Source organism: Strigops habroptila, chromosome 5 (assembly GCF_004027225.2).
Source record: "Strigops habroptila isolate Jane chromosome 5, bStrHab1.2.pri, whole genome shotgun sequence".
In the NCBI taxonomy this organism is placed as follows: Eukaryota; Metazoa; Chordata; class Aves; order Psittaciformes; family Psittacidae; genus Strigops; species Strigops habroptila.
Window position 1 is genome coordinate 74,298,998 of NC_044281.2, and position 1,153,433 is coordinate 75,452,430.

The 1,153,433-nt window shown below is 38.6% G+C and overlaps 10 protein-coding genes across 22 annotated transcripts; 6 read left to right on the plus strand and 4 right to left on the minus strand.

The window, feature by feature from the left end:
- The first annotated feature begins 18,051 nt into the window (after positions 1-18,051).
- On the plus strand, positions 18,052-531,639 carry ATRNL1 (attractin like 1). Of its 5 annotated transcripts, none has more exons than XM_030487970.1 (29): positions 18,052-19,001; positions 60,198-60,281; positions 62,275-62,388; positions 64,288-64,416; positions 67,668-67,876; positions 79,974-80,148; positions 81,348-81,435; positions 91,012-91,267; positions 99,478-99,661; positions 103,591-103,745; positions 118,368-118,452; positions 120,271-120,479; positions 122,893-123,020; positions 130,768-130,900; positions 131,984-132,165; positions 145,611-145,824; positions 147,518-147,706; positions 152,664-152,882; positions 158,085-158,222; positions 180,687-180,780; positions 208,576-208,628; positions 230,702-230,796; positions 231,437-231,515; positions 232,723-232,880; positions 279,029-279,090; positions 302,839-302,917; positions 401,531-401,638; positions 474,391-474,505; positions 527,792-531,639. In XM_030487970.1, the coding sequence occupies exons 1-29, from the start codon at positions 18,712-18,714 to the stop codon at positions 527,914-527,916; spliced, it is 4,149 nt and encodes a 1,382-aa protein (XP_030343830.1). In that variant the 5' UTR covers positions 18,052-18,711; the 3' UTR covers positions 527,917-531,639. The 5 variants fall into 5 exon arrangements, with proteins under 5 accessions (XP_030343830.1, XP_030343831.1, XP_030343833.1 ...); XM_030487971.1 differs by having other exon boundaries at positions 122,902-123,020; XM_030487973.1 differs by lacking the exon at positions 401,531-401,638.
- A 63,560-nt stretch (positions 531,640-595,199) lies between these two features.
- On the minus strand, positions 595,200-740,494 carry GFRA1 (GDNF family receptor alpha 1). 3 transcript variants are annotated; one of them, XM_030488151.1, is made up of 9 exons: positions 739,925-740,493; positions 738,546-738,830; positions 737,188-737,271; positions 648,991-649,330; positions 631,372-631,481; positions 626,330-626,464; positions 622,037-622,215; positions 598,237-598,293; positions 595,200-596,263 (listed from the first exon to the last, which is right to left on the minus strand). In XM_030488151.1, the coding sequence occupies exons 1-9, from the start codon at positions 739,962-739,964 to the stop codon at positions 596,102-596,104; spliced, it is 1,392 nt and encodes a 463-aa protein (XP_030344011.1). In that variant the 5' UTR covers positions 739,965-740,493; the 3' UTR covers positions 595,200-596,101. The 3 variants fall into 3 exon arrangements, with proteins under 3 accessions (XP_030344011.1, XP_030344010.1, XP_030344012.1); XM_030488150.1 differs by having other exon boundaries at positions 738,546-738,848; positions 739,925-740,492; XM_030488152.1 differs by lacking the exons at positions 595,200-596,263; positions 598,237-598,293 and adding an exon at positions 620,357-620,479 and having other exon boundaries at positions 738,546-738,848; positions 739,925-740,494.
- A 24,867-nt stretch (positions 740,495-765,361) lies between these two features.
- Positions 765,362-787,585, plus strand: CCDC172 (coiled-coil domain containing 172). Its single transcript, XM_030488656.1, has 8 exons — positions 765,362-765,440; positions 765,734-765,819; positions 769,153-769,269; positions 772,147-772,312; positions 774,279-774,380; positions 775,874-775,976; positions 786,627-786,714; positions 787,553-787,585. The coding sequence occupies exons 1-8, from the start codon at positions 765,362-765,364 to the stop codon at positions 787,583-787,585; spliced, it is 774 nt and encodes a 257-aa protein (XP_030344516.1).
- Positions 787,586-810,676: 23,091 nt separating this feature from the next.
- LOC115608433 (pancreatic lipase-related protein 2-like) lies at positions 810,677-826,147 on the plus strand. Its single transcript, XM_030487237.1, has 12 exons — positions 810,677-810,725; positions 812,136-812,290; positions 814,282-814,407; positions 815,353-815,487; positions 816,462-816,570; positions 817,696-817,815; positions 817,903-818,025; positions 820,359-820,474; positions 821,985-822,114; positions 823,611-823,722; positions 825,036-825,200; positions 826,084-826,147. The coding sequence occupies exons 1-12, from the start codon at positions 810,677-810,679 to the stop codon at positions 826,145-826,147; spliced, it is 1,404 nt and encodes a 467-aa protein (XP_030343097.1).
- Positions 826,148-834,734: 8,587 nt separating this feature from the next.
- On the plus strand, positions 834,735-853,728 carry LOC115608384 (pancreatic lipase-related protein 2-like). The gene is made up of 14 exons (XM_030487136.1): positions 834,735-834,819; positions 838,563-838,636; positions 841,821-841,869; positions 842,656-842,810; positions 844,364-844,489; positions 845,987-846,121; positions 847,839-847,947; positions 848,577-848,693; positions 848,770-848,892; positions 849,758-849,876; positions 850,646-850,775; positions 851,066-851,177; positions 852,157-852,321; positions 853,665-853,728. The coding sequence occupies exons 2-14, from the start codon at positions 838,634-838,636 to the stop codon at positions 853,726-853,728; spliced, it is 1,407 nt and encodes a 468-aa protein (XP_030342996.1). The 5' UTR covers positions 834,735-834,819; positions 838,563-838,633.
- A 4,228-nt stretch (positions 853,729-857,956) lies between these two features.
- On the plus strand, positions 857,957-868,529 carry LOC115608307 (pancreatic triacylglycerol lipase-like). Of its 2 annotated transcripts, none has more exons than XM_030486973.1 (12): positions 857,957-858,005; positions 858,781-858,935; positions 859,444-859,566; positions 861,352-861,486; positions 862,521-862,629; positions 863,831-863,950; positions 864,191-864,310; positions 865,758-865,876; positions 866,093-866,222; positions 866,407-866,518; positions 867,285-867,452; positions 868,432-868,529. In XM_030486973.1, the coding sequence occupies exons 1-12, from the start codon at positions 857,957-857,959 to the stop codon at positions 868,493-868,495; spliced, it is 1,404 nt and encodes a 467-aa protein (XP_030342833.1). In that variant the 3' UTR covers positions 868,496-868,529. The 2 variants fall into 2 exon arrangements, with proteins under 2 accessions (XP_030342833.1, XP_030342834.1); XM_030486974.1 differs by having other exon boundaries at positions 859,447-859,566.
- An 11,121-nt stretch (positions 868,530-879,650) lies between these two features.
- Positions 879,651-942,362, minus strand: HSPA12A (heat shock protein family A (Hsp70) member 12A). Its single transcript, XM_030487940.1, has 12 exons — positions 942,101-942,362; positions 925,317-925,402; positions 922,618-922,745; positions 915,707-915,893; positions 914,704-914,808; positions 912,157-912,273; positions 892,927-893,098; positions 890,212-890,298; positions 889,536-889,640; positions 888,188-888,446; positions 886,389-886,492; positions 879,651-884,936 (listed from the first exon to the last, which is right to left on the minus strand). Exons 1-12 carry the CDS (start codon positions 942,126-942,128, stop codon positions 884,302-884,304), a joined length of 2,013 nt encoding a protein of 670 aa, XP_030343800.1. The 5' UTR covers positions 942,129-942,362; the 3' UTR covers positions 879,651-884,301.
- A 46,138-nt stretch (positions 942,363-988,500) lies between these two features.
- Positions 988,501-1,010,453, plus strand: ENO4 (enolase 4). 3 transcript variants are annotated; one of them, XM_030487782.1, is made up of 14 exons: positions 988,501-988,697; positions 991,063-991,191; positions 992,368-992,558; positions 994,136-994,269; positions 996,258-996,427; positions 996,698-996,823; positions 998,295-998,360; positions 999,401-999,463; positions 1,001,361-1,001,528; positions 1,003,264-1,003,389; positions 1,005,696-1,005,891; positions 1,006,829-1,006,896; positions 1,007,471-1,007,588; positions 1,010,236-1,010,453. In XM_030487782.1, the coding sequence occupies exons 1-14, from the start codon at positions 988,554-988,556 to the stop codon at positions 1,010,346-1,010,348; spliced, it is 1,812 nt and encodes a 603-aa protein (XP_030343642.1). In that variant the 5' UTR covers positions 988,501-988,553; the 3' UTR covers positions 1,010,349-1,010,453. The 3 variants fall into 3 exon arrangements, with proteins under 3 accessions (XP_030343642.1, XP_030343643.1, XP_030343644.1); XM_030487784.1 differs by having other exon boundaries at positions 988,622-990,974; XM_030487783.1 differs by lacking the exon at positions 1,007,471-1,007,588.
- A 513-nt stretch (positions 1,010,454-1,010,966) lies between these two features.
- Positions 1,010,967-1,077,338, minus strand: SHTN1 (shootin 1). Of its 4 annotated transcripts, none has more exons than XM_030487780.1 (17): positions 1,077,019-1,077,338; positions 1,067,763-1,067,815; positions 1,060,166-1,060,226; positions 1,055,737-1,055,831; positions 1,053,388-1,053,556; positions 1,050,743-1,050,840; positions 1,049,702-1,049,783; positions 1,047,701-1,047,795; positions 1,035,385-1,035,531; positions 1,033,944-1,034,097; positions 1,030,903-1,031,008; positions 1,029,273-1,029,355; positions 1,025,555-1,025,667; positions 1,024,872-1,024,925; positions 1,021,998-1,022,118; positions 1,020,924-1,021,056; positions 1,010,967-1,012,907 (listed from the first exon to the last, which is right to left on the minus strand). In XM_030487780.1, exons 1-17 carry the CDS (start codon positions 1,077,074-1,077,076, stop codon positions 1,012,697-1,012,699), a joined length of 1,833 nt encoding a protein of 610 aa, XP_030343640.1. In that variant the 5' UTR covers positions 1,077,077-1,077,338; the 3' UTR covers positions 1,010,967-1,012,696. The 4 variants fall into 4 exon arrangements, with proteins under 4 accessions (XP_030343640.1, XP_030343637.1, XP_030343639.1 ...); XM_030487777.1 differs by having other exon boundaries at positions 1,020,924-1,021,107; XM_030487779.1 differs by lacking the exon at positions 1,077,019-1,077,338 and adding an exon at positions 1,076,739-1,076,924 and having other exon boundaries at positions 1,010,972-1,012,907; positions 1,020,924-1,021,107.
- Positions 1,077,339-1,138,787: 61,449 nt separating this feature from the next.
- On the minus strand, positions 1,138,788-1,145,664 carry VAX1 (ventral anterior homeobox 1). Its single transcript, XM_030487040.1, has 3 exons — positions 1,144,293-1,145,664; positions 1,142,477-1,142,664; positions 1,138,788-1,140,987 (listed from the first exon to the last, which is right to left on the minus strand). The coding sequence occupies exons 1-3, from the start codon at positions 1,144,528-1,144,530 to the stop codon at positions 1,140,448-1,140,450; spliced, it is 966 nt and encodes a 321-aa protein (XP_030342900.1). The 5' UTR covers positions 1,144,531-1,145,664; the 3' UTR covers positions 1,138,788-1,140,447.
- Positions 1,145,665-1,153,433: the final 7,769 nt, after the last annotated feature.

Below are 1,153,433 nucleotides of genomic sequence, written 5' to 3' on the forward strand. Positions count from 1 at the left end.
TGCACCAGCTACTAGGAAGAAAATTAACTGTATCCCAGCCAAAACCAGGGCACCAGAGCATCTACCATCTCTCTGGGCAACCTGTTCTGGTAAAACGTGTTGTCATCGTAAAAACTTAATCCCTTTTATCTAGTCTGAATCTACCCTCTTTCATTTTAAAACTATTGCCCCTTGTCCTATCATTACAGAGCCTGCTAAAAAGTCTGTCCCCAGAGAGACTTCTTCAAGTCTTTGATGGAGTCTTTTCCAGACCTGTCATTCAGACAAATCCTGTTGAAGTGCTTTGCTCTTTAGTGTCCACCCCCAGTCTTATAGAACCTGAACACCCCTCAGTATAGCCTGCTTGTTCTACAATGAGTCAGTGAGGCAGAAGTCGTGCTGCATTCCCCTTCTGGAGGTGGAAAGCTTGGGCTGCCTGTATGCTGCGCTCATAGAGAGGTCTTGAGTCCAGACTCAATGTCCATGCCTGCTGCCCACTTGAAGGTGCACAGTCGTCTCTGGCCCATGTACCCTGGAGAGGTAAATGCCCTGAAATCTCTAAGCTGTGGGATCACAACCATGGAGCTGGTTCCTGGGGTTCAGTTCAGATATGGTGTGGAAGCAGCCAGGGAGATGGTCTGGTTTGTCCATACTGGTCCAGATCTGTGGCTATGTCACAGGTTGAGGCTCTCTAAGCTAGGCTAGTGCACTACCCTCCTGTGCAGAAAGAGGTGAGGGCAATGTAAAAATGGTCTGACAGTTTATTAATACCCTTAATGAGGCATTAGCTTTATTTAATATTGAGTGCGATGCGTGTCACATAAGCTCTGGTATTTCAGGGACAGATAATTTAAAACCTAACAGCAATTTACCACTCTAACATTATCTAAAACATCTCTGGATTTTAGTTCTTTTCCAGCTAAGGCATGACAGCATTGAAGATTAAAGATTTTTTTATTTCTCCTTAAGATCTCAGCAAAGTGCAGATTTGAAACACAGAAAGAGGTTGACCTTCGTATTAACCTGAATCTCTTTTCCTGTTTCTTCTTGGACATATTTTATTCTCTTTATGCACAGTGGGGCTCTTTTTTCATGTGCTCCGCTGTTGAACAAAATGCCAAAAAGATGGAGTGTGCACTTTTACATCAAAGAAATGATGAGACCATAAAAACTCATTTCCCTTGTGACTTCTTAAATTGTTGCTAAGGAATTGCATGAGTCTGTCTGAAACAATGTGTCCCTTTAAATTCTGTTTTCTTATTTGTCTTAAAACACAAAGGCACAGTTTCATGTAGATCCTGATCCAAAGGCCACTGAAGTCAACAAAAGGTTAGTTACTGCAGTGAGCAGTAGGTCAGATATCTTCACAATTTCACTCTGTAAAACCTAGGACCGACTGTTTTAAAAAGAACTGCCTATCTAGAGGAGGAAAAAAAATTGCCTGGTGTATTTTGTGTATTCAGCTAGTTAAAAAGTTCACCTTCACATGGGCAAGAACTAAGTGAACTTTCTTCTTACTGGGCAGAATGGATATGATAAGGAGAAGAAAGGTCAAGCAGTAGTTAAATTCAGAAATCCAAACCAGCAAAAATATTGATTTACTCCACTTTTTCCCATACATAAAGGTGATGTGCAGAACAAACAAACACAGGAACCAAATCCACAATATAGATTCTGTTGGAGGGAAACCTTCCCCAGTTCTATATAACAGTTTTGGATAATCACTCTCACTGCTGGGATGAATGATTTGTTACTACTGCTATCCAGTAAGTTGCTAGGAATGGTCTTGACTGGAATGAAAAGGCATTGTAAAGCAATTATGTTCTGACTATTAACAAAGCTCCTGCAGGGAGCATTAATTTTTAAAAGTAGACAAAGACTGCATTTAGTAGCTGTATAACTGTAGCTATACTGAAATATGGGAAAATGCTGCAGCAGGTCTACCCTGTTGTAGATACTCCTTATGGGTTTCCAGAAAAAGGTTGTAAAGTTCCAATTTACAAAAGCGTTTAAGCATATGAACTTTCTTTCATTTTAACTGGGTATAAATGAAACAAATTGCTAAATCCTTTGCTTAACAATGAACAATTTAAGTATCTGCTTATAGCCCAGGTTCAGGTTTCATCGACGTTTCGATTCCTCTGAATCAGAGCCTTAATCCTCTGAATTGTTATGGCATTTTTTGGGTCTATAATCCAGAAAATTCCATTTTTCTCCCTGACACAAAGCAGTTTTCTTCTTAAAGATACCCACAGTGTGTATCCATAGTGTGTTCCTTTCGACAGCTCCAGCCTTCTACTCTCTTTAATGTACAGTTTATTTCTCCAAATGACTAAATACAGTATTTTAAGCAGGTAATTTTACAACTATTCAAAATAGTGATTTCTTACTCTACTAGTTCATGAAAAATCCAGTGCTGGAGAAGATACCAAATCTCTGTGAAAGTCTCTACTCTGGTCATGCTCAGATGTTGACACTTTCCCCTTCCCCTCGCAGACTCCTGTCACTCTTACACCCAGTTTCTGGTTGGTCAGTCTCTATTTTATGCCTAGAAAGAGACACTTTCTGTTATGATTCCACTCTGGGACAGCAGAACGATGGAAAAACATTGCTACCAGTAAAACATGTTTAATTACCTTCAAAATGCTGGAGTGAGACAGCAGTCCATATCAAAGCCTTTTTGAAGACATCAAGCCAGTTTCTCTGATTACATTGTTTATAATCTCACTTGGGTTATTTCCCAACAACTTAGAAAAGTTGTGACTGTTTTTGTATCTGAAAGGAGTTTGTCCAGGGCCAAAGTGAGAATAAGGGATATTTACAAAACAAGGCTACCTAGCATGACTGGCAGTCTTTAGGAATCTGATTAACTGAATGGGTCTAGCAATTCTGTTGCTGAAGAGAGCTCAACAACCTACTGAATTACACAGTGGGGTTTGGTTTTGGGGTTTTTATTTTGTTTCGTTTTTCCCCTGGTTGCACGTTCCGGAGCTAGAGTGATTGAGCCAGGTTTTGTTCCACGCTACTGGTTATGAAACTGTTGATGAGGCAGATGCATGAATACAGGTTCAGAGGATCACAAAGGGATAAGTGGGCAAATGTCTGTGGTAACATTCACAGGTCCTTTTTTTGCTTTGCTTATGGGAGTAAGGCAGAGAGATGCCTTTTCTTTTTGGGTGGCAAGAAGTATTGCATACATGATGTTTTGAGAACAGGTAGGCAGAGGAGGGAGAAGATGAACAGAAGCAAGCTGTTCCAGGTTTAGAAAATAAGGGGAGATAAATGTAGTGCTGTGACCTGCTCAGATAGAAAAACACTAGTAGAATCGACCTAGGACTCAAGTCTCTTGATGCCTTGTTTAGTGTTTACGCTCTGACATGGTTTCTCAAGACCAATTCTGTTTATCTTCCTTGACTGTCCTTATGTAGGTAGTTTGCTACTCTGTGTCTGGACTTTCAACATGTCCAATGCAATGTGGAGTTAAAAGTATAGAAGATTTTAAACACACGCTTTTCCAGATTGTGTTTGCATTTTTTGCTTGTATTTTTAATATTACAGGAACACTGAATATGTGAAATTGTTAATATTTTCTGTTGATGAGATGAAGAAAAATTCCAAAGGTTACTGGTTCTATTTCTGAGACATTCTAACAGCGTGCTTCATCTTTCAGACAATTGCTGCAGTGACTTGTGTAAATCTGGCACATTCATTCTTGTATTCTTTTAATTTTATTCTTGAGCTTCTGCTTGGGAAGGAGTTGTTTTAAAAATTCATTATTATTTGATTGCAAGTTGGATGTCAGCCAGCTAAATTTTTGAATTTGAAAGAAAATGCAGCATCAGCTTCTCTGGAACTATAATGGAATGAAACCCTCTAAGCACTCATTAAAAGGGCTTCTGACGTCTCGCAAAATTAGATGAGGTGTAAATCACTGAACTACCATATGTGGGTTTGAAATGGAATATTTAATTCTGTAGAATCCAAACCCAAGGCTAAAGGGAAATCTAACTACACCAGCATAATATTTTGATGATGGAAGAAGTAATACCATTTTTAAAGTTTTATGTTTAAGTTTAAAAAATGTTTATTGAGGGAATTTCCATTGATATCTACATTATTATCTGGCATATAGGCAAATGCATGAGGACCGATACTAAAGCACAGTAATAACTTTCTTCCACTGAAGGGTTTCTAAGGGCTGTAGAAATATTATTGGAAAATTCGGATTGTAGAAGCCTGATCATAATAATCATTTCTTCTCTTAGCTTCCTCCTGATAATTTTGTGCTCTTTGATACCGCTCATACTAGGGGAAGTTTGCTATTGCTCCTCAGTTGCTGAAGGATGGAGCTTGTTCCATTGTGGAGGTAGAAGGGATCAGGAGCTATGAAACAGTCTTGCCTTCGATATTCCTTGTATTCAAAATGCAGCTGCAAAGTGCTATTTTTTCAAAAGCAATAACGTTAGTACTATTAGTAAATATTTCTATTCCTTTTCTTTCCACTGCCCCTTGTTGGGATTGGGGCTTCATTATTCTGATGCCATGCAAGTTTCAAAGAAGAAAAGCCTGGCCTGTAATCTTTGTAAACAGACATAAGGGAAGGGATGTGGGTGCATCTCCTGAACAAATAAATATACAGAAGAACAGGTCTTACTTTGTTATACATGAAGTAAGTTTCATTTTGATCCCTTCTAGCTCCATTTGAACTATAGCTTTGTGAGATGATATAGTTTATTATATGGTTTTACAGTAATATAAATTGTCAGGCTGTGATTCAGCCTTTAACTGCACTCTCAAGAATAAAGGTGAGATGGTGTTGGTTTATCATTAGTATCTAAATGCCTTTGTGAAAGCAGACAAGGATTCATTCCACATGCTGCAAAGGTCTGACTGCCCCAACATGAAAACCAGTTTAAACAGAAAATCATGTTTGTTTTCTTGTTTATACTGCACATAAGAATGGAATACTTCTGTACAGAAATGTACTTCCTTGTGATGGGATGGATGAATAGGCTTTGATTTCTCAAAGACAACTATTTGTTTGTCTCATCAAGCCAGACAAGGTGGGACTCATGAATTACATTTGAAGAGGAATCACTTTGAAGGCAAGAGAGAGATTATGTGAGAAAACCAGAATTTGAGGAAATCTTGTTCAGAGTTTCAAATTTATTAAGAATAAAGACATTTTTCAGAACAGGAATGAGCTTTGAAAGACTCAGGATGTGCAGCAATGTGCTGAGAATAAGGAAAAGGTTTGGTTCCTTCACGGCGTTCTCTGGAGTGGGGAAGCGAAGCAGTGGGAGTGTGTTGGGATCAAAGGATGGCTGGTAATTTATTTTGTGTCCTTTTCTACAGCTACTTTGATATCCAGTATAAGCTGAAATGAATAATGTTCATTTCTTGAGGAAAATATGGTGCATTTGAAAACCAGTGTTCAAATGAGCAATAATCCAGTCTGGCTTCTTTTGTGTTATCCAAAGCAGCAGCGTCTTCAGCTTCAAAGATAAGGGTAGGAAGACTGCTTAATTTCAAAGGTTTTCACTTTTATCTTGGACTAGGAAATATGAATACTTTAATGGGTTTAGGTTTTTAATTTAATTCCAGGTTGCTCATCATTTCACCTTTCAGCTGGGCTATAGAGATAATTCAATCATATTTCCCTTGACAAGTCATCTGAGTTATGCTTATATTTCTCTGCAGATGTGAAAATCAGCTACTATAATAGAGAGCATGACAGACACTTTTGCCTTCCCTCCTTCTTTCTCCCTTCATTTAAGGACTGTTCTGGTCTTGCTCCGTAATGCAGATGTCCTCCTCAGAAGGCACATGAAAGACATACCTTTTATAAAATGTAATGTGGTACTTCTGCATAGATGCAGTGCTGAAAGATTTGGAAGTAAGTCCAGAGAGCAGTCATCAGGCAAGAAAAGGATCAAAAATGCAAAACCAGGAGGTTTAGGAAATGTGGGCTCTATTTTTGACTGGAGCTCAAATAATATACTCACCTGTTTACATACTTGTTCCCTTCCATAACTGTTTTTCACAAAGACTCCTTTCATTTTCTTTCCAGAGCTATCCCCTTGCTATCATGCACATAAACAGATCTTAACTTTTTACCCAAGTACTTGAACACGGAGGAGAATTCTCTGACCTGGTTCTTGATTCTAAATGGGTGATCAAGACACAAATATGAGGTATAAATTACTGTTGTTACTGTTAGACTTTACAAGTTAATTTTGTATGTGAAAGGTCTTCTCTTGGAGGTACCCCAACCAAACTCAAGCATTTGACTGATTTGACATTTCCATGCTCAGATAAGGTCTGTCTTTTTAATATCCATCTCCCTTTTGAAGTCACTGAACATGAAGATGATTTTTTTTTTCAACATCCTTTTCATCACCTCTGTTTTTATGCTACCCCTGAAGGTCAAGACAGTGACAACTGCTCAGGAGTTAACCAGTGCTGAACTGCACAGTGTGTTGCTGGTTTTAGAAGTCCTCAGGGGTGAAGTGTTACCATCATCCCACAGAGATGTTTCTGCCTTCTTCCCTATAGGCAGCTAACTACTACTAGAATTTTCTTCTAGTTAGGAGGTAAACAGGCATCAAAGGCACATAAAATACGTTTCCCTCGAGGTGCAGCCTGTAATTCCTGAGTTTATTCTCTTTAATTGTAGACCATACAAACTAGTGAAAGTTTCACACGATGTGCTGTTGTTCTGCTGGTATAATTTTCTGGCATTCTTCAGAGAAACGCAGGCATTCATTTTGCCAAAAATACTCACAGGAAACACCCATACTGTCTGCTATTACTAAAACTGGCATTAATTTTATATTTGGCAGGTGTTCATACAAAACCCTGGACATCAAACAGCTTTTTTATTCCAGGAATTTTTGGTGCCTTAATGAAGATAGTCCCTTTCAGCTGGGGAAGCAACACCGGCATCCTTCTTCTTCATATAGGCAGCTTCTAGAATAAGGTGTGTCTGTAGGTGAGGGTGAAAACCAAACCAAACAAAACCAAACCAGCCTGGAACAATTACAGAACTTTAAAAGTGTGCTACTATGTGCACGTGTGTGTGCACATGTATGTTCTGACAGGACCATGTCAGACTAACACAGACTGATGGGTGAAGAGAAGGCTGCGTGGTGACCTCATAGCAGCCTTCCAGTATCTGAAGGGGGTCTACAAGGATGCTGGGGAGGGACTCTTCCTTAGGGACTGTAGTGGTAGGACAAGGGGTAATGGGTTCAAACTTAAACAGAGGAAGTTTAGATTAGATATAAGGAAGAAGTTCTTTACAGTGAGGGTGGTGAAGCACTGGAATGGGTTGCCCAGGGAGGTTGTGGATGCTCCATCCCTGGCGGTGTTCAAGGCCAGGTTGGACAGAGCCTTGAGCCACATGGTTTAGGGCAAGGTGTGCCTGCCCATGGGAGGGGGGTTGGAACTAGATGATCTTAAGGTCCTTTCCAATCCTTACTATTCTATGATTCTATGTAGGTGACAATACAGTGCGTTTTTGTAAAGCATGAACACTAGCCCTATTCTTTACATGAGATCTCTGTACTACACTGCTTTGATAGAATGATGAATGCTAACAGAATTCAAAGAAAAAAAGAGAAAAGAATACAGGTTATTTTCTGGGTGGTTGTTTTGTTTTGTTTTTTAAGTAATTCAGATAATGCAAAATGATAATAATACGTAGATAGATGAAACATGTTGAAGAACACTTATTTTAAAATCTAATTTAAAAATAAAGGCAGTATGGCCTGTTGAACAAAGCCTCATAAACACAAGAGAAACTCTTCTTTCAAGTACAATAAACATAATCTTTAATTATTGTCAAAAGAGTTTGATAAGCTCTGTTTTACTATGCTACATTGTGATTTAAGAGGGTGCACTCTCAAATTCTCATTATGTAAAAGTGAGGAGTATTTTGTTACCTTTAACTCTGGAATTACTTCCAGCTGCTCTCAGATTGGTAAAAACCCCTATATTTTTCTAGAGTCAGCATGGAAATAAAATGAAAGGCCAAATATAGAAATAATGGGAAAACAGCATTTGGCTTGATAGAAACAATGAAGAAAGTGAACAGGTAAGATCAGTTTCTCTTCATTAAGTTAAAGCTTTTAGTTATCAATAAGTTAAAACTTTATAACTTGCCTTGCATTATGGTAGCTTTTCAGTCAGTAAATAATGTAGACAAAGTTTATTACGAATTATTTTTGTCAGTGTAATTAGTCGTTCAAATTATTTAAAAGGATGGAATGTGGCTCACTTATTTTTCCCACTTTGTTTTTTGGTAAATGACAAAGGAATCTAGTCTAGAAAAAAAAGGAAAAGGCAGAAAATACAGAAGCACAAAATGCAGTAAACTTAGTTATACTACTGTGTAAAACAGTGTTGTGAAGTAAGAATATTTTGTATCAAACTTTTTTCAATGAGATTTTATCAAACCTTCCTATTCTCAGACTTTTTTATAGCCTGAAGCTATATGTCTTCCTGGCATAACAAAACTATTTGTAGTTAGTGGTATAACCCATCCAGAGTGTTACCTTCAATTATGTGGTTCTCAATCTTGATACTGATGCACCAGTAATAACTTTTCTTGGCAATGATGAAGCCACAGATCTACTCCATGTGATGTAGTCTAAAATCATATTTCATAATCTTGTTTTGAGTGTCATTTGAGTATTTAGTATGACCGAGTGCAACTCTGACAGAAGTAAACTGTGATACATGGAATTAATTTCAGTGGTTCAGATGCATGCCTCATCTTGTAATGACAGTGGACAGTTAAAGTCAGCATGGCTGGGGAAGGCACCTGAGAAAATGAAACTCCACCATTTGTCTTTGCTTCAAGCTTGTGAAATTGCTTTTAGAGGACTTAAAGAAGAAGGAGAATTTGGAGAGGAAAATGGGTCAAAAATGATTGACAAGCCATTGTAATGTCATATAATCCTTATGGAAAACAGCAGTCTTCCGATACAAAGCAGTACAAGAGTTATTACTATTTCAAGCACAGATCTGTCCCATTTGAACTGGATATGAATATTATCATGCCACTTGTGACTCATTCTGTGCTTCAGCATTTCTTATTTTATTCTGGCTTGCTTGTGCTAGTTCTTTGTACTGATCATTATATATGTGTCCTTTTTTATATTTTATGATTTTCTTTCAGATTTTCAGATCGTTAAAGAGTTCCTGATGCAATCATGTTAATTTTTGATGTACTTCTAATCTTTCCTCCATGTTAGGATAATTTGCTGTTGTGCCTTTATCTCTTGCATTTCTTTTTTCTTATCACTTCTCAGATAGTTGCATTTCCCTGAGCTATTTGAAGTCCATTACCCTTATTTTGTTATTTGCAATTTAAAGGAAGAATGGAAGACTTATCATTTTTATGATCTTTTTCACTTGAATTAACTTCCACTTTAAGATTCTCAACCACTTCCTCCTAAAGAATTTGAATTAAATCTAAAATAGCTACTTTCTGTGTAATTTCCTCCACTTCATGAAAGAAAAAAGCGGTCCCTAGCACATTTGAAGAACTCAATAGACAATCTATGTCCTACCTTATTGCTTTTTCAAACAGAGCCTCAGACAGTTGTACTCCCACCAGGTCCTGCCATATGGGTCTTTCCAGTTTCTGCTCCTTAGATACTTCCAATAGTTGCTATATTGAAAAAGCCTCCTGATCAGAAAATCTGTGATTTAAACCTGTCATTATGTGCACTTCACTCTTTTTTTCTCGCCCATATTTCAACTAGTATTCAACAAATCTTTCTATTACTTGTTCCTAGACTTCAGGAAAAGTAAATCTGCCCTTTATAAGCCACACCACCTAACTTTTCCTATGGCTGTTCTTCGGCAATATGCTATGCCCTTCTGTAATTGCATTCCAGTATTGCTGTTGCCCAGCCACACCTCTGCAGTGACAGTTAGGTCACACTAGGGTACCATAAGGTCTAGCACTTATATCTAAGACTGCAGTGTTTGTGGCTCTATACTTCAAATGTTTGATGGCTCACATCATGTTCTTCCTTTCTTCTTGCAATTTTTTCCTTTCTTTCCTCTCTCTCCTCCCACCTTGGCTTTGACCATATGTATTCTGAATCAATAACCTGAAAGGGGAGGGAGGTAAAGCCTGCAGAATTTTTTTCACTGGTACCTTTTAAAACTATATCTCAAAGCCTTGCTCATGAAGAGCAACTTGCCAGGCCAGAAGGTTTTCCTCAGCAATTAGTCTGTTTAGCATCTTTTTTGGCAACATGGACAGTGAGATTGAGTGCACTCTCAGCAAGTTTGCTGATGATGCCAAGCTGTGTGGTGTGGTTGACATGCTGGAGGAAAGGGATGTCATCCAAAGGGACCTGGACAGGCTGGAGAGGTGGGCCAGTGCGAACCTCATGAAGTTCAACAAGGCCAAGTGTAAGGTCCTACACCTGGATCAGGGCAGTCCCAAGCACAAATACTGGCTGGGCAGAGACTGGATTGAGAGCAGGCCTGAGGAAAAGGACTTGTGAGTGCTGGTTGATGAGAAGCTCAGCATGAGCCAGCTTTGGTGTGTGCCTGCAGCCCAGAAACCAACAGTGTCCTGGGCTGCATCAAAAGGAGCGTGACCAGCAGGTTGAAGGAGGTGATCCTGCCCCATTACTCCACTCTTGTGAGACCTCACCTGCAGTGCTGTGTTCAGCTCTGGGGCCCTCAACACGAGAGGGACTTGGAGCTCTGGAATGAGTCCAGAGTAGGCCAAGAAGATGCTGTGAGGGCTGGAGCACCTCTGCTATGGAGACAGGCTGAGAGAGCTGGGCTTGTTCAGCCTGGAGAAGAGAAGACTCAGGAGTGATCTTAGAGTAGCTTCCAGTTCCTAAAGGGGCTGGCAAGAAATCTGGAGAGGGATTTTTTATAAGGGCCTGTGATGACAAGACAGTGAATGGCTTTAAACTGAAAGAGGGTAAATTTAGATTAGATTTTCAGAAGAAATCTTCACTATGAGGGTGCTGAGGTGCTGGCACAGGGTGCCCAGAGAAGCTGTGGCTGCCCATCCCTGGCAGTGTTCAAGGCCAGGTTGGACACAGGGGCTTGAAGCAATCTGGTCTAGTGGAAGGTGTCCCTGCCCATGGCAAGGGTTGGAACTAGACAATCTCTAAGGTCCCTTCCAACCCAACCACTTCTATGATTCTATGATTCTGTGAGTTAGTTTTGCAGACAGTTATCCTGCATGTCCAGCTTCACACTGCCTGTGCAGCCAGACCTTCCCCCTGGCACTGTCTGGGCCTTAATCCCTAGCTGACAGTACGGATAAGGTCAGCATCCCTATTCGTATCTTCTTCAGCCTCACTCATATCCTACCTGCAGTAATGCCAGTGCCCAAGTTCGCAAACAGGAGATGCTACATGTGAAGATGTTTTACTCTTTTGTTGCAATATCTACATGTCTAAGTATATGTAAAACTTGTTACTTCAGGGAAATAAGGTTATTCTTAATAATGATTACTTCTACCATTATTTCGATCTGCAGTTCTGGAAATTAATGTCTTAAGATAATTAAATAACTGCTTGTGTACTTGAAAAAATACTAGATTTATACACGAGAATGATTTCATCAAATTACTGAAAATAATTTCATTGAATTAATGCAACATGCCAGTTGGATTCCTGGCATATAATACCTGTTTTGACATTAATACTGAAGGAAAATTGAATCTACTCAATTTTTTTTTTTGTCATCTGTATAGGAGATGAGACAGGGATCAATGCATGCATAACCTCTCATTTTTGTCAATTTCATGCAAATCAAAGGGCAAAAAAGAGCATCATTTTATTCAATTATTCCACTATGCCTACTACAATTATTGTTTCATTATCCCTGTTGCAGAGTATTTGATGTACTTGTTTTTCCATTTCTTGCAAGTAACAGTTTCCAAAGTTTAATAGTACAACTACTCAAGTATTAACTGAGAAAAGAAAGAAGTAATATTTTTAAATACATAAAAGAGAATGAACAGGAGAATTCACTAGGCTCCAAAAGCAGTAACTGGAAAGGAAAATGTCATTTTAGGAAAAGCAGATCATTCTGTTACAGTTATAATTCAACCAACATATTGAGAAATTAAGTATTAGAGAGATTACTACAGTAGCCATTATTGAAAGTTTTTTAAAAGAAGAGTAAGAAATCAACATGAGATGATATTGAAGTAGAATCATTTAGACTAGGCGATATCACTCTAAAGGAGCTGAGCTATGATATAAAGATGGCAATTGTATTAATCAAAATACGGATTGTATTGTTGATTTAACAGTTATCCAACATTATACTTTTTTGATTTTCTTTCAAAGAGATGAAATTTTTCAGCCAGAATATATGGACTGAGAAATTACACTTTAGTAGCCTTTGAGGAAATTGGTTTAGGGCTTCCAAAGCTCTTGGGTACCGTATAATGCGACAAGGGAAAACCAGTAAGCCACTAATAATAAAAGCAGTCTTCCAAAGTCTTGCAAAGAAAAAGTACTGGATAAAAGAAAAATGGAGCAAGTGATTTATTTTGATTTTCAAAATCTTTTAGTAAGGCTTTTCTTGATATAATTCAGCAATCTAGCCTTATCTAGAAAAATGTGGAAGCCTCTGCTAAATTCTGAAGGAGGGATGTAAATCCCAATAAGGTCAATGGAATTTCATTACCATCGAATAAATTTTTCATCATTTTTCTAAAACCTATGAATAAAAAGAACAAATACAGAAATAAAAGCAGCAGTGGTATGAATCCCAAAGATCATTTCCTGATTTAGATAAGAATGAGAGAAAATAACTCAAAGTAAATGCTTTCTCAGCATTTACTGAGAAATGAAAAGTATAAAGTCCAATAGCTCTGTCTCTTTGGGATCATTAAGGGTATTGGATAAATTCAGTATACCTACTAATTATGTGTAAGAAAGGTTGAATTGTGAGATGGAGCTTTGCTGACAAGGAAAAAAAATGCCCCAGCTTAGTGAAGATTAAGTAGGATTGTGAAAAACTCCAGAGGAATAGGAGTGAAAATGAAATGCATCAGAATGGATGCAGAAAAATAGTTGGCAGAAGGGACATTTGCAGTGGAAAATGTCAGTGTTTCCAGGGAATTTGTAATATATTGCAGGATGCATCAGGCTTTCAGCATGGCATACAATTACACATCTATTTAGTAGAAAGGCACGTAAAACCTTTTAACTTTTAAAAAATCGAAGATCTAAGAGTCAAGATCAATGTCAGCAGATTCACTCAGTCATAGATGGACATGGTATCAGGTATAGCTCAGTTATTTAATTTTTACCATGTGTATAGAAAGTATATATAAAAACATAGTATGATTTTATTTCCTGGTTCAGTAGACTTTTATTTGAAAGCAGAGAGGTGTTTCAAATAACAACAATGTCACTGTCAGTGCTGATAGGACTTGGTTTTGTCTGGTCTCTCCATTTTTCTGAAGTCTCTTTCACCTTTAAATGGACCTCAAGCCAACTTGTAATTTCCCCTGTTATTCTTGATCCAAAGTCCACAATTTTCAGGTGAGTGTGTAAAAATGTAATGACTTTTTTTTTCCTCATGAAAAAATTCTGCAAAGGAACCAACGTTTCAGAGTTTGGAAAGCTTCCTACAGTATTTACACCAGTTTGCTTGCCAATATTTGTTGGAGATGACGGTAACAACCGTGACTTGCTGCTGTAGCAAAACACATGCATGGGTGTTAAGAAAGGTAAAATTTTTCTACCAAGGTTTCATTTTTGAAGGTTGTCAGTGAATTTTCTGTGAACTTTATTTCTTTCTAAATTAAAAAAAAGAATAGGCAAGAGAAGGCTTATATTCTTAATCTTATAAAATTGATGCTTCCTGAGAGTTGACGTGCTGGATAAGACAAATATGATCAGAAAATTGTAATACAAGTTATTCTGTTAGCACTAGAATCTGCTGAGTAGTGATAAATTTGGTTTACCTTATGGAAGAGAATTTTCATAATGTCAGAAATGGAATGGCTCTGGTGACTCAGTGCCACTCTGTGAAAAATTAGCTTGGGATTTAGAAAAAAAAAGCCTTATGTTGTCCTCCATCCAAAGTGTTGTGTGCGTATTTGGAAAGAGAAGGGAAAGCCTACGCTCAAGTTATAGTTCAATAAGGAGCCTGTACATTGCACACCAGAAAGGCTGTACACCGATGTGTTAAGCTAGAACAGCTCTTGAAGCTGTATCGAGTCACACTGCAGCTATTACCCTCCACTACAGCAATCTACACGGTAGTTTTACCAATATGTCATAGGGCCAGCTCAGATCTATATATCCCTGCCCAGCAGCAGCAACAGAATTTGGCCCCTTTTGCTTAATGAGTCTGATAATGTCTGTCCCAAGGAGAAGGGAAAGGGCATAGAAAACATTGGTTTCTCTTAATATCCTCGCAAAGAGGTCAACCACAAAGGTAATCTTTTTTCTCCCTCTTTTGTTCAGCCAGTTATATTGTTCTTCTCAACATCACTGCCATAATATGTCTGCACTAGATACCATAAATAGGACCAAGCATCCTTAAGGAAAGATGTTGTCTGTATTGATACAACCTGTAGGAGAGGGCCAGCAGAGCAGTGTGTATGTGTGTGTGGTATATGGAGGAGAGGATGGATTCTGCTCTATTCTTGTCCTCAGGGCCTTGCAGAAATTCTGAACAACTGAAGAAGTCTGTGTTTGAGGGCTGTTTCCTTTTATCCACTTCACCCTGCCTCACAACAGCAACCATATAGATCTTTAAATATACTTTAAGCTGTTTTGCTGAATGAACACAAATGTACCAGTATTTTTCTCCTTGTATACTAGTGCTTAGGTTTTTACAGTAACAGCTAAGAAGCCTTTATACTTCTTCCTTTTATTTTGCTTTCCTGCTACAGTGGATATATTCCTGGAAGGTTTTTTTCACATAACCTTCTACATCACTACTCTAGTTTGTAATTTAATTATCTGCTTTTTTTCAGTAACTTAGAACTTTTGATAAGTTATTCAGATGCTTTTAAGTTATAAATTCTACCCAAGACATTTTAGTACATTAGTCCTTTAAAAGTGTAAATGATTTCTGTGTCAAGAACCAGAAGGATGAAAGGTGTAAAATGTTACACTTACGAGAAAAGTGGAACTTACAGATATGCATGTAATGATGAAAGGATTGACAGTTCTGACTTCTCCCAGCCAGATCTGTTAACTTCATCTGACACCAAAAAAATCCCATCAAATCAGCACAGAAGAGAACCAATATTGGCATTTGCAATTCACTCTTAGGGTTATGAAATATCTACTGCATTAATGAATATAGCAGCCAGGTTTGCATTCCTTCATGGAGCTGTTGGAGCAAGTCCAGAAGAGGGCCACGAGGATGATTAGGGGGCTGGAGCACCTCCCGTATGAAGACAGACTGAGAAAGTCGGGGCTGTTTGGCCTGGAGAAGAGAAGCTGTATGGAGACCTCAGAGCAGCTTCCAGTATCTGAAGGGGGCCTACAAGGATGCTGGGGAGGGACTCTTCCTTAGGGACTGTAGCGATACGACAAGGGGTAATGGGTTTAGACTAGAACAGGGGAAGTTCAGGTTAGATATAAGGAAGAAGCTCTTTACTGTGAGGGTGGTGAGGCACTGGAATGGATTGCCCAAAGAGGTGGTGAGTGCTCCATCCCTCGTAGTGTTCAAGGCCAGGTTGGACAGAGCCTTGGGTGACATGGTCTAGTGTGAGGCGTCAGAGGGTTGGAACTAGATGATCTGAAGGTCCTTTCCAACCCAAACCATTCTATGATTTTCGTAGCATGTTACTTTTTAGCCAGGAGGTAGCTGTCCAGTGTTTCTTCCTTGTGTTTTAAATCTAGAAACCTTTATAGTGGCATTTAGGTTTTCAGTCAGGATTGTTTATGCAGTAAAAGTACTGTCATACTACTCTCTGTACCTCTTATAAGCAGCCTTGTCCTTTTCCAGTGATCTGTTTGTGGTTTTTCTCTCCAGCTTCACAGAATTAACTAACTAAAAGGCTGTTTAAGCCTGCCCAGTGTAAATTTGTGTTTCTCTTTTCTTTCTATATTTTTTTCATTCATTACTGAGGAAGAAAGTTGGCATTTAATAGAAAGATGCACGCTGATCATTGTGCTTTTGAACAGATCTCTTGCCTGGTAGAGGGTTGTTGAGATCTTAGCTTTGCTGTGAATGTTGATTTCAAAGATTTGGCTGACTTCTGACTTCTGAGTAAAGCAAAATCTTCCTTCAGTCTGAGGAAAAGATGGTGCTGGCTTTAGGATTTTTTCAGTTTGTATCAAGGAAAGTGGATAAAGTGGAGGAGGAATGTATCTCCCTGCCATGGTAAGCAAGCTATTGCTTAAAGTGTTTCTGGACTAAAAAGTAGTCTTGAACTGACTGTGTCTTAGGCTGTAATCGCCTATTAACTGCAATTCTGGTCTCATAATGTTATTTAACAGAGGACAGTTGTTCAGCAGCTTTAATCACATGTAATGTTGTACAATTAGCAGACTGTTCGACAAAGGCTTCAGCTTCAGCTTTTTTCTATACAATATAAAGCAGCAACACAATTTCCATTTCCTCTCTTTGCATGAACTCAGCAATTCATTACAAAACAGATACAAAGAGATGTCTAATAGCTAAGAAATGTCTGATCCAGAACAACAAAATGATCTGTCTTAGCTCTGTTAGGAAGACAATGTACAGACTCCTGCACTGAGAGTGGCCTGTGAGCCTCCTGACATCCTCCAGAATGAAACTGGACACGTCACTTTTCACCTCTCTTTTCCTCACATACTTTCAGGTGTTCCCTCTGCCAAGGCAAACTTTAAGGCACTGACTGCTTCTCAGTGATGTTTGTGCTGTGCTCTGATATCTTCATCTTGCCTGGACTCTTATTTCACACCAATAGCTACTGCTGGGTGTTATTGTGCTCCTAGCTGCACTGATGGACTGATTTTTTGGAAATTCAGGTGAGAGTTTAATGGTACGCCTGGAAAAACAGGTTAAACAGAACCCCAAATAACTCCTATGCACTCCAAGGGTAAGACCTGCAGAATGTGGGGAAGGGTTGATTTGGATCTATCTCAGAGTCTAACACGGGTCACTTTGGACCTTTCTGTTTTGAAATAGTACCAGGAGATGGAATTAAGCATCTTTACATCATATCATAAATTCTCTATTTCAGCACTAGAACAAAGTTCCAGAGGGTTTAGTTGCTGTTATTTACTTCACTGCCTGACAGCAAGGCTTATTATTTATTTGTTGTAAAAAACCTGTAAAATTAAAACAGGTTATAGGGAAGTTGAAAAAGATGGCCTGTGCTTGGCACACTGCAGAAAAAAGGGCATTTTAGGCAATTTTATTACAACGACTACTACTATCATGGAGTGGTACAAAAGCTGAGAACTTTACCGCTCACCAGGCTGTAAGCAGAAGGCAATGATCTGAGCCGTGGGATGAGAAGATGGAGTAAAGGACTGCAGGCAGGAAGGCAGGGAGTTCAGAACAAGTTCTAACATCTCTCCCAGCGTTACCCGCCGTGAGTTCAAACAAAACCGCCTCAACTTCACAGGACCTGACGCAAAGGCCGGGGCGGCCCGGCCGGCTCCTGGGGGAAGGGATCACGGCGGCGACCCGGGGGACACCGCAGCCTCTGCCCGCCGGCTGCTCGCCCCTCTCACGCTGACCGGAGCCCGGCAGCATCACCCCGCTCCCGCCGGGCCGTAAAGCCGCCACCGGCTCTGTGCGGCGGGGACCTGCCCGCCCGTGCCCGTTTGGTCTCCCCCCGCCTTTGCTGTTGTGTTTTAGCTGGGGGGAGATGTGTCTGTGGAAGCACGGAGCGCAGGGGAAGGGGCGGGAGAGGCGTGTGGGGCTCGTGAGCTGCCGGTACCGCGGCTGCACCTTGGGAGGGGAGGAGGCTCTCCCGCCCTCCCCACGCCGCTGAGGGACGGGCGGAGGGACGGATCCAAACGGACCGAGGGGCGGGGGGCGTCGCAGCGAGCGGGCGGGCGGCAGAGAGAGGAGATGACAATTAGCCTTTAAAAATGGCTGCTTGGAAGCTGTCAGCTGGGACACGGAGGGGCTGTTAACCCTCCTCTCCCACCTTCCTCCCGCCTCCTTTCCCTGCAAGGAGAGGAGATAAGAGCTCCTCAGCCCCGCCAGCACTCCCCTCCCCGCTCCGCCGGTGCGGGATGCCATAGCGGCCCCGCGGCCCGGCCGCCCTCACTTCCCATCTGACTGAGTGGCGAGAGGACGGCGGCGGCCCCCGCCTCCCGCGCTCCTCCTCGCTGCCGCCTGCGTGTGTGCCGCGGGCAGAGGGACTACAAAGGAGAAGGGGGAGCCGGGGGGCTACATGATCGAGGGCGGTGTGTGCACGCCGGTGGGGGGCATATCTGGCGAGGAGAAAACACAAGGTCAAGAGGCAGTTGTCCTCCTTCTCCATGGAAGAAGACGGGAGCGATGAGCCCTGAGGAGGACGACGAAGAGAAGGGGCGGATGGCTGAGGGCTGCCGGGCTTCCCCTCGGGAGTGACGGGGCGCGGAGGGCTGAAGGGGCCGGAGGAGGCAGCGCTGGGGTCGGGAGGGAAGAGAGGAAGGCGAGAAGGAAGCGGGGGGTTTGAATCTCCGCGGCTGGATTATTTCCCCTGAGGGGAAGCTGCCCCTGCCCGGGAAGCGCGGGCGGTGCTGCCATCGCTGCCCGTCGCCGGCCGCGCCTCGGCCCATGGCCCCAGCGGCGGAGATGGACCCGGGCAGAGCGGGAGCAGCCCCCGCGCCCCGCGGCGCCGGGAGACCCTTCCCCTCCTCCTGCTGCTGCTGCTTCTCCTCGCTCCTGGATGTGAACAGCTGGCTGCTCTTCTACGGCTTCTTGTACCTGGCCATCTATGCCCAGGTGTCCCAGTCCAAGTCCTGCGACAAGATCTCCTGCTTCTCGGGTCATTGTGTCAACTCCACCTGTGTCTGTGACCAGGGCTGGGTGGGAGACCAGTGCCAACACTGCCAGGGCAGGTTCAAGTAAGTCGCTGCTTTTTACGATTCCCTTTTCCTCTTCCCTACACCCATTCCCTGTCGTTTTTACTTGCCTGTTTGGTTTTTTTTTTTTGCTTGGGTCTGCTGTGATTCTGTTCATGTGTGGTGGAAGTGTGTGATAGAAGTTAAGGGTGAAATAGGCTCCTCTACTTCATGGTCCCTCCCTCTAGGAACATACAGGACGCAGTCCTCTGGAGGAAAATTGTACCGGCTGACTTACCGCTGAAAATAGGCTGCTCCACTCGATGGGAGCTGAGAGACAAGGAGAAATCGGCCTAAAGCTGTGTCGCTGCTGTCCCTTCTGGAAGTGTCATGGAAGTGACATGTGCACTTCATGGTGCTGCCCAGGGAGCAGAAAATGCTAGTGGATTTCAATGACCTCCTTGTGCAGGAGAGTGCAAGTGTTTTACTCATTCCAGTCTTCCTTTCAAGTGTTTTAGCTAAGTGGGGCATTAGTCAGGCACGTTCAGGATAACATAAACATAACTTAGTGAAACATACATCCCTTGTGACAAGGTTTGCTGGAGAGGAGAGAGTGGTAAATGTAAACCAATAACATATTTTTGCAAAAGAGTGAGTGGTGAATGGAACAAGAACTATCTTCTCATTCTTAAAAGTGGATGTGATACCGAGTCATTGATCAGTGAGAAGGAAGCACACCCTGACACTTGCTTTGCTACATGTAGTGGAAAAGAAGACTTAATTTATAAGGCTGTCACTTCCCCCCCGCCCCCTTTGGTATCAGTATAAAGACTGGCTGTGAAGGATACTGTTTGCTGTTATTTCGCTATATAACCTTGGACAGGATATCTCATTTCATTCCCTTGTAAAACACCCCTTAAAAGCAGGAGCTCTATTTATTAAGTATACTGACAAACGTAGCTGGAAAGCGTTCTAATGTTTAGCTATTAACAATTCATCGGTGAGGCTATGTCTTGGAGAAATCAAATTCTGTCTTTGGAAGAGTACCTTTAATCGGTTAAAAGTATCAATAGTCTATTTTAAAATGTATTTAAGTTCAGTTTTCTCTGTGGAGTACTAGAATTAAGCTATATAATTTACATCTCTTTTAAACATTTAATCCGAGATCACTCATTCCTAAATAAACTAAAAGTGAATCGAGTAACTTGTTAGCTTGGGAAGTTAAGGAGTAGCTAGAGTCAGACATGTTACATGGCTGAAGTAATGTACATGCTGCATAGGAGGAAACAATTCACTGATAATATTTGGTGGATGTCCTGGGTTCAGCTGTAGCAGTTATTTTTCTCCTTCCTACGATTATTCAATCAATGTGGTTAAAACTGAGTTACAAAGGTAATAGCAAATCTAATACATCTTTTCTGCATATGAACTTGATAATAAGATTTTAAAGTTGGTCATTTGTTGCCTGTGTGTATGTTGAGGATTTTGGGGTCTGTCCTGCTTTGTGCTGTGGAACAATGGGCTAATTGCAGAGGAATTGAGAGTGAGTAGAGGAGGCCCAGGTGAATCTTCTTTGTGTGTGAGGATCTGCAGGAGACAGGCTGGCAGAGCTGTTATTCCCTTGCTTTAAAGAGATTAGTTGTATCCTTTGTCTTGATGCCACTCATAACAGACCGTGATAGTTCAAGGGCTGAAGCAAGTTTTCATTTTTTGAACTTAAAAGCTTGTTCTGTATATCTTCTAAATGGTTACTGGAGCCTTTATCCAGTTGTTACAGGTATTCCCTTGATGGTTTGTTGAAACATTTACGTTTCTTTACATTGGTTGTATGCGTGGAGTGAGGAGGCACAGTGGAAACGTTTTCTCAGTTCTGGTAGAAAGTTAATAATCCATCCCCACCTAGAGGAAGTTCTGCCTGAATGTTGAAAGAGCATCTCTTCTGAGCTAAGCCAATGCATGAGTTAATTGCTGTGCCCTTAGGAGTTTTGGTGAAATCAAAATAGATTTCTCATTAACTCCTCTACATTCTTTCATGCTTAGCTTTAGAAATGACAGCGATGCTTGCATTGTGATTATCATGGTATTAGGCTGTTTGTATGTTGGAGACCTATTTTTTACGGTTGACGCTTTCATAGTGCTGTCTTTGATAGCTCATCTTTAATCTTTATTCTTGGAAGCAAAATATACTCTGCAATGAAAATAAGCTTTCTAAGATTTAAAGGTTTTCAAACCCTGTGAGTTGGGGATGCCATGAAATACATTAAGGTGCCTTACAATGCAGGTAACAACTCAGAGTGGTTGTATTTTGAATCCTGAAAATTCAGATGGGTGTTGAATGGGTGGTGGGTCAAGTCTATATTTGCAACTGAAGAGCTGAAAAAAGCGTGTTAGTCTGCCTGATGGCCGGGCGATTGAAGACCTTTCTGACTTCTGTGGCACTTGATGGTTTGACTTATTATCGTGGAACATTTGCATGTTGTTTCCATTTGTCTGTGAAGCGAGTATCTGCTTTATGCATCAGTAGCTGTGTGCTTTTGCTCAGTGGTACTTTCATTTGACAAGTTGGATGTATATCACGTTTGCAGCAGTTGCTTCTGCCAGGAAGAATTATTATGAAGAGTGTTTCAGAATGACATGAAGATTGGAAAGTGTTCGGCTGTTATAACTGCATTAACAATTACTTTCTGGGTTGTAGAAACAATCTATACAAATGTTAGTAGAAACTTGTATATTATTCTGAACATTTATGTCGTTTCAAAGTTTCAGCAGCCTGAAGTGTCCCGGTGCTTCTTTGTTATGCAAGATTAAAATTGAGCTTTTAATGACCTAAATTGGATGTAAAAAAAACCTGTTTTCTGTCACTATCTTATTTGAGAAAACAGATTTTTAAGGGTAGGCTTAAACCACTGGAAAGTAAAAGGGTCTTTATTTTTATTCATGTAAGTGAAGTATGGTTATTTTTGCTCTTCGGCAGAATAAGTCACTTGCATTAAGCCAGCATCAGAAACAACATCGTAAGAGATGTACTCTACCTAAGGGGGGTAGCTTGGGACCTTTAATTCTTTGGTGAGAGATGTGTAGTATTTCTGGCTTTGTTTTCTTTCTTTTTCTAGACTGAAAAATAACATAGCAGAGAAACATCAAAAATAATTGATCAATCTTAGTAAGCAGGTGTCAAAATTAATTGACAGTACAATAGTAACCTTGCCTTTCCCTCTAGGAGAACTATGGAGTAAGTAGACTACTTTGTAAATGTTGCTCTGGACTGGATGGGGGATTCTCTAGCAGTATTTTATTGTTCTTATTTATTAACTTTTATGATTGTACTGTGAAACATGTGGTAACTCATTAGGTAAATGGAAATGTTGTTACTCTTGCTGCATTGCATTCCCATCCTTGTCAGTTGCTTTTCAGAATGGTTTAAGCCTCATCTCTGCCTGTCAGTAAGTAATTTTACTCTGTTCAGGATGGTATCTGAATGCAATTCTGACTTACTTCCATGTCTCCTAAACTCCCCCTTCCCCTTCCCTTCTGCTCTGACAGAATGCAAAAATTAAAATGGAAAAGGGAAATTTAGTTATAAAAAGGGAGGGGAGAGAAATTGTCAGTGCATGTCTACAGGAGACAGGGGAAATACAAGAAAGCCAAAAAGTGAGCAGGTTCTGTTTTCACAGCAGGGAGATTCAAACAGCGCAGTTCCCAAGATGTAAACAAAACCAAAAGCAGAAATGCAGTGTCCAGTTTTATTCTGATAAACTGATTTATTAAGGAAATTAAGCTTTTAATGCTACATTTGCCACTCTTCCCCTATCCTATGCTTCTGAATTTGTTGGTCAGTTACAGTTTTTATAATGATATGAGTACAGGCAGAAGGGAGAGGGCAAGGCTGCCCAAATCAGTTGTGTTATGAGACTCCAGGGAATTCAAGGAGACAAACATTATGAACGGCTCAACTGCAGGAAAAGCTGCAGTCACAGCGTTTACGTATTTAGATGTCAAAGTCAACCAATCTTGAGATGCAGCACAACAGAAAAACAACCTTTTGCTACTCAAACAATGACTTAGAAGGCAAAAAAGTTTCTTTCAGTTTGGAGCAAAAAGTTACCTCTTTCTCTACCTCTGCTTTGTATGCTGGTGCGTGGAAGAACATTAGAGAAAATGTTGTGCATGAAACTACTCTTCCTTTTAAGATTTTGAGTACCTAAATGACTGGAAATCTCTAGTCTTCTAAAATGCTGTCTTTAAAAAAAAGTAGATTATGTCTTCAGATGGTTATTGTTGTTTATTTGATAAGTCGTAAGTCCCACTTGGCATATGTAATGAAGCAGATTGTACATAGGTGAGCACCTTTGAGTACCTACACTTCAGTACATCTGCTTTGCCTAGTCCTAGGTATTTAGTTGTTATAGAAAAAGAGCAAATCGATGTTTGATTATTAAACCTTGTCTCCAGATGTTCTTATAGCACTTGTGAATTACCTCCTGCATGTTCTCCTTAATTTCTAGAGCTCCTATAAAATACTCTGTGTTCTTAAAGGACAAAATAATTTTCAAGTACAAGAGCCTTCACAACTGAAATGTCAAAAGGGTATCAAATTTTATTATTCCAGGCAAAATCCTTATTTCCATCTGAAACTGAATTCTGCTGTTTGCAGAATGACTCACACAAGCAAAGTGTCCTTAAATTGCATGTTGTAAATGAACAATAATGTTGTGTAAGAAGTGATCTTTAGAGAAAAGATAGTTTTAGCTGCAGCCAGTTGAAGTTCATGCTGCTGTGAAAAGGAATGACTTTATCCTTCACACTCCTCTTTGATTACATGCTTCTGCTTCTTATGTAAGCATTAATATTCCTGCTGAGAGTTGAAAAGTGTCAACAGGAGCATACCACCATACCCCCCAGACAACTCTTTTTTTTTAAAGCCAGCTTAGTTTCCTGATGTTACTTCACTTGTATAATTCTCCTGCTGACCCAAAGGAAGGTATCAGGAATGAGTAGGTGTAGGGAAAAGAAAACTGTCCCTTTTGGAAGTGGTACAGACTTAGATTGCCTTAACTTTAATGTGAAACAACATCACTATGAAACTGGTGGAACTTCCATTATAGGAGGTGAAATCCTGAGTCAGGCTATGAGTTGCAAAACTGTCTTTGCCATCAGCATGGCCTGTATCTGATTCTGAGTTGATCTCATGATTTAGAAAAGCATCTGTACATGTCTGAAAACACTTGCATTCACTGAAAGCCCATTTCAGATTTTCAGAATTCTTCCATTGGTTAGTTATCCTCACCATTTTCTGAAACCAAATGCATAATGCCCCTCATCCAGAAAATCTGCCCTACCTCATTTTTTGTCTTTGGGTCACCCTGTTTTCTCATGTTTTCAGTCAGGCCTTCAGTATGTCAGGTCTGTGTTCGTGTAGGTGAAAATACCATCAACTTTTCCTTGAGGAGTGTTCCTTAAGTCATCAACATAAACCACATTTTTCCATCATTGATTGCTCTTGGTGTTCAGCTTTCCCTATTTGATCAGCGTTCTTGAGCTGTGAATGCCAGAACTGGATGCTTGTCTTTCGGTAATGGTTGTACTGGTGAAATGTAGAAGCAGAGTAACCTCTCCCCTGCTGCTTGGTGCCCTGCTGTGTGCAGCTGCAGAGAGTGCTTCGAAGCTTAGCACTGTGCTGGCAGCTCAGTCCATTATTTTCTGCCTCACCAGTCTTCTGTCAGAGCTGCTGCATCCCCAGAACTGAGTGATTGGTATGTGGCCCTGCTTTACTCAAACTGGGCTGTGAACTGAACTCAGCCTCCCCTATTTGAAGTGATATTTAATTGTGGGGCTACAAACATGTATGTGATTGGGATGGACCTGTGCTCTTTTAAAAGTACCCCTCTTCCCCTCCCAAGCAGTAGAAAAGTAACAACAAGCAGAAGCCCTTCTCATGTGTAAGGTCAGAGACCATCTATAGGATTGAATCTGAATGCAAGTTAGGCAAAGGGCTTGTGGATTCTGGAGTCTAGTTTGTTTGCAGACTAAGCATTTTGTTACTTGAGCAAGTAAGTGTGGAAACTGATGGCTGATGACCCTGTAAGGCCTTCAGACAGCACCAAAGGCTGGCTGCCATTGCTAGGGGTGCGTAAAAAGCTCAGTTTTGTCAAATGTATGCTGAAGTCTATCCAGAAATGACACATAAATGCCTGTACCAGTTAAAGCATTTAATATTATGTTTTAAATTGACAAATAAATAGTTCACACTTTATCTCTTGCTTCCTTTAACCAAAAAGAAGGCGTGATGATCATGTTTTGGAAGGCATTACCATACTTCATGTCATCTTTTTAAGATGAGTATGAGTAGTTTTTTGCGAGATCAGTCTATCACACGGCACTAGAAATTGATTTAATTGTATCAAAATGTAGGCAGAAAAGGTAGGAGGTAATATAAGATGCTGCAGGAATATCCTTGAGATATTCTTAAACATACTGAAGTGCTGGTGAAAAAGCCCTTTATGTAGTAGAGTTTTAAAAGAGTTGGAAAACTCATGCAATAGTGAAGAATAATTATCTGTCAGTGTCCGTGGAATTTATTTTTAGCTGTATACTCTTGTTTTGGAAAACATACTACAAAGTTGACATAAGGATGAATAGATGATGATACCTGAAAACAAGGGCACTCCAGTGAACTGTAACTTAACAGTACTGAAGGAACAATAGTAGACTGTAAGCAAAGGATGTGTTTTCATGTGAGGTGGGGGAGCAGTGAGAATTTTCAAACTAGTATTATAGGTTGCCCTATATATTCTTAAGAGCCTCATGAGTGCATGTGAGAGTTGCTTTGATTTTAGAGCTCCTTGTGGAGTAAGACCCTGTTGAGGGATGATGGAACTGAGCTCAATGCTGTCTGTTAGTGTTCATTCACAAGGTGCAAGATCCACATTCAGCTCTGAACTCTGCAGGCAGAGAGGACTAAAGCTTCTTATACCTCTGAAAAGTAATTTAACCACCAGGTCTATAGAATATTCTAGGTCAAACTCTCTGTTAATGCAACAGCATTTTGAGAAAATGAATTCACTGTGAAATCTCTCCCAAAATTTAGAGTTTACCTCGCTCATCTGGAAGAAATGGATTCCAAGATCTGTTTGAATCAGTAGTTTGTATTTCTTTAAGGATGGCAATGTACTACTGCCATCGTATGATGACAGAATACCTAGTTTATCCATGCTAATGATGGTTAGAAACAAGCTAGTTGTAGAGTATTTCCAAGTTGTAAGCAGCACGTGCCTGAGAACCATGATTTGAATAGGGAATTTTGGAGCCAGGATATTCTAGTATTACCTGGCAATGGAACAAGTACTGAAGTACTTAAAAGGTTGGATGCAGACACATAAAACGACAGTGTCCAAGTTTTCATATGGATTTCTTCCATTATTTATGTATTTCCCTCTCTCATCTGTAAAAAGGAAATAACACTTCCTGTAAGGTTAAAGACTTTAGGTGACTCAAGACTCTAATGATGATGGACAGCTAATAAGCTAGGTCCAATTTTAGAGAATGCTTTTCTTCCTAGAACATGATCAATACTATGGCATGAAGCAGTTGTCCAGACTGCGCTGTATATCTCAAGCAAATGTGTAAAATTGCTTCCTCATTAGGTCAGGTGGACCTAAAACTTGGAAGCAGTCTGTATTGTTACAGAATATTTGAAGAATAAATTGTTCTCTTATTCAAGAGAATCCTTGGAAAAAATTGTACATTGGCCTTCACTGATAAGATTTTATTTCGGAAGGTAAGACCCCCAAAGAGCTAACCTCAATTAAATCATGCAAACAAAATATTGTGATATGCTGTAGTACTTGAAGAGTTGCAGCTCAACTTGCATGAATACAATGTTCTATATTAGTTATTACATTTCTGTATCAGTACCAAAGAACTATGTATTCTTCATTTGTGGGATGATTGCATTATGTTATTACAGAATTATGAGTCTGGATTCACAATCTTTAAATGTAGGTTTTTATTAGACACACGCACTTTTATTTAAGCAGAGATGTTTATTTGCTTCCATGGTTTTGAGTGTTCAGCTTATTCTGTTACATTGAAGGCTGGTAACTTGCCTTGAAAAAGTGTATCATGTTGAATATGTCATATTACAATCGGTATGCAAGAGCTGGGACTGAAGAACAATCAGAAGTATCACAAAAGGACCAGATTTTAACTATGTACGTTACAGTTGTGGCAGCAGCAATTTTCTCAAAAGCCTGGGAGGAGAACTGGGGTAATAATGTCTTTAAGCTTTGATACACTCTGACTTGTATAAAGGAATACTTGATACTTGTGGCTTTATTAGTGAAACTGAAATGCTGAATAATCCAACTGTGGGATGATTTGCACCTTTACTTGTTCTTTGTTGAATCTATAGAGCGAGTGTGTTTATGTAGAAATATATATTTCCCACAAAGAAAATCCAAACCAATAAACCAAACACAAAATAACTTATGTTCATGTTTGTGTGTTCAAGCCCAGCTGATGAATGTAGTTTGGAGGATAGTTGATAATCAAATGTACATGCGGTATATGCAAGATATATGAATGCAATTATAGGGAAGAGGGAAATGAACTGTTTCATAGAAAATATCATAGAGCTGCTGTAAGCAAGCTGTGTGCTTCTCTCCTATGAGCAGATCTCTTTTGTTTGCTTCCTAAGTCAACTGAGGCTTTTCTAAAGGCTAACTTAAAGCATTGAACAGGAGCAGGAAGGTGTTCTTGAAAAATGACAAGTAATGGACAAACAGCTGCTTTTGAAAGCATACAAATTCACACTTGTGTGCACAGTTGGAATATCATGTTAAGACATCTGTGTTAGAAAATATTTCTGCAGATGTTTGCTAAAGCCTAACACTGATATTAAGTGTTACATCCAGAACGTTCATATTTAAAACTATTTTTTTTCCTCTGTGTGTTTTTAGTAGTGTAGCACTTTGTAGGAATAATCTGTGAGCATCTAATCAAGATGACACAATTTTTCTAGAGCTTTTAATTTCCAAATTGCTTACACCATTTTAGTTTTCATGGGGGGAACTCCCCTACCTGTATTTGAGGAAGTACTTGCTTCTACACACCTGTATTGTACTTTGTACCTGGATATTGTAGGTAAGTACTAGTCATAACAGTGACCTTGAGAAATACCCACTTAGTTTTGCAGCTGTTTTACATGTAGGAAACCTGAAGCTCTGTGGTTATGTAAGCTGACATAACAAATAAGCAAGTAAGTGACTGAATTGAAATGGAAGCTTGGGAGTTTATACAATATTCTGTAGTTCTGTACCAGCCCTCATTTTAGGAAGACTGAATTGTTTTCAAATTATAAATTCTTTTCCTGCAAAAACACAATATAGGTTGAAGTGCTTTGTTTTGACAGAGACCATTACTGTGTAATATAATCAGATATAAGAAGGGATATGAAGCTTATTCAGGTATGGATACATTGCTGAGGAGTTTTGTGATGGTGTTTTAGACTGACCGTTCCAAACATAATGTATGTCATTCAGTGAGTATATGGGGGCCTCTGTTAATGCAGGTGTAAATGCCAGTATAGGTTAGAGGTTGATAAATCCTTAAGAGGATTGATCTTGAAAGGTGTCCTCAAGTGAGCCAGGACATCAAAGCTGGACTGAGTTTGTAGTTGGTGTATCCTCTTGTTTTTAAGTGGGGAGGAAAGGATAGTGGGGATGGATGGTCATCAAGCAAACCAGGTTGGACAGGGCTTGGAGCAACCTGGTCTAGTGGAAGGTGTCCCTAAGTGGAACTAGATGATCTCTAAGGTCACTTTCAACCCAAAACATTCTATGATATAGAGTTCACAAAACCTGTTCATGAACAGGAACACTGCTGAATGATTTTATTTCCCGTCCTTGAAGTGCACTTGCTGCATTTGGGGTTTCCATGCATTCAGAAATCTGTTCTCTAACATAAAACTCTGAGGTGAAAGGCAGCTGAACGTAAGCACAATATTCCTTTTAAGTTAGACTTAGGTATTCTTATTTAGTTTGACTGCATTTATAAGTAGCAAATGGACTGGAAAGCAGAGCCAGTGTATGTTAAAATGATGGAGGCTTGCAGTGTTGCCCTGAAATGGAATTTGAGAACGCCTTCCTCTGAAATTTTACTTTGCATTGTCTTGATAGTTTGAGGTCATGCTCAGTAAAGACGTTAAAAAGTCTTACCTACTAGTAAAGCTGTGGTTACAGTTCTTGCCTACTAAAGGCATTCATTTAAAGAGTCTTAAGCAGTTCTTTGTCACATTACCTGTGTCTCTTCAAAATCACTTTTTTTTTTGATCATTCTGATAAAATTGACTATTTATTTCCCTCTGCCAATAAAAACCACAGCAGATGAAGGACATACTTCAACTCATTTTTGAATACAGGAGTTGAGCTTTAACTTGTTTTTCTGTGATGATGAAGGAAAGCACTGTCAATATGTGATATTCTTCTTTGTGTTACAACTTTCTGATCTCCAAGTTTCCTTAATGTCTTTATGTAATTCACTGGGTATGGAGGTAAATTATTGTGCTTCAAGATAGGGAGAATGACAAAACTAACATGCTAATTTTGGTGAGAATGAGCATAGCCACACAAGATCTTCAGTAGAAGAAATACTCTTTGTTGTTTCATAGTTATGCCATTGCAAGCCTAGGCTTCAGTGTATCATGTCTCTTACTCTGGTGCTACCTGAAGGCATGCTTGTTTTGAATAAAACAACACTTTTTTTTATGAGGAGAGTTCTCTGGTATCCTACATTTAAAAATCTACAGGTTTTCAAGCAGCAGCAACTTTTGGGGTTTTCTTGCCTGCTGAGAACTTTCTCATTATGGTTTTGAGTCTTCAGCTCCTTCAATTTCTATTTTCTGTGCTGTGTGGTGGGTTTTTTGTTTGTTTGTTTGCAAACCAGAAATATTTAGGAGGCTTTCTGAGACAATAACAACTTACAAGTTATGCGACTTCATCTTCAGTATATCATGTATATATGAAATATATGTGTTCTCATGATACAGTTTAAATGCTCAGATGCCTTTATTTTATGCTTGTTTCTGTTTTTAAGGGCAGCTGATCATCCTTGTTGAATTCTTTGTTCTTTGCTCATTCTATTCCTCTTGGTAGGATATACTTGCCTTAGAGTTAAGAAGATGTTCTAGTCTGAAAGAATGTGTCATCACTTCCATAGGAAAATGGAAAATGAACAATGCTGTTAAAAATCTGGATGAGAACATCTGGGAGATGCAACCATGGCTCTGAAGGGAATTGTGGAACTGAGGTTAGCGGATTTGTGTGTAAGGCTGTTGCTGTGCAGAACAAGTTGCATATTTTGGTGGATATATACTAGCATTACATACTTTTATTTGTGCATGTGCTCAACAGGATAAGCTAGTAATACTTTTCAAGGCACCTCTATACTAGATTTCAATACTAACTTGGGTTACAGGCTGTATAAACTGGCCTTTTTGCTGCTGTGAATCTTAAGGGTGGATTTTTGTGATAACAGGTATGAGAGTTTTGAAAGGTACTCTCTGTGCTTAAGATGATCAGAAGGATTTCCCCCCCTTCTACCTCCCCCCCCAGTGTTGAATTTTACTTAGTCCAGATTCACTTGTGCAGTTCCTTAGGGTTTTATGTGCATGTATGCTTTATGGCTCATAAGTTATTTGCTCAGACAGCAAAGAGAAAATTGTATACATGTGTGGATACGCGTGATATCTGCATATCAGAATTACTTTATATTCGTTCATCTACTTGCTGAAGTTTTGGGAGGGGGAAATAGAATCATAGAATAGTTTGGATTGAAGGGACCCGCAAAGGTCATCTAGTCCAACCCCCCAACACTTATAATAAAGTCTATGTACCTACATTGTGTTAATGAATTAATATAGTTGTTATTGATCAAAACTTCTCTAGAAAGTAATTTTCAGAAGCTGTGTGGATTATGAACTTGACTCTGGGGTTCCAGGTACTTGTGGAAGTATTTGCTTGAGGCAGGATTTGAAGGAACTCTCTCTAAGGAGGTCATTCTATGCAAAATAAGGAGTGTTGTAGAAATGGGTGAAATTTGAGCACATCCACAAAATAGGATTTTTGGCTTGTCATTGACTCAGGATGGGAAGCATTTCTTGGGTTTGGAGCTAGATTAACTTTTATGAAGGTGTGTACCATCGGAAAGCATTCATGGACTTGGAGATAGTTTATATTTTTAATATTTCATATTTATAAATATTTCATTTAATTCATGTTAACTAATATTTACTAATACAAGTAAGAAATAAAATGGTATTAAATTTATGTAATTTCTGTTAAATAAAATAGTTATAGTATAGCAAGGAATAAGACGACTGTTTGTAATTTTGCACTTGCAATTAGACTGCAGCCCTGACTCTCAGTTACTATAGTCTTGGCATGTTGTAATGAATTTCTAAGCTTTGTTCCTTAATTTGAAAGCGAACTTCAGGAAACTCATATAATGGAATGGAGAATCAAACTCTTAAAATTATGTGTATATGACAATAGTGCATCTTTCATGTATAGGTGGTGAAATGTTTGTTACCCTGCAATTTTTTTTCCTATGATGTGTATGTATGTACATGTGCATCACTTTATGTTGTAGAATATTAAGTTACTTTAACTACTGTGCTTGTCTTCAGTTTTTAAATTAGAGCAAAATGAAGGAAAAGGAAATTTCCCAATAAAAGAATGTCGGGATAATAATGACATGGAAGAATGGCACTGGCAGTCAGTGTTTGAGACTTTGTGCCATATCCTTTTGAAACTTGTGTGGCTGGATACAATCAGTCCTCCTTCGAGGGATTTTTAAATGATACAAACAAGAAGGAAGTTGGTGAATAATCTTTCCACCTAATGAATCGTTGGAGACTGTATTTATCTTCTGGTACTTCTAGAATCAAGATTTTAGGGTGTTCACCTTGCTAAGAATGTCTTTATTATACAAACAGTTCTCATAGGTGTGATTTAATTACGTTAGTGTTGCACTCAGAAAGAAAAAGAATTAGTAACAGTCTGTTTTTAGTTAGGGTTTTGGTTCCAAATATCTTCCTTGAGTTAGACACATTTGAGGGAATGTTCTCCTTAAGCAGGGTTTATGCATGTGAAGAAAGGGAAATGCTAGCTTCTGTTCAAGTAGAATTCCCTATCCTCTCTTAAAATATTTTTAACTTACCCTTGTCAGAATCTTCTTTAGAAAAATAAGAACAGTTTCTATTATGAAATGTCTGGGAGCTTTACTGTGTTAGGATGCAGAAGAGAAATTCGAATCTTACCCTGGAACAGAATGGGCACTGAAACAAAACAATAACTGGGCTATGGCATGTGACAGGAGGTTGGAACTAGATGATCTTAAGGTCCTTTCCTACCCCAACCATTCTATGTTACCATTATTTTTGAGTAATTGGTGTTTGAATTTATGCTGAAGAGCACAGAAGGAAAAACACTCAGGGTGAATGTTCTGGTTTTTATTTGATGTAGGGTATATCTGAAGGGTAGGAGAAGAAAATCTTTGAGGAAGTGTGGGGGTTTTAGTACAACTAACATGAAATATGAATATTGGATTGTCTGTTAAGCCTGTTTCTGTTGCTTCATTGAACTAACGCAACACCTTATTTTATTAATTCTCCTGTTAGCAGTAAAATAGCAGTGCCTGCATTACTTAGTAGTGATATATGTATGTCAGGAATGACTGAAGTTATTGGTGTCATGGGAGACACTTATTTCTCAGCTAATCTTTCTGTTGTTGGGTACTAGACATAACTTGATGTTCTAGGATTCAAGCTACAGTCTTTTGTAGGGGTCCAAAAATGTTATCAAAGTGCATTTAGCTATCTGATTTAGTGATAGTGATGCCAGCACCATACCTGAAGCAGAATTCTGCTCTTTATGTCTAATGGCTTGAATTTGCAGGACTGTACGAATAGAAAGGCCTTTTGTATTAGATAATTGACAAATGCACCTGAGCAGTATCAGCAGTTAAAACTATTAAATCAGAAAGGTTTTAATTCTACGTACAGGGCCATTTCAGATTGAAATGTGTGGTTACTGAACATCTTCCAAAGATTTCAAGCTTTTCTGCATGGGGGACAGGGGGAACAGGTAGAAAAGAAGTGAAGTTTATGAAGACCAGTAGACTTCTCCTTTTTCAGATAAAAATCTGTACTTTGGTTATGCAAGTCCTGCTTGTTATCTGTGTTCTGGAACTGCCACTTTTAGCAGGAGTCTCTACTTCAAGGGGTCTCATTCTGTTTGGAAGGATCCCATTGAGGGGGTTACTCTGTCCAGTTCAAAGACTGAAGAAGGTCTTTGCAAGTCCAAAAGTTTATCAAACTACCATGAACTGTTAATAGCTAGATTATATTATAATTGAAATTTTCAACGTGGAGCCTGAGAGAGTGGGGTGAGCTGGATGAATTAAAGCTCAGTGTTTGATGCTAGAATCTGGTTTTGTTGCTTCCCGAGATATCAAATCTTAGGGAAAAGCAATATGAAAGCAAATAAATGCCCGGCAATCAATAAATGTAAGATCATCGTGGAATTTTGAGGGGAAAAAATGTAAAGCAATCAATCAAAGAAAACTCCCTTGCAAAATGGTGATCAAATTGATTTTTTTGCAAGCTCTGAAATGAGTACTTAGGGATTGTCCCTATTTAAAAGCTGCCTTGTGATAGTGAGCTTCAGAATTTCATTTCTGTAAAAAATGCTTTAGGGTTTTTGTTATTGCTTTACAATAAATTATATGCTTTCTTTTCCTATATCTTTTACTGCTGTATAAATCTGCAGAGAAGTTATGAAGTTGTTTCATATTGCTGTGTTGTGATGAAACTTCTCATTATGTCCGAAATAGAGGTAATTGCATAATCTAATTGGGAGGGGAGGTGGACAGATTGGGGGGAAACACAAATAGCATTAAAAGTTAACAGAGAACAGGAAAGTTTTGTTACTAAGCTATACAAGCAATGCAGTACTCATGAAATGCAGAACCAAATATGTATTTTGTTTTTCCTTCAAGTTAACTAATAATTGTAAATGACAATTTATATGCAAAGAAAATGTCTAATAGACAGATGAATTCATGGCACCCCGCACAGCATAGCTGAGACTTTACCTCTGCATTGTCACTTCTTGTCTCAGTTACTGCAGTCTTCTTTTCTTCTGAGCTGCCTCCTCTCCAGTGTGTGTAAGTGCTGAAATAAAGTACTTTGTGTATGACTTCGATTTACATCAGCCAGTTGTGAATCTCACAAGGACTCCTGCTCACTTGTGCTTCCCTAAAGGGGAAGAAATGAAACTATGCAGCCCCCCCAGAGTTCCTCGCAATTTAGGAGACTGACAATAATCATTAGATTGTTTCTAACCTGTAATTCTGGAGCTACAAGTTTTATATATGTATAAATGGAGTTCAGTGGTATTGGAGCATGTTCCCTCTGGATACAGGTTTACAAATGTGAACCACCAGCTCACTGGTGATGGTCTTCTGCCACCAGTGCACAGTTATTTCATCAAATGATATGTTTGAGTATTGACTGAACTACTGTTGTAAATTTAAGGTAAAATTAGTGATTTAAATTATTCATACGAGAAAATAAGTATGACTTGTAAAGTATGGGGTGTTTTGTTTTTTAATTCTCCAGTTATCATCAAATATCTATTACTTTCTTTTTGTTAAAATTTCTTTTCTTCTCTAGATGAATGTTGCAGTTGGCTGAAACTGCTAAAAAGTTACAACCCCAAGCAACGGGGTAAATTGGTAACTGCTTAGGGAGGAGGGAACAGGGCAACAGGGAGTTTTAATTTACCAAAACCTAAAACTGAGACCGACATAGAGAACGAAAATGAAATATTTGAGCTGGCAAGTTTGAACGAACATAAATGTTGAAGTTTGTTTACTATTTCTATTATGGTTCAGCCTTCCAGGGACATGATTTGGCCTTGCGTTAGAAATTGCAATTAGCAATTATTTGTTGTGAAAATGATTTGGTTCTCATGGTGTGTTATTTTATAGTTGTTGTTTGTAACATATTGTTTTTTTCTGTTATTTAAATGTAAGCGATTAAATTTGTTGGGTGCTTTTGCCTCAGCTTGTGAATCTTCGTTTTAACATGAGGCTTTCTTGATGATGCCCAGTTCCTGAAGTATTGTAGTCTTGTTTTGTTTTGATGTTTCCTTTCCAAGTGCTTTTTTTTTTCTAATGCCTTGCCTGCCTTCTCAACATTCTGGCAAGTTGGGATTAATTAAAAAGGCATTTCTGTAAAGCAGCAGGGATTTGTGTGAGTTTAAAGGTGAAGTCTTGCATATAAAAGCAAAATATTTCTAAGCCAGATAGATCTGTTTCTGTGTGTGAGTGTATATATCTAGCTCTATATGTATTTATCTACAAATATACTTGAAAATAGAATTTTCTAGAGTCTGCAGAAAAGTCCAGGTTTTGTTCAGTTGGTTGTTGGATTTGAAGCAGCTATGTGAGTACTGCAAACCTTCCCTTATCTGGGGTTAGTGCCTCTAATCATTGCACTTCTGAATGAGAGTGGGAAGGAAGAGGAGGAAGAGTTTCATCTTATGTGCTCATATTTTAAGATAAAATCACTGCCACTGCAATTCTGTGAGCTGTGTTCCCAGATTGCCTATTGAGATCACTGAGGAGTTGGGCAGATTCGTATGTCAGGGTAGATGTGACATCCAACTTGAGCCAGCAGTTACATCCTTTTATTAATGCCTTTAAGCGTAGCTGTCAAAGAGTTCACAAGCTGTGATGTGGGGAAAAAAAGAAGGTGGCTGTTCAAAATAGCTGTCTACAGGACTGGACAGTGAGACTAAGCTTTTTGAGATGCAATTTAGGCTTGAGTACTGCTTTTACCCTGCTTGAGTCTACAAGCTATTCACTTCTTCCTTTCCCACCAGATTTCTGTCTGTTGTTACCAGCCAGAGTGATTTGGAATTGCTGGCTGTTGACATCTCTGTAAAGGGTTCATCTCTTTATTTTTTTCCTCTGTTCCCTCAACCTTGCAGAATTACCACACTAGTCTGTGTACTCTATTTTAGGGGCAAAGGCAGCAGTTGTTTGCAGGGAGCTAAAAGCTGTGTGTGAAAACATAATGCTGCTATGTTTTTAAATTATTGCAGTAAAATAATGGTTGCCTATATGTGGTAAACACATAGTTCCCCATTATTATACTTGGGGGCATATTATATGGAGGGGATGTTAGATGTTGAATAAATAGAAGAACAGAAAACCACCTCAAAACCCTGCAAGCATCTCTAGCAAAAAAAGTATGAAACCTGAGCAGGTATTTTTTTACAAGCATGCCTTAATCACTTTGTATATAAGATTTAGATAGAGTTTACTAAAGATTCTTGTACCTTATACCATGGTCCCTAACTCTGTGAAGCAGCAGTATTTTGTGACTAAATCTGCCATAAACATGTTCAGAGGTTCTTGCATTTTGCATTTCTGACTGTCTGAATTTAGACTGTTATTCTGCAATTGTTCATGCAATCTCCTTGTACTTGCCTAGTATTTGCACATGTAGTCACTTAGACAAAAGAGCTGATCTCTCTCCATTTGCCTTTTCTCTGTGCATACAGAGAGTGTCATTAGGACAGGATAAGCAAGTGTCCTCTTCTAGGCTCTTATTTCTCCTAATCACTCAAGTAGCATTCTCTGTTCATGTTCCAGTTTAATCTTTCCTATTTTGTTTCCTGGATGTGGCTTCGCTTGTCTCTGTGATACTGTTTCTGCCTGACTGCTTCTGGAAATCCCATGTCTGGATCGCTGCTGGATCTCTGGAAATCCCACACTGTAGGATCATTTCTGTCCTTTTTTCCCCTCCTGGCTGTGTTCCATTGGTGACCTACAGTCATTCTGCTGTTTTAATTATCTTCTTTCCTTTCCAATGGACTGGTTAAAATTATTCCCCTCACTTCTACGTGCATGATTTTACAGATTAAATTGCTAAATTTAAGCTCTTCTGTGTTAGTCCAGCATCAACATCACCTATCCCCATATAGGTTGAGACTTTTTTTTCTTATTGGCAATCTGTTAATCCTATTTCTCTCCAGCTTGTTGCTTGCATTATGGTTCTCATATTAACTTGGTCTCTAGGTTTAACTAATGGCATAGTATTATTGAGTCTTCATATAATGGTAATTTTCTTTATAGTCGCTTTATCACAGACAGTGTGTGATGTTAATGAATTTATGATGCGTTTTATTCTATTTTCACCTCACATCCATATTTTTAGATTAAGCTATGAATATGGAAATAGTGAGAATCTAGACTAATAGGTCCTATTAATTCTGAGCAATTCCTTCCCTTTTTGCATTGCATTTAGGTACAATATTTGCTAGAATATGAGAAATGATATAATTTAATATATTTAATAGCCTGCTGCTTAACTTGAAAGTTAATGTCTTGGATCTTTTTGTTTCCCAGCATAAAGATTCTTGTCAGTGTTCAGTTAGGATAATAATTTTGTTACTACTCACATTGTGATATTACCCAATTCTATACACTTACTTTCATGAGCTGTCTTGCTTTTGCAAGATGATATTTTTACATTATCGTCCTGAGTGAAAACTGTCAAACATTTATTTTGTTATCTTTAATTTCTGTTGCCTCATGCTTCCTGGGGCTTTTTTCAATCCTATGTAGATATGTGTATGTGTGTAGCTGTGTCTATGTGTATACACACACACTCATACAAACACATGATCTAACAAACTTTCCTTAGCTAGAACATGTTTTTCCTCAAATCTGGGCAAGAATTGGTTCTTACAGGATTTTAGTGTTCCACATTAAAACTCAGATGTTTTGGTTTTATGGTCGATTGCCTTGTCATGTATACATTCCTTACGAAAAAAACAGTGGAATTAGAACAGGAGGTAATGCTGGCAAAGATTATAATCACAGTATCCCAGTTGATCTTTTAAGATGTAATTAGACATTAAGTAATTCAAGGCTTGCTTAGAGTTCTTTATTAGATATGATGATTTTAGCCTTACTTGCGGTTTGGGCAGTATTGTAATTCTGACTTGAATTTCCACCTCATAAAGCAATTTTCATGTTGGCTATAAGGTAAATAGCCCAAGATTCATCTCCATTGCTCCATAAATTTTAATTATTTCAAACAGAAAATTAATTGTCCTGAATACTACTAGAAACACACACATTCCATGTCCCTTCCTTATTTGTTTTCTCTCAGCTACCTTAATTATTATTTGTGTAAATGAAACTCTGGAATACTTCATAAGATGCTATAAAATCAACAAATACTAACTGTCATTTGGAGAATAAGTTCTAACTGACAATAACAAAGAAATAGTATCTACTTATAACAGGTTTATGATCCCATGGCATGTATTTTGCAAAGTAGTTTGTAAAGATGAATTATTTCTGGGCTTGCGTAGTTATTAAAGGTAACAGTTTAATCAGTGCATTTGGCTAATCTTCATCGTGGGTTACAGCTGGAGTGCTAATGAGTAAGTACAGCTGCTTTGGCTTTCTGGTATGTCCATATGGATACTCAAATTGATAGTGGTACATCATGCATCTTCTCTGGTATTTTTTTTCCTTCCTCTAAAAAAGTAGTCACTGATGGCAAATTTAAATGGAAATCTAAGACGTAAGGATCATACATACTGACTAATTAAATACTTTTTAAGTACCAAGTTTAACTACGCAGTTTGTCCAATATGAAAAGCTTTGATGGTGTTATATGCTCCAGTAATGGCCCCTTTGTTAAGCACTTGCACACCTGTTCCATCTGATTTAGTATTTCTAGTTGACATGTTGTTAAAATAAGTATTTGTATTGGAATTGGGTGGTGGAAGAGAGATTTGTAATGAATTCATTACATGATTTTTACTAAATCCCTTCCTGAGCACCAGTGATGTTTATACAGGAGAAAGTATTAATGTGTATATGTACTGCTCACAAATACCTGGTATTCATGAATAGCACTCTTCTAAAAATGTATGAATGGGGGGAAAAATACTTGCATTATCTCTTCACACCTTAGTTTTGATGGTAAAGTCTGCAGTTTTTCAAGACAGGTTCTTTTGTGTTTACTGACAAATCATTAACATTTCCCCCCCACCACCACCAGTCTGCTCTGTAATGCAAAGAAAATGGAAGCTTTTATGTCAGTGTACACCTGAAATACAAACTAACTTCTGAAATATAAACTGTTATCACTTCTGTGCATTTCTTTTGGTTTATATTTCACTCTTGATTTCTTGTCAAAAGCAAAGAGATACAGTTTATTACTGCAGAAGGAACCCTCCACCCACTTGTAAGAAGAAAATAAATCAGCTTTGGCTGGTTTTTAAAATTTGCTGTTGATTTATTTTACATGCTCATTAACTGTGACTCTAAGATCAGTGGATTAAAGGAATTTTAAAGGGAATGGAAACATCTAACTAGAAAAAGTTGGCAGACGTTGGCAGACAGCAGATAAACCCAGTGTATACACACTGTGAATCTGGGGTTTGTGGTTGGTGTTTTGTTTGTCTTTACTCATTTGTGAGACTGAGCAAATTGTTTGTCGTTTAGAGCAGTGTGTAGCAGGCAGCTTTCTAGATGATGATGACTTCGATGTGTTTGGTTCACTAGCAATGTCATGATGAATCCCAAGATGTCTGTCATCCTGATATTTTTATCTCGGTTTTAAGAGGGGGAAAATCTCAAGCAATACAGAGAAGACTGTGATATTGTGCTGGTTGTGAAAGTACTACTTCGACTAAATGCATGAGCCGGGGAATAGCTATTGGTGATAACTCTGAAATACAGCAGCTGAGAGCATCCACTGGCAACTTGGAATTTTGGGCCTTGACATAGTTTTGAATGGATGGCTATCTGAAAACATCTGTAGTTATTCTCAGATGTTCAAATTCCTAATTTGATAAAGTAACCATTCACAATCAGTTTAATGAAATATTAGCAGGAATGTTGGTGTTTGTCCTGAGATGAGAGGCCTTGGCTGACTTTACCTTTTGGCTTTAATTAAGCAGAGTGACTTCCCTTTCTGCATCCTTAGGGGGCCCATTTGCCTGATGATATAATCTTATTTCTTTTTCTTCCCCTTTGCAACATGCTTCCCATGCAGAAATCCCTGTTTTTGCAGTACCAGTGTTGTATAGAGAATGCATGCTATCCTTGTTATATATTGCTATATTAACCTGGAATCAACAGCTTTTGCTGTGATCTGTGACTTAATCTGTATGGAATAACAGCCTCAAAGTGTAGTGCTTGAAGGTCTCTGTAACCTTATTTTATAGTTAAGTTAATTTTGTAGTTATTTTAACTTTCTAATTTTTTAGGAAGGCTCTGGGTTTGAAATGGGGAAAGCAAAGACCATGCAGACATATGGTTAGATGAGTCAACGTGTATAAGATGCTCTATTTGGCCTTTCTTTCCGTGTTGAACCCTGCACATCTTGGGGATGGGAAGTCTTTGGCAACTGGGACTTTTCAACATTGGCCTAAATTATGCCGACCATCCTCCATTAGTCTGACTTTTTCTTGAGTTTGTCTTTGACATTGCTGCTTTTTGAGGTCTCCTTCAGGGTGGTTCTTTATATCTTGTGCCTTCACTGCTGATTGTGTGGCTTCCTTGAAATTTGTGTTTTTTTTCTTTTGGCTTGAGAGTCTCAGCTACTGTTACTGCTCCTTCAGTGTCTTGTTGAATTATTTGCCTTCCCAAGGCTTTCAAAAATTATTGAAGCAACTATTCTTCATCCTTTTTTAGCAATCATTCTCCATGTGATTGCTTGTCTGCAAGCTCTGTCTCTTGCTGCTGATTTTAAAAATATCTTCTTCCAACTCAGCCTGTTTTATTTCTTTAAATAATCATGTCCATTCATCTGCTGAGGTTATCAAACACTTCTGAAAGTGTCTGAATGTCCAATAATTCACTAGTGTAGTTAGTATTTCTTGCAAATCTCTCAGGTAACATTATGATAGGGTCATCGTATGTTGTTTTACCTGTAAGTTAATCCAACTCTCACACTTAAAGATAATAAGATTAGTTTTATATCATAGAATCATAGAATGGTTTGGGTTGGAAAGGACCTTAAGACTGTCTAGTTCCAACCTCCTGCCATGGGCAGGGACACCTCATCCTAGACCATGTCGCCCAAGGCTCTGTCCAACCTGGCCTTGAACACTGCCAGGGATGGAGCATTTATCACTTCTTGGGGCAGCCTGTTCCTGTGCCTCAGCACCCTCACAGTAAAGAAATTCTTCCTTATATCTAACCTGAACTTCCCCTGGTTTAGTTTAAACCTATTACCCCTTGTCCTGTTGCTACAGTCCCTCATCAAGCTCTTATTAGTGAATCCACTGTTCAAGAATCAAAAAATCTGCAAGTAGACATAGGAAAAATCAGTCTTTCAGATACTCTTTCTTTAAAAGAAAACCTTCAAGAGCTGTGTTTAAACAATTGTTGTTTTATCTTCCACAGAAATTGTAAGCCATGTAACCAAAATTATTCTGAGTGGTTTGTGTTAACATGAGTATTAAATTTAAAAGTAGCTATGGCAAATGAGTTGTGTGTTTTGGCTGCCTTCAGTAGAATATGCTGATACAGTTTTTCAGTGCTTCTGTGGACTAGCAGTTACTGAATGTTTGAATGTCTGAATTTTAATGAATTTCCAAAAGCTCCTGTGCCTAAAAACCTGTGGTGCTGTACATCCTATTGACTGAGAAACGTTTTCTGAAGAGCATGTCTTCTGAGAACAACAGTGTCACTTAATAGATTCTATTGAGTACCTACCACTGTAGTAGCATAATTTTGCAGAACATCATGTTGTAACATCTGGGATACGTTAGAGCATTTCCTGATTTTAGTAACTGACTCTAAAATAATTTCTGTGGTTTTCTTACAGCTTGTTTCATATCACAGTTGGTCAGTGATTGTGATAAATACGGAACATGATCCAATGTATCAACAAAAAAGTACTTTGAGAACGTGTTGTGGCATTCAGGATTATTTGAACTTTATTATATACGGGGTATACTTTGTATGGAGGATTTGCTACATCTGTTTTCAAGGATTTTGAGTGTTGTAGTCCATAATTCTTGCCATAAAGTGGTAATATTATCATATAATCTTGTTCAAGAAGTATTATTCCTGAATTGGACTTTATGATTTATTTTTCTGTCTTTTCTTTCTCTAATGAAGTATGTTGGACAGCTGAGTTCTTGAGGCATTTTAGAATGCTCACGTAATGCTGAGCATTTAAAGGTAATTCCAAAACTGGAATGTGGCAGACTTGGAATTCATGGATAATTTTTATTATAAGATCCATGTGTGGAAGAGGACTCTATTCAACCTAATTCATAAGAGGCATGGCTTTGTATTCTGGTCATGTCCATCATCAGGGGCTTCTTAAAACTGTTAAATCCTTTTTATGCAGACATTTATGAAAGGTAACCTGTGACCTAACAATAGGTACCCACCGCTTTTCTGCTGGAATAACACGTGGCTACTCAGAGCTTCCTTATGACTCATTCATATGTCCTGGTATTCACTTGTGTCAATATATTAAATGCGTTACTAAAGAGGGTTCTTTCCTATTTTGAAACAGACAGATGTTACTGACCTCATTTGGGCTGTTACCTTTTCTAGTAGATAGAGCAAATGTATCACTCGTTTATGCTGACTAAGCTGCTGTGTGGTGCTGAGGAAATCTAGACACAGGTGAGTAGCACAGATCTCAATAGCTGTCCGTAGTATGCAAAAAACAAAAAGGAAGAACATGGTAACTACTCATCTCTACAAATGCATAATTATTCTGAAAGCTTACTAAAAAAATGTTTTGCTCCCTTCCCTAGTTATATATTGTCTGCTTAGCAGTTTAAACCTGCGTCTGAAGAGTGATGCTTTCTGTCTTAAATAGTATCTTTACTTGCAATTTAGCCATCCACGTAAGAGACAGTCACTTGGCCTGGCTTTCTCCAGTTTTCGAAGTTGTTACCTAAAAGATCCCTCTTTCCTATTTTGGCACGTGCAAAGTTTCTTATGTGTTCATACCACTCTTCAACGAGTTGTAGAAACACTAATGAGGGGTATGTTCAGAACTACAGTTCAAAAGTATTGAGAGCCTTCCAACAGGTTTCTGAAGCTGGGCTTTGCCCTGTCTTGCGCTTTAGACCCAATCTTGTATGCCCGCAAACCCATGCGGAGGCAACATGCTCAGGGTGTTGCTAGGGATGAAGAGAGGGAAAGGTGGCCCTGTTTGTGCATGATGAATTTACAGAGAGTACATACTGAGGCAGGCATTCTGTAGGTTGTCTGGGTAGGAAAACCTCACAGCTCTCAGTACCTGCCAGACTTGGTCCTCTCCACACAGTGATCTTAGCCTAAATATGATTCTAAAGTGAGATTTGATTATGGAAAGAGTGAATACATTCTGCTATGAATGATTTTTTGATCATTAGTATGTGATTGAAACAACAATACAGTATTTGCATCTTTGTGACAAGACGTAACTCTTGCAACTATGTCTGTTTTTAAGTTCAGTAAGATTTTTAGATCTCATGTTTTTATGACAGTACAGGGTATGTGTTGAAATTTGAGAAATATGAATAAATACTTCCATGAAGCTCACTTACCAACTGAAAGCTTTTTAAAGTAGACCTGTCAGTTTAAATTCCCTATAAGTATCATATGTAAAATGATATACAGGTGCTGTATAATCCTATCCTTTTTAAATGGATTTGTAGCCTAAGAACTTCTAAGAATCAGAACATTTGCATCCTTAGGCTGATTCAAGAAAAAGCATTTTAAATATAAAGGGATTAAAAACTTGTATTCCCAATGACTTTGTAAGCATAGATTTAGCTTATTTTTTAACTCAATGCGGAAGCTGACATTAGGCTGGCAATTCCTGAGCTCCAGGCTGAAGAAGCCATCTCAATCTTGTATATGCAGATGACTTAGACTTATTTAAAAAGTAGCTATTTTATCAAGCTGGTTATTTGAGTGGGAGAAAATGAGACAAAATCAAACTGATCTAGAGTGTCTCCCTTGGCCAGGAGATGAACCCAGACTACCATCACTCTGGATCTGACTCCAAATCCCCCATGGTGGTTGAGTGCTTCTTGATGGGATGGTACAGCCTGTGTTGTGCTGGCCACTTGCAGCTGAGTGGGTCAACAGGTTCGCATTACTGCTCGTGTCCCGCTTCCATCCAGGACAGAGAAATCAAGTGAAAAGTGGCTCTGCTTCATTTTGGTTAGATGGGATGCAGAGATGGAGCAAAATAAACTCTGTAGACGATTGTGCCTTATTCTGCCTCTCCTGGCTAGTAGCGGTTTATACAGCCTGTTCTGTATCTGGCACTTAGCTTTGGGAATGGATGTGTTAAAGTATAAATGCAGGTGTGGATTTTATGAACAGTGGACAAAAGTGAGCAAATTCACAGATCAAAGTAAAATTCTTTCCACAAGTGTATAATTTATTTACTCAATATACTTGATTAGTCTCAATTTATTTAGGTACTGGAACTACCACACGTTTTGATGAACGCTTTTTTTCCCCTTTCCTTAATTTCTTGCCCTAAATAAGTTGTTTATCAAAATAACTGTGTTTTTAAATCCCAAGTCTTAAACTTTTCTCTCTTAAAGCAATGAACGAAGAATCAGCTTCCTAATTGTAATTTTCCTCTCTGGAATTTTCTGTGGCTATTTTTTCTTCTGCAACCATACAGGGGTGGTTTAGTTTTTTGCAGTTTTGAATAGAAGTTTATTTTGGGGATGACTCAACAAGCCCTCCGGCTCTTTTTAAGCTGATGATAACCCTTCAGCTTCCTTACTGGAAAACAAGCCATGCTAGAATTTGAGTTTTGCTTTAACTGTAATCTGTTCCAGTTTAATGACCTACTAAGAGTCCTGCGCACAATGCTGTCCTTGGAGAGCTGAGGTCAGGAGTGACTGAAGCTCAGAGTCATGATTTAAGAGCATCTTGTGGTGACTAATCAAAGGCCAAAATAAATGCTTGTTTTGACTGTAGGGTGCATATTTAGAAATATATCTAGAAGCATAGCCTGGAAACAGATCTGATAGGTTTTGTACAGGGGAATATACTAGAATATAGTTTTCTCTTTAGCCTTTCTGCTGTAGAACATCTTCTCTCCTCTTAACCCACAGCTTTTAATCTGTTTCATGGTTTGTAAGCATTGCTGAACAGATGCTTATGGTAGATAATACATAACAAAAGAGGACCAATAAGCAGAAACTCTGTCAGAGACTGAGGTTCAGCCATGGTCTTAGGTGATGTAGTTTTGTTCCTGGAACAGCATGACGTGTTCTTTTGTTCATAACTCTGCTTGCAACTGGTTCAATTGTAATGCTTTGGTTCTAGCAAGACCTTGGTTTGGAAACAGTCACATGTTGAAAGAAGACTGTGTTACATGTATTGAAAGGTTGAAAGTCAACTGGAAGTTTATGGGAAGGTGAATTCCCTTTCCTGTGGCTTGTTGCTGGTATTAAGCTTGTGTGAATTCGTTCTCAGAATTATTTTCTGTAAAAGAGAATTATTTTTGTATTGATTAACCTTGAATGAGTTTTGCATCAATGATTGCTGATCAATAGGAACTTCAGAGTCATGAGTTCCTTGAGGTAGCAGCACAAATACCAAATTCTAGTCCATGAATTGAGAACTGAACAACAGCAATACTAAGACTTGCTTTTCTTGTTGTGAGGGGTCTTTGATTTGAATTTTAAAGCAGTTTTGAAATTCTGGATGACTACTGCTTCAGACCATGTTGGTAACACAGAATCCTTTCAAGCATCATTGGATGATTTTTCTTTTGTCCAATAAAATTCAGAACATTTACTGGAGTTTGTAGGTTTTCTAAGGTTTAGAAGGAGAATTAGTTTTGTTGGTTTGTCATACCTGGTCACTTATTTTTACCTGTTGCAAAACCTACTGAAAAGCAAAATCAAGCATTCAAACCATTTAAAAATAAATTGTATTTATTCCTAATTAGAAACAAAATAAGTTTGTTGTAATTGAATTATTCGTGATATAGGCAGTACTTCTTACGTCAGTGCATGCCTGTTGTTTGGAATAGAGGACTGGAAAGGTACTCAAGAAACCATCTAATAGAGCAGGTAAGGTCATGTAGGCAAGGAAAGTTGATTTTATTTAAACAGGATTGGTTTCAGTTGTCATCTTTGCTGCAGCAGTAATCTTTCTTCAGTTAAATGCTTTTCTTTCAGATGTCTGTCTCTTCTTTATGCAAACCAGTGCACTTCTGAATTTGCTATATATTCCAGTTTTGCTTAAGCCAATCAAATAAAGCAATAGTTAATCTCTTTCTGATGTATCTTTCAAAGGCCTTTTGGTAAAAAAATTCCATCAGTGCTAGAAAATTCACTCTGCTGTTAGATGGCTTGAGTGAGGTGACCACTGCAATTTAGATTTCTGGTTTGATGCAATGCAAGAAACAAGTGAACGACGGTTGAAGCAGTTAAATCTGACAGGCATACTTGATGGCATGTTTGTAAGTTGGTATATTAAATAACAAAAGTATCTCTTTTGAATGATTCTGCTTCATTCTACAGTCACTGAGAGTCGGGGAAGCTTCTTGTACAGCATGGCACGTGGAGGCTGTGCTACTGGTGCTGCTGCTTTGGCACACGATCCATGAAATGCAAGAAGGGGCAGGTCAAACCACCCTTCCCATTCTTCCTAACCACTCATCTGCGTTGAAGCAATTCTCTGCTCTAGTGCATTTTGCCAGCTGAATCATCTCTTCTTTTCTAAGTCTTAGGGTCATTGCTTTTTTCTGACCCTATTTCAGAGTGATTGCTTGCCTTCTCCTTTCTTTTCCACTACTTGTTAACAGCCTAATTTACTGGCTTTATACTTCAGTGTATGGCTTCCTTGATTCCTGCTGCCTTTCGGGCACTATGCTGTGTATCAGAAGCTCCTCTCTGTGAGCAGGTGTAGTTTCTGTTTGTACTGTCTTGATGAACAGTGGGTCCTTTTTTCTAATCTACTGTACTTCATGTTTGAACTGAGTGAGGAAAGAGCAGCAGCAGCTCTGAGCTTCTAGCAGAAGTTAGATCCTCAGTCTCCAAGAGGGAAGTGAGTGTACCCTGTTATCCTAGGAGCAATCCTAACTTTTGCTCACAAAAGATGGTCCTAAACTTTCTATATCCTCTCAATGATAAGACAAGACAGGCTGGCAGCGTATCCCACATGCTGTGCTATATGTCTGTGAGGAGAGCATGAATAGGCTTACAGGAGCTCTGTAAGCCTGTAGCTGCGTATCTAGTTGTTGTACCTTGCTAATGGGAAAGTGGAACGTTCCAAGCAATGTTCCCCTGACCTGTATTCTCCTCCTGTGGGAGATTGGGGGCCCCTGTGACAAATTGCCATATGGCCTCTTTCCCTGTTCCTAGCTGTAGCTATGTTATTTGAACAAGTGGCTGATATTGATCAGTGCCTTGGCAAGCTAGAGCAGAAAGGTTTTGGAGGTTTTTAGCAGAAACGTTCATGGTTTTGTTCATTGAATTCAATGTCCTTATCAAGACAGGGTTTGAAGGGGCCAAGTTTTCTGTTGTAATTTCTCTGCTTAGCAGAAAGAAATGTAAACCAAAGTTTTCTGGTTCAATGCATGTGGTGAATAAACCCATGGAGTGTTACGTTGAAAAACTTAAGTTGCATCTTTCATAACGAAACTAGTATAGTACCTTGTTTAAATCCTAAGCCTGTACATGACTCTGTGAATGGAGTACCATGTGCAGTCTCAGTTGAATTTTCTCATTAGACCTACAGGAATGCACATGCATGGGTCAGTTTGCAGGATGCAACTTGTTCCTTTTGCTGGCTGGGTCTTTTTTTGCTGTAAAGCTTTAAAAATGTCTATACCACCTTTCAGAGATTCCCATTAGTTTTGTGTTGTATATTGGTAGTTTGCCACTATTTTGTCTTTATTGCAAAAAAAGGCAAGGAAAAAAAAGTGAGATAAGAGAGAAAATATTGGAAAAATAAAGCTATTATAATTTAAATAGCATGATTTATTTGGATTTTATTCTGTTGTGTTTCTGCGGACAGTAAAAACACCACCAATATCATCTCCCCAAATCCCAACAAAATTGCTCTGAATGTATGTAATGCAAATTAAGACTTATTTCTGAAGGGTCTAAGGCTTGTGCAGTTATGAAGTTGTCAGGACATTTCACAACACTAGCTTTGGAGATGCAAAACCATTGCATAAGCAGGTCGTCTGTTAACAGTTCGGTGAATAGGAAGTTGTATTTAGCTCAGTAACTGATGGATGTAACATAGTTCTCCGTGTTCCCCTGTCTTCTAACACTTCTTATCACTAGCTGCAAGTTGTTCTTGGTGTTTCATTTCAGCTGAGGGACTGTGAGCTCAAAGCTAAAATTGCTAACAGGTTCTGTTTGTGATTTTAAACTTCAGTATTTCATTAATTCTGCAGGTTTTGCGTCTAAAACCAGCACAAATTGCAGGCTAAAGATACCCTTCACCCCGAGAAACCCCAACAACCCCCTCCTTCTCCCCGCCCCATCCAAACAGAAAGAACTGAAGCCCCTGTACCATTGAAATGTTTGATCTTGAAACTGGCAGCTGCAATAGTTAAGACTCAAAAATATTGTGGTCTTTCCTTTCTTATATCTTTTCATCCACTTCTAGAGGGAGTATTGGAAGTTGCAAACAGTCAAGCAGAAAATATGAGTAAAATGACACCTGCCACAAATGCAGTGTTCTAAAATAATGCTTTTTTTTATTACTGATAAGAATCTTTCATGTCCCCAAAGTGAATAATGGCATTCATGTCTCTGGTATTACAAGGCATTCCTATTTCTTTACAGCAAAAAGAGGGATGTGCTTTGTATTTAAAGCAAATGTGTAATGTCCTGGTAATTGCTACAGCCACAGAAGTCAGACAGTAAGTGATTATCTATACAATTGTCTAAAAGACAGTACTTGAAACGAAGTCAGCAACCAGCCATTTGAATTTAGTAATCAATTCAGCTTTAAAAAGAACTATTATCTCTTCTTATCTCAACATTTTTACTGTTTGAGGTTGTGTTCAAGGACTGAGAGCTCCTTGTGAAGCAGCATGTGTGCTAATGGGAGGTGGAAGGGAAGAAGAAGTTGCTGGTTTTTACGTATATATATATATATATATATAAAAATAAAACTGAATTAGGATGCTGAAGTGTTGAAAATCAAACAAATCATATAAAATATAAAATGAAACATACGTCTGTTGGTGTAGTCTTAGGGATGCTAAGAAGATACTTGATGTCTTTGGGTTTGTGTTTCTTTGGAGTGTGTCTGTCGAAGTTAACTGCATTTGGATAACTTTAGAATTAATATAGGCAGTGGGAGCTGGTGCTTGCAACCTTATGGTAGGAGGCAGTTTCCTGTGAGGACAAAGTTGTGCTTAACAAACACACAAGTTGATGGTTGGGTATTAATCAGTCTAAATGACTGGATGGTAGAAATAGCTACTTCTGTTTGAGCACAGGTGTTTATTAGAAATTTGCCATGAAAAGACAATGAGAAATTCAGGAGTAGGTGATACACTGGATTTAGAGCGTTGGGCTGTTACCTCAGGAAGCTTAAGTTAAAACCCTGAACTAGGTCACAAATGAAAATGAGATTTATAGTGATGTACAGTGAAAAACTGGCACAGTGCGTTGTCTTTTTGCCAAGTACCTCAGTCTGCATTGTGTCTGTGCTTTGTGCCCCACATTTTAAGATACTGTAGCATGTTTGATTAATTATAGAAGTCTTAGGAAATACATATATATGGCTCAGTATGCAGATATATTCGTACGTATGTTTAATGTACATACAAATACGTAAAACCTCATGTAACTTTATCCTTCACTCGTGTTAATCTTGTGATTAAATCAAAACCTGCAGACAATCTCACGTAGAAACTACTTGATTTGAAATCTGTTTTAGGCAGCAGAGATAAAGTGAAAGACAGTAACAAAATAATGTAAATAATATGTTAGAAAATACACTCAACCATGTTACTTCTGGAAATGGAGAGCTGCCTTGTAGAAAATAAAACCCAGAAAAAAAGAGCGTACCAACTAAAGAAGCCTAAACTGTAACTTTTTTAACCTCTATGGGTAACATAAGGATAATGTGTTACTTCAGGGTAATCTTAAAGTAACACAATCTATTCATATTCCAAACTTTTATAAATAAAAAGAGACAGTATTAATATGGTAGGAAAAAAGTAATAGAACCACTTCAGTCTGGTGGAGTGTGGATTTTTTGGCTTGTTATTTATTTCTTCATTATCTTGGCAACATTTGGCCATAAAAATAACTCTTGGCTGAAATGAACATTGTGAAATGTTAGAGCAATGAGGTATCTCCTTGCTTCCTGGCACATTCTTTTGTAATTCCTATTTGCTTTGAATAGGAGCTATCTAGAGGGATATATGAGAAAACTTTTGAACCTGCTGCTAATATTCTTCTGCATCAAGACTGAATAGTGAGAATTTTGACTGTTTCAAATCTTACTCTTTTTCTGAGAAAATGAGTAATCATGACACGAAAATGTGAGTTCAAGAGGTCCAGTCAATGAACTGGGTAGATGCTCTGCCTCTGATTCGAAACAGGAATAATTTTTCTACAGCTTTTTAACCGCTTGGATTTCCTATCTAAAGTAGCATTTGCAGCCATAATGAAATGCGATAGCGGTACAGGTGTGATGTCTTGTGCTCGTATCGAATGCATCAGTGGCAGGCCTACTTATAGATATGCACAATTTTGGATGACATCTATGAACTAGCCTGGTCATTTCTAATAGAGCAGATGTCTGTCTCATATAATTTTGTCCAACCATGATATTAAGATAGGAAATACCAAAGGTGTGTATTATTCCATATAAGAGAGATGAAGCTATATTTCTTGAAGCTTTTTTTCCAGGTCAGTGGAGGATATTGTGCTATTTGCAGTATCTCTTAAAAAGCACTGATTTCCAAAGGGAGATGAAGAGGACCAGTGCCACCTGGAAAATATTGGCAAGATTTGAACTGTTAATTGGTATAGCAATTCTGTGGAAAGTATGTGGTTCACTGTTGAACTCTGTAGATTGACTCAACTCCACTCAATTTTATAGAAACTTTCCGTAAATATTGCATGTAAATCCATCTGTCTAAAACCAGATTGCATAGAAACTTTTTTAGGTGTTGATAACTTCTAAATGATTGGGGGTCATACAGTATTTAGTAGTTTGGGTTTCTGAAAATGGAGCATACCAGCCCTCCTCGCTGTGCCCCAAATGGGAAGGTTTGCATTTAAGAAAGTATTTTCTGGCTTCAGGTTAAACCTTGGGAAGACAGATCAACCATTTCACAGAAAAATGTGCATGTGGCTACCTGTGTTTAAATAATGAAGCTGTCACTCTAAGAATCTCTGTTTGTTCCTCTCATACAAAATGAGGTGCTTTCGAAGTTGTATTAAAAAAATTCTTTCCTGATGGATGTCTGCTGTATTTGTTAGAGGTGGAAAGTGGCACAATGAGAGCTATAGGTACGGAGCAGTTTTTCTGAAGATAACACAAGTTATTTGTTAAAAATCTTTGTGTGGTTTTCTCCTTGTTACATTATGTGAATATCACTATTCAAAAAGGTTAAGAATCCACTGAAGGATAATAACACATTTGGTGACAGATTTCTGAGTGCTGATCTATTTTTCCTTGCTGCCTCTCCCTTCAGTCAGCTTCCTAAAGCGTTTATCACGCTGGCTGCACTCTGCTATTCTTCCTCATGCTGTATTAGTGTCTTGGCAGAACAGATCTTGTTAGGCGTTGCTATCTTTATTTTTTTCTTAGATTTGAGCCCTTTCAAAAAATTGCTTCTCTATGTATGTGGAAGTTCTGTTATTCCAAAATCTGGCTTCATTTACATAGTAATAAAAATAAGCAAATACTTGATACCAGTAGAGAAAATCATGTGTTTCTTTGCTTAGACTCAAGGCAATCAGCATTTGGATTTTTTTGTTTTTACATAGTTATGGCTTTTTAAAGAATTTTAAAGAATGAGTGTATCTACTCTGAAGAACAGTTGGAAGATAGAGTCCATCCTTTCTGAAGACCTGTGCTATGAAGCTATGCTTTCAGTAGTGTTATTTGCTCTATTTATGTATCGGGTCATTAAATCAGAATAGTCTAATCATTTGAGCAGTGGAAGAGATTACTGTGCTGCTTCTTCACCTCGTCTCTTGGCCTCTGTTCATACAAAATTCTGTTATTAATTTGTCAAAATCCCCCTTAAAATAGAGCATTTTGACATACGCTGTTCTTGGAAACTAAGTGGGAAATTTCTCTACATGCAGAAAAAGTAGAGAAGCTCGTCTCTGTATGCATGTCAATATTTTTCCCTGGACTTTAATATTAGGAAAACCTTGTTTGTGCCTCTAGTTAGCAATGCTGATGTCTGGCTGCTGCTTCATTTCAACCAACACAAACTGTAGCACTGGGTTGTAATTGGTGAATGACTTACATTAGAGTGTACAAAATTAATGCAACTGTCATGATGGAGACCTTCTACACATGTGCACTTGAATTTTAATTTTTGTTAAGACTGACTTTAGTGCTTTGTAAGGTGAATGAATAATGAATATGAATCATAATTCAGAAACTGTTGACATAGGTGAGTAATAGAAAAATGGCTGTTACGGAAAATATAGGAAAGAACTTTGATAGAGACACACAAACGGAATTTCATCTTTTCTTGTGGAGTCCATTGATTTTTTTTTTTTAAGTAGGATTTGTCACTCTGCAGTGTGGCCAGCAGTTACCATCTTTTAAGTGAACGCTTATATCACAGAAACAAAAATAGATTTTCCTGCTGAGAAAGTGATTATAAATGAAACTTTCCTTGCAGCAACTTCCAGACGATGCAAACTGCATTGATCCCGTATAACACTGCCTGAAAAAAAGTGGTACTGATGGAATTGGATTCGAACTTCTACACTTCAGTGGGCATAATTAACCCCAGGAAGATGAACTAGAGTAATACCATTTAGTGCCCTTTGCGGAGGAATTTAGCAGTCACAGGGAATTACAGGTTGTGTACAAATCAGCGCACATAAAGGCAGTTATTCCGCTACTCATATTCAGGATAGCTGGCTACGTTAAGGACTTCAAATAATTCTTCTGTGGTTGCTATGCTGGTCAGACTACAGCTGCACTAGTAGGTACCATTTTGAGATGCAGATGAATTGGAGAAGTTGTAGAGGAGGGAAGTCTGAAAAATGATGCATGAGGAATGTTACATTAAATTGCTTGATTCAGAGAAGCAAAGCCTGAAGGCAGATGTTCATGAAATGTAAGCAGAAAGAGGAAGGGAATTACCTCTTTTCCAGGTCCTCTTCAGATAAGACAGGAAGTAATGTGTTTAAGCTGAAGTAAGAAAAACTAAGTTAGACATTTAGAAAAGCTTTCTAATAATAAGTCAGTATTAAAACAGATTGCCTAAGAAGATTGTAGACTTTTGTTGTTGGAATTATTAAGAACAGATCAGACCAATAACTGTGAAGAAAGATTTTCAGTATGGTTGATCCTGCTTTGGGACAGGCGTTAGGGAGTGTTATAACTGAATGGCAATTAAAGGCTTTTTGGGTAAAAAAGGTCAAGTACCACCTAACACTGTAAGGAGGTAGAAGAAAATCCTTACGTAGTCTCATACAGTGTTTCCACAAGATTTTGATTTACAATAGAATAAATATTAGGATTACAATGTTACTATATTTTCTACATTGGTTTGTTGACCAATTGTTCTTAAGCCTGTGCCCCCATTTTGTTATTTCTAGTCACTTTATAGATTCTGTTTTAAGTCTCACAGTCACACATTGAGATATCCTATTCCAAATGACCTGTCATGGTCTATGCTTTGTTAATTTATATCATATAATGTAGTGTAAGGAAGCAAACAGATTTTTATTTCTAACTTTTATGTAGGTGAAAATGCATTGCTTAAGTAAGATGCCATCGAAGTTTGTATTTATTCTTTCAGTAGTTTTGGGGACAGTTAATAAAAATGTACCATTGAATAACAGTTTTTCTCAGAATCAGTAAAAGGGGAAAGAAAACACCTGTTGGAGTTAAAAAACCAACACAAAAAAAAAAAAACCCCAAAACAAAATTTCCCCCTCCCAAACCCAGAACCGAACTATTCAAGAAAAAACATAAACTTGTGCCACACATTAGTGTTAAGCTTCTCAAAATACAGAATATATTCTTCTGGGGAAAAAATGTTGTATTATAGTCTTCATTTTACTGCTCTGGGATTTTTGGATCATTTTGGAGCCTGGTTTTGTTTGAAGTTAAGTTAGAGGGAGGAACTGAATACTTGAATTAAGCAGTAGGGACACCTTACAAAAGCAACTGTTTCTTTGTCAGTGGGGCCTGTTTAAGAGCATGCTTTTGATTGTTGGCACATCAAAAATTGTTGTCCTTACTGCTTCTAAATATATGTTCTTATGTTAACGCAAAGCAGTGTGTACCCGGTATAGGAGTGTGACTGGCATATGCAAATATTTTCTTAATGTATTAAGTATTTATGCCTCTTGATTAGTCATTGAAGAAAAATTAGAGCTGCAGCATGGCAGCGTATTCTGGTTTCATATACATTGTGGAAAAAAATTAGCCAACGGCAAGGCTCTACAATAGACGTATAAATGGAGGAAAATCAAATGCAGGTTCATAAGGTTTTTGTCAGGTGTTGATCAATGCTTCATGCCTGGAAAACAAAACTCTGGCTTTGGATTTTTTCAGAACATACTGTGTTTCACATCTTGCTTTTGGAGAAAATTATTAAAAAACCTACTTAGTCTATCACTTGAGATTTTAGTATGAGAAATGTCCTCTTGATCTCTTCTGTGTTCCTTTCTGGTATCACTGATTCTACTTTGTTCTACAAAGGGGGTCCGTGGTTTTTTTTCCTTCTTTCTCAATGTGTTCATCTGATCTTACCTGGCGTATGTGAAGAGCCTCTTTCCCTGCTGTGAGGGTTAGACACAAGATCTCAAGCTAGGAGGATTGCCTACTTGTACTTATGAAGGGTTTGATCTTAAAACTTTGAATCACAGTTTCTTTGAATTCACAGTTTTTTCTTTTAAATGCAATAAATTTTCATAAAGTAGGAGATGAAGCAAAATTTTCCAGCAATGGAGAGTATAATCCTTGACCGACACAAAAATACTGATATTGAGATAAACCCATATAGCAAAGTATGCTCTGATCCTTATATTCAGATCTGAAGTAGGAATTGCAGAATCATCCAGCGCCTCATAGAATTCTGAAATGTGACACTAAGTAATACAGAGAAAAATGGACCTCTTCATAAGTGCTGCTTTTATTTCACAGTGAATAGTTGTAATATTATGAATGTGCTTTATTCTTTGTTTCTCCTATATACCTGTATTATAAATCAGACCTCTGTCTGCCCATCTACCAGCAGTTTTGTGGATCTTTGAGGCTGATGACAGAAAATACCCAATGGCTTCTCTGATTTAAATTAGTGCCCCTGCCTGAAAGATCTGGCGACGCTGTTCTTTTGCTAGAAGATACAGGAAATGGCATGACTGCATTTTTCACAGATATATAAATATTAGAGCCAGGAAGGGCCATTTTAATAACCTGCTCTGACATCTTATGTATTGCAGGCCATAGATTTCATGCTTCATTTGGACCAATAATTTCTGACTGAACTAGAACGTAACTTTTCTCTTTCCTTGAAATGCATCAGTCTTGATTTAAAGTCTCTGCAGTGATAAATATAAATGTTACCACTTTAAATTCTAACTCAATTGTATTTGCCATAGTTTTATAACAGCAGTAATACTCCAGGGGAATATAGATAGATATTCCTTTGTTGCATGTTACGGTTGCCTTGTGTAGACTTGAGCCTTTAGCTCTTGCATTTCTGGTGTGTCTGTCTGCTAGATGAAACAACCTATAGTGCCATCTATCCTTCACATAAGCTATTGTAGACTGATTAGCTTGGTGACTAATCTGTCAATAAGGCTTCTGAATGTCTTTGTTGTGCAGCATCCTGACTTCTGTCTATAATTTGGTAGATGTGTTTTACAATATACAGAGAAGGGAAGTGTTCTCTTGGCGCACACCTCTAATTCTTTATAGGCTTTGATTATAACCCTGCCAACTAAAAAAATATTGTGGTGTTTATGAAAGCTGACGTGCAATTTAAAATGACAGAATGACAATATACAACATCAGCTGTTCCCCTGTGCATTCTGTTTAGAAAGCTGGAGTCTGGGTGTGATAAACCTGTGGTGGGTAAGCAGCCACACGAATTGTTCTGGCTGTCTCCTCATCCTTTATGCACTCTCAGCAATGAGCAAGGAATGGGGTGCGTCATGTAGGCATCGTTCTGGCTATTCCACTTTGTTACTGAAGAGTGTGTTGTCATGTTGGCCCATCTGGTTTTTGGTTATTCGACAGGATCCCTGTTAGTCACAGAGGAAAACTATGCCTATGAATACCTAGCTTTATGTGGTAGAGAATATTGTCCTTGATTTGGTAAGAGGTTACGTGAAAGTAGTACTGTTGATCCATGTGTTAGTTATGGGATTTGGTATTTGATAACATTGGGAAAGAAAAATGATACAGAAAAGTTCTTGGTATGATTCAAGAAACTTACAGTAATACCACTCTGTCTTGCTATGAATTTATTTTAAATAGAACAGCCCCTTTATCTTCCCGTTTTCCGTAACCATTATTGCAACGCGATGTCGTGCTCTTATTTATTCTTTACTTTTTTTCAGCAAAGTGCAGTAGCTGCTTCAGAGGGTATCTACTCTTCTGAAAGAAACTATTTATCAAAAAATTATCAGCCTAGGTGACAAGGGAAATTGTTTGCGCTTTACTAGTGCCAAAGGGCTGATCTAATAAAAACAACTCTTGTAAGTCACCTCCACTGCATTATACAGCTACTAAGAAGGCAATGGTCATGACTGCAAATGAGTACTGGTGATATTTCACACTTATTACAGCAAAATAAATGTTCTCTGGCTTGCTATGTAAGACTTTACGTCTGTATATAAACCATATAATAACACTACAATTATTTTGATTGGAGTTTGATACATTACTGCCTTTTCTTAATAAATTAATTACTTCGGTCTAGCACACACTCTAACATAGGATCTGCTCCTGTAATCAGCTTTACTGAGGTTCTGCTAGGGGGCCAAGCATCATTAACTTTGTATCAAAATCAGTGATGTGTAACTTAGACCTCCAAGATATATGTTGATATTATGTTCAGTATTGTCCAAACAATATAATTAATGTTATATTAATATAAGCCAGAAATAGCCCTGAAAAACCTTTTTCTCATGTGTGTAAACATCAAAGTGTACTTTTAGGTTAAGTTGATGTTGCTCAGCAATAAGAAATATTATAAACTTAAACTATGTTCTTCTTTCTTCAAACAAAAGTATCCTGTGGCCAGGCCCTGATTCACATGAGAGCACTAGGCAGGAGCACGGTTAGCCTCTTAGCTGTGGCTTCTCCAGTGTGCAGCAGGGAGGAGTGTGAATTACCAGCCATGCCTCTCATCAGTCTTTGCTTTGCTTTGAGCTACACCAGCATTTGTGTAGCACTTCCCAGGAACCAGTGCTTTTGGGGAGTGGGGTACTGCAGCGTTCAGACCAGCTCAGTGTATCAGGTTTTATTAGAGAAGCTTTCTCTCAGTCTGTTGCTCATCTTACCAGTTGTTTATCTGTTTTTCTTTGTTTTATGCAGAAAAAGCAAATACTTGGGTGCTTTTTATACCTTGACAATGTTTCAAAGTACAATTATTAGAACAGCTCCCCATATTAGAGAGCTTTGTCCCATTTCATCAAAAGGAAAATGTGTGGAGTAAAGATCTTCAAACTACCAGTGGTTTGGAACAGAGTGGCTTACAATGTGCCTAAACTGATGCAAGTTCTTGTAGGACAAGTGAAGGAACTGCTTAAAAACCTAATAGTTTGCATGGAACTTGTCTCAGAAATTCTTTCATGCTCCCTTGTATTTATTTCCTTTCCACATGTTTATAGTTTTATGCTTAGAATTACTACATCTCTGTTAAGAAATATGCAGTTAGTGTTTGATACGAGTTCAAATGTAAGTAATTTGAATAGATGAAGTAGGGAATATTTTTGGTGTATACAGTTTCAAAGATAGCAGGATAGCAGATACTGAATTCCTCGTCAGCTGGACTCCTGGTGAGAAAACTTAGCTGTGATTTGGTCAGCTTGTTCGGTGTGGTCTCTGGGTTTAGATCTAGTGTATTGATTTAGTTAAAAAAAAACCCACCCCAAAAACTGAAACAAAGCGGAAAAAACCCAATATGTGATACTTATTCTTAATGATTATCTTTCCACACTGCAGTGGATGAAATGAGCCTTTTCTGAATGTGTATTTCTATTTGTTGTCATTGTTGTAAAATTTTAAAGAGCAGGATGGTCAATTTTCCCAGTGGAGTAAGGCCACCAGAGATGAGTGTTTAAGGCCTGAGCTATAGAACATAATCATAAAGGATGCACAAAATGGGGTAAATTAGTGAAGTGACAGTGCGCTGAAGATACTAAACTCTTTTAGAAAGCTTTTATGTTAATAGATTATTGAATTTCATCTGCGATTTTATTGCTCTGTGTAGATTAATGTGAAGTAATATAGATGAATGGAGGAAAAAGGTTCTATTTCTGTTAAATGAATTTCTGTAAAGAATCTTAATCCACCTATTATCACTCAGAAAAAAGCTATAACAGCTAGTTGTGTTTAAAGTGTCAGAATAGTAGTTGTTGAAATTGCAAATAAAATGTTAAGATGGGAATAGAGAGCAAAGTGGAAATCATTATTTGAATACTATACAGATTCATGTTTCACTTGCATCTTGAACACAATATGCTGATCTCTGCATCTCAGGATATAGGAGAATAACGAAGAAACAGCGAAGGTAATGAGCAAGGATTTCTCAGAGGATAGTGGAGAAAAGAGGGGGGAAACAACACAGGCCATTACATTTTGAGTGGAATAAAGCATGTGAATTGGGTAGTGTTGTTCATCATCTCATCTTAATACCAGACCTCTGTGGAGAGGACAAAACCAGTTGAGATGTGTCTTCATATGTGTATGGAAATGATTCCTGCAGGGCAATCTAGATACTGCTAGTTTATTTGCATTAACATGGGCAAACTCCTAGAAGTGTTAACCCAAAATCAATAGAAAGGAACATCCTCTGGCTGAGAATGTCTCTGGGCTGCAAATTGTTGAAGGTGGTATAATGCTGTAGGGAGTATCTGTAGGGATTAGAATTCTTTCCTGTGTATCCTTTACTGTGTATTTACGGAGTATTCTTTACTGTGAGGGTGTTGAGACATTAGAACAGTTGAGACAAAGAAGCTGTGGCTGCCCCATCCCTGGCAGTGTTCAAGGCCAGGATGGACACAGGGGCTTGGAGCAACCTGCTCTAGTGGAAGGTGTCCCTGCCCGTGGTAGGGGGTTGGGACTGGATGAGCTTTACAGTCCCTTCCAACCCAAACCAGTCTGGGATTCTATATCCACTGTCAGAGACAGGCTACTGGGCTACTGTTGTCGTTTTGGTCTGACCTTTCATAGCTGTTCATATGCATTTTATTTAGTTTCTGCGTAGTCCGGTGTGGATCTGCTTTCCCGTGTCTCATCACTGACCAGGAATAAGAGAGGGTCAGGCTGGCAGATATGCTTATTTAAATTAATAATTTATGCCTTAGTTTCTGTTGATCTAGAACAGTTTTCCCACTGCTGCTGTGGTTTAATTTCAGAAGTAAGTTGTAAGGCAATGGTAAAAGAAACAAGCAAACCAAACCAAAATACTCTTGAAGAGAAACACCCTTATGTTGGCTTGGATCCATTTTGTCTGAAGGAGAATTTAAATTATACATAGTATTTGCTTGCTACTGAACTAGAAAATTTTAGAAGTCTTGCGATTGCTGAGGGGAAGAATGTACATCCAGTGATGTAGAATAACCAGAATTCTCATTTTTAAGAGCAAAAGTAGTGTGAAAAGAAACATGAAGAGAGACTTGACTCTTCACTCTGCCCTCCCTTTCAAATATTTCAATTTTCTTTCCAGCCAGAAAGAATCTGATGGCATGTTGATGATGTGTCTTCTGTTGTGTTGTGTCTGGTTTATTAAAGCACTGTTTTTTTCTCTTGTAGGTTAACAGAACCTTCTGGATATTTAACAGATGGACCAATAAATTATAAATATAAAACTAAATGTACATGGTTAATTGAAGGATAGTAAGTATTTATTTTCATAGCTTACATTTTCTGACAGTTTGATACTGTGTATTCTAGAGATCTAAGGAACTCCTCAAGTAGAAACTTCATCTGGATACAATATAAACAGGTTTTTTTTTTTTTTTTGCTTCTTTCTGTTTAAATGCTATAAAGTTAAAAGAAGCAAAAATGAAATAGGATTTTCAGTATTGCTCAGCTGGCCAAATTCCATTTCCATTCACACTGCTGGCAAAAGTTAGGCTGACATTGGCATTTGGCCAGTGCTGCAAGCTCTCAAAACCCTATGATAAATTTGTTGCCTGTTTGTGTACCTTTACATAAGTTCCAAATGCAGTTACAGAATCCTATTATTTAACTCATTATCTTACCTATTTATCTTATTTAACTCATATGGGTGATAAATCAGGAATGGCTTCAAGTACAGAATGCTTCCAGGCTCAGGATAATTATTCAGTTCCATGTTGCTCAAAAGTTACTGTTTCTATAAAGTATTTCCTCTTTCATTCTAGTGTTCCTCCTGTACTTAATTTTAAAATCACATTATGCCCTCAGTTTATACAGTTTAGATGTTTCATGTCTGTTGCCAATGTTTCAGTTTATACAGCACAAACACACAGACGTGCGCAAAGAAATGATGAATGCACTGGTATGGCTCAACTGGTAAAGGCACAAATTTGTTAAAGTTTAGTGGAACTTTCTTCCCACCAGGTCATGGTGTGAGGATTTCACTGAAGCATTTAGCAAGATTGGAATTCTACTAATGTTCTAGAAGCAAATAGCCCCCTTCTCTATTTTCATATTGTCATAATTTCAACTACCTTAGATGGCTGCTCTGTTGCTGCAGTTGAGTGATGGTCTATCTGATCTAATTTTGTTCTGCTTACGTGCAGATAGTATTTAAACACCACAGTAATGTAATTGTGGGTAGTTTGCAAAATCATTTAAGTAGAAACTTCAATATCCAGGTGGCCAGGCTACAGCTGAATATCTTTCTGACACAGCCAGACTTTTCTTTTTACCCAGGCTAGCTCAGGAGTATTTGCATTGCACTGCACTGTGCTGAAGTGAAAACATGCCTCAGGACTGTATGCAAGCTCTGCTTTGAAGTTGGTCTTCATTCTGTTCCTCCCCTTTGCAGGAGGTACAGTGGGTAGCTGGAGGAAGCAATGTGCTGCACAGTATGTGGAAGAGTAATGCAAGCCAGTAACATACTGCAAAATGTTAGCGCACAAGGAAGCCCCATATGTATAAGACAATCTTTCTTAAAATGAAACAAGAGCGCTCCCCAAAAGATCTCTCATACACACAAAAAAGCAGTTTTTCAAACTGTACTTGAGCCTGTCAGTAGGGGGTAAAAATAATTAAAATGAAATGAAAGAAAACAATTGTTATGTTGGAATATGAGTCTGCTAATTTTGTCATATGAGAAAATTCCTCTTTCAGAATTCTTACAGTCCTCATCTGGATCTCTACTAAAACGTGGTGAAATATGATTCCTAGGTGTCAGGGGGGACAAGCGGGCAGGGAGAAAACAATATCTTGCTCTAATATTGCTTGCTATTTTTAATTTGTGTGTTAAGATTTTTATCTTCAAAAACTAATACAATACTGGAATGAGGACGCGTAGGTGATTTTTCTCTTAAAAGATTGTTTAAACATCATAGTCCTGGCATTTTAAAGTAAAGCTATTATATTAAAATGGGTTATTGTAATTGTTCTGAATACTGATAAAATCTGGTAAACTTCAGTCTCTTAAATTTAGGGTTTGTTAGACTTGGGACTGACGATATTATTTCTATTAATTATTTTTATTAAGTCTTCTAAGGTAAAGTGAAATATTTGCTCTCTTTGAAATGTTTAGTACTCAAAATGTTTTAATAGAGTTATGCTGCATGATTGATTTTGCTGTAAGTTCTTTATCCTATGAGCTCAATACTTCTGCAAATAATGCTTTATATCAATATTGTGGGTTTTTTTCCCCTTCCTTTTTCAGCCCAAACGCAATACTAAGATTAAGATTTAATCACTTTGCAACAGAATGTAGTTGGGACCATATGTATGTATATGATGGAGATTCAATATATGCACCTTTAATAGCTGTATTTAGGTAAGTGTGTTTATTAGTCTTTTATTCCAAATAGTCGTGTATGGACATTTTTAGTTTGCAGAGAAAAAACCTATCATTAGAAGCTTTAATTTGTTAAATAGCTTGCTTTCTTTTGTTAATGTTGTGGAAGCATTTATGTGAAGGTTTATTAGAATAAATTGCAAAGCACTACTTTTTTTGGTTAGGTGATCATAGCATAAATCCGTTATTTGACTTGTACTTAATGCTGATGTTGCATGGAGTGTTAATGCTTATGGACAGGCAATCAGAAATGTGTTTTCCAGTAGGCTTCCAATAGTGACCCTTGAGTTTTAATGTGCATTAAATGTGGCACTAGCGAACAGTGTCAGCATCTGATCCTGTTTAAGCACAGTTGTAACTTGGGCAATGTTGCACTACATGGAAGTTACAAAATATGGCTGCTAAATGCCTTCTTCATTTCTGAATGAAGAATGAAGACACTTGTTTCAGGGCATTTGATACAAAGGCTATCTTAAGCACTAATTTTGTAACATATTTCCTTAGGTTATCAAACTGGACGTCATTGTGACTAAGTCCTAGTGGGTAAAGTTATCAGTCTTCAAAGTCCTGGCGGAGAGCTCGAATTTGCCATCATCTGAAATGATGGCATTACTTTGCTTTTTGTTATCATTAGGTTATGAGAACTGCTACACAAATACATCTTGTTGTCTAAAACCACAGTGTTATTTTGTAGCAAGGTTTAGAAATAGACAGAAAATCAACAATTAACAAGAGCGGAGTAACTAATATTGAATAAGGACTGATTATTTGCCCTTTAAATGATAATAAACTGTTGAGAGAATTAGGTCCATGCACTCGCTGCATTTCCTGTATATCCAAGAGAGAAAAAAGCAGGGTGCATGAATTTTAACACTTGCCTCCTCCATTCCTGGACTTCACCAAAATTTTTTTTGTTGGTTTATTCCTACCCTTCTGTTAATATTTTGGAAAACATTCCAGAAAGAATATTCTATGCAAGTGGGCTATAGGTTATTAGGGAGAAGGCACAGGGTCCTACTCCTTTGAAGTCAGTAAAAGTTTTATCTTGGGATATCCACTGAGTTCAAAGCTATGTTAAATAAACCAGAAACTCTTTGTGCACACATGCTCTGTGGGGCAGAAATTGTATTTCATTTTGTGTTACAAAATACTGATTGTGCTGCCGAACTTTAATAAATATTAATTGCATAAATGATAGTGCTTTCTCTGAAGTGAACAAAGCTCCTATAACTTTTAAATTATATTGGTGATGTGGCACTGTTTTAGGCAGGTGATCCTTTTTCTTAGTGTTTTAATATGTTGCGTGTTTTTCCTGCTTCAGTCTTTATATGACTGACATATTAGCATCTTTCTAAAACTTCAGAAAGTATTTCCTGTTGAAAACTGCTTTCTCATGGAAATGATCTACTTATACTTTCCAGGTTTGATAATCTTTGATAAGTTAAACTTCTAAAGGTGCAAATATTAGGGGGGTTGGAACTAGATGATCTTAAGATCCTTTCCAACCCTAACTATTCTATGATTCTATTATGTGGAAATGGAACTCGTGCTGAAAGACAGTGATGTTAAGCATCTGTCTGAAGGATGTATATTTGTTTTTTTCAAAGTTAAAATAAGTTTTAAAAATTACATTGACAGAGCATGCGCCCTCAGATGTGAAATTTTGCATTACTGTGTGAGGGAGGAGTTTTTGTTCTGTTTTCCTGGAAAACCCTACGTTACCTCACAGAGGCATGGACACATTTTGCATTCTATACACATTTTGTACTATTGGTTTTTCAAAAATTTGTCAATATAATAATAGAATAGGTGACTCTCTCTTCCTCTCCCTACCATCCCAAGACTGATTAAAAACATTGTTCTCATTTTCTTTTCCAGTGGTCTAATAGTTCCTGAAGTGCGTGGAAATGAAACTGTTCCTGAAGTAGTTACTACATCTGGCTATGCATTGCTACACTTCTTCAGTGATGCTGCTTATAACTTAACTGGATTTAACATTTTTTACTCGTAAGTATGTTTTTAATAAGTCATTACTTTGGTCTTTAGCCTGTCATTTCTCTCAGAAGGATGACCAACCCAGGGAAAGTGTTTGTTCATATATTAATAGCATAAGAGCTATACTTGCTGGCTTTAGAAATACCGAGCTGGGGTTACAATGAGTTGTAATTAAGGTACTAGTTGTGAAAACAAGAAAATGAAAATGAGATAAAAGACATTGTTCTGAGTGAAGCCACATGGCCATTCCAAGACTATGTTTTCCCTATGCCATATGGAACTAGAATGTACTCCTTCCAGTATTTACCCAACACATGTACTTGTCATATGGAATAGAAAGGAGATTATATCTGCTGTCATGTCGATTTGTTTCTCTTGAACTAGAATAAACTGTTGCTGGATTTTGATTGCTGAATGTACTTCTATGGCTTTTGAAACCTTCACTGAAGTCCTACTTCTATTTTTGCGGCAGCCACAAGGGTTTTATTCCATTTGTTCTCCAATTCCTGGGTACTTTCCCCTCCTGTTGTTCATCTCAGTCTGCATTCTGCCTTCATGGTTCTTATCTGCACTGCCTGTCTTCTAGTTACTTGGATGACAAAGTCTAACTATATTTGCTTTCCTCCTATCTGCTTTTCTGTGTCAGCATCTCTAAAGATGCATCCAATGGACCTGAGCCTTTTCCTTCTTGTAGGCACCAGCTGTTGATTGCAACTTCTGTCTCATTTGGAACATGTTTGTGTCACATGATGTGATGTTTCTTTATACCAGATGCTTTAGTTCAGGAGGAGATTACTTGGTCCTGTTGAACCTGTTTCTTCATGTGATGTTTTTCCTATGATTGAAGATACTCTTGTTCTTTTTTTTCAATTCCTTCAGATTCTGAAACACCAATTTTTGGGATGTGGTGGCCAGCACTGCACTTCAAATGTGGAAGTACATGTAATATTTTTGCCATATTCTTTATTGGTTTAAAATTCCTATTTGTGCTTCTCATCATAGCTTTACTCTTGGCAGAAGTCTTTGTTAAATTGTCTATGGAAAGATAGTTTCTGTAATTTGCAGTGGTTTCCCTACCTTTTAACAGTTAATAAATGCCTTTTCAGACTTTGGGGAACCTCACTACATGTGTTATATTGGAAATTGCAATCTAGATGACTGGCTATTTTTGTCAATTGACGTCAGTAAAATGCAGTCACCTGGCAGACTTCTCTGCTGTAATTAGATACATTTTTCAGTGATCCCTGAAGCTTTTATTGCACTTCTTTGTGTTTGTCTTCGGAGCAAATGGCAATATGAGATGGCATTCTTAAGAAATGAATAGATGTGCTCTGCATTCTTTCATGGCTTGGTAATGTGGTGCATGCTACATATTATTACCTAATTTTTTTTGAAGGTTTAAACTAAATAAAAAACCTGCCAGTTTTTAATTCCATTCCACACATAAATCAGGAAATTTTATGTACTCGGCTCCTCTTTCTTTTATTTCAATGGATACTTTTAAAATATGTGTTTGGGTTTTTTTTAATGAGCCAACAGTAACTCTTTATGGTAAAACTTTATGGTACATAAAGATAGAAGTACCTGCATTTGCGTTTTATGGCTGCATTAACTTTTTTCTGTCACTGATCTGTTGCACTGTGCTTCTGTTTCCCTCTTTCTTCCTTGATTTGGTAACCACAAAGCGGTTTTTGACTTTATCTTGGTGGGCTACTCATATCCCTTTATTTTGGGGAAGACACAAGCGCAGCATCTGTGTCTGAAATGCCATGCCAATTGCAGACAATAGTTGCTCCAGAACTCCCTGAGTAAATTTTATGTTCCTTGAAGTCAGGCAACCTGCTTTTAACTCTGCTCATCCAGTTTTTCTTTCTGTTTGAATCCTTAACAAACCTGTTGGAGTGGGAATGTGCCTACTTTTAAACTGGTGTAGCTGCTACTGAAAAGGCTCAACTGTTCACTTTCCTGCAGAACACTCTCGCTGTGAAGTCAGGAGGAGAGTTTCCATAGAGCTGTGGTATACAGCAGTTAATGTCATCAATGGTTTTAATGCTATGTGTGTTAATAGGCAAAGCCCCAGGACGTTTGCAGTTCAGATATGAAATTTTCTTGTTTGGCAATGTAGCAGATTCTGTCCTCTGAGGTGTGAGTCTTCAGAAAATGAAAGCAAGTCTCCTGACTATCCTGCCACAACTACATTTGGCCAAAGTCCAGCCTTGAACAATTCCTTACTAACTTTTTCAGTTTCTTTCTTCGGTAAGAACAAGGAATGCTATGAACAGTATCCAACTCTTGCATCTACAGGGAGGAGTCTGTGTTACCAGCAGGGGTTTGTACTAACAGTTTATTCTGAGTTTCAACCCAGCCCTTTGTGAGTCATCAGAAAGGTTTAAAATCTTTTTTGGACTCCATCAGGCACATACTGCCTGAGATTCTGTTCATGGAAACTCTTGGACCCACATACTTCAAAGTCATTCATCCTTCCTCATCTCCAAGGAATTGCTTGCATTTCTGGAACCAGTTTCCATAGCTTTGCAGTCCCGTTGCCTGTGATCTCACTGTTTTGTAGGGCGTATCACAGAAATGCTAACTCCAATACCGGTCACAAATTTCTTTCAGCCTAATCTTTCCTCTTTCTGCATCTCTGACTGCAGAGTTAAGGAGGCAAGGTTAAGGTAGCTCTGTTATTAAAGATTCAAAGCATCAAAGCATGAAGTGCTACTTGTGAGTGGTTTCAGGGTATTAGCCATCTTGTTGTCTTCCTTACATTGTTTTTCAAATTTTATTCCTCTCAGATGCTGGATGTACTGTTTTATAGCATGGACCAAAGCCACTCAGGGAAACCCTTTAACTGTATGCCTGTGGTGGAGAGTTTAAGGGTTACTGCTCACAGTCACTTCCAGTGTGGATCTTCTTAGAGATAATAAGCATTTAAAGGGACTGACTAGAAAGCTGATACTGGTTCATAAGAAAAAAAAGATGGTGATCGGTCCTGCTGCTTAATGTCAATACTTCTTGTTGAAGTAACAAGGTGTTTGTGATCTTGACTGCATCACAGACTGCATATGTAAGCCTGGATGAAAACCTTTTCAGCTCATGTGCCTTTAAAATCACCATTAAACTTGTATTTTATCAGTACACAGAAATTTTTCAGGGAAAAAATACTTTGTCTAACAAATACTGTTGGAATACTGTCAGATAAAACCACTGTAATGAACTCTTGGCTTTTAATGTCCCTTATTTTATGTTTTGTTTGTTTTCAGAATTAATTCTTGTCCTAATAACTGCTCAGAACATGGAAAGTGCACAACCAGTGTGTCTGTACCAAGCCGGGTGTACTGTGAGTGTGACAAGTATTGGAAAGGAGAAGCCTGTGATATTCCATATTGTAAAGCCAACTGTGGCAGTCCAGATCATGGCTACTGTGATTTGACAGGCGAGAAGCTGTGTGTTTGCAATGATAGCTGGCAAGGTAAGGTTTTGTTACTTGGAATCAAGTTAATCTTTAAAAAAAGACTGCTTTTAATGCATCCTATCTAGAATGCATATTAGCATCTTTAAAGAATAAGCATAAAGGAACAAAATAATGGCTGGAGGAAATTTTCACGTGGACCAAGGTGTGTGTACTTTCATGCCGTAATAGGCTTACAGCTTTGATATTTCTGCAGTATCTTCAGACAGAAAATACCTGAACTAAACTTTCTTGTGGTGGGCATTCTTCTTTTTGGCTCACTCATTTGAAAAAATAATAGCAGTAATTACTCAAGGGTTCCAGGTACTTCTGAAGGCCGAGTTCCTCTATAGCCTAATTCCCTATTCTATTAATTTCTTTATTGCCTAGATAGATTCGATTTTCTTCCCTCCTCTTTCTTAGTGTCTCATCATCACATCATATTTTTAGTGCTTCCTGAAGTAAGTATTCACTGTCTGGCTTTTCATTGTGCATTATTGTAAAGCCTCTCTGAAAAAGGAAGGTAAGCTGTTTTGCTGAGATGATGCAAGAAAGTCTGTGTGGAGACATACTGTGGAGTAATGGGTGTACTATAAGCATGTGCTGTAGTTGACTCCCAGTACCATAAATGTTTCTTACTAAAGATCAATTATTTAAAATGTGTAATTTACTTACTATAATTATACTACATGTTTGTAAATTTTTTTCTTTTTATCCTTTACCAATCCTATTGGAAGTCTCAATTGGATTAGCTTGCTCTGCATTGAAATTGCCATTATTCTCTTAAAAGAAGTATATAAATACCTCCAGATCACTTAGCTGGTATGCCCTCTTCCCATTACTTCCTGCCTCCACTTTGGTTTAATTGCTGTTTCTTTTTGCATGTCAAAGGAAATGACTTTTTTACTCCTATTAGCTGTCACACCTATTAGACCAAAGACACCATGAGATTTAATACATTCCTCTTCTTCATTAATGAAGTTATTCATTAAAAGGCAGTCAGTGCACGCACGGAAAGGAAGTGGGTTAGCAATATGGTCATTGAATGGAAACAGTGCAGACTTGTTACTGAGTCCTTTAGACCCTTCCATGGTTGTAGTGCACAAAAAGAGATCCTGAAAGCTTAATCACTGTAAGGAAGCTGTGAATAGAACTTGCAGCAAGAATATCACCCTTTTATTTGTATATTGGTTCCTTGCAATTTCAGATTCCTGTGTATAAAATGCAGAAAATCACAAATCTTTGGAAGGCTGAACCTTCATTTGACATGCTATAGTCTTCATGAGAAGTTTTGAGCATGAAATTAAATTTAAAGGCTAACTTTCACTGTTAGTGCCTTCCTTTCATCTAGCATTTCTGTGCATAATAGCTTCCTGTTCTTTCCTACAGTGAGTAGGATTATGTACTTTGGTATGCCTTGGATTTTCACTGAACCTACATAGATTTTGATTAATTTTTTTAACATTGTGATTGATGAGCTGGTTGGATACATAAATGTTTTTCCTTATGAAATACAAAACAATAGTAAACTTCCTTTAAGCTCTCTGGGAGATTGCTTCTCTGTTCTAGTAGTTTATTTATCTATTTGCATCTATATTCTATAGTTTCTAAACTGACAGTGCCTTCAAAGTAGGTTATTTGCAATGCTGGAACCATAAATGGTTTTATTTATCTTACTATTCTTGGTGTCTGCCAAGTTTTTCTTGTGTTTGGGAATTCAAACAAGGTGGCTAAAGCAGGGTCTTGATTTCTGTGGTTTTGAAGAGAATTTTAGGTTTTGGGTTTTTCTGAGTATATTTATTCTCTGTATTAAAAAAAATAAAATCGTTGGACTGCATTGAGATGTACAGAAAATAAAATCCATGGTTCAGAATATAAAGGTATTTCCTATTTTCCAACTCGTAGAGTTTCTTTCCTTTACAATGGTGACATCTTGTGGATGTTGGGAAAGGAGCATCTCTGAAGAAAATTTCCCATTTAAAAGTATTCTGAGAAAGAGACGACTATTCTTTGGGAAAGAATAATTGTTTTGATTAAAAATTAGGGTCCTCTTATTAGATACATTTTGTAGAAGAAGGATCTTCTAGCTATTTGCAGTTAACTCTTGGTTGTACAAATACAGACTAAAGCCATGGCAATAACTTCTAGACTTGGAAATCAAATAATGAGAAGAATTTTATTTTTAACAAAAAAGTACATTTAACAAAAGTGTACTCGTTATATGTACTTTTTGTTAAAAGAAAGTACTTTTAAATAATGCTAATAATGTTCAATAATGTTAAACATTTCTGAAATGTTTGGTCTCAGAAGTACATACAGGAAGAAAACAGGTGAATTTAAAATATTCAGGCAACATAAGGGAGGCTGAAGTTTATCTTGAGGAGTGATTCCCTTTGAGTAGTATATCATATTTTGCTGTCCCATTACTGCCAAATCTGTCTTGATATTCTAAAGCAGAATGTATTGATGCTGCTGATACAGGCTGTGGATGTAACTCACAAAAAAAAACCCCAAAGCAAGCTACCTGTTTACTCTCTTTTTCTTTGCTAAGCACAGATAACAAAGAAATGTGGATTTGGCTGAGACAAAAGTGGTGGCTCTTGCACTATTTGACCTGTTTAAGAAGCTGAAAAAGATAGTTTATAGAAAGATGTTACCTTTTGCTGAGCACGTGTTTATAGCCAGCAAATTCTGTCCCTGCCTATGGCAGGGGGTGTTAGAACTAGATGATGGTGAAGGTCCCTTCCAACCCAAACCATTCTGTGAGTCTGGAATTCTCTTTGATATCAGGATCACCGTGTCTTGGATTGTCTCAGGCTGTAAGTGAGCACAGATTGCCAAACAGTTAACTTCCGTAATGGTTTAAAAATTCAGGGTTGTAAACAGTTCCACATTTCTAAAAGGGTTGAGGGAACTATCTTTTGACATGCTGAAAATATTGCTAAATGCAATGAATTTGTTGTATACTTTTTAAAAGTAATATCCCAGGTCTTCTTGATGCAGATGTTCTTTGATTTCTTTTAAGGAGCTTGTTTCAATACACTGTACAGGAAATAACTATCCCACCACATATTAAATAGGTCAAAAACTGTTTTACCGAAGGAATTAAAAATATAGCTACACGTAAAATGCGCAGTAGCCAGGTGCTTACTTGGAGAATTTTCCAGTGACCAGTTTTTGTCTGATGTTAAACATTTTTTGTAAAAGATCTTCATTACTACATATAATGTTTTGTAATAAATTTTTTAGGTAAGATGATCCACTGTGTGATAAATAAAGGAAGATAGTTTCATTTTAAAGGGCTATAAATCATCCAGTTCAAAGTCCTAATTTAGAAACATGTCTTAATATCACTTAATGTAAAGCTGTCTGGGGAAAAAAAACTGTAGGCTGTGTCAGGAAGAGAAAGGCTGCCTTAGAAAGCAGTGATTCTTAGAAGACTTGCAAATCACTGTAGGTAATAATTTGCACATGAGGAATTTTGACTAGAGAAGAAGTGACCCTTTGACAATACAAATTTGAGATTTGTATCTGGGATTTGAGAGAGAACATTGGACTTAATTGGCCTTTTTGGGGACGAGCACTATAGGGAGGGTGTAAACACGAGCAAGAACTCAAGTATGGGCTTGGAGGGCCACGAAGATGCTCTGAGGGCTCACCTATGAAGACAGGCTGGGAGAGTTGGGCTTGTTTAGTCTGGAGAAGAGAAGGCTTAGGGAAGACCTTATAACAGTCTTCCAATCCCTTAAGGGGGCCGACAAGAAATCTGGAGAGGGACGTTTTGTAAGGACGTGTAGTGACAGGACAAGGGGAATGGTTTTAAACTGAAAGAGGGTAGATACAGATTAGTCATTAGGAAGAAATTCTGTAATACGAGAGTGGTGAGACATTGGAAGAGGTTGCCCAGAGAAGCTGTGGCCGCCCCATCTCTGGCAGTGTTCAGGGCCAGGCTGGATGGGGCTTGGAACAACCTGGTCTAGTGGAAGGTGTCCCTGCCCATGGCAGGGCTTGGAACTGGATAAGCTTTAAGGTCCCTTCCAAGCCAAACCATTCTAGGATTCTAAGTCATGCCACAGAATTGATATGCTCACTAGGAAGCAATCTTGTTATCAGGAGATTAAGGAGTTAGTGGTGACTAATGCGTAGTGGGAGTCCTCACTTGAGAGCTCCTGCAGAGGCACAGTATGCGTCCTCTCCCTTGTCCAGGGTGATGTGGGGATGCTCTTGGTGCTGGTACCTTTTGTACTGGCTGTAGATAGGAAAAAGAATGAAAGATTCTGTTGAATTTAAGAGGAACTTTATGGTACTTTGGTCGTTGAACATCAGTATTGTTAGCAAAACAGGGATCTACTAGAGAGGCATTACAGGGTGTGTTTACATTAGTCATCATAGGGTACCTTCAAAGTAAATTTGATCCTCCACGTGTACTGATTTTTGGATGACATTGTGAGGTGGTTCGAAAACACAGGAACTGCATTCCTTTTAGATGAAGCTACACCGGATGAGTTCCAGGGTTGCAGATAACGCAGACCAGCGACAAACAGGCATTCAGTCCTAGGGATCAGATCTAGTCTAAAGTTATAACACCAATAAGAGTTCTGGAATGTGTATAGTTTGTTTCTCCCTGCAGAGCTGCTCCTAGGAGATAAAGATGGAGCAGAAGACCAGATTCTGAAATTAAACTAATTAACTTTGAAATACATCTATTAGAAATTCAGGCAGCTTGAATTTTATAACATCTCTCTAAGGAAAAACGAGCCTTTATGTAAGGAGAAAAGTAAACAATGAAAGTATAAAAGGAGTGTTATGACTACTGCTGTGTAAAATTCAGTGTATTGCCTGGCTCATTACTATGGTGTTTATTCCAACAGCGTCTTGAGTGTGGCCAGTGCTGCTATGTCAGTGTGTGTCTATACTTGACTTAGTTTATCCTAAAATGACAAACGTTTTTCCTCAATGCTGGAATTTAGCAAAGCTGTGTGGTGGTGGCTTATTGAAACCGATGGAGGAAGATTAATATGTAAGCTCAGGCAGTGGCAGTTTGAAATGCAGAACTGCAAAGAGCTTGTGCCAAATGCCGAGATGCCTGAAATTTGGGATTTGGGGCTGTTGCACCTGTTTGTTCTTGAACAGAAAGCACGCAAATACATATTTTCAGATGTATGATTTGCTTTGGAAAAGCCTGGTTTTGGAAGGAAAAAAATATAGAAGCAGGTGTCTTGCAACTCATGTGCCTATGAGAATGCCCTCTTTGTCTAGATCTTACTTTTCAGGTTTTCTCCTGGCCAACTATCAATTCAGTCAGAAAAAACCTGCAGTTTTGCAGTCTGGGAGATGTGCATTATATGTCAATTAATACAATATGTGTACATAAAAACACAAACCCAAGGAATCCTTTCCTTCCCCAATTTTAAGTTAAAATCCTTTTTATGCACTCCGTATTTGTAAATATCATTATGTGTTTCTTAGAAATGAGAGCTGTCTAAGGAAAATTTGCATTTACAGAAGGAATCATAGGAGGGAATTGGCTTAACATGAATGGTTATTTCATGTATACTGGAAACTTCTTCTTCAGTTTTATGTTCAGCTTGAATTTACTAATTTGTCAAGCATCCTTGGAGGACTTTGTGCAATTTGCAAACAAAATATAGCGCAATTAGAAATCTACTGTCTGAAATTCTGAGTGAGAAAATTAAATATCCTTATTGCAAAAGAAAGAACATCACAGTTAAATGAAGAGCCAACTTCAGTTTTAAATACCTTTGTGGTCTCATCTGATGATTAGGGAAAGCAAGTTTAATAGAATTTATTGGATTCATTTCAATAAATGGCTGGCTGCATTGAAGTGGTTCATAATGGTCTGGATGTGCAATTAGGCTGAGATTTAAGGAGTGCCCTGCAATTTGTAAGTTTTAATGAAAACCTTAATGAATTTAAAATAAATATCTAAAATGGATGCATGTAAATGTAGCAATTTAGAACGTGCAAACACTTGATTAAACTAATGAACAAATGCAGTACCATGCCCTGAACACAGGAAGCAGATAGATAGTACTGATCTCCCTGACAAGGGAAGATGCTAAGTTTAGTTTACTACGTGTAGCATCTTTATTTCAGAATAGGAAGAAAGTGATTCAGGCAGCTCAAAACTTGATGGCTTGATTTCAGCAGTGTGTAAAGTTCTAGACCATAACTGGAGGAAAGAAATAATGAAACAGATGTTGTGATTGAACAGTGAAACAGTTGAAACGTGGATTTGTCTATGTAGTTCATACTAAAATAATTTGTAGGCAAGATTACAAGAAAGTGCAATATCTATCTGAAACCAGCATTTGATAATAGGAAATCATTGAAACTGAAGAAGTTGGGGAATACATAAGGGATCAGTAAGAGGGACACAGCTGCTTAATTGTGAAATGTGAGTGGGTGTGCTGCATGTCTAACTTATGATTGAGAGGTATGAGTGCTACTTAAAGACTGAACTTGGGACTGGTCTTTTTACATAATTTCTATAATCTACTCATAAAACTGCTAGTGAAATCTGGTAATACAAAGGTGGGAGTTATTTTAAATACAAAGGAGGACCAGAATATCCTTCAAAACAGGGTTAGAGTAATGTGCAGGATGTAATTACTTCATTGTAAACTGTAAATTCATACATTTAGGGACCAGGAGTATTAAGAATTTGTTTTATAATCTTGGATTGAAGTGTAGCAGGTGACTAGGAAAGCTTCCAGTGGACTGCCATGACATCAGGCCTTATTCTTCTTTACCAATCTAGTTGATCCTGAGTTTGAGACCTGAAGACAAACAGTTAAAGGGCAGTGTTGAGTATAGGCAGGCAGTGCAGCCCTTTTGGCTTGCCTACTCAGACTGACCCTGCAGATACTCTTCCTGGCTGAGGAAGGAAATGGGACTGAGTAATAGCAACCAAATGGCATTTCAAGAACCACATCAGCTTGTGAGCATTAGGGTTTCTGCTTTGTTCGTGGAGAAGGCTGAGTCCTGGCATAGCTCGTTGCCATGCTGGAGACCTATCCAGGATTTCTCTGCCTACCATTAAGTGTATTTGGAGCAAGACTGTTTGTAGGAGGTGGGAAATAATTACATCCTGTATGGATGTTGCGGAGCTGTGCAGTGGCAGTGTAGGGATGCATGAATGCACCTACTACTACAGCCATTCTTGAACAGCATTTATCTTTGCATTTACATAGCAGCCATTTATTTTTATGTAGTTACTATCTTATCAGTTTCCTGTAAGATAAGTTGATATATTGCTTGGTAAAACTTCCAATGGAATTTTTATTGTAAGTATATTCAGATATATTCTCTCAGAAATATTTTTCATAATCTCAAATTCATTATCGTATGAAGATTTTATTGGGTGCTTGAGAGTAGTAATATTGGGTTTGTTTTTGTGGTGGTTGAAACTTACGTTAAAGCAATAATTCTCAACTCAATTGATCAGATATCAAAGAATAGATAACAACAAATGCTTTATTTAAATGCCTTGATGAGATTGTATGGAAAGGAGGACTGTGATATTTACATTCAACACATTAATACTTTTGGTTTTTTCCTGTGATCCCAAAGGAAAGATTAGGGTCGAAGACAGTAGATGATGTTTTCTCATTAGGTGGAAATTGATCTTATGACTTCAACTGCTGGAACAGATTGGTAATTTGGCAGTTCATGAAACTCCTCAATAAATAGAAATTAGATTCTTTCTCTTGCTTTGTGTAGGTTATCGCTTTTTTTAAACCTATAGAATTTTCTCCTACCTTTGAGGATAATGTAATTGACTTCCAATTCAGATTTATAAAGTTGTTAGCTGTTTTTAAAGCTTCCCTCTCCCCCACTCCCAGTGGATTGAGTGACACATTAGGAAGATAAGAAAGAAATGCAATTTTAAATAAGTGGAGAAAATCGTATTTGCATAGGAAATAATAAAACATATTTTTCATTATCTTTGTTCTGCAGCTGTAGTGCTCTTTGTTGCACAAAAGGCACGTATTTAGTGAATGTGATGTTCCTGAAGAGAAAATGTATTTATGCTGAAATAATAGTGATATTTCATGGTATATGTATTTAAGTAGGAAAAAATCTGTAAATGGTATTTGTAAGTGCTGTGTTTACCTTGCGTTCCTAAGGCAATAGCCACACAAAAGTGGTGTTTAAATAGTGTTTCAGTAGAAGTCAGTGTTATTCTATTGTGTTTTTCAACTATATATTCCATTTTTGTACTGATAGATATATACTGTGATAACTCCATGAATGTTTTACACTTCCGCTGAAGAGGCAGTGCTGGCCACACAGGCTCGTGTTGGCACATTTAAGCATAGATGGGCAAGGTGAAACATAGATAAGGGAACACATCCAGATTAAAAGCTAGCCTGACTAAAAATAAAAGCAAGTTTTAACCTGGATATATTCCCTCATCTGGTTCATGGTGAAGCCATGTGAAAACTGGCACCAGAGGCAATGATAGCTGAAGAGTAAGCAGTGAGGGGCGGCCAGGAGTGCCTCTTATGTAGTAATGTCGACTGATGTCACTTCAATGCATGCGTGCATCATGCACAGTGTATTGATGTGTTCTTTGAAAAAAACCTGATGCTTTCAAGCTCCTGAGTTCAGGTGAGTCTCCTTAGAGTGTGTCCTTCCTCCATGCCAGAACAAGGCCTGGGTACACGGTGTATGTCGTCTCTATCTCACTTTTCCTGTCGTTCAGCGTAGACCAGCAATGAAATACTGGGGCTGTAAGAGTTATCTGCAACACTCTTTCAATCACTCATCTGGTTAACGGCATTGTTAAGATTTTGCACTGTTAACTTCGTATACAAAGTTTTCGCTTGTCCTCACTTTGATACATTCACTGTCATCTGAATGTATTTTGTATTTGCTGTCTGAATTCTTGCGGTTCCCTGTCTCCAGGTACGAAACATCTCAGGCATCTATTGGCATGCGAGGTAATTTGTGTGTCTTATTCACTATTTGCCACTAGGGGACACTGCTGACCACTACATGTCTGTGCAAGAATGGTGGCTGTAGTAAAAGTCTTAAATGTGTTTTCATTTTCTGACTCGCGGCACCGTTTTCGAAATTCTAATCCCTTCCCCGATCAAAGAATACTTAATCAATTGTTTATTTTTAATTCAAATTGTTTCCTCCAGTGATTTACTGAATCAGAAGCTCGCTGAGGTTACAATTCTATTACGGTATCTATTATTAATGTTTAAGAATAATATACTAAATTGTTCATACTCTCATTAGACTTCATTCAAATACCATTAATCTTTTCTGAGTAGAAGTTATAATGAACAATGGGAATTGAGTGTCTCCATTATTTAATGAATCGAAGGTAATTTGGATACAAGTGGACATCATTCTTCTGCAGAGTACTAGGAAAAGTTGACAACTGGTTAGGCACAGATTGATGCCTGGTTGTTGTGTGTAAGAAGTAATAGTAATAAGTTGCCCCAAAATGATAATATGCATTGGAAAAATGTAATTGCCCCCTTCTCCCTCTTCCCCTCCCTCCCTTTCCTTCCCCCTTCCCCCAGATATGCTTTAAAGTTATGAACTTGATGTGAACTAGTTTAGTTAGTAAACTTTAGCAGCAGCTCTCTTCTAAATGCCTGTCCGGTCTGTCGTTGTCTCAGTGTAAACCTGTGCATCCAGGACATCCTTAGTCAGGAGAGCATCCTTGCCAAGGAGATATGATACTTTTTGCACAAAGTTATCTCTAGTTTGTTTAGAACATGGCTTCTTTCAAGCTGCCTTTGATAAATCTCAGCTCTTATATTGAGAGAGTCTGTAGACTCTTCATATCTACCCAGTATCATTTATTTTATAGACATTTATCATTCATTTCCAGATGTTCTTTTTTTTGGAATTGAAAAAGTCTTAGCCGACTTGGTAGTTCCAATTACAGAAGCCATTCAATTCCTTTGAACATCCTTATTACTCTCCTGTAAACAGTCTCCAGTTCTAATCTATCTTCTTTTTGAGCAGGACATGCAGTTTTCGTAAGTACAGGTAAACCACTGATTTATACAGAGAGGTAACAGTGTTCCCTGTTCCTAATGTGATTTGGTTTTTCGACCATTGATGAATGCTGATGTGGTATTTTCATGAGTAGCCCAAAATGAGACTTTGCTACTGACTAGTGATGCTTAGTTAAGAGACTATCTTCTTTCCAGTAAATCTAAAACATAGCTTGCTTTTATCTGTGCTGAATTTCATGTGTCATTTCATTGCTCAGTCATGTCGTCAGACAAGAACTTGTTCTGTGATTCTTCAAGGGCTGATCTTACTCTTTCTGCTCTCCAGTAATTGTCTTTATCAGCAGACTTTCTTCTCTGCTCATCCTTTTTCAGGATCATTAATGTGTATGTTGAATACCTTGGGTAGTAGAAATCCTTGTGGGACTCCACAGGCGACCTCCCTCCCTTTAAGAAGCAGCCATTTACTCTGTCTGCTGTTTCTTACTATATTTTCTAATCAGTTATTCAGCCATGCAAAGGCCTTCATTCTCTTGCTACAAAAGTCAAGTTTCCTTAAAAAGTCTTTCAGGGGGGAATTCTGTTTAAAATCCAGCGAAAAATCCATGTCAGTATATCAATTGTATCAGCCCATCTTGATTTATTCAAAGAACTTTAGTAGGTTTGGAGGACAGGCCTTCTTTTTATGAAAGCTATACTGATTTTAAGAGTAGATGGCAATTATGTATGTGTTGACTAATTCTGTCCATTTGTATAGTTTTTGTTGATTTTTCTGGTAGAAACAGAAGTGTAGCAGGTCAGTACTTTTCCCCATTTTCCCTGGAACGTTTTCACAAAGTTGGTGTCGTGTGTGACGTTTGGGATGCAGACTAGTTTTGGGTTTTGTTTTTTTTTTATGTGCTTTTTTGGTGGTGTGTTTAATTTTTACTTTTATTTTTTTTAAGCATGTTATCACTGAGTTTCCAAAGAAGGTTATGCCCACACTGACTCCAACAGCTCCAGCAGGTTGAGGGAATTTAGACAGGCAGAGAGGACATAACATTATGTTTTAGTATCAGCATCAAATTACAGAAATAATTTAGTTGTTGTACAACATCTGTAGGCAATCACTGATGACAAAAATTTCAATTCCATGATTGATAATGCTTAAAGTGGAACACATTGGTGTCCAAAAAATTCAATGTTCCCTGTGTAGAAATAAAGCCAGTTAATAATGATACACAGTTACTGACAAGAGGCAAATAGTGCATATGCTGTCCTTTTTGTTTGTTTGTTTAAGCAATGTTCTGAGTATGTTCAGGTTTTACATAACAAGATTTTCAAGTTCTTCCAACATCTAGAGCATAAACTAGATGAAGAGATCAGGTTTTAATTATTACAGAGCAAATTGAACAATAAATAATTCTGCTGTTCATGATTTTAATAGTTCTATAACTTAAAAATAATGCATTTTGCTGACTTTTGCTTATTTAGAAAAATCATATTGGCTAAAATAAATTCCAAAATAATCTATAGCTGGGGGTTTTGGTGGCTTTGTAGAATGATCTATAAAATTTTACAAAATTTAAACATTCAAATCTTTTTCTAAAGCACTTCACAGTCTATTGTACTCTTGAAAGGCAATGCAGAATGGTATTGGCAAAGGACAAATTTTTATTCCTGAGATTTAATAGGGTGTAATCTATATTGTAACTTAATTTCCTGTAATGTTATCTGCTTTGATATAAGCTATACTGTATTTGGAGTAACCACAGTAAGTGTTTCTCCAGAGGTAACATGCAGTGTATATTGTGCTGTACATTTTAGACCTGTATAGCGTCTAAAAATATGATGCCTTACGCTTTTCTTTCAGTTTGTGACTCATACAATATGTGTCCTGAGAAGAATGCAGAAATGAATCATTATTATTTGAGCTAATCTAATGCTTTCGGTTTGACTGACGTCCCCTGTTGTCAATTTATTTCACTGAGCATCTGTTAAACATAAAAGTGTATACTGTATTTTATCAGAATGAGCAATCCTGACATCTGTAATTAAGCCTCCCCTGTTTCTGCTTTAGTGACTTTAACATCCCTGTCTAACAGATTGTACAAATTGCACATTTGTTTACAAAACAGGTCCAGATTGTTCTTTGAATGTCCCTTCTACGGAGTCTTACTGGATTCTACCAAACGTAAAACCATTCAGCCCTTCTGTGGGCCGGGCTTCCCATAAGGCAGTCCTGCACGGGAAATTTATGTGGGTGATTGGTGGATACACTTTTAACTACAGTTCATTCCAAATGGTATTGAAGTAAGTGATTTATCCTTTGTCGTATCCTTTCTGATGTAGGTTAGGGAAAACAGATCTTACCAAGGAGGTAGTCTCTACACCGCAATTTTATGGCAGGGTTTAAGTTTTTAGATTCTTTATTAATGGTCTTATTTTCTGCTTGTAATTTTCTTAACAGAGGTGAAAATACAGGTACCATTAATCTGTATGTGATACTGATATGTAATTTCTTCAGTTTTGTGAAAACTGTTGCTATACTTTGCTGCAAAACATAAAAATGGGGTGATAAAACAGAGAAATCCATGTGCTGATATTTTCACACAGTACACATAGAATCTTATCTGCATTATTGAAGATAATTTATAACTACAGGAGACTTGTATTTAATGCATGAATACCTTGGGCAGCAGAAATTTACCCTGTTGGTAGAAGTAGCCTGTGGTGCTATGCCAGCATGGGTTAGACAGATCATCCATATTTCACTTCTTTATGACAGTTTGGATGTATGTGCACTTGATCACCTATTGAAAACAGCTATAATCAAAGCAGCTATAAATATTACTTAGCTGATTTGTATGGTAACTTGTCTATATATAAAGGCCCTAAATGTGACAAATGTGTTAGGATATGTTATCATGTTTATTTCTCCTATTTTTGTCGAACTTTTTATTTTCTTTCACACGTTTACAATTATCCAAACCAAATCCCATCATCTTTGGTGTTTTGCTTTTCTACCTCCATTAATTATTTTTTATCTCTCTTTCATCTTGTGGTGTGTTAATGCGTTAATGGATTAATAATTAATTAAAATTAAACACAAATTAAAGTCAACCCTATAGCAAAGAGAGTGCTCAACAACAACTTTTCCAAGTAGTGCAAAAGATTGTGACATAAGCAGTTGAGTGGGGTGGGTTTATGTGGCTAATAACAGTGATCGTAGCAACCTCGTTTCATAACTTCCTAGTAAGTTTGGTGATTTCATTACAGCCCCATTTTCTGAGATTATTGATGGGTCCCTGAAAGAGCCGCTCCTGTTCTGCTTGATGAACATTTGTACACTGTTGTAACAGTTCAAAATGATCATGTTACTGCTGCTAACAAATTATCATGTCAGATAACCAGTGACTGATCAAGTCTGCGAAACAGATGTCAGTTTGAACATATAAAACCTTCTATTTCTCTGCAGGTGGAAAATGTTTACTTTTCTATTTCTCTTCTAGCTACAATCTGGAAAGCAGTATATGGAACGTAGTACCTGTGTCCAAAGGGCCACTCCAGAGATATGGACACACTCTTGCTTTATATCAGGTTTGGACTCTTCAGCATCCTATTTCATGAATTCCTTTGTGTGTGCTGTTAGTGATCTTAAAATGATTCATCATGAACATAGGGTTTATTTTGAGGATAATTTAATTTCTAGTCCCTAAACATCTTGTATTAGTGTCTTATTCAGTACTTAGATGTATTGCACAATTTTTAGAAAAAAGATTGTGCAATAGATCTAAGTCACTTACTAGCTGACCATAAATCCTCAGAGCTAAACCTCCCAGTAAAAAGGGACTAATATAATTGGGGTTGCACTAAAGGAAGGAGAGCTGGAAACCAAGTCAGTGCCCTTGCTGACTGGGCACCATCCCCAGGGACTAAGCATAGCAGGCAGAGCCAGAGGTTTGTAGCAAGTTCTTTTGGCAGCCGCAGACATGGCAAGAGATGACCCAGGTGCAAGGACTATTCAGGGAGTCTAGTCAGAGGCACAAGGAGAATGTGGCCTAAGACAGGACTGGAGAGAAGGCTACAACACATACGTGAGGGCTCCATCCACGAGACAAGCTATCTACAGCTCCATGCAGGAGGCAGGATCACAAGTAGTCAGGGACTGAGGGTCCTCTGTGGGAGGCTGGTCAGGGCCACTAAGGCCTGTTAATGCCCTAAGGGCTGTGTCAGTAAGAAATAAATTTTTATTTATGTGTTTTTACTCTTATTACAGAACCAGAGCAGTATTAAAATACAAACTGTTGTTCTATAGTATCGTGGTACTTTAAGTTCAAATACATACAAACTACTGGCAGTTTTGCTTCTACTGATGCTCTGTAGTCTTCATGCTGCTTTATTGAAAGCACTGTTAGAGGCTTATTTCACTATATTTAAAAAAAAAAGAAAAAAAGATTCTCTGTCCTGATAGACTATAAAGACAAAAATTATCTTTATTTAAAAAAGAAAAAGGCTTTTGTTTATTGGTTAATTTTTGGCTAGTATTAGTTATGTCTCCAAAATACAAAGGACCAAAAGTGAATGCACTGCGTACTATAGCCTTGTACAGATGATGGCAAACTTTTTAACAGTGACAGAGAAGTACAGAATTTGTATCACATTTTCAGTTGTTTGTATAAAATACATCCGTCAGGGAAGAACATAAAAGATTGTATCAAGTCTGATCAGAGCGTTCATCTGGCCTGGTAACATGTCTTGTATAATGGGTAACAGCAAATGCCAAGGGAAGAATATAAGAAAAAATGACTAGATCATTTAGAAGCTTCCTCAGAATACTGTCCTAGTCTGCATCTGGGATTTCCTAATATAGGATAGTATTTTTGTGGAAAGATTATGAATCCATATGTGTGGTGGTTTTTAATTTTTGGACCATCAATTTATTTTAGCATTGACACTATCTTGTGCCTAAAAAATTCCAGTGTATTTTGTGAAGAAATACTCCCTTTTGGGAAACCGGTACTATCTGGTTTAATTTTGATAATCCCTACTTCTTGTTTTCCATTTACTTTCCCAGTACCACTCATGAGTTTTTGTGAGTCCATCATATCCTTTCTCTATTATTTCTTTTTCATACTGAGAATTCCTTGTATTTTTAATAATCCTCTAGAAGGAAGGTACATACCTTAGATAACATTGCGTTATTGCCTCTACCTCTTCTAGTTCTGTAATATCCCTCCTGAAGTACAGGGAATCACAGTCTTTAGTGTATTGGTACCTCAGACGTCTAATTTTTTTCTACTAATTCTTACTGGTATTTTAGCTTTTTGAAAACCTGCTGTTGGCTTTGAAATGGTATTTTCACAGAGGTATCAGTTAACCTCAAGATCTCATTCTAGTCAATTAAAAACCCACCACTGTATGTACAGACTTAAAATCGTGCTTTTATGCATATGCATCACTTCATAGTTGTCTATGTGAACACTTATTTATGCTTTTATTCGTCTTCATATTGCACATTCAGTGTTTTGAGATTCTCCTGCAATTAATTCTTTGCTTTTGAGCATTATCTCAGCTATTTTGAGTAACACAGTATTGTCAAAAAACATTGTCATTTTTCAATTCATTCCTGTGCCAGATGGCTTGTCAGTATGTTGAACAAACAAATGCCAAACGTAGGTCTCTGTGGGACACCATTAATGACCTCTCTGCATTTAAGAAGTGACCGTTTTTCCCCAAAACCTTTATTTATTGAATTATTTTTAGCCTTGTGTTATCTGCCTTGCTTTTCCGAGAGCCTCTTAGTTTCTTTAAGGCATGAAGAATGTTATTAAGCATCTTTTGGGAATTCCAGGTAACTTTCTCAACCAGACCTTTCATTCCTTCGAGAAAATCCAATGATTTGCAAGATAAAACTTCCCATTTCAAAAGCTGTTAGACTTTTCCTCTGTCTGCCTGTCTTATCCATTTGTTCACTGAATTCTGTCCTTTATGCCTGTTGCTTTGCAGTCTTCTGGTACTGACACATTTTTAAGTAAGGATTTACAAACTACAGGGAAGGGTCATTTTTTTTTCTTCTTAAATTCCTTCAGAACTGATCCTGGTGCCTTGTTGCCGATTGTTCTGTCAGTTTTGTTTTTTTACTATAAGCTTCTGTTACTAATTTCTGCTGTGGAAATACCTCTGAAGTCTACCATGAACTCTCACAGGAAAATTAACTTCATTTTATTGCTACCGATTTGTCTTCTCAGAATACTCTTTGTTGCATCTATTGGTGTCTCTTGGCACCACAAAGTATCTAGTTAGCTGTATTTCTAATGCATTTGAAAAATGATATATTAGTACTTATTATGTGTAGTCCTTATTTATCTATAAATTCTGCAGGCAGCTCATTAAACTGTTTCATGGCTTGACTTTCTGTTTCTCAGTGTTTTAATCTGCTGGAGTTTTTTAACCTTTATTTTGAAGTATGCTTTTTCTTCTAGCAGTCTTCATTATCCTCCTGTTAAGTCAAGCTTTATTTATTTATTTACTTATTTGCAGTGGAAAGGATTTATAAACAGGAAGCAGATGTATGATCTGAGCAGGTGTCCTTAAAATGTCTTTGGATTGTCAATAAAGATTTTATCCTTTTAGTTGTACCTTTCAGTTTCTTTTTATCATCAGTCTTCCTTTTATATAGTCCTCCTTTATTATTATTCTTCCAGAGATGTTGAAACTGTATATGGAATGGTTAATATCGTAGAGGTGTTTTTCAGTAGTAATATGAACTAGATTCTGTGCATGCCCCAACATCAACTCAGAAATTGCTTTTTATGTTGTCAGTTTCCTGACTCATTACTAATGTATTATCTGTTCTTTGAAAGGTCAGATCTTTCTGACCGGTATCTTTGCTTATTACAGTACTTGTAGAATGTGGACCTTTTAGTTGAGAAACATTTCAGTAATGTATCATTTATCAGTTCAGAATAAAGGCTTAAAATATCATTTAACCTTTTTATTTGACACTGCTAATATTTTCTTGAGATATTCCAGACTAAACAGTAACCATTTTAGAGCTACTTTTAGCAGCAAATATTAAATACAATAGACCTTTGTTAATCCAGAGATCCTTTTGGATATCAGTGAGGAAATGCCACTCTTGTTAATATTAATGAAAGCTACAAGCAAGTGTGTAGTGAAGAAGCTGTTGCTGTTAAAGGCACATATTAATTAGTAGTTAGAATTCACTAATAATGGACACAGCACTACTCATGTCATATAACTCATACATTGCTTATACTTCTGTCAAATATCGGAATTACATGGGCCAAAATGTAATGCCTGATCATGTAAGAAATTTCAAGAGAAAGAAGTACATCCTTTTCCAGTAAGTTCTTGTTAAGATAAACTCTTGATATTTTCCTTTCAGATGTTCAGTTTCTAGAAAAAACCCCAGAAAAGTATTTTAGAGTGAAGAGTAGTAGAACATAATACCTAGAGATGGCAGCTTTGAGCTGTGTTTTCAGCTGTGTACTAGTCATTGTGTAACATTTCCTTTATAGCTGGGAGAAAAAAAAATAGCCACAGAGAAGAAATTAGATTAAGTTTTTGACTTGAGCTCCTGAGATTTCAAAGCCTAGTGCTAGACTGGATTGAGAGCACAGAGCTAGTATTGCCTGATTGTGGTGCAAGGTAAATTGAAGCTAGATGATTGACTCTGTGGAGAATGAAATAAGTTACTGTGCCCATTTCCCTCAGAAAGCTTCTTTAGTTAAAATAGAAGTACTGCACTACTTTATTCTGAAGAAAAAAAGATCAGATGACTCCCACTGATGTATAGTTACAACAAGTGACTAAGACTTTTTATGCATTTATAGACGAGAAAAGTATAAAAGTGTTCTTGCTTTTAGACCAACTAAACTGTTGGATCATATTACCTTCCGTGCTTCTTCAGAATGGTTATTGGAAAGGTCCTACCTATCTTTGATAGCAATTGGTTCTCCTCAAAGATTGTATATAGTTCCTGGCACCTTGATACTGAAAAATGTCCACATACTTTGAAATAATTCGTGTAAGAAATGGGATTATAAAGAGACTGGAGGAAATGGCTTGTGAGGTTTTTAAAGTAAGTACATATGGCTTTGCTAAACAGTGACTAGGTAGGGAGTTTGACAGTAAATTGGAAAATACTAGATCCCTGGAATAAAGTAGAAAGGGAGCTGCATACAGGGTTTGTATGGTCGCTGCTGGAAGCTTACCTGGTAGTGAACATGTGGCTGTATCACAGTATTCGACCTCATAATTAAACTATTACTAGTGTTCCCAAGAGGTTGGAAAGATGACTGGGCATTGAGATTTGTTTCCTTTGAGATTGGCAATAGGAATGAAGCAAAGAGGCAGGCTGACATAGTAGTAATTGTAAAGATGTTTTCCGTATATGGGCCATTTTATACATAGTCAAATTTAATCTGACTCATTTGAGTTTTATGAATGTTACTTCCAATTTTAAAGCTTTATTAAAAAAGGGTGATTGTTTTGATTCCTTTTCCAAATTAATTGGTATTGGAGTCGAGTCTGTATATCTCTTTTGGTATTTTTTTTATCAGTCTACAAAAAAAAACTCCAAAATGGTAAAAACTTTCTGCTTTAATATTAGTGAGTCAAATCTTTCACTAATTGGTTTATTATTATTCTTTTCAAGCCTGTCTTTGGCTATTGTAATTTGGAACAGCACTAGGAATGTACAATTATTTTCTAACTATTGATAATTATTAGCAGGTTGTACCACCAAATTGCATAGCTTTATGATTTTATTACTTTCAATTAGCGTTATGCACAACTTGTTTTCCAATTCTGATTTGCAGACCTCAGAAGTATATGAGAAGTAGGCAAGATGACCTATCACACACTTTTTGCATGTGGTCTAGATGAAAGCCTGTTAAGAATTCCTCTTCCATTAAGTAGACCTTACTCAAGATATTGGCTCCTTCACGTAAAAGTGCGGTATTTCTGTTGTGTTGATATTTCAACACTATATTCCACCTGGTTTGAAAGTTGAGGTCTAAGCATTGTGGTGTTTGTGTCTAGCAGGTCTCAAAGCAGATGCTTAATCAATACTTTTCTATGCAGTCTCTATTACTTACTCCTTCCTTCTAATATGTTTAGTCCAAATATTAAATGTACAAAAGATCAAACTGACATCTCTGCTAAAATTCTAGCTTATACCTTCAGCAGTTTTGAAGCTCTGTTCTCTCAGTCTTATTTGCATGCTTTTTTTCAGTCTAGTTTTCTGTTAAATGTAGAAATGTTTATGCAGACAAGTAAATTTCAGATTATATATTTCTGCCAAAGGCAACCATACCTTATTTTCCTATCCTATGTTTTGAATGCTGTTGTAGTCCAGGAAAAAAAGTTATTGGGTTTTAAGATATATAGGATCTGACTTCACTGAATCCCTCCATGAATTGATACCTTTTAGCTATAGCCAGCAACAATATGGAAAACTGGAAATAATGAAGAAATAAAGTAACAGCACTCTTGGTTAGGCTAGCCTACTGACACATGAATTGCTGCAGTACCTGCTATCTTGAATTTGGTGCTGTTGAGAAGCTTAGGTAACAATAACTTAGCAGATTGTTATTCAGGGAGAATATAGTTCCACAATAAGCTAAGAATAACAAAGCAGGCTGCAGGAGGAGGAGTTCAGTGAAAATTGCTTTCCAGTCTGTCTGTCCTCATTTAATGGGAGGATTATTGGATCAAGTGGAGAAGTTGATTATTCATTTTTTTTCTTTTGATGTAACACATAGAAGAATGGTCTTGATGTTGTTACCATTTTGTAGGAGGTAATGGTATGGGGAAAGGAAGGGGAGGTATTAGACAGTCCTAAACCAGGTGGCACGTATTGAATGCAGAAAACAGGCTTGTGGTAAATGAGTTATTGCTAGATGACTTTTTTTGAGTCTTAATTATATTTTACTTGGGAAAAAAATAATCCAGAAATTTCTTAAAGATTTGACTAAACTGTTAGAAATTTCAGGTAAGCAGAGAACAAAAGTTCTTAAGAATTTGAGTCCTGTTAGTTTACATAAAATTAATTTATATACTAATGCATGGGTACAGTCTAAGGGAGACAAAAAGATGGAAAGTCTTCTTTCAAGAAAATTAGGAATGATTTTGTGTGGTTTATGATAGTATTTCTTTGGCCAAGTTTTCAGGAACAGATTAGATTTAAATAAGAATTAGTGCAGTAAACTTGTTTCTGAGGGAGAAACTTTTCTACTATGTAGCCATAACTCAATTGAGAAATACAAAATGAAAAGTACGTAGTTATTTTAACATGATTAATTTACTTCCAGTTCTATAGGAATGGATTATATGTTACCCTCATTGCATTTCCTTTACACTTTTTTTTTTGGTAACTACCAGATAAGATTCTTTTGGAATGCAGGCAAGATTTGCATAACAGTGTGACATTCCTGGGTACAGTCAGAGCAGCTGATAAGTGTTGTTCTATTAGGAAATAAGAAAAATTGCAAAGCCTAAAGAATAAAATTATGATAAGTTTTAGAAAAATCCTGAATTACTGCACTTATATGACATATTAAATCAGTATGAACACCAAGATATGATGTAGGGAACAGAGCCTGTCCAAGGTCAAAGGAACTAAGTAAGTTATAAAGGTAGTCTAAGTTTATAATGGGATTTGCTCTTTTTCAAAATATTTAGGCTGCTTAGGACCATTTGCACTTGTGTCCTTCCTATAGTCTCTTTCTGATTAGGCTTTTCAGATAAATGTCCACCTTTACGTGCCTAGGATGTTGGATTTTGTGCTGTATAACTATGCATGTAACATTTTGTTTTTTCATTCTGTATTTCTTCTACTGACTTTGCTCTATGAGCCTTTCTTTCTCCATGTTCAGCTGATCATCACTAACTTTTAAAGTGTTTTTTCAGCAGCACTAGGAGCTGCTTCATCTCAGAAATAGCCCTTAGCGAAGCTTAGTTAAATCTGTTTTTGTGGTTGATAAAGCAGTTGTCATGACCTTCTCGTCTTTTTCTCTGTGAATAGTTTTGTGTACAGGATCTGCTGTGTCATTTATAAAGATTGCTTCTCACAGGAGTGTTCTTTTATCTGAACTTTGAATCATTTAAGCAGAACTATGAGGAGGACTTTCTTACTGTCAGCTGTCTGAGTAATCATTTTGAAGTTCATGCAGCTCTTTGGGTCACCTTTTTTTTTTGCATAGTGTCTTCCTCAATGTCAAATGTTTTTCTCAAATACTGTTATACAGCACCTGCAACTCCCTAATTAGCTCTTCTTTCTGCTCTAGTCTATCTGCATTTAAATATAAAGAAATAAATATTTAATCATCTACTATGTTAGAGATGCTGATTTGCCTTTTGAGATCTCTGTGGCAGTGTAATGAATAAGCCATATAGGATCCTTTTAAGGAGGATATTTTTGCAAGCCATGCCTTTGAATCAGTGTACAACCTCCTTACAACTTTTGTGGGTCTTCACCATGCTGTTTGAAACGTTGTTTTGTCTCATGGGAAAAGAATGGGTTCAGATACATGTATCTAATCCGAATACAATTCATACTGAAGGATGTGAACGTCTTTTCTTCATACACCACTAGTCCAATAGATACTAATGGATAAGAGTATCACTGCATAGAAATGATTTAAATTCCAAATCAAGAAATGTTTACTTGCCTCAAATGAAAACAAAACAAAACAGTTGAAACTTGTAGAAATTTCAAGTGTGCTTTTGAAAACAGGTCAGACAGTTTGGTCAGTCATTTACTGACTAATCTCTCTGAGTAATGTGAAAGTTTTTCATGTGGCCCAGGACTCTGTTGTTTACCATCAAGCATAGGTATTATTTATGGCATTATAACCCTCACAAGCCTTTGTTTTGCTGGACTGAATAGATTGTCATTCTGCTGATATTTGACATGCCTGCGTTTGAGTTCATCTTCCTTGACGTGTATGGTGATAATAGCTTGCAGTTTACATTTCTATTTAGATCCCATCAGCAACTTGTACAAGTCTGAAATTTCTGCATGGTTGATCCAGACTTCTTACATTACGTCTTACTATATTTTCTAGTCTCGTTTTCTGAGGCTCAGTATTCCATGCCAAGCAAAACTTTGCCAAATTTTCTAAGCCTGCACCTTCCTTTTTTTTTTTTTTTTTTTTTTTTATTTTTAAGCCGGGTAAGACTGAATTCAGGGTAGAATATTGCAGTGTAGTATGAAGAAGACAACTGCAAACTGTACAAACACCACGCAGATGGGATGTGTTCTAGTATGTCCCAGCAAAGACTAATTATTCTCAGAGGTAATATTTTCTACCCAGGATAAACTGTCCCTGAGGCAGTCTGTGAAACTAACAAGCTGGAATTTGTTTTGTGACTTTGTATGCCTTGGTTTGCAACTATAGATGAAGTCTGAGATTTAGTAGGATTTGCTTTCAGTCAATATTTAAGTAAATCCTTCATGACTTATCAAACCAGATGGCATTGCTGTTTGAGGTATGTGGTTCATGAGGACTAGAAAATCTGTTTTGCATCCCTTTAAAAGAACTCAAAGTACTTCCCCATGGGATTTGATTTTAGCGAATGTGCCCAAGAGGATGCTATGTAAACATTGTCCCTTTTCTTCGGGCTCTGGTGACTGTGAATTTTCTCAGGACTTAAGTTACTTTGCTATTAGGCAAGAATGTGCTCTCTTCTGCATGTGCTGAATGAAATCCCCATAGACTGTGTGTGTGGAAAATCACATTTTAGTTCTGTGAACTGTTCCTTAAGAAAACAATATAATATCCTTTCTGTTTAGTGGCTTCCCCCCCCCCCCTTTTTGATAGAATACTGCAGGATGGATTAGAAGAGCCATGTAATTAAAGTTTTTCTGCTTCAAGTAATCCGGTTGAGATTCATTTTGGTGTCATTTTCATGGCTAAGTTTATTTTACAGAGAAATAGTCTCCTTATCATCATTGTTGGTTTAGTTTAAATATCGTTGCCTGGGATTAGTGTCTGATATTGAGCTGGTCAATGTAAGATTAAGCGTAAAGATTGAAATCGGATTGTTCAGTTATGAAATATTACACAGCACAGAAATATGTAGTTCAGATGTTATCTTTCTGTAACCTATTATTTGCTTTCTCTTCTCTCCCTTCCAATTTTACAGGAAGACATCTACATGTATGGAGGCAAAATTGAAGCAAATAATGGCAACGTTACCGATGAGCTGTGGATTTTCAACATACACAGTCAAACGTGGAGTGCCAGAACTCCTGCAGTTCTTGTACATGGCCAACAATATGCTGTGGAAGGTCATTCAGCACACATAGTAGAGCTGGACAGCAGAGACGTAGTTATGATTATAATTTTTGGATATTCTGCCATATATGGTTACACAAGCATTGTGCAAGAATACTACATCAGTAAGTCACTTTCAAATAATTTTATCACATACTGATTTAAAGAAATTCCAGTTTTTTTTTCCTTTAAGTGAAGAACACTGCTGTTTTCAACATGAAAATTTGTATTTTGCAAAATATAACCTCATTTTTTTTTTCTTTCCAATTATGTAGATCAGATTTCTTGTTAAGCAGTAGCATTTCATACAAGTTCGAGTATAATGGCTTTGGCTGTATATTATTATGTACGTGGCCGTGGTACTCTTAACAGGTAAAGGTTGAAACCAGAAAATCCACATTGTGGTTAGTGTTCTAATAAAACTTACCTTTTTTTTTACCACAGACTTACAGCTTTTACTGCAGAGTAGATAGATAGAGTAAAAAAGAGTAAGTAGGGCAAAAATCAGAACCATCAAAACAGAATATGATGTACAGTGCTTACTTAAATTACTTGGTTATTCTGAAGGTTAATGTTGCTGTAAAGCTTTCATTCTGATTTTTTGAAATATAAGAACCTCATTGTCTGTAGGGTTCTCTCTAAAGTGTACACATGTTGCTTCTAGAGAAAATAAAAGAAAATGAACACGAATTTTTGTAAATAACCTGCCTGGGAGGTTACTGGGAGCTGTCTGGGATTCCTCTTGCAAACTGTAAGCTTTTCCTAGGGGTAGTTTTCAATACTAGAATTAAATAAATGAAGATATTTTTTTTGTAACACGTAGTACATCTAAGAGATTATTTCCATTGAATAAACATGAAAATCGATACCTTCTGATGCTTTTTAAGGTATGTTTATATGCCTCCTAGTTAAAATTATAACATTTTCTTACTTTTTATAATTCCTTGTTTTCTATAGAATTGATCTGAGTCCCTCAGTTATTTAGGCAATCACAGAATGCATCATACAAAGTTTAAAAGAAATATGTGTCAAGGCATAAGAATTTTTTGACTGTTCCATTTAACTTTTTTGGCCTGTATACATATATATATAAACACTGTTTAAGCAGATTTATAGGCAGGGGAAATTCCTTCAAAACTCAGCGGGTTCTAATGCTTCCTGGCATTAGCTCTGATGGTACTGTTGTAATTTTAGAACTATGTTGAAAAAAGGATAAAAGAGAATGGGAATAAGAGCAGCAACACCATGATGTGCTTTATCCACAAAATTTGATTGAACTGCATTGAACTACTATAAAACTATGGTCTTAGAATGATGTTTCATGACAGCGTTCTATGATTTTTTTTTTTCCCAAGTATTAAAACACAGTTTTTAAAAAAACTTTATTTCTCAAAGTTTTTTTAAGCTATCAGAAGTATTTTCCTTGAAGACAAAAATATGTTGTTCTGTTTCTCTGCATGCTCATTCGCTATAATGTCTATTGGAACTTTGAATTAATTATTTGCTTCTTAACATGCTGCTTATTTAGTCTGGAGTAGAAGTACCAGTATTATTCTTGCCTGTTACGAAAAGGGGTACTCGATTCACTTTGGAGTGTAACATTTTCTTTCTGGCGGATTTTACTGCAGGCCTTATTGTTGAAATATATATAACTTGTTCTTACTTTAATCTTTTAAAATGTTAAAACTGTGTTTGTGGAGGATTAATAAAACAGATTATAACTAAGCGTATTTAAAAGAAACAAAACACCCTCCCCCTCCCAAACCATGGTGATAAGCTTTGAGTAGGAGAAACTTTTTTCTCTGGCAATTATTATTATGGGTCTGAATTATTATATTGTTTTTATGCCTCCCTTCTGAGGAGATAATTTCATCACATAGTAGTGAAAAATTTAGTTTGATAAAGAAAATATGTTTCACTTGTATCAAATATAAAGTAAACTTGTAAAAATAGAGGGTATTACTGTTGAAACCCATTGATTTCAGTGAGGCTACTGATGTGATAAAGGATTATTGGTGCATGCAATGCCTTGCAGAACATGGTCTATAATGCTGTAACAACCATTTCTGCTGTGGCTAATTCCCATGTTTCATTTTGCCTCATTGCATCTCCTTCCTTTCTCTCCCCTGTAAGTTAAATGAATTTTGTGGCAAATTTTCCTGAATTGTGTCAGCTGTAACATTTATCTACAGTTTTGCAGCTGTGGGATCATTTTTAACCATAAAATTCCAGATGGTGGTTTGAACTAAGAATGACTAGTTTTTGTGAGGGACTTCAGCAGCTCAGAATCCAAACTTTAAAGACATAGGAAGTGATAGAAGCATTTCTGTGAACCCAACCGAATAGGAAAGAAAATTTTTTATAAAAGGGCATTATGGAAAGAAAGATTAAAGTCCAATTTTTTCTCTTTGTGCTTTCTCTTAAAACGCAGATTGCCTTAACATTTCATAGAGTCATAGAATCAACTAGGTTGGAAAAGACCTTTAAGATCATCAAGTCCAGCCACTTCAAATTGTACTGCTTTGTTCTTTTAAAATGTTATCAGCCATGACTTCTAGTCCTAATGCAGGCTATTTTTCAAGCATTTACCAGGTGCCTATAGAAAGAAAGAGGTGTGGAAAGAGGTGACTTATCCTTTGGTTTATATGAATTGAAACGTCTAATGATCCAGTCCTGTTAATGAACTTTGAACTTGATACGTGATGCTAAAGCTTTCTTTAGTTAGTGTGACCCTGATTTCCATGGGGTCTAGGTCAAGAAACTTCTAAAGGAGTTTTAATTATTTGTGGATTCTTTAGCTTTTCACATAGTTATGTAGTTCTTAATAACAAAATACATGAATCAAATGTGTGCAGGGTCTGAAAATTTCTCTGACACTGTCTGATCAGTGAAGGAAGCAAGTTCTATCCAAGTCAAATTCTGGAAAAATTAGACATGGTTTATAGGCAGATTTTGACCATACAAAAGCACAGGAAATAATTTCTGCTCCAAAGGTGCGGTGGTTTGCAGAAACAAAAGAGCTTCCTGTTGTCCTTTCTTGCTATACCCAGACTTACGACTTTTGAGGAACCAATAAATCCTGGTATGGGAATTATATGAATGATTTTACTAACTTGAACCATAAAGCTTTTCTGGGTTACTCCCCAGAGAAATTTATTTCCCTTTAGGTTAGCAATACCTCATAAACCTTCCAAGAATCTCAATGTGAGTCTCAAGGTGAATATAATACTGATGCTTTCTCTTAGGTGAGGTTTATAAATCTCCTTATATATTAAGGAACTTCTGAATAAGTCCTCTGTGATGTTATTTTTTTTTTTTTTAAGAGTAGTTCTGTTTGGTTTAGCAGCATATCATTTTGTTTTCTAGGCTGAATTTTATTATGACTGTAGAAGTAAGTTATAGGTTGCTTTTGATTAAAAATCTTTCTTTGAATAGCCTTAAAAGAAATGGCCCTATGATGCAACATGTGTTTCCTCTTTATTTTAAGTTATCATAAGCTTCATGGTTGCTAAAAAAAAATTATTAAGTTTTCCACTGCAATGAAGTGAAGATGCCACACTTAGGTGCTTCTTGGATATAGAGTATATAGGTTAGATATAAGGAAGAAGTTCTTTTTTGTGAGGGTGGTGAGGCACTGGAACAGGTTGCCCAAAGAAGTGGTAAATGCTCCATCCCTGGCAGTGTTCAAGGCCAGGCTGGACAGAGCCTTGGGCGACATGGTCTGGTGTGAGATGTCCCTGCCCATGGCAGGGGGTTGAAACTGGATGATCTTAAGGTCCTTTCCAACCCAAACCATTCTGTAATTCTATATTCTTTTTACCTAGTCTGTTTGAAGGTTGTATTGTCTTAAGGACAGGCAACGTATCTAACTTTCTGTGGATTCTTACTGGATTTATTACTTCATATTAAAAAATACTGGTTTTCAAACATCTTTTTAGAAACAACCTTATCTTAAAATGCTATTTTAATTATTGTTTTGAATGATAAAAATTATTATTGCTCAAATTTGCAGTTTTTCTTGATTTGGCCATCTCTGTTTCATACAATGACATGAACTGGAGAAAAAGAAAACAAGAAACAATGTTTTGTTTCTTTCTGTTTTCTTGCCTTTCATTATTTGATGATGGAATAGTGTTACATCTTTGGATGCGATTAACTTCCTGTGAGCAAAACACTGACATTTATCACCTTGGCCATCAAAATCAGTGCTTTTTAAATGTAAACACCATATTTCATAATTCCTTTCAAAAATATGAGGATTAATCTTATACAGTTTGGATTTTGTGCATAGTGCCATTAGGAAATTGGTTATAATTTTAGTGGCTAGGCATCTTCTAATTCATAGACTACCTTTATCAATGGCCTGTTTATATTCACTTGTTTTCTGGGTGATACATTGTTTAATATAAGCAGCTTGTCTCCCTTCCTAGAATTCTCTTTGAGTTATATTTATAGATACCAGTCCTCCCTTTTGCAAGACTAATTAAGGCAACCTCATCTATTCTGCTGTCATTCTAATAGTTCATCTATGTACCTCTTCCACAAGGAGTTCATGCCTCTCGAATGCGGATGAATAATAAAACCTTTGGGATATTCTAGGTGAGATTTCATCAGTGCCTGGCTAACTAAGCTTTAATCCTACTTTATTGGGAGCACCTCACTTGGTAGGTAGTAAATTGACATTTGTACTGCATCCGTGAGAAAGTCATTAATGACTGTCTCTGGTGAAGCAGTGCTCCTACTCATTCTTCTCAGTCATTATCAACTGATGAGGTTCCATTTTATAGAAGTTCAAGTTGCTAATCCCAGCGCACAGTGTCTTTAAGTCAGTGTTGAATTTTGATCAATTTTTTTCTTGTAGCCAAGATCATCCAGTTCATTCTGCACGTTTTTCTGCTGCTTCTGTGAACTGGTGGTGTCTAAATTTATGCAATTATTGCACATTGAATTTGTGACAATGTCATAAAACGCACCCATTCTGATCCTTAAGACATCTCCCTAATAATCCCAGCACCTCTCAACACTGTTCATTGCTGCTTCTTTTCCAGTGCTCAAGTCCCATTCTATTATAATGGTTTATTTACCAATTTCCCAATGTGACACCATAGTAAGGATATTACTAAAGCTCAGATACTGAGAACACCTACTCTTCCTTCTGTAGATAATTGTTTTTTAGGTAAAGGTGGTGTAAATGGTTTGATACATTTATATTGTTTAGGGAAAGAGTTTCCCATTATTTCAACTTTTTTATTTATCCTTTAAAAAAACAAACAAACAAACAAACCCAACTTTGTCCTAAACCTTTGCCTATTACTGAGGTGAGATTAAGGTCTGTAATTAATTAAGAGAGGTTCAGATCCTCTCTCCTCCCTCTGGTCTTCAATGTCAGCACCATGGTTGCTGTTCTTTGGTAGTATCTAGCCAGCTTTGTTCGAAATGCCTGCCACTGAGCCTGCGTTTTCACTTGCTGCATCTGTCAGGAGTTTGCAATGGAGTTGTATCTCCGGCTTCAGTTCATTGAATTGGTGAGTTTAGCTTCTATCTATCTCAGCTGTAATTTCTTTTCCTGTTTACAAGTTTTGGTAGATGCCTTTTTTCTTTCACTTGATCAGTCTCCTGGAAGGGAAAGCTGGACATGAGGTGTATCATTCTGTTTGACAAAGGTGACCAGAATATTGCAACCTATAGCAATGTCCAGCACTTTAGCATCTGACAGATGTAATTATCTGAAGTTATCACAGTGACTTGCATCAGCATTGTGAGAGAAACTTTATGTGGTAGAAATCCCTGGAAAATTGCCCAGATGTTGATGAAAAATGTCAAATTAGAAATGAAAAATAGAAGCCCTTATTACTGGAAGGATTTTCTTTTTTTTGTGATTTTATTTCAAAATTCATTTGACCCTATTTTTACACTATTAGACTTACAAATTGAAATCTGGAAATAAACAAAAAATCCTATTTCCTTCTCTCTGGTTTGTTTATTCATTGATATATTTCTGTATTTGGCTTTTTAAGCCATTGATGATGCAGTTTTGCATGACTGATTTGGTCAATTGAATACTTCTTCTGATCTAATGATAGAAAGAGTGGGATCTCTTTGAGTATGAGAAGAGTTATGTAAATACCTTCAATAAAAATTGGATTTCTGTTTAAAGAAGATAGGTGATGATCCATATCAATGACTTGTTTGGGAAAAAACCCAGATCATATGCATAGTAATGTCTGTAAATTCAGACAGAATTGTATTTTTGTCTGTATGGTGCAATATTCAAGATGCCGAAGAAGTGTGAAAGATGTCAAAACTGTAGATACACATTTTGGTATTCAAAACTCAGCTCAACTAAATTTTAGAATAGGAAAAAGGAGAAACTCTAATAATAACATTTTTGACTTTCATTTCAGTAAGTTATTGCTGGACCTCTTTGCTCAAATTTACATAGTTATCTATAGCACATGGTTTTTATTACACAAGCAGATACACAGTTATTCATATTTCCGTGCAAGTCATGTAAAGCTTGCAGTTTTACTGTAGATGGTAATGCTACATAAACCAGATGCCCCATCCCTGGCAGTGTTCAAGGCCAGGTTGGACACAGGGGCTTGGAGCAACCTGCTCTAGTGGAAGGTGTCCCTGCCCGTGGCAGGGGGTTGGAACTGGATGAGCTTTAAGGTCCTTTTTAACCCAAACCATTCCATGAATCTTTGATTCTGTGAAATGCAAAATATTCTATGATGCATGTGATCAACACCATTGTGCAAATTTGTGTGGAGAAATAGTAGTTTTTTCTTGAAAAGGATGTATGCCAATCTTCATCTTCATTTTTCTTTCCTTTTTTTTTTTTTTTTTCATTTAAATAGTGATCAGCCCTGGTGTTGGTGATAAAGTTGTATCTGCGGATTGACTCTTCACCAACCCTTTTAGATAAATTGTATCAGGTAAATCTATCTATTAGCAAGGTAAATTATGTGTAAAATGCCGTACTATTGGTACAAATTTGATGTTTGTGTTCAGAATTGCAGTTCTTAATAGCTTTCTAATACCCAACATAGAGATTGGAATAAAATACATATAAATAAGATAAATATAATGTGTTGGATATAAATCGTGTATTACACAAATACCAACGTTCACACAGAAAAAATCTGACTGAAAGTCATCAATCTCCTCACTGAACAGAAGAATCCCGAGGAAAAAGAGATAATTTTCACCTATGTAATATCAGATAAAAATTGAAATAGAATTTAAACTCTCAGGTGAAGCAAGGTGTGTGGTAGCGTGTGCTAGCCTTGGATAAATAAGTTCATAATGGCAGCCAATTTAGGTTGGAATTAGGAGACTGCTTCATTTTGGAAGTTCTTGTCCACACTTTCTATTCTTCTGACTTCATCTTCAAGAGGCTGCAAGTGAATGATTTCTTCCATTTCACATCCGTAGATCTGGCTGCCTGAATAGGCTGGCTTCTACAGGGAATACCTCCTGGCTTGCTCTTTTTGTGACATATATCATCAGCTGGGAAGATGGAGAAGAAAAAAATTGGAAATCTCAGGGCCACAGGCAATAAGTGATCACTTAACCTCTCTTTTCTTATTGCTATTGTGAAATATTTTCCAGTTGTGTTTTATTCTTCAGTAATAACAGCTATTGTGAATGGTTTTATCTGGTGTCTCTTTGCAGTTATTAATGATATGATGTAAAATGTGGATTTAAGTGCCGGTTTAATGAGCTGCTATCAAATTATCCTTCTGTGAGTTTTCAGCAACTGAGTAGATATATTTGCAGTTAAATAACTAAGAAGCGGTAGTTGGAAACTGATTTTAGCTCTTTAACTGTGCAGTTTGCTAGCAAAGTGTCTATATGTGTGTGTACGTTGAGCTTCTCACAGTTCACAGCAGTTCAGTTTCTGCCAGGCTTCTCCAGACAATTTCCTCATGATGGAGTACAGGTGTTCCTAACGCAGCTGAAGGAGCTGGAGCACTGAAATCTCATTAGCCCATGTCTGGTGGGACAAAGTTAAGGTTGGGAGAGAATTAATCATGACCCTTAATTTCCTTTTTTCCAAAAGGTTTGTTTTGGTTTTTTGTTCTTTTTTTTTTTTGGCTTTGTGTGTGTGCTGAACTCACATGGGAAAGTATTTGATACTGCTTGGCACCTGTGACAACAATGCATTTCTGATTTAATCAAGAATAGCAGATAATAGTCTAATATCTTTATCCAATTGAGCTATTGCTGTATTTGGAATTATAGTGAAAAATGGTTTTATATACTTAAAACTCCTAGTATTGTGTGTTAGCAATAGTAAACCTTAAACCTGTCTTTTGTCCGTCTGTTCCAGGGTCTAATTCTTGGCTTGTACCAGAAACAAAAGGAGCAATTGTGCAAGGTGGATATGGCCATACGAGCGTCTATGATGAGCTGACAAAATCTGTTTATGTCCATGGTGGATACAAAGCATTACCTGGCAATAAATATGGATTGGTGGATGATCTTTACAGATATGAGGTTAATACTCGGACATGGTAGGTGGGATTTATCATGTAGGAAACTGTTATATGTTACTGAGAAAGAAAATGTAAGCATTCAGTAAGGTAGAGTAAGGTTCTAGTGAAGTCATGTGGGCAGAGATCCTTTGCATGTTGCAGAGCAGTACATTCTCTGCAACAAAATGGAAGAATTGTGGCCAGCAGATTAATGGATTAATAGACTTTAGCCAGAAAATTAATGGAGCTACGCAATGAAGGAATGGCAGGGAGGAAGTTTTGCACATGTTGTACAAACTAAGAAGAGTTTCCTATCTAGAAATAACCGCTATGGAGAAAACGCATACTGTTTCCACCTGGCGTGAATATACTGCTGGTGCACATTCAAGTACCTGTTATATAAATAAGTAGAGAAATCAAAGAACTGTGCAAGGTTATTTTTGATGGAACTGTTAGAAATAAGAGAGAAAATTCCTGGTATTGTATAGGGATCCTTAGTTATTAATGTTCTTGGGTCTTCTATTTCTGTCAGTTCCATGTCCCTCAAGATTATTGTAGCTTATGAATGGTACTTGTATCCTATGTATAGGAAGTGACCTTAAAGGTTTATTCCTACCTTAGAGACGATTTGAGGTCAAGAACTATTTCTACAGAACATTTTATTCCTGCAATTTAATATTTGTGTTGAGAATTAATGGCTTAACTTTAAGCACACAAGACTTGCTCTCAGATGTTGGAAATGGGGGTTTGATAAATCACTGAGGCTCTTAATTTTTGAATGTCACTAACTCATGGCACTTGGAAACATTTTTACAAGAATTTTTTGTCCCTGTTAATGTATTTTTAAATTGCTGGAATTTTAATACTTTCTTATTATAGTCTATCCTTGGAACAAAGTGATCTTGTATCTTTTGATGGTCTGTTCAACAATATAATAATAATTACTGGAATATTTTTATTCATTATGTTAAAAACTGCAGCTTGTAGAGAACTTAACTCTTTTATTTCATGAATATTACACTGGAAGGCAGTTATACTGTGGTTGAGAGGGTGAAGTAATGACACTTAGGTAGTAAAAAAATCTTTGTTTGCTGTATCTTTGACAATTTATAATCAGAATTCAAAGCACTCTGTGAGGCAACTGAGCCTGAACACACCACTGGCCATGTTGGAGTATGAGGAAGAGGTGGAACCAGAATGGCTTTCTCATGGCCACGTACATGGCTCTTTTCAGTCTCACATTTGATTTTCCTCATGGTCTCTGTTTTTCTCACACTCACTCTCTGTTTCTCTGTTTGATCTGGCTGAGGTTCATGTGCTTCACTAAGTCTTGGTATACAAAGCTGATTACTTACTTTATTCAGTGGCATGTGGGTTTTCATTTCTCATATCAATTAGGCATAGGATTAATGTTTCTTGGAATATGAGGGGCTAATATTTTAATTCCTAGTGTGAACATTGTTCCTAATACATAAAGGAGAATTACAGTGTTTGTAATACCTGCATTGCTTTGCATTACTTGTATACTGCTGCAGTTGGCAACTGAGGGACAATGTGGTGCTGAGCTTAGATAATGGCCTGAAACAGTGGAAGCACCTGCTGGCTCCTGGGTATTTCTATTACCATTATAATACCATGCTGCTGTATGCAACTCCTGGCACCAGTACAGTTGACATGCCCTAATGTTTGCGGATACATGTATATGTGCATAAATAATGAATTCACTATAAAGTGTGCTGAGACTCTCACATAATTTGCAGGGGGTTGATACATGTTGGGGAGTTCTGGAGATTGCTCTCATCAGTGATGCTGACATGAATGATGAATAGTGATATCATGGCCAAATGAACAAATTTGGTGTGTATTACGCTTCCACTTCTGCTGAATCTTGGGGAAAAGATACTGTTACCAGGAGGGATAAAACTCAGCAGACTATGAGCAAAAATTAGGGAAGAAAACCCCTTGTACAATGTGGAGACCGGGGGTGGGGCAGTGCAGTTGGGTGACAAGTAGAAAAGTGAGTAGCCCAAAGAAAAACTGCGGGGATTGCTGTTCCCTGGAGCAGTGTACAGCTCTTTAAATCTTTAGTGATCTAGACAGCTGCAAGGCAGGAGAATCGAGACAGAGCCTAGTGTATGCATAGCAATTAATGTAAGCTAGGAGGCAGGAGCTGTAGAAAACTGGTAAAGACAGAAATCAATAGTCCAAATAGACAAAGACAATATGTTCTTAGTATATCATCATTCTTTCAACCCATAGCAGCAGTATTGCTCCATTACTAGTTAAAAATAACTGTTTTAAAATAACGTCTTGTCTTATTTCCTTGTAATTTCTAATTTTGTACGTTGCTAACTGATGAATCGAAACCAGATGCCACATTTTTCTGAGTAGGTACCATAAGTATTCTGTATGAAGCTAATTCTTGGTTAGAAAAACACAACTTAGGTGGTGCTCTGTTTTCAAAGTTTATTAATCAGAGTCACACAAGAAAAGTGCAAATCACTTAGCAACAACAAAAAAAGGGTTCAGCCAGAAGCACATTGGTGGGTATGTTGGTGGCTTGAAGGAATTACCACGTTTTTAAGAAATTAAAAAGATCTCATTTGCTTTCATTTAGTCTTTGGTACTTCCTTTGCTGTTACTTTCTAGGGGTAAGGAGAAATCTATTTAAATGTCAGAATTTAGGTTTAATGCTTTCCTCTCAGCTTGCTTAAACATATTATCTCCTGTCATTTAAAAAAAATCTTGAGTTTACTGATTGATTTACACCATTATGTCAAAACAATGAAATATACTTCAAACCCTCTCTCCCCCAAATCCTACAAAGATGTAAACATATTGAACAAGTGTTGAATTGGTATGATTCAAGAAGGATGGTATTATTTAATCAGAAGGAAAGATTGTGAAGTCAGTATGTTCATTAGAGGAAACGATGACAAAACTGTTTAATTGTGTGAGCAGTGTTCAGTAACACAAGTGAAAGTGAGAGTCTAAACTTCGAAATTTTTAGATTTCTGGACATCTAAAAGGTTATCGGGGGAATATGAATAATATTCTGTACTGGTGATCTAATCAGCTCTTCACAAACATGTCTACAGCTGATCCGCTGAAGTAATCCAAGCTGGCAAAACGCACAAGTGGTTACTTTGTCCCTTGGTGAGGTTTGTTTGCTGTGATTGAATCAAGCTTGTATTCTGTTCTTTCTACTAGCCCTCCACCTGCCACTATAAAACTGCAGCACTGATAGCTCTTGGCTACTGCTGGGCCCATGTTATTGCCCTGGCGCAAAGCAGACTGCGCATCACAGCCTAAAATGAGTGAAAAGAGGTCAAAGACTTAACATGCATGGACTATTTTTTTAATTTATTTATTTTTTGATACTGAAATCTGTGTGTTTGAATTTGCCAGCCTGAAAATATATATACACACACACACATATATATATATATATATATGAAGCAGTGCAAGTGTTTTTCATCATACCTAGAATGACTTCTACCAATTTCTTTTCCAGGTCTGAGTGCTTAATTAATTAACAAACAAAAAGAGATTCTCCTTTTCCAATACTGGGAATAGTCTAAAGATTCTTTTAGCCTTCTAAAGAATTCTTTATTGCACTCTTGAGCAAAACCACAATATGGCTAAGGATATATAAGAATATAATAATGTTTTCATTCAGTTTTGAATTAAATTTGCCATATCATTAGTCACTTCTGAAGAATGTAAACATGATACAATCTATTTCATATGCATTATTTGACAAGCTTTAACTAAAAAAGCATGACATTTTAAATGAGTGTTAAATATATTTGTTGTAACAAGAGGAACTTCATAATCTTGAAACAATTTGAATATATTTCATCATATTTAGTGTTTTTCCTTGTATTTTTTATTGTTTTCATCTATAAACTTTTTTGATGCAGGTTTTCACATGTTAGTATGAATTAATTTGTTCTTATATTTCATAGGACTATTTTAAAGGAGAGTGGTTTTGCAAGATATCTTCATTCAGCTGTCTTAATCAATGGAGCTATGCTAATTTTTGGTGGAAACACTCATAATGATACTTCCCTGAGTAATGGTGCAAAGTGTTTTTCTGCTGACTTCCTTGCATATGATATAGGTATGTATTGTTTTCTTTCTCATTTGAGTTTTAAGTACCACAGTGTTGCTTTCTCAACCCGAGCTAATGTGATTCTTTAAAGTCTTGATTTCAAACACCTTCAAGTTATTTATAAATTATAGTGTAAAAATAAAAGCAGTCTTTGTTACATAGTAGGATTTTTGTTTGGGGGCAAAGCATAGTAGCTAAAATGATCAGTTTTAAGAAATGTGCCTAATACTGTGTTACAGTATGGGTAGTGGGTAGGTTGTTGCTAAATGAATTGCAAGAGTTGGTGCATTTTGGTGTTATGAAAGTGTGCTGAACACAGACACTAGTGGTTATTGCCTTCAGAAGTTGGTTTATTTTTCATAATGAATATCTACATAGTACTAATAAAATATGATGCTGGAATTAAAAAGAGCAAAACAAAACCAAACCAAAACAAAACCAACAAAAAACCCTCAATCCTCCCTCTCCCCCCAAAAAAACCCCAACCAAAACCCCCCAAAACCAACACCACCCCTCCCAACTGAAACAAAACCACTTCCCCACAAATAACACTTGAAAGGTTCCTAAAAAGATTTGGAATTGGTGGCAGTTTGGAAAATGCATTGCTCAGTGCTTGTATCAAGGCACCACATGGCTCTGAATCGAAAATGAGGGAGTGGAGAAGCCCAGGTAGGCATCAGTCTGAAAGGTGAGGTGGGGGTATCAGGTGGTGGCTCAGGAAGCTGAGAAAGGTGGAGCTGCCCCAAGCTGAAGAGCAATTTGGAAACATAGGAAGTCCACACCGCAAGAAGCAGAGTGTAAACACCTCTTGGGAGATGGATTGCGGTAGGTAGTGGGTTGTAGCTGAGCAGACAGAGGTTGGGGCTGATGCTGAGGTGCATGGGTTTTGCTGGGTGTCTTCCTCTGACAAGTTGCCCCCCTGTGTCCTGCCTCTTCCTGTCCTTTTCAGATCAGAGTATTAATTAAAAGATTCCTGCCTTTGAGAAGGAAATACGTTACTTGATCAGAATAACTGCCTTGGTATGTGTCTGTTTCACATATGTTTGTAGCAGCACCTTACCCACAGTCTAACATGAGCGGTCTTGCTGAGCAGGAGGAAGATTCTGGGGCATACTCCCTTGTATAGACTAATGGGATAACTACATTAAATGCATCAGGGCAATAATAGACTATAGAATACATTTGTATCATTATGTTAAGGATGAAAATATGTTTCCATGGATAATAGTGCAATGAAAATGGCAGTTATTTGTGCTTAGTTTCATGGACAGAGATAGTCTTAGGAGGATGGTGCTAAAAAAAAGGTTTACTTTTGAAGAAGCAAAGCCTGCTAGTGTGCAGTACAAATGTCAGAATATAGAATTCATTCGCAGTTATCCTAGTTTAAAAGTTGAAGTGAAGAGTAGCAGAAGAACCCCACGGAAATTTGCTGGCAACCAATTGGAAGGAGGCTGGAATGTCATTCAAGAAGAATGAGGTGATTGGAAATGACAGTTGACATGAGATAATGGTTAATGGAACAAGGTGCAAGTCATACACTTTGGGAATGATAAAAAATTGTTCCTACAAACTGAAGAAAATGACAGTGGCTCATGTGTCTTGGTCAGGAGTGACGTGTGGCTTATGTAGTCCTAATGAAAAGAAGGAGGAAGCATCGATGCCATTCTCAAGGCCCTGGATATCTTTGTAGAATTTTGGCAACAACGCACATTTAAGAAAGAGAAACTGGAACAGGGCTCTTTCTTTCATGGCAAGTGGTATTAAGGCTGGCTGAAGCATGAGGAGCCTTTAGTAGGTAATAAGAGGATGTGGTATATTTAATTTTGCAGAGAGTAGCTGAGAGCAGGAACGATTGTTGTTTGTAAATATATGATAAGTATACACTTTGGAGGAAAACTGTTTAAGGTAAAAGACACTCTCAAGGCGAGACTACTTGGTTGTAAGCTTTCAGTCTGTAGAATGGTTCCAACCATTAGATCTGTGCAGTTATGGAAAAGCCTCCCTATAGGATTGTGGAGGCTGTAAATCTAAGGGAATTTAATGAGTCCATATCTGTTTCCTGTCTTGTTTATTGCCACTGCTGTTCTTACCATAAATAGTTTTTCCCTTCCCTAATGTTCATGTCCATATTTTATGCATAGGCTGCAAATATAAACACACGGGTCATAATTGTGCCAAAAAGCACACACACTTGTCCTGGGAGCTAAAAATTGCGAAATGTGTCAGAGCAATCTGGGAAATGGACTCATGCATGATCCTACTGAGAATAGCCTGTGGATAGTGCCTGGATCTATTCTTGACAAGCATTTACCAGCTGACTACAGTGGTAGAAGAGGGTGAGGCAAGATCCTTTTCATAAGACTAGTTGATGGCTCTTTATGGCTTTCTGTTTAGGTATCAGTGCAATGCATTTGCTTTCATACAAAAATAATCGGTGAATTAACTACATGGAACATGTATGTCTTATCTCCTGCCAGTTCCACTGGGTGTGTGATAATGTCTTTTCAGAACAGTTGCATTTTTTGACTGTATCCGTGTATTACATATTCTGTAGCTTCTTGTAGGCGTCTGATGGTGTGAGCTATTGATTTTTGTTCTCACTTCAGTTTACATCTGGTTTTAATTTTTAATGAGATAGAGCTCCCTCCTCATTTTAGAGGATAATATTACTTATTGGTCTACATTTATTTGTAGACTGTGCACTTGAGAATCAATGGTATGAATCCCAGAACCTGAATAAGTGTAACTTTGACTTTCGTGCACCAGGAATTTATGCTCTTACTTCATGAAAATGTTCTAAGAAAATGTCATATGCTTTTTTTTCAAGTGGAACAATATATTGTTTTTTCTAGTCAATTACAATACTTACTATGGTATTCATGTTTTCTTGCAAGTCACATTCTCCATATGTTATCAAACTGATAAAATACAAAGGCAACTGTTGTAGTAATTACTCTTTAAAAAATAATTCTATCAAGATGGATTTATTAAGACTTAACATTCTGTATTATTCATTTCACCAAATTAAAAACACCATCTCATGGCACGTATTACATAAAGTCATACTTTTCCAGAAGATAGTAAATATTTTACTAAAAATTAAACAATTATGGAATGGGTATATTTCAGAATTATTTTTTACTTTGTATCATGAGTTTTTGAACAATGCTTGGAAGAAAAAAATATATGATGCTATCAGTATGACATTTCCTAGATATCTTGCAAAGGATGGAATGTAATACTCTGTCGTGTAAAAAATGGGTGCTGTCTAGAAACCAGCTGAATCCTCGAGACAGAGCCTATACTATTTATGCTCAAGCTGGGCTATAGAGTACTTTTGATTATCTCTCATTATATGTGACATAGTCTTATGGATAGATGGCTTCAGCTTTTTATTATCCATGAAAATGTTTACTGTTTTTCATATTAATGTGACATGACCATTTAGGGGGTGTCATGGTTTAACCCCAGCCAGCAGCTAAGCCCTGAACAGCCACTTGCACAATCTCCCACAGTGGGATGGAGAAGAGAATCAGAAGGGTAAAAGTGAGAAAATTCATGGGTTGATATAAAGACAGTTTAATAGGGAAAGCAAAAGCTGCACATGCAAGCAGAGCAAACCAAGGAATTCATTCACCACTTCCCATTGCAGGCAGGTGTTCAGCCATCTCCAGGAAAACAGAGCTCCATCACACATTGCAGCTACTTGGGAGGACAAATGCCATTACTCCCAACGTCCCTCTTTTCCTCTTCCCCCATGTTTATATGCTGAACATGACCCCATATGGTGTGGGGTCAGTTGTCCCGGCTGTGTCCCCTCCCAACACCTTGTGCACCCCCAACCTACTCGCTGGTGGGGTGAGGAACAGAAAAGGCCTTGACTCTGTGTAAGGGCTGCTCAGCATGAAAACATCCCTGTGTGTTATCAACCCTGTTTTCAGCACAAACCCACAACATCACCCCATACCAGCTACTGTGGAGAAAATTAACTCTACCCCAGCCAAAACCATCGGGGGGGAGTGGGGGGGTGGGGGTAATCTCAGTTAAATTTAGCTGCGTAAAAGGTTGTTTTCTAATATAATCTGGTAATCCTGGCTCCTCATCTAGTCGGTGGAAGGCGACAAGTATTTAATTAATACTTGCAATAATAAAATAATAATACAAGCAATTAATTTTACTAAGCTTAGGACAGAGTTGCTCTTTTTTTTTCTTCTTTTCTGGCATCAGTCATTGCTCTCAAGGTACTGAACTTAGTCTACAGACAAGTTTTAGACAGTTAAATGTGTCATGAGCCAAGAGCTCAATTCAGTCATTTTAAAGACTTACTGTATTTGAATATACTTGTTAAAGCTGAAGACTCGGGGATCTGGAGATGTTATGAGAATTATTATGATGCCCTAATTTTCATAAGTAAATATTGTTTGGTGTGTTTACTTAAGTAGCAGTAGACATACTTAGGACGGTAAGTCTGCTGCATAAAATGAGCTTTAGAAACCTGGCCTTGATTATACTTTTGTTCATTGATATTTTACTACCTGACTTGCCCCCAGGTTGCTCTGGCAACTCCTTGCAGATCCACACATGGTTTTCATTGTAGAGGTGCCAGTTTCCAACGGAGCTGTTGTTGCTTACGTTATGCTGAAAGAGGAACCATGGCAATGGGGACTGGGCTGCCACTGGGCTCAGTCTTGGATGCCGTGGTTGACCTGCAGTTTTCTAACTGATGTTGGTTATGGCTTTTCTTTATCTACGGTTCACTGGAGTGCTATAGTTACCTGTTCAGTATACAAAAAGAGGCTGAAAGGCTTCCGGTGGTGAGCTCCTGCCTACTATAGATGTAATGTCAGTGTTTAACCTTGGATGTTTATTCAATTCTTCTATGATAACATTTTGAAAGATACTTGTAGCATTTTTCTCATTTAGAAAAGGAATTTGAATAAGTGCATATAGCAAAAATAGATATGCAGTGCTTGTGAAAGTGTGCTCTGTGACAGCTGTTTGGAAATCAGGGAGTTACATAATAATGACAATACAAATTAGGATGTGCGTGTCAAACTCTGGCTGCATACTTGTAATTAATAGGGATGTATCTTTCAAAATAAGATATTATCTTGTTCTTCAGTCTTTGCTGTGTAATTGAGAAACTATATATTAGGATTTGTACCCCAAGTTCTCCCAGCTCCTTAACAGTACTTTGTATACCGTTGGGAGACTGAGACATGGTAGAAAGAATAATCACCACTGACTTTAATTTCTACAGAGTGCTTAGATCCCGCAGAGATTAGTTCAAATGAATGTGTAATAGAACTGAAGAGGAAGTGTGACATGTACAGTATTGATGTTTTGCTTATGTTTTCTTCTTGGTACAAAGTGTGACGTTAGTTCAGTCTGCTTTTTTTGTCTTCAACAACAAAATCAAGAGTTGATTATTGTTGGCTTCAAATTCAGGATTGTGTTTACTGCCCACATAGATGTAGAGTGGTTCAGCCAGGCTAGTGTGCTGGGGAGTTTTTTCTGAATACTTGGTAAATTATGTACATTGTATAAAGAATAGAATATACTTCAGAGAGAAACCAAGGTGATATGTCTGCCATACAAATTTCTAGTCTGACTCTGCTCCAAAGAAAGTATTATTGCTTTGTAGAAGTTAGTCTAATGAGTACACATCTCAGTAACTGGGCTGAATTCTGTGAAAGGATAAAAGTAGTGAAATAAGTAACATTCCATGAAAGTAGTTCTTAGTTTTTTTAAACACTTAAAAAAACCCAAAATGAAACCTCTTTGTGAAGGCATCTCATTGTTTGTCCATGACGGAGGATTGTTTGGTTCAAGTTAGGAAAATTTGAGGTTACACTTTATATATGTGTTTACATTAATTTGATAAAAAATACCATACTTGAATCAGCTCCTGTGGGCTGAATGGGCTCCAGTATAATTGAAATGAGCTAAAAACTATTATGTATTCTTCTTGCTGCTATTGGCCTTCTGAGATTGTGACAATCATGGAAAGCCCTCCCAGAGAAAATAGAACTCTATGGTAGTTTCCCCCAAAATAACAGAAGTTACACTGAATATTCAGTCACACTCCACCTTCTGGGCTGTACCAGCAACCAGCTTTTTGAAGCAAGAATCCTCCTTGCTCTGTTCTCTCCTGTAGGCTTGGGAAGAATAGAAGGTTGCAGCATTATGGCTGTTTTTCTTCTCTTTTATCCTCAATATTTGTATCTGCTGCGAAGGTTTAAAAAACACACCATGTGTCTGTCTTCCTTATGTTGCCCTGTAATTAATGTTACAGTGCTGATAGATGTATAAATTTATAATTTATATGACACTAGTAGTATTGGAAAGGTTCTCTGTCTCTGAATGTGTAGATGGGTAGTTGGAAGGCTGTGTCCATATGGGTTTTAATTTTGTAAAGGAGAGTTCAATGTACTCCCTGGGGAACCTGTTGAAATACTACTGAAAGATAAAAGACCCCCCCAACTATCACACTATGTATTTATATACATATGTGTATTAAGTGCACATACTTATATGTATCTATATACAAAAATGCACACATGTGCATGTTGAAGGATTTGTTTTCAGCCCAACTGCAGATAAAAAATTTCAAAGCTGTACTCCTAAAAACTTCAGGATATATTTTTGAAGTATTAGCTTGGGATTAATAAGTCCTCTCTTTGATTTTTTTAATTGTAAAACTGTGACACAGGAGCCCCCTCGGCCCTCCACGGGCTTAAAACTCTTGCATTTCTATTCCAATCAGAGCTTAGGAAAGTAATTTAGATTATATCTTATGAGTTTTCAGATGCAAAATTTGCAGGTAAAAATAGATTATTTGGATACACAGAATAAGAATTTAAAACACAGATTCTAACTACTGAGACTAGTATTTGAAGAAAAAAAAAAGGGGGGAAGAAAAAATGCTTTTTCTAGGAATAAGGATATTTATTTTGGTTCCTGGCCAAAACGTAGTGTTAGTATGCCTAAGGTATAACACTACTAAGGTAGTGTTTCCATATGCCTAAGGCAGTTCCTGTAGTTTCAGTTTATGAAGTATTCAGTCTCAGTCCTTTTGTTTCATGTATGCCAATTGCTAAAGTAGCTGGACACCCTAGAAAGGTATAGAGAATGACTTACAGGGAACCTTTATAAAACCCAAAACCTGAGATCACTGGAATATGGAAGCTCCCATGCTCCCTCCTAGTGGTAGTTGTATTTCAGTGTTGTTTGTATCTATGGGAGAAGTGCAATAACAAACACCTTTAATACAGTAATATATTCTGCGATGTTTCTTTTGTAAGTCTCTCCCAGCCTAGATTTCAATTTATTATTATGGATTAAATAATATGCAAATTTAGTTGCTTATGAAAGGCAATATTTCACGTGAAATGTTATTTCATGTGAAATGTTACGTTTCTTCTAGGGTATTCAAACAAAGCTTAAAAACTTTTTCCTGTTTGGAAAAACACCTCAAGATTATCTCATGAGATTAACTTCAGCTTCATTTTTAATCAAACACATTGCTTGTATCTGGCAATAAACCAAATTGTATATTCATAAATTGTTTGCTTTTAAAGTAAGTTGTTTCTAGTCTTCGCCATCAACAAAATGAGTAAGTTTAAATGTCTGTAAAGATTTTTATTTTAATGCAAACCCATTTATTTTTACAATTCTCCCTCCTTCTGAAGTTACAAATGGATTATCAGTGTGCCGTTGCAAAGAAAATGTAAAGCAGTGGCTGTGATAAAAGTTTTATACATCCCTTAGCACTTAAGTCATAAACGTAGTTCTGGTACAGTCTGTAGCAGCAATTGCCTGCATATCACTGTACTGTTAGGAGAGCAAAACCATAATAATATAATGCACTAATTGCTCCATTTAATAGTAAAGCTTAAGGTTGTGGAATTCTTTTAATATTGCTTGGGGAGCCACTGTTATGTATATAGGCCCTGCTGCAGAGGTTAGATCTGTAGTTTAAATTCAGTTCATGCTGTTTCAAACACATTTGCCTTTGTTTTCCTGAGAATAAGGAGATTCTTTATTATCTGAATAAAGAAAAATACTTATGCAGTGTGGGATGTGTCAGAAAATAAGGGTTTTTTTTGTTTGTACCTAACCTTTGTGGTGTTATAGTTGTTCATAGTGTTTAGTTGCCCGGTTACAAAATAAGGGAACCAAACAGAAGATTAATGCATGTCCATGCTTTGAACCAACATGTCGTCTTTTACCACAGTGGAACTAACTCAGTAGTTATTGGAGATATGTAAAGAGAACATAGAAGCATAATCTGACAGTGGATTCTGTGTAGTAAATAAGGCTGTCTGTGAGTGTTAGAGTGTGATTAAGCAGAATCAGTACATTGGCATTTCAAACCTATTTAAATACTTTAAATATTTTGAAATTGAGAAATGGTTTGGTAATATAAACATAAAGTAGGTAGTTTTGTATACCTTTTCTTAAAGCTCAGCTCCATATGTTGTAAGAGGTTGTTGCTAAACCTGCCTGCCAGTGCAGAAATACAGATATGATCTTAGAAGTAAAGTATGGAACACTGGTCACCCCTTTTTTAGACACTGTCCTAACAACTTTTGCTCCCTATTTCTATTTATTTTTTTTCCCCTTATTTGGAGGAACAGAATTACTTTGGAGTAGTGAAGAGTTGCCTAGCTTGAACAGTTAGGGCACTTTCCTCAGTGATTAAAGCTGTATGTTTAAATCCCATTGGGTAGGAAATGAACCTGTTTCTCTGATATCTCGAATCATTACTCTAACTACTCTTCAACTATATAAGTCTTTTTCCTTTCCATTCTTTAAAGGGAACAGCGAGAGGATAACTTTGAGAGTGTTTCACCTGCGAGTTCTGAGTGGGGTGCTTCTGTCCAGTCTTGGGTGCAGTATTGGGCACTGCAGGGTGGGGAAGGAAAATGAAGATGAGGTGTAAATAAGCTTCTTTTCTGTTCAGTGCTTACAGTTTTCCATCTCAGTTTCTATAGTGTTTTCTGCAAAAGGATTATTTCAGTTCTCTTATATTCTTTACAGAATTTTGTAGACTTGGGAGTTGTCAAGATTTTTAGGGTCATCCTCATAGTATTTCCGGTTGTTGAAAGTAATTGAGATGTCCATAATACATTTAATAAATCAGATAAGGGAGAGTAATCACCTTCAAAACATCTTGTAGATGTGTGGTTCTCTTGGATTTTCATAAATCAGAATTTGAACTGGAGATAGTTGGATGCTCAATTTGGATAATTTTTGAAACTGCTTTACTAACTTTATTCAGACATGAATTTAATGGAGCTGTTTTAACTTGCTCCTTCTCCAGTTCTGCCCTAATGTTTAAGTAATAGGTTGTTCAAAGTCAGGTAAGGGTAAACTTAATGCTGCCCTCCACTCCTGCACAGGTTTTTAATGGTATGCTCGACTATGTCTGAAGAGCAAAAGACACTCATAAAAACACTTGCAGGAGAAACAGGATGAGCTAGGATCCTGTATTTCCCCCATTTTTCCTTCAATCACATTTTTGTAAATTTGATCTTGGTTAAATATTTTAAAGCAAATCTGAATACTTTACTGATATGACAGTGTTGATTAGAAATGTGGTTATTACTTTTCTATAAAGTCATTCTGGAACACATTCTAGTAATGTATGAATTCATCATACTAGTCTATATATATACTAGTATAATATATACTATAGCATATTCCTCTTGCCCTACTGTGTATGCTATTACAGTACCTTTGTATTGATGTAACTGGTTGTATTTTGAGTGATCTCAGCAATGGAGCCTTAATGGTCTCCAGTGAATTGTCAGTTTCTCTTTCTCTGTGTCTCATATGTTCCCTGTCGACAGCTTAGATGCCCATCCAAGTTCAAGCTCTGTGACATTTTCCTTACTGTTGCAACATTGACAAATTTTCTATAAAATGCTTTGGTCATCTTCTCTGATAGCAGTAATGCAATATTGCTGGTAGGTTGTAGATTGGAAGGGTACAGGTGACTGGAGAAAATAGAGGGTGTCAAGGCCTGTCCTGTTGGAGTGTGTGGACCCTGGAGCTTGCTGCCCCATGCTAAGTTCAACTGGGGTTTTTCTCTGCCACCATCAGCTGGATCACCACAAATCTGATGCATTTCTGTGGCGTAATTTGTGTGGCTGGCAAATTCACTCTCAGAGCCACTTCTGCGTCATCTGGTAACAATTTCATCTACACTAGGGGGGAGTATGAGGTTTTTTTCTTATAACGATAAAATGTGGTGCAACTTATTATTGAAGCAGAAACCTTTGCTAATAGAAAGAAAAGCCCCTGTATTCCTCCTTATACTTTTCAGTGACTAAAAATTCTGCTAATCAGTTTGGAATGAATAGTATGACTCTTTAATCTGCTTTGTATCTGTTTCTATTAAAAGCAGTATATGATTCATGCTATATAGTGCATGACAATGATAAATACAACCAATACCATATCTTCCACTTATTATCTGTATAATACCTTAAGAGTGCATGACATATTACAGAGGGAGGTATTTTATTCCTTGCTCCATAGAGCTTACCATCCGTATTAGACTTAATACAATAAGTATAATGCACAGGAGGATGTAATATTGATAAACAAGGTTGAAAATCATGGTGGGTTTGCTGTTTGCTCCTTTCTTCTTGGAACTTTACACTAAGTCTGGAGATTTGGGTACTTTAAAATGTTCTGAAGTTTGAAGGTGATGGTCAGGGATAAATTCTATTTGCTTCTTTACTAAACCCCATCAAAAATCAGTTGGTTAACTATTTGTATTATTTACACTATTTTGTATTAATCAATCTGTACAGAGAAACTCAGATCAGGAATTTAAAGCTGAACAAAATTATAATTCTTGCACAGTGTTCTCTTCAGTGATCAGTAGTTATTGAGAAAGCTAGGAGGAGATAAGAGGCAAGGCTATTTGTAATGTGCTTCCCTCCTCTTCTTTTTTTCTTGTACTCTATTGAAAAGACCTGCCAGTTTGACAAATACCATCAGCAAGAAAGGAATTATTATATCTCCAGCCCTCAAGGGTTTCTTATCTCAAAACTGGCCTTTATTATGGTGTTCCGTCAGCATTAAATCCCACTTAAATAAATTTCTGAGTACAGAAAATACTATATATTTGAATGTGTGTTTGTAAAAATACCAAAAATAATGTGCAACACTTTCCAAGATCAGATGAACATTTATGTGGGCTTTTCTAAATTGTTTCCTTTATCATCAAAGGCATATGAGCTCAAACATGCTGTTTCTGTTAATGTACAATGACTTACAGCAGCAAGGACTTGATTTTAAAGTCTAACATTAAGGTTTTGCTGGTTGGTTGTAGCATTAAAATGTTTGAATTTTATAGCTTTTAAAATTGAAATATTTTTCCATAAATAGAAATTAAATTAATGATTATTGATAACTTGTTTCCAGTAAATAATATTGCTCTTAACCTGAATTTCTTATGTAATTCAAACACCATGGAGGCATCAAGTGCCACTGTTATGCTGGCATATGGGGAATATACAACTTTTATATTTAGTACTATTCCTACCTTCTTTGGAGACTTGTGATCATAATTGGTGCCCTAATACTGTGACCTCTTCTGCTGAAGCTGTTTTAGGAACACCGTCTCTCCAGCATGTGTGTACTCTCACCATTCTATTTAAGAATGTAGTAGAGAAAATAAAAAAAGAGCAATTGTGATGAAGTGTATTAGTAATACCATGATTTTTATGATAATATAATGTTAGCATTGATAGTGACAGAAGGTAGAATTTGAGAAAGAGGCAAGATTTGGAGGATGCAGCGGCCTTATGAGACAGTGAATTAAACTTGCTAACTTTATTTTCATTCAAGCTACTAAATTCATTCTGAGTCTACCATCTGATGTTAAAATTGTTGCTGTTCAGACCATCTGTGTTACTCTGGTAATAACATGCTTTTAGTTTCTGTTTCCAATTTATAAAAAGATGTAATTGATTTCTCTCTCACAGCCACAGTCTCACTCTGACTCTCTTTGTGGGCTCAGACTGTGATGCTTTGGAAGCAGAAGTCAATCTAGCAGTGTATTACTGCACTTTTGCCCATAGCTGTGCCATCCTGCCCCCCTCATGTGCTGAGTCCTCTCTTGTGTGACCTTGCATAGAGCTGTTTCAGCATGGAATGCTAACAGGGTGCTAACTGGACAAAGTACTGCTGTGAATAATTTTCTGCATTAGAAGTGTCAGAACAGCAATGCTAGTGGAGATGAGCTGTTCAGAATGTTCCCCATTCTGACAGTGGGAATGAGAACAAGACCAGTGTGGCCAGCAGTTGGTGACTTAGGCTCTGTATAACACTAGCCTGGAGGACAGTTTGTCCCTCCTGGATTTCCCAATATCTGTTTTTGTTTTAAGCTGGGAAAGAGGAGCGGTGTTTGGGTTTCTTTTTGGTTTGTTTGCATAAATTATTACAAATTTTAAAGTTAAGTAAGTATACCTTATTTAGATGTGGCTTATTATACTTACATATAAGTAAGTATACTTTATTTAGATGTGGAATTTTACAGGTTGATGAATTCAGCAATATTAGGTAAAAATCAGCCTGTTTAATTATTGCATTAAACCCTGGAAACAGGGTTCCGATGAGTTCCCCAAAGTCTTGCTGTATGCCAGCAACCTTTTCTGACTGTTGATCTCTGTAGGACACTTCTGCTTCTCTGTGGTACTAATATTCTTATTCTGTAGCTTCTACAGGTGTGAACTCTATCCGCTTCTGTATATTATGGAGAGTGTGCTGAGTAACTAGGTCTTTTTTGTGTGTCCTGATGTCCAAATTGGTAGCTTTGCCACTGGTTTAAGAAGGAAAAGTGTCATGTTATTCTGGTTTCAAGCCATGTAAAGGCAAAATGCAAGTTAGTTTTCAGTGAGAATATCTGAAAGGACGATATAATTGACAACAACCTAAAATATGTGTGTGTATACATAGATGTATATATAAAGCCACACTTTTAGTTGGTTTAAATTGGAGATGTCTCTCTCCCTTTAACTCCTTTTCAAATTTAGATTTAATCTTTATCTTTGTGTATATAGCAGATTTTTTTTTTTTTTTAGTGAGAAAACTGTAACCCATCTGTCTGATACGAAGGTTTTCTTGAACCTGTCTCCAAAACCACTTCTGATGACAAATTCTGCAAATGCTTTGCCTGCTCTGCAGTAAACTACTTTTTTTGCTCTGTTTTAAAGGGATTGCCTTGAAGTTTCAATGTCTGGGTGCTTCCAATTTCTATTACTGTGTTATTTGAATATTTAAAGTCACTGAAGCTCAAGTAGGAAATATTGAAGAAAGGGCTAAGTGTTCTAAAGAACTAAAATTTCAGGACAGAAAAATGAAATCACACCAAAACCACATTTGTAAATGCTCCTACAACTGAACTGAAAGAAATATAGTCGAATAGTTAATTTGTCATGAAGATACTGATACAGCATTCATCTTGAATACTTTGTGAAAAGAAATTAGTAGTGTACTTAAATAAGACAATAATGGGAGGGGTTGCACAATTGGAGGAGTGGTAGTTTAGCTTAAAATACATGTGAAAAGAAATAAGTTCACTGTCATAGATGTTCCATAAAATACATATGAATTGAAATCCTTTGGCTAACTTGAGAGTGTGTAATGTTAGGGCAATACTACTGATCACTTGGTGACAATGGTGGCAGTGCTTGTTGAGGTTGTTGAAATGGTCTGTGAAGGCAGAGAACTGTATAATAAAGAGAGGCTTCTGTGAGTGTCCTCTGGCCTTGATAAATGCCATAATAGACGAGTGTTGCTGACAGGTTCTTGGAGTACCTACTCAACAGATGCATCTAAGAGGAATACCTGTTGATTTATTTTTGAGCAGTGCAAATACAGCTTCTCAGAACTAGCGACTGCGGTGTGCTCAAATCCTGCAACTTCTATAAGTGTAGGAGAGTCTGTATGCATAGGAATCTTTTTCCCAGAAAATCTCAGTGATGCATTTAAAAGGGGGATCTACCTAAAAATCCAAAGCCTACTTGAAAAGAAATGAAAAGGATCAAAAGTGGCATTAATAGAGTGCGTTTAGGACTGATAGTATGTATATTACTGATCTGTGATATACGTTGATAAATGCATATCCCTGCAAATAAAGACTTTAGAAGAACTCTATGAATTCTGAATAAATGGCATATTTAAACAGCACAATAAAGCAGATTGTTAGAAGTGGGGGAAAACAGCTTAGCTTTCACCAAGCGACAACAGAAAAAAAAGCCTGTCAAATCCTGCTGATTTTACAGCGCAATTTAGGAAACTGCTAGAAACTAATATTAAGAATGGTTTTAAATACATCTGTCAAATTTTGTTTCTGAGATTGTGAGAACAAAGGGTGATGAAAGCATGTTAAGAACATGTGATGGCCACGAGGTATAGATGGTCTGTTTTTACAGTGGAGACAGCAGAGGTTACCTGCACTGATCCCCCTGGGAAAGGAGGATAAAAAGGCAATAAAGTTAGTTGATACTTAAAATATAAAAGACTATCTGATAAAATCTGTTTTGCATATATTTTGCTGATTTTTATGATTATTTTATGTATGTTTTCATATGCTTTTGTTTCATCTTTCAGCTTGTGATGAATGGAAGATTTTACCAAAGCCTAATCTACATCGAGATGTCAACAGATTTGGTCACACTGCTGTTGTCAGTAATGGGTAAATGAAGTGTCTTTTAAATTTTCCTGGCTGTTTGTCTGAATGAAAATTCTGTGGCAGAAATTATACCTATGCGAAGTATGGTTCAATGCCATACAACTGATGTAATTTATTAACATGAGAAGCAGTGCTCATCAGGGGCTTAGGTAATCGTGTCTTAGGTAATCATTACAAGTAATTATTAATCTGACTTTCTGTGGAATGTGTTCAATGGCTTTTTATCTGAACCTTCTAGTGTACTGAGGTGTTTCCTCAGTATTGTGAACTACAGGGAGTCGGAAATTCAGTACCAGCTATAATCCTTACTTAGATGTGATGGAAGACATCTTTTTCTCTTTGCAGCATCTTATAATTGCTTGTTCTTCTTCAATCATAAAATCAGAAACATAACTAAAACTTCCTTGGAAAAAGCAAGATTTTGATGATACTGATACAGTTATCATTAACCACTTGTTGGGGGGAAAAAAAGCTTGCCAGTATCTAGACTTTATTGAATATCTTGCTTATCCTTTAGAAAATACTTTCATGTCATTTGTTGAGTAGAGGAGCTCAGTAAAACTTTATCATCTAGAAACAGGAGATGGATTTGATCTGGAGCTTTCTGGGTTTGGTGGGTGAACTCTCTGCTTCCTCCCCACCAAACCCCAAAGATAAAATTGTAAGACAAATGTCATCTTTCAGAGCAAAAGTAGAATAATGTAGTCAAGTTTAAAGAAATTTCTACAGTTTGCATGTTTCAATTTTACTATGACCAGCTGCCAACTGGACTAATATCTGACAGTTGCAGTAGTATAGATCATAGTACTACTAATCATCCTCTTCTACATGATTCATCATGCTAATAAACACAGTATTGAAACATATGCAAGCAACTTATAGATCCTCTACGTATGAGTATTGTATAGTTAAGAAATAATGGAGGTGATAAGTAATACTAAAAGTAAGAGTTTGTCTGATTTTAGTGAAAATAGCAGTAAGTTGTAACTCCGTAGACAGAGCATTTGAAATTAATCAATGAACAGGTTACTTCATTGAGAGAAAATTGCTTGGAATTGATGAATTCAGCAAATGGTAGTTTTGTATTCTGATTTGTGTTGTTTTAAAACATCTGGTACTTTGAGACCTGTCACTGTCAGTGAATTAGATTCAAAGTGAAAATGCCTTTTTTATTGTCTGAACTTAATGGTATTTTTAGTAGGGTTTTATGTTCAACAAAGTGTAATATGAGATGCTCCACAAAGATTTCTGCTATTGGTAACTGTATGATTAATTCTGTTTTAAGAGTACGTGATACAACAGATGATACACAGGTTCTTCATTATTATCTTTTACCTGAGGCTGTTCTTAATTCTAAATGAGAAGGGTAAGGTCTTCTGGTTCTGATGTCAGCATCTACTGCACCAGAAATGTTACCAAAAAGAAATACCCATCTGCCAATGATTGCTGTCTGTCTTTGAAATCTTGAAGAAAAATGTTCTCATTTCCTGCAGGCCATAACTTCACACTCTGTTCTCATTATATAACTCCAAAAATGAGTAGTTTCCTCCACAGCTCTTCTTCCTTCTTTCCAGACATTTGGAACATATCACTCACTAATAATATGGCACAGTGCACTTTGAGCAAATATTTTGTTAGTCTAAAATTAGTGGAGAAATACACTGAAAACTAATCAATAATGGAACCACTGACAGAGTCTTTATTAGAGAGAGATGATAGTATGTGTGATTTTTCTAATTGTATATCAAGACAGATAAGAAATCAGGAAAATCTATCTATAGCTACAATAACATTTACATTTTACTCGCTTTTTCCTAATAGGTCCATGTATATATTTGGGGGCTTTTCAAGTGTTCTTTTGAATGACATCCTTGTGTACAAGCCTCCAAACTGTGAAGCATTCAGAGATGAAGAGCTGTGTAAAAGCGCTCGTCCAGGGATAAGGTGTCTGTGGAACAAGAAACATTGTGAATCCTGGGAATCTGGACATGCCAACAACATCCTTAGAGCAAAATGTCCAAAGAAAACAGGTAAGTGAATTGTAGTCTTACAGTGTCAGAATTGCTAAGAGATGGGGGGCAAAAAACCCCTAAATGCCCCACCACCACCACTGCCAACCAAGTAGAACTGGTGATTGGACTATTAAGACTGTTCCTCTCAGAGTGCAATGCAATAGATTTATGGATTAATCTTTAAAATCATTAAATTCTGATTTTTAATGTATTTTAAATACAGGGGAGTAGGTGTAGAAGGCACAAGTTTAAGCTGCTAAGGGACACAAACCAAGATGGTTCAAACAAGAATTTATTTCATTGGGGAGCTAAAGTGTAAAATAACTTTAGATTGGATTTGGCTCTGTGTTTGGAGCGTTTATAGAAGGGTGAGCATTTATAAAAGGGTGAAATATTGTAACTAATTTTCTTCTTTCTCCATCTTCTGTTTTGGGATATATATGTGTGCGTATATAGACACTGGCACATATATATAAAAGCCTTCATATTTTTCTGATTCCAAGGAAGCATTACAGCAGTCAGAGCACAAATAGGGGCTACAAGTGATATCTGGCATTACAGGCATATGGCAGTCTCATGTCTGTGTGTCACCAGTAAGTGAGAGCAAAAGCATTGCTGCTTCACGTAGATTACCTATCAAACAGGAGCATTTGTATAGAAGAATATAGTACAGTCACAGCTGGAAACAAACTTGAAGCAAACAAGCCCTTTGATGCAGTGTGTCAAAACGGGTTCAGGTTTGTCGTGTGAATTTCTATGCAGCATTGTGATTAGCTATATTGTTTGAAACAGTAGTTTAGCATTGCGAATAACTGTTGCACCCTATTCCTCAGTATTTTGGCTTGTCACAAATAAATTGCTTGTGAAAGTGTTATTCTTGTACTTCACATGAACAGCATATGCATCACTGCTACATACACCTACTATTTTTTTCCGAGCATCTTTCCTTTCAGCATGGTATAAAATTGCCAACCAAACTTTGGCTCTGTGCTACATGTACAAACTACCATACAATTAAACTGCCAGTCTACTTGTAATGTTTGTGAAAAAGATATTAGCTCTGCTATTAATCAGTACTTCAGGACATTTTATTTTTCTGTTAGTTTTTGTTTCAGAACTGTATATAAAGTTTCAAACTCAGAAAAGGTGCATTATATAACAAAAAGGTTACCCAGGGAAAGCTTTCTGAAGAGCTGCTTTTGTACAGTTTAATAACATTTAGAGATCTTGAGTCTACAGTTTCAGCTCTTCATAAAAGGAAAAATATTGAGATGCTAAATTGAAAAATAATACAGATGAAACTGGATCTTATAAAAAGCAACAGGTAAAAAACAAACCAAACAAAGCACAGACAGTCTGAAGGAAAGTGAAGTTAGAACAGTTTTCAAAGTACAGCTGCCGCAGCGATAATAAACTACAACTAAACTTGCAAGAGCTGAGGTGAATAGAATTCCAGTTCCAAAGAAGTTGTGTGGACACCACTGCTTCAAATCCTTCCAGTTTCAAGCGGTAATTAGGCCAAATTTTTCAAGCCAAAAGCCAATTTTTTATATACTCTTTTACACTGTTCAATTGTTATCTGGTTGGTGGTATCATCTGAGAAGCTGCTGATAGTCAATATGAAAGGATAAGCAGAAATTCTAGTGGGTTTTCAAAATATCAGTTTCCTGGCAAGAGAATCTCTTAAACTTGTGTGATCCTGAGACTAAAGAAACCAAACTGCACAGGAGTCAAACGTGGTAATCAGTGCAGGAGAAGGTAGGAATTCCTCTATTTTGGGTCATAGTGATTTTGCAGATTTTTGCCTCTTTTAAACAGAAATTATAACTTATCTCTAACTGTTGTAAATAACATTAAAATTTAGTCCAAGTCCTGAAGCCTTGTGTTCAGGATTTAACATGAACATGAAACTATTCCTCAAGTATTTTTTGTAGAGAAATAGAACTTACCAATCATTGTTTTAGATTTATAAGTTAATTTATAAAGACTTAAAATGTCTGTGTTGCTAATATCTGTCCTAGATTTTTTATTTACTAGTTTTACCATTGACTTCTTGCAACCTAATATTTTTATTAGAAACCTGCATCTGAAGAAAATCTTTCTTCTGTGTTAAAGGAGTGAAGAATGAATAGCTTAAGAAAGTTTCTGATACTCTTAGGCAGTGTGCTAAGAGAGTTTATATGCTGCAAATACTCTGCAGTGAGTATTCCTTTAGTTGATATGAGACTTACAAACCTTCAAATATAGTTGTTACTAAAGATATTTTTAAAGGAGTAAATCTTATCAGCTGAATAGAATTAATTTCCTACAGTAACCTAAGCCTTTATGAATGGCTAGAGTTCAGATGAAGGATGTAACAGCAAATTCTCTAGGCAAGTGTTTAAAATGTGGTATTTTTCTCCTGTGCGACATTTCCTTTTGCCTGTCATAGGTATTGCAGCTGCTGCAGATGACAGATGTTACCGGTACGCGGATTGTGCGAGCTGTACTGCCAATACAAATGGGTGCCAGTGGTGTGATGACAAGAAGTGCATTTCAGCAAATAGTAACTGTAGCATGGTGAGTCTGCAAATCTATGGTTGTGTTATTAATGCTGTTTCTTTTCTAGCTAAACCAGAGGCCTGCTGCAGCAAAGGAAAGGGGTATAGTAGGCTACTAGTAGCTTGCTTTGAACACAAACGTAAACATGTTTCCCTGGCATTTGCAGTAAAAACGTTGCAGAGGGTAGAGTTGGACTGCAGCAAAGATACCTATTCCAGGGGAAAAAAATACATGTATCATTTAGAATTGTGTTAGCCCGTTGTATATCTCTCAGGCCAAATACTATTACCTCCTAATTAATGGCATTTGGAACAACCCAGAGTCATTATCAACTTGGATTTTGCGCATATGTGATGTACAGTATGCAGACAGACATGGAATCCCATGAAGGATCGCTGTTAGTTTCCCCCATCCTCCCTCCCCCCACCTTTCAAAGAGGACCAGGTCATTCGTCATTAGTCTTGGTATTCTGATCCCTGTTCTTCATAGAAATGTTTTAGTTTGGGTTATGGAGTTACTTATCATTTCATTAAAGGAATATGAGCCTCAGTCACCATGAGATTAACAGGCTTATGGTGATTTGATAAGATTGTTCTGATTTTTGTAAATACAAGCAATAAGAACATACAGATTCATACAAGTTTCTATTTTTCTATTTTTAATACTGCTTACTGCCATGTTTTATACTTTATTGTCCACTGATTGTTGCATCTCTGGGTTGTTAATTTGATTTTTGACAAGCTTATAATAGCTTTATAAATTTTCCCCCTTTATATTTTTCAGCTAGCTCCAGGCACCTGGTTGTACTAGAGTTCAAAATCCTTTCTTTTCACACTTCCATTAGTAAAAGTAGCTTGCTCTCTGGCTTGAACCTGATGCAAATCAATCCTGTTCTCTACACAGACAAATTAATGTGTGATTTGGATTGACTCAGACTCAAATCTTGCCCATTCAGGGTGTTTACAGCCAGCTTTAGTCACTGGCATTCATAGTTAGTCACTACTAATAAAAGCAATGCAGACACAAATTCATCAGCAGCAATGTTATAAGTCTGTCAAAGGGATTTCACATTCCAGGCACTAATGGTTAGTTTCCTTTGTGATCTTCAAGGGCTCTTCTTTTCCTAACACATTGTACTATATTAGGTGCCAAGTTTCTAACTGTGGCTTTCAACTCTTAAGCAAGGAATAGTTGCGAAGGAGCAGACCATCTTCATCCGTGGTAAATGTGGAGCACTGGGTATTAGAACAAGCTTCTCAGTCCAGTATCCTTTGGCAACCATTCATGACTAAGATTGTCAGCCTAATTAGCAACTGATGCACCAGTCTTCTCTATATCATTTCCTGTCCTTTATTCAGGGTTTGAAGTGGATAGCGAAGGCTGTTAGTGGAATTACTTAACAGTGTGATAGTGAAAAATTCATCAAAATGGTTTCTTAAACGAATTACTATCATAAGTTGAAGATGGCTATTGCAAGATTAATGTATTGGCTGGGAGATGATGGAGGCAGATGATGTTGCAGCTATCGACATAAACCCACCAAAATAGCATCAACAGAATGACACCATGTGGAGAAATGGAATGGATCAGGCTGATTATCCATTTTCATAGACTGCTACTTCTGGACTAGGCCCACAAAATGAAAATGTTGTGACAGTACTGTGATGGTAATATGGGATAACAAGCTGTAGAATCAGAAACATCACAAGGAGAAAGCCCCACTTTTGCAGCTGTACAAAGGCCTTGATACATGACTTAGATCATAGAACATCAAGGTGAGACAGACCGTAATGTAATAGAATGTTTCTTTTGCTTCATGGAAACTGGCCAGCATACTAAAGATATGTTGGCAATCAGTTTGGCATTGGCCTCATGGTCATGGATATTTGCAAAGCAGTTACTGGCCTGCTTATTGGAAGGCCTGTAAAATATGGATATTTCTCTGAAATAACTGTTTTCACAGATGGGCTTCATAAGTAGTACTAGTGTATTGATGATACACATATACCTGCCTATGCTCACCACCTGACATGGGTCAGTATATTAACGGGACACTATATTCCACTACTGTGCAGGCTCATGGATCATTAAGATATATATCATATTCATATCTGATGTAATTGCAAGCATAGGCTTACAATGCCAGATTTTTCTGGTGGTTGATACAATGAACTGACATCATCATATCTGATGCAAATGTGGAGGGGTGAATGCTTTTCCTGTCTTCCCCAACTGGAAAGCAGTTTACTTAAAATTTGTGGAGTAGTTCAAGATGGTACTGAAATTTGGCCAGTGGGCAGATTGAACAGCATGCTGGCTAGCCTTTTTGTCTGTTTTCTACCATCAAATGCATGTTACAGATTTTGTCTGTTGTAATAAGAATTTTGAAGGTTGCCTTGAGAAATTACACCATTGAAATTCTCCAGACTGCTTGCAATGATTTTACATAATACACTGAAGTTATTCCGTAATAAAATGTAGGTCTTGTATATAAAATTAAGAAAAAAGTTATTTTATTTTCACTTTTGATGGATGCTGAAAATGGTACAATGACCTACTCTACCTTTTTTCAAAACTGTGCAAATACAGATACTGGTTTGCCATGGGGGTGAAAGCAACTATAATGCTGTTATTCATACTGTCTTATGCCAAGTACAGACGTCATGAAATATGACATACTAATATCTATATATCTTCCTCTTTCAAGCTCTTTCATGGAGCTTCTTGTATCTAGTCCAGAGCCGGTTTCAGTTTTGAATCATAGAATATTGTATAGGACTTTGTCACAGAGAAGGAAATGGTGTCATTGCTGTATCTATTCTTTTTTCCCATTCGTTGGATGTCTGCGTCAAAGATGAAAATTTAAACAGGAATATTTTGTTTGATTTGTAAAACCTAATTGTGTTGCATATGTGTGCCTCTAAGCACTACATAGCACTCTCCTTCGAAAACTGGGAGAAACAGCTTTCTGTCATGCTCATAGCTGCCTTTTTAACTTAGCTTCTCTGTCTCACATCTTCCTTCTTTTACTCTTTTCAAAAAAAGTTCTGTGTCCTGCTAGTGGTGTATTTCTGATTTTTGTGGAGTAGACTGTATTTGCTTTTCCTAGCAGTTCATTGCCCTTAAGTCTGTTACATTGATCTTGCACTTTGACCCTTTCATTTGTTCTCTGTAATATCCAAAGTGTCTTCCTGGTCCTCACTGTTTCACATGCATTTTGCCTATTTCTTGATAGAAGAAAACCACCAGATCTGGATCTGCTTAATATGCTTATGAAATTGTATTCACTTTGTACATCTGCACATAAAAAGCTTTAGCTCGCATCCTGTGAGAATGATACTCCCTTGCTGGTTGCGTTGTTGAGAAAATTGACTATATTTCTATTTGGTAATGGAAATATTCCCAGGAAAAGCTGTTAATTTTATAAATTTACTTTCTAGTTTTTACCACCCCCTCTCCAGCAAGAAATAAATAAAAGGCTTTGGGGAGAGATTAATTTAATTTTAAATAGCTGCACTTTTACAAGGTGTCATTTTTGCAGTAGTAGCATGGAAAAGTAAGCAAAGACTTGGTCTGCTCTTCAGGGACTAGCCATCCCATGAAGCAAAATCTTTTTGTACGTTGTAAGAAAGAAAATGGTAAATGACTGAAAAGAGTCATTTTGTCATAGTTGCAACAACAGGCAAAGTTTCCTTTACTGAGGGAGACCAGAGAGAGCCTGAGTTTTAGAATTTAAAATCACTTTATCAATCATTTTTTTTGCTATTCAGAAATGGAGCAAAATACTGGTTATTAAGGTGTCAGGGAGCCTATTGAGTAATCATATTTAAAGATAGCAATGTATCAAGTCCACATTATGGCCCTAAAGCTGTCTCATTTTTGTGGACAAATTCAAAAAGTGTGATTGCACTGAAGCCCTTAAAGTGCTGGAATGCCTCCTGCTTGCCAACCTTCCTTAAGCAATGTGCTCGAGAAAGAAGAGGGTGGGCTGGGTGTGGACATGTACCAGCCACTTGTATTTGTGATTGGCGCAAGTGCTGAGAGACTTACAATATTCATGTGCACATGTGGGTTCTTACTGGACAATATTATAGCTTCTTTTTGATATTTATAATGTGAAAGAATTTTGAGGGTTTTCCCTTCTCCGTCTTAACATTTTTTCTTCAACCCACTTCTTTGTCTCCTTCCCCACGCTGTTCTTTGGGAAACAATGAGAAATGCTTGCACTGGTTATGAAACCAAATTGGTTCTGATTCTTTATATCCTCAAAACAACTCTTCCTATTTCCTGGCTTCACGCTAAACTCCACTTCAGATCCAACTAGCAGTCCTGAAAGGCACGTTTCAGGAATTAGCAAGAAATGGCTTCCTTCTCTTCTGTTGTCTTACTCCTCTGCAGTAGAAATTGAAGTAATCACTGCAGATACGGTAGCTGTAATAATATGCTCCACTGGTTGTCTACAGTGTTGGCCTATAATTATTCAGTTTATAGAAATGTTAACTGCCCACACTAAAATGCTGCAAATAAAGTAACTTATTCCCATACTACTTAAGGAAAGTATTTTGAAGGCTAGAAATGCAGCAGTAATGTAATACTAAGCTTTACTTGAAAAATGTTGACTCAGAGAAAATGTTTTCTTTTCAAAACTATACAAGTGATTGGAAATAAATGAAAAAAACCCCACTTTCCTTATAAAATTTCAGCTCTTATTCTGAATCTTCAAATTAAACTTGTTAAAATACCTACTTGCTACACTAGTACCAATACCAGTGATGATAATAGCAATCTGCCTACAGTTGAACACTTCAAAGAATGGTCAAAGGGAAATTTATAAGGTAGCAGAAGGACTTATGAATAGAATCTAACTTATCTTGGAGCAAAAAAAGAACGTTTATGACTAAGGACTACCCAATAGTGAGAAAGTTGGGGCTGTTCAGCCTGGAGAAGACAAGCTGCGTGGAGATCTCATAGCAGCCTTCCAGTGTCTGAAGGGGGCCTACAAGGATGCTGGAGAGGGACTCTTCATCAGCGACTGTAGTGATAGGACAAGGAGTGATGGGTTAAGACTTAAACAGGGGAAGTTCAGGTTAGATATAAGGAAGAAGTTCTTTACTGTGAGGGTGGTGAAGCGCTAGAACAGGTTGCCCAAAGAAGTGGTAAATGCTCCATCCCTGGTAATGTTCAAGGCCAGGCTGGGCAAAGCCTTGGGTGACATGGTCTAGTGTGAGGCGTCCCTGCCCATGGCAGGGGGTTGGAGCTAGATGATCTTAAGGTCCTTTCCAATGCAAACCATTCTGTGATTCTATGATGTGGGAGTAGCTTCAGAGAAATAGTAGTAAATCTAATAGATTAATAATTTCCAGTTAAACTAGGCAAACTAGACAAGATTATACTGAAAAATCCAGGAGACAGGAGAAGTAGCAAAAATTTGGGAATAGCAATTCCCAAAATTCTGAGATAAGCTATTGTAATATATTCATTCTGCAGTGGTTATTCACAAAATCACTGCAATTCATAAGCCTGCCTATATACTGCCATATGAAGATCAGTACTGAAAAAATCCAAGTAAATCAGACATAAGTGGGAAGCTTTATACATAACATGATTTACTCATGCTTTGGTGTGTAAACATTATAAATATCCTACAGTAATATAGAATTTCAGTAACAGATGGGCTGTCATATTTCTGAATTTCATTGGGTTTGGTAGCTTAAGTTATAACCTTAATATTGTGTTAATATGAATTACCTATTGGATTCACTTCTACACTGAACTAATGAGATTTTCAGGCAAGCACTGTTAAAATTGGATTTAGGGGCAATAAGTGCTGGGAATAAGGGAATACAACAGAGAATATTATTACAGAATAGTCACTTGTACTTTGAATTTTATTTTAAACATTAAGTAACCAGCACACAACAAGCTTCATGATTAGAAAGTAATAGAAAAAATATCTTATCTTAGTTGGAAACTAATTTTCCAACTAAGTTCTAATTTTTAGTTGCAAAATTGTAATCTGTATGTAATATCAATAAAGAGTATATAATTTACAAAAACAATCTGAATGATTAAGGATTTTTGACTATGCCATCATGAAGCATTAAAAGCGTTAGTTGAGGTATTGTAAATGAGCAGATGGTGGTTACTTGTGCTCTAAAATTCACTTGAAAGAATCTCTCAGGCAGTTTTGTGAATATGCTTCATGATAGTAAAGCTAAATGTGAGCCTGTACCAAAGTTGTTTTTGTGCTTTACTGTTTGTATACATTTATTTGCCTAGATAGACAGTCTATTACTTTATGGCATAGCCTTTGGCTCTGTTTCACACTGAGGTGTATATTCCTTCTCCTAGAACTGCTTCTCTGTTGGTTTTTGCTTCACAGTAGCCTTTCTCACAGACCAGAAAAATAGAGACAGCCTTTTATAATAAGCTCGCTGATAGGTATCTGATGCAATAAAGTCAACAAACAAATCCCAATACAGCAGTGTTCTTCAGCAGGACTGAAGCTGGCCCTGTGTGAGATTGATGTTCTGTCTCTGTCCACATTCCCCAACCAACGACTGTGTAACTTACTGCAGGATTTTTCCTTTAGATGTGCTTTATTGTACTGCAAGAGATAATACGAAAGGAAAGCAATCAAAATTGTCGTGTAAACCATGCGTTTCCTATCTAAGTGCAATCCATCTTTGCTTACCATGCATGAATTAATTTTTTGTTGTTAGAGAAGAGAATTGTTTGGGTTGGACAAGATGACTTCCGAAGGTCCCTTCTAACCTCAACTATTCTGTGGTTCTGTCTTGAATTAGGACTTTATTTTTTTTAGTTATTACATTGAACTTAAGTTAGTGAGACAGCCTTATAGATAAGCTGATGAATTGGCTGAGGATTTGGGGCAGTTTATTAAGTAAGATATCAATATTCTGTCTTAATTAAAAGTACTATGCAGAGGGAAAAGATTTTGTATTAAAAATGCCTGACTTGGAAAGGAAGACCTGTTTTCGGGGTAACAAAACAAAACACTCCACCAAACTCAGCAAAAAACCCAAGTGAAAATTCCTTTAGTGTTTACTGCTTTTCTTGTATACTAAGGTACCAAAGGAATAATGTTATTCCTGGTTTTATGTCACTGTTTGACAAAATGCTTTCCTGTAGGTTCTGTAAATTTCATACAAGCTATGTTGCATACAGGTTTGCAGTTAAATCTCTAAAAAGGCGTGACTGAAATTTTTGACAAATCCTTCTTGTGTTTTGTGCCTACTGGCCTATAGCTCCAGTTTTGTTTCATTTAATCTGGATAAAATGAAGTAGAACACACTCTTACACCTTCAGTCAATGATGTGTAATTATTTTACATCTGTATCTTGTGCCTTTTTTTTATATTCAGTTTGATTATTTAGCTTTTTTTAACCTGCATTGAATGAAATAATTTAGTGATAGTATATCCCTTAACTATCTAAGAAGTAGAGATCTAGTGTAGTTATTTAAGCTCCTCTTCTGCTCTGCACAGGAAAATGACATTTTTAAAGTACTGTTTGACCCACTCAGAAGTTAGTTGTGTAGGACAGGTGGGGTGATTTGTGCTCTAGGGATGCAGTTTGTACTCTCTGCAACTGATAAGGCGATCTAGACAAAGTTTAAAGCTTAAATTCAACCAAGCTTTTAGGTGGCTGTGATTTTTCAGTGATTTTCGCCTGCTGTGTATTTCAGTTTTGTTGATAATTCGACATACGTTTGAGATGCTGTTTTATTTGTTTTATTTTTATAGTCAGTTAAAAACTACACCAAATGTCACGTGAGGAATGAACAGATCTGCAATAAACTGACCAGCTGCAAAAGTTGCTCACTGCACCTGAACTGCCAGTGGGATCAACGGCAGCAGGAGTGCCAGGCACTACCTGGTAAGGGCTGTGGGGTGACGATGCTGCTTTATGTAGTTGATTTCAAAACTGAATAAATCTCTTACACAGTTGTCAAAGAATGTTTGTTCTACTTGTGCTGGCGCTCCCTGCCTGGCTGTGCCTGTACAGGTGAACACAAATGTAATTACATCACTGGTTGGTATGTCAATGCTACCTTTAATTTTGTCAGGAGGGATAATAACATTAGCGAAGGCATAATGGCATGTACTTCTGCACAAGCCAGAGACAGACAAGTTCTAGCCTGTGGGGATCACTGAGTGCAGAGCTGAATTGCCATACTGCGTCCTTTACTGTTACATATCCACTGACATTGTTACTCTTACTAGCTGACGGTTTATCTTCTAAATTATACTTCAGTTATACTTCAATTTTCCTGTGCAGATACTGCCTAAGATCTAGTTTCTTGATTGTCTGATGTTGGTAATACTATGAATGCAGTGAATATTAAAATGCTGATATAAAATATTCTTAGAAGGTGACTGTTAATGTTCTGAAATAATATTTATTCTGTAATTCGTATTCAAAGCTGCATATATGCAGTTAGATGTCAAAACCTTTTCCATTTGATCTTTATGTCCAGATGAAGTTAATGAACACATTTTTTCAGAGATTATTAATTAAATAACTTTAATCAATTTATTCTGCAGAATAAATAGTTCAGAATAAACTGCATTTTCATTAAAAATGCAGTTTAAAGCTGCATTTGTCTAATCTTTGTAAAGATTAACTATAACACTTGCTCTGAGTTACTTTTTTTAGTTATCTATCTGAATCTGTGTAATGCTGAAGAGGAAATATTTTCTGAGATATTATTTGAATTTCCTATCATTCTGATTGTATTTGTGTTTAGGGAAATAAAAATGCAAAGATAGGATGATAAAACAAAACAAGGGTAAAGTTGTGATCTCTTAATTCTAGGAGAATTGTTTTTAGATTTTGAAAAGAGAAATTGAGTGTGGGATGTATTTTGAATTATGATCTCAGGAAGGTAAAATTCAGACTCCCTTAGGGTTTTTATAATTTTTTTTCAAATCACCTTTAATCACATGCTTTTTACCCTAGCTCATCTGTGTGGGGAAGGATGGAGTCATATTGGAGATGCCTGCCTCCGCATAAATTCTAGTCGTGAAAGCTATGACAATGCCAAACTGTATTGCTACAATTTGAGTGGGAATCTTGCCTCATTAACAACCTCAAAAGAAGTGGAATTTGTTCTTGATGAAATACAGAAGTATACACTTCAGGTAACTTGAGTGACTGTAATTGATGCGTGTGTGAATTAAATTTGCTTTGAGAAATCTGTTTTAGAGATTTGTCCAAAGAGATTAAAGTTTATGCCTTCAAAGAAATGTAGCGTGGTGCTAAAGAGTGCTGTAAGTGGTGTGTAGGATATTAAGGAAATCTCACGTTTAAAGTTAATGATACAGTAGTACCCAAGTGTTTCTCCATACTAGATTTAACTGTTACAGGTTACTGTTTACTTTCAAGATGTGACTCGAGAATGGCTTGGAACACTGATCTGGGAAGTCCCAGTGCTTTTCAATACACTGTGATAGCAGGTATCAAAAAAAGACAGAATAATTTTGACTGTAACAGAGAAATAAATCCTGACTTTCACATAAGTATCCATAAAACTGCTCGCAGGATTGGGTTTGGCTGGTGAATAGTTGGGCTGCAAGCAGCTGAGGACAAGGAGGTACTAAAGATGCATACTTTTTTTCTCCAGAAAACCCTAGCTCCCTATGTAGCTTGTATGTGGGATCAAAGGGTCACAGAATAGCTGTACTAGTATGTGAAGCATGTAGAAATTCCCTGCACAGTGGCACCGGAATGAGCCAGGATCTAATTAGCTTTCTGCTATAATGATGGGGGAGGAAGAGGGTTGAAAACTCTCACATGCCTCTGGCTAATACAGGAAGCTGCCATCAGAATATTTCTTAGGAAAGTGATCCATGTTAATTTAACTGTGGGACAAACAAGGGAAGTTGAGGATTAATGACCTATTCATGGGTGGTCAGTTTCAGTTTTTTAGCAGTTAAATATTCAAATGCTTATTGCTGTGTTTAAACTGTTGGAAAGCCTACCCACATCACTGGTACACATATATGAAATGTATATATGCTCAAAAGATATCAAACCGAACATTGTATACTCAGATGGAATGTCTTAGCAGAATAAGATTCTATCACAAGCAAATCAGTTCATCTTGGTTAAAGGACATTTTTAGAAGTATTTTGGTTTGTAGAACATGCAGCATTTCTTGTATAAAACCCCCTAATTTTGAAGTAGCTTAGGATTTTACAGTCACGGGGAAATGGAAGGTAATTATGAACAATAATTAAAGCTTATATCAAGCTAGTATGTGATTTGCAAAGTTATGTTGGAGATGACTTGAGATGCATACGAAGGAAATGGCAGTTAAGAATTGCCTTTGTTATGCTAAATCTGTATGCAAGAGTTAAGGGATGTATAGTGTGAGTCAAAATATTCTGTATTATCCTTTTTAGTGTTCCATTTCAAGAAGGAGATGCAAATATAACTTATGTACTTAAATTTGTTTTTTTCCCCCTATAAATATAGGACCTGGACAGAGTTTTATATATATATATATTTTTTTTTCCTAGAAAGAAATGTATTTTCTATTATTTGCTAATAAAGGAGAGGGAAGTAATTCTTCTATGTCAGATCTCTCCTGATATTGTACTTACTGTAGCCTTGAAACACATTGTCTGTCCTCTCTTTGATATGAGATAATGTTGAAAATGTAATTGAGAACAAAATAACAAAATCACAAATGACAATGATTTCTCTAGTTATTTATTTTGCTGCTTTTTTTTCCCCTTTTCTTTTCTTTTTTCCCTGATTCCCATTAAAATATTGCACAGGAGGCCTTCAAAGTGATGGAGTATTGATATGACTGATATTACCTGACTGTCTTGAGGTGTAGATGAGAAATAGCTACTTTTGTAGTTTAGAAACTAGATTTTTCTTACATTTCAGAGCTTAGAACTTGAACAAGGTAACATCCTGCTGAGCATATCTTTATTTAAATGAACTATGTCCTGAGCCAATGTGGTGATGTAAATTTGAGATATGTCATGTACAGTTTTGCAATTGTAGACAAATACCTGTTCTTCGAAAGTGTATCTTGGGTTAAAGGATCATTTAGTTATCAGGATCTCTAATGGAATGCTACCATGACTTATCCTGGCAATTTCAGTGGAAAAAAAATAAGGTTTTTTTAATTCATATCTATCTTTCCAGTTACATTTATTCTGTGTGAGACAGCCTAAATGTCTTATCCAGGCTTTCCAGAACTTTTTGATTTTCTTTTGTCTGCCTTTTCCTCTCAAACTGCAATCATGATGATTTAAGGGCTGAGATTTCATTTTAGATGGCAGTTGTAACAGGTGGTGATGTGGAGTTCACAAATGCAGTCAGAGCAACTTTAAGGTGAACACAGTGCCTTTTAATCCGTATTATCTATGGTGGAGTTTGACTTGTGTGGTTAATATAAAAGGCTTTAAAATCTTCACCTATGTGAAAAGCTTTCAGGATTAGTGGATGTGTCAGAGCAACATTTGAAAATAAAAATATGGATCTGTTTTTATCTCTGCTTTATTTGATATACTGAGAAGAGAAAAGCAACTTCAGTGAATGTTGTGTATTGTACAAACTTTTAGAATAGTGTCAGTAAATACTACAGCCTGGAAGGACTTAAGGATTCTTTATTGTTCATAGAAAGAATGTCAGACTTCATAGATTCTGGTTTAGGGTTTTTTTATTATTTTTCTTTCTAATGCACAAAGTCCTTGTCCTGGGACAAATTTAGGACAATTTCTTCATCATGTTTAGACTAATACAAAACATTGATGCTTTACAAATTTTCAGAGGGAGGAGGCTGCTGTTGTCTTCGCGCCGTGTCCAGACCTTGTCATGTATCAGTGATTTCTCTTAAGTCCAATGCTAAATTGGAAATCAATAGATTGCCTCCTAAAGGATAAGGAGAAGGTTCTTTTGGTACTAAAGGGCCAAAACAAAGACCTTTGTAGTATGAAGTCAAAACACAGTTGAGTTTGCAGATGTATTATAAAACTATCAACAATAATTAAAAGTCTAATTTGTATTTTGCATTGAAAAGAATCGATAAATTCTTCAGAAATGGCAAAGTAAACACAATAGATGGACTGCAGATTCCCATACTAAAGCAAAATGACACTCCATCTTTTCTTGTGTGCCATTTTATTGACCCAGTAAGCAAAATATTATGAAAGAGAAGATTTGAGTTTTTCTATAGATTAAACAGCAATACAAGGTTAATTAATTGTTCTTGCAATATTCAAATGTTGTATATTCATTTGAAAGTGCAATTAGTTCTCTTGGGAGTTTGCTCACAACTGTGGGACTGAACTAAAAATAACAGCTTTCTTGTTAGCATGCAATAAATTCTGAGACAACTTAGTTTTGGTGTAGTAAGCATAAACAAAGATGAGAACAGTTTAAACAATGCCTTTGATTATATAAACTGCAACTTTCCTTTAACTTGCTGTTCTCAGGGCTAAGCATCCTTTATGAATTATGCTTGAGTGTAGGTTGTTGTTAATTAGTGAGCTTTGCATGGCAATGTTATTCCTTGTGAGATCAAAGTATTCTCAGAGGGCTGTATGTTTTTGTGGTTTTATCAAATGTGTGGTTGTCGTGAAGCTGACACCTACTTTTTTTCTGAATTGGTCTCATTAGTACAGTTTCTAGCAGTCCCACTTTTGTGTTGTGGTTTTGGAAGCCTAATAAATTACTTCAGCACTTTGTCTCCATCAGAGCTGTTACATTGACTGCCCATTAGTTCACCTCTAGTTTAACTGTCTTCCTACTTTCAGGAAGTGGGGAGCTCAACTCAGTTTGGATGCTTGAGAATCTGAATTTCCCCCCTAAAATTGTCCCCTATAAAGAAGAAAACTCAAGAGCATCTAATCCAAAGTCCCACTGGAATACTAGCTATAATCCCTCTAGATGGAAATTGGGGAAGTTGTAATCTTTTCGATTTGCCAGATTTTAATTTTTTTTCCCTTTTTTTTTTTTTTTAACCAATGTTACAACAGCAAAATTTGAAGAGAGTAGGAGAAATAAATGTTCTTATGACCTCATGCATAACTACTACTAAAAGCATCTAGATTTCTTCATTTGTATCTGGTAGAAACTGAGACACTTAAAAATCATGGAGCTTGACTCCACTGCCTATAATGTATCATTCCCTGGGTAAATATTGACAAAATATGAAGAGTGCAGGTATCTAGCATAGTTAGAATCAATGCATAGTTAAAAAACAGAAACCAAGCAATGAGCTATTAAATAGAATGGATGTTTTCTCTTCATATAAGTCTTAGTTTTAGTAGGCAAGGGTTTTTAAGCATAATGATTCAGAAAAGAGGCAAACTGACTGCAAGCACTTCACAAAAGTATGGATGTTGCAGAAATGTGAGCATTAAGCGGCCACTGTATTTTCAAACTTTTTAGAATTATTATAGAGTCATAGAATGGTTTGGGTTGGAAGGGACCTTAAAGCTCATCCAGTTCCGAACCCCTGCCATGGGCAGGGACACCTTCCACTAGACCAGGCTGCTCCAAGCCCCTGTGTCCAACCTGGCCTTGAGCACTGCCAGGGATGGGGCAGCCACAGCTTCTCTGAGCAGCCTGTTCCAGGGCCTCACCACCCTCACAGTAAATTAGACACTTAATTACGACTAAACCTTTGTAGTTCAGTTGTTTGGGGGGAAACTATTTTCCTAGAACTCGAGGAGTTCAAAAGAGTCGTGAAAAGTTTGTTGAAGTTTGGTAATAACATATTGTGATGCACACATTAGAAAATATATCAGAAATGTATCATACACTTCCAGGACAATTTAAGATCCAAAATGAAAGGAATTTAAGTAAAGGTGAGGATAAATTTTTGAAAAGATATATAATTCCTTAGCAATTTGCATAATTAAGGAACAGAGGAGAATTTTGAGCCTCAGTAGTAATTGGCTATTCAGTAAAGGTAGGCTTGCTCACTTCACTCCTCTGCAAATTATTCAGCCCTCATTAAATTAGTGCTGAGGCAGCAGTAGTGCCTGAAAAAAGTGTCATGACTATAAATGATCACATTCACTGTAGATCTCAAAGCAACTTAGCCTGACTTAAATTTTCTGAGTAATCAGTGGATTTAACATGAAGTATCAGCTCTGTAGTTAAGGTGACACAATTTCCCTTTCTAATATAATTGCCTAATTACTACTTAAAAGGAAATTAAAATTGGGAGGTGGCAGGGTAGAATAAGAGAAGAGCACATTTTGGAAATTATTAGTGATCAGTGTTTAATAAATTCCTGCAATAGCTAAAAACTTGCCTTATGTTCAATTAAATAGGACTGTAGCTCATTCTGTGAGCACAGAATGACATTCTATTTGTATGCATCTTATGATTGCAGTTTTGCTCTTCTGTCAGGTGAAAATAAAGCCCTGTTCAGCATCTTGCCTAAGGATTTAATAATTCCTGAAAGTTTTCTAACTTAACATAAAGGTTGAATTCTCGCTTAAAAGGGTTTTTGGCAACTTCTTATCAGTGTTCTAAAAGATTGTTCTATAAAATCAGATAAACCGTGACTAGCTGTATTTCAAGCACAAGTATATGGCTTCTGAAATGGGCTGCGAGTTCTAAAAACTGGCCTAGAAAGAAATAAATAAGAGGAGAAACACATTCTAGAGAATGGTTCTAAATGTTAAATAGAGTAATGGGATAAAGCTGTGGAACAGTTTTCAAGATATGTTTGATGGCATTCTCTAGTGCAGCATTAGTAAGGCCCATTACAAGCTTTCCTGAGACAGCTTTAGCCACTTGGTGCGTACTGCATTGCTTTGTTTCACTGTGAAATTTTACTTTGATAATTTCTGGCTATGTTGCTCCCTACCTCCCAGTTATTAACTGATAACTTCCCCAGAATGTTATTGAATAGGCTTAGTTGTTGTTGTTGTTTTAAAATGATGTACATAATTGTATAACAAGAGTTTTCGTAGATGCACCCTGTAGCCTGATTATTATTATTTTTTTTAAAATACCCACTGAAATATTTGAAAGTATCCATAAATTTTCAGAATATGGTAAGTGATGGTGTTCCAGCAAAAATTGTCACAATTTGAACCATCAGAATCTGAGCAGTGGTATTCTATAATCATGATTAAACAAATTCTGGCTGATACATGTTAAATGAAAATAGAAAAATAGTAGATTGGAATTCGTACTTGCTGCTATGAGCCCCTGTTTCCTCCCTATCCTTTCCTCTTCCCACATGAAGGAAAAATTAAGTCAGAAGTTTATGAACTTCACCATTTCACGTAGAAATCTATAATGTAATTGAAATAATTCCTAAATCCTATTAAGGGTTATTATCTGTATTTAGTTAAAAAGCTGTCATTTGTTTTGGTGACTTTTTGTGGATGAAATGCAGCTTTTAGCTCTTAACAATTTTAAATGGGAACAAAAATTTTCAATGCTGATGTCCACCGTAATGATAAATCATTAGTTAAAAAGATACTGGCATTTGAAAGCTAAACAATTTTAGAGACATAAATAGAATATAGAAGATAATTTCCTAGACAGGTGAGAATTTTGGTTAAGAGATTCAAAGCTAAGACTGTGATTCAAAGCAAATATCTATGCAAAACAGAAGCTTTTCTATTACTTATTAGTAGCAGTAGGAGCAGGTAGTAAGGCTCAAGTATTGATAGCTAATGTGTAAAAATATGAAGTGCTGTTATTTTAATTACTAATTTTTTTCCAGCTGTTAAGATACTTTCTTTTGCTTGATTAAAAAACCAACAACTTTGTAAAAACAAACATGACAATTAACTTCCGCTAACTAGGGAACAGTTCCAGTTGAAATAACTTTTAGGTTGTATAATGTCAACAAAGAAGTAGTAGTTATTGCCTGTCTTATTGTTCCATATTCATAGAAGAGTGGTAGGGCTGAATATTAATAGAACATGAGTAATATATTGTCCTCGTGGCCTTCTTGTGTGCACTGTGTCACTGAAAATTCACTAGTCTGTCTTTGTATGTTTGTGCATACGTGTATGTAACATCTGAAGGGACTTTACCTCTTTTTGGGAGTGAAATCTTTATGAATAGCAATGTCTGCTTCCACCCTGCATGTCTGCTAGTGCTTTGTTACTCAAGAGGTAAAAGGGCAGAATAACCACAGTTTTTACCAAGTTTCTGGGTACTAGCAGCTGTAAAATTGAGCCGTACCATTTGTTTGGTTTCTAAATGAGAGAAGGTTGATGTAGTCCCAAGTTGGACTAGATCGTCCATTCTTTTCTTGAAAGCTAGAGCGTTGTAGAGCATCCTTTGAATTAAGGAATTCTTAATCCTGCTCTAGAGAACAAACACTCCCTTTCTCTTCAGGAACCTCCTTAGTAAGGTTTCATGGGATACAGTCCTAGAGGGCAGGGGGGCCCAAGACTACTGGTCGGTATTCAAGGATCTCCTGCTACGTGCTCAAGAGTGTTGCATCCCGACTAGAAGAAAGTGCAGCAGGAGGGCCAGGAGACCTCCATGGATGGACAAGGAGCTGCTGAGGAAACTTAGAGGGGAAAAAAGAAGCTTATAGAAGGTGGAAGCAAGGACAGGCGGCCTGGGAAGAATACAGGAGCATTGCCCGAGAAGCTAGGGACCAGGTTAGGAAAGCTAAGGCCCAGCTAGAATTAAGTTTGGCAAGGGATGTAAAAGATAACAGGAAAGGATTCTATAGATACGTAGCAAATAAAAGACAGGCTAGGGACAATGTAGGCCCTCTCCAGAAGCTATCAGGAGAACTGGCTACCATGGATTTGGAGAAGGCTGAGGTTCTTAATGACTTCTTTGCCTCAGTCTTCACCAGCAAATGCTCTGACCACACCACGAAAGTCTTGGAAAGCAAATGCAGGGACTGTGAGAACGAAGACCTTAGGCCCACTGTAGGAGAGGATCAGGTTCGAGACCATCTTAAGAACCTGAACGTGCACAAGTCCATGGGACCTGATGAAATCCATCCATGTGTCCTGAAGGAGCTGGCGAATGAAGTTGCTAAGCCACTGTCCATCATATTCGAAAAATCCTGGCAGTCAGGTGAAGTTCCCGATGACTGGAAGAAGGGTAATATAACCCCCATTTTCAAGAAGGGGAAGGTGGAAGACCCGGGGAACTACAGACCAGTCAGTCTCACCTCTGTGCCTGGCAAAATCTTGGAACAGTTTCTCCTGGAAAACATGCTAAGGCACATGAAAAACAACGAGGTGGTTGGTGACAGCCAACATGGCTTCACTAAGGGGAAATCCTGCCTGACCAATTTGGTGGCCTTCTATGATGGAGCCACGGAACTGATGGACAGCGGCAGAGCAGTTGATGTCATCTACCTGGACTTGTGCAAAGCATTCGACACTGTCCCACATGACATCCTTGTCTCTAAATTGGAGAGACATCAATTTGATAGATGGACCAATCGGTGGATAAAAAACTGGCTCGATGGCCGCACGCAAAGAGTTGTGGTAAATGGCTCGATGTCCAGTTGGAAACCTGTAACGAGTGGTGTCCCTCAGGGATCGGTGTTGGGACCGGTCCTGTTCAACATCTTTGTCGGTGACATGGACAGTGGGATTGAGTGCGCCCTCAGCAAGTTTGCCGACGACACCAAGCTGTGTGGTTCGGTTGATACGCTGGAGGGAAGGGATGCCATCCAGAGGGACCTTGACACGCTTGTGAGGTGGGCCAATGCCAACCTTATGAAGTTTAACCAAGGCAAGTGCAAGGTCCTACATCTGGGTCGGGGCAACCCCAGGCACTGCTACAGGCTGGGCAGAGAAGAGATTCAGAGCAGCCCTGTAGAGAAGGACTTGGGGGTGTTGGTTGACGAGAAGCTTAACATGAGCCAGCAGTGTGCGCTTGCAGCCCAGAAAGCCAACCGTATCCTGGGCTGCATCAAAAGAAGCGTGACCAGCAGGTCGAAGGAGGTGATCCTGCCCCTCTACTCTGCTCTTGTGAGACCTCACTTGGAGTACTGCGTACAGTTCTGGTGTCCTCAACATAAAAAGGACATGGAGCTATTGGAGCGAGTCCAGAGGAGGGCCACGAGGATGATAAGAGGGCTGGAGCACCTCCCATATGAAGACAGGCTGAGAAAGTTGGGGCTGTTCAGCCTGGAGAAGAGAAGGCTGCGTGGTGACCTCATAGCAGCCTTCCAGTATCTGAAGGGGGTCTACAAGGATGCTGGGGAGGGACTCTTCCTTAGGGACTGGAGTGGTAGGACAAGGGGTAATGGGTTCAAACTTAAACAGGGGAAGTTTAGATTAGATATAAGGAAGAAGTTCTTTACAGTGAGGGTGGTGAAGCACTGGAATGGGTTGCCCAGGGAGGTTGTGGATGCTCCATCCCTGGCAGTGTTCAAGGCCAGGTTGGACAGAGCCTTGAGCCACATGGTTTAGGGCAAGGTGTCCCTGCCCATGGCAGGGGGGTTGGAACTAGATGATCTTAAGGTCCTTTCCAACCCTTACGATTCTATGATTCTATGATTCTATGATTCTTTTCTGTTTTGGACCAATGAAGGAGGTAGCTCTGATAAAATCTTTAGCTTCTAGCAAAAGATATCAGCCTTGCTGAAGTCAAACAGATTCTGCTAGGAGGCAAGAGCTGTAGAGGCTCCTGCTGAACTTAGATATCGAAGGTCTTCAGATGACCTTGTTGCCTCCTTATCAGTGAAACACATGACGATTATGTATTTGGCACTAAAGGAAATTTCTAGTAAAGGTAGGAAACACATGGTTCTGAAGTTCTTCCTCACTTCTGTAGAGTGGACTGGCAACTCCAGCAAGCATGGGTTAATTTAAAGCACCCAGGAAAATTGTGGCATACATTAGATACTGTAATAGTCAGCTTGAAGCACTGAGATAGGCACAGTCAAATTGCTTAGAAAAAGTTTCTGTACATTTCCGCTCACCTGTTGTCTGTCTCCCTATTAATAAGCTAAGCAGCATGGCAGCCCTGCCATGGTGAAGCAAAGGTGTCTTGAATGATTCATTGTCATGTCATTGTTGACTGGCAAGTGTGTACATGTTCACACGCGTACCCATTCACATGTGTGTTGGAGCTTTTCCTTCTTCCTCAAATAGAAGAGGAACTGATTCTGATTGCAGGTTCCTTTTCAACTCTGAATCTGAACAACTTGCTAAGTGCCAAATACAGTGAGGATAGGATAGGTTTCTCCATTGTGGATTTTGGACGTTTTGAAAGTATACATTCATCAAGGCCTTGAGAAAGAAAGAACAAGTCTTCATGAGTAAGGAGTAACTTTCTTCCCACATATATGTTGAGCAAAGATCGTCTGACCTTCCAATAAAGAAGTTGGTATTCTTGAGAAGAAAAAAACAGACATATTTGGGGCTTGTCAGCAATTTTTTTTTTCCTGAGATGAAGAGTAGATTTGTACCATGTTTTTCACCCACCTGGCTTGATAACAGTATTTTTCAAGAGGCATGGAAACTAGACTCTTATATCAGTGAGTTCTGTGTACAGCGAACAGGCAGTCTGGTTTCCTTCCTGTCTGATCCTCTTCAGAAGTATCTTTGGCAAGATATTCAAAGTAAAGGAATCAGTTTCCTACATTCATTTTGCATTAAATGAAACAACCATAGAGATCAAGTGAAGGGTGTTCAACTCTCGTTATTTTTAAGCCTGAAGAAGAAACTGGATTGGTGTTCTCAGTCGGCACCTTTGCAGTCCCTCAGTTGCTTCAAATACTTTGAGACTCCCAGCTATTATGACTGAATCTGTCATCGGTTTGAAAGATGAGGACTAGATCTATGCTTTCTTTAGTGAAGAAATCAGCTTGATAGTCACAGCACACTGGTGGCTCTAGGTGTCACAGCTGGACCTTCCTGAATTCTTTATTCACTATTTGTTTTTTCCTGTTGGCTTTCTTGCAGTGCAGTAGCATTCATTTTTGCTGATAAGCTTTGGTGATATCAACATGCCGTCTGCTATTGCCAGCAGTCTTCAGTCCACCGCATCATAGAATCAACGCCACAAAATCGAATATGTGCTTTAAGCATGTCCTTTGAGCATTTTGGTGGCCTACTTCTCAGTTATTTACCATATTTTAATCAAATGATTAAACATAATTTGATTTTTGGATAATCTGTTTTGGATAATCTGTTTTGGGCATCCTAACAAGCATGCCCAGAGCAGCTTAAGTGAGGCTGCAAGGTAATAGCTTTGATGGTGTGTGTTTGATAGCATGCTAATCAGTGTTCAGGTCTGATGTCTTACACTACCAAAGAGCCAAAGATGGTACATCTGGAATTTGAGATATCTGTAAGTTGTCCAGATATTACAGCTAGTAAGAAAGATGATGACTACAGTATGTGTTGCTTTTGCTAGCAGTGTTTTGTTTCAGGGGTGTTGCTTTATCTCCTAAGGCTGCTCTGGCTTGCATCCTACCTGGGACTTTGTCATCATTAAAGGGGTTCTGAGACACTCTCCTACTTCAAATAGAAGAGTTTCTCTCCAAATGTCACTGCTGCACTGTCAGTTTTTATTATTGGCCTGACATACTTTTCAGCATAGCCGGAATAGGATCTCTGCTTTCTATATACCGATGCTGAGAATTATTTGGCAGTGCAGTTGAAACAGTAATATGTTGAAGGTTCTCTTGGCTAGAATTCCTCAGCCTTAAAGTAGGCCTTTAGGGTTGGTTTAGGTCTGTATTTGTCAGCAATTTATCCTGCCTAAGCCCCTGACATTTTTCATATGTGCCTGGTGTGCATGTTTAGCATTCTACAGAGAGATGTCTAGAGACAAGCATAAGTATCTAAGGTTTTTTAATGCATGCAGACCACGTACATATACAGCAGTCTAGGCAACTAAATAACAAATAAGACAACAGATGTGTTAGCTACCACTTTCCAGATGCCCAAGTTCCACTTTCACTGCTTGAATCATGTTCTTTCTGGAATCCAGGATGTGGGAGCTCTCACAGACACCTGGAAAGTTTGTCACCTGGGGTAGCAATGAAGTTATAAAGTAAATACAGAAGTAAGATGCAAAAGTGGGCAGTGGTACTTCTGCTGGATGTTCTTGTTGCTGTCCAAGTCTCCCGGAGTGCATCACTGGTAATGGAATGGAACTCATTAATTTTCTAGTTTAAGTTTTTCTTGCAGCTGTCTCTTAGTTGCAGTAGCAATTTCTGTTTCATCATGCTGCCAACTGATAGGACAGAAGGAAAGAGTGTAGGGAATACATTTTAGGAATGTCAGGAATACCGATTATCTACCTACTAAGGTTTTTTTTTTTTTAAGTATTACCACTGCTATTTCTGAAGCAAAAGTCATAATCCTTCATATTTCAGTTTGGTCTAGTGAGGCAGGGGAAAAAGAGGAATGCTCTAATTAGGTGTAAGAAAGAGCTCTGAAAGATCTTGCAGTTGTGGATTACACCTGAATGGGTGAAGAAAGATGTGAGATCAAAGAGGAAAGATCTCTCAGAGAGACGATGGCAGTGACTCTTGGTTTGCTTGTGAAATAGCACATAGAACTTGAACTACAGTGGGTTCCTTTTAGGTACTTTATAGTGTTTTACTTACCTTGGCATGTAAATTAAATCAGTCAAGAACCTTATTCACAATCAGATCAACATCTCTACTGGTAACATCTGTCCTTGGCCCAATGCAGATGGCTGGGTTGTTTGTACTCTGGTATTCACCTACTACCACATACTTGTCACAGCTGTAGTCTGTCTCTGCTCATTGTTAAACTGGGGTTAATTGAAACTGACAGCATAGAGATTATGTGAGGAAAAGTGTTTATTTTCAGTATCTTGGGATTTTTACTGTGATGGGAGCAAGCAATGTAGATTTATCCTGAAACAAGCAAAGGCCTTTATTCCTCAAAATCTGTCTTTTCTCTTGGTAATTGTATAAAGAAGAAATTACAAAAACTAGTAGAATTTTTGATGTTATTTTACTAACACATTCGAAATATTTTTTGAGAATTAATGCTTTTTATAGTTTTTAGGCTAGTTTTTTTAATAGCTTAGAAATCAATAATAAAAGTATATTCAGTGTGTATTGAATGGCATTGGAGTTGTGAATGTGCTACTTGCATCTCTGTCTTTGAATTGCCTAAAGATGTTGATCAGTATCAGCAATACAGATTTTAGAGGACGGATTATTTATCCTGTTTTTTCCTGAACTGTGATGTCCGTGAATTGCTGTTATGTGTATTTATTATCTACATTGGCCTAGAAATTAGTAATCTGTATAGCAACTGCTGGGAAAAAAAAAAAAAACCCAACAGTTTTATTATGACCAATTGGACTGTTTTCTGACTCTATGTCAAATGATAGTAATTAGAATTGACTTTGAGCAGTACAGACAGAGATTTTGGGTAGAACAGAAGCATATAGTGGGTAGGGGTTTTTATTGTTTTGGGGGGTGCATTTCAGCAAGGTAGAACAATTAAGATAACTATGGACAATGATTAGATGGCAAAGTGAGAAAAGAACATGGTGAATTCTCTCAAAATGTGAAGTTGTTACTGCTGAGCTATAGTTTGAAATGTTTTAACAGCAACAAAAAAAGGCCATTGAACTAATTATCTCCTTTTCTTATTTTCATTCTGATTTATAGAAAATTTCACCTTGGGTAGGTTTACGCAAGATCAACATCTCCTACTGGGGATGGGATGACATGTCTCCTTTTACCAATACAACTCTGCAGTGGCTTCCTGGAGAGCCAAATGACTCTGGCTTCTGTGCGTATCTAGAAAGAGCAGAGGTGGCAGGGCTGAAAGCAAATCCATGCACTGCAATGGCAGATGGTCTTGTGTGTGAAAAACCTGTCGGTAAGCAATCTCTTATACTCAGTTACTGTCATGATTAGCAAGCTGTTTGGGTTTTCATTTGGTTAAGAGAGATTTTTGGACAATTTAGATTAAATAATTACGAAAAAGATATTTTTTAAAAATATGGAGCTTTACTGTAGAAAACAAATAATATTCCTAAAGCAGCAAATATTGATGTGTGAATTAGTTTACATGGCTTAGTTTACATTACCCCAGAAGTCTTATAAGTTGCTTCTAAATCAGTAGTAGTCAGTGACAACAGTGATTGTAGTTTGAAAGTGGAGATGTTCAACAAGGCTGATGTTTTCTTTCCGAACCTCACTGAATATTATTCAACATTTTACTGATCTGAAAGGCTGACAAACCCAAAATTCTTATTTCTGTCTTTTAGGTTTGTTTGTGTATGAAGATGACTATAGCATATAATCACTAGGCAGTTCAAATTAGTGTTTTCATGCTCTGATTGTCCTATGTTTCTCATCGTAGCTGTGGCGTTGAGCATATGAAGTTCTTTAAATTTCCCCTTCAGATTTGTTTTGTGCATTGTTTGTGCAAAACTGGAAAATAGCTGCATTGTTGGTGTGTTGGGAAGACTGCCTGTCAATCTGATGGTGTTGCTGTGAAATTGTCCAAGTTGTTAACCTGCGTAACGGAAGTGTGATCTTACCAATTCTTTATTCTCTTAGAAGCGGTTCCAAATAGTAATGTCATTGCAAAGTATATATTGTACGCTTGTTGCTACTGCCATCTGTATTTCCTAAAAATTGTATTTTTCACAGTATTCTTAATATATCAGCAGATGACGAACGGTTTGAGAACTTGGCTGGTGTTGAATATGAATCACTAATATACAGAACTATGTCAGTATATAGGATGTCAATATATAGCTTGCTCCCAATGTTTCACAAGGCTGTTCTGCATGGAAAATATAGTGCAATGTATACTTTTGTGTTCCTACCTAAGAATTACTATACTCTTGTTCTGGTACACGTAACAGTTCTATTTTAAAGTGAAGAAGAAATTGGGAGTTAGGGTTTAAAAGCTCTTTTTGTGTGTTATGAATTTCTGAGATGCATAGACCATTAACCCAGTCGGAATGTGATCTCTCGTAGAGAAAACCAAAAATCTCCAAACCTGAAAAACCCCAACCAACTAAAAGAAAACCCCTCCAAACCAAATCTGTTCTGCATTGAACAGTGTTCCTTTTATTACTTTCCCTTTGGATTCTAGTGACTTTCATATGTACACTGTATGGCAAAATTTTGAGGGGATAAGTCAGTCATAAGTGGAGTATTTTTTTCTTATACACTGTTAAACTAATGAGAACGATAGACTCAGAACTTTACTGTACTTGTTATAAGAGTTTGAGATGTATTTTATGTCATGTGTGTGCAAGTAAGCAACTAAGCTGACATTACCAATCAATGAATATTAAATTAAGTATATAGACAAAATTCCTGTGGAAAGTTTCAAATGGACTCTTAGAGCTATAGTGTGACTCACACTGAGTATTTCTTAATAATTTTATAAAACTTTATTATAGTTATATACTGCAACATAAGTTTGGATGAAAATATTCCTATTTAAGGATACAACCACTTTCACTTTAACAAGAGTTGTTCTAATGGAACATAATCATTACAGGAGATTGAACCTGTGTTCAAAATTATAAATGTTTGTGATTCTTTTCCAGTCAGTCCCAACCAGAATGCCAGACCCTGCAAAAAGCCATGCTCCTTGCGAACAACGTGTTCTAACTGCACGAGTAATGGTATGGAATGTATGTGGTGTAGCAGCACAAAACGATGTGTTGACTCAAACGCCTATATAATTTCCTTCCCATATGGACAGTGTCTAGAATGGCAAACTGCCACATGCTCCCGTGAGTATTTTAATGAACATTCATCCTATTAAATATACTTCTGTATTTTTTGCCACTCGAAAGAGCATCTCGATGAGTAGGATTCAGTGCTTTCACTGAAGATAAAAATAATTTTAAATGAATGAATTATAAGCTACTTGTGTGAGCAGCCAATACTCTGTATGTATTTTCTAGATACAGATAAAATATTGGCAATTCTTTTCTGATGAAACATATTTAGTCTTTTGAAACAGTAAAAAGTGCTTATTGTGTTCAGATAAACTGAAAATACCAGGATTGTTTGTATGACCAGTGTTAGGGTGTCAAACAATGGCCATGACACCATTATTGGAACATAATAGTATTAAAATTAGATAAATAACATATAGAACTTAGACTTATACAACATTAAGGAATTAAAATATGATGAGGTGAATTCAGTGTTTTTAAGATTGTTTTATTTTATCAGATTCAAAGTAGTACATTTTCTTATCATGCAAAAATGAAAACAATGTTATAATCATGATAGTAATAGTCTTGAATATTGTAACACAGATATAAACCAAATGGTTTTGGTCTTTCTTAGATTCTTCTCACTTGCCAATGCTGATTATTAACCCTTGCAGTTTATCCTCTCCATGGAAATAGAAAGAATTCTGTTAGGCCATCAGGCAGGTAAAGGATGTGCAGGAAACTTTTTTGTCCTGTGTGATCAGACTGGATCAGGCTGTATTAGTGTTCAAGGTTGCTCATTTCATCCTTTTGAGATAAAAGGCAGGTGATTTCTTACTTTGTCAAGGAGTAAAGGTACTTCCCAGATGTCCCCTTTGGAAGCACATTTCATCAGAAATTGATACAATGCTTCTTTAGGAGAATAAGAAACCTGCTCACTGTACCTTTCAGTGTACCATTCAGCTAGAGCTACTTCTTTCCAAGTTTTTAGTGACTGGACCTGTTAAGTTCAGCACCATGCACTTCCAGTGTATATCAGTAGCATAATTCAGGTAGATGCTGGAGCAAGCTGCCTGGTGCCTTAGATTCTTGTCTCAGTCATAGTTTATTTAGAACAATTCTTCATTCACCTTCCTATAGAAGACTGGTTCTTAGTATTTTCACCATCTTCAGGATTTGATTCAAATGTTTTCTACCTGTCCAGTGGGACCCAAACTCAATATATAGGTCTTCTGAAGTGTACTGTTGAACTCTCATTGTCGCTTTTCTCTGTGAGAGTGTTTTTCTAGTAACTTCCAACTTCCTTTCCCTTTTTTTGGTATCAACATCTCTGGAACATTTTATTTCTGGATATGTTGTGGCAGGATTAATGATGTTGACAATAAGAAGCAACTTGCTTCAGGGTTGTAATTAGATCATGATTCTGTTTAATAGATTATGGATACAAATACAAAATAATACAAAAGGTAGTTACTTGCTTTCACCTAAGCCTTAGGAAAATGTTAAGTAAGATTCTGCCATGTCTGTAATAGGAACCATTGATATATTCTTATTTTTGTAGAAAAGAATGGCTATATGTACCAGCCTCCTACATATATCTGAGTTAAAGGAAAATAAGGCATAGGAAAATTTTTCTTTCAGGTAAAACTGGCAGAGAGCCTTTGTTGCTCTTAATTGAGATTCCTTTTTCTTCCCTAGTAATTGTAGAATATAATGAAGCCATACAATGTTGATCTGTTCTGCTAAATTTTATGCTTATTTAGTAAATTTCTGATGTTAATACAGATTCTAGTGCCCAGGCTCAGTGTGGACTAAAAGTGTTCCTTGAGTCCTTACATCCTCTAAACCCAGCCATCAGCCCATGTTTGGTCTAAAAATAAAGAAATAATAGGGCAGTTAATCTCTTGTCACGTATATTTAGGACAATAATACCGTGATTATGTAAAGATTTCTCACTCATAACAGTTCAATAAACCTTTTTTTCACTCCAGTAAGGAGTCAAGTTTGCAACTTCTAAAATAATGATAGTGTGTTGTGGCATAAGATAAGCAGATTGAAACTTTGGAGATAATATTGACAGAACGCCTAAGAATGATGCTTAGCTTTTTAAAATAGCTTGTATTATGTCAGCCTGAACTTTTAATTCTGTTTTTGTTTGCACATCATGCGGATTGAGTTTGTTTGCAGAACACAAGAAATTGTTCTTAATGTAATTGTCACTTCTGTCAGTTGTGTAAAAGTTTATATTAAATAAGGCAAACAGGATTTGCTATACACTAGTTCATCATTATGTAAAGGCAGTTTTGTGTGAAAATTTATTTTCTATTCAACAAATTAAACCAAAACAAACATAAAACCACAATTGTGTGTCCGTAAGCAAGTGGTTTTTTCCAGAGTTTTAAAGTTTTAGATATTTTGCATTTAACCAAGAAAATGACTGTCCAAATGAAAGATAGTTCAGACATTGTTTTACTATGAATGACTTGAAAACTTTGTTGGATAGATATAACATTATTGCTGCTGAGGTAATGAAGTATTAGGTGGATTGTTTTATCAAAGGGTAGTGTTTCTACTTACTTGAAGAATGGAATGTAACTATACCTTTAAAAAAAACAACTGTTTTAATTTTCTTTTTACTTGATTAATGAGGTTTTGGACTTTTTACTCTGAATGAAAGAAAAATTTCACACAAGCATGTATGATTTCAAAGAAAAAATATAACAGCTGAGAACTTCACATTCATTTTCACAACTTGGCATTAAAATGAAGAACGCTGTTTTATTGGTGACATTTTGTCATTTTAATACCTGCTTGCCAAAAAGTTGCATTCCACTTTTTCCCCACATCTTCCATCCATTATGGCTTTTGATTGAATAGCTGACAGTTGAGCAATCTTGGACCTCCTCTAGAATTTCAAAACAGGAAAAAAATTTCTACTTGAATGTTCTCTGCTTCCATAAACAATAACTTCTCTGCTCTCCTCAGCGTTTCAGCTGAATGCCACTGCAGACATTATCTGAGGATTTTCACTTTTGGTTCTCTCTTATCTTCTGTGAAGATGGTGCAGCTGATACTTCAGAGCTGTTTTCTCCTAGCTTCATAAATAACAGCATGAGAATTGTTTGGATTACTTACAGTGCATCTCTGAAAGGGCAAGCCAGCCAGTACAGAATGGTGGTCTTTGATTTCCTGTTGATCTTCTAATGTATTCAAAACAACATTTGTATCATTCAGCTTCAGGTCTGATGTAAAACTGATCTTTCACATGATAGATGTTGATTTCCAAGAACAGTTGGGCTACCCCCACCCCTTTTTTTTCCGTATTTGGGTAACTTGAAACACTTCTTCCTATTTGAATTCTTCCGAGTCTAGTGATACAAGAGCTCATGCTCCACCTTTCTGCACTGTAGAATTCCTTTTGAGATCACATTCAAGTTCTTAACTGCCTGATTTCTTGATATCTGCATGTATCTTTAAACTGCTGGAGTATATTTTTTCTGTGACAACTTTCATTAATTTTAAACAATTTTAATAATTGTTGAAGTCCCAGTAGCTACTTTTATTCTGCTGTCAGTTGATTTAGTTGGAAGCAAAATTGTTCTGCTTAGTGTACCCTTTATAACATGGATTCAGGTATTGCTTTTATGGAGTTGAGTGGTCCAGATAGCTAAGAACATTAGTGGATATAGTGTCCTGGCTGCAGCTGAACCAAATTGAGAGGTTACACTCAGATAGAAGCCATTTGAGCGTCCTCCAAAGAAAACCCCACATATCTTTCAACTTCTTTCTTCCTGGCAGGATCTTCCTGCAGTTTGTGTATGCTTTTAAAATTTATGTTTTTAAGTGTCCACAAACATAATGTGACAAGACACAGGGACCCGTAGTGATCAATGTTCAAATGATTCCAATGTTCATTTGATTGAGTGTTCTAGCATTGATTTAAAAAACTTTAAGATGTAGCAGGAAGAGCTCAAATGAACTTGTGAACTCTAATGGTGTTCCTGAAGATACTAAATTGTTAATTTCTTATTAGTAAGAAATGGCAGTAACTTCAGCATAGTAATTTCATTTGGTTCTAAACAGGTTTGAAATATGAGGCAGCCCATTTCATGGGAAATTAAATAATTTAAACATAGGAGAATATAAAAGATCTAGGGGGAGATTTGATTTTTTTAGTATGCAAATTAAAATGCTGATTTACTCTTAACAGATGAAACTCTTAAGATATAGTTCAATTAAATGGGATGGATTTGTGACTTGCAGCTTAAGATCCTTAAATTTTGGAAAGATGTGTACTATGTTAACTTGTTTCAGAAGTTCTATGTGAGAAAATTGGGTCGTATTTGTAGATGAATACTTGGCTGTGATCCCCAGATACTTTGTATACCCAAAAAATTTTAGTTTGAATTATGGGTTTAAACTTAACTAGGGGAAGTTCAGGTTAGGTATAAGGAAAAGTTCTTTAATATGAGGGTGGTGAGGCACTGGAACAGGTTGCCCAAAGAAGTGGTAAATGCTCCATCCCTGGCAGTGTTCAAGGCCAGGCTGGACAGATCCTTGGGTGACATGGTCTAGTGTGAGGTGTCCCTGCCCATGGCAGGGGGGTTTGGAACTTGATGATCCTAAGGTCCTTTCCAACCCTAATCATTCTATGATTCTATGAGCTATCATAATTTTTGGATTATTATTATCACTCTTATTTATATTATTGACCTTGTCTAGATTTCTAGTTTTCCTGTGGGAAGGGTTGCTTTTGTCAATAAAATTAATATATGCGTACCAAAATATATATCAATACTAAGAGCATAATGTATATTTTATCATGGTATTTAATGAAGATATGTAATATTATTGTTCTGCTTCATTATTTTTGTTGATTTGAGATCTTTGGTTTTGCATTGTGGTGTAACAAAAACCTGCCATGTATTTTATGATCTTTGAAGAAGTGCAACTTTTAAAGAAAATGGTAATACTCTTACTACTATTACCAAAACCCCTTCTTGCATTAATTTTCCCTGTAACACAGCTCAAAACTGCTCTGGACTGAGGACATGTGGGCAGTGTTTGGAACAGCCTGGATGTGGATGGTGTAACGATCCCAGTAACACTGGAAAAGGGCAATGTTTGGAAGGATCATCAAGAGGCCCAATGAAGGCTGTAGGCATGCACTCTAATGAAATGGTGCTTGATGCTAGTCTTTGTCCAAAAGAGAAAAATTATGAGTGGTCTTTCATCCACTGTCCAGGTAAGGCCTGCTTCCATTCTTTCTTTCATATGAAATAAGAAATGTTTCTCTGTTTAAGTATGCTAAATTAACATAATTATTTTGGGTAACACAAATAACATTTGCATGAGGGGTTTGTTTTTCCAGAATATTTCCTAAATATAGAGTTTGTTAGCCTCTGTTTACTGGGCACAACTGTGCTTCCTGTCATGCAGGCTCACATGTGACATTTAGTGCAAATATTTTAATCAAAACTGCTATTTTTTTTCTTTTTTTTTTTTTTTGTAAATAAGTTTTCACATATCCCATCCTTCTACTTTTTCAAATCCAACAATATGAATTTGCTCCAGCTCTTGCTTTCTTCTGGCTTCTGTATCCATCAAAGAAGAATTCACCTAGGGAGAAATTATCTATAGGCAACTGATCAATCTACTGCTGATGGCCAGGAGCCGTGAGCTTCCTGCATCCCTGCTGCTCCTGCAGAAGTCCAGCTGGCTGTGAGAATAGGGGGCTGCAAGTCTCTGAGCTGTGCTTCCCATCTACCTCTTTCACATTTGGTATAAATAGAATGTATGTTTTTATCATCTTAAAGACAATCTCTGAAGTCTAAATTTAAGCCACACCGATATGATTGTAGTATTTTAATTTAATCGTTGAAAAGTAAGCAAGATGTCAGGTGCTTTAAGAGGGTGGAAGCTGAGCTGGTACAGCTCAAATCCTGAAAGCAGCGTGAGAAAGCAGTAGTGCAGGCAAAAGAAAAGCCCACTGGGGAGTTTGACAGACCTGCAGCGTAATTTACAAGAAATAATACCATTTAAAAACTTTTTTTTAGAATAAATGGTGTAATTGTGCTAAAGGCATTTTTCCAGCAAGTGTTCCTACTGCTGATAAATTTGGAAGCTAGAGCTTCTCTAGGATCAGAACTTTTATGGGTACATGCAGCTATGTTTGTTTGCTCTTCTGGGTACTTTTTTCATGAGTATATTCTCTATGTGTGTGTGCATATGTGTATATATGTGTGCTAATATATATATTTATATGTAGCTGTATTGCTATATTATTTGGAAAGCAGAATCTCTGAAGAAAGTTTTATTTTGGTAACTTTTGTTTTTTATGCAGACATAGAGAGCAGATATTTTTTAAAGTTTTAGAATGATGAAGTGAAATGTAAAGCCAGGTGAGCACTGTTCAATGGCCTATGTTAAAACTCAAAACCTCCAAATTACCTAATACCATTTCCTGAACACAGAAGCCTCTAGTAAATTCCTGGAAATACAAATACATTTCCATACATTACATTGTATGGAAACTTCAGTACTTACTCTATAAGAATGCAGCTATGTTTTGAGGAAATGCAGTTATTGGACTTTCACTGCAATACATAATATCTACCATTAGTGAAATTGTAAAGAATAATATGTTGCTTGTCTAAAATGTTTGAGGTAGAAGATTTCACGCTTTTATTAGTTTAATATTTATTCCTCGTGGATAAAATTTTGTAATCATTTTATGTTCTAACCAAGAATTCTCTGAAGTTCCACTTTAGTTTTTAAAACCCCACTAGTTTTCAACTTAAGAGGCAAATAAAATTTGATTGGTATAGGCTGTAGAGGTTTTCTTAAGCTTTTCATTTTCTTAAAATACTGTCTGTAATGAATTATGTTTACACAGTTTATTATTCTTAGCACAGCAACCATTTGATGTTCTTGAAATAAGATAGAATTGATATGAAGGCTATAGAAGCCTATGGAGCAGTTTTTTAGTTTCAATGAAAATAAAAATAGATAGGTTATCATGTGTAGCTTAAAGATTATTCTGTCACACTGATGAATAGTTGGCTAAACCATTCATGTTCATTCATGTATGCACTTAGCTTTCCTTGTAGTTCATATCCATGTTCTTCATAGTGCCTTTGGGCAGTTGTGTTGGTTGTAAGTATTTTAAATTCAGTCTCATTCTCTATTCAAATCTTTAAAACTTATATTCATCAGGTAGCATAAAAAAAGTTAGTTTTTGTCGCTGGTCATTTTGAAATCAATATTTCTCAAAGCAGCTATCATAGTATTTCTTTTGATATGCATACCTTTTTTGTCAGATTTGTATTTTAATTGAACTTCTGTTAGAAATGAATTGGCAAATATATATATATTAAAGGAAGAAAAATAGTGTTGGCATTTCATCTCACAAAAGCAGCAGGTTAGGTAGGATGCAAGCCCAAGTTTGTCTTTAAAATCTAAATTTCTCTGAAAACCATTGTGAACCAACTATAACTAGTTTGTTTAAACCTAGATGAAATATCTTTACACTAAATCCAGAGTGTAATGCAGGCATGCATTTTATATATTTTCCTAGTATTAAATATTTTCTTAAAGCTAGAATTATCAACAATTTTCAGCATCACCAACTATTTCAACTGAGAGGTCAAAAGCAAATTAGACATAAAATTGCTTATATCCTGGGCAGCCTCACTGAAGATTCAGCTAAATCACATTTGTATGTGTGAGGAAAATAACTCTGTTTCTCTCAGTGATGTACATTAAAATCACTTAAAGAAAAAATTACTTCTGCAAATTTAAATCCTAGTTCTTATTCAAATCATCATTACAGTATCTCATTATTTTAATTACTATTTTAATCATTTAATACTGATGTCTCCAGTTTGATTGCAGTCGTCTGCATCATAGGAAGTTGCCGAACCATGCAATTCTCCTGGCTTTTCACTTTTCTCAATGACATACTTATTTTTAGGAAAATCAGCAAATATATAATACCACTTTTGAAGAGGTGTGCTGTGTCAATAGATTGTTTTCGTTCTTATTGTATATATATTTTGGAATTGGAATTAAAAACTTTTCTATTTTCTTTGCCTTAACAAAGTGTAAGAATTAAGAGCTATCAAGTATATGACCAAGTATATGACCAAGTATAATATTATAACTTGCAGCAAACTAGAATTCACAATAAAAAAATGATTAATTAGGGTTGCTTTCACTATCCTTTAAATAACACAGAAGTTCAGGAATACAAAACAAAGCATTAGGAAGCATAGGAAATGTATAAATCAATGACCCACTAGTTAGATTATCAGAATGAAACATTTTCCCTACATTATGATCCAGTCTTAATTAAGCAATCTTACTGTACCTTAATAGAACATCTATTTAATGCACTATCTGCTTTTTCTTTTGGTTTATTATACTGCATTTTTTTAAAAACATTTGCTTTAAGTAATTTTAAACCCAAAATGGAACTGCAATTCATGGTATTTTTGTGTAGCTCTTTCTGAGAAAGGTAACAAACCACAGAATGGTGAACTGCTGGAGGAAGACACCACAAAGTCATCTGTAAATCAAGAATTCTTGGGAAGAATAAAACTTGTAATTTCTAAAAAGATTTAGTCAGGACTGTGAGAAGACTTTCAAGTAGTACAGAAATGTTTGATACTTGTTTACAAGATTCTATAGGCATAGCTACAGAAGGAGGAGATTGTAAACTTGGGAGGTTTAATGGTTTATGAGTGAAGCCTGGCAATGGCTATTAATATATTGAGTTACTAAATTCTAAAACAGCTCAAAAAACGTTTAAGCCATGCAGTGACTATGTAATATCTTTTTATTTTTTTCCTTAGCTAAGATACCAGTCACTGTGACATTTAGATTAAAAATCCAAATTTAAAAAAAACCCCATGATCTTGCGGAGATATAGCTGTCCTCTGCTGAGTGTTAAACATCCTTCGCCAGTAAGGGATTGACAGGTTTGACATAGTCTGACATTTGACCAGCTGCTGTAATTGACAGATTGCTAATCTACTGAGCACTAGGAGCTCTGGGGTCCCACTGTAAGGAGAGGTCATCCTTCAAAATCTTTTGGTTGTTTAGCCAAGTTCTGGCAGCAGGATCGATGACTGGCAGAATTCACATTGTGATTTTGCTGCAATAGTGGTCAGTAGTTTTTCGGAGTTTCTCCAAAACATGGAGCACTGGAATGCAGGTGTGGTGCAAGATCAGTGCTTTATAGTGGTTGTGTTTGACAAAAAGCAATTTTATGCTTCTAAGGTCTGGTATAAAAAACATATGCCAATGAGAGTCCAGTTTTTTTTTTACTTTCACCCAAGTCAACTGCAGTGAGGAGGGACTGGAGCTGTTTGATGTTGTCCTCATGTCCTTAAAACCCCATAGTGTGCCAAGGCTAATGTGAGGGTTGGAAGTGTTAAAAATGAGACTATCTTTAGTTAGTTTTTTGTAAATTCTCTCTCCCCAGTAGATATAAGTTTGAGTGTGAGTTGTTCATGTTCTCCATCACAGTAGACTTTTAAATGCTTCACAGCGGATTGCATATAGAATCATAGAATCATAGAATCGTAAGGGTTGGAAAGGACCTTAAGATCATCTAGTTCCAACCCCCCTGCCATGGGCAGGGACACCTTGCCCTAAACCACATGGTTCAAGGCTCTGTCCAACCTGGCCTTGAACACCACCAGGGATGGAGCATCCGCAACCTCCCTGGGCAACCCATTCCAGTGCTTCACCACCCTCACTGTAAAGAACTTCTTCCTTATATCTAATCTAAACTTCCCCTGTTTAAGTTTGAACCCATTACCCCTTGTCCTACCACTCCAGTCCCTAAGGAAGAGTCCCTCCCCAGCGTCCTTGTAGACCCCCTTCAGATACTGGAAGGCTGCTATGAGGTCACCACGCAGCCTTCTCTTCTCCAGGCTGAACAGCCTCAACTCTCTCAGCCTGTCTTCATATGGGAGGTGCTCCAGCCCTCTTATCATCCTCGTGGCCCTCCTCTGGACTCGCTCCAACAGCTCCATGTCCTTTTTATGTTGAGGACACCAGAACTGTACACAGTACTCCAAGTGAGGTCTCACGAGGTATGGAGGTTTTGATCTTGTCTCAGTTGGTGACTTGCTGCCCCTTAAAAGGTTTCCTGAGTGACCAGGCAGCATTTTAAAGCTATGAGGATTGGATTTAGTCTTTCAAAAATGGCAAAAAAGGACTTTCTCACACACCTCAATCTCACATGTCACTAAATAGTTAGCTTCAGTGGTCTTTGGTCTGAATTCTTGTCTTATCACAATGTCATTTTAAAGAGATTCTGTGTGAAAATGCAAAAATATCTGCTGGATTAAACTTCTTAGAATTACAGTTATGTAATAACATAGGAAAGACTTTGTTCCCAAGAGCAATTCTAAATGGCTTTTTTAATGTTATATTCTAGCTTGCCAGTGTAATGGCCACAGCACCTGCGTCAACAGTAATGTCTGTGATCAATGTAAAAACTTAACAACAGGAAAACAATGTGAAACATGCATGCCAGGGTATTATGGGGATCCCACAAATGGAGGACAGTGTACAGGTGAGTTGTTCTGGGAGGAAAAAAAAAGTAATTGAAGTGACATTTTATGTAATGTGAATTTAACTTCTTAAGTGTAACGTGAAATTAAGTTTTCTTTAAAGGTTAAATGTTTATTCATTTTGCAGTTGTGTTTTGGTCTGGATACTCTAAGAACAAGGTGGTAATTTAAAGATGCTCTCCTAGTTAGGGAAAGGAGGAGAAAGAAACTGTCTTGTGGGAGCAACACCTTAAATCCTGATATTTCAGAGAGGCATCATTTAATTCCATGTAAACAATCCTATTAAAAGCAGTGAGCAGGTACTTATAAATGAAGTTCAGTATGTACCAACAAATCTGTATAATTCAAACAGAAAAGCCTGGTACGCTGAGGATTCTAAGGTACCCTAACCTATCCTGTTTTTGTAATTGCTGCATTGCTTTGGAGGATTCTCCTTGAAGTGAGATAGAGAATGAAGTCCAATACTCCAGGTGGTTTATGTATATTGCAATAGGGTGATTTTAAAGCTAACAGTAACCACTTCCCTTATAGCTAAATATAATAGGGGAGTGAGAGGTATTAAATATGAAAAGTCAGTAAGGTGGTTGAGATTGAATCTAGGAGGGTGCTAGAAAACTTTGTCTCTTGACTTTCTTCATTATTGATGTTTCTTTAACTAGACCTTTGATTCTCAAGGAATATTTATTCATTTTACTTGTTATTCAGCATTTCAGCATGCAGTAGTCAATGCATGAAGCTGCACATCTGGGAAACTCAACACAATATGTAGAAAGTGTGTTCAAGGGGACGGAAAGATTAATGTCTACCCCTATTGACAATTGCACATTTCACTGGCTCTTTATGGTGCTTTAAATAATTCTTAATAGTTGTCTTATTTCCTAAAGTTGACAAAATGTTCTTTTGCTGTCTATATCACCTTTATGGCAAAATGATTTATTAATATAACTTTTCTTCTTTGGGGATACATTAGCTATCAACCAAATAAGCATTCCATCACCTTTAGTGAATTATGTGTGGTGCAGTAATGGCTAAAATCAATTTATAAGACCAGTAAAATTATAAATTTTATGACTTGTTTTTTCAACCCTAGCCTGTAAGAATACATGATTTCATTGGAAGGCATGATTTTAACAGGAGCTATTTAGGCTAAAGAATGCTTTAAAAAATAAACATCATAATTATTTTGAGTCTTTATCTGCATTGGTATATTGTATTTTGTAGTCTAGAGCCCATAAATCTGTTGAAGTCTTTAAGACATTTTGATGAATGCAGGTATTATGTACTGTTAGATTTTCCTTCAATATCACCATTTTTGTTCCTTGGAGCTCCTGAGTTATTTTTTTTGAGGGTCAAGATTGAAAACTTCTTAAAGGAAGGAGAGGATAATGACTTTAACTCTTAAAGCACATCTGTAGTACTGTAATGTTCTTCATGTAGCAAGTTACTATAGTTACAAGGGTGTAACTTGATTATGAATTAGTGAACAGCTGAAGCTGGAAAAAGAGGTTGTACTTGAATTCTACAGTTGAGAGGCAAAGTGGTGCACGCTAAGAGAAAAGCTAAGAATTATTACTTATGATGTACTCATGATATATGACAAGAAATATTTTTTCCCAGTGTCCTGACAAAAGTACTTAAGTATTCAGTACACTTAAGTATTCTGCTGTTGTGATATATGTACTTATAGGTAAAATCTGACCTCCCAACTTAGTTTGACTATTGGCAACATAGCTTAAAAAGATTTGCAAGAAAAGCTTCCTTTTCTAGGCTGGATTATCCTTTGTTGTTCCTTAGATCCCTGATGATCTTGAAAGGAAGGGGAAGGAAATGCATAGTGAGTCTTCCAGTCCTTGGAGAACTTTTAGTCCTTCACTAATTCTAATCCTTTCCTAAGTCCTTCCTGTTTATACTTCTAGGTCACTCAAAAAGCTCTGAAAGAAGCTGGCTGTCCACCCCTGAGTGATCAATTCTTTTCTGACTTTTGTCTAGGGATGGAAATTCTGCACAACTATAACTGTTTTCCTTGTTCTACTCAAGGAATAATGATGCCTTTACAACTGTCATCAGATAACTCATACACTTATAGTGGTATTGCATAGCGTTACACTATCAAATTACTGTGGAATGAGTAACAGTTATTATATGAAAAAGATGTAATTCATGTTTCAGAAGGTGTTGAATAGTTGTGATTAAAGAATGGATAAAACAAGTTGACTTTTCTGGATTTCTACTCACTATAATTGCTGACGTTTCAATAGCTTTAAAACAAATCTAAGGACTCACTTTGCATCCTGATATGATGCAGTCTTAGTAGATACGACAAACCAAAAAGAAGGACAAAGAAAAGCTGGCAGCATAATACCAGGCTTCAAATATGTGAAAGGAAGCTGAAAAGAGTATGATAAAGTGCCTTCCCCCATGCTCCCATTTTGGTTGAGAAGGAAGTAATGGCATTAGGTTACAATGAGAAATACTAAGGTGGAATACAAGGAAAACTTCCTACTAGTTAAATGATAAAATAGATTGCCTAAACAGTGCTATGAAATCTGCTTTGTCACCTACACTATATTTTTAAAATCTTCAAACTTCCCCAGCTTTAGAAAAAGGCAGTGGACTAAATGATTCCACGTGTTCTTCTCCAGTCCTAATTTTCAGAAGATTTTTGGATTCTGAGATCTAGGATGCAGGGAGGCTTTGAGTAAAGATAAATATTCCCACTATATAAGAAAATGATCTATGTATAGCAAAATGACCATGGATATTTACCATACTGTGAGTGTTTAATAAAGACATTCCTAAGTCATACATATTACTTATTTTGGAATCTGTAGCATTTTTGTTATTGTGATGTTAAAGCTTTCCATCTAAAACAGGTTTACTCTGTGATTGATGCTCTAGTTTATTTTTCCTGTCAGAAGTGTGGTATATCAGTTGCTGAGGGGCAATATTTTGACAAGGATCGTATTTCTTACAATTAACTGTTGAAAAATTTTTTTCTTAGAAAAGCATGCTTAATACTAATTATTCATTTAAATTGTGTCACTTGGAGTAATGAGAGTTAGTTTGTATTCTCGGTGTATACATGCTCTTTATGTTCAGTAATCCTAACATGTGGCTTGCAGGGAAGATGTATACACTCCTTCAATTCTTTATGACATTTCATTGTACACATATCTAGTTTGAATTACTTTATTTGATTTATTGCTGCATTCTAAACAAAAATCAGTAATAAATTGCAAAAGTCATTTATGTTAAAGTTATGTGACTGCAATTTATTACAGTTAACTGTTCTTAATACTAATTAAAAATGGTTTCAGGTAGTTATGATGTCTGTGACTTGAAACAGATAGCTAAAATATAAAATGAAATTATCTTTTTTTTACCTTATATAATTGTATATTTTTAGTTACATAAAAAGATTTGCATTCTTTATTGGAAATAAATGATACACAGTGCACAAGTTAGTAAGTCGAGGCCCTGTGTGCATGCTTAAGAGTTGTAAGCTAAAGCCCCTGTATGGCAAAGTGTAAAGTTATAGTACCATCAAAGTTACCACATAAAATTACAGCATCCTTTTTAAGAGTTGGCTCAACATGCAAGAAAATAAGAGGGAAGCCAGAGGTAAATTCAGAACATGAGGGAATAGAGTGCTGTAGCAAGGAACAGATTTTGTGTTTCAGACCAAGCTCCAGTTGTGTTGTGGAACAACACCATCAAACTTTTCTCTGATTGATCTTGATTGCAAATGCATGAGTGGCCTTGGAGTGCTAAATGCAGTGCTGTCAGTCTGTGCCAGAAATATCTAAGGATTCAAACCCTCTAGTGATTTAATAGAATAAGACAGACTCGCACTGTGTTGTGATGAGGCTTAGGTTGAGAGATGCAAAGCTCAGCCTTGTTCACTTCTGAGCAGGTAAAGCTATCCAGATGCAGGAAATGTAGGAAGCCTTGTAGTCTGAGATGCTGAACAGTTGTAGGGCAGATACTCGAAATCACTTTGATGTTGCTTGTTGTGTTTTTTTTGTTTTGTTTTGGTTTTTCTTTATTCTGCTCAAGTCCCTTTTGGGGTACAATTTTGAAGGCATGAATATAAAAATTCAGTAGTAGAAAATTCATCATTAAATATTGATGATTTTTGGAAATAAAACAGCTCTGTAGGTAGGAACAGATACTGGCTTGCTGTCTTGGTGGTTTCTCTTGGTGTTATATATTCTTCAAGTCTTGTACTGCCATGTGCTGCATGTCTGGAAAATATGCAATGTTTTTATGATATTGTAGTAAAAAGTTATATGTGTAGTGCAGACTGCAGCATAAAGTAACAGGAGAAAACAGTATGGAAGATTGCTTGGAACAATTCTGTGTCATCTGTTATTTTCAAACTTATTAATCATCTACTTAGTTGTCAATGTTAAAATTATTCTAGCTACTTATGTCATTTTCTTTATGCATGGTATTTTTAACACAAAGTCTTAGAATGTATGAGATGCCATGAGAGAATTCTGTACAGTTACTTAAGACATATTGTGAATGTATAATACCCTCAATAATAAGATAACGTAAACACTTTGCTGTCTTGCTGTTTTTTACATAAAGTGATAATATCTCAAAGAGCGTTCAGTTTTCCTATAATTGTACTACCCATGCTGCTGCTTTTAAAGTAGGAGTAAAACTGTGAGTACCAGCAAAGCAGGAACATTGTGTTTTAACTTGCACTACTAACTTTCTAAGCAGGCTTAAAAGGTATGGCATTTAAGACAGTGACCATTCTGTAAAAGCCTCCTCCCAGCTAGGCTGTATGGGTGAAGTTTTTTAAGCAAGTCTGTAGCATTTCTATTGTTTTTATAGATTTGTCCCCTTCTTTGCTGTCACACAGCTGGACATTACTGATAGTAAAGGCAACAGCTTCCCCCTACCTTTGATTTGTAATAATTCTGTTTGAAAATCTGAAGTTATTGTTTAGTGGAAACATTGAATTTTTTTACCAGATCTTCAAACTATTGGCAAAAGTGAGCAAGTTTCTAGTGAGTGTATACCATCTGTGCATCAAGTCATCAGCATCTGCTGCAGCCAGGTGAGAGGTCTCGTGCCTTTTTTTGTTCCTCTGGTACACAGAGTGTGAAGGACAGAATAAATCTGAGTTTTTCTGCTGTTCTGCTAAAGCCTCTGCCTCTGTTAAGAGCATGCCTTTTGCAGTGTGTGCTTCTTTTGCACATTGTGTAACTCTGAACTTTTCACCTATATTTATATATCTGTATGTGTGTACATCTACACATACTACTCCCTGAATTCATTCCACATGAGCTTTGCCATCCTGCCATCCTGCTTACATAGAGCTAGAGTAAGTGCCTAAATATTGAAAAAAAGATAGGCATCAGTAAATGACCAAGTTGTTAGACTGGCTATAAGGGACTTTGACTTGGGTGAAGTTGTCCTGATATATTTGTTATTATTTCTGTTGGTTAAAAGAAGAAGAGAACTTGTTAGTGACTTGTGATACCTGAGATTTATCTTCAGTAAAGGGAGGAAAATCCATGGTGTTCAAAACTTGCTGCTCAAAGAATGTGGTTATTCTGCTGAGTAACTGACATCTGATATGTGGGGATTTTGAGAGAAGAGCCCGAGGATGGCACAAGTCATTACTTCTAGTGTCCATGAAAGAGACATGTAAGAAAGTTGTTAAACTCATCATGGCAGCTAGTTGAAAATGGTCGTCTTGGTTTTCAGCTTCTATTTAACTTTGAAAGATGTCTACTGGTTAGGCTTACAGATCGTTTTTCTCTGGTCCAGTTTCCTACATTTTTACCTCTTCAGCAGTACCAACCAACCTTCGTAACACGTTTTCACCATGACAGTCCACAGATGAACTGATATTTCCTTCCTTCCCTGTCTTTCCAAAGAAATACTGTTAAAATCTACGATGGGCACCACCAGGAGCAGAGCCCTGTTCTATAGAGGTCAAACGGCAATCAGCGTGTGAGATATTTGGAAAAAGTCAGCTTTATTTGCAAGGAGCACATGTGCATTAAAGTGGGCACATTTTTGTAGGCAGAATATCTAAGAAAACCCTCAATTACTTTGAAGTAATCTTTAGTCTGATTTATTAGAACATGAACGTCAACTTGTATGAGATTATGGAAAACTAGGGAAGGTGTACTAAAGAAAACCAGTTGGAAACAGATCTATCTTCTGCTACCACATAATTTCAGGGTGGGTATCTTTCTTTCCCAGTTCTCTTCCCAATCCAACAACTTCTTCCTGTGTCCCTGCTGAATCAGACTCCACACAATACAGTAGATCTTAGTATAGTCTCTTTTTTTCCCTCTCCTTCAGATTTGTTTTGATTTTGCTCTTTGATATAGATAGGTCTCTTATTTTCTGAAATGTCTCCTAGTTTCTATTCCTGCTTCAGTTTTTCTGCTTCTTGTCATCTTCTCACTGAACCCTGCTTGCTGCTCCTAATATTTTTTGCAAAGCTGTAATTCTCATTTGCATCCAAGGAAGAAGCAGGTTCCTATCTAGGGAGTACAAAGTAATCCATAGTGCCTGGTACAATGTAAACTGGCAGTCTTTCTGTTTGCTCTCCATCCATGTTGTTAAAATATATGTACATGCACATATACATGTGTGTATACATAGTGCATGTCATTTGTGTATTAAATTGTAATACAGCAGCTGATGTCATTTCACACATTATGGAAAGCAGCCTGTCTTTCGTAAAGGAAAAAGTTAATAGCATGACAAGGAAACAATTTAATGTTCAGTTTCTTTTTCTGAACTAAAATATGCTGTTGCCTGCATAGTTGATAGAAAGGTACCTGGTCATTTCCCTTTAGACTTATTTTTCTATATTTCAAAAAGTTATATAAGCAATGAGGGAGTAGAGAGCAGTATTCTTAATTTTCACTTCAACACTACCACTACATAGCTTTTACATTACCTGTGGTTTTGGGATTGCATAGGGCAGGTATACAGAAGCATCAACCTAAATATTCTGAATATAGATATTTTAGGACTGTATTTCTGGCAGTAAACTTAAAAGTGGGAAAAAATATTTCCCTAATAATAATTTTATTTAGTAAATATCACAGCATAATGGCATGATATTTGAATTTTACTCTCAAAACACCCAGAGTCTAATTGATCATAGCGTTAGGAACTCTATGATGCTGCTTTAAACAGGCAAAATCAAGGTACTGGAAGGAGCATTCTCCTTTTGCATAAGAATTTCATGGTTAATGCACCCAGGGTCATTTCTGTCCTTACAATCACTTGATTTGATATTGCACTTCCTTAGTCAGTGTAGGCTAAACTTAGTACTAGTTTAGTAGTAGCAGACAATATCATTTGCTCTTTGGGGAATTTAGGTGTCAAACTCCCAAATTTCCACAGCTGGAAGTCTAATGCCTTAGTGCTGAAATCTCATTTGATAACCTGTCCTTGAAGCTTTCCCAGCCTGTGATACCCGTCACTGGTATCACTTCCAACATCTGTTAATAGGAGCTCTCTGTGTGAAACAGTCATACAGACTGTCACTTTGATGAAAATATGTAGCAATTATTATAAGCTGTGATAACCCAGGAAACCAAAAATACCTGAGCTCCATAAACCTGCATGTTAAAGAGAATTGATCATTTCTATAACCCCTAGAACATTATATGCTTGTAGTTGAAACAAAATTTTAAAAATAGTGTAACTAACTAGTGTATTCATTTCCTTATTTTGTTTGCATTAACTTTTTCTGCTGCTATGACCATGAAGTGGTAACACATGTCCAGAAGCATGTTTTTATTGCCCTGTAGTAATAGTTGGTTTTAATAGCACAAAAGCTGCTGTTCCTAACTGCTCATCTTCAGTAAGTAATGACCTGATGTTCTACTCATACCATGTATTATTTAGAAACAAAAGACAGATATTCACAGTTCATATTAATAACATAATACATTTCTATATAAAACGATTATATGAAGGTAGACATTTAAAATAGAACATCTAAATTTCAGTTCTTAAGCAATCATCGATCTTTCCTCCCTCAATATTCTGAATTGTTTAAAATTATTACTCTCCTATCTAAATTTTCAAAATGTGTTCAACCACATGCATCCAGTCAGTACTAATAGAAGTCTCTTAGTTTTTGATCAAGTTTAAGCTGTCTTGTAATCATTGATGTCTCTCACACTTTTCAGCTGGTTGTGGTACAGCAGCAATTTTTGCGTGTGTGCACACATGTCCCTAGAATGCAGCACAGGTCCAAGAGGAAAATATCGTAAGAAATGGTAAAAGGCATTCATTGTCAAGATAACACTGACAAGCCAAGAATACTTACTTGCTAGCAGCTGGGAAACAGCATCCTGTATCTTTCTCACACCTGGTGTTCTTAGAACTTAGCCGAAGCTAACCTCCTCCTCTGGTGTCCTGTGGATATGGGCTTGCGGCTGCATTTGTCACAGGCAGGATACGGAGAGCTAGAAAGTTCTGGTGGGGATCAACTCCACTACCCAGAAGGCAATTTCCACCTCCATTTGCAATGATGTTTTAGTCTTCAAAATATTTGTTCCTGTACATTTTGTCGTGACTCTGCCTGTGCCACAGTGTCTGGAGTGTTGGATGCTTTTGTCTGCACTGTTGTAAAACTAAGGAGAAGGGCAAATAATAAGCTCTATCACTATGTAGTTTGGTTGATTAGCTTTTGGTAGACAAAGTGATATTTAGTATTTAGTTTGATATCAGAAAAAGAGGTAAGTGGGTGAACTCTACCACTATGGTAGACAGCTGTAAATTTGGTCTTTTATGTTCTACAGGAAAATTCTGTTTAGAAAAGTCCAAAATCTTACATTCAGGAGCCTTGAGTCCTATGTAAGATAGGACTAAGAATGAGGACAAAGAGCTTTTAACTGTCTTCTGCAGAAAGAATTGACAGAAATGTAGAAAGCGTAAAGGATCACGATCCTTGACTAGCAGTGTAAACAGCAGGAAAAGCACTTTTTTCTCATCTTCCTGAAGTAGAATTAGCAATGAACATGAATTGATGAGAGTTTTGGTTCTCTGGGAGATTGACATGGCAGTTTGGGATATAGAGTTTTTATACAGTTTTTCTGTTTAGTCATTTTAATGTCTAGCATGTAGAGAATTGCATTTATAGAATTCACCAATGCATTAAAGATCGTGGGCTTGGGCATTCTATCATTAGATGTCTAAAAACTTAGAGGAAATTTCATATTGGGTTAAATACTATGTTCTAGAAGCCTTCTTTTGATAGTGACTAAGTCTGTGTAGCTAAAAATCAAAAGCATCTTTTAGCACAGGCTCTTTGTGGTTATTCACATAAATAACCAATATTCAGTGGATTGGAGAGTTATACAGACCCCAGAAGTCTATGTGAATAAAGACATTTTAGATAAAAATGGATAAATGTTGGACATCAGTGAAAAAAGTACACTATGCTTCAAACTGTCTTCAGGTACTAGAATATGGAACTGAATTTGAAAGAGAAAATCCACTTCTACTGTTTCTCGTGTACCTTGGTTTCCAAGAAACAGTAGGTCACAATTTCATAGTAAAACTCTGTGATAAGAAGCTGTGATTTAAGGTTATTCAGAAAAGGAAAAGCTCACATGTGGTGCTAAATTCTACCAGAAAACATGATTTTGTTTATCCTATACAAGCCAAATAACCAAAGGTTTTGACAAATGAGGGGGCTGTCAAGAAATCCCATTTAGCAGGAGTGGTGCTATAAGGTTTGGTTTTGTTTGGCTGTTTGCTTTTCTTTAAAGTGTTGAGTAGAGATGACACTGATTTCTCATTTTTATACAATACCTTGTTATAGAATAAAATCACTTAATATTAACTAAAATGCTGGAATTTGTTTTAGTAGCAGGTGGAGTACATATGAATCATAAAGAAAAGAGATCATAGAACAATGGGGTATTCAAGAGAACCTTCATACTGCTCTTTGCAGAGAAATTGCTAGAATCATTAGAATAATCACTTTTTTTAAGACCTTTCTTCCCAAAGGTGATTTGAAAACTTATTTTCTTTAATGAATGCTGTTTATTGAACAGTGCTCAAGATAGTCTGAACACTGTGTGAATAAAATGCCTGTACTTAGTTATGAACTTAAATAAAATTCGCTCCAATCAAAAATACATTCAAAGTAAGTCCCATGTGAATAAAGTAGATGAAAAGTGGATTACCATAAGAAAAAGTTAGTTGAGGAACTTGGAAAAGACATCTTTAACAAATTACTGTTCCTGTTATTTTTTGACTGCCAATAAAAATGTGCTAAGCAACTTTTCAGTATGCTATTAATTGTTGTGTGTACATATAATTTTCTTTTTGCTTTGTTGTAGGTTAGACGTGTTATAAAGTATGATTTCTAGTATAATGAATTGTAAATCAAAAACAAAAACTCAGCTAAAACTAGGAACCTTTTTGTAGATATATTTGTATTCTATAACCTACTTAGAATAATCCTAGGCGAAGGACCTGGAGTTATGCTTCAAAGAAAATGTCATTGTCAAGTGTCAATAGACATTCAGATGTCTGTAATTTTATGGGAGAAAAAAAGAAGAAACTGTTGAATGTAATATTTCTCATAATTGCTTACAGAAGACTTGTAAACCTCCCATCAAGCACAACATTTTTAAGCTAATGGTTGATTCTCTAGATTTGATTTTACTTACTAACTCAGGGTATGTGCATTCGTTGCAGAGTGGTCTGATTTTAGGAACAGCAAGCATGGGAAACTACTGGTTCAAGCATCAGCTTACAATTGCTATTGAAAAATCATAGAGTCACAGACTCTATGGTTTGGGTTGGAAGGGACCTTAAAGATCATCTAGTTCAAACCCCCTGCTATGGGCAGGGGCACCTTGTGCTAGACCAGGTTGCTCCAAGCCCTTGTGTCCAACCTGGCCTTGAACGCTGCCAGGGATGGAGCAGCCACAGGTTCTCTGGGCAACCTGTGCCAGTGCCTCACCTCCCTCACAGTAAATCGTTTTTTCCTAATGTCTAATCTAAGTCTACCCTCTTTCAGCTAACTGACAGTGTGGTGGATTGACCCAGGCCAGTAGTTAAGCATCACTCAGCTGCTTGCTTACTTCCTGCTTCCCCTGCACAATGGGATGGGAAGTGAATAGGATAGCAAAACTGAGAAAACTCATGGGTTGAGATAAAAGCAGTTTAACAGAGGAAGGAAAAAAGGGGGAAAAACCAAATCAAGTGAAGGTACACACTCATCCCTTCCCATGCATAGACCAATGCCCAGCTAGTCTCCAAAATATCCTTTCGGTCAATTTGAGTCAGCTGTCCAAGGTGGCGTACCCTCCCATCCAAATTACATAATATTCTTTCATTATCACCGTGATCAGAAGGTAAATTAAGTTCACTCCAGTCTTGCGGTTTGTGAGCACTAAAACTCTGTTCATTATTTGTAAAGGTGATTAAAATAAGTTAGTTGAAGTGTCTTTTTCACTCTTTTGAAGGAGATTTTTTCTTGTGTAACTAAGTTTTCTCTCTACCCTGCGCAACCACAATGTAATTGTCTAGCTATGTGCTAGTAACCAATTTTATCAACAGTAGTTTTGATCCTTAAGCCTGATTGCTACAGTATGTGGCTTTGCATAAATGTAACTTCACCATCCAGCAAAGCTAATTCTAATTTACATAAGTGGAGTGAGAACAAGGTAGCTTTTTGAAAAAGAAAAATAAAATAAAGCAAACCTATTTCTGAATTTTTACAATCAATGCTGCATATATAATAAAATCAATGTAAACTCTTTTTTAAAGTCTATTATGCCACAAAATATCTGAAATAGTAAAAAAAATCAAAACAAGTTGCGCTATCTTAAACTGTTTAAGTAGCAAGCATTTTGTGCTTATTCAGCATCTTGGACTAAACTAATAATTCAAGCATCCTTTAATTGATCACCTCATTACTTTTATGGATATTGAAGTGATACAGCAGTTTGAGTTATATTACATTCCTTTATCTCTGTGCTTATTTTATTTTTTTCACAAAGATTAATGGCAATTCTATTGCTTCCACTGATGCTGGTGATCAAGTCCACCTGCGTGTTACTGTGTAGCATAGCTTTTGGCAATGATGAATGATTTGCTGTGCATTCTAATTTTTGTGGTTTTCAGGTTTACATGCTATAAATCTGTTTTATGGAGTAAGGAATATTCCTAAAATCCATTTCTAATGTGCTGTTGGAGCTGTGTTATCAGTATGTTCACCTTCCTAATGAAATCTGTAAAGTCACTGACTTCCACAAGATACTCCCAGAGGAGGCAGGCAGGGCACGATTTTGAAACTGCATTTAGAAGCTGTCCAGAAATAGTGATTTTGTTTGTGTTTCATAAGCAAACATATTTCACCTTGTGTTGAAAGAGCTCACATAGCTGCTGTGTCTAGGCTGAGAAGATGCTAGGCTCTGAGGGTTGGCAGTTTAAAGTTGAAGATGACAGTTTCTTAAATCACTGTTACTTGATCTTCAAATAAGTGTTTTACACAGCCAGAATCTTCTTGTCCCATACAGAGTAGAAATTAAAAGAAGGTATTTTGTTTGTAATTTCTGAATTTACCCTTCTAGATGTGTTTTGCATTGAAATGGTGACCCCACTCTCTAAGGGGTCTTGGAAAAGCCCTACAGGCTGTGGAGAGAATAGCTTTGGAGGCATCATGCAACTCATTTTCCAACTGGTAGAAAGAAGATTCTCAAAAGCTTCTCGTTATGGCATTTCTGTTTGATTGCAGTTGATTTATCATCATTTTCTGAGTGGTAAATGCAATACATTACAATGGCAGACTGCATTAGTTATTTAAGGAAAAAAAAAAGCTTCACTCACAATTGAATGCATTAAAAATCAGTCGTATTTTGCACCTCCTAATGGCTAACACTGACTTATTTACATTTCGCAAAATGATTTGCTGACTTATTTACCTTTCGTGGCATTTTTGTCTGATAAATTGTGGAAGTCATTTCTCTTCCTTGGGCTTTTACTCTGAATGACCAAATACACACAAACAGTTGCAATCACCGGTTGTTGATTTCAGTTGGTTTTCACCTTAGATTGAATTTTCTTTTTCTTTTTATTTTTTTTTACATTTAAAGCCACTATGAATAGCTACTGAGTGGTTTTAAATTGTTTTGCTTTTCATACTGCCTTATAATAATCTTTGATTTATTTTTTTCTGTTATAATTTAGGAAGTTATACATTCTTTTTAGAGAAAGGGGGGAAAAAAAACAGCAGCCTTTTAGTGAAAGGGGTTTTTGGGGCCAAAATTTTCAAAGTAGTCAGTAGAGAAGCTGCTGTCTTCTTCAATAAAGTTTAAAAAGACATAGTTTAAAAAATGTACTAAGCCTTTAGTGTCTGAAAAGGTCTTCTTAAACTTGTCTCGGGTTGGACATGCAAAGATGAAGACATCCAGAATCCTCACATTGTGGTTTTCCTTTAAAAACAAAACAAACAAGAAACCCAAAAAACCCCCCTGTTCTAGTTCTTTTTAAACCTAGTTTTAATCTGCCAGATCTGAAATTACCTCTTTCTTAAATATACTAATTTAATCTTATGTTTTCATGTGAGAAACATCTTTGCAAACAAGAAGACTAATACATAGAATAATACTTTTAATCTCGTAGGCATGTGAAAGAAACATCTCTTTAAATGCTTCCATGCTTAAAGAACTGTAGTATACAGCAGATACAGTGGTTAGTTTTTGACTTGAACTCACAAAACCTGCAGTTTAACAAACTGTAAAACTTATAGGCTATTTATTTCTTAACTTATTGTATTACATTCAAAAATGAAAAGTGAAAAAATGAAAAGGAAACTGATAAATAGGACATATTAAACTTATATCCAAGTAAAGATAATAATGGTTTTACCTGGAATTTTTCAGTTTTACATGTTCAAAGCAAGTGTAAAAGTTTCAGTTTTTCACACAGGACACATGGAGAAAATAAAATTGTGCTACTGTAGTTCATGAGTTCTCATAGAAATGTTATGGTTTAGCATGTTTTTTGGGTAGAAAATATTATCCTCTATGCAGGTTATTCCTGAATGATCACAGGAGCAAGCTTTAAAAATCCTGTGCTGTAGTTCAGGATTGGCATGAAAGATTCAGTCACGGCAAGACTCTTGCTAATTGTTTAAAATCTGCTCAGTTCATGACAAGAAATAACACCCCATCTTTCAGTGTTAATCTTCTGGGTTGCATTTTCATTATCTACTTGTATAAAACAAAATTATGGTTTTCCAAGCTGCTTTTATAGTGTTAGTTACTGATGATTAAAGACAGATTTAGTATGATTGTTTGAGAGGTATTTATTGCAGGGGAGGAAAAAAAAAATCTTACTTTTCAGGATGAATGCTTTAAACAGAAGAAATAATGAAATACACTGCAAAGATATTTTACTAGCGTAAAAATGGCAATGTAAAGAATAAACACGGGAGAAGGTTGCCATAGGGTTGTGTTGTTATCAACCTAAATTTTGTTTTCTGCAACAGAAAATAAGCCTGTTCGTTGTTTCACAGATTTGTTTGGGGTTTTTTAGAATAAATATTCTACTTCTGGAATGTATTTATTAGTCCAAAAAGCTAAGGAAACCTCACATGTGATTTCCAGATTGACTGTGTGACACACTGTTGCTTTTTAGGAGCAACTTTTTGCTTTTTACTAGTAGTCAAATGATTTTAGTAGGCTTAGGTCACAGTCGAGTGAAATTGTCTCTTTTTCTGTGACCATAATTTCCGGGTAAAAGTTAAATTGTCTCTTTTTCTGTGACTATAATTTCCAGGTAAAAGTTAAAATCATATTCAGGTTTGGGTGAATTGGTCTTTTGGAATGAGAAATAGCAAAGGACAAAAGCATTTCTATAACCACCAGGTTAGCCTCTAATGTGCCAAGGAAGAGAAAGGTCAACTGCGCTGCAGCCTGAGGCAACTACTGAAGCAATTGTGATGTGAAGAGTGTCTAATTTGACAAAAATGGCTCCAGGGTGATTGGGCATACTTGCTTTTTCCAGAACAAATTTATATCCAGTATTGATCTAGTAGAACGATTATCTAGTTTTGATGAATATTAAGGAATAGCTGACCTTGCTATAAATGATCTATACGTGATACATGATTTGTGTAGTTGGAGAATTCCTGCATATTCTGCATATGCAGATTCTATATCTTATATGAATCCTAAAAATGTGTATTCCATTTGCTCCCCTCAGCCTCACAGTCCTTAGGACTGTGTCAATACACAGGTATGTTTTTTTGTCTTCTCTGTCCTGTTACGGTACTGTAAAAAATTGGTTTGAGACTAAAGAAAGATAAATCACAAGATAAACCAAGAAGGATGAAAATAAAATTAGCTATGTATGTGCTAATTAGTCTAATAAGACTGATTTATTATTTTGAAGGTTAATCCTGTCACTATAAAATGACAGTTCTATTTGACCTGCATGTACAGCAGTCCTTTATAATACCGTCTTTCCCTTTTTGTTTTGTACTCATATTTTTATTGCTCACTGCTTCACAGAAGTTCTTTAGCTCAATTTTAATGCTACTCAATTAGTGATATTGCGTAAGTGTTGGGCACATCTCTTTGCTTTTACATTGCTTGTCTCAGAAGTTGAATGGATGTATTTCCTATGAAAGATTCCTGAATGCTAAAAGGGTACCAGGGGCTTCCAGCTAAATACATGTTTCTAGAAAAATAAATGACTAGACAGTTTTGTAATGTTACTAATGTAGAAGATTGTCTCAGAAGGGCAGTTCTCATGAGTAGACTAATGGATTACATAAGTGAGCATTTACAGTGAAATTGAGCATTGCAGTTTATATCTAATGTATGTTTATACTTGCTATTTCTTACTTAGCCTAGCTGTGTGTCTATATCTTATATAGCCTAGCTGCGTGTGAGACTCTTCTTTTTTCTGATGCAACATGTGGGTTTTGATGCAATTTATGCTTTGCATGTTACCAAAATTAACAAAGTAGGTTTTTTAACCTCAATAATTAATAGCATTGCCATAGCTTTCCTTAAAAAATAAAAATGAAAAATCAGCAAGGTGTCTTAAAGGAATTGTTGATGTGCAGCTACTGGTTTAGTAATCTTTGAAAGTAAGCAAATATATTAAGTTAAAGTTCCATTTGTAGTGAGCTCCATTTGAGAGAAAAATTGCTCTTGCAGCTATATGTTGGAGATGGTGTTTTTAAGCAATAAGTGTTTTTAAATTCAATTGTCTAAAATGCATACTTCGTGGAAATAGTGATGGGTATTCTTTGTTGTCAGCCTCAGAACATTTATATGTTGAGCTAGCAACTTGAAATCAATCATGCCGTGGATTTATTATTTAATAAATTCTGTAGGGTTGTGATATTGCAGCATGGATTAACTCTACTGGAGTATATTGTTTTCATATAATCTTTCTGTTCCACTTAGGCTCTGCATGTTGTACGAAGGAGTAGTGTGAACTGATATTTCCCTAAAAATAGAGTGGATGATGCCAGGGTGGGTTTTTTTGTTGTTGTTTCTGAAGCTCTAATGTCATGATTTCAGTAAATATGTAAAAATAACATAACAAAAATAGGATAAGATTATATACTTTAAGCAGGTTTGGTTTTTTGGCTTTTTTTCCATTGTAAGCCACAGATCGATTATTTTTTTTATTGAAAATATTTTGTGGTTGATAAACGTTTGCCTGGTACTGAAGTATTTCAAATAACTGTTTAAACAAATGCATGTGTGCATAATATAAGCCCACTTGGAGATGAATGCACACAGTAGTATGGGAAGACTCTCGAAGTTGGGCTGGACTCACTGTTTCTGTCCAAAGGTGCAGCAGAAAGTACATGTGCACCTACTGCAGTGCAACATGTCACACAAAAAAATAGTTTTCTTAGGTTTTCATGGAATATCCTGCTTTTTAACTTGTGGCTGTTGTCTCTTGTTCTGTCACTGGGCACTACTAAGAGTCAGGTTCCCTGCCATCAGGTACTTGAATATGTCGATAAGATCCCACTGAGACTTCTCCAAGCTAATTCCCAGCTCTCTCAGCCTCTCCAATCTGAAAGATGCTCCAGTCCCTTAATCACCTTTGTGGTCCTGTGGCCATCTTCTGTTTTGGTTTCATTCCAGTGAAACTGAGCTCATGGCCATGGAGTGTGATACAAACCAAAGGAAGGGGATGTCAGGGAGATTTCTTATTAAAAAATCACTCATCTGTGCTACAATGCTTGATATTAACGAGACATTTAATATTGCCAGTCAATCTAGGGGATCATTTCCAGCATCTACAGAGGACTGAATGTCTAAGGTATATCTATACTTAGAACATAAAAGTGGTCAGAACTCATTATTAAAGCTCAATCTGGAGGCAATTTACACAATTTTGTGTACTTCATTCATGATTCTCAGTCATGATAGGGGAGGATGGATGATTCCAAAATGCTGCATCTAAAGTTTCCAGCCTTACTTGCAAGAAGAATTTTTGTAGCTGATATTACTTTAAAAAATATATCATATAATTTATATGAATTTTGAGAGTTGATTTAAAAAATGTACACATGTTTGGGCAGGAACTTGCAACATGAAGTAGTCTCCATCGGAGTCATAGAGTATATTTTGATATAAAATATATCTCAATGCCTATATTCTGTGCTGAGTTATTCACAGACAATAAATTGTGACAGTTCTGATTCCCACTTTTTCTTGTATCTTTAAGTCAAATAGAAGCATTGCTAAGAAGTTCTTCTGTTTCATGTACTGCGATTTATTTTGGAAGGTGTGAGGCTAATGATAATTCTTGGCTAATAGAAGGTTCTGAAATCCAGCAGAAGCTGGAATTTATTTTGAGTCTCAAGCTTGTCCTTATAATTAAAAACTGTTAGCACTGTGTGAATTATGAAATAGAGAATGACAGCTGCACTACTTTCCCATGAGACAAAAGGAGCCACAATACACTCTCCATCTCTGTTGTATCCCGGAGGTGTGATTATCTCATTGAAAATACATAACCTGGAATTAACTTACTATTATTATTTAAAGTCAGTAATGTTTTGGGATGCAGTTTTTTTTTTTTTTTTCCTTCTTTTCAAGAGAAGAAAATTCTGTGTCTTTCATTTTAATCAGTTGGTTTGCAGAGATTCATTTCTGAATTTTGAATACTGGATATGAGTATTAGATGGAAATAGAGAATGTGAGCAGAATTTAATAAGACTGTTAGAATGTTACTGTATAGTAAACTTGCTGTGAAGTTAAAGCAGAATTTCAAGCTCCTCTGCATTGATGGCTGTCAGGGAAGATTTGAGAGAGGATTAATCTCATTGTAACTTCCTAAATGTGTTTGAGTATGCTGCTGCCATGAATGCTGGAATGTGTTGTACAGCAGTAGAATCTGAATCTGATGTACCCTGTAAATAATGTCTCTTCTCTAACCATCTTGTACAGCTGTTCATGTGGTGATACAGAGGGCATAAAGGTATTAGTAAGGCTAGTTTTCTGTGTTGTTGGTGTGGTTTGTTTTTAAGGATAAGGGCAAAAGTTTACTCTAGATTTCTTTTTTAAATAAAAAAGAAAAGAAAAGAGTGTAGTTTAAACAAATAAAATCTTTGTTTCTATCTTTCTGCTAGGGATGCAGCCTTGTTCCTTGAAAACAAATGCATGGGGTGAAGGGTGGGACTTAAAAAAAATATATATATATATGGAAAACATAAATTGCATATCTTGTGCTGAATTCTGACAGCAAAGAATGATTGGCACAAAATAGGATTTTAAAACTAATTCCAAGATCCCTACTAGCATTAGACCGTGAAAGATACTACTGTAGCTACAGTTCTAACTATTGGCTAACAGTATTATCAGAAGCAAAACCATTCACTCAGAAGGGTTAAACAGATTAAAACAAATAGAAAATATTAAAGAAAATAAGGAAAGAGTAGTATGGACATATTGAGGTAACAGAATGTACGTCTTCTGTTACTCTTAAATGAAATATAGCTTTAGGTTGCAGTTTAATTAGTAAACATACTTCATCTTCAAAGCTTGTAACTTCTTTTGTATCACTTGGAAGTAGGCCAATGTTAAAAACCTCCAGTGAGGCACAAAGGTAATGGCATCTAAATTTTTTTCCAATGAATGCGCTATAATATCATCCTGTTTCTGCTGTTGCTGCATTTGTTTGATAACATATATTCGCATTTGCTTCAGTGACAGCAGGGCTAGCTTTTATGTATTTTGGTTTTCAAGTTACTCCCCACATAAAGGTCTGCAGATTGTTAGGAATCCACTTTTCATCACAGACTTGCAAGCCTGAGATTAATTAAAATATGCATTTACTGCTGTTAAATAAAATTCGTCCAGATGAGACCTTTAAAATAATGTAAAAATTATTAGCTCCTGATGTCCTTTTTCAAGGTATTATCCAGGGAACAGTTAAATTACTGGGAACTTGATCAACAAATTCTCTTCATCTTTTAACAGAAGAAAATTATCTGCTGGGCTTCTCAGAATTAGCTTTTTCATTGATAAGGAATCCAGATTACAAAGTTCTGAATCTTCTGAACTCTTCCTTTCTTCTCTCTTTATAACCCTACTGATCTTAGCACTATAGAAGCTTCATATGTGTCTTGAAAATGCAGGTGAGGTAGAGCAGACATGTTGGTGCTTTGGTTAGAAAGACCAAACTGTGAATATATCCTTTACTTGTGTGCCCTATGAATCCACATAGGTAAAAATTTAGGCATGAGTCCATGGGAAAATAAATTCTGTCAGTTGTTTATGTTGTTTGATTCTCCAATATAAATGCAGGAAACCCCAAATACAGAGTGCAGGGACTAAAACATGCTGCAGTTTAAATGGAAAGAGGTACTTGGTTGATTGGAGAGGAGTTTACCTGTGGATTGCTGTGTGAGTGAGCACATAGTACACTAAAGTACACTGTATAGGTGCTGATTTGATTTAGATGTCTCTGGGGATAAATGGTGCTGAAAAGTTTGATTTATCAGTAATTCCATGGACTCGGAATACAAGTAATGTCTGAGCTGCCAAAGGAAATGCGTTTGCCCTTCCACAAAGTCTCATATGGCTACATCTGTTACCTTTCCTGTATAATCCATTTTACCTTTTCTTTTTTTTTCCCCAGGGGGGTCGTAAAGATGCATAGTGTCCAAATGCTTCTATAACTCAATGTATAAATACTTTTACTAAAGAAAAGGTACTTGACTAAAGAAAGTTCCACTTTCGCATTTGTGATCTACTTACTATTAAGTGAGCAATAAGTGTGGGAATATTCAATTAAAGTTGGCTGGCAATAGCTTCTAGATTTGTCAATATATTGGCAATTGCATATTGGTATATGATTTGGAATTCAGCTTTTTACTTCCTTTATAGCTTTTATGCTGTCTTGTAATGATGTATCACTGTTAAGAGCCATTAACCATAAGCAGAATAAGCTGTTAAGAATACATTCCTTAGTTTTCTACTGAAAGTGTAACAGATATACACAAATAAATTAACTTCGGAGAAGATGCTTTTCCAGTTCAATGTGTCTAACTAATCATTCCATAAATATGGAGGGAAAAACATGAATGGATTTAGGAAAAAACATAACTGATTATATAGTAGCAGCACATCAATGAGCAAATGTTAATTGTAGAGTGTCAGGATCATAGCAAGATTACAAAATTTAGCACTCTGTGGTAACTGTAGGTGTTTTTCAGAAATATTACAAGCTGTATTATGAGACAAAAACATGTATGCTGCATAGAAATTTCTGGTGTTTCTTGCAGTTTGGATCTATAGTACCTCTGTAGTAAGAATTGCTCCTTCAGCTTCCACTGACTATTTAACAAGTTCTGAACAAACCATAGAATTCCTAACATTGAAATATTCTGTCGGTAATATCTTATGTTTAATTGTGGTTCTAGTCTGGCTGTTACGTTACCTTTTTACCTATTTGTCTTAGGCTGGGACAGAGAGCTTAGAGTGTGTGTGGTACGGGACACTGTCATGGAAGTATTTATTGTGTATGATAGAATCATAGAATGGTTTCGGTTGGAAAGGACCTTAAGATTATCTCGTTCAACCCCCTTGCCATGGGCAGGGACGCCTCACACAAGACCATGTCACCCAAGGCTCTGTCCAGCCTGGCCTTGAACACTGCCAGGGATGGAGCGTTTACCACTTCTTCGTGCAGCCCATTCCAGTACCTCATGACCCTCACAATAAAGAGCTTCTTCCTTATATCTAATCTAAACTTCCCCTGTTTAAGTTTGAACCCATCACCCCTTGTCCTTTCGCTACAGTCCCTGATGAAGAGTCCCTCTCCAGCATCCTTGTAGTCCTTAGCAGTAGACTAGGAACATTAAAACCCAATCCCTCTGATAGAAATTCAATATTAGTATTATAAACTGGAAAATAAACTTTTATTATATACAGGTCACCACTTAGTATCCTATTTGTTCCCAAGCAGGAGCCTACATCTTTTATCTCGGTTGTAGTTGAAACTTCAGTGAAAGCATAATATGATAATCAAGGTACTTTCAGAGTTACTTTGTATTAAAGGAAGACTTTAAATGTAGTGTGAATATTAGTAGGTAGTTATTCCGGTATGATGTGGGAGCTTATTGACACATTTACCAGAGGGAGGTTATTAAGTTTTGTACGCTTGGTTAGAAAAGAGGGAGGACTGCCGAAACAAGATAGTAATTTGTATAAACATGGGAAGGAAAATCAAAAAGCAAGCTTGAGAATTGGGAACACAAAGGTTTGTTTTAAGGTGAGAATCAATCAGGCAGCAAGAGCGTCAGTGAGCAGAACATCATGGAGAGATTTACTTTGGCCATTGAGTTTAAAAAGGAGTAATGATGATGTTTCTGTGATTCTCCTCCAGTTCAAATTTCAGGAGCTTTTAAAGTGGCCTGTTTTTTGCTTCTAGAATATTCTTCTTGAAGACCATAATTGTACTGTTCCCTCTGTTTCTGTTCAAATGATTTCAAAACTTTTTTGTTCACTTTCGTAAAAAGCAAGAGTTCCAGTTATATCAGACATTTTAGCAAACATCTGCAATAATAAATGTCTTTAATTAGCTATGTGAAACTAATGGAATTTTGCCATTGCTTTTGCCGTTGCTCAGGATTTCACCTTGTATAGGAAAGATGTATTATAATTTTCTGTATCGCACATTGAAATGATGGACTTTAATGGCTATTCTCAAACTGCTATTATTTGAGGCGTGGAGGAGAGCCTCTAATGACACACTCATAGTTCTTAACTCTACAGAAAATAAACTAAGTGATGTGCTAGTGAAATGTTTTTCAAAAAGCTTATAATTGAAGGAGTAATTTTTTTTTTTAATACAGCTTGTAGGAAATGTATTTAAGACGTAGTATTAAAATCCATTAAAAGTCCGTTAGATATAAAGTAAAATATGGATGAAGAAATCTCACTTTTCCTTTCTGATTTTTATAGCTTGCACGTGCAGTGGACATGCAAATATTTGTCACATGCAAACAGGAAAATGCTTCTGCACAACTAAGGGAATCAAAGGAGACCAGTGTCAACTGTGAGTACAATTAAATGTAGCCCAAAACTGCAATTCATGCCTAGTGTATAATTGCTCTTTCCCTGGTTTTGATTTGCTTTTGGTTTTGGATTTGGTTTTGGATTTTGTGATTGACCTGATGATGCTTTAGTGATGAATCTAGAGTTCCTTACATTTCTTAGGAAATTTCAATATCACTTAGTGTTTTGTTAAAGAATTACATCACCAATATTAGCAATATTTTGCAGACACTATAGATTTAAAAAATATCTTGTAAAATGAGGTATCTGGAGAATTACTAGTAGTTGTTTTCCTTTTGTAAGATTTTTTTTTTTTAATTATTGTAAAGAAAAATATCTGTGAAATTAATAATTACATTCAATACATTCGTCACATATCTTGAACAGAATCTGTAGTGATTAGATTTGTAGAGTTTTGGAAACATATTAAGGTGCATAGTGATTTAGACATTTTCCCATATCATTAAATATAGAACAAAGGAATGTGTAGACCTGTCATGGAAAGTACAATTATTGTGTCTTGTTTTGTACTGGAATAGCTTATTGTGTTTGTTTAGAGGAAGAGCTTGCAATTTAAGATAGAACATAACAAATGGGAGCACTATGAACAAGGAACTACTGGAGTAACTTGTCAAGTAGGAGAAACAACACATTAAAGTTAGCTATGAATAGCCTTATGTTTAAAGATATTTCTTTCACTTCATTCCGCCCTGTACACTGCATTATCCGATAGGAACCTTATTCTTTTCACTATTATAGTTATTTTAAATAGTTTCTGTCCACAAAATTGTCTTAGCAATGTTGGTTGGAACTGGGGAAAAGGCATAAATACAGCTTATTCCTCCCCAGCAGGGAAAGGTGCCAGGACGTAATTTCCTGCCTGCCACAGGGCATATTCTTTTACTGGATTTGTGGATTCATCTTTGATACACTTAGTGAACTGGCTTGGATGGTACCCTTAACATTTTGCTTGAGAAATAGACGAGAAACAAAAATGTCTAATGGAGATGCTTGGTGGAGAGAAAAGGTTGTCTTGGTGGTGGATTTTCCTGTCTGCTTAGGAGTTACAGCAATTCCATGAAGTAGAAGAAATGGAAATTTGAATTTTGACTTTTCAAGAGTAAACATTGCGATTTCAGACTGCAAATCACTGGTTTTGTTACATATAATATATTCTCATTCCTAGATTCTTACATAGAGCAAAGGCTTACCCAGGACAAGCTGGGGTGTTAACGCATTTGGTATTCCAAACGGTTTCTTTTGGATTAAATAAACTCTGCAGAGCAGCCATTTTCAAATTGTTTTTGGCTGTGATCACATTTCAGATTGTGACCTTCACATCTGTTGGGTTCATAGACACAAATATTAGCATAAAAATTGAATTTCTGCTCTTAAGTTCTTTCCTAACTCTGGTCTTAAAAAAGAAGAAATAAATAAGTCTATGTAGACTATCTAGTTTATGTCAGCACATGTAGAAAGAGACCAGTTGCAGTTTGAATGTATTAGGAAGCTATCTAGGATAACATTTCAGTACTAGAGACTCACTGTTAAGATCATTGTATATCCTGAGGAAAGCTGATAAACAGAGATTTAGAGTTTAGTGTATCATCAGATGATACACTCAGGATTTGTCATTTTACTCCGATGCTTGCTTTGGGAGGGTATCCATTCAAGTATGAAAGTTCCACTCAGATGTTTTTTAATTATTTCCCTTAGAATATACCTTAGGAGATCAAGAACATAAAAAATAGGTCACTCATGAATAAGTCATTCACTGAATCCAGTTCCCTCCTGCTATCTAATTTGTAAACTTCATATGAAGAATGCAAACTTGATCAGATCTGTGTCATGTTTAAATAGAGAAAACCATTTCCTGTGTAAAATTATCTTTACACTCAAAATGTGTGTTGAAAGTATCCTATTATATTGTTAAAATACAGTAGTTATCAAGAAGATAAGGATGATTTTAATTCAGCCAAATGCTTTACTTGTATTTATTACTTTATTATATTCTTGAGAAATCATCTGGAACTTGATTTGAAGTGTGAATACTGTTCTCCATAGCTCTGGATAAATGTTTATTTATTTATTTGCCACTTGTTAGATGGGCTGTTGTTCAACCTCAGCAGCAAACCTACAACCCTGTGATTTCTAAAATAAGGATTTCTCTGAAAATTTCGAACTCTGTTTGGTGTGAGTGAGGTTTATATTTCTGTCAAGAATCCTATTGATGGGAAAGCCATAGCTGCAGTGCTTTATGTTATGTGTCTCTCTCCCTCCCTGCATCTCTTCCTCCTTCCCACCGATGCTTTTATATTTGCTCGTCAGGTGAACACCATGCCTCGGGGGTGGAGTGTTTAGGAAATCAGGGAAAACTTTACAACATTCCCTTTCTTTTTTCCTCCCTAGCTTAAGAACAGCTAGTTAGTGGTGGCTTTATGGAGGATCTTATTTATTTTTTTTATCTTATTTTTTGTTTATTTATGTGGGTTTTTTTAGTATAGCAATCTCTGTTACATTAATTGCTGAATTGTGCTGTCGAATCACACAAAGCACAGCAGCAGTTTAAATCACAATTAGTGTCCTAAGGCAGATTTGAGTATACATTTACGTGATATTTTACAGGTTTTTTTTTTTTAATGATACTTACTTTTTTCTTCGAAGAAAGAAATATTTTTGTTTCTTTGAAGTAGGTAGTTTCAGTTGGTAAAGGCTTGTAATGGTCTCCTAATCAAGAGGAACTGATTAGAATGATGTGATTATTCTAAGTAACTAGACTGTAAAATCAATAAAAGCAGATACAAATAAACATACTTAGGGGCTTTTTTCCCCCCTTAATTTTAATAATGAAATGTGACATTGACAGTAACAGGAAAATCATATTGACTTAAAACATATTTTTAGGTGAAAACTATTACTTTAAGGAAATGTTATTTAATTTTCTGTAATATTTGATTTGCTAGCTGCTCATTTAATTCCCTCATAGTATTTTATCTACAGAGGTTTTAGTGTATCCGTACGCAGAATTATACACACAGTTAACTTTCAGGAGTAGGAGTATGGAAATGTAAGGAATATGTTAAGGAATTGTTTCAAAGTTGAAATTTTGAGGTCAGATGAGAGAACTTTTACTGGATGCAAGGAAGAAAAATTAGAAAATTATAGAATTAACTGGTTAGTTAGATCATTCTTTGAGAAATTTTGGTGTGTCTGGGATCTTCCAAGAGCCAGCCTTCACCTGGGGATGTGTCTGTAGCTTTTGCATCTCCAGATTTACACAGATTTACAAGGGATGACATCTGGTAAGGTTATAGGGTTACAAATGTGTGGTGAAAATAAGGTTCCATACTGAATTTTTCAAATTGTCAGGTTTTACTGGATGTACCGTAACATTTATTGCTCTGTACTTCCCAGTTACAGCCATTGTGATGTACTTCTGGAGGAAGGAAGTCACTCTCTCTTGTTAAGTACTTTCTACTGGGGTAGATTTTGGGCTTATTAGACCTGTCCTGCTTGTATTGAAACTATATATTTGAACAATGGGTGGGTTAGATATCATGTTAGCATATCTAAATTCCCAGGCATAAATCATAATAAGAATTATTTTACCTAACTGGGAACCATTAAAATGTTGAGAATATCTGCTATGTTGTGTAAAAACAGAACTACCAGAAAACCATGTAAGAACTGGGCAAAAACTGGGCTTCAAGACTTCTATAATCAAGAACTGCTAGGTGGAAATAAAATCATGGAGAAAGAAAAAAATCCTTATTTTAATATCATATTTCATAGATTATTTTGTGTAGTTATAAGACGGATAAATTTAAGAGTATAAAATGTATAGATCCAGGGTATTCTGGATTTAAAATGTAATATTTTGCTCATTTTAATTCTAATAAATATTCAGACTTCATAGTTATACTGTTATTTCTTCTGAATAGGTGAAAGAAATACCATTTTATTTATAAAAATATACCGTTTTATTTGGTAAAATCTTCACTGTATGCATGCTTAAAAAAGCTATTTAATAATGTAAGGATCTGTGCATAAATAATAAGCACTTCTTGATAGTCTGATTTACATAAGAATAAGATTTTTACATATCCAGCTGTCCTCTTCTGTATAATTCCCCTGCACAGAATGGTGTAATTCTTACCAGATGGAAAGGCAGGTACAAATATTCTGGGTTATGAGTCGAATTCACCATTCTGTTGATGTCACCGCAGCTTTATTTGCTGATAGCACAGTAAATCTGTTCCCATTGTTTTCTTTTGGAGCTTGGCTCTCTGCTTTCCGGTAGGGAAAAAATTAACAGCAATCACATAGAAAATTCACGTTTTTAGAACATGCTTTATCAAAGACATACACACACAAAAACACCACCACAAAACCAAACAAATAAACAAACAAAACCAACCCAGGGAGATTCTAGTTGCTTGTAGTTTAATAAAAAACTTTCTCTTGGAGAACTACTTTTTCCTGGTAGAGGGTAAAATCCATTTAATGCTACTTACTGCAGTGAGCTGTGCTCTTCTAAAATGAAGTTTAAAAGGTATAGTATTTAATATTTTAAAATACTAGAAGAAACTAATTTTTTATCAAGATTTTCCTTTCCTTTTTCTGACATTTGGTCATATCCCACCATTAGCTTTACTTATTTGGTTGTACTTGACATGAGGTGTTTTCTCCTTGTTCATGCTGAGTCCAGCCCTTCAGTTTTCCATTTAACAAAAAAGTTTGACGTGCCTATGCGTGTTACTCTATTAGCTATGATGTTTGAAGGAGAATTGCAACAAAATCTGGGTTTATGGACTGCCTCTGTTCTTATTTAACTGCCTGAAAATTTAGTTTGCTTCTGTAAGGAGAGGTTCAAGCCCTCAGCAAGTTCTTGAAGAGCTAGGTTGTTAGGTTGCTAAGGAGAACAATAAAATAAAACTCCCTCTTCAACATTAAATATATGCTTTAAATGTACTAATTTTCTGCTCTACATGTAGTAATTATTGCCAAATCTATCAAGGACTTGAGATACTTTTTTTTTTTCTTTATGTTTCTTGCATCAATCATTTTTGCTGAAATTGCGGCTTTCGTTTAAACAGTATGTCTAATATCAAAGCTTCGAATATGACCCAAATGCGCTCCAGTGGCTTAAACACTCAGAAGGCACTTGAAACATTTGAGATAGTTTTTAATCGAAAATTTGAAGGAAAGTAAAATTTGTGATTTGGAATGTTTTTAAGTGATTCGATACGTTTTTAAATGGCTCTTGGCAGTGTTCTATATCACTGTCGGCCTTTTTGTTGATCTTTTTTGTACTGCAGTAGGCTCACTTTCTCTTCTTTGCTGTATTCAGAATATGATATGTAAAGTTCATGAGGCTCTCTGGGATTTTTCAGAGTTGTAGGCTCTCTGTAAATGTGAAACAAGACTTTTCATAGGCAATGTTACTTGCAAACATTACATTTTATTCAGGAAATTGCCAAACTTTGTAAAAATAGAGAAGAATTGGAGTTCGGTTGTCTTGTTTTGTTCCTCAGAGGTGGTGTTCTCAGTGAAGAAATGAGAAGGAGCTAGTGGCTAAAGGAGCAGCTGCAAACACTTAGGAAAGAGCTTTATATATTGGTACTTTATTGTGGGTCAGTTGTGAATGTGTTAAATCTGGAGAACACTGCAATATTTATATTGCAATGTAAAACTAGTTATGGTAGCAAAATGTCTCTTGCCAAGAGCTGCATTAAAAATGGTACATGTAATATTCTTGGGTGTTCTGTTCTGATGAAACGAGTCCTTTATCTTTCTGACTTTGGTACTAATTGTCTGGAAAATGGGGAACAGTTTGGACATGAGGGTTTCTCTTTCATGAGAATGAAGTAATTTTGCTTTTGGCCTCTTAAGTTAGGCTTTTCCATAACTGACAGTATGCATATATCTGAGTATTTCTTTTTGTTTGCCAAGCTCAACAGAGCAGACTCACCACTGGGCTTTGGTTGTTCTCTAAGGCCTTTTATATTCGTTATTTCCTCTCTAGGCTACCTCCAAAAATACAAACTGCAGAGCAAAACAGACTTTCTTTAACAACTTTCCGGACACTCCTGGCTGTAAAATAAGAATGCAAGCAATGTACCTGTCTCTTGTGCCCAACTGGTTTATGTTAGTATGCGTGCTGGCTATAGATTTAATGTATTTTTTGGTTTCCTATTTTTAAAAATATATGGTTCTAGATTTTCTTTCAAAATAAGTGAATCAAAATACCTTGTTTTTAAAAATTGTTCCTCCTGTGCCGTGGACATCTCATTCAGTGATTGGCATTTGAATAACCTGTTTTGCTTAGTGCAGGATATATCAGTGAAGCAGTGGAACAGGGCAGATTGCCTAAGACTTTCACAGATGAGAAGCCAGTGAGACTTATTCTGAATGTCAGTGCTCAAGATGTGTTGGTTAAAAGCAAACCTCTTTTATAAGAGAGGTTATAAAAAGTTCTAGTAACTTTTGGTGCTAAGTGTTACTATACTCCCATTGTCTAGGGATGTACTTGTAAGATACTACGTGCTTCTACATATTATTTGTCTTGTCAACTGACAAGAGTAGTCAAGTTTGCAATTCTTTGGGTCTGAAATAGAGCCATAAAGATTTAAAGCTAAATATATGCAGAAGAAAATTGTTCTGCGTTTAATTAGGTATTGAGTCCGAACTGGGATGAATTTAGGAGTGGGAGTGATGCTAATGGTTACTCTTACATAGGAAAAAGAGAAACAGGGATAGCTTGTACCACTTGAAAGTTACTGGGAAGAGGAGAGGAAGGAGGATGAGACTGCCTTAAAAGTGCTTTATTACTGAGTCTTTTTTTGTTATCCAGCAAAGTTGTGACTTTAGCTTCTGTTCTTGTTTTTAGAAAGTGTTTGGGAGGTTTTGAGGCTGTTCCCATACAGCTAAGGAGGGGGTGAAGGGCCTTATAGCTTGGATTGGCTTTACATCTTGCCTAGGGCTAACTTTAAAGCAGAATTGCACATACCTGTGTAGCACAGTGCTTCACCTTAGACTCAGCCAGGGTCACAGCAGGATGCAAAGCTTTACATTTTGGGGTTTTTTTCCTCGGTTCAAGCTGTTGAAAATGATGTCAGGGCTGTGCTGTGTTGCAATCTTTAAGGTGTGCAGTGAAGGCACCTGGGAATGCTTCTCTGTGGCCAGGACTAGAATTGCACTTAAGAGCTAGCACTGCCAAGGCTTATGAAAAGTGACATACACCAAAAATCAGTATGAATAACTCTTCTCTTAAAGCAACCAGCTGAGAGGGAGAGGTGCATCTCTTGGCACTGCTACTTTGAGAAGATGTAAAAGGAGACTTGAGCATCTCCTTTAAGACAGCCAACATAGTAGTGTTCAGATTCAAAAAGAAACTTGCAGAAGGCTGCTGACAGTTGTCTTTACTAATGTGCACGAACCAAATACCCCCATGGTCTATTCTTCCTGTCCACGTAAGATACTGGGGTCCCCACAAAATACGAATACATCTAGTCTGAGTATCATGGTCACTAACTGTGCTAACCATTAATATAATTATTCTGTTCTTTTCATGCTGCTGTCGTTGGATTATAAACTGTCATAGTTCATGGGAGCTATAATTAATCTCACGGATCATAAATTCTTATGTATAGGATAACATCTGTGAATTAGTCTAGCAGAGTACTTTTTACTGCTACTTATAGATGAACTTCTGTGCCTTGATATAGCCAGGCACTGTGTGTACATCTTCAATATTCACTATTCACTATACCTGCTGTCATAGTCAAGCTCATTTTCAGATGGTAGCAGCTTGTCCACCTTATGTCCTGTATGTCTTACACCTCCCCTGTGAATATTCTGATCTAGCCATTTCTGTCCAAAGAAACTTTATACAGAGCTATGTCCAGTGTGTGTTTCGACCTGTAACTCCCAGTCATACAAAACACATTTAGGCAAGTGTGCATGTGACTGAGAAGGTCTGCAGCTTGTTGTCCCCAGGCACCTAACTGCAACCTGTTTGCTGTACACGTAGTTGTAGTCATTCTGGATTTGGGAATTCTGCTCGAGCAACTGGCCATCCAACAACTTGGTGGCGAGATACGAAGGTGAGATAAGAGAGAAATATGTCTCTTTGTGGATTTGGTCTCTGATCTATTCAGTTTTGATGCTGTTCTTGTACCGTAGTGTGCCTGTTAAGGAGACAGGGAAGTTACAGTCTTCTCCCTAGGTAGTTGTCCCTCTTTGAAGTCTATTAAATCTTTTTTTTACAGACTTTATGCCATAAAATTAACTCTTGGAGATACTTTGTTTAAGAGTTAAAAACGTATCTTATTTTTTTTTCTAAATCTCAAAAGAAGACAGTGCTTAATCCTCCATTTTTCCCTAATCTGAAACCCCACTTCACTTTTAAAAAAGATAGAATATTTGCTGCAGGCAAGGGAGAAAAAATAACACAGATTTCCAGTGGAGCATGAAGTTATCCGGGCCTTCCTACTGCTTTGGTTAAAGATGAGGGCTTCTCTTTATGGAAAGAAAGTAATTGATGACTTTTTTGGCTACTCATCATTATGTCATCAGAAAAAAAACCCTTCAGCTGAGTTGGGACTGACAAAACCAGGTGTTTGAGGGAGCTCTTTTAAAAAATTCTATTATATACTGCCCTATCATAACTGATTAAATTCAATGTATGCTATATTACAGTAACAACCCTCTGCATCACTATTGTTATTGCAGACTACTGCTACCAGTGGTCTCTGGACCATTAACTAAGAAGCAGAAGAGAAGAAAGTGATATTTCCTTTGAGGAAGGGGAATGTTTAAGGAGATTTTTTTTCAAAGATATAAGAGTAAACATTCCTACAAAACTTTTTTGGCAGACAGAACATTACAAGGTGAGCATCTTCCAGAAAACAGATGCTGCTAATAGAGTTTTTAGTGGGCCCTTTCTCTAGAAGGCAGATTTTGACATATATGATGATTTTTGCCTTCACGAAATGCAACTGATAGTTAGCTTTAGTATATTTACACATTTGAGAAATCAGTGCCATCAGAGTGATTTTAATTTTTTTGGTCTTCCTAAGGAGATCTTGGCTAGTGTATGAAATACAGATCAGCCTTAAAAGTGGTTTATCAAAATTTTATGTATCATTATTGGTCCTTTGTGCTGGCAAATTGCCCAAGAGGAGAGCCAAAGAGATTCCTGACATGCCCCCATCCTTGCTATTGCTCGTAGTCCACCATCGGCATCTTAGGCAAAGGCAGTTTGCCAGCTGTAGGGAGAGAGAATGGAAATAAGGCAAAAGTGCTTACAGCAGTATTGTTGTCACATTAATAAAAACTGTATTTAAATAAATACAGTTTTGATTGTGTAAAGCCATCACTTTTCAGGTGTGTCATAAACACGAAGGTTCTTTTTATTAGTTTTCAATTTAAGGTAAGATGAATCAATCAAGATTTTCAAAATTGCGACTGAAAAAATATTTTGTGATACTGGATCATGACAATGAAGACAGCAGCAATAAGAGACCAGGGAGAATGTTCATCAGATTCTGGGAGCCATCCACCCAAATATTCATGCAGCAAAGAGCCGTAAACACATGCTGCTCGCCTGATGGGGCATGAAAGCTTTGTGAATATATCCAAGAAACCTTCCTCCTCCCTTGACTTCCCAAGAATCCTACTTCTTTATTGTGAGATGAGATGTTGTGCTGGACATGCCACTCCATCCCAAGATGTCCTGCTGTTGTTGGCCATGTTGGCTTGCTGCCCCCCACAAGCATGTTGGATTAACCAGCTGCTTCTTGCCCCAGTGCAACCCAACTGCTCATTATTTGCAAATGGGCACCAACATGAGATGTTAAGTAGCAGATGCTCATAGGCTATTTTGATTACTACATCTGGAGATACATTAATTGTTTATGATCCTCTTTGTACAGCTTTTCTCCTGTGGTTTCTAGAAAGGATAAAATAGATTACTTCACATTTTCTGGTAGAAGAGCTTAAAAATACTCTAGTAAAAAAAAACTTTGTGAAATTCTTTCCCCTGAATCATTCATGGCAGCACTGTATTGGGAAGTGAGCAAGATTTTTCACAGTATTTTGTTAGAGAGAAAGGGGAATTGATCCATTTTCATGAAATGATTATCAACAGAAAATGAGGTTTGGTTGGCTAAAGTTTCAAAAGAGTAGTGTTACATTGCAAAAAGGCATTATGATTTAAATACAGGCATTGATTTCAATATGCAGAATTGGTATTTCATTATGTACTGTTGGACTTCAAATACTCTAACAGAAACTCCAGTTGTGGGCAAGTAAAAATTGTTGTGGGCCGCAGGTATATTAAGTTTTGATTCAGATGACATGCTTTATTCTCCATTGAAACTGATCCGTAAAAATGAGATGATTTCAAAGGAACCCCACCTGTTTCTGCATGTAGTTAATTTTGCGTGTTCATGTAAATTCTGACTTTTTTTGGAGGTTCGTGACGGGGGATTCTACAATGAGCTTCTTAAGTAGTATTGGATGTCCCCTAAATGACCTTTTGTGCGTGGTTTTATTTATCTGTTTAACTCTCAGGGCTTATGCCATCCAAGTCAATGCATAGCAGTGGGTATACTTCTATACCTAGTTCAGTCATGGCTTACATAAATTAAATTGTATTGAATGTACAAATATTTAAATCAGGAAGAATACATTGATGATAAGTATTTCCTCAGGCCTACTGTTTTGCCTTATGAAATGAGAAGGGATCCACATGACAGTTTTTATTTCAAGAGAAAGTGGCTTTCAAAGGTAGACCTATCCTGGACATCTGTGTATTATTATTTTCAGTGTATAAGTTTAATGTGTAGAGTAATCCAAATATTTGATTACGTTTGAATTTTTGAATTTAATTATGAATGTAAGAAGATTTCTGAATTCAAATTTTGAATTTAATGAAGTAGGTTCTGTGAATCTTAATTTCTTTTTAATAGATCTGGGCTTATAATTTAAATCTGATAGGCCATTTGCATGGTAATTAGTACTTGGTACAAGAGTTGTTAGAATTGAAACAAACATCTGGTTTAATCCATGTGTCATTAAGCTGGTATAAGTATATTAGTAGCAGTGGGAAAAGAAAACACCAGTGTGATAGCTCTCTATAAGCTATCAACACATTGCTAAGTTTGAAATTAAAATAGTATCTCTTCATGTTGCTTGATATGGATTGTACAAAGTACCATGTCCTGGTTTTATGTTTGAATCTATTTTTAAATTCTTACAAATAAATAAAGAAGCTACATTGTGATGAAAGCCCTGTTGATAGATGTATCTATCATCTTTGGCTTGTGATATTTATTCAGTTTGTTCACTAAGAAAGAGGAAGGGGGAAAAAAAAAAGGTTTTATACAGAAGTAAAGATGCTATGTCAGATGGATACTGCTTACACCATTTGTTAGAAATCTCCTGGTGATGGAAAGATTGCTTTTCTTCTCCTCTTATGGTCTCTAATAGAACTAATCTGCATCTTCCTCCTGCTGTTCCCATTTTCTGTTTTCTATTTGAGTCAATTGTATAGCTTTACATATAGATGAAAATTTATCTGCAATAGTTGTATTTCTGGTTTTAAAGTTAAAACGTTTTGTTGCCAGTTATTAGTTTTAAATTGCTTCAGTAGTTGCTGAGAGTCTGAAAAGAGCTTTGTGCATAAAGGATTAAAATTATGCATAGATAGAACTAAGAAATATATTTTGGTATTAAGACATGGAAGTGAGAAATGCATTACTTCTCATTTCATTTTTTCATGAAGCTGCTGATAATTATATAGACTAAGCTTATCAATTACACAGTGTTAAATCATGCTTAAAGAGCCTTAATTTGAGCAGCCTTCCAGAAACAACAAACTTGTGTTCTTCTGCAGTTCTATGTGCAGACATCTAGAAGTCATGCAGGTTTTCTTATATATTTTATCTTCTGTCCCTCGCAACTCTGTATCAGCAGTTGCTGCAGAAGAGCCAATGTTCTCATGCTTCCCCATGTTCCAAGTACAGGCACTGCTAGAAAACCTTTCTGTAACAGTAGCTTGGGCTAACTAAAATGATATATACCTCTTATTCTGTTACAGAGGTGAGGGCGCTGCATGCAACATTTTAAAGAACTGCTTAGAAAACAGTAGATACTTGAGTTGTAGTTTAACAACTGCAGAAAAATAGAGGGCTATAATAACTATGTTTTTTCAGAAATGGGGTTAAAGTCTTATTCTGTAGTTGAACAGTGAAATCTGATGTGATTGCCTGTATTATTATTGTCCCTTGCTGATGATTTGCCTATTTAAGAGGAATATTGGGTTCACTCCTGTTAAAAAATCTAGATATAGACTCCCTGAGATAGTGAGTTCTGCAGGCTGAGCATATGTAAGTACATATGCTTACCTAAACATCCTTTTTTCTCTGCCTTTTCATGCTTAGCCTGGATTGAATGGTGAATGACATGAAATAAACAAAATATGAGAAGGTAGTAAGTTAAAATAAACTGCATTACTGAAAAGTGTCTGTAATATTTTACCCTTCATAACATAAACTCACAACATTTGACACCAGAAGCAACTTCTCTGTCATACGCAAGGTATTTTCAGGGAATGATAACTGATAGGGCAACAACAAATAGCATAGGACCAATCCTATCTCTGCTCACCAGCTGAAAGATAATATTAGAAATGGTCCCTTATTCTTTTCTCCCTTGTACTGAAGAATCACCTTTAGAAAGTATAAAATATAAATTAAGCTGCATAACCTTTGCATGCTTTGAGGTCTTTTTTTGTGGATGTATTGAAAAGTAAGTGGTATTCTTTATCTAGCTTACTAGATAATGGGGCTGGGGAGCTTGATTACAAAGGCATAAATCAATCCAAGTGCCTTGATGATATCCTAAACTTCCACAGTGAAGCCTGAGTGGTTTATTAGATTATCACTTCAGAAGGATTGATTTACAGCTTTAGTTCTCCACCTCCACCTATTATTTTTCTATTACACGAAAAGGAATTTTTCAGCGATGTAAAAAAAGGACAAAGAACTAAAAGTCAAGTAAACACTGAGCTAGAAAAGCTGCTCTAAATAACGACAGGACTTTGATTTAGAATCAAAGCAAACTTATAATCAGATCTGAAAATGTGACCTGCCACAACACTCTTCTTTTCCTCAGTGTTACACAGAATGAAAAATCTAGGAATACTAAATTACAGCAGGAGGCCAAAGGGAGAGCAGTGGGATTGCCAAACTAACATAAGAAACATGTCCAAAATGGCACACTGTCCTGGAAGAGAAGTTGTTGAGCTGCTCACAGTGAAGTGATAAGAATTAAAGGGTAAAGAAACAATCAGATGTGCTAAAAGAGATTTAATAAATCAGATTTCATAAAGAAGTTTAGCTTAAAAAAAATTGTCCTGGAAATGAGTTCTTACAAGATCCAGAAGGAGATGAGGGCAGCAATTACTTTTTAACAGATGCTTCAAAATAACTTTCTAATCCTGTTCTTGTTGAGGTCGTTTTATCTTTTCTTACGTATAGTCTTGATTTAATCACAGATTTGGGCCCTGATTCAGATAAATATTTAAATACACAATAACATCTTGTTACTTAAGTTTACGAGGGGATATTTCCCTGTTGTTATGTGAATTGGGGAACATGGTTTACTATTATTTTCTCCTGGTCTTGGGAGGCTAATCGTAAATTGTCACATACAGTAGAGCAGCAAGAATTTCACAAAACTAGTTCACAAAGTTATTCTCATCCCTCTTGATACTTTGCTTATCTACATTCGTTTTCCTTCTCTTTGTTTGTTGTTTTCTGGACTTTGTAAAGGTAAGGTTTTTTCGAGGTGAAGGAACAATGAAGGGGACAAATGATGATTCTAAGAAATGAAAAAGTATGTAAATCAATCCTTCATGTTGAACAGAATGCTTGCTTCCTCTCTATTTATAAATAAAAGAAGAGGTGACAACGTATCTAGACAGAACAACTTTATTGCTGTTCAGTGCTCTCCACATGAAAGTAAAATACCTCTAAGATTCAGAAGTGGGAATTCTGTAAATTTGTTCATTGGGGAGATATGCTTTGTTTCGTTTTCTTTTTTTTTTTTTTTTGTTTTTTTGTCTTTTTGGTTTTTTGTGTTTAATTTAAGAAAATGCATTTAGTGTTGAATTGTACTTGAGGATTTTTTCACCCTTTTCCTGTTGTGTTTTAAACCAGATGACATTGACATGTATAAAATCAAATGCATTTTACAATCCTGCTTTTAGGGTAGAAAGAAGAAAAAAATTCAGTATGTTGTTTGTTTTTTTTGTAATGCTTTTGTCTTTTTCCCATTGACTTTCATGAAACCTTTCCTATACCATTAGTTTGTGGCTTTTGTTCTTGCCTTTTTGGAAAATAGTTGCTTTTTTGAAACATAGTTAACTACATTATTCAATAAATGGTTTGACATTTACCCTTCAGAAGCTTTGATTAGAGCTTTCTCTGTACTCCATTTTGTAGAATTTTATCTGCCTGGTTTTCATCTTCTACTTAATGTTCTTAAGTATTTCTATGCAGTTAAAGTTATGATAGTATTGCACGTTGTTTTAAGACTTAGTCGTTATGCCAAAGGAGTTCAGCAAACACTAGTTCTTTCACTGGGAGAAGAGAAAAAAAGAAATGGTGACTAACATGGCTTTGTTATAAACATGATAGGAGTTCAGATTAAATTATTCCAGTTAAATGCAGGCCTAGCATTGACTAGTACAACCAAAATATTACTCTGATATATCTTCCTCCATAGTGGATACATGGAGCTATACACCAGATATATCCAGCTTTATGTGTTTCTAAGTAGTACATGGTATCTGATTTTCTGCCTGCTCATAATACAGTAGATGGTCATAAATTGTATTAACACACCGTAATGAAAACTACCCAGGTTAACATTTTGTGTGAGTATTTTCTTCTGCAGATTCTTTCATAGCTAGAATTCATGAATATCCCTTAATATTCCTACAGAAAACTATGCTTCTTTCTTCCAGAATCCAAGCCCGATTACCAAAATTTCCTGGAGATACTTCTCCAAAGCCACTTTTGAAGTAGGATTTTGAAATCACAGTGTCGTTTCAGTTATATTTTCTTGAAAAATAAAAATCCAAAAGAGAAAAACAAAAAAAAAAAAAAGAAAAAAAAAAGGTGAGAGACAGGAGATGGAAAGCTTAAAATTGCAGTACAAAAGATGCCTTTTTTTTAAGCCTGTCTCATGATGGTCACTGGAGAATTTTAAAATTAAACCTTTAGATTTGACCCAAGAATGAAATGTTTGCTATAATGCACCAGGATGCTCTGCAAACATAAAATAATTGTAGAGTGAATTCTTTGGAGTTTTTCCACTCTCATCTTCCCAATAGAGCATTCACTTCAGAGTGCATTTCTCCACTCTGCTCTCAGTTGATTTCTCTCTGTTATTTATGGAAACATGTGACAAGTACTTTGTTTTTCTGTCATGATGGACCATTTCAGTCACCAGAATTGTGTTTCAAGTGACATTAAAGTATTTTGCATTTCTAATTTGTGGGTAATATTACAAATTATAGTATTAATTTTGCATAGATTAAAAACCTGATCTGAAAACAAATGAGATACAAGACTTTAGGAACATGACAATGATTGAAGATAGGATGGTATTTTAAATAATTTTAAAATCACATAATGCAGAATATATAAATAACTGGAAAATATTGTAACTAAATTTTCCCTTTTAAGTACTAATTTTTATATTATCTCTCAGTTTAAAAAAATGGGAAAATTTGACAATATTAAAACCATTGGCTAAATTATTGGACTGAGAGAGGTTATTATTCTTTGACTTAAGCAAAATGACTTGGGACAGATTTTCATGCTGGCACGCAGAACAAATTTAATTCAAACTGAGATGAGAGGCGGTTAATGTAATTGTAGCCTATTATCCTATGCAGGCTTGAGTTAAGAAGCAAACCAACAGACAGTCAGGAAATGATGGATAGAAAATAGAAACGCTCAAGGCTGGTGAAATAGAGACTTGTGAAGGGATTATGCCGTAACTGTTCCCACACAATCTCTGCATCAGTAATATCCCACCTCTGCTGTATGTTTGGATTACTAAACAGGGTTTTTGTATGCCTCCTGGGTTCTCTTTATTTTTCTCTGAGGTCAGGAAAGGTCCTAGTTTAGTAAATTTCAGTACTCTCTGATCCTGATTTTTTTGCCCTGAATCTGCCACTTTCATCAGTCCTAGGGTTGCAGTAAAGCATTCTGCTACAGCACTTTTCTCTTTTTTTTAATTTGCTATCACGCAGAAGCAAGTGGTTCTTCACATAAATAAAGTCTTTGATCAAAAGCCTGTCTCATTCTCAGCAAGATAGTATGATTTTTACTAGAATATTTAGTTAAAAAATAGTAAATAATAATCAATTCTCAGGTTTTTCAACGGTAAGCGTGTCTGTTTTGTTTAGCACGGCCCTTCGGAAGTAACATAGTTCAGGTCATCTGGTGGGTTTCTTTAGGACTGCATTCTGAAAGTTTACCTATTTATCATTCCATTTCATTTTTTCAGGAGCTGGTATTTAGTTTTTTTGGAATACAGACCAGATTTTGCTCTGAAGACTTTTAAAAATCAAAAAGACATGTCTCAGTCTCCTCAGAATACCTATGGAGAAGTGCTAAGATTTGGGATACTTTAAAAAATGTTAGTTACAAAAATATTTGGACAGGTTTGTCACTCTTGGCATAGCAAAGAAAGCCTCTTCTTTCCCATAAAATAACTGATCATACCAAGTGTAATACGTACATTTCAGTAATTCTACCAATAACTAGTTCAAGCATCTAGTGTGATGCTTGCAAAATACAGGACATCAATTACTAATCAGAAGTCCAGCTAAAGTCTTACATCTTCTTTGTAGAGGGGTTGAGTCTTTGAGGTACACGGGCTGGAATGATACAATAGGTTTTTGAGGAGTGTAGGCTTTAGCTTTCCCAATTGCTCCCAGACACGATGCAAGAATTTTCTCATCCTTTGCAAGTTATCTCATCAGAGCTCTTGTAGCTAAATCTCTCTCTTTTATTTTTTTCTTCTTTCTCATTCTGTCATTGTTTAGGGTGAGATTTTGTGCATTTGAAAAATGTTTTATTCTGTGAATTACCCTTTGGGAAGTCATTGGGATTACTTAGAGAGTTAAAGGCTCTGTTCTGTGCTGTATTTGCACAGGAGCAAGCATTGCTGTTCATGGGAGTCCTCTGCAGCCTGCCATTCAAAACCCACATAAACTGAGTTTGAACAAATCAAGACTGACAGATGAGGACTCCTGTTATGAAATATTTCACAGTACCCAGCCATGATGCTATAGCATCATTTTAGTCAACTTTTCTTTTGTTTTTCGCAGCCATTCCTTTTAAGTTTTCTTCTTAAAGGGCAGATAACAAGAGTCAGCCAAGACTATAAGTGTTGGCGGATATAGTATTGTTACAACATAGACAGTAATATTTATTTCCACTTCTTTGGCACTTCATAAAGAAGTATCAGTGTCATCTCTGCTCCAGGAAATTCACAAGATTATGTGCTATAATGGACTAATGGAGATTGGGGCTCTTCATAGGAAAGGGACCAGAGAAAATCAAATGTGTATTTATCTTCATACTTTCTCCAACCACCCATACTCTTTGATGTGTCCTGTTCTTAATAGATTGTTTTCTATCTATCTCTTGGATTGGTATCTTTTTTAATAAAGTCAAATAAAAGATGGGGCAGGTTAGATGGGTTTGATATCCTAGATATTAAAAAGCACAAAAAGAGACCAGACGTGGTTATGATGGAACAATGGTAGGCAATAAGGGATGAATTTGGTAGACTTTGCCGTGCAGGGGTGACATAAAGAAAATTCTTTACTTTAGGCAGGAAAGGAACTTATCAGAACAACATATTGGATAGATTTATAGGTATTGAAATGGTCTGATGGACAAAAATGTGGTATTAAAGACCTCTGTGTTTGGTTTCTAATGATTGCTCTCTCATGGGTCACTTGTAGAATTTTTGTGAAGGCTCAACATTAATTGTTGTTCAAGGAGGAGGTATGAGTCTCTGACAATTTCTTTCAATACCACAGGAAAAAAATAAGTAAATATTCTGGATATACTTTCTCAATATCTAGTCAGAAACTCCTCAGTTGTTTAGGAATATTGAAAGTTATTTGAAAATATCATGTAATACCTAGAGTTTTGCCTTCCTAAAAGTAGGAATGACAGCTTGCCAGCTGCACTATATATTACACTTAAACCTCTGTGATATTTATGCTTATGTTCATATTACAACTTGTCATTAGCACTGTAGAAGTTGTTGTGGCAGATAGAGGAACAATTTAGACAACATCCTATTTTATAAAACTCCCCAATACAGCTATACAGTAAACCATGACATTCTGGTTTATTCATACCTTTATCTTAATTTTGTGTTTAATATTCTTGAACATTCAATATGTAAGCACCATTTGGGCATCTCTAAGCTGCAGTCTCCATTCCCAAATGGGTCATGCACTTTGCTTCCGAAGCATCATTTTTTATTTTGGTTTAGTAGAATTTATCATTTTTTGGAAAGTATTAATTGCCATTTTGTGATAAATTGTAGCCTTAAATGACAAGAAAATGATCCAAGTTACCTTACGTGACTTAAAGAAACCTTCATAGTCTTCTATAAATATTGGGTTTGTTTTAAAAAAAGTAACAAAACCAACCTAACAAAATCCACTCCAAAATCTTGAAAGTAAAATAAAATGAATGCAAGGAAGATCAAATGTAAAGAGATAAGAACTCTGTAGCACTCTAATATGGTAGCATTGAACTTTCTGCATTAAGATTGTCACTGAGTATTTCTTTGTAATCATTTTCATCAGTAACTGATCTCGAATTAAATTAATAATAAGTCATATTAATGCACATTTTTTTAAAACAAGACAAGGTGTTTAATACTTAAATATACTTCTACAAACACATTTATTAATAGTACATTTTTACAATTCAGTGATGACTACTAAAAATGCAGGAAAACACTTGAGATTCAGTGTGTGTCTATATATATATTTTTTTCATCAGGTCTAATTGCTGTAGACCTTTACAGTACATTCACTCTGACTGTCAGGGCCTGTTGAATATTTGATGTTGCTGAAGTGCTACTTCTCCTGCTCTTTTTGAGGGCTGATTTCTAAGTAAGAAAAACATACGCACACCCTTAGAAATTCCCAGAACATCAACAGCAGTGGCTAGCATGAGAGATGATCATATGAAAGAAATCTTTCTCTGTGTCCTTTGTATTTGTTTTTAGTACCCCTCTTACATGTCAAAATTACTGTCAGAAGAGTTCATACTGATGAACGTGGATTTTTTAAATGCAGTTAAGAGTGCTTGTTGAACAGTGAGATTTTGAAATGGGAAGAAATTTAGTCATTTTAACCAAAGACCTGGACTTCTTGTTTTCATGATTGTATGAATATTTTTGCCATAAAATCTTAGTGAAAATAAAATCAGTGTTCCACTGAGAAGAACTTAATATTAAAAATGATTGCAGAAGAAACTGTTTTCAAACTGCTTATGCTTTGGGATGCAGATTCATGAATAGTCTATTGTTGATATTAAGTTAACACAACACATGTCATCAATATTTATCTTTTAAAAGAATGAAACATATGTAGATTTTTTTAACAGTTCACTGATTTTTTGCAAAGTAAATATTTAGCAAGAGCTGCATTTCAGTTTAAGCAGTAATAAGTATTCATAAACTGTAGATTATTATTTTACTGTTACTTCTATATAATTCTAGCTAAAGGAAATAGTTGGGAAAACTATGCTAATATTTTCTGGAGATGTGTTTCTGTTCGATGTAAACATAGCATCTTACTTTGAGCTGTCTGGGGCATTTCTGACATTTACTTTATAAGGGCTGGAGAAGTATCTGAAATAGGTCAAAATGTGAGAGGAGAAATGTGCATATTTCTCCTACCCAGTTTGAAAGAACAGTTTCCGGTAGGAGGGAAGTTTGCTTACCAAGTTCACCCTTTTACATTTATAAAAGTTTGAGTGCATCACTGCCAAAAACGTGGTCATTCATAGAGAAGAGAAAGTGCCAGAGTTAAAGGGTAAAGCCGTGGACATGAGATTTTTCTGGTTCAGTGAGCAGCATCAAATCATTGGCATGTGCAATCTATTTGCTTTCTGATTTGTGAAGATTAACAAACATATTTTTTAATCCAAATGATGGCTGTAGGTTACTGAATTCTTATATAGAAGAAGAGATGAAAATATAATCTAATTAGAAAATCTCATTTTATCTCTTAACTAATTTCTCAATTATGTAATTACGTGATAAGTTTGTCATCTGTTAGAAAGTTTATTTTCTCCTGTAGTGCAATGTATTTAGTGATTTGTATCTGAAGGGGTCTACAAGGATGCTGGAGAGGGACTCGTCATTAGGGACTGTAGTGATAGGACAAGGGGTAATGGGTTCAAATTTAAACAGGGGAAGTTCAGGTTAGATATAAGGAAGAAGTTCTTTACTGTGAGGGTGGTGAGGCACTGGAATGGGTTGCTCAAGGAAGTTGTGAATGCTCCATCCCTGGCAGTGTTCAAGGCCAGGTTGGACGGAGTCTTGGGTGACATGGTTTAGTGTGTGATGTCCCTGCCGATGGCAGGGGTTTGGAACTAGATGATCTTAGGGTCCTTTCCAACCCAAACCATTCTGTGATTCTATGATTTGAAATATCATTACTTCAAAGAGTATATTAAAAAAACTATAATATTAATTATTCTTGATCTTGCAGAGAAGAAAGATTTGAATAACATGAGGAAAATCTGGAAATGGAAAATTTGCTTATGAAGCTAGAATGTTTTAGGGTGGTGGTTTTTTTTTGGTTTTTTTTTTTTTTTTTTTTTTTTTTTTTTTTTGTGAGATCAGCCTAGATTAAAAAAACCAAGTATTGCTGGCTTAGGCCTTTTTCATGAATTATATGAAGAAGGAACAAATTAATCTACAGGAAAAAAAAAAACATTGTCTGAAGACATCGTTATATGCACTTACAAGAAGAAACAAATCATTTCCCCACAGTATTAAAAAGTCCTAACTGGAAACATAAATTCTAGTACCGTTTACCCTTTTTAGGTTATCATTATCTTAAGAGGTAGGCTGATAATTCTTTATATCTAAAGCAAAAAGGTTGCTCATGAGTGGAAGGAACTTGGCACTGAAAGGAGTGAAAGTGTCCAATTTTTACATTAGAACCAAAGATGCTTTATTGTGGCTCAAAAAGATGAGAGAACTATTCACATACTTCAATATTAATGAGAATATTGGGACAACATAGTACAATGTCAATACAGTCAAGAAGCGGACCCTTAACTACAAGAGGGATATATTTGCTTTTATAGATTATTACTTTGTGTATTTCACTGCAGCAAAATAAAGATTATAATAGTGGGATAAAAATAGAATAATAGTTAGCAATTAAACAAACCTATTCTCTGAAAATCACAAAACTGATTAACTTTGCTGACAATACCTATATTTCATTAAATACATCATCTGAGCTCAATTATGACACCTGAATCTTAGCACTTCTGTGGAAGAATGATGCTGCTTCTGAGTCTTTTAAACATGCTTGAACTCCCAGTATGTGAGACAGGCTGGTGTAGTGTAACTCTGCTGCTTCCGAGGTCACTTGCTATCATTGCTTTTGACCATGTCTATTTAACTGTTGTTGATGGTCAGATGATGTGGCTGTTCTTTGGCAGTTCTGTGGAAAAGGTGTTGAAACCAAGCAGGCCTAAGTCAAGATCTGGGGATTTTTGTCCTCTTGCATCCAGGTACAAGTGTGAATGGGGATTCCAGGTATCAGTCACTCACTCTTCTGGACCTGTTAATAACCCAAGAACAGCTGAGGTTTATGCTTTTATCCACAAGTCACCACTCTTGAGCTGAAAATCTGTAGTTTCTATGGCATCACTTCCAAAATGTTATGAATTAGCCAGTTACAGTTATTGGCTATAGTTAAGCATATACCTCAGCTCATTTTCTCATTGCTGGAGAGCTACTTTTAGACCAGGAAACATCGCATGACTTTCAAGAAGGGGTAATCGACAAGGAGGGTAAATACCTGTGTGTGAATCTGTGCTGAGCTAAGTGGTACTACACTGATTAGTAAAGGTTCATCAGCTATCTAATAAGTACCTGCAAAAGCTGCAGTCACAGCACCATAGACATTTTTAATGCTGAGTGTGTAGTAATATAGCATGTAGTAATGCTTCATAGTCCACTTATGATGCCACAGGCCTAACCATGTGACTAGAGAAGTCTTAAGTTTAGCTTTACAAAAACTGTTTGAACTTTGGTTATGAGGTGTCCCATGTAACCAAATTATGTTACGTTAAATTTCCACTATTCAAAACCCCCATAACATCATACCAATGTGGTACCAGGAAGGTAGAACAAAAACAGGAGCCTGTTGTGCAAGATCAGGAACTGAGGCAAGGAGATCAGAAGCAGAAATTGATAATGGAAGACAGCAGAAGCAAGACCACTGGCTAGATAGCGGAGACGGGACAGAATGAGGAGTAAAGGCTAGAACAGAGTTGTGCAGAGATTGAACAGTAGTCCTAGAAGATACTGTGACTCATCTAAAAGCTGAGGCAAGCCACCAGTCAGGGCCAAGGTCTGCCAAGTCCATTAGTCTTTATTTATCAGGAACCTCTTGCAGGTGCAATGCTGAGAACCTAGGTAAAATTCCAAGCCCATTTATGACAAGCTGTTGATCAGAAAGGTGACAGTTCTTCCCCAGACTCTGTGGAAGTGGTCTGTGTTAATTTGCAAGGACAAAATGTGAGGTAAGGGTCATAAATATTTACTCAATATAATTGACAAGCCTGTGCCTGGGCCAAGAACAAGATACAACTGCTTCAGCTGGGAGTCAGTTGAATAAAAGAATACTGTCATTTAGAGTGGTCTGACATACATTTTTGTCTTTCCTGGGAGTTTGGCATTAAAATCAAACTCAGCTAGAGGAAATAACCAGCTACATTTACGTTACTCTTCCCCTGTTCCTGTTTTCCTTTGCTTGGAATTGAATTGAAGGAAAAGGTTCACCTGTCAGTGGTGGCAGCAGAACTACAAAAGAATTCTGTCTTCATGATGAAAGGTTAGATGAACTGTTAGAAGAAGATTTCCATATGATGTTTGCTAGTCTATAAAGCTGTAGATGTAGGTTGGTGTTATATTCTGACAGTTTTCGTTAGGTGAGAAGCTTGAAGGTGTGCACTTACTTAAGGGAGATACTAGGGAGAACAATAAAATTAGACATATATATATATATTTGTCTACTGCTAGTTCTTTAGCTTTCTTAAGTTTGGAAGATGCAAATGTAATGCATGAGATGATACACATTGCTAAGCTTCAACAGAGGGTTATTTGTAAACTCTCTCACAAAAAAGCCTTTAATTCATTAAAATAAGCCCAAATCTGTGAATCTTGTAGAGGGGTACTTTTGGAGAAATTTATGGTATTTAAAAAGAAAGCCAGAAATTACCAATCACTTCATCATAAACATGAGAGAAGTGGGGGTTTTTAATGCATTTGTCCATAACTTTTATTTTTAACTCCCAGGAAATCTGGGGAGAAAAAAGAAAGTGAAAGAAAATGGTTAGGTTTTGAAAAGATAATTGAGGGAGAGGTTGGGGAGTAACTGCTAATAGCAGGCCATCAGAAGGTCAGTGAGCTTGATGAATTGAATACTTTTGTATTGGAACAAACCATAGAATTTGTACGTAACCTGGGAGGAGCCTTCCTCCATTTGTCCTTGTAAATGGGAGTTGTATCTTTGGAGTCATGCCAGAGTGGAACTGCTCATTCATTATCACCACTTAAAGCAAATGATCATAGCCTTGTGGCACATAAAATAACGAGTGTAGCTCCCATTTCGCAGATATGAGGCATATATTATGCTTCACATATGGTCAAATGTGTGGCGGCTTTTGGCATAGCTACAAAAATTACTACAATGAGTAAGGCTCATAAGGAAACAATTCAGCGAATAGGAAATTTTGTAATTGGAGCCATAATTAGTGACTAATGCAGAGCAACACATATGCTTAATGAAATAGGATAGGTTTAAAAGACAATGCTAAATTTATTCAGAACCTAGCATATGTTCTCATGTGAATAATTTTAGATGTATTCCTAATCCTATTAGTTTCATCTTTTCACTCCACTGAAAACTAAGTTTTTAAGTGGCATCTTTCATTTGAATTAAAGCAGGCTTCCCTAACTACTAAGAACTCCACCTCATGCTATTCCTAATAAACATTATGAAGGTGTTCTGCACCGAGGAGGAAGTGTAAGAGAGGGGGTGCAGGGTTCTTTCTCAGTAAGGCCTGGCAGCAAACGGCATAATAAACTAGCTATTTTAATAAGATGGAATAAAAAGAGGAATACAGATAGCAGGTAAATCTTATGCCCATTCAGTTGCTGGGAACCCTGTGTGCATGCAGCACTGGATGGACCCAGCATGGATTTTCTCCCAGTGTGCTGCACAGATCCTGTCCATGGAGAGATGCCTTCTCCCTCCCATACTATGGTGCCTTTTGTCTTATGTAGAAACAAAAACATGTACCTCCTCCAGATAAGCTGGAAGGTTCTTTGATAACACCCACCAGCATGCAGCACAGGCTGGCTTGGGGCTGTCCAGCGCCTTCCCTTACTCATGCTCACAAATAGGCTTCCTGAGCCAGGCAAACAAGGACCAGTACATCATATGTTCCTTACGCAAGATCACTAGGTCCTTGAGTACAATGACTTCTGTGAGGCTCCCAATACAGAAAGTATAATATATATGATAATATATCAAAATACTGTGCTGTGGTGTAATTCACTGTCTGTTTTTATTTTATAATTTCATCATGCATTATGCTGAAACAACTGAAACGCTGGCTGTAAAATTGCATTGCCATTTTCTCTTCCAGAATCTTGAAGGTCACTTCTATAATTGTCATAGAATTAGTAATTATTTGGATTTGAATGAATACTTATGAATACTTGTATATTGTAAAATATTCCTTACCTAGTAATTTCTGTATTAACCATTCTTTTGTGCATTCTTTTAAGTAGTGAAACCTGTGATGCATTAAACAGGTTTTGTAGAGATTTTTATTTTATGTATTCATGTGGTTTTCTGGTAATAGAAATGAAAAACCCAGAAAGGTATATGTGATGCTGGAAATCCCTAGGTTCTGGTAATTATTGATCCACAGGAGATGGATTCATCTGATTAGAAGGATAGTTAAATGGAGAAGAGAAGCTGTATAGAAACAACTTTCTTTTTTCATAAAGATTTTAAAGATTAAATAAAAATGAAAAGAAGAATGTCCTGGTTTGTGTTAAGAGCAAACTAAGCTTCTTGTAGACCCTGGGTCAAATCACCACAGGTTGGTGCTGTGGACAGCAAGAGTTCACAGCAGAATTTGTTTAGTCTCTCCTGAGGGAAGGTTGCACAGCTTATTGCTAGTGGTGGTAGGACATTGCTTTTCCATTTCCTACATAAATCATGCCTTTATCAGTGAGCAGCAGGGTAAGTTTCTTGCCGTCTTCCTTAGACTCTGAATACAAGTTATTTATATTAAATATATTTCTGTGTTTGGGTATAAAACCCCAGCATATTCTGAATACTGCCTGTATTTAATATTCTACTTTGCCTATGAAACAATTAAAAAGGAAAAAAATAATATTCCTCTTACAGTAATCTCTATCAAGTTGTTATTCGTTACATAATGTACTGTCTCATTTATGTGACAATCTTACAAGAAAAGGAAATTCTTTTAAACTCTTCATTCAAAGATGATCCTTTTCCCTTAAGCTCCTTCTTTCAAAAATGCCAACCTAATGACACTGTCAGACACACGAGTCTAATTTTACAAGCCTAATCTGTTTTAAGTAGTGAGCTGTTCTTTGAAGAGTTTAGTTAGTGTTTTGTGATGTTTAGAAAAGAACATGTCAGGCAGACTAGTATTATTACTTGAGATTATTTTCTCCTTTCCTTTATACATGCAAGATAGATACTTGAGCATCAATCCTACTTCTGAATTCTGTAGAAAGGACTGTAAGGCTAGTGTGTCTGTGTGGACAAGGACACAAATTGTGTGCTGCAGTTAGAGTTGAAACATAGAGTTTTTTGGTTTCTTGGTGTTTCAGCAAAAGTTTATCTCTATTAAAAAAAAAGTTAAATTTCTGTATAGTTGATTTTGTGAAGAGTTCTCACACTGATGTGAGACCAGGAGTGAGCAAGAGTCAAGGAGATGCTCTGCCTATTTGTTAATAGCATGTTAAGAATCATCAGTTGGAAACTATTGAACAGACCGACAGAAATACAAACATTATTCTACAGTCTGCAACTTGTTAAATGATATGACATGTAAGTTAGAAAGTTCCTTAAATATTACTCGCAAAGAAAATAACACCAAAAAAGATCTCATTGCAATGTAAATTGTTTAGAACAAAATAATGAAAATTTAGTCGAAGCTATTCCCAGATTTCCTCTGGGAAAATATTTATGTTTAATTTAATAGGCAGCGATAAGCTTTCTATTTGTGTTATGAATCATTCTGTGTATTTAATAGAAAATTATAATCTTGCTGGGGACTTCTGAGGAATAGCCAAGAAAATCAAAAGCAGAATAATCATTTTCTATCAAGGTACTTGGCATTTTTAGAAAAATGTGGTATGACTCAATTTGATCACTTTGAAATCCTATACGATATTTCATGCCTCTGAAAATAACTATATATCTTATCAATAAGATATATCTCCAGCTCCTACATGTACGTGTCTTGTCAGCAGCATCAGTACATTGTATTCAGTCTAAATTTCACCTAGTGCCCTAGATGGTCAATGAAGGAAGCAATTCCTTCTGAAGTTCAGAGAAGCTAAGTAGCTGACACACTGCTGTGCTTATAGTGCTACAGATATGGCTGCAATTCCTGGCTCAGGAGCCAGTTGCCATAGTCTAGTTGCAGCTACATTGCTTAGGACAAGATCTCTATAGCAGATAGTTTTGGGTCACCTCTTGGCCCTTTGTGGTGCTGTGAAAATGTGATTGATATTTTATGCTTAAGGATATTTTGGAAGAGTTGGAAATAAAATGAAGGAGGTATTGCAGCCTACTGGAGTGGTGTTTGTGTGGCTGGAAATGGAGAGCATAGGTTCCATTGCTAAAGGGATGGTGTGAAGAAGTGTCTGAGTTTGCAAAGCCGGGTCTCATGGTGCTTCAAAACTGTGCATGTTAGAGGGAGACGTATCTGGGGGCACTGTCTGCAGTCAACGATCCCCCTGATGGATGCTCAGCTGCTGTCTTGGAGAGGGCCAGATCAAAACCAGCCAAGGGAGTAGGGTATCACTGAGGTGGCATGGATAATGAGGGATCCAGTGCTTGATCTCCCCAGCTGGCTCCCTGTTGTTCATTAGGGGAGACATATCACCTATAGCAAGTCCTACAGCAGGCACCAACTTTAAGCACATCACTTGAATAAATGCCTTATACAAGAGCCTAGTGACTCTGGGTTTCTTTTATAAGGAGAGGTGTCTCTGGAAAGTAGCACACCCTAATTACGAACTATATCAAATACTTCTTATTTTCATGTAAAAGAAACTCATGCTATTTGGAATAAATATTCTAGCTGCATTTTTGTTAAGACTATACCGTGTTTAATGGGAATGTTTGGTTTTGTCTTTTTTCCCCCTGCAGCTGTGACTCTGAAAATAGGTATCTTGGAAATCCACTTAGGGGAACATGCTACTGTGAGTACTTATATTTTTAATATTCAGTACTTAAATGCTTTTTACATATTATGTGATAATTTCATTTCTTCAGAAAACCAAAATATTTTTCTTAAGATTTTCTGAAGTTGGGCATGTTGATATTTTACCTGAAAAATAAAATGCTCCACTGGGCTTCTCTGTTACTTTGTCCACAAGCATGCAAGTTAAAGTCTGCTAAAAGCTGATTCCTGATGCCTAGGTGAGAAGGACTGACCAAGCCATTGGGTTATTCTCTGTGCCTTGATATATGTGAATGAAAGGGATAAGTGCTTGTGTCATTGTTTATAAGACAGAATTAGTGGTGGGGAAATGCAAAGAGGCTAAGCAGCACTGTTTTCTGGGGACGTTTTGAATGGTTAGGCATTCTTCCTCCCAGGGATATGATACACAGCTGCTCTCCAGAGTACCATAAAATGATGCTATGTCTTGTCTTCATGTTCTTATGGTTGTAGAAAAGGTGCCTCTGGCAAAGTTGCTTTGAAGCATTACATTTTCATAGTCATAGTGAAAGACCTGAAGGGATGAGGATGCATATTACCCATGCGCAGAAATCCCTCAGTCAGCTGTGCCAATTTTGCTGTTCCAATATCAATGTTAAATAGTAATTTTACTCATTGTAAAGACATATGGGATATTGGAGAACACTATTTTACCTTTTGCGACTTTTCCACATACCTGCTCAATGACTGACAATTGGATCAATTTGTCTATAGCTTCCTAACATCATCCCTACCTCAAATTTAAATTTACACAATTACATATCTCTGAAAATATTTCTATCATGCATTCTGATTTTTGGTCTTGGTTTTTTAGCGTTTCATTGTAGAATATACACAGAAGCTCTGATTTAGGATCTCTTTAAGGCATCATTTACCTGATAAATGAATGTTTCATTTCTTTACTAATGTTTCTTTTCTACGTTAAATGGTTTGCATCTGCAAGGTATGTTTTACAGAACGAAACAGACACATACTGTATTACGGATGCTGACATACACCTAGGCCTAAAACATTTACTGTTCTTGCGAGGTATTAAAGAAATGTGGCATGAGTTGTTTTGGGTTTTTTTCCTCACAGACAATTTAGGTTCCAATGCAATTCTTTAAACTTAAATACTCCTTAAAACTGTGTTCTAAAGATACTGTTGATCAATAAATTCAATTCCATTTGTTGTTTGTTGCATAAGAAATTTTTCTTGTTTCAAAGCAAATTTCACTATTTAGAAGAATTAAATTTTTTTTCTAGAAATTTTATAAATTTTGTAGATTTGATAACAAGTACATAAGAAGCTCATGCTATGAAGAGAGTGCCATATACACTTTTTGATATGTGTATCAATATTTATTTTGTCCTTTAAAAATCAATGTTATTAAATTTGAGAGATGGAAAAGAAATTACAATAATGAGAGTTGTGGACCTCAGGCACCTCTGTGAAAAAACTTATTTTTTTGCTATCATGTTGCAGGTTGGCTCTATAAATCATGTTGGAGACAAATTGAGCTATATTCAAGATACCCTTTCACCTTTAACTCACTACTATGATTTGTCTTCTGTCAGATTTCAAAATAGTTTAAAGATCTTGTTGTTTTAGAATGATAAATCTTCTTTTAATACTTTTAATAATTTGAAATAGCATATATAAATGATTTTCAGAGTTACTTTATCTGGAGGTGATAAGGAGCCTGTGCTAATTCAAAATAATAGAGTTCTTTGTCTTGCATTTGGTGGCTGATGCATCATAATGGGAAATAGTTTGTTAATTTGTGGATAACTGACTGACCTCAGATTTCAATGACAGTTGCTTATCAGCACTGCCCATTACCTGCTAAATCATGTATGAAAATATATATCTGTCATAAAGAGATGTTCCAATTTCTTATCTACAGATGTATTTTAAAATATGGCTTTTCCATGGACTATAAGAAAATATTTTGCTTTTGTACAAGGCAGACATTTGGATGGTAATTTTCTGTGCTTATTTCAGTACCCTGTAAGAAACTTTCTCTTTAGACACTTCTACTGCTGCTTTACTTCTCCTTGAAGTGAAGAATATTCTTACTTTTACAGCACAGGAATAGTTATTGCTCAGGAGGGAGGAAAATACAGAGCATGAACAAATTGCATATACTTATGAGCAGAGTCAGTTTATGAGAAATAAAAATTCCAGGCACATTTGTTTCTCTGACTTAGAATCAAAAATCAGTGAATGGTACGAAAATAGGAATGCAACTAGTAATTTGCTCTATGGTTGAGATCTTCTTCAGGCAAGCTTTTAGTCACATGCTTGAGTTTAGCCATTTTCAAAATGGCCAGTTTTCAGTGTTCAAATTTTGTATTTTCACTTGTGAAATACTGCCCCAAAGTGGAATGCTTTTCTTAGCCAAAACATTAGAGTTCAATCCTGAGTATATGTCCAACTTTTGTATGATAATGGATGACCTCAATTTCTCTTTAACAGCAGAACGTGGCTTGAGAATGCTTGTTGCCTTAGAGGAAGTTTCTGCAACTTGTGATACTGTGAATACCCACTGCCCTATAAAAGTTCAGTTGGTTGCATCTCTTTCGGCTCTCTGCCCAGTTTACCTAGTTCTTCCTTAGTCCTCCTTCTTGCCTGTTATTGCCATCCTCAAGCCAAGCCTAGGAAGGAGAATGGACTGGTGGTGATGTAGGTACTGGTATTAACAACAATAGACTATCAAGACAGTAAGTAAACTCTCAACTTAGAGTTAGCCAGTGAGATAGGACAGATTGTTTTAGCTTCTTCCTTGTTTCCTTTTGTAGTGATGTGGGAGAGTAAGCAGAATATTAATACTGTACATGGTTTGTGTTGTGATTGGGGAAGTTGATCAGCACAAATGAAAACATGGGGAAATGTATAGATCTAGCATGATCAAAAAGAATGACATTTATATAGAAAGTAACATGCTGAAATGCTGCAGAGACTTCTAAATACAAATACTATGCCAAAAAAGAGAGTAGCAAAGCCATCAGGTCATAGGCATAACAGGAGCAGTTCGTTAAACATCAGGTTCAATCTATTACAGCATTTGAAAACATGACAGTACTGGATGTGAGTAGTTTTTCTACTTTAAATTATCAAAACTTAATAAAGGTACAGTAGGAAATGCGTAATAGTGTGTGCAATGATGTATTATACAGGAAGTGTGAAAATTGTCACCCATTGTTTCTTTTAAAGCTATTTTCATTTCATGACTTCACTGTATTGAAAAAGCACAACAGAGAGAACAAACTTTTCTGCGTAAGAGAATGAGAAAAAGCTTCATAGATATAAAAATTAGAAAAATATTGAATATGTAAGAATGCATGAGCAGCTGTGTGATAGTCTTGTCTATTCTAGTACCCGTTGTCAGTAGAGGCTGAATATGAATGCCAGGGAAAGAATATAGCAAACGGACAAACAAACAGTGCTATTTCTCTCTTTACCTCCAACAATTTGCAGCTCAAGATCTTTCTGAGAGGAGGATTTCTTGATCTAAAAGTGTTTGATATGCTATTGCTTAGGAATATCAGAGGAAATTTTATGAAACATTTCTTATACAGAATAAAAAGAATAATATGAACACAAAAGAAAGCTTCCTGAATTTAAAAGCCACAGTTTTGTTTGTCCATGTAAATATCCTTGTAGATTGAGTGAAAGTCTGCTTCTGGATGGTGTCTCTATAATTCTGGTAGGGAGGCTCTGTATCCCAAGGCCTTTCTGTTGAAAGCCAATCTTTCTGTGAATGATTGGAAGCTAATTCAGTCCGTATAAATGAATTCTGAGTGGAGGCCAGAGGTGGTTATGCAGCTGCCTTATGCATGTACACAAACCATAAATATACCATTTTGTCAAGATGCTTTCATATTTGTTGTTGCTATTGTTTTTTGGTATCTCAGCCAGCATGATGTATAACAGTGACACCTAGATAGCAAAGTATGCATCCAAATGGCTGGATTAGTTCTTCCCACATCAGCATTAGAAATACGTTGCTGTTGGTATCAGTGCTCCTGGCTGCAAAGAAACATGCAGCCAAAACAGATGGTTTTAGACTGATTAGGAGGAATCACTGGGGCAAATGCCACTTCTGTGATTTTGATCTGGGTTATATACAGACACAAAGCTTTAAATCATAAATAGAGAAATAGTTAAACCAGTGTCCTAGAGAAAATGAGAGTTTAAATATACAAGTCATGGTTTGTTAGTATACAGAGGGTGAATTATAGGCTTGCCAAACCCCACTTGTTTTGGAGGGATGCGATACTTTCCTTCAGAAACTCTCTTAGATATCTATATTTCTAAGGTCAAAATCTTTCCAAAATGTCTGTTTTATGTACATTACTGAGAGTGTCATGGTTCCAATGCTATGTTTCAAACAAGAAGTACAACTGATAGTCCAATACTACTAAATGCAAAAGCATACAACAAATCAGTACTGTGTGTGTAAATTGTATTGTTTGCCTGCATAGTTGTTAGAATTCCCAGATGAGTCGAGCACTCGAGTTGCTTATTCCACTAGGAAAATTCCTAGCTAAGACCAATCTAGTAGCCAGCTATGAAAATGTAATTGAAAAAAATGCATATGGATTTACATTCTTTAGTTTCTTATTCCCTTTTACCCTTTAAAAAAATGTTTAGAAGCATTTTTTTATTATTTCTGGGTACTACCAATGAAGAGAGAGAACAAGTAGCTTCTCAACTTGGGTTCTGCAGGTTCATCGCTCTTTTAAAATAGTCAGCAGTGGTGTGTTGCAGGGCAGCACGCTTCAGTGTATGAAACTTTCAGCACCCTAGGTCATCATCTTCACAGAAGAGTGGACATAAGCAAACTCTGCAAAAGGAATTGTTCTAGGGACAGATGGGTGCCGGATCTGGATGAAACTTGGCTCTGGATGCTCTCAGTTTGAGAGTGGCACACTGGGATCTTATAGAAATCATTTCCTGAGCTGCTCCAGCCCTGTTGCTTGAAATCTGGTTTATGCTTCCTTTTCCTCATCATTCCACAGCTTTTTTCTTATGTGTAGGATGCCACTAAGAAAGACTTGTTACTGGATTCCAAGCAGGTAATCTCAGCAGCATTTAGCTCAGAGCCCATTCCAAGGTTTGTGTGTCTCCAGTGCTAAGGGTACCACACTTTGACGATACTCCCCTCCAAATAAGAGACTGTGCATAGCGCTGCACAGGGCCGAAGACACATTGGCTTCCCTAATATTTGTCATACTATACTGACATAATATTATTTTTTATGTTGTTTTTAAAAAAACAAATTACAGGTTTTTCCTTTTAAAATTGCTGTGAGACTTTCAGACCTGACAGCAAAGAGCACAGTATAAGATGGTTGCATGCTAGTCAAGAAATGCAAATATAGTGTAATAGCTGTTGAAACATGTAATGCAATCTGTCAGTAAGAAAATACAATGTGATTTTTGAGCACCCTGAGTGTGTGTAGGCAAACATGCATGTCATGTGTATGCATTCAGGGACTTGGAGCATGGCATCTTCTATTAAAATTAAAAAAAATATATTATCAAATAAAATGTGTACTACAGGTACCCATAAAGCACTAGGTGGCAGACTTGCTATACTTAGAGAAAAATTAAACTCAAGAACATTCCAAGGAGAGTATTTTAGAAGATAAATAGCAAGTAGCAATTTTAATAAAACTGTTAGTGGAGATTTTCCAGATATTTAAAAATTATGTTGAAACTCAAAGGGTATAAACAATAAATTTTAGCTATGAAAAGTGTTTATTTTAGTGGAGTTGTGAGATGAATAGCAGCAGTTAGATGCTTTGATACTGATTTGTAGAATTCATGTTTTCTTTTGGGGAAACATTTATTTAAACAAAATATATACTAAAGCTGTAAAACTCTCATGCTTGACTTAAAATAATGAGTTCCACCAGTTGTATCTAACACTGATTGACTTTGATACAGACTAAAGCAATTTTTATTATTTATCAATACAGTAACAATAATGACTCACATTCTCTTTTGAATATATGGGCTTGCACAAATAAATTCTATTTAAAAAGAAATCTTCTTAGTGTTTAAAGAGTCTAGTGGAACAGATTATAGTTTAAATCAGACAATTCTAGGATAGTTTGAGACAAGATCAGCCGCAACAAACCTACCAACTTGGAACACATAAAGAGCAGCAGACAAATGGAGTCTTTGCCCTGAGCTAAAATAACCACACAAACCAACTGTTGCCTTCCAGAGAATTAAAACAATAACCACACCAAGAACCTGAAACTCCTAATAAAGTATTACGGTCTCACCCCAGGCTCTGCATACTCATTTGCCAAATGCTGGGTTGGCTTGTGGCTTTGTTGGGCAGGCTAAAGAAACAGTTTTGCTGCCAATCATTGTCAGACTTTGCTGTGAATTGGACAGTATTTCATTGTACGTTTTTATTTTTTTTAATATTGGGGATTTTCTTTGTTTTTTTAAAAAACACATTTATTTTAATGATGATTATTTGCTTTCTCTGGTAGGTTTTGCTGATGTATAACTGAATTTACTAACTGGCATCTGCTTACTGATACTATTTAATAACTTTTGCTAAAGTAGACAAAGTCATTATAGTGACTATTTATTTAGATATGCCACGCCTAAGTCAAAAGAAGATGCCACTACCGTGGATGAACTAGCTTTCTAACTGCTAAGTAGAAGAAAATAATAGATAAACATACATTGTAATGTATGCAAATAAAAGTGTGAACTAGAGGCCTTTATCACCTCAGAGGTCCCATAATTATTTCTTATATTATTATTTGTCTCACAAACATATAGTATTACAGTAAAATACCTACTACTTTAAAATTTACCTATTACTAGGAAATTTAAACAGGTACGAATTATGATTATTTATGGAACTATAAGTTTTGAAAATCTTGATGAGGTAAGAGTGAGACTCTATGGCTTGGAAAACTCATTCAGAAGAAATCATAGAATCACAGAATGGTTTGGGTTGGAAAGGACCTTAAGATCATCTAGTTCCAACCCCCCTGCCATGGGCAGCGACACCACACACTAAACCATGTCACCCAAATACCTTGCCTTGTATGGGACTGTAGCCCATATGTGAAACAGTTTTTTAAATGAGAAGGAAACCGATACAAATATCTACATATGTACAATTATTTTATTTTATTTTGTCTGCATGTTGAGCTGGGTTTCATAAGGATGAATACTTTTTGAATCCTTGTGCTGTATATACAGTGTGCTGTGTCTCTGTTTGTTTCTCTGACATGTCTACAAAGACAGAAGCTGTCAGTCCTCAAACACCTGGGAGACCTCAGAGCTCCCCAGGGCTGGAGTTGCAAGAAGCAAATGGCATAGTAAAGGATCCATCAGTGTCCCTTTACTTTCCCTTCTGACAGTAAAGGGAAAACCTTTGTGGTGGTTTTACACTTGCATTGCTTCCTTTGCTGACTTGCCAGGGAAAAGACAGAATTCTCGATCAGTGGAACTTCAAGGAAAGATCTGTTGTGAAATCTTGAACCAATTGAAATAGGAAAAAAGCTCCACCCTGACTTCAGTAAGTGGCTTATGGTTTGTGGGAGAACTTGTGTTGTTTCCTTTGACTGGGAGTTCTCAGAAACTCATGTATTATTCCATATCAGTTGGGGTACTGTTCTCCACTGTCAAGTATGAAGCACTTGAGGGTAGTTTAGCCTCGTCTGTTGTTACAGGCTGAACAACTAGTGCAGCTGGCTAGTTATTGTAAGGTATGCTCTTCAGTTGTCTTGAGTCCTGAACCACCTCATCTTAGCCCACATATTTGTAAGAAGTCAAGAAAGCAGCCTCAGATTTAGAATTAGTGTTGTGAAGCCTTTGCAGAGTATTTGAATGAAGGGCTCTGTAGGATACCTTAAATAAATTGAAGGTAATTTCTTTCTCAAGATGATGACAAGACCTTGGGTTACACAAACTTTAACAAATCTTATATTAGGTAAAATGTGGACATTGTCAAGTTCAACTTTCTAACTGTCTAACTCAGCTCAATTTCAGCATATTGTAAAGTAGCCTATGAGTCCTTGATATTAATTTATTGTCACTTTTTCTTAGCTTGAATAGTGAATATTGTTTTAAAATATGTTCTAGAAATATAACCCATTGTTAGCAAAGTGTAATTTGCTAGTCACTTGGTATAAAGTGTAATGGTGACATGAAATAGAAGAGCAAACTGAGAGAGGACAAAAAGCAGCAGTATACATTAGCAAAATAGATACAGTAGCAAACAAGACATTAAGGGAAAGCTGAAAAACGTATCTGTCAAGGAATATCAAGATATATTAGTAGAGAAGTAATATATCTGTATTTGATTTGTCTTTTTATGTTACGGGTAACTAAATATGCTTTACTGTGTTACCCCCTTAAGGAAATGCCAAGGCCATCAGAATAATTTTGGAAAAATGACAAGCTATGCAAAATGTGGAAAGAAAAATCTTAAAAGGGCAAAAATCTAACACTTTTTTATCAGTAAAATAAGAATTTTAGAATTCCACTCTTGTTGAGTAGAAATAGGTACCACAGGCTAGGCAGATTTTACAGTGTTACAGGCTATCATTGCGCTAGGAATGGCTAATGAAAGAGAGGTGGTGGGGCACTGGCACAGGTTGCCCAGAGAAGCTATGGTCGCCCCATCCCTGGCAGTGTTCAAGGCCAGGTTGCACGGCGCTTGGAGCAACCTGGTCTAGTAGAAGGTGCCCCTGCCCATTGCTATGGGGTTGGAACTGAATGAGCTTTAAGGTCCCTTCCAACGCAAACCATTCTAAGATGAAGAGATGTCATTATTAGAATTAACGGTAGACTAAATGGTGGAAAGAGAAAAATGAAATTCATCTAGGGAAGACAACGTACAACTACATCATGTAAATATGCCACCTACTTCATGTTCATTGGTAAGGATTGCCTACTGCAATATATGGTCTGTGAAGGTCAGGTATAGGTGATAGGAACAATCAGCATTTTTCAGATACCGAGAACAAACAGACTGCCAGTATTTGCTATAGTTTGCTGTTACATTTTACATTATAATTCACTTCCTAGAAAAGGTGTGTCACAACGTTTGTGCCTGATATCTGTCAAAAAGTAGTGGAATCTATCAGTTCTGTATTAAACTAATCATCTGAAAAAAACCAACCAAATGAACACAAAAAAACAATGAAAGAGGAAGAGACTTATTCTATTTGTGCATTTCAGTTACTGGTACTTTCTTTCCATGGCCAAAAAAAGTCATGAATTAATGAAAGCACAGCTGTATCTAGTTTCTGGTTTATAGAAAAAATAGTGCTAGGGAAACAGAATTTCTTTTAATGTCTGGCAGCTGTTTGAGGTGGAAATTGAGTTTTCCAAGTCACTTTCAGAAAGAAGTCAGTGAACCCTGCTGTGGTGGCCAATGTTCCCTCTCTCAGGCAAAGAATAAATCTCCTCTGAAGAGTGGGTAACTGTGTTGGAGTAGAGAAAAACAGCCTTTTGGGCTCCATTTATCCTTCCTCTGTTGTTTCCATTTGCGTAGTTTAACCAGACAGTTTATTTTACATGCTTAACTGCCAGCCCTAAAAGTTAGATTTGTAGGAAGTGGGGAAGAGAATTTGGGTTTATTTTTTCTCAAGTTTGTCACTCTGTACTTTATACTAAGGGCAGAAGTATTTCCTCCTATCTGTTTTAAAGGCTCTATAGTCTGGATTAGGCATTATTACGGATATGCAATGTCATTTGTGAATGTTTGGAGTGTTAATATTCCATCAGTGATTTTTGCTGAATTGGCACTCAATTCTTAGCACGAGGAAAAAGCAGTGAGAAAGTTATTATTTAAATCAACAGATATTTCTTAAATATACCCAATGGTGTTTTAAATGAAAAGGTACTTGTGTTACATCTTCCTTTCAGAGTTGTAATGCAAAAGCGTTTCTACTGTCCGTTGTGCAAGTATGGCGATTTAGCATATTATATATTTTACAATACAAGTACCTGTTGCAGTTCCTGACTTTAAGATAAGGGAGACTGCACAGCAATGTATATGACATGCATCATTTCTGTCCAGTATGAAGAGCACTTTTGCTGAAAGTGTTCTGGATTTATTTGCTGTACGAGATTTTGGTTCTCAAAACTAACATGTTAAAATTGTTTGAGAAACAGCAAAGAATATCAGCAAAGTTGAAACATCTCAACTTCAATTTACATTGTGTATTTTGTACAAATCACGTGGAGTCAAGCGACATGGGGTAAGTTCTGACATTTGGACTGTAGATTTAAGGTTTCTTAAGCAAAGTTCAACTAAATAATGAGAAAAAGGAAAGAAGAGAATTTTGAAAATGTTGAGATATTACAGGGGCACCTACTTATCTTTGTGTATTTATAGCCAGTTTAGGAAGTGCATGTTCTGTCTCCTCTTAAGGCTGAATCAGCTAGAAGTTGCTTCTTTAATTGCTGAGATCTGTGTTTAATTATTCAAGAACCAGGATAAAAACTCTGCTAATAATCGAGATAGAAGTTATTGTATGAGTAACTTCTGAATATTCTGAATTTATATGAAAACTTGAGCATATACATGTATAAAAAAATAAACAGTTTAAAAATATTATTTATACTTTTGTCATGTCCATATTATCGGCTTTGATCCATTTTAGACATAAAAATCAATTTCTTTATTTTTAAAAGGAAACATGTTACCTTAATTATAGGGATTATACAATAAACTGAAAGTTTTAAGGCACGATTTAAAACAACATTAAAATTTGAGTGCTTTCATTAATTATATGACAAGAAACATCCCTCTTTGGGAATAACACATGACGTCAAACAATAATTTAATGTTGTTCTTAGATGTGAAATTTGAGTTGTCAGAACAAGGAGATCGGAGATCTTTTCAGTTTGTATAGACTATATCACTAAAGAAAAATAAAGAGAATCAGGTTAAGGAGCATTGATGCTAGTATACTGCAAAATGCTGTTTCATGTTAGAGTTGTAGTATTAGTATGAGTGTTGTAAAGTTGGTAATGCATCTAGATCCTTGTGAAGAAAACATCATGGAGAGATAAATTTGAATTTCTACCATAAGATTTTAATAAGTTTGGAGTTTTTTTCTTGATTCTGTTTGCATTTTTCTCCCGCTCTTCTAACACTTCAAGAATATCACAAGAATTAAGATATTACAATGAATCTGTTGTGACAAAAGTTCGTTTCCTGAGCAGTCCTTACTGTCAAATAATAACACTTATATTTTTTGACTAATCATGATGCCTGTGCCATGAGCTTTGAAATGCTCCACCATCAGAGACATCTAGACCTTTTTTAATTTTACTAATATTTTGATCAAAATTCTCTAGTTCATTGGTTTCCAAACTCTATAGAACATGGTCATGGGCAGAATTTGAAAAGGGTCTGCAGCTGTTCACAGAAATCCTGTCAGTTGTTGCAGTGTTTTCGGTTAAGAGTTTGGTGAACTATCCGTGACAAAATGACAGCCGGCTGTGGTCTATGGTTTAAAACCTTTAGGAACATAATCTTCAGACTCCATGCTTAAAAGAACCCAGGTAATTATATATGTTCTTCGGTTTTTAGATTTCAGCAACAGGTCTTTCCTTGTTTACCATGGCATTGACATACCTACATATTTACTTCTATGGCAGTTACAGTGAGGTGCATCTTGCCTCACGAGCTTTTTAAAACTTAATGTGTCTGGCCTTAAATAACCTTCTAGATGTTTCCATAGTCGGTAGAGAGAATCAAGGGTTACTCACCTAAGCTCTGTGCATATCTGTCTTAGAAAGACACCATCTTCAGAAAGTTTTAGTCTATATAGAGTAAGCCTATACTATTAGTGACATAATAATATATAGTAACATACTAGCCAAATAAAATTGTAACACAGGACATCTTTTTCTGTATCTATCTGCCTCACCCTTAGGATCAAAACCAGCAACTTATTAGATCTGTCAAAATAGCAGCTGAAAATTTCATAAGAGAAAATATTTCTGTTTAAAATTAAATTTAGTTACCAGGTTTGCTGATTATGACTCTAATCCCTGTCTTTCCATGGGCTTTTTAGCCTAGTACATTTTTTAATGTACAGAAAAGAAACAATGACTTGTCCTTTTTCAATTTTCAAAACTTCGAACTTCTGTGAAATTCATTCTCTCATGCCCTTTCTTTATATGGGAAAAGATGTATAAATAGTAAGTGCTGGAGTATTTTGAAGCTCATTCTGCACTCATTACATTCAGCAGAAATGCAAGTTTTGCTAGTTTATAGTAAAGGCTTCACAGTAAATGACTTTTTGTTTTCTCACAATGGACAAGTAATGTCAGACACCAACATATTTCAGTGTAACAATGAAAATGAGGCAGTAGATGACTGCTAGATGCAGACAACAGAGGACTGAATCAGGCAGCTGCTCTGAAAGTTCAGAATAATTATCATGACTGGAAATAGGTCTGGTGGTAACCCCCTAACTTTGGTATAATAAAAGCAGAATTTATTTCAGTCACAAATGAATATGATTTATAGCATTTGATAATGGAACTTGGTTTCAAAAGCAAGATGATTTTTGCTGTTGGAGAGGAATATGAATAGGACTGTTCTCAACAAACTCTTGCTGGAAATAGAGAACAATCGATAGAAAGAGCAGGAGAGAGACAAACAGCCTGTGCAGTGAGGAGGTGAGACTGTGAATTTTAGAATTGGCATGAATAGAGACTTCCCTAAATAGAAAAATGTGGGAAGACTGACTGTGATGGGTCTGATGTTGCAGTTGTGAGGGAGGTTCTTACAACTTTAAGTGGTTTCATGAAGCTAAGATAGAACAGCACTGTTTTTCTATTCAGAAAATAGAAATCTTTTATTCAGAAAAAAAAATTGTATTCAGATAAAAGTTGTGTGATCATTAGGTTGTAGTTGGGAATGAGACTTGTGAGTGGGCCTGGTTGCATGCTCTGTTCATATGGCTGTCTGACATACAATGCGGTCCTTTTGGGTTAGAACTTTTGCTAAACTTTCAATTTTGGAGTCAAAATGCTAGACATATCTCTCAGAAATTCTGTATATGGGTGAAAATCTTTTGCCATGTTGTTCAATTTTAGAAATGTGTTTTAAGAAACTATGTGACAGAGGCCATGGGAGAATGACCAATGGCCAAAGTTACAAACCCCATGAATGTGTCTAGCAATGTATGTTCTTGCTCCTTTTCTGGGAACTGGGGTTCATTCTTCCCTCTTTGCTGAGACATGTAGTGAACAGGGAAACTCTGCTGGAAAGACCTGGGGAAGGGGAGAAGCTAGCTCTAGAGTAAAGTGGTTCTCTAGAATTTACTCCAACCTGATTCTTAAAATTACTTAATAAAACCTTTTTATTGAAACACACTGTTCAGGCAGTGGGTGCCAGGAAAGCAGAAGAATTAAGTTTGCTGACACAATCATTTTCGATTTGCTTCTTTATTAGGGCATGATAGTAAAACTTCTAATAACATGGCTACATACTATTTCCCAAGGAACTTTCCCTCTACAAAGCACTGAATGAATTTTTAGGGAAAGAATCAGTGATAATGTAACAGAAAGATGAAGGTATGTTCCTTTCCTGTTTTTTTTGTAAAAGTGGAACAAATTACAGTGAATGATGGAAGGAACTGCAAAACAAGAATGGTCATGTGTAGTGTTATATAATTCAAGTATTATGAAGAATTGAGCTCTAGGTATTTCAGATTGGCTAGTCATGATTAATGGATATTTTTGTCGTTGGTCTTTTTGTTTCATTCCCTGTCCTATAAAATGAGACTAATAATGCCTGCTCATCTCTCAGTAATGTTGTAACAAATTCATTAATTTTTCTGAAGAACTTAGAAACTGGTAGTGATGAATACTATAGAAAGCCACATGAGAAACAAATTCTGTCTTTAGAAAAGGGTTTGTGTATTATGCAGTAAATGAGGCACGGGCCCAACACCAAGTGCTGAATGTAGAACAAAGTGTTGAATAGCTGCCCATTAAGTGAGCACTCACCCAAAAATAATTCACAGGCACCCTTGATTGTAGTGGTTCATTTTACAGTTTTAATATTCCTCTTTAATATTTCTCTTTTAATATCACTTTATCACTAATTTATATGAAACATATCCAATTTTTTAAAATATTTTAAAAATAATTACCAGTGTAATTATATATTCTTAGGGAGTTGTAGGGGCACTCAGGAGTACTGAATTAGAATTTCAAGTCAAGATTTCTGTCTGGACTTTGCTCTTTTGGGAACGCTCTGGCATTTTAGAAAGCACAAAGTTTTCTTGTAATACAAAAGCTTGAGTAAGGGAATAGGTCTGTTCCTTGGATATGAGTTTAAAATTCTCATATTAACCATATTGAAAGTCATCGGCCTTCATTAAAGAAAGAGAAGGGTTTCTTGAAAATTAACAGTAATACTAGGATTAAATAATTGCTTTGAAATTTGTTTTCCTCAATTAAATGGCTTTCTTCACCTAATTATTGTTTGTTCTCACATGCACTCATTACTGACATTCTGAATTGATTTTAATGACTCCTTTTGACTGTGAAAGCAGCCAGGAGTTTTGAAAAAATCAAAATAGAGAGGTGAAAAGGCTCAATAACCATAAGTCCTCAATAACCATATTTGACCGTTGATGATGTCAGGATGGTATTGTAGTCTTATCTCCCAATGTTCTTTTTCTACTTCATTCAATGATTTTTAATACACAAGGAAGCAATATGCCTGGAAACAGAAATTAGACTGTAGGAGTCCCCTCTCCCTGCCGAATACTTGTGTCATTTGACTTCTTCTGGTCTCTTTCTCTCTGTGTACAAATTGAATGTTCTTCCCATGCTGGTGTGAATCCTGCTGTTTCTTCTCCCTTGCCTACACTAAGGATATGAGGCCCTCACCCTGCTAGGCAAAAGTAGGAGGAGTTGGTTTTAATACTATCAAAAAGGAGGCAGCCTACAACATGTTTTCCTGGTGAGAACTCTGAAGAGGAGACTATACTGTCATGACGTGGCAGCTGATGTTTGCACTGAGCTCTGTAGTAGCTGTGTTTAGGATGTGCACTAGGCTGACTCCTGGAGAAACTTTGGCTCAAAAATACCCAGCTTGTGGGTTCCAAATACTCTGTGGTGGGAACTGAGATCTGAGCTGTGAGTGCTGAATTTGTATAGGAGATTTCTATGTCCTCAAGAGCTTTCCCTGTGAAACTTTAAACATAGAAGTTCAGGAAGTTTACAGATTATACTTCGCTGTGTGGTTCTTTAACTTCTGTCTGGCTGCCACTTGAATCACCTGTATCTTTTATTGGATTTGAGATGAAGGTCTGGGCTGCACATCTGAGCCAACAACACACTAGATATTTCCCAGTCCAGCACGAAGTAGGAAGGGATTATTGCTGTTGTAATGTGACAGTGGTTCTCTCTCTTTCTCTAAACATCAGTTGTTGGGTTGTTTTTCTTTTGTTTCGTTTTTAGTATTTCAAAAATATTAAGTGGAAAAATGTAAACATGGATGATTTTGATGACTTAGAGAAAATGAAACGCTGGATTTTAAGATTTTACTGAAAAAACCCAAAACTAAGATGAAACTGTCTTCTGCATATTTCCAAAAGATTGGGGATACAAAGAAAAGCAAGTAATTGTTAAAAAAATTGTTTCAGTATATTCTTTTTCAGTTAACTTTTTTAAAAGTAAAAGAATGCAACACCCATTCTGTAACATCATTAACATTTTTTCCATAGTTAAGAGTCTATGCAGTGCTCAAGATAACTAACTACCTAGGCTCTTTGGTAAATCATTATAGCTAATTGACACTTTGAATTTGAAATGTGTTGAGAATTAAGTTTAGATGAGGAAATATGTTTTGAAAAAAGGTGGGATTCGTGTTGTAGATATTTTTAATTCTTACAGAAAAATGAGTCACCAAAATGAACCACAGAATGCATCAATGGTACTTGTAGAGAATCAAACATTTTCTTCTGTAAGTCACTGAAATAATTCTGTAACTTTGTGTATTTATTTTATTTTCAGAGTTCACCTGATTTTGAAAACAGTTTTAAAATCTTGTTTCTGTAGGTCAGCCAGATAAAAATTACAAGATTGCTTTCATCAGGTGTTTCTCATATGGCAGTTTGATTATGTTTAGTATTTTTTATCTTTGTGCTATCATTGTCATCCTATGATACAATATAAATGCAGCGAGATTTTTTTAGTTTCGGTTTCTTTCCTAATTGAATTAATCTGTTGTCTGTGTGTCTTTATAAACCAAAGCACTTATAAAAAGTCTCATATGTTTATGTAAAGGGTGAAAATACTTACAATGGCTTTTTAAAGGTTTAAAGTAGAAACAAATATACATTGAATAAAATCTCGGCCTCTCTAAATTCATGATTGTAAATATATACAACAACATGTATCAACAGGATACACTGAATGTTCTTTAAATAGCTTTTTCTACATTTAGCTATAATACATTTGGCTGTTTATATATTTAACTATTCTGAACAGGTTGTGCTCTTACAATGAAATTTTACTTTAAATTTTGTATTTGTTTCCAGGCAAAGGTGTCTAGGCTGAATGGCACCGTGAAATGTGATGTAGTGTAACTGCTTAATCTGCTGATGTGAATTTAGGATATATTGGCATAGATTATGTTTTAGGGTTATGTTCAGGATGCAGCTTGGAAGTGGGAAGGAAAGCTGTTCTGCCTGCTGCAGTCTGTAGAAGGTGAAACCTTCTGGAGGAGAGGGAAGTGATATTTTCCCTGAGAGCTGCAGAATACTTGAAGGGAAAGTCTCCTAAGGTATAGGCTGAAACAGAGAGAGGAAGAAAAGTGAGACAGACAGCAGGAGGATGCAATAGATAGAGTCTTCTTTACAATCCCTTTTAATTTCTACTCTCATTTTGAATTTCCTCTTAAGTTAGTTCTTCTAATTTATTTAATAAAATTTAGCTTTAGAGCCTTCCACATTTGGGCTGTGTGACTTAAGAATAGGCCCACGCAAATCTTTTTCAAAATTTTGGCTGACCAGAAAGTAATCTGAGCATGAAAGTGAACCTCCCTCCAAGCTGTGAAACTTCTTCAGCATACTTCTGCAGTCCTTAGAAAGATGGGAAGGAAATGTTTGCTCAGTGCCAGCTCTTGCAGTTGCACCCGACTTAATTTGCACCATTGAATCACATAACTCTGTTAGGCAGTGCTCTCTGCTTCATTCAAGTCATATTCACTTTAGGCATCTTCCTTGAATTAACGGGAGGATAAGGCCCAGTTAGCATGAGTTCATAAAGGGCAGGTCCTGCTTGACTGCTTGATCTGCTTCTAAAGTGATCTCCCTGGTTGATGAGGCAAAGGCTGTGAACACTGTCTATTTGGACTTAAGTAAAGCCTTTGACACTGTCTCCCACAGCAATCTTCTGGAGAAATTGGCTGCTCATGGTGTGCATAGGTGGATTCTTTGCTGGGTTGGAAACTGGCTGGATGGCTGAGCCCAAAGAGTGGTGGTAAATGGTATCACATCTAGTTGGTGACCAGTAACTAGTGGTGTCCCTGAGGGCTTGGTGTTAGGGCCTAGTATTAGGGCTAGTGTTGTTTAATGTCTTCATTGATGATCTGGATGAGGTGATCGAGTGCACCCTCAGTAAATTTGCAGACGACACCAAGTTGGCTGGGAGTGTTCATCAGCTGAAGGATAGGAAGGCTCTGCAGAGGCATCTGGACAGGCTGGATTGATGGGCTATGGCCAATGATATGAGGTTCAACAAGGCAAAGTGCTGGGTGCTGCACTTGGGCCACAACAACCCCATGCAGTGCTCTAGTCTTGGGGAAAAGTGGCTGGAAACCTGATCGGTGAAAAAAGACCTGGAAGTGCTGATTAATAGAGCCGAACCTGTGCCCAGGCAGCCAAGAAGGCCAACGGCATCCTGGCCTGTATCAGAAATAACATAGCCAGCAGGACCAGGGCAGTGATCGTCCCTGTGTACTTGGCACTAGTGAGGCTGCGCCTTGAATCCTGTGTTCAGTTCTGGGCCCCTCACTACAAGAGAGACATTGAGGTGCTGGAGCAGGTCCAGAAAAGGGCGATGGAGCTGATGAAGGGTCTGTAGCACAAGTGTGATGAGGAACAGCCGAGGGAACTGGGATGGTTTAGTCTGGAGAAGAGAAGGCTCACGGGGGACTTTATGACTCTCTCAACTACCTAAGAGGAGGTTATAGTGGGCTGGGGGTCAGTCTTTTCTCCCAACAGGAGAAGGACAAGAGGTAATGGCCTCAAGCTGCACCAGGGGAGGTTTAGATTGGATATTAGGAAACATTTCTTCACCAAAAGGGTGGTCAGGCATTGGAACAGGCTTCCCATGGCAGTGGTGAAATCACCGTCCCTGGAAGCGTTCAAAACCGTGTAGATGAAGCCCTTAGTGACATGATTTAGTGGTGGTCTTGTCAGTGCTAGGGTAATGGTTGGACTTGATGATCTAAAAGGTCTTTTTCAACCTGGTTGATTCTGTGTTTCTATGATTAGAATCATCTATGAAGAGATAAGTATTTCTGCTTTGTAGCATCCAGTCTGTGGCCAAGATAGTTGATGGTTTGTCCCTCTGTACTGCAGGTTGAATAAAACCTTCATAAATTGTGTTTATTAGTGCTCAGAAATGTGCTCCTCCTGATTAGTTTAGTGAAGATCTTCTCTCTCCAGTTTGTAGGGCTGACTTGCATAAGTTAGAAGTCCTTTGGCACCTTTGAAGAATCCCAAGGCTAGTTCCATGTGTTTCAGAACCCTTTAATAATCCAAGCTGTGGTATTCACGGCTATTTGAGTACTGCAGAAGAGATAATGTCTACAGTGTGTAATATACAACTATCTTTGATACTATTAATGGAGTATCTAATTAAGTAACTGCTAATTAATTAATAACACCATAACGTACTTTGGGATATCTTGAGTATAAAAGGCATAGTACGCAACAATCTTACAGTTGCAACTGATCTACAGTTGCAACTGATCTACAGTTGCAACTGTATTGTAAGTAAAAATGCAGTTAAAAAAGTGGAAATATTTTTCTGATTTGTTACAGATGGTAGAACTATGAGGAACTTTATAGTTTAACATCTTTTATCAATGTAAGGACTTTTCCTGCATACTTCAAAAACTTAGTTCCTATTTTGTTGGCTTTTAGCAAGTAACACATAAATTCTAGAAAAAGAAAACAACAAAAACAGAACAACAACTATCAACAAGAAACTCCAGGAAATCGTAGTCACACTATTTTAAGAGAAAATGACTTTAATATTTTTTTAAGCTTATGTGCAGAAAAGCTGTTCATATAATTGGGAGACAGGAGTCCCATGTCTACTCCCAGTTTTGCTTTATGATGGGATCTTAACTACGTATCGCTGCTTGCCTTTGGCTGATGCTCTGCATCTCTGAGAGGGCACAGTCTGGCCTTAGAAGATGTCTATGGCATTTTTAAATGGTAATTTTCCATATTTTGTGAGCAAATCAGCGATATCTTGTCCAGGAGGCCTGTCTACATTGCTTCTAGCATTTATAGCCTTTTCAGTAGCCAGGAATTCCATAGGAGCGCATGCTGTGCTGCTTGTCCACCATGCATTTACAATACGTGTTTGCACAGGTTCACACTAAAGCACTTCTTTCTATTTCATGGGATCACAAGTTGACCAGATCAGGAGATTTAGCATATCTGTACATTATTCCCAGCCTTTTGGCCTTGCTACTCATGATTATTAAAGGGTTTATTAATCCCTGTAATAGGGGTCAATCACTACTTGCCTTCTTTTGCTGGCCCGCTACCTTTAAATATGTTCTGGTGCGATGATTAATCTTACCGTTAAATATGTAGATAGAGTACAGTGTTACTAATAAATTCAATGGGACTTTATTGAAAAGATTTGCTTAGTTATCGAAGTGTACAATAGTAGTAATAATAAATGGGGTCTTTAATATTTATTTATCTTTTGCCTTCATGAGCATGCAAAGACCTGATCAAAACTTGTTACCTAAGACATCTAGATCAATTTATTCTTCTTTGAATAGTGGAACTGTGGTGTCTAATGATAGAGGAAGTGGACTTGTCAGCTTCAAAGGTCATGGTAATTCCTTTCATGTAACTTCTTTATCTTTTAATTTTCTTTCCACACAGTGTAAAATACCAACCAACATAACAAAAACCCCCTGCCCCAAAACATTTTCTTCAACTATTAAGACAATACAGTGGGCTATATTCATGCTTCATTGACCAGTAAGCCTTTTTTCTCCTTCTACGTCAGGCTTCCTGAGGGATACAATAAAATGTATTTTTCTGATGATGTGTTCCTGCAGAAAAGGTGATTGTCAGCAGTAAGCAAACTATTGAGTCTAACAAAAAGCTGACACAGCTTTCTCCTGTTTTGACTTAATCTTTCACTCTCTTTGTATTTACTGATTTTCTTTTTATGATCACATATTTTTTATTTGTAACACACTGTGTGTTGCTGGTGACTAGCAAAATACCATCAAGACAAGGGCTTCAAAATGGGGCTTCAGAATTGCTCACTAGGGTGTAGCATCAAAGATAACTTGCATCTGACCACTTTAACATGCACAAAATAATAAACTGAACCAGGTACTCTTACAAGTCACCTCATTTCTTGTGACAAAGGAAAAAACAGAATCTTTTGATCCCTGTAGAACCATAATGGTTGAAGAGTTAGAAAATTTATTCTGTTAGATCTGTATATATTTGCCCCTGTAACAGAGCATTCAAGGTCCATCCCCTGCACCAAACTCTGGTTCACAACTGTCTGTTGCAGAAGGATTATTAATCTGCTAACACAGTTTACATCTCTGAGGGCTCTGCTGATTATTGACTATGTGCTTGCTGGGATTCTACATGGCATGTTGATGAATCGCAGCAACAGCCATCTCTGGTGACTGTATCTTTTTCTTACATTATGGAAGTGCTGGAAACCTGCTTCACCCTGAAAAGTCCACTTCTACCTCTTGCCCCTGCAGAAAAGTTCATTTTCAGCCATTTCTGGTGACCCAAATAAGGCTTAATCTCATTCCTCCAACTTGAGGAACAATGCAATACTCAAAACTTATGTCTTCTGTCTGGTCCAAATCATTTTATGCTCCTTCCAGGAAGGGTTAAGCATGGTTTGGGTCATCTGAGGATGGCCCCTTCTCCCTTCTGCACCTATGCCAACTTTAGCTGGCCACCAAGGGAGTGCTGTTAGTGTGCAGTGACAGAAATGGCATGAATAGGAACTGATGGCAGACTCCATTCATTTCATAGGTTGAAAGAAAAATGGGCAGAACAAATGCCATTTTGAAGTGAAATATAATCTTTCTGAGTCAATGCTAAACTACCACTTGTTTCTCTTGCATGAAAAGTTGCCACTTACAAATTCTGTTAGAATTCTGTCAATTTAGAAAGGATGTGCTTCGTGGTTATGTAATTTCTATTCAAAATTCCACTGTGTCATTTTACTATTACCAATCCTATTTACCTTAGTATCATGCCTTCATGATATATAATTTTACTGTAGATGCAAGTTTTAAAACTGGTTATTCTAAAATGTGTTATATTAATGTAGGTGTACAGGTGTATTTCTATAACATAGTAAAGCATATGACTGTAAAAGTAAAATATTTAAATGCGTTTTGAACAGAATATTTGAATAATTACCTCTGAGTAAAATTAGGGAACTGATAACTCTCAAAACTAACAATACTTGATAGCGTACTTTGGAATGATTACTTTTCAAAGAATGACTATTTCATTATGTGTAGTAGTTGCTCTGCCTTCATGGTAGAATCTGTTTCTTAATATAGTTATTTTTCTTAATTTTGTTATTTTTGTTGCTGCTTTTTTTTTTTGGCTGCTTCAGGACATTATAGTGCAAATACTAAAGCAGCGAAATGCATTGGAATAATTCTGATACATAGGTTACTCCATGCCTTTTAAAATAAACATGAAAGGTAATTTTTTTTATGCTTGCATAAAATTATTAATATATTTACACTTGAATCTGTTTTATTATCTTTAATTTCTGTTTTGCCCACAGACAGCCTTTTGATTGATTACCAGTTTACCTTCAGCTTATTACAAGAGGATGATCGCCATCACACTGCCATAAACTTTATAGCAAATCCAGAACAGGTAAGAAAATGTTATTAACTCTAGACGAGTTTTGGAGAGTCATGATTAAGATTTCCATTACATTTGACCATGATTAAAGGTTTCCCAAGTGCCTATAAGGTATTAGAGATAGTTCAAATGTGTTTGAGGACTGAAAATTATTCCAGTGCATTCACTGCTAAAACTTTCTAAATGGTAGATGTACTTCAGAACAACTAATACTCCAAAAAATTATCAGCTGGTTTATTTTATTGTTCCCATGAATAACAAGTTTCTGTATCTTCCTGAGATGAATTAAAGGAATATACCCTTCAGTTAGGAAATCTTCATTAGCAGATGAGAAAAGTAATTTTTTGGACTGTAATTAAAATGTAGCCATTTGCCATGAACTTTTTTCTCTAGTTTTATAAAGAAAATTATTTCAGTGTTTTTATCACAATCTGAAAAGGTGGCTGGTGTGGTTATATGCTTACTTGAACCCTATTTGTACTAAAGCAAAAGAAAGGATTGCCTTTGGCTCTGAATTATTACCATTACTATTTATGTATAAAATGGAAAATGGAAGGTGATTAAAAGGCTGTTTTCAGTTATGTGCAATAGTTACATTCAATACATTCTGATATATTTTGTTAACTTCAATATATTTTCTTTTTTCATCTAGTCAAATAAAAATTTGGATATATCAATTAATGCATCAAACAACTTCAACCTCAATATTACATGGTCTATTGGTTCTACAGGTGAGGGTGAATTTTTGTTTTATGACCTTTCCCCATATGATTTCATGATCCTTTAAACTATTTTAACCTGATTGTCTCTTTGTTGCTAATTTTGATAATAAAACTTTACGAAATGTGTTCTATTGCCATTATCATTATGCAATTATTAATTATATTATTTAAGCCTCAGATGATAATTTGCAATCTGAACAAAGCTTCATTAACATGTTAACTTTCTCTCCTATTCAATTAAAATTACTTTGGTAGGAAAAGCTTGTAGTCTATTTAAATTTTTAAAATGACAGTGTTATGAAATGCTGTGATTTTAATTAAGATAAATTACTTCCTTAACTACTGCAGAGACTGAGATTTTATTTCTTTGTTTAAGTATTCAAGCTAAAAATTTAATTATTAACCTTAACATTGATATCAAACAATAAAGTTCTTCTGTGTATGCTGATAAAAGGAACTGCTTATCTATTTTTCTCCAGCTTTGAACCCCATTACTCTTCTTTGTTTTGAGAAGGAAGAAAAGCTTTATTTAGACAGTTTCTCTGAATTGGTTCTATTGACTTTCTGAAAACACATCCAAGGAGAAGCATGATGCTTAAAGTGGAATTGTTCTAAAACTGAAAACAAAAAAAGAAAATAAGGTTCAGAGTTTGTTACATAAACTCATGAATTTCTTCATCAATGTAATTCTGAAGTATTTTAACATGCTTAGTAAATTCTATTTAATCCTTTATTACAACTTAGCATAGTCATCCATGTATTTGCAAAAAATGATATATGTTTATTAGTAGATATGTTATTAAAGCTTTCATGAACAATTAAAACTCTACAGCAACAATGTAAGATGTAGCCAAATTCACTTTCAAGCTTTATTAACCTGTGAGGTTTTACTGAAATGGAATGTAAATTACTAGAGGAAAGCATATTATCTGTTTAGCTGACCGTAACAACTTTCTTCTAAAATTCATATCACTTCTATCAATGTTATAATTAATTCATAATCCTTTGAAACCAGAGTAACAGTTTCTACGAATTCTCTGTATGTGTATGAAATATGTCTAATATGCCATGTAAACTGTAATAAAGGGTTGTTAAGGTTGTAGGATGAATCAAAGAAATTAAGTTTCTTGTGCAAATTTACTTTGGCACCATTAATGTTGATGAATATTTGTGATAAATGTAAATAAGTCTTCTTTTTTTTTTTCTTTTTTTTTAGCTGGAACAATATCTGGAGAAGAGATTCCTGTTGTTTCGAAAGCTAATATTAAGGAATACAGAGATAGCTTTTCCTGTGAAAAATTCAACTTTCGGAGCAACCCAAACATCACTTTCTATGTCTATGTCAGCAATTTCTCCTGGCCAATCAAAATACAGGTTAGTGTGACTGTTTTGTGCTGTCGACATGTCGACATCTTAGCTTTACATTGAATTTCATGTTTTCCCTCATACAGAAAGTATACAAATAGTATTATTTGCATGCTGTGTTTTTTGTGTATAAGAATTAGGACGCTTTTGCTTATGGTAGTAAAGTTGACTTGAAACTGTTGATTTTAAAATCTGAAGTTTAAATTATTGAACAGAAATGTTTATTTGTGATATATCTTATGCATTTAGATGTATACATAAAAGAAGGCATACGAATACGTATGTGTGTAGCTAGATATTTGAGTATAATCTTTTGTTAATCACTAGGTTTCTTAGCCTCTGTTTTTCTTAAAGGTTGAGTGTCTATATTATATAGCAGTACTACCAACTTCAGTTACACTAAGTATATTTGGTTAGAATTTATATTCTTCTTTGACTTCATTGGAATCAATTTCACTGAGTACTTTCTGGAGCAGTGAGATACTGTGCAGTGACAGAGTCAGAAAAATCAATGCAATGATGATTGGTTCCCGCCCCCCCGAAGTTTCAGCAATATTTATATAGTTATTTATTTATAAACATATTTATAAATTTATAAATATAATATTTACTATTATGATTTATTTATATATAAATCATTTCTATATTGATTATATTAATAATATATAATATATTACATATTTATAAATATTACAAGTTTATTTATATAGTTACCATTACTATAGTTGCATTTCTAAGTACTGCATCCCCTGCACCAATCAAGGAGCTTGTTATGTGGATTACCAACTTTTGGCTGTAGCTCCCTTATGGAATTAATTCTTAAAAATAAAGTTGTTAAAATGATAATAAAACTTCATAATTCCTAATGATTTCTCAGGAGACCAGAATAAGCTCAAAATACTTGCCAGTTAACTCCAACTATTATGCAGAATTCCATTTTGGTGGACCCACCTCCTAATTTTTATAAAATACAGAGCCTGTTGCATATATGTAAATATAAATGATAAAATCATCTGCTGAGAAGCCTCCTGGATGAAATCAGTCATCTTCTAAGCAAACTGGCAGATAAATATTCCTGTCTTGTTACATAAAGCTAGGGTTTTCTTAACCGTACATGAATGTTAATGTAAATATGTGTTACACAGTGTTGAAGGATGAATTTATTAACATTTATGCATGTACTAGTTTCTATAAAAAACCACAACAAACAAACCTTGAAGGTTAACTGCTTTCTTTTACTCTGCATATTAGGGGTATTTTTTATACTCACCAATCCCACTTTCTAAGCACAGGACAACTTCAATTGCCTTCCTAAACAAATGCATGAAGCAGTTTAAGCTGTAAATGCATTACACACTCCTTTCACCTTGAAGATTAGAAGGTGTCTGTGTCATGATTGTAAGACAAACATTATTAAGGTGATGTATTCCTAACGTGCAACTCTGTCAGATGGCAGCAGATTTCAGCTCCTTCTTGTGCTGTTTCCACTGCAGCATAACACCTTAATGGTAATAACATATTTTAATGCATGATAAAGGGAATCCCTGATCATTGATTAAATCCCTTCTTTCCCCCCTTCCCTCTTTTTTTAATCAGACTTCTCCATAATTAGATTTTTCCTAAATTGCCACAGTTGCACAGATTTTTCTGTATTTATTTTTGAGGCACATTGAAATTCATCAGTCTGGATGATTCTGGATCAGAGATAATGGTGCTTGAGTATTGCATTTTTTCCATGTACTGCTGATTTTTCATAAAATAACTTCTTCCATCTAGAAATTAAGTAATTCCAATTTTATGCAGCAGAAAAGGAACACTGAAGTCCAGTTATGGAAACTGTTTAAGGATTTTTATTATTGTCCTTTATATTCGCCTTCCTAAATCAACAAGATTATTATTTAGCTCTGATGTGGTTTAAGCTGTCATTTGTTTTTTCCCAAGGAAATACCTGAAATTTGCGTCATCTATATTGATTTCTTATGTTTGGTGCTCTAACAGTAGATAAAATCTTCAAATGATAAATGGACTAGGGAGCTTTTCAGAGGAAACAGTTTAGTTTTACTTAGTTAACTTCAGGATTCTGTATAGAATAGATATTTAAAAAAAAAATGATGAGCCTTGCTATGACTTAGCATTAACAGAGGGAAGTCATGGTTCATCCCTATCCAGAGGCTGAAGTTTCCAAGGCCAGTACTAAGTGGGATCACAGTTCTACTAATTATGATCTTTTATGTCTCTTAGCATACCAGATTTCACCTTCCCAATATGCAGAAGTAATACCAGTCTATTACTGCATTAGAAGGAATCCATTTAAAGCATGATAATTATTAAAATCCTGATGTTACTGTTATACTGATGAAAGGACTCTGATGATGGCTTTGAGTTCTGATTTGAAATGGGGATCTCTTCTAGATGGTCTCTGAATAAACTTTCAAATGGTCTAGAAAGTAGTTTCCTGAATTAGTCACCTTTGTCTTTCTATGGTGATTAGAGAGTTAGCAGTCTGTTCTAGTGCAGGCTTTTGGATGTCACAAGAGCTGGCCTATACATCTGGTCATAGACACAGAACTATTTGCACTGTAATCCTTTCCACTAATGCAGTCACGCTGCCTTGGTCAGATCATGCTGGTTAAAACATAGTGATATTTTATATCGAGTAGATACTGAAGGTTTCATTTAATCCTGTTAGAGCTAAGGAAATTACTGTGACTTCCTTGAGAGTTATTCTGTTCATAGGAATAAGTAAGATAGCAACATGAAATTTGGCACATGCCTTTTACATAATACTTTTGCAGACAACTAAGTGCTCACTTCAGCACATCTACCATTTTTCAAATACAATCTGAGTACCAGTCTCCTGCATTTACATTATTCAATGTGACTTGTCAAGAATTGATTATATAAAGAGTAGGTTCCTAAGGAAGCAGAAATAGCGACCTTACTACCCTTGTAACTGATATTTCAAGTTGTGTTGTTGATATGCATTTCATCACTCCTTTTACACCTTCTCTTACACTGGCACTGGAGCTAAGATTACTTGTGTCTTTCTTCATTGGGAAGGTTTGGGTGCTGGTGTCTCATTATACAAGACATTTAGTTTCATTTTCTGTCAAAGTCACCCATATTAGCTCTATTTTTGCATTCAGTTCTTATCAAGATTTTCATGACTACAAGGAAAAACTGTACATCCCAGCAGGTGATTGTTTATTTGTGTAAATGGCTCACAGTTATTCCTCAAGTGCTTTTATTATGCATGTTACATATTCACAAGCTTGGAGGATTTTTTTTTCCCCAAATTGTAATAAATCCCTGATGATTCTAACAGAAAGTATCTTCTTTGAAATATGATTTCCTGACTTTGAAAGAAGGCTATATGATGGTTGTGTCCATACAACAATTTCCTGAAGATGTGCTGGTCTGTGATAACTCTTCACCAGCAGCTACCCAAGGACCCATTTTATTTTTGTCGCTGGTGAGCCTAATGACTTCAGAGTACAAGTTCTTCAGCACTGGATAGCAATGAGTTACTTGCCAACCATAGAAACTGTTCAGGAAATTTTCAGTTTCAGATTAAATCCTGCTCTCTTTAAAAAATTGTACTCTAGGTTCCTGTTGCTCAGCACCCTTCTTCTGTCCATAGTGGCTATGGGCACACAGCTTGGTGTTCAGTTAGTAAGAGAGCTCTGCAACCCTCAAGGGAAAAAGATGCATTTAAATTTCCTGATGCTAAAAGCATTTTATTTAGCTATATGATCTCTTCTTCCTTGACATCAAAGGAGAAGCAGAAATGTGACATAGTTGTATAAGGGGTCATTAGAAAGATGATGATATAGGACATCTTCAGCTTAGAGCTGTTTCCACAAATAGGCTTGTTATCGGGTGTAACATGGACAGCTACCAGTTTTTCTCAGACGTATGTAATAGTTATATGCTGGCACATGAATGTTGGGGTGTTTTCCTGTCGAATTATTGGCAGAGTTTATATCACACTTTTTCTCCACTTCCTGTAATGCAGAGTTGACTGGAAAGTGAGGATAAATACAGATCCTTAAGCTGAGCTGTTCCAGACTTTCATAGGCCACAGCAGTTCATGCATCTTTTCAGAGGAAATCTGTATAAAGTATTTTTGTTATTAGAGGGTTCAAGTGACCAAGTGAGAGGACATGATTTATCATCCCTACATTTGGCAGTCCCAACCTTTAGGTGTTCCATGTCTTATACATCTGTTAAACAGGACTCCATGAGAAAATGCTGTTCTCTAAATTGGCTAGATTGCTGAACTGAATATGTGGCAAAGCTACATAACTTGTTTCTGCTCAGTTTTATTTTTTTTTGAGAGTAGATGTAATTCAGACTCGACTGCTAATGGAATTTGAAAGCTGTAATGTTTACTGAAAAGCAGTAATTCAGACTGTAGCCAACACCTCAAATAATAGTCAGTGGTCCCTGAAGTAGGAAACAGTCATAAAGATTGGGCTTCTGACAGCTATTAATAACAGCAATATTAATGACAGCAGTAGCAACATGTTCTTCACTCAGGAAACTAATTTTATGGCCAGGCATTTTTGTCATTGAAGCTGCTAACAAAAGTCTTTCCTTTTTTTTCATCATTTTCTCCCATATTCTGAAAAGTAGCAAGTGCATAGGAAGCAAGCAATTACCCTTAAAATGCTGTCCTGGCTATCTGGTTGATGTACTTGTCTCTAAGGACAGTAGTAGCATTCCTGCTTCTGGATCAGCTGCTGTATCTCAGTATCCTATACCTCTTTATAAACGTCAAACTTGTAAGTCTGATCACAGTTTGTGCTTGAGCAGCAAAATTTTCTACATGATTTAAAGCCACATCTGAAGATAACTGTTAGTTCCTTTCCTCCCTATAGTGTAAATGAAAGATTCACAAGTGTCTGAGTTTTAGTTGGGAGGGTCAGTTTAAATTATAAGGTTTGACCTCAGCAGCAAAGCACTGCCTGGTAAAATTAGGTTTGTATTTAATGAAAAGAAGCTTGTTACTCATTTTTTATCATAGAATAGTTAATCTAACATGTTTCCAGTTAATCTAACATCTTTCCACAGCATAGAGCAATTACCGTTACAGCAAAGTTAGACATGATGTTAGTGTACATGTAGAATGCACAAATGTGTTGGAAGGAAGGATTTTAGTGATTCTTAAACAAGCCTACTGCAAGCTTTAGTAGCATAGTGTTGGGTTCTTTTTTATTTTCTGCACTGTTGTTTCTGAGGAAAATCATCTTTGGCACCCTGTATTAGTGTATATGCCAGAACAGAAGAATGAATTATGGTGAAGATTTACATTTTATTTGTATGTAACACAACAAATAATCAAAGCTACTCCATACATAAATATTTAAGAGATTACTATTTTTTTTTTTTTAGGGGAAACTAGTGTTCTTTTAGTTTACTGGTTCCTGTTTCAGAATTGATTTTCCTTCCCCTGTTAATAGCCTGTCTGTCACAACTGAAGGAGGAGTGTAATATAAATCAAGAAACATATTTACCCTTGTAATAAAATTTACTGTGTAGCATAATTTATTTCAGCTTTTTTTGTTTTGGAGTTCATTTTGGATTTTTAACATTACAAATGACTTATGTTGTAAAAGCTCCAAGAAGTAAAACCTGTCATTGCCATTAGAAGTTAAAACAGTAGCACAAATCTAATTACTAAATTAACAAATAAAAATCAGAGCTTTTTGGATTTTAAGACCTTTCCGAATTTTGCAAAGGTCATGATTCTGGATTCTTTGCTTGGAAAGTGTATATTTATCCACATGTAGCTATGTTTGCACAGAACCTATTCCCATCAGTGACTGCACACCTAAATCTAATCTTTGTGATTTATGGAGAATGATTCAATTTCTAAGTGCCTTAATGGTTTTCATAGAGGCTGCTGAGTAACTGCATATAGCTGTGTGTGAAGACACTATAATTCTTGAAACACTAAACAGGTATTGATGATGAAGTGGATACATTAGCTTCCAAAATGACTTTGATGTTTTCTTACAGTAAATATAACACCCCTTTTAAAAAGAGGTTTGAAATTAGTATAGCAAGAACAAAAACCTGGGGAATGCACTGAATTACCATTTAGTTACAGTTCTGCAAGGAGCATGAAATTCTTTATGAACAGAAAAAAACCAGGAATAGAAGGCATCTGGCAGTACAGGCTGGGTTAGTTTATAGATGGCTGAGGTACAGCCTAAAATAGGAATATATCCTTAGCTTTGGTTTTCAGTAGGGATGATGATATTGATCATAGTGTAAAGTAAGGATTAGTGATAATAATGATAAATAACAATAACAACAGCAACATATATTTATGAAAATTATCCTCTACAGAGTTGGAAACAAAACTCAAGCTTAATGTGGTCAGGTTAGGCACCAGGTAATATCCAGCCTTGAACACGAAGGAAGTGACATGTGAAACTGCAGGGCCAAAAGCAGAAAGGTGGGACCATGAGACTGGAGAAAACCAAACACAACTTTGTAGCTGAGCATAGGAAGGAAGTGGTTCAGGTAACCACAAATTTAGGAGTATGCAGTGCTTTGGAAGAGATTTTGAAGGAAAGTTAAACTATAGTATTTAGTATTTTGTCAGGTTTTATCTAGTGACTGTAAGTATTAAATTAGACAGTAAGGGAATTAACTGATGATCGTAAAGTAGAAAATGTAGATGTGAAAAACCAGATTTCACTAACATAATGATACATTTGCACTTGGATAGTCTGCCAAAGTGGCTCATTTGATTACCTTTCTTGGCATGGCAGAGTGGAAACATTTAGTTTGTTTGATAGAAAAAGCTTTGGAGATTTCAATTTTTATCTTGTATAGGATTGTATGTTATATTTGATTAAAATATATAAAAAGATGTTGTCATTGTTTCTCAATTCAATGTAAATAGAATTTTTGCTCTAGAATTAGTTTTAGAAAAAACCAACTCCACTAAGGGAAGGAATTCAAAATTCTTTTAGAATTGAAATCAGTGGGACAACAGCGTGAAGGTAAAGATTCTTTTCTTTCACTACTAGATTCTAAAACTAAGCTCTAATCTGTTTTTCAACACATGAAATACCATTATTAAAAATTCTCTGTCATAGTTACATTATTGCAGGTATAAGTTTTACATGTATAATTATTGCATTACATAAAGTAGTTGAAAATTAGTACTCTAAGGTGGACTCTTACACTAACTGTGATTACCTTTGTTCTTTCTGAGGTAATCAAATGTAATACCAGAAGCCTACTGGTTCTTGTCTCGGAAAATTAACTATCATAGAATCACAGAATAGTTAGGGTTGGAAAGGACCCTAAGATCATCTAGTTCCAACCCCCTGCCGTGGGCAGGGACACTACACACAAACCATGTCGCCCAAGACTCCATCCAGCCTGGCCTTGAACACTGCCAGGGATGGAGCATTCACAACTTCCTTGGGCAACCCATTCCAGTGCCTCACCACTCTCACAGTAAAGAACTTCTTCCTTGTATCATAGAATAGAATCATAGAATGTCTTACTTCCTTGTAGTTGCAAGGCCAATTGCGTGGAGAATAAATCATAAGACTGTATAATATTCCCGAAAGCTTAATGTGCCCAAATCCAATATAGCATTTTCCAAAATGCTTCCTATGAATCCTGAAATGTTGCTAAAATGAGGAGGTCTTTTCTAATGATTAGATTATACCTTTCGTCTTTAATAAATAATGATAGAGCTGTTAATATTTGTCTTAAAATATACCAGAACGAGATTGTCAACCATATTGTGCCCACTTCTACACCCCTAAGATAAACTTAAATGCTAATTTCATTAGTCTCCCTGGTACATTTCTTTTTCCAGTCACCTTAGAAAAGGTTCAATATGAGCCACCAGAACATCTGTAAATATTTAACATAGTTGATATATTTCTCAGAAAGCAGAAGCACTGTTAATAGTTCAGCTGATGATTTAGAGGAACCAAACCACCTAATTAAGGGATAATTAGTCCTCAATGATGCATAGTTTTAATTGGCGTATAATTTGAATGTCTGAGATAAGAACTCCTGTAACTGATGTGCCAGTTGTATAGGCTTTTCTTTTCCAGACAGATCAAGGCACCATCTACTGGTAGCTGTATATCAAAATAGAGATATATAGATATGCTATTTGCTAAGAAAAATTATCTCCCTGTGATGTTTAGCAAGTAGATATTGAGATTTTTTTCCCCGTAATTTCCATTTCCCTTATCTAGTTTATGAAGTAAATTATAGTTAGAACATTTAGAATGAAATACAGAAAAATACTGCTTAATGATAACTTTAATTTGTTCAGGACTTTTGATTAGCTAAAGGAAAATAAATCAACTATTCCTCTTGGGAATTTTGTGAGGGAACATACGACAGGGTATGGAAACATGTTTCTTTTAATAATAAAAAAAAGACTTTCAAAGATTAAGATTCGCCCTGAAGAAAACATCCATGCCTTGGTGAACCGCAGGGGCCTATAAAGGTTGTACAGAATGGCTCACACACAGTCAGGGTAATTTGAAAGTAAATGTTTGGCTCTTAGGGAATCAGAATAGAAATAGGAAGATGGTGGTAGGGAATAGATATTTTCATCCCATATAATCATGACTGTCAGCTCTAGAAACCTTAGTTACTCTCTCAAATAAGGATTTTATAGATAAATGTGAACAACGTGCAAGATTTCCGTTACTCATATTTTTGTTTAAATTTGGATTTGTGCCAAATCTGTGGTTTTTCAAGATTTCTTAACAAACAAAATGTCAGTGGCCCAAAATCGACTTGAAAATTCCAACATAAGGTGTTTGTGAAGTAGGCTTCTCAAGGACCCCACATCTGCTGAGTAACAATGACAGTCTCGCCAGCCTCATCAACATGATTGTGGTCCTGACACTGACAGGAGTTTCAGGTTTTCGAGTTAGAGCAGCGTTTGGTTTTCCTACGTCTTGTCTTTGCTGATAAGGCTGCTCTGAACTGTCACTCAGAGCTGCAACATACCTGGCCTAACTGGATCCCCTGTCTAAGATACAAAGCAGAGCTCATTTGCATCATAGGATGGTCCTTCAGCAGCAGCAGTCCTGTGTCCCATGACCTCAAGGCTCCAAATCTGACCTCTGAGCACTGAACCAACAAGGTATGTGATGGTGAGCTATCTCTGAGGCAGTGACCCTGGAAACAGTAGTTTCCAGCTCTAGGTAAACTTGACAGCAATGACTGGAGTGCTACCTTAGATTAAGGAGACATTTATGCTTAAAAATGCTTATTTTAGTGAGTCGGTGTTTTTGTGACACTCTAATGTGTAGGAGTTATTGTAGTCACAGATGAAAAGAGTTAAACTTTATATGTGCTACTAAAAGACAATCTTTGAGAACGGAAAATAGTTGCCTTTGGCACTTCTTCAAAGGTGTTTCTGCTGTGATGAGATTTCATGTATACCTCTATTTTTTGCAAAGCTAGATATTAATCTTTTAACTATATGGCCAATGTATTAATTTCTGTGATGAAATAACAGAATTAAAATATTAGTCAGTGAGACTCCAGGATTTTCAAATCCAGAGCCACTCTGTAGTTCCTCATGGGTTAACTAATGCTTATATGGTTCGAGCTGGGCTAACCAGTGTGAAGATGTGAGGAAGTCAAACTCTGCAAATGCTGTTCCTGAGAACCAAAGAAAGAATAGCACAAAGTTGGGCAAATCACAAGAAGCACCAAGATCAGCTTAGACATGCAAACTTGACTATTAATCAGACAGATATTGGGAAGCTACTTCTGTTCTTTGTTAGGTTATAGTGTGAATTCTCACTTCTTTAGACTGTGGCAAAAGGATGCTGGAGCTCTGATTCTGTTTTCATTGTGAAATGTTGACTGTTAGTTTTTAATTTGAAATGCTTTCAGGACCTTTAAATTGTAGTAATTATGTAATTTTAAAAATGTCTTGAATTCTTTATTATCAGGAAGTGAATTGCATATATTGTGAAGAAACAGGAAAAAAAAAAAAAACCAAAACTGTTTGGTCTATATTAGGCAAACACATTCTGTGCCTTCAGGGAAGTCATACAAACAACTAACAGACATAGATAGCCAGATAAGCATATTAAACAAGAGGGTGGAGAGCTTGCAGGTCATCTGCTTTTTTTAAAATCTAGAATCTGGCTTTAAATACATTAGTTACTTGTCATTACTTTTTCATGTAAGCACTTGATTTCATTGCTACCTTGGTGTTATGTCTCATAGATGATAAATCTAGAAGGGGCTGCTGTGATCATATAATCTGAAATGAGACATAAACTAAAGCATAGGCTTTCACAAATTAATTGCTGTTCGAGCTAGACCATATATTTAAAAAGTAAAAAAGAAAAAAAATCAGTCGGCTTAGGTATTTCTAGAAATGGGATATGCACTAGACTCCTGCTAATAATTCTGACTGTTAATTATTGCCACTGTTGAAGAACATGTAATTCACGGTAAGTGTAGCTTTCCATGGGCCAATCTTGAAATACAATGTAATGCTAGAAAGAGCTTCCTCCTAGGAAGAATATACTGTTGTAAATACCATGTACTCCGTCACCTTTTCTTCAGCTTTACTCCAGTCTTAGTGTCATTCTCATGGCTTTTCTTTGAACCCTCCAATATTTAAGCGTCCCTTGGGAATTCTTGATGTCAGAACTGGATGTCTGTTTCCAAACATGATGATATCTGTTTCGGATACAGAGTTAACATTGTGCGTGAGGGGGCAGAAGAAGGGTGTTTTCATCAGCTCCTCCATGGGCCACACTGTGCTGCTGAAGGAAGCGAAGCAACCTTAGCATCACTTCTCCTGCTCTTTCTTGCGACTCCAATCCACTCTTTTCATTACATTCAGTATTTGCCTCTATACATCCGGGGTCTCCATAGCCCTTTCAACATAGCATTGGGAATGTAATGATTATCTACAATAACCTCAAATGTTTTTCAGTGTCACTGAGTCCAGAATAATATCCTTGAGAATGATCTTCATTCTTTGATTCCACATTTATACTATCAAAGACAGTTTTTATTACTTTTACCTTCCCCTTATCATCCTTGGATAATGGCTCAGTTAAAGTGACCTGTTATTTTCACTTTCTTCCCTCAGCATGCCAAATAAAAACATATTAATAATGATACTGTTTTCTTGCCAGTTATTGACAAAAGCTTTAAATAACACTATACAACAAAGATGCAATAATCTTATTGTGCCTTGCATTAGAAACATATCTGTAGAAATGCAAATCTCTATTTGCAATTATATTTCACATTAGTTAGAGTTTATTACATGCCATTTTGAATTTGTATTATTCTAGTTTCTCACAGTGGTGCTTTTGCCAGAAGGATTAATGCAATCTCCTTGTATGTATAAATAGTAAAATATGCAGAAGGAGCAAAAGTTCTGTTACTTGTATTGTATTACTATGTATGTTGTTGCGACTGGGTTAGGAGATGATCTTTGTAGGCATGAACTGGGGAGTGATTCCCGTGAAAATGTATAAGAACTGCTGGTTATAGAATACTTGCTTTGAACACTTATATTCTTAAAGTTGATAAAATTATTTTTTAGACCAATATGCTCTGCAAATTTTGCTGTTGTAGTCCTACATTATTATTTATCTTGAACTTTATTCATAGTTCTAATCTTTCCTTTTGTTACCTCTTGATGAACAAACCTTACACAAAACTGGAGGAAAGTGAATCTTCTGCCTTTCTTTCTTTCCTTTTTACTTCTCGTTTCGTGATATTCTCATTTTATTTTCTTGTCTTTTCATTTTATTATATCCTTTACTGTGACAAGAAAAATACGCAAGACTGACATTGTTACAGATTGCAGTCTTGTTAAAATTGCTATATTAACCAGCAGTCCAGGTAGTGAAAACCATTCAAGCTGTCAGATATTCTCAAATGAGTGAAATAAAAGCTGTTTGTATGTATATAGAATCATCATTACTGCTTTGTCTCATAATACCATCTTTGTGCAGGCTTTGAATTGTTTTCATTTAAGGTAATTTTATTTTTGTTTTATTCTTATTGGTAGTGTCTGAGAAATTCTCTGCTGTGTACCTATGAGTTTTACAGAAATTACTAATTTTCACTGATAGCAAAGTGTTTGTATTAATTATCTCTAATGGAAGTGTTTCATATTGGGTTTCTTCATCAAATGAATATAGATATAGCATAAAATTCACTTCCTGTGGATAAAGACGTTCTGAGTCTGAGAAACACAGAATAGTTTTATGTTGGAAGAACCTCTCAAGGTCCCCAGTCCAACCCCCTGCTCAGAGCAGGGCCAACTTCAAAGTTAGATCTGATTGCTCAGATCCTCTTCCAGTCAATTTTTTAACTTGTATCTCATATTGCAGTTTATGTCCATTGTATCTAATCTTCTTTCTGTGCACCTCTGGGAAGACTCTGACTGTATTTTCTTTGCAACACACCCATTGGGTAGTTGGAGATGGTGATGAGATCCCTTCTTTGCCTTCTTCTTAAGACATTCAAAGTTAATGACTTACTAATTTACTATGTGGTAAAATGTCAGCTCAATGAATTTACAGAAGACATTAAGATCAATCCCAGGAATTCAGTGCAATTCAGTACATTCTCCGTGAAGTCCCTCAAACTCCAACAATTTAAAAATAATTAAAATTATAAATCTTGAGGTCATTATTTAAAATACGAAGTTCAAGAATATAAATACAAGATAGTTTAATTTGGTATTTATATAGCTGTTAGGCATTTTGAGCTCAATATTTATTCTTGCCTTCTTGAGGAAAAAAAGCGTTACTTAAATGGCCATTCAGTAGTCTCCTAAAACAGAATGAGATGTGGCTTTTGCAGACACTAATTCTAATAATCATAAGAACAAAATGTGTGAACAGTGTTATCTGAGATAAATGTGATTTTAAATTTTACCCATGAGATCTTAATTTTTCCCTCTTGGAGTTGCTTTTTTTCTAACAGTTTTAAACCAACTTTTTGGCTCTCCTTTCTCACTGGGGATGTATTCTTGCAACACACATTAACATGAGCGTGGTGTAACTATTACTGTGTCCATGCCAAAGGGAAGGCATTCAGTGGCATACTTGGTCAGCTCTTCAGTGAGCAGATGTGTGTTTTGCCCTAAGTAACAGGTATATTAGCACTCTTGTGGTGAAGTCCCATGTGCATCAGTTAGGACAGGCTTTTCCTTAGCTGCTGCCTTCTCTTTAAGCATTAGAAAAGACAAAGTGCTATTTAATTCACATCATACCTGTATTACCTACTGTAAGCTGATAATGCTTTTTTTTTTTGCTTTTTTTTTGTTTTTCAGTGTTTACACTGGTTTGGGGGATTTTGTTTGGGGTTTTTTTTGTGTTTTTTTGTAAACTAATAACACTTTGTTTGTATTCTATGGGCATCAACCACAGAACTTCATTTGTTTTGAAAATCGTTTTTAAAGCTGTATTCATCTGTGGTAAGGCTAGTGGTGGTAAAAAATCAATTGCAACTGTATTATTTGCAAAGTAATCAGTTAACTTCTCCATTCTAAGTAGAAGAGGCATCCTGAGGAGCTGGAAATTTACATTAATCTGATATGCTTGGATCTTGCCTTTGTTTTATTGTAAAGACAGATACTCATCTCTACCTTTGAATTTTATTTACAGTTCATATAAATAAGGGCTACTTGAAAACATCTTGAACATGGATGTAATCACCCTGTTCTTTTGACAGTCCTTTGATATCTTTGGTCTTATTTTGGCTCTTCTTATGAACTGGGCATATTTAAATGAGGCGTTCATCTTCTGTGTTAATTATTTTGACTTGATCAGTGTCTCTAACTATGTGTTTAAAGGAAGTTTGGAAGGGAAGCATACAATAACTTTTCAGTCCTTGTTTTGATGCATGCTAAGTATTATTCTATCCAGGATTAATTTCCATTATTAATCTTGCTGTTAAAATAAATTTTACTCATTTTTTTACTAACTGCTGATGCATATAGTAGTTTACAAAAAGTGGAGGGCTGAGAGTTTCATGTGCTGGGGTCCAAGTCTTGCAAACTTTAAATTGGTCTTCTGACATGGCTTACGGCCAGGAGGATCTGTTTCCGTCATCAAGATGATGTTACCTAATGTTGCAAGCAAATGTTTTTATGAACTCATCCATCTGTTTTAAAGAGGAGATTTCCTCACTATTTGAATTTAAAATATTTTCACAAAGCTCCTTTTATTTCCACAAATGTGATCATTCACTCTATATGTAATTGTTATTGTGCAGTCGTTTTCTGTGACATTAGTAGCTTTTCATTCTTCCTGATGTTTACTCCTTTTTGTGTATTTATACATGGTAATCATGTTCCCTATCAGCCTTTGATTTACCCCGCTAAGCAATCTCTGTTCTTTGCCTTTCATAAGATTTTCTGTTCCCAACCTGGCCATCCTAATGGTTCTTCACCTTCAGTTTGAATCTATCTTTGAATAGAGTGACAGTGCGGTGAACAGTTATTAGTCTGTCAAGACATCATTTTGCAGTTAGAAGATTAAATTGCACAGTACCTTTGTTATCATTACAATTTTGGTTACTCCATTAAGATGCTTCACATTCCATTTCTGTTTTTCTTAATGCTTGGCTGGTATAGTTTGGGGAAGTTGCTTTAATGGTGCTTATTGTACACCTATTATAGTAGCTAGATGTAAAAGAGTCAGGACTTCTGATTTAAATAAACAAACAAACAAACAACTCCAAAACAAAAAGCCAAAGAAAAAACCCAGCATAATAGTTTAATATGAAATAAGAAACTGATCTAATTTAAGGTGACAAGTTCAAATAATATTTTAGTATGATAGAATTTAATCTTTTGAAACAATCAGTGAGAATCCGTGTGATTAATTGCAATGCATAAAATCCTCATCATACGAGTATCAATGTGAATTTATCCTCCTGAATTTGCAAGTACTCAATCAGGTCGTTTAACAGAGTTTCACCTGTGGATGCTTTCACATACTTTATCATTCACAGTGATAAACTGCATGATATTACGATATTAAACTATCAGTTTCTGTTCAGGTCCGCTTACATACTCTCTCCATTAACATGAATGCTGATTTACTGGGGTTGCACTCACTGTGTGGATGAATTGCTTTGTGTGTGATTTTTTTATTTCTATGAAATACCTTACTGTTTAAATTCTTGCTCATATTTTTTAAACCGATTTTCATGATATTTAAACATTTCATTTGTTTAACATTACCTTTGTTTAACCTCAGTCACTGGTGAAATGAAGCAAATTATGGAGGAAGGATTAGGTTTTTTATTTTTGTATTTTCAATTTAAATTGATAAATATACAAGATACAGTCGTGACAGTTTACTAACAATATGATAGCAGTTGTGCTAAGGTTAATTGTGTTTTCTGTCAGAAAGAAGTTAATGGTAAACGGCACATTTACCATTAAGTCTTTGCAATAACTTTTCTATAGTTTGCAAAGGGAAAGAAATTCAATTTTTATTAATGTTATAAAATACTAATAAGGTTTTTAGAGCCTTACGAAACTTACAATGCAGCAAAAGCAAGTTGTTATTTAAATGATCATACTAAGTAATATTACACTTTTAAAATTCTGTTGCTGAGCTGACACTTCTTTTGTTAATATTGTTCAAACAGTAACTCAGGATCCAAAGAGAATAAAACGAAAATGAATACAAAGACATAAAACAGGACTAGTCACCTTGAAGAACAGTGTTTTAAGTGAAACTTGTAAAGCAGTTGCTCCACTCAGCTTTTTCTGGTTTCAACTTGAGAGTTCAGAGGATAGTAAAAATTGCAGAGAGGTCTAGAAAAAAATGACTTGAAGAAATACTGAAATGGTTTCACTTGTTAATCTCATGAAGGAAAAATTTAAAAGAGTGATACTGCAGTCAAGCAGCTAAAGATTGATGATGATGATGGGAAAACGAGCTAGAAGAAGAAATGGGCTTAAATATCAGTAAGAGATATTTAGTTTAGACATGCTAGAAGGAAAGGTGGCACAGGTAACTTCTGAAATCTTTAAAATCAAAGGTTTAAAAAGGAAATTCTATAACCATCTATCTGGGTATGTTTTATTCTCCTTTGGGAATGAGGTATGTTCCATTTGTTGTATTTGCTGTGCTTTTGTTATATTTTCTGTTATGTAATATTCTTTTTTCAATATTCCACTGGTTTTTCCTTCTTGATGGGAAAAATTCGTAACAATAAAAGTGAAGTGGCTCCATAGGTGTCATCCTAATTAATGAATGAATGAAATTGTCCTTCTCATGATATGACAGGCAGATTTCCTCCTAGTCATTCTTAGCAATTGAAGAGGGAAAACAGTAGTGGGGATGAAGACTGTTTACAGTTATCTCTGAAGTTGATAAGAAGGATCAGTAATTCTCAATTTTTAACAAGTGTTTTGTAGAAGTAAGCAGTGATTACTAGAAAACAGTCAATGGGCTTCAGAAAAGGAGGATTGAAATGGTCCGTTTTTCAGCTTGAAGTTTTGCGTGAACGTTTTAAAAACAAACGAAGTCGGTCTTTTACCAATTGACTCTTCTTTCACTGCCAGTTTGTTGACATTTGGAGCCCTTTGCTCCGCAAGGAGTGATAATACAATTGGTCTAGTACATACTCTTTAATTGAATTGACTATTTTGCCCTGCTGCTCAGGGAATTGATAAATTGCTACAACCTTCTGTTCTGAAAGTTGACGGGTCTTTTTGTCATTTGTTTTGGGAATAGAAAGTAAGTATGAAAAAATAGCATTCAGAATTGGTTAAAGACATCACTGAATTTGTTTTGACTAATGATATCATTGCAGTCTTATTTCTGTGAAATATTTTAGGAATTAATCAGTGTTTACTGTCATTTCTGCTTCTGGTTTAATGATGTAGGTAAAATAAACCTTCATATTCAATATGCCACTACTGGTAGAATATAACTTGGTGTTTGGAACTTTCAATAGCAAAGTTATTTCTTTGAGCTGAAAACATTGTTAAGGAGAATGTTTTTCTTGACCTCAGAAGGTGACCATTAATAGTATTTTTGTAAAAGGCAGTTGACCTACAGACACCGTTTGAATGACATTTTATTATTAAACAGGTTAACCAAAGTTCCTAAAATTAGTCAAGAAAATACAGCTTTTGTCAAAATAGGATTTTGTTTTCCAGCCAAATCAATATTTTTATTGATAACTGCTAGTGTCATGCACCCTTCTTCACAAATACATTTCCTGCTTCTCAAATTCTGTAAATCACAGATCATAGCTGAGTAGCACTTTTAAAGTCATCTAGGTGTTTGGATGCTTATTTTCTGGAGGGGTTGGGGCATCTGGGTGCTGTCAATGGCTTTCGAAATATCAGCCAGTATTTATCTTCTATTTTATTTTATATCCTGTTACGAATAAGTTCTTTCCCGTTATTATGAAGGAATGGAGGAAATTAAAGGGGTTGCTTTGCCTGAAAACATACATTGGGGAAATAAGGGTGCATCCACATACTAATCAAGCATAAGGCGGAGTAGGTTATTCTTGAGTGACAACTTTCTATTCTTGAAGCACACCAAAGAGGGTGAGGTGGGAGGAGCAGAAAAGACAGAACATGTATGTAGTATCTACTTGAGAGGATTTGTTGCTGACACTTCCTTTTTTATCAGTTTCATGTCATTTCCTTAAGTCATTCAGTCCTGTGTTGCAGAGAGGTTACCCATTTATGCACTTATACAATGGGACCACCATCATTTGCTTCACAGAATCACCGTATGGGTTTTGGAGAGCTCTGTAGTTTAGTGTGTCCTCTGCAGCTGAATCCATGGTTGGGTATACTGGGGGATTTAATATCAGACTACAAAATTTACATACAAACCTACTTTTATGATTTTTTTAAATCTACTTTAATCCCGATATGTCAGTAATTTATCAGTTATTAGTCAAAAACATGCCCTAGTCAGCATGAAAACATGATTTAGTAAGTGATGGAAAGAAGTCTTTTCTTACAGAAGAGGAAGCTCTGTTATGCTGCTGAAAAGAAAACAATAGCTTTCATTCCTTTTCTCAGTTTCGCCTGGTATTTTTTGTTTTGGTGGTGTGGAGTTTTTTTGCCCCTGGCTCTGCTCTCTGTGTAAGTACACCTTACCCTGCCTTTGTATAAAATAAACAGTTCTTTACTGTGAGGGTGCTGAGGCACTGGAACAGGTTGCCCAAAGAAGTGGTAAATGCTCCATCCCTGGCAGCGTTCAAGGCCAGGTTGGACAGAGTCTTGGGCTACATTGTCAGTGTGAGGCATCCCTGCCCATGGCAGGGGGGTTGGAACTAGATGACCTTAAGGTCCTTTCCAACCTAAACCATTCTAAGATTCTATGTTTTACCCAAGACATTGTACAGTTCTTACTAATACAGAACGAAAAGCACAACATTATGGCATAGTTGGGAAGTTTATAGGTGTGTTTGGCATGCTTTTTCATTTGATTCCTTTTTGACATTAGTCATTATTATAACCCATTTAGGAAATGCACTAAAAATGTGGTTCTATACCTTCCATTTTATACACATTCCATGTGTGAAACAGCCATGTGACCTTTAACAGGTGCGGTGTATTATGTATTTCCTGGAAGGGTGTCCATTTTATTTTTTTTAAACACTTATACTGCCCTTGTGCTTTTATAAGGTCCCAGAGATTTTGGGGAGTTAACTGTCAAATATCCCACTGCTGCAAGAGATACTATTAAATTAACCCCTGACCAAAGATAACTGTGTCCATCAGGATGTACGGAAGCTTAGTTAAACTATTTCTTTTCAGTAAAGGTTCCAGGAATCTGCAAAGATGCTTAGCAAATGCTTGTTAATCAGATAAGCATAACCTTTTCCTTTACCCTTCTATCAGTGAAATAAAATAAATTGTAGCCCAAAAGTTATTCAAAATTGCTACTAGGATTTTAAGGCATGCTTCCATTAACTTAATGTAGTTTGCATTACTCATGCAAGATGTGAGTTTGCCGTTTATTTTTATAAGCTGTATTAGTTCCTCATAGATTTTTCTCCTTTCTCTTCAAGTAGTACTGAAGCTAAACTTTCGGTCGTCATGGCAAAATCAGTTAAGTGTTCCATGTGGTTTTACCTCAGCTCTGTGTGTTTTGTTGGTTAAGGGTACACTTTGGTCTAAACTGAGTCAAAAAGATTTTTAAGGATATCAGATTATAGTAAATAATAATACACAGCATCTCTAGCTGTGTCTGAGGAGGTGCCAGTTAATGGGTTATTTTCTGTTAGCCAAAGCATTCCTTAGATATTCACCATGCTTGTGTATATGCTGACTAACCCTATTTCAGAAGATGTACTAGAAGTATTTCCTATGTTTTTCTCATGAAGGTGACTATCCATCTCTTATTAAAAGAAACTGGCCTTCATTTCATTCATCATGTGACTAGAGGAAAGATTAAATCAATCTATTGAATGTTTTTTGGTCAAACAATGTGTGATATACTTTTAATTATCTCCCTGGTTTTATGGAGTTTAATCACAAAGCTTTTTTATTTTGTCCTATTACTACATTGAATTATATGCTTGAAACACATAGTCTGGATGTTACTTAATGCTTGACACTGTTGAGAGAGTCCTTGGAATTTTTTGTACTTGTATTCCAAATAGTATTAAGTAGCATACAAGAAAGATTGCTCTCCTACATTTCCAGGTAGAAAAGTCATTAAAGCTTTGTAGCAGCTTTCTCTGTTTTCAGAACCTGGTAGTCTGCAAGTGCAGGAGGACATGGTGCCTCCTTGAAAAGCTTTGCTGCATTGGGATGTTATTAGGCTCTATTCATATTGAAGGAGATTCAGAACTGCATGCTAGGACTCAAAAGAGAAACAAAAACTCGTACTAAGGTTAGAGCTAAGAGGTTTCAAGATGAGAATTGGAATGGAGACTCCCTTAGATCATATACTGAGATTACTTTTGTACTGAAGAAACTAATGGAAGGAAAGACACGGAAAATATCAAAAAAGTATTACAAGGATTGATAGGAAGTAGTATGATTTGATTGATTGCAATCTTTTTTTTTTATTGAGATGTGTTAGAAATCAATTTCATTTTAACTCTCAAACTATGTAATGGTGGAATGAAGTTTTTGAGGTTAGTAAAACTGCACCTTCAAAGTATGTGCTTCATAAGCTGGGGAGCGTGGTGTTTCTACCAAATACGACTTTCAAAAAAACCATTCTTCTTATGTCCTTTTCTACTTTGGTTTTTATGTATGTTGACAGTTCTACTGCCCGATAGTGTAAAGTTTGTTCTGTTTCATCCTTCTTTCTCCTAGGACAGCTCATATGAATAGCATATAAAATACCTTCTGAAGAGCCAAAAACTGGACCAGAATTCTTTGAGATCAAGAACATAGATAATATTTTTTCCTATATAATTGTGTTCCATTAGAAAAATATAATTTAGGATTTAAAGTCTTATTAGGGCTGCACTTTGATGTTTGTTCCAGATATTTCAAGTATAATTTGAACCGTTGAGTTCCATCTTGCGAAGTAGTCAGAATGATCTATTGGCGCCTCATAGTCATCAAGGAAGTTTTCAGACTAAAGTTTAAATGATTAGAATTCAATGTTCTAATTCCAGATTCCTGTAATAGTATGATCACATATTTGTGTACACATTATTTCCCTCAGAGAAGAATTCCTTTATTCAGAAGCAAAAAGAACAAAAGAATTTTCTTTATTCATCAGTCATTTCGTCTTCCAAAATGAAGGACTCGTTAATCTTCTGGGGAGAAGTTGGTAGAAGTTTACTGTAAAAAATACCTTTTTTATTTTGTTTTCCTTTGAATTATCACTTGCCTCTACAAACACAATATTGGTAATTGCTCTGGTTTAAGCATCATTATACTGCTTGTAGTTACATATCTGCTTTTTCTAATCTGATAGTTATCATATGCTAAACTCTTCTGAAGAAATCAAGTAGTGTTTGTGTGCATGCTGGGAGGTTAGGGGTTTTTCCTGTTTCTTTGTCTGTGCTATGCACATATTTTATCAAATAACATCTGTTTATTGTTTTCCTGCTAGCAAATAAACCTTTTTCTGCTCCTAGTCTATTAATAGTCTCACCTTCTTTCTAGGCGTTTTCTTTTAAAAGTTCCCTTTTCACACAAGGAATGGGGTTATTAATATTATTCTATTATGAAGAATATAATGTAGTGTCAGTCCTGAATCAAAACCTCATTGTTGCAGGCTGTGTAAATAGAAAACAAAAGGAAATTAATTTCCTCATTCTCAGGTATCTTCTATGTTAGGAATCAAAAGGCCTTTCACCAGCTGCTGTACTGGGTGGTGGCTGTCACATCATCAGCGTCACTCCTTATGGTGGTAGCTGGTACAACATTAACAGTAGCTGTGTGACAGCATCTTCTGGTTTGGCTTCTGTTAAACTGTCAATGAATCCCTGGGTTTGCCATTTCTGACCCTTAACTTTTGAAGAGCTGTTTTAACCATCCTCTTGAAATTTGTGTAGAAATTCTTTCCTTTAAGAAATGTGTAATGCAAACCTTCTAAATCAGCTTTAAAAAACATTACTGCATGGATTAAGCTCAGTTTTTGTAGGAGATTCAGCTTTAGAATTAGTCAGAGCTCTTCTTTTGTAAGTTTAGGGTAATTTTTTCATGTCTCTTTGGTACTTTCTTTTAAATCTCCATCATTAACTCAGTATTCACATCTTAATGCAAACAAATTCTTACCGTGTTTGGGGGCTGTGATGAATAGCCTGAATATTGCATGTTGATTGCTCACAAATTGGTTTATATATGAACTCCTTATTTTTGCTTTGTGATCTGCTAAACAAGATATATTATCTTTTATAAAGGAATGAGTGTAGTTAATAGAGAAAATGGTATAAGGAATTACTGGTCCTTTTATTCTAGCAGGAAAAACAATAGGAAACATATTTTCAGTTAGGAAAAGCCAAACAGTGTGGATTGTGAAGCTTACAGGACATTCTGAGGCATTTTCAAAAGACACTTTTTCTCTGACCTGGTATGAGACATGACTGCCAGAAAAATTAGGTTCATATGACATTAAAACTTAGTTTCAGGTTTAAAGCTAGTTTTCCTCATCACACAACCATAACAATTTGCTGCAAAGCATCAATTTTCTGCAGTAGGAATTTGCTAATCCTTCTTTCACCAGAAACAGATTTCATTTAGTTAGAAAACAGATTTTAACTATAAGCCTGAAACTACTTTTTCACAAGTACTGCATCAATATGGAAATAAATTTGTTCAACAATATTAACTCAATTTTATTTAATACCCTCTGCTTGCCTATTCTGTTGTACTAGAAATAAAGTATGTCAGGGAAGTGGTGGTAGGCATAAGAAGATACTAAATTGAGAAGAGAGAAACTGAATTGAGATAGATACAGATTTCTAAAGCTGAAAGTGTTCTAGTGGGTACATTTTCCTGATGCCATTTACTTTTCATTTATATATGTATATAATATACATCTAAGGAATGTATATGTATGTTCTTTGACATAATTCTTTTCCATATATTTCCATATTCATTTCCATATACAAGTCAGAATTATTTCAGTCTCAGGACTGTATATTGTTACAATCCTATTTTTCCTGGGCTTAAGTTAAAATCTGTCCATTTAGGCTGATCATTATGGTACACTTTGTTAGTGAAGTAATTTGTAGCATAATGTTTGGAGTTTAATGTATTCATGTGGATGATGGGGCAGAGTGCACCCTCGGCAAGTTTGCTGTTGACACAAAACTGGGAGGAGAGGCTGATATGTCAGGGGGTTGTGCTGCCATCCAGTAAGACCTGGAGAGGCTGACAGGAACCTCATGAAGTTTAACAAAGGGAAGTGCAGGGGGATTAGACAATTCCGAAGGTCCCTTACAACCATAACTACTCCTTGAAACTCTGATATATATAAAAAGATTGGAGCAGGTTAAAATTCAAATACAGTAAAAATATGTTAACGGGAGATGAACAGATAATGTCCTGCCATATTGCCACTGGATCATCCAGCTATCTTATTGCATTATCCAATAACAAGGAAGCGGTAAAAGGAGAAAAAAGAATCACGCCATTACAGCCTCTTTAACAATCCCTTACACCTCTGCTGCTTTTCCAATAAATCCTTCACTTTTTTCTTTTTTTTTTAATATTTCGACAAGTAAAGCAGCTATGTTCAAGGTGCTACAAATATATTACAGACAAATGTACCATTGCTTGAGGGCAAAATATTTTGTGAAACAGTGTGCCAAACAATGAAAGGAATTATATCCCTAAGCAGCAAATGTTTAATATACTTTGTGTAGAAACTGAAAAAAAATGTTAAATTGTACAATATGTATTTGTGGAGATACATTTTGTGATTATTTTGTATCCCAGAGGCAGAGCTTTGTATCACGTATCTTGAGTGTAATCATGGCAGTTTTTAATTTTTAGTGAATACTGAAAAATAAAATTCTAACTAAATTGCCAGATTGAATATTTCATTCAATATTTTTATTGAAAAAGAATATATTCAGTATTATTGCCCTTTATAGCTTTAGCATAAATACAACTATGTAAATTGCAAATGACAATTACCAATGGGCTTATCTTGATTTTTAACATACTTTTATTTGTAAAAATGAGTTAGGTACAACTTTTCATGGCTTAGCTTTTATTGGTGTTCACCTGGCTTGAAGTAAAGACCAGTAAGTGCAATATTATGGGGAAAAAAAAAAAGCTGACAATTTGTGCATATCTATATTGTTCTTTAAATGTCCCTTCATTGTACTTTCACTTGGTAGTATTAGAAGATCTCAAAAGCAAAAGATCACAGAACTCTGTGAGATCACTGTGAGTAACTCCCTAATGATCTCAAAGTTCAGGCATATTCTTATTGTCTAGATGGAAGTCTGTTATCATAGATCTTGGAGGAACAAGAAGCTATTTCATTGTCTCTGGACAACCAGAAGGCTCTCTGGCAAGCAGCAAGCCTGAGAGAGCCCACTTGATTGCAGAGAGTTCCCATGGGGGTGGTTTCAGTGGCAAGCCTCTGAGAAGATCTCTTTTAAAAAATCCTCATTTTCTGTTTCTGAACAGGCACAGCTAAGTTGTTCCTGTCCATTTCCTTCAAACTATTTTGAAAAAATAACTGGTTAGCAACAAAAGTCAGTAACAAATAAAAACATCTATTCTGAATAAAGTAGAAGTTACATCTTGTGCACCAGTAAGTTGTGGTTATCAGTACAAATTAGCAAAATGGTTATATACCATGATGCTAAACCTGTGTATATGGTATTGGTATTCAGTGCCAAGTTCATCCAAGATGCACATTGTGTTGTGTTGGTATTTTCAAGCAGATTAAGTATGAAAACTCAGGGTACAAGCTCGGCTCTGCATTTTAATCCTTGTAGATTTATAAAGAATTGTGTCAGTGAGAGGTCATTGGGTCACTATTCTGAAGTCCACAATAGAAGTATAATGTACCATTATACCTAATGGCACTAGTGCAGGATAAGGATTGTGACGCATTTTTTCAGAGACTGTTAAATAGAACTGTTCAGGGCTGAAACCATGTTTTGTTTGTTTGTGTTCAATTTTTTTTTTCATGGAGTAAACAGTGACGGTATGTACTTACATTGCAGCCCTTCCTGTTCTAAGTCTGTGATGAGATTCGGTAAAGAAATGTGATCCAGAAGGACTTATTGATTTTCTAATATAATAACGTATTTAAAGTCTTTGATTTCCATTGTCTTTGGTTTTCAAGTTGAGATCCATGCTCTAGACTTATAAAGACAGCAAACATCATTGCAATAGCCAGATATTTTATAGAGTCGTAAAGGACATTACTGTGATGGAAACAAGGAGATTTTTGCTGTTAATTTTATTCGGCTAAGATGCTTGGCTACAGATAAATAGCTTTTCCAGCTTCACCTCATTCTTTTCTAAGTACAGTAGATCATTATTGTTTGAATGAACTAATTCTTTAACCATTTTCAGCCAAAATTGAGCATCTGAAAACTTGACCAAATTAGATGAATCTGAATATTTGCTGATTGTTCTAAAAGATAAATTTAGAGCTGAGAGTAATTTTTATTTATTTATCATTATATAAAAAAGTTTTTTGAAAAAGCTTTTGCAAGTTAATCTTCCCAGGAGATAGGCTACAAAAACTAGGTTGTGGCTTTGGACCACTGGTCTATTTTATTTCAAGTATCTTCTCTATTTTCTAATTTGAAAGATTCTTTTGTTCTTTTAAAATCTTAATTTTTATAGAGAAGTAAAATACATGAATTTTTTAATTTTAATTAAGCTTGAAATTATGATTTTTGGCCATATGATAAAAAAAAAATCTAAATTTCAAACATCGGTATACTGCATTTTTGAAGACCAGTGGTTGTAGCTCTATATTCCACAAGGATAAGCCCATGTCAGTGTGGCCTCTTGTATAAAATATGGAGTGCATTTGTAGCTCAGTTTGTTTGCAAAGGAAGATATTTTTTCTGCATGCTAAAAAATTATGCTGTGGAGTTAATTGGCATGGATTCCAGATTTAATTTTATTAATATTTGTTTTTATGGTTCCTAATACCATTCAGTTCTGTCTTTGAAAGAATAAAAAATACCCTAAAGTACTGTAGCTTAAACAGTAGTAACTTAAAGAAACTGAAGTACTTTATATTCTTATGCAATAGTCTACTAATCAACATTTATATATCACAGCTAAAATTGAATTAAATAGATAGAAACTAAATTACAAGATCCTGAGTAGATTGGATTTGGTAATTTACTATTGAGTCGATCTGCAACTGATGTCATAATTTAGTTGTGCTGCTTATGAGAGGGGAATTATTCTTCCCTTTGCAGTTTCAATTTGTGAGTGTGAAGAGGAATGTACTTTTGCTAATGATCATGCCTGAAGTACAAAACTAGTAACTGACCAGATGTTAATGAATGTGTTAAGATGCCATTACAGGTCTTTGAGCTAATCTTTTCTTGGACTTGAGAGGCAACATTGGGATTCAATGACTCTCAGGAATGCTCAAAGAAAGAGATATGTTATGGTTTAGGTATGTAAAACAGGCAAGATTCAAGATGCAGGAGAGATGTTGCAAATGTCATATTTAGCTGTGTTCCTAATTGCTGGGGTTTTATGCGTTAAAATCTGTCTTGTGAGCATTAAGGAATTTTACCTTTTGGCCTGTTTATGGTTTATCGCCCTAAATTCTGAGAGCTAGCTTACTTGCAGAATGTGTAGTAAATTATTTTTATAGCAGATGTTTGATGGTGAGGTCCATATCAACTCTTTTTTTTTCCATCTTAGCCTTCAAAATAGATATTTCATTATTTTTGAATCTTGGGAAGGGATGGTTTGACATGATTTCCTACTCTCAGATATAAATCAGGAGACTGTTTTATTACATAATAGTGTGGCTTCCATAAATGCACTCCATTTATGAAACCTCTTACATATTTAGGGAAATTTCATAATATGCCATATTACTGGGGGTTGTTCTTCCCAGCTGGAGCAATGGCCTTGGGCATGAAGCCACACAGTTGGGCAAAATAATGGCATCATTTTATAGCTTGATAATGGCACCATTAGCACAAGATATTATCATATCACCTTTTTATGGATACTTATATTTTAAACCAAGCTGTGTTATATGACATATAAGTGCAGCATTGGAACAGGCCTCAAAAAATAAAAGTGTAATTTCTCTTTCAATAAGTTAAATATTGTAACATTTATGTAGCTATTATCTTTATTCTTTATAAAACAGTGAGCTTCTCCTTCGGATTCTTAATTAAAACATATATATAAACCCCGCAATTTTCCATCTGAAATAGCTACTGAGGTATAAGGTGTTTCTTGACCCACTGAGTGTGAATTTTACTCCCAGACAGATGGATGAAAGGTTTGCTCTTGGCTGGTCTGATGCAGTTTCTGATTCTTCCAATCTGATAGAGCTGCTGTTGCTTTGGAGATTATACAAACATTTCGAAAAGTCAATTTCTGACTGTTCTGGAACTCAGGTTTTTAAATCTAGCCTCAATTTCCGATTGTTGATCTGCTTACAGACTGCAGCCTCATTTTTGAACTCAGGCTTTCCTTCTGATAGTACATCTCCAATTGCAATTAAAATGTTGTGGAAGATCTACTCCTTCAGACAGTCATCTTTTTTATGACAGTCCAATCCACAGTAGTAAAGATATTTTCAATTTTTTAGTAGATCAGTCTTGACCAGGGATGAACTACAAGTACTCTGAGGTCTGCAGACAAACGAACACTTATACCCTAAAAACCTGGCTTCCTCAACACACTCCTATTTGGTGATACAGAGCTTAGTCTCTCTCCTCTTGAAAGTGCAGTGTGAGTTTACTTTCTCGGAGGTACTCAGATAGCTAATTGGAATTTGGACATATAGAAAGACGCAGAGAGATTAACAGTAATTGGTCACAATCCACAGTTGGGTATCAGGTTTCAGAAATTCAAGATATAAAATACAGCAACTGCCAAGATAGTAGGGTAAAAATACAAAATTGGGACTATCACTTGTTTCATAAGAACACATTAGCTTTTGTTATTTTAAGGACTATATTATTACAACTACTTTAAGTAAAATTTAAGATCATCATCTTATCTGTTTGAAGTTACTTATCCCAAAGAATAGATGAATTGATCTTTAAATTTGTTTGGCAGTTTGGAGTTTAAAATAAACACAGTTGCGATAAATTGTATTGAAATAATAATGGAAAATGCTTAAATTTAGTTTGATTTCAGAGCTGTAACTTGCTTTTTGCTTTTGTCAGAATTCTTACATTCCCCAAGCGACATCTTTAACAGATATGTCAGATGGAATATTGGTATAATGACTTCATGTAAGAAACAGATCAAAACCTATCAACATTCAATAAAGGAGGAGTTGACCTGAAATTGCACTTGAATTCTGGTATCTTTGATTCCTGTCAGGCTTTTAAATTATAGCACAATGAATATTTGGAGCCTTGAAGTGTCACTAAAAATTTATAGATGAAATTTTAGTAGATAAGATGCAAACGAAAATAAGGAGAAATTATTCTTCTAACAAGAAGGTGGCATAAGAAATTCTTATAGTAGAGATGTGATTGAATGTTGAGATGTGTTCGTCCTTGGCATCAAGGGGTGTTTTTATGATAAAGAAAAAAGTTAATATATTATTAAAAAATGAAAAATCAAAGAAGATAAAGATTACAAGAGAACATCAGTTCATATTTTATATAGTTTTGACTGAAAAGATACACAAAGATTTATTGGTAATACGTCCATTAATCTTTACTATCGGAACACTTAAAGTCTCTTATTTGAGTATGTTAATTTTGGAAGGATGTTAAACAGAATTGGTTAACTTTTTAATGCTAAGTTTGGAAATGTATCAGTTCAGAATGCATAAGTTGGTTTTGGGTTTTGGGTTTTTTTTTGAGACTTTTAAAGCTTTAATGCCTATGGCTTATTATTATAGATTAGCAGTATTGGAAATTGAAAGTCAATGCATATTTATAATACCAGAGTACCAAAATGTAAGATCCTGAACTACCATGGAGGCATAAGGCAATCCTGGTTCGGATAATTAAAAAGAGCACAAGCAAATTAGATATTTCATATTTCTAGCGTTCATTCTGAGAAATAAAACAATGCTTTGCCTCCTATACTTTTCAGTATTTAGGCTCTATGAGACTTTCTTGCCATAAAAATGAAATTTTAGGTCTGGTCTGAAAATAATTATGTTTCTGGTATGCTGATCCACCATATATAGATTTACCTACACTTTTAATTTGACTATAATGCATAAATGTTCTTTTTTTGGAAGGAAAATGGGGTGGGGTGGGGTGTGTACCTATGAAGACTCTCAATAGAAAGCAAATTTAGTGTATTATCTTTTCTGATTTTTTTTTTCTGTAGTCATTCTTTATTCATTTGAATTAATTCGTATTCATTTTAAGTGGTATATTTTCTATCTTTCTTTTTTATCCAGTCTTTGAACTTGCACAAGATATTTTCAAATACTGACAATGATGAAATTGAGACTCTTGTTTATGTTAAAGAGAAATTTTAGCTAAGTCTGAGACAATATGAGTGCAGACATATCAAGGGAATTTTTTTCTTGTTGTTTATTAAATTTCTTAATTTGGCTGAATGTAAGAACTATAAATCACCAGGGATTAGTTGTGCAAATCAGATGGTTTAAAGTTTCATGGTTGTGACTCACATGTAGAATATGCTGGTGACTGCCATTATATTTTATCCCCAACTCCTTTTTTGGATTCTAATGTAGTAGCTTTATGAAAGTTTGTACTGGGCACAGCTGCCTTAATAGATTTCCTGGTAGATCCAGTTATAGAGATATTGATATCTGAGACATTTCAAGCAACCCATGTGTTGTATATGCGTAGCATATATCAATCAGTATTATTTTTCATTACCATTCTGTATTGAATTTTGCAGCTATTGTGTTTCTAAATTAAGTGCAAAGAATTTTAATACTATAGTTAAGATTTTATGCATACCAAGAATCAGGATAGGGAAAGATAGGCTTACTATAGCAATTTCAGCTCTTACCTCTTAATTTTATTGGTATCTCAGAATCACACAGTGGTTGAGGTTGGAAAGGATCTCCAGAGGTCATCTTGTCCAACCCACCTGCTCAGGCAGGGTCAGCAAGTACAAATTGCACAGGACCATGTCCAGACGGATTTTTAATATCTCCAAGGACACAGATCAGGTGTCGTCTTTCCCTCTCTCCTCCCCTTCTTAATGGCTGGGGTTTTTTATTCCCATGGAAGATTTTATTTTGAGCACCAGCAAATACAGTTTGTGTCTGAGATACAGCATGAGTCTTGAGTGTTCTGTAGGCCTTGGTAAACTAGCTACTATGGTGGAGTGCATTTCACTGTGAGAGACTAAATCTGATCACCCTGTTCTGTTCTCCACATTCCAATTTTCCTGTATCACATAAATTTGAACATTCTAACTTTTCTCTATGTAAAATTTGACTTGCCATTGCATGTAAAATTTGACTTGCCATTGCATTCACCTAATTCATGTGAAGGACATGTTTAAATTAACATTGAATTACTGCGCAGAGTTGTTATAAACATTCTAAATTACAACATTTAATCATGAGCAGTTTAATAAATCCCTAATCAAGGAACAGCAAAAGGGGCCAAAAGGGGGCCATCAGGTTTGTGGACTCAATTAATTGTTATAAAATGTTATCAGCTTTCCAGCTTGTCTATTAGGAAAAACATTTTTAACTCTTTAAGTAGGTTAAAATTAAGTGAATGGTATTGTCCAAAGATCAAGTCATTGAGTAGACATTGCTTCACAATGCAATTCTTCAGACCAATAATGAAAAAGCATAGAACTGCTTTTTACAAACTATAAACATTATATTGGTGCTTCTGCAATAGCATGTTACAGTAAATATGTGTTAGATTGCATCTTAGTGTTAAATATTTGTTGTCATTACCAGAATCAGGACATTTTGATATAACAAGCTTTGAAAGATCACACTTCCTATCAAAATATCAGTCGATACTTTTTTCCTGATATCAACAGACATTTGCAGGATGCCCCTTATTTTATGAAACTGCTTTGAAATTAATAAAAAGCATAAATGTCTTCAGTAAAATACATGGAAAAGATTAAGTTTGGTTTGGATTAGATAGTATTTGTTGGTTTTAATTAACACTTTTAATGTGGAAGTCTCTGCACTTGTCAGCTTTGGAAGAATGGAGAGAAAATGCAGTCTCTCAGGAATCCTTTTTCTTTCTTGTCTCCTTTTACTGACACAAGGGCTTAACAACCCATACTAACAACCTATGAGAAGGGAAGTAATCATGCCTAATCATAGAATCACAGAATGATTGTAGTTGGAAAGGACCATCTGGAGATTGTCTGACCCCTTCAAGCAGGGTCAGCTAAAGTAAGTTGTCCAGGGCTTTGTCAAGTCAAATTTTGAATATCTCCAAGACTGGAGAATCAATACCCAACCTACCTGAGCAGCCTGTTCCAGCCTTCGATTATCCTTGAAGAAAAAAAAGTTATGTTTAAATGGAATTTCCTGTATTTCAATTTGATCTTTTTTAGGTTCAGATTTGAAAAGGCATATATATTGGTATATAAAATACTTTAATTTTTTTTTTTGTTAAATTATTATTGAGAATGTATTTGTACTGAAAGAATGTTGCTCTGTAGAACATTTCATTTTTGAAAATCCCCTGTAACCTTTGAATATGGTCACATGGTTTATTTTTGTTGAACTGTTTCCCAACAGGCTAAGTCAAGATTTCGGTAAACAACATAAATCAGCATTAAGCCCTCTACAGACGCATACAATAATTACAAAACAATCTCACTTGCAGCTAGAAAACAATTAAGTGTTAGTTCTCAGAAATAATAAATATACAAAATCTCTATTTTCTTACCAGTTTGTTCTTGTCTCAGCAAAAATGATGAGTAAGTTCTCATTTGGACAAAAGGGGAAATTTGTAGGGTACTGTAGGGTACAATGGAATGATCTTGGGAATTTCTGTAACCACTGGGAGAAAAAAACAACCCTTCTCTTTGAGTATAGTCAGTGCATTTAGTTGAAGATATCTTTCTGCAGTATTCTTGTTCCAGAAAGCATGCTGAAAATCTTTCCTGGAATACTCTGAGGATATCTGTTATGTATGGCTGTTGGCAAGAAAAATACCTTTAAAATCTGTATGTGAGAAAGTTCACCCTGCAGGGTGTAAACAGTATGATTTTAATTTCTTAACTTTATTTTTCAACACCTTCCTGTGCTTGAAGCCAGGTAGCCTGGATTGTGTTTTAAGGTATTAGTCTCTTTGGAGATAGCATTGTTAATATTAGTTCCTCTGTGCCCTGCCCAACTCTTACAAAGGCCTGCTCAGGCTTCTTATAAAGAATGCAATGATTAGAGTTTGTCAAATATGACAATTTTGTAGGAAAATTTTGGGGAAAATTGGCCTTTTTATTTGTAAAACTTGCCAGGAAAATATTTCAGGATTAAATCAAGTTTTCACTTTGGTTTGCTTTAAGGAAAAACTTCTTCCATTTTCACATTTAGAAAAGTAATTTTTCCCTTATAAGCTTTTCAAAAGTGTTTTATGTGTTTTTGGGCCAGCTCAGCCAAAACCAGCCTTGTCAAAACTAGTAGCTCTGGAAGCAAACAACAACCTTGAATTTTTTTTTCTGCAGATAACCTGATACTTTGTCCTGACAATCTGTCTAAAATTAATGTGAATAATTGATGCTTTTGTAAGTATTTTCCATTTGCTTCTATCATGTCTGATATTGTGTGCACTTGTGTAGGTGTCTTTCCCTCGATTGGTATACTTATGACCATCTCTCTTGTACTCTTGTTATGAATCTTGAGGCACTGAATTTTTAAGACCCTTAATCATCTATGCAGTGTGTTTAAAGTCAGTCTTTGAGTCCAAAGCTGTTCATGCAGGACAGGCAGAGGTACATTCTGTAGCTTGCTTTCTTAGGAAGCAAAGTTTTGTCAAAATTGTCATATTGCAGTTTAGAAACATGTCCCAGGTTAAAAGAAGACATTATTTTACAGAAACATAGAGGAAGACTGGAAGATATGCAATCTTTACGTAACTTGCTCTTCCAAATAGGTTTCTTACTCATTGCCCAACTCCCTTGCCATACAGATTCTCTAAAGCAAACGAGATGTTTCAGAATTCCAGAGTATATGTCTGTGTAACAGAAACTAAATTCATCATCTTTCTGAATGTGTTTTTTTCCATGCAGGATGTTTACCCTGACTCATATAGATGTTTTGTCAGAAGATGTTATTCACTATTTTGGAATTGAATTCTGCTCTGCAGGCACTGTCTCTGCTTCTACTCAAATGAAAAGAATCTAGATAGCTGAACAAGTACCCACAAAAGCAGATCTTAATATTTCTGCCTGGTATGAAGTCAACATGAGAAAGGAAAAGGCACTACCTATGCCTCAACAGAGTTTAGATCAGTATTATAATTATGTAGGGCTCTTGAAAAGTATTTTCCCTTGCTTTCTGAAAGCATAAAGTGCTCTATCGTAAGAAGTCTGTTTATTTTCTTTAGTTTGGGATTTTGTTAAAGCTCTTCAATACCTAAATGATTACTGTTCATTTGCACATGTCTAATTAAACAATTAGAGCTTCTGGAAAATATACTTGGAAATACAGTTTTTTAAAAGTGAGAATAAAAAGTAGTTTCAGTCCTGCCACCTTTCTTCTAAACAACTAAGGCCCTTATGAATTAAAATCAATGTGAATTGCCTTGCCATTTGTCTGTCCATGAGGTGGGAACAGCCCATCCTGAACTGCACAGGTAGCCTTCAAGATCACAGTTCTTGGTGAAACGTCTCATATATTACATTGTTATTTCTATATTTCAGTTACAGAGCTTTTGTTATAAACATTATTTCGTGGAAATAACTGTTGCCAGTACCTATCAGTGTAGTTCATTGTGTCATTGCCAAAATGCTAGCATAGCTAGCCTAGTTTCTTGGAAATCAGTTTCAGTTTAGCAGGTCCTGTTCTTCACTTTGGTTTACATCATTCTGAATCTGCCCGTAAGCCGGTTAGTCATCCACCTTTCCTCACCTAATTGCTGCAAGTTGTTGAAAAATACGATGGCAAAGATTACTACTTACTAGCATTACACATTTCTCTGTATCTTTTGCAAATACTTTCCTGGACCTGACAGTGTATCAGTCAATGATATGATACATGATATATCAATAATATATAACCCTGACTCTACAGAATGTGTTATGAGATTGAGTAAAATCTTGAGCTGTCAGTTGTCCCTGCTTTCTTTCAAATATATTACAGCTTGCAATATAAAAGGAGTTCCAAGTGAGGGATAAAAGTTAAATGAAATAGAGTAAAATTAACATAACAAAATTGGATCACAATGTGTTCTGTTAATCCTCATCATTTAATTTTAATTTTATCTTGTAAAAGTCTTAGTTGTCACTTCCAGGATTTTGATCACCTCTTCAAGGAAGAACATTAAACTCATTTTCTTCCTTACATGTTATATATTTTCCTTCTTAGTATGCTGAGAGGTTTTTAACTGAGGGTCAGTTAACCAACTCCATTTTATTTGAAGCAATTAATATTTTCACATTAGTGTGATCTGTTGTTCTTTCAGCAGCAGATCTGTTAGAATAGTCTTGTTCCTTGTATAGGTAAATGGACATTGTCCCTTAAATGCAAAACCTTACACTTTTCCTTCAGTGGAGTATACATACTATATATATATGGTTTTAATCTGTTGATAATATATATTACATTATCTGTTTTATTATTTCCTCATATCTTTTAGGTTGGATATTCTAAATTATACAGGTTATGTGTCCTCTTATCTTTGCTCTCATGCACACAAATGTAACTGACTCCCATACCCTTCTTTTTATACCTCAGTTTCTCTTACTATTAGGTGTGGATCTTCAGTAAAAAAAAAAACAAACAACAATTATAATAAAGCTGGTGGACATTTTCTCTGTACAATTTAATGAGCTTTCTGAGTCTTCATCTATCATCATTTCACAATGATAAAAGAAGTTTCAGTTGGGTACCCATAGTCTTGAAAAGGCCATTCTGCATAAACCACCTTCCTGACTTATCTTTTGGCTACTTACAGTCTGTGATGAGAGGCAGGACTAAGCATTTCAATTTCTTGTTTTAGCATTCTGCTATGACATCCTGATCTTTTTGAAGCCAAAATGTCAGTAGGTATTTACCATTAATACTAATGTACTCAGCATTCACCTCTGGAGAAAAAAGTGAGACTATCTTTTTAATTCTATGTTTATTCTTATCATAGTGCTGTTTGTAGGATGAACAAAATTCAAGTATTTATTTGTTCCATGAACAGGTTCTGGTATGCAGATTCCATCCTCTTTTCAGAAGTTTAATTGCATCAAATATGTTCACAATGACTTCTGCTCTCATTGTGCTAGTGCTATTTACATCAAGGAATTAAAGTCTCGTCTTTCGTGGCCTTAGCAATAGGAGAGGAGGGGAACGAGAAGATACATCAGTGAATTTCTGTGCTGAATGGGAATGCTGCTTTTTGGTTGTTTGACACATTAGAGAGGGGAATCACCACATACCACGCAAAAGATCAGAAAATGTAATTTCTACAAAGTGGTATTATATACATAAATCTTCTGAAAGACAGATACCTTTGGGATATCGTAGGCCATAGACTTCTGTGTCATCCATTACCCATGCTGATATAAACCTTTGATTTGTGGGTTTCAACCTGAGGCTGAGTAACCTCATAAATATGCTAATCCACAGTAATCAAGAAAAGTGCTATTGCAAATACAAAATTTTTATTCCACAGTTCCAAGAGCTTTATAGCATGCACTACATTTATAACAATAAACTTTGGGAAATTACTCTCTTCATGGTGAAGAAAAAGCTTTGCCCTTTTCTTGGCATCTCACCAATGAGTTTGATGTACATTATTTTGAATGGCATGATCTTTATGCAAAATTCAATGCATGTTTTGCCTTTTCTAACCAAGTATTTGATTTCCAAAATGAACAAAACATTGCATAAATTTTAAAAATTCAGCTTTTGTAGCCCTATAAAAATTTTGTTATCATTTTTATTAGGCTGGAGACCAACCAGTGGGTTGACTAGTAGAGTGTCTTGCAAAACCAGCTCTACTGTATGTTTAAGAAGGTCAAGACTTAGAGATTTTGAAAGAAATCTTATCCTTTTTAGCAGCAAATTTTCTGTGTCTGTTACATGCATTTCTACACATACATATAGGCATGAACTTTAAATGCCAGAGCCATCATATTGATTTCTACAGTCATTCAAATAGTTCAGTGTAGATTATTCTTTGAAAGATGAAAACTGTTATCCATCCAGGAAAGAAAATATGATATTTTTCTGTGTTTATAAACTTAAGAATATGAGAATTCTGCTTTTCTTTGGGGGTACAATTTCTGTGTACTAAGAAATTCTTACTGAGTGCTGTATATAGAAATAGTTTTTTAAAAAACCAGTCTTTTTAAGAAAAAACCAAGTTATCTTCAGTTGATATATGAGCTCCCAGATACTGCAATACTAAAAATCAATTGGCTTTTTTTTTTTGAGTAATCCCATTTCTAATCCATGTCTAAAGAAAATTGAGTTACTTTAAAAATGAAGGAAAAAATCACTCAGTTCTGAAATCATTTATTCCTCATTTCATGTGAAATGCCTATAAAAATGATTATATTCTGGTTTCTGTAGTCAATAATTATGATTTTGTATTAGGTGCCTGAAAGACTGAAATCTAAACACTGGTAATTTGAGCACTATCCTGTTTTCCAGGGTGCTAGGTTTGTGCCTGCCAGTTTAACTGTATGATGAAGATGTATCTCCTTGTATATTTGTCTGTTTTTTTGGTTTTTTTTTTTATTAATATAAAATCAGGGTCCAATATTTGGTGAGCTGACATTCACACAAACAACTAATTTACTCTTCACAACATGAAATTGTATTCTGGTTTTAGGTTTAAATATTACATTTTGTAGAAACAAGACTGCTAGTAGTCTCTAAAACTAGAAAAATCATCTAATGCATGTTCACTTGGAATTCAGACATTGTAACTTGAATCTCAGATACTCTTCAAATCCATCTGGTATTTGAAACACCACTGTTTAGATTTCTATACGGAGTAACATTGCTTTGAAATCCTCTCTACTTACTGCACAGCAAAACTGAAATCCAGGCATTAAAGGTGAAAAGCCAGAATCAGTTGCTCTATGCCCACTCTTAAGGGAGCTCTCTGTCCCTGAAAAGTTGTTCTTGTTTCCTAGATTGAATTTCATTTTGTTTAATAGTCCACAATAGTAAACAAATTATATATCAATAAATAATAAAAGGTCAATTATGCTAAGTGGTCTGGATAGCTTTGTAAATTAAACTCATTTGAACAGTATTCATTTTAGTAGAGCCAAGTACAATGTTATTAACTGCCTACAAGTGTTAATAAGTATAAGATTTTGACACTTGTGTATCCTTCCACAACATCCAGTACCCCATGCTGGAGTCAGAAGAGCAGGATATACAGCCTTAACAAAGTTAAGATGCTTGCAGCCTTATCGCCAAGCTGTTCATTTTCTCCTGGAGGCTGTAAGGAGCAAGCAGGGTGTTTAATGTAATCGTGTTTCCAGCATTGTAACAGACATGGGGATGACTACCTTTGCATCCATTTCAGGAGATATTTTGTGTCTCCTAAACCAGAATTGTTTCCCCTTTCATTTGCATGCACTTTCCACAGGTTGCTTCTGCCCAGTCTCCATCCATTCAAAAAATGTAGACAATTTGCTTCAATGCTAACTTCTGTGGACTGTGCAAACTGTCCACACAACTGCCTTTTCTTGTTGTGTTTTTGTGCTATATTCCATATGCTGTATGGCTGAATGGTGGTAGGTGCACATGGTGCTGCAGAAGGATCACAGCTGCAGGTTCCGTGGCGAAGAGATTCAGAGCAGCCCTGCGGAGAAGGACTTGGGGGTGTTGGTTGATGAGAAGCTTAACATGAGCCGGCTTCAGTGTGTGCTTGCAGCCCAGAATGCCAACGGTATCCTGGGGGGCTGCATCAAAAGAAGCGTGACCAGCAGGTTGAAGGAGGTGATCCTGCCCATCTACTTTGCTCTTGTGAGACCTCATTTGGAGTATTGTGTACAGTTTTGGTGTCCTCATCATAAAAAGGACATGGAGCTGTTGGAGCAAGTCCAGAGGAAGGCCATGAGGACAATGAGGGTGCCGGAGCACCTCCCATATGAAGACAGGCTGAGAAAGTTGGGGCTGTTCAGCCTGGAGAAGAGAAGCTGCGTGGAGACCTCACAGCAGCCTTCCAGTATCTGAAGGGGGCCTATAAGGATGATGGGGAAGGACTCTTCCTTAGGGACTGTAGTGGCAGGACAAGGGGTAATGGCTTCAAACTTAAACAGGGGAAATTTAAATTAGATATAAGGAAGAAGTTCCTTACAGTGAGGGTGATGAGGCACCGGAACGGGTTGCCCAAGGAACTTGTGGATGCTTCATCCCTGGCGGTGTTCAAGGCCAGGTTGGACAGAGCCTTGGACCACATGGTTTAGGGCAAGGTGTCAGGGGCGTTGGAACTAGATGATCTTAAGGTCCTTCTAATCCTAACTATTCTATGATTCTATGATTCTCTGGACTCTTGAGTCAAGGGTCATCAAATAGGTATGTTTGGGTTGGCATGTCAAGTGTAGGTGACATGGCTTAGTGCAGGTCAGGCATTACAGTTACTTGCTTTAGCTGCCAAAACAGAAACTTGTGCCCAATTTAAGAAGATACAGTTCAGTGGCTTTTCTAGCTGTGCCTGCAGTGCTCTGTCTGAGGTTCACTGGAGAGAGCTGAGATCTTGCAGTGCTGACTGGTGGTACTTGAATGTTGTATTTCGTGAATTTCAGACCTGTTTTTTTGGTTTTTTTTGTTTTTTTTTTTTCTTTTTTTTCTTTTTAATTCTTCATGTGGGAAGGAGTTCTGAGCCACCCTCTGCACCTTATGGTAACTGCTGGGAAGTAACTCTTTCACCTCAGTGAGATGTTCTCAGTCTTATCAGACGACGACATAAAGTTAAATATACCCTGACACAGTAGCATTGACTCTGTGATTCTGACTTCATCCTCCAGGAAATTTTTCTTTAACAATCTATGTGGATTCTATAAAATGCATATTTCAAATAGTCATCCCATTGCTGTAATGGTATATGCTGTAATCAATAATTACAGAAATGTGACTTTAAAATCAGCTGTTTAGTGGTAGTGGCTAGGCATTTCCCTGGATATAAGAACCCTGGAAGAAATCCAAATTGATCATCAACTTAGCCACAGTCTGACAGAACAATATGAGAGTCCTGTTACTATTTTTTTAATGCAATATTTTTTTATTGAACCATTTTTCCTCAGAAATATACAGCACTTTGAGGAGTGAAATTAATCTGTGTGGGAAACTGGTTTGTGTAGAATCATAAACAATGTATAAAGTTGGAGGTTTCCTATATTTATTTTTTGAATAAATATAATTTACAGTTTTGACTTAGTATGGTATCCTAGAGCCGTAGTAGTCTGCCAGTTGTTTGAATAGGATTCTCTATTATGGGCAAGGATTCCTGATGTTTTACAATCCCATCGATCACACTACACTAGATGAGAATGAAGGTATTACTGTGAAGCACCCAGGTGGTTTCTCACACTCTTTAAATGCAATATCACCAGTGTGTGCTTGAGCTAATTTATGTTTGACAGGGAAAAATCTAAATTACATTGTCAGAATGGAGATTGTTTTTTGAATAGGAGTGAATCAGAAAGAGACTTGAACACACCCTTAGTTGAACATGAATTGTAAGGGTAGCACTGTAGGTCAGAGGACCATGACATCTTTTTAAGAGAGTTCAAGACGAGCATACAGTTGTCATTGTTTTATCCTTAGCATGACTGTTATTGGTAGCAGCTTCTACAGATAAAAAAAAAAAAAAAAAAAGGAGATGCATAGATGCAGCAAGGATTTGAAAAGGATCAAGAATCAATTTTACTTTAAAACGTGTCAATGTTTAATGGGTTTTGTTTATCAGAACAAGATAGCTTGACGTTGAGAGTGAAATGCTTTGATGTATCAAACAGTAGAGCTTTGAATCAGGATGACCTTAGAAAATTGGGCCAACAGAAACCTCGTGAAATCTGACAAGAAATGCAAAGCCCTAACCAAGGTGGAATTACATAATGTCAACTTGAGTATTAGGCAACAGTATGCTCTCATTCCAAGCAATGCTCAAGTGTGGTGCCTCATTAAGAGAAAATTATCCCCTTCTACACAGCTCTGGTGGGGCTGCCTGTGGAATGAGAGTCCGATTTTTGGTGTCCAAGTTCAGAAGGGATATTGGGAAGCTGAGGGGGTCCGGGAGAAGTGCTACAGAGATTTTTAGGGGCCTGAAGAACACAAGCTAGGTTGAGCTGTGGAGGTTGGTCTTGTTTAGTCTGGCAAAGAGCATCCAATATTAGGCTTTAATTATTGTAGAGAAGTTACAGAGTTGATGAAGCTAAATTTGTCTCTGTAGTAGCAGGTGGTAAAAACGGGGAAGTGGCCACAAGCTGCACCTTGGGAGATTCTGACTGAACGTAAGAAAACATTCATTATGCTAGCAATGCTGCATTGAAATAACTTTCCCAGAGTGGCTGTAGAATATCCATCCTCAGAGGTTTTCAAAACTAATCTGGAAAAAGATGCTGCTGACCTGATCTGGTGTTGACAGTGGCCTGGCTTTGAGTGGGAAGTTGAACGACATGAGCTTGCAATGTTTCGTACAGTCCACATTTCTATCATTCTTTGCTTCTAACATATAGAAGTACGCTCCATAACAGGTGCAGCTTTCCTAGTGGGAGACTTTATTTATCAAGTCATAATAAGATGTCATAAGAAGTCACAACAAGAAAGCTGAAGAGAGAAATCCGATTCTAGCAAGTGATAGAAATGGCTTTTCCTTAATGTAGTTTGAGGAACAAAACCATATCATCATGCAGTGCTTCTTTGTGGTAGAATTCATTCAACTCTGCCTGACAAATTTGCTCACTCCATTCCTTTCACTTCTATATTTAATTTTCACGCCTGTCCATTTAATCTAGCTAGGCTTTTAAAAAACAGCGATTCAGAAGATGTTGTCTAGAAATCTGCTGGTTCACACTCAGTTTGTAGGCAAACTCAATCCTGCAAAGATTTATGTCTGAAATAACTTTCTGGTAATATAGGTCTTTGCAACAATTGTCTGTGCCTTTTAATTTTCTTTCATTCTCTCATTGACTTTAATATTCAATATTTCAATTTCTTAATAATGTCTGTATTAATCATTGTGAAGATATTTTGCATACTGAATCAAACTGTAAGTTAGATAACAGTTCTCCTGCCCCAGGTATTCTCCTTTGCTTCTTGGGAGTTATTAACTGGGGGTTTTTCTGTGTGGTATGCATTTGTTCATATGTGTACACAAACACAAAATTATATAAAGTAGTGCAAAGGTAGTGTATGAGTGAATTTAATAGGCAAAGTGCAAGGTACGAAAAAGTTCAGCTGGAAAAACCTTCTTTAAGAATGTTATTTATCTCACTTGAATACAAACCTAGATTGTCTTTCAGCCTCTCATTACACTGAATGGTAGAAATAATATCCTGTAATTATTGCATTGTTTGAGAAAGAAAGGGGTGGGTATTTGGATAATCTAGTGTATGCCATCATGAGAGACAGGACTTCAGCATGCAGAGATAATCTGTGGAAGCTCTTTATCAAATCTTGATGTGAAGGCTGTGAGTCTGAGTTGGATTTTCTTTGTTATCTTTCATTTTCTATTTACATTATCAATATGAAAGTTTTACTATCGCTAATTTTCATCATCTGGGAGGACTGTTTGTCAGCATTAGACTAAATTCACTGGCATCAACTCAGTAGAAAGCAGTAGGATTCTGTCAGCAGACACTTAGCTCCATATTGCTTCTCTTTCATTCCAGCAAGAAGAAATATTTCTTTTTCCTATGTCAGCATTATGTTATTTTGCAGAAATACCCAATCAGTACTTAGAAACTATGGCAGAAATTTATCTCACCTAACATTATTTATATTCTAAGTTTGACATGAGATATATAGTCTACGCTAATCACAGACTGCCTGTGTTCTTAGCAGAGAGAAATGGCAGCTCCGTGGGGTAATTCATTCCACGTTATGAGTCCCACATCTATTTTAGAGTCACTCACCTATGAAGTGCCTTCCTATCTTTGCTGATTATTATAAATTAGCTGAGTCATTTTGACTTGTTTCAAACATTTGACTAGATTTGCCATGTTCCACATGACAAAATTCACATAGATTTTCTTTACAATTTCTTTTTCAAGTTCTAGGAGAGCATTGACTAAATGTATGGCATGTTTAGCCCTTATGTAAAAGTGTTTAATGTTTCTCTACTTTAGACAGAAGTAATCTGGATTCAGTGTAAATTTAACATTCAATGGTAAATTTGTCTGGTTTTTACCATGTTCTTTTGGAATTTTTGTTTTCCAAACGAACAGAAAATACATTTTGTGATTTGTATGTGAAATATTTCTGCTGGGGAAACAACAGTTTCCTACCATCTACCTTTTACTGGTGCAGGTCACTCTCCATGTTCAAAGTGCAACATGGAAAAAGAGTCATTACTATTTTTTACCCTCTCTGAAAATATCCCACATAATTGTAGTTATATGTAAGCAAAATAATCAGATTAGCTGATCTTTTGTTACATGATTACTGATTATTCAGTAATCATATATTTACTGAATTTTTTTCCACCCAATTATTATATGGTACATAATAATATCCTGAAATAGTTTATACTTGGGTCTCTGCAGCCATGTTTCTGCACAGTATGTATCTAAACTTCACTTCATACAAGAAAAAGTAAATGAGAAATGCTCAAGAACTTGACTGAGATATATCTTGTGGAAAAAAATATTGATGCATACAACTCTTTCTGTCACTTTTAATCCTAGATAGGCAGGGAAAAGAACTTCAACTGTTGTAGTTGATGAGAAGTTCTTTAGTGGTTTCTCTGAAGGTGAGAAAACTCTTTGGTAACATTTATGGCAGATAGCTGTCTATAAGCTTGCCTTTGAAGAGAAACATAGATCATCAACAGTTACTGAAACAGATCTGCATCTATAGCCATATCTGTAGCTGCCATATTGATGTCAGTCCTGACTTCTCTTTTAGAAACCTAATGTTGGTGAAGGAAAAAATTAGCATATGCACCTGAAATTGCATTTCAGGTAATGTCTTGTGGTACTATAATCCCACATGCATTTTTCAGTGTAAAGATGTGTAAAGCAGAGGTGTTATTGTTCCTTTTTCTTCAAGGGAAATAGTTTTATGTTGAAAATTGTGTTGACTCATAGAGGCTATCCTTTGCCATAGAAAATTATTTTCTACATGACACTTGGTGATTCTGTTCCATCAGAAATGGAGATTATATTTATCTTGATCTTCATTTATAAGAGAAGATGCATGTAATATTTGTGGGATCTGTAGGCTTATTAGACATTTTGGTGAACCTGAGGGCTACTTAGGCATGATACAAATTAAAAAAAGAGATATTCGTCTCCTGTATATGTAAGTCCTAAGAGAAAACTGGGGCTTGAAAGAATTTTCCTTGTCTTATCCCTTGTCCATTTAGACACACACACACACAAAAGACAATAACATTAATATCTAGATGAAAATCCCATGGAAATAAATCTTTCTAATTGTATTATGATTCTTTACATGAGGCTTAGATTCATGACATTTACTTGTTCCTTTGTGATCTACTTATAATTAAAATATGCATTCTTTTTGTTAATATTCTGTATTGAAATTAGTCTAAGATGCGTGGTACTATTTCTTCAGAAAATAGTTCATCTTTTAAACATGAACTCTAACGTAATCATTAGAAGATAATGTTTGCTTAAAATCTGAAATTATTTCTGGGGTGGAACTTCATATTTTCCTGTGGTTTTGCTCTGAAGTATGAGTATTGTCAAGAATATCCCATACAACCAAAAAAGCGAGTATTACAGACAGAGGTTCTTCACTAGATTTGCAAACATGGGCTCCAGGAAAAGAGTATTGCAATTGTCTGAAGTAGGTGATTTGATTAATAGAAGGTGGAAAATGTAAAATTTTGTGTCTGTTTTTGTGCAAAACTGACTATCCCATCTTGAGTTTAGGGATATGCAGATAATTTAATAATTAATAGGCATATAAAATCATTAAATTGTTGTAAATCTGCTTACTTCATATTTGCTCTGCATTGAAAAAGGGAAATAAAGGCAGTACAGTTTCTTAGAAAAAAGAATCGTGATCAGGCTGCAGTTTTTGATTGCACGACTTTCCCTTGACTGTAGCTGTTTCTAGACTGACAGATGCTGTTAATGAATGCTGACACCTTGAATGAAAATAATTGAAGTCATTCAAAATATAAATGCTCCTTCAACAAATAGCTTTTTAACAGGTCCCAAAAGGTGAACTCTGTTGAAACTGGCGTGTTTTTTTTCTTCTTTGTGTTAGTTCATCTCCTGAAGTATAGTACTTGTAAAAAAACATTCTGGAAAAGCCAGCAGTTAATTTGAATATTAAATGTTATTTGAAAAGAATCCAGCCTGCATTTAAAATCAAAATTGAACATAGAATGCTTTTATTTTTCATACACAGTATTTTTAACAATTGTTTATGCTTGGGATGCACTTAATATTGGGACAAAAGAATCTTGAGATCTTTTCTCAGACTTTATCTTTTCTGTGTAAAATGAAGATTACATTAATGTCAGCAGATGCTTTGCCAATTTTACCCACCTTGTACTTTCTCTTCAATTTTTTCATATTGTTAGTCCCTAATTATTCTTTGTTTTGGCACAGTTTTCATCATGACAGTAGTCTAAAAGTTTTTGAGAATTTAAAATTTCTGGTTAACTGGAAAAATGTGAAAACTTTTACATTTAACTTGAGTACTGAGTCAGAGAGTTCTTTCTTCTGCTTTGTTGCCACATGGTCTTTAGCTTCTTGTCTTTCCACAGGCTCTGGGGCCAGAGCATAGGTTTTGCCCTGATCATAACATAGCAATCTACCGACACATTTAGATTTCCTTTCTAGAGAGGAGATGAATTAAAACACTCAGAATATAACTTAGTACACCAAATTATACTCTGATTCATTTATTGAGTGTCTTACCTAATAATTTGGGCTGTGAAATTTGAAATACCTGCTTTCTGTACTGAATTCCAGAGCTCCTGGCGTTGTTTGCATTGCTTGCAATTGTGCATTATTAGTGAAGGGAGAAATCACATTTTAAAGATGTGCCTCCTAAACTTGTTCCTGGAATGATGCAGTTTACATGCTGCTCCTTCCTTAGACTGTTGAGTAGTCTGACCTTTGGTTCGCTCTGTCTAGCTGGCATAAGGCACAGTAATGGTATTATATACTGAAGTTTACATTATAGCTTTGCCCTTAAATAAAAACAAAAAAACAAAAAAACTTGAGCATCATGAATTGTCATTTCAAAAGATCACAAGTCATCTGTGAAAGGGAATCGGAGTAATTTGGTGTAATTACTAGCCAAGATCACATCTTAAATGCACAAATATCTCTAAAACAATTATTTGAACAGGCTGGGAGTATAGTTAGATAAACACTTTGTACAATTCAAAGTAGAAGATTCTGTGTATCTATCTTCAGTTTGATAATTATACACTATGAAAAACTGAACAAGACAGGGAGGGACTTAAGGATATTTGTAGATATAAGTTAAATATTAAGTACTGTTCTTAACATTAGCAAAAAGTAATTATAATCATAATTATAGGCTCTATTGCATGCAAGTGTGAAGGTGCATCTGTGTGTGTATGCTGTCTTAGAGATAATTATTAAATCTTTGTGAAAAATTATAGTAAGAAGTTGAACTAATGCATGTTCTGGTGAGGCTGTAAAAATGTAGCCTGAAAGAATATTTGTTATATATATATATAATACTTGACTTTAAAGTAGTTTGCTTTGAAACAGTTTGTTTTAGATTATTATGTATTAGATTTATCTGGGATTTATCTGGGATTTTTTTTTAATTAACTTGTGCATTAATTTTAATATTATGCAATTAAACTGTTTAAAAATATTATTTTTAAGCACAAGATAGTTTTTGTAATTTCTAAAACCTTGTTTCGGTGTTTTTACTAAAATGTAAAGTTGTGATAGTTAAACCAGCTAACTATAAAGAAGACAATTTATATCAGTATGGTTTCTTAATATTTTACATGTTGTTTTCATGGTTTATATCAAGCAAATTTTAGGTGGATATTTCTATTAACTTCACAGGAAGACTATATTCCATTGTTTGTATTTTAGCACAGGCAAAGACACGGGAGTTAGTTGCTCACCTCACTTTCTGGAAAATGTAGGTGTGTGCACACTAGACTGAAATTACGCTTGAAACTAATCATCCATGAGCCAAACAGCCCTAACCTAAAAGAGCTGTTGACTCTGAAAATGTTGTAATTTACTTCTGTTTTATTTGCAGATTGCCTTCTCACAGCACAATACTATCATGGATCTGGTGCAGTTCTTTGTCACCTTCTTCAGGTAAATTGCTTTTTCTGTCTTCTGACTGAAATAATGCTGATTCTTTTCCATCAAACTAATACCTTAACCAGCTTCTTAATCTTCAGAAATGCCTTCAAGGAAGCCTTTAAACTGTGTTCTCTAATTTATGCCGGTGGAGGATCCAGGCCATTGCCCTGTAACTACAAGCAGATGCTGATATCTTTCATATGTTTCATATATTTCATATTCAGTGGTACAGTCTTCATACTTACTTCATAAATATTAGCTAGGTATTTACTATATATTACAGCGATTAAGAGAAGCCAGCTATACTGACTTAAATTAGTAATTTGTGTGTGTGATTTTTTTTTTTTGTAAACTCTTTGAAAGAATTGTTTAAAATGATGGTTCAATTCAATAGCTTATTTTTAATAAAGCCAAATCGCTACTGATGCTTTCATGTGTTAGAGGTTAATTGTGGAAGGCAGTAGGAGATGCAGCAATGCAGGAGTTGGCTTCAACTGCAAATGGATGGCTATTCTAGGATCTGAACAAAACTCCACTGAAAGACTTCTAAGGTTCAGCTGTCTTGCAAAATGTCACAATCATAAATATATACAGATTAGTTATGGTGCTTTGAAGTCTTCCTGTGAAGATATTCCCCAATAATCATGAAGTGTATGTGTTTAATTGTTAGGGGTTTTGCCATTGTTTGTTTGTTTGGTGGGTTTTTTTGTTGTTGTTTTTTTGTTGTTTTGTTGATGACAAACTCCATAAAAGAAAGCAAAGTCTGTCCAAGTACCGCAGAAGAGAGGGACCCTGTGAAAAATAGCAGACGTGGGCTAAAAGCAGTTTGTTTTTGCTCTGTGCCTTAAGGCAGGCTTAGAAAAGTTGAACTATAGGCTCTTTGATGGTGAAGCCATCTCTATAGGTATATTGCACCTTTCCTGGTCTGATGGTTTATCTTGTATGGTTTATTCTGAGTAAATGCAAACTCACCGTGATCCTGGTGAAAGAAGAGATCTCTCTGCCTGAACAGTAAGCTAATTGGAAGCAAAGGCCAATGTAATCCCCGTTACAGAGAGAAGGGTTTTAGGAAATCTGCCAGCTATCCTATCACTACCTTTAACTCAACCTCAGTCTAATTGTATAACCAAGGCTTTCAGCCAGCACTTAGTTCAATAGGGGCTTGCAACGTCAGGAACCTGGTTGCAGAAATACATGAAGGAATCATGAAATGCTGTGAATGAAATGAATGCTATTGCAGCAATCCAAGCAAGGTACAAAACTTAATGACACCCTCCAAAGGCACATACAAATCAGGCTGAGGTTTGATGGTTATGATGAGAAATAGAGGGTTTATCCAAATATATTTTAAAGTTTTGATGTAAGGTTGTATGCTGCTCTTCTACAATTGAATTGGTATTAAGGGATCTGTAGATGTAGATAGGCTGTTTAGGAGCTAGAGTTTTCGTATTGCATTTCTAAGAAAACAATAGAAATGGAAAGAAGAGCATACAGTAGGTTCACAGTTTGCAAAGCAGAACCTGAGAGGAAAAAGGAAGGGAGAGGAGAATTTTGAGGTAGTTCTGAATGAAGCAAATTCATGAAAAAACATATTTAATACCATTGTGTTTACTGTGTTAATTAACTCTTCTAGGAAGATTAGCTCAGGCCTATTGCTTTGCTAAGTGGGTCTTTCCAAGACATGAGCTGGTACCTTCTGCGTGTTTATTTCAGTGTTATGCCCATAGGCGTGGGGTTTTCATTGGTGTTAAAAGTCCATTTATTTTCTGATCACAATCATGCATAATGTCACAGAGACACTTCTGGCTCGAAACTGCTGTGAGCAAAGCATCCTAACTGAGATCCAGAGCTAGCAAATGGTCAGTCTGTGTAAATGATCCAAAGAAGAAACTGTCAGGTTGTTTATCACTGGGCGGTAGTTGCAATGTGTTGTAAATAAATGTAGGAAAAGTACTTAGCATGTCCTTTACAGAAAACCAGACTAAGAAATTGAAAGTGAAAAGTTTCTAATGTAGACACCATTAAAACTTTCAGTAGATATTAAATTGGATGTTGTTTCTACAAGCTCACTACTCTAAACAACCTGCAGAATATTTCTGATGGGAAAATGTAACAATAACTATTTCCTTTTTCATACTAATGGACAGATTTAGTCATACCCAAAGATGGCATCAATGCATTGATGTTGATGGCTGATAGTAATCAAAACTTTATCTGAAAATCTGGTTTCAATAGTTTGTAGCTGAACAAAATTATTTTAATATGGGTTTGTTTCTTGGTATGTTTGTTTTGTTTTTTGTTTTGTTTTTTTTTTACTGGATGGGAATGTGGTGTATTAAAACAGCAACAAATTATGTTGATAACATTAATAACCCAGGTCATATTTGCTAGGATTGTTGACAGAGAAAATAATTGTGTTTAAAGACAATTTGAACGTGCTTGATAAGAAAACATCTTTCAAGCTGCTTAGATAAACATGCATTTGCATTTCTCCCATCTAGTATTATATTTTTCATATTCTGAGCACGTGGCATAACCCTGTTCTCCCTGGCTGCCTAGCCAAACCAGAAAGTAGGTTTATTTGACAATAACAGGTTTTTAACAAGCATTCAAAAGTCTAGTTTAAAACTCTTCTGTTATAGGATGTGTGTTTCTGAGTAAAAGATGACATGCACATTTACTGCGTGAATCAGAAAGTCAAAATAAAGAGCAGTTTTAGAATTTTTATATTTTTTAAAATATTGTTCTGTAAGGAATTTATTTAAAACTATACATAAGAAAGTTGAAAAGCTGTGATTAGATCTGCAATTAATGCATGCTATACCAGATACTGTTATTGTATGTCCTAGAACAGTAAACGAATAGAAATAAAAGGAGTTTTTTGAAAAAAAAAACAACTAATTTCATTCTTTTTTATACTGGAAGGTTTAATTGTATCTACTGGTTCAATGACTTTTTCTTTGACTAGAAATGTAATCAATCAGATATATAAGAGTGATAACCAGTTCCTGCAGTTACAGAAACTGTAGCATCTGTGTTGCTTTAGTCAATGCCTTGAAGACTTTTAGCTGCTGCACAAATTGGGAAGTTTGTGACTTTTTTTTTTTCCACCTGCTTTGAAGCAGTGCAGATCTCATTAGGAAATGTCACAGGCAGCAAATAATAATCTGTCATCTTATACTGAAGAAATGCAGTCCCCACAGTTAAAGGAAGTCTATTTCTGTATTACCCTGATCAGTAAAATACTCAATGCACTAAAGCCTAAGGGTTTTGTTTATTTTTTTTTCCCTGAACTATAAATGACAAAGAAGATTTCAGGGCTTACAAGTCTGGCATAAATATATTGTTTTAGCTAAGTAAGTGGATGGGACATTTTAGGGATTTTGTGACGATATATGTATTATCTTTAGTTTCTGACAACATTATTTGCTTTAGATCATATTTTGTCATGCAAAAAATTTGACAGTGTTCAATATTTGTTAGTTTTTATTATATATGGTTTAAGTAAATCCAGAATTGAGAGCCAAGAAACTCTTAATTTTTAAACTCACTTTTAAATAAAATTATAGTTAAGAATTGCTGGCAGTATTCATGTATTTCGCAGAAAATTCTCGGGAATTTCTCGAGCATCTGCAGCAGAAGTTCTGGTAAGAAATGTGGTTTTGTCTCATAATCAAAAACCAGGCAAACATGAAGTTGGTTCAGGTGACAAAGGTTAGCTATTAGTATTTTTGTGATAGGTCATGATATGCAAGTGCTATTGTCATAACTATTTTTTAAAGCCTGTTTCAAATACATAGTACAAACCACTAACTAATTAGGCACTTTCTCTGAGCGTACATCTTTATGCTCTCAGAACGATTCCTTCTGTTGTCTTTGGTTCTCAGGTGGAGCTGCCAATGGTGGATTTCACGTCTGGCTGGTATGGTTCACTTTAGTCAGTTTAATAACATGTATCCTTATTATTAGGAATTACAGAATTTCCAATTGCTAGTAAGTAGAGCAGTATTCATTAATAGGGATACTTCAAAAGTTTAAAAATCCTACTTTTGTGTACACTTTAAGAATTTCTATGAAAAATTATGGTCATTTAGGATCAGGGGTACATTCTTTCTGACAAATCTTTGTGAGAATTATTAGTGAAAACAATACTCAATGTACCCAGTGTTTATTGCAGGAGGAAGGGATGGACATTTATGCTAGGATGAGGACTAGTGGCATGAGCTACAATCGGAATTGTGGCGGATACTGAAGAACCAGATTTATCACCCCCGCATGTGTGACTGTGTGCTAAATTCTCAGAACAGTCACTTCAGGTGCATTTCACACAGTGGGAGCTGATGGCTGCATTTCAGTGGGTTGTATCAGAGCTCCTGAGAGCTTTAATACCTGAATCTGCCATTCTGGGTGCAAATTTGCAAGGAGGGAATTCCGTCTCTTTACTGGCATCCTTTGGTGTGTTTGCCTGGCTTCTTGTTTTGTTTTTGTTAAAACACAGGATGATAAATTAATGCTAGATTTTGGCATGCTCGTCTTTATGAGATCAAATATTGATCTCTGTAAGAAAGGCAAAACACAGTGTGTCAGGAACAGATCACGTCCACCATGGCTGCATTCTCAGAAAACACAGAAATTGTATAAATCTAAATTAGAATATTTTCTGGTAACATGAAAATCAAGTTATCTAAGCAAAATGGATTTTACATTTGGGGCTTGAATAAAATTGATTTTTACTTAGTGATGCATTAAACAGTTTGCACCTCACTTAGAAACAAATAGTTGTTTGACTTCCACTGGTACAAGCATGTCTATACTGCAATGGGCAAACTGAGTTTTTGAGGTTTTTTAGAAGTTTGTTTGGGGTTGTGTCTTCTACTCTGTGAATCACCCGGAGACTTTGTCATCACTGTAGAGTTATTTGGTATACTCGTATTTCCTGAGAAGGCAACCACTTGTTATTGGCCTGCAGGCAAAGGAGATTCCCCAGTACCACTGGGTCGGTTACTCTTCAAAACAACGGATGAGTCACTTAATCCCACGGTGAAGAGAACTGTTTTCCATTGTTTTGTTCTTGTTTTTCTTCTTTCTGTTTGTCCTTTGAGCCATTTGGAAGTGCATGTGAGCATTACTAGTACTTAGCGTATTTTGATTTCAACATACATTGTTCTTCAAAGTACAAAATAGTTGCTTACCTTGATACCTGAAGATGGCCTGTGTACCTGTTTGGTATACAGCAGATATGAGCTTTTCCTTCCTTCAGTAAGTGCATTTAAAATGTTGAACTTCTCACTTCCTTTACGTATCAAATACAGTGAGAGCTGTTCGTTGTGCCTGCTGGAGTGCTTAATTCCAATTTCTGCTCAGTTCATAATAACTAGAAATAAATTCTGGGGTTGCTTAAGTGCAGAGGGGAGTTATAGGGTGAAAAATCAGGTGCTGTAACAGGATTTGGAAGATTTAAAAAAAGACAATCTTAAATTGCACTCTTCATTGTACATTGTGCTGTAGCCTCACACTCCAGAAAACATTTTGTCACTAGTTCTATTGTTATAAAATCTCATTAGAATCAAAGCTGCCACTTACATAGTTGTGTTGACCACAGAGGTCTCAGAAGGTGGCACCCACAATATACTTCCGAAGGCTCCTGAAGAAAGTATGTCTTTTTTGAAGATCCAGTTCTTTGCATGCTCCCTTACTCTGTGGCAGTTCTGTAATGCTCTCCTTTCAGGGATGTGTCTTTTTACAGCTGCATTGTATTTGGTTTCCTAAGAAGCATTATGGATAATTCATTTTGTGTTTGTGTTTTGATTCCCTACATTTTATATTGTATTTTCTTAAATGTGATTAGTCAATTGTTTTCTTAGGATAAAGCAACATTGGCACTCACAGCTATTTGTCTTCTAGAGTGCTTAATCCTGGTCACTTTTTCATGAAACTCCAGTCCACTGTACTGTAAACAAAAGAACGAGAACAGGTTTTCATCTGTGATAAATGGACTCAAAATGTTGCTTTTGTCATTTTCATTCAAAAGAAAAGCAACTCTGTCTTCTTATGACAAGCTGTATGTGCCAGTTGCAAAGTTAACTTCAGAAGTTTGTTTCCAGATGTAAGCATATAGTGAAGTGGGGTGAAAGCTGATGATGAAAAACAATAACAAAGAAAATAAAGGAAGTAAAATATATTACTGTTTGCCTGTAGGCAATAATGTCATTGCCCGTTATAGCAAGTGACAAGCAGCTTTCTCAAGCACTGTGCCAGTCTGTCTCTGCAGATGCACACTGTAGTGTGAGAAATATCAAAGAAATGAGCAATCTGTTTATGGCAGTAGAGAAATATTCAGGGTCCTTGTGTGCAGTTGTAATAAATCACAGGAAGAAAGAAAAAAGGGTGCTAAACTGTGTGTTATGCTCTGGATTTTATAGATACTAAAATATTAAATCTAATTATTAGTTTTAGGAATAGACATCTGAATCCAAAGAAATTCACCAATTGAGCTTTCTTAATGGAATATTAGTAAAAAATATTCCAGTAAAATTTACTGGTACCAAATAACCATTTTGTGTGGAAGATTTTGGGGTTTTAAAATTCATTTATTAGAATTCAAGATGGGAGTGGCCACATTTTCTCAAGAAGTAAAATTATGAAACTCTGCTGTGGATTCCAAAAACTGCAATAAAATTACACTTTAAAAAGTGTACATCATCTATTTAATTTTTTTAAATCTGAATTTAATCTGCATATGAGGCCTAATTATGTTCTATATCGTAATTTGTTTCTATATTTTCAATATTTTTGGTGATACATTAGGAAAACACTCTACAATTTCAAACTTATATTTCTTTCCTTACATGTCTTGAGTCTTTTCAGTTATAATTCTAAATATCAGTTTAACGGGAAGTAGGGGGTTTGTATTTCTTTTATTCTTTTATTCTTCTTACAGTTACAGAACAGTAATGATGCTTCTTTGGCCTGGAAATCTAAGGATCCTTACTCTCTCTTCAGGACAATTTCATGTTGATAGGGCTTTTAATAAGAGAGTTAATAGGTTTTTTTCACCTACCACTTCAAATATATTTGCCTCTTAGAAAAAGGTGTAAGAAATGTTACATAATGAAGGGAAATATTCTTTAGCAATGTATTAAATTTCTTGATTATGTTAGAGTCTAACAAGCCTAAACAATGGTGACATGGCTTGGTTACTTTCTAGTTGTATTTTATATTTCTGTGATTTGTTATCAGAGGATAACATCTGCACGAAAGGAACAATGCAGTGAAAGAAAAGAATGAGGGAAAACATAAACAAAATAATCTTGAGATAATGTGAATTGTTTGGTTTGGAAGGCTGCTGAAATGTGGTATAGGATGGCAGTCCTTTCCCGAATTCACTAATTGATTCAAATAAATGAGTCTCTTTCCCCCCCATAATTTGAAACCTTAAGTTAGCATAAATCAGCAAAATCATTGCAAAAAAAGCTGAAGTGAAAGCTCAAGTATTTTGAAATACAAAGAATATATTCAATTTCTAATTTTTTTTGAAAGTTACTGCAAAAAATATTATTTATTTTGTAATTTTTCTGCAAATTTAATGGGCATAGTTGTTTTTTTTTTTTTTCTTTTTAGATCTAGGATTTTTATATACACCATCACTTGCTGAGAGAAATATAGAGTATTTCACCCATGAAGGGCAAAACCATAAAATTATATGAAATATGAAAGTCTCTTGTATGAGTAAAAGAAACATAATCACACTCTATCGATGTGATGTTCTATTTATTCTATGGAGATTAATTTTAGTTTAGGTTAGATTAAGCCCCTTTGATTGTAAATCTTCTTTATTGCTGCTTCAAAGAGGTGAAAGGAAGAACTGCCGAGAGTTAAAGTTCACTTTTAGAGCTTTATTGCATAATATATTTCATAGAATCATAGAATGGTTTGGGTTGGAAAGGACCTTAACATCATCTAGTTCCAACGCCCCTGCCATTGACATGGATGCCTCACACTAGACCAAGGCTCTGCCCAACCTAGCCTTGAACACTGGCAGGGATGAAGCATTTACCACTTCTTTGGGCAACCTGTTCCAGTGCCTCACCACCCTCACAGTAAAGAACTTCTTCCTTATATTGCCTTCTTCCTTGAATTGCTGAGGTGAGTATCTCCAGAGAGGACGCCTTTAACACCGGAGCGGGGGGAAGCACAGCGTCCCGGAGCCTCAGTTCGGAGCGGCAAGAGCGACCGAGGGAGCCTCAAGTCCTCGACAGGACTTGCCCAGGAGCCGGCAGCTCAGCTGACGCGAGCAGCTGACTCACAGGGGGCGGCGCCAGGAGTGACGGCACCAGCCCTCAGTGGGTAAAAACCCATCCCAGGGAGCGCGAGCGACCAGGAGCGCAGCGAACGGGGCGAGGCACGTCAGTCAGGGCGTGGCGCGGCAGTTTGCGCGGGCAGGGCAAGCGGGCAGCGAGCGGGATGGTGAGCACTCGCCTCAGGACCAGGGCCCGCTGAGCACTCGCCTCAGGACCAGGGCCCGCTGTGGGAGCTCTGCCCCGGCGGTGGCCAGCGTAGGCACCCAGACAGAGCTGATGAGAGGGGAGGCTGCGGCGCAGACCTCGGAATGTAGAAAGTGCCTCGACTGGTCTCTTGAGGGGAGGGTGCACAATGGGCAGGGCTGCACTCGGTGCGCCCTGGTGGAGGTCCTCCTGCAGCAGGTGGCTGAGCTGCGGGAGGCTGTTGGAGAGTGAAAAGATGCCAGGGAAGCTGAGAGGAAGCTGGGCTGCTTGCTCTAGGCCCAAACTGTGCAGGGGCTGCAAACGTCCAGCACTGCTCATATAGGAAAGAAGGAGGGCAGCAACCCAGGAAGCTGGGAATTAGTTACGAGAAAAACGAACAAAAAAGGGCAGAAGAGGACAATTAACGACAAGGGGCTTCCTCCGAAATCTGATGTCCCCACCCAGAACCGCTTCGCAGTTCTGCAGGGAGCTAAAGAGAAAGCACCCACCACACCTAATGAGCATCCTGCTGATGCACCAGTAAAGAGGATCACTACTGGTGCCTTCAGGAAAAAGAGGAGGGTCATAGTAGTAGGGGACTCTACTTTGAAAGGCACAGAGGCACCCATCTGCCGGCCTGATCCAGTCTCGAGGGAGGTGTGTTGCCTGCCAGGGGCTCGGATCAGGGATGTTGCTGAGGGGCTGCCTGCTCTAATAAGTCCTGCTGACTATTACCCCCTCCTAGTGGTCCATGTAGGTGCTAGAGATATAGATAGCAGTAGCATGGAGAACATTAAGAAGGACTACAGAGGAGTAGGTGGTTAGGGGCTCTGGAGCTCAGATAGATAGTTTTTTTATCGATTCTCCAGGACAAAGGGGAGGACCTTAAAAAAGCTAGGCACGTTTGGCAGGTTAATAAATGGTTAGAATAGTGGTGCCATAGTCAGGGGTTTGGCTATTTAGAACATGGGGCTCCGTTTGGGAGGCCAGATCTGCTGGAGGCTGGTGGAGCTGGTCTGACAAAGAAGGGGAAGAGCTGTTTTGGTAGGAGGCTTGCCAGGCTGGTCAAGAAAGCTTTAAACACTAGATGTGTTGGGGGAGGGGAGCACTGATCAATCCCAACACTCCTGGTCAGTTGCCAGCACCTGTAATAAGTGCTTGGAGCTATGTAGAGATGTCCCAGCTGCCCCAGCCATTGAGTTGGCTTCATTTGGAGCTCGGCGAAGGTGCCTCTGTACAAACGCCTGTAGTATGGGGAACAAGCAAGAGGAATTAGAGATGTGTGCAAGGCTACGGGAATATGATGTCATTGGTATCACAGAAACATGGTGGGATGGCTCCTATGACTGGAGTGTCGGAATGGAAGGTTACAGGCTGTTTAGAAAAGACAGGCCAGGCAGACGGGGAGGGGGCGTTGCTATCTATGTCAGTGATAGGCTAGAGAGTATGGAACTCTGTCTGGGGACGGGTGATGAGGTAACAGAGTGTTTGTGGGTCAGGATCAAAGGGAAAACAGCAATGGGGGACATTACGGTGGGGATCTGTTACAGGCTGCCTGATCAAGAGTACTCTGTGGATGAAGCGCTCTACAGACAGATAGGAGCAGCCTCACGCTCGCAGGCCCTCGTCCTCATGGGGGACTTCAACCATCCTGACATCTGTTGGAGGGATGGTACGGCCCGGCACAAGCAATCCAGGAGGTTCCTCGATTGTGTGGAAGACAACTTCCTCTTTCAAGCAATAGAGGAGCCGACGAGGAGAGGTGCCATGCTGGACCTTGTGCTCACCAACAGGGAGGGACTGGTTGGAAATGTGACGCTCCAGGGCAGCCTTGGCTCTAGTGATCACGAGATGGTTGAGTTTGAGATCCTCAGGACAGTGAGAAGAGTGTGCAGCAAGCTCACTGCCCTGGACTTCAAGAAAGCAGACTTTGGCCTCTTCAGGAGCCTCCTTAGTAAGGTTTCATGGGATACAGTCCTAGAGGGCAGGGGGGCCCAAGACTGCTGGTCGATATTCAAGGATCACCTGCTACATGCTCAAGAGTGTTGCATCCCGACTAGAAGAAAGTGCAGCAGGAGGGCCAGGAGACCTCCATGGATGGACAAGGAGCTGCTGAGGAAACTTAGAGGGAAAAAAGAAGCTTATAGAAGGTGGAAGCGAGGACAGGCGGCCTGAGAAAAATATAGGAGCATTGCCCGAGAAGCTAGGGACCAGGTTAGGAAAGCTAAGGCCCAGCTAGAATTAAGTTTGGCAAGGGATGTAAAAGATAACAGGAAAGGATTCTATAGATACGTAGCAAATAAAAGACAGACTAGGGACAATGTAGGCCCTCTCCGGAAGCTATCAGGAGAACTGGCTACCATGGATTTGGAGAAGGCTGAGGTTCTTAATGACTACTTTGCCTCCATCTTCACCAGCAAATGCTCTGACCACACCACGAAAGTCTTGGAAAGCAAATGCAGGGACTGTGAAAATGAAGACCTTAGGCCCACTGTAGGAGAGGATCAGGTTCGAGACCATCTTAAGAACCTGAACGTGCACAAGTCCATGGGACCTGATGAAATCCATCCATGGGTCCCGAAGGAGCTGGCGAATGAAGTTGCTAAACCACTGTCCCTCATATTCGAAAAATCCTGGCAGTCAGGTGAAGTTCCCAATGACTGGAAGAAGGGTAATATAACCCCCATTTTCAAGAAGGGGAAGATGGAAGACCCAGGGAACTACAGACCAGTCAGCCTCACCTCTGTGCCTGGCAAAATCTTGGAACAGTTTCTCCTGGAAAACATGCTAAGGCACATGAAAAACAACGAGGTGGTTGGTGACAGCCAACATGGCTTCACTAAGGGGAAATCCTGCCTGACCAATTTGGTGGCCTTCTATGATGGAGCCACGGAACTGATGGACAGGGGCAGAGCAGTTGACGTCATCTACCTGGACTTGTGCAAAGCATTCAACACTGTCCCGCACGACATCCTTGTCTCTAAATTGGAGAGACATCAATTTGATAGATGGACCACTCAGTGGATCAAAAACTGGCTCGATGGCCGCACGCAAAGAGTTGTGGTAAATGGCTCGATGTCCAGTTGGAAACCTGTAACGAGTGGTGTCCCTCAGGGATCGGTGTTGAGGTCGGTCCTGTTCAACATCTTTGTCGGCGACGTGGACAGTGGGATTGAGTGCGCCCTCAGCAAGTTTGCCGACGACATCAAGCTGTGTGGTTTGGTTGATACGCTGGGGGGAAGGGATGCCATCCAGAGGGACCTTGACACGCTTGTGAGGTGGGCCGATGCCAACCTTATGAAGTTTAACCAAGCCAAGTGTAAGGTCCTACACCTGGGTGGGGGCAATCCCAGGCACTGCTACAGGCTGGGCAGAGAAGAGATTCAGAGCAGCCCTGCAGAGAAGGACTTGGGGGGTGTTGGTTGACGAGAAGCTTAACATGAGCCAGCAGCGTGTGCTTGCAGCCCAGAAAGCCAACCGTATCCTGGGCTGCATCAAAAGAAGCGTGACCAGCAGGTCGAAGGAGATGATCCTGCCCCTCTACTCTGCTCTCGTGAGACCTCACTTGGAGTACTGTGTACAATTCTGGTGTCCTCAACATAAAAAGGACATGGAGCTGTTGGAGCGAGTCCAGAGGAGGGCCACGAGGATGATAAGAGGGCTGGAGCACCTCCCGTATGAAGACAGGCTGAGAGAGTTGGGGCTGTTCAGCCTGGAGAAGAGAAGGCTGCGTGGAGACCTCATAGCAGCCTTCCAGTATCTGAAGGGGGTCTACAAGGATGCTGGGGAGGGACTCTTCCTTAGGGACTGGAGTGGTAGGACAAGGGGTAATGGGTTCAAACTTAAACAGGGGAAGTTTAGATTAGATATAAGGAAGAAGTTCCTTACAGTGAGGGTGGTGAAGCACTGGAATGGGTTGCCCAGGGAGGTTGTGGATGCTCCATCCCTGGCAGTGTTCAAGGCCAGGTTGGACAGAGCCTTGGACCACGTGGTTTAGGGCAAGGTGTCCCTGCCCATGGCAGGGGGGTTGGAACTGGATGATCTTAACGTCCTTTCCAACCCTAACTATTCTATGATTCTATGATTCTATATCTAGCCTGAACTTCCCCTGTTTTAGTTTAAAAGTGGTTCACTATAGTTTGATATTGTATGGACAGAATGATCTGTGAATGTTGGTGTTCTGGATAGTGTCCTGGTGTGCACTGTATCCATTTTCCCTTTTTAGTTGTATATAAAGGCTGTTTGCATAATTGATCATTCATTCATACTTTACTATAGTAGTTTCTGGTATGGCTTGTGGTATATTTAATATGAAAAGACAACAGGAATTATGTATGTAGGAAAATATAAAATATGTATGCATGCATTTATACATTATATAGTTATTTTTTAATAATTATGTTCTTATATAACGTTATTTAACATCCCCACAAACATTCTTTATAATATTTTGGCACATGCACATAATGAAAAAAATCAATACTTTTTTACATAATCATTTTCCTTCAAATAAGAAAATTCCCTGTTCAAGCACTTTTCTTTCTTCCTTACCTACAAGAAGTATTTTGATTTTCATTGCACAACAAAGACCAATAAACGCAGGCTTTGTAGAGGCAGTTGTCAGAGATTATTTTAAACTATTATGGGAGCTTATGCCTCAGGAGAGGAAGAATTAAGTTGGTTTTTTCTACATTCAATATATAAATAAATGATTTTACACGGGTATAAAATCCATTTTTACTAATAAACTAATATGCATTATGTTGACATTTCATTGATGCTTTACTTTAAAAATATAATTTATATAAAACTTAGATGGATATACTTCAATCTTCCTGTTTTCAGTTGTGCATTCAGAGCGTAAATTGGGAAGCTTTACTGATGACATTATTGAAATTTCAGTTTATTATTTTATTTAATTTTGCTCTTCTTCCTCAGCAAAATTATTTTGGTTACATTTCTAATGGTAATTTTAAATGTCTCCCTTAGAGACTTACAGCATGCTTTTGGCAGTATACTGTTTCTTTTAAGGCTCATTTCCCTTTCATGTGTTTCTCTTAACTTCTGTAGAACAGTCCAAATATTCTGTGCCACAACAACATCCAATGGTCCTGTGGAAATGAGTCAGAAAGCTGCACAGCACAGGGGTAGTACTTTAATTTCCCCATAATCTTTATTTTGGCTCCTCTGCCATGCAGTAGATCTCCACTGCCAAAACCAGTCTCAAAACAGAAAAGCTGCTACTATCAAAAACATTTACTGTGGCCAGTGGGCCACCTAAAGGCAACAAGCAACTTTCATTGCAATAAATCTTCATTACTTCCCAAATAAGTTACGCTCTACATGCAAAAGGGCTGGAGCACCTCAGCCTGTGCATCTAAACCTTCGTTTATGTGTTGTGTGCTCAGGCATGCATTGTGCTGCCATATGTCGGTGTTTGGATGAATCAGTCCATGTATACCTACCATGAATATTGTGTTGCTCCACTCAGTGTAGATGTTCTGGGTAGAAGGACTTGGGTAGAGGCAGCTCCTAGACTTTACTTTGATTTTTGTGTTGTGTTTTATATTTATCTAAGTAGTAAAATAATGACATTCTATAACTCCATTCTTCTCTCATAATGCCTACATAATTCTATTTTTATGTATATAAAATATATTTTCACATATGTTTCACACAGCTATACTTAAATAGCTTTTTCTTTAGTGGAGTCACAGTGTACACACATAAGTGGTCCAGGTGGCTGGGGTGCAAACTTTTCAGATATTTTAGAAAATAGTGTCATTGGGATAATTCAAACTCATTTAAGGCTTGTGAGAGTAATAGTGAGCTTGAATCACACATGTCCTTCCATCTGTTTTGGTGGTTGTTTGGCTGTGCAGCTAAAAATAGCCTGATGGTTAGTCAATGAGAATTCCTCAAATAAGAGTCCAGCTGCAACAGATTAATGGTATCATCCCATGATCCCTGTCAGGTTAGAGTTGCTCAGGAAACACCTAAAAGCTAGTTTAAGTAAAGTTAATTTATTCCAACTACCTTTATGGAGTTGGAATAAATTGTTTGATTTGGGATTTCAAAAGGTTGAACATGTAGCTGTATAGGAGGTGGTTTCTTAAAGGGGCTTTAGTTTGAATAATTTCAAAGATAGAGCTGTAACACAGGTCATACGCTAAAAGAAATGCTGCTTGGATCAGATGATGCTAGAGGAGGATATGAATTCACACCCACCTGAGTACTACTGATTCAAAAATGTTATGTCAAGTTCTGAGATTTAAGCACTGTTTGCCATTTTTAAACAAAAAATAATGGAGGAATTTTTGCTCATGTTCCTCCTTCAGTGGCCAGTGTAGATATCTTTAAAGCTTGACTGAGTCTGAGATTTTAGTAGGGCTCTTTAAAAATAGTTAAAATATCCCTGTGTTTCCGAGGTATTTTTCTTCAGAAGATCAGGGAATAAGATCCTTTCTGAGGGATTCCTTTACAATCTTCCTGCCGAAGTCCTGCAAGATAGAAATAAATTTTCATCTTCATATCCATCTGATCTGTGGGAGATGAAATTCCAAAGAAAGATCTATTACACTCACCTGCCAAACTTCTCTTTCCTTCATAAAAACAAACATCTAATCTCTCTAACGCACAGAAAACCAGGAATTCATTATGGGGGAGTAGGGTGTCATCCCCCCCCAGCCCATTGTTTCTGAAACTATTTCATTTATAAAGCTTGGGATCATCAATGATCAATGTCTCATCTACCAGGGAAAGAGAATGTGTTGATGTACTTTCTGAACTGAATTTTTACTCAGCAGTCCAAACACTCTGTCCATGGCTTCATCTCAGCCTTTCTTCTTCCTTTTATTTTATTCTGCATGAGAATAAGTACGAGCTACATCTGTTTCCAGACAGAAGTGTGCAGTTTGTGTATGATTCTGAGACAGATGTTATGAAAATAAGAATTGTAGTATTTGCCTACAACAGGAATAGGAAATTCTTTAGATGTGGCCTCCTGTTCTCAGTTGAAAGAACTGCTATGATACTAGGTGGAAAACTGCACAAAGGTTTGATGTCTCTTTGGGGTATAACTTGAGCCTGTACTGATGATGCTTGATAGTGTTAGGCTGGCATTGAAGAACACTGTTAAAATGCAGGAATATTAAATCATCAAAACCTACTCTTTCAGGTTTCCTTAAAAAAACCCAAACAAGAAAAAACAAAAGACCACATTCAATACTCAGAGAAACGGGAAAGCTTATACCATTTAACACTTGAGTTTATTCTAAATTTTGATCCCTATTGTATACACTGTCAGCCTTTTCTCACCTTGGAATAGCTAAGTGTTAGTGTTTGCTATACCTGCAGAGCTGTTCATGACAATTACTTTGCTATGTGAACTGCAGAAAAGGGTATGCAGATTTTCTATTGCCATCTTTAGAAGTTTTGCATATATTAAACAAAAATGCTTTCAGTTGACTCTCCATATATGAATGTATTTTTTAATCCATGAGCTAAGGTGTTTCCATTATTGCCTTATAATGTTTTTAAATCTTCATTTAAAACCTTGGTCAGAAATTTTATGAACTCCATCTCTGTGCAGACACTGCTCCTGATAATCAATCATGACACAGTAAAACAATCTAATGTGGATATCCTTTACCTTGCATTCTTACCAAACACAGGGTTCTGCCTGGGGGGACCAGGTTAGTTGAAGGCCATATATATATATATATATATATATATTTCTTTTTAACTGTTATTCTGTTTTTCATAAGGTTTGTGGTTATGGAGATGGGAGAAGCGAATTTTTAAGGGCAGTTATGTGACTTTCATGCAAGATTGATTTTAGGGAATATATGGATTTTCAGGACTGCATCCAAAAATAGCATTTTAATCATTGTCATCTGACTAAGAAGAATTATCCATGTAATTAGTTTCAAACGAACTTGAAAGGTGTTGCTTAACTTGTGTGAATTCCATTTGAGACACAAATAAATACAAATTTGCATTTAAATGATTTTTAGTAATACTTGAAATTTTAAATACCATCCGAGATATTTTACTTCATATTCAGGCGTTTCTTTCAGCTTACACTTCGGGAAACAAGAACTAAGGGCTTGAACCCTTTGTATGGCTTTTGGATTATAAGGTTCGCAGTTGAATTAAATTTCCCTTGGGTTTCTGTATTTCATGGCAAAACTGGGGGGCAATAGCTGGACTCAGGAGCTATCACTTTATTAAAACAACAGGGACAGAAAAAATTTGACTTAGAATGGGACTTAGATCTAGCTTGATGAAAAAAAACCCATGCCATTTTAACGATGTACAACAAGAAAATATCTGTAGCTGAAGAGGAGAAGGTTGCAACTATTAGCTGATTGGTCCCAGAAAATGGAGTGTATGGTGCAGCCAGTGCATGGAGCTGTTGGTGCTGGTAATATTTCTCATGATTAGCAAGAATAAGAGAAGGACATTCCCAAATCACCTAGCTGGTAATGCTGGCCTAGCTGGCAGTGCCTTTCATTGGCTGTGGCAGCCAGACCTCACTCTGACCAGGAAACACCACTACTGGCTAATAACATCTTGGGTCCACCCAAGATCAGCCAAGATTTGTTTCCCTGACCCGCACTCTGTGGTACCATGGACTGGAAGCTGCATATCCTAATCCCTTGCTAGCCAAGATTGCTTTCCTCTAAGTCTTCACACATTTTAATTTGAAACCGTAACACTTAATTCCCAAAATCATTCAGAATTGCTGCTCATTGAAATATTCCTACTTATAACAGTGTTTGTAAAACCGTATGATTCAGAGCAATTTAATTAATCATTAAAAACGTAGAAAATTTTAGACTTCTTTCAGATATGTATTAGACTCGTAATATTATATTTACAGTGGTTTGTACTTCAGATAATCCTGTTGAACTCTTTGGAGTTGCTTGTCATGTGTATATTGGTTAACACAAGCAAGGATGGCTGAAACCCAGCAGATCATAATCATAAACACAATGTTCTTGTCAAGTACAATGAAAGAAGTCAATTGCTGTGACAATAATTGCTATTCGAAGACAGGGTTTCAGAGAAATAATTGTTTGGTTCTTTTTATTTTAGAAGAATTGTGCTTGCTTTATAACATATCAATTAAAACGTGCTCTATTTGCTAATAAAAAGATAGTAAATAATATGTCAGAAGAACAGTTCTTAGAAAAACAGTATATGTGATCTCGTAGGAAACTTTTGCAATACTAATTTAAAAACATTAAGTTAGATATGAGACTTGTTTTATTTGCATGTATCTACATTAAAAAGATTTTTGTCATCAGGGTTTTTTTTAGCTGAATACTATTATTTTTTAGTCATGTTTAAAAATAGCATAGTATGAAGGAGAAACGTTAATACAGCATAGGAACACTGTTAAGTTGCTGTTTGTTGAAGTGTACATTTTTGTGCTCTTGGCAAAGAGAGTGAGATCAGTGGGCAAGAGGTTTGTGAATCTAGAGGGATATTTAACTAGTGTCTCAGCACAGCAAGGTTCAAGTAGTGAAGCAATAATTGCCTGGATGCCCCAACTCCTATTTAAAAAGAAAAAGGACTTGTGAGAAGCTTTTAAAATACATGTAAGTATAGACGTGGGCAGTCAGTGGGACTGCTATGCACCTAAATAACCTTATAAAGTAGTCTTTGGGTGCTCTCTGTCAGAAGGCAGCGTGGACAAATCGGGGATCTGTTGAGTAAAGCAATGCTGAGGACCTGACGCCCACTATATGCGTCTTGTATTTTTTTCACTTTGGACTAGCTCTAATTTAGGTACCTTGACTGAAAGCCTGTTTGTGTCTGGAGTGTACATTGCACACTTTCCAGTTCAGCTTCCTCATTGTGAGCTCCAACATTGCTCTGCAGTATGAGCTGAAGCACAACAGTGGTGGCAACCAGGGGATTCATTCAAAAACCTGCTCCAGATCCACACTAAACCAGCAATACAGGCATTCCCCCAGGAATCTAAGGACATATCTGCCATGTGTCTGAGCATGGTGTTATTGTGACATTGCAGTCAAGCTAACAGACCATCAGTTTTCTTGTGAGTTGTTAGAATAGTCCTGACAAACTGTGCTGGCACAGATACGGTGCTCCCAAGGTGGGCTTAACCAGAGGTAGCTTAGGGGTTCTGCACCGCACTCAGCTATGCGGAGCTGATGGACTTTGGCCCCTGTCATAAGATGAGTCAATGTGATGGGTGCTCAAGGTAGAGTCCCACACATTTCTTAATTTTAATAGTTAAAAGTATAATAGATTTAAGGTAAAGTTTGAGAAAGTGTTTGCTTTCATCCACTACAGAAATTTATGCTGAATTATTATGCAAATTAGCAGGTTAAGTAAAATCATAAAACCAACAATAATTCATGCATGAATGTTTACATACATTTTTGGACATTTTAATTTCTCTTTGCATGTGAGTAATAAGAGAATGAGAACAGAAATAGTAAAGGATAGAACATTTTGTTTTGTTCTGTTTACCTTCTGTTTACAATATCGGTCCTTAAAATATTTATATTTATTTCATGAAATAGTTCCTTTTACATTGCTGTAAAAATAAGTAAATTATTTCATTTTAATGCAAGTAATCTTTTGATGCAATATATAACAGGCATTAATATGTAATGAAGAAAAAAAAAGGAATTCTGCAGTGTTTCTATAATGCATTACAGAGCTTAAGGCACAAGTGTGTCATTAATTCATCTAGTCCAACCACACTGACCATTACATTTCCCAGATTTTCCCCCATATTTATTGCTATAATTTGAGTTTCTTTAAAGATGGTCTACAGGTTTTGTTTCAATTTGCACATACCAAGCAGCAACACCTCCACTAATTCCCTTTACACTTTTCAGTCTTCCTTCTAAACGCACAAAGAGAGAAAATTGTTTCTTAGTTACGGAAAACGCTGTCCTCTCACTCCTCAGCCATGTCTGTGAGCTTCACTAAATACGTCTAAATATGACCTCTGTAAGTTAAGAATTTGCTCTGTACATTGCAACAATAGTTATGCATGCGGTAATTATTTGTTGCAGTTTTCCTTTTCTGTGTTCTATTAAATCAGTATTTCTCATACTACCCAGAGCCCTTCTGGGAAGATCATCTGTCTAGCTTACACCTTACTGCTAGACCCTGTATGCTCTTGCAGCCTTTCTCTGTCCACTTTACTGCATTAGATATAAACTACTTATGTTCAAGGCTTCTTTCTCTTCAGTTCATCCATTCTCCTATTGTTTATTGTCTCCTACTTAATACTAAGGTAACTTTCCGTCAGTCTGTAACGCATACCACTGGTGATGAACCGCTTTTTTTCAAGCGTGGTTTTTAGTGTTTTCACCTGTTTTGTTCCACATGGTTTAAAGGAGCAACTGTGCAAAGCTATGTCTTTATCTTCTGGCCGATCATTTCTTTATTCTAGGCTCTTGGTAATCATGATAATGCTCGTACTGCTGTGGGTTTAAGTGCGGTTTAGCGTGATAATTGCCTTATTGGGAAGATTTGCATTCATAAGTGCAGAAGGTCATTCACCCTGTACTCTGGGTCAGGGTTTCATAAGCCATCTGCAATTCAAAGGCATCTAGCTGTGTATTTGGTTGTCATTCAGTCTCAACTAGACAGTTAGAAGTAGTCAACCCAGCCTATGACCGTGTGGACAAGTCTGTGTAAGCACGTTTATTTTTTGTACTCCCTGTTCACCATCCATTCATTTTCTGTATCTTAGATTATCTGGTCATTGCAGCATAGTAAAATATTTTTCAGTATATGTAACATTGATTTAGGATAAGGAAAATAAATCATAATAATGTCTGAGTTTAATTCAAATGTGTCTGCTTCCAGCCAATGTTTCTTACCATGCATTTCTGTGCTAGATGAATAAGAGCCTTGGTATTTTCTCCCTATGGAAACTCATACACATTTTAGGCAAGTCAGCACTTGATCTTTTTGAAAAGTGAAATGATTGAGCTTGCTAAATCATTGTCAGTAAAATATTTTCCCTAACCTTTAAATATTTTTGTGATGCTTCTCTCTATTCTTTCCATATTTCCAACCTCCTTTAAAAAACACACATACCAGATTTTCTAGAAAAAGTCTGATAGTATCTGTTTTGGCGATACCTTGTAGAGTGATAAATTCATCTTCCAAGTGCTGCTTACTGCTGTGCGCCTGAGTATTTAAGGTTGTTTTAACCCTTTTTGTCTCAGCATCCCAGCAGCAATTCATACTGAGTTGGTCAGTCAGACTGAACTCCAAGAGAAATGTATGTCTTTTGCTCTGTCAATGAGGCCTTGATTCCTGTTCTTACAAATACAATTTAGCAAGGACTGTGTTTGAAAATAAAAAAATAAATGAAAATTGCTGAAATAGGTGCAATTGACGGATTAGCACACTGTATGATTTCATTGTCCTCCTTACCATTAACCATTTTTTTCCAGTCTTTGTGTCATGCATAAAACTCAGCCATTATATATCAGTCTCATCAAAACTGACTGGTTCTGACACACTGGGAACCTTGCAAACCTGTCTAGAAATTTCTTTTTCTAATCTTGGTCCCCTTCTGACAATTTCTTTTTAGCTGTCAGCTGGCCAATTTTTAATTCATTTACTTTGCATTGCACTGATCTCTGTTTTGACACACTATTCACATTGTGCTTTCTTATATCTCTGAAACAAGAAACAGCTAAGTATACCGGGGGATTGCAGAGCACCCATCTATACTTGTCCTGCTGTTATGCTCTTTGCTTGTGATGCTAAGGTCTTTATCATATCTCACTTCAATTCTCTATTGTTTCAAAACTGAAAAGATCTTATTTCTACCATACCATTCCCCTGGCCAAGTTGACTGTACTCCATTATATCTTTTAAGTTCAACTTAGAATTTTTGAGGTGAGGTGATGTGTGCTTTAAGATACAGACATACTATAGAGTTATGCAGTGGCATTCTAATGTTTTCTCTTTTGTTCTTTATTCCTTTTCCAATCTCTCCTAGCATTCTATTTGCTGTTTTGACTGCCACTAAACATTCAGTTGATCTGTTCAAAAAACTATCTGCAATGAAGATAGTTTTTCCTGAGTGGTAATTGCTAATTTGGAACCTATCATTGTATATTTGTAGCTAGAGAGTTTGTTTGGGTTTTTTTTTTTTTTTCTTGTTCACATTGTTTTCAGTTCATTGTCACTGAATTTCATTCTCTTATTTTATTGCCGAGTCGCTCGCTATTGTGAGATTCTTTGCAGTCAGATGTAATTTTTATTGCCCTAAATAAACCAAGGCTATTATCTCACCACAGCCTGGAACCAGGTTTGTTTGACAAAATCTATTTTCCATGTCTTTCTTTTTGTTAACATGAATTTTGATTATTTTTTCCTTCTATTATTTATATTAAAAAAAAAAAACAGAAGTGAAATATTTCATATTTACTAGCCAAGAAAAGATGATACGAAAGTGTTCAGTAAGCATTTCAAATCCTCAATCCTGCACTTTCCAATGATTTATATGATTTTATGGGTGTGTCTTTGAAACATTTATTTCTGAATTTGACTTCACGTGTAAACTAAATGATGTTTTGATTGATGGCAGAAAAGTTCAGTGTGTGACCCAGCTCCACTGACATACAGAGTACAGAAGCAATTTGTCTGAAGTTTTTCAGCCAGAACTCTGAAGTTTTTTTCTTCTACTAGCCTAAGAGAATTGTTCAGGAAATTAATAAATGTGAAGGACAGAATTTTCTAAGGAAAGAGATTCAGTTCCTGGTCGTAATGAAGCTGTCACACAGTGCAAGGATCTCTTAGTTTCTTGTCTCCAGCTCTCTCGAATATATTAATCTTTTCCAAATTTCAGGAGCTTTGAGTTCATCATTTTAAGCAGAGTTGCTGATATTGCCCTAATTTAGTTTTTTTGGAGGACTGTAGAGGAGAAGAGTAAGTGGAATGGCTTAACCTTACTTCATGCACAGCATGCTCATTTATAGCAACCGGTCAGTACCGTGATGTCGCCCCTAAGCATCTGTTGCAGTTACAAGCTAGACAGTACACTATATGGTAGGGAAAACATTTCTGGGAAATAGTATTTTTTAAGCAGCTATTAGTTTAAAAATCTTAAAAGATGTTGCTGCAAAACTGGACTTACTCTGGAGGTCAGTGGGGTTTTTTGTGTTCTGCTTTTACCTAGGCACCAAATATAAATTCACAGTCAGCTTGTACTTGCTTTCAAAGAAGACTGGAGAAAGGAAGACATTAGTGTTACTGCATGGATAATGATTATATTTTGCATTTATGCACAGTACTCCTCTGAATTATACTACTTGAGGGAATTTGTGTTATTTCCCATGTTTGTTAAAGAATATAATTTTGAAGCTTTTTGGCAAAAAAAAAAAATTGTAGGTGACTAGTAAAATTCAATAGTTGCAGCGCAGTGTTAATTAAAAACACCATGTACAGCAGATGTGCTAATATGATTGACAGTTCAGCTAGAAAATCCAGATACTTTTATAAAACGAAGTCTAAAAAATTAAATGATCTTCTGACTGCGTTACATTAGGTGTGAACTTTAGAAGCCTTTTGTCAGTATCCAGAAATTCACTAAAAGAGGTTGAGAGTTCAAATCCTTAATGGGCTAAATGCTACAAATCCAAAAATATTGTATTTGATTGTGCACTGCAGAAGTTTAATAATTTTGATTTCTTTTTTCTTCTGTTGTGTCTTTGGGACTGTCATGTGGTAATGTTCTTTGGAATGTTCTCCCTGGGAAATTTACCATACAAGTATTCAATTTGATAAAACGGACCTATTGTCATGTGCAAACCTGGTTACTTAAACTAATTATACTCCCTGCATAGTCATCGTTCCCATGTCCCAGGAAAATACTCAGAATTCACAAACTGAGAGAAGTATAGATTGATACAAATTTTTGCTGTCCTTCACCCTCTTTTTCTATCTGCTAAATGTGGAACATGCAGTGCATATTTGTTGAGACTGTTGTGGGTATGTGGATGGTTGTAAATGCAGCTTATGCTGTGCTAATGGAGGCAGTAATAGCATTTTATGGAGATGGCCACAGCATCAGAGGTGTGCATTCTCTTTTGACTTTGAACTTGGATGGTTGACTGTTGTTTGTCATCTGGTAGAGTTTAGTTTTCCTCTATTTCTGTGGGGTTTTTCCCACACTTGAATGTGTTTTCATTACCTTTGATACCCTAAGAACATAAGCTTTTTCAGACCATTATGTTACAATTATTTTTTTCTTTTGTAATTGCAGTTGTTTCTTATCCTTACTGCTGGTAGCCGCTGTCGTTTGGAAAATCAAACAAACCTGTTGGGCTTCTCGACGGAGAGAGGTATCAATAACTTTAAGATTATTGTAGTAGCTTTATCTTTCAGGATAAATTGAGACCTTTGGTGGACAATCACACCTCTGCTTTTTCCTGTATACATAATTTAAATATCCCTCTAAACTTTTTTCTACCCTGGACTGAAGAAGAAAACTTTGTTTCTTCCTGCTGTCAAAAATTAGAGAAATTGCAGCATGAGGTTGCAGAAAGCTAAATTTTCATTATGGTGGAATATTTAAATAGACTAGAGTATTCCAGTTGGAAGAGACCTACAAGAATCATCGAGCCTGACTACTTCAGGGTTGAGTAAAAGTTGAAGCATGTTATTAAGGGCATTGTCTAAATGAGTCTGAAACACTGACAGGCTTGGGGCACCAACCATCTCTGGGAAGCCTGTTCCAGTGTTTGACCACCCTATCAGTAAAGATATGCTTCCTCATGTCCAGTCTAAGCCTCCTCTGGTGCAGCTTTGAACCATTCTCATGCATCCTATAAGGGCATCCCAGGGAGAAGAGATCAGTGCCTCCCTCATCACATCCCCTCCTCAGGAAGCTGTAGAGAGCAGTGGGGTCACCTCTCACCCTCCTTTTCTCCAAACCAAACAAGCCCACAGTCCTCAGTTCCTCTTCACAGGAGGCTAACATGCCTTCCAGCCCTTTCACCAGCTTTGTTGCCCTCCTGGACACATTCAGGGACCTTCACCTCCTTAAATTGTGGGGCACAGAGCTGCACACAGTACTCAAGGTGAGGCTGCACCAATGCTAAGCACAGAGGTAATCACATCTTTTGACAGGCTGGTTATACTGTTTAATGCATCTCAGTACTCTTAATAGTCTCAAAATAATAGTGCAAAAGCATTAGTAAATTGCATGAACACAGAGGATCATATTGTAGCATCTCAAACTTTATAGGAAGCTATTTGATGCTGTGACTGAGGCTGTGTTGTTATCGACAGTCATTGGAACGTAAACAACCCTCTCTGCAAGGAGCTTATGATTTCTTTTTTTATTTTCTTTTCTTTGTAATTCTTTTTTTATTGTAAGCAAAATTCTATCTCCATTAGTATCAGTAGTTCTGTCATTAAAACCATGGCACAATTGAAGCTCTTCAATAAATATTCATACATAAAGTCACCTTATTCTTTTGTTGTCTAAATTGTTATAGCTGTGTTGGAAAATTTGGCCCAAATATTTGTTCTTATCTGTTTAATAAATGATTAAAATCAAATGAGATTAAACATAGGTTATGTGTACTGCTATACATATATAGAATGATTCAGATGATGTATACTGATAATTGTCATATGTGATTTGGTTCTCATAAGATGTGTAATTTTAGACAGTGATTTTTTTAGCCTTTGAGGTTTCTAATCCTGATAATTTTGGAAACAACACTTGCTTAATGATATTGTAATCTAGACTTAAAAAAATCCAAGTCTTTCATTAGCTAATTTTTCTTAGTATACTAGGACTATAAATGTTTAAATAACTTTTAATGTAGCCTACAGTGAATGTATACGTGCTTTAAAGGTACCAGGTAACTAGCACTTAACAACTTTCTCTCACTGAAAGTATAGTGTATTAATGTCCAGGTTTAGCTTTGAACTGGTGCTCCAAAGAAAAATATATATATTATGGTAGTTATTTCATTTAGGTTTTTTTTTTTTTATTCACACAAATATTGTTAAGCATATTCTCCCTCTAAGGGCAAGTGCTCATGTACTTGTTATTACTTGCAAAATACAGATGAAAGTTACTTTAAACTGCAGTATTCTGTTCAACTTATTAGTATTTCGTTTGAGTTTGTCTCAATACTTATTAATAGTTCTGCTTAAAATTATATTGTGGCAGAATGTAGCAATTCTTTGATTTCATTTATCATGTTAATAAGGATGTTTTATTGGCTAGTTTAAGAACAGATATGAGCGTATGAGTTTAACGGATCTGGGGGATCTAGTCTGTTTTCCATTGTTTCCTTCCTAGATGTTTGAAATAGAGCATTTTTAATGCAGTCTGTAGGCATCATCCTACGAAGAGCACATTCTCATATAAGAAGTTTTTATAGTTTTTTAAAGTTTTCCAGGTTTTATTATTCTTATTTTTATTATTTTCCTAATGACATTCTAAGACTGAATGAAAGCTCATCTAAAATCCCTGATAAATAAAACATAAATATGAATCAGCTTCTTCTGAAAAGTAAACCAGAAATACATGGCAACTGGATTAAAACTCTGAGACCCATGCTTCAGTTCTGATCCTTGGTTTTTCTTGAACTAGAGAAACTTAGCTGTCTCTCATTCAGAAATGTTCTTTGTTTAATTTCAAAATTATATGAGTATGTATTTCTTCCTATTTTAAATGAGGTGTGAAACAGTACCTAGATTGTGGCAGCATTACGAAATGTAAATGTTTAAGCAAATCTCATTTATTTTCAATCTGCTATTGCACATCAGCAGCAGTTCATGTCAAACACAAATTTTCCATAATGTTCCCCATAATATTTTCCTCTAATCTAGATCAGAGAATTTGTTTTTATAGGTAGCACATTTTGTAAGGCTTTAGAATGAAGTGTTACAACTAAGTGGTATAAAAAAACCATACAAGTAGAAGGCAATCTATTGTTGAAAAGAATTATTAAGTACCTACTTTAAAAGCCCATCTACTTAGCAGAGAAGCTTTCCATCTCTTTCTCATTCTTGAAAAACAGGAATGTTTGACTCTGTAAGTGTTACCTCCAATATGGATACAAACTGCAGTAAGAAGTGAAACCTAACAACACAAACATATGAAAAAGCATGCCGTTAATAGCTATGCATCCATTTATTGTTCATCTCAATCTGTTTTCCCCTAAAGGAGGAGAAACTTTACTATCCAGTTCTTGTGATCTTTTAGTAATAAATTTTATCAGGCTGTTGAGGTAAGCAAATAATTTTTTGAAGTTTTTGTAGATTTCTATGTGTAGCTGAAAATTCAGAACTTTGTCCTTTTTTGCGTTCTGACTTCAGTGCTTGGCTAAATTGGGTCATTATTGATTCCAACTTGAATGTAGCATGGCCTCAATCCAACACAAAGCAAGAGTAAGTTGTTTGCCATTTGTAGTGGGAATGTCTCAATTTTCCCATGAATTCAGAAATTCACTCTCCAGTTTCTTTCCTAATTCATTGCTCATCGAGCAAATATTTGCTTTCCACTGCTCAGAGCACTGACCAATTCTTACTGAGCAGTTCATTTGAATTTAGGCTCTTTTATATGTATATGTAAGAAACTGTAGGGTTTTTTTTTAATATGTATATATATATGAAAATCAATAAATAGTGTCTTCCAAAAGACTAACTGATGTTTGTCAACACTGAATTTAACTTTTCTTTTCCCATATTGATTATTTTATGATTTAATTAGTTGAAATCATTTTTGCCTAAGCTAAGTCCTTGAGTTTTGATAATTTTTTTTTTACTCATAACAAAATTTTGGTTCTCATCTTCTTCCTACTTACATTGCTGCCTCTTAAGATACACTTTATCTAAGGCTTTTTGAACATCTATATTTATACTTTAACTCCTGGCTGAGCCTGTCTTCTTTCCTGCTTTCTGAAAGGGCAAGAGACAGCACATAGACTCTCTCTCAACTTATACCATCAAAGTTATTCACTTTCTGCATTGAAAGAAAGTGGGAAGTATCATTCCTTTATTTCATAGTTCTGAAAAGATCAATGCAACTTTGAGCAGGAAAACATGAACAGCCTCCTGCCTGGCATCCCTTGACAGCTTCCCCCACCCATCCTTCACATGGATCACGACATTTAAAAAAAGGCCTTAATAAAAGCTGAAGTAACAACATGAAATATTGCTCATGTAAGAGAGTTTGGTACTTGAAAGAAATAATACGGAATATCATGAGATGATTTCCAAAGCAGTATTCTTATGGCACTATATTTCTTGAGAAAACAAGCCAGAAAGAATTTGGAACATTCTTGTGGGTACCAAACGTCAAATTTCTACTTAGAGAGCAGGATAACATTTGCAGGTAAGCATGGAAATTCATGTAGGAGTAGAATAAGGGCAAGATATATTTGTTTGTCAAATAAGTTAAGGGAGTTCCTAAGTATTGCAAAGTTTAGGAGCAGCAAAGCATTTTTTAGAACTACATAAAAAGATCAGATATGTACTCTAGGTTTTAATCTCACATCCTTCTTTTTCCTTCAGAGGCTCACAAATCTTTCTACCGAGACCTTTTTGGTGAAATTTCACTTGTTAGTTCTCTGGATGAAAAACGGAGAGCTGTCATTTTCTCCCAAAAGATTTGTTAGGCTTCTTGCATTTTATACCCAGAATTCACCCAAGAGCCCATCCATGAAGTTTCAATCTGACTCCGTTTTCCTTCTTTAAACAAAAAAAGATATATCACCCAGATTTACTAAATAAGAAAATTGAAGAGAATATTATTTGTTGTCTCTGCATGTTTCATATCTAAAGTATTCATTCAATCTTCTGTTGTGAATGGGTGCAAGAGAATCTGTTCATAGATCATTTTACTGAAAAGCTTGATAGGTTGCCTGCCAGTTTTGTAGTGGCTCAAATGTTTTGCCTCATGAACTTCTTCTGATTGAAAGGCACCACACTGCAGATAAAATTTGCATCCAAATGATTTCTTATTAATAGTGTGTTGAACTTTTCTTTTTGCTGACAAGATTACACTGAGGTCACTAACAAACTCATACAGATGGGATTATAAACCGCACAGGTTCTACATAAGGTATTTTAGCAAAGTATTCGTCCTTCATAAGATAAAGCAGTTGCTGCTCAGATACACTTTGTACTATTTATTCAGCCAGATGTTTTAAAGAATTGTTACCTTTAGTGCAAAAGTGTGCAGTCATTGATGTACCTACTGACATACTCCTCTCCCATCCTCCCAGACACACAGAAAACACATCTGTGTGCAAACATTCTGTGTTATATAGAATCATAGAATAGTTTGGGCTGGAAGGGACCTTTGAAGGTCATCTAGTCCAAACCCCCCTTCAATGAGCAGGGATATCTTCAACTAGACCAGGTTGCTCAAAGTCCCGTCCAACCTGGCCTTGAATGTTTTCAGGGATGGGGCAGCCACAGCTTCTCTGGGCAACCTGTGCCAGTGCCTCAGCACCCTCATCGTAAAAAATTTCTTCCTTATATCTCATCTGAAATATTCATCTGTGTATATTGTATTGGTCAATTAGTTAAAATGCAGCTTTACATCTTTTCTTAAGAAAATCTCCTTTTTTACATAGTATTATAATTACACACTAGAAAGCTTGCATATCTTAAAAAGCTGACATAGAGTCTTGTTTCCTCTTGTAATACACTAGAAGTCTCTTGAGCAATGAGGAAGTAATGCATGATTGCGCATTTACGTAACAATGTTTGAAAGCATGGTATTATATGTGTAAAGTACTTGCCTACCTTTAAAGGTTAATATAATTTCTTTATTGGAATTTTCATATTTATATATAGCATTTCATTACACAGTCAGCTGTGCATCATTTGCCTGTCTGACAGAATAACCTATACAGGCATAAAAGCGTGGAGTTAGAGAATGCTTGCTTTACACAGTGTGTGGGTGCCTCACAACTTATTGCTTCATTTTATTTAATAAGCTTATGTTTGTTTAAAAAAACCCCACCTTTCCAGCCTTAATTTTAATATCAAGGTAGTTTTATTCTCTTGAATATTCAAAGATTCTTAAAAACATGCACATGAAACTGAAATAGACTACTTCTTAATAACAGCAACAAGTCATATAATACCTTTAGGCTCATTTCTATGGTAACTCTAATAAGAACAAGAAAGTTCACCTATGTTGATAGTACTAATGAATGTACATAATATGTGAATTTCAGCTTGAGCTTTTTTACTTTATATTGTAATGATACTTGCATTTTTAAAGTATTCCTTTTGGAAAAGGCAATAATGACTTTTGGTGCATATAATATTGCTTATGGAATGCAACATGTTTAGTTTAGCGATATTAATATGCATAGAATATGATGCATTCTTGAACAACACCTGAAGGAGCAAAAGGCATACGTTGGTTCATTTATGTGTTTTAATGTGGTCAAGGAACCACCAATTGTAGATATAAGGAAACCAAGAAATATTAATACATATAATTAAAGTACCCTGAAGCATAATACTATTCATGTGTGTAGGTTTTTACAGGATTATATGCTTTACGTTTGAAAGTTGTTAACCTCACAGATCACTTCTCTTTTTTGGTAGCTTCTTGTTTGTTGCTTAGCAAATATCTTGCACATCTATATGTACTTACTCATAGACTGCGTGAGTAATCCTACTGAAGGCGAAGGAGCTATTCATAGGACCAGAATCTCAACTTGTTACATTGCTCAAGCTCTTCTGAAATCAGTTGAGCTATGACTGCTTATTTCAACTGTGGATTTAGTTTTATTGAGGATAACTGGGGCATTTATTTTAGGCTGACGTTTTCTGAATTCTCTCCAACCTGAAATTTAGGCTCCTCTTTGAATGAACCTTTCAAGTGATATGCTAGTTAGTTGACACTAGATCTTGTGTCAGGACTCCCTCTGCAGTCAGTATAAGAGACACTTGCAAATGACAACTGATCTCACCCAATTTTCGCAGTGTTCATTGTGATACTGGTGGGGGATGACTTGTTAATGATATAAATAACCCAGTGAGTCAATTCTCCTATATTGGGAGTTAATCTTCGCTTTAATTTTGTAAAATTGAGGCTTTATTTATAATACTGTCACTTCATAAAAATAAGCGTCTGATTACTACGTTAGCACTGCTCACATCATGCTTTTTCTCCGTAAAGAGAACTATTAGATGGTATTGGTGACAGACTCAATATTGTATTGGAAGGATTTATTTGGGGGTGGTGACTTAAGCAAAGTTTATCTATCTAATGCAGATATCTCAAAACATCATACAGTGTTAAAAGGCTTCCATGAACAATTCTTATGAGAGTACGAGCATGAGATTGAAGAGCCTATCTTAGTTATTGAAGGCTATGTGGCTCCTGCCAAAGGCATTTATGCCAGGAAGTAATCCTAGCTTTCTTGTGTCAACTCTGCTTATGAATTGCCATCTTTAGTAGGAATTCATTGTGGCCATGACTGCCTAGAGTTGACCCAAGTTTTGTTTGGGCCCGACACAGTTCTAAACCTCCGTGCCCTTTAGGAGGATGGCAAGGCCTATGGAGGGAAGAGATCTGTGGGAATTGTGTTAAAGTAATATGTAGACTGGAGGAAATTAACTGTACCAATAAAATCACTGGTGAGGTAGAGAAAAAAATGGAAGCCAGATTATGCATCAAGTGAAAACATTCCTTTGAAAACACTACAGGGAGACAATGTAAACCCTGAAGCATGGGGATGAGTATGTTGAAACACAAAAAGTAGTGATCTGGTTTCCTTTGCATATCTTCCCTTTCATAAGTTTATCAGTTTCATCTCAAAGTCATCCTGTCCAAAGGAGAATTCAAGAGCATTATATTATACTATATCTTTCTCATGAAGTTGCTCTGCTTTAGAACTCAAATAGGTGTATAATTTTCTTATACATTGTACTACCATATTCTTTGGCAGCAGTCTTGCCCCCCACCTCCTTTTTTTTTTAGTTAACGATGAAAACAATCTGTAAATCGAAAATAAAGAGTTGGCTTCTGTATCCCTCCCACCCCCCCTGCCCCCCACCCCAAGTTTGGAACAAAAATAAAGCCAAATTGTTTATTCAGGGATGCACACCTAAGCTATGAAAATTCGTTCCTAGCTCTAGTACCTCTAGTCCTTTTTTCTCCTAAAGTACGTACATGTAAATAAGTTTTTTTTAAACAAGTATATGTAAAAGACACTGGAAACCAGTGTATGTGTGCAGGTAAAACACCCACTTTTAGCTAACAAGAGACATTTATAAAAGCTCACTAACAAACAGATCTGTTTCTTCATTCCACAACAATTCAGACAGTACAGAAGATAACAGATGACAATAGTTTTTGCAAAGAAAGTTGTGGGCTACTTCTCTTCATTTAAAAAATAAATAAATGAGGGAAAACATTAAATAGGTGTTTTGTTATATCTGCATATGATCAGGAGAAGAAAATTGTTTGCTTTTCTTAACATAATAACCAAAGTTTCTTACATTTGCGTAGTATAGTTAGCCTGAAGAATCCCACAAGGGAATAATCAAAACAAATTAGTTTCATTATGTGTGATTCCTGCATGTATGCATAGAAGGAAGCTTGGATGTAGGTGTTAATGCTGATAACAGTGCTTTAAAATTAGTAGTTGTGGTGTTCTGTTCAGTAGAATTTATTATCGGAGATTACTAAATATTAGTATAAAATATTGCTGGAGATAATACTAATGTTACAATAGACTATATTAGTTACTGCTGTCTGTCACAGACCTTGTTAAATCTTGCAAGTGTGCTAGGTTAAGCTTTCAAGCTATCAGAAAGGTAAAATTAAGGCTATTTAAGAGAAAGAATTTTCCAACATGAAAAAGAGTCTGTGAGACAACTGGCAACTTGGCAGAGCCTAAGGAGCCTTTGAGCTGTATGGTCTGAGAGGTTTCCATGGGACTAGCTGTAAACATAAGAGCCTTAGGAGAATTATTAGTGAATTACCTGTCAGCAAAAAGCAGCAGACAGTGAGAAAGGCAATCCTTACTGGGGCCTTGGGACGAGGCCAGATAACTTCTTTTGAATTTCGAGAATAGTCACTTGGATTTGTTTCCACAGTGTTAAAAGAATGAGGATGCTGAATATGTTCTTTGTAAATTAAGAGGATTGCACCAAAATAGATGATTCATTTTTGACTCTTAACAAAAACAAAAGAGCAGGTGTTGAATATTGGCCCGAAGTAGTGAGACTCTTCTTTACATTTATATTTCCTCTGTGTTTGCAGTATAGTGTCAATTTTTTTTCCTTGTTAAAACACAAAACAAACCTTTAATTCTGCACAGCCCTGTAAGAAAGAAATGAGTGGACTTAGGTGCAAACAACAAAAATGCTTAGAAACTTGGAAGAACTCTGCTGTGAAGAGGAAGTGAAAAGGTTTGAGGGTTTACAGTAAGAGCTTTTTGAGAGAAATGCAAATACTCCGCGCTAGTTCCTCCTTTGCTTTTCTCAGAATTGGAAGCAATTTTGGTAGTACTGGGTAGACAACTTTGGCCCAGGTGAGTTACCTGCAACAGGAGTAGCATGAAGGAAACTTAAGTCAGAATCGTCCTTCTTCCAAAGAGCAGGGAAGCAACTCAAAGTCCAAGACAATATATAGTCCAAGATAATATATAGTCCAAGATATATAATAGTTCCTCTTTCTTGTTCTGCTCCTCCTTTCTACCTAAAATTCTGTTTATTTACAGTTGAATGGTAATCATGTCTTCTAAAAGTTATGTTAAAACATGATAACAATAATTGTGATTGCTTTTAATTTATGGAACATTTGCTACTGGACTGTTGACAACTGATGTCAATATTATTGATGGTCTTTCACAAATATATCTGCTTCCACAAACATCTAGCTGCTTCTTGCTAAAATATAAAGTAGAATTTTTTCAGAGCTGATTTTTAGGTACATTTCTGTATGTGTACAATTGAGTAGCAGTAAAGAAGGATTACTATCATGCCTGAATCAATTCCAAAGTGTTTGCACTTCACTTTGCCCAGCATGGATAGTACGTGCCTTATAAAATATCCACATTGGCCTTTTTCCTCTCTTAAAGTTAGTGTTGATAATGTATGCAATTATTCTTTCTTTCTTAAAAAACAATAATTTGAAGGCATTAAGTTTCTTATATGTGGATGTCTCCCTGCTAAGGTCAGAGCTTTAATAATTTTCAATGCAAAGCAAATGCAAATATCAATGCAACTGGAAAACTAACTTCACTAATTTGATCGGGGTCTCTTAGCTGAATGTGTTCAGTGCTGTGAATGTCAGTATTGTTGCTATCAACAAATTCTGTGGGGAACTTCTCCACTTTTGGTAGATATTTTTACATGCAAACATTCCTTGGTGTCATACATCTGAGCAAATGGTGGCTGTGCATTTCATCTGGGCACCTTCTAGGCTTCTCCCCCTTCTCTGAGTAGGAAGTAATAGTAGGCTCATGGTGACAAAATTTACATATGTATGCTTATTTATTGAGGAAGCTGCAAATGCAAAGTAATAGTAGAACCTTAGGGTGGGGAAAAAAAAAATCCCCAAAAACCTTTAGAAGAAAGCATGTCTACGAAAAGGTAGAATAGTTATTCTTTCTCAAGGATATAATAATGCAATGTTTATCCTTCCTGGAGCTGTAGTTTTTATTGCTCCAACGGTTCACAAACAATAGCTGAGAGTTAATGTGACCTGATATAAACTAAGCTCATTACATTCATTTTCAACAGATAATTAATAATTAACATATAACCTTTGGCTTTCCTTTTATCTTCAAGTATTGACAGAAGTTGCATAAAACCATACTATGTGTGGAAAAACTGCTTTGAAATGCAAAATTTAATTAAAATTAATGTAATGTTATTTTAGGGCAGTTGTATAGTAGCAAAAGTACTATAGGGAATATTTGAACAGACCATTATTTTTACCCATGCTGTTCAATTTATACACAATTAATTTCTGGAAAAGAGAATACCGTTTGATATTTTGGTTGGAATTTATTGGATTGAGTGCACCATGGCAGTTAAATTGTAATATCAGTAAATTACTCTAGACTGCTTTAACAATCAATTGACCCACATGCAATTAGCAAAAATTAAACCACGGTGAACCCTGTAGCTTGACATTTTTTGGTTTTCTGTGCTCCACATACATTTTGAAAATCCCAGTTAATCAGATTTATCATATCTAAATAGCTGTAGTTTCTCAGTCTTTTATATTTGTGCAGCCATGGTCACAAATACTACTGGGGGAGGCAGGCAGGGAATCGCATGTCCCAGTCAGAAGTTTGGGTTTGGAAGACAGTCATTTCCTTACTGGTGTTACAGGTGCCCTGGTGCAAATCGCTTTGCTGCCTGGGCCATCCATTTGCCATCTGTAAAATGAGATCAGTTATACAGGTGGTCTTTATATGCTTTTCATTAAAGATGCTGTTGCTATTAATTGGGGGAACTTATTCTCATGACGTTCTGCTTCATTCTGCAATAATCCTGATTGTCTCTAGGCAATTTATTTAGGTGTCTGTCCATTTAGGCAGGAAAAGGGAGTGAAATGGACACTGGATTTCTCTCTTAATTTTTGTCTGGGGGCATTACTACTAGTCAGAGTACAAACATATTGTGAATACAGTCTGTTATTTTGATTTGTTATATTTAATACATATTTGAATATTTGATAAAATACATTGTGAAAGTATGAAATATCTCATATATTTCATTTTCAGCTTAATTAAAACCAGTCACCCATTTCTTAGAGGTTTATGCTGTTATACTGATTCTACTGCACCACTTTTTACCTACCATAATAATTTATGCCTGCACAAAATTAATGAATAATATTTCCAGAGCAGTGGGAGCATGTTACAAAAATATCATACCCGTGCATTTGTGACCCATGCAAGTATCAGACACATAACATTTTGACTTAATACCTTAACAGTGTCCATTAGTAATAATCCTGAACTTGTCCTCCTGCCCATTTGCACGGAAAGCAAGTCCAGATTGTTAGTGTTGTTAATGACTAAATCAACCGTGCATGAAATGTCTAAGTTTCACCTCTGGTTGGGGCATCCGGTATACAGGAAGCTCATAGAAAACAATGAACATAAATCATTTTGGTAGAAAGGGAGGAAAAGAGGAGCCAGAGAATGAATTCATTTGCAAAAACATCTTTCAACATAATCTAAGCTGTTTGTAAGCACCTGTGAAAAAAAAAGATTAAAAACCTAGATGTTTTTTCATGAACAAATAAACAAATAACATGAAAAGAATATGCTTTTCTTCCAAGGTAGCATAAAAGCTCTCTTAAATGGAGAGGAAAGCATCTGATGCTTGTTTGCTTTGGCATTATAAAGGCTTTAAAAAGTGTGTCACATGATATTTAATAGGTAAGGCAAGGAACCATTGTCATGTTACATAGCTGTAGAATAGGTGCAAAACTGGTCAGAAAAAAACATACTTAGGTGTTCTTTATCAGTAAAATGAGGTGTTAACTACATGTTGACTGTAGGTAAGTGCATTAAGTCAAAGATTTGGCCTAGCTTTAGAACTCATCAGTGTTTTTATTGATGACTTAAGTTACGCAGTTAAAGAATACATGTATTAAATTTGGAAATACTAGAAGCTGGGTCACAAGTGTCTTTTAACCATTATGTTCTTAGGATTAAAAAAACCAAACCCACTTCATGTTGAAGTCAGGGAGAGGCATTTTGTACATACGAGTAGCATTTTTATTTATCACAGAAACACAGAATGGTTTGGGTTGGAAAGGACCTTTAAAGATCACCTAGTCCAGCTCCTGCTGCCATGGGCAGGGATACCTTCCACTAGACCAGGTTGCTCCAAGAGCTTCTATTAGAGTGCCTCCTGCTAGGTGAGATGAAGTTACAGCAGCATATACCTGTAATAGTGCTATAATGCTACCTGCACTTCCTCATTAAAGATTATTGTAAAATCTACAGTGATAGCTATAATTTCATTGCAGAGCTGTGTCCCAAATGATGATAAAGGCAAGTAATTATCCAGAAGTTCAGTTGTTTTTCCACCGAAAAAGCTGTTTAGTAGCAGCTTTCTTCTTTATAAATCTTGCATGCATAAATGCAGCCTTTGATGTTATTGATGTCATGTACTATGGTTAAAACTTGCAAAACCTCGGATACTAGAAAATTGGGGTCAAAACTAGTCCCTTACATTTCATACCATTTAAGTCCATATCTTTTAACTTTAATACTTGCGGGTTTTGATTTCATGAATTGACTGAGATGGATTAATTGTTCTGGACCTAAAATCCCTTTCATTGTGCAATTCTACTGGCTTCTATGTAAGAGTGGTGAGCAAGGCAAGATAGCTTATTTGAGATTAAAACTGAAAACCGTAGAGATCAGAAATTGAGCAAGTATTTTATTGTTGTTTTTTAATTTTACTTTCATTTTTCTGTAATGCATAATTTGCAGTTATTCTGGTTTCTCCTTAGCTGAACCAGTTTCACCAGTATTCTAAAATACACTACACATTTTTTTACAACAGCACTGGTTTACACATGTACAGAATTTTTATCAAAGGTAGAATACTGCATGCTTGTGAGTCATTCTTCTTGCTTTCCTGCATCCCATGACACATGGTTTATCTATCCTGTAGATGGACAATATATTTCTACTACTTTCAGAATGGCTTGTTGTTTGCTGACATGAAGCTAACATAATTTAAGCATACTTTTTTCCTTTAAATAATTAATAATTTAAACATAACCTTTGGCATTCCTTTTATCTCAGATCATTGATACAAATTACATGAAATCATACAATTTGAGCAAAATTCTTTCAAACGCAAATTCTAATTAAAATGAATATAATGTTAATTTAGGACATATGTGTTGCTGAAATAGAGTGTTTGGGACATCATCAGTATTTAAATATGTGTTAGTTTTTTCATGTTGTTTGTGCCTAAAAAATAGTTTTGAGTAAAAAATTTGGATCAAGCACAGTGTGACACAATAGCTAAATTATAGCTCTATTAAATTGCTTTAAATTGTTTTACAAATTGAAATATGCATGCAAATAGCAAACGAATAAACCACCTACAATTTGCTTTTTATTTTGTTTTTCATATGTCTACTTACAAAGCTGTTATTAATTGGAAATAATACTGTGGCATAGAAGCTATTACCAAACACCTTTTTTGACAAAGATATTTATCTACAGGCTGAAAATATCACTTTTAGTGGAAGGCAAGCAGCTTCATTTAGATTAAACTTTTTTGATGAAAGAGGCAAGTAAGTACATATTTCTAACATAAAGAAATAAGGTGATTTAGCTGGATCGCTAGCAAAATAGGATGTTAAAAAATGTAGTCTAGCATCCCAGCAGTAAATAGTTTTTCCTAGTAGTTGATACGGTCAAAAATTCACTGTCAACCTGTATAAAGTTCTCATTCATAGCTAAGACTTACAAACAAGAGTTTATATCCCTCTATTTTGCTAGCATCTCGCTCAGGTCACTCTCATATCATAATTTTGAAAAGTTTGCACTATCTTTGAAGGATCTTTCTCTAATCCAATTATTTTATGGGATGCTGTTTCTGCTACCACTTTTTCACTTTTTCATTGTGTCCTGATTCTTAAGCTCTGTAAGTGCCCATTTACTGCTCAATCCTGCAGTGTCCCTACATCCAGTACAGATATTCATAGTTTATGGGACTTCTCACTCCAAGAGCAAGGGAAGTATTGTCTGTTTGTGGGGTTTTTTTATTTCCTTTTTTCTCATTTGATTCTTTCCAACATGAGCAGCAGGATATATCTGTCTGAAAATACTAGCTTTGTGTTTCGCCCCATAATGGAGGGAGTCTTCAGGCAGACAGTTGTCATGCAGTATTTTCATACTATTTTGCTCAGTGTCCTTCAAGTGGGAAAGTAGTGTTTACAAAATGTTTCTCTCATCAGAGATTCAGCTTCTTGTAGGCTCAGTCCCTCAATGGGACTTGGCCCTCTGTTAGCAGTTTGGGATGCAGCTAATTTCAAAAGCAGTATTTACTGGACTGCTACCCCCCAGTTGAAGAACTTACTTGAAACTGAAGTCTGTCAAAGATATATTAGTGATATTTGTAGGAGATCAATTGCGTTTTTTACATTTCATATGAAAAACATTGGCTTGGTCCACACATTTGTTTCTGTATGAAAACTCATTCCTATCTTACTCAAGGCAGTATATTCCCCAGAGTTCATGGTAAGGGTTAGCCTTATCTACTCATCATTGCTCTCATATAAGTGTCATAAAGAAATCAGATACAATAAAGATTTTCAAACTATATGTAAACACTCTTCTGAATAAAGTATTAGTTATTGCCAGTTAGTTCTGCCTTGTGGGATAAGGTAGCCTATAATATCATGAACAGAAAGTGTATGTCATTAGTTTGCCATAATAAATTGGCACAAGCGGGAAATGAGCAAATAAGGGATATGCAGACATAACTCCATCTACATTGAATGCTTTTTCTAGATGTTCTAGGAGGCAGACTAAAATTTTAAATACATAATCTTGCTAGAAGGGAATCCGTGTAGAAGCTACTACTGATTTAGTGGGGTTAAAACTTCGCCTTTAACAATTATTTTAGTTCCTCTATCTATATAGTGTTATGCCCCATCATGATATTGTATAGAGCCTTCTAGCCTTTAAAGAAAATTGAGATATGCAAGCACTGTAATATGGTGAAATGTGCATGGTGACTTCATATTGCATCTGTTCTGTACCTACCTCCGCTAGGCTTTACATCAGGTGGGTGTGATTGCTTTGAAGAATCTAACACAGTTCATAGTGCATCCCATTCCCAAACACTAATTTTACTTTAAGCAAGGGAAAATCATATTCTAAAAATAAAATTTTTATGTTTAGAGGGTAACAAACTTTTTTTTTAATAATCTTTTGTTTATGATTATCTTTGATTTTCATACCTCAAAGTGCCATAAAATCAGCTTTTGATCTTCATACATTCTTAAAACAATCCAGTAATTAAGTGAACAAAGGGAAATGGTAAGAAAGTAGAAGTGTTTATGAAAGATGGTGAATCAAATGATAAGTAGGTTTGGGTTTTTTTTATCTGATTAAATTAGAATAATGTTTTGGCTCAAAAAAAATACACTGTGGCACTGCCCCCCATACTCACATAAAAGTTTGTCAAGTGGTGCTTATGTGCTTTTGATAATAATGAAGAAAGTTCTGAAGTTCTGGAGAGTTTCATTCCCATTTTAGCTGTTGAGCATATTTAGTATGTCTCATTAATGTACAGTTTTCTTCTTCTAGAGAAATGTTTGTTGAAGCCTAAGTGAAAGTGCCTTTGATATTGAATGGCTAGTGCATGTGATAACAAGGAAGGAGTAACTTGTGCAAATTCAAGTACAGTCATGTGTTGCAGCAGGTCATTGTTATACGTATGTGAGGCAAGCATACTTAGTACAAGTCTCTCGAGAGATTGTGTAGCCATACACATTGGAGTTCACTGGCTAGATAAGAAAAAATTAGATCTTCCTGGTGTCTTAGGGAGTTTATGCTCATACTGTTATTCGAAATGGAAACTCATCCTTGACAGAGTGGTGCTCTGTTTGGATTTTGTATTTTAATAAACAGAAAATAATACTAAAAAGTATTTAAAAAAATTTCCACATTTGTTGTCTTGCCATGGTATTGGTGTATTGTGTGTCACTCTCCCAGATGGAAAAAGCTGCATTGCTGCCTTAATGTTCATGGTTAAATGTACACCATTAATTCTGCTACCTTTGTATGAATAAAGGGTTGTGCTTTACTGCACAACTTCTGGAAAGCATGGGCAATCATTGCACAGACAACTTCTCCTGAATCAGAAGTGGCAACCTTGAAGGTAAAAACAGGCCGAGGATGGTTGTTCTGAGTTCTGTGTGGATAATGTTTGGCATTCAAGGGAGAAGGTTAGAACTGTCTGGGGACATTTATTATGGTGTCAATAATGTTTACACATGTACATTACTCTGGCGCTATCTGTTCAGTGTTTATTGCTTCATGGGAGACACCTTTGACGGCTAGTTAGGCATGGCTGGGGCTTATCTGAAGGCTGGGATGAAGAGTGTTCCTGAAGAAAACAAATTGGCACTATTAAACTAAGAACAGTTGGTCACTGACTTACTGCCAGAGATCTGCAAACATGAGCAGCGCCCTAGGGGAAGGGGAGACCGGTGACCCCAGCGTGGGCAGTGTCCTCACCCACAGGGCGCCATCTCAAAGGGGCTGAGCCTGGTGGGGCAGAGGTGGGTGATGGAAATGGCCCTAGTGATGAGCCAAATCCAAGGGCCATCCAGGGTGTCAAGACTGGTGAAAAATGGCTCAGGGCCAGACACAGGGCTGGAGACAAGGCTAAAAATGGGTCCAAATCTATCTGGTCAGAAAGGTCATGGCGATTAAGATCTCTTTGTGCCCTCAGAGTCCTGACACCCTGAAGGTTGTTGCTATGATTTTAGGCATGAGGAGAGGTGTGGGTTTTCAGGTATATAGTTTCATAGGTTGTTTTGGGTCTTTTTCAAAATAACGTTACCTTTCTCTAGAAACATTGCTTTATTTGTATCATCATGCTATAACAACACTACTTCCATGTTTAACTGTAATTCAGGTATACCTAGAGTTTTATTATACAAATATATGAATGCATGCTCTGTCTGCCACTTACTCAGAGAGCTTCCAGAAGAAAACAAATAGGTATAGCAAAGCTTTTTCATGAGAAGCTCTTCCAAGTAAGTGGTAAACTTGTTGAGTTACATTCATTTTTTTGTACTATTAGTCTCTGCCAGAACATATGGGAAGATGTTGTAATAAGCATATTGATTCATCTTATCTTTCTTCCCTTGTCCTGATTTTGATTGTCTAGTTGTTATCTTTGATTTTTTCCCCTGTTCTTATTCCTTCTCACATCACATAGATCAGTTTCTCCTTTCTGTTATTCATCATTAGTTGTCTTTTCTATTTTGCTAGTACTTGAATATGCTCTTATGAAACACATCTCAGCTGTGTTATGTTTTTGTTAAAATTGGCACTTTTAAAAGGTTAGGCCTCTGCCTTTTGGCTGTTATACTTGAACTCAATTGTGACAATGATTTCTCTAGATTGATGATTCTTTAGAGAAAGCACTGCTTTTGCTTGAGTGCATTGTTGGTACATCATAATCATTAAAGATTAAACTACCTCTCAGCTGTCAAAATCACCGCACAAAAGGTTTAAGAGGAGAGAAGGGACAGTTCAACTTAGTGTAACTAAGAAGAGAGGATGCAGCAGTGTAATACTATTGTCTTGTGCCAGGACAGCACGTTCCTCACTACCCAGTGCTACTGCAGGAAGGAAATGGGAAACTGAGGTCTCTTAAAGTCTCTAAATTTGGACATGAATATTTAGGGGTCTCCCCATCTGAAGGGATCAACCTAAGGTGACCCGCCTGGTTGATGAGGGAAAGGCTGTGGATGTTGTCTATTTGGACTTAAGTAAAGCCTTTGGCACAGTCTCCCACAGCATTCTCCTGGACAAATTGGCTGCTCATGGCCTGGATAGGTGGATTCTTTGCTAGGCTGGAAACTGGCAGGATGGCTGATGCCAAAGAGTGGTGGTAAGTGGTGTCATATTTAGTTGGTGACTGGTCACTAGTGATGTCTCTCAGGGTTTGGTGTTAGGGCCAATGTTGTTTAATATCTTCATTGACGATCTGGATGAGGGGATTGAGGGCACCCTCAGTAAATTTGCAGATGACACCAAGTTGGGTGGGTGTGTTGATCTGCTGGAGGATAGGAAGGCTCTGCAGAGGGATCTGGACAGGCTGGGTCGATGGGCTGTTGTCAGTGGAATGAGTTTGAACAAGGCGAAGTGCGAGCTCCCGCATTTGGACTACAACAACCCCGTTTAACTTCCCCATGCTCCAGGCTTGGGGAAGAGTGGCTGGAAAGCTGCTCATGGAAAAGGACCTGGAAGTGCTGATTGACAGACCTGAACATGAGCAGCTTGCGCCCAGACAGCCAAGAAGGCCAACAGCGTCCTGGCCTGTATCAGAAATAGTGTGGCCAGCAGGGCCAGGGCAGTGGTCATCCCCCTGTACTGGGCACTGGTGAGGCTGCACCTCAAATCCTGTGTTCAGTTCTGGGCCCTTCACTACAAGACAGACATTGAGGTGCTGGAGCAGGTCCAGAAAAGGGCGAAGAAGCTGGTGAAGGGCCTGGACCTTCTTCGTGTGTGGGAGGAATGGCTGAGGGAGCTGGGGTTGTTTAGTCTGGAGAAGAGGAGGTTCAGGGGGGACCTTATTGCTCTCTACAACTACCTGAAAGGAGGTTGTAGTGAAGTGAGGGTCAGTCTCTTCTCCCAAGTAATAAGCGATATCCAACCTAGTTGATTCTGTGATTCTAAGGGCTAAGTATGACCACAAGGAATGGTATTTCTAAGCTTAATTTATGCTAAGCAGTTGGGCAAATCGTGGTTTAGTATCCACTGAAAGGGAGAGCATAAAAGGAAATACAAACAAGTTCCAGTAGGAAGAGATTTATGTTAGGTGGGTGTGATTATGTTATTTTATATGAATGGCTTAAAATCATATACTATCAAAAAAGGTATCAGATATCAATATAGAACAAGCATCATAAATTATCTGTCATTATATTGATATTATACCTATAATTCTTCAGAAATAGTTCATTTGCTGGAAGCTTTCTGTAGTAAAAGGAGTAAGTATTTGGATATCCAGATGGTTATTTACATTTGACATTTTTTTAATTTAAAAATATCTACAAGCAGCATTTTATTAATGCCTTTAATTTAAAAAGTTGTCTCCTCATTAGTGGTACATATACAGCAGAATGTGAGGCAGTGCAGAAATTGAAAAAGCGAACTGTAATACATGCCTTAAATAAGAAAAAACAAGTTGCAAGCTATTAACATGAATTTCAGACACAGCTAGCAAGTTAAGATTGTTTTTTCAAGTCAATGCATTTTCTGGCGGACTACAGGTGAAGGAGAAGATGCAGAAAGCTCTCATCCCATTGTTTCGCTTGATGTAGGGATGAATTTATATGTCATTATCTACATGTTTTTCCCACAGTTAATTGCTTCTGCAGCTTAAGCCTGCAGAATGTATAAATGTATCTGCCATCACTGTGTCTCAGTGCCTGTCCTAAACGTAGAAAAAGTGCATTTACAAAAGTAAAGGGCCAGCTAAGGCTAGCAGGAGGCTTGCATTGCTCTTTGGAGTAGCCTTTCAAGTGAGGCCTGAAACTTGGTTTAGATTCCTCAAATTGTAGCATGGGAGTTCCCCTGTATTACACAAGAGTAATATGATGCATGTTTCTTAACATAACTGCTTACCCTTCTATCTCTGTCTGTATATACATATATGGGTATTCCATATGTTAACAATAAGCCCTTAACTCCCACAAAGAGTGGACTGAAGGGCTGCAAAAATACCAGTAAATACTCCTACAGCTTTGAGCTTGTGCCTCTGTGGTAGCACCTACTGAAAGAGTTTGGTTCTTGGGGATATTACTTGGCTTTTTTAGATGTCATGGTAAATGGAGAACTGCAACATTCTCTTTTTTTGCACTCTTATGTTTAGAACTTTCTCTGTTGAATATGCCTGTTTGTTTTTCTTGGAAGAGAGTATTACTGTCCAAAACCAGGTTGTATTCTGCATTTGGTATTAAGGTTGATTCAATTTCACTGTGTATTCTATCCAATAAATTTTCAATAGCTTTGGAGAGAATCAGCCCCCCCTTCATATTAGATTTGAAAGTTGCCATTTGCTACTTTAACTCTATTAATATTGTTTTTTCCATCTTATGTGTGCTTTCTGATCCTTTTTTAATGAATTTTGGGAGTACAGGTCTGAAGCACAACTTTATGTCAGGGGAGTATGTTCTGTGGCAAATTCTGCCACTGTAGAATAATTTTATTCATCAGTATAACTAAAAAAATTTGACAAATCTTCATAGTTAAAGTGTTTTATTTTACAACTGTAGCCATATGTACACTATATATTTTATGTGATTGGCATGATTCACAGTCTTTATATGTTGAATTTTATTCTAGGTAACTCAAAGAAAACAGGCAGCAATGATCACTGGTCTTGCTTTAAGTTGTTGGGATTTTTCTGGTATCTTTGAGAACCTGTATCTAGTGATGCAGTGGTTCAGAAGGTTTCTATAATGAACCTTGGAGATCTCTTTTTGTTTTTTCAAAGCATGTCATTTTTAGAAGAATGGAAATGAAAGTTACCAGTGCAGTGGGAATTTTAATACCTGAAGCAATATTTTGTGCTGTTCTGTATTGCTTTTGGCATGTGTTTGTTCTGATTTTAAACCTTGAGAATGAAATTATGCATATTTGTCACATATTTCACAACTTTCTGTTATTTTTAGGTACTTAACATTTTATGTTTAGTACTAATTGACATTTTTCTTTTAGTACAGATAAATAGACTTAATCAGTGTCAGGTAATATTTTGGGTTGGTTCTCTTAAAAATTAATAGTTTTGGACACACGATCTTTAACATTCAAAGCTTGACATCACTGAAAACTAAAGATTTGTTTACCCTTAAAATGGGGTGTATCAAAGGCAGCAGAGATATTTAGCCGCAGTTCGCAGCGACTTTGCTTTGCAATCAGTGCTCATGTCCCTTTATTTAGTTTCTCTTATCAGTTGCCCACAACTGTACTAAGTTTGTTTGAGGTCTTTCTAGTGCAGTGAATTATGTATAATACTTTTGGTCCAAAATTAATTAAAATCAATTTATGAGGTCCTGGTGGCTTCAGTGGGAGTTGGATTCTGCCCCATTATCTGGACTGATGTCCTCAACACCTTTCACATCCATACCAGACATACTTTAGATAACAATGCTATAAAAACAGAACACAGCAGTCATTGTAAATGATTGCATTATTCATTGTTAGGTAGGACAATAACTGTTAAAATACTCCTTGTCTCTTTATTGTAGCTGAATGAAATGTCATAATCTAAGTTTCATAAAATCTAAGGTTCACCTTTGTAAGAGATGTGTGAATAACAACAATTCTATCTAACAGATGAGCACCGATATAAAAATAGCTCATAGATTTTGAGTTTTGGAGGTGGTGGTGGTGTTTCTTTCAGGTGATTAGAAAGGCAAAAACGTTTTATGCCCTTGCTACAAAGTTAACAAAGCATTATATTGCCACCTGGCCATCTGTTAGGATAAAATGGGTGTTATTTTCCATAATGTTACTCTGATTTAAATTTTTTTTCCCCAAACTCGTGATTCACATTTCACATATTGTACAAAGGGGCTTTTTTTCCAATGTATTTTAGCTGAAAACCTGTTGATAGATTTTGTGTGCTTATAACTAAATACCCATTTCACTATTTATTCACAGAGGGGGACAGTTGTATTTTATACATTGTTTGAATTCTTGTGAAGGCAGCTACCATTTTTTGCTCAATGTTAGGTAAAGCAAACCTACGCAGTTACATTTTCAAGGAATCAGATTATGTTTGCTTGCAGCCAAGATACCTTGCCAATTCTTTGATGCTCGCACAGGTGCACTCTCACCTTTCCTGTGTCCCTCCCCAACTGGCATATGCTAATGTGTCTGTCTCTGTGCTGCTATTGTGCTTTTAGTGGCCATAGCATATACTCAGGTAACATTAATTGCACCAGAATGATTCTGCAATTTATTTATTTTTAATTGGTAATGTCATAAACATAAATACTTGCTTTTCGTTTATGTCTGGCACATTTCATGTGCTACACATTTCACGTTTTGAGACAGAACGGGTTGTAGTACCTCTTGGTTTTAGACACAGATACACAGTATAGAGATTTACCTACGCAGTATGTCGTTTTATCCTTGAATATAATTCTATTGTCTCAGGTCAAGAAAAACTGAGGATTAATGTATCACTGTAAAATCTGTATATACTGTGCTGGGAATGTTGCTTTTGCTATTTTCTATAGTTGTGATGATCAAAAACATGCTTTAAATATACAAAAAGTATAAGATTATGATAAAGATTTTACTGAAGATTATCAAAATTCTATAAGCAAAGCCAATGTTTCTTCCTACTGCCCACAGAAAGGAAATACTGCAAATAGCCTATGCAAGAATCACATTCACTTTGTAGATCTGAGCTCCTTTATTTCTTGAGGATTACACAAGGTGAACATATGTGGAATATTGCTACCAGCTTGCATTCTTTGATAAATCTAGACAGGCAGAAGAATGCTGGTGGCAGAAAACCTAGGATAATGGTGTTTCTTATGGTTAAAGCAAAATCTGGACATTCTAGCCTTTTTGAGCAACGATGCCAATAAGATTAGAGCAAAAATTGTTTGAGTAATGTGTTTCATGTGTTAAATATCAAATGTTAATATCAAATGTATTTGGCAATAAATTAAAGGTTTCCATTCTGTGATTTCTGTAGATCTGTAGTATACAAATGTAACAGACATACAAGCAGAGTGATTTCCCCTCATAGTTAGAGCCAAAAGGTGGTCTTTTTGCACAAAACATCTGATTTGTACTGAGAGGTTTTTATATGCCAGTAGACTGTTGAAGCTGTCTTATAGCTTCCTGCAGCACGGCGGTGGTAGGGGTCAGGGTCTGTCAGTTCAGACCTTTGCTGTTCAGCAGACGTGAGCTGGTATCATTACGCAGGCTGTCGGTGCCAGTCTTCTGAAACTTCATGGGGTTTCCTGTCATTCTGAATGACCAGCTCTGGCATGTCATTGCTGAACTGCTAGAGGAACTCTAAGTACTTCAAGGAATATTGTCTAATGCATGACTTCAGAGAACCTTCTCACAAATTTTTGCTTAAGGAAATAGAGCCTATGTGATCTTTCTGTCTTCTGTATCCACCCAAAATTTGTGACCCAGTGGTCAATGTCACACTTACTGGACAAAAACCAAAGAGAAATCACAAACATAACTTCAAAAAATGTCAGGAAAATAAGTGGATAGTTAGAGGACAGAGACCCATCCTATTTCTGTCACTGAGGGAGGGACCAGCACACCTCCACGTGTTGGGTTTTTTCAGTAATCAACAAACCACTCTGTGCATAGATGCAATAACTGATCCTGAAGCACAGCAGGACTGACAAAGAGAACCCTAGGGAATCTGATTTCTTCATGACTGAAGGAAGGTAAAAGGTCAGGGGACAAAACCCACAAATCAAAAGGAATCAAAGCTTTGTTAGTTCTGCTTTAATGTAATTCATGTGTTACACCTTTTACTCTGTCCAAGTAGCAGAACCTTAATCATACAGTATATTGTGTCTTTTGGTAGAATAAATATTCCTGGAAGTGGAAAACCTTGTTTAGAGATTTTTAAAGTCCGTCTCACATCATGCATGGCAATGACTTAAGTGTTTATAGGTTTTCACTTGTAATAAGTAGAGAGGACTTGGAATGGGATAGAATCTTTTGTTTTATAACCAAGGTGCTTTCCACTAGTATAAACAAAAATTCTTTATTTATAATGGAAATGCATGCTAAAAATTTCATCTCATCGTAGTAGAGACATTATTGTCTGGTTTACTTTGGAGCTTCAAATGCTGTGAATTGGTCTTAGCTTGCATTTCCTTGGTGGTCTCAATAGTCCTTTGCTGAAAGGCATTGTCAGCATCAAACCCATCACAGATAGCTTAACTTGCTGCTGTGATTTCCCTGCATACATCAAGGTTCTAGGACATCCTCTTGCTTATTCAGCTGGGACATCCCTTATTTCTTTGAAAGATCAGAAGGAATCTGGAATGAAATCAAACTGCTGAATAAACTGGCATAATATATTTTGGAGACATTTAAGTCTGTGTATATTCATCAGGCTGTATTGTCAAAATATTGTGCAGTGCTTGTCATTAATTTCACCTGTTCCTTTTTAATAGTCATCTGATTTAAGAGTTTTGCTTTTTCCATGAAACTTTTTTGACTATATGGTCTATTGAATTTTGCTTCCATAAAACATTATAATGATTATCCTATAGATTAATTTTCTAGCTAAAACACATTATAACCTACACAAGAAAAAAACTGCAAGAGATTTCTAGAATGAAATACAAGCCTTGTAAATAATATATATATTTGTAATATGAAGCATGTAAATATAAAATTATGCCACATTCAACTCAATTTTAGATTCAGGAATGAATATTTATGAGGAAAGATCCAATTTTAACTTAGCTAACTTTCTGTGTCACTAGCAAAATACCATAGGAAAACCCACAGTATTCAAATTTGTGTTAGCAAATATCATTTGCTAAAAAGAGAATAGTAACAACCTTCAGCCCAAAGCAGAGCTGAACATCAGAGTGGGAGTGTATTCTTGCATTTGTTATCTGACGTCTGAGGCTTAGTGTTGCTGACATCTGGAATATTTCTCAATGTGTTCGTATAATGTGTTTCTCTCTCTCTCTCTGTTATTGATCATACATCCATTTGCCATGCAGTCAGATTTTCCTAAATGTTTGGAACTTCAGTTTTATTCTCTCTTCCTCTCTCTCTGCAGCAATTTTACATTCGTTATAATTTTCCTCAACAAACAGTGGTATAGAGTCAAAAGTTCAAGAGCAGACTGAAGACAACGACCAGATGAAATTGTTGTATGTGGAAAATGTAGCCGTGGTGCTTCATTTGGGTTTAAGAGAGATTAAGTTTGTGTTACTTCTCTCTGACCATATCTTTAAGATAATAGTTGAGTGGTATTGGCACAGGTTGGCAAAGATGCTTCATATCTACCCACATCTACACAAGTGGGTAGAGGATAAGGAAGCATGGCTCATTACAGCAGGAGTAGATGAAGGAAGTATAGATACTCAGTGAACAATTCATATCTTTCTGTTGTGTTTAATATTGACCTCTTTCACTGATTCACCAAAGGAAACCTTTTATTGACTTCTGTGGACACAGATTGTCCTGGGTTTCCACTGGGGTCAGTGTTATGAGACTTGTCTGTCTGATGCTCTATTTATTTTTTAATAAAGAGATTGTATATCAGTTTAGAAAATTTTATCCCATTGAAACATTAGTGAGAATTTACATTGTATTAACCTGCTCCTTTAAATTAGTAGCAACATTAACCTGCATATCCTCATTATCTGTATGTTAGTGAGTATAGAGAAAAACACTTATAACACTTGGAGTAATACAGATTTCTGTTTATAGTTTGTTTTATTCCTGTTAGGGAATAATTTTCTTTGTTGTAATGACGAGTATAATTTACTTTGTATCTTGCAAGCGTGCAAAGTAACCTAGTTTAATAAAAATTTGCAGGGTTTTAGTTTGTTTCATTATGATTAGTTTTAAGTTTCTCTGAAAGCTTAAGGTAGATTTTGCCTACTCAGCTACTTACTTTTTTCCCCATCCCATTGGTAAAATCTCATGGGCCAGATAATCTTCAAAAGCCCAGCAGCATAGCTACTGTGATAATAAACACTTAGATTCCCCAGTCAGATTTTATTTTAAGTTACTGTGACACGCTCTGCTCTTGCATAAATGTTTTTATTTAAAATATGTAATTTGCACTGAAGTCTTTTATAACTGAATCATTGAATAATCATAAGACAAGGCCCTGAACTAGGAATAGAAAGGTCAAGAGAACGTGGTCAATAATTATGTGATCATGTTGCGACTTCAGGCAGCAGGCTTTCCACGTTGCCACAGTTTATCAGCTTTTCTAATGCAGTGGACAGAATTGTAGCTGACACAGCGTGTGTGTGTTAGATCTCTGTCAGGAAGCTTTAACAGAGAAATGTATTCCAGTAATGCGAAACATAACACATAGGGAGTCAAAACAAATGAGTTCAGTTTGGCCATTGTTGGGTTGGAAGTGTGGACTGCAACAGCCTTAAGACCAGATCTGAACTGCAAAGAGTGTGATTGTTAAATGATTACAATCGTTTGCTGCCATAGGCTATAAAAATTAAAAAGGTCTAAGTGCTTCTTTCAGGCAGAGATGCAAAGACTAATTTTACATGAATGCATATCCTAACAAGATTATCTGGCTTATTCAGGCATATGAATTGCACTTCTGTTCTTCGTGTTAAACAAGCTTGTATCATCAGAGTCACTTGGAGCTTATCGTGGTCACAATCAGGCCTGTACTTTCACTCATTTTCCCTCTGTCTCACTTTTCTAACACTAGATCTCTGAGGTTCAACCTGTTTTCGTGCTGACCTTTGCTATTTGTCCTCAGTTTGAATTTTTCATTTTCTATGATTATGTTTCTTTAGTTTTAACATGTTCTCCTAGTAACTCTGTGTATAGTGCAGAATGATGTCATAGTTTAGTAACACTGTGCTAACAAAAGAATGGAAATGATTCATTTTTGACAGCATTTTCTTTGTTGCAGTATATGCTATATTCCTACAACCTTATGGGTAGTGTTTCTACAGCAATTATGCAAGCAACAGAGAATTCTTTCCCTGTCATGGAATTAAATATTGATTTTATATGTTGGCTGATCTATTGATGGTGAAACATTAAAAATGACTGGATTACTGCAAATATAAAAAAATCAATTACCCTGAAATTTCCGCAGCTTCTAAGATCAAACGTGTGCTTCTTTATGTTTTATGAAGCAGTCTGGCTGAAAAACCGTTAAGAGCATTAAAAACTTTGTCATTTTAGATAGAATAAAAGTTCAGTAATATATTATATGTCAATATATTTTTAAAAGAGCCAAACAGAATTTTGTCTGGGACAAATCTAGTTTTCTTTTTTCCTTAATTTTAACTTTTGCAGTTTATACCTCACCATTAAATTCAGGGCTAATCATGCATCACATCACAGGAGTTGGAAAGTTCCTATTTTTAATATATCTTGAAAACACCCATTCATTTAATAACTTGATTTTTTAAATAATCCTATATCAGTAAGTATTTTTAACATTGCTTTTTTGTCACTTCGTATTCTTACCAGATTGCATATACTTACGTTTAGTAGTAGCAATAACAGTCATGAATGTGAACTGTAGTCTAGAATCTAAGCAAGGCTTCACCGAGATAGTTATTTTACACAGGGCATGCCATTTTCCAAGCCACTTGTGTACATCTGTTTGTACAGATGTGTGTGTGCCCACATGTGTGTTTTTCTACTGTTATAAAATTGTCTGAGTGCTAAACTATGCTGATTTCTCTTTTCTTTTCCACTTTTTTCCTAGAAAAATGACAATTTGCTAAAATTATTTAAAATTTCATGGACTTTGGATACAAAGAGAAGAGTAATCAAGCTTGCTAGCCCTTATTTTTATAAAAAGGTTCATGTGTGAGAAGGTTTCTATGTTGCATGTTCATATTACAGTAACAGGTTGATAAGTTATTAATAATATTTATACTGCCTAATATTAATTTTGTGTTAGTTTCATCTGATTACATTTAATTGTATTCCTTTGAATACAGTTTGAAATCCTGCATACCTTGGAAACCTCCCATTCTATTGCCCTGTTTTTGTTATTACTGTTGACTTAGTTCCTCCTTTGTCATTTGGCCAGACTGTGAAAGGTTAAATCTTAGATCATGTGCCTTAAAAGAGGCATAAAGGAAGAAGCAATATGGCTAGATAATGCAAGAGAAAATATAGAGGGAAACAGGCAAGGTAAAAAATTATACATGAATATTGGAAACAGCATTAAAAATAGTAATGAGAAAGGAGCACAGTAACATCTCTCAATGTTAGATCTGCCTCAGAAAAAATGCTTCAGTCTTGACTCTCAGGTAGTTTTTGAAGACTAGAAAGGACAGATTAGTGAAGAGTCTGACATACGTTCCTGTTTTAGGTGAACACAGTTTAACATGACATTGGACATCTTATTAGGTTGGACATCTTAGTAGTTTTGGTGTAGTCCTGTGTTAACATGGATCTACTGATTAGAGACTGAATTATTTTCTTTTCATGAAGTTGCACTTACCACAGTCATGTCTTGCAGAATAAAACATGTCTCTGAGTCTTTTGCAAGGCTTTAGCAAATGCCTTATTACAGCATTTGAAAGAAAATAAGCATTTTGTTGCCTTATGTTGCCCATAGTGACACATTTAGATAGCTATCTGAGAGCTAGATTTCCAACAAACAAATATGTTAAAAGGGGACAGAAATATGAAGACTTTTTATGGGAGAAGTATTGTGAAGAGGGTCTGTTAAGAAGCGTGGTATCTAACTGTGGAAATATTTTTTATTTAGCAGGACAATGGCATTTCCTAATTAACTGCTGTAAATTCCCTTTATATTGAGTTGTCTATCTACTTGCTTGGTAACATGAGGGCAACCACATTCAAAGTTCTGAATAGCCAGCTGGCTGCTTTTCAAATGTACAGCCTTTGAAATTGATTTGAAACTCCTTTCTGCAGTAAAACAAATGTAAATTGTTGACGTACTGATGACACTGCACATGCTGCATTTCTGTGAAAGAGCAGAATCAATTATTTTTCCTTCCACAAAATGAATCACCAAGATGTAAACCTAAGCAGGATCTTTTCTGGTTTGAGTAGAAACATTAAATTAGTCAGTGTTTTTCCAGAGGTGATATTTATGATTCCCATTTTCTGTGGGCTGATTCATCTTGTTTCGCATACATTGAATTACTTCAACAATTTAGTGATAGATTTCTAATTCATATAATTAATGTAGAACACAGTTATCTTGAAGTGTATTGCTTGTATTGAGATGCTTGAGTGGATGAAAGACTGTCTTGGTTTTGGAAGTTTGAATGCATGTGTATGCATTCTCAGGTGGCCCAGACAAGGAAGAGCAATGCTGTGATTAAGCACTGTCCTCTGTGGCCAGCTAAGACCACGTTTTATTAGTAGTATGTATAGAAAAGAACCTGACAGCATGAATTAGTAGCTCATTAAAGTGTTGAACTATTATTATTGTTGTTGTTGTTGTTATTATTATCATTATTATTATTATTCCTGTCCTGGTACCATTTTTCCAGTTCTGACACTCCAAGTTATTAATAATTTAGAAAATGGGAGTGAAATCTTCCTTTGTGCAGAATATTGTTGTAGCCTTACCTGTGTCTTTTTACTTCTCAAATCATGTGCGAGGTGGGTTTAGTATGCTGATTTAGATGAGTTAATCAAAGTCTTCAAAGCATACAGCTGCTGTCTTGTAATGTTTGTCAAGGATAGCTACCAAAATATTTACCTAAATACCAGCTATCTATTTCAGCTCACTTAATTTCCATACTGCTGACCGATAGCGTTGTGAAAAACTTGGGGTTTAACTTCAAAGCTAACTCCGGTGTGTCTGTATCACTTGGATGATTTGTAGCTTCAATTTTTCTTTCAAACTATTCTGTAATGGTTGCATAGGTGATTTACCATTTTCATTTCTAAAGTAAGCCTAATGAAACTACATGTGATCAGTTATATTACTAGGTTTTGTATCTGGTTTTTTGTTTGGTTTGAGTTTTTTTATCTATATATATCCAATTAGGCTTATAGGAAAGGATGTACACTGAGAAAAGCAAAACATCTTCCTTTAAAAAAATTTAATCTAATGGGCTAGTGAACATATATTAACAGGACTATTTGACACAGGTATAGTATGTTCTTGATAAAAAAGGGTCATTTTAAATTACAGGCTCCAAAATTAAATATTTGGATGATTCAGAAAGTTAAAGAATTTGTTAGAAATTGACTTGAAACATCTTTAACATAGAGGTCTGTATCTGAGCTAGCAATCAGCTGCATGCCAGAATTCCTGCTGCTTAGTGTACCTGTTCAGAGCCTCGGGAAGCCCCGGGGTACCCTCTGCCAAATGAGAGGTGAGGGTATGTGAGACAGCCATCAGTAGATTTGGTACCAGACTCTGTCCCAGTGGCAGTAAGCTTGACTCTGTGAGGACACCTCCAGCTCTCCATCCCAGCACAGATTCTTCCTTCTTTTTTTAAAGGACAGGGCAGCAAGAAGCTAATTTAGCATTGACCTTCTCATCCTTAGAGTGACAAAATGTAGTTCTTATCCTGCTCAGATTTGGCATTTAGATAACGTAGAAAAAGATGTTTTACTTAAACTCAAACCTGTAAAGCTTTTGAACATGCAGCAATATCATATATGAAATGTGAGGCATCACTTTTAAGGTACCTCTAGCTGACATGTATTACAACCGTCATACTGCCTAATGTAAATGGTAATAGAATAAATTCCCTCAAAGGCACAGTCAAGTAGGCAGTCAAATACAGACCTCAGCTCTGTTGGAATCATTGAACTCTCAGCCATATCACTGCTAAGATTGCTTCAGCACTAATAATTTGTGGCATATGAAGGACAGAAATAACCTTTCTCAGTAACTCTAGTCCACGCATGGTTTTTATTGGAACTTAAGCATGCAAATAAAGATATGGATATGCTTTGCTGAACCGGGATCACTTATGGTCTTTGTGCAGTGAAGAATGATCACAGAAGAGGAGGTGAAACTCTGTTTTAGCTCTTTCTTTGTGCTTCTTCAGCTGACTGAAAGGAGTTGAGAGAGCTTTGCAGTTTTGTACAGTTTCCTGCCTGCCACTCAGATGGGTAGATGAGAAAAAATCCACTGAGACTAAATTTCTCCCTGACTGCTAGCAATCAGGAGGACACAGCAAAGAAAGGACTCTGAGAGTTGTCATAATCCTGCAGTGCTGTATGCTTTCTTTTGTCTCTCCTCATTACTTTAAACGCATTCCTGTCATCTACATCATAGGAAAAAGATACATGGAGCTGAGAAGGCTGGAAGTATTATTTATGTTAACTATCACTCATAAAAACAGTGGAGATCTTGACCTCCCTGGACTAGGACTAATTGTTTCTTATCATGTATAATCATGTAGTTGAGAAACAGTTTTTTCTTTCAAGTATGTTTAAGGTCAACTTGGAAAGGAAGGAAGAAAGGTTAGAAGAGAGAAAGTAGAAGTTTGTTGAGCATAAGCCTCCTGCTATTTATTTACATACCATATGCTTCCTCATGCACATTCACACCGGATGATTTTATTTGGATAGACAACTGAAACATCGAAAAAGTAACAACAGTTTTTGCACAGTGTGAGGCTTCTATTATAGCAGCTTGCCATTCACTGCTAAGTTCACTTTTCAGCTGAGCAGTTTTGAATGCAATACAAAGAGAGAAAGCTGGCACTTAGTTTCATTGTCACAATATTGAAAACCACCACAATTCATAACCATGCTCATTTTCCTTCCTTTTAAACAGTTCCACAGCTTCCAATATCACATTTTAGCTTAGTGGCGTGAAAAAATACACTTGTGCAAATACTCTGTCTGCTGGCTGCTGGTAATAATTTCTAAACCCAGTCACCAACTGCAACTCGATTACTTAGATACAGTGTCCAAAAGTCCTCAGTTTGTACCAAGTCATGTGAAAACTGACAACAGCTTAGAGGAAGGAAGCCCAGATTTGTCAGTGCAAAGCCAAGAGAGCTGAGCATTTACCTGTTCTGTACCCTGAACAGCCCCCCAGTTAAGGGACGGACATGTGTTACCCGAACCATCAGCATAACCCTAACACCAGCCACACAACACAACCACACACTGGCTGCAGTACATGCCATTTGCCCAGCTGAAGTGATAGGGAGCACAGGAGGGAGGAGAAGGAGTTATTCAGGGAGGTATTAGGGGTATAGAGTGGAATCAAGGGTTATGTGAGGGGCTTTATATTGTACAGACTTTAGAAGGCCTGTGGATTTAAGGAAGACTTGAGAGTGATGAAGCTGTAGGGGTTATGGAAGAACTGAAAAATAATCTATTAGTGTATCTTTCCTCTTCTAATTCCACTTCTGTATCTCTCGGTACTGTGGCCATGAGATGTTTTTGTATCTATGCTTAAGAATGGTGGGACTTCATGATACAGGAATAGACGTATGGATCCAAAACCTTTGTGTTGTACGCAAAAGCATTCAGATTTGTCTATAGAAATGGATAATTTTATAGTTTCCAAATATGCTTTCTACTTTGAAAATACTTAAAAGCAGTGTTCAGTTGAGCATAACAATATGTTTATTAACAAGGAAGTATTTAAAAATCTTTATGAGGGGAAGAACTTAGTTGGGTTTTTTGCGTGAAGAAGGACAAGCTAGAGGGATGGAATGAAGTGGAAGGGAAAGAAATGAAGCTCTATACAGTAGCATAAACCATTAACAGATTATTCTGAGGCCTAAATGGATACATGATTCATTTCCTTTTCCTGAAGTGGGGCTCAGGTCTTCAAAAGATGTCAGAGCAGAGCTTTAGATACCCATTAAACCTACACAAAGAAATACTGCTTTGCAGATGTTTGCTACTCCAAGTTTTAATGCTGCTTGTCAGCTGAAAATTAACAATGTGCACAAAAATATTTGCTAAATCAGCATCTCTGGTACGTCCTAAACTTGCATTTAACTGAACGTCCTGATTTTCTTTTGCATATACATTAATATGTTTTCCCTTGCACCACGTAGGAGGACTGACTAGTAGAAAAGGGAACTATCTGTATTGTGATCCAAATGCCTGAAGTACCATTTCATAAATGAGAAATGTTTGTTCTGAGTGGCCAAAGTGAATAAAGCTTGGACCTGCTGTACTGAAAATTGAGGTTGTAATCCTAGGATTGCCAGAAGTGAGCTGCGCAACCAAAACTTTCTGTTTTATGAGGTAAGAGAAATGAGATCTCTTCAACATGAAGGGCTCCAAGTGGACAGAGTAATCAATACCAGTCAGTGGCAGTGCTGAGAGAACTCCTGTCCTCCCACTGTAAGACTCCCATCTTCCAAGCCACAGGGATGACAGTAATAGCTGCTGTGATTGTTGCCGGAGATGTTGTTCTGTGTCTCTGATAAAAAAAAAATGTTTAGTAGAGGCTTGGAGCATTCTCAGGCTTCAATTCAACGAAATATTGGCAAATATATTTTAGACTCAACATTCAGCAACAAAGCAAAAAAAAAAAAAAAAAGAGATCCTTGTGTCCTACTGAAACTTACGTTCAGAAGACCATCCATTCTATCACCTTAGGGAGCACTAAATTCCATCCAATTAAAATATATGATGATATATATAGATACATCAACTAGCTGACTATGAAGGTTAAACTCTATAAATGTCATTAAGGTGTGCACTGGCATTATGTGGCAAAAGATCAGGATGTTTCATAAATATTTCTTATTTCAGACACATTAACAAAAATACACTTTCCAGCCTGATATAGAGGTTTACAGTCATTTAAGTCAAATTACTTATTCTGTAACAACACGTTGTTTCATTTTGTAGGAAGTTAGTGTTGCATCCATATTTTCAATAACATTTAATTAAGTAATAATAATAAAGATCAATACATACTGAGTTCTTTGTAGTGAAAATGTTATGTTTCTTATTCTACAGTATAAGTTTTTGTACTAAAAATCATCTTACTGTGAAAAAATTTTGTTGTAGATAGGTGCCAACAAAAATCTTTTTAATCTTTGTGTTTAGCTAAGAGTGCAAAAAGAAGTCTGTATTTAAAATCTCTTTTATAGAAGGTTTGAGTATGTGCCTAGTAAAATTCTTTCTGGACTGCTATCCTACATGCTTAGTTTCAGATTGCAAAGAATTTTGTCCTGAAGTTATAAACCCTCTGAAATAGGGACATAAAAGAGTATCTAACAGACCATTAACTATAGGGGTAGTACCAAGCATAGCTTTAATGTCATGCAGATCTTTCCTTTTAGAATGTTTCAGTACGTAGTGATCTGAATTTTAAGTGTGGAAGTCAAATATTTCTAACACATACAAGATCAGACTTCAACAAAAGAAAAGTCTTGTTATTTTTTTCCCCTTACTTTGAGTGAAATACAACCCCCAAATGCAAGTAATATACCTTGAAAATTAGCATTATATATTTGTTGAATGTAAAAGCTGAAAACTGAAATAAGGGAATTGTCAGAAAGCTACTGTGAAGTATTTTCAGATCTAAGCAATTTAAGATTTTCGATTTTTGAGAAACCTCACAAGAAAATAAAGCTATCTTATTTTTGTCCTTGCCATAAAAGGATGCTAAATTCATTTAGGAATCAGCATCTTTCCCTCTCCGAAGACCTCTTGTCTGCAAGAATCATTCAGAAGTAAAAACCAAGAGCAGACAATACTAACTGCAGCTTTCAAATGAACCTCAGATCACCTGTCATCTCTGTCAAACTCCATTTTCCACTGCACTAAGTGAAGGAAAAAAGTGGTCACCGTAAAAATGCCTTTAATATGGCAGTTTCAAGTATCATTAAGCTCTCTTCCATCTGCTTAAAGAGAATGTGGCCATCTAATTGCTAAAAGAATGTTGTTATAGACCAAGGAGCCAAGCATGTAGATGTATCATATGGAGTCTGAAAAAAATTCAACTCTGTTGATGTTCTACCGCTGTTTGTTGAATTATGAATTCACTTAACAATTTTGTAACTTCCTCATTTAGTGTGTAATCTATATAGAGAAGGTAAACAAGCAACTGAAAATCAATTCTTTTAACTGCCTTGTGTAAAGTTCATCATTTGTTGACTCAATAATTAAAATGCTGCTTTAGAAACTTCTGAACCATAAGACTCAAAGCACTTTACAGCAGTAGGTAGGTGTCATACTGTTTTACAGATGAAGGCAGAGGTGTGACAGTAATAAATTGTAGATGAAATGGCATATACGGTGAGCAGGTTTGAGTAAGGATCTGAGTGCTATCTACTGAACCTTGTTGTTTCCTTGTATGGTCTCTGTACTATACATTTTTACTCCTCCTATCCTTCTCCACTCTTTTAGCATTCTGCTCTTCACTTCTCTTTCACTTTAAGCTACCTCTGTTTGTTCAAGTTGATGGATCCTAAACGTTCTTGAAAACCCTGTGTTAGGAATTTTAAGTTTAGCATTAGCAACTTAAAGAAAATGAAAGGTCTTGGAAAAGATTCAGTATTGAGTTTGTCAGTAGCTTCCACTACTGTCTCTCTGTTACTTTATTATTACTTCTCTCTTCACTTAATTTGCCAAGGAGTAAGGAAGGCTTAGTGGAAAAAAGGAAAAGGAGAGAAAAAATTGGTGAAATTAAATAGGTGTTCAGGAAACAAGATGAAACATTCCTAATAAATATTCCTTGGCACATTCTTTTTATCAAAAACATCAAATCAACTCTCTGGTTTTTTATTTTCCTGCAAACAGATCAGTATTTTAAATAGATAAACTTGGGCTATTTCACATAGCCCAAGTTGTATGAAATGTACTCTGAGCACACTCTGATGTGCTGGCTGGAAATGTTCAGAAGTTAATAAAATCAAACTGATTTTCTTCAAAGGTGAGACGTTTTGCCATTCTTGGCAAGGTCAGTAAGTCAGATTTGTGTTTGAAGTGTTTAGCTTCAACTTCTCAGAGTAAAGAGCAAGCCAAAAATTTGAACTAGAACATTCAGGAAATGTATCTCCCTTTTTATACATAATAATCAAAGGAAAAACTGAAGCAGTTATATTCTTTTCTTTTTCTTTTTTTTCCCAAACATTTTGCTAAATATAAGGAAAGGTATCCCAAAATGAATTTTTGGAGAAAGTTCTATGTTAAATAAACTTGAGTGAAGCATCGAATGGAATGTTCTCACAAAATGTTTAGTATATAGGAAAACATTTTGAGTAAGGTGGAACAGAAATATTTGTAGTCACATACATGCTTTCCAAGATAAGCTTTTTTATCAAAAGATATAAAAGCAATAAATCTAATATTATAATAGAACTAATTGATCATATTAAGCAACCAAGCTGTTTCTAGTGCTGCAAAAATGAGTTAAAGTGGTGACATACTCATAATTACAATCTCTTCTGAATAATGTGTTATGATCTCCATACATGCACAAAAGTATTTATTAAAGGAGGGGGGAGGGGGGCAAAAATAGAAGCCTTCTGAGTGCTCATTTGTTGCTTTGTAATGATTAAAAATTTGGTTTGTTCCAAAGTGTTAGTTTATTCCTGGGAGTATTTCATATCATATTGCATAGCAACAGTAAAACTTTTGTTTCCTGAATAAAATTGTGGGGTTATAATCCTTTTTAGAATTAAACAGTGCTATTTATGAAGGAAGTATGCTATACTTTGCCATGCAAGAAAAGAAGCAGTTTTTAAGAGAATGTTGAGTTCAAGGCAGATATATATAGCACATACCTGTTGGGCTGTAAGGAAATGTGTAATGTCTAAGATTTTCATGTTATTTTGGCCAAAGAGTAAGGTATTTCTTTGGGAACTAAGGCTGAACTGTCCTATTAAACTACAGAAGAGTTGGTAGCTGTACATCTCAAAGCATATATATTTGAACAGAGTGCTTGAATTTGCAACACTATATGCTTTGAATTAAATGAGCACTTACCAAAATAATTAAAAAGGAATTGCAACCTAAAGTTAACACTAGTGGAAAGATGCAGTCCTCCTTTGTGTACTTGTCATCTATATAAGGTGCAGCACTTGAATGACATTTCCTGATTTTAAAATTAATATTTAATTAAATTACTTTAGAAATCTGTACAGTTAATGAGAAAACTCAATTCATAGAAAGTATACTCTTGGAATACTTCTGTGACATTCCAATCTTGATTCCTCATGTGCAATTGTTATGTAAATATTATTGCTTTGGCAAGTGACTTTTGCCATGAGTTGTTTTATATTTGAGCAAGGTTATTGAATGCTGTAGATTTTTAGGGGTTGGGCTGTTTTTTTAGCAATGGTTTCTGTGACAATGTCGTACATAAGACATGAAGACTAATTGCTGACAGTAAAAGCCTCTGCAATTGTAACTGGTGCTTTTCTGCGTTTTAAAATGTCAGGAAATGAGACATCTAAAAATTTTAAGAATTTATTAGTTAGTGTTTCCTGAAGTATGGTTGCTATGGATGGCAGCTCATCTTTTCCAGTAAATGTGAGAACTGTGATTGTGTCCAGCTTTTCTTTTCCAGCTGTCACTAGCAGAGTGTCATAATATTTAGAGATACACTCTATACCCGTCAGAGTTTGTTACAGTTCAGTGATGCATGATGAAGTGTGAGGGACATAGTCTTCCTACACTACTAACGGTATAAAGGCAGTGATGATATTTCACAATGACTCCTTGTTCAAGGTCAGAACAAACAAACTCATCTGTAGTATTCTACAACTCACTTATTAATTGGTGAGTTCCAGAATGCAAGGCAAACTTCTTTAATATGTCTATAATTTTATGGAAATATTTCTGGGTATTTATAAGAAATACAACAAACTTTTGTAACAAATGCAATTTTTCCATACAATTTCTCTTTCAAAATCAATTGATTTAATCATTTGCAATTATTTCCTTGTTCAAATCCTTTGAAATTAAGTACGATAGCGTTAAGCTTTTGCTATTTTACCTGAGGATTAGACCTGCTGCTATTTGAAGATACAACTGAAGGGATACCTCTGACTAATACTTATTCTGGTAATTTTTATAACACCTTAAAAAAATTTAAACTTGCTAGCTAAGGGATTATTATAAACATATAAGAAGAATATACACCTAACTCATTAGCCTTATTCTTCTCTTTTGCTAAAATATGGAATTTTAGGGCTCTAACACGTAACACATGCTAGTGTGGGTTATTCATTAGAATATTTGCATGTGCTACTTTTCCAGTTGCTAATTATCTAATAAAGATACTTACCAATTTACAGATATTCTGTTACTGCACTATTGTCCTGAAATCTCTTTTTCTCTTACACTGTTCCCTTGAAATCATAGGGCCATAAAGTAGGTATGACTAATAGCATTATTAATGGCATATTGAGGTGTTTAGATCCTTGGAGAGGCTTCTTTTTAGTTATTTTAAAATCTAAATAAATACATATAAATATTTCCATTTTCTGTTAAAGACCCACAGCTCTGCAAACTTGAGCTACATTTTGGTTTTGAAAAAAACCCTGCTGTTTAAATCACACAATAGAAAAAATCCCTTACACAAAACGGTTTCAGATAGAAAGTACTTTTGAAAATCTGAGAGAAAATGGCTACAAGCAACATCTTTGAATCACAGTGAGGATGAAAAAGCTTTGTGTATTTTCTGAAGATCTTTGACAAGATCTGATGAAATCATCTCAGTGCATTGTGATTCCTAGTACAGCAGAAGTAGCAGCATTCGCCAAGCTCCTGGGCAGCATCTCTCCCAACCTGCAAATGAATCAGCACAGCAGACACCATGGTGCCACTGGGGCTGTGGTGGATGAGGTCCTCTAAGTAGACTGTCTATTATTGTACATCCTTCTCACTTCCAGGTGTTAAACTTCATACCATTTCATGGGGCAGTGAGGGGTCATGACTGTCCTGATGTCTTTATTCATCATGTCTTTTGTCTTGTATTGCAAAACTGGGGGAGAATACGGTGTATTTTCTTGCTCTGTTTTCAGGTGGTTTGTTTCTTCGTTTGTTTGATTTTTAAAGTGTACTGAGTATAAAAGAGGAGAAGTGCGGCCAGACTGAAACATGATGTATAGTCTAGTACACATGCTACTTTAAAAAGAGTCTACCTGAGACTCATAAAGTCAGCAACTTGCCTGGTCAGTTTGTTTTCTGGGTGCTCACTTGGGACAAGAACAAGGAAACGAGCCCTTACTTGCTACAGGTTTTGGCTCTTCTTATATCACTTTAACATGCAGAACAATGATGTATAGGAGAGCAGGACTTCTAGCTTCCAACAAAGGCTCCCTTCACAGATTTAAGGAAAAAAATAGTCTATGTTTCTTGCTTTTGTCACACAAGGAAGCATGAATGCCTACTGAGACCTGAAAAGTCTGACTGATTTTGGTGTATTTTTGCTTTTGGTTCTAATGGTTCTAAGCGTCAATTGATGTTGACATCAGAAGTTTCAGAATAACTTTAAGCTACAGAGATTACAAAGATTAGTTTAAATTGTAAGTTTTGCTGAAGAACTGAAGTACTTTTAAGCCCTGAAAACTTTACCCTTATCGACATTTGTCTTGCTTATTGAAAAGCAGCCTAGTGTCCATTACGTGTTTTGCTATGTGACATTAAAACAAAAAACCCTAAGGAACTATATGGGTATGAACTGAAAGTGTGTAATATTAGGCCTGAAACCTAAAGTCCTACAGTAAAGCTTACAATTATTTAGAGAATATATCAATAGCATATACAAGTTTAAAAATTACTTTTATTATAATCCATTAATCTATTTACTATGTTTGCTGCTTTCCTTAAATATTTATCTGAAATATCTCTGGCTGGATAATTGTAAAGGGATCAACAGAAGAGAGGCAAGAATTTGTTTGAGTTTTGAAAAAATGCTTATACAGACAGAGACTGAAGATCTCAATGTAGTTAGCAGAATGAAGGTTACGAGGTGGTCCGATTAGAGTTATCTTATCTTTAGGGAGCAAGTTACCAGCTTTAAGGTGAGTTCTTTAATGTAGCAGGAAATGGTATAGCAAGACCCTATAAAGAGAAACAGCACTTCTCAAAGGTTTCAGGGATTCTCTATCACTAAATAAATGTTGTACGGTTGAAGCATAAACTACTGGGGTCAATTCTTTAAAGTATGTTACGGATCAAGTCAGACTGGATCATCATAATAGCTCCTTGGGGGGCCATTGGTTTGGTCCTTATATAGGCATTAGAATGTCACCTTCTCTGAAAGTATCCATCGTTCTTCTTTTATGCACATACTGATCTATTCTTGCAATTTCTTAGTTTATGAGATCTGATGTGTCTCATCATGAGGTAGGACAACGGCTGACAGGTCTGTTTTACAGTTGTCATAACTTACTTGAAAGTAATTGAAAGTGCCAAATAACTACAATTAGTTTGTATGTATGTCTTTTAGTATGTTTATAGTCAATAAAGTTAAGTATTTTTCTGTTATTCTGCATTACTGTACCACGCTATAAGCTATTCGGCTTTAAACATCACAATCTTCTGCAGTCATATAGCTAAGGAAAATACTGGAATATGCTAACATTAAGTTATCATCAGTTTGAGTTGATCTTTCATGAGCGAACTATGTATTGGCTGCCAGGTTATGTGCGGAACAATTTCGTTTTCACTGGTGTAGCATAAAACCCTGCCATGCAATGACACTTACTGAGACCTATGTTCCATAAAATGTACTTTAATTTTTTTCTCCCTTCTGCACTGTTTAGGAGCAACTTAGACCTCTTGAGCTTTTGGAGATTTACACTGAAATTATTGTCACCAAATTGTTTTTATAAGCATAGATTGCAAATCTTTTAAAGCATTTATTAGAATGTGTCATATGCTGCAATTAACTTGCTGTTACTTGCAGCTGCCCTTTCCAGTGAAAAGATTAGAAGATGGGAATTTATAATCAGAAAACCTCAACACAGCTGTCAAAAAAGACTTGGGATCAGTACAAGTAGTCTCAAGGGACAAATTGAAAGGCAGATTTGAACTGTGAACTTCTGTGTCAGAATTTTGATTGCCAAGGACCCTTCTAGGTCACACAACAAGGATAATGAGTGCTACGGACTTAAATGCTCTTGGACAAAAGTTTATTATAACTGCACAGAGAAATAGCCCAAATATGTCACAGTAGATTCATGGTTATTACTGAAACAATGCATTAATGTTGGCAGTCACTTGAAATATGGTATGTATATAATAGTTTCATTTAGTATCATTTAAAGGTCTCTACTGCAAAGAGGCATGACCTGTCACTGATGTATGCTGCTATAACAAAGTATGAGAGTTATCCGTTTCCTTTGACGAATTTCGGATCACTCATCTACTGTAAAAAACGAGAGGAATTTAGGATAAGTTATAAAAACCTTAATTCACCTCTTTGCTTGGTGGTTCTTATTCTTGGAACTCAGGTGATTCTCCCCACAATATGAAACATCAGATTAGGTATAGTTTTTATTTTAATTTAAACAAGCAACCCTTTACTCATAATGAAAAGAGATGGTGGCTTTAAAGCTTCCTGTTTTTTTGTTTGGTTTGATTGCTTGGTTGGTTGGGGTTTTTTATGATGGTCAAAGATTCTCAGATGTATATGTAGGGTTTTTTGAGATTCTTAACTCAGGAAAGAAATTTAGTATGCCAAAATAAATAGGTAACAAGAAAGCATCCGTGTCTGCTGTAGAACTGTCAAAAAATAAAGAAATTACTGCTTTTCTGAAGGAAAGCAAAGCTTGTCTTCTCTAGTCTCTGTCTGCTGGTACCTTTGGAAAGAATCAATGTTTACGTTACTGTTAAGCTATTATGACACAGTTTTCAAACTGACTTGCATGTCATGCTGTGGTAGTTGCGAAGATAGTGAATGTCACCAATTTTCAATAGGTATATGGAAAACAAGATTAATGCCTCCAGAAAGTGCAGTAAATAACTTTGTCATTGTAGCCGATGTTAGGAAGACACTGAGTTTGTATCTTACCATAAACTCTGATAGCATCTGAAGTGACAGCAATGATTTCAAGATCTCTAGTGCTGCAATTTTTAAATCAGTTCAGAGATGAAGTGAGGAAAGACTATGGAAGTTCTTGGGGAAAAAACCCTACAACTTTTATTTTACATTCAAAAGAGTGAATGCAGTTAATCCGGTAATGAAATCGATCAAGTTTGAGATTTTATTTCTAAACTGTATTCAGACGTGTAGCCCTACTGAGGAGTCTGTATTGACTGTGTAATTCAGGATGCAACAAAACAATGAAAGAAGAGTTTAATAAGGTGGAACTGATTGGGTTGGACATTCGTATACCTCTGTGAGTATTGTTTAATTGTCCATGAGATTGAGTTGTTAAATAAGCAAACTAATATAAACCAAGTTACACAAAAAAGAGAACTATAAGAGATCACAAAATAAATTTTGTTTCTAATATACAATTCTTAATGATAGTGTTCTAAGCACAATGCTATATGCTTGAAAGCTTGCATTTCATGTCTTTGTTGAAGGAAGCAAAATAAATGTTATTTACCAACACTGGAATTTCTCTCAAATGCATACGTTGTGTGCTTGACTTTTAAGGCATGCAAGAATTCATGGATTAATTGACACGCTGATTGACACTGTAGGTATACCTGGAAGGGTAACAGAAAAGTTTAGGATGCATTTGTCATCTTATTTCATGAATACACAGAATGAGTGGCTGACTGACAATTAGGTGTCCAGATCAGGAATATACATGGTATTGATTTTTCATTCAAGTATGATGGTCTGTCTTTCAGATGTAAATGTATCCATTCCTCCTCACCCAGCTGTGCCAGGGGAAAAGGCTTTAATCCTGTTTCTAACCCCAGCTGCTCATCGTTGCCATCTGGTGAAGGTTAGCATGCTCTCAGCTGTGCTGAATGAATTGCCAGGGCTCGCTTAGCCCATTTCAATCAAAATTATCTGGGCTAGCAAAGATGCACTGTTTAAATCATTTAAGCTAACCTGGGGCTAATTATCTTTGGCAAAGAGTGGGACAGTTGACTGGGTTGGCTATCACCATGTCTAGAAAAAGGTATGTGTCTACAGGCTTTGATTTCTCATTATTTGGTTACTCCATCCAATTTATTAACTCCTCAAGATAATCCTGGACACCAGCTGATTGTTGTGCTGAGGGGAGACTTATCTTTAAGTATGTTGCCTCTGACCAACCTTGCATATACCAATGAGAAGTTTGGCAGTAGTGCGGTTACAGGGGGATTCCACAAACTATTTGTGCAGCGGTATACATGTAGTCTGTGAAGATGTTGGGGGTGATGATTGTTGTTCATCTGTAAAGATTGTACAGCAATGGAACATTTGTTTACATATAAATGAGATGAGTTGGGAAGATAAATATTAAGATACTTCATTCATCTTGCTTCCAAGCCAGCTTCTGTGCTTCCTGCAGTCACCACAGAATTTGAGGTAATAAGCAGGTCAAGCATAAACAGACTAGATCATTTTACGCATTAAGAAATCATAATAGTTCTGGTAGTCTGATGGCTCATGACTTGAGTGAGAGGAATCTGTATAAACTGTATACAGTGTACACTTTAATTGGTCAGAGCCACTGCACTGTAGTTAAGAAAGTACAGTACCACGTACATTGCTTGGGTTTTGGTAGTCTAATTTGTAACTTGAGAGACATCTCTCACATTGTACTGTGCCATCACAAGAAATAATCTCCCTAAAGCACCATTGAAAGTGACATGGCAGATGAAGAAGGCAGTTGGGATCACTGACGTGCTTATAACAAACTTAATCAATATATGATTTTATTCTTCATTGTCCATGATCAGGCATGTTTGAAGTACACAGAGAGTGATACTGATTTCAGCCCAGGGTGATTTCTCTTTATTGTGTACACATTCTGGAGAGCAAGGGCCAGATATGTATCTTCCATGTGTCTCATACAATGTTTTTCTCTGAGAATGTGGGTTTCTCTCTAAAGGTGTATGCTTCTCTGAAACCAGCGTCTTTGACGATAGTTAAATTAAGGTTTCCTTCCTAAAAGGTGAAGTGGACTTCACTGCCCCTTTGCTATGTTTTCAGAAGCCGGGAGGATGCAAATGATACCAGTTGGCCTCACAAGAGCATTTTGATCTCTCTTAAAATAATTTTATACCAAAGTAAAGCATTTTCCTTATACACTTAAGGTACTGAAGTGCTATATAACAGCACTAGTCCTGTAGGTCTTCAGTTGATATTATCATTTATAAGCTTTATATTTAAAACTGACCATTCCATTGAAGTTAACCCAAATAAAGCAAGCTTGAGAGCATCCTAGGAAAAAATAAATTAGAATTGCTTCTGAAAAGGTTGGTTTTGTGTTTGGCTGGGGGTTTTTTGTTTGTTGAAGTTGGGTTTTTTTCTGAAGGCAAAGCAACATAATAAAGCTAGCCTAAGTGGTAATGAAACAGTATTTTCCTGAAGACTTTTTCACACAGGAAATGTATGTAACATCATGAATTCCTTTTTTTGTAATTTAGGCTTCATTAGGTGCAAACTGTTAAATGGTTGTGAGAAAAAGTAGCTGAAAAGTAGTTAATCATGAAGTATTTATGTAGTGGCTAGTCCTTCATTAAATGGTGAAGGGAAGCAAGCATAACAGATAATGAAGTATCACTTGAGCATTAAAAGTGTTCCCCTGCGGCCAATGTTGACTAAATTTTAGAAAGACAGATTTCTAAATAGCTGGTTTGATGAAATATTCTCTACTGCTCTGCTTTGTGGTGAACTGGTTAAGATGCTTTGGGAAGCTGCACGGTATTTTGGATTTATGATAATTGACATGGGATGTCTACCCAAAGAGTGAATTTTGTGTGAATACACACCAGTTTCTTCACAAGTGTCCCATTGTAAACCAACACACACCATATGTAATTTGATTTCTGTTAATCATGAAAACAGCTGTTTCATCAAATCATCATATCTTGAAACCTGCCAGCTTTAATGAGCATACAGTAATTAAAACGCTCTCCAAGTAGAAACTCTGCAGGAGAGGAAGACCTCTATGGTTTACACCAAGGAGAATCTGACTTATCATTAGTATTTTACCAATGTACTGTAAAAGAGAAATTGATTCTTCTTAGTTCTAACAGTGGACACAAGATGATTTAATGTGTTGGCATTGATGTTTGACAGAATGAAGTTTAAGAGTCAGAATGGAGTGTATTTAAATAACTATAACGCACTAAACAGACTACTCATGTGAATTTACTTTCACACAATATGAGATACTTGGGAAGGATCCTACTATGAGGAGTTAGTTCTGTCTGCCCTCTTTAGGACCATTGGATATGACAGCTTTTACTATAACTCACTCTGAAACCTCAGGATATCTTTGAATTGAATTTCAGTGTAAAGTTATAAAATTCGTTGCATCAAAGATAATTATTTAAAACACACTTCTAGAAAAGAAGTGTAGAACTGCAAAGACCAGTTTTTAGTGTTCATTTTTACATTCTTTTATAGCAAGCAAGCTCAAATAAGCAAAAAATCAAATCTAAATCCTCATCATAACTGGATTCAAGCAATGTCACTAGCATTCAGTAATGTCAAATGAAATGACAGCAGTTCTTCAAGTATTACAATGAGTTCATTAACTTATCAAAATCAAGCATATGCATTTTGCATAAATCATATAAAATTGTAACTTTAGAAACATTCGTATGAATGTCTCTGACAAAAAGGCATTGTAGAATGTAAATAATTACACTCATAATAAAATGTGGTATTCAGGAAAGCCTTTTAAGGGATAAATATTTTTTCTCCCACTTTCCAGCTATAGATGCTATCACATTCTCTGTGTTACCCTACCTGTTTACTTGTGTTGATTCTGGCTCTGGCTGAGGGAGGGCAAAGTATTCTGCATACATCAGGAGGGTGAGCTGTAAGCTGCACTGAATTTACTCTGCAAGAGAATGCTCTCTTTGTATTTTTCTTGGCAACCATTAATAGACACACTTTAAAATACCGCCAGCGCTCCAGAAGATCGCTGCTATCCATCTTATCTGAGGGAAATGTCTGCTACCCTGGCCTTGATTTTTCTCCAAGAATTGTGCATTCCAAAAGTACAAATTTCACTCCACGTTGTGACATTTAGTGTTAATACAAGTCAAAGAAAATAAAAATCTCTTAGTAATAGAATTTTAAGGCAGTATAGTAACAAAGTCAAATAAGATATGTATTAAGATTTCTATAGGATTATGTATTATCCCTGATATGCAGAGTTGAGAATCTTTTGGCATACCTGTCTGGAAAGAAAGTTGTGTGAAAGAGCTACTATTATAGCTACTATTATAGCAGACAAATGAAGTAATCACTATTTTGTTTTGTGGAATTATATTTAATTAGAGAGGAATCATCATGACCTGAAAGAGTCATGACATTCTACCACTGCTTTACTGCTAAGCACACGTGCCAAAAAGCAAGTTTAATATAGAGTAACATGTTGGAAGATCTCAAAAGTTTCAAAGAAGATTATTCCAATGTCCTGAATGTGGGTTGTTTGAGTTCCTGCATAATTCATGTCCTTTATATTTGTGTTAAAATAGTCCTTTTTTTTTAATCTGATCACAGATTTTGATTTTTTTCTCATGAAAAAGGCAAAACTCATAATATTAATATTCTGCTTGCAAATTTCATTTTTTATCTCCAAAATATTAGAGTACAAGATTCTTGTTGACTATTAAAAGTAGTCAAATTGTTCCCAATGTGGGGGAAAAACGTGTATTTTTAATTCTTAGGAAAACAGGATACATTTGATCTGAAATTTGTTCACTCTTGAAAAACATCACTTTGAAGCATTAAACGTGGAAAATTTTTACCTTAGCAGTTAAAATTTGGTGAGATTATGAGGAAAATAAAACTATTTCCTTGCGATAAGAATTGTGTGTGCATATACAAGACACACAAAGTTCAGGAAGAGTAGCTAGAGGCTGTTAACAAAAGCTCAGACCATATAAGATCATTGCTTTATATATTATACATGAAAATGGTTCAGTTTTTACTTTTTAATATATTTTGTTTCAACTTCCGTTTGTGAAAGTAACTTTCTAAAAATACCAGAATTAACTAAATATTTTATTTGCAGATTTACAGAGTTACTTACCTTTGCATACAGTGATTATCCCTATAATTTTAATAAGCTACACATATTAGCCTAGTTGGTAATTTTCCTACAAAATTACAGAATCATAGAATAGTTAGGGTTGGAAAGGACCTTAAGATCATCTAGTTCCAACCTGCCTGCCATGGGCAGGGACACCTTGCACTAAACCATGTCGCCCAAGGCTCTGTCCAACCTGGCCTTGAACACCACCAGGGATGGAGCACATATTAGCCTCGTTGGTAATTTTCCTACAAAATTATAATGAAGTATTTTGTATTTCTGGTTTATGAAGCAATTGCTGATTATGTGTAATGAGAAGGCGATGTCAAATTATGATGCAGACAAATAATGTAAGGAACCTGAATCGAATTTGTGGAGGTTGTGATGTGGTTACTCCATTTTAATATATACAGATTTATACACTTTTAAGGGGACTGAACCTACTTCAGGCCAATACTTGAAAATCAACGTAAAGAATTAGAGTAAGTGATTTAATCCCGATAGGAAGTTAGGTAGACAAGCATTTGGCTGCTCTTGCACTCTGAAAGGTTTCACAAAGGGGATAATGTGAAGACTGAAGAGTGAATTTGAAGTTTTAGGATGGTTTATTGACCTGCAGATTTCTGTCAGTACAGTATTTTTTGAAAGGTACCACACCATCCGTGTACCTCCTTAATGTGAGGGAGCCCATCAGCTCTTCCAGCCAGAAGGAATAACCTTGCCAAGTTACACATTTACAAATCCTGCAGTGGGCTTTCTGGTAATGTGCCCATTATTCATTTTTTTTGCTGAATAGTTATTTTCTTTCCTTTTTTCCTGCTCCATATAGAATTCTTTACTGTTATTAAAAATACTTCTTAAAGGCTTGTGAAGCATTTTTAGGAAGTTTAGTTTGAAAATGAGCATTCCTTTAGGACTCACAAATAAAAGAGGGCTAACACAAGATATTCCAAGATCTCAGGAAATTGTAACTTTTTCAAGAATGGATTCCATTCAAGTTAATGCACTGATAGATGACATTCCAGAGTGAGATCATGGTATGTTCAAATGCTAATCCTGAAAGTGGTTTTCTTTTTCTGTCCCTCTTGCTGCTGTTTGAAATCTATGGTTATCTTCAATCTGGTCTTCACTGAGTAAAGACAAAGTTAGTGACCATTCATAAGACTCATGTATGTGTAGCTGTAATGCCAACTCTACTGTTGGCCAGTATTTACCATAGTCTTTTATAAGTGAAGTCTGTAATGACTGCCTGCCTGTGGCAGAAGAATACATTTCCCTTGTGCCGACAAGGTATGTTCGTGTTGATTGTCTAAACAGTCAATACAGTGTCTGCAGGTGAGGAACTTTTTACTGACCAATACTGAAACGGGAGAACCATAATGTTTCTGACCAGGAGGAAGTATCCTGCACGTTCTGTTAAAACAGGAGGCATTAACTAGGGGCAGACTCTGCCCTCTGTGATCATAAACAGTTGGATTGTATGTCTGTATGAGGGACAGTGTGGAATCCCAGCTGACCCTCTAAATTAGGCTATACTATCTACCTGTTGAAAGCAATATAGCTGTTGCAGTTCCTCATTATGGTAAATTATTTGGCTAGATAATGCAGACCTATTTAATAAATAAATAAATAAAGTAGTGGGGTATAGAGAATAACCTTGCCTTTGGTCCAACAATAGAGACAGTGTTCCAGGTATGGTATCACAAGGCATGTGCTATGGGTTTTGCAATAGGAATACTTTACATTATACTTCTGGTAAAATTTTCTTCAGTGTTCACTGTTTGTTGTAAATGTAAAAAGACATAATAAAATTATACAACATTTAGGAATTGTACCCCAGCCAAAGTGGCTTACATTCATTTGAAACATCATCTGTCTCAGTAATTAGAATAGTTACAGTTAACAGGGACCTGGCCCAAGCTATTTGTTTTTGGACTATATTCTGTTTAAGCATCTGCCCTTGAGTTAATTTGTTAAAATTTCTCAGTATGTTCTAGCTGTGGTCTGCATATCTAATTCCTCTTGAATATTTTTCTACCATTGGTGGATGCATGAACCTTTCAAACCAAAAAAAATCTTGATATTTTGTGCGTGGATAGAGTATGGAACTATATTATTTTCCACTATGAGAAATTATTTCTTATTTATTTTATTTCACAAAATTTAGGGTTTTTTTCACATGCGTGAAAGAATCCCCATTTTCGCCTCACTGTCTGTCCAGGGTTAAAAAAAAAAAAAAATGCATAGAATATCTGAAAATTAGATGACACCATAAGCAATAAATATTATGCTAGGGTAATACATGATTAGATTGCTTATTTTAGAGTACAATCAGTTCAGTTACAGTATTTCAAAAGTATATTTTGGTAAAAGGTTGATTTATTTGCACAATGTTATCCTGTGAGTTGCTTTACTGATACCTCCATTCGACTTAATACTGAAGAAGAGATGCAGAAGTTCTGTTTTGGAATATTGAAATTTTAAGAGCATTGAGATATTTGTCATTTGAGAGATTTGTCTGGATATCTCAATCTCTCAAAATCAAAGTAACATGAAAATATTTACCTTTTTTTTGTTTGTTTCCCAAAAGTTCAAAAATCAATATTGGTAATACTAGTAAAAAGAGGGAAAAATCCCAGTACCTTTTGGTTTCATTTTTGATCTCCTTTCTTTCTGCAGGGGTAAGAAGGAAAGGAGAAGAATGTTTAAAAAATAGAGCACTACTGATGTATGTTGAGGAACTCTGACAGAAGCAGTAGAGGCAATAATTGGGTCAAAACCTGACATAAAACACTTCATCTTGTACTATGTAGAATCTGAAATGACAATATAGCGTGTGCCTAAATCTACATCTGTGTATATATATATATCATACAAAAGAGGCTCTTATCTTTTCCCAAGTAACTTACAAGATCATATAGAGGTTAAGAAAAATAAGAAATTTCTATGCTTCACTTTTCATTCCAATATCTCAAAGTGCTACTAAAAATGAGGACTATCGCTCCTCTTTAGCAGCTGGAGAAGATAAGGTCTGGGTTGTTAAATAATGCACTGCAGTTCACAGGTTAAATCTGGGCAGAGGTGGGGGAACACAGCTTCTCTTATTTCCAGTGTACTGTCTTCTCTGTCAAACGCCAGCTTTAGTGTATTCCTGTCACTAGGCTATTGCTAATGATGTTTGAAATGTAGATGTTAAATGAAAGTGTGAAAATGCTTAATAGTTGTTTTGTCAGGAAAAAATTATACATAAAACCACTGTATACTTTTTATTAAAACAATTGAGCAATTAAAGCATATTTAACAATTCGATTTTTTCATGCATGTTATGCCACAATTACCATCAACTTTTATTATCTTTGGCAAATGATCATTGCTGTTCTCTGAATGACTTCACCTAGACAGATTTTTCCATTTCATGCCATGCAAAAAGCAGTTCATTAGTTCCTATAACAATGCTTGCATTCAATCAACCATATTAAGCAGTGACCTAGTAACAATATGGTTATTGTTACCTTAGAAGGCTTAGGGATATGTGTGTTTGGGTTTAGATTGACTTCCACTGTCCTAGACGTTAAACTCAGTTTTTTATATCCCTAGAAATAGTCTTGGAACAGTGACTTTTATTGACCGTTGGTTACTAAGCAAATAATATCTAGAAAATCTATGTATTTGAGTATCCTTAAACCTAATGGAGTTATTGTCCCCATACTGAGGAATCTTTAGCAGTATCATATTCTAGGTCAGTAATCAAGCTTTGGTTTATTAGTTCATATTCTTCTAACAGAACTAAGTGACTCTCGTGAAATGCTTATGCTAGCATTTTCACAAACCATCATCTTTTGTATGAGAAAAATGAATTAATGTATGTTTTAATTTTATTGGTATCATGTTAGAGCACTCCATTCCCTTTGCCTTCCTTATATAGAGATGACTGCAGAGAAAGAAACTTTAAATGGATATATTCCTAGGAAACTTAAAGACGTTTATAGTTCATCTTTGTGATCAAATTGAAGATGAAAATTGTCTCTATGTTTATACTTGATGTTTATTTTCCATGGAATAATGTAAGAATGGGGTTTTTTTAAGCTTTTGATTTACATTACATATTCACTGCAATTACATTGACAACATGTTGTAAATTGTCTAGTTAGCGTTTCCTGCTGTGTTGTTTTTTTAGAAGCCCATAAACCTGTTGGGTTTATTTAATTTCAGTAGATGCAAAATTGTGTCTCTTCTGTATAGAGGATTTATTTCATCATTAATGGACAAGCTAGATGTATAATCTTTCCAGAGTGAAGGAGTTTGCTCCTTCTCCTGGGAATGGTGTAGGCTCACGAGGGATCAGTGACTGAAAGTTTTCCTTTAGGACCTTAGTTGTGCTGACATACTTCCTGTTTGTTGTGAGGTTAGGTCATCATTTCACCCACAGTGATTCTCATATCTCATGATAGTTTTGTTTTATTTTGCTTGCTGGGAATCGTGGCTTTGTTTGTGTGTGGTTTTCTTGTCATTTTTGGACATAGCCAAATGATGTGTTTATAAAAAATGTTTGTTCCAAATGTTTCATGTGGCTCATAATTTTGTAACTTTAGGTTGTGCTACAAACATAAAACTCATGACACAATCAGAGGGTTAATAGGCTTTTATATATATATATTAATAAGATTCTATTTTCAGAATTGTGTGTTTTAAAGGTATGAAGATAAATATGCAACAGAGAACTTAATTGTCAATAATTTCTCTTTTGTAACAGAAGAAAAAAGCAGTTTAATGGCATCATTTTCTCTGTAATTCACAATCACAGTCATGAAAACCAGAAGTTGTTGAGCTTGAGTTAGGAAGGAAGAGAAGGAGAAGTATAAACTGAACATGTAAAATGGTGGATCTGGAGACTAGAAGATAGAAATAGAAAATCTTAAAAGTTCTCTTCCAGTGTTGTCTTGGTACGTGTGGCCAAAGGTGTCGTTCTGAGAATACCCTTTCTCTCATGAATTAGACAGTATAAATTACTATTAGTGAAAATTGGTTTTAGTGGGTTTTAATACAAAAGTTTATTAAGAGAATACTTTTAATGTTTTATTTCCCTGCATTTTCTTTGCTTTAATTGGAGAGCATAGCTCTTCAAGTTTCAGGCTTTATCTCCTGCAGAGCTGCTATACCTGCGAATGATGGATACTCAATATGTTTATTTTGTTTTGGCCAGAGAGATTTGAAAAGCAAACTTTCACTGTACAAATCCTTATTTCACATGAAGAACAAAATACAGTTTTGCTAAGCTATCACTTCTAAGAAAGTAATGTATGCTCTTTTTCTGCCCTTGGCAAATCTCTCTGAAAAAGTCAGAAGCTTCAAGAGGAGTCTGCATTGCCCTTTACAGTTTTCTTCCAAGAAAGGGATCTCTTTAGCTCTTTCACTAGAAGGGCCACAAAAGTACCAAAACACCTTCCAGAAAGACTCGCTGGAAAACAGCAAAGGCTCTTTTCATCTTCTTATAAATGTATTTCATACAAATGCTACTGTATGTTTCATAAAACCCAGTAAGATTTACAGTGGAAGTAATACCATCACCAATTTATCAGAAGCATGTCTTGTGCCTCTGTAATAGTACCTCAGTACCACCTTGCAGTTTATTTTTAGGGTTTTCTTCCTTCCAGAGAAGTGAAGCTAGGGCCATGCAGGATATCTCATGGATTTCCAGTCTCGGTCAAATGCCATACTCTCCCCTCAGGTAGGTAAGAGTGGGATTATTGAGGCACTTTTTGCATTCCTGTAGTCTGAGGCTATCCTCTGACATGAGAAGACAATTTGAGCTTCTTTTGCAAATTCTTTGAGAGTCCCCTGCCACCATGAGGCTGCAAGATGATCTGTTATTATTTTATCACCATTCAGTGGGTCAGACTTCCCAATGCAGACTTTCTCAGGTCAGTCCTTTGTTTAGTGTTTCTGCAGTCTGAAATTCCACCAGCCACAAAGATGGCTTCAGTAATGTATGTGGAATATACAAAATAGAAGCAATGTGTCTCTGAATCAACTGGTATTTAGGATGCGATGCAGCTATATTTGTAGAGTTCGAGGCATATGCATACCCAGTGCACTTGAGTTACAGCATTTTATTTCTAGTATTCTTGGGGACTGCTGAGGGGACATAAACCTTCATTGTTATTGCAGTCTCAGCTAATGGAATTGGAGGATATGACTGCCTCAAGTCCTGCACAGTTCCTAAGAAATTTAGTACTGCGAAAGGCTACTTAGGAGATGCAAAGACTAAAGCCGGTGAGAATAATGAAAAAATATTTATGATTCTGTTGGCCCATCCCGCGTGGTTTTGTTTGTTTGTTTTCTAATGTAGCTTCAGCTTTTTGTTGGAAAATAAGCATTTTTCTTTCGTAAGCTTGAATATCATGCCTAACTCTTCTTATACTCTCCCTTAGAAAAACCAGCTATGCAGCCATCTACTTAAAAATGCAGGGCCAGGAACTAGCAATGTAACAGAGCACCAGACTCTCTCCTGTTCACTATCCTTTGCTTGATCTTGAAACTTGGACTAATTCAGATCATTACACAGACTGTCAGACCATCTGCCTTCCCTTATCTACATGCAGAATCATAGTGTCTGAAGCATCCTAACCAAAGATGCATTTCTACAACTAGCACAGGGAGGTGATAAGCGGAATCTGTGCAGATCTCTGTGTAACCTAGGTAGGCTCTTTTACAGAGAAGTAGTTCCACTTTACAGATCTGTATTCCCTGTCTTGTTACAAGCTTGTTCCCAGCTCACTAGCTTGCAACTGTTTTATAGCTAATGCTGGTATTGAGTTCAGACCTCCTCCTTTTTTGAGTTATTACAGTCTACCATATGGCCTTTCACCTTTCTTTTGTTCCCTCTATCCCTTAGGCAATTGTAAGTACTGCCTGCCTATGACCTTTGTATTTTTAGATCCTTCTTTCTCCTGTTTTCCCGAAGAGCTGAGCTTTCTCCATTCCTTTCAGCATTTTTCCCTATAGATGGATATCCTTGGGGTTCCACTTTCTTGCAGCAAAGTTACTCATCAGCTGCTGCTAATTTGTATTTCTTACATCCTACTACTGTAGTCTGGTCAGTAACATAGGGCCAGCTATTTCTCTCTGTGGGTTTTCTTCCCATTCCTACTATGTGGGCCCAAGTTTTGCAATAATTTAATTATTTTAAGACAGATTCTAGTAGTAATTTACATCCTAAACAGTCAACGCAGTGATGAACTCACGTGCTAGTTTATCCCATCGTAATTTCTCAGTCTAAAAAGCAACGTCTTCTCATATCAACAACATATCCATAATCCTAATAAGGTTTGTGGGATTAAGCTACTGACTTTGAGAAATTCATTATTTCAGTATCACCATTAGAATTGCACTTTTCCAGTTTGCACCATTTAGTGTTGTGAACAACATGCTGTGTTAGGCACAAGTCAGTAGTGGAAACAATAACATAGTGGCAAAAATTCACCCAGCTTCCCTTGGCTTTGGGTGGCATTGGGGACTCCTGTAGTTCTTTTGTTAGTAATGGGTCTTCATATGTGGATCTGGTCTTCAGATTCCCTAAGGATGATTTTGTCCCCTGTGCCTGCTTATCCAGATGATGCCTGAGACTTTCAGGAGCTTTGTCATTGTCTGGCTTGTAACTAAAGGACATGCTGCTGGCTGTGGTCCAAGATAATTCATTCAGTTGCTTGACATCCTGTAGCCTGAGGATAAGAAGAAGGTGACTCCACCAAATAATAAAGACTTGAGCCTTACTGGCTGGATGGCAGTTCTGTACAATAATAAAATAAAATAATTACTGTATTTTAATTATAGTCCTCTTTCAAATCCATTGCCTTAGCATATTTTTCCAATAATGCTCAACTAAAAGAACAAACCCAGAAAATATACAGATGTAACTTTGTTAATAATTCATATGTACATTTTAAATGCAGTTTGGAAAAGGCACAGAAATGCAGGAAGTACTGAGCTCTGAGCTCTTTTTCTTTCCTTTGAACAACCTGATTATATTATATTTTCAAGGAATCTTTTTCCCATTGTATTGCTTTTAGGACAATGAAGGCATTGGAGACCACCATTACCTATCTGCAGATTCCGTTGAAGTATGTTGATTTCGTTTAGTTGCAACTTAAGACCATCAGTAAAAGTAGCAAAGATTTTGAAAGATACAAAAAGATATAAGTTTGTGATAGTAATGTAGATTTCTGTACAGAAGAGATTTTAAGAAACCTTAGCATTTGTCATTTCATGTCATAGATCAGAAAACAAGTCTAGAACTTCAATTCTTTTTCTTCCAAAGTTGAGAAAACAAATGTAAAAGATTTAAAAGCAATTAGTTGCATGCATATTGGCCTGGCACACCATTCTGTTCCTTTCCTATGTAAATTTTGAGGCAAGCCTGATTCATCTGACTCATTGATGTGAAACAGGGGAAAACCAAGGCTGCCATTCTAAACCGATGTAGGTTTTCCATTCTAATTTTATTGTTATAGAAAAATAAGACAATTTCGAAATCAGTTTGAGTCAATAACAGTGTAATAGCATCCTAAAATGATGTTATTATTTATTCATGCTTAGTTAAATATAACTGTAACATGAAATAAATGATTATCTGTTTTAATATAATTTCATAATAAGGCCTTTGAAGGTCGTTTGGACTACTGCACTAATTAATGTTTTATTTCCAGCCTTCCTTAATTATTCTTGCCAGATGGTCCTTTATTTATGTTATTGCTTGGAGTTTCCAGCTGAGGTTGTTTGATTGTTGAAGAAAAATATGTGATGGCACTGTAAGATAACCATAATTGAATTGTTAGGTATGTTAGAACATTCAAGCCTTCTGTCCCTGCTTTAGCCACATCTGGGAAATAAGTTTGTTAACAAAGTGCTTTGGCACCTCACTGAATACTTGATGTGATATATGAACATGTTTAGAGCAAACTCAATTAACATAAAAGCCTTTAGAAAAGAGAACTCTGGTAGCTTCTCATTCATTTATGAATTACGAAATCTGCTGGGTAAAATGCACAAATGGGTAAATTACCAGGTGGTTGGTTTTGGTTTGGCTTTTCTTTGGTGGTGTTTGTTAGCATCTGACTTATTTTTCTGGTATCTAGACAATATCGGGTTTGTGTTTATAATCTTTACACTAGACAAAATAATGTAATGAAAGCATAGTAATATTCATATTACTTGGACATCATGTGGCTAGCTTTGGTAAGTAATACCTCAGGAGTGCTAATTTCTAAAAGGGTTAAGTTCAACACTGGGAGATACCAGATTTGGGAACAGGAATGTAAAGACAGCATTTACAGAAAACTAACTGTTTTCTTTTAATTAATCATCAGCATTGTTTGTGTTATGCTAGTAAATAAGTATCCCACTTGTTCTTTGAAAGTTCCATGGTGTCAGGTTCTACATGACAACATATAAACATGCATTTTGTAAAAAATAAGAGGAAATAAGGGTGGAAATAGCTTATGATAGTACACAAATGCATAATTTTGGTCCCAAAGGGTAAATTTTATCACTTCTCTCTCTCTTTCCCAACCATTCTAGTCACCATTTTTCTATAATCATTGCAAGAAGCAGTTTTAGGAAATGGAGATGAATTTGCAGCCCTGAAACATGGAAGAAGATGTTGAATGTGTTTTTCAGATACATGTGTCAGGAGTAGCTGGGAAGAAAAAACTGAGATGTTTGAGGAAATTAGTTAATGGATGAAGAAGAAAGATTGACACAAAGATTCAAAATTAAAAAAAAAAATTGTCTCATCTAGAAAATGAAAAATGAGATGTATTTTTGTTTCAGGAATAGCTGCTTACTGCAAGAGATTAGGTAAAATGCACTTAGAAAAAGAAAAGGTAAATCAACTACAAATTAGAAATTATAAGAAAAGGCTTGTCATAAAAATGGATAATAAAAGCTTGTTGAATAAGAATAGTCTTAGGGAAGATGACTTCCTCTGGTTTTCTAGTGTTTTGATTTTATTAGCACAATAGAAAATGTTCTGGAAGAAAACTAACATTCCAGTTGTGGAAATTAGTTCACGGTGTTGAAAATATGGATGTGCTATACAAAGTTTCGCCAATCCATCACATCATTTAGAAATAGTGGTAAATTTTTGTGTTGCCTTTTTCTATGGAAATACGTGCTCAGCAACTCAACATATTTCCTTGGCAATTCCTCCTATGTTTGTCACATGTAGTTTTCCTGAGCAGCAGATAGTCTGGGTATTAGAGAAATACTCTCCCTCAGCCTGTATCAGAGATACGTGTCCTTGGCTTGTTAGTAGTCTGAATGTAAAATTCTCTTCAGATGCTATGGAAGATGGGAAGCAGCTGCTGTCTTTCAGAGCACAAATGTAGGGCTTTCAATCTACACTGTCTGCCATGGAGCAGGATGGAGTCCATACAATGGAGCCCATCACACAATACAGATGTATCACATTAAGGCTCTACCCAGTTGGTTTTTGCTACTTCCTGTGTAATTCAAGGGCTTTGTGATTTGTTAACTCATTCGGCTGTAAAAACGTTATAAATATGCATTATCTGAATTGCTGCCCTGAAAAATGAGCCCCTGGAGCTGGTGGTAACATCTCTGCAGCAGTGGTGGAATGAGTGAGCACTTCTGTCAGCTGCTGGAGATCTCCCCATTCATATTTAAATCTAGTCCTTGTGCCAGAACAGAAATGCAGACTGTTCACGTGCTCATCTTCCACAGCGTTATGCATGCATGTATCTGAACCACAGACAAAAGAAAGCCCTGAATTTCTTTAACAACCAGTTAAACTGAACTGAAACTGCTTCTAGCAATTGACCATCCAAATAAGCAAAGTAGGTATTAGAAGCAGGAATTCCGGGGTGTTTTCCCTTTAGTAATTTTCAAACTCTTTTCACTTTTAGCTCTCTTTTTTTTTATTGGTTCATCATTTGACCGCTTCCACTTCCCCCCCTGCACTGTACAAACCAAATTTCCCCAACTGTACTGCCTGGTATTTTTAAATCAAAACTTTAGGACAGTATATGAGCTTCCATCGCTCCCCTTCCCTCTTTCTATCTAGTGTTGCAAAACAATAAATCAAGGCCAAGGCCTGCAAGTTCCGTAGCTGTCTTGTTGTCAGTGAGCTGAACTCTGCTGTTTGTAGACAGCATCTTTTCTGAAGTCTCACAAGAGGTTCTGCATTTTGCTGCTTCCCCTCGGTGCAGCAGGAAGGAGGGTGGCCAGCTGGGCAGAGAGACAAGTCATAACAGAAATGAGCTGACCTCTGACTTCAGTGTTTGTGTGAATAGGAGGTTGATCGTGGACGGTCTCTTACCACAGCAGGATATCCCAGTATGAAATGCCAGCATGAAATTACTAATTATCATGCTTTTTAACTTCAGGATATGCTGCAAACTTTATATTTTCAGAAAGTCAACATAGTATTATAGAGGCATGTGCAGAAAGAGATATTATCTTGCCATTGTGACATCAAATTATATCAGGGTAATTTAGCAGTCTTTTGTAACACTTATTTTAGTACTCCTGCCTTTTGCAGGGATTTATAAAAGTCCTGTTCAGGAAGTAAAAAAATTCCCAAGCAAAAGATTAAGTGGTTTTTTTAACCTTATTGTGTAAACCTCTAAATTCTTTGACATTACATATGGTTTTTCACAGTGTAGAAGATCAATATTAGTGTTTCTTCTTGCCCACAATGCAAGATGTATTACCCAAGGTACATGACATACTACCCAACCAAAGCACCCGCTGAGATTCGTAGGTGGTGTTGGGTTACAACTGTTTTTTTCCTGGAGGCTAAAATTGCCTAAATCTTGGCTCTTGCTGTGCTGTTTTTTCCCTCATTATATATTTAAGAGGGTCAAATCATTCATCATTCTCAATTACTGGGATATAATTCACTGCATGCAATGTGAGCTACAGACCAGATGCCTGGAAAATTCCTGCACTGACCAATAATCTTAGGTCCCAGTACACATTCTGTTTTTAATACAACCGTAACATGTTCGTTTCCTATTGAATTATTTGCAGAAGATGCGTACCCAATCAAAGCTTCTTCAGACAGGTGGTTGTCAGAATGGGACACGATCAGGGAGACTCAGAGCAATATAAACATTCTAAGCTCTGTTCCTTTTAACAGCCTATAAAATGCCAATAACATTTAAAAGGAATAACTTGATTTTATTAAAGGGCAGGATCTGTCATGGGAACTTGCGGCTGCAAGGCGTTTAAATTAATGTCTCTTAGTGGACTGGAAGTCCTGCCCTCTGGTACAACTATAGGTACTAGAAAATAGAATCATAGAATCGTAAGGGTTGGAAAGGACCTTAAGATCATCTAGTTCCAACCCCCCTGCCATGGGCAGGGACACCTTGCCCTAAACCACGTGGTTCAAGGCTCTGTCCAACCTGGCCTTGAACACCGCCAGGGATGGAGCATCCACAACCTCCCTGGGCAACCCATTCCAGTGCTTCACCACCCTCACTGTAAAGAACTTCTTCCTTATATCTAGTCTAAACTTCCCCTGTTTAAGTTTGAACCCATTACCCCTTGTCCTACCACTACAGTCTCTAAGGAAGAGTCCCTCCCCAGCATCCTTGTAGACCCCCTTCAGATACTGGAAGGCTGCTCTGAGGTCTCCACGCAGCCTTCTCTTCTCCAGGCTGAACAGCCCCAACTCTCTCAGCCTGTCTTCATACGGGAGGTGCTCCAGCCCTCTTATCATCCTCGTGGCCCTCCTCTGGACTCGCTCCAACAGCTCCATGTCCTTTTTATGTTGAGGACACCAGAACTGTACACAGTACTCGAAGTGGGGTCTCACAAGAGCAGAGTAGAGGGGCAGGATCACCTCCTTCGACCTGCTGGTCACGCTTCTTTTGATGCAGCCCAGGATACGGTTGGCTTTCTGGGCTGCAAGCGCACACTGCCGGCTCATGTTAAGCTTCTCGTCAACCAACACCCCCAAGTCCTTTTCTGCAGTGCTTTCTTTGTACAAGTGTTCCAGCTTATTTATAGTCTCTACTGTTGCTGCATAAAATCATTTATTCTTCATGGTGTTGCATGGTAGATTCATCAGAGTGAAGGTACAGGCATCACACTAAAATGAAAACAAAGTTTAAAAGAGTCTTTGTGTGAACAACCCATTCTAGTTTTGAATTTTTTGTTTTAACTTACTGCAGCATACCAACCTTCATGGATTTTGTGCTAATTCTTGAATCATTCCAACAAATATAAGGTACTAAAGCAATATAGAGGCTGGGGGTTTCCTGAGTCAATGAAGTCTCAGTATCTGGGATTCTCAAGTGGTTGACACTCAAGTGTTTGGTTCTTATTAATGTGAATGTGCAGCATTAACTGGTTTATATCTGACAGAGCTTTTAAACTGAATAGTTTGGGGTACCCTAAAGGGGAGTGTATGGGAAGGTACAAATGGTCTAATTTCAGAAGGCAGCATTAATGGTTCAGGAGCCATAGTGATAGCATATAAGAAGTGCTACATAGGAGAGAATAAATTGCAAAGGATTTTGAAATTGGAGACAAGTAAAAGGTATTTGATGTGATAGGGAAACCAAAGAGCCAGTGAAAGGATGTTAAGCAAGAGATAATATAAGTGATGACAAGAAAACGATCTCTATATCCATGAATAGATCTTATATCTGTCAATAGATACAAGTGGTCCAGAATTGCATTTGTCAAGGCGAGTGAGAGGACCACAGTGGTCAAGGTAAAAGCTGATGACCACATGAGTGAGAAACGAAATTGTGAGGGATATTAAATACACTTACACTGTTCTGTGGTTGCATTTATTCTGTGGTTTTGGTATTTGCAAAGCCAGAATTCAGATGAACTAATCCTTCCTGTCCTTCTTAACTTCAGTTTTGTGAAATACTGAAATTGTTGATTTTGTTGTTGTTGTTCATTGGCAGTCCTTGAAATGGAGAATAAATTTATTCGGGTCAACCCAAGTGATTTGTTTTCTCTAGGATTCTCATTTTTTTAAAATATCAGGCAAAATTAAATGCCAGGTTTAACATTACGTGTACTATTAATCAATGTAAAAAAACCAACCAAAAAACCCTTGGAAATGAAAAATTAGAATCTTAGACTTCAGTGCCATTCCTAATCCAGAGGAGGAGGGGCTTTCATCTAAATTATGTGCCTTATTTAATTGTTAAGGCACTTCTGTGTATGTAAGATAGGAAACCACAAGTAGAAGTATTCCTTTGTTTTAGCTGGAGCAGAAAGCTGGAAATAAAAGTTTCCAGTTCTTAAAAGAGTGCCCCAGTTGTTAAGTTAGAACATTCTGGAATATCACACCCCCTGAGCCTGTGTTGTTAACTTTTCTCACTGGGGAGAAATACTAATTGGATCAAATATCAAGAAGTGATGACGAGTGCCCACATCAGCTGGAGGAGATGCCAGGTTCCGGTTTTTTTTGCTCCAAAGTATAATCCAATTATAAATATGAATTGGAATGACTAAAAAAGAAGAGGCTTAGGGAAATCTCAGGGTAGTCCAAAGATAAACCATCATTCTTTTCAAAAAGTAACTGGGAAAGTGGGAAGTCATTGTATTAACAGGGTTTTTGTGGGTTCGTGTTATGTTGAGGTTTTTTTTAGGTTGTTTTGTTTTGTTTTTTTTTTTTATCTTGATAGCTGTGAGGACTGAGAGGCTTCTCTAGAAGTCTGTGTAGAACAGGAGCTGAATTCTCAAGTGTTTTGACTTGCAGCTCGCCTTTTTCTGTAGAATCCGAAGGAAACTCAGCCTTAGATGCCCAATGCTGAATGGTAGGAGTGCCTACATTGTTTCCTATTCTTACACTGAATTAGCTGTAAATGTCTCATCAGCGCCTTATGGCCTGTTTTGTTCCTGACTACCTCTAGCATATAATCAATATAAATTGTCTCAACCTCTATCCTTCTGTGCAGAGACCACATGGGAGAAATGAGCCCAGAATTTCCCGAAGAAAATCCCGTGTTAACTCAGCTGTTTCTTCTTTGTTTCTCTGACAGTAATATAGCATTGACCTTTTCCATGGCTGTAGGTATTCTCTTAACCAGAGTGGTCACTGGGTACTTAAAAACTAAAATCAACATTACGGGATGCATGATAATATAGTTACAATAAAAGGGAATATTTGGAATATTTGAAACTCGCATGTTTTTTTAAAAAGAAGCTTTTATAGTAAATTCAGAACTTGAATTAGCCTGATGTAGCTAGCTGCCATATGTGGGGAAAATTCAATTAAACAGAAATTGAAGAACTTGAGTTACTTTTGAACATGACAGTATGTCATGTGACATTCTGGCTCAATATCTAGTTTCTAGTTGTCAGATAAAGATGATTGTTTGCAGACAGCCCTTGTTCCCTCTGGCATGCAGCACTTCTGTCATATGAGTGTGGTACTTTGACTTTATTTAGTTTAAGTAAACTATGTATGGAACAACACAGCCTTTCCCTTCTCTTCTTACTGTAGACTCTCCACATGTTTTTCTGTCACAGCCACACTAGACCTTAATGTATTTCCAAATATCTGTAGAAAATATGATGATGTAAGTGCTATCAGGACTGAATGGTGATGACTTAGGAAAGAATGGAGTCACATTCAATTCAAATAGTGAACCATGATATTAAAAAGAACCCCAAACACTCAGGTTTTGGTTACTTTGTCCACAGCTTTCTTAATAATTGTTCTACCTTTCCTGTCCCCTTAGTGACAGGGTATGTGGTTTATAAAAAGCATAAATTCTTTTATAGTACCTACTTGTTTTCAAATAGAAATTGAAACCCTGAGATTGCAGTCAGCCACACTGGGATTTACAAGAGAAAGGATTAATCAAATTAAATAAGGACTTCAACTTTTCTTTGGGAAAACTATGTGACTGTGTGTAATTGCAACATCTCCTGAATCTAGTTCACTTGTAGTTGTTTTGGGTTTTTTCAATAGCATATAATGAAAATGAAACTAGTTTATGTTAATATCTATAATACTGAAATAAGCTGTAAAGATTACCCTGGTCTAATGTTTAGGCAAACTATTATATTTAATCTGAGATAGGATTGACAAAATAAAGAAATATTAAAGCAAACGTAAATTCAATTTCTGAACCTTTCCTGGTCTTCAGTAGTATCAGGATTTTCCACTTAATCTTAAATACTGGTGGAAGTGCCATCACTTGATTAAAATACTTTCATAACACATGTAAAATACTTCAGCACTATTATTTCAAAGGTTTGGCAGCATGCATTAAGTACTGACACTTCTAAAAATAATTTCCTTTAAAAAAGAATAGCATAAGTTTTCCATTTAAACAGGAATGAAGAATGATACAATTATATTTGCTATGAATAAAAAAGTTTTGCTTCTCAATTTGAAAATGAATTATGTGGATTTTTAATGCTACTTATATTTGGTTTAAGACTTATGAGGAAATTCGTGATGATAACTAGAATAATGAATAACCAGTTCATATAAATATGCATAAAATTCCTTCAAGTATTGTAATTAAGCATTTAAACATACATACTTTTCATTCTATCACATAAATAGATCAATTAATGAATAAGGAAGTTGATAATTGAACCGTGTGATCCTTATCTGAACATTTTACATTATGCTTTAAAAGTTGTAGCTGTTGGTACTAAAGACCCCAAACATTGTCTTCATAAAGCAGAATTTTATCATTGATGTGAGGGCTTCTGCAAAAACTTTCCATCTCCCTTCACTGGCAATGAAGTATATGCCATTTGGTTGTAAGCTAGCCTCATCATCCATTTTCTTAAGATTTAATTCAATTTCACCTGGTCAGTTGTGTATATATATGATAGATGTATAACTTATTATGCAGGGTGTTAAGTTTGCTTTTTATTCATGCTACTTCTGTCTCTTTAAATTACCCATTCAACGGGTTTAGGGACAAGTAGGAAAGAGCTGTCCTTTTCGAGGGCTGCACTTCTCAAGAATGTGAGGAAGACAGAGATAGGGTACCTGTGGTCTATTTCAAGAACCAATTTAATGTTTTATATGAATGTCAGATTTGAAAAAGAAAATAAAAAGGATTATGGAGTATTGGAAAATAGTAATGACTAAGCATAGTCTAATGTTCTGACATTTACTTGATTCTTTGTTTCAGGTCCGAGCATAGCATTATTTATATTTGGTTGAGTACAAGGGTCATTTTTAGGAACTTACATGTCAGCAATTTCTGATATTCTTGTTTATATTGCTTGGCTATAAAGCCCATATACTTTTAAAATGCATTTCCATTACTATATTATGTGAACACTTGATAATATTAAATGGTTGTAACCTCAAAAACTTTTTGTGGCTTAGCAGTACTTTTGCAAAGTAATCCTTTATGTAGTTTATAGATGGAAAACGGACATTTGGAAAGACTGAAGTCCTCAAAAGTGTTTAGGAACTGATCTTGTAGACATAACTCCTACTGGACTCTGATCATATTAAACTGTTCATCTCCCGTAACATGAGATACTGTGGGTATAGGAGAAGCAATAAATATGGAGTAAATATCGTCTTCAGGAAACTGTCAAAGAAAGCTGGAGGAGGCAGCAGCTACGTTGAAAACCATGATTATAGTCTTGGAAAAATTGGAGAAATATATATTGATGCCTGGGCGAGGTGAATATCAAATTGGTCATGATTGAAAAGTGAAGTTGGGAAGGGTGGCAGAAAGCAATTTCTATATTGACAAGATCTGTAAAATGCACAAAGTACCTTTTCTACTCTGCTTTGTTTGGGCAATGTTTCATTAGAGTCTTATGTTAACTTTGGAGCCCTGCAGTTCAAGGTGCAAGCTGGTTTTAGAGAATCCAGAAAACTGTATTATATGTAGTCTCTTCCACAGTGTTTTTTAACAATCTATAGCTGTGTATCAGATGTCCTTAGAAGAACAGGGACATTAATCCAGATCTTGCTGTTCTGAAGCAGTGACCCGTTTTGTAATATTTATTCTTCTGTTATCTGGCTGTGGTCCAGACTGGGTTACATTGTTTTCTTTAAATAGATATCCTTAGTTTCTCTTTGAGATTTTAAGGGTAATTTTGGAAGGATCTTTTCCACTCCAAAGATTGATTTTTCACAAGGGGCCAGTGGAACCTATCACACACGAAATCTGATGTCACCAGAAAGGGAGCACACAGTGTAGACTTCACTGTCATCAGTATGCTGATGACCTGGGGCTCTGTGATTTATTTTCATTAAACTTTATCAGTGAAAGGTCTCCTTTGTCTCTGCCTTCACAGAGTGTCTGTGAAATTTGATTTGGATGACAATGAGCTGGCTAATGCTCCAACTAGGAAAAGCAGATGCTGCTCATTTGGGAAGTTGAGATTCGTTCTTATCTGCAAGGAGCTTCACTAAAGGTTCTATTTGTTCACTGAGATCTAATAGGCTTGGTGGACAAGAGTGGATTTTCAACATGCGTTTGGGTAGTTATCTAAAACTTTTTACACTGGAATTTGTACTTTGCCACACTAATCCAAGTTTATGTACCCACTGATTTGATTATTGCAGTGACCTTATTTGTTGTTCCTCAAGCCACAGAGAACGCTTGGGCATTTCTGCAAAGGCAGAGAGCTGCTATGTGGCTGTTTTGCAGGTTAAGGATGTTGTCTGGCATTGAGTCTTCAGGCAGTATCTTGGCATTTCAATTGTTTTTTGTAGAATTGCCCGGGCCACAGTGGATCCTTAATAGTCTTACATGATTTAGGTCCTGTTACCTACACAGATCTTTGTAGACTGCTGATCCAACTGGCTGTACTTTAAATGTCTTTGCTCTGGCAAATGAGCGTTCTCAGTGGAGAACAATGATCTTCTAAGACATAAATCCTAATCTGTCTCCTATCAGGAAGATAAAGCTAGTTCCTGTACTGTACTACTTAAATAAAAATAAAAGGCTGTTCTTTCTTAAACATTTTCTGTGTAGTCCCCCAGGAAAAAAGTTAGTAGCAGACCTGGTTGTTGTGGGTTTTTTGTAGTTTGTTTTTTTATTTTGCTTTGTTCTGCTTTGTTTCTGAAGGATCTTTGTTGTCTTACATTTTACTACAACTCTTTTTTTTTTTTTTTTATAAAGATTTTAAGATATTTTTCTTCACTTTGCCCTGGCAGCAGAATAGCTGAAAGGCATCCAGATTTACATTCTATAGTTCTAGCCAACACCTCAGAGGAACTAAAGAGCATCCGAAACTATACAGGTAATCTGTTCTATCATTTTTAGTGATTTTCTGAAGTTACATGGAATAAACATTTCCCAACTGGAAATCATTTATTTTTTTTTTTCCCCTTCTCTAGAGCCTGTTCTGTTTGAATGAGCAGAATATCTCTAAATACACGCTTCATTTACAATAGCACTAGGCCCAAATCTGTTCACATAGTTATGGCCCAATTACTTGTCTCATTTTACAAAGTCAGCAATGAGAGCAAATTACTTGATCATATTATGTTATTTTTTAATTCCAGGTAGTGTCTTGTACTCTTCCTTTCCACATCCACCTGGGCTGCAGGTGGCAGGCTGCCAGTATTAAAAATAGACTTTTCTTAATGTTTTTACTTTTAAAGTTCAGATCCCAGTTCAAGATGGGACGAAGATGATATTATCAAATACAGAACATTATGTTTCAGGATTAAAATTAGTATAACTTAAAGTTGCATGGACTTAGAGACTTCATTAGAAGTTCTTTATGGCATTGAGGGTGTGTTCTGCAACACAGAAGCCAGTTACTGTGAGGATAATAACTTCCATTCCCAGTTCCTGTAAACCTGTGTTTACATTAATGTAACACCACGTATGTGGCAAATAGCAAAGCAAAAATATAGTATCTGAGCTATTTATTACCACCTAATTCCTACCTCCTTTGTATAATATGCAGATATTGAAGAAATACTGGAAGTAGCTGTATTTTTCAGGAGTGGTGGTGTTTTATGTATAGGGTCTTGGAAAATACCCTAAAAATCTCATGGAATTTGTCAGAAAAGGGGAAGATATGGTTTGCTCCAATCCACACTATTTTGGAAGGAATAGGCGCTATAAAGAATGTGTACAAAATAGAGATTGAGCTGTAGATGAATACTTGTTTGTTTTCACTATGATGAAAGATACATCTTCAAGATAGACAAATATAATGGTAAAAAGATCTGAGTGCATTATCATCGTGAATTTTAATTTAGTGTAGTCAAATTTGAACTGTTGAATGAGAACTAACATAGAACAGATTTACCAGGTGAGGCAGCAATGTACTTCTTTGGATCTAATGGACTTTTCTTCATGTGTACTTTTGTATTAAAATCTTTCATTTTAAGTAACCTACATTTCTGTACTGGTCTTGGTGGTAAGCCATCTGGTTTGAAAGATGTCATGAACATTTCATTAGAATTAGCCAATAGTTAGGTTTCTCCAAGTAAATATTTACAAAAGGTTTACTTTATGAAATTCTTAAACTTGATTTTCAAATATATATGATTTTTAATGGTTATTTTAATGCTTAATTTTGTAAATTATCTTGTAAACATGTAACTCTACTATTTGATAAAAGGACTTCGTAGCACCTAATATAACTACAGCACATCACATAATTTGCTACTACTTGCTGGTATGGCGTACTGTGAGATAATATACTTCTTGAAATATGTTTTAACTTATATTCATGTTAATTAGTATTATTTTTTCTGGTTTATTCTTAGACTCTTTAGTGTTGATTGCAATTATCTCAGGGCCACCACTGTAATACCTTGGCTTCTATCCTAATCAGGCAACATGACATCGCAGATTATGTACCAACCTCTAACAGTATGAAGTTAGGCATCTGCATTGCTCATGCAGCTAATCTGAGAGGTTAATATATGTGCCCCCATGATGAGTAGATAAATAGAGAATAAGGTTTAGCTGTGATTAGAGATACCCAAAAGGAAGTACTAGACACAGTTTAATCCTATTACTGCCACATCAGTTTACCAGCCAATTTTAAAACAGTAAGAAAAAATATGAGCTGCAGTAAAAGCTTTTATTTTTACTTTGTATATGAGACAAATAATTTCGTTAATGAATAGAATTACTTTAATCTGAAATCGTTAGTCCCTTAGCATAGCAATCATTAATTACAGAAATCTCTGTGATTTTATGCAAATACCAGATATAGTTCAAAATTAGTCCTTAAAATATCTGATCTGATCTGTAAGGTTGCTTTTGTCATTAAAATTTCTTCCATTTAAATCATGCATTGCAGAAATTCCTCTATAAGGTTTGTAGCTTAATGAACTAGTTGAGGAAATCTCTACCTTTTTGTTTTGGAAGCTAGAATGCATTTTTTTTGTTTTAGCACTCTGTAACTAAGAAAGAAATTGTGCAGATGGGATAAGTTTCTGGAAATTCACCAAACACATTACCTGCTGCTACAAAAGACAGCATGCTTAGAAGGAAGTTTCTATCATTTTTCGCTGCCTGATTTTTAACAGGACGTCCTACATGAGTGAGGTATGTTTTGGTTTTTTAAGGCAGTGAAGCTAACAGCCTGATAGCTGATATTACACATTTATCCATGAAAATGAAATTTAACACACACATTTGCCCTATACATAACACAGCATAAAAGATGATTCTAAAGTGAAAAAATGTAGACAGCTGTTTTTCTTCTCCATTTTGTATACCAATACACATGCTAAGTGGTAGTTAGTCTTTCTGGTTTAAATTGTTCTGTGTATCATAAGACTGGGCACTGACTGATTAGTGGCACTCCCATTCAAGCAAAGAGCAGGACATTTTGAGTAGAATAAGAATTCCCTGTATATATATATACACACACCTTTATATGTACGTTTAGTATGTTTTCATAATCTCTGCAATTATCCTACCCTAAGAAAAAACAGAAGGAGTTTCTTCTGAATAACTCCTCAGTCACATAGTTTTTCTATACTAAATATTCTTTTTCAGATCCACTTTACTTTGATGCCATCATGACTCAGTTCTTCTGGTAACTGCCAACCTAATGTCCATTTACCAACTATGACCTACTTTCCATCCTGCAATATTCATCTCTTTTCTTTGATTTATGCCTGTATTGAAAGCTCTTTGAGGTGGGACTTGTTTTTAATTCTGTGTCCGTAAGACACCTAAGGTTGAAGAAACAAATTTGGGGCTTGTAAATAGTACTGGAAGGTGCTACCATTAGCTGGGTGCTGTCGTTTGCAACACAGCGCCTCCCTAGGGATGTTTTCATTTGTGGACCTTTTATATTCAGAGTTGCAGTCCAACTAGTATGTTTCCATTGTTTTCACACCCAAAATAATTCCTAAAAGTTTGGGTTGCTAATCAGACAACCATCATCTTGTAACAATTGTCCAGAAGCACTGCCAAGAAAAATATCTTCTGTATATTCATTGGATCACAAAACCCAATTATTTTGGTTAAATTGGTGGTAATTTTGTGTGATTGTATTTGAACCACTTCATTTCTTGATACAACTTCATTTCTACATTTTCCTCATGTATTTTAAAGTATTGTGTATGGGTGTGGGTATGACTATTTGTAAAGATAGTAAGTTACGTTTCTTGAATGAATTAAAAAATTTACAACCATGGTGTGAGACGTGAGTGGGATGCTGGCTGGACCCAAAGGGTCAACACTGAAAAATGCAGCATGTCCGTAATGCACATTGAAGTGAATGTGGGTTTTAGGATGGCAGCAGCAGTACATCTTTGAAAATCAGGGATTGGTTATAGCAAGCGTATATATAAATTGGTGAATACTTCTGTTAAGTAAAAGCTTAATTGATTATCTCATCTTAATTGATTCTCTCATTTCTACATACTATAGAGATTTTGATTTCCTAGCTCTTTGTTCGCACACCCTTCAAATCCTAAAGAAAGGCAAATCATTGGTTGGAATGATTCTAGAGGAAAATAGCTAAAAGTAATTACTATATATTAATTTAAGGGAAATTGACTGAATAGCATGAGAGTGTCCTCAAAGTGAGGTCTGTTTGATTTTTTTTACAATTGAAGATTTTGTTCTTGACTGTGAAATTGGAATGCCTTGTTATATTTTAATTAAAAAAGAAAAAAAGGTGGGACCAAATACTTAGAATTAAGTCATCCTTATATTGTCCCTGCAGAAATGTTTGTCAGCTCTATATAACCACATACACATGTGGGTAGTGAATGCAACTGTCAGATATTTTGCAGGAGTTATGAAAGAATGGGTTATTTTAATCTTTCTTCTTAGCACTATTCACACACAACAGTGTCATTGGCAGGCATAACATTTTTGTAATTCCATGAACTTGATTTCTTGAGAGAGCATGAGTTAGCCCCAGGGCACAGTACTCATTTGTTTTGCTTGTCTTTACCAGTTATCTGATGATCAACTGAAACAGAAAAATATTTTGGGTTTTTTTAGAATCGGTGTGTATATTTCGAAGGAAAGCAACTGGCCCACAATTTCCTTCTGCCTCATTGAAGTGAGAAATGCAACTGCATGTGATTCTTAGTAATTGAGGATAATACAGTACTGCCTTGTTCAGGGTAAGAATGCTTAGCTCATTTAAATGCGTAAATCAAACCATAAGCTGATTGTTTAGTAAGACGTAAGCATACAGAAATGATTGCATGACTCCAAAATGCATCACAGACATGTGCCTACACGACATTTTTCACTTTACTCATGATTATCAAATATGTATAAAACTGTTTCTGGCTTTCAACAGAGTTCCCTTTGCTTCTGAAAGAAATGTAAGTTTGCTGTGTCTCTGGTGCATGGAACTGCATAATGTAGATTCTTCTGAAGGATGGATTTCCTTAAAACTCATTTATTGTATTAAAATACTAGAAAACTGTCAGGTGCATACAGTTGGGGGATATTCCAGATGGTAAATAAAACCCAAAGCACATGATAGAAAAGGAAGTTAGTAAATTATGTGTTGAAAAACCTTTTTTCTTTCATTTTATATGTGCAGGTAAAACCTCAGACTGACAATCAATTCAAAAGTCCCTGGAATAGTTTCACCAGAGGTTATAGCTTATCTCTGTTAATATATCCTGACACTGTTCTTCCCATCTCATCAATGTCTCTTACTGAGCAGAATCACAAGAATTACTGGTTGACAATACATGCTTTTAGAACTAGAATCTTTAAATTGTGACGAGTGTTGGATTTAGTTAGAAGAGCTGAAGCAAGTTGCAAATATTACTTTTGCAGCTGCATTTCACCTGTTGGCATGTTACATTTTAAAACTTGTTTTTCTTAAAAGTAATTAAAATCTACTACACGGCTCAGTCTGAAAAGATACTTTTTCCTTTTTTATGTAGGTATTGACTTCATGTTGCTGTTAGTCTTCAAATAAGACCATGTGAATTTTTTTTCATCTGAGATTTAATAGAAGTACAAATGTGATTTTAAAAGCCTTCATGCTGGGGAAGACATTTTACATTTCCTTAAATCTCATGTATTATATTAAAATATTAGAAAACTGTCTGGATTTTTATCGTTACAGAACTGTTTAGAGTCTACATGGTAATGAAGAGTAGTGACATACCTTTATAAGGACGTTAGGTTTCTTTTAAATAAAGTGTACCATCCTTCAGTATCTGAATTTCATACAGTAATTCAACAGCTAAATCTGAATTAATTGTTCTGCCACAGAAGTGAAACATTAAAATAATTTGATCTATATTAAATAAGATCAGCCATTTATCATGTTCTACGTGTCATGAAGTAAATCCTGTGCATAGTTGTGTTTCATTCTTTGTAGGGCTTTATTTCTTGCATTTTTTAATGAAATCATCAAGACTTTAATGTTTTCCTCGAAGCTGGTTGCTATAGTACTATTTATATAGTCTTTAAGTGTTATTTTAGCTCACTAAATAACTATCCCTCAGGCAAGTAGGATCAAAGTGCTTTGTGCCTTTAGTTATTGTCAACAACCAGGACAGTTGCTATTTGAGTCTTTGATAAGCAATGATTTATGGTGTTTTGCTTGAAGTTACACAGGATATCTTTGTCTCTTGAGATGTGGGGAACTCCCTCATCGCTTAAGACAATCTCCAAGTATCATACTTCATTAGCATCTGCATACATTCAATTGATATCGGTAGCTGGAGTTAAGTATCATGATGAAAGCTCTTTGTGAATTTCTATTTTCCCATAATTGTTTGTTCTAATAAACTAATTTTTGGTGATAAAATGAATAACAAGATTCAGAAGTTAATGAGTCTAAAGGAACATCTGTTAGAAGGACCTTCATTACCATACATTTCCAGGGAAATGAGAACATAAGGCAAGACAGAAGCTGATGAAGAGCCTGTTTGGCTTAAGCAAATGAATAATGTGGCCCAGGACAGAGGATGAGCTTTTCTGTTGGATACTAATAAGCATTGCATTGTTTTTGGCAGTTAACCCCAGATGTTAATCTGGTGTCAACTGCATTGTTCCGTCCTTCTTTCATGCCAGTGTAATTTATTCATCCTGGCAGGATCCACTTTTCCCTTTATTTTTCCAAGACACCAAACCCAATATATTTTATCCAGTAGGCTTAAAAAATACCCGCCCCTTCATTTAGAATGTAAAATGGTTACCAGTCTAAAATTAAGTTTATTAACTCAACTTTTTATCATGCTGTAGAGTCCGGTGGATGAGCAAAGAAACATCAGTGTCTTTTGTATTGAGAAAAAGAAATCTCAAGGTTGTTTGCGTAATATATCCTTCTATTTCTCCGTCTTTCCCTTTATGATCAACTACGGTAGTTAAAAATGCATTTTGTAAAAGTGGTTCTAGACACAGAAAACAAGCGTTCAACAGGCACTCTGAGATGAAAAAACAATTGCAACAATACTTTTCACACAGTGAAACCTAAAGCACGCTTATTAACCACTCAGTCCCAGATTTACTGTTTTGCAGCTAACACTTATTCTGACATGGCAAACCACACATAATGAAATAAAATTAGGTCTCTAGACAGATCTGGTATTTATAACAAAGAGACAGGAGTCACTCTTCAAGTTCTCATTCATGCTATAGTTCTACATTATAGAACTGATTGACTTAAACATCTCTTTATTACCCCACAGATACTAAGCTTCTGAAAATTGGCCAAGTGGTTTTTTCTGCAGACTAGACATTTTGAGAAGTTTGATAAAACCAATACAAAGAATTTTAAAACTTGAGCCCTCTGAAGTGAGGTTGCAGGGTAGTTTTCCATAAGTCTGATCCTGGGGGAGGTGGTATCAACAACAGCTGAAAAGAAAGAAAAATATTTTTTCCATGCCCTGGACTAAGGAGATGCTAAAAAAATGTATCTTTGAAAGTTCACAGGATATTTTCAAGAACATAAAATAAAGCATGTGTATGTAAACTGACTTTGCATCTTTTGACTGTAGATGGTTTTCTAAGGTGGAAAGTTGATTGGAGATGGGGGAAAATGTAGCAAAGAAGGGGATGCTAGGAGAGATGTGTCTGTGTATAGCAACACAGTTGCTCTAGCTAGTGACTAACTGTGACTAGTTAGTTAGTCATTCCTGTGGTTTAGAAGGCAGAATACTGATCTTTTTCTGTGTAGACTAAAAGCCTCTGATCTCTTCTGGTATTCCTCACCACAAGCTGCTTCCCTCAAATTTCATGGCTATCCTGCTTTACTCCAGTGTTAAATTCCAACCTTGAACAACTCCTCCATATCCAGCTCCTGAGTCTAAATATTCTTTTAATGCTAAACAAGCCTGTGTGAGCTGTTTCTTTTGTTGTTACTTGGTATACCAAAATTGTTCTCATTTGTTTTGAAGGTGGTTTAGAGTACCCTGGCTCAGTGCTTATAATTTCTTTATGACTAGCCTGATCCATTTTGCTTCATTTTCAGAATTGGATATGTTCCTTGATATTAGAGGCATCAAACTTGCTTTCCAGGGCTGTGCAGAGCAATTAAAATGAGAGTTTTCGGGCCAATTATTTTTTGGTATTTCTCTGCTCCACTGAATAATAGACTTGGATGATACCACCCAGTGGTGGCACTATCACAGCACACTGCATGCTAATTTTAACTTACATATAATTATTAAATCTTAAAGTAATTTTAAAGATTAATTTCAAAACTATTGTATGCGCATGCTGCAAGAATGGTTGCTTTATTATTAAACCAATATTTTTTGTATTAGATCCAATTCTATCTTCCATAGTTTTAAAAATTTCTGTTACATTTGCAATTCTTGAAAATACAGTGCTATCCTCTTTTGCTCAAAGTAAATTACTTAATGGGAATAATGACCATGTAAGCAATTTATTACCTCTTAAAATTCATCTTGAGAATATACTTTAATCAGTTTAAATAAGTATTGCTATTTGCTGTGAGGGAGCAGAACAATGTTTTTATTTAATAGTGGAGTTACTTTTAAAGCTCAGATTCAATTTCAAAAATACTTCATCAGATTTTGAAATTTTGACAATCTTACTTGTCACAAGGTTTCTGTAGTGGTTGCAATTCCCTTCCTGCAACAGTTATTCATTTGGGAATATGATTGTTGACTTATAAGAATGTTCAAGTCTCGTATTATATTTAAGATTCAATAGTGATGATTTCTTGTTTAGCTCTATCATTATAATAAATACAGTTGGGTAATGGCTACTATCAAGTGCTAAGTTTTATTGTAAAATAACATCTAGCTTATGTTTTCAGTGTTTTCAAGAAATTATATAAAAGTAGCGTGTCAGGATCTGGAGCTTGTGACAGCGTATTTTACCCAGTTATATGCTTAATACCTTAGGAAATTACTGATATATGGACATATTATTATGTTTTGAATTTAGACATGTCCTTTAAAGGCAGCAGAGAAAGATCTTGGGAGGTCAAAGGGACATGGCTCAGTGTGCCTACTCTTAAATAATGTTCTGATTTGCAGCTTAAATAATTTCCAGTTGTTATAAATCTTTGTAGTAAGCATACATTGGCATATATTGTATGATGAAGAAAGCATTTTGTTAATTTATAGTAATCAAATGCCTTTATTTCTGTTTTCTAAATTTCACAGAGGACATAAAACCATACCTCCTTAGCTTTGAGCAGGTTTTTCCTAGAGTGTCCCAATGTTTACTACAGGTGGAAAAGTACAATAAGCACAACCAGATTTCTTTTTTACCAACCCAGAACCTTCAGCAAGTCTTTGGGTCCAGAAAATAGCAGTTGAGCAGTTGTTGTAATTACTACTTCTATGTTATTTGAAGTAAAATTAGTTTTGTAGTTATAGGAAAAAACATTCTTTTAACGGATATTAGTAATTTACAGTCTGTTGTTTGTGTGTGTGGTTTTTGTTCGGCTGCATTTTTTTTCCTGCTGACACCTTTTCTTGATAGTGGATTGAAATTCTGTTGTAAATAGGCATCATTCCATTGATGTTAGTGCTAGTTCAGGCATTTATACCTAAAGAGAATTTTATCCAATTAACTCTCAGTTTATAGCAATGTTCAGTGTATCTAGTAATGGTCTTTTCTGAATGCAGACTGAGAATTGTTAATAGGAGCTGCATTATATAGCTAAATGCTTTCTGGTTTTGAATGCCTGAATGCCTCATTCAGATTATCTTTTACTCTTCATCAAAAATTAAGAAATTATAATATAAACTCTCTGGACCATAAACCCCCCTCCTTCCTTTGTTTGCACAGCAGTTAATGCAGAGAAGTCCTGGCTTGTGGCTTTGAGGCAATATGGTATATATAAAAATAATAATACAATTAAATTCAACTTTAGAGTGAATAGATTATATGCAGTCAGCATCCATAATGAGGAGCTTTGCCACTATTAGACGTGTTAGGTGAAATGGTCATTACTTTCATTTTATTAGAATATCGCATTTCTCTTTCTTGAAATTTGCCTTCACACATTGCTTCCCATTCTGCTACTGCTGTTGAGGCAAAGCTAATGAAAAAGAACAAATGATAATATACACAGATTATATTATGCAGATCCACAAAAATCTTAATAATTTACCTTTGCCAAAATAAAAAGCACTGATCTGTTATTGGAGTCTTAGTCTGCTCCCTTTTCTGATGCCTGCCATCATATAAGTACTCTAGTTTTCAAAATAGAAGACCCTGGTGCTGATTTTTATGCTAGTTTTATGCATATTCACATGGATTTGTTTGGGGTTTGTTATTTAGGAAGATGTGAGTGAGGAATGCCTCTGTGGATTATTTGTCCTTTATTGGTCTGGTTTCTTTAGAATTACTACATTTCACACAAATTTCTCTAGAATCTCCAAGTCTTTCCAAATAAATACTGATTGTCTCACAAAATGGATGATACAAGGACACACCATCCATGGTACTGCCATTTATGTTATTTACACAACATCAGGATATGAATGTAATTCCAGTGTTTTTCCCTTTTTTTCAGTTATTCCTTCTTAACATGGGGGCTATCCACACCTCCTTCATAACACAGTTCATGCACATTCCCAAAGTGAAGGCAGATGCAAATTTGGCTTTTTCTCAAAGTCAGAGTTTTAACCAGCCCCCTGCTTTTGCATAATACAGGCCGAAATAAGGAGACATCCAGTTTGATTGCACCACTTTTGTCTAGTATTTTGTCTAGTAATACGCCATGTAGCACAGTTCCTCGATAAGAACATGTTGCACTGTGTTTGATTCTGTGGCTAAAAACACCGGTGGAAATTGGAAGATTCTTATTTGTTGCTTGCATATAAATAAAACCAAAGTCATTTTTCCATCCCTGCAAGCAGTGAATTCTGGCATAACAGCCTTCACTTGTTTTGTTGCTGTGACAGCCTTACTCTTGCTAAAAACATGTAGGATGCTGTTAGAAGGTGGGATCATCCACTGAGACCTTTCTCCTTTACGGAATTTGCTGATGGTAAGATGCAGGATGGAAAAGCTAAGATTCTGAACCACTGGCTCAGAGATAATCAGCAGGCAGATCAAAAACTTGAGGAATAAATTGGAGAACAGCAGCAGTATGCTGAGCTGTTATCAAAAGCCGCGGACCCTGAATAAATGTTTCACAGGATAATGTCAGAGGCAAGGATTGTGTCACGTTTGAGAACATGTCCCAGATGGTTTCTCTGTACCACAAGTGCTAGATTTTAAATGCCTGTAGTTTTAAAAAATATTTCAGTATAAAAATCAGTGGGGAGATTTTTACTCGTCCAATGATATTATGTTTGTCTTTTATTGAATGTGTCCGGGGAAAATATGGACTCGCTTGTCTTGCCTGTTTGCATAGGAAATGTTCTCTGCATGTGCTAGTTGTACGCTCCTATCTGTGGCAGTAAATTAATACCCAAAATCTTTGTTCTTCCACTAAATTGCTTTTTAGCCCCCTTTTTTTTGGCTTCACATTGCTGCTTTAATAAGAGATATCTTCCTGTACATGTATTTATTGTAGTCTTAATGTATCTCAACATTCTATTAAAATCCACATAATGTTTGCCCCACAGCTGAGAAGAAACTAGATTAAATTTTCTAAAATATTATGTCTTCTGGAGAGTTACTGCTCTGTGTGTGTATCTGTATGCATTGAGCAATATTTACTGCTGTGGTATGGCCTGTGTATGGGTCCTGGGAAAACCTCGTAATGCAGAAATTGTGTGTGTATTTGCAGTGTATTTATTTCCTATTTGGGTATTATGAGGAGGAAAAGATTAATATGAATGTAGTCCTTTTTTTATAATTCTCTATTTTTTTTTTCCCTCACAATAATCACAGGAGAAGAATGGTAAATTTTAGCTTTTCTCTTTTTGCTAGTCAAGCCATTCTTATGGCTTGGAGTGGCTAATCTACTTCTTGTTTTGTTTTGTTGATTTTTTTTTTCTCTGAGTACACTACCTGCATGGTCCAACAGACATCTCCAAAGTGGGGCAAACAAAGGATGCTCCTCTTGTTGTCTCTGTTCCTAAACTGAGGGAATAGTTGGTGAACCAACCCAAATAGCATACCACCACTGAGTACACAGCTTGGTCTCCTTGTACCACTGCTGCCTCTGCATCATGGTTGTGGGAGGCCATCAGGGAGGAGGAGGTGTGAAACAGTGCAGAAAGAGGTGTTCCTCACACTCATCCTTGTCTGTCAAAAACTCAGAATAACTGGTCTCTGACGAAGCAGGGCAGAAAAAGCCTGCCCTGAGCAGGTTCTGCTGTTTCTGAAGGGAAGAGCAAAGCCATACCAAAGCTGAGGGAGAAGAGAAAGGGAAGGGGCATCAAGTCAGAGAAAGGAGTTACTATATTATCTGCATGAAAGGAGAGGCAGCACAGGTTCCTGAGGGGAGAGGAGGGATGACTCCTGCAGCCCCCAAGCTCCCCATGGCTGCAGTGCTCACTCGGGCGGCAGAGCGAGGGCTGCAGAGACAGGATCTCACCCCAGCGGAGTGGAGACTGCTGCCTCCTACAATCTCTTTTGTCAGGGTGGTTAGCCAAAAGCCCTGTTGCTACTTACGAATTCTGTTACATACAATATTAAATATGTTTTAAAGTGGCTACGAGAGAGCTAGGAGGCTGAGAAAGAATCTCGTAAACATTTTCCATTAGTTTTTTATTTGTTACTGCTTTTGTTTTGCCCAAATATTATTGTGGTTATAATCTCTTTCCTGGTACCATTCCCCAATGATCTTGTTCAGGGTAGTGAATTACAATAAGAAAATGGACAGTCTTGTACAGATCAGTATGTGCTGGGTTTATTGACAATAATAATGACTGAATAATTCTCCTATTTCTCTAGCTCCCGAAATTTTAAATATTTCTCCCTGGATTTTAAATATTTTAAAGTATATGTGTGTTTCTTTTGGACATATTGTGATTGTATTATTTTTTTAATATAGCGTGAAACACTTCCATAACAGATTCAGACATTTTCTAGTTTAATATTAAAATGGAAATAATAATAAGCCACACAGAGCTATACGACAGAACTGAGTTAGATCCCCAAAGTCAGCATGATCAGAAAGCAGGTTGAAATGTCAGACCTGGCATAACCCACTTCATTATGCCTCGTTTCTCAGTGCTCACACAACAGTGGATGATCTTAAACATCATAATTGAAGAATTATGACTCAGGATGTTTTGCCTTTAGGGCATAGTTTCAGCTTTTCCTGATGTGGCAAATAATGTTCCATGTCATTTTGTATTAAGAAACACAGTAGCCATGCTCCATATTATGCATGGCTAGTTTTAGACTAACAGCACACAGTTGTCTTGCAGCATCAGGTTAAAACACAGCCTTTCAAAACCGCCTCTATGGAAAGCAGGCATGTATTTAAGGAGATTTTCGCATATCTTAAGTCTGGTTGATGTCTGCAGACCTTTGCATCAAAGCCTTGTATATTTTTAGCAGAAATAACAATATGCCTACAAATAATGCCCAGTTTTTTGAGGTGTTTATGTCAACTTGGTGTGCAGGTTGGTTTGTTAATACAGCTAAGAATCAGACCTTTTATTAGAAATTGTATGGAAGTGTACAAAAGAACATTCTGTATTGAGCCACCTATATATACAGTACCATTGCTGATGGCATTTCTTTTAAACAAGTAAATTTACTTTGAGAAATGCAGCTGACACCGCAGAATGCATGGCACACAGTAAGGTTTTTCAGAGAGGTTTACTCTTTGAAAAGTAAATGTAATTTGTGTCCAGGTGAAGTGCTGTTAGATGTCCTTTTTACAAATTATAAACTGCAGGTCCAGCCTCTATTTTTGCTTCATCACAAAAATAAATGACATGCTCAGGGAGTGCTAGACCTCATCACATCACTGCTTGATTCTTCTGCACTGCTGGTGAGTTTGCCAGTGGCAGCTGAGGTGACATTAAATGAGTTTGCTTCTGGAAAAGAAATGCCCCAGGAGAGGAAACTATGAGAGCTGTTTTGTACAGCTGAGTCACAGCTGCCTATCTGCAGTTTGTATGAAAAAGGGCCAAAACATTGTCTGGAAATACAAGATTAGCAAAAAAATCCCAGAGTAAATTCAGTAGAGTGGGTGTCAGCTCTCATCTTGGCTATGTCTTACTCCACGCAGTTCAGTTTTGTTTGGATTGTACATAACAATTTGTGTTATTCTTTGATGTTCATTAGGATCAGAAACGTTTCTGAATGACTTCAAAATATGTATAGAATGAGTAAAATCCTGGAAGTGATGGCAGTGCTCCCTATGCTAAATGTTTCTTTTTATTTGTTACTAAGGCTAAATAGCATGTTTTTCTTTTCAAAAATATTACTTTATCTAAATGTCAGTTTTGTATGTGAAGAGAGATGTTTCAGGGAAAATATCTATGAGTGGATGAAAAATTGAATAATTCTGGTTTGGGTCAGGTGAACATTGATCTCTGAAATGTTCAGAAGGCTGCTACACCTTCTGAAAGCTGTATTTTCAGGTAGCATGAAGTGCTGTTCTTCATCATCTATACAGCTCCAAACCTGGGTTTCATCCAGGTACAATCTCTTCCTGTGGTTCAGATGTCACAGTTCTGTACTGTATAGAGCAAACGTGATTGATTCCCTCCATCCAAAAGAGTGCATTTCTATCTATCACACAGTAGCTGGCTGGAGAGCTTGACCTTCCTACCCGTGATCATGCACCACATGAGAACGTGTTATATGGTTTAGCTCTAGCTTTCCCTCATCTTTGCTGTCCGTTCTGTATTGGTGAGTGACTTGACACTTCTTTTTGAAAAAGAGGAAACCGGCTTACAGATAGCTTGGCTTGTCTAGCAGACTGTAGACAACATGATTCTTCACTTGACTTTCCAGCTGTATTACAAAGTACTGTTCACTCAGCAGTGAAAGCCTAATATGCATTGGAATCAAATAGAATGCATGAATTTGGGGATATCTATATGTATGTAAATTGTTTGCATTCGTTCTGTATAAATCTTACTTTGACTTAAAAAAAAAGTCATATTAAATATGTTAGACCTAACTCAGTGTGTGAAAATACCCATTTTACACTGTGGGAAAAAATAATGCCAATATCCTGCCATACTTTCCTACTTGCTGTGGTAGTAAGGGCTGGTATAATTATTACATGTGCTGGTGTGGCCACTTATATAGCTGTATCTGATAAGTTCCTACATATTGTAAATATTCAATGTACAGTTTACATTAAGATGAATATGAAGAATTCTAAAATTTTCTAAGTATAACAAATGTACAATATAGGTAGTGGAGGAAAACATACAGCATAAAGACAGCATTCTTATTCTGTGAGATTTAACTGTGTTTTAGTTAATTCTACATACTGGAGAGTGTTCTTTTATACAAATCCATCTAACTTGTTAAATATTTTGTTATGTTATTACTGAAGGTAGATTGAACTGTAGAATAATATCTACAGGTCTCCATGTTATCTGTATGTGATTGAATGTAACTTAAAATTTATCAGAAACACAAGGCAGAATTTATCATTAGCTGGGAACTAACAAATGGGTATCTTTCATTGATAGGATGTGAAATGCCATCCTATTTTTTTTATCACATTGGTGACATAGGAAGTAAGCACCTGAGGAAAAAAATTGTGACATTTCTGCAGCTTGTACTGGGCATTTTTCTTGATTTTGCTTTTCATCATTAACTCTGTTTCTGGTGTACATGATTCTGGTTTAGCATATCTTGGACCTTGTCAGTCTGAGTGACACCAACTCTTATTATCAGTATAGTTCTGACTATATGTTTCACGTTTCATTTTCTGAAAATTAGGCAGGACATGACTAGAGAAGGACCTAATCTGCTGTGTAGGTAATGTAGTTAGAATACAGGACCTAAAAAAAATGAATGAGATACTTTGCTGCAGTAAGCCTTGACTCATGGAATATAAATGAAGAAAAGAGGAATAAGTAGCTGGATTGTTTACTGTACATGCATCTCTGCTCCTGCATCTGTGAACTCCAGTGGTTTTTTTTTCTCTGGACTAATTCAGATACAAACACCATTCATTTCTCAGTTGATCACCAAATTGTACTACAATCAAAGAAGCCAGAGTTCTTACAATAAACTCCTATTTTTAAATCCATGCTGGAGCATCATAAACTGATTGTCAGAAATATTGTGTGCTCAACGGATCAACGAGACCTATTTTATTTTCAACATAGGAAGAGAGACTATAGCTGAGAGTATATTTTAAGGTATATATTTTGGAAATGTTTGGATTTCTCAGGAAAAAATACCCGTGAGGACTCTGATACGAACTGATGTAATAGAGAAAAAACTGTCTCTAGTTGTTTGAATTGGTATAGTCACTAAGCATTTAAATGTTGCTATAGTCAAATGGAAGATTGCATTTGTGAGGTGTGATTGGTTCCACTTTGAAAGAAAATAATTTAATCTACCACAATTTTAATTTATTTATTTTACTGGAGCACCTTTTATTGCACTTGCGTTTAAAAAGCCATGTTTAAAAATAATTGATGTCTTTTGCCTTTAAAGTTGCAGAGAATTAGGTCAACATTTCCCTCCATCAAAGATTGAGAAACTCAGAAATAACTTTTGCCTGTAGGACAGGAATGAATGCACAGTAGTTTAAAGGCCAGTGAAATATAACTGCAAGCAAATCTTTACTGTTGAAATGATAAGATTCATTCATCAGAATTGAAATGGAAGAGAGTCAAAATGCTGATAAATTATAAAGCAAGGCAAATATTCAAATAATTATTTTTTTTTAACTTATTATTCTAGTAAGGCTGTAGTCTTACAATCAGTGGTTTGTACGTACAAACAGGAGTATCCCTGTATGAAACTAAATTTGCTAGTGTTACATTTGCCTACCTTTTGTGTTGGAGCATGGACAAAGCAGTAAACGTTTAACAACCATTTTGGTGTACTTACATAGGGTAAGTTTTTGTATTTAAATCACAGATATTGGCAATTGTAACTTCATGCTAAATATATATATTGTCAGAAAACAAAAATACTAAAACATTTCCTACTTCATCTGCGTATCCATAAGTGGTGAAGAAATAAGCTGTGGGGACAGTAGAATACTTTGCATTTTGAATTGTGTAGAAGTTTGAAAAAATAATATAATCAGTTGCCAAATATAACCAAATTATTTGCCAGGACCTCTTTATTGCTACTTACCCAGGTGTAAGTAGTTCCTATGTACTGACCCTCAAAAATGGCAATATAGGACATAAAAGGCATAATATAGTTAGAGAAATGTGGGGCTACGTACATTCTTAATTTAGTAATGCTGAGCTTAATAATCCACTGAGTGTGATCGTTCAATCTCCCTTTGCCTGTCATCAAGGTGTCTCTCTCTGCTGAAAGATTTTCATGTTACCTTCTCCTAATACAAGGATTAAAGTTGCACGTAAGAATCATAGAATCATAGAAGGGTTTGGTTTGGAAAGGACCTTAAGATCATCTAGTTCCAACCCCCCTGCCACGGGCAGGAACACCTCACACTAAACCATGTCACCCAAGACTCCATCCAGCCTGGCCTTGAAATCCAACCTGGCCTTGAAAAGAAAAATCACAACTGATTCTTTCAGATCCATATCCCAACCATGCCAAGCTGCCTGTGTTGATTTCTGGTCTGTGATTCCAAAGTGGGCTTTCCAAATTAGTGCTCTCCTCCTGCAGTTGGGGCATAAGGAATAGTTGAGCTACCAAAGCAAGATTTCTTAATGTATGAAAAATTGCAAAACCCCACTGTATAATGTGATTCATTATACCAGGTGAGGAGGAGCATCTTTCTCATCTCCTGATGGCATTAGCTGAAGCCATTGGAACCTATTAGCAATGGTCTCAATTCCCACTGCCAAATCTGACTACTTTGTCTTAAGCACTGTAAAAACCATTGAACACTGATGGAGAAAGAGTTCTCCACCAGTGCAGGGAGGCATTATGCAGAAGTTCCCCTATAGTACCTTTAATAACTTCTGTACTCCACCTCTATTTACACGTGGCAGGGAAGGATCAGAGAATCCTTTCAGATCATTACACCCTACCACTGCTCTTGCACTTCACATATTTGTGGTCATTCAGCTTATCTTTACTGACAAGAGTGTGATCTTTGTTTTACAGAGAGGAACTGCTTCCTCCACAGTGCACTAGACTTACCTGTTATCATTTGGCATATTGAACCTGTGCTAGATCTATAATGTTGAGAGTGATCCTTATCCAGCTACAAAGATAGAAGGGTTGTTGGTCCCCAGTTAGATTCACGAGAGAATGTAAATGTCTCTGTTCAGATGTGAATATCCTTAATTCGTGTGTGCTTTTGAAACATCTATTTGTGTAATAGTTCAGGTAATCAAGAAATAAAGTTTTCCACGTGTTAACATGGAAATCAAGCAACCACGACAGCCCCAAGTAAGACAATATAAACTTTTGTTGAAGGGTTTGTGCATTACATATTAGAATACTTCCTTCAACTCCAAATAAGTAGGGAAAATTCATTAGCCAAATCATAGCTGTCATGCTCTTTTTAAAGAGCCCCTGAGGGCGAGTCCTTGCTTTGCATGCGTGGTGATAAATATAGGTCTATTGAGGAAAATCATTGAGATGTGTAGCACCTTTGACTCATAGATCATATCTTTGTTTTCTTATGTCTCCCAATTAAGGATGTTGTTGGTTTGGTTTTTTTTCTTGGTAAATAAATTTCAATTAATGAAATTCCAACTGTCTCATACGATACAATGGTGTAAATTTGAAACCATTTAGCAGATGCCCATATGAAACTCCATTAACACATAGCAGGTTTCCTGAGATTTTAAACCAATATGTCTCCAGCTGGAGCAAATAACAGAAAACAAGTCCACATTCTTGAAAGATTTATGGTGCTCTCTAGTGCAGATAAAAGATTCCTATGCAGAAAGGGGCATATTGTAGAAGAATATTAAAATGTCCTATGTTTTTAGTTTTGTAAGAGGAAAGTCATGAATACAATTTGTTGTATTCATTTACTCTTTATACAAACTGTATAAGACTCCATATAAAAAGAAGCCAGTAAAGATTCCAGGTATGACAACACTGTCTCTGGTTTTTTAGTTAGTATTTCTCTGTCCTAATCTCTGAAAATTAGTAGTCAAAAATTCTGATAATTTACTTGTCTCTAAGCATTTGTATATGATGCAATTATTAAAGTAACTTTAAGACTGCCATAAGAAGCCTATTAGTAATTCACTACTTAAAATCCTATCAGCAAAGTCAAACCTGGGGAGGAAGTAAAGGAATGGGTAAGATGACCTTGGCTTGCTTAGGCAATATTTATTTTGGAAACAGGTCATATTAGAAGAAAGCAGGTAAGAGAGATACATAATGCCAATATGCAGAGAAACTGTGATGGAAGAATATGGAAATATATTTTTGGAAGCCTGCCCATTCTGGTGAAGTAATCATTGCAATGTGTGCATTTTTAAGTGCCTACTTTGATTTGCCTGTATAAAAATGTTTTCTTTAGGAGAAGTAGGAGACTATGCTATGTGGAAAAGAGTCTTTGTTCTTTCGGTTTCATTCTTGGTATTTATTGTGGTTGAAACAGTAAAGCTGGCTTTTCATCCCTGTTGTGCAAATTCACCACTATGCAGAGTGCTAACAAGGCCTGTTTTCCATTTGAATCCGTCTAAGCCTCTTAACTGCAATTTAGATGATGCACAGTGCTTGTGATCACATCCATAGCAAAAGGATGAATTCTTAATATAAAATATTTTGTAAAGTGTTGTCAGTGTAAGACTCTTCAGTGCTTTTCTGTGTTTCACTGTGATTTAAGTTATTGCACTGTCAGTATCTTCAAATAACCATGGCAAATTCGAATTTAAAGTCTGTCAGTTGGAAGGCAAATTCTAACAATTTACTGATAGTGATTTTCCTTTAAAATAGCTAACCTATGTCCTAACCACATACAGTTACAATAGCATTCTAGTTGTGTAGTCATCTATTTTAAGGATTTAACTGCAAAGGTAAATCACTGTATAAGGTAGATGTATACAGAACAGTGTCTGTAGAAAGACAGTGACTGCCGGGCTGCTAAAAGGATGTTTAGCACATTGCTTCGTTAAATGAGGAGGAAGGTTGCCAGATCAAAGCAAAAGAAAGAAACTAAAGGTGGCTGGAGATTTTGACCTAGCTGAAAAGGCTGTCCAGAAAAGCCTACCATTCTTGTGAACCAAAAGTGCTATGCTTCCATTTGACTGTGTCATTGCCACAATCCTGTACTTGGCTGTCCTCTCTGTTGTAAATTAGAATAGATGAAAGCTGTCGAGCCAAGCCAGTGATGGAGGCTAATTTCATGTGATATAATTGATGAACTCTAAATTGTCCCACTTCTCTCTCTTGAAACGGTCTAACTGGAGCTCAAAATGCCACAGTACTTTGATTTACACTCTGTCACTTTTATATTGAAAGTCTCAGTGTGGCAGCAGTGAGGCATTAACTTCTTCACAGTATTTTTTTTCTAATCTGTAGAGTATGTACACACACAGACTGGTGCAACCCCCTTTAGGAACACTACTGGAAAAGTCAGATTTCCTTGTTTGCGGCTGGATCGTGCACAAAATTGTTATAAAGAGAATAACAACCTGGTGTCTGCTGTTACAGATATTACCAAGATAGTCTCTTGGAATTCATGTTGTGCTTCTTATTTCAGAACTGAATTTCAGACTGTAGGATTAGGGTATTTAATGCTTGAAAGCGCTCTATTTCTGAAATTCTGATGTAGCTTAAATATTTCAGGAGCTTATGCAGGTTCTAGTCCCTGCAGTAGCTGTAGCTTACTAGGTAGCGGTTCAACTCTTAAAATAATTCTCCATTAAAATGTTACAAGCTTCAGGCTTCCTTATCTCAGCAGTTTCTTGCTATTCATACTTTCCTGTTCAAGATACTTGCACTCAGAGCAAACTGCCTTGGTTTCTTGGTTTCCTTAAAACATAAGGGATGGTCAGTGGCCTTGCTTTCTTATTTCTATAGGAATGCAAAGCTTTGCAATTAACTTACTGTTCAAGTATTCTTGAGCAACCACTATTAAAAGCTGTGACATCTCACATCTGCTAAATCAGTTGTTTCAAACTTAGAAACAACATGAACAAAGGAGAGCTGCTTTAATCCACATTATTACTCTGATCAGATAACAGAACTGCATCTGTTTCAAAGCCGTTTGCCTCCCTGTGCAAAATGACTTTGGCTGTGACCACATGCCGTTTCCACTAGCAGTGTGTGCCAAATTCTTGCTGATCTGAATGTACTAGCTATGGTGAACAAATCTGTGAAGTCTGGAATATTTCTTTGGACAAGCACCCAGATTTCAGATCAGTATCCTAGTTTTATGCGAATTGGCTAAACCCCTCGTCACAGGTAGACAGGATTTGTTATAAGGATTTTCTGTACAGACTGTTTTCCACACTTCCTGATCCTGACTATAATTTAAAGCTATAGTTTTACTAGTAATTGGGTTGTTAATGTGAAAAATACTGTTTTAGAGCTTCTGCATGGGGCAGTTGTACTAAAAAAGCTGTCAGTGGCAGGATGAGCCTCATTTTTAAATGAAAAGGGAGGGAGGTAACCAAGTAACATGGGCTCAACTTTTGTAAGGATTGTCTAGAAGAGCTTTACTCACCCAACACAGTAGCACAAGGTAGTCTGGCATGCCCATTCAGCTTGCAATAGCAAGGCTAGTCAGCTCCTTACACTGAGGATCCAGGTAGATCAGGGCATTTCCATCCATCCAGGCAGGACTACTGATAAGTGTACCTCTTTTTGATCCCCTTTGCATGCTTGAAAGCATTTAAAGGCATCATTCAGTCATGGCCCATCACAAGTTTATCTTCCTTAATGGTAATGTCATTTGTGCTCTAAGTAGCTTCTAAAGTACTGCTCTAGATAGTTGTATAATTGGCAATGATGCTGCACTTAAAATGTTTCATTTACATAGAATCATAGAATCATAGAATCGTAAGGGTTGGAAAGGACCTTAAGATCATCTAGTTCCAACCCCCCTGCCATGGGCAGGGACACCTTGCCCTAAACCATGTGGCTCAAGGCTCTGTCCAACCTGGCCTTGAACACCGCCAGGGATGGAGCATCCACAACCTCCCTGGGCAACCCATTCCAGTGCTTCACCACCCTCACTGTAAAGAACTTCTTCCTTATATCTAATCTAAACTTCCTCTGTTTAAGTTTGAACCCATTACCCCTTGTCCTACCACTACAGTCCCTAAGGAAGAGTCCCTCCCCAGCATCCTTGTAGACCCCCTTCAGATACTGGAAGGCTGCTATGAGGTCACCACGCAGCCTTCTCTTCTCCAGGCTGAACAGCCCCAACTTTCTCAGCCTGTCTTCATACGGGAGGTGCTCCAGCCCTCTTATCATCCTCGTGGCCCTCCTCTGGACTCGCTCCAACAGCTCCATGTCCTTTTTATGTTGAGGACACCAGAACTGTACGCAGTACTCCAAGTGGGGTCTCACAAGAGCAGAGTAGAGGGGCAGGATCACCTCCTTTGACCTGCTGGTCACGCTTCTTTTGATGCAGCCCAGGATACGGTTGGCTTTCTGGGCTGCAAGCGCACACTGCCGGCTCATGTTAAGCTTTTCGTCAACCAACACCCCCAAGTCCTTTTCTGCAGGGCTGCTCTGAATCTCTTCTCTGCCCAGCCTGTAGCAGTGCCTGGGGTTGCCCCGACCCAGGTGTACTTGTAATCTGAAATAATAGATGGTTTTAAAGAATTTGAGGTAATAATAATATCAAACTTCACCTTTGTTGGAGCACAGCCCAGTTTTCCTGCTCAGTATTTTTTATTTCTCTTCTGTCATATTTTTTTCACTTTGTATGTTATAATTTAATTAAAAAAGGTAGAAAGAAAATAGTGAAGCAAAATAAATATAAACCTTAGATCCTGTAATCTTGAAAAAAAGTTCTTACAGTTTTGATCATCTGAAGTCACTATGTGGTCTAGGGTCCAGCTATGTTTCAGAAACTTCAGCTTCTTCTAAATTGGCATAGCTTCAATTCAGTCATTATAATTTGGACTGCATGTTTTCACATCAGTTCACATAAGAAACAAATCCAGTGCCTTCTTTTTTATGTTGTCTTGCAGGTAAAAAAATGCATTGGCATTATTTGCAAATAAAATAAACTTGTCCTGCACTTGAACCTCTCCTTAAAGTAATAGTATGTACACCCCATCTTTCTGACTTTGTCTGTAGTAGGAAAAGAATGTTTTAAAAAGCACATTAATTAAGGCCTCTTTAAAAGTTTGGTAGTACCTACAGTAAAAAAGCTATACAATATCAGACTGTCATGTAGAAAGGGAAAAGGAAAAGATAATGTCAAGTGGGCTTCTGCTGGGATCTGATTCTGGTGTTGATTTAAGAGATGGACCATGGTTATTGCATATGTAACTGTCATTAAAGTAAGTGAGACTGCAAACATGTTATAAAATGGAATTATAATCTGCACAAAAAATGGGAGAATCTAGAAAAAAAAGAAAAGGTTAAAAAGCTGCAATTCCACAATTCTGTAATTGGCAAATTCATGATTCTGCACCGGAAAACAAGTAACCATCTGCAAAAAAAGGTAGGGGGAAATGGGTAATGAGCTTGGTAGAATATTCAAAAAATGAGGTTTGATGGCCATGAATCAGAAGTAAATGTAAGTCATCATACTTCTGTTGTAGCAAAGATGCTAGCATATTATAAACAAAAAGATCTGTAAGGCCTGCAAAGTGACCTTCCTATTCTGCTATGTAAGGTTTGGGGGCCCACTTTTTGGCACTTGGGAGCACTGAAAACGAGAGCAGAAGTAGTGAGATAGTACTTAAATACCCGCATTGTTTACAGTTGAGAAGGTTAAAGGGAAACTTCAAATCTGTGAAGAGCTCCTGTAAAACTGAAGAGAGTTTTGGATGTTTGGGGTTTTTTCACTTGTAGACAGGGAATGCTCTCGACTGTAGACAGGACAAGAAGCAATTGGCTTAAATGTCAGCATAGCGATTTAATTTAGATTTTTAAAAAGACCTTTCCAGTATGAGGATCATCAGGCACTCGACTTCTGGAGTGACTGTGGAACCTCAGTCACTGGAGCCTTTTAAAGAAACTTATACATCTGCTGGAAGGATCATAATCACACTGCAGCCTACCTTTATGTAGGACCAATGCACAGAGGTGGACAAAGTGATCTCATGAGGTACCACTTAGACCCAGTTTCTTTTATTAGCCGATATATACTATCTTTAAAGTAATCTGAATTGCTATAGGAACAACCTAAAACTTTATTTGCGAGCTGGGAATTATCAGCTTGACATCTATTGTCTAAGGTAAGTAACTAAAGCTGGTTTTAACAGTTGTGATAATAATGGGTAATATTCATGATGCCTCATTTCAAAAGCAGTAGCTTAATAACGTTGAAAAGATGCACTGAGATTTTGTTAATGTAAGGTAGTTTCATAAGGTGTCTATTCCATTTACAAAGATGGCACTTACATTTAAAGTACTGCACTATCAGCGTTAGCAATTCTTTAGAAGACATTTTGAAAAGCATTATTTATGTGACACCATTGTAAATGAGGTAGTTCTAAGGAGTAGTTTGTATAATACGACACTTGAATCTCTCTCATATTCTGAAATAATTAATTTTAACACCTATATTAATATACTCATTTGTAAATAAGTGTCCTTGGGCAAATGCGGTCGAATGTCTTGTGTGGAAACATTTTAAGATATATAATTGTTGGATCTGGCTCTCTTTTTCTCTATGCACAAAAATAGTTTGCAGAATAAGCATTTTTAGCAATTTTCTGTGAATTGAAATTTTATTAGCTTTTCTAGCTAACAGGAAAATAAACAACAGCTTGTGGAAAAGATCTTTTAAACCACTTGATAAGAAAGAAGCATGCAGTTCTGGGTTTAGCAAGGCCTACAGAAAGACTTAAGTACCTCTAGAGGAACCTTTAAAATGGTTATGGAACTGTGTAAATGTGCAACATGGATTCATAGTGATCTAAGTGAAAGAGATAATAGGATTAGGTATTGTTTAGCACTTCTTAGATTTGAAGGCAGTGAGTTGAATTTTGAGCTTGTTACTGATTCTTAGACCCCAAAGAATCTTGTATGCTAACTAAAGCTTTAGGGGAAAAATTCTGAAGGGTGTTAAAAACTTTATTGTAATATGAGGTTCCATAAATTACTGGCAAGTAAGCATAAACTGGGGTGTCATTTCCATTGTAATAAACATACTGAGTGTTTTAAAGATGGGAATTCTATTCCAGAATCAGAGTTCCAAAAGCTAAAGTCATAGTAGATTCACATTTTGCTCTTTGCTTGCTAATGTGCAATACATTAAATGTCTGTTCCTTGGATCTAGCAACAAAATGACCTTTTCAGGGCTCATCTTTTTTTCTCATTTTTGATTTGTTCAAGGGAAATTACAGACGACTGGTATTTGGTTTCCAAAAGGGATACATAAAAACTTGACCTTTTGGAACTGTTATTTTTTGGGATGTGTACACTGTATTTTAAGTATGTCTTAGCTGTTGTTTGCCGGACTATGTCTAGTTTAAATAACCCTTCATTTTATTCGGTATAAAGCTAGGACAAGAAGTATAACTCCTCTCATTTTTTCCCATGATAGACCTTTGCACACACCTGAGAGCACTTTTTCTTCAGGCAATTTTAAGAGAAAGTGGCATGGAATAGGTGCTGTTATCTTAGGAAGTTTCTGTAGAGTCTATTTTGCAGTGCAAATAGCATGTCATACTATGTCCATCATTGTAATATCTCATTGCCTACCTGAATGCACTCTTGTGTCAGGGCACTTTTCACTTAACAGAGTGGGAAATGAGGCACAGGGAAAGCAAGTGCTAGGATTATTTAGGAAGTTCATGATGGAGAGAATGAATGAATCTCGATTGTCAGATGGCTGTCATAAGTATGCTTATTCATGCTGCTTGGTTCCATAAACTTTCGTCCATCTTTTAAATTCACTGTATCTCCTGCAATCATGGAATGGTGAGCTTATTTAACCTAAAAACCAACAAATGAATGGCGTTCCTCAGGGGTCAATATTGGAGCCGGCACTGTTCAACGTCTTTGTTAGTAACATGAACAGTGGGTTTGAGTGTGCGCTCAGCAGGTTTGCTGATGACGCCTCTCCGTGCGGTGCAGTTGATACACTGGAGGGAAGGAATGCCCTCCAGAGGGACCTTGACACGCTTGTGAGGTGGGCCTGTGTGAACCTCATGAAGTTCAACCAAGCCAAGTGCGAGGTCCTGCACCTGGGTCGGCGCAGTGCCAAGCACAGATACAGGCTGGATCAAGACTGGATTTAGAGCAGCACTGAGGAGAAGGACTTGGGGGTGTTGGTCAATGAGAAACTGAACATGAGCTGCTTCTGTGTGTGCTCACAGCCCAGAAATCAACCGTATCCTGGGCTGCATCAAAAGGAGCGTGACCATCAGGTTGAGGGAGATGATCCTGCGCCTACACTCCACTCTGGTAAGACTGCACCTTCAGTCCTGCGTCCAGCTCTGGGGCCCCCAAAATAAGAAGGATGTGGAGCTGTTGGAGCAAGTCCAGAGGAGGCCATGAAGATGATCAGAGGGCTGGAGCACCTCTCCTATGGAGACAGGCTGAGAGAGTTGTGAGTGTTCAGCCTGGAGAAAAGAAGGCTCCAGGGTGACCTTAGAGCAGCTTCTGGTGCCTAAAGGGGCCAATAAGAAAGCTGGAGAAGGACTTTTTACAGGAGCAAGTAGCAACAGGACAAGGGGTAATGGCTTCAAACTGAAAGAGGGGAGATTTAGATTAAGTATTAGAAAGAAATACTTCACTGTGAGGGTGGTGAGACACTGGTGCACTTGCCCAGAGAAGCTGTGGCTGCCCCACCCCTGGCAGTGTTCAAGGCCTGGTTGGACAGGGCTTGGAGCAACCTGGTCTTGTGGAAGGTGTCCCTGCCTATGGCAGTGGGTTGGAACTAGATGATCTTTAAGGTCCCTTCCAGCCCAAACTAGTCTATGATTCTATGATAAAATAGTTTACTGACTATGATAGGCTTTTCCAGTGAAATCGGCTAATTTGCAAATTAGCTAAGTCAAATAGGTTATTCAACATGCAAATGAGAAATTGCTTTCCTTTCCAGCTATGTAAATAGCTACTTTAATTAGAAGAGATTTGTAACACCAAGAGTTACAATGAGAAAAGTTAGAGAAGGCAATCTTGTGCAAATTAAAGCAAATAATCAGACCTTCATTGAAATATCACTATGTATAATGCAGTTTGAGAATGAGAATTTGAGATTTTTGAAGAGAATTAAATTGTGTTTCTAAGTAAAATGCCTGTGGTCCACTCAGATTTGTGGAGTCATTTAAACCCTTCTAAGGTTCTTCTGTTGATTAGATATGGCAATAAGAAACCTCAAGAATATATGAATGACCGAATTGCACTGTTTATAGATACTCTATGTTTTTGCAGGGCTGTCCATTTACATAAATATTTCATTTTCTTAACCCCTGGCATTTGTCAAATGCAATGTGATCAGAAATTAGTCGATGCCACTCTCCAGAAGGGTTTGTCATTTTTCCTCGTTGCAAACACTTTTCCTATGAATCTCAGATTTAATGCATGGCATTGTTAACAGTTTTATTGTAGCCTTTTGGTGTTATTTACATCAGCAGCTAACAGCACAGAAACAGGAGAGGAGGAGACCAAGTTGTAACTGCAGACAAGTCAGGGCTGGGTGATGAATAAGGAGAATAGGAATTTCAGATTAGACATTTGGAAAGTCTTTGTCTCTAGGAAGGTATTGCAGCACTAGGTGGGACAGCCGTTACCAGAATGAATTACTGTTCTTTGCAGTTTTGAATACTTACCTTGACAAAGTCCTGGATGTCCTGATACAATGTCTAGGAAAAAACAAAACAGAAAGAAAATCTAAGATGTGAAGTAAGAAAACCTAGAAAAGCTGGCCAGTTGCTGTTGTTAAAATAATAGGTATCCTTTCAACTGCCATATCATTCCTTATTTCTGACATAGTGTACTGAGACTGCCTGGCTCTGAACAGCCAAAGGGAAAACTTTTTTATTCTGGTGGTCAGAAGTCTTCCCAACATTTTTACAAGCGTTTGTCACCTCTTATCACTACCCTAGCTTCCAAGCTGCCCCATTAACTTGGGCATGCACACTTACCTGTGCCAGCTTTATGGCACATTCTAACATGTACCTTGCTTGCCAGTGGGCTAAATTAGCCCATAAAGGTGCAAACAGCTACAGAGGGATCTTTCAAAGGATTCTTCTGTTCATTATGGCACTAAAATGGTTTCATCCTTTTCAGCTATTCTTATCTATCAGTCCCTCAAGAATGTCTGTTGCTGTATAACAAAGAGAAAGTACACCTGTCCCAGTTCCTAACATCTCATGTACTTTATTAGGCTTTTTTCAATTAGGGCTTTTCTAGGACAGTTATGCTTGAAGGTGAAGAGAAGAGCGTAGAAAAAGCAGTGCTAGTCAGAGGAACAGTATCCTGTTCCACATGAGAGACCAAGTCTTAAAAAAAAAGAAAAAAGAAAAAAAGTCTTCTAAATAGGAAAAAGAAGCAAAATGGTAACCCTTTCCAAAATACAAGAGTTGAAAAAAGTCAGCCTGCGACTGTTGAAACATATTCTGTTAATGTTAAATCACTGTCACATGCATTTTGCACTGAGTGTTTTGTTGTACTTGAATACATTATGGGCATCAAAATATTTTGAAAGTCTAAATGTTATCAAACGAAAAAAAAATTTCTACTTAAATATGAATTTTGGAACAGAGACATTTTCTTATAACAGATTATACAAGATGCTGTGGAATATTTTAATTCACTCCGAACTGCATTGATCAGAGAAGTATCCCCCATAAGGATTTTTTTGATCAATGGTAAAACTCGGTTGCTTACCCAGGCAAATACATTCCTGTGATACACTTTGAGATGGGGAAGCAGGTCCTAGCTCAAGGGTACACTTGACTACCACACAAAAACTTGAAATCGACAAAACAGGATGTCTACATGTCCATGGAGAATCAGTTAGAATGTATATTTCCATGTTAAGGGACTAATCATGCCAAAACAGTTGGGTTTTTTAAGAAATGTTTTCAAATTATACGGGTTTTGAGTGAGAAATTGAACTAACTTGTAGTATGCTAGTCTTACTGTTCTTTGCTGATGACAAATATAATTCTATACTTTATATGCAAAACTCTTTAATGGGATATAAATTAATACTTTGAAATTGCTGCAAAATAATAGAGATGCCTAAAAAATTAATCTTGTCAATACTCTTGTACTTCATGAGATTTAAAATTATGGCAGACCTTAAAATTAGTGGTCTGCTCAGTCAGATAATGCTCATTGAATTTCTCAGTCCTGTGCTAAGAAAGTAATTTTTTCAATTTCCGATAGTTTTAGGTTAATATTTAGGCATGTGCTTAATTCTGAATATTATAAATCAAATGTGTGATAGAATATTCAAATATTACATGTTAATAATGTCCATCTATTCTACAAGTAAATATCCGTAGTTACTGAAGTAGTCTGTATTTATTTTTTGTTCGTGTGATTTTTAAATGCAGTAAATATTTTGTTATCTGAGTGTATAAGTAAAACTAGCATAGTTCCACTTTCCATTATCCCATGTTTATTCTACCTCGTTATGATGAAATCTGTGTGGCTTTTTTAATCTCTGTGGCCACTGAGAAAAAGGTAAGACAGAGTTTTTTCACTTCTCATAGAATCACTGAATGATTTGGGTTAGAAGGGACCTTAAAGATCATCTAGTTCCAACCCCCTGCCAGGGCAGGGACACCTTCCTCTAGTCCAGGTTGCTCCAAGCCCCATCCAGCCTGGCTTTGAATGCTGCCAGGGATGGGGCAGCCACAGCTTCTCTGGGCAACCTGTGCCAGTGTCTTTAGGAATTGCTTCCTAATATCTAATCTAAATCTACCCTCTTTCAGTTTAAAGCCATTCCCCCTGTCCCGTCTGCTGGGGGGCTGCTAGATTGTCTCCCCAGAGCTTTCTCTTCCGCGGTTGCATACCTCTAGGCTTCATAATGCCCATTTTCAAGCAGTTTCCCTGTTTCTTGGTCTGTGACTGAATTGCAGGAATTTGCCCGTACCCATATTGGCTAAATGAAAACAGTGTGTGTCACACCTCAATGCCACCTGCCATATGATAATCTAACTCACAAGGTTTTCTGTAACTGGAACTTTGCCTTTGTCCCACGCTCGATACACGGTCAGTTGCGGATGGTGGGAGCTAGTGATCTTTTCCTGCTACAAAGCTAATTTTAAACATCATAATATCTTTCTGTATTTCTTCTTCATTGCATCTTATTTTTCCTGTTCTGCACATTACAGGGAGCTTTAAAATGCTGAACAGAAAAAAGCAGCATTTTGAGTGGAGCATTTTGATGTGCAAGAGCTCAGCTGCCAAACTCGGCAGCGTTTCATGGACAGCTGAACATTTTCAAGTTTTCGTTCTTGTTTACAGAGCTAATTAGATGTCTTCATAGTTCTCTTCTCAAAGAGTATCAAAATTACAGTGACTGCCTCGTGAATGAAAAGGTTTTACTGAACGCATGACTGGGAGCAGAGGTGAAGAAACCTGCTAGCCTTAAAAAACACAAAGCATATCAAATATACATTCCCTTATAGTCTGCATTAAGTAGATCTTCTAAATAATTGTTTGTGCATTTGGAGTGTAGGTAATTCTGCTCATTTAAGAGCTTTCCCCAAGCAATTCTATTTGTTTAAAACAACGTTTGGTTTCCCATTAAAAAGTAAGCATTTGCCAATAGCTCTGTAGACTTACAATACTGTAATGAGTTCCATGTGGCAGGATTGCTCTAACAACATTGTTTTCGTTATTTTTTGTTAGGTTTTGTTTGTTTGTTTTTGGGAAGGAAAGGAGCTAGATACACTAAATTTTAGCATTTAGTGACTCAGTATTTTATGCTTTAAATTTCTTTGTCAAGTTGTTGGTAAGACTGGAGGGTCATAGTAGTTCTTTCTTGCTGTAAAATCTATGAATATATTGTACTGATGCAAATCAGTACTGATGTAAATCAATATACAGAGACCACCAGTTTCATTTTTAAAACCATAAATTTTAACCATCTTGATATTCAGACTAGGCTTTTATTTATTCTGGATATAAAACATGCAGTTTCACACACAGACATTATCAACTATCCTTTTGGTATGATATAATGGGAGCCCATTTGTACGGGTGCTTGCTGACAAATACACTGCAGGTTTATAAAAACCAGGCATTAGGAATGTACTGGGTATGCTTTAGGAGATTACCATAGTGTTTTGATTTTAACGTTATGAGTGCTTCTTTAGATTTCTAGAGACAATCTTAAAATGCAAGTCAGAAAAAATGCATGAGAAGTATTACAAAATGAGCTTGTTGCTTTGTAACAGACCTTAAATCAAGAGTGTTTATTATGAAGCTGTCAGCAAATATTTGCTTGCATACCTTTTATTATTTCAAAGGCTTTTATGAACAGTAAGTCACAGTGCTAGTGTCATTTACATTTAAATACCAATTTCTAATGTTTTAAGCTTTCCAGAGACATAGTAAAGAAAATGAAACTTAGATCTTTTCTAATAAAACATTTTTGCAAGCATTTTGTGTCTTTAAGATGCTGTGACATCCTGTTCAGTTGAAGGAGCACATGACTTTAATTGTACGACTCATTCACTTTAAATATTTCATAATGCTGTTATTAGTTGCACTGAACCACTGAAGTAAGATCTGTAATATCTAGTGCTGGTCATCATTTTTATTCATCGTGGTTTAATAAGCATTATAATTACAGATTGAGGAAGAAATATGAGTTAGCTTTGTGGTTTTCCTTGGGACTTCTGTGCACACGGATATCATTGGAAGGGATTATACAAGCTCTGTGAGCGTAGCTGATTGTATTCAAATGCACTGATGCAGGCTTCCCAGTCCTGACACATTATTCTTCATCTATAAGTAACTGCAGAAAAGATACTGCATAAAATGATGAGTCCTGACACTATTAACTCCATCTGGCTTAGTAGTGAAGTATGAAAATTTGAAGGCCAAGTGGACTTATTCTTGGCAGGTGTTATAATGCATGCATTATCAGTGGAATTAGACTTTAACTATTTTTACCAACTGTTTCCCATATTTGCTTGCAACTTGCACAAATAGCAAAGTTATTTAGAGTGAACAGTCAGTTAGGGAAGCTTTCATTTGGAGATTTCATCAGAGTTCAAGCTGCAAGACCATTAGTAGACAACATAAGCCCTCCGGGCTCAGTTCTCGAGTAAATATAGATGATGATAATTTAGTATAACTTTCTCCCTTTAATGTTACAAATATGAATGTTTGCATGCTATTTGCATTCTTATGTTGTAATGGGAGGTATGGTAGGGCAGACTAATATCTGGTGCATTTTTTAATGTTTTGTTAAAACATCATTTTTTCCTCATCAGCAACTTATGCGGGAGCGACAGCAGATGGCCAGCCGCCCCTTTGCTTCTGTCGATGTAGCACTGGAAGTAGGAGCTGAGCAAACAGACTTTCTACGAGGGCCATTAGAGGTAGGAACAGTGGTGCTGACAAGGGACCATTGTGATTTGTATATTTACATTGCTAGTCTCATCTGCATCTGCTTCTGAAACCAAGCAGCGTCTGGTTACCTGGAGCTGACAAGTCTCAGCTATGTATGTTATGCCATTTTCAAGGCACAGTTTTAATAGTATGGCATGAGCTGTTATCAAAAGCCACTGGAGAATCTATTAGCCTGGGCTGGAGTGGCAGTCAGCTCACCTGGCAGTCCTTCCATGATGGATATGAGCTGAAGGAATACAAGACACAGGCATTAAGGAGGGTGCAAACCTCATGCTCAGTCCTTCAAGTACACAGTGCCCCTAGTTAACATCTATCTTTATTAACAGAGATTACAGCAAACAAATAAACAAACAAATTAATAAAGCAGCTGTGAGCCGAATTTCAGTGTTGAGTTTTATATGTTCAGGTTTAAAGAATACAGAGGATATTGAATAGTTTTGTTTGTAGATAATGGCTACATTACTGCATTCTTTTATTGTAATTGCAGTACATTGGAAAAGAAATAATAATATGCAAAGCAATGTGATATTGGAATAGTGTAATAATGCATGAAATGGATTCTGGAAGTTTCACCTGAAAATAGAAGGAGAATTGCAATATGTGGATAATAATGAATATCTAATCCAGGTTGGGCTTTTCGTAAATCATAATCCTGTATTCCTTTACTTTTATTTACAATATTGTGTTTACAGTTATTACTTTATCTTATTTATGGTGGGACCTGGGAATGAGGTGTGATAGCTCTGAAATCTTTCAGGATTGCACTTTTCTTTTCACTGCTGCCAATTCCTGTTAAATTCAAAGCTTCTCTTACTTTTCTCAATAGCCTCTTTCAATGGAAGATTAAATACACTCTATCAAATCTCTAAGGTTCCTGGAGAAGTGAGCAATGTGAAAAACAGATTCATAGCAGAAAGAAAAAGAATCAGCTCTTGAGTACATATCAAATTGAGGTGCTCTGTCCTGCTATTGTATGGGAAGCAATCACAATTGTTCTTGCTGGCATAATTTAAGTACTTGAAATAGATAGCTAATAAAAATGCCATATCTCTTTAAAGAAGCATTGTTATTTTCTGACCAAATACTAGAACCCCCACGTTCTTCACCAATATCACCATATTTCTACCTCCTTTTATCTTGGAACAGAAGCCCTCTCCAGATCCTCAGGCTGAGGGCACATTACACTGTAGTTAAAAGTTAACTCTTTTTGAATGTGGTTTCATTGTTTCTACACTGGTATCTGGGAACGTTTTGTCTGTTGTCTTTTCAAAGGGAGGCAATGAGTGGGAGCTGAGGCATCCAAACTCTAATTCTGTATATACTGATTATTTAATTAAACTTTAGAAGTAAACATCACAAGTTAATTGCCACATTTTCTTTTCTCATATCTTTTATTTAGCACTCAAAGATGTAGATGCTAAAATATTTTAATTATATTTTACAGGGGGTTTTTAGCTTTTTCTTCTAGCCTAGCATTTTCTAGTAAGTGTTTAGTATTCAGTTTCCATAGTGTTTTTTCCTAATGAATACATAGTTATACACAGAATAAAGTTCATTCAGAGTTTCCTTGGAATTACAATATACTGATCTATTTCAAAACAAAGCATTGTGCTGAGGATTAAATGAATGTGATTAAAGTATTGATTATCCTTTGATGCGTATTCTATAAGAAAGAGCTATATTAATCTTCTATTCCTAGTCTATCTTCAGTTTGCAAAAGGACGCTAAAAGTTGTAGTAGCCATTCTGTTCTTCATTCTCAGCTCTATTTTGGACTGTAGGGAATTTGCATCACATGTGCATTTCCAGGATGCTATGATTAAACAATAGGAAAGTATAAAGTAGCTGTAACTTCATTTTGTTTTATTAAGTTAGAATTATTAAACTATTTTAATAATCCTGTGATGTCTGATGCCCACTGGGATCTTTTAAAGTTAGACATCTTTTGGTAAAAATAAGGAATACACAGTAACTCTCTTCACAATATTCCACTGGCATTGTGAAGATCTTGCACTGATATACCAGGGGTTCTAATTTTCATGTTGGTGGGCTGCATTCCCTCCCCTCACACTTTTATTGACATTGTGTTACTCATTTATACTTTGGACATTGTTGGTATACTTTTATTGACATTGTAATAACTCCAGCACTTCCAGTGGCAGTGTATTGATCCATGGGTCCTTTAGGCACATGTCCTTGAACTCTTCCAGATATTACTACAAGACTTCCATTCAACTGCATAGTGAGACTGCTGTTCATTAATGTCATCTGGCTTACATGGTTTTGTACAGCTGGTGTCCTATATTAATACTGATGGTCTGGTACATGTCAGTATTCATATAACTATCTATCAACATGGTAATTCCAGTATGCCATTTGGTTAGCGTTTGTTTTATTATTTGCATTTATTTGTTAGTATCCAGAGCAACTGTTTTGCTGTAGAGTTTTAGTGTGCAGTAGTAAGGCACTTTTTTCCCAGTGTTTGTAAAGCATATCTGAGAAAATAAGAGTATGAATACTGTACTTAAAATGGTGGCCTAGTTTAGATACTTACAATACGACTGATATATTTGGGTCTATTTTCAGTCAGCAGCAATTTGCAACAGATTAAAATAAAATCCTGAAAGCATTACAGAAGAGAGTTGAATCTGTTATTTTTGGTTCTCTTTCTGCTTTGGAGTCTTTACCAGCCAGTCTATCTTTCTTAATGTTTTGCCAACAAAATGACAGTATATTGATATTTACTCCTTCAAAAAACTTTAACCTGCATCATATTACTCCTATTTCCTGCTGTCTGAGTGGGTTTTCAGGCACTGACAATAGCCTTTGCTCTTCCCAATTAAACCATATTATTCATCAAACTTTTACCTCCTCAGGCTACCTTTCTGTGTAACTGAATCACAACATGACACTAACAAGTCTCATCTTGTCATCCATTCTGTCATGTTGACCTTATATCAACTATTAAATATCTTATTGTCAGCTTAAACTTAACACAGAAGAAATCAAACTTAGTTTTTCCCTTGCCCTCCTTCCCTCTTGGTATCAATCACTATCTTGCTAATTATATTGATAACATCGTAGTATCCTAATCCTAAATATGTGAAATACCTACTCCTGCTGTGGCAAGATATTCATGATACTAATCTTGTTCACAATTATCCTATTATACCGATTATACCAGTGCCAGCACTAATTTGCATCTTTATCTGCTTCCATTACGATTGCCATTTCCATACTTCAAAGTGATGAAATCTGTATGAGCTCTTACAAGAGAAGGTGACGACAGAGGTAGGCCACCCCTTACTCGTCCTTTTCCCTTTTGGGAAGGACAAGAGCAGGCAGTGAACCTATGGATCCCAAGAAGGAAACAGTCAGGGGAGGCTAGTGAAGTGGCCAGTGTCCCAGGGGCAGGAAAAAGAAGAGAAAGAATTCCTAATGTGCCCTTTTTAGCAGTTTCACATAGCACAGGCTGTTAGGAGCAGAGCAAGAGAACACCAGCAGCATCCTGTCCAGAGAGTTTGAGAATATTGTGTTATTTTTTGATACCACCATAATTTTTTCAATGCCAGAATCAGAAAAAATTGAAATAGCATCATAGATCAATAGATACAATGCTTCTTTCACTCAGTGCTGTTAGTATTAAAAGTTTTTTTATTCCTTTCATGTCTTTTTTTCCAGACACCTAAGCCATTTCCAGACCTGGTTGCTTTTTGCTGCTCATTGTTTCCCAAAAACTAAATTGTTTAGGCTATCTTCATGTTATAAGCCTCCTTTAGGCAACATTTTTTTCCACTAAATATAAATCACTTTTGAAGAGTCACTTCCTCTGTACTGCTGGCATTCATTTTAGTTAATCTGTACGTTAGGTGAAAACTAATATAAATAGTTTTTTTCTCTGTCGTGGTTTGCCTAACTCCTGGATATTTTTCAGTTCATTCAAAGCCCATGGATTTCTTTTGAAACAGGAATAGATTCTTTCTTTAAGCCTGTGAGATAATTTGGGCACTACTGTAAACTCTAATGTATGGTCATGCTAAGTCTCTGGACAGCAGCATCTGCTGTGCTGCATCTGCTGGAGTAAAGACTGATGTGCTATTGCCTGCATAAGAACCAAGTACAGATTTGCTCTTATGATGATCATCCATTTGATGTCTTTACAGTATTACTTGGATACCTGGGGGGTTTTTTGCAAATCAATGTTCTTTAACAATTGTTCCTGAAAAAAAATATGCAGTAAATCTTTCAATCATTTTTCCATCAAATTACTGAGTTTCCTGTAGAGTTGTCACAGGTGTTAGATTGTTCTCTACTTCTGACAAGGTAAGATGATCTCAAGAATTTTGAATTTCAACTAAACTCTAGCTTTGTTTCTCTAGGAAGCATTAAGTAATATTTATGGTACATTAATTAAGTTTTGAATTTCAGGCATCTCTGATAAGTATGAAACAAATATCAGCCTTTTTTTTTTTTTTTTTTTTTTTTATTTCTTTGAGTAAGAGATTTGGAAGGTATGCACCAACACCAGTAGCTATCATTATACACAAAATGGCTATTGGAAATCAGAGTGACTTAGTAAAATGCATGAAAATCCTATACCAGAGGTTTGTGAGGTTTGGGTGATTGAAATTTATACTAATAAGCTTTGTTGCTGGTTTCTCCTGCAAGTAATATCTCAGGACTTTTTAACTTGATTTACAAATAAATGGAATCTAATCACTGTACAAAATTAAAGAAGTTGTATGCTTCATCAGCATTACACCTGCATTATTTTGATGACCTAATGTCTAATATCAAGGAACAGACTCTTCCCAACTCTGTTACAAGTCATCAGACTGCCCCTTCATATTCTCAGTTCCTAATTTTAGTCTTAGTATCAGAGGGTAACTTCAGTCTCCTTGTAAGAAAGTAATAATTTATTTAAGATCATGATGAAATTGTCCCCAGAACTGTCATCTTGTTTCCAGTGACTAACAGGCAATACATACTTGGCAACAGGAGCTTTCAAAGGCCATTACGCTTGCACTTCTTTACTTAAAAGTCATGCTATATAATTTATAAAGTTGCAGGTGTTGCTCATGCAAGCCTGTTGGGGAGCTGAACTTCGGGAACTTCAAGGAAGATACTAACATATCATATTAATTGTTTATTATGAATTCTGTTTTAAATATGATCAAATCTGATTATTATTTATTGTTATGGTGGGATAACTAGACATTATCCCATACTATGATGTGGGTAAACCAGACATTCTCCTGGATGGAGAAAGATAGTTTCACTGTTTAATCCATGTTTCTATCTTTATCATGGTTAGTGCTGAGGAAAGTGTAATGCCAAGTGTAAGATACAGATTGTGAGCAGGTTCAGCCACGATCACACAGAAAAAGTTTCAGGTTGTTCTGAATGATTCCAGGGACTGCAAAAGCTGTGGCTGGATTCAAGGAAGCAGTTTAGAGACACCTACCCCGTTCTTTTTAATGTCATTCAGAAATGCAGGTTTCACTGGGGGTTTTTTGTAACCTTTCCCTTCGAAGCCTTTGGATGTGCATGTGCTGAGTTGCTGTTTTTAGAACTCTCATCCCTGAGTTCAATTGTAGTTTTCCTAAGTAATGCTTTTCTTTCCTAACAAAGTTTTGGGAGGTTTTTGTTTGTTTCCTTCTTAACCTCATGCTAATTCCAGATTTGGATTATTCATGTCGTCCATGTGTTATGTCTGTAAGCCAAGCTCTGCTTTGGCAATGAAAGGGGCTTAACTAAGTACTGTGTCTCATCTGTGGCACTGAAGCTCAAGGAGGACCAGAGGAGAGAGAATCTAGATGAGAACAATGTGAGCAATCATAGATTTAGATAATATAAGTACAAGGAGAAGTCAAGGAAATTGGAGTAGACTATTGAAAGGAGTCAAAATAATAACCTTCAATATGCAAAAGGTTAGTAGCAATCAGAAGGGCAACAATCTGCACTGTAGGCAGCAAGGGTGTAATGGACTTAAATTGTAGTAGAGGAGGTTTAGGCTGAATATCAGGAAAAGCTTTTCATAATAAAGCTGGATCACTGGAAGCAATTGCCTGGGGAGGTGATGGAATTTCTTTTATTGGCAGCTTTTTAGAACAGGTTGGACAAACATTTCCCAGGTAGCACGCATCATAGCTGCATTAGCTTCTCTCCTTTCAGCTCTGTCTTTATTATTATTTTGGTTGCTGCCTAGCTCTTCCTTCTGCATGCTATCTGAAAATTTTCCATTTCTGTTGTTTGAACAGCTTAATTATCTTCACTGGACTATTAGTTTTCTGTTACTGAATATTTCTGACCCTTCTCTTCACTTTTGCTGTTATCTTCATTGATTTACGTCCTCAGTTTTCATGTAAGATCAGAAACTGTTAAGTCATCCTGACCCCTAGTCTCCATGACAGTAGGTCTGTCTAACATGATCTCCAATCCATTCTGGAATAGCTTCAATATTCTCCTTGAAGTCTGTGTTCATGATGTAATTAATTTTTGTCTTAACCAGTGCATTGCCATTCTTATAGCCTTCCAAAATCCATGCATCCTACACTAGTAGATCTCAGAGAAATATAGTCAGATGATACTGTAGTGGTAGGACAAGGGGTAATGGGTTCAAACTTAAACAGGGGAAGTTTAGATTAGATATAAGGAAGAAGTTCTTTATAGTGAGGGTGGCGAAGCACTGGAATGGGTTGCCCAGGGAGGTTGTGGATGCTCCATCCCTGGCGGTGTTCAAGGCCAGGTTGGACAGAGCCTTGGACCACGTGGTTTAGGGCAAGGTGTCTCTGCCCATGGCAGGGGGGTTGGAACTAGATGATCTTAAGGTCCTTTCCAACCCTTACTATTCTATGATTCTATGATACGCCTGACTCTGAAGATACGAATCTATATTGGATGACATTTTCTGGTTTTCTGTATTACTCAAAGATCATGCTAAATTTGCTGTCCACTGCCTCAAGAACACCATTATCTTGTGCTACACTTTGACCTTGATGGCTCACTGCATTCTTCTCTGCCCACACTCTCAGTCCTGTTGCAACTGGAAAACTTTCTCCTAAACTTTTGAGTCACTGTATTTTGAATCCTACCTTAAAATCTTTTTTTTTCTTCTTTGCAAAGGATTTATTCACCTTTGGTGCCCTTTGGTGATAAATGTGTGAAGGATGTTATATCATATGCAAAATTAACATTTGGTAGTTCTTCCATTAGAGAAAAACCTTTACCTGAAATCAGCAATATTTGGTTTGCAATAACTTCTTCCTCATAGAATGAACTGTTTTTTCAAGAAATAAGATATTTAGATTTTACATCATTTAATTCAATGGTCATATACAACAGTGTAACCCAATTAAACATCTTTACATTTGCATAAGATTTTTGTTGCTGCTCTTTAAATTTATGTCTAGCACTGTGTGAATGTTCTGAGCCTGTGATTCAGAACAAACACCTAATCTAGTTGCTCATGCATACTGGTCACAGCTATGATTTTTTTATGTGTATATATACTAACTCTATTAAATGTAAAGTGTGTAGATGTTCAATTTCTTGCACAGAACTGAGTTCACAATATTTTAAGATATCGAAGTAACAGTTTTCTTCTTTAGCATATGGGAAGTATAAAAATAGCCAGAGAAATGCTGCCTGAAGTGAGCCACATTGTTTTTTCATATAGACCAAATTTGTGTGTGTGTGTTTATTGCTAAAATATATACTAACACCTTAAAACTTGTTGATGTTTTGACAGAGTCCTTAACTTAAAGTTTTTAAAAATTCTAGATTGATTCTGGAATGTTTCCAGTCTCTGAATTTACAGAAAATGCATTTTTAATCCCTATGTTCTCTTGTTTGCTTGCTTATTTCTGTTGAGTCAGTTTACTTTCATGGCAAACAGACATTGTAAGAATGCCTTAAACATGATGTGTAAGAGATTTGTCTAGATGCAGGTTGATGCCCTAATATTTCATACTAACAAGAGAGTAAAGCCTCTGCTTATTAGCTTATGAGCTGTAGGATCTGTGAACTCACAATTAGTTCTGAAAACCTGATTTTTGTGCAGGTTTTTTGATAAAAATGTATCTTTCTGCTTCACAAAATGTATTTGGCACATGTACTGCATAATCAGATGACTACAGAAATTGTTTGGATAGAAATATATGATTTGTGTTGAACAAAATTGCCAACAAATTTCATGCTCAATTGGAACAATTAGCAGGAATTTTGGCTGACTAGCTAAATGTAGGTGTTTCAACGCTATTGGCACGCTGTGAATAGAAGTTGTTAAATTATTGTATTATGCCTAGTTGCAAATTGAAAGTATCAAAATAAATATTCTGATTGCTTTAAAGCAGAAGTGTTTAGATGTGTCTGTAAATCTTATGAATAACGACACCGTACATGTCCTATGCTCATTAAAATTTATAAATACAAATTTTCCAACATCTTATTTCATAAAGGTACAAAATGCAGTGAATGCAAACCAAAATATATACGTATGTACCTCTGGGATTGTCTTTGAACAAGGCTTGCTTATGGGAATCTTGCCTTTGGATAGCAAATCCATGACAATAAGATTTTGTCAGAAGTATTTAAACTGAACATACCAAAGCATGGAAATATGCTATCACACTGACTAGAAGCACATAGACTGACATTTTGCTCTGATTGACTGGGCCTTTCTCTGCACCTGATTGGCACATGCCATTCACTGACAGGCTGCTCTTTCTAGTTATATATATTTTCTTAGTATTTCTTTTGGGTTTAGATCAAAAGTTATTTCTCATCTTTAAAGTAAGACATTCCTCTCTTTAAAAGGAAAGGAGAAGAAGAAATAGATACCAAAACTATAGTATTTCATCAGCTATTTCTTATGTTTCCAGGTGGAACTGGCTACTGTATAATCTTGCTTAATATTTGGCAGCCTGTAGTCCTTAGCTTTGCTTCAGAGATGTTACTTACATGTCTAGCTCTGTACTTGAGTTTGTTTTTCCTGCCAACAACAGCATATACTGAAACTGCAGCAGACAGAAGACAAAAGTGCAGTGCCTTTGCTTTTTTTCACAGAACTTGACAACCTGCATGTATTCTTAAGTAACCTAATAGGTTATGCCAGTTTTCACTGAAGTTTTATCATTCTATAACTTCTATCAGACTAAATTTGAATCTGAAGTAGATATGAATTCATCACATAGAAGGCAGTGCACCTGCCCTGGACAGCAGATGCCTAAACCTTACTTAAGCTTCAGAAAGCCATCCAATTTGCTTACTTCCCAAGACTATTCTTCCCAGCAGGGACTTTCGTACTTGGTTTACAGACTTGGCTTTCAGAGAGTTATTGGCTACGCTTTACCTGAGTCCACAGAAAAGACTGAAATATTACCTCTGGTCATGGCTACAAATAAACTGATTTTGAAGATGGTCACCTTTTGTGCAATAATATAGTAAGAATAGTATTTGTCCATGAGCTAAGAAACCACTGAGCCCAAGGGGGACTATACCTACATAGCCCCAGCCATCCTGTGAGAGCACACTCTTATTTTGACAGCTACAGAAGTGGATTGATCACGTGGTGAAAGAAGAACAGATAGGAGGGAATCTGACTGCTTCCAGGATAACTTGGACACTCCTCTGGAGGGGGAAAGCAGTGAGGTGTTCCCTGTGAGCAGGGTTCAGAGCTATAGAGTCTGCTCTTTCCATCTCAGTGTCTAACTTTGGATCTACCTACTGTGCTTTGGACATCATGGCTTTTGAATTTCTGGTTGCATGGCGACTCAATTTCAACAAAAAGGATGGAGCGTGTTCCTATTTAGGCAGACCATGAGCCCCCTGAACTCAGCAGAACCTGAAGCTCAGCTTTCTCCTCACCTATATTACTGTTCTGATGTGTACTCTGCAAATCCAGCTCCCACTCTCATTATGTGTCCATCAGAGCTGGGGGAATTTAATATAAGTGTGCTGCATAGCATTTCTTCTCGCACCCAATGTTCTCAGAGGAATCACAGAATCATGGAATGCCTTGGGTTGGAAAGAACTTTTAAAGGTCATTTAGTCCAATCCCCATGCAATAAGCAGGGACATCTTAATCTAAATCAGGTTGCCCAAAGCCCCATACAACCTGACCTTGAATGTTTCCAGGGATGGAGCATCTACCACCTCTCTGGGCAACCTGTTTCAGTGTTTCACCACCCTCATTGTAAAAATTTTCTTCCTCACGTCCAGCCTGAATCTCCCCTCTTTTATTTTAAAACCATCACCCCTCATCCTATCACTGCAGGCCCTATTAAAAAATGTATCTCCACCTTCTAAGCCCTCTTGAAGTATTGAGAGGCCTCAATAAGGTCTGTCCAGAACCTTCTATCTCCAGGCTGAACAATCCCAACTCTCTCAGCCTTTCCTCAAAGGAGAAGTGCTCCATCCCTCTGATCACTTTTGTGGTCCTCTTCTGGACCCACTCCGACCAGTCCATATCTTTCTTATATTGAGGAAGAGTCCTATTTTTCTCCCTGCGTATTGTGAGAGGCAGTTTTCACTTTTACACGTGATTGTTTAGAAAGGTATGGTAGTAATTACAGGCAGACTAGATCACTTCTTTGGTGTGAGGAACCCAAGGTTTCAAGAAGGCTATGAGGAGGCTGGGTATGGAAGTTACAGGGCATGGATTCCATTCACTGGCCTTAGCAAAGCAGACGTAGAAACACTGCATAAGGCGTTAGCTTCAGTAATAATCCCAACAAGTTTTTTACCATAGAAAATACCATAATATTAGAATTTGAAAAAGAAGTGGGCTCAATCAGGATTTAGGGCCCAGTGGTTTGATTCTTTAATGGTCCTAAAGGAGCCATAATTTCTTTTGGAAATCAAAATCTTGTCAATGGTATATGGCAGTAAAGTAGAATCTGCAGTAAAGCAGAAGTTACAAAGGCAGTTAGACTGCAGTGATATTGGGAAGATCACTAACTTTGTATCAGGGCAATATCTGCAAGAGGAAATCCTTTAAAAAGTAAGCAGTATTTGTGATATGTGATCACTTCCAGTTATGATTATAGTGTACTTTACAAACCTATTAGAGCTTCCTATAACCAAGCCTGTAAAACATTATTGTTCATTAGTGTGAAGCAGCATGGTTTTTAACAGATATGTATGAAGTAAAATTTTGCCTTTTTCATCTTCAGTATCTATTTATATCATTGGAATGCTATCTAAAGTAGAATTTTGCCTTTCCAAATGCTATTCCTTATACTATACCCTTGAGAAGATGACCTTTTTCTTATCTTTGTTATCCAGCTTTCAGTAAGAAACTGAGAAGTTTAAAGAGACACTTGCTGTCAGCTTCTTGTCTCAACTGTTTAGGGCTTTAAAAAAGATGTGTAAGTATTGAACCAGCTCAAGTTAATAAATAAAGTTATTCTGTTCCACAAACAACTTAATGGTTATTAAAGGAAAAGCCACTGGGCTATTGTAAAAGTAGACAAGCGATTTATTGAGAAATTTTTCAAATTGTAGGAATCAGAAGGAATCAAATGTACCCTTCTGGACACACTTAAATATCAGTTTATGTGCAGAAAAGAACAACATTATCGAATGACTCACAAACATAATTTGTACTTTGCAACACAAAACACACAAGTGTAGGACACTCTTTAAGATCACCACTAAATATACCGAGAGGTGCTGACATGACTTTGGCAATGAGATCCAATGAGATCGTTTTCTTCTGGGTATATGGATGTGTGAAGTGCTTTTTTTTTTTTTTTTTTTTTTTTTTTGCATGAAGAACATTTTAAAGAAAGAAAATATATTACCATTTTGATATATATAGAGCCAGCTGAACATCAGATACTGAATGTGCATAAAAAAGTCTCCAAAACCTACTGTCGTGTACTCCTATGTACCTTCAGACTTACATTCTCCCATCACTCACTTGCTGAACAAAAGAAAAGTAGCATTGCATCAGGTCCAAATCCAGCACAACACATATCTGCTAAAGCATCATTAAAACTAGACTAGTGAAATAGTATACTTACTCTGATGGATTTATTGAGGAATAGTGTATTTTTCTGTAATGTTAAATGCAGAGTAATTGCAGAAATATATTAAAAAAAAATAATTCTATTTTTCTCATTTCCCAATATAATTAAGTGGTAGAAGTAGTGCAAAACACAATGTGGTTAAGATCTAGCAACAGTTTATAACCAGTTTGCTGCTATTTTGCAAAATAACTAGCTAAAGAAAATTTTAAACAGGCTTCTCTAACCGAGATTTCTGTCTTATTAGTTGCTTTTATTTATATGAAGATGTAAAATCTCAGGCTGAAAACGAAGCAAGAAGAGAACTGAAAGGGATGAACTAGCAATATAGGACCCTGAAGGAAAGCAATAATTAATGTGAGGCCATACAGGAAGATGCTTTGATGCTTTGGGAGCAACACCTATATATCCATAAAAACACACAAAATACACATTCATAAAATGGCACAAACCTGCTTCTATATCAACCCTAATATGACCACTGAGTAATATGTTGATAGAATTTGCCTGCAAGCTAAATCATATTTCCCAAAGCCTAGACAGTGTTACAGTTTGCACATGCACTGCCTGTAGCCATTGATATTCACAACAGAACATGGCATAAACCCAGTGCATTTAGTGTAGGAGTGCATGATGTCATGCTTTGTTTTGTTTGATATATATGTTTTGGCATGTAAGAGAGGGCAAAGTCAGAGAAACTTGTCTAGGATTTTGGGTAAATGATAGGAAAGTTTGTTGAAAGTCTGCAGACCAAGTAATACTTCAGGAACGTTACTGACCTAATCCTGAGGAATTTACGTCACCTGTAGTACTTGGAACTGGTTTTGTTCCAAAAAGTGCAAGATGAGAAAAAGAAAAAAAGTTTGATCACAGCCCCTTAGGCAGTGTTTTAGATGTGCTGTCTTAGCCACTGAGTATGAGGATACCTTCAATTTATGTTCTGTAGGAAGCCAGTACAGAAAGCAAAAGGCAGGTCTGATGTTTTTACAGAAATCTCTGCAGTAGCCTTTGCTACTGAGGTACAACCTGTTACTCTGTTTCAGATAGTTTTTCAAATGGTTTAAAATGTTCAAGTATATCATAGAACTGTAGTCACCCTGAGTGGTGATAATAGCACAATCAACTCATTATCTTCCAGAACATGGGGCAACAACTTTAAATCAACTGGGAAAGGCAGAAAGCATTATTCAGAAATGATGCTTAATGGGAGCTGGGACTGAATGAGAAATTCAAAAGCTCTTCTATACAATGGGTTATATTGATCATTGTTTGGTACATCTTCTGTGTAATTATAGGTTCTTCTGAATGCTTTCCCCTGCTCACCTCTGCCTTGCCCATTTTTAATTCTAACCAGCTTGTTTTCATCAGTATGCAGATCTTCTCCAAGCACCATTCTGTTTCAGCACTATGATTACTAACACGGCAGGCACTTCTGATAGAAAAATGCAGCTATTTGTTAATCAAGTATTTACAGCATGAGACCTCATCTTCTCATCAGCTGTTTCATAGACTTTACGTTAATAGGACCGAGGACTGATCCTTGTTAGGAGAATTCACGTTAAGCTGAAATTCAATATTTTTTACTTACTGAATCTGAATTAGGCAGTAAATCTAATCTGTAGAAAACAGCATTCGTCATACACAATAGAATCATAGATAATTTATGTTGAAGGTACCTCTTGTAGTCATCTGTCAGTCAGAGACTCAGGATAAGCCGAACCCCTGAGCAGAAGTCAAGCCACCTTTGATGAGATTGCTTAGGGCCCTGTCTGATGGTATTTTGAATACTTTTAGGGATGATGATTCCATGAACTCTCTGGCCCCTGTTCAAATGTTTGACTTGCCCTCATTGTGAAAAGCCTTTTCCTAATATCTCATCAGAATCTCCCTTCTTGCAACTCCTTTCTGCTGCCTGTTGTCTTATCCCTGTGAGGAAAGTATGGTGTAGTCAGAATCGGCAATAAGATCCCAACTTAGCCTGCTCCATTCAAGACTGAACTAATCCTGTCCTGTCAGGCTTTCCTTCTAACTTGTAGGCCACCTGTTTCTCACTGTTTTGTTTACAAAGATACTGTGGAAGACTGTTCTGAGACTCTTGCTAAAAGTCAAGGTTAACACCATCCACTGCTGTATTCCACTGAGCCAGTCATACTATCACGAAAAGCAACCAGGTTGGCAAGACAAACCTTTACATTTTCATAGTTGCAATGTGTACCTTGGTATACTATGGACAGTGTTTTTAAAAGAATGTGTTTAAATACTGGCAGTTCATATGCAATTACAAAACACAGTTGTGAGTTTGTGGCTCATGTATGGTGAGATGAGTATTTTACGGATTTTTTTTTAGAGGCTTTGTGGTAAACTAGGCACAGGTCAGAGGGTAACAAGCCAGAAAGGGTTAATGAATCCCACTCACAGGCTTTTACCTGTCTTCAGCTTTGACCAATTATTCAATTAGAAACAGCAGCTGTACAAGCTTAGATCCAAATAAATACTGAATTTGCAGCCCCTCCTGAAAGGGCTGTAGAGTTGTGCAGAGAGATGTTGTGGGAAGAACTTTGTGTGAAGAGTAATGGTTGACCATGGAAAGCAGTCTGGAAACTTGGTGAGCTGTGGAGAGAAAAGTCTCCTTTCTTCTTTAATGATGGGTGTCTTGGCTGGAGTTCAGTAAAGTTAAGATGAACTGTGCTAAAGCTGGTTTTTATGCTGTACAAATTGGCCATGCTATTTTAGTTGTTCAAAGAAGAAACAAAAGAAAAAGTAGATTTCAAGTACCTATTACTAAGAGTAAATGGGAAAGATGTTTTTCTCTTTTGTTTGCTTTGTTTTTCCTTTTTCTTCTTGGTAACATGTCAATCATAGTTTATTATTTGTGTGTACCAGCTGCACTTTAAGAGAGCCCACTATTAAAAATCATCTTTCTTCAGTAAATGCTAGTACTTTTTTTTCCCTTGTATCCCCTCTGAAGCCTACCAGGTAGTTCAGGCAGATGTAACTTTTCTCCCTAGTATGGTTTTTTTCTTTTCTATCTTCAGGAAATAGCCTGGCTACTCTTCTTAATCCTAATAAAGTTTCACTTAAAAGGATAGTACCTCCTTTTTGGAATAGGTGTGCTTATCTGATTAATTAAAAAATCCCTGCCACATCATAAAGCCGTCATCTCATTTCAGTGATTTATTGACACATTGCAGTCTTTTAAGTGTCTAGACTATGTATTTTAGGTCTGCTGGTATGTTAACAAATAGAATTAATATGTTCAAACATCTGAATAGCATTACTGGCTCTGGTTGTCAACCAGAGATGATGGAGTTGTGTTCTCTCAGGAACTGTAAAGTGAGTCATCCCACATACCTTTCTCCTAAGCATGTTAGATCACTAAGCTGTGTGATCAAAAGTGTCACTGTGTTAAAAGGATGTTCTAATGGCTTTCACAATAGAGGTGGTCATTTTATATATGAGTTTTAGACAGTTGCACTATGATAGAATTCACAAACAAAATTATGTGTGTGATTATTGTATCTGTATCTTGGGAGCAAACGTGATCTAGAACAGCTTTGGAAAGTGAAGTGGTTATCTTAGAAAGTGAATCTTTAGCATTGCATACAAATAGTTAAAAGTGGTGAATTATTTAAGCTACAAATTGAGAAATTGTCCTCTGTATAGGATCTGATGTTACTAATGTAAACCACTGATCTACTTCTATAGATATTTTAATCTACAATGAATGTGGCAATGAATTTGTTAAGTGTTAGTACCGGTACCCTTTTTCTCAGTTGAATATTTCAGTGAAGGCAGTGTATTAATAACTATGAGGTACATAGTGGGTCTTCTAAAATTTGTATTCAGAAATTCACTATCACTAATTTCATGCAATCATAAGCAACTTGAAGTCAATGTGACACAAGAAATGATAATCAGCTGTCTCATCTCTAACAAATGACAGTAATTAGCCATATTTTAAGCAAAAGATAATACGTCACAGATAAGAAAGTTCATATTTCATATAGTGCCCATTACCAGAGATGTAGGGCCAAATGAACATTCATGTTACACCCTTCAAGCTCTTCTGCCACAGAATATATTATAAAAATGATGCTGTTAAGTTTTAAGACAGTGGAAACTTTGGGAAATTGAAGGCTTTAGTGAGCAATCGGGATTAGTATTTGCTTTGATAAGTACTAAGGGAATACTTAGGGGAATTAAATCTTATGCATCCATGTTGCGTTGTCTTCTCCACTGCTAATAAGGGGATGGCAGTTTGGTTCACCTCTGGTCATTTGCCCAGTGACTCAAACAGTACCAGCTTTGTTTTTAAAAAGGCTACGAATAAGACAATTCTCAAATATCTAAAAATTCTTTGCTGCTTGTAAAGCCTAGTATGCATCACTAACCCTATGATGTGGAGGCCTTGGAAATGATCCATGCAGTGGGAATGAGGCTTCCCGCATTGAGTGGAGATCCAGATCTTTCACTTCCAAGATTACAGTGGTCTGAGGTTCAGTAGCAAATAGCTAATTAATACTATAAGATATTTTGACCCACTCCCCAAAACCAGGGAATAGTTTGAGTAGCTGGTAAATAAAATTGATTCCATTTACTTGCCATAAATAAAAGGGTGGAAAGTTGAGAAATGGTGAGCAATGGAGTGAGTAAAAGCTGTGGCCTAAGCCAAATCCTTCCCATTACAGTAGCTGGAATAAGTAACATATCTCTACAACTATTGCAAAGCAGCAGAAGAGGGAACATAAATATAGCTAACCTTTTATGTGAAGTGTAAAGGGGTATTCCATACCTTAGAACATCATTCTCAGTATAGAAACTGCGGGAAGTTGGCTGGAAGGGACCAAGCACTAGTTGGGGATGGACTGGGCATCACCTTTTTTTGCATTATTCAAATGCATATTATATTATGCATCACTTGGTTTTCTTGGGGTTTATTCCCCTCTCTCTTTATTTCTTCTTACTCTGCTTTCCTTTATTTCAATTATTAAACTGTTCTTATATCAGCCTATGGGTTTTTACCTTTTTTTCCAATTCTCCTCCCCGTCCCATGGGGGAAGAGTGGGTGGGAAGTGAGTGAGCGGCTGCATGATACTAAATTCCGGCTGTGGTTAAACCATGACACAGACCATTCCTGTGTGATCACAAAAATGTGTGTAACACAGGTGGGTGAAATGGTGCATTTTGGAGGGGAATGAGGGTGAGAAGGCTGTGGGGGTAGCTATTGTTACAGTGCTGGGAACATGCACACAAGTGAAGTGTAGTAAAGATGCAGTCTATTGCTACGAAGGTGCCCCTTGAAAAAGATGTCTACAAACCAGTTTATGCATTCAGTGCAGAACTGAGGTATCCCTTCTGATGTTAAGACACGTGATGTAGGCTTATTCATAGGCAAATTATAGTACTACCCTCCTTGATTTCTTACGTGAAAATGTAACTCTCGACACATTTTTGTGTTCAGCTTCTAGAAACTCAAGATTAAAAAACAGAATTAATGCAACTGAACATAGCCAGGTATGCATCTCACTGAAAATAGTCATTCATTCCTATGATTTTACATGTGATTCTTTAACAATTGTTTGCTAGGAATTTCATCCTTGCGTATAATAAAGGGGGGACAGTATCAACACTTCTAGCATTCTGAAATCCTTTAATCTGCCTTCCTGTTAAGACTTTGTTACTAATTCCAAAGAGAAAACGCAAGTATCTTATTTTTTAAAAACCCAAATATCTTTAAATCTGTTTGCATGAAGATAATCTGTAGAGCCGTTTCTAGGATTAGAGGTTTATAATAAAGATGAATGCATGAAATTTAGTGTGTTCTTCATAAATTACAATACTACTTTAGCGATACTTGCAATGGTGTCTTGGGTGTTTATACATGTGATGGATTCAGATAATAGTACAAATATGTCTGTTATATGGTGTGAGCACAGATCAAAATTAAAAGGAGTGATTTCAAAGGAATAAAAGCTATTCCTTGTAATGGAACCATTATTTGTATTTTATGAACACTACCTGAAATGTTCTGTTGATGTGTTTGCATGTTCAGAGAAAATCAACACTGTTATACTTCATGTGTCCTTCCATGTAACATGAAGCTGAGTTATTATTGTACTAATGGTGTGGCAGAAAAAGTTTCTGAAATGCTGGCAAAGGTCCAGTTTATCTTGTTTTTAAGTGTCAGAATTAACAAAATGAGGTTGTTCCAGTATTATCTAAGAGTCATTTTTATAATCTAAATGGTATTTGTGGGCTGTGAAGTCAGACTCCCTGAAGTGTGAATGTCCTTTTCCTGATTTATATTTATATTTTTGCACTATTTAAGTAGTAAATTCTGTACAGTGTAGATGAGAACCTTTGAGGGAAAGCAGATATTATAGTAATTCAGTATTTCAGTAGCTTTGTAGTTATTTCAAATGGTCTATTAGTAAGTGATGTTCATCTTTAGGTATAAAAATGCTTCTTATATATTAGTAGATATCCATCCCACTTTACACAAAGGAAAACTGACAAAGAAAAATTGGAAGTGAGCCCAGGTTTTTTTACTCCCTATCCAGTGACCTGCTCCTAAATGACATTTATATTGGCCCTTTCTATCTTCAGTCTGGGTATGGCTTTCAGCACAACAGAAGCCATAAAATATAAACCAGTAATTACTATAGCTTTTCCTAAAAATACAAGGCTTAACTAGAACTCATTCAGAAATATGTTGTCAATTTGAAAACACCAAATGAGCTGTTAGGATGAATTTCTCTCAGAAGAGTTTGCTATTGTAATGCCCATTGCTGTAGTAAACCATTTTTAGATGTGTGACTCAGAACTGAATCCAGAGATGTGTGGAGCAGAGCCAACAGGGACTACTGAAAAGGGATATTTCTTCAGAAGTACCTAAAACAGGCTGCAGAAATCTTCTGTCAAGTCGACATTTACATCTAAAAATGGTTTCGCAGATTTAGGTGCTCCTGCTTCCGCTTTCAAAAAACAAATGGACTGCCATTGCATTTATACCTTGTACAGTAGTTCAGTGCCTCAAACAGTCACTGATAACGTAAGAGATGGGTGTTACAAGCCATCATCAGCTAATATCAAAGAATCATTTCGTATGACCTTAATATAAGGCTATGGGCTATTGTAGGGAAAAGGGTCCTTGATTTCAACAAGCCTGGTAGAAAAATGACCTACGACCAGGACCTGCTGTCCTGGGAGATAGGAGATACTGGGTATGGGTTTTCTAATCTCCATGCCAAGTGATTTTCACGCCTTTAATCCAGTTGTACTGATGTAATGTGTGGTTCATGAATTTCTTCAAGGTAGAATCAAAATCTTGGTCTCTCTCCCTAGTAATCTGTTAGCAATAGATTACAAAACTGTATTTTGCACTGCTATAATTAATCCCAACTTCTTTCATTGTTCTGTAGGAAACTTCAGCAGAGGAATGTTTGGCATTCCTGCATGGGTGTGTTAGGCACAAACATTGAAGCCATTAACTCTATTTAGGCTGCAGTAAATTCTCAAGGTGTGAAAGCTTCTGTGTACCAACAGGAATTTATTTGCTTTTGGATTTAGGTGCCAGTAAAATAATGCAGTTTTTTTTTTTTTTTTTTTTTTTTGGGGGGGGGGGTGGTGGGGTGGGGTGAGAACAAGCATCATAGGAGTAGGTATCAATTCTACACATCTGCAGTCCAGTCACAGTTGACTCTTTTGGATCTGGTTCTACAGTCTTCCAATGGTTATTACTTTTCAACTGTTTCTATGCATCTATTTAAAATAATGCGTCAACTTGAGCTGTGATAAATTTAAGAGCCACTTAAGTTTGTTTTGCCTTCAGCTATTAAAGTGATCTTAAAGTCTTGTACTACTATTGGTACTTGTAGGTTTTGATTTAATAGTCTTTTAGAAGTTGTCCAGTAAAGCAAATGGAGTTCTTCACATTGCAGAGCATGTTTCCCATACTGCAGATTGTTCTGGAGTTCTCTGAATGCAGTGCAGTTCTTCATCTTTTGTCTTCCTTTTTTGGACTAGGACTGGAGCCAAAGGATGAAATCTGAGAGCTGATTGTAAGCTGCTATGGTTTTGTTAATGTTTCATGCCTTGTAAGGCTCTAGTGAAAAATGAATGTAATATTACGAATGCTGCATAAAAGCATTGCTGCACTCATCTGTTAGTCTTTCCCAGTTCCCCCTTAAGGATGAATAACATCCTGTGTCTAGGTAGGACCTTGCATTCAAGCTGTACTGTGATGCATACATCTTCCTTAAAGTTGTCTTGCTACAGAGTGTCTGTCAATGGTAAATAACAATTTCTTACAGATCAATGTTTATAATCTGAAAGCTTTATTAGGCTTTAATACCGTGTAGTGATTAAAGTGATGGATTGTATGGAGTCAAATATCAGTTGCCGTAGGATGCCAATAGAAATACTAGTTAATACTTCATCACAAATACTATTTATTATAACCTGCCTGTATTTTAATGTATACTATTACTTGAATCAGTCAATTCTGATGGTGAACTGAAACTAAGATTTGCTCGTGTTTTTTCAGTCCTGTGGTAATGCCTTGCAACCTTTGGAATACTACCTTTTCTGTTCTGATGTAATTGCAGATACTTGTAGTTTAAATTTTGTAAGTGTTTAAGATATGATACAGATTTCAAACTAACGAAGTGTGGCCAAATTTCTTCCAAACAATTAATTTTCATAACTGAGGCATTTAGTAGTTTTTACTAAGTTTGTAAATACTGGGGGGGTGGAGTGGTGTCTACTACACTATTAGCTTGATTGAGTGAATATAGATAGTTTTTTTGACCTTCTAAGTGTGTTTATAATAAATATCTAAACTCTTAATTAGACTATTTTCCTTACCTCTCTCCCTCTGACACGAAAACATCAAATGCCATATTTTTCCCGCTGCCTTTCAGGTACCAGACACTTGCTGACAGGGTTGGGGATAACAGTTTGATTCCTGACAGCATAGGTGTGTGAGGTGTTAGCTTTGGTAATGAAACTAGGTTAAGAAGTTTCCGTCTCTGATTGCCTCTTCATTTGTGTCAGTGGAGCTCTGGATCAATACAGTGAAACACTGAAACAATCTGGTTTAAAAATAATCTTTCAGGCAAAGGGTTACTGCTGTTATTACCAAAGGCTCTTTGAACATCATCTAAATAACTATTTGACAAGATTTTTGAACGACATTTTTAGAAGTTTCTGCAATGTTAAAGTGCTCAGCCGTATCTGTTTAGCAGTGCTCTGCTTCCAAAATGGGGTACTGTAATCTATCTTTGCTCTGCTGTAAGCTGACAGCAGTTTGGGATGTTCCAAAACGGTCATGGAAAGAACAGCGTGACTTTCTGAAGCTGGTCACCCTAAGCTGTTCCTGCAACAGTAAGAGCAAATGGATCTCAGAAAATCCAGTTAAATGTTCTCAGGAAGGGAAATATCAGACTTGTAGAAAACAAGAATTTTTGAAGTAAAATGTTCTGCTACTATTGTGACTTGAAGTTAAAACTAAAATACTTTCTTGTGAAGTATTTATGAAAATACTTACTTATGAAAAAGTCTTGTTCGAAATGTAATAAACAGCAATGCTAGTGCAGTGCTAGTTATGTGCTGCTATATTTTTAACTAGGTTGGTCAATGTCTATTCAGCTTGCAGTGTTTTCCCAGTGGAAGCTCAGCCTGTTAGCTCTAGGATAGGCTTAGTCAATGGGTTCCTTTTTGCTAACAGGAATGATCCGTGGGAGCTCCCATAAGGAGAAGTCATGAGGCAAAACACAGGCAGCCTTTCATGCTGTAAAAGAGAAGCTAAGAGGTAAGAATCTGACCAGTTTTTGAGGTGGCATTTCAAAGACTTTGCTGTTGAACTTTTCTTTATGAAATCAATTCATGTTATTAAAGTTGAAAAGTCTTTTGAAACCTTTTAGTTTATTGCTGCTTGTTTGCAACTATGATCTTTCTTGAAGTCACACATTAAGGGAGAATATTAATATAATAGTTATTTTGAAATGCAAAATGATCTGCATCAACTAATGAACATCCTACATACTCGTGTGAGGGAGTTGCAGGAAGTCCATGAAACTGGCAGTAACCTTTATGCTTGCTAGTGTTTGACAGAGATGAGCACAAGTTGGTGGACTTTGTCAGGTACCTATTGCAAGCATGCTGGAACATGATTGATTGGTTTCAACGCCTTGTTTGCACAGTAAAGAAAAAAGCTTATAGACATAGATTGGCATGATTCCTGGTTGTAAAGCTTTGTTCAGATTAATAAGCTCTTAAATAATTGTGCCATCTTAGTTTATTCTTGTGATGTAACTGTGTATGTGTACTTGAGCAGTGCTAACTGAAGTTCAGTGAATATTTGAAATCTGGAAGGGGGAGGTCTTTTCATATGTCTTAAATTGTTTCTGGCTGACAGCTTCCTAAAGGCCATTAAGAAATTGATGTTTTGCATCAATTTTAAAAGGCTCTCAGTGTTGGTTTTCTTTCTCAAACTTTCCTTGTTCACAAACACCATCAAATAACCTAAAGCAGTAGCGAAGCATTTGCAATGAAATGCGCTGCCAGTGGTAGGATGGGGTATCTGGATGTTAAATACAACTGCTGAATATTTTCTAAATAATGAATGGCAAAAATTGAGTTATAGGCTTCTTCAAATTATTTACAGAAGAATTTAAATTTTAAATTTGAAATTTATTACAACAAGCTGCTGCTTTTGACAGCGCTCAAGTTCTGGAAAATTCAACGGTAAAATGAGTTATTGCAAGTAAGTTAGCCTTCTGAAATTAAATTAGGTGATAAACAATCCATTTTTCTTCTATAAATTGGCATTCATGACAACTAGTTCTAATATGCACCTGAACCTGTTATTCTTGGTACTTCATAAAGTGGCAATTGATAGCAATTTGTATTGACAGACTGCATTGAATATAATTTCTCCACGGGAACTAGCTAGTCAATTAATTAATCATAGCATTACTCAAATTTGTTTTTATGTTGCTCCATTCAGAAAATTAACTGTTGACATTGTTTTCAATTAGTATAACTTAAACATTTTAGTTTTTATTGGCTAAATTAACAAGCTTAGACTGATTAAATAAGTGTTAATTTTCGTTTTCTCTAGTAATTTAGAAAGCTTTATGTATGCTAAATTGCAAAACACGCAAGAGATCCTAATTCTATTATACTTAACATTACACAGCATTACAAAACAGAATGTTTAGTCTTGCAGTCCCTCTTGAAAACTGTTTGGGTGCATATGGAAAGACCTAACAACTTCTAAAAAGACTTGAGGTAGTGATCATCAACAATATTATGATGAAAAGCACCATCAAATCATATTCTTCTAAGGCTATCTAATTAAATATTTGCACTTTCCTCCACATTTAAATAAGCCTGCCTTAAAAGTCAAAACAGCAAAGAGGTAACTCCATCCTACTGCTAGGTCGTTCTGGACAGATGCTTAAAGTATGTGAAATCCACTGAATACAGTGACTGCTCAGAGAACGCCAAGGTTCATCAGTTTCAAATGCCCTTTAAGCCTAAAAGGTTTCCCTGGAAAGCAAGGGTCTGCTCACCTGTTTCTGGCTGTAGTAACAGAACCTGCATTATGTATTTCGGCTTGTGTTGACATAAATTTAATTACATAATATTAAAACCTTAAGTTCCATTAAATGAACTCTTGTTTCAATAAACATGAATCCTGCCCCAGAGCCCTACTTTGCCCATGTAAGCACAGCATTTCTCTTAAAAGTTAGGAGAATGGCCTTGATCACCTTTATTCAGGTAAGCGGTCATAACGCTGGATGTGGAATATACAAAATGCAAAGTAATCAAGTAATATTGACAAACTTGTTTGCCAACTCATATAGTCAGGGAAATGTTTAAAAATGTAAATTTAGGTTGTATTTTATTTGTCCTTTGAAGAACATGTCTTTTTATCTAGCTCAGCTTAATAGAATAGAAAATGCCAGTCATTCTGCATCTTGGATCTTGTTTGCTGAGTGACAGTTTTCATAGAATCATAGAATAGTTAGGGTTGGGAAGGACCTTAAGATCATCTAGTTCCAACCCCCCGCCACGGGCAGGGACACCTCGCACATATTCTTAGAATATGGATAAATTAGACTTCCATTAATACACTAGTTTTCAGGGAAGTGTAATTATTGCTTTGTAAAGATCATAAAAGCTTTATATATATATCTCTTTTCCTCAAAGAGTTAGGACAAAATATTGAATGTTATGAGCAAAGCCAATCCCTTTATGGGTGCAGTCCCAGAGACTGCTGTGATAGGAGACCTTTGGCATGGACTGAACCAGCAGCAATAGCCATCTTCTAAGAGAATGAATTCTCTGTTATTCTCCATGTCCATCTTGTTCTTCATGGCTCTTATTGTATCTGAATATCTTTTGGATTATCTTTTTTTCTTTAAGGATTGGCCTGAAGCTGAAAATATGAAATAAGAACTGAATGTCTGAGTGTTCTGTAGATCAAAGTTACAGAGACATAGAGCTGGGTTTGTCTGGGTTCTCAGACACCTAAAACCAATAGTGGCAAAAAGCATCGGAAGCAAATTAATCTGTATCAAATGCCTGTTGTCTTCCTCTTTGTTTGCAGTCTGGCTTGATTTCTGATAGCCCTTTCCTTTGGTCAGTAAGATCAAGACTATGTGACTGACTACTGCTATCAAAACCCCCTTTTTACTTCTCAGACACAGGGTATACCCAAGCATTTTATCTTCACCTCTTGGTAATCTGAACAGCTGTATTAAAATAACAAGTTATAATGATGCAAGAGGTGTTGGAAGTACCTCCTTTATTTGGTCACTGAGTAGCTGAATACAGTACAAGAATTTTAACAGTTAAATAAGATAATTTTCACCTTATGAGTGATTGTTTCAGGGAGGTGTAAGGTGCACTGAAGTCACCCAAAACCCACTTTCTTCCTGTAGAACTGACAGGAATAGAAGCTGGAGGGAAGATTTGGGTTCTGACCATGTAGCTGAGCAAGAGGTGGTATGTGCTGTCTTAGAAGGAATCCCTCCAAACGTGTTTTTCCTTGTTGCTAGCTTACCTCAGAAACAATCAAGGATTCTCTCAAAATCACTTTTGCTATCTCCTAATTACTGTCTACTAGATTGAGCGTAAGGTATGTTGGACACATCTCATTGATATATTAATAGAATATTGAGGTACAGAATTGTTTTATTTTCCTAGTAAATAGTGTAATGAAAATTGAAACCCGACCTGTGGGGATGGAGGAGGCCTAACATGAAACACTGCTACAGAATTTCTGATATGTACTTCTTGTCAGACCTCTTTTAACGCGGAGGAGCTAGGATGCAATAAATCCGTTTAGATACTAGAAACCTTGATTGGGATGCTCAATTTTACTATAATAGTCTAATCTAAAACACTCAGCCCTTTTCAGCTCTTCTGTACTCTTCCAAAATTGTTCCTAACAAGAACAATCTTTAAAAATGGGGCATTTGAGACAAGTTAATGATGCTATAGCTACTCAAGATAACCATTGTCTAAGAGTAGCATTTGCTGCCTAAGCAAAAGAATGGATACAGTGAATAGTATCTAAGTTGTTCTCTAGCAGCTTAGAGACTTGAAAAGATAGATGCATTAGCCATTAAAGACCTAAAGAGCTGTGCAGTTAGACAAAACCACAGGTTTAAAAAAAAAAACAAAAAACCAACCACAACTTCATTGTAAAAAGAAATGGAAAGTGAAAGAGAGGTTAACCTAGTTTAAAAGTTCACTTCTGCTTACATCTTGCACCAAGTTAAAATCCAGGAATTTGGAGTTTCCTTATTCTGGCTTGATTTCACTTTCAACATTATTTCTTTGATATTTTTATCAATGCTTATCCTGCTAAGTGTGTTCAAAGACAGTCTCATTACACCACTTCCCTCACGCTCTCTCCAAAACTTCCATGCAGTTAAATGCTTGCCTTTAAGTTACCAACTGTGGTACAGTGCTGGATTGAAATATGTATCCTGCATAACTTAACTTGCTATGGAAGTTTGATTTGCCTTATTGATAAATCTAATTTAAGGGTTTGGTGTGACTATTTGCAATTTCACTGTAATTACGTGAAAAGATAAAATAGCATGAGGAGGGGAGATGGTTTCAGACTTTGAATTTACGATCTCAAGGGAGGTTTGCATGTGAAATGGAACTGCTGAAAACAAGATTTCTCTACTGAGCTGGAAAGAAAAATGAAAATATTTTTTCCCCAGTCCATTTCTGTTGCTTGTCAACACTCAACACTTTGTCAATCACTTCAATATTTAACTGAGTCTTGTGTTCTTTTTGGCAGGGAAGGGAAATATATTTGAATATGAGGGGATAGGTGTAAATCCAGTGGTGTTTTCTTGTTGTTTGTTTGATGTGTTATTTGTTTGAGGTTTTTTTAAGAACTGCCCTCAGGACCCCAAACTTTCTAGCCTGAACTTGAGAAAGCGAATGTTGTCTACTTAGACCTTTATAGTCCCCTTCCAGTAGATCACCTAAACCAATTCCAGCCCACCAGTGAGAAGGTGCATTCCTGAGATGTTCTCTGGCCCGGCTTCACGCATCAATACCTGTTGCCAAGTCTCATTCCTGCTTTGGGAAAGAAAGCAGCCGTATTGGAATATCTTTGCAGTCCTCTCTCATCCTGGCAAAGAGGCATGGTTGACTCTATTAGTGATAAGCATTAGAACACTATGTGCTTTTTACTGCAGAAGCTTTTGGCTTTCAAGGTTGCATATGTATTTCTAATCAAGAAAAATCGAAAGAATCAGGAAAAGCAGTACATATTGCATGCAGAGATGACATCATGTAAGTTATTGTATCTTTTATTTACTAGGGTATTTGAGATACACTTAAAGTCACAAAACCTGCTTCCATTTATCATTCACTGACAAATTAGTCTGTGCGAATAAAGCCATGGGTGGAAGCAACTTCGTAGGGAAGAATCTAGCTGAAAGTGATGACTTTTCTTAAAAAGAAAAAGTACTGTTCACTGCTAACAAAGCTGAAATTTCCCTTTTTATTAATGGTGGATCAAATAAGAATGTGCAAATAAAGCATAGCTTTATTTGCAGTGAGGCACAGCATCACAAATAGCAAATCTACCTCCTAGAAGAGTTGTCACTGAGAGCAATCAGACTGGTGACTGGGACAAGGTATCAAATAAAAATAACATTGAGAAAAGAATATTATCTTAATGAAAACACACACAGTGAAAAGGGAAGTTAAGTTTTCTGCTGTGAATTGTGCTACTGCTGGCAAGACTTTACTGACTCCCTACCAAGTGAAAGTGTTGCTGCCTGGTGTTATAGACCCCATTCATGAGCAGACCTCTCTGTCCAGGATGAAAGGGTAGGCGGTTATAGCAAAGTCTGCAGCACCTCCTTTATTTCCCATCAGCTTCTTTTATTTCATGTTCTTGGTTTTAAGTCAGATCACAATCTGAGCCTAGATTTTTCACCTGATTTAAATGAAGAATGATTTCCTCCCACCCCAAGAGTGCTATATAAGCACTAACATTTTCAAACAATAACATTGCCTGGGTATGGAACTGCTTTGTTCTTCCTTTATATTGTGTTGTCTGACCTTTCATTGACATGCCAGTGTAATTAATGATATATAATTACATCCCACTGCTGACAAAATGCTGCAATGTTATTTTCTTTAGCTAGTTGGGGCCAATTATCTGTAAAGTCACCCTTTTGAATTCTCTCCATTCAAGTGACACCTATGTATGTAAAAAAAAAAAAAAAAAAAAAAAAAAAAAAAAAAGGCTGTTTCATCAAAAGGTCGATTTCCCCTACCCCGTAATTGTGTGCATACATACAACAATGTCCTTTCTGCAGTCTTTTTTCCTCAAGTAAGTGTTGATTGACAAACTTGCTGGAGTAATATATCAAACCTTCCTAGATACACTGTTCTCTATAAAGTTGAAATGCAAACTTTACCACTATCTTAGTTCCTTATATTTAAGATATTTTTCAATGGGGGAAAAGCATGCAAGTAGAGCTATTGCACTTGGGCTGCATGTGCTGTGATGCTACTAGGACCTGAAAGTTAGAAGGGACCACAGAAGGTCAGGAGCATGGGGGAGGCAGAGCAATCCCTAGCTGATCTCTGGACGACAGACCTCCAGTGACTACCTGTTTCTGAATACAAGTACTGGCTCATTTTTGATGGAAACATAAAGTACTTCTGGACATCAAGATTTGACTTTATCTTTACACTAATACACATCAAACCTTTCTAATCAAGAGACAATATTTTCTTTTCTAAAAAGCTTGAGGAAAAAATGTATTCCTTTTATCACATAGTTTACTTGTAAACTTTGATATTCTTAACTGATCATCTTGACTTTCTAAAGTTGGTTTGATTTCTCATCCAAATTAAAAAAAAAAATCAACATTTAAGTGGGTAGATAATTTTAACTCTAATGTTGTTGATATAATTCCTAGCTGTACATCTGTATAAGATTTGGCAACTTTTTGCCTTTAAAAACAGCATATCTCTTAAGTTATTCCAGTGTTATATGTTTGAAGATGAAGAGCTGAAAAGAAAAAGTTACAGATGAAGAAAACCTTGGAGTTCAGGGAAGCTGGGCATTATTAGAGGTGGATGCTATGTTATAAGAAGTCTTTTGTTTAAAAAAAAAAAAATCTGTATGCTGTGCTTTGTGCAGAGCAAAATATTGAACCCCTTAAACTACAGCTTCAGAAATGTTAGATCTTAATGAAAGTGCTGGAAGTGTCTGACAGTTGCAAGATTAGTGCAGGTATGCTAGATATCTACAGTCACTGTTGGTCAGTCTATGACCCGCTCAGTTGCCAAGCACAATAATGAGCACAACTGAAAATCCATCCTTGAGATGAATACAGTAAATTCAGGAGTGGGATGTGATCTAGTGAGTGAATGTGGTATTTTTGCTCTTCTCAAATAAAACTGAGCAATATAATCTGATTACAAGTAAGAGCTATACCCCTTAGCAGATGAACACATAAAAGCTTTTTATGGCTAGTATAGTTAATTGGACTATTCTAAAAATCTTTTGTATCAATCAACAGGCAGGTCTGTTCTTTAACTGTGTAGTAAGTGGTGGAAAACTAAGTTAGGGTACCTAGTGCTCTGTAAAACACTTCAGTGGTTAAGGAGCCTACAAAAAAGCTTAATAGAAGTCTGTTTAACCAGCAGAGCACTGAAGTGTTTAAATGACTTGGCACTCATCATATGGGAGCAGTAATAGGATTCCCACTGTCAGCCTGGTTGCAAACCTTTAGCTTGCATGCTTTTCCTCATTTCCTCTTTGTATACCTTTCTAACAGGTGGATATAGCATAGCATACGCACTTGCGAGTCATGGTGTGAGTACAGGGAGCAGAGTAGTGTCTGGCAGTTCAGTAACACAAACTGTGCAAATAATGTCACTTTGCTTTGTGGTGCTATGACATCTTGGGAAAAAGTAATCAAAGCTTCTTCCTACTGCAGCTTTTAAACAAATATGACAATAGGTAAACGTCCCATTGTAGAAAATGCTAGAGTCAAAGCAGGGCCCTAGAGCAGGTCAATTATTTCAATTATCTGGAATTCATGATGAAAACCAGCAGCAGCTTTCAGGAAATATGCATGAGTCTGGCAATTGCTTGATCAGTTTTGACAGTCACTGCCAAATATCATGTCCCATCAGGAAAGCTTGGAGCAGGTGGATTGTTTTAGTTACCTGTGCTCCATCACAGGAGTGCAGCAGTTCTCAGGAGATCTAGCAGGCCACCAATTGCTTGATTAAGTATGACATCACTGGCAAATATCATAAGGCAGTAAGTAATCACAGTATAGGCAGAAAGCAAGTGAATAGAGCAGATGGATTGTTTCAATTATTTGGGCCCCTTGATGAATAAGAACCTTAACTGCCATCAGCAGATCCTGTGGCAGGCAAGTAATAACTGCACTGCTATGACATCACTTTAAAATCTGGTATGGCTTAAGTATTTCAACAGCTGTAAAGCTTCGATTTGTCTTAACGTTGATTTGACCCACAGCTAGCTTAAGTGCTAAGAACTGAACACTGAGAAAATTGTTCGTGAGTGCTTCCAAGCACTTCATGGTATGTCACAGTGTGTTTTCACCACTGCAGGGAAAACACTGACCCAGCACCAAGCTTGCTGTTGGTATGTTGTGATTTTTTTGTACTGCATTTTTCAGGAGTCAGTAGGGGAATGCTAAGACTGCTTACTGTCAGGCGCCAGGACAGAAAGCAATAGCTTAGATTTGTTTATGAATAAATTTGTGAAGGTCTGAGCATCCAGAAAATAGTCCTTAATTGCATAATGTGCTAGGTCCAAGGTCTCATAGGCCTGAAATATTTTAGGAAAAAATTGACTTCAGAGCAAAATCCTTCATTTTGCCTTTAATTTTCTTCCAGGCTGCAGTGGGAACAGTCTACCTTAATTTCTCCCTTTACACTTGCCTTGATGTTAAAACAAGCTTATGATGTTTGCTTTTACAAGAAGATACATGGTACCTTATATCACTATTCCCTTTCAGCTAGAAGTTGTTTATTGACTCTGGTGCACAGAAATCTAGTTTACACATTAAAAGCTAAAGAACAGGGGACACTAAAGAATTAATAAACTTTGAAGCCTAGAGTTGTTGTTTTTACTAAACCAAATCCCATTTGAGATTTATCAGATTTAAAGTCTGAGATTTGCTTTGGTTAGGCCTTGAAGGCAGAATAGAGAGTCAATAGGAAGCTTCTGTTTGAGCTAATACGTCTTGTTAACATATTTCAAAAAGTTAATGTTATAAAGGATTTGATTTCTGAATCCTTCAGTGTCTTTAAATTCATTTCAGCACTGAATTGATAGAGAAATTATTTCCTTGAAGTAATTAATCCAGTTATGCAAACATAGCCTAGTCGTGAGATGGTATCATTCATATCAGAAGATGGAGGTTGAAGAATTTCTAGTCAAAATTGGAAAAATTAGATAGGACCATAAAAGAAGAATACCAAGGGCAATTTAACTGTATTAATTCTAGAAAATATAAACCACAACCATTAAAGGTTTTGTGGAGGCTAAATGGAATTAAAAACCAAAACTTTTCCTTCCCGGTCATATTGCTTTGACATAAATAAGAAAGGGTGTTGTTTACATTCCATCCAAGGAAAAAATAATCCTCATTAGTATCCTTTATCTGACCTGTCCATTTCTCATTACAGGGGAAATGGCTTCTAATGTGAGATAAAGAAATTACTGTTGATAGGAACAAGTATCTCAAACTGATGAGGAAATTTGAGCTTTCCCTCTATTTGTTACTGGTTTGACACTTGTCATTTCTGGTCATTTCCATCCAAAATGGAATAGAAGTTACCAGGGCAATATTGCTGCCTGGTTTTACAACCTTTAGTGTAATGAGTGACATTTTAATGACATTTATGTGGTGACTGCTTGAGATTAGTGTTCCTGTTTCTTCTTCCCTTCAATATTCTGACTCTACAGTATGTAGTGTTAACTCAGAATAGTTCAAAATCAGGTATGGACTTAAGCTATTGGTACACAGTGTGCTCTCTGATTCAGATCAGGTTTGTATCTGTCCCTGTGAGTCAGAATGCTGATAGTTTTACAACCAACTTAAAAATAGTAAGACTTTAAAATATTAGGGTTGAATTATACCCATTCTCACTTGCAATTCATTAAGACAGGTGTAACCATCAGAACGTAAAATTTTTCTTTTAGAGAGAGGTTTCTTACAGATTTTATTCAGAAACTGCAGATTTAGAGGTAATTAACTTAATTATTTCAAGTATTGTAATAAAATGAGAATTGACAGCACTGCTTGCAAAGAGAAAGTTTCGTGGGTGGTTTTTGTTTTAAATTATCTTGAAGATCAACTCTCTTCCAATTAAGTCTTGTCAACCTATTAGAACAAGGCAGGATTCACCTCTTATTCTAGAAACAGTTTGTGAGCCAGTTGTTAGGCAGGATGGTGCTTGGTAGCATACCAAAACAAAATTGAAGTTACTATGGGTTTAGGTGAAGCAAGATGTGAAGAATACAAAATAGTGAAACCAGAGAACTGGAGCTGACTGAGGCAATAGGCTGAAAAGGGGCATGATACCTAGAACTGGTAGAGGGACTCTGGAGATCAAAATAGTTGCAATTTATGCAGAGGAAGAAAGGCAAAGACTAAAATCGTAAAGGGGCTTGTGGAACTGAAAAGAAGGGTAGCAGGGAGAGGCTCCATGAAGACAAAAAGAAAGAAGATATTTGGGCAGAAGGAAAAGGTGAATTGATGGTTAAGGGAAAATAAAAAAAGGCAAAGGATTGGACAACTTCCTATGTATGAAAAGAGGAGGAAAGTTAAGCAAACTAGATGATGGTCAGGTTAGAGAATGGGATTGGTTTTAAACCAAAATTGCTGACTCTTTTAGGCAGCCACAGGTTGCGATTCCAGGGCCTTCCTCACATTGTGTTAGAAACTGTTCTGTAGCATTATCATGCAGTGTAAAATAGCTGTCTTGTTTCCTCACAGAGGAAACTCTGCTTCTCCCTACTCCAGTAAAGCAATTTAAGTGGGTACAGGAGCATCCTCATATTCTAGAGTTTTAGATGCAAAATATGTAGTAGTATAGTATACAGGTAGGGTCTTACATCAGGTTTTTATCACTTCAGAAATGTTTTCCGGAAAAAAACAATAGGTAGTCTTTTTAAGCTGCTGTCAGCACAGGGGAAAACATTGTGTTCATATGTGTGGTTTTACAGAAAATCTGTTTCATCTTTTTCTAAAGAAATGACCAAAACCCCAAAACTATAGCGGGAGAAGCGTTTCAATGTGCTGTGGTTTTAATTGAAATATCTCTGAATCATTTACCATTTTACACCTTTGACACAATACTCTCATACAGTGGTCCTAGAGATAAAACCATTGAAGATTGTATTTGAAGGAATGAAGATAGTTTTTATTGGTGTTCTTTTAGGATCGGCCACAAGGACTGAATAATGCTCCCAAAGAAATACATTTGGATGAAGATGACTGAACATGCAGATCCAAAGGCCTTTTAGGATATGGTGAACCTTTGGCCTTGGATGAAGAATGTTCTTGGATGAAAGAACTCCAGCTGAAAGACTTTGTCTTTGCCTTTTGCCTTGAGAATTGTAAAGATATGAAAGACATAAAAGGAAACAAAGATTTGCAGCTGAATTCTTGCAGCGTGCAGTTACAGTGGCTGACACTGGCATGCAGCCAGCCTGCCTCATTTCTGTGGAATGTCACATGCTTGTACCCCTTACCAGTCTCCTACAGCTCCCTAAAAGCCTCTCATGGGTTTATTTTTTTATGCTTTCTCTTTGCAAATTATATTCGCAAATTTTAATTGCATAGTTTCTGTAGTGAAATTGGCACCTCTGGGATTTATGTATATCATATGTAGCTAAAGATAAATGCAGAAAATACTTGGTTCATCAGATTATAATACCATGCTTGTACCTGCAGCTGAGCAGATAGTTAAGTAATAATCTTTGTTTTTCTTCATGGTTAATGACTTGCCTAAGTTTAAAATGGCAAGAGTTCGCTGACTGAGATGGTGAACTGACATTCACAATATGGTCAGCCATGGCTATGTGGGCATCTGAATGGATTTTGTACTCTGACATATTGAACTATGTTAAGTCAGTAGGAAGACATCTAGTGACTTTTAAAATTTCCTTACTAAATATTCAATATACTTGAAACTTGATTATACATTTAACTATTTCACTTCTTGAAGTGTCCTTATTTTTGCTTTATAATGCAGCTCAGCTTGACTGATTCTGTTTAATATCTTAGAATATGATTCAAACCACAGATTTAATGTAGCAGAGTTTGCTAAGGTTGACCTTCAAAGTATGTCTGTATATGACCATGTTACCTAACATGTTAGTTACCGAAGTAATTCTGCTCATGTGTTAAACAATGATTACATAGAGAAGTGCTGTACCAAAGTTAAAGGGCTTGTTTTGCCTTTGTCTCTCCTCAAATTAATCCACTTGGAGAGAGACATAGTGACTTTCACTGTCCTAGGTAGAATTCTGTAGTAGAATTTCATACCAACTCCCATACCATAGTACTTTTTGCACTAGTTGGGCTTGCTTAGGTCTGCCAGAATTCAGGCTTTTACAGTATGTCTTTTCTAAAATGTGGCCTCTAGCATATGCAGTCACTAAGCAAACTTCTCACAGGACAGACCTGAACAGAAACTATCTGATCAAAAAGTGTATCCTCCACAAGGGTAGCTTAGGTGAACCTAGCCTTATCAGATGACGACATACTAGTTTACTTCTCCTAAATGCCCAAGGCAACTTAAAGTTTTTCTTCAACAGCTATTTCTTCTGCCCTCCTGCCCTGTCTAGCTTTACAAACAGTTCTAGAAGCTGCTTTTAGTCAAGAAGTAGACTTTCCTAAACAATAATATGGACACTCTCTTAACAACCCTTAGCTTTTGACCTGAAGAACTGGGAAAGAATAGCCTATCTTCAATCAGTGATTTTTGCTTGCTTTTCTCCTCACATCTCACTGTGTCTCTTCCTCTCCACTCATCTTATCTGACCTTAACTGAACGTAACATTGTGCATGATTATTGGAGGTGTCAGTTACTGCAGAGTCTTTGTGCTAGGTTGGCTAATATAAAATAATTGATACTGAGGTACATATGTATGTGTTGTGTGTGCAAGATGTTAATATAACTTGCTACCAACTTGTAAATATGCATTAAGACTATTGGAATGTGTGTATACGTAAAGAAGGCTATAGGTAGAATGTCAGATATCTGGATGCTGGACAGTTAAACTCCATTGTTTACCATTGACTATCAATGTGCTGGTGCTGTTTTGTTACTGCCCTAATAAAAGAAAATTTGCCAATGCTTTGGTATTGAGTAATGTGTATGGCAAAGAGGCTCAGGGTATTTCTCTAACAGGAGACAAAAAAGCCAGCAGATATGTCTGGCTTGACCAAAAACATATTTTTACAGTGGTGATGCCCAAAACCAGGTCCAGATATGGGTTAACTTGGAATAGCTATGCAACTTAATTTTTCTCCTTTGACCACCATTAAAATTGACCAGCTCTTCTGATTTTACATGTTTCTTCCATGTCAGATAATGTGTATATTGGGTAGCCCTCCCTAAGATTGGGATACATCTATTTCTGGGTTAGTGGGGGGAGTCTTTGCTGTTATTAAAGAGCCACTTTGTTTTCCATGTGATTGTTCTAGACACTTTGCTGAAGATACAGAACAGCAAACTTTTCTGGTCAGGTATGTGGCTTTCAGTCCAGCTTAGTGCTTTGTTCTTCTGGTGCTAGAGCTACCATGCTCTATTAAAAATATGTTCTGCTCCCAAGAGCTGAATCATGTGGTCTAATCCTGACTGTTTGATTTTTCTTGTGTTTTCCAGGAATTCATCTTACCCAATCTTTTTACCTTGTGTTTAGCATCAGTAGTACTACTGTGCTGGCAAATCCTCATTGTTCGTCAGTGGGGAAAATGTTATATGTATTCAACAACTTGATTACTAGTGTGGCTTCCTCTAACTTTGATAGAAATTCCCATGCTTATTTACTAATATTCTAACTAACTAAAAGCACTATAAATCCATGATATAATGGTAAAGGAACTTTAGAGAAATCCTAGTTTTAAAGCTGTGTGTGAGGATTTCTCCTTGTATTTCCCATTTGTGCATGTGCTTAGAAGTTCTTCAGTCACCTCTGATACATCTTTTTTTAGTGTAGAAAGGTCATGAGAAACAACTTCTGTTAGGTCTTCTGTTTGGGGGAGTTTTTTGGGGGAGAGGGCGCTGGATGCATGGGGAATGGGATTTCCCTTCTTTCTTCCTTTCAATCTGAACCTCTGTGCTTGACTCTTGATTTGGAGGTGGAAAAAAAAATCTATTTTGTACTTAAGATGAGACCTAAAGTCATCTTTTGTTTAAAAAACATTGAGCCAACCTTAAACAAATTTATATGGGGGCTTTCTTTTCACTTCTGTTTTCCTTTCTTTGTCAAAGAAAAGCATAAGGGGTGACATATCTACTCCACACAGTAGATGCTTGGTATTGGGGATTCATTTATCATGAAGACACGACATAACAAGATCCTGAGGCTGAGCCTGAAAGTCAGAGAATCTGATCAGGAAAGATGATGCACATTTTCAGAAGCCAAAGTATTTTATTATTGGAATGCATCATTCAGGGAATATGATAGATTTTCCATTACTGGAAGTCTTTGATCAAAACTGTATATCTTTCTAAAAGAAGAGCTGCCTCAAGAACAAGTAGCTAAGCCTGATGTAAGAATTATTGAATGAAGGAGCTTTGGCCTTCTTTTAGGCCAGATGAGTCAGATGTGGTTACCATAATACCACATATAATAGTAGTTATTGTAGAAAAGTGAGATTAGACTTTTGCTACAGAAGTGGCACTTGAAGAAAATTATTAAAATAGAGCCTAAAGCAACTACCCCTCATGCTGCTGACATCAGAGAACGTGTATGACAAATATTATAGTTAACTTCGTGCAGACATAAGGTTACCTATAACAATTTCAGAAATGCCTGTAGATGCTGATGGGTGCTTTTGTGTAGGCAGGATACTGCTAGAAAAGACTTGCAACAGCTGTTACCTTTGCAGGTCAGAACTGTTTCGCGGGGATGATGTTACTGTGGATTTTCTTTAATAGTTAAAACATTTACACAGACTTGGGTGTTCTGGGCCCTTTCAGTCTGAAGGGCTGAACCTTGAGTGTCAGGAGAAGGCCACAGCTGCCATGTCAACATATATGTTGCATGATATATTTCATTACCTGATGTTGAGGAGCTGTAGTTGCCAGGGTCAGAAGCACAGTGGGAGAGAACCTCTTGCTGCTGTCCAATGGCCTGGTGGTGGGATGGAGGGTGCTCCCAAGGTGGTGCCCAGGGTGTCCTGCTTGTGAGGTGACTGGAGGCCTACAGTGGTGGTACCCCTGCTCAAAAAAGGCTGAAGTGCCTGGATTTCAACTAGGTAGAACTCTGTTATCACGTGAAGCCTGTTACAGGATATAGTCACAGCATTGTCTTCACCCCTGCTGGATTACAAACGCATTATAACATTGAACCCTGCATAAGCTTAATGCTGCATAGAACAACTCCCTTTGGCAATTCTGGGTATCTTGTTGTAAGCTAGCCAAACTAAAGAATTAATTTTGTGGACTTAGATGTCTTATGAATGTTTATGTACCATTATAGTCTTTCCATTCTTCAGTTCTTGTTAGTGCACATGATTAACAAAATCAAGTACAACAGAGCCTGCTGTTGTCAGAAATAAGGCTATTTTCAGATTGTTGGGGTTTTTTATAGGCACTCTCCTATCTTCCAGACACAAGGATACACTTGAAGTACATGTATTTCCAGTTGTTTTCCATGCTTTCAGAGATGGTCTAGAGCTAGAGGCTTTTTTCTTCTCTGGGTAGTAATTCCTTTTCTATTCCTGGAGCTATGTAATGGTCACTGATCTATGAGATCTTACTAATCTTGCTGGGTTTTGGTTTTTGGTTTTGAGGTTTGGGTTTGGTGCATTTTTTGTGGTTTTTGTGTTCTGTATCTGACTTGTGCACAGACAACTGGAACCAGCAAAGTTCTTCAATGCTCAACCCACTTTTGTGTTTCTGGGAAATCTAGGCTTCAGATACAAAGTCCCCTATGGCATAAGAAGTATCAACCTTAGTATATTATAGGCCTTTCTTTAGTCTTACCCTATGATTTGACCTTGTGTAATGAATAACTGTGGGTTAGTCTTACAAGCAGAGCTATCACTTATGCCACATCTCTTCAGCTTCACTTTTACAGCCTCAGTTGTTAGATAGTAGATATCAGAGAAATTACCAGGTGATAATTTTGTTTGTAATAATTGTTCTATTCTAGTACATCCCTTTTCCATCCTGAGAAAGTTGGAGCCTTCTTTTTTTACCTTGTGTCTTACTTTATTGTGAAAGTCTGTTACTGTAAATGTGGCCACATTATCAACTTTTATCAACAAATGTCCAATATTTCTGCTTCTGATAGGTGGAGCTATTATGCATTCATTAACTGCTATTGCTATGTGATGTGGGAGAAAGGGAAAGAGTAAAAATCTGCATAGGGTAATCTTCCTTTGGGAGTTGGGGAACGATTTTCTTTCATTGCAGTAACAGGTTTTTGAGAGCCTGAAAGAGGCAATTTGCTCCTAGATACTTTCTGCAGGCAAAACATGAGATGTAAAATGATCTTGACATCAGTACCAAACACAGTGGTTCTGGAGGTGTCATTGTCCCTTTCTTCTGTAGTCCAACATGTGCTTAGTATGTCACAGGCAGATTTGAGGTTGAATTCCTTCAGGGCCTATGAAACCGGGATGCAGGTCTGAAATAAGCCTGTAATTCTTCCTTGTGTGTTGAGATTTGCAACAAGCCATGCTACCTCTTCATTACTAGAAATGCCATGTTTTGATACTTCCTCCTTTGTATGAACTTTTTTGTTCTGTTGTTCTTCAATGCTTCAAAAAAGCTATGTGCTTCAGAGCTGAATGCCTGAGTTATTTCATACTGCTGCTTCCAAGCAAGAAGGGTAAAATAGAACTAAGATTTGAATATTGTTATTTTATTGGGGTATTTTTTAAGTACAGTTAGCGGTACCTTAAAGCTTTGCATGGAGCTCTCAAGGGCACTCTGAAGTTAACATGCAAATGTGGGGAAATAGTGTGTGTCCACAGAAATACTATCCCATCTTTTCCATGGAAGCTCTATCCAATTTTCAGGTATTGCTCTGGCCATTTCAGCATTACTTTTGACTATTCTGAGGTGAGATGCCAGAGGAAGACCTTGTGTTATTTTATGATGTAGCTTATATCTGGTACTTGCCCAACAGGATTTTATAGACGTAAATATTTCTGAAAACAAGATGTGAAGTGGTTTTAATGATTACAAATTAGTAACTTTTTTCCCCTCAAGAAAACCATCTTCAGTATTAATTGTTCACACTGAGATACAAATGTTTTTGTGACCCTAATTTTTCACTATTTTTCTCCATCCTTCCACCTCCATCCCCCAAGATTTCATTGCCTTCTCACAAGAATATTTACTTTGTGAAAATATCCAGAAGAAGCAAGGTTAGAAGTGGTAGTCAAGTGATAGGCTTTATTTTGTACCGAGTCATACAATTTAGTTTTCAGATAACATGGAAAAAAAAAAAAACCAAACCCAAAAAGCAATGTAAGTTGTCAAAAAGCTGACACTCTAAATACCAGAAAATATTAACATCTATTGTCAAGAAAAATAGAAAGTATGAATCACTCCATCTCCATGACACATTTCAAAACTGCTATACACAGCACAAATTATAGTGTTTTTGATGGTATTGGGGATAATAATACTTGAGAGTTCCTCTCTGAGTGCCCAGCGTTACTACTAAAAGGGTTCAATTGTCTTGGCTTACACTACAGAGCTGCAGAAAAAAAGATTAAGGTTCTGGGAGGTCATCTTTACTAAAAATAAGAGCTGATAGAGAATTATTGCTAATAACTTCAATCGTGAAAATAGTTCCATATTTTGTGTACGTACATTCTTAAAGAAATACAAAAATTGTATCTACATGGAAAATATTGATTTCTTACAGCCTTACCAAATATTTCCAATGTGGCATCCCCTTTCTCACCAGTTATGTCCTACACAATCCTGTATTTTAATTCTTTCTATTGCCAAGTTCCTAATAGGCAAATCAGGATTGCTTCCTGTGCTCAGCAGTCATGCCAGTTCTAAACAGAGGAGTTGGAAGTAGGTTAGGAAAGCCTAAAATATAAAAATATTCCCTGTCTGAAAAGCTTACGAGGAATTGTCCTCCTTTAGAAAGGGCATCACCTTCAACTTTTCTTGTACTGCCCTGAGCTGGTGATTCCCTTGCCTTGAGAAGGAGAAACAGCTTCTCTGAGAACTGTAAGAGATGAAAGTATTTCTCTAAGTGGCCGCTTGTAGGCAGCATCTTGTTTCATTTCCAGGGAGAGCAGTGAGAAATGATAAGTGTTTTGTCCAGAGCAGTCCTTCATGGAAATTCTGGAACAGAATGTTGTTATTTGCCAATACTGAAGGAAAAACAAACAAACAAAAACCCAAACAAACAAAATCAAACCAAACAAAAAACCCCAAACGTCAAGTTATAAAGACTTGTGTGGGGAAATCACTATTGCTTTCAGAGAACACTATTCAAAACAGAGGTAAGCACAAGACTTAAACTATATGGGAGGGGGGATTTGTTTTATTTAGCTCATTCAAAGCAAATCCTAGTTTGATGTTCTGTTTGGGGGGATTTTTTGGGGGGTGCAGAGTGGTGATTGTTTGGGGTGGTGGTTTTTGTTTCCTTTTTTTAGCTGAAGGACCCAACTGCAATTTATTTTAACACCAAAGTAATCATTGGCTTTCTGTCTAAATCCAGCTGTAGTAGAAGGGAAAGCACTGTGACATTAATCATTATTTGGTTTATCATTGATGTGTAAGAAATGTAATTCCTGCTTTTAATGCTGAATTTTACTTTAAGTGCAGGGGTGCAGCTCCTGCCTATGCAATGAAAAGCTTGATAGAAGAACCCCTGAGGGAGAGTGGTTGCAAAATCCCTGTGGTTACTGAATATTGAAATGGAGCACATAGCAAGAGGAAGAAGAGAGTATAGAACATTGCAAGGCCTGTTATTGATATATTCGCCTACTTGGAAAGAAGATAAATTAATTGTAAATCAGAAGACAGAACATACTTATATAGATTGCCTGATGCACAATATGCATCTTTAAGGGTGAAAAGGTCATTGTAAAAGCTTTTTCTGAACAGGTCTGTTTCTGTGTCTCTGGGATTAACTGCAGTATCAAAAAAACACAAAGTTTTTTAATTATGTACTGTTTAGGTTGTCTTCATCATTACAATGTCCCAATTGCCTCCAGCAGTTCATTAAGGAATGCAAATAGTACACAACTTGTAGTTTGTTCTTTTGACCCTGCACATATAAAGTAACTGAAAAGGATGGCAAGAAGCTGATTCAGTTTTACATTTTCACCAGAAGGACTGCATCCCTTTTATCCTGTCCCTGATGCCTGTACAGAATTCTAGGAGTCAAGGGACCTCCAAGTGCCATTAAAGACAGAATTACAAAGAGCCCAGCTGAGTGTGCAATTACTACAAAGCTTTTTTTCTTAAACTAGTTAACTTGAAGGCATTTGGTGTGGATATGATTCAAGTAGAATGGGAGGCAATGCAATTCTTTTTTAGTTCTAGAAATTGAGGTCTGATGAGAGATTAGTTGTGTCCACTAAGATCTACTTTAGTTTTTTTCCTCAGCGAAAGAAGAGAGGCTGATGCTACAATTAAATCCAAAGACATTAAAAAGGTAAATCACACTTGTATTTTAAGAGGAAAGATGCATGTTGGATATGATGGTGCAATATGGTAGAATAACTTCCTAAGACACTGAAGATCATGCTGCAGTTGGAGAGAGGTGAATGACGTAGGTTGGAAATTGTGGTTGAAATTATGGAGCCTGGAGCAAGTCAGTGTTGAAAGAACATGTAAGTGGCCTGTCAATGTGGGTCTAATTTTTACCACGACACTGATATTTTTAAAACTTCCTCATGACAGAAAGCAAGTTTGTGCAAAATGCATATGTCATCAGCAGTGTGTTGGATGATACAGCCTGAAAACGAAGCTGCTAAGAAATCATCAACTCCAATGTGGTTGTGTCCAGGAGGAAATAATTTGCATTAGAAATTTTGCTGTAGCAGGCTTGGCAGCCCACACTCCCTCTGCTCTGTGTTATCTCATTAACATTATTATTTGGGAGCCAGAGTCAAACACTTATATTGGGTAATAGTTCTGACTACTTGACACAATGTCAGTAAAATGCAATTTTTGTATGTAATTAGAATTTTGACAGGAAAGAGAGGAAGAGGCAGAAAATAAGAAATTAGTTATTTCCTGTACCTCTGTCACTGCACTCATTAAGCTTCACTGGTGCATTTTGCATGATCTCATGGCAGCCCCTTCACAGCAGCCTGATCTCTGTCAGATTTAAAGACAGATGGGTAGAATAAGGGGTGAGGACTTAGAAATGTTGCTGGTTGAAACAGTAGACCTTTTAGATTTTCCAAATCACAAGAGGTCCAAGGCAGAACACTGTATTTCTGATCTTGCTGGGAATCTGGGTTTATGAAAATAGAAATTTTGAGTAAAAATATCCTAAATCTGCAGGTAAAAATTGGCACTTATTAACCTGGACCCTCTGTGAAATGACAGTGAAGCTTTTTATTATCAAAGTTAAGTCAGTGAGAGTAAATTCTAGTGAGGATTACAACCATCATAAAGTTTGGTGTGGTTTATTTTTGTTTCTGAAAGAGAGCTTATTGTTTCACTCAAAAAGAGAGTTTCATCCTCAGTGTCTTTAATATGGAGCTCAGATTTCAGGATCAGTGATCTCTGCATACAAGCAGACATCTGCCACCAGACCTCCATCTGGTACAGATACTGGTGAGGCTAATGTCCCTAGGATTAAAAAAGTCAAGTTATCCTGTGTCATCTTGGAAGGAGACATTCATTAAGAACTGATATGTCTGCTTATAACAATCAAATAATAAGCTTTTCAGCAAAGTGCATTTATTCAGCACTTCTTATGGCACTATCCAAATTTAGCATTTGGTTTTTAAGATCAGATTAATTTATTACTACTTTTTCCTCTTGCTGCTCTTTAATACTTCTGTGAGTGCATAATTGTGTGAACTCCTGTTATGCTTTATTTGGGTCATTATACACATCGCAGTCGCAACTGAAAGTGGAATTCCAACTGGAATACACACAGTGCAAGCATGTGGGAAGAAGAGCCCTTACCTGAAATGTTTGCTTTATGGTTGAACAGAAGTGGGCAAGAAAATGGAAACACACAGAGGTGAAGTTACTTTGCAAGGGTCACAGAACAATTAAGTGGCAGAGCAGATTTTTTTTTTTTTCAGCAAAATTTCCTGAGATTGATCTGATCAGTGAGATTGCATTCAACAGTGTGGAATCTCTGTCTGTTTTAGGTAGATATCTGCTAAACCAAAATAAGATTGCACAGAGCAAATCACTGACTCATTTTAAGTAAAAACCTAGTGAATTCCCTCTCTTGATTTCTCTGTTCCTCCATTTTTCTTTTTCTTTACAAGATTCACATATTGCTGCCGTCTATGAAATTGCTTATTTCATTTATAGCTACAAAGTGATTATGACAGGCTGCTTCTAATTCTTGACCTGCACATTCTGAGATTTAAAATAATTAGTAATAATCCTATGACACAGCTGCCTTCTTATTTTTCTTCTAAGATCAGTGAAATTGTTATAAAAGCTTACCCTGTTCTTTCCTCCAATGCTTTTGGAAAAGCCCATACCAAATTACGAGTAATATTATAACATGCTGCTTTGTGTGCTCCACCTCCAAGTTTGACACTGGCGAAACCACCCACTTAATTTGTTTATTTCAGTGTAAGTTGAAACTGAATTTTGATAGCTAGTAATTTGGTCAATATCAAGTCTTGCTAATGATTTATGGGTTTAAGTGTATGTTTTGCTCTTTGGGTTAATGCTGCAATCAATATGTGTGAACTTGTCCATTATCTATTTGTATTGTATTATTCAAACTTAAATGCTGGCTTCTATCTGATAATCTAAGCAGAATTCAGTAACTCTGCAATGTTCATTAATTTCCTTTTCCTAACTCATGTCACTCTCTTTTATCTGATAGTCTGATTCACCATCTTTCTGTGACATTTTTAAATCTCTGACAGCACGCTATGTTTAGACAGTGTCATGGCATTTTCTGCCAGATGACGACAGAATGATAGAAAGGTGGGGGTTTTTTTGGTGTCTCATGTTAACAAATGTGTATTGCTAGATAGTGATCAGGTTAAGTTAGAATGAAATGAAATAAATCTCAGCTTGGAAAGATTGTATCCCATTGGAACTGCTATTATAGCAGACACAGGAGGTGAAGCTTGAGTTGAAAAGTCCCTATTAACATAGGTTGTGCCAACCAAAAGCACAGCATTTCATCTCTCAACTGACAGCAGCCCAGACTCATTTATGAAGCCAAGCTGCTTTTCTAGTTAGTCATACTTCTTCAGGAAAACATGCAGTTGGACATATGTTGGGAAAAACATCATGCTCAAGATTGCAATGAATCCAGACACAGTCCTAACATACCGATCCTCTCACTCTATTTCCATCAAAAGTATGGATACAACTATTCAGGCAATGACTACAGACTCCTGCTACTTAGAAAGCAATGCAATATTCAAATGACAGCATTCCCCAAATTCTCAGACCCTGTTCTTCCATAATGATGCTGCAATCAAATGTGGAAAGAAATGAAGTTCAAGAGATGTTATGCTTCTTTTCAATGACTAGCTAAAACTTGTCCTTATCAGAGTCACTTATTAAAAGATTAACCCTATACCGATCGAAAAAGTTGGGGGGGAAGGGGTGATGAGGAATTAAGTCTTACTTTTCTGGGTTCTCGCAAAGTTTACTAGTAAACTTTGTTTGGCTTATTATAGTAATAATGGGGAAAAATATTGGAAAAAGAATAAAATTAAGAAATTTACAACTTTGGAAAAATATACAAGTGTATAAAACAAGCTGGATTGAATATTTGGTGGAACATCAAGCATGTGGCGACAATTTTTGCTAATGGTTATTCTGCAGAACAGGGAACTGTAGAGAAGCAGTCATATCACAATTTTCAAAAAGAGGGACTGTGTCTATCTCTTGTATTAGAATGGGGATCTCAGAGTGTCACATTGGTACTTCTAAAAGACCTCCATGGAACTTTTTTATAGATTTCACTTTTGACACAATGAATCATGCATTTTAAATAACTGGATTCTCCTCTGGGTTTGGAGGTTATTGAAGAATTCTTTGCAGTCTCTGTGAGGTGTAAAATATCTATCTATCTATATACAGTCTACATTTGCATGAGGAATATACTGCAAGAGAAAAAAAATAACTAATGCATGCTCACGTCAATTGGCAACTTATTTTTTCTAGGTGTTGCTAGAAGTATTTATGTGTGTATGTTGATGGGAGAGCAAAATCTGTTACTGAAAATGGCTATCTACTGCACCACTGTTATCAAAGGATCTAGAAGCCTCTCTGCTTTCTGTTACAAAGCTCCATCTTTTTGCCTGTGTATTATGCATCTAGGAAGATTTACTACTTTTTTTAATTATTATTATTGATTTATTTCAGTACTTTCTGTTAGAAAGTGATGCAAATTAGCAGGTATTTGCACCACAGGCAGAACAAAGCATCTGCACAGCTCTATGGAAACCCCGCAAAGAATTCCTGAAACTTCATAGCATCGTACTAACATCGGTATGGGATCCAACAGATATAACTGACAGCTCTATAATTTTGCCTTCCAACATAATATTCTTGGAATCTCATAAAAATGCAAAATCAAATCTTGCTAACAAATCTACAGTGTTGTATGTAGTTATATTTGCCAAACTTACCAATAAGGATTTCTCCTCAAGGAGGATTTAAAAGTGGATGTAAAAAGGGTCAAATCATATTTAGTCTTGATAAATGTCACCTAAAAAAGGGAAATTGTCATTATAAAATGGATAGATACATTTCAAGTTGTTCTTTGAAACTATTTGTTGTGTCAGGATCAGTGATGTGCAAGTCACTGGAAAATGGGTTGGGGAGTAATTCTTATTCTGATAGAAGTATATTAAAACCCACTAATATTTCATAATAGAAGCATAAGGGAGAAATAATTGACTGTATATTGTCATATGGGAATACCTTACAATCTAACCAGAAATCAAACACAATAATATTAATCTGAGATATTTATAAGCCATCAGGAATTAAGTCATAGGAATATAGTACTAGCTCATAAATCAGTAAATGAGATCAAGTAAATAAATTTTTGTAAATGCAGTGGAGTGCTTTTGTTCTCTTCCTTGTCTTGCACTCTCACTCATCCCCTCTTTCCTTTTAGGGTTCTTATTCTATTGGTTCAATGTTTAGAAAGAAGAATATATAAAATGTAGGATTTATGAGAGCTTATGACATTTATGGTATTTTTGATTAACACCTTTATTAAACTTGTCTGAAAAATAATTAATAATTTCAGCTTTTCGTTGTAGTTCTCTAAAAAGCTGCCATGGTCATCAAAAAGATCAGGGCATGTAATAAAAGCCATACAGCCAGTAGTAGAACATACTGTCATATAACCATTAAGACTGTTCTAAGAGCTGAAATGTTGGAACTAAAAGTATTTTTAATGACTTGAAATTGTTTGAAGTGCTTTCTGAGTTGAAGGGTGCTGATTTATTTATGTAGTGTACTTACCTAAATTAATTTGGATAGAACTACTTTGATTTTAATCCTCTTACACTGAAATTTATGTTAATATTTTTAGATGGCACATCATTTTGTCTGAAGGATAGAGTTAAATAATACTGGACTGAGTATTGTCATTAAATAAGAAAATGTGAGCGAACTGGCCAAAAAAGCATGAAGGAGTGCAATCTTACCTGGATTATAGTAATAATTTTTGGAAGTGACCTTGCAGGGAATGCAAAATTTCAGTAGTATCTTCCCTCTTTCTCTTTTTAATTAGTCTTTTAGCACAGCAACAGTCTGTAACACAAGTACACCAGCAGCTATTTTAAGTAATTTTGTGTCATATATCTATGATTTAATGTATTGTTCCATCTTCCTTTTTCTTTAATATGCTTACTGAAATGAAGTGTATTAACCCATTGGGACATATTGTAGGTGTTGTAATAAGCAAGTCGAAGGCCTGAATGTTTTTGATTTTGCTGGTTTTAATGATGGTAGAAAAAGACTGCTCACCTGGGTTTATCTCCTCAGCAGCCATTTTTAGCCTTATTCTACTCACCGCATCTATCCATTTCACCATCATCTATCTACTTCTTTTGGGAAATTTAGTAGTCTAGTGTCCAAGTTGCTGCTTCACTACCCATGACTGTGATGAAACCTGTCCTCATCAGTGAGAGTAGCTCCTATCAAGAATTTTTCCTGCCATACTGCATAGCTCTCCCAGAGTTCCCACCTACCTCTTATTTCCTATGTGACTGAAAATCCTTTTTCCTTCATTCCTTCTGAGCACTGCCTCATTTCTGCCACACATATTGATTAGCTAGAGCTTTGTTGGTTGCAATCACTGGAGTATCTGAACATCCTTGATGATCATCTGTCACCCTCACTGACATGTTTACTTACGGGTAGATAGCGGCTTTCCCTTGTATATACACTTGTTTTCCTAGGTCTGGCTCTAGTAAAACAGAGCAACCTACTGATCTATACACAGATCAAAACCAAACATGTTTGTGCCTATTGACTCTTGATTACAATTTCTTCACTGCCAAAATGTGACTCTTTGTTCTCTTGGCAAAAATAGTTGTATTATGCAGCAGATACTGGTTGTCACAGTCCCTGGGAACTGGAGAAATGGTGTGTCAGAAAAATTTTGCCAACAGAAAATGCTGATGCTGGATAACAGTTTTATCCTTTCTCTTTTGTGATACAGAAAGTGCAGGTAGAAATACACCCTGCATCATAATATATTTATATATGCATACAGTATATAGATAGTATAAATAGAAGGGTCTGAGAATGTGAACTTCCTATCATTGTGGTTAATTTTTTTATTAATCTGATCTAGCAGTTTAATTTAATTTTCCCCTCTTTCAAAATAATGAGAAAAATAAGGAATTTTTTTTTTTTTTTAATTGCTTAAAATAGGGGTTTCTTCTCATCAAAAAAGGAAAATTTGGCATTTCTTCTTTTCAGAGTGATGCATATAGATTCCTGAACTATTAAGGGGGAGGAACAGGAATTAGCCTTTCAGTTTTCTGAATACTTCCCTGGCTTATAGGGAAACTTGATTTCCTAAGTTGTCCCAAAAAATAACCAGATTTCAATGAGATGACATTGTGGAAGATTTTATGATTTCAGAAATTATTTCTACATTTTTTTTCTGTTCTAGCATGTCCCAGGCCAATAAAAACTTAGACTTACACTTACTATTTCACTCATAACTGAAGGGTACTATGGCAGGCTGTGCCTAATTTATTTCCCTACTTAACTATGTCCGCATTGTGCAATCTCTGCCAAAACAACAGTACCTAAGAACCTATTGATGATTGCAGAAGACCAAAACAACAGTACCTAAGAACCTATTGATGATGTGCAGAAGAGTAGGCAATGCCACAGTGCTCTGGAAGCAGAGTGATTTATGCCTTTCTATGAGCAAGTAGTGAGAGGAGTTACTTTTGCATTCTGTTTTTCTTCATTGGTAAAGTTGAGGATGTCTTTAGATCAAGGAAGTTAAAGAGCTGATATTAAAAGAAACACCCAGAAACCACCACCACCAAAAAAAAACCACCCCACCAAACAAACATTCCCTAGCAGGGAAATCCTGCAAGCTACCTAGTCTTCCAGAGAACTCAGATAAAATGGTGAAGAGATTGAAGAAATATATCCTGCTTACATAAATTTTAACTCACCAGCCTCTTAATCACATACTCTGTAGGAAAATAAAGACTTCCCAGAAAAGCCATGTGTTTCATTAAAGTAACTGATATATTTCTGAAATAGAAACTAAGCCAGCTTCAGGCAAAGAAGAACTCTTTCAGTCTGAAAAAAGAAATGGCAATCTTCATGTTAAATACAGGTTGTAAACAATAAGTCTGAGTAGTATAATTAACAGAAATGGTTAGTTTGAGAGAAACTAGCTCCTGTGAGCAGGGAGACATCCTAGCAAAGGAATATGTAATTTGATGTTCTTACTGAGTTAGTGGCAGTACTGGCTTACAATATTTTCAGTCCTCTGCATCATGCCCCTATCACTTGTACCTTTTACATGTGCACTTTTGTTTGTGTCCCTCCAAATTTGCTTGAATAACCATTCTGTTAAATGAATCGTGGAAGTTATCTTACTCTAAAAAATCTCAACCTGCTTTTGTTTCCCTTGGTTATTTTCAAGGTAGATCATTTCAGCAGTCCAGCTCTCAGGGCATGACTACTACCTGGCAGGGCAGTGTACTATGATGCAGAGATGAGAAAGTAACACCAGTTCCCAGCCCAAGAGCTGAGTGGTTAGTTCACAGGGAATTTTAAAGGAGACATTGTGCTCTAAAATGGATAGCTTAAGTCTATGGGGTTTTTGTATGAAATAATTTGCAGTCATTTTTACAGTAAAGTACCACCAGCACACATGGGTTGGCACAGCACATGTTGCAGGCAGGGATATATCCTTTAGCCTGCAACCTAAATTCCAGCACTGACATTAAAAGAGATTTTTCAAAGGTATCCTAAGGAACTTAGGGCCTGAATATATTTGACAGGGGAAAAGGGAACTGGAGCTCAGGTGCAGTAGAGCAAAAGTCTCTGTAAGGAATAAAAACATTGAAATTAATTTGGGTTAATGGCCTTACTTCTGTGCTGTTTGAGGTATTCAGTATATCTGCTGCTCATTCTAAGAGCTTTTCCATAAAGGAAAGCAAGCTAAAAGGCCTCATAATTGCTGTGTACTGTTACCATAGCGGGCTACATAAATTAAGGGAAGATTTGCTAATACACACCATTTTTATTTGCATCTGTTCTAGGGGAAGGAGAAAGGGGAGCTAAAACTCCCAATACAAGAAAGCAACAGCAAATCTGAAGAGCAGTCATTCCTCAATCATCCCTTTTCATAAACACACACAAAATAGGTGTAACCAAGTTGATGGAGTAGGTTTTGAACCTCTACAAGAAAACTTGCTAGTAATAAAATACTTTGTTGTTTCAGTTTTATATTTAGTGGCTTAGTGGTTGTGTTTTGGTTGTTTTTAAATTTTTCTTGGTTTTGTGGTTCCATTTAAGGTAATAATCAAGGAAATCTTGATGCTGGCTATCACTTCTGTACTTTATTGTTACGAGTGATCTTTTATTCCCCTTTTCTTTCTTTCTAGCTAGAAACCCTGATCTGGTGTCATTCGTTCAGTCCCATGTGTGTTACTGCACATAGGGTTGGCCGCAGCAGGGACAGAATTCCTGCAGGAGTCAGCCTGCCAAAGCACAGACATTTTGTTATTACAGAAATTGTCAGATGGAGTTGCTAATAGCAGAGACAAGGTTGGAGACAGGGTTCTGCTTACTTTGTAGAAGCAGCCCAAAACCCCTCTAGCTGAAGGTGAGGAGCACAAGCTGGCAGCTCTTGTTGAACAGAAGTGCTAGCGCTGCCCAGGCATCTTCTGTGGCTTCAGGGGGGAAAGCAGGGAGTTTGTTTTGCATCTGCCTTGCATTCACTTGCCAGTAATTTTGTTCATCTCCGTTCCCATGAGGAATGTTGTCTTTTCTCTATAAGTGCCTTTTGTTTTCTGAAGGTGTAAGCTGTGATGCTAAGGGCACAGTTCAGCTTCTGAAGATAGGTCATAGCAAACATCACTTACTGTTTAACTTTGAACAAACATGGCAAACTCCTCTCGTGACACAAATATTTTGTTTAGAGTAAAAAAGCAGATACGGAAGCAAACCTAAATAACCTTTACTACTTAACCAAAGGTGAATGGCAGTCCATCTATAATAAGCACTTTCATTTAATCTGTCAAAATCCAAGCTGTTGGGCCATTTCTCTTTCCTTGTCACGGATTTCAGTTAGAGGCTCCCATCCATGAAGTTGCCTGAGGAAGAGGGACACAGTTCCTCTGTAGGATACAAACTGATTTGTTTACAAGTATTTTCTAACATATATGTTCACAGATGAAATTCATTAGTATTTCCTACTATAGTATCAGTTGTTTCCAACTTTTAAACTTGCAATAAGTGGGTTTATATATTTAACTCCATTCAGAATTTTAGACATTTGACATAGTTGTTGAACCTGTTATTTTCCTTCATTCCAAAAAATCACTTTAATAATAACCTGTTCACTTCTAAGAAAAGGTTCACTATAAAGAATAGACTTGCTATAACCTGAGTTAGTGCATTTTTCCCAACATGCTACCTACTGACTTAACATTCAATACCAAATGCAACTATAAATTATCCTGTAAGATCTACAGATATAAAGAACATTTAAAAGTTTCTTACATTAGTGCATTTTAATCTTTACTGACTACTTTATATGATCAGTGAAGCAGGTAGTGCACCTCTGTGTTTTATTAATTGCAGGGTAATAATCTGCATATAGGAATAAAGGAGAATATATAGCTAGTGGCTTCTATGTGACAGTAAGATAACTTACTATGATACTTCTGTATTGTTTCATAAGGAATCCTTCAGAAGAAATGGTCAAGATCTGGTTTTGGGTGGGGTTTGTTTGTTTTGTTTTGTTTTGTTTTGTTTTTTACTTTGAGATCTTGTGAAAAACTCCTTAAAGGAAAGATATAGATCTTAATGCATAAATTTTGTTGAATGACTGACGAAGTTGAAACTTCATTTCAAAAAGCACTGGGCTTTGTTTAACTCTGTATTTTTAGTATCCAGAGTTACTGAACCAGACTTTACTTAATTAATAACTATAGGATGTGAGGCAGTTCCAGTGCTGCTTTTTCTATTAACATTGCAATTTCCTTTAGGAAATGAATAAACTGGGGGGGAGGGGGAGGGGGATGAGGCATGGCTGCTGAGAATAAATGTGGGTACCACTGTGCATTGCCAAATTCATTTGAATGAGTTAACAAACATGGCTTATAAATTGAGTAAGTTTAATTCCATAACTAACACAACACGTTATGTAAGAATAACAGAAGCAGCAGGCTTTTTAAACTGAGTATGGACCAAGATTAGGAAAGCCAAGAGATCATTTCTAAATGTTCATTAAAATAGTGTTCTAATATTAAAATTCACTTGGTAGTTTATCGCTATCAAGGCCATATTTATATAGGATAAAAGGCATATTTCAACTTGACTTTTTGTCAATGTAATCTTTATTGCTTCCATTTATTTTGTGTTTTGCCACTGAAAGCAACATCTGAAATGCTCCAGCTGTTAACAATTTCATAAGGGTTGGGCTAGACATGAAGGAGTTACCTTTGTTTGGAACTGAAAATCTACCATGGAAGTATGTAGCTAGTTCCTGAAAGTTGCATTAAAACCAGGGACTGAACCTTTCCAAATATTTTCCACATGGATGAAGGACAATCTTAACATTTGATGCTATGAATAGTTTAGTCATAGTTTTCCCCATTAAATTCAGTATACTAATAATTAGAATCTATGTTTTAAATGCTCTAATTTCAGGAGGTTATAACGTATTTATAGGGAGGTTTTGTAGTAAAGTAATTCAATTAATTGTAGGGCCTCTTAACTGAAATTTCTTCTTTTCAGTTATCAGTTAAGAATACCACTGAAATAGCAATGTTGCGTGTTTGAACACCTGAGACACTGTAAAACATTGTTTTCTCAAATTAAATATTATAGGGCCTACATTTGTTCCTAATATTGGTATTTTTTAGGTATATTTGTCTGGGAAAGAACCATAATTCTGTTTCTACAAAAATACCTATAGAACGTGTACAGCAAGTTTTCCACGAATACTACTTATTTCCTGTGGTGTTTGCACATTTGGTAAACGATTGCTGAAACCAAAGAGCTATGGTTAAGGCAGCTATCAGAGTTAAAACTTAAGAACATAACAGTCTCAGTTTGCTGCAATAATTAATTGAATTGTAGTGCTTTTTTTTCATCTGAAAAAACACCACATACAAAAGTTATCTACCCACTAACATAAGGTTATTAGCTCCCCACCTATAGTGTCTTGTATATGGCATAAACTGCAGAATGAGACTCACTGTAGTTTCACTGTTATTTAACATGTGCTTATTGAAGAATTAGCCCTGCTTCTGGTTGTTATTTATTAGACACCTATGGTCGGTGTCCATGTTCAGAGTCTATAATATCATAGATTCATCATTTATGAGGATACCAGTTTAAAACATTTGTCTTTTGTTTAATGTAGGCTGTGTATAAGCATCTAGTCATTTGTGTACCTGAAATTATTTCTTGTTCTTGATTAAAATGTGCTAGTGAGCTCATCTGAGTGTGTCTTGTTATTAAGCTTCTTTATTAAAGTCACCTTTTAATTTCCTGAGTTAATTAAAGATTTCTGTTACTTTATACAATCTCCCTAGTTGTGTGATGGCCAGTATAGTACCTTTTAGTCACTTGGTTTCTTGTAATTTATCACACTGTCAATTGAGTTGTTGAGCTTTTACTTCATATTTAAGTATTAGCAATGAGTGACTGAAACAAATGATTTTATAATAGCTAACATACATTTGTAAATTATATTACAGTGCTATCTTTAATTTGTGCGGAACATAGCAATTGAATGAAAAATGATATTTTATCATTTTGGTCTTTATCATGGATGCCTTCAGTATAATGAAGATGTCAGTGGAGCAGGGGTGGAGAATTCCTTCCCTTGACCTGCTGGTCACGCTCCTTCTGATGCAGCCCAGCATGTTGTTGGTTTTCTGGCCTGCAAGTGCACACTGTCAGATTATGTTGAACTTCATCAGTAACTGTAGTGATAGGACAAGGGGGTAACGGGTTTCAAACTTAAACAGGGGGGATTTAGCTTAGGATATAAGAAAGAAGCTCTTCCCTGTGAGGGTGCTGAGGCGCTGGCACAGGTTGCCCAGAGAAGCTGTGGCTGCCCCATCCCTGGCATTGTTCAAGGCCGCGTTGGACAGGGCTTGGAGCAACCTGGTCTAGTGGAAAGCATCCCTGCCTATGGCAGGGAGTTGGAACTAGATGATCTTAAGGTCCTTTTCAATCCAAACCATACTACGATTCATGTCAACCAAGGAAAAACTAATTTTTTTATTAGGAAAAAATTTCACCATTTTTATTTTACTAGCTACACTACATGCTTGTGATTATCTAGATGCACATGTAAATTGACTGATTGGAAGAAAACCTGTCTGATTTGTATTGCAATAGGTATCATCATGAGATTGAATGCAGAGACCGGAAATCTACATGCAATGACAAAAATTACTTCCGGCATTCAGAAATATTAAACCAAACATACCTAAAAGCATGCCATCGTGTGCTTTCATACCTTCAAATCTTTCTTAAGAGCTGCCCAAAACAATGTAATAGGCAGGTCTAAAACCTGTAAAGCTCTTCACCATTATTCATAATCAGTATCCATTTTCTTACAGGTTATCACACTGATACAACATCAAGTGGTTGAGTGATGTTAAGTTCAATGTGGCAGATACAGTTCAATCATTTGTTTCAATTTGGGAAGATGGAACTAGGTTGTAATTAGCTGCATCAGTTCATTCTGTTTTCTTACTCTGACCTGACGACTACGGCAGAATATGAATTGCATGGCTGCAGTTTTCAGAATGAGCTATCTGCCAGCTCTTTGATTTTTAGTATTGATTATGAATAATTTAAAATGTATATCTTAAAGACTACAAACCATATCCTCTGAAGACACTGAAAGGTCTATAGGTAGTTTAGAGACTTTATGAATCAACATTTAAAATCTTGTATTTTGTGTTTAATAACTGAAAACACTTTAAAACAATAAACTTCGTTGCTGAATGTTTCACAACAGATACTTGACTATTGAATATATAGTTATAATCCTATGCATCAAATAAATTCCATTAAAATAAGAACATACAAGAACTTCGGAGGCAGTCTGATGCAGCTTCTTAAAATTTGGGATATTTTGAGTTTTTAGAGGAATTGCAAGGTCCAACTTGCAATAGGAAAAAAAATCATATAATCTTTTAGCTTTAGTTCTTCAAAATTCAAAAAACTAAGCATGTAAAAATCTGCCCCTGATCACTGCATGTTGCAGAGATTTTGATGGTGACGGCATCTGTGCATACTAGAGTAGAGTTCTAGAGCGTTGGTACCATCAAAAAAAAAAGAACTAGAAATATATGGTATAGTTCCCCCCCTTGTTTATCAAGTGCAAATCAGACAGTAAAAATGGTCCCTGCTTGATGAAATTATAAATTCAGAAGATTTACAGTCCAGTTTTCTATTTCGTATTTATGCAGTTGAATTGATGGAAGCTAAGACGCTGGTTTTAGATCTGAAGTATACAAAAGCTGGTATGAGAGGAAAAATTTCACATTTCTTCTCTAAATTACTTCTTTCTCTAAAATGTATAATGTATTTAGAGTGTGTAATTGTGTGGTGTCAGTTAGTGTTATGCATTCTTCAGCATGACTTGCATAAGCCCTGACATTCAAGAATAATGTGGCCTTCCTAAAGTGATATTCATTGAATGTTTTCATCTTTTATATGTGTGTGAGCAAGAGTTTGGGAGGACTGCATTACTCATAAATGAGCTATATATGAGTTATATAGATCACACCAAACAACCATCAATAAAAGCTCTGTAGATTGCTTTGCCATGCATTATGCATATGCCACATGTTTCACAGCAGCAGAAAATAGAAATTAAAAACTCTGTTTTGGGTTTAGTTCTCGTATTCTTACATTATAATGCTAATTTCTTTATTTGTATCGGTCTAAATTTGAAGTCCTGAAGCAGGTGCTGTGTATCTCAGTGGAAAGCTGTGAATCTCCCAGTTTAGGTTATCCAGCCCTTTAATTTCCAGATCCTAGGATCATGAGATAGCAGGCCTGAAAGTGCTCACTGGTGTTAAATGAAATATCAAGCATACATATCATGAGAATTCCAGATCTTAAGAACAGAAAAGTATCTTGGCATTTTGACTTAGGAACAAGTTTACAAATGTATTTAGATATTTTTTAGGTCAGACTATGTCTCCCAAAGAGTGGGTTTTGGTTTTTTTTTTTTTAAACTATGGATCAGGTGAACAGAGGTGTGCCATGGTTTATATCTGATGCGACAGGTATGGTAGTGGCCTCTGTGGGATTTAATCATTTGCACATACATGGTAATGGAAAGGAAAGACAGTGGTAGGTGCTGTACTTAAGAACCCTGGTAACAAGTTTTTTAATGATTTGATTAGTTTACTTTCAGAAGAATCTGGAAAATTGCAGAGATGTCTCATGTTATACAATCTGTTGCTACCAATATGAAATAGATGTGCTATAACAAAACTGGATTTTGGGGGATATCACTGAGTCAGAGAAAAGTAGAACTGCAGAAAAAGGAATATGATAAGTCCTTGAGTTAGATCTCTGATTTATGCCTTTGCTTTCCCCCTTCATAGATTTTTTTTTTTCTTTTAAACCTTTGGTGATTAGCAAGTTCATCTTATTTCTTTATTTTCTTTTCAACTCCTAATGATCCTGCTCAGCTCCTAAAGACTTTATTGCAGCCATCTAATTACATACAAGTGCTGTCCAGAAAACAGTTCTATTTTGTCTTTAATTCTCCAATTAAGTGCTTCAAACATAAATCACAATGATCCCCTCTGAAATATTGGTGGGAAGTATAAAATATCACTGGGATATTAGCGCTAAATCAAAATGTGAATAACATATATGCCAAATTATGTGGATTCTGTAATGTTTTCTGCTCACATGACATGCTATGTAAAAGCACTAATTTCCATGTGCGTAGTCCAGTATTTGTGGTCATCACACAATCTTTTTCAATGTGGATTAACAGGAATGTAAGTAATATCTTTAATTTTCAGTAGTTATAGTAAGGTACTGAACGGAATAAGGAAGGATGAGAAACAGATATGATGGTAGAACTAGAAATGCCTCGAGTAGCTGTAATCCCTTCCATATGATTGAGTGGCACCCTTGATCTGTTTCTGTGTGGTAAAAATGAATAATGCCTACTGACACACATCAGTAAGTTATCTGCTTGTAAGAATAGAGAAGATGGTTTCGCTTTGGTAGAAATTGCTCTTAAGTATGGACAATAGCTTAGTGTCTATCTCTTTGTCATGGCTGTGAGCAACCCATAAGAAAAGAGCTAGAGGCTGTGCATCAAGTCTTTGAGCGCTTACGTGGTCCATAACAGCATACTGGGAACAGGAGATATATACATATATATATACATACATATATGTATATTGCCTTAAGTATATAATGCCATGCATGCTATAATAAAAAAAGATATCCTTATTGCATTGGCATGCTCAAATGAGCATGCTCCCCAGGAGGTGGCAAGAGACAAGATTCATTAGGGAGGTCAGTTACTCTGCTAGAAGCTGTTCAGAAACTCCTGTGGTCACTGCAGTGCATAGGAAGTGCTACAGTATGGATTTAGGTAGACAGGAGCTTTGAAAACAATATTAAAGGAAAATAACTTATAAACTTATTGATTAAAAACATGAAAACATGAAAGAAGTCTCTAGTGGGTGGCCATTGATGTTCTGGAAGACCAGGATCTTTGCAAATGCTCAGAATAATGTGCTTTTCTTTTAGGGGAAAAAATATCATTTTTATCCGAGGAAGTAATTTTATCTTTAAAGACTGTCTCTCTTACTTTCATCATTAGGAAAGTATGAAGTTCATTACCTTTCACTTCTTATAGCTACGGAATACACAACTCTCAGTATTGCTAAAGCAAAAGACACTTCATGAAAGCAACAGACACCTGCAATTTTTGATGGTTTCTCGTAACAACAGTGACTCAATTAAAGGGAATCCAGTGATCCACAATCTAGATTATCACTTGTCTTTTTCTAATGACTTTCTCTGTATTGAGAGAAGTAAAATATTTACAGCGGGGCACAGAGGTAGCATAAGGCCCTCGCTAGTCTTTGCTACCTCCCAACAGATGTCTGAATCCTGTTACTAAAGAAAGGTTTGTTTACAGATGGTTGATTAGGGGCCTAACTGAATCTTCAGAAGGACAGATGAAAATTGATTAACATCTACATGAGCAGCCATTAAGAAGTAGCTCTCACAAGAAAAAATAGTGATATATCCAATTAAAATCTTCAGCTTGCTCAGCAGATCACTGAAAATTAGGAAGCTCTAATGACCAAAACCAGGCAAACTGGAGAAAATTACAACTATGCAAAGAGGCCTTTAATGTGGACATGAAAAATTGTTTTAAATATGTAAAGAAAATGTAAAGAAAACTCAATAATATAAAGATCAAATGGATGAAATGTTAATCCCTCAAATTAACTTTGTCATTATGTGTTCAGATACTTCCCATAACTGAAGGTTACAAAAGATAAAACTTTTCTTAAGAAAAATATTTATCTCTGTTTAATATTATATTACTTATGGTAAATTCATAGCAGATTGAATAAGGACAAAACCAATTGGAATGTGAAGGGCAAAGATTGCTTGAGCAAAGAGTGTTAGCTGATAAAAAGACCAAAAAAGACAGTGTTTGGAATTGCAAATTTCAGCACTAGGTGATTCTGCAAAAACAAGGACTTTACAACAATCAGAACTGGAAGTCATCCAGAAATGTCACAGCAGAAGAATCCAGGACAAGGGAATTGGAGAGAGTAGAAACCATTCTGGCAACTCATGATCAAAGAGAACTAAGAGACATCTGTGAAATTCTTAAATATATTAATGGCTCTAGAACCTCTTAGTGCAACTCATTTCAATAGACATTTGGGGAATTATGAGAAACTGCTCTGTTTGTGACTGAAAAGGTTTTCAAGAGGATTTCTCTTTCATATAAAACATGCAAAATCTGTTCAGATGTTCTGAGTATGGTGCATAGGTAACTGCCACTTAAAAGACAGTTTGTATGTTCTCTGATCCCTTAACCTTCCTGTAACTGCAGTATTTAACTACAGCATTTTCCTCTCTTGATGTTGGTCTAGCAGGACATGTGTCTTTATTGCATTCTTTGCATTCAGCCCCACACAATCACTTCTAAATTGTAACTGTCTTCATAAAATACGCCTGCTTTTTCAGTGATCTCTCGATTTGTCTGTGACCCGTTGCCACACATTTCTCACACTTAAAATGTTCTGTAGATTTTTTTAAATTTTATTATTTTCTTTTTTTTTCTTTTTTTTTTTTTTTTTATTATTGCTGTATACTGTTGAATACAGCACAAATCACCACAACTAAAACTTTTTAACTGGCTCCTTAGTTGTCTTCTTTTGCTTAATACTTTCCTCACTCTGGTGGTATTGTGTGTTTAAAATAAGATACCAGTGGCACATATAGTTCCATACTTGTGTATATTCTTACGGAAATCTAATCGTGCTCTGATTGTGTTGTTGTATTTTAAAACAGATTTGTTTTACAATAATAAAAGGCAGGAATCCTCAATGTTACCTGAGTCAAGGCCAAGTTTTAAATTAAATTGTAAGCCTTGGATAGAACTGGTATTAGGAAAAAATGTCCTACATCTTAAAGATACATGAGAAGTTTCTGAAAGACTGGGCAAAGTTTGAACAGAAACACAGTACATAAAGTTAAAGGAGATTATGAGCATATAACAAGAAGTTGAGAGTTGAGAATGAGAACAGCTTTGGAATTTTAATTATAATCAGAAGTTGCTACCATACCTTTCTTGAACTTTTCCATATTTTGAAATATATAATTTTATCCTTTCCTAGGGTTTCTCTGTGAAAGGAGACAGAAAGGCCTCAGAAAGGAATATTTCTGATACCATATGATGCATTCATTCTGTAATAAAATTCCTGCTAATTTCCTTGTATAGCCTTAAATACGGTTTTCTTTTCATGTGTTATAATAACCAGCCAGATTCCACCCACCTGCTAAACTTCAAATAGAAGTCTGCCCTGTTATCTGTCTATGGGTAGTTTGATTGCAGCAAGAGAGAGGTGGTTAAAATACCAGGCACAGGTTGGGCTAACGGGACTTTAACTGCCCCTTCCCACTGATACTGGCTGTGGTGTTTCCAAGTCACCTGGCAGTGACTGCTGTGACCTGCTCCAGCCCTCTTTCCTGGGGGTGTGCTCAGGGTCAGGGATCCTGCACTGATGGAATCCCACTGACTTCACTGGAACTGGGCTTTGAATTTTTACTCTTCTTCTAGTATGATTAACAAGCAGCAAGTCTGAAATGTGGTTATGACAGATAACAGATATGACAGGCCATTGAAAGATGCTTTCTGAGTGACACACGGGCCTCACAAAGTCTACTAAGAATGGAGAATGGTTTAATTGCTAAAGAGGCTGGGACTGGCATTTAGTAACTACTGCTGGTTTTGTGCTGCTGATCTAACCACAGGAATTAGCAGTGGGTTCCTGTTTTCCACTGTTGCTGAATAGGGAAACACTGATTTGAGCGGCTGCCCACAGGAGGGGGGAAATGAAACAGACAGGAGTTTAGTGCTGAATGAGTACAGTGTGTGTCATTTTATGGATGGCTGGTATTGTGATACATTATCTTTTCAGACCTATAGAAATCCTGTCTTGTAGTTACTATTGAGAGCAAATAACCAGAAAGAAAATATGCGCGGTTATCTTACCGTGGGGTGCAGCGTAATGCAGAGCGCTGTAGTTGCAGTGCTGGCTAATAAAGAAGTGTTTGTTTGGAATATTTTACAAAGCTTGGTCTCTATAGTAACAATCATCATGAGTACTTTCAGCTTCAGAAATAACATCTGCTTGATGAGTGATCTCAAATTAAACCCTTGTTTAAGTAAATAAGATCCTGCTTCTTCTGCTTTTTGTATCAGTCAGTGGCATTTGATATGGGGCATTTATTTCCATGGAAAGAGCATCCTAAGACTGGGAAGGGTGTTGGGAAGGGGTGGAAAAAGGGAAGAGGAATCATAAAATAATGGTGAAATACAAGATTTGCCTCATTAGCCTAATAGTGACCACTGCTAAGTTAAATTAGAGTTTACATACAGTATAGAAGTAAATGTGTTGTACCATTCTGCTGACTGAAGTACAAGACAAACATTACCATGTCACTCTGGGCAGTGGCTTAAATTATGCATAAAATTAGGGGAAGAGAAATATTTGTTTAGATACGAAAAATACATGAGATGGAGTACAAAGCTTAGTGGAATGCAAATTCTTGCTTCAAGGATTTGAAGCAAACTCCAATGAAAAGTTCACAACTCTGAATTTTCAAGGAAACTCTTTAAAAAGATGGTCAATCTGCTGTAAAAATTGTATGGTTTTTGAAGAAAGATGTTTCAAGCGTCATCACTGCTGCTAAATTTTACAATGTAAAATTTAAAACAAGAACATTTCCTGAAGCAAAATAACAAGCTTTTCATGCAATAAGGAGGGAGACTAAAGAATTCCATGTGAATAATGAATTTTGTTGTTGCTGACAGTGTACCACCTTGCTGAAGAAAATAATAAAAATATAAAATAATGAGAAGTTCCTGCTGTGCCCTAGGAAACACATGTGGAACAGAAGTGTAACTGAGCTGGACTATGTTTCCATACTACTCTTTTTCAGTTAGCAGTGCTCAAGGGGCTAAGTAGGCTTGGAATATGGTACTTCCTAAAGAAATAACACTTACTTACTAACATGTAAGCGGGATTCAGCAGTTGCAAGTTCAGCAAATACTTTATACAGTAGGTCTTTGCTGGTTTAGTAAAAATGCAGATTTTTTAATATTTTAAAGGAGCAGTCTTTTTCCTATTATTTTATATTAAAAAGTGCCTCCTTAAAAAAAATATTCCATCAGTTATGTTAAGCTAACATGAGTAATATGCAGAAATAATTTCATTCATGCGAGTAATCCTGTTTGCTTTAATGCAATGGTTTCTCCAAGCACTAATTCTCACATGTCTAATTATTTGTCAGATTAGATCCTGTAAGCTTTATATTTTGTGCATTTTCAGTGAAGTTCTTAATATGTTTGTGGACACTCTAAGTACTAAGTCGTGATGGGGAGCATCTTGGAAAGCAACATCAAGTGATAATACTCAGAGTTTGAGTTTATTTGCAGGATTTTTCAAGGACACCATTAAGAAATTATTAATACAGTGTCAGATCTACAGCTGGTATAAATCAGCATAGTTCTGCTGTTACTTGAGCGTTGTGCTGATTTAGGCAGCTGAGGTATATCTCACAGATATTTGAGATTTCAATTAATTCATAAGACTCTAGTGAAAAACTGTAGCTGATTATGCTTTCAAATTGGTGAATGGGCAGAGCAGATGACGGATGTCCTCAAGAGAGGAAAGTGAGAGACGTATCTTTGCAGCACCTTTAAAAGGCTCTGGTTTGTGCTTTCACAAGCCTGCCAGCTTGCCCTCTCCCTTTCCACCTTGCTGGCAGCAACTGCTGCCAAAACCGCTAGTCAGTTTAACACGTGCTGATGCTACTACTATGTAATACAGCAAAACTGGGTTCCCTTTTGCTGCCGCTTTTTCCTTGGGATAGATAAGTCTTTTATTGTTTATTCCTGCTGTTGGAGCAGCTATGATCTGATCCGCAGTATCCACACACAGTCACTAGGATGAAAACTTTATAGACTTACAAATCTTAAACAGGGATAATTTGTTTCAGAATGTTTTTGGCTATGGTGTACACATTTTACAGCAGTCCAAGGACAAGTTTTGTCCTTGGCAAGGAAATAAAAATAAAAGCTATGTCATGCTTTCAGACATTTGGTTTGTGTCGTCCCTACATTTAGTAGGCTGTGATCTGTGTAAGTTGTCATGATAGAAAGTAATTTGTTATTCAGGTGCCATTAGCATTTTTTCCCTGCATTAAGAATATTGCCAAGTTTGCACTTTAATCCCTTCTGCTGACAGCTAGTTTTCACAATGTGCCTTGATTTAGTTCTCTTTTTTTATTATTATGATTCCAGGTATAAATGATTTAATTTATCATTCACTAGGCATCCTGCATGTGTCCAGGAGGTTACAAAAGAACTTTACAAGGTATTGCTGAAGTTCAGTAAAAGTGTATTTTGGATGACATATGGTGTACTCTCTTTTTTTTCCAATTTTGCAAGAAGTGCAAAATACAGCATAATAATTTCAGGACACTTGCCTTTTCTAACCTTCAAGTCTGGCATAGATCTACTAAATAATAATCAAACCTGATCATTAATGACTTTAGGGTGCCACAGAGCTCCAGGAATGACAACTCTGGTCACAAAAGGCAGCTGCTAGTCAGAACTTTTGACTTATGTGAGATTCATTGTCACAATGACAGATTGAAATTTTATGATCCACCCCTAGCAAAGGGCAGTCCAAGTTGATCCACTTCATAGACTCTTCAGAAATCTGCAACTGACTCAGTTTGCTTGTTCCCAATGAAAGTAACCTGTACGTGCCCATCCTTAGCTCAGTATTCCCCTGCCTGCCACTATAGCCACTCGGGTTAGCCTGCAAGTTAGGCAGAATTGAAACTGCACCTTGTACTTCATCTTTCCCACTCTGAAAAGTTGTTTGTGACTCTGGAGGGACTATTTCGTCTTCTGCCAGGCAGTCTGGGGTAGGGTTAACCCATTGGGAATGATGATCTGCTTCTGATAAGTTCAGAAAGTGTGATGGACTATCAGTAATTTGTCACCTGTGAAATAGGAGTTTTCATAGACAAGCCTTTAAGTTTGCATTGTAAAGGAATAACAGAATTCTCCATTTCTTGTTTCTAATCCTTGGAGATATACCCATCTTGGAAACAAACATCCATTAGCATCACCCTGCACAACACCACTTTGACTTACAGAATTTGAAATGGCAGTAGGAAGAATTTACAGGAAAGTATCTGGGGATACATAATACTTGGTATATGCCACAGACAGAGGGTCTCAGGTGCTTTTCCCAACAGGACCTAGCTAACTGCTGCCAAGACAAATTTCTTTTCACAAACTGGATGCTAGCATTGCCAGCCTTTAATCAGACTCATGCAGCTTAATAGGGGAATGTTCTGGAGGCTCTTGGGGATATCTCTGGCAGTAATCCAGTACAACTACTACACACACCATCCGTTGTGAATTATGTTCAATATTTTCCAGATTAACCTGAAATTACTCCTATTAGCAGTCAAGATGTAAGAGTAAAGTAAAACCAACTTTATTTACCAGTATGAAGAGAGAGGATACTGCATACATGGACACACAGAAAGAAAAATGAAAAGGCCCTTGCAGCTACCTGGTATTTTGATTTAACTTCAATGACTTATGTTTTGTTCAGCCACTTGTGAAAGTCAGGGAAACCACAGGATGGTTCACACTAGTGTCACAGTTCAGAAAAAGCAACCCCTAGGCAGTAGGATGAAAGCTGAATAGGGAACCTGACTAGGAGTTCTTTCTGGAAACCCCATTGAAAATAAATGTGTCTGCAGGTGTTTCTTGTAGCTTTGTCTTAATAAATCAGTTTTAATTTGGATGTCAATTTATAACTCTCTTGCTAATGAAATGCTGTATGACATAGTATTAGGTTTTGAAACAAGGTCTCTTACTAGATTAACTGAGAGTAACTCTGTTGCAAATATAGTTCTTATAATAAAAATATGGCTCTTCCGAGCATAAACGCTTTCAGATTAATACATAAATTTCACATCAGCACATAACCTTTGATAACTAGCAACCACATTCTACTCAGAAAAGGCTGCAAAAAAGAATACAGCCTATCACTGCATATTGATGTAGTAGAGATAGAGAGCTATGACAATAAATTGAAGGATAACAATGCGGTTTGCTCACTGGGACTGTAATCACAGCTTGGTAACCATAATGCGTTCTTTTAATTCCCACTGTTTTTCTTATGGAAAATAATGTACCAATATATTCTAAGATTTCCATTGCCAATTTGAAACAAGAAAATTAACAGAGATTTATATTCTGCAAAAGCAATGGGGCAAAATATGTCTGGAAAGATAATTCGCTATTAAAAATTCTCTAATAAGGAATGTTAGTATAATTTTGGTCAGGTTTCATTTTATTACCAATAAATCTGTTGACCTCAGGTCCACTAGACACCATAGAAGTTTTCAGGGAAAACTAGTTTATTCTGAAGGTCAAGTAGAATTGGTAGATTCCTCCTAGTAAATCAGTGCTGTCTGGATACTCAGTCACAGAAGCAAGGCAGTTACAAGTTTCTTTTGGTATAGGTGGAAAAATTGTAAGGTACTCTAAAATGTTCTCCAGCTTTTACTGCTGTAGGTAACATGGTTAGGTTCCTCACATGGGTTAGTGGGACTTTTTTGACCAAAGTTAGAAATCTTTGCCTGAGAAACCCTCAGGCAACAGAAGGTGCAGTGTAGAAGTCCAAAGTGTTGAGGACACTCAGGCTCTGGGCTATTCTTGTAGGTTTAGGTGAGGTAAAGCTTTCCACTCACTAATTGCAGGAGAGGAAGTTTACAGGATGGATTAAATGAAAATCTTTAGTGGATGCTTATAATTTCAGTGAAACCCTGGGGTTGTATGAACAACGGCTGTTTCCTATGCCAGCCGCAAAGCAATGTTCAGAACTCCAGCCTTGCTTATTTATTCTGTTGTGGTATTTCCTAAAGCATAGTTCTTCTGGCACACAAATGATGTTTGGTGAAAACTCTTTTTTTTTTGACCTCTTGCGCTGTCATTAGGGCTTGTTACTCATTGAATAAATCTGGAGAAAATTATCAAAACTTTTGGATGGGTGGGAAGTTTGTACTCAAAAGTACGTTAGAGAATTAGCTAATATCTACCCAACATTTAGAATAGAATGCAGTATAGTGCTGATAGCCTAAGAAAACAGCAGTACTGATTACAGTCTTTGTTTCTATCTGAGGCATTGACTTAATTTCAGTACTCTGGAAGACGTGCCAGGTCCTCCTTAGGGCAGCAGCAGGCGCTGTGAAAGCAGTGGGCTTCTGCTGGGAGGAGCAAACAGCATTTCTTCATTCCTCTGACAGTACTGTTGGTATTGATTTTCTTGGCAAATGATCATAGAATCATAGAATAGTTAAGGTTGGAAAGGACCTTAAAACCATCGAAGAAAATCAGATGGGGATAAGATGAAGGTTGGCTGCAGGTGGGAGTCTCCCATCTCCTCTTGGCAGGATAGCTGCCATTGGGGTGTTTGAAGTTGCTCCATCAAAACGGCCAAAATGAGTCCCCACCAAATGACATCAATGAACTCTGTGAATTTGAGAGGATGAATTTTCTTTTCCTCCTTTACACTGCTGAAAAGTCTGCCTTTACTGCACTGAAAATGGTCAGAGCAATCACAGCATTTTACTCTGCATCTAAGTGTTTAACTTCCAACAAACATTTAGTAAAAGCAGAATAGGAAAACCAGGATTAATCCTTCTTTCACGAAGAACAGAGCTACCTCTGCTTTCAACTGTGTCTTAAAAGAAAGTGGCTACAACTGTATTGTAAAAATCTAATTTGATAAGCTTGTTTTGAAAACAGCTACCTAGATAGAGCTCTACACCCAGGGCAGATGCCTGAGTATAAGTGAACGCTGAGTGGGTGTAGGAGAGAGCAGGATGCGCTTGGGCAGGTAGAGGAGAGCTTCAGCTATTGGGAAATTTTTCATACTGAAACTAAGATTAGCAGGGGTTTTGAGGCTCTTGAGTTTGCATGTAGATATCTAAATTTGACCAAAATCCAACTTAGGTACTCAAGTGCTTTTCTAAATCTGAGGCTTGTTTATCACAAGTAAATCAAGATACTTGGAAAATAACCAAAGGATTCAGGAATAGAACCCGAAGCTGATATAAAATGGTAGATGTGAGTACTTCTAATTGTCTAAACTTTGTTTGTTCCTCTTCTGCGTTCCTTGCCTCTTTAGAGGACACAGTCTTGTTTCTTTTTTTCTCCCCTCTGAAGTCTAGAACATTAACCTCCAGAAAAGTGGCTATTTACATTTTGAATTCGTCACTAATCCTGCCACAACAACAGATTTGGTTGCTTATTTGCCAAGCTGTCAAGCTTAGTTTGTGTGGAACTCACCAGATTAATTCTGTTTTAATAATATGATTAAAAGCTAAGCTTAAATTCACATCATTTGTTACTAAAAAAAAAGTATAAGTCAAGCTAGGTTTTTTTAAAGAAGAAGAAATGAAGTTTCATTTATAATGATTTCTTGTAAGTAGTACTAAGACCATTTAAGTTAGGAAGCATTACAGTGATTAATGCATAGTTGTTTGCATTTTAATACTTGATTCATATATCAGATCTGTATTTGTGCACATTGTCAAACTTCATTCTGTTCTTGTCAAAATACTTATTACTGCTGACAGGTGTAACACGCTCACATTAATCCTTAATTCCTTGATTCAATTTTCTAATTGCTTTTTTGGCATGAGTTTGGAGCCATTTAGTCTTACGTGATGTATTTGCCTTATAGTAGAATAATGCACTTTTAAAAATTGGATGCACCTACCTCAGAATGCTGAACAAAAAATATATAGAGATATTACTTAGTACAGAAAATCCAAAGTTTTATAGCACTTCTGTGAGACACCACTTCTTGGAATAGAAGTGGTGTCTCACAGAATAGAAGATAGAGCCAAACACTTTACACTTTTCATCTTCCCATTTCACAGCATTAAATGTTTTCACTGATAGTTAAGAATTGATGCTATAGTCTGTGTGTTTCACCCAAACAGATTGTGAACCCCTAGAGCAGAATCATAGAATGGTTTGGATTGGAAAGGACCTTAAGATCACCTAGTTTAAACCCCCCTGCCATGGGCAGGGATGCCTCACTCTAGACCATGTCACCTGAGGCTCTGTCCAACCTGTCCTTGAACACTGCCAGGGATGGAGCATTCACCACTTCTTTGGGCAGCCTGTTCCAGTGCCTCACCACCCTCACATTAAAGAACTTCTTCCTTATGTCCAACCTGAACTTCCCCTGTTTAAGTTTAAACTCATTACCCCTTGCCCTGTCACTACAGTCCCTAATGAAGAGTCCCTCTCCAGCATTCTTGTAGGCTCCCTTCAGATACTGGAAGGCTGCTATGAGGTCTCCACGCAGCTTCTCTTCTCCAGGCTGAACAGCCCCAACTTTCTCAGCCTTTCTTCATACAGGAGGCGCTCCAGCCCCCTTATCATCCTCGTGGCCCTACTCTGGACTTGCTTCAACAGCTCCATGTCCTGCTTATGTTGAGGACACCAGAACTGCACACAGCACTCCAACTGGGGGGTCTCACAAAAGCAGAGAGGAGGGATAGGATCACCTCTTTCGACCTGCTGGCCATGTTCCTTCTGATGCAGCCCAAGACACAGTTGGCTTTCTGGGCTGTGAGCAAGCACTGCTGGGTCATTTTGAGCTTCTCATCAACCAGCAGTCCTTCTCCGCAGGGCTGTTCTGAATAACTTCTTCCCTTAACCTGTAGCTGTGCTTGAGATTGCCTCAGCCCAGGTGTAGGACCTTGCATTTCGCTATGTTGAACTTCATGAGGTTGGCATTGTCCCATCTCTGAAGTGTGTCAAGGTCCCTCTGGATGGCATCCCTTCCTTCCAGCATATCAACCGAACCACATAGCTTAGAGCCGTGAACATCCCCTTAGTCACTGTTGTGTTGTCCTGCTCTTCTCACCTCTTCATGCTGCTACCTTTTGTTGCCCATCCTGCTCACCAAGGGTGACAGAATACACTTCCCAGCTTCTTCTTGGTCTGGATTATTAAAGCTGCTTATTTGTGTTATTCCTAAACAGCCAAATAACACAATGCAAGATTTGCTGGGGTTTCAACACTTAATAAGGATTAAAACAGTTTTGTTACTTTCTTGTCATTTTAAAGCAGATGTGCTAAGTTACTTACAGAGGAATATTTTTAATACAGGTATGAACATAACATAAACTGACACAGGTTTTTATGCCAGTCATGGCAGCATTGCCATCTGTCCTTTGTATAGGGAAGAAAAATTCTGGCCAAAATTTATTTCTTCTGGAAACAGGTCAAGGATGAGCCAAGAATCTTCCCAAAGCTCAGTAATTCCTCACAAACTCACCGAGGCAGCTGGACCTTGGCTAGATCTTTGTAGGATTATCAGAAAAAAATCTGGAGAATGGAGAACCTTTTCTGTGATAAAAATCTAGGACACCAGGAAGATGACTTCTGATATTTATTTCTGTGAATAAATATATGGCTATGCATTTAAATTGTAGATAAAACCCTCTTCCTCTCCCTCTTTCTTTCTCTCTCTCTCTCATTCTGTTTTATTCCCTACCCTCTCCACTTATTTCTTCTTTCTACACCCCCTGACTTACTCTGCTTTTCTTGCTTTCAATAATACTATATGCTCTTTCACCCTTTTAATCCTTTGTGGTTTTATTCCCCTTTATTTTTTCACCTTCCTAACTGACAGACCTCCTTCTGTCATACTGTGAGCAAGAAAGGGAATATAAAAGTAAAACGGTGTTAAATAAATAAGCATTTGTTTATTCTGCCCTCCACTGATAGAGTTTTATTAACTGTGATTGTCATTTGTGCTTTTTGGCAAAAACGTAAGTCACTTTCTGTACAGGGGGAAAAAAAGGATAATTCTAGCAAGTAAATCATGGTAGCTAAGTGCTTTAGGCAAACAAACACGTGCCTTATCTCTTCCAGAAAACCCGTGGAAAATGCATGATAAATGGCACATTTCAGAGAACATGTTATGTCACTGTGAAATAACTTTGATTCATGGTTATGTATTTATCTTTAAACAACTGACAAACCTTAGGTTATCTAAATTATTATCATTTGCTCTATGCTTCCGTGGGTTTTTGCTAGTAAATCTGAATGATGTGAGGTAAGGTAAGACATCTGGTTTATCAGTCCTAATGTTCTAAAAAGAACAAGTAAGCGCAAACACAAAATTCTTACTGTATTTGATTTTTGGATGAAGTCCTCTGAAAAATATTTGTCAGAAATCATTTCCTCCAATTGTGTCTTGAAAAGCATTATTATAAACTTCAAACAGAAAAGGATGGGGCCTGTTAATGAAAGGTTTTATGTTACACAGCAATAAAAAATATTATCATTTTGATTTGTAATAAAGTAATTCTTCACCAAATTAAAAGACATAATGGTAAATTTGTTCCTTTCAGTTGTGTGTCCACATAAGCTGTATTCTGAATTACATTTTAAAACAAAGATTTCATTTTTGTCTGCCTTTTCAAATAGAAAGGAATCATGTTATTTGATTTGCTGCTTTGGCAAATCACGAAAAGTAACTTAAATGCTCTATTGCTTCCATTAGTAATACCAACTATTTTAACCGTAAATGTTGTATATGGATTCAGGTGCTGTTTGTTCTAGTGCATAGTGGAAGGTGGTCCCTTTGTGACATCTATTTGGCATGTTAGAGAGTACCTTGGAGTCACTGCCTAACCACCTCCCCAGTTTTTGGCACTCTGTCCATGGAGCTCTGTTCACAGCTCCTGCAGCAGGAACTTGCCTAGACCTGGAGAGTCTATTTTGCACTGAAGATGCCAATGCAGGGTGAAGAAGGAAGCACGGGGTTGAAGTGAGATGACCTTCGTTGGCATGGAGCTGTATCCCTGCATTGATGGTTGGGGAGGGAGATATAGGTATAACTGCTGGGATGAAGGAACACAAATTCAGCTCCAAGGGGATGTGTGATATGAGTGTGTGGCAGCTGAGAATGGATTTTGACAGTTGAAAGAGCAACAGGTAGGAGTGAATGAAAGCATGTAATAGGAGGAGAAGCAGAAAGCTCTACACCAGGTTGCTGTCAGTACTTTGTTATATTGTATTGTTATATGCCTATGCTTATCTGATTAGATTTAAACAGCCCAGGGCACAGACTACCCACTAATCTGAATGATCCCGTCAAGACCCTTTCCTATATTAAATTTTATGATCTGAAGAGTTACCATTATTTTTCTATGGGGCTTTTTTTTTTTTTTTTACATTGCCCTTCAATATACACAAGTCAAAGGATTCTTAATAAGAATTTTTTCCCACACCTTTCACTTTCTTTTCCAATAATCCACTGGTACTACTTTTGTAGTATTGCGTGTGCAATCAATGCTGTTAATATTATTAAGGTTTTGTTCTGGTTTTCATCTTTTCTACATTGCTTTTAATATAGAATCGTGTCATCCAGCAATGCCTGTCTAAATGTTTTACTGATAATAGATCCATGGAAATCAACAGATATACACCAGCTTACGCAAGTTCAGAACCTGTTCTTTTCATCTGTTCCTTTAGTGTACGTTGAGCCAATACGTTAAAATAAAATAAAATTATTATTAAATGCTGCAAATCCAGGGCACTTGTTTACAAAATATGTCTTATGTTGGGTTTTTTCTTTAGCTGAAGCTTTTGAGGTTTTACTTTTCTGTTTCATTTTTTTTTGGAGGGAAGGTCTTAGTGAATATAAGTTGTCATTCATTATGTCACGGCAATTTTAAATTAGATGGCATTCATCGCCCAAGTTATTTTAATGCTTGTCACCTCAAATGAATCTACAGAAATGCCTTTCAAATATGACCATGAAGTAAAAAAAAAAGTGTATTTATCTATTGCCCAATTTATTGCTGTATTCTGTGTTTCCTTATCTTCACTGAGCAGTAATAAATGTTGGTTACTTGGAGGTAGAAAAATAGAAAATGATAATTGCTTTACATGATGGAAATGCCTTTGTTTTCTTTATATCTAGTACTTTGCAGTGTATTTAACTTGGCTAAAATATCATTTTTCTTAGTACACTTGAATCAGTTGACATTTATATATACATTGAATTTTGCATGTAAATGGAAAGTTTTATGGCTTTGAATTTTGAATCAAAACATCAGACTCATATTTTGCCTTGGAACATGACAGACGTTCTAAAAATTTACAAAACCAAAAAAGAAACAAATGCTTATGCTGAGTTTGACCTAATGTTTTAGAAATATCTTTAGCACTTGGCTAAATGTTTGAGCTATCAAAAGTGAAATGCCTATCTGTTAGTGAGCACAAATCATGGAAACATGTAAATATGGAAATATTGCAAATTGTTATATTAGAACTTATTATTCTATGGATCTGTGGACTGCTTTGATTTCTTCTAGCTCCTAGTGCTCTCAGTCTTGGTAACTTCAGAATAATATGGCAGCAACCATTTAGTGAAAAGCTAACTGCAAATTAAAAGATCTGTATAGCTAATAAAAGAGATGCTTGGTAACAGCACATACCTCTAACTAGCAAAACCACTGTTATCATAGCTTTATATAAGACAAAATAAGATGATAATTGTATTGTCAACATTTTCAGAGAGTTTCTAAGTTTATTTAAATATATTAACAATGGACCTATTTTCTGTATATGCAAAAAAAAAAAAATCAGGAAGGTCCTGCCTCAAAGAAATCATTTGTTTGCTAGGACAAATACAGAGAAGGCAGACTTACTGATCTGAGACACTCATGTATGTTATCTTTACGTATTTATATGTAATATAGATCTCTCATTTTATGGCTTTGGTATTAGGAGGGCTAGGTAATGGATGCTGTTGGAGTAAGATTATTTCACATACGTACTTAGTAGAATAGAGGAAATTCTGATACTCACAGATACCAGTGTGTTTACCAAAAGGTTTTGCTGTTTTCTAAGGTTTGAGAAGTTGATATCACTGCGTTTAGTGAGCTATAAAATCAAGTATAATTTTATTGTCTTTAAGATCATTTAATTTTTTCTGTTTGGTTAGATTTGCAGTGTGGGCTGTTAAAGCCCATTTTTAAGTCAATTAACATGGGTAGAACAATCTGTTTAAATACAAAGAAATAACTGGGGAAAATATCTTCCTACTGTTGCAGTGAACCTTAAAATAAATTAAAGATAAACAAGTAAAAGTGCGATGGAAATCTTGATGTTACATTGGTATTTTCTTTTTTCAGGGTGCTCCCAAACCAATTGCCATTGAGCCATGTTCAGGAAACAGAGCCGCTGTCCTCACGGTATTCTTATGTCTGCCCAGAGGATCATCAGGGGTCCCACCCCCTGGTCAGTCAGGTAAGGCTCGTGTTGGTGAGCATCATGTCTGTCCTCGTTCAGCGCACAACTGCATCCATGGATCCAAAATAATGGCACAGCAGATGCATACAAGGACAAATGGATGAGTTTAGGGCCAATGTTTAATGAGGAATTTTTGTTTGGAATTTGGTAAGGTATCCCAAATAAAAAGCCCAGTGATCAAACTAGGCTGGTGTACGATAGTTTATCTCATTAGGACAGTATGTGTGCATACTGATATGCTTCAGCATTGTCTTTCAGGGCAAAAGAATTTATATGCAGCCACTCCTATGGTTTCGGTTCAAGTTGCTATAAATGAGGCTATATGGGGAATACCCATGAGTATTCTCAGTTCAAGATGATGTTTAGCACACTAACTTCTAGTTAAGTCCCTTTGAACCATGGATGCCAATGTTGTGCTGCCCAAGATTCAGTAATAATATTAGCATTTCCCATAATGCCTGTTGGATGAAACCTGGGATTGTGTGAGTGAATGCTTCACTAGGAATGCATTCACTTCGAAAATGATCCCAGCTCATTTTAAAGCAGCGTTTGCATTATCTACCTTATCTGAGCAATGCTATATCATTGTACAAAACCATTGAAGCCATTCTTATAAAACACTTCCTAAATAGGAGGTACCTAAGTACACTTTTAAAATCCTTTAAGTAACTGCCTACAATGATATGATACAAAATGGTCATGACGACAAAATTTAGGCAGTAATGTGCCACATCATAGATGACCACTTTACTCTTTCAGATTTCAGTGGAGCTGTTGCCAAAATGAACACCTTTACAATGAATAGTGAGCTGCATGGTATGTGCACAAAATGCTCCTATAAACCAGAATATATGCTTTAAGGCTAACTTTTATCATTAAGAACCAAAAAGATATCCTTTTAACCTTCAAAAATCCATTTAAGAGATTAAAAAGTATTGAGTAATGATGAGGGCAAACTCGGTTGACTTATATTGGAAATAAGCTCAGCTGAGCATTCTTTCTTCTTTTGGCCTGATGACTATCTGTTATTTAGTTTGGGGTTTAGTTCATTTTTTGGTGGGAGGTGTGTTTTTTTCCTTTTTTTCCTCCCTGAGTTCTGAGATGAGGACTTAGTTCTTAAAATGCTCTTTATGGCTTGGAATATAATTTCTGGAAGTGTTATGAAAATAAAAGTGTTACTGATGCTTTGTCAAATACATTTCCTGGAAGAAGTATATAAATGTAAGTGCTCTGAAGAGAGCAATGAGGGAGGAAGGATGTTTAGTGTATTCCCTGTGAGTGTTTTAAGGAAATGAAAAAGAAACGAAGGTGTTTATAGTCTTACGACAAGGAAAAACATTATGAAAGGAAATTAAAAGTAATTGTTGAAAATGGAACTTAAAACGTTTTTTTCTGTTGTTTTCAAATTTATCTATGATGTGCGTCTCGGCAGTAAAAATGTATTTATCTAGTTACTTCACAATCAGCTTCTATTTACTATATACAGGGTTTTTTTAAAGTAATTGCTGTTCTTCTTTGTGTGTAAAACATGGAGAGAATAGGCTTTTTGAAACAGGAGTGGGGTTCAACAGTACAGCAGATGTGTTATTTTGAATGTTTCTAAGTCTATGAAAGAATACACCTCTTTTTTACAGATTATGTCCTTTTGTTCTGCTCTGTCTTCTCACTACTTTGCCTTCCATCAGCTTTGCAGGCATGTATTTCAAATGCTATTCCTCCATTTGTTTTTATGGTCTTTGTCAGCCGTTTAGTATTTAAAAATATCTAAGATTCTTAGTCCTACCACTTTCACTTTGTTCAAGGTCAAAAGCAAATGGAAAAGCTTGAGGTGTGCAACCATGCTGATTCAACCATTAGATTATATTGCTATAATCATTTTTTCTTGTGTGTAATGAATTTTGGTACTCATGGACTGCTTTCACTGTATGTAACCATGCATAGTCTAAGCAGAAGCTATTACGCAAGTTCGCTGGCATACCTATAGCTCTACTAATTCACTTCATTCCTGTCCTGCAGCGCTACCTGCTGCTTCTATCCTGGGCTTCCTGGGAGCAGATGCTGTGAACTGTGCCAAGTTATCTGAAATGATGTGGAAGCTTTGTGCGGCAGACGTGTTTGCTGTGTAGTTGGTTTCCCTTATGACCTAAGCTAGATTAAAACACTGATATTTAGGTGAATGGAAGTAGTGTGCTCAGTAATTATGTCTTGCCAAGTAATTTTAGAATCCTCTATTACTTACATATTACAATTTTCAAGCTCATTGGGATCATTCTAGGATAAAACTGACAGTGTGTCAAACGTATTTGTTTAAATGGTATGTCAATTCTCAGTTCACAATAAGAGACTGTGAGTTTCATTTCTTATATGCATATGTCTGAAATATAAGAAGGAAATGACTATTCTCCTGCATTACATTTTCTCCAAAATCAAGAAAGCGAATTCTTTCCACAAATAACTAGTCTATGCTGCACTGGAGTTGTTAGTTGTATCCTTATGTTTTTAAGATCTGAATTTGATCAAAAGTGAGTTTTACTTGTTCCCAAGGTTTACATTAACAAATATTTTGTTGAAGTATGTCTCTGAATATTAAAATAACCCAAACAACCCAAACACTAATATAAAGGTTGCTCTTTCTGCAACATATGTTCTATACTTCACCTTTATCAGCAGCTGGAAGAAAAGTTGAAAATACACATGGTGGGCTTTGGCCAAAGGCTATGCAAAGCAAAAACTTCTCTGTGAGAGACCATATGTCCCAGTAAAGATGTGAGCGCTCTCTACTTCCTGCAGAAAATACTCAGAACTTTACAGACTTTTGACAGCAATCTTTAATTCTAAATGCTAATCCTGTAAGTATACAAAAACCAGCTAGGTTGGCACAATAAAAGTGCTTTAAATTAATATGTGGTTTAAGATATGTTTTATACAGATTGGTCATGCAGATTCAAATGAAATATCGATAAAAATGAATTTATTGCAAACAAGATAAGAAGCATTGTGACTCATGCTTTAAAGAGGGACTTTTTCAATGAAGGGACAATTTCTAGAATTAAACATTCTGTAAACCTGGAAAATCAGTAAATGTTACCATTATAGGAGGTTAGGTGTAGCACAGAAGATATTACATTTTCTTTTAGGTGTAAATTTTGAAGAGGATCCTAATAATTCAATTATATTTCTCTAGAGTAACAACTGTGTTTAAATGAAATTTTGCTTGGATTAAAACGAAATCATAAATTATAATGATCAATGAAAAGCATTAAGGAAGTTTAGCAGTGATAAAAACTAAATGTCTCAATTTAGGATTGACTGATAGAACATGTGGTTTCTTCATTCTTCAGTTCTCATTGGCTTCATTGTACTTGAGTAATCAGATCAAAACTCAAAGATTAAAAAAAAATCGCAATTCTCTGTACAATCTGTGTGTAGATCAGTTATCAACACGTGCATCAATGTATGTGCGTATCAGAAAAATCACTTGCTCAAGGACCTGTGGGCAGATTATAAGATAAAACGACATATATGTTTTTCAGATTTTATGACACACTGGAACTTAGAGATCATCTATTATTGCTGTGGTGTCTGACCCCATACTTTAAATAGCTTAAACTCTTCTTAAATGAAAAGAGATGTAATAATGAGAGCAGCTGCAACCAGATCTCTAGAAAGAACTAAATTATACATCTTCGAGGGTGCTGAACAGAATAAGCTAACGAAAACAAAAAAAATAAAAGAAAAAGGAACAAGAAGCTAATATATAAATTACCTAATGCAGATAAAGGTGCCAATGAATTATCAGCAGTTGGAAAGACCAAGAATAACTCTTTCAAGGTCTTTGTACAGCTCTGGTGATATATTGAGTAATACAAAAATTACAGCTTGGAAGTGTGATAAATCCTGTTAAAAGAACTGCGATCATGTCATCATTACTATTAAAGCCAACTAAATCCTACACTTTGAGGTATCGAGGTATTGTACATTAAGTTTATAAAACTCTATTATGTTTGCATCGTTCTTGGATAAGACCACTAAATGCTTTAAAGCACAAAGAGAAATAAGAATACTAGAGCATTTCAAAATAATTCAGAATCAAGGGATGAAATTTCCGCATTATTTACAGGTTTTGTTACTTTCACACAGCAGAACTTTGCTATCTACCAAGTAGGTAAAGTGGTAGAGTAAAGGTAAACATACCTTTACTCAGTAAAGGTACTTTGGTGTTAAGACAGTGAGCTGGATGGTCTCTGAAGGTGTATGCATATGAGTGTTTCTCTATTAAACCTCAGAGGATTTCTAACATCAATATGGCTATTACTAGGTGAGGTGAATCTAACTGACTAGTTAAAAATAACACTTGGAAATTAAAATCAAGAATTACATAAAATATAGTAATTAATAGAGCAACTTCAGTGGAAATAATTTTGCAGTGGAAGTTGTGGAATGTAGATCCTGGAAGACTGCATGCAATAGTCTGTTGCTGTAAATATAAATGAAGATAGCAACATTTCGTGTTCGGCAGTCCTCTCCAGCAGTGCTATCTGAAAGTTAGTCTCTGATATCCTTGAATCAAAACAGAATTTCATGTAGTTCTGGACACAGTAACTGTGGCATTCAGTCCTACTTGATCAGCAAGCTACAGTAGGATCACAGAATCAATAAAACTACCAGGCCATCTGCCTTCCCTGTACTCACGATCATAATGAATAACGACTCATTAAGTGTTCTACAAGACAATTAGCTCTGGATGGGAGTTTTCAGTACCAAGGCTTTCTTGGTTCTATTTTTCTAATTTTATCTGATTAAAATACAAAGCCTGGTAATACATATCATAAGAGATACATTAGTATAAATATGAAATAATGAATATTTTTATTGAGTATTATATTTAATGATATTGCTGACTTGTTCTGTCCCTGGAAACAAAACCATAGGTAGGGTTTTTCATCTGTAGAATAGGTTCATATGCGTATGTACCTTAGTATGCAGTGAAATAGTTGCAGACATACACCAGGGCAGGTGAGTCCCATGATTTCCTACCTGCTACAAACACATTCCTTGCTCAGTCCCTTCATACTTGCACAATAACCCAATATAAAGTCAGAGGGCTACAAGTATAAGTAAAGATTTTCTTGTAGAAAAATGTTAAAGATGTTAATGAAAATATACTGTAATTAAGACGTATGAAAGATGGTTGAATCTCTTACAGCCTTTTTTCATGTTGGAGGGTATTTACTAAAGGAGTGAAAATACAGGATGAATTAATGAAAAAATTGATAACTATAAATTGAATTGTACAGGGTGATGTATGGAGTATATATTATTAAGGGCCTGTATGTGCATGTTGAAGGTTCTAGCATTTCTTACCTACTCAAAGGGAAAAGACAGGAAATATAGGGGAAAAAAATGAATCTGATTCTGCATTAGCAAGTATATCCATGTGCTTACTGAAAAGCTCCTGCCTCACAGTAGCAGTGAGGGTGAAGAGTTGAGGGTGAACTTCAGAGGCTCTTTTGCGAAGGACCACTTTAACCCCTTGTCTTCTCAGACATACGTATTCTGGTACACTATTTTGCCTCTTTGTAGACCTTTTCTTTTACTGAGAAAGGGGAAAAACAGGGGCTTGGCAGGGTGGTACTTGAGGCTTGCTTCTGTTTAGAGCAGAGGGCTAGGCCACATCATTAATCTTGTTTGTCCTTTGTGTGGTCTCTGTTCAAACTGGAAAACAATGACTTACAAGTTTGAGAGCTGTATGTATGGTGTAATGTCAGGTAGCTAGTAGAGAGGAGTGCTGGCAAGGTATCTGTTTTGGAGTAATGCTTATACTAAGTCTATGTTTCATGCTATATAAAATGTGGCGTTGACTATTTCTAGTCTTACACACAGCATTTTAGAGGCATATATGGGCTAATACCTACTGACAAAAAAGCAGCCTTCGACTGTGCAAAAGGGAACCAGGGAAAGAAGATCTTAACCTAGAAAAGAGGTATTAAAGTTATATTAAAAAGACTTTCTTTCTGTTGTTCCTTTGTTTAGAAATGGGACTTCTAATTATTCATATATATAGCAGGCTTTAGTGAAGAAAGACTGCGAATTAAGTGAAGACTTAATGCTGGGAGAAGAAAAGTGGGGACATAGAAATGGGAAGATATTAATAACTGGTAGGTTATTTAGACTCCTAAACAGAAAAAAGAAGAAACATAAAAGTGATATTGCAAAAGAAGAAGGGAAATCTGTGAAAGAATGTAAGTCTAGATGGAACATAATTCTGCATTCTGGTTTTTTTCCGGTCAGTTTGTTAGTCCCATCAAAGTAGTACCTGGGCATCTTATATGTGTATTTAAGTAAACATTTCTCTGCATCGTCCTGTTCTTTGTTCTGTACCAGTCTGCCTTTCTAGACTGAATGTCATCTCTCCTTTGTAATTGTGGAGGCAGACTATTGGATTATTTTCACTGTTTGCTCTTTTATTGACATAAATTTTTTACTAATACACCAGAGAAGTAGATTTTGTACTGATAAACTAACAATACTGTTTAGGTAGAATAAAGTGGCATGTAAACAGGGAAAGCATTATAAAAACACTGAGTAAAAGCAACTTCACAATACCCCTAGAAGGGGCACTCCCCCATCATAAGTAACAAGATTTGTCCTGTGAAATGTTAAAAAAAAAAAAAAATCTCTATTCTATTCACCTTCTCTGAAGTGCCAAGATACAACTGGAAATAAGACAAACTATGTATTACAGCAAAACAGTGTTGCATGTCTAGAACTTGTGTTAAAATACAGGGGTGAGTCAGGCATTTTATCTGGACCGAAACTAAAGTAGGGTTTACAGTGCCATATAACTCACTATTCTAGAAAAAACCAACAGTCTCCAGAAGATATTATACATCTTTATCATATGGATGATGCTTCCATAATGGAAGTCATAGTGATAGTTCACATAGCTCAGCTTGCAAAGGTGCATGGCCGTATTCATTTGACCAGAAGCTCTATAGATAAGGTGGATTATTTTAAAAGACTCAGTGAGGAACAAAATCTTTTGAAAGTTTACCTTTACTGTTTAGACTGTGTGAAGACTGAGAGTAGTAATTTTCTCTAGGGCATGACTAGAGCATTTTGTATAGAAATGTAATTTTGGTAGTTGCATCGAGGGATACTCCATATTAGTTACCAACAGGCTGCCACTTAAATGCTCAAACAACAGAAAAAGTTAAAATTGTGTGAGAAAATCAAAGTGGTCTTTGTAAATGTTTAATGACTATAACTAAAACCCTAATTAATAAGCAGTAACTTCAACTTACTGACACTGAGAGACTGGTTTGTCAAGTGCCATGGTCTCAAGGGAAGTAAAATTTGGAGTTCTTTTTAGTTAACTAGAGATGCTAAGCAAAATAGCTCTTTAAGACTGGCGGAAACTGAAATAATCTATTCTGAAGATTATTTTACTGTAGGAGTTGCTTTCTTTTAAATAGTAAGGCCTATTTTTGGAGCAACTGTTTTCTGCTTAATTCTGTTCTTCTGCACTGCATCAAATGAGGGAGCAGACTGTGTTTATAGTATTGACACTGTGAAAAGAACACAGTGGTAAGTGGCAGATGGTGCTGATGATTACTTAAAAAATATTTATGGCAATAGCAAAAACAAAGTAGATAATAAAGCCCAGTAGCCAACACTACCCCTCCTCCAGCCCAAACCCAAAGCAGTTACTTTTGAAACCTGCAGGGTAAAGTCCATCTGAAAAACACTGAGGTTCTTAGCAAGCTTTGTAAGTGAAGAATGAGGTGAGTATTGATTTTGTCTGATCTTTTAAAGAATTTTATATGGTTCTGTTATGAATTAGTTTTTACATTATTCTAGCCATAGAACATTGATTCCTTTATAGTCTGAAGAATTTATTTGAAAGGGACATAAACACGTTGATATGAAGAACATGTGGTATAGTGTTAGCAATGTGTCTTCCACAAATCTTAGCAAAAGTAACTTATTGATTGGACAGTCAAAAATGCATACTCTAGAGCTATCACCTGGAAAGTTAAAAAAAAAAAAAAAAGGGAGGAAAACAGGGGAGGTAGAGATGGTTGTTTTATAGAATCATAGAATCATAGAATGGTTTGGGTTGAAAAGGACCTTAACATCATCTAGTTCCAACCCCCTGCTGTGGGCAGGGACACCTCACCCTACACCATGTCACCGAAGGCTCTGTCCAGCCTGGCCTTGAACACCGCCAGGGATGGAGCATTCACCACTTCTTCGGGCAACCTGTTCCAGTGCCTCACCACCCTCACAGTAAAGAACTTCCCCTGTTTAAGCTTATACCCACTACTCCTTGTTCTATTGCTACAGTCCCTGATGAAGAGTCCCTCTCCAGCATCCTTGTAAGCCCCCTTCAGATACTGGAAGGCTGCTATGAGGTCTCCACACAGCCTCTCTTCTCCAGGTTGAACAACCCCAACTTTCTCAGCCTGTCTTCGTACGGGAGGTGCTCCAGCCCCCTTATTATGCTCACATCCTCCTCTGGACTTGCTCCGACAGCTCCATGTCTTGCTTATGTTGAGGACACCAGAACTGCACACAGTGCTGCAAGTGGGGTCTCGCGAGAGCAGAGTAGAGGGCCAGGGTTACCTCCTTCGACCTGCTGGTCATGATCCTTTTGATGCAGCCCAGCACGTGGTTGGTTTCTGGGCAACGAGTGCACACTGCTGGCTCATGTTAAGTTTCTCATTGACCAACACCCTCTAGTCCTTCTCCACAGGGCTGCTCTGAATCACTTCTCCATCCAACCTGTAGCTGTGCCTGGGATTGCCCCAACCCAGATGTAGGACCTTACAACTTTCTTGCTGGATTTACTGCCCTAGAGGGGCTCAGTAAAATGAGACATATTAATAAAAACTGTTAAATACCATAATAACTAGTTATTAATTGTTAAAATCAAAACTGTCACTGTTCCTTCCCGGGGTGGGGGGGGAGCTTTTGCAGGTTTAAAGGGAACTGAAATAATGATGAGACTGTAGAAGTTTTGACAATTGTGAAATGTAAGTACAGTTGTGCACAGCTATGCTGTTCATGGAGATTGGTTGAGCTGTTTTCAGGTTGCATCCAGATGGCAATTTGGTGATTTCCTCTCCTCACTCATCGTGGGGAATAGAGAGGTAATGATGGATGCTCATGGCTGCAAACAAATACATTAGAACCCAAGCCTTCGAATTGAAGGCTCTAGCCTGGAAAGAAACATCATTCTTCAACTGTACCTGCCTGCTGACCGTAAAGCTGAAGTACCTGAGGGTTATCCTATTTTCAACATGGCATCTGTCACCCACAACGTTTTGATACAGCACTCGTATCTCTTTTCCACCTTCATTTTGCCAGACTGAGGCAAAGGAGGTCTGCTTCAAACATGTTCTTCAGGCTTCTGAACACCTTTGTAGCTCTGTCCCAGTTTCAGCTTCAGTTCAGCTTCTTTTACCTTGCATGGCCAGGATGTATTCAGAGTGCCACGTGAAGTCCCATCTGGTGTTGCCCAATGGCCCTAACATTTCCTTGCTGTATCCCATTTACCTTTTACTTTTAAAAAATTATTCCCCTCCCTCATTCAAACTCAGTTGTTCTGTGGCCAATTGCTTATATCCCTGCCCTTCTTTTCTTCCTCAGTGAACTTTTAGTATATAAGTGTCTGCTTGTTCCCAAAATACATGGCTTTGAATTTTGCACTGTTAAATCTGAGTACACTTATATTCCTCAAGTTTTTGAGGTCATGCATCTCTTTCTGGATTATATTCTACTCTGTAGTGATGGTATATACCAATGTTTGTCATGATTGAATTTCAGCAGAATACTCTTACTTTTATGGCAAGCTCTTTAATGAAAATATTAAAAAAGATTTCTCAAAAGGTTGATTCATGTTGCCATGCTATACCTTCAGCATCCTTCTTCCTTTTCAAAACTACTTCTGTTTTTTCTCCTTCATGCAGTTGTCCACTCTACACAACACCTGTACTAACCTCTCATCTTTTCTGATGAGATTTCAGAAATCTAGAAAATCTTCTGCATGTCGTTACCCAGATAATCACCTGAAAACAGTCAGGTTGGTCTGGCACAATCTTTGGTGAAATGTTGATGCATTTTGACCCATTTTCCATTTGTGTACCTTTAAATATTCTTTCTTGACAAGTATCATATAGCTGAGTTGGCTTAATAGATCAGTAAAGGGCTAATTTTTTTTTTTTTTGAATCTAGACAATATTTAGTACAAAATAAAGAGCACTCACTGTTCTCAATTTGTATGTCACTGTATTTGACATGACAGATTATTAAATTTCCCTGCTGCCAGAATTTGTTTTTCTTGTATTCTTACAGAACTAGTGTTCTGATTACCCTAACGTCAATGCATAAAACTTCTGTTGTTTCTATTTCCATATCCTCATTCCATTATCCGTATTGGTAGTTCCTTTGATAAACATTATCTCCTTCCTTGCAAACAATGAAATAATTAGTTCCTGAAACAATATCTAAAAAACACTTGATCTCTGCCTCATTCTTTCTACAGAATGACTCTTTTTTTTTGGTCACTATTTATACAGTAAAAATCTTCAGATGCTGCTTTTAATAAACCTTTACAAGGTCTAACTCAGCTTGACTTTTGACAATTCTTATTTTGTTCTTACAGTTCCTTACAAAAAACACAGCCTCCTCTGTTGCTTATGCTTAATGCTTTTTATCCATGTTCATATGCTTTCTGAATTTCAAAACCTGCATAGGCTCTTTCCTTTAGAAGTTTATTGGATTCCATAGCAGCATAGGTATAATGTATTTGTTGGAAGTCAGGAAAGAATGAATAATTTTTCTTCATGAATGTATTGCAGATCAACATTAATATGTTTTTCTGTTGATGTAACAGGGATGGATTTCTACAAGTGATTTGTCCTTTGGAGGGTCTGGGTAAGATTTATGGCAGCCAAGACCTTGTGCTCCCTACCTTGCCAAATGGCAGGGGCAGCCTTAGGATCCCCACACTGTGCTCCAAGTGGAGGGGTGGGGAACTGTTGTCCCTTTATATTTTGGCCCCTTTCTACTTGCAGCTTCAATTTCCTCACCATAATTGTTTCCTCTAAACAAAGTGGTAGTTTTCAGAGCTTGGCCTTATTTTCTTTTTTAGGCAGTGAAATTCTATATTTGTATTACTGGATGTCATGGTTTTTTGCTCTTTACCTATTCTGTGATGAGGAAGGCATGGGATTAGTAGGGTTCGGGAAGTCAGAGTAAAATTGATGGGATGTATAGAAGTAATTCATGAATAGGAAGAAGAAAATGTTCTGTAAAGGTACGTCTTCAAATTTGATTGTCTCCCAGGCAGACTCTTAGGCACTCTGCAAGGCTTAGCTTTCCATAGTTGAAAGAAATTGTAGTGTGCTTTTCTTCTCTTGACATGAACTATACAGATGTCAACAAAGGAAAGGGGGAAAAAGAAAAAAACCAAAACAAAACACCAAAAAAAGTGATAAAGACAACTAACAAACGTGAAGCTCTCATTTGAGAATTTTGCTGAGAGACGTTATATGATACTTACGTCATTTATAATAGAAATCTCATGGAAATATCTCTTACTAGTATCATTTATTTTGCACAAATGGAAACACTGGGGATCAGATAATTCTATTAAGCAGTGTTTTGTTCTACTGTCTTGATATTGACATAAAGACTCAATGTTTCTTACATAGAAAATAGGCAGTAATAAGGCCTGTCTTGTCCACGTTCAGCCCATGTGAATGTACACCTTTACCTAATGGAGCATCTTATCAGTCACGTTCCTCCTGAAAACTAAGCAGATTATTTCAATTTTGTACTGTTAAATTTTGAGGATTTGACAGATGTCTAGTTAGAGTTGCAAAATTAGGTAAAGTGAATAAATCCCTGTGCAAGTGACACAGTGGATAAGCATCCTTCCTATTTGAAATTGGTAGTCTGGTTTTATATTCAGTCAACATGTACTAGGTGGAGCAGATGGCTTACAGTTAAATTAGAACCATAAATCTTTCAAACATAAAGTTGTATATGATTTAAATTTTTCAGCAGGGGTCCTATCACCTATTTCTCCTTCCTCTAATTTTGAATTCCTTGAAAAGAAGCACCTTTTTTTATCAACAGAAGTAAAATCTGTTCAAATCTACCACTAGAAACAGTTACATGGAGACCAGTTGAGGTTCTTAGTCATACCATCATGGAAAGTTTCATTCATCACTGGGACAATGCAATTGCATGTAATCTACCTTCCCACATTTATTTTATCACACTCGTGGGGTAAGATGCTTCTACTATCTGTTTTTGGGATAAAGCTATCCAAAATTATAGAGAGACCAATCAGATTTATCATTTTGTGGCATTTGATGGCATCCATCTGTTTATTTACAAAACCGTTAAAGACTTATTGAGTTACTAGACTACAGAGAAAATAAATTGAGTTATCATCTATAGTTAAATTCAGCCCTTGCATCTGCTCTCTTTTCAGCCTGTATGGTGTTTTCTGAAATTACACTGGCTTGCAGACCCAAGCTTCAGGAATACATTTACTTCACAGCCTTTTTATGCCATTTCAAGTGAATTTCTAATGCGTGAGCAATTTGTGGTTCAGGAAAATGTTGACAGAAGGATGTCAGGGCTTTCTGTTGTTAGCAATTTAAAAGCATGATAGGGATGGTTCTTGCTTAAAAGTAGCTCTTAAAAGTTTGAGGCTGCTCAATTTCTAGAATCACTTGATCTGAACCCTTTCAGTCAATTTTGTGCAACTGTTGTAGAAGGCTAGGTTTAAAGCTTATACAAATAAATTAATATTACTATCATTAAGTATAAAACACTTTTAAGATGAGGGATTGAAGATGAATTACTCGCTGTGCTCTATATATTCAATTACTATTAAAGTACAAAGGAAAAGACATAAGGTTTAAAGTTCAAAACTTTCTGTTACTAAAATTGAATAGCAGGCTGAGGAAATACATCTTAATGGGATACTTTCATTCTTGTAATAAGAGTGAGTTTGTAACAATGAACTTGGTTATTGCCTGCATCCTTTCTGGTTGTGGATTAACTGTCCCTTAATTATGAAATCACTAGAAATGTCCTGAAGGAACAAGTTGGGATCCAGCAACGATACTAACTCAAAGCACCCTCAGATGTCACAGAGAACTCAGGGTTGGTGTTAATTAGCTTACAGTTGTTAGAAAAGAGTGTTGCTTGTTATGACATCTTCCTTTACTGTGACAGCTTCTCAACTTCTGTTATTTGTGTGTCTTGGATAATTCTGATTCATAATTCTGGAACTGAGAGGTATGGGGAATATAGTTCAGAGACATCTACATGTCAGCTTATGTCTTGTAGGAATATAGTAGATCCAGATCAGTACTGTCTGTACAAGACCAGGGCTGAGTTCTGCATCTCTCCATGCTATCCTTTTAGCATCTAGATATGGCACTATGCCTACATATACAACCAGCTAAATGATGCATCCAAATGACTAAGGCTTTGTGGAACATGAAAAGGGGAAGAGTGTAGAAACCACCAAATGCTGCTTTTTGGAATTTCAGCCTAGGAAGGCTGTCAGAACTTGTACTCTGTGGTGAATCATACCTGACTGCAGAGCTCAAGAATTTCTGCAGGATGCACCACTATCTGTAGTACTTGTAGCTTATTACTGCCTGCAATTACCCGGTTTAAAGAAAAAAAAAAAAAGGCTGGAAGGTGACTTGGTGATTTTCTGCTCTTCCTTACAAAGTACAGAAAGATAAAGGCCTGAGGAAACAATGAGAACGGTTAAGTTTAGGCATACAGATTTAGCAAGTCCATAAAATGAAAACAGGCTGTTTAAAAGATTTTTTTAATCCAAACAAAAGTTCAAGGATCAGTTAAATAAATAAAAAATTAAGATAAGGAAAATATAAAATGAGACAAAACTAGGTTTCTGTAAATATTGGACCTGGCAATTCAGTCACACACCAAAATGCATATATTTTTCATATACTGGAGAAGATGAGCTTGAAAATGACTGAGCGCTAGTTAATATGAAAAATGGCAGACAAAACAATCCATCCAAAAGAGGAACATTTTAAACAAGTATCTCTGTGAATCACTTTTAAAAGAATCCCTTTTTATAAACCTAATCTTTCTAAAATTCTTGGATCTGCAAAATGTTAATGTTAAGTGAATTTTCCAAATTACTAAGCATGAAGCATGAATCTGAACAGTAGCAGAAAAAGACCACTCTTGTCAGTTTAAGTCTTTCATTTCAATAAAGTTGTCTTGAGTGCTCAAAACATGCTAGGGTGTAAATGAAAGATTACAAAGAGAATTACAATGGCAAACTATATTTAGGGTTTAGAGTGACTCAGCGTGACACAAGTTTGGAAAGTTTAGAATGACATTTACCCTTTTCACCCATTCTGTGCTAAATTCCTACTATTTCTGTATGAATTTGTTACTTATAATTCAGAATTCAGTGATACCCAGCCTCAAGTGTCTTCTGTGATGTGCTCTGTTTCTTCAGCTTGCTTTCAATGCAGCTGACTCTAAGTGGGAGTTAAAATATCTAGTGCCTTGTCATAAGGCAAACCTAGTTAAGGCAGTATACTTAGATTTCACTAATCAAAGTGTAACTTTCCTTATCCTTGTCCTCTGGCAGTGCCATACCAGCATGATACCATAACTGCAGTTCAAGGCTTCAGACTTGTCCCTGGTAACATCATTCAGGGCACTTTTCCAGGTACATAACTGCTTCAGGCTTGTGCTGTCTTTTTCCCCTTTACCTTTCCTATGTATTTGTAGCTGTATCTGCCTCTCTTTAGTTCCAATTTACACAACAGTGGGCTCAGCAGACCTTGCTCTGTAGTGAAATGTTTTCACTGACTAGAGATAAGCATGGAAGTTTTAGGTGGCTGGTTGTAGTTAATCATATGAAAAAGGAAGAAAAGGCTTTCTGGGACTTGTAGCTACTGGAACTTATATCCAAAGCAGACCTTAGTCCTTCCTCTTACCAGATCCCCATGTGTTTGTGATTAGATGGTGTTTCTCTATGCTCTTTGTAAAATGGGAATGAGGATGTTGTGGGAATAAGTGAATTAATGTTTGCGATGTTCTTGGATTCATTGTTGTAAGTGTAACAGAAAAAATATAATCAATCATTCATAGCATGGTTTAGTGCATAATTATTAATTATTATTAGTGCATAATTATTGAGTGCATAATTTATTAATTATTAATGAATAATTAATAATTATGCATAATAACGATTATTAATCATTCATTAATTTCCAGATCTGTGCATTGCCTGAGCAGAAAAATTTGAGTCAAGGATAGAGTTAAGAACTCTTTTTCAGTATTTGTTGATGCATTTTCAGATCAGTATCTCAATATATAAGATACTGTGTTATATTTTGTTGGGTTTTTTTTCTCCAGGAAAGTACAGATTAATCCATTATTCTTCCTGTAGATAGATGATTCCTGTCAAATATAGTCATGCAGGAATCTTTGTCCGCAATAGAGAAATACTGATTAGTCACCATGAGGGAAAGTAGATAAAGAATCTTAGATAGCACATTGCAGCTGAGAGTACACAATGATATTTTTTGTAGAGATATTTTGGCTACCTGAAAATGTATCAATATGCAAAAAGCATAGCAAGTTACAGTACAGACTATTAGAGCATAACACATTACATTCATGAAAAGACTGCATCTTTTCCTGGGGAAGCAGCAAGAGAATGTTGGCCATGAAGTGCAAAATGATCAAAGTATAAATGTGAAATTCAGATGGAATTTTCTTTGCAATTTCTGGAGATTTTAATCATTAAATTGTAAATACTAACCATTGAAGAAATATCATTTGGATAAATTCTATTTACATCTCTATATGGAGAGGATGAAAATAATGGGGTTTCGATTTTCTAGAAAACAGCAAACCATGGCTGGCACTACAGTGAGCCACGTTCTGAACTGCGTCAGAGGATTGTTCAGACTGACATAGCACAAGAGTTATATGTAGCTTTATGCGGTCTGTTAGATTGAAATTAAAATATATCTTTTAATTTACTGTTTTCTGATGATTTAAGAATATTTGCTCAGAAAAATATTTAGAAGAGAGAAAGCTCTAATTTATGTGAAACAATCCATTAAAATCAGTTACTCATCCACCTAAGAAACATTATTAGCTACCTGTCAGCTTCAATTCAGAACAGAAGCTGAAGAATGGCTTGAAAAAGGCATCAAATTTCTTCTGTTTTGTAAAGAGCTCGGTAATGCAAGATACTGAGTGTGACAAATGCAGCTAGGTATAAATTGCCACCCTTCCCGCAGCTGCTGGAGCTCGAGGTCCCACTTCCCTCCACTGAAATGCACACAGTTCCACCTTGGTTTGTACTGGAGGAAATCCGGAATGCCATTACAGAGCACTCTGCAAACTCCCATTATTTTCAATAGGAGTGATGCCAAGCGCCTTTCAAAGTTGATTACAGAATCATAAAAAATAAGGCTGGAAAGGACTTTTAGAGATCATTTAGTCCCATCTCCCCTGTTCAAGGCAGTATCAGCTGCATGTAAACAATTCCTGGCAGATGTTTGTCTAACTTCTTCATAAAAGCATACAAAAATGGAGTTTCTGCTTCTTACCTAGGAATTTTTTTTTCCCATGCAATGCTGTGCTGTTAGAAAGTTTTTCCTAATGGTTAACCTGAATTTCCTCTGCTATGGTTTAAGCCCATTACTTTTTATCATACCCAAAATGAGCATGGAAAAAAGATTATTTCCTTCCTTCCTCTTTGCAGCTTTTTATATTTTTATGTTTCCCTTCTGTCACCTTCCTCTATAGCAAAATAATCCCAGTTACTCCAAGCTGGTCAAGGTCATGTTTTCTAGACCTGATTGTTTTGTATTAGTACTCGATATTATGCTGATGCAAAGACAGGTACAGCAGTAGAGTAGAATACTAAGGACTGGAGTGGGAAACTGAATATTTTAAAAGGAAATCTTCCTAAAATGATACCAAGCATTCAGTGGCATTTTTTGCAAGTACACCATCTTTCAGTCTCTTCTTCAGTGTGCCCTTTTCGCACACACAGCTTCCATCTTCCTTATACTGTTAATTACTGAGGTTTGATATGGCTGAAATGATTTGCTGAAAGGCTGGCATACCTATAATGAGAGGTACGTGATACCTGAAATTGTAACTCTGAACTTGGGCAATATGCAGAATTTAGAGTAACAGGAAAATCAAGGCTGCGGTTGATTCAGATTTTCTACTTCCCAAATCTTAATTTTACGAAGTGACTTGACACTGAAAGCAGAAAGCTTACTCCACACTTCTTCCTAAGTTTGGCTATTTTTAGGATTTCCTGCAGAGATCTTGGCCCTGGGCTTAAATTCCTTCTTCCCACAAACATGCCCATCTCTTTCCATACACAGTGGAGTCAATGATTCATGTCTGGTACAGTCAGCCAGCAGGGATCAGTTATTTCTTCCTGCAGGGTTATGGCACTTTGTAACAAGGTGCAATGAAAAGTGCATTTAATGAAGAGGAATTTGTCTTAGGAAGCAAGTGTGACTTAGATCCCAGCAAAAGTGGTGCCTGGCAGTTTAGGCTCTGTGACGTACATTTTGCTTACAAGGATGTGTAATTCATTCACAGGCGAATTTGTAAATTATTCAGGTAATCCTTACCTGTGAGATAAATATTGTCTCCTAAGACTTGCATATAGCTTTATAATCTTATAATCTATTCCATCAGTATAGTGCTAAAAAATTCTGTAATAAACTTTCACTAGTTGTTATTAGGTGACTAGGGCCTTATTCAAATGGCTTTTTCCTGATATTATGCTTCAGTGATGCTTTCTCTGATTTTTCTCCATTGATCAAAAGTAGTGATGTGAAAACAGATTTTTAGAAAGCACCATTCTCCTGCTTCTTACCACAAGTTGTTGATTTTTTTTCTTTGATGGTAGATACATGAAAATATTCCAAATAGTCAGATGAACATTTAGGAGCCATGTCAAGCATTTAAGGTTCAGTTGTTGCATTAGATTTAGAATTTGGTTTTGCCAGCTTCAGTACAAGTAATTTTTCAACACTTATGGTAGGCCACTTTCCACTTCTTCCCTGCTGTGACAGTCCCTGTGAAAAATTGAAGACATACTGGGGTTTTTATCCCAAACTAGACAAATCCTTCAGTGGACTAGAATGTGAACAATGTGATAATCAACAAATATGACCACAGCCACAATCTGTCCCACTCAGACAGTCTAGCCCATTTATCAAAGAGAGTTTACATCAGCCAACAACAGACAACATCCTGACACCGTGCTACACTAAACTCAAAGAAGACCCCGTACCCTTCTTCATGTTGGAGTAATTACCCTGTTGAATCTTACTCAACAGCTCCAAGGGATGCTGAACAGCCATTTCCTGATCTGTAATCCCTCATTAGATCCTGTCCAAAAGGTTCAAATATGGAAATGCTAGCAAACCTAATCTGGAGTGCCTGAGTGATTTCTATGCAAAGCTTGTAGCTCTCGCCTATCCAGCAAATTGGAAACTGATAGAAAGGCAATGAACATAAAATAATTCACCTCAGCAAGTGCCCTGCTCTGTATCATCATGTTCCATGCTTTTATCCTCAAATATACCAGATGCATCTATAGATACATATAGGTGCAAGTAAACTTACAGCAGCCTTCCAATACCTTAAGGGGGACTTTATATAATGGCATGTAGTAACAAGACAAGGGGGAATGACTACAAGCTGAAAGAGGGGAGATTTAGATTACATATTAGGAAGAAATCCTTCCCTGTGAGGGTGCTGAGACGCTGGCACAGGTTGCCCAGAGAAGCTATGGCTGCCCCATCCCTGGCAGTGTTCAAGGCCAGGTTGGGTGGGGCTTGAAGCAACCTGGTCTAGTAGAAGGTGTCCCTGCCCATGGCAGGGGGTTGGAACTGGATGAGCTGTAAGGTCCCTTCCAACCCAAACCGTTCTATGATTCTATGAACTGAAGAAGCACATTGCAGCAGAGTGAATTTACAATCCACAAAGGACAGAAATTCGCAGCTACCAGTACAATAATATATTTTACAAATTTCTAGTCCTCAGTCCTGAATTATGTTAATGTGAGTCTATCCAAATGAAAAGGGTAGGTCCCCTATCAAATCAATGCTTCCACTGAATGAAAGATACCTAGTCACCTGAAAATTACAAAATTAGTTTCCAAGCTCATTTTCTAAATGTTATTTATATGCTATATTTCTTTTCTAGTCTATTTCAAGTTCATGTCCCTTCAACCATATCTCCTACAGTTGACTAAGGGATGGAACATAATTATAATTCCAGTAAAATTTTTGTTCATTTATACATTCATCAATAGTACAAAAATAGTATAAATGAAAGCTTGGCTGTTATTAACACTGTTAATAAACTAACAAAGAAAAGATGAATTCCAGTCAAAAGACCTATGCTCACACAGTGCAGCCTGCGTGGACAGAGTTAAAGTGTGCAAGTACACCGTATTCTGAGATAAATTATTACCTTTCTCTTTCAGAAGTAAGGTATGCTGCTATGACCACCGTTGTATCTATACTTGCCTCTCCAGAACCTTTTCCACATGAAGAATTCACTATAGTGGTACCGGTGCCATTAAAACAGTTTAGGTTTTTAAACAAAAAACTCTTAGAAAAGTCCTAAGAAACTTCACAAACAAATAATTTCTGTAAGCACTCAACCAGCTTATATGTTCCTACATCCATTTTCATGCAGTGCCTAATCTGCCTTCAGCTTCTGTTGAATTGCTTGTGTGCTTTTGATAAAAGTACTTGTTACATTCTCCTCTTTGAATTTCCCTACCTAATCACAATAGCTACTGTATGCATTTTCTTTTCCCTTTTGAAAAGCAAAAGTTGGGAGACTTTGCTTCTCCAAATTATTTTTCTTTTGATATCAAATGGCATGCTTGAATTTTAATGCTGCATTTCTTGCTCTGGGAGCTGAAGCTTTTGTTTATTCAGCTGAGCAGTGGCAGCCCTGGTTCAGTTTTCCCAGCAGGGGTCACCGATGTGTCTTGTCCCTTACTTTGAAGGAAGCTGTTTCCACTTATTTCTTAATGCTCCTAGAGAAATTGCCAGCAAATACTGAGGTTAGTAAGGGTTATTGATATTCTTGTAATGATTTCTGTAGTAGAATGAAATGAAAAAAAATACCACATTCATGTCACAGAGAGCACCAAATAATAATCAGATGGGAATAGTAATAATCTATATCTAAAGAGGAGTACCACATCTGAGCACTTAACCTGCTTCGTACCTGCATTGTGTTTTGCAAGATTGAACTGAGCATGACTTGAAGTTACAAGCTCTTAACTGTTGGTTGGGGGGGTTTGGGTATTATTTATGTCTTTTGAATTGCAATACAAGGGGCCCATTGAAAAGTCAGTAGTGAGTAAAAGCCCCACTTTCGAATCAGTAGTTCTAAGCACTCGCTGAAGTATAGAGAAGAGAATGGAATATTGATTTTTCAACAAATCATATATCAGAAAATGAAACAGCTTAAAAAATGTGGGGTGAGGTACCTCATTGTCAATGCTTCATGAAGTGCATTCTGATCATCTTTGCTTTTGGATGCCACTTATACCACAAATCTGCCATTCTCTAATTGGAATGCTGTTCTGCCGGAGCTTGAAAAGGAAACATTTTTTTCTATTCAAAACATTTTCAGCATTTCAAGCCAAACAATTTCTGTAAAGGAATAGATGTCTGTAAAGAAATAGGAGCAGACTACTCATTATTGCATCTGGAATCTTACTTTAACATGTTCTTTCTTTTGGAAGCAAGGCTATGAATTATGCTTCTTTTATGACCTGACCAGCCACAAATAAAGAGCTGGCTGGTTTTGTCTCCATAGTTATGTGCCTTTCTTGTAAACTCAGAGTATGTTGTAATACCATTTTCTTGTCCCAGACTGGTAAGGTTGAAATGGAAAGAAATTAACCTGATTGAAGTTGCAGGTCTACTTGTAGATTGTTTCATTCTACGTACAGTTGAAACCAATTTTATTTCCCATTAGTGAAGAAGAAAAAAAATCATCCAGTCTTACATACACTGACACCACAAAGAAGGATAGATAAGCTACAGTTCGATTTCCTGGATCTCTCCCTGACTAAATGAGAAAGCATTGTTAGACAAGGCTGTAAAGTTAAATACCCCATTTGTAAGCTGAAATGCCAACATGGGATCAAATTGTTACAACAGACAGCTTTTTTAACTGTGATGTTGCACATGGGTGTAGTAATGCGATAAAAAGTAATAGCATTTTTTTTCCCCCAAATTGAATGTGATCTTCGTATTGAAAAATATTTAATTAGGAAGAAACTTCTGACACTGCCCTGCACTTAGAAATATCTTTCAAGGTAAGGCCTTCTTCTGAACAACAAAAACAGAGCAGAAATAAAAAGTTAAGTCAACCTTAACAACACATACTGCTCTTCCATGAGCAGCTTTAATTATTCATTGTCTGCATGTGGTGTGTTGATATCACAGCATAAAATATTCTGAATTCTACCAGACTTTTAGGACACTTCCAGGTGTGATTATGGAAAGTAACATTCAAGAGATTGAGCAAGTTATGACATATTACTTGGAAATGACAAGAAAATGACTACTTCGCTGAGGAGGTAGATGTTGCTGCAAGTAAACATCCCTACGCATACAGGAAAATGTAATTTATTATGTTTTGTTCATGGAAGCAGTTATTTCTATTATTTTCATGGAAGGACAAGAATCTTACAGTATTATTTGGTATTAGCAGGTTAGCTCTTCTTTCCACATATTCAACTTTCTTTTACACATACCCGCATATGCATTTTTTGGAGAACATGATATTAAGTATGGCTTTATGAGATAAGGGATTTCTGGGGGTTGAACTCATCAAAAAAATGAGTGCTGAAGTTTCAAGTGCTCTTAAGCAGATACTTTAGAAATTATTTCCATGGCATAGTGCTATTCCTTCTATGAATTTTGCAAAAAAAACCCCAAACCAACCAAGAAACCCAGGAAACCAGGAAACCATTTCTATTTTAGAAATGTTGAGACTATTGAGTGTATTTTTCAATGTGAATGCATGTGCATGCTTGTGTGTGTAGATAAGTTATAAAATCTCATGATGAACCATAACCCCCTTGGGAACTCTTTCTTTAGAAAGCTCAAATCTGATGAAGGGGTCCTGTTCAAGAAAGTCTGTGTTTTTCCAACTTTATCATTTGGTCAATACCATCTCTCCATAGAAATCCTACCTCAATGTCATTCAATGATGTATCACTGTGATGCATCGTTAAATATTGAACCTAGATTATGTAAGTGCTGCAGCACTTTAGTTTTGTTCACTGTACATAAAGCCTCATGAAACTTGGCCAGTAAGTTCCATAGTGGGAAGAAAAGATCTTTTAAATTGAATTTATGTAGAAATGAGTAAGTTGGACTCCCCAGCATTAGGTGCTTTTAAGATTCAACTAGTCAGGGTGCTGGGACATCTAGTCTAGGTCATGCTTTGTCCAGCAAGGTTGGATCAGGTGATCCTTGAGGTCCCTTCCAACCTGGTATTCTATGATTCTATGATATGTAATAGTACAATTTGCTGATCTTGAGAGAGCTACTCAGAATAAATGGACAAAAGTACTGCAGTACTAGGAACTTTGCTGTTCTGAGCTGTCTGTGGGAATTACTTGAGATATTGTAAATAACAGGGTGAATTGACTGTTTGTACTTATTTATGCTCAAATTCGTTAGACACTAAGCAGAAGTTTATTTTCTAGCACTGTTACTGATTCAGTTGAGCTGTGTATAAGACATTAGTAACTATATGTAAGGTTGTCTGTAGCTGCAGCTAGCTATTTGAAGCAATTAACAAGTTTAAATGCAACTGCTGTCACATGGGTGCCCACTTTATCATGTTTATAAACTTGTTTGTGAAGCTCTTGTGTAGTTATATATGAAACATTTATTTAGACAAACTTAGGGCTATCTGCTAAGTTTCCTAGCACATTGGAAGGAAAGATTTTTGCAGAAAAATATGGCTGCTTTCAAAGGCAATTTCTAACACTTCTGTTGTTTACAGCAGACTTTTAAATTTGGTCAAGGAAAAAAAACCCATGAACTAAAGAAGTGCCATTTCTTTATTCCCTGAATTCAGCCCAGTTTAGTGGAATCATAAACTGTAGAACATCACAGTTTTCTTTCTTTTAGCTGCATTTCATAGGAAAAATTGGCAGCAGACCAAAATAATAACTGAACTCCAACATTTTTAAAGATTCAGGTTCACATTGCTGCCAGAGCAGCTGTAGCAGCGCAGGCTGCACTGTAACGTGTTTTGGGCAGCTGGATCAATGGGGAGGAAGAAGCAGGCACAGTCAAGGCTCTCTGCTCTGCAACCATACCTCTCCAGACCTGCCACAGAACCTTATCACTTTGCTCCATCTGGAGAGTCATAGAAAAGATAATTTTCACACATAGGTTTATTGTTGACAATTGATATATTTGGTCCTGAACATAAAGTTGAAGAGTTCTGTGATGAAGCTGATAGGTCTAGCATCAAGTCCTGGGGCTTTGGGGAAAACATTGCAGTTAAGCTAGCAAACTTAAAAAGCCATTTCCTTTAAAACAAACAGCAAAAGCCAGGAAAAGAAAATGCTTCAAAGGTTGTTTTAAGAGAAAATCATTGAAACTGGAAAGCCAAGTTCTTGGAAATAATGGTTTGCCAGATTTGGCTTTGCAGCCACTATTCAGTTCCCCTGGGTGAGTGCACTGTGATATAGCCTTCAATAATGTAATATTGTGGTATGTTTCTGCAGAACACCTGCAACATTCATTTCATAGGCTGGGCATAAGAAAGGACAAAATTGTTTGTACAAACAGCTGCAATGTTTTAATGCTTGGTATTGTCACGTATGTTTTTACATGTTGTTCTGAGTGTGGATGCTCTTGGATGCACATATAAGGGTGGGACTATATATGGAAGCGTACACATGCACCTGTAATTGAGGAAATGCGAGTTTTGTTGCTGCACAAAAAGAACTATCAATTTCTCCGAAGAAGGATGCTGTAGGGCCAGCTTAAACATTTTAGTGCTGTAGATGTATGATTTTAAGCCCTGGGTAAAAGCCGACTGAATATGTCATAGACATGATTTGTCTTTGGATGATAGCAGCATCTCTCATAAAGCACTCCAGTCAATCTATGGAATGATATTAGTAGTGAATGTGGAGAATGCTCTTTTCCAGTAGCTTGAGGTGTACTTATATGAAACTAGCTGGTGAGCGACATGGTAAATAAAATCCAGAGGAAAAATGATATACGGTTAAAGATGTATTTTAGCGACAGGCAATGCAGCAGCAAAGGCAAACAGAAATAGAGCCTTGCAGTATGTATGTTAAACTAAGAAGAAAGAAGAAAAAAATGCCTTCTAGAACTAATTGTCCCTTGAATGTTTTATGTGTCATCCCAAATTAGACTAGGAAAGATCTATTTAACAGCAAAAAAATATTTTAGTTCATCTTTCACTACATCTTGTATATTCCCCTCACTACCCACACTTATGAAATGCGTGTTAGGAATAGAATTGTAAAATTTGGAGGACAAAACTGCCATGCACATGTTAATGTGTGTAGGTCTGTATTGGTACAACGTTATCTTACCATATAGATAGGTTAAACCACATTTTTTCTTATCCTTCTGACACTAATTCTAGCACCAGAATCACAGTGGTCCCCATAGTGGATCTCTTTTCCTGACAGTAGATTTCTCAACAAATGAAAAATCATCCAGTTATTACTTTCTAAGTACGTGTGTCTCTAAATACCTAATTATCATCGGGAACAAATTTCATGCTACAAAGAGAATATTATGAAGAACTGTTAATCTGTTAAGATGCTGCTTTGAAGTTTTGAGCAGTTGATGCAGCTGTTAAACAGAATTTTTGCTACCTGGACTCATTGTTACAATTTTGTTGTAAAATTCAGAAGCAACTGAGGAGAAGCCAGAGTGCTGGACTTGGCTTCTTTATGCATTCTGAATTTTAGATAAAGAAATCTATCTATATGTTCTTCATATTCTACTTTTTCCCATGCTTTAAACTACATTGGCATTCTTAGAAGGTGAGTCTGTGGCAGCAATAAGTAGTAAAACATTACATTTTCTTTCAGGGTTGTTTGGTCTGTTAATAGCTCAGTTTGCATTGTCCACATATCTGTGGCAACACGGAAGAACACGGTACATTCATGGATCTTTCTTGCCAAATACAGTCTGTGTAGAAGTTACGTGTTTCTGTAGAATACGTGATAATTGTGCTTAGGTGGCTTAGCTGTAATTAATGTGCAATGTTCACTTTGGCTAGAAATGAGAAATTAAAAGGTACTTATCTCATGATTATTTCTGCATGCACAGTTGTGTGTTGTGGTCATAGCAGTGCAGGCTCCTGAACATCCTCGGCTCCTGTTAAAGTCCATTGGTGCTGAGTATCTCTGAAACCTCCTAGATGAGGTCCTTAATCCCTGAGAAATATATAGTGACTATACATAAAGCATAATTTATAGCTGATGACTGCATACAAGTAATGCCACTGCTTCTTACTGATACCATCTAAAATTCAAACTCAAGGATATGCCTGATCACTAGAGTTATAAAGCTTTATTTGTAGTACAACCTCCTTTTAGAGCTGAACTTTCGGATTTCCTTTTTTTTCTTTTTTTCTCCTTATCAATTCTTCAGGATAGACATGCATGAACTAGAGTATTAGAGGTAAACGCAGTTTTACACACATTGTCTATTTGTATTGATTACGTATTGATCTGCTAACAGGAAACATAGAAAAATGTGGCCTGGTTGAGAGTTCAGTTCTAATTAGCAGTCATTATGCTGCCACCTCTTCTATGTAACCAAATCTGCAAAATACTGGCAATATGAAAGAGAGGTGCTTGAAGAAATCTAAGTTAGTGAGACCCATTAATAATTTGATCTCATAGGAATTCAGCTAAAATTTATTCCCTATTTTACTTTCATGAAAAAGTTAATTAAACTCATCAGCATTTTAAGAACCACAAGAGAAATCCTGTCCCAAATTCTGCCCATCTGTATACAGGCAGCCTTAAAATGAGGATGAGGATATAACCATGCCATGTTTCTTGCCAGAACCTGCAGGCGACTAGTGAGGATAGCTGTTAGCATTGTGAACTTCCCAGCTGTGCTGGTCAGTCCCCATGGACTTGGATTCTGCATCTGTGGAGTTTCAGAGATGTTATAGGAAAATGATGAAACAAAAGGTGTTTTGTTTCTTTGCTCTTCTGGGATCTGCTCACAGTGGCTTCTTAACTTTATGCCCGAAATAGTTGAGATTTGACTGGGTGGCCATGAGTATTCCTTTCCCTGTTGTGGTGATCTAGGAAGAAGCCTGAGGACGTAGGCTTGGAATCCAACCTGGACAGAATGTACAGAAACCAGCACATGATCTGGTGAGCTAAGCAGCTGACAGAGCAGTACTCCAGGCAAGACCAAGACAGACGGAAGGAGGAAAGAAAGTGTGTAGCTTAAAACTGCTACATGAGGTAGCTCGAATTAAAGGTCCCAGGCTTTGCACAGAGCAGCTGAGGAGCGCTCATATATGCTGTTCCTTCATCTCTTCTGTGAACAAGGTATGGGTTGAGGCATGGTAACACACACCAGAAGGTAGCAGTGCATTAAACCAGTGAAGCTGTGAGTGGACATCCAAGTTGGCTTCAAGAGAGCTGGTTTCAAACTCAAACTATTTCTGGTAAAACAAAGAAAGGGAGACTGTGAGCTTGATTACCTTAGAAGAGCCAAAACACAGGAAGCTGTGCCCCAGTACCTAAAGAACACAATGCAATAATTTGACAAGATTTTGCAGAGAAGAAATTATTTAGCTAAAAGCCACAACTGTGAGCTAGATTGAAAAGCAAGAGGAACATGAAGGCTATTTCTCAATGATAACCAAATGGACCAGTATTGCTGGGTAATTTAGTTTTGGTGGAATTTGATTCCTCCATGTTGTTATTTCTGCAAGGCAGCGTCTGTATCCGGCAGTCCAGCTGGGTTATTTGTGAGAATGTTTGATTGTTTGTATTATTCTAGTGCTGGGAAGCCCTAATCATGGGTCAAGCCTCCATTCTTTTAGGCACTAAATGAACTCAGAACAAAAAGGCAGTTCCGCTGCCATACAGCTTATAATCAAAGTACAAAACAAGAGACAACAGATGGGGCTAGACAGAAGGGGAAGCATAAGGAAGCAATGTGACAGTACTGGTCAGCCAAAAAGTCAGTGTTCAAAGGAGAGCAGCGGGCCAGCTATGCGGTTTCTATAAGCAACATATCAAAGACAGGATCTGAAATGAGATAATTAAGACAGCTTTGCAGTTGACTGTAGGCAACTCCTTCTAAGTATAAGAAGGTTGAATGGGAAGGATTTTGGAAGTAAAACCAGACATCTTGGCGTTTAGGGCATAGAAAGTGAGAAACCAGTAGAAAGCACACAGATAGTGGGAATATCACTAAAATTTTAGATAAGTATGTGGGTTTTTTGCAGAGCATTCTGTATAGGTGGGAGTGAGTTAAAGCTGCATGCCTTTGATCTACTTTGTAAGTGTGGAGCACACTCTGAGGAACGCTGCTTCTCATCCTCATTGAAGGATTTCTCCCCCATCATATCAGCTGACATTTCTTGGCCATGGAGAGTTTGATGAGATTCACTTTTGAGCACATGAAATCTTTTGCTTGGCCAAAGAGGTTACAAAATACTTCTGAATTCCCAGATTTCAAGGGCTATTGGAACGAAAGCCTGGATTTGGGAGTCAAATAAATTTCTTTTCGAAAGCAGATCAGGAAAATAATCACAAGACCATGTTTGATTGTACTGGACATTTGGTAAACAACTTGACAGCAATTTCATCATACGGTTACATTAGCTATTATTTTATATGCCAGTTGTATTTGGCAAATTACAATTTCTCTTTGAAAATGATCCTTAGAAAATAGTACATGACATTTTAAAGGTTCACAATCCATATATGCAAAACAATAAATGCAAGATAACTACATACAGCTCATACAGCTAGATGGCATTAAGTGAGTTAAAAGAGCCTTTACTCTGAGATTTCTCACTTTAGTGCTTCTGTATCCCATTGCTGTATTAATAAAGTTCTCTGTATTTAAAATGGCAATTGCTTGCAAAAATATATGATAAGCTTTATGTTTGCTTTCAATTTCCATGCTGTACATAGGGGAGATAAGAGTACTGAGTATCTCTTAACAAAATGAAATCCCTCCATATGGCACCCTTTTCCCATTAAGATGTAGAATATGAACCCACAAAGCATCTTTTAGAATAGTTTTATAGCTGAAATGGGATTTTAGTTTAGCTTAATTTGTGAATTGCCTGAAGCAAGAATTATCTTTAATGCTGTCTGTACAAGGATGCTCCCACAGCTGTTCTTAACCAATTCTATATCAAAATAACCAGGAGCTGTCTCACATTCATCCAGAAGTTAGGTTTCTAGTCTATTTCCTTGATAGTCAACAGAAAGAATGAAGCACTTTGAGAGGACATCTTGTCCTATTCTATTATATGAGCTCAAAATAAAACTATTTTCAATCTCAGTCTTGAGGTGGCCCTGCTCCTCCGAATCCTGTGAAGGGAGCCTAGATGATTAGCTTAGTCTAGTCAGCTCACTCTAGGCAGATGAATTTGGATGAGATTAAAAACAACCTTTGAAACTGAGCTGAATTGTCTTTTATTTCAGGCTGTCAAATGTAGTACGGTGATGCAGTTAGCAGACAAATCTTTGACTAGTGAGCATGAGAAGAATGTAAGGAAAGCCAGTACACAGCCAGAGTAGAATAACTGCATCAGTTAACCTGTATGTTATACAGCTAGAAGGATGGTCAGGCTTAGCAGTAAGTTCTAGTTTTGAACAGGAAATCACCTTGAGAAGGTCCAACGTTTGAGGTAATGTAAAAACAATATTGAGTGCTATGTAAATAATTAATACTATCACACTTTATAATTCCTACATTAAGAGGAGGCTTTACTTAAAAAAGCATTAAGTTTTTGCTTGACTGGACTGTTCTCATATCAATGTCTCTACTTCAGCCATGAGGTCATCACCTAAATGTTCACTCAGAGCGCCCTTCTATGCACTAGATTACCACTAGCACCTTAGTGTGGCAGCATCTGTTATGCTACAAACATCTGATCTGTTGAATGCAAATTGAGAACTTGCAGGAGTGTTTCATCAGCTGTAACATACTTAATTCTTAGAGCTATTTACCAAATGCAGATGTGTTTGAGTGCAGGGACCATAATTCTGTCTTACCTGCTCCCATCTGTCACCTGTATTACTACTTTCTCTGTTAAAAGTTGTGGTAGCCCTGCTGTTTGAAGGACTTTTACATAGTCTCAGAGCCTGTAAAATAAGCCTTTTTCATAAATTGTATTTTTAAAAGTGCTTCTTCAAGTGATTTGACATTTTTTTCAAAAGTAAGATAAAAGTTTACGTGCTTGGAAATGACGTCTCTAAGAAGTACGCACTTTATATTTTATTCATTTTGATAGCTTATGTTATGACGCATTTGATAGATCCTGAAAGACACTGTCAGTTTTAAAGATACAGCCAATAAACTTTTGTTAGTGGTGAAAATGTGCCCTATAATGACCAGATGCCTCTGTCTATGCAAAGAGATTGCATCAACCTTATGACATTTTTTATTTTCAAATGTGTCTGTTGCACTGTTTTGACCAGTGTCACATAATATATGCCAGAAAAGGAATAGTTGGCAAAAAATGGAAAGAGAGCAAAAAAGTAAAATTAAAATATAACAGTTTTGCAGCTGAGGAGCACAGATTCTCTGAGATGATAATCCTCAAAAAAAAACCAGGTAAAAGACAGTAACAATGTCTTTTCTTATCAAAGTTTGTTCTGAAAACTGCAGAAATAAACCCATCTATATGTGTGTGTGTGTGTGTGTGTGTGTATAGTTCCAGCATCTAGACACTGCAAGTAACATCAATTAGGACTCTAGTGGTTTGCTTGTTAGGCAGAAAGACAACCCTAGCCCCAACTAGCCAAATTTGGGATTAACCCACTGCCTGTAATAGAGAGCATACATTAATGCTAGCTGAAGATATGACACATAGCACTTCTGAAGGCTTCAGCATTATCCTTCATAATAAAAAGCACGGTAGAAGATTATTTTTTTCCTCATAATGGAACAAATTTCAAGGGCAGTGTGAAAATACAATGAGTTGAAAATATTAATTAATCAGTAATGGTATTTAAAAAACATTCCTCACAAAAAAGTTCAATGAGATAAATTGTTCAGTGAGAAAAAAAAAAATGAAATGCAATTACCAGGTGGGAAAGTTTAAACAGATGCGTTAGTCTCTGGCATCCTTCAACTAGTTTGATTGGAGGATTAGAAGGTGAGAGCAAGACAACACGAAAGTATTGTGCATGTACTGAGGTGCAATACAAGCAAGACTGCAGTGTTAAGATAAGAGACTACTTAAAATCCTGCAAAGCAGTTCTTCTGGTTTTGCTCTGTTTACACTAACTGATTCAGAAGTCAGAGCACAGAAGGATTTTTCTTTGTCTTGAGAAGGACCAATAGTTCTGAAATTTCATAAGAGTGATATTGTGATTTTTACTGAAGTAGGAACCTCCTCGCTGCTGTATGTTGAGCTTTTGCAGGCAGTGAGAATACGAGCCATGGTTGCTGTAGCTGTTTCGCAGAGTAATATAAAATAGTTGTTTACAGGCATATTTTTAAACTGAGAAGAGATTTGAGTGGTTTATAGTTGTAAATATATTTGCAGTCCTGCCAGAGCATATCCACGTGTGCAATGTCTCGCTAACATCTCCTTTCCACATTCATTCCACAGATATCTTCTTTGCCCTCCCCTTCCTACCAAATGTCACAAGACATTTACTGTGTCCGATTCCACTTGACAGAAAGACAATACCAGATTTTGAGGCATTTGGCTGGGAATATCACTTAATTACCTTTAACAGTCATTTTATTGAATAAATTTTCCCTACTGTAGTATTTGATTTTTAAGACCTTTTCTAGGTGTCTCACCCTCAAAGAAAAATTTAGGACCAACCCAATGGAAAGTTGCTGCCACATGCATAAGAATTATTGCATTTATTTTTTCTTGAGACAGTGGACAGTGTACCATGGTGAATTTATGGTCTGTCAAGAAGCACCTCATTTTGGTTTTGAGATGAACTATCTATGAATCTGTTTAGTTTACGTCAGGCTGTCATGGGAACCTTGTCCTTTGCAAAGACTTCCACTTGGAAAATTCCCTGGCAGAAGACCTGGCTTGGTGCAGTCCTTCTACAATGGGATAGACCTCGCTGAGCTCCACTCGGAACCCTCCATGGGCAGATGCCATTTGGTCTCCCTACTAGTGCCCCAGTACTAAGCTTTCTCCTAGGCAATTCATGAATCGCCTGTTCACATTTAGCTATATTAATTAACAATATACTGTGATGGAACCTTGTTATATGTAGAGAGATCACCACTTTTCCTTCCATTTTGTTCAGATGTCTTTTTGCAGTGATTTATGCTTCTAGTTTATTTACACTCTGAAAGAAAGTGTGGGAAAACAGTACACATAAAATTATCTCAATTCTAAAAGCTGAAGTGTTTATAGTTGGTAAACCTAAGTGTACTGTATAATTAAAACAATTACTTCATCAAAAGATGCTTTTTTAAATTGTTTTGCAATTAGTGCTGTTGAAATAGTTCTATTATTTTACATGTATTTAATTTCTGGTTTGGTCTCTCCAAAGCACATTTTTTGTAGAAAGCAAAACAGTTTAACATCTATAATTAAGGTTTAAACAATTAGGGGTATGCATGATCAGATTAAAATCCTAAAGTAAACCTTACCATACTGGAACCAAAGCACAGGAGAATATACTCTGGAGGATAACTCTATTTAAGGTTATGAACACATGGGTATGCTTATAATATTTTCCAGTTTCAGTGATATTATATCACTGTATATTCCCAGAGAGTCGAAAAAAGAACTTCCCACTCCTGATGCATACCGTACAAGTGCTTACTGAATAGCTCCATTACATTGTAGCAGTAATGGATCCATTGTTAGGAGTAGGTTTATAATACTGATTTCCCTTCACTCAGATTTTAGAAAGAGCTTTACATCCTTGTCGTGCATGTCTGGTCTAGACACTTCAGGTATTAGCCTCTATTTGTGAAAGAGGTTTGCAGAGAGTGTGTTTTTGTGTGCACAGTTGCATCAAGGCTGATGGAAAATCGGTTTGAAGCAAAAGCCTGCTATGTTTGAGGGTTGTTCTGCAGTTCTGATGTTAAAAGTGTCCTGAAACGTGTGGGCAAATCATCTCTTTCCACAAATATTTTTGTGGAAGACAACTGTAGGGAAGAAAAAGATCATGTGAATCTCCTAGGAGATTAGATGTTTCCATTAAGGGATGGGTAGTTCTACCATTGACAGGATGGGTCTCTGTAAGGTCTTGATCAAGATAAATGTGTAGAAGTTTAAGCATTGACATGATGATAAGCATTTGTATATTGTATATATAAATATACATATGCAATATGTAATATTGTATATTTGTATATTGTATATAAGATTGTATATATCTTCAGGAAGCAATTAACAATATGAGGAGTATTTCTTAAATCAGTGGGAAAGAAGTCTGGCAGATAGGAAATCCATGCAGGCTTGTCCTTTCATTCAGCACTGGTGTGTCTTCCATTTTTGATCTGACGGGTTGGGAGGAGGCTGTTATTCTTGGACAGTAACAGTTCCCCTCAAAGCTCCCTTTTCCTGTACTTTTCTATACTCCTGGCATGGAGTACAGGAGCTTTTTTTTTAACAGCAGAACACTTAATAAGGTGTCTCTGAAGGTGTACAGTCTTAGTTTATTATTTTTACTTTTTTCTCTTAAACGAGAATTACGACTTCTTTTTGATATCTTTTGATGCACATATGCTTTTGTCCATAATTCCTCAAATCTAGGAAGACCTTTCTGTAGGCAGTACATTTTCTGCTTCCTTTTGCCCTTTCTTTTGTTCATACTTAAGCTTTAACCCTTGTGTTTGTCCCTGTTAAGGAACAAGGTTCATCAGGCCTCATTACATACAGCTTGTAGCCCATCACCAGAAGTATTAGAAAATATAGTTGTGGTGTGAACACACAACTGAGTTTCTCCAAAGGTTTTGTGACTGAAATGCAAGTAGATGGTGATCTGAAAATATATGATATCAACAGCTTAATTTCAGATGGGATTTATATTGATTGCAGACCGACAAACCCAAAATGTATTGGTAGCTTGATGATTTCAATTAAATTTTTCTCATCAAGAAGCTTATTTCATGGTTTTGCTTTCATTTGCTAAGACAGTGTAGAAATCCATATTTTCAGGTAATTTGTTTCACCCTGAAATTACTGAAATACCTTTTCTGAGTTCTTCAGCTTCTGATTTAGACAGAATAAATTGTGAGTAAACTATTAGTGAAATATGTTCAATTGGAATAACTATATATAGGTGTACATATACTTTTATGTGTATGTATATGTAAAAATGATTTTTAACAAGGCACTTTGGCTTTTCTTTAAATTGCTACCACCTATGTATGTTCCTTCCAGTGCTTTTCTGTGGTGGTTGTTCTGATGGTTTGCCTCCAAGTCGGTTGACCATTCAGAGTATTCGCTTGATTCCTTCTTTTCAGAGTTTAAGATGTGAATCATTGGCTTACCTACTCTGATGTTTTGTATATCAAAGTTCCTTTAATTTCATCTCATTTAGGTTTCCTGAGTTCATGCTTTAGACCTGGATGTTAGGTCTTTCTTCCTGAAAGGGTGGAAGAGCCCTTTTAGCACATGATCATTCCCTTCCTTAGAACTTCCAAAATGTAATCAAATAATTTCCCCTTACCTGACTGATGAATTGGAGAGCTTTTTGAAGCTACTGCTTTGGTTTTGGTATATCCCTTATTATTGTTCCAGATGGCAAAGCCAACTAATAAGAAAAAAAAAAAAATTCTTTTTATCTATTTTTATATATATTTTTATATATAACAATAAATTATATTTAATTTATACTTTTTTAGATATAACTCAACAAAGACTTTTTTTTTTTCCCTATGGATGTCATCTTCTGTGTTGGCTAATTTTACAGATATACATTTATTGTTCGCTTCTTTAATCTCTTTTATAGCAGTCCCATGTAATCCAGAAGTTTCAAATGATCTGTGCATATTATTTTAGCTGTGTTACTAATTTGATCACTTATGTTTCATTCTTAAAGCTTCTGTCAAGAGGCAGTTCAACCCACCTACAATCTTGGTTCCTCTTTGGACATGCCTTTCTACTGATTTTTCAAATCTGATGTGATACATTCCAGATTTGGATGTCTCAGCTAAGTGCCTGAAGGCAGATTGGATGAATTCGAGACCTTTGTCCCCATTACAAAGACCCAATCTACCTTGATCTGATGGATTTCTCAAATATAAGCAGTCTGTTCCCCCACATGTAATGTACCCCTCTCAATCTTCGCTTCTTAATGTTCTCTCTCTTTCACAATTCATCTCTGCAGTTTCTCTCATTTCAGTATATTCCCCAGTTGCCCCTTGCTCAGCTTAGCTCCATCACTGCCCCTTCCTTCCCTGCACTATTAGCTTCTTCTATCCTTGCCCTATCTTTTCTGCTATTGCCCATTTCATATCTCTTCCCTTGAATGTTTCATTTGTCTATTTGGGATGAAGAATATTCTTCCTATGTTTTTAAAGCACTGTACAAATTGATATATATGTACATATTTTCATAATTATCACAATGCAATTTCAAATAATACTATGCCTAATTCTCCTATTGTGTTGTTGAGTTTAGCCAAGATTGTTATTTCTGTTTAACTAATGCTGTAGAGTGGTATGTTGGTCAGAAAGGTTTGTACTATAATTGAGTAACAAATTATTATTTTCTTCTCATGTGTTCAGTGAACTGGTTTTGCAGATCTTTCAGCTCAATTCATTACGATCAAATATAGAAACATTTGTTTCAATAAGATTTTAATCTCTAGGACTATCTTTTGCATCAGTGACTTTTCATTGTTAATTGCTTTCTTGTCCCCCATGAAGGTGTTCTTGCAACTGCTTCATCCAAACTGAACTCCTTGTCTGCATATACAATTTGAAAAGACTTTCCTACTTTTTAGGTAATACATAACCATTGTTGCCTTCTTAATCCAGCAGTATGGTTTTGGTGTATTTTCCTCCCTTGATGCTAGCAAAAACTGTACAGAATCGCCTCTCAAAGAAGTTTTAGAAATGTCCTGAATCCCCCCCCAGATACATCAGAACACAAAAAAAAAGTTATTATTTCATAGCACCAATTAAGAACATCAGGGCTCCTCTCTGTGCTGGATGTTTGTGAGTGAATTGCCATTAATATTAATGATGTAAAAGGATATGCAGTGACTGGAGCACACCCCTAATGTCTCATAGTCATCCTACTGAAAATGACTTTTATTATCCCTTCTCCTGAACCTATTGCTACTTTAAACCCCATAAAGGGCATAGGAAGGAAAGACCAAACAAGAATTTGAAAAATGCCCTAATTTTACATGTTGAAATAACAAAATTAGGAGATAAGTTCAAGTGGTTCTCTCCCTTTTCAAAAATCAATTGGTTGTGAATTTATTATTTTAACACAGCTGACAGAGAACATACAGAAGGAATTCAGTAATGAAAAACATTTGGGGGTTTTGACAGGTCTTGGCTGAAATGAAGTCCTCTGAGACCAGCATTTGGAGGCAGAGGTGAAAGTAGAAATTGGTTTACCTGAAGATTTCTGTATATGGAATCTAAATTTTCAAGGGAGACTGCCTGCCAGTGTCAGGGCTTATTTTTGACATATCCAGCCTGAAATCTATCAAAATCTGGAAACTTCCTGACTTCTTATTGTAACTTTTGTGCATGTGATTTTCTGGACAGGTTTTCTTGCACAGGTCATAAAAGTTTCCCAGAAATTTTGTGCTAATCTTACAGCCTGTTCAAAACTACAAATCTTTTTTTACCTACATATTCTATGCTTAACTCTAATCATTAACTATTTAAATAAAACGCATTCACTCATTCTGATATTAAAAATAACTATACAAGTCATTGAATTTTGCGGCTTTTTAATTTATTACTTTTCACGATAATTTAGTCCAGTTGTCTCTGAAAAAAGTTGATTAATGCAGTCTTACTGCTCCATAGATCTGTGCAGCATGTGCATTGACAGTTTTTAATGTAAAATAGGGTTTTTTTTAACTTGTGTTATAACTTCAAGGCCAATGTAGACAGGTAGGAGTGAGGAAGATTGTGTTCTTTCTTGTACGTCATTAATATAGCTATTTACAATGGTCTACTCAGTTGTAGCTGTGTGACAGGATGTTAGAAATATGATTTGAAGCCTCTCAACTACCCAGTGTAACTGAGAGCTCATAGTGATTTGCAGAACTTTTATTGCTTAGTAGGTTGTTACGCAAAAGTCTAGCTAAATTTTCGTGTTTGGCCTGACTTTAAAAGTCTGTGGGTGAAGGAGGTCTGTGAGTATGTTTCTTTTAACATGAAAAATTAAGCACAGTGGAAAGTTGTTTAGATTGTAAACTCTTTGGTGCCGTGCTCACATATTGCACCCAACACAGTAGGAGCTGTATCCCTGACTGGGGCTGACAGAGGTTACAAGGAGATGTCTAGTTATCAGTAATAGCAATTGCACTGAAAAAGAAAATGAAAACCTATCACACTGTATTGAGAAGCCATTCTATCCATGCATTCTGTAATATATAATATACATAGAATACAGTTCTGTGTAATTTTAAATATTATTCTTAAGTGCATCAGCTAGCAATTGAAACCTGCGTGATAAAATTGGCTGTGCTCTAGGAATTTTTCACTAGCATTCAGAGCATGCACAAAATTATATCATTATAAAATAATCCTTTCTCGGGGTCATGCTTATATATCTTTCGAAATCAGATTATTAGTTATATATTTATTTACATGTGCAGTGTTTACTGTCTGAAAAAATTCAGCCATGTGTACTTAGGGCATCGAAGGCAGAGCCAAGCCCTAAAGCTCTCAAAGCTGAGTCATGTTGGATGGCACAGTGATACACCATATTCATCCTGAATTGTGCAAACCAGAATATATTGCCTGCATTCGAAAATGTTGGCAACCAAGTATGTTAACCCTCATGTGGTCACTGCAGTGCTCTGTGCTAGCTTCTGAAAACATAAAATGTAGGAAAAATATGAAAAGACCCATAACCTCCTATTAGATGTTACAACTGTTAGAGTGTTCAGCAGGAGTTAAGGATGGATAAAATGTAAAAGGTATGATCCATAGCAAGGAGCAGCAGATGAGCTGCATTCAAGATTAATAGATTCTTTATGAAACTGCTGTGACACTTATTTTTTATATTAAAAATTCAAATCAAGTGTGTAATACGTCTCGTAGACATCGTCTCTTTCTGTAATTCTGGGACTGGCGCAGTTTTGCCCTTAGTCACTTGGGGGTTGCTTTTCCATCCACTTTGATCGCATTGTGCTTCTGCAATATTACCACCAGTTATCCTAAGAACTCTGAAAACTGAATCTTTTTTCATCTGTCTTAGAAAATAAAGTATCATGAAGGAGACTGTCAAATAGAACTGGGGAGGAGGAAAAAAACCAAACCACCACCCCAAAATGCTTATTAGCCCCTTAATATAAACATTGCTATTTGTGAGCTTTTAATGAAACCTCTCAAAAAATGTTAGCATAAATATATAGAATGCACAGCCAGTATCAAACCTTTTCTTTCCTAAATAAAGGAAAGCATTTATCTTTCTGGTAACACAAGGGACAGAAAACAATGCCAATTCACAGATAAAACCTTTCATGATTTAATGTTGTTGTTTTGTCCCCCGCGATCCTAGAATGATAAATATTGTACCTTCTTTTGTCAGCACCAGAAACACTTTCGTATGTGGAATAAAGTGTCATTCATTGTATTTGATTTGGGTTTTTTTCCACATTGCTTTTTCCAAGCTATTTCAGTATACATCGTACCGATTCCATTGCATTGTAACCGCCAGCTTTCTTATGCCTGTTCCAAAGCTCCACGAAAACCTGTGATACAGTTTCATTTCTGTTTATTAACATTTTTTTTTTGTTATTATCATTTGCATTTTTGATGCTTTCAGAGGCCTCACTGTGGCTTGGGATCTCATTACTCCAAAAGGTGTACAAACACGTGCGTAACATAGCTTGCACACACTGGAATTGTATGTGTGATGCAACTGTCCGTTGAGTGAGGGCTCTGGGAAGCCCTCAGGGAAAATGTATGTTTGGTCTGTTTGGGGGGGGAAAAAGTGTAAAAATTCAACTTGTTTATGTCAGGCCTTCAATTTGGGGTGCCAGGTTTCTCCTACCGAGCTTTAGGTCTCTTAACAGGCTCATATATGGTTAAGCATTTGTTTCATTAAAAAACTTATTATTTGCTGGACCTAATAGAACTTCTGGTATGGACCAGAAGAGGCACATTTCATGGCAACAGGTTGATTTTACCTGGGTAAATAGAAAGGCAAAGAGTAGGAAGCCAGAGGGAAACGTAAAGACTGCATCATGACTTCATCCTAGATGAAGCACTCAGTTACTGAGCATATGCAGCTTCAGCAGAGCACGGCAATGATGTACCTCCCCCCCAAGGTTGTTTGTTCCTCCTGTCCCTACTTTCCTGCCCTTGAAATCCACCACAGTGGAAGTGGAGAGCACTTATACCACACTGCAGCAGCCTCTGCGGACCTTCAGCAGCTTCATGGACATCTCACACTGGCACAAAGGACGGCTGTATCCTTGAGGCCATCCCAGTGAGGAAGTCACATTTCCATCCCTTTCGCAGCATGAGGAGTGAAAGTCCAGTTAAACACACCAAAGATGAAAAGTTGCATAAAACAATGTGCCCTAGTTAGCACATGGCTTTTAAAATCTTGAATGTAAATATTGTTCTTAAAGCACATGTGGGGCTCAAATAATGAAATAAGGCTGACTGTATTCAGATTATTCACCATCTACTTCATCGCTCTGAAAGAAATAATTAGATCATAGTTCAAATATGATCAGTTATTTTTATCTCTTGTCGTAAATGGTGGACATATGTATTTTTCTTGGAAAAGAATTGCCTACTACAATGAGAAGTCAGAAGGACAAATAATGTAAATGCTAATTAAGATGTATGCAGCTTTTAAAACCTGCCATGCCAGCACCTCTTCACACTAGTACAATCCAAAGAGATGAAAGAGTGTGGAAGGGAATTAGAGTAGTCTTAGTAATTAACATCAGATCCACAAAGAGAATTCCTGATTATTGGAAGTCTACATAGAGAAAAATAATTACTTTGTAAAGGCAGCTTAATAGTGTGATGACTCAAGCTCAATAGAACATGAAGAAGCAAAAATAAGAATGGAAAATGGAGGGCTGTTTGGAAGGAAAGCAATGAAAAATAGTGTAGAAAAACCTAGGAATCCTATATATTCCAGTGTTGTTATATTGAATGCTTGTCCAGACAATGCAGAACAAATAAAAGTCAACTCACGAGGTCACAATATATGGACACAGGCCTTACAGAGGTTTAGTGAAGTCCCTCTTGTCTCTTATCCTTCCTCTTTTGGGGGACAATATCTTCCATTTCTGAACCTCACATATTGTCAAATCCCATTCTCGCAACTCTGGGTTTTTTTTTCCCTCACCTTTTAAGATAGAGGTCAGAAAATGTGGTGTCCCACTTGTTAGAAACGAAGTGCAAATACTGGTAGAAATAAAGTGCAAATTAGTTTGCCACTGATTACCACTGTTTCCATTCTTTGCACCCAAGCTTGCAGAAAGCTTTTGATGAACTATTCCTAAGCAGGAACCATGCTTTTTATTATCATTTTCTTTTCTATTCTTTATGAAAATCAATGTTTGCTTATGGCTGCTCCAGAGTCTCAAGTGTATGGTGTCTAATGGTATTGCTTTAAAGTTTTATATTTTATCTTTATAACTTAGGATAATTATTTAAGGTTGCAAATCATAATGTAGCAGCATTATGGGAAACAGAATGCTGGATTGCATTGCAAAGAGAAGAGCAGATTCAGGGTTTATTATATTATTATATTACAGAAGGCACTTCAGAGGCTAAGGAAGAAAGCAACTCAAATTGTAGCAGTTCTCAGAAGCTGGGATAGTACGAAACAGGTTTCATTCATAACATAGTCTTGTATCATCATCACTGTATATATAGTCATTAAAGTATAATTGAAATATAGAAAATCAGGAAATGAGAGAACCAAAGCTAAGTTTTTCACATGTGATCAAAAAGCATATGGGAAAAAGTAGAGAGGAAAAAGGTCAGCAGTTAAACAGAAAATAGAAGACTCAACATAATTTCTGCTTTTAGACAACAGATGGGAGATTTAGTAAAATTGCAGTGAGGGAATTCTAATGTCCTGCTAAAGGTTTATTTCTCCATCACATAGTAAAAGCTTTTTGAAAATACGTAAATGAAAACTAGCTCCTAATCACATCCTGGAAATACAAAGCCAGCATGGCGCTTTATACAGCACGTCAGTTTGTAACGAAAGCTTTGTGAAGAACAGGGCACAGAATTGCTCTGAATTTTGCCTGTTGTCTCAAAGAATCATCCTGACATTATAAAACTCCAAACAGCATGTATCTCTTGCCACATCTTCTCCCTGGTTTCGTTTCTGCCATTTCTTAATGCCATGACTCGGGAAGAGGAAGGGCTTTTGTAGTAACTCTTCAGTATCTGAAGGTTTATTTCCACTGAGTGCATCTTCTGAGAGCTGACATTACTGGGAAAAGGACTTTATCAGAATTTCTGGACTGTATCTTTCACTTGGTTTCTACTTTTTATTTTCACATCCATTTAGTAGAATTAATCCCATTCTTCACTGCATAAATGTTGGTGTACCCATCAGGCTGAGATTTATGCCAAATTTGATTCCAAGAAAGGAATATTTCACAGCTCCTGTATCTCTTGTGGATATTGTTCCTAAAAGGACAAACACTGAACCTGAATTTGGTGTGTCATGAAGGTCTCTCTCAAGTTTTCCCAGCTACATCCTCTAGATGCAAGTGGGCATCTAGAAGAACGTTTTAAATGGCAAAAGTTATAGCTTGTGCATCTTTGTACCAGAATGATTCTTTCAAATTTTTTTAATTTAGATTAATAAATGAGACAATGAGAGCTATTTGTTGGAGTGTGAGTACACACAGAGCGAGGTAACAAGCTGTTACTATCCACTGTCAGTTTTCTAGTTTTTTCTCTCCAAAGTAGGAAGCATGCCTAGGGCATATAACACATTTCCAGTACTATGCAGTCATAGTATTACTATCTCACACTTAACAGGCATTTTCTCTACCTGCATATGTCACAGAAACAGAAATGGTGCTCTGCTACTATAATTTTACTGATATTTATCAATATTGCCTGTTCAGGACCAAGTGTATGTAATCAATTATGAACATGCAGTATTTAAGATGGAACCCTATTTCCATACATTTTGACACTAACCAGGTCTAAGTGTGTCATTTTGCCTGCTAAAGTCATAATATAATGATTCAGTGACACATAGATGATTCAGGAAAGAATAAATGAGTAGCTGTATAGCTTGCCTGTATAAACTGGATCAGAATTACTCTCTTTTCAGTGCTGACCAGGATTCTGGCAGGGTCATTTGTATAAATCTTTGGGTTTTTTTAAATGTGTTTTATGGTTTGAGCTTTTCAGCCTTTTACCAAACTTTTATGCTAGAATTAATAAAAATCAATGTTCTGTATAAGCTGATGCTAGCTTTGCTAATGGAGCCGCCCTAATACTGACAGCAGAGCATTTGTGTCTTTTTTTTCTTATTCTCAGGCATTAATAGGTACTGAAACTACAAATACCCATATGTTAGAGATCCTGAGGACCATGAAGTTGTCACTTTAGCAATATTTCAAAATATGGTTCAAAATTCTGAGCACGCTTTCTGTCCTGTTGACTTAATTCTGTGTTACACTCCCAGATCATTTGTTTTGTCAGAGTGACTGCTGGCTGTGTAGCTGGGGATGTACTGAATGTCTAATTGTGGAAATCAGTAGAATACTGAAAAACTGGCATTGTTGTTTGCCCAGAACCAAATTACAAGCCAAACAGTGGTTAGAGCGATGATATATTGCAGCAGAATGTTGGAAATGGAAAACAAGTCCAGTACTTCGTCAACCTTGTAAGTGAGAATGGATTATGGGAAAGCACTGCAGATTTCATGCCTACTTCTGATTAAGCTGCAATCTTATTAAATTTCTGGTGAATTATAAACATTTGTTTGTATGAACATATTCATCACTTTCTGGTTTAAATAAGAGATTTGACAGTGGAAAAAACCCCAGCACCTGCAAAATAATAGTGCAAGAGTGAGAAACAGCATTTCTGGGGATTATTGTTCTAATCTTCTTCCTTAAAAGTAAATGATAATATAAATAGTATTGTTTTAACTCCAGTGGGGGCAGAATTGGCCCTTCTGGGGCCCTTAAACCTATTGTATTTAAGGTGATGCGTTTTGTCTTGAGGAGGAGAGTAGTAAAACTTCAAATCTGACAGTATACATTATAGAATCATAGAATCATAGAATCGTAAGGGTTGGAAAGGACCTTAAGATCATCTAGTTCCAACCCCCCTGCCATGGACAGGGACACCTTGCCCTAAACCACGTGGCTCAAGGCTCTGTCCAACCTGGCCTTGAACACCGCCAGGGATGGAGCATCCACAACCTCCCTGGGCAACCCATTCCAGTGCTTCACCACCCTCACTGTAAAGAACTTCTTCCTTATATCTAATCTAAACTTCCCCTGTTTAAGTTTGAACCCATTACCCCTTGTCCTACCACTACAGTCCCTAAGGAAGAGTCCCTCCCCAGCACCCTTGTAGACCCCCTTCAGATACTGGAAGGCTGCTATGAGGTCACCACGCAGCCTTCTCTTCTCCAGGCTGAACAGCCCCAACTCTCTCAGCCTGTCTTCATATGGGAGGTGCTCCAGCCCTCTTATCATCCTCGTGGCCCTCCTCTGGACTCGCTCCAACAGCTCCATGTCCTTTTTATGTTGAGGACACCAGAACTGTACACAGTACTCCAAGTGAGGTCTCACGAGAGCAGAGTAGAGGGGCAGGATCACCTCCTTCGACCTGCTGGTCACGCTTCTTTTGATGCAGCCCAGGATACGGTTGGCTTTCTGGGCTGCAAGCACACGCTGCTGGCTCATGTTAAGCTTCTCGTCAACCAACACCCCCAAGTCCTTTTCTGCAGGGCTGCTCTTCCACCCAGGTGGAACATTAGGGAGGTATTCACAAAAAACTAATTTCACCTGGTGAGGTGATTAACCCCAGATTTGCTCTACAGACATAAATAAATCTGCTTTAAATCATCCCTTGCAAGTAAGGCCCCTCTGGAGGGAAGCAAACCCCAGTGAATACCTTTGCCTCTTTCTCCTTCTAACTGTTCTGATTGCTCAGTTGTGTTCGGACCTTCTCCCTGTTTTCCATATACTCATACACATCTATTCACAAACACGTGCAGATATCCTGGTTACTTCATTACACGAAATGATAGTTCAGCCCTGTATTAAAGGAGGGTCAATCACACTCTGTTTATACAAATGATAAATCTCTCTCATAGGTGTTCTTCCTACTCACGGTGTTTAGTATGATTTTAGCTTTCAACGCAGTGGTTAAAGACTCCAACTGAGTGAATAGATGTGAGTAAAAAGCTTTAAGAATGTTTTTTACAGTTTTCATATCATCATTTTTCTCTGGCATGCATGATCCCAATAAAAGGGCATTGCTGAAGATAGAGACAAAGAGCAAAATAACACTGTACAAGTAACCTCAAGCATACTGGTCTGGAGGAGGCTTTTGTGATCCAAATGTGTCTAATTACTATAGAGAGGTTCATAAACTAACCCCAACTGCGTCACAGCTGTGATACTGACTTATAAACAAAACCAATTAAAATTTTGTTTGTATCAAACCAGGTATTGCTAAAAATATGTGAAAATAGCGCTTCTTCAGTACTCCAAGTAGATTTTTTTCTCTTCTACAGAAATAAGTTTACAAGACCAAATTAGATTCTGGCATGATTAATGCATCTCACCAAATTCTTGCAGAGTAGCAAATTAGTTTATAGTGATTTTCTTGAAAACAAATTAAATGGCTGCACAACATCACAAGAATAGAGATGGTTTTCATAACATATGGATAAATGAATCAATGGAAAGGAGATGTAATCAAACTAAAAATGTAATCCAAATGTTTCAAATATTACTGTCCATTATGGAAACCTGTCTAATTACTTGCACTTTAACGCATGATATGCAATATGCAGTGGGAGAGCATCAAGGAATTAATCTGCGTGAAGTCTGCACATAATCTAAGCAGATTATTCACAGAATCAGAGTGGTTGAAGATGAAAGGGACCTCTGGAGGTCATCTGGTCCAACCCCCTGTTCAAGCAGGGCCAGCTAGAACCAGTTGGACAGGGCTGTCTGGAGGTGGCTTTTGAACATCTTCAAGGATGGAGACTCCACAGCCTCCCTGGGCAACCTGTGCCAGTGCTCAGTCACTCTCATAGTATTTCTTTTTAGGTGTTTTTAATGGCCATCGGTTAAAAAAACAAAGATCTTGTTTTGCTAGTATCTTAAAATAACATTTTATGAATTACAAGTGATTTGTCATTCATGTACTTGGTCGATAGCTTTCTGAAAATGTTATGTATCCTATAAATACAAAATTGCACACAAAAATCTGCCACCACTTTGTACAAAGTAAGCCATGTTGAACAAGATAATGGAACAGTTAGGGGCATTCTCAGGTTTCTGTAAATACCAATTGTGGTTCAAGGTCCAAAAATTACAATAATGGAATAAAATAATAATCTAACAATAGATCAGCTCTCTGTAACTACTGCCATGGTAAAATTTCTTAGATAAAAATATCAAGAAGCTTTAGTTCTCTTAGCTCTGCTATTCTGTGAGAAGAGTGTGCTTCCTGACTAAATGTGATGCCTGCTTTATTAATTGAAGTTTAGTGCTGATAAGTATTGCAGCTTTAGGAACTATTACTAAACTAGTCTAACTGTAACCATTTCCCAAGGTTATTGTAATATCTACAGTGAGTCAGTAAGAGGTTTTGAGAAGAAAGTTTTATCTTTAGACTTTGCAGTCAACTACAATTCCTTTTTGTTTGTTTGTTTATTTTGGGTTTTTTTAGTCTTTGAAGTAAGTCATATTCTTAATATCACTGGATAAATCCATGACAAGCTTTACCAGGGAGCCCCAAGGAATAGAGTCCAAGAAACAGATAATAAACCTAGTAATGTTGTTTAACCATCATAGCTTAAGGTGTGCTTTACTCTTCAAATTTAAAGATTTTTTTCAAAGCAATGTGTCAGAGATCTTAGGAGAGTATCTGTAGTTCAATTTCTTCCTTTATTTGCAGAAAATGCATGTATTTGACTTTAATTGAAGTCTGTATTCCGTACACCTGGATTTGGGTTACCCTTCACCAACAGGTTAGGTTACAGACCACTTTTATGTAGTTAATTTTTCATTCCCACAATGTTTTCCATTTCCTCATATTGGTTTGCATTCCACTGTTTTCCCTTAAGCTTGTGCTAATGACACTATTACCCTTGCTGTCCCTCTGCTCTTGCCCAAGCATTCTTTGACTGTCATTCCTTTGCTTCCTCACCAACAGAGTGCATAGTCTTGCTGAATTCTGTTGCCGCAGGCTCTCCAAAACACCATCTTCCCTCTGCATTGGAAAACAAAAGCCCTTGCCTGGGATCCTTGCAGCTTACTTCTGAATTTCTACCACATTGAACAACTAGTGTATTAACCATATTTATTTCAAATCTTTTTCTTGACTATTTTTTTCTTTATCACAGAAATAATTTTTAGTACCTTCACATACTCCCTTTTTCTATTGCCTCAAATGTCATTATTCATCTTCAAGACCTGCCATGACTTACCGTTCGCTGCTTGTCATCTTTTACGCAGTTTCAGATAAGTGGTCCTCTCCCAGTTCAGGTCAGCCATTATTTCAATCTTCCTCTCCCAGTTGTTAAGTAAGTGCATTTCTACTTCCATCTGTGCTGCCTTCCCTTGACAAGGTGCACAGGTTGGATTGGTGTACAGATCTAATGATACAGTCCAGCTAAATGCAATAATCTCATATTAGCTCCTTTTAAAAGTAATCAGTGAAGGAGCAGTTGAGGGAACTGGTGTTTAGTCTGGTGAAAAGGAGGGAGACCTTACCGCTCTCTACAACTACTTGAAAGGATGTTGTAGTAAGATGGGGTCGGTCTCTTCTCCCAGGTAACAAGTGCTAGAACAAAAGGAAACAGCCTCAAGTTGCACCAGGGGAGATTTAGGCTGGGTATTAGGAAAAATGTCTTCACTGAAACGGTTGTCAAGCATTGGAACAGGCTGCACAGGGAAGTAATGGAGTTGCCATCCCTGGAAGTATTTAAAAGATGTGTAGATATGGTGCATAGGGACATGGTTTACTGGTGGACTTGGCACTTAACAGTTGGACTTGATGATCTTAAGGGTCTTTTCCAACCTAAACAAGTCTATGATTTTTGTGTTCCAGGAGGGCTGGAGTTGAGGGTGGGAGAAAAAAGCTTCAGTTAATCAACACTGGATTTCAGCAATTCCACTACCACGGTGTTTGCACCTTGTCGGTCAGTCCCCTTCATCAGTGCATTGTTTGCCCTGTGGAACAGACAAGAGCATTCACAAAATGCATAGTCAATCCCTGCCTGTCCATAGCCAGAGAGACCAAACACCTCAGACTGTCTCTCAGCCACTGGCAGGCTGGATAGTTTAAAGGCACCAGATGTTGTACAGAGCTAGATTACAGACTAAACTACAGATGTCTCACACTGAAAGAGAAGGAGAAATTGCCTGACCATATACAAAAAAATCACTACCAGCCGCTTAAAGCACAAGTCTTTCACACAAATATGTGGGGCCATGTCCTTTTCAAAATGAGAAAAATGGGGAAAGGCTGAACATTTCATAAAAGATCCTTTATTGTATAGTCTGCATTTTCCACAAACTGATGGCAAGTAATTTATAAGTCTGTTCTGGAAGTAAGAGTTTCTTAGTCCCTTGTAGATGGCTGTTATTACTAAATACCAAGGGTATAATACAAAGGAGCATGACATCTCATCTCCACTAGTGTGTGGATATTTAATTCCACACTATCATTAGTTTATTATTGTTATGGTTTAAGCTCTGCCTCATATTTTACTTATTTAATTAAGTTATATGCATAAGAAAAGGAAAACATGCCTCCTGGACTCTTTGCTGTCTTACCATCTAGCAAAAATTAACACTGAAAAAAAATGATGGGGTTACTTGCCCAAAGTAATTTCCTAGTTAGTTTAGCTTCTTTAATATATCTTTCGCATAGCAAGAGTGGTGTTCACGTAGACTACACCTCCATGCACCAAACAGGAAGAGAAGCCCATAAAAAGAATTTGTGATTTTGAGGTGCTGTCAGCCTTGTCCTTTTTTAAAAAATCTAATTCAAATAAGAAAGCGTTCAATATGACAGGTTATGAAGATGCTTATTCTTCTTGGCAGTTCCTTACGATGGTTTTTCTCTACGACTAATTCCGTGATCTCTGGATATTGCCTAGGCACACCTGCCAGATCAGGACCCTCAGACACACATCAAGAATTTGACTGTTTTCTGGCTTTGAAATGAACTCAGCTCTGTTGAGAGGTGCAGTGGTTCCTCTAGCCATGTACAGTCTTGAACTTCAGATGACTCTTAATTTCTTCTGGAAAGTAAGCACTTGAGTATCAGGTTTGTACATGGTTAGGAGAAGGTTTTGTGGATCATGCTCTTGAATCCCAAATTTTGTCTGGTTCCATTTTTATGTACCTTTTGGATATTTGCTGGCATGACTTGATCTATAGCAGTGAAGTATGAGGCACAAACAACATTCTGGGCATTTCAGTCATGAAAATTAATCATGAGTTAGTCCACTTGGAAAAATTTTGTTGAGAAAACAGGAAAAGTATAGGAAGTACCAGACTTGTGAAAATTTTACCGAAGAACTAAACTGAATAATAATATTCCTAGCACAATATTTCACAAACACGTACCTATTAACAACCTTCTTGAAAGTTATGTTCCTCCACCATTATAGACACTATAGCTTACAAACGCATTTTCTATGAAGAGTAAGTGTACGCAGTCCTGGTATGCAGTCCTGGTATGCATCCGTAAAGGCTATGGTGAATGTGATCTGCTTCATCAAATTAAGAAATAGATAATACAAAACTGCATTATTAACAAGGTGGGTTTGTATATAAATGTCATTTATATGCACATAATATACATTCGGTATTTACAAAACAATTCTTTATAGACTTGAAATGATGATAAATGACAGAACTCATTAAAATTCCTGCATAATAACTGGTAGTTTTATTGACGAGCATGAAATTGTTTTCGCTGGCTTTGGTGTGTGCTATGATGATCTTCATGAGGCACTAGAGTCTGCAATTCTCATCACTTTGTATGTCTTCACACTCCTTTAGATCCATTTGTACAGATCTTCATGGTCATTGCATCTTCTACAAGGGAAAGACTTCAAATAACAGACCCTTTATGATAAAAGGACTCTGTCCATTATTAGGTGAGCATGTACAGTAACATGTCTTTAAAGAATCAACAAATGGAAGTAACACAAAGACTGTTGGGTGCTGAAGGGTGAAGCTATTACTTTAATAGTTTAGCATTTACCCAGTCTTCTCTGTTTAAGTCTCTTGGCGTGGCAGCTGTCATTTTATTTTCATTGCTTAAGGTCACCTTAAGCAATGTCTATAATTTTGGTTAAAATGTCAGACAAATCTAATTGATCCACCTGAGTTGTAGTTATTTTATTGTCTCCAGCTTTCTGAATGTTCTGATTCTGCATAACAATGAAAACATGTAGAATTTAATCAAATGAAGACATCTATCCAAATGTTATCTGTGAATAATACAAATTTAAATTGAAAAAAAACATTTCCAGGTACCTGTCTAACCATGAATCTGAGGTCATTCTTTGTTCCTTTGCTTTTAACAAAGGGGATAGTAAGAACTCAATGCATTTCTCATTAAAATGAACAATAGAGGAGGAAAAAAAGGTTTTAAATATGCACGCCAGCATGTAAGACTAACTTTTTCAATGTAAGTTTTTTTCTACTTTGAGAGATAGCGTAGCCTTACATCAGTTCAAATGTAGTTGTATACAATCAGAGAAAAAATGTTTAAACATCCCAGCATGGGTATTTCCATTTAAATCTGATTACAGTGAAATAAAACTGTAGCTATTAAAGGTTTAGAAGAACTACAAATACAAGCAGTAAAAGAAGACAGTTAGTAAATGAGGTAGTAAAACATTTCAGCAGGGCAAACAGTTTATAGCACTCAACCTTCTTGTAGCAGACTGTGCTATTCACTACAGACCCGTGCACTGTTCCCTGAACTGCACTTAAACCTGCAATTAACCTTTCACGCCTAATGAAGCTGTTTTGCTGCAAAATTAAAATATATAGTACTGCCTGTTTTACAGAGACTGGAAAGAGAGCATCTCAAAATGAATGACTTTTTCAGATGCTTTTGTTTGAATGCAGAATTAAAGTGCTGTTTGTATATAAATTGGGAATATGCTTTTCAAGGCAAATCTCATTTGATGTGCTGTACTTTATTCCTCTCCTTATTAATTGTTTTGCATTATTGTAAAAAAGGAAAAAAAAAAGAACAAAAAATTCACACACCAGTAATTTTATGATTAGACACTTACTTCCTGAGAATATACTATTGCCATTTAACTTCCATTAGGAAAGACAATAGTTCTGCTAAAGATAACCAAGTTCATATTGCTTTTTCTGGTATCTTTCTCGTTGTGGATGCAATTATCTCTCACAAATACATACTTTCCACATATGTTTTTGACTGGGCTCACTTCTTAATGATCTTCCTATACATATCCTTAAAACAAGTTAGAAATTGTTTTAGCTGCATAGAACTAGGTCAGGTTATTTCTATAACATTCAGTAGAAAAACAAACTAAACTTAAAAATAGGTCCGGTTCTGCAACTAGGCTTGAATTTCCAGGAATTAGTCTATTAGAGGTGACTTATTGATTCTACATGTGGAATGCTTGCTGATTACACTGTTCCTTTCTGCCACTTTATTCAGGAGTCAGAAGCAAACCAGAGACCATGTACTGGTTTGGAAAATACCAGTTTGGATGGTAGATAGGATATTTAAATGGCAGAATATGTGGAAGGCAGTTAAATGCAGCAACTTATGAGCTGAGGTAACAGATATAGAGCACTATATAATTTACAGTTCCAACTTTAATAACTATAAATGTATTCGCATTTGTTGTTTAGATATGAAACCTGTAAAATAAAGGGAATGTTTTGGGTTTGGTTTTTTTTTTTCTTTAATGAATACTTAAGCCACAGCATTTTTATCAAGTCTTCTGTTGTATTTTGGTGTAAATTCTTCTTGCTTGCAGCGTCTGTGCATCAGCTTCACTTGGTAAATGAAATTCCTTTAGAGTGCCAGTCTGAAATAATGAATTGTTCCCCTGGTTAATTGTATTGCTTTGATAACAAGGAACTATGCTGGGCATAGAGAACATAATAAATGGATTTCATCAGATGTTTTGTGTGACATTTTGAAAAATGATCTTTTATAGTGACCTGATTTTAATGGAACTCCAAGAGCATGCCAGTATATACCAGTATGCAGCATTAGATTTGAAGAAAATTGTTCTTCGTTTTTGTTAATTGTTGAGTGAAATGAGGTTAGCATCATACATCAAAGTATATTTTAAATACCTCATAAAAAATAGGAAGTCTGTTTTCCTTAAAACATTCATTCCATTTGGCCTACTCCCTAAGCGTAGCTGTTAAAGACAGCATCACATGTAAGCAACCAGCAAAATGTTATTTAGTTTTTATCCCTGAATTTGCTAATAGCAGATACTGCTGATACTTTAAAGATGCATCAAAGATTTCACAAATTCAGTTTCTCAAAGTCCAATTTAAAGCATCACTAGCTTATGGCAGGAAATATATGTGTATGTGAGAAGAATGACTTAATTAATCTTGGCTCTTACATATCCTGCAATGTAGCAATGATAATTGTACTTAGCATTTTACAGTATAGTGCCGTGCATTTTCAAAAAGCTGTATCACATTAATTACTTCTTGTAACATTTTTGTGAATTAAGAAAGGTAGTGTTACAGTGTGCAATAGCATAGATTTTTTTCAGGATACTGGAAACGTGAAGCAAATCTGACAGTATATCATACACTCAGAAAGAACTCTGTAGAAACTCTTCTAAGTGAAAAATGTTCTTTGCAGAGTTTCTTAGTAGATAAGTGTTGTAATGAGGGAACACATGAAAACCATTGCAAAATGAGATTCTGTACTAGATAAACTGAGTTTGATATTGGCCTGGGTTAAAAAATAGAGATTGCCTATTCATCATGGTGGAAAGTATTTTCAAAGGTTTCCTTGTGTACTGGTTTTGGTTAGAGATTGAGACATATGGGGCAGAATGGAGAACCAGCACCATCTTTACGTGTATTATGGGTTTATATAGATGTGATTTTTCAGTCATAAGTGTCATAGTTTTATTGCAGCCATGGTGCAGTAGAAAATATGAATGATGTGAATACTCCTAATCCATTTCATTGTAATATTGCCTGTGCGAATTTAGAAATTCAGATCTACCATGTATTGTGTTGTCAATCACAGCATTTCAGCAGAAGTCAGTAATTTCTAGCAAGCATGCAGTAACAAGAAAATGGAAGAGTAAATTCTCAAACTACTCATTTCCTAAGCCCTCTGTAATACCCTGTTAAGATTATAAACGGTCTTGAAATATCAACAACTTAGAATCTGAAACAGAAGAGTTTTGGTGAGTTGACATCATTTAGAATTTATCAAGGTCAACACCATCATGGTTCACTGTCTGTTCATAAATCCATGCATTCTGGACAGATATTTTCATACCTTTTTGTTCATGGTAAATACTAACCTCTGATTATTCCCAAATCAGAGGGGCGCATACATTGCAAAGGAAAATATTCAAGAATACAATTTTGTCTTAACCATGGTCTGCATTTCTCTTTTATCATAGAATCATAGAATCGTAAGGGTTGGAAAGGACCTTAAGATCATCTAGTTCCAACCCCCCTGCCATGGACAGGGACACCTTGCCCTAAACCACGTGGTCCAAGGCTCTGTCCAACCTGGCCTTGAACACCGCCAGGGATGGAGCATCCACAACCTCCCTGGGCAACCCATTCCAGTGCTTCACCACCCTCACTGTAAAGAACTTCTTCCTTATATCTAATCTAAACTTCCCCTGTTTAAGTTTGAACCCATTACCCCTTGTCCTACCACTACAGTCCCTAAGGAAGAGTCCCTCCCCAGCATCCTTGTAGACCCCCTTCAGATACTGGAAGGCTGCTCTGAGGTCTCCACGCAGCCTTCTCCAGGCTGAAGAGCCCCAACTCTCTCAGCCTGTCTTCATACGGGAGGTGCTCCAGCCCTCTTATCATCTCGTGGCCCTCCTCTGGACTCGCTCCAACAGCTCCATGTCCTTTTTATGTTGAGGACACCAGAACTGTACACAGTACTCCAAGTGAGGTCTCACAAGAGCAATTTATGTTCAATTCGATAGTTTCAGCCATTTCTAAAGGCAATGCACAAACTTTTAATAAGAGAAAATCCATGTCAGAGAGCTGCTGCTGGTCCCTATAACCAAGAAAATGGTGATAAAGAGAGGTGATGCTAAGATCACACAACAAATCAATGAGACTTAAACGGAACTCAGTTCTCCTGATTTCCAGTATAGTGCCTTAAGTGCACTTTTTTTTTGTCTTCCCCTGTTTCTTCACTGTTACTAGGTAGCATTTTAGAAACTTGTTATCTAACTCCAAAGTAAAACCTGTCGCTTCTGGGAAAGTACAAAATATTTGGCACAAAAGGAACCATCTCACTGCTCTGGAACTCTTCTCAGGAAAGCTGGGCATTAAATTTTGTTTTTGCTTTATTTATCTTACAGGTCTTGCAATTGCAAGTGCACTGATAGACATTTCACAACAGAAGCCTGCGGACTGTAAAGATAAGAGTTCAGGAGTCAGAAATCGAAAACATCATCTTTCAACACGTCAAGGAACTTGCGTCTGAGATTCAAAAACTACACTTGTATATTCTGTAATGTTTTCTTTTTAAATGGCTTCCATTGAAAGCTATACTACAGCCTCAGTTTTTGTGGAGGCAAATCTATGAATGAACACATGAGGTACTGTGCTCTGCTATAGTCACACAGCCTACTGTACCCCAAAGCAGAACAAACTTACGGTAGGTATATTTGATGAGCTTTATTAAAAAGAGTGGATCAATGAACTATGAAATAAAATACTTAGTATTCTTAATCCTAAACATATCAGAGCAGGAAAAAATCCTTGAATAGAACTAGGAAAACTGTACATTGTTTTTGTAATGTAGAAGGAAATTGTATAATTGAAAACCAAGCAAATTCCAAGAAACTATAGAACATTTTTGTATAGCTTAATGTAACAATGAGAATTGTACAGTTCTTTCCTTGTAATCAGCATTAAGATTTCTTTCCAGCAAGTGGCAACTAAAGAGGATCATTTGGATTTAGACGTTCTTTTATCGTTGCCTGAAATAGGTTGGCAGCTTTTCAATTTAGCATAGGTATAACCCAAGAATACCACATGTCATATTTGAAAGTTAATTCTATAAAAAAACTTGATTTGAACATTTCATTATTATTTTTCTTTACCTTGCAAAAGCCTCAGAAACATAATCTGGGCTTCAGCAAAGTAATGGGTGGGATTTCATGTACCCAACAGTCTATTCTGATCCATATATTCTACAAAGAGCACATGTGGGTCCTCCATGCCAGTTAACTGATTAGCAAAATTAATTCATCATGGAAAAGCTGCTTCTGCAAAAAGTTTGTTTTTTAATTTCCCAAGAAAGTCTCCAAGATTACAAATCTAATGAGAGTTTAACTGCTGTTATTCTACCTGCTCCATTTCAATATTGAAATTTTCTAGTTTCTATTGCCCTGACCTCCAAGCAGAAGAAATGAATCCCAGTTAGCACTTTGACCCTTGTTTTTATAGTAAAGTATGGGTGCTTTTTTTCTCCTAGCTGCAAAATTTCATTCTCACTTTCACACCAGTTAAGGAATTACCCTGCATAACAAAAGTGAAATAAAAAAATATTTAGAAATCCAAGCTGCTTCCAACAGTGGTTCTCAGACCCAACATCCAGCGTGGAACCTCACATAATCAGTACTCGGCAACAAAAAGCAGGTGAAAGAGTTTCCTTTCTGTAGGACATTAGTCTTTGGGGGGCTCAGTCACCACAACAGATAACCTAGCAAACAGCTTTAATTGCCCTCAGTCTTTTTAGTTACTCAAAATTCATGAATATACAAAAAAAGTAAGAGAATGCTAAGGGGTACGTAGCAGATGTGTCATATTTTCATTTAGCGTTACATGATAACAGCAGTATCATATGAAACTAGTAGTTTTGTACAAGCTTGGTGAAGGTCTAGTTTCTCAACTCCAAATTTGCCACCATACTAGTACAGGAGAGTGGTACGGAGGTATAAATGCCTCATGTGATGATAGACTTTTGGTAAATATGAAAGATATAAAAAGATAATTGATGTTTACTACTATATCTGTATTTTTCATGTTCTTTTTATTTTATGAAGATGATGACATTTTACTGTTTATAGTTGACTACATAGTTACTTGCATGCCATGGTGGTGCAGTAGCGGTAATAAAGCCCTGTTGTGAGTTGTGTTTATTTCGTAACGCCATTCATACATAGAAGTACTCAGCTTAATTTGGATGAGGACTAAATGTAAAAATAACTATAAAAAGGAACGATTGTACAGTATGTATTTATATCTTATACAGGAATATTATGTTGCATCTAACCATGACTGCTCTATTGTTTTGATAAATTATGCACTTCTGAATTATGGTATAATTATTTCTTATGCTGGCATGATTGTTTCAGTATTTTCATATCTTAAAATAAGATTATTATTCTAAAATAATGCCATCACAATCTTGTGACTTTTATTGCCTTTTCTGACCTCAATCTCTTATATTTTAAAACTTTAAAAATTCCTTTTAAAGCTTCTGTTGGGAACTTTCAATCAGTGCTACTTAGCATAGTGAAAAAAATGTTTTTTTGAAAACAACCCTTTCTGTCAGTTTTAAAGTTGGTCTGTTCAAATGAATATAAACCAATGGAATTGGTTTATATGATGCATACACTAATGAAAAGGAAAGAACCACTTGTCTGGTATATCTTCCAAACTCTGTATTATCCTCAACCTAAACATTTCACATAAGAAATACACAGTGTGTTTTGTGAATGTACTGGAAACCCTGTGCACAGAAAGACCATGTAGTCTTGTAGAACAGTTCTGATTATGCTCACTCATAAAGGATTACATTCCTCCATATCTCAACCAGAGTCTGACAAATACTTGAAAAGCAGGTGTGAGTTTTAAAAGGATTAAAATATTTTATTGCAACACTGAAGATGGGCAAATAAATATCAGCCATTTTATTGTGTTAACAGTTAAAAATGTTATTTTATTGTAAAGAAAAGCATGCTTGTCATGGGTTCATTCAGCATTTTCATTCACTTTGAGAATGTTTTTTTCCAAAGTACCTTTTTTCTCCCAGACTCCCTGATTGCATGCAAATTAGTAAAGTCGTATAATAAAAAAATAAAATTACTTACATTAATGGCCACACTGAAATACTAGAAGCTTGCCAGCACATCTCAAAACAAAGTTTCAGAATAACCGTTACAGCTTTCTGCTTGAAAGGAATAAAACCGGCATAATATGTCTGATAACTACATTTTGTTAGTTGTTGGCAAGTGGAAAATTTTAATAATGACCACTGTACATCAGATAAGATGTTTTATCAACTGTCACATCGATTGCTTCATGAAAAATTGTTAAAATTTTTAAAATTTAGTTTAAATAGGTAAATTGTTCTCCAATTTAACTTTTGAACTGTTTCTTAGAGTCGGAAATGCTGAATGGCCTGTTTTACCCCTAATGTGATTTAGGTTGGATGAAAATTAAACAACTAAGCGCTGTTCTGGAAAGCAAGCCTCAGTGAAATTCTGATTGTCAGGATTCCACCTCCACCCCATCAGTCCGTGGATTCTGCCAAGGGAAATTCAGCAGCTATGAATTACTGTTCAAAATATGAGATGGACTGTCCATGGTAGCAAGGGGTTCACTGTACATGTGCAGTTCCTCCCTGCACATGTGTATTTATTTAAATTCCTGAAACAAATCAAATTTGTGCACATATAAATAACACTTTAGAATACTTGCTTCCGTTCATCACATTCCTATCAAATGTAGTGAAATGATAGTTTACCTGTACTAAAAATGGTTATTTGTAGGTTGCCACTAAAACCAAAAAGGCCAAATTCTAGCTATGCAAAGGCATGGAGATACCATTAATTAGGAAGATTCAAATTCTCCTGATTTTAAAATGTTCATAGCTGACTGCTCTCTTTATCGTTAGAGTCCCCTCTCATCTTTCCAAATCAAAAACATTTGGACAAATTCAGATCGGGATATGGAATTTGTTATGTGTAAAATCTGCAGCAATAATTAATTTCTAAATAATCTAATGTGGAGAGCTGGAATCCTGATGGTAAGAATTATAGTTTGGGACCACTTTAACAGATGATCAGTTTTTATGCATAATAACTTTCATAGTATTCATCTAAATTATAAAATCATCATGTATCTAATTTCATTACCAGTTTTTTAAAAAGCATCTGAAAGGTTTCTTGACAATAAAGGAAAAGTCTCTGTTAAAGGTAATTAAAAATCCCTCTCTTTTTTTTAAGCAAAATTATCCTACCCACAATGCTTGACATTACTGGGGAAAATTAAAGAAATTAACTCTTTTTTCAGTCTCTAAGGTGCAGGCAGCATTACCTGAAAAGCGGTAGTTTACTGATATTTATTTCGATCATCTCCAGAATAAAGTAGGAATACCAATGGCTATTCTAGGTGCTTATAGCAAACAATGGCAAAACTACTGTTGTCTACAGGTGGCCAGAACTTCCCATATTGTCTTCAGCTGTGCTTCTTTGTCGAATGCTAACAAAGAAGTACAAAGCTGGCAAAAGCGGGCTCTGCAGAATCTGGGCTTGTATAACTCAGGGCCATATGTTGTTTCAGCTTTCCTTATTTAATGCTATTTCACTTTCAGTATGAACGCTTATATTTCTATATGACAGCATATTCAGTCACATGTGGCCATTTCTATGGCTACAGATATTCCTGATGTAAAAAATCATCTTGAAATTCTAGTGACTGAAATTTATTGTGAGGCTGAAAGGGGATTATTAATACCCCAGGCTTCCCTTCATTGATACTTCTTTGCTCATGTAAGTACAGGCTCAGTCATGTTTTGGTAAAAAACATCTCTTTGCACCTCTTGATGTAATAAAAGCTTCCTTTTTTAAAAAAATGAGAAAGCAAGGGTAGGAATGATGAACAAAGAGGAAAAAAAAAGCCACAAACCAAACAACCCTCTTTAAAACGTACAGGAGGCATGTATATGTGTGTTTGTATATATATATGGTATTATGTAATTGGTTTCACAACTGACCTAAATCAGAACATTTTCGCAGTTTTCTTACACATTCTCACATATTGTATTAAACAGTAGGAAGACTTTAACTGAATCAATTTTTGTGTATACTAATAGTCATTTCTACAGAAATGAAACTTTAAGTGTATTTATTCTTCTGAATGAGGATATAGAAGGCTGGCTGAAAGACTTTATAAAATGTTATCAGTTGTGATCAATTATTACCAATTAGGTATCAGTATTTTCAGCATGTTCAAGATTGAGTGCATAAAGTGAGGTAAGCGTCTTCCATTCTTTTATATCCTTTATTTTTTAATGCATTTTCTTGTAAGAGTTTTTACATGGGAAAGCCAAAGTTAATAATACGTAAAGAATATGAAATTGGGTTTTGGGAGAATTGTTACTCATTTAGCATTAAATGCTTACCTTTCTATGGTATCATCAAAACAATGCTTAGCTATGTTCTTTTCCAATTTTAGCGATGCTTTTTTTTCTAAAAGACCTTTTATTATATAAGAAGTAAGAAAAGGATGAGATGGAGCTCTTTAAATATGCTTCCAGACCTAGATGTTACCTTAAACATCTCATTCTAATGAAGGTGTGAGTCTTTGTAACATTCCTTTCCAGGTCAGTATTTATCAAAAGTAAATTTTATTACATGATTTCTAGTGGTTAACATGAAGGACAAATTATTTTTTGATGTGAAGTCCTAAAGTTCGTTTATGATATTCAGTTATAAAATACACTTAAGAAAAAACAAACATAGTTTGGGAATATAATGTTTAGGCTAACCAATATGGATGTTCTTATGATAAAACTCTACCCAAATTTTCCATATTCTAAAGCTTTCTCTCAAACATGAAATCTGTCAATATTCCTGCAAGTATGCTCTTCCCCCCTTCCCAAAACACAAAGAGCAAAATGGTTAGGTATAAAAATCTTTCTAAATGTATTAATGCAGGTAATTTTTGCATTACATTCTGCTTCTAAGTAGATGGTTGGAAAATGGCAAATCATTTTTGTGCTTTGAGTTTCCTAACTTAATACTTAGGAATGATAAAATTAACCTTACTAATGACATGGGAATGTTGAAGATTAATTAATTAATGTTTAGAGAGTACTCAGAGCTCTTTACTGATCTAAAAATAACAGTCACTGTATGAGTGTTAAGTATAATTTAGTTATTAAGTTATTTAATATCAGATTTATTTAATAGTCCTAAATGTTACATTTTTCTATACCACAACTTGAGGCATAATTAGAAAAAGAAAAGAAAAGAAACGTTTGCTAACAGATATTAAATAATTCATACTCTGTGGCTTTTCATACAATAGTGATCATAGAATTCACTCTCAATTTCTCCTATTGAGGTTATTTTCCACTTGTTGGTAAATCAATTTACTAGTGTACTCAATGTACTAATATTTTTGATTAATCATGCTTCTCTGATGTCTGGTTTTATATTATTTGTTCTTTGCTTTTCTTCATCAAGTAGCTATTCTTTGTACAGTTCCTTCTGCTTCATTCACAATTGCCCAGACCATAGGATCCCAAAGGTGCTCAACTATTTTGATGTTCATTGTAGTCTGAAAAGGTCCTTGATTGTACCATTTTAACCATGTTGAAGAATATTGGGGACAATGTATTTCCAGGCCTTAATCCCTCATTTATATTAAATGGGCCAGAGATTTTACACCCTCTTCATGCTCCATCTTCTTCATTGCAAATAGTGACTATGCCTTTTAAAAAATGCTTTACGGAGTTATAAATTCCCCCAATGTAGCTCAAAAGCCATGATATAGTATCGTAAGATTTCTTAAAATCTATGAGTCTGCATATTCATTCTGATTATAGTGTTATATCTTATCAAATATATCATGAAAATAATATTTAGTAGAACTCTTTTCCAGAATTCCCACTGGTGTTACTGAACTGTTCCTGCTTTATTTAAAAAAAAAAATAATAAAAGAGTGAAATCTTCCGAGAAAGCTTTATAGACTTTAAAAAGAAGACAGGCACCACACTAGCTTTTATACTGCATTTATGAAAACCACCTTCCATTGCTCTGAAACTTTTTCAGGTATCTGAAATCAACAGAATTATTCTGTACAGCGTTTGGCTTCATTCACTCCTCTTGCTATTAATAATTTAATGGCAACCCTGTCAACACATGGTGCCAAGCTCTTCCCTCTTGGGTTGTAATTGCCTCCTGGATCTCTTCAGAACCGAGCTCCACAAACAATTCGGGTCCATCCTTCTGTAGCTTTCTTCTTTGAAAATAAAATACTTGCATTGTTCAGCAGATTTGTAAGCGGGTGATACTGTTTCCTCCAGGCGTAGGTTCTGCCTTCTTCTCAGGCATTAGTGTTCCTCCTCTGTTCCATCCTCTTGACCATGCCCTTCAAATACTGTCTTTTGCATTGACTTTTTCTTTTGGCATCCTTTTTTGATTCAATCTCATCATGAAACTGATCCAGGTTCTGAAGGCATGCGGTACTTGCCACATGCTGATCCTGATTCCTTTCCAAATTCATTTATTTACCTCTTGAAAGTACACTGTTGGTTTCTTCAGCAGTTCTCCTAATGTACCTCCGATAATCTTACACTTAGTATCAGCATCATCTGCATACTTCATATAGAAATTTTCCAAAGCTTCAAATCTGTCCTTAGCTGCTACTCAGTGATTCCTGAATCCCTCAGAATTTGTAAGTTTTATTTGTATCATATACATTTAATTTGACTCTACTAGGACAAGGCTGTCTCCTGTACAGGCCTTTGAAGTTTTGATATCCAGCCATTTGTTTCCATTCTGCTGCCTTGCATTTTGGCTTCTCTTGTACCATATGAACTCAAAACATTCCATGTCCAAAGTCTCTACCCTTTCCTTAGACCTCTACAGTTTTATCTGCTTTCCCAAGATATATTTAAGTGTTTTCTAAGCATTTATGCTTCTTTATGAAGAAAAGGTCTTCAAGCAATATTACTTTAATATGACCTCACTCCTTTAGCCTGCCCAGGTTTTTGTAGTCAGCAGAACTTTTGGAGTCACACAGGATTCCAAGGTACTGTGTTGTGTCAAGAGCCAGACAACCAGAGCAAGCGTGCTAAGCTGTTGCCTGTAGTACTGTAGATCTGGGGATTGTTTTGTGCAATACTTGGAGGGCAAGGGGAGAATGAGAAATTGAAATATTTTAACTGAGTTAATCATACTTCTGTAGAGGTGTTCTCGTCTTACTTACCCTAATTGTCATTTTCTATGGCTTGCCTCCCACCGTGCCTCTCCCAATCCCATGAAAAGGAAAACACAGCTTTATGGACTCTTCACCACTGAGCCACTGATATTACTAATGGTAGACTTTATGTTATTATTTATTTTATTGTGTAAACATCCATTTTTCAAAAGGGGCCTTTAAAATTGTGTGGCTCAAAATTGGTGCATTCAGAACTTGTCTTTGCTCAACCTCCTGTTACAACTATAACTGCCTTTGTTATAAAAATTAGTCCAAAAAGAGTGCTTTGAAGCTTGGTTGGCTTTTACCTGCTTTGCAAAACCTTGCTTTGATGGCAGACAACATAGAATTGCAAAGGTTTATTTGTGTTCCTGTGACAGTGCAATGCGCAGGTGTAGTTTTACTGTCTACTAAGATCAAATTGTTTGGTTTATAGACTCTAAAAATGAAGGCCAACAGGAAGGGCATCAGTAGCTATACCTCTACAAGTCATGATTTCAACAACAACAAAACTAGCATCACTAAACTCTAAATAACTAAAACTTAAACCAGTAAATAACATGATATTTTGCTTTCTGATTTCTCACTTGTTTGTTAGGAGTGTGATATACAGATGAAGTTCTGTTTCACTGGAGGAGAGACAAAATAAAGCACAAATCTAACTCATATTTACCTAAAATGGCACATTTGTGGTCACACACATGCACCCATAATATATACATGTGTCTTACCTATAGAAGTGTCAGTTTGGCTCAAGGTCTGTGTTTTTGCTTGCAAGTGTCTACGATATCTTTCTCCATGAAGAGCACAGTGTCCTCCAGGGGCTTGAGGAGTTTTCCAGCTTCCTGTTCTACTTTTACATAGACTGTAGCAAAAAGAGGGGTTTGCTTTAGGAGTGGATACCATCCTTAGTAATCTAAGAGAAGAATGAGCCCTGATGAAATCTTTGAAATCTTCAGGCTTCCAGTTAGCCCAAAATTTATGGCTATAGACTGAAAAAGGATCAAGCAAAGTGGATTTAAGATAAGAGGCTGGATATGCCACTCCTGTCCTTCAGGTGCAAGAGTACTACAGGCAGAATATAATATTTAGATCAAGTTCTTTAATGGATCTTAGGATCACTCTTCTGAGGTATGTCAGCAAAAATTCACTGTTGACAGAATATAATAGCACAGGTTTATAGGAACTGGGAGCAAGTCCAAACCTTTCCTGTGGTATAGGGACTCATTTAAAATTTATTAGTATGGTGTTTATCCCTTTGTTTATTGGGATCATCTTGTGTCAACTGCATACATTGTGTTGCATTGCATCAGGGTTTTGCATGCCAAAGATTGTAAGGATACACTTACATAGTGTAATGTAGTATGGCACGGATTTCTCCAGCTAACTCTAGGTGAGTTAGTCTGGGTACCAGAAGGGTATAGCTGCATCAGCACTGTAGTGCACCCCTGCTAATAGCTTACTGCTCTGCATAGCTAATTAGCTCAGTGAGAGCACAGGATACTGGCATTGGTACAAGCCAGCTTGTTTCCAGCTAGCTCAGGTAGTTCTACACAGCATTTAATTTTGCAGTCTAGTTTCAAAGTTAGCAACACTTGCTGGGTTAGCCTTAGTGCCAAAGCAATGTAAATAACAGCCCCACTCCAGGAACACTCAGTGCTATTGAGTGACATTTTTCTGCAGGATTTCTTCTATGAGCTGGTGAAGCAAAACAAATGTTAAGATATTCGTATTAGTAAGTATATTTTGCCCTTAAAAAAGTCAGTTACTCCTTCTCCTGTGAAGGCTAGTGCTAACTGATCTGTGGAGTCTGAGTCATAGCTTAAAAAAAAACCAAGTCAGAAGAACTGTGTATCAAAGAACAAGCAACCAAGGAATAGCAAATATTCCTTGGATTCCTGTTGAGCCAGGTTTTATGAAAGCTTGTTGCCTTTTTGTCTGCTATTTCAAGCCTCTCAGTTAGCCTCTGTACCGATGTGTCTGACATTTTGTTAGGTGCTTCTGAGTAAAATGCTCCAGCTCCAGAATGATTTAAATTTGTATTGATAACGAGCAGCTTTCATTCTTTCTCAGTCAATGTTGGCACATGCAAAGCAAATTGAAAGCTGTGATCAACATAATAAACTGAAACATCTATCTCTTCCAGTCAGCCATTACCTTGCCTTTTTTTTTTTCCCACTTTAGATAAACAATCTACAATGTGTTTACTGAGGCTTGTACTGATATCCCTCAACGGTATAGGTGAGTCTACTTTTATTCCAGCAGACGCAGAGAAAAAGCCCACAGTGCATGGTGCTTGCAAACCCCTTTGAAACCTAAGATTATTTGTTCTCTGACTGTTCTAAGGTAATTAAGGAGCATTGCATGTTTCTCAATTAATGATTCCTCATTCAGCTGGGGATCTTTGATGCTAATTTGTTTTAATCAGGACAGAGACTGCTAAAAAACTAAACAATTCAGTGAAGAGGAACTAGGAATTTTTAATCAAGTGGAAAAGATCTAAATGCTATGAGGGACACATCCATCATAAGTTTTCACTTCTTGTTCATTTAACTTTGTTCTTTCAGGTCTCATAAAATGCTGCATTAATCAATGCAAGAAAGTTTGTTAAGATAAAGAACGTGTGGTATTTTTTCCTGTAACTAATGTGAACATTTGTGCAAAAATGAGGAGGTGGAACAAGAGCTGTGATATTAAAAAGCATTCACCACTGGTTCTTAGTTATGCACTGAAGTTATTGTTTCATGTTTTGTCAAACATTATATAGGAAGTTGTCAATTATGGTCTTGATATGCTGGGTAGTCACTGGAAAAAGAAGCTGGTGTTGTATGGGATTGGATGCTCTCCATTTAAATGTTAATTTTTTAATTACTTTGGTATCACACTGTAAGCATACTTTGGACAAAGTGACCCTCTGCAATCTTCTACACATGGAGTTAGTATTTCCAGTGCTGGAGTCCATGCTACGTAAAATCGTGTGGTTTCTAAGTAGACCATGTATATCCTTGATAAATGTACTTAGGAATAAAATATTATTTTATTTATAGCACTGAGGCAAATGCATTTCACAGTTCTGCCTTCTCCAGCTCCTTTACTACGATAGACATCACATCTTCCACCATGCAGATAGTACCAATATCTTCTATTCCCATGGTTTCAACAGAGAATGTGCTCTGAAACCTTGGCTTCCAAGGGTCTTCAGCCATCTAACAGGGTTAAAGCCATGAAGGACACTTAAGTCCAAAAGTACATCTTCCTGTATAAGCAAATTAAAGGCAAATTGTAGGTGCTAAGGAATTTCCAGCTCAGAACAAGAGGCATTTAATAGCTTTGAGGTTTTTTGCGTTAGGAAACATTCTCAGATTGCTAATTCTCATGTGACCTCCAGCATGTTCACAATTACTGCTTTTAATGCATGAGTTCTGTTTTGGACTGGTACCTAACTTCTAGTTCTGAATCAGTTCCTGGTGAAGTGCTGTGAACTAAGCCCTAAGCAGTGCCAAAAATATGCACGAAGCCAAGGAATCTAAGTGGCTTCCTGCCACATTGCTGTTCTTTCTTTATGACTGTGAACCATTGTGTTTATTTTGTAGTTCAGGAGTCCAAAAGTCCTGCTAAGAAAAGTCCTGCTAAGAAATTCCTAATGACCTATCTTAAGGATGAACTTTATGGAATTTAATAGCAGCAAACTCTCAATTTTCTATAGGTTTTTTTTTAAAAAAAAAAAAAAAAAAAGCTTACATACACCACAGCTAAAAGCAGATTTATATATGTTAAATGATTCTTCTACAAATGGAAGCACAGCTGTCTAAGAGTTTTCTATAGAAGATGGCTTTTTTTTTCACTCAAAAGCTGTCCATGCGCTGTGAAACACAGTTCAGATGTTTGAACTTATGCTAATTGAAAGATCAACATTTTTCCTTCTTCAGTGAGTACCCTGCTCTTTTCCTCTTTGAGATGGCTTTCCCATGTGCAAAAAATGAGCTGTAATTATGCCCAGCTCAAGGCAATCTCAGGATCTAAAATATCCTGCCAACCAGTGTGTTCTCAATCTGCCTTGTTAGTTCACAAAATTGTGCATGTGCCTTTGCTACAGTCTCAAACCTGATAATGTCACATCATTGGGACAGGAAGTGCTCTCTGATCTTATCTGAAGTGACACTTGCAATTTCAAGTTCTAGCTTGATGAGATCACATTGGCAGGGCTCCACGTAAGTGTGATCTTTCCTGATTTGCAATTGTATCTGTTTTGAACGGTCTTTACGCTGTTCAAGCAAAAACATATGATAATGTATTTTGTCAGATGCAAGGATAATGAAAGGGTGATTTCATGTTTCCACTTTTAGAAAATCCAATTCATGTGACTAAACTCAGTCAGTTTTCTTACCAGTTCCACCCCATCTAATTCCATTTGCGCCTGGAAACTCCAGTACCTGAGCATGTCAAGGTAGCTCATCCCCTTCATAAAATAGATGAGCCTTATTACCTTTAAACCTTTATTAATTCCATGAACCTCAGAGCTTCAAAACGGTTTGCACATGCTAGACTTGTTAAAACATATATATTATGTCTTAAACAAAAATATTTAACACAATAAAATCTTATAAAGTTGAAGAATACTTAAATGCCTACACTGTATTATTGGCAATAAGAAAGTCTGTACTATTTAAAACCAGGATACTCTGAAGTCACATTTCAAATGCTTTTATTCATGATATTAATTTTCTTCAGATGTACATTATACAGGAAGGAAGGAGCTGGTGCAAATGTTGTATTTCCCTTTTTACCATATAGATTACTGAATCCTGTAACTCCAAGTAAAAACAGAAGAGGGAAGAAATATCACATATAGGTAGCCTATTAAGACTTCAGGAGTTTCTGAACAAAACTGTGGTGGTAAGCTACAAAGACTTAGACATTCTATCCCCATTTAATATGCATTATGACACAGCCCTGTCGTCAATCCAGACAACTAAGACAAAGAGCAAGTTTCGACCTCTCTTTTTAATAATAATATCATATTTATTTGTCTGGATAGTGGCATAGAGATTATAGTAACAAGCAATACAAATTATAGCTATTTGACTAAACTACTACAAAGCCAAAAAGTGAAATAATACTTATTTATCCATTTGAAGTGCCAAAAATAGAAGGCAATAAGAATCTGGAGTGTTTGACTTTCCTGAATAATAAGGTGAGACTAGAATCTTCATCCTGGAAGGCTAGAGGAGTTGAAAAAGAGGACTTTCTTGGCAAGCGATTTTGAAATCCATATAAAACCTTTGACAATTAGTTATTTCAGCTGAATATTATGTCTAAATAGTCATGTCCAAGCCAGAGGAAAAACAATTTCTAGTTTATTAGTGTTATTCCCATATTGCAATGATAATTATATCCCCCCTCTTACAAGAGTAGATAAATATGCAGTTTTGTTGTATATCACATACCAATACATGACCCAGATAAATCACTATAAATTAAACTTAAAGTGTTGCATTTGGACTGACTAATCCTAGACAAATACTATTTCTTTAATAATGAATCCAAGCCCAGAATGCATTGTATTGTGAAGGAAGTGACAGTTCTGCCAAAACCCTACATAACTTGCAAGAAGCAGGCTCATGTGAGATTACTGTGTGCTGTGCTGACTAAGAAAAAGAAAGGACAGAATTAGGTTATTGTGATGCTACCATATATGTTTGACCATTCCAGAGATGAGAGATGCATATGTAGTGCTGCCTCTATGCCTCCTTTCCAGAGTCAAAGCACTTTCCAAGTTTTGCTTGTATTTTGAGAACCATGTAGGCAGGTGCTTTTCTCTATCCAATACATAGGATATTAGAAGTTCTTTACTGAATTGTATCACAGCGTATTTATCACAAAGCTACTCAGATTAATGCATTTAAAGGAGAAAGCTGTCTTGCCTTATTTCTAAGGGACTGTATTTATTCTAGTTGCACAATGTGGTTTTGTATTTATTCTTTGCTGATGTTCAAACTTTATGATGGGATAGTCTAAAATGTTATTAGATGGCAACAATAGCTTCCAATCTATTGCCTGGTCAGCTAGATTTTTATTGTTTAAAACAACTTAACCTTTCCCTACCATTTTATAGTGTATATAGTGTATATAGAACTTATGCTTTGACTGAAAGATGTACTTAGTAGATGGATTTCAAAAGTCCTGTGATTGAAAATCTGCATCCTGTGGAGCCATTTGCAGTAATCTGTTCTTGCCCTAGTGCTAGTTATTCTTTAGCAATGATCTGGAAGAAAATACAAAATCTCTGCTGGTAAAAATTGCAGATGACATAAAAATTAGTGGAATGGTAAATAATTACAGGACAGATCATTTCTATATTCTGGATTTGCATCATTCTGTAAGGTGAGCTCACATCTGAACAATATGCATTTCAATACAGTCGAATACAAAGTCATATGCCTGGGAACAAAGAATTCCAATCACACATACAGAATTGCTGAAAAGTACCCTTGAAATACAGTGATACTGATGAAGATTTAGAGTTTGTGATAGGTAGTGTCTGAACGTGAGCTCCCTGTTCAATGTAATGGCTAAGAGAAAAACATTACCTTTGAATGGGTAAGCAGTGAATGTCAAGCAGGAGGGAGATGAGTTCATGGTATGACTGAGATAATTACTAACATTATCTGTCCAGATCTTGTTTTCACCCATTAAGAAAAAAACTGAAAAAGCGAAAAGGTTCAGAGAGGAACAAAAGAATGATTCTGAGCCTGTGGAAAAAAAAAAAAAAAGAAAATTGTAATATCATGATTTAACAAAATTAATCTACCTAATTTATCTAAGAGTAGGTTAATAGGTGAATTGATACCAGTCTTCAATAACTATGTAAAATAGCTATTTATTTGGTGAAGAAGTGTGAATACGTCATTAAAAAGGGTAGCAATATCTAGTGTTTGAAAACTAGAGCTAAGCAAATGCAAACTTAAAAACACCCCACACAGTGTTTTAAAACTGAGGGAAATTTACTACCAGAACAACATATCTAAGATCAGAATGTATTTTCCCCTTCTGATTATATTTGTGAAAAATGTACTATTGTTTAAACAGAAGTCAATTTAAAATAGATTATTGTAATGATCCCTTTGGTTTTACAGTCCATTAAAAAGACATTACAAATCTTCAAATATGACCCAGAATGCAGATTTTTGTTTGAAGAAGAAAATGTTTACAAAATGAAAGACCTGTAGGAATATGTGCTCGATTCATTTTAAATCTTCAAGAGGAGTGTTTGAAAGAAATAAGAAATGTCTAGTGATAGCAGCAACTCAAATATTATGCATCAGAATTTAAAAGGAAAACCAGAAGAGAAGTGACATGAGTTTCTCTTAACTGTCTAATGTCCCAAAAAGCAGAAGCAAAATAACAAACTGAGAAGGTACGGCACTAAGAATTGAATTCAGTAATAGCATAATTATTGGCATATTTCTTACGATACATCTTGTTTATTGCCCTTTCTAACTTGCTACTGAGTTTCTATTTTACCACTGAAATATAGCCAAGATTGTGACATAAAAATACAGCCATTAGATGAAAGAGTTTTGAGAGACATTTTTTGAAATATTAGTATCACTGCTCTATATTTCTGTGGCTCATCATGTGAAAGAAATGAAGAAAAATATTAGTGAGGCATTAGAAAATGTTTGAGTGTCTAGTAATGCTCTGTACTAAGTCATGCGAAAGAACTACTCCCATTGCTGAAGACGCACAAGGTAAAAGATATTAGTACAATAATGGCACCAGAGAGGGTCAAAGGATGAAGAAGTAATGAGAACAGACATGTCAAAAGGATGGATAGGTGTGGTCATTAATTTCAGTTGAAAAGGCAAAAATGTAGATTCTGGCAAGATTTAGAGGACAAGTAGAGGCTGAATATGATGCAATAGCTATAGGACAGAGAGGAGTAGAACACCTTTGAATAAGCCAAGAGAGAAGAGAAACACTCTCCCTGCATGTAGCATTTATTCTTTTTTACAGGGTAACACCTCATTCTGCTACAGGGTATGCTCAGGGACAGAAAAGGAAAGAGAGCTGCCAAAAGGCAAACTGCTTTTGTCTGCCAGGTATAGCTTTTCAGAAACTGCTCACCTCAGTTGATTCAGGGGAGCGTCTGTTTCAGAGCAAATGATGGTAAATGCAATGACTGAACTCCTTGTGAAAGAAAGTGCTTAAGTACAGAAACTTGTGGAAGATAAATTTCCCGGGCTCAAGAACAGGAACAGTAACAAGAGGGAGTTTATAATTTCATACCTCTCCTCTTGCCTTAGAGCCATTATTAACACTGCTAGGTAACAAGAATGTGTATAAACTAGGGGCAAGGATCTCAGCAGGGTACCATCACAACAGCCCTGAAATCTCAGTGAGTGCATGTGCTGGTTTTATAGTATTGTTATGCATGATACTCACCTAATCATTTTTCTGGCTGAATACCTATAGGAATGTAGTAATCCTGAAATGCAGCGAAGATGAGAGGATAAGTATATGTATTTTAATGGCAAGATCTTGAGCACTGATGTAATAGAAATAATTATCCAAACATCTTTGACATTCTGATCAAAGACACCCAAAAGCAGAGTTCATTTATTAACCTCCCACATTTCAATTAACATTTGAAGAAATCTTTCCTTCTAGGATGAACAGAAATGAGTTATTTATACAATTATACAAATGAGGAGGAAAATGTTTAAAATACTAGTTTTACCAACTAATACTAGGAACCTCTTTCTTTTCGATATCCCATTAAAGGCTTTTTCTTTTTCTATTTGCCAGAGCCTCAGTTCAGCAGAACATTTAAATGTTTGAGGTAACTTATGCTATTCAACAAAACACAGTTTCATACTTACCCATATGTCTCATTGACATTAAGCACATAGTTAAAGTTAAGCACATAATTAAAAGGCTTAGCTGAACTGGAGACTAAGCTCTTTATAAAAGAAGTTAGCTGCAAAGAGAAAATGAGCAGGGGTTCATTTCTACTTAGTTGGCTAACAGCTAGATCTGTGTTTAAAGAGAATAGTGTCTAGAAAGAAATAGTTAATCCTAATTCCTTTTGCAGTAGTCTCTAGACAGAGCCAGCTGCAAAGGAAGACTGATTGGAAAATTAGGATTTTAGGACTTGCTCATCAAGGACCATCAATTCTAATCACCCAGTTACTGCAGACAACCATGTTGCTTAACCTGTGTTAGCGCTTCCTGGGTCTAGTGGCAGATCCAGAACTGAGGAACCATTGCCAGTGGCCTGCCCAGTTATCTGGGCCAAAACAAGTCTTTGGTGGCATTGTATTGCATCTGGTATTTCTGGAAAATATGTGATTGTAGTGTACAATCAATCAGGAGGATAAAACAATGTAATTAGCAACCCTTTAGATTGTGAAATCCTTAACTAACCTCTATCTTGTACTGATCCCACACTTTTCATAGCTCTTATTTAGATATAGTTGCAATGCAGACCCATCACCATGGTTAGACAGGAAAGTTCATAATTTAGAGCATTAAACTGTTGTAGTTCTTGAAAAGTGTTTGGAAGAGATGGTAATTTTCCTTTTTGAACTGTCAGGTACTTTTCTCCTAAATTCCCTAAACTACGGATGAATGCCTAAGTGTGTGTATGTATTATCCTCGGGCCTCATGCCATTCTCATAACCCTTTATGATTACTGTTATTGGTTTTTGTCACATATCATAGTTTGGGTTTCATATCACCTACAAGTCTTTTCTTGTAATAAACAGCATTACTTATGTATGATTATCTAATTCAATAAACAAAAGATTCCAAGAGGATCTTTATACTACAGTTGGATTCAGATAAATAGGCTTTTCAGCACTGCTGTGAGTACAAGTGACATTTTTGAACCAAAACTTAATAGAAAGCGACTGGAGTAGCTGACTCCTGATTTTTTGTGAAGATAAAATGAAACTTCAGTCTTCAGACAGTCCTATCATTGATTTTAGTCTTTTATCTCCCATGAAAACATCCCCCTCAAAAATCATTTAGCTGTGGATTTAGCAAAAACAGAAAACAGATTTTGTCTGTTTTCAGGCTACCCCAGTAATACAGTTATCTGACTTTATTAGGGCATACAGACGCTAGTTGGAGAACAAACCCACTTCTAAGCTTACTTAACCCATTTCTTACCCTGACAGAAAGAAATATTCTTAGCATGTATCCTTAGCAAGCCACATAGAGCTTGGTACTGGGAAAAATACAGATGGCAAAAAAGACCAAATGGAATAATAAGGGGAATGACGTGCCCGCCAACCCATAGTTCAAGATTCTGGATTCCCAGCAGCTTCAGGTGTGTCACTGTAGCCTTGCTGCTGACCACATAGTGTGTTCCTTCCCTTCCTCTCTGCCTTCTTACATATCATGTTTACTTGAGCATAACTGGTATTGCAAGCTTCATTGAAGCATTTATCACCTGTTTCCCAGGTTGACAGGACTCAATGACTCATCAAGTCCTGGGATATGCCAGTGTGTATGGCCTATGGGTGGTCCCATGCCCAATGCATGTTCCTCCAGGGGTGCTGTGTATTTCCTGGTACTCAGATCTGGATGGCTTGTGCCTCCTACACTGTGACCTCCAGAACTCAGCTATCATTGTGTCAGCCCACTTCACCAGCATTCCTGTACTCTGTGGGCCTCCTCTTAAGGTTGATAATCCTCAGGCTGTGCAAACTCTTGAGACAAGGCCATGGAGCAAGGCTGTCATTCTCTGGTTAGAGCAATGGCATGCCCTGCTTAGCAGGAGGTGTACGGCAGTACGTAAGGTACTGATGCACTCAAATTCCCACACATGCTCCAAAAGTAGTAGTGAAATCACGGTCTAGGAGCACACCTTATCTTTAGGCTGAAAACACTGTGGATAATGACTGTGACTATGTGAAGTTTGCAACTGAGATTAATTCTGTGGGTACTTCCCATTCTTGGACACCCCCAGCCTTGTGCAATCAGTCTTTCAGAGGAACGCTCCTGCAATGCAGGCTGAGCTGCCAGTGTGGCTGTTTTAGTGTGGTGGAATCATCCTGTTAAAAATGAGATGAGTATGTGTCCTGCTTGTGCCATGGAGTACATGAAGACAAATACTACTGATAGTGTGTGCTTTGATTGTACAAGCCTGCAGGCCTTCTTAATCAGCTTTGTCAGATATACAATGACAGATATCAGGCATGGGAGTCTTAGAGTATGGAACATCTAGGTTTCACATAGAGAGACAGCAGCCAGGTCTTTTCCTCCCCTATCGGGGACATACTAGCCAGAGTGCTTTCCAAAATCCTCAGAATACTGTTGAACAAGCGCTTGGGAAGTCAGAGATCTGAACTGCATGAATGGGAACACTACAACAGGGTGATGTGGACAATGCCAGGTAGCCTCTGCATTGCTGCATGGGGTTTTAAGTCTGTTCATGAGTGACTCTACCTGCAGGAGTGGACCTTCAATGTGCAGATTTTGCAAGTGTATAGTTTCAGGAATGTGAGGAGATTCAAGCAGTGGAATGAATTTATGGATGCTCAGTATGATAACAAGGGAATAGGATAAAAGCTTCTCTCTAGTTCAAGATGAACACAGGAGGGAAGAAGGGAGGAAACAGAATTTGCTTATGAATGCATAGTAAAGCCTGAAGCAAGTGTACTGGATGAAGGAGCAGAGAATCTATTTGCATTAGCTTAGCTGTGTGTGGTTTTGTTTGTCTAGTAATTGGCCAACTAAAACCTTTGGGACATCTTTCCCTAAGAGCAAGTTAAATGAAAGGCAGCAGTTACTGAACAAACATGTGCAGAGATGTGGAGAGGAGGAGGAGGGTAGGGATCGGGTTTGTCAGTATTTTGTGGAGTGGGGTGGGAAACTGCTGCTCTTTGTTTAAATGTCTGATCCCACTGTGGAAGTTCTTCACTGCTAGTAAAAAAGATGCAGTGGGGACCGAATTTAATTGCCTAGTTACTGAAGAGGAGAAAACGGTGATGCTATTAGAAACAATGGCAGTAAGGCAGTAGCTCACAATTCTGCCACTTTTCTTTGATAGGGTCCTGATCCCCAAAGTTGCTGAGTGCTGAGGCAATTTATACAGTGGGACTCCATATGGAAACAGATTGGAGGAGGTCAAGCTTTCCATGGTGACTTTTGCTATCACCACCAATTAGGTGGTGCCTTCATGTATCGCACAGTATATGGCCCGCTGCACACATCTTCCTATTTCCCAGAGCTGCACCAGAGTCAGCTGGTAGAGTTGGTATATTTGCCTGTTTGCTAAAGGTAAAATGTTGAGGAAGCCATCTATTGCTTTCATTTTGATAAAAATTTGGTTGTACATCCTGTGCTAATTGTAACAGAGCTCTTTTGCTGTCTGTCTCTGCACATGCATCTCTTGTAAACCGCTGCTTACTGCAACGCTCTTCACAGCGCCTAGCAGCTGGTGCTGCAAACAAAGAGGCTTATTGAGCACTTCTTGATGTTGGGCACTGCTCTGGTGGCTGGAGCTGAGAGAACCACAAGACGATTCAGTGTTTGTTGATCCCCCCCACTGCGCTCGACACTCTGTCCTGAGCTTGAACCCCAGCTATCAGAGCTGCAGTTCAGCTAGCCCATATAAAGCACTGGGACAGTTGCTGGTTATAGCTTTGAACTGTTACAGCACCATGGGCCCAAGGTAGCCTTGGAAAATCACCTATAGATGATTCCCATGTCCCCATGGGGAGATATATATCCATATTTTTTGTCTGTCTCCTGTACCTGCAGTGTGTGAGGACAGGAAGCAGTGAGAGCTGAGAGCGTAGCTCTCCCTCCCCTCTTTGCAGAGCACAGACTGCTTCTGGCTTGCCCATGCCATTTTGTTTTGTTTTCCCCTCATCTAACCCCTTAAAATAATTACAGAAGAGCTCTAAATCCTAGGGGCAAGCCATCCTCCTCAGTGCTTTGTTGCAGCCCATGTTTGCCTTGTGCAGCAAAGCCTATGTGCAGCGCAAGCTGTGCACAGAACATGACAGATCTCAGAGCTGTGCAATGTTGAGATCATCCCGGGGATGTGAAAATAGCAGTCAGGCGGTGAAGATCTCTGACAGTCAATACATACCACCAAAACTGGTAGAGGAAGAGTGTATATGAAAGTCGCATGTAAAATTTAATGTGAGGTGTTTGTTGGTTTTTATTTTTTTAACATAGATGCGCAGTTTCCATGGACACCCATTTTTATCTTATAGTACGTTTCCTTTTATTAAATATGCATAACCAGGCTTGCTCAGGATGTGAAGTCTGGTGTTTGATTTTCTTTACATTGTCACTAGGGAATTACTAATAGGCAAGCAGATTTCTGAAGTCATTTAGGACAGTTTTACCTTCCTGCTATCAAAGATGGCTTAACCCTTAGGAAGCCAGCTAGATATAGGGATAGAGCAAAGAATATAGGGAAGGCAAACTCCTTTTTGCAGTGTGAAAGGCTTATCTTTCCCTAGCATGGCCCATTTTTCCACTGGACTGGTCTTTCAGCAGGCTTCTCTTGGTTTGCCTTTTTTTCTTAGCCTTGATAGCAGCAAACAGTTATTAATGGTAAAAGTTGATTGCCATGGGAGGTGTTGTCCATGGGAGGGACTTGAAAACTTGTGGTTACATGGTGAACAGGTATGTGAAGCAAGAAAGCCCAGTGTTTAAGGTGGGGTGACTTGTGTGGGGGGTTTAGTTACTTTATTTTGGAGACATCTTGGTTTAAAAGAAGAACCTTTAAAAAGAGAAAAAGCCTCATCTGCTTTTTAGAATAGGCTGGTAAGTACAGTGGTGTCTGACTAAGGTGTCCTACTTCAGAATGCCTACGCAGTGAGTTACACTGAACTTAACACAGTACATAACCAAAGAGAAAAAGGAGGTGTGTAGGAGAGTGGGGTCTTTTTTTTTTTTTTTTGAGTTTTCTTAAATTTTAGTGCAGAATTATTTATTTTGGAATGCTGATCAGAAGGAATTAAAGGTGACAGACAGTTTTCTGAAGTTTTCCTTCTGTTAGCACCAAAGCTGAGTGTTCTGAGCATCTTCAACTTCAGGCACAGCGTTCTTAAATTATCTGACCTTCACTTAGCTTATACCACAGACGAGTGGTTATGAAAAGTTATCTTGCCCATATGGAAACTTAGCTCTGGCCTCAGAGAGGAGAAAAGCAAAGAACAGCTAAAATATCTTGATTCACATCATCGTATTTCATATACTTTTGTGAAGTCAAAGATAATGCAGAATAGTCATGTTGTTCTCTTTTTTTTTTTTTCTTTTTTTCCTTTTTTAAACCCAGATCCCCTCTTAAATTAATTTCTTCTTTGATATTCAGGACCAAGAACTGGTGCCAAATTCAGCAAGTATATTAAAAGCTATTGATCCCACATTGTTCTGTGTTCAGGTCCCACCTGGTCATCTGGTTCAGATTCATACTGCTTATTACATTATTGCAGCCTTCTGGAATCAGGGAACATGTATTTCTCTGTCAGGTTTAATGGTGAGAACATTGTCAGTGTCTCACTGATGTGCCATTTAGAAGAGAAAAGGTGAAAAATTCAGAATTATTCTATCAACTTCACTTTACTCATCCCATTAAAAAGGAAGAGTATAAGGCAGGTTCCCCACAAATGTCATCACTTATGTCTGCTTACACTGCAAAGTCTTGTACCCTAAAGCTCTCATGAAGTTTTTTTCCATTAGCCCCTTCTTTATCAGGTCTATTTTATATTAGCTTGGACACTGTGCTGAGCAGTGAACTCTGAAAGCCAAGAAGCAGAGCAAAGGGCAGGTGACATAAAGACTGATGTGGAGGGAGGTGACTCATTTGGCATTTCATCCTGATCAGATTACTGCATTTAATTTAGACATTGGAATCTGACGTCTTCTGACACTTCTTATGGCAGACAGGAAGAGAGGTGAATGGGGGAGAAAATGTACAGAGCTCTGAGATGCAGCAGGGCAAAAAAGATTTCTTGCCATTCATTTGTATTGTTACACTGGCAAATACAAAATAATTGCTTTCTAGCACAGGTATAGAGTCTCTTGGCTGGTGACTACGAGGCAGGCTACACTGAGTTCACTGCATATCCTTTCTGGCAGAGGAGATTAGGCCTGAAAATGCATCTATGGAGATTGCATAGCTCTGTCTTCATGAGAGGCATGGACAAAGCAACTGAGTTATATGAGGCCCTAGTGGCCTCAGTTCCTTCTCTTTTATATAGCAAGTACAGGATCTTGGCAAAAGCCTGTGGTCTGACCAGGTGTATGGCCATGTGCCTTAAACTCCTGTTATTATTCAGTGTTAGTTTATAGCCTGAACGTGAGTCAGGTACTTCTTCAATAAGGCAGAAAAGGATTCTGCTTGGTGAAACCTAGAATTCCTTATCCCAGTGCTACAGATGAGAGCATGAAAAGGACTGAGAGCACTATGATTTTATCCCATTATCTTTGGCTAGGTAAATACACACCTGTCGCTTACCTGCCTCAGGGACCACACTTGCGCATCTTCCTTTTACCATCACTGTCCTGCTGTCTTGTGGGAAGCAGGGAATCGGAATTAGCAATTAACATTGTTTCACTAAAGTGCCCTTAGAAGAGATTTTTTTTAGCAGAAGCCTCTCCAGTGATAATGATTTCCAGCAGGTCTGACTGCCCAGCGGGCTAGTGATAACCTGCCACCAAAGTACAAAGCGATGTTTCGATTAGCACAGCTCACTGCAGTGTAGACACAGTCTTAGTGTAGACACAGTCTTGAGTTACTTTTCACGCCAATTTTCTTTGGCATGGGAGGGTACTAGGGAGCTGCATTGCCTAAGGCACATGGACATGGTGGTAATATATGTAGTTTTCATGACAAACAAGGATCTGTGTCAATGCCCTTACTCTAAGAAGGTGGTCTGTGGTTTACAGCTGCCGGTGCTGCATGTGATTAGTCAGCCCTAATGCTGAGCTCTGCAGATTAATGTGTTGCTATTCTCCCATTATACCCCTTCTCCATGAGGCAGTCTATCTCTTGCATCAGTAATGACCAGCTGCAGAGCCTCAGGGTTTTCTCTAGCTACTTTTAACTGATCTAGCACTTCTTATTTTTATCATGCTCTGCCCTTTCCTTGATTGGTAAATTCCCCAATGTCTTTAATCAAGCTGTGTTGAGCCTAGCAGCTCCGGCAAGTTTTCTTTTGTTTTAATAAAAGGTGAGTTTGTTCCCCAGGCAGGTTCTGCCAGCTCAATTTCAACTATTGCACATTTGTCCTTAAAAAGGGGGCCTTCCATCTCATAACCATAGGCAATACAATATCCTAGGTGAACTCCTGCAACCTGCCCTTTACTCTTCAGAGGAAAGTGAGACTTCTCCCTCCCACTTCTGAGGTCCATGTTTTGCCCAGTGTATTCTTCATTCACAGCTTCAGGCTAATGGACGCAAAGGGTTTAGTTGTGCGGCTGATGTTCAGCCCAGCCTCAGATCTCACATGGCCAATTAAGCTCTCCAGAAATGTCCTTGGTTAATAGTCTGACAATGATAATGTTCGAACCTGCAAAGCCAAAGTTAGGCATCCTTGCGATCTCACCGTCTGTCTCAATTCTCAGCCTCTCCCCTTTTTTAGGTATTTGATCAAAGCTGGGAGAAATGTTTCAAGTAAACAGACTTTATGGAAAATTGCACCTAAAAGGGGAGAACAAAACTGTTTACGACTTTCTTCAGTGTAGGTGTGTGGATTTGATTAGGAGACTTTTTAATTATTATTATTATTTCAAGCTCTTCTTGAGATATTACCTAAAAATACCTGATATATACAAGCAGATATGGTCATTATGGAAATGGAGAGCTGGTGAGGGGAATCCCAGATAACTCATGAAGACTGAGAAGATGAAGTAACACAGACTATCTCAGTTCCTGACTATCCCTGCAACTTGCCCTAGTATTGCTTCTAGAATATGTTGTTCATTCTATCAAGGTTATTTTAAAAACCATTCTCAGAATTTATATGGAGATTTTTTTAAAGCTTACAGCTATCAGTAAAGCCAGAAAATTCAAAGGTAAGGCTAATCTGTAACGAACATTTCCAAAATCTAGTCACAAAGTGTGAAAATTGCTATTAGAAGCGTCAGTGTAATGCATTTAGCCCTGCATAAATAAAAGTGCAGTCAAAAGTCAAGATGAGAGCAATGTAGGGCTGTTTCAGGCAGGAAAAAATCAAAATTGATGTATCGAACCAAATGGTGTGAGAAATCATCAATGCAGTAATTTATTTAGTTCTATGGAATATAACCCAGAATCTGTAACTGGTTAAGCACTGACCAGAAAGAAGTTGATGGCTAATTAACAAAGGCAAGAGGGATTTAGATACCATCCTCCTCTCACTCAGTAGGTCTCCTCCCAGGAGAAGCAGCTGCTGGATGCCATGTGCTGAGCCTGTCCCACTTGTATGAAATATTTCAGCACTCCTAGGAAGGGAGAGTGTGTGGACCTTTGTAATGGTTGGGATTTGCAGTTGAGATGTGGAGCTGCCTTGCAGGTCTTGGTCCAATTAACTTTTTGCTTGAAGAGTGTCAGAGGAGAAACTACCTCATGTCCCAGGAGGGATGTACGAATCCTTAAAACAAGGACATGCCAGAATGGGCTGGTTCAGATCCTGTGCATGCTTCCACACAGTTCCAGGTATGCAGTTCAAGCAAAAGATCCCAAATTTCTTGTTGCAGGGGGTTGGAACTAGATGATCTTAATGTCCTTTCCAACCCCATCCTTTCTATGATTCTATGGTGTTGCTAGGTGGGAAAGCAGTGAAATGAGGGAACAGCTGCAATGGACCATCTTGGCTGAGAAGGCAATACGAAATCCTGGTAGGGTGGGAGATGGCATATTGCTTTCTGCTGAGAGGAAGTGGACCTCAGTAAAAATTAACTGACTGGGTCTGCATTAAACTGTTGGGTAAAAGGTAACAAAACCATCTACCATCCCTTCTGAGAGTTCTGGCTCAGTACTTTTTTCTCAGATGGAACCATTAGGAAATTTGACCTGAATTCAGAAATAGTTTCTGGACAACGGAAAATGCAGGTTTTTTTGGTGACTTTATTATTGACTGAAAAAATATATGTTTACTCAGCACCACAGCAGTATAAATAGCTTTTATCTCCATTACAAACAAACTTATTTTGTCTATCAGTGAGGTACTTTAAATCTCATATTTCCATTTCAAACAGGTTTGTTTTCTTGGTGACTTACTTTAAATCTTGTAGTAGAGTTCTGCCAACCCTAATTTTCTTTATGGCCAGATGCAGACCAAAGGAAAATAGGTGCCAATATAGTCCACATTCACAATCAATAAAACAGTGGGGCTGTGCAAGCTTTCCTTCCCTGTTCAGACTTTGTCTGTATAGAACAGAATGAGAGAGAGGTAATGGAGCAATTCCTAGGGCTTTTCAGTCATGGAGGAGGGAAAACTGGGAGCAACTGGTTAGGTTTGGGAGTCCTGCAAATAGTGAGTGAGACAGGGAGGAGCTCATGCCTAAGCCACCATTCGGGGCTCCAACAACTCTAATGCTCCCTCTGCATGGACCACCGATTATACAACCGTCATTAGATGTAGGACTCGGTATGTCTACATAAATAAACTTCCTAGGCCCAGATCAGGAGATGATTGCACTTGCTTTCTGAACAGAACAAAGCTTAGTGTGGTGATGAAGCTGCACACTTAGCATTGAAGACATGAATGTATGAAGTCAATTAGAAAAGGAAAGCTCTGTGGTGCGCAAATAATTGGTACAACTACAGTGGCTCTTCTGCGTGGAATACATCCTTAGTGTATTGCTGCAGCCTTCCTACACAACCAAAGCAACTCATTAGAAAAAACAAACCCACCTTACAAAGAAAGTGTGAATGGAACAAAGGTGGGGAGTTGGGGGTTAGCAGTGGGGTACATATTAATTAATATTTTGAGTGCCCCAATTATGAACTTCCATACTTTGAGATATTTGAGGTTCTTTTAAGTACAGCTAGAACTCAGAATCCTCTGAGTTGTTAATGGCTGTGGTGATCATTAGTGCTGGGCACCCAGTGAGTGTTAGAAACAAATGAAGACACAGTTTATGTTCAGAAGTATTTACAATCTGAATTGAAATAGGGCACAGTGAGCGGAAATGATGAGCAAACAAAATACAGGGGAGAGGTGGTTAAGTCAGAGTTTTGGTGGTGTTCCAGCACCTCGATGGGACCATTTTAAGTGTGCAGGTTGCTGTGATATTGCGCCTCACCCTTCGCCATCCCTTCTCCACAATGAAGCTTTGCCAGAGGCAGTACCCATGGTTTCTCATCAGAAAAATTCAAGGATATGAAATTCAGAAAAAGTCGCATTAACCGTAATAACATCATGCTCTCAAATCTTTGGATTAGCTGATCCAATTTAGTCACTTAAGCCATGGTCGTTTCAGAATATACACAGCCTGTCAGAGAACAAGTTGCCTCCAAAAGCTTGCAGGGTTGATTCACATCAATACCTCTCCTGGCAGCTCAGCAAGCCCAACACACTGTCTTCATCCTTTCTTATGTCTTCAGAACCTGACTTACCTCTCATCAGCCACCCAAGTAAGAGGCTTGTCGTGGTTTGAGCCCAGCCGGTAACTCAGAACCACACAGCCGCTCGCTCACTCCCCCCCCCCCCCTTCTTCCTCCCCCCGCTCCCGGAGGGATGGGGAGGAGAATGGGAAGAATGTAACTCCCACGGGTTGAGATAAGAGCAGTCCCGCAACTAAGGTATAACACAGAACCACTACTGCTACCACCAATGATAATAACGATTAGTGAAATAACAAGGGGAGAGGATACAATTGCTCACCACCCGCCGACCGATACCCAGCCCGACCCGAGCAGTGATCTGGGGCTTCCGGGTAACTCCCCCTGGTTTATATACTGGGCATGACGTGCTGTGGTATGGAATACCCCTTTGGCTAGTTTGGGTCAGGTGTCCTGTCTCTGCTTCCTCCCGGCTTCCCCTCCTCCCTGGCAAAGCATGAGACTGAGAAAGTCCTTGGTTGGAATAAACATTACTTAGCAACAACTAAAAACATCGGTGTTATCAGCGTTGTTCCCAGGCTGAAAGTTAAAAAACACAGCACTGCACCAGCTACTAAGCAGGAGAAAAATGACTGCTATAGCTGAACCCAGGACAGTATCCACCCCTTATTCCATACCATTCACGTCATGCTCAGATCCCACATCTCTCAGCACACCATCACCCCTGTCCCATATATACACATATATATACACCCACACCCACACACAGAGAAAGATATCGTTCCCTAGTCCATGGACCAATCCCTGTAAAATTGCTGAACTCATCCAGTCCATGATGTCAGGCTCCATCTCTTGTAATAGTCTTTCAGGGCAGGAGGGACGGTACATAGTGTTGGGTTGTTGCCTGCTGATGATACCGCCAAACTCATCTGGTCACTGCTGAGCTCGTCTGGTTTCCTCAAAATTCATTCTTTGTTGAGGTGATGATCGGAGGGAAGTCAGGGTCAATGGCTGGTGACCTGAAGATATCTAGCTGGTGGGCTATAAAAGTGTTATAGAGCAGGCAACAGCGTACAATTGAGTTCATTGGCTGTTTTCCCCCAAAATCAAATCCCCTTGAGGTACACATCGGACTTCCCCATCTTCCCGCATTACCCACCAAGTATATCCAGGTCCCTGAGCAAAAGCAACCCCACGAGTGGGTTTGCCTTTACCTGAAGCAGGAATAACCCAGACTGTCTTCCCCAACAAATTCTTTATGTGCACCACAGGAACTTTATCCCCCTCTACAGTACGTAAAAGTTCTGATTGGGCTGGGCCAGCCCTGTTGGCAGATCCCCTACTGTTGACCAACCAGGTGGCTTTTGGTAAATGTGTATCCCAGTGTTTGAAAGTCCCACCACCCATTGCTCTCAGTGTAGTTTTTAACAGCCCATTGTACCGTTCGATTTTCCCAGAGGCTGGTGCATGGTAGGGGATGTGGTATACCCACTCAATGCCATGCTCTTTGGCCCAAGTGTCTATGAGGTTGTTCCGGAAATGAGTCCCATTGTCTGACTCAATTCTCTCTGGGGTGCCGTGTCACCACAAGACTTGTTTCTCAAGGCCCAGGATAGTGTTCCGGGCAGTGGCGTGGGACACAGCGTATGTTTCCAGCCAGCCGGTGGTTGCTTCCACCATGGTAAGCACATAGCGCTTGCCCTGGCGGGTTGGTGGGAGTGTGATATAGTCAATCTGCCAGGCCTCCCCATATTTGTACTTCAGCCATCGTCCTCCATACCAGAGAGGCTTTAACCGCTTGGCTTGCTTAATTGCAGCACATGTTTCACATTCATGAATAACCTGGGCAATAGTGTCCATCGTTAAGTCCACCCCTCGATCACGAGCCCATCTATATGTTGCATCTCTGCCTTGATGGCCTGAGGTGTCATGGGCCCACCGGGCTAAAAATAATTCACCCTTATGTTGCCAATCCAAGTCCATCTGAGCCACTTTAATCTTAGCAGCTTTATCCACTTGCTGGTTATTCTGGTGTTCCTCAGTGGCCCGACTCTTGGGTACATGAGCATCTACGTGGCGTACCTTCACCACCAGGTTCTGCACCCGAGCAGCGATATCTTGCCACAATGCAGCAGCCCAGATGGGCTTACTTCTGCGTTGCCAGTTGCTCTGCTTCCATTGCTGCAACCACCCCCACAGGGCATTTGCCACCATCCATGAGTCAGTATAGAGATAAAGTACTGGCCATTTTTCTCGTTCAGCAATGTCCAAGGCCAGCTGGATGGCTTTCACCTCTGCAAATTGACTCGATTCACCCTCTCCCTCAGCAGTTTCTGCAACTTGTCGCAGGGGACTCCACACAGCTGCCTTCCATCTCCGATGCTTTCCCACAATACGGCAGGACCCATCAGTAAACAAGGCATATTGCTTTTCACTCTCTGACAGTTCATTATATGGTGGGGCCTCTTCAGCACGCGTCACCTCCTCTTCTGGTGACATCCCAAAATCTTTGCCCTCTGGCCAGTCCATGATGACTTCTAGAATTCCTGGACGACTGGGATTTCCTATTCGAGCTCGTTGTTTAATTAGTGCGGCCCACTTACTCCATGTAGCATCAGTTGCATGATGTGTAGAGGAGACCCTGCCTTTGAACATCCAGCCCAGCACAGGCAACCGGGGTGCCAGGAGGAGCTGCGCTTCAGTTCCGATCACTTCTGAGGCAGCTCGAACCCCTTCATAGGCTGCCAGTATCTCTTTTTCAGTGGGAGTGTAGCTGGCCTCGGATCCTTTATATCCCCGACTCCAAAAGCCAAGGGGTCGACCTCGAGTCTCCCCTGGAGCTTTCTGCCAGAGGCTCCAGGTAGGACCATTCTCCCCAGCTGCGGTATAGAGCACATTTTTCACATCTGGCCCGGCCCGGACTGGTCCAAGGGCTACTGCATGAACTATTTCTCGTTTAATTTGTTCAAAGGCTTGTTGTTGCTCAGGGCCCCATTTGAAATCATTCTTCTTCCGGGTCACGTGGTAGAGAGGGCTTACAATCAGACTGTAATTTGGGATGTGCATTCTCCAGAACCCCACAACACCTAAGAAAGCTTGTGTTTCTTTCTTGTTACTTGGTGGAGACATTGCTGTTATCTTGTTGATCACGTCTGTGGGGATCTGGCGGCGTCCATCTTGCCATTTTATTCCCAAAAATTGAATCTCCTGTGCAGGTCCCTTGACCTTATTCCGTTTTATGGCAAAACCGGCCTTCAGCAGGATTTGGATTATTTTCCTCCCTTTCTCAAAAACTTCTTCCGCTGTATCACCCCACACGATGATGTCATCAATATATTGCAGGTGTTCTGGAGCTTGCCCCTGTTCCAGTGCAGTCTGGATCAATCCATGGCAGATGGTAGGGCTGCGTTTCCACCCCTGGGGCAGTCGGTTCCAAGTGTACTGGACGCCCCTCCAAGTGAAAGCAAACTGTGGCCTGCATTCTGCTGCCAAAGGGATTGAGAAAAATGCATTGGCAATGTCAATTGTGGCATACCACTTGGCTGCCTTTGACTCCAGTTCATACTGAAGTTCTAACATGTCCGGTACGGCAGCACTCAATGGTGGTGTGACTTCGTTCAGGCCACGATAGTCTACTGTTAATCTCCACTCTCCATTAGACTTTTGCACTGGCCATATGGGGCTATTAAAGGGTGAGCGGGTCCTGCTGATCACTCCTTGGCTCTCCAGTCTGCGGATCAGCTTATGGATGGGAATCAAGGAGTCTCGGTTGGTGCGATATTGCCGCCGGTGCACTGTTGTGGTCGCAATTGGCACTTGTTGTTCTTCGACCTTCAGCAACCCCACAACCGAAGGATCCTCTGAGAGACCGGGTAAGGTGGACAGCTGCTTAATTTCCTCTGTCTCCAAGGCAGCGATACCAAAAGCCCATCTATACCCTTTTGGGTCTTTGAAATACCCTCTCCTGAGATAGTCTATGCCAAGGATGCATGGAGCCCCTGGACCAGTTACAATGGGGTGCTTTTGCCACTTCCTCCCAGTCAGGCTGATTTCAGCTTCCAGCATAGTTAACGCTTGGGATCCTCCTGTCACTCCAGAAATAGAAATGGGTTTCACCCCTTGATACCTTGATGGCATCAGAGTACACTGTGCACCGGTATCTACTAGAGCCTTATACTTCTGTGGGACTGATGTGCCAGGCCATCTGATCCACACAGTCCAGTAAACCGATTATCCCTCTCCTCCACCTGGCTGGAGGCAGGGCCCCTCTAATAGTGATCACAAAATTCTCCACTTCTGTCTTGTAGAAAGGGATTAGTATTCCTTATCACAGGAGCTGGAGTAAAATCAGCTCTTTCGCTCCATCTGGGAAACTGCTCGCCAGAGACTGGAGCAGCAGCTTTCCTGGGAGGATCATCCTTGACCATTGTTCTCCTCTTCAGTTCACGCACCCGTTGCTCCAGAGCTGAAGTAGGTTTTCCATCCCACTTTCTCATGTCTTCTCCATGATCCCGCAGGTAAAACCATAGGGTGGCCCGTGGCGTGTACCTCCTATATTTTCTTTCTCGAGCAGTAGGGTGCCTTCTGTTAATAGCTGAGACATGGGTTGGTACGCGTGGAGAGCTGGATAGATCGGATAAATCGTCTCTCAATTGTTTGAACTCCTGGGACAGTTTTTCCACAGCTGAAATGATGGAAGGGGTGAGATTGTCTTCGAACTCTCGGAGTTGACGAATCAGGAAATCCACTGTTGGTGATACTCCGTCATTCCAGGTCATTGATGCCAATGTGTGGGCATATGATGATGGCGCACTCCGTGTAAGTTTCCGCCACATGGGTCGTGTACATTCGACTTCATCTGGGTCTACGGATGTGTTCCTGGAATCCGGCCTACGATAGATCATCTCTATAATGGCTGATTCCCTCAGGGACTGGATGCCTTTCTCTATCGTGGTCCAGTTGGCTGAGCGATTCGTAATATCGTCTTTGTAGGGAAACCTTTCCTTCACAGCTGCCAGGAGCCGCCTCCAAAGACTGAGGGCTCGCTTCTCTCTTGCAATCGCTTTGTCAATTCCTCCTTCCTTAGCAAGTGATCCCAGCTGCTTGGCTTCCCTACCTTCTAGTTCATGACCGTCGGCCCCATTGTCCCAGCACCGGAGCAACCAGGTGACAATGTGCTCCCCTGGAAGACGGGTGAAATCTTTTCGCATATTCCGTAGTTCGGTTGAGGTCCGGGGTCGAGAAGTGACCTCTTCTTCTTCTTCCTCTTCCTCTGACCCACGTAGTAGTAACTCTTGTTCAGGTGCTGTTGCATATAGTAATGGCACTGGGTCTTCATCTTTCTTCGCTTCGCGGGTTGCTCTTTGTGCCTTTCGTTTGCTTTTGCTTACAGGGGCAACAGACATTGTCACAAACTGGACATTTGGTTTAGCTGCAGTGTTTGTCACTGTGGTTGGAGTGGCTGCAGTGTCTGCCACTAGGATTGGAGTGGTTGCAATGTCTATTGCTGGGGTTGGTGCAGCTGTTGTGCTTGGGAGTTGAGTAACACCAACAGCTGCATTATCTGTTGCTGTCGGGGTTTGAGTAGCGACTGTGCTTGTCACTGGGGTTGGTGTAGCTGCAGTGCTTGGAGTAGCCATATTGTCTGTTGCTGTCGGGGTTTGAATAGCTACTGTGCATGTCACTGGGGTTGGTGTAGCTGTGGTGCTTGGAGTAGCTATATTGTCTGTTGCTGTCGGGGTTTGAGTAGCTACTGTGCTTGTCACTGGGGTTGGTGTGGCTGCGGTGCTTGGAGTAGCCACATTGTCTGTTGCTGTCGGGGTTTGAGTAGCTGTTGTGCTTGTCACTGGGGTTGGTGTAACTGCTGTATTTGAAGTTGGAGTAGTTGCGTTGTCTGTTGTGGTCAGGGTTTGAGTAGCTGTTGTGCTTGTCACTGGGGTTGATGTAGCTGCTGTACTTGGAGTAGCTGTGTTGACTGTTGTGGTCAGGGTCTGAGTAGCTGCTGTGCTTGTAGTTGGCATAGCTGCGTTGTCTGTTGCTTTGCCATCAGATCCAGAGCCATTTTTTTCCCTTTGAAGGTGCTGGATAGTGTTGAGCAGGGCTCTGTAGGCATAGGCCAAGCCCCAGCACGTTGCCAAAATTTGTCCCTCTCTGGTATAACCAGGACGACAGCACACCTCGTTTAAGTGTTTTACTAGTTTTTCCGGATGTTGCACTTGTTCAGTGGTGAAGTTCCAAAGCACTGGAGGGGCCCACTGGCCTAGGTACTTGCCCATACTATCCCACACACCCTGCCACTCATAACTGTCCAGCCTCAGGGAAAATCTCCTGGTGGTCCTCCTATATCGTCGTCTAACCCTAGACCAGATTCGAACCTGATACTGCTGAATTTTTGACATTAAACGAAATAGGATGTTCCTACGACGGGATGGCCGTGGGTAAAACACACTCCGTATGTTTGCCAACATGCTGATCCCCAGCACAATCAGCAGGCAGGTTTCAAGGGTACTCAAAGGCCATCTAAAACCTTCAGAACTCTCAACTGCTGTTGCAAATAGGCTGGCGGGGGAACGGGGGGTGAAAGAGAATGCTTCCTTCGTAAGTTTACCCCCCGAGGAGAAAAAAAAAGATATGCAATTGCTAAAATATTTCATTATATACCTCCCAATGTATAGTGGTGATGGCCACGCTGGAAGCACAAACCAGACCAGTTTCATGATCAATGAGTCTATTGTATTACAAGTCATTACCATGAAGTACAGTGAAACAAGAACCTTAGCCCAGGCCCCCCAGCCGATAAACGCTAAAACAGCAAATAGTGGCTGTAAGTAAGGTACAACATGCTGAAACTCTGAGATCAAGCGCAACACGTCTGAGAGCCAAATAATCACCATTGTGACGAGTAGTAACAATGAATGCTTATCACAAATATGATTAAACACACTCTGGTCAGATCTGTCGTTATCTCAACCTTTCGAGCCCCACGTTGGGCGCCAAAAAGAACTGTCGTGGTTTGAGCCCAGCCGGTAACTCAGAACCACACAGCCGCTCGCTCACTCCCCCCCCCCCCTTCTTCCTCCCCCCGCTCCCGGAGGGATGGGGAGGAGAATGGGAAGAATGTAACTCCCACGGGTTGAGATAAGAGCAGTCCCGCAACTAAGGTATAACACAGAACCACTACTGCTACCACCAATGATAATAACGATTAGTGAAATAACAAGGGGAGAGGATACAATTGCTCACCACCCGCCGACCGATACCCAGCCCGACCCGAGCAGTGATCTGGGGCTTCCGGGTAACTCCCCCTGGTTTATATACTGGGCATGACGTGCTGTGGTATGGAATACCCCTTTGGCTAGTTTGGGTCAGGTGTCCTGTCTCTGCTTCCTCCCGGCTTCCCCTCCTCCCTGGCAAAGCATGAGACTGAGAAAGTCCTTGGTTGGAATAAACATTACTTAGCAACAACTAAAAACATCGGTGTTATCAGCGTTGTTCCCAGGCTGAAAGTTAAAAAACACAGCACTGCACCAGCTACTAAGCAGGAGAAAAATGACTGCTATAGCTGAACCCAGGACAGGCTGCAGGTAAGCAGGTTCTTGAGGGTGCTCCATCTGAAGTCACCCCAGTGGGAATGCCCACAGGCAGCACCAAAGCTGGCTGTTGAGAGTGCTCCAGCTCCTCTTGGGAGTCACTGTAGTGGATGCCCCTCTGCAGAGCTACCTACTGGCTGAAGAGGAGGAGGACATTGCCTCTGAAGAACTCAGGGCTTCCTTGGTGTATAATTCATGGGGTTCCATGTTTGAGGTGGAGGATTTCACTACCTAGAAGAGATTTGGGGAAGTCTCGGTGCTAAGCAGAGCAGTGCTTAATTACAGCTATATCCAGAGAGTGTAAGTACCACATCCCGTGCCCCATCTGTTGTGCGTCTCATTAACGGGCTAAGTTTAAAACTGTTTAAAACCCAAAAAGACTCATGTTAGCTATTGCTTCAAACAACAGAGGGACACAAGAAGTATTTAAACAGTGTTCAGTATCCAGTATTAAACTCAATTTAAATAGGATTCTCTGTCTAAATGCTAAGCAGCCTTTTCCGCAGCCATTTAAGATTGAAGTGGGGCTAGCATAATACAGACAAGAAACTAAGCCAATATGAAAAAGATTCAAATGACATTTCAAAGGAACTCTAGCTTTACACATAGTCGCTTGCACAGTGGATGATCCATCTGGCAAGTCATTAGAAGGCTGGAGAAAAAGGAAAATGGGCACTGAACAACAAGATGGTATACATCTTTTAGACACAATGAATTACTGGATTTCTCTCTCCCTCCCTCCTTATTTTTAGGGTTTATCATTTTGTCCACTGTCATAATCTTGAGGGGATTTTGTGGAGTCTCTCACATATCTTTCTTTTTAGATTCCACTCATTACCTCTCCTTCCTTCATTTAGTGGTGTGAGACAACAGTTCTGCCCTATTCTAGGCCAGAAGGAGGTGTTGGAACTTGAATGGCTGAAGTGACACTTCCCACTTAACATCTTAGCCACCTCCTTTTTGGTGGAGGATGGTGACCGTGGAGGACCCCCGGGGCTAGTTCCTACCACAGCTGATTGATTACTTCTTTTCAGGAGCAGAACTGCGCAGTCTGTGGAGCTCTCACAAGCTCTCCTGGCTCACAGGTAGCACAGCAGGACTTGGCCCACTTTTTGTCTTCTTCTGGTGCTTCTGCTAAATAAGAAGCACCTTTCCCAGCACTGCCCTAGTACTGTGGAGGTAAGAAGAGGTTATGAACAGAAGTCTCAATTCCCCGCACAGCATGGAAGTAACACTCAACATCTAATTGCCAAGGAACAAAGTTTCTCCTAAGGAATAATGAACAATGCAAATGCCAAAATACCGTTAGAAACTATTTGGCAATATACCATGTTTTTACTTTGTCTTAAGCCTTCATCTTATGATTGTCTTGATAAAGGTGTGAAGCACAGGATAAAATGATGGAATGGGCAAGGAGTATAGATCATTTGTCTCCTGTTCTATGTCACTGCTTTGCAGAGAAGACATTCCTGCCAGGGAACATGTGCACCGTTTTTCAAGTTGTGTGTCAGTCTTCTAAAGAAGATATCTGTTGATCATGCTCAAATTTATCTATGGAGTATATCTATCTCAGCAGAGAGAAAAATAATTTGGTTTTTTTTAGGTCTGCCACTCAGAGCAAACATCTGTCCTTATAGCAAGAAAAAGGATAGGATCCATACCCTCTGTGACAAATTATGCCAGGGCTGAGTCTCACTGTCAACATGATCTGCAGGTGAAGCAGTGGTATGTAGCAGTAGCAAGAATCACTTTTCTAAAATAAGGAATATTTATCCTTAAAATTTCTGATTTATATTCTGCCTCAATACTGGAAGAATTTCACACCATTCCCAGAAAGCCTTCAACCCTTTTTTGTCTGCATTATTGTTTAGATTTAAAGAAATAGAGTACAGTTTCTCAAAGAGAGGTCTCATGAGCTGCATGGGACTGCAGACTGCAAGGAGACACCTTCCATCTTTGAGTCCCAGCCATAGATGTTGGCTTCCCAATCTTATTGCAGTGTTTAGGAAAACAGAGTGTCTTTAAAAAGTAAATCAGACCTTGAAGTAAGAGAACAAAGCTTATCATATCAAGTACAGAGCACAGGAGTAAAGGAATAGTAGCTATAGACTTTGGTGAAGACACTGAGAGGAGAAAGATAAAATCCATGATAATCAGGTTGTCAAGTTTACAGTTTTATGACCTGTACAAGCTTAATAGATTTTAATACAATGGAAAAGCCATAAATTCGAAGTTGCTGTTGGAAAGCATATTGCCTTATGAGGTTAATTGGGGAAAGCCCAAATTTCTGTAAAATCTTAATAGTGTTATTTAAATGAGTAAAATACATATTTTTTTCAATGTTGACAGAATAAAACCTTTGAAGCAGTAGCTCATGACTGTACTCACATACTGTCTATCTGCTGTATATTATCTTATGCAACTTTAATGTGTTGTCTTTATCTTCCCCATGTGCTAATGCTGTTAAACCATCCCTCTACCACTTGTCCTTTTTGTACTATAGACATTGTTTTCCTCTTCTTCCCCTTTCTCCACCCTTAGAACTGCATTCTGCTCCCCTCTGCCTTTTGCCATAGACTGCAACAGGTGCTATGTTTTGAAGCCTTAGTTGCAAGAGACAAGCAGCAGGACCTACTCATAAAGCTCTGGAAAGCCCTTGGCCAAAGCTATTGAGATGTCGTGTTTATGATTGTTAGCAATTTGAGACAGAGGTATTGATGCAAAATGTTTATAACAGGATGAAGCTTTAAACTTGAGAAAATATGAGAACAAGTATGGCAATATTTTGGGGAGGAGGGGAGGAAGTTTGTGTTACTTTTCTCAGCTGACTCAGTTTTGACCTGCTTCCTCCTTGTTGGGTCCATTCTGTTGATGCTTCCCTAGAATATACTCATAAAACCACAGTTCTTAAGGCTCACTAGCTATGTAGTCATATTTAGATTTTTGAAAACAAGTAACACATCCTTAAGGGCTCTTAAGTAAGCTAGTGGTGATGATAACTGAGCAGTGAGAGATCTTTCCTTTCTTGCGTAGAATAATTCTGCAGGACAATGCCACAACCCTGGCTATATTCCATCAATCTCATCTTCCCTGGCTCACCGTCATGGATAGCTAGTCCGGAACAAAGCTCTCAGACATGTTGCAAGAAATAAAAAATCTTAGAGAAAAAGAGAGTTAATGACCACAGTCAGAACTATTAACATCAACCAAAGCCAAGTTAAAGGAACATGTGGCAGATCTACACGCTGGGCTCCCTTTGTGACTCTTTGATCCTGTGCAGCTGTAGAACAATTCAGCATAGTAACACCTGCTGTAAAACAGCTCAGTGACTGTGCTAATTGCTAAACTGAGGAAAAACAGCATTAAATAACACGAGGGTGACCACACTGTTTCCGTCTTCAATCACTCAACAACAGATCAATCACTAAGCTCTGCTGATGAAATGCAGTGAGAAGGAACAGGAGAGCTGGCACTTGTGTTGTGCTTAGAGCCTGAGCCTCATCTAATGCACTCAGGGGAAAAAGTCAGGGAAGACTTTAAGGCATTCTGGGTGTTTGGGGGCCATCTCTTCTGTCCTCCCATCGGTGCAGAGTAGGTACATGTTCCTGATGTACGGGCTTGCGGGCTGAAAGGAAGCAAGTGTCTGCAAAACTCTAAATGCACATTGGTGAGACTCGGGTTTTTGGTGAAGGAGAGTCAGGGAAGAGCCATGAAACCAGCTCTTTACAGACAGGACAAAACTTCTGGCAAGAGGGAGTTCTGGGTAACTTTTTTGGCCCCACTGTAAGAAGTCTTTAGGCAAAGAAAGAGACCTGAAAAGATTTTATTGTGGATGTGGATACTTATTCTTTATAATACAGGTGTTTTTCATTATGAAATTAAGGTAGGTTTGAACTACAGGAGCAGGATATTACCTTACATGCTTTTTTTCCCCGTCATAAGTGTTATACTGTTCTCTATATGCAGATGTGAAGCTGGCAGCCTTCTGTCAACTACAGTAATTGCAGGTGTTTTCACTGTAAAGATCCACGGAATGCAACAAGAGGGAGATTAATTTGCAAGTCTTACCTAAAATAGCCTAGTCCATGTATTTTAAGCACTCTTTCCAGTGTAAGACAGTGATAAATTAGAAATATCTGCCCCAGTAAGGCTTGTTAGTAAATCTGATACGCAGTTAGCTGACAACTCTGATGCATGGAGTTTCAAAGCTGCTCTTTGGAAACCCTGCCTTCTGCCCACCTCCCACTCTATTGTTATAAAGTATATCTGTCAATTTTACATGGGATAGCTCGGGTTGCTATCTGGATGATAGCAGCAACATTTTCTGCATTAGCAACCCTCTACAGATAACGCCTTGAGGATCGAGAGATTAAGTTTGAATAAATATCCCATGATATTCATATTTAATCATTGTACTTAGAGACTGTCTAATCAGTCAAAGCAACAACTGTTACTGACATGTAAGTTTTATAAAAATATATACTAAACCAAAGCAATCAGCCTTGTCCCTTTGAATTCACCTCCAGTCTGTAAGCAGCTCCCAGACAAAACAAACTGTGACTTTAGAAATAGACACTGATGGCTGTAATGAAAGACCCATGTTACCCAGGAGTGACAATCGGTAACTTTGGACATATCTATGTGGCTGGAGGAAGGGGGAAGGAGAAATTGTCCTTTGAGTGGCTTGATCTGGCAAGTAATATACCTTCGTAACCCTATTAGCTTCTGAGTTTGGGATAGATTAAAGCTGTTAAACCCATGTACCCAAGTACACATGCTTTAACATCACCACCTTAGTCTTTTTACACCTTCATAAATGCCAATAGGATGAGAGGAAAGCGGGAAAAGAGCAGAAGAATTGAGGATGGTTTTGGATAGACTAAAATGTTTCTGTTTCTCTGGGTACAGAACTACAATACTTGGCAAAAGTCTGGGAAGTGACATTCGGCAGGAGGGATGAAAGGAGACAGTGAAGAAAGGCTCAGAAAGGGCAGAGTTGGTAATCTGAAAATTTCTAGAAGAGACAGAACAGATATATTGCTGATGTGCTGTAAGTAAAGTGCACCATAACCAGTTTGACTGAGGTGAGCTGGCATGTGCTTTCACAATTAAATTTGGCTCTTCCATCACATGAAATATGCTCTGGTTGCTGCCCCATCATTTAACAGCATGGCATTCTGTTTAGGACAGAGCAAGCTGTTCTGTACCTTTAGAGACAGTGAGTACGTGTAGCTATGTCTTGAATGTTTTCACTGTAGCATATAATAGAAAGCCTCTCCACTGTAAGTATTAGCAATGCAATTTCATAACTATCTGTTCAGACAGTGCACAGGAGCTTGAAAAACAGCTTGAGACACTTTATTCCCTCTGGGAAATGCCATCCGAGAATATGTTAATCTGACAAATATGTGAAAGGCTGTCCCCTATTGGTGAACCATGAAGAATACCACCTTCTTTTTTTTGTAGGTATGCAAAATGTGCTCTTCCCTGCTGAGAGTGGAACAATCCTTACCCTCTCATCTAACCAGACAGCTGAAAAGTACAGAGACACTGTGCTGCCTCTTTTGCCTTGCAATGTAAATTTGATATTATCTATACCACCTTTGACAATGCACTTGAAATTAATCAGAGGAGAAATGTCTTATTTGATTATATTTAACCATGAACACTGATTGGTTGCATGCAATTTTAACCTCAGAGCTGTATGTCCAAAGTCCTTTCTAAAAAGGGCAAAATGTTACCCAGAGATACATGGGAGCTTGTATTATCTGAGTCTCTGAAAAGACGCACTCAGGGGAAATGAGCGTACATCTGGGAAATTAAGAATCATTTATTATGGAACTCTCTGTGAGAGATGGACAGTATCAAAAGAAAGATCCTCAAAACATTAATCCTTTGCCCATTCCATGCTTTCATTGTGGTTGCCTTAGCTCATCCTACTTTAAGATTCTCGCATTAATTTCTGGCAGACCAGAGACTCAGACAAGTCTCTGAGGAGACCACAGCAATACCCGCTGTTCCTCAGCATTTCAAGCGGCACTGGAAGCATCTGACTGCCCTGCCTGTAGTTTGAAAAAAACCCTACATCATCCTCTAGTCCTTTTTCAGGCTTCCTTTCTGCCACAGGATACTTGCTCTGGCCTTAGGTACAATAGTAATTTGGCATCCTTGGGGTAGACCAGTCAGAGGATCTATTGGGCAGGCTCAGAATCAGGTGGCCCAAGACCTCTACACCTACGCAGTATGCAGCTTGAAGGCTTTACTTTGGCTGTAGTTGGTCTGATCCCCTAGATTGCACTTCCACACCAGGCACATTGTTAAAAGACAAAGGCCTGGCTGTCGGTGAAGGCCATCACATCCCTATTACTGGCAGGCATATGTTTGGTACATGTCTGAACTGGAGCTTCAGGCTTAGCTGCCCCCAAAGGCTACCTGGCTGTCATGAACCAAAACTGCTCCCCATCCTGAACCAGCATTGAACTGCACTGCTCTACTGAACAAAACATTCGTGTTTGTCAGTACTTTGTAAGATGGTAGTGGAAAACTTTCCACTCTTATTGCTTGTCTCTTAAATGAGTAGAGATTATCACTTGCCAGTCCTTTTCCTCTGTTTCTTGGGATAGGGTAGATCTCCCAAATTTGATCTATCTCATGATGCTCAGATAGGCCAGCACTTTTCACTGATGAATATAATTTAGCCTAGGGTGAAAAAAGGAAAAAAGGCAGAAAAGAAATGCTTATTGTAGCATGTAGCAGGATAGTGGGCTGAAGGTCAAAATATGTCTGATCTAGTCTCTAGTCTAGAGCTTTTGACAACTTATCATTCCTCAGCTGCACAGGATCTCTGAACTCAAATAGCACACACTGCTCACGCAAGCTCCTCTTTTCCTGACAGAGAGTTAGGATTGCCATATTTCCCCCACCTTCCTCAAAGATAAGAGGTTTCAGTGTAGTGAAGCAAATTTGCATGTCCTGACAGGTTTTTCTTGACTGTCTCTTACATTCGTCATTCCTCCATAAAGGGCAGTAGCTTTTCCTACCTCTCACCTTCTAACCTTCCTGTTCTCCAGACACCCTAAGGGTCTTGGATGGCATTTCCTCAAGGGAGGAAACTGTCTCAAGCTGTTTTTCAATAGCTTTTTTTGGAAACTGAGGAGGAATTAAGATTTCACAAAAATGACTGGGTGGGTGGAGTGGGGAGCCTGAATACAAAATCCACTTGTTAATTGGGATTCTGGGGTGGCAGCAAAGGAAGACAGCTTTGCAGGGAGTGTTTTCAAGCTCTTAAGAGCATGTTTTTCCAAGAGCTGTTCTTAAGCATAAAACTGTTAATAATAAGAGCACAGTGGGGTAACATAAATGACACAAACAGCACTCTTTCATTGCAAAGCTGAATGGGTTTGTGGTTTAGTATATTTTTATGATAACAGAGACAAAAGAATGAAAGTTTTTCCTTCTCAAAAGCTACCATGCCTAGTAACATCTTTTGCTAATAAAAAGAACTCAGCCTCCACCCCCTCCTGACATATGTTCTTACCCAATTAAAGTCCTCCTGCAGATCCATAGGCCTATTGACAACTTGTTCCATGTCACTAAGCTTGGTTTGCTGCCCTGCTACAAAAATAACAATGCAGTGCCTTTTAAATGGTCTTAGTGTTAATAAGTGGCAGAAGAGATGGAGTTTTTCACACTGCCAGCCTCCTACCTAGGATCTTCATTCTTCTTTTTCTTCTTCCTTCCATTTTGTTTTTGTCAGCAGCAGGGCTTACATGCCAAGAGGAAGAGATTCAGTCTGCTTTTGTATTGGAAGAAATCAATTGTTATTGTTGTTGGCCTTTTTTCTTTTTGCCAATTTGTCCTAGGCAGGTTGGAGCTGAAAGGCTCTGAAGTGTGCAAATTTGCCATGGAAGGTGCACAGAGAGAGGGTGCTGTCTGTGAGCACATGGAGAGGGAATAGAAACTGTGGGAAAGAATAACCAGTGTCCCTTAACATGAAATCAGTCTGTAAAATCTTGATGGAAAGGAGGAAATCCTTTTCTGTGTAGAATACTAGGAGCCCAATTCTAGTCCAAATAATGAAACCCTCTCAAAGTAGACCTGTAGATAAGCTGTGCAAGCAGTATTAATACCTACTATCATTTCAGCTGCAGCCCACCAGCTGGTGCTGGCTATTTGTAAATACGTGTGTGCTGTTGAAAGCAAAGCATTGTCCCCCATTAGCAGTCCAGTCACTTTCTCATGTAAGTGTATGGAATCCATATAAAAACTGACTTCACTCCCTTTTCAGCAGGAACATGAGGAGTAGAGAGTGTTGCAAGTTTAAAACATTGAACTGAGGTTCTCCGGTTGTGTCTTCCTCAAGTGTTCACTTGGTAGCAAAATCTAAGGATGAAACCCTGCAGCTCCAATGAGGAGAACATATGACTGTAATGCCTACAGGATTGCTTTTGTAATCATTTCCCAACTTTTTCACAGGCTGTGTGAAAGGCTTGGGTGGGTATCTGGCATGGTTTCTGTGAGCCACTAAGGTACATAACTCCCACTGAAATTAAGGGAAAGGCCTTAAATAACTTTTTAGGACCTCTGTTATCTTTTATTATTTACATATAAAAGAGAAATTATAACACTCCCAAGTTTCCGCCTCCTTTTTACATCTGTATATTCCTTGCTGAATGAATTTTTTCCAACTGCATACAGAGCTCAGCACAAGGAGGTCCCATCTTTTGGCACCACAGTAGTTTTAGGCCCAGCTCTACTATATGGACAGAAAAGCCTAAGAAGTCTGTGGTTATTGAGTTAACAGGATCTACCATGGCACTCACAGCAGAACTCCTTCCCTCTGTGCCCTGCTGTTGGATCCATTCCTGATCACACATCCGGTACAATAACCACAGGTGGATCATGAATGGCTCTCTAAAAATGCATGCACGAAGGAGAGCTATACCTTACTGCATGGCTTCAGGCCAGCTCACTTTGCAGCACGAGAGACAATGCCTAATACGCTGTTATCTTGGTCTTTGTTTCGTTTCTCTGATTAAAAGGAAACCTTTGTTTCCTCCACTGGATGCATTTGTTATCATTAGTCCATTGCCTAGTGCGTATACAGCTGGTTTTAGCCTCCATTTAAGGTGCAGTGAGTTTAAATACTGATGTGTAGAGTGCAGCAGGGTAAATAAGATGTACTTGAGCTAACACACATATAGACATTTATTTTTTTACCAGCAGTTTTAGAGTTGTGAGTTTTTTTAATCTAATCCATTCAGTCAGTGGTCTCAAGAGTAAAAGCTTCTGCCTCAGCTTGGTGTTGATGCTTGGTCGAGTCTTAAAGCTTTATGGTTTTTTGACACAGCACTGTGTCTGAAGCTTTGATGTCTGAGACTGCTGCCTGCACAGAGTAAATCATATTTTGAAGTTTATCAGTACAAAGACTGTGCCTTTTCTCAGACATAGACTCATGCATCCACTCACAGCATCCTTCCACCTCTTTTAGCTACCTACAACTTTCCTTAAGATTAAATGATTCTTTCAGTTACTGTTCCCACACAGACAGTGCCCTCTTTAACTGAAAGCTTACACCATTTGTGGGCTAAGGTAATACATACTTGTGCTTAACAGTGCCAAATAAGGATCAAAAGAGAAACAAAATTGTTTTTCTCACTCCACTACCATAGCCACTGTACCTGGTCTATATTGGCTATCTATCTCCACGTAAAAGCTGAAACTGGTGGGACTAAAGTGAAGGCCAGATTTGTGCATCAGCAGATACTTCAGTGACAGTGGTGGCTCACTCTGCTCTTAATAGTGTCGTGAAATAATAAGTTTCTCCTACATAAACCTGTAGCTGTCATAGAGACTGATGCTGACGTTTTGATGCAAACAAGACCAGGCTTCATGGGCCTCCAGGGAGCTCATTTCCTGGGTTGGCACTATCGCTGTGTAGCTCCTGTGGCTGCAACCTTGCTGTTCCCCGTTTGGCTGGGTCTGGGGAAATGTAAGCCACCTCTCTGAAGCATTGTGAAAGTTCAAGTCTGCCTTTCACAGGCAAATGGACCACATCAGGGTAGGCGATTAGGGGGATTAGCAGGATCAGTGTCTGAATTGTAGCTGCCCAAAGCTTTCTCCAGTGTAAAGATAACTGCTGGCAGGAAAGAGCCGTTGCTCCCCATGTGAAGGTCAAGACCCTGATAAGCAGGCACTCTTCTGTTACAAGCAGCTTTTCTTTTCCAAAATGTGTTTTATATAAGAAGCAGACAGTGCAGTTTGCACATGTATGTGTGCCTTTGTGCCAGATACAAATTTTTTAGCAAGCTATTCAAATAAGTGGCACTTGTGATTGCCGTTGTACATCTCCTGGTTTCCATCCATACAAGTAAGAGCACAGGAGAGCACAAAGAGGTTGTGCAGGCTAGAACTAGTCCTGAATTTCTTTATGCAAAGCTGTAAATCAAAGAGCAGCATCCAACACAATCCAGTGCACCTGGCACTGAGGGCTAAGTGGTGTTATTCAGTTCAGTGTCTTTTGAGGAGACACTGGAGAGATGGTATCACTGGGAGAGAGAACATAGAGGAAGGCTGGAAGTGGGAGTTTCTGGTGAGTATGGTTCAAGTCACAGCCACTCTGTGCCCCAAAACCCTTAGAAACATGGGGCCAGGACTCTGAAGAGCTGAGAGAGTGGAACTTTGTTCCCAGCACAAGTGAAAAATCTCTTAGTGTAATACAAAACTGAATCTAATCCAACATCACCTACAGTCATGAAGGATAATGCTCAAAATCTGCTGTTCCAGGTGTTAATTGTGGTGTGGCATTTCAGGTAAACCTAAGGAATGTAATAGCTGTCAGTGGGACTTCTGCTCCTAAGTCCCACCAGTGCTTTAAAAAATCCTCAGCTCCCTCAGCCATTACTGCCAATGTTTCTTGAGGTCTCTTGCACCTACTGAGGAATGTCTGGAAATTCTCAGGGCAAGAAATAAAGCAAAGGGGTTTTCTTTTGTTGTTTTTTAACAAAACTCTTTATCAGTCATTCTTTAAAGAGCGGGGGTACTCTCTCCAACACCTACCATCTGCAGCAGTTACATAGCAGAAAACGCCAAGCATTCAAGCTTTTTCTCTCTTTCTTCAGAGTAGCTGCACAGAACTCAGATGAGAAGTATATTGAAATACATTAAGAGCACAGAAAACCTCCTCCATGAAACTCTATCATCTTGGCATTTTCCCTCCAGCTTCTATTTATCTTCTATGTATAGACTCCCTGAATGGAGAAAATTCTTCAAGAATTCATGATTCAGGCTGTGGGTCCAAGGAAAGAAAGGGCAGGTAAAACATAATTGTCTGTACAATGCTTTCCCTCAGTCATCTATATACGTCTTTCCTATGGAAGTGTAAATGCCTTGGTATAAAGGTCAGGATATTAGTGGACTGGGCATGATTCAGACAATCTTTGTTCAATTCCTGCTATTGTCTCTTTGTATGACCTGAGATAGGTCTCTCATTTCTCTCAGTCTTGCATCTCTATCTGTAAAGTCAGGGTAAGTGTATTTCTTCTCCTTTTTTTTTTTTTTTTTTTTTTTTCTTGTCTATTTGGAGCGCCAGCTCTTTAAGCCTTGGTGTTAGATGTGGATGCAAACACATCCACAGTCATGGCTCTCAAAGCATAATGATGGGAATGCAAATATGTAAGACTATACCTGAGCTTCAAAATCTGCCATTAGAAGAAACAGCACAGTTTACCTGGCCTCAGGTTTAGTGCTTCTTTGATTATTTGTATTTTTTGCGTTAGTTACAATTCATGCTTTTAGAATAGTAGACTAGGAATGAGCCCTTCTGTAAAGAGCAGCGTGTTCATAATGATCTTAACCCACCTTCAGACCACTGAAGTTGGTAAGAAACCTCCCACGTGGTGGATTCGTTTGTAACTGCAGCTTTGGGCTGTAAGGACTTTCTTAGAAGTGCCTTGCTGGCCAGTGTTTACAACAAGGCACTGGACTGCAGAGATCACAAGCTGATCTGGCACTGAATTCCCTGTCATCCTCAAAGGTACTATAAGAAAGTGTAGCAGAAAGTGGTATGCTATTTAAATTCACAACAGTAAGAGCAATAAAAGGTTTAAATGTCCCCATGAACCAGCTTCTTAATATCCCGTCAATGCTACTTCACTAACACTCTTGCTGTGAGAGAAGCAGTCAGGGAGACATGTTTCAGCAGCAAAGCTGACCAAAGATGTGCTTCGCCCCCTGGCCAATTCCCACCTACCTTCTTGCAGTTCATCACCCCTCAGCTGTGTTGATACAATGGTTTATTATTAACAACTATTTTCAGGCTGTTCATTTCAGGAATACATGTTACGGCTCAGCTCCATAAGCAATCATTATGGCACAAGTGAGGCATATCAGACACAAGGGCCAGGACGTGCAGAATAAGCAGCTGGGGAGCAGGGATTTCTGAGGCAGGGCTTGCTGCTGAACCATGCCATGCAATGACCCCGGTCTCGCTGCATGATGTCATCCTGTTAGCTGCATGTGAACAAGGGTATGTGTTTTCCTAAGAAGTTGCATGCATAACGAATTCCTAAGGCTATTGATGACATAGCATTCCTTAGGAGAATATCCATGCTAATTCAAATGTTCATCTCATGGTATTCTAGGAGTTGGAGGCACTGCTGGGAAACAAAAGACATCTGGACACATTACACAGTGTGACAAAGAAAGGGGCGCATTGAACACAGACCCTGAAAAATCATAAATGGGGGAATCATGTAGGAATAATTATAGAAGATGACTTTTCATGATTTTTTTTTTCTTTTATTCTCTTTTAGAACATGAATGGGAAGAGTGGCTTATGTTCTGGCTTGTAAGCCATAATTCTAACAGTGATCTTACTAAAAACTTGTTGAACCTCATTTTGCAATCAAAATTGACTTCAATTTGCATGCTGGAGCAGAAGCTTATGCTAGGTAGGATCACAACATTTATGATCTCCAGATGGTACCTGTTTTTATAGATGAAGGTCACATCTTTTTAGATCCGTTCTATATCCATAGGCAAATTGGTTGAGATTTGGGGCTGCTTTGAATCAGAATGAATAGCTGAATGATGGAACCTCAGCTTCCATGCAGGACTGAGAGCTATGAAGGATACACCTACTGATCAACAGATTGGCCAATATCATCAAGCGCTTTTTTAATCAGAAAAGCCATACCTGGGGATAAAAACTACTGGCAGGGGAAGGAAGTAATTTCCTAAGAAGAATATTGCTAAATTTAATCTTCCCAACAGATATTGTGGAGATAAGCCCATTAACAACCTTCTGTTTCTGCTTCTCTTTGCATTATTTTTCTCTTTCTTAGTTGCAAAGTTTAAAAAACATTTAATCTCTTACAGATTATCTAGAGTTTTATGCCTATTTGTCTACTTACTTCCATTAGCAAGGGTAGAAAGAACTTTTTGTCAGTTATCGTAACATTAATCCTCAGCTTCTAGGCTAGATTTGACTGTTGTGAATAGAGTCACTTCCAGAATCTATTTGAAAATTATTATATCCATGCTTTTCTTGTGTGGAAAAATTGGTCAGCATTCTGACAGACGGTGTGCACAACACCCAGTTGCATTCTCACAGTTGGAACATGCAGCCTTAAATCAGGCAGAATCAAAGCCCAGGAGAAAGTACAGGCTGAAGAGAGCAGAACAAGGCTGTATTCTCAGAAACGGCTAATGATAAGAGGTGCCTAGAAGAAGATCTGGCTTTCAGCTAGCTTGGAATGCCCAGCCTCTGAAGATCAGAAGCATTTAAGCTGTCTCAAACCTGAGCCAAAATCATCTTCGCTCTGGTGTTTGCTCACTGATTCTTCTCCTCTCTTTGGGCTGATGACTTCATTTGTCCCATAGGTCCTTTATCAGTGCATTTCCATATCCTGCCTCCACTCCTTTCATCTCGCCTCATTTCCTGAGGGAGCTAAACTACTTGGAATTCTTTTCTTTTTCCAAATTGAGAGTTCAAAGGATGGATTTTTGATTAACTATTCCTGATGAGTGGTTTCATTAAGAGAACAGAAGGGAAATTGTTCTAATAACCTTGTGTGTTGTTGTGGGGAGGGATAGTGAATTTGAGATCTTATGAATAAAAAGGCAGCCTCCCACAGTATTGAGAACTTCCCAGAACTGTAATATGTTGTTTTCTGCAGAATTATGTAGACAGTTTGGGCATGCTGCTACACCTCTGTTTTGTTCAAATCAAAATGAGCTCCACTACGAAAGACAGTTCCTTTCCTTGTTCACAGTAGGGATTGTCCCAGTATGGTCGTAGCGGTCCACTAGAACTAGGACAATTTCTCCACAAAGAAAGGTCACAGACATAGAGCCCAAATCTTAGTGCATCTCAAGCTTCTGGATTCATTAAGAGAATATTTGTACAAGTATTTGCATGTACTATGACTATTTTGGGGTACTGTATATATTACTTGTAGAGCATCCAGTACAGTTACTTCCAAGATAACTGGAGTATTGCCACTACACGCTGACATGAACTGCCTTGATAAAGACAGTGGGACTTCCTAAAGCTGTCACAGCATCAGCCATGTTCTTGAAAAAGGCTTGAGAAGATTTTCAAATTATTGTTAAGATAGATAGGGTCAGATTTAGTCTACCTTACTTAGAAGGTAAATTAGCCTAGGAGAATCTGTGATGTATAAAGCTTAGAATAAAGGGCAGTACCTACTCAGTCACTGGGTCAGGGTCCAGAATGCCTGCAAACTTCTCTGAGAAGTCAAAAATGGCTGCTAATAATGGATTTTCCTGACTTAAATTTATATCTCATCCTTTTCAAAATGCTGTCACCTAGCATGAGTTATATGCCACCAGATCATTTTCCTAAAGTGGTTACAGTATACACCAATGACAGTTCAGTTCTTTGTCTGGACTATCATTTTAGAATATGCTTCAACTGCATCTTCTATAGATATAGCCTCTCAGGGAATCTTTCAGAGACACAATTCACTGCAGCGATCCATCTCTTAAGTGTAGTCGTGCAAAAGTAAAACAAAAAACCAAATCAAGAATGAAGGCATCAGTTGTCTTTGAATATATCTGAATTCTTCCTCGCAGGAGAAGGCGGAAAGACAGTGGTCGTAATCTTGCTGTAGCTTGTACAACACCTCTAACAGTGATTAAAACTTGCACACATGTTCTCCATGACATCAATGGAAATTCTATGTGGTTTCTGCGAAGTTTGAAACCCTCAGATGAAGAATTCATTGGGGGTTACCAGCTACAAGGAAACAACAAGTAGCTCAACCGGCATTGCTTTCCGAAGCAGCTTCAGCACAGGAATGCTACATGACCTGCTTTTGGCAACAGCCCTGTGTTTTGTGCTTTTCCGAAGGGCATAGTATGAATCTGAACTTCTTTGGGCCACGCAGGACCTACTTGCTGAGCTTCCTGCATTTTACAGAGAAATAGAAATTAGCATTAGGAGGCAGCACCAGTACAACAACCCTGCTCCAGCAGTCTTTTCCAATGAGAACCTGGGCAGAGTTGAGGTGTTTTTCCATGTATCCCTGAGGTGTGATATCACTTCAAGTGGGAGACAGGCACCTTTCTGCTCCATCCCAGGGAGCCCAGCATGCAGAAGTGCTTGATGAGCTCTGGAGTCCAGCATGAAGGTGCTGGCTGAATTAAGTCATCTTCGGGACTAGGCAGTGTGGAGAGCAAATACTGTACATAGTCTTCTGAGAGGCTGGCTCCTGACTTCATTTTAATCCCTTTTTAGACCACTTGAACCTTTGTGTCCCCATCCATAAAATGGATTTAGCAGCATTTTCCTGCCTCTCAAGGCAGCTGGGTAAGCACACAAAGGTGTGTGCCTTAGCACTAATGAGCTCTTATGAATACTGTAAATGAGTACTGTCTGGATTAAAATGCTATGGGGGCTTTCCTTTATTTTGCTGAAATTAACTGAATCACGAAGGTCACTTTTGAGGGGGTATCCCAGAGGAAACATTTATGTTTTGTGGAGGAAACAGTGGGGCCAGATGCAAAGGTGCATGCATAAATATGCATAGCACAGTTCAACATTTTCACCCTGGGGAACCCAATTGTTTTATTTTATTTTGGGATTTGTTATTTTATATTTTATTTTTTGCCACAGCAAGAAGGCTTGCGGGGAGGCAGCTGCACTAAGGAGAGCGCTGATGCCTCAGATCACTGTCTTTGGGCTCTGAACCCCAAAAGTGATGGAACAGTTCCCAGGCCTTTCAGTCCTCCCTTTCTCACAGAAACAGAGGGTCAAACACGTTTCATGAACAAATTATTTAATCCAAATCCACCAATTATTATGATATGTACTTACAGACTTTGACTAGTGTGAAACATGGCCACATCTACTTTTTAACAGAATATTGTTATTGTACAGACGAATGGACAAATATGAGTTTGAACTGCACATGTAAGAGTGGGCTATATCTGCTTGCCATGAGGTACAGGGGAGCCATTCCTCTCATGCCTGCTTTGCCTTTTGCCCTTTCCCATTTGTGTATCCCTTCCTATGCTTGTGCCTATTACTAATGGTTGATGCACTAAAATGCTAATTTGTGGCAGGATCAGGAAGTGATAACTCTAAGCAAAAGAGGAATATCATGGTATAAAATGACTTGAACTTTAAATTACTACTTGGGGCTTGAATCCAATGGGCTTCATTGCTTATAATCTGAAATTGAACAAAATACTCTCTTCTCTCCTTGGTTTTCTTTCCCAGGTGGTTGAAGTAGGATCTTTTGAAGCATCCTTTGCTGTGTATCGCAACACCAGCTGCAGAGCAGAAATATGTGAGATGTACAAAGCAAAAGGAAGAGATCGTCATTCTTTCCGGTTTGCCTCTTCCTATAGGCTTTCTGAGGTTCCCTTGCAGCGGTAACAATCATGTGTGATTATAGTGAGTATGTTTATGTCTGTATGCTTAGTATCAATTTCCAAGCTGAAGACTGTGATTTTATTGTGTATTATTTTTAAATTTCCTGCTAGGCCTAATGCTTACTTCATGAGAAATCACTGTTGAATATTTGAACTGAACATGTCTCATTCCACTAAACTTTCTACAACAACATTCCACTATCAGCATGCTGTCAACAGTAATGCTGAACCCACTTCACACTAGCATATATTTTAACTGTCCCATTACTTTATCAGAACATTGGCCTTCCTTCTTGATAAATACCTTCCTAATACCTTGTACTGAGTGTGACAAGAGGTCAGGCTTTCTTGCACGCAGTTGTATGTTATTTCACCACTGGCATTTTACTCTGGAAACTTCGGACTATTCTTGTTTTTTTCAAGTCAGCAATTGGATCATATTTATTTAGGTCTGGCTGTGCAAATGTATTGATTTGTAGCCTGCTATTGTTTTGTGCCTTGTATTTACGTGGCTCTAATGGACTGAAAGTGTTTCAAAACTGAAAGGGATTAAAATATAGAGCTTTTTCTCTTAGCAAGTGTAGAGAATATTAACGACTTTAAATGTTTTAAAATGTGAATTTACAGCATATATATACTGCTATTTTAAAGCTAGAGATACTCTGCCATCCAGTAACTGAGTACAAAGCATACAGAGAAGAAACAATGAAGTTGGCAACACAAATCCTTGTCAAATGTGAGGAATGAGCTTTGAAACAAGCTCTGACTTTGCTTTAGTGTCACTTGCTTGGTCAAACAATATCACCCCCTAGCCAGACATCACCATATGGCCAGTGACAACTTTCCATTTAAGGCCTGTGGTGTTTATTTCTCCTTTTACATATGGATAAAAATCAGTCCTGTGATCTGCCCATTGCTTCTGAGAGGTGTTTGTTCTCCTTCTTTAGAAGACGTTTGTCCCTAGACTGTCACCCATCCTTGGTGTTTCCAAGTTTCCAAGCCCAGTTTTGGTGTTTTGAACTGTTGTTCAGCCACTGCCAACACTAAAAGCTGGCTCAAACCCACATTTTCAGCAGTCCCTAGGTACTGAGGATGGCTTTTGGAGAAGCTTAGGGCTCAGCTCTTGACAGTGCTGAAAATGTCATTGTGCAGTTGACTCAAGCCCCACATGTTCCTGCACCTGCTTTGGCTGTCCACTTATCCAAGGGGCTTTTTCAGAGCATGACTACACAAATATGAATATTGTGTCATGCACCCCAACTGTCTGTCAAGCAAGGAACCTACTGTGTTGGAACAGCACCAGACACACTTACTGAGGAGTCCTTAATGAATGAGGGAAAGGTGCTAATGATCCAATCATCCACTCATTCTTGAGATTGCTTAATCTTTATACAACAAATCTGATTATAGGAGTTACCATGTGTTTTCAGTTAACTGCATGTTCTTATATGCATGGCTGGGCTTTCTTAGTAATCCTATACAGTGCATGGATCCTAGGCACCATTCAGTGGCTCCTTGCAAATCCCCACAAAGCAATTACCAGCCTTTCTACATATTCAGGAATTGTCACTTTCAGGTGCAATTAAAGTAAAATTGCTTTCAGTAGGTACTTGGCTATGATGACTTTTGCTGGTCATAATTCTCCCTACACTTTGTTGTTTCTTCGGATAAAAATTATGTTTCTCTTGCGCCCTGAAATCTCAAGCTCATTTTTGACCCAAAGTATCCTCAGAGAGTTATAAAACTTAGATGATATAACTGCACATTACATAGTAATGAACATTGTGAGAATCAGGCCAGGAAGATGAAGCAAGAGGTATGAATTAATGTTTTAATAATCTTCCTCAGATTAGTAGAAGTCAAACAGGCAGGGATCCCAGTAACTGCTGGTGAGCAATGCAGCTTCTCCAATATGGACTGATATTGCTTTATAACTCTCCACGGAGATGATACTCTAATGTCTGCAAGGACAGATGGTCACTCAACTACCAATAAAGTTATGACCTTGTCCCAGCAGTATGGTGTAACTATGTACTTTGGACACAACTACTATTTACAGTGCCACAGATTTTGCTGAAAACACAGGAAGCTGATTAGTTTATTTTTACTTCTATTTAAGCCTAGGCTATGCAAGACATTGTTTTCTACCGATCCAGGGCATTCACTATTTTTGTAATGGAAAGATTAACACATACAACTGTGAATCATGCTACTTGGTTTTACAGTGGTATGATAGAATACTTCCTGGAGCAGTATCTCTGACTGCAGTCTGCTGGTGTTATCCTTCTTTGGTACAAGAGTGAACTGCTATGAGACCTACAGAATGCCAGCCTCCCCACGCATGCATGTATGCTGTCAATGAAGATCTGCTGTGATTTCTCCATGGCTGAAATAACCAGAAGAATAGTGTCTTGTTCTTGCATTTTACAATACAAAGAATCTTCAAAGATGGTGCAAAGACTCTATTCTGACATCTCAAAGTGGTAACCCCAAACACTACAGAACTATATACTAGAGAAATGAGTTTGCCCACTATAGACTAAAAGGCTGTCCTTAGGCACTATGCAAGGTGTAGGAATTTCCTGAATTATTCTTTCAACACAGCTTTTCTCTGGGAAAAACACTTTGTCCGGTTTTAAAGATTTTGTTCAGTGGTGAAGAACACAGTATAAATCTTGTTTACTTGTTCCTAATGTTTACTTACCTTCTCTGCTAAAAATGAGACATTTTTTTCTTCTGAACTGGTCTAGATTTAACATCCATCCATCCATCCATCCATCCATCCATCCATCCATCCATCCATCCATCCATCCATCCATCCATCCATCCATCCTTCTTAAAGCTTTGTCTATGGGATGGAAACCTTTATATTTATTTTCTAATTTCTGTTCTTTCTCAGTGTTCAAGACAATACATAGTGGTTTTGTGACAGGGTTGCACTGTCAAAGATGTACAATTAGGCATGCTTTTCATGGACCCTTAGCATTATCCTTTTGGCTCTTATAGGAACCATCTTCAATTTTTCAGCACAGTTTGATGAGATTTACTGAAAAAGGATAATACTGACCCAGAGGGCTTCCCATCCAGGGCTTTAAAAACAGGCAAAACATCTTCCATTCCATGCATACTATAGCAACAAACACTAAAAAGGATTTAATCTTACATTTTTAAGTACCTGGCTGCTGTGAGATGGGTCCAATGTCACAGAAATAGCACTCAATGAGGCCTCAGTTGACTCTGTTCCTCCACTTGGGTGTAGAGAATTTGGCATCAGTACATTTTCAGTGGCTTTAAGCAGATATAGCCATCTTCTCAGCAAAAGTCACAGATGTCAGTAAGTCAGAAAATAGGGAACAGGGGACAACTAGTAGAGAAACTGTTACCACTGCAACCTCCTTTGTTTTCTTTAACACACCCTTTTGATATGTTCCATGTTCAGAGTTACCTTCCAGTTCGTCAGCCACTTTTATTCCAGCTCCTAGTTGATGAGTGTTTAAAAAAGTCAGTTAACCACAGCCAAGCTCCAAACAAGCATCTGGCACTGGTTGTTTAGATGTGTCTGTGAGTAATGACAAGCTACAGGAAAGCCAAGCCAGTATTCAGACATTAATTTTTGGCAATGGGATTTGCTGCATTATTTCTCTTCTGTATTAACGAAAAGGGTCTGGCTTTTGTTTTTTAACCTTGTTGTTTCAATGCCAGAATAGTAGAAATATTACACAAGTTAAAACAATAGCTCTTAGAAGATGTGATATTTTCTTTCATCGCCTGTTTAATACAAAGCCTTGGTAGTGCCATTTCACATAAAGAACTGCAAAAGTCACAAGGTCCAGAAATACAATAACTCCAGCACTGAAAAAAAGACCTGCTTTGTCTTTTTATTGACTATAAATGTGGTGAAAAAGGCCATTCCACATCCTCAGCCATAACTAGTTAATTATTTTCTGTTGTTTTTTGTAGATGTTTCTAACCAACATTAAGCAAAATGTACATTGTGGAACAAACCATCCATACTGTGTATGCCATAATTACTGTTTAGCAATTTCACACTAGCGAAAATTTATTAAAACTTCACGACTCATTAATAGTAAGTGATCATAATCGCTTAATAGAAAAGGAAACTGAGCTAATGATAGAAGTGCTGATTAATGTTTTTGACCTTAAGACTGGAAGTCAAGTGAAATTAATGTCACTGGGTGTTGAAAGTTAAGTTATTGTCAAGTGTGGATAGTCTGTAACCATAAGAGAAACCCCCTAACTACACAAAAAATTTTGTGTTCTTCAGCAAAAAAGTATTCCTTTTCTATACTGAGTGGCATTTTTAAAAATCTTACTGCTACATTTCAAGTGAGCACAAGATTGTCTCATTTATCATAAAAGTTGGTTTAAAAAAGTTATGTAAACATGCATATACATGCTCACTTCAGGAGGAAATCTCACAGCAATACTTACTGTACTAGCAAATTATATGTATGTAGCTATTTTTCTTTTCTTTGGTCAACAGGGTTTTTTTTATGAGCTCACGTTAAACATTATTCAAGGGAAGCACACAGTACAGCTCACCAGCCAGTTGCCTAATCACATATCAGATACTTAGGCACAACTGGACCTGACAGGATGACTGTTTCTATAGCCAGCTGTGTGCCTGGAAAGCATCTTCCTTAGCTTCACATCTGGCTGCTCTTGATGCTCAAGGGGCTGTAGCAAGTGGTGGCATTTGAGGCGCAGCAGGCAGCGGACTGCATGAAGAGGTCTTGTGAACAGCCTTCGGTCAGATTGATGTGGCAGTATAACAAACATCTGTGTAGACTCCAGTGTGCAAGGGTCGCAATGTCTGAGGTAACACAGGTACCAGGTTCTAAGTGAAAAAGTCTCCTGCTTCAGCAGTAAAAATGGGGGTTTTTTACATGTGCTTCTCTCTTTCTTTGAAATGAGACATTACTCTAAACCAGACTCACCAGGACATGCTAGTTCTTAGTTATGCCACAGCCCCATGTGCTACATTTAAGGAGGATGAAGGTTCTGGACCGTCTCACAAATTGGTCTACTCCCATCACATTGAAGAGGTTGAGTGGGGCTGACTTAGCCTTTTCTCCAGGAAGGCAAACGTCCTTCTATATGCTAACTTATGTTGCTAGAACTCCAAACTCAGTTTGAATAATCTTCCTCAGATTATTCAAGAACTCCCATGATGGGCAGAGTGGGAGAGACAGTTTCTTGCAAGTACAAGCAGAATCCATCCAGAACCCTGGCTACGTGGTAGTGACCTTTAAGTTCATTTGACATCAGTCAAAGTCACAGTGGGCAGGACAATCCCTTTCAAATGATGTCACTCAATATTTAGCCTACCTACGTTTGTATTAATACTAAAGCCCTCAGGCAGTGAGTTACGTTCAGCCATTTATCTGCTCAAAACAGCACTGCAGTATTGGCAAATATTGTTTTGGAGGCAAATAAAAGCTGTACACTGTATTTACAGCCACTGGATTCTGACCTCTGACAAACAGGCAAACATCACTGCTCAGCCAGGTTAATGTTACCTCTGAGGCTTCTCCAATCCAGAATGAAGCCAGCAGTGGATTGGTGAAGGTAGATTTCTTTTTTAATTGTTGGTTTTATGCTTACGTATCCATACGTCTGTGTGTACTTTGTGAGACACTTTTGCAACTGCCTCTCTTTAAGATTTTTGTGTTAATGTCTCTTTCGAAAGCAAAAGGGATGTGGCACACTTGCAAACCTAGAGATAAATACCATCTGTTTAGCTAACCTCACTGAGAATGTTGGTGGAATGTCCTCTTTAAAAAAAAAATTATATATATATATATATATATAAAAAATAGCAATTCAGAGGTCCCTCCAAAGCAATTGGCTACCAGATTTTATGTTATAATGCTACAAAATACAAATGCGTTTTTTTGTTAAAGACTCTGAATTACACTTTCTACCTCAAAGCAACATATTTTCTAGCATCTTCTTTGGGTAAAAACAACAAAAAAAACCCCTTCTGCACAATTACTTTGGAGCAACATTTCCCAGTCCCTGTTTTGGCTTGTTCCTGGCTGTTGCTCTGCAGTTTTCCGTAATTAATATAGATAAAAAAATTTGGCGACACAGAATTAGGGAATGTAATTTGTATTCAGGGCCAAAACATGCGTATCACCAAAACAATTGGGTTTATTGTCACCAAAAAAATCATTTCAGGAAATCATCCTTCTGCCTCTGAATGTAAAACAGGATTCAGCATGAAGCAGATAATAACATAGACAGCTTTTGCTGCCAGCACTCAGGAGCCATACCAAGTGTGGGGGCTGGCCAATTGCTTGGGCAGAGTGGTTTGGAGAGCTGTAGGAGCATATTTGGAAAACGGTGAAGACCACCTTCCAAAATCCATGCCCTAGACAGCTGAGATCCTCTACTGGTTTAATGGCACACTGGAATTGCACCTCTAAGATCACTCCTAATGGGACCCTGGCCAATTTGCCCTATCTATCTAACATCCATCATCTGCCTGCTTTGAAGATGTCAAACTGCTTTCTTCATCTGCTTATCAGGGTGTCATTTAAAATGTCTGTGCATAACTCAAGCCATTAACTGAAATTATTCCATAAATGTCATTAAAAGTAGATAACCCCACTTACCCGGGCATCGCTACTGAAAGTCAGACAAATTTCCTGGTGTGATGGGCATTGTTTATTTAACATGTAGCGTCCAGGACAACAGAGAGAGAATTTCCTCATGAGAACACTGGTTCTCTCTGTCACGACAAGAGTTTGATGCTATTAGGCATCATTCTTTATTAATCTCATAATACATACATGTGAATGAAGGGCAATGTAGCATAATGGCTTATATTCGTGCACCTTCTAGGAAGACCCCTGGTACTACTTACCCAGCTGGCCTTTGTCCAGTAGAAATAGCCCTTTCGCCATTATCTCTCAACCCAGATGGAAATTGTTGAAATTCACTGTGTGAATAGTAACAATTAAAAGTAAAAAGAATAAAAATCAACAAACCCTAAAAATCAATCCCACAGATGACACACACTAAAGAACCCATCTGGTCATGCATAGCTGGCTGCTTAGTGGTGTCAAGCACGGCTTGGTTTCAACTGTCCCCAGAGAGGCTGCTGCTCAGCCAGCTTGTCACAGAGCTGTACCTCTTGAATGGAGGCTTCACTGCTGTGCCTCCCTCCATATTCTCATCTTTCACAGTGCTGGTGCTGTGGCAGTATAGAGACAAAGGGAAAGCTGGTAGGAGGAAAGCCTGATGCTAACTCGTATTGTCAAACATTTTGATTGCTTTGTGCATCACAGTACCCAACTCTGCATCTTTAAAATGGTTAAACACTTGGGAGATTGCACTGCAGGAGCTGAAGTACCTGCAGCACTTTATCCACAGGACCATAATAGCAGCAAAGTGACTCCTTAATCCAGCAACCTCAACAGGCAGCCCAGGAACCCAAGCTGAGCTGTTGGATGCTCCCAGATTCTGCTGCCTTACCCTTCCACCTTCAAAATCACAGATCATCTAAGCAGCAAGCAATGCCAGGACAGCTAAACATACCATGCAACTCTAGCTCCTTGTAGAGCTGCCAAAATGTGATGGTGAACATGTAGGATGATGACCTGCTGCTGTGTTAGTTGGGAAAGTATTTTCAGCCCTAAAAGAGCAGCTCTTTCATATTGAATTATATGGATTTCTACCACTTCCGTCTTTCCTTCTTGCATCCTGCCGCCAAAATTTGTTTCCCCTCTCTGAGGCAACAGCAATTGAAACTGTCTGGCCTTAAAATGGTAGGAAGCTCTGGCCTGCCCTTTGCTGTGCAGCAGGTTTTTTGTGGGTGGCTGTGATTGCTCTTTGCTCATAATATATTCATTTGTTAAGTCTCAATTCGAATATGACTAAATGATGAAATTATTTTCCTGGTTTCTAGTCATCAACACAAGCAAGTGCATCATGAAAGCTTGTCTGTCCACCTTCCCTTTGCCCTTCCAGCACACTCTGCATTTCCTAAAATATTCCCCTGCCCTGAAGACTCTTTTGTCTTCGGAGACTTTGCAGCTCTTTTGCTCCCATTGTGTGAAAATAGGAGCAAGCCCTTTCTTTCTGGCCTGGCAGGATGAAGGGGTGGGATGGGTGTGGAGGCGTGTTTGCATGCCAGAGAGTGAACAAGTATGAATAGGGCCAGCTGGCCACTCTTGTGCCTGTCTTTCCGTCATTTCCATCTGATGTTCCCTGCTCATTGTAATTTTGCAGGCCATATTCACTAACACAAAAAGACTAGGGAGCAAGCAAACGCACAGATATTTAAAGGGAGAAGCTTTATTTCTTATTTTCTTAGATCATAGTGGACTGTAAAGCAACAGGAAACAATGAGACCAACCTCTAATAAGCTTGCTTTCTTTTTTAAGCTTTCTTCTTTTTTTGGTATAAATCAAAACAGACCAAACAACCACTACTTTTTTCTCACAAAACCATGCTTTTTAATAAAAAAAGAGAACAATGTTTATTGAGAGGAGTTGTTTTCTGGATATGTACAACACTAATGCAGGAGGATTATGCTAACAGAAAACGCCAAACATCATGAATTAACTTCCAAAGTGTGGACAGTCCAAAGAGCAGTGTCCTCAGAGCAATGTCTAAGTCAGTCAACAGGAACAAGTGAACAGTGGTTTTATTTCTTTACAACAAATTACCAGCCATTATGACTGAAGACCTGACACATCATAACCTGCAGTGAGATGTACAGAAACCTATAAAAGACAACGTATAATTTACACTAGAAGGTAACTGTTTGTGTAAGAATTTTACTCTAGAAAATAGAAGCATGTTCTAGACTGATAGTTTTGGAAAAAGAGAAATAAAAAGGGGGGGGGAGAAAAAAAAAGGCAGGAAAATACTAACATTGGATATCCTCAGTTCACAGTGAATGCCCGTCTTCCTGGGTCCAAATGCTACCTGTTACCTTCATCTGTGTCCCTTCTGCCTACCCTCAATTAATCCCTTTATCACTGCAATGTAACAGAAATTACTTTTACCTGAGCCTTCCCCTGCTATTTCCTCTTTGCTGCAGCTCTTGTCAGCCTGCAGTTTACACAGAAAGTGCAAGCTTAGACATACTCTCAGGTGAAAGAGACACACACCTTCCCAGCATGAGCAGTACTAAGCACAACTAGTCATTTCAGCACTAAGTAATGCTACAAAATATTGTACAAACCCTGTTAAGCAAACTCAATAGCAATAATTTGGAGGGAGGGAAGAACACAGAGATTAATAATTGCCACCAGTTAAGTTTCCCACGTGTTGCAGTGTTTTTGAAGCAATTTCTTCCACTGCCTGCCTTTTGGATTTTTATGGGGCTTTTGTCTTATCCAAAAACAGTGGCGAGTACTTGGAAGAGGCAAAATGTTGATTTTATGCCTCACTTCTACTGTGACCTTCCCAGAGAAGAGGCAATATAAAATTCACGACCAAACTTCTGCTTTCAATTTTTACCTCCACTTTTCCTTATAAGCTGTATGTGACTTGTCTCAGTCCAGGTTGCACGCTCCTGACTGCCAGATGCAGTCCACTGTGGGGCTTTGTTCCACATCTAACAATCCCTACAAACACTCTTCCTGAATTAACTTCCATTTAAGGGTTAAAATCTTTGTCCCACCTGAAAGCATGCACAGGATGTCATTTACTAATAATCAGGTTTGGGGGTGTGGCAAGGAGACCCTGTGCTCCTATCAGCTGCATTTGGTTAGCACACTCCTCAGAGAACTGCTTCACCTCTCAAAAGGGGGCACAGTTTCCATGGACCAATTCACAAAGTCAAAGAAAAAAGTATGATTTCTGTGTCTTCTACCTAGTGGGACATACATTCTGCTTCTCAGCAGTGTGCTCTCTGCAGTATCTCCTTATAAACCCTAAACAGTAATTTTTACATCTTCTGGCTATCTCCCATTTTTAACAAAAGATTCTGTCACATATATCCCATTCCATTTCCTTTCAGGAAAGAACCACAATGTTTTAATTTTATTTTGAAAATTACTCCAGAGTTTCAGCAGATTTCCTGGCTTCTGTGCTTGAAAGAGTTTATATCTCCCTGTGGTTCATTAATCTATGGTGTTTAGCTTTTGTACTTTTTAAGCTTCAACCGAAGGACAAGTGGTGGTCAAAATCAACTTCTCATTCTGCACAGATGAGCTGAAGAGCTGGAGCTAGCAAGCCTGGCATGACTCACTTGTCAGCTTGTAGCTCTGAAAAGGTTTATTAGTGTAGTCTAAACAAACTTCGCATCAGCTAGAGTGGACTGGGTGATGAAGTAGACACAAAGGCTAGGTATAGTACAGACCAGCTAGTGCCAACATCCTCATGTTGCCAGTGCATCAGTGGACAGCCAAAAGAGTGCTGCTGCCTCTTGGTGCCCACTCTGGTGCTGCTTTTATGTAACTGGCCAGTAAACAGGGACTGAGATTACTGACCTGGGATGGACTTAGGTAACTGATACTGCTGCCGAGAACTGGGTGGCATCAGTCAACCATTTTCAGCTCTTTGGTGCTTCCAAACAGACTGAGCAAATGATCTCAGAATAGGGTAGAGAGGGGGTATATTTCACACAAGAATAAAACAATAGAAGACACAGCATTTTTGCACTTGTAACAGCAGGACTTTGAAAGTCATGTCCTACTGTCAAAGCAACGTCCAACTGAAATAAATAGTCATGAAGAGCTTTGCATCATTGATACTAATGTTAGAAAACTGCTTGACATGAGCTGGTCAACATAAGGAGTAGTGTAATGCCACGGCACCATCTCCAATTACTTATCTTTATCCATAACATCAATTCATAGAATGTCTTTTGAAAAAGTCTGAAAAAAAACATGGCCTCATTCACTAGAAGCTGAATCCCCCAAACTGCTCAGTTTCCCAAGGACCGAAGGTGCTGGGCAGGGGGTATTCAATGCTTTGGAGGAAGGAAGTCTTTAAGCGGTCAATTATTGTGGTATTTTGGCAGGAAGAATTTGAAGATAATTGTCCTTAAATCTGTGACTCATTTTCTCCTGGAATCTAGGAAATTCTCCTTTTGACAGATTAAAGAGTAGTGCAAAAGAATTAAAGTATGTTGGAATCACTAAAAGCAGGGGGAAACGGGCTAAGGGAAATCACACTTGCTGAAGTGTGATCATGTTTGGCTGCTGTAACCCAGAGAGCAATTAGCTCTAAGTGTATGCATGGTTCAGCTGTTGGCACCTGGCAAAGGTAAAACAGCAAAACCTGCAGTTGCTCTGTTTAAATGTGCTCAGAGAACCTTAGTGAGTAGTATAGATGAGTAGTCTAGATGGTACCAATTTATCATACCACAATCTATACTGATAAGAAATGCTACTGAGAAATTGGTTGACTCTGTGCTCTTGAATTTGTTGCTCTGGCTTTTATGAATGATAAGAGATGGAGCATCTGAGTAGGAGTTGCAGGACTTGGCTTCTGACTATTGAGGTGACCATATCTAATATGAATTTAATAAGTATAACCATCCCCTGAAGGCAATATACTCAGATGAAGAGAACATGGAACAATGGTGTATGAAAGGCAAGATAATATTGAGTTAAAAATGGGAATTCACCACCCTTCCTGATTTTACCTTAAAAATGGACCCATCAAATTTCCCAGTGAAACTTCTTACTCTTGAAAAAACTACTTCTTATTGAGACTTTATCTATTAGACCAAAATTCCAACTGGAAAACACATTACAAGTATTTAAATATTTCTAAAAGATTGTGAGAGTTTAAAAGTTTTTAATCCTCACTCAGTACCAAACTAAATTTTCACTTCCATCTGGACAATAGCAACATCATGTTTTAACTTGTTCTAGTCAAACAGTGCTAAACAGGTAAACTAGGAACTTGCAATTTCCTCCCGCAAAAAAGGTGTTGGTTGTACAGTAGAGACATATTCCTGATCATATTTTTTCCCTCAGAAGTGAAGGCTGTAATTAAAAAAACCAAACAAACCCAAAATAAAACCAACACTGGGGCAAATCTATAAAGTCGATTACTGTACAGGATGGAGAAAATGACCTTCTGAAGTTAAAGGGGAAGCTACAATAGCCAGTAATTGAAATGTCATAGGAGGAACTGAGCTGGGAAGCAAAAGCAAATATTTAAAGATGTGAAATATTTAACAAGTCACTGGATTAATTTCTCTGCCAAGTTCATCAGAAGCAAATATATTTCTATTTGATGTCAAGGACATCAGGTACAATCTGACTAACCTTATGGCAATAAAACAACCTTGGGGGCCTCTTTAGCCTGGAAGAGTTTTAATGCAGAAGTCTCATCAGTGAACATACATTTTTCAGAGAGGTAGATCCACCTTGGTGTTGAAGACAAACAATTGCCCCTTATGAAAGAAAGTTTTAATTGCTGTACAAATAAGTGCTCATTCTTCCACTTCCTACTATTTGCTCTGAAGGAGCTGCTGTTCTAGCAGAATTCAGCTCTTTTATTACAAGGTAAGTATGAGATTCTCCTGTCACTTGACATACGCAAGATGTATGTCCCTTCAGGGAGCTGTTCTGAGTTTTGCTCTTCTCCTTCGCTGGTGTCTCACCATCTCTCCTTCACGGAAATATCATCGTGATTAAGCCAACAATCACAAATTAAAATTAGATTAAGATTTCAAGGTGATTCCTTCTCTTTTTATTTCACCTCCAGCCTAATTGCACAGGCTTAGCAAAAGTGTATGCTTTCATGTTTTCAGTCTACTGATTCAAACTGCAACATCCCTCAAACAGCCTCATACTCAAAAGGTTGGGTCTTAGAAGGCCATAATTTCATTTTTAAAAAAGGCCAGGAATAGGTCTCCAGACAGACTCTGCCTATACAATGCCTTGAAACGATTAAGAATTCCTGCTCCTTCTAATACTTACTTCCTAATGACATAGTAGGAATGAAGCTGTTCAATGGAAAGTGGCTGGTGCCTCAGTGAAAATGGCTGGACAGCTCTTGCTCAGTGCTTGGTACTTCCCTTCCCATTCTCTTTAAGTAACTGGGATCTTGGGGATCCCAGTCAGGAAAACAAAGGCTGCACTCCTCATTACTGCCTGTTGGAGGATGTCACTGCCTGCACGGGCTCGTCTGCACAGGAAGGCCTCAATTGCTCTTATTTTTACTAATATCTGAAAAGTTCATCTTCAGTGCCTCTTTCATTGGACTAGCTTATGCAATCAATACCTATGTTAAATACTGCAAAGTCTTAGACATACATTTCAGTTCAGTCTGAATTTTGTCTTTGTGTGTACTACTAAAGAAACATAAATATAATAATCAAGGTTATTTAACATGGCAGAGTATACACACTCCTAATAATACTAATGACAATGCCTGTTCCATTATGTTAAATGAAAAAGATGATTTGTATATGTTTACGGTAGCCCACGATTTAATTTACACTCAACTGAACTGGTTAAATTTACAATTTAAACTGTAGATCATCTGTATGTACATCCTGTATTTGGACAGTTCTTATATTACTGTTATATTGATAGAAATGTATTAAAGGAATATATTAAGCTCAGCCAAAGCTTGTTCATTGAGCACTCAATACATGTTTTTTTAGTGACTGAATGGAGAAAAAAATAAACAATTTACATACTTCAGTAGTGCATGACTGCATTGACAAGGTCGCCATGCTAAATGGACATCATCCACACGACATCCATCTTCTAAAAATCCTCCAGTATGTGCATGGTGATGCCTGTATAAACCTCATTAAGTGTCAGACTCTTAAGGTTTTTTTTCCCTCTTGCCTGGTTAATAAGCAATTTATTTTTTTTAATTAAGAATTCCGTGTGCTTTTAATTTACATGGGAAAAAAAAAAGCTTGAGTGCTCTGGGGTTCTTTTGTGGTAACATGGTGAGCTGTATAAAACACCATTTCTTCCTCTGCTACATACATAATTGCATTTTCAAAGGTAACTCTCATTGAATCAGATAACTAGCAATTTCTTTTGTAATCAGACCCTAATTAGGTTGTTGTTTACAGTATAATTGATCAATAGGTTTTATTCTGGACCACACAGTGTCAAAGCTCTAATATTTGGTATTAAATGTAATAGAGATACTGTAATCAAACCAAACACAAAAATATCTTCAAAAAGTATGCACTATATTGGGAGGTTATTAAAATTCCTGATACTGCTTAAAATGTTTAATGTGCTGAATACAAATGATATTTGAAAGAAAGCTTTGGGGATCAAAGATGGATTTAATAATTGTAATGTTTATGAATTTGTTTTGAAAATATTTTTAATTGGATAATGTCAGACTTTTGAATTGGAACGCTATGTTCATTAGCATTTCAATAGGTTATACTATCAACTCCCTTTGACATAAAAGAATTTGATTTATTTTTTAAATCATGAATCTCATAATCTTTTTTTCTGTTGCCACTAGTTTTCAATAATTTGATTAGCTTCTTCAAGAAGAGCAACAGGAACCACATGGGCTTTGCTGGTAATGATGTGCTATGTATCTCTTCTCCGAAAGCAGCTCTGCTGCCTTTGAAAGTGATTTGCAGTTTCTTATCAGCACAGAATTAAAGTGTAATATTGTCTAATTTGTTATGTTCAGTGGCACAGAGTATTGTAGAATTCTATCACATATACAGTCTTTTGAAACCTATACTATGTGACCATAAGAGTACATAAATGAATTTAAGAATTTATGGAAGTGTTTATTATTAGCTAAGAGAAAGCTCAAAAGATGAACTTGTCAATGGGTTTCATAATCTTTTAGTAAGATGTGTATTTTGCACACTCCCAAACTTCAATGCAGTTTATAAACCAGTAATTTCTAGTTGGTAGTTGTATTGCAAATAACTGGTGCGGACATTTCAGAGCAGGATGGGGCATAATTGTGTAAGTCCCAATGTAAATCTGTAAATTCAACATGATGAACTCCCTGCTTAGTGAAGTTATCTTCTACTCTCAATAGAAACAAAAACTGATTACTGTTGATCATTCAGGCATAACTGCTTGTAACAGTCAACAAGCCATCACAGTAGGGTATAAAGACCTTAGCAGAAATGCTGCCTATTTGATGACATTTAAAGCTTTAAAGAATTCCTTCTAGGTACCACAAAAAAATCATCATGAGCCAGCACAGGCTATCAGTGTCACTGAATGAAAACCAAAGAGATCAAATAATGTATACTGGCAATATCGCTATCCAAACCATTAAAACAATTTATGGAACTGGTCTTGCAAACAGTTCATCATGTCAGCAATGCCAAGGTCAGGAGTAGGAACTACCAGGGTGAGAAGAGCCTGCCACATGGGTGAGTGTGCAGGACATTGCCTTGTAATTGGATTAACCATCCTTTTGTGTGATTTTAGCAGTCTAAGAAATAAAACACAGTTTAAATGATATCCTACTACCTCTTTTCCCTCTACAATGTTGCGATAAGAGAAGTAAGGTGTGAAGTTCCTGTAACTTTCTGAGCTGACATTATCAGCTATGTATAAACAGATAATGCTGGTTTAGTAGAGCAAATAAATTGTATGTAATTTTTTTATTAAACAAACAGTATAATAACTGGACTATATTATCACAAGGAAGCATAGAAGACCATAGACTGTACAGCTGAAACCCTGTAGCAAAATTTGTTTCTACCACTTGTCCTCAAATTTAAAGAAACATAACTTTATCAAGCTTTCACAATGGCTGATTCTTGTTAATTTAAAGAGTCTTCACCCTTGTTAAGGCTAGATGATTAAAATTAAAAGATAAATGTACTGTTAGAAAGTTCTATGCCACACTCTATTTTTATGAGAATTTAACTGAAAGACATACATTATACCTGTATGTGAATTACAATGGCTTCTCAGCAGGGAACGCAGAATTACTTACAGTACGTAAACATTTAAAGAGGAAAATGCTAACACACTGAAAGAGTTTAACATCAGTAGCAATTTATCAAATGAAGAAGTTTCATAAAGTCCACTCTCTGGGAGAACATTCACCATTAGTCAAAAGCCTCGCATTCTTGATAGTCTGAAGTTCAATCAATTTGAAAACCAAAACCATTCAATGAGCTAAATCTGAGGATCTTAAGAAAACTGCCATCCTCCTTCTCAGGTAAAAGCCAGAATTAAAATAATTATTATTAAAATAATCCAACCAGGTCGCTTTACAGGCAAATTTACACACTGTCTCTTCAAAACACTGCATGCCCAAAAGCCTTTTTGGGTTTGGAATGTAGCACTGCACCAAGTATTTCACAAAGCCTCTAAATATCACAAGAAGCTTTTTTAGAGAGAGAAAGAAAGAAAATTCCAGCTGACTGCAACTGTTCTAGCAGGAGTGCCTCAGCTTAGCTCCCAGACCTGGAATTCCAGAGAAACAACAGAGGACAGGAAACAGATAATTTTTTTACATGTCCTTTTGTAACGCAGCTACAAGATGACTGATGAGCTTAGGAACAAACAGAGTGAGAGTGCAAGTGTCATCAGAGTGAGCTGTGTGCTTAGACAGAAGCTTGCAGGAAGAGCGAGCGAATTCTCCGATGATATGTGACTGGTGGAGACTCCTGCTGTGTTGTCTTTCTCGATAGCATTCTGCAAGACACAACACTTTCCTTGGTCACCATTACACATGTTCATTGCAAGATATTCAAATCTACATCATGAAATTAATCTTTTGTTTGTTCATGGCCCACCCTCCAATGTTACCTATGTATCACTGTCACAAAGATGCAAAAGGCATAAAAATAGATGTCAGAATGTCAGTATTTTAAAGAAAACACCAGTACAGCACAATCCAAGAAAAGGAGAAAGTATTAAAAAATCCCTACTTTAGCAACGATTCCATGTGTAAAACCTCCCCTTGTTAAGTACAGCAAATACTTTAGCAATTTATCGTGCCAGTTTATTTAAAAAGCAAATGTGGGACCCTCAGAGAAACTGCAACTTCTGCACAGTCAACAGAGCAACTCTGTTTAGCAAATTACTTCTGGACAACAATAAATAAAATCTACTCCATGGGGTCAGAAAAGACAGTTTTCTAGCTTACAAAAATTTTCTTTCTCATGCCTTTTTCACCTTTATTGCTGCATTATTTACATTCCTTGCCTTCTTTGCTACCAATAATTAAACAGCATGCATATACAAGTACAGACTGGCAGATTATAGCTATTTAAGGAGGAGGTGAAGGAGCAGTATTTTTCACTGCTATCATCCGCAGTAAAAAGAAAAACCTATCAGGTATAATCACAGAAGTAGAACAATTTAGATTAGAAGGGATCTCTTCATTAAGTCAAATCTACTCCATGCAAAGTTGCTCAGACCCTGTCCACTCTGGATCTGAAAATCCCCAAGGATACAGCTTCTACAGAGGGGTCAAACCTCCCCCATCCTGAAGAGGCAATGGGCCTCTCCAGGTACAAGCTATGAGCCCCCAGAGGACCAGATACAAAGAATGAGTACAGAGCATCGGTTTCCACAGGAATGACTGTCTACAGAGTCAGTGAGGTATTCATGGATAAACCGCACCATTCCCCTACTTTAATACCACCTGTTAGAAGTAGTAGAGGCATCGGGGGAATTATCACAATATGTTCTCTTATACTCAACTTTGGGCATCTGCTTTTTTGGAGACTGTAACAGAGTACGGCATAATATGGACCAGCAGTTCTTATAGTAAACTATAGTTACTACGACCTTCTTGTGTAAGGTCTTTTAGCCAGCACAAGATGTCAACAGGTCTGTTAAACTGCATTGTTCCCTCAGATATTAGGCTTCATTCTAGAATGTACAGGAAATTCTTAAAAGAATCTAAAGGATTAGGAATGGGCTACAGAATTGTCATTGTTTAGAAGAACAGGATGTATCTGGACTAGTGAAGGAGAACCTGATACATATATGGTCACATCCTTTTGGTGGCTTATGCCTGTGCAGCTGGTCTTGTTCCAATGCCTAGGCTATGTGCTTCCACACTGTAAAAATTAATTTATGTACATCACTAATTACTAAGCTTCCTGAGAGACTCAGCACAAAGGATAAGGACTGACAGACATGGAAACTGATGTAATGTTTACGTCTGAAAGGGGGCCTTGGAGGTCAGCCTAAGCAGACTACTCAAACAGCACTGGGAGGTTCATGTCTCTTGGGGCTATCAGTCTGTCTCCTGCTGTATGAGCATCACATCTCCTGATATAAACATCATTTCATGCCCTAAATTGGTCATTTTTGTTAGCCACAGAATGATGCCCGCTACGTTTCTGTGTATTTGCTAAAAGCCGTATCATCTTGTGTTCCCGTGGATTATTAACTAAGTATACTCGCCAGGTGCAATGGTAATTACCATGGGATTTGCCTAAACATGTACTGTACAGCCATTATCTAAAGTCATCAGAGGCCACTTTGAACCCAGCTCCAGATTTCTTAGTAAAATTATTCTTTAATACATTATAGTAGCCAAACATAACAATACTAAGACTTTAGTGTGAGGTAAGTCCATTATAATCTTGACAGACTTTGAACGTTTTATATTATGAGGAGACACCTGATATATATAGGATCCACACTCTTACCTCATTAAGACAGAGCTCTGCATCTACAGATTCATTGGATTTCCGCTTCTTCTGTGCCTATGAACAAATGCAAGATTTATTCCCCGTATAATTTTTACATACAGCAGCACAAAACAATTAGATGAATTGCATGGGTTGTCATACTCCTATAATTTTGACAGTGATTTGCACATGATTAGCAAATAAACTCTCCAAATGTAACTGCATGTTTTCCAATAACATTCACATTCTGATTTGAATTTACAGCAAAACTTCAATCAGTCAGCTAAGGGTACTTAGTAATTACAATGATGAGTGCCATCAGCTGCAGAGAACATGTTATGTTCTGTGGCCCCTTAAAAATGGCGCTACATGTTCATGAAAAGAAATGAAATATGACATTAATATCAGCCATAATACCACTGCATATTAACAACAAATATATCATACACCTATATGTGTATATATATACACACACATATAGGAATACATAGCACAGAAGTATTTTATCCTTAATGATTCTTGCAATTTTTCCAGGTATTATTAGGAAAATACAAATACAAATTCAATATACTGCATGGCTGCCACAGAGTCTCTTTTAGAAAGTTACAAAAAGAACACTCAATGTCTTTTAACATATATACCTGTAAGTCAAATTGAGCTGTTTGTTTACATTGCATTCACTGATTACTGTGGAATATAATTAAATGCAGGAATATTTTACATGATCAAAAGCTGAAAAGTGAATCTGCTGTATCTTCAGCCACGTCTTATGATGAGCATCCATCTGTTGCTATTACAGTGCGCCCTCCACACTGACTTGAATAAGAAACATTTCTGGTAGCAGCATCAGGCAAAATGAAAGCAATAGTGTACACTCTGTCGAGCATCATAAGGTGCTTAATATTTCCATTGTTGAAGCGAACATGACTGGGCTGGGAGTTTTCTGCTTTTCTACAATAGCAATAGGAATCCCCATGGTGCTGAAGATATTTTCAATAAATGTACTGTGGTGGATTTAAGTACTTCAGTGATTCTCAGTATCATTTCTTTCTTTATATATTCCAGAAACATAAACATCACTCTTTTATAGGAGCTACCAATGTTACACGTACAATCAAGTCTTATAACAGAAAACTTGGGTTTACACAATGAAACTACTGACTGCATTGAGCACATCTGTACTTCCACCTGGACTTGCAATTTACTTCCTGCAAAAAAAATGAGGATCCGCTCTCACTGTGTTGCATTCATTTTACACTGCAGAATCCCACTGGTGTTGGCAGAGATGGACTGGACTAATGCTGATGTGAGGAAATGCTGAGCATTCTGATTTTGTACCCTCAAAAAATTCATTTCCATGTGCAGCTATTTCATTTTATTTCTGAGAGTCATCAGTGCTGCCTATGGACACAAAACAGTCTTCGACCTAATTACTGATTTTAGAACCCAAATGAAGGAACTGAACTTCTTATTAGGAAGTACACTCTCTGCTTTTCATGACACTTTAATAAATAGATACATTAGAGACAACTGAAAAACTAAACCAGCTGGGATTTAAAAGAAAGACAGCTTGGCATTCAAAATGAAAGGCATGGTAAGAATGCTTACTGTATATATGTTGAGAGTTTTCAAATATATGACAAAGTAATAGCTCAATTCATTAACAAACATCCTCTGTGAAATCTCTCTTACATACCCTTTCTTCTAATTAGTACTACTAAAGTGGTTATCGTAAGCATAAATCTAACTATCTAAATAGAAAAAGAAATGCCTGGAAGTACATTTGCTACAACATGAAGCAAGACAGTGAAGCTTTAATTTGCAATGGTGGTGGTATTCAAGAGGTTAGGATTTTTTTTTAATGGCAACTGCCATTAAACTCCTTCAACTTCAACTTCTAAATGGCTGGGTCCAAGGAATAGGTAAAGAAGGAGAAACTGGATTTCAATCCCGATTTTCTTACATCCAAAACACCCATATTACATTGAATTGGAATGTGAGGCTTCAGCTGAGGCCTCAGGTTCAGAGGTTCAGATCTTGACAGTGTAAACTCTAAGGACTGTACAAGCCTCATATTCTTAGTTTGTCCTTCAGTGCTAAATTTCCTGGTCCACACAAGCATCTGTCTACTGGAAACATTGTGCTTCGCTGCTTACTCCTGGTATGGATTCATAACACTGTGCTAACTATAAGTCTACACTTCGTATTAGTCTCAACACCGAAGTTAGAATTTATGTTTCTTCTGTACTGTGCTTCTCAAATGAGAAAAGAGGAAAATATCATTATTTTGTCTATATACAGTAAAATTTTTCTTTATTTCATTCAGCCTGATAAACAATAGAGTGCAGCAGCTAAAACATCTTTACCTTTGAGAACAGTATTTTAAGGGTAAAATCAACAGCTGGAAACAAAAGCAACATATAAAAAGCTTTTCAATAATTTTGATCAATATTCCCTAGCTTTAATTTGGAAGGTAATACTTCTCTGTATTCATACAATATTGTAGTCATGCTAACATCAACAAACCTATTCACATGCATCCTCCATTATAAAGTCCTCCTTTCTTAGAAGCGAAAAGTAATTTTAATAATCAGGCAGGCTTTCCTCTTATCAAAACAGAAAGGACAGCATCTTCCATTTAAAAATACAGCAAAAATGCAACCTCTTTTCATAGGGAAGGTGAAGGGAAAGGAAAAACTATCATTTTGAGGATGAGATGAGACATGGCATGCCAAGTTTCAAATTGGAAGAGTACATTTTTACTGTTGAGTTATAAACCTGTAAAAATGGGTTATAATGGAAATGCTGGCATAGGCTGCACTACTGTAATACAACAGTGCATCACGAAATCATAAATAATAGGAAAAGAACCAAAACAAAACCAAAAACCTACATATTGAAGAGAGTGTATAGAAAGTGTGTCCTTTAATTACAGGCTAAGGTGGAAAATCTTTCTGTCCCACCCTCATGCAGAAAAGACTACACGTAGCAGAACCACTGGGCAGGGCTGGGCTGATAAAAATAATAACTAAATAAAAAGTGAAAGAAAAGCAGCTTAAAATAACTGGTTAAACATATGGAAAGAGGTATGAGATCTTTTCCACTGTGGTAAAATAGCATTTGCTAATGATTTATATACTCAGCTGTGACATGCCTCTGACTGTAAAACAAAGATACGTAAGACAGGTTGACACCCTGGCTTTGCAGGGAACTATAATTCAGTAATGTGGGCTACTCTGATGAAGCTGCCCCATACTGCCTACAACTTTGCACTCGCTTAAGCTTTTATATTCTGTAAAATGAACACCTGCTTTTACAGAGAATCTGATCACTGTGGCAGCACAAGCAATAGATGATATTTAGAGATAATCACATTCATACACCTCCTGCTGAGCTTCAGCATCCTGTCCAGTAGTCATACAAGGCTTCTTTTAGTCTTCGCAACCTTTAGCTTTTAACATTCAAACTAAACTGCTGGACTTTGTTCAAGGGCTGGTTGAGAAACCAACTGCATGTCCAGAAAATAAAAGACTAATGATCAGAAGCAAAATTTTACTAATTTCTTTCCTAGAAAGAAAGATGAATCAGGACCAGAAGAGGAGCTAGTGGTTTTCTGAAAGGAGAAAGGAATGTTGCTTATAGAGATATTTTTCCTCCAGAGGACTCTGCGGACCTTCATGTTTCCTTCTAATCCCAATGCTCCTAGATAGGTTCAACCATATGTCCTTGCTCAGACATACCTAACCTAGTTTTCTCTTGCCCTACACCTAATAACCATCATAAGATCCTCCTAAACCTAGTAACTCTCCTTCTCATCCCCCAAATCCCTCTACCTCCACCCTTTACAGACACTGTAGCTCTGAGTTCACTCCCAGAAATGCTATCTTGCAATTATGCATCCAGCTTTTACAAGTCAGAGCACTACATGCTTAATAAATGCATTAAACACTGCAAGGGTATCTCACCAGGAGTCAGTTCATACATTTATGGCTGGTATTTTTACATATCTACTACAGCCTGCATACCTATGTTACTCACAGCAAGGAAAAGGTCTGACTGGGAATGGCTGCAAACGGAGATGAGCTTTAATTTGGAGGGAGGGGAGGGAAGGAGAAGCATGTAAAAGGAACTGAATGAATTGGACCTGAATGCAAATAGGCTCAGAGTGAGCATCCAAACTCAGAAACCAGTCCCTTGCTGGCCCACAGTTTGGGCCTCACATGCTTTATGGAACATACAGCTTAGACATTATAGTGAGAGACAACAGAAGTATCATTACAATAAGTATCTGCTATATGGGTTGTTTTTTCAGCTAATTTTGATGAGTGCCTTTTTCCTCTCCCGAGTTAGTTATGCCCATATTAACAAGCCTTTCTGAAGGGACACATCTCACAGAATATATCCTTCAAATGACCACGCTTCTGTAACAAATGAGGGTGCTTGTTCTTTTTGTTCCTCTCGTGTTGATTAAAGAGATTTACTATGCATCTAACCTGTTTTTCCAACAGCAAGACACAAACAATAAGCAGAGAAATATACAGACTGTAAAAACGCAATCAGATTAACTCTTCTGCATTCACTAAGCAGTAGGAGCATCTATCACAATTGTCAATAGTATTTTCTTCTTAGCACAGTAGTACTATGCCACGCTGGAGTATAAATTACTTTCAACAGGGAAGATCAGAAAAGTGCGGGTCAGAGACACAGGCCACTAAAACAAGGATCCAATTCAGCACTGAGTAATTTTGAAACCCATAGCATACAGCCAGGGTGCAAAGCTATTTAAGCCATAAAAACAATCAGCTTTTCACAATCCTATAACAAATAAGTCAGATCTTCTCTTCTGCTTCTTTTTTCTTTTTTTTTTCTCCTCTGCTGAATCAACCCTCAAGATACAAGCTTGGGGCAGGAAATTATCAGTCATTGTTCTGCATAGAAGCACTACAGTTCTGTCATCCCACTTTGTAGAGTGAAGAAAGTATGTTTTAGAAACAAGCATTACCAAGATGCTGCTTCCACTATTTTCCAAAGCCACGCAGATAACACCTAGCATAGTAAGAATCAAATCACAAGTGTTTCAGCTGGGAGACATTAAATAAAGCAAACCAGTTATCCCCTTGTGCCCAAATACGCACCGGAGAAACACACACTAAGTTTTATAGTGCAGTGCAATAAACAGTTTATCAGCCGGTGCCTTCGGATCCCATCACCTCCCAGCCCTACATCCCTGTCCCCCATACCTTTGTACCTGTCCTAAAATTACTCAACTTGTCCCCATTCTCTGTCTGGATTTCTCTCCACAGCGTTGCCTCAGCTGGGCAGGGTGGTGGATGACAGACAGACCTACTATAGGATGCCCTGACTGCTTTTGGGACCAGCCATCCTTGGGTTTCCCAGTCCACGCATTCAGAAATTGAGTCAGATCCCATTCAAAACCACCAGACAGCTGCTCAATGGGTAGCACTGTTAAGTGACAGATCTACCTAGTTCACCTTCACAAAGCTCTGGCTTTCTTAAGGGAACACACATGACATTTAAAAAGCTCAACAATAATAAAATCGTGCTGGTTTTGAGTACTTAAGCATCAGAAACGAGAAACAGAGGGCAACCTCAAAGTAGCGAGGTTTGTTTTCTGGTCAGGAAAGGGAAAAAGGGATGGTGGATCTCCTGAGATGTTTCCATGCATTCCTTCAGGAGGAAATGGAGTTGAAAAAAAGTCGTCACCCCAGGGCAGCCCACAGGAATCCTCTGGGAAAAGAAGCTGAGACAAACATAGGTCCGTGTTCTGCTACAGCTTCCCAGCTCCTTAGTCATCAGTGAAGGAGCACTGCCCAGTCTCTTCTGGGCAGGTCAGGTCTCTTTCCCAGACCACTATGTAATGATGGATCAAATTAGCTCTGGTCTAACAGACACTGTAGACTCTTGTGCCTCTTGACAGCTGCAGATAGAAACACATTTAGTAGTACTACAGAAATCTAAGAAATGTACCTAAGAGTTGATGAAGTCTGATATGGATAGAAGAAAACCTCCTCCCTTCTACCTCTTCAATCTTGTAAGAAAATTTGACTGGAGAGGGGAAGAGCTGGGAGTAATCCTCCCAAAAGGAGCAGAAAAGAGTGTGGAAAGAAGGAAAGACGAGCCGTACCTTATGAATTATTGCTGGACCATTCCCAGATCCTTATGTTAATAAAGGTGAGACGTAATTAAGGCCCGTCTCTCACTGCACTTATATGGCTGGGACAACATGGCACAAAACCTGCCTAACACCAACCTTAAAGGTTTTATAAAAAACAGATCCTATCAGCAACATCAAACTGATCAAACAGCTTACAAGGACCAGACACACACGTCTTTAAATATTTATTTCAAGCAATTAGTTTCTCAGTGAGCACGGCACAAAATATGACACCCAGCCAAGACAACTGAACTGACTGACTTACCTTTCATGGCAGTACAGTAACTTGTTAACAATTTTGTTTTCATGTTCAGTCATTCATTTATCTGAGTAAAACTAATTTCCCTAGTCCCAGATTCTTGCTTCCTATTTTTAGGGGATATTATGCAATTCTCCTAATACGGTCTTTTTATGGATTTGCCTCAAGCAAATATTTTTACATGAAGAAGGGCAGAGGAGAAAACAGAATACTAAAAAGCATAGACGGAATAAGTTTTATTAGGTTAATATCTCAATGGCTTATGCTGCCTAGGGTATTTTTTTTGGCTTTTTTTCTAGTTATAAAACTGAACAACCATGTAATCCAAAATCAAGTTGTTTGGGATTTTATTATTAAAACACATTTCCCTAGTGATTCACTACAGCTATCAACCCAGTGCCACACAGAGCAGTTACAGGTAGCATCTGGCTGTTGTGCACTGAGCAGCATCTAAAGAAAAGCAGCATGAACACAAAGCCATTACAACCTCAGTCAAAAGACATACTCAGCCTTTAATTTTGAACAAAGGTAAGCCATTGAAGAACTACAGATCCCACACCACTTCCCCAGGCTGGATTGTGTGCCCTTGCGTGTCCAAACATGCAAACAAAGTTGTTCTGTTTGGCAGGAGGCGAAGTACCCACCTCCCCTATTAGGCTGGGCTCTGTGGTGCACTGGAGTGTGGTGTAAACACTCCTGAGCAGCTGTCGGCCACGGCTACTAGGGGACTAAAACCAGCTCAGCCGGAACTGCACTGTGCTAATGATCCTTGAAAAGAGGCACCACACTAATGCGGCTACAGTGCTTCTATACAGCATCTCACACCTCCAGGTGTGCCTTGGCAGGTACCTACTGGCTGAGTGTGGCTGTGATGCGCTGCTCTCTGCTAGGAGCATGCACCATGCCTGTTACTCACAGGTGAGTTTTCCTTCGCAATGAACAGATGACAGGACAGTGTGTGACTGGGACTCCCTGCTAAGAAAAACTTGGGAACCTCCCAGGCTGAAAGCAGAGCTGGAGGGAGATAGCTCAGTAGGGGTGCTCAAGGCATCGGGCAGCCTCATGGGAGATCCAGCTCTGAGCTGCCAGTATGTGGAAGAGATTAAGAAAACAAGGTCAAGCTAATGACCGCACTCAGGCAGCAGGACCAGGGATACTGTCCTCTGGTCCTGCAGCTGGAAGGGAACATCAGGCAAGCTTGCTTGAATACCAATCTGCACGAGGCCCTGAGTGCTGAGCACTACAGGAAGCTTCTGTTCGTGCTATGCCAACCTTAAGCAACTGATAATTATTGCTGGTTTCTTGAGCACTGCATTCACTTACAAATTTTAAAAGGGAAGGGAGAAGAATGATCATGAACATCTACTTTAGGTTAAGTGAATAAAAATGTTCAAGACCTTTCTCTTTATTAACCATATGTGTGTTGTGAGTACTGGCATGGTTACGCACAGAAAAAAACCCACAGAAAGCCTTAAAAAGGGTTCAAAACCACTTCAGCTAACAAGTGACTTTGCTGCAATTACAGATGCAAAAGCAAAGGCTACAGATACTAAAGTAACCTTGGACAGAAAGAACAAACTAGGCACTTATTTGAGCACCCACCATACAGCCATGCTCTCTCCTCCTCAGTTTTTTTAGACATTTCTAGCCCAATGTATTAGTTTCCTTCCATTCGCAGTTATGTGGCTATGCCTGTACCCGAGTCCCATTAAATCATGACTGAGACTGTTTTTTCTTCTTTTAAAGCAATTCAATCTTAAACAGCTCTGGTTTACAGTAATTGGTGAATTTTGCATTTTTGGCACAATCTGCTCTCCAGAAGTGCCACTGAAATAAAAATTTAAAGCACTTTCTCCCTGTTCCTCTAATCCTGTAGCTGAGTTCTGCAGGTGCACGCATGTATCCTCAGAACTGGCAATTTTTGTGAACTGGCTTCAGTACTTGCCTCAGTATCCATGTTCCTTCCTAGCAGTTAAAATACCATTCAGAATAAAAATATCAGAAAGTTGGGTTTTTTTAAACAATGCAATCAAATTTACCAAGGTGAGTCTATAAAAAAACAGGGTAGGGCATCCTGTGGTTTTGACAGGCAGCTGTTTCCCAAGAATTCAGCCAGAGCCACACACATAACATGAAAAATTTCACCCAAATAATGTTCTGGCAAAGTTCAAAGTCACAGTACACAGGATTTTTTTAATGCAAAATGTAAGACAACTTCAACCTTAAGCAGAGCTACTATCTGTTTCTATAATAATATAGTTTTATTTTCATTAGAATATATGCCTTTATACTGTTGTAGAAAGGTATTTAAATTCATTGCTAGTAATTGTGATTACTAAATTCTGATAGCATTCTAATTTCTAAATGTGACTTAATATAATACAATTTTGATTGCTGGCATTTTATTTTCTACAATAAGCATACATTTCAAACGATTTAAATCATGACTGAAAAAAACCCCAAACATCCACTTGGTCTTGTCCATAGATCTCCATTAGCTAATTTAGACCTTGGTTTGTCCTGTCAGCTTCCTAAACGTTATTAAAAGGGCCTTGCAGTATGGATCTTAAAACTCAATAATTCTAAGAGACTTTGATGTAGCATCCTACATTCATTCTTCCCCTGATGAAGAGAGTGAAGGTGAGAAAAACCATCTCTTCTCAAAAATATGAGGAGTGACATCTTAACACTAATTCTCTTTAATGGGCTATACTATAGTGGACTATACTTTAATGGATGATATTACAGTGGCCTTCCTCATATCCATTATTAACACATGAACGATGCTGTCGCTCACAACAGTTACACTGTAGTTAATGAAGCTATTCAAATAAGCAGAGAAACTCGCATGTAAGAGAAGCCTGCAGAATCATGACCTTAATAGAAAGGTGTCTTATTCTTTACTGCCCTGATCCCACCACACCAAGGGAATTCTGCTACTGGTGAGGCAGCAGCAACTGAAAATGAAAAGTAACTTCCTATATCATCTGCATACATGGCCTCAAATTTGAGCTCAGTAAGAAGTACGGAGAAATTTATTCCATCACTGAAATAATTTCTTAGACACAAAAAGTATTGTGAATGTTAGATGTTTAATGATTACAACCCTATTAAAACAAATCTGAGCCTTTAATAACCAGATTATGCAAATAATTAGCAGATTATGCAAAATTGTAATCACAGTGTATGATCCTGCTTTGTTTCATCACATAAATAATTCACAGAAGGACAGAAGGCTTGCGTTTATGTTTACATGTAATAAGTAAGTCTGAAAATACAAATAGATGAATGCTAATAATGCAAGTAATGGAGATCAACGGGATAACTTGGAGTATATTTTGTAAGGTTTCCATAATAAACTGGAAGAAGCTTTTGAAGATTTATTGTGACTAGTTTGCCTACTTTTTGAAGTATTCGTTGTGACAGACTGGATAGTTCAAGGGATTATTTATGGGATATACAGCCTTATATTCCAAGGTAGCTTGTTTAATCTAGCTCAGGTCAATACTGACAACTGTTGTGTAGTATTTTTGAAATGAGGAGGTGGTTCTGGAGCACTTCTTCTCTTAAGAGGGCAAGTTCAATGCACAAAAGTGGCACTAATTTCCACCTTGGGCAGTGCACTTCATCAAAGAGACTGAGGACTTAATGAGATATAGGCTTATAACGTTGCAAAGCACCCAGGATGTTTCCCCATGCCCTTCATTTCCCTTTCGGTGAGATGAGCTGCTCTGTTAAAAAGGGATAGCCTTTCTGTATCCTCACATCTAGTTCCAGTGCAAACCCTACAAGCAAAATCGTGAAGGTGCCCTAAGCTACCAAATTTTAACATCCTTTAGTGGGACTCCAGGGAGAGATTAGAAGGTTTCACCTAGAAAAACATCTTGAGAGTGCTATCTGAAGAGAATCTTGATTGATGATGGTTGGCAGCAAATATTTCCCTGAATGCATAATGGTTTTATTAATAGTTCTGTACTAAGCTGAGGCAAGTAGAAAGCAGAGCAAGTGAAGGGTGTTTTTTGTAAGCTACCTACTCAGATGCCTCTAATACCCACAAGCATCAGCTTTGTCTTACTAGCACGTTTCAGGATCAATACCTTGTCATCAAGTTTCCAGAAAGCATTAAACCCCCCTCACATCTGGGTGTGTGTCAACTACAGCAACAATATGGCTTCTTGTGTTACTTCTACCTCCAGAGCAGTGGGTGGAAAGTCAGACCTAAGACAGCATTAGTAGAGATGAGGGATGCAGTGTAATGCAGGCTGTGCCTACTGTGTATTAACATATGTGTATTGAATACGCAGGCTGCATATGCACACCAGCACTGAAACTGTACTAGTGTATTGAGCTCTCTCTTCCAGTGATAAGTGAATTTAATGGCTTTAAGAGATGCCATGTTCAGTGGCCAAGATGGGATTAGCCTCTCCAGTGTTTGAGAACAGCATCCTTGAAAAGCATCTGCGATATCACCATGCTGCTCACACTCAGTGACCTCTTGAACAGCATGGGACATCGCACTTCTGACATGCTGTGCATGGATGAACGTAAGTGCACTACAACAGGCTTTGTACATAACAAAGGGCAGCAGATGATAAGGACTTGACGAGCATACAGGAGCAGATGCGTCTCACTGGCTTGGAGATGATTTGGAACTGCAGCTTTGCTAGTTGCTCTCTTTAAATGTTCATGAAACACCAGAGTCCAGTCCCCTGTAACACTGACATGAGCCAGCACGACTTGTATTTTAGCGGCTGTCCCTGTGATGTAGACTCAGGGTGACCAGTTCAGCTCCCAAAAAGCACAGCTCTCACGAAGCGCACTTACCAAAGAGTTGTGCTGCTACTAAATACAACATTGTATCTGAGCCATCAGCCTGAAGGTGAAAAGCCTCTGCTTAATTAATGATTCCTAAAGTATCTTCATTAAGCTGTTCTCTGGGTTTAGACTGGGTGTGTTTTTTATCTAAACCTGTGCAGTTGTGCCTATAACAATTTGAATTTCCCATCTGCAAATAACCATGACTGAATCCTTAGGAATAATCAGGAAATCTTAATCAAAATTAATAGGGGTTAGGCCACGTCTTGATGAGAATATGATTCTGCAAATAGTTGCAAGAATTTGTCAAACTAATTAAGTTCAAAATCAGTATGAAAAAAGGGACAATTTTTCCTTCTGAATTTGCATTTGACTTCTGAAATTGTATACAGGCAGTTAGTTCCCTGCAGGAACAGATCCCTACATTTGCCCTCAGAACCCCAGAATTACGTACATAATTACAGTACATATGTGATTGAGGTGTGCAGGATGGCATACTGACATAGAACTCAATATAGAATGGTCTTCAAGAATTTAACTCGGATAAGTGCAACTGTTAGTGCACTACTTTTTCTAGAGAAGGGCAAGCCATTGTAAAAATTATACTAAACACTGTTCATCAGAAAAGTTCTGATGAAACCACTCTTTTACATTTGTGCAGGCACAAATTTAGGAATGGGGTTTCACAGATACTTATAACTGCTTTGCTTTCAAACATGCACCCTTAATTTATATGCCCACTTATCCAACCCTGCACAAATTAGGTACTTAACGACTGCAGGTAGCTACTTAGATCCTACCTGGTACACGTCTTACCTGCCATGTGCATAATAAATCTGAATGCACACATTTTAAATCTGAGCATGAATTCAGTACATTCAAACATTTATGTGTGTGCTAATGCATATCTAGCCTTGAATTAGAGGCAACTTGAGGCTGCAGAAAATGTCAATCTATCTGGAAAAATAAAGTAGTACAATGTAATGCAGTATTTAGTAAATTACTGCCCTGAATACCTACTTCTGTTTTAAGACAGACATGAAGGAGGATAATCCTATAATTCTTTAGGACACATACTGAGTGCAACTATGAAAATATATCCTGCATTATGCACACCAGTCAGCCTGTTTACCTGTAGCTCATGGAAAGAGCTAAGCATGCAGGAGGACTTAACTTGAAGTGGGATTATTAGGCCAAGTCCACTGATTAGAACTACAATTTGGTGTGAAATAGGCCATCCTCCAAATTAGAGACTAAAACAAACATTTTGAACTCCTACTGATTTCAAAGGCAGGGAATTCTAACGGGTGACAGTGTCTCATGTTCGGGAACTCAACAGCAAGTTGAAAAATGCTGTAGAGTAGATGGTTTGAGTGTAACATAGAGATCTATTATTCAGGTAAGACAGCTGATTCTGAGTTATAGGGATAAAAAAGTAAGTAGGAGATAAAGGGTGTGATTTATTTCTAGTATTTGATTACTAATGTACAGTGAAGACTGTAAGTAAAATGAGCAGACAGGTTAAAAGCAGAACAAAAATATATTTCTGTTCAGATGTTTTGTTATCACTAATTTTTTTTTATTAAGAGTATAGGCTAACTAATTTGGTTAATAACTATGTTTCATTTTCTGTCCTATAAACTTGGTTTGACTTGAAAAATATAGGCATGCTTTGGAAAAGATTCCACATTTTAGCTCTTCAACAGTATTCTATTCTTGCAGCTATGCTGCTCTTGTCACCAACGTATGATTTAGAATGATTACTTATTATTGTATTCTAATTTCCATTGGGCTTTTCTATATTTCATTTGCTGCTGGTAACAAGGAAGATACTATTTCTAAAAAATCTTTTTTATTATAACTGAAATGCTTTAGATCATATCTGCCACATGGTAACTGTGAGCCTGGGTAGTTTATTTTTTACAAATATTAGTTTATGGGCTATATAGAAATATCAAAGAATGATGCATATATGTAAGGAGTAACTGATAATTACAACGTACACTTAAGGATAATTGCAATGTACACAACTGTGGAGTTATTCCATTTTAGAAGTGTATAAACAAAAGCAGAATTTGATTAGGTTGTGTGATTGCCTCTTTAGACTCAAATGACTTTATATGCATAAACAGACTTCATATACTTGGGTTTGCTGTTGGCAGAGGAAGGCAATGTATCCTCTTTAATCAAGGATAAGGAAGCAGGATTCCCTCAGATTTTTTTCCTAAATCAAAATACAAACCTACTCCAGTCTCTTAATTGCACCCCAGTATGGCCACAACCCGCAGCCCCTTCTCCCTTCCCTGCTGTATCTTCCAAGACAGCCAAGCCAGTGATGGCATTCTGACTCCTTCTGTGCTGTACGGGCTCAACATCCTCCTGCTCAGTCTTGTGCAGTCTTTTTTTGACCCTGAATCTGCATTTAGCTGTTACATCGTTAGAGAGAATATACAAAAATGTATACTGATACATTTCATGCCAGAATAAGTCCATGAGGCAGTTGAGCGCCAAAATTAGCAAATAGATTTGCAAGAAGAAAGGAGGAAAAAGGAAAGAAAAAAAAAGAAAGAAAAAATAAAAAAAAAAAGATAAAAAAAGATGGGGGGAACAGAAAGGAAAATATTCTAATAAAGACTAATGGTTAACTGGAAGTGAGGTTTCAGATACAGTGGAGATATGCCGGTAAATTGAGACTAATAGTCTAACGGCTCACATCACTTAAATAGGCAGAACTAGTCTTGGTTATCATTTCCCTAAGGGGAACTTTCCTTCATGATAATATAGTATTATTTCTTGAATTTCTGTTATTTCCAGTAGGGACGGTTTATAAGAGTACAGGAAGGTGTTTAAAAAGGATCTTTGTGTTTAGAGCTGCTATCTGTGTATGAGTTTAGGGAATCTATCTCCATAAACGAGTGTGATTTTCTTTGATGGTACTGTAGAGACGTTTAGACCTCCAGAGGAAAGGTTACAGTTCTGTGCCAGGGAAAGTAATGTTGCCATGAGACTAAAAGTGTAAGAGGAAGAGCAAAGCTGCCACATCCACTTCCACAATGGCCTGCTCTGCAAGATGCGTAAAAGGAGAGAATACCTTGAAGGTAAATGCCTTCAAGCCAATTTTCATCCAGTGGGTAACATCAGGTTATCCTTTCTGTTTTTCTGAGCACTGGAGTACTCAGATTCACATACCTTCCTCAGATGCTTTAACTCTACTATATTCTTCCTAATGATTCAGCTAAAACCAGCAACAAAACAATCTGAACACTTGAAACTAATAAGAAATACACAATTAAACATGTGCACTAGACTTCTGAGGCTTGTGGAGAACTCTATTTGCCAGATAACTACTCAGGACCTACCACAACAGGGCAGTAGCTTCTGCATACCACCCAGTTCTTATGTTCTTTAAAATTATTTTGGACTGAAAATAAATCAGACAGAGCTGTGAAGATAAGACAGTGAACTTTATTGACACCTTACTGTAGCAGTAGACAAAATGTTAACTACTTGTCCCAAAGAACAGCATAGGTTTGGTGTGCCCTAGGAAATAGATAGCTAATTTATGCAAACAACCTGTTGATCATTAAGAATCTGTCATGGTTTAAACCCAGCTGGTAACTCAGCACCATGCAGCCACTTGCTCACTCCCTGCTTTAACCTCCCTCGGGCAGGATGGGGAGGACAATCGGATTAATGTAAACCCCACAGGCTGAGATAAGAACAGTCCAATAAGTAAAGTACAATATAATACTACTACTAATAATAATAACGGAAATAAAAAGGGGACAAAATATAAAAACCAAAAGTGGAAAGGGAGTCAAACAGTAAACACAAGTGATGCACAATACAACTGCTCACCACCTGCCGACTCATACCCAGCCTGTCCATGGGCAGTGATTGGTCCCTTCTGGGTAACTCCCCTCAGTTTATGTACTGGGCATGATGTGCTGTGGTATGGAATACCCCTTTGGCTAATTTGGGTCAGGTGTCCCGTCTCTGCTCCCTCCTGGCTTCCTGTGCCCCTCCTCGCTGGCAGAGCATGAGAGACTGAAAAGTCCTTGATCAGGGTAAGTGCTACTGAGCAACAACTAAAGCATTGGTGTGTTATCAGCATTGTTCTCAGACTAAAGCCAAAACACAGCATTGCACCAGCTACTGGGAAGAAAATTAACTCTATCTATCTCAGCCGAAACCAGGACAAAACCACAAAATGTCCAGAAGTGTCTGCAACAAGCAGACTGTAAAAGCCAAAATGGTGGCAGCAAATCAGAGATGTATAGCGCCATTTGAATGCAGTAGTTATCCGTGAGCTTTTCTCTACCCACTCATATATCCAAGGACTCACACTGGGGAACAAAGATTTTGGGAAAGACTCTGGGGTGGGCAGCCCCACAACCCTACTCTAGGATCCGGGACCATCTCTCCAGCAGCTGGGGATTTCAGCGAGCAGGACAAGAGGCAGGGGAAACCTCATAACCCTGCACCAGGACTGTGCACAACACATCAGGGTCCCTCTCTGGCAGTAAGCCTTTTCCCCCTTGGAACAAAGACATTGTGCGACAAATTCCTACGCTTCTGCCTGGACTTCTTACCCCTCTCTGTATCATCCCCCCACAGGATAGAGAAGTCATGCAATTCATAAAACTGTGTGCATCTGTGATTAACATGCTTTGCTATCCGAAATTCTTTAGCCTCCACACTGTCATTTGTCTTAAACCGTCACACTACAAAACAAAAACGTAAATACCTGCTTCAATAACGATGTTAGAAGTACATTTCAAATGTTAAAAGTACATTTCAATTACAAAAGTCTTGTGAAATCATTTTCCTTGCCTAGCAAGTAACAATTCTTTGCAAAAATGGCAGAATTGATAAAGAAAGATTTTATCTGTTAGATTTTGATCTATTCTGGCAACCGCTGAGCTATTTTCATACTTTAGAAAGAAACATCTCTGTATTAACAACTCTGTCAATTAACTGAGATAGTACCAAGTCTTTTACTTTGTTTTTCTTCATGTATCTCTGTGGACATACTTTTTGAGGATAACACAGTGCATTAACATAGTTTATAATAGTAAAATATTTATTGTTTCTAGAGCACTCAAATACACTATGTGGTTTTCAGAATAAAGGCTATGAGGTGGTATCTTAGCTTCACTGAAGTTAACTGTAGTTCATTGGGTTTTTAAGGCCAGGAGTACCTTTCCATTATGATCCAGTGGAATAATGAGTATGATGGGATTCTGGTCTATAAGCAGGACTCCTGCAAGCTATTCCAGTTAAAATAAAGAAGTACTAATGATTGCAAGGATTCTATTCTTTTCCTCCATTCCATTAGAAACATGGCAGCACAATTGCTTTTGCCTGCACTTCCTTTGCAGCAGGGTCACTTGGCATAACCAGAGTTACCTTCACTTGAACAAGTATAAACGGAAGCAGAGTCATGGCTAAAACCTAATATTTACTAACAGCAAACAATATGTCTTAAACAAAGCACTTTGTCAGGTCCCATAAATGCACAATATGTTATGAACTACACTTCCAAAGACAGTATGATTAAACATCCACCATCACAACGCAACGACCTAGAATTTTTATTAGGAGTAGTTATGCCTTCAAATTAAATTATAATACTGCATTTTATGGCTGTTTTTTGCAGGCTATAGTGATCTGTTTTAAAAGGGAAATACGTGATGGACTACATATTTGATTGAGAGCTAAAGTTGGCTGACATTAGGAATACCTTTAATATGATGAAGAACCACATGAAGTAATAACATGGGCTATGAATAGTTTGATTTGGCTTATCTGATGCAATCCAATTTTCTGATTCTGGTTTATTCTAGCACTTCGTATTTTTGTGGGTATTCCTACAAAAGGATATTGATGTGAAATGTACAAACAACTGTGGCTTAGGGGAACACTGCAAACGCTACATCTGCTTTTAGTAGCAATAATTTGCAAAATTCTTTCTGAGGATAAGAACTATAATCTGCCCATAGAAACTTCCATTTTCTGTAAAGGTGTGTAGCACATTTTAATAAAGTTTTATTTTTGTAAGCCATTAAATTGGATTTTAGTAACCTCATCCTCATTTTCAATTGAACAATTATTAAACTATAAAACAAAATTGCATGATTCCTACAACTGTAGTCTGGAGTTTTACAGTCTGCTATAAAGTGCTGTATTATTATAATAGACTAAAGATGCTCAGACTATTAAAACTTTTTTTTTTAAATGAACTGTAAAATATTTTATCATTGATGAAATAATTCTAAAATATTCTGCTCTCCAGCAATATACACGCACAATATTTTGGTATAATGAAAAGCATGCTAATAAAAAAAATAATTTAAACTGTAATTCTAATATGCAAAATAAACTGTTTTGCTGTCTTTCAGTAACAGAAGTTTATTATACCTGAGTTCCAACATCAAAAATGTTCTGTCAGAGTACTGATGATTAAATGTAAGGTCCAGTGTTACAGAGCTCCACAAGCCAAAGAGACTGAATGTTTACCAGTGTACATCTGTGTAGCTCTGATGTTAACAACAGAGATGTGCTGACTTACACTATCAGAGAGTTTTAGCCTGTATTTTACTCTACAAATCGTGACTGATCTTGCAAGGGGGCCCAATGTTCAACGAAGAAGTTCAACCAAGGCTGGTAAATGAGCACAATTTCCTACTGATTACTGATGGCTGATGTCTCATAGCAACACTGACACTAATATGATACATCTGAGCCTATAGGGTATGATACTTGGCTACATCCTCAAATTGTTCCTCTGATGTTCAAAAGAGAGGCAAAAGACTCTCTGTACTTAGAAATTAATCAGATCTATTAATCAGATCTTTAGCTTCAGCAGGATTCCAACAAGCTTGAAAATTATCTATCTTGTGTGGTCCTGAAATTCTTTGGCAAAGACAGTGAAGAACCCAAGCGTAGCCTTGCTCTGAGTGGGTGCAGTCTATATTATCATACCATTAGTACATATATATGTACACCTATGTTCACTGCAAAGCAGCCTTTTGGAACTAAGATTCACTGTTTGCACAGTAACGCAGATGGACTGAAGACCACTTTCCTGCCTATGGGCACCAGGATTGCCATCCAGACTGAAAACCCAAACCTGTCCCTCACTCATGGTGACTTCACCTTCTCTGGTTCTATCTGAAAGATGCAAGAGTCATGCAGTGAATGAATACAGGGAAATTTATACATCCACATTTTTTGAGGACCCAGCATGATGCTGAAGCAAACAAGGATTAACTTCACTGAAATCAATGTCAAAGAAATCAACGGACAAAGCAGTCTCCTTTTTGGTAAAACACAGCATTTTGTTCAATGCTCCCCACATTAGAAGTTTAAGACTAAAGATGAAACTTCAAATTATCCCTGGCTGTCAGATTTTTATCTGAACATGCAAAGCACACAAGACCTCTTTAGGTACAACAGAACAGCTACTGAAGCAAATTAAAGGTGTTCCTTTTTCAGAAGAAAAGCTGCCAATAAGTATGAGTGATCTAAATCACTCATACCAGCAGGCTGACCCCATTACATCAGCTCATCCTGGAAATATAGGAGGTTAATTTAAATCTTTTCATACAAAACATTTAGTCAATACTATAATTTATTTATTATTATTATTTTTCATTTTGTTCTGGCACAGCATGGTTTTATATTCCTGTCCATCTTCTGCCTCACACTATAACTTTCTGCATAGTACCAACGTCCAGAGGAAGAGATCCAAGTACGACTTCTCCCAAGGGACAAAGCAGGCAGAGCATCTGGAAGGACAGTGCTTGTTTTTCACACAACAAAGAAGTAATAGAAAGATCACAGGCTGTGTGAAGGGATGGGGGAAGGAGGGTGTCAGGCACTTGGGCAAGTTAATACTGGTGCTCAGTGGATACATCAAGTTCTCTTTGCCTCTATTCCAGTGTACCATCTCAGCAGATGTACTATCCCCTCATCAACAGCACACCTACATGCTGCTGTTTCCTGCTTATGTTCACCCACCACACAATTACCTGTCCACGAAGCTCCACACCTGCTGTGTCTTGATCCTCAGAACAGCACACTGAAGCTTTTAACCCTCTCCAAACACCTACACAGTGCTTTATAATAGTAATATTTAGCACACTGGAAGCTACATTAAATAATTATAGACAGTACTTCAAACACCAGATTATCAGATCCTTACAGTGCTGAAGACTCTGCAAAAGATAGATCTACAAGTGAAAAGCACGGTCATTCTCAGTCTGTGAGTCATGTTTAAGTCCTGGTCTCCTCAGAGAACTGAGAGCCCTGTTTTTGTCCTAAGACTTGCCATATTAGATATGTTTTTAAAATCCCAAGTTTATGTAAAATTACATGAATTTGTGGAAGAACAGCTTGCCATATGGCCCACGTCTGTTCTAAACACTCACTAGTCTTACATGCAAATAGAATTGACGTATTTAAGTATCTAGGTTTCACTTTTCCTTCTTGTTCCCCACAAAATGTTTGAGCTCTTTAATCCCTATATACCGCTCATATTTTTTTAACTTTGCTGCTGAGAGTACAATAACATTCACATACTGGACTCGACTGAAAGGTACTTGCCTTCAGTCCGAAGGGTCATGTATCTCAATTACGTGTGTCCGCTGCTTACACTTCTTCAAAAGCACAAAGACCTTAAATTCCTTCTGAATGCTGAACTAAGGTTAACTAGAGCAGGACATTTAGAATAAATGTGGGAGAACAAAGTATAGAACTAGTCAGGGAGTTGACTGACTTCAATGCAGAAATTTAGACTTAAATATCCTTAACCATCTTGACTCCTATCATTTCTGTCTTGTGCAAAATGCCTCTAAAATATTATGGCAAACGCAGTATGAAAGTCTTAAATTTCTATTTATCTCTGCTAACAATGTAGTAACAACTGGTCTAATCTACTCTAATCTATCACTTGAAGTTTATTTCATTATCGTCTTTCAGCTCCATGCATGTCCTAAATGCAGAAGCAGCATTTTTCTTGAAGAATACACGGTGTGAGTACACATCCAAACTCATTCTTTTGCCCCTTTCAAATAATCCAACATGACAGTTCAAGCAGTGGTGATAGAACATGAGACTGAAAGACCATAACGATTTCTTGACTGGCATACTGAACACAAGCTACATTCGAGAATGAAGGATAAACAAATATGTCAGTTCAACAGAAAACGTTAGAGCAAAGCTATCAGAAAAAAAGATAGGAATGGCAATTACTTAACAAAATCTGCCTGTACAAGGAGCACGCTGTTGGCATTCATCTTCCTTTTTGTTCATAACATTTAATAAATTATTTTTATGTGGTTCTAAGGATCCTTTGTAAGATGCCAAACACTTAAAAAAATACTTGAATTTAGCATTTTATATAAATATAAGAACTATTTACTCTCTCTGTTTGGCAAACTGTCAAAAACCAGTTTTATAAAAGAGTTTATAAGATGCTTGACAAAGTTAAGCATCTTTGTGGCTAAGATGGAATGCTGATTTAATTTAGGGATAGAAAAAAAGTGTATTACACAAATCCATGCATACGCAAACATAAAATAAGCATATATCAGAAATCAACATTTCTTCACATCAATCTGAAATAAGAAAATACCCCATAAGAACTGTAAATTCTTGTAACAAGGGTAAGTTGAAATGAAGAACAATTTCTAAACTGCACCACTGAAATAAAAATTATGGGTTAGTTTCAAATTTTTTTTGTCTAAACTTTCACCAAGTATTCAAAATAAATATTGAGTACAGGGAAACAAAGAGTAACAAAACAAAGCAAACAAAGAGTATCTCATATTTTGTTTCAGCATTCATAACCCTTCCAGTTCCCAGGTTTGCATGTCTGCAAGAGAACATGGCACAGCAACAAAACCATTAGTGTATCCTTGCTTTTCATACAACCATTTTGAACAAGTCAGAAAAAATGTATCAAAAATTGCTCAGCCAGTGACACTCTTGGCAGATTGGGTTAGTGCCCTGTATTTTACAGCCCCAGGAGGTTAGTATTTATTCATTTCTATGGCAATTTCTACTAATCAATCACATCCTATTCTTTCTTCCTTCACTGTGTTTTTAAAACCACTACCTAGGATGTGCAGCCTTGTAGCATCTCAGTGGTCATTTCCCTTTCCCCTCTCTGCCATTGTCTTTTTGTGCTGAGACTAATGCTTTTAATTCTACTTTTCACAGTTTAGGCTATATTGCCTTTTTGAAACCTTTCAGCTCAACTGCTAAGCATATAACAAAGCCCTTCAGATTACTTGTGGTCACACTAGTTCATGTTTTGAGAATACTACAAAGGCATATTTTTCATGGGAGGAGAGCCTCAGAATGAATACCCTTCTCCAAGTGCGATATGAAAGCTCCAGTTCTTTTGTAAAATTTGCATTGAGGTTTAAGTCTCACATGCAAAGTGGCACCATACTGTCCAACAAACATAGGTTTCCTTTTAAAAAAGTGTGGGCTTGTTTTGGCTCTATTTGTAAGTTATTTTTTTGAAGAACGCATTAAAACATAAGGGCTTTGTTCTCTGTATTTCAATTCTGACACAAGGAAGTAGTGAGCACCAGAATCTTGAGCTTCACAAGAATGAAACTGCTTGATTCACATAACTTCAGTGACCTTTTAGTGCAGACTTATCTACAGTTTTTACAAAACAGCACAGAAGCAAGCTGTTATCCCTACAGACCTTTACTTCTTGTGTTGAATATATCAGGGGTACGTTGGAAGTTGTAACACAACTTTAAACCAGTGCTGATAAACTCACGTTGGATGGAACTTCAAAATGCCAGAGTACCATGAGTAAAGACAAGGAAGAATTTTATTAATTTTCAAAACACTGGAAAAGCTATTCAGGGTTGAGGAACATTTTCAAATCAAACTGAATCCAATGGGATTTGTGATCACTTGTCATTTCTTCAGTTCATTATTTATTATCTGTACTTTCGTAGCATCTGGAGGCCTTACTCTACAGGGGACTGCACAAACATCGAAGGATAATGTGATCTCTCCCATAAAACAACTTTTTAATATAACATGAAGTGAATTAATAATATCCCATCAAGGTCTTCCTTTATTATATTCCAAGTTTCAGGTTTAAAAGGTTACATTTCTTTCTAGCATATTCTATTTGTACAGAAATATATGCCTACATCTATCTCCTTCTCATCAATAACTTACAAAGCTTAACTAATAATGAATGCACAGATATGAAAAATAGAATTAAACCAGAAAAACCTGAACTCAGCATCATCTACCATTAACCCTATACACTTTGTCACTCTTTAATGCCTCTGAAAAATGTTAATTCATATGCGATTGCCAATGCAAAATAAAGGTATAAACTAGAATAGGATGAAGGCGAGAAAGTTGTGCAGGAAAAATTTAGATGCAAAATACATTTCCGAGAGATACAAACTGTCTATTTTAGTGAACGCGGAAACTTTGATACAGTTGAATATGAAGAATACAAAATCAATTTTTTTGTAAGTAAATGAAATACTAATGCTACAGTGTGGAAGAGTGTGGGAATCCAGAAAATCAGTATCTTAATACAGATGAGACTTTAAAACTCGGACACTTTCATTTGTGTCACATTGAGATTCTCCTTCTGTAAAGACAAAAATATGGAAGAGTGTGGGAATCCAGAAAATCAGTATCTTAATACAGATGAGACTTTAAAACTCGGACACTTTCATTTGTGTCACATTGAGATTCTCCTTCTGTAAAGACAAAAATAAACAGGCCAAACTGATCTATCCCTGACCTAATTTTGCATTTAAACTACGAGTAGATTTTATAACCCCAGATTCTAATCTGACCTAAGAATGTTTTCAGCTTACATTGCCTGTTGCCTCTTTCCTGCCTTGATTTTGTAGTTGTCTCCTGCCCAAGTTCAACTTTCTAAGAGCTGCATATATTGCCTTAAATCCAAAATCAAAGATGCACCATGAACAGCCTAACTGAAGTCTCAAAGAAAATCGCTACAGCCACTGGCCAAAACCACATCACAACCTTGATCCCAGTTCAGGAAAGCGTCTGATTCAAAACAGCTCCTGTCTTTGTCCAGCTTCTTCACCATGTAGTTTGTAGCACCACATACTCTTTAATATCCAGACCTACTCAGCCAAAAAAACTCTTAAGTTTACTGCCAATAACATAAGAATGAAGGCAGCAGGACATGCTAGCTGACATTAAGAGTTCCCTCTGAATTTGTATTACTCAGGGGATTAATTTAATCTGACATATTCTGGCAGGGTTTGGAGAGTGCCACATTCATATCCAAACCTGTGATAACAAATTAAATACTAGGCCCTGTTTCTGAGCCAGAGAGGCAATAAAGTCCATTTTGAAATATGCGTGTTTCTGATTCAAAATAAGTGTGTCTGATATTTTACAATATATCCACCTGGTAACTACAACATGGGAATAAACAGATACTCCAATTTAAGCAGGCATCTATTTATGCAGCAGCTCTGTATATATATCCATGAAAAACTTTCATTTATGCACTGCACCAAGTATAAGACTCTTACCTGCAGGTTTGCACATGCTGGTGAATCGTTGTGGGTGGGTATTTCATTGTTGGTGGTCTCTGAACCTGTGTTTTTAAGTCTGGAAGCTGTTGTAGTTGTGGCTGTAGTGGTCTGTACTGGTAGGATTGGCTGCCACACATTCACATCAGTACCATTGCCAAAGGCCTGAATTGCATTTTCTGTAAAAATAAATTAAAGGCAATTTTCTATTTCTAAAAGAAAAGCAGAAAGAACGAACTGACTTTTTATATTATTATTCCATTGAAACTCATAGAAACTCAATTTTTATGCTGAAGAATGTGTTTTAATTTTGAACATACCAGAAACAAACTGAGAGTCTGGGGTCACATAATTATCTGGTGCAAACTCTTCCTTGTAATGTTCCCAGTAATTCTTGACAGAAGCTCTAGGACTTACTGTAATTGCATTTGTTACCATCCAAAAGCCTCAAAAATTTACTTTCAAGATTTAAAATACAGTTTGAACGTTATAGCCTAACTCAGGCAGGTGACATTACATAGCAAATTAAAAACAGAGAGCAGGCAAAATATTAGTTTACTTCTACAGCTTGCTGTAGTAAAAGTAATATGCCTACAACTATGAAATTGTTTAAGACAATCTTTTCCTTACAGTTTTCAATCAAAATCTGCATAATTAGGTGAGGGAAGCATGCCTGAACTAAAACTTTAGAATAGAGAAGTTAAAAAGCTTATCATAGTTTCAAGGGATTAAAGAGTGTGTTTATGGAAAGGGTAAATTGGTTGGGGTTTTTTATAAACAAATAGAAAAAAAAATTAATCACGTCTTTGGGGATTCAACATGGATTTAGGGATTTCTTATTCCAGATTCTTTGCACAAGCAATCAAACAATTTCACTGGGGACTAATATGTGGAAGTTATTAATACTTCTTCTCTGTGGTATTCCTTGCCTTATAAGAACTAAATGCAAATTATTTTATGAAAAAATACGTATTTTATTGTGATATTAGTTCTTAGAACTCTAACATGCAAAGGAAAGAATTTGTAAAAGGCATCACAATCATCTGGGTTGATGGAGTCAAAGTGGGAAGAATGGACCAATATTTTTCTTTGTTTTACCTGAATAGGGCAATATAAAAAGCAATATTTTTCCTGTGATATCCTAAATTAACAGTAACTCGTTTCCATTATTGCAGGCGGGATCACAGAAATATATGCAATCCTCCCAGTTTTGTAAGGAAAAGTGGTCTTTACAATTAGTTGTCTTTAATTATTTCCTAGAATCATACTTGATGGTCTTTATAGGTCTGTCCCATCTTTCTTATAAACCCCCCTTTAAGTGTTGAAAGGCCACAGTAAGGTCTCCCTGGAACCTTCTTTCAGGCTGAACCACTCTAACTCTCTCAGCCTTTCCTGACAGGAGAAGTGTTCCATCCCTTCTCATATTTGCTATTTCAAACATATAAATCATATTTGAAATATGTATTTTTATACATATTTCAAGTATGTTTCAAAAAACATGAGTGTAAGGAGGCGTCTAATTGCTCCAGAAGTTCAAGTGTCTAATTGCTCTAGCAAAGGTCCCTTCAATAATTTCTATTAACTAACTCACTGCTTTATGCTTTTCCTCCCACTTGCCGATTCTTTTCACTGCAGTACGAGGCAGGTGTGAACAAATCCTTTGAACAGACAGATATATATACTTAATCCAATTCAGTTCAGTAGGAGTTCTAGAGCATGTAAATGAATGTCAGGACATTCACTTTCAGAATACCTCAAATGAAGTCTTAAGATGGATTTCCAGAATTTAAGATTGGCCAAACCCTAACTGGAGAAGCAGCAATTAGGACCACTGTAATATTACCAATAAACTGACAATCCATTAAAGACAATAAAAGTACAAGCAAGGTAATACACAGCCCCAAATCTTAGGGTGGAACATGTCTTACTTGGAGCCTTTTAATTTGGATTTTTTAGCTTTCTTGAGATTGGGCCAATTTCACAGTTCTGATATAAAACTGTATCTGCAGGACAATGTTGAGTTAAAGAAACACTTTATCTAATACATGTAAAAAGAAAACAACGTAATGTTTGTCTTTATTGGAACTAATTACTAAAACAGACTGGAATTTTCACTTGCATTTTCACACCCACCTTTTGAAATTAAAACTTCCCCACTCTAGTTTCAACTTAACATCTGTTGAAAAAGGCTTTTCAAGTCTACAGCGGAACTTCTAGGCAAGTGCATACAGAGGCGCAAGAAAGACCAGGATTTCAGGTGTGTATGTTGGCCATGGTAAACTTAGCTTCATATCCCAGCTCCACACCAGGCACAGTATGAATGTGACCCTAGATCTCCTGCTTCCTAAGTCGCCTAGACCTTGGGGTACAGCCTCTCTTATTCCACTTTGCATCAATAACCAAATGGGGTTTCGAATAAACATTTATGCTAGGTTTTCCACATATTCTGTACATGCCCCAAATCACTGGCTTATTTTCTATTTTGAAGGGGAAGTATACGTAGGCAAAACAGACTAGCAAGAAATTCCTAGTTTTATTATTTGTGGGAAAACAATTTTTGTCTCATCTAAAAAAACTGGGAGGGATTTAAATCTCATCCAATAAACAAATGACATTTTCTCCAAGCACCGGAGGGCCCATTAATGACAATGACAATTAAGAAAAAAAAAATAATTGGAACTTTTCCCATTATCTCTAAGCTACAAAAATTTGTATTAAACCAGAAACATCTTTAATTTCTTCCCAAAGAAGACATCTCTTACAGCTAGGATGACTATAATTTGTCTCACAGTAACCTCTAATGTCTTCGATTTGTCTTCATTAATGCTTTTATACCAATACCAAAAGAAAGGACAAGGGACCGCTCTGTCTTTATGTTCTAAAAGGAACCTGTAACATTTCAGCAATTAATACATTCACAAATGAATAAAACCTGACATATTACAATATAGATATAAATGACAGCCCCATTAGGTTTGAAGGTCTGATGCTATATTATTAATTTTTACCCAGTCGCAGTCTGAGTTGTTTTCTGGGATTTTTTGTTAAATGATCTTGAGTAATTGACTCATTCTTCCAAAGCTTAATAAATAGCATATCAAACAGCAACTTAAGACACTCACTCTTCATATGCACAGCTCCCCGTGTCTTCACAACAGTGCTGTTTGTTGAGAAGCTACTGACGGAGATTTTCAGATCCTGTACTAAAATACAGACTGAACCCTGCATTAGCAGCATTAGCTCAAGTATATAGGGCTGGATGGGACAGTCTGGATCATCGAGTTCATTTCCTATTATTAAAAGCAATGATGTATGCTTCTTTTCATAAGCTGATGAAATATAACTTTTAAAACCAATAAGAATTTTTTTCCCTCAAAAATCCTGCTGGAAGCCGATTTCTTAACTTTAGACTGATGGTTAAAAATTTTCCAATTTTGAGCCTAAATATGTATGGCCAATATCTTCCTTTTTGATCCTGTGCCAACATTGTCCTCTAGGTTAAGTAATTCTATTCCCTCCCTGGGCTTGCCCCTCTAATGCAATTGCAGAGGACAATCACGTATCCTTTCAACTTCTGTTCTGTTAGGCTAGGGAAGCCAAGCTCTTTTGGTCTCCTCATTTATCTGGAATTAAAACTCTGATGCACACTCCACATCATCCAATTATGCTGCTCCAGGCGGACAGGAAATTTGAAAAGAGAACCTGCCAAAATCGACTCCACTGAGCCATTCTGAAATTTATAATAGTCCCTAATTTGGAAGTGAGCTTGACTGAAGAAAAAAAAAAATCAATAACTTAACAAAATCTTTACAATAGGTACCATCCAGACTTGTGTTAAAACCAGGCACCTGAGATCAAGTAGCCTAAAAAACGTAAAGCTGGGCTATAAATTGCAAGCACAATCCAATTTATACTTACCTACAGCAAATCCTTCATATCATAAACTACATGTCTTTTTTATATGAAGCTCTTAAATTATACAGAAGCCCCTCAGGTGTTGCAATATTTTGGTACAGATTGTCTGACTGTTAGGGTCCAAATATGATCTGTGATGTAAACATATTTCTCTATGATAACACTTTGTTATTTGGTTTTTTTCCCAAGAGCTTCTCATGTTTGCAATCCTGGCCATAAACTACAGTATCAGGCATATTTGGTTGTTTGTTTAATTCTTACACCTACAACAGAAGCATATCTCCAAAGTGCAAAGAGATGGCCTTGATGTATCATAACATACTTAAACAGTAATAAACATCCTAAACCACATTTAAAGACATTCAATTTTGTACTCACTAAGGCATGTATTGTCCTGGAAGAAATTCAGGAATTTCAGGCATTCATCTATGTCATTACCACTGTTGCTGCAGTCACACCATGGGGCAACGCTGAGACTATTTGAGTCTATGTAGTTTGGTGTCATCACCGTGCCTAGTAACAAAGAGTGAAGAACAGTACCATGAGCAATTTCATACTAAAATATTCTTTCAAGAAGACAGCAAACAGCACTTGGTTTGTTATGTACCCAGAGCTGGATTCACAGTGCAGGGCTCTAACTTCCAGACTTAACAGTTCCTGGCTCCTTTTGCTCTTTGACACCCAGCCCTGTGCCACACTTCACACCCTCTGTAGTTTGCACGCAACATGTAACATGATTCTCACATTAAAGACCCATTCCTTTCCTCCAAAAAGGATTATATTGCATTCCCACAGAGAGCTGCATCAGCAGAACTGGCACGTGGAAAACCATGGCACAGGGGAAGGATGGATTGGGAGAAGGTGCAAACATCTTAAAAGGGCTTTGCTGCTAAATCAAACATATGTGGACCTGCACACTTAGAGTTGCACTCTAAAAATCCAATTTTTATTCCTCACTTGTGTTCTTCTCCTATTTTCGTTCTAGCTGCAAATAAATGGCTGAAACCACCACTGTTAATCTTGCCGTGTCACTATTTTTTCAGTACACTGTCTGTTTCTTAAACATTGCCAATAATTTGCAACCACAGGTTCATTCTAACTCTATTACAAATTCTTGGGTAAATATTCTCACATTTATATGTCAACTCAAGGCTACCAAGAATGTAATGAAACCAAAGAATGCATTTTGTGTCCTAAAAGATGTATAGCAACTGTTCATCACTCATCTGGATCAGGCAACTGTTATATGATCAGCACTTCCTCAAACAAGTAGTCTCACTGAAGGCATCACCCCAGCAGGTCAGAGATTTCAAACTTCCCCAAGGATTGAGAAGTTTGAACCTTTATTTCATTTGTCCGAAAACAGGAAAAATTAAATAAAAAGGGGCAGATATTCCAGACTGGTACTGGTGACAGCTGCTTCAGGAAACACATTCCTCACTTGGTAATCTATAGTTCTAGGACAGGCTATATATCATGAGGAAATGTGATCACATCTCCTCCAAACTGACACCAAAGTAGTCATTAAGAAGATGGAATAGATGAAGTATAAATATTAGAGACCCAAAGTGTACACTAGCAGAGAAAATTTGGTCCATTGGTCCATAGGTCCAGGGTCCAAGAGTCTGCAATAACACATGGGAAAGGGCTATCAAACATCAAGCTGAAAAAAGGAATATTAGAAATAACACAAATCACAGGATGATGTCAAACAGCCTTTCAGTCATCAGCAGCGCTGGGAACTGAACAAATCAGCATGCAAACTGCTTCATACATGACCTGGGAGACAAAGGAGAACAGACATTAAGGGCTGGCCTGAGAAAGGCAGAAATGTATGTGAAAATGAGTGCAGTCCCACTGCCAAACTCACAAAAAGCATCGTTTGTCTTGGTTTGGGATGCTCTTAAATTAGAATGCAATCCCATACCTTTATCTACTTTCAGCTTTTAACAGATAGTTGCAGTAATAATTGCTCAAATTCTACATAAGATTAGCACAAGTAAATAGTACAGGACAAAACTTACTAAATGGAGGTATTGAATTTAGTAAAATAGGCAAATATCATTTGCACCATTAATGAAAACTTGACCATAGATAAATAAGAGGAATGATGTTAAATTAAAATAAAAAATACGGAAACATCCGTCTGTTATGTGTTTGACGGTTCAGTACGCTACTTCAACCATGTGACATGATCTGAAAGGAAGTGAGAGGAAACAAAAATCAAGAGGATTTTTCAGATGGAACGAAAACAGTAGGCTTCAATAAAAAAGCTCCAAGTAGCAAATGCTTAGTAAAGAGTTAAAAACCCAAAGAGGTATTGAGGAAATTAGAAAGGTCACTGAGGTAAGACTTTCTTATCACAAAGAGGTAACAAGGTAACTAAATGGGTCAAGACAGGGGCTAAAAGTGTAAAAGATACCAAAGTACGATTAGGGTTGATGAATACAGGAAAGACAGGACAAGGAATGTGTTTACACAGCACACAAACTGTACATCCAGCAAAAACAGAGTGGCTGAAAGAGCAGCTAGTAGAAAATCAGTCTGTCATTTAAACCTGGGGGCAGATGTGAACTCAAGCGGATTATGTGCTTGGTTTCCTGGGGTGGATTTCCCTTTTTTCCCTGCAATGCGTGTGCTTCCCTCCTCCACTCCCCCCTGCTAGCTGGCATCTCGGAAACTCTGCTGAAGGACACTAACACATTAGAAAAAAACGTGGTGGTTGGCAGTAAAATAGTGCATGCTGGGTTTTCTGCGTTTTACATATCAAATAGCTCTGTGATCGTCTCAGCAGTAAGCAGACAGGTGTCTGTGTTTTAGACAAAAGCAGAATAGACCTGAACACGGCCAAGAGGTTCCTTAAATTAGGGTCAATTAAGAATGAGGAGGTGGAAGGTAAGTCCAGGAGGAGAGGAGTGTGACCAAAATTCCTTTGGGCCAAAGCAACTCACAGTTGTTGTTCACATGAACTCTCATGGAATTCCTGGGAATCCCAGGGAAATTCGATGGATTTTAGTGAAGACAAGGGGAAACATGTCAGAAAGTGAACGCTAAAGTAGATCTTGAAGTCAGGAGTTAGAGCAATATCTAACTGACATAGGAGTGCAGACAGGTCCAGATGGCCTGAGCAGGCTGTAACCAAAGAGCTGAATCTCAAGTCTTATCTTCAGCCTTATTTTACATTTATTTATTTTTACATTTTTCCTTTATTTTTTTATATTAATTTATCTCTAGTACTACAAAAAGGAGCCCAAATTGATGAATTAAGCTTCTCAAAATTCCTGTAAAACATACGAATCTTTAAAATCATATATATGACGCACTGATGCAAAACTTAAAGCACCCTATGCAGACTGTTATCCGTTTAACTGGTAAAGCACCTCATACAAAAACTGTGCCTGACACTATTTCCACTGAAGTTACTCATTTCAGGTGAGATTCCACTGATTTCAGGGAGTTAACTCTGATTTATGTCACTGTATGTGACAGCAGAATCACATCCACTGTACCTTCCATAGAGAATCCTCAATTTCCTGAACAAACTCTATGGAGGTGTAATTTTTTGCTACATTTAATGAAATGGCTAATTGAAATAATATTTTATTTTAATGAACAATATTTTATCTTAATTAAAACACCTGGAGATCCTCAAGCTCTGATGAATGAATGGCTCTGTAACTGCTTCTTACCCACAGTCTATCTCTCTCTTCTTCCTGTGTTTTATATACATATTAAGCGGATATTTGGACCTCTGTGTTCTATCTCAGCATCTTACCGGTTTGGTGATCTTCACATAATTTACTCCACCTTTATGTCAGGTTGATATCAGAAGCAGGAACTTACTGCTTCAGCACATGAAAGTTTTGGTACTTTCTTTTGCTTGCTTTATCAGAATTACTACCCAGAATTAAAGATTCTTGTAACAACAGTCACTTCCTATCTTTTTGCATTTGTCTAAGGGCTAGCAGAAAGGAACAAAAATGTTTATTTTTCCCTTTGAAAGTCAGATCTCTTTTTGATTTCAACTCCTTAGGGATCCATTCCACATCACCGATGTGTGACATTGCTTTGCAGCACGGTCGTCCACAGTAACACGAAACTATAGGAACTGGGTTATCCTTGGGGTTAAATTGAAAAATGGATCCAACAAAACTGTCAGCAAAATTCACTAGGTCCAGCAAGAACTTCTTGGCAGCTCTTACCCAGAAGTATCTATTAGTAACAGTTACTCTTTGCCAGCAGCTAGACTTCTTAATCTCATTGACTAGATCAGATTTCAAGGCTACTGAATTCCTTGTTTTAGAGTCAAATGACATTCTGTCATAACTGTTCATATGTTATACCCTTTGCATACTGTCTTCATCTCTTAATTTGTAGAAGCACATCCTTTGAAACCATCACATCTGATTTTACCAGTTGCCACATGGACTTACCTCACTTGTTAGCTGATAGAGTAGTAAGAATGATAACAAGTGAACATAGCTTTCAGTCATTTTTCAGCAAACCCAACCTATTTTAGCAATATTTTCTGTATTATCTCCAGAGACACTTATTTAACAGCAGGATCTGCTTCAGGGCCTCAGCTGGCACCTTCACGCCCAACAGAAGGGGATATTACTATATCACAGCAGGTGCAGGCTGCAAGCTTAAAAACATCTTTTCTGGTGGCCTTTCAAATCTGTTTGTTTCAGACTTTTGACATTCACTTATTCCTTATTGCCCAACCATGGTATTTCTACAACAAGTTCACCTTCCTGAGATGATCTCTCTCAGGAATCAAATACTGCGAGTGGTATATGGAATCTGGTTTCCATGAAGCTATCCTTGGGCCTGTTGACAGTCAGAAGGGTGGCAGCAAACAAAATTAATTATGTTGGAAAGAGAAGAGGATTTCAGATGACTTCAGTTCACCTTCATTGACAGGCATCTCAGAAAACATTCAGAGTAGACAGAAGGACATGGAGGAAAGAATAGCAACCGGAAGTGAAACAAGGCTGGGTTGGTCTATTATCTTATTCCTCAAATGTCCTGCAACCTTTTCCTGAAGACCAAGAGGTATTTACCCAACTTCGTGATGATACCTGCAAAATCAACCAAGCTGCAGTTTCACTTGTTCTTCCTAACTTCCTACTTCATAGTCCTCAATTCAACCACATTAATAAGCTTTACTTTGTAAGCTTGAATTTATTTCAAATTCAAGCACCTTTCTCTCTTTATCTTCTTCCCTTAATTTCCTTGCAACATACAAATTTACCCCAGGAATCTCCATAAGGTTAAACAGGATCAACAGACTTAGGTGGAGAATTTTACCTAGCGTCATACTGCACAGCACTATATTCCACAGTTTTTATTTCCTGTACGCCTTCAGAATATACTTTTGGTGTGTTTCTTTGACCAAGCAACCTTCCCTGCCTTCTTACCAATAAGCCCCGAGTAAGCGAGGAGGCAGTCAGCATAGTTCTCCTTCAGACAGCTACTAACAGACCGTGACTCAGGCTGGCAGTTCGTGAAGAAATCTGCAAGGCGAGATCTGCAATGTGAAGAAAAAGGCATATCTTTAAAAATCAAGCCTGCAGGCACTCTTACCTTTTACACTCTTTTTATTTTTAGGCAAAGCTTAATATTCTTTAACTTCAATGTATATTGGACACATTTCAGCTGATGGGAGTCTTTTACTAAGACACATCTCTCTCCAGAACCCATTTTTGAAGTTAGGACAAAAAAGTGCAAGAACAACAAGAAAATGTCAGGGCTTTCCTAAAACAAGTGCTCTGCATTTTCATGCCAGAAAGAAAAAAAAGAAGGCAAGGAGTGATTTTATCATCTGAGCAGCCATTTTGCCTGGATCTGAACTCTAACCGGAATCTGTAATTCTACAGACCCGGAACACAGTTTCTGCTGTTTTACGGATTACACAAACTGTGTGTTTGTGCTCTTACTATATGACTTTAGGCAGGACCTGCTTTGGTACTGCTTTTTCCAGGGAACAGGCTTACCCTTGGTCTGGACTGGCCTGCAGGGCCAGCTGGCTGAAGTGGGGTAGCAGGCAGATCCAGGTGGCACAGTCTCCACTGCCCTGCAGAGCCACGGTACTGAGAATCTATTAGCTGTTTTAAAATGCGTATTTATCCAAAGTCTACAGTATTGAGCCCAGGGCTGAGAAAAATGGAATGTGTGCTCTGCATAGAGTTCTACTGCTTAATGGCCATATTATCTTAACTCACCTCAGCTACCCTACGTCCAAGATGGGGAGAGCACTGCTTGCTTATGGAACGTGCTTTAAGACCAGGAGTAAAGCTGTATTGCAATTAACAGATTGCTATTACCTTGGAAAACAAACAAACAAACAAAAAGCAACTAGCAGCCAGGAACTCTTCTGGTTATTTGCACTTTAAAGGCCACATAATGCTTCCATTCAAGCCTGTAAAATTTAAGAGGCATCACTGAGGCGGGTCAAGGTCCCACATCCCACAACCGCTCCCCTGCCTATCTTGGTCTGCTCTCTTCAGCTCCATTAATGCTTTCACTTAGACTTGTAAACTCGGAGCAGTGACTTTTGTTTATTTATGAAGTGTCACTTAGACCTTTATCTCTGTGAACAAAATAATTTCACCTTCCTGCTTCAATCTTCTGTGGAAAAAGCTATGAAAATATTCATTTGCATGTAACAATTCACAGTCATCTTTCAGGACCAAGTGCGTAATTGTTGCAAAGCCCTCTCAAAATCAGATTAGTATAACCTATGAACTTTCAGCACTGCTCTAGCATTATGTAGATCTGCAATATAAATGCTCTTTTTTTCAGTTCTGCAATGAAAACATGGCAGTAAGCAGAAACAAGTGATTTGCAAGTGATTTACTTTATTTGTTTACATGCTCCAGAGACTAATTATCTTTGCTTGCTTTATTGTTTCACCTATCTCAGAATGGGATTGGATATACATCATTAATTGGCCTGAAAGTAATGATGGGCAAACTTCAAAAGGTTCACAGGCTTAGCTTGAGAAAGCATCCTATAAATAGACTATATGCAACTTGTATCTTGTATTTATCTGAGCTATTCTCCTGACCTCTTTTTAGTTTCATTCCTTGCTAACTGTACTGACACTAGCAAATCCATGGATTCCTTCAAACCACAATCATCTGTAAGCTTTTCATGCCCTCGTTCCCTTATTTAACCATTTAACCTTGAGATGGACATCTGTATCCAGTTGCCTTTAATAGCTTTAAAAAGTCAAGCTTTCTACTGATCCTTTAAGATGCCCTAAATGTATACAGAAGTTTCTACTTTCCCATAAAATCTCTGCTTTGCTGATGAATATACACTACCAGGGGACAGGCTGAGAAAAAATGGATTCCAAGGTATGGGAAGAGACAAATAGCAGCACCATGAAGAAAATCTGGAAACCCTATGTCACTGCAGAAATTCCTCTCTCAGTAGATGATTAAGGTAGTGGCTCAGATCCAGCCCTCGAAGCAACTGGGAACAAAGGCAGTTGACTCTTTCTAAGGTTTTTACAAATTCTACTAATACCTGGATGAAGTCTGCTATGGGACAGAAGAGAGCCTATTACAGCTAGTATGAAAAACCTTTGCCATGGTAGAAAGAGCAAGCCTGCTGTATGTGCAGTAGTTTTGCATTTCTAAAACAACCTAGCTCTCAGATTTGAATTTCATTATTTATGTGTTGTATGCCCAGCTCCAGGGCCCCCAGCATAAGAAGGACCTGCACCTGGTGGCAGGAGTCCAGAGGAGCCCATGAAGATACTCAGAAGAATGGTGCACCTCTGCTCTGAAGACAGGCTGAGAGAGTTGGGCTGGTTCAGCCTGGAGAAGAGAAGGCTCTGGGGAGACCTTAGAGCAGCTTCCAGTACCTGAAGGGGCCAAGAAGAAATCTGCAGAGGGACTTTATACAAGGGCCTGTAGGGACAGGGCAAGGGGGAATGGCTTTAACCTGCCAGAGGGGAGATTGAGATTAGCTACAAGGAAGAAATTATTTACTGTGAGGGTGCTGAGGCGCTGGCACAGGGTGCCCAGAGAAGCTGTGGCTGCCCCATCCCTGGCAGTGTTCAAGGCCAGGCTGGATGGGGCTTGGAGCAACCTGCTCTAGTGGAAGGTGTCCCTGCCCTTGGCAAGGCCTTGGAACTAGATGACCTCTAAGGTCCCTTCCAACCCAAACCATTCTAGGATTCTGATTCTATGGAGATATCTATCAGCATATTGACAATCCTGAAAACATTTCTTGCAACCATTTCATCATTCTTAAATGTTCAGTTCTCCCTTAGATCATTAGGTGCATTGGTCCAGAGATCGTTCAATACAATCCTCTTCTTTCAACATTTTTAAGGACTGATAACTATGGAATAACACCAGTCATTTACTACTCAGTCTGCTTAAGGAACTTGTTATAAACTCTAACGGAGGCTAAAAATTGCTCTGCTGTTCTCTTTTGGATACAGCTTAATTTCTATGTTAATTTCTGAAAAATTTTTGTGGTCATAAAAGGTAATGATCTGACAATGCTGCACATTTAACTTTTCATAAGCCAAATATAGTTCATATAGCTCTGGTCGAAGCATTACTGAACATCATCATACACCTTCCCGCTAATGGTTAAAACCATTCCCCCTTGCCCTGTCCCTACAGGCCCTTGTATAAGCTTCATACTATCAAAGTTCTCACACTCTCCTGAGGTCTTAACTACACCTGATATTTATATGGAATCTTTTCCACTGGAGATAAAGTTAAGGCGAGCAAATAAGTGCCCCCATCTTCCATAAAAGATCTCCATTATTTTCAGCAAAGATCTGCTCATTAACACTCGTTGAAGATCCAGCTCCGAACATTTCCAGTAGACTGGCACTGATGAAAGTGTGCTCATCGGCAATACCAAAACAGTGGTACTCCTATTTATCTAGAGAGACAAATTAGCCTAATTAGCAATGATAGAATAATTTATCCTGAAGTATTGCACATGATATTAAGAATTGTTCATGTAAAGGAGAATCCTTTTAGGAATGCTGAAAAAGAGCAATCAGATGATAGGAGTCCTACAAAAAACACTGTTAACACTGTGTTACCTTAGTGTTCCTTCAGCAGGAAGTAGCTTGTAAGTTGTAACTTGTGGGCAAGTGTCTAACCCATGACTGGGTAATATGGTAATCTAGACAACAAACAGATCTGCAATGTGTGCCATCAAATGTGCACAATTTTACATGTGCAGTGTATATATGTGTACCTGTTTGCTAGATGGTTGGATAGAGGGAGACAGGCAGCTTTATACCGTACATAACATGTAGCAGAACCACATTTAAAAAGAACTATTAATTTCTTTTTCTGTTGAAGAATCACAAATCCTCTTTGTTCCCAGCAGCATTAATGATTTTTCCCTTTCCCTTGCATAAAAAGAAAAGGAACTGAAGAGAACCACCAGAAATCATCTTCTTTGGAAAGAAAAAGAAAAAAAGAAAAATGTTCTCTTTGTAGGGCAAAACCCCCCCAAATTAAATTAGCCCTATCTTAGCCCTGTAAAATCTCAACAAAGTGAACTGCAGTTCTTCTGTGTAAAAATATTTTAAGGATTTTGTATACCAGTAACTGGAAAAAAAAGAATAATCCTATCGGCAAATTCAAAGAAAATCCACTCAAACAACAAGCACTTTCCGAGAAGAAGAGAAAAAAGTTCCAAACCTGCTATTCCCTAATCTTTATATTAGCACCAGTAAAATCATTTGTAACAGTTAAAATACAAAGAAAACAAAGTTAATTTGTTTTCCTTATGATAGCGGTTCTTCAAATACTCAGCAGGATAAATCAAAACTTCCAAATTTTGCTTACAAATAAGCTTTGTTAATAGCAGTATTGTGTTTAATCTGCATATAATTTTTGAGGCAATTCAATTTTATATTAGCGCAGCCTGTTGTGTTGGCAACATTCATTAGGTTTTCACTATATTTTATTCTCAGGGTTTTGTAAAATGTCTTTGATGTTCTGAAGTTATCTTTGATATTTATCAGTTCTCCCTCTTTAAAGTTGGTGAACTCAGCATCGTCAGCCCTGGTGCAATATTTAAAAGCATGATATAAATGATGAAGTTGCAGAAAATGTCTAAAACTGCATTTTTAGTGTGGATCTGGTGTAAATGTGGGCTACTGGAAAGCAACTCTATGAACCAAGCGTGAGTCCTCCCCAGGATGTACCCCTGTGGCTGGGCTAGCAATGTTGATGTCTCCTCCTGTTGTATGCATCCTCAATTGCTGGTACACAGGGGCTGAGCCTTGAGAGAGAAATCTTCTCTCATAGCCTTGCCTTTGCATTGACGATCTCCAGAGCAAGACAGACACTGAATCTGGATCTTTCACTGACTGCACACATGTACTCTGTGATGTCCAAGCAAGGGGTTACAACTCCTTGCCCTGTTAGTGAATGCAGCGAGCAACAGCTGCTCTCCTCTGCCCTCACCTTATAGAATCATAAAATGGTTAGAGTTGGAAAGAACCTTAAGATCATCTAGTTCCATTCCCCCTGCCTTGGTGATGTTAGGTGAAGTCTGCGCATGCTCCCTGCCACCTCTCTTTATGTTGCTGCTTGTGTTTAGGTACCTATTTATGGCTCAACAGCACTATCATAAAGAGTACATAAATGCCAAAGCTGAGTGACTGGGGTGACTACACTAATTAGTCAAAGCTGCTCTAGCGTCTAGACACCATTTGGCAGACACAGTATAGTCACGTAAGGGAAGTGCTGCATCAATATTCAGATCAGAAAAGAAGTATAAATCTGACACTGAAAAAATTCAGGCTAAGTCAATGAACGTGTGTCACAGTGACAAATGACACCATTATAGAAAAAAAACCATGCCAAAATACTTGTTCTACTTTTGTGGGGGTCAAATGCAGTACCCTCCTCCATAGCTACAAATAGCTTCTTTATAGCTCGGGTGGTACTATTTCTGCTGGGGTACAACAGTGGCAAGAGGGGTTGGTATGTGAACAAACTAATGGCTTCATTGTTGGAGGAGCTTTTAATTTTCTCTTGGTTTCATAAACACAGAGTGGGCAGTGAGAAAACAAGGCAAAGGCTACATAAGAAACTCTATCAACCAGTGAGCCAAAAAAAGCCTCAGAGCAGCTCTATCACAGGAGAGGTGACCCTCCCAAAACCTAGTAATATAGATTTGACCCTTTTTTTTCCCATTAAAAGACACAACAGATGTGTAATAGTAATACATCTCATATCTCCTTAGTTATGTACACGCATTATTGAGCACCTATAAATTTTGACAGTTTTTCAAATGGTCTTTTTTACATATATTTATCAAAGAGCAATTCCATTAGTTTTCTTCCAGCAAAAATGTTAGGTTTTCTTTCTCAGTGACAGTGGCTGGGCACTGAGGGCACTAACATCCCTGCCCACCCCTGGGGCTTCCCTCAGCCAGCCTATGGCCCAGGACCCCATTCCAGCACCCCATGCCTCAGACCCTGCCCCAGCAATGCTGTAGGATCTCAGTCTCCAGCTCCCCACAACCCTGCCTGCCCAGGCATAGGCCCTACTGAACCAGGTCTACTCATGGGTCGATGTCCCATCCTGCCCCCATGGAGGTGCCTGATTCCTGGGGCTGCCCCGCTCCCTGGCTGGGGTGGTGGGCTGAGCTCTGCCTGTCCCAGGGGTCCCCCACGGGCCCTAGGATGCTCCTGGCCCGTGCTGCACCCTGACAAACAGCTCAGCATTTGTACCTTTTGGGACATAGGAAGGAAGGGTAAGTAAATGATCTGACGGCAGGACCATTTGGCTCCTGACACCTGTATATTGAAAGCAGTTTCTCTCACGTGTGCTGACCCAAATCTTTCGCAACACTGGCAGAAACCATTACAGGATCTTGGACCTCAGATCCTACCTACTAACCAAAAGAAGCTGATTTTATCTTGGTTTACTTCTGTTCATCTGGAAGTAAAATACAGATAATCCCCAATTATACAGAGGCAGCCTATTTGCACTACGGAATAACTGGATACAGAAATATATACCAGATACCACACCAGGTTCATTCAGATGCCTTGTAGCATCACAAATGCTTGCTCAGAGCATCAGGCACAGAACAACAGCCCACCAAAGCTGGTTCCTCTTGCTGAACACCCACATTTGACCCAAACTGGCTACCTGACTGTCTGTACCATGTTCTCCATTATGTCTGCCAGCACCTATGTTACCAGGCTTTCTGTTGTTTACCAGGGTCCTTCTAGACATCAAGTACCCTGGATAATGGACACCTAATATTAGAAATTCAGTCATGAAAAAGATTTCCACCTATGCATATCTGTATTTTAAAATTAACAGTACAAACGCTGTATTCTTTCTATTCTTCTTTTAACAAAACTATTTTTTTCTGAGTAACAAGTGCTCTAAAATAAATATACCCACACCCATGTTCTATTATTGTATTTTATTCAAAGCAAAATAAAGTTATACACCATTTTCTATTAATATTATCCATTTGCCTTGCACATGCCATCTGCTAGAGACCTGTTAGTTCTATACACGTCTGCTACAGAAAATCAAAAGAACTTAACAAAACACTAATCTCATAGTTTATCAGTGTTAGTTAAATTCTCTAAGTGACTCAGGATTGTACATGAGAGTAATTTTAATTTAATATATTAGGTCTCCTTTGGGTTTAAGGAAAACTACAAAGCTCAACTGTGATTCTAAGCAAGTATGATTTATTTGCAATGTGGTAATATAAATATTTTTATAGTACTGACCTTTTGTGTAATAAAACCAATTCTGAAAAAAGTACGGTGCAAATCCTGAGCACAAGGTAATGCAATAAAGAATGAGAACAGGGATTCTCAGATGCAGTGACAGAAAACAGAATTTTCTCTTTCTGTTTGCAAAAAAAAAAATTACCTCACATCATTTTTTTAGAGGCCTGTTTGAGAGAACATCTGGAAAGCATTCTGCAGGAAATCAAACCTATATTAAATATATTTTGTGGGGCTCTGTTTCCTTGGATTGACTTTAAGCATGTATAATGTAGTTCTGTCTTCTCAGCTGCAAAGAAAACACTTCTCCGAGAATCTTCTACAAAATGATAGGCTCAACTGTCAGTCTGTGATTTCTATCAGGGGTTGCTGTTAAGATTTCTATTTAGTCTATCTGTCTCTGCACCAAAGCTCTCCAATAAGATGAACAACTCTAATAGCTGCTTTCTGAGCACCGTGAATTTGTGTATATTAACTTTATTTCATTTCCTTTATGCTGTTTAATTTGAAACTTCTAAATATAAATGACTGTCATGTTTAAAGATGTCCAAGCCTCACAGTGTCTCTTGATAACGTGTTACTCACGAAAGAACTAGTGCATTATGGATAGAGTTGTTCTCACTTCATTAGCTGGGCAGACAGGAGTGTCTCTGAATTACAGGCTGGAAATCTAAGAAAATCATTGTCAGTCTCAAAAAGCAAGCCAAGGAAATTAGTGCCACTGCAAGTCCTTGAGTGTGCCACTGGATGCTTAGGTGTTTATTAAGAACTATATCATGAGTGCACACTGAAAGGATGTGGTTCCAAGTACCTGAGAAAGATGTCCATGACAATAATATTCTCTGTAAACACTTGAATAAACTATAGTAGACTATTGCTGGCACAAGCATGAAACTGTTGTGGAGTTTGGAGACAGAAAATAATCTTAAAAGTCCAATAAAAGTTCTCTCTTTACCAGAAAAGTTTCTGTTGGCAGATGCACGGCCAGGATCATCAGGTTTCCTAAGGTTTTTGCATAGGAGAATCCCTTAGTGGCACTGTGGTATGTGTGGTGGCATTCCTTAAAGGAACAGCTTCATGTCCCCTTGCCATAGACCTGGCTGAAGGAAAGAAAGGGTGCCCAGTGTGTTCTTGCACTCAGCCATGCAGGGTCTGTAGGCAGACAGTATGGCTGAAACTCATCCTGAAGCTACTCTAAAAACTTGTCTGACAGGGAGTAAGACAACAAATATAAAAACAAAACTACAGCAGGTAAAAGCAGATTAGAGTCTCTTTTAAGTGAACCCTTTTTTTCCATGCACGAAACAGCCGCATCAAACAGCAAGTTCTGGCACTAGCAAACCAACATAGCATTGATCTTATTCAACATGGTTTACTTGCTTTTAGAACCTGGATGGACATATAATGCTAGTACAAAAAAGCACTGATCTGTAGTGCAAGATTGGAAAATACACCATTTTTACCAGTTAAGGATGATGTGGCTGTCTTAAGAGGGTATTTTTGTCTCCACTGTCAAAAAAAAGCCTGAAAACAGCCACTGAGAGCTGACAGCCTTTGATACATCCACATGTTTACAGCAGTTACTCCGAAAGACATTGTCCATCCTGAATATATTTTGCAATGCTGCATGATGGCCAGTTACTGAGATGTATCTCCAGCATTTCACAATGCCCAATTAGAAATGGGAACATCATAACTGAGAGGACAGCCACTGTAGTTTATGCTTGAGTTGAACAACAGAAAGTTAACTGAACATTCAAATGATACGGTTTTAGTTTAACAGAGGTCTTAGTCATATGTGCTTTATAATAGGAAAGATTGCTTTAATGGTTTATGGAATGTGCTTGAACAAATATAGTGTAAGCACAAGCATGTGAATGTAAGGTCATCTATTAATAATCTTAGGAAAGGGTCACAGTCAGCTCACACAGAAAATCTATATTCAACAGTAAACACGCACCAGAAAACTTTTTCTGTGTCACTTGTTTTAAAGCCAGCAGATCACCAAAGCATGGGAAACAACCACCACCTCTGCTGAGAAATCTTTGCAAATGCTGGTACCTTTACGTTTGGCTTCCACCTCACAGTAGTTACTCCATTAGTAACATGGTAGTGCTTAAAACATAATGAAAGCAATGCAATTTCTAGTCAGTAAACACTAAAATGCTAAAATTTGAAAATACGCATGTGGCTGTCACTTGCTCCGTTGAGAAACAAAGTTTTATTTTTAGTTCCACTGCTTACATTTTCTTGCAGCTATTTTAATAGATGAACTGCCACCAGAAATATTCTCTCACTGGAGCCTGATACAGAATGATATAAATAACTTTTACAAAGTCCAGCGTAATGCAATGGTAAAATCAGTTGACATTCTTTTAATTAGCGCTGCCTGAAGATTTACCTACACAGAACAGGAATAGCCAAATTCATCCCTGGAATAAATCCACTGAAGTCAATGATGTCAGAGGAAGTACACTGGGAATGGACTTGATATAATAGCTCTGTTACTCACATTAAACATATAACAGCTTCTTGCCTGTAGCATATACGTGGTTTGAAGTAAATGCTATAACACTGTGTGACATATACACCCTTTGCCCCAGAAACAGAAAGTTAGCCAAATGTTACTGGGTGTACATTAAAAGGGATCAAAAACCCTTCTCTTCACCAGATTTAACAGATCAGTGGGTGGAAACTACTCATGCAAATGGGTGGATGCTAAATTCCTCTCTACAAAAATCTCTCAACTAACAATTCAACAAATCAGCGTAGCAGTACCCTTACTGGAATCCCATCCAGCAAAGCAATTAAGTACTTGCTTAACTGTAAGAACGTGAGTAGGTCTGAATTCAGATCTTTGTTAAAGTTTAATGCCAAGTTTAACTTCCCTGGATTTCAGTATTTTTTACCAAACACGGGTGAAACTGCTTAATTAACATATGTAGTTTAATCTTCCCCCTGATAAACGAACAAACCAAAATGGGTTACATTTGCCCTTCTGTAACCCCCTTCCTGGCTTGTCTTTCTTATCTGTAGCCTCCTTATTTCTTAAACTATACAAGTAGTTTTCCCTTCTCAGAATAAAAAAACCCAGGCTTTTTAGACAAAATGATATGCAGTGACACTGTTGGTCTCTACATCTATGTGACAGGAGGCTGTAGCAAGGTGAATGTCAGTCTCTTCTCCCAATATGACAAGAGGAAATGGCCATGAAGTTGTGCCAAGGGACATTTAGATTGGATACAGGGGAAAATTTCTTCACCAAAAGGGTTGTCAAGCATTGGAACAGCCTGCCCAGGGAAGTGGTGGAGTCATCATCCCTGGAGGTATTTAAAAGACATGTAGATGAGGTACTTAGGGACATGGTTTAGTGGTGGACTTGGCAGTGTTAACCGTTGGACTCGATGATGCAATGGTCTCTTCCAACATAAATGATTCTATGAAGGACCACATTTGGATCCTACAAGCGCCCTCAAGTTCCTAGAGCTAAAGTTTACTGGTGGTGCGAGTACTTCACCCCACTAAATTGTTTTGTCTAAAAAGGGACTGACATGGAAAGCAAGGTATCTAAATAGAGCCTACAAAGCTCTAATCATTTGTATCCAAGTTTATTTTATGATTGCTGTACATTCACACATATGTGCTTTATTCCCTCTTCCACTTTTTCAACCTCGTAGAACAGGTAATAATAATATTGTCACAGTTTGTTCTTAACCTTAAAAGTTAACCTGAAAGCACTAGCAGGAACCTCAGCCACATCAGGAATACTGCCAAAGCTACATCATACACAACAGAAGTCGTCTGAATCAAACAGCTCTGACTGAATGTTGAGCCATAAGTTGTGTTTTACAGATAATGGGCACAAAAGAATTATGCTCCCTTTTCGTGGAGACTGGGTTTCAGGAATCAGCAGAGTTCTAGCTGACTGAAGAGATGCCACTTGGAGAGATTCAAGCTTGCCTGACAAGGGACCTCAGAGTAAAAGATACTGTCTAGTTACCGCTTCTTGGAGCATAAACCCCCTGCGAGGCTCTCTTTATTGTTAAAGCACAAAGCAATGTGAAGTCGGGTGCAGGAACAAAGCTGAGCCATTTTTCTCTATACACACTATAACCTTGTGTCTTTGCTTCTTTTGGAGAAATGTCAATCACCCAGCAAGCTTTTAATCTTCAAGACCCTCTTAAGCAGAACAGAGAGAGTATAAATGAGGACTGGCCAAGCACATCTTGGCACAGCGGAATGAGATCCATCTACACTTTAACAGGGACAAAGCAGTCTTGTTTTGCTGGATGTTCTGATTTTTGGATTCCAAAGGGATTTATGGATGTGTATTAAGGAGGAACTGCTTGATTTATTCCGAGTTTTATTCAGAGGGAAGAAATTTAAAATTACCTTTGTTTATGGGGGGAGGTGATAGTAATACTCTATTTTACTCTGCTAACGGAAGACATCAATGTAATAAATCACGTAAGGGACTAGAAAGGAAGAAAAATAATATGATAATGCAGCATTTTCTATCTTTAAATTGCCTTGACTAGAAAGGGTTTTGCTTATTTTGCAGAGACTGCATTAATATTTTTTTCCAGGCTAGCAATTCCCCACACACATACTCCACTATACCATCACGCTTCCTCTGCAGAGTACACCAGCTTCTGTCCCATCTCCCCCCAGATCCCATTGTTTGAATTTTCTGAACTGTCATCATCTTTACTGTTAATTCATTAAAATGAATTGATATCTGGGGCTTTTTTTCACTTAAATACATATGATACCTCCAGCAATATATACATATATATGCTTATATATATATATACACGTATAAAAATCATTCAGGCTATGCTTAGAGACATGAGGTGTGGGCATGCTGCAGTATATGGGCTGAAAGGGAGCTTTACTTTTTTTCCTATCCCACTTGGTGTTTTGCAGTCACAGGACCCTTCCTGATGTCATGCACAGAGAGAGCAGGGAGGATTTGCAGGTAGCCTGAGCTCAGGCTAACCCTATTACACTGCAGACATCCTACATGTAGTGCAGGGTGAGTCAGGCAGCACATGAGGTTTTTCACCCACTCCGCGACTCAGTCTCCAAACATGCAATATAGGCATTGCCTGCATGTCTCTAGAAATCAAGAGTGTCCCTGTTTTAATGTCCTTAACAGCATTACAAAAACTATGTTGTTGTCCTGGTTTTGCATACCCGCAGCAAAACAATCATCTCAAGGAGCTGCCAGACTGCTTAGAGTGCCAAACTGATATAAATACCCTGGAGGGATGCAAATCCAGCTCTGTTATACAAAACTGTATAATGCTACTGTATAATGTCCTTCATGAAGAGATCTACTAAGTGTCTTTTTAACACATAAAACTAGAGCCAGTCTAAGACTGAGCAGTCAGGCTTAGTAGCTGGCCAAGTGAATTGTAACCAATATAAGCTACAAGGTTCAGAAAGGGAGGTAGCACCTACGTTTTCCCTCTTATTTGCTGAATTACAGATGGTCACTGGACCGTGGCAGAACACTGAGGGAGGAAAAGCACATACACAGAGGAGCAGGTGAGCAGGTACTGTAAGTGGCTGTTAACAGAGAGAATTCAAATGCAGCAGAGAGGCGGTGAAAGTCAGATAATGACTGGGAGATCTGGAAAGGGGAGATGAAAGGAGACTAAGCAAGGGGAAGAGACATGAGAAAAAAAGTAAAGGGGAAGTGAGAAAAATGAAAGAGGTGGAAGAGAAAATTTGAGGGAAAGGGCATAGTTCTTATTCTCTTTTTCCACACATCCTATTAGTGCATTCCTCCCTGCTATCTGTTAATGCTGTAACTGAAGAAGGCTCCCTCCTAACACAAGATGCTGGGCTCTCCCTCTCCTACAGCAGGACAAAAAAGGCTGACTGCATATTTACAACATCTCGTCATAGATTTGCCTACAGTGCTGAACCACCCTCTCCTCTGGCAAGTCTTATCCATGGGGGTGTAGGGTTTGCAGCCACTAATGGTACTTGTTGCAGGATCAGCCCAGAAATCTTACACAGAGAACCACTTTTATGAACAGGTACTGGTATAAAGCACTTGCAGGTTAGCACATGCCTTATGGAAAACGATCACAGCTACAGTGACTCCCTTTTCATGGTAACTTATCATTAAAAATGTTCAACAGCATTTACATAAGGAAAATTAATTTCTTGGCAAGTTTCTTATGTTTTCAGGAAACACAGCAAGCAGCTGGGCTTTTGTTCTAGCTTTTACCATGGATGAAATCTTTCATGCACTGATGAAAATGTTTGCATATCTTCACCCAGTGTTCTTATATCTGTAGAAACAGATACTTTTCATACAGAATTGAATGGGTGGTTGCAACAAGATTTTGACTAGTTTCTGGTCACTTATCCAGTCTAGAGGTAAGAAAACATCAGTGAAAGCACGTTTATAAAGATTTAGCATTCTGAATACATAGTGCTGAAAATATCTTTGTTGTATTTTTAGGGAGATGCCCCATCTACCGAAACCTAATAGAACATTTTGTTGTTACCCTTCAGACATTCCATGAGGAAAAGTTATTTAAATGTATGATGCAACCATTTTATCTGGGTTTCTTTCAGTGTCAAATAGCTGTAGCCAGCAATGTGTTTTTTTCAGAGAACTAAAAGCAAAACATTAGTTGTATTTATTTGGGGGGGGGGGGGAAGGTCCAAACATCTATCTTCTGAATTAGTCAAGAAGTACTTTCTGGCTATTTTAAATTAAAAATGAGCCTCAACGATTTGACCAACCATTTCAAATATAGTAATTATGGAGGACAAGAAACATGCTGTTACTAGATTCTTATATTAACAAAAAATGCCTCGTGTTTTGCTACCCTTCTTTTCAGACCTTTGCAGCACGTGACTGGATTGATACTATTCTTTTAATAAATAACATGTCTGTGTCATTATCATTCTGGTCAGTGCCTTCTAAACATATCCAGGAGACAGAAGAATTATGCAAATTCAAACCACAGATTATTAAAAAGACCAAACTAATGAATCACATTTTCATTACTCAAAGAAAACAGTATTTGAAATACTGTCAAATGTGGTGGTGGCAAAAATGAAGTGCACTGCCCTGCATGTACAGCAGAGTGCTATTTTTCAAGCCTGCCAGTCAACTTTCTGAAGTTTAACTGGTGGCTGAAGTGATCAGAACAGGAGGTTCCGCAGAGGTTTGAGCTACTACAGGTCAACGTAATTGGTGAAAGTTTCTGAAAATATATTGACTTGCCTTAGAAGCTTTATGTTCATAACAAAAAGTTTAATCTAATGGCTTGGTTTTGTTCTTTTTTGCCTTTCTTTTCAGTGAGCATTGACAGGCATGCCTGAGAGACTCCAGTTGGTTTCAAAGCTGGATATGGACTGGGATACAAGCAGACGCAGCAGAAAAATAAAAATGAAAGCGAACCATTCAGTATTCTGATGAAGCTGGAAAATTAGGACTGTTTACATAAGCCAGAACTTATTTGCATTTCCTGACATTTCTAGTCTCTTTTTCCCTCAATTGAGTGTTTATGTTATATAACTGATAGAGTAAAGAATGAAAGAGTAAAAACAAGTAAAGTGTCCTGCCACCTCAGTTAGTGGTATCTGCAGATTGGCCAAATCCCTTCCCTGCTCTTAAGTGTTACAGATTCAGTGATATATGCATCCAGGACAAAGCTTTTAAAGAGCATCCAAACCCAAATGTTTCAATACTTGTTTGCACATGTCCGGCTGATATTTTATACAGAGCATGGGCAGATTCAAACTTTGCATTTCTAAGCAACATTCATAAACCATTTGTGAGTGTACTTTCAGAAACCTTTTAGAACTTGTCCCCCTTATCTTAACAGAAGCTTTGACAGATGTAATAGGCACACAAATAATAGTTTCTAAATGACTCTGTTTCACAGTAGGCAGAACATATTCTCAAATTATTCTCCCATTTAGATACTCTGACTTCAAAATGACATAGAAGCTATCAGAGTTGGAATACTACTGACTACTGCTTTTAATTATTCTTAACATTTCTGGAATTACTATTAGGACTGATATTTATCAGTGCCAATACTTTCAATAGCAGGGAGGAGGATCTTCTCCCTTTTCTCGCCTCCTCTGCCCAGGACCCCGTTCTCCTGCAGGACAAGGGCAACAAATCACACCAACTCCCTCTAAATGCACAAGTCACAAAGACAAAGCGTCTTTCACCATGTTAAGGATAGGCTGGAACAGCTCCGCTCATGATTCCTCCTCTCCACGTCAGGAAAGAGGGAAGGTATTAAATATAATAACAGTTTAGACAGCCCAGAAGGTATTAACATCTACATGAGATGACTCTCAGCAACACATCAAGCTTGCTTTACCTCCAGCCGTAGAACCTAGGTGCTGCACTCACTGAGTGTGCCCCAGACCCTGCTGGCATTTGCCCACCAGTTCCCCCATACCAATGCTGCCCCTTGCCCTCACAGCCAAGTCTCACTGAGCCCTGGAACAGCTAAACGTTTAGTCATTTTAAAGCAAAAGAAGCCACAGGAAGGACCTGTAAAGAAAACATTTTCACCCCAGTGCTGGCTGAGACTTACAGCAATGGGAGCAGAGATTTACCAGGCTTTCCTCTGCAGTGTTGCAATGGAGAAAGCACACCACCAGACTCACAAAGTCAAATTAAACAAAATGCCATTAAAAACTTAGCTGCTGAGACAACATTAGATCAAAGCTGACCAAAGGAAAACACAGTCATGAGACAAGTAATGGCATTAATTTAACTAAGTAATTCCTGAACACAGCCTGAATAATAGCAAATCTTCCTATAAAATCCTCTTTCCCATTTCACTGGCACTGTAACACAGCGGAAGTTTGGCAGAAAACACAGTAAAGGCACTGTAACTCTACTAATTAACAGCACCTGTATATAGGGAACTCAATAAGTATGAGCAAAAAGACTAATGGCACAACCTGGAAATGGAAAACAGGTACCTGAGACTACATGTATCCAGCTTTCACAAACTGCAATAGCATCAGCTATGAAGGTGCTGAATGCATCTGACAGGACCAAAATGAGAACCCTGCTCTGTTTTAAATATGCTCTCATTTGGATCAGCAGCAAACTGGCTCCGGATTTCCCCTAAGCCATCGAGGGTAGGGCACTGCTTACCTCCTCACCTCTGAACATCTGGGCACATCTGAGGTGCTACAGCTAAATGTTTAAGATCAGCAGTGGGCATCTCATAAACAAACTTCAAAGTAAATATTCTACCAGCCATATGTAAATACGTACTAAGATTTATATCATATCTTCAGTGTCTTTGACATTTCACAAGAGTGTTTATTTCTTTACTTGCTAAATTCACAGAACTGGATGATCTACAAGGAATTTACATATTAGAAATGAGCAATATGTAAATTACCACAACAACAACATCCTAATACAAATGTACACAATGCTAAATAGGAATAAAGCATTTCCTAATGGCGGAGGAGATCCTGTGTGCCACTGAATGAGTGCTGTGTGACAGCCTGCAGGGAGCTCAATGACGGTGAAAGGACCCAGCCTGTCCTGTGAAGCAGCACTCTGTGCTGCCTCCCCATCCTGAAAACGCAGAGGAAAGAGGCTGGGAATTGGGTCAGTGAATCAATGACCCTCCAGTTGTATCAGCCCAGGACTCTTGTCAGGGCAGGGAGATAAAACAATTCCAAGGCCAGAACAGCTCTATGAAGATAGAGGGATCTAGTCTACAAATGTGGACTCCTTTTTTTTCCAATGAAGAAAAAAACCCACGAGTAGTCTATTATGACCATTTCTAAAGTCCAGCATGCGGCCTGTTTTCACAATTGTTAGTGCCCACACTAATTTACAATTACAGCACAAATTAAAACATAATTTACAATCACAGTGCAAATAAACCCCATTATAATGAATCATTTTTCTATTACATGGTCACTAATGGGACACAAAAATCATTCTGAGACACCATTTCATACAGACACATAATAAGAAAATGTTCCCAACAAAACCCTATAAAAAATAAACTGGGGGTTTAAAGATTCCCCCATTAAGCGAGGGAGTAACTGTGAACAGTTTTGGAGAAGGCACACACTGTAACTAGATGCAGGCTTTTGTTAGTCTGCTAAGGATGTCAGAGGCATTTGCTTTTTTCCCCTGACTCATCCTTTTCCCTACTGGATATTCTGACCCTTAGTCCTGGCAAATCCAGCAGTACCAAAAAGTTCCTTTCTCGTACCTCATTTATCACTCCCCTGCCATGTACTATCTTACCTGCAGATGTAATTCTTCTTGCAGGATTCTTGTAAATTCAGGCAGTTTGGTTTCTCCCTGTCCTCATATGAACACACAGGAACAATAGTCTGCCGTCTCCTTTCTGTACAGGCTACGTCTCGACAGGAGCAGAAGAGCATCCCGTAGCTGTGCTTTGGGGGGACTTTGTCAAAAAATAGCCGGAGGGCCTTATGACACTTCCGCTTGTTACAGATTTCATTAGACGTGCTGCTGGTGCAGGGGGTTATGTAAGCAGATCTGAACCTCTTGCAGGTATCATTTAGGTTACAAGCTTTTGCTGCATCCAAGCAATTGTTCCCCTTTGAAAGTACTGGCTCCACTAGAAAAAACAACACAACAGCAGTGAGAAATGCGGCACATTTATATGGTGGTTCAATGGTTTTTTTGTTTGTTTCACTGTCAATGAGATCCTGATTAATATATTTGTTACATGTAAAACTCTCAGTGCCAGAAACTGCGACCAGTCCTTATGTTTCTTAGGGTAATGGTTTAACAAGTGAGCGAGAGCATAGGCATGCGTTAAGAACAGAATGCTGACAAATAAATGACCATTACACCAGACAGGCTGTACTTCATGTTCTTTGTAGCAGACATGCAGGATGAATACAGGGTAAGACCTAGCCTCACTGAAAAGCTATTAAAACCACTGGTAAGTTGGTAGGGATACGTTTAGCCCATCACACAGGAACATAGTTAGAAGGTGGGCTCCTGACTGGTTTTGTAGAGCTCTGACATTTCTTATTTTCTCCTTGTACAGTATAAATGACATTCAGTGTCTACAACCAGTAATGATATTTAAATGTAATTCGTGTACTCTGCAGAATGTAAAAGCTATGTGTCTCTTACTATAGCTTTTGAGGTATGAGAACAGCCCACCCAGGCAGAAAGGAAAGCAGGTGCAGCCCCATGACTGTGAGATATCTAAGGCCACCCACAAGGCCTGTAAGCTCCACACTTAGTTAAAGACACTTATATGAGATCTATAGATGCCACCGGAACCCTGGAAGTTTTATGAGTTTACAAATTTTGAGGAAGCTGATGTAGAATTAATAAGTAACTGAAAAAAGACATTTTAAAACAGGGAGTATGTCTCCCCTACAAGAAGTTACAGAAAAAATTAAACTCGGATAAAAGTTAAGACTATAATTACACATTTAATTTTGCAATACTTTATTCAGATATTAAAACCCCATACACACTTTGCTTGAAAATGAAGGCAACTGGTATTAGAATACAAAATTCAATTATGAAAAATCGTAATGCTGCTTTGGATATTAGGAATGCCAACATCACAGATCTAAGAAAATACATTAACTTCCTGTTGCTACAGAATTTGCAAGCTGAACAAAACATTCTGCAAAAAACTAAAACTCTGTGTCAACCTCTTAGGAGGATTGGCCAAACATAAAACATCTCCAATGACCTAAAGCCTTTTTTTTCTAGACATTCCAGCTTTTCCTAAAAAGTCAGCCCAAGGCCCTTCTACAACTCAATGCCACTCCTCTGCATTCTCCTACTATGCTGGTGCCCATTCCCAGATCAGGACATCAGCCTTTTCTCTTTTTCCATGGCAGGAACAGAAGATGCAGCTTGGGAGATTTCTGCACTGAGGCACTGCACTTGTTTGAACTGACTGTGTCCAAGATGGGCCTTGGATACTAGCACACACTCAGCGTTATAGAAATATATACATATATACACCTCTACTCCCCCATGTGCCTTACCTATCCAGAAATAACATAATGGATAAGGAGCATTAGATTTGTTTTTCACTCTAGTAATATGCTGCAACTACATTCAGGAGGTTCATACATTTAACCTTTGTACATTTAACATTCACGCTCCAAGTCCTTCCCAATCTCAGTTTCTTGCACAATAAACTGCAACTTTTTGCTTCTTACCTTCATAAATTACAGAATTATAAACATGCAACATTTAACAGAGCCGAGCATTTCTTTCAATAGCAGCCTCCCACAGTTTAAGCAACACCAGATGCAGGAGATATCCAAAATACAACCCTCTCGGAAAATTGTAACACTTCTACATAATATGTTGTACTACATTAACATCCAACTATAATCGTAACTATGAACTCGCAAAGTTTTTTTTAATACAGTATATAGAATTATATGTTTAGTACAAATATAATTACTATGTAATCTGCAGGGCATATAATTATGCAATATATGAATAGCACATGCTAATTACTGTGTGATTGCAGAGTAATTACATGGTTATTTGTGCCTGGAGTCAACTGCTGAATTCCACTCTTCAAAACAAGACTCTGTGGAAGAGCTCCGAATGGGGCATTGCAATACGAACAGACATCAGCTTGCTGTGTGATATATTACAAAGCATGCTTTAAAAAAAAAAAAAAACAAGATGTAATAAAACACCTCTTTGCTGATAACCATAGATATGATTTCCATTAAGGGTCCAAATTGTAGTAAATGCTGCTACAGAATTAAAAAGCACTGCGAATATGAACACCTCAAAAATCAAAGGAGACAGGTTAATCAATCTCTTTAAAAAGTAGAGTAGAAGCCAACTCACTGATGGCACAAACAGCAATGAAAGTTGAATTAGATGCAAATTGTTCACAAACAACAGTTACACATATTCATATCTTTCATGCAATTTATATCTACCCAAGGCTCACGTTCCTCTACTCAACTCTGAACATGGACCAGAGGGTTTTTTTGGTTGTTTTTTAAATTAGCTCCTGGCTGTAACATGCCACTTGCCTTATCTATTTTGATACATATGTCCCTAGGTATTGTTTCTGACATATTTATCATCACATTATACAAACTATTTTACCTTTTAAAACCAAGACTACATACAACATATGAGAAATGCACCAACTGCATTTGAATGACATGAGACTGTCTAAACCAGCTCTTCTCAGTAATGCCAACTCGTCCCAAGATTTTAATGCAAAATTTGCAATCCAGAACACACTCTATGCTTTATTTTTATTGCAAAAGTATAACATAATTATTCCTGAGTCCTGTGGTAACTACAAACAGTTAACCATGCTGAGAGTGTTTCTGAGGATTACTTACGCAGCAGTAATGCATAAGGTCAAAATTTCACCCAGCTTCTGTTCTGCAAAGCTTAAATTATTAAGACAGGCGGGAGTTTGGCTCTTACTAGGTACTGACTACGTTAAGAGCAAATGGATCTAATCCAGAGCTACTTTTCCTGCCAGCATCCTTTGGGAAAGGTTTGTGTAAGGAGATCCTTTTTCAGTTTCCCCCCTCTTGGGGCACTTGGATATGGATGGAAGGAGATCAAAGCAGCAGCCAGGGACAAGTAACAATTCCTTCCCAACCACCATTTCCACACCCAGGGCTTCCTCTCTCCCAGGTCTGCTTTGCCTTGGGCCCCTTCTGGAAATCTCTGCCAAATCATGCAGCTCTCCACTCCTGCCAAATCACTGCGGACTCCAAGGTAAGTTACTTCCAGGCAGGTGATAAGTGATGCCTCTTGCCTCTGTGCGAGGCACCGGTTCCCACCCATGGCTAGGGGCCCATTAGCAGCTGTGAGCTGCTTTGCTGCTATAGGTGCTACCCTGGTGCGGTGCAGGCAGAGTCATGGATCTGCTGCCTTGGTGGGAAAGCAGCAGCTCCCAACATCCATAGAGTTGGGATGCCTAAAAACATCCTTCTATCAGGCAGTTTGCTATACACTACATGCCAAAACTCAGGCAGCAATAATTGGCTTACTGATACTAACTACCTCTACATGGACCACTGGCTCACAACTCTTCTACTGTACATGTAACATGTACATGCAAGGTGAGATGTTCTTTCTGATAAATTTTACTGATGAAAAAGCAGGCCTTGTATTACAGTATAAGGTGTAACCACTTTGATGTTAGTTATCTCCTGAACCCTGCTCTCCCTGGCCCAACATTGTTACAGATGCAGCGGTTCTGGACTCTTACTCACATACAACACCAGAAAGAGCCGGCCAAACACTCCAGACTTTTATCCAGGGATGTTTCTGAAGTTTTAATAGGGCTTCCTCTGCCCTGTGTGATCTTCCTTATGCTTCACCCTCTTTCACAGACTCTTCACCTTAATCTTTCATCTCTCTTGCATTTCCATTTCTATTTCATTTCTGCACCTACTGAGCGTTTGGCTGTCTCCTCAACTCCTGTTAACGCCATGGGTTATCTCAATGGATATTGGGAGCTTCTTATTCATGCTCTCGCTAGATGGAAGGAGCAAAAGGACTACTACTTGTTCTATAACATTCTTACTAAACTGCAAAATGGACACTTAGTTTTCCATTTTCTTACAGCACATAAAAAGCAATTTACTGAAGCTGCTATTTAAAATTACCTTTACTGTTTGCAAGTAATTAGCATTAGTAGGTTTTCTAAGTGTTTTAGTGAAGGGAATGCTGTAAAGAGAGCGATAAACGTTAATGTTATGGAAACCAAAATTACAAAGTGATAGAGGTGACCACATGGGTATGGGCCTGCTCCAACACAGACACAGAATATGGCATATAGGAACCAAAAACTGACCAGAATAAAGAGGAGAACCACGATTCCACTTTAACAAAAGTACTGCCATGGGGTTCACCAAAGTACCTCCACTTTATAAGAAGAGCAGATTAGAAAATAAGGAAAGCATGGGAAATATTGTCATCTGCATTTTAATGGATTCAAATAAGCTATCATTTTCCTGGACAAATTATTTCTAATCCCAAATGGCAAAGAAAAAACGAGTCATCTCTGAGAAATCATGAGACTCATATACATACATATTATTCTGAGGTTCTACTTGTCTTCCTGCTTGTCAGCATTTAGAGAACAGTCAGGCCTACTTCAAACTTTTTCCATAATCATAATAAGCAGGTGCTTTACCTTTTAAATTAAAGCTAATACATTCTCAGCCATAACCAGGGCTTTCAGAGTACTACAGAATACAAGATACATATTGGAATTACAGTTGCTGGCACCAGGTGACAAGGATGAGGCTGACTCCTGTGTGCAGAAGGGCACAACCCAGGGCTAGAGCAACACAAGGACCTAAACAAACAAAACGGAGACTTTAGGTTTCTGAGACCAAAGCTGGAACATTTTACACTCTTGGTCAGTCTTTGGTAACACAAATTCCACAGGTCCCTAGAATTCTTTTCTGAATACACCCATAAATCTATTTGAGAAGGTAAAGACTGTCTCCTGTCCAAGACCTACAGAGATCAACATTTGCATTGCTTAGTATGAACCAACAGACTTCATTTGGAAGTGTTCATCACTCAGCTACCATGTTATGAATAACTGTTACACCCTAAGTCTTTTTCAAAACATCCTGGCCCTTGTTATTATGAGACTCCACTGGTGAATCATCAGTCGGGATCTAGAAGGGTTTGGTTCAATGCCATCCTTAACATGGAGACTCAGAACTACTGTTCTCATTTCCCAGAAGGGTTCTCAAACCATCTCGCTGAAAAGTGTTCTCAGGAAGGTGCACAGAAAATAGTGCATACTGCAAAGCACAAGAGAGAGCACAATGCTTCAGGCCAAGGATGAGAGCTCTCCCTGGGAGGCAGACTGCTGGGTTCTGGCCTGCACCCAGGGAAGAGAGTTATTTTTCTTACAAGAGCAATGACTGGAAACCAGGATTCCTTCCCTGAAAATGACTGCTTTAATTGTAAGCCTGTGGAGGCATGATCCCAGTTGTGCTCTCTTCTTTTAATCCCCTCTAAAAAACATAACCTTTTCCATACCACAACTCCTCTCCTTCCTTCCAGACCAAGCTACTGCCTAATCCATAGGGTACCCTCCCAGGCTTTGTGAAAACCCATAGAGAAGAGCAGAGAGGAAAGGCATCCCACTTCCTCAAAGACTATTCTGTTTGCAAACTTAATTACTAAAGCATCATGACATCTTCTGCTAGGTGCCCATTAAAATACAAGCTGCTCTCTACTCACAGAAGCATACATTGGTTGCTACATGGACAGATGCACCTGCCTGAGGCTGTGAATCTGGCCCCTTAGGTCCAAAGTCCTGCAGCAAATCTCAGTTTCTCTATTTCTTATTGTCCATCTACACATTTATTCTTACGTAGGGTTTTTTGTTGGTTGGTTTTTATTTTTTCACAAAGTATTCCCTGTGCACTTTGTAAGGGTTCTGAGCACCTTGCTAATGATTTTAGATATCGCCTAGAAGCAGGGGCTCCTGACTTCTAGGTGGATAAATCTATCTCTTGGTCTGTTCCTGGAAGTTTAATGCTACATGCCCTATTTGCTGCATTTTGCATTGCCTACGTTCAACACTGAATCTGAGCTCTACTACTTAGCTCTATTACTTACCATTTACAGTTAGATCCTGCTACCTTTAGTTGACTATTTCCTGGTGCATTTCATAGACATTGCTGATAAGCAGTACAAGAGATTGCAATTTCTATGCTGGATAGGTGTTGATGGGGGGGAGAAACAGTGTCTTAAGATTTCCTTTGATACTTTCACTATTTTCTGGGGAGGAATGAGGACAGGCTGAGCAGAAAACTCAAAGGTGGCTGAGCCCCGTGGGTTGGTTGAGGGACATCTGCTCAACTCGCACGTTACCTAAGAGGAAAGCCTTATAACCCTACAGTGAACTGGGTTTTGCTTCACAAGAGCAGGGAGGGAGAGGAAACCCTGCTCCCCAGAGCTAACAACATTGTGGTCTGCTGCTGAAATTCCTTCTGTCTTCACTTACAGAAATATCCTGACCTATTACCTTTCATTTCTGCTACGAAACTAATGAAAGGTTATACCAGGGTCCCCAACTTTCCACATGGCACTGAGGACAGCAGTTTTGCATTATATTCATGCCAGCACAGTTAAATCAATTTTATTCACTAGAGTTATTCTGAATTGTCAATAATGTAAGTTGAAGAATTTGGTTCTTTAATGCTTTTACTTCTTCTCTCCAAGGTATATCATGTAGGAGACAGAAATGTATGAATAAAATCAGAGGCTGCTAAACAAAGAAACATCCAATTGTTGCAAACTAATCCAGACAGTGTTTCTCACATTACTGCACCTATGATTTCAGTTCTGTCATAAAGAGTTTTAGGGTGTAAAGGTCATTTTAACATATCTACACTGCACTAGCATTTGGCATGAATTATGCATGACTGGGATCATATACAGAATATATATTTTTCTGAGGGAGTGATCTCGGTCATTACATACACAATTCATGCTCTGAGTCAGAGGCTGGTTTTGTGATGTCGAAGGCTATCGCCACGGTTTCAGCTGGGTTTTTCTAATTAATTTCCCCTTAAAATATGAGAGAAAATGCGTTACTGCATATGCTCTCACGTTATACAGTTCAGTATTTTATCATTAGCTTAATTCTAAGTCAACATAATTGAGAATGAACTAGCACACATGGAAATACAGAATAAACCTGGGAAAACAGGCAAATGTACACGGTTGCCATGAGAAGTGATTTACTGCATGCAAGTTCTGAAGACACAGTGAGGGACTGTTTACCAAAGTCATGCCAATTTACAGGGCAACTTTCAGTATTTCTTTTTATTACTACAGAATTGAATTCACAACTTGTTTCCTCTTTTCCTCAGACTTGATTAATTACCATGTTAACATAACTACTGTTCTCCTGCTTATAATGGGCTCCCTCTAAAGTGCTGCCCCAGCAAAATAAACCAGGAGAAAGCTTCTAGCTCTTTGCTCTAGCATTTCAATCCTTTCTAATCTCACTATTTTTCAAATTTATGTTCCATTCCAATAAAGCTTGTGTGAATATTATAGCAAATCAGATAATACAAGGTTATGACCCTTGTAATTGATCCTTCAAGGTTCTTTTTGCTTTTTTTCCACTTGACGTGGTAAAAATTACATTTACATGTGCTTGTTGACACTTGAGAATTCACTTTGTTGGTCATATACACTGTTTCAGAGAGATCACATTACATAATGATGTATTTCTAGTGCTTTACTTCTTCTCTACCTACAACCCCATTAAGCTGTAAGCAAACCTCCTGTGGGGCTGTAAGACTACAAGTATCAAGGGGACAATGCTCCTATACTGTTCAGAGGCAATAGAGCTGGAGAATAGTATCATGTGAGGATACAGGGTTAAACATCAGCTACTATTTTCAAATATTTTCAGATAAATAAAAGCAGCTTAAAATAAAAAGTTAAATTTCCATTTGTATAAAAACACACATTTTATGAACACAGACCATGTGTACCGGCACTAGAAATCAGTTATGTGTAGCAATGGTTTCTGCATCACATGACCACTGGAATAAAGTGATTAATTGGACTGTCTCAGTAAATGCGATCATTACACTTTTAATTAACCTTTTCAACCTCTTGCACCTTTCGGTTTTGTTATACATTAGATTTTTGCAGTTTTCCAGTTATTATGCTTGACTAAGCTTAAAACAATGCAGAGTTCTCTTAGAAAGATAAGAAAACCAATTCAAACAGCTCTTACTGTTCCTAATAAGAAAATACTGCTGATACTGTCATCATAAGGATAATCATAAATCAGGTGGAGGACAGACATTCTGAACTCTGTGGCTATGTTCCCACCTAATTTTTGTTTTGGCAGCACACTGTTATTTAATGGCTCTGGCTACCAGGAAACTAGCTTTTGAAAATTCTTTCTCAACCTAGTTATAATTACTCCATATAAATCATACAATGATCAATTATAATAATCTTAGCTTCATCCATTATTTAAACATAGCATTTGAATGTACACAGCAGGAGTGCAGGAAACTCCAAAGTCCTTCCTCTGCTCACTAACAACTGCTTTATTCCTGAAGTCATGCCAGTTACAGAAAAGAAGGTGCCAGATACGCCCTTAGCTATGACATCCAAACGTGAAATAACCAGATTTAGGACAAGGAAAGGTTCTTGGCTCTGAATATAGTATTTTTAATAATTACACTAGCTTCAACATGAGATTTTGCTTTACACTGGTGCACCAAAATCAGAGGAGTTCTACCATTATATACTCTGTCACCACAGCATATTCTTATTAAAATGGCCTAGATCTTTCTCATATATATGCACGCAGACATGTTTGTATACACATCTGTATATATGTATATAGAATGTTTTGACAGTATTTGGTTTCACGTCTCACTCTACAATGTAGCTATTAATATATTTATTAATAAGCATGAGAGTCCAAATGTTTTGGTCTAACTTAAGGCGATATCTGAGCTCAATGTGATACAGATGAGAAGTCTGATGGAAGGAGGAAAGACACTTAAAAAAATGAACTTTCATAAAGACTCGAATAAAACATCGAAACGTTTTTCAGGAAAAAAAAATAAATAAAAAATCAGAACTATAACTAGATTTTGAATTAGCAACGAGGATTTTTACAGCATTTTAATAACCAACTACATATTTTTGACTATGTGAAATCATAAGTATCGTTTTTGTATCTTGTCCTATTTCAGTCTCAGCCATAATAAATGTTATAAACCGTAAACATAGGGTCTGTTTTGAGGTTTAATATTTTGAAATTTTCCAACATGTATTTTAGTGTTTCAACTACATGCCAAGAATTGCTTTGTCAATAAAACTGTATTTTTCTGTTTTACTTTTTTCATTTCATTAAATAATAAAGCTGTTAAAGTGTGGGAAATAGACAGTATATTTAATAGAATTCTATTTAATAGAATATATTAAAAATACTATTTATTTAAATATTAATATATTTAACATTAAATATATAAAAAAAATAAAGTGGTGCTTTTGCACATACAGAACCACACTTTTCCTTAACATCAAGAGTAATACGTGAACCAAAGAGAAAGACGTCAAAGGTGGGAACATGAATACTGTCTAGCCCAACAGAAAAAGGGCCGAGAAAGCCCTCAACTTAACCGATAAATGCACATACAAATGGGCACAACTCCAACAGCAGGAACAAAAATGTAAATCCGTATGTCCAAATTTGGGCATCACATGAAATTTGTCCATGGACAAAGCACAAGTAGAGGCTCAGCAGGTGGTGCATGAGTAAAAATTAACATGTAGGATTTATTTTATTTTATTTTATCTTTTAGTGAGATGTGAATGTGACCCACAGCAACTTTTTTTCACAAGATAAGAAAACTCTTCCTCAGAAGTCTAACTGGGAACTTCATTTGGCTCATTGGATGGGTAATTGCACAGTAAGGGAACCAATGAACTTCAGCTGGGCAGTTTGGTCTGCCCAAAGCCCTTCAAAAACTTGCAGCATTTAGATTCAAGCAGAGAAAGTAGAGGGAGAGCTTGTCAAAGCAGGAAGCAAGTTCTAGAAAGACAAGACCTCATACCCAATAAAGCTAGTATTCATATTTGATCTTAGAATCACAAGATTAGAAGGGATTTTGCAAAATAATCCATTCTCCTGCCCCACAACAAGACCAACTATAGCCAGAACAAAGTCTGACTGATTCTGTCTTAGTTGTATCCAAGTCCATGGGACCAGAGGGCATGCATATAAAAGTGCTGAGGGATCTGTCCAATGTCACAGTGAGGCTGATCTTTTCATAGGTCTTGGTGATCAGGAAAACTTCCTGATGGCTGGAGTAAAGCAAATGTCACAAACACCTTCAAGAAGGGCAAACAGAAGGACACAAGGAATAACAGGTGCATCAGCCTAGCCTCAGTTGCAGCAATGATTACTGACCAAGCCCTTCTCAGAGCTTGCTCATCAATGCACATAAAGGACAGGAAGGGGATGAAAACAGTCAGCATGGATTTACCAAGGTCCAATCAGGTCTGACTGCCTTCTACGTGGAGATTACTGATTCAGTGGACAGAGGAAGAGCACAGTGTCACTTTACATTGACTTTAGCAAACCTTTTGGAATAGTCACCCATATTAATCCTTGCAGTCAAACTGGAAAACCAGTTTGGATAGGACTACAGGGTGGAAGTCGTACTACTACTCTGCTTTGCATGAGACCTCAATGATCTCCAAAGGTCTCTTCACACCGTAATTATTTGCCTAATCTATGCTTAACCTGTTTTTCAGCAACTCCACAGCCTCTCCAAAGAGCTATCCATTATTCTCTATACATCCCATTAAAATCTTTTCCTGGTATCTAATCTATTACTTCCTGCATCGTAATTCCCCGTTTCCTTCCTAATTTTACTTCTTTTCTCTTAACAATGGCTTTTTGATTTCTCTAAGACTATCATTCTCCACTCTTCTTTTAAGCTAGTCCTTCCCAACCTACTAATTCTTTCTTCGTAAGTCATGTTTTCTAGATATCTAAACTATTTTATTCTCAAATTAGGGAAAAAAAACAAACACAAAAGATTAGCAAAAAGTTCTTAGACCATGAGCCTCTTCAGGAACATCCTTAGTAAGGTTTCATGGGATATAGTCCTAGAGGGCAGGAGGGCCCAAGACTGCTGGTCGATATTCAAGGATCACCTGCTACGTGCTCAAGAGTGTTGCATCCCGACTAGAAGAAAGTGCAGCAGGAGGGCCAGGAGACCTCCATGGATGGACAAGGAGCTGCGGAGGAAACTTAGAGGGGAAAAAAGAAGCTTATAGAAGGTGGAAGCGAGGACAGGCGGCCTGGGAAGAATATAGGAGCATTGCCCGGGAAGCTAGGGACCGGGTTAGGAAAGCTAAGGCCCAGCTAGAATTAAGTTTGGCAAGGGATGTAAAAGATAACAGGAAAGGATTCTATAGATACGTAGCAAATAAAAGACAGACTAGGGACAACATGGGCCCTCTCCGGAAGCTATCAGGAGAACTGGCTACCATGGATTTGGAGAAGGCTGAGGTTCTTAATGACTTCTTTGCCTCTATCTTCACCAGCAAATGCTCTGACCACACCATGAAAGTCTTGGAAAGCAAATGCAGGGACTGTGAGAACGAAGACCTTAGGCCCACTGTAGGAGAGGATCAGGTTCGAGACCATCTTAAGAACCTGAACGTGCACAAGGCCATGGGACCTGATGAAATCCATCCACGGGTCCCGAAGGAGCTGGCGAATGAAGTTGCTAAACCACTGTCCATCATATTCGAAAAATCCTGGCAGTCAGGTGAAGTTCCCGATGACTGGAAGAAGGGTAATATAACCCCCATTTTCAAGAAGGGGAAGGTGGAAGACCCGGGGAACTACAGACCAGTCAGTCTCACCTCTGCGCCTGGCAAAATCTTGGAACAGTTTCTCCTGGAAAACATGCTAAGGCACATGAAAAACAACGAGGTGGTTGGTGACAGCCAACATGGCTTCACTAAGGGGAAATCCTGCCTGACCAATTTGGTGGCCTTCTATGATGGAGCCACGGAACTGATGGACAGGGGCAGAGCAGGTGACGTCATCTACCTGGACTTGTGCAAAGCGTTTGACACTGTCCCGCATGACATCCTTGTCTCTAAATTGGAGAGACATCAATTTGATAGATGGACCACTCGGTGGATAAAAAACTGGCTCGATGGCCGCACGCAAAGAGTTGTGGTAAATGGCTCGATGTCCAGTTGGAAACCTGTAACGAGTGGTGTCCCTCAGGGATCGGTGTTGGGACCGGTCCTGTTCAACATCTTTGTCGGCGACATGGACAGTGGGATTGAGTGCGCCCTCAGCAAGTTTGTCGACGACACCAAGCTGTGTGGTTCGGTTGATACGCTGGAGGGAAGGGATGCCATCCAGAGGGACCTTGACACGCTTGTGAGGTGGGCCGATGCCAACCTTATGAAGTTTAACCAAGCCAAGCGTAAGGTCCTACACCTGGGTCGGGGCAATCCCAGGCACTGCTACAGGCTGGGCAGAGAAGAGATTCAGAGCAGCCCTGCAGAAAAGGACTTGGGGGTGTTGGTTGACGAGAAGCTTAACATGAGCCAGCAGTGCGCGCTGGCAGCCCAGAAAGCCAACCGTATCCTGGGTTGCATCAAAAGAAGCGTGACCAGCAGGTCGAAGGAGGTGATCCTGCCCCTCTACTCTGCTCTTGTGAGACTTCACTTGGAGTACTGTGTACAAGTCTGGTGTCCTCAACATAAAAAGGACATGGAGCTGTTGGAGCGAGTCCAGAGGAAGGCCACGAGGATGATAAGAGGGCTGGAGCACCTCCTGTATGAAGACAGGCTGAGAGAGTTGGGGCTCTTCAGCCTGGAAAAGAGAAGGTTGCATGGAGCCTCATAGCAGCCTTCCAGTATCCGAAGGGGGTCTATAAAGATGCTGGGGAGGGACTCTTCCTTAGGGACTGTAGTGGTAGGACAAGGGGTAATGGGTTCAAACTTAAACAGGGGAAGTTTAGACTAGATATAAGGAAGAAGTTCTTTACAGTGAGGGTGGTGAAGCACTGGAATGGGTTGCCCAGGGAGGTTGTGGATGCTCCATCCCTGGCAGTGTCCAAGGCCAGGTTGGACAGAGCCTTGGACCACATGGTTTCAGGCAAGGTGTCCCTGCCCATGGCAGGGGGGTTGGAACTAGATGATCTTAACGTCCTTTCCAACCCTTACTATTCTATGATTCTATGATTCTATGAGTTCCTGCATGAGTTGTACTCAGGAGATCGCTACAGACAGCCATAACCTGTTAATTCAAGAGCTGCTGAAGCGTAGCTTACTCCAGCCTCAAGCAATACCAGTGTAGGTAGGGATGGTTTACACGCATTGACTGTCTACAGCAGGAGTATATATTAGCTTATCTATGACAGCAGTTTGCTCCTGATGGCTATAACCTGAAAAAAGAGTCAGAGTATATAAAACCTTAGTAGGAAAATTATCCTGCTTATTCTGTAGTATTAGTCTTTTGGAAGGAAAATCAAGAGAGGATAGGGGCCTGGAGAAGTGATTGTGAACCGAATCCGACAACAGCAGCTGATGGGATAAATCAGGAAACATTTGAAAGCAGAGAATGGGGAAAGAGACTCTCCAGCATAACATGAGGAAAGCTCTACCTTCTCTAAAAATCTCCTGCAACTCCTATCAGGTAGACACAGATGTCTCTATGGTCATGACAGAAGTACATTAGCACAAGTAAAAGAATTGTCTAAAATCACAGTGAAAGCAGCAGTAACAGAAACAGGACAGATGCTCAATTAATTGACAGCAGCAGTAGGGGTGGGGTGGAGGATGTCATCATGGCAGCAGGCAGAGCAATAGAGTCAGAGAACAGCAAAAGTCACAGCAGCTGTGGAGGCACTGAATCCCTCCCTCCTTTCCTTGTGGCTAGTGAAAACCATTTGGGGCAGTTATCTGGCCTATCTACAAAACAATATGAGCCTCATTCCATTAATCCACCACCAGCTGCTCTTCTTTTCTCTATCGGTTGGTCCCAATGCAATCCTGTTGAATACAAATAAATTCAACATAATGTGAAGAGGGCAACTCTGGTATCTCTTGTCTATTCATGGATTCGCTGTGGATCAGCTTCAGGAAGCATATAAGAGCTGCAATCACTGTGATGCTGCTTACTTCAACTTAAGTCTCATTGCTGAGACCTCAAAAGCCAGTGATCAAGGAGATTGTGTATTGAGGCAGGTGCACTTAATAGAACAAGAGAAATAAGAGACTTTGGAAATAAGTAACTTAAATGATACTGACTTAGAGATTTAATAATGATTATGATGGTCGCTGTCCTGCTGTGTGTTCAGGAGATAAAGCAATACAAAATGAATGTAAGGCAGCTGTTTATGATGTATGTCACTTACCTACATGCAACTGGGAGTTTATTAACTTGAGATCATTATGTTATATAATAAATTAGACCACACTAATAATTAGACCACTGCCTACTGTCTACTCTAAATTACCTTTCACTTCCACTTATGTCATGTATGACACATGCCAATAGAAAGCTTCTTTCTGATTTGTCTGCAGTGCTCTGGTCTTTTCCCTGTTCTCTGCTGATCCCTCTCCCTGAGCTAGTCTGGTTTGCCTTTACTTATCTCTTATAAATGTCCAAGTTATTTTTTTTTTTTCCCAAATGTAAAAATTTAGTTCTTCCTAAAAAAATGCAAGCAGGAAATGGAATTATTTTTACTTCATTGTTATCTATAGAGCACTCAAGCCTCTTTTTAGAGGTGCTGCCCCTATGCCTCAGCTGTCAGTTATTTAGTGTGCAGTCTGAAGGCCACAGAACACAATATTTTGACTTCCATTTGCTTTGAGAAACTCTGGATCCAGGTTTTATGCCCTGATTTAGCCTGTGCTTTAAACCTGCTTAGACCAACTAAGCATTTGATTAAGTGCTATAACAAACTGCGCATCAGCTTACACTCTCCTTGGCTCCTTTTTTAACTCTAAAATATATATGGAACACTTTAACTTTTATTTAATGTACAGTTTACAAATACGTGAATGCACACATATGTAGAAGTGAAAACAACTGAAAGAGAAAGCCAGTGTTATACTGAAATTAATTATTTTGATGTTCAAACACTAAAGTAAAATGAATGTCCTCCTAATTAGTGAGAAGTGATCCTCACTACATAAAATGACAACACTATTTACATTTAAATAGTCTACTTTATTCAAAGTCACTTCACACACACGCACACTACTGAACTGCAGCCAATTCTGGAGTGGAGAATTATATTTATCCAGCACTAGTAACACTGTCCAAGAGGCACTGGAGGAACATGGATAAGAAATGAACTAAGAGTGGATAATACTCCTGCAATCAGAACTAGAACATTTACCCAAATCACTATTATTATTTTTTTTTCCAATGTTAGCACTCCTGATCAAGTAAAAAGTGTTACTGCTGCCAGGAATTCAAACCATGAGACTTTCCAACTTGAATCCTGCTGAGGCACTTGTGCAGTATTGACCTAAATGGATGGTTTTGAAATACTAATTCACTGGTATTAACAATATTAATCACATTCTCTTCATTGCAGGTGCAGCCAGTACAGGGCTGCAGACAGCAATTGTACAGTGGTAGAGCCATTCCTCTGGAACATAACACAGCCCACTGATCACTATATGATGTGGTAATATGAAGACTACAGCTCCCTGAACCTGCTTGCATAAACATAGCTCTAGTTTATGGCACTTGCTCTGACGTTCTGTGTCACTGAAGCCATGGATGTGAAATGGGTTCAGAGCCTTTTTATTGTCAATTTCTGTCTGGAAACCCTGACGCTCAACCAAACTGTGCAGAAAACTGGTGAGCTTCAGTTTCCCTTATTTCTCTACCCTTTTTCTTGGAGAATGGATTCAGCAACACTGTTAGGAAAATCCTGGCAGAAGGTTAAAGTACTTGGAATGAGTGCCCCTCACAAACAGGCTGATGAGTTTCTTATTCTTGTTGGTAACAGGAGATTTAACAGCACCCTATGTATACTTGCTCTTTCTTTGTATTTACAGGCTGCTTCATCCCCATTAAAACCAAAAAAGAGTTTGCTTATATACCTACTGATTAGTGTCAACAGCAGTATTTTTACTTTTGAATATACTTACAAATGCACATAATTAGTTAAAATGCAGTATTCACATTAAGCCTGGGACCTAAACTAGACCTGCATCTTGAGGCTAGTGATGTTCTAAAATTATTGTAATGTATGAGAGAGACATAAAATAACAAAAATTTATTTAAACAACAAACCCCCCAAACAGGCACAACACATAGGAGCCCCTAGGAGAGAAGAGAATCTCAGAACTCACTATACATTGGATACCACCATGCACACGCATTTCTCAATCAGCAACAACTCTTGCTCTCCAAGGCCCTGTACAACTGTGAAACTTACACATGTCCAATTAAGTGCACAACCAATATAATAGTATAGTTTCCTCTGTAGTTCAAGAGCATGAGAAAGAAAGATTAAGAACACTATTGAAACCAACACCAGAACTTCAAATAAAATGAATTATGATTAACTGTTAAAGCTAGAATGATGTAGAAAGGAGAGAGACCCACAGTACAGTAGTGCACTAATAAATAAATAAAGTACAAAAGTCCCACATATTTGACATTTGAAGAACAAAACTATCCATCAATGTCTTGGCATGGATCGATCAAACAGAATGCTACTGCCGAAAACCTAATAGTATGATGGTAATAATGTAGCCATAAAGCCTCTACTCTATAATTGACTGCTTCCACTTCAAGCTAACATGTCTAAAAGAGTGACTAATGTTCACCTAAAGATTTCACTGGCATTGAATGACAATCAGCTCACCTCATGCTAGTCTCCACAGATTGCTTATGCTGGGTAATTGCTGAGGGACATGAGCCAGAGGAGAAATAGTCTACTTAAAGAAGAAAATTTTATATGAAGAATGGTATGATAATCTCAAAGGAAAATATACAGTTTCTTTCTGATTGTAAAACACAATGCAATACTTTACTTCAACCAGCACATTCGTTTCCTAAAGCAGAAGCATCAGTAGCAGCTCCATAAATAGCCCAGAGTAAGTTTTATATTTCAAACAGGTATTTAAACTTTCAGCAAGGTGTAAGAAATACATTGTATGCTTCCCAAAATTATAGGCTATGTTCTTTGAATAAAGAACATATTTTTGAGAATTTACAGGTAGATTGTATGCTTTGGTCAGATTTTCCTTTGGTAGAGGGGAAAATAATGCAATTTCACTGAAATTCAATACTTAATTGATGTTATAAAACTAAACAGAACTATACACTTCAATGACATGATCTGTGTTTATAACTTACTTCTGTGATCTCACAGAGCAGGCTATCTTAAAAACAGTATGAGATAACATGCAGTTTGTTTAGTTTTAATTCAGGAGCCTAAGATGAACTTAAGCATATTTTTGTCCTTTCCTGAATGAAAAAAAAACAAACCCAAACAACTGAAAACCTGAAGAATCAGTTTAGGTTTTTTTAATCTTTTGAGGTCAGAAGCAGAAATGTAAATTTGCTTTGTAAGTTTCACTGCAGATAAAAACATATTTATAATTAAAATGTTTGGAACTCTCTAATGGACCATGAGTGTAAGTCAAATTGCTCTGCCGCCTTTGATATATACTTAAACATAATTGGCTAGTCTTAGTGATGTATTTTTAAAGAGCTACCTATTGATTAATAATGTTTCAGTATTAATATAACCACTTTGTGTGGATCAAGAAACATCAATAGCAGAAACCCATATTTATACGCAAATTAACTGGATATAGATCTGTTGCTTTAAGCCAAATGGGGTGCATTCACCCATTATTTTACAAGAGGGATGAAATAACTGTAAGAGTGAAAGATTAAAGCAAAACTTGATTTTGTATTTTAGCTTCATACAATGGATAAAGTTTATGGGTTTTAATGCATAAAGGATGCAAGAGCTAAACTCCCACCTGCAGGAATCTGTGACACAGTAGTTCTGTACTTTGGGGCCTTCTGCTCAAATATTGGACAAAATTAAATGTATAGTACAAACAGAGGTGTTGTTTGGTTTTTTTTTCCTTTTTTTTCTTTTAAATCCATTTAAAAATGGATTAAACCAATAAATGATCTTCTAATCTGATCCATATAGCCAGAGCTCTTACAGTCACAATCATCTCGCTGTCACCCAACAGGCTCCATAAGGACACAGAGATTTGCCAATTTAAAGAGATACTTGAAAATAATACCCTGGCCTGCATGTGGGGATCCACCACACAAATACATGAACATGAAACACTGCTTGCAGATGATAGTTATTTACCTGAGACTACAGTGTACATTCAAACAGTGTATGTAAACGCATGAGAAAAACCTCAGGTAATTTCCATAGAGAAATGGCAGGAAAAAGTGCATTGTGCCTTCCTACTGCAAACACTAACGAATAAATTCAGGAAAGCCCCACTGTCAAATATTATATCAAGCAGTTCAAAACCTGTATGGTGCTGTGAAATCTTAACAATATCAGAGAAATTCAAGGCTGGAAGGAACTGTAATGTCTACCTAGTTCATCCTCCTTTGGCAAGCCAAACTGAGCCCATCCTTTGCAAAATATCTGTCTGTATCTCCCAGAGCAGGGGATGCTACAGCCCCCAGGGTACTATGTACAGTGCCTCGTTATCCTTAAAGTTAGATTTCTTTTCCCTAATATCTAACCTAAACATCACATACTACAATTCAGACCAATTGACAATTACCCTGTCACCATGGATATTAGACTGCTTTGACATTTGTTCTTAATGAATCCACACTGACCCTCCTTATCACCTTACATCCCCTAGATGCTTTTAAATCAATTTTTTTAATACCCTGTTCTATCATCTTTCTAAGCACAGAGTTTGGGAAGTGGATCATAATTCCCTGGGCCTTCTTCCCAGGTTTATTTCATTGATGGCATCTGTGTATATATCTCTCTCTTTTTTTAATAGGATAGGCACTATGTTAGTCCTTTTCCCGCCCTCTGGGATCTCTTTCTTCCATGAGTTCTCAAAGATAATTGCTAATGGTATAGCGACAGCTTCAGCTTGGTTAAGTACTCTAAAATGAATTTCATCAGGCTTTTGGAGCATTTTCAGGCCATCAGAACCAAAAAAAAGGTAACATTTCTTGTGTGTTTTTCTTCATTTCTATTCAAGGCACAATTTAGCTGAACTAAACTAAAACCAAAATATACATCTTCAACTTTTTTTCTTTTTCGGTGCCACATCATGTGATAACAGACCATATGTTACAAGTCAAGCATCTTTAAACTGCCTTTGGAAACTGCTTGCCAAGTTATGTTGAATCCTTTTTAGATGATCTTTTATTAGTAGAGAATAGTAGCTCTCAAAGTCCAAAATTTGTCTTTTTGCCACCCATCTGTATCCTTGATACAGAATAAATTCATGCAGGAAGTGAGGCCTAAGATATTGGTAGTCTTTGGTTGGTTTTTTTTTTGTTTTGTTTTGTTTTTTGGTCTTTTTTTTTTTTTTTTTTGCTATTCTGGAGGAGGAAAACAAACTTTCACCCCAAGTGAGAAGTTAAATCAGATTTCTGGTGACTTTGTCTCAACATAGTGGCCTAGAGAACTACTTCTTATAAATCAGACTCTGAAACAGACCAAAGTTGGCCAAAACATTTTTACTCATTTCACTGATAACTGAACACATAAATGGGTAGCCTTTCTATTCAAATTAACTAAAGCCACCTGTGGCAAAACCAGGATCTTCCAATGTGCACTGGCATCTCTGGAGCTCCAAAACCCCAAGCCATGAGCAAGATGTCCTTATTCAAAAGAGACAACAAAGCCATGAGATTAGGACAGCCTATCCACCACCACTTGCCCCATCACCTTCTTACACTTGTATGCAAACACCAGGACAAATAAAATAAGGACCTCTTGAATCTCAAATGCATGAAACTGCTCACTTTCCCTCCTATTTTCCTAAGCAGGAAGATGGAATCTCTCTTAATCTCTTTTATGGTCAACATACAGGCAAATTATTTGAGCCAGGACAATGGTGGCAAGGCTACTGCTACAAAGAATGTGATACAGCTAAAGAAACACAGCAAATCCAGATGAAATCTCAACAATGGGAAGAACAGCACCACAAATAAGATCACTTATTGTCCACAGCAAAGAAAGCACCTGAATCACAATCCCCAGTGCTACATGGCTGTGGATCCAGCAAGTCAAGGGCTTCCACATGTGCTTTGTAGTCAGACCAGCAAAGGACTTTCCCACAGCATCTATCCTCAACAAAACTAGATGATTTGTTGAGCCTTACAGATAATAAGCCCTCTTTCAGCTGTTCAGGAGAGCAGTGAAAACAACTGGACTAGAGGAACTAATCAGTGCCCCAAAGCCCTATCCCCGCAGCGCTGTCAGTCAGTCAAAGCCTGGGGAGCTCCAAACCCACTCTGTTAGCATTTCCTGTTCATCTATAAAATCACACGAAGCTAGTGAAGAAACAGTGCCAGGAGCAACAGTTTCTATTTGTGAAGGGCTCCTGGAAGAAGCATCAGGCTGTTCAGCATTTAGCCCAGGAGTTGTAGGGAGCTGCAAAAAGATGGGATCAGGGAATACCACATCAAAACAAATGTAATCTATGGCCTTTAGATGAGGGCCACAGCCATCAAATGATTCCCCAGGTGCAAAACTATAGAAAGCCCTGCTATAAACAGAAGAGATCTAGTTCCTGGATGAAGCACTTTGTCCTTCCCTAATCAGTAATTGTTTTCAATGCAAATTAAAGTGTTGGGATGGAGCTACTGCTATGCTAGAATGGCCCTTCTCCTCTGAGTTTGCAAAAGCTTAGAATAAGCTTGGTAAGAGGGTGCCCATTCTACATTGTGGTAGACCATGTCATCTTGATTCAACAGCGGGATCCCTCAGGCTTCTAAAGCAGCAAGAGCAGGAAGGAGAAAGTAAAAGCACAGTATGTTATAATAAACGGTTTACCGTGGATCCTTATTTTATTTGCTTTCCTAAGAATAATTCTAAGATCATTTTTGTCTTTCTGTGAAAAAATTAGTCAACTTTTCTAGTTTGTCTTCATCCAAGTACTTCTTTGAAATACATTAATGATTGGACTGCTGCTGGAAAAGCTCAATTTTTATTTAAAGCTTGCTGCAAATTAAGTTGTGAAGAAGTAACATGGCACTAGATTGAAATGAAGTTTAACATTTTCCTACTTTCTTTTAAGAAACCTCACAGGTGCTTTACATTTTAATACAATACTTTTATGCAATGCAGAATCTTAAGTCACAATGACCCACCCAAATTCCCAACAAGTTAAGCAGATGTGTAAGAAGCAATTCAGAAAACAAGCAGTAACACTAAGAAAAAAGCCATTAAACATGCAGAGAAAGCTTTTATCAGGGCAAAGGGATAGGTCAAGTTGTGCAAAAAGGAAATATAAGAAGCAGTTTAATGGCCTTAAATGCATCAGTAATTTTATAGCATTTGCGCCCCCCTTTTTTTTTTTTTGGATGTAAAGGATGTACTCAGTACCTAAAAGCTACTATATTTAACTGGAAAAAATAAGTGACCACTGTTTACTACTACAAAATCCAGACCCTAGGTCCATGACAAAAAAATTACTATTTACTTCAGATCAACCAGCTAAAGTACATATTTTTCTGAATTTCCATCCAAGATTCCTCATTGTCATTTTGGGGAAATTGCATCAAATTATTAAGGATCTCTATCCATGGTTGGAAATATTCTTTTGTATAACAATGAAGTCATTAGTCTTTTGATTTCTGTAAATTCCAGGAGAGCAAGAAACAGAAGCACAATAAAAATCTTTTTCATAACAGTTGATTAGAAAATATGGCCTGCAGAAAGCGTAGCTCTCTTTGCACTTTGCACATTAAGAATCCAAATACGTTACCAAAGCTGGGATTTTAACCCCCCACAGCTTTCGCACAAAGCAGCACATTAATAAGATACAATTTAGATTTGCATTTTTTAATAAGCAGGAGGATCAAAGAAAATACGAATGCTGAAGGGATGTTAAATCATGTGCAAATTCAAACATCAAGGTATACTACAGAATGAAGACACGTTTGCACTGAAGTAAGGGTAGGAAGGTTTTCCAGAAGTCGTGGTGAACAAAATGTTCTTACAAACTGTTTGTCTGTGCCTAGTATTTCTAGAAGGAACGCAGATGCATTCAAGTTGCACCAAGTATTTTGGGGATTTGCATATGTTAATGGCTGATGGCAAATCAGCAGGGAAAGTGGAGGACAGGAAAGGATTAATCTTACTAATAACCTAGAACTGGTCTCAGTAAAGACTTTGGCCTGTTCCTACATGAATATATGAATATCTTCAACTGCCATATATTTTTGTCTAGTCACCAGGATGGCATATCTCGTTAAGGTGGCCACACTGCTGTAATCTACTGGGAGTAGCCATTAGCATCAGCATACCAACCACAATGGACTGGTACAAAAGGCTGCTGATGACCTGCCATTTAAAAGGGCTATGTATGCACATCTTCACATCCCGTGAAGTGGCAAAGCTACCTCCTCAATGGCAGAACGCAAACCAGAACTAGCACTTCTGCCATCTGTATGCATCTAGGGCAGCTGACATGTACAGAAAGGGATATACAGTTGTTGAAAAGGGCACCAAGAAAACAAGGAGGAAATGGCCTTGACAGGCTAATGACAAACATTCTCTTCTGTAAAACTGTTTTACATTTTTTGAAGAATTGAGTTCAGAAGCTAAAGCTGCCGCCAGGCATGACCAGCATTTACTCATCAGATCACCACAGGCCTCGATGACCTTGGCAGTCTTACAAGGATCATATTATTACATGGAGGAAGTGCTCCTGAACAATTTGTCCAAACAGGATTTCTATCAATGTCAGCTACACTTGTCTTTTCATTCTACTTCCCTTTCCTTGATTAAACATATTTATAGTGGACATTTAAGAGAGAAAAAACAAGTCTTCACTAATGTGCAGGTTTAGTAAAGTTAAATCGATCAATCATAGAACTAAAATAGTGTTTGCAACAATGACACTCTTCACTGCTCACATGCTTTGTCCCTCTGTCTATTCCAGTGATTTACTTTTTAAGTTCAACAGGAGAGGGTTTATCTTGCATTCCATGTTTGCATACAGCCTGGCAGAATGGTGCCTCATTCCCAAATGCCTCTTGAACATTATGTAATAAACATGATTCATATGGGGATCATCTCCATCATTCTCACAAAGAGTGACAGAAGATAATGCCTTCTGAAGGAATCGCTTTCAACACGTCAGCGTCAGTGTGCAGCAATGGTGTATGCTTATTGTAAATTTCCTGTCTAAGAGTTTCCCATGAATTTTGAGGGTAAAATGCTCACTGTAATTGAAGTATACAATGAATTATATTCTCTGCTTGCAATTGGATTCAAAAATCCAGGGTAACTTTGTTGCTTCACTGAAAGATGTCAAATTCTGTCTCATTTCATAGCCTTTTCCCATTTTCAGAAGAGACCAACAGAGAACAAGAAATCTAATCTACAGCTCTTTAAGCATCACACAGAAAAAATCAGGATGATATTTATTTTTTATCTGCATAAATACTGCATAATACAAATCTATATATTAAGTCGGGGAAAAAGTCCATTCTAGCACCCATGGAGAAGCCTCTACTCAAACACAAATACTTCATTTATAAGCAGAACTCAAAATTCAGGTTTGATTACTATTTCCTGTCTTGCCTTTACCTGCACTAATAGCAAATTAATTGATACCATGCCACATACACAACTATCTTGCTACAGTGGAGTTTCATGGAAAGGAAGAAGGTACAAAAATCTCCTGGAAAGCAGCTGTTATTGGCTGCTGTCAGACAGGGATAGATGGACATCTGTTCTGATTCACTGCAGAAATCTTTGTTCTTAAACTCCTAGCACATGCGTAAGTCATAACAGGCTGAACAGAGCGATTGCTCTATAGCTGCACATTATGACTGTTTTCTTTATATTGCAAAATAAACTTGCACAACAACATCACCAGCAAAATGTCTAAAATCTTGCCCTAATCATTGCTAATTCCAATAATATATTTATTAAGTCATGTTTTCAGTCACAGAAATACAATAACAAATGGAGAAATCTGCTACTTTGAAAGCAATAAATGAGTTAAATTTCTCAATTCAAAAACAACTGAGATAGTGCCCTGTGAAAATGTTAAAACTTGGCTGCCTGAATATACGATGGCATGGGTATCACACAGCACAGTAATCATCCTGGATACATATTTGAATTACTCACTGGGACAGATCTATCCAGCTTTATTGAGTTGGTAAAAACAAATGGCTACAAAGATCAACTTTGGTTTATGAATTTGGCCCATAGAAAGAAAGAAAGAAAGAAACATTTATTCAAATCAGTTTCCAGCACAATAGCTGAAAGCAAGCAACAGACAATAAAACAAAATGGTGCTTGATCTAGTACTACTCTATATATTTTAAATCTTTTGTGGTATGCATTGTTATATATGTCTTAGTCACAAATTGTTCCATTTCGCTGTTGAAACAATAGAGTATGATATTAATGCCAAATCTTAACAAAAGCTGGTTTGCTTCAGCCAAAAGGGAAAACAAAACATCCCACAAAATTATAATTTTCTGTGCAGCACTGTCACTAGATATATAGCATGGATACCAAATTGTGAACTAACTAGAATAAAAGAATCACCCTTTTAATGAGTGTTATATATCACGACAATGTCAATTTGATTAATGTAATAGGGCCACAATTCAGGAGAAGGAAATTACAGGTCATTAGGGAAGTTAAAATTATGTTACAGATTTGAATTATTTTCTTCATTTTGCTAAGAATTTCTCAAATATTTTTCTCTGAATATCTTATGTTTTTCTTTATAATCTCACACCATTCTTCTTGCCTCCAACCAGTTTTGACTCAGAAACTGAGCACGAGTTGTAATGCTTAGTCTGATTATAGAACATCTGGATTGCTTAGAAAAGGAAAAAAAAAGAAAACACCTTGTGAATCTACTATAAAAAAAATCACTTCTTTTTATTAATATAATTATACACACAAGTCCCTTTTTTAACATAGATTTTTAGTAAACATACAGTTGGGTAAGTTTTTTGCCTTGGAGATACAAACAAAAAATGACAAGCAAGACAAGGCACAAGAGTTTAGAGGATGAAAACGAAGATTTTGGAGGCCGCTTAGGGAAAGTAGAATATAAAAGAACAAGATGAAAAGAGAAATAGAAGGCTACAGTAACATGAGGAGAGGCAGTTTTGGCAGAATACGTATGTAAGGAAGAGTGAGAGCAATTGAGGTTTAAAGGTAGAGACGAAGAGCTTGTGGTGTGGTAAAAGATAAGGAGACCTAAAGGATGCACAAAGCTTACAAAATCAAAGAAACCATATTTTCATATGTTTCTACTCACAAGGGTTTTTAAAAAATAACTGGATGCAAAGACTTAGATTTTCCCCACTACTGAGAATGGCAGAGAGCATTAATAGAAACAGAGGGGAAGTGCAGAGGTACCAGGGGTGTAGAAGATGCCCCAGAAGGCAGTAAGGAATGGAGGAAGAGCAGATCTATTCATATACACCTATGCAAATGTTTTCTTTCTGGAGCAGAGAGGGGGCCTACTACTTTGTCTTCAGCAAGCACACAGAGGCATAAATCAAGACTTCTATAAATCCAGTCACCTCAAACCACAGTGTGAAAGAAATGTGTCAGTTTAAACCAATTCAGATCACATCATGTTGATACACTAAATATTTGAGTGCTATCCTGCACTTAGAAGGCTGCTTGGCATGCTAGACAACCCTTCTGCCCACCCCAGAGAGCATCTCTGAAATGCAGCTGGGTTTCAGCATGAGGGCATAGACTTTTGGAACCTTCCAGTGGGATTATTTTGTCCCATTATCCACAGTTGTTTTAAAGTAAAATTAAATAATGTCTTCACACAAACTACTGAAAACAACAAGAGCTGACGAAATCCAGCCAGTTGAAGAAGAGATTTCATTATGGATTATTGCAAAATCTTGTTTGTATTTGATTTTAAATGGACAAATCATAGTTCAAATCAATAGATCTAAACATAGATTTTTATATTTGATATTTGCTTAATTTTGTATCTTTAACTGTTATGTATTTTTTCCTACTACAACAAAATATTAATGAATTTATCATTTATCCTCTTAATATCTCAGAGGGGCAGCATCAGAGATCTAATTTATAGCTACGGACTCTAGGCACAGAAAAAGAATTCATGATTTGGTCAGACGACATGTGAAATCTGTGTATTCACAAGGGATTCAAGAGATACCTTAAGCAGAAATCTTGAGTCCTGCAGTAATTTCTTAATCGTAACAACATACAAAATTTTGATATATCCCAGCATCTTAGTTAACGTTGCAAATAAATGGACCTAGGCGTTGTCCCAAGCAGTATTGAAAGAATGATTCTTTTGTGGGTCCCAAAATCCAAATTCTAATAAAGCTTTTCAGGTAATGTTATGCATTGTTAAGAAATCTTTTCCATGCATTTTACAGGAGAAATCCCAATCGGTCTTGAACGATGTCCCGAGTAAATTTGAAACTTACAGTTTCGTCCAGTTTGTGATTCATTAGTCAAAGCCATGTTCCCAGTCTGACAGACTTCCCAGTAACATTTACAGAGGAAGCCAAGGTTAATTTTGTTCAAATGTGCACAGTTTAAACGAGCTCTCAATCCAGTTAAGTCTTTTCTTCTTAAGATGGCCATGACAGTTTTTCAGGAAACAAGCTCAAAAAGGCTGAACACTTCACCTGCCAGTGGTAAAACTATGATCCACAAACAATAAACCAATGCACAACATTATACAGCATGACAAAGATTACTTTAAGTCTATTTTGCTGTAAGAGTTATAATTCTAAATGGGTTAAATATTAATGATCATTGTACAGTTTAGGAAAAAAAATATACATATATATCCTATCTTTAAGCTACCATGCATTTAGAAATTCCAAAGGAGTATGGACCACTAGGCATTCAGCCATACATAGATTTATGATATTTTTATGTATACTGGTTTTAATTAGTTATTATTTTAACATGCTCTCTTTGAAAGCAGAATGGCATATGTCAATAACAACAATGAATGATTAATTCTTCTCTTATAGGATCTTAATTTACTAAGCAGGTAATATGAATTTGTCTAAATTGAGTCCCAAGTATATTACAAATGTAAATATAGGGCCAGGTCACTGTCTACATTAATTTGATAAACACGGTGATGTTTTTCATTATTAAAATGTGGTTCCCTAAAGTATAGATTAAAAAAGATGGACATTAAAGACAACAGAGATCAATGAGATTCAGCTTTGTGCTGCATTGCATAGAATGGCATGTCACGTAAGACACCTTCTGAAAAAACAGATGAAATCAGTTTGAATAGAACAGACCTCCAGTAAGATGACATCCTTCCACATGAGCTTTGTAGTGAGAGAATTCAAGGGAAGGATACATATAGGAAAAGTTTGTGAAAGCAAAATGCATCATCTGTAGATGGCAATGCCTTGTCAAAAGGTTTGACGGCATTGAGTCTGCTCTGTAGTTTATATATTAACTCCAGCATGTAGGGCACAGTCAGTGCCCCAACCAACCAGAGACACAGAGACCTAATTCCTGATAAGTGAAATGTGGCCTCAATAGTACAAAGATACTCAAAGTTCATTAGCATCTGTGAAAACTATTTCAGTGCTGTTGGATCCTAAAACAATTTATAAGAAGTGAAACAGATTCCTATTTGTCACTCATATTCTTCTATGGTAGTATTATTAAAAGACCCTTGGAATGTTTTCCAATATTCCAGCTTGTCCTGAACTTCCTAGCATAGTCTTTCAAACAAATGTACTCCGAAAACTAAAGCAAACCACTTTGTAGCTGAGGCACGACATAAAGGTATTTCCATCCATGATCAAAATTCATAGTTACACAGCCACCACTCATTTCTAAGACTCTTCAGTTAAGCCATCCTTGACTTGGAATAAAAAGGAAAAAAAAATCTGAAATTTGCTTGTCAAAATTAGGTATTTTTACCAAAAGTACATTTAACAGGTCATGTTCTTATTGTGCACAAATTCATCAGCATATGGAGACACCCACATATATACACGCTAGATATACACTGGAACGTGAAACTCAACATACTGCTGTATAGTAACATTTTTTAACTAGGATTAAGTGCAGTGAGACTTTACGTTGTTCAGCTGCTACAGTAAGTAAGCTGATAATGCTGCTCTTCCATTATCTCATGAGAATGTAAGTACCAAAACACAGCAGTCTCTGCTGTAATGTGGAGTACACAGAGAGATTGAGAAACAATGGAAGGGAGAGCATGAAAAATGGCAGAGGGCACTTAGTTATGAATAAAGAAAACCCCCCACTGCTAATTTCCCAAGAGGTGGGTATATTTAACTGTCACATCTGGAATCCATGTTTAAGTATCATTAAGGGAGTTGGTTTTCAAAGAAAGGTTATAAACTGAAGTGTTCTGAAGTCACTATGTAATGCTGTTTACATAGTAGAGTGGCTGCAGGTTTTACAGCTGTGTGTTGGATACTGACAGCCACGGGAACCAGTAACCCTACAGGGATGCTTACGTGGATGTCCTCCCCACCAAATAGGGACTTCCACAAAAGGAAAGCAGCTTAACACCAGCCAAAGAGTTTGAAAGTCTCAGACACAGTTCTATAGGTATTAGTACAACAATAGCCTCTCCTGGGCCAAAAAAAAAGCCATGTCAAAGTACTGCTTTTATAGATTCTCATCATGATAACTACACTCCAGCCCAATGAGTGGCTGAAAGAGGCGCAAAGGACAATGGCTGGAATTTTAGATATGTGGCATTTGAAAAACACTTCACATATAAAAGAAAGACTTTGTTTTCAGAGGTCTACCAAGATCCAGGTCTCAGTTTACTCAAGAAAATCTTTACTCCAAAGAACATCTCCTAAAGGTATTCAAGGCTAGTGGGAACTTGAATTAGTAAAGGGCCTCAAGATTCAACCTCTATTCATCTGTTCATATGCTGAATTTAAAAAGCCCTAAAACAAAAAGTGAACCTCAGTAGTTTTTTGGAAAGGTCAAAAGCTCTTTGATTACCAACAACTTTAGTGAAGTGTTTCGGACTGCTAGTGCAAACATCTTTAGCATTATGGTAAACATCAAAAGAGAGCAGAAGACAAGGTACAAAGACACTGAATTCCTCCTGCAAACGTGTATGTGAATTCTGCATGTGCTAGTTTGCTTTGAGCTATGTTAGGTCATGCTGTGTGACACACATTTGATTTGATATAAGATTTAGAAGGACACACCTATCAAAATATGTTTATAAACTGCCTGCAGAATTAGTCAACTGCATTTTGCCTACATTTGAAGTAGATATGGGATGTTTATTTGTAGACCTAAAGGCTAACTGCCGTCAAAGAATGCTGCTGGATTCATTCTTTGTAGGAAAAACAATTGGTATTCATTTTACCGCCACCATATTTATCAGTATTTTGTTTGAATATGGAACCTGGAAATTAAGGCTATTTCCCTCAGCCTGTTACAATAATACAGTACAACTTCCTTGCTTAATTATTACTTTTAAATTATAACATGGCAGAGAAAACCGAAGACAAATTAAAAACCAAAATTAATTGATCTGTTTACCTCTGTATGCAGGAACACAGGAATGAATGACACTGCCATTATAAAACAAGATTTACGCTTGAGTAAATGAGGTGTTATACTCTATTGGAAAAATATAACTGTATCTTGGCGAGAATTGTTTAAAATGACAGCATATATAGTTTGCGTTTATAGAAATTCATATTTTCATTTCCATCTATAACTTCATAGATCTGTGCAAGCCAATTTTTTATCTGATAAAAAGGTTTTCCAAGAAGAATGCCTATGGGCTTTTATCTGCATGTAGAGTTCTCCTTTCTTTTATGTCAATGTTCTCAGAAAGGGGACAAACAGAAAAAGGTATACAGTCTGTAAGGGACTATTCCTATGTAAGGGAATTTTAGCATACATATCCATCTTCCTTTGGTGTGGTATACTTGTTTCCATGTTCTGTCATGCACCAAAGGACCCATAAATGCATGTCCTTGAGGTACCTCTAGAACGAAGTGGCATAGACTGCCACTTTTGAGTTAAAGTCATCAGGCTGCAAGGAGAAAACATGTTCCACAGGTAACGTCTGATGGATATGTCTAATCTGTCCAATTTTGATTTAGTTGTTACATTAGATTGAATTTTAATTCTGTGTTTATCTGTAGATAAACACAGAATTAAATGTTTATCTTTATGAACTGTTCAAGTGAAACAGAGATTGAAATGCTAAACCAGAAAGGTTTTGCTTAGATTTGTGAGAATAAAAATGGAAATATATCTAAGAAATTTTGTTTATTCAGTTCAAATCATATAGACAGGTTAATTAAAAATTCACAAAGTCTAGGGGTTCCTGGTGTTGTGTTTAAACAGGTGCATAAAGGAGCAATGAAGGGAAAATAGATACATATCCTGGAAGAGGAATTTAGAAAGAAAATCAATATCCCAAGCAATAGAAAAGATGGAATTTACCACTTGTGCATACAAATGAGAGGATAGTTGGGATTAGAGCTAATGTTAATTTCTTATTCTTTTTGTAGTTGAGTCCATTCTGAGTCTTCAAATTTCAGCACACAATAATAACCTGATAAAGATCTGCATCATGAGAAGCCCCCAAGAAAAGCAGCATGTGAGAGGCAGTGCATCCCACACTGCACAGGGGCCACCTATTAGGGACCAGACGGCCAAGGGCCAAATAGATCTAGATTCTCTCCCTCTCTAGCCCAGAGAACAAGTAATGCGCTTCCAAGGAACAGGTAGTCTGGGTAAGTTCCTTTTGGAATTTATCTGGGATAAAAGAACAGCCCAAGTTGGAAGTGGCCTCGAAAGATCATCTGTCTAACCTCAATTAGGCATCCTCAGGACTGGAGTGAGTGCCACAAAGGGGCTGTACCGACCAGACTACTATGGATCTGACACTGAAACCAGTTCTAATGGAAGCTGGTCATTTCATATCATGGAAACATCTTTTCAGTGTAAAGAAAGATTCTTCTTATTTGAGATTTATAGTTATAACTGATTTGCTTTTCTTATGTCCAGATCCAAAGTACTTAGGCTCCCAACAGGATGAAAGCATAGGGGCTGAAACAGTAACTGGGCATGCAGGTACTTTCTTTGACTGAGGCCTTGGAGTTTAAGCCAACTCTCACTGAGGTCAAGAAGAGTAATTACATATATTTTATGAGTAAAAACACTGATGTGTCATCAACTTGTATTTTTCTATTTTCTCACTGTTCCATAAAAGGCTGTTTACTGCTTCTGTTGTTTAACCTAAGATGGGAAATATTTCTAGCTGGCACACTTGAAGACACCAGCTCTGTCCTCCAGAGGCAGAGAGAAAGGTCAGCTTTAACCATCAGAAGACTGTGATTTCCTTCAGAACAGTTTGCCACAAGGGCCACTGCACAGGCAAACACAGACAGCAGCTCACAGCTCAAATGCAAAACATGAAAGACATGCCTCCAGTGGTAGACGCCCTAAGCAAGGGGCACAACGTTCCTACATAATCGACCCTAATAGAGTAAAAGGGTCTTTCTGTATCACATACTCCAGAATTTTGTATTCCTGACAGAGTAACTTTCAAGAATAGAAAAGGGCAGCTTTAAATGCATGTGCAAAGGAGGTAAACTTTGAAGAATTACGTTTTTTGAGGATAGAGTAACGGAGCAGAGATGATGAAAGTAGTAAATGGCATGTGTAAACATATGCTGAACTAACACAGAAACAGAAGACAATGAACAAGTAACATCACTCAGTATGAGTCATTCAGAAAAGTATTCATGTAATATGCAGAAGCACTGCTCAAAAAAATATCTAAAAAGATTACATGGTGATTTTTTACATGTAGCATGCTGAGTATGTGAATATGGTTCACAAAACAGAGATTTAAAGTTTCTCAAGCACACCATTTCTTTTCTTCCCTTTCTTACAAGTACGGAATTTTACTGTATATTGCCCACTTTTTGCCATTTCTTTGGACACAGTTACAATATTAAAAAAGCAAACAAGTATAGCTGATACTCCAGCAAGTACAGACATATCTGATACCACAAGCTGAGCTGGAAACTCTCTTTGGCAAGAGGAATTGCAACCATTAATTCTTTCAGAATATAAGCTTTTATGAAAATAAAAAGCACATAAAGAGCAAAATGGTGTACCAGGTTACTTCATGTCAGACTTCTCAATAAAAGCAATGTTTTTTCTAGAGAGATTCAACAAACTGAGCTCATCCTGAGCTCCTGGTCGCTGGAGAAATGTGGCAACTCTGAAAATCACTTAGATCTGAGTACCTTGAGAGGAACTGAAATTCGTACCTTCACGTATGTGGGCTTGACAGATTTGTCCGCTGTATCCCAGCCCTTATGGTTACAAAGATAACTTTCCAAAATCGAAGTGCACATAAAGTGAACGCAGAATTGTCCTCTTGAAGCTGCTGGGGTAGAGGTGTTTGACATAAATCAAAACCCCAAACCAAAAAAATAACTGAGGAAACACCACAACCTCCACCTCTCAGCTGCTGCTCACAGCTTTCTAACCTGGACAAAACCCTTAAAATTGACAACACTCCTGTCATAACACAGATGCTATTAAAAACCTTGCAGGGCTTCTGCAAAGTTTTCAAAAGTCGTGCCATTTTCATGCTGCTGTAAACTGGGAAATCTGGGAACTGAAGTACGGGTTAGCAGCAACTTCACTTTTTAAGGAAATAAACCCAGTAGAATTGGCACCAGAGCAGTAATACAGTGGCTGAGACTCCTCCTTTCTAAATCCAGAAAATAAAGCTAAACATTAAACAGTAGAGGGGATGTGACCTTTACCTATGCCAGAAGGACTGGAGAAAAGGTAGAAATGGGAATGCAGAGAAATAACCTAATGAGGACACTTCACCTTCCACTTCAGGTATGGTTATGCAAATCTGAGAACTTGCATAAACAGAAGAAAGGTGAAAGAAGCAAAAGAGCAGCCAAAAATAAGGTGTAATCTGTCAGAGATTTACCAGTTAATTTATGTCAGATTAGACATCTAAAACAGAAGCTGGTAAAAGGCAGTGTTCAAAGCCAGGTTGGACAGAGCCGTGGGCAACATGGTTTAGCGCGATGTGTCCCTGCTCATGGCAGGTGGGTTGGAACTAGATAATCATAAGGTCCTTTCAAACTCTAACTATTTATGATTCTATGATTCTATGAAAAGGTGCAAGTGCAAAGAAGGAATATCACATTCCCTCTGATGGGCTGTAAGAAGGTTAAGCTTTTGGCCCTTAGTTTCGTTCTCAACTTTAAATGCAGTTCTCTGCTAGCAGCCATTGAGAACCAGCTTTCCAGTAATGTGTCAAACATGTCTGTGCTGGCTCTTAGCTGGAAACTAAGCACTTAATCCAAAATTATGAAGTTCCAGGCCCCTGCTCAGCTACTACAAGAGAGAGACGCATGAAGTTCATAAGCACTTTATTTACAGCCCCAAAGTTTCTGTATGTTTGAGGTTAGAGCCTGGACTTTTGGTCATGGCCATATCGCCACTCTCATGTTACTAAACTATTCTATAACCTCACTGTTAATGGGCAGAGCAGCTTTCCATTTAGCTGATAACAAAGTCCCTCAAGATCCACAGAGGAAATGTTCTCTCTCCCAGACCTAAGAAGCTTAAAGCCTACTGGAATTTATTTGAACTTGCTTAATAAACTGGGTTCTGCAGAAAAAGCGGTCATTTTACCACAGGGCCAGGACAGAAAATGAAATAGTGACAGTCATCTGATTCAATTATTTCTGTTAAATGCATAAGCAATCCTTGGAGCAGAACTGGTACTGTACTCCACTTCCCCAGGAGAAGGCTGACCACTAGGTTACAGAATCATTATCACCCTTACATCCTTCTCATCTCCTGTTTGTTATAAGGTGTAAGTCCTTATGTGGACATAGAGCCTAATTAATTTGGCAAACCTGACATAACCTAAGTGTCCAAATATATTCAAGCAGTTTCCAACTAGGGAAAGAAAAATAAAAAGGAAAAAGAAGAAGGACGCTTGAACCTAGCAAAACTACCCTTCCCCTCAAGTTCTTGAACTGCATCCATCACAGCCCTGTCTCAACACTTGAGGGCACAGGAAAATCTTGATTAAATGGACAGGACTTGGAACAAATCCAAAACGTCAAACCTCAAGCTCAGTTAAAAAGTACCTACTATTGTGTAGGACTTATTCTCAGTGCTATGTAGGTCTTAAACTAAAATAAAGACAGAATTGTACCCTGCTTGTTCAAAAGAGAAGTAAAGACCTTATTTTTTGAGTACAAACTGTATGTGATTTTAATAGTATGAATTCTGTCAAGTGGTCCATAGAATAAATTTGCACACAGTTCAACATAACATGTGCACATTAAATAGGATTTGGCATTAAAAGACCCAACATTGAATGGAAATCGAAAATAAATGCCCACATTCTCCCCAGAAGACTATTCACCCCAAGGCCTTAGGCATTAATTTAAGTGAATGAGGAAGCCACTAGGGCAGCTGTCGGTAGCTTATTTGATTTGTGAATAAACAATGGCTTCATTTTAAATGCTATTTACTCCTACTCCATACTAATGTAAAAATCAAAAACACAAAAAAAGAACTGACTATTTAAAAACACGCATTTTTAGGAAAGATTTATACTGCGAAGTTCTTCATTTCAACATGGGAAGAAAATAAAATAGTAAGATCTTCTGTTGCATTATTAATTTCAACTGCTACTAATGTTAAGAAGCCCTGAGGTTGTATCTTATACTTAATTGATATTGTGCATTTGGCTGTATATTAATGAGAAGTTAGGGTATCATAGGTCATTCCAATAAAATCTTTGGGCTTGTCAGCTTGAATTATGTATCTTTACATCTGTAGAAAACAGGGCAATATGATAATTACAGTAGTTGATACATGTTGTTATAACTTGCTAGTACAATCAGGTACATCATGTCCAAAGTGCAGATGCCAATCCAGTCTGGCACTAATAATCCATCAAACAGATTATTAATTATGAGCAGTTTCTATGCAAAGAGAAGCATTTAGCTGCACAATGAATTTTCAGATTGCAGCACAGCCGTTTCTTCTTGATATTATAAAGATTTAATTACAACACAAAGCCACCATCTCCCTCGCACTAGAAGATGAAAATGAAGACCTTTACACTTATACATCCATATACAAAGTGCTGAACTTCATGTGTAGGTGAACATTCATGTAGGTTTGCAGATAATTACATGTATAACCACATGCAACCATTTCGTTTCATATGAAGCAGCTTCATATTATCAGGATTCATATTTATATGTCAGTTTTACCTTGTGCAGAATTCAGAGAGAATCTGCCTAGAAACATGAAGTTCTGTAGCCTTCCTCCAGCAGAACATACATGCTGAACACTGATAGGTTTCCATGTAATTTGTAATTTAAAAGACAATGGAACCCAGCTGCCCCAACCTACACTCTATTTGTATTTCACATATATTGCCCTATGATCAGATTCTTGTTTGACATGTAATAGAGGTATGGGAGTCTGAGGGAAGATGAAGAATTTGCATAAAAGGAAAGGAACTGTTCCAATCAATAAGCAAATTGTATCTGTTCATGAATGCAAAATCTGACTATAAAGCGAACTGAGTGCAGAAGTTAAATATGCCCTTGTGCAACTGGCACTTACAACAGCCAATAACCCAAAATGAAACTGTCCTTGAAAGCACTGCAGTGACCATCTGAGGACAAATTGTTCTTGAACAATTTCTCCAACATATATTAAGTACAAAAAGACTTGTTTTCAACATGCACCATACAAGTTCAGCCTTCTCGGTTTTCCTGGTAAATATGAGTATTCAGGATAGCAAAAGAAAGTGGGGAAAAAAGTGTCCCACTAAGCAGTTCCAATGGTGAACTCTGCTGCTGAGATGGTAAAGCTAGAAAAAATCCACTGAGATCCAAAAGGTGCTCTGAAGTTACAGTCTGTTTGTAAAATCAGAATCCAGCCTGCATATTCAAACACATCACCTCCAAAGGCCTGAGCCCATATATATATATATTACATTTGATCAAATATTTTTACCTTATCATTTAAATTCACCCAAGCTGTCCTGCACAAAATAGCAGGGTTTAGGGAAAGAAAAAACCATGAAGAAAACCAAACTGCAGGTATTCCTGTCCATGTGCAATGAACCAGTCCAACAGCTCAGGACATTTCCATGAACAATTCAACTGTGTAGCACATGTGGAGGGAGGGAATCCAGCTCCTCCCAGTGTTTGCTGTGCACAACTATATGAGATCTTATATGCACACCAGTTCCAGCTGGACTGCCAGATGTCTGAGATTTATGGACATATGGCAGCCTACACGGTAGCATCTAAACTTCTAGGACATCCACAAAACCCAGACTAATCTGTTAAATTCTTGAAATCTACATGGACAAGAACTCTGCATGCAAAAGGGAACGTGTCCAGGAGAATGCAGACAACTGGTGGCGGACATGGATTAATAGCCCAAGCAATCTACAGTCTCTTATATTCAGAGAGGAGCCATGATCTCCACTAATTTTTCTTTCTGAGTCACAAAGCAGAGCTCATCAGGTTGTAAAACTGTATATTCAATATATTAAAAGCATATTGGCTGTAAACATGTTTTGCCTTCCTGAGGTATTGCTCAGGTGGTGCAGTTCCACGTTTCCTCCTCCACGGACCTGTATTTAGCAAAGGAAGCATGAAGGAGCACCTGCTGAGCAGGTTAGTGTATTGTGGACAATAAATTCTTGTGTCTACAGTAAAGGATAAAGATAAGAAGATGGAGTCAGTTGCTTGAAAAATTAGTATCTCATCATCAGGGACTGTAGTGATAGGACAAGGGGCAATAGGTTCAATCTTAAACAGGAGAGATTTAGGTTATCTATAAGGAAGACATTCTTCCCTGTGAGGGTGCTGAGGCGCTGGCACAGGGTGCCCAGAGAAGCTGCAGCTGCCCCATCCCTGGCAGTGTTCAAGGCCAGGCTGGACACAGGGGCTTGGAGCAACCTGGTCTAGCGGAAGGTGTCCCTACCCGTGGTAGGGGGCTGGAACTGGATGAGCTTTAAGGTCTATTCCAACCCAAACCATTCTTTGATTCTATCTGTGGACTCAGATCTATAGCTGAGTTGCACATTACACAAAGTTTCAGCACGTCACCTCTGCTGAGCCGCAGCCACTATCTGTATGCATGCTCTGGGAGAGCAGCATCATGTAGGGCAAACTGCTTCTGTCATTAACTTTTGAACCACAGTTTTCTGTGCCAGGCTTCAGAGAAACACGAATCACAGCACAGCTCAGAGAGGAGTTTCTGGCAGCTAATATAGCTTACCAGAATGACGCTTCTAAAGCATCTGTATTTTCATTCCCTATTCTGGTTCAAGTGTTTGAGCAAAAGAATTCCGCTTCTGGCCTCTTGGATTTGAAAAGTTAAGCACTGTATCTGTATTTCAGTACCTAAACAGAGCAGGCCTGTTTCTCACTATCATCAAAGCCATAGACTTTCAACCAGTGCTTTTCAAGTTCAACTGTTCTTTCCCACTCTGAAAAATTATTCGTCTTTTTCCTTGCATAAAGAATGCTCAGATTAGTAAGACAAGGAAGAAATGTCCTTGTAAAAGAAAAAGAGAGGGACAGACATACAGACCACACTCTCAGGCCAAACAACAGGCCTTTTCATTAATTATCTTTCTAATGATGGGTTCTCGAACAATGCTGCAAAATTTCATTCAAAAATCAAACTACTCACTGGGGAAAGAGTGCATTTTATCTTGTTCCCTCAAGAACTCTGAAGCCATCTTCCTCATATTTATATTCTAATCTTTCTATGCTCACTTGTAAAAGCTCATAATTAGGAAAGCCTCTTTGATGGTCAGAAGCTGCACGCTATTTCTGTGTGCATGGTAACAGCATGAATCACTGGCTGCACTAATCCTGTAAGAGTGTTACAGGTCCCATGTGACAGTTACTGTGAATGCTAAACCTGCCCTATATTATGCTATTTCCCACTAATCCTAAGAAAATTAATGTTAATTTATCATGAAAAAAGGTTAATTATACATTTACTTCTGATTTAGGCACATTAGACCAGACTCACAAATAACTCTGGGGTCTTGGAGTTGGTTTTCTTTTTTTTTTTTCCCCCTCTTTCAGCATACAATCAGGGACTATACTCCAAAATCATACCAGGTTATGGGTAGTGTTTAGCGGCAGGACAATGACAAGACCCAATAGTAATTCTAATTGCCCCTCTGATGCAGTTTGGGAAAAAAAAAAACAAACCACTTCAGCTTTTGCTCTTTATGCAAAACTTGCAGTAGTATCTGCTTCATCTCTTCTGCTAGTAGTTTTCACATAGACACTGAATGCCAATTCAGGTTCAGAAAACAGATTCAAGATATTTAATTACCTTTTCATTGCTTACTAAAGAAACAGCTTACAGAATAATTCTTTTTCTTTTATGAAATACTTTATTGTAATTAAATCACAGCATTTACTTGACATGAAAAAAAAAAAAAAAAAACCAACCCAACAACAAAGCCCTAAATTTTGACTGATTTATTAATATTAGCAGACTCTAATCCTTTAGTGCAATCCTGGCATTTTACCCAGCGTCACATAATAGCTGCACTAAATACTGAGCAAACCAACTTTCAGAGATTGTTCCCTGTTCATCCAGCAGAAATGGGAACCTGCTGTAACAGGTTGTAAGGTTGTTCAAAGCATCTCTGACAAAGGAAGAGATAAACTGATAGAAAGATCCCTTGGTGAACTACACAGTATATCAATTCAAATACTGATGCAGCTATCTGGTTCTTGTATGACTTGGCCACCTACTCTGTTCAAAACTACACTGACATGCAATTTTTATGCCACGCAGTATAAGCAGCATGCCTTTTTCAAATTAGAAATTTAGACAGCTGTTTTATCTTCTATCAGGAAGCATAGCTTTCAGAATAAGGCACCAAAAAGGGGCAACTTTTTCTGCTAAGAGTTAACCCAAAACCATGTTTCATATGTCTTTTTCAAAAAGCGGTTTTAATAGCCACTGTTGCCTGAAAGGAAATGCATTTTTTCACATTATGCTTTTAAATCACTTCTACATTGGGAGCATGTCCTAAATGGTTCCTCCCTCTCCAGCTGTCTGACCAAATTCATTTATAATCAAATTCACACCCAATTTTGGCAGACGCAGCTCCACCAACTATATAATCCTGTATTTTTCGTTAATTTGCCACTTGTCTTAACTGTTGGAACTAGAAGTATTTACAGCAATTGCTTTGAGGGCTATTTACAATACTGTTTAGACAGGCTACTTCACAGTGGAAACCATAGAATCTCATCTCTTCAAAAGTTCGTAATACAAAACCTTGGGGGTTTTTGTGAGGGTTTTGTTTGTTTGTTTTGGGTTTTTTTAAGATCAACAAGCAGTTGGTTGAATTATTAAATTGTTCTATGATTATGGTACATAACATAATCAATAAGCATATCTTCTGGACATGCCCCTTCTGCAAAACTGAGCCTCTGTCTACCTTGATACTTTTTCAAGCAGACCAATATTGGCACCTTTGGGTTGTTTTCATTGCCCACAACATGAGGCGAAGTGGAAGGGGTTTATGAACAAGGGGTTTAATTCACATGAGGCAGCTTCCTCAACATCTAAATGGCAAAAAAGCTTTCCATAAGCATCCCTTTACTGCTAACGCGTGCTTCCTGAAATTGTGTTTTGGTCCAGTGCTCTAGTATCTCCCTGTCCCATCACATAGAACAGCCTGGAGAGAAAGAGGCTCAGGGGAGTCCTTATTGCACTCTACAGCTACTTGAAAGGAGGTTGTAGCAAGGTGGTTTTGGTCTCTTCTCCCAGGTAACAAGTAATAGGGCAAGAGGAAATGGCCTTAAGTTGCACCAGGTTTAGATTGGATATGGGGAAAATTTCTTCATCTTCATCTTCATGTCCAGCATTGGAACAGGCTGCCCAGGGAAGTGGTGGAGTCATCATCCCTGGAGGTGTTTAAAAGACATGTAGATGTGGCACACAAAGACGTGGTTTAGTGGTGGACTGGTAGAGTTAGATTTATGGTTGGACTTGATAATTTTAAAGGTCTTTTCCAACCTAAACAATTCTATGATTCTATGATCTGCATATTTCATAAATTCAGCACAATTTGTGCAGTACTGCACAGTATCTGCCACGAGACAATACCAGCAGATGCCCCGTTGCTTCCAGCCAAAAACCAACCAATAAAGGCAATAATGTACGTCACTAACATTTCTCAGTTACAGAAGTTAAAATTTAATTCAACAGAGAAGGAAGAAGTTAAACAGACATAAACTGTATCATTTGCATATATTTCAGTATTTTCTCTGGTATACTTTAACTTCTACTACATCACTTTATAGTTAAATGCATACTTTTACAACATGGGTCAGATCCCAGCTAATCTTACTAAAATAGCATTTACATTTTGCTTACTTTTCTATTAGATGTGCCATCATAATGTGTGATGAAAAGCCATTTCAAATTCAGCTGCTTTTCAGAAAAATTATAACACCCAATTATTAACAGACAAGGTCTATCCTATTTCCTGCATCTTCCAATAGCCTTTTGAAACCATTTCTCTGCTTAATATCCTATAAATTTTTGCTAGAAACATTCTTCAGTGTCTATGATAGGAAAACTGTGCTGAAAATCAATAGTGTGCATACTTCTTTGCCTGAAATACATTATATATCATAATCCTGTTTTATAAGAGCCTAAAATGAGCTAAAACAGATTCAAGATTCAGAATTCAGAGTAATAGGTTTTAATTTAAGAAAATATCTGTCACTATGAATAAGCAAACAAATGGATTAGATTCTCCAGTTTTATTCCTTAGGCCACAAGTGTTAATCTCCCAGCAGAACCAACATAATATGCCACTATAGATTATCAAAAGTGACTTCTCACTGCTGTGAATTATTCATTTGAAAGGTTATGCACCAGTGATAATATAAATTATATTTGAAAAATATTCATATAACATTTTAATAAGCTTTAAAAAATGATTTCTTTCCCAATGTTTAAACTAAAAATAATATTTAGTGTCTCAGAAGGATTTATGGATTTATTGGATGTGTTCAAAAGTCCTGACATAAGGTATCTGAGACTAGGGGAACTGATCATTTCAATGCTCTTTAAGATGTACTTGCTCCATAAATCAAAGTTAATACATGTACATTTCTTGCATAGGCCTCTAATCAAATTATTCTCACGCATATAAAGAGCTGGTGACTGTTTACAATTTATGATAAAACCCAGGAAACCTTGCTTGTGCTGCTGGATAAAAGAGCTCAAGGAGGAACTTAACACTCAGGACAGGCAAGCATATGCATTTGTGTTTTGCATAGCAAGGGAAGCTCAATTTTCATTAGCAATGCCCAGCGCACCATCTGAATTCAGCCCAGTGTTGCCGTCTATCTGCACTGTTCCCTCCAATACAATAAATTATCTGAAAAATACGTTTCTTAAGATTTTGTTCCTGAGATTTTGAAAGCATAGCAGAAATTTTTAAACATAAGGATTTGGGGTCTGTTACATATGGCAAAAGGTGCCTAATAGACACTGCCAAAGCAGCCTTGAGATCTTCTCAGTACCCACCTATAGAAATGAAGGCCCTTTAAAAATATATTTTCAAAGATATTCTGAAGTTGAAATCGATATGGTTTTCATTTGTGTATTTGATTTGTAGCTTAGCTATATAACACCTGGTATTCGTTCTCCATTCCTACGATGGTTCTCACTGCATGATCTGACATGTCAACGTTTCCTCTTTCTTCCTTTTGCTTCCATTGATCTCAAGCGCAAAATCTCAGCCAGTCCTCCTGCCTACTCCATTCTCAGAGAATTCACCTGCCCTCAGCTTCCAGCATCATTTTGACACTGATGAATCACCCATCTTCCCTTGCATCTCTCATTTCCCCTACATTGCAGGCTATCTCATTCTTTGCCTGCTTCTCAAACACATGATTTTGATGTCAAAGTCAGCCTCTTGAAAATTGAACTTATCTTTTCTTCCAATTCTCACCTCTTTGCCATTACTGTTGACAATACCACTACCTTTCTCAATTCTCTAGATTTCAAATTTCATGGCCCATTCAACTCTTTTCTCCATCACTTGATCACAGCTCAAACTCATCAAATCCTGTCAGTACATTTCTATGATATCTCCAATATCCACCCTGTCCTTTCCAATTGTTCCACTAAAATCCTTGTCCAAGACTTCACATTATTTGCATCAGTTACAGCAAATTCCTGTTTAAGGTTTTGTTCCCCATGCTCCAATACATGTAAAATACAGCTGCTAAAATAGTTATCCTCTTTGCCTGTGCTGACCATACCACTATGGTCACCCATTAAAAAAAAAAGCTACCTAAAGTTACCCATTACTTTCTGTATTAAGCTCAAGGTCATGACTCCTACTTCTGAAGTCCTGTACATCTCCATTCTTCACTATTTTTTAATACACTTTCCTTTCTGCTTCTCTCAAAACCTCATACATGCTAACACAAGGCTGAATATACAAAATTATCTTTGTTTCTTCCCTTCCAAAACACAACTCTTTGTCACACTTACTCAAGTGTCTCTTCTTAAAATTCTCTGCTTCCTTTCCCCTGCAGTTAACCAGTGGAACATAATCTTTGCATTTATTTGAAAAAGGAAGTAAGCATAATAATCAAGCCACTTCTTATTCTGCCCAGGGAAGTTTTGCTGCTCCTGCCTGGGTTTTTTCTTTTAAAGGAATACAAGCAAATCATTCCACAAGAATGACATCTTCAAAGATTTAAAAAAACCCAAGCAAACACAAAAAAGCCCTCTCCTCCTAAACAGAAATAATCAGTTTAATTCACTGTGTATGTCATTGAAAATCAATGCTTACTAACAACTAAAAATCAATCTTTCTTTAGAAAAATCATGAGACAGTAACACGCAAAGCAAAATTTAAATCAATTATGTAAATAGTCTACTTTTAAGCTGTGATTTAAATCAAGACTAATTAATTAAATTCATTCACTCTGACCCAATGTAATACCATAGCACACTACATTACTTATATAGCAATGCATACATTCAAAGTCCTTTAAAAAAAGTGGCACACGCAATTTGACCTGGAGGAAAACTGAAGTGATTTTGTTCCCATCAAACAGATGGATAAGCTGAGACACAGAGATCAGTCAGTAAATCAGTGGCATATCTAAAGCCTTGAACTGATCTGCTGATTAGACAGAGCTCTGCCTTCCCTAAAGAACAAGGGTGATGGTTATCAGTTGAGCCTCCTCGAAGACTCTGGACATTGCTACTGAGCCAACAATTAAGCACATGAACTTGAACAAAGATGACAGGAACAGGCCAACTTTAATATGGTATAATCGCCATTTTCCAGATATATTATTTGAGCATGGATATACAATAGTTCCAGAAACAGCTATAGTGACTTAACAGCCTGTCACCCACAAGGCACTTGACATGACCCCTACAGAAGAGACAATGTAATGGAATATGTGTCTTTCATATGAAATCATCCTGAAGGAGTAATTCAAAGTTAGCTCCACAGAAAAAAACTCAGAATCACCCCATGACCTATTACAGCAGCTCAACTATGGCGAAAGATAACATCCAACAAAAGAGCAGTAAGAATAATTAAGCCCAGCAGTTTCTTAAGCTTCACCAGCAGCTCCCTGGGGACACCAGAGGGATATCTCCAGCTACACATATGACTGTTGTCACACCTCATATGGGGCAATAGATATTCTGGAAAGGAGCTAAATGAGTATTATTATAATGTATTTTATAAATTCAGCAGTGCTTTCAAACTCTTGATCAGGTCAGACTACACTGGAAGCCAGTATTTTTAGAGTAGCGCAGCAAGCAAAACATTCTCAAAAATGAAAGACACTTCCCCAAAAATATTCAGTTCCAGGATTTTCCAAGATGATAGAAAACATTTAAATATAAATGTCAGTACACTGGTCAGTATGTCTTTTTACACCACAACTGCAAGTAAAGAAATACAACTTAAAGTGTACTGCCCTTTAATTCTTTTACTATTTCATTATTTCATAGGTACAACCCCAAACTTTAACATCACAAACATGTAATTCAAAGGCTTTTCTAGCTATGAGCACTCTACTGAGCACTAAAGCAAGAAGAAAAACAGATCTAAACTAAAAGTGCAATGAAGTGATTATGATGGTTATGAATCAGCCCTCCATTATTGAGCCACTTTAGCAGCATGTAATAGATTCTGATTAAGCTCTTTAAGCTGAATTACAATGTACTATTAGAAGACTACTCAATTAATATTTTTCAAGACCCAGAAGCTAATTTTACCATCATCCCCTTATTTCTGCCAAGGTCTGATGAGACCTTACCACAGTCTGCTCAGTGGGAAGCAAGAAGCCATCTCCAGCTTTACCAAGCCAGCTAATAAAAACCTAAAGCTGACATCAAAGCTCAGTGCTCTGTCACTGTGTGGAAGCTTCTCCCCGTGCCATAGGTAAGAATTCTACTATTCCCCATGGGAAAGTTACAGGCATCACACGCTTGTAACAGAGGCAATTCCTGGACCGGGGTTTGCCATTTCAGAAGCACTGCACTACTACAAAGCTATTAGATGCCATTGCAAACGTTTAGAAGCCGAGACAAGAACAACTCAAGCAAGTTTTCAAATCAGTTTGTATGGTGCTCCTGGCAATGGAAAGTCATAATCACAGTGTACTGTTGCTCCTTTACTGCACAATAGACTTTGAAACACTGCAATCATTCATGATCCCACTGGAAGAGAAACAAGGCAGACACAGTATTGTCTCCTGTTATTCACAATATATAAGCAGGACTAACCGCATTTACTAGAAATGGCAAGAACTGCAACAAAATGGCACTCCAGCAGCTCCACCTACAGAAAACCTGGGTAGGAAATGACTGCATCAACCTCAGAGACAGCAGTTGTCTCTGATCCATGGGTCATGTTAACATCTGGAGAGAAAGAAAATTTCTCTTATGAGACTCCTAACTAAGGTGATATGTTGCTACAGCATTACAGCTTAACTTTACCTAACTATTTTCATCCCAGTAAACATTATGAATTCTTAGTCTAGGCATTTCATTAATAAAAATAAGCACATTTTCTCCTGAATGCTTCAAATAGCTAGTTTTGGTATTGAGAATCATGCAGGCAAGATGGTACAAGTTTAGCATTCAAAAAGGTTCTTTTCTAAGTTCCCAGATGTATTTTTTGAGTCAGGAGTATTGTGCATGACACCGAGGCAACGTGGTGACAAAATCCAGATTTAATTCAAATGTTTGCACAGTGAATACAATGTAGACACAGCCCATCTAAAACAAGAGGTCTCAAAAATTAATGTATAAAAAAGTGCCTGATCATAAAATCCCCTTAGCCTTGTAATGAAAGGGATTCCTCAAGCACGTTTGTCTACATAGATTACCCATAATCATCTCTGAAAACATACCGAGATGTTTACTTTTCCAATCCACTCAACTGTTATCCATTTCTGAGCATGCTGTAGTCATTCTTTATGACTTCTACTAAGCATAGCCTTTGGAACCACATTCTTTCACGGCACGGTTTAACTTCACTGCTATCATCTGGTTTTCATCTTGCCTCCAAAAAAGTTCATTTTAACTTCTGTTACTTATCAAGTAATTGATAAAATATGTCTCAGCATCTCTTTTATTTTATGGGATTTTCTTTTTTTCGCTGCACATGGAGCAATAAGTAGCAGGTGTATTTTCTTACAGCCCATAAATATTTACAGATTGTGAATAACAAAGAGCACTGTTTTAAAAAAATCCTTTCTCATATTTTTATATGCAGCAGGAGGAAAAGGAAAGTTCCCCTCTAGAGCCTATGTGTGGGAGTGAACGTCTTGGCCCTGTGTGTCAAGGAACCATCTGAGACAAAGAGGCTATGTCCGTATTCTTACAGTCATCCAATTATTCATATATACATATATGTATGCATGTGAGTCCATGACATCACGCACCTTTAGTACATTTCCTATAAATGCAGGCAGCTGGTTTTTGAATCAAGTTTTGAAATCTCACCAGCCTGGAGACAAGTAGGAATTCGGAGCAAGTGAGTAAGTTGTCCTGGGAACTTCTCAAGTCCTAGATTATTATTTCATTATTTTAGATTTCCATTAAAAAAATAACTGGACATAGTTTACATATTAAAACCAAATCTTTTAGTGTTGGTTTAGTGCCAGCTAAAATTTGTGCAGTCCCCAGATATTTACAGCTAGGCAGTGGCTGGACTATACCTTTGGTGTAAGTAGTGTGATATACTCTCTGAATGCGCTACCATTAAGAAACATGAACAATTGCACTGGGGACTAGCTCTGAGCTTCCCAGTAGCCTTTGGAGTTATCGCAGTACATTTTGGTGCACTGCAGTATCAAAATGTGGGGTTCATATAGGTATAAATAAACTGGGTCACAGAGAAATGGTTATAGTGAGCAGAGAAGAAAAATAGTGCCAACAAATTCTTTTTCAGGGTTAGCAGGGGGCTTTTGGTCCCCCCATGGTCAAGCGGAGGGACAAGAGACAGGTAACCTGCTGGAAGAAGAATATCCTGACACCTCTTAGGCATCTCGGGGATTCTTTGTGATGTTGAAGCAGCTTAAAGAAGCAAGGGGAGGGAGGCCTAACATTTAGTCCCATGTTTAATCCCTCATTAACTGGTGTTCTTGAAAGGGTGATTTCTAGGTTCGAAGGCAACAGTTCCCTCAGCAGGGTCGTCATTCTCAGCAGGGGTCACAGCAATGACAAGTAGTGTTCTCAGCTCAACCAAGAGTTGGTTTCTTCTGTTGTTTATGCTAGTAGTTGAGGAGGCGTGAAATCAGCAGCAGGGAAACAAGATTACAGCTAGAACAAGCTTATCATCTACTGCGTTAAGGACAGCAAAACTCATTAAGGATTTATAATGCGGCCTTCTGCATAATGTTTGTCCACAGAAAAGGCAACTAAATCCACCTAAATACATTTGAGAATATTTTTTATAAAGGTATCTCCAGAACAGAGCTTTATGTAGTGGAGAGTCCACCAGCCTAACTATATTAGCCAAAACACAGGAATTTTAAGAATACTTTTCTAACAGTATTTCCTGTGTGTTAGAATTAGAACTGTGACTGTCTCCAGATTTTAGGTGCAAATTTCATCAAAATAATTAAAGATTTTAAGAAACCACTACGTCAGTCCAGCAAGTATTAGTTTTTCCTTGGTATTTGCAGATTATGTACTTCGATGAACAACCTGGTCCAGTGAATGGTGTCCCTGACTGTGCCAGGGGGAGTTCTGAACTAGATGATCTTAAGATCCCTTCCAACCCAAAACATTCTATGATTCTATGATTATTTACAAATATGAATAGATGTGAATCCTAAATCATCTCTCCACTGTCCTCTCCACAGCATGGAGGGTTCTCTAGGCTTTATGTGGCTCCCAGAGAAACGGTTTTATCTCCGTTTGCCTGAGTTATCTGATTGTCACTCAGGTCTTCATCTCAACTAGACTTCAGGCAAGCAAGTCTTTGCTCTTTTAGGGGAAGAGCATGGCTCAGAGTCACCCACATAATGTCATTCAGACTAAATCTTCCTCTTCCCCCACTGTTTTTACATAGATGAGTAAGGATCTCACCAGCGAATGATCATGGCCCAGCTGAGCATTAAAAATGGAAATGTTCAGCACTCTCCACTTAAACATGTAGATAGGGAAAAGGGAAATTCTCCCACCTACTCCAACTGAAGTCCGCAGGTAGGTCACTAAAACCTGTATATCGCTGTCACAGAGCTGAAGGAATGTTTAGAGTAGCTTTGGCTTAAATCTGCCCACTGTAATAACAGTTTAGTCAAGATTCTTTTCTATATGTAACAACTTCTGAAAAGAAAATGATAGGCTTCCAAACATGAATTAAAACTAGTTTCACGCAATGTGCCTGACCCCAAATCTGTGTACATAGATATATTCCCCTTCTTTTGCCACTCAGTTGAAAGGCATCAGCAGAACCAGTGAAGGAGGGTTCGCACAAAGTGCTGCTGCACACCAAAAAGCATGCCTTGGAGAAGACAGGAACTGTGTCCTCGTAAAAGGTGATCTGTAACAGGATAGGTTTGCAAAGATACTCTTTTGATCTGCCAAGAAATGGATACTGAAACACTGTCATCTAGCAAGATTGTCCATGTTGTTTGCAGCCCAGGCTTACAGTGGTTTAATGATTTCTGGCAGTTTAGTTACTGACAGACATAACTTCACTCTGCCCTTCTTTGCGCCCATTCCCCCTAATGGATCAACAGCTATGAGCTCAGAGAAGCCTCCCTGCTGAGAAATCACCAGTAAATGGCTTGCCACTGACCTTCTAAGCACATTTAAGTACGAATATCCCTTTCAAGTAAGAAACAACATATTTTTCATTTCTAAAATACATGCTCTCAACTGTATGAAAACTAAGCACATTAATTAAACACTAGAGTAAGGTGCTTTGCCTCTTGCTACCCCTACTTGTTACCTCAAGAGAAACCCTTTCTATATGCCTATTGGATAAAAATACATTTGTAATTGTAAGTAAGTATAATAATTCATCAGCTTAACTTTGTGATATCTAAAAAATCCTATACAGACATCTTGAAGTGTCCAACTCCGTTTGTACTGCAGGACAGATGAAATGTGATATATGATGTTTCTTTTTCCAAATAGAAAAAAATAGCAAGAGGGAGAAAAAGTGTTATTCATATACAGAGAGTGACAGTTTCTAATTATTGATGCATCACTAAGCAAGGTTTTGCTAACAGCTAAATGAGCTATTGCACTTACCAAATGAGGGCACGTGGCATATCTGATTAGTTTTACTTATATGTCTGTGATATTATGTAATGCTAGAAGGTTGGTATCTCTTTATCTTCTGGAAAAATGTGCCACTTAAAGGAACAGTTGTATTAAATGCCATATTGTTTTCTACCCAATTATCTTTCGTTTCAGCATGCAAATGGAAGAATGCTGAGTGCTCATTTTAAGTCCTATATATCATCATAATTAATTGTGAGCTAGCTTCTGGTTGCACTTGTCGCATACAGAACATAAAGGAAATTAAATATTCCTGGCAAAAGAAGGTACAGTATTCCAAGAAATCTGCTTTTTGCAAACTAATGAAACAATTTTTAACAATTTTTATTACAAGCATCTGTGAGCTCCCACCAGGCAGCAGCAACAGACTTCTTTCTGCTTATATTGCTCAGTTCCAAGCTAATGTCCCTTAAAGCTGTTAGGCTGAAAGCCAACAGAAGATATATCCACAAAGAGACCTGACCCTTATCCTTGCAACTAACAATGTCTCCTGGAAGTTTTAAGTTAATAGTCTATGTGAGATTCTTATTAGCAAAACTTTGCCTTTTTCCCCAAGCATACATGGTAAATTATACTCTTTGGGCAGCAGAAATCATAGAATCATATAATCATTTAGGTTGGAAAAGACCCTTAAGATCATTGAGTCTAACCATAAACCCAGGACTGCCAAGTCCACCACTAAACCACGTCCCTCAGCACCACAACTGTAAGTCTTCTAAATACCTCCAGGGATGGTGACTCTACCACTTCCCTGGGCAGCCTGTTCCAATGCTCGACAACCCTTTTGGCATTGTTTTTTGTTTATCTGTTTGTTTGTTTGATCTTGTTTTGTTTTGTGTTTTAACCTGTATTGCTCTAAAGATTCTAGCAACAGAGGCCAGTGTTTGACTCTTTATCAAATACCCTTATTCTTGAGACAACTTCATGTTTCCACTACTTCAACCACAAAAAAAAATACTGGACAAAATGGCATCACTAACCTTGGTAAGTGAACTGACTGATTGAAAATATTTGACTTTACAGAGAGTAAATTATGTGTAGTTGAGTCTCTGAACACAGTAAACGGAATGGGAAATAAAACCAAAGAAACCACAGAGGTCAAGACTTCTAGAGCAGGAAGCCTCAAATTAGGCTTCCTTATCCATATTTAAATACTTAAGCAAATAGTAGTTGGCTCTTCTGCAACATCTTTGACCTACAGTTAAAGTGAATCTAATTATAAGTTGTGGGCTGTTCTGTTGGTTAATAGTCATATTCAGAACAGAATCTAGCCTGGTGACTCTGAGGCCAATGTCCTATCTGTGAAAAAGCACTGTCTAAACAGGAATCATTTAATGCACGACTGAAAGTTCCTCTCATGGGAAGAGAGAGGTTTAAAAAGAAAAAATAAAAAAAAAATAAAAAAAGAAAAAAATAGAATTCAGTAAAAGAAAGAGCTGAAAATATCATCTGCCTGAGCCAATGCGATATGACAACAATTTCAAGAGCTGGATCAATTTCTAAGTCAGAGCATAATTTGTAGGTAAGATCTTTCCTCTGAGTACTGTCTCTGAGTAGATCTGCAAGAGCAGAGACACAAACTCCTTACCCTGATGGGAGCAATAAAAGTACTAACCAGCAGAGTCTTCTTTGAAGCCATTGTTTGCACCATGCTGCAGTTCAAACTACCTACAGAGCAAGAGGCTAGTTGTCAAGAGTCTGTAAATGATGATTTTTTTGAGGTGTGTAATAACTCAGAACTGCATTTTCGTTATGTGAAAAATAATGTGAAGTACTACCAGCAAGTCTACCACCATAGATTTCATATGTATGGGATAACAGAATGGTGTGCAAATATCTGCTCACATCTATTTATTAGTTATTGCAGTGTTTACTAATAAAGAAATGGAGATCACATGGGAAGATTAAATCAAGGAGATCTTATAAATTTAACCCAAAATGTATCCTGATACACAGGACAACTATACTTTACAGTAGAGATAGCTAAAAAGTACACCTGCAGTTCCAAATTACTTTGCTGGAATTTTAGGAGTGCAAGTTTTAGAAAATAGAGTGTAAAGAATCTTATGAGGCTTTATAGCTCCCAGGCCTGAACACAAACTTATTCATGACTTGATCCTGAGTAAAATCTAGATTCAGGCTTAATTTAAGAGATCATTTATCTTTTAGTTTTGTTGTTGTTGTTGTTGGTTTTGGGGTTTTTTTAAAATGCTCTTAGCACACACTAAAGAATTAATGGATATATATATAAAACAACAACTAAAAAAGATTTTACAGAGGCAGTAACATTACCACCTGAGTCCCTACACTAGGGTGTATGTAAGTTTTAAACCAAACCAAACTACTAGAGAGAAAACAGTTTGGGTATATGTATTCAAGACAATCCTGTCCCTCTGCTCTGCTTTCATGAGACCCCACTTGTAGTACTGCATACAGTTCTGGTGTCCCCAACATAAGAAGGACATGGAGCTGTTAGAGCAAGTCCAGAGGAGGCCACGAGGATGATAAGGGGGCTGGAGCACCTCCCATACAAAGACAGGTGGAGAAAGTTGAGGCTGTTCAGCCTGGAGAAGAGAAGCTGTGTGGAGACCTCATAGCAGCCTTCCAGTGTCTGAAGGGGGCCTACAAGGATGCTGGGGAGGAACTCTTCATCAGGGACTGTAGTGGTAGGACAAGGAGTGATGGGTTAAAACTTAAACAGGGGGATTTCAGGTTAGATATAAGGAAGAAGCTCTTTACTGTGAGGGTGGTGAGACACTGGAACAAGTTGCCCAAGGAAGTTGTGAATGCTCCATCCCTGGCAGCGTTCAAGGCCAGGTTGGACGGGGCTTGGAGCAACCAGCTCTAGTGGAAGGTGTCCCTGCCCATGGCAGGGGGTTGGAACTGGGTGAGCTTTAAGGTCTCTTTCAACGCAAACCATTCTGTGATTCTGTAATGATCTATTCCAACACTAAATATTCTGAAAGGTACAAATGGCAATTATGCACCTAACTCCCCTGGGAGTTTTCAGATTTCTCCTTCCATCAGGAAATTGAGATCACCCCAAGAAAAAAACAAACCCAAACATGTTGCTATTTCATTTTTGCTACATCTTCGTAAGCATAGAAGATCATAGATGAATAAGATCTGATAAAACAATGGGAAGATGGAGAGAAAGTTAAGATTTAAAGTTTATTCTCGTCCTATGTAGTAAAAGAACAAGTGCTTTGTGCAGAACAGTTTGGCATAAACGAAATAATTTCTGGATAGTCACCAGTGCTAAGGTTAAAATGCAACATTACAAGGCTTCCATGATGACAGCCTACTGGGAGACATTTGCTGAAAATTGCTTTGCCTATCATTCAGTCAGCAGAAAGCGGAAAAAAAAGAAAGGAGGTGGGGGAAAGCGCCTTGCAATACTAGTTATGTTAGAGCTATGTTGAGTCTGTATCTATAAATGATTCAAATTGTAAGCTTATAAAGCCCCCATACAGGTGCAATCAACATAAAAGCCTAGCATTTCTCTTCTTTTCTTTTATATCACAAAGTTCTATATATTTTCACCATATGCCATTCCAATAAGTGCGTGTAATTATAAAAGAAGTATGACCTAAGATTTAGATTCAAGTTTCAAAAATTAAATTGTTTTTTTTTTTCTGACAACAGGCAATAAAGTTTTCACCAGTTACACTGTGAACAAGTAGAAGCCTTAAATCTTGCAACATCAAATAAAACAACGTGTTTTAACTATACCCTTTTACTCAGCAGGAAATGACAACTTAGGCGGTGCAAGTACTAAATTGTAGTATTTTAACTTCACTATATATGTCTGCCTTTGAAAGTCCACTAAATACATGAAAGTCTTCTACAATAGTTTAAAAGAAGTAAGAAGAAAGAACTAAACCTCAAATTTTCAAAGAGGCCCATATAGACTGTCATTTCACTCCTATTTAAATTAATGGGATTCAATCAACTGCTTCCCAGAATACTACTTCAAAACCACAGGGCTAAGTGGTCAGAAGAGCTTTTTTTTCAATATGGTTAACAAATTAATATTCATATGCTACAATGGCTTTTATCTTTGTATTATCTGTTACTGACAAAGAGAAATTAGAATTCTGTGTTTTGGTATCGCTAAGTGATTCAAGAAAAATATAATTTCTGATTTCCTTTTTTAAGAATTAACCAGTATCTGCAAGTGAAACTGGATTTAAAGTGATTCAACCCAGTAACCAATGGGCAAGAGTTTACGCAAATGCTGCTTCAAAATATGGTTCATTTTACAGCTTATCGTTCTGGACCAAGTCTAAGGCAAAATCATGTGTTTCTGCAACAGTTTCAATAATCCATTTGTTTACTTATCTACAACACATGGAAAGACTACACAGTTGACCGCTATCACTGGGGAATCAAAGCATGTGTTGGGTTTGTGGTTTGTTTTTTGGTGTTAACTTCCTACCTCTTTCTCAAGAAATTCCTACTTTTCCGAGAAAAATGAATATAGATCGTCTAATGATGAATTCCTAAATCCACAGAGAACTCATATTTCTGTCACTAGCTCCCCCCTTTTAAAGGATTACTGAGAAAGTTTCTCTCGAAGACCTGACTAAAGTAAAACAGTAAAAAGTGTGATTTGGTATAAGCAAAGGATTGCTTTGTATTACCTTGATTCACCCTTGTAACAACTGTATAAGGGTTCAGTGTAACTCATATAAAGCCAACAGAAAAGCAATTTACTCTAGCACTTCAAACCTAAATTGGTCTCTGATCCTTAAGCCAAATTACACTCGTGTATGCCGTATTGAAATAAAGGGAAAGAGAAAAATGATTGTCTGACGCTGGTTTCAGTATCTGCTCACATGGTATAAGAGAGCTTTTGTCTTTGCGTAAGCACATAGTATAAATATAAAAGCTCTGATATTGTTTCTACACCACTGGTAGAAACTATATTTGGAGATTAAAATAGTGAGTTTTCTTCTTTCGTATGGAAAATAAATGGTAAAACAGTTTGGTAGGATCATCACAATTTGAAAATAATTCTTTTTCACAAGACTTCTAGTAATTATGCTCCTACTGGGACCTCACACTGTTATGCATCCATACTTCTTGTATTCATGGTTATGAAAAAAAACCCAAACCCTGCTTCTGCAGTTCCAGAAACGTTGATGTGGGTTATATTTGAGTTCAATTCATATTCTTTATCAAGTGTTTTTATCCCTAATTAGTTTTTATACCAAAGTCCAAATTTAGCATACCACAAACAGCCAAAAATTTGGTGGTGTTTTATTTACTTTTATACAAAGAGATGTTGATCCTAAATTTGGCCTCTCCTATCACACCAATCAGCCAGTGACTGTCAGCCTTTTTAGTTCCCTAAAAGCCTCGGAAAAAACCAAATGTCAAACCTGTACCATTATCCACAAACCGACTAGAGATGGATACAGAGATGCAGGCAGACATGCTACATGATACTGACAAATTAAATCAAAGGGAAAAAAACAACCTGAACATTTTACATAGAAAAGAAAACCCTAAAATTAGTTTTGTACACACAAATCCTGACTTGACAACAAGTTAGACAAATCTAGCTATGGGGGGGTGACATGCAGCCGTGACATTCCAGACAAAAAGTTTATTTACATAGAAGAGGAGAAATTGCCCTTTTTAAGTTGAGTATCAAACAAATACAAGTGAGAAGAACCTCTTGGGCCTTTGAAAGAATCATTCCTACCCCTCTGTGTGGCTGTTAACTACCTTGCATGGGTATCATCACCTCCTTCCATATGCTTTCCCATAATGTATCTTCTGGCTGGGTAACCTGATTTGGATAATACTATGAAAACCCAAAGAAAGTTCATGTATGTACAACTTCTGAGTTAGGGTAGGTTTTTCTTTTTATTTTAAAAGGCATACTGAGAACAGAAAATGTGAAGGAAGGAGAAAGGTAAGTAATGGGCAAAAGGTGGACTGTGGTGTCAGGCAGGTGCAAACAGAAAGGAAGACTACAACTGACATGAGTCATCCTCTAGCCCAAAGTTGAGGAACTACCAAATGTGACATCAGGACATTGTTAATATTGACAAAAAATTTTATATACCGAGGCTGCTATGTCAGAGAGCCCAGTGATACTCCCCTGAGGAAGGAAAGCTAAATGCAGAGACCGGGAAGGCTTCCCTCACCATATGTAATGTCACAGGAGGGGTGAAACAGCTGTGGAGCTATGACATATCAATGCCTGCTATGTAGATGTTATGCTGGGGCACGGGCCAGTAATTTGTATGCTTGCAGGCTCACCAACTGCTACTGCCAACCTCCTCGACATCTTCAATACAACACTGTGAAAACAGCTACCACAGGAGTTATCAGCCCTCTACTGCTTGTACCTACCCCATACATCTGAACACTGCAGCTGTGATGTTTTTCATACTTTCAACACTTGCACTCCAAGGGAAAGAAGTTGGATTTGGTCCAAAGGATGTTACATCTATACGCTTTTAGAAGGATGAAATAGATAACAATTTCCCTCTGACCTCTAACGTTATAAAAGCTGTCACCAAAAGATATTAAAACCAGCTAGATGTGTGGCAACTGGAAATGAACTCAAAATCCACTGACTACTGCATAAACAGTGCTCATCGTCCTTTCTTGATTTTATGCTGATTGCCATGCTGTCGTAATGCAGAAAGCACCTCAGGATGAATACAGACTTTGCTTATGAAACACATGTACACACATGTACAGAGCCAAGCAGCCTGGTAATTTAGTCTATTGTATACCTATTATTACACTTCAGAAAACACATCTCTGAATACATTCCACACTGGCCTAAAACAGGAGACAGGGCAACAGGAACTGGTGTTAAAACCCAACAGCACTTTCTCAGTGAATGCAAAATGGCATCTCTAACAAATGCAACTCTTAAAACTTACGGTCCACTGGCCCCAGCATTTAAAAACCAATCGCAGGGAGTCTGAGAAGGATATGGCTCATGAAAGGCTCTCTGTGACCGCCTGGATGGCAGAATTGCTAAACTGGAGAGACACTGGGCTGTTATTTATATTCAACAGTGAAACACATATAAACATACACACAATTAGAAACAAATACTGTACAGGCACCATACTACTTAACATAAAAATGGAAAGTAAATCATTGGTAGGATAAAAACAGGCAACAGAAAAAAGGGAATTCACTTATGTTTTACAAGTGAAATAAATACCAATTCCAATCAAATAAAGTATGTTGAGTAAAAAAACCTCCCTCTTCAACCTCCAGATCCTTCAGGCCTTATTCTCAGTAAATGCTCTGCCATTTGCATGGGGCACTAAGCATATGTAGACTTTCCTATCATACTGGCAGTAGAATCATAGAATCAACTAGGTTGGAAGAGACGTTTAAGATCATCAAGTCCAACCATTACTAGGAGACAAGACAGCCCCAAGCATGGAAGCACCCTGGGGAGGAAATCAGGGATCTGCTGTCTTGAAAACAGAAAACCTAAGAAATAACTGGTATTTTCCATACAAGCTAAGAGCTGTAGCTACAGCTGTAAGTAGAATTCCAATGAAACAACAACAAATATTATTCAAGTTGCTTCTCCACCAGTGCAAAGCATAAACCCGCCAAATGTATCCTGTATACAACAACACAGCAGAAGCTACTCTGGGGATGCATTTGGCCCAGGGACGGTTTCTTTGCAGAGTACTCAGCACCAAGCACAGCAGCAAGTTCTGCACCAGAGGGTACCAGGTGGTACCAGGCTGCTACAGAGCAAGTCGGAGCGCAGATGCCAAGCGTCTCTGCATGTGTCCTGTCTAGTGGTGGACTGAGAGGCATTACCAGCAGCCTCACAAACAGCTTATTGCATGTACTGGCCAGAGGGTGAGAGCTGCACTGGCTACGGCAGCTGGGAAGGAGTGTGTGGAGAGGGGAAATAAAAATGGGGAAACATGGAAGGTCTCAGCAGCCAAAAGAGATAAACACACACACACGACACACAAATAATCACTGCAGCTTCACAGCCCACTGGAAAGCGGCACTAGCTGCAATTTCTAGATCTTTCTGTCGTATTTGTAATACTCAGAAACACGCATAATGGAAAAGATTAATTTTAGAGGATTTCTTAAGTTTGCAATATTAACTGGGGTGAGAAGAAGGAAAAAGCCCCCACAAAGGACTACTGTAGGACTTATGCAAATATTTCCATCTGGGTTTAGAATAAAAATCAAAGCCCTGAACCAACCAGCAGACACTGTTTCATGCACTGCTAATGAAGAGAGAATTCAATTCTCCTGTTTGTTGAAATGAATACTGAACTTGTGTCTTGATGTTTTACAAGAATATGCTATGTGTGCGGAAACAAAAGTTTCACAGACAATCACAGGAGCACTGCAGCTTCCTGTAATGCTTAAGGACTAGATCATAGCTTTAGCCTGAGAGTAAAGGACATTGAGTAGCCATGCCTCTACCCAGTCGTATTTGAAATTCATACAGTAGCTGATGTGATGGCAGTCTGCCCTTGGCATGGCCCCCTTCCCTACTAAATAGATGATACACACATACAGACTGGGATAAATTTCACAGCATTACAACTTAACCTATATCCTAACACATGCTCCAGCACCTCAAGCTGCTAGCTATTTTCCTTAGAAAAAGAATGGGGAAGAAGCTGAGCTGAATGGATCCCATCCAGCACTTAGGGAGGGTGACAAAGGGACAAGTTCCCATCACTGGGCAGCAATGGATGAGCAAAGGCATGCTGCTCATACAGCAGCCTGGAAACAGACAGCAAGGGCAGGATCAGAAAAGGAGGAGGGGAAAATCTGTTCTTTCACACTGGTGATAGCAAAACTGAAAAAAAAATGGTAGGATGATAGATGACTCATGAAAGTGTTAAGACTACTGCCAAAAGCAGTAGGTTTGGCAGCAGTGCAAGATACGCTGCCTCAGGAGAGTCACGCTTCAGTCCCTTGCTCCAGTGGGGAAGCGAGATGCATGAGCTCCCATTCAGGGCAGCTTCCTTCCTCCCTGCCACGGGCTCCGCTGCACCACCCCGTTTGCTCTCCACAGCCCGATGGTGATGACATTAGCCCGGCTTTTCTTTCTTGGTTCCAATGCTGATCTCACACTTCAAGTAACAATTTGCAACAAGTAAATTAATAAATGTATTCCTACACTGCTAAGTTTGAAATGGTTTATTAATTCAATTTTTTTCCCCTTGCCATATTACTAAATCTGCTTTCTTTCTTCCCTCCTTCACTAAAATCTTTTGTCTTAAATTTTTCATTTGTGGCATGTGGATTTGGGATTTCCCCCCCAAAAAAAACCTGTTCAATATAAAGTAGACAGGCATTTGGGAAATAAAGGAGATCTGAAAAATGAGAGGAGCTGAACTTTGGGAAGTGCGCCAAAAAAACCTTGAGACAAATTAAGGCAGTAAATACATATCGATTACTCAGGGGAAACTTTTTACTATGTTTTATCAAAGGTTACCTGCTCCAAATCCTTTCTACTCTAAAGCATTATACTGCCAAACCACAATACTGTCTCAGCATTTATGTGTCCATTCTTTATGCCTCATACACAGTCTAATACAAGTCCCTCAAAAACTGACAAACTAACCCTCACTCACCATAGGTAGGCAACCAAGCCAAACAGATACTCCTTTACTTCAGATGCACATATGTTGACTGCAAAAGTCACTAACAACTTTCTCAACCCTTCCTTCACCTATAAATGCAAGTTGCTGAAGCAGTGAAACATTACGAGGCTCCCTGGCACCTCAGGTTCCATATCCGTTAGGTCTTTGGCACAGGCTGATAGCAAAAATGTTTTCATTCATATCAACATACTTCTTACTATTTTGGGTAAGAGGCACTGTTTGGGCTACAGAGCTGTATAAAAAAATCCAGCAAAAGCAACATTTCCTGCTGGCACTTGTGAGTACGACTTTTTTTAAGCAGTCTCTTGAAATAGAGTGAGCAAATGATGTCCTCCTAGTACTCTGAAGACAGGTTTTAATTTAAAAATAGGCACCTTAGTGGGTTGGTTCTTTTGTACAGGTCTAGGGATATGAGGAGGAGACATCCATAGTGTCAGAGACAAGAGAAGTGTCATGTAGCTTGCAGATTCAGGGAAAGCACAAGCCCATCTGGACTCCATCATCCACTTGTCGGCTATTGTACGAAAGGTTGTTAACAAAAAATTGGGTCTGCACATATGTTTAGGTGGTCTTACTTAAGATAATACTTCTGATAATACTGTCTAATCGAGGATTTCTTATAGCAGCTCCCCTCTGTACTTTCATTCTTGCCTCATGTTAAAGTTAAAGCAGAAATCGAGTCACCAAGCCAGAGAGCTCCAACTTCAGTGGCTGGAGTTATGAAAGCTCAGTCACTGCCTTGTCTCTGAAGTAAGATTGAAGTAGATATTGCAGCTGAAAGTAGTATATGCTCAGCAATTTTAGGCGACAGGAACATTGATATTGCTATTCTGCAGGTTATAGTTATCTTTTATATTGTTAAATTTTTGTTACTTCCATTTACAGCCAAAGAAAACTCTCCATGTGACCTTCACACTGCTGGCCTTCTAGCCCTGAAAAGCTACAGTGCAGGTAATGCAACAAAGCAAACATCCTACAGGTCCAAGTGTTGAGCAGGACTTCCCCCTGTTTGGATTCAAACTTAAGCAGCGGAGATTTAGGTTGGACATCAAGAACTTGTCCCTGTGCGGGTGGCAAGGCACTGGCACAGGGTGCCCAGAGAAGCTGTGGCTGCCCCATCCCTGGCAGCGTCCAAGGCCAGGTTGGACAAAGCTTGAAGCAGCCTGGTCTAGTGGAAGGGCTAGGGGCTGGAACTAGATGATCTTAAGGGTCCTTTCCAACCCAAACTGTTCTATGATTCTACAATTCTGTTTAACTTGTACAAAACGCCACAAGGAAGGGAGACACCAAATACACCTGGCATGAAGAAGGGCACCCTCATTATCGCTGCTGAAGTGAACCGACCCTGTACTTAAAACATCAATCAGTGCTCAACGCCAGAATCCCATCAGCAGACTTTGCAGTTCAGTGCACAATGTACTCCCACGGGTGTTTCAAGGCCTGCCCAAGTTTTCACACCTTTGGAGGTTTCATCCCATCTAAGAGTATTTCTGACACTTTAGGAGAATTTTACTATTTCACTGAGAAATTCCAGAACTTTAGACATTTCAATTATCAAACCATTCCTTCCACAAACTCATCAGAGAAGGAAATAAGAATGAAATAACAAAAATATTTACTACAGATTTAAGAGATAATTAGGTGTTTTGGGAACGAGGGCTACATAACTACAACAATTATGCAGATATTGACAAATATAGACAATTTTCAAGATTCTCAGCTTTCTTAAAGACTGTTTACTCAGTATTTGTTCAAAATTAACCCCTTTCAAATATCCACAAACCATCTAAAAAGTTCTCTTGTCTCCACATCGAAAACTTCTTAAAAATACTGGCTGTTGTGTCTCACAATTTGACATACGTGCGGGTGTATAGGCAAACATGGCAGTATTTAGGGGTCTGGCCTGTTCATTCAGACACAAGCTATACCATCACTCTTCCTTGCTTTTTTAATATTTCTTCTCTCAGAAGTTCAGAATTAAGCTGCCATTATATGTAAAGTCTGGATTCTATATGATACTGCCAAACATCCAGCATGCTACTGTGCAATGTGTCATTCAGAAAGCAATTGTACTTATAACTTTCCAATTACACTTGCTGAACCTAACACCAACTTTTGGGGGTTTTTTAATGTTATAAGCAAAGATTGTATTAAAATAGTGAGAGCAATAAGCCATATATCAATTCCAACAACTCCAACTGCTTTACACCTAAAAACAGAAGAAAACTATAAACACAGAATTCCGATGTCTTTATATGGTGACTCTTAAAGCACTGCCCTGCACAGAGGCAAAATGGTTTTAGTACTTCAGTGTTTGTAATATTAGTAACTCCTCCCAATAAGAAAACTGTTCTCATATAATAATGTGAGGAAATAACAGTGTAACAACAACCGTTCCAGTCTTTAAGAAAATGCCACCGAGTTTCGAATTGCAAGAAATTTTCATAAGATTATGCTTAACAGCATATCATCTTACTGACTGGCAAATCCTACCAATGGAATGGCAAATTTTACAAACTATGTCAACCTATTTAGTAATAAACCTAAATTTATTCTTTGCACTTCAATGGTGCTCACAAGTAAAGGACTTAGATTTTATCATCGTAAATGATAAATCTGTCTTGTGTTTTGCGCACAGAAAGACAGTGTAAATAGATACTGTGGTAAGATAAGAAATACAGTCTACACTCTTGGTTGTGATTGTTTCTAATTTACAAAATATATTATAGCCAAAGCTGTCTAGGTAGCTCAAGCCAATTAAAAAGATTTCCAATAGATATGCATTCTCACAACAGATATTTCATTAAATCCAGCCTTGTTACCTTTTCAGTTTTGTTTGTTCAACCTCAACTAAATCTAACCTCTAATGTAACTTACAGCATGTTGAGTTCCGTGCATTACACAGAAAGTCTCTGTAGGAAAAACAAAATTATTATATACCCTCTGGAAATAAATAATGGCTAGCCTACAAACAGTGGGTATCTTCTTTCCCATAACATATGCCCCCAGTAATCATTAATACAGCCTGATGTTCAAAAGACAGACAGACAACTGTGTAAATAAGTAGATCACTATGGACTGCATTTTGATAGCTATATAAATGAAAAGTGTATTCACTATTTAATTAATACAATTAATGTACCAGCTTCCCAAATCTTTGGGAAAACATTAACATGCCTATAGCTATCCATTCCCAAAGCTAGGTATTTCATTAATTAATCTTAAAAGGATGTTAAAAATGGATCTGCAATAGCAGCAAGGAGACACAAGTCTACACCACTCACTTGGTGGATCAGTTCAGTTCTTCCCACCACATCACATACCCTTCTTTGAAGGGTCTCTGAAAAAAAGCAAATCAGTGAGGAGAAACATGAGTCATCCTTTTCTTTGCCTCTTACCGCAATGTCCTTGGAAAGCACAGTGAAAAACATTCAGGCCTGATCTGATTTCTGCCCATTGTATGCAAGACAGTGACTCCATAAAGCAGAAGGCAATAGACAATATGACTCACGTCAATGAGAATTCTGAACCTCCCCTCTGTGGATGGCAAAACTTTCAATGACTTTTACCCACAAAGAATTGGCCTTCTATTACAATCTGTTATTCATACACAGAGTAATGCCATATTACAGCATAATGAGATCTGTATAATATATCCAGATACCGTTTAGGGAAAAACTCAGTTTTGGCTTATTTAACAAATGCAATACACACGTATTCTCAAATGGTGTTGATGTTCATTCAAAAAATGAAAGAATAATTCAGGTTGGAAGGACTCTCAAGAGGTCTCTGTACAAAGTACTGCTAAAAGTAAGGTCAGCTGTGGTATCGGACCAAGCTGCTCAGGGCTTACCCAAACAGGTTTTGAAACCTCCAAGGATGGAGAGTGAACTTCACACTGTACATTTTATAATCAGCTTGCAATATAATCAGCTTGGGTACATAAGCAAATAGATAACCTGTGCAACTGGCTTAACAAACATTGTGTCAGAGGGCAGGAAGGAGGTATGCTGGGCAGCATAGCTGGGGAGCCAAATTTAGTCGTTTGTCTGTAAGGCCCACTTCCTTCTTAATAGCCAAATACATCTTCCATCTCTGGGACATCCTGCCTTGCCTGCTCTGTGAGCACTAAAGGTTGTCTCAATCTTCTGTGAAAATCAAGACATCACTTGCTGTACGTTGCAACTGACCACCTCTCAAAAAACCAAAATTGTCTTTAAAAGGAAAAAAAAAAAAAAAAAAAAAAAAAAATCAGATATTTGAGTACAATCACCACTCATGCTACAAAGAACATTTCTGCTATTACAAGAATATCCTCCTATTTTGAAATAACATGTTAATTGCTACCTGATAATAAAAGGAGCCTTACACAAGAACAATCCAAAACACAGGTTTTTTTCTCTCTGTATCTTCCTTTAAGTGGGCACTGAACTAACTCCAATCCATAAAATTTAACTCTTTGTTCTCATACAATAATAATATCCAAAGAACCAATAAATCACTTAGGATTAATTTTTCCAAAGATCAATCCAATGGCTTTATTATATCAATAAAACTATTGGTCTCAAAACAAAGAGGGCACAGTATGAAAGCGGGAGCACAAGGGTTTTGCATGCTGAATAAAGCTTTTGAAAATGTTTCTCTCAAAAAAAATGCTGGCAATGTGAAATTTGATGATCTTAGCAGCAAGTAACCATAGGTAACTCTATATGAAAGATGAATCCTAAGCCTAGGGACATGGGTATTCTGAAGATAAATTATCCATTTCTGGACTCTTTCCCAAAGCTGCTGTACTTAAGTTGTTTCAAGAAATCATTCTTTACACACGTCCTGAGAACCACAGACAGCTGTATACAACGTAGTCACAAGATTTTCAAAAGTCAGAGTTATGTGGGGGTTCTTCTGTTGGGTTTTTTTGGGAGGGGGTTGTGGGTTTCTTCACATTCTGTCTCTAGTAATTAATTCCACTCCCACACAAGCTCTATGCATTCCCATCAACATAAAGATCAAGAGTACCCAGGAGAACCCACAAATATTTCAAACCGCTTTATCAAAGAAAATTAAGATTTACCATGAAAAAAAAATCTCAGAGGTCAGTCATGTTTGGTAACAGAGCTGCAGCTCTCAATCAACTACACTTCCTCTGTCCAATTTTAATCCAGTTTAAGAAGATTCCAGTAAATTGGGTAGATGCACATTTGGATACAAAGTACTCTGTCTTAAGCCACAAGATACAAGAAGCTGGAGTAGCACAGGGAAAGAGTCATACTGGATGAGAATAAACCCAGTTCATTCATGTGTTGGATGAACCTGATCAGATGAACTCAGAGACTTTCTTACTTAAGGAGTATGTCCTTCTTCCATACTGAAACATTACCTTCTTCCTCAACCAAGTGAAGATCAATCTCCTACCCCATAAACAAGGGCAAGTAAATTAGACGAAGGAAAAAAACCCCTTTGTCTTCCTCCAAAATTACATGAATCCCAGACTAAGCTTTGCCCTTCCATACTTTGAGCCTCCATAAATTTCACAGTTCCACGTGCTCTTTTACAGGATCTGTATAGTTCATACCATGCCTTGTTGCCTCTACCGTACAATTATTCTCACTCTCCTTTAATCTAAGACAGAGTTTAATCACATTTGCCAAGTAAGCAAGCATTAAGCTGTATCCCTGAGTGAGTTTCTAATGCTAACAGCATGAAACAAAAGGAAGATCCCATCACTTTATTGATTGTCTCTATAGAAAGGCAAAAACCTGATTTAGCATGAATGGGACCATTTCTTATGTTTAAAGGGTGTATCAGAATGAATGCCTGTATTTCTTCTACACATGATCTAGGGAACAAGAGGAGCACATTGCTCAAGTATATAAAGTTAAACATAATACGCATTAAATCTACTGCAGAAGTCACCCTAAATTGGGTACTGGTTTGATTGCAATATGAGAGATCATCTAGAAAGGTAACAAAACAGGACAATAATCTATCTTCCAAAATAAACTGCACTCATTAGGATATTAATTTGGTTAGTCCATTTAACCGGATGGTAAATCACATCATAGAGTGCAGGTATATAAAAGCTCTAACTTCAGATAAAAAAAAAAGCCCAAACAAACCACTTTTCTTAGAATAAATCGAAAGGTATTTCTAAAATAACAGCATAAGAGCATCAGCCTAATGCTTATTTTACACTTGAATACTTTCTAATATCCAGACAACCTCTGTGTGTAAATTGGCATAGTTTGTAAAACTAATTAAGACAGGATAGAATACGTAGACATTATAAACATTTTAGGCAACTGATGAAGCTTCTTCATCTTTTCTTAATAAGTATGTTCAACTATTTTTCCACCCACAACCACATTCTGAAGAAAGATTATGGAACAGGGTGCATTTATAAAGAAAATAAACCAAAAATATGAACCCCAAAAGACAATCACTTTTTCAGCTCATTTTAGAAAATAAGATTCAGAAGGAAATAATACAAGATGCAACACAGGAAAGATCACCCTGTTGCAGATCATTACACTGTGATTTTATGGGGTTCCTGCCCAGAAATTAGTTGCATTAAATGGAATTCATTGGTAGTGATGTAATTTACGGATGAGAGATAAGGGCTGCGAACAAGAAATAATTTCTTTCACGTAGGGGCATGGATGCTCAGGATACTAAACACTAACTTACAAAAAGTGAAGATTAGCATGTTTTATTTCTGATCCCGACAGCAAATTCCTGCTTGTCCTGTCCCCTACTACTGCCTAGTCTAAAAAGCAGCAAACCATTTTAACTGCAAGACAGTCAGTTCAGACAGATACGCTCTGAAGCAAACAGCACCGTTACACACCACTGCCTGCACCCTGTTCAGTTGCAACCCACAGTTGCCTATGGCAGTTTTTTATAGATATATAGGTAGGTAGATATGATAGATATAGACACAGATACCTCTCTGTACAGAGGAAAAGAGAGGAAGGGACTGAGAAGGTCGACGTATTGAACACAGCACTGCACGAAGTGAGAAAGATCTTCCTATACACAGGGAGCATTACAAAATGCATCCCAGCTTCACTGCAACTTTCATCTAGGGAGAATCATATCACAGAATGGTTTGGGTTGGAAGGGACATTAAAGCTCATCCAGTTCCAACCCTCTGCCACGGGCAGGGACACCTTCCACTAGACCAGGTTGCTCCAAGCCCCGTCCAGCCTGGCCTTGAACACTACTAGGGATGGGGCAGCCACAGCTTCTGTGGGCAGCCTGTGCCAGGTGAAGAATCAGTGAAGAATCTCTTCTCTCCACTGCATCCTAGAATGGAGAGCCAAAGCTCTGCTACCTTTCAAAGAAGGACTAAATCATTTTATAATACCGCTCAGGATCTGTCTTTTGTACAAAAGCAAAACATTACATAACTATGTTTATTTTCATATTATATTTGAGAGAAATCGCAGAAATTCTAGTATGCTTTTCTGTTTATACAAAACATATCTGAATGAAGAAAGGTAAAGTAGGATGTCTCAATGTGGATCTATTTAAAAGAACAAACTATCACTGCTCAATCTCATCCTACAGCAGAACTTCTGCTGCAGAAGAGGAGTGACAAAACACTTGCCTATCATTTGAGGTCCTCATAAGACTTATATAAAGATTGCTCCTCTGTACCCACGTTATTACTGAGAATATTTAACCATTGGAGTTGTATGATTTCTTCACAAGGACATAGTAAGTCAGTATCAAAATTAGGACAAGCTTGAAGTTTTACTTTAAAGTTTAGAATACAATTCTTTCTACTGATGGATTTTTGGGAAAAAAAATAGAAAAAAATTGTTTTTTTTAAATACAACTAGTAAAAAAAAAAATCAGACTTATCAGACTAACTTGTATTTACTGAGCTGCCAGGTTGCCAATACGTGTGATTTTCAATGTCTCCTAAATATTTTTCTTCTGAGGAAGAGGCCTGTGTTTCTTGGTAACAGTAAAGGTTCTGCATAGAAGTATAATTCCTTTCTCCAGGTCTTTGGGTTTCTTTTTGATCTGCGTCATGGAAACCAATTATGGCAGTATGGTGCTATTTTTGCTCCACTGAATTACCATGGGTGTTGATATATTGTAAAAAGATTTGCCTTTTTTTTTTTCCTGCTTTTGGACTCCTTTCATTTTTTATGATTAGGAACAAGCCTCTACTTGCCATTTTTTTTGCTTTGGTGTCTATTCTGCCTCCAAGTAGCATGTACAATTGAAGATGTTTTCCACTGTCTCAGTCCAGCACTGTCAGGATTCATTTTCTAGACATTTTGCTAGCATCCATTGCAATTCACAAGTTTCAGAATATCAGACCCAGATCACATCCCATTTTCAATACAATGTAAAATACAAGGCCATTCTGCCATAGTTTTATCTTTTCCTTCTTCAACTCTTTAAAGCATGATTCTCTATCGCAAGAGCTATAAATGCCAGCTGTGCTCTCAAAGAATCATGAAGAAAAGATATGACCCCAAAGAAATCCCACATACACTTGCTTATGTTGAATGCTTTCTAGCTTTGATTTTTTTAATAGATTATATATGTAAAAATAAAATAATAAGAATAGCATTGAACTAGTAATACAGTCACAATTTTTATGGAAGGTTTTCATTGTTATGGCTCATACCGAATTTACAAGACAACCCTATTTAGTAGTCATGTTTTCAAATGCATACGTTGAAGTTCAATGCTCTTTTCTGTTCATGAACTAAAAGCCAAATTCAGAACAGGGCATGTTATTAGTAGAAGTATGCAAATACCACAATTTATATTCATTTAGAATTAAATTGAATTACTTTTTAATTATAATACATGCAATTCAGGCATAAGGAATTCAAGTACAAATATTTAGGCTGTATTATTAAACTCCCTGGGATATAAAAATATATTAAACTCCATTCCTCTAGCTGCTACTGATGACTTATCTGAGTCTAGCAAAGCAATATAGATTACTTTTTTCCTCCAAATACGTTGGCAAGATCACCTGTTTTAGATTTGAAATGTAAATTACTTACATTACAACCATACCCTCAAAAGTTTTCATTTTGTGCATTAGCTCCCTCTCACTCCATCTGTGCTATTTTAGGATTGGGAAGTCCGAAATGTTTGTTTTCATAAAAAGACATGTTAGGACAGAACTGAGACAATGACCTGGAAAATGAGTTGCCCTTAATCTAATCAATGTGGCCAGATCCTCCCATTGCCGATCCCTCTTCACCATTCTTCACCTTTGCCTTACAGAACTTTGCATTTATGAAGCAGTTAATCTCCCTTTTCTCCCCACGCCCTCTGCCATTCCAGTTTCTCAAGGTCACTGCATTTTGGCCTGGCCACAACAGCATTCTTAGTCCATCTGGCTTTGTGTCACCAACAAATTTGATCGCTAATTGCATCAAAGAAATACCCAACAAAGAAGATGTGAAGCAGCTGCACATCAGACAGAAAGGCAGTAGTTTATAGTTTCCATCATGAAAAGAGCTTCTGTAAATGCAGCTATCCAGAATATTCAAACACTACTTGAGAACCAGTACAGACTTCACTATTATAACAGATGCAGCACACCAGCATAGACCATCATGAAATTTCTCCCCCAAAAGGCATGTGTTGTGAATAAGATCTTTCCCAAAACATGCACAACTGTATCTAAGTTATGCTGCTGAAGAAGAAACTGAGTGTTTCTTTAAATGATAAACTACTCTGTAATATCCTCTATGAAAATAAAAATACATGCAAAAAGCCAAACAGATATAAATATCAATTTGTAATAGGATCACCTTGTGTAAGCACCCTGTTCTTTGAAATGGATATTCCATTTCTTCATCCAAAAATCACAGGACAGAAGGGAATACAACTGGTATGTCCCAAGTCAACAATTCAAGTTGCTAAACTTTACAGATCTTTTTTCTAACGTTCTGAGAAAATCTTTCAACTGTATTTACAAGTCAACTGGTAATGAAATCGCATCTATATATTCCCTATGAAGAATAAATAAGGAATTTTAGAGGTCCTATTTAATGTTTATAGCAAGATCTGAATTCATATAGGATGCTGACTGACACTCACTACACATACTATCTTGCTCTTACTAAGCATTCATTTCAACACACTTTTAAAAACAAATTTAGAATGACAGTAATCATTACTATGCTAAATTGGCAGCAAAATATTGTATAATCAGAATATCTAGATGTGAAATGCAATAAAAGTGTAGATACTGATTCAGTTCCTAGTATCAAATTCTTGTTGTCATACTCCAGCCCTACTAGGTATCCAGAAAGTTTTACTAGTGTAAATAGTAACTGCATTGACCATGATTTTACCCTTACATCTCACCTTTCCTTCAGAAAACTTCTCGATATTTTACCAAACACACGTTTAATGGGAGAATCATTTTATACATCACTGATACCCACTGATACACTGATAGGATGCAGGTGATTCAGTGCAGCTATGCAGCAACAGGCCTAAAAATGAAGACTGCAGCAGGCAAACCTAAAGACTGACAAAACTCTTCATCCACCTGAGGTGCCAGCAGTTAGGATTCAGTTAGTTTCCCTTGCCATTTTCTTTCCTGTTCTTAGATGTTTACATCCTAGAACGTACTCTCTTTCTGAAGCTGGAAACTCAAAGATTTGTTAGTAGCAGTAATAATGATACTAAACCCATAATATGCCCAGTCAAGTTCCTTGGACATTGAAATAGAATACTCACAAGCCTCCAAACACAAAGAAACACCAAAATGTGTTGGCACTGGAAACAAAACAGAAGGAAAGAAAAACGAATGCAAATTATCCATGTGCCCTTCCTTTGTTCCATCTGTTTTCTAGTCTATGTCAGAGCAAGACTTTTTGTGGTCAAGTGCTTCCTAGAATAATGCAGACATTAATTTCCCTAACTTGAAAACACAGAATCTTTTGTTGAATCCAGTCAAAAGTAAATACTAAACACAGCTATTTTATGGATCTTTAAAAGCAATTCTTTATTCCTGTATTCCAATGCCACTGCCCTAGAAACTATAATGTGCTCAATTTGTCCACGTCGGTTACTAAAACATCACTAAAACAGTGCTGTGCACACTATATACTGCTCTGTTTCAAACAACTCTTAAGAAACAATGCTGCTTCTTTTCAATTAAATTCCTTAAATGGCCCAATTGTGTTGCTCTCAATCCCTTTATTAAATATATAAGACCTTGGCATCATAGGGAGTGCCTACACAGCAGAAATATACCTTGCATAAAATAACCCAGGTTCCAGATAGCTGCATTAGCACTTTGTTCTACTCAAGCTAGTTAACCCCACCAAAAAGATGCACTTTTACCCAATGCTTGTGATTCAAATTGGACTTCTGATTACAAATTCAGTTATAGTTGAATAAATAGGATCTATATGTCACTATTTTTTTTTCAACACAATTTTTTATGCAGAATTATTTTATTTAGGCTCTAAATGGTAATTAAATTAGGAGTACACTCAGCAGTTGTAAAATTCATGCTGTTCTGCACTTGTCGAGGTACAAAAGGTCCCTTGTTTGCAGTACTATGCTGATTGATTCCTATGGTAGAGCTGTTGATTCCCTGCATGAGTTTTCTCAGATAACACATGGCCTTTTAAATATTGGTGCACTGAGTATTTATAAAGCACATATTCTCTACAGATAAACTAGGCAAAGAAAGCTTGTTGAACTTCGTAATTTAAATCAACCATTAAAAAATTATCAAAGTTTCACTCAACCTATTTTTAAATTATGAAAGCCAATCTTATAATGACATAAATGACCAGTATCAAAGAGAAATATATTATAAATAGCATTTATATACTGGAAATTTGAGGTTCTTAAAAAGTGTATTTGTGACAAACATACCCAAATTCGCTTTAACATATCAAAAATAATAGTTGTCTGATAAATATCTGTAATTTTTGCAATATTGTTGTCAATGGGGCTGCACTAAAATTCACTGCCAGTAGGCAAACACCTCAATGGTCTGACCCTGGGATCTTCTAAGGTCTACACCCAGCACTTGTGTATTGCTGCACATGCGACCTCTAACTTTCAGTGCTTCTATACAGAGAGAGAGAAGGCGAAGTAGCCATTATGTTCTCTCCTTTTCCTTGTAATTCACATCTTTTGGTAGCAGTGTACTTCAACTGACTAAAGCATCTTGAAGAACTGAAGCGGCCATAGGAGAGCTATCTTATTTTTCTTTGGGTGCATGCCAGTATAAAGGCAGGCAAGAGTGACTGCTAAAGCTGCAGTCTTTTCAGAGTGGCGGCATGGAAAGTGCCAACACTATCAATAAAACAAAGACGGGAATACTACTCTCCCAGTGCATCCGCTCTGGATCTAGCAGCTGTATACTTTACAAATATGAGCAGCTTGTTCTGTTTGGGAGCCTTCTAACTTTCATAAACTAGATGGCTTTACAAACAGGACAAGATGTTGCTGAGGGTCTGGCAATGGAGAGAAATACAGATGCTATCTGATTGCTGAACTATAAAAAGAGTTTTGCACGTAAATAATCCTCTCCATCTGTAGCATGAAGTTTAGGGGCAAAACATAAGGCCACCAATTCCGTTCTGCAAAATGCAGGCATCATCTTTATGAATGAATTTCCTACAAGGTCTCAGCACTATTTGTTCCTCATAGCACAAGGCATATAGCTTTTATACCATAACTGTCTAAAGCCTGCTTCCTCTTCTGAAATGAATAACAATTTTAAGATCCAGACAATGATCACAGCAGTGCTTAAAATACACAAAAAGATGCACGATGAACATCACAAACAGGACATTAAAGTGCTCCACAAAAAACCTATTTTGTCACTAAAAGGGTCTTTAAGAACTTCTACCAGTATGAGACAGAAGATCAGGAAGTACTGAACAGTGACACACATTTTACTATCAGAACTTTTATCAATGTAAAAGAGGGTATGGAACATCCTTTGCACTGTAAATAATTAGATATTTAATTTCAAAAGTTGCCCACATGGAAAATCTCCTCTACTTGGAAGGAATTTTCTTGACTCTGCATGATGTAGTCTCCTTATCAGATTGCTCAAAGCCAAGAAGCAGTAGTCGTAATATGAGAATAATTATCAAGAACAAGTCCTGTTTTGTGGAAGAGATCTCCCTAGGATTATCTGTCAGAGGCATCAGACTACTGCATGAAAGCTTGCATAAAACCTCTGAGAGCTTTTAACCCATAATTTTTATGACTAATGAAAAATAACATTTAGAAGAAGACCAAAGGCATGACAAATATATTTTTTTTTTTAATGTTATGGAGCTTAGAAAACTACCATAGAGGGTAAACACAGTCCTCTTTCCTCACATAGCTTAGAGGGAAGGTAATAGCTGTGTCCCTTTTATGTGTGAACGAAGCAGGCACAACACACATATGGAGCTCCAAAAGATGCAATTAATCAAAACATCTCAAGGTCACACAGACAAGGTATATTTGCAATCTAGAATGCACAAAGAAACATCGCTGTTGACAGTGGTTATATTCTGCAGCTTGCTTGGGAAAGCTTCATTTGATCTTAACAAAAATTTTGCCGAAGGAGGAAATCTGCTCTAGTGAAGCTGATTGTGATCCAACTCTAATGGAAAACAACTGGAAACTCAATGGTAGCTGAAGGCCTACAGTACTCGTAATGAGACCCTGATAATCAAATGTAAATGGCTGTCCTGTGACTAAAAACAAGAGAAAACACACTCCTGCAGTTAACCATAAAACTTATTCTAAAATAAATGTATGTCATAATTGATACTATGAATATGGATGGGTTCTCCAGATTAAACAAAAATATTTCCAGATGAAGAGACAAAATGATACAAAATGTATTTTGCTCCAGTGTTTCTACCATACACAAATGGGAAAACAAGACAACAATTTCACAGGAGCTGATCCTAACCCCCACATTAAAAAAAAAATCTGTAATGAAAAGTAATTGCAACACTACTATAATTACTGTGACCTACATTCTTCAAAGAACAATGTGACCTGATGAAATAAACAGGTTTAAACATGGAAATACCAATTCTCTCCCTCTGCCGAGTGTCCTGAAGAACTACTATTTTGCTTGTAAAATGGCTGCTGCAATCTGACTGGTCTCCATATAACCAAATTTCTCCATAACATATCACTGTTTCCCATTAGCAACCAACTGACTGCTAGCAAAAATACCAACTGGAATAACTTTTATGCTCCATTACACATTAGGATGGATTGTATTAGAGTATAACATAATGCCAGAGTTTATGGTATTCTACCACCTTAGAAAGCAAACTGGTAATTTCTCTCAACCAAACAGAGACACTACACAGTCTTCTCCAGGAAGATGTTGCCAACTCTTGGTTTGGTACTCAGTGGAGTAGCTTTTTGATATACAATCAAGGGTTTTGTATTATGTCTTTTACACTACCCGAAGCTCTCCAATTTAGAGTTTAACAAACTAATTTTATTCACATGCAAAATGTTGCCTTCTTCCCTTCTACTAATCTGCCTCATTTCAGATGTTTCTTTTTAAAAATTTTATTTCAATTGATTATTCAACATTCATTTGTCACCAGTGAAGAAACTGCCAGAAATCCAGGTATTGAAATTCTAAGTATAGCATAAAAATTAATGCTGTATGACAGTCATCACAGGATATATTCTCTAAACAACAGAAGACAGATTTTCCTTATAAAGCAAATGCAACTTGGTTCTTCCTTGTTTGTTTTATTAAGTAAAACAGTAGTGTGATTGCCCGTCTGAAGAATTCACTTCATTAACTTTAATACAATAAATGGGCTCTGAAAGACAGATGTGAGGTGGTACTTCTGCATGCTTGTTTCCTATGAACTTAACACCTTTGAACTCCTTTCACTGCGATGCAACAGGTACAGACAGAAGAATTAGTACAAGGAAAGGAACTGTGACACAGCTTGCAATGCAAAAGCAACAAATACTGTTTTGGGAATATTTGGCCTTATGCTGATAATGTCTTTAAAAACACACTGACCTAATGTCCTATGGCTAGAGGACACCACACTGCATCACAAACAGGAAGGTTTGGCTCTTTACACATTGTAAACTGTTGTTTGAACAGACAGATACAGACCCGCCCCTCTTCTGCACAGTCCTTTCTGAAAAGCACAATGACACAAACTGGTGGCACTTCTGATGCTACCTGTAAAGGTTTGGAAAACTCCTAACAGGAAGAAAAATGTGGTCTCACAGAATGACCAACCTAGAGTACAGTCAGGAAATTTGGATAACTGCTTTTTTCCAATGGAAAATTGCTATTTGGAAGGAAATGTCTGGAAGTTTACACAAATGAGCCTCCTAACCTTCCTTTCAGTAAACCTGCTGTTGAATGATTTATGAAAAGAAACTTTCCAGGCAGGCAGGTCCAGAATTAGAGATATGTTTGTACCTTAACTCTCCCTTTAATATATGTATTAGTCAGATTTTAAGTACATCAGCAAAGGTTATCTTAGCACTGGTACAGTATTGATTCATAGCACGTCCTGGAAAAGAAGTGTTTGAATGTAATTTCAAGCCTTGTGTCAGAAAGGAACTGTACAAAAGAGAAAAAGCTAAAGTCATAAGTTTCCTGACCTCCAAGTGCTTGTGTCTGCCAAATATACATTAGCTCAGCTTTTACATTTAATATGAAAAACCTAAAGTCCTGCCAGCACATACTCATTCAGATCTTAAAACAACTAAGGATAAAACAGTCAAAAGAATGAACTCAGCCATGTCTCCCGCAAACTGTGCAGCTTCTCACGCTAACACTAGAGGCAAAGAGGAACAACCTGGGTTAACATTTGGGCGTTATAATGTGAAGTAGATAAACACTTCATTTGCCAGTTAAAATTAATATGATCTTCTACACCAAATGTGCTGACTGCACCTTGTCCAACACCAGTACACCCCCCACCTTTTGGGTGAACTCAATCATTTAAAGCAAACTTGGGGTACTCCAAACTGTGCAGAAGAAACATGAACAACAGGAGTCCCCCAGTGGTAAAAATACCTCAAAGAAAACTTCTCTTCTTCCCAAATACCTACTAAACAGCATTTTGGGCAGCTTGCCAAAACCTTGTCTCTAAATAGCTGTAGAGTGATTTAAAGATGTGTTTAATACTTTTGCCACTCTTCAAAAATAAATAGCTCAAAAGAATACACTTACTGCACACATCTGTGAAGTTAACACCTTCATAAAAACCTTTCTAGCTTTCCTGTTACAGTCTAATAAATAATCCCTAATATGCACAGTAATTTCTAGAATTTTATTTAAATACTTCTCTGTTATTGCATCACATCACACAACAAAAAGTCATTACCCAGAATTAGACCACTGCTCACAGCTACAATCTAGGGAAAAGATGATTCGTGAAGTATTACACTGAAATACCAAGGTTTTCATAGTTTAAATATATTTCAAATCTTGTAAATCCTTTTAAAACTCTGAAAAACCTAGAGGAAGAGTAAGTAAGAAACCTTAATTCTCTATGACATGCTCCTTGAGACTCTCATCTCGTTCCACACGTAGCATTCACGCTCAGGAACACTATGAATTGTCACCCTAATCTATCAGTGGCACACTTTGCCATAGAAGTACAACCTGCTCCGTAGATAGAGGAACTATCTGTTACAAGCACTTTACATGTCTCCCACTCTGATAGCTGCAGTGGGAAGTAGCATTTCTCACCACAGTCCAGGTCTAGAATCATTTATTATATTTCTCAGTCTGGCTAAAGACAAGAGACTAAGCACTTCAAGTGTTCTACAACCTTGAATATTGACTCTTTACAATGCAATCCTAAGCCCTTCAATTAGCACATATTACTGCTCAAGGGGAGATAACTATTAGCTCTATTTTATTCTTTTTGCAACAAAATAATTAATTGTGTAACTTCTAAGTTATATTTCTCTTCGCAGTCTAAAGCAGATATTGCATACTGCCTGTGTTACAGAAATCTGTCATTTTTTTCTCAAGATCCTACTGAGAATAGCTTTAGAGAAGACATTGCCATTTATGAAATCAGTTTCTTCTGCCTCCTGTTAGCGTCCTAGGTATAGTCACTTCTTGATTGCCTTTAAGGTATGATTTTCATTTTATTATGTCTGCTTACATAGGATTACACACATATTTGTATCACTGAATTAGTTTAAAATAATGATAAAAATCAGGATGTAGAGTTGCAATGCTAAAAATACAGTTTTGAAAGGCATAATAGAACATTTCTTGTTTTCTTAGCTTGACAAAGTATTGATACCTGAAAGATTTTTATGGTGACATCTTCCCTTTAAAGTAGGACTGAAAGCTTGCAACATTTCAATCCTTGACTTAACACAACAGGAAGGAGATAACTCTCTTTTTAATAATCTGAGGAATTTATACGCTTACTTGCAATTAGCATAAATGAAAGCGAGTATCGGACTGCATAATTATTGCACAGCAATGGAGCACCTAAGCCCTAAAGACGACAGCTTCACAAGTGCAACCATTCTCCGTCTTGTTAAGTGAGTAACTTACAGCAGATAATTAAGAACGTTGCAGAGTGGCTGCTTGCAGTGGCTATCGCTACAAGTCATCTGTTTTCAGAAGTATCCCAGTAATGTCAAAGATGCCCAGATACCGACACATCTTTTTAATTAATAAATATATAAATAAAGCTCACTCGTCACAATTATTCACCATTTATGGCTGTGGCTATGCCATTAACTATGTCTTTAATATATTGAGAACCTCACCTTTTAATCGTTAGTTCAAATACAGTCCAAGAGGGTAATGACTGAAAGTGTTTATACAGTTGCATGGTGAACTACACACGAAAAGCCAGAGGGGAAGGGGTATGTTAAGGGATAGATATCTGAGCTGCAGAAATCATCATTATAATTGGCACCTTCTGTAAGGAGGGGAAGGACTGAGTGGGGAATGAAAATGAGCAACCTTCCCATTTCTAGGACTACTGGAGGCCTGCTCTAGCAGCATGTTGCTTTGCTCAGCTCTGCCAGGCTGGACACGTTGTAGGACTGACAATGCCATTTTGCCAATAGCTAAGGCATTTGGTACCATTTTTCTTCAAACAGGCTAATTCTAAATTTATTCTCATTTACACTTTTTAATCTTCCTACAGCTCTTAGAGAAAGGTCAAGGGCATGAAGATAAAGATATTTTTAGCTATACAGCAGAAATGCATTAAAAAGCTAAATGAAGCTCCAAGTCAGATTCAAATAGTTCTCTATTGACGAAATTAAAAAACATCATATGCCTTTCTCCCTAAACATTAATAGAGTTTATACATTCCCTTTCTACCCAACCCAGGAAAGATATTTTTAAACTGTGCAAAAATGTAAAACATAAACCACCACACCAAACACTGTGTTCAACAATTCTCACACCAATTTATAGACAAGATTAAATACACTAACACACTACATTTCTTTGCAAGTCTCCTTTCATTTCCTACTGAGAAGGTGGGACGTTTGGCAAGAGGAAGAGACATCTCACACATCAGCAGCCTTGGGGAACGTTTGCTTAGAAACAGACAGTTTGACCTCTCAAAGGATCAAAGCAATTTACTTCATCAGGTCATAAGTGTTATCAACCGCTGCAAGTTTGTGTCTCTATTTCACTATTGAGGAGACTAAAATTAAGTAAATACATTATGAGAGAAGGAACTGACACGCTTCCTCAGTCTATATGGGTTTATTATAGAGCTGTAATTTCCATGACTTTTCATCTGAGAATAGTATAGGCAGCTCTTATCTTTGCAATCCCTTAAAGAAATCTGACAAGCACCTCGCTGTCTCGCATGTCTTGTTCCATGACTGTGTATGTAGAGGAAAGACATGTTTGTCTGGGTCCTAATAGATAACATGATGTACATTCCCATGGCAATATAAAATGAACAACAATAAAAATGATAATTTACTTATCTGTCAGGTGCTGACCCTGTCGTGTGAAGGAAAGCAAGTAAAGCTGCAGGGACCAGGTTTTGATCTGGTGTTGTATTTACATATACTGTAGTTGAAATTTAATTGCACTTAATCTGCTCAATAAAATTATCTTCACTGTTATTAGTATCCCAGCCCTGTGTTATTATATAATCCTAACCTATTTTTAAAACAGACATTTTAATCTGCTGCTTAAGTGTTCATTAATGCAAAGCCACCGCTGTGCAGAATACATTCCACTCTATTAGCAAGTGGCAAGCCTGGAGAAGTCCGGGTAATGGGAGCTGAATTCTTTGAACCTACTGCCAAATCTACTATCCCCTTTCTTAATTTTGTTTATGACCTTACCACAACAAATATCAGCAAAATTTAGTCCTTAATCCTAAAAGCAGTCCATCTGAAAAAGAAGATGGCTCTAAAAAGTGCAGTATCATTTGTAAATACAAGGTGGTATCATCCAAATAGTCAAAAGCAATATATGTGTTCTTATATAAGAGCTTTTGGATGGGTCCGTTCTTTCTTGTTTCATTTCTAAATCTGAGTAAATAATCTTCATGCCAACTAGCCTAAATGCACAAATTATTTCCCATTTTGAGAATCCTGAGATGCTCAATTATCTCATACAACTGTCAGCCATCAACTCTACTTAATTGTCTGTACGTTTCAAGTCCACTGCATGTTTATTTATATCACTAGCATGACACACTAGATACTTTATGAGACTAGAATAAGATGAGATATGTCACAGTCTAATGCTTAGCAATACAATAGGAACCATATTTGGTTTTTTAAAATCAAGGAAATGTAGGTAAATTGAATATTAGTCTCCTCTATCTTCTCCACACCCCTGCAGCTCCCAGTGATTTTTTTAACCCACTGGACATACTCAAACGAATTTGACAGAAGAATGAATACAAACATCTTAGATATTTTATGAAAAACTGTAGGTTTAGACCCAAGTGCCTGCCGAGGATAAGGCAGACACATCCCTGGCTCTGAGATGTTCCGAGAGGGAACGGGGACCCTCCTGCCATACAGTCCTTCAGCACGTGTATAACACCAAGCCAGCCACAGCACATGTTGTGCCAGAGAGATGAGACATGGGACAGAACCGAGGACTAGCCAAGAGACAAAGTAATACATGTAGAGAGGGCACAGCACAAGGAGAGAATGTAAGAGCTCGCTTCATGCAGAGATTGAGGGCATCCAGGAGATGAAGGATTCTGGTAGGAAACCAGGCTTTATTAGTTCCATTACTCAGGAACAACTCCTTTTATTAGACCACAACTCAAATTCTTTACAGGGAGGGTAAGAGAATGATTTGAAGAATGCTGGAAAAAGCAGAGTTTAAGGAAAGCTTTCAAAGAACAACCAAGGTGTTGCCTCACCTGAAGTACCGATAAGGAAAGATAGAGAGGCGTTGGGGGAATGGAGAAAGGAGAGCAGGATGAGGGGGGTAGATGCAGACCTCAAAGCAAAGACATCAGACAGGAGAGCGAAGACAAGTCTGTTGTAAAAATGAAAGGGAAAGCAATGTAGTCAGATTCCCAAGAAGTGAGTAGCTGAGGTGAAAAAGCAGAGCTGCTCCATGCTGCAGCAACAGAGAAAGAAACCACAGACATCCTACAGCTGGAGGGGATTTGGTGGAGGAGTTATTAACATTCAGTGAGAGAAAAGCTGGCAATCAAAGAAGGGACAGCAGTACACGGAAAAGGTATGTCAAGGCAGGGACGACTTGTGGTTATTAGCTCAAGGAAGCGACAGTGGTTAGCACTAGCCTAACTAGGGTTAAATGTTAAGAAACAGCAGTGGGCTGGAGGCAGTGGGACTGGGGAACAGGTTGAATCATGGTGCTGTCTCCTGTGGAGGAGGAACAGGGAAATGGTGAATTCTGGTTTTGCAGAACTGAGCTTTAGTACTGAATTTAGGGTGCAGAATTTAAAAGGAAGAGAGTGGAAGCTTTTAACACTTCTGAACCTCATCAGCTGCATGACAAAACTTTAATGGGAAGATGCATTTTATGGACACCAGACAGTGATAAAATCGTATAACCAGTGAATGCAGAAATTCATCTTTATTTATGGGTTCCTACTCAAATTGTTTGATATCTTCAAGTCTCTTTACAACCCATCATTTCTGCAAATTTCTATGCAGGAAGCACTATCTCTATGCCATTACACTTTGTGTCATGCATTTCATGTTAAATTTCAGGCTGAGTGCAGATTGTACAGGACAATAGCCTGACACTGATAAAAATTGTCAAAGCATCATGACAACTAAAGAACTATTCCCAAAATAACTTAATGGTCTTAATGCCCTAACTATACTGGCAGCATTGTTGCTGCATTAGTTTCAACCACAGAATATGCAAGAAAAGGAAAATAATACCAAAACCCTAATATAAAATAAATTACAGAATTAGTTTTCATAAACAAAAAAGGTCACTTTTCTAAAAATCAAAGCTGTAAAGACATTCCTTTCTAAGGTTAAAACAATATAATGTACATTGTAAAATAAGAAATGTTGGATACTTATTTGTGGTAAGTTTTGCCTTACAATCCAGAAATCTTTATTTCTTTTCATCACACACGAGCATTTTACTCCTAGCGTTTTTAACATACTGTCAGCTCCTGACAGATACCACTGGCTCTTCCAAAGATTGTCAAAGTCATCCCTTCTCGAGAGTCAACTACAAGTAGGGTTATAAAAACAAAGTTTTGAAATATTTTAACATGTAAAGTGTGCAAATCGCCTGCCATAAACTGCACCTTGCTGTGTCATCAAGAGACAGCTGCAGGATACTCCTCTTTCAGGCACGGTCCTCTGCATTTCACATGGGGACACAGTTTACAGATAGGGCACCTCAGGAGCCCTCCGATGAAGACTGCCATAGAAATACGCCTTCTCAGCACAGGCTCCTCTTCTGCACCCATCCTTACCCCACCTTTATCACCACCAGAATATTCCTAACAGTATGCTCAGCATTGCCCCAAAGCTATGCCACATGAACCACGGAGTACTACTTACTTTCACAATACCATGCCTCCAGCAGCCCCCTTAGCAGACTGGTTGAGTCCAGCTGCTTACCCCTGCAACTCACTGGTCTGTACATGCATGGCCAAACTGTATCCTGGCAAGTTCTGGGTTTCTAAAGTCCCCTGGCAGCCCTTGCCCACTCCTGCTCACCACATCCTTGAAATGGTGTTAATTATCCCCATAGGTAACCAGATTATGCTTCCCTCCCTCAGTGACTAGTAAGTACCTGGTCTCTCCTCATAATCCCACCAATACCACCAGCAGTACCTGTGTGCTTTTGCTCCTGCTTCAGAGGAACTTGTGTAAGTGTGGCACTTACACAAACCATAAAGCTGGCCAGTAACAGGAAACAAGGATATACAATTTGCTGCTCAAAAGTGCATACGCATCTGCTCATTTGGTATCTGGCCCACCACACTATAATTGAGGCTTTCCTGCAATGATTAAAGTGATGGCAATTCCACTCTCCAAAGACACTACTCTAGACAAAGAAGACATGGTTTACTGTATACATTATACATTGTAAGCAAAATGTCTGGCTATCATTAATCAACTGGCCATCTCCCAACAGTTTCCTTTGAGGCTTCAGGAGAACTCTTCTCTTCTTCAAGTTTCGTTCAAAAGTCCTAAATATTCTCTCTCGCTACTACCAGAATTCAAGGGGACGCTGAACACTCATGCATAAATGCTCAGTGTTGTATCACCAGATGCTTCCTCCTTCCAGGGAATAGATTGCACCTTGTTTCGCATGTTGAAACAGGTTGACAAAGCCTGCCTAGACTACTGAGGCAAAAAGAAACTCTACATTTGGTCAAAGCTGTGCATCTTAGATACTTGAGGAACAAAGACCTTTTCTTCTGTTTTACAGATCTTCACAGAAATTAGCAAAAAAGTTCCAATAATCTCACCAAGGAAATAAATATGGACTACGCTGAGGATATTTACACATTCCTATTTGGGGTTTCAACGCCTGTTCATGTTCCTGCCAAAGTTAAAGCGCGCAGGCACTGCCTTTATAAGCTAGTCAATCAGTTACTTCAGTAAGGTACTTAATTCCCCTGTCGTAATCAGATCTAGCTTCAAGAAATGCAGAAAACAGGAAATTCAAAGAGCTCCTGCAAGCCAACAGTCACCAAAGTGATTTTCTTTTGTGTGAAGTCCAATCTGATTATGAAAATGCAGGAGTGGAAATCAGCAACTGGTATCTATGCACCCAGATAACTTGTTATCTGACTGGAAGCCAGCCTAGTTGTCTCTGCAAAGAAAATCTGCAGACAGAAATGTCAAAGAACACAAGCATTGTACACGCTCATATTAGATTTATTTTTGTCAAACTATTTTCATTTTGTTAAATGCAGCTAAAATAGATGCCTGTGCTGTTTGGGGTTTTTTCTTGCAACAGGCAAAGGGCCACAAATTCTCACTATAGAAAGAAGAGTTAGTCTGGATATATTACTGTAAAACCAGTATTACATATTGGTCCAAGGGCTATTATTTTAATGTATTACCTTACAAAGAAAAATATAGAGCAGGCTAAATTAACAACATGTTTGTACTTTTCTGTTATCGAAAGGCTCAACCTCATATCAGAAAACCAGAACTAAGCCAAAATACTACAACAGGAAACAGAATACATCATAATCAAATAAAAAGATTTTGATGTGTTATGCTTACTTCAGTGGGAACAGAGTCAGATCGCAAGACTCCCATTAAGTTAATAAGATCTGGTTTATTGTTTATGAGATTGGGTGAATGTGCAAGGTAACTAACATGAAGTATCTATTTTTTTAATGAACTGCAATGATATGGGAGGTAAGAGCTAACAAGAGCATTGTAAATAGTCAAATCAACACGTTTAGTATTTTGTAAATTAAACTGCCTTTGCAGAAACGTGGCATCTAAAATATTCTAACATAAATGTCAGAAAAAGAAATTGTGTTAAATTAGTAAAATATGTAGCATTTGAAATATACACATACGTAAGAATAGAACCAGGATTAGAGGCCTCAGGCACTAGGAATTGGGGATGTCATACAGTATTAATTCCTGGTAGAAGCCACTAATTTACATGCCACAAACCCGAGAAGGAAAAAGCAGCAGATCTGTTTGCTATGACAGAGACTCTAACTTATCTTTTCGATAAACAATTTTAATAATGCTATATTTGGATTGTACAAAAGTAATTTACCAGGTAGGAAAAAAAGAAGCAAATGATAATTAAAGTGTCAGGGATCTGCTAACCAGGACACAGCTCTTACATTAGTTCAAGAATTGCAAAAATGAACGGGGAAACATTCGGTTCTTTATTAAAAGAATTTTTGGGTTATGAAAGTTTGGGCAAAGATAATTCACTATTGACACTGTGTTTTCTAATTCTACAGCCCCTCTTTACAGAGGCAACAGAAAAAGAAGGTATGAGGAAGTAGATTATCTTTCAGGTCCCTTCCAACCCAAACCATTCCATGAATCTATGAACCCTACAGGACCTTAAACACACGGCACACAGGAACTCTGTTTCTCTGGGTCTTAAGAATTCATATTGAAAAACCCCAATCTTCCTCCCACCTTTGCTGATAGCAACTTTTCCAAAGGAAACACATGCAATACATTCTCTGTGATGTCTCTAACCCATCCCTGAGAAGGATAAAATAATAATGAGGGGCCAGATAACTGTCAGCCATACGCAGAGGAGGTTTTAGGCTGGGGAGAGGGAAGTATCCCCTTACACAAAAGTCTGCCAAATCTTCAAGGAAGTGTTCTGCATACTGGACTTCATTCTTTCCCAGCATCAACTTTCTGATCTGCAAATGCCAGTTATACAGGATGCCTAAAAGACTTCGAAAAACTCAGAGGAAGAAGGGAAAACTACAAATTAACACACTCTCCTTCTGAACAACATAAAGATACTAGAGGAAGACACAGACCAATCTTCATAAATCCTACAGAGAGATGCCCGATTTATATGCCAGCAGCACACATAAGCTTATGAGAATTACAGCATTGCTAACTTTTTATAGACTCAACTTCTTAAATACCATAAAAAGCTGTCTTACTGACCAAAACTGTTTGTATGTGCACTTTTAGCTTATTCTGTATGCAAATCACATGCTAACTTCATATGCTGCGCTACCCATGTTCTAATGTCGAATGATACACTCCAGTGAGCAGCCCTATGTGGTGTGCTGTCTCCTGAACTTGTCTTTAATTTAAAAAATTACCGTAAAATACACCCTTTTCTAAATATAAGCTTCCAGATACCTTCTGCAACAGAACATTCCCAGAGTTTTTGAAGAGTAAACATCTCTTCATAAGAATGACAGAATTGGGAAACACTCCTTTTCACATGTAATCATATGAGCCAGTTTTTTTCTCTCATTTGTTAATAATGCACTTTGCAAAACAGTTTACTATGCTAAAAAGAAATATTGGCAAAATAATTAATTGCTATCTGTCTTGCATTTTAACAACTGGAAGCAAGACACAGCGAGCATCATGTACCTGACCAATTCTCACAGATTACCACCAAAACCTGGTTTTAAGAAATACTCTGATTTACGTAGCCTGTTCTTTAAGATTATTTCTGGACATACACCATAAAAGATGTTGTAACAGATGTAAAAGAAAGAAGAAATGATACACAAAGTTGAAAAATGGGATAATAAGCCTGTAATTATTAGGCAACTTATACTAGGTTAACTTAAAAGTGAATCCATGGGAGGAGAGCGTTATGTCATCCTAAATACTTCAATCTAAATAGCCAATTCTTTTTAACATTAAGTATTCTATTTACACCGCTTCACAGATATGGCTTAAGGCATTTTATTCAGCTTTAGTGGCTCCCCATTTTCTGTTGAAATGAATGAGACTTTTCAGAAACGCATATTTTGCATTTATTTCTACAGGTGCACAGTAGCACAAAGCTACAGTTTTTATGCAGGATATTTTCTTACAAGATGCCACAGAGATGACCACTACACTGTATCAGCTGATAGCAGAATAATTAGATACCTTCCAGTTGTGAGGCTCAATGTTAAATACAATACAAATTCAAGAGGCAAACTGTTCCCCAGGTAGTAAAAAAGCTTTAGTAAGTGATTAATTCAAGCATCTATCCTTAATCTGATGTGAAACTCACCTGTGAAATCCCATCAACAGATTCTGCATGCACTGTAGTTGTGGCAGAAGCTGCTGGCCTTAAAATGTTTTCACTTCTCAGAAGTTGTTAAGGTTTCAGAAAAAATGTCTGTTTAAGCAAAATCTTTACATCACAATAACCCAAATCTGTTACTCTCCAAAACACACACAAGTCTTCAGCCATTTGAAGAGCTGCCTACCAGCAAGAAATTCATACTCTCGAAGCAGAAGCACCACATCAGACAGAGTAGCTCTGAAGAAAATTCAAACCTAGATATGCCCAAAACAAAACACAAGACAGCCCTGTCCTTCAACTAGGAAGACTCACAGTCCTAGATTTGACCATGTGAGGGGTCAGACAACTAACTTTACAGAAGGAGCTTAATTATGAACTTAGTGAGATGGAAAGGAAGACCAGACCCTTAAATACTCAGGATACTTCCTCACAAGTAAATCAAACACTGAACTCACATTCGTATTTTAGCCATCAATTATTTTTTTGTTAGTCTCTAAATATACGATACCTCAGACTTAACAGCTAGTACTATGATAAGTAATTTTGTGGGTTTAGATTTTTCTCTTCTGTGTTGTTGGACATTGTTTTAAATTTTATATAGAACACTTAGCATGCCCTTCTAGTTCTAGACTACACTAGTAGTCCCAGTATAATACAGACTGCTTAAATATATAAAAGAAAGCCTTAGTAACACAACTGCACCACTTGTTCTATTATCATAACAAGAACTAGGGAGAAACTACAAAATCCTCCATTTCTTAAACCTATGTACACTACAAAAGACTTCAACACAAAAACCAGTCATCTTAGCCAATGTTTTTTCCCCTGTTCTGTTCCACAAAAGACAACTGTTGTGATTTTCTATACTGTCTCAAAAATAAAATAAAAAATACGGCAAAAGCATTACACTTGATATATACCAAGTCACAGAGTACCACAGAGTGGCCTTTGTGAAAGGGTTAATCACTGCTTTTAATTACACCCAAGTAACTTCAATGATTGTGAATACTGCAGCAACATCTATAAACACAATGACCATGCCAGCAGAGTACCAGTCATGAAACCCCTGCCAACACCGCTTGTACAGGGGTTTGGTTTGGTTTGTTTTAACCATGATACAAAAATATTACCAATTCTGCTCTTCAGGGTATTTGCAGAGCCCTGAAAAAACAATCTGTAAGATCAGGCAGCTTCAAAGAATGTAACTTGCAGTAGTAACCATGACGATAAGAAAAATGCTTTTGCTAATCTTTTTCTTTCAGATTACAGTACTTCCAAATACTGGTGGTTTTCCACTGTATTACAACTTTTGGCTATCGCTCCCTATGAATCTAGCCCTCCAATCCTTGTAAAGCTGAAACTTGTGACAAAGTGAACAGCAGCTTGGAGCGTACTAGTAACACAGAATGAGTCCTAACCAGTCCACCAGCATCTTGAGTGACTAGTGGTAGGATGGACGTCACTTGATGGCAACTATGTCTTATTCCATTGCTGCACGGAATAGGTAGGGAATAAATTTGTACATTTTTAAGATAATTACTTTGCAAGAACATGGGGAATCAAAAAAACACACAGAAAGAATGTGTATAGGGTATTTCTGTGAAGACCATAAAATTGCTGAGGTAGGTTAGAATTAGGCCCTCAGCAGGCTGACCATAAACTTCAATAAAACTGCCTGGAACTCCTCTGAATTGATTTTGTCTTAGTTTTGTATTAAGTTGGGGGTTGAAGCAAAAAAATAAGTAAAGATTCTTCAGAAATTAATCTTTGTTCTCTACTCTTTCTCCAACAGACCTCCTCACCAAACTAGGTAATGCTTTTAAGTGATGTGTGTGTTTTGGACCTCTTGTCACATTTTGAAAAGTGACTAAAAGGCTGATTTTCAAAGGCATTAAGATAGCTAAAGATGCATTAAGTACTTAGAATTTTTAAAACTGCCTGGGCATCTAACACCTATTTAAATCACTTAGTCCTTTCTGTAAATCCCAGTGGGCAGTTATCTGCATTTTATGTGTCTATATGCCTTTGAAAATCTGTACCATTAAATACTTAACAACCTAAGTCCCCCTGGCTTTTAATGAGACTAAGGGTCCTAAAAAGAGTAAGTACTTCCGAAAATTGGTCAAGCTACTCTCTCTGCTCTTTTCTTCTTTCTTCTGAAGAGCCATCTACTAATACTTATCCATAGCATGTCAGTTAACTACATCTTCAACACTGTCAGCCTTACACATTACACAGTGCACATTGAATTTTTTATGGAACTAAACAAAGGTCCTGAGTACAGACTGCATTCTCGTAAGACTTTCTGACACTCCAAAACAGAAAATTAATTCCAACCTGTAATCCCTTTGAATGCTTTAAAATCATTGTTTTAATAAATATGATCCAAAATCTTTGTAATTTAGGCTAATAAACGAACAGCATAGTTTAATTACCGAGCAGCTTATTCAAATGTCTATAAACAAGTTCTGAAAGACAGCCACATAGCAGCAAAAATTGTTCAGAGAAAAACTAGGCAAGGAAGGAAGCTGTGAACAGGTTTTTTAAACAGGCAGTTCCAGAAAAGAAGAAATTTTAGAATTAAGGCTTTTTTAAACAAAAATGTATGAAACTATAAAGCATTCCCTTATGCAAACATTTGAAAGCTTTATCTTCTGATCTTCTTTAATGTCAATGGGAGGTAACTTGCACTGACCACATTCCCCAAAAGGAACTGATTTGTAAATTAGGAACACAGGGAATCAGATTGCCACCTACAGGAAAATTTAGCATTTATTGTCAGGAATGACTCAAAAAGAATACAAATTGCCATCCTGCCAAGCACTCTTTCAGTTTTAGTTATTGTTTCACAAACAATTAGTATTTTCTTCTGTGCAACTATATCATGAACTTCCTAAACCCAGAACCATTTAACATTTCTTATTATTCAAGAGAGTTTTGCTTGCATGTTCCACAGTTCAACTACAAAGCAGCAGATTCTAATCACCTTTCAGTTATAGAATTTTAAGTCTGCTTACCTGATACAATTGGTGCTAGCCTGAATATGTCCGATAGTCTGCTGTTAACTGGCTCATAAGGGGAATCTTCAAGCAAGTCATTTCCTAAAGACAAAACATATTTGGATTTGTTTTCTTAGATGAGAATTCAGGGTAAGATTTTGTTTTTTACTTTTACTCTGAAATGAAGTTACTCTGTAACAGCAAAAGGTGCTCCCCCTTAACCTGTTTCTGTGGCTGTTTCTCCTCAAAGCATTATGTATAAAGACATCTGAAAGAAGTTGTTTATCCCTGTCACTAGTTCTTTTCTCTCCTTCCTCCACGGATAAGGTCATAATTTGCAGAGACAGCCTGTGACATCACAGGGACTGTCCCATCTCATGCCAGCAGGAGAGGAGCTGCAGCAAGGATGTTCCCCTTCATTCACTCTAACAGCAAAGCTCTTCTTTAGAGGAGCAGCCCATCTAACAGCTAAAAATGAGCATCTTTGGAATAAAACACTCATAACAAGATGCCGTTGGAAGGGAAACTTTTTGTGATACAGAAATGTCCAAGAGTAGTAGGGTAATTTATTACACAAGTTAGAAGTATGTATTGACTCATTAAAATGTTCCAGTTGATGCCTGGGTAAATGAACAGAAAGGGATGACTTCCCCTTTTGCAGAAGCAGCTACAGGAAAGAGTCAAATGAGGACCACACTGAAATGAAAGATTTCATCTTCAACTCCAGGGCTAGAGCAAAACATTATGTATCTCAAATAAGGACCTGACTGTTCTCAGTAGACTATGAGAACTCTGCCAGTAACATCAGGAACAGAATTCCCCAGTCAATCACTGTCATAACCCTTCTAACTGGCACTTCTACACACTCACAAACTTCCTTTTTTTCCTGCCTCAGCACGCCCAGGGAATATCACTAGTAAACACAGGAAAGGAAAGAATAAACTTCCCCTTAAAGCAATGCTCCTCTTCGTATTACATTTAACTTTCAGCAAAGAGCTAAGAAACTAGTTCCAGTGGTCTTGTTAGGTGAGTCCTAATTAAGGAGTTCAAATATTATTAGGAAAATGTCTCCAAATGACTGTTTTTGTAGCTCTTGCACTTGCTAGTGCCCTTATCTTTTGACTCTGGTTTAGAAAGGTCAGCTGGGTCCCCTGGAGGAAACCCTCATTGTGGATTTCCCAACAACAAGAGACGGAGCAGCAGCTGTTCTTGAGTTGGATGAAAGGTCCTCAGTTTGCAGCTGAAGAGCACAATGTGAATTACAGGGTCAGACCCTGGGTTTAGCCTCAGTGGCTGTAGCTAGCTGCGGATGTGAGCGGCTGCAAAATCACACCCTGCATTAAGGGAGTGTAACGTTTCTGTGTTTTGCAACGTACCCTGTAAGCTCTGGTACATGCTCCAGTAAATGCGCAGGCAGTTTTTCTCCTTCTTCATGCCCCTCTTACAGCGGCAGTTGTACAGAGACTTCTGCTTAAGAGCTTCCATGGCGCTTTTGCATTCATCCTTTGCCTCCAGGCCTGTCGCCCGGCTGAAGTTGCTCTCTTTGCCGGCTACACACTGCCTCAGTGTCCTGTATTTAGTACTACAGCTCTGCTCCTTAAGACACTGGTCGCTGGCTTTCACGCAGTCCAGGCGGTCCCCTCCAGGCAGCGCGCTCACTTCTGCGGACAGAAGTACATCTAGAGAGAGAGGACACAAACCGGCAAACTCTCATTCAGGGATAAGGCTGATTTAAGCAGAGCTCCAAAGCAGGTGTCTGCGAAGCACAAAGTACCTCCTCACGCAGCACAAGCAGCCAGCTCCATGGGCAGCACCTTGCAAACCTCCAGGGTTTACCCTACCCCAAAAGCACATAGGGCTTTCGTGGTCTTAGATCCACTTTGTGGGAGCCCAAGGAACCAGGATGTTTTAACCCTGGTTGGTGATTTATGAGAAAACACAAAAAGGAAAGAGGATCCACAGGGGTTAATGTGCCTGACAAAACAAGCATTCATTACTCCTTAGATCCACTTTGGTGGAACAAATAACCTTTCCGTTCAAGTGTTTAACCGAGGGGTTAAATATTCAGCCTCACTTTCCGCAACAGCTCTGCTGTAATTTCAATTACATCCACAAACAACCCACTCAGAGAGGCAAGTATCCTCCTCGCAGATTGGCATTAGCCTCTTTTTGCATCAGTCACTTTTTAAAGGCTGTACACGTTTCTGCTTATTCTACATGTATAAAGGTAGAATTTATGACTCCCCCCCTCCATTTCTCTCCACGTATGATGCTTTTGCAGGAGAACAAAGCAAACTGCATTAACTCTCCCCTCTCCATCGTGCCCCCTGTCACGCTCTCCCAGACACACACACACACAGAAACACACATCTTCTGTGGAAAGGAAACCAGTTTGGGCTGCATACCACTCGCAGCCGGGCAGGCTGCCAGGATCAGGTGAAGACGTTTCAGTTGGCTCTTGTCACCCCCCCACCTCCACAAGCAGCTTTATTCTATTAAAATGAAAAGTTTCCCTGTAAGTTGCGAGAACCCAATTTAACAAGAGGTTACACAGGCGAGTATCTAAGTCTGTAGTCTCCCACAGCTTTAAACGTAGACTGGGCTAACTGATGCGAGGCAGAGCCATAAAAACTACTGGAAACTTCACTGTTCTGCCTAAACAATAGACTGACAACCGTCAGGCATCGATCCCATAAACCCCACGCTTTGCTTTATGAAGCGATGTACAGGCAGAAATCAGATGCCAGCAACTTACCCACAAAGGGCAAAGCGAAGTACAAGATAACGAGAAACATCTTGCTGTCTTCGGATGGTTTCCCCAAACAAGCTGATGTGCCACAACAAGGAAGATCAGCATGAAGATATTCCAAAATCGCCGAGGTCCAAAGGTTCCAAGTTCAGATCCATTGAATTTAAGGGAAAGTAAAAAAAAAAAAAAAAAAAAACCCAAACCAAACCAAACAACGAAAAAAACCCACCCCGCTCTCCTCTTCACCGCTCCCAGCACCAGCGGCAGGAGCAGCGACGCAAACGCTGAGCGTTTTCCCTTAGATTTCACGTCTGAGCAACCTGGAAACACAAGCCCCGACTTCACTGAGGGAGCGGGAGACGCGCACGCACGGGTATATGTGTGTGCGAGTGAGCAAGCGGGAGCGGGGCAGCAGCGCCGGTCGCCTCCTTGGGTGGGCAGCGCCTGTTCCCAGGGAGGGACCGAGAGCACACGAGGAGGGGGGAGTGACGGGGGGACGGGACGAGATCCGGGGCGTCTGCCCGCCCCTGTCCCCGCACCCGGGCCGAGCCGCTGGCAGCCCCGCAGACACTTGCAGCTCCCGGCTGCGGCTCCCGGGGGTTGCCCGAGCCGCCCGCAGGCGATTCACCTCTTCCACCCTCCCCAGACCGCAACTTTATTTATTCGCCTGCGCCGGGAGGCGGTGCGCGGGGGGGGGGGCGCGCAGCTTGCGCGGTGCGCTCGTCTCCGCCGCCGGAGGAAGGTGCCGCGCTGGCGGCAGCGGTGGGAAAGTTTGGCAGCGGGAATTGGGACGGAAGGCGCGGAGCGCCGGAGGGGGGCGGCTGCTCCGGTTCCGCCGACCCGAGCGGAGCGGCCGCGGCAGCCCCCGAGCACGGCGCTCCGAAGCGCTTCCGAGCGGAAGCCGCCGCCAAGTGACCGAGCTGCGGGAGGGACGGCGGGGTCGGTGCCGCTGTGCGCGCCCGGCAGGGGTGACCCCGCGTCCCGCCCGCCTTTAGGGGAAGCCCGGGGCGCCCCGCTGCCACCCCGAGGAGCGGAGGGGCTAGACCGCCCGCCTTCGCCCCGCCGCCCTCTTCGGGGGAGGCCCCGCGGCTGCGGAGCGGAGGAAGCACCGCCCGGGCGGGGGCGGGACCGCGGGTGCGCATCCCCACAGCGCGGCGCGGTCCTCGGCGCGGGCCATCCGTCGGCCGGGGCCGAGCTGAGTGTGTCGGCTTCCACTTGGCTCCTGAATAAACAGAGCGAACATATGTCCCATGCTCGTGACAGATGGTTCAAACAGAGAACTATTTAGTGGTTTTCCCACAGTTGCTACTATGTAGCGCTCCCCTGAAACCCAACAAAACGCAATTAGCCTAAAATAGCGTCGGTTTCCAGATTTCCTTGTTTTCATACGCCGAAAATTTGGTTCAGGTGGTTTTATGTTTTAGCTGCAACCAAATAATAATTAAAAGAAAAATCAGTACATACATTACTTGGCAAATTTGTCAACGGGCTGTTTGTTCCGTTGACTTAAGGAATTTGCTTCTCCTCACAATAAATTTTGCCTAAAGGAGTTTCCCTCGCCTCATGAGATGGAAGATGATCAGGCTGGCCACTTTTATAGCGAAAACTGGCTGGCAGATGGAGCTAACTGTTGTAAGGTACTTCAGAAACACTTATTTAAAAGCTTAGCATATGCCAGGATAGACAGAGGATACGACAGCCACAGAACCTGAGTGGAAGCTTTATACTTGTTTGTTTGTTTGTTTGTTTTCCTCTCCTGCCACTTTTTCTTAACAGACAGATCTGCATTCATAATAAAAATAAATAAATAAAAATTTTGGACAGCAAAACTGTCCAAAGTACCAGTTCTCTCCGTGAAGTCATAGTAGTGAGATCAAGTTGCAACTCTTTAAGTCACAACCTTGTCTTGGTGGTTTAATGTGAAGGGGCATGTGCTCTTACATGGTCACAAAATCTATTATCTGCTGCTTGTACAAGGATACAGTTGCAGAAACAAAGACAAGGACCAGATTTCTAGAGTGTTTCAAGATAATTAGGAGGTGCTAAATTGGTGATGGCATCGATGATTCAAGACACCTTCAACTTGTGAAGTAGCTGGTATTTAATGAAACAGGTTGGCCTTCCAAACACTTCAGTACAAATAGAACTGGGTGATACAGGCAGATGATTACTTCTTCACTGGTAATTTTGACACCATTATGGCACGTGATAAGCTTTGTGTAGAAGTTATCTAATACATGGGTAGCATTATTCTCCTGTTATTTACAAGTCTAAGTCAGGAACAGCCACAACATTCACAGCAGAGCAAGGCAAGTGAAAATACGACTGAAATCCAGGCCACTTACGAAACCATTCATGCATTAATGTCCTGAATACATATATATACACGTACAGGGCTATTTGGCATATAAAACAATGCATTGCAAATCTCTGCATTAATAGCTATATTCACTACTATAAACCGGAGCTTTTGTGGGGTGTTTACTATTACAGTGAAGCTGAAATCATGTTTCAAGTGTTAAAAGTCAAATAAAATGTTACTGACAGCTCAGAGATAACAGGACAGCTGGAAAGCATGCATCCAAAATGCTGCCTATTGCCACTAAACACTCCTCCTGTCAGTATTTTGACTCACTTCTGGAAAATTATCACCCAAAGTGAAAAAAAGTGTCTTCATCCAAAGCAGTTTAAAATGCAACCATGTTTTGAAAACATAAAAAAAAATATCCAAGGGGAAAGTCCATGCTACATACAGTTGCTTGGAATGTCCAACCGCTGCACGCTGTACCAGGACTGTAGGTGTGAGAAAGCTTCTTACAAATCACAAGGACATTTGTTCCACAGCAGAAATTACCCATTCTTTTTTGTATTTCTTGCAAAGATGGAATAATTTGTAAATTTTGTCAACTTATTTTCAGTATTTTCAGATTAATTTCTGGATGCCAGCCTTTCCGTTTATGGCTGAACTAGTTTCCATGTCCTGCTAGTGCTGTGACAACACAAGTACTTTACTCTTTTTGTAGAGGATCGCTTACATGGTGGACTAGTGCCATGTTGACACACAAGGTACGTAGCTTCCCTGAAGTGCCATGTTGTATTAGTATTGCCTATATATACTCTGCCACAAATCCTAGCTACAAATCATTTTCGGTTTTTTAAAGAATTTAAAAGCATATCAGACGAAACCCCATAAGCCACCGTATGGCTGGAGTCATAAGCCTCTTGCTCTTTGCACATTCTTTTCCAACTGCCTTTTACCTTCCCTGTGGTAAAATTAAGTCAATGGTTGATTTCAGTCAAACCAAGGTCTACCTTACAAATTGTTTCTGATAATGGCTCAAACCATAAGGCTCTTCAGTCAAATGAAGAATAAAAAAGACATACAGAAGTCCTTTATGTGAACATTTTAAAGATACTTAAGCTCATTTTCTATTGAGTTTCATAAAAAAGTTTGATAAAAAAGTACAGCTGGTAGGAACAAACATTTTGTTAGAAGACAGATGATAACATAATCACCACTGAATTATTGTTTAAAGACCATTACAATATAAATAATGTGGAAGAAAGTGCTAACTACTTTAAGCTACTTACTGCCAGCATTAACAGCTATTACTTCAGCCTTTACATAATTTTAGTTACTTTGTTCTTTCTAGTTAGTTACATTAGCTGGTATTCTTTCACTGAAAACTTTTAATAAAGAAAATACAATTTAGTGAGGATAGAGGGCTTAGTTGACACTAAAACTTCTGTGAAAAAACAGTGCTTCAAACACTATTCTGTCCAAGCAGGTTGAGATAAGTGAATCCCTAGCTATCTGTAGTTTTAAGCTTCCTGTCACCTTGCGAGCTGAACCCAAGTGCTCTGAATACAGCAACAGCCTCAAACCACATCTTTAGTCAGAGCCATATGGTACTGAAGGCCAGCCATACAAAAGGTGCAAAGTCAGAATATGGGGTTTTCAGTTTTACTAGGTTTTCTCCTACAGTAAACTCTCTCATGCAAAAAGAACTGACTCAAATGCAGTCGATTTTGTTTTGCAGCCAGTCCCATATGCAAAAGCTGTGGTGTTGGAGCACTGCGTTAGGTTGTTATGGCTGGCAGCAGCTCAGGCGACAGTGTAGTGGTAAGCTGACAAGAAGGTTGAATTAATACGCTGACTGGGCCACAGTTAGCCCTTCGCCATCCCTGCCATAGACGTTTTAAAGACTGAATCCTGGCAAGAAAGTGTTGGAGTTGGAGCCACTGAGCCCAGGGAACATTAAACAGTATTATTATCTGTGGGCCTGGGAGGTAGGTGAAGAGAAAGAATGCTGAGAATAAGAACAGTGCAATGAACTTTAAATATAGTTCTTTGGGGAATGAATAGGTGAAGCAAAGCTGAAACTAAACTAATGAGTCAGATATGGCAGGTGGGGGAGAGCAAGCAACTGATGGGAAAATGTCTGTGTGCCGTGGGAGCACAAAAAGTAGTGTTTACACAGGAGGCTTTATTCAATAATGAGAAAGGGAGAATAGACAAGTCAGAGAATTACTTGGGACTGGGGGGGGAACAATCTGAACTGCATTTTTTGTCTTACGTTTATCTGCTTACCAAGAAGTCAAAGTACCTAGTGGTGGGAATGGGGCAAGAAGGATTTGCTCAAGGCATTAAAGTTTTGTAAAGGACAGATTAAATAACAGTGCTCCAAAAATCAATTTAGAGGGGCTTATGAAGCCTTGAACGGGCTTTTGCAGCACAAAAGCAAGATTGAGTTTTTACTAAACCTGTCATTTATTTCAGTTTAGAGCTTTCAGGAAATTATCAGAAAAACATAAAACAAAAGCAAAGTAAGAAATGAGCATTCACACAGTAATCAAATAACAAACATGTGGAAGTGCAATCCAAATCACAGAGTGACTTAATTGGTGCAAAAGTATAGGAAAAGAAAGTCCTCCCCAACCCCCGGCTTTAATCAGATCTGGGAGTGAATTCCCACAGCTGTTCTTGGCCAGGAAGTTTTTCCTAAACTCTTGCTTTCCCTGTCCTCGCCAGAGGTTGATTTTATGTAGTATCAGACCACCTGGAAGAAAGAAAGAAAGAAAGAAAAAAAGCAAGCTGCAAAATTCCTCCCTGAATCCATATGTAATATGTCACCTCGTTATGATTTCAGTAGAATACATAAATACAAAACCAGCACAATGCAGAGAGCTTGTAGGTAAGAAACACAACATACTAGTTACCCTTAAAGATTTGAAAACGTGGACAAAACTGCAGCCCCTTGTGAAGTTCTGTATCGTATACAAACGATTCCAACAAACTTTAAATACTGATATACAGGCATAGACAGTGATGTTTGCCCAAACTGGTAAGGAAAAAGTTGTTAAAGACAGACTGATACGAGTTGCATCCCTCGATTTATGTCTTGCTGTTTTAAAAATGGAATAATACGGCCCCCTAGCTGTTCGTAGAGGCAATTCATGCTAACATGGGAAAGGTGATTCATGCCTCTACAGCAAAACATGCCGAATTCCACAGCACAAGAGGACAGTCAGCAAAGAAACTTGATGTGACACGGTTAGGTAAAAGTATAAAAGATGAAAAAAATATGAAATATAATCTATTAAGTAGTAAGAATTCACGTGCCTAGAAAATTTAAAGCAATACAATTCTGATGCTAGAACAGCATCATTTGAAACTTCAGCTTCTGAACGATACACCAGCAGCGTCAATCTTTAGCATCCCACAGAGTATAACAACTAACGTGATTCAACCAAGGTCACAATTTGGTCTGTTAACTTTAAATCTTCCTTTTGTCTTTTAAAATTTACCAGCAACTTGCTTTTGTGGAAACCATGCAATCCTGACAGGAAAACCTACCTTATACTATGTAAAATACATTTACATAAGTGAACCACATACTCTTTGCAGAAACACTAAAGCTCTAGAAAATTACATATTCTAATTGTCTACTGCTGTATGAATACAACATCCAGGCAGCTTTAAAAACTTAATTGTGGAAAGCATTAGTGTTTCAGAACATTGAAATCAGATTCTTGAAGAGCGTCTGAGAAAACCCATGTAAAAACTGAGAATGTTTGTATCTTGTATTTCCAAACTGTTTCACTTATATGTAGGTTCATTTCCCCCTGCCATGTTTAATTGAAAGTGATAATATGTCTGTGTATAGAATGATGTATAAAAAGTGGTGAAATTCTCTTTTCAAACATGCACAGCTCTACTAGTGATGAGTATTCAGCTTTCCCTGTTCATGCTACGCTGGATATACACACACTTACAGAGCAAAGACTATTAAATCATAGAAGAACATTTTGCTTTCACTTACTGTACATATCTTATTCTAACCTGTAGGATCAAATCTGCCCTGACTCCTGCTCTGTTTAGGGAAGTCAAAAAAGATGAGTAGAGGTTAAAGGCGTTTCAGAATTTAGTGACCCAAGGCAAAATTATCATCTTGGATGTTCAAAACTGTGTTTTCTGTACATTTGCTAGACTAGCCCTGACAACTAAAATAAATTTTTCTCCTGATGGTATCACCAAAATTGTAATTTTATGGGAAGTTTCTCAAAAGGTTAGCAACTCTGTCAGTGTTGATTTCTACAATCTCTGTCTGATCGGTCTTCCTCTGAGGTGAGAAATTTAGGGCACAAAAAGTCTCAAGATACTTATATTGGAGGTGAAAGGAGATCAAGACAAAATGGAAATGGAAGAAACTAGTGTTGTAAATGCCTTGAGAATTTGTCCTACAGAGAAAGTAAAACTGACTATTCTCAGATATCTGCCATCTGCATGGCAGCAGTCTCTCTACTAAAGGTACAGTGATGTTTGGGGGTTTGTTTTTTTGGAGGAGGATGTGGGGGTTTGTTTGTGGCTTGTTGGGGTTTAGAGGAGGATTGTGTGGTTTTGTTTAGTCATAAAGAGTATTCAATAAATATGGGATGAAAAGACTAAAGATGTCTTGAGTCAGCAACAATAGCTCCTTAATTAACACATGCTTTTTTTAATATATATATATATATAGTTTAGGAAGAACCTTATGATGAGATAATTCTCCTGTAATCCAATTGATTATCAGCTGGAAACAGTGTAGAAAATCAAGACCTGTTTGTTCTACTAAAATATCACATAATCCCATTACTTGGCTTCTCTGCTGTTACTTCTGTAAAATTCTGATGGCAGAAGAATACCCACTGAGCCCTGCACATACTGAAGTAATCACGACAGGCCACTCCGAAAGGCAAGTCTGAAAGCTAGAGTCACAGCTGATGTTACTTGCAGTTTCTTTCCTCCACGCTTTTCCACAAGTGTTCATTACATCAACTACAGCTCTGTCTGTTAAAGAATTTTTCCTGGTTTAATCATGTGATGCACAGTTAAATCTACAGCACTTTCTTTAGATGGATATAGTTACCTGCCAGTAACACCACAAAAAAAAACTTTTATGATGGAATGCCTGCATCTATCCTGCAGTTTTACTAGCAGACATAGTTCTGTTGAAAAACAATAATGCATGCTTTAAAAGAAAGCTGGAGAGGAGCTTTTTAGAAGGGCATGTAGTGATAGGACAAGCGGGAATAGCTTTAACCTGACAGAGGGAAGACTTAGATTAGATATCAGGCAGAAGTTCTTCCCTGTGAGGGTGCTGAGACGCTTGCACAGGGTGCCCAGAGAAGCTGTGGCTGCCCCATCCCTGGCAGTGTTCAAGGCCAGGTTGGACACAAGGGCTTGGAGCAACCTGGTCTAGTGGTAGGTGTCCCTGCCTGTGGCAGGGGGTTGGAACTGTATGAGCTTTAAGGTCTATTCCAATTCTAATTCGATTCTATGATTCTTTTTCAGTAGAGAAAACTCATTTTAGCTGGGTGGGCTTGACTAAAGACAAGGTTTGAAAACAAGCCTCTCCCATATTACTGCATGGATGGAATGAGTATTTTTCTTCAAGTGGTTTCCTGACTTGAACAAAGTTTAAAGTTTACTCATATTACCCTGGTGTTACTAAAGTCTCTTTTTTTTTTTTGTCTCACCTCTGAGGCTTGCCTTTGGGTCTATTCAGGCACTCAGAGAGAGAACCCTCAGTGCTTCTTAGAAACCTTCAACACTCATCTCTCCAGCCCTTGCTGACTGTCATGCCTGCCCTGCCATCCGCTGCAGAAGCTTCTCAGTCCTCCTCCCTCTAGATGGCCTGGATGCAGGAGCCAGGCCAAGCAGAAAAACACAGGCATCTTTTCTGTTGTCCTGGGACACCTTTTTAACAGTTGGCATAACATTTGAAACCAGCAATTCACAGTGTCTTTGAAAAAAAGAAAAAAAAAAAAAACAAAAAGAAAAAAAAAAACAAACCAACCCAAAAAACCCCCAAAAAACCAGGTTAAATAAGGGCTATTTTAATTTACAATTTGCTTCAATTTTACTTCATTTAAATCCTGCTAGCTCAGGTTTTCCTGGACACTGGTAAATAACTATTGGTCCAATAAAGGGACTAATGTGCTCCAGACCATGAAAATTCACCTGTACTATGTAAAAAGTCAATGTCCTGACCCTAAAAAAGCTTAACAACCAATCCTGTAATATAAACTGGAAGAAAATCTAGCGTACAAGATTGTCCAATGTCTGTGTGTTTGCTTCCATACCTGAAAACACATTTCTAAAAGCCATACTTCTGAATGCAACGATGGCTGTAGATATGAGCAACTGAACCTTATAATTTATTTTATAAATGGCAAAAAGGCTAGGAATCTGCAGCCCCAAGTAAGGAAAAGAAGGAAGTTTCTGATGAACTCATTTTCATAGGAACTTATGAGTTATTAATTTATGAAAGAAGAAAAAAACATGTTTCCAGACAAAATGTTAAGATAAAATGTAAATACTTTATATGAAATTTAAAGCCATCACAGATTACTTACATGCCCACAGTGCGACCTTCCAAGTTTCTGACTTGGTTAATTATCCAGTAGATCACTATTTATAACAAAATAATGCATTGTTTTAAACAGTTTAAACATGTACAATAGTGGCATCTTGTCAGAATGAAATGTAAGCATGATGTTCACAGAATTACAAAAATCCAAAGCAATTGTGATTAATACCATGGTTTCTGAACTTGGTTACATTTTAATCCGTATGACTGGAGCTAGTTAGAACATCCTGACAGATTCATGGTCAGGATATTGCAAAACACCAGCACAGCACATCTGAGTTCTTTTTCCTTTTTATACATCAAAAAAAGGAAGCAAGAAAAATAAAAAGAAACAGACACAAAGAAGTTTCAATTTAGGGGTAGTACAGCTGAACTTTCAGGGATATCTGGCGGAGGATAACCTCCAGAGATACATGGGACCAAGCTCACAACCACCACCCATAACACCCTGCTCTTCCAGGTTACTAATAACCCCTGCTCCTATCAGCAGGAAAAGGGAAAGCAGACCTGACCACAATTTCCTATAACTTTGGCTGTTTGTGGCCTCTGAGATGGACTGACTGAACACACAGAATAATTCCGCGCATAGTTTCATTTATCATGTAGCAATTCATGCATGTATTTAGCCTGCCCTGCCCTAAACTGTGACATCCTCATGAACAGAAACTTGTGCGTTTCCCTTGCATATATCCCTGTACTTACATCTTTGAGGTTCAGATTTTCTCTGTAAACTGGGTAATCAAAATTGACTTGTGTTTTGGTCTTGACTATATATATGGTAATTGCTCTGAAGCAGGCACTTCTTTGACACTGTTCAGAGAGTTAGAAAGGAGGCTAGAGTCTTGGCTAGAACTGCAGGACTTACTGTAACATTAGGATCAAACAGTTTTGGTGAAGACATTTTGAGAGGGAGAATCTTCATTCTGAGTGTCAAACAACTGGTAGGTGATGGCACGTTAACTTACTTGCTTTTGGAATAGTTGGCTGGGCCACAGTAGTTTTTAGAGGCCTTGAGAACATAGGGAGAAACAGAAAGGAGAAAGCTGTTCATCCCAGGGTATCTGTTTCACTCCATTACCAGTCTTGGTTGAAAACACATTAAAATGTCTAAATGTTCAGCCTAATTGGCTAAGTCTTTTAAGTCACAAATAGAATACTGTTCTGTTTTAATTCTCACATTTGGATGCTTAAGCTTCTTCAAATTTTACTTGTTCAAAATGCGTAGAGCCATCCCATTATCACTAAATAGACTCCACAGATCGAAGATCGAAGTCCTAAAGGTGGACATATATTCAAATAACAAAAGTGAATAAATTTCATCTTCAAGATGCAGACATCTATGCGATATGAAAATTGAACTTTAGCAGGGCTACCTTTGTATGCTGGAAAATACAACTGTTAAATTCAACATCCTTTCTTCTCGTTTCACAATTTGGAATTCTTTTGCATTTCTCTTCTTACTATTAAAAGCTCAAGTTATTGATAGTACTACTTTGCTACCTGTTTGCCTACATAAAATACCTTCAAAATGTTTTTTCTTCCTAAATGATATGTTTTATAAATTCTTAAAATATTTTCTATATGAAAACATTATTTTAGTGTGACTGAGGTCACTATCTATGGGTTATACGTAACCACTAAAACAAAGCTATTTCCTATGACATTTTGAATTTGCACTTTTTTTTGCAGAGCCTCAATAAAGATACAGTTAATATTGCAAACATCAAAGTTATATTCTTTCTACAATTTAAATGAATATTCAACATATACATGTGCTTTCTGACAGCTGTCCATACCCACTTTTATTCTACTGTAAACAGAGTGAATTCAAGTGATATGCCAAACTTAAAGTACAAATAAAACAAATTTCAAAGTTATCGATTTGTGACAGTGCTTACAGGCATTAAGCAATGCTTTCTCAGTGTCCTGTTTTCGGCCTGGTTTCAGGCATCTGAAATAGATCACTTCAGCATAGAGACACTCTATTGAAGGAAAACTGAAAATGTATTGGCTGCCCAGTCAATATTAGTTTAAAATTGAGGTTTGGAAGTTTTAAAAAGTGAAAATAAAACTTTTTTTAATAATCTTTTATCCCGTAGGAAAAAAACCCCACCAAAAATCCCTGCAGGAAGATTATGTAATTCTGTAATTCCCTTCCCAACCCTCACCCCGAGGAATATCCAAAAGCATTCTTCCTGCAAGATTGCCACGAATAACCACAAGTACTCCTTCTATAAGATTTCCACTTTATGTGGAATATCCCAGTTGATGAATATTGACTAAAAATATTTAAAAGTGTCAAGCACACAGAAGTTTCCCTCAGTCTGTTTAACTCCCTTGAGCATCTTTAGGTGATAATTTTAACTTGCGGGAGTCCAGAGTAGATAAATCCTAAACTGAAGGTGAATCAGAATGGCTGAAGGCATCAGTAAAAAGACATGGACTTGGTTACAGTTCTGGATCCTGCTAAAATGTTGGTATCCCTAATCTTGTGACATACTGAGACAGGAAAACGCTTATGAGCACATGAATACATGGCAGGGAGGCCTAAACATATCCAGCTACCTACTTCATGACCAGGCTGACAGCTACTGGTCAGCCAGAGGGGGAAAACTGATGCAGGCTCCCTGGCTGCCTTCATGAACATGATTTGCAGTGCTCGCCCAGACCTGACCAGTAGATTTGGAATATACCCAAACAGAAATCTTACAGTAGTTGGGGGCCAACACAGTCCTACTTGGAGCATTGTGTTACAGAACTAATGGAGTGGTGTTCATGGTTTGAATAATTATGTGACTGGACTGTCAAAACTATCTGCACAAGTTTTTTTTTTAACATTCAATGGTACCTTTTTTATGGAAAACTTGGAAGACTGCTTCCCTTCTGAAATAAAGCTACTAAAATAAGGCACTTGGCTGCTGAACTGAGTTTACTGTACCTTAAAACCGCTCAAGAATGTTTTTATTTCTGTTACGATTAGAGAAAAGTCAGGTTTCCCAAGGAAGTCTAAAATTTTAAAGTCAAGAAAGAACTAGGTGTTATATTGCAAACCACTTTACCAAGGAAGGGGCACTGTGTTTCTGTGTAAGATTCACAAAACAAGAGTATCTATGCTTATGCTCTGCCAATGCAGCTCTTAAGAAATGCATCCGATGTTGGGCTCACCATGCAATATATTCCTGTGCAGGGACCATGTATCCTAGCTGTCCAGATACCTAGAAACTTATATGAGGCACTGACAAGTCCACCAGATATCTAGGAAACCTGGAGAAATGCCTAATGTCCTCAAAATCTGTCTGTATATACTCCAGAGGTTAGTCTAAGAAAATACAGACATATAATAGACCTGTGTTTAGGCAAGACCTACAAGTGTTACCAGGGTGAACACATAAGATGGCCACAACATCTGCCTGAGCTACTAAAATACATTGTGGTTTTAATACTGTGATGAGTTGTTCTGCTTTGAATTACACACCCTGACCCTGGATCAAAAGAAAGACTACACCATATAACTTAGTGCTTTCTAGAAACCACCCTTAAAGATCTTCTCCCTTCTCTTTCTTCCAAATACTAGCCTTTTCTCTAGACCCATCAGCTGCCAGTGATTCAGAGGAAGCAGCTTACAGCAGTTACTGCTGACTTCTGTTTCAGAGTACCAGATGTATATTTGGCCCAGATGGAATCCAGTGCTATAAAATAAGATGCAAATCTGAACATATAGCCTCCCCGGGAAAGAAAATGAAATATGTTCCTCCACTCAATGCACCCGGAATCTGTTAGAACCCTAGTTTTGTAAATTTGTCTGGAGCTAAAAGTGACAATTACACTTTAATTAGGAGTATACATTCAGACTAATACTGTTACTGAGTTGATATCTAAGGCAAAGAATACAAATTTATGCCAGACTTCAGAAGATAATATTGCCCACTGACTACTGAACCCATGCTCTTAAAATCTTTCTACAATATAACCCACTTCTTAAAACCGTTATATCATATGGATAAGCCCCATCTCATTTCAATTGTGATAGTATACAGAAGACAAGCCTGGTCTATATTGGAACTAGTAATATACTTCAAACTTGATATGTAAAAGTGGAAGAAGTATTCTGAAGGCTCTAGATACCTTTTTCACAGCTGTCAGACAAAAACAGTCCTGGAAGCACATTATCATAATCATTAACATACAACATTGCATCACACCTTGTTTGTTGTTCTTACTCTAGCACTATTTGCTGTTCAATGTCCCTGACTGAAAGAGGTGCCTGGTAATATGCTGGGAAGGTAAGATTTTTAATTCCCTAGTACTGTGAGAGAACAGAATCAAAACTTTCCTCTCCTGGGCAAATACTCTAGCTCCTAACAACAAAGGCCTTTCAGAGCATTCCTCCTTTCCCTCTTCCTCAACCCGAATTACTCTATTCCTACCACATTTCAAGATCTCAATCCATCACTTTTGCAGGGAAACACAATATCTTGTCAATTAAAATGAACACGGAGATGCTGTACTGACACCTCTTCAATTATACCTAGTAGAGTTCACTTTCCATCTTGTGGGTGGACTTGTAAATGTAAATTCAGCCCTGCTCTGGTTTTCAAATGTTCCTTGAAAGGAGATGGCTAGACACTTTGCTGTTCAGGCTGATGCGATCTGAGACACATCTAAAGCACACAAGCAAAAGGATGAGAAGGTAACTTTCTGCCAACAGATACGGGTGTCCACTTAGCAGGAGGACTTTTTTGGTATCAGGAACCTAAAGGCTTTCAACGTCCTGATTTACGTATCAAAGGTTTCCTGTGGCATAAAAGGAAAATAAGTAGCTGATAACAATGTTAGACAAAAATAATAAGGGTGAGAGAGTATTATGCTACCTAAAATACTAAAATACAGACAATCTGACAGAATCAGCATCAAAAATCCTTATTTCTAAACAAAACATAAAATTACTGTCCTGGTTTTGGCTGGGCAAACTTTGGCAAGTTAATTTTCTTCCTGGTGGCTGGTATAGTACAGCATTTTGGATTTAGTCTGAGAATAATGTTGATAACACACCAATGTCTTAGCTGTTGCTGAGTAGTGCTTATGCTAAGTCAAGGACTTTCCAGCTTCTCATGCTGCCCTGCCAGCAGAGAGGCTGGGGGTGCACAAGAAGTTGGGAGGGGACACAGCCGGGACACTGACCCCAACTGACCCAAGGGATATCCCATACCTTATGGCATCATGCTCAGCATGTAAACTGAGGGGAAAGCTGACTAGGGCGTCACTGCTTGGGTACAGGCTGGGCATTGTTTGGTTGGTGGTGGGTGAGCAATTGTTTTTCATTTGCATCTCTTCTTTTTCCTGGGTTTTATTCCTCTTTTTTTTTTTTTCCCCCCTCTTTTCATTGCAATTTATTATTTTTATTTCAACTATTAAACTGTTCTTACCTCAACCCACAAGTTTTCTTACTTTCACCCTTCTGACTCTCTCCCCACTGGGGATGGGGAGGATTAAGCAAGCAACCATGAGGTGTTTAGTTGCCAGCTGGGGTTAAACCACAACAATGACTCAACAGAAACTTTTCAGCTTAAATTTAATCACACAATTTATTAGGGAGGGATGGAGGAGCTATTTTCAGCTGGATTTAAGATGCTAATAAAAAGAGTTAGCTTTGGTTTATTGCTGTTCCAGATGGCAGCCAAAAGGGACTGAGAAGTGTGGGAGTAACCATTCTCCATTTAATAGGGGTTTGGATTTAGAAAGTTACATATGCCATGCAACTGTCTACTGTTGCTTAAAAGGTTCCATGGCTTGCTAGACTGAACTCTGCAGAGACAATCATAGAATCACAGAATGGTTTGGGTTGGAAGGGAGCTTAAAACTCATGTAGTTCCAACCCCCTGCCACAAGCAGGAACACCTTCCACTAAACCAGGTTGCTCAAAGCCCTCTCCAACCTGGCAAAGTCAGAGTTGAAGAAAGGGATCTTTCAGGGTGACTGATGTGATATGATATGAAGAACAAAGAAAAGTAACCTGGTGATTTTTGCTTTTTGCATCACTAGCAGATAACTAAGAATTTGCTTAATTCAAAGCAAAGACCTCATGAGTATTTTGTAGGACTGGCACGTTTAGAGACACTCATTTTCTATAAATGTTTCGGTCCATCTCTTCACTGAAAGAAAATTTATCTGAGTATGTCAAGACAGGACTCAAGAAAACAGATACAGTCTAGATTTAACCTGACTGATGAATCTGCTATTTTATTTCTCTGACAAGAAAGTTAGGGAGAGGGACAGACTGAGTAGTAGAAGATTATACTGCCATTTAGTAACCTGTGCTTTAAGAAAAAGTGATTCAAACTCCAGGCTCCTGGATTGCGAGAGGTAAATTGCATCATAGAACTGGTACATCGATACCATTGTATAGGTAATGAGAAATAAACTACACAATTCCAGAGTACACTTATTCAGAATTCAAGAAACAATACAGAGATAAACTGAGTATCTTCTTTTTATTAGTGGCAAGAAACATGTCAGCAGAGCCACTACAAGCATAGGTATATCAATAATTCACACTGAATTACCTAGTAGATTTTTAATACCATTACGTCCTTGTGGCATCTAGTCTGAAGATCTGTATTTGTGTAAAAAGCCATCTTTAGAACTAAACATTATCAATACAGTACACATACACCCAACTAATTATATCCACTTAACTATGATGGGTGAGTTAGGAGCCTAGTTGCCATAGACTACTTACACATTTAATGAGATAAAGCACTATAACTTTTCAAGTATTTATTTTCAGGTAGTAGTAGTAGTAGTCAAGAAATCAAATGAGGAAGAAAAACAATGTATAGTAGTTGCTATAAAATGGATTTTATAAAATCGGAAGAACCTCAGTTATCTAGTAATAAGCCATCTGTGTGTTAGTGTAATACCTAAACTAAAAAGCCCCTAGAATCCCAGTTAACAAATTATGGCATCCTCTAAATAGCTATTAAAATTCTTTGATCTAGAGTCATCATTAAAGGGTATTTTCTGCTGTAAGGTCTCAGGAATATCTGGTCCACAAAAATGGTCAACCTTTTCTTTTTCAAAACTTACCAGTATATATAAAGTATCTTAGACAGCCTCTTATTCAGCTCCCTGCTACCTCAAAAAGTAAAATTTTCTTATTCAGAGGAAATTCTTGAATGATCTGAAAAAGCAACATTGAATCAGGTCTTGTAGTATACTGAAATCACGTCCTACATTACAGTTACACCCCCTTGTATCTCAGGAGAATAAAAGACTGAAAAACACCAACATGCCAGAGAACAGTAGAAGATACTAAAGTCATAGGAGTTCTTGAACAGCCACATCTTAGCAGTCTGTGAAAGCAGCTATTTCACAGGATTAAAAACTCACATCCCATTCTAGGCAGTTATGCTAGAAAAACATCCTCCATAGCCCCAGCCAATATGACTTGGAAAAAAATTACTTCCTGATCCCAGTCAGGTGATCAATCTAACCCTGACTATGTAAGCAAGTTCTATCCAGTTAACACCTGACATCCTAACAAATTGCCTCACTTTTACCTGCTGCCAATCTTATCATTTAAGAAAGGGCAGTCCCCTTCTCCTATACTATGCACCAAGAAGGAACATAAAAGTATATGCAGAAGAATAGAAGAACTAGCATGTGGACCAGTTAAAAACATTTCTGTTGAGGGATTGTGTAAGAAAAGTACACAAACTAGTTTCCCATTAAATTTCTCTGGCAATGTCAGTGAGTATCCAAAGCTCTAAATCACAAACTTTATATTCTGACCCAAGATCGCTTCACCATGTCACACATACCCTTTCATTAATTTATAAATTTCCATCTGGAAGTAGTTCAGGTCCCCGCCTCCATGACTTTGTCTGGAAAGCAGTTCCAGAGCTTTGCATAAATTGCCAAGACCCTTCTTTTAAATTTCCTATTTATTCATAGTTGTTTGTAAGTATCCAATCTTGAAATAGTGTTGTGCTTTAACATACAAGTCGTCTTCTCTCACGTCTACCCCCACACATACTTATAAAGATATAACCATATGCCCTTTCAAGCTTTGTTTTGCCAGATAAGCTATTTTCATCTCAGCTGAGAAAATAGGTACTCCTTTCCCCTAACCATCCCACTCTGCACCTGCTGTGAATCAATGTGGGTCATGAGAACTGTAAACAACATTCTGAGAGTTGTCTTATCACTGCCTTCTAAAGCAATATTAACACTTTACTGTCTTTGCTGAAAATCTTCCAGCTAATATACCCTGAAACTGCTTCATGGCCATGACAGTATGATGGCTCATGGTCACCATACAGCTGATGAATGCGTTAAACCTCTTCCCCTTACTATCGCCAGCAATTATCAAGACACTAAAAGAACATGATATTAATCCCCAAGCACCCAGCTCTACTTCCCATATTATTAGGTTTCTTTTTTGTCAGTCCATAAGGTCATTTATTTCTTTTCTGATATGCTAGTCATATTCCAATTTTGTGCCAGCTCTTAATGCCATAGCCAGTCGCCTACTTTTACCAAGTTCAACAGTACTACTTACGTCAGTATCAAGATCAGTCCTAGAGGAATTTTATTAGCAAAGTCCTTTCATTTTGATATTATTTTTAACAGAACCCTCTTTTAATATAACCCTTTACACAGTTCCTCTTTGACCTTACAAATCTTTCATTAAAGCCCACCTTCTCCACCTTAAATAACTTCCCACAGGGAACACTATAATGCCTTATTTTGATAAAGGTAGGTTAAGTCTTCTGTATTACTCTTCTCTGGGACAATTATCTTATCAAAGAAAGATATTAAGTTAGTCTGATATAATCTGCCTTTGATAAAATCATAGTGTATTTTTTCCCACTTTCCATTTACTTCCAGGTCCTTGATAAGTTTTGCCTTCAAAATCTACTCTAAGACCTTACTTATTGTTGAGGTCAAACTACCATGCTTGCATTTGATTTGACCACCTCTTTTCTCTTTAATGAATAACTTCATTATTCTTTAGTTGTATTGAGCTAGCACTGAATTGAACTGATACACATAAAATCCTTGCAAATCTGCATTTGTATTTGTGGATTCTTTCAGTGCCCTGAAACAGGTATTTGTTTAACCCTCTCTATTTCATCACAGCAAGTAGTTCTATTCAGTGTTTTTAACATCCTGGAAAATGGAATGGATAGTAGTTACAAAGTGTGCGCAACTCAATGTGTAGTATTGAGGAGAGGACAGAGGTTGGAGAAAGGGAAGAGAGAGTTTTGGAAGAATCAGAATTCAGAATACTGTGCCAAATGGGAAAGATTGTGTGGAATATTCACTAAGGGCAGGAGCAGCATGGTACCTTTAGTGACGATAAATCTAATGCACACATGCAGGATAAGGAATGTCTGGCCAAGAAGCTGTCAAGCAAAAAAGAATCTAAGAACACCAAAGATGGAGAATACAGGGAAAGAAACAAAGATAAGAGGTTAGGAAAATATGACTGATGCAGAAAGGGTGGAGGAATTGGGTGTGTTAGGTTATAAACACACCACAGGGAGAGCTCGGCAGAGCACCGATCTGCCAGGACTTCCTGAAAAGTTCTGCCCATGATGCAGTTCCCTATCCCAATGAGTCAGGCAGCCACCAGTGCGCTTTTCCTGTCCTAACTGTAGAGTTAAATCAGACAATCCCCTGCTATGCTTTTCAGCCCTCCATGCCTATGATTCTTATGTCATCTACTCCGTGTTTCCTACTGCATTATTCCTATAGATAAAGATGACAGATATAAATATGTGTGCACATCAGGCTCTTCATCATTAAGTCCTTTGATTAAAGAACTTTTCTCTTTTGTCTTTTTTTCTTTTCTTTTTACAGTGCTGGAAGATCTAACAAATCTAACAACAATTGCTTCTAAATTATAAATAAGATATTCTTAATTCTTGTAGCAATGGAAGAGGGTTAAAATGCCATCAATAGCAGCATAGTTTCTGATATGATTTCTTCTAAAAAAGAAAGAGGAGCAGGCCAAAAATTATGTGAACAACACATATACAAAATAACACAAAACTGTGTGTTATTCCCTTTTATAAACTCTGCAGCTTCAACTATGGATATTAATTTTGTATTCAAGGAACTGACTTACTAAGGGCATTTTAAATATTCTGATTTAATTCTCAAAATAGGAGAAATGTAATTATTTTAAAGGAAGCAGAATTTCTGCTATTTATTCTAATCCACTTTCCTTCTGTAATCTTCTTTGTAAAAAGACAAGCTGAAAAAAGAGGAACCCACAAGAATTATTTACGGACTTTTCACACAATCTGTGAATAGACATGTTTAATGCTTCTGAAAAGAAGTCACTGTAATACAGTTCAAATTATTAATTTATGAATGCAGCACAATTGATAATACATGCTTACCGCAGCTGTGATTTTCTACTCTACTTGAATTTAATGTTTTTATTATCTTGCCTATGCGCCAAGTCTTGGCATATGTATGCAGATGTGTGCCATGAAGCCTTTGAAAATTTCAGGATTAGAGATAGCTAATCTTCCAGAAGCATCAGTGGGAAGGAATATGGAAGGGATAGAAGCACAGCTATAGGTTCTCTCTCTTCTTTTATGTCATCTTTAAAAAAGATGAAATCACAGCGTAACACCTGTATCAATAGGCATTTATGTTTATATAGTGTTATTTATCATTGTTAAGTCTTCATTAAATACGTTCCTCTGCCCACAAAAGGCTGTATAGAAAATAGCACGGTTTTATAGAGATCCATTTATTAGACTGGATTTTACAAAGCAGCTTTTAAAACCTGAAGGTAGAACATACCTTTTGCACAATATTCCGAAGGAAGTGAGTTATTCTGAAAACTGTTCAGGTTATTTGGAGGAGTAGGGACAACAGCTTTTATTCTGAATAAATAATGAGACTTGGGAACTTTCTTACAGAACAGTTTGTCACTAAAAAATACCATCTGGCTCAAATTTGGTGAGAGGTTTTATGAGACTATGCAGTTTAAATAGTTGTGTTAAAAGCAGATTTTCAGATTCAGGATATATGTTTTAGTCAAACTGAGATAGCCCTTCTTTAAAAAGGCAGTACTTCCTTGGTTTGGGCACTTACATGGAATGTGGAATAATTTCTACTGCTACCTAATTCAGGCCATGTGCATGTGTCCAAGTCTCTCAACTGTCTAAAGAAATGATGTATTTTGAAGCAGGAACATTGATGGAACCTTAAAATTAATCTTATGAAAACTATTATCAGAGATGCCTAAAAATATATCTCTTTATTTCAGATGACAGTTATTTTCAGCATGCAGAGAAACTCACTGGTCTTTAATACATACAGCTAAAGTGTAACAGTTATCAAACCTAGCACTAAATAAAGCTCCTGTTGTGAATAAAGACAATAAAGTAGTTTCATTCCAGTCATCTACACATATTCCTTTTCCTACAAATGCAGCATGAGGTAGAAATAAAGCTTAAAGAACAGACATAAACATTTTAAAATATCCTGAAATATTTTTTTTTACTTTGATGAACTAACTGTAAAATTATTGCTTTCTATGTTTCAGTGTCCTTTAAGATTTTTCTATGATTAAGATGAAGTTTATGTCAAAAGAGATAAGCTAGTATACTGGCATTATATGGTTATAGGAAACATACCATAGTTCATTGATTAAACTGAAGTATTTTCAACAGATTGTTTAATAAATTTCAATCCAAGGTTACATCTCTTGCATGAAAGTCCTAGTCCTCAAAATGTTTCCTTAACAGCCCTTTATTCAGGAGATTTAATGGCAACCATCTTCTTATGAGACATCACAATATAATGGATAATTCATTTACATTTCTGCTAATACAAAATTAAAAAACCCAACACTTTTATAAATGGGAGAGACAAACAATTAAAATCTAAAAAGTATTTTTTCACTGTTTCTGTTGTAGCTTTCAGTGGGTGCCAACTTAGTGATAACCAGTATTGATGTAAAGCAAACTGTAGTGTTCTAGCCAAATAATTAAGAAAATTTACTATGAAAATGCAAAGCCAAGACAGTGTTTTGTACTGTGATATGCAATCCGCATCTGAAAAATTCTTTGTCCATTAGACAAGCTACTACCATTATGCCAAGATAAATAAGAGGTCTGATAAATGTTTCAAAATGAGAGGCTCAGTTGTTGCTTATCCAACTACTACAGAACAGCAGAGTAAAAAAGTTTTAGGATAAACTCTTAGATCCAGTAAAAGACACAACTGAAATATGTTTAAGACTAAAACACTACAGAGGAACAATGTGGATACCTATATAACAGCACAGTTACCAATCAGCAAAGAAAGCAGGTGTTGTGTTATTATAACCAAAGACAATAGAAGACTAAGATTTACAAACATAAAAGAGTAATCTTTGCTTTTGTAACCCAGAGGGATCCAATGAAGCCTTTCCAGATGGAAATAAACAAAATCTTGGATATAAGACTCAAACGCAGATATTACAATGGAAATAGCAGGCTCTATCCTTATAAAGAACATCTGTTGTGAAGTTGTTTACATTCCTACCAAAGTGGAAAAGAGTATAGCTAATTCTCCATTGCAGCCAGAAGCCAGACATGTCAGGGGGAGTATGAAGTTACTTTTTAGTGTTTTTTAATACATTATAAACACACATGGCTTCTCATTAACTCAGTTTTGTCACTTGAAAAAAAGAAATAGGGATTTGGGGTCAGAGAAACATTTGCTTGCGATTTGCCAGGGATTTATTTCTACGTTTTCCGTTCTTTCATATTTCACTACACGAATTTTTGAAGTTTATTTCATCCCTGTTATAGGGAGGAAACAAGGTGTCCATTCATGAGTCCCTTGCTGAGCAATCTACAAGAAATGAAGAACTTCCAGCCTGTGGGATAGCAGTTTGCTCTCACTCTTCCAGAGATAATAACTAGACTGTGTTTAACCTGAGTTTCTCAGGAAATTAGAAATAGATCATAAATTATAGGTTATTACTGCATTAATATTCCTCCTCTCTGCTGTCCAACTCTAGGTTTTCAGAAGAAGTTGAGGTTTTTTTCTTTCCTTTTCTTTTTTCTTTTCTTTTCATTACTGGGAACTCAAATATATTTAAGCAGAGACCACCAAGTGTTTGTTCTGCTGTTCCTGTGCTCCCCCATCCCACCCATCCCAGGCAGGAGACAGGCAATAGAAGACACAGAACAGCTCCATCTTCCTGTGCAGTGCAATTGGGAGGGGGAGAACAACCACATGAAATGTTCTTGATTTGCATTAAAACAACTTTATGACATGTTACCACTTTACCCTGCTTGCTGTATTTTGACAATGAAGTTTTAAATACTAGAGCTAAGGCTTTGATTTTAAAAGCCACATTATAAAATTAATTTTGAATACATCTGCTATTTTTTATGGCTACTTATGCCAAATTATTACTGGGCTTCTCACTATTTGTGGTCTCTCTCCATCAGCATTCCTGCTCAACACTGCATTCCAAGTGGTTAGTGCTCACTCTTATATTCACATACACACACACACACACACACACACACATATACACACATATATATGCTATTTCCCAGTAAAGTTTAGCACAGGCTTCAGCACTAAAGACAAAATGATAGCTGTGAATTTATACCACAGAATAATTTGGCTTTATTCCTTCATGTAAGGTAGAAAAAAGTTAGTGCAAAAATAGATGGCAAATACAAAGACCACCAAGAGCAGAGAAAGACCAAAGAGGTGTAGTTTGGGAAGAAAGTTTGCTATAAATACAACATTTCAAAAAGAGGCAGTTTAATTTCTATATGGAAAAAAAATACAGTGTTTAAGCACAAGAAAGGAAATCTGTGTGCAACTATAATCCTATGATTTCTAGTTTCTACTATATATTTTTCTGGTGAAGACCATATTGCATCATATAATTTTTACCCCACCACTTCTTTACCTATGCCTTTTTCATTGTTGGCTTTCAGATAAGCAATTTTTGACATTATCTGACTGTATATTACTGTATATGATTTTGAGATAAATTACACTAATAAATATTTTATAGTGACTTGAAATTGCAAACAAAATCTTTCTTTTCTTCTTCCTACACAAACTAGAGAATAAATGTGTAGAAGAAACTTTACTACCAGCACAGCAGCCTGATTACAAAGGGCAATTACTAATTTTGAAGTACACTGGAAAGACATGACCTGATTACAGCACAGTGATTAAGATACAGATGTAGATTAAGATTAGGATGTAGTGATATGACCAACAGAATAAAATTAAAGTCACCTTTCTAACAGCTAGTGATTTACAAAAGATCTTTTGCTTTCCAAATGTTGGAATTGAGCAAAGGTAATTCACATTTTACTTTTATTCTGTAACTTTTAGGTTCATATGATCTCGTTCGTTTCCATGGGAGCCAGGTAAATACACACCTCTGAAGTAATGATCCTGATTCTGGAGGCACTTATATATGTTTCACTTCATACAATCCTGAGTTATTATAGTGAGTTAATTTCCCTTGTAAAAATTAAGAATGTGGCAAATAGCTGCAGGAGTCAAAAGCTATGGAGCTTAATGTCAAATACTGGTTCCACTTTGAATTTTTTCATTCTCTGAAGGAATCTTTTACAGAACTAACTGTTAATTGCACTGAATGGTCATTCTCAGACAGTGAGAAGTCTGGTTGGAGCCAGACTCTTCGTTCTAGGGAGAAAAGTTCCTTTGACATAATTAGAGGCACTGAGGCATCCTCCACAAAACACAGTCGTTTCTTTAATAAGCGACACTGAACACCATCCCAGCCTACAGCAGCTTTCTCAGTTTGAAACACAAAAGTAGTCAAGTCTCAAAAACTTCAAAGAAAGCTTTTCATTTTATTTTCTCCTTGATCCACTGATAGAGCAGTTCATTTTCTTGAATTTTGTAAAATGACTTTTTCACTCATCAGACCTGTGTAACAAATCACTGTCTCAATCTTGTTCCTGTTTGACTCATCCGCTTTTCCTTTGGCCTTTGGATTTCACTTCTGAAACATTTTCTAAATTCACTTTTGTGAACTTTTCTTCCTCAGTTGCACTTTGTTCCATTTTAAAAAATAATTGCATTTCCTGCAACATAATGTACTAGTTTCAGGGTTTTAAATTTCATCAAATTCTTTTTCTTAGAGACAGCAATGTCTTTTCTTTAAAAAGCACCATTTTATAACACACTATCAGCTATAACATGGTGCTTTTAAAGCAGTAAATTGTATAACATAACATATTTCCAGAATTCTCAGTTTCATTCTGCTTATCTGAGAACAGTTTTTTCACTAGTAAGACATCTGTAGTCTCATGCATATTTTTTTGCTTTTTACAAAGATTTTTTAATTTCCGAACTTTGCTGCTAACACAGTATCTCCTCTGAGGACAACTCTTTATCAAGACAGGACTGTCAATAGTCCTGATCTTTTTCAATGCTAAAAAGGCTGGAAAGCTATAAAGTTCCACTCCTCCAGGCTTTTTCTGCCTCAAAGCTGATAGGCAAAATTCACATAAGTATTCCCCTGCGCAGAATGTAGTTAATCCTTTCCAAGATGTAGGAACAAACCCTGTTAATATGAATTATATTTTGAGCTGGTTATTTACATTTACAATGTACAAACCAGAAAGCTGCAGAAGCTCAGAGCATAGTAAACTCATACCCAAGTACGTTCCAGGAAAGCCTACAATGGGCTACATGATGATCTTTGCTCACTGAGACCAACTGGAACACAAACACTGTCATTTTACTTTAATGATGAAATGCGGCTGAGTTGAGTTTGACCATGGTTAGTTAAGTTTTGTGTGATCACCTTTACTGTCTTCTTCTGTATGATAGCTGATATTAGCCTTCTTTAACTGTTAGACATCAGTCTTCAAAAGACAAACAAATCTGAGCAGAAGGATGGTGATCACTCCATAGAAAAAGGAAGGGGTAAAAAACCAGCTTCCGAACAACACAAAACCAGTATAAAACATGAGGTCCCAGAGAAATAAAGTCAGAACTGTTTGATCAAAACTCCCCAGACTCTGAGCAGAACCAATTTTCCACAAAGATGCATAAGTTTGACAAGATTCAGAGTGTCAGCTGCCTTTTGCCTAGTCAAATATATTCTTTCTTGTGCTCCCACTGTGCTGCTTCTCTGCCTGCTCATTTCCATCTCCTGCATTTCCCATGTGGGCTCCCCCAGCCTGTCATCCGTGTTTCCCTCTGCCCGAGGTTCACTCTTGCCTCCCTACTTTCTGCAGCCCACACGTCCCACACTGCCACCTCCTCCTCAGCAGCCGTGTCCCATCTACCACGGTCACATCCCTCTGTGGTCTGGGGTTTCTTTCCTGACCCCATGGAGGCAGAGGCCAGGGACAGATCCAAAGCCTGGCTGTGCACAGAGCCCTGAGGGAAGGGCTGTGGCCGGGCCCAGCCCCATCTTCCTCCAGCGCACCCCAGCTTTAATCAACCAGCCCTCCACAAAGACAAGACCCACAGAGCCCACAGGCTCCACAAGAAGGCAGAAATGAACCTGGATGCCTTGTTCCAGCAAATACAGCTCACAGAGAAGCAGGCGAGGGAGAAGAGACAACTCATCCAACAAGGTCTGCCCCGTGGCTGCCATCCCGTGGGTCTGGCGGTGACACTGACCACGCTTAATGGCCTCTCCATTTCCCTGGGGAAAAGCGGGGTTAGACCCACTGTCATGAGGGGATCAGTGAAAGCCAGGCAGGCAGCTGGGCTGGCTGCTTGTTGCCAATGGCATGTTTTTATAAGAATGTGGCTTAAAATCATAGAATGGTTTGGGTTGCAAAGGACCTTAAAATCATCTAGTTTCAACCCCCACTGACTTTTACAAACTGAGCACACATTCTTGTGGGTTTTTGTTGTGTTGCAGCTAAACACGATATAAATAGAAGCTATGAAAAAATTAACCAAATAAAAGAAGAGCTGAGCACTGCAAAAATGAAACTGGAAACTAAGGTAACCGGGCATGTTTATAGTATACATAATAATGAAATACATTATATCTACAAATATATGACCTATTCTTTCAGGAATAGATTCATAAACAATTTCAAGGAATACGCTTCACCTATCGAATACCACAGCACGGAGAAAACTTACACTGTGCATTTCTGTAGTGAAAAATGGCCTGTCAGCATCTTTCCCCTCTCACAAATATCACCCTTCAGGCTGGCCCCTGGCTACGTTCAGGGACTCGCTTACCTTAGGGATAAGAACTTTTCCAGATAATGCTTCCAGAATCTGGAAGCACGAGACAGCATCTGTGCATTTGAAAGTCGCTGCTGCCCTGCAGATGGCGCTTGGCAGGGAGCAGACCACTGTGCCAGGTCAGTCTGTTCACAAGATGAAGCCATCAGACATCCCAGGTCCTGTCTTAACCATCCTGGAGCTTGTTAAACACTTTCCTTCAGAGGCCCAGAAACCATTTCTTTGCTGCCCACTGCCATTCATTAAAGGCCTTTAGCAGAAAATACATGGAAGCATTCCCTGTGTTTACTTGACAGGATCTCGAGTTGCATGTTAAAGATCTTCCTGGGTGCCTGTGCTCACAGTTAGGGCTTACAAGGCCTAAGAGTTTTACTAGAGACAACAAAGAAAGAGGAAATGTTCTGAAACTATCTAGTGTTTTTAAGATATTATGATGCTTTTCATTTAACCAAACTGAAGACATATTTTCAGATTAAAAACAAACAAAAAAAGAAAATCCATTTGCTTACGCCTGAAAATGAAGTCTAAATATCATCCCCAGTGCTCTTAAGTATCTATGCTTGCAGAATGCATATGCAGAACAGGAAAGCATATGGAGCCCCCTTTGAAGTCAGAACTGTTGTATCCTATCACTTAAATAAACATCTTCAAGAACCTTTTGGGGATCGCCTCACCTAGTTGTGAAAATAGATGTTTGGGGGATGGTTTTCATCATTCCGAAACCAGGCTCTTCTGCTTTTTGTAAAAGTCTATGTAACATGTATAATAAATATCAACATTACTGCAAGGGGATTGGAATAAAAGAGAACTCATTTACAAATATTTACTGGTTGCAAACTGAGACTATAACCATGCAAGCAGTTATTCACGTGCTTGCGTTTGTTCATGTCACAATCTCAGAACCAAAAAGTGCTTTAAAATAATATCTTAACCAGCACAGATTTTATCTGTGTGTTTCTTGTTAGGTTAAGTAAGTTCTTTGTAGTCTTGCTCATAAATTTAGTTATTAACATCACAATTTTATGTTTATACTACTAATTTGTTATTGATGCATTGTGATTTATATCAAGGTTTATGTGGTAGGTACAGAAGGTCCCGAGAGTAGAGCCATTATTGTAAACAACTAAGGGAAGAGCTGAACTATCCCTAATTAAATCTTGTGTGCTCTACCCACCAGGATTAATAATATTCTTACTGATGTCCACAAAAATATTTTTTCTTGCTTGCTTAGTCAAACATTGATTCATGTATAAATGAGAAATGATACAGAAAACCAGTGGAATGGAGAAATGCATTTCAATCAGACAGCATTTAGGTTTAAAGATCATATAGTTATTGAAATTATTTAAAGTAATCTATTTTTCAGTACAGGAATTAAGTTTACATATGTCTACAATAGTAAATGTAATTCAAACAACATTACATAATGTTGTTCAGCTAATGCTGCTCATTTTGTCCTGCTGTCCAAATAACTACACTTCTTTATAAGCATACACATCCAAGCACGTGCATGCATAACAGCTTATGCCTGACCAAGCAGATGAGACTGAGTTCAAAAGTGTTTTGACATCTATTTCCCAGAGACTGCCTGTGGTCAATCAAAGAGTCCTAGGAAAAGCTATTTTTTTCCTCTGTTCTGTAAAATCAGGTAGCATGTAATTAGAACCTGAATTATAGCATTTTGCTTTTCATGGCTCAATGATTTCTTAAAAAAAAATCTGTTGCAAACGCATAGATTAAGTTGGCATCTTACAGACGGAGAAATTACACTGCAGCTCGTTATGTTCAGTAATATAAATACAGTGGTATAATCCTCTACTCTCTTTGAATTAATATGTAAAATAAATATTCATGAGGCAAGTACTTTCTGGGTGCTTAACATGCTGGACATATCGGGGATAAGGAAAAAAAATGGGTCCTTTGCTTTCTAACTCTCACATTCTAGTCTTAGGGCATTTGATTTCACTATCCTCCTTTTTTGATCAGATGCTTATCATCTGCACCCTCTCCAGATTCAACTACATTATTTCGTTTTACAATATTTTAATTTTTACCTCTGTAATATCACTATTATTTGGTCTTTTCTGCTTCTGCACACACAGTTACATATCAGCCTGACTTCAATTTACTTCCTGATACTTACCCTGGGCCTTCACAGTCCGTGGGCAATTCTCCTAACTTTACATTCCCTACCCATTATTCTGAGTATTACAGTCTGAGTCATTCTCTTGACCTCCTTTTATCCACTTCATCAGATGAATGATGCTCATCCTGTAAGACTCTTCAGCGCCTAAATGTTCCCTATTTATCTGCTGTTATAGTTTATCCCACCATGTATCTTAACTTAGGTTAGACAATAATACAGTAAATGCACTGGAAAATTGACAGGAACTCTGCAGCAAATTTTGAAAATGTAAAGGACATTTTCATTCTATCAGATAAACTACTGTTTATAATTAATAAAACTAAAAATAAAATTATATGCAAAATATAATTTGGGGGCTTGGGGGTTCTATGGTCAAACTGTCTTTAACCATGAACTAATTTCCATGACACGTCTTTTGACTAAGAATTCCAGAAACTATGCTCAGAAAACTATAAGCATATCCCTCCCTCCTTTGCATATGCAATAATAGCAATGCAGAGCTCAGAATGTGTACAGGTATTCAGTTAAAATAATGATGTTGGACCCCTGTCCCCCTAATATTATTGTCTGATTTGATACATGATGAGCTTTACACAATTAGATGGAGGACACTGTATTATGTTGGGTAACAAATCCCATGTGATCAATATTTTTCCTGGTTTTAACATCAAAAAAGAAATCTTCTAAACTGAACAGACTTTAAATTATTTTAGATAGATGGACCAGGACTAAATATGTCTTTTCAAAGGTTTAGTTGTATACTGGAAGATTACTGGGGGGAAAAAGAGCTGTTATGCTTGTGCTAGACCAGCAGGTATGCCTGCTGTGTTTAAACTGGACCAAGAACTTTACGTACAATATCAAAGTATATGAAACAATAAAACAATAACCTTACTTTATAACCTTTTTTACTTGTTTGTGTTTTCTCTTGGAAGGTTCAGCATCTGTCTGAAAAAGAGTTCTGCTTAGAAATTCTGAAGAAACGTGAAGAGAGCTTAGAAAAGCAGAAAGCTGAACTTATTAATCAAAAGAGTGGTCTTCTTAAAATCTTTGTATGTTTTCAGCTATGGTACTCAAACAGTTCCTTTCTACTGTATGAAAGTAGTCAGCTTTAAAATTTGAAAATATGGAAGAAGTAATGTTTTAAACATGGAAAATATGTTTGGTACTTTTTACTCCAGCGTACTTAATGTAAATGTAGATAAATTCTCACTTTTAAATTAAACCATGATCTAAGGTAACGTATGCCACAGTTTATCTACAAAGCTGATTTAACATTCTTCATTTTCTAATGTCTGCTGTTGTGTGATTGAACTCCAATTCTGATACATTATTTCCTTTGTAAAAGAAAACTAGGAAAGTCTCACCTAAATGGGACTGCCTCATCCACAATAAAACATATTGAGAAGGGTCAAAGTTAAAAATCAGTGAGGCCAATACCACGTTTTAGAAATCCCCACAAACCACACAATCTTTTTGATGCTAGACACACCTAGCCACCTCTTAATAGGTAGCTTATACAGATACATACAGAAAACAAGCTTTTTAGTTCTCTTTTGTGCTAACCTGAATATTGTCTTCCTCTTAGTACATTGAGGGTCCTTGAATCTGTAGATGTTAAGAAAACCACAGATGAGTAGTCTTCTGTGCATATGTATTTGTACTTCAAATAAGCAGAGCTGAATTTTAAACATTCAGTATGAATCACCAGTTCTTCAGGATCCAAAGTCTTCTCAATCTGAAGTATACAAAGAAAGAAAGAAAAATAAATGCTATAAATATCATAAAAAATTATTTAGCTGTAAAAACTAAATATACTTTGAAGAAGTGTGAAGTTTCTTTTAATTGTAACCAGTCAAGTTTGATATATAGGTTATAATGTCTTCCTGTTTATCAGAGTGATTTCAGTTTATTTAATTTAGCAATCAGTTAGTATTTTTTTAAAAGGAATTTAATAATGCCTTTCTCTTTAGAATACTTTTTCCAGAAAATGAAACAGTAACTTCCTGTCAACAATAGTTTTCGTGGTAGTTACTGAGGGAGGTAAAGTAAGTCTGCATTCTGCAGAGGAATATACAATGCCTTTATTTCATTTAATAACAATCTAAAAAAAACAGAGTAGCCATAGTATGCTACTGACTTTAAACAGAACTTTCTACTAATTTCAATAAAGAGTTTAACTGGAAAACTGATGGCACAGGTTTGTAACATAATGCAGTGATTTTTTAAGTGTTTTATTATGAAGAATACATCCTTCACTTTTTCAGAGAAAAAAAAGAGGTAAAACAACAGACAAAATGATAGAGCTGTAGATCATTTTCACATTCTCATGAGTCATGAAAAGTAAATATACTACATTTATAGTACATGTTTGATAAACAACAGTGTGTTTCATAGAATCATAGAATCATAGAATCATAGAATCGTAAGGGTTGGAAAGGACCTTAAGATCACCTAGTTCCAACCCCCCTGCCATGGGCAGGGACACCTTGCCCTAAACCATGTGGCTCAAGGCTCTGTCCGACCTGGCCTTGAACACCGCCAGAGATGGAGCATCCACAACCTCCCTGGGCAACCCATTCCAGTGCTTCACCACCCTCACTGTAAAGAACTTCTTCCTTATATCTAATCTAAACTTCCTCTGTTTAAGTTTGAACCCATTACCCCTTGTCCTACCACTACAGTCCCTAAGGAAGAGTCCCTCCCCAGCATCCTTGTAGACCCCCTTCAGATACTGGAAGGCTGCTATGAGGTCACCACGCAGCCTTCTCTTCTCCAGGCTGAACAGCCCCAACTTTCTCAGCCTGTCTTCATATGGGAGGTGCTCCAGCCCTCTTATCATCCTCGTGGCCCTCCTCTGGACTCGCTCCAACAGCTCCATGTCCTTTTTATGTTGAGGACACCAGAACTGTACGCAGTACTCCAAGTGAGGTCTCACAAGAGCAGAGTAGAGGGGCAGGATCACCTCCTTCGACCTGCTGGCCACGCTTCTTTTGATGCAGCCCAGGATACGGTTGGCTTTCTGGGCTGCAAGCGCACACTGCCGGCTCATGTTAAGCTTCTCGTCAACCAACACCCCCAAGTCCTTTTCTGCAGGGCTGCTCTGAATCTCTTCTCTGCCCAGCCTGTAGCAGTGCCTGGGATTGCCCCCACCCAGGTGTAGGACCTTGCACTTGGCTTGGTTAAACTTCATAAGGTTGGCATCGGCCCACCTCACAAGCGTGTCAAGGTCCCTCTGGATGGCATCCCTTCCCTCCAGCGTATCAACCGAACCACACAGCTTGGTGTCATCGGCAAACTTGCTGAGGGCGCACTCAATCCCACTGTCCATGTCTCCGACAAGATATTGAACAGGACCGGTCCCAACACCGATCCCTGAGGGACACCACTCGTTACAGGTTTCCAACTGGACATCGAGCCATTTACCACAACTCTTTGCGTGCGGCCATCGAGCCAGTTTTTTATCCACCGAGTGGTCCATCTATCAAATTGATGTCTCTCCAATTTAGAGACAAGGATGTCATGTGGGACAGTGTCGAATGCTTTGCACAAGTCCAGGTAGATGACATCAACTGCTCTGCCGCTGTCCATCAGTTCCGTGGCTCCATCATAGAAGGCCACCAAATTGGTCAGGCAGGATTTCCCCTTAGTGAAGCCATGTTGGCTGTCACCAACCACCTCGTTGTTTTTCATGTGCCTTAGCATGTTTTCCAGGAGAAACTGTTCCAAGATTTTGCCAGGCACAGAGGTGAGGCTGACTGGTCTGTAGTTCCCCAGGTCTTCCACCTTCCCCTTCTTGAAAATGGGGGTTATATTACCCTTCTTCCAGTCATCGGGAACTTCACCTGACTGCCAGTTTCAGTCTGTCTAGCTTAACAAAGACTTTCTTTCACCTGAACATTCAGGTTTTTCCCTTTCTTATTTTTCAGACAGATGCAAAGAGAAAAATGACTGAAGACGAAGATAATTTTACTAGAGAAGTAACAGAGTTTAACAATGAGTATGGACTAACAAGTAATAGAGATCTTATGATTAAAAAGAAAGTCAAGACTGAAATAAATGATTTGGAGAATGAGGCAGCTCTGTTGAAAAATGGTAAGCTTTACATTAAACTATTTATCTTGGTTTTCCAGAGAATTAATACAAATCAGTAAAATATAGCTCTGCAAAACAATAATTTTAAATCAATTTCCTTGCTGTCTGGAACTTCCTTTTAACACTATACTGAAAGAGTGTGGTCTGACATACATTACACAAGCATAATTAAAGCCTCTTCTGTTCCCTGTCCTCTTCAGTCCTTTCTGGCTACCAGCACTATGAGGAAAAGCAGCAGACCTTCAGGAGTGGCTCCCAATGCCTAATGTCAACCAGCACAGAGTTGCACTGTCACACATAACACACTGTATTAGGATTGCACTTATTATAATAACCTATATGATCATCAGTTGCGTAAATTTCCTAAATTTCAAAAGAATTTTATGTACACGTGTCTTGCAGGAGTGGTCTTTTACTACCACAGTGTACCTTTATCTTTGAGGTAAGATAAAGAATATGAAATTTCTAAGAAAAGAGAGTCAGACTGAAAAGCAATCCTGCAGCAAGGAAGTAGGAGTCATCATGGATCATGAGCTGAACATGAGCCAATGACATGAGAATGCCAACACCATACTGAGACATAAACATAATTCTGATCTCTAAAACATGCAAAATAATCTTTCAGTCTATTTAGAGCAGTTAAGCTCTTAGCTGGAGTACTGTGCCTCTAGTTTTGGATGTTACACTTCAAGAAAAAATGTGGACCATCTGGAGAGAATCTACATGGGACCAGTGAGAGTTGTCAGAGATCTGGAGAACATTAGGAAGAAAAAAAAATATAAAAAATTGGGACCATTTAACCTATGAAGGGAAAGGCTGATAGAAGATGGATATCAGTCTTTAAATCATTAAAGGATTCTGTGAAAAGGAAATTAATACATTCACCATACCTATAGTGAACTGAATAAAAAGCAAGAAGTGTAAACTGCAAGAAGGGAGACTCTGGCTGGCTATTTGGAAGTCTTCCTAAGAACAGTGAACAATTAAATCATTCTGCCTTAGGAGATTCCATTGCCAAAGAAATTAGGAGTCTCCATTACCAAAAGTCTTTAAAAACAGGTTAGACAAGCATCCGTCACAAGTGACAGAGGTAGAGGTGGTGCTGCCTTTAGGAGGAGGAATGTAGTAAGTGACCCATCTAAGTCCTTTCCAGTGTCATGATTCTATGATTCATCAAGCACCAGCACTTTGAATTCCTGGTATCTGATGTAAAGTTACTGAAATATGGCTATTTGAGTTTGTACTTTGTGGTAACTTCTTTCCTGTTGCTCTGATTCTGACCTACAACTGAAATAAAACTATATTTGTTGGCACTTGTTACTTTTAATGATTAATTTTTACATATTCAGGCAGATCTGATCAGTAGGACATGAAAGGTGACTAACATTCTTCTCTAGATTCAGGTGCTTGTCTTTTAAATTGCACCTTTTTTGAGGTACAACTTGTCTGACTTTCTGTCTGCTACAGTCCTGAGCACACTGACAACACTGAAAAAAAATAATAAAGAAACTCATAACATAGAAATTCCATGAGGACCTCCAGCAGTCAGGAAAACAATCACAATTAATTCCAGATGCTGTCAATGGTCAGGTTCGAATGTCCATAACACTAAACAAACACGGGCTTTTCTTTAGTCTTGCTGATAGGTTCACCACCTATAAGTCATCTCTCTTTATATCTGAAGTTAGTCTAAATGAAAACATTCTTTTTATGGCCAATCAACAAAATATGTAAAACACCTTAATAACATAAAACATTTTCTTTCATAGTTATGAATATATCATATGACATGTAATTTCCTGTGAACTGGGGTTTTTATGACTGATTTTAGTTGATATAAGTTTTATATTTAAGATTTTTCTTAACTAGATAAAGATTGGTAGAAGTAGTTAACAATATTTAAGATTATATTATGAAGACTAAAATTGCAATGCATTTTAACTTAAAATGATTTTTTTTTTTTTAGAAATGGAGTCAATGGAACATAAAAATGTTCAATTAAATGCACTCCAACTGCAGAAGAATGAGTTAAAGCAGGACTTACTTAATCTCCGAAATGAACTTAAAGGTGTGCGTGATAATCACTTGTTATAATAGTTATTTGTGGCTTGACAAATGCTTCCAAAAAACCTTCTCAAGTTATTTTTCTCAAGAAAAAGAAATCATAGAAACAAAGTGTTACTATATGATTACATTATGTAATACATATTTTTTTAACATGGTTATAACAAATATGGATTTGTGAGATTTATTTTAAATATCAGTGAGACTGAGGTCTACAGATTTCCTGAGACATAAGCTATAAATATGAAAACTGAATTTTTACTTTCACTAGTAAGTCATATACTTAAATGGACAATTCAGTGTTTCAAAGTGAAAAGCAAAAATATAGGCTGGGTAGAGACTGGATTGAGAGAAGCCCTGAGGAGAAGGACTTGGGGTGTGGTTGACAAGAAGCTTAACATGACCCAGCAGTGTACGCTTACAGCCCAGAAACCAAACGTGTCCTGGACTGCATCAAAAGGAGCTTGACAAGCAGGTCAAGGGAGGAGATTCTCCCCCTCTTCTCTGCTCTTGTCAGACCCCACCTGTAGTCCTGTGTCCAGCTCTGGGGCCCCCAACAACAAGGAGGAGTGGATCTGTTGGAGCACATCTAGAGAAGGCCATGAAGATGCTCTGAGGGCTGGAGCACCTCTCCTATGAGAACAGGCTGAGAGAGCTGGACTTGTTCAGCCTGAAGAAGAGAAGGTTCTGGGGAGGCCTTAGAGCATCTCCCAGTACCTAAAGGGGCCTCCAAGAAAGCAACCTGGTCTAGCGGAAGGTGTCCCTGTCCATAGCAGAGGGGGTGGAACTAGATGATCTTGAAAGTCTCTTCCTACCCAAATCATTCTATGATTCTATGACTCTGTGATTAAAATTAACATATTGTTAAAACCCCATTAACTTATAATTAAAGTCACTAAAATTCAAATGTTTAACAAGCAAAATTACTTGGACTGATAATGACAGATTTGGCTTAGGTGGTAAATCTCTGAGTTGTAAATTCAATTATCATTTGTTACTGTTATTTTTGTGTTCATCTATGTAAGTCTGTGCATACAAGAAATCTACACACAAAGCTGGGAGGAATGTGTCAAATACACAGGAAACCTTACAAAAAGCAAGATGAAAGATGCAGAGGGAACTGAAAAAGGTTCTGCGTCAAAAGTGATCACAAGCAATAGGAATGATTTTGAAATTTGGATTAGAAAAATGTAACTTAGAAGTGGTTTAGTAACTTTTTTACAAATGTGTAAATAACATATCACAGTAAAAGAACTAAGAAAGACAGGCCAAAAGTATGGTCATATATTGTTTGAGAAAAGGAACAAACTTTTCTAGAAGATTGCAATATACATAATAATTAGAGTAACTAAGTAATTTGTGTTCTTTATTCAGATGCCTTTTCCGTACAAACAATTTCACAGAGAAATATTAGAAAAGAAATTTAGAAAATGTAGGAAGTCTTTGAATATGCATGATTAATATATATTTATAAGGTAATTGTTATTTTATGTTTAGACCTTGAGAAAGAAATCAGGGACGCTGAAAGAATGACAAAAGACTTAGAAGCAGAAAAAATCCAAGTCACTGAAAAACCTCAGACTGATCCTGAGTGTTTAAGGTAAGAATCTCATATTAATAAATTCCTACATTTAAGCTTAGGTCTGTAATGGCACAGCAGTGCTGGTGGCAATGACTTTTACCTTTCCTGTACAATATTCCTATGAAATCAGAATAATCATTCATTTTTGTTACAGAACTTGAATTCCTGTTTATTGCATTCTTTAACCCTCACACGCGTACTTCAATGAACTGAAACCTGATAGTCTTTGCAAGGAAGTCAGTAAAATTTAGAGGAAGAGCAGAAGACTGCTTATGGGGGGGAAGGCTGGTTCTTCAGTTTTTGTAAAAACAGTGGTATTACAGAAACTCCTGATGGTCTGCCCAATGCTATACGTACTTGTTCAGACTGGCTGTACAACCTTCCCCAGAGCCTGGTTGCAGTGGAGTAGAATGGATTGGCCGCAATAACCTCTTTGGGTCAGGTGGGCCTTGTACAGGAGCTACTAAATGTAGATCTGTTTTCTCTGGGATCTCTACTGTCAATTCTTGGTTGCCTTCAAATTACGCTAGATTAGAACAAAATTTTGAAGATTTATCCAAGACAGAAAACCATCCACAATCTCCCTTAATAGTGAGTATTGCTTCCCAGGAGCTGACTGGTAATGACTGATTTCTCATCAGTTTAAGTGTGACATTTATGTTTTCACTATACAGAAAACAACCTAATGTCTGGGAGCGAGGGGAGGAAGAAGAGGGGGAGTGAGCGAGCGGCTGTGTGGTTCCGAGTTACCGGCTGGGCTTAAACCACAACAGTGTGACAGTTACGTTTTCACTATACAGAAAACAACCTAATATTTTCAACAAAAAAAATCTGCCACTGTAGAAAGCCCCATATCACAGAATTAGCCATCTTTCTCCCATGATATGGTGTCCCAGATGAATGTGCCCATGGATATTTAAAACTATGTAATAGATGTTGCAAAGGAACTTCTCCTGGAAAAGCTGGTCCAAAATATTCTCTAACATAAATTGTTAGGGAAAACACAACTTTTGTTGCCATCACCATTTTTTTCTATTAGTTTCTGACAAAAATAAATATAGTTTGGGGTTTTTTTTCCTGAAAATTTTCAGTGGAAAAATAAAATTTTTCGTAGAATCCTGATTGAGTTTCTGAAAGATGATTTGATAATGACCTATTTTTGCTGAATATTGTTTTTTGAAAGAAAATGATATATCAGCCTTATTACTAACTCTCTTTGACCTCTTACATGGTGTTGAGACATGGCCAAAATTCCCTCAGCATAAAAATTAATTAGCTCACAATTCTGCATACAGTAGCAAAAAGTTTGCATTCAACATATACATAGAAGGCACAGTATAAATAATAACAACAGCAGCAATTCAGTGAGACAGCATGTTATTATTCACTCTTTTACATTATTCATTCCATCCTGATATACTAGGTTTTGATGCACTAGGTTTTGTTCCTTCTAAACAACATAATTCCCTTGGAGTAGTTTACTGCCATGATGCCACTGAATATCCAACTTGGTGTAATTAGTTTTCTATAACAGGTTTCCTGTGTGTAAGGTTCAGAAGTAGCAAAAATTATATTACTTTAATCCCCCAGCTCTGCCACTGATTGCTACAAGATCCTAGGCAAATCATTCAAATCCGTATATGTCTGTCTTTCTACATACTGAAATTAACTCACAGCTCTGTGGAACAGAACTTTGGTTTTATGTGGATGGAAAACACAAAACTGGATAAAACATATCAAATTTTATTAACTGCAAATGAAACAAGTGTTTACAACCAAAGCAAGAAGGATGATATGATTTTCTTATTTTACAAAATGCCTCAGTTTATGGTCAAGATAAGCTTACATTATTTGATAATTGCATGTGGTGCAAAATATATAGTGCTCATACTGCTATTACTATCACAAGAAACAAGTGTTTCTTTGAGGTGTAATGATATATTAAAGAAATTTTCTTTACACTGAAATATTTTTTCATTTCTTATTCTGGACAAAATTTAGGACAGATTGGACTAAATCATATTTTTATCCTGAACTTGCTTTTGATCAGGAAAGCTCAATACTTCAGAGAGAGAGAGCCCTGAATAAGTTAACTCAGATGCCAGAAGCAACATAGCTACGTTACTGTACTTCCATGTCAGCACTAATAGCTTCTGCTTTTCAATAGAGCCAAGTAGGCAATCCCCATTTCTCTATGTGCTCATATATCATAGTGCTGTGCTGTTTAGAATTATCCCAAATCTTATCAGACTCATGCAACTCCATAATATTTTTAATATTTTTTTTTTAAACAAAACCTACTCATCACTTCTTGGTTTGGACTACTGAATTAAGAGAATGAAAAGGAATTTAAAGTATTATGTTCTATAAATAGTACAGTATATAAATAGTCCCCCTGGAGGTACCTGATGACCCTCCTGTACCTACAAGGATGTCATCAAGAAGTTGGAATGAAGATCTGCACAATGCTGCTCAGTGGAGTAACACAAGGCAAAAAATTGAAATAAGTGGGGTTTAGAATGAATAAAAAGAAAAACTTTTTTATCACAAGGATAGCATAGCAAAGGAAAAGGTTTCCCAGAAAGGCTGCATAGTTTTCATCCTTGAAGATTTTTAGACTTGGCTGAATAAAGCCCTGAGTAACCTGGTCTGACCTTTTAACTGACCTGGCTTTGAGAGAGACATTGGGCTAAATGACCTCCTGACATCCCTTCCAGTCTGAATTATCCAGTGAACCACTTATCACTATGGATTGCACAGCCCATATATCAATACGTAAGCACTGGCTTGTGCTCAGATGCAGCATTATCTGCAACAGACCCAACAATCTCCACACTGCCTAGCATTTGGTGAGGTCATATCTGCTCTCGTCCCTTTGTAGTGTCTCTGAGACATTAAAATATAGTGTCATGTATATACACATATTTTCCATTAAAATTGCATGAAATACTTAGAGGAGTTATGTCCAGCACAGCAGAGCGCTGGTTCAAAATGACAGTACCTAGCATATACGTTTCATGCCCTCTGATGTGCCACAGAGGTATTTGAGGGACCGTAGCTGCTGCAGCAGCACACATGCTGGTGCAATCCATGCCACTAGTCTTTCTGGGTCAGATCCCTGAGTGAGCTATCCTGTCCACTCCTGTGGGTGCCCTCTGAAATGGATCTGACAATAGTCATAGAATGGTTTGGGTTGAAAGGGACCTTAGCGCTCATATAGTTCCAACCCCCTGCCATGGGCAGGGACACCTTCTGCTAGGCCAGGTTGCCCTAAGCCCCATCCAGCCTGGCCTTGAACACTGCCAAGGATGGGGCAGCCATAGCTTCTCTGGGCTTCCTGAAAAGAATACATACAGTGTCAGTGTGAAAAACTAAAGTACCAGGCACCTGGGCTGAACCAGAAAGCCCTCCTGGCAGTCTAGATACAGCTCTGGCACTTGCAAAGGACCTCTTGCAGCCGAAGTGCCAATTAATACAATCTTACATATACTAGTATATATCTTAATAGGAGTCAGTTTTGGTCATGTTAAAAATCAATGTGATTGAACCTACTGTGTTTGAGAAACAACCCTTTATAGCCTAACAAAATAAGCTTTTTCCCCATACAGAATTCTATTGCAAGAATAGAATTTTAGTTTCTACTGAAAATCTTATTATTTACGGAGGAAAAGATTTTGACACGACTAATATGGATCAAAATTATGTATTTTTCCTATGAAATAAGCACAAAATCTGACTTTTTTTTACAAAGCAGGAAACCACATCACTCCTTAAATGATAAAAATACCAATGTTTTTAATGCTTTCTTAGAACAAATGTGCCAGACAGTCAGCATCAATAACCTGATATATGTAACTCCCAGATCACTCTGTAAGTCTGTTATTGTATCACATACCTAGGCCCAGCTTAAAAATCAATATCAAAAGTAGCTGGCATTGCAAGAATCTTCATTACAATTAAGTATATATCTTAAAGTAAATTGCATTTCAGCTGAAGAGTGTAGCCAGCTAATTCAAATTACAGCAATTCATCTTTGATCTGAGAAAAATGCCCTGTACTGTGTCTGCAGTTTCATAAAATCTCTCCTAAACCCATCAAAGAATTACAAAAGGTCATGGAAGGCATACATTGGTAAATCCAACAGCACTTGGTGCTGTACTTACAGGCTTGTTTTAATCACACCAGGTACAGGAAAAAGCTAACCAAAATTCGAATGTTAAGCACAGATATAGTTATGGATAAGATGCTGCACAGTCTTACTGAAAGTAGGCACCCTGAAAATAGTAAGTCTTATGATACAGGTGTGTAATTCAGAGAAATATGTAAGAAAAAAGGGGTTTTATTATTATTATTAATCAAAATAGATCTGCAATTAAAATCCACATTCTTATTTTAGTCATCTTTATTGCCAATGCCAATCCCAAATACAAAAATCCCAAAAAGCAGGAAAGAGCTTTGGCATCACCTGTCTTGAGTCACATTTCCCTTGCAGGTAGTACGTATAATCACTCAAGTAGAACAATACAGGAGTGAAGCAGAGACTGATACCAGTAAATTCCTAGCTATGTAATTTTGCTATTATATTCATTGTAATTACTTACTACATTAATTATCTTCTTTCACATTTTAATTTTAAATTTATCTGTTGCCGTAAGTAAAGCAACCTAGAAATAATTTTAATTAAATTTTATTTAAACTAAAACCAGAGAGTTTCTATCTAAAATTGATATTTTTCACACTACTCTAAAGGTCGACCAAGGATAAAAAATTTCTTCAAAACATGAATTTCTATCCTACTTTAGAAAAGCAGTAGCAGGAGGGAAATACATGAAGTCATCTTACTTCATAAATAGTTCAAGGCTTTGTATACCTGGCTAATTCCTACAATATTGTATTTCCTCTTATACTTCATCATACAGAAAAAGAAACTCCATTAGCAAAATTAGAAAGGAAAAAGCAATGGTTTCTTTCATACAAATCATACAGGAAACATGTTCATTAGAGCTGAACAAATGTTTCATGCTAAGAGTAGATTACCTCAGGCTATACATGGTTCTGGTGGACTAAAAAAAAGTAAAATAATAAAATTCACCATTTAATTTTAAGTTAAATTTTATAATCAGGAAATATCAGTCTCTGGAGTAATATATGTGGTTCAAAATGAGTTTTTTAATGACAGTCTTCTCATTGATTTTTTAAGCTTTTCTTTTTAATAGTAGTGCCTTGTGGAACTATTATAGTTTGAATTATGTCAAAATAGGTTTCCATTATAAATTGCAGTATGGATTTACAAAAAGTAGATCAAATCCAACTAATGATAACTTCTTTTGACAAGACTACCAATTGGTTAGACACAGAAAATGCAAATGCCATCTGTGTAGATATTAGTAATATTTAATTTTATCCCATATGGGAAACTACTAGTTAACCTGAGGAAAACATATTCAAATTTTTCAAGGGGTAAAGAAGTGACTGATAGTAACAGTAATAGGTCTGGAAAAAGACATCTGGGGGCTAGAAGAAGGTAATTACACTCAAAGGTGGTCTTGCCTACTGCCTGAAAAAATGACTTTGGAATAGAAAGTATTTTATGAGAATAAACTCTAGACCTTGTAAACTGGAGTCACTAAAAAAGGAGGAGGAATATAATTATATACAGTGCAAGGTTAAGTACTTGTACACAACTAAGGGCTTGAATAATAGGTACCTGGAATCAAAGAAGAAAGGCCTGAGCATTCTGCATAATCAAAAGACAACTACAAACATCAAAAGGAAATATAGCTGTGGAAAAGATAAAAGCAAGAGGTATTTCCAACAAAAAAACCAGGAGGGTGTAAGAATACTGTGTATAAATCTCTCACCCACTGTTCCAGAAAAATGCATTCAGCCTGGAAGATGAGCAGAGAATGGAGAGCCCCTATTGCAGAAGGAAACAAGGACAACTCTAAATCCTTTCTAGCTCTGAGAAAATTACATGAAGCAAAGTGGTACAGTGTAGAGATACTAATTTCAGCAATAGGGTAGTTGCATTAATACATCCAGATTGAGATCCGATTTTCCCTGTACAATAGAAAAATCAAGATATTCGAACTAGAAGGATCATTGACCCATATTTATTTTCCCTGCCTTTCAATAGGAATCTTTTTGACCCTAGAAACACATTTCAGTTTTGATGTCTCCGATGCTTGTACATTTTTTCTTTCTTGTGTAACTTGTTATAGAGTCATAGAAAGCCATAGAGTCAACTAGCTTGGAAAAGACCTATAAGATCAGGTTCAAGCATTGTCACAGTTGCTATGAAAAGTAGTCTGTGTAAATTCAGTTTGCTATCTTCACAAAAGCAAATCTCATCCTAAATGAGCAGATTAATTCAGTGCGGCTTAACCTTTCCATGTTTATTCATCTATAATAACATATTCCTTAAAGACTTCTTGTGATGTTTTATGTATTTAGGAAATATAAATTAAAACCAAACCAAAACAAAAACAAAAAACAAACCACACTTTTCAAAATCTATAACTACTTTTATAAAGTTGCCCAATAGCATTCACAAAGCACAAGCTTTAATTTAATCAATTATGTATTTTAAAACTAGCATTTGATCCAGAACAGTAAAAGCTGAAATTTTCTTATTTTACCTAAGGTATTTCTATTCATTTTAATTTACATTTAATTCCCATTGTTATGTATCCTAGTACCCTGTTCACTTTCATGTTTCATCTTCTTGCTAGGATTTATTATTACTACTAGATCACTTTCTTAATTTTTATTCTATTTCTGCTCCATCAAGCACATACTTCTATAATTTAATTGTTCAACTCAATTGTTCAAGTGCTTGAGTTTATATTTTGAGATACTGAATTCCATTTAGATCTCATTTTCTCACTTCTTCAATCAATTGATAACAGCCTGAAATTTATTGACTTCTTCAGTTGTATCAATAGCATTTTCTGTTTAGTAGTGTCATCAAATTGTAAATACCCAGCAAAATCTTGCTTTTACTATAGAAAGATGTACATCAATTTAGTCCCAGTACTGAAATGAGACTGAATGACATCAATGCATTTGCTCTACTTTTGTCTTGACACAATAAAATGAAGTCTTCTCTTCTTCTGTCTCAATAAAGTCCTAAAGCCTTGATAGACATTTTTCCTGATTTTTATGATAAAATTCAGGAAAATCAACATACATACTCTCAAGTTGCATAAAACTTCTTAGGGAATTCCATTTTGTACCATGAGTTCTATGCCCTGCATATCAGTGTCAAGCAATTCTGCTTTGTAATGCACACTAACGTTTTCCCTTTTATTTATGGTTAAAAAACAAAATATTGGTCAAAAAAGGCAAAGACAAAATGGAAAATAGGAAAAAAACATGTTTTACTTGTCTCAGCAAAACATAACCAAGAGACAGTCTGCTGCTTCTGCAACTCCAACAACAACCAGGTAGGGTCTTTCATGCCCACTTAGAAAAAAAGACTCTAAAAACACATATTCAAGCTGCCTTCTACACAAACTATCTCTGCTTTGAGATCTCTTTACATAAAATTATTCCTGGAATGTGAGTTTTGGCTAGTGAAGCCTCGATCCAGTAATTTCAATCTGTGCATGATTTTCAGAGAAACCTGTTTGACAATAACATTACTTTCATCACAGTTCTATTCATAATACCAGCATGTATTGATTTCACAATTATTTTCCCTATTTGCCTTCTGCATATACAGCTGAAATTCAACAAGACTGCGTATCAACTACGAATGCCAATGACACTTAATAGCTGTGCTTATTTCAAAGCTGCAAAATCGATCACCTTCAGGGATCTCCTCCTTCTTCATCTCTTTGTCACTTCTGGCATTCAAGAGTTATGGAAAGTGGACCACTGATGGCAGAGCTCAGTCTAGGGCAAGCTAGCATAACAAAAATGCTGATGCTGTTGTCTCAGCAACTAGATTTAAGGCTAGATTTGGCTATTGCTATTTTTCTTGAATGTTTTTCAGAGGAATAGTCAAACCTCCTTTCACAAATATGGCATTTCAGCTCCAGTTGTTCATCAGAGCCCATTACCTGTGATGGTGTAATTTAACAATGCACTGCTAATCCAGTGAAATGACTTTTAAAAAGACATTTTATTGTCATCAAGGAGACCAAAATGTTAAAAATAAAAGAAAAACAAAGGATGTGGAGGACCATATGATAATGTGATTTTTCAGATTTTTTTTTTTAAGATATTTGCTTTTTATCATAGTCATAAAGAGGGTATAATTGTCATATTAATCTTTGTTATGGCAAACAGTACATCTCTTTCTATTTCCAAAGGTGACAGAAAGCCTGCTCTCCATCTAAACAGTATAGTATCATGAATTTGCACATCCAATATGATAGTGGAAAGATGAATATAAATATCTTGCTTATCTTAAATGTAAAATTAAAAACCTACATCTACTCCCAGGTTAAGATTTTTTTTAATTTTTTTTAATAGTTCCATTGTCTCACATTCCTTCTGGTAAAACTTCATCATTCAATATAACTTCATCATTTATTCATAACCCAGGCGTCTCCAATGCATTAATTGTGTAGACTGTAACCTAACAGACAGCCCTTCTTTTGTGAATATAATATTCCTGGCACATACTGTAATTATCTGGCTTCTAAATAAGAAAGAAGGAAGACCTGAAAGCAGAATCAATTGATTAATGTAAAAATTAAACACCACATTTGAATGAATGCCTTTTATCACCACAACCCCTTGCTATGCAAGGAGTTGTGCTGTCTCCACATCTGGAAGTTTTATAAAAGATTTTATTTAAAATTTTTAAATGCATACACAAAATGTTCCCATTTCAAAACACATCATCAATAGTAATTAATTCTAAATCCCAAGACGCAGATAAGCAACTCCTACTGCTTATCTTCTGGTTGTTCTAGCCTTAATGTACACCTAACATGGACTGGTATCATTTAGCTGACAACTAGCAAACAGACTATGCATCAATTTTACAGTGTGGGAGACAATGAGAAAGCATTTTCTGAGATTAACAGACTATGTCTTTTCCTAAAGTAAATTAGACAAAGTAGGGCTTTTGTTTGTCTTGAACAAATTAGGCTTCCAATATCATGCTAACAGAGAACACAGGAAAAAAATTGGGAGGCAAGGCAGTGAAGTTAAGCTGATTTAATCAAGATCAGAAGCTGATCTTAGACCTTGAAATGAACTTCTTTCAATGAAAATGGTCTGTAAACTAGCAATGTACTACAGTACAGTGAACACTTTATTTCTTAAAGTGCAAAGTTTCCTTTTGTTCAAATACTTGTGTATATTCCAAATGCAGAAGTATTTCTGAAAGAAGAGGAATTTACTCTTTTGTAATACAAACACACATTGCTCATACTGTTCCCATATTGATAGTAAGATATTTACATTTTCCTCAGAAACAGCAAAAATTGACTTGCAGTCCATTCTAATGCCACATGGTGACTAAGTTATTCCTTTCAAATGGAGTTATACCTTTTGCTTTTAATAAATCCATTTTCTTATGTAGAAAAACTCTCTCTGCTGTATGACGGCTAAAGAGGTGCATCATCTATATAACAGGGTTAAATAATTTATTCCCTACTGTAGTATATATTAAAAGTGGTTGCTACTTTCTCTTCCAACTTCAGAAGAAACATGGTCCTGCTTTGATGTATCAGTTTAGCTATTTAATGAGAAGCAGAATATATACTTTTCCTCTTCTTTTTTGTCATTCTGTCTATATGTCCCAGATTACTCACATTGTTTCCTGAAACTGTATTAAGGGTAAGCAACTTCAGCTTTCTCATTATGCTTTTCTTATGACAGCCATGGAAAGATTCAGTATAATCTCATCACCTTGTATTCCTCAGACTACTAAAAGCTCTGGCATAGATTTTTCTTGGCCTACCGAGTATTAATTTAAACCACTGCAGTCATTGATGTGCAAAGTTTAGGTGTCTCCTTTTAGCAGGACTAAGTGCTCTTTTGAATACAAGAAAATAGTTATATTGAAATTAGACCTCTTTGTAGAAGAGTTGGAGAACTCCTGGCTGAGACTATTGGGAAACAGTCAGTAAGTGTTGAGTAGTAGGAGCAGTGGGGAGAGAACAGCAGCAACAGCAAAGGAGTCTGTGGAGGGGTGTGGAGCAATGATTGCACATGAGCGGCTGCACTGGGTCAGGCAGAGGACCCATCAAATTCAACATTCTGGCTACAAGCAGATATGCAGAGAAAGTAAGAACAGTAACATATGGTACTTCCGAAGTATCAACATCCAAATTCATATGTTTAAATAAGGAAAATTGTGACTAATGAGGCCATAAGTCTTTCACGGTTTATAAAAACAACACAGTCCAGAAATTTGTCTAACAAACTACTTAGTCAAGATACAGTTTGTAAAAACCCAAAATGTCATTTTCTGAAGTTTCTCACATTGCCATCACAACTGCCAGGGCGGAATGAAATCCAACAATATTGCAGGAGAGCAGCATCTTGGACTGCCAATTACAAAAGAAACAAACTTAAATCCTGATCATCAAATACATGAGTGAGGGTTTTCTCACATAAGTCAAATTGACAACTGGGACTGAAGGTGAAAAAAATAAGTACCTAAGCAACAGTTCTCTGATCTGAAAATTTATTTGGTTTTGGACACAGGCTTAAGAAAGAGTTGCAAAATTACAAAGATGATGATTGGGAAAGTATCTGTGAGACTCTTCGAACAGAAATTGAAATTCTGCAAATGGTATGCCAGTTTCATTATGTATTTGAAGTGTTTCATCATTTTAGTTTAAGGTGTAGTTTAAGATGATTAGCAGTGGGTTTAGATGAGCAGGTTTTTATGCTATGTATGCAACCATACATCCTTGCATTGCAGGTGCACTCCAATTCTCCTTTGCTTTGGCCTATTATTTCCAAATGTCCAGGAATATAAGTTCTCAAAGAAAAGGGAAGCACAAAAAAGAATTTAAAGATACATTTTTAGCACAGGAAAGACCTATCTGGGGGACTAGTGTTAATCATTACTTTCTTGAAAGCTGCAAAATATTATGCATTTAGGAGCTAAATTAATCTGTATCTCCAGCTGTCAGTTAAATGGAAGATGGGAATATGGAGAAATAGGATGATAATAGTATCCTTTTATGCAATATGTTATATTGTCCACTCACAAATTCTTTATATAAACTTATTAAAGTTTGCTTTCTTTTCTAAAGGGCAATTCTAACTTCAAATTTCTCGATTGTCAGTCTGTGTAAAAACAATAAAAAAAGTATTTAAGTCATTTTTTTGAAGTAAAGGTGTTTTAAAGGTTCATTTCAGAACCCCTGATTTTGCTGTATGAAGACCCAGCTGCCACAGAGTAACAGTCAGGGGAAATTTGTATTACTCACTATTATGATCAGCTTCAAGTTCCCGTCAGAGGAATGTAACTTATTTGTAGTTTTTTCATGAATTTTATCATGCTTGTGAAACTTCAGGAACAAAAACCCCCGAACAGCTCAATGTTTAAAAATGTCTCTGTAAAGAACACACTGAACTCATTAGAGTTCATTTTCTGTAATTCAATTCTTTCTCTTTTCCAGAATCTATCACAAAAAAAGTCTTCAGACAAGTGAACAATAATGTGGCCTATGATATGGAGTGTCATGGAAGGTAGTCTTTGGGTATTTTGAAACCATTTTGCTCAGGCTCTGTCAGGTTTGCTTCTAGTTGTTTGATTAAACCACAGTTTGTATCCTGCCTTTATTTTTCATTAAAATAAAACTGTATTCATTTGGAAGTGCTGGAGGACCGTGTGAAAACATTCACTCACTCTGCTCAGCCTCAGTCCACATTGTTGGATGCAATGTCTCATTGCATTCAACTGTGTGTGCAAATAATTTTTGATCTGCTTCCTACCTGGGGGGTGGAATACATAATTGCCCATCACTACTTCTTCTACACCTAGATCTCTGCAAGCTACAGAGGGTGTCTGTCACACATAAATCTGCCAAAGACATTTTATTAAGAAGGGAGGAATAAACCACTTTTGGAAGCTGACCAAATTCTTCGTGCGATGGAGAAAGATTTTTTCCTCTTGGGACACAAGCTGCCGTTCGAAGTCTGGCAAGGTTTGATCTACAGCAGTGGTATCAAATAGTATTCTGATCCACTGGGTTAGCCAGGATTGGAATTATCATTCTCAATAACCAGTGCTGTTGGAACTGATATCCCCATGAGGGTTTTTTTGTCTCTTCCCTAAGAGGGATCCTCTTAAGATGTGCTTAATTTTAAGCAACTTAATCCCTCTGACTTTTACGGGACCGTCGGACTGTTGTAAAGGTAGGCAACTTCTGCTTGTGTGTTTTGATCACATCCAGGACATATTGCAAAATTACAGAGTTGCATATCACAGTGTGTACAGACAGCTAAAGCAGTGCTGTTTCTGGGTTTAATTGCTGGAAACAGATATGAATTGGAGATTTGCTAAACTGACTGAGTTTATCCTGATCATTTGATTCATTTAAGGGAGCTTGTTATAGTTGCTTTTATTTACAAGAATCTTTCCATCTCTTTTGCAATAGTCTCATATTTATATAGTTGTTCTATCCACATAGATTAAATACTCAGATATGACATGAAACAGAACTCATGGGCTTATACCAGCATTCTACATAAACATTTTAGGCAAGTGAAATCAACATTAGCATCTGTCGTGGTTTAACCCCAGTAGGGAAATACCATGCAGCTGCTCATATGGAGTACCCCTTCGGCTAGTTTGAGTCAGGTGTCCCGTCTCTGCTTCCTCCCTGCTTCCCATGCCCCTCCTCACTGGCAGAGCATGAGACTGAAAAGTCCCTGATCAGAGTGCTACCGAGCAACAACTAAAACATTGGTGTGTTATCAGCATTGTTCTCAGACTAAAGCCAAAACACAGCATTGCACCAGCTACTGGGAAGAAAATCCACTCTATCCCACTGAAACCAGGACAACATCCAATAACTATCAATTAATAATATAAATTAATGTCCCTCAGTTACCTGAAAAAGCATCTGGGGAAAAGAAATATGGTAAGCTCTTCCCAGAGATACTTTGGATTTCTGGAAATCAATTGCAACTTCATTTTTTAGGGGGAGTTTTTTGTTTGTTAGGAGGGCATTTTGGTTTTAATCCCTGTGAAGGTCTAAGTTCTTGATTATTGTAGTAGGTTTACAGCATAAATATAACAAAATTTGTAATAACTCAAATGGCTAAACCTCTCTGAATCAATATAACAACAAAACTAGAATAAAGCTTACCAAAAAAAGTGAAACAGAAATCAATACAAATCCTATTGGGCTAAACAAATCCCTCAACAGCTCTGAAAAAAATTTAATGCCAGACTAAACCAGCTGTTGCCAGCTGAATGTAAATGTACTTTTATGCTCAGAGAAATTAGTATGTTTGTCACCACTGTCTTATGAACAATGTAATTTGGAACAAATACAGTATTTCCGTTTGGAGGACTCTAACTGAAAATTTAGCAGAAGTTTGTGGTTTGTGGATTTTCTTTAAAATTCTCAAACCAGGGATGAGTAATCTTTTAAATAATGAGTGTAAAAGAACCAAACCTTTTGTCATGTTTAATAAATATGTTAAAGAACAGAACATTGTCAAACTCCCTGAAAACTCACAGCGTTATTATTAATAATTTCACAGATGACATCATGAGATATTTTTTAAAGGATAGATTATATGTTATATACCTTGTATACAAAAGCGTAACATAACCTCTGAGGCTAGAGGAAGTAACTTTCCCTGTCTATGACCAAAAAAGCCAGGAGGGAGCAGAGACAGGACACCTGACCTAAACTAGCCAAAGGGGCATTCCATATAAGCAGCTGCATGGTACTTAGTTGCCAACTGGGGTTAAACCATGATGGATGCTATTGCTCATTGCACTTACCTAAATTTTTGAAGCAGTTAGTGAGAAAGAGGAGACAGCACAAGAAAAAAGTTATTATTCTAGAGGAAAAAAGAAAAAATAGATATGGTGAAAACAAGTCATGCTTCTGTATTGGACCTGGGAAGAGCTGCTTTTTAGAATCAACAGATAAAAACTCTCCCATTTTTGAAGGGAGAAAGATAAATACTAAATTTACCTGTAAGGATTGAAATTTGACAAGCACCAAGTCCTACCTCCTTCACAAAAGACTTGGTGAACTGTGGTTTGATCTCAGGCTTACACACCAACACCGCAGTGCTTCTCCTCTACTCTGACCACGCACCTAAGACACAGCTGAGTAGATGGATTACTGGGTTTTTAATCACCAAATCACAGCTCCCAGCCACGCTTCGTAAAAGGCACTTCCCAGTAACAGCCTAATGCAAACAGATTACTGCACAGGAAAATCCAAGATCCATTTCAAAAAACCCAATAGGAAAATAATTAAGCCATGCCATGGACATGAGAAGGCTTGAGAAAAATCATTGAACTTTCAAAAAGAGGTTACCAGCTAGGGTAAATCTGACCTTGTCTATTGAACCCTTAATCTACAAGATTATGGGGTTACAAATCAGCCTTAATGAGTTTGAAGGTACAGCAGGTGAAGTCAAGGTCAGGAGCCAAAGAAACTGGGAGATATACCAAGCCAAAGTCAGAGTCAGAGGCCTTGCAGAAGACCCAAGAACCTCCATGCCCAAAAAGCCAAGAGACAGAACTCAACCCACAGTGAAGATATGGTTTAACTGTGTAACTAAGCCCTGCCATGACCTAATCTTACTCACCCAGATATGTACCTATTCTTGAAGCAAGGAACAACTACAACTAGGAGGAAAACCAAAAAACAAATGCAAGTATTTTGTTTCTTATTAAAAGGATTTAAGCTACCACATTTTCATGTTATTTTATTTATTAACAGGCTATTCACAGAGTACCAAGAAAACCACAATATCTGACCACAGACTAAAATGACTGTTAGCTAATGCAGCAGTACCCACACAAATGATCTCTAATTGGTTGACATAAATATGACTGAACTGGTGATAGTGCCAAATTAATGTTATAAAAGGAAGAACAGCACCAAAAAAACAGAAGACACATTAAAAAAAAAAGTACCTGAAACTGAATGACAGACAGAATCAGTGAGAAAAAAAAAATGGTATGTGTGACACGGGACAAAAATATCAACTGAGGTCACATATCCTTGTTCAGCTGATCTAGTTTATGGGGTTCTCAGTCACAGAGGCAGCTGACAGTCTCCAGCTACAGGCTGGTTGCCTACATTGAGCTTGACAGTTTGGTAGTCGACTCATCTAAAAAAAAATTAGACACCGAGGGAAAGGAACATTTGTTTTTAAAACCTGTAACTGAATTACATGCATAGATCAGAAATGGGTAAGAAGCATATGTGCATGACCAACCCCTGCCACAAAGGTATAGTGGGGAACATGAGAGCACAGATCCTACAAGAATGATAGGGAAGACTAGACAGAGAATACATTTCCAGCACTGTCTCTGTGGTTAAGTGTGCTATACCTGTCTGTAGCAGATCCTTGTCCTTTGACAGCAAAAGGGTTTGCCATTCACTACATTTCTGCTGCAGATTCAATCAAATTTAGAGTGCTATATCTTACTATATAATAGGAATTAAATACATTAGAATTTTGACGAGCTCTACATGTGCACGTACCTGTTTGGGTGCTTTCTGCTCTAACTGATACCATAGCATCCAGTCAAAGTGAATTTGTGTGAAACAATGAGTATCTCTCTATATTGCCATGCTTGTCCAGGTTTAAACTCATACGAACTCAGTAACGCTAACTCAGGTGTAGAGTGAGCCAACTGGCTTACCACACTCATCTTCAGTTTGATAGCAATTTGCGACACAATAAAGGATTTTACCGCTGACTGGACTGAAGTAGTAAATAGGGAGCTTATAGTAAGAGAAAACAGCTCCAGGTGATTTCCATGAAAGAGATAACAGGTTTATTAGATTTGCTGCACACCCAATTCCAGGGATGAAAGTGGAAATACACTGGGTAAAGAGGACTAGCAACACAGTTAGAGTCCTCAGCTCTGAAATTAAATGTGATACTACAGCATGTTAACCGGGTAAAGGATCAGATTCAAAGTCTAATGACCTATGCCTTGCTTATCAATAGAGTATTTAAGTAGTAGCTCTGCTTCTTTTACCAATTGCAGCTGACATGCAGTGCTTATATATTCTAGTGATAGCCCAACCTTCCAAACTCCCATCCTTCTCACTGTGTTTACTAGGATTTGTCAGCCCCTTATCCAAATGACTTTTGTAATTATTTTGTTTTTCATTTGGTGAATTTTTGGGGCTGAATTTATCAAGTTTCTAGATACTTTTTGTATATTCTAGGTATCACACTGCTGTTAACAGCCCTTTGTGTAGCAAAGCATCTATACTCTGGGCTGAAAACCAATTATGTTTAGTAATACCTTCATCTGCAGAAAGAAGGTTCTCACCTGGCTCACTGGTAAACCTCCTAAAGCCCGAACTGTCAAAACCACTTACAGACTTTGAGCTCCATGTAGGGGAAATGCTAGCTTTGATTCCCTGAAGGGCCAAAGTTAAGGCCCATCCATACTTTCACAGTCACCTCCAGTCACCCTGCTGATACATGTAGGGTTTAAATGAGTTATCAGCATGAGCTTCATAGGCAGAAAGCTTCTATTTCTTTCTTTTTTTTTTTTTTGACTGAAATTATATCAGAAAGTATAATACCACATCACTTTCAATTTTAAAACACTAGATGTGTTACACTAAACTACATGCCTTTTGCATTTCTTCTAGCAGACCCATACAGGAATTCCCAGATATTATAAGATTCACTACTCCTGCGCTTGCTTCCATCAGCACAACTCGGTCAGCCTGAATAGCTGAGGAGCTTAAAAATGCCTTTGGAAATGTGAAATGGGATCTAATTCCTTTCTTTCCACTTAATGTCTTGAGTATTTAAAGACAACATCCACTTGCTTGGAGGGAACAGCTTTAAAGGGATCAATTTTACGTGTAAATAATTTATTAAAAAGATGAAATGCCAGGAAAGAGTCTTTATAAATACACAACACGTTTCTTGGGTTTTATTGAAACAATAATTCCTGTTGCTATGTACTAATAAACTTCCAAGAAGTCTTGATGCCATATCCTAGTGAGAGAGGAGGCCATAGCCTTCATTTCACTTTAAATAGAGAATTGCTGTAATTTATTTAACTAAATTTACTCTAGCAAGAAGAGAACAAGACCCAGCCAACAATCAAACTATGGATTGGAATGGTGTTCAATTCCATACTCTAAGGAGCATTTGATATAATTTGGTACTGATTAAGTTCCCTTAAACAACATCTTCAAACATTTAAGTGCATAAAGATAATTCAGATAATCATAAACTAAGCAGTGAACAATATATTGTGTACAATAAACAGAAAGAAAGAAAATTGATCCTGACTAATATCAGAATTTTATGTCCCTTGGATTTTTCATACTATGGTTCATAAATTCCTTTTAGCCTTGATTAAAAAATGTGGATAATCAGGCTATCAGTCGAAGTGAGAGGATCTGTAAAGGGATGTTACAGTACCATCTAGTGGCTTTTTCATATTAATAAAAAATGTTGCCTCTTGTATGACAATTTTCATTTTATAATCATAATCTGAAAACACTTGTCACTACTGCTATATGCTTATTTTTTCCTTTATTCCATACATAATCTGACATATTACCATTAAAATACTTCTGTTGGCTGTGTCGAAGGAAATGCTATTTTTATGCAAAAATAGAATAAATATCATGCAGTGTGGGAATATACTAAAGAACATTATGTACAAGGAGGAGGAATCATACTGTGGGGTGCAGACCAATAATCTAGCCAGACAAAACCCCATCTTTTGGAAAGGAACACAGCTTCAGTTTGAAGATTCCAAGAGGGGAGGTGCATCAGACCTGTTCTGCTAATTGGCACACTAATCTTTGTCTAATTGATAGCTTGAATGTGTTGGCTGTAGCTTCTCATCCTTGTGTTTTCTTATGCTCTCTTCTATGAGATTAAAAAGCCTTTTAATACATGGTGTGTTCTCTTTGTATTAGTATTTTCGTGCTACAATCAAGTTACCTTTCAGACTCTTCTTTGATAAGCTTAACAAATTGCAGTTTTTCTGGCCTTCACAGTAAGGCATTTTTCCAGCTCTCAAATAATCTTTCTGGCTTTCTTCTTATACTTTCTCTGTTACTTCCACTGTTAGAAACACTGACACCTGACTTATAAGCAATATTCTAGTACTGGCTTCATCGGTGATTATACAAACAAAATTGCCTTCCTACTCCTACACACTGCCTTCCTGAACAGATTTACAAATTCTTGTTAATCCTTTTTACCTCACACATCACATTAGAAGTTTGTGTTGACTCAGTTGCTCAAGATGATTTATAAGGACTTTTCAAAGTTGGTGTTTTCAAGGATACTGTCCTCCCCTCCCTACTCATAAACTGCATTTTTTCAGACATACAACTCTGCATGTGAATATATTAAAACAGTAGCTAATTGGATGGGTTCGTTCTGCTTACCAAACTATCAGTGTTAATCTGTGCAACATCAGTGCCATCATCATCCATCATGCTATCAGCCTCTGTGACATCTGCATATTTTATCAATTGCAATTTTGCTTTTAAGGCCAGGTTATGCATAAATCTGCCCCATCACTTTGGTTTGAGCACTTTTCTTCAGAAAACACAATTGTAAACAGCCTCACTGAATGATTATTCCTCACTGGTGGTGTTCGTTGAAACCATCAATCTCAGAGTTTAATTCATTGCTTATGGACTGTATGTGCTGCACTGCCACCTATTTTAAATGAACAGTAGTATAGTGTACTAGCCAAATCTCTTCCAGAAGTTACAGCATTTGATATCTACAACAGCATGGTTACCTCTTTAAAGTCTCAAAGAGTTAGATCAGGCCTGTTTTCTATTAAATCATTCTGACTAGCATTAATTGTATTCCTATTATTTAATTCCTTATCACTGAAACCCTTTGCCCTTTCACCTGGAGCTCATGTCAGGTTAACAGACCATGAAGCCACAAGTCCTTTTCAAATAGTCATAAGCTAGTCACAGCTCTCCTGCTTCTGCAATTTCCCCAGCACTCCAAAATTCACTTCAAAAACTGGTTAGTGTGTGTGAAGTATCTCTTTTGTTTATGGACTTTCAGGTGTGAATGATCCAAGCTTGATCATCTGGAAAAACCTTATCCCTGATACCTAACTTCTTCTTTACTTATTAATGAATTCAGTGGAATGAGTTCATTAGCATAACAGAAACAATATATGGAAGCTCTTTTCCCTTTCTGCATCATTCTAAATAGCTGTAATATTGATCTACCTGAGGGGTCCATTTAAAATGTGTATTTGAGAGCACTGCCCAATATGTTAAAGAAAATTCACCTGGAGTTGCAAGACCATCAGTCACAATCTTTCACTCCTCTGAAGCTTCTAAGGTAAATCTATAGCCACACCTTCCTGCCATGAAACTTGCATGAAAGCAGAAGTTAAACCAGTAATACTATGTTGTAGAAAGAGCCATTGCTGGTATGATGGACAAGCTGTAACACCATATTTGATGATTCTCTTAGAGTTTACTCTATCAGAAAAAGTATACATATAGCTTATAGTTATATACAATACTACACTTATTAAATAAACTCATTTGCATTCTGATCATATTTCAACACTTTCCAGTCTCACTAAATTCCAAGGAATTATCCATCAACCACAAATTCGACCTTCTGAGTCTGTGCCCTAAGCTTCAAACAAACACTTAGCTTTTTGTGTAGGTAAGCTCTCTTTGCCCAAAATCACATTGGAATTCCAAATCAGTGGAACTTCTAAGTTACTTATGTGTTTATAGAGGGTCTGATGCTTCCAGTTTCTTTAGATCTGATTCTTTCAATTGAAGGGGATAGAGAAAAAAAAAAGAAGCCTGGAAAATAAATGCTTGCTTATTGAACTAAAATGTATTTAGTTCTTTCAGAGTTTAGCTAGCCCATAAACAGAACTACTGTTACTGTATTGTTATGATTTCTTTATATGACATAAGTATATAATATTTATTTTTGAGCAAGGGCAAATACAGCTGGTATTGGAGAAAGTTCTGCTGAACACTAAGTTAGCTATATATCTTTTCCTTATTGGCAGAGCATTAAAATAGGGTTGGGGAATTAAAATACTAATAGAAAGCATCAACTTGGCTAACTTCCTTTTAAAAAAATATTATAACATCTGCTAATGATTCTGTAATAATTCATTAATAGAGACAAAATGAAGATTCTGATATAAAAAACCCACCTGAGCCCTCTGTAAATAGGCAATGTTTTTACATATATTCATTATTACATACTTATACTAAAGACCAATGTTGTATTTGGCCTTTAGGAATTTTATTTGTCTCTATATCATTGAGGATATCTATTGGACATACCTTTAAAAAAAGGATTGTTTCATGAGAGAAGTAGAATGGCATAAAAAAAATAACTACACACTAGGAATTAGCAACGTGAGCCGTTTAATCCATACCATTCTTTGTTAAGATCAGAATACCAATACTTATAAATTTAGATATTTATTGTGTTTTACATACCACAGCACATGAGAGCAAGACAATCTACTCTTCTTTTCCAAATCACACTTTAAATATTGACAGGGTGCTCATATAAACTATTCATATAAACCCACCACTGCATAATTCAGCAGGAGTGTAGGTGTGTATTACTGTGCTAGGGGAATGATTACTATCTTAAAATTACTATGTACATGTGAGAAAATATGCACATAAAGCATGGAAGTCAGTATATGATTTACAGAGGGCTTAGAGGTAGAATAATCATGTTCTGTTTCTTCCATTAATACAGAGTTATTACTATAGTCAATAAGTATATCAACTAGATTAATTATTCAGAGGAATTCATTAATAATAAAGATACCATACTATATAATGCTGTTGCATTGAAACAGGAATTGCACTAGATGGTAGTATGAACTTGTTCCTCGTGAGAAATGGTCTAGGAATAATGGTAATAGTTGTGATACTCCTTAAGAAATCTGCAGTGCTTTTTCCTTTAACCATACATACTTTAGCTTGGAGAAGCTGAGTATAGTAGTAAATAATGAAAAGTGGAGCGATTGTTCAGAAATTAAATCCCAAAAAAGAAATACAGCTCAACCTTATGCCATATTCATGCTTATATATCTATAACCAAACACATATGATGTATCTTAATGCCTCCTCAATACTTATGAGTTAAATAGACAAGACAACCAAAACATAAATGGGTTCTAATCCTTTTTCCAGTTCTTTAATCCTTTTTTTGATCCTTCAAAAATATTTTTTCATTTCAATTTTGTTAGTTGTCTCACTTATTTTAGGAATCTTTCCTTTTTCTGCTTGTTTGCCTTACCTGCCTGTGTCCTCGGCACCAGAGTTTTTCTAGTCATGTTTCAGATGCTCATGCGAAGAGCTTTTTCAAACTTGTCCACTAGAGAGCATCACCATCAAGTCCAGAACACTAGCTTTTGAAAACCTGTATGATCACCAAAACGGCTCAAATTTACTTCTCTGGTGGTGGCTTAGTTCCAACGCCCCATTGCAGTATTTCCTATTAGAGATTTGGAGACCTGAAGGTCCCTGGATGCCAGCCCACATGCGTAAGGACAGCTAAAACACACCATTACAACTCAATGCAAGTTTTGTATAAGTAGGCACAGATGTAACCTTCACACAAACATTATCACTTATAGAATACAGCATTCTGATTTATTTATGGCACCTAAAAGTGAACTGATACCTCACAGCACAGACAGATTACATGGCACCACAGCAGAGCATTTCAGTCACAAGCAGGAAGCACAGCTGCATGATGAGGCTCCTGTAGCAAGGCTACAGTTACCCTGAGAAGAGATGAGTGCATCGTTATGATACTTACACATGAATTGAAGCAGAGGAATGTTTTGCACATGATGTGTAGGAAGGCGAAAGGTGATAAGAGCAAACACTGAGCTCAAGTTCTAGCACTAGGAGTGGCTTAGTAGGAGGATGTGCACCACAAGGGAGGTGAACAAACAAATCAAGGCTGGTGGTGTTGGCTCAGCAGTGACCGGAGCAGCTCAAAGAGCATAACAAAGTTGTGAAACTAAGTAGAAAAAGAGCTGTGTTAATTCACTTCCCTTAACCAGCTGGAAAGGAAAATCATTAATGAAAACCCCCCTGCAGGCTCTCACTGGAGGGTGTTTATGAGTATCAACTGTTACTCATCTCTCTGTCACTCTGAAATGTAAACCATAACTCTGGCTCCTGGCTGTAACTATACCAGAACCAGCTAAAAGAAACACTCATCCAATCAGTATGAATTCTTATTAATTTTATCAAACAAAATAACACAAATAAATAATAATCATTAGTAAAAAAATACTGCAGTAAGAAGGATCCTTCTCAAGTTTCCAGGGAAACTACCTCCACCAATAGGTTCGTGAAAATCCTTTTAACACAGTTGACTCCAACTCTATCTTCAATATAATTGTTTAAACCAAATGGTTCATGCTAATGTTTCTCAGAAAACACTCAAGCAAATATGATATAAGAAATCAGACATATTTGAAGATCATACTACTCTGGGGCTGATTTATTCCTGTTGAACCAAATACACACAGATAGACCTTTTCACACCCTTTAAGGATTCAAATAACATAAATTGTAATTCTCTACCTGACAGAAGATACTGGTATATGCTACCTGTATTGATACATGTATATATGCCACTCCAAGAGTCTCAAATGTACTGATACATGATTATATCCTAAACTCTAATAACAACATACAACAGCCATTTGTGGATATATAGTTCCAGGCAAATATTGCTAGCCACTTGCCATTTTAAATATGGTGCTTCAGTAGAATGTGAACTCCATTAAACAGCACTGTTTTGTTTTCAAACAGGATGAGCTTCACTATGGGAAAGATAGTTTTCAGGGATTTTTCCTTTTTTTTTAAGCAAGTTAACAGAGTTTCTTACTGAATTTCTGTAAGGAACTATTTAAAATGCAGTCAGGCTTAGCAGGAAAGTGTAGCTTATTTAATTTAAGGCTTAATTCCAATTCTAGCTCTAACTTTTCATATGTGAGAACACAGGTATAAACCAGAATAAATTTCACAGATGAAATGTCATGAAACAGCAAATATGAAGATGCAAAAATACCAGACCAATTGTTCTTTTAAATCCTTCTAAGAGACACTGGAGCGTAGTTTCACCTAGAGAATCCCATTAACTGCTGACAGCTAATGGAGTAGGCAGCAATGACTGCTGTCAACCATCTCATACTTTGCTTGGTTCATCAATGTCAGTCTCTGCTTCCTCCATCCCTCCTGTTTATCTCAGCTGTTAGCTGCACCAGCTTCAAGATATTTACCTTTCAGGTCTGTGTTAACATTAGCCTCTAGATACCACTGTGATGCAAGTAACTGGATGATGCAAATGACACTATAAAATGGAGCTAAAATGTGCATGCAGAATTGCCCACAATTTCATGACCTTCAGTATGAACATCTGAGCTTTATTCTGCACGAAATATGTACAGGTGGTTGTCGATCCTGTTCTGGGTAGTAAAATTGTTGCTCTGTGGAGGTGTTTCTACAACTGTAATCATACTTATTAGCTTCATAGGAAACTCCAAGCACATTTCAAGACCCAACCATCAAGTTTAATTCACAAGAGTGTCTTGCTCTGATTAATACATGCCTGTTATATTTTGTTATCATTTCTAAACCCTCATTAAGTGTTTCAGTACTCCAAGCCCTTAGATACTGTTTAGAAGTTAATAGCAGATAATAAAAACTACATGCAAATTACTTGTAAGGTGACATTTTAAAGTATTTTTCCTTTAGGCACCTAGTGAATTGATCTGAAAATGCCAATGGTAATAAAATGATAACTCCATGGTAGTCCCAAAGTCTCACAGACTCTGAACCCCATGGAGTGCCATAGTGCCTCAAGTGTGGAGCTTTGAGTTAATGCAAACTCCAGAGATGAGAATTGCTGACTTAGTCACTCTTGTTCTAATTTAGAGAGATTATGCAAGCATCTTGACATGGTACTTGTGCGAGGCCTGGCATTTTGGACTCCTGTTTCAAGCAATGCTTCGTAGGAACATCGGTAATGCAAATTGATAATAAAAGTATAGTGTATTCCCACTGCTACCATTTTATATGCTTAATTTATCCTTCCCTAAAACATTGGGCAAAAGCATCGTATTCAACCATCAAATTCCCTCTTATCTGAACACAAAAAATTAGGAGGGTAAGCTCACACTACACCAAAGCAAGAGCATTTTCAAGTGATCTACTATAAAATCAAAAATGCAACCAGAATAGTGATGTTCCTAGTAATTTACTTTCACTTGTGCTGATAAAATGTCTGCACAATCAGTCTAATGGGATTAACTAATGAGGCAAGCTAATAATTAATGCATTGTTTCGAGGCTATACTATTTTAAGGCAATAATGACCTAGGGGTGCTGCTCAGGGATGCAAGAAAAGCTGTTTCTTTTCTCTTGGTTTAAAGACTAGGATGCACCACAGAGCTCTCTTCCCAGCTGACTGCAATGTGAAGAAGGGTGGTGCATGTTGGGCCTCGCCCCCATATGTAATGAGACCATTGCCAGAGCACAGACCCTATCCTGAGAACCAGAAAGCATTCCTTTCTGGGGCTGATAAATTAGGTGAATCATCACATATAATTAGGGATCAAAGTATCTTTGCAAATCAATTGAAACTGTGGGTAGAGATGCTGGTATTCCCCACATCAACCTAGCTAACTTTGGAAGGATACCTCAGCTGTTCAGGGAGCCCTCTAATAAAATGAGAACCTGATTCTGTTGACAAAATAATAATTTTATGGGACATATCATCCTCCTTTATCAACTCTCTAGATGTATATAATGCATCAGGTTGAGGCATATGAAGGTGCACAGCACAGATAGGCAGAACTTGGGGTTTGTTCCCTCTGCCATTTCGGTAACCTGGACCATTTCTCCTCTGCAGTTGCCTGTTCTGAAGTTGCTCATTGTTAGTACCTTCTCCTTATGGCAAGGCATGGGGGATGTTTCATCAATGAAAGAAATCAGTTTATCTTATAATAGAATACCAAACATGCCATGACTTTTTAGGCCATTGTGAACAGCAGACTTGCATGTGCTCCTCACAGACTGGGAGGGCTGGATTTACTTCTCATTGGGTTCCAGAGCTCCCTGTAATCAGCATTTATATAATGGAGAAAAGGATTGTGTAAATCTTGAAAACACATAGCCGACTCTCTGTCTATGGATTCTGTAGTTGTCTGAAGACAATTCTTTTTATCACTTTAATGACCTAATTTCAATGACATCAAAATTATGCCCAGTAAATATCTCATTCATGTATCATATAGGCTCACATACACAGAGTTCAGTAAACATGCTAAAAGGCACACGTGTACCTAGCGCATAAGAAATAATAATTTAGATTATTAAATTTCAGATGTTTGTAAAGTATTACTGCAGGATATGAGAAAAGTTTCAGTGATTAAATCCGACTGGGATAAAGGGTGCTGCAGAGAAAGTCTATAAAGGCAAACCCAAGAACTCCTGAAGTGCCATTTTCACTGTACTTAAGATTTCACGCCAGTGAATGTACTTCCAGTTATTATAATAAGAGTGTTATACTAAAGAGGCTAAAAAGGCCTTTACCCTTCATTTTGTGTTATAAATTGCAAACGAAAGGAAGGAAAAATATTAGCTTATCCCACCTGGTAAATTTTATATTTTATAGCAAAGAGAGAATTATTACTTTAAGAAGTGACAGCAGTTAGATGAAGGCCATGGAAAACACCCTTTGAAGTGTGTTTTCAAGGCTAGCATGAAGTCTTTCAGAGAAATAAAACAGCTGGTTTCCCCAGAACCCACGAAACCGCCAGCAATGAGGAAAGCCTTTGATTTCTTGGCTAAATGCTCCATCTTCTCGGGCCAGGCTCTGACATCAGTGTGATCACTGGGCTCTGGTCTCCAACAGCCAGAGGTGATGGAGCAGTCTTTCTGGAGACCCCTTACTTTTTATCACGCCTGATGCAGGCTCTGACTGCTGTTCATATCGCCAGCCCTGAGGACCTTAAAAAACACTGGCTTCCAAACTTGACTTGCCTGGCTAATGGCACGTTGTCATCCAAATGAGTGCTCAAGGCTCCTCTTTGCCTGGACACTGAGTCCATCTAGCATATCTATGTTGCCCATGAATAATAGAGTGTTCTGAGGCTATGTGCCTGGCACATAGTGAAACACTGCAGCTGAACAAGATAAATTAGCTTGCCCCAGCAGTGGCAGCGGTCCTGATGGGGCTGGCAAAAGTTGTGATAAACTCCTAAGTTAGCAGTGCTAATCCTGTGCACAGCCCAGGCATCATTTGGCTCTTGACTCTTGTAACTGTTGATGATTCTAGCTTTGGTCATTAGATGTTTTCCATTAGTCTCAGCCAACTTAAACTGTGCCCTGGCTGGTAGTAACAGAAAGCAGATAATGGCTGCTTAAAATGTTTACATATGTTGTGTATCACTAATGTTGCAAATGACAAGAATAAGAAGTGCTGCCTCCTCATATACCAGCATTGCTTAAATCAGTCCATGGTTAACGTGCCCATAGCAGAGTCTCAGCATCCTCTCTCCCAGAGAGGAGGCAAGGATGAACACACAGTGCAGAGCACATCTAATGTGCTCCAACACACCCGGGAAGCAAGTACCTGCTCTGCACACACAAACTGGCTGTCCACTGCATCCAAAACATGTCCAATCATGAGACTGAGGAGGACTAATAGCCTAGAAGCCGTTATGTTCCACTGGAAGATTTTAACCTTCTGTTCCGCAGTTGTTAAAATGCAGTTTAGAAGAGTGCCTAAATAGCCATTTCTTTTCATAAGACTTAACTGTTTTATAAACCTAAAATAGGCACAGCTCCAAGGCCTGCATGCTGCAATCATCTACAAGTGATGTGTTCACCATTCAACTGGTTTTCAGAAGCATGAAGCCCACACAGAAACCAATCTGAAAGCTTTTCACTCTCCAGTTCATCACACTTAGCATTTAGTTCCAGTCCAGTAACTGATCACTGAAATATACTGAGATCTGACATCTTTTTCAGACATTTAAATGCACCTCAAATACAAACCACAACTATATACACCCTGAAATCAATACTGCAATGCTGGCTTCTGCCCTTGCTTATTGAAAACAATGGCAATAACTTCAGCTGACTTCAAAAGAAGCCGGGTTGAACTCACATTATGAAATAATCAGTTAAACTTATTAAGTTTAATCAGTGTGGTAATGCCTTTATACATTGCATGCTGGGCCAATTGCAACATCGCACTCCCACATTCCTTGGGTTTAAAATAACTTTGTGCTTTGCAACCCTGCCGCATAACTCTCAGTTGGGGTAGCCCTTTAAAGAGTTTTCCCTGTTCCTTGTGACTGTTTTCTTCACAATTTTCCAAAAATTTCTGTGGTTTCCTAACGTCAAAGCCAGAAGGCTTAAGGTTGAAATGGTGATACTCAATTTTTCTGAAGTCATGTTGAACATGATGCTGATTTAGCTGCAAAAGAAATGGATGCCATCCTGTAGCTTTTTTGTTACTTCATCTACAGAAAGATGCTATAAACCAGTTACTTTTCTTCTTAGGCTGCCCTGTTTCGGCTCGCCCCTCTCAAATGAGTGTTGAGAAACCTTCCCAAAACACCAGGGGGCAGAGGTAGTGCTTCATTAAAACCTGATTTAATACTAATAGTGGCCCACAAATCATTAGAATTCTGACAGCATTTCAAAGTATACTAAAAAATCAAACTGACTGAAGAAACAGCAATATTCAAAAGCAAAATAAAGCAGCCTTCCTGTTCACAGGCAGTCTTGTATCATAAGCAAATGTGATACAAGTTTATTCCCTGTGTGCGTCATCCTTTTGTACATGGAGTGGGAAAGCTGGTGAGAGGCATCAAGCAGAACTCAGGAACCATCCACGTTCTGTTTCTACTTCTGTCAGGCCCTTCCATGGGTCCTTCTGAGGAAGAAATAGATCATCATGTGCCTTAGGTGCACAGCTCCAAATTGAAACCTCCTCTCCAGGCAAGACACAAATCAGGGACAAACAAAAACCTGTGGTAAGGCTGCAAATGTAGAGGATACTACAGAAACAATAAGCAGCTTTATCAAACTATTACTATTGTTGCTGCACCACAAGTAGTTAAGAACCTGAAGACAGTGACACAAACATAACAACACCTTGACATAAACTTCCTGTACTTGACTGAAGTTAAAGGAAATCCAGTGGAACAAAACCAGCACTTGCAAAATAACAACCAAACCCACATAAACCAGGCCACACGTCACATTGAAGGCCCAGTATGAAATCACTTAATTATTTTTTTAGGTGTTTCTATGTAATGGTAGCTAACAGCTTGTAGAAATTAATATCATTCTATTGACTTTATCATTAATTTTTAAAAATGGAGCCTTCTGCTTCGACAAAGTAATTTAATGGTTTTAGAAAAATGAGATATAAGGATATTAAAAACTTGATCAAAATTGAAATACAAAGGAAATAGGGTTAGGGACTAGAATATGTAGAAATTCTATGCCTCTATCTTTAGTCTTACCTTTCAGAAACACATAAAATGCTTTCATCATTATATAGAATATAATTCAGCCATCCCAGAAGCCGATGTTACTTGTTTAATACAAAATGTCTTCTTTAATTTCAGACAGAAGCAGCAACTAGGGAAAAAATAAAAATACAGTGCTTCTAAAGGCATGGCACTTTGGTAATGATGCTACCAGATAGGGATTTGCCCCAACTATCTTGTAAAGGATGACTTCCTATTTTGCTAATAACCACCAGCTACATAAAATCATAGACCTCCAGACAGAGCTTTTATTCCACCACTCCATGTAATCTTTAAACCATGTAACAAAATTAATCATGATCAATTACATCTATCAGAGCCTTCTATGGGGCTGTGGAAAAAGCTATGATTAGAATCTTTATTCCATGCTTTTCCATTAATCTGTGAAATCCATTTCATATGGTATTTAATTGTCTTTTCTTAGAATAATTTCTAACTTTTCAAAAGTACAAACCAAATAATTTCATACTACGTGGCTGATGGGAGAAAGAAATGGCAATTGGTTAGGAAAAAGTCCAAAGCTTTCCAAAGCTTTACTTCTTTCTTTCATTTTTTGCACTGCAGTTAACTAATGTAGGTCAACACACATAGTGTCCATAGACCTTAAAATACCTTGCTGGAGGAGATCTAAAATTTTCTGTTTGTCTCACATTCTTCATTTCTTTATTTTGTACTTTTAAATTCAGAATATGCATCAAGTACAAGATTGTTTTATCACAAAAATGATGGAAAGCTAACTCACTTGGAATTGTTTGACACGAACTAAGACATACCAGTAGGAATAAACTGATTTTGTTTATTAAGACACAAAGGGGGGTTGGAACTAGATGATCTTTAAGGTCCCTTCCACCCCAAACCATTCTATGATTCTGTGATTCCTTGTGATGTTTAATCATTCCTCTCCCATCTTCTCAGGAGTGCCAGTAAGTGTTATAGTGAACCACAGGGAGCTAAGCAGTGAGTAAAGGATGGCTAATTACATACTCACATCCTTGAAAATACATATTGCTATGAGGAGAGCAGATAGGAGCCTATATTCCAAACAACTTCTTCACTCTATTTTAATTTCTGGGACGAAACCTAGTCAGGATCATTACACATCAAATCTTGTAGTATCTCCAGACTCACCTCATGAAATATGAAACAAAACCGTGGTCTTACATGGGAGTTATAAATAAGTCATGCAACAGTTGTTAATTCAAATGGTATTAAAATGCAAAGCAAGTGGAACTTAACATTGGTGCTCTCTCTTGATCTAAGAAGTTTTTATTCTATGAGTAATCCCATTGAGATTGGCATCAAGAAGAGTATTAGAAGCTGGATCATAATGAAGGAACAGCAGATAACAAGAATAATAATCCCTTCATATCTATTTCAGCAGCCAAGTAGACTGAAAGAATACAGAAATACTTGCTGGTATTTAAGGGTTTTTTTTCAAAAGTTTTACTTCCCTAGGGAGGGTCTTACAACTATTGTTTTGGAAAAGGTGACCTTTACATTGCTGTTACCATTATAACAAATATTATTCATACACTACCTCAAACTGAATCGCATACCCCACAATATGCAGAGGTAGGTAGGTAGGTAGGTCCTTGCCCAGAAAGTTTACTCTCCAGTTAAAGATATAACAACTGGGTGCAATTACAATTAAAGGATAAAAAATTAAAAAAATAAGGAAAAAAAACCCCAAACAGCATAAACAGCCCTACAAAATAACTTAAATAATATACCTATTAGTCTTATTTTTTATCATATTATATGCACTGTACCTCATCACCTAAATTCCTCTCTTACAGATGTTGCTATAGAAAGGAGCTTTTAGGAGAGACTGCACAAAGCTGTATTTGAGCTGCAGAAAAAACTTACTTTCATGTTTGGCCACTTCATCCCTCAAGAAAACACACATTCATTGAGAAAACTCCCAGACAGAAGGAATTTTCCTTACTGGTTTAGTAATGGGGGGAGAAAGACTAATGTTCATCTACTCCAGCTGCATGCATTAAGCAGTTATTTTCCCCTCTCCTCTGGCATATAAGATTAAAACAGGAGTCAGCCCAGGAAAGAGATGGAGGTGTGAGTGTGATCTATAAAATGAAGAAGATCACTGAGAAGGCAAATACAAACTGACTGGTTCATTTTCTCCCACACTAGTAACAGGAAGCATGAAAGGAAGCTAGCAGTTGCACACCTCAAGACAAACAAAAAGAGATGATTCTTCTCACAGTTGCATAATTGCAAGGTGTTTGACACAGGATTCTGGGTGTGCTAGAAATGTGCATGAGTTCAGGGACAGCTTGGACAAGCTTATGGAAGACAAATTCTCAGGCACTTCTGAGGGATGGAAAGTCAGCACTTTGTGATTTGTTACTTACTTTGCAGGTCCCAGATAATACTGAGGTAGTTAACTCCATTAAAGTGAGAAGTTTTCTAGAAGGCAACACAGAAGTGCTGACATCTCACAATGTTGCTGAGCTATGAGCTTTCCTGGTATTAGTAAACTAGCAGAGAAAACCAATTTCATGCTTGTCTGCTGGAGTAAATTCTCTGACTAATTCGTTACAAATATGAAGATGCCCTGGTCTCCCAGTAACCTTGTCTTACACACTGGTGGAGAGCTGCGGTGGCCCACTGACTGCTGAAAGGCAGCATGAACACCACTAAAGAATCACTTTGCATATGCTGAGAAAAGCAAGCCTAGAGAAGTTAAGCTCCAGTTGATGCTCAATACTAGCTGGAATGATGATTTATAAGATTGCCTAGTACACATTTGCATCTAGGATGCGAGACAATGCTCTCATCATAAATAAACTAAAAAGCCCTTAAATATGTTGTCATTCTAATTTTAACTTGGCAACATCGCTGAATATTCTAAGTGCTCTGAAATCTTCACCAGCAGACTGCTATTAAAGTTGCAACAGAAGCTTAAAGTATGGTTTGGGCCCATAATACCAGGTACCAGAAAGGCTTCTCACTATAGTGAGTAATTCTGATTTCTTGAGCTCCACAGGGAGCATACACACTAAAATACTCAAAATAGGTAAAATCCATAGATTCAAATTAACAACAATAATTTACTGAATCAACTAGATTAAAAGTTTGAGTGACTTGTTTCTGCAGTAAACTCTCCTTCTGAAGTGGGAAGAAGTGGTGAGGATAGAATGAAGTGGGGTTTTGGTCCAATATTATAAATAACAAAATTATATCAGAAGTAGATAAGGTGCTGATTTTCTGTGAGGCCTTTAAATTCTAATGAATAAGCCTTTCTGAGTCTGCCTATAAATTCTTAGAGATACAAATACCAAACAGCAGCTCTCGTTGAATATAACACTACATCACAGATCTAAGCACCAGATCAAAAGATTTGAGTATATTGTACACTGTAGCATCACAGTTCTGAGCACCTATGGACTATCACTGAATCCAGTTTTGGCCAGGATGACCTAGGATAACTGGTAAGCAGATTATTTTGTGTGTGTGCTTCTTTTTACCATTTAATGGACCAATTTGCACCCTAACAACAGTCTTTAATTATGTAAGCAGAAGATAACTCAAATGAATTTTAATGTGAATAAGTCATCACTTTACTTGACTCACATAGTCCTGAAGAAATGAAAAAACACAAACTCCCTTATCTACATATTAACCTTCCTTCTTAATTTTCTGCTAGGGTTACACAGCACAGGAGATGGAGGGTCTTTTAGCATCTACAATCTGCATCTGAAGAAATTAACCTTTCAAGGCTAGCTAAATAAACAAACAAAAAGTTAATGTACCTATCACTCGTAAGAATCACTTTAACCCAGTTCATATTTGTATGTGCTAGATGTGAGATAAGTCATCAGTCAGTGGAAAGGATTGTACCAAAAGGGAGTCTCCCCTGACTTAGGAGGCGTCAATAGTCACACAGTATGCTTAAAAGGTTTAACATTAAAATGTTGAGATGCGAGTTTCTCCCTTTTGTCTACACAGAAGCATAGAATCATTTAGGTTGGAAAAGACCCACATACAGGAGCAAAGATTTCTAGGAAAGCCTGATCAGAAATGTTAACATAATAATATGACAACAATATAGTACCGCGTGAAAAGACATCATTATCAAAACACTAAAAACTAAAATTACTGCAATTAATACAATTTAGTTATGAAGACTCATGGTGACTGGATGTGGTGACAGTCCGACTGAGGAACTATCCTCCCTTGTTTAAAGACATTTCTGTCATCTTTACAAAGAAAAGTCAGGTAATTCATCCATTAGCAAATTATAAATGAGAGAACTACAAGACGAACAAATAACAGATGACAGACTGGGCAATTTAATTTTATTGCCATTTTTCATCCTTTTCTTTCTGCCTTTTCTCGGGTAACAGCTTAAACCTTGCAACATACATGCAAGCTCATCCCAAAACACTTTGTTTATGTCTTGATGTTGTAATGGTAGTCAACTAACAAATTTTGCCTCAGTCCATAAATGATTTAAGGCAGAGATTAGCTCCAGGAAGGATAGTTTTGCTATTAAAACTCAGGAATAGGACCCAAAAGATTGGGCTTTGCTACAGACTTCCAGTGTAATGCTAGTCACATGAATCCCAGCCCAGCATCACACAGACAAGCAGCTCAGCTGATGGCAGAGCCTTGTCCTGATCCTGAAAGGCTGTGTGTTTGTTCAGTGTTTACACCATATTTCCCAGCACTTTTTAGCTTTAAAAACAATTATCAATGTATGACAATAACACCCTCTTTGAAACTTTGCATTAAAACAGGCGGAGTCACGCAGCAACTGGTCTGACCTGGTTCATGTTAGCTCAGATGAAGCATGCCTGATACAAGGAGATATCTCTTGGCACCAGCCAACAAAGTCACAGATGCAGCTGGGAACCCAAGCGTTGGGGAGCAGTGGTGGGGTGAGTGTCCCTCTGCCGTGTGTCCTGCTTCATTCCAGGCTCTTCAAAGAGTTTCTGCAAGGCTTACCATAATCAGCGGACAGGTGGACCTAAATAACTTGCTCTGAGCTTTGCCAAGGTAAAATGGAATACATTGGAGCCAAGAACATTTAAGGAACTGAAATAAGGTGTATCATGATAAGGTGTGGAGTATCTGGTGAGTCGCTGGAGGAGAGGAGCTGGAAGCAGGGCATGCTTGAACCTGCAGTGGATTTCACAGGGAGATCTCTTTGCTCCTGCCAAAGTATTATGGACTTCAGAAGGCTAGGGGGACAAGAAGTGGGGATGTCAGGAAGGGGATGCAGGGCTCTGCCTGAGCAGGACTCATTGGAGGATCGGAGCCTGGTATTAGAGTTTTCTAAGAGTAATCTTTCCTTTGAAGATAAGTTGCTAACAGTAGTAGTGAGTAGTACACTTCAAAGGCTTTCCTTACTTCACCTCAAAGTAAATGACTGCTTCCATTTATGCCAATGTTTACCTATCAGCTGGTGATTAAGTGATCAAGCAGATCAGGGCTGATAAGCTTACCTGGCTGATAGCAGTGATCAAAATGAGTTTTCAAAACTATCTATATGATTTAGAAACACAAACTAAGTTTGTTTCTGGGTTCTTTTAAATACGGTCACTGAATAGCAGTTCTATGAGTAACTTTTCTATTAAATGCTAGAAGCAACTTCACTCTGTAAAAATATGTTATTGTGAATCCTTTAAGAATTTCATTTGCTTGCCCATGAATTGCAGCACTAGAGGAAAATAAAAGCTTCTGTTTGTCAAGGTCAGGAAGACAATCTTGAAGACATGCTTAGAGGATATTCTGCATATGCAAAATCTCCATGGCAAACAGAAAGTATCCCAAAGGTATTTTCTTGAAACCTTGCTATCTTTAAGGAAGTGTTGATTCTTTTGGATCGAACTAATTAAATGCCTGAAGTACTCCTATGGCCACTATGACTTTTTTCTAACGGGTCAAGGAAACCCCTAGGTGAATATCGGATTCTATTTTTAATTATGTTTGAATTGTGTTCTTATTTGCTTTAGATGTTTGCAGTGTGGATCGCTACGCTTCTTCTTCTCAATGAAGCCAAAGGTAAGACACATGGTTGATAAAGTCTATAAGCAGTAAAAATCGTGGGCAGTTTACAGCAAAACATCTATATTTTTGAAAAAGGATGTGCTTTGGAACAGATTTAACATGCTTCTTCATTAGGGGCACTGTCATGTCTTTCCCACATTTAACCTATTGCTTTTTAATTCTGTAGAGGTTTTTACAGCTAGCAAACTGAATGGAATTTAGAAAGGTATATTTATATGTAAATTGATACCAAAATTCTTCCAGAACAGTTTCCCCTACCCACCCTCAACATACACCAGCATTTATGGTAACTACAACAGTTATAATGCCAGTCAAGACACTATGCAGAGAACAAGAAAATAGTCCTGGTCCAATAGTCCTCTTTGCCAATAGGAAAGAACAGCTCAACTGGGACAGACACACAGAAAGAGCAGAGAGAAACAAAAAGACAGAGTCCAAAAGTTTGCTGGCATCAAAGGAAAGACCCCTATGAACATGACTTGGTCACTTGTGGAGTCTCTCGCTGTAGCTCCACAATTAAATCTTCTCTTTCTTTAGATGTATTCCAGTCTACTCCTGTGTTTGATACAGAGTAATGGAGTAAGTCACAGTCTGACGTAGTATGAATTTCTCACCTCTCCTAGGTAACAATAGCTCCTCATTGTTTTCAGTGTCTTAAGAACAATAAAAACTATTTTGGATTTCATAACTGAGGTGTTTTAATGGTGGGTAAGGATGACATTTCATGGCAACACCTGTATGTCGTATTTGCATCATTACTGTATTAAAGTCACAATAGAAATTGGGAAACTCTAGTCCTTCAGGCACAGACCACACATCCTGAGGCTGTGCTTTACTTTATGCTTCCACTCAAATTCCACTTTATTGCTTCCACTAAAGTCTTACGGTAATAAAAGTATAAGGGAGATGTTTAATATACATTGTGAAGCAACCAGAGGTATCTATCTTTGGTTTCGTTTTATCCCTTAATGAATTGTTGCATAAGAAATAACAATTTAGATAATTCCTGGAGAATTAGAACTAATTTGAACTACTACTCTGTGCTGGCAGCGAAAGCTGGTTTGTTCTCTGGATCCATAAAGGATCAAGATTTTAACTCCTTTTTCTGGTGGTTGTGTTAATATTTTTGACCAAACACATCCTGCATTTCCTGAGTTCATCAATCTGAGCTCTATGCTATGCAACAGGAATTAGTGTTGAAATTCAAGTCCCTGCTACATGCACAAAGCACAAGAGCACAAATGAGTCCCTTAATGAAAAACTGAGCACAAGTACCATCCTAATTTGAATCAGTCACTTTCTGCTTCCCTGGTATAAACACTATCCTGCCAGCTTCTTGTAAATTAGTGGCAGCCTAACCTGCTACTTTCCCAGAACACTAACAGTTCTCTTTGTGTACCCCAGGAAGACAGGTTTGCTACAGAAGACTCGGATGCTTTACGGATAAGCCTCCTTGGTCTGGAATCCCAGGGAGAGAGCTGGCAGGCTTGCCCAGCTCTCCAGAATATGTGAACACCAATTTCCTTCTTTACACTAGAGACAACATCATGAAATACCAAGTAAGAAACTGCTTTGTTCTTAAATACTGATAGCATACAATGTTCAACAAATTATACCGTTTCTTTTCTCCCATATTTTAAATTATAAGCCTCCCAGGAGGAGCCCCAATTCTCTATTACACATGAAGAACCCATCATAATTTTCTTCATTTCAGGTCTCCGATGAGCCAGGTATATTTACAACATATTAATCATATCCTTCTAACACAAGTCATCTTCTCTACAGTAAGCTAGTGACCCAAATTCAGTTTCAGGATTAGCACTATAAAGCCAGAGGCAGGGAAGACAGTACAAAATGAAAGCCCATTTTTGGCTCCAGATTTAAAACATATTTTGGGCCCATACACATGGCTCAGGGATGTGGTTCATACATATGATTACTAGCTCCTCTGAACTACATGTGATTGGTCTCAGAGGCTCTTCTTATGTGGTTGCCAACTCTGAGCCCTAAGAGCAGATAGAAGTTAAGAGTGAAAATCAGAAGAGAAAGTACTCATGTTCACCAGAGAAAGGATGGAACATGGGATTAAAAAATTAAAAGGAAGTATAGAAAAAAAAATAGAAGACTACAGAAAATGGAAGGAGAGGGTGAAATCATATGTGGAAAAAGAAAGAAACAACCAAAAAGAGAATAAAATGGGGATATATAAAGAAAATAAATATGAAATGTTTTTTTGAAGAGTGGAGCTGAGGGAAAAAAAGGAGACTAGTAAGATGAAGAAAATGACTTGGTAAGTTATATCATGGAGAGAGCTTGGAGGTTTCTTTTCCAGAGAGCTGAACCAGGTTATCCCTCATGAAGACACATGAGGTAGAGAAGCACAGTGAGCTGTATGGAAGAAAAAAGTTAAAATGTGAGATTATCTACAACAACTCCAAACTAGTTGCAGCAAGAGGAAACTCTGGACTGTGACAGACAAATGGAAATAGCCAAAAGGAGCCTGCAGGACTGTTTAGGATGGATCAAATCGGAACATACTGGGAGACACTTGCAGTGCGTCATCCCTTTCCTTTGAAGAGTAGCAGGTACTGAGAAAAGCTCACAGCAGGATGCTCAAGGTGTTGGATGTGCCAGGGCTGGGCTTGTCCATAACATGAAGCAGTTTCATGGAGCTATGGACTAGTCTGGTGAAAAAAGAGAAATGGCCATCAGAGAGTGTGAATTTTACTTGGGTGAAGAGCAAGAAAAATGAAGCAAATTGGGGGCGAGGGGTGGGAAATTTGTTGCTCTTGTTTACTTACACTACATGAAAAGGTAGTTTGATTCTTCTCATATAAATGGCAGTCACAAACAGCAAAGGTGTTTAATGATTTCTCCTGTTGAGTTACCTCAGAACAAGTCCAGCTGAGAGGGCATATGAGGTTTTAACTTTAATCAATCCTTCATTGAAGGTGAAATATGTGCTAATTAGTGTATGATGTCCCCTTGTAAGCTTACAAAACCATAACAAAAAATAAGAGACAAGTTTTAAAACAATCCAGTATTGAGAATTTCTTAAAAAAAAAAAAAAAAAAAAAAAAAGTCTTCCTTCCCAATAAACCCCAAATACCTGCAGCTTCTGATGTTGTGATGTTATGAGAAAGCCTGGTGGGCTTTCTCATAAAACATAAAGAAGCTTAACGATGAAGATCTTCAAACAAAAAATAAAGAAAAATATGTAGAGGTTCAAGATCAACCGCATACTACCTTGCAGAAGTTGCTATCTTTCTATTTCTATGGCCAAGTTTGGTGAAATCTTGTGTTTACATGGCATGTTGTACCAGTATATCTCAAAGCATTGCATGCCAATATCATTAGTTCAAAGTGAATAATTTGTTGAAGTGATTAATTGATATCCCCCAGCAAGGCAGTATACATGTGAGGAACGAGACGTATCTCTACAGAGTCCAGAACTATGCCTTATCCATGGGGTACTCAGCCATGCATCAAAATGTACTCTGGGATGGAGCAATCACATCCTTGTTCTTTGTTGGTTATCTTTTTCACACAGAAAATTTCAGCTACAAGTCCTTCAACTATCAAAGCTTCCAATTTCAGAACACACAGGAAAACTCGCTTCCTTATACATGGCCATCTTGCTGGAGCAGACCTCCCCTGGATATCAAAGATGTGCAGGGTATGGTATGACTATTTTCTGACAGTCATTTTACTTGTATTTTAAAGCTCAGATATCCACATCACCTCATCAACTGGTTTAAAATCCCCACATAACATTTACACCTCTCTTCTCTTGTTAATTCAGGGAATATATGAGAGGAAAACCCTCAGAATGAAGCTCACTTCTACATGACCATCCTCTTGTTCCAAGCTATAAGTATAGTGCACTTCAGCCTTCTGCTGAATGTCCTTTCGCTGCATTCAGCTCCACAGAGAAAGCTATAATTGATTGATTTTTCAATTCCTTGCCAACAGTAAAGGGGAAAAAAAGGTCACTTTTCTCACCTCAGCAGAAGGTAAAAATAAACATTTCAGTTTGAGTGAGGCATTTGATCTAATAAAAACAAAATGCTTCTTTCAGCAGATTGGCTTCATTTTCTTTAGGCCCATCTCAAAAATTAAATTGTTTCAGAATGAAAAATCAGAATGTTCCATTGCCAGAAGTGTATAAACAGAATATTTTGGTTAAAATAGATGAACTTTGGGGCTGAACAATTCGAACACATGCATACAAATTTGTGAATCCTTTTAGATGCTCCAGACATAAAAATTTTGATAGATAAAGCTTGGACAATAAAAAAGAAGTAATACTGTCCTCTTGTTCTAACTGGGGTACTGTCATTAGGAGAAGCTGATACCCTAAAGCAGACCAAGGCATCTAGAATGAAAACAGAACTGAAGCAAGCTTCTGTTTGTCTTAAAACACTGCCTCCACTCTGCCTCCATGTGGTAACTCTTAGTATTGTAGGAATTAATATACCAGAGGTGTGGTTTTACCAGTCACAGAAACAGAGCCCCACATATAGCAAAAATTAAAAAAAAAAGAAAAGGTACTTTTTGGATATACCCTGCTACAATTCATATCTGTTTGCTTCTGTTCTACTGTTTTCATGTTTTCTACCAGTTCATGTTCCACACTGAAGACGTGAACTGCATTTTGACTGACTGGAGAGGTGGCTCCAATGGTTTGTACACCGAAGCAGTTAACAACGTTCGCATTGTGGGGGCTGAGCTGGTATATCTGGTGAACCTTCTTGAGGTAAAAGTATCCATGGAACGTGAAAGCCAGGGCATAGTCTGTATGGTAAAGGCTGAGTTCAGGGTGGCACCTTTAGGTTTGATGTGATTGAGTCAGAAGTACAGAGGTACTCAACAACACAGCTGAAAATGTCATAAAATCTCTAATCCTGCACGAATGGGAATACCTAGTTTAGTGTCACATCACAGATAAGTCCCTAAAGGCTTACAGGCCATAGTTCCTGAAAGTTTCACGTATGATGGGCTTTATACTGGATAAGACATCAAATTAGAGACTGTCTAGCAAAACTGGCAAGGGTGAAGAGCGGTAATAGAAGCCCAATACAGTTAAAATATCATTCTGTGGGTCACACACGCTGCCTCCTGCAAGAACTGAATTGCAGCACAGAAATGAGACTCTCCTGCAGCCAGCAATGTCAGGCTTCCCACAAAGCAGCTCATCTGAGCCTAGCACACCAGCAGCATTCCCAGCAAGGTCCTCCCTGTTCAGCAGGTCCTGCATGTGGGGCACTTCCATAGCAGGACGGCCGTTTGATTCATGCAGAGGGTATGCCACAGGCAATGACAGACAAAGGCACTGAAAACTCCTCCTCCACAGACCCATATCCTGATGGGACTAACAGCCTCAGGGGTGAGGCAGTGGGTCATTCACCTTTTGGATAAGCAGTCAGTGCAAATGTAGGGGAGCTATTGCAGAAATCCCCTTTTTCTTCTTTTCTGTTGTAAAGGCCAGTTCCTTACAAAAATTACTCCCATTCAGAGGCATGATATAAGAGGGGAGGGATGAATTGGGAACTGCTCCTCTTTATATACAGATCCTACCACCAGGAACAGTAACTTCCCACCCAAGACTCTCCGCTCCATCGCCCACTGGTCTGGCCATGTCCTGGCACAGCATGGGGCCACGATGCAGTGCCACCAGCTTGTATCACCAGCTTAACATGCTTGTTTTTTCCTTTCCATACATCTTCACAGAAAGACTATGGCTACTCTCCTGACAACATTCATTTCATCGGCCATAGCCTTGGAGCACATGCTGCAGGGGAGGCAGGGAGAAGGAAACCTGGCATTGGAAGAATAACAGGTACGGAAGCTATTTCAGCTGGTGAAGCTTTATATTTTTCATGCACCTGAAGAATCACTGCTGCCTTATAAACACACAATACAGACTACAATGTTCTCGTTTGTCAAATTAACACAAATGAAGACATGTCCTATCACATGCCATGCATTTCACATGTCAACATTCACAGCTCTGAGAAAGGTTTGACTGCAACAGATCAGAAAGGCTTAACTATCCAGACTGTGGCTAAACAGAGGTCAATTTTCACAGGTTACAAATCCTAGGAAGAACTTGGTTATGATTTTTAATGATACAAAAGAACAGGAACAAAATACTGTATTACACGTGGAATAATAGACTTGTAAGACACTACCAACTCATTGGCATATTTGGTTTTAAAAGCCCACTCTAATACGGCTTTTTAACTGTTCAAAAGATTGTAAATCTGAAATGAAACATTAAAAAGCCTGGATCTAGTATGTCAGGATGAGACAGTAAATAGCCATGGACACCCTGAAAAGGAAGAAAGCTGTTAGTCACATAGCTACACAGAAAGACACAGCAGCATGACACACTCAGGCATCACTGTTTTTAAAGGCTCACTATTTTCTGCTTTCTCCTTCAGTCACTTCTTTTCTCTGCACAGACATTGCTTTGGCAAAGCTGTGTACACAGCAAGCAGTCACACAAGCAGTTCAGGGTAACAGAGATCAGAACTGTGTTGCTTTAGGCCTGAAGAGACCTCGCCGACACTGAAGTGAAGGGGAAACGTTTTCAACCAACCTCTTTTGGAAATAAAAGAAAGATTTTTGACCAAATAAAGTTCTCAAATAAATCTGCACACTCAGAGTAACATAAAAATGTTTCATATTTTTTTGCTAACAGGCAAAAAAAAAAACCCAAACCTTTCCTTATAACATTGTTCCCCAACAGCAAGCCAAGTGCCCATCAGAATTTTACTGTGCTGCAATACATCCAGCCATCTGTCTATTAAAACCCTGCTTGTTTGCTGGCTGTGGACCACAAAATGGATTTTTATACATGGAGTAAAGGCAGAAATGTAATGACATACAGTGTATATATACTGTATGGGATGACATACATATAGATTTATTTACTCAAACAGATTTATCTCCATCCATTTAGGTTTGGATCCAGCTGGGCCCCTTTTCCAGTATACTCCTACAACGGTTAGACTGGATCCTTCAGATGCAAAATTTGTTGATATAATTCATACTCATGCTGGTCATCTTTTTTTTGACTTTGGTAAGTTTTCATACAAAAGCTGGCATCAACACAAAGCTTGGCCACAGCCTACCTGAGAGTGAGCAGCCTCTTCCTTGTGCATTTCAGCTCCAGGGATTCTTCAGCCTTGTGGCCACCTGGATTTTTACCCAAATGGGGGGAAGAAGATGCCAGGATGCAAACAGCTTCGTGTACCTCCTGGGAACCGGAGCATTAATGACCTTATGAGAGGTAAATATACTTTACAGAAATAATACCTCATAATAAACTACAGTTAGAAATAAAGGCTAAGCTAAGGTAAAGCCTTTTGAATGTATGTATTATTTATGTAGTTCAGGTTTTGAGTAGTGAGAGAATGCTCAAAAATGGAATATTTAAAGCTGCCCTTAAATACCTTCCAATTTTCTTTTATACTAACCAAAGTCAATTCTAGAGGGAAATCTCATTTAAAGCACGCAGACTTGTTCCTCACAACCTTTATAAGAACCTGCAGCTGTGCTGACAGACTTACTGAGAATTCCACACATGAAGGACCTTGAATGAAGTAAAATTTCATTCAAGGATAATCCAAAATTGAGTATTTTAAAGTCTGAGCTTTCCTTCTCTCTAGAAAGACATCAGTATAGCTGGGGTTAGACACTCTCACCCACACCATCAACAGCTCTGTCTTCAAAGGGAACAGCACAAGGTTGAAAATATAGAAGCTGATAAAATGACTGCTCCATTGATAGTTCACGTTCTTCAAAGAAAGCAGGGCAGTTAATCAGAATTACCCTAGGATCCAGTACAATAGATTCCAAAAATCCTGTGTTCTGATCCAAACCTACAGAAATGAGAACATTTGTTATTCACAGCTAAAGGTTTTGAAATCCCTATCTCTAGTGAAGTAATTGGCTTTCAAGAATACTCTGTCTTGGAACTGGTAGGAGAACTCAGTAACAAAGAGGACAGGAAGTTGTCTGTGCACAAAGTTGCTGGGAACCAAAATACTTTCCAATCAGACTGCATGAGAATGTCTGCATTTTTAGCAAGAAAAAACACAACTAAATAAATATTTTCCAGAGACATTTCACAAGGCTGTTTGCAGTGCTGTGTGCTGAATGAGAAGCTCAGCTCTACCGAATACGAGCAGATAGAGTTGGTTGTTCATGCAGCTCCTAAAAATAGAGACAACCATAACTCCTGCCTCTTGGTCAAACCTTACTTTTGTGCATATCTCTTCTGTTTGATTTACATTTATGTAGTGCTTTTATGTATGAAGTGCTTTAGAAATACTATTTAGTAACTTCTTTCTACAGCTTTTGATGCAGTAGGGACAGGAGTATTATGTTCCCATTGTATAGATGTTAAGTGAATTTGGCACTAGCATAAAGTAAGCTAACTGTAAGAGCTGAGGTTTTAAAGTTAAAAGCACAGACCCTTCTGAATTAGATTTAAAGGAGAAACTGTAAAGAAAGCATACTCAGGAAGCCTTGATGATGCAGATTATTTTCAAGGAAAACAGACAAAAATACTTTTTAGAGAGGTTTTGACATGTTTTTTTCTTTCCTTATGCAAAGAGCAATATGTGTGTCAATTGGTGAATACCAATGGGTCTGTGTTTAAGATGCATAAATATTGACAGTAGGTGAAATTCTGATTTTAACTATAAACTGTGCCAGCTTGCAATTACTTCAGTGCCTCCAAGACTTCACCCTATGATTAGGTGAGCCCACACACAGGCTGAAGCAGAGTGGAGCCTGTTTTTATGCAACTTGGCTTTAGTATATTGTTCTTTCATAGAGGAGATAATACTTGTTACAAGAGACTTGTAAATATAACCCAAACAGCACTTTCTTGTTTCCTGCACTAACTGCTTATAAATTTCACTCTGTTGGGAAAATGTACTTGTTTCAAGTAATTCTGACAACATCAAGGGCACACTGCCAAACATCTCACTTTTCAGAGCATTTCACAGAATCACCTCTGTCAAATGACTGCAGATTTTCTAGAGCTTAAAACACTGAAAGCCACTGAAGTTAAAATAATTACTACAATTACCTTTAATTCTAGAAATGAGTGGAAACTGTGGTTTTACAAAATACTATGTTGTGATAATGGTAAGCAAATTAAAACTACTTCATAGTAACTACTATATGCTTTTAAAAAGCTATAGCTATGAATTAGTCAAGTCTTTGACATATCAAAGGGAATTTCTCCTAAATCCTCCTCAGTTCTAATGTTAAAGTAAGAGCAGTTAAATACACATAGCAGGATGGAAGGCTGCACAATGTCTACCTCAGTGCATCACCACCTCTGTTAACTTCAGCATGAGTACAGGGACACACAGATTAGAATCAAGCTTTTCCCCATAGAAAAAAACCATATGTAACTATAAGTACACTTTTTATTATAAAACCAAATAATTCACACTTTAAACATCTTTTAATTATTACTATATTTTAATCTGAGACATCACTATGTGTATGAATGCTTTTGAGGAAAAAAGACCCACGAGTGTTGCTTGGGCCTGGACTTTATGTCAATGTATAGCTTTAATCTTTTTTACCTGGGCTCTTTACCAGAATATAGATCTCTTGGATGTGGACATAAAAGAAGTCTCCGGTACTATGCTGAGAGTATTATCACTCCAAATGGATTTGTTGGGTATCAGTGTGAAACTTATCGAGCTTTCGTATTGGTAAGTATCAGGTACATATTTATCTGGGGGGTTATAGCCCTGCCTTTCTTCTCTTAACAATTTCTGAGACAGCTTCTATTCTCTGGAGCGTGGGATACACGTGGTCTATGCAGACCCATTGACTACCTTCATCCAGAGCATATGCAAAATATAGGCAAAAAGTAAAACCAGCAAACTCAAAAAAAAAGAAAAAAATCTAGAAGAAAATAAGGCAGGAAACACATTTAACAAAGGGAGATACGAAGTGGCTGGGCTCACCTGTTGCATAGGTCAGCAGATAGGGACACTCTGGTTGAAGGAAGTCCATCTAAACCTGGTGGAACCCATCATCAAGAGGACAGCCTTTGGATTTCAGAAACGTTTAAACATCTGTATAAACGATAAATGTCTTCAGTATATAGGGCAGGGGAACTGTTTATGCATTGCAGCATTGCTCACACAACCCCCTGGTGGCAGAAGAAAGAAGGCAGCATAATATCCTGGTGTTTCATGCAAGGTATAACTGGACTTTTAGTGGACTAGTTCTGGCAGCACAACCGGGCACTGGTCAAGGAGGAAGATAAATGAATTTCTTTCCATCTACTCCAAAAGGAATGATTACAATACTGGGAAAAGATGTTAATGTTTGAAGCAATGTTACCATGTAACTTGAAAATTTGATGTAATTCAGGGCTTGAAAACCTCAACCCTGTGCAATTTAGTGATGAGAAGGAAATGTTTTTTTTTTCAATCTCATAACAAAAAAGTGATGATGATAATTTAGCCTTTTATTCATCTACTGTCCAAATAGCCAAAGATCCACAAATACCAGTTCCTAAAGAACCTCCCAAATATCAAAATTGATCTAAATATAACAATATAAATAAACAAACATAAAAGTTATGCAAATAAATGTAACAATGTTATTGTTATATTTATGCAACTGCAATTGAATAACTTGCACTGAAAATATATACCCTTTTCTGTTTGGTTCTTTTTTAATGGATGTCAAGGTCTTGATCTGAATATTTGATCTATTAATTAAGGTTCTGCAGGTGAGTAATGGCTGGAAAGCAGATAGACCACATTCCCAAGCAAGACTCCAAGCTTCAGTATTCCTAAGCTTCAATATCTTTACCATGTGAGTGAGATATCCATCCAGATCTCCTTGCAAATATGGTTGCCCACCCTATAAGAGTTAGCAGGCAACCTTTCAATGGACCCTGTGAAAGATGAACATATTACCTGTATTTTACAGATCAGGCAGTAAGGCACAACGTGCATTAAGGCATTTACTTATGGTCTTTGGAATTAGGACAGATTTTTATCCTGTTTCTCTCTGATTTTCAACCAGTTGAAATAAGCTGCCTTTTATCACTGCCCCAAGAAAGCCTGAAGATATGATCTGAAATCTGAAGTACCTTTTCAAAAATGCTGGGAAAAAGCTGAGATAATTTAATTACTTCAACTTCAAGTGGGATTAAAACAGATAAAATAACATCTTGTAACCCACATTGTTATTTTCCCCCAGGGAGACTGCTTCCCGTGCCCGAAGGAAGGATGCCCACTGATGGGTCATTATGCTGATCAGTTTTTACACAAAACTGAAAAAGAACAGAAAAAAGTTTATTTAAACACAGGACCCTCCTCTCCATATGCTCGTAAGTGCTCATTTTGGGTGGTGAATCTGAAAGTAACAATGAATTATATGTGAACAAATGTCTTACTCTGCTCCAGAGAGCTCCTGGAGTTAATGAGTGGCACTCGGTGCAAAATCTAGAGTTTCAAGTGTGTTAGGAACATGCAGTACCAGCATTACCTGGGAAATGCTGAGATAATTATAGAAACAGATCAACTGATGCTGAGCTCTGAGTTAGAAACCCTGTTGAAATCTTTGTTAATCAGATGATGGTTTCAAAAATTCTACAAAGCTGAAGATAGGAGGAATATTATGCTGAAACTGCAAAATTTCAAATAAAAAATTACATTGTTTTTATTGACAAAAGTTTATAAAACTAGATCATTTCTTTTTGCAAAGCTCATCAAGTCAAAATGGCGGGGAGTAAGAAGTAGTATAGTTTTAATTGTGATTTATGTAGAAGCAGCCAGTGGGAAATATGAAAATTTGTAAGTAAATTGTAATCCATTACAGGTGATGACTTGCAAGGGCAATAAATGAGAGAGGGTCTTTGAGGTCCTTATTCACTGGACACTAAAACATGGATGGAGTCTTGGGTGACATGATCTAGTGTGAGGTGTCCCCCCCCCCATGGCAGGGGGTTGGAACTAGATGATCTTAAGGTCCTTTCCAACCCTAACTATTCTACGATTCTAAGAAAGCAAAATTGAGAAAAACAAAAAAAAATTCAATCTTATGCGTCCATAAGAGCAAAAAGTAAAAAAATTAATGTGAGTGTAAAGAAACTGGCCATTTCTCAAATCTGAAAGCATACATTATTTTCAACATTTACAAACTGCTGAGTTTATAGAATTTACAGCCTGAAACTAAATATAAACTTATGAAGTGGGTAAGGAGATTCTTCTTTTAATAGCCCAAATTAAAGTCAGCACAAACACTTCCCAAACTTGGTTGCTGGAAATCAATATGTGCTATTGCATCTGAGAGCCTTCTGGCTTAGAAAGACATGTGGAATGGCAGGATTTCCTGACAGCTCTTGGGCTATGCACAGGTATAAGAAAACCCTAAAAAAAAAAAATCTATATATCAGGATCATCCTGGGAAAGAAACCAGTTTTGTTTAATACATCTGTAACAACAGAGCAGTCCAGCGGACCTCAAATCACAGTTGAGAGCTAACATGTTAACCATGAAAGCCCCAAATTGCTCAGAAGTGTAAGAAATGACAAAACTAAAAGTAAGGGCAAGTGGAAGAGCAAGGTACAGTATTGGCCGTGGCAGATTAAATACTCAGCATAGTCAGTAGGTCAGCAAAGATTGGACCTGCAATTTAGACCACTGTCAAGGAAATGAATAGTACCAGAATCATACAGAACTAACATTTAACTTAATAGTGACATTTTGTTTGCTTACAAGCACATTTGTGCAATTATTTCCTCTCCTTGAAACATATGAGAAGTTTTACCATTAGAAAAGAAATTTTCTTACAACCATAATCTATTTTATTTTGCTTTCAAAGGCTGGCGGAAAGAGATACATGTCAAAGTGTCTGCAACAGAAACCATGGAGGGAAATATAGACGTAGCCTTGACTGGAACTAATGGGATCAGGAAAAAATATACAATTGACAAGTAAGTTTAACAGGACTGTTTCAAAAATGGCTCTGCCGTTGTTACCATATTGAATTTATACACAGCTATTTTTACATGTCTCATCTTGTTCTATGCCGTCTGTGGTTTAGACTAGTAATAAAAGTAGCTGATCAGTGGTTGAAGTTCCACGTGCTACATATTGTGGTCAAAATCTGCTTGCTGGTATCTCTTGCTCTGTATTTTCTCTTCTTTTCTTTTTTGAGGATGACTGTTAGCATAGCAAAGTGGGTGAGAGAAAGAGAGTTCTATGGTTACTGCTGGACTCAAACATCATTTGGTGATCTCTGTGAAGAAAGAGAGACGCATGGCATATAATCATTTAATCATTCCCTCCTCTAGGGAATATGTGAGAAAGTTGCAGTTTGCTTATGAATGGTGCTGGAGTTGGATTCCTGTCTGCTCAGCCTAGCTTTTTCCAGTGAATTTAAATTTCATAAACTGATCCTTGCCAAGAGCACAGTTCCTCTGTGTTTGAACATAGCCCTTTTACTGGTACCCTGTACCAGGAGTACCTTTGGTTGCAAATACACTACTACTGCAGCGATACACCTACAGGTAATTTCTATGTTAGTGTCACACTGTAGTATACATTCTGTTAAAATGAACACTGATACCACAGAAGACATGAATGTAAACTATAATTTTCCATTTTCTTCATGGGTGAGAGCAAGCAGAAACACTGAGAGAACTTTTTGTCGTGGCTTATTTGAAGATAGATCTCATTTTCCAAACAATGTTTAGAATAAAACCCATGGCAATAACGACAAAAACTGAGCTGACTAATCTAGTGTTTTCATCTTGAAAGGCACAGGAATTTAAGCCTCTAAGTCCTCTGCATACTTCTGTAGATCCCTGTTACAATGTTTGTCCAAACAGTGTTTGATATATTTTATGTATGACAAATCTAAGGCTCAAGGACTTCATAAATAACTTTTCTACGTGGTTTGAGTCAGCAGACAGGACAGAACTTGGTGCTTTTGGACATGAGACATGATCCCTCCCAGTTACTGAGTTGAAACCCTCAGATCTGCGTGAGGCTCTGCATCAAGATCCCTGTGCATTCCCTGGGGAACATATTCTCCAATGACGTATTCTAAGCTAAAATTTTACCTGATATCCCTGATGGGTAATTTATGAAAAAAAAAATATAATGAAATTATAATAATAGTATTCAAAGCTTCAACTCTCATAGCATCCCACGACTCATTTCCCTTTCTGCCTAAACTGTAGCATTTTGTTTTCCTCATTTGCAAAGAACACAGAGAATCACTCCAGTGCTTTTCTCTCGGCAGGGGAACTTTCAAACCAGGCAACACATACTTGAACTACATTGACACAGAAATTTCTGGGAACATTTCAAAAGTTGAGTTTCTCTGGAAAAAGCATCCAGGTCATGCACACAGAGGCTGCATGGGAGCTGAAGAAATCACAATAATATCTGGGGAAAATGGAAATGCGTGAGTACACAATGTAAGGGTGTTCCATTCTGTGGGTGTAGAGGGGGAAACAATGAACAAAACAAACAAAATAAGAGAAAGGGAAAAAATACCCAAAATACCTTTGCATGGTATCATACCCCTTAAAACAAGTGGGTTTAAATACTGAAAATAAGAGCCTAATCCAAATTTCATGGCAGTAGCTGTGTGTTTGTCTGACTCAGTTACCCCCAACAGCTCAGGACTGCACCTAGACTTCCCCAGAGAACAGACACATCGAATCTGAAGTTCTGGTGGGGAGTAGCCCTGCACTTGTATGAAAGATAGAAGTTTTTTCTCCTCAATTGCAGTTTCCTGTGCATGCATCTCTGTTAGCACATAGCACTGCACATCAGAAACAGCTCTGCACAGTGCAACAGTATGCTTGCTTTGGCAGGGCACTTGAGGCTGACTCCAACCTACCCCCGTGGATCGGGCACCCACTGGCACTTGCAGTACATTAGGTACGCTGCTGGAGCACACCTCTTGGTTTAGTTTTAACCAAAATGAATCCAGCTGATGTGTCCCGGCACCACTCTGTTATGTAAACCAAAGTGTGGTAAGTGGGGAGAATGGAGTGTAAGGTTCCCTTTGAAAGCGTACTCCCACCTGGTCCAGATGAAAATGTTAATGGAGTCTGAGCATAAAAACAAACACATCTTAATATTTAATAATTAGCCACCAATTAGTAATTCTTCTAAAAAGTCATTGTATAACATACACTTTCGTTCTCAGTCTACTAGAATTCATGCTTTGATTTAACATGAAATAAAAATGAGACTTACATTGATTATCTTGGGCTGCTGCTCAGAAAATGTCCCATTGTGCTGAAAAATATCTCCTTGTACTCTTTCTCTCTCACCAGGTCTGTGTTCTGTGGCTGTGGAACTGTGCAGCCAAGCACATGGCAAGCCCTGGCCCTTTGCTGAGGCTTGGTGAGGAACGCCATTGTTGTCCACTGTGGCAGCTCTCACCATCTGGAAGAGGACACCTCTTCAGTCTGCAGCAAACTATTAACAAGACTCCTTCATCAGATCATTAAAAACTTGCCCAGCCCATTACAAAAGGTCTATTTCCAAATTAGTGTTTTCACCTTTTAACCATACAGGGATGTATAATTCCAGTTACAATGACAGCTAACATGTATTTTACTAGTAACACACACACACAGTGTGATTATATTTCAGAGCCAAGAGGAAAAATAATAAAATAGGAAAAAAAGTCCCAGCCAGTTTCCCTTAGAAATACACTTTATTATCTCGGGAGGAGCATCCAAAAAGAAGCACCAAAACCAACCAAATAAAAAGATAGAAAAGAAAAAAAGAAAGAAAAAGAAAGAAAAGAAAAAAAGAAAGAAGGAAAATGAAAAAAAGAAAAAAGGAAGAAGAAAGAAAAAGATCTTAAAAAAAAAAGGGCCAAGTAAAAGAAAAAAGAAGCATAGACAGCAGAATTCTTTAATAGTGCCTACTTGTTCAAGAAAAGGGCTCTTGCATGTTTTCAGAAGGATTCAAGTGCTTCTATGTCAAGAGTCTGAGGAATAATTTTAAATGAAAAAATATTAGAGTTTGAATGGTGTTGCCTGACATGTCCTTTCTTCCTGAAGAACACATTTAAACAGGATTTTAGCAGTGCATCCAGAAGACTGCTTAGGAGCGGGGACTGTGTACTGAGTTGTACAGTAGACCTTAATAAACCCTACCATCAAATTTCACCATGTGTCAAGCAGGACAACTTAACGTACAGGAAAATATTTGATTGTTGCCTTTTTCCTGAGGAAGAACTCATTGATGTGTTCTGTTCATTTCTGCTGAACACTGGGTGAGCTGGGATTCTTTCTCTATACCTGAAACAGGCATTTTCTTTATCAAAATGATGTTGCACTATTGAGGATCTTTAATTTTCTGGCAGCCTTCAAAATAACTACTTTGTCAGTATAACTTCTTTATCAGTGAAGCTGAATTTTTACCTCTGCCTTACCTTTTTGAAGTCACTGAAGTCAGGCCTAAGCCAAATTATTTGCATGAAGATACAGCATTGCTCCTTCCAAATTTGGCAGCATTTTGATTATACTGGTTAACAAAACCAGACTACGAAGAGTGGTAGTAGCATCAGCCAAAATAAGCTGAGATTGTTTCTGTTTCAATACAAACTACCCAGAAAAATTCTTTTGGTTTTTAATTGCCCACTGTGGCCCAAGACATGCAGCTGATTTTTAGATCTATCATTTGGGTGCATAAATCCTGCATGTGAATCACATTGGGCAACTCTGTTCTGTCCCATCCTAACAACTAGCTACTCCAGAATACTTCCAGTGAGGTTCACCAGAAGGTGCTAATGAGGTGCATTACACAAGGCTAAATGTGAGTGATGAAGACGTGTGTTTCAAACCATGCAGCAATGATTTTGAGATGTCAGAATCCAGTCACTTCCTATGAAATTTGCCAGAGGAGCTTGCTTAGGATGTTTGCAGCAAAGTTGACAAATCAGCAGTCTATCTTCTCAGACTCACTGCTTCAATAACCTTACCATCTTCACTCACACGAAGTAGGATCCAGAAACCATCTCGAGTAGGGAGCTCATCCTCCTATACCCATTAGGGAAACTCCTTTAGGGAAGACCTCCTTCTTGCATAAGTAGGGACTTCCCTCTTCTGTGCTTCCCTGGAGAAGAACAAAACAACCCCCCAGGTACTTCTATGCAGTTGGGTAATACCTGTAGCTAGTAATTACACAGTCTTTAACATTCTTCATAAATCAGGCATGGCTCTGTGCCTCAGAGTTGCACAAAGAAAGGAGGCTTGGGAGGGAAAAAGACTTATTTTCCCTTTCTTACAGTCAGGAACCAAAGCAAAAGATATTTTCCTCAGGATCAAAACAAAGCATGCAGCAGGGCCAGGCACTGGATTGTGTTATTGGATTTGACAACATGAGACTGCAGTGTAGGCCATCTCTTTTCATAAGAAGGAAGCAATGTCCTGTTGAACTCAAGACTTCCACAAAGCCCATCCCCTCCTGCCTCCATACTTGGCTGTGCCACTTTCACAATTCTAACAATTAATTACATGTTTTTATGAATAATAAATCATGTTGCTACTTTCAAAAATGCAAGCTCTCGTTTAGTTCAATTTTAAGCTATTGACTTCAACAGAGTTCTGACTAAACATGACAGCTCATATGGGCTGATGACTTCTGCTATAAATGCAGTCCAGCTGATTAGACCACTTAAAAATATACATTTTCTCACCCAGTCAGTTCCGCTAAAAATAAAATATTGCATTAATTTCTTCCCCTTATGTTGTCCTGTCTTATACCATTTCTTGAGTTAGTTTTCAATCCTTGGTTTAGCAAATATCAACACTTCACTCCTTTGCAAGTACATGTATGGACAGAACAAGAGAGATTTATTATTATGAGCTAAAGGTGAAAAAAAATATTGACAGCAACTGTGTGTTGCGGGTAGCAAATAGACTTCCCTCCTGTTTCTTTGCGTATTTAGAAATTGAAATTGCTACTTGTATGAAACCTTAGGATACTATCACTTTATATTAATGGAGTGAGACCAAGAAATGCAAGGGTTTGATATTTCATAAGCAATCTGCCTTTGACAAAGACTGGAATAGTAATTCTTTCATATTTTCACAACAAGGTAAGCCAGCTTTTAAGAACAATTTAAATTGCATCTTTAAAATTTCAATGAGATGCACCATTTGATATGCTTGGCTGTCATGTTGAAAGGTAGCTTTTTTTTTAATCAAATGTTCTTCATTTGTCTAGGGTTTTAATAACATATTATGATTTGCATTCAGTCTTTCATGTTATTTAAATATTCTGCAACAATATGAGTGCTTCAGAATTCCAATACAGATTTCATTTCATACTTCTTAAGCATTTGTTCACCACAAAAATTATGCCAAACGCAAATTACTAACAAAGCCATTATAAAGCATTCAGCCTCAGCCTCTTTCTCTCTCGTGACACTCTTTTGGCAATGGGGTAAGGTGAAACAAACACACATACAAACAAATCTCTTAAATCTTTTCTAGAAGAAGGGAACAGCAATAATAAGTAATTCAAAATGCTAATTCTCTGATCCACTCACATCACAGAATCACAGAAAGGTTGAGGCTGGAAGCGACCACCAGAGGTCATTTGGTCCAACCCCCTGCTCAAGCAGGGTCACTGAGAGCACATTGCTCAGGTCTGCTAGTGAGAAAACAAGGACTATTTTTGTCACAATTCTCCATTAACAGGAATCATAGAATCACAGAATGGTTTGGATTGGAAAGGACCATAAGATCATCTAGTTCCAACCCCCCTGCCATGGGCAGGGACACTTCACACTAGACCATGTCATTCTGTCCAACCTGGCCTTGACAATGCCAGGGTTGGAACATTCTCTACTTCTTTGGCAGCCTGTTCCAGTGCCTCACCACCCTCACAGTAATGAATTTCTTCAATGTATCTAATCTGAACTTGCTCTGTTTAAGCTTAAACCCATTACTCCTTAAAATACTATACTGCATAACACAGCAGAATCTCTTCTTTCCAAAAAACACAGCCTATCAAAATGTCCCCCTCAAATATTTGTGAGCCCCGAACCAGAAGCACAAAAATAATGAAAATTAATTAAATAGAACTTGTAGGTGAAGACCGCCATGTTCAGCTTATGCAGTTGTCTGTCTTCCCTTTTGTGACCATATCAATTTATTTCTGTGAGTTCTCAGATTTTTTCATGCTACTCTAGTATCCTAGAATATAGAGACAAAATCCTTGTAAAGGAACCACAGATTTGCAGGAATAAACCTACCACGTCCTTTTGCTCTTTTGTCTTTTTTAGAGATGAAGCTTGAAAAGGCTCTTGCACAAAAAGCGTTCCCAGCACCTTCACTCTGCCTTTAAGACTATCTCCTTGCTGATTATACCATTTTATAGGCCAGCCACTTGCCAGCTTCTTTCATTCTAGAAACTCCACGAAAACCCCGTAATACATCTACCCCTTGGTAATAATACATCAGGCTTTTTTTTCTTATCTAGATAATCTGTATTTCGTATGTTCCCACATGATTTTTTTAATCAGGTTTTGTTTCTCTTTTCAGGCTTCTGTTTCCCCTCCCCAAAAAAACTAATTCTTTTCTTCATAGTTACATTTTTGAGGATTTTCTGACTTCTCCCTTTACATTTCATTTAGGCTAGAGTCTTTATCTTTGGCATGCCAGAAGCGAATGAATGATTACAGTGGTTCAATGCCTCAGAACACACATCCTGAAGGTACTTTGGGTAGATCTGAGATCTGGTTTTAACTTTTTTCAGCCCAGCAAGTCTATTTTCCCAGTTAGCATTCTTACAGGGGCATCACCTCGCTCCTTTCTCTTGCATATCCTCCTGGATATTTTCATAGTGAAATTATTTACCTATAGTTACCACACTCTTTTCCTTCAGTGAAAATTACTGATTTTTCCTACAAGAGACTCCAATTCTCAAATGTGTGTCTGTTATACAGAAGGTATCTTTGGGAAGTGGTTTTGCTGAGACTTTAATGCAATCAGGGTATTCTGGCTCTAGCAGTTACATTTGGCAGCTCTTGGGACAGAAGCAGAAATGAAACTCTTTGTGCATTCCCAACAATTAATTGAGTTATTCTTCCAAAACCAAAGCTGACTGGGGTTGGAGTTCACTGGGAGGGCAAATAATTGCTCACTCACCTATCAGCAAATCTGTTTACATGGGCTCTCTACAAAATTCATGTCTCTCTTTTGTAGTACCATGCTATCATGGACTTCATAATTTCAAATAATCTCCAAGCTGCTTGAAGTTATTCTGTTTCCAAAAATTAGGAAGCAGATGTTGATAGCATGCCCAAATTTGTATTAATGGCATATTTCCAAGATAAAACAGAGCCAGGAATCTGTTCTTTATCTTTAACCATCAAGGATCTAAAAACTTCCGGAAGGAACATGCATCATCACCAACCCTTGCACAAGCAGAACACGCCTACATTGCTGTTCTGCAGAAAAACATACCTCTCCTCCCAGCTACAACAAGGTTGGATGGGGCAAGGGTTTTGCAACGCCGGAAGCATAAGCAATATATGAAAATACAGGCTGGCATTGGTGTCAATCCCCTTTTCATCCCAAAATTTTTCCTTTTCTTGATGCTAGGAAAGCTTGGGACTGAATGTAGATGTCATCCAGAGTCCTAGATGACTAGCTTTGTTCAGAGCCACTGGTCTGTATCCAAGCTAGTGAGAGCCATTCTTATATTGATCTAAACATGCAAGAAGATTTGTGTTTGCCATTCAGTCTCCAGGGCAAATCTACAGTTATTCCCTTTAATATCATTTGCTTCTTTCAAACAACTTTAATATTCTAGCATTAATAGGAGAGCAAGCATTCAGAATAATAGACTTCAGCCTCCTCCCTTTAATTCTGCCTATTATTTGTAAAGAAAACCCACTGTACCTACTGAGTCCTCTCTGTCTTCAGTTACTTTAATCGTCTGCTCTATAATTCTCTCCTAATGTTGTTCCCTTTAAATACTATGCTTCATAAGTCTCCAGCTCACAAAACCAGAACTTGACATCATCTTTGCTTGCTTTGGCTGATTTAACTAGCAGGCAGCATCTGTTATGGAAGGTTATAAATAGTTATTTCCAAAATATTCCTTTCATTGCTGTTGTGCAGCACTGGAAAGGATACACTAAGGCAAATTGATTTTGTCTCTATTCAATATAAGATTTGTTCAATTGACCTGAATGAACACATTGGAGTTAGACAATAGAAATATCAAGAAAGTCTTTTATTCATGGCTCTGCCACTCAGAGACTAAAAGTAAGATTCTCCAAGAAGGTGAGTGGTCTTTGTTTATATGTTTGTCAGTTCTCTAGGGGATGGAATACACAAAGCTACATCCCAATGACCTCCATCTAAGCTAACAAATTCATTAACCATCTTCAATCTAAAATTGAAATGTGAGAGAAGAATGTTGTTTTTACAATTTTATTCACTTATCTTTGTATGAAACCCTTGGTAATTTATATATCGCTGCACTTGAAACACAGTTGCTGAGATTCCTTTAGAGAACATGATTCTCAGTGAGTGTTTTGATCCTCTCTTTCCTACCTATGTGAAGGCCACTACTATCAGAATGCATTTATGTCCTTGATAATTCTCAAGCTGACATTCATAAAACCACCTGGATGTGTTCACTTGCATATTCTCAGAGGCAACTGCAAAAGCCAGCCTTTTCTTACTGTCCACAAATACCTGGTGTTTCTCTTCAGACATAAAACCAGACCCAGAAAAACTGGCCATTCCTAGAAGAAGCTAGACCCCAAAACCCTACAACATGGGCTAGAAATTCTTTTTTACTACTAATTCCAACTTGTCATACTGGCCTACATTAATGTTTACCACTGCATACTCTCTCTGAAATACACCAACAGTGAAACTGTGTTGAAAATGTATATGATCCCCCCTGTATCAACCAAGTTGCCACTTAACTAACCCACAGAGCAGATCAAAAAGCAAACTAAAGAAGTTAGTAAGGTTACATTTTTGCCAAATGCAGTTTTCAGCTATTTTGTGAGCCATGGACCCCAGAGGTATTCTTGTAAGCATGTGCTTCTGCTCCATTTTGTAACTGCAGTGCTGTGGGTGTGCTTGGTGGCCTCGTTTCAACACACACAGAAGGAACTAACTCTGTGGAAAGTACAGGAAAATATTTGAGCATATCCAGCAATTCAGGTCCCCTAAAAGAAAACATGTCAAAGGGGTCTGATTTTCACACAAAGATGTTCAGCAATTTCTGAAGAAGTTTCATCATTAATAGAGGCATTGGTTTCACTGGCTGCTTTCCATTTAACTTACGTGCCAGTATTTTGACAAATGCGGCCCATGACATTCCTTATCCCTTTTCTGTGGCTCCCCAGCCTCATTCCTCCTCAGACTTATCTAATGAGCTGCATCATTCTGAGGAGAAGCAGGTCCCATAACTGCTGCCAAATTTCCATCTTCCAGTCAATGAACATAGACTAAACTGCAGATAATTTCTCATTAGCTAGATCTGTTCTGTCTTATCTAAAATTACAGGCATCTTCAGTGTAAGCAGTAATTAAACATGATATCCAGTCATGACTAGCCACTGCTTCCTCCAGATTCCTCTGAGACTTGTTTCTAACGATTATCATATATGACACTGGCTTGCACCACTTTACCAAAAAGAACCAGTCCCAGATCCAAACATTCATGTAGGTGCCATGTGCTAAAATTAGAGACACTCTTGACTTGGTTTTTATGATGGTTAACAGGCTGAGTGCATTATGTACAGCTCAGCATATGGAAAAACATAGTTCTGGTGTTATTTCTGAAATTATATTTTCTCTCAGGCAATGCATGTATCTCAAGACCACAAATTGGCTACTTATATGAGCCGTAGACTCAACCCAAGTTACTTCCTGCCCTTAGGCACCTGAATCACTCCTTGTGTAAGGATGGTAGTTGCTCTTATACAGTTGCCTGAACAGGTGATTATGGCAGCACCTGTCCTGTAGATAGCAGTGTGACTTGAGGTCTTGCCCAGGAACTGAAAGATTTGGGTTGTGACATGGTTTTGACCCACAAACTCCAGAGCACAGAAGAGAACCTGGGGCTTACATGATGGACAAGTCAAGAAGCCCTTAGAGAGAAAAGTCTGAATGACATGATTGGGCTTGTTCAGCCTGGAGAAGAGAAGGCTCAGGGAAACCTTGTTGTGGCCTTTCAATACCTTAAGAGGGTCCTCAAGAAATCTGGAGAGAGACTTGTTACAAGGACATTTAATGACAGGACAAGGGGTAATGGCTTTAAGCTGAAAAAGAGTTTGGGTAGAGAGACCTAATCTGTGAAACCTACGTGGCCAAAGAGGACATGGATTAGTCAAAATGGTAATGGGTAGACAAAGCTTGAGTAACTTCACTAGAAAAAGCTAAAATTGCTCAGGTACCTATATTGTCCCTAAGATGTAACACAATTTTTTCTCACTCCCCCCTTTTTAAAAGAAGCTGTAAAAAATATAGAGAGGTTTGATTGCATGAAAATGTACCAGGGTTTGCTTCACAGGGCATGTATATCAGACAGATAACAAATAGATAGCTGGTGACTTCTAGCAGGTGACACAGGACAGCAAAATTAAGCTCCTGTTCTGAACCTCCCGGCAGAGGAGGCTCAGCCCATTGCCTGTAATAGGAGCTTACAATAACCAGCTAAGGTGAACATTTCACATTGACTGTTATGAACATTACATACACTAACCCCCTCTGAGGTCTAAAATGGTCTTGCTATTCATCAAATCCATAGCAAAACTTTTAAGAGGTGAAAATTTTCATGTATTAGGTATGACGAGAGACAAGAAAAGACAACATCTGTTATATCCAGCAATAAGGGTATCGTTCTTACAAAGGTTCTCACTCACCCACACGAAGCCTATAATTAGACGCTGTGTGGGCAGGTCCGCACCCACCGTTGTGGGACCGATTCCAAGGGAAAAGAGCCAGTAGCAACCAGGATTTGGCAGGGAGCTGGCTGAAAGGAGCTTGCAAATCAGCAACCCCTCCTGCATTCAGAGTGGTAAGTGGCTGAAAACTTGGTCGGGTTTTGGGGCAAGTGTCCTTACTAACTGCTCGCTGGGGCTGGAGGACTGTAAACACTCCTGTTTCAGAAAAGACAGGCTGAACGGTATGGTTTGAGTCAACAGGCAATAAGCAAACAGCATCACTCAGAGTGATCCTGAGGAGACCCTGGCAGGAGCTACAAGGCTTCAAACTTTTCAATTCCAGGAAATTCCAGTAGGAGATGAGAATTTCTGGGCTGTGATAATGTAATGCAGCTAGGAAAACAGGGTGGATTCAGTGGGGCTAAGGGAATGTAGGACTGAATACAACCTTGTTTTTAAAGGAAGAATAAAATAATGGTATTTGCATATAGAATCTGGACTTTTTTCTTTTAAGGGAAAATGCATAAGAACACAAATAACAACTGAAATGAAAAAGGAAGATAGATTAGGCTACATAAATAAGCACTGTCGGGAGAACTGTAAACTTAAAGGGAGAGTGGAAGTGGGGAAGAATTACAGAGCTGTTATCTGGAAGAATATGGCAAACAACATTTTTTAGTAGACTACCACAGAGAAAATTGAATTAGTGAACAGCGAGGGTTATTCTGCCCTTCAGAAATGGCAAAAGGCAAATAGTGTTGGTCTCAAAGTTGATGAAATTTAAAAGTAACCTAATCATGAAAAGGAACAGTGACGATCCTCTTGGAAAGACGAAGTGACCAGATGATGGCTACAAGTCAACTGAAGGCTCCCTCGTTGGCTCAGAACTGGCACAGCCACTTCCCAAATCTGAATCATGTTTGTTGAGGTTTTTATGATGCTTGTAGTCAGATTAATGATCGTAATTGTCTCTGTTAGCTTAAGTGTATGACTACTAGTGGCGAGAACCCTATTATTTCAGAAATCAGAGCAGACACTGCACGAAGTCCTGAAGTGAGAAGTCAAGGACTTGTTTAATAGCTTTTCTTCACTATTATGCCACAATTTCTTTAACTTGTTTACCATTTCTAAGCAACTGACCTAAATACCTTAAAAGCCCAAATCTTCCTGCATCCTCAATGATGAACAAATATATGTACAGCTTTGCATACTTACTAACCTTTTATTGAAGTACTTTCCATATTAAACACCTCTAGAAAAAAAATTGGATCACTATTGTGAGTCATTATTTCATGTTAATGCCCTAGTCCACTGTCTCGGGTTCACTTTAAAAGGTCGGTAGACGCTCAGAAAACTATTACCCAGACTAGACAATGTATGTGAGCCCTGCCTTGCCTTGGTTATTATTTCATATTGGGTGGTTTGGAGGAAGGAAATCTACAAAAGGTTTTGAATATCTTTGCTCCACTACAAAATTGATGTATCTACTGTTAAATTTGTGGGTTTCAGAGCTATTCAATTAAGACCAGATTCCTCCTGGAGAACTGCATTGTACCTAAAAGCTGATGAGCAACAGGAAAGGAGACTGGCTAATGCCAAGATGCTCTTTTTCTTACTATTACTTGTTTGTATTAAAGCAGTGCCAAAAAGCCTTCATCCAGAATCAGGACCCTACTATGGGCTACCTATGGGGACAAGCTGAAGGTTAAATTATGTCTTTCATCAATTGCATCTATTACTCTGCTACCTGAATTAGTACACCATATCTCCAGCACTTTGTCCAGTACTGTGCACACCAATTTTCAGTATTTGATAGTATGGAGAAATACTGTGTCTGAGCTACTGGGGACAGTACCAAAAAAGATGGTATTCTTTGTATATTTGTAAAGAATGGACTGAACAACAAAATCGCATTCAAATAAAACAAACAAAATTCAGGCATTTGCATATGGGTAAGTACATATACAATCCCCTTTATGAGGCCTAAAGATACTAATGTAATTTTCGTTAGTGTCTTTTACCATTCTGAGTCATGTTACAATACTTGTTTTCTAAAGTGTTTTCTAAATGCCTCAAGCTCAAAGCCATGCAAGAATTTGCTAAGAACATGAAATTTAACCTGGAATTTCTATACCCAAGGCTTATATGCTAAACTCTAGATGGCTTCTCCTTTGTGTTGCCTTTACACTGTTAACTGAGCACTGTGCCAAACTACTGAAAAATATGAGACCCCAAAATAAAACACTGGAAAGACACAACTGATAAAAACATTCTCTGTTTAAGGACAGTGCCAGTGCAGGAAATATAGGAAGTACGGTTGGAATTGTAAGGCAAGAAAGGATAGGGAAAAAAAACCCCATGAATGGTGAATATTTTGAAAGAAGGTAAAGATATTTAAACTTCAGTACTGAAAGGGGAAAAACAGACCTGAAAATTAGAAAGACCACATAAGACTGAAGGGACAGAAGATGCCACAGTTAGCTTTGTTGACAGGTGAAAATGTGCTAGCACTGGGGATGTTACTGCAGAAGGAACAGTTCCTGCTCTACTGCTGCTTGCTTTGAACACATTATCAAAGGCCGATCCCCATCTCAGCATAGGCTGCTGTGGTGACCCTTTACCTTCCCCTTTGGCCTCTTTGAAATACAGCACAAAGAAGTGGAAGGCACCATCTAGGACATCGACCCTTGACCCTACCACTTGTCACTGTCACATTAAATGTGATAAAAATCCATCTTAAAACTAGCTATGTTGTTTTCCCCCCTATGACTTCAGCTCGATGGCTATTTCAAGGCAACATACTGGACTTCATTTTTTCATGGCTAGTTCTTGTTCCACCACTATTACTTTTTTAAGCATCACTGCTCCTTTTCTGGTCTTAGGTTACATCTCTGGGGAACAACCATTTACACTTTGAGCCTTCATACTCCTAGTCTTAAAAGTTCTCTCTTTACTTCTTGCTCTGCATTCCCTTTTTTCTATTTTCATGACGATACAAGAAGACTTTCTCTCAACCTCCATTTTCTCAATATCCCTCTTGACATGCCGCACCAATGAAATCTCTGTACTCTTTAAATAATATCTTCTCCATCTATATGTTGAATACAATGTATATACTGAAAATACTATTCTCACAACTGTGTGAAAGCAAAGACTAACAAGTTCCTTGGCACTTCAAAAGTCACTAGTAATACATTAGCAAGACTTCAAAGGTCTTTTCAGTCATTGCTTCCCCAGATGCTCATCTCCATTCTGTATGATATGCAATACAACAGCATTTACTTTCCCAAACTATAAAACATAATCCAACATTCATGACCTGTACTTTTTATTCACTAATCCCTCAGTCTAGATGTCTATTTTTTTCAGTATGAGCTCATGTCCCACAATACCAGTGTTGAAATTACTTGGCATGCAGTGTAATGGAAGGAACTGATTCCTATAAAACCCTGATCAGTGATGATCCATCCTGAGCAGTGAATAACTACAGAGTCAAAAAACACAGCTGAAAAATCCCCACGATCACAGCTTGATCATGACATGATGCAGTTACAAGAACTATATTTGTAAATCCAAGAGTTGCCTTCTATTTCTTTGCTAGTATAGTCTGAAATGAAATAGTTACTCAATTTTTAATCTATTTAATCCATGCATTTAACTTCTCATCTACTTAACTGTTGTAATAATGCATATATATAATTTTAATTTCTTAACCAAAATATCAAGTAGCAAAGCAGACCTTATTAAAATCAGAGTGTCATGAGACTTAAATGTTGATCATATAAGAGTGTCACATTAGTTTGTCACGTCATGTAACTCAATTCAATCATGTAACTTAATCTTAACAGTTTCTCACAATTTTTCTTTCATGACTGAGTATCCTGTGGAGGGTTTCATTATTCTGCCTCAGCGTGTTACTCCTCACCAGAGAAGAAGGGTGATAAGATAATGGTGAGTAAAATTCTTAGCAATTAGATAAATAACATGTCTTGGTCTAGATGGAAAAAAATATCTATTTACTGCAGTGAGATTAGTAGGTTAAAAATGCTGATAAGTAAAAATGCTGAGATTTGGACTAACTTCTCATTAATAGACTCTGTGTGTGTGCATGTTTGTGTGCATGTCCTGAGGAAGGTGTGTGGGTACATGTGTGGGACTTACTTAAAATCACACTGCTGACAGCCATTATGCAGACTTTCTCATATCTCACAAACCATCATCTAGTGGCCCATGAATCACAGGTTGAGCAACAGTGTCCAGAAGGTGCCTTTGTGGCCTATTGTGAAGGACAACTACTGCTCCACTGTAGGTTTTATACATTGCAATGTCAGGCTATGAATATTTGTTTTTTCTTTCTTTTCTTTTTTCTTTTCCCTCTGAGTTGAACAGCAATTTGGAAATATTTAGTGCTGATTTTGCTTCAGAAGTGCATGTCCTCTTGTCCACTGAGTATAACAATTGAGTTCAGCTGAGTATAACAATTGAGCTAAGTGTTCAGAAGCCTTCTTGCCAGAAATACTGGCTAGGCTGAGATCATATTCACAAACAAGTCATTCCAGTTCCTCTTGTTCAGCACTGACTTTTAAATGCCCAGTGACAGACTTTTCCCCCATCAAATTGTATGCTGCCTCAACTCTTTTTACAAAGACAAAATTTCTTAACCTTGCGATCTTTTTGTCATTAATTTAACACAGATCAATATAGAAAACCCACCCACTAAAAAATCATGTCCTACCCAAACTACATCTCTCGTAATAACAGAATGAATCAACATTCCACAAAAAAAAAAACAAAAAAAGAAAGAAAAAATAATAAATCTGCGTCTCCCATTACTTACCTAGTTACATGTCCATGTCTATATTCTGCCTTCAAAGGAAGAACCTGTGAAAGGAAATTACTGATCGCTTTTATTTGACAACAACCTCCCACATTTTCTACAGTCATTGCTCATTAGCTGCTTTTCATATCTTGGGTCTGAAAAGAAATTACACTATCCTTCCTGCTGTAGTGTTCCTGACATGGACTATACATCTACTGAGTATGAGAGCTTTCCATTAAACATAAACAAATCCCACTGAGCGCTCCAATTTTTTTGATGAGCCACATCTTCTGTGATTTTCCTGCACTCTCATCAGGTTCTCATCATGATAATGGGTACTTCTTGACAGATATTCCAGCTGAACAGAGGTGCTCCTTTTGGCTAACACTTCGGACGTCTCTGTTCTTCTCTGTTATCACCTGCTTAAAGTAACTCCTGACCCTTTTCCCTCCTACTCTTAATCACTGCCAGACTTCCTCTCTGCTTTCCACTCCCCTCAAGCAGCTAGTTTTCTTCTCTGTTACCTACATCAGTGGATATGTTAAAGTTGGGGACAGAATTGCATTTCCAATGAAATTTCAGGATTCCTCTCAGCTCTGTACATTGCAGCTCCAGCTCAATGCTTAGATATTCAGCCTTGATCCTCTGCCCTACCACATAAACAACAAGCTATTACCTCACAGGGACTTCAGAGTTTATTAGAGAGTGACGAGACACACTCTTTGCACTCTGACCTATTCCATTTGGCTTGTTTAGGGAACCACGTCACTACAGTCAAGTAGCCCAACTTCCACCAAAAAACACACATAGGGGAATCATATGTGCCTCCTGTCTGACATGTGACAGACAAACTTCAAGGACGTGTTCTGTGAAATTCCCAATTGTTTCTTGTTTGTTTCTGAGAGCATTTGGCAGTGTCAATGGCCTTTAAAGAGTTTGTTTCCTAACTTTCTCACTTTGGCAAATCTCCAAGAATAGTTCTTGTAGACAATTTCCCACATAACAAGATTATACTTACTAAAATTTACCATTTTTTTCTTAATTACTTCTAATGAACTATCTCAGTGGCCAGGGGTGACAGCTCGAAGTTTTTGCTTTACAAGAAAAGCAGTATGTTGAAAATAGAAGGCAAGTGGTTCAGAAAACACCCAGAAGAAGAGAAAATTGAGAGCAGTGAATGAGGCAAATGGGAGGGAGCAGAATGGTGAAATAAATGCAACCCCTGCCATGGGAAAGCCACGTGTAGAGAGAAACTGTAAAGGAAATGAATGTGTATAAAGTCAGGGATATAATGATGCATAAATGCTAAGAGCCGTGGGTAAAAAGCAGCATGAACAACCTGAAGAGAGAATCATAGAATCATTTAGGTTGGGAAAAAACTTGAAGATCATCAAGTCCAACCATTAACCTAACACTGCCAAACCCACCACTAATCCACATCCCTAAGTATCACATCTACACATCTTTTAAACACCTCCAGGGATGGCAACTCCACCACTTCCCTGGGCAGCCGGTTCCAATGCTTGACAAAACTTTTAGTGAAGAAATTTTCCCCAATATCCAATCTAACCGTGCCCTGGCACAGCTTAAAGCCATTTTCTCTTGTCCCATTTCCTGTTAGTTGGGAGAACACACTGACCCCCAACTTTGCTCTATCTTCCTCTCAGGTAATTGTAGAGAGCAATAACATTTCCTCTGAGCTTCCTTTTCTCTGGGTTAAATAATCCCAGTTCCCTCAGCCACTCCTCATAAGACTTGTGCTCCAGACACTTCACCAGCTTCTTTGGATACGCTCCAGCATCTCAATGTCTTTCTTGTAGTGAGATGCCCAAGCTGTCAAACATGCAGACTTTACCAAGCTACAGGTATCACTATCTTTATTCTATCACATCTCCCACCTATCTCCTCAGAGCTGGCAAAAATCAGGACCTCATGATCTGATTCACTCCCTCAGCAACCTGCATACTTACTTGGCTGTGCAAGAAATGGAATGACCAGCAAAACTGAGTGAAGGGGAAGGATAACCTCCCTCATCCTGCTGGCAACACTCCTCCTAATGCAGCTCAGTATGCTACTGGATGCCTTTGCTGCAAGGGCATGTTGCTGGCTTATGGTCAATTTGTGTCCACCAGGACCCTCAGGTCTCTTTCTGCAAAGCTTGCTTCCAGCTGATGGGTCCCTAGTGTGTACTGACCAGTGTATGAAGTTATTCGTTATCAGGTGCAGGTCTTTACACTTCTCTTTGTAATAAACTCTTTTAAAAAGGACAAATCACTCCAAATAAAATGCTTAACCTGTATATTCAATTTGCTCTAGGTGGCTGGAATGTGGATTATTGCATTTTGTCTCCTTGGCACCGTAGCAGGTGAGACAGTATATCTATGAAAACTATCAGTAGAAGGTAAATTCAGATGAGATAATATATAGGGAATAAAGACTGGTATATAACACTGGAGCTGTAGTATGATTTGTGGGTCATTATACAGCAATGTCTATTACTGTGCATAGAACTAATGCTAAAAGGCTCTGCTCTGTTTAAATTTTATTGTTGAGAGACAACAATGTGCTGAATATTCACAGAGAAATTCAGAATCACATGTCCTACTTCTATTAAAGCAGTGCACAAGCTGTCTTTATATGACTGCTGTATACAAAGAACCTCTCAGGAACAGGGTGTTTAGCACAACAGAGTGCTAAAACATAAAAGTTGATCATAAGTGAACAAGAGACCCATTTGATCTAGGAAAAGCTACTATATTGAAAGAAACCATCATTTTATTAACAGTACAAGGTTACTGCATAAATATCCTTTGTTCCTATGAGCAGAGACACAAGACTCGAGTAGGAAGCATGCTGGAGCAATACTAACAAACACTTCTTGCAAGACTTTTTTAAAAGAAATGAAATTAATCTTTTACAAGCCTAGAAAATGTTATCAAAACAGAATTTGGGTGATCTTCAAATTATTTAGATGCATGTGTGTTACCTGCTTCAGGCAACATCCGTAAAGGAAACAAGAATGAATCTCAGTTTCAAAATTAATCGTAAAATGAAATCCTTATTTTTCTGCTCTTCAGATTTCTGTAGCCTCAAATAGATCATTGAGCACGAGAAAGTCTGACACGTAAACCAGTTGTTTCTTCTACTCTAGGTAAAGAGGTTTGCTACCCCAGGCTTGGCTGTTTCACAGACGACCCACCCTGGTCTGGGATACCAGGGAGACTTCTGACAGGTTTGCCTGACAATCCAGAAGATATGAACATCACCTTCTCTCTCTACACCAGAGAAACAGGAAATAACTCACAGGTGACATCTATTTTTAACATCAAGAACTGACTAAACCTACAATGTTTGTTTACTATTTAAAAGGTCCATGTCAGTCATCATAGGCAAACCAGTAGAAATAAGAAGGTGGTTTGAAGGTACGGTACTAAATATTCTTTGGGGTAAAGCACAAGAAGAATGTTGTGAATGAACTGTAGGACACACCAGCTTTCCTGGCATTTCCCTGCACAAGGATATGGGTTATGGCAGACTGCCTTTTGCATGCATTTAGGTCTCTGGGGAAAGCTAAAGACTCATTCAGATAAAGAGCCTTCTGTGTATTCAGGTAGGAGAGCAAATAGTGTTGTCTTACAGGGAAGCTGAGCTAGGAAGTTATTGTGAGCTGTAAAAATAAAACTCTGAAGATTGATTTTATGCAGTTTCCAAATCCACATTGCACCTTGAAATTAAATTTTGCACTCTTACCTGTCTCTCTGCACTTTGAAAATAAGACAGAACTACTCAGGTTGCTTATGCCCTGAAATACTGAGCAGAGCAATGCGGAGGAACCTGTAAGATCAGGAGCTGGGATCACTTCAGGAAATGCTTATGAAGCTACTAAATCCCTTTCAGGCTCCCAAGCCTAGTGTCCCCTGAGCTGTACAGGGATGTTTAGGATTCCTCTGGCATGAACTAAGATGCCATCACTGCCATTGCAGACATCATTGCTTACAGCAATCCTGGTTGCCAAAATGAGAGTCCAACTCAGGCTTTCTAAGGGTGAGAAGATATAGCTGTAATAAACTTTCACAACCTGCAGGGCAGGGGCGTGTGAGCACACAAGTTACATTCAGCAGCAGATTACTCAGCACTTCTGTTGTTGGTAAAATAAGTCAACTTGCACTACTTCCCAGCCACTAAACTTCAATATAGCTATGATCTGGGGCACAGCCCAAACTCTTTGCCCAAACTCCCTGAGCTCACACCACAGACCCTGTATTTGTTTGAAAACAATACAGACTGATGTAATTCTCAGAGAAAAGAGAATATTCATAAGTAAGAAGCTTGCAGCAATGTATGAAGATCAGCTTCACCCCTATTGCTGACAGTTCTTGCCTTTCTGAAGTAGAATGACAAAACCAGGCATAGAAACATCACCTATCCAGAAAAACAAAAGCTGCTGTTTAGATGCAGATCAGCATACTGAAGCCAAAGCTCATGTCAGCAAAAGGGCAAGCTGAATCAGGAGATGTGGAACTGGTGGGTTTTTCCCTGAGGGAACTCTTCCAACTAGAGCCAACAGGCAGCATGTGACATTGTGGCCCCTTTAGGTTACTTCACATTCCGCATAAGGGGTTCTTCCTGCGTTAAACAGGATAGGAGCAGCAGAAACCACATGGGCACAACTTCTTCAGAAACCATAATGGAACTGAGAAAGGAGAGGTACAGATGTTCCCAAGTTGAAAAAATCAGACTTGGTCCATTCAAAGTAGTCCCTTGTGTCCTGCAGGGGGGATGACCTAACTGACTTTTTTAAACTGTTTGAAAGTATGAATAGACTAAACTTTTTTCTTTCTTTTCTCCTCCAAAACCAGATGATCTCAGCAATAAACTCCTCAACAATCCAAAACTCACATTTCTCCTCAAATAGAAACACCACCTTTATCATTCATGGATTTGGCAGCACTGGAAGAAAAGGCTGGGTGGTAGAAATGTGCTTGGTATGAGAGTATCTTCTGATTTCCATCATCAGTTGTAACTGCAGTCTGTCAGTATCCTTTAGGCACTAATGTTCACTTTCCAGCTTGCGGTTCATTAGGTAGTAGCAGATACCAACCAAGAAGTAAATTTCACAAATGCCAAAATATGTTCCCACTCAGGAAGATGCAGCATAGTGGAGGCTTCTTAGGCATCTCTGACATTAGATTCCTCTAGAGAGTTTCCATTCCCAAACCCTGCAGACTGCATCAAAGCAATAAACTGAACACAGATGTCACCAGCCTGTGCACTGGTGTCAGAATATCAGATTAGACACACCAACTCACTGCATCTCCCATTAGGAGAAATTGGACCATCCTTCAGTCAAAAGGCCTTCCTAATTTTAAAGCTCAAGTTTCAGTCTACAAATACTATTCTGGTTCACCACTATTCAATTCTCAAAAAACCTAGACCCAACAAAACAATAACAAAACCCTTTTTGTTTGATTATAGAGTGCAATGAAAAAAGAGATTTCAAATATGAAATGGGGAAGCTTCCACAAAAACAGCAGAGGATACTGTGGCAGCCTTGGCTCTGATAGATAAGCAAAATCTACTCTAGTTTGTGCTTCTTCCATGCTGGCAGGAAAAAATAAGAAGCTAGAAAAAGGCTTCTACTGAATACTAGTCACAGACCTGCACCATTACTTTCTTTCATAGATCTATGAATATTTTTAATCTACAGTGTTAAATTTCTAATTTTTTCGGTTGAAAAGAAACAGCAATTCTATCTGCCTCTGCACAGCATATACTTACAGAGGAGAGGAGGGGGTCCAAGAATCAATGCGCTATCTCTTCAAGCTTCTGTTTTCCTTGTCATTCACCTTCAGCTGTACATCATGGATTACTTTTTGTTTCCACTCCTTGTCCTTTCTCAAACCTTAAGTGAGCTTTAGTCACAGAAAGCTGCAGCTGTAGACTTTAATGCATGATTCTTCTACTAGAAGAATCACTGATCTCTGCAACACTGACTAGTACTGAAATGACCAAAGCGTTAGCTTTCCTTCCTGAAACAGAAACTTTCTACTCTCCTCCAAACCTTTGCAGTCTGACATGACTTTGTCTTTCTCAGTTTTAAAGGTACTTGGTAAACAAGTCTGCTTCCTATGCTGTTCAGTTAAACTAACAATATCTCTCAAAGAAAGTCACATACTGTGCATAGAAACTACTGTGCTGTTGTGTGGCTTTTCCAAATTACTTCAAATAGGTATACAAATGGCTTATAAAGTAAAATATTTTTCTTATGGTCATTCGTAACTGATACTTTTTGGATGAATGACTTGTTGTGTCCTGTTTTGCAAGAAGATGCATGTTTCAGCATGGTACAGACAACAGTGAAGAGTCTTGATTAGTAAAGATTGAGAAATTGCATTATTACCTTTTAATGCTTATTCCAATTTAAATTTAATCTCTGTTATTTTGTCTCCTTAAATACTTTGCTTTATGTGTTTCCACATCAGCTGTTACTGGAAGTGGAAAATATCAACTGCATTGCTGTCGATTGGCAAGAAGGTGCAAAAGGCACCTACATCAGTGCGGTGAACAACCTCCGCGTGATTGGGGCTGAGGTTGCCTATTTCATCAAAACTTTACAGGTAAAAGACACAACTTTACGACCTACAACTCTTAAGCGGGTATAGTGGGATTGTGATGCTGCTGCTTTGATTTTGAACCTTGTCCAGTATGGTCAGCTGGTGCTTCAGGAAGAAGTGTACAATGCATGCAATTGAGATCCAGCTGATTATACTATTCATCAACTCTGCAAAGACTTCTCACAGCCGCAAGAGACGCACATTTAGCTGATGTGGTTGAAAAGATGTGCCAATTAATTATCGGCCAGTAGGTGGCAACATTTCCATATGATGATACAGGCAAGAAGGCATTCGGTGGAAAAGAGGCAAGGCCTGTGAGTTCAGTGCTTACAAGAGTTTTGCCAGCATTAGATACGTGTGCTAGAAGTAAATTAGTATCTCAACTTAGCACCGCAGAAACGCGCAGGAGCTGTCTCACTTGATAATGCTATATTTGCTGTTGACAGGCACGATAAACTGTCCAGTTGCCTTCTAGTTGTGAACGTCATGTTTGTAAAAGCAAGTGTTCACATTTACACGTAGAGCACAGAACTGCTCGAATGTGAAGTTTAAGAGTATCAGCATTTCTTGCTGACTTCAGAAAGACTCATGAGTACTTCAACACGCTGAAAATCAGAACCCTGCCTGGCTATGGACTTGATCCTGGTCAGAAGGTGTTCGTCATGAAAGTGCTGCAAGTTCAGAGCCCACAAGGCAAAGTCCCAACTTTGTGAACACGTGAATATAAAAGAACACTTCCCCAGAATCTGCTGGGGTGCAATCTATTGTTTCTAACTAGGAGACTCATATGTAGCATTACACATTTGCTTCTGTATCTTTCTTCTTTGTGATCGAATCCCAGGTCACTTGAAGATGGGTTCAGTTTCTCATTTAATATCTCTGTTACTGCACCATTTGCAGTCTACGCCTCTCTCTCTTCCAACAGAAAAATGAATAAGTGTTCCTTAGACTTTCTTTTCCCCAATGTACAGACTTCTGGAGTTTGACGTTAGGAAAGGTTAAGCTGCACTGTAAACAGAAGTACTGCAGTAAATCGTATTCAGAGGAACCTGTTGGCTAACACTAAAGGTAGACAGGCCAATACTACATATCTGCTTTTATGCGGGTACATGCATTACAAAACAGAACTTGGTGTAAAAACATTAAGAAGCTAGCAAGCAATCCTTGTTGGTTTTGGTCATTACAAAACCCACCTTCATGTGATTGTAATATCTTAGCAGTGCAGGTCTTGTATAGGTGACATGTGGTAAAGAGGAAAATAAATGTCACCCCACCTAAACTTGTCAGCCAAAATACTGTTGAGTGATATCACATATTCTATGTAGACACATTGAGAACAGACATGTGATTATAAAAGGCTCCATAATAGAGTAAATAAAGAAAAAATGTAATTATTTTGACAGAAATGAAATTAGGGCTTGATCCAAATGAGAAAGAAGGTCCATATTTTGTCACCAAGTGTAATTGAATACAGTAACCATATGCCCAGCACTACAACAGTGAATCCATCATTACAGGCATTTAAAATTCTATTTTCTATCAAGTCTTAGTGTAATTTAAACCATAATTAAGTCAAGGAACTCACTTAAAAAACCTCATCCCCGGTTTGCTATGCAGAAAGTCAGTCTAGGTGTTCCCAAAGGCCCGTAATGTAAGACGCCCTCTTTGCTTGCTATTTAAAGCCTGTGTTCTTGTCTCCCTCCACCACCTCAATGATCAGAAACTCTTCAGATACTCCCTTTCTGATATCCATTTAATTGGCCACAGCCTGGGAGCACATACTGCAGGAGAGGCGGGAAGAAGGATCCCAGGCATCAGACGGATAACAGGTAGGCTGTTCACCGATGCACAGAGCTAGCATTGCACGTCTCTAAAGGAAAGAAACTTGCAACACACTGGTCTGTAGGCTGGAATTAAATTATTGGCAGTGCTGGAGACACCTCGCATGAGAGGAGGCAAGCTTCATGCTTCTCAGAAACAAGGGTAATTATTACCTCTTCTTTCTCTAGCTAGGTTAAAAGCTCTGTAGTGGAAGACTTTAGTGGAAGGAAAGATGTAGTTTATATGTTTGTCACCCAGTGAATGATGGTAATGTTACATCAAGCCCTATGCAAAGGCAAAGCAACATATCAGGAATCCTTAGTTTTTCCTATTTGTGAAGCTTTACGGGCCAGTAATAAGCTCAAAGGTAACAAAATGCCTCCTTCATAGTAATACGGTGCCATTATATAGTCTATTGGGAAATATTTTACTTCTGTTGGAATAAGTTTATGGAAAGGTTCACAAAACCGTAGTATCACACATTTTCTTTTCAGTTTAGCTTAACATTCACATTATTATCATTCAAAATGCCTTGTGCATTACTGAACAACTGATGTTGTAGGTTGTCAAAACACATATTAACATGTCCAGCACTTCCCTCTCTCCCTCAACCAATAAATGTGGGGTTTTTTTTTAGGTTTAGATCCTGCTGGGCCCTGTTTTGAAGGCACTCCTCCTGAGGTGAGGCTAGATCCTTCAGATGCAAACTTTGTTGATGTTATTCACAGTAATGCTGCTCACTTTCCTGCTGTAGGTAAGTACAGGCAAGTAAATATCTGCAGGGATGGGTATGTTGCTGAGACACTGACCTCATCACACATGTATCTCAGGGCTTGGAATATCTAACACCACTGGTCACCTGGACTTTTACCCAAATGGAGGAACCGTTATGCCTGGATGCACTGATTTACTTCCAGAAATGAAACAAAGCGAATTTGAAGTTATCATTGCAGGTAAACATACATTCCCAACATGCATAGTACTTTGTTTTCATTCCATTTTGAAACATGAACTGTGAAAGTAACTGTTTGGGAGAAAACAGCAAAACAAAATTGGGTTTTGCTTATTTAATTGTAAGTTCTAGAAGGAAATAAGAAACAATAAAGGCTGGATCAGAACAGTGATCCCCAGGGAGCACTGTAGGAAAGGAAGTATAATACAGGCCGAAGCTTTGCTCCTCTAATTTGAAATCTAACACAAAAAGGCAGCGAACAGGATGTCTGCAGGTCCAACAACCCAGCAGTCCCAGAAGGAGGTTTTCAAGGCTGAGATAAGACAGTGCCATGACCAAACCAGCAGCATGGCACCACCACATTTGGTTTCTTGCAGATGCTGCAAAGAGCATCTGACACTTCTACATTACGAATTAGGCAAAAGCACTCGGTGTTTCCAGTGACTGTACCTACTTCACCTTTCCACTGGAGGCTTCTTTCTCCACAGGCTTTGGAGAGGTTGGCAGAAGGCTGGTGGATTCTCCTTGCTCTGTTAAGCCTTTTAAAATTGTAATTAATGCTATTGTGCTGTGAAATCTCATATATAAATGGCTGTCTTCTTAAAAGGGACTATGATGCCATAGCAGACTAATGCATCTCACTTGAAATCTTGGGGTAACTGGCACACAGTTCTCTGGATAAACCACAGACAAAACAGTAACTTCTGCTGCGACTAGAAATGTGTAAATTCAGATGAAAAATTATCCCAAGACCACACTATTGTTCTGTTCCATGCCTCAGCTGTTTCCATGGTGAGACAAGTGCAACCCTTGTACAGGGTAACAGGAGGTTATTTCACTGATGTTCATAAACTTTGCTCCAACAGATGCTACAATTTTTGGAGGGTGCCATCACTCCCGCAGCCATGAGTATTATTTTAAAAGTATCCTCTATCCCACCGGATTCCTTGGATATCCCTGTAAAACGTACAAATCCTTTGACTCAGTAAGTATATCAGACCAGGAATAGGTGTGGAATGACTGTAACGAAAATGATCCAGATCTCTACATTCACGACAGGCCCCACTATATGTGCAGAGGACTTGGATGCTGGTAGCTGTGCTCTCATGGGGTGGTTTAGTAGTAGGAAGAGCACAGTGGGGCACAGTAGCTCCATCAACTATTCCACTCTGGGAAATTAATCCTGAAGCACAGATGATATCACTAAAATAGGAGGAAAAAAAATGAACCCCATGCAATTCTCACCCTAAACCTTTATGCAAAGAGCACGTAGGTTAGATATATCTATCCTACTCATTCCTGGCTGGAAGAAGAGGCATTTGGAGCCTCCAGAATCCTTGACTGTTCTCTAGTTTACACTTATTAGAGTACCTAAATTAATGCACTATGAATGATGCTCCTTTTCTTCCCTGCTATATGGTGTTGCAATGTGAATGCAGGCAAGTTGCTTTCCACTAGAAGGGTAAAATTGGCTTATATATTGTCCTGGGCTCTAGCTGAAAAACATTTGAACTGGGGAGTTTCAGACCATTATGGACATGGATATTAAACCTGCTCATTCTACAGCCTCTTGGTGTATGGCAAAGTGCAGGAGCCGTTATCTGAAACAAGTCCATCAGATTTTGGTGGTAAGATATGACAACATACAGCTTTGCCACAGCTCTGCAAGATCAGAACAGCATCATCAGCCTTAATTTTGTCAGAGCTAGGATTAAAAAATACTCCTCATTAACCAATGCTCTTATTTTCCCTAGGGAGGCTGTTTCCCATGTCCACAGGAGGGGTGTCCAATGATGGGGCACTATGCTGACAGATTCCCAGCTAAACTGAAAAGGGAAAACCAAAAGTACTTTTTAAATACAGCAGCAGACCCACCTTTTGCTAGTAAGTGAAAAAGGTTTGTTACAGTTGTTGACGTGTTTGAAAAGTGATTGCCTTGATGCAATCAAGGCCTTGATTAACAGCCATGCTCCTGTGTTTCTTCTATAAACAACTGCCAACATCTCTGACAAAAAACCACTATATTAGTTACTAAAATTTAAGCTCACCGAGTCTTTCATTTGCCAACACAAACTAATTCCAGTTGGGAAAAAAAAGAACTTTCCAGTAAACTAGTATTTTTAAATATCTCTTCTCAATGACAATCTAGCTTTATTTTGCTTTTGTTTATGCAGCTTGGAGACAAAAAGTATTTATCCAGCTGTCTGGTGCAAAGAAAATGAGAGGGGACATAAACCTGGTTTTCCATGATTCAGAGGGGAACACAAAAGAATATGAAATTGCCAGGTGAGAGAAATTTCCCTGTAGCGTTTAATGCTGCTAACAATCTACACATCTTCCACACATTTAAGCAATGCAAAAACTTATTCTGTATTTCAAACATTCTGCTTAACATCAGATTATGAGAAGAGTTATGATTTAGATAAGATCCATGAGGGCAAATGGATGGTTGCAAAAAAGAAATGGAAGTCACTTCCTTTTCATGAGTTCTGTGTTTCTCTGAGTTGTTGTTAGAAAAGAAATAAATGTACACCTGTGGAATGCACATAATTCATACAGTACTTACCTGTTTCATATGCACTTTAGCACAACCACTCCCACACTAGCGTGGCAACATACACGTCAGCATACTCACTCCTTGCACTGACAAGGCTCTGCTGTGATGGAGATTTACTGAATGATCTCATACAAGGCAATCCTATGCCCAAACTTACCAAATTTGAGAAGTGGATACATCCTTTCTCCCTAGGAGATATTAAAAGCCATCACTACTATATAAATGGCACATCTATATAAGCTGGCCAGCAAACTTCATTCACAGCTCATATCATCTCCCACTGACTACCAAAGCAGCAGCTCCCACTGTCTTCCATACCAGCTCCGAAACAAGTGTTTCCATGCGTTCTACCATTCTCTGTGCACGTGCAGACCAAAGCCCCACAGTAGCCAACTCTTCTCTAAAGTCCTTCCTAAAAACCTTACCTGAAGCTCTCCCTGCTGTGATCGTGCAAAACTCAGCCCACATGGGTGCTGGAGGCAGCCCCTGCCTCACCCTTGTTATTTCCCAGTGATCTCCTGCCACAGGCACATTTATGGTTGTCATCATCTCCCTGTCCAGAGCATAACACCAGAGTTCTGGTCGTGCGCTGTCGCAAAGAACAGCAAAAGTGTAAATTTCTGTCGTAACAAACCTTGTGGAGAATGATTTGGTTCAGTAGTCTCTACACTGTTAAACTTAGTATTGCTATCTTCATTGTATTTGTAGTGGAGACCTCTCTCAAGACCAACTTTATGCAAAATACCTTGATGTTGAAATTAACCCAAAAAATACTACAGAAATTGAATTTCTCTGGAACAAAACCCTATTTACTCTTCTCTGGGCAAGACTGGGAGCAGAAACAGTCAATATAACTCATGGAGATGGACATAGGTAAGTATGTCCCTTTAGAGGTCGGAAGGAATGGGCAAGGAGTGCAAAAACTCTGTGAGATAGGATTGAAAAATCGTCTTAAATTGGACACAGAGTTTGCAATCAACAATGTGAATTAACCTGTATGAAGACAGGCTATGTATGAGAAAATTTGGGCTGTTCAGGTTAAATATAAAGAAGAAGTTCTTTACTGTGAGGGTAGTGAGACACTGGAACATGTTGCGCAGAGAAGTGGTAAATGCTCCATCCCTGGCAGCGTTCAAGGCCAGGCTGGTCAGAGCCTTGGGTGACATGGTCTAGTGTGAGGCATCCCTGCCCATGGCAGAGGGTTGGATCTAGGTGATCTTAAGGTCCTTTCCAAACCAAACCATTCTATGATTCTATGAATTTCAGTAACCACAAGCACAAGATTACACTTTGGACAGAAAAATCAAATGTTTGAGTACAAACCTATACAAACCTTGAGTATAATAAAAACAACTGTCTGGCAAGGAATACAGCTACAGCAGTGCATAATTTGGAATGTATACTGTTTTGCCAAAGCAAGACAATTAAAAACCAAGATAAAGCTAGTCTCATTCCCAGGGCATTACCTGGTTTTGTATAGAAGATCCAAGGAATAATTATTCTTATTTAAATCATTGGGGTTAGACTGTAACCAGAAGCAGGGTCTTTTTCAAGTTTGGGGAGTATACTTCAGGAACAATACACAAAGAATGAAGCCTGGGAAAATAGCAAAAGAGTTTTAGAAAACTTGATCTGTGTAGAGCACCTTAAGGAAATGTGTTTCTCAATAAAAAGAAAAGCCTGGAGAGGAGCATAAAAACAGATGCATAAACTGACTGGGAAGTGATATCCATCGGATTTAGGCCAAGGTTTAATTGATATATTTTACAACAGAAAAAATATTGATTAGACATTAGGAAAAAAAATATTCCTTATCAACTGGCATTGGCATGGATTATTTAGAGAATCTGATTAACTCCCTTTCAGCGTGACCTCCTAAAAACAAGCTGTAAAGTTTTGATTGGGGCAAACTAGTAAAGCCTAAACAAAGGCAGCTTAACAAGACTTAACTTTTTATCTAGAGTTCTATATATTGAGATTAATTTTATTCATGTATTAAAACTCAAGTTTTTACAGCTGGTTCTCAAAAGAAGGAAATTCACCTTGTTCCTGTTAATATGCAGATGCTAATGTTCTGTACAGTAGGCTCTTAGGAAGGCTTAAGTGGGATTATGGATTGAACTAACAGCCCTCAAGGTGACAGCTGGCAACCTTGCATTTGTCTTTTGAGGAAAATAGATAATAAATCTTGATTTGAATATTTTTTTTCTTCCCAGGTTGACTTTCTGTGGCCGTGGAACTGTGACATATGGAGTTCCCCAGTTACTTACACCTTGCTAGAGTACAACTGGTTCTGTACACAACAGCTGAGCAAACCAACAGTCCTGTGCATGGGAATGTTGATACACAAGGCTATTAAAGCAAAATCCAAACTGTCTGTTGCTTCCTTTGCTTTTTTCAGTCCTTTGCAAACATACTTGTCAGTGTTTTTCATGTTTGACCAAGTTTATTGTGCTTGTAACTATGGAAGAAACCGGAGATCATGTGCTAAAATCCATTTATAACACTGCACAGCCTTGCTCTACCACTGCCTCAAGGTAAGAGCCATTTCCCACCACATTGATAATTTGCCAGATTCTCTGTCTATCAAACACTCTCAAGGCAGCACGTTACCTCAGCACATCCCTGTGGCTGGGAATGGTCCCAAATGCCTCCTTTCCGCAGCCTACACTATTGTACAAAACTTTCCAGCCTCACGCAAGAGCACTGCCCTCCAAAAGCACTCTGGGATGGGCCAGCAGGAACAGAACAAGACCAGGGTATTTAAGAACAGCCCTTTGTACACAGCACCCTTGCAGAAGCCGCAGATGAAGGCAAACCCCAAGTGTTCCTGCTTCAGAAGCTTAATCACAGCACCTGGCTACTGTTTAATTTCGAACACATACATTTGCTCTGACCACTGACAGTCTCAGGAGAAACTGAGTAACTCCAGGCTTTGCAGTACCTGGGGTTGACTGTTTCACATTCAAATGAAAACTACTGCAAAACTTGGCACTAGTGAGCCACCTGGAGCTTTAAGATACCAAAGCAGTGGGTATTTTTCAAAGTATAAAAACAAAACTCTAAGTTAATGAATAGAAGAAAGAGTTAATAAATTATTAACTCCTGTTTTCCCATGTTTGATAAATGAAGTACAAGCACTTCCGCAGATAAACTTCTAAGAATAGGAATAGAAATACAATACTAAGAAAATCTACTTGTACTTCAGCAAGGCTTTCGACACTGTCTCCCATGATATCCACATAGGAAAGCTGAGGAAGTGTGGGCTGGATGAGTGGGCAGAGAGGTGAATTGAGAACTGACTGAATGGCAGGTCTCAGAGGGTTGTGATCAGCAGCACAGAGTCTGTTGAAGTTGAAGGCCCGTAACTAGCAATGCCCTTCGAGAGTCAATACTGGGACCAGTATTGTTTAACTCACCCATCCATGACTTAGATGAAGGGATAGAGTGCCTCCTCAGCAAGTTTGCTGATGATATAAAACTAGGAGTGGCTGATACCCCAGAAGAATCATTCAGGAGGATCCAGACAGGCTGGAGAGATGGGCAGAGAGAAACCTCTTGAAAGTCAACAAGGGCAAGCGCAGGGTCCTGCACCTAGGAAGGAATAAACCCATGCACCAGTACAGGCTGGGGGCTGACTTGCTGGCAAGTAGCCCTGTGGAGAGGGAGCTGGGAGTCCTGGTGGACAAGTTGTCCATAAGCCAGCAGCAATGTGCCCTGGGCTGCATTGGGAAGAGCATTGCCAGCAGGACAAGAGAGGTGATCTTCCCTCTCTACTCAGCTCTGGTGAAGCCTCACCTGGAGTACCATGTCCAGTTCTGGGCTCCCCACTACAAAAGAGATGTGGAGCTCCTGAAGCAAGGCCAGCAAAAGGCTACTAGAATGATTGTCTGGAGCATCTTTCATATGAGGAAAAGCTGAAGGAGCTGGTCCCCTTTGGTCTAGAGAAGAGAAGGCTCAGGGGGGATCTGATCAATGTATATGAGCACCTGAAGGGAGGGTGTCAAGAGGATGGTGCCAGGCAATAAGACAGGAGGCAACAGGCATAAACTAAAACATAGGAAGTTCCACCTGAACATGACAAAGAACTTCTTTACTGTGAGGGTGACTGAGCATTGGAATAGGTTGGCCAGAGAAGTTGTGGAATCTCCTTCCCTGGACACACTTCTGGGCAATGTGCTCTCAGTGACCCTGACTGAGCAGGAGGGCTAGACCAGAAGACCCCCGGTGGTCCCTTCCAACCTCAACCATTCTGTGATTTGTATTTATAATAAGTATAGGTTAACAAATGAAATATTTTTTAAGAAAAGAAACATGAGTGTTGTATCCTTGACTAAACATTATCCAAGTCTATGGAATTAAAAGAGTAATTAAACACATGTCTGAGGTTCAGCCAAAAGAAATCTGCAGTACAGCAAGTTCCCTGGGGAGTTGACAGGTGGCAAGAGAAGCATTAACAATGCCACGAAGCACTGCACCATGTCCCAGCAGAGAGCCAGGGCATCCTGCAGCACCAGAAATCCAGTCCTCTCCTCTGCCTGCTTCCTATTCCAGACTACAGCAAGGACCAGAATGGCTCCTCCAGAGAGCAGCCTGCATCATACTGAGGGACATGCACCCAGTCCTACCCTTCTTCCCAAAGGAGAAGCAAGCAGTTCAAACCCATGCGACCATGGCCTAAGGAATTGCCTAGTTGTTCAGCTTGCCTTGTGTTGTTACTGTATTGAATAAGAGCAGCTGACTAACTATGGTAAAATCCTAACTCAGATCTTTTCCACCAGCTTTTAATTTAAGTGGAAAAATCTGTTTCCTCCTTCATTTTGAACAAGAGTTAAAACTTATCAGTGTACTAGAGCATGTACTGATTCTCCTTTATCACTGTTATGAACATATCTACAAACTAAAATGCTACTTCAATTAAAGATGGGAGCCCTGAGATCTAAATTAGTATCAAAGGTGATATTTAATAGAAGAAAACTTTGATACTACTTAAGAAATAAACCCCACTAGCATGGGTGATAGCAGTATGATCCCTAGACACACAGCTGGTATCCATTTGGTTGTTCCCAGAGGCAGAGACTAGGGAACATCAGCGCTTCCAAGACACGTGGCCGCCACCACCAAAAAACATAGAAGAGGTGACAAAACTTTCTAGGGGAAGGGTTAGCCAAGGTCTCATTCCTTCTTGAGTTCACTTTCAGCCTTCCCATAAAGACGAACAGGACCAAGGGGTTCCCAGATCTAGTTCTGTTCATTTGCACAGCCTATTTTTCACTCTTTGGTTGAGGTCTCTAGCAGAACACCCTACTGAGCTCTGTAACATCCCTATAGAAAGTGGTCATGTCACAATGTCTGGGGTAACTCAGACATTTGTTTGTATCTGTTTGTATCTCTACCATGTTTACTCTCAGTTCATCACACAGAGAAGGGCTTTCTCAGAACTTGGGTTACATGGGTTGCATAGAAAGGATACAAAAGGGTACACAATTTTCTTTCTACATCTACTTATTTCAACAAGGAAATGAAAGGAACAGCAGAGGAGGGTCAGGCTCTTTCACTATGGAAAGACTACCAGACCTGCTAAGAAGTTTTCTTAAAGGGATAAAGCTTTGCCAAATTTAGAGGATGCTGGGAAATGGGCACAAAAGACCCAGAAGCACAGGGGCATTCCACATCCAAAACCACTTGATGCAGGGCAAGGGAGAGGACTCAAAGACAATGTGGTTCCCTATTAAATTCCCCAGTAGACCCCCTACATCCCAACTACACAACACTAAAAACAAAAGCCTTCCCAGCCAATACAAGGTCCTAAATACAATGCCACGAAGATCCATATAATTTTCTTTAACGTCCCACTCTGGATGTGTTGCTGCCTGGAAACTTCCCTACCTCTGGAGCTCCAATCCTATTCTGGGCTCCAGCACACCAACTCAAGCAATCTATGCCCATGGGATTTGGAATTTTACAGAGAAAACAACCATTAAAGTTGCTTACTAGTTATCAATAAACTATAATCTGAAATAAATATTTCTATCTTTCTGGAAACTTTTCCAAGGATAAAGCAGGCAATAAAAAGCACATGCAGAGTGCATGAAGCACACACCAGTGCACGGAGTTTCCAAGAGGCATCGTAAGTACTTCAGGATTTGGGGGTTTTCTTTTACTTTGGCAGGTATACAGCTTCTGAAGGCAGAGCAGCATAAAGGAGATGGCAGCTCACATAGGCATCCTTCTGGTAGTTTTAAGGTAGCTACTATATTTTCAATGGGAAGAGTAGCTTTATTGGGCAAAAGTCACTCTAGATTTTAGCTATGCTTTGGTAGATTTAGGAGCCTCACAATCTCTAGCAGAGTAAGAAAACATAATGCTCATACGTGGCCCCTATAGATACATGTTGCAGAGAAGATAGACACAGAACCCTAGACAAAATTCAGCACCAGAGACCTAAGTGCACTTCCTAATCATGAGGGTCAGCAGATACTAGCTGCTTCTTCTTTTGCTGTTCTAGATGCTCGGAATTTGGATACTTGCACTATGTCTGCTCAGCGCAGCAAAAGGTAAGCATATGGGATTATTATTTCTGCAGCCTTTCTATGCTGCTGTATTTTGTGAGATATTATTCTACACTATGGTGCCTTAAAACTTACCAATTGAGGTTACGTGGGTCACTTTCCTATACAAGAATGGTGAGATGAGCATGTGTGAGTGTTGTATTTCCTTTTCTCCACGCTGGAAATCCCACTCTAGGAGCATGCAAGAAATGCTGGTGTTTTCTATCTCAGAGCAAAGCTATTGCTCTACCAAGACTAGGAAGTTGTTTTTTGTACTTTTAGTGATGGAAATGGAGAAAAGTTGGGGGCAGTGGGTGGAGGAAGTCTAATGATGGTATAGCTTTATATTCAGCAGAAGCCACTGGCTTGTATAGTATAAAACTTCTCATATAGAGTGCAGTCAGCTGTTCAGCAGAGTATCAAGATATTGCTGAGAGTTTGCAGTATTTTGGCTTCTTATTAGGAGAAACTCATCAGCTGTCTCTGCCTTAGGCAAAACAACAGCTGGGGAAAGTTACCCAAAGTATGGTACATGGAGTTCCCATGGAGAAACTCCAATGAATAATTTGTTGATGAGCAATAGGGTGGCTTCTTTCCTTGGGATAAACTAGCATTTGAAGGTCTGAGAGAGGGCAACTGCTGGTCTTTGCTCTCTATAAACCATAGGATTTTCAAGAAACTGAGAGACCTCCAGAGAAGAGATGTTATGAGTTATAACTAACCTGCTCCACTTCTTTGCTCATTCATATATTACTGGTCTGATCTGATCTGTGTGCTACAGGTTCAGAAGTTTGCTTTGATAGGCTGGGATGTTTCTCAGACAGTATACCATGGTCTGGAACTATAGAAAGACCAATCCGAAAGTTACCCTGGAGTCCAGAAGAGATAGATACTCGCTTCCTCCTGTACACAAGAGAAAATCCTGATAGCTATCAAGTAAGAACTATTGCGGTTTAAACATTAATAAATCACATGCAAAAAGGAGTAATTAACACCGACCCCAGCTGTGCTCCCTGGAAGTGTTGGAAATGGCCCAACCTTCATTTTATTCAAGAGACAGCCTTTTCCAGCTCCATAGCAGGGTCTCTGGAGCAGAACTCTCATGCTCCTCCAGGCCTCACAAGAGCACCATAGCCCATGTTTTCTGTATGGTCACTGGGAAGTGGTGGGAAACTGCATTTTTTAATGATCGGGTAATTCTTTTCCACAGATAAAAAGATGGCACATTAAAAGTAAAGTCTTGGCTGCTCTAAGATACATGTCAAAGCTTGCTTTGAATGGAGGTGCAGACCTTAAGCTATAGTCATGTGAATGCTTACAAATGAGTTTAACATTGCATAACTTCTAAACGCCTGTACACATAAGTATAGCCCAGGTCTTTGCAATTTTGATAAACTATTTGCAGATAGCGGATTTAAATGTTTGTTAATTTAATATCTACCAGGAGATCTCTGCACTTGATTCCTCAATTGACTACTCCAACTTTAAAACAAGCAGGTTAACCAGATTCATCGTCCACGGATTCTTAGATTCTGGAGAAGAAAGCTGGCTGTCAGAAATGTGCAGCGTAGGTACCATAAAGTTCCTTAATTTGCATTTATAACCATGTTCCTATAAAGTGTATGTTTTCTCTATTTCTAATCAATTTGTCTCATGGTACTTATAGTAATAAGGGCAGAAAAAGAGGCCACGTTTTCAAATTGTTAGCATCTAAAATATGTATATTCACATATTGAGGGAAAGCTCTCTGCTTTATCGATTTCTGTGCTAATTCCCCAAGTTATTTCTTAATCCTGTCCCCATGCCAAGCTGCACTCCTCGTGGTCTTCTCAACAAGATGTTTTCTTGTGGTCTTCTCAGATCCTATAAACATGCTTTCTATAGCCAGCTAATGAAAGGTACTAGTCATACAGCACAGAACAAAACACCAGCTGATGGCATATGACACTTTTCGGGTAAGGCTTTTCAACTAAATATTTACACAACTACAGCTTTGTTTAAATTCTATATTCCTACTTTATTCGTAAGAATACTGTGAGAAACAATGTGAAAGTCCACTAAAATGTATTTCACATCTATTGCATCCCTGTTACCTGCTTCTCTTTGACACTAGGTCAAAGAAGATAAATTTGACAGTTTCTCCATGAAAAAAAGAATCTCTATTGATTGTCACTTTGTGAACATTGAGGTGTGATTGTTGGATTTGTTAGTTAACTTTTTCAAAATAGCAGCAGCAGATAGATTGATGTTTTTTCAATTCTCAGTCTCCCATTTCCACTCTTAAAACAGACCTTTTCTAGAACATCACAGTCAACCAGATAGTTCATGGTTTGCTTCAGCCGGTCCCTTAAGTCTTTTTGATCAATTTCCATGAGGATGTAGTAAGAGGCACAGGATAAATCTTTACACTTTCTCTCTGTTACGGTGGCCTGTGTTTTATCACAGCACTCCAAATTTATTAAAAATATGATCTCTGAATCTTTTTCAGGAAAGAGTGGAGCAAATGGGATTGTGAATACATCAGCCCTCTTATGTGTATCTGTTATTTACTTTCCTTCCCATTAAGTTATAATCCTATCTGCACATATATTTTTACCACTTCTAACATAGCCATAGATACTTCTATTTCCTTTTCTGTCCTTTGCCACTTGTAAGCTGTTTTGGATGTTTTGTAATGTCTGAACATAAAGCAAAGAATGAATATGTCATAGCTGATAAAGCAAAATACATTTAGCCAAACAATCCAGCTCAGAGGAGAAAAGCAAAGCTTCAGATTCTGTGGCAGACAATAAAATATCTGCCTGTACACATATATCCCCAAATACAGCCATGAATCTGAAATTAATATTCAGTGACACCAGCAATTTATGCACCCTCTTATAAAAAACCCCACTCTTTCTTACAAATTTGTACCCGAAAAATGCTCGGTTTTTATCATAAAAAATGTAAATTCTAATTGAATTACTTTTAAATCACTTCTGTGAATCAGTACCTAAGTAGAGCTCATTTCTCATTTTTAGTGTTAATTTAAAGTTTGATTAACGTTAAAAATTAGAAGTGTCATTATTGTAATAACATTATTTTCCCTTCTGCAAAAAAATACTGCTGTGGGTATTTGAAATGATGATGTGGTCATTACTATGGCATACCACCTTCTTTCAGTGTGGTATGAGCACACATATGCCTGTGAGCAGGCATAACCATGTATACATGCTAAGGTATTGGTTCTTAAAACATTCTCATACAAATTCACACAACACTTATGAGTTGAGCTGTTATGAGCAACATGAATCAATTCCAGACTGTGTTTACTGTGGGGATCTTTGTTTTTTACTTTTGTTTTACAAAACAGACGATGCTCACTGTGGAAGACGTGAACTGCATCTGCATCGACTGGAAGAAAGGCTCGAGATGTCAGTACACCCAGGCATCAAACAATGTCCGTGTTGTGGGAGCTGAAATAGCTTACTTTGTAAATACTCTTACGGTAAGAAACTCCTGGTTATAAATCTATAGATAATGCTGACTGGAAAGAAATATGATTCAGGAACTTTTATGAATCTGAACATAATCAGCAGGAACCATTTTCTGCTACTCAGCAATCATTTTAGGAGTCATGCGCTAAAACCTCTCTTTCTAAAATTAGAGAACTATGTAGTAACAGCAGGGTTAGACAACTTAGGGATATGAAGCTCTACAAGATATCCCCATAGTACAGCCAGACAATTCTTCCATAGATGTTAAATGCTGGGTAATTTTAAACATGCAGAGGTTAACAGACACAGCAAACTGCCTTTTCAGGGAGACACAACCAACCAAACTGGCTGGAGGACACTGCTCTCCATGAGCAACGAACAGGATCCACTCACCTACCTCAGGGAGAAGTCCTTGTGGCACCTTCTGTAGGTTTAGGCACTGTGCACACGACCCCTTTTTCAGCCAGCTTCATACAGGAAACAATGCTTAGTTTGTTGCCTTCTTTTAATCAAAGTGCTTTCAACATACGTCCCATAGAAGAACTAAAAATTACTTCAACAGAGAGTATGCTAGGTTGAGGAGGACTCTGACCCAGGTCTCACTTGATATATCGTCATTGCAGCCACTGAATTACTTTCCCAAAAGGTTGAAGGCATCTCTCCTCTCATGTCCTCCTCCATCTGCACATGGTGCCTGATCTGCCACGTCTAACTAAGGATGGCTGCCTGGCTGAATCTTCCAAGCCAGATGAGCACCCTCTGAATCTTAATGGGTCTAGGATGTAAAAGGAATACAGAGCCTCTCAGGACTTTGTAAACAGAGTTGTCTAGAGTTTTATCAGCCTTCAAATGAGTGCAGCATCTGAATAAGGGGTTTTGAAAAAGCGATATGTTGGACATAAGTACCTGAACTGACAGACAGATGCTGAAATCCTGTAGTTCCCAAGTCTGTAGGCACATTGAAAGTAGTTTTTCAGGCCCTTTTTACTCTTCCCTGTTGCTGATGAAAACAGAGGTAGTAATCTTTTATATTCTATTTTCTCAGGACAAATATGGATACTCTCCAGCTAATGTTCACGTTATTGGTCACAGCCTTGGATCACATGTGGCAGGTGAAGCTGGCAAGAGGTGTCCAGGAATTGGAAGAATTACTGGTAAGTCAGTGACTTAAATCACAGCTCATACTAAAGACACCATTGCTTAAATGAAATGTTGCTGTTCATTTTCTCTTACTATCGTATCTGACAGTGGGCTGTAGTTTAGTCAAGGGTAATTTGGACATTCTAGAACTTAGCCTCTTCTCACAGTACACTGAGGAGTGGTGGCCTGGTAAGGGTTGGAAAGCAGTCAGTGCGATGATTATTTTGCTTGCATATGTTTACACAGCAAAGGAAAGGCTTCATACAGCTAACAGAGCCAGAAGGCTCCTGCAATATATCAGCTGACTTGCTGCTATGCATTAATACTTGTGGCAATCTCTACAGAGCTTGCTTTGGCCTGTTATATAGAAGAACAGCTGATAAACAACACCACCCACTGCTTGCAGGTCCCTCCAAAGCATGTTATAAGCAGCACAACAGTGAACAGTTAGCTATTCTGTACTGCTAACAAATATAATTTTCCAGAAAAGGATGGATTAAACCTGATGTTTCAGAAGCAATAGGCTAACCTTAACCGTGCTGATAATATCACCAATTATCACCTTGCTTTGCTATCTACATGAATTTTCGCCTAGTAGAGTACATTAATAGTAATTATTCTTCCCCCCCTACCCCCAGCAAAATATCTAAAGTATAATTTCTTTACTTAATAGTTGCTACAGAGATTTAGTGTATTTCTTTGGCAGCAAAAATTCCCTTCAAGGGACAGCCCTCATCTTTCTTAAGTTGTTTAACTGACTGTTTAAACAAGCAAATGACAATCAAATAGACATATTTATTGCATTATTAATGCATTTACAAAAAAGATATTCCAGCAGCCTCACAAAGCAAAGATGCCATTTCAAGTATTGTAAAACCTCCAATACTCTCCCAGAGAACAAAACTGAAAAGAGGTAGTACGAGCTAAACTTGTGGTCAAACCAATCCTTGTTCTTTCTAAGTGCTGAAATTCAGTATTGATGTAAATCAGTAAAATTTAATAGGCTTCACACAGGTAACCCTTTCTGTTTCCTGGGAGAAAAGCCACTTGGTAAGAGAGAGCAGACAACATTGTTTTATTAACCCCTATACTACTTAAACATAAGGAACCACAGACAACTATATATGTGATAATTCATTATACACAAGCATAGCGTTCTATAAAACAATACACCTATATCTCTTTATCTATACATAACAAGTCTTTTCCTTTCAGGACTGGACCCTGCTCAGCCTTACTTCCAAGATACTCCTGAGGAAGTCAGACTGGATAAAACTGATGCCGAGTTTGTCGATGTTATCCACACAGATACAGCTCCCACAATCCCCTACCTAGGTGAGTATTCAGCAGTACTGTAATAATTATTATAAATTATAATTATTTATGCCATGTGGCACTTCAATATCCTCATCATTCATCAAGACTCACTTATGCTGTGCCATAGACACAGAACAAATACACCATACTGATCACTAACAGCTCACATCCTAAAATACCAACCACCAACAAACTTCAACTGTGGGTATGAAACAGTATTAATTTAAAATAAGTTCACACCTAATTTAATTGCTCCAGGTTTTGGCATGAGCACAGCAATTGGACATCTTGACTTTTATCCAAATGGAGGAGTGGAAATGCCTGGATGTTCAAAGAACCTCATTTCACAGATCATAGACCTCGATGGCATCTGGGAAGGTAAGTGTTGATTACATTACAAACTCAGAGATAGGTTACCCCTCACAATGTAAGGACTTAACTTTCCTTAATTCAGGTGTGTTGCATTAGCTTTTGGTGTGCCCAGCAGCAATGGGAGCTGCAGAGTGCAGTGAAACTGTTCATATGCTTAAACCACACTATTTTCCAGAGCTCACTGAAAAATATGCAAGACAAAGGGTTTTGCCTCTGGAAAATCTGTCCCCTCTAAAGTACCTAACAGCAGAAACAAGTTACTGAAACGGTGCCAACAAGTTTAAAGGGTCTATAACAATATACTTCATGTTGTTTCTATGTAGTTGCCTAGCAGCAATACTGGGTGGAGTACGACAATGATGCTCATAGCTATTCCTGACGGGCTACCTTCAGCTGCAGCCCTTCTGAGATAGAACAATTAATTAGCTTTTTCTTACCCTTACAATCTGACCCTTGCATTAAAACAATGTCATTGTGTCTATTTATAGTCAGCTAAAAAAAGATTGGCACGTAGCTGCTCAAATAGAGTTCTTTGTTGGTTTACATGGTTCTAATAACAGCTCTAAGGATTAGAAAATGTTTATGTGTCTTTAGAAAGTTAAACTGCACATAACATTAAAAATAACCAACAAAGCAAACAAAACAAGAGTTCTGCTGTAGAGATTTTTCAGTATATTATCCGAGCTCTTTCTTACATTACTGCAAACACCTTTAACTCTGGGAATCCATGAACTTATTTGTGATAACCAGCCTTTTCCTTCAGGTTTTATTCGGTGCAGTTGGAGGCATTACTTATTCTTTCTTTTTTTTCTTTTCTTTACACAGTAAACTTGCTATCAATAATGGGGAATTAAAGCACAAAGAAATAACCATGTTGTATATGATCTTCTTTTTAACCTAAAGTCAGGCAAATAATGGCAACACAAAGGAAAATAATATATTCATTATTTTAATTTTAAGAGTCTCCCTTCTTTAAGCACCCCCCAAATAATAATAACTTTGTTTTGAAGTCCTCAGCTGGAGCAAATCAGCACTGCCCTAGGAAGTTCACTCTTAAATACTTTTCATTTGGTTTTCTTTTGTTATGGTAATGCCACTGGTGCCTACAAAAGACCTGCTTCATGTGGTTCTCGTTTCTATTGTGCAACTCGGTCAGATTGCTTGAATAGGTGTTTGGGAGGGTGAGGGGAGGGCAGGGGCTAAGCTGAGCTGCACAGTCAGTCTCCACAAAGCATTTCAAGTCCGCATTTTATACCTGTTGAGTCCGTGACATTCCTTAGAGCATCAGTTCACTGCAAAAGCAAGCTTCAAACCTTATGTTTGATACTGTAAGAATCATGATGAAGCTTTTGAGGAGGAATGATGCATCCCAATGACATGGCAAGGGTTGTGCCAGTATCTTTCCTCAAATGGTAATGGAACAAATATTTAACCTGGGAACATCTTTTCACAGGAACTCGGGACTTTGTGGCTTGCAATCACCTGAGGAGTTACAAGTATTACTCTGACAGTATTATCTACCCTGATGGGTTTCTGGGCTATTCTTGTTCTTCATATGATGCTTTTGAATCTGTAAGTATTTCTTGAAGCCTCAGGATGGACTGTATCAAAAATAGTGGCTCTTCTTTATACATCTGAAATCCAATTTACTTCTGCTAGCTTACACCCAGAGTGGATCTTTAAGAGGAATAGATGTTGATGTGATACAGGGCCAGCTAAGTGGGTATGTTAAAAATAAATCCTTGGCTGATGGATAACTTTATCAGTGGATATATTTGTTTTCACTAGGGAGACTGCTTCCCATGCCCAGCAGAGGGATGCCCGAATATGGGTCACTATGCAGATAAGTTCAAAGGGAAAATTAGCAACGACATTGTGAAACTTTATCTGAACACTGCAGAAGAAAAGGACTTTGCTCGTGAGTTTCCATTGCTACCTACTCCTTGGAAACAAACCTTTTTATTGCCCTGTTTTACAGTTAATTTTAACAGACAAACAAACAGACCTCATAGCAGAGCAATAGCTGTTCATGCTAATACTTGATATTTTGGAAACTGTCTCTCCCTGGGTACAATAGAACTTACTGTATTTCTTCTATGCAGTTTGGAGGTACAAAGTAACCGTGACCCTCTCTGGAAAGAGTGATGTGACAGGATATGTAAATATTGCCCTGTATGGAAGTGATGGGAACACAAGGCAGCACCAGGTCACAGAGTAAGTTAAAAATTTGATAGAAAAGAAACTTATATTCTAGAACATTTAATTCATATTTTTAATTTCTATTTCTGTTTACGTTGGTCTAACTTTAGAGATCAAATTCTAACCTCATGTAAATGCAGTGGCAGTTCACTCACTCTGGTGATTTGAAGGGAGAATGTTAGAAGGCAGGATTTTATAGTTAGAATTCATTGTCACTTGTTTGCTGTCCCAGGAAGGTCTTGCTAGGCCTATGCTAGCAGAGTTGTGATCCTTCTGCCTTTTACAGGCTTGCAAAATGTTGCCGCCACAGCTGCTAAAGTTACCTCATGAGTTACTACATAAAAATCTACTTTTTGTTGCTCATAACTTTACCTGCTTACACAGAATCATGTGTTTGCTATGACCTGGTCCCAGTTTGCAGGCATCCATGTGAGGTCCATCCACATGAGACAAGTGTGCCAGTATTGAATGCACTCTGACGCACTCTAGCTCTAGAGCAAGCTCTACCTTCTCCATGGGGATTGCCCTGGAACTTAGTCTTCACTGGGAGGTGTGACTGCAGCATCTCATGTCTGCCTGCCTTTGCTTCCTCTGACAAACGCTGATTTGGGATAAATTATGTTGGAAAATTGGCAATAGTGTTGTTACCATATTATAACCTAAATATTGGTTCTCTACTAACTCTCTACTCACTTTCTGTCACAGCCACTCAGTTGACAGGTCTAGTGATTAATATTAAATCCTAACATGCCTCACATCCATAAAATGTTCTTTTTCGCAGGGGAAGCCTCAAACCAGACAATACTTACACAGCCTACATTGATGCAGAAATTAATGTTGGAACAGTTACAAAGGTTAAATTCCTCTGGAACAACAATGTGATAAACCTAACTCTTCCTAAACTAGGAGCTGAAACTGTTGTTGTACAGTCTGGACAAGATGGAAAAGAGTAAGTATATCCATTGTGAAAATCTTGAGAGTTACTTGGGAGGATAGGTGACAAAATTGTATGTGGGGTTATCGGCATCATTCTTTCCAAGCTCTTACTGTCAATGGGGACTGGTTATCTGTGTCTGAGCTTGTGTTAGGATGTCTGATTCACAGCCAGCTGGAACCAGCAGATGTTTTCCATTGATCTTGATGGTTCCTGAGATCATGATTGACAAAAGAGGACTATGATAATAAGCCTACCCTTCCAATGAACAAGACTAGTACTTGGAAGCTGTACTTAAAAGGCTATGTATAAAGTTGAGGGAAAGAAAGAGGCTAAAGCTCATTTCTCTAGACTTTGTGGAACAGTCTGAGATGTTCAGATTATAGAAGTATAATTTACTGATCCAATTTTACTCTTCCTGGACTTTTTAAAACAAACTAACTCTGTCATTTGCTTGATCAGTTATTTTATCCACCCCATGATTGGATGTGCAGAAGAGAAGGCAGAGTATGTTTTAAAACTGTATATAAATTCATAGTTAAAATGCCATCACTTGAAAGACAACATGGGAGATGGAAACAGTTTCAAGCAAAGCTAAATGATTACAGCCCTCTGCATCACCTTTAAGCAGAGGTCCTAACACCAGCCGTAGTTCCCATTCGCCCAAAGCACATTGCTGATGAAGCACATTCCTGCAGATAGGCACTCTTCCATTGGCTCATGGCCCTTGCATAAGTAGTTGTGACCATCTACACAGTGATGGTAACAAAAAGCCTGCAAGAAAAAGAAACTGTAAAACTAAAGGAAGGCAGGAAGTGAACCAGAATGAATATAGTCCATCAATGCTTTCCCCAGCAGTAATATTTCAAACTCAGAGCTCAAAGTTTGTGTCCTCTTGTGTCAAATGACAAATCAGGTTGTCTAATATTAAAAACAAATCAATTTGTATAATTTCAACAACTCAAGGTGCTTATATTTTATACTTTTCTTTCAGATACCGTTTCTGTAGTGATGAGACAGTGAGAGAGGATGTTCTGCTGACCCTTGATGCTTGCTAATAGCCCATATGAATGCCCCAAACCTTGATACCAATAAAAGCTAGCATGTATAAAACTCTGGTGTCTGAGGTCATTGCTCTTATTATCCTGGTGGTGTGTGTTGGGGTGTTTTCCTGGTTTGGGTGGTGGAGGTTAAGTCTGTGGATACCTCTCTATAGCAGACTCTTTAGAGTAGTTTTAGGAGGGAATGAGACAAAGCCTGTTGAAAAACTTCCCCTGATTTCAGCTGACTTCAAATTAATTTCAGACTGGAGAGGGAAGGGGGCAAGTAACAGAATCTGCATAGTAGCTCCTGAGCAGTATTAAGAGGAAGCAGACCTGCTTGTGACTAGGAGAGGATTAAGGGAGCTGATGCTCCTAATCAAACTGAAGGCTAAGACCAGAATTAGCATCAGATAAAGATGAAACAGAGATAGGAGAGCGAGTGGTTACAAATGAGGACAGAAATTAATTTTAATTACCTGTGAGAGATGGAAAGCGAACATGATGGAGAACTGGTAATGTGTTCTGATGTGTTCATGCTGGGCTAAGCTTGTACCATGTAATCTGGACAGAATTAACTTGGGAAAGCTGCATAGAAAAATTCAAATGTTAGTGAAGTTTCCCTAAAATGCTTATAACCAGAATAATCACCAAAATGCCCTGAAATCCATTGTGCTGGCCCTCAGCCTTGAACAAATCTGCCAGGTGATGTGGTAAAAATAGGAAAGCTGCTGCTTTCCCTGTCCTTTGTAAAACACATTCAGCTGAAGTGTGGATAGCTCACAAATTCATTTCCATCCCCACATAATCCTGTCCTGGCTCCCTCAGACTGCTGCTGGAGAAGAGGGTTACTTCTCTGCTGCCAGAGGAACCCCATCCACACTGAAAACCCCACAAAGCTACTGGGGCCTGGAGATCTGCTCCTTGGGACCTTTTCTCTTCAGCATCTTCTCTTGAGGTTCCCCAGACTGGGGCACTCTGCTCTTTCTGCCTCTCTGCGTGACCTTTTGTCCCCAGAATGTCTTCTCCTGAAGGACATCAACCTTCAGATTCCCCTTGCAGTGATGGAGGTTGAAATCTATTTATCCCGTGGGGGAGCGCTACTCTTCTAATCCAGAAGAGAAAGCAGTTAATTAAACTCACTGCATTCTGCCAGCTCGTGCAGGGTGATGGGAGGGAGAATGGGCTTTAAAGAGTAGAAAAAGAACCATCAGCACTGAAGATTGGCAACCTGCGGGCATGGTCAGAGCTCGAATAGAATCATAGAATCAGCTAGATTGGAAAAGATGTTTAAGATCATCAAGTCCAACCATTACCACAAGGACTGCCAGGACCAGCACTAAACCATGCCACTGAGGGTCTCATCTATTAAACTGTTCCTTGGTTTAACCCAACCGAAGAGAACATCCCCCAGTGATCTCAGTTTTAGTCAGAGATGTGCAGGCTTGCTTTGAAGTTTAAAAACCTTCTAAATTGCACTTATGCTTTTTGCCCGGATTAAAAGGCACTACCCAATCGAGCACGGTATGAACCACATTTCGATCTGGAGAATCACCTTTTCTGAGTCCCTTGAAACCTTGCCCAAGGGAGGCTAATAAGGAATAAACATGAATTAGTAAAAGAGACACTCCTTGCTATGCTGTCATAGGTGTATGGGGTATTAAATGCTAAGCCAATTTCTTGTCCAGCTTCTCAAGAGGGAAAACAAGATGGTTTTCAGCCTGAAGATACTACTTGTGGCTTTCCCTCATCACATTGTTTCCCTCCCTGTGCAGCTCCTCATGGCAGCAGCAAGAGCACAGCAGAGAAGTTCTCTTTGTGTGTTTTCTTCCCAGCCTACACTATACCCTACACTAGGGTATAAGCTAACACTTCTTCTGGCTCCAGTTTTTCCCAACTATGGTCAGCCTTATAGTGATAGAATAAGACAGTAAGGCTTAATAAGTTTTGAGGATGTGAATTATTTGTCCTGCATCAGGCTACGGTAAGTCCAGTTTTGGGTTGCTCCTGCAAAGCCTTTCTCAGGTCCCTGAAGCTGCACATAGGAGGCAGAGGATCCAGCCACAGGACTCTACATGCTTTCACCCTTCATTCATGGCATCCAGTCCAAGGAGGAACCCACATCCCCACTCCAGGGAGATAAATAGTTACAGGTTTACTCAGAGGGCACATAACCACAGGCACAGGAGCTGGCATGTGATGAGTTTTCATGTACTCTGTGTCCCTTTGACATTGCCTCCTTCCTTCTGCCTTGACTATCTGTCTCCTCTAGAATTTGGCTTCCTGATCTCAGTACCTCCTGCTGAGGAAACCTCAACAGGGTTATTAACTTCGTAACACTGCAGCAGAGTTTCTCCTTTGTCTTTTGTTCCTTTACTTTAGTATAAGCAGATTCTTGCCTACACAATTGTTTTGACAGCCATGATATTCCCTGCATTATCCTTTGCCATAGCCACTTCGGCAGCCCATGTAATTTTAACAAACACCTAACAGAATCTACACGTTAAAGTTGACAATAGCATAATAAAAAATCTTCTTTTAATAATGAACTGGAGCTGCCGTCATCTTGCTTTAGCAAAGTAAAAACCTCTCCCCCCAATCCCCGAACACTTTACAAAGCTATTACATAAAATGCAATGTTAAATGAACAACAAATTACTTTCCCTTTAGCTAGCTTTTAATGCTAATGGTGCTATTTATTCCTGACCTTTTGAAATATTAGATTTTTTAAATGACAACATAAAAAGAATTCTTGTTTGAAAACGCAAGCGACTTTAAACCACATGTTATTACTTGTAAGTATAACATGCACATGCATCATTCATTTCAGTGTCCCATTTATGGCTAATTGGTATATATTTCAGTTGACATATATTGTTCTCCTGCAAACGTGTCAAATTCCTTAACGATGGCGGTGACAAAAGCATAGTGCTCGAGATATATAAATTACGCTCTTTTACCATATAATCATTCTTATCTATTGGGAATGCTATTTGTGACAAACCGTGTTCAAAAATACACACTAAATTGATTATTTTTTTTAAACTTTAATATCACACCATTCATGGCAAGGCTTTGATTGAATCTTGAACTGTAGAAATGTTTTGATTTTTATCTGCACCATTTTGCAGCGTTTGAAAAGCACACTTTATTTATTAAAGGAAGAGTAGCACAGCACCGATCTTAAAATGTATCTTTTGTTATCAGCACAGGAAAACAAATGGGCTGTAATTGTGGATATGAATGAGTAATTTGGTGAACAACGCTTTGTGCTGTAGTTTAGGGTTTATAATTCCTGCCACAAATGACTATTATTTTGTTGGTGGGCAGCATCGCCGTCAGAATTTTAAATATGGGAGCAACTTGGACCACGTATTTTCATCACGTTTTAGATTGCCATGTGCAATGTATTTCTCTCCTATATTACAAATCATTGGAGAACAATAAAGAAAAACCTGGAGGATTTCATGTGACTCTAATTATTACTGAGATATAGCAGTGCTCATTGTTGTCTTTAGACAATGCCGTCTATAGTCATTACGTTGCTCCGTAAATCAGAAGGATAATGAGGTTCTATCTTTCAAGAAATATGTGAAAGTTCTTAATTTGGCATTGATGAATTCTCCTTCCTGAACCTCTGGAGGGTTTTTCTGTAATCTAGTTTGCCATATTAGAGCTTTCATCACCTAGCCACAGCTGGCAGGGTTATGTACACATATTTATTGCCATACCTTTCTGGGATGTGTCTTCAGAGGTTGCAAATAGGAATTTTATGATGTTATGCCTGAAGGTTGTTTTGTTCTTCATCTGAGTGTAAATCACAAGCTATTTTGCCATGCCTTCATTCTTCAGAAATACATACTGTGTATGGGTGTATTTAACTGTGAAAAAACAAGACTCAACTTGTTAACATCTTGTTACTGATAAAAACTGGAAACAGTTTGTTTGGAAAAAGAGAGAGTCACTTGAAGAAAACACCTTCTTTTGCCAAAGAAATTATATAGTAAGCTCAAATATCCTTTATTTTTGCCTCTGCAAACCCTCTACAATTTAAAGACAAGAAAAGGGTGAAATGTATCAGCATTTTTAATCGGTCAAAACAGAAAGCTTCAGTAGGGGGCAGAGGAAGAAAGGAGAAGGTCGATGTGATGCTCCCACTGCCCTACTGAAAAAATACCAATAGTGGCCAGCAGGTCACTTGCTTCTAAATTTTGCCCATGTACAAACAGAAACAAGAAGCAAAGCACACTTTAAATTAGTCACAATGCTGTATTCAGTTCCACAGTAACAATTGAGTGGCTACCACACGTGCTAGTATATTGAAGACATATTATGTGAGACCCAAAGACAAAACTTGCATTCCAAGTTCTCCTATGTGCTATGGCCCATGTAATTATTTTTTGGTACATATCCTATGACAAATCTTACATTTAATTGCATGAAGTGGATAATTGCTTCACATCAAACCAATTATGGAGGTGAAGGGGGAAAAAGGGGATCTTTACATTCCAAAGGAATGCACATTTTCACATAATAATTCACATTACTATAAATTTGCCTAGGATTTTAGGTAAACATACCTCTCACTTGCTCTCATTAAATGTACAGTACTGGTGGCCTGGGTGCCTCAGTTTGGGGCATGCAGTTTCAGAGTTAGGATTCGTTTGGGAGTGCTGATTATCCTCTTTGGAAAACGACCTCTCCCATGAGAGCAGTACCATTTCTCGCTCAGAAGAGGTTCTTCATGGAGCAGGAATATAGTCATCACCTTAATTACATGGAATACAAAACACACAATGAGCATGTGTATGTTTTGCCTGAGATGATATAAAAGCAGAAGCCATGCCCTCCTTCTCTGCATGTGGGGCACTGTTTTTGGTAACCGCAGCCTGACGGGAGCTACAGAAACTTCAAAGGAGCTGCTTAAATCCAAACTTTTGTTTTAGATGGATAATCTTTTCCTTACTGTCCTTAATTCCTTACTCAAACACCATTTCTCATTTGATGAGGGAATAAAACTCATAGGAGAAAAGCATGAAAGAGGTTCTCCACCACCTTCAGCTCTCACCAAGGCTGCTGTGAGTCCCTCAGGAGGATCTGTGGCTTGACTTCACATCTCCCTCCAACTTTCCTCAGCTCCCTTTGGCTTGCAGTTTGGAAACCAATGCCATCTGACCTTCTTATACCCCTGCAGAGGCACAGTAAATTCAGGGGAGAGTCAGAGAGGAGGATGAGTTTGCTCCCTCTGCATCCTTATTCTGTAACCATCTGTATCCAAACCTGCATCTCCCACAGGTAGTGGGGATGGAGGGTTGGGAAAGGAGGTTTCTTCAATTCATTACGGACTGTAGATCCCCAAGCCTTTGCTGTAATTCGAAGAGGAGTCAAAATGTCTTCGCTGGGTCACGAAAATCGGCTTCCCACTGAACTTGAATTACAAACCCTCTCTGACAGCTGCAACAGAAAGGATGCTGAAGGGCAGTTCACAGCAGGGACATGCCATTCCTTGCTGGGTCTGGAGGAATGGTGACACAGCAGCATAAAGGGGCATATTTTTGTTGCAAAGGATGCTTGTAGGGGATTAAAAACTTCTTTTTAACCAAGGAAAACGTTAAAAGCTGAAGCAAAAGGTGATTGTACTAAAAAATAATTCTCCTTTTGACCCCCAGAGAAAGAGGTGCCTAATGAAAATATATGATCCCGGACAGTGTGAAGATAACTGTCTGATCAGATAATGGAATTGTTTTCAGTGGTAAGAATGAATCCATTACTAATGCAAATAACGATAATAATTATAATTTGCAATACAGTAAAAATCACCGAGTCTACCTCCTCCTCTGACAGGAGACTGTATAATAAATTATAGGCTGAGAAAAAAAAAAAATATTCAAAGGGATAAAGGTTAAAAGATTAAAAAGAATTCAGAAACTTGAATGCTTAACAGGGAAGTCAAGACCTGAAAGCAGAAATTGGTGCTATTAAATAAAGCAATTGTGAAGAATGAGATATTATGGAATTGATTAACAAACCAGAAACCAAACGTTTCCTCGTATCGCTACCTCTTGTCACAGATTTCAATAAACCTGAAAGAACCAAAAATTAAGAGTTGGCATATAATGAGAAAATTAATTATTTAAACGTAGGTGAATATGCTAATAGTACTCTGGGAAGATGAATGTAACTTGACACACTAAAAGCCCCCACAAGAGTTCAATATATCTGGAGAGTTTTACCAGTTGTTTTTGCTTTGCTTTGGTATCCAAAATAGGGCCAGCTCGTCAATCATATCCAACAAAGACTGGAATTTCAGACTGAAATTCAGAATTTCAGATGCTCATACCAATGCCATAATCTTCTTTATTCATGTGAGGGCTTTTGGTTATGGAGACAATGTGAAAAACACTTCATTTCACCTTTGTGGAGGTGCAGAATAGGGCAGATGAAACAAATCTTCTATTATAGAGTTTGCACTAGAGAGCTGTCTTATTGTTTGCAGCTATTCTGCTTTCTCCATCGGTTAAGCAGCACTACATAAGGCTTACCGTATATAGTTAGCATTAAGTCTCCTAGATTTAGGTGATGGAGCATTGGGAATCTACCAAGAGATCACATAATTCTCCCACACTCATCAATCCTGAGTAAAATAGCAATTAAGAGACCAAGTCTAAAGCACTGTCTTCCAACACTCTTCCTTCAGATCCTCATTTTCCAAAGCACAGTATGTCCTATAACAACCACATAAGAAAAGCCAAGGATTTAATGTCGAGGGAGTGTGTAAGGGAGAATTAAAGACGAGAGGTGCTGACATCTAGTTAAAAGTAGGGATGACTACTAGATAAAATCAGTTTTTGACCTCAGAGTGGAGCCCATTTTTCTGCAGTTGGAGTATTTTATTGCATTTTAAATTCGCAGTTGAAAGCGCAATGTATCCTGCCTAAACTTCCTGAGCAAGTCATTCAGGAAGTTAGAGATTTTCTCACCCTCTTTGAAGTTTTTCATTGCAGCATTTTTCATGTAGCTGAAAAGCTGAACATGCTTCAGGTCAGCAAAGCACAAGTAGTTCATCAGAAGTCGCACAGTATAGGAAGCTGCAGTTCCTGTACTATGGGGATTCAAGGAAAACGCTTTAATGATGCAAATTCCAAAAGCAAAATGAATTCAAAACTCGCAGTATGTTTCATAACAATGATTTATGGTTACCTCATAAGTGCAACTTATCAAAAACACACCCAGCTAATACAGTATTAACTATTGCAACAAGCTCCTAAGGTTTAAACCTGCACCCTTTGGATTGCACACAAGGCAGCCTTTGATCAACTTTTGCAGAAGTCAAAACCACAATGTGCCTCAGGTATAGTGCAGCCACTGTTTAATCCTCAATGCTGCCAACAATAAGAAAGATCGCTAGTTCATAAAACATAATTAAAAGACCTGGGGTTTAATTAGAGAATTAGACTCAGGGCAAGCATGAAACTAGTCTTCAGATATGTCAAAAGCTGTCAGAGCAAGAATGGGATGAAACGTTCTGTGGTCCCTAGGGGTAGGGCAGCCACAGAGAGTCAGAGTTGATATTATATAAAACTTTAGAGAGTCAAACACAAATAAACCATGCAGGCAGGTAGTACCATTGCAGCATCAGAAGGTTTAAAACCAGATTAAACAGAAGTTAGTAGTAGTTTAGGAAGAACTAATACTGTTTTGCAGCAGGAAGGTGAGATATAGCTGGTGTCTGAGGTCCTCTCCCAGCTACATGCATCTCCTGTGATAACCCAACAGAGCTGCACCAGCAGCCAGGAAAAATACTGGATGGGTCTGCATGGAGATAGAGAATAAAAAAGGGATGAAATCTAAAGCCATGATTAATACTATATACTACCTGACTCTGAAGGAGTGAAATCATAAATGCTTCCGTGAGGTGTGATCAGTGTATTTTGGCAACACCCCCTCAGTCCTGTAGCATCCTTGATAAATGTGTGGCACTTTCTGATCTTCAACCATCTAATGTGTCTCACCTCTAAGACAAAACAAAGTAACTACAAAATTAATTTGGGAGAAAATGATCTGAAGGAGGATGCTGTAATGTTGTTCATGGAAATATACACTTACATAAAGGAACTTCTGCAGATGTCATGCAGGATCAGCATCTTTTCTACTGGATTCAGCTCTGCTCACAGTTACCTTCCTTCAGCTCTGCTTGTTTTGAGGAGCCAATAGTCATCTGGGTAAGGTGTGTCAGTGGGGGGAACAGGATGATAAAATAGGTCTGTTATGATTGTCGCTGGAAGAAAAGTAAAAGCTCTGTGACCTATACATTGTACTGCAGAGCTCCAGCTGCAGCCCTGGTACGTGTTAGCAAATACACAGTGGTGGCACAAGCATGGAATGGAGCGCACTTGTGTGTGGGAAGCATCAGGCCAGCACCGAGGTTGCTCTTTGTACTACAAAGGAAGAGGATGTGCACAGACTGGTGTCTGCTCTTATCAGCTGATGGCAGACGGAAGTTCCTACTCGAGGTGCAGAGCTTATTCCTTAGAGGGAAGGAAATAGTTGTTGTCCTTAGGAAAGGGAGAGTCACCTTTCTAACTCCTTAGACTACTATAGTTTAACATTCACAGCTGTCAGTCTCACCATTCCTTTCTATCTTGAAATCTTCCCTGACCTTCAGTTACCGCTGGAGCACACCAATGCCTCTGTCCTCCCACATCCAAACCCCAGCTGCACACCTCTTCAGTTGATTCCTTTGGTTTCCTTACACTCAACCCAGTATTGTCCTCTTATTTGCTGGCTCTGCTGCAGCACACAATATTCCCAGAGTAAGCTTGTATTGTGTTTTTCATTTCTCCATGTTTCTGTAAGCTCACCTGTGGACGCTGATAGAAGGATCATAGCTGTTGCAATCTACCAAGTTCTTAAGGCGATTTTTTGCCATCGCATGGTAGCAAACACTATGTCCTAGTTTGATGACTTCTACTCTGGGCACAAAGCTGGTGCTCCTGGGATATAGCACCTAGTAAACTTTCCCCTATTATTACAGTCCCTGAAAAATGAGGAAATAAATACTACTTCAAAATTATAGCCAGCACCCACACAACTGTATGTTAAACAATGAAGATACAGAAGTTCTTGGTTTGCAGAAAAATGTTTGTAGTTAACTAACTTAATATACTGCACTTAGTTCCTTTATATCAGTGAGGTATATGCTCAACTGCTTTTGATATACCCCTTAGTGATGCTGAGATAAACTTACTTCTTATTTATTCGTGAGCACATCCACATGTTAAGTCACAGGTAAGAAAACAGAAGCATCACAAACTCATACATCACAAATACACCATGAACATCTTCACCTCCCCAGAGGCTACTCAGCACCCCTGACATTTGCTATAAGGCATTTTCAGCATGGCATAAGACAGTTTTTGCTGCAAGAAATTGATCTTTGCATCTGTGGAACTGAACAGGCTCTTGAGTGAAGTTTTTTCTTTGCTTGAATACCCACTTTCAGATCTCTAATGTGAAAGGGAAAAAAAAGCACAAAATTCTGCCCCCCTCAATATACTGTTGTGACTCTACAGCAGTCCCACTACAGAAATGTTTCTGTGTGTTAGAACACAGCAAGGGATGAATGAGAACTAATACAGCAGAATTTATTCCTAAAAAAGTAAATACAAGTTTTCCCACATCAGTATCTAATGAGATTGGCAAATACCAGGCCTGAATCACAGTTACACAAAGCATCTGTAGTTCTTACCTGTTTATCCATGCTGCATCTCTTGAAAATCAGGCAGCTCTTGCACTAAGGGGACTCAAATTCATCATCCTTAAGACACATGTCTGGGTGGTGTTTCATGTAGGTGCTTAGGAAGCTGAGAGGAAAGAATTTCTTTGGGGAAGTTGGACACTGCTGTCATGGATGTTGTTTTATATGATGTTTTAGTCCATGGCTATTAATAAGAAACACTGTCTGCACATTTCAGTAGGGATTTATGTGATCTTGGTAAACCCAACAATTTATACAAACTCCTTCCTATCAAGATGAAGCTGTGACCTTAAATATTAACATACTCATATGAGAAAACCTTAAGATATAGAAAAGTCCAGTGAAAGGATGAAATTCTGAATGCACACACATGAAACTCCCCTGGATACCAGAGCAATGCACTAGAACACCGAAAGCAAAATTTGGTTCTTAATGTGTCCCTGAAGACTGTAATTATATTTCCCATTGTACTAGTAACATTAATTGAATGTTTAGCTGAAATCAAGTTCATTACAAGTTAAATACAGTGCCTAGCCTATTAGGATGGTGTTTATAATTATAGTCATAAAGCACTTGTAAAACACCTTCATTGCAGCAAATAGGTGGAAGTTGGGGTGTAGTGGCTGCTCAGTTCGTTCTCTGCATCTTTGCACGTGAGCAGCATTGTAGACTAAGGTCACAGACACCACTGAATTGTCTCGGATCTAGTGTTAACACTGCTGAACTTCAGAGGGACGCTGCCTGCAATGGTTAGCAGAAAGCGTAATATTGCACACACTGTTACACAAATTTTTTCAGTGCAGCTGGACCTTACTAAACAATCCTAGATCTAGAAACACACAATAAAGATGTACACTCTCATGCAAATACAAGAGCTTTTTGATCTGATGATAGAATTTTAACAATAAGACAGCCTTTGACAAGTCCTCTTCGATATATCATTTTTTATATTTGATTTCCTGGCTCTCTCAGAGCATCGTTACAGAAAACACACAATCTGCTCTCGGTGTTGTCCAAAGTCTTTCTGTCCGGACTACAACAGACACCCTACTCAGAGCTACACCAAGTTTGGCAGATGTTGAGTAATCACCAGCTGTGGCCTTGTACCTTAGGCACATATGGAGCCCCCTTAGAAAGTTCACAAGTGAACTAAGAATGCAGCAGCCCCTTGCTGAAGAGTTGTGTGTGTGCCCAGGGGCCTGCCAGCCCTTGGCAAAGACTGTTGGCATCCACACATCTAAAAGATTGAAGAGATCTCATAAGCAGTACATATGGTTGGTGTCACTTCTGCTCAGTTACACATATGAAATAGCATTCAAATGCAAGTATAACCACTTGGCCTTTCTCACTTTCATAATAAATTAGGTTTCTTCTTATAACCATTTTCATAAAACCAGTAACACCCAAGAAGAAAAATCAGTTTTACAGTATTTTATTTGACACGATTGGAGACACAAGAACACTCAAGATACAATCCAGACAAGTTGTGAACAGCTCCAAATCATCAGTGAAATCTGAATTTATCTTGCACAGAGGTGAACAAGACCACAATGGTTGGTTTTATAATATAGTTTAGGACTATTTCAAGCAGGTGAATACTGTGACGTTATGCCCAACAACTTTATACTATTCATCCGCTTAAGCCACTTCATATCATAAATATGCAGCTTATCTTGGCGATTAAATCTCTGCAATATATAATTAGCCTTCTCATAATAATGCATTAAAACTCCTGTATATAATATTGGTATATTCATACCAATGTAAACTGTCCTAACCATCACGGCACATTTATCATATTCTAGCACAATTAATCATTTCATCACAATTAGCTGCTAACTTTCAGCCTAGACTTAAGTAACTTGGACCCAAACTTGCAAGTTGCTGCTTAGAGCAAAACTTCTACCAAGACCTTCTGCTTTCCCTCAGGATTGCAGGCCTTGTCTTTCCAACACAACGTTGCACAATGTCATCTGAAACCCCTACCAATAAAATGCTCTGCAGGGAATCTCCTGCAAAAGTATCAGAATTCTATCCTAAAAATGACTCATTTCCTAGTAAATTTCATATTAATTTTATAGCCTAACATCCTTTATCAAAATGGGCATCCACATGCCGCTTACAACGTAAGGTTGTTTAACTGGGTTATAGACTACAGACCACAGCATAATATTCTACTTACAATTCTAGCTCCTTAGAGAAACAAGCTAATTTTCCATTCTTAAAGAGGGCAACAAGGACAACTGGGAGTTCGTTCCGTAGTTCAGTGCTCTGCAAAGATAAGCTTGATAGTGCTCTCATCAGAAGGAATGAGTAAGTGCAAAAATGTCCAAATCACATTTTACAGTTAGAGTAATTTTAGCAACAAACCCCTGCTTGGATCCAGATGGGATCTTACAAAAGGTGAATAAGAAAGGGCAGAGAACCACTACTGTGCAGGGAACCATGCTTCAGAAGAGCTGCTGAAATACCCTTAGCATTCCCTGCTGTCGTGTGTTATCGGCACTGTTCCCAGACTAAAGTCGAAAACGCGGCACTGCACCAGCTACTAAGAAGGAGAAAAATGACTGCTACAGCTGAACCCAGGACACCTGCAGACAGACTAGAAACAGCAAAAAATCATGGGCCACCTTGTCTTTCTTGCAGGTCATCTCTTCAGAGGGGAGAGGGGGAGGTTGCAGCCATTTATTAGACCAAATTCTGTGTTAAGGCTACCAGAAACGAATCTCTGCAGAACTGGACCAATTCAGTTTAACATAGGATGCAAAGACACCGAAGCCCACTTTTCTTGAAGAACTTTGTCTTTTGGTAGGTGGTAGTGGTAGACAGAGACTGGGTCTTACCTGCAGCTACAATAAATCAGTGTTGCCTGGCTTTGGAAGGTAGTTTTGTGTTTCTTTGGTTGTTGGGTTTTTTATACTATGGAAGATCCTTAAAACTCCAAAATCTAGTGAAGAAGCTGTATATCCAGATCAAACTATCTGATTTTTAACTTGGTTTTACAGGAGGATTCATCCATTATTATGATAAACTGCTGGAGGTGGAATGGTCACCGTCTGAAACAAAGAAACGAAAATCCCAGCAACATACTAGTGCATCTGTGTAATAGGCTTAACTGCTATGACTTGCATTGCGGAAGAATGTTGTATTCTCTGACACACCAACATTTCTTTCCTATTATTATAAGATCAGCCTTTTACATTTCATATCTTACCATCTTCAAAAGGCTATAATTACAGAAGCTGATTGAGAAATTATGTTATTTAAAATTAACAGCTGAATGAAATCAACAGAGGCAAAGAGCATTTTTATACAAGAAAATAGCACTGTAGAAAGAAAGAGTCTGTACAATATTTAAATATTGTATATACATAAAATTATATTGTTCATAACTCATCTTAAAGTTTCTCTTGTTTGTAAACCATGGAAAGCAACACACACCAAAAAAAAACCCCCAGTATATAGCTTTTAAAGCATTTAGCAAGCAGCAGGAAACTGAATGCTAGCAAGCACACTTTGTAATTATAGAAATATCCAGCTAGATACTGTGACTAGCATTCTCCATAGTCCTTATGGGTTTTTTCCTTTATTTTGTTGTTTTTTTAGAGTTGAATGCAGAGTAAGATTCTGCATTCTGCAGAATTCTGCAGGAGACACACAAAACTCAATGGCAAAAGACAGTAGATCAGTTCTGCAGCTCTTCACTGTGGCAAAACTCCAGGCTAAACACAGAAAGCTTAAGTGCAGGACTGGAATGTAAACCAGTGAAATAATTGATAAAGCTTTCATTTTCCAAAAGTGACAGTGATGGATTTAACTCATGCTCAACTTATCAGAAAGGAAGGTTTAGCTTAACAATTAACATTGAAAAGCTTCAAAAATGTAATGAATTCCAGCAGGTAATCAGGCAGCTCTGCATAAATGCTCTGAAAGTGTCAGCGTTTTAGGGTGATTCTATAGGATAGTATCAGTCTGCTAATCTGGAGTGGGATTTGGATTTGAATCTAAAGTTGTCAGTTGATGGCAGATACAGACTGTAGGTCTCAGAAATTATGCACCTGTACCATTTTGCAACATAAAAACTGTTCCAGTTGCAGAAGAAATTTTCCAGTTGAAAGTGCTTAAGAAAACATTTCCAGAAAGTTATTATTTGGAAAACAAGATGCTACTGTGACCAGCGTATTTTATCTGTGTTAGAGTTGTGTACTCAGAGCCATGTAAGGAATGACTTATTTAATGCTATTTGTAGTTTCATTCTCCTGGCTTCTGCCTTCCACTTTATTGGCCATTCAACTCAACCCAGAAATGTATTTTACACAGTTAAAATGTTTGCTACTCAAACCATATCACAGAACTTTTGATCTGGATGTTTTCTCTCTTTTAAGTTGTGTAAATCTTCCTGGACAGCCACCACCTAACTGTACTTCCAAATCTTAACACAGGGATGAAGAAGAAAAGAAATATAATCACTTGGAGAAGTGCTTATAAACCAGATGGGTCACAGGGACCTTAACAGGCTGAAGAAATGTGCAGACAGGAATGTCTTCAATGACAGGAAGTGCAAAGTCCTGATCCTGGGGAGGAATAACCCCAGTACACGCTGCAGGCCAACTGGCAGGGAGGCAGCTTGGAAAAAGACCTCAAGGTCTCGGCAGACACAAAGTCGACTGTGAGCCAGCAATGTGCCCTTGCAACAAAGAATGCCCATAGCCTCCTGGTCTGCATTAGAGAGAGCATTGCCAGTAGGTCAAGGAAAGTGATTATTCCCCTTTATTCAGCCCTGGTGAGACCACACCTGGAGTGCCAGATCCAGTTCTGTGCTTCTTGGTGCAAGAGAGACATGGACATACTGGACTGAGACCAGCAAAGGGTCATGAAGATGCTTTAAAGGGATTGGAATACCTGTGATGTGAAGAGAGGCTGAGAGAGCTGAGACTGTTCAGACTTGAGAAAGCTCAGGAGATGCTAGGAATGCATATAAATGCCTGAAAGAAGACAGTAAACAGGATAGAGCCAGACTTCTCAGAGGTATCCAGTGAAGGAACAAGAGGCAGTGGGCACAAATCGAAACTCTAGAAATTCTGTTTAAACATCAGAAAAAACTCTTTTGCAATGAGGGTTGTCAAATACCAGAACAGGCTGCCCAGAATTCAGGCATCTCTATCTGTGGAGATACTCAGAACTGGACAAAGCATCCTGCCCTAGCTGACACTGCTTAGATTTAAGAGGTTGGACCAGTCAAAGGATGTCCTCTCCAACCCCAGCAATTTCGTGATTCTATGACTGCAGATGGAGACTAATAAAAGTAAGTTTAGAAGACCAAAAAGGGAAATAGCTTTGTTCTTAATTTTCCAAAGTATATTGAGGGTAATGCTAGCTATTTAATCCAACAGCTTCTTCCGAGAGCTTTGACAATAAAGGCCTTGTTTTCAAACTGGAGCAATCACTATTAGGCTCCTAATATATATTTGTATTTCCTAAATCTAATTTCAAGGATTTCTGAGAATCTTCTTTTCTGTAGGAAATCAGAATTTAAGAATTTCAGTTCTCATTTCTTTAAGTCATTGATTTTCAGCACTTAAAATATTGAAAGCATAGGGCAAAATAAAGAACACGACAGACTACTAATTTGTGCCCATTGCCAGAGGATGGTGCTGTTTACAGAGGTACCCCACACAGATACATCCCCTACAACAATCAGGGTGAGCTTTTCCCGGGAGGAAGAAGAAGAAGAAGGCAAAGAGATTATGAGTTTATATCTTTTTAACTAATCTTCAGGACCCAACAATAATCAGTATTTACTTAATAAAGGTAGGTCTTTTAAGCATGCTTGAGTAACTTGGGAACTTTTACTACCTCTGGAACTTTCGCTCCCAAAACTTTTTAAGGGTCTTTCAAAATCCAGCCTTTGGTCATTAAAGGGCACAAACATGACATACCCCACCTTAGTAGCTGTTCTCATATAGCCTGCTGAAATTCAAGTTGATGACATGATATATGAAAGTCAAAAAATTGGAATAGTGGAAGATCAGTCTCACAAACAGGCTGTGGTGGGGAAAATAGGCGGTTAGTAGTTTAAGAAATCTATACCAACTTTGACACTTTTAGAGGTGGCAACATCAATGGCCATGGCTTTGATTTCAGTGTCCCCAAACTGCATAAGCGTTTTGATCTCCCTCCGGTTTGGCACTGAAGCATCAGTTCCCGTGAGATCCAAGCGAAGGGTGCCACACTTTTTCACTCCAGATTCGGTGATGAAGCTAACATTATCTTGTTCTGAGCTATAGATATTGATCACTATTACTAACTGAGAAGGTTTGGCAGGCGTGTAACTGCGTGTCACAGTTTCTCCAAGGGCTACAGATTGGTCGGCTGAGATAAATTTGTCAAAGACATCGGTGCACCAGCGTGTGCCATCTTTGACTAGAAGCTTCTCTGGTGGATGCTTCCCTTCCACAAAGCGGTTGAGCACACCCACACCGTAGGTGAGAGGTGAACGCCGCACTTTGATGACAGCAGGGTCTAGACCAAAGAGAACAGCTCCTTTGAGGATAGTGAGCCCCACATCCTGAGGAATGATGACTCGACATCTCGAACCAAAAGCGCTCTGGACAGCTTGTTGGAGTAAGGGGGATTCAGCAAAGCCACCCACCAGGAACAGAAACTTGACATTGGTCACTTCTGGCTTTTCAAACACATCACCTAAAGAGAAACAGAGCCCATTCATTAGAGAAAAATCCAGGCAAAGCAGGTGAAACTCCTAATGGTTGAGTGCACTGAATATCCTACGCACGCATGTCTGAGTCTGACACATCTATGCCCACACTGCCACTCACTCTCAGCATGCACTAGTTCCACTACTGTAATCTATTTCACTGGGAGTGGAAACTTACTTCAAAGCACACAATAGTTCTGAAATGGCATTTAAAACAGAATTTTTATTTAGCTCCTACTAGTAAAGGGAGATGTGGATTTCTTGCTAAGAAATCCTACCAGTCACATCATGGGTAGTAGGGAAACAGAGATCATCTTGCCACTTCAAGGATCAGTGAGATATTCCCAAACCTAACCAATCCACATATCCTTTACTGCATTCCAGATAAGTCACCCCATTTTAAATTTCCTTACTATTTCCGACCTTAACATCTTAACCACAAGAAATACCATCTGCAAAATAATACCTCCTTATGTTTATACAGATGTTCCTTCTTAGCTTAAGCCCACATCCCCGACCTTCAAGAAACACTTTGGCTGTAGGCTCACCCGTAGTTCAAATAACTAAGGCAGCAAGACTGAGTTATCTGTCACAACTACTGTATTCCTAGGTCTCTCTCTCCCTGCTCACGTATAAGCTGTTCTGCACTACCTGTCTTACTAAGTTGTGACCTCATAAATTTACCTATTAATTCCCCACATACAGTAAGCAAAGCATGATTCAATTATGATTTAATTAGTGCTCTTTAAAGTGTAGAACAGCAATACTTTGCTCAGTACATGTATTATACGTTATTATTACATGTATTACTTGATACAAATCTAATCTTCCACCAAGAAAACTTTAAATAATAAATTTCCCAATAAGTCTATGCCATCTTCCATTACTGGATAAATAAATTCAGGGCTGCCTAAGCCATGCCTGCAAGTACTTTTACCATGATGGCTCATTTACTATCTGTGTTTAGAAATGTCAGTGATTTGGATGGTCATGAACAAATGTGACCTTCCACTGAGGAGAAATGAACTAGAGGTCTTAATAGCAGGAAACTAGTTATATCTCTGGCATGATTTAGTTGTTGCCTGAAACAGTAAAAAGAAAAGCAGGATTTGTATCAGTCGGTGCATATCAATCTTCTGAATCCTTACAGCCCTGAAAGTACAGAATAATTGAAGCTTAGGCAGTAACAAGACTGAATCGCAGTCAATAACTAGCACTAGAACTAGGTAGGAATACATGTTAAGGTGACGTCCCTTACTTCCATTATTCTCCTAACTACTTTGTAGAGAAGTACAAGTTTCAGAACTAAAATTCCTTGACCACATTTGGTGCATACTAGGAGGGTTATTTAACTTTAATTCCAGTTACTGGTTTGAAATAGATCAGCAAAGCTTCAGTTTCACCTCAGCCAGAAAATGGGATTACACCCAGATACGTACTAAGGTGCTGAACAATCTGGTCAATTGTAGGTTTGAAAAGAGCATTCATTGCATCTGGGCTCATCCTCAGCATTCCCTGGGAGGACCACTTCACAAAGTCCACACTGGAAAAGAACAGTTAGAAAGGACATTAAAACACCACAGCTAAGCTGTAAGAAACAGCCAGGTACTCACAAGACACACTAAATAAATACATGAATGAGTTTACAGAATTTGCACTCATTTTGCTTGGAAGAAAGTGCCTCACCTCACCCTAGCCTCATGCCAACTGCAGCAATGTAAAATTTCAAGGGAGAATTATTATTTGTGCTTGTCTAATTGTTGTTTTCTTTGCCTGATTGCCTTCTGTAACATTACCAATGCTCAGCTGCTTCCTGAAACAGCTGGCAGTCAATCCAGTGCTCGCTCATCTGAAACAGCACTGATTCATCCCCAGAAGGGCAACATTTAGATTATAGCAGAAGCAGGCCAAAGCCATTGGAAACACATGATGAAAACAAGCAAGCATGGGAAGCCTCAGGAGGCAGAAAGGAGCACAGCATTTTTAATGAGGCATAACATTTGTGAAGAGAATACAAGCATTATGTTATTCCATCGCTGATACACATCCATAAAGCTCAGTAATCTCCTTTTCACTCATGCACATTATATGTCACGTTCATACTCTTTCTATCCCATTATCCAATGAATTTCATTTTATTTGAAGGGAATATTTAGCGTTTCCTCTAAGATTTACCATTAAGACTATCAAAAAGAAGGAGATGGTCTTGTGAGGGGGGTATTTCCTGAAATGTTTAATGTTTCAGAACCTCAGTCTCACTTAGGAAGTGACTCTGAGCTGGATTACAAGTACTTTAGGCTTGTACCTTAAAGTACATTTACGAGTAACTTTAGGAAGAGATGCAGGATTTTGAAGCCTGCATGGTACATTCAACACTCACTGGATTAAAAAAGGCAGAAAGAACTCAAGGTACAGGTACTAAACATCATGTATTCTGCTCTCAGGCCCCAAGGATTCTGTCCCACATCCACAGCCTCTCTTGTTCATTCTATTTTATGCCATTTATCTCTAGGTCTCCAGTAGTACATAAATTCAAAAGATGCAAAATACCCACTTCTACTTTCTCCTCACTTCCCTTTCTATAGCAGTCCATGATCTTATCATTTAGGGTGACTTCCTGGTACTGAAAATCATGAGTTGAAATCTCTGGAGGGGATTATGTCTCCCCACCTACTGAACAAATTAACTAGCTGGTAAAATACTAGAAGCAAAGAAAGCCTTACATCACCTCAAAAGAAGAATGCTTTCCCCTTGCAGGGCTCTGTGCCGTAGTGCATGTTTTCACCAGTGATCTGGTATGGCTAGTGACTTTCCTCAAGCCATTAAAATATTTATGCACCTCACTGAAAATCTTGGATTTGTTCCAGAGCCCAGGCCTCTAAAAATTCACATTCTAGGTAACTAACGTCCAGACATCAATTCTGTATTTGATCTGATGTTCCTAATGAACACATAAGGGATTCAAAATACATGGCCAAATTCAGGAAAATGATGGCCTAATGAAAGTCACAGAAAGCAATAGCAGAAGAGTGCAAATCTGCACAGAAAAGCTTTGGCACGAGACTGATCAGACCTTTTCATTCTGGAAACTGCATTTCAGGCAATCCCATTTTCTCATGCTTATATTACACTTTTACATTATTATTCTTCAGTCTACATAAAATTAGGATATTTTAATTATTTATCTTTGCTACCAGTAGTTAATTCTGTATCTATTTGGGTTCAATCGTCTACTCACTTGCTTTTCCTCAAGGCATGTTCTACGCTGTGACCTCGAAACTTCTTGTAATAGTCAATGAAGGAGAAAGGCAGAGTGATGTTTAGTGGATTGGTCCTGTCTGGAGCTGCTGCCCGTTTACGAGACTCAAATGCTATCATCAGATCTACCCAGGCAGCAGGACGCTTGATTTTAAATTGCTCAATAAAATCTTCTCCAAATATTTTACACAGGAGCTTTTCAAATTCATAGTCCACACCTAGAGAACCATATGGGCCACCTGTATTGCAAATAAAACACAGCTTTAATATTCTAAAAATATTATGCTTTTTAGATTTCAAGTTGACCCAATACACATCAGATTGACACTACTAGGACTCTCATGGGAGAAAGTCTACAGAAAGAGGTATCTTTCCTAAGTGTAACAGTTTAATACAGAATACAATCTTACCTTTGCCTCACTTTTACTCCTATACCATCAGAGCCACTGCAACACTACCACTAAAAAACAGAAACAGTTTTATTAGAAGCAGAGGAAACTGCCTCCTTATCCACACATGAAAAGGTGTGGGTTGGACTCATATTTAGGAGTAGACAGGCTTGATGTACACTGTCCCATTATTAGGTTGTTTCCTGAGGTAGCCTTACAGCCACCAAGAGTGAGAAGGCTCAGTGATGAACCATACACATGAAGATTAACTTGGTACAGAGACACAGCAACAAATAATAAGCTGACTCATGTGCTTAATAGCTTAGCCGGAGGACAAAGACAGGGGGAATCTGGAGTTCAGGAAAGGAATACCATTCAAGGAATCACACTTTATATCTTTGTTGGGGACCAATCATTGTGCATTTCTCTCAGGGGATGGTAGACCCTCCTTGTTACACTGCCTGTGACATTACCGGAATATATAAGATTCTCCTTAAATCTAGGGAAACTTCTGTTCTTCCAATAGTCACTTTACAAGGATCTTCTTGTGACACTCAGCTATTCATATCTCCAAGGTATGTCTCTGAATACCTGGACAGAGCATCAGTACACAGGTGACCTCTCAAAGAACAGGAAGATGATGACTTTTCTAGCAGAAGTCAAACCAGGACCAAAGCAGGAGGTCATGGCCTGAATGGGAGTGAATAACACATGGCAGTTTCTTACTCTTCCAGTGTCAGGTTTACCATGCAAAAGCATCAGAAGCATGGAGTGATTTACCGTATCTGCTGACCAGCAGCTACGTTATACTAATTTTGAATGTTGTCTTATTTCAGGAAGAAGTGTTAGTGAAATGCAGTGAATAATAAAGGCATACATTTCCTTCACTGGCAAGTCAAAATATGACACACATAAAGCAAACAGTGGAAGTGACATTACCTGTTGCCTTGTATAACTCCTTAAGATGTCCTTCAGGGAGCCTGATCTGATGGACAGTTATATCCACTGTGCCTCCTCCACTGTCAACAACGATGTAACGGTCACCTAGTTTGCCAAAGGAGTAGGGAATTAGTATTTAAATTAGGTTTATCACAACAACATATTGCAATGAAAGCTTCTCAGGGGTGTTATCACCATGAGAGATAATGACTTACAGAAAGTCATGAATGCCTACACAGAAGACTTGATCCTAATTATAATGCAATGACTGATAACAAATATGAAATTCAGATTTCAAAAACTATTGATTTAGCTTTTGAGCTAAATTAGTAGATTAGTGGAATTTCTCATGCTGCTGATACACATTCTAGCAGGCTACCAAATTTATACTATGGCATATTTACAGACCCTGTTGTGAGGAAAATATCTTGGTTGCATTTTAAAACCTGGATTGCTTTTTACCATGTCCTTAATAAATCATATTTTGCTAGAGCATACAGAATTGCAGTTCAGCCTTAGTAACTGAGAGCAGCACATGAACTTGCATTTTATTTTCATTTTCCTATTTATAATCACTGTGAGAACAATGCAGTGCACAGGACATTTGTGGCAAACACAACATTTGCCTGCAATATAAAATCAGTGAGAGCAAAATTTATTCAAGAAAGGACACTACCTTCCTCCAGTTCAGACCAGATCTCTCCTATGACGTTTTCCACCATAAAGGTCCGGCTCTGTCGATTACGACGGATGTGTTCCTTCGCTAGTCATGGATAGAGAAAAAATTACGGAGTGTAAGGAAGCACAAAGAAGTTGATATCAAGTGCAAGCAGGCTGACATCCGTATTTATCATTTCTTAACAAAACAAATGAACAAAGATTATCACATTAGAATCAGGAACATGATAACTGTTCCTAGAAAGATAAGAAAATGTTTCCAGCCACGCTGATCGTCCTTGATACTAACTGGATTAAGACCAATAGCCTAACAGGAAAGCTCTAAGCAGGTTGGATGTATTTCTTTAGTATATTTTGGTTTCAAAGCACTGTCTGGAAGCGGGCTGGCAGCCAGCTATGCTCAGTGCAGCATCTGCCGCCAGGCGGCAGCCCCAGCCCGCTGCCAGGCACCCCCATTGCCAAAAGCTGCTGATTTGGGGTGCTCAGGCAAGGGGACACCTCCCGAGCCTTTCAGGATGTCAGTCTGTCTCAAAACAAGCAGCAAAAGCACTGCTTCTCAGATTTATAACTCCTTAAGGCCACAGTGATCACCCTCGTACTATTTTAAACATACATCAATTACAAAGAATCTAGCAATACTATTATAACCATCAGCTAACTTACAGGGCTGAATTCCTACTTAGACATTTAAAGGATGCAGAACAGTCTGTGAAGAGAGGGAGTAGTCAGAACCTTTGCTATTGTGCCTTTAAGTCAACCTCTACAACTGAATGATCAAAAAAAATCACTCCCTGTGTAACCTTCACTCACCTTCAAAGGCGCTTCTACAAAACAGTACAGAAGAGGAGGCATCCGGTCATGCATGAAAATATCATTCTTTCTGAAAATATCAGCATGCAAATCGCTGAATGGATTTTGCTTCTTGTTTCTATAGTGCCTATCATCAGTGAAACACCAGCAGCTCCACTTGCACCCCCTCCCTCCCCATAAAGACCCTGTGATGCAGACAGGCTGCATTAGCCTTGCTGCACTGACTGAGCAGCACACAGCAGGAGCTTAAACGATGAAGCATTCAGTGACAGAACAAGCACCAGGTCCTAGCGAGGGCCTGACCCAGAGCCTGCAGAAGTCAATGGGAGCCCTTTCATTCACTCCTGTGGGTTAGAGGTGAACACAAGAGCCAGTCTTTAACTATGACTGAAGCTTATCCTGGCTCCTACGGACAGTAACATTTTTGTTTTGACTTCACAGCAATAATATGGTCCTTGGAGCGCTTCTCTCTGTTTATATTTCAAGGGTTTTTCTCCTTAATCTGTTCTCAGCTTGTCTTGGGTGCCTGCCATGCCTTTATGAAATTTTAATTCTAACCCCAAATTAATTCACTCCAAACTTTGTTTGCATTAATTTTGACGTGAAACCTTTCTCATCCCCAACAGATTTTACCAAGAAGAATTCTACCCCCTACCCAAGAAAAAGCCTGTTAGCAGAATTCCGTGATCTGCCAAATTCTGCCGAGCTTCAAAATCTTAACCAGAGAAACTCTTTTATTATTTTCCCACAGGCAAATCCCTGTGTGGCCTGAAAGTGAGTTCATGTAAAATCACATGGAATGGGAATGGTTCAGGACATGAACAAGGGGGACAGAAGCCAAGGAGCCCCTGAAGGGACTGTGCTTGTGCTCTGCTGAACACATCTGATGAGTGCTGGCTGGGAGAAGCATGGATTTGAGAGAATGATGTAGTGACTCTGCCTAACTAAAAAAAAATACCCTCTGGTAAGTACAGGAATAGCTTTACCAGCCTAATCTTCCATTTGCCCATACTGTTTTAACCTACTAAACGCGATAAAATACAAATTCTCCTGAAAAATTCCTTCTGGGATAGATTGGCACACTACCACCCATACCAGTGCAACTGCTATAATTCACACAGATGGAAAATCTGTGCATTATGCAGCAATCACATCTTACAGCTGCTTCGTTTGCCTGCCTTTCTTTCTTTCCTATTTTCCTCCAATCTCAGGCAGGATACGACGCTCAAAAATCTTTGATTACTAAGGATCTTTTGGCAAGTGACCTACACTGTGGTCCCTCATTGTAAGTCAGTCTTCAAACATTGACATTAGCAACAGATTCCAGGTCAATAAACCAGAAGTGCTGTATCTAGTTGCTCTTCTACAAGCAGACGAATTCATTGCTATATTCCAGTACGATGTGTACCCCCGAATGTTGAAAGTCATTAATGATACTTCCTATGGTGACATCCAAAAGCATCTGCCAAAACTCTGGAACACCTCAGACTAAAAGTCTCATTGCAGATCCAGTTACTTAACACTGATTCGATAATGCAGCTAATTGAACATGTGATTGTTTCCAACAAATTAAAAAGATGATCTAACATAAAGTGTTGATTTTAATTAAAGCAAAAAAATAGTATTGTAAAAAAATACTAAAAGGCTCCCACAGTATCCCAATAAAGACAAGGCAATGAAGCTACCTGCATGCTTAAATTCAAGCGCATGCAAACATGTCTGCTGGATTAATACCTAAACTAGTCTAATTACAGCAAACAGCAAAACAGTTTATAAAAGCAAACTGATGCTAGCCTGAAACATTTCAAGAGAGCAAACACAACAAGAAATGGTAAGGAAAGAGCCCGTGTGGGCAAAGAAAACTTAGCCATAAGAATCTAAAGAAGTGAGTTAATAGAAGTACCCTGTGTAAATCCAGTTCCAATAGTGTCACTTGGGCTGTAACCATTGACAGGCGCCCTGCTACTCAGGTCTATCATCTGGTGCAGGCGGAGCTTTCGGCAGTAGATAGAGGCAGCCTCAGGTTCCAGGGCAATGATCAACTGCTCGGGATTTTCAGGAGATGCCATTCCTGCCTGCGAGAGAGAATCGATCAGAGAAGTGGGATGGGAAATGACCACAACCTAGCAGACCCTTTTCAGCAGGTGAATAAGCCTTTCCCCAGCTCGTGGGTTCAGTTAGGTCAGCCCCCTGAGTTCAACACACAAAGGAGCTGCTGCCGTTGACTAAAGGTCTTGGTCTGGGAATCGTCCTGCCCACAATGTATAGCACAACTTCACAGGCTGGAACAGGGAGTATGCATGCACTTACCATGCTAAGTGTCTAAAGAGCAGCTGTGTACATGAGAGGTGGAGAAAGGAAAGCAATTCTGAAACTTGTGATAAATGGCCTAAAACCCGAACTCCTAATTAACCTTTGAATCTGCCTGCTAAGATGGGCCCCAGCCTCCTTTGAGAAATGAAGGGATACCTTTGGCCTCTCCTCCCCACAACAATATTTTAAGTATGCCTTTCATAAAGAAAGCCCAGATACCCCCAGTCCTTTTCAGAATGGACTCCCCTCCCCGTGTAGCTTACTAGGAATATAGGACACACTTTGCAAGTAATGCATCTTCTGACTTAAACCTAACATTTTCTATTACAAAATCCATTGCTTTAAGCACATTCACTTTTATAACATATTCAAAATGCTCAGAATGTTCAAGAACTCAAAATACAACAGGGCAGGTTCCCTAAAATGCGATGAGAACAAACCTAAAAATAATCCCACATTAGAAAATCAACATTTGCCATTCTTTCCATTTTCCTTCTGGATTTTCAGCCTCGAGATATATAGATTTTTAAGAAGCCACAAGTTCTCAAGTAACCACATTACTCTCAGAGCTGAACTTAGAGAAAAATATCTAAGAGCAGTTGACAAAACTGTGTTTTCATTTGTTTTCTCCTGTACTTCTCTCTATTGTAAGATTTTCTGTTAAAATAGATAACAATAACTCTTTCTGTCCAACTTTTGGTTTAACTGCTATTGATAAGTACCCTCAGTACTAAAGCATGCTAGCAAACAAATATGTGTATGAACATCTTTCTGCTTCCACAGTCAGTCTTCCAGCAAACCTTCACTTCAATTCATACACACACACTGTGGTGGCTCCAGAGCATCCCCAAAAGAAGGCAGACTCACATGGAAAGACTGCAGACTTGGACTGGAATTTGATTTCCTTCATACACCTACACCGTGGGAATTGCTAACTAGTTTACACCCGCAGTTAGAAACTCAAATTAAAGCTTGTTCAAAAAGTAATACTAGGGTATTTGTTTGGAGACATAAAATTGTCTTTCACATTTACTGACTCATTTTACCCTCTCTATCTTAATAAATAAGATAAATAGATTTTTATAGAAAATATCTTCCTCACTGATAACAAGAAAGGAAAAACACCAACAAATTATGATTGGGATTATGGTCACTTTACATCTTTTATTGCTGTTGGGCAAAACCTTCTGCTTCAGTTACATCTAATGAACTTAACAGCATGATCTGAAATGAGGGCAACTGTCTGGGAAGAATATTGTGCATGTACTACAGAACATCAAACCTTGGCAACACATATTGAAAAAATACTATATTGAAAAGAATGTCTGCAACCAAGCTTTCAAAACCTGGAAAGTGCAGATTTACAGCAGTCAGAGTAACTCTAAAAGATATAAAAAGACTACCAATCAAGCACAAGTCCAAGCCAGACTCTCCTGCCACCACGCCACTTGCATGCACACATGTTGGCAGACACAGGCTTAGATAAAGCTCTGGAGCTGTACTGGGGATGAAGATGAAGTTCTGGCATTGTGCCTTAGTATAAACGCAATCTTTCCTCCAACTGGTCTGGATGTAGTAGGCACAAGCGGGGCTGGTTTCATCCCAGCTCCCTTCAACATCGCTTAACTAGCTGGGCTTTTCTACACACACAATTTGCTGCAACTGGAAAGAGCAACATTCAAGATATGAATCAATACTTGGTCCCTGACAGAGATTTATCTAAACTGCTAAAGAATTCCAAAAACGTATGGTCTCTGCACACAAACTCTCTTAGCCCTTTACTGTCTTTGCCTTTGGGAAGTTTTGCTAAAAGCCTAACCTGAACCTTTCTTCCTTCATTTTTAAGGCAGGCACTTCTTGCCCTATTAAGAGGCATGGAGAACAAACAGCTCCCTACTACCCTGCTGCAGTTTTCACACAAATCCATTCTCATGTCTTCTGAAAACTCTGAATCTGAGCAGCAAGTAGGGTTTTTTAATACCCAGCAATGTGGTTTAACTTGGTGTTCTCAGCCTGCTCCATGTACTGGGCATACGTTAGTAGCACAAAGTTTTGTGTCTAACCTACATACTAAAAGAGAAAATTATATTTTAGGGAAAAAATAGTTTGTTGCTAAGGATACTAAAATCCAAAGGCTACATCATAAAGCATTTGCAGAGCTGACAAGAGCTGAGTTGTGCACAGGGAATGCACTGGTATTTCCTAACTCAAAGTGGGGAAGATCGTATTAATTGCAAAGTCATCTGTTCTAGGGGGGATTTTGGTACAAATTTCCAAGGCTGGTTCAGCTAAAAGAAAACAGTAGGCCATTAACAATAACATTTGCTTCCTCCCCTCCTCCATAGTCTGTACCATGAACTTTTCACATTGCAGCCTGTATGTCAGGAGAGGAAGGCAGTGACCTGTAGCAGATGGACTCAGATCCATGTTCTCAGACCCTCCAAGTACAGCAGATGCTATTCTTGCTGCTTTTTCTCTCTAGATATTATTTTAACATACACATAATATCTCCTGAGGAAAACATTCAAGAGAAATGACAGGTTTTCACAGTTCAAAGCACAGCTGATCCTAACAGAATTTCATGAAGAAAATGTTGGGATTTTTGGTTAAAAAGCTTTCCTTACAGAGTTGAAGGGGCCAGTTACAATAAAGAATGTGTTATTTCACATCATAAAAGAACCATACAAAATCTTGTACAGTGAAAGGTACTAGGCATCCAACATATATATATTTGTATATGTACATATACATATATATGTATTGATCAATATTGACTACTTCATACCTTGTGAATGTAGTATTTATACATTGCACGTTACTGTACATATATATATTGATACACAGCACAGAGGGAATAGGGGAAGGGGAGATGAGAAAGAAACATGAACATACTGCTAGGGAGGAATGAAGCAATGAGGTTGCTTTAATACAAGCTCTGAGAAGATGAAGACTTAGGAGGCAGAACCTCTGTCCCATCATTACAGCCAAGGAGAAAGGGACAGATGAGAGAAAAATATTGAGTGTGCAAAGAAAGAGGAGTGAAAACAGCAGGCGGACAACATGAAGAAATGGTGATGCATTCATTTAAAATATTAACTGTAGACATTTGGGAATTTGCTGTATTTTGTATTTGTTCCTTTCTACCTGCCTCACTTCACACCCTCACCCACTGCTGTAACTAAGGACTGAGATTCACAAGTTAACAGGTTTGAACGGGACAGATCTAAACAGTGTCTTGCTATTCAACTTTATATAGATGATTCTGGCAGTGGCACAGATGCATCATGTTGCTTTTGCCTAGAGCAGACTTTATAACAGAGCCATGTCTTGACTCCAGTCTGCTAAGGAGATTTTCTTTCCACCATTATACGTAATACAAACCCAGTCATCACTTATGAAACATGAAGCAAGCAGGCAGCAGTTTTCCCAAAAATGCAGACGTGGAAAACCCATCATGGAATTACAAAAATCCTTTAAGCACCAGAAGGTTCTTAAAAATGAATTCATTTCCAGGACACTGATGCATTTATATACCTGGAAGAATCAAAGAATGCCATGAAAAGAACTACTTTAAAAGACTGCCCCAAACTCCCTTTGCTCACAAGCCTGAGGACTAGGATTTCATGCTTTGACAAGAGAACGCCCAGGTTTTCCCTCACTCCAGTAAACAGCTCTGTGAGCTGGTGCTAGTGCCTTGCTATTCATTCACCAAGATGCATCATCAACAGCAAACCTCCAAGTGCTTCAAAGCCTCACACACTGCAGCACAAATAACTTTACCATCCAGATGCAGGTGAGTTCTCAACCTGGCGCATTAGCTCTGGTTTTGTAGCCAGAGATGTGTCACCAGACGAGAGCCACAGCTGACCGCAAACACATTCCTGATTCCCTGAACAGCATTAGCTGCCAAACATTAGACTAATTCATCATTAGCAAATATTCAGGTCTGGACTGAAGCTTGCTACAGGAGTCTGAGCCCTTCCAGAGAACTAAATGATATTCACTCCTTCCATTCACTGTGAAGTGAATGGCATTCACTTCCATTCCTAACAGAATCATTGCTACCCCAGATTAAAAGATGCTACTTTTAAAACCCATCCTCACATGCCATGACACACAATGAAAAAAAGCAATGCACATTGCTTTTATTTTTTATAATATTGTAATGCATATAGCCTTAAATACAGTATTATACTAGAATCTTCCATGTAGTTTGAGCCTTTTAAAAAGGCAATGAAAGCCATGAGGTAGGCCTAGATGAAAAGCTCCCATCTCCGAAAGCTGCCTTAATGAGAAGCATCAGTGTTTAGCTGAAGTACTGCTGTATTTCGTATCACAGCCAAGCAAAATACTTGTGTGCTATCAGGCATTATTTATCACCCCATGGTAACCTCAAAAGCAATAGCATGTTAGGAAATGCACCATCATTGACCAGGTACACATTTCCTATTACTATTCTTTCAGACTACTGAAAGCCATGGCTAATTTCCTTTTTTGCTTTTGCAGAGAGATACCTCAGACATGTTTTTAAAGGCAAAAAGAAAAGCCCAACCACTGACTTGTGCCACAAAGAAAGTCCTTTACATGGAGTGCACCCATTTCTGTGAGTTATAAAACTGATTAAAAGAACTGATACTAAGGTCTAAAATACTGCAAAAATCACACATACAGAAAATAGTACTCCATCTGTTGAATTTAAGATGTTGATTTATTATTAGAATAGTATGTTAACTGAAGCCCAGTCCCATGTATTTTGTATTCACCTTTACTTCCTCGTGCTTCACCTGCCAGGAAATGCTCTCCACTCAAAAACCTTTAGTGTCAAACTTGTTCTATGAATACTAAAACTTTTGAACTCTCACAGCTGACTGATGGCTTGGAGGCTCCCAGCTCACACAGCAGCTTTTCCCATCATTAGGGAACACATAATCATGTTTTCCTATACACAGCAGCCTATTTTCAATCACTTCTGAATCTCCTCCCCTTCCATCAACATTGCATGATAACACAGGCAGGCACACACACTTTAACAAGACCACTGCAGAGGTTTAGCTTCTTTTTGGAGCCAGGTCACTAAAAAGGGACAAACCTGCAGGATGAAACTACATTAGGGGCACAACAGCAATGGTCAAACACTGCCCTGTCTTCTGCAGACCTTCCAAGAACTATTCTCCATCCAAAAGGAAACTATTTGCGTTAAGTTTGTATGGACAATAATGAAGACCTTTATGTCCCTGAGGTTGTGTGGAAGAAGAAGCTATGCTATAGCATAGCTGTCAAAACCAACTGAAGCTGTGGGCTGCTCCACATGCTGGCAGTGCTGCCCTGCCAGGTGAGGAGGGAAAGCAGCAGCTCATGGGATTAACCTGGCCCCATGCCATGAAGTTTGGGTTGGAAGGGACCTTAAAGCTCATCTAGTTCCAAGCCCTGCCATGGGCAGGGACACCTTCAACTAGAGCAGGTTGCTCCAAGCCCCGTTCTTGAACATTGCCAGGTATGGGGCAGCCACAGCTTCTCTGGGCAACCTGTGCCAGTGTCTCACCACCCTCATAGGGAAGAACTTCTTCCTAATATCTAACAATGCCTCATGCACCTCAGTGTTATGTTAACATAGCCAGAAAAGCCTCACCCTGTTAAGGTGCAGATGTATTTAATATTATAAAATCAGCATCTTCCTTATGGCAAAAATATGGTGAAAATAGACATTAATCTTAACATAGCCCCTAAGAAAGGTTCAATAAGTATAAGAGAAATGTGTAACAGTCAGCACATACTGGAAATAACGGAGTTACAAAAAAGCACTCTAAAGGTTTGGGATTAGTCAGATCTGTGCAGGTATTCTGGTCTTGACTCCTGTTTCACCAGAATCTAGTCAGGGCCACAGCAAACTGCAGCTAAGTCTATGTCAGTGCTAATGCCCACATTAACTTGCAGAGTGGTCTTCACTGCTGCAAGAGGAGCACTGAGGCCACTCTGACCCCTTGATTGCCCTTTGGTCCAGGGAGTAGTTCAGACCAGTTCTTTGAACTAGAGAAAAAGAATCTGATTCAGACCCTTTTATTTTTTTAGTAATACTTGCTACATCACTTTCAGGGTCAAATGGAGCAAGTAATTATTGCAACATATACTCATAAATATTAAGAAGTGCACTTTCTCTGGATAAAAACTGTGCTTATAGTCAGGAGAAGTAGATTTTACTTTCTGTTGCACTACTAACCAGTGAGATGATCTTGGCAGACTCTAATTCTTACTAGCTCAGGCTATCTACTTGAAGAATAGGTATACTAGTGCTTTTGTCCTTTATGCATTGAAAACCACTAAAGGAAAACATTTTGTAAACTAAGTGTAGAGTCATATACTATATTACTGTCATGGCAGTTAAATTGGATCTTTCAGAAAGAGAAACAAACTAAGAATGAGGTCCGACTGGATGAATGCTAAGTTACTGCTTTGACGAATTTTGTAGTTGTCTAAGACCTGATTCAGTACTGTGTCAGTGCCATAGGCACTGCATTCACAATTAATAAGGCATTACCAGATACAAAAATGTTGCATAAATAGACTAAACAGATAAACACATGCAAGAACCACCACCCTCATTAGATAGTTGGAAAAACATGGCACAGAGACGAAAAGCCTTGGCTAATGTTTCACAGGAACTCACAATGAGATAGGAATTCACAACCCCAGAACTTCGCTTCCTTGTCCCAGCCAAATGCCACTCTTCACCAAAAAGCAAGCTTCAATTTGTGCATGTGCAGAAGCTGCAGGGGTAGCTCCATCACAGCCTTGGCTCCCCATTCTGCTTTTACAGTCTACCACCTCCACCAACTTTAATCACTTCTGAAGCAATGCTGCAGACTAGATGAGAGTAAGAATGCATTCTTCTGCATGGTAGGAAGAACCTTTTAAACCTGTGTTATCACTAAAGCCACTTTTGTAGGCACCAGAGATAAGATTTAGAAGTTGGAGTCCATGAAAGAGAATGTGGTTCATTAGGAAATGAAGTCCTGTGGGACAACATCATTCAGTCAAAGTAACAGAAGCTGTGAATTAATAGCAACATTTTTCTATAGTCCAAGATATTTATTATACTTAGTAACAATAAGAAAGCTATGATTGCAAGTTGAGCACTGTGCAGCCCGTATGAAGAAAGTATTGTGTGGCTAAATCAAGGCAGCACAAAGCAGCAGTTGGAAATTAAGTGCCTTGTGAAATTTACACTCCTTAAACTAATCAGTTCATTGTGTTAACGGATTCATGATAACACCATCCACTTAGTGCCTTGGTAAGTGAGCTCCTCTAATCCTCCTCCTTTTCCGCTAGCTAGCACTTTCTCCACTTCTATGGCATCAAACTGGGATGTCACAAATAAACGACTGAGATCTAATTATGGAGGCAGAGCATGCCAGGAAAGAAGATGAGCAACAAGGGAAAAGACTCTCTGCATTATCACAAAGAGGCGCACAAAGGGGAGCTGGGTTGGCAGGGAGTGGGACTAGTAGATTGCACAAAGCTGCATGAAAAGCACAGTTTTGCTGTATCTTCAGCCCTGAGACTTAAGAAACCTTCACAACAAATGTTTGCAAATCACTATGCCATCACATACCCGGTGATGTTAAGGTCCTTTCCAACCCTAACCATTCTATGATTCTATGTGTGCCATTAGCCTTCAGCACGATGATGAGTACTGCAGTATAGTAAGTATCATGAATAAACACCACAGAGTGAGGTCAGACAGCCCATTTAGCTCAGGCCACTTCTCTCTTCAAAGACAGATTCTTAAAGTTGCCCAACAGCCACAAAACAAACAGGATTTTTAAAGGCACCCAGATTCCTCTTAGTGACCACAGGGAACAAGCTGGGTTTGCCAAAGGCAAGAGGAAGAGCTGATGGGCGCTTTTTCCTCCTTTCAAAACTTCGTCCTCAGGATTTAAGGGCCTAGATGAAAACTGAGAATTAACATTTTTCTTTTAATTTCTCCTTTTTTTTTTTTTTTTTAAATCCAGAAATGCAATGTTTGGGCGGTGGTTGACCCTGCAAAGATCTGACATCTACAGTGTCATAACAGCACTTTTTGCTTTACAGAACCAAGAGCTTTTTGCTTTCTCTTCAGTAACATTTGCTACACATACAAGCATATACATAACAGATACACATAAATATATATATTTTCACACTATTGTTGCCTGTTGAGCTAAAATTAGGTTTGTGGCACAGCTGTCTTTCATCCTATTCTGATCAGGTATCACTGGTATTTTGCATTTCACAAGTGAGAGTATAGTGGATAAGTATCACAGCTGTAGAATTCCTTTAGTGTCAGCTTCCCATCTGTACAGGTAAGTGACAGGACAAAGACACTCATCTCTCCATGAGAAAACTGCTTGAGAGAGCATATATTTCAGGCTATGGGAAGATAATTCATTTTGCAACAAGGGAAATAAAAATTATGCAAGAGGAAAGGTGGAAAAGCCATCGTTTAATGGAAGGGGCACAAAACTGGAAGCTAAGAGACCCCTGTAATAGTTTTCATTTATTCACTTTGCATGAGCATAAGCGATTAAGTAACCTGAAAGACATAAAGGGATGGACCCCAATGTAAAAATTGGCCTTTAAATTGTCCTTAGGATTTGGGGATTATCCTGAGACCTCTCTGAGACTCCAGATATCTCCCCTCCTGCCAAGATAAAGTACATACTGTTACTATATATTTAAACAGTTTTTCCTTGCTTTCAAAATACCAGAGCGTGGGCTTTGCAGTGCTTTCTGAATTCCCAGGGCTTGCCCATACCAGAAGCTCATACAAAGCAACTAACCCACAGAAAATTCACAGCCTTCCTACAGCCTGTTGGCTGAATTTACTGCTGCTCACACTTCAGAGGTAGAACTCACAAACTATGAACTCTTGTGAAGGAAGTTTTTAGGTGAAATCCTCTAACCTGCAGGAAATCAGGGTAGATGATAAAAAGGTACCTCATACTTGTACCCATATAGCTGGTTTGGCGAACATCACCAGACAAGATATGCATTAATTTCAGTTAATAGCAACACTACTCCCCTTTAAAAGTTTGTGCATGAACGTATATGTTGAAGGGGCAAGAGGCTTAGATTAGCATTTTATTTATAATTAGATTTAGGTTTATGATGGAAGAAATCTTGGATACCAACTTCAAAAAGCTGGGATGAAAATATGTAATCACTGTGTAAGCTATTATTATTATTGTTAATTCCAAAGAAACCACTAGAATCACTTAGAGCACTCTACTACAGCACTTACTTCCTGGTTACTTCTCAGTGTAAGTATTCATGACTGCTAATTTCCATGAGTAATGGCTACAGGTTGAGCTCTGTAAAGGTAATCAACCAAGACTTCTGCTCCCCTCAGTTCAAGACAGACATGAAGAAAGTGGAGAGGTTTGACAAGGGCTGCTAGAGAACATTCTCTGTAATGAGAGACTAAGGGAGCTGCGTTTGTTTAGTCTGGTGAAGAGGCAGCCAAGGAGCATTCTAACAGTGCCTGCAGCTATCTGAAGAGCAGATATACAAGGAGAGCAGAACAGAGCTTTTCCCAGTCTTGCCAGGAGATATAAGAAGGGGCAACAGCTACATATTGCAGCTTGTAGAGCTCCAATTGGGTATTACAAAAACCCCTTTTTACTAGGAAAGTGATCAGCTGCCCAAGAGGCATCGTTGTCCTTAGAGATTGTTAAAACTTGGCTAAAGAAAGCCACTGCTGACCTGGTGGTGCAATAACCCTGCTTCAAATGGAAGGTCAGACTAAATGATCTGCTACAATTCAGAATGCTTCTACAATTCTGAAATGGTGCAGGTATTATACATTGAGAACAACTGTAGGAAGCTTTCCCAAATGCCAAAGACCTACATACTTTCTCATTCCTTGTCTTTGTGAATTCCATGTCAAATCCTTGCCTGCATCATTATGTCTGACAGTATGACACCAGTACCAGACTCACTGTAAAAAGCCTGCAGTTATCCAGGGCCCCACTAGTTTCAATACAGAGCTCAGCCATTTTTGCAATTAGAACTTTATGTGTCTTGGGCTCAAAAGGAAACATTTGTCACAGTACACCTTATTTTTATTCTGAAAGTTATACTTTTAAAATCTGAAAATATGAAGAGCATGACAGTCCTAAACAGTCTTTTAGCCTTAAACATCAGCCATCACCATCGGTCACTTTAAAAAGCGATTTAATATAGAAAAAGCAATTTGTTTAATGCATCAAGGATGAACAAGTTGGGTTTAAAACATTAATACAATCTGCACCAAAAATATCTCCCTCAGTCCAGTGTCTTGTCAGAGATGGAAATTCAGTTCCTAATTAATTCATTTTCCTGTATTTGGTTGCAGAGAAAACTTGGTCTAGCGCTTAAATGCATGAGAATGCAAATAGCAGACCTGGACTTGAAGCTCAATTCTTCTGCTTTCAGCCTGCTAAAAGCTTCCCATTTTGCAACTCACTTAGACCAAACTTTGTGAAACAATCCACTCAAGCAAATGCATCAATTTATGAGTATCCAACTCAATATCAAGGTTTACAATGGAGCTACTGCTGTAATTTGTTGGAATGGGGGTGCTTAGACTCTGAATAATCAAGCTGGCTATCTCCATCATACACATACCTTATCATGCTACTTAGCAGGCTGGTTTGGACCAAAGCAAAAACTCATTTGATATTTCACTTCTGTTTACTAATCTATCAATAATGCTGCTCCTATGAGAAGAAATAAAAGTACAGCCTGTAACATTGCTCCCTCCCAATGGCTATAGTTCAGAAACTATGGCATTATCCCATTCTGAAAAGCAAGAAGATAAATGTGGCACCTGGAACTGTAATGAAGTGTGACTTTTACTCCCAGCACACTCTGAATAATGAGTTTTGTGCACCGGCTACAGCCTGAACTGCTGCATTTGTGTGGTCACTGATTAGATAAACCAATCTGTTAGAGATGGCTAGGCTGTCATATTGAGATAAATGCCTTTGCTAAGCATGGTCAGACTGCCTCAGTTTCTTTTTTCCTGGGGTTGCTGTTACCCAGCTAAGAGTTCAGATTGCTTTACCTGTGCATTTCTATACTTTATATTTTATACACTGTTTTTATAACATATTCTTTGTATTTTCAACCTGAACTTGGAATTCTTTTGGACTATCAGCACTATTTGATTCTATTATTAAACCCCACACTCATCAGGTCTTGTGGATTTTGTATTATAAATTTCCCTTTTTAAATTTACAAAACAATAAAATTTATCACAAGTAGGATATAATACAAACTCTGAAACGCCTAAAATGCATAATGGAAGCCAGAGAAGGAAAAGCAGCAGAAAATTTCAAGAGCTCCTGAGGTCTACGAAGTATTACTCAGGGAAATACTTAGATGTGGCTTGGAGCAACCTGCTCTAGTGGAAGGTGTCCCTGCCCGTGGCAGGGGGTTGGAACTGGATGAGCTTTAAGGTCCCTTCCAACCCAAACCATTCTAGGATTCTGTGAAACATGAAGTTCTCCTGTGTAGTAGAAGCAATAAGAAGATCAGGAAGAGGAAATATTGCCAAATCCCTAGATGTGACACTAGCAGAATTGCAGAATACTGAATTAATAGACATTTAGACAGTATTGACTGTCTAAATGTTACAAGGATTAAGATTAGACTTCTAGTCCAAATGCTAAGGTAAATGTGGCTTCTTGCAGAAAAGAACAATGGTGACCAAAAAGGCTTCTCTCTGTTAACCCTTTGAAATTGCCACCCTCCTCTGACAGTTAGAGCAAGTCCTTTCACTGGTTTGTCTTAGTTCAAAGGCCTGAGGAAATGTGTAATTCAAAATTGTGCTGTGATGGCTCTGACAAGGGAGCTCCACCCTACCCCAAAACTAGCACACATGTGCTACAACTCAAAGAAAAAGGTCCTTGGGACAATCTTGAGCTGCTTTATACCTGTCAGAAATCACCCAGAAATGTAAACCAGCTGTTTATTCTGAAGTTATGCTTTCATTGAAAAAATACACCTTTAATTTTTAAGGACTGTTGGTTATTTTCTTACCTCTCAAAGGAAAAGACTGTTCATGCTGAACTGACCACAGAGATGATTCTGGGGTTTTAAGGGGCCCTGTAGACCTGAGGGCTAATGTGGAAGGAAAGAATCAATGTTCTGTCTCGGCAAAGGTGAGAGATTGAAATCAAAGAAAGAGAAGGGTAGGAAAATGTGTGTACTGCACCTGTGGGAGGGTCTGGGAACAGGGTCAGCAGGAACTGCCACATACCACTGCCTGTTCTACCCCCTCAGTTTTTGATTCCCCTCTTTGTGCACATCAGCACACAACAAGCTCATGAGCTCAGATGTGCACCAGCCACAGCCACAGCAGTGGTGGCGGCTCTCTGAGTGTTCACATATGTTTTGAAGAGACTGAGGAGAGATGGGGAAGGGCTGCCACATCTCCCAGCAGCACAAGACAGCATCCAAAACTCCAAACGTACTGCTGTCTGAATGCTCCCTGGTGCAGTCACAGAACCTATATCCCTGTAGTAAGCCTCCTGCTTTCTTCTCTTCTGCCCTGTATGGGAACCTGCATCACCAGGAGGTGCATCCATGGAACACTTTTAGTGGAAACTGTTTCAGCTGCCTTTTGCCAACTATTAGGAAGAGTGGTGTGAAAATTCAGTTGCTATTTTGCACTGTATGGCAGTCTGCCCTCAATCTCTCCCAGTGTAAAAAGATTCTGCTGTCCTTATTCAGACAGAAAATGAGGACTTACATACCCCCAGTATGTACCGTCTGTTCTCCACTGCCTCTAGAACATGCCCAGTGGAACTGAATTTCTGGAAGTGGCTGCTTTCCAGACAGAGAGATGTGGAAGTTCTACTTTCTCTTTATGGCATGTCGAGGGGATTATTCCTGTTGCTATCTAAAAATCTCCTCTTCCAATTATACTTCACTTTTCTAGGAAAAAGCTCTGTAGTTTAACACTCAGGTTAAAACAGTGAGATGGATGAATCCAAGAGATGTCTGAGCAGAGTGGCTTGGAAATTAGTATTGCAGCATGTGGTGATGAGCAGGCCTTGAGGAAAGAAAGTGGAACATAAGGAAGGAAACATCTCAATGATGACTCTTGGATCTCTTACAAGGTAAAGTACAACCACAAGACTCTGAAATCACCAACTTTTTTCTTTGCACAAGAAATAAATCTCCAAGTTGCTTGTTCTGTTTTGTTGTGTCTCTGCCCTTTCATTCCTCCAAAATTTTCACAGGTATTGGGACCACAAATAAATCCAGATCAGCATTACTAAAGCTGACTCACATATTGCTGAATGATAATATGCTAAGGGATAGTTTACATTCACTGACAGGTTGATGGTAAATGGGACCACAGTGGCAATGAGACCATATTTCCAACCAGGGTAATGCTGTTGCAGCTCAGTCCCAAGTGACTGTTGCCACAGATCACATTTGTGCAGTAAAGGAAAGCTTAGCTCTAAGAGGCATTACCAAGAAGTTTTTGCTGCATTACATTATATGCCCTAAGGTGCACGAGGACATTAGTTGCAAGTTTTATGAGTAGCTTGCATTAGAAAAATGAAGCAATTAAATTCTCATAAGCTTTTAAATTTTTCATGTTATGGTATTCTGGAAACGCTTTTTGTACCGTGGGAATGCACCAGTTACCACAACAGCAAAGCCTGACTCTCTTCCTATTTAAGTATCCTGCTTGCATCTCAGGCTCCCACCTTTCCTTTGTTTCACAATATCCTCATTGTAGGTCCCTATGGCTCAGGCTGATTTATTAAAGCAATAGAAATGGTACTGACTGAGAGCAGTTTTGTAAACAAAACTGTACACTTGCTATTTTCTGTTATTTACACCTGATTTTGTACCTTGGGCTTTCTGATTTTTCACTACAGTTCCACTTACAGCATGTAATCTCTTCTCTTTGTAGTTAAATCTAAGATTTTAGATTTTTTTCCTATCTTACTTGCTTAGCAAGATAAAAAGAAAACCTCTAAATAATCCAACTTGTGCCACACAAGTGGACAAACAGAAATGTACAGAACATGATTAGCAGATGGCTTTGTCAACTGCCTCTGCTTTCATGTGAGCCTGCCTGGGTAATCAAAATGTGTAAACTGAGATCAATTAGTACAACATTTCCCACTGTGCTGAGTTCCCACTTTGTAATCTTCACTCCTCCATTAGTTATCCTTCTCTAATTAAACACAGCTACAAGATGCAGAATCCTCCCTAACATACCACTTAATTTTAATCCTTATGATTAAAAAGATCGTAATATCACCAAAGTGGAAGTATGGACTCAAGAGAACCCCAGAAGCTATAAATAATCAGGATGGTTAATGCATTTCTGCTATAAACTAAATAAAAAGGCAATGATGTGCAGGCATTAGCAGCACTGGGAATCTGGTGATCTCTTTGAAACAGCACTTGTTAGTGGAGGCAGATAAGGCAGAAGTCTGCTACATTGTGCTTAGACAAATAAATTTCAGTTGTGTGTGGTTTATGTACCAAAGAATATACCTACAACGGAATAAGCGTAGCTCAGCTTTACAGATGTCAATTGGGTTAAGTCTTTCTAGTCATCTTGTTAAAAATCAAACACACTTCACATCACTTTTTTATTAGCAAGGAATTTTACGTGCTGTCACATTACTCTTTCACCAAATTTGTTTTCTTTTCTCTGCAGGTTTCTACAGAGCAGGCTAGTACTGATCAATGTAATGTAACCTTGGAACACAATGTGTTAAATAATTCTCATCATCAATTCTATCATGAAACTGATGTGAAAAAATTAATACATATTAGGCATAAGAGCTGGTTAAAGAAAGACTCTGGAATTCCAGAGCTCACATGCTTAATCCTATAACCTAGGCTGCCTCTGTTTAATTATACAAGCTCACCATGCAAATGATTTTATTTGCTATGTGTAATTGAAATATAAATGTACTTCAGAGCTCTAGAACTCCATTTCAAAATCAACAGTTCATATTAAAAAGAAAAGAACCCTCAACATCTCAAAGCAGACCAGATGACTGATGTTTGTAAGCCTACAGACTATTTAAGGCAAGCTAAATAGCAATGCACTATTTTTTCCCTTCCCTTTGCTCTGCCCTGAATGCATTCGGTATGCCCTGTTTTATTTTCTTATTTTATAGCTTTTGCATTCACATACTCCTGCCACATTCCAGACTCTTCCTTAAAAGCTTATTCCTACTGGCATGCTCAAGGAATTCCAGCCTGCACATTCTGCTCTGCACTTACAGTACCCAAAGAATGTGTACTGAAAGATGAGCTAGAAGAATGCTTTTACTAAAAGAAACACTTTGCCAAGAGTATTGGACCCTGTGTTCCTCTAACAAACAACGTACAGTGCCTGAATTTCATTTGGATAAGGGATTAAGAGTGCTGCTCATAGTAATATATGAAGACAGCAAAGTGCTTTTTGTCATCAGTAATACAAGACTAACAGAACATTTAGTTTTCTTGGGTCGGTAGGACGTCAGATGATAGAGGTGGGATCCTGGGTTTGTGTCCATGTTCACACACCATTGTGATGAGGCTGTAAGTGCCAGGCCATGTTCAGGAGCAGGAAGTGGCTTGCCTCAACACCTAAGTCATCTTTCCATGTTGGGGTCTAAAGCCCAGGCATTTCGTTGCCTCTGCAAGGACAAGAATAAGGGCAGGTCCCACCCACAGGAGCGGGGTGGAGTTCTCCCCCATGCTGTCCAACCAGACCGCACTGCAAAGGTCTCCACAATAAGAAAACAGATCAGCAATTTGAATTAATTACTCACGATGCGAGTTCTTCATGAGAATGGGATTCCTTCTACTACTGGTAAATACAGCACACTTCTGACAGAACTACACCAAAGCAAAGAATTGTAAACGGAACAACTAGGACACAGAAACAAGAAAAGTTAACGCTATTTATGATGCCTTATATTTCACTGGTGGAGACAATTGCAAACCCGACTAATGCATCCTAAGAATCATTATTCAGGATGTAACAAACATAGATTCAATGCACATTAATCTCAGCAGACATGCTTCGAGAAAGGAAACTTAAGACAAAGGAGGTCCTACAGAGATGACGCTCTGCTCCAGCCACAGAGCTCCGAGTGTGACCAGACGTCAACAAGTGCCACACAGTTTTAGAACTATCTCTGGACACACAAGAAGTGAGCGTGAGGGACCGGAAGAAGCATCTGTGAATGTTACTCAGGAATAAAGCAATTCTGATTCGGCAAAGTGAAGATGCAAAGTCATGCAGCTCTCTACAGCCTACCAGACTTAGACCCTCAGGAGGCCCTAGAAAGCAAGACAAATGAGAACAAACAAATGCCTGCTTTGAAGCGGTAACAACTCAAGTACAAAAAGAGTTACGGAGACAAAAAGCACAATAGATGAATGCAGATGGGGCAGGCAGAGTAACAGCGAGAAGCAATGAGGAGCAGTTTTCACATATTAGCAAGTTAATCACAATCAAGTTTTTGCAGCATTTTAGAGAGGGTTTCAGGGGAGGAAAATGACTTAACATTACAGATGTTCATGTTCAGGACATGCAGCTTATGTGTGAGATGACACAGATGAAGGAGTCAAATGTAGGTTGATTCCCTGTCAAATGTGAGGCTACAAAACCCTTTTAACAGCAGTGCTCTGAAGAGATACAAAACAGGCCAGATTACAAAGCCAAGGAAATGATGTTGCAGTAACCAAGATGCAAAATCAGCGACAGCTTTGATGAAAGCTCAGCAGTATGTATGGAGAGGAAAAGCTGTCATGCTGACAGAACCAGCAGGATTTTGACAGGCTGGATGGAAAGAGAGAGGAGGAGCTGTGAGCTGAAGGGAACAACTAGATTACTCAGATGAGACAGCAGCACAGCAGCTGGAAGGGGACATCGCAGGAGCACTTGGACAGATTAAGAGTTCCAGGCTAGCAACGTTTTGTTTAAGGCAAGACAGAATGAGGAGATGTCAGAGGTGCACCGAGATTGTAGCTGATGGATGTTGAGTGCAGAAGCAGATCTACAACACTTCTTACTTGACTTCATTAATTCCATGCAATATTTAGCTTTGCCTAGACAACTATTTAACCGTTCCAGAAAGTCTGGGCTTTACATTGTGAACCAATGACTGAAACCATCAGTATTTTTGTTCTTCTAGCGCTACATCACTTGCTACAGATTACTCATTTCCACAACTCATTAACACTTCCCACTAGTTAACTCAGCTTAGACTACTGCTTGTATGTCAGTGTATTTCCAGTAGCAAAGTTTCTGCCACTGCCTTTTCACACTTCACTTGATGCTCCAACTACTCGTCGGACAAGCTCTCATCTTCAAGATGTTTGCATGTTCCAACAGAGAGCAACAAGAGCTGCAACTTCTGATCCATCTGTCCATACTGGTTTGAGGAACGTGTTGCATCCAGCCATAGGAATCTGAAAGACTGAATGGCAATGCAGAATTCTCCATGTTCTGCACTTCTTTCTTCACCCCCATTACTTTGAAAAGATCAACCATGTGTCAAATAAACATCAATTACTTCCCTAAACTCCTGTTTTCCTGCAATTGATCACACACCCCGAGTTAAAAGCCTTGTCAGTCTTTGCTGTTTTATCAAGCTTGCCGATAGAAGTACAACAATCACAGACACAACCACAGACACAGACACTAATTAACGACATTCCATTGTGCCACAAATGAGAAATGCCAAGAGATCTACTTTACCCTGCCCTGCTCCTTACACAGCTCCCAGTTCACGAGCACACATGCACACAGACAGCAGGCAGACAACAATATACAGAGATAATGAATGGGTCTCTAGCGTTTCAGATTTACCTACAACCGTGTCCTTCCATCAGAACTTTAAGAGTGTTTTGCTTCTGGCACTAGCATTAGCAATCCCACAATAAAGACTGTTAAGAAAAATGTTGCTCAACATTAGAGATAGTTAGAAACAGAGTTAGAAAAAGCTGGGTGCTTCCCAGGAGCACTCTGCAAATTACTCATGAAGTACTAGAGGTATTTTACATAATGTGCATCACATTGCTGCTGCCAATGGGTTATGCAAGTCTCTGACCAAAATAGATAGAAATCAAAACAGAAAATGAATATCCTGATGAAAAGAAGAATGTGTACATCTTGTGTGTTAAAGACACAAACTGAATTTGGAATAAAGGACATGCATATGGAAAGTGCACATATTTGGGGAGGTTTCAGGGGAAAGAGTTAAAATGCAGATAGATCTCTTACTGGTGAAAATAACATTTGAATTTAGTTTTATATCCAGACTGTCCGGTTCACAATCCTTTCATTCCTACTGTGGGAAAATGGGAACTGGGAAAAAAGTCCCACTGAGGAGGCTCTTTGCTTTCCCTCCTCTTCCTTATTTTTTATTTTTATTTTACTTTAAAACTCTGTGATGACCTAAAGAAAATAAAAAAACCAAGCTGTGTGCTGTACTTTAAAATCAGCTTTCCCTTGGGTCTCAAAACTTCATCTCTTTCGCGTGCACCAAATTCAGCAGGAACAGAGTGCACGAGAAGACTAAAACATCAGAGTGAGGGATACCAATATATAAAAGTAAATAGAAAGAAAAAGGCATTTAAGAGGTAAATATGTATTACTTAAAGCTACTGCTTGGTAGAGTTAACCCCTCTTTAGTGTTACTAGTCTCTTTTCTAGACCATTTGTATACAGTTTATACCAGAGCTAATAGTCCCAAATGAAGTTTATCATTTAGCCTATCAACTAGGGCTTTAAAGGGGCTTTTCTATGTTCAGCCTGTAATCTTACCTTGTAGGCAGCTTGTCTCATAAACTGCTTTGCAGGCTGCTTCCAAATAGCAGGCACTGTAATGACCCATCTTACTTCAGTGTTTTCAAAGTCTGAGCCTCCTTGGTCACTGAGCTCCTAAATAAAATGAAACCAGAGGTCAATGCAAAATGATGGGTGTCCACTTCATAAGAGAACATTCTTTTCTGCTGGCTCTAGTAACAGTAACTTTCTCTTTTAAACTCTTTTCCTGTTCCATCTATGCTACAAATCAGAATTATTGCCAACCTGTCAAGAATGCTTTACTATGCCAAAAACTGGGATTAGGGTTGATGCCTTCTCAAGGAGGCCTATAGAAAAGTTTACTGCTTAACATGAAGTAGAAAAGTTAGTTTTTCTGAAAGCAGTTCCTGCGCTGCTGAATATTACAGAACATTTATGTATATTCTTAGTCACAGTGTGGGATTTGCTGTTTGCTTGAAGAATTCACACTTGCACCTTGATTAATATGCAGAAAAATAGCTGAGGTATCACTGATCAACATTATGTTTTACAATCTGAGTTTTTCAATGACTTCTTTATACACCACTTACCTTTAAATCAACTTTTTACAACTCGGTTAACAAGGGGAAGTTACAGTTAAACCCTTTAAAAAAATAACTGATTGCTCCTTGAAAATTTTGCTTTAAGCAAACATTCAAGACCAGTTTAGTTCTTTTATTGTCCCTTTTTTCCCCTTTAAAAAGAGGAAAGTCTGTATTGCATTTGCAAATTAGGTGATATACTGACATGTTTTGGGAAAGGTTCCAAGTAAAATGTCATTACCATATGTCCTATCTAAATCTCCATCCAAACAGCGAAAGGTTCAGAAAGGTGAACAACAGCCCTTTAGAATGTAAAAAACTGTTTCTGCATGTGCTGTGCCAAGGTGTTGTGTTTGTTTAGCTATGCTGCAGTTCAAGAACCCAGGCTGGAAAAGTGCTACCTTTATATTGCACAAGGCACTAGGAATGGACAGATTATGGTGCAAAGTAACAGTTCATTTACATTGCTTGTCCAGTTAGTTTCAGCATGCACACACAAATCACAGGGATTTATTAAAGTCAAGAAAGGATGTAGCCCTGAACAGGCAGCAAATATATGGAACAGGCAGCACAGCAATTTTATATATGGAACCCAGCAGTATTCACATTCACTAAGAATTTCCACAGACTATGCATGGGTTCAAGTCTGTGACTCCACAATCAAGCCCAAAATCTAGTTAAGTCTTTGACAAGATGAGGAATTGGAGTTGTAATGGCAAGATTGTTTCCCTGTTGCCATAAAGAGATCTCACAGAGAGTAAGTTAAACCCATCCAAAAAAGTAGGTTACATTTTAACAAGGCTATTTTAAACAATGCTTGCTGGGATGAATAAACTGATTTGACCCAGCAACTTGCTTACGTTGACATTACAGTGGTGCACTTGAAGCCAGTGAGTACTTAACTTATGTTTGACTGTTTATATGAGATTTTAAATCTCAAAAACTGATTCCTGGGGACATATATTTTACAGAAGAAAATGAAAAACAACCTTGTGTCCCAAGAATAATATTACGAGAAATGAGTATTTCAACATTTCAAATGGGAAATAGAAAATAAAAAGCCATACCAACCACAGCAGGGGGAAAAAAAGGAGAAAAGAGAAAAGCAACATAATTGAGGCAGTCCATCAGAACACAGTATGAATTTACAAATTAAACCCCTAACAGATGTCTGTCTTACTTTTCAATTGTTCTAGCGCCTCACCATCATCACAGTAAAGAGCTTCTTCCTTATATCCAACCTGAACTTCCCCTGTTTTAGTTTGAACCCATTACCCCCCTTGTCCTATCACTACAGTCCTTGATGAAGAGTCCCTCTTCAGCATCCTTGTAGGCCCCCTTCAGACACTGGAAGGATGCTCTGAGGTCTTCATGGAGCTTCTCCTCTCTAGGCTGAAAAGCCCCAACTTTCTCAGCCTGTGTTTGTACAGCCCCTGAGCATCCTTGTGGCCTCCGCTGGGCTTGCTCCAGCAGCTCCATGTCCTTCTTACATTGGGGACACCAAAACTGTGATTTGCTGGTCACGAAGGAGGTGATCCTGCCCCTCCACTCTGCTCTCATGAGAGAGACCTTGTGTGAACGTTGAAAAATGTGTCATTCCAGCAGAAGTATATGAGATGAGGACAGGACACAGTCTCAATTCCTCTGGTTCAGCACCTGCACGTTTAAACTGTCTTTTCATATCAACATTTTTTATGAAAAAAAGCAGTGGAAAATATTTAGTCCAGTAAGAATATATTCAGAACTCTGCATCACACTGATGCACTTACTATCAGTGAATCAAGCTTCCCCTGTGTGAGGGGAAATCACTTCAGGCTATTGTGAGATCTCCAGAGTCCACAGCCTGCCTAGAGTTTCTACAGCTTCCTTACTTTGTTTACATCAAATACTACTGAGGTCAAAGCTTGGCAAGGTTAGAGGTGCTAAGCTCACATTTATACCAGTTATAAATACAGCAAATCTAGATAAGGAAGCATTACCCTACCTTTAATGCCTGTTCCTTAAAGTATTGCAGAGCGTAAGCAAATATCTCAAGTGCTTTCACTTTTTTGCCATTTGCAGCTGTCAGGTCTGTCTCCATGGTAAGATTCTACATGAAAGAAAATAACTGGAAGTTATTAAAAGGAAAAGGTAAACATGAAATTAATTCCCCCCGCTTGGGGAAAGGGAATTCTTCATTATCCACCTGGTTAGGAAAAAGTGACAAAATTGTGCTGAAGAGGATCTAACTCATGGCTTGAATTTCCTGGAGCATGACATCTGCTGCTTATTTTAGACCTTGTTTTTAAACACTTATCGTATTTAGAGATAACTGCAGACAGGGAAAGAAATATGGAATAAATATTAAAGAATTACAATAAATGTATCTGCAATTAATTGCAACAAAGCTGCATATGCAAGATATTTAATCCAAGAGTTAAAAGCATAGATTTTTGGCTTCCCACCAACACATGAAACCAGAAAACACCTCATTACAGAAAGTACTGGCCAAGTCCCAAAACTCTAGAATGGATTAAAGACAAAAATATAATCAGCAGGAATAATGTCAAATTAGCAACATGATTTGCACTTGCAGTTTTGACAATGAACTCAGGGTAAATTTGCTCCTCTGCACTAGAGTTCTGGATGGCTCTTATGTTCCATTTCTGCTTTCTGACTAGATTTATAAAACAAACCAACTTCATGCAGACTCCCTCGACAGCTATGAATTTCACCCAGGCAAATTAGGACATGAAGATCTAAGCAAAGCAGATATTGAACTTCTAAGATCTAAAAACAAGGCTGGCAAAATACACTTGCCAAATGCAGCGAGAAGCAAAATGAATCATAATGTTAACTGAATTTATTTTATTTACTCTCTAAACATAGATATAGAACTGCTTCACATCTAGTTGACAATCTTTAGGCAGAAATCTAGTACTGTTCACAGGAAGGTAATCTGAGTTGCAAATGCACAATTTTATTCAAGGGATTTAGTTATTACTTACACCAGTGGTGTGTAGCTTCATCTTAAACTTTTCAAAATACAACCAGTGCTTTGATTCAGTGGGATCCAAGTCATGGTAGAAATCTCTTGCTGCATACCCAAAGCTATGAAACTTCCTCTCAGGTGTTAGGAGGATAGTGGTTGGTGTCTTCTGATTGGATACGCCTGGATCTCCACCTTCCCATCGCCTATCCAACGAGTGAAACAGCTTCAGTAAGTGATATTAATGTTTGGAGCAGCAGGAAAAATAGTGTATTGTGAGAAAAAACATGTGGTGGCAGATTACAGAGACTGCTTTCCCCTTCCAACAACACTAATTTCAATCCTTGTAATACCAAAAACAAGTGGGTTTATTCACATCCAAGAAAAGAGGACTGTAATTTTCATTTCAGATAATTCAATACATTTTGCAGTTAGTTGTATCATTTTTAAGGACATAATCATACTCTGTCTTTGATACGGATACAGGTTGCCTGAAGTAAGCCATGCACAATCAACAAGGAAATAGTTTTGCACTGAAATTTTCAAACTAAGTGTATGCATGTAATAAATATTGTACAGGAAAAAAGAAATCTAGCCATTATCCAAGAACGCTACTAACAAAAAAACCCCAAATCTTCAAAATGAGTGGCCTATATATTGTCAATCAGAGTCCATGAATGCTTCCTTGTAGGAAATATTTTCCCCATTTTGAATTAGGGACCTGTTTAAGTCATCTGAGCACAACTGCAGAGAGGTCAATTAAACCCCTGTTTCTCTCACAGAATGTTCTCTGAAGCAAGACAAGCCAGTTCAACAGGAATTGAATCCTGTGCCTAATTTTCTGGACACATGAAACTCTGAAGACACGTCTGCAGATGTTGAGTCTCTGCATTGCACTCTCTACTCACCTGAAGTTGATGGATTTTGTGTTTTAAAAGCCCCAAATGCTGTAAAAATTTCAAGCTGTCAAAAATAAAGCAGACTACACCAATCTCCAAGTATCTTATCTCCACCAAAGCATTTCCCTCACTACTGTCCAGTAAAATGGTGAATGAAACTATCCTATCCTACCAAGATTGTGAAGGCATCTTCAGAAAGACCCAAGAAGCACAAAAGTGTTAAGGCAAAAGCAACCCAAAGCTTGATTCACAGAATAAATGAGGAAATAAATAAGAACATTGAATATGGGAACACCCAGCAGCAGGAATCGGGAGGGCATGGCCGGACAACAAGGTCAGACAGTAGGAAGCACAGACACAGCTGTGAGCATTCTTGTCTTCTCCTCACTGCTCCATCACAAAAAAAAAGCAGAATGGAAGAACAAGAAACTCACAGTAATGCTCCTCCTCGCCCTATATACATGTATTTTCAGCATGGGAAACAAACACTTAAAAGAAAACATTTTCTTAAGGCGGCTTTAGTGGAAAATCTGTTTATGCTATCAGACATAATCATAACACAGCTCAAACAGGAGCCAAGTTAAGATCACATAGGCAACTGCATTCATTATTAAACCACATGTTGATTGCTTTTTTCTAAAGATAGCCAAACGCACTTTCATAATATACTATTGCCAAGCACGAAAAGGTTGCCTTGTTTTGCGGTGCTTGTTTCTGTGACATAGGAAGGTTATGGATGCTCTTAAAGGTCTTTTCCAACCTAGCTGATTCTATGTAGAAAAAAAATCATCTTTTCCTTTTCACTCTCAGAAAGAGTTGAGCCAATTGAAGATTAATGGACTTCAAGACCAAGGCAAACAACTGACATGAAAAACTGAAATCTAAGGGTTTAATACTTGGCAAACTAACATGGAACAGGATCTTCTAAAGTGCTGGAAACCCTTCAGGCCACTCAACTAGATCAAACAGAGCGAAATCTGCCCTTTTTTGCAATAGCAATGGCAGAGAATCACATGTCTATGAATTTACTTCAGTGAAGAGGGCAATTCCACTGCTCTGGAAACAGAAACTGCATGATGAGAAATTGAATGAGTTACACCTTCATCTGCTTGGAAAAATTTCCCTAAACCTCCCTAGTTCCCACTGCTCAGCCCCTGAGCTATTATCAGCTGGCAAAGGCTCTGCTCCAGGTCATTTCTTCTAACCTGCTGCTAGCAGCGTACTTTGGTCAGCTCGAAAAATCTTTGAGTAGGTGTTAGAGCAAACATATGGTTGCAATGTGAAGAAGTTGGGATCCCACAGCCCATGCAGAGAAAACGCTGCCTATTTCACCAGATTGCTAAATCCCACACACCCGCTGCAAGCAGAGAGGAGACAGACTGCTATCGTTTTTGCTTGGAATCATTAATGATTCATTCTGAGTCACTAGTGGGAAATTCCATAAATAGGATGTGGCTAATAACAAAACTTTACTTTTTCATTACACTGGGCGCATTTGCTCTGTCCAGAATAAGTACACTTAAGGTGCAGTTTAAATGAAGACAAATTGATGCTCACTGGTATGGGCTGAAAGTTTCAAAGCCACCTAGAGAATTGGATGTTTGCTTCCTGATGAGTTTCAGATGGAAACTCGAGACAGTAATTGCTCAGCACATTCTATAGTTCTCAGCTTGTATTACTGTTCGGTCACAGAAAGAGTAATACGGAAACTGAAGGGGAAATCCGACTTTACCATTTGCAATCAGAGCTTTAAAAGTATTCCTGTGTGACACCTTTTTAAGAGAGAAGCAGCTGCAAAGGCATGTGCATGGTGACTCCTGACTGCCCACCCTTCTCAGGTGGAGCAGTCAGTTAGTGGAGGATTCCAGCCAGTAGGGTTAGGATTTCACACCATCATCTGCAGTTTTCTTTCAGCCTCCCAATATGGGCAAAATAATGGTAATAATTGCTCTCAGGCTAAAGAAAAATATATGGAAATACCTGTTCAGAGCATAGACTAATACAAGCCAGAAGTAACGCACATTGGGGATATCTTCTCAAAGCAGGGTCTGAGCTATGAATCTATTCAAGCAGAACCCAAGGTAGATTTCTGCCTAAATTTAAACATATGAGACCAGTTCCTAGGCTGATACAAAGTGGAGGAGATCCACATATCAGCATAGACCTGTTTATAGCCACAGAGGGTCTGAGTGCATATTAAAAGTGAAAAAAAGAGACAATAGGAAAGTTAGCATGGAGAGGATCACAAGGTTATACTAAGGTTAGAGAAATGCCCTGAATCTGGCTGACAGACAGAGCAGAGAGTGATCCATGCAGAGTGATGAGAATTTGATCCAGAGCTGCAGCATAACAGTCAGGGAAATGAAGCAGTAGGGTCATCAAAATGTAGCTGAACACAGCTAGGAGGGTGTATACAGGAGAAAGGCAAGCATGTGTCTTGGCAAGCCAAGAATTACAATCAAACAGGGAAGAGAAGGAAAAGGAAAAACCTGAAGGTTGAAGTAAAGTTACAGTGAAAAAAGACCACATTCTCCCTCCTTCCAAAGACAGGCTGCAGTTTGTTTCATAATCACGTGCATTATTCCATTTATTTTTCTCCATTTGTGAAATACATTCAGACTGCTGCTACTTAACCAGCAGCCAAAACATTTATAACTTCACTTAAGTGTATATAAATCAATAGGATTTTTTCCAAAACCGTTTAATACCTTCTGTATTCCCTCCAACAGAGACATTATTAACTCCTTCTACAGCTTTCATTGTGGCTCTGGCACTGTCCCTACCACCGAAGTGCTTGCTAAACTCACGGCCAGGCTCTTCTATACGTTTTGCTCACGGTCTCAAGGTATGCAGAAAACAGCATTCATTGTAACATGTACTTCTACTCCGCAACAAAGGCCTGAAGGTAGTGGCTCTGGGGAGACCTTAGAGCAGCTCCCAGTGCCTAAAGGGGCTGACAAGAAAGCTGGAGAGGGGCTTTGGACAAGGGCCTGTAGGGACAGGACAAGGGGAATGGCTTTAACCTGAAAAAGGGGAGATTGAGACGAGATATAAGGAAGAAATTCTTCCCTGTGAGGGTGCTGAGGCGCTGGCACAGGGTGCCCAGAGAAGCTGTGGCTGCCCCATCCCTGGCAGTGTTCAAGGCCACGTTGGACACAGGGGCTTGGAGCAACCTGCTCTAGTGGAAGGTGTCCCTGCCTGTGGCTGGGTAAGCTTTAAGGTCCCTTCCTACCCAAACCAGTCTGGGATTCTATCATCTTTATAGAAGCCGTGGAGAACTAGCAAGAGCTGACAGGCATGAATTATTACCTTAATTAAAATTGATAAAACAATGATTTATGCTAGGCAATCAAAGTGCAGTCATTCATCCATCATCTAGAAACACACACCCAACTCCAAATACATGCTTTAGTCTACTGATACAAGTGATACTACTCATGCATTTAAAGCTAAGTATATGCTTAAAGAACTTTGTTGGGTCAATGTTTATAAATTCATTTTTTTTAGTACTGGGCATCACAGCAATTAAATACACAGAGTCAAAAACCTGACCTTGTCTGCTGATTATATGATTAGAATCACAACTTTGCTGATATTACACTCAAGCGTGGTAGTAAAGCGCTGGGTGTTCTCTCTTTTCTGAGTAGGACTTCTAAATAAACCCATCTTACCCATTACTGAGACATTTACAGAAAGGCAGCTTTGTTAACAGGCAGTCAGAAATCTAAATGTCTGGAAAGGATCAACACTAAGTAGGGAAGGTGGAAAATACATGAGGAAGCAAAGAGGACGATGCATCACTGGTAGGCTTTATTTTCATGTAAACATTCTCGAGTGCAGGCGGAAAGTTACATTTACTCTGCTGAAATATTTGTAAATTATCCAACATGTGAGGCCCATAATATACAGAGTTTGAACCTCTTGATACCTTCTGAACTACTGAAGCCTTATTTTGATACATACACCATTCTTTTCATTGAATTTCATTATTTATGTGCATTTATATGTAAATATCTATAAAAATATTATATATGTTATTTCATAAGTCAGTTTTGGTATACCTTCCCAAAAATCCTTCCCTGCCAGCAATATTTATTGAGGAAAAATAAATCATTTTTGGTATTAAAACATTTTCCATTATTTGAAATACCTTGTTGGAAATCTGAATACATTTCTCCTCCCAAAATACGTTCCTCCCTTCTGGTTGAGGATATATAAATTAACTGATTTAATTTATTTTTACATCTGTATCTCATATCTACACAGGTCTGAAATCAGAATCATGCTATCAGTACTGAGCAAGTAAGAAAAAGTGATGTTTTGAACTATAAGTAGTAAAATGTCAATTAAGATTTGGAACGTAGTCTCAGCTGGCCACACAGCACCTAGATTTTAGTGTCCCAGCAGGGAGCCTGGTATCCTGGAAAAAGGATCTAGTCTGCAATTTAGTGCAGTTTAGTGTGAACCCAATGGCAAAAATTGGGAACTGAGGCAAAATTTTGAGTCCAAAGAGCATAAAGGACATCCCTAGAAACAGCAGTGATTTCACTTAGTTAAATTTCCACAGAGATTATAGGAACAACACTAGGTTTGTTCAGGTACAGCTTCAGAGATATCTTTCCTCATTTCATATTCTTCTTAGAGAAAGTTGATTAATCATGGGCTGTCATCAGACAAGTGGAATCCATAAAGTTCCAACTTGACAACCCTGTAACCTGTCTGAGACAGCAACACACGGCCTGTCCTTTTGACTTCCAGCCTCATGCAGCTTCCTGTGCTGTTCAGAGAACAATAGATGATGAGATGCATAAAAGGCCTTGAAGCATTACTCATCCAAACTGAAAATGGTATCTTTGCAACTGGATGCAAAATTTACCTCCCTTTAGACAGTATTTCAAATCGCTCAGCTGCACTGGATCTCTGAAATAGCTGCAGCTGTACACAAAACCAGCTATGTAGGCTGACTGCACAATCCATACTGTCTGCTGAGGCTGAGAGCTGCACTCAGCTAGCATCTTTGCTTAGAAAAATCACAGAATATCACACTGGACTACATCAAGTCAGTCTTTTTGCCCTTTTGTTTTCACAATTACACTGCTGCAAACAGTACATTACCCACAGCAGCTTTGTTCAGAAGAACTTGTATGGCCAAGGTTATCATACGTACCCTGTTCATATCTGAAATTATCTATACCTTGGACTTTTTACAACACAGTCATTTTAAAGATAGTTTAATAACAATTGTATAGGTTTTTAGTTATAAAAACAAGTTTTTAAAAAAGCATATAAAACACTATAAAAATGGTTTGTAGGGCAGTCCTTCCAGGCATCTGCCATAATAGTTTTAGCATTTGTGACTGCATTAGATTTATATGCATAAATTTATATGGTGTTGATTTAATCAAGAAATTAAAAATCCCCAAGCTACATAATGGCACCTAAAGTCTGTGCCTTACATACATATAATACAGAAGAGATTTCTCAAACCTAAATTTTCACATTCATGCCTTTAGATTGCTTTTTTTCCCAGTACTGGTTCATTATCAGAGATTTGATTTAAATTTAATGCTAAAAAGCTTAAATCAGCCAAACGAACTACCAGGTTCTGTGTGCAAGTAACTAAGCATTGCAGACACAACTGCATACAAGCATGATTCCAAGGGACAGGCAGCACCTCTGAAATGCCACGACCCTTAATAAATGTGCAGTTTCTCTCAATCGCTGAGAAAGGGCATCCTGACTTAATAATTATCACTGCTCCCTGAGCAATTCTAAATACTCTCTGATCCCTCCCTTTCCTCATGTCATCTTGTAAACTCAGCAAAAGAAAGAGGATGTGTTTACATTGATTATTAAAGCCAATTAGAATATAGTAAGATGCAACAAAAAACTATAACCATGACAAAGGTATACACTGTGGCAACACTAAACAAATCTGGACACTTCAGGCTCTTGTAGAGAATACCTATAGCTACTGCAGACAGGCCATGCTATCACAATCGAAAACTAAATGCTGCATTGCAGCCCTTACCTCATTACATGAATACATTCTGGTTCCTTGGTGAAGCTGTAGGCGTAGCCACTGGATGTTGTGCCAAAATCAATAGCCACAACAACAAGAAATAACTGTTCTACGGCATCATCTGCATCAGAGTCCTTCTGTTAAATAGCAGAAGCAAAATAGACACCGAGTCACTGATTAGAGTAACTGTAACCTGTCTTACCCTTCAGTATTTCTGCTCTCTGAGACATGCATATCTCTTCAGTGGAAATAAGGACTTCCCTAAAGTTGTATTTGTGACAGAAGCTGAGACGAGAAAGCTGCACATTTCAATGGAAGCGGAAATTCAATATACATACCAACATATTTCTTGGAGCCTTTCACACATAACCTTCTGAATCAGGAGTTTCCTTCACACTCATTTTTTGGAAAAGCTATTGTCTGGTACCATTAAAACTTATGGCTGAACACTGGGTTACTTGTTTGGAGGCTGGTTTGCTTGGGGTTTTATTCTTCAGTTGATCAATTTTAGGAAAATGTTTATATTCATCCAAGTGGTATATTTCGGATTTATTTGGTGGTTTTAGGAGTAAACTATGTCATAACCTTAAACATGAGGTACTAGTGTCCTTCAAAACTAGTGGAGATAGAACAACCCAAAACACAGCCATAAGCTTTATATCCCATGATAATTATTTATTTATGAGGAATTTACATAACACTGATTTTGTAAGCACTATGTGCATTCTTTCCTCCTGCCTGTGCTAGAATGTGGAAAGCTATTGAGCTGCTTACAGTGAATTTGAATTCTGCTCCCTGCCTTTTACCTGTAAACCTGCAATCCCTGAACAACACAGTCAAGGGCAATGAGGGAACAGTAAGAAGAGGTGGAAGGCTTATGGCCCAAATGATAATGACATGATATCAAGTCCAATGTGAATAAACAAGGAATTGCATCACTCCCTAGTATGCTGTTGCCTAACATAAATCCTATATAAAGGAGGAATAAGTAATGAACAGCAAGGAGCTACTCTTCACAAGCTGGTGTGGTTAAAGCACTAACAGCTTAACAAGATAGGAAGAGAACAAGCTGTAAATACTGGTGAAAAGGCTACGTGCTACAGGCAAGTCATCGTGAAGGTGGGTAATACACCCATCTGCATACACATCATTTTGGCAAAATCACCATGGAACAGACCTGTTGACCTACTACCATATAGGTCATGTCTGAATCCTCCACCACTGCTGCTCAGCCTGCACTTTCAAGAACACTCTGAAGCAACTGTTATTATCTTTTACAGAGGAACTGCCAAATGTCCTCACTCTCTGAGCAGTGTTCCAGCATCTTCCAGTGCCTAAAGGTGGCCTACAAGGAAGATGGAGAGGGACTTTTTAGAAGGGCCTGTAGGGACAGGACAAGGGGGAATGGCTTTAACCTGACAGAGGGGAGATTGAGATCAGCTCTTAGGCAGAAATTCTTCCCTGTGAGGGTGCTGAGGCGCTGGCACAGGGTGCCCAGAGAAGCTGTGGCTGCCCCATCCCTGGCATTGTTCAAGGCCAGGTTGGACACAGGGGCTTGGAGCAACCTGCTCTAGTGGAAGGTGTTGGAACTGGATGAGCTTTAAGGTCCCTTCCAACACAAACCATTCTGTGATTCTGCGATCTTCCTCATATATCACTGTTATCTCTTCATGCCTGCTACTTCCAGCACCTTTCTATTGTACCCCTACCTTTTCCAAGATCATCCCATAGGTCTACTACTTAAAATGCAGAAACAAGAGTAATAAGGTTTGGTCTGAAATAATGAAAGATTTGTTAGGGCCCTCCTAATACAGCTTTTCAACTAGGGCAATGTGGTTTTTATATGTCTTCCTCAAAGAGTTTAAGGAGAAAATCTAACTGAAAGAGGATATAAATTCATCATTATGACAGAAGAAAAAGGGAATAAATTCTAGACTATATGGAGAAAGAATGGAATAAGAGCAAAAAATTATGAGAGAGTGCTCTGGAAATCTGGAAGAGGAATGTTGCACAACTCTGAACCCGATTCAAAAAGCTAAGGAAAAAGTCTGATAAGGATAGCAATGTGTTCTGAACATGACCTTTTGCAATATCAAAGAAATACACCGTGCATATACTGTGTTACAGATGATGCAGATGACCTTAAAAACAGATGGGACCTAATTTTAATGAGAGTTTATCAACAAAATAATCATGATGTGCAAGAGATTAAAACACACTACCTTTATGGGACATTTGCTTGCTTCTGAAAGATTTTCCTTAAGAAACTAAACCAGTTCTATTTTGAGCTCCTCTCTCTATATATGCACTGGAGGAGATTCTTTTCTCTAGGAATTTGGATTTCACTGTTGAATATAATTTATATCCTTTTTTTCTGAACAGAATGAGACATTTCAGGGGCTGCCTAAACAAATCAGTGAGAGACAGGGACAGAACTCGGGAACTCTGAGGATCAAGAAGCCCCTGCGTTCAATACAAAAATATGCAGGAGCAAATCTATCAGCTCAGTAAGTAGAAAAAGAAAGCAAAACCAGGCCCACAATGAAATGAATGAGAGCTCTGTCACCAAACCCACTGTGACCAAAATTTCACTTAAGACTATGGGTAGCATAAAAGGGGTCACTATGTGAGGAAATAACAACTTTCTGAAGAAATTCTGTCCCACTAAACACACAACATACAGTACCTGTTAAGAGTGCATTTCTTACCACAATATGTGATGGAGACAGTGGAGTGATTCCAGGGTCTCCCAAGCTTTTGGCTGGTGATGAGTAAGCAGATGTGGAAACTGCATCTGAAAGGAAACCAAAATTCCTCAGCGTCAGTATGCAGAATGAGTAGGACAGAACAGTTGTTTACTGCTACACTCTTCCTGTTGTAACAAATCTGCTCAGTAAGAAAGCAAATTCCACAGCAGCCACGTAAAATATACATTTTTGCCTTTACAACATACTATGACACAACAACTGCAGGTTTGGTTTTAAAACATTTCTCTGACCTTCACAACTAACTTCCATTCTTTTGCCGATTACATTACCATGTAAGTTAATTTTACAAGTCCTTCTAAACACAGTGAGAAGTCATAGTTGATACGAGCAGCTTGAACGCTATACACTCACATCAATAGACTCAGATTTAAATGCCCGAATGCAGAAACTAAACACAAGTTGTGAGATCAAAAAGGACAGACTCATTTTAAGAGCAAAAGAGGAGTTTGTATCAATTTGACAATGCAGTAAGAGTGGATTTGAATTATTCCACCATGAGCCTTTATTCTGAAACTTTCCCAATACTGTCTCTGTTTTTATTCTTCAATGCACTCTGTACTGAAACATCTTGCAGCTGTTAATATTACTGCAGGACAGAATCCAGCTGGGAAAAAGGAAAGTATTAGTAACAAATCAAAGAACTATTTCTACCCTGCATACAAGACTGAAATTTCATTTAAAGGAACATACCAAACGAGTGACAAACACCGTAATGCACTGTTTGTATTCTTCCTTCTTGTATTTGCCCCATTGATGACAGAAAGAGAAATGGTTTATTAAAATAATTAAAAACTGATGACTCAGGTGGATTTATTAATATGTTCTTTTATGAAGACTGCAGTAGTGTATCAAAATGGAATGTAGAAATGGTACCACACACCCTGTCCATGCTCATATCCCTCTGCCCTCAAATTTAAGCCTTGAGTTTATTGAATACTCTTCTATTTCTTGTATTTTATTGGGTTTGCATGGTAAGGTTCTGGTAGCAAGATGGGCTACAAGGGTGGCTTCTGTGACAAGCTAGTAGAAGCTTCCCCTGGGTTCAACAGAGCCAGTGCCACCTGGTTCCAAGACAGACCAAGGCCAAGCCCATCAGAAAGAGTGGTAGCACTTCTGGGATAACACTGTGGGGGGAATGACCCAGCATCTGCAGTCAGAGGGAGGAGTGAGAATGTGTGAGAGAAACAGCCCTGCAGACACCAAGGTCAGTGCAGAAGGAGGGTAGGAGGCACTCCGGGCACTGGAGCAGAGATTCCCCTGCAGCCTGTGGTCCATGGTGAGGCAGGCTGTGCCCGTGCAGCCGATGGAGGTCCATGGTGGAGCAGATACCCACCTACAGCCTGGGGAGGACCACAAACCAGAGCAGGGGGATGCCTGAAGGAGGCTGTCTCCACTGGGAGTGACCCCCCATTGGAGCACAGGAAGCTTGTGAGGAGTCCTCCCCCGAGGAGTAAGGAGTGGCAGAGACAGCGTGTGATGAACTGACACAACCCCCATTCCCTGTCCCCCGGCAGCACTGGGAGGGAGGAAGTAGAGAATTTGGGAGTAAAATTAAGCCTGGGAAAAAGGGAGGAGTGGGGGGACTTCTTGTTAAGCTCTGGTTTTATTTCTCATTACCCTATTCTGATTTGATTGGTAATAAATCAAATTGGCCAATTTTCCCAAGTCAAGTCCGTTTTGCCTGTGACAGCAACTGGTGAGTGTCTCTCCCTGTCCTTATCTTGACCCACGAGCCTTTCATTATATTTCCTCTCCCCTGTTCAGCTGAGGACAGCAATGACATAGTGGCTTTGGTAGGCACCTGGGGTCCAGCCAGGGTCAAAATCCCACCACAAGAATACAAGCTAATTAGATGTAAAGCAGAATTATTTAGCAAGTCTCTAAAGGTTAATAAATATTAAATAATACATTTCAACATATTTTTAGCACCTGCTTGGATGTATCACACAATAAAATGTATATTTATTCACAGCATGTAACTCCTAGACATGACTGACAAGTCAGAACATTATCCTAAGATGACACAGGAACTGCTCTCCAAGAAAAGACCCTTTAACTACTTAATGAAGGATCCTATTGTTCTTGGTAATCACATATGTGTTCTTTCCTACAGAAAATACAAAAACTCTGAAGTAGGCAACTATGGGATAATTTGCCCAGAGGAAAAAATCCTCCTCCGATTCTTAATATTGCTCTTACAACAATTACTCGTGTTCAAGTTATAATACGCATGTTCAGCCTGATCTTCAGAAGCATTTGCAGAAGCAGAATATTCTCATTTCCCACTCAAGCTCGTCAAGAACATATTATGTTACTCCTCTGATGGTGAAGTACAAAAACCCACAGGCCAAATGTGACAAGCACAGAATCTGCTTGGTTCATTAAGATACATTTGGATCAGATGTTGCTATCAGTCTCAGATACTGTTATCAGCCCCCTTTGTGCCATTTCTTCCTCTTTTCAAAACATTAATTTTTGTACCATCAACATTGGGGTTTTTTTGTAGAATTGAAGAACAACATTTCAGCAATGGGGAAAAGAAAAGGAAATTAGTAACAAAACATGTTCCCTGCATCCTGCTGCCGTTCGTGACTGGACCTAAACCAATACTTCCTAAGCAGATCAGGACACTGCAGTACTGACTCAACATCTTTGGATACTGGTGCATTTTCCCCACTGAGGATACAGGCTCTGAAGCACAAAAATGTAGGTATCAGACCATTATCTATGTGTTTTCAGTGTTTCTCTTTGAATTATTTTCGTTACCTGTTTCAACACTCAGGTTTCAGCAATCTATTTTCCAGCCTGTCTTCAGTTATTAGCCTGGGTGTACCTCAGGAAGTTATTTATAGCTCTATATGCAGCTCAGAAAATCCTGTGTGACAGTATACACATATTTCTGTCTCTCAGAGAGCAGTGATTAAACAACCAGTGCCACATTCAGATTTATCCGATGAAACTGTGCTAACTTGGGTGGTGTTCTATCAAGAATTTATTCAACCCAATCAACTTGTGATAACCTAGAGGTGTAAAATTTATACAAGGACACTCACTTATCCACAGGTATAAAAATATTTGCTAATGAATAAAAAATGGAAAGCAGGGTTTAGAGATCTGTCTTTAGCTGCCCATAGAAAACATCACTTAAAACAGAAAACAGACTTAGATATTTTAATGAAAAATCTTTGAGATTAATTGTCCATTTCAGTTTCAGTATGCTCTCAAGAACTTATGCATAAAGGCTGGATTTGTGGAAGGGCTGATTTTTTTCTCATTCTCATTAAATGCCCAACTCTGCTGGAAGGTTAAACTTTTGGTCATATTTTTTGGTATTTTTGGACAAGAGGGAAAAAATCTTCCCAAACCCATGATAATCTGTACTGTATTCACTGCTGCTCCTGCAAATACCCAGCTAAACAAAGGAATTCTACAATGCATCCTACATGCCACCAGCCTAGAGCCCTGTAGGCTCAGGAGAGGAAAACCATGGAAGGCAATGCTGCAACTTCTAAAGTAGCAAATGAAAATTTTAACCAAAATATACTGTTCAAGGGATTCTGCAGAGCTGTTCTCATGCTGGCATAAGCAGCAGCTGCATTACATTGCAACTGATTTCATGAGACTACCAACTAATCATGTGTAATAACTGGGGCACCTGTAATTGTTATATCCTAACTCAGCTGTTAAAAGAGGCCCTGACACTACCAGAGAGTTTGCAGAGCTAATGAGTGAGTGCAGTTCAGAATACTGGGAAGTTAAAGAGTCGTTCCAGAATGAATTTATATCTACAGAAAATGGCTTGCAAGCCAGTCACCCTGGAATTAATGCCAAGAGTTCTTCCAAGAAGTAGTGAACCAGTTGTTAAAAGCAAATCACAGAATCATGGAATGGTTTGGGTTGGAAGGGACCTTAAAGCTCATCCATTTCCAACCGCGTGCCACGGGCAGGGACACCTTCCACTAGAGCAGGTTGCTCCAAGCCCCTGTGTCCAACCTGGCCTTGAACACTGCCAGGGATGGGGCAGCCACAGCTTCTCTGGGCACCCTGTGCCAGTGCCTCAGCACCCTCACAGGGAAGAGCTTCTGCCTCAGAGCTCATCTCAATCTCCCCTCTGGCAGGTTAAAGCCATTCCCCTTGTCCTGTCCCTACAGGCCCTTGTCCAAAGGCCCTCTCCAGGTTTCTTGTAGGCCCCCTCTGAAATCAGGAAATTTGTAACATTATACCATCCAACCTATCTGAACTGAGAGATGTTAAAATATACTTGCCCATGTGGGAGCTTTAATATTTCGTTGAGCTAGTGTTTGCTTGTGGGAAAAATGTGCTTGTGTCACAATTTTTATATCAGGGATCTGAAAAGTGGCAAATGCCTGGATATTCCAGGATATTTAAAAATCCCTTATTTCTAAAGGACTGTGATTGGTTGATCTGAAAGAAAAAGAAGCATCTTCTTCAAGCCAGAGAATGGGAAAAGGATTGCACAAGCCTGATTTGCAATCATGTAACAAAAAAAGGATGCTTAGTGTTTATGAATCATTTAAAAAGATGTCCTGGATAGTATCATGGCATTTGAAACAGTTCTTAAAAGCAAGATGACTTACTAAGGCTTCTGTAATGAAAAAACACAATCAAGCAGGGTCCCACATAGCTCAAGTTCCAGCTTTATCTCCCATGTTTACCAAGGATCTCTGTGTCAAACTACACACTATGAGAAAACATACAGCTAAACAGCATGAGTTAAATCAACACTTAACTCTTGACAACTTGCCCATCAAAATAAATGCAGGAATCTGACTTGGAATTCAAATTAAAGTAAGTCTTCAAACACACCGATATTTAAAATAATATTTTTCTAAATATGATGCAAACTTCTTGAGTAGAAATTCTTTATTATGAAAGAATAATATGAACATTAACCTGAAATATGACTGTTTATATCAGGGGTTTGGATAATTCATAGAATGAATTTGACTGCATCATTACACCTTCTGACTTTAGTCCTAACCCAAGCAACTGCCAAACAACACCTTGTGCATTTTTCAAGGTGGAAGAGGAATGGAAAATAGAGAAGACTCCCATTTTCAGCATTTTATTTCCTCTTTTTATATTCAAAGGGTCCTATCTGATTTGCAATTAACAATCATAGAATCATTGACTGGTTTGGGTTGGAAAGGGCCTTAAGATCATCCAGGTACAACCCCCTGCCATGGGCAGGGACACCTCACTCTAGACCATGTCACCCAAGGCTCTGTCCAACCTGGCCTTGACCACTGCCAGGGATGGAGCATTTAGCACTTCTTTGGGCAACGTGTTCCAGCACCTCACCAGCCTCACAGTAAAGAACTTCTTCCTTGTATCTAACCTGAACTTCCCCTGTTTAAGTTTAAACCCATTACCCCTTGTCCTATCACTACAGCCCCTGATGAAGAGTCCCTCCCCAGCATCCTTGTAGGCCCCCTTCAGACACTGGAAGCTGCTCTGAGGTCTCCACACAGCTTCTCTTCCTCAGGCTGAACAGCCCCAACTTTCTCAAGCCTGCCTTTGTGCAGGAGATGCTCCAGCCCCCTCATCATCCTCGTGGCCTCCTCTGGACTTGTTCCAACAGCTCCATGTCCTTTTTATGTTGAGGACACCAGAACTGCACTCAGAATTGGTGAAATTATGAAATCAGCAGATACTGTATTAATACTGAATCATGTCCATTACCATATTAGCTGCAATTGCTGTTTTAGCAGATTTAATTTAAACTATTCCTCCTTTTCATCTAAACACATGCAAGAGTGTATTTCCTGTAGTTTCCTGCAATAGCTAATTAGTTCAGCTTTTCCTGTTTTTCAGTAAATGATCAGCCATGTTCTAGATTTCAACAACATGCAACAAAGCCGGCAACAAAATGCAATGAAGGATTAACCTTTAAGTGTCACAGAATACAGAGTAGAAGCAAAGTCCAGAGCATTTACACTTCGCTGATGCCGGGTGACCATTTCACTGGTGGCATGTTCTGCTGCATATGATTTTCTGTTAGATCTAGAGAGTAGGACCAGGCTTGTTATTTAATTAGAAAGATCAGCTAATGGCAGCTGGTATCTGAATTTTCTGTTCTGAGTATTTGGGAGTCCCTGCTACGCATTCCTATTCAGGACTGGATACGGAAGTTTTACAGAACCACTGAAAGTATCAGCCATGGACCATTACAGTCCCAGACAGTGAAATGTAAGAAAGATAACTGCTAAACCTCACAGTAACAAGTCACTAAGGTGGTATTAAAACAAAAAATTTCCTTCAGCAACTACACAAAATATTCTCTACGAAATTCAGTTTTTATGAAGCACTTAACGTTAAATAATTCAGCTACACAATGCATCAGCAAAATTTTCTGCTTCACACATTAGGAAAATCAACACTTCTTTTTAGCTGTTCCCACTCTACTCAGCGCTTGCCAGGCCACACCTGGAATACTGTGTTCAGTTTTGGTCCCTGCTGTACAAAAAGATGTGGACAGGCTGAAGAGGGTCCAGAGAAGGGCCACAAAGATGATCCAAATACTAGGAAGCTGTATGAAGAAAGGCTCAGAGAACTGGGTTTGTTCTCTGAACAAACCCAGAGAAACCTAACGAAAAGGCGGCTCAGGGGAGACCTTAACACCATGTTCAGTATTTAAAGGATGGCTACAAAGAAGATGGAGACTCCTTTTTTGTAAGGAGTCACATGGAAAAGATGGGTGATGGGTACAGTTACTCCTGGAGAGATTCCAGTTCAATACAAGAGGAAAATTTTTCACAATGAGAACAATCAGCCATTGGAATAATCTCTCCAGGGAAGTGGTGGATTCCCTGGAGTTGGATATTTTTAAGATTCAGCTGGACAGGGTGCTGGGACATCCAATCTAGGTCATGCTTTGCCTAAAAAGGTTGGTCCAGATTATCTTTGACGTCCCTTCCAACCTATCAGTATTCTATACATATTCTATGAAATGTTCATTTCAACAGCAAAGCAGCACACCATAGCAGTGGATTCTCTGCTAACAGAAGGTTCCCTGCAACCCAAGTAACGCAGACAACAAATAAGCTAAAGTGTGCATTGCCTCCAAGTAAGAATTTGAGAAGTAAAAGCAGGAATTCAGGATGCAGGGTATGTTGCTCTACAGCACAAAGCACAGACATGCAGCCAGATAAGGGAAGGAAGGAATTTTCTGAGTATATCTCATGTCATCAGTTTAGCAAACAGAAAACAAGAAATAAGGTATCAAGCCCCAAGTGTGCCATCAGAAAACCAAACATGGACCTTTTCAGGCACATTCTGCAGTACTTTACAGTCATGCCAGGAGAAGGCTTGGCCAGGACAGAAGTGTGCTTCCCGAACCTTCCACACCTCACTTCCAAGTGATGGTGAAAGGGACTCATCATGGTCTGGATCTCTTACAGCTGTTTTGCAAACCAGAAAATAGGCAGCATCATTATGATATCACCTCTCTGTAAGAACACGCCTGAACATTGATTGGGATATAAATCCACGCTAATGTATTTTTAAGTTCATTTCTACTTCTATCCTGCCAGAGTGGCCCCAAGCCCAACACTTGCTAATCAAATCACGATTTTCCGAATCATCCACACTATTTCAGATCATATGTCTAGCATTTGAAGAAATGCCTTCACAATAAGAAGTAATTTGTTTTTCAATCCATAGCGTACAATGCAATAAATTCTATGTGTTGTACAGATCTGAGCCTCTGGCCGAGCTCGAGAATCCACTGGAAAGACCTGGATACCACAACCTTTTCCAGGCTCTCCAACTCCCATCTGAGAATGCCTGCAGTACACCTCCCTGCCTCGAAAGGAAAGCTGCAATAACTCTTGAGTTGTATAGCACATATCCGCTGTTCCATATGCCAAGTCTGTTCAGCCTCTCAGTTATTTGTGGGCTGATGAGACAGATGCACAGGGTAAGTCAGGATGCATTAGACCTACTAAAAATGCCACTATTGCAGATGATCCTTATGGCAAATAAATCCAAGTAAATTCAATGTACTGTGTACATGTGGATCATTTTCAGATATCAAACACTTGCACATATCTGATGGCTATTCTGGAATTCCCAGCCATCCAGCAGCTGGTGAGAGTGACTGTTCCATGTAGCCATGATCTTAGTCAGGTTGCTGGTCATACCAAAATCTTAGCCAAATTCTTCATTTTACTTTCAGATAATATCTCTGGATTTAAAAATTAAAAAGATCTACTAAGTCAACTCTGGGTATAGGGTGGCCACCAGGTAATAAAAGAATAAAATTAAACCCATCGTTTATCATTCAAAACATTGTATATCATTTTGAGCATCAATAATCATGCTTTGCCGCAAGCAAAGCCTGCTAATGATGTTTGCACAACAGGAAAAGAAGGGTTTACCATATTGCTATTAGCTGGCAACTGCTGTGTTGAGGAAGAAAACCTTATTCAACTTTTCCTATTGCTGAGATTTTGCTTTGCATTAAGCAGAAAATGTCACAGCTTCCAAACGTGACATGACAACCTCGAGCATTTTACTGTAAATACAAAGATGGCCTTTGAAAATAATTATAGAACAACAAAAAAAAAAAGTGAAGCAAATACAAAAAACGACTTAAAATATTCTTATGCTTAATAAAAAGATCCCACATTTCATATCAGAAATAAGAACCTTCTGTTTCTACTGAAACCAATGCCATCCCTGTTATTACCATCAACAGAATCAGAGTTCTTTGTTTTCAAATGCCAGTAGGCATTCAGCTGGGTTGCCGAGGACTGCAGTGCACTTCCCTTCTATGAATACAGCCACAGCTCATCTCTGATACAAATCCAAGTTTCCTGATACCCTTCCATAATAATTGGTCACCCAAAGAGCTGGTATTCATTGCACTGGTACCAACTAGAGACCAGTGATTTCCTAAGTAAAAAACCCTCTCAGATCTTTGGATAAAACTCTAAAAATAAGACTCATTATGGCTTTGACCTTTTTCATTTATGCTTTTCTATTGCCTCCCACTATGATTACAGTTTGACTGAAGGAATTACTTTTCCACCATGCTATCAAGCTTTCTAAGATAATTTAAGTTTTTAACATCATTGTTAAGAGCATCAAAAAACCACCACAGGTTCATCCCATCACTCACTTTGTGGATTATATCTTCCTGCACTTCACCAGTAAAAGGAAACCAAAAGACACTACCTATTTTCTGTGAACTTAATTGAAGATGAAAGAAACACACAAGAACTCACAATAACCTTCTGAAAATGCCACGTGGGTTATGTTCACTTTTCTTTTTGTCAGGATATAGGCTAAACTATTTTACCTAGACCTGATCTGGCCTCACTAATGCTTGATAAGCCAGACTGAAACAGGACTATCACACTTCCACACAACACTTGAATCTGTAAAGCCTCAACCAGGTCCTTACCAATAGTCAAGTCTTCCCTTAAAGCTGCCTTAAACTCAAACCTATTCATCACCCACACTGTAAGGTCTTAAATCCAACTCCACCTTGAATGACCCAAGAGCTTTCCAGCTTTTGAGATCAGTCAGCTCCTTACTCCCTCCCAGTCCTGACACGGTTCCAACTTGCTCAAAACCTGCTCACACCCCAAAGCCTGAGTTTGGGGAACCCAGCAGCAGCGCTTAGAATCTCTCTCTTCCTAGATTCCAGCTCTTCCACCCACACCCATGTACTACTGCCAGGAGAGACAAAACTGATCCCGGTTTACACGTGGGAGAGGCCAGGCTGTGTGTTGTGATAAAGGTGGGCTAACAACAGATTTTACAGTTCAGAGTGGTAGAGGACAACTCTCCAGGTTCTTTCTAAATATTCCACTGATGTGGTTCTGTAACAGACACCTTTCGTATGTATCAAATAACCTTCTCTTCCTTCAACAAGCTCTTCTGTGAACTTGCTTCCATCAGGCTTCCTTGCACTATTTGCCTCTGTGCAAGCACTACGTCTCATCTCCTCCCTCCTTGCTTCCAAACAGAAAGACATAAGGAACAGAAAACAAAACCCAGATGTACAGAACCTAGGTTCTGTGAAGAGATACCTTCCTAGAAAAGGTTTCCTGCTGCTTCTCCTTCATCATGTCTGTCATCATCTACTTCATGTACTTGGTTCACTGCAGGGTTGTCAGGAATGGCACTAATAAGATTATGCTCCAGTTCCCAGGACCACACTCATAAAACATTTGTGATGCTAATCACTTTCTTTGGAAAAAAACCCACCATTTACCAGCTGAGGGGGGGCTGGGTGCTTGGTTTTTTTTCTTTTTAAAAAAGCAAGATCAAAATATTACAGTTATAAAATCCCTGGTTTACTGCAAGTTCCTATTTAAGAACCATCCCAAGATGCAATTGTATCCTAGATGTAAATCTAGGATTGCGTGCAATCCTTCTAGATCAAGACATTCACAGGAATATTATTCAAACACTGATCAAGAATTATTGTTCAGCTTTTCCAGACCATGTGTCCAGCACACAGGAATAAGAGCACTTTGGGGGATATTTATTAACTTAAAAGGCATAAAAGTTATTTAGTTATCAAGCATTTCCAGATTCATGAAGTATTTTGCAATGCATCAGGCTGGATGGACGCAGTGACTCCTTTTTCTTAAAGCATGAATTGGAAGAAATACTCCAAAATGTTTGTCTTCTTCATTTTGTCAATCTTCAGGAGTGCTAAACATGATTCACACATTTGTAGTCTTGATAAGAGAAAACAAACGTCATTCCCCCCCCAGAAAAAAACAACAAAGAAAGAGGGAGACAGGGTAAATAGAATAACCAAACTAGAATAACCATTACTTCACACAGTAGACAGCAGGAGTGATACTATATATAAATCCCTTTATATTCTTCAAGGCTATGTAACCTGGTTTTGTTCAAAGATGGGAAAATAAAGAGAATATCAGTTGTTGCAAAACTGTAAATACTGGTACATTTGACAATTCATTAGCAAAGTCATCTGTGAATCCATAGTCTATGGCTATTGATGGATATTCTGAGTGACACTTTATAGCTAAATCAAAAGTAAGTTTGTATGTCTTTACTCTTTTTACTTTACAGTCTTGAAAACAGATCAGCTATCAGGCTTAAAGGAAAATACCTTATGAGGAGAGAAGCCATGGACAGAAGTACATGTTTAGGATTCGTAGAGCAGATCACAGAATCACGCAGTCATTGACCCAAATCCATTTCCAGACGTTTTTACACTAGCATCCATCAGGCCTACATTCAAGTGCCATGACTGTGCATAGACATCACCCAGGGACCAACGCTGACCAGCCAGAAAACCAACTGGAAAGGTACACTATCACAGTGAGAAGCAATGGTTCAGACTGCAAAGGAGTTCCTATGGCTAAAACCATAACAGGACCATAGCTGAGTAAGCAAGAGAGTTACTGCAAAGGGTTGATATTTGAACGCAGCATTTCCATAATGACAATACTGAAAGCTTTTGTAAACCGCATGCCCTGCCGCTCAGATTGCAGCGTGTGCTCTACTAAGGTATCCATGGAAACTTGAGAAAGAGATGTTAAATTTGTTGGATCTGTTTGGCACCAGGGAATGGGGCTAGTTGCCAGTCAGCCTACTATAACCACAGGTATTTTGATCTTTCAGCGTGGAGAAGGCACCGAGAGTCCTCAAATGATTATGAAATCCCCAAGGCCAAATTGTCACAGGAATGCATTTCCCAAACGATGATGTACTAAAGAAACAGTTATTTTAATGTTGTTATTATCTGTTACGAGAGGAAAATAGCCCAATTGGTGTAACAAGGAGAAAGACACCCAAATACTCACTCTTCAGACCTCAAAAAGAAAGTGTGATTACAAATGGTCAGAGCCTCACCAGGAAAGGGTGTGTGGGATGGGTGGACACGGAGCGATCAGGGCTGTAAAATCCTTTGAGAGAAACCGCTTCAACCCTAGAAAGTGGATCTGAGCAGCACTAAAACAAAAGATGTATTCAGAAATGGACAAATCAAAGCAGTGTTCCCAGATTATTCCCTATGGGAGAAGGAAGTAGCCTAAGGAGAATAATTTCTCTCTGCCTCTTTCCCTAAGGAAACCAGTGCAGGTTGGGTAGGTTCCTCCAATAGAGGCAGCTTTTCTTCAGAGAAAAAGTGAATAAAGTCCTTCAAATGACAAGAAATTGCTATTACAAAACTCCATTCACATACATGCTTCTTTTGACTCCAGCTGGTAACAAGTATTAGAAATCTCCCTCAATAAACCTCGGAAACTGCATCTGCTGAACACAGTCGGAGAGTGTGGACTCAGGCACTGAAGAACTACTGACAGAAGAAACAGCTCTAAGAAAAACCCTCTCCAGGTCTCCTGTTCTAGTAAATGAAGATGCCTTTAGAACTGGTCCGTGTGCCCATAGCCCTGCAAATCAATCACAACAGAGCTATACTGATCTGGGCCAGCGAGCACCAAATGACTCTCACACACTATCAGAGCACAGCAGCATGCTGAGGATGGAGCACCATGAAGCTGCTCTTTGTTGTCCTTGACACACCCTGATGCAGTCCTGAGTAAGGACATTCAGTCAAGACCTTCAGCAAGAACAAAGGCTTACTCTCCTGAATACTGGCCTCCACATTCTGAGTGTTGGAGTTTATTTATTTGCTTACTTTATTAGAATTGACTGCATCTTCCTTTTCATTTACGTGAAAACCTTTCTCAAATCCCTTTGAGACAGACTTTGAAGGAATTTCCTGTTTTAAGACCAATTACTTACACGGCTCACCATCCTAATTTTCAAACGCTGCAAAGTCACTGCTTTATTAGTAGTTATGGCAAAATGTAAAACCTGCATTTGTTTATTTTAAATGCATATCACTGTTTCTTAACAGCACAGCACATGGGCCATAGCTGACATATTTTGAGTAATGAGAGCTATGGAATGTTCTTCTGTAAGATCAAAAATGTGCCTGGTCACTGAGAAGAAAGAGGCAGTTTCAATTTAATGACCTAGGAGCCACTGGGTCACTTGTCACAATGAAGAAGATGAAATCTGCAGGTATGTCACAGGCATCTCAGATCACTGAAGTTCACACTTGGCAGCAGCATTCTCTCAGCACAACGCCAACACCTGTGACCTTACATCACCAAGCAGCTGCACACTCTTCAGTAAAACATCTGTGAAGCGAGTGTACCATTTACAATCACAACCAGTGGACTTCAGAGCTTGTTCCTGAAACAGATTCCAAGCCCTCCTGGTACCCCTCTCTTTCACCATTGCAGAAATAGAGCTGAACAAGCCTGTGCGACAGTGATGCAGCCTGGAGCTTCCCCCATTTCTGTTTTCAACTAGCAAGGCTGTTTAGTAGAAAACTGACAAGTGCTGTACAGAAGCTGAACAAGTAAGCAACTGAAGTCATTTCTGGATAGACACATTTCACTAAGCTGCATATGGAAAACATCAACATTTACTTCACTTAAAAAGGGAATAGATCCAAACTCCCCCAAAAGGTCATGTTGCATCACACTTAATCAAGGTCATGACTGTCCTTGTTCTCCTACTCAGAAGTACCCTCATTTGAGTGCACTGGGTTTTATTCCTTTCACACTTTCCCTTATTGTTTACTGAGAGCTAGTGCAGCTTTTTTAAATACCTCAAAAAAGCCAATTTGCTCCTTCACAATCCCTACAGTCTAAAACAGCCACAGAGAGAAGTTTCTAAAACCATAAATGATGTGCGCTTTGAAGTGCAAAGCTTGTGAAATCCCATCTGACACATCGTCAAAAGGCAGAACCCATTCAGGTACAGAAAACTGAGGTGACAGGATCCTTTGGATGTTATTGCTTAAAACTAAAAAGTGTACTTTCAAGATTTATTTTTTTTAGAAAGGGAGGGTTATTTGGTGCCACGAAGGGGGCCTACAAGGATGCTGGAGAGGGACTCTTCATCAGGGACTGTAGTGATAGGACAAGGGGTGATGGGTTCAAACTTAAACAGAGGAAGTTCAGGTTAGATATAAGGAAGAAGTTCCTTACTGTGAGGGTGGTGAGGTGCTGGAACAGGCTGCCCAGAGAAGTGGTGAATGCTCCATCCCTGGCAGTGTTCAAGGCCATGCTGGACAGAGTCTTGGGCAACATGGTCTAGTGTGAGGTGTCCCTGCCCATGACAGGCGAGTGGAACTAGATGAATTTAAGGTCCTTTCTAACCCAAACCAGTCTATGATTCTATGATAGATACAATAGGTGAAATCATAGTAGAGGGAAGCAAAAGGGGAACTAATCATCCAGAATAGCTCAGAAGAATAAGGACTTTGAAATTCTAAAGTATTTAATCAAAACTGCAGCTTTAAAAGTAAAAAAGTAAATCCAGACTTAATAGCAGCAGGTATGATGTCCAGATGGGGCCTCAAAAATTTCAGTATTCCCATGAAAGTGGGAGAATTTGGCCACGGCAGGTCATGGCAGCTCAACAACAAAGAAAAAAGCAGAGAAGAGCATAAGATGAGACACCAGTCAACTCCCATAGCACCAGTGACACAATCAGAAAGCAAAACATGTCCTAAGTCTTCACATTTCCATGGAGGGAAAAGGTTTTTTTGTAGCTGAGGCAGCATTCTGGTTTCCTTGCAATGACCTGGCCTCCAAAGGCTGCTCTAACTTCGGCTGACATCTGAGGCTGCAGCAGCCTCTTCCAGCTCCCGGTGAGAGTTGTATCTGAGCTATGTCCTGGTCACTCCCTCCAGACTAGGATAAAGCCCCCTTGCACCATACATGCATCAGCTAAAACAGCCTCTGGACAGAACAGACCTCTGGGGACCTCACTGCAGCAATAGGGAAACCTTGCAGGCACAGAGCAGGGCATCTCTGTTGAACACCAACTGCCGTCCCAGTGGGACTGAACTAAATAGTGCATATTCACACTGCAAGCTTACAGGGTGACAGAACCACAGAGGAAAACTTGTCAGCTGAATCAGCATCAACTAATTATGAGCCAATGGCTTTAAAAATGCCAAAAGTCAGTATAATTAGAGGCTTTACATGCCACAGCTCCTGGGTACGAACAGTTTTATCCAGGCTCATACTACCCAAGCTGCAGATACCGCATTGCTGTGCTAACCACAGCTATAAAAGTGATTGGCAGGCACTGCATACACTTGGCTATTTTACATATGGACATTTCTTCAGCACATTGTACTATGCAGCAATAAGTGACTGCAGCTTCAATACTGTCAATAGAGCAACACTCACTAAATCACATTTTATCCCCCAAGCCTTTTTTTCATCTGACAGCTTCAGCATTCCAGAGTGTGGAAAGAACATAAAGATTTCTGGCATAACAAATAATTGCTTTAGTACACAGTCTTCTATCTTCGAACAAAACCATTCCTGCATAGATTCTCCCTATGTCACAAGTTAACTTCTTTTCACTATTGCATCCTTGCCACTTTGCAGAAAACAAAACACGTGATACCCTGTCATCTAAAAGACAAATAGATCTGTCAGTCTGGTCTTCCCTTTGTCAGCTGAATGCTAGAAAATTGTTACAGGTTCCTTCAAACCAAACAGACACTAGGGACTTTATTTAGGAAGCAATGAGAGGGCATTTAGATTAGGAGGGGCAGGGAGGGAATCCAGTCATCTTGAAGATTCAGTTAGTTTCTAAGTATCATTTTCTGGGGTTTTTAAAATAAATACTTTTATTCCACTTGCACTGCAATTAAGATATCTTATTCAAAATGTTCCCCAAGTCCCACTGTGGTCTGTATAAACTCAACCTTTTAAGTTTCCCCATACATTACTACCAGCACCTCAGGCTCAATATTAAGGTTTCCTTAAATCTTTGCAGCATACAGTGAGGAAGAAGGGATGGAGAGATCGAATGAAATGAGGCCGAGCCTGCATTTCCCTTAGGGTTATTCACCCGTATCATTTGTATCCTAGGAACCCTCTTCCCTCCCCCAGCTCCCTTCCCACACAAGGAGAGACCACCCGTGTCCTGCAAGGGCTGTGTTATTTTTATCAGACACAGTGTAATCACAAACGGACCAAAATCACACAATCCTTGTTTCAGGCAAAACAAGACTCAGAGTGTCTCAGCTCAAGAGCAAGTTTGCAAAGTCAGGGACCCGCAGACCCGTTAACGTGGTAAAACGGAACCCCTGGGATTTACCCCATCCCTACGCCTCCTTGGGAGCTCTCCGGTCCCCGGGGCCACGCCAGGATGGTAAGACTCTCACCCCAGTCACCGCTGCCTCTCCCAGCGAGCTGCCAGCTCTTTCTTTCTCAGCGCATCAATCAGGCTACTCGCTGGAAAGGGCGCCTGCCTTTATTTCCAGCCCTCCCCCTTCTCTCCCGGGCCGCTGCTGGGAAAGGAAGACCCGGACCCGCGGGGAGGAGGGGGCCGGGAAGGATGCTGCGCCCACCGGCGCCCGGCCCGGCGATGCCGCCGCATTGTTTTGCACCTAGGTCCACCGCGCTCTGCTGCACCGGCTCCCCAGGGACCCAGCACCTCCGCAGCAAACCCCCCCCCCCCCGCCGCCGCGGTGGGCTGGAGCGCTGCCTGCCCCTAGTGCGGCCACAGCCGCAGGGACATTGTCTGCCGCCTCCCCGCCCTCCCCTTCTCCGGACGGGGCTCCGGCTCCAGATCATTTCCCCCGATAAGCCAGGGCCTGCCCGTGCCGTGCCGCGCCCGGCGGCGGCAGCGCTCCCGCATTGCGGCGGGGGCTCGGCCCCGCTCCCCCTTACCTGCAGCCCCGCTCTCCGCTTCCGACATGGCCCGGCCGCCCGCCGCCGCACCGCGGCTCCCTCGCTCCGCGCTCACTGCACCCGCCGAGGCATGGGCCGGCAGCTCCGAGCGGAGCTGCGTTACGCTGCCCACCCCAGGGGGAGGCTCCGCTCCTTCCTCCCGTTCCGTCCCCTCCCCGCCCCAGCCGCGCCTTCCTGCGGTCGGTGCTGAGAGCCAAGGGGAAGCCGCCGCGGCCCCTCCCCGCAGCCGCACAAGGGACCCGGGGCTGCGGCTGCTGCTGCTTGTGGGGGGGGAGAGAGCTCCGAGGGGCGGCACAGCGCAGCCCTGCCCCACATGCGGATTTCACGGCTGTTGAAGCGGAAAACCCCTCACGGTGACAGCTATAAAAGAGCACCCCCTCCGCGACCGGGTGACACCCTGGGTAGTGGGTCTCCTGCTGGAGATAAAGCAAGGATGTTGTTTGCAAAGGTTACGGTGGCTGTTTGCTGTAAGGGGTGTGCAGGTCCACCTAACCTGAGCAGTCAGAAATCATTAAACAGGTCCACCGAAATCATGAATTCCTGGGTAACTTTCACAGCATAAGATTCTTTTTATTTGCCTTTGGAGTGAACTCTCTCGTGTGGTTCTGCAGTGCCATCAGGGCCAGAACCTCTCGTTTCCAGTGATTTTTAGATGATTAACTTGTCTCCAGGACCTGGGAGAGAGACGCCCCTATCGCCACTTGAGCCATGATCAAGAGTTTTCCAAACTAAGCAAGAAGCCATTACAAACCCGAGCATAAAAATAAGGCTGGTATCCTCCCATGAACATGGAGCCAGAGAAAACGTTCTCCTGTTTTCCTCCCATGCTTCTGGTCTAATTCTCCTTTACTTTCCAGCCTCAGTGGCCACCCCAATTTGAAAGCACTGCCAGCAGTTCAGGTGGAATGAATAAGGGCAGTAACTCCAGGCAGTGTCTTGGTTCCTTCCTAACTCCGAGGCTCAGGAGGCCACTGACATTCTCTACAACGTAAAATCCACCCAGAGTTTTTCCTGCATCATCTCACCAAAGCACATACAAGGCAGGATCCCACTGAAACCTCTGAAGATGAGGGAATTTTGGAACAAATGCCTGGACACTGCAGGTGTTGACTCAGCATCTCCGTCTGTCTGCTGCCTTATTTCCTCCTCTCCTGGCATTAGCTCTGCTCCCCATGAGTTCAGCTCTGGGGGCCACAACACAAGACGGTCATGGATCTGCTTTAGCAAGTCCAGAGGAGGCCACGGAGCTGCTGCGAGGGCTGGAGCAGCTCTGCTCTGGAGCCAGGCTGAGAGAGCTGGGCTGGGGCAGCCTGGAGAAGGATCCTTAAGGGGAGACCTTAGAGCAGCTCCAGTGCCTAAAGGGGCTACAAGATACTTGGAAAGGGGCTTTGGACAAGGACAGGTAGTGATGGAACCAGGGGGAATGGCTTTAACCTGACAGAGGGGAGACTGAGATGAGCTCTTAGGCAGAAGTTCTTCCCTGTGAGGGTGCTGAGGCGCTGGCACAGGGTGCCCAGAGAAGCTGTGGCCGCCCCATCCCTGGCAGTGTTCAAGGCCAGGATGGACACAGGGGCTTGGAGCAACCTGCTCTAGTGGAAGGTGTCCCTGCCCGTGGCAGGGGGGTGGAACTGGATGAGCTTTAAGGTCCCTTCTAACCCAAACCATTCTGTGATTCTATGATTTTTTGCCTCTGAGGACAGAAGGTGTGGCACAAATGTTAAAATTAAAGCAGTAAACAGCTTCATATCTACACACTCAACTCATTTCAAAGGCCTTCACCAATCCTGTACACACTCCAAAGATGATCTCTTCCTGAAATCCACTGTCTGGTCATGGGGAAAAGCTGAACTCAATTCTCCACCTCCCCAAACCAGCTGCACAAAGGGATTTTCCGAACTCTTGAGAAGGAAGGAACATGCAGGGATGGTGGAACAGCAGCTCGCTCCACCATTCACATTGGCTGTAAGATTATATCCTTGCAGACACTCAGTAACACAGGGATCACTTGCCAAAACACACGGAGAGCGTGCATTGGGACTGTGGCTTCCTGTTCTTCCCTCTGCTCCACGCCAGGCAACAAAGGGGAACATCTGGCCAATAGTCGGCTTTAATCACCTATTTAGAGCCAGGCTGAGTACTTCTGCTGTCATTAAACAGCCTCAGAAATAAGAAACCAAACAACTCTTAATACTTGGTTTCCTGACAAGAGACTTAAATAGCAGAAACTTTGGCTTCAAATTCAATGCACTTCAACAGCGATTAATCGTAAGCTTTACAAATGTAGTGAGATAATTAACAAAGGCAGAGGGTAAAGAAAAGAAACAGTCAAGGAACACAGAAACACGTGCAAATTGTATACTTTCAGGAAAAAGAATGCTGCACGCAGGCTAATTTTCCATCACCCCTTGAGCAACAAGACAACACACATAAAAATAGCATTTGCTGGGTACAGACATGTCCCCGGATGTCAAGGCAGTGACTGCATTATTCAATATCAAGCCAGGTTGCCTGAGTTACACACTCAGCTGTAGGTGTTTTGAATAATGAAGAAGCAGAGTATTTGAAGGTGTGTGACTGCTACTTTCAGAAGCAAGACCCTTTCCCAGAGAGTTTAGTATCTCCTTGGGAAATCTGTGAGGAATCCATAAAAAATTGCTTTATTTTTTTCTTTAATTAAAGAAATGCAAGGCCAGGTTGGATGGGGCCTGGAGCAACCTGCTCTAGTGGAAGGTGTCCCTGCCACAGGCAGGGGGTTGGACCTGGATGAGCTGTAAGGTCCCTTCCAACACAAACCATTCCATGCATTATTTTTCTCTTTCCATTTCTCTTCCTTGGAAAAAATAAAAAGTACATTTCAAATGAAAGAAAAAACCTTTCTGAAAAGGTCACCATTGCCAATGAGGCTTCTCTGGAGCTGAAGAGACTTCTTGTTGTTACTTATTCCATAGGAAGTTTGTAATTTTCATGGTCATTTTGACAGGTTGTTTGGAATCTGTGGCTTTAATGGTTTATTGTTTTATAAGAGTAACACGAACTGAGTCTAAATATAATGATTAAAATGTAAAAATGCCATGGATGGGTAGATTATTGAAAGGATGGCAAAGATAAAGTTATTCACATCCTCTGAACATGGTCTTGTGAAAACCATGGTAAGCTCATCAACTTGTCCCTTATACAAGGTTCAATTTTAGTGTGGGTCTGGGAAGAATTCTTTTCCTTCTCAGTGACCGAACATCAGCTGCATTAGTGTATTGCAGGAGAGTAGTAGCAGAAAGGAAGAACTTTTTTGGACTCTGAAGCATTAAAGTGTTGCTCTGCCAGACAACCAAGGCCCTCATCAGTGTGAAATTCAAGCCCCAGCCCCAGCAGTCATTATGGAAGCAAGATTTATGCAGTAGCTTGGGACAGGCATCTGCTTTAAGTTCTCTCTTGAATCATCCACTTGGGGGTGAACACCACTCAAGCACAATCAAGTACAGGGATTTAATATACTGTATTTTGCATCTGTAGAGCACTTCTTATCCTAGGTGATCCCCAGAAAGCTGCAGCTTTCAGTTCATCATACAAAGGATTCAGATATGCTGAATAAACTGACAGTAGAAGAATAATAGCTGTCTAATGCAGCTGTGACTGTAGCAGAGCTCCCACATATATGTTATCCATTAGCATCAATCACAATTTCATGAGGAAAGTGAAGATCACCCCAGTGCCCTTCCAGGGCCATATTCATGTGTTTTGAGAGCTACACGAAACTGCAGCTAGCCAGTGAAAAGAGCTACGTGCTTCTCACACATGACTGTGAGGGTCTAGGGGAGGCACTGAAGGGATAGCACTGAGAACTGGGGACCTGTAAACGCTAGGCACAGAGATCTGGAAGGAATATAGGCATTGGAATATTGCTTTCCATGCACCTGGCAGCAAGATGTACAGATGTTGTTACAGACACCGGGATCAGTGTCCAACTGAAGCCAAACACTCAGCCCAATACTGGTACCAGGGAGAGTTGTATCTTTAAAAACCCCACTACATTTAAGACAAAAGAATAGAAAGCAGGTAAATATGCCTTGTATCCTGGCAGCTCAGGAATCCCTCAGCAAGCACTAGGTCCATCTGCTCTATTAAAATTCCTAAGGTAATCATTTCATACGTCAAAGCTTTCTCTTGCATACTTTCTGAAGCATCATTAAACTTACGACACCTGATTTTTGTCTGTCACCTGCAGAACTGTTGTTGCAGTCTCCTCCTCCATTCCAGCTGTATAGTTTCTCAGCTTATAGCACTTTAACCTCTACAGTTCTGCTTATTGGCTCATGTGCTAGAAACTTAGAAATTATTTTTATTACAGAGTCAACTATCAATCTGTTTCCCTCGATGCAGTTTGTATCTTCCCCTTTCCTAAAAGAAAAGCCTTTTATATGAACACTCAAGAAATCTCTGTAAAGACAAGAAGAATGAAAAACAATTCAACACTGTCACAGCCCTTCAGTAAAGCTTATTGAGCACATAAGAATGTGAAGGGCTTCTCCAAAAGGAACAGATTATAGTTTTCACCTGTCTTTCATACATTTCTCACTCCCAGTATCCTGGCATGTATTAGAAGTCCATCATTCTGGGAAAAGAGCCTGCACAGAATTCTGGTGCTCACAAATCTCTGGTGACACACTCCTTCAGAGCGTACTTTCAGATGCAGATATGGCAGCACTCACCATTGCTTACACTGTTTGGGTTTTTTCACTTCTTTTACAACTATACTACGTAGATAGATACACTGAATACTAAACAGTGTGTCCCATCATAGTAACGTTCAATAGTCTTCCTGTGGATCCCAATGGACTGAGCTAGCTGCTGTGTGCACAGAACGAAAAGGTGGATTCAGTCCCCAAAAGTTTTCACTCATACTGTATGTCTTGAACTTCTTTTTTACTTAAATCCATTGCACTTCCTCTATGCTCAATGTATTAAAACCAAAACCAAATAATAAAGAAACCCCAAACCCTAAACAAACAAAACCCCCCAGATGAAACAGATTGATTAGGTAACTTAATGTGAGCATACTATCATTTGAGTATTCCTCTCCAAACATGCACCCATCTTTATACAGTAAAAAATGCCATTCTGTCATGGCATTTTTAAAATACCAACCAGATTGTGCTCGCACAGGGGCTTGTTTTACCACACATTTCTTATCACTTCAAAAGAAACAAAGCTGACAATGCATCAAACAATAAATTTAGTTTTGTTCCATGGTTCCTGCTTAAGGAAGTGATGAGCATGTTGGCTCCCACTTGAATTTAACAAAAGTGGCAGATGGCTCAGCCACCTCTAAAAACAAGGAGCTACAGTTGGGCAGGACAAAATTCTGCCTACCTTATTTCTTATGTCCTCTGTTCCAGAGAATACACTGCAGCCCCCAGGTGGCATGTTTAGTTCATACCCTTGCTTTGCAGACCACTTCACTGAATCAAATAGCAGTACCAAAACTGCAATGTGCAGTGCAAGTAATAAGTCTGTCCCTTAAAAGTATCCTGCACCAGGCTGAGTATACTGAATTTGACAATGTAAAAGGTCAAGGACCCAGAAAATGATCAGACTCAACATGTGAGAGGACTACATTCCCTCGCTGTGCACCTGTGATATATAAAAAGATAATCATAGAAATACATAGAACATATGACAGTTACCAGGCTCCTACCTAACTGCTTTCAGTGAAAACACTAGAATGAAAAGGCAGCACACTGAAAGATAGGCAAAACAGCATTGACATGATACTCAAAACAAATTTCATCCAAGGGGAAAATCTGAAAGGAGAATGATACACGGTTTCCACAGATGGATTACTCATAGGAAACAGACATTTAGGTTTCATTAGGTACATGTCAGCTTAAGTTTTGTTTTTTCTTAAGATGTCTGAGAAACTATGTGGAGAATACACAAATTAAATAAAAATGTCAACCCAGATCCTCCAGATTAGTATGGAATGAACTGGAAGAGTGAGCACTATAACGCACATCAGATTTCTTCCCTCTCACCCTGTATTTAGGAGGTAAAAGCGGTCACAGTGAGACACACATGTGTACAGAGGAATAAATGAAGTTTAAAGGCCAACTGAAGAAATCCAGGCTAGCACAGTCATGGAGTAATCAAGGGAAATAACAAAACCATTCACAGTATGCAGAGGAATCCATACCTATATACATACAACCTAAAGGCTGAACAAACTGCTTACTTACTGCAATAAATCTGAATGAACTCCCTGACATCCAATTTCCATCTGACATTTAGCAATGCAGCAGGACTGGGGCATTTTAGATTTGGAAGGGAAATGAAAAATAACCAAAAGCCCACTGACACTCTTAGTGTGCCTGGTGAGTACTGAAAATGTTTTTAACATTATAAACATATTTTGATAGGTTTTACAACCTTTAACATTTCATGTATATGAACGTGATATGATTTGGTTTTTACTTCTAAGAATATTATCCAAGAAGAAAAGGCTAAGCTGTCATAAAAGATGTTTTACAAATGCCTTAGAAATGCTCATGAAACACAAATCTGCAAATATAGAATCATAGAATTCCAGACTGGTTTGTGTTGGAAGGCACCTCAAAGATCATCCAGTTCCAGCCCCCTGCCACGGGCAGGGACACCTTCCACTAGAGCAGGTTGCTCCAAGCCCCTGTGTCCAACCTGGCCTTGAACACTGCCAGGGTGGGGCAGCCACAGCTTCTCTGGGCACCCTGTGCCAGCGCCTCAGCGCCCTCACAGCAAAGAACTTCTTCCTAAAGTCTAATTTAAATCTACTCTCTTTTAGTTTAAAGCCATTTAAAACCAAATTTCAAATGATGTTTATTTTTTTTTCAGAGCATAACTTTTTTTAAAAAAGAATATTTGATAGCAAATTATATTTAGAACGTCAAATGGCACCATCTATTCCCTCATGGGTAGACAGAGCGTAGTACATCACAATGATGAAATAAAACCAGAAATACTCCTAGACATAGTAGAAGTAGATATTTTAGCATGAATCCACTGGATGAAACCTGTTCTTATAAAACATTTAAGAAAATGCCAATAACTAACACATTTGCAACAATTCAAAGGCTAAATTATCACTTAGTCACCACTGTGAGTCATTTACTTTGGTTAAGATGTCTGAAATGAATGCTGGCTTGAGCATCACCAATGTTTCTCAAAATCTTGATGTGCCACTCCTCTCTGTATGTTCTTTGTTAACCACCACATACTTCTATTTTTGGAACCTTTAATGAGGGCATACACGTATAAACGAAAGTACATAACATCCCAAATGAACAGACTGAGGTTTTCAGCTCAATATCTAATTTATCTCACCACAGGTTACATGAGACCTGTGATCATTTTTTTCTCCCTAATCACTAAAGGGATGCCAATTCCATAAGATTACACCACTCAATGACTTGCTGTAAAATCCTTCTGAAGACAGACAGACATCAATACCAGTTTTTGATGATTTCTAAACATGGGGTCTAGTATGCTAAAGACTACAAATAAGTAACTCATTCCTGCAAAGGTGAGGAATTACCACGAGCAGTAGCAAGTAATTAAAAAGTCAAATTATATAATGAGAAACAATCCAACAATCATCTAACAAAGACTATTTATAAGAGAGGTCCTTCATCTTATACAGACATCACTGAAACACTTAATATATTTAGCTGCTATAAATGAATACTGAATTGACTACAGCAGCTACATAGAAAATGGAAGCAAAACCAAGCTATTTCCTGTATTTACACAAATGTAAATGAAAATAGTTTGCCCCTGACTTCAGAATTCAATAGTAGATAAAAAATAATAAAATATATGGAAGAGCTCCACTGTTTTAAAGTGGAACTGAAATCAGAAACCATGATTCAAATCTTGCTTAAAGCATAAAGCTGTGAGTTGGAGAAATCTGGTATTCTTCCATTCTCATTGAAATACAACAAACCACACCAAAATCTTTAAACTGGCACATACAATGTAAGAAACATTCTTCCTCTTATTAAAGCTGTTCGATTTGCTCGTGGTGTTTTCAATAATGATTTATTATTTTAGTCGTCTTTGCCAGCAGAAAAGACTGTTTACATTCCTGTAAGTGTTCAGCCTACATCATTACTGAACTGCTCAAGTCTGGGCATTCAATAAACCAAGAATTTGTTCAGGAGAAAAATTAATACTCCTTTAAATGTTGCCACTTTCTTAAACTTAACTAGCATAAAGATGATGCTTTAAGCCCTTGAAGAAATATAACAAAATCATATCAATTTGCTTTCTCACTGACAAAAGAAGAATCACACAACATTGACCCCATTAGTTGCAATCAAAGATGTATGTTTTGTTTCTTGGTGAAGACTGCCATTCAGAAAAAGACACAGCTGATTATTTTAGTATCTATCTTGTGTGTGCATGCATATCTTACAAACCCAGGTTTTTCACTGACCACAAAAATATTCCTTGCCTTTTGGTACTGAAGACATGATGGCAAACTCTGGTTGCAGCTTCTTTCAGCTGGATCCAAAGTCCCATTGCTTTCAGTAACGTTAAATCAGGTGCCAAAACAGAGGTTGTGTGACAGCTGCCCTGGTGTCTAAGAACTGTATAACAGAAGATGGAATGTATGCCCATGTTTCTATTCCATGAAGTGCTAGCTATTCTTCAGCTAGCACTTTGCTAATCTGTGCTGTTACACAGAAACCTTGATTGCCCACATCACCAGAATGACTGTCACAGAATTTGGATTCAGATGTTTTAAGAAGTCTGCTACACAAGTGGAGTTTGTATTTATTTACTGGTTAGTTGGGTTTTTTTTAAAGGACAGAACATGCTGAAAAGGAGACTAGAGTGCTTTCATCCTGAAAGCACCAGCAGATCTGAGCAAGGATGTTTGGAAACACAAATAGAGCAAGTGCAATTGAGACGAATGTATCCACACCCCAGGTGAGCTTTGTTCAGCCAAGGTCTCCCGGTTTTGAAACATAAGGCAGTGAAGGCAAATGTTGGTGCTTCTTTAAAAACAGTTCTGCAGAAAATGTGTGTCATATGGGCAGGGTGCAAGCACAAAAAAATGTTATCACCACAGGAAACTGCATTTGGTTTGTTTAGAATGGCAGCATAACATTTCATACCAAAAGAAGTGCTTGACGCTGTTTATAAATAGTGAAATATGTGTAAAAATACTGTTCAAATCCATTTGACATCTCTCTTCCAAAGGACTGTATTTTTGGCTGAGTCCGTATTTTCAATCCTTTGCCTTATGCTTGACTGCTCTGTTACTTAGAAAGTAGTGACCTTCTTTTACTAATATAAAGACTGGGCAATTTTAAATTTGAATGTACCACACTACTGCCATTAAAGTACAATTTAATGCAGTGCTCAATGCAGGAGCAGTCCTCCTACTGCAAAAGCCTTCTTCCAAAGAAATGCAAAAAAGTGACAGTCAGAGATGACAAGCCTATATCAAATCGAATGGTTCACTAATATAATTCTGGTAGTAGCATAAAGCAAGCCTTCAGATTGCATGGCTTACATAAAAATGGGTAGTAAACAAATATCAAACATGAAGGCACTGCTCAAGAAACAGAAGGAGCACATGGTAAGGAATTTATGGCGAGGAGTGGCTGCCAGGAGAAGAATAAGCACCAGGAGATAAGAATAGTATTTGCTAAAACAAGGTCATTGCAGAGAAGGTTTCAGATTCCAGTCTATGTTTATAGCCTTTGGTGTCAAGCTGTCCAAGAACAGATCCAGAAAGATTGACTTTGTAAAAGTAAATTTTCTCTGTCATCCTTTCTCTCACCCGAGGTGCTATCTGTCGAGTCCTATAAACTTCAGTGTAGATAGATTATGTTAATAAGACATGAAATATTGTATATAGCTACAGGGAAGATAGGGTGCTTGTATCAAATACATCTTCCTGTTCACCCATGCAAGATCTGAGGGGCACTTTCTACAGATAAATGGGTTTGGATTGACATTCATTTAAAATTCCCAGTCACAAACAGACCATGCAGACAACAGACATGTAAGCAATCCAAATGCTTCCATGAAGAACTATTTATAGTCACCCTTCCTTCTTCAATCTTTTCAATGCTGGATATTTAATCAATACACAAGCAGCACTCTTAAATCTCATCATCTCCATTTTGCACCTGAGATAACTAAACCAAGAGGTTTTAAAGTCAGTTTTTCACAGGCATCTATAATTCATTTTCCATGCACTGCAAGGGTATTGTGAGAGCTCAGTGTCTCTGAAGACTTAAGGCAGAGAAAACAACAGTTCAGAAGCACTCACTAATTCTTAATGGTTAATTTTAGATTTTTCAAAGAGTCCAACTTACTGCTGCTTTCTCTGAGATGCAGCTGTCCAACATCAGAAAGAACATATGTCCAGCATTTAGAGCACTCAGAGACAGCTAGATGCCCAGCTTGATTTCCAAACTCACAGAGGCACCTAATCCTCAGTGAAAATCACAGGAAGCAATTGTAAAATGGCTTTTCAAAGCCAGCTGGAAAGCTGGCTGCATTTCTGGGTCCTTTGACAACCTTATTGGCACAAGTATTTTCCCCTGTAATAGGTGTTTCTGTGTGACCATGTGTTTGAAATGTTTTATACTCTGCAATTATGAGGATTTTTGCTGGAAAGAAAATGAAGTTTGTGAGGTAGTTCTCTTAAAACTGTGTCTTCCCATGGGTATTTGAAACTTCAAGGACTTCGAATGACTGGATACATATGATTATCATTGACAAAGAAGGGAAGAAGTCATACTTACGTGTGAAATCTTGTCTGTTATGTATGAACAAGTTTTACACGGATACATACCGTAAGTTCCTTTCAATGTGGTACAGTTTAAAGACAAAAATACAATTTTAGGTGTGTAATTACAATCACTGCTAAATCTCCTCATTATAGGCTCTTCTGTTTGTAATGTTTCTGTATTTGTATACCTTCTCAATTGGTACAGCTGAGCCGGGGCACTAGGTAAGAGTTATGGACTGGTCTCTTTCTAGATCATTGTTCACCAGTGCAGGACCACTGCTTTCTCCAAGACCTGCTGTAGTGTATTTCTAAGCCTGTAGGTACCTGAGTTACTGCCAGCTGGCAGATGCTGATATTCTTTCACAGCTAATACACAGTTTTAACTCCAGCTGATGCCTTGGGATCCAAAGCAGGATTTTTAAAGTATCACTTCCTGTGCTTTCTGATCCTTTCACATGCTTCGAGCATACCTAAGCCAGAAGGTGACTAGCTGTCCAGATGTATATACTGGAAAAGAGAGGTGCCTGTCTTTCTTTCCCTGCTTTCGAACCAACAGTACCTAAAGGTGCTACAAGAAATCTGGAGAAGGACTTTTTACAAGGGCTTGTAGTGACAGGACGAGAGGGAATGGCTTTAACCTGCGAGAGGGGAGATTTAAATTAGACATTAGGAAGAAGTTCTTTGCTGTGAGGGTGCTGAGGCACTGGCACAAGGTGCCCAGAGAAGCTGTGGCTGCCCCATCCCTGGCAGTGTTCAAGGCCAGGTTGGACACAGGGGCTTGGAGCAACCTGCTCTAGTGGAAGGTGTCCCTGCCCGTGGCAGGGGGTTGGAACTGGATGAGCTTTAAGGTCTCTTCCAGGCCAAACCAGTCTGGGATTCTATGATTTTCAGGTGAACTGCTAGCCAGGCTGTTTCTACTGCTTGGTTCTGCAGTGTAACATAACCTGAAATATATAACACCACAGTACTGCACAGATGCCGCATTTAATTTATATGCCTAAATTGAATGGACTTATGATGCAAATCTGGAGCCAAATGTGGATTTATGTTTAAAAGGCAGCCCTGAGGTGTGTACTTTTGCAGTACGAGACAAAAAGGTTGACCACAATGTCATACTTGTTTGCCTGACAGCCATTCCCACAAACCAGCAGGCACGCCACCCCTACAAACCTAGAAACCCCTGCTAAAAAGGCCCAAACTAAATTCTTTGCAGAATTTTCTCAGTAGAGGTTCCTCACTCCTTCCTACTAAAATCAATCATTTCTGCAGGAAAACCTGAGAACAGAAAAATATTATGCTTTAATCAAAAGCTCCAAAGGTGCGAAAGATGAAAGTTAAATTTGTCTCTTGGCTCAAGGTTCTGAACTCCTTGTATCCAACTCCCCCACGGTTTTAAGTAGGGAAAGGATGAATGTGAGGCGCTCAGCCTGTACTACTGCTGTTACACCAACTTCTTCATTTTGAAGTCACCCAGACAGAGGATTTCAAAATCATGCCAGATTCAAACCGCTCAGGACTTTGAACATTTGAATCATTCTCTTTAAATAGGGCAGCAACCACTTCCCACAGCAGCCAAAGCTTCCAGTGACTGCAGCGTATTACTCAAGATACCATGTACTACACTAATCAACTCAAGAGGTGACAGAGGCACAGAAAACCGTGTAAGGCCAGTATCTGAAAGGAAAGGTTGCAGACTCTTGGGCAAACAGGGATGATAAAAGCATTCCTGGCAGCTGTTGCTATCTAAGCATTCTGGAACAGCCAAGGACATCTTCAGAATGGCACAATATCATCTTCAGAAATCCACTCTCATTATCTATTTTGTTTGTGCAGTGCTTGTTTTGTCCCTCAACAACCTTGCATGACCCTCTTTGCAGCCAATGGAAGTCAAACACACTCAGGCAAGAACAAAATGGAAATCAGCTACTTATAAAACAACCATGCACTGGCTTTGAGTTGACAGACAAACCTGAACCCTGTAACATTTTTGGATAAACATCACTTTGATTTGCCCCTTCAGGCCCAAACATATCACATAGATCCAGTTAGGAACCAAAACCACAACTGCCAACATGTTAGCAATGAACTGAATATATCTTAAACCAGAAACAGAGCCACGCACAAAACCCAACTGCAAGAACAATCCACAAAAATCAACAATAAAAGCTAAACCGATCCGAGAGAGCGAAAGTCTGTGATCCTGCCCCTGCATATCACAAAAGCAACAAAAGCTGTGGCACTGCTCAGACCAAACCCTGCTTGTCCCAAGGCCTGAATTTTACAATAAATTTGTATCCTTAACTTACATAGAATCCCAGACTGGTTTGTGTTGGAAGGGACATTAAAGCTCATCCAGTTCCAACCCCCTGCCACGGGCAGGGACACCTTCCACTAGAGCAGGTTGCTCCAAGCCCCTGTGTCCAACCTGGCCTTGAACACTGCCAGGGATGGGGCAGCCACAGCTTCTCTGGGCACCCTGTGCCAGCGCCTCAGCACCCTCACAGGGAAGAATTTTCTTCCTAATATCAAATCTAAATCTACTTTCTTTCAGTTTAAAACTATTTACCTTTTCTTCTTAGGCATAAGTAGTCTGGAGGCTTCATTCAGTGCTGTCTACAAAACCTCTAGGCGCTCAATCACTGGCAAAGCATTCCTACCTTTTCAGTGTTATTCTCACTCTACTTGGATCATCTCCATGCATGGCATACGATGTACCCAAAAAAATGTTATGACAGGAGCTCCAGAAACAGCCAGTTCTTGCTGCATAGCTAATGACACTGTCCCAGCTGATTAATTTGTGCCTTTCGATGTGACCTTCTTCTTCAGCCAAGTTAATATGCAAGCTTAACTTTGTGGAGGAAATCAATCAAGTTCTGCTTACAATTCCAAGAGTGTAAATGTGAAGCAAGCTCATTGTTCTATTCCCAGTGCTACAGAAACACACAGGCAACATTTTAGACCCGCAGCACTGTGAAATGTGATGCATATCTAAAATCAGACACTAGTAATGCAGAAAGATTACATTTTAGATTAGCAACAATGACCCAATATCTGACAAGGAAAACATACACAAGGCAGATTCAGGAGGAATAATTTGAATATCCTGTAAACACTGTTTAATTCTAAATTAATCGCAACCAAAAAAAGCTTGCTGTCATGGTGAATACACCATTGAGCAGCTATCAAGTAATGAGAGAAGGTTTAAGTAGTACAAAGGAACAGAACAAAAAAATCAGATACGAAGCTATGTTAAACATGATGCTCTCACCTGGAATACTGTGTTTGGTTCACACTGTCATATAAGGTGTCTAAGAACCAAGCAGCGTTCAAAGTGCATTATAAGAGTGATTTAGAGACACTTTTCCATATAAGAAGAACTTGTTAAGATTGGGATTGGACACAGACAACAGTCAACTGTATGCCAAATCTCTGTTGACACACAACTGTGTCTGATTAGACTCACCAGGTAGTGTTCAAAGGCAGAAGAGAGAACCAAACATCTTTAATCTGAAAGAGTCCTGAATAATTCTGAATATGCTATGTAAGCAAAGAAACTAGAAGAAAAAACATGCTGCAAGAATATCAAACAGTGAGACAGAACATTCCCAAAGAGGAAAGGGCTAGTAAACTGCTAAAATAATCATCTGCCCTTCAATGCCAGCACATACACCACAGTCACACTTTACAGCACTAACAAGTTAGCACAAGAAGAGGCTCAGGTGTGACAAAAACATAAAGTCAAGGATGATACTAGTAATGTCCTTGTTTCTTGAGGATCTCCTAAGTATTTCTGAAGTACTTTTGTGCAGGCAGGAGACACCTTTACTTAGGCCCAACTGAATTACAGTGAGTTCTCTCACTCCAACTAACAGGTCCATTGCAGTAGCTGAACAGCTCTTGCAGAAAGCTTTGAAACGAAAAGCAGCCAGACATGTGAACCAAAACCAGCTGGGATTCAGGGGTAGCAATCCCACAGACAGGCATCTGCCCTGACATCTCCATTGTATTGATTAGCTTAAAGTTTTCATTTCAAATTCTATAGCTTTTACTATATTTTTTCTTCTTTTTTATTTTCCACATTAGGATGTATAACAGCTCTGCGTTGCAACTGTGTCAGGAGACAGGAATTAAGAATAGCAGTACAATCATGTCAAAAAAGACACACAGAAGACGTGTTATAGAAGGCATAATATGGTCGAAACTTAAGTGGAAGTATAGAATTGCTACCTTGTGACGTACTCTCATTACAGTTTGTATTTAACCTTGTATGTTCTTGTGCTAAATCTCGATTGTTTCCTTTGCTTCTGATAATAATCCAAATCTCACGTCCCAGTTACACACTCCAGTAGTTTCTAGGACTTGGGGAGTAAAATAAGGGACACAACTGCATCATGTCACTGAAACTAATCACCTTCCCACTCAAAACACTCGTGTCAGCTCAGAAATGCACAATTAAGGTACCCACTGCTTTTGCCACCTGCAAACTCTCACTGATCAGAGGTCATGAGCAGAGTTCCCAAATAGAGGTAGGGAATGAATAGTCTCCAGCTGCACATCGGTGGGAAAAACCTGACCTTTCCTAAACTGACCTGCAGGATCCCCTGTGTCTAATATATAAATATATGAATAAACAAACATCAGTTAAAACCCACATTAAGAGCTCCTTGATGCCTTCTCATATAGAAAAGATTTTCAGAAGCACGGGGACAGATGAGCCCCAAATTCTCACCTTCTTTTGGAAAACCTCTGTTGAAATATCTTTGCTGGAATCCACAGTGAAATATATCTTGTCCTTAACTTTCATCACGTTTTGCATTTCTTATTAACTACCCCATAGATTTAGTTTGCTGAAAACTCTTAATGTCATTTTTCTGCTATGAACCACATTAGCACTGGTATTTTCTCTGGATGGTCCTTTAGTGGCTTCATAGCTGCCCTTCTGCTTTATTATTTTTAAAAGTTTACAGCTTATTCAGAACCATGCTGCTCTTTTCATCTCTTGCTGGACCTTCTGTTCTCTTCATGTTCTGATGTTATGTCTTGAGCTACACTAAGATAACTTGAAAATTGAGAAAGAGGATTAAATCCTTATTATTTATGACTGTAATGAAGCCTAATGGGAAATTGGAGGGAATTCAGAGACGGCTGAAAATGATTAAGCTGCTTCAGTAGGACGTATCTAATTACTTTCAGAAGGCACTGGCTAACTAGCATGGGTGTAACCAGTGCTACCAAACCTCCAACAAGAATCTGAGCAATATGGGAGCAGAGCCACCACGGCGGGAGAGAATTTTTAACTGTTAAGAAAGCTGTAATGGGATGAAAGGGTAAAAAGGAATGGTTATACTACATATCAGAAAGTACTTTAAAACTGTAAATCTGAAATCCTAAACACATCGGATGAGAAAATTTAGGGCAAAAGAGCAAAAATATTCAGTAAAGGATTATATGGTGTTCACAGGGGGAAGGAAATTACCTCATCAGCTATTGCTTTAGTGTGTTCTTGTAGAATTTTATCACTCTTCTCTTTTTTTGTGTCAGTGTAAGCCAATTCTCATTAATCTGTGAGTCATTGTTATGAAAAGGAGAAAGAGATCAAGAAGTCTGGAGCTGGTTAGAAACATTCCTAAATCTATTTATCTACAAGGTTCTAAATGAAATTCTGTTTTTCAGAACACGAAACGATCATATTTGGATTTTTCTGGAAGTTTCCTAATCACATCCCGTGTCCTAAGCTAATATTTGCCGAGAAAATAGGCAACAGTGTCCGGAGAGTTCCATAGCTGGAACATTGATCTTTCTATAGAACTTGGTCAGCTGTTGTAGTGTGCAGACAGGGAAGTGGGTCCTCTGGAGAAGATGACCTTATGGACATCAGACACACTGGAAACATGAAAAGAAGTCCCTTGGGACTAACATGAGGGAAGGCAGGAATTTAGTTATTCTTATTACTAGAAGAAAGGGCCTCAGCCTCACTGCTACCTAATGAAATCACATTACAGCTTTTCAATGATTAATTTCACCAACTAAACCCACTTCTTGGCAGATAACTCCTAAAGGCTGAGGCCAAATAAGAATATTTGGAAAGAAAATTTACTGTTAAATTTGAAGGATAAATCTCTGCTTGATATAATATGCTTGTAAAAAGGTCCTAAAATAACAGGCAAACATCAGGAGACATAACAGATAAGCAGGAGATACCTTTCTGGCCTTAGAGAGAGCTTCATGACCTCTGCTGATGACTTAGTGTCCAGTCCTTCCAGCTGAACAGATCACATACCTTCTGCCTATATCACATGGCAGGACATTGCTACGTGCTGTGACCTTTCTCCTGGCACGTTGTAGCTAACCATACAGCATGTCCATGCTTCTAGGAAGTTCTAGTTCCGTTATACCTGCATAGGTCTATAATTGTCCATGGGAACTGAGCCTGCCTGAAGCTGCTCTATGTTTGTATTTACAGAGTTTGGGACAGATGGCAGCAAGGCACTGGTGACAGACTCCATGTAACCTGTTTCTGGCTGTTAGGTTTCTTCAATATCTCTCAGGCACCAGCACAGCATTACCTGTAGCACACATGAATTGTTCCAGTGTGGCAGCTTGCTCCTGAAACCATGTTTTCTGGAAGCCCCTGAGCTTGCTTGTCATACGGCTTATGAAATAGTGAGGTGTCACCTAGGAAATAACAGCAGGGAAGTGGGCTGCTGCTGTCAACTATTCACCCAGCCTGAAGCCTGTCCCTAAGGCACTCTCAGGAAAAAGCATTGCCAAAGCAGCTCACCAGTGCTTTATGAAGTGCATATGAACTTTAGGAACTTTATGAACTGCATTGCCAGATATCCCACTGGCTGGAAATCAGTGTTCACCATAAGATACAGCCCATGCAGCTCCTATTGACTGCCACTGTGCAAGTTCTTCAGTTAATAGCTGTGTTTCCGTAACTGTCTGTCAACCCACAAAGCTGGGATTTTCCTACAGGTCCTAAAGCAAGGCAAAGCTCCAAAACACAACAGGGTATAGAACTCAAACATTTTACCCACCTTTGAATATCTAAGACAAAATGACCAGTTTGGTTTCCTCAGCCTCACAGCTGCTCACCTAGCTGTGTACCAGCTAAGACTCAGCAAGCCTTAAGCTAACAGCTCTCCAAGCAGAAGGGGGAAAGGAAGGAGTCTTAATTCTGGAATTTTTATTGCCCCTAATCTTCCAGAACTCAACTGACTATCAAACCACACTGTGACACTCCTGCCTTACACACTGGAACAAAGTTAAATTTCAACAAATGTGAGCTGGGAGGGATGGGCTGTCTCCCATGTAAAACCCTGTCACACTTTTTGCTGACTTTGCAAAATTGTTTTAAAACTATGCTGTGGCTTATGGATAGGAATATTTCAGAACAAATAAATAAATGGGACAGAGCGATTTTGCTGTATCATTTTTCCCCCCACACCCTTTCTTTCACTTTACAGGAACAGCCAGGACCAAGCAGAGGGTGCTTGACTTAGCAGATAATGACCAAGGCAAAAGGTCGTGTACAAAAACTTAGCTCCAAGAAAGACTCGGCTTAGCAGCTATCTCTAATTGTCACTGAGGAAAGACCAGACTCAAGCACTCAGACACTCCATTTCTCCTTATCTGTCAGTGAGTTAATTGCTGCCTCTTTCTCCACCTCAAGAGATGATGAAACCAGGGTTCTGAAAGAGCCACACGCCCTGACCCAGACTTTCCCAAATGACCTTTCAAAGGCTGCTCTGTGGTGCTTCTTACAAAACACATTAGAATTGTGATCTTTCTTTGCTGGGCCTAATGATAAGGCTAATCCAATTCTGACTAACTACAGCAACGGTTTTAATATTGGCTTCAGCAGGAGTGGAAATGCAGAGTTATATTTGGCATCTAGCGATGATCTACTGCTTACAAGGTCATGGAGCCTGGAATCAAGAAGAAACTGCAACTTCTTCGAGTCACTCTCATGCTCTGAGGTTTGTTGGAAAGAAGCTTGTGTTGTTTTTCAAAGAGCTGCTTTGCGGATATATTTAACCAGATCCTTGGGAAAGTCTTTCTTGTGCTAAAATTAGAATCCAATGACCCTAAAAGACAAAAGTTTCTGTAGCACTAGGTAAAAGTATAAGCTGGGAAGTTGTTTTTCGGACTCCTTGTCTTTCTCTAACAATACACTGCCATCGTGTGGTTCGGTACATCAACGACAATAATAAGATCCACTGATGCCATATTCCTAGGATGTTCTCAGAGTTTTCATCGTGTTAATTTCCATTATGCTAATAATGTACCGACTTTATGCTTTCAGGGTATTTATTGAAAGTTTAAAAGACAAGGAAACAATGGGATTCCCTTTTCAGATTAGAAGAGTTAAAAAACGTGCAATAACATCCTTTGAAATGAACTGCATTTCATTTGCTTTACTTTAATAGTGGGCTGTTTCTAAATGCACATCACTTCCATCCTTCCATTTTCTTTAATTAGTGCAAAAGGGGTGAATTCATGGAATAATTGTATCTTATATATACATATATGTGTGTGGTTTTGCACATAACTTTATTGATCTCATGTTCAGTTGCTTCTTTGACTTGAGAAAGAGCAAATGGCTAATTGTTCCCTCAAGCCTTTTTTTTCTTAATAATAATAATAATCATAATTGTTATAATAATAACTTCCTGTCTTAACCCTAAATATTTATCTATGGATCCCAATGGGCCAAACCCCTGAAAGCCTCTCATGAACTTCTGTTGCTTCACTCAGAGCTCTGGTCTTAGACAGAGCCATACTTGAAAAGGTAAGCTCCTTAGAAGCTGAAGTTTAGGGGAAGGTAGTGCAAAGGAAACATTTCTTAGTGCATCTGCTAATTGTTCTTTCAACATGCAGAACAGTGAGACCATGTCTCATCTTCTCTACTACACAAAAAAAGAACAGCATTTTGATCATCATGAACATAACATTCACTTGGGGCCAGTCATTTCCTCCCTTTGAAACACTCATGCAAGGTCATGGCTAATCCAGTGATAAGCAGTTGGCAGAAGAAACTCACTATTTCTTTTTCTTGCCTGGAATCTTGTTTTTGATAGCTAATCCTGCTTTAAAATAAATAAATAAATCAATCCATCTGGCTTCATAGTGCTGGGAAGTCAGTGCTGTCCAGCAAAATCAATAGTTGTAGGTAGCACTTTATCTGGGATGGTAGGATAGGATAGGACAGGACAGGACAGGACTATTTCAGTTGGAAGGGACCTACAATGATCATTTAGTCCAACTGCCTGACCACTTCATGGCTGACCAAAAGTTAAAGCATGTTATTAAGGGCATTGTCCAAATGCCTCTTAAACACCGGTAGGCTTGGGGCACCGACCACCTCTCTGGGAAGCCTGTTCCAGTGTTTGACCACCCTCTCAGTAAAGAAACACTTCCTAACATCCAGTCTGAACCTCCCCTGGTGTAGTTTTGAACCATTCCCACATGTCCTGTCATCAGGGGGAAGAGATCAGCACCTCCCTCTCCACATCCCCTCCTCAGGAAGCTGTAGAGAGTAATAGGATCACCTCTTAGCCTCCTCTACTCCAAACTAGACAACTCCAGAGTCCTCAGTCCCTCCTCATAGGAGGCTGACATGCCTTCCAGCCCTTTCACCAGCTTTGTTGCCCTTCTCTGGATGCATTCAAGGACCTTCACATCCTTTTTAAATTGTGGGCCCAGCACTGCACACAGTATTCAAGGTGAAGCCTCACCAGTGCTGAATACAGTGGGATAATCACCTCTTTTGACCAGCTGGTTAGCTGTGTTTGATGCACCCCAGGATGTGGTTTGCCCTCCTGGCTACCAGAACGCACAGCTGACTTGTACTGAGCCTGCTGAGATCAGCACCCCACATCCCCTTCTGCAGGGCTGCTCTCCAGCCACTCCTCTCCCAGTTTGCACCCGGCATTAGTACGTCCTAGTTGCAGAATCCAGCATTTGGACTTGTTAAATTTCATCCCTTTAATCATTGCCCACTGCTCCAATCTATCTAGATCGCCCTGCAAGGCATCTTGTCCCTCAAGAGAGTCAACAGCACCTTCCAGTTTGGTATCATCAGCAAACTTGCTAACTGCATTCCATTCCTATATCCAGATCGTTGATAAATGCATTGAACAGAACTGGTCCTAAATTGAGCCCTGAGGAACCCCGTGATGTTCTGCATCATGCTGGTGTGATACTTTCTAAGGATGTGCCTTGGACACGTAGGCTGTTACAGACAGACTCATAGCTGTTACTGCACACTGAACAAGCAACAGCTTGCTTCAAAAGGCTGGCTTTATTGTTATTCAGAAGGATTGCAGCAGCATCTCTAAGGGACACTCAGCTGTTACTTCAACTAAGCAACTTGGAGAAGACAGCATTCAAAGCACAGACCAGGTATTTGTTATCACATGTCCATGGAAAAAGGTCTTTCTGACTCAGTCATTAGTGTAATTACATTATGTCCTGGAATGTAGTAATAAACAGCTTTCTGATCTAAAGTTAATCAAAAAATCAAATCTGCTTTCCTTCTGGCACTTAGATGTAGACCTATATATAAACTTGTAAAACTCATATGCATACATTTATAGACATACAAACACATAAATTTACATTACCTTTATATATTCAGTTTCCTTTTTTTTTTATAGTGTAGCCCTTAGCTGTCATAGTGGGAAGATGGATACACTGGAATATCCCACAGGTTGTTCAGCATTATGCCATATACTGTATTACATCACTTTTATGTTCCACATAGAATACAGTTTATAAGGAATATATAAAATAAATTTATAAACTGTATTAGGTTCCACAAAATACAATTTATAAGGAGAGCTTTCAAAGACAGACCCTCGTCCTCTCCACCTCCCTCATTTTGCTGTTTCTGTATCACTGTTTGTATGAAGCGAGTGCAGCTGGACACAGCAATCCAGAGGAGGGCGTCCTATGGCTTTGTATAATGACCCGGGCTCCTGAAGTCCACAGCGCCGTGAGGAGGGGATGGAAAGAATCAGGGCACTGTAGGACAGCATAAAATCAGCAGTGGATGCACCACATACATATAACAGGAGACAGGGGAGAACGCTAAGCGAAGACACCCTGCACCCCCAGCTCCTGGGGAAACCCGAGTGCTCACTACATGGCCCAGCTCTGGGAGACGGCTGCCCACCTGGAATGTGGGTGCTCCCTAAGTCTGCCTGCAGCCCGCTCCTATGTCCTGGCTCCCAGGCACCACAGGCTGCACCCCCCAGTCTTTCACTCACCCTGACTTCTCCAAGAAAATCATCCCGCAGCTTGGGAAGTTTTTCATAGCGTGAAAGGCCTGGAGTGAGAGGTGAAGATTTTGACCCAGGTCAATTGTCTGAGCTGCCAGGCCAATCTCACTGCAAACTCACATTTAATACTGAACCTGAGTCAGTTCCTATCAGAAAAGTCACCACATATACCCCTTATGAAAAAAGTTGGTTCAATATCAGACACCCTGCAGGTCATGTCATCATTAAAAACAGCTCTTTTGTAAACAGATACCAAAATGAGCGAGAAGAGGCACCCTAAAATATTACAAAACTTTTGGGACAGCAACCAACACAAAAATCTCATCAGAGAACCTGAGTTCTAAAGGAAACACCTGCAAACCCTGCCCCTTCTCAACAGTTATGAGCCTTACTTTACCAATCCTGTGCCTGGGGAAGCCCTGAAAAAATAATGAGTGAAGGAAATCCTGCCTCTGGAGAAAGGTTCTCTTTTAATCAGTACCTTTATAAGAAGAAATTGTTCTATTACGTTTAAGATCTTTCCTACAGTCAAAGAATATTTTTAAAGGGGAAAAGCTAGCCATGGAAAATGCTTAGCTAACTGCTGGGAGGAGCATGTTTGCTTAAAATGGAGCAAAAGTATTTCAAAGCACTCAGTGATGAAAATAAAAAATATACCAGAGGAATGGTATATTTAAAGAAAATTATAATGTATCTGAATGTCACACTATTTCAGGTATAAATTATTTATAATGTTATCAACTGCTATATAACTATATTACAAAGAAATAATATTAGAGGTATTCTTAACATTTAAATTCTATTACATTTCAATGGCTTTATTTGGGAAGGATTTTTCCTGAGTGAAAGCTGGGATAGATTTCATGTCTTCTGCATTCTGCTGCTGTATTACTGAAGTCAATGGGAGCTTTTTCACTGACTTGAGTAAGAACTGAACTTTACAGCTCTAATCAAAGGGAAGGATCTTAGATCATCTTGATGAAAGGTAAGCATTTTGAATTGCTAAACACAGTTTTCCACAACTTCTGGTCAAATGAATGTCTCAAGGCAGTTATCAAAAGAGTAAACAATATCATACTCTGCTGCCCTGAAAATATACACTTCTACATTTCCAAGGGGTTTTAAACCTGAATTTCCTGTCTTGATCCATGAACTGTTCCTACAGATAAACAGGTATGACATTTCATTCTTGTGATGTTTCGTTCCAGAAGACCTGCATTTCAACACCAGAGATGCTGATGCTGCATCTACAACAGAGCTTGCAAAGTGCTTCGAGTTCCTTTCCAATGAAATACAGCACGGATTCCAGATGATCAAGTTGACTGATGTAACACATGATAGACCTGGCATAGTCAGTTACATCTGACCAATGAAAAATCCTCATTCTTCCTACAGCATTCAGTAGGTTCTGCAATTTTTCTCTCAACAGGAGACAAAATGTTAGGTTACAGAACCCTTAAAATTCCCTGCTGGATCTCACAGAATGGGCAAGTCCCACCCCGCGGGGAATGCCACTTTCCAGCAGTCTCCACACATTCCCTGAAAGAGTTGAAATTCTTTACCCCAATTGAACGCGTTTCTCGGCTGGTTTGAATGGCAGCCTGAAAGGAGACACTTGAGAGTTCTGGGTCGCAGACATTCTAATTGATCTCTTGGCTGCAGTATACTGTAATTTGTATGGAAATATGCATTTCTCTGTGTAGGCTGTCCTGCAGTGGACTAAGCATAGTCATGTCACCTAACAAGAGCACTTTATGAACCATAATTTTCTCTGTTCAAATTATATCTCTCAACTTAGGAGGTACGTGAAGCACCTTTCCATATACACACACACAGAGGAGAGAACCTGTCAAAACATGTAGCTTTGATAACATTGACTCAAAACCTGAATGTTTAACAAGAGCTCTCTATGAAATAAATAAGGAAGAGGCTAAAAAATCATGTTTTCCTTAGGCTAACCTGCTTTCCACACTATCTGTAAGACAGAATGAGCTGTGGCATCAATGGTGCAAGTCTCATCAGGTAGGCTGGTAAGTTACGAACGCAGAAACAGACTTCTAGGAGGGGGAATTGGCAGCACACAGAGCACTTCCCTTCCTGCTCCCTATGCTGTGGGATCTGGTGAATCCCCAGCTGTGCTATAAAGCAGACCTGTCAAGCCTCATGCACTGCCTCATTCTTTTGTATCACGCGCTGTCAGTGCCGGCATTGCACATTTTTATATGGCAGTACCATGACTTCGCTCCCACTTTTGGATCCCACACATCAGATGCAGGTGGTCAGTCTGCTCTGTGATTATCTGACCAGCTGCATCTGATGTGTGGGTCAAGGAGCAAAAGAAAGGTCATGGTACTGGCACTGCAGCTGGGGAATGTGCTGTTTAGCAGGAGCTAGGGCTGACAGGAGCCCTCCTAAGAAGGCATGCTCCCCTCTCAAGGCTATGTGCGCAGGATTCAGCTCTTTAATGACTGGACCTATGCTTATCACCTAACCTTGCACAGAAACGTGTGTCCCAGCACGTGGAATCTCACATGTCTGAAGACTAGAGAGTTCACAGGTCTGTATTTTTAGCCTTAGTTTTCTCATGAAATTTATGCAAGAGGAAGAGACAGCATGTTAACTCAGGGATCTAGTTGATATTTCCTCAAGAAACCTTTCGTTGACCCTTTCTCTTCCCTTATGCTATTATTGGTCTGCTCTTGAAAACATAGAAACAACAACATGAATTCTAATCTTTTTATTTTTTCTCTCCTTGATTTACAGAATATAAAGGCAATAAGGAAGTACTTATGGTGAAGGTAACACCTGTGTACTGATTTATGCTTACTTATGAGTCTCTCTTTGTGGCAATCAAAAATTACATTTCATAAATACACGTTTGTATGCAGTTAATTAAAATGAAAAAAGGCGAATATTTCCTTGCTGAGGTTTTAAATGTTATCCACCCCAAAAAAAGCACTGTAAATATTTTAGCTGCTCTCAGTAGAGATGGCTAGTGACCGACATTAAAAGTCTCAAGGCTGCAGTTACAAACTCTGATTTTCTAGATTCTTTTAATTCATTTTTAGATTCTTTTAATTCCCTTCTTCATTGTCAGCCTTCCCTCTGCATTTCACTGACAGGCATGTTAACAACAATTCTGGTTATTCCTAACATTTCTTTCTCTGGCCTGATTTTTCATCACCTCTAGAACTACTCCAAGGAAGACCAAGAACTGAGAAATACCTCTATGCAGAGAGCTTCCATATGATCTTGGGTACCATTTATTCCACACTGACGGACGCAGCAGGCTTCCATCGATGCACATGATCCTCTGTGGGATTCCCATAAAACCAGGAGTGGCACTGCATAAACAGAGACATAATAAATTAGCACATTTTAACAATTTTCCTCACAAACAGAGCCAAAAAGTTGAGTAAAATAAGCTGAGGAAAAAATTATTCAGGCTTTACAATAATTAGAATTTTACAGTTTATGTGACAGAAGAACTCCCTTTGGCAGCATCTCCATTGACCATCATTTGTTTAGAGCACCATATTTGTTGGAACACAGACATCTGTTCTTTCAGGCATTTAATCTTTCACTACCCATGAAACCCACAGTTCTTAAATGTAAAGAGGACTTCTGGTCTTAAAGATCTGTCATTCCTATTATATTGCTTGGATCTCTATTAGTAATGTGCAATTGCATTTATTCTTTATGTACTGAACCCTAAACATCTGCTAGGCTGGAAAATCTTTGTGCATTGTTTTTACTTCATTACATCTAGAGGTGCAAACACAAAAATATGGAAGAATCAATATGCAGTCCACCCTATCCCAAGTAATCAAATGCAATTAAAATAACAAGGTTATTTTGTATGTGACTAGATAAATCCCAAGCAGACGTTCTGTTTAAAACTTAAAGTACTAATTCATGTTAAAACCTTTTAAATGGAATGTGTATGTTTTGCTATCCATCATATAAGGCAGTAAAAGCAGAGGGAATATGTCGTAGAAAAGATATGAAGAGTCAAATACTTCAAGGATTCAGAGTATGTTTCAAAGACAGCAGGTGTAGCAATACTTCCTCCCTAGTGTGTGAGAAAACAGCATGAGCATTCAAAGAAGCCATGAATTCGGCCCCTCCTTAACCTGCTATAGCAGTCTATCAGCAATACTGTTCTGCAGAAAACATAACATTTATCTGCTTTCTCCAAGTATTTTCCTCTCTAGTTACAGCATTTTCAGCTATGGTTGTTGACTGCTATTTCTGATCAAAGTGAAATAAAAATCATCCCCCGCAGATATTGTTCACCCTTTCTTTTTTCCTCTGGTCAAATAAACCCAGCATTCACAAGTGAAAACAGCTGTCAATATTCCACACCAGCCCTGAATCCCTCCTTACCAGTTTCCACCCAAGAACTTGAGCATTCCTGTTCCCATAATGCCTTGATTTTATTTGCCACATTTCATCCATAATATTCCACTTGCTTCCTTTGGAACAATGCAAATACTCTCACCTGTGCTACCATCAGCTACAGAAGGGTTTTGCTACGCTTATTTCACTTACTCTAAAGGAACTGAACTCAATCTTTGAAGCAATTGGATTAGTGGAGTCTTAGGCTGTACCTACCTCCCACAATGTGGTTTCACCAAACCAAAGCCGATGGAAGCTAGCTTGGCCTTTTGGCTGTACATACAGTTGCACCCCGCACACAAGAAGGGTTTAGGAAACCTTAATGCATTCTCCAGAGCAAAACTCCCCTGTTAAAAACATTCCCACTTCTTTCTTAGCTCTACCAATAGGTGATCTTACACACCTTCTATAACATCAGTGGAATAAAGAATGGGATCCACATTTCCAGTCCACCTTTGAGTAATGCATCCATGTTCTTCCATTTAGAAGGAAAAATGTTATTGGAAATGTCTGGCAGAGCCATTTGCACAAGAGCAGTCTTGCGCAAAAAGCAATGTTTTATACATCACACTGCCTTTGTGTCCCCTGCTCTGCACACATTGGAACTAAAACCAAAGCAACACCCTCACTTCCCAGTCTTCAACAATCTCCTCTCTTCCTCATTCTCCCCCAGTCTTTCCAGTAGGTTAAGCAGTTCTCCCACACCAGCACAGAGGGCAACCATAAGAAAATCTCATTATTACACTGGGCAGTACATTATGATGGCAACAAAAGGGGTAACTCTAACCTTACCTGGCTTCTACACTTGCAGTCATAAGCAACTTAATTTCAAGGATCAGATTATGATTCTTAGCACCTTCCCATCATAACAAAGGATTCAGATATCACATTTCTGCCTTTATTAATGGATAATCTATGTTATTTTGGGTATCCAGTACTTCATTTACTTAGTTTCTCCAAGAGAGAATGAAAAATATCATTCTTGAAAGCTTTCTGATTTTTTCCCTCCCCCAAATTTATTTATTTTCATTCTGCTATTGAATGTGAAACAAGAGCAAAAAATGAAGAGAGAGGGTGCTCTAATGGCCAGGATTAATTAATCCAAGAAAGAGGCTATCCATGCCTCCTCCTGGCAAGTTTGCACCTCTATTTTCCTTCAGTGGATCCTTCGCAAAATCTAGAAATAGACACAGGACAGAGAAACAAAAACCGAGAATGCAGAGGGTGCACTTTGTTTGGGGTTGATTCTAGCTTCCTCCCATTCTTTTCTGCTACTCTTTCAAAATAAGGAAAGAAAAGATACACAGCCCATGACCAAAAATTTACACTTATTTCTATTTTAAAAGAAGATTCACTCCTATTTTTTTTACAAGACTGTAAATGTTGAACACTCAAGTAACCCACTGTGTTTAGGTTTCCCTGAGTGCTTCACAGAGATTTGTTAAAGATATAAAATAACATAACAAACAATGAAAGAGCTTGTTTCCCCAACCATTTCTGTTGAAAGCTACTTTGTATATGTTCCTATGCAACAAAAAATTAAGTTTATGTGTAGGTGTTCCATGTTTTTACAAACTCTACACTCCTTAGTTGTTATAAGATTAAAACAATTTTCTCCCTCAGTAAATGCTTCCCCTGAAAACCACTGGAAGCACATAATTCATCTGTCCATTTATAGCTTCTATTTTCTTCTAGGCACTGAGAAACCGCTGATTGTGATTGTTGTTTTCCCTTTTAAGAAGCCAATGTTGAACAAGTGACAGATAAGACAATTTAATGTTTCAGTGACCATACAGATCAATTTTTCATTTATTCTGAAGTTTAAAAGGGGGGGGGGGGGAAGGTGGGCAACCAAGGTACGATTGCAGGGATTTTGTTAGCAAATTATTCTTCTCTACCCAGAAAATTTAACAGGCTCTCTCATTAAACCTGCAGGGAGTTTTAAGGTAGCTTTAGTCCTAATATTTCTCACAAAACGCATTCAAATATTTTTCCCCTGAATCATTTTCTTCTCTATGGAATCTATCAGAAAGGTTTGGAGATACAGTACAAGCCTTTAACTGCGAGTAATAGAAAAAAGAAAAAAGAAAAGAAATGTATTACCACAAGCTGCAGAAGATCTCAATAAAAAGATAAGTGAAAACAGAATGTTGTGCAGTTTCTGTATTGAATACAGAAATGGAAAAACCACACATAGTTGGGAAACTGTTTGTATGGAAAAGGAATGGGACTGGTATCACCTACTAGCACTTACCCATTGTCATTGTCGGGTGAAGGACACCTGATTTGCTCTTTCCACCTTCCTGGTTTTTCTCCCTGTAGACCTCTGCCTTCTGCCCCTGCAGGACACATCTGATGTGCAGCCCTATTAAGCCAGCCAGCATTATAGCATCATATGTGGGCTGGCAAAGTGTGTGTACTAAGCCCACTCACGATTGGGTCCTAGCTACATGAGAGTTGCACACTTCATACAGGTTCAAACATGAAGACACTAACCACTGGTGCAGGCTAGTGTTCTACACGCAAGTGACCCTTCTGGAGAGAGGAGGGACCCTTAGGTATCTGACCTGGCTGTCTTCAGGAAGAGTGAGGATGAAGAACACCTAAGTCAGAATCTCCCTCATTCCATTTATTCATCCTTAGATGCCAGGACTGTTTACCTGTACCTAATCCTGCTGCCAAATAAGATGGCACTTGCAGGAAGTTACACAGTCTTCGTGCTATCATTCCACAATAGTAAAAGCTGAAAGATAGTTAATCAACAGTGAAGAGTCAACATCTACATTGCTATCAGTAATATTGCTTTTTCAGCTTATTGAATACATGAAAGACATTTAAAACTTATGTCAAGGATTTTTCAGTGATATCCCAAGCAATCTTACAGAAGTCCTGGAGATACCATGTTGGTTTATATGGCCAAGTCCTATTGCCTTTGCAACTTTAAACATCAGGAAACCACTGAAAAAAAACCCCAGAATTTTAGCTTCAGAAATGTAAAAAGAAACCCCAGAGGTAAGCCTGGTCACTTTTTTATTCTTAAATTTTATATATAACATGAAAGCTACTAAAAATAGCAGAAAATTCCCATCTTTGTTCCTTATGAGGCAAAAGGTTTCTTCTGCTTTTGGGCTAAGTCCTGCTCATTTTACTGACGGGAAGTAGAATTTTAAATCCCAGGGATGGATATCTATGAGAATAATTTAGAACGTGGGTCTATAGGTAGTAGTTTTGCCCAAGTATTCACTACAAGATTTTTCCATGGGCTTAACAGTTATTCTCATGTTTAAAAACATTACCAATCTTACACTGTAGTAACAAATGTGTTTCTAGGCAAGATTTGCAGTATAACATTTACATCACTATCAGTACCCTGTAAATAACATGCTAAAAGCTACAAGCAGATTTTATTGCCTCATATACTACTCTTGACCACTTAATTAACTCCCACAAAAGCTAATTAATTAGACATCACAGTCTCTAATCATTCTGGAATTTGCTCTATTATGTTCAGCTGGAATATCCTCTTTCCTCAACAGACCCCCTAAAGTTTAGATGAACACAATAAAGCACTCCGGGTTTTTCATTCTCATCTTTCCAGATACTCAAGAGCAGGCTGGGAATATTTAGGCTGATTCTATTGCAGATTTTCCCTATTTAACTCTGGTTTTACTACAATGGATGTTTTTGTGAGCTTGGAAGGCTTCAACCTGCTTCAGTGCTGGGGTTGTAATATTTTAACCTAACGAACTGCCAAAAAATGCTTCTTAAGAAGTCAAGAAGAATTCCAGCAGCTTAACTCAATGACTGCCTACTGCTGATACATCACAACATGCATGTCACACGCACAGGTATTTTATGAAGCAACTTCTCAATTAGACTCAGAAGTTGTACCTCCAAGATTTTCAACTGTTTTGTCAACAAGATGCAGCCAGTCTGTAAAGTCAGCCTGTGTGTCATGATGGAATGAAAGTCCCAATGAGAAACAAGCTGATAAATTGGTTTGACTGATCATTAAAACCCATCGAGTATAATCGTTTTAGCTGATCTCGTTTAAGTCATTCCGTGAAGCTGCCAAGAGAGTTCAGGGACAGGTCGATCTTCTATTCGCATCATACAAGGATCAAGCAGATAAAATCCGATCAGTTACCTGAGCATTCTTGCATTTATATGTAATTATTCTCTGTTGTTTTAAAGCTTCCATCTGGAGGGAAGAAATCTGTTCTGCTCCTGACCTTTTCAGACCTCATGTCACTGTATTTAGCTGTAACAGATGGATTCTACCGTTGTGATATGAAGATAGAAATAAAAGATTGAAAACATGCAAAGAGTGGAAAAATATGGAATCATTAAAGCCTTGACTCATTGCTAACAGCGGGTCAGTGGGTGAATCGTCACTGGGTTCATGGGTCATCGATCACGCCTCACAGTTTGTTCCTGCCCTAAACTGCAAAAGAATTAAAAAGATTCTATTAAGGAGGTGACTGGCACTACCTTCCTCTAACGCACACACCAGTGAGAGCAGGAAGGACTGCTAACGCACACTGTATCTCCAAGGTCAAGACTACTCCTAACAGACAGCTATAGTCTACAACCAGTACCAGCTCTGAGCAGCACTCAGATCTACCTCGTAGGAGCAAGAGCAACTGCTCGGAGCGGTTCAGATTTCTGCAGAAAAGCAGAATTCTTCTCATCTGTGCTTGTCTTTTCTTCCTGTTGTTGGTCAGACCAAGTAAATCAACCATAACTTTCTTGCAGATTCATACACAAAACACTTCAATAAAGGGGTTTATTCTTCATTTAAAAAAAAAAAAAAAAAAAGGAAAAATTACAGCTATCAATAAGAAATTAAGAACTCAGAACAATACACACATGAACTAGCTAGTCACAAAGAAAGGAAAGAGCTAAGCTTTTGCAACAGGAATATTCAGTTTGGGCATGCATTTTACACTTAAGGAGTAAACCGGTGAAGAAACATTTCTGAATCTTATAAATGGAGAGGAATTGAGAGAAAACCTGATTCTCTGTCCTTGGTTCAATTCACTTTGTCAACTTTCTGAAGATACACTGCAAGGCAGGATGCTTGGATTGATGTACGCTGCTGTTTAACAGAACCCTATGCAGTCTGGAGTAAGCTACAGCAGCATGAGTTTCTGGGCATATTCCCAGAACAGTACACAGCAGAAGGAAATTGCTTGTAAAACAGCCTTGTCCCCTCCACACACCCAGCTTAAGATTCCTGAATTATACATTTGGGGCTATTTGATGTGCTGCAATCTGTGGATATAATAAAACAGAGAGACAAAGACAGATTTCAGTAACTGTCTAAAAAACTCCTAGCATTACCTTCACGATGTTCTGCATTTTATAACTTTCCATCATTTGAAACTTCTCAGCACAACTTCATCTTTGCAGAACGGCACTTTAAGATGTTAAAAATGTATGTTTGGTGTGTACATTTCTTCAATAACTGATTTGTATGTTACAGTGTAAACTGCAAATAAAATTTTTCAGCATGCAACAGAAACCAAATTACCTTCTCTTTCCAACACAGTCCTTCCTGAAACCTGCTGAGGATCTCCATATTTTATGACTGCAGACATCAAATCAAACTATATATAAAGACAGAGGACAGAATGCAGGAAATTATGATCTGGGATAATCAAATAGGTAATTGGCATTTTTGGTATTGCCAAAATCATAAAGCTCCCATTGGACCCATCTGGCAAAAAGTCTGTGCTACTGTCACTGTCAACAATTTCCCAAAACCAGTCAATATTACTAAAAGAAGGCTAAAAGTCTTTCAGACTGTAGGACATTAGTAATACAGGCACGTCAGGCATTCTGCTTCGTGCTCTTTGAGTAGCAACGAAATAGCTGTACATTCATAATACAAGGAAAACTACTTTTCCCAAAAAAATCCTTTCAAAAGAAATAAATATCCCCCCTGGAAATTACCCTGTGGGTTTTCCACCCAGCCAGCAACTGTCCTGCATGCCAAGTTCTTTTTAAGATGATAAAAGAAGATGCACACTACAGAGCCAGAAAGTAGATCAGGCAGGATATTGACTGATGTGATTCATTTTGTTTTCTAGATAAATTTTCTCCTGCAAGAAATCCATGTCCTACCATTACCTTTCTATTTCAATATTAATCTCTTTTGAAAGATAGGAATATTGTCTTAATAAACTATGTAACACAACTTTTAGGTCTCCTTATTGGGAATGTCTTGCTGCTAAAATAGTTGTCCTCACTGAAAATTAATTTTTATTAAAATATTGGAATGGAATTACACTTTTGTTCTTGCTCTCATAAAGTATAACTGCTTCTCAGCTGAAATGTCCTACTGTTTCATAGCTCCAATTTTGATGAATACAACAGAAGAGGATTTGTTTTCTCCAGAGCTGAATGTGAGTTGTCTTTTGGATCAGAGATAAGGGAAAATTAATAAAACAATAATAATTTTTAAAAGTGTTTCACATCATTAATAAGAAAGATGCAAATGTTTCCTGTTATAGTCTTCCTATTTAAAAAAAAACCCAACACACCCTATCATTAAATTATGGCTACAGCTACCAAATGATATGATTTCCTTTATTGTTTCCTGCCCTTAACAGCATTGACCATTATTAACTAGTTGTCTGTTATCATCCAACTGCTACCTTTTACTTCAGCAGTGATTTCACCCCATAGAGGCCAAAGCAACTCCTGCACGTAGTGACTTTTAGGTACATAGGGAACAGCTAAATACATCAGCTTAAACTGAGAAGTCTGAAATCTAGTTGTGAGATCTGAAACACAGACCATTGTCTGAAAATTAGATTAATCTTAACGAAATCTAGTAAATTATTTCAAGCTTGATCAGCTTTCTGCCATTTCTTGGTAAAGTATTTTGAAATCCTGAGTTATTTATGTAATGGTCAGCGAGGGTTTATGTTTTAAGGGCTATTTTCTCAGTTAACATAAACTAGCATAACTCCACCAAAGTCAAAGTGCTATTGATTAACTGACTGAAGATATCCACTTAAAAAAGCCAATTTCCCAATATGCTGATGATCCAATTTTACAGTCACCAACTGCCAAGACACCTAAACCTGGCCACCAATCAAAAGCATGTCCCCACATATGAATATGGTCAGTGTGATACTAAAAAACAGGTGAGGATAAAAGAAAACTTTATTTATTCTGTTTTTCTCACGTTTTTAAGAAAATACTTTTACTACAGTAGAAATAAAATTTTAAACATGTTCTAGGCCTTTTTTTGTGATTGTGGAAGCATTTTATGTTTTTTGAGAGTCACTCAGGGTGTTTTGATTGAGATATTTAACATACATTAATAATATGGAACAGGTTTGTAACAGAGAAGGAGAAAAGATTTTATTTATGGAAGGATCTGCATTTATTCCTTCTCTTTTTCGTATCTGGACTGCCCAGTGCCTGGTTTCTGGAACCAATGCTATTTCTGCACCACTGCCTAAGGTTTATTTGGGGGGGGGGGGGGGTGGGGAGAAGGACTGCTAATGATCTCCCAGAGATAAATGAAATTGCTGATTTAGTCAAGCTCATTCTTGACCTTGACACAAGATGGGACAGGCAAAGGGAAGAGCTCAAAATAGAGCAAGTGAAAGAAAGGAAGATCAAACGAATGCTCAGGTCTGGCCAAGACCCCCCCTACATTCAGCTAACACCTGGCTGAGTTAGAAAACATGACCAGCCCAACCTTCCTGTTGGAGCCGATTGAAGCTGTCAGCTCCCGGCTTGTCACCCACTGCATCAGGAGGCCCCTGGGCTGCCACAAGAGCCCTAATTAGGCAGAAATGGCACTTGGGCAACTGACCCGCCAGGACCTTTGGCAAAGCATTTAACATCATTAGTTAACATTTTTATTAAAAAAAGTGTGAATGTAAATGAACAGCCAATGCATTTCAATAGGGTCTGTCGGTGGCATCGCCCCCCCACCCTCCCAACCACACACACACTTTTTTGCATGAATAGTTCACTTGTTTTCTCTAAAGGGGGATGGGGACGTCGAGAATGTTTTTCCAAGGGAACTAGACGTGTTCAAAGCAGAAGGAAGGTCTTAAACAATCACACACAAACTCTTGCCTTTTGGGGAGTGTGGTAGGGAGTGAACAAACGACTAAATGCAATCTTACCTGCAACATGCCTAAGGGGACATCTGAAGAGGAAAGTTTGCAGGGCTCACACTGGAACAGAGATACACAATCACACATTCATCTGCTTGATTGTTCTGAGTGTATTCATTGTATTTCTGTTCTTTTCTGCTACATTCAAGAATAGATAACTAATCCAGTAAGGCTGCAATCCTTTGCCAGAGCTAGCAAATGGTACAGCAATGTAAAAGGATGAACATCTAAGAATATTCTGTCCTCTTTCTGTATAATTTCTTTAATCTTTGCCCATTACCTTTGACAGAAGATTATAAAAAAATACCACTCAGGCATATTACTGACCTACCTCAAATAATTCTCCACTGGCAGGAATTTATGTGTGGAAAGGTATTTATTCATACAGAAGAGAATGCAGCCTTGAGACAGTTTATCAGTACTCAATTTTTCTGCAGGTACTTTAACTGAGGAGTTGCTGTAATTTATCAATATTGACCAAAATCCTGGCACAGGTTTTTGGAGACAAAAGACACAAGAAAACAAAATAATTACAAACATACTTTTTAATAAAGAACTGGACAGGACCTGGAAGGGTGTCCAGTCCTCAGTTATTTTATGTCCACTTCCCATGGACATGCCCCAAGCATTGCTCCTTTTATTTCCTTTGAACTCATTAGCTCCTTCTTCCTCTAATGGAAGCCACAAAATACAGCACTGGGGCTGTCTCCTTAGGCTGGATAAAGACTATCTTACCTTAGGTTCTGGAATTTGCTCCCTCAATCCCTAACAGCCATATGTTAGCAACAATATTTGTTCCACCAAAGAAAAGGTTTTTCCTTTCTATTACACTGTAGCTGCACAGACTATCACTTATGCCTTCTAAAATAAAGCACAAAAGTAACAGATTAAAAGAGATCTTCCACATAAGGTACGTGGGATGAAGGTGATGAAGATGCTGGTTCAAAACCCAGCTTCACCAGACTTGCTCTGCAGCCAATGGAAGGTTATTCTGTTTCTCAGATCCACAAATTAGAAACTGAAATAACAGGATTGTCATTTTCTCACACATTGGCAACTCAGAGGTTCTGGTCCCTAACTGTTTCCAAGCCACATAAATGCTGTACCAGGAAAGAAAAGAAAACAAACCAAAACAAAAACCACTCTCAAACTTGGCTCTGCACCTTTTCCCTGAGTGGTTCAGTTTGTTAAATAAGCCAATCTTCCCTCTCAACCCTGACCTCAGTACAAAGGGAGAAGCACTACACTTCCATACATCCCCTGAGAGGGAAAACCAGCAGACCATGCCTTCAGACTACATCAGATGCCTCACAAATCTCCTCTTCTGTGACTGAGACGCAGCAAAGTTTGCGTCCAAAAAGCCTGGATAAGGCCACACCAGGACACAACTCTACCCCACAGTGCAGATGCAATCAGTGTTAACCCGTTTAGTTTCTTTTCAGGAAATTCTGTCTTGTCTTTCTGCTATGCCGAGTATAAAGACATCTGACTGGGACTCCAAGACCTCTGCACTAATAATATGCATACACAGTCAGAAGATTTGTACATGCAGAAAGAACAAAAAGAATTACTCATGTACATAGTATACCTGAATATGCTCACATACAAAAGGGCTGTATGTTCACAGGATGGGTAAAACTCCTTTACAAATGCTTTGGGAATCTAGAGATTAGTCATGAAAGTTCTTACTCTGTGTGCGTATGCATACACAAACAAGTGCTTTCATTCTCTTTTTAAACAAGTATGTGTAGCCTTTGAGGACACTCTAGAAACAATAAAACAATATGGGTTTCTAAATACAGATTTTTAAAGCACAACATCAAATCTAGAAATCCATGTAGGAAGCCTGGCTCCATCTTTTGACTCACGTGTGAGAGGAAGTGAGCACCTGATTTTGGCAGTATTCAAATCATTGTTTACCAGTGAATTAACAAAACCAAACTCCGTATCTTTCTTTCTAGAGCAGGAATATGAGAAGATAAATACTTTTTAAATGTATTTGCTGACAATAATCATACGGTGATTTACCTGTCCCAATGATGCAGTGGTTTAGAGGTCATTAGTTTAAAAGCAGTACCAGCAAAAAGAATTAATGCTCTTTAGGAATTGCCCAAAAAGCTGAATCATTCAAGGCTCAGAAAGTTGGTAACAGTAAGGTGTCTGCATCTGACCCCTTTTCCCCATCACATGACTATTTTCCAGTCTAGTTCTTCAGTATGGCTTCTCCTCTCCTGCTGGGAGCTAGAGAGGTGGGTGAAGGGAGAGAGAGGGGACAGCTTATTGAAAAGCTCATGCTCCCTGCCTGGTTTTGGCACATTTTCTGCAGGTGCCTCGCACTATAGCCACAATAGGCTCTGGAAGAGAGGATTCAGACCTGTCAACAGCTACAGGAGGCAACTCCACAGCTTTGTCTTACAGGCTACAACTTCATTGTCTGCTGCTCTGAACCCTGCAGCACAAGCACCCGCTAATGAGATGAGCCCCTTTTTCCTCTAGTTGTTCCTCCCTCTGTTTCTCCTGCTTTTCTGTAATGATTTAACTTGATCGTATTGGTTCCTTTCTGGTGGGGATTGCTCCAACGATCAGATAGATAATTGCCTGCAGAATACTGCTCAGCAACAACTATTACTTCCTTTGCTGAAAATGTCAGAGCAATTGAAAGCTCTTAGTGAAGTTCAAGAACAACGAAGCAAAAACGAAGCAGCTCCTATATATGGATGTACCTGTGTATCTATGTTTGCATACAGAGTGGCCAGCTCTCCTGGAAAACCTGGCTTTTTAAGCACCACTTTCAGTATATTTTATATTTTCATGACTTTTTTAAGAAGCTAAACAACATAAACATACACACCCCTCCCAATTCACATAAAGAAGTATTTGTATCATTTACTTTGGATTTGTATGTCATTTACTTCAGCTTCAGAAGACAATATTGTATAATTGCTCTGTTTGCACTTTCCCCACTTCCCATTCCATTTCTTAGAAAGCAAACTAATGCAATTTCTTTTTAATGTTGTTAAAATATTGTCTGCATACATGAGATGCTGAGGGAAAGCCTGGAATGGCTTGAAGAAGCGGGTGGACTTATTGGATAGTGCTGTGGTTTAATGTCCTTCTGATTTAGTCACTTGTTAGCAACAGTGACTTGCCAAACATTCAAACAAGGCCATGTTTTGTGTCGCTCTGCTCTGTAGCTTCACGAAGTGATAGCTCATAGGAAAATGCTATACCAAGAAAAGGTCGTGTAAATATCACACTCTGAATCTAAGTACAATTAAAATAACAGAAATAGTTTGTGCCAGTATTCAATTAATTTCTTCATCTGAAACACACACTGTCACTTCTACCAAACACGTGATGTTACGCATTGATGACCAGTTCAAGAGCACACCCAAAGATATGATGCTTTTTACCACTAAGGTATGTAGGCCCTTGAGATTTTGTATAAATCAAGATCTCCATTTATTTGACTGACAGTACAAATCAGCAAGAAAAAGCCCACACTTGTAAAAATGTACTCAGAGCAAAAGCAGAAAAGCTGCACAAAACCTCATCCCCACATCATTTTCAGATCACATTTTTGCTATACTACATACGTACTGCCACCAGTAACACACCATCATAAAGACATAGCCATCAAATCTTTGTACCACTAATTCCATAAGGAATAAATAAATAGCTTTTGGAAGCTTCTTAGAGTTTTGCAACAAGGATGGAGAGCTGGAGCAGCAGCTGGATCACTACAGGCTATTCATATGCTGACTTACTGAGGAAGCACCATAGGGTAATTCCTTATTCTTTGGGAAGGAACTCCAACATAGCCAACTACATGATGGTTGTTTTATTAGAAGCCCTCAAATCAGTGTGATTTATATCTGGAGAGATCCAGGGTCCAATTTGGCGATATAAGTGAACCAGACTTGCACTAGGTTAACTACACAAAGCAGAGAAGCAGATTCACAACTTGTTCATACATTGAATATTTCAGAAACTGAACTGCTATTTTAAAACTAACTTCATGGCCACGTTTTGTAATACAGAGCTACATGCAGCAGAGCTTGCTTCCTGATGATGTAAATGAATTATAGTATCCAATTCAACTAAGCAGTGATTTCTAAAGTCCATTCTATAACTTGTTTGGAATTACTTTAAAGCTTTTGCTGAATGAAGTAAAAGGATTCAGCAGACATGTGAAATACTGTTTCCTCTTACTCTTTTCACAACTATAGTTTGAAAATTTGATAATTGCAATAGGATCAATTCAAATAGAGAGTCCCACAACTCATTTGTCAAAAATAGAGTGGAAATTCTGCCTAAAACTTCAACATCAAGAACTGTGACACAGGAAACTGCGAATAACTGAGCTCTCTTTGTGTCTGAAGCGCAGGCTAGCAGCCTGACTCTGGAGCCCTTGACACAAACTCACACTTCTAGAGAAAAGCTGGAAGTGGTAATTGCTACTGATGCTTGTCCCGAAAAAACATGGCCTTTGAATGAACTCCCATTACAGGGCAAGCTAGCGCTGTAGCTTCACAAACACTTCATGGCAGTCCTGAAAAAGTGACCATTTATAAGTAGGAAACACAAAAGAAAAGCTCTACTATCTTCTGACAAGTAGCCAGGGAATTTATGATGTTCCTGTGCTCTTTTTCTTGCTTGTTATAGCCAATGCTCACAGAATACGGGTAGAATTAAAAGGCTAAATTGCTAATTGAGAGCTCTATGCTGTTTATTAAGATATCTTGCTGTAAGCAGGCAACAATTCCTCTCAAATTAAAGCCTAAAATCTTTCAACCTGTAGCTTATATGCACAGAAAAACCCAATGCAGTGCTTGGTATACACAGGAGGTCAAGAGTAGACGATCCGATAGTCCTTTGAGGATTTAAGCTTGTAAGTGCTAGGATACAATTTAACTTTGAAACAGAGCAATAGTGAGCACTTCTCAAAATAATTTCATTGTGTTATTTACTTAGACACAGCCTGCACTGCCAGAATGCTCTAGGTTGTGTGATGGGCTGCTTCCGTCCCTGTGAATAGGGCACGTAACTGAGAATTCGTAAACTGGCACAGTCAAAACATGTGAAGGTTTTACACTCTGACAAATACACTTACATACATTTTGATTCTTTCTGTCAGGTCCTCCCCTTGTGTTGCTCTCATTCGCTGTTTGTAAGGAATGGAGACTAGAAAGCCGCTGTCCTCTATCAGAGTTAAAGGTACATTCCTATGCAGTGAGTAGGCAGTATTTTCAGTGGATAACATGCATGGTTTTTAATAAATATACAAAACCTGACAGAATTGGAAAGTCTGACACTGAATTCTATTGTAAGCACAATTCCAGTTATGCTCCATCAAACCATAATCTTTCTTACAGTAATATAATCAAATGTGCCATATCAATGCACCATAACCAAACACAGCTATGCAACTCCATCAGTGTAATAACTGCAAGAAAGGAATGGACTTGCTAGAGTGAGTCCTTCACAGGGTAGAAAGATGATTAAGGAACCACAGTGTCTTCCCTAATAGGAGAAGCTGAGACAGCTGGAACTCTTCAGCCCAGAGAAGAGAAAGCTCAGGGGGCTCTCATCAATTCGTGTAAATACCTGATGGGTGGGAAGGAAGAGGAGGAAGTCACAACCTCAGTAGTGCTCACTGGCAAAACAAGAGGCAATGGGTATGAATTAAAAAATGGCACGTTCAGTATAAGACAACAGTATAATTTTTGCTGTGAGTGTGGTCAAACACTGGAGCAGGTGACCCAGAGAGGTTATGGAGTCTCCCTCTGGGGAGATACTCAAAACCTGGCTGGACATGGTCCTGGGCAAGATGCTCAAGATGGAGCAGATCATCTCAGAAGGCCCCTTCCAAACTAAATGACTGTGATCCTGTAATTTATATCGTAGTATAACTTCAAGAAAGAAAGATAAAGGTTTGTGAAAGCTCATTAGAGAGCTGTACCCTTGTGCTTTAAGAATATAAAATATTGGGTTAATGTTAAACTGCATTGTTTTCTAAACATCATGTTTATTACCTTACTTACATATTATGGTTCTCAATCATTCTGTAGAACCAAAACTAGTTACCAAAGCCAAGTCACATTCAGGAGCAGAATATTTGTACCTCTGTCCATATGTATTTAATTCTTGAAACATGTTTATTAATATTTAAAGAAGAAAAAGAAGGGAGGTTTTGTATTAGAAACAGTCACTATCTCTATGTCTGTATCAACCACTGTTTAATTTCAGAAAATAGAGATGTTTGAAATATGAACTAATCCTCTCTGTGCAAATGCACCATTTCCCCAATAGTCATATCTTTTCCAGAACACCACAAACCCACCAGACTGACCCCATCTTCACAGCACTCTTTAATTTCAAGCCATTCTGGAAGAAATGTTATGGATTTACAAGTCTTGTCGGCTTTCATGGAAGCCAAAAGTGTACAAACTCACTCAAAATCTGCTGATTTGAGACAAGCCACACAAGTAGCTTTTAATCAAATTCTACCAGTACACAGAATTCATACAAGCAGTATTTTGTGGATGATTGCACCCCAAACAGTAATGCCAATCAATAAATTCTTTTCCAACAAAATAAGGGATATGACACTGCATCAGTTGGATGTTATTCAAATACATATCTTACACGGAACTGTATTATGTTTTCTTCAGAAGTCATACTCTGAAAAACTTCTCAGTTTACAATCACATCTAGCTTGAAATCTGTGCATACTTTTAAGAATATGTAGTAGCCATATTTCCTTTTTCATTTGTTTTTAACTAAATAAGTCTTGAACTGAAGAAAACTATCAAAGATACAATGAAAATAGGAGAAAATAGAGAATTTTATCTCCAAAATTCATACACCATTTTGCTAGTCTCAGGGGAAACAATTTAAGTCTTGTTTAGAAGGATCAAAACGGTTATAAATGAAATCTGACTTTCATACGAAACCTGAAAATTTGGGGGTATTGTGCAAAAAATACCAGCAATAGGAGGCAAGTTTTTTGAAATAATAACGTATTTTTTTTGAATTACGGAAGTGTAAATCAGTGCAATGGAAAAAAATAAGTCAGCTATAAAAATCATATGATCTTATGGGCTTATCCTGAAATGATAGTCAAGCTTTTGCTCCAGATGGTGCAATAGTGTTTGTGACATCCACTTTGAACTGCAATCTAGTTATGTGTCAAGCAGGAGAGTCCATTATTCACAGCATCAGTGCTGGGGAAAGAAGGTTAAAAGTTCAAGACATGCCCCAAGTGATTAAGGTTGTAAAAATCAGGAGATATACCATGGGGGGAAAAAAATGCCATTCTGCCTTTTCTTCCATGCTCAGTTTGTCCCCAAAAATGTGTTTAAGTTAAAAAAAAAAGAAATAATCACAGGATGCAGGAAAGCCCCAGTTCTCAATAGTAATAGAAAAATTACCTTTGTATTTGAACTCCTTAAACCTCTCTGCTACCAGCTTTGCTTTTCCTGGAAAGAAAGAGAAAGGCTTCTCTTAAAATCTGTCAGCAAGTTACAGGACTTGAGAACCCAATTAGCTATTTCTCCCTTGTGATGCTCACTTCTGCTGTTACATACATGTAAGTAACTCTGATTCGAAACTTTATGTTTTATGTAGCCCACAGATCACCAGTTCATCTGCCCTAGTGAGGTTTCACTTCTCAGTCATGTAAAGTCTGCCAATCAGTAACAGATAACCTAGAGAACACTTCCACCACCCCAAAACTTTCTGTTTGGAACTGCAAATGCTGCTTCTCAAATAGTTGAGCAAATTTAGGGGATTTCTAAGCCAACAGGAAAGGAAAAAGGAAGACACAAAGCCCAAAGGGTGAAGCTAAAAAAAATTAAGATTTAAAAAAATCTTCTGAAATTCTTTATAATGAGAGTAATGAATGGAAAAGGTTTACCAAAAAAAAAACCCCTAAAAGGTGCTTTTGTGCTCTGATAAGATTTGATAATTTAAAAGATATCAAATCATTCTTTTCAGAAAGGTACCTCACTTCAACAAACAAGAAAACAGTAATTCCCTTCTAACCAATACATTATTTTGTGTCTGCTGTTTGAACTGCAGGTTCAAACTAGAACATCAAGAAAACCATTCTGCCCATTAAAAATAAGAGCTGATGAACAGGGATAAATTCTGCTGATTTCTGTAAAAGTAAGATTTTTCTTTAGCAGTAACTACCCAGGCTCAGAACCAGAAAACTCAAGTACACGTTCCTGCTTTTCTAACTCTCTGTTCATCTTGGAGTTTGATTGCTCGTTGTATAAATGGCAAATGTATTATGGCCACGTTGCCAGATCATCCTTGGAATCATGTAAATACCTCATCTGAAGTAACTGATGTACATGCACATATTTTTGTTTTCGTACCATAGAAAATATTTAACATAGGTTTCTCCCAGCCTGGTAATCTTCAGCCTCTGTATAGATTTGTAAATGCATTCCCATTTCAGAGAAAGACATTGACAATATACTGACAAAATATACTGACAAATATCTCTATCGTGTCAGGGGCCCTGAACTAGGTAGACTTCAATAATGCCTTAAAGCTCATCACAGTTACTTCAAAATGCATGCATATAGAAATCATGTAGTAAACTCCTGATACCTGAGACTAAACTCAGCATTCACTCATAACCTGTGCATTACATTACACAAATCTACACACCGCAAAATAAGTTATATCACAGAAATTTAAGGACAATCTTCTGTAAACTCAAAAATCAGCTCAAAACCTTTGTCTTTAAATACAAATAAATATGTTCCAAATCACATTTAGAGTCAAAATGATAAATCAAAGCCTATCAGCTCTCACACTTGAGTTCAGCAGGCTCCTTTGGAGGAGGCTGGGCTCACCCTCGCACAGCAGGAGCCGAACAGACCCACAGAGAGAATACTCAAACTTTAGAAAGAAATTAGTACTAAAACCCACTCAGCTTGAAGTAACCATTGGAGCGGAGCACGATTACTCAAGGCAAATGAACTCACATATGAGTACTCTGGAAATTAAAATAATAATGCTAGAGGAACTACCTAAATAATTATTAGAAATTTATATTTTATATATATAAAATTTTATATATATATATATCAAGTTTTTGTAAGCTTTTTATCTAGACTCAAAATCCAATCTAAAAGTTATGTTGTATCCTAGGACCAAATTTTATTTACTCTTGTACATAAAGTTACATTTAGTTTTGTACTGGAGTTTATCCTTCATAGAATACAGAATATTAAGAATGAAAAGAAACACTACAGAAGCATTTTAGGTGCAAAAATAAAAAAATAAATAAAAAGCCCCTTTATTTAAGAAATTAAAATGCCTCAAAACCAGTAAGAGAATTGTACAAGAGTATTTGTATCACCAAGCTAAAAAGGCAATCCTGATTGTATTGGAAATGTCATGCAGGTTTTATGTACTCAGACTTGGCTTCTGGAAACCCCTGTCAGTGGAATGAGCACACATTACTCTCCTGTGGAATCCTACAAGAACACAGGTGGCAATGAGACCATGATCTTAATTGATTTAAGCGTCAAGTTTATATCTTTAAAACAACATTTTAGAACACCAGAAAGCAAATCCTTCATGTGACGCTTAAGCATGACGCATTATACTTGGTTTTAGAGTGCCTCAGATTAGCACCACGTATAAATACTCCAGTGAGATGCAAAGCATCTTGCAGAAAAAGGAACATACACAATACAATTTCATAAATGAGGAACAGTTTATCATAATTTATTTCCTGGCACATGAGTTATAATAAAGGCAAGAGGTGATATGTACAGCTATTCTTAAAAGAAACACAAGACTAATTTCTTTATTCACCCAAAATACTGTATGATCTCAAATATTTTGGGAGAAAATCTGTTTAAAAGACATCAAAACATGGTGTTACAGGTTACCCCTAGGAAAGCGATGATTGCCAGCTTATACAGCTGGGTTTGTACATTTTAAATATACATGTTGATATAAGTGAAGCATCTTTATTGTTTAAAAAAGAAAAAAAGAGAACTACTATAGGGTGTCATTTGTACCTGATCACTTCTCAAAAGCCAGAGCCACACCAGTCACAGGCTTTTCCTCAGTGGGTTTTTTCCTTGGGGCTTGCTACACGTACTTTGATTAGAGAGTTTTTAATTACACTTTAGCCTGTTAGCACCACAGGGCCAATAAAACTAAGAGAAATAGAACTAAATTCTTTTCATTCAACACAACTGTTAACTAAACACCAATTAATTACACCCACACAAGCCTAATGAAGATAATGGGGTTGCAGAGAGTTCACCGATGGTATGAAGTGGCTTGCAGCATCCTAACCTTAATCAGTTAACTACTGCATAATAGGTAGGATCACAGGATAAGCCATCCTCTTTCTACATGCTTACAATTACTATTACTGTTAATGGAAATTACATGGCCATACAGATAATTCATGTAACATTCACCTGATCATGTACCAAAAGAGATAAATACTTGAGGGGAATCCTTACTAGTATTTCAAATGGTTTATAAAAAGATAGAGTGCAAGGTGATTAAATAAACTGAGTATCAATCTGCTTCAGCTCATTGGTGTTCTAAAGGCAAAGCTGACAAGTTTTTTTTCCCCAGACGGTTGATCAATACCATCTGGGAAGAAGCTGTTTCTCCATGATGCATTTTATTTAGAGCCCTTTAAAAGGCAGAAGGTGGGAAACTCATCTAGAGGCACTTGAAATGTATCAGAAGGCACAGCTCTTGTATTGGGCTGTATTACCCAGTGTATGGAGGATGCTCTCAGAGCATGACACCAGTTACCTCCAGAAGTCTGTTCTTCCAGGAATATTTAATTAAACTGGAGCTTTCCTGGCCAAGCACATAGACGTGACACAAATCTGGGACTAGTGCACAGTAACATACCCAAAGGAGCAGCCATCCATCATGCTAACGTGGTCTGAAGGAGGGAAATCTAATGAGGTATTCGCTGCCTGCTCTCCTCAAGGAACAGGTAGTGTCAGTTTAGAAACTTATTCTGAGGTAACAGCTTAAAAGAAAAGAGGGTTTAACTCTCTGGAGAGGTACCATATTATTTCTGAAGGATGTGAAAGGAAAAGAAAACGATTCAGTAGGGATTTTTCTTCATTATCACCCCACCCAGAAAAGCAAACACACAATGAGCAAAGGTCTGCACATATTGATTTTAGAGCTGAGGAAGTGTGCAGCTAACAGCTTTTTAAGTATCTCCATTTTCAGTTACTTCAACAAAATTACCAATGAACAGTGTAACAAACTGAAAGTTTTTTTGTAGGAAATTGCAGACTAAAAATGATCATTTAGGTTGTGAAACGTTTCTTTTCATTGAAAGTAAAGGGCTTTTAAACACAGGAGTTACCGGGGCATTTTGCAGCGTTTCTCCTCAGTAGACATTTCACAAACCATAATCTGTCTCTCTTTCAGGATGATAATTTCACACCATCTTGTTGCTCGGAGACTTTTAAAACTAAAGAGTACCTGCTCACGGCATTCTGACTTGGATCACCATAACCAGCCCTGAGAGAAGCGCCGACATGCGCGGCATTAAGGAAACCAACCCACCCCAACCCACCGCCCGGCTCTGCACCCGCACCCGGCCCGGCAGCACAGCACGGGCAGGGGGTTCATCAGCGGCTCCGCGGCAGCAAAGCCCCGTTTACCGAGGGACCCCCCCCCCTCAGCAGCACCGTGAGGGGACACCAGCACCCTCCTGAGAGGATGGCGGTACCGGCGCGCCGCTCTCGCGAGAGCTCGAGCGGCCGTCGCCTAGCAGCCCGCCCGGCCCGCACCGCCACAGCCCCGCCATGGAGGCTGAGGGGCGGCAGCTGCTGAGGGCGCTGCGGATTGAGGCGGCGGAGTACTACCGAGGCCACGGAGTGCCGCAGCGGATGGAGGATGCGCTCAATACCCTCTTCCCCCAGCGCCCCGCGGATCTCTACGGGGAGCTGGTAGAGCGGGGAGGGACGCCTCGCAGCGCCGCCCTCCGCGCCGGGCTGAGGGGCTGAGGGGCTCGGGGGTTGCTCGCTTCGGCGGGCAGGATGGTGGTTCTCCTGCCTGGCCCCGCTGCAGGGGCGAGGAGCGGAGGGGAGGCCCCCCGATGCCCGCTGTACCGGGCCTCCCCGGCCTCCTCCCAGTGCTGGGCTCCGAGTACTTGTCCTGAGGCAAAAGGGATGCCGCCCGCCCCAAGGGTTTGGTCAACCAACAGGTTGATAAGAGGTGTTCGATGTCTCTGTGATTGCAATTAAGTAATTTCCCACCAACTCACAGAATCAAAATGGGTTGGGCTGGAGGGGCCTTAAAGCTCATCCAGTTCCAAACCCCTGCCACGGGCAGGGACACATTCCACTAGAGCAGGTTGCTCCAAAATCCATCCAACCTGAATGGGCTTTGTCTCATGCAAGGTTTGCAATGGTTTGCCTTTGTGACCGGTGGCACTTTGACACTGGGCCAAATACATTTCCACAGCAGTGGGGGTTTTGTCCTTTGCTGGTTGTGTGTCTCAACACAAAATCAAAGTATGTGGCCTTAGGAGGCTGTCCTTAACAAAGGTGCTGCTCAGCATGGTGTTGCCTGGGGCCAGTGGCAACAGGAGACTGGGTGCTATCCACACTGCAGCTGCTCCTGAAAAGCAAATGGGCCTCAGTGGAAGTGTCAAGAATCAGACCAATTTTATTGTTCCCAGTTGGCAAAATACTGTAGACAGTAGTTCTAATGAAACCTCTATTGGTGGTGATACTGGAATTGCCAACACTGCAATAGTGAGGAACTCTTGAAAAAAATAAATTCTAGTATGTACTTTGATGTAAAAGTAGCTGTGGAAGTGAAACATTTCATTGCATCTTCCACCATTTCCCATCTCCAAGAGTTTTGCTATCACTAGTGGAAGGGACTAGAACTGGTAACACCTTTGCTTCGTGTTTAGTGTGTCCCTCTTCTGTGTAGCAACTTAATCCTTTTGTTAAAGCAACATCAGTGTTGATTAAATATGGACAGAGCCCCAGATATATTCTCATAGTTGGATGACAGTTCAAGAGGCCCCTTAAAGACCATGGTGGAAGAAGTAAGAGACCTCTGCCTGCCAGGAGTCTAGGTTTTCATCTTTCTAAGAGGGCTCAAAGCGTCCTAACCTAAATTTCCAGATTTCCTATGGAGTAGTGACCCTTAGATCTCTCTGTTGTCTTGAGTCTTGTTACTAGGCGCAGCATAACCACAACTCCTTAAAATTGTGCCAGCCTTGTTAGCTCAGTTCTGTCCAACCAAAAACCCACTTCTACTTAGGATCCTGAGTTGGTCATGGTGATAAATAACCTTACACCAAGTATGTCCTGTAAGAGAGGAATCTACAAAAGAAGTAGTTATTGAGGAACTTCCCGACAAGCTTCTCTCCCAGATTAAATCTGCTATGAAGATCTTTAATATTGCATTAGTTGAGTGTTGAGACACATGAACGTAAGAACATATGTTCTCGTGTACATATGTATTTGATGAAGCAACCTTGAAACATTATTAGATATCTGGGACATTACGTACTTCCTATATGCAAGGAGTATATTCTAAATATACTTATTGTTTTCCCCTGTGGGCAGCAGATACCCAATTTTATGTATAGTGTTTCACATGAGAACTTTTTCTGAGAAGGAAGATTTGGGTTAAAGATTGTTTCTAGTTTCATTGGTAGGGAAAAAAAATGCAATATTATTTTAAAGCTTAATAACTACATGTTAATAGATGTTAATAAACGCATGCTATAGGAATTTTAATAGGCCAGAAGGATCTAGTAGAGTTCTTTATGGATTTCTAAGGGTTTCTCTTGGCCAGGATTTTCTTCTCTCCTTATGAAAGAGACATGTATCCTTTCTTATCCACAGACAAACTCATTATTTTATAGCAGCTCACTGTACAGGGGAGGTGGAGCCTATGTGAATTCTAATAGAAATCAGTTTCATGGATAGTACATTGACTATTTTTGGTATTCTCTATAAAGCCAAGTAAGCTTTGGACAAATGCCCATTTTATAGGAGTTAAGGAGATTTGGATACTCATCACTAACTTCGCCAAATAAACACGTGTGCATCTAACCTGGATGTGGCTTTGGACTTCCATGCTTAGATAAGAGTTGGATCTGTTCCCTGGAATCTCATTCTTAAGCAGATACTATAGAAGCAAATGTACAGTGTAACAGAAATATTTTGAATACTGCAGCATATAAATGGATTTGCTCAATGGTGGGTTTGATTGAAAAATATTTAATGTAATAAACCTCTCTTTGTATAAAACCTGACTTTTAATGAAGTTCTTTCTCTTTCATTTAAGGCTAACTACTTATCTAAATTTTCAAAAGCTCCAGTAATATCCAAATTAGTTGGAAGAAAAGTTCTTGATGGAGTTGGACAGCCAACGTTAGAAGTGGAAACACACTGTACAGTTAAAAACTATGAGAAGGTATGAGCTGCTTCTTCCTGATGGATTTATTTTAATAAGGCAGTATCAGGGAGAGGTACTATTCTACTCACATCCTAAAGAACATTCTGTCTTTAATGGAAGGATATGAATCCCTGTGACTCAGCACTTGAGTATTGCAATTTAGAAAATAAACTGTCATGAAAATTTGGGCAGTGGCAACTATAAAAAGCTTATTTTCCATGAATTGGACAATTCTTATCTTTATGAGTGGGATGCGACAGCGCGTCTTTGTATATTAGATTTTTGTTTGCCTTAATGAGATGTAGCTTTTCCTTACATCCCAGATCTAGTTGTGTTTGTTCATTTTCCATTTTCAGATCCTTATATTTCTATGACAATGTTTCAGAAAAATATATACAGGTAAAAAACACAGTATAGGTGAAGGCAGGTTTTTACACTGAGCTAATAGGCTGATATGGGTGATAGATAAGTCAAACAGGATCATCTAGCACCTGCAGTGCAAAACTGGTGGGGCATTGCCATCAAACCTCAAGTATTCAAGATGCTGTCTTTGCAACTCTAGCTGTCGTGGAGTAATTATTTCTGCTTTCTCTCAGTTAAACTGAGAAAATATCTTTCCTTAGCTATTCACACTATGTAAAGTTAATACTATTAGTGCAGGCAGAGCTGTTACGTTTGTAAATTATTTTTGCATTAAGCAAATTTTCTTAAGTATCATTTATTCTTTAGCAACACAGATAAGTTTAAATTAGTTAAGTAAGACAAAATGTAACTCATCATAAGGGATGACATTAAGCATGAATGCTGATGAATCGTGGTACAACAGGCTATCAACAGCTGCAATAAAAGATGTCCTAGTGACTGTATAGTCTTTAAAATAACTCCATTCTATTCTGATAACAAAATATGTATGTAAAGCAGATCTGTCAGGAGGTTTTTACCTAAGTAGTTATAATTTAGGTCAAGAAACTTGAATAACGTCTATGGTTACCAAAGTATAGGAGACTAGGAAGAAGGGGCTGGATGAAGAAAGATAAGTGAAACAAACAGTAGATTTGGAGATAAGTCCTTACAGAGTTGGTAAGGACAAATACTTCTTAGTCTTTCAAATGCCATTTCCAAGTTAGAAATTAATAAATAGTGTTTTATTAAATTGAATAGTGGTTTAAGCCTTTTTACATTTTTATTTTGCAGAGGATTTGCTCTGTTGTCATGTCTTCTCATTCTCAAACACTTGAAAATGCTTTACCTGAAACAATTGAAGCTGATGAGAAAGAAAGGAATCACTCTGTTAACACTGCTGTGGAATGGGTCAATGAATCACTGAGCACAATGTTAAGAGACATGAAGCCTACTGACCAGTGTGAAGTTGATAAGATGCTTGGGTAGGTCTTGCTTATTAAGCAAATTATTGCATCTGAAATATACACCATTAATTTATATTGTAAATTAAAAACAAATATTCAATGTTTCCTGCTATTTTTAAAATATTTTTAGGATGTGATGTTTCAGATACATGCACTGTATTATTTCCTGCTTTTTTTCGCAATCATGATAGGAAAATCATGCTGTTTTTTACAAGGTTTCATACACGGGATACAAAAATAAGAGTCTTTAAGAAAAAAATGCTTGAACATGTTCATGAGTCAGAGTTTCCGTTTATGAAACTCATTCAGTGGGGATGTTTTTTCAGACTGCAACTCCCCTTCTGTTCACTGCACTGCAGAACAAAAGTGATACAAAAGGCCTCTGTGTGTGTCTTCTGCATTGAGCTAATCCACAGAAAACATGTATATACATACAGTTTTCAAGTTCTGGTGGAGTCTTCCTTATGTGCAAGCTACTCTACAAAGGCTTCTTAGTTGGGGCAGTTATTTTCTTTGGAAACACAGTTTCTGTAGTAAACACCCATATTTATTCTTTCATACAAACATTTCTTCTTGGGAGCATCCCAAAGTGAAAAAGAATGGCCGTATTTTTCCATCTAAAGAAATATGTTTGGGTTTTATAAGTAAATAAAAAAAGACACAAGGTAGAAGTATCACAGATGTATCTGAATGTGTTTTCACAGTAACGTTAGAGGAGCTACCAGGCAACATTAATGGCTTGCTTCACCCTGGAAGCAGTAATATCATCCTTTGTTGTAGTCAGAAGTGTTTCTTTCAGCCACATCACTGAGAGAGATGACACTGCTGTCGGGGTAGCAGTTGGGCTGCCACTCTTAACACAGTCTCAAGCAAACAGACCTAATTGCATTCCATGTGGATTAGCTTTGGGGAGACCTTGATGAAGGGAGTAAGGACTCCACTGGAAAGAAATTCTTTCAACTGAAACGAGTCTAAATAAGATTTTAATGCCTTGTTTACACTACTTTATATATCTTATATACTGGCTTTGCCTGAATTGGGTGAGTGTGACCCATGACTTTGGGCATGTAATTGAAATTCTGCCACTTCCGAGCTTGCAGCTGCTTAGATAACCAGTATACAGCTGATCTATTGGATTAGCAACTTAGGCCAGGGTGTTGTATGTCATGAAATTATGACAGGATCTGTTAGTACTCACACAAAGCAAATATATCCTTCATGCCAAAATTGTCTGCTCAGAGCTGACTTTCAAACCACTGTGATTTGAAAAGCATGGTTTAAGGTTTATAATACTTATTTGTGGTTCTTTTTGTTTAACCAATGCTGCAGAAGACTGCCAAAAAATAATGTCATTTGTTGACTTCTCTACCTTCACACAATGAGTCTATGGCAGAAGCTCAAGTAGATGCCCTTAATCCACCTCTTAGCGTGTTCGTTAGCCTGTATCCTGTGTCTGCTTGTCACATATCTAACAATATTTTGTTAATATTGTTAATATTATATTTTGTTGTTATCATATTGTTAATATTAATAAAATAAATATTCAAATATAATACTGTTAATAAAGACAGTAATCTTTATGTCTCTTCCTTCAGTGAATACTTTACAAAAAAGGTAGAAGAAAAAGAAGAAATTCGAAAGCGAGAAGAAGAAAAACAAGAAGAAGAATCCCCTTCGTGCATTCCACCAGCAACAGCACTACCTGGGGGAAAAAAAGCAGCAAAACAAGGTTTTATTTTACTTGATTTTACTATTTTCTGCAATACAGATATTGATGAGGGTGCTAAAATATTTTCTGAAGTATTCTGTGGACACATGACAGAGTGTCTCATGGTCAAAGAGTTTGGTTACTCTCTCCTAAATCTGATCACAGCATTTCTGCAGTTTCCACTGCAGAAATAAGAGGGGGAAAAATACAGTTTTCTCATCATTCACATGCATTTCTGCCTTTGTTTTACAGTTGGCTTAGACAGGAGGTTATTAATCTTCAGAGTGAGGAATAAGAATGGAGGAGGATGCAAATGAATAATAAAAATGAAAATTATAAGGAAAGAAAAGGGAATCACAGCACTGAACAGGGAAATGGAAATAGAATTAAGATAGAAGTTGAAAAGAATGGAAAGAGGGAGGAAAGGAAGTTTCTTGCTAACACCAAGAAAAGGAGGAAATAGGGTGAAAAGCAAAAGAGAAAGAAGGAAGGGGATGAGGTGAGAATGATGGGCAGGACATAGTAAAAAGAAGTAAGTAAACAATCCTACTGAAGTTAAAAATGGTGTGATAGCAGAGAAAGAAGCAAAGTATAGTGGCCAAAAAGGAACAAAACACCATATCTTATCTCCATATATGCATCACCCTCATAAAAAAAAAGGTTTATTATCATTTAGTGGAAGGGCAGAAAATTGTGGCAAATTATTATTTCTTACCAGTTTAGTTCCCACTCTCATATACTGTCAGTAAAACCTCCCAGTTAGTTAGATATGCACACAGTATATTCACCTTTGAGATGAAATGTATCATCCAGATATCATCATGTTGTATCTTATACTTTCAGCCAAGCTTCTGCTGACACATATATTACTTGTTTTCACTAAGTGTGATTTCTTTATACTTGACTGCGACATTGACTGTAATATTATTGTTAGAATCAACACCTACTATTAACAGCCAATGATTATAAAGCTACTTCTTGTTCCAGACCACTAACAGATGGTGGCTTCCAGTAGCAGGTGCTTTCAGAGCATCTATGGTGTAATTTATGCAGGTTACAAAGTAGTGTAGTGTGAAGGATCTCTGTAAAACACTATGCTTTGTCAAAGTTGCTCATTACTGGATTGGTAGTGTCTGTGTATGTAGCTCTTTATCCTCAGTGCAGGAGGTATAGAATTTATTTATAGGATGAAAATGATGTATCATCTAATCTGCATATCCAGTTAAGGTTCTATTAAGAACATTTTATCATAAAATATCAGTTGTATCTTGTAATATTTATCCTTTATTGAAACCAAGATTTGTTCTTCACTCCTACTAGGAACCAAGGTAGTTGGTCAGGTTTACAAAAAAGTTCCCGATGCAAATGAGTGTTGAGAATCAGAGCACATACTGTGGTTTCACATAGGTGCTTACTGTACAAATTCATGTAAGCACTGTAGGCAATAAACATGGTAGTGGGAACTGCTGGGTTTCAAGCATTTTGGCAGAAGTTACTCTACTGTATCTGAAAGGGAAATAATTTCTTTTGAAAACGTGGAGTATGTAAAAGACCTTTTCTCTCATTGGAGAACCCAACTATAATAGGACTAAATTTGTTTCATATTCAGTATTAGAAGAAATCAAGTATGTGTACTCACAATCAGGTTATAATGTCATCTTCCAGGTTCATTTTGCAAAAGCTGAGCATATAAAGGAGAATGATAAGGAAAACTGAAATCATGCTTATGAAAGGCACCTGAAAAATGATACATTACTGGATATAAACATAGATAAATAAACCCACAGGTTTCAGTGGCTGAACATCTCCAAAAGAAATGGATTTGAAATATATTTGAAACCAGAGTGACCTTTGCTTATTTGTAAGGACACTTCATCTAAAACAACTGATTCTTTTGTAATACATTGAGTACAACTGAAGTGAAAGTATCATTATTTACATAGAACTGTGGTACATAAGCGCATGTTTTAAACCATGAAAATAATTAACTTCTAGTCTCTGTCTTGTAGGAAAGAAGGTGTCAGTTCCAGAGAAAATGATCCCACCTGCAGAACCCGCTGAATCGGTGCTTTGTGGCAGCTTAGCCATTGGGGGAACATCCCTCGCTATAGCTAAGGCCGGCGCCACTGTTAACCATGTCCCGTTGTACTTACATATCTCACTGCTGAAACATGATCAGGTACATGTGACTTTGGTCCTTTTTATTTATTTTATCCCAGTTGTCACAGTTACGCTGGAATTCTGAAGCCAGTAGCTCCTCGTGACAGTGGTGTTAAATATACCTCATGGAATACACCTTTAAGACCATTGCCTGGAGCAGCCTTTAATGCTGTGCCATAATTCAAATATATAGAAAAAATTACTCTGATTTTTAACATTTTTATGAACATTAAATATGTTAATTTAATGTTCATTTAACAATTTTATTACTTGGTACTCCCGATTACAGGATTCACCTAAAGAACTGACTCTGCCACTCCCAATGATTACTGTGTTGAACTGTGAAAAAACTGCAAAAGTGAAATTAGTGAAAGAAGTTATGCTTATACCACCAGTTCAGTTATCATTCAAACAGGTACTGTTTCATTCTTGTTCTTATAAATGTATTCTATAGACTTCATATCAACTATATATGTACATAAAGATATAGAACTTTGCACTATAGTCCTTAAAAACTGTATTTTTCATTTTTTGTTTGCTTGCAAGGCCAAAGTTTTAACAAATGTTAGTGCAGAATTCTAACACCAGGAACATTAAAAAATAAAAGAAGTAAATAGATGAAGATTTAAAAGAAGATACATGAAGATTTCGATTCAAAAATGTATGTGTTAGAGGAAAAAATCAGTGCATTGAAGAAGATGTAGGGGAATTGTGTTACAAAACAATACGAGATTTGAATTTTGTTTAGAATGTGATTTTACATTAGTAGCTTATAAATAGTATCAGTTGACAGAGAATACAAAACAACACAACTCTTCACAAAATCACAGGAAAGCATAAAATCTTTGGGAATAAATTGCTTTTAAAATGACATTGTGAAGATAGAAGGGAATACAAAGCAGAACAAAATCTATTCAAGGGGCAAGAAGGATGGTTGATCCAGGCTGACAGACTGGATCAACCTTCTCTTTTTGTTTAGCCATGTGTTGCATTAAAGAATGTATCTGCACAAGATGCCTACATTAGGGCTGTGATTCCTACTTTGTATGCTGGTGACCTGAACAAATTGCTGAGCTCGATTCTCTTTTTTCTTTAACTTTTTAGAATTGTCACCAAGAGCTATTAAGAAGGTTGCTAATTCTGTACCTTTCAAAGACAGAATGCCTCCTAGTGCTCATGGGAGAGTAGCAAGCTGTTTGCTGCAGTGCAAAAAACGTACCCGTTAGTCCTGTGTTGGTGTGTTGTCAGCTGTGACTGACTTCTGCCCCCTTCAGTGTTCCTTTACTGGCACAGTTTAAGAAAATCTGAAATGGGATTTAGGAGGTTAGCATTAAACTTTTACTAACTCAGCTGAAAAGGAAAAAGGGTCTTGCATTAAAAGCAATGGATTCATTTAATCGGAGCATTCCTCATTCCAATGTTTAAAATGAAGACAGAGATTTTTTTTCCCTGCTTCCTGGGAATGTTCTGAAGATAAATACATTCAATTTTGTCAGTGTTTCCAGTTAGGAAGTCTTAGAGTTATGATTGTGAAAAGTGATTATCACCTTCCTATTTCTCACATATTACACAGACCCAGATAATGCTACGTGTTAGATTTGGGAAGGGTTTCTTTTGGGGAAGAAGAGACTACTTTTCTTGCCATCCCATTCAGCAGCATAACCAAATATTCGTGTTCATTCCATTGCTACTAACCCTTGATCATTGGACACTTGATGCATTTTGTGGGTGGGGAGGATTGTGTTAAGGAAGCCCGTAATAGTTTTGGGGTTTTCTTAAAGACTACAGATCTGCAATTGGAATAAGCGTTCTCTTTCATCTGATTTAACCTGCTAAAAAGGAAATGATTTATCTTCCTTTTGAAGATTACTGTTGTTTAATTTCAGGGCTTAGAAAGAGCTCTGGATATTCAGAAAGAATTTATGAGACTGTTGGATCCTCCAAGCAAAGAGGTACAATAAGAATGTGTAATAATAATGTGATGTACTTCATTTGGTCTTTCTATTTCTATTCTCTTTTTAAGATTAAACGTGGAACATTTAGCCTGTTATCAGGTGTAGTCTCATGGTTAGAAGATGTGTTTCTCTGACAGATGAATAAGCATTGGCATTTGGTGATATTGAATTAACAAAGATAAAATAAAACAACGTTCTAAGCATAGTAAGACTTTCTGTTTACCTGAAAAAGTATCCTGGGAGTGAATGGTATCATAGTGTATGTACAATATATGGTTCTGATCTTGCTAAGTCACACACAGCTACACACAACATGCATTATTCAAGGTACTATTGCTGTTATAGTATATCTCAGTATGTGCATATGCTTTTTGCAAAACAAGGTTATTGGGTTTCTCCAAGTACAGAGTCTAGATTATCATTTCTGAGATCCTCTGTATTTATGATAGACTTAGTGAGAATCTTTTGAAACAATAGTTGGAGTGATGCCCACATAGAAATGAACATTTCTATACAGGTTTAGGGGAGACCTTATCACCATGTTTCAGTATTGAAAGGGTGGCTACAAAGAAGATGGAGACTCCCTTTTTACAAGGGGTCACATGGAAAAGACAAGGGGCAATGGGTGCAGCTAATCCCAGGGAGATTCAAGTTCAACACAGGAGGAAAATTTTTCGCAATGAGAACAATCAACCATTGGAATAATTTCCCCAGGGAAGTGGTGGATTCCCCAGCGTTGGACACTTTTAAGGTTCAGCTGTGCAGGGTGCTGGGACATCCAGTCTAGGTCATGTTTTGCCTAGAAAGGTTGGACCAGATGATCCTCAAGGGCCCTTCCAACTTAGTAGTTCATGATTCTATGATTTGAAATGAGTTACCACCACAAAATAAAAGTGGAGATATTCAAGACAAACCAGAAGCTATATCCTAACTTAAATATTTGCAATCTCTTTAGATCAAAATTCAGTCACCTTTTTTCTCTGTCGTTTTTGAACTTTTCCATGGAATTGATTTCTTTCTTATTTTACTCCCACCAGCCCAGTCCTCGAGCAGCAGACAGTAAGAAAGGCAAAGCACAAAATACAGGGAAGAAATCCGCGGTAAGAAAGGAGATTTTCATTTTAAGCCTTCAGCATAGTAATAACAACAGCAGGGAACCAAAATGTTCCTAAGAAATGAAACATTAATCTACATTACTGCTTTGGAAAGGTCAAGGCAAGACTTTTAAATATTCCAAATGCTCATATCTTACATAGTAATTTGGATTCTTCTGGCTATACCTTCCCTTCCTGTGGAAAAATAACAGAAAGGGGAAATTCTTCTGGAATTTGGTTATTTTTTTTCATATAGAAATCCTGGTTAATTATCCAAATGAGCATTTTGCAGGCCTGTAGTGTCAGCAGAGAATATGCCCTTTTGACCATGTAGGCCATAAAACTGTAACCTGTAAGATTTGCATATTGTGCTGTTTCCTGACTCTGGGAGCATAATTCCCCTCTTAATCATGCTGCATGAAGTTCCCAGTTCCTGTTTGAGGTTATAGATAGTGGCAGATACAAACCAGTAGCTAAAGGGCAGCACTCCCAATGTGCACAGGACATTATTTTATATGACTCAGATGATCTTTTTTAATCACTTAAAAACCTGTAGTTTATAAATGAGCTTTCCATCTAATGGGATGGAAGTGCCATGTGGGTTTTGGTCTCCATTCTGAGACGATTAAAACATTATTAGGTGAGAATTGTTGCTGTTGTTGAGTATACGAAAGAGGATGAACAAAAGTTTTCCTATTCTGTTGCTTAAACACAAAATTCATCATCATTAAGCAGTGGGTAATTTCCACATTCTTACCACAATATGTACTGTAGTCACAAGTTAAAGTAATTCCTTATGATATGCACAGGGAAACAATGCATTAGATTCTCTGGAAAAAATCCATTTATTTCAATAGGAGAAAGCTAAAGGACATAGAAGTGAGACTGAGTTTTAAACTGATAAAAGCACCATGTTAGTTTGAACTTTTTTTTGGGGGAGGAAGGAAAAATGACAAAGTAGGCAGTGAAAAAGAACTTGTTTAAGTTGTAGAAGGTTATAGTATAGACAGAAAGTACTATATACTATAGTATAGACAGAAAAAATTATTTTATAAAGATAATGCTTTTAATAGAATGAACAAGGCACAACATATGGGTACCTTGAAACTCCCATGAAAATGCAGGCTTAACCTCTGTAGTTCATTCTCTTAACTCTCATCAAAACTGATGCCTTCCAATTGTCTTCTCCAGTCTAACCTAGGATTATATCCTGCTGCTTCCTGGGGAATTTAGGGTCATTCTTTATAATCCAAAATTCACAGCCTTTAAAGTCAAAAATCAGTGTTTGAAAAACCTACAAAGAACCTGACAATAGGAGGACACACGAAATATTTTCTTGGTACAGCTCTGCTTGTGGCTCATGTCCAGGAACACTGTTCCTGAAGCAGACAGCTCCCTGCAGCTGTGCTCGAGGTATTTCCCCTCTATGAAATTTGTTTCTTCTAGAAGTCCAGGAATATTCCAATGTTTCTTGAACACTTCATAGAGGCAATATCAAAGTTGTAGTTGAGGATAAATGAGTAAAAGCTGTTTAAAAGTGGAGAATATGTTTTTGTTGCGAAGGGATGGTCCACAGCACTGGCAACTTTTACATAGCATCCATAGCAACTCAGTGGTTGTTAAGAGTGTGTTTAAAGTCTTTTTGTAAACCAGTAGTGGCCATGTAAGTGTGAGAACTACATGACTAGACATATTTCCAAAGAGTGTTAGCTCTCTACTAATTAGCACTTCATCACCCTTCATTCATAGAGAATTGTCCTTAAAGTTGCCAATGCGATCTCTGAGAACAGATTTATGTCTTGATGACTGAATGCAGACTGAAATGACAGTGAAAATATATATACAAGTATAATATATATATACATGTGTGTGCATAAAATGATTATTTTTGTTTTACTTGCAGCAACAAGCCTCAAAAAGAATATCATGCTTAGGCTGCCCAGTAACAGGATGTGATAATCTAGAACAACTGCTGCTCCTAATGCAAACAGCTTGCGGCAATATACGTCTGGAGCTAGGAACAGATATGTACTTAGCAATAAATTGTGCTGCTCATGAATTAATGGATTATGTAAGTTATTTTCAATATCTATTTTGTTGTTCTTTACAAGGAATACAGCCATTTGTTAGCATTATTTAGCATTACATTGCAAACTCACCTCGAAGCTTCTAACTCCATTTTTTAAGGTAGCAATCAAGCAAACCAAAAGAATTGTCTTTGCATTTAAATCAGTCCTACAAGTGTAGCAGATACCTTATTGGCTTGTGAGTGCAAGGGGATGAGACATGCTGACATCCTTCTGGTAGCCTGATGCAGTGGGAGCAGGGAGAATGGATGTATTCCTGCTCCCCAGCTGCACCAGCATACTGGTGGCATGGAACAAGGCTCACTGGACCAAGGCAGACCCCCATTACAGCTTTGTCCTGCATACAGGAATCTCTGTTACTTTCATGATTTAAGTTAAATCATTGAAAGGGTATTAAGCCTGCTTGCACCAGCCAGGTTTAGTCCTTTTCTCTGTTTAATTACTCAATAAGATTTTTCAGATCACGCTGTATCAAATACAGCAAACTCTTAATGGGCAAACACCTACTACAAGTTCTGTTTGACAAACCAGCTTCATCTCACATTACATCTTAGCCAATTTTGAATTCAAGTATTAAGCAGCAAATCCTGTTTTGTTGATTGTTGGGTTTTTTTCATTTCGCCACAAGATATAAATGAAATAATCCTCTCCTATCCACCTTGCTTTCAAGGATGAAGAACAAGAAATTACTTATACAAGTATACTTCTGCAATTCTTTAACACCACTATGTGCTTATTTCTCCATTATAGTACACTACATCTGTTGTTTAATTCAAACTACCTTAACCTTTTTGTCATGGTGTGATTCTGTACCCACTAAGATTCATCTCATTGTGTATCAACATTAACCTTTTAATTCTTATCTTTATTTGACTGTTTGTTTATCTCCAGATGAAGTCTTGAAGTTCTTGTCCCTTGTTCCAAAATTAATCAGGTTTCTCTCTAAGCAGGAAAAGAAACTTCCTATTCCATTTAATACCTGAAGAGATTAATTTGAGTATACTGCAGTGACTAATATCTTTTGTGAATGCAGTTGCTTTCCATATACCAGAACAAGAAAAATCTTAACCAGTGAATTATCACTAACTCTGTAACTTTCTGTTACTGAACTGCTGAAGTCACTGAAGCAGTGGCTATTCTGGCACAGTTTGACAGTCTGCCCTTAATAATCCTGCAGTTTGTGCTTCCCATAATGATGACGCTCATTTTAAACTGGTCCTTTCTGAGAGAGGAAAAAGACAAGGAAAGGCAGCATCTAGGTTTTGAGCACTGAGGGTGCACTCCTTTCCCCTAGCCATATTGTCTTTATGAAATAAGGACCAAAAATTAAGTTTGGGGGGAAGTGAATAATGAGATTTTTCATGCAAGATTCAATAAAAAATGTCTGATACTGATAAATTTATCATAAAGGAATGTAAAATGGGCAGTGTTCCCTAAAAATGCTGGAACAGATCTCCTTTGGTTTGGGAGTGGCATGGCTCAGAGATTTTGGCATGAGCCCCCTGGCACCCACTGTTACTTCAGGCAGAGTTTCCTATAACAATGTGCTGGGCACTTAGACACGGAGTAAAGCAGACAAGTGAATGTGGCTGATTGAAGAGCACAAACCACTGCCTTGATATGGATATTGGTGTCACAAGAGCTGTGTGCTTACATTAGCACTCTGGTTTTTAAAGCACTACCTTCCTTACCTTTTATGCTTTTTACTTTACTTTCTAGAGTAAAGGAAAATACGAAATACTCACTGGAACATTCAAAAGCCCTGATGAAATGGTTAACATGTATGTGGAACTGACTGACAAATTCCCTTTTATTATTGCATTAATAGATCCCTTAAGAAAAGAGGTAAGATACCACAGTGCAGCCCTTGAAAAGCTGATAATACTGTTCAGTGGCAAATCACTGAACTTTTCACACGTTTACAAAACAGAAAATACAAAGCTTCTGCTTTTGGAGTCATTAAACATAAAAATATCACTATAAAAAATCATCTAAATTCATTTGCAGATCTGTAACTGACAATAACTCTAAATCTTTCTATACTTTTGGCATCATTCCTGATGGAAAATAATCTTGGCATGAACAGAAAATGGTCAGTACAAATAGTTTAAAGAATTACAAGAAAATGCTTTTTTTTCCCTGATTCTATTTGCTAAACCACTGTGCCATTTTTATTACATTTTCCTTCCATTTTTTACATTTTATTACATTATTTCCATAATTCGAATTATAAAATCAAATTATAAAATTCAAGTTATAGTTATTTATATTATATTATATTATATTATAATTATATTATATTATATTAATTATAAGCTAAAATTTGGACATAGCTGTATATTCCTTAAAATACCTCAAAAAAAAAAGATTGCTGCTGTTCTTTATGACTGAGCTTTACACCAAAAGCCTGCCCGAGCCTGTCACTGTCAGTGTTGTGTGATAGTGATTAAAGTGATAGTAAGATCTCCTGTATTTACTACTGCGATCAAAGTTAGAGGAGTTAATTTAGTGTGGCTAATAGATTATAACAATCAAGTAGAACACTATTAAGCATGTTTTCAAGTTATAGGTGGGTGAAAGAAGCAGATTGCATAACCTTAAGTATTAGCATTCATACATAAGATTGTTTCCATGTATTACAAAAAAGATCAGAACTTAATTGTAGCAGAACCTACAATTGCAGACCTGGATTCTGCAGTTGTACAACTTAATAAAAATTGCTGCTGCTGTCAAATTGCACTTTATCCTCTTCAAAATAAATATGAGGGTGTTGTTTTCATGAACAAAACATGAAGACTGCGCTTGAAGGGGGACGCAAAGTGATGATGTCTTTGTGAATCTGCCCAGTGAATAAACAAATAATTCTAAACCAGATGAACTGCAAAATCCATTTGATTTTATTCTTAACTGGAACCTTAAAAGTTCATTTTCCAAATATCTGTGTTAACTGTTACCTCACTGTAGTTAGCCTTGCCTTCCTGCACTGCTTCACTGTGACTCTTCTAATTACCCATGCTCCAAAACACCAGATTATCCCCCACTCCTGACAGGGCTGCAAACTTCTGTGAGAATTCTTACAAAGAAACATTTGCAATATGAAAATCTGCAGAACTGCAACAGATAGCTCATGAAGTGCAGTTGGGATTAGGATACTGCTAAGGGACATGCCTCTCCTCCTCCTCCCCACACACAAATCTACAAGGTTTGCCCATGCCACATCTTTGCCACAGGTTACTAGGTCCTTGAGGCTTAGTTCTGGTACCAGTTGAGCAATTCATTGCCAGGCAGCAGAGTGCTTGAGTTTAAACATTTGTCCAGGTGTCGCAAACTGCATTTTCACTTACATGTGGGCTTGAAATCCTGAGAGGAATGGACTCTTACACAGATTGCAATTATATAGGTACAAAAGTCTGTCTGGTCCGCAGACTAGGAATTATTACTGGCAGAATTATTAACTAGAAAAGCCATGGTTTTAATGTGAGAACTCTGCATTAATTCAGACATTTCTGCTTTCACATTATTTACATATCCTTGTCCTTTATTTATCCTTAAATCTCAGTACCGTGTGGGCAGTGCATTAAAATCAAGAAACAAAACCCCTAAAAACCCCAGAGCTTTACTGAAAGCGAGCGTCGTATTCTGCTGTTCCCTCTGCGTCAGCCTTGCAGCTCTGATCACCCTGTCTCCATACATGTCATTGAGTCTATGACTGCCTCCAGTTTCAGTATTTTATATCCAAACAAATATTATGACACTTAAAATATTAACATAAGAATGAGAAACAGTAGAAAATTATTTTCTATTCCATTAAAATGGAATAAATTGCAGGAAGGAAATCAAAATAGTAAACTCCTACAGTTAATTTAATTTAAATGGAAATATTTTAAACTACACTTGTATGCAATAAGCTTTGATTAATTCCAGATCAGCATTTAGGTTTCCTATCAAAATCTTAAAATTCAAGCAGAATTCCAGTAGTATGTTTTTCCCAGCTAGACAGATTTAAAATACAGTATAAAATATGTTTATATGAAGAGTATCTTTAGGGTTAAATCCAAGTTTATTTTGTATTCCTATTTTTACCTCCTCAATTCAGGTTTTCCTTCAGTTTAGTTTTTAAACTCCAGTTATTTACCTGATTCTTTATGCAGGACAAGCAACAATGGAGTAACATATGTTGTGCTCTTGGTTCCAAATGTTTCCTGATTGCTGAAGACGCTGCCACATGTATTTCCAAACTTAAAATTGACCAAAAGTTAAATGTACCGACGTGCAGTGGTGTTGTCCTAAAATACATTAACCAAACCAAGGTCTCAGACCTCATAGAACTTACTGGACTTCTAGACGGTGAGTAGACGGGGTGGGGGGAAGGCTGTCTGTCAAAGCAACAATAAATAGCATGGAAATATTACCTCATTTTATTTAATTATTGCCACTTCTCATTTAGAAACTAAAGAAGAAACTGAATTTCATGTTTTGATTCACAAATCTCTGTTCAGGAGCTTAAACCAGCATTCAGCGCTTAACTACAGTAAATGAATACACTGTGAGGTTTTGAGTGTGGGTGCCCTTTGACACTGCAGCCAAGTGACAGACACTAGATATCAGAATTCAACAGAATAAAGACGTAGTTGAGTAATCTGAATTTTAACTACTACTAGTATTAATGATTAAGAAATCCAAACAAGTACGAAGGTTTAAAACTGCAGTTTACTACATTATTGACTACGTATTACTGAGCCTGTGTGGTAACAGTACTAAGAACTTGTGCAGTTTCAATAGGGATTTCTCTTTCTATCCATTTTTCTTTATTCATTTTTATACAATAGATGGACAAATTTTATATATCTAAGTTCCTGATTCCTTCCAGAAATCACTGTATCAAAGCAAGTAAATAGCAACTTAAAGCTTTCATTCACTCAGGATGGTAAACTCCTTTTTTATAGTGAATAAAAATCATTACAGTAGTAAAGAGCATGTTTCAAATGAACAGAGCAGCCTCCCAGCCTGTAAGAATACATTACCACACAGATCAGTGAGAGACAGAAATCAGGCTGGAATGTTAGAGATGCCCTTCTCCACGCTGGAAATAAACCACAGTGTTAATGCAGCAAACTTACAGAGTTTACATTTTGATGAGCTGGGTTTCAGTGGGTTTACTCCTGTTTGTATTTAAGCTTAGGTAGCCCAAGGGTAAAAAAAAAGAATGAAAAGTCCCAACAATTTCTATGTCAAATATGTAAAATATGCTCTAATGAAGGTTTTCCACTCCCGTTATGTGCAGGTCAAAGACAAATTACCATATTAGGAAGCCCAGATGGAGAATCTTCTGATGATAGCCTTGTGGATCTGGTACGTATTGAAAGCTGTTCAATTGCAGAATTGCCAAAACACTGCTTTTAACTTGAACTGGTTTTTAAGGAGAAAGCCTCTTTCTGCTTGAGAAAGAAACAACGTTTTACAAAATGGGCTTTTTCTTGAGAGTTGCTTTTTTTTCTTCCTTCCCCCCACAGAGTGTTAATCTTTGAGTTTAAAGAGAGCACACAGGAAATTTGCCAAAGCAGGGAGGATATTCAGAAGTGTGTATGATCTATTCGCTTGCATTCGTTTCTTAAAAAAACCCCTGAGTTACTTCAAACATTTCTGAGTCGTAATAATATTTTAGGCAAAAAATTCTTCACGCTAATATATTGAGTCTTTTGGGATCAAAGCTACATTTGCAAATACAATTTCATCCCATCCGCCAGTGAAAATTATTGTTTGCATCCGACCAATCTTTCATGAAGGGATTTTATTTCTCCTTGGAGGAGGGGTTTTATCTGTAGAAAGCTGAGAGTGTTAAATTAGGAGTAGGATACCGTGTTTAATAAGGAAGAATGCCTTCACTTCCCCAACTGTAGTTTTAAACTGCACTTTCTCATTTAAGGCTGTTGGACTGGGTGCCAGGTTCATCAAGTTGGGAGGTCTTTCCCGCGGAGAAAGGGTGACCAAATACAACCGCCTTCTTGCTATAGAGGAAGAACTGGCCGAGAATAGAACGCTACGTATGAGCTTCTTTCTTACTTTGTTTTCAGCTTGCAATGAATACGAGAACAAAGATTGGAGGGAGAATGATTGAAACTGCACCACAGGAGGGAAGTGAAATCAAAAGACTATAAATAAGCGCTGACAAAAAAAAACGTAGGATAGCACTTGCCACAATGTATATTGTTGTCCTAATGGATTATCTGTTTACTGAATGTTAAAATAGACCCCTTCTTGAGGAGTAGCCTACATTAAGCTTTTTTCCAGAATTAATTGGTTGGAGTCTTGAAGCCCACAGTGCAAAAAGGAACAAAACAAAACCCATGCATGTAACACGCCGAAAAGCTGCCAAAATGGAATTTTAGGCCAAATACCCCACCTCCCTGGAGCCCCTAAACAGATATTGCTAACAAAACTTCATTTCACAACCCTCCTTTGTGCGATACAGTTCCAGCAGAATGTGTTTGGAAAGCTCCAATTGCTTGGGGAAGCAGGAAATAAAACCCAAGAAAACCTGAAGCTGGCAATGCACATTCAGCCTGAGCCACTCGTACGCATCTGCCTGCGTTTCAGCATCTGCATCTTCTTTTTACACCCTCCACTACCCTGTTAAACGCTTAACAGTTCATTAGAGGCACTGCTCACTTGCTCAGGTATCAATCAAGGCAGAATAAAGGCGTACAGGCTGAAGGGGAGGCAGAGACAAGGGGAGGAAGAAAGGAAGGAAAGGGTTTGCAGGAATTGCATTGTGCCGAAGAAAAAGACACATGAAGGAGAATTAAGTCATTTTACCCTCTTATTTCTCATCATTTTCAATGTGCTATACACGGGGTAGCGGCACTTGACATGCACACTATAGAACAAAGTTTTTATGTTAAAAGAATTTGTATTGAAATCTGAGTTGCTGAAGTCTCCCCCTTGCTCATCTATAACCTTATAAAAGAAATAGAAGAGCAGAAATTCTTCTTTTTGCTAAGAAAGTGGTTTCACAGAATGCACTTCTCAAAAACAAGACAGATAATTACAGAACTATAAATCTGAACTGCCTCAGGCGTAGTCATGTGTGCCCTATTCAGAGGGTATAGTCTAAACAAAAGAGCTCGAGTTTGACAAATATTTAGACCTATATCTCATAAAATGAAAGAGCAACAATTCCCCATGCCGTTAATCGCTTGGCACCAATAAAATCCAGTAACTAAATCAACAGCAGGGAAATACTGAGATAGCGCATCTGAGCTGCATACCAAGCTCTTCATTTGGCTGGGCTGCGAGCCGCGGAATACACCGGAGAGCTGGGAAGTCGAGGGCTCTCTGAGTGACTCGTGGATGGGAGGTGACACTGACCCATCAGGAGTCCCCTCTGGCATGGCTGCAAGGGGCCTGCAGCTGGGCTCAGGAGTACCCCCACAATGGGCCAGCTCAGCTCTCACTGCCTGCTCCCTGCTCCCTACAAGTCAGCCAAAGCCTTAGCCCCAGAGCAGCCCCAGTGCTGGCGTGTGTTTCAGCCACCGTGTTCATCTGGCTGTTGCGTGTGAGCTGCTCACAAGTGGAATCATAGAACCATAGATCAGTTTGGGTTGGAAGGGACCTTAAAGCTCATCCAGTTCCAATGCCCTGCCATGGGCAGGGATGCCTTTCGCTGGGCCAGGTTATTCAAAGCCTTAAATCACAGACTAAAAAGTAGTCTGTACTAAAAAGAAATATAGAGCTGAGCCCTGCTTATTGGTGGGGTGGGCACTTGTGGTGGTGGCAACGCAGGGAGTGAGGCAGTGAGGTGAGGAAAAGGAGGCTCACAGAATTGGGGAAAACAGCAGTGAGAAGAGGACAAAGTGTTAGTTATAGGGGCAATGGCCGAGTGTGGGCTTACATGAGGTTGTTACAGGCCAGGGCAAAGAGGCACAGGCAGCTGAGGGGAACTTCTGCAAGAGCAGTATTGCAGAGTAAGATGAGTGTTCAAAAAAAGGGCAGTGAGATGGTTAGTGAAGAAGGGAATGTAATAAATACTGCAGCTCAGGCTGCTGTCCACCATGCCCTGTAATCAAAGTGCAGGACTGGTGCTCCTTCATTTCTAGGGACTATGAGGAGGGCCATGGAGATGCTGTGAGGGCTGGAGCACCTCTCTTATGAAGACAGGCTGAGAGAGCTGGGCTTGTTCAGCCTGGGGAAGAGAAGGCTCTGGGGAGACCTTAGAGCAGTTCCAGTGCCTAAAGGGGCTACAAGAAACCTGGAGAGGGACATTTTACACAGGCCTGTAGTGACAGGACAAGGGGAATGGCTTTAACCTGCCAGAGGGGAGATTGAGATGAGATATAAGGAAGAAATTCTTCCCTGTGAGGGTGCTGAGGCGCTGGCACAGGGTGCCCAGAGAAGCTGTGGCTGCCCCATCCCTGGCAGTGTTCAAGGCCAGGTTGGACACAGGGGCTTGGAGCAACCTGCTCTAGTGGAAGGTGTCCCTGCCCATGGCAGGGGGTTGGAACTGGATGAGCTTTAAGGTCCCTTCCAACTCAAACCAGTCTGGGATTCTATGATTCTATGACCAGCTTCTAAAGGTGCTTCCAGGCTCTCATAAGCATTACATGCCATTTTAAAAAAGTCTGAGTACACTGGAGAACATTACAGGAAACCAGATTGCAGCAAACGTTAATTTCTTCTTTTCTATTATTTCAGGTGAAGCAACTCTTGAATTTATTGCTTTTGCTGAAGAGTCACAGCCAGAAGAACAACCTCCTGATGAACTCGCTCCCTCCACAGCTCTCCCAGACAGCCCCACAGGTTCATAGCCTGTCTGCACTGCTCCCAGCGAGCAGCACACTGACTGACCCAAGTTGTCAACATGCACTTCTGGATAAATTCCTAAAGAAAACCTTGTTTTCGTAAGAAACTCATATATTAACTCTTCCTTAATCCGTTTATTTTCAAGCACTTTAGCCACACATTTTTAAAAGCATTCAAATGGTAGCTTCTCTTTTCCCAGGGGACCAGTGCATTCAGCTGAAACCAAGTTAACTGAGCAGTGGCTGTAGTTTGAAAACACCCCCAAATTCTGTGCTGTATTTGCAAACTGGCCAAACAAATACCTCTGTGTTAAGTCCAAAACTAAATGTTTGTTTTGGGAAAGTGGAAATCTCTCTCCATACAAAGAGCAAGCTATTGACAAACAGTAAAACCCCAACATTTTACAACAACAAAGCCCTTGACTGTTATCCTGCTCCATCCCCCCTCCACACCCTCAATGCTTCTCTTAGATTGAGCCTACACAGGGAGTTGTGCTCCAGTTCCAGTCACCATCAGCACAAGTGCATCTGTGCAAACCCCAAATGTAGGGCACAAAGCTGTAATTGGCATCACCAGGAAGCCTCAGCCACAGGCGGGGAGTAACAAGTCAACTGCACAAGGTCTGGGAAACTTGTCAGGAGTCTTTTTAATAAGCACCAGTGAAGAGATAAGTAATTGATGTCCGAGGTAACAAACAGCTCCAGTGAAAGAAAGAGTTCTTAAAAAACTTCTGGGTTTGGTACCATTTGAAAATTGGAACATACAATACAGAAGCAGTAATTCCAGGGAAAAAATACATATATAAAATGTTGCATTTTAAATTCAGTGTAACAGATACCCCAGAGAAAAATGAACCACCAGAACCAATCCCCCTCTGCTCCAGAAATGAGGATATCAATGAGAGACAAATTTCCCCAAGTTTAGGAATTCTATGTAGTTCTGTAAGTAGACCAAGTCCAAGATTTTCTCAGCAAACATGCAAAAAGCACCAAAGAAGATGTGAAACTACCACACTCGTTACTATCATTTTATTGGTAGGGAAAGCACCAGACAGTTGCATGCAGAGCCAAACCACCGAACTCAGAACATTCACCCATCACTACTATCACTGTTTCAAATCATGAAATAAAAAAGAATCCAAGTGCATTCAAGTACTTGACCACCCAATTTCAGTTACACCCACCTTTAGGTAAATCCCTGATTACATTTGTTTGTTCATTATAAAAGGATGAGATACCGTGTTGGATTTAAGAAGAGACTACAATGGAACGTGAGTTGGCAGTGGAGGAAATGGGTGACGTACCTGTCTCGCTGCCTTCACAGGAAGTAAGGGCTGAGGGAAACTGGGATTTGTGTTATCAAATACAGACATCTAAAGTGTTACCTCATCAAGAAATTAATGCCACCAGTGTGTACCAGCTGCAAAGCAAAGGCTGATCTGTTAGTGCTGCAAGCTTTCAGCTGGGAGCCCTCAAAATGCTGATGCTAAATAACTTGTGGTCCCAAAATGACTGAATCCCAAACATGCTCCATGCTTAGAGAGCCTGGGATAAGTTGTTCTTTTGCAGTCGTAAGTGCAGACCCCACTTGCAGCAGTTCCACACTTTGCTATGTACATTGAAAACTCCTCCTTTGAAAAGCTTTTCATCCAAATGAGAGCACCAGCTTCAACTCACACACTTCTGGCTTATTGTCACCAGAAGCCTCGGTACCAAAATGACATGCTGCACTGCCTGTGCTTTTCAATCCCTGGGCTGGCTGGCCACTGGGGAGTCTGAAACAGACGTGGTGTGCTTGTGCTTTGAGCTTCCTCACAACAGCCTCTGTGGAGACGGCAGCAAGGAGACCTACAAGGTCTTGATTTAAGTAGAATACCAAAATATTTTTAAAGCAATGTGTCTAAACACTGATTTTTTTTTACTAATGAGTAACCCCCCCATACTACAGCTGATATGTGTGTCATCACCTTCATAGGGTCTAACCCAGACCTGTGCAGTTCAGGAGGGCTGGAAGGGGCTTCTGGCAACCTTTGGAATGGACCTTTAACAAGGCATCTTCTCAGTAAAAGAATAATTTAAAAAGCCTTTTCAAGTACAGTTTAAAGTAAAGGTAACTGACCCTATCTAAGAAAATAATAACCATACCTGCAAAATTCAAATGAGAATGGGATTTTGAGGGCTACATCGTTATGGAACACTTGAAAGCATGTAACAAAACCGCAATACAAAAGACCATTTCAATGCCTATTACTGAAAACCAGTCAGAGAACAGACCGCAGCCCCTAGTAACACACCTAAGCAATCCACATGTCCAGATAATGATTCCCAAAAGTTACAGCCTTTCCAAACAACAACTAACAGTTAGAACTGTCTGTTTCTTTGATTTTCCCAACAGCAGTTTCTTTATGCAGGGGCTTGCTTTTTCCTTCTCTCATTTTGTTCTGGCTCGGCGCGGCTTCAGACATCTGCTCCCCACTGCTGGAAACGGGATCTAAAACCACCACGGATTCTGTCTCTTTTTCACTGCTAGAAGCTTTTCTTGTGAATTCTGGATGACTAGTTGATCTAAAGGAAAAAGAACACATATTTATTTAAATATATATATTTATACGATACAGAAAACAGTTCGCATATGTAGGAGAAAGAATATAAATATACAGAAGAACATTTCTATTCTTAGTAGCACATACAACCAGGGCAGGTCTACTCCACTAGTAAATAGATTTGTAGACTTAACAGCTGTTTCATACAAAGTGTAGTGCACAAAAATACGCCTCCTGAACCGTGGAAGGTGCTGAACAGGAAAAATGAACTCACAAAGCACTGAGTAAATCTTTACACTATGAAAGAATCAGTTTAAAGATAGTCTGTAAGAATTTATTCTTTCTCTGTTCATGGTTTTAGGTTCCCCCATGTCCAACAGAGCAGCTGCTCTCAGGGGAAATGCTACCAGTTCCTAATGGTCCTGCAGCCTAAAGCATGGCTGCTTCTCCACAGCTCCATCCAGAGCAGCTTGCACAGGGCTTTCACTACTGTGCTCTTCCATACCACAGGGAGCAGCGGCAGCATAACCAGCTCTTCCATGGGGCTCAGCACCAGCAGGCTGCTAGTGGTCTCAGCGGGAGCAAGTGCAAGTGATTTCTGAACATTCACCTGCTGCATTTGCTGAAACAGAGGGTGCAAGACCTGCGTTCTGTAGTGCACAAACAAGGCTATGCCTCCGTGCCTTGCCGGGCAGGGATTCGTGCAGATAAAAGCCCTCTGAGCAGGGAGAGGAAGGAAAGGTCAGAGGCACCAGTGTTGGTTGGGTAGGTTTGTAGCGGGCATCATGCTATAAATACTAAAAGCACTTGTCTATGTTCAAAAGCTTTGTACAAAGTGTTGCAAATGTGCAGGCAAATCCTGACATTAGCTAAAACACACCAGCAGAGAATCACAGAATGGTTTGCGTTGGAATAAAGCTCATCTATTTCCAACTCGATTGCCATGGCAGGGGTACCCTTACGGCAAATACTGACCAAGCCACAGATGGGGGGGAGATCTCCCTTGCAGGAGGGCGACTCACAGGCATGTGCTTCCTGCGCCACACTGTGCTTCCCAATCCACTGTCTGGTCCCAGTGGCAAGGTTGTGCAACTGGGCATGCTTAGAGCAGTGCCACACTGTGCCCTCCTGCCTGTCCTCGGGCAGCACCACGCACACCACAGTGTAGGTGTCCCCACACCAACAGCCACAGCCACCCCATGGGCAGGGACCCTTTGAGCAGGAGGGTCCTACACACACTAGTAAGTGTGGAGCTCTGCTCTCCCCAGCAGCCTCACTGCAGAGCTGCCAAATACAACTGCATCTGCTAGTCCAGAGCCTTTTGTTTTCCTTTTTGCTCTTCTGTTTTATTTATTCTTTACATTTTCCACGCTTACTGCTACGGAACATCCTTCCACACTGCTACGGTAACACCCTCGAAAGGAAAAGAAGTAGAATCAACTGGAGGGCAGAGAAAGAAATTCAGCTACTGGATCCATCTGCCACGAACTGCCCTTTATTGTGACAGTCTTTGTCCTAGAGAAAAATGACAAAGCAAAAAGAGGTCACCCCACGCCACAATTAGAGCTCGGGGCGGGGAATGTGCTGGCTCCCACCTGACGGGAGAGGGGAAAGGCACAGGTTAAAACCAAGTGCATAATGACACAAACAACAGTTGCTGCCCTTTCCATTTCAGACAGGATTTACTCAGCTTGCCGCTGGATAGCGCAAATGAAATCCCATGTTCAAGCTTTAATGACGAGAATTGTCTCCAACGTTAGAACTTTGGTATAAGTTAATTAATGCAGAAATGGGCGCTGATAGACACAGTTTCACGCTCATTTGATTATCATCAGAAAGCAGTGATTTCATGAGGAAAATAATGCTTATTTTATGCAAAAGTTGCCAATCATTCCAGAAAATACAAGGCGGGGTATTGGGAACCTTACAGCAAATTAAACTTTTTAAAGCAGTGTAACCAGAAGAGGGTTATTTTTAAAAGTGCTACCTCTGAAAAGCTGATTGCCCAACACTATCAAAATGGTCAAAGCCATAAATGCCAAGTTCATTTTTATTTCACTTTGGAGGTAACTATCTTTCAAATCCCAACAGCTGGACTATTTAATACAATCTGGTGAATCAAAGTATAATTCTTCAGTGGGCTCACAGCGGGGAGTCTGCATTAGTGTATGGCAGCATTCCAACAACTGATGCATGGCCAAGCGCGCTCAAGTCTGTTTCATTTCTAACAAAAATGGATAAAACTGCAATCATATTTACCACCTTCAAAGGACAGAAAAATGAAAGATGTCGATATAAAGTAGTTTAATGGAGAAAACCAGTGATTAAATCAGCGTTTCCAGCATAAAAATAAGAATTACTATTCAGACTTTGTTGTACTACCATTTCCTTCTTCAAATCCCTTACGGCACCCGCCTGACGGTGATGCTGTTACAGCTGAGGTGCTGTTAAAATCATTAACCCTGTGTACCAGGTGTTCCCAGCTCCTTTTCAACAGTTTGTCACAAGCAGAATGCAGGTGGAGTGAAGTTTCAGTGCAAGAATGAGTATCATTTTGGTGCTCCCTTTCAATAACCAGGTTTTACTGCTACAAATAAAGCTGGGAAAAGCAATTCATGCAGATACAGTTAACCACAGCTTTGAACAGTTACAGATCTGTCCAGCCAAGGTATTTGCATTTAGTTCTATGCAAAACTCATCCCTCATTATGACTGTTAATGCTGTTATCAGTATTCCTGTTATTTGTCCAACTATGTATTTAAGCCAGGAATGGAGAACGTCGTTCTGCGGTACTTATTCATACATAGATGTTCATAAGTCTGCATGTATTTTTATGACTAAACACATAAAATCTGTACTGATTTAGATGATGAAATGCATTTTAGGTTAATCACCTGGGATATGCAAAGTCCCATGCAGTGCAGAGGACTGCTTGTGATACAAGAGTATCAAACTATTCTATTTCTATAGTTAGAGAAGCTACAGAATGTATGAAAATAAAGGGTTACGCCTGATGGGCAGTCTGTGAGCTGGTACTGCTGTGCCCTTAGTAAATAATTTACAGCAGGAGTACAAAAGGACAAACTAGGGCTCGGGTTCTCAACTGAGACTTGGAGGTTCTTTGTTTCCTCTGGTTAATGTTATAATCTTGGTATGATTTAACCTTACTCAGTGCTGTGCCTGAAACCACACCTTCCACTAGAGCAGGTTGCTCCAAGTCTCTGTGTCCAACCTGGCCTTGAACACTGCCAGGGATGGGGCAGCCACAGCTTCTCTGGGCACCCTGTGCCAGCGCCTCAGCACCCTCACAGGGAAGAGCTTCTGCCTCAGAGCTCACCTCAATCTCCCCTCTTCAGACCCGGCCCAACCAGCCCATGGAGCCGGGTGACACCATGTCTGTCTGTGCCATGCCAGACAACAGAAGTGGTGACTCTGTTTTATCCTCCATCAAAAACTTGTACTGAGAATAGAAGTGAAGCTGCAGATGTGTTTACTAAATATTTCACAATTCTTAACAAGGCAGGAAAATCCAACAGGCAGGACCAAAGCCTAACGCCAAACAGTAGTAAAATACCCACCAATTCCAAGTCTTCAAAGTCTTCAGTGAACAAAAAACTCCATCACGCTACAGCATTTGTCAAAAGGAAATTACAGGGAATACAAAGGGTGAAGCTAGTGAATTAGTTCCCTCCTCTGATTTTTAGGTGCTGTTTTGCAAATGCCCAAACAAAAAGATTAACAAATTCATTGAAATGACGAGGCTCAGAGAGCTTCTGCCTGCACTGAGGGAGCCCACAAGAAAGACACTGTAAGGAAAACATCTCACAGCATCTTTTCAAACAGTGAAAACTGAGGAGACCTCAAACTTCCAGAACATCCCATTGTTTCCTTCATCTGTTGTTCACACTAAATTGCCCGTGTTCCAGCTGCAGTGGCAAACCTCTGCAGTGGTGTCTGGCTGGGGCTGAGCTGCTTCCCGCAGAGCTGGTGGCTGATGCAGGGCTACTAAGATTACAGCCAGGAGAAGGAGGACAAATCCTTTAATTGTATAAAATCATCAGATTAAGACTAACCCTCTCTGTGGTTCACTCTGTGAGCGGAGAGTTCTGCTGCCCAGAAACTGAATGTTTACAAAGTGCTGGGAAAAAACCAATCCCAAATCCCCAAAAGCACCAGGGCAGAGCCAGACACACCTTCCCCTTCTGGACCTACACACCGCAGGGGGCACAGGAACTCTCCTTGCTCACAATGGAACTAAATTGTCACCTATTCTCTTCTAAGCGATTGTCACCAAATTGCACTCCTGCTGGATTAAACATTTGGGAAGAGATCTGCAGATGACCTGAATGCTGAGGTAAAGCCTCAATTTCCCTACAGGACACACATCACTGATGTCTTCCCTCTCAGCACCACCTCAGTGAAACTTGACACATTCCAAATCATCTGCTGAATGGCTTCAGACCTTTCTCCTAACAGTCTCCTGCACTGAAATAACACCTCTCCTGGTGGTTCCAACCCCCAAATTTCTCCTCTGAATTAGTTTCTCTGAGCTATTATCACTTAGTTTGATTACAAGAATATTTCGCTATCCACCTGATTCATCACGGCCAGGTTGGACACAGGGGCTTGGAGCAACCTGCTCTAGTGGAAGGTGTCCCTGCCCATGGCAGGGGGTTGGAACTGGATGAGCTTTAAGGTCCCTTCCAAGCCAAACCAATCTGGGATTCCATGAACCCAGATGTTTATTGATGTTACAGCCCTTTTCCACAACCCCTTCTCAGGCAACTTGCAGGAGCAGCCCAGGAGTAACCACACCACGTGTGGAGTCCTACTTCAACCAAAGACTGAAATTCCTTACCCCGTGTGTGTGTATTTGGGTTGGACTGTCACTGATTTGGGGGTGGGGAGGAACCGGGGTTTTATTCAATGAGCTGACTCCTCTCTGGGCATTGTTCACAGATACATTTTCAAGATTGGGTCTTTTTCAAAGCAAACCTCCTTTCTCAGTGAGAAGGGGTGTGCTCAACTGTTACTCACCATGACTAAAGAATGATGAATAAGGCTGTTCACATTTAAATGTCTGTATTACCTCCTGCCTAAGATTACAAGCCTTAGGAAATGGATGTTGCAGCAAAGAGAAATAGCTGATGCACAGCTATTCCTTAGATTTCTATAGGAAGCTGTACATTAAAATCCAGGTGAAGAAAGAGGAATAAATATGCACTGCAAGAGATCTGGTCATTATGATATCTGCAATCCTCTATAAACAGTTTATTTAGCTGCTGCAAACAAAGTGGGTCACACTTCTGTCAGATTGCAAATGATGAGGCAGCTGCATCTTCTTACCTCAGGTATGAATAAGGAGAAGAGCCACAATAAAGCTTTTGTGTGCATTTGGCACTTAGGGTACCTGTTTGTTTAGTTAACATGGTCTACTCAGGGAAGCAGCGGTGCAAGACGAGCAGGCGTGCACAGGGAAACAGCCAGACCAGGGTCCTCATAACACACGTTGCAGGGGGGTTATTCACTGAACTAGCTCTGGTGTGGCCCCGGGGCCAGCCACTACGGGCTGGATCACATCTTCTGGCTGAGTTTCACTCCTCCAATGAGTCCAGGGATCCGGTTTATGCACTAAGAGCACCCCAGGATACAACTCAAAGCATGGCAGATGGGGACAATGAGGAGATGTGATCAGAAGTGCTCTGCTGATCCAGACTGAGCTGCAGATAGAGATGGACTCAGGGAAGCCCAGAACACTGCCTAACCACAGAGCCACGCTGTCAGACAGATGAACCTCCTTCTGATGGCTGCATCACATCAGCCCTGTTTCAAACCAGCACTCGCACACCCTGGGAGTCCGGAGGCTGCTTCTACTGACCTCTGCTGCAGACAGTACCCAGGAGAAAGAAATTGCGCTTCCACATGGTATGAAGCATCTGGGTTATCTCTGCTCCCCCCTGCCAGCCCAGCAGAAGAGCAGGAGAGCCCCAGCCCCTTCTCTCTTGCTGGAAAACCATCCTCAAGGATGAGCCTTTCCAATTCAGCAGGCTTACACCAGTGGCTGGCTGCAAAGAAGCCCCACAGTGCTACGGAATCTGGCCCACCGCATTTGTTTTAATGCTTTAAACAGATAAATTAAAGTGAAATGTGTCTTTCAGGATGTCACTGAATAGGCAAGCTGAGAAATAAATTGAGCTTCACATATGCTTTTATAACACATAACAACTGTGACTGTCAACACAAGATCCTTTTCACTGTCAATTCATCACGCATTCTGCAAGACCTTGGGGCCTGCAATTATTTCATTTCCTTTCTTGTAAATGCAATTTCCACTTAGTTTGGTGGAATAAAGGTACACAAAAGGGGGTAGGAGTTGCTGTTTTTCTGATTAAGGTTATCTGCTCAAAACTGAAGAAATCCACAAACTACAAACACAGTATTTTTCAGGAACAGCCTCACCTTTCTCTCAGCGTAGCAGTTCAAGAAAACACAATGGCATTATTCCTGTCAAATTAACTGTTGAACCAATCTTCATCTTTCTGATTAAATTAAAATGAAGATCATCTTTCTTTTAAGAACACTCAAATGAAATCAAAGGGGAAAATACACGATTGGAAAAGGCATTCTGCTTTTAAAACTCGGTGTGAATTAAATAAAACTGCAGAGCACAAAAGGAAATTGGGCTCTTTATCCATCCAAAACTAAATGATAAAAGTACCTGCAAGAGAGGGAAGTAAATATCAGCTCATAAAAATAGATGGGAACTGAATTTCCAGCTCATTTGTCATGACTTGCTCCTTTGATCCAAGCCATGGAGACTTGCTAGCATTGGTACTGGTGGTATTTTCTTCCTGCCAGAGCAGGAAATCAGAGGTTTAATTAGCCATGATTACAATATTCTGCCGATGTGATTTGTCTCATCTCTTTCCTTTTCTTGCAGTGACAAACTGACAAACAAGCTGGCAAGGGAACTGAAGCAAGTGCACGGCCCAATTTCAAAAGGAGCTTGGTATTGTTGTAAAACAAACCCACCCTCCAGGGGATCTGTCTGAAATAAGTATTCCTGAAGCAGGTTTAACTCTTAGGTGCTTTACTGGCACCTTGGGTCTTCAGTCTGTCACAACAAAAGATTCTGCTGCCCAACTGTGCAAATGCAGCACCAACTGTATGTTGGTTTAAGGTTTTTTGGAGAATTCATCTTGAGATTTCAAGCTAATTCAGAGCTTTTACCAACAAACTTTTAAGAATAATAGTCAGGACTTGCTTGGGTCCAACAGGAACTGCCCTGCACACCCACCAAAATCACAGAATCACAGAACGGTTTGGGTTGGAAAGGACCTTAAGATTATTCAGTTCCAACCCTCCCTGCCACAGGCAGGGATGCCTCCCCCTAGACCATGTTGCCCAAGTCTCTGTCCAGCCCGGCCTTGAACACTGCCAGGGATGGAGCATTGACTTACATGGTTCTGTTTTAAAGTACTGTGCTAGAACTGCCTTTTTTAAATCAAGAGTTAACTATAGAACTATCATCCCTCTTCAGGACATGGAAAAAACCCTCAACCTTCCTATTCCTCTTAAAATCCTGAGATCTCTTTTTGGCAGAGATGATGTTTTATTAAAGAATGTTCACAGATTTTACAGGGAAAGAACTTTTGATTTCTACCTCCATCTGAGACTTCAGATTCTTTGAGGAGTCAGTGGTAACAGCTGCAGACTGTACATGTATCCTCTTAACCGAAACTGATAGTAAATTTATGTTAAATTAAAAAAAAAAATAGGGTTTATTTCCTAATAATAAATACATAATAAAGTGGCTGCCCCATCCCTGGCAGTGCTCAAGGCCAGGTTGGACACAGGGGCTTGGAGCAACCTGCTCTAGTGGAAGGTGTCCCTGCCCGTGGCAGGGGGTTGGAACTGGGTGAGCTTTAAGGTCCCTTCCAACACAAACCACTCTGGGATTCTATGAAATCACTTTTGAAATGCACCAACTAAACAGGTCTGATACTAAAACACACCTAGAGATCCATATTCTACTTACTGTAGTGTAGGCTTGGAGCCCGTGACACCCTTAAGCTGGTTAGAGGCGGGACCTGAGTCAGGAACTTGGGAACTGAATTGCGTCTCCAGGTCTTTCTTGTTCAAGGCTGTTTGTGCAGCATTGGCTCCAGAACCTAGCACAGGCAGAGATTTTGATTCTGATGTGGCCAAGATTCCAGTGGGACCTAAAACCCAAAGAAAGTTTAATGCTTCTGTTATCCTGGTCTACAAACACCACATAGCACAGCAGAATTCAAGCTAACTGCACAAATCAGAATGGAGTATTTAACAAACCGCATCCAGTGCATGGAGAGGATCAAAACACTGTATTTGCAGCTTCTGCTCCCCCCACCAAGATTAACCCTTTCCTGTACCACAAGCTGGGCTTGATACATAAAGTTGTGCGCTCAACCCCTTTACCTTCTGGGATGGTAAGTCCCATTGCTCACACAGCACTGAGTCAACAGCTTGGCAGTGCTCTCCCAGCCAGATGTGCAGCTGGAGCAGGAACCATCCCAATGGCACAAAAGCCTCTTCTCATGCTAGTGAGTACTCAGCGAACTCTCTGTCTATGAAGTCCAAGCTAAAACCATACAGTGACATTAAAACCAGCCACACCTGCATCGACTGTGGCATGGGCTTACACTTGCACTGACTGTTTCTCATCAGGCAGAAGGTCAACAGATGATAGAAAAGCATAGATTAAAAACTGCAGACCCTTGCTCTGCAGAAGAGACTGATTCAAAATCAGTCCTAAACTCTCATTTCTCTGGTTACCATTACTTGTTTCACAGTAGGCTCAGACTACTAACTCCAGTAACAATGTCTAAGCTCCAGGCAGGACAGAGGAACCTGTGTCTATAAGGCTGTGCGCGCAGAAAATCCTGACAGAGGCATCTCTTGGAGAAAATGGGGATGGAAAGCGGCAGGAGCGATGGGGAAGTGAGTCACTGTAGAGGTAAGCAGAGTTCTCCAGAATGGCTGAAATGGCAATGGTCTGGAAGAGAAAGTAAAGCTTCAAGAGTCACTTAATGCAGGGAGAGGAAGAGGACTACAAAGGAGTCCAGCCACTTACTGCCACTGTCCTGGTCCGTGGTCACTTTCCGGCGCCGCAGCACTCGCTCCAGCTCCGTTTCACTGCTGTCTGTTTCAAGGGACTTCAAGCTTCTGGAACTAGTGGATTTATTCAGTGTTTCCTACAAGCAAGAAACAGGCATGAGAGCTGAGGACATACTGTGCCTTGCCAAACATCCCATATGCACCTTTTAAAGAGCAGAAAAGCAACTGCAGTTCTAGATCAGGGTGCAAAGCTCTTCCTTTAGTGCATCAGCGAGCATCTGGGGACTGGCTCTCTACTCCTCCCATTACTTGGATTTCCTGACGCAGGGATTAACCACACTTACCTACATATTAGAAGGTTGATATCAGGCTTAAGAGAGATGCTCTGGATCATTAATGAACAAATCCTGAAGTCTGTAGGGAACTGCCAGTTGCCTCCATCTTAATGTTTAAAGGGTCTTATTAAAAACCTACTACAGCGTTAGCATGCCCAGAATTAACCTCAATTAGCAAAAAGCCAATGATCCATATTTAACATGCTGTATGTTTTAGCATGGTCCTGTGTTGCTGCATCCTGTGGGTACATATATCTGCAGAAGTCAGTACAGATTAGCTGCAAGTGCAACATGTTGTTATATCCTATATCTAGCTGATCTGCCATAACCCTCACCCTGTGTCCTTGTACTTCATGTGGACAGAGCTAGATCTCAAGTTTTTTAAACACAGAATAATTGAGTGGTTTGTGTTGGAAGGGCCCTTAAAGCTCATCTGGCTCCAACCCCCTGCCACGGGCAGGGACACCTTCCACTAGAGCAGGTTGCTCCAAGCCCCTGTGTCCAACCTGGCCTTGAACACTGCCAGGGATGGGGCAGCCACAGCTTCTCTGGGCACCCTGTGCCAGCGCCTCAGCACCCTCACAGGGAAGAACTTGTTCCTAATATCTAACCTAAATCTACCCCTACATACAGAATACATGTTCCAAAACATGTCTGACTCATATAGTGTTTTTCCAGGGACTAAATAACATATTCTTAACATCTTTTGTTGACAAGCACATAACTGCTGAGCAGAAATAGCAACTGACAACAGGAAATGGCATCACAAGTTGCAAAAGCTATGCTGCTTTAGGATCCCAGCAAAGTAACTCATTCTTCACCCCTGCCCCAAAAATTCAAGTATTCTCTTTGGCAACTATTTGAACTTTAACTGAGCAGGGACATTATTAATCAGCAGCATGCTCCAGATCCCTGCAAACATACGCATACCAGAGCAACTTGAGCAATGGAGTCTCTCAAACTCTGCAATTTACAGAGCATAAATGAGGTTTGTGTGTAACAATTAGATGGAGGTCTATGTGAAATGCATAATTAGCAGAGTAACAACAAATGTTTACTCCATCACATCCCACCCCCATGTTTGTTGTCTGACTGTGCGTAATGATCGGTCTCGAGAATAGACTGGAATTGGATTTTATACAGTTTGTCTCACACTGCAAATATCCTGAAGGGCTCAAAAGCAACGAGCCAGATACAGAAGGGCAGTGACTGCAGGTTTCTCTCTGCTCCCTCGTAAGTACATAATCGATCAAGTCTCCCCTGATGTCTGTGGTACAGTGTCAAAGACATAAAACAGCTATTAGAAAAGGAAAGGACCTTCAGCAGGACCCCTCAGCCCAACCCTCTCTGGTCCAAACAGCTCACCACACATCAAATCAAACTACTCCTGTAATTACAGAGTTCCATTTTAAACATAATCTCCGTGTGGCGTTTTATTCCTTTTCTATTTACCTCCACATTTAATTATGTGTCCCTCTAATTAGAGCTCAGCATTAAGGTCTGGTGGCTCTCTAGATCATTTCTTCCCTTCCTCCCCTGCCTTCATGTGACTGGTGAACTGTGAGTTTAACACAACGCTGGTGCCACACTCGTGATTTTAAATCACAGCACAGGCTGTGGCTACGCTCTTTACTGTATAGTCTTCCACCACCCAACACAATACTGAAGTTATTTCTATAAGGGCTGTTTAGGTGCTATCACAGATGGTTAGAATGATTAGCCCTACCTTCTGTAGAGTGGATGGGAAGCATTTTGCCTCAATGCAGGCAGAATTTCACTGTATTTCACCTTACAAAGGCAAAATTTCACCTGATGTGCCAAAGTTGCAATTCAAATTTAAAAGCCTCAGGGTCAGGGAGCAAGAACTACAGCTCCTTCTGACTGATACAATTTTAGCACTTGTGCAAATGAAGCCATCAGTTAAATAAGCAATGCAATGTATGAGTAGAAGACAGAACAAGAGCAAACTTAGCACATGGCTCTGAGAAGAACCAAACACACGCCTGATGTTTTTATTTAGTGATAAATGGGCATATGGACAGCTACTCAGAATCAATGTTTTCTACACATTCACATGCAGACAGACTAGAGAGCTCTTGCTCTATTTAGGCTATGTCTACACTAACGAGAAATTGGGTGACTCAGGAGTGAGCAGGAGTTCAGAGCAGTTGATGAGGAGAACGCCACATCTACTACATGAGCAGTCCAGAGGCTTCACTTTGGACTAGCTACAGATACTCAGCTGCCTCTCGCTCCCTAAGCATCCCCACTGTGAGTACTTGGAATGTCTCCAGAGGATCCGTGGCAGGTGCAGACTGTAACATCCCCTCTAGTGGCAGGAACATACAAATCCTGAGCAGATTTGTATGTCAAAAGTGGAATTGGCAGATTCACTCCAAACCTGCCTTACACCTTCAAACCAGAACACTAACACCTGCCTTACACCTTCAAACCAGAACACTAACAGAGAAGGTTCAAACGTTCAGCTATTTTGCACAGAAGGCCCTCTCAGTTCAATGAGAAGAAACTGCAATATAAACTACAAGTTATCTTACCAGAATCCCTTTTAATTCTTTCATTGCACTTTCAGAGGGCTTTGGTGTTTCTGGCTGTAAACAAACAGAATATGTACATGTTAAAAACCACGTGAAATGGACCGTGACAGACTTGAAGACAGACTTGGCAAGAGGGTCTGCTGCACAGGCATGCAGTTGTGTTATGCTCCTCTGCTCTCTCCTCTCACGGGCACATGGCTAACATCCAGAATACTATCTTATATGGATGATGGGAAGAGTCTTAGCAGGCTGTGAGTCACCCTTCACCCTGTGAATCACAGCCTATACATAAAGATGATGCTTTTGTGAAGATGGTAAGCAATATTTTATAGTAGCCACATTCAGGTATTAGCCTTAAGTGTCGTGTAACAGGAATAACTACTGCTAAATACGGTCTACTTCTTGATCACCCCCTTTACCCAATTCAGTTATTCTCTCTGTGCTTTTTGTTTCTCCGTACCTGTTTGCTTTCAGTTCCTTTCTGTGTCAAAGAAACTGGGCTTCTCTTACTGTTGGCTTCACTGCTTTTTCTGTTCTTCTAGATATATGCTGCTCTAGTTAATTTTGCTCAAAATCAAGGGAGGCAAATGTATTCGTTTGGCTGTTTTACAGAAACCCTGATTTATTATCAGTGTAAATTACTGTACTTAGCTAATATTACTGCTCTGCAGTTCATTCCAAACCTTTGTTTTAGGCCTGCTTGACTGGTTGACTGGTCTCAGATGAACTCCCTTTTTAATTCTGTCCATCATTTCTTCAACAGCTTGTCTCTTCAGATCCGTAACTTCTTCACCTGCTTCAAAAATCAAAGGGGATTATCACATTCCAGATGTGAACTACAGAGAAATAGCACAAACTAAAAAATGTGTTAAAAGCCTCCTAAACAGCTTGCTTGCCATATACAGCCAGTTACCATAATCATAAATTAGTTTCAATGATGAAACAGCATTTATATACATGATGTACTTAGTTATACTCCGTGCAGTAGGTCTTCCTCCCTGCATGTGTGATACACAGTCAAGGCCAGGTTGGACCCAGGGGCTTGGAGCAACCTGCTCTAGTGAAAGGTGTCCCTGCCCATGGCAGGGGTTGGAACTAGGTGAGCTTTAAGGTCCCTTCCAACCCAAACCAGTCTGTGATTCTATATGGTAGCAGCAACAAGCAATCTCATCTCTAGTTATCAGGAATTCTAGTTTCTGGACACAGCATTATTAGTGATCTTTGCTATCAGCTAAACTATCATAAGCTCTTCAGGGATAAAATGCCAATCTACACACATTGAGGATCATGCCGTGGACTTCGCAAACACCAAACCACACTGTCTGCAGAAGTTGGGACAGAAACAGGGCCCACATCCTGAAAAAGGCAAAGTTCCTATGACTGGGAATTGCACAAGCTCAGTGCTATTGGCTGAAGCACCAAAGATTGAAGAACACAGCCCCACTTCCACTGCGGCTCAGCAGAAATCTCCACAGCTTCACTGACATGGGACAAGTTGATAACACCTCATGCTGAGGCCTTTATGCAGCCCATCGCAAGATGACCAAACATGTCTCTTATTTCTCATGGGTTCGAGAATCTTGCTGAAACAATTCCCAGTTGAGCCCAGTTGAACTAAACCCACACATTTAAAGAACCCTGCATCAAGGTAAAGGGCAAAACCTAAATACCATGAAAGGAAATGGTTGCTTTTTCAAGAGATTCACTACCAGGACTGAAAAAGATTCAGATGAAACAGGAAGCTGCGTGATGAACCTAAACAATACCTGTTAACTTCTCAGTGTTCTGGTAACATAACAAAAGACACTTAACATGCCAAAAGGTGGGGGGGGGGGGGAGAGGGGAAGAATACTTGAAGCAGGTACATGGAGAAATAGGGTTGACACTATTCAAAGCTGCAACGTTGTACCTTATGTAAGAGGAATTTTAAATAGACTTTCCCTCGCTCACTTGTCAGGGTACTATTGATGATTCATAGAAATGCAGTTTCTGTATTCTAGGATAATTTCATGTCAGGCTTTAATTTCACAAACAGGCTGTTTCAAATACAAAAGCTTAATTGGTGGTATGGGATAGAAACCACTCATTCTAAGTCCTTAACAAGGGTCAAAACAAGCTTCAAGTCAGATATAATAACTAGATCAAGAAAGAACTTTCCCCCTTTTTTTATCTTTATTTTAAGAACAGCTCAACTATTAAGAGGAAAAGCAGTTTAGATGTGATTGAAGAAAGGTCAGAACTGTTAAAGTTTGCTAATAAATAATGAAAGAATGGGGTCTAGAGAATTTCATAGCATTTCCTGCAATCACTGTTTGTAACAGTCTCAACAAAGAGATGCAATCAAAACACTAAAGATGGTCCAAGATAAGGAAACCTGGTAAATGAAGGCAACAGAACTGAACTTACTGAGAGGTAAGACTGACTCTTCATCAGAGATCTCAGTACGAGTTCACTTCTCCAATTATTTTACCCAGAGCAACAACCTTCCTTCTCTCAGTCTGGTAACCAGGTCCCAAAGATTCCCCAAGGGACCTGCCCAAGTCACCCCATTCTTCAGTGAGGTGAGGAACTGAGGAATTCTGCCTGATGGTCCCTCCACCAATCCAGCCACGCTTGCATACCATTACAGTCTGCTAACAGTGATTTTTTCTCTAACAGTTATATCCTATACCTGTAATTTCAGCAGGTTCCCTTCTGCAGCCCCCTTCTTTAAGTGGCAGCAAATGAGTTAAGCAATTCACTACAAACAAAATCCTGCTGTTTCAGAAGGAAGAGAGAAACAGCAAGAAAAGCTTTGTTTATTTAACTGGCAATGCTTGTCTAACTAGCTCCGACTCTTCAGGCACTCATAAGCATTTGTAAATCTCTACTTAACTCCTGTTCTCAACGTACTAAGTTTCCAGCTTCCATTAAGAACAATAAAAAGCAATTTCAGCTGTTAGTCTGCATGCAGAGCCACCTCAGTGCAAGATTCTGTTTTGTTTTAGGCTTCCTGTATTATTAAAGGATTACCATTACAGTCAACTCTGAAAGGTGATTTTGCAAGATATGAACTGGGGGATGAAAACGGACGCATTTAACAAATTAGCTCTGTGGAGAGGCTCTGGACAGAAGAAATCACAAAGAAGCTTCCCTGTATTATACTGTATATAACCTGCTCCCTGCTTAATGCTTGATGGGTTTGTTCTTCTACCTCTACCAGACATCCTGTGGAGTGCAAAGCCCTGTACACACTGTAGCTGCAGCTACATGCTGTAGTGTCTCCAGATTAGAGGCACAGGTTGAGTCTCTCAATGCTATAGTGCAATTACTACAGGCACTACCAAACTGCCAGGGTACAACTCAACAAGCTGCACAGCGCCAGTGTAACAGCATGGGGTGTAAACTGAACCATCCTCTTCTCCTCATCCGTTTCACCCAGCACATCACCATACCCAACAGAGCGCTTATCTTGTCAGGGCCTTCTGTGAGCCTGTAAGAAACACAACCACCCTCTCCCTAAGGCAAAAAAAGGTGGGTTTTTTTATTGCCACATCAGCAAATGAAATCAGCTCAGTGACAGTTCTGATAAACATCAGCGCCAGAAGCAGGAAGATCAGAATATGTTTTCAGTTACAGCAAATGCTAGCTCTTCCCTTCAGGTTTTTGATCTGCAGCCTCACAGACTGTTCATACCAAAATCCATTTGGAAAATGCAAATTGGATGCTGATCACCAGCTCAGTTGTGGAGGCATAGATGGCTACAAAGGCTATGCAAATTTGCTTGGGATCTTGAGGAGGCTTGCAGTAGAATAGCACAGACTATTTCAGTTGGAAGGGACCTACAGTGATCATCTAGCTCAACTGCCTGACCACTTCATGGCTGACCAAAAGTTAAAGCACATTATTAAGGGCATTGTCCAAATGCCTCTTAAACAGCGACAGACGGGGGCACCAACCACCTCTGGGAAGCCTGTTCTAGTGCTTGACCACCCTCTCAGTAAAGGAATGCTTCCTAATGTCCAGTCTGAACCTCCCCTGGTGCAGCTTTGAACCATTCCTACACATCCTCTCACTGGATACCAGGGAGAAGAGATCAGCACCTCCTTCTCCACGTCCCTGCCTTGGGAAGCTGTAGAGAGCAAGGAGGTTGCCTCTCAGCCTCCTTTCATCCAAACTAGACAACTCCAGAGAGACCAAAGCTTCGGTGCCAGAGATACCACTTCCTATCTCAGAGCATGTATACCTGGGCCGCAGTCACACTTCTGGACTGCAAGGTAGATGAATATGCTGGGACATGGACAGCAGTAGTTAATGTAGACAATTCTAAACATTCTATCTGTACCCACAGCTCATTTTCAAGAGCTTTATCTGCAGTACCCAGTAAATAATGCACATGACTTGAGAAGGGATGAGCCATACCAGACTCCTGCTGAGGAGGTTTCTCCTTCTTGCTCACGTTGGTGTTGGAGTGAGATCTCTTGCGAATCATTGACATGAGAGACCTGTGGGGGAAATGAAGCTGCAGATTGTCATTCCGTCCCGTGTTACACGCTGTTAGAACAAACTTGAACATGACACACAAACAGCTTGCTTATACCTGATTATACAGCTGCTTACAAAAGACTCATTTAACAGTTCTTGAATGCAGATGTATGTACTGAATTACCCCCCACAATGCCTCCCATCAAAATGCACCAGAGAAATTTATTTCTTTTTAACAGACATTAGGCACAAATCAAAACACTCCAGATTTGAATATTAAAAGACAGTGTCTCATTGTGACACATGACAAATTGAAGCTGCTCCGGCATAATAAAAGGAAAGAAGAACTGTAGATATTGAAGTATTATTCTCCAGAGGACACTTAAATATGGTGATCAGTATCTCCTCACCAACTCCAAGTTTGTAATCTTCTTACAGTGTCAAATAATTATCCCTTCACGATAGTCAAAACGTAGAAGTCCAGGCAAGGGAATGATTCATCTCAAAGCCCAAGTACGCACATAAACATCACAGCGCGTGAAGGAAATGCTCTGATTTAGCTACTATGGGACTTAAAATGAATAGTTATCTATTCCAAATGGTAATGGGCACAAACTTAAAACAAAACCAGAAAAACACCATACCCCCTCACAGTTAATTCGCCATGAGTGAGAAAGAAGCAAGAAGCCAAATGAGTGAATGGACCTAAAAAGAGCAAAAGCCTAAATACAGCTGTTCAGAACACGTTTAGTTTAGATTTCTAAAAACAAAGCAAGGTGTACAAAGGGATGAATTCTCCCTACTGATCATCTTCATGATCATCATGGTTTACAAGACTCCTGTATGTAATTTCCATTACAGAAGGTTAGAAAGTGTCATCAAAGTTCATTTACGTTTAAAACCAAGCAGATAACATGAAGATTAGCTGAGTTCCTAAATTAACTAAGCCTAAAGCATACTTCAGGGCTTAGTTAATTCATTTGGGTCTAATGCCTGATACAGGATATATTGGGCAGCCTCTTTTACAGTCCTTTGCAAAAAACAGGCTTAATTTTGATAATTTCACCCCAAACTGCTTGATGATGGGGTGGTGATTTTATGTGGGGTTTTAACTTCTGAAAGCAATTGTGGGGACTCAATGGAGTCTGCATTTTCATAAGAGTAGCCGACAGGAAGGGACACACAGTAATCCAACATATCCTTTGGTTCAAAGGGGTTTTTTTAGCCGTGGATTCAGACAAGCATTTCACAAGTCTATAATTACAGCTACCAGGTGAATAGAACAAATATAATCTCCTAAATTTAGAGGAGACAGGTATCCCTCCTCCTCCAAAGTCACAGTCTAGACAATTTGTTAGACATGGCAAGTTGGCACTGTTCAGACCTGGTCAGGGTGTTAGTCTGTCAGCAGATGGAACACAGAGCATGTCCTGCTGGTAAAGAGTCCAAGACAGATGGAGAAAGCCTTTTTTTCTTTAAAGACACTCTTCCTGCTTGGATGCAAGCTCATGTAATGTGTTCTGCTTCAGCAAAGCATTGATGCTGTAACCCTTATTCAAGCACTTACCGTATAGGGTTAGGAGGAGGGGGAGGAGGAAGAGGAGGAGGTGGTGGCGGTGGAGGAGGTGGTGCAGGATTTTCTGACTGCTGAACTCGTTTTTGAAGTTCATCAACTGCACAAGAGCAATAAAACAAACTAGAGTGAGTTCTGGCTTCTCACATCTGCTCTACAAGCCAACTCTGAGGGTATAAGCAAAAAAGCTACTAATTAACTGAAAAACAAACAAGACTAAACCACTACTGCTAGGAAGCCCTATTTGTGACATTTTCTACCAAGAACAATGTCTTAGGCACACATGATTCTCATTAAACCTGTTACCTCCAAACTGAGTTACTTTTGAAATTAAAATGACACTCTCCCTCGTACAGGATTCTTCTTATAAAATGATAGAGCAGGGGAAATGTTATCACATTCCTGTGATGGTCTATTTGAGGTTGCATTTGAAAATGAATCATGGAATCCCAGACTGGTTTGTGTTGGAAGGGACCTTAAAGCTCATCCAGTTCCAACCCCCTGCACGGGCACGGACACCTTCCACTAGAGCAGGTTGCTCCAAGCCCCTGTGTCCAACCTGGCCTTGGACACTGCCAGGGATGGGGCAGCCACAGCTTCTCTGGGCAACCCGAACTAACAAAAGCCAACAATAATAATGAACTAACAAGAGATGAAAGAAATGAACAATTTCAACTTCCAGGCTTATCTCTGTCTTGCTGATGGTATGGGTTTGCCCCATAAAAATGGTCAAAACTGGGCAGTGGGCAGAATTGATTCTTTCTCTCCTGTTTTCCTGTCAGATATAAAATGTGGAAATTAGTTTTCCGCACTTGGAATGTTTTCAAACACAATTAATTGAGGAAGGGCAGAAACAGAGGAAAAAAAAAAGTTAGATTTCTTTTAGTCACAAAAATTCTTAGCAATTGTCCTGAATACAGTAGGAATTATGACAGAAGGGCAGAATATGATTTCCAAAGGGCACACAGTTCTTTGTTCTTGTAAAGATGGATTCTAATTAAAATTAGAATCTTTAACATTTACTTTTAAATTTTAAAAGAAAAAAAAAACCAAACCCAATGGAGTCACTTTCAACTCCAGGTACAATCTTTATGCTGATAAATCCCTTCTGAAGAACAAATAAGCCTGGAAGGAAAGAATCTGTTGTGAAGGTCAGATCTTTTCCAAGGCAGCTGAGAAGAACTCATATGCTGCCCAAGCATATTTTTAAGGCTGGGCAATGTAAAAGCCTAACACAAAGCAGTTCTTCCAAGCAAGACTGCAACCAGCTTAAAGATAATCCTGCTCTTGAGGATCTGTTTCAGAAAAGCATGGTTATATGTGGAGTCTTAGCTAAGGATATGGACTTCGGCCTCCGACAGGGGCTCAAATGCTTCTCTGAGCAGGTATCATATTTAAAACTAGCACCTGCTTAGGCCTTGAGCTGAACAAGGACTGAAAGCAAAGGCACAATCAAATACTTAACAGCCATAGCCCTGCATTTCCTACAGAGGGGCTACACACAACAGGGCCCTTTTTAAACCCAATTTTATCTAAAGAGCATTAGGTCCAAAATTTCCTCATTCAACAGACAGGACACTGCTGGCAAACCAAGCACCATCCTGATAGCAGTAACTGTATGAACATCTGCACTGCCACAGTTCTCCCCTCCCAAATATTCCATGAATCTTTTCTCCCTGTATTCTTTGGGCAGAGATAGACACACACAGTAGTTAGCAAGACTGGTTTTTTGCCTTTCAGTCATTTGATATGGAACAAAATATTTGACTACAGATCAGAGATTTAGATGTATCATTCTTATTGTCCTGGGTTCAGCTATAGCAGTCATTTTTCTCCTGCTTAGTAGCTGGTGCAGTGCTGTGTTTTTTAACTTTCAGCCTGGGAACAACGCTGATAACACCGATGTTTTTAGTTGTTGCTAAGTAATGTTTATTCCAACCAAGGACTTTCTCAGTCTCATGCTTTGCCAGGGAGGAGGGGAAGCCGGGAGGAAGCAGAGACAGGACACCTGACCCAAACTGGCCAAAGGGGTATTCCATACCACAGCACGTCATGCCCAGTATATAAACCGGGGGGAGTTACCCGGAAGGCCCAGATCACTGCTCGGGTCGGGCTGGGTATCGGTCGGCGGGTGGTGAGCAATTGTATCCTCTCCCCTTGTTATTTCACTAATCGTTATTATCATTGGTGGTAGCAGTAGTGGTTTTGTGTTATACCTTAGTTGCGGGACTGCTCTTATCTCAACCCGTGGGAGTTACATTCTTCCCATTCTCCTCCCCATCCCTCCGGGAGCGGGGGGAGGAAGAAGGGGGGGGGGGGGGGAGTGAGCGAGCAGCTGTGTGGTTCTGAGTTACCGGCTGGGCTCAAACCACGACACTTATGGATATGGGCCATAAAAGCCCACTGGATTTCTTTGGCAAACTCCCTTTGTAGAGGTATGAAGGCAGCATTTACCTTTCAGATATCTGTTTAAAAACAAAGAAAGAAAAGAAACACCCCCAAGGCCCTCTCACATCAGCAGAAGTTGTTTTCTCACGTGCCTATATGAAGGGCTAAATCGTGTCGTTATTTTCACTGGTGTCTTCCACTGCAAAACTATTAAATGGTTGGGCAGCTTGATAATTATGTGATGGGTTTTTACAATTCATACAATGTAGACTCCACAGCCTGTTTATTTGGGGTTTTATTTACTTTTAAAACTAGGTAAGAGGATTTCCACTGAATATGAAGGATTGTGTCTTTCACACAGAAACCCATTCACATGTATAAATCCATCTGTAAGACTCAGGGCAATCTAACAACAGTATTTTTATAGCTTACAGGAGTTTTACAGGGTTATTCTTTCACACACATTCTGGACACGGCTGTTCTGTGGTTGAAGGCAGCTGCTGTACTTTGCCTTGTGAAGCACAGGTCTGGATCTCAGCTACACAAAAGCTTCTGGGGTCTCAAACATAACGTGTAATTCTATTAGGCATGCACCACTCACACCTCTGATCTGTACCTCCAAAATGAAAGTCATTAGATGATATTACCTGAATGCTTTAGGTCTCTAGCTTTTTCTTCTGAGTGCTGACACTTGAGCTCTAGTTCCTTTTTATCTTCTTCCAAAAGTTCTAGTTGCTGTTTAAGACGACTTATCTCCTTATGCAGAGCTTGATTCTCTAGCTGCTCTTCCAATTCTTTGATCTGCAGTTGGCAAACAATAGCATTCATTACAATAAAAGGTACTTTTTGTCCTTCCTTTTGATTAGACATTAGACAAAGTTATTTCCTGAAAACATGATGTTACATATAGGAGTGAACTACAAGTCCCAGAAAGGGGATGTTTTTTGAATGAGAGCTGGACAGATTTTCCTGAGAGATGTCAGAATTTTCTATTATGATCCCAACTTATTTCTTCTTTAGAATACATCTTTAGCTCCAAAGTATTTAAGCTATAAGATGTTCCCTTTTGCTTTTTATAGAGTTTTTATCACATACTTAATTTCAGAATGTTTCTTCATTTGGAACATAAGAACACTGACATTTTTGTTCTCCTACTGACTGCTTCTGACAGGTTGGTTATTTAAACTCCCTTGTCTCAACTCATGCAGATGCCAGTGGGTGAATTACAGAACATCCAATTTAAAGGCGGCATTCAGGTGCAGAGTATCAATCACTTCCCAGGTCCCTAGATATATACATTTTGCTCTATACTTCAAGTAGCCAAAGATGCAGAGGTTTTCTATGAATTGGCAATTATTCTTCCAAAACACTCATTCAGAAGCAAGCGAGGTTACACATAGTCTTAGTATTGCTCCACTGATGAAAGCCCAGGAACTGTCTACCTATTCCCTGCATTACCCTGTTACCAGAGCTTTAAGAACAGGCCTCACAGCTAAGGGAAAACTCATTTTCAGGCTTTCAAGTGGAGCAATGGTGATTTCTCCCAGATAGAAATTGATTTAGTCCAGCTTCAAAGAATATATTTGTTTAGATCCTAGTTCTTTAGATCCTATAATACCACTTTGTGGCATTCACTTAACATTTCCCTGCTCCAGGATGTCTGGCTCTTCCTCCTGCATTTCTTTAGCAAGTGACCAGACTACTACAGTGAACTGCCTGCCTCTCATCTCCTTGTCTTCTTGGCTTAACCCCCCAAAATACCCTTTATATTACTTCATGTCCAAAATACTCTCCTGTCATCTCTTCTTCACTTAATGGAACTGGACTTTATGTCCGTAATTGCACTTTACTGGCATCCAGAGTAAAACACTTATCTAAACCAGAGCCTTCAGCCTGAAAAACCTTCAGGTATTGTACTCAGGTCTTACCAGTTACCCAGAGGAAGGGAATCACAGTCTTCTCTGAAGTTTTGTTTTTAGATGGTAAACTCTCATGGGTACAACATCTCAAATAATTCTGAACATAACAAATACATGACATTTCTTAAATTCAGGAGGCTTTCAAAGACTTCTGCATGACATGTTTTACCTTTTGTTGGTGTTGAAGCCTCTCTTCTTCTAATGTGTGGGTTAGCTTAGCATTGTCATCCAAAGCCTTCAGAAGCTGTTGATCAGGAGCAGAATTCTGCAGAAGCAACTGACTTTGCCTTTTCATCTTGTTTTGTTCAATAAACATCTGCCAAAACAAAACCCACCCCCAACAAAAACAATAGTTAAACACATTTTAATGCTATCCTGGGGAAAATGGCAATTGGAAAGAAAATGAATAAATTCACATGGTGTTATTAGGGTTGGGATAGTGAAGAAGAAGGTGGGAAGGAAGGGGAAAGGATGTTTGAGAGTAGAATTTACAAGAGCTAAGCTCACACTGAAAGGAACTGGTGTTTGCCAAGAACCACCCAGTGTTACACCTCAATTACCCACATGTTGGAAGCATTCAGAATTTAAACATGTCTCTGAATTTTGTTTCCTGGAAACAGGAACAATCTGATCCCGATTCTGAAAGCTCTAGAGAGTTTAAAAGAACTCTAGGTGGAGGAAAAAATGGCTATGAATTCACAGGCTACCTCCTCAAATACGTTTGCAAGCCTTGCTGTAAAACCCACTTATTTGAGAGTTACCTGGATATGGGAATGATGGAGAGTCTTTGGGAGATGAATTTCAGCCCATGTTTGTGTAATCAGTGTATGCACTGATTACAAGACAAGACATTTCAGGGCAATTTCAGCCTTTTAGTTCTGATCCTTGTGTTCTTTCCTCTTCCCCAGTTATATTTTTGATGTGGAGAATGGATACATTGGGGGGGGGTGTCAAATAGTCAAAATTCCTAGTGAATTTATTCTGCATCTTCATATCTCCTTCAGGTAGAGGGCTGGCCCCCAGGCAATAGGGACTTCCACTCCTGACAAACTCAGCTGTGCCTGTTCTTACAGCAGAAATAGGGATTGGGTCATGCTGAGGTTTCAGATGAGTGTGCACAGGTCAGCAAAGCACACCACTTACAGGAGAACAGGGAACAGCCTGAGAATGCAGACACTCCCTCAGACTGTAAAAACACTGTTATACAGCACAGCAAAAGCAAGAAGATACTGTAAGAATGAAGTATCAGAAATACAGGAGTTCCATGTGATCTTTTCAGGTCCCCATACTATTTATTCACAAACCAAAGTTATAGCTAGAACGTATTTCTTCCCATCCAGTGCTACTGCAGTGGTCTGAGATTTATCTTTTTAATACAATTGGATTTTAAAGAAACATCAGCTGGTGCGGATTTGTGGCAGCATTCCACCCAGAGCTCTGCATGGACACTTCACCTGAGGCTTCTTAGCAAGCAACTCTCTCTAGCTGTCCATGCAGACTGAGAAGCCTGCTGCCTGTGCTGAACTTGTAACTCACAAGGCAGCTTGAATGACCCTGTGTGCCAAGAAGCATCAATTGATGCAGCCCTAACACTAATAAAACCTGCAGTGAACACTTCATTGGGCAAAGCTGTGCCACGGGGTAGGCAATAAACGACTGGAGTAGTTGATGAAGAGGAAACGATGAATTACTCTAGTACTACACTTTGTTGTAAAACAAACAGAAACAAATACAGGCCACCGTGGCATAGTGCAAACTTGCACTGGACATCAGCCTCCTGTCCCAGGATTACTCCTGGGGAGATTCTGAGTGGACACAAGAGGACAATTTCTCACAACGAGATCAACCAACCATTGGAATAGCTCCCCAGGGAACTGGTGAATTCCCTGACATTGGACACTTCTAAGATTCAGCTGGACAGGGTGCTGGACACCTAGTCTGGGTTATGCTTTGCCTAGAAAGGTTGGACCAGATGATCCTTGAGGTCCCTTCCAACCTGGTATTCCATGATTCTAAGAAATTCTGCCAGTCAAGCCAATTGTGCTTCTGTTACCTTACATAAGTAACGCTGTGGCAAAAATAACTCAAAGGCAAGAGAAATTCAGAATCAAGACTACCCACCCCAACCCATAAAGGTTTACCTTTGCATTGCAAGTTATCTATTTAACATCTGATCTTCTTAAAACAAACAGCACCTTTGAAACCTCATATTTTAGAAAGGCCTCTAAATCACTGCTAAAGAACTCAATACTGTCTCGAAGCCTCCTGCTTTCCTCTGAAGTCAGTCAAAAGTTACTTAACCCTGACCGAAACAACATCTCTCTAGAGCCACCTTTAGCAAACAGTTTATCTACTGTGAACTTTCAAAGCAAACTGAAAACTTGGGTTTAATTTTTTTTGGAATCTGACAATTAGTTTGAAGTGATTTTTCTAGATTTTTGTTCCCTGTGTTTCTGTCGCTGAACCCAACAGAACAGAGTTGTTGCAGCCTGAGGGAGCAGGACGCTGCCAAAACAAGAAGAAATCAAGTAGTGCAACTTGATTTCTTCGACTGGAGCAAATACTTCACCAAATGTAGAAAATTCATATTCACTTTGTTTCATGCTCTTCTGCAACAAAATGAAAAAGAGCCTTTTGAAGACCTGGGTGAAAAGCTTTTCATTCAGAAGTTTGCACATGAAGTCCTGCATTTTCTATTAGCTTCATAACTTGCTTTCATGATATTGCAAATACCTTCCTGCTTACAATATATTTGAAAGCACCTTCACCACCACAGAAAGATTTGCTGCTTATCACTCAATGCTGCAACCAGACACATGGGAATCAATTACTCATGGGGAGTCCCATCCATTTCAGAAGTTACTTACACACATGTCCTTGAAGTACCAGCATATTCTAAATGGAAGGGACAAAACTAGATAAGATGGTCATGGCAGATAAAGCAGAAAGCAAGCTGGTGATGAAGTGATGGCAAGTTTTTGAGAGGTTGCTCTGTGTGTTTGGCATGGGACAAAAGAGACCCTTAGAAGTTAATACTAATTTAATAAATACAGTTCCTGCTTCAGCAGGGCAGAAACCTGACTGCCTGCACAGCTTTGAATATTAATTAAAGTGACTGCTGAAAGGGCAAAACAGCTACTAACAGGATTATTTGGACTCGGTGGAATTTAACCAAGTGATGGATTAGTTCCGACTTTGCCACCTGCTAGACAATTATCTGCAGAGCATCCCAATCGATGCTAGAAACCTAAGCTTATGCTGGAGGAATCTACTGAAACCATGACTGCAGCTAAAGGCAGATCACAAAGGACAGCAGTTTGCTTACACGTAGCATTCTCATTTTAACAATCTCCAAGCGTTGTGCAAACCAGCTATGTATCCTTCCCCCCTGAGTTTTCAAAGGGAAGCTCCAAAGTTCAGGAAATCTGGGACTTGGCCACTTTCCACCAGAGCTTGCACAAGACTTGGGAGTGAAATCCTGAAAATAATAGATGTCCCTTGACCTTAATGGGGCCACACCTCACTCTCAGACCCCTGCTCTAAGCATTACCCTACAGAGCGTTCACTGCAGCTGTTATTTCTTTACACCAGAGTTGAGTAAGGAATTCTTCCTCATTAAAAAAGTTAGAAAGCAATTCTGTTAGTGTCAAGTCCCTGGGAACTCCAATCCTCGCTCAAATAATGTTCAGGGTATAACTGGATGCTTTCCAACTAACTCTTCTCCTAGGAGCAAAATGAAGCTGTGGGAAGTGCTTTAATATCCTTATGTTGCTACATTTACATCTATACATCATTTGGGTACTCTATGTGGAGTAACTGTTTTTGTCTTAGCTAAAGTGTGAAGGGAGAATAAGGTCTCGATACAGCAGCACTGTTATAATAATCAATGGTTGCATAAAGTAAAGTAAGAATCAGTGGCAAACACTATCTGCTATGAGTAGAATAACAAAAGGTATGTAGCAAGGCAGAGTCAAACTTTGGAAGTCTGAAACAGAATAGAGATCAGTCAACTGAGCATTTGGCCCTGACTTCAGCCCTTGGCAGCACTGCTCCATCCCCTCCACATCCTAGTAAGAAATCACTAAGTCATAAGGTAACCACTCATTTACATTTGTCACAGTTTGCATTGTCACAGTTTGCAGGAGCTGATGTCTTTTGAATTATGTGCATACTGAAGCCTTGTGATTGGACCCGAAGTAAGTCTCAAGAGAGGTAGGGTCAAGGTACTTGTATTTTATGTGAGGTGGGGGGAAGACAGTGATCTTCTCCAATTAAGCTTGGCAGGGCACCAAGTGGCTCTGAATTTAAGAGGTACTCAGTCTAAAATATAAATCCAGGTGTGGATTTTAGTTACGTGGCTAATTAAGAATATATCTCTATCTATATTTAAATATATATATATATACTCACACTTTGTAACTGCTTAACTGTATTCTATTATCAAGGACACCTGGGCTTGTGAGCTTCACTGCTTATGAATATTACAGCAGGAAACAATGGTTAGTGGGTTTTTCTGACAGAAGAGTTGAGAAACAGATGTAGCTTATTAAAACACATTAATAAACATGCCAATAGTTTGGATCTTGACCTTGAAATGCTCTCCCTACACTCAGGCTCAATGCTGCACATCAAGCAATGATATTGTATGAGTTACGAGGTTTAGTGTTCATCGTAGGTGTCTGAAGTCCTACTCATGACAAAAGCTACAGCATAAATAACTAGGTTCTGCAGTTTGGACACAATCCAGAAAAACTTAAGTCAGCACATGCTTAATTTTAAGTGCATGTGGTGTTACTCCAGTCTGAAAATTTTGGATCTGGTGCTTATATTCTTCCCTGCCTGGGAGCTACTTCTATGGAAAATAACCACCACAGGATGTCAGGCAGAAAGAGGTTACCCAAACAGCTAATATCAGGGCATGAAGGGCACAGGACAGGATTCTCTTTAACAAAAAAATACCCCAATGTGAAGTATGGAAACCCAGAGTGAGGCATTTCTGGCAATTTGCTGTGACCTTCATAGATTTCCTCCTTCGGAGGAGCCAAAGACTAACCCTAGCTGGATTTTCAAACTGCCACAGAAAACTAAGGGACATGGTCACGACAAAGGACACAGGCATCGAAATGGGGGCAACCAACAATCACTCCTCTAGATGACTCAATATTTTTATGGTTAACAGTTTTTGTTAAGACCTGCACCAATTTTAGACTAATAAAGATATAATACACTTGTTTTAGTTATTCGGCTGATTGCCAGACAACGTCTGAAGGGACTATTAAGAGCTACAAGAGGTAGCATTAATACCTTTTATGGCTGAAGAGGACTTATTTACTCAGAATGTGAGAACTGGAGTAGATGAGTTAACCCCATTTCTTGTCCATTTGCTTCTCACCACAGAGGTGCTTAGAGCATGGATTTTGAGTGTGAGAAAACTGAATCCCCATCAGCATCACCACTTCCTTAAAAACACCATAATATTTACTTTACCAGCCTGTTCTGTACAAAAGGGTTTGTCAAACTACAACACTCATTCTTCACTTATGAGGCATAATTGCCCAAAGCCCAGAATAAAGGGGAAAAAAAATAATCTTTATTGTTACTCGTTTCTTCATTTCCTGCAGTTAATGGTTTTCTTTTTGCCATGGTACAAGTACGGCGACCCAGTCTATAATGCTCAGTCTTACAGCATTTAGACATCATCCAATATTTTCAGAAATAGATCATATACCACATGAAAAAGGAGGAAGCATCTTCACTATTTTTCCCCCCCCAACAGATTAACTGCCTGAACTAAAAAGAGAAGGGGGCAGGGGAAGAGACAGAGACCAAAGAGATAGTTTCCTAGAGCATACATCTGTTACCATTTCACAAGCCTGTTCTTGGGAAAAAGCTTGATGAAACATATTAGTGTAACATCATGCTTCAAAAGTGGTAACATTCAAGCTCAGGAGAATTCAAGTACTAACCACTTATCATGTCTCTTTAATTATTATTTCCAGTTCAGTCAGCTGGACTGCAAATTAATTATCTTCAGATACCAGTTGCTGTTGAACTAGCCTTGGTAACGCACAGAGCGTGGTACTTGTAAGCACAGAGTTGCTCCATGCATGCTGGTTTTGCAGTATCTGCTCACAGATGTAGCACGTTAATGCAAGAGACCTCACAAATGAACCCAGAAGGTCAAATGCATCTGAGGAAGCATTCTTTGGGAGCTCATGTCATTGAGATAACCAAATCCATTGCACGCAACCTCATGAGTAGCGCAGACATCTGTTAAGAATGACAATAATTTTTCCTAAGTCTTATAAAATGATAGCCACCTTTTATCTTTCTGTAAAGGCAGATTCAGTCCCAGATTAAATAATGTCAGCTGGGCACTGGCCCTGATAAGAGGCACAGGCATTTTGAGGTAAACAAGTTAAATGCAAACATGTTGTTGTGTAATAGTTCCTTAAGAGTATAATGTGCTGGTTTAACGCATCCATAAGTATTTGGAACTGGAGGGAAAAATCAGTGCACATTATGATTCATTTTATATTTTTTAATCCATCGGGACCACAGTTCCTTTGAACACAGCCTTTCAACCTCTCAAAGGTGAGGGTGCTGAGGCACTGGAACAGGTCGCCCAAACAAGTGGTAAATGCTCCATCCCTGGCAGCGTTCGAAGCCAGGTTGGACAGAGCCTTGGGCAACATGGTCTAGGGTGAATCATCCCTCCTCAAGGCAGGGGTGTTGGAACTAGATGATCTTAAGGTCTTTTCCAATCTTAACTATTCTATGATTCTATTATAAACTAGAAACTATTTTACAGGTAACCATAAGCACTTGGGAAACCCTTCTTCCCCACCCCCAGTTGTGCATTTTAAGAGGAAGCCTACACTAGCCTCAAAAGTGAGAGGAACCCCCACAAACTGCTCAGCAGTTTGAGACTTCATTTCTATTTTTCCAAGAGTCAGAGGACAGAAAACAACAGCTGAGTGCTAACTTTGAGAGCACACTGCCTCTTCTTCGGGAGGTTTCCACAGTAACTTTAGGTGTAGGGGTTGTCTCCATGCCAGCACACACGACTAATAAACTGTTCACTTGTGCTGATTTTGGCTGGGGTAGAGTTCATTTTCTCCATAATAGCTGGTATGGGGCTATGACTTGGATTTGTGATAAAACAGTGTTGATAACACAGGGATGTTTTCATGCTGAGCAGCGCTTACACAGAGTCAAGGCCTTTTCTGCTCCTCACTCCACCAGCGAGCAGGCTGGGGGTGCACAAGGAGTTGGGAGGGGACACAGCCAGGACAGCTGATCCCAATTGACCTAAGAGATATCCCACACCATATGGCATCATGCTCAGAATATAAACGTGGGGGAAGAGGAAAAGAGGGATGCTGAGAGTGATGTCTTTGTCCTCCCAAGTAACTGTAATGTGTGATGGAGCCCTGCTTTCCTGGAGATGGCTGAACACCTGCCTGCAATGGGAAGTGGTGAATGAATTCCTTGTTCTGCTCTGCTTGCACACACGGCTTTTGCTTTGCCTATTAAACTGTCTTCATCTCAACCCATGAGTTTTCTCACTTTTAGCCTTCCGATTCTTTTCCCCATCCCACCAGGGTGGAGTGAGTGAGTGGCTGTGTGGGGCTGCGTTGCCAGCTGGGGTTAAACCAGGAGATCACTTTACAAAATATTGTTGCAAGGCAGGATGTATGGGACTTTTACATCACCAAGACTTTCAATTTACTTCTCCATGTATTCCTCCCCTTTTGGCTTGCTTTGGCTGTATGTATTGTATTTTGCTCATCTTTGTAGAAGAGCGCTTTTCAGGGCTAGCCTCTATATTATTGTGATGGCCTTCAAGATACTCTCTGCCTGCCTTTGTTTTCTTATGAACTGCTCCACAAACAGCTGAGAGATCCTAAAGTGTCTCTTAAAACATGACACTAGAATTCTGGTTAAGCTTGCCAAGATTCCTGTGTTAACAACCCTGTTTTATTCAGGTAGGTGCAGATTCTTCCATGCCCCCGCCCCTTACACACTCTATTTATTTAGTTCTTTTATGCAGATTCCTGTACCTTTCACAATGGATTGTGACTCACTTCAAACCCTCTTTCTTCTTCCTTCCCCCTCTCCACACCACGGCTGACAATATTTACTCCGTTTCTTTAGAACCTCTAAAGAGCATGAATTCTAATGTTTGAAGTTGGATCATTTTTGATTAATTAAATATATATTATGGTGGTGCCAGCAGCATGACTATAATTAAAGCTGTATTGGAATTTTTTTTAATCAAAAGCTCTGATTTTCAAGTGTTCGCTCACTCCTATATGTGCTTCTCCCTCCCTCCCTTCCTCTCTCCTCGACTTTCCTCTCCCCCTCGTGTTCGCCTCTGCACACACGCTCACCCACCCATTACCTCTCACACCTGCACTCCCAATTGCTCATGTTCTGTGGCAAATCCTCCTCGCTTGTCGGAAGGGCAGATGCAAAGGGCATCCCTTCAACAAGCAGCCTGCACCAGCCGCTCATCTGCTCTCTTCCCATCGCAGCCACAATGCAACCCCAGGAGGGCAAAGCTAAAAGGCGAAGCCACACTATGGAGAAAGGTGTTAATCTGAATACATGGGCCAACTCCCCCCATGAAGGCAAGATTCAGATTCCTCAGACCCTTAGACAACATGCCCATGACCCTCCACAGGCAGTAAGTCTATAATTCAGTGAGTTACAAGACTGAGAAGTCACAAACACTAAGATGTGCCATTCTAACGTCTACGCCATGGTGCTGTGGTGACACACGCATTACTCTAAGCCTATTTCCTTTCTCAAAGTGCTCCAAACAAGTCAAACACAAAGCGCTGAATGTGCAGTGCTGCCCTTGACTGAAAGCTACTCCTTCTCTCAACACTGCACAGCTTATGACAGTCAACAATTCTGGCTTCTGCAAAATCCAAGCAAAACTCCAGCTGGATTTTTGTTGGTTTGTTTTTTCCCGATAAACATTTTATAGGGACAGAGAAAACATGTGGCTGATGAAAGCGAGCAGAAAATCCCTGCACATCCTTAGCATAATCCAAACAGCTCCTGTAAGCACATCCTAGAAACCTCAGCTCCCAAAACACAGCTGCGACTGCAGCACGATCCATGTGAGAGGAGACTCAGCCAGCCTCACCCGAGCATAAAGCTTTGCTGTTGTGGATGCAGCTGTGGGCCAGAGCCCTTCTCTCTAATGTCTCAGGTCACTTAAGGGACATGATCAGTGTGAAACCAGGCCAAAGATAACAGATTTTTACAGTAATTTGAAATGCTCTTAGTTGCCCAAACATAAATAAGCAATGTCTTTGTTGTCTCATGCTCCTGTATTTTAGAAAACTTTCCAAAATCTAAGTAGTGTGATACTAAAGGAAGAGAAGTAGATACACAAACAGAAGTCTGACAGGGGCCTCGAGTTCACTGATGTAGTGACTCCTTTCTGGATGGGAAAACTTCATGGAGTGAAAAGCCTCAAGTGCTGTCAGTCTGCAACAAGAGGGGCCCATATTTTCGGAAGAGACAGCAACTAAATAATGACAACAACCAAGAAGTACTTGTTTGCAAAGAATCAGCATTTCTATGGCATTGTACTCAACAGCTTGCCTGTCACTTTGTTATTCAAATACAAAAAGTACTTTCAATATCATCTTTCAAAATGTATAGGTGTCTGAATATTACACTTATGAATCTAAACAGAAGCAACCTTCCAGGCCCAGAGTATAAGATTATACTCCTTCATGAAGTGAAAACCAGCTTCACTATGCATTTAGAAATTACTCACTTCTGAGATGTAAAATCTTTACGTACAATCTTCTGTTGTTAATGAACAGAAGCACATAATTGCTTTGTACTTCAGAAGATAAAACAAAGCAGCAGCAGGAGACTCAAGATAGATACTGTAATAATGAATAAATGAACATGCTTAACACTCCCAGAGATTTGCTTTCTTAAAATAACAGTTCTGCAGCTATTACAGTCAACAAACACCACTAATAAAACAATCTCATAAGGTTTAATAAACCCACCTTATAAAAACAGTTATCATGAAAGGACACGTAATGAACAAACATAGGTTTCCTAAAATCTAAAAGTGGTTGCATGAAGGTAATATTTTATAGCACAGACTGGTAACAATCTTGAAAAAATCCAAATTAATGCTTCAAAAAGCATAGGCAATATTTTGTTCTATAACTTTTGGTCTAATAAATACCTCTATCTTTTATAAATTTGAATGGGATTTGCAGATCTCGTTTTTATTTCTGAAAGCCCATAGTGAGCCTTTGACCAAAAGGCAAATGGCCCAATGGCACTGAAGCTGTGGCAAAGGGAGGTGTCCAGTTCTGCTCAGCAGAGGAATTCGGCTTCATTCCACAATGCTCTATAAAAGTGGGGTTTGAGGAGGCTGCATGTGCAGCCTCTTTGATTTCAGCAGTAACTCCAGTGGAGTGATTTCTCTCCCACATCTCTTGACTCCTAACAGCAACCTGAAAAGTCCATCTCTATACATCAAATTTGAGACTTAACAGGACATTTTCATAATTTGTGAATAATTTTAATTTCTATCATTTCTTATTCCTCTGGGGGGGAAATGTGTCATCTGCTTTAGCTTTGCCTGCAGCAACATTTTCAACAGGTAGCAGAGATACTGACAACCATACACAAGAAACTGCAGGTATATATATATTTATATATATTTTTATATATATATTTATATATTTTTTTATATACATATAAAGTCACATAAATTTAAATTTACTTCAATTACAAGCTGACTCATTGAATGATTGAAGCTTCAGCAGTGGAACTGATAAGCAGTAGTCCATCTAAAGCTAGGTTATATCATATACCTGTGTGAATGAATCTGCCAAAGCTTTATACACTTGAATTTGCAAATACTTTTCTCTTTCAGGATGAGCACCCAGTCCTGTTACCCAAATACAAATCTTCCTGTTAATAGAAACTGATCTGTACCTAGAGAATATTAGGTTTCTGCCCAGTTAGCTCTATGAATGGGTTTCCCAAAGGGTCAACAGGGTGACCTCGCAAAGGAGAGAACAGGAAAGAGAACCAGTCCCCTTGGTCAAGATGCAGTGAAGTTCTCCAATCTCTGCACATGGCACAGAGACAGAGGGCAAGTGCAAGGGACATCTATGTCAGCTTCCTCACCCTTAGCTTCCAGATTTTCAAATGTACTTACAGTTTATCTCAAATGCCCAAGATTTGTTTTGTTACTGTATGATTCTGTTCATATCCAAAATGCTCAAATACCCAGCAAACAGAACACAGAAAGCCTCTTCACTGCTTTATACGCAGGTTCAAAATGTATATATGCCCTTGTTTAAAATCACTGAATGCAGTTAGCTGTACAGGAGTTATCAAGTATATTTTGAAGGGGTTTTTGAGAGAGAAACAGCAGCAGCAAAAAGTCAAAGAGCTCTCTACTCAAAGCTGACCTCCTGAAGGCTAAATACCTGCTTGCTGCAACCACAGTTTCAAAATCTAAAATGCACTTCATATCAGATGTTTCTTTTATTTACAATATCCCAGTACTGATGACTCATGTCATTTTGACATATAATGGCTTTAAACCTGAGCAACCTGAAAAATGATTACTCAGGAAGCCCAACTTTTATTAAAGAAAATATCAATGCATGGCTTGGGATAGAAAAACTTGAAAATATAATCCAAGCGCAGAGCTCTCAAAATCCAAAATGCAAACAGAAAAAGCACATGAGGAAAAAAGAAAACAACCCCCTCACACCTCATTCCACCCTAAAAACCCCCAAAAAGAACCCCAAAACAAACTCATGATTTTATGGGGCTTCAGTCTATCAACAGAATGAAAGTTTGCTCCATTTCCTAAGGCAAACATTGCCAGTCACAAGTCATAAGAGCAATCACCAGCCATTCCATAATGCTCTCCAAGTAACTCATTTTCCTCTTTAGGAGTTTACACCTTTTCTAGAATACGGAAACATTTTTTTCAGCTTGAATGGTCCCTGCAATAGGTTATTTGAAATGCATATATGAAGGAGCAGCCAAACTTGCAGAAGCCTCAACTAATACTGTGTTTTGCAACTCTTTTTTTTTGTGAGTTCACATATTTTTCAGGAAAAACACAGCACTTCAAATTATATCACTAGAAAGGCAGCTGATCCTTCCCAGATCAAACGTCTACATATACCAGGCTGAAATGTCATGGCTAACTAAGCCTGTTATAAATTTAAAGCCTCTCTTTAAAAAGGGAAAGAGGAAAGACTGCATGGACAATTCTGAAGTGCTTTATAAATGCCGTTTAAACAGTAAACCCATTTTACAGATGAAGTACAGACATTAACCAAGTAGTATGTGACCATTCAAAGACATCTTCTGTACGAGAGATGGGAATTGAAATCAAGTCACCTGAGCTGGTAAGTTTTTGTCCAGTTGTCTTCATTTTACAAGATCTCTTTTTCTTGACCACTCACCTCTTGTGCAAATGACTCTGCCTTCTTCCGCAGGTTCTTTTCCAGTTCAAAGTTTACATGAAGCTCTTCATATTCCTCTACTGCCAGCACAGACACTGTTTTATAAGAATAAAATGAAATCAGAAGTAGAAGTGGGATGGATCAAAAGAAGAAAGTACCGCTTGATTTACGCAGATAAGTGTTATTTCCTAGTATCATGAATCCTTGAATGAAGGTGTAACCTAGTTTTACATTTCCATATACAGTCCACTTTGCACTATTTTTCCTGTTTGCTCTAAACCTCAATATATATTGAGTAATATTCCTCCCATCCAGATTCCAGTAACAGTAATTCCTCCCAGTAACTCCTCTACAGTAACAGGCATCATGTAGCAAAGATCGTATTTTGCTTCTTTGGCTAAGTGGCCAAGGCCTCAAGAGAGCCTTGCTGAATCTATCATAGAATCACAGAATAGTTTGGGTTGGAAAGGACCTTAAGATCACCTAGTTCCAACCCCACTGCCATGGGCAGGGATGCCTCACATTAAACCATGTCACCCAAGACTCCATCCAGCCTCGCCTTGAACACTGAATACTATGTTATTTTGGAGGCACCTATATTTGCCCACCAGGTTTAAATGAGGCTGCATGTATCCCTTCACAACAGAGGTTTAAAGACACCTCAAGAAGAAAAGCAGTGCAATTTTGTATTGCCTGTATTTAATCGGTGCTCACAAAATCCAGGCTTATACAGGTGGCTAAAGCTAACCATGGGGCATGCCTCCCCAAACCATCCAGGACAGCAAGGCCCGTTTGTAAGTACTCAAGTATTATTTATTCTTAACATGTCTCAGTGACCACTTGCACTATCTTCATAAGCTTTAGCTCTTACTGGCTGAAGACTAGTTTGCAGGGTGATAACATTAGATTTCTAACACTGTTGTACACAAGTTCCTTGCTCTTTTAGGAGATGAGCATAGCAGCTTTTAAAGCTATGTAAAGTGGTACTTTAGATAGTGGGATACACATCCCAGCCCATCTGAATTAGAAAAAGAAATGTCAGAAACTTTTCATCTGCCACACTATCTCATAAAAAGCTGCTTCAAGCTGATCTGTCTAATCAACCTAGCTGAAGTTTGGTGTTTTAAGAGCCTTCAAGTACTGCCAGTCATAGGCCTAAGCAATGCAGACACATGGAAGAGTAAGAAATGAATACTTGATGGAAGCTTACAGCATATGCCCACCTATATCTTGGCCAGATCCATTATCTTCCACTTCAGGAAAATGTGAAAGAGTCAAGGAGACTTTTAAACAAACAATTATTAAGTTTATAAGGCTAAATAAGAAACAAGAGAAAAGGGCACAGTAATCCAAGGCACTAAAGTCTTTCCCCTCCACTCTGAACTTCTCTGGGGTCAACTATTTCTCATGTGGAAGCACTCACATTCCTAAGCAGAAGCTTTTCTTCTGAGCCATATGTCTTTTTAGACTTGCCCTGCCCTGGTGTTCTCTCTCATCAATTTCCAGGAAAGTCCTCACTCTCCTTCCATAACTTGGAAATCCTATTTATCTCATTCCTAGCACTCTTGCCTTTTTCTCATCATCCTCTGAACATACAAGAGGTTGCTCCCAAGTCTTTAGATATTCAGAATTATTAGCTGTGTCCCAATTAAAAGGAAGGCTGATGTAATGATTTAAGAAATCAGGAAATGAAGATTCAAACTCCATCTCTGTGAAGGACTGCCTTAGCTTGCCACTTATACCACAGAGCAAAGTATTTTTCTATTCACACATACAACCAGCTGTTCACACTGCCACATTTTCCTGCAGTAGATACAGTCCAGAACAGCCCAGGCATTTATGCAGTCCATGTGTTTATGCAGTGCCTGCTCCAATGAGGCCAAGTGTCAGATCTGGACCACAGTCTCTGTTCTGTAACCTATTCTGTACTACAACATTAAAGCTCTGCAGCTTCTGCAAAGGATGTAGCAAACTGTTAGAGAACCTGCTGAGACCACACACCTCTGTTACACTTCTCCAACAGTTTTTGCTGCTTATTAACTTCTGATGTCAAAGCAGCCTTTTCTTCTTTCACTTTATTTACCTAGAAAAGTATAAAGAACAAATGAAAAGAGTATTTTAGTTAGTGGCATAAGGCATATAGCACATACATAGTGCAAGCAATATTTTGCTTGATGTAATTCTGCTTCTTAGATTTGGCTTGTTGTTAGGGTTTCCAGTGGGATGGAAAGTGCTTTTACCCCAACCCACAGACCTCATAACAGATGTCATAAAAGGGTTATGAACTAATCCTCCCATGGCCCATTCGCATGGCACGTACCACTCACAGCTGCAAATACATCTTTGGAACCTTTCAGGATCAGGCACCATAGCACCTGGTTGAAAAGTTACCAGCTTGCCCTTCACTGTCTGTGTTTTAATATAGTCAGGCTGCTGTTTTGGTTTTTTTCCTGGGCTCTGTTCATTGTCCAAGAGCCATCAGCTGTGTCTTTCTGAATGGAAGTGTTGCATAGACAGGAAGAGGCACGACGTCCTGATTTGCATCAGTACATGGCTTATCCAGTTTTCAAGCAGGAATGAAACTCTGCTGGCTCAAAAAGCCAATTTGCTGGTCTAATTACCATGACAGGGCACTGCCAATAGTTAAACTCAAGGATATGCTCGATGAAGTAGCACCAGTGATTAAACTGGACATCCTCCAAAAGTATTTCTTGCACATCTACTGGTTTAAGGAAATCCAAAAAACCCCTGCAGGCTGTATGGGAGAGGGGCAGTCAGGAAAAGGAGATGAGAGTTGTAATATGGGTGTTAGAACAGATCATGAGAAGTCACGAGCCAGCAACAGCAGCAGACGGGACTCTTGACAAAGAAGGCCCCTTCTAGGTGTATGCCCTAAGTGGTCCATCATATGGGAAGGCTGGCAGGACTTGCGATTAGACAGTATTCAATTAACTTCACAACTGAGTGTTTTTAGCAAAATTAGATACAAAAAGTACTGACTACACGCTAACGTGATCTCGCCTTCCATGGTACAATACATACTTCTTCAATTACTTCTACAAGTTTGCACCTCAGGTTTTCCAGTTCAATGGCCAAGGTCTTCTTTTCCTCATGAACAGATACGATTTGATCTCGCAGCTCTAGAGTTTGGGGAAGGAAATGAAAGATATATCTTACTCTTGGAAGAAAACAACAAAGGCAATGTCATAGCAATGCAAGTAGAATCGAATGTGAAACACCCTAACTGCACACAAAGCATCAGTTGTATTCAAGGCACATCCTCAATAATTTAGGAACTTTGCATAAGTGTCAAGTAACAGATCTATAACTAAGCCCCAGTTTCAGATTTACTCTATTGAGGTAAGCTGCCTTGTTCAGTACTGCCGTCTTTATCTGCATTCTGAATGATTTATTTCCTGCTACAACGGGGCCAATCCTGCCACCACAGAGTGTCCTCAGCCCTGCCCAGGAGACTGGCACATCCCAGAGACTCTGGTATGGAGGTAGCAGAAAGCAATTTTTAATAGGCGTCCTTTAAAACAAATTAATGCACTTCAGTTCTTTTTGGATCATGAGTTCTTGCCACAAGGGAAATAAACAAAACAACAGGCAGTTAATACTTGGGAGGTTTTCACTGAAGAAATTGTCCTGAACAGCTGCCAATTTATAGTCTTTGTAACATTCTGTGAACAGAGGCAGAATAGAACCTTTACTGATGGAAGAGCTAATGCTTGTAATTTTCCCCTCAGAATTTTTTGTTCCTTAATTATCAAAATATGAAATAAATTAAATTCACAATGGAATAAAACATTTGATTATAATCGCTTCTTAACAGGAGATCAGTTTGCATACATAATACATCAAGGTTTAGGTTAACATAAAAACCCCACAAAAAATATAAATGTATTGATATATATTAGCTTCCAGTAAGTGCTCTCATTCCCCACCTGCTTCCAGGATTTCATAGCACTGCTGTTCATTGAATAGCAGCCATGAGTTGAGACAATCGTTGCTAATCAACTGCAGATGATGATGACCTACTGGCTGTCATTCTGTTTGGTCTCACATCTTGAAAATGTTGATCCTATCCCAGCCCCCTTCTCCCAACTCAAGAGCCTCAGATTTATTTTCCTCCAAATTACAGGCACACACATTCTAAAGTAAATAGAAAGACTTGTTTTCCCAGAAGATTCTTGAACCAAATTGTCTGGTTTATGGATTTGTGCTTTCCAGTCAAACTAATGGGGGGAAAAGTCTCACTGACATTTATGGTAACTGGATTAAGTCAGGTCTTACAATACACGTATCAACTTCATTATCCAGAAAAAGCAGCATATCCATACAGCATGAAGAGCCTCAGACTGTACAACCTTATTTGTATGTCCTTACAGAAAAGTGGTGGGAGGGAAGGAATCATTCCAAGAAACATGCAGTATTTTGTTGAATGGTGAGAAAGCTAAAAGACTTCCAAGATCCCCAACATGCCACATTCTGTTCTTTGATGAATTCTTCATCAAGACAGAGAGCATGTGCATCAGAGCCTTTCTCAAATATTTATCCAGTTTGACCCTGCTAGCCTCCTAACCACGTTCTCCTCTGATCTGCAGCCAGAGCCTGTGCTGTCTTCAAATGTATCCTTGACATCTTTCTCCAATAAAAGACAGGAGGAACTCGTGTCTTATTTCAGATTCAGATGGGTTGTATGGTGCGGATCACACCCTTCTCTGCCTCTTTTCCTATATCTGTAGGATGGAAATCTGCTTATTATAGAAGGGTACTATGACATCTTATTTCTTAGGTGGGATTTCTTTAAAGCATTTTTACAACACTCTTCAGTCATACATTGTACCACTTCACTGAGGCTGCTGCATTCAAACAGAAAACAATTAACAAGGTCAGGCTGAAAGTTCAGGAACACTGTTCTTAGACATCATTTGCTATGGTAACTTACTAGCAGACAGAAGTGAAAGCTTTTTTCTCTTAACAAAAATAAAAATGAACCATTTCTCTCTGTCACCAAATGTGAACATTCCCCCCTTTTTGGATGTTGTCATGTAACAACATACAGAACCATGATGACTTCCTCACAGAGTTAGATAAGAAAGGAAGGCAGATTTTGGGTTCTAGAAATAGGAACTGCCTTTCAAAAAAGAACCAGAAATTTCTTTATAAAGCACAGATTTCTCTTATCAATGTATTTCCATGTATACCCAGTACAACAGCTCCTTTTTAAGTTGCTTGTTTTGTAACAGCTCTAGAACATGAATGAAGTTTGTGCATACGAAGGTACATAATGGAAATAGAAGTGGAGACTCCTGTATTAAAAGCTTTGCAATAGTGACATTGCAGTGAAGCAATACTAAGGTGACCTTGTCCTTCTGCTGAACATTTACTTTGTTAGGGATCTGAGGAAATATTTCTTTACCAACTCTGTAACATTGAACTCAGCTGTGATCTCATTTCCCTATTGCATTGTAACCTACTTTGCAGGCTGTACACCCACCATATACAGTACACAGTATCACTACAAGCCTATCATGTTCTTATAGTCTCCTGGAAGTCCTTTGATGACCACTCTCAGCAGCATGAATCGGAGCCAGAAGGATCTCTGGTCCAAACCAATACTGCCATTCTTTAGGCAACTTTTGCTTTGTTTATGGTGGTGTGGGCTCAGCAACAATACTCACCTTTTATTTGCTGCTGACAATGCACAGAATTGCATGATCCAGAGTTAGCTTCTGTATCTGTGGATGAATCATCCTCATCAATGTTAATCTCTTCAGTGATAATATCTGGGCCCAGTTTTGCCATATAAAGCATACTAATTCTTTTCAAGGTCTTATTTTCTTTGTTCAGCTGGAAGTTGAGAAGCACAAACAGTAAGATACTAGTTAGGCTGTCTTTAAGCTGCTGTGCAAGAAAAAAAGAAGTCAACTGTATTTTTTTCTCCTTTATCATTAAAAAAAAAAAAAAAACACTATCAAAAACACAACAAAGTAACATCTGAAGAAGCATTTAATGAAGATTAAATGCTTCATTCAAAATTAAAATTGTCTGAAGATGGAAAGCTTGTTCACTTTCTCCTCTGAGGAGGCTTGAATTCAACACGATGCTTCATCCCTGCCCTTCTTTCCTCTCTGGTACTTCTGATTAATAAATACCTTGTGTAGGTTCAAATCAAATCAAATCAACTATCAAGCTTACTTACTGCTACGCATTCTTTGTGATAGCTGCTTCAGCTCCTTACCTTTAAGCATGTACCAGCACCACAGGAGTCCCAACTCAATGGCCTGAAGAAGGGATTGTGCTCCTGAAAGCTTGTCTGGTTTTGCCAGCAATATCAAATATATTGGTCAAATGAACACTCTGACCTCCTCCTATGCCTTTATTTTGTTTATAGACTACAAACACCACAACTACTATACTCCCAGTCACACACACAGAATTACCCCAAAATTCTTTTGAATTCTTTTTAATTTTTAGGAATTATTACTGTAGAGTCAACATAGGCAAGATGCCATATTATAAACCAATTCTTTATGGGTCAAACCACAAGTCAGAAACCACTCTGGGCTGGATGCTTCAATACGTGGATGATACGGAAGAGATTTTTAAGGCATCTCCATCTTGGTTAAGGTGCCAGAAAGAACTGAACAACAGGGATTGTTGCAAATGTTTCACACTCTCAATTTCTTTCACTGTCCTGGATATAGACACCCCATGCCAGCAGCTTTCAGCAAGCTCTGCACAGCCTCAGGGGTGTTCAAGCATATGCTGGGGTGACTGCCCACCAACCACCCGAGCAATCCCTGTATTCAAGTCTAAGAATGAGACTTCATTTTCTGCTAATGACATACAACGTGTCAAAGTCAACATGCACCTTAGAAGTTCAATATTTACCTTCAAATAAAACATACTGTACAGTTAGCCTGACCCTGCATTTATACCTGAGCAATTACCTTTGATCCTCCTTTTCCTCAGCCCCCCAACTACAGGAGGTTTACTTGAGAACTTCTTCATCTCATTCCCAATGCATGAAACTGAGAAAGTGGGAAGGGTGATGTGAGGAACGCTACATGGTTTAATCAGTTCACAGCAACAAACACATGAGCTTTAGCAAAGCAGCCCCATGGTGTAAACCTAGTCTTTGAGCTGCCCCTACATGTGCATTACAGGAAAAGTGCAGAGAAGAAGAAAAGTTGCATAAATACGTTCATTTTCTTACTTATATGCTGATTGTCTATCTTATGAATTCTAATATAGTGTCATTATGCAAACAATTAAGTGAATACCTCCACAAAGTACATTGCTAATGCATCTAAATTAAAGTGATTTCTTGCTGGTGTGATTTTTACCATTTCTAAAGACGTACTTTGGGCAGGGGATGGGGAAGGGGGGGGAAAAAAGAAGAGAAAAAAAAAGCAGTCAGCATTGCTAATGAAATTTGGTTCAAAATTACTGTAATCCATTTTCTGATGAAGTGGCTCAGATGCATTTTACACAACCAAAAATATATAAGAGAGATAAAAACATTCTTTAATAATAATGCACTTCTGATGAGATGGAATATAGAAAATTACACACTTGCTAAATTCATCAGACTAGACGCAATCAACAGAGCAGCGGAGGTCACCTTTCCCCTGCCCTCGCTTTGCTTTCACAAACAATCACCTGAAATGTAATGCAGTGGTTGACTTTTTCCATTTGATTTAGACATTGAAATGCTCATTACGGTTTTATACCTCACACAGGACAGTTCTAAAACTTGTTTTCCATTTAACCTAAATGCATATAAAAACTAGATATCAAGATGCTGGTCCATGACTTATTGTTCCAAAATAGAAAGTAAATTAAAACAGGTATTTTTTGGTTTCTTTAAAGGCAGGAATTGTATTTTGCATCTCGCTTATGGGTTTTGTCACTTCAAAACCATTTCAGAGATCTGAAAGATTATACAAAAATATATATGGCACATCTGTACAATCTCAAGTTAGAAAAGGAATGAGATGAAACAGAATCACCATAATTCTTCTTACCTTAGAAGCCAAAGCCTCAGCACTTTCACGGCACGTCTTCTCAATTTCAAGATGGTTCTGAATACAGTTTACTTCCTCAATAACCATGTGAGAAACTAGGGGAAGAGTTTAGGAATTAGTCAGTATTTTCCTGCCTTTGACACATGCATCCCATGATCAGAAATACTGCATCTTTTTCTGTTAACTTTCTACAAAGGCATTGCAAATACAGGGAAGTACATACTTAGATAATCTCCATGGATGGGAACTGTTTTGAACACTGGTTCATTGCTTTAAGGAACTCTTTCTATCCATGTTTGCAGCATTAAAGGGGGAACTGGAGAATCGAACATAAACTCATGGAAGTAGAAGGGCGGCAGGAGCCTCCCTGACAATCATCATTCATCATCTTTATTTCATTAACACTCGAGGAACCAGAGTGAGACCATTAGGATTGTTCCTGAAGATTGCCACCATAACTCTCTTCAAAGTTTGGTATGGATGTCAAAGAAGATTGGAACCTTTGTATTTTTAAACAGCAAGATTAACTCAGATGTTTTACAGAGATTATTTTCACCTTCTAGTCTTCAGGTTTATATAGTGTTTGTATATCGTCACACTTGCTAAACATACTATACCAGAAGAGCTGCAGGATGGACACATAGCACAGGCCTGGGGCAGTATACTAGGAAATGGAGAAAGGAATTAAGTGACTGAAACCTCCATATTCACAGAACCTCCTACAGGATGTGCTCCGATGAAGTCAAATCATTACCACAGCACAATTCCTTCATCTCTTCCTTCTGCCCCATCAGCTTCGAAGCTACCTGCAGCAGCTGGGATAGACTCTAATGGATGCAATCCTGATGGAAACTCAACACTGCTTGCACTGCCTGATTTTTGACAATCTTGGCTAAACAACTCAAGTTCTATATCACTATATGGCTGTAGTGTCTGAACTGTTTCTTATTTAAAGCCTCTCTGTGCTTGAGCATGCCCTAAAATAAGCACTGCATCTGAAATACATGGCTGTGCTACTACGTTTGATGTCACAGCTGGAAGAACAAGAAAGCACATCTGTCCTTTGCACTTACAGGATCTGTATTACTGCAGTGGGTACCCATCACTACATCAAAGATACACAGTATTGTTAAGAGCGACCAAAAAGTTACGGATCAAATCTTATTTTGCAACATAGCACACCAATGAGAGTTAAGAGGAAACTTAAAAGCACAGACAGATTTTGGCTTGCAATTCCCCTCAACTTCCAGCAGTACAAAGGTACTTTACTAGTGAAAGTCTCTTAAGTGAGAAGCAAAAAACCCAACAGTAGTTCCCCTTTTTCAGGCTAGCACATCGCTCATTGATGCAACTCCTCTGTGGCTCCTGGCACCCTGATACATCCTAAGCAGCAGCCAGGACCCTAATTCTGCAAGTTATTTCATGGTGCAGACTCCTTCTCAGCCCAGTATCAGGATTTCAATGTGCAGAAAAGACTATTTGCACCTGAACAATACTTTGGAGCAGGAACGAGGCTGGAAGAGTATAGGGTAAATATGGAGGACTTTTTCTAGCATCTCCTTTCATTTTCATGAAGATAAGCTTTAAAACCTAGTGAATTTATACCACTGGGTAGAATATCCCCCCTTGCCCTCTTCCCAGACTTCTGCCTAAATACTGAAGAGATACTCAAGTCCTCTTTGATATCCAGAGGTCATCTTAATGACCACAAAACACGACTTAAGTATAGGAAAAAGCAGGCCATTAACGAGGGTTATTTATGCAGCTTTACAGATACTTAGCCAACATTAACTAACAGTTTTGTTAGTAACATGGGAAACCAGCAACATATTAGAGTTTGCTATTAAAGCAGTAGCTGCATGCAAGAAACAAGTTCTACAAAATACAAGCAGACAAAAAAAAAAGCAGGGCAGAGTACTGGAAAACCTTGGTCCAAACACTATATTCACATGAGGTCAGCAGAGCAACCACAACTCTTTCTTTGGTTGTCTTCTTATTTCCATTTTCTCTGATGTTGGAGAAATTACCTGCTCCTTGTATGCTGTACCAGCTGCTCCATGAAACTGGAGTGAAGAAAAGCTTCAGGTAGTACATGTCCATATCTCTTTTGGGTTTATTCTACCTACCTCTGGGACTTTGAAGCAATGAAGTGCTTTGGGCAGGATGAGGAAGCAGTGGAGCTACAGAACTGCTCCCATTTTACAGACAGGAATCTAACGGCCTCAAGCAAGGCTAAAGTTAGGAAACTAGGATTGGGCTCACATGGCAGAACTAGGGATTACTCTTGCTTCATTTAAACTTAATTAACCTGCAATTATGATTAACTCGGGGGGGTGGGGGGGAATCTTTCCAAATTAAATACAAAAAAATATATTATTTCCTAAGTCTGTCCAAAGTTCTTATTATGTCAATATTAATATTCATAAAGCAGCACTAAGTGGCCTGAAACATCTCTAACCTTGACAGTTTTTTTCAGGGGTAATAATACTGCGCAGCAAATGCAGGCCAACCAAAAACCACTTAACTAATTAGTAGTTGCAGTCACCGAGAAAACATGAATCAACACTGTTATTACAAGTGGCACATTTGAGTGGCATCTAATTATGACTTGATGAGCACGATACTTGCATTATCAACATTACTACTGCATCCCATCAGGGACTAAAAGCCGCTGATGGCATTGACTGCGAGAAACTCCCACTCAATGGTACTGCAGCACCCAACAATCTCCTTGGCAGGGGCACCCTCACTAAATGACATGTTAAGCGTAATTACTGGTAGACATTGTAAATAAACAGGATTGGAAGTGAAAATTGTACCAAGTGCATAAGACACAATCTGACACATTGGAAGTGGCAGCCTTAATTGAGAGTTTCTTTGACTGCTCAAGATCATTTCAACTGCATTTCTCGGAGGACAGTGATTATAACTGTGGAGACAGACGGCATAATGGTATCAGCACTGCTGACAGAGCAGTGAATTAAATTGTATCTGCTGTTGTGTGAAAGCCTTGATGAGAGGTACAGATCCTTAGTGGTCTTATCATTATAACACAATGGTCATGTTGTCATCAACCTTGCTGGCTCCAATTGAAAAGAAATGATTGTGTGTTGAAGCTTTCCCCCCCACCACCACCTTCTATCTCTTGTGCTCAATAGAACCAATTTTCAGAGAGCTATGAAATCACGCAATAGGGCCTAAAATGCAGCTGCTTGGCATACAAACGGGGCCCCATTAAACTGGAATCACACACAATATGTGTTTATGCCAGGAGAACAAATAGAAGCTGAGTACAGGCCAAGTTTATTCACAGACACAAAGCCAATGTAGCTCTTCATCAATATAATTGCCTTTTATATTGTCGTTTAAATAATGGGCTCTATTATTGCCTTAAAATCCTAATATTCCTGGCATTTTATCACTATGTTTACAAGGTATGTCCTTTAAAAATGTGAAAGGAAGATAAAAGAAACCTATAAAATTTTACAACATCAAATATAACTTCAAATTTTAAGTCTTAACTACTTGACATTTTCTGCCACACTCTCCTATTCCTCGTATCATAACAAAAACAAACCAGGCTGTAGTTTTTTCCAGAGGAATTAGACTTCTTGGAGAACATTCTTGCCTCACAGAACAGTTATCCAAGATCACAGATGATTCCTGTTGATTTCAGAGTCTTTTCCATAACTGTATCAGATGAACAATTATAAACTAGAAGTGAGCAAATGCCTCTATTAACAGAGTCACACAAAAGTACACACCATGTGATTTCCTTCTCCTGCATTAACTTCATCCACATTTCTGATGCTTCACGGTGCAGTTCATGGTACTGGCACAAACCAGACATCACAGACCACAATCCCATTGTAATTGTCTCTTCTAAGGAGCTATTCCACTAGGATACTTCCACTCCCATTAGATGTGCTTTGTTGCTTCCAGACACCATACAGTTTCAACAAAAACACTACTATAAAAGTATAAAACTGAATATTGACATTCTCACAGCCCAGACAAGACATAACTTGCACTAAAAAATATCAAGAGACAGCAGTTCATCCTTAATACCTTTACTGGTAATGAAAAAAATACCATTATTATCATTAGCAATCTCAGCAATAGGGTCAAATCCCACTCCATCCAAGCATGTCACTTGCAGAATCCAGGTGAGATAGAGCTGCATCTGTACCACTGTATTTTCACCACTTTGCACCCTGAGAATGGCTACATTGGCTCCCTGTGTCAGAGCATATAAATGCTGTGACAGCTGTTAGCTTGACAATGGTTAAATTCTCACTGGATTAGCTCCTTAACACAAGGCTTTGAAGGAGAAACAGCACATGGACCTGAATCTCAGCATTCTTAACGCTGCTGCAGAGTGCTCATAACTCTCTCCACCAAAATAACCCCACTAACATTATCAGCTTACTTTTCTGAAACTCCTCCAGTTTTTTGACAGCTTCATCTCGTTCTTGCTTGATTTTGTCACACTGCAGAAGAAGAGAAAATTGAAATGAAACACTGATCCCGGTTATTTCATTAGCAGTCAGTCACAACATGCACAAGCAGCAAAGATCAACTGCTGGCACAGTAACGTACAGAAGCTTATCAAAGCATTGTCTCTTCTCGCTCTCAGTCATGTGGGATCAATGGGAACTATGCATAAAAAATTCATTACCCAGAGTATTTCCTAATGAAACTGGCACGTTGTATTCGATTTTAGGTTCCAATTCAGAGCTACTCTGGAAATATTTTAGAACCACATTATCCATTTAGAAACACTCATCCATGTTCCACACAACAGTGAAAGCAATACTTGCTTTACATGCAAAACTGCATGTCAAGAATACGCTTTAAGTCTGGTTCCATTAACGCAAATAGACTTGGAAGAGAGGCGTACATTTCTATACCTACCCTGTGCAAAGAAAACCTCAAAGCCAATAAACAGGGACATGCTGTTCAGCTTCCCAATATCATGAGTAAAACTTCAGCCTTGAAGAAGGGAGAACAGCCACCTTCATACTCTAAGGATTTCCCATCACCCCAGCTTTATTAATTTGGGGGTTAATACTGATACTACACAGAGCTGCAATCACTGATCTTGAGGTAGAAAGGTTTCTTCAACAAGAAAGAATAAAACAGACATTAAACAGACTTCTCTAAGAAAACCCCTTCCATAAGCCAATGAAAGAACTCACAAAGAAATGAGTAAACTTCCCAAGAGCCACAGTCGGTGATTAACCACACTGTGAAAAACACATGATCCAGGGGGAAGTATGACTGGCACACTATGTGTCTTACACACACGGCGTACCAGACATCCTTCCTCACATGTGGCTGTCTATGCTCACAGTAATAAATCAACATAAGACTATGAGTTAATTTTTGGAAGAGATCTGTGTGACTGAGCTCCTTACAGTGTAACTGCAAGAACAAGGATACTGGTCATTGGAACAGAACTGGGGAAAAAAAAACCTGAACTGATTTTGCTTGATTTTCAGTTTTTCCACATGAGAACCCACTTTGAGTTAGCCAGGAAAGCAGCCTGCTGTTAAGTAACGAGAAGGGGAAGAGCCCGATTCAAAGGCAGCCAAATTCAAGAGAGAGCCCTTCCTATCAGCTCCAGAGGACCTTGGATGGGAAGGATCTGCTCCTGGGCAAGGAGAGGATGCCCTGGTGTTGCCCCAGGGGCAGCCTCCATACAGGCTTTGGAAGCCACTGCTGATGGCTCTCTGTGGGAGCAAAAGGAGCCGCACTCAACAAGCAATCTCTCTTCTCTTGGCACTGAGGTGATAAGGTAAGGACAGCAGCTAAGATGGGGAAGCAGGTCAGCCACTAGCTGCTGTAAAGGTCTGTGAAACAAGGCAGAGCTGCAGAAAGAACAAGATGTGCTAAGAAGCAGCAAGACGTGCTAAGCAAGCGGCACCGGACAAGGACTCACCGTTCATCTGGCCCTGCTAACAAAGGAGCGTTAGAGAATCCTACACAGGAGAGGTGGGGAAGGAAAATCTGTGCATGAATCTTGCTGTTGCCCCTCTCAGTTTCCTCAGCATTACCTTACTGGCAGAAGTGCAGTCTAAAAAGAGGCGTCAGTCAAAGACACAGAAAGTATTCCTGATTGTTCCTGCGGAGCACAGCCTCGCTGCAGAAGGGGGGATGAGTGTGAGCTGCTGCCTCTTTGTACTCTACAAGAGAGACACTGTAACCACACTGGCATACTTCACCCACGGATTCTTCTGCACGCTGCAAGCTTTCAGCACACTGCACATTAAGTGAGCAAGAGCTTTTTAATGCTCAGTTTAAAAACCAGGAAGATTGGGTGCTTTAAGGATCTGATCTATTGCCTGTGGAAGTCAACAAGACGCTTTCCTACTGATGGAAACCTTGATGTAGAGGATGCGGTATGCTCCCTATCCCAGTGATAGGAAAAAATCCCTTTGAAATCCTCCAGCAACACGCTGTAAGGCATAACAGCTTTCCCCGTGCAGCGAAAGGGGAAGTTCAGTGACCTATTCCACTTCACCTTGAGTGCTATTTGCAGAGAGAGAGCTCCATTTGGACCACGGCAAGCTGACTATTCTCCCCATAGCGATGCCTGTTTCTCTGCACAATCAGGGTCTGTAAGTTTGGGTCTCTGCAGAGCAATTCCTGCTCCCAGTTGCAGCTTTCTCAATATTTTCCTTTCGTTGCTACTGTGCTTCAGAATGAAAGAGCAGGAAGAAAAGGAGAGCGGGAGATTGTTGCCCTTGCCGAAACGATCAATGGAAAGCACTTTGCTTTTTGTCTGGCAATCAGACCGGTGCAAGCAGAGCTGGTGCAAGTCCCACCAAAAAAATCAGCTTAGCTCCAATTTTCCTAAGAATTAGATAAAGTTGAGATTGTGTTCGACTACTTGTTAGTGTTTCAAACTGGAAAGTTAGGCAAACAAAATAGGAAACAATCAAGTTTCATAACAAAAAAAACCTTGTTACCCCTTAAAATAAACTGACCTTACCTTTAAAACAAGACAATTTCAGAAGATCAAAATTTAGAAGATGCTCTCAAAATCTGCACTGAAGACTTAAAAAATTCACAACCACCTCACTCCTCAAAAAAGCAGTCTGAGGCATATACATTAGGATTGTTAACTGACAAAAAAAATATCATTAATCCTAAACATTAAAAGAAAAATAGCACAACATTGCTATAAAATCTACTGTTCACTTTTCCCATTCAAGCACATGCAACTGTTGAGGAGAAAGAACTTTCACGTATTTACTAAGTCTCCCCTTGTTGGTATTAACAGACAGCTCCATATTCAAGAGCACCCTCAAATAAAAGTGTGATAAAAAGGTTGATAGCTCCTGGATTGTCAATATGTTTTCCATTTTAAACTTTATTTTGATAAGAGTTTCAGCTTCTCAGCAGAGGAAAATAAGTGTGGTAAATAAAGTGGCAAATATACCACTTTATTTACTATATTATACCACTTCATTTACTATATTTTTAATCTAATCTTTATAGCACCATTATCCCAATAAAAAAATTAAAGGTGATAAACAATATTCCCGTTCCAGTCCTGAACTAGCCATAGGGGTCAATAATAGTATTTTGGCAATAAAAGTACATTGCATCTGTTTTTTCAGATGCAACAGTTCAGTTGACAAAATTCATTTTGTGAATAACTCCTTAGAATTCTTCATCCCTGCAGGAGCAAGTTGAGGAGCTTTGCTGATCCCACTCAATTTCAGGTTTTTGCCTTCTAGGTACACAAGACCTGAGGCAATACTTTGATTCCCAGCACAGAGAACCAATATGCTGACTACAAGTATATCATGTATACATCAAAGATCAGCGTTCAAACCAAATGCTGCATATATAGCGAGGTAGATAGCAGTGCATGAACTTGGCCTGTACTTGGAGCTAGCACAATACAATACTACAGTTGGGAAGTTGGTGCACACAACCTGCTGGAAGACTGTGGGTACATCCAGAGTCATGCCTTGCCATTAACTCCAGGGAGGCCTGGGTTTCTTGTCTATTCTCTTCTAACAGGCTCCTTTTTTTACCAACTCTTTTGCACATAAGCTCCTACTCACTTCAGTAAAAGACCTTCAAAGGGCAAAAACAAGGAGGAGATTGTTCAGTCCAGATATTAAGATGCAAGAAGTTCACATAGTAGCCATATAGTCAGTCAAGCCATTGCTAAGCAACACAATATGCATTCTTTCCCATTTACACAGACTGGGAAATTTATGCAGATTTAATGCTGCTTGTAAAATTATGAGTTTGGTACAGTGCTCCCAAGTGTCATCTGACATTTGCTATACTCTACTTACAGAAGAATGAGCATGTCATCAAGGCAGAATCCCTTCCCCATTCCCATTTGGTGACAAAACATATCATCCACTCTATACATTTGCTTTAACAGAGCAAACACCGTGAATGATGTATCAGAGATATGGTATTACACCTACTGTTTTGGATAGCTGTCTCGCCTTCCTTTTTTCTTTTTCCCTACTGGCAGCATGACAAAACACTGTCAAAACCAGCGTTCAGAGTCATTTCTGTCTGATTAGCAAGTAGTCAAATATTTATTCATGATCTGACTCCGAATACGTCAGAACTGCATATTAAGTGATCTACATTTGTGTGCAACTGAATGTTAGTTATCTGTTTTGGGGGGACTGGTATGTGTGTTTAGTCGGCTATTTCAATTAAAAGGATGTCCTAAGAGAAGTGATCTGCCATTGTCATTTTTGTTCCAGTTTTTCAAAGGATTTAAAAATACTAATTTAAAAAATGCCTGTCAGAGACCCCACCAGAGGTCTCCAAATGGCAGTTTAAGAAGTCAAGGAGGAAGAGACGCTGTGGATCAAAGATCTTCTATTTTGCTCCTGAATTTTCATGGTTATTAGCAGCCTTTTAAGCAGCAGGGCTTTGAACAAAGTAACCTACATAAAAGTCAATTTTACATAGAATGGCTTGGGTTGGAAGGGACCTTAAAGCTCATCCAGTTCCAACCCCCTGCCATGGACAGGGACACCTTCCACGAGACCAGGTTGCTCAAAGCCCACTGCTTTGGATGTCTTGAATTGGAGAACCTGCCATACAAACTGGAGACTCAGGACACATCTTATTTTAAGTTAGCTGCCCGTTATCCACCAAGTTTCATGTTTCTAATGTAAGATCACTTCTCCATAGCACAGCTCATCTTTCAGAGTCATACAAGTGTAGTGATGACTTAGAAAAACACTCCACTGAGTGTGTCAAAAGCACACAGATACAGACCCCTGCTAACTCCTGTGTGGTACTGCCACAAATAGCCTGCAAGGCCTCTGCTGAAAAAAATTAAGTTTCACTTCTCTTCCTCCTACCAATGCAATTATGTGACCACAATTGATAGAGAGGAAGCCACCTGCTTACACTCATACTGACAGACAGTGGCAGAAACTGGAACTGAATGCACCCACAACTTCCTAGATCCATGGCAGAGACAACCTCTGCTGTACTTCCTCCAATATCAGGTTTGATCCTGCAAAGCATAAACTAAGATACAAAGTTAGAGACACTAGTGAGCTTTCAAGGATTACCCAGCCCTGCAATAACACAAGGAACAGTTCCTTCCAGTACTGGCACTGTAAGCAAACAAAACCAAGAACTCTCTATCAGTAGATTTTGTAGAAGAAATGCACTCAGGGCTTCACACTGAGCCACTTGAGTCCAAGCATTTAAATAACTAAGCAGCACTGCTTACACAAGCACCCCTATTTGCAGGATGGAGGTTCTTGAATGGAGAACACTTGCATAAGATCCGAAAATCCTCCAACCCTGAGCACGTGCTTAATTTGTGGATGTAATCCCCATGTGCTCCAAAGTGGAGGATTTTCAGTTGTTATGCAAGTATTCCGAAAAACATCATACCAACCTTCAGAAGAAACACACAGGAGTGGCTAGAGATAATGCAGTTATAGGAAAGAAGTCTTGTGAGAGAGACGAGCAAGGGAGAAAGAAGAGCAGAATGCAAGAAAATCTCAGAACATCTCATTTCATCCCAATTTTGGCAACATTTTTTATTGGAATTCCTCTGAAGAGAAAAAAAACATCTAAATAAAAAAGCAGCTCAAGAAAAGCCCCTTCATCCCAAGCCACCCCAACCTAAACAAAGCTTTGCTGAAAAGAAACACCAAAGCTAGCAGGACCTGGGTTCAGAGCAAAGCTGTGAAGCCCGTCTTTCATGCAGTGGACAGGCCTGGTGTGGAACTCCTCACACCTGATGGAAGCCAACCATCAGCACGGGCTTGGGGGGACAGGACAAATTCAAGGGAGAGAGCTGTGGAGGGCAGAACACACTGAAACCACACACAGCTGAGGAAGTCCCCAGGCTGCAAGTGGTTTGGAGATTAGAAGAGTACTCTGTGGAGGTGTTATATGTGCTCGTACACTCCTTCCTCTCTGTTGTTGTCAGAGACAAGATGCTGAGTTAGATGGACTCTTGGTCTAACTCAGTTTCATTCTCCTTTCTTTCTGAGCAGCAGGAGATGAACTACCACAGTCTTCCGAACTGCAAAAAGAGAAGATGGATTTCCCAGGATATCCAAGGCTCTGGTGCAGGATACAGCAGAACAGGAATGCAGCAGCAAGCACAGTAAAAATGATGAGGAGGACAGTGGGGAGGAGGGAGTGAAGCACAATATGCTGAGCTCAGTGGAAATACACATAATCACTGCTGAAGCATAACATGAAGATAAGCTTCAAGTTTTCTTTAAGAATGATACAGTAGTTAAGGACAAGATCTTCCCAATGCACCCTTGAATTGCAACATTTATAACAACAACTGGATTAAAAGTGACTCTTCAAAAATGACTTTATAAAAAGCTAAATTAAACCTACATGCTTTGGCAGCTAATGGGGATCTGAAAACTAACATGTTTCTTGCATCTTCAGCTCATTAATACTTGGAGAAAGGAGAATTTTTTGTTTACAATACAGTGCAGCACCAACTCCTCTGCCTTCCTCACTATCTAGAACTGATAAGAGGCTTTTAGTGGCCACAGCTTCTTTTGGCAGGTATCTGCTAAAAACCTTTTGCACATTGACATGGATTTATGCAACATAACACTACCACCAAATGTCTCAGAGTTCTCTGTTCCCATTGGCTTCCTTGCACAAAGCAAGTGTGGTGAATGAACAAGAGTCCCAAGCGGAAAAAGATACTGAATGTGCTTAAAACTGTGAAACTGTCTTTTAACTCCTATAAAGACAGTTAATCATAATTACAGGGAACAATCTAGAAACTGGCCATTATTTCTTACTCCAGTATCTCTGAACACTAAAAAAATAAACCTGTAGTAACGTGAGAAGTTCAGCCCATATATTTGAAGCTTCTTTTCAAGTTGGACAGGCACCAGATCTCACAGAAGGATGCCGAGAATCCGTTTTACACTGCAGTACCATCCTGCAAGTTGAGATAAGACAACTTGCTCTCCTATTAAAAATTGGGTTGGGGGTTGGAGACTTCAAATACCTTCAGAAATCATATTCGTACATTCTGAATTTTCAGAAGTGTTGGGTGAGGGGAATTGTTTTCTTTTCCTTTCAGGAAGTCCCACTGTGCAAATCAACTTGTAACAAACAATTTTCAGATCCAAGAGAAAAGTTTTCCTAAGAATATCTAAACACTTGGTCTGTGCTCACTCTGTAACCATGGGCAAACTGGCTATAGCATCACTCATATATATATTTGAGATATATATATATGTATAGCAATATGCATGTGTGTATATATGTATATGGCATGTATATATATACACATATGGCATGTATATGTGTGTATATATTTGTATAGCAACTTTTCTGGAATGGAACAAATAAAACAGCTGCTGAAAGTGGTATTTATTGCTCATTAATACATACAGGTACAACTAATACTTACTATTTGTAAATAATCAGCTAAGCTCACAAGAGCAGACAACAACCTGCTATAGCCAAGAGGGTATTCTGATATTTGGCATTTTAGTATTAAATAATAATCAGTAGATACAAACCTCTTCTTTCGTTTTCTTATTTTCTGCTCTAAGCTCTTCATATTCGCCAATAGCTATACAGGGAAAAAAGAAAAAGAATAAAGTTAATGTTGCAGCACCTCCTTTGGTCAGATTAGCTCTCCATTTCATTCACTGTAAAGCTCTTCTGGCTATCTACACAGACTTCTTACGTAACACGGGTCATAAACTTCATTAATAGCTTATGGATGAACTGGATGTACTTCTAGAATTGAAGTAATTGGAAAGTGTCTGAGTAAGATGGTGGCTCCCCAAACAATCAATTTTTGATCAATGGAGAGTTAAACAATCTTATTGATTGAGTTCAAAAATTACAAGGTGAATGTACTGGCTTGCAGTCACCATTTTAAAGCCACACTGGCTCAGGTTACAGATCAATGCTAGAAAGCATGGCTAATGCAATACTGATACACATATGTACATCCAGACCAGCTGAGCACCTTTATTTATTAACATTTCCTTCCAAGAAGACTCCTAGGAGAGTTTTTTCTTTAAACTCCACAGTGTAGAGAAGAAAAGATTGTATGATTTATCCAAGATCACACAAGAACTGAGCTGCATGGATCAGCAGGGAAGGGATCAACCTCCAGGATGCTGGAGGCCCGTTGTTTCAACCAGTAAATACTACGCAGGAACAATCTCTCAGCTACCAATTCATCTTCCAGTTTACTGCATATTTTCGTATGTCCTTCTTAAACCTTTCATTTTACTACCTTAGGGATGTGCCATTATTGCCACAACTTCCCAATTCTATTCTTTCAAGCGTGTCTCATATGGCCTGTTTGGTCTTCAAGACCACAGACATTTTATTGTAACTAGACAGAAGCTGAAAACACCACCAAACCTTAGGAAACCAACCTTGCTAGAAAGGAACACTGTTCAGTCTTCAAGATGCGTACTGCAAGAATAAAATGAGAGGGCTGCTCATATCACTATGCATCTTATTCCAGCCCCTCAGTATCTCCTTGGATTTTTCCTTGTACCTGAGATAAGCTATACTAGCACACAGGTTTCATTAAAACCAGATAGAGGGTATGAATATCTAGTTTTCAGCTGATGATAGCACAGATATTGGAGTTTCATTGTATGTCTTACCCTACATCTGAAGATGTGAACATGTAGAGTGGTAATTAGCCACCTGAAAACCTACTAGCTCCTTCCAGCTTTAGATAGTTAAACTTTTTCCAAAAGGAAGCTTTACAAATGAAGTTACACTTTGCACTGTTGTGATGTCCCTTTTCTCCCTCCTCCCCAATGTTTCAAAATCTGTTGAAATAAAACTAACTCACTCCTGAAAGCTAGGCCCACAGCACCACTGTTCTGTTTGCCTTCAGCCTGCCTGTTACTCTCAGCAGCAGAAGTACATCAGATGTAAAGACCTCAAGTTACCCTAACTCCTCTTTTCTCCAAGATCACTTCAGTTGAGAGATGCATGACTGAGGTACATGAAGGATGGGGTACAGTCAGCAGTATTAAGTCCTGGACTCTGGACTTTGCTCCTTATGTGCCCTGACCAGCAGTGGGGAAATGGCAAGACCCTGCTGACTGTATTAACTAGAAAGAGAAATGAAAGAATGCTAGAAATCTCTCAGCCAGAATCTCAGCTCAGCTGCGATCAGCAATCCAGGCCCCTCAAAGAGAAAACATTAAATAAACCCACTGAAAACAAAGTCACAGCCCACAGGCAAATTCACAAGAAATCTGATCATTTAAACATGTGGGAAAACTCCTCCCTCCCGCTCATCCAAGCAAAAAGGTGGATCTAAAGAGGGGGAATGAACAAAACCAGGCTTCTTAAAAACATGCCCTGCATCCCCACACCAGTAAAACTAAGGTTTCCCATCCATCCCTTTACTTTGTCCCCACTCCTCCTGACTCACCCCCAAGACCCCTACTCATTTTCCTTACTCAAGAAGCAGAAAATCACAGCAGGTAGATGAACAGGGAAGAAACCATGCTGATGCAGTTGCTCTAAAAGCACCTTAAGCAAAACAGTATTTCCTACACTGGAACACAAAAGCTGTATCTATGCCTCTTGACCACTGTTCCACTTCTAAACCATTTCCCTTTTCTCTTTGGGAAAACAAGGGAAGAGATTTCTAGCATTCAGATGCAAGAAAAGGAAAGGAAACTGTATCAGATGCACTCAAGCTTCTTCATACTTGAAAACTGGTGGTGTTTGCTTGCCTTTAAGGCAAACTCATACTTGTTATTCAATACTTTATAAATGACCAAAAAATGTAAATATAGGTTTGCCCCACCCTTGACAGCTCTCCTCACATGCTCAGAGAACTGAGAACTCTGAATCACCAGCCCTTAAGGCATGGATACAGAACAAGTTATTAAAATACAAGGACAAGAACGTACTGGGAATTGCTGGAGTGTTGTGTAAGGGCTCACCTGTGTGACACTGGGATTAAACTGCCTGCTCAGGGCAGCCCTTCCCATTTTACTGTGCATGGTTCCTTATGGAACACAAACACGAAATCATCAGCTATTTCATGTTGCACTCACACAGCAACTTTCTTCAGAGCCTTTTTACCATACCATCAATGCAAAACTATTAGTTCTTTCTTGAATACAGCTAATGCACAGTAAGGATCCGATATCTTAAAATAAGATTGTTCTTCATGGATAGCAACCTCTAGATGATGATCCCATAAAGATCCATCATTCAGATTATCGGGTATGGATTTATTAAACACTAAACCTAACAAAGAAACTGCTGTTCTTTTCAGGCCTGGAAACAGAAACAAGAATTTTTAACGGACTACACGCGTTTTGTGCTCTATAACAGATTCTCTGCAAAGGCAGAAGATGAAATTTGGTGGATTTTTTCTTCTTTTGAACACTGTGGGGCTTATTGGGATGCTTTTGTACAAAGTTTTTCAAGTGTTTTATGTACAATGAAGTTCTGACGCCATCTACAAAAAAGTCAAGAGTCTACATAACCTTCACTGAAGCACTAAATGGCATAAAGGTGACAATGATTTCTGTGCTCTAAAATTACAACAATTAATACCAGCAGCACTAGGCAACACTTCACATGTTCCAAGTCTCATACAGATTATTTAGCCTTAAAACACTCTTTGGTACATTATGAGGTATCATTATTACTTATTTATAGATTGACAAGCAATAAATCCTGTTGTATGAGGACTTCCCCAAAGCTTCTCTGAAATTAGTGATGAATGAAACAAACAAGTGAAGGTGCTTTACTAAAGATAATACTGAAATTCCAGAATTACACATCATTTTCTCAAAGAATCAATATTGTAGTGTATATTGATAGTAAACTACCTACATTATACTCATTAGCCTCCAGTGAATCCTGAAGAAATGTAATAAATATGTATGAGACCTCTTGAGATACTGTTGCTGTCTGACCCCAACTGAAGTTTATCCTTAGTAAGATTATTTCTGATATACAGCAACATTACATAGAACATAATTTATCAGGACACAAATCCCATTTCTTTGCCTCGGGCTAACTTCATGCAGTATGAGGGCAACACTACGCCTTCATTTCAAGACTAAGGAGAGAAAAAAGCTGGGCAAAAAGAGACAAGAGCAGATTATTCTGGGCTAACCAAACATCCTTAACTCACCCAAAACACACTCCCAGCCAACCCTGCTCTTACTGTAAAACACTCAAACCACAGAATAGCCAATGTGAGTGAACACAGCATGCTCCTTCATAACATGACCAGACTTACTCACCAGCTACTCACTCCAGAGCTCAGCTGGCCAGAAGGGACTGTTCTGTCAACGTGTATCAATGCATTTGATCGGTATTAAATTAAGCAAGGACTTTTGAGTACAGAAGTTCTTTAATTATAACTTAGTCTTTTGAATTTTAGTTGTGAACCTGTGTCTCCTGAACCTGGATTTGCTAACAGAAGACATGTGTCACCTGAATTAGATGTTTTATATATTAGATACTTCTTATGGCTAAAAAAAGCACTTATTAGTAAAACAAGGTCATAAGAATATGACTATAATTCATAGTGAATAACCAAAAAGACACCTTCACTTACACAGGGATGTGGTGAGAGTCTTCCTACTCTTTTTATTAAATAATTCAACCCCTTTTCTAAAGCTGAATACTAAAAAATACAGATTTTTTTAAAAAAACCCACCTTAAAAATGCTACATTCATGTACTTTAGCATTTATATTTAAACCAGTGTGGCCTTCAAGCAGACTGAGAGCCCTTCCATGCCAAAGCAACAAGTAATGCCACTTCAGCATTTCAAACCTACCTATTTAATCAAAATAGTAAGTAGAGCTGTCAAACGAAGCAAGTGTCATCCCACTATTTATCCTTCTTGACTACGTACCAGGCATGTCTTTGCTGGTACAGGCAAGAAAAGAGCTTAGAGTGCAAGAAGTCCTTCACTCCAGATGAACCAAGCTATCCTAATGAAGTAATTTTTTGTTGTAGAAGTAAACTTAACTCCTGGCTTTCTGCAGGTTTGGATATATCATTAGAGAGAGAATTAGCCCTGACAGCAACACTGAGCCAGAAGCTTTATTGGGACTGCTGCCACCACCCTCCCCATCCCAGTGTACTTGGAATAGGAAAAGCCAGGCCAGGGCTGTTGTCTCAAGTAGCAGTGGTCTCCCTACAAGCGCAGCATCTTCTGGGCCTCCATGAAAAGGGGATGGAGCTGAGGAACAAGCACTTATGGGCTTGTGTAAAGGTGAACACGTGCGATGGCATTATATCCATTACCCTGCAATGACTCCAAATCTTGAGTCAGAATATATGAACCCTTTATTAGGCCTAAAGCTTACATAGCCAAACCAGGCTTTTGGTCACGTAGCAGTTGCACCAGCTGACATGTACAAGACTCAGTTACCAAACAGTTCTTGAAAAATACACTTGAAAAAGAATATACTTGAAAAATAAAACAAATAAAAATCATAGGTGTAAGTATACAAAGGTAAGCATCAAGTACAAATACTGTGAGCCAGCTCCCACATGCTCTGATTTTATTCAAATCTGTAAAAATGTGTGAAAGAAATTTTTCAATGAGACCCCAAATTTGCATCCTGCAGCCTTGCAGCTTCCTGCAAACTGGACAGGGAAATTAAACACACCACTGCCTGATAAAACCCAGCCACTAAGCTCACACCAGAAAGCTGGTCTCACAAGGTCCTGAGAAACAGATAGAGTTCAACACGAGAAAGTGAGATGGGAAACACTTTTAAACTGTAATAAATGAAGCAAACATTCAAGCAGGATGGGTTCTGCTGGGGAATGATGACTGCTGTGTATGAACACCAACATACGCAAGCACATAGGGAAAAAGAAAGAATCTATAGAGCCAATGACCACAGAAGAGAATATAGCAGGCAGCAAGATATCCTACCCTAAACAGAATTTCCTCTGGCTATAAAAAATTACCCATCTGCCACAAAGAATATATTTGTCAAACCACATTAAGAGCTTGTCAATAGCATATACTTTAAAAGTACTACTCTGAGATATTGCTGTCAGATTGGCAGTCTGTTCCTTACAAGATATATGGTATTCCCTTATTCCAAGGTTCTGGCATGTTTTTTTTTAAGAGATCAAATACAGCCACAGTGCTTGGGACTAGAGACTGGAAATCATCACACTTGAAATCCAGCCAACAAACACAGAGCAAGATAAGACCTTTAAAACTCATCAAGAAAAGCCAGACAATACAAACATGTTCAGTATGTGTATTTAACAGTAGTTGTTAATCACTGCAATTTAGCAAAGTGACCAGAAATGTGACTATGACAGCGGCAGCTGAAGTAATTTTACTTAGTTTGTAACTCCAGACATTCTGGTTGCTGACTCCTGTTTTTAACTGAACAAAGAAGTGACCACAGCAGAAGATGACTCTGTCCTTAAGGGCAAAGTACCCGCAGTGCCAATAAAACCAAAGACAAACAAGGCAACTTTCCAGGCAGGTAATCAACTACTGTTACAATGCAGCTGTTAGTCACTTCGCTACAGGTTTCTTCAGGTTTTACAACCAACCATTAATAACATAATGTTTTGCCCACTTGATTTGTTTTTGTTTCAGTTTTAGGTCTTACCCAAAGGAATTATAAGGGGCAGTTGAACAGAAATGTGGAAATATGACTTTCAGCAGTCAGGTAATGCTAATATTTATAGTGGAGCTGCTTTATCAAACCAAGCCATCTCAGAAAGCTAGTCACAGGATTAAAACTCAAACAACACTTTTAAGTCCTAAATATCATCAATACAGAGATCATGTTTCTGCATGATGCTCACCTTAAACTTGGTAACAGAGCCAGCCAAAGAATGATCAGTATCAGGTATCTGAGTCTAACACATAGGACTTGGAAAATTCAGCATGGGTAAAAGATAAGCATATCTTGCACACAGACAGCTTCAGTGTCCTTGTCGCTGTTCAGAGCTCTGCCAAACAGCCAAGTGAATTTGCCCAGACACGAGTCAGTGTCACAGCTGCCATTAAGAATTGAGCAGGGAGCTGCAAAACACCTGCCTCAGGTTCAATCTTGCTTAGGAAAAGTACAAGCAGCAGCCGAAACATGACAGCAATCAGTCACATACGCTGAGACTTGCCTTCCCCTCCACCTCTCACACGGCTTCTCAGTTTAGTTACCCCGAGCCAGGCAAGTTTCTCAAGACTAGAAAAACACATCCTGAAAGGTAAGCCAAATATGTTCTCTGAAGCCCCTCCAAATCATCTAGTGTTTTACAGAAATCTGACTACAGACCATAATGTTATGGTAATCTGAATCCACATGCCACTCCGAATGCAATAAAGGTAAGACAAGATAAGTGCGTACACCCATTACCCCAAATATTCAGAGACAGCAGGTCCTTTCACCAACTGCATTTACTTCCAAAGCAATACCATTATCTACACCTGGAAGCAGTAAAGAGGAAAATTAAAAGACTTTTCCTCCTCTTTTCAAGCTGCCTCTGTTTAACAGAGCATCCTAAAATTACTTGAGGAACACTGTTAGTATCTACAATGGCCTTGTTTTGTTTTCAGTAAGAATGGAAGGGAAACTATATAACTCAAACTAATAGCATATAAAGAGGAAGCAAATTTATTTTCCTACAGTAACAATATTGAGGTCATTACTGTTAGGATAATTTTATGCACCTTTTCCTCACTTGGAATCTTTACTTTGGGCACCTCAGGCTCCTCAGTTAACATAATTTAACTACAGTGAGCTGCCATAGCTTTGCATTGGTTTAGATGCAAAACAGCACATAGAAGAGTGTTTTCAGAAGTTTTTCACTGGGTAATTTCTCACCCATATAAAACAATTTCCTCAGCAGCCATACGATTACAAAAACAATTGTTAGCCTCACAACGATATACAAACACCCACCAAGAACAGTGCCTCACAGGACAGGGCTGCCAAGTACAGCTTCTATTTCAACAGCTCAAGTGGATCTGGGACAGCAAGTCCTCAAGTTACAGAAGTTTTCCCTTGAACTAATTCCTGCAGTCCCAGGAAATTTCATTAGACATTAAAGGATACTCAGCCCTCTAGAGCAGAAGACTCTCAGACATCGGAACTGAAGCCCTAGTCTAACCAATTCCAAGATGTTAGGATTTCTCTTAAAGAATAACCCAAACTTGCCTTTTTTTGCAACTGATTGTCATTTTAGCAAATGTCCTTTTGGCACAGACAACTCCTCTGGAGCCAACAGTACTGGAAGGAAGTAGTTAGTCAGAAAGAAAAACCAGATTTTTAGCCTTATTTTTTGCTCCCACATTATTAAAACACACATCTATATGATTATCACGAATTTTACACCCACTGATATCTTTATAAGTCACAATCTACTCAGTGCAGCTGGTAATCATGAATTTACAATGCTGAGTATATGGGAACAACCAGAAAAAAGAAATGCCAAAGCAGCTCATAAACAGCTTGCAAATATCCAGCTGTAATTTGGTTAAGAAAAGCTTCGGCTGTATAGCAAAAGTGACCAACTGCATCAATGGTCAGAATGAATGACAGAAAAAGAGGTGCTACCAACACCCTCATAATTTCACTTTTACACAACTTTGTCCAACAGGTCCTTTCCAAACAGCTCCTCCCAGGCTCATGGGAGACCAGAAGAACAGAGCTGAGGGAATTACAACACTGGTACACTGCACCTACTGTGCATGAAGCTATGAGACAGGAGGCACACCGATCCCTTGATGCACACTCATAAGCCGATACCGACAATTCAAACAGCCAGTAATGCTGGTTCTTCAGATGTTGCCTACACACTTAACCAAGGCAGAAACTTTGCTGGAACAACCTGGTTTGGAGATTGACCAAGCAGGGAAGTTAAAAAATGGGCTGCGTTTTGAGCATCCAGGCTCTTTTCCATGCCTTTTCTTACAGAATAGAGACTATTACAGTGGTTTAGTTTCTAAGCCAAGCTACCCACTCACGAAGCTGAACGTTTACACAGCTGAAGTAGTGGACTTTCCTAAGAAAGCACCAAGAGTGACACACATGGGGAACCAAACCAGCCCATGGCAAGTGCTTCCTTTCATTTACACCAGAACTAGAAAGGCTCTACAGAAGCTCATGGCATATCAGGGCAAGCCTCGAGCTATCGGTGGGAAGTTTGCACACTGGCAGGGAGTGGATGGAGGGTGTTGATGGGTTGGGTTAGTATCAGACCCTGCAATGTCAAGCAGGAGACAGAACACGATGCCCAGGTCACATAAAACCTAAAGTGCATTCACCCTACATGAAGCTCAGCTCCACAGGCAACGAAGCACATGGACTTCACCCCCTGGAGCTGGCCAGACATCCCAGCTCACCAGTACCATCAGCCAGGGTACCAACACCAGCCGCCAGCCTGACCATGGGCAGAAGGTTGGGTTGACAGCCCGTGTGCCACAGACCTCACCCAACCCACCATCACCCACCACGATGCCCGCGCTCACCCGGCGACAGCCGAGCGCACCTGCGGGGAGGCGAGGCGGCAGATCCATTCCCTTAAGGCTTTTCTCTCCCCTCTGCACGGACCGAGAAGGGAGCCTGGCTTCGAGCGGTTGCCGGGGGACGCCCAGGCCGCAGCCGCCCCCGGTGCAGGCCGCGCCGCCCTGACGCGCCCCGGCCCCCCGCGCCGCCTCACACCGCCCCGCGGCGGCCGCGCTCCCGCGGGCCGAGCACCGGGGCCCGCGGCGGCGGAGGGGAGGTGGAGGGAAGGGGGGGGAAAGAGCCGAGGCGCCGCCCGCCCCTACCTTGGTCCTTGAGGCTGGCGAGCAGCTCCAGCTGCTTCTCCTCGTCGGAGCTGTTCATCCTGCCCGGCCGCCCCGCTCCACCTCACCTAGAGCGGCTTCACCTGGCAGCGGGCGGGCAGCGGCCAGAGCCCCGGGGCGCGGCGGCGGGCGCGGCAAGCGGCCCGGCCCGCTCTGCACATGCCCAGACTCCCGCGGCGCCCCAGTGAGCATGTGCGGGGGTGCGGGCACGGCGGCACCTCAGCCCGCGGGCGGGCACCGGCGGCAGGACCCCGCACCGAGGACCCTTCCCGTCCCCTGCTGCTCCCCAGGGCGCGCAGGGCATCCCAGGGCGCTTAGCGAGGGGGTAGGAGGGGAAAAGCTATCAACAGGCCAGCGGTCAGAGAAGACACAGGTCTTCGTAGCCCCGTTGGCACAGCCAGTGTGCCAGCCTCTCTCACACTGGCACAGACAGGCGGTGAAAGCCTTAACCTCCAGACCCAGGGCAAAGGGCTCTTATGGGGTGCCCCAAGAGCTGGGAGGAAATGCAGGTGTGTGTGGTTTTAATAAGCCCCTTTGCGCGGGGCAGCTTTCCGCTTGGGATCCGTGCCCTGCCCAAAGGAGTGGTGGGAGAATGTGAAACTGTTGTTTGAGTGCTGGGGTATGAAGAAAGCTAAAAGGCTTTAAAAGGAAAAGAATTGGAAGGTTGCATTACTGTTTGTGGGGATCTGAGGGGAACAACTGCATGGCAGTTCCAGTGTCCTGCTCTTAATGGCAGCTTTGGAACAACATGAGAGCAGAAGGCTTTGGCAGGGACCCTGCTGCGTGCATCTCAGAACACAGTTCTGCTCTCTGCTGTTCTTCCTTACCTACCTTACCTCGTCTTCCAGTGCCTAAAGGGGCCTACAGGAAACCTGGAGAGGGGCTTTGGACAAGGGCCTATACGGACAGGACAAGGGGGAATGGCTTTAACCTGCCAGAGGGGAGACTGAGATGAGCTCTGAGGCAGAAGTTCTTCCCTGTGAGGGTGCTGAGGTGCTGGCACAGGGTGCCCAGAGAAGCTGTGGCTGCCCCATCCCTGGCAGTGTTCAAGGCCAGGTTGGACACAGGGGCTTGGAGCAACCTGCTCTAGTGGAAGGTGTCCCTGCCTGTGGCAGGGGCCTGGAACTGGATGAGCTTTAAGGTCGCTTCCAACACAAACCAGTCTGAGTTTGTGTTTGACTCTCTGATGATCCCTGTGTGAAAAAAGAAGGGTGATGATCTCTGTGTTAAAATGGTTACCTTACTGGGCTTATCCCAAGGCTGACACAGAGAGCACTGCAGAATTTGTTTCTGCCTCCATTTCTGGCTGAGCTTCAGTAGCAGTCAGCTGAGTGGCAACTATCTTAAGATTTGCATGGGTGAAGGTACAATTCATACACCTCCCTCCCTCTTTGGCAAATACCTGTGATTCACCTTGGCAGGCAGGTCAGAAAACACAGCATTGCCACAGATGTGGCAACATTAGTTAGAAGTATCTGGGAAGGAAAGGAAAAAGGCCTCACTACAAAGAGTTTCTCAGTCCTCCTGCCTCTTTCCTCCCAGACCACATCCATTAGTCTTCTCATGCTGACCTAGTAAACCTTTAAAACGTGATGAGATTCCATACTGATGCTTTACAGCATTATCTGTCCTAGAGGTAGTTGATAACACGTGTGGCATCCTGGAAAGAAGCCAGGAGACCCATGTGAGCTATACTGGCTGTCTCATGAGTGTGGTATGCTCGTGTAAGGCAAAGGAGAAGTTCTTATGCTAGTCAGCTTATTTCGAACTACTCAGCACAAAATGCATTTAACTGTACCAAATGAAAAGTTATAAATTCATATTCAGGAGGTGGATTCGTACGTAAAGGATGGGAAATCATCTTGGAAAAACAAAGGCTCTGTAGAGGAAGTGGGAGGCAAAGTGCATGTAATTACATACGTGATGCCAGTAAGGTACTGCAGGGAAAGAATGGGATGTACACTGACAGCAGGGGAGAAAAATTCTTCTGTGACATTGACAAGACCAAAATAAAGTTACTGTATCCAGTTCTTCAAAAGATGGTACAGAGACATGTATGGAGAAAGCACAAGAGGAATAAAATAACCTAAGGTTTGAGGGGAGTTCTTTGCAATGAGAGGCATCAAACCCTTGATCTTTTTAACCGAGCAAAAGGAAACAAATTATGTGGTAATGTTTATTTCACAGGAGAAAACCCTCAGTGCTTGAGGGCTTTCCAGCTTAGTGGAAAAGAGTCAACCAGAATCTGTGTCTGTAACCAGAAGCTGAACGTAAGAATTACAAATAAAGTCGTGCATCAATAAATGCCCCCGTTTGAAGGAACAGAGGTCCTATTTAGGTCCTTAGAGTCCTGGGCTGACCCCAAATAGCCCCCACATTAAGTCAGAGCAGCTTTACCAGTGTTTTACTTTTTCGTGTCCTTTCTTGGGCTGCCTCTTGGCTTCCCTTCAGCCACAGGTCTCATTCCAAGCCCCTCTTCCCATTGCTGATATCATCCCCCTCCGTTTCCAAACCAATTTCTTTCATGCAGTGCAGTGGCAGGATTTGCAAAGGAGTCATTGTAGGGTTGCTTATCCCTTCACCGTGCCAAGACACTGGACATTTTCCTCTTGCAACAATGTTCTGTCTGTTGTACACAGCCAGAACAGGGCATAAAATCTCTTTGATATCTGCAGAGACAGTAAGCCGATTCTTCCATTATTTTATTTATTTATTCTCACTAAAGCATTATGGCTCTCTCAAAAGAACCCCCTTCCATGATGTCTATGTTATGGCTTCGTCATTGTTCTTATTGTTATTATTCCCTTAGACCTACATCGAGTTACAATACCTTGAAAAGTAAGTATTTAGAACAAGAATGTTGCAGTCCCTTTTGGTTGTGATGGTAGAATGGATGCCACTACATTATTCCTTAAATTCATTAATCAATTGTGAATTAAGAGTTGCTTTTCTTTTTCTAAGTTAGCAGGCAACTGGAAAATTAACTCCATTATTAATTTGCTAATAGATTCCCATATCTAAGGACTTAACATCCCCAGAAATATTTCCCTGGATCATGAATTCAGTTCCTTGTTTCAGGGTTATTTTAAATGAGAGTTAGTCTGTGATACAATGTCTACATTGTGATTTTGATAACTGAAGCTGTAAATCACTAAGATCGTAAAAGGCCTGAGCAGGTGATACAAGCACCTGACATGGGATTTCACAATGTTTAAATAGGGACTGGGTAGTAATTGCTTCCTCTATCAAAGAAAAGCAACACTGTACTTTGAACATAAATAACCAGTTTCTAGTGACAGCGTTTCAAGAACATTTCTTTGTTAAATGGGAAAACTAAGACTACAGGTGTCTTTAAAACTTGTCCCCTACACGGTCAGTGCCAGCGTTGGAAAAAACATCAAGGATTGAGTCACTTTCTACTGGACATGACATATCATGGATAATTCAAGTCCTTTTGGAGACAAAAACTCAGATGGCTTCACCGTATCTTTAGGTTCCACCTTATGTGCCTGTTCTTCCGAGACCAGGAATAGTTTTGCCACAGACTGTGCAACATTTTGAGAATCACAAATTATAGCTGGTAGGAAAATGGAAGAAAGACACAATAGAGAAGGCTAGAAGCACTGTAGAAACTGGGACTGGAATTCAGCTCTTGCCCAAGCGGAACAGTGATTTAAGCAGTGATTTTTAATGGGTATCATTCTACATAACGCTCTGTTATGAAACAGTGATAATCAAATGCACCAGCAAAATAAATGCATCATTTCTAGAAGGTTGAGTAAACTAAGGTAATAAGTGGCTGTGTAAAAAGACAAAATCTGGAATATAATTAAGTATGTAAAAGACAGTGCGGATTCATACTGCTGTGTTCACTCTGGTGAGACATGAGGCAGAGTAACATGTCAGCTCCTACTGCCATTCATCAAATAGAAGCACAGACCTGTCAGGAGAGCCTGCAGAGGGTCTGCAATGAGAGCAGTCAGTTCTAACTGTAATCTGGGCCTGCAAGAAGAAAGTGTGTGGTTGGGGGGTCATTTCCTGTAAGAAAAACCCAGGGAAAGAATAAAGAAGGTCTTGATATCAGTTAAGGACTATCACAAAACTGTTAGTAAGCTGTCCTCAGAAACCACTGGGTTGGAGAATCAGTGCAGGGTTTAAACTGTAAGAGGGGAGACAGGTTCTTTAGTAAAGATTTTATTAGTGGAAGCACTGGAATAAGCTGCAAAGAAGAGGGAAGGTGAAATCTTCACAAGCTTCTGAAAAGTCTGGGTGAATTGTGAGGATCAGCCCTTCTGATAACTCACACAGGTGACAGGACTGAGAGCAAAGGTACCACTCCTGCTCCTTTATGCCTCCAGTTCCCATCATCCACACCAAGACTAACTTCAGAAGAGGTCTTCCCTGCCATCTTTCTAAGTCTTTGCAGGAAGTCTCGTATCTCCAGGCAGGTCCACATATATCCAGGAACTGGTGATGGATTCTAAACTCAAAGAAGGATGGGAGAGAAGTATAGGACTGAATGGCAATACCTCTTCCCTGCTGAATCTCTCAACATAGTAATGCAAACCAGATACTTGAAGGGTTTACAGAGCCCTGTGTTCTAAGGGATGATTCAGTCTTCCTAGATCTCTGCTCCCACCTCCTGTTGTTCACAGACGATTATGTTTATAAGCTTTATAGGAAATAACACTGACACACTTCTTCAAACCCTTTTGTGGTTGTTATTCTCGTTGCAGCAGGACACATTTATTCTTTGCTTCTGCTGAATAAATAATAATATTATAATATAATATGTACATAAATGATGCTTCTTCCTGAGCCATGGACAGACCTGTGTAGGCTCATCTGTGGAAATGGGGTATGGCCACAGCTCCACAGCTCCTGGAGCTGATGGAGAGAGGTACCAATAAATGAAGGGTCACAACCTAGGCACAGCATCCAGGGCAGCATCCCTGAGCAACAGTAGTGGAGGGCAGCAGCTCCAGGTGTTATCTTTGAAACAAAACATGGCTGCTGTCCTTCCACTCGCCTCTCTGGCTCTGTGCACTGCCTCTCACTTGCTGCCAGCTCGACCACACTGCACTTAGATGGTTAAATTCTTCCACAGGATTTCCAGGAGGAGAATTGGTGCCAATATGCAAGCAACAGAGGCAGGTGATAAGCAAGATAGCCTCAAACTCTGGCAAACAGACTAGTCACAAGCCTATCCCTGACCCTGCTGATGTAAGAACAGAGCAGGTCTTATGTTCATATCCAGAGAGAACAGGAGGGGCAATGCCAAAGAGCTGGGTACTTTTGAAGCAATGATGCCATTCCCAGAGAGGCAATTTCTTTTGTTCCTGTACGTTAACTTTCCTAACCACAAGATAGTTTGGGACATTCACTGCTCACCATTTCTTCTTGCTACTGTCAGGTTTTGGTGATTTTTTGGAACACATTTACTCACCATCATTTGGAATTCTTTCACATATTCATTTTGCCAAGTGCATTTTTTGCCAACTCATTCCTAATGATAATGTATTTAACATATATGCATGTAGATCTTTTCATTAGGGCTGCCCCCCATCTCTTTAAGCTGCATGCAAGCAATATAAATATTTGTTTACTTGTGAAAACTTATATTCCTTGTTAAAACTTATATAGCATTTCTGTACTACTTATGACCAGAGGTTCCCAGTATCCTTATAATAAAGATCAGCAAAAGCTAAAGGGAAAGAAAGCACATAAAGCATTCAGAATTTGCCTAAAATCAATATTCAGTATTAGAGTGGCTTCAGCCTTGTGAGAGTTCTTTATAAAATCACATCCATCCCATCAAAACATATCTGCAGTCAAGTAACCAGTGCACAAGGTGGAACAAGAACAATGTTCATAGTTTTGAGGAGCTACTAAAATAACCAAAAATTAAGGGAATCATTGTTTTCACTGTATCTCCAGAGACATTCCTTTGTAATACCTACAAGAACAGATGCTGAGGTAAGATATTCATAGCAGACAGCATGAAGGGAAGAGTGCAGTTGGGACTGCATCAAACAGTAAGAGCAAAACAAGTAACAGAGAACTCAGAGCTGTAACAGAGGAGAATCTGGCTGGTATTCTCAATTTCACAGCAGCCAACCACTGTATGAAATAGAATAATTATATAGAAAATGGAAGATAAAGAAAAATACCAAGAGGTTTAACTTCCTTTATCTCCCTTTGGGATAGATCTTTGAGATGTTGGACACCTCCTGTTGTTTTCACTAGTGCTTGGAGCTGATGAAAATGGACAGTGTGCAACATATATCTTGTACTGGTGCAGAATCTTGCTAATAATTAGCTTGCATGTAATTTTTGCAGGGTTTTTTTCATGGTTAAGAACATGCTTTATGCCAGTTCTCCTCTTGGATGGGACATGGATGACCAGTCACACAGATGGACTTTGCAAGTTGAAAATGACACAGAATGACAAACTGAAGCAAATGCCGGTGATTATTCACATAACCCCTAAATTCATAGAACCTAGAGTGAAGAGCTAGGAAATGGAAACAATTATCATGTGAATGAATGATTTTGGCCTTGAATCATCTAGACACAGTAGATTGTGAATGCTATCTATTTTTTATAGAATATAATCTTTTTTTCCCATAAATTAGTTATTCAACAGAACACTGCACATAATTGTACATGCGGAAGTGAAGAGTCTGGTACCTCATCAAATAGGTACTACAATCAGAAATTTTATGTAGTTGTTTTCCATGCTAGAACGTGCATATTCCTATTCCTCATTTGGGCTAAATGTTACTTAGACCTTTTAATGGACACAAAGACAATTTTACCTCTCATGCGGAAATAAAACCCAAACATTTCCAACAGCAAACAGCAAAGAAGGGAGCAATGGAGCTCTTCTGGCTTGGGGAGAAGGGCATTCTCTTCTGAAGCAGTGGCATTGATCAGTCCCCAAAATTAACTCCTGAGGATTCATCATCCTCCTGTTGAGGAGAGCTACCTTGTGGAAACAACTGTGACTACAGGCTGAAGTTACCCTCAGGGATGACTACAGCCATATATTTACCACTTTCAGACCAGACGTATTTTGAGGGGGGAAAAGAGAAGGACAAGGAAGAATAAACTACATAATCACTGCACAAATAAACAACTATTAATAAACTCAAAAAAAAAAAAAATGGCAGTAGCTATTTGAGTGTATAATTAACACGATGAATAAGTCTAAGCATCTTATCTACTGAGGTAATGTATATTTTTCCATCAAACCAATCAATGCTGAATAATGACTAGCATAATATATCTTGGTAAATATAAGCATTTCTTGTTTCCCTAAGATGACAACTAACTAATCAACACATATTCAAACTGGAGTATAAGTATGATTAAAAATAAAAAACTCAGATAATATGGATTCATTTGAAAGCCTTAACCATTTGATTAGAGACATTGGCATGATCTTGGCTTGTTATCCCCATCTAGGATGGCAAACATGTATGTCTATCTGCACAAAAAAAAAAAGGCACAAACTGATTGGAGAATAAATCAGAAGAAGATTAAGTATTTAGCATGGCATTTTTAAATGCTCTAATTATACCGTAATTAACAACCCTGCATATTAAATTTGCCACTATAAAATAAAACTAGGCAAATTATATCTACCCACCCTTCATAGCACTACATCGTACTTTGTGGATGCTCACCTCGTATAATTTGGTTGCAATAGGTGCTTCCTCTGTCTGCAAGCACAGGCAGGTGGTGGGTTTCACCCACCGAGATGGGAACACCTGCCAACACGTGCAAGGACACAGGTTTAGAGATAACAAATAGCTCAGGAGTGACTCATTATGTTTGTACCAGCAAAATAGAATCACAGAACTGATTGGGTTGGAAGGGACCTTAAAGCTCATCTAGTTCCAACCCCCTGCCATGGGCAGGGGCACCTTCCACTAGAGCAGGTTTATGAGATCTCATTTACTTCCAGCCTGGCAGGGACAAATATGCTTTGGAAAGCCGGAAGCTGAGTTGATCTCCAGACCTCTTTCCTAAGGTGGGAGACCCCCATTTCACCAGTATCACACTGGGAAGGGTGTACTCCAACAGTGGTTGCAGTGGCTTGTATGTGCTCCTCTGGGGTTCTTCTCTGGTTTGGTCTGTAGCTCTCTGGATAAATGGGCTGACAGAGCAGAGAAGAGGGTTTGTATGGGAATTGCCTTGCAAAACATTTTCCTGTGTCCCATTTCTTCTTAGCAACTATGTTACTGTGCTCACTCAGTGTCTGAGAATTGTTTTGTCCAATTGGAGGGAAGGAATAGGCCACAGGCTGAGGCATCACATCACTTCTTTTAAGCAGTTTACCATTTTTTTCTGTAGATGTTACACCAGTGACCTGAGTCATTAAAAACACAAACTCTGCGGTAGCTCTGCTGGTGACACTTCTGCAGCCCAAGAGCTGGCAGCCCCTCTTACAGGTCCCACATTAATTCCCTTGGTTTCAGATGGAGTATTTTGCATAACTTAATCAGTTATTGATTAAGTGTTAGAGGGTTTGGGTTTTTTTCTTATATGTGAAAGTTCAGCAAAGGGCCTCTGAGGTGATTAAGAGACTGGAGTACCTCTCACATGAGGAGAGGCTGAGAGACCTGGGATGATTTAGCCTGGAGAAGTCTCATTAGGAGGACCTCATCAATGTCTATAAATATCTGATAGGAGGGTGCAAAGAGGATGGAGCCAGGCTTCTTCCAGTGGTGTTCAGTGACAGGACGCTGCAACAGGCACAAACTGGAGCACAGGAGGTTCCCTCTGAACACCAGGAAACACTTTTTTCACTGTGAGGGTGACCACGATCTGGCACAGGCTGCCTAGAGAGGTTGTGGAGTTTCCATCCTTGGAGATACTCAAAAGCCACCTGGACATGGCCATGGACAACTAGCTCTAGGTGGCCTTGCATGAGCAGGGATTTTGGACAAGATGACCCCCAGATGTTCCTTCCAACCTCCACCAGTCTGTGAAAGACACTCTCCCTCTACTGATACCTCTGGTCATGTGCTCTCTTCTATGGTATTCCACAAAGAAGAGAGATGAGCTATAAGACTGCATGTGAATGTATCTGCTTGAAAGAAAATCTGATGTTCCCCACCACAGAAGTTACTTCATGCAGTATTATCAATACTCTGGAAGCTCCATAAGTTTCCTGTTAACACGTCTGCATATTGCTCATCTGCAAATACTTTAACAGCATTTACTCCCAATAGTCTCTTCTAAATTACAATGTTTTGGGTGATGATACATGACAATGGCAAAGAAGCTTTACCCCCATCCCCCTCCCCCACCCCAGGAAGAAGGGGTGATCTATCAGATTGGGTGAAAAAAATAAACCTTAGCTATGTAGAATTAAGTATCTCTGTGCTCATGATTTCATTACGAAGCATGGACATAATCAGATTTTGGTGTCAACAGATGTTTATCATAGGAGAAATCTTAAGGAAAGAACACACTGAAATGTAATGAAGTTTCACAGAATACAAAAAATTACTCCTTGCTAAGTAATTCCTGGAGCTCGCAGTGCTATTTTAGAGCTCGTTCTTTGATAAACAACTAACATCACATCAAACTAAATCACAAAATCAGTTAGTAAGAAACTCAAGTATGTTACTATACAGCAGTCAAGGTCTCTTGGTACTGATCATAGGCATGTTAATAGACCACTTATTATGCCTAGCTTTTGAACTCAATGCCACTGTTATTTTGCCTACACCCTTATTACACTGCTCTGTAAAGTTGTCTTCATAAGTAATTTCTACAGGGAGGGCAATTCATTTCACTTATATTAAGCAATTTTGCAGCTTATGAGAAATAACCCATTGCCCTGCTTCCTCCACACTTTCCATCAAGTATTTACGTGCAACTGGAGCCACTTTGTCTATCTCAGTTGAACTTTGCATACAGCTCAACTCTCGTTGTTGCTTTTGTTCCTGCTGCAAACTTGTCCATTTACTGGTGCTTGCACTACCTCCATTTTCACTACATAATTAGGGTCAGATGCTAGTTCCTTGAATTAAAAGGCATTTGGGCTCTCCTTCCAACAAGCCCTTCTACTCCCTTCTTGCAAAACAAAGCTGTCACATGCATTCTTTAGATGGTGTTGGATTACATTACACCACTTGACCACACTTGCTATGCTAAGATAATTATGCCAGGTATTTTGCTGATAAAATATCACCATGGTATTATTGTGTGCTGTGGAACTCTATCAATTCATGCCAGCAGAAAATTGGGCTCTTTGTAAGAATTTAGGAACAGAGACAAAGCTCAAAGTTGGCATAAGGATTCTCACCAGGTTAACCAGAATTTGTGGAAGTCCTTCTACAAGGCAGATGTAAAAGGACCAAGGAGTAAGCAAATTTGCCTCCATGAAAATATCATACAAACTTATTCCCACTTGCCCAACTGTTCATTATCACATACCAAAGAAAGATATCCTTTGCAACAGTCTTCATTTTGACTGATCTGCTGTGCTCACAGGGCAGCTCCTATCCTACAGCTCACCCAAGTGCTGTTACTAGACATACTATAAACAGAGATGAAGAAATTGTGTATTAAATCTTGCACTAGAAATTCCAAGAAACTCATAAAGGGATGATCAGGACAGAGAGAAATTTTTCACAGTGGAGTTTTACTGGGACTAAACTTAGCCCAAAGTGTTTGTTAACACTTAAAAGGACTCCCTGCTCTTGAAGCCTAAAGGCCAGGTTGGACGGGGCTTGGAGCAACCTGCTCTAGTGGAAGGTGTCCCTGCCCATGGCAGGGGGTTGGAACTGGATGAGCTTTAAGGTCCCTTCCAACCCAAACCATTTTGTGATTCTATGATTTCTGCAAGCCCTCAGCCACTTACACCACTCCACTGTGTCTTCCCTACCAAAAGAGGTCATACAAAAACTCCTTAGAATGAACACTGGGGGTAAAAGTCCTGCTTGCCACACTAAAATCAGCTTTCAGTAACCACCTTGACTTTAAAATTTTTCTTTCTTTGCCCTGTTTTAACAAGTCAAGTTTGCTCTATTCCTTGGATGAGAATATATGCAATTTCTATCACCAAAAGTAGTATGTGTCATATTCTCACTCTGCCAGTGCTTTTTATTTGTATACTGATTCTACATTGATGCTTGTTAGTTAAAATAGATGGCAAATCATGCATTAACTGCATATCTGGGTCTGATCAGAAGATTATATTTTGGGGCTTAATTGCATTCCTCTTAACTAGCTTCCTCCACATTTCAAATATCAAGCATATCATTACTTTTATGTAATAAAACACCATAAAACTATGTGAAAATACTGCTGTGATGCAAAAAAAAGTAGGAAGTCTGAAAGAAAACAATTATTTCCTACATTGAGCAAAACTACTGCAGTGCAACAATCTAATAAATCAGAGTGTTCTCACAAGGTGAGTTGTTTTGTCACTTGAGTGCTTGAAATGCTATCTAATGTCTCTGTGGAAATGGCTGAAAGAAACAACAGATGTCTCAGATTTTTGCCTTTCATGTCTTATTAAAATCAAGAGGAGATGGAAAGGCAAACAAAGGGTTACTCATCATTTTTCTCTCCTTGGAAGAAGTTCCTATGAACACCGCCTACAAGAAGAGGCAGTGATAACTGAAAGACAAAAAGCAATTTAGATAATGGTGAGCATTAATAAACCAAAAGGTTCATCGAGAACGCTATTCCCAAGGATAAAAGGTAGAAAGGAGCAGAGAAATTCTGCAAGCTGCTCATCCGAATAACATTGCAGCCTTCAGCATAGCCATCTTGTATTATTCCCCACCAAATGCATTCAGCTGAGACACTCCAAATGAGGTGTTTGTGATCTGATTTGCGCTGGATAGTTTTGAGTTCACTCTCCTGTTCAGACTTGCAGCTCTGGCCTCAGGGTCACATCCCTGCTCTGCAGGGATTGAAAAGCTGGTACCTAAGTAAGGCTCAAGCGACTTTGAGCGTCCAGCTTGATGTTTACAACAGAGCTTTCCACTACCATTATCTAAGATGACTCCATTTCCTACTTTCATCAGCTCCCCATACTGCCTTGTATGTGAAACAGCAACGTTTGCCATTGCCGATTGTCTGCTAAACAACAAGAAATGTTAAAATCTGCTTCACATTGCTATGGTAGCCACTTACACTTTGTGCTAGAAGCCAAAGCAAACACCCAGTCCCTTATTCTATTATCTTCTCCTTATGTTCCTGGAGGAAGATGGGTATGTAGTTTTCATTGGCTATACCAAGCATCTCCTGATAAGATGAAAACACGTAGGAAAAATGCATATGCAAAGTGTGACCCAAACAGTATTTCTGAGTCCGTATTTCAGCTCTGGGAAGAGCAGGTGAGCACGCTCTGGGGATCAGACATTCAACTAACAGCCCTGTGGTTGTCATCATGCATTTGGTGTCACACAGCCCACCAGGATGTCTGTTGGTCGCAGGCAATGCATCGCAATGCTTCCTGTGCTGCCTGCTGCACTGCTCACACCGTGGCTCCCTGAGGATGCCTTTTCCACCCTTCCTGCACCCCTGTAGGCAAAGAGCCAAGTATTAAACTCTGAATCATCGCAGGCTGCATACAGCAGCACTCAACAAAACATTAGAGAAAAGGTGCCAGAGCAGAAGATGAGACTGTTCTGCAGTATAAGCCACTTGAAGATGCACAGAAATCCAGCTGAGATACTTCAGAAAATAGAATAATAATCCCGCTTTTGCATTCCTGAGCTGAAATCCTGCAGAGGAGTTCAGACAGAATAGGTTAGCTTTGATCTTAAAAACGTTACGCTTCAAATAAAGAAACTGAAGTGACAGTGTTCCTTTCCCTGGTTGTTTTCATTTAAGGCCTGAATCCCAAGGTGTTGACACAAACAGGCTGTGCTAAGGCTAAGTGCTGCTGAAAATTGTCAAGAAAGTCTTTAAACCATTCACTGGATGATCTCATATCTAACACCAGAGGCTACAGGCACTGAGGAATGTATGGTTGGTGTGTAGTGCATGTGATCATGTCTTTAAAGAAGGCTGCCCTCAATTAGAGGGCCATAGAACCATCCTTAAAAAATACTTTTATTGACTAATTTTTGGATACTCCCTACAAAGATACAGCCTGAACTATGTGCAAATGCATGAGAATCAAAACACTTCAGTACCTGCTGTAAAAGGCTTCAGACTAACTGTAAAGCAGGCCTAGTGTCATGTAGATGTTATTATAAGGACTTACATGGGATGCCCTCAAACTTAATATGCAGGTAGATTGCCTTCCCAAAGTCTTTGACTCTGAACCATACAGGATGGATAGCCAGAGTAGTACAATGGCCACATTCCCTCTTATTTTTGAAGTAACTCACACCTGGACCAGGACATTTGCAAAGTTACTACTGCAGAAAAAGCAATCCCTGTTCCAAGAAGTTTGTAGAGCTCAGTAATACTGGTGGAAACTGCTCTGATATCTGCCAGGAAGAGAACACCACAACTCCTGTGTGACTCATCTTCCTGGGGCTTTCATTTCTGGAGCAACCAGTTAAAGAAAAACCTTGAAGACTGTGGTTTTCAGGAAAAAACTGAGTGTTTACTAGCCCAAAGTCAGCTAAGGCCTCTAGGTGGTATTATAAGACAAACACAAAATAACCACCCTTTGGAGTGTGGTAAGTAAGGCACTGAACTTTGCAAAGAAAAGATTTGGGTCTGAGTGCTTTAAACAAAGGCTCTAATCTTGACAATTCTTCTCTGAAGCAGGAATTTACAACAGCAGGTGTGGGAGGAAGGAAAGAAAAAGGGAAGTCTGCGAAGGGGGCATTAACCCTGCTATTAGCCCAGGCTGCTGTAACATGCATTCCTGTCTCAGGACAGGATTAGAGCTGCAAGTCTGAGCAGCTCCATCTCCTCCTGAAGGGAGAAGATACAGAGCCACTTGGTTCTCTGCTGTCACTGAAAACAGGTTACCTATGCCAATGGCACTGCTCATGTAAGACTACTGATGCAGGAGAGTTATCCCTGTGGTTTGTGCAATACCACCAGCTCCAAGATGTTTACAGGCTAGCTGTTGACATCAGTATAGCATGGCTTTGTAGCAAGAATGTCACACCAACACTTCCATCCCGGCTCTGGGTCCCCACGCTGAATGAACTGACCTGCGGCCACACCAGCTTTTGAAGAAACCACTCTCCCCACCACCAACACATACACACTCCTCTGAGCTGCTCTGGAGGCAGCAGAAGGGCAAAGAACAGGCAGTCTTTATTGAACAGCAGATTTCTTCGGAACAAATGCTTGGCAAAACACACACTTTTACATTTTTACTTCCTACAGTGCCTTGAGAATTACATCTGTTTAACTAGCATGTGCTTATTAAATTGGTAAAAGCAGCATTCTGGAGTGTTTAGTAAAAAACACAGGCAATTGTGTATTGCATGGGACACAGTCCAGCTTGCCTAGCTCGGCTGAACAGCCTGTTCTGCCCTGTCATAAATAACAATTGACTTTTATAAAGGAACCAGCTATATTATATGGAAGTAAGGGCAGATCCTCCAACCAAACCCATTGGCAGAAAGAGTCTGGAAGCAAATGCAGCTGCAGAGGTGAGAGTCACTGCCTGTCTGGGGAGATCTGACACCACAGGTCTATGAGACCTCCTCCAGTTCTGGCTCTGGCATAAGCATTAGAGTTAGTAACGAGCCTCAAGCCCATCCAGGTCTGATAAAAACCTTGACATGCGCCAATTGTGATTTAGTCTCTATTCTTACTCTTTCTGCTGAAGAACAAAGGACTGCAGTCAAAAAACACTATAAATGGTTCCACCCACAACTCATTTATACAATTTACCACTGCTGACAGATGCTAGTATTTTCCTGTCTTTTTCTAGAAGCTATATATATGAGCAAATAAATCTTGACCCAGTCTGAGCTGGCAACCTAAGGATGAACAGTTTGAATTTCGATCTCCTCTCTCATGCTGTCTCACCAGAACACATTCCCATGTATCCAGAGCTACTAAGTTTACTTTTAGTAAACATAAATTTCCCAGCTCTGCTGCTTCTAGTGCTCTGTCTTTGTCTCTGGTCTGGACAGTTTGTATCTCAGTAATGCTTTTGAAATGTGTCTTAGTCTTGAGTTTCAGGTTGAGAACCAACTGGCTTTTGTCAACCATCAGAAAGTCATCCTCCCATCAAGAATACAAGAGGAAATACACAGCACTGTCTGGTTCTCTGATATGTAGGATGAAACCAGCTACCTCAGTGGGACCACATCAAATTCAAGGTGTCTACAAATGGTCAAGTAGTACAAGTTGGACAGAAATATACGAAGAAGGGAAGGTGGGAATATCAAACAAACACAAGACCTGATCAGATCACAGTAGGAATGAGATTTCAACTAGATGGGCAATCTTTAGCCTAGGAAGAATCAGCCTCCTCATGTGTTCTTTGTCTCCCCCTGCCTTTCTGCCCTCTTCATTTCCCTCACCTGCTCAGCAGACTGAAAACATTGCACCGAGCAGGTATTTTCCAGGTCCCTTCTCAGCCTCTGTTGCTGTTTTTCCATCTCCCTTTGCCTATCAGCAGCGCTTGGGCTCGCAGCTCAGCGCCTCTTGTCCTTGCACTGGCACATTCAACATGTGGGACTCATCACCCTCACAAGGGTAGCATCTGCTTTTAACTGTGGAGAAATTCTATACAGCATTATTATTGCTCCAAGAGATGAGAGCTATAAACACAAATCATACAGATGAACCAAAAGAAGATTTTCAGGATTAATAGGTCTGAAATATTTCCGACAGATCAGTTACAAGATGCATTAAGGCAGAATACAACACTCCTCAAGCTCAAGAATTGCTTTTCTTTCCTTGACTTCTACCCACTGGAGCAAATCTTGAGCCACTAAGTCAGCTTGTTGACATACTAGGGCAGGAATAACTGAAACACACTAGTGAAAATACACTGCAAAAGCTCTGTAGTAACAGTCTGTATCTTACCATTACCAATACCTACAACAGTCATTCTTCATAGGGTTACTTGGTATTCTGAGCATACGGGAACCACATTCATTTTAAATTGTTCTTCCTTAAGGTATGAGCGCATCACTATTGACACAAACCTTGAGAACTGTATCCAGGGAACAAAGTCAGCTCTACCTTCCATGAAATTACATCAAGAATGATGACTGCAATAGAGAATCGTGACAGAGAGCCTGTTGTGGAAATATTAGTGTTGTAACTAGAACAACTGCCTTCCCTATTTGTTTTAATACAGATCAAGAGAGCATCTAACACTGTATTTTCAAGCTAAGACAGGGGTAGCGGGCACATTGGAGGAGCCACCAAGTAGTAGTCAAACATCTCCTTGCCAGGCTGTCAACAGTGGTGGAGTCACTCCCAGCTCCTGTCCATTGCATGGATCAAGGAGGTTTGGGATTTCAGGCCCCATCCCATGAGCTGCAAGGCTGCAGCAAAGCAGAAAGACTTTTGGGCTGATAGAGTCTAGCTGGACTGGAGTCAGGCTGATGGTCTGATTCATTATAGAGGGCAATTTCTGTACCAAGGCCTCCAGACCAGCAGGGACAGGGAGCAACCCAAAACTGCTTTAATTAAGACAACTGCTTCTTAGCAGCTGCTCCAAATAGGAGCCACTTCTTAGCAGGTGTCTCTATGTGGGCAGGGACACTGCAGCACATCGTCCTCCCTTTGCTCATTGTCAGGCTACACAGTCACACTTGAGATGGTCAAGCTGTCGATACTTCAACTCCCCTACATAACATCACTTACACTATGCACCCAAGTTTACCTTTATGGCATTATAGAATTCCTGGACACTTACAAATATAAAGACTGCACTGACTAGTGCTTCAGCCAATATTACATGTATATAGTTCAAAGTTAACTGCAGGACTGATGCGCACTGAAGGAGGATGGCCTATTATCCATGTTGGGAATAAACGCAGGTGCTGCATAAATGCACTTAGCTGCCAAATACAAACTGGATTATGGCTTTATTCTTATATAAACACCAACTCTTTCCCATAATGGTAAACAGGAACAATATTTAAAGGACCTAAAGTACATGATGAGCAGTCTCAACCATTTTACAAAAGCAGATGTAATAATAGAGGAAGAGAGGGGTCTTATAAAAATATTATAATGAAAATGGCATTCAGAAATCCATTAGCAAGTGACTGTGCTTCATCACAGCCCTGAGAAAGTATTTTAAATGTAAGCAAAGATCTTTGCTTTTAAAATCCCTAATGAAGATGTAAAGTACTAAAAGCCACCAGGAAGTCTTAAAAAATGAAAACAAGACCATGCAACAAAGCTAACACCTTGGTTCATAATGGAATACAAGTTGATACTATTGTTCTTGCCTACATCACTGCAGACTACCATTATATGAGTGAATGATACTACAAAACTCACCTACATTTTTTTCGATGGCCTCTTTATTTCCAGTAAGATTTGCTTCATTTATTGATCTCCCTGATGGATACCACAGCAATGGATGAAACAGGACCATTTATTCAAACTGCCTTTTACGAAGGTAAAAAAAATGCATTCAGGTGAAAGCTCAGAATACCAAGAAAAGATAAAATAGGCACTGAAAAAAGGTAAGGAGAGTACTTGCAGAGGATTGGGTTTTGAAACCTGGCTTAAGATCTGTACTTTTGGCAGGAAATGCAGTGTAATCTGTACATTGTAAAACAGCTGTTGTTAAGAAGAAAGTTAGGGTTTACTAGGTAGAAAAGCTCCTAGTTGGGCAAAGGGATCCTCTAGCAACATCTGTAGTTCAGAGCCTCCAAATACAGATGAAGACACTGCAACTGAAAGACTTCTTCAAAATGTCTTGCACCAGAAGGGAGCTTTTTCCCCCCCCCAGAGATTTATAGTTCAGACAAAAACTGCATTTTTTCTATGACCACTTTCTTCTCTTTTTTTTTTCTTTTGACAAGTGCTCACCCTCTGTCATTTTGTTGTCAGGCATGGCTATAACAGGGTGTGTTGTGCAGCCACTGAATGTCTTTGAGAAACGCAAGGGCAGAACTTCACTTCAAATAACTCATTCAGTGGCACATTGCTTACTCTGCCACATCAAGGAAGAGAAAATGCCCTGGAAGTTGCAAAGCCTGGTAGTTTGACCTTTGCCAAGAAAAGATGACAAAGCTAATACCTCATATTTGTTAACGCAAACCAGGATTAGAGGAAGAATGGCTTCCAGAATAGTTAGTGTGTGAGAAAAGCATATTTTTAAGCCTGCGTCCTTTGCTTTTGTATTTGGGGTGTCTTCCACAGCAAAAACAAATATCTTGTCTGAGCTAATAATGCTATACAGCTCTCCTCCATAAGCCATTTCCCACTGCTGTGCTGGAACCAGTGCATTTGAGCAGCAGGTTCTGCTTAATCCACACTTCACAGTCCCCAAAGACTCACGTTTGGCCATCATACCATCACAAGTCCACCATACCGGTGGACTCCTATGTTGCTTTCTGCTACAGGCAGTATCTGCTCATTTTGCGTTTTCTGAGTAGGTATGGAATAGCACAGCCTTCTTGCACCTGCTTTGCATTGCAGAAAAGGTTGATGTTCAACTCTAGATTGAAGCAGCCTGGCCTTGAGCTCTCAATCATCTAAGATACAACCAAGTACACTTTTTTTACAGTGAGAGGAGGTGATGTGAGAGCACACAGCTGCATAAGGGATGAGTAATTCACTTTCTTATGCCTGATAGAAAAGAAAAGTCAATATCTTAAGTGTAATGAAGTTTATGAATTATGGGATTAAAGAGATAGATCTTGCATTTGAAGAAAAGAGAATGCAGCTGGCATTCAGGCTAGTGAAACGACTGTTTATATACTCCACAGCTTAACAAATAGCATAACAATATATAGACATTGATTTTATAAGTTAACATAATGATTTCATACACAGTAGCTATTATAAAGCAATGTATTGTTTGATTTATGTCAGTGCCCAGCAGTAACTGGTTATTTGCTGTCTCCCTGCACGAAAGGAAAGTTGGCAGGAGTCCTACCTTACAGTCAGTCATAAAGACTCATTTTTAAATGGCAAGAGGTCCTCAAGTGTTCTACTTTACTTAAACCTTGTGAATGTCAATACACATTTCTTCAGAGATCTGAATTATTGCAGTTAGCTTTTACATCTGAGCCTCAGTTTACCTTTACAATCCAGGTTGTGAAGTCAGGACAGGAGAACAACTCCTTTTTCTCATGCATGGAAGCTGTTTGTACACCTCCAGCATGACCTTTTTCTGCTCAGGGAGTGGGAGCCAACAGAACATCGAGGACATGCTGTTAAGCCCCATGCCTCATCTCACACAATGTCTCTCACACACTTATCAAGCTTCCTTTTAGGACCAGGTAGATACTACTCACATTTACTCTGATTTCAAGGCTACTCAGATGCTAAACTAGAGATTAGACAATATCTAACTACCTATTCATAACATCAACCTTACAGCCTTTCTCCCCCAGGGCTCTTTTTCCTACATAGTTATAAAAAGTATAATTTCCCTTTTTCATGCTCATTTTGATAGGTTGAGTAAGCAAAGCTCTACTGGTCTCTCTGAATCAAAGGCTTTCCCTTTCCCAGACTTCTAGCCCTTTGCTCACTTGCCCCACTCCTCTCCTCCTTCGCACCACACAATTAGTTGCTTTCTTAGCAGTCAAGCTTAACTCACATACAACTTGTTCCATTAACTCTACACGGGCATGGTGACTGCCACAACTAGTAAGCCTTAAGTGTAGCAGTAAGACTTAAACACTCAAGCTTGCACACCTATGTTTCATTAGGATTTATGGTAGGAAGTACCATCTTTTTCCTTTATGTTGGGTTTCCAGAAAGGCACTGCCTGCTTAGGATCTCTGCTCAGATGAGAAGGTCCATCCAAACTCAGGACCAAAGGGAGCCTCACGGTTTCAGCAATCCTTTCCAGTACTAACTAACAAAGCTGGTGAGAGATCTGAAAGGTATGTCCTGTGAGGAGAGGCTGAGGACACCGCGTTTGTCTAGCTTGGAGAAAAGGAGGCTGAGAGTCAACCTCCTTGCTCTCTACAGCTCTTCCCAAGGAGGGGAAATGGAGAGGGAGGTGCTGATCTCTTCTCACTGGGATGCATTGATAGGATGTGTGGGAATGGTTCAGAGCTGCACCAGGGGAGGTTTAGAGTAGACTTTAGGAAGCATTTCCTTACCCAGAAGATGATTAAACGCTGGAAGAGGCGTCCTAGAGAGGTGAGCAATGCCCTATGCCCATCGGTGTTTCAGACGCATTTGGACAACACCCTTAATAACATGCTTTAACTTTTGACCAGCCCTGAAGGGATCGAGCGGTTGGACTTGATGATCATTGTAGGACTCTTCCAACTTCCAATTTTCTTCTCCCTACTTCCTCCTTTCCCTAACAGTACATGCTGAGGAAATACTGGAAGACATTTCTTCCCAGCCTTGCACTAGCGGAAGGGATTGAATGGGTAATCATGTCCCATCACAGGCATTGGCTCTGTCACTTTGTGGGAAGGAGGCCTGTGCCTTCTGATGAGGGGGAGAGATGTCGATTGTCTCTGGATAATTTGAGCATCTGAACAGATTTGCGAAAACCACATGTGAACTGGTTTATGAAAGTCTTCTGTGTTCCTCCAGTTTATTGGGGTTTTACAGGATAGCAAAAAACCACATCTCCGACATCAGAGAGGCTCAAAGATTAAGCCCTCAGCCTGATGCAGGATGTGCTCCTGAACTCAATGGTTGCAAATATTGTTTATGTGGGCAATACCTGCTCATTTCCTTGTGATTTCCCCCCACTCCCAACCCCACCCCTCCCCCAAAAACTAGTTTTTAAAAATGCCTGAGGTGTTTCTTTTGGAGAAGCAGAACCAAACACAAGAGCCTGAGAACAACACCACTCCACAAAGAGTCCATCTGGCCCAATCCACCCTCTCCACTGGCAGCCCACACATGTCTAAAGGAGAGAGTATGAGGAGTGCAGGTCTACTTCTGTCAGGGTCCCGAGGATGTTCATAGGCCTCGATGCCTGGGGCCGGCCTCCCTTGGAACCTGCACTGCAGATAGCACCTCAGATGTAGCTCACAGTATGTCTTGCAGAGTCACAGCTAGTCTTGCAGAATTAAATGCATAACATATCAGAGCTGTTCTGTTCTATTCCATTCCATTCCGTTCCATTCTGTTCCATTCCATTCCCTTCTATTCCATTCCATTCCATTCCATTCAATTCCATTCCATTCCATTCCATTCCATTCCATTCCATTCCATTCCATTCTGTTCAATTCCATTCCATTCCCTGCACTCACGAGGAGTTGTAAAATTGATGAGACCACTATTTCTCTGAAATGCCAAGGGGTTTTCAGCACCAAAACCACTTTCAAAGACACAAATCAGACACAAATCAGGTGGAATGAGTATTTTATTGATTTATAAAGTTCCTTTATTCATCTTAGTTTAGTTTACTTTAGCTTAGCTTAGTTCAGTTACTTTTAGTCTAGTCCAGTTTAGATTCTATTTTCTTTTTCTAAATCTTGCAGAGCTGGTGCTCACAAGCATTAACTGGATGCACACGCGTAGCCAGCAGCAGGCTGACGCATCCTTCAGTCTAGCTTGCAAAACCCTCCCTTGCAGGCTGACAAAGGAAAAAAGCCGGGTCAGGAGCGGTGCCGTGGTGGTGCGAGAGCAGTGCAAGAACCCAGCCAGAATGGGCCGGGGAAGACCTGCCAAGGGGGGGTGCTCAATGCAACAGAGGAGAAGCAGCAAGTCCCGGGGCCACGGTGGGGCCACCCTGGGAGTCCAGAGGGCTTCCTCCCCCCGGATGCGGGGCACGAGGGCCAGCTGCGTGGAGCACGAGCGGCTGCCTTTGGGCCACAAGAGCCCAAAGGAGCCCCATGAAGGGGCTGTGCTCGGCTGCGGAGGAGGCAAAAAACCCCGGGGACACTTGCCAGTCCACCCTGGGGGCAAAAAAGCCTTCCCCCCCCAGCTGCGGGACACGAGGGGCCACCTTCGTGGAGCGTGAGCATCAGGCGATAACCCAGAGTACCAGGACCAGAGGAGCCCTGCCAAGTGGTCATGCTCAGTGCTCAGAGGAAGGCAAAAAACCCCCTGGGGACCAGGGCCAATGTGCCCCGGGGGAAAATTCCTTCCTGACCCCAGCGCTGGCGATCGGCTACTCCCTGAGCACGTGAGCAAGACCTGCTCCTGGCCCACGGGCTGGTTATGCCTCTAAGGGGACACTGGCACTGCCTTTTCTGCCTCCACCTGGAGCCATCTCGGGGGCTCCTGCCAACAGCAAAATGCCGCTGGGCTGATGTACCCTGGGAGCAAGAGCCCTTCCTGTGGCTGGCCCTGGAGCTCCAAAGCACTGCGGGAGGGCGCTGGGCTTTATAGTGCCCCAGGGCACTGTGATGCTGCACTGGCGCGTGGTGGCACTATGACACGGGGGTGACGGGGCCCCCGCAGCCCTGCCCAGCGCAGCCCTGCTGCTGCCCCTTCGCGCAGCGTGCCTTGGAGAAAGGCCTTTGGGGTGCTGGCCCTGAGGCAGTGCCTGTGCCCAGGAGGCCCAGGGGCATGTCCCTTCCCATGGTGGCCACACAGTGGGCACCGCTGCGGGGTGTCCCTGTAAATGAATCTGTATGTTCAGAGGGTGTCAATAAAGACTTTTCTAGCACGTACTCAGTCATGTGAGTGTGGCGATCCCAGAGGTGAAAGAAAGGGGTTTTGGTTCCCTCTGCACAAACTTTGCAGAAACATAGAGAGCAGACAGGATTTCCTCAACATTCCTTATCAATACAGCAAGTGGCATTTGCTGATATGCTGCTTATGGTGAGAAATCTCTTCTGCATTTGTTACACGTGGTGTTTAGATATCTGCATGTGTTTATTAACATTCATGCATCTAGTTGGGGGGTTAACCTCTTGCATTACTACCTGAATGCAACCCTTCACTGACTGCTGCCTAATTCCATGTTCTTGATATCTCAATCATGTGTTTTGATCCCAATTCGGTTTAAACTGCGTGGACTGAGCAGCTTTTCCCTGCAACACTCAGGAAAAACAAGGAACTGACTGAGTTGTGTAGAACAGTTTGAAAACCTTCATCTAAGTATCACATGAGGGTACTGTATAGAGGGCAGAGATTGAGAGAGTGGCAACAAATCCCCCCAGCACATTGGTTCAAATCCTAGAAATGCAGCATGACCGCTGGTCTCTCTCCCAGAGGCTTATGTCCTGAGTGGTCTGTCGGCGGGACGGGGAAAGGGAAAGTCACCGAGTTTGTTGTGGGAGATGCTGCTGTAGGCTGCAGAAGACAGCCCCAGCTGGGGTCCTGTCTGAAATGAGTGAGGAAATTTTTGTGTCTGTCTGAACAAACAGTTCTTTTAGGCAAAACACCTCTATTTTTCACATACAACAGTAGAAAATGCTGCTGCCTGTGCCTAGTTCTGGTAGAAAGCGAGCGTAATCACCCTCTTGGAAACAACAAGGCAAAAACAATGTACACAAACAGAAACACACACTATCTATCTACAGATATAGTTATAGCATATATATCTCTCTATATGTATCTTTGTCTATACCTGTATATCTCTATCTACATCTCTTATTCTCTCTACCTATATATCCTGCGTTAGTGCAAATAAATCCTCATATCACAGCAGTACTGGAAAGCACACTGGAGGGCATGTGCTGGGGACAGGAGTGTGAAACCCCAGAGCTGCAGGCAAGGCAGAGGGAAACAAGCTGGAGGGAACTGCAGCAGCGATGCTGTTGCAAAAGCTTTCCTAAGTGAAGGCAGGAAAGAGGAGAAGCTATGATGGGACACCTTGATGCCACAGTGTCCTGAGTTGGTACCAAAAGGGAAGGGTGAGCTTCAGAAGGAAAGGATCAAGAAATAGTGACTTCCCTCCCTAGGTGGGAGAGGAGCATAGGGAAAAGGAGGTGATGGATTGAAATCTCTTCTCCGTGTTGCAGAAACACAGTGCATGCTCGCTAAAGGGAAGTCCTGAGGAGTTTTGCTGTGCCAGGCAAGGGGTTGGTGTCTCTGGCACAGGCTGGCATGTCCATTCATGGGCCCCAATGTCAGCCCTGTATCCGTGGTCCTTTACAGACAAATTTCTCCTTTCTAGTTTCACAGGTCTGTGTCTGTTTATGTCAATAAATCAGATAAACGGAAACTAACTGAAAACCCAAACTGCAACTCTGCTCACACAATCCAAAACAAATTACTTAGTCAAAGTACTAATTATTACTTATGCAAATTGGTTTCCTTTCTATAACTATGATTTCACCAAGGGACACTTTTCTGAAATGTGAAGACTTAAAGCTTGTCTACAGGTTTTTTGGTTTCAGGTCAATGGTATGAAGCGATGGTAACCAATCCACTGAACGCAATACCCCGAAGTACAGTGCAGTCATCTGTGGGGTCTGGTAGAATCTTTCATCCTCACTGTATTCATTAGAACATCTCCTTGACTGTGGAAATGTAAGACTGGCATGCAACTCAATGTGATCATCAGGCACAGTCACCACGGGTTCACAAAGGGAAAGTCCTGTTTGGTTAATTTGAGATCCTTCTGTGACAAGGTCACCTGCCTCGTGAGTGAAGGCATGGTGGTGGATAGAGTTTTTGCAGGTTTCAGTGAGGCTTTTGGTACTGTCCCTCACAGCATCCTGCTGGACACATTGTGCAGCTGTGAGATGAACGGCTACCTGGTGCACTGAGTGAAGAACTGGTGAATGGCAGGGCTCAGAGGGTTGGAGTGAATGGGGCTACATGTTACTGGCAACTAGTCACCAGCGGTGCTCCTCAGGGATCCAGTGTAGGTCTAGTTCTGTTCAATCTTCTTATGTATGATCTGGATGCAGGAGTTGAGTGCCTCATTGGCAAGTTTGCTGATGCTGCAATGCTGATGATGCAACGCAAGAGCTCAGAGGTGCTGTCGACTCTCTTGAGGGTTGAGAGGTCCTGATGGGACATCCAGATGGACTGGAGCATTGGGCAATCACCAACGGCATGAAGGTGAACAAGAGCAGATGCTGAATTCTGCCCGTGGGACGGAGGGATGCCAGCCACAAGTGTCAATTGGGAGAGGGGTGGCTGGAGAGCAGCCCTGCAGAAAGGGATGTGGAGGTGCTGGCTGGCAGCAGGCTCAGTTTGAGCTAGCATTGTGCCCAATGGCAGCCAAGAGGGCAAAGCACATGCTGGAGTGCACCCCAGGGGGAGTCCATCTGGCCCAATCCACCCTCTCCAGTGGCACCCTATACATGTCTAACGGAGAGTGTATGAGGAGTGCAGGTCTACTTCTGTCAGGGTCCAGAGGACGTTCATAGGCCTCGATGCCTGGGACCGGCCTCCCTTGGAACCTGCACTGCAGATAGCCCCTCAGACCTAGGACACATTTTGTCTTGCAGAACTATATGCATAACATATCATAGCTGTTCTGTTCCATTCCATTCCATTCCATTCCATTCCATTCCATTCCATTCCCTGCACTCACGACGAGTTGTAAAATTGATGAGACCAGTATTTCTCTGAGATGCCAAGGAGTTTTCAGTGCCAAAACCACTTTCAAAGACACAAATCAGACACAAATCAGGTGGAACGAGTATTTTATTGATTTATAAAGTTCCTTTATTCATCTTAGTTTAGTTTACTTTAGCTTAGCTTAGTTCAGTTAATTTTAGCCTAGTCCAGTTTAGATTCTATTTTCTTTTTCTAAATCTTGCAGAGCTGGTGCTCACAAGCATTAACTGGATGCACACGCGTAGCCAGCAGCAGGCTGACGCATCCTTCAGTCTAGCTTGCAAAACCCTCCCTTGCAGGCTGACAAAGGAAAAAAGCCGGGTCAGGAGCGGTGCCGTGGTGGTGCGAGAGCAGTGCAAGAACCCAGCCAGAATGGGCCGGGGAAGACCTGCCAAGGGGGGGTGCTCAATGCAACAGAGGAGAAGCAGCAAGTCCCGGGGCCACGGTGGGGCCACCCTGGGAGTCCAGAGGGCTTCCTCCCCCCGGATGCGGGGCACGAGGGCCAGCTGCGTGGAGCATGAGCAGCTGCCTTTGGGCCACAATAGCCCAAAGGAGCCCCATGGAGGGGCTGTGCTCGGCTGCGGAGGAGGCAAAAAACCCCGGGGACACTTGCCAGTCCACCCTGGGGGCAAAAAAGCCTTCCCCCCCCAGCTGCGGGACACGAGGGGCCACCTTCGTGGAGCGTGAGCATCAGGCGATAACCCAGAGTACCAGGACCAGAGGAGCCCTGCCAAGTGGTCATGCTCAGTGCTCAGAGGAAGGCAAAAAACCCCCGGGGACCAGGGCCAATGTGCCCCGGGGGAAAATTCCTTCCTGACCCCAGCGCTGGCGATCGGCTACTCCCTGAGCACGTGAGCAAGACCTGCTCCTGGTCCACGGGCTGGTTATGCCTCTAAGGGGACACTGGCACTGCCTTTTCTGCCTCCACCTGGAGCCATCTCGGGGGCTCCTGCCAACAGCAAAATGCCGCTGGGCTGATGTACCCTGGGAGCAAGAGCCCTTCCTGTGGCTGGCCCTGGAGCTCCAAAGCACTGCGGGAGGGCGCTGGGCTTTATAGTGCCCCAGGGCACTGTGATGCTGCACTGGCGCGTGGTGGCACTATGACACGGGGGTGACGGGGCCCCCGCAGCCCTGCCCAGCGCAGCCCTGCTGCTGCCCCTTCGCGCAGCGTGCCTTAGAGAAAGGCCTTTGGGGTGCTGGCCCTGAGGCAGTGCCTGTGCCCAGGAGGCCCAGGGGCATGTCCCTTCCCATGGTGGCCACACAGTGGGCACCGCTGCGGGGTGTCCCTGTAAATGAATCTCTAAGTTCAGAGGGTGTCAATAAAGACTTTTCTAGCACGTACTCAGTCATGTGAGTGTGGCGATCCCAGAGGTGAAAGAAAGGGGTTTTGGTTCCCTCTGCACAAACTTTGCAGAAACATAGAGAGCAGACAGGATTTCCTCAACATTCCTTATCAGTACAGCAAGTGGCATTTGCTGCTACGCTGCTTATGGTGAGAAATCTCTTCTGCATTTGTTACACGTGGTATTTAGATATCTTCATGTGTTTATTAACATTCATGCATGTAGTTGGAGGGTTTACCTCTTGCATTACTACCTGAATGCAACCCTTCACTGACTGCTGCCTTTGTCTAAGGACATTCTTTGTCAAGAACATTCCATGTTCTTGGTAGCTCAATCACGTGTTTTGATCCAAACTCGGTTTAAACTGCGTGGACTGAGCATCTTTTCCCTGCAACACTCAGGAAAAACAAGGAACTGACTCAGTTGTGTAGAACAGTTTAAAAACCCTCATCTAAGTATCACATGAGGGTACTGTATAGAGGGCAGAGATTGAGAGAGTGGCAACAAATCCTCCCAGCACATTCATTCAAATCCTTGAAATGCAGCTTGACTGCCGGTCTCTCTCCCAGAGGCTTATTTCTTGAGTGGTCTGTCGGCGGTGCGTGGAAAGGGAACGTCACCGAGTTTGTTGTGGGAGATGCTGCTGTAGGCTGCAGAAGACAGCCCCAGCTGGGGTCCTGTCTGAAATGAGTGAGGAAATTTTTGTGTCTGTCTGAACAAACAGTCCTTTTAGAGAAAACATCGATGTTTTTCACGTACAACAGTGGAAAATGCTGCTGCCTGTGCCTAGTTCTGGTAGAAAGCGAGCGTAATCACCCTCTTGGAAACAACAAGGCAAAAGCAATATACACAAACAGAAACACACACTTTGCTATCCATCTGCAGATATAGTTATAGCATTTATATCTCTCTATATGTATCCATACCTATACCTGTACATCTCTATCTACATCTCTTATTCTCTCAAGCTATCTCCTGCATTAGTGCAAATAAATCCTCACATCACAGCAGTACTGGAAAGCGCACTGGAGGGCGTGTGCTGGGGACAGCAGTGTGAAACTGCAGAGCTGCAGCCAAGGCAGAGGGAGACAAGCTGGAGGGAACTGCAGCAGCGATGCTGTTGCAAAAGGTTTGCTAAGTGAAGGCAGGAAAGAGGAGAAGCTGTGAAGGGACAGCTTGATGCCAATTCAAATGGTGTCCTGAGTTGGTACCAAAAGGGAAGGGTGAGCTTCAGAAGGAAAGGATCAATAGTGACCGCCCTCCCTAGGTGGGAGAGGAGGCGATGGATTGAAATCTCTTCTCCGTGTTGCAGAAACACAGTGCGTGCTCGCTAAAGGGAAATACTAAGGAGTTTTGCTGTGCCGGGCAAGGGGCTGGTGTCCTTTGGCACAGGCTGGCATGTCCATTCATGGGCCCCAATGTCAGCCCTGTATCCGTGGTCCTTTACAGAAAAATTTCTCCTTTCTAGTTTCACAGGTCTGTGTCTGTTTATGTCAATAAATCAGATAAACGGAAACTAACTGAAAACCCAAACTGCAACTCTGCTCACATAATCCAAAACCAATTACTTAGTCAAAGTACTAATTCTTACTTATGCAAAGAGGTTTCCTTTCTATAACTATGATTTCACCAAGGGACACTTTTCTGAAATGTGAAGACTTAAAGCTTGCCTAAAGGTTTTTTGGTTTCAGGTCAATGGTATGAAGCGATGGTAACCAATCCACTGAACGCAAAACCCCAAAATACAGTGCAGTCATCTGTGGGGTCTGGTAGAATCTTTCATCCTCACTTTATTCATGAGAACATCTCCTTGACTGTGGAAATGTAAGACTGGCATGCAACTCAATGTGATCATCAGGCACAGTCACCACGGGTTCACAAAGGGAAAGTCCTGTTTGGTTAATTTGAGATCCTTCTGTGACAAGGTCACCTGCCTCGTGAGTGAAGGCATGGTGGTGGATAGAGTTTTTGCAGGTTTCAGTGAGGCTTTTGGTACTGTCCCTCACAGCATCCTGCTGGACACATTGTGCAGCTGTGAGATGAACGGCTACCTGGTGCACTGAGTGAAGAACTGGTGAATGGCAGGGCTCAGAGGGTTGGAGTGAATGGGGCTACATGTGAGTGGCAACTAGTCACCAGCGGTGTTCCTCAGGGATCCAGTGTAGGTCTAGTTCTGTTCAATCTTCTTATGTATGATCTGGATGCAGGAGTTGAGTGCCTCATTGGCAAGTTTGCTGATGCTGCAATGCTGATGATGCAATGCAACAGCTCAGAGGTGCTGTTGACTCTCTTGAGGGACAAGAGGTCCTGCAGAGGGATCCAGATGGACTGGAGCATTGGGCAATCACCAACGGCATGAAAGTGAACAAGAGCAGATGCTGAATTCTGCCCGTGGGACGGAGGGATGCCAGCCACAAGTGTCAATTGGGAGAGGGGTGGCTGGAGAGCAGCCCTGCAGAAAGGGATGTGGAGGTGCTGGCTGGCAGCAGGCTCAGTTTGAGCTAGCATTGTGCCCAATGGCAGCCAAGAGGGCAAAGCACATGCTGGAGTGCACCCCAGGGGGAGTCCATCTGGCCCAATCCACCCTCTCCAGTGGCAGCCCATACATGTCTAACGGAGAGTGTATGAGGAGTGCAGGTCTACTTCTGTCAGGGTCCAGAGGATGTTCATAGGCCTCGATGCCTGGGGTCGGCCTCCCTTGGAACCTGCACTGCAGATAGCCCCTCAGACCTAGGACACATTTTGTCTTGCAGAACTATATGCATAACATATCATAGCTGTTCTGTTCCATTCCATTCCATTCCATTCCATTCCATTCCATTCCTCTCCCTTCCATTCCTCTCCCTTCCATTCCATTCCATTCCATGCCATTCCTCTCCCTTCCATTCCATTCCATTCCATTCCATTCCATTCCATTCCATTCCATTCCATTCCCCTCCCTTCCATTCCATTCCATTCCATTCCATTCCCCTCCCTTCCATTCCATTCCATTCCATTCCATTCCATTCCATTGCCTGCACTCACGAGGAGTTGTAAAATTGATGAGACCACTATTTCTCTGAAATGCCAAGGGGTTTTCAGCACCAAAACCACTTTCAGAGACACAAATCAGACACAAATCAGGTGGAACGAGTATTTTATTGATTTATAAAGTTCCTTTATTCATCTTAGTTTAGTTTACTTTAGCTTAGCTTAGTTCAGTTAATTTTAGTCTAGTCCAGTTTAGATTCTATTTTCTATTTCTAAATCTTGCAGAGCTGGTGCTCACAAGCATTAACTGGATGCACACGCGTAGCCAGCAGCAGGCTGACGCATCCTTCAGTTCAGCTTGAAAAACCCTCCCTTGCAGGCTGACAAAGGAAAAAAGCCGGGTCAGGAGCGGTGCCGTGGTGGTGCGAGAGCAGTGCAAGAACCCAGCCAGAATGGGCCGGGGAAGACCTGCCAAGGGGTGGTGCTCAATGCAACAGAGGAGAAGCAGCAAGTCCCGGGGCCACGGTGGGGCCACCCTGGGAGTCCAGAGGGCTTCCTCCCCCCGGATGCGGGGCACGAGGGCCAGCTGCGTGGAGCACGAGCAGCTGCCTTTGGGCCACAATAGCCCAAAGGAGCCCCATGGAGGGGCTGTGCTCGGCTGCGGAGGAGGCAAAAAACCCCGGGGACACTTGCCAGTCCACCCTGGGGGCAAAAAAGCCTTCCCCCCCCAGCTGCAGGACACGAGGGGCCACCTTCGTGGAGCATGAGCACCAGGCGATAACCCAGAGCGCCAGGACCAGAGGAGCCCTGCCAAGTGGTCATGCTCAGTGCTCAGAGGAAGGCAAAAAACCCCCGGGGACCAGGGCCAATGTGTCCCGGGGGAAAATTCCTTCCTGACCCCAGCGCTGGCGATCGGCTACTCCCTGAGCACGTGAGCAAGACCTGCTCCTGGTCCACGGGCTGGTTATGCCTCTAAGGGACCACTGGCACTGCCTTTTCTGCATCCACCTGGAGCCATCTCAGGGGCTCCCGCCAACAGCAAAATGCCGCTGGGCTGATGTACCCTGGGAGCAAGAGCCCTTCCTGTGGCTGGCCCTGGAGCTCCAAAGCACTGCGGGAGGGCGCTGGGCTTTATAGTGCCCCAGGGCACTGTGATGCTGCACTGGCGCGTGGTGGCACTATGACACGGGGGTGACGGGGCCCCCGCAGCCCTGCCCAGCGCAGCCCTGCTGCTGCCCCTTCGCGCAGCGTGCCTTGGAGAAAGGCCTTTGGGGTGCTGGCCCTGAGGCAGTGCCTGTGCCCAGGAGGCCCAGGGGCATGTCCCTTCCCATGGTGGCCACACAGTGGGCACCGCTGCGGGGTGTCCCTGTAAATGAATCTGTATGTTCAGAGGGTATCAATAAAGACTTTTCTAGCACGTACTCAGTCATGTGAGTGTGGCAATCCCAGAGGTGAAAGAAAGGGGTTTTGGTTCCCTCTGCACAAACTTTGCAGAAACATAGAGAGCAGACAGGATTTCCTCAACATTCCTTATCAATACAGCAAGTGGCATTTGCTGATATGCTGCTTATGGTGAGAAATCTCTTCTGCATTTGTTACACGTGGTGTTTAGATATCTGCATGTGTTTATTAACATTCATGCATCTAGTTGGGGGGTTAACCTCTTGCATTACTACCTGAATGCAACCCTTCACTGACTGCTGCCTAATTCCATGTTCTTGATATCTCAATCATGTGTTTTGATCCCAATTCGGTTTAAACTGCGTGGACTGAGCAGCTTTTCCCTGCAACACTCAGGAAAAACAAGGAACTGACTGAGTTGTGTAGAACAGTTTGAAAACCTTCATCTAAGTATCACATGAGGGTACTGTATAGAGGGCAGAGATTGAGAGAGTGGCAACAAATCCTCCCAGCACATTCATTCAAATCCTTGAAATGCAGCTTGACTGCCGGTCTCTCTCCCAGAGGCTTATTTCTTGAGTGGTCTGTCGGCGGTGCGTGGAAAGGGAAAGTCACCGAGTTTGTTGTGGGAGATGCTGCTGTAGGCTGCAGAAGACAGCCCCAGCTGGGGTCCTGTCTGAAATGAGTGAGGAAATTTTTGTGTCTGTCTGAACAAACAGTCCTTTTAGAGAAAACATCGATGTTTTTCACGTACAACAGTGGAAAATGCTGCTGCCTGTGCCTAGTTCTGGTAGAAAGCGAGCGTAATCACCCTCTTGGAAACAACAAGGCAAAAGCAATATACACAAACAGAAACACACACTTTGCTATCCATCTGCAGATATAGTTATAGCATTTATATCTCTCTATATGTATCCATACCTATACCTGTACATCTCTATCTACATCTCTTATTCTCTCAAGCTATCTCCTGCATTAGTGCAAATAAATCCTCACATCACAGCAGTACTGGAAAGCGCACTGGAGGGCGTGTGCTGGGGACAGCAGTGTGAAACTGCAGAGCTGCAGCCAAGGCAGAGGGAGACAAGCTGGAGGGAACTGCAGCAGCGATGCTGTTGCAAAAGGTTTGCTAAGTGAAGGCAGGAAAGAGGAGAAGCTGTGAAGGGACAGCTTGATGCCAATTCAAATGGTGTCCTGAGTTGGTACCAAAAGGGAAGGGTGAGCTTCAGAAGGAAAGGATCAATAGTGACCGCCCTCCCTAGGTGGGAGAGGAGGCGATGGATTGAAATCTCTTCTCCGTGTTGCAGAAACACAGTGCGTGCTCGCTAAAGGGAAATACTAAGGAGTTTTGCTGTGCCGGGCAAGGGGCTGGTGTCCTTTGGCACAGGCTGGCATGTCCATTCATGGGCCCCAATGTCAGCCCTGTATCCGTGGTCCTTTACAGAAAAATTTCTCCTTTCTAGTTTCACAGGTCTGTGTCTGTTTATGTCAATAAATCAGATAAACGGAAACTAACTGAAAACCCAAACTGCAACTCTGCTCACATAATCCAAAACCAATTACTTAGTCAAAGTACTAATTCTTACTTATGCAAAGAGGTTTCCTTTCTATAACTATGATTTCACCAAGGGACACTTTTCTGAAATGTGAAGACTTAAAGCTTGCCTAAAGGTTTTTTGGTTTCAGGTCAATGGTATGAAGCGATGGTAACCAATCCACTGAACGCAAAACCCCAAAATACAGTGCAGTCATCTGTGGGGTCTGGTAGAATCTTTCATCCTCACTTTATTCATGAGAACATCTCCTTGACTGTGGAAATGTAAGACTGGCATGCAACTCAATGTGATCATCAGGCACAGTCACCACGGGTTCACAAAGGGAAAGTCCTGTTTGGTTAATTTGAGATCCTTCTGTGACAAGGTCACCTGCCTCGTGAGTGAAGGCATGGTGGTGGATAGAGTTTTTGCAGGTTTCAGTGAGGCTTTTGGTACTGTCCCTCACAGCATCCTGCTGGACACATTGTGCAGCTGTGAGATGAACGGCTACCTGGTGCACTGAGTGAAGAACTGGTGAATGGCAGGGCTCAGAGGGTTGGAGTGAATGGGGCTACATGTGAGTGGCAACTAGTCACCAGCGGTGTTCCTCAGGGATCCAGTGTAGGTCTAGTTCTGTTCAATCTTCTTATGTATGATCTGGATGCAGGAGTTGAGTGCCTCATTGGCAAGTTTGCTGATGCTGCAATGCTGATGATGCAATGCAACAGCTCAGAGGTGCTGTTGACTCTCTTGAGGGACAAGAGGTCCTGCAGAGGGATCCAGATGGACTGGAGCATTGGGCAATCACCAACGGCATGAAAGTGAACAAGAGCAGATGCTGAATTCTGCCCGTGGGACGGAGGGATGCCAGCCACAAGTGTCAATTGGGAGAGGGGTGGCTGGAGAGCAGCCCTGCAGAAAGGGATGTGGAGGTGCTGGCTGGCAGCAGGCTCAGTTTGAGCTAGCATTGTGCCCAATGGCAGCCAAGAGGGCAAAGCACATGCTGGAGTGCACCCCAGGGGGAGTCCATCTGGCCCAATCCACCCTCTCCAGTGGCAGCCCATACATGTCTAACGGAGAGTGTATGAGGAGTGCAGGTCTACTTCTGTCAGGGTCCAGAGGATGTTCATAGGCCTCGATGCCTGGGGTCGGCCTCCCTTGGAACCTGCACTGCAGATAGCCCCTCAGACCTAGGACACATTTTGTCTTGCAGAACTATATGCATAACATATCATAGCTGTTCTGTTCCATTCCATTCCATTCCATTCCATTCCATTCCATTCCTCTCCCTTCCATTCCTCTCCCTTCCATTCCATTCCATTCCATGCCATTCCTCTCCCTTCCATTCCATTCCATTCCATTCCATTCCATTCCATTCCATTCCATTCCATTCCCCTCCCTTCCATTCCATTCCATTCCATTCCATTCCCCTCCCTTCCATTCCATTCCATTCCATTCCATTCCATTCCATTGCCTGCACTCACGAGGAGTTGTAAAATTGATGAGACCACTATTTCTCTGAAATGCCAAGGGGTTTTCAGCACCAAAACCACTTTCAGAGACACAAATCAGACACAAATCAGGTGGAACGAGTATTTTATTGATTTATAAAGTTCCTTTATTCATCTTAGTTTAGTTTACTTTAGCTTAGCTTAGTTCAGTTAATTTTAGTCTAGTCCAGTTTAGATTCTATTTTCTATTTCTAAATCTTGCAGAGCTGGTGCTCACAAGCATTAACTGGATGCACACGCGTAGCCAGCAGCAGGCTGACGCATCCTTCAGTTCAGCTTGAAAAACCCTCCCTTGCAGGCTGACAAAGGAAAAAAGCCGGGTCAGGAGCGGTGCCGTGGTGGTGCGAGAGCAGTGCAAGAACCCAGCCAGAATGGGCCGGGGAAGACCTGCCAAGGGGTGGTGCTCAATGCAACAGAGGAGAAGCAGCAAGTCCCGGGGCCACGGTGGGGCCACCCTGGGAGTCCAGAGGGCTTCCTCCCCCCGGATGCGGGGCACGAGGGCCAGCTGCGTGGAGCACGAGCAGCTGCCTTTGGGCCACAATAGCCCAAAGGAGCCCCATGAAGGGGCTGTGCTCGGCTGCGGAGGAGGCAAAAAACCCCGGGGACACTTGCCAGTCCACCCTGGGGGCAAAAAAGCCTTCCCCCCCCAGCTGCGGGACACGAGGGGCCACCTTCGTGGAGCATGAGCACCAGGCGATAACCCAGAGCGCCAGGACCAGAGGAGCCCTGCCAAGTGGTCATGCTCAGTGCTCAGAGGAAGGCAAAAAACCCCCGGGGACCAGGGCCAATGTGTCCCGGGGGAAAATTCCTTCCTGACCCCAGCGCTGGCGATCGGCTACTCCCTGAGCACGTGAGCAAGACCTGCTCCTGGTCCACGGGCTGGTTATGCCTCTAAGGGACCACTGGCACTGCCTTTTCTGCATCCACCTGGAGCCATCTCGGGGGCTCCCACCAACAGCAAAATGCCGCTGGGCTGATGTACCCTGGGAGCAAGAGCCCTTCCTGTGGCTGGCCCTGGAGCTCCAAAGCACTGCGGGAGGGCGCTGGGCTTTATAGTGCCCCAGGGCACTGTGATGCTGCACTGGCGCGTGGTGGCACTATGACACGGGGGTGACGGGGCCCCCGCAGCCCTGCCCAGCGCAGCCCTGCTGCTGCCCCTTCGCGCAGCGTGCCTTGGAGAAAGGCCTTTGGGGTGCTGGCCCTGAGGCAGTGCCTGTGCCCAGGAGGCCCAGGGGGATGTCCCTGCCCATGGTGGCCACACAGTGGGCACCGCTGCGGGGTGTCCCTGTAAATGAATCTGTATGTTCAGAGGGTATCAATAAAGACTTTTCTAGCACGTACTCAGCCATGTGAGTGTGGCAATCCCAGAGGTGAAAGAAATGGTTTTGGTTCCCTCTGCACAAACTTTGCAGAAACATAGAGAGCAGACAGGATTTCCTCACCATTCCTTATCAATACTGCAAGTGGCATTTGCTGCTACGCTGCTTATCGTGAGGTCTTCTCCTTGGAAAGAAGAATTTAAGAAATCTCTTCTGCGATTGTTACACGGGGTGTTATACTGCTGTATGGTTAGAAGGTGGAAGATAGGCTTCTTTGTTAGAAAGAGGAGGGAAGGAGCTGTATGCCCCAACTGCTTTTTCTTTTTAATCAGTTTTGGGAGACTTCTCCATTTAGGAAATTCACACAATGAGATGTGTGATGTGGTAGGTGAGATGCCATTGAATACACAGAGATGACAGATAGATAGCTGTTCCCTCAACTATTGCCCAGTGCTCCTGCCTCTCTCCTGCACTGACATTTTAGGCACATGGTGTCACTTTGTCGATATAGGTGTTCTAAGGCTGTGCCTGATTATTTGGGGCCAAGAGTGCGAGGGAGAGAAGCATTGCCCTGCAAAGCCAAGAAGGATGTTGGGAGGACGAAGGGTTGGGAAGAGAAAGCAAAGCTGATGCTCAACATGCGAGTCCGGACATGTGTATTTTGAGTCCTGACTTCATGGGGACTTACCAAATCACCATTTGTTTGGGTCTAAAGAGATAGTTGGTTATTTCTCATAGGTCACATGCGTATCAGACCCAATTCTCTCCTGAGCTAGGTTATGCAAAATTCCATTACTTAGTGGAATTTGTGAATCTTTCTGAGGCCAGTGGCTGTTTGATAGAACAAAGACTTGCCATCCTCTGAATGGGAGGGATGTTAAGAAAATAAACATTCAAAGAAGAGTGAAATGACTTGTGCAGACTAATTCAGTGAGTGTATGTGCAGATGTACACAGCATCTATGGACATATACACCAGTTGGTTCTCTCTGATGCATTTGATGGTTGAAGTCACACCAGTCAAACGCCAGGCCTCGCGGTTCTTCCTTGTTTGAATAGCCCATGTCCTTTTTCTTTTAACTTGCACAACCCTACTGCTCTTGGATGGTGGCAGAGAGGATTCACCATTCTAATGCATGTTTATTTGTATGATTTACTGTACTTCACATCCAGCTGCCCGGTCTTGTGGGCACTGGTAGAATCAGAGCTGTGTCTGTTCTCCATCTGTAGTAGAAGGGAATTAGGATTTCTATGTAAGATCTTGGAATCAAAAGAATTTTAGCCATGCCGATATCAGCGGAGATACTCTGGCTTGTAGCTACCTTAGCTCTGGTCTGGTATCACTGGGTCAGCAAGGAGTTTGGTGCTGCACCTTCAATGGACTCTTTTTATTCTTACTCTTTTCTCTGCAAGAAAACAAAGCTTTGAAACTGCTCAAATATTGTCGAACCACGCGTAATTTTGCAGCATTTGTTCCAGGCACACTACAATTTTTGCCATCTAGTGATTACCTTTAAATTCCGTGAAGCCTTTTCTCATGTGCCCTTGTGCAGCGCTTTGGGAGATTGTCTGATGTGAAAGGCACTATTACACATTGAACTGATTATTGTTGTTTGTTGCTGTTAACACAGAGAAGAAACCCTCCTGGCAGGGATACAACTTCTTTGCTAATAAGTATTCATAATTTGTATCTCAGCAAAAGATGTAAACATATATTATCATTAAATAGGCTGTAATTTTAATTGCCTATAAATGTTATTAATTCTGATTGTGATTATTCAATAGGTAATAAAGATAAAGGCTGTCAAAATTAATTAAGTACATATTCATTAAATTCAAGGTAGCTTCAGTTTCTTTATTGCACAAATACAATTAACACTTAATCTGAATCTCAGTAAGTTACACAATCATGTGACTCAAAATAAAGGGAGGATACAACCTTGGCCTTTTACTTTTTACATGGGAAAACATTAATGATGCTGACATTGGAGACAATTAGACAGTGTCGGCCAATTGTTTTTAGTCAGCTTTCTCTCACATCTGTGGTGTCTACAAGCAAGAAGGGCCATTGTTTCTGCAGGCCTCCGTCGCGCTTTGGCTCTTTGTGCTAACCGTCAATCTCTTGCTGAATATCAAAGCTGTGAGGAAATTAGAACAGACCAGCTCTACTGCACCACACTAAAGCTTAGCAGGGTGCATCCACTATGCTACTAATTAGGCAGTGGCCAACAAAATAACCTGTCAATGTGTGCTTGCCATTTCCCACACACCTGCATTTCATACACTAATAAGCGTACAGCCAGGGAGAGAAAGGGATAACTGCTGAAGTGTGAAAAATGAACAAAATATAACAATGTTTCTCTCCCCACCTATACTACTGCCAATTACCATTTAACATTAGGTAGAATCAACATGTCGGAAGAAATACAATACAGTATCTGAAACTAAAGAGGGGGTAGGAAGGGGCAAAGCCACACATAGCGAGTGTATTAATGTTTGCTGGAGAACGTCGCACTGAGTGGAATCTCTCCTTATTTGTATAAACCAGGATGTTGAAAATGATCATTATTAGGCTTTTTCTATTCACCTCAACCCTGAGAGAAATCCATATTTTTGTTGTTTAGCAAAAAATAATGAATAAACACCATAGCAAATGACATCCAGTGCTCCTATAGCAGACCACATCCTTCATGTGTACTGATGTGGCTAAACCAACACAAATTGATCAAACTTCTGGTCTCTCTCTTCTTTACTTTCATCCAGTTGGTTGCAAGCTTCTTGGAAACTTCCATGCACCATCCTTCCACCTTATAATTCCTTTGTTTAAAGTCATGTCAATCAGGACGTCAGTACCAGCTTGCCTGGTGGACTTATTTCATTTGTGTTGTTATTCCCTGTCATGAATCTTTTCCCTATCAAACACATGGTTAGAAAACTTCTAGAAATGACTTTTCAGTCCAAGTGATAAAAATATACAAAACTGCCCTGTTATTACTATTATGAAAGGGGGAAGAGGAATGCTTATGCAGTGATTACAAATATTGTGTTTCGAAAGGGCTCATCCTCAAAACACAGAAATCAGTTTCATTACAATGGTTATAACATAGCATCGCTGCGAATTCACACAACTCCCACTTACGAGCCTTTGTAAATTGCTAGGTTTCGTACAATGGTAATTCGCACACCATATATTTCTTTCCTTTTGCTTTAATGCCTGATCAGACTGTGAGAATGATGATTTAGAAGTGATATGCACTGAAAACAAAGCAGCGCAGAAGTAAAGATATTAAGTCAGGTGCAAAACACCCTGGGCCAAACTGCTAAGGCCATTACCTCAGCTGAGTACCTGGCTTGGCTGAATTCAGCACTTTAGACTTGGAGCGCTTTATATTTTTTCCCTCTTTGCACAAACCTAAGGAGTATAAATGCAAATTTACTCATATGAAACACAGTGATTCCCTTGTAGGACTCCCTCCCCCTCCATCCTGATGCATATACTTAAATTCTCCTGTATTTTTTTTTTCCTGTGGGCTCGAGCTTTTGTGAATCAGGTAGATGAATGGCAGAATTCCCTTCAAAAAGAAATTTATAGATGTATATCACTCCTGAGCAACCATTCCTACTAGCGTCTTTAATGTATAGCTGAATTTAAAATGGGAAATAAAACCCAGAAGGGCCAGTGCAATGTGTGGATGAAGCTGTTTTTCCTCTACAAGAAAAATCACTTCATCTCAATATGTAGGAGAAATGACTATATTGTTATGCTATCCTTGATGGAAATCATACAATAAAGGCCAATATTCAAATGGTATTTGTTAGATACTTTTGAACACCACTCTGCCTTTCATTAGACTTTATCCAGGAGCAGCATTTTCAATTATAAATAAAAACTTTCTCCGCCTCTTCCCACTTGAGCTCAAGTACAGAAGGCCCCTATTTAAAATGCAGCTCCCGAGCAGGCCACCAGGCCGCCTGTTCAGCTGCCAGTGGCTTTTGTGTACAAAGATGTTAATTGGTCCTAATCCCCTCCTAGAAGCTGTTTTGGTAGCCTGACCTGGCACCCCAAAGGACACCTTGGTGTGAAAAACTAAAGGGCCCATTGAAAAGAGAGTGAAAAGCAGCACTGAGCATTCCAACACATTTTAATTTCAGGAATTAAAAAAAAAGAAGAGAGAAGGGAGGGTGTAGCCAGAGGGGTTACGGCGGAGGGGGGGACGGCACACATCATCTTGCTGATTCTGAATCAGTCGTGCAAAGCTTTAGTAACCGTGAAGTAAGCTCTACAAATGCCCTTTCCACAGGCACACACAAAAAAATAAAGCTGAGGGCTGCTTATATTTCAGCGCCAGGTTTGGATCCTTCTTCCATTTTGTTCTTTCCAACACCCAAACTGTGTTTCAGAGAGCTGGAGAAACCCAAAAACACCCAAGGGTCCAGCATCCCTTCTCTCGTCCTTCTCCAGAGGAGGTGGGTAAGTCGAGGCCGAAGTCTATTTCCCTGTGTATTCTGATGGTCCATTATGTGGCACAAACAAACATCCAGGAGCTGAAGTAGCAAAGGCATTTTTATTAGGCACTTCCAGAGCAGCTGGGTGCAAAAAAAAAGAGAAGGATGAAAAAAGGGAAAAAAGGCAGCTATTATGGCAAACTTATAATCAAATGTGCACAAGAAATGTTAGATATAAACACTCCCCCTTAGGAAGTTGTAAAATGCTATCTGTTCAGCATGCCATTGTACAAAGTGTACATTTACAGCTTGGGTGGTAAATTATGCTAATAGAATGCACAAACCTCAACCGTGAGGTTTTGAATTTTTTGACACAGTTCACAGATCAACTTCATAGGTCAAAGGAGTTTGCCTCCCACAGCCTGATAAAGTAGAAAGATATAAAGTGTGTGTGTATTATTATAATCTTGCTGAATGCAAGTTTGCAGATAGAATACATTTGGTATATTTTCATCCTTGCTTTTGCTCATAATGAATATTCTTCATTAGACACTGCTCTAGGCAAGGGCAAAACACTTAGGAGACTCTTTTCATGGAAGTGTTTCAAGGTGTTGAATGTAAGAACCCAGTAATAAAAGCTTCCATAGCACATCAACGTACACAGAAGGGAAACTACAGTAGCAATTCTTTCACCAAAGAGCAACTACTCAGATGTACTTTTTCATGAGCGTTTGCAATACAAGAGAAAAAAACAAGGCATATAAAATGATAGATTCCTTAACCAGCAGAGACTTGCTGCTCAAAGAACAAGGACCCATCATTAGAGATGGGAGGTAAAGACAAAGACATGACACTGGCGCAATTACCGTTAAACAAACAAACCAACCCCCTGAATTCAAAGCACCAGAGAAATGTGGAGTATCTGTTTGGAGAGAACAGCAAAAAGTGGTGCATTGTCCCTTCAATCTCCTAAAGCACTTTTGGTGATGGAAAGGATGCAAATGAGATTATCAGCATTTTCCAGACTCGTATTAAAAAATGAGTATTTTCTTTGATGTCAAATAAAGGGTAGCTAACAGAAATTAATCTCGTTCAGTTACCTCAAGATGTGTTTTCGATACAAATGACTGATTCTCTGCTCTGATCATGATAAAAGTAGCTCTTTCTCTGGCTTGGCACTTTCTGGGTCAGCTGCTTAAAAATGTTAAGGTAAGGTATGTCTCAGAAACAACGCAGGACCACAAAACACCTTAATGGATGGAAAAGCAGATGATCAAGCTGGAAAAACAATTCCCTCAGAAGCTGAAAAAATAAATAATGAAAATGTCAAAACTTCAATGCATGGGGAAAAAAGGCTGATAGCGTTCCTTTCCCCACAATATATTTGTCATTTTAAAGCATACAGTTGGTTTTAATGATTTTGGATGTTTTGTGGGTTTATTTCTGTTTTAACTTACTTCGTAGCAATAAAATCAAAGGCAAGAAGAAAGAATTCAAAATGGCTAGAGGAGCCTGGGTTTGGGTAAGTGGCAGGGTGTTTCCATGTGCCCCCCATGTGATGTGCTGGAGTTGCTGCTCAGCAAGCACAGAGCATCTGCCTGTGGAAAATTGGGCTATTTGAGGAGTTTCAACACAGAAAAATAACCCCAGTGTCAGTTCTGCAGACCTGCACCTCAGCCTCGAGTCGCCTGCAGGTGAATCATGCTCTGTCTCCTGAACTGAACTGATTATTCATATGAATAAGGTGAGCAGGGCTTGTTCCAGGGTCATCCACATACAGTCCTCATTACAAAGCAGGCCTGAAGCTGCACAAGGTGAGGCAGCAGAAGAGACTCAGCAAACTAACCCAAGAAATCCTGCTGCAACCCCCCCTAAACTCTGGAGCTGTGCAGGATCAGAGCAGAAGGCAAAGTTTATCCCAAGGCAAGGGCTTTGCCTGAGAACCACAGCAAATCATTAGGAAAAGGAAAATATAGTCTTTATTTTCAAGGTGATTTAAAAGTAACTGCTCCAGAGCACCAAATAGTTGTTGTTTTTACACTGGACTGCTCAGAGAAAGAGCTTTCAGATGAAGCCATGCTTATGAACTGCTGCTGGTGTGTGTGAATCTGTGCTTTCTACTCAGTATTACTGCACTAAGAGAAAAGCTAAGAGGGAGAGAAGTAGCCTCAGAAAACCACTCCAGCCTCTTCAGGGAGGTGAGTGTATAGTGAATATGTCAAACTTTTTTTTTCTCCCCATTCCAATCATTTCCCTCCACTCCCCCTTACATTTACAGCTTTAGTGGTATTTCAATCCAGTTAATGTATGTGTGTTGTAAATGTCACAGGGGTTAATCTCTACCAAGCTTTTAAGAAAATAAATCAGCATTTCGACTGATTTGATACTTAAAAAAAGTTTCCACCCACTCTTCCTTTCTTCTCTTGACGTGGCAGGAGGGGTATTAAACTCTGGGTGAGCCTATAAGAAACTGTTGGGTATTTTCTGTTATCCCTGCCAGGTGGCAAAGAACCACAAGAGTATACAACTCCTTTTTGCAGGAGATTAGTAAAATAGAAGGATTCCTAAATGAGGGCCTGATCCTGCTGGGTACCGTCTGTCCCCCTTGATTTCTGTAGCAACTGCAAAAAAAAACACAAAACCCAAAGATTAAGTGAAGAATTTAAATGAAAGGGAAAAAATAAAGGAGGCAAAGGATGCAGTGGGATTCCTCTTCCCTGTTGTTGTACCCACGAAACTTTGAGCTGTGTACTCTGTAACCTCCGAAGTTGTATTTTTGGCCTTTGAATTTACATTTGTGGCTTTTCAGGGATATTGTTGAAATCCTCGACCACACTCAACCTGCTTAAATCACCTCTGGAAGAGTGCTGCTCTCTCTAAATACAGCTGAAGGCACGGGAAGGACAGGGTTATGGAGCACAGCACATTTACAGGGTGCAAAAAACATCCTTGTGAATGTCAGCAACTGGCAAAGCCGGGTCGGTGGGAAGGAGGGGTCGTGGTGTGTGTAATGCTGGCTGCTGTGGTGGGGGGAATAAAGACACACCATGAGCAGTGGCCACAGAAGTGGCAAGCACTGCTCCTCATGGGTCCTGCTCCATCCTGAGCCAGGTACATGGGGACCCCGCTGTGCCCCTTGCCTTGGATCAGCTCTGGGAAGCAGAATGGAGTCATCAGAACCGCAAAATTAACCTTCAGAAGGATCCAGAATAATACTGTCATGATTTTACTGACAGAAATGCAGAGAATGGTCAAACAGGTAAATAATAGAGATGTTCTCTGCACACCCCGTACTCATCAATGAGATAGACTTCCCATCCTCCTGCTCTAAACGGAAAACATTAGTATCTGTGGTTTAGAAATGGGGAGGTTTAATAAAAGACCTGGCACATGACTTTCAGAGATAATATGTCACAAAACCAGGAACAGAACATAAACAAAGTGTTTAAAACTTGGGTATGTACACCATGTACAACATGCCCTCCAAAACCTGCTGACATTGAACACAGGGCTAAGAAACCCTGTTAAAGGAGGTGTTAAAAAACTCCAGGGTGTTTAACCTCTCACATGGGGTACACTGTCCCCCAGCTCAGGCTCAGATGATAGCAGTGATTTCTGTACATCGATTAATTCCTTCTCCAGAATCTCTGTTCACTTTACCTTTTTCTGCAAAAGTCTGGCGGTATCAAAACGTGTAGTTTTTCTCAAACGGATTAAGAATGAAGTGCCAAACCCCTCCTTGTTCTCTAAATAACGTACATGCCCAGAAAACAGTGAATACTCAGTGAATACACAATTTAAGGAAAATGAATCTACATCTGTCCCCAAAAGCACAGCAAAGGTAGCGGATGTAGATTGGCTTCCTGTATTTGCATTTCCTTCACACAATGAGTGGATCTAGTTACATTTGTTTCACCTTTCAGCTATTTCTCCAATTTTCCTTTCTGAATAGAGGAATTTATCCCTTTTTTTTCTCCCAGAGTCAATGCTAGGGAGGGAAGCAAGGAAGTTATCAAAGGGGGGAGGGTGGAGAGAACAGCCTAGCCAGAGCTAAGGCTGTAATTACTTTAGAAACATAAAGGTCTATTCTCTCATTGCTGAAAAAGGGGAATTACACACATAACTTCCATTAACATTAATGGGACTCACCTACATAAATCCCTGGTACATCAATGGGAGAATAGATCCTGTATAACTATAGGTACTGTTTACTCAAAGGAAGTGTGTACCAAAGCATACTGCCTAAATCAGGATAGAGTGGGTGAAAGCTCTACCTTACTCATTTCATTGTCATTTGCTCTTGAAGGGCAATTATCAAGAAATTATTAGGTAGTGGCATCTTAATATCATGCTCTCCTGCCTTTTTACTTCTTGTCTGACAAAGGCAAAAGCTGACAGAATGTAAAATATTTTCATAATGGATTTTTTTCCTAGTTGTTTTTCTGGTATTCCCCCAGGTTAGTTTTCTGCAGAGACAGACATCATTTGTGTTTATCCCCCTCTGCTCTGTCTCTGTGCATGATTATGAAGGCTGGACTGGTTTATAGTCAGCAATGTATTTGAGAACTTTTCACGGATATATGAGAGAAAGAATTTGCCTTTTTTGGGGGTTGGTTTTTTTTTCCCCAATTGGTCTGCTATTCAGAATGGTTAGGTGAATGTCTTGCATGAATGTCACTCCAGAGACCGCACATAGCAAGGGATTTAGTGTTCACTTTTGCTGTTACACAATGCAACAACATCTCATTGGCTCAGTGCAATCATAAGGAAGAAAACTGGGAGCACCAGCTACTTGCAATACTTTGCATTGCTCCAGATTTTGGAGTTGCAGGACAAGAATAAAAGATATGTAGAGCAATTCTGGAACTACAAGTCACTGTTGGAAACTCTATGGCTATAAAAGTTAAGCTCCAGTAACTTTACAGACTTCCTCTGGCAGGCTGTCTCAATGCACTGCCAGCACCTGCACCCTGATAGGGGGTTGAACACAGCAGAGTCTCAGTAGCTATCTTGCTACCAAAGAGATTTCTTATATTCCTAAAATATAGGTCTCAAATTACTAAGTGATTAGTCCTTATTTAAATATCACATAACTTAGTGTTGGGGGCTTTTTATTGTTGATCTTGGGAGTGGGGAGGTTGTTCTGTTTTGGGGTTTTTTTATTTCCGGGACTGTAAAATTCATCCACAGAAGAGCATTTCTCTTTGAAGGAGGCAGGTATCATCCTCACCCAGGAATTCAAAGAAGAGGAAATACCATTCAGTGCAAGACTTCAGATATGCCCTACAAGAGAACTGCCTGCTCCAACCTCTTCTTCCTTTCTTGCTCCTCCCTAGTATGTAGGGAAGTCAGTTGACTGTATGGGTTGGGCGGGGGAATGCCTTTGCCTGCTGTTCCAAGAAGGTTTTGACTCTGTGAGGGACATAGCTTTTGGTGCTATGCATCCCACCCAATGCCAGCAGAAAATATAAAATTAAAGCAAAAAGTTATGTGGGAGAACTTAGCTAAGAAAAATGCGGATAATGATGCTTCATCAGAGTCACCAACTTTAAGTCCGGAAGCACCGCAGCGAAGTCATCCTTTGCTCTAGGAGTTATCAGTTTCTATTGCTATATGAAAGCATAAAAGGAGGAGGAAGATAAAATCCAGACCCACTCAGATCTGTTATACATGCCAGGGGCTAGACTAGATGGGAAGACTGGATTTGTAAAGCACTCATGCCATTAATGTAAGTGGCATGAGTCAGCTCAATATATCGTGTTTGGAGGGGGAAATAATTTGTGATGGGCTTGTAGCTCTTCCAGGCATATACAGAGATCATATCAAATCTATTTCTGGTTCTGTAAGTCAAATTCAATTATGTGTCTGACTTTGATGAGAGCAGTGTTTCGCTTACTATAAAGACAGAAGGTGCAGGGATGGAAGTTCTCACTGTCAGCTTGTTTTATTCTTTGGAGCTACTCCTTCAATGATTCCCCTTTTAATCAGACATATCACTCTAGCTGTGAGGAAAGGCCAGGTTTTGCAGTCCGTGTTCCTATAAAAGTGTGGTTAAGTCAACGTAAGAGTTGAGTAAGGACTGCAGATGTGACCTTGCATTTTGGTAAGGCAGCCTCCAGCGAGCCGATTCATTCTGTAAGCACCAAAGGTGGGGAGGGAAGGGACATAACTTTAGAAAAGTGGTGGAAACAGGGAAGATATTTTAAAACCAAAAGGCTAATTTATTTAGAAACAAGTGTCCTGTAAAGCTCTTACCATTTACCTGCTCAGCACAGTATGCAGCCAGTTGAATTATAATGTATTGACTTTTCTTGGAAAGATTGACTTCCCCCTTGTATTTAACTGCCCATTTTTATGCTGTATTTCTGCCTCTCCTGGAAGCTCCTCATACAAGCACTTGTAGCCAGATTTTATCTATGTTTGTAGCAGTCAGGCAGGAAGAATACACTAGGTATGCTATTTCCTTCTTTTCATGTCTCAAGCATAGAAGACCTCTTATCAGTCAAGCCTGATAATAGGCCTTGTATACAAAATAAGCTAAAGTTAATAGAAATCAGTGCTTTAGCTAGTTCAGCATCATATAAATGTTATTTCCTCATTAAAAGCAGATAACCAACTGCCTCTCCTCATCAAAAAAAAAAAATCTTGGCATTCACAGTTTGTTCCAGAAATGACATGATTCTTTCAGAGCCCAGAAACCTCCCAGGAACAGGTAATTCAGGTCGGTTTTGTTGGTAAGCATACATGCAACATATAGGAACAACTGTCATAGATGCTCACTGAAAAGTAATCCTTGTCTGAAAGAGACTATATATATAGAAACATAGAGTCATAGAATCATTTAGGTTGGAAAAGACTTTTAAGATCATCAAATCCAACCGTATAGCTAACACTGCCAAGTCCACCACTAAACAATGTCCCTAAGTGCCACATCTACATGTCTTTTAAGTACCTCCAGGGATGGTGACTCCACTGCTTCCCTGGGCAGCCCATTCTAATGTTTGGCAACCCTTTACATAAAGAAGTGTTTCTTAATATCCAATCTAAACCTCTCCTGGTGCAATTTGAGGCCATTTCCTCTCATCCTATGGCTTGTTACTTGGGAGAAGAGACGGACCCCCACCTCACTACGACTTCCTTTCAGGTGGTTGTAGAGAGTGATAAAGTCTCCCCTGAGCCTCCTTTTCTCCAGTCTAAACAGCCCCAATTCCCTCAGCTGTTCCTCATAAGATTTACATTCCAGACCCTTTACCAACACAGTGTTCAGCCATCCTGACCTGTCATCATCTATCAAACCCTATTGATAGAAATAAACCGTGAACTTAACTGCTAATAAACTTCTCCTCCTCTGAGAATAGCTCCTGCCACCAGGCTTCTCACTGTTGCCAGCTTGGGGCTTTTGACTTGTCCTCAAAATACGTGCTTGTGCCATGTGTATGCTACCAACACTCCTTAACTTTCTTCCAAGAGAGCAGAACCGTCTCAGTGTAAGGGTTTAACTTCTACAGGCAAATAAAATATGCTCCACTTTAGCAATATTCCTCAGTCAACAAAGACTGTGATGCCAGTTGCTGATCTCAGCCATAATTATTGAACCATTTTTCCTTTAGAAACACACAATTATTGAATTCATTGTAGACATACTTTATGTACTAACTTAATTTTAGCTGTATAATCTCATAATGGACATCAATGAATAGAGGATTAGTCAAAAACCTATTAATAAAGAGATATAACAGGCCCTACAATATTTTCTTTCAATAGACACAGTAAGCTTCAAGCACTGCTTCTAGAGCCAAGCCTAAGTATCCAGCCTGCATAGTGGGCATTGCAGTAGGAGCAAGAGGGAGAAATCACTCTCTTTAAATTGTGGATTAGAAGCAAATCTACCTTGCCAATCTGGCTGTAATTTTCATTGTGCAGCAACTGCCTTGTCTTAACATCTCCCTCCCTTGAGGTCCCTGAGGTCCCCTTAGGAAGTGGTGTCCGAATCATGCCCCAAGCCTGTTTGCTTTAGCATGGAAATCTGGGCTCAGTAAGGCTGCAAGGTCTATGATGGTGCTGGGCTGAACTGGGGCTAGTAGGACACAGCAAGGAGGCAACAGGGCAACTTCCACCCTGCACATTAGCTGTGCGTCTGCATTGCTACTTGCGGCAGAGCAAGGGTACCAAAGCGCGCAAAATATCCAAACATGATCTGTTGTAAGGCGAAGTAGACAGAGAAAAGAATACTTCTTTTTTGAATGTGTGAACACACATTTGTGTGTTTAAACCTTGGGAAGAGTAAAAGCTTCAAATAGCTCACATAGTAACTTCTTCCTGATGGCCTGCTTCAATGCATTTGAAGTTCACAGAAACTTTCTCCTGCCAACAGCAGAGGCTGGATTGCAGTTCAGGTGAGCTGTATTTAAAAATTCATTTCAACACACATTGGAAAATTGTTTGGAAAATGTGGACTAAGAACAGAGAAGTAGCTAGAAGGAGAGGTTAGCTGAACATCATCTCTGTGCCACTGGGAGTAATTTAGCTGCCTGGCTAAGAAGAGAGTGACACATCCTGAGAACTATCCAGCCCTATCTTATACAGTAAAGCAGAAATATTTTATACAGTTTTCATTCACCTTCCTTTCCACCACTGAATGAATGACTTCTGGTGTCCTCAGGGTCCCTACACCTATAAACTCTTTCCAGATACAGACTAGGAAATTCTTTGGGAAGGTCACATAATAATGCTGAGGAATATTGCTGGGTCCAGCACCTGCAAACAGTACACCCTAATCCATATCCTGCAGTGCACTGGTGTTCTGCCATGCTCTGTCTCTTTGAGGCTGGAAGGAACCTGCTGGATACTTTCCATGCTGACTGGATAGAGCAGACAGTTTTCCCTGCACTATTACATGACCTTCACAAAGAATTCCCTGGTCTGGGGGCTCCAGCTGGCGCAGAGACATCCACTGCAGAGCTTCAGAGGGCAGCTCCAGCCACCTCTTCCCCTTGTGTCCATAGAAGTGTGGGGACAACGTGTTGATAAAGGGTTATGAGAAGGAAGGTGGCTCCTCCAACAGTCTGTGCCAGTTGTTTCGCAGGACGTTCAGTGCATCACTAGTAATTTTGTTTACTGCCTAGAGAGCAAATTATCCCAACGCTGTTCCTGCACAGTTTTAATTCCCTTCTGAGAACTAAGAGACATAATGGACAATGTCACCAAAAAGAAAAAGAATACCAATCTGCACCCAGAAAAAGCCCCAGAACCATGAGATAGGTGGGACATAGAATTACCATGGTAGTCACAGGCCATATGTTGTCTGTGGCTTTCTTAGCTGAAAAAATTTATGGCCATTTTCCAGGACACCCAAACACAATTTTTAGCACCACCTTTTTTTTCAGTTTCAAAGTTATGCCGAAGAATCACTATCCTGAAAAAGGCACAAGCACACCAAAATTATACTACTGTATAATATTATAGTAGTAGTAGTAGTCATGGTAGTGCTTTCACGTTACAATAGGTCATAGCGAGACTGGAGGTAAGAACCTTAAAACCACCCTACATGAGGTCAGAGCAGTCAGAGCGTGCTGTTCCCTGGGCTCCGATGGTAGCTTTGCATGGTGACTGAGGCAGCCCTGTGTAACACAGAGAAGGGCTGGCTGGACCACAGCAGTGCTTAAGAATTGCTGGCAGAGCTGAGGGGCAATAGCTGTCACTTTATTCTGCACACTTAACTCCTATTAGTATTAATAGAGCTGCACATAAACAGTGAGAACAGATCATGGCCTGAAGCTATTTAGGTATTTCTGTCTTGTGTCTTGCATTTTGTTTATGGCATTGTTCAGTGGTGTCACCCATAAGCTTGCAGTCACCATGTTTCTGTTTTGACATATATAGGAGTGTGCATGTGGAATTTATAAAGGCAAAAACATGCATACATTTTGATTTGAAGTGTATTCTTCAATAAGGGAAGTGAATTTCCTGAAGTAAATGCTCCTGCTGCACAACCCCCCACTCCAAGTCTTCATGTGGCCCCAAGGGCTGCTTTTTGTAGGCTACTGGTGCCCTCACCATCTTGCGCAGAACTTGTTTATTTGTGTTGCAGTGGCACTTAGAGCTTCCGGAGGAGTGAGGTCCATTGTGTTATGTGCTGGGCACACAGCTGAATTGGAACGAGCACAGCTTTCTGTGTGAGTGCTCTAGAGAGAGAATAGATCATTAAGGTCACTTGTTTTCCTTACAGAGGCCAAGGCAGGATTGATTCCTACATTACATTCTATCTGTGTATGTATTTTTCCTTCCCGGTTTCAAATAGCCAACATGCCAAGATATTACTCACTGCCCTTAGGAGAGTCTTCAGTTACCCACACGTCTCATTCAGACAAAGTTAGGCCTGACTTTTTTAAGCCCCCATTTTTTAAATTTCATTCTATTGTTTCCAGACAGGGAATATTCATGCAGAGAAGGCAGCTTGTCGCAGAGGGAAAGGGGAAGGAAACCTCAGCCCCTGCCAGGGCAAAGAAAGGATTGGAGGAGGCAGCCTGAGTCAACCATAAGAAGGGTCCCACCAGCTCTTTCTGCCTCCACCCACTTCTAGACACTCCTGGCCATGTTTGAGACAGCACCATTGAATCCATTCAGCACTACAGCATTGTATCTATTCAGAGAAAAGCACTTCAACAGGGCAACCACCCTTAAAAACAGCCCCATTGTTTCTCCTAAAAGCCTCATTGAGATCTGCGTATATAACTAGCTGCTGTTTTGTGAGTTAGCTATACTTGTGCGTTGCTGATTTGAAAGTGAATGCTCCTTGGAGGGTTATTTTACTTGAAATACAGCTTCTCGACAAAATGTTCCTGCTTTCTTCAGTAATATCGTCGTGGAGATTCCTCCCTTTAGAAAGATGATCAATATTGCTTTGTGAGCTGGGATCTGATAGGAATTTGTGTTAAGGGCATCGGATCAGTGGTTTAATGAATCACACAGTTCTGTGTCACTGTGTTTGCATGTTTACCAAGAAGCAGTTTTACCTGGCTTGCCCACCAGAGAGAGACACAATCACTCACAGGAACACACATACAGACGCTGTCAATAAAACAGTAAAGGCAGTTGGAATAGAAAGAGTTGCCTCTCAGGGACCAGGAGAGGCATTCTACATACTGCATTCTTTGCTCTTAAGGTATCTTGCAGTAGCAGATTTGTTTGAAGTCTTAACAACAGAAGCACAGGCTGAGAATGCTGGCAGAGCCAGCAACCAGACCTGGTGACATCTTTTCCTCCAGGTGACTGTGCAAAGCAGGGCAGGATGAAAAGGTGTAATAAATCTGTGAAGTACAGTTCATGTCTGGGTTTGCCAAAGTTATAGTTTGTTTCAGTAATTATACCTAGAAATCCCCCAAACTGTAAAAAGACGTTATCAGGTGTTGGAAATGAAACGCGGCAAATATATCTGATGTCCAATATCTAAAGCAGTGTGTCAGCCTTCACCCCTTTTGTGAGCCCCATATTGATGATCATCAAAGTGGCTGGATCTTTAGCTGCATAGGTGCCACTTTCAGGGTACAGCTGTAGCCGCAGGGGGCTACCATCACCTGCCCACTGATGCACTCACCACACAGTGATCATAGAATCATAGCATGGTTTGTGTTGGAAGGGACCTTAAATCTCATCCAGTTCCAACCCCCTTCATATGGCTTCTGGCTGTATGAGTTTTGTCTGCAGGGTTATCTGTGTGTGGTACCAAGGTGCATGCTAAGACTGGTTTGTTAGGAAAAACACATTCAGCCCTCAGATCTCCACTTTCAAATGAGGGGTTAAATAAACCTCTGGCAGATTCGACTGCTTCACAGAATGTGGTAATGGAGTTGATGCCATGTGGATGGCAGAAAGTGTACGTGATATTGGCCAGTTGTTTGATACTGCCACTCTAAATGCCCCAAGAATTAGACCAATTTCACACTAGAAGAGGTGCCTGTTTCTCACATTTTCTTTCACAGTTGGAGTCCAGGTCACTTGTTGATCTTCTGTCCTCATAAAATCTTTCCAGTTCATTTAAAAGTTGGCTCTCTTGTGCATTTCTTAAATTCTTTTCAAAGCTCAAGGTTTGAAATGGTTTCTTACTTCTGAGACTGAAAGGGCAAAACTGGAAACTGAGCACCCTGACCCCAAAGGCCTTATGCTGCCAAATACAGTCAGCAAGAATTTGTGGTAAATGGGGCTGCAGGATCATGCTCCAGCATTAAGTACTAACTAAATGGTCATTTGTACTCAAAGGCTTCGAAATCTTATGCTTTCCCTTCAGCTTTCTCCAATGCATCTCTACAATAGAGGCTAAAAGCTCTCCACTGCGAGAATTCCAAACTTCTTTTTATAGGGCTGGTAGGTTGTTTCCTTCCAGTTAAGTATATCTCTTCTTTCTACATCATTTTAGAAAATAATGCTGTTGACTCTTTTTAATATGTTTGCTTGCAGGCTAATGCATGAAAAAATGGTGCTGTCTGTGCTTTTCCCTCTTTCCCTCTCTCAAAGCAGGCTGTGCCCAGATGTGCATGGAGCTGAATTTTTATTACATGGCAACACAGGCTACGTAGTATTATATTAATCAGTGACCATCTAGTGAGCATTCTGGTTTAGATGATGTCCAATGTTTCAACTGACCTTGAATTAGTTATAAAAAATCTTTGCTCCAGAAGCAAAGTTACTTCTACATCTTTTAAAATTATTGTTCATGTTGAACTAAAACACAACAACTGAATCCTATTGAGCCTGAAATAATCCTGAATACAGAGGAAAACTGGTTCATATTTACTACGCAGTCCTAGCTACGGAAAGAGCTGAATTCAAGTCCTGTGCTGTTTTGTGGTGCAGAACTCACCAGTTCTAAAAAGTTACTTTAGGAGTTCGCCAGCAGATTAACTCTTATATTGGTCAAGACTAAAAATATTGCTTACTAGCATTGTTGCAAGATGTATTAAAAGGCAGATAACTCACTTCACTGCTATCCCAGACCAGCCTGCCAGGAGTTAATAGACTCGATATTAACCTACACACAGTTTGGTAATCCCCACACTGCACTGCCTACCACCACCTGCTAAATCATACCTTGCAAGTACAGAAGGCCTTCGCCCTGTTAATCTGAAGCCGATAGACAGGAAGCAAGTGATATGTAAGAATGTCATTTTACGTATTTGAATTGTTTTCTCTTTCTTCTGGCAATTGTGACCTCTTGATCTTTACACATCAAGAGCTTACAGTAAGACACCTATGAGTTCTTTATGAAAATGTGAAAAAGCTGAAGGTTGTGTTTACTCTCTGCCTTTAAATCTTAAGCAACAAAGTTCAGAGTAACCATGGTAAAAAAAAAGACTGTGCTTTCCACCAAAGTTTACTGCACAAGAGCCATCTCAGGATCCTGATCTGGAAGAGCCAGTATTTCCAGTATTTCCCATCTTCCACTTCAGGAAGGCATGTAGTTAGGCAGAAATATTTCCTCAGGGACCCCTCTGTGCTGATGTAGCTTTTGGGAGAGAGATCGCCTTATGGAAGCTCTCAAACAGGTGAACTCTGTAAATCTTTCTTTCATTAATACAGTCCCACAAGAGTTACAGAGGTATTTTATACTGGTGCTGTATCCACATTCATCTAGAAAGGGGTGTATCTGCTCTCTAGGCTTTGAAACCAAATGAACAGGTAGAAACTGATCATTTATCTTGGTTTTAATATAAACTGGTATTACGGTTCATTAAAGGGCTTGAACTTGTGGCTATAGAGTTTTCAGCACTGACTATATGCTCAAGGATTGAAAAGCTGTTTATTATTGTTATTCATATTAAAGCAATGCTTAGTTACTGGCCTAATTATGCAAATGCATAGCAGGAGAGAGCTTCTACCTGCAAATCTTACAGTATAAACTAAATAAGAGTGGGAGCAGAAGGGAAAGAGGAAGCAAATGGACAAAGTGCTAGAACTGGAGCTCTCTGATCACAAACCAAGGTCTGCTTGTTCTAGCCCCACTGAATCTGTTATAATGTGATACTTTCTAGCAGAAGTTTCCCAGACACACATCTGTAGATCCGGAAAGAGCAGAGAATGCTTCTAAATAAGGATCCCGATCGCCTGTGGGGTTTAGAGCTCTCTTCTAAGTGATGTCAAGGAAATGAGCTTGCTCCTGTTGACTGTGGTATGGCAAAACTGTGTTTCACGTACACTTGGATTACCTGGATGTTAGGAAACATGATAATATGGTTGGAGTAGGCAGATGAATTAAGCTGCCTGATGAGGATGTGCAGTGTGGTAACAGAAGAGTGTTGCACCAAGTCTTTCAGCTGAAATAATTTTGTCTTTGCCCAATTCTCTCTCTTCAGAGATTCATGACATGATATCTCACCCTTGATCTTTGATTTCCGTTTCATCAAGAGCTACTTTACCATTACAGGTGCATTTTGAGATGCCTTCAAATCGCTTCAATCTCCTTTTTATGTTGATGTAGACCATAGCGAGGTGCACACACACTCCAGCGACTGCCCTGGCCTGCAGGGTGGTGGTGATGGATTCCAGCGTTGGAGCCGGGAGGTTGCGGGACGAGCCCCCACGGGAGCCCCCGCCGAGGGGACAAGCTGCGCGGCCGCTGTCCGCGGTGCTGAGCAGGCCCGGCCCCGCCGCCGCCTGCCAGCCCTCGGGGGAGTCCGTACCTCTTCCGTGGCTGCGGAGCCGGACCTGCCCTGGTCCGGAGCCGTTTTTTCCCCTGAGAAAATGAGAGTATTTGTGCTGGGGATGCTCCCGTTGTGCCTGTGTCTGGCCATGGACGCGTTGTCATCTCTCATCCATGGCTAAAGAAAAGGCTCTGCTTTCATCAAGCACACTGAGGAGAGAGACATGAAGACTTCACGTCTCTCTGGACATGAGAAGTTAGACATTAATGTATCTAGGAATCTTACTCCTATTGCTATTAATTTGTTTTTATAGTGTCACTGGTGATCAGAGCACTCTTGCAGAAAAAGATGATAGCCTTTGTCTGAAATTGTGTGCCTTGAGACTTCATTGGCTGAGCTGGTGCTCTAGAGGGTTGAATTCTATCTTTCCACTTCAATTCATGTGTCTAACTGTCCAAAAATAACATACAGGAATTTATCTAGAACATTAGAAAACTTGTCGTAGCTGTAGATAACAAGATGGAGACAAAACTTAACCCACTTCATTAGGTTTCATACTAATTATATCCAGATGGATGTGATGTTTGGCTCATGAAGAAGTTTTCAGATAGTAACACCATCCCGTCACAGAAAAAGTACTCATTGTCCTTCAGAGCCCACAAAAGGTAAATACATATTCAAAACTCCTATTTGCAGGAAGAGATTTCTAGAGACATATGCTGGGTGTCTGGATTTGGACATTTTCCATCAGAAAGAAAATGCTTCTTCTTTACTTGTTTGGTTTGTCAGGTTTTGGTTTGGTGTGGGGTTTTTTTGGTTGTTTTGTTTTTTTTTTTTTTGAAACAGATTTATAGTAAATACTATATTCATTGAGTTTCATCTTTTCCCCATTAATCCAGTCTCCCGAAATAACTTTCACATATTTGTTCTCAGCACTGAAAATACCATTAGAAATTCAAGATGTGCCATAAAAGTTTCTATTGTCTTATTAGATGGCCTTTTCTTCCTTTATGTATCTATCTTAGACCTTGCTTCTGTGAAAGTCCATGCACACAGTACCAGTCAGTTCCCTGGAGGAGCTTTGCTACTATGTCAGAGTACCACAGCTCTGGATAGAAACTTCAGGAGCTCAAATTGGAATTGAAATACAGGCTAATATATGAACTGGAATTACAGCTTATGTGACTGGTGTTTTCCCTTTGCAAAAGATAAATTCCATGCTTAAAAGTTTAAATCAGTTCCTCTGGATTTCTCCCCACTTGGCTTTTCTAATGAAAAAGAAAAGTTATCTGAACAGAAATGGCCTATACTAAGACTGCAGGAAGTATCGGTATCATCTATGGGGATCATCTTCTCACAAAACCCTGTTTAAACTCTACGTGACAAGGGATCTGATTTCATCAAGTAAAGGCAACAAGAGAAGTGGCAAGTGGCAGAGGGGCAAACACACCAAGTTTCCTAGGATCTTAGACTTAATAAAGGGGAACTGAATCATGCACCTCCAATGTTTTCCCTACGACCATATTAGACCTATGCCAATGGAAGACAGTATTAAATGCACATGTGAACACATTTAGGTGGGAGTAAATATTGGTTCTGTTGGTAAATAACAATAGTGACAATAAGAATATCTAAAAAGACACAATGAACTAAGAAATAATAAGCATAATCCCTTTCATTAAAAATGTTTCACTCCATGGGGCCAGTAATCCAAGACTGTTTCCATAAGGCTCTGTTGTTTTAACAGCTGTGGCCATGGCATAAAGTTTCCCATTTGGAGCCTGAGGACAATTAAAGTCCCCCTCAACACCTGATGAAATGGGCTCTTATTTACTATTTCATCTTGGTAATCAGCAGATCTTGAGGATGTTCGCAATGCTGTGTCCAGAGAAGTATAGAGATTATCTTGGAGCGTGCACTCAGGATGCCTTGGATTGCCTATTTATCCCTCCTTTGCTTTTTATGGCAACAGGCACTTTATTCTCCTGCCTACTTCTGTTTCTCATTTAGGATTTGGTTTATGAAATTGTTTAGAGGCCTCAAAGAGATTATGACCACCTAGTGGTAGGCACACTTTAGAGATTTAAATTAAAGAGACCAAGCAGGAAAATAGGGAAAGGAAGAAAGATCAGGGCTAATGAGAGGGAATGACTGCAAGCAGTGAATTGGAGTTGACTATTGTGGCTGTTAAATTTATGATCGCAATTTTGCCTCATCTTAATTGAAGCAAGAATATATATTGATACCTGCTTCTACATAGGTTTTGATGAGTATCAGTGTTCCCATTTCAGAGGAAGAACAGCAAGAAACTCACTGACCAATAACTAACAGTGCTTTTAAGATAAAACAGAAATTCCGGTGAAGACAAGAACTGGTCTCCTGTTCTTAATTTCAGGCTAGGCTTAAGCTGTGAGGACACCATTCCACGCTTCTTACACATACTGTGTTGTCCTTCACTTGCTTCTCTCTCTGACAGCAGTTTTGTAGCCAGGGTGAGGACTTCTTTCATTTAAACTTTCAGATGGTTATCTTCAACTTTTTCCCAGGTGTAGTCTCAGTAGCCTTCCTTGTCTATCTCTATGCTCTGCCTGCTTCCTTCCCAATGCCCAGTCTGAATCCCTGAAGCTGCAGCTCCTGACTTGCCAAGATAATGCTTGCCAGCACGAATTTCTTTCACCCTTTCCCAACCCCCTTCATCTTTTCTGTGCACTAAAATAAGATATTAGTTTGGAATTTGGAAATTAATTGAAAAGGTCAAGAAATCCATGAGGTCTCTCCTGCAAAGTTTTCTCTAGATTGATCCCTGTGAAAGAGAAAGAGAATCACTGAACAGTGTGGATTAGAAGGCACCTTAAGGCTCATCTAGTCCCAACCCCCTGCCACAGGCAGGGACATCTTTCACCAGACCAGGTTGCTCCAAGCCCCATCCAACCTGGCCTTGAATGCTTAACTGAATATGTAAGGGATACGCACCTTAGCAACAATTCAAATTCATGTTAGCATTCTTTTTCTTTTGGGAACAGAATTGAAAAATCAGTTACCCTTTGGTTTTTCCTCAATCTCACAGTCTGTTTTACCCACACCTTCAGTGACATGCTGCTGGGTTGTAAACAGAGATTTTTATTGGACAGATGTACCCTGTCCTGTGACAAACTTTGTGGACCAGCCTTGTGTGGATTGGGCTGTTTATTTGTCCTCTGCTACATCTGGTTCCTTGACTGGCTGCTTCAGCTGAAAGAAAACACCTTTCATTCTCCCAGGCTGTGGCAGCTCAGCAGGTGAGGCCTGTGAGCCAGTCTTCTTGCATTGGCCATTAACACCACGTGTCACATAAAGGTTTGTATTCTGGGTGAATCCTTACTGGTGAGATGTTTTCATCGTTGCTCACAGCAGGGGGATCAAACAGAAGAATGGGCTGCAGATAACTGAGGAGAAAAAGGCTCTGGGAATTTATGACTTTGTTTTTTTCACAGGGAGAATAAGAAAGAAAAGGCAGCACCTCTTGGCAAACAGTTACATTAAGTGCAGTTTGCAAGAACTGTGTATGAAAAGAAGTTGAAAGGCTTTTGATTATTCATGCAGAAAGGAGATGAAGAAGAGGTAACTTGGTAAAAGAGAATTAAAAGGATGAAGTTGAAGAAGGTATCTTGGGAACGTCTGTTCTGCTGCTTTTAAAGACACAACTTGGAACTATTCATGTTAATAAAAGGTAGAAAATGGATGTTAAAAAATAAAATAATTTTTACTCTACATAAGATAGACCGTGGAACTCACTCCACTAGAAATGTTTGACTTAACATCCAAATTAAAATCAGTCACTGGCACAGACACGAAGAATAGCATTAACAGTAACAACTAGAAAGCTAATAAACACTGCGCTTAAGTTTCTCAGTCATTATTCAAAGCAGCAAGGTGGGGAGTAAACTGCTTATTAGAGAGTTCTTTTATGTGACTCAGAAGCATTTCATGTCAGGCAGCTCTCTGGACAACGGTGATGGTCTGAGGTCACAGTTTATATTACAGCCGCTGCACAGACAGCATTACATCGATGGATTTCACATTAGCCTCCCTGATAATTTTGTTTCCCAGTGACTATGACTTGATTCTGTTCAAGAGTTATTCTTTTGAAGTGGGTTGTTTTTTTTTTCCTCTAAAGAAATAAAATACTCTGAAGTTAATCGGGGACCTCGCGTGCTTTTTTACATGTCACAGGGTCATGTATCTGGGGCTGATGACAGGGTTGCAAATGGAGACAAAGTGGTCAGAGGCTGCACTAATCCCTGGCATGAGGGGTATGGAGGAACAGCAAATAAAGCAGGGCCTATGTTAAGTGGGTGGGCAAATGCTTTTGAAAAAATCCTCTAAATAGACTAATTCCTCTTTTCCCTTCCTGGACGTGGCTAACATTGTTTTGTGTTCACCCTGGAGCTGCTCCTGGGCGCTTTGCCTTCCTGAGAGCCACAGGACCAGACACACTGTCCACGTACCTGTGAAAATATTCCTTGGGTTCAGCTGAACAAACTGAAATACCCCGCGCTGCCCTCAGTCTTTGTCACTGCTTGCTCACCCTAACTCCTATGTGTAGCTGCTGCTGAAGGAAAGTTTGAGGAAGTCTGCCTGCCACAGAAAGACTCTCATTATTTCCTTTAAATAATCATGCCAGAGATAGATTTGTATTTTGCTTATTTGCTTTCCTACTATATATTCCCCCCGCCTCACACTCACTCTCCATAAGCCCAATATTCCTTAGTTTGAGCTCAGATGCCACAATAATGGGCGCAAATAACGATACCACATGAAACACCACAAAACCTTTCAGCAGCAAGCAGCTTCAGGAAGGTGGTTTGTGTTCCCACAGAATGGAATTCAGCAGTTCAGTAAAAACAAGCAAGCAGTGTCTCTGGGCAGCACACAGCTTTAGAACAGCTTTGGTGTAGTTGGCAAAAAAAAAAAGGAAATGAGGAAAAAAAGAAATGGGACAATTACTTATAAGCAGTTTGTTGATTTGAAAGCACTGTATATACCAATGTGTGCCTGTGTGATGTTTAACTTGTCCCATGCAGCGACACAGCTACAGGTGCTATTCCCTCCCCCTTTTACAGAAATCAGATGAACATCTCTTAGTTTGTTCTGCTTTAGTAGAAAGGAGGGGAGTTTAGGCACCCAAGAACCACATGCATTTGGGATGCTGTAAGTTCCAAAGGAAACTCTCTCCCTGTTGGGGTCCAAGGTTTTGACCTGAGCCACAAGCAGAGACAGAACCAGGTCTGTGATAATGCTGCATGGAAGTGCAGAGGCTCTGGCTTTTCCACTGCCCCCAGACCATAGCAGCCTCGGGTACAGAGCTGGGACATGTGGAATTTGAAGGAGACAGGGGGGTGGAAAATGGATAATGTCCTGAAGTATTTATTTGGCTTGAATGCTTAGACAAGATCCTTTCACACCTCAGGGCATGCCCTTATTTGGAAATATTCAGAAACAATAATAGTAATAAGAATAAAAACATCCAACTCTTCACATGTTTACTGAGGGCTGCAAAGCTGTAAAATAAGGATTTTGGGTTTAATGTAGGTTATTTAGCTTGGCACTGGCTTAAATTGCCTTGGGTGAGGAGTACGGGCTGACACTGACCATGGCTCCAGCCCTGGGACTGAGCGTCAGGCCAGCAACCAAAGAAAAAGGGCCTCATGGTGCCTGCATGAGGGAGCAGGAAGCCCCCCACAGTTTCTAGTTACAAAAATAGAAGAGCAGAGAAATCCTCTTTTTAGCTGAAGGCACCTGAGGCAGCTCTGGCAGGACACATTCGTGCTGGTGTTCCCCACGGCTCACGGCGCAGCAGCGGGTTTGGGTCACGAAGTGGCCCCATCTCGACAGGAGGGACAGGACAACCTCAGCAGACAGGACAGCCCCATGCAGGGCAGGGGAGCCGGGGAATGTTTAAGGGTTGGTGAGTGCCTCCTTGCCAAAGGCAGCCCAGGCCAGCGCGCCTCTCTTTGTCCAGGGATGCGAGTGCTGCTGCGCAGTCCATGCAGGCAAGGCAGAAACCCAAAACTATCCCCTGGGGTCTCCCAGGCAGATCTGTTTTGCCACACTCAGCTCTTTTCTTTTTACCACCACTTCCCTTCCCCTCCCCTTGAAGTTTTTCAGTCTTGACCAGCAGCTTCAATGTCATCTCTTCAAATGCCACTTGCCATCCTCTCCTTCACCCTGGTTGCCCTTCCCCACATCATTTCTACGCACTTTAAAAACAAACAACAAATCACCATCATGACCACATCTTTCCCTCTTAATCCTGAGCAGTGGCTGGGATAGACTCATGGCAAAGCTTAGCAGAGGCCGCACCAGGATCCCAGAGCTGGGGGGTGCCCAGAGAGCCATGGATTGAAATCTCCCTGTGGCCCTGGAAGAACTGAGGCCTCGAGAGTGGGCTCCCACAAAACAGGGGTACTGCCCCACACCAGCTTCCCAGCAAAGGACTTTCAGGGCTGGGCTGCCAAACGGGATGGAAGCAAGAGCTGTTTAGGTATAAATATCCATATTTATGTACACAAGTATATATATGTGTGTATGTGTATTTATATATGCTTATATAGGGATATATAGATAGGCACACATGTATGTGCACCCATAATCCAGGCCCGGCACCCGCCGCAAGCAGGAGAAGGGGTGTGGAGGTGAGTGGCCCCCACACCAGGATGGAGGTGACACCCGGGCAGGCCAGGCGCCCAGCTCGCCTGTCCACGCAGGACCGTGCCACCACAGCCATGGGGACAGCCACGGGTGGGGGATCGGGCCGGGAAGCGCTGCGATGGATGGGCTGGAGCTGGGAAGGGGACCAGGAATGCCCCAAACTGCCCCAGGAGGAAAAGGGAAAAGATCCCGCTCCATGAAAGGGACCTCACAACCCCCCACTTCAGAATTAGAAATAAAATTTTAAAATTAAATAAAAAATGGGAAGTTACACAGGGATTTGGTTTGGGGGGTTTTTAGCAGCGCGTACATTAGATGAAAGTGATGTGGGTGCTACGAATATAAGACGAAAATACACCTAATTCCATCATCATATAGATATAATATATTTCACTCTCACCACATAAATACAAAACATCCAAATATCCAAAACATTCAGAACAAAAGTTAGTAGCAAGGGCTCAGCGCTCAATTCATCCATTATTTGTTTGTTTTCCCGACTAGTTGCCTAGAAACTTCCGACGTAAATAATTTACAATAAAATCACTATTTTCTTTCTGTCCAGCTCCTTCTGTCCAGTTCTGGTCTAGAATTAATTCTCTATTCTACAGCAACCATTCCACTTGTTGTAAATTTTTTTTCTCTTTTTTCTTTTCTTTTTTTTTTTTTTTGGTTACAGTTTGGTGGCACGTATTTATACAGTTTGTAAACGTTAAAGTTGAAAGAAAGAAAAGAAACTTCAAACCAAAGTCAAGAATATTAATCGTTCGTTTCCAAAGAGCTAGCTAAAAGTACAGCATCCCTTTTCTGGCAAATAATTCAAGTACCGAGATTGAACAGGAAATATTCGATCCGGAATACTAGAAGGTGAAATACATGTTTGTGGAGAAAATAGCAGTAGGAATTATGCAGGAAAAAAAAAAAAAAAAAAAAAAAGAAGAGGAGGTTGTTACATAGATGTATTTTAAAGTACAAAAATAACATTAAAAGATACGCTTTTTATATTTGACGTTCGTTTTAAATGAAGTGTGAGCGATATACGAGGGGGTTATTTTAGGAGGAAGGAGGGCCTAAGATTTGTTTTGTTTCATTTAGATGCGCGTTGGAATTATTGGGGGAAAAGAAATCGAATAGAAGAAAAAAAATAGAAGAATAATTACTATCGCAACAGATCTGGATGCAAATCGAGTCGCGATTTATCCATTATTTATCTGCAGATTTGCTTTTGCAGATGAGGACTGCGGGGCTGGCCCGTGGGAATGAGGGAAAAAAAAGGGGGAAAAAATAAAGGGGAAAAAAAAGGGGCGTTGTGTTATCTCGAAGGGGGAGACAGTTTGATTCAAAATCTCTGCAGCCACTGGTTTCTATCTCCCCGCTTCGTGAGTGTATTTGCAAGGCAGCCCGCTCCGGCCCTTCCCACATTCGGGATTCACGGTGGAAAAGGGAAGCTGCTGGCCGTTTTCCCGGCCGGTGTTCCGGGCGAGCGGCACTGAGCTTTCCCGGGGACTGCAGTGCAGTGGGTGTGCTGGAACGAGGGCCACGGGTGGAGCCCCCAACCCCTTGTGCTTCGGAGTCACTGAGGGGGGGAAAAACCAAACCCGGGCATCACCTGGCAGCTCCATCTTCCTCTCTCCGAAATCTTTCTCCCTCGCTTGGCATTGGCTAGAGCCGGCCCGAAAGAGCCAAACCTCACCCCGTCCGCTCTCCCTCCTCGTCCCTTTCCTACCGATGGCAAAGCAAACGAACAGACACACCCCTCCCTCCCCGAACGGACAAGACGGACCCCGGGCCGGCGGGGCAGGGGAGCGGCGCGGGCTGCCCCCGGTCGCTGCTTCGCCTTGCCCCGCGGGCACCGGGACCCCGCTCCGCACCGGCCCGCGGAGGGAACGGCGCCGCGGGGCTTGGAGGAGGCGGCGGGGGGAGGGAGGGAGGGATGGATGGAGGGGGCCGCCGCGCCGCCCGCCCCATAAATACCGCCACAAGTAGAGACTATAAATATAAATACGGGGAAGTTACTTAGAGTCAGTCCAGTGCTTTTTTCTCAGCGCTTTCTTTATTGTTGGTCCGGGAGTAGGGCTCGAAGGCCGACGAGCTCAGGTAGCGGGCCGACAGTTCCTGCAAGTTGCCCGCCAGCGAACCGGCCACGGCCAAGGGCGCGGAGGAGAGCCGCCCGGCCACCGAGCCCAGCAGCGCGGGCACCGGCAGCCCGAACAGCCCGTGCCCGGCGGCGGCCGCCCCGTGCAGCGCTGCCGGTGGCGGGGGCCCGGCCGCGGTGCTGGCGGCCGGTGGATGCGGGGACCCGCCGCCTCCGGGACCTGCCGCCGCCGCCGCGCTGCCGCTGCCCGCAGCCAGGCCGGGCCCGCGCAGCGCCGAGCCCAGCGCTCCGGTAGCGCAGGGCGGCAGGAGGCCCGGCAGTCCCGGCGGGGAGAGCAGCCGGCCTTGCTCCAGCAGCCGCAGAACGCTGCAAGTAGCGGCCGTCTCGGACACCACCGACCGCAGCTCGGAGTCCTTGCCCTGGTCCTTTTTCTGCTTGGTGCGCCGGTTCTGGAACCAGACCTTGACCTGCAGGCCGGGGAGAGAGGCAGGGTCAGCGGGGCGGGCTGCGACCGGCGCCCCCCGACCGGTGCCCGGGCCCCGCGGGGCGGAGCGGGAGGGCTGCGGGGGGGCTCCAGCCCGCACCTGCTAACGGGAGCGTTTTAAGAACGCACAGAGCGACCCTTTCCCACCCTCCCCAGCCTGGAGTTCCCCGTTTCGGGGTGCGCCCGAGGGGAACAGGGGGCAAACACTGCTTATCGCACTGTATCTTTAGCCTGATCCGCCTCACTTTATCCGATTTCACCGTACGCCGGCCCTTTCCCCAGCGGTTTATTCCGAGCCAGCTCAGCTCCAAGACCGCGCAGGGACCCGTACGGTGTCCCCCCACTGCCTCCCGGCCCGGCCCAGCTGCCTTCCCTGTGCGAGACAACTCCACGCTTCCTTCCCAACCTCCTGACTTGGACATTCCCTCCCCCTCCATTTTAAACAACACTTAACTTTAAAATGAAATCCTGGAAGCCACACCGGGGAAAAATAATAATAACAACACCCAAACCAAACCCCAAAACACCCGTGGCCGTTTCTGTAACCTACGAGGTATTGAACTTGTCATTCCTACCCGGCAAGAGAAACAAAAAAGGTAATTAGCTTGTCAGGGGCATTTACTGTTGCACGATGTTTTGCAGAAATATGAAACCGCCTTTCAGAAGTTTAGGCTTTTTTAGATGCTTCCCCGCACTCTCGCCCAGTTTTAACCCGCCTGACAGCCCACGGCCGCTCTGCTCTGCTGGACGGAGGGGACGGAAATACAGGGACCCAAAATACGGCCCAAACTTCAGGCCCGTCCCCGCATCTCCCGTAGCGAAGAGAAAGCGCTCGGACCAGCGTTCTCTAACCGGCAGTCTCCGGGACGGTGCCAGCTTCCCCCCGATATTCCGCTTGCTGCGGGCCGGGAGCGCCTCGGTCGCTCCTCGTCTCTCTGCGGCCGCAGCCGCGCAACTCCGCACCCGGGGCAGCCCGCACCGACACCGCAGAGCCGGAAGCACCGAGCCCCGACGGGGCCCGGGTGCGTCCCCGCGGTGGGAGCCGCGCTCCGGCCCGGGAAAGGGTTTGGCTTAGTGGCCAAGCTCCCTTGGCTCTCTCGGCCCTCTCGGCCCCGCGCAGACCCACGCGGCAGCGGGAGACCCACGGGGGCCATGTGCGGGGACGCGCAGGGCGGTGGGACCCCCTCTTGGCCACAGCCTTTCCCGAGCCGCACACAGGTACAGGTCTCTCAGCCGCGCACCCCCAGCTCCATCCCTTCCCTCGACCCGACACGCGTGGGCCCCTGCCCGCCAGCTCCCGCGGCCTGCGCGGTGGCGCGCAAGAGACGCGCAAAAGACGCGCAGGGCCGCGGGGCCGGCTCACACGTGGGGCCCGGCGAGCAGGGGAGATCCCCGGGCCGGGATGGGGGTTTCCACGGAGGGACGTGGGGCAGGGACAGGGCAGCCGGGGGTCCCCGTCCCTCTGGGGCTACCTGAGTCTCGGAGAGATTGAGCTGGCGGGCGAGCTCGGTGCGTTCCCGCCCCACGACGTACTGGCAGCGCTGGAACTCCATCTCCAGGCGGTAGAGCTGCTCGGCCGTGAAGGAGGTGCGGGTCCGCTTGGGACGGTCCAGATCAAGCCCTTTGGGCAGAATAATCTCTCTGATTGAACCTTTGGCATCTGGCAAAGAAAGGCGCAGTCAGTTTTACACCCAGGCAACCTTTCTCTCTTATTTCCTCCCCCCATTTTGTCATTCTCTTTAATATTTCCGAATGAAAGAAACGTCGCCAGCGCCTTCAAGCCCAAGCCCCGAGTCAGGATGGAGACTGCGGCACTACACCTAGCCACTACATTCAAGGAAGCGGATAAAAATCCTCAAACACCCAACAGAGAAGAAAGGAGGGGGAATGGGGGCCCAAAGCTCTGGAAATAATCCTCTCAGCCCATTTAAAAATCGTTTTGATTTTGAATATATCACACTGACACTACAACACTGCGGCATCACCCACGTTCCCTCTGGAAAGCAGGGGAGGGATCCTCCAGGCCGGGCTTTGTGCCTGGAGCTCAGGGCTACTCTTTGTTCCTCCTAGGCTCCAGGTTAGGACTCACTGGAAGCCACCCCGCATTGCCTCCAAAATAGGAAACCTCCTTATTATTAATGTATTTAATTTTGTTAGAAGTTTTACATGGAAAATAAAAGCAGGCAGGAGCTTTCTGGGCACAGCAGCGTTGGCTGAGTGCCCACCCTGGATGTGGGGACACCCCAGCCCACCCCATATCCCGGGCAAGCATCGCCTCCGCCGCTGCTCCGGGGTTTTGGCAAACAGGAGGAGAAGGAGGGAAGGGAAAAAGGGAAAAAGCTAACCCAAGGCACCAAACAGTCCGCAGAAACCTCACTCCTCTGGTAGCCCCGACCGAATGAAAGCGGGACAAATCTCATTAACACCACTGTCAAGCCAGAGTCAGATTCATGTTACATTAAAGCCTTCCCAACTTTGCTTTCCGTAATTTTACCTCCTCGGTACGTTTTAAATCAGAGACAATCACATCATTTTAATCTGACCCCCTCTCTGGGTCAATCGGTCTCGCAAGGATTAATTATTGTTTACAAGGCCTTGCTTCGCACTAATTTTGTTCCGATTCTGTTCGCTCCTTCCTCCCCCAAAACGCACCTTATTAAACCCGAAATTTCTGAAGGTAATTTTTAAATTATTATTATTATTTTTTCGCAGGGGGGAGGAATAGAATGATTTAATTACCTCAGCCTGGAGGGGAGACGAGGGTTGAGGGAAATTAATCGTGTAACTATAAAATAAATGATATGAATTAAGAAGCCCTTCGTGGTGCCTCCATTCGTTTTAAGGGTGATGGCTATTCCAAACCAGCCCTTTCTGCAAGGGACCCTCCTGCCCGCTCCCACAGCCGGGCGGGAGCCGCGGCCCCGCGCCATTGTGCGCGGCCGGCGGGATGCGCGGGCGCGGAAGGAGCGCGCCCGGCCGCGGGGCAGAGCCAGCGCCAGAGCCGCGGCCCCGGCGGGCTCCCTGCGGGGACGGACACCCCGGGAAAGGTGCAACGCGGGGAATAAAACCTGTAAAAACCCGACGGGACCGGGCGGAGAGTGGTGGAACCACCGCGGCCGAAGTTCTCCCGCAGCCACGGGCGGGATTCGCCGCAGCACACGGGGCTGGAGCGCGGTGCAGGGCCGCAGGAAGAGCTTCCAAGCCAGGGAGGGACCCAAGGCAAAGCGACGAAATAAACACAGCTCACAGCTCACCCCCCACCCGCCGCGAAATCCCTCAAACTCATACCTCTAACTAGGATCCTTCTGCAATAGTCCGGGTCAGCCGAACTAGATTTACTTTTATTACAACCTTCCGTAGCTGCAGAGGCAGAAAAAGTCCCTTGCTGATCCTTCAAAAAAGAAGTAGAAATATTTCCTTCAGCCCCTTTGCTTTCCTTGCCCTCTTTATGTCCGTTCTTCGAGACTCGGTTAGCTTCAGTCTCTGAACTGCATCTAACGTCCATTTTGTCTTGTTTCCCAAACATGTAGTGCAATAAAAACAAAACAGAAAAAAAGCCACCAACAACAAAAAAATAGAAGAGTAGAAGAAGAAGAAGAAGGCGAAGTCTATGCTGGATATTGCACGGCTTAGGGTCAGATCGGTGGGGATCTGTAAAAGCACCTTGAGTAAGGAAGATGGGGTTTTATCCCACTGGAAAAGCAGCGGCTTCCTCAGTCCCAGCGTCCTAATGTGACTGTCCAGCTTCCCAGAGCGCCCAGTGATCAGGTACTCAACAGTACAACTCTAAAATGATTTAATGTCTGCCTTATTACAGAGACATGTAGTTGTTAGACACACAGAGGGACGCGCACTCGCTGTTTCAATTGATTACGGGTAATTTTGCAGCCTCCACATTTAGGTTACCTCATGAATACACTAAATTGTTTGGATAATATATCAGATCGTAATGGATGGTTTGTGTGCTTGTCCCCAATCAAGTAGAGTTTAGCCAGTGAATAAACTGAAATGATTGGTCTTGCTTTCAGGAAACACACAATCAAAAGACTGAGACTTCCAGAAAAAAAAAAAAAAAGGAGGAAAAAAAAAAGGGGGGGGGGGGAGGAAGAGGGGAAAAAAAAAAACTTTTGACAAGATTCACCCTGAATTGTTAGCACCATTAGCAGCCATTATTAACTTTCTTCAGTATGCCTTTGACCTCCCGATTATAGAGTGGCTTTCTCCAAAGCACGCCAAATAAATCTGAATAAAGCTGCTGGGAAGGGCTGGAAAAATGCAGTTGCAGGGGGGTGGAAAAAGAAAAAACCCCAACAAAACCACAGCCAAAAAAAAAAAAGAGCCCCCTGAATTCTAAACAAACAAACAGATCCCCAGCACGCACACACATAAAAAGTTGGTCCTTCAAGCAGATCTCTCCAAGGCAGCAGGTTATCTTGGCCAGCAGAAATCCTCGTTAACACATCTCCCCACAGACAGCCATCTTAAACTCCTACCTCTCCTTACTTCAGTCCCGATACTTGCTTTTTGTGCTTCTCCCTCTGTGTGTGTGTGTATGTGTGCGTGCATGTGTGTGTGCTAATTCTGCACCTTCGCAAACACTGAACCTATTCGCAGAGCCTGCTCATTGGGGAAAAAAAAAAAGGAGGAAAAAAAAAAAAAAGAGCCAGCTTTGTGCTCAGTGGATCCAGGAGGGGGGAGAAAGGGAGAGGGGGAGAAAGAGGGAAAGAGGGAGGGAAGGAAAGGGAAGGAGGGAGGGAGAGAGAGAGAGAGATAGCCCATGAAAAATCTCAACTGCGTGATCCACTAAAGGAGAAAAAAAGTTTTACTCTAGCTATTTCATTGTCTCTGCTACAATATCTTTGAGAACCGCAACAGCCAGTAATCCAATAAGACCGTTGATTAGGCTACAATGATTCAATTCAAGCAAATGGCCTTGTGCAAAGAGCATGCTCCAGTCCTTCTTGTCACCTTGCAGGGCAGAAGCCCTCTTCATGCTGCTCTCCTTATTCATTCCTTTATGGGAAATGTAGAGCAAAAGGAGTGAAAGATGGCAATTATCTAATTGGACTATTAACAAACAATTCTCTGAGTGTGGCTGTCTGGCAGTGGTTCTTGGGCGAGGTGAAAGGCCACATGTTGCACTGGCCCCATTCACAAAGAGTTTAGGGGCCTGAGAGGGAGAGAAAGAATTTTCCCTGAGAATTTTTCACACAAACACCGGAGTATCCATCGGGCGTGCTCCTCTCCGCCTCGGCCTCCGCCTGCCTGGGAATGCTACCCACCTGAAGCAGGCTGGGGGAGCTCTGTGGTTTACTGCGGGTGAGAGCAGCGGGTAAAGGCAGAACAGGGCGCCATTCCCTTGGCCAGGAATGCTCAGCCCCAGAGGCCTCATCCTGCTCCCGCTGGAGGAATAACAGCCCTCGTCCCACAGGACCCAGTCTTTACGTATGGTGATGTAACGGAGTGAAGGATCTGGCGCTGGGGTTGTCATAAGTAGGAAATTAGGCGAGAAAAGGAAAGAAGGGGGGAAGAAAGAAGAGAAAGGAAGGGAAAATGAGAGAAGGAAGGAAAAGAAAGGAAACAGAAAAAAGAAAAGAAAAGAAAAAAGAAAAGAAGAAAAGAGAAGAAAAGAGATGAAAAAAGAAGAGAAGAAAAGAGAAGAAAAGAGAAGAGAAGAAAAGAGAGGAAAAGAGAAGAAAAGAGAAGAGAAGAGAGGAAAAGAGAAGAAAAGAGAAGAGAAGAAAAGAGAAGAAAAGAGAAGAAGAGAAAAGAGAAGAAAAGAAGAGAAAAGAAAAGAAAAGAAAAGAAAAGAAAAGAAAAGAAAAGAAAAGAAAAGAAAAGAAAAGAAAAGAAAAGAAAAGAAAAGAAAAGAAGAAAAGATAGATTTCAATGAGTTGTCTTTAGTGGACATCTTAAATCTTGGTCATTTTTCCATAAATCACAGCCTGATACATTTTTACTACCATTGTCTGAAAAGTGAGATGGAGATTGAGGAGGTGCCTCTAAGATTTTCATCAAGCCCTATCATCTCAATTATATTTATACATACAGCTGGAGTTAGAATGTCCTTATTATGGACCAGGCTTTATTTTTCCTTACAGCCAATGCATCTCAGCAATCTCTGGTGATCTGTTGTTATTAGTTACTACTTGTATGGCAGTCATACCCAGGGGCCCCAAATAAATCACAGCCCCATTGTGCAAGGCTTCACACAGATATAGAGAGAGGATGGAAGGAGTTCATTTCCTCCACGGATTCACAATGCTGTGCAAAGGCCTGTTGTGTGAAGGGATGCTTGTGAAAATGTACATTTAAGAGAGATTTGGTCCTTTCAGGGAATGTGCAACAAGTAGATGGTGATTAGTGGGAATGTTTTTCGTGTAGCTGAAGTATAGGATTGTGTTTAGCAGGTAAGCTTTGTTGTGTGATATACATAAATATATACATGTATAGGTATGCATAGGCTAGGTAGTATCAACAATCCTGGCTGGACATGTTTGTTTAACGCTAAATGAAACAAAGTTCTATTTCAAACATTTTTTACATAACAGATATTTTTTTTAGACAGAATAGGCATAACAATTCCCATAAAAGGTCTACTGTGAAATACAGAGAGCAATTATAATTATATTTGCATAGGTGTGTGGGAGTATGTATGACATTGGCCCTCATGTTTTTCATTACGCTAATGTCTAGGCATAGGCCATAATAATAAACATGGAGCTATTGAACTCAATTACACTGTTTGAAGCAGAGTATCTGGAGATTAAATATTGTATTTGTGTGATAGTCTGGCTTTTTTAATATTTGTTTTATTTTATTTACAAGGACCTGATCCAAAGCTCACTAAAGGCCAGGGGAATTTTGTTCTACATATGTAATATCTTAATAAATGCATTGCAACCCTCTTTTTGTCTGTAAAAGTCAGTGCTATAAAAAGACTTTCCCCTATTAAATCAGTTAAATTTGCTTTCACACGTTATGAACACAGTACCGTTGAAGATCTGGAAATTCAAATAATGAGTCTAATCCTGCAGCAAACTTGTAGTGAGCAGACAGGTCTATCCACACAGAGCTCAGTCACCTTAATTGAGGTCCGCTCATCTGCAACAAATAGCAAAGTCCAGAACTGCATTGGGAAATTCAGATTTTTACCATTATGAAGACAACATTAGCCTAGCTTTTTCTTTTTCTCATTAGTCTAATCTTCCTTTCGCCTACTGTCATTTATCTTTTCTTCTCAATAGACTTAAAATTCTGGAATATTACGTTCTTGCAGGACATATGTCCCCTTCTCTCTGTCATAACTCCAGGTCTCTCCACAGCTTCAACACACTTACATCTGCACTCATGTGCCACTGGATAAGCTGATGAACAGTTACCTGTTTTCCCTTGAAATAGCACTTAAAAATGACTTAGCAGACTACAGAGGTGGTCCCTCGCTGTACTTTGCTATGTGGACTGCCTTGTTGCTTTTCAGATACAGCTTTATTAGTTTGCTTTAGCATGTAGAAGGCTGAAGAAATTGTTTCTCATTGACTGCCACTATTTATATTATTTTTATCTCTATTCAATGGGTAGGAAAGATGCCTGTTATTGCTACTACTTCCTAAACTCTTCTTTGTCAAAGAAATATTTCTGTCCTAAATTGTCTTTAAGGCTTGCAACGCCAAGCTGGTTATCACAGTCTGAGCATGGTGCTAAATTGTTACTGAGCTTCAGTGCATGTGCTTGAAGTTAAAAGATTCATTAAAAGGCTCCTGTGTTTAATACACTTAATTTACTATATAACAGGGATTCCTATCCATAATATTCCTTATGAGGACAAGCTTTGGCCCACTTGAAGGGTTCCTCCTGCCCTCTTTTGCTATCTCTGCATTGCAGAGTCATCCTAATAGACTTTGGCTGTGGTGGGTGGTTACAGGTCTCAGCTGAAGAGAAAATGAGCCAGCCCAGCACTCACAGGCAGGGAGGTTAATATAAATATCTAACAATCTGCCCTGCTTTCAGTGATGGGCACTCATTGCCCCAGCTGGGGTGAATGTAAGAAGAGGAGGGAAAGCTCTCCCAGCATCCTCCCAGCCCTGAACTGAAAATGCATGACTCAAAGATCTTCTAAATCAAAAGACTTATCTCTGTGTTTAATAGCCCTAAGTAGATTTTTGTTCCATTAATTTATCTAATTATTTTGATTCAGACTATTTGCTGTTGAATTTATAGATGTTTTCAGCAAGCATACTTGTTTATCACAGGGACTATGAACTGGTACCTTGGGGCTGATCATCTTCCTGGTTATTTCAAATTAATAGAGGATATGGTAGTTACTGATAATGATACATTATATGTGGAAATGTCAAGGAGTTGTTATGAAGAGGTCCTACCAGACTGTTAAAGGTGAATGAAGGAGAAACAGAAAACCTCATTGCTGTTTGGTACATGTTACCCAGAGCACAGATGCTCTGGGACAGGAAGTTTCTGTCCAGTGTGACACTCTGTGAGCAGAGAAGATGGTGGTCTTCGTGAAGGTAGGAGGTTCACCAAGTTCTTTTTTCACACAGGTCTCAGTGCTGTGCTAATCACCAGGAACTCTGAGCACCTTCTTGAAACAGCGTACACAGCATAATTAACAACCCTTGTTGCTCTTGCAGATTTTCACTGCTAGGAAGGAAATTACCATACAATTGAAGATGAACTCGGGAAATTTCAGCATATACATATTATTGTGTAATCAAGGGACATTTAAACAGCATATGCTAAGCCCTTAGTTGAAGATGGTAATTTGTTCTGGTGGAAATTGGTTCTGTCTCGTGCAAGTGAGCCTAGAAAATGGTCTTTCCACACAGGTCAGCAGTATCCTTGAAGAACAGGATCATGTCTTTACCTGGAAGCTTTACACTGTCTTTGAAGGAAAGGATTGAAGTCTGTGACTCAGTTCGGCTTTCTGTGTGACGTGGAAGATAAGGCTGTCGTGTTTGTGGCAGCCTATATGGCTAGAAACAGTACTAATTCTGCTTCCCCAAGGGCTGATGCCCATGTACATTTGTGTTGTTCAATGTCATGTGGGTCACTGAATCATGGTATAAAACACATCACGTGGTTTGTTTTATGGGAAATTAAATGTCACAGGCTCACAAGAACTCTAACAGGTTCAACAGTAAGACAAAGACAATTTCTTTCTGTCTTATAAGTGTGCAACACCATCCTGCACTGGTATGAAATAGGGAGGTAGCTCTGCTTCCAAATCGGCTTAATCAGCTTTTATGCAGGTGTTGTGTCCTTCATGCCAATTCCTATATGTTCCTCTTTTAGCAAGCATTCTGCAAGACAACTGTTTAAAACAAATGAGCATATGCAGGCATCTATTTAAAATAAAGTATCAGATTGAGATAATAAATGTTATTGCATGTAGCTGTTACATTCCCCTGCTTTGCTACACTCCCAGTTAGTAGCCTGATGCAGAATACAGAACTAGCTGCTTCTTAATTTTCCTGCATACTTTGCCAGTAATTGCAGTATTGTCTCGACCAGATACTAAACTGAGCATATTGGCAGGACTTAGCAGTGCTGTTCTGGAGGCCAGTAATAATGAGCATGGGTATCACATGTGTATCATGATTAATCACTTTGTGGTCATTATGAGCTGCCCCTTACAGTTATCAATCTGGACAGTGGATTAATACAAAGCTTCATTGCCTGTATCATGCCCATGGCATATGCAAGCCATCTGAACAATGGTGAGACATGATTCTTTTCATGAGGGAAAACTGTGAATTAAGAGGAAATACTGTTTGTTCTCAGACACCAGACTGAGAGCCTTTGGTTTCAGCCTCAGCTGTGTCACTGCCTCCCTCTGTTACCACCAGCACCTGAACACTCAAACTCCCTCTGCCTTCATTTTACCCTCTCCTGACAAGGATACTGGCTTTGCCAACTCTGCTTGAGCACTCTTGAATATTTACCACCTCAAAAGCTGTTAGCCCATGAACCTTTAGTGTCGGTACTAAAGCTCTTGCAATCCTATTCATTCCCATAGTCAGTACAAGCAAGCTTGAAGGTTTAAACAGCACAAGAGGAGAAGTTTGTAAAGGTGATGTATTTAAGGTAGTAGATGTGATCTGTGGTCTTTTCAATACTTGGAGTTTTAATTTTGAAAGAAAAAAAATTCAGATTTTGGGTTAAAAACATGAAGTTCTTTTATTTTGAAAGCTTAAGTCAGATCAGATGGAACACGAAGCATGCCTCAAATGCTCATAATCATGGTCTCAAGGAGCCAGAGGAAGGCTGTACAGGACAGTCTTGCTGAACTGAGTCTGTTCCTTAGGTTTCATCTAATAACTAGAATGATGTGAGAGATTAGAAACTGTCCCTTCACTCTGGAGTGAGATAAACACTACCATTATCCCAAGGCTGGGATAGTAGTATTTCAGATGGACATCTGAAGTAACAATTCAATATACTCCCTAACACTTCATGAAGGAAAATGACGGAAAACGTAGGCAAAAAATCAGTGCAGTTTTGTTAAAACCCATCAGAGATTGTGGGTTGGTTTAGGGTGACTTCACTTTATGGGGAATACTTTACCTGATGGATTTAAACACACTCGGAGGCTGAGCATCACAATAGCAGACAACTCTGAACATGGCTAAATGCGAGGTAATGCAAATCACCAGCGATTAGCTGTATAGCTCAAATAATCTGAAAAGCTCTGAATTTCCAGGAATCTCTGAGGAAAAAGAACCTGCACCAGGAGTCATCACTGTCTGATTTACCTCAATCTATAGCAGCAGCTTAAAAAAAATAAAAAGGCTGTTTGGATTTATTAAACAGATAGAACAGAATGCCAAAAAAACCATCAGGATAACACAGGATTATGTCATAAATCCACATTAACTCTCTGTTCATTCTTTTTATCCTCTTCTCTCATGAGGTATACAGCAGAGTCCGAAAAATGTGCAAGAAGTGAGAATAAAAATAATTACAGAGCTGTTAGGATTAATACATGAGAGGTGGCAAAGTCTAGAATTCCTTTGCTGGGAAGGAGAAGATGAACATGGAGCTGATCATGGAAGTCAAACTCTCAAGCACATAGCATTGGGCTTTCTTTTTATTTTATCACATAAGAACAAACCTCAGGTTAAATTAAAGAGCAGCAAATTGAGAGTGAAAAGTAGATGCCCAGACACATGTCTCATCACCTATGGGAGTTGCTGTTGCAGGAGGTTACTGAGGCAAATACCTTGGCTCGATTTTAAAGGGAATTGGACGTTGTTCAGATTACCTTATTATGGGAGGTTGGAAACAGTGCCCAGTGTGATTGAATCTTACACCCAGAGCTGGACGCTGATCTTATAAAGGAGTGATGCAGAAGGAGAAACACATCAGTTTGGGTTTTAGTTTGTTCTTCCTTAAAGTATCAGGAGTCGGATATTCTGTAATGTGTCAGAAAGACTGATGGCATTGGGTAAAGAAAAATTAGAGTAATACATTTCAATAGCAGCTAACATTAATACTTACTACTAGTCACTTGTGCCTCTGGTAAGAAAAGAAGTGTGATCAGTGGAAGAGACAAGCTATTTGGCATAGCCGCATCACAGGGGAGGTGGGAAAGCATTTAGTGAAACCGTTCTGCCTTAGGTGTCCCTTCTGTGGGAAAGCACATTTTAGCTCGGGTTGCAGCAATAGTAGGAAAGGCAAAAGAGGAAGGATTATTGGCTCCAAAATATGTTTCTACCAAGCAAATGGAGACCTCACCACTACTGTTGTGCAAGGTTGGGACTCTGAAGGTAGAAAAGTACAAGACATGTCTAATATATTGTGAGGCCAAGGAAATAAGCTGTCTTCTGCTGGTACATTACCCAAAATAGGGAGGACAACAGAAAGCGATGTTCTGTAAAGCCAAGTCTGTTGAAGTCTGGAGCACTGGCAAATACTTTGGGACTGTGCTTTGTGTTCCTGCGGAGCACAAGTAAGGACAGAGAGAAGGGCAAAAAGAAGAGATCTTTTGTACCGGAGAACTCCAGCAGATTCCTTTGACAAAGTGATCTACAAAATTTGGAAACCAACCTGGCAATAGCAGTCTTTTTATCATACCCCTCAGTTCCTATTAATGGATATCCAGGGATTTATGCATGGTTATTGTTTTGCTTATTCATTTAAATAACAGAGATACAAATCTCAAATAGTAGTATATTTCTAAAGACTGGGATATTCCTAGGATATTGTTTAGCTATTTTTATTGCTAGGATGTTTCTACCACCCAATAACACAATAAAAGTATTATATGTATATATGTTTGCATATATTTTAAGTGTATATATAAATATATATAAACCACACACACATATATATAAGAAGCTATATCAATAGTATCTAGAATCCCCATATGTGTTTGTGCTCCCAATGAATAAAATGCTGTCCAAAAAGACTGAG

Coding starts and splice junctions, on each gene's coding strand:
- ATRNL1 (XM_030487970.1), top strand. CDS start 18,712: ATGGCCCCAGCGGCGGAGATGGACCCGGGCAGAGCGGGAGCAGCCCCC. Junction 67,877..79,973: donor TTGCAATGATAGCTGGCAAG/GTAAGGTTTTGT, acceptor TTTACAAAACAG/GTCCAGATTGTTCTTTGAAT. Junction 302,918..401,530: donor GGGCTTCTCGACGGAGAGAG/GTATCAATAACT, acceptor TTTCCTCATCAG/CAACTTATGCGGGAGCGACA.
- GFRA1 (XM_030488150.1), bottom strand. CDS start 739,964: ATGTTTCTCGTTATCTTGTACTTCGCTTTGCCCTTTGTGG. Junction 631,482..648,990: donor AAGAAGAATTACATCTGCAG/GTAAGATAGTAC, acceptor TTCACATTGCAG/ATCTCGCCTTGCAGATTTCT. Junction 598,294..622,036: donor CAGCATGTGCAAACCTGCAG/GTAAGAGTCTTA, acceptor ATTTGTTCATAG/GCACAGAAGAAGCGGAAATC.
- CCDC172 (XM_030488656.1), top strand. CDS start 765,362: ATGAACCTGGATGCCTTGTTCCAGCAAATACAGCTCACAGAGAAGCAG. Junction 765,441..765,733: donor GAGACAACTCATCCAACAAG/GTCTGCCCCGTG, acceptor GTTGTGTTGCAG/CTAAACACGATATAAATAGA. Junction 775,977..786,626: donor ACTGATCCTGAGTGTTTAAG/GTAAGAATCTCA, acceptor TTTTGGACACAG/GCTTAAGAAAGAGTTGCAAA.
- LOC115608433 (XM_030487237.1), top strand. CDS start 810,677: ATGTTTGCAGTGTGGATCGCTACGCTTCTTCTTCTCAATGAAGCCAAA. Junction 818,026..820,358: donor CATTAATGACCTTATGAGAG/GTAAATATACTT, acceptor GCTCTTTACCAG/AATATAGATCTCTTGGATGT. Junction 820,475..821,984: donor CTTATCGAGCTTTCGTATTG/GTAAGTATCAGG, acceptor ATTTTCCCCCAG/GGAGACTGCTTCCCGTGCCC.
- LOC115608384 (XM_030487136.1), top strand. Junction 848,694..848,769: donor TGCTCACTTTCCTGCTGTAG/GTAAGTACAGGC, acceptor CATGTATCTCAG/GGCTTGGAATATCTAACACC. Junction 850,776..851,065: donor AGCAGACCCACCTTTTGCTA/GTAAGTGAAAAA, acceptor TTGTTTATGCAG/CTTGGAGACAAAAAGTATTT.
- LOC115608307 (XM_030486973.1), top strand. CDS start 857,957: ATGCTCGGAATTTGGATACTTGCACTATGTCTGCTCAGCGCAGCAAAA. Junction 861,487..862,520: donor ACTTTGTAAATACTCTTACG/GTAAGAAACTCC, acceptor CTATTTTCTCAG/GACAAATATGGATACTCTCC. Junction 865,877..866,092: donor CATATGATGCTTTTGAATCT/GTAAGTATTTCT, acceptor TGTTTTCACTAG/GGAGACTGCTTCCCATGCCC.
- HSPA12A (XM_030487940.1), bottom strand. CDS start 942,128: ATGTCGGAAGCGGAGAGCGGGGCTGCAG. Junction 893,099..912,156: donor TGAGACAAGCTGCCTACAAG/GTAAGATTACAG, acceptor TCTCTCTCGCAG/GCAGGAATGGCATCTCCTGA. Junction 886,493..888,187: donor CATGCCTTGAGGAAAAGCAA/GTGAGTAGACGA, acceptor GTTCTTTTCCAG/TGTGGACTTTGTGAAGTGGT.
- ENO4 (XM_030487782.1), top strand. CDS start 988,554: ATGGAGGCTGAGGGGCGGCAGCTGCTGAGGGCGCTGCGGATTGAGGCG. Junction 991,192..992,367: donor CAGTTAAAAACTATGAGAAG/GTATGAGCTGCT, acceptor TTTATTTTGCAG/AGGATTTGCTCTGTTGTCAT. Junction 1,007,589..1,010,235: donor GGCCGAGAATAGAACGCTAC/GTATGAGCTTCT, acceptor CTATTATTTCAG/GTGAAGCAACTCTTGAATTT.
- SHTN1 (XM_030487777.1), bottom strand. CDS start 1,077,076: ATGAACAGCTCCGACGAGGAGAAGCAGCTGGAGCTGCTCGCCAGCCTC. Junction 1,047,796..1,049,701: donor GTTGGAGAAGTGTAACAGAG/GTGTGTGGTCTC, acceptor CTTATAAAACAG/TGTCTGTGCTGGCAGTAGAG. Junction 1,022,119..1,024,871: donor AAGAATTAAAAGGGATTCTG/GTAAGATAACTT, acceptor TCTTGCTTGTAG/GAAACACTGAATAAATCCAC.
- VAX1 (XM_030487040.1), bottom strand. CDS start 1,144,530: ATGTTTGGGAAACAAGACAAAATGGACGTTAGATGCAGTTCAGAGACT. Junction 1,142,665..1,144,292: donor CAGAAGGATCCTAGTTAGAG/GTATGAGTTTGA, acceptor TTTCTTTGCCAG/ATGCCAAAGGTTCAATCAGA. Junction 1,140,988..1,142,476: donor TCAATCTCTCCGAGACTCAG/GTAGCCCCAGAG, acceptor CCCGGCCTGCAG/GTCAAGGTCTGGTTCCAGAA.